We start from the raw sequence: 1,090,673 nt of genomic DNA, 5'->3' as shown, positions 1-1,090,673 counted from the left end.
TCTTGCACCATATCCTATGGCGCAGGGATGGGGAACCTGAAGCCTAGGGTTCATATCCAGCCCTCCAGGTCTCTCTGGCTGGACTCTTCTCACCAATGCCCTCAAGTGCTTTTGCTTTCCAGGATGCAGAGAAAAAATTGGGGAGTGACATAGGCGCCGACTCCATGGGGCCTGAGGGGGCCCGAGCCCCCTCAAAAATTCGTTTGGGGGGGCTCAGCCCCCCCAATAATTTAAGAAAATTATTACCGTATTTTTCCGGCATTCTGCCTCAGGGTCTTACTGCCCACCCTGCTCTGTTTCCTTGCTGTGTTTGCTCAAACGGAACAAAGAGCAGGGAAAGCCCCTCCCCTCCAGGCAGAGGGAAAGCAGAGTGTGTCTCTGTGCTCCGTGCAGGAGGGAGAGAGAGAGAGAGCGAGAGAGAGAGAGCGCGCAAGCTGGCTGACTTGGGTGGGTAGGTGAGGGGAAACTTTTGCTTTCCTTTCCTCCCTCCTCCTGTTATACCCCTCTCCTGCATTCTTAGCCAGCTGCTTCTCTGCACACCCCTCTCCTGCTCCTTGTCCCTTCTGTGTTTTTCCTTCCCTCCCCACTTAAAATGTGGTTAAAAAGCATGGATCCACATGGATCCTCAGGATCTTTGCATTGGGTCAGCCCAAATTCACCATCAGATCACATAGCATGTCCATGGCTACAGCCTGCCCCCCAAAAATCACGCACCCACTGTTGCCTGGGGCTGCAATGGTGCAAAAATGTGGTTAAAAAGCATGGATCCACATGGATCCTCAGGATCTTTGCATTGGGTCAGCCCAAATTCACCGTCAGAGCACATAGCATGTCCATGGCTACAGCCTGCCCCCCAAAAATCACGCACCCACTGTTGCCTGGGGCTGCAATGGTGCAAAAATGTGGTTACAAAACATGGATCCACATGGATCCTCAGGATCTTTGCATTGGGTCAGCCCAAATTCACCATCAGATCACATGTCTGTGGCCACAGCATGAAGCACAAAAATGATACATCCACTGTTTCATTCAGAATGTTTTTTTCCCTTGTTTTCCTCCTCTAAAAACGATGTGCGTGTTATGGTCAGGTGCGTGTTATAGAGCGAAAAATACGGTAGTTATATTATGCTTTGTAAAATCACAAAATTATGTTGGTATTTTTTATTTTCCTTGTTTGATGATAGTTACTGTCAGAGCCACCCGAGGTCCCAGCTCACAAGAGACCGAAATCCAGTCCAAGTTATATACAAAAGGTTTTATTGAAGAACATTGTTGTCGTTACATCCAAGCTCCGTGGCTCAGCATCTGTTACCCTTAGATGTTTGAAGTCCCCTCTGAGTCAGTCCCGCCCCTGCACCAGCTTAAGAGGCTTGTACTGCTCCACCTTTTCCTCTCCTTCCTTTTCCGCAGGGTCTTCCTGCCCCCCTGTGCTCCCTCCCTTCGGGACTCCCCCGAGGCTGAGTCTTCTGACGCCTGCTCCCCCCTCCTTCGTGCTTTGGGACCAGGCTCCTCCTCAGGGCTCTCCTCATTTCCGCGCGCCTCCACATTTGAACTTGGCGCGCGTACGTTGCCTCTGACCTTCCTTTCGACCGTTACGCTACTCTCGGTACTACACTCCTCCCCTTCCGGCAGGACGTTCTGCTCCGAACTCCTTCCCCTCTCTGCTCCCTGTTCTGCTCCTTCTGACACACTGGTAACTCCACCCCCTTCACTCCGTTCCGACGGAGAGGCCGGTCCCGATCTCCAACCCCCACTGGGGATTCCCTCTTCGTTCCCCTGCTTCTGACTGCTTCCCTCTCTACTGCCCCTTGGCCTGACCAGGGGGGCTCCCTTTTGGGAATCCTCGGATTCACTTGACGGACTCACTGACAACCTCGGGTCATCGTCGTCCTCTTCCTCGTCACCCTGGGACCCCTCCCCCTCGCTCTCTGTCCCTGAAACCCTGACAGTTACCTTTTAAAATACATTCAGTAATGAGTTAAAACAAATAATTATTACGGTAGTAAAAGAGGCGGCGCGAGTAGTTTTGCTCGGTGCGTGCGACTGGCCCAGCCCCTCTTTCCTTTTCCTCTCTTCTGCTCTCCCGACGGGCGCCTGAGGGAGAGTTACTTAGCGGTTCTGAGGAGCCGCTGTTGTTTCGGCAGAGGAAAAACCGCCGCCCGTGAACCGCCGAGCTCCCTCTCTCTTTCCAGCCTCTCTCTCTCTCTCTCTCTCGCGCGCGCTATGGCCAAGGAGGAGGAGAAGCCCTTCAGCCAGTCTATGGCCGAGTGGCGGAGGTTCATCTACAACCCCAACAGCGGCGAGTTCCTGGGGCGAACGGCCAAGAGCTGGGGTGAGGAGGGCGAGCGAGCGAGCGAGCGCGCGCGCGTGGGGAAGGGAGGGGAGGGGGCGGCCGGCACGAGGGGCGGTGGGAGGCGAGGCGCGGCGGGCACTTGCCTTGCCCACCACGCATCTCTCTCCTTCTCGGTCTCTCTCCCTTCCTCAGCTGGCGAGGGGGCCACGAGGCGGGCGGCAGCAGCAGCAACGGGCCGGGAGCGGATCTTATAAAACTTCCCGGGGCAGGACCCCAGTATGGGCCCCCCCAATATTTTTTATAAGTCGGCGCCCCTGGGGAGTGAGGAAACCTCTGGTTTTTGCATTACTGGAACGTACCCTCCTACACAAAGGTAAGAATCACATCTGTTGCCCCACATGTGGTCCCCAGAAAGTTGTCGATAAGAGAGTATGGCCCTCCAGCTGAAGATTTCCCATCCCTGCTGCAGCCCATCAGCCAGCACAGCTTCAGTCTAGGATTCTGCCCTAAAGCATAGGACGGAATAATCACATTTGCAGGTGAGATCAAACTCTGTGATTCTATATTCTCTGCATAATGAGGCGTTTGTGCCAGGGCAGGGAATTAGAAGGTCTGTTTTCACGAGCAGGCTGCAATCCTATGCCCACCTATTTGGGAGAAAGCTCTTTTGAACAAGATGGGGCTTACTTCTGAGTAAATATGCATTGGCTTGCTAGGTCAGATTCTCACTTTGCAATTCTTGTGGTTGTAAGCAGACCTGAATCTGGTGTGGGAACTTGCTTCCTGACACAGTGTTTTTTGCTGTTTTTCTTTAAGATAGAAATCAATTTTCCAGCTGTCACGGTTGCTGAAATAGTGCAGCACAGTATGTGCGAAAGGCTGGGGAAACCATACAGAGATGTTAGACATGGTGTACCTACATAATGGCAAGTGGCCTGCCTGACTTTTGTTCTAAACGCGGCGCTCTGTTTAGTTTTGCCTTATCTTAATATCTGTTCCCTCTACTTCAGCACGTATTCCTCTGGCCTTTATAAGCTCATATGAACCTCTCTTTCCTTGTTTACTATCTTGGCATTTGTGAAAACATTGTGCACCCTGCTGTCAGAATAAAATTCATATGCTTTACCAATTAAGTCTATTTCTGAGAAAATGATTCAGCGCCACAGGTTGAAGTGAAGATGAATACTGGATTGAAAATACATGCAAATTACTTCAGAGCCCTTATTTTATTATCACTGTTGCATATAGCAATTGAATCTAGATGTGATGTACAGTATATTGTTTTTACCCCCCTTGTTTCTCACAACATTCCTATGAGGTAGGTCCTTTTCAAAATCCCTATTTTGCAAATAAATAACTTGTTCTGAGCAAGTTGGTGCCTAGAGTAGAACTGAAATCCAGGTTTCTCCAAGGTTTTCATCTAGCTCATATCTGCCAGCTCTCCAGCTTTAATGAAGTCACAACACATGTAAGACACGCATGGGTTTCCTTCCCTAAGCAAATGTGCTGGATAGAGGGAGTACCCTTCCTTCAAAGAAGATTTTGACTGATATTGTGGGGCTGAATTCTTGGGACATTCTGCAGCTATTCCAGGGGACTTTTGCTATGATGTGCTTTAGTTTACAGTCCCTCTGAATTGTGTTCCAATGGATCTCTGAAGACCTGGCATAGCTCAGTCGGCAGAGCATGAGACTCTTATTCTCAAGGTTGTGGGTTCAAGATACCTTTCTTTCAAAGAGCTCAAGGCGGCGTACATGCAGCCTCACAAAAACCTTGTGAGGTAGATTAAGGTGTGCGAGAGAGAAAATAAACAACAGTTTAACTTTTAGAAGACACCTGAAGACAGCCCTGTTCAAGGAAGTTTTTAATGGTTGATGTTTTATTGTGGTTTTTAATATTTTGTTGGGAGCTGCCCAGAGTGGCTGGGACAAACAAACAAACAAATAAAAAAAATGACTGGGTCCACCGTGACTCATGGAGCTTTGTGGCTGTGTGTGGATCTGAACCTGGCTCTCCAAGACCTAGGGATTCTTAGCCACTGGATTGTCTCTTGCAAGGGTTAAGTGAACTGCAAGCCATGGCACTGCAGAGTGCTGCATACACTCCTGCTGCATACAGGCTCCTGCTCTTCTGCAGCTTTGCTGCTGGTGTTGGTTGTTCTCCCACTTGGGGGAGCTCCTGCAGCAGGAATCTCTTGCTAATAAACTCCAGGGACACTACCCTCTTGCCTGCTCTCTAAATCAACCTAATTTTGATTTCAGATATGTTATTTGTCTAATGCATACACATACACACAAAACATATAGAAGAACACATCAATGACCAACTCGTGCAGACACAGCACTGTCAGTGGCCAGAGCAAAGGAAGGGAGCAGATTTACATCAGTGGATCCTTCAAAAACAGAAACAAACAACAACAACAAAAGTCAACAGCAAAGTGATTAAAAAGAAGAAGAACCCTACAGCCAGCTGGGTTCATACTTTTCATAGCTTTTTAATCAAAGTGATTAAAAAGAAGAAGAACCCTATAGCCAGCAGGGTTCATACTTTTCATAGCATCATAGAATTGTAGAGTTGAAAGGGATCGTGCGGGTCATCTAGTCCAATCCTCTGCGATGCAGGAATGTCAGCTGTTGTTCTCTTGTGAAACTGATGTTGCATATGAAGTCAAAACTTACTATGCTTGTGTCCAGTGCTTTGGTCAAAAGTGTGGCAAGCTCCAAAGGGTGGGTTGTACAGATGGAGATTAACATCAGTTTCCATATGGCTTGGGTTTTCTACACGGTGCAAGGCATTTCAGCCATTACTATAGGTACATTGGTTTCTCTTCAAAACCCTTTCTGATTTCTTCAGCATCTGTCCAGTTCCCTTTTTGCCAGGCCACTTCAACAGTGTCTCTTTTACATTTCCTTTAAGTATCCTCATAAAACAGTGAAAATCTGGATGGTCATGGACATAGGTGTAGCCAGGATTTTTGTTAGGAGGGACAGAAACTTAGTTTGCTATGTATTTTTATTGATTTAGGGGGAGGGTAGCTGCCCCCCTACTCCTCCCACGGCTACGCCCATGATCATGGATGTTGCTGCCATGGCCTCCACCCCAGCATAAGATGATCAAAGTTACTACAGTGGCCTTGTGCAAAGCCTTTATCGCTTTTGCAGTAGATCTCTGTTTTAAGATAATAAATAAATAAATAAATAAATGCAACCCCCCCCTAAAAAAACCCACAACCCTCTGTTTTTCCTCATTTTAATGCAAGATAACTGTCGTGACTGCTGAAAGGAACAGAAAAACGCAGCCCAAATACAGTCTACCAAACTTCACCCACTGGTGTGTGATGGCCAGCGGCAAAATAACAATGAATATTATAAATGAAGAAGCTGGAATGTGACGAAGCTAACTTGTCAAATGGTCACACAGAAAAATCAGATCTGAATGACCCACCATTTGTGGAAGCCGCCTCTGTTCACTATGACTTGCCCTATCTAAGTGGTTCTTTCTGTAGCTTACAGGAAAAAATATTTGCCTAGCCTACAGATCAGTGCTTCCCCCGCCCCCAGCCAACAAGATCAATGCTTTAAAAGCTCATAGTAACAGTCTTTTGCTACCAGCTAATTTTAAATTATATGCATGTACTCTCTGTAAAACAGTGTATAAAATAAGAAAGTACAAAATGTGTTTTTCAGCTGATAAGACAAAGATATTAAAAGTAGGATCCTTGCAAATATATACAGAGTAGTTTTGTACCTTTGCCCAGTATCCTAATGCAGCCATATTAATCCTTTGCAGCCATACAAACTCTTTGTATCTCACTTATAGACAAAAAAGCCTTTTCCCCATATGAGGCTACATTTCGGGAAATTAGTAAATTTTGCCCCATTTCATATTCTCAGATTATGTGATGCCCATCTAATGTATCCTTTGTATGGTTATGTTGTATTTTCTATTTTTTTTAAGATTGCAAATATGACAGGAAAAGAAATATGTAACATCAGCTGACATTAGTGATAAGATTAACAAAAATTATATCTTAAAGGTATAGCTTAGTATGGGAACTCCATGTGTCCAAACAAGTATCTAAATGAGAAAGCAATGCATTTGAATGCATAAAAACCAGTGAGATCTTCAGACCACTTAGTAGGAGATGGTGGGTGTTTATCCTTCAAGTCTTGTAGTAGAAGCATCTTTGGAACCATAACGGCTTGCTGGATTCACTTTTGTTGTTCATCAGTCCCCACACCACAAAAATATAATTAGAGAGTGTGTGGATATCTGCAAACACCAAGGATTTTGCAAAAGCAAAGTTAATTTCTGACCAGAAAGAAGACACCATAGGGCATGGCCACATCATATGCCTCAAAGTGGTGTTTTCAGCATTACATTTTATAATTATTTTGAACTACAATCTGTTCCCAAATTTATACAGTGGTACCTCTGATTGCGAATGGGATCCATTCCGGAGGCCCGTTCGCAACATGAGCAGAACACAACCCACGTCTGTGCATGCACGGGTCGCAATTCACCGCTTCTTCACATGCATGTGACATCATTTTGTACGTCTGCACATGCACGAGCGGCGAAACCCTTTCCGGTACTTCCGGGTCGCTGCAGGACGCAACCTGAAAATGCTCAACCTCAAGCAAACGTAACATGAGGTTTGACTGTATTGAGATGAACTATTCTTCTTTTATACAATTCTGTGGCTTCATTGAATTCCTTTGCACTTGGTTACTGTTGTAGAATACGTGGATTATGGCCTGATATATGTATGCCCTAAAAGCAAAAGCTAGGAATATTTTCAACAAGAAAACTGCCTATTTGGGAGAAAATATGATATAAATTCAGCCATAGGAGTAAACAATCAACTTTCATCAACCTGAGCGGAAGGTGGCATTGAGTTTCCACTTGGAAATTAATGTCACTGCTAAAAATAAACTTTTGTCGTAATTGTCCTTGATAACTTTGTTATTAGGTGGCCTAAAAATGCAGCAAAATGAATAGTTATTTCATCACTTTTCTGATCCCACTTAAGGCTGTGTATACATAACACAGCTAGGTTGTTCTTTTTCTCAATTCAGATTGAACCAGTTTGGGGAAAATGCATCAAAATGTAGACAGGGTAGATATGACTTATGACTAATGGTGTGTTTATGTCCCACATTACTTCCCAATCCAGTGGTGGGAGCACATTAGGTGCAGGGTAAAATAGGCCTAAGAATCATGTGTTGGGTACATTAGACTACAAGGGGAGTAGTCACTTTACTAAGGCTACATACTTTTGTGGTGGTACGGCCTATCCAATATGGTAGAACTGCACTATGAGGACACCCAATTCAATTATATGTGTGACTAGCTCAGAAAGGCTAAAACGCAATTGCCCACTTTGATCCTCTGTCGACAGTGAAAACTGCAATTTGGGATGGGTGCCAATGACAAAATACTAGAGAATATGGAGAACCTTTGTCCATTGGCATTATCTGGGAGCAGCTTACATGGAGCCAGCAATGCTTTTCTGTACCCAGTAGTAAAGGAAGGTTTCATGTGACATTATTCAAGGGCTTATCATCTGGCTTTACCTCCCAGTTCCCTGCCTAGGTTGAAGGAGGCAGGCTGCAGCAGGAAAAGACCAGCAGGACCCTGGACCTAGGAGCAATGCAAGGGGCAGATGAACTAGTTTCAGTTCATCTGCCCCTCTCCATCTCCAAGCGCCAGTGACATGTTGTGTGCCACACAGAGGGGAGCGATGCTCAAAAGTGCTTGAACACCCCATCAAGAATTCAGACTATCAGACCCACCCTGAAATCCAAGCCCTTTCAAGCGGAGAACTGTGAATTCTCACATCAAATGCTGGAGACAGCACCCCCACCAGTACCTCTCAATCTCTGGGACACCCCCTGCTGCCACTCAAAACATCAGTTCAGCTGCCAGATCTCCATGACAACCATAGACAGTCAAGGCAAACATCAAACACCGACAGGAATAGGTCAAGTTACTGTCATTACCCAAGCAACAACTGATATCTCCTCCCTTTCTAAGAAGTAGGGGTGACAGTGGCAGAAGCCAGAGCTCTTGATAGTAAGGTGGTAAGCACTGAAGGGTAGAAAGACACACCTTATTTCTTCCTCCCCTCTTCTTTGAGCATTTTTGCAGGTGAAGCTAATAACTGTTTTTAAGTCTTATACTACTTGTAATGAAGACTCATTTTAAATCTGAGGGCCCAGTTGTAAGGTGAATTTACACACAAAGTATAAATGTTCTCAACCACATGCCAAGCACACAGTGAAGAATTCTGCTCAACTGTGAATGAATGGTACCTTGAAGAGATGTTTTAGCTTCCATACAGGAAGTGATGCACCTGGGGTTAAGAACTTAAGAAGAGCCCTGCTTGGCCAGACCAGTGGCCTACCTCACTGAGAACTTTGTTCCTATGGTGGCCAACCAGATGCCTAGAAGAAGCTCACAAGCAGAACATGTGGAGTCCACCAACTAGTATTCAGAGGCATAGTGACTCCAATATTGTATGTAATATACAGGGGTACCTCAGGTTAAGAACTTAATTAGTTCTGGAGGTCCTTTCTTAACCTGAAACTGTTCTTAACCTGAGGTACCACTTTAGCTAATGGGGCCTCCCACTGCTGCCGCACCACCATTGTGCGATTTCTGTTCTCACCCTGAAGCAAAGTTCTTAACCCGAGGTACTATTTCTGGGTTAGCAGAGTCTGTAACCTGAAGCGTCTGTAACCCAAGGTACCACTGTATAGCCATCATGACTAACAGCCATTGATTTGCACCCTTGATGGCATGGCCTCTTTTGAGTTATTAAAAAAGGTGAGAGGTAGCTGGGGGGTGGCCATGCCAGTTGAGGAAAATGGGAAACAGGCTCCTGGGTTCTCCCTCTGCTGACAAGAATTGGGTTGTCATGCTAACTACCCCTCCTCTGCGGAGATGATAATCAGATGGTTTTCTTGTGCAGCTGGAATATTATTATTTTTTAAAATCTTTAAAAATCCATTTTGCATGCATTTTTCCTAAACTGCTTTGGAAACCACAATGGGACAAATGGCAGATTTAAACAAAAAAAAGCAACTTTTAAAAATGTGTGTCTTTTCCCCATGCTTCAGTTCCAACCTTTGAGTGAGAGGTTAAATCCATTTGGGCTGTGTCAGTGGCAGCACCCATACTAGAAGCAGTTGTCATCTAAAATGTCCTTGAAACTGATTGCTCTGTGCGGGAGGGGATTGGAAGGGTGGGAGAGGCCTCCCGTGGACCTTCGAGAGAGAAAGGGGGACCGAGATCTCTCTAAAGGTCTATTCAATGAAAAGATGGACTGATTCCCCAAGTGTAACAATCCCGATGGGAAATTCTATTTCCGGGACCGTCTCCCATCGTTGTAGGGTGATTGGCAGCAGCTGCTGCAGCCCCTCCCTAGACACCTACACGAGAAGGCCAGGGTGGTCACGGCAGCAGCTATTCTGAGCGCAGGCAACGACAGAGGGGCTGCCAAAAACAGATCATCCCACCCTCACTATCTACGGCTGTTTCCCATCTGTCACTGGTCCAGAATCAGCTACAGGCACTGTCACCACCCCACGTTGCGATTGTCTGAAGAAACTAAGTTATCAAAAAAAAAGAAAAAAGGGAGTGTGTGCAGGGGGAGACACTTCAGAGCTTTAACATGCCAGAAATAAAATAAGCAGCCTCCATTCTAATCTATGGACTTGGTGAAATGAAGAGCACCCGCTACAGTCAATAGGAAGGCAATGTCCTGAAATAGGGGGTGAGCCTGAAAAATCAAGTGGCAACTCCGACTGCTTATGTGACAATCCCACATAATATATTAAGCAACCCGCTTCCCCACGCCATTGACTCACAACTTTCCCTTGCTCCCACCACCCTCCATAGGCAATATGCTTCCAGGAGTTCTATACACCGTTCCCCTAAAAGAAATATGTAATTGTTTCGTTTTGCTAATGCGTCACTGGCTGCTGGCTGTGGCTGCTTTACCGCCTGATGTCTGTCAACATGAGGAGAGAAAATGTGGTTGACACCCCGCCTTCCCAGACATAATGTGGAATGAATGACAGATATGAAATCTGGTTACAGATAGGTAGCCGTGTTGGTCTGCCATAGTCAAAACAAAAAAAATTCCTTCCAGTAGCACCTTAAAGACCAACTAAGTCAGTTCTTGGTATGAGCTTTCGTGTGCATGCACACTTCTTCAGATACAGTTACAGATAGGTAGCCGCGTTGGTCTGCCATAGTCAAAACAAAAAAAAAATTCCTTCCAGTAGCACCTTAAAGACCAACTAAGTCAGTTCTTGGTATGAGCTTTCGTGTGCATGCACACTTCTTCAGATACAGTTACAGATAGGTAGCCGCGTTGGTCTGCCATAGTCAAAACAAAAAAAAAATTCCTTCCAGTAGCACCTTAAAGACCAACTAAGTCAGTTCTTAGTATGAGCTTTCGTGTGCATGCACACTTCTTCAGATACCACTCATACCAAGAACTGACTTAGTTGGTCTTTAAGGTGCTACTGGAAGGAATTTTTTTTGTTTAGATATGAAATCTGTATAATTTCTCCCCTCTTGCCAACTACTCACCCTGCCCATAGCCTGTCTCTTGTACTAACTGGGGCAGTGGGGGAGCATTAAACTCACCTGCCATTGATTGCCTAGTACTCAATAGTACAGCTAGTTCATTTTAGACCTTCGGTATCATAATGGAATTACAAAAGGGGGGGGGGCTCCTTTAGAGGTCCATGTGTGTTACTTCAAATATGAAGCACACAATTAACATTTTCCCTCTCATCACCACCACTCCCTGCATCACTAATGCTTCCACATTCCCAGTGCGCTGGCACAAAAATGTTTTCCCAACCCTCTTCTATCTATCTATCTATCTATCTATCTATCTATCTATCTATCTATCTGTTCATAGCACCATAAACAGGAGCAAAAGGGGAATTGCTTCTGTTGTCTTGGTGGTAAACACATTTACTTGGGAATAAGCCCCATTTTGTTGTAGAAAAGGATATTCCCTCCCGTCCTTTCTGAACGAACAACATTTTTTAAAGTAAAAATAATGAAATTAATGCCTATAGTCATGTAGATGCCTGGGCAGCCAGTCCAGTTTATAAAATGTTATTAAGAAAAAAAAATGATTCTGCAGAGCATCATTCCTGGCAGGCCCCATCATGCCTGTGTTGGTGTAGATGCTGATAGGAAGCCTGCTTGCCACTGTGCCCATCCTTTGCCACTCTCTGCCTGGACTTTGGCCTCAAGGTCCAGCTCTAACTGCCCCACTACTGGCACTAAAAGCCTCCATCTGTCCTTGCAGCTTCTACATATCTGAGGGGCAACACATCCTTCCCTTCTCATCTCAAATAGCATTGCTGAGCCTTGCAGATGCTTCTCTGCCTGCCAAAACCTTGACTCCCACCACACCTTGCAAATCTTCCATGGAATGAATGGATTTTCTCTCAGACCAGACCCATCCGGGTTTCCCTGGAAGCAACATTCCTAAGACCTGTCAGAAATATTTAGGATTTATTGATATCTTGCAGGTCTTGGAGAAAGCAGATTAGAGCTTAAAGCACAGAGGAAGTGGGGTTTAATATATAAAGTAAAAGCAAATAGTTGCACTGAGGAAATACAAGCTGTAGATCACCACTGATCAGAGAATCTGGTCCAAATGGAGTAATTTCTGTTACTTCAATCAAGCCTGGCTGTGACAGCATAAGGCAGCAGGTAGAAAAGACAGTGTTGAGAGCATTTCTCCCGTAAAGGGCCACATTCCCTTAGGGGTAATCTTTTGAAGGCCACACCAGCAAGGAGCAGGGCCAGAACCACACCATAGTCCTCTCATCCATGTGCAAACACCCACTCACCATTCATTCTCTCACACACCCAGGCAACAACTATTATGGAATTATATTTTTAAACAGCGTCCATCTGGGACCAAAAACGAAACCCAACCATTCCTCATCATGGGAGGTGGCTGTGGCTGATGGGAGTTGTAGTCCAAAACTTCTGGTGGGCATCAGTTTGGGGGAAGGCTGTGTCAAACCATGGGGACGTCACTCGCACAAGTGCCTCACTGTGTGGAGTTCCATGTTGCCTACTTGCACTGAAGGCCCCGTTCCTATGGCTGCTTGCATGTAGAAAATGAACCTGTATGTCAGGTGGAAGACAGAATTAAAGATCTGTTTCTGCAGTGGAATTTCTGTGTGGATTCTCCCAAGGATCTTCACTGGGATTGGCGCTGTTTAGTTTGTTCATAAAAGATCTGGAGTCAAGAGGTGCTATTGGTGAGGTAACATCCAATTCTCCAGGGTGCTGAAATCCTAAGCAGAATTCAAAGAGATTTAAATGTACCCCTCCAAGCAGTGTGATAAGGCAGCTAAACATCCCATGAGAGTCAATAATAAAGTGAGAATCCTGTTCCTTCTTGGCTTCTGACCACTTGGTTAATATTATTGATATTATGATATATTTATTTATACCCCACTTTTTCCCCTGATGGGACTCTGTAGGCAGCCTACAGATAAGAACAAGAACTGGTAAAAACATAATATAAAAACAATTATTTTAAAACAATTAAACATGGATAGATTTATATACATGTATTAAAGTTATATGCTTTGTTACTCAAAAAGAGGCTGCTGGTGTTACCCAAGGGCCTAGGCATTAGCCTGAAGAGCCAGAAAGTTTCAATGTCCCATCCCTGGCCATATTCCCTGATGGGGCTTCCTCTTCCTCATTCAAGCTGTATGCATGAGGTCAGAGAGAAACACACGGGACATTACTTGCCTCCTTTTCAGCTTCGGACTCCCGCTCCTTTTACAGACATGAAACTCCAAAGAAAATTTCCCTAAGTTGGAAGTGTCTCTGCTGCCTTGCTCCCTTATACTCATTGTCTAAATATGAGATTGTTTGGGGCTAGGCTAGGCCAAGCAGGCAACGTAGAACATGGCCTGGCCATTCTTCCCTGCTGGGATAGTCATAAAGGATACCAACCCCACATAGAGCTAAGTGAATGAAAGCAGTTGGAGGAGCCAGTAAGCACAGTCGCTGAGGAGTGACGTGGGAAAGGCATGCTATAGTCCTGGTTTAGAAAAGGATGGCGGCACCGAATATTGTACAGATTCTAAAGGCAGTTGTGTTCCTCCCTACCCAATAGTTTCTGCGATTGCAACCTTTTATGTTGTGCATTGCTTTGAACTATTTGGGAAATGAGTGCATTTTATACAAATCAGATTTATATTACTGTACTTGGTTTGATGCCAGGCTGTCAGTATTTTGTTGGAGGGGAGCTAATGCATATTGGAGATTTAGCTTTTCACAACTGAAGTGAATTAAAGCACATCAAATACACTTAGGAAAGTGATAAGGTAATGCACTGAAAAGTATGGGGTGAACAGATGCGAACCAGGAAGACATATAACCACCACAGCACAAGCAAATCAGGACAAATGCTCATTTTCATATAACCTCCCTGCAAACGAATCAGAATGAATTCACAATGAAGATCAGACTTCTTTGTATAAGCAAATCAGGATGAATGCTCAATAAACAGTTTATCCGGGGGAGCCCATTGCCACTTCTATATTCTTTGCACATTAAACAGTTCATACAAGTGGCTTAAATCACAGAAGATGTTGCAATGTGAAATACTGCAGCAGCAGGGTCTGTAGAAGGGTGTAGCAGCTGCTGCCAGAGACTGCAGCGGGACCCCCAAGTTCCACTGCTTATGAGTGAGAGCTTGAGTAACCACTAGAGTGAACAGCTAGATGCACACACAAAATCAGAGAAATGTTTCATAAGAGACTCATTCTTATTCTCTGCCCTGCACAGATGAAACGGCACTTTAGATGGCTGCTGCCAGGGACTCCCTCTTCTTCTTGCTTGCATGTGAGTATTATCAGGAACTTGCCAAGGGGCAACTTGGTTGTCTAGGAAGTCCTTTTATATATTTCTCACATCACATTTGTATCCTCCAATGAGCTCCTGGCAGGATGGGTTGTCCTATTTTATCCACAGGGGGAATATTTAGGATTGCCATATGCCCGGACTTTCCCAGACATATCCGGAACACCGCAGTCAGAAGCAGTGTCAGGGAAAATCCGGATGTATGTTGGCAGTGTAGTTTTTGGTGATTTACCATAAAATTAGCTCAAATAAATATGGAGAAGTATTTATTTTGCCCATGTACACACACACACACACACACACACACACACACAGGGGTTCAGATGTTTTAAGCATACTTTCTCTTACATTCATATGCTGGCTATGACTCCCTCCAGATGGCTCCCTTCGTGGTGCACCCATCCATCCACATTGGGGGAGCGCAGAGATGGAATGATGGGAGTCAGGAGAAGTGACATGAGTGTAATTAAGGCCCAATTTGGGTCTGTCTTAGGGGAGAAGTCAGTTCTCTCGAGTACATAGAATAGGTTTCTGTCTGGCAGGAAGATAGAGAAATCTTGCAGCAGTTAACACCACAATAGCCCGCCTCCCAACTTCCAAAAGACATCAAACCATCTTCCTGATGGAGGTGACTGACTTGTGACTGGCTGGCCACAGTCACCTGTCAATCAAGGCACAGCTGGGTCAGATACTCTAAAAGATGGCTGTTGCCCAACAGTTCTATGTCCCTCAAATTCCCCCCACTCCAATTGAACATCTGCACATGAGGCAACCAGAAGCCTATTTGTAAGTAGCTGCATTAGACTTGAAACGAAACAATTTCTTTCTTTTTAAAGTACCATTCTGGTTTTACCTTTGTCTTTTTATTCTAAATAAACTTCATAACCATGGTGTTTGGGGGTCTTGGGTGCATTTCTGCCAGACTGATAGGCAATTTTTCCCTATATCAATTTGGTCCATGGTGTTTGTTTGTGTGTGTTTGTGTGTAAAATAGGTTTGACAGAAAAGAAAGCTACCTTGGTCTCTGGGGAGGGACAGGTAAGCAGGATGCTCTCTCTCCTTCCCATCCTAAGGATTTGCCACAGAAAGAACTCTTGAGGTGAGTGTGGAGGCAGCCTATTTGAGAACCTCTGGTGTGACTGGCCTACCCAGCTGGCAAGACCTATTCCTTACAAGAAGGCTGAAATGAAAACCATGTAGGCTCTTAGGAGATGCTAGTGCTCCACACCCAGGCAGTATTGGCCACCTCTCATTTCATTCCCTTCCCCCCACCTGGCCACCCCCAAGATGAACATATGTGGTTTAATCCTTCTCCATAAATCACCCCCCACCCACCCAAACTCCTGGCAGAAACCAGCTTGTCTGCCCCATGTCTCCTTGGCACTGGGATGTACTGCTTGGATGGGGTGTGGCTGACGCCAGCTCTAATTTCAATTCCCCCTTCCCTTCCCCCTGCTCATAACTTGCCCTTTGCAACATATTGAGGTCTCAGCTTTCCACAACCCAGCAGACAAGAGGGTGGCCCATGGCTCCCAAGCCCCAGACCTTTTTGGAACTTAGAAGCTGCCTTTATACTGAATTAGACCATTGGGCTAGATGATACTGAACTATCATCTAGCCCAGTATAGATGATCATACACTTTCAGATGGTAAAGTAGTAGCTTGCAAGTCTGCGGAAGTCCATACCGGACAATGAAATTAATTCCAAGAAACCAAGTCAAAGACTCCCTTCATGTTCTCAGTACAGTGGTACCTCGGGTTACATACGCTTCAGTTTACATACACTTCAGGTTACAGACTCCACTAACCCAGAAATAGTACCTCGGGTTAAGAACTTTGCTTCAGGATGAGAACAGAAATTGTGCTCCAGCAGTGCGGCAGCAGTGGGAGGCCCCATTAGCTAAAGTGGTGCTTCAGGTTAAGAACAATTTCAGGTTAAGAATGGACCTCCGGAACGAATTAAGTACTTAACCCGAGGTACCACTGTATGTTAAATTCTGTACTTGCAATTAAACTATGTTTTCTTTAGTCCGTAGGTCAGATTGGCCTCCATGGCCTGAACATTTGCAAAGGTTCTCATATAATTCAACAAATACAAGAGTGTGCCATCATCCAGAAGCTTATGCATGCAGAGCAACGGCGCTCAGTAACATCACAGACAGTTCTTATTCTGCCACTCAATCACCAGCCAACACTGTCATGCATAAATCATAGTGAGAGCTGCAGCAGACGCAAATTACCACCCATCAACAGTATCTCCCTTGCTTTAGTTACATCTCTTTTGCGTCTACGGGCTCCATTTATGAAAAACACAAGGGAACAAGATTGCTTGTAACTATATAAGGATGCATTTTATTCTAAAGCAAGCAATAAAAAACCCCATCCTTTCCTCCACGTCTTTAGCTAGAACCCGAGCTGGCAGGTCTTCTGAGGGATCCATTTTGTTGTCAAAAGCTGTATTAAAAACAGTGTCAGTACACTATCTGGTCATTCAGCCCTATAATTCCTTATTAGGGGGCCTTGTGTTTTGGAGGCTAGAAGTGGGAAGGAAAGGAGAGGAAGGGTTAGGAAGGGAGTACGAAGAGGTCAAGGCTGGAAGAAGGCTGTGGAGGAGGAGGCAGGCATCATGGATGAATGGGAAGGAGGAGGGGAGAGGGAGGGGGGAAAGGGTGGTTGCTTTGGAGCCTGTGCTTTGTTTTCTTCTCCATCCCCATTATTTCCACCTCCCGCACAGCATTGGGATGAGACAATCCCCATCTGGAAATACCTTCCCTTTTACAGTCAGGCAAGAAGGCGCAGGCTGCAGCAGTGGGATGAGCCCCAGACTTACCCTCTCCTTGGAGGTGCTCCATTTGTGAGGGAGTGGAGGAAGGGAGATCCAGGATGTGAGGAGGCACTGGCAGTTGCAGAGAGGGTCATTGCCTCCAGGGCCACAGCTCCAGGGATGGGGGAAGAATGTGAACCATGCTACCAAGGTCAGGCTGATGCACAGCAGCTTCACTCTAGACTGCTCTCCTCCTTGTGAAAACAGCAACTTGCAAGCAGAAATGATGGCTACTCCACTATTGACTGTTCCACTATTGCAGTCCGTTCTCTTTCCCTCTCACTTGATTGTTGGTTTTATTGGGCAGGGCAGCATGCTTATCCACTTCCTCTGGTCCCGCTGCTTTCCCCTAGGGAAATCTGCTCTTTGGTGCTCAATTGGAGCAAATGGCAATTGTATCAGCTTGTGATTATTCCATAGCCAATGTGACAGAGATAAACGAGGTGCTTCCCCATGATTCATGGAGAACCTAGTGCCACTCCACATTCTGTTATTTACCATGGGCATTCACTTCTGTGCTTACAACCGAGAATGAATACTCAGCATCTCTTAACATTAGAGGCATAAGAAAGCTGTGTTGAGCAATCTGGTGTATGTACTCTTTCTTAAGAGCATGGGGGCCTTGATGGAGCAAGCCAAAGTGAACCTCATCTAATTTTCTTTCCAAGAATCCCAACAACCAGAAATCGAGCAGTGGACCAAGCTCTACCTTTTGCTTAACTCTGGTCCACCATACCTCTTGCACATAGGATGTGGACTGTGGCTGGCCTTCCTAATCTGTTTCCATCCACTCCCTAAACACATGCAAAGGGCTTCTCCATCCCAGGCATCCCCTCTCCAATTGCAAGTATTTGGATTCTCAAGAGCTTCCTGCTGTGCCAAGTACTGGAATGCACTGTGATGTCATTGAGGGGAGGAGGAGTGTAACACAAAGGTAGAACTGAGTTTGGAAAGACAATGAAATATTACGCTGTCACTTGGGTAAAGGAGGGTGATCACCCAGAAAGGAAATCAGGGCCCCTACAGTGGTTCAGAATACTGCAGGGGTAGCACTGCACTGTGTGGAAACCTGAACCACACAGTTGGATCCTTGTCCATTGATGTCAGATGATTGTAGGTCTTGTGGGTATGTAAGGAACTGCTTTTCAAGTGTGTGTGTGAAACACACATACACACACATTTTAGTGTTACAGTGGTACCTCGGGGCTCCGGAATGAATCCCATTCACATCCCAAACAGAACGTAAGACGCGACAGCGCCGCTTCCGCACATGCGTGTGATGTCATTTTATATATTTCTCACGTGCGCCGTTACTTCTAGGTTGCTGCGGAGCGCAACCCGAAAGCGCTCAACCTGAAGTGTATCCCGAGGTATGACTGTATTCTGACTCCATGCTTCTCTCTCATATGAATTTATTTGCATGTTAAACTTTGGGCTCGTCCACATTGCCACTTGTCCTGCGCCTAGAAAGCATGGGTTCAAGCGATTATATGACATTGTGTCAAGCAAATGTTCTCCTCTATTTTTTCTAGTGCATTTCCCCATCACTTTCCTTATTGTAAAAAGTCCAGTCTTTTGGGAGGGTAAAACAGGTTTGTTGAGCAAAAGAACCAAATCAGCTTTAATGGCATCACCAGAACTGGCTGGCATGTGACTGTATCTCACCTGAAAATGGCAATACCATATATTCCAGTAATTCTCATAACCTTTTCACCCCTGACTGTGCATTTAGAGATATGAATAGATGCTAGGAGGGGATTTACCAAATTTTTCACCCAAAAATGAAGGAGAAATGTGTGTGCATCCCATGGGGCGAATGCAGGCCTTCGCTGAAGCCTGGAGAGCGAGGGGGGTCGGTGCGCACCAACCCCTCTCGCTCTCCAGGCTTCAGGAAGCTCTCCGCAAGCCTTGGGAGCTCCGTCGGGCTCCCAACGCTTGCGGATAGCAGCCTACATCTCGAAGCCTGGGGTGCACTGCACAGCACGCCACGGGCTTCGGTTCCCCAACCTGGTTTGGAGGCTGGCAGCAGGGAGAAGCGTGCTTCTCCCCGCCGCCAGCCCCACAAGCTCGGGGGACAGCAGGGAGGCGGAGTGCCGCCATCCCGCTGTTCCCCGACCTGGTTTGGGCTTCAGGCAGATATCCACAAGCCGTGGGAGCCCAGCGGGAAGTCGTGCCGGTGTCCCAAGGCTTGTGGAGAGCTGCCTGTTCTGGGGGCTGGGGTCAGGGGAAGCTCGGGCTTCCCCCGTCCCAGCCCCATGCCTGGGGGGGGGGAATAAACAGTTTTTTCTTTATTCCCCCCCAAAAAACTAGGTGTGCCCTATGGGCCGGTGCGCCCTAAGGGGCGAAAAATACGGTATTTATTAGATATCCTTCCTTCCTCACATTTGTGAGTTCAGCAGAGTGCCATCTCTTTTGCAGCTTAAAAGGGAAGCTTAGATAGGCTAGTTTTAGACATTTAGCTTAAGTAATTTAAGATGTTTTAAAGCAGACTGAATTCTCCTGGTATTTCCCCCTTTTCTCCCCCTTAAAGCAATAATCACAGAGTCTTGTAAAAGGTAAAATAGTATTTGCTCACTCAGAATACTTGCTGAAGAGTAACACATACAGCAGCTTTGTTCAGTTAGGCTTAAAATGGTAATTAAGTTACAATTAATACTTAAGTCTTGCTTAAGATGGAGTCTGAGTGTTGGAGCTCAGACTCAGCAGATGTCCTCACATTTCCAGCAGAGCGGAAAAAGATGGAAAGAGAGGAAGAGGGTGTGCCCAGGCAGGTAGGAAAATATACAGCTATGCCCTTCCCCTGTCAGGGCACAGTGGGAATGTCTCTCACAGAGTTCTCTCTAGCAAGTTTACAGGAAAGCCCTGTGAGCTTCAGCTCCTGCCTTGTGCCTATCTAGCAAAAACATGAATTGTTGGTTTGACTGCATTTTAAATATCCCACTTGAAAATTGCTGAGGGTCATTCAGTAGTCTAACTTTTTATTAATTCAGCAGTGGCGTTGAAATCATCATCTTCAGAACCATGGCATCACAGGCCTATAGGTCAGGGCCTTGTTAGCAAGGAAGGGGGGGGACATGATAGAGGTACAGTACATTAAATTATGCATAGTGTGAATAGGGAAAAGTTTCCCTATTCCTCATTTCACTTTAAATGGGGATTGGCCAAATTCATGGAGGATAAGGCTATCAATCACTGTTTCGCCATTCTGGCAATATTCTACCACCAAGATCAGAGGCATTGTGCCTCTAGATATGAGTCACATGGGAGAAGGCTATTGGGCTTATGTCCTGTTTGTGGATTTCCCATAAGCATCTGGTTAGCCATTGTAGGAAACAGAATGCTGGACTAGATTAGGGCTTTGGCCTGGCGCAGCAGGACTCTTCTAATACTCTTATGTCCGCAGGGGCAGAAAGGGTTAATTTCACTTTCACCAGCCCCTCCTCTTCCCCCCTGGCTCTGAATAGCACTCTGACAGGGAGGCAGCATAGCAGCAGGGCTATTTAGGTTTAGTGGCTGCCACCTGGGGAATGCAAAGGGGGAGGAGATTCAGGGAGCATAGGCTCTGACATCACTGGCTGGCTCCATTCTGGGCACATGGACAAACAGGGTGATTCACTGCAGGCTGGTATTATCTTGCAAGGAGGTTGCCAGTGACTCAGCCCCCAAAGTGGGAGGCGAAGGAGTACAGGCCAGGATACCCCAGTCTTGTTGGGCATATAGCTTGTTTTTGGTTTCATAATCTAAGCCCAGGAGATTGCAATGCCCTTTGGGTTTTTAGTTTTGGTTTCAAAATCTAAGCCTAGAAGACTGTAATTCCCTTTGGGTTTTGTATGAGGTGAGATGAAGGGCACTAGAAGCCTGTGGACATTACAGGCAGTGCTTTTTTTCTGGGGGTACTCATACCCCTAATAATTCTGTGAATCTTTGTACTTTTGTCCATTTACTATTTATTTTTCTTGATTTGAACTATAAAACGGTGATTTTTTTGAGTCAAAATGAGAGTATCGCTAAACATTTTTATGGAAAAAAGCAAACAGGCTTATTGACTCCCCTCACTCTCCCCAGCTTGGAACTTGCCTGAGGAAATATATAAATACTAATCCCTGGCATGATAACTGGCTGCACTAAAACCCATAAGTAGGAAATGGTATCCAGAACCCATCTAGTCCATTAGCTAGGAATAAATATCAGATTAAATATGCTTCAACTACTCTGGGAAAGATTCCTTTTTTCCTCTTTTTGCAAGTTATTTGGCTTCATTCCAAGAACTTGCTTCTCTGCCAAAACCTTTAGGGTTGTGTGTGTCTGTGTGTGGTTTTGTACTGAATGTTTGTTTTGTTATGTTTCTCATTGTGGTGGGATTTCAATGTCCTAATTTAGCGTTTGCTTCTTTCCCCCTCTTCCCAAACCATGGTCCTGGCATAGCTGTTTACATATCTGAAAGTTTACCCCCGTCATCAAGCCTGACCTATTCTTTCAGTGATCTCACATCCCCTTTCACTTTCCAAAGCTGGTACTTTCCACTTCACCCCCCTCCTTCACAGTATCCCTTGACCATCGTCCTCAGAGCCCACGGGCATGATCTGGGCCCACTCCCAGATGAGGCCTAGCCGTTGCCTAGCAGAACGGAACTGTTGCATCCCATGACTGGCTTGTTCCCGCCCCACAAGAGATTTCTCACTGACGAGAGGAATCCACAGCTGTTCCAAAATGGGAGCTGGAGGAGGGCAAGGGGGAAACGGGGAGGGAACAGTGGGATGATGTCAACACTCAGGGATACAAATAGCCAGAGCTCAGATCCCCGTCCCGACTCTGACTTGCTCACCCAGAGCAGCTGTTCTCTCTCTGCCTCCGTCCTGTCCAGCCGCCACCATGAGCCAATCCTACTCCTCCAGCCAGAGACTCTCCTCATACCGCCGCACCTTTGGTGGTGGCTCAGCCTCGCCTTCCTTCCCGCGCGCCTCCTTCGGTAGCAAGGGCTCTTCTTCCAGCTCCGTCTCCTCTCGGGTCTACCAAGTGTCCCGCAGCGCCGCGCCACCCAGCCTGTCCAGCTTCCGAGCCAGCTACTCGGCCCCACTGCGCTCAGCCTACCAGGGTGCTGGTGAGCTCCTCGACTTCTCCCTGGCCGATGCCATGAACCAGGAGTTCCTGCAGACGCGCACCAACGAGAAGGTGGAGCTGCAGGAGCTCAACGACCGCTTCGCCAACTACATTGAGAAGGTGCGTTACCTGGAGCAGCAGAATGCGCTCATGGTGGCCGAAGTCAACCGGCTCAAGGGAAAGGAACCCACGAGGGTGGCCGAGATCTACGAAGAGGAGCTGCGGGAGTTGCGGCGCCAGGTGGAGATGCTGACCAACCAGAGAGCACGTGTTGATGTGGAGAGGGACAATCTGCTGGATGACCTCCAGAAGCTGAAGCAGAGGTGAGATTAAGGTGCCAGCAGCCCTTGCTGCCATGGGCTGGTTGCTAAGCTCATCCCCTCCCCTCCCCATGCTTGCTTGAGTAGCTGGGGCTCTTTCCTTGTCCTGAGCAAGAGGCCTTCCTTGAGCAGAAGCAGAGTGAACAGGGCAAGGCAGGGCATATTCACTTTGCGGCTGTCATCATCTCCCATCCCTGGCCTTTCAAAAAGAAATACAGAGGCTCGGCTACCTTTTGCCACCCTTGACCAGGGCCTTGGCTAGTGAGTGTCTTGCCTATGCACTGGGCATCCTTCACCCTGATGCTGTCCTTTTCTCCAAACTACCCTACTCTGGCCCAAACTGGCACCAGCACTCACTCCAGTCCTTGCCCAAGACTCCAATCCCTTTCATGGAAGGTGTTCTCCTTCTTTGTAGAAAGTTGATCTTAAAGGCCTTGACACCCAAGGGCTTCTAGATAACTGATGCCCTAGAACTGTGCTCTATCTCAGACAAGTGGGTCATTTTCCTAAGGCACAGCAAAAACAAGCATCTCTTCCCCATATAGGCTCCAAGACCCCATGCCAAGTTGCTTATTCTTAGAACAGGGTTTAGGGTGTGTCTAGTGATGGTCCAGACTTCTCTGCCGCACCAGCCCTGCCTCTCACTTTTAAGCTTCTTTTAAATCTTTATAAACACAAGAAGCCCAGATGGTTTGGTAAAACGTAGACATTTGTTGTAAAGAGGCACAATCAGGTTTAAGTGCAACTATTTCTGTCTAAGATGAAAGGGTCTTCAGAAATTTTTACACTCGTTTAGAGAGTTATATATTTTAAAGACACAGTGTGCTGATGAGACTGTGCCATCTGTTCCCAAGCCAAGAAACCCCACCACTGCTTTTATTGAGCTAAGGGGACTAAATTGTGTTCGTTAAACACTTGTTTTGATTTGGAAGATGTGGATAACTGAACACATGTATGCCTGTACCAGATGCACACACATGCAGGTAGTGTTTAATGCTTCAGTATTAGATACTGAGGTTTGTTCTCCCATGAGAATAAATCTTGCCTGAATTCCCAACCAAAAGTGACTGTTATGCCCTCACTATTTGAGACGAAAACCATTTGACACTTGGCCTGCAAATGGCTGCTTACACTTCTTATCAGATCACCTCTTGTCCTCTCTTTTGATAAGCTGAAGAGACTGAGCACCTTACTTCTAAGCTTATCTCTCATTCCTAAGGTCACTCTTAAGCCTTTTCTCTGTCTGTTACAAACTGTTCATTTACATCCCAGCTCCAGACAGGATCTACCAATCACAGGCCTATAAAATGGCCATAATAGTAGCCTACCTCAAACAATTGGTGTAAGGTCTAATTGAGATAAGAAAACATTGCAAGCTTTACCCTGGTCCCTAGGAATAGGGTAGGCTTTAAAAATAACCAACTCCAAGCTGCATGCTCCAAACATGTGCACAGATATTCGTGGAATGGTTATAAGATCTTGTTTCCAGATTTTGCTCTCGTCCTTCAATTATTATGCTGAAGAGCTGCAGCAGGTACAGTGGTGAGGATGCTAACTTACTCAGCACATCATTAATTGTCTAAGCCAGGGATGGAAAACCTGTAGCCCCCCAGATGAGTTTTTTCTTTCATAGAATGGTAGAGTTGGAAGGTACCACAAGGCTCATCTAGTCCAACCCCCTGCAAGACAGGGATCTTTTGCCCCACATGGGGCTTGAACCCACAACCCTGAGGTTAAGAGTCTCATGTTGTACACCCTGAGCTATATGGGCTGTTGGATTCCAGTTTCTCAGTCAGTATGGCCCATGATAAGGAGTGATGGGAGAATTTCAACAACATCCAGAGGACCACAGGTCTTCATCTGGTGCCAATCCTGATTTATTTCCTTCTCAGCAATCTCTTTTCTAGCTCTTCAGCGGCAAAGCATTACTTGTTATTGGGAAGGGCACCATTCCCTGCAGCTCATCCTATTTGTTCGGCCTAGTTCCCATCTGTACCAGCCCCCAATACCAAGGGTTGGCTATGCAAGTACAGGAGCAGCTGCCCCTGGTGGGACTTCCACCTTTTTCTCCTGAGGGAAGCTCCATGCCAGCATTCACCAACACCTTTCAGATGTTTGGACTACAATTCCCATCTGCCCCAGGGAGGGCAGTCATGCTGGCTGTGCCTGATAGGAGTTGTAGTTCAAAAATTCTAGTGAAGGTTGCACGGTTTAATTCAAAAACTCCGGTGAAGGTTGCACTATATCTTTAGCAGCTACATAGGACACAAGAAATGCAGCTGTTTCCGTGCAGAGATGCAATCACTGAGAAAGCCAAACTTGCTGAATTTCTCCCTGCCACTGTTGCAACCACAAACCATAAATTCCAGGTCAGGGCAAGAAGAACCATGTAGATCACTGGGTACAGGACTTCTGAGCTTGAGTCAAAATTAAGAAGAATAAAGTCAACTTCAGGCCTGCAAGTGAGTCACAAGCAGCACCAAACAGTGAAACAAGGACTCCTTCAACACTGCCCCCCCTCCATTAAACCAGCCTTCTATGTAGCAATGGATTCTGGGTAATACTGGGTAATAATTCAGGGCCTGGGGTGAGAAAGTTTAAACAGCGTCTTAGAAATGTAGGCCCTTGAGGGGGAAGCATCTTAGTATCTTCCTTTCATGAAGGATGAGGCCTAGTCCCCCAAAACCATGGCCAGCTTGAGGGAATCGGACACTCTAGATTTTCTCCTCCTGATTTAGCTCCCTTATGACAGACAGGGCACAACTGGGCACAGCCGGAAACAGGGAATGCTGAGCCATCAAGACTGGGCACGTTGACAGGAAATCCTGGCATTTCAGAAGGATAAAGAAAGGAGAAATCATGATAGAGGGTCCCGGGGAGCAAAGACCTCTCCTAGGCCACACTGGGGGAAGTCTGCATGACAAAGCTACGCCCGCTGAACTGCCCTCTTCTGCGCAACTTTGAAAGTTGCAAGAGCCCTGCTCCTTTTGGTGCTCCAGTTGTGGTCACATCCACACATATTTAGAGCACACTTATACCACTTTTAACAGTCATGGCTTCCCCCAAGGAATCCTGGGAACTGTAGTCTGTGAAGGGTGCTGGGAACTGCACCTCTGTGAGGAGGTCTCTTAACAACTCTCAGCACCCTTAACAAACTACAGTTGGGGGAAGTCAGACCTGCTAAAGTAGTATGAGAGTGCTTTAAATGTATGTTGCAGGCGTGGCCTGCGATTGAACACTTTTGCAGTGAACTGTGAACTCCATGGCCCTTTGTAACCACAGGGAAGAAGCTGGTCCCTCTGCTTGGGGGTTAAATGCTCTAACAGAGCACCCACTCTCGTTGGAAGTATAGTAAATCAGCCACATTAGGATAGTCTACCAAGAGTACTACACAAACACTGAGGCTGTAGTAGTCGTAGGTAGCTTTTTCAAGTCTGGTCCTGGATGTCAGAAGCTTAGAACAGTCTGGGGCCAGGGCCTTGCAGCCGCCACTGTAGAGTATGTGGGGGCTTGATGTGTGGAGTTCAATAGTAAAGGGGTCAGTATTTGCCAGAAACTGGATCCCAGTGCTGTCTGTGATCAGAGTTTCAGATGCCCACAGCCTGCCCTTAGTGTCCAAATCTCCCCCTAGGTGATGTCACACATCTTCCATGTAAAAATGCCTGGAAGACCATCCCTAGCATTCTGGCTCCTCAATGGCATTCCACCTGTCCCCATATCTTTATAGCTCGTGCCATGCCTTTGCCATTTCCCAGTACCCCAGGCTGGGGGTCCACATTATTCCCTGGAATCCCAGTCTGGAGACCCCTCCCCTCTCAGCACTTGTTCCATGATTCTTCTTTGTAGTCTCTGCCCTGTCCCATGCTCCAGGCCCGCCTCTGTGCAGCCAAGCACTGTTACCCTAAAAGGGAAGGGGGAGTGAGCATTATCCACAAGTGAGCTCATGCCTTTTGTGCCTGGGCCTTTGACTATAACAGGCAATGAGAGGACATGTTCCAGCTCCCATCCCTGCCTGGCTCCCAGCCAGATCCCACTCCACCCCCTGGAATGCAAGAGAATCGCTCATTCCAGACGCACACATTACTCCTGCTGCTTGGATGGAGTCACAGGTCACGGGCTCTGGGGGAGCCACACACAGGCTTTAGCCCCCTGGGATGTGTGTGTGCAATGCAGTGTTATATATCCAGGCCTTGGAGGGCCTGGTTCATCTGTCAGTCTGACACCCCTCCTTTCTGCCTCACTCTCCCAGGCTGCAGGAGGAGATTCATCTCAAGGAAGAAGCGGAGAACAACTTGGCTGCTTTCCGAGCTGTAAGTCCAGACCTTACCTGGGTTGCCTCTGGTGTGATCAGTTGGGAGGTGGGTAAGTGGGTGTGAATGAGAAAAATGCTCATGAAATAACAGGGCGAGTCTTGCTCCGTGGAAAGTCAATGGTCCCACTGTCTGAGGCTGTTTGGGCACCATATTCCAAAGAGCAAAGTTTTCCTTGTAGGAGCATTCACAAGGTCTGGGAAGAATGTATTGTTTCTCTCGCCCCTTCTGTTCAGCTTCTTCCTAAAGTTTAGTGCCACCGTTAAATTAATGTAGCGCCCTCTACTGTTTTACATTCTCTCTCTCTCTCTCACTGTATAGTGCAACATCAGTTAACAATCCAACATGTATAACCTTTGGGTGTGAAGTTTTGTTCTGGACTGAAGTTTTCAGTCATTCTGGGGTACCTATAGCAAAATGGGTGTTGAGGGGCTCCGTCATGGGTACAGATCTTCAGATTAAGGGAGGTATACAAATAATAATAATAATAATAATAATAATAATAATAATAATAATAATATTACATGTATCAGCTCCCTTTAAGTGGTGTTCAGCAGGGTCAGGCATGAGTGCCAGAAAATGAGTGTCCTGCTCCTAGTTCAGGGATCGCGGATTGGCCCTGAGGGACAGCTCGTCCCACGCATTTCCTAAACTTACGATTGGCTAAATTCCCAGATGTTGTTAGTTAGCGATAGGAGGGGCAGCTTCATGGTCTTTTCATAAGCAAATAGTTAAACATAAGCATCTTTTCTCCTTAACATATTTGTGCCACAGTAATAGTGAAAAATGACCACGAAACTGGGAAAGTATCACTGAGAGGAAGGAACTGTAAGTGCTTGAATAAAGATTTATTTCAGGCCCAACACATTTTGGAATAATCCTTTTGGAGATTTGCACTCCTGATCAAGTACATAAACCACTTTAATAACTTGTATTGGAAAAAAGCATCCAAAATGACATCTACACAAACTACTAGAACCAGTAGCCTTTGCAGTTGGGTGTTGCTTCTATGCAGGCACCTGACTGCACAGGCAACTGGTTCTAGTTTATAAAAAGATGCTTTTTGGAAGAGTTACTATGGTGGTTTGATGCACGTCATCAGATTTGCTATTCAGAATGTGCCTCCAAATAAGCATTATTCCAAAACATGTCAGGCCTGAAATAAATGTTTCTTCAAGGACCTGGAGTTCCTTCCTCTCCACCTCACCCCCTAAAATAGTGGCCAGCCTCTACTGCATTTATTACCCTTGAAACCAAGTCTCCTTTTTTCTGCCATCACAGGATGTTGATGCAGCCACTCTGGCCCGCATTGACTTGGAGAGACGTATTGAGTCACTGCAGGAAGAAATTGCATTCCTCAAAAAGGTGCACGAAGAGGTAAGTGTGTATCTTTGTAAGTGCCCTTGCAGCTCCTTCCTTAAAATGACGGCTGCCATAAGGGGAGTGGCAGATGGAAAGAGGGGGAGTCATTGAAGGGGATGGTGACTAAGTAGGAGTGGAGATGGAGGTTTAGCTATAGGGATGCGGGTGGAACATGGGGTTGTATGGGAACATGTTACTATGCTATAAGACTTATCAGTCTAGCCCTACTTGCACTGGTCCTGATCTTCTGCTGCCATTGGTTCCTCCAGGAAATCAGAGAGCTGCAATCACAGCTACAAGAGCAGCAAGTCCAGGTGGAGATGGATGTGTCCAAGCCAGACCTGACAGCAGCACTGCGTGATATCCGTGCCCAGTATGAGACCATTGCTGCAAAGAATATCTCTGAAGCTGAGGAATGGTACAAGTCCAAGGTATGGGACACCCACTCTCCTAGGAAACAAGTTGCATTGGCAGTGGGGTCAGGGGGGCTTTGTGCTGGCTGTTGCTTATGGTATGGTAAAGGTTTGTTTCTTATATTAATCTGCACACACACCTTATCTTATCCCTTCTCTCTGCATATAGGTGTCTGACCTGACCCAGGCAGCAAATAAGAACAATGATGCCCTGCGCCAAGCCAAGCAGGAGATGATGGAATATCGGCACCAGATACAGTCATACACCTGTGAGATTGACGCGCTCAAGGGCACGGTGAGGTGCCATGCCAAGTTGGTGGCAGAGTCAGATCACGTATTCAAGTATTTCCCATTGAGCAACATTTGCCCCCACGTCAATTGATGTTAATCACTTTTTACTAATGTCACTAATTAGTGATAGTGAGGCGTAAGAGACCTGTGCAAGACACAAAAAGGACTCTTGATTTTACCAGGCTGTATGTCTGTGTTGTTGGGTTTTTTAAAAAAAAGATTTTTATTAAGATTTCAACAAATTTATAATAACAAACAAGACAAAATAACACAACAACAAACAATAAACAATAAAAAACACAAAAACCAAACAAAAATATATAAGTTCAACTCTTAATTTCATATAACTTACTTTCCTGACTTCCTCACATCTCCCTTATCTGTATTCAAATTTCCAATTTAGTTTCAGCAAATTCTTCCTCTATTTTAACTAATTTTAATATTTCTTAATTTCTTTTAAATTAACTATTCCCACTGCTGTCCACTTATCTTCTAGTCCCCCATCTTTTGATTAATTTAACTATGTTTCTTTACTTGTTACTCATAAAACATCTTTGCACATTCCTTTCAGCTTTGTCACTAATGCCATATTGTCTCACTATCCTGCATCACTTTAACATTCAAATAATTTACAATGTTTTTGCAGATAATCTTTAAATTTCTTCCATTCTTCTTCTGTTTGTTCTTCTCCCATGTCTCGGATTCTGCCAGTCATTTCTGCCAATTCCATATAGTCCAGGCTACATTTCTGTGTTGATGGCTGATGTGATTGCCATTCGCAGCCCTTTTGAGAGGGCCTGTAGCTCAATGATCAAACGCATATTATGCACAACTGAGGTCCCAGCTTCAGTCTCAGGCAGCTACAGCTAAAGGATCTCATGTGGAAGGACTAGTAAACACCTCTGGATGAGATACTAAAGTCCCTGCCAGTCAAAACAGAGATCGGGGTAGCCAATATGGAGCCCTCCAGATGTTGGAATCTACCTCCCATGTCCAATGGGATATGTCATCCCACAAAATCTGGAGGGTCTGTTTTGCACTTCCTTGAAATTTCAGCATACTGGAGGTGGAACAGAGTTGTTCTTTTCTGGGCTTTTGTGGAAGCTCTGGCTTCTTGAGTCCTGCCTCCTTTCTTGGTTGCCAGTCCTGTCCTCCCACTCTGCAATTTCCCCTCATTCATCAAGTTTAGTTCTTGCTCATCTAAAATGCTGTAACCCATCCTCATCCTGCTGCCATGATTTTCATCAGATAACTGTAGCTAGAGAACAAAGAATCTGAGACGTGACTATTGTTCTCCTACGCAGACACATACAGAGGTTCTGAAGTGCTTATTTCCCCATTTTATGCTTCCAGAACGATTCCTTGATGAGACAGATGAGGGAGATGGAGGAACGTTTTGCTGGCGAGGCCGGCACTTATCAGGACACCATCCAGAGGCTTGAAGAGGAGATCCGACACTTGAAGGATGAGATGGCAAGGCACCTGCGCGAGTACCAGGACCTGCTCAATGTCAAGATGGCCCTTGATGTTGAGATTGCCACTTACCGCAAGCTGCTGGAGGGTGAAGAAAGCAGGTGAGTGCTCCCCCCCCCCACCTGCAATTTTTCAGGCCTGGGACATGCATTTGGGCACTGTCTGACAGTTTAATCCCAGATATATTTGCTCTGAGGAACTGCAAGCAGCAGATTTTGAGCAGCTAACCCTGTGGTCCTAGTGTGGTGGTGAGGCAAAGGCCCATTATATTCCTTGTGTTTCCTAACAGCAAAGAGGTACTGTAGTTGGGAAGAAAATTTGCTCTTCTATGGTGACATATGATTTAATGCTCATCCAGACTTCTACTTGTCCCACCACGTCCCCTGGGAAAACTTGATATTTACTGTTGAATCAAAGCAAACGTCAGTTGGGTTTTCTTCTGATTCAATGCCAAAGACAGGTATTCCTGGAGAAAGCTGTGGGGCAAACAGAAAACCATTCGGACCCGTGTTTTCTAGGCATAGGGCAAGTGGACATGTGGACAAGCCATAAGCTACCCTTCAGCTGTGAAAGAAAGAGGCTACCTAGTATCTCAAAGGTCAAATTGCACCTTGTTTTCCCCCCTTTTGCTAAATATGTTGGTGTACTGATGACCATGTTTTAGAATGAAGCTGGATGATGTGAGAAGGAGCAGGTTTAGAAACCATGACAAGAGAACTGGAAACAATCTTCTAGTAAATGAGCAAAAGGCACACAATCTGGAAGGTGGAAGGTGGAGCATAGTGATTGTTGGTTCAGGGCTGTTAGACCAAAGGGAGTCTGAGTAGGAAGAAGTCCGTGGCTGAACTGACTCTCCTCTCCTTTTCTGTGTAGAATTTCACTGCCCATTCAGACTTTTTCTGCAATCAACTTCCGAGGTAAGTTACATAATCCCTGTGTGCATTATGCATTTGGCAAAAGAAAGAGGGGGATGGGGAATGTTAATATGTTCACTTAAAAAGAAAAAAGAGAGGAGGAGCAGTTGAAGAATCAGTCCCAATTTAGGGAGCATCAAATGGTGGTGAGTTACATGCTAAATATCCCTGCTAGCACCAGCATATACAAGGGAATGGAGTCATTTGGAGGGCAAAGTGGGGAGGGAGGGGTGTTTTTCTGTTAAAAGCTGTGCCTCTCCCAACATACCCCCCCCCCAAGTTCCAGACATGCATTTGCAAGGGTAAATGTGGCTGTACCCAGCAGATGGACTGAAAGTAGTACCTTGGTTAAGGCTAGGCGTTAAGTTTCAGCGGAAGAGAAGGAGGTGGAGGAAGGATGAAGCATTTCCTTCCACCCTCCACTTCTGGATTTCAAATACACCTCCAAAACGGATTTGCCCTACAGCTGAAAATCCTACAACTAACACTTGGTGTTATGTTGTTACATGCATTTGTACACAACAAGTAGTTCCACCTGGAGATGTTCTGACTGCCTCCTGAGCTGAACAGACCCCATCTTTCCCTCTGAGCGTGTCCTTCTGACGCATTTGTTCTGCACTGATGCCAGCTGAGATGACCACTGCTTTTCAAATAATATATCAAAGCAACAACAACTCCCCATGTATAAAACTAAATTATACAGGCTGAAATTCAATGCAATACAATATTTACTCAATACCATGACACATTTTAGCTATGTAACAAACTGTTGCAAGTCCATCACATATCAGCATCCAGTTCTGTTGGATTCTGTTGGAAGACTTCTGCTTTTCACCCAAATGCATGTTCCCTTAGAAGCTGATTCAATCAATAATAGGTTATTCAAACAGTTCATTTGGCAAAAGTTCAAAGCCAAATCAGTATCATTGTTGTTGTTTCCAATTCTGACTCCGACCTTGGCTTGGAGCTGCTGCTGCAGCTGAGCCAGCAAGCTGGGTTTGGAGATGGCTTGCTCTGCCACAAGTGGGTAGTGTTATATTTGGTTGGGAAGGGAAAGAAGAGGTGCACAATGTGGGGGTGACGTACGTTCATGCCAGATTTTTGGACAGTCACGACTTACCCCTGCAGTCCCAGACTTCTGGAGAGGACATCCTTGGGGAAGACTGTGCTAGAGCAATGCCAAAGGTGGTCTGTGGTTAAATGAATAAATGCACTGTGTGCCAAGGTGGCAAAAGAGTGTTTGTATCAGTGCATGTGCATCCATAAGATGAAGCTGGGAGAGAACAGGGAAGGAAAGGGACTCCTTTTTGTTCTGCAGTTTCCATAATGTGACCATCTTCTAAGTTAATATACAGTGGTACCTTTGTTCTCGAACTTAATCTGTTCTGGGAGTCTGTTCGACTCCTGAGACCGTTCAAAACCCAAGGTGCAGATTCCAGTTGGATGCAAGAGCTTCATGCACTCAAGCCGTGTCGGACATTTGGCTTCGAAAAAACGTTTGCAAACCAGAACACTTACTTCCGGGTTTGTAGCATTCGGGAGTTGATTTGTTCAGCAACCAAGCTGTTCAGGAACCAAGGTTTGACTGTACAGGATGAGTGAAAACAAAGGCAGGGTTAAATGGGGGAACATGCACATATGCACAGTGGTTGTGGGGTGCTCACAGCTGAATGTGCCTATGACTACAGAGGCATGCACCCATGTGGACCGGAGGAAGGTGTGCCTCTCTTAGTGACTTTTGAAACCACAGCGGGAGATGGAACTTGTAGAAAGATGAGCTGGTCTAGGGATGGAAGCTGATACTACTGCCAGGAAAAGGAGGCTTCTGCAAGGACTGGCATGTTATGAAAGAGAGAAAGGTGTTCTAGGAGGAAGAGGCTCTCAGTCACAGCCTGACGCTTTTTATTGACCTTGCTCTATCTTGATACACCAACCCGAGCACAACCACCACCAGCTGATATCTCTTTTCTCTCCTATGTACAGAGACCAGCCCAGAGCAGCGAGGCTCTGAGGTCCACACCAAAAAAACAGTGACCATCAAAACCATAGAGACACGCGATGGGGAGGTGAGTGGGCAGACCTGGAGAAGCCAGGGAGGTAGAATGGGGGAGACATGCAAACCGATGGTCAAAATGGGCTTGCGTTCTGGTTCTCTCTTCCTCCTCCCTCTGGAATTGGGACAGCTGAAGTGAAATCTGCTGAGGGTGCAATATAGCGTAGGGATGGAGAACATATGGCCCTCCATAGGATGTTGGACTCCCAATACCCATTAGTGCCCTCAGCCAGCATGGCCTGTTCTTAGGAATGCTGCTGCAGTTCAGCAACATGTAGCCATTCCCAACATAGGGAGATATGGGTGTTAGCAGGGACATACCTCTAGCTAGCTTTCTCTTTCCCCAGGAGTTAGGGATGCCTAGGCTTGCAGGGAGAGGGAGGTCTGTATGCCAAGGACTTGTGGGGGGTGGGGGGAGCGGGCTCAGGACCTAACTGATAAGAGACATGTGAGGTAGCCAGGCTTTTCCTTTGGGCAGATCCACACCATACATTTAAGGCACACCCAGTGCACATTTAAAGTGCACGACTTCCCCTAAAGAATCCTGAGAACTGTAGTTTAAGGATGCAGGGAACTGCAACCCTGTTAGGGGAATACTATAGTTCTCAGGATTCCTTGGGGGAAGTCGCGTTGAATGTGCTTTAAAGATATGGTGTTCATCAGGACTGAATCCCTCTCTCTTTCTTACTCTTCCTTTGTCTAGGTGGTGAGCGAAGCCCTCCAGCAGCAACACGAAATGCTGTAGATTTTTTCGTCCCCAGAGAGGCAACTGGCGCATCTCAAAACCCTCTCCCCTACCGCGTGCAAAGGCCCGGGGTTGCTAGCTCCCACGCAGTCTTCCATTCACCCATTCTGTGACGGCACTACTTGGAAAACCTCACACACCCAGCCGCACACATACACGTGTGTGTGTGTGTGCGTGCGCGCATGGCTCTCCCCGCACCCCGTTTCCCAACGCCTCTCTCTTTCTGCTCCCCTTCTGTTTTTCCTGTGGCTAGGAAGACTGAAAGAGAGGGGCAGCTGTGTGTGTATGTGTGTGTGTGCATCAATGCGTATGTTCCTGTGCCCTTCCTGTGTTGGGGGTGGGGAGGCTTCCTGCTACATAGGGTCTGAAACTCCGGCCGCCGACTGCAGTGTCAATCTCTCACCCATGCACCATGCAGGCACTGACTCCCCACCAACATGCCCAGATGACAGCCATGTGTGAAGCTTCACCCCCAGCCTGAGTGCCGCCACAGGCCCCCTGTCCCCTCAAGGCCCGTCTGCTGCAGCAGAAATGTGCCTGGTCTGCAGGCTATGAGGGGACAGGGGAAGGAGGCAGGGGAAGCTGGCACAGCCCAGAGGACGGAGATGAGCCAACTGCCCAGCCTTGCCTCTGAGACCAAAGCCACAGCGCGCCTCTCCTCACCCCACCTCCTGCAATGGAGCAGGACTCCTTGCCTGGAGGGTTGTGGGGAGGGGCTTGTTATCTCTAGCTTCAGTGAATGTCAGTCCCTCCAAGAAAGCAGCTCTCCTGATATTCTTAGCTTGCAGTTTTGGCTTCAGACAAGCGCTTACCCTCCCACCCATGCTGGGATTTCCTGCCAGGGCAGCGGGCAGAAGGTTGGGAGGGTTGGGCCCCCTTAAAGGAGGAAGTGAGTGGGACTGCTTAGGGTAAATGAACCCACACCTGCTGCAAAGCAAAGCTCCTAGACTTGGGGTGTGAGCTATGGGAAACACCAAGGAGGGAAGAACAGCACCGATGGGTGCCAGCTAGAGGCATCCCTGTCTTGAGTGTTATCCCCATCCTAGATCCCAATCTCTCTTGTAGGGGCTGCTGCATACAAGGGGCCATTTACAGGAGCTGGAGAAGATAAGAGAAGGAACTGGCAGGTGATGGATTTGGGGGGAGAGAGAGCGAGAGTGTGGAAAAAAATGGTGGGTGTGTGAGTGAAAGAGGAGGGAGGAGATGGAGAGATGCTGTGTGCCCCTGACCCTCCCACCCCAGCACGCCCCTGGCTCTGCCAAGTGATTAATAAACTATGGAGCACAAAATTGGTGGTCTGTGTCTTTTCCCATCCCGTTGCATGCCTTTGCCTGGGCGAGTCTTATCCCATGTGATCACACACAATTCTTTATCAATAATGATGATAAAAGCCTTGTCTGGTCAATGGTCGTTCAAAACTGGGCGTCTGTGCCTTCCTAGAACTGTGTGACACACAATGGCTTGATCGAACCGTCTCCTCAGCACCCAGCTAGACGTCTCTCTGCCATGCAGCTGTTACAAGCACATGGATGTGCCTCAAAGTCAGACAGGAGCAACCGTACATGAACCTACACTCTGTACTGCAGCCCAAGGTCTCCTGGATATCCCCATGCCCAGGAAGAAAGGGGTCCATCCTCCCATGAGCCCCACAATACTGGTTTACTTTACAGCAGGGATGGGGTGCCTGTGGTCCTCCAGGTGTTGTTGGACTCCAGCTCCCATCAGCCCCAGCCAGCAGGGCCAATGGTTAGGGGAGATGGGAGTTGTAGTCCAGGAACCTAGAGAGGGCCACAGTCTCCCCGTCCTTGCTTTATAAGGCTGTTGGAAGGATTGCTGCTAAGATAATGCATGGGAAGCACTTCCATTCTTCAAAGTGCTATGCAAATCTTAAGGACTGTTATTTATAACTTCAGGTTTGAGGATGCTTCATGGCATTCCTGAAATGGGCTCTCCTGTGTGACAAAAGGAATACTTGGAATACTTCTGTGCATAAAAGATGAATCTAGATGTAACCCTTCCCCTCCTGAGTAATCTATTTGCTGATTTTAAAATACAAATGCAGCCCAAGCAGTGGGAGATTTGACTTATATCTGCAAACAAAAGAAAAGTGGGCTTCACCAAAAGCAGCAAAAATGCAACAGGCAAAGCCGATGGATGCAGTTACAATGTAATGAATAATAATTCCCAGGCTGCTTTGAACATCTTTGTAAGACATATGTATTGACAACCATATAATTAAAAAACAACCTTCCGGCATTAATCATCAACAATAAAAGCACCAAATACTTATCATACTGTAGTATCGCTACTTTCCTGTAACAAACATGTTCGTTTCTGAAATTGGTCTTGCAATCAACAAGTTACCCTTTCACGACTAACACATAAATATACATCTGTGACAGAAGGCTGTCTCTGCACAGAAATTGCCTTCCTAAGTATTTAGGCAGTACAAAAATTCATTTTGACAGTTGAAATATTATCAGTTGCCACACTGAGAATATTAATAACATGCAATGTTTGTTGATGCATAATATAGTTGCAAAAACTAATGTGACTTTACTTTTAGTAACACTATTCTGGAAATTCAAGAGCAAATTACAAACTTGTCCACTGGCCTATTGCAGGCCAGTGATTCACGGAAGGCCGTCACTGACCATGAGCTGAAAATATTCAACAAGTATATGTGCATGTATGTGTTTATGCATATATACGGTATATGGAAACATGTGTATGCATATGCTCTCTGTCACCCACACACACACCCACACACACACACACACACACACCCCAGCATGGGGCCAGAAGAGCCACAGTTTTAAAATCAATAGATCACCTGGATTTTGAATCAATAAGAGTCCTTGTATCCATAACTCTCATGTCTTGGATCAACATTAATTTGATCATATGAAATACTACAGATGTTGGGATGCTGCATGGTTGAGCAGGTAATGTTTAATAATCTCTCATATTCTTTATTAAAATGGGTGTATCTTTTGATGAAGCTTTCTTCCGTCCACTTAATAAGTACATTATATATCCGCTATGTCCATGAACTAATATATGTACTGACAGCTGTGTTGTCTTCTGGATTGCTAAGCACAAAACGTCCACTTTGTACCCAGGATTTCTACATCTTCCCTCCCAGTCCAATGTTGTGCACAAAGATGTACCACTGGCAACTGTTGGGTGAATTACAGAACTGCACTGGTACCCAAAGAAGAATTCTGAGTTCACACACTTGATATTTGCCTTCCCTGCTCTCTTTTGTTCTCTAAGTATGCCAGCTTTCCATGAATGAACTGCCCCACGCTCTGAGGATTTTCACTAGCATCGGTTAAGATGGCAATGGCTCTCTAGGGGTTCAGGCAAGGAGTTTTTCCCAGCCCTACTTGAGATGGGTAGAGATTGAGCCAGGGATGCAAAGCAGAAGATCCACCGTTGAGCGATGACCCTTCTCCATACACCAATGGGCTTTGTCTGCAATGAGAGAAGTGTTGGGGAAATGCAACAGAAGTATAAAATGATACTGCTTTGGTGCAAAGTCAGTTAACCTCCCCACAAACAAATCAGAGTGAATGCTAATTAAATAGCTAACATTTTCTAATATACCTGCAAGCAAATCAGAATGAATGCTCAATAAACAGCTTGTCGGGAAGGGCTGATGTTCTGTGGATTCCCTGTAAACAAAAGGAATGAACCACAGAGAAAGGCTATAAAAGGTCCATCTGGCGACACCCTTAGGCACATTGATCTTTTATGCTGCTGCTTTTCTGTAAGAGATTTGTCATTCTTCCCAGAATTGTTGGTTTATAAGATTAAACACACACACACCCATTTATACTTCTATACTTCCGCACACTGCCTGCATGGGAGAATACTGGGTAATGACACAAACTCTTGTGTGCCTCACACTATGCATAGGTGTCTTTATTACAAGCATGTGTGGAAGTGTGGCTTCCTTTCAGAGTAATTGTATCACATGAACCAGCACGTGGTTCATTGCTCAGGGCTAAAAAAGAATATTTGGCAGTTTTTCGTCCATGATAGAATTGCACAGAAATAGAGAATTGTAGAGTTGGCAGGGTCCCTGAGAGTCATCAAGTCCACCCCCTGCAATCATTGGATCGCTTTATTAGCTAAGCTTCCTTCGCTGGTGCAATAACAGCCCCACCAAACACAAACTCTCATTAGCCCCGCATGTAAGCCCGTGATTTCTATCATCTTTATCTAATTTGCCAGAAGGCTCTTTTTCCTCATGTGGAATATCAGCTGCTCTCTGTTAAGAAAAAATAGGAGGGGCAGCTTTGCTCTTAGCATTTCTTGTGGGGGTGTTTGGCATTTTCTGAAGCACTGTTCAGTTTCACCACAGTTCCCTGGGCCCCACATAGAACTAGAGATGGAGAAATGCATTCATCATTATATTTTTCCTTGCTCTCTCTCTCTCTCTTTTCATTTGCTACACCATCTTCAAAGGCTTAAAGCCCGAGATGTGCTCATTTCCTTGACAAGGCTCACTAACAACTTTATAATATAGCACGTTTTGAGTGTTCAAAGCCCTTCACATACATTAGCTCAGAAATCCTTACAAGTCTACAAGGTCCTATTGTTGGCATCCGTCTGTCTCAAGAGACAATGGAAGAGTGAGCCATCAAGGGTAAAGTCAAGCTGCTGGAGAGTTACAGCGCCTGCTGTGGAGACCAATATAGGAGAGACATGTTTTATTGCAGGTAGGGCAGATGAAGGCTTCTGGTTTCACTGCTACAGATGTACCAGGACATTTCTTCATTCTGTACTCCTCCCAGCAGTCCTTTCTCCTCTGGCCACTGCTGTGGACGCACAATCTGACTGTCTCAAGGCGCTGTGGTTGTCTGGAAGGCATGATGTCAGCCTTCATGCCATGTTTGCAGACATCTTTGTAATGCAGAGTTGACCTGCCAACTCAACTCCCTGTAAAGCATCTCCTTGGGGATCCTGCCATCTTCCACTCTGTGGACATGACCAAGGCAGCATAAATGTCATTGAGACAGAAGTGCGAAAATGCTGGAAATGTGGGCTTGGGAGAACACATCTTTGAGACTCTTGTCCTGCCTTAAAATTCCATTTTTACCATAGTTCTGTTACATTACAAGTGTTGTTACGATCCTGCCAAAAATTTTAATTGTTTTCAGTGTTCTGCAAGGTAACTTATAATTTTTTCCCATTACAGTGGTACCTCAGGTTAAGTACTTAATTTGTTCCGGAGGTCCATTCTTAACCTGAAACTGTTCTTAACCTGAAGCACCACTTTAGCTAATGGGGCCTCCTGCTGCTGCCACGCCACCAGAGCACGATTTCTGTTCTCATCCTGAAGCAAAGTTCTTAATCTGAAGCACTATTTCTAGGTTAGCAGAGTCTATAACCTGAAGCGTATGTAACCTGAAGCGTATGTAACCTGAGTTACCACTTGCAAAAGTTTTTGTTAGCCTACTGTACAAAAGTAAAATTCACCCTTTGCTTGTGGCCCTGCCCGCCACAGGCATGTGGCCCCCAGAAGGTTGCCCAGGTCAGAATGTGACCCTTGGGCTGAGAAATATTCCTCGCTCCTGCCCTAAATAGATTGCAGGCAGGGCTTTCACCGGGACGCAGGTGGCGCTGTGGGTAAAAGCCTCAGCGCCTAGGACTTGCCGATTGAAAGGTCGGCGGTTGGAATCCCTGCGGCGGGGTGCGCTCCCGCTGCTCGGTCCCAGCGCCTGCCAACCTAGCAGTTCGAAAGCACCTCCGGGTGCAAGTAGATAAATAGGGACCGCTTACCAGCGGGAAGGTAAACGGCGTTTCCGTGTGCGGCTCTGGCTCGCCAGAGCAGCGATGTCACGCTGGCCACGTGACCCGGAAGTGTCTCCGGACAGCGCTGGCCCCTGGCCTCTTGAGTGAGATGGGCGCACAACCCCAGAGTCTGTCAAGACTGGCCCGCACGGGCAGGGGTACCTTTACCTTTACCTTTAGGGCTTTCACCAAGAACAGAGACGGGAAGTCATTCTGCCCCCCCCCCCCAGCAAGTCTTTTTGGCAGAGACAAGGTTCTTTTTGGGCCTAAGTGAATAACTTTTAATGCAAAAGGAGTGCAATGTATTCAAAGGATCTGCCTGATCCAATGCAGCACATCCTTTTTCCTTCTTTCATGAGATCAACTAAACTACCTGGCACAAAGGCAACCGATATCCAGCAGGTGGCAGCATAGTTCAACCCTTCCCCGGGCCTGGCACCAGGCTATGCAATAGTTCTCCACAATGGATTGAATCCCAGAGCAGGAGGAGCCTTAATTTTGATCCTTTGCTTTCATTGCGTTTTATGATTGTTGATTATTGTTATCCATCAATTTCTCTCGGGCTGGTTTTTTACAATTATCCTACATAAGGCTGTGGGCTGCTCCTGGCTCCTCCACCTGTCAGAGCCTTCTGTAGCAAATCATGTAGCTGGAACCTACACTGATTTTACCACTCTGCCAATGTTCCTCCAGTGCAGAGTTTATCCTTCCTGTTTTCTTGGCCCTGGGCTCCCCAGATTTAGCAGATGTCCCCAAATCCTTGAGCCAGCACTATCTGGCTCTGTGCCTCCCCTATTCTCTCTCTCTCCCTGCCTCCTTTTTCTTGCACTCTCAGGTCTCTGATCTGGCTTCATCGGCCTGTGCATCCATAACCTTCCTCTTCCTCCCTCCCTCCTTCCCTCCCTCCCCCCTCTCTTCCCATCCATCTTTACCAGCTCTTGCCAGCCTCCCTCTCTTAATTCATTACGTTTATGTCATGCCCTTCCTCCAAGGAGCTCATAGTGATGTGCATTGTTCTGCCCCCTCCAATTTAATCTGAACAAAAACCCTGGGAGGTAAGCTAGGCTGAAAGATGACAGCTGCCCCAGGTGAGCATTATGGCCGAGTGAGGACTTGCACATTCTCTCCATTCCTTCTCCAACACCCTAATTCTTTTTTTATCTTCCCTGGCTGTGATTCTTATTTCTCCTCTACCCCACCCACTCCACAAACACAAAACCAGTGTTATCTTCCTTTCTGCCTCCTGCTACAAACCAGATCATATTACCTCCCACTTTCGCTTCTGGCAGTGGTGTAGTAGTAAATGCTGACGTGCAAGAGTCCTGAGTCATTTGTAAACCACCTTGCGATTTCTGGATGAACGGTGGTATAGAAGTTTAATAAATAATAACAATATCAGTCATGATGATGAGGATGATGATAATGACAGACCCCTCCATAGCCGCCTACATCCTCAAGAACCCCAAAATGCAGAGAGATGTGTTGATCAGTTATTATAGGTGTATATAATCTCCCTCTCTCTCTCACACACACCACACAAAGAGCAGCAGCACACAGCATGATGCTCAGTTTATTAGGATCAGCATGGTTGCAATCAAATGCATAATTTCCTAGGAATAAGGAACCCAATGGTACTTATTTCTGATGGCAGAGGTTCAACTCTTAAAACATACTGAGCTTTGACAAAAAATTGTCAGCCACAGCCAACTAAAATGCAACTTTGCAAGGACAATAAGTGTTACTGTTTAAACTGCTAATGTGAAGTAGGAACCCTAAGAAAAGGAAGACCCTGTCTAGCATCTAATTTTATTCTGCATTCACTTTCTTCTTCTGTGCTAATTTGTTACAAAACTCTAACACCTTGTGTCCACCCATCATCCAGGCACTCTTACATCATTGTTCTTGGATTCTGAATAACTTTACAGACAGCTTTTCGAATATTTCAGTGATATTCCTTACAATACCAATTAAGAGTTTAAAGACAATGTGAATGATAAATCGTACTGTTTATGTAGTATGTTTTTAGTGAGATAGTTCATTGGTACTTCAACTTAATTCACTGGGAGGCTCATTATAGATTGATAAAAACCATATTACTGATGTTATGTTATATGTTATGTTTTATGTTATGTTATGTTATGTTATGTTATGTTATGTTATGTTATGTTATGTTGTTATGTTATGTTATGTTATGTTATGTTATTATGTTATGTTATGTTATGTTATGTTATGTTATGTTATGTTATGTTGTTATGTTATGTTATGTTATGTTATGTTATGTTGTTATGTTATGTTATGTTATGTTATGTTATGTTATGTTATGTTATGTTATGTTATGTTATGTTATGTTATGTTATGTAACATTGTGCAATAAAAAAATCAATATACGGGGAAGTGCAATCTATGGAATTAATGGGCAGAATCCAACATTGCACTGTGATGGACATTCTCTCTGTGCAAGCATTGCAGCTGGCAAGCTGGAACGATCATCTCGCTCTTCTCCCTGTGCTTTGTTTGTGGGGTCCCCCTACCTTTTTTTTTCTTGTCTGTTGTTTGAAAATAGGGGAATTCGTGGAAGGGAAATGGGGTCGACCTTAGGGAAGTATATAAAATATAAGGAGAAATGGTTAAATAAGATAAATTAATTTGGAATAAATGGGTTATTTAAAATTATAATAAGGCTTTAAAATTCGGGGTAAGAATTTGTGGAATCAACTTAAGGGAAATGGAATACAAGAGGGGGAGGGGGGGAAGTCCGGGAAAGATGTTACTGAAACTAAGTGTAAACTATATTTTTCTTTTCTTTCTATCTTTCTTTTTTATTCTGGAAAATTTAATAAATATTATTTAAAACAAAAACAATATTCTTGTGGCCACTGGGCTACATGGGGAAAACACACTTCCAAATTGTCACTATTTTGAGGGTGAGATCCCACCATATAATCAGGTTGCACCATTAGAGTGAATAGGGAGCTCTTGCACCACAAACCCATTTCCCCAAGATTGGACTTTTTTTACAGCAGGGAAAGTGGCTGGGGGAAATGCACTGGAACACGTGTGGGACCAAATGCCAGTGATAGCCATCAACCTAGATGGCTTTAAAAGAAGAATAGACAAATTGAGGGAGGAAAGCGCTGAGGGCTGCCAGCCATGTCGGCTATGTTGTGCCTCCACAGCTGGAGGCAGCAGTGCTTCCAAATGCTAGTTGCTGGAGACCACAGCGGAGGAGAAAGCGCTCCTGCGCTTAGATCCTGCTTGCACTTTCACCACAAGCATCTGGTTGGCCACTGTGAGAACAGGAAGCTGGACCAGGCAGGTCACTGGCCTGATCCAGCCAGGCTCTGCTTCTGTTCTTAAATCAGGACAAACGCTCACAGAGCAGGCTGGGCCTAGAAGCTCCCATTGTCTCCCCAGCCAGTCTTCCAGGTGTCCCCAGCACAGTTTGCGTAGGGACAGGTAAGTGAGGGCTGGGCCTGAAAAGCCCCCAAGGCCTTAATATGGAAAGCCCCATCCTCCCATGTCTATCTTTGCAAGGAAAGCTAAGCCGCCCCAGTCATGCGCTCTGCTCTTCTCAGCTTGGGTCAAGGAATGTGACACATCAGATGGCAGCTGCTATTTGGGAGGAGGAGGAGCAGGGGGAGACGGGGGGGGGGGGCATGTTGGAAACTGCATAGGGGCTGGGGACTCATTGGTCCTGGGCTCCACAGAAAAGAAAAAAATAGGGGGATCCTTTGGGATAGGGGAGGCACCAAGTCTGCTAAGAGGTAGGGAAAGTTTTAGGAGTTGTGGGTTGGGGAGAAGTGAGTGCTGGTGAGCAAACTCAGGAGGGCCGTCTCAGCCTGCACCAACCAGCCCGGCTCTCTTGAAGTGCTGGGATGGGCTGGCTGCAACCTGAGAGCATCCTAAAAATAACCCCCTGCCCGGCAGAGGAATGACCTTCTGGGACTTTGTCCGGCTGGGTGGGCAGGCACCTGGGGCTGCGGTGTCCATGCCCCCTGGCAGGTACCCAGCAGCCGGGGGTGGGAGGTCACACGCGCGCAGAGGGTGAACATCAAGCAAGGGGGACGGCTGCTTGGGGAGCGCTGCCAGGGCCCAGGTGGCCGGTGGGATTCCCAGCCTGCTAGAAGAGGGGCTTTTGTTATGGACTAGATCTGCAAGCCCAGGCAGTACTCGACGTGACAGGTGTGCAGGCCCCACCGAGCCATGCAGAGATCTCAGGGGCAGAGCAACCTCCATCCGGCTGGGGGGACGGGACGGGGCTCAGGGAGAGCCCCCCCAAGCCCTGCCATCCCTCCCAAAAGAGCCAAAGTTGCGATGACTGAGCAGGGAAGCCCTGCTGCTGCTGCGCCGGTCTTCCTGCAGGAGCTGACAGACACAACGGTCAGCATCGGCCATAGCATCCTGCTGAAGGTTGTGGTGGCAGGCAGCCCCCAGCCGCACCTGAGCTGGTACAAGGAGAAAGTGCCCATCGCATCCACCAAGGAGCAGGACGGCCAAGAGGAGGAGTATGGCAGCCTCCGGATCTGCAGCTGCAAAGCAGCCGACGCTGGACTCTACAAATGCATGGCCAAGAATGAACATGGCGAAGTGGTCAGCAGCGCCACTGTGACTGTCACAGATATGGAAGGTACGGGCAAAGTGAGAGGTGGTGGTGGCGGTGGGCAAAGGTGCTCTGCCTGGTCTCTGTACCGGCAGCAAGGTTTGTGAAAGGATCCATGATTACTGCTCTTCTCAGATATGGGTGGCTCCGGGTCTTCAGACCTGTTGAGGGTTAAACCACAGCTAGGGCTTCTCCCTCTTTCCAGCGCAGCCCTAGAAGTGGTGAAATTATGCCTCAGACCATTCACAGAGTGAGTCAACACAGCAGTTTCCAAGGAATGCCTCTGGGATTAGTGGTGCAAGGGGTCCACTCTGGTTGTTGGCTCTTGGGCAGGCTTGAGCCCCTGCACCTCTTTAGAAGTGTATCAGAGGCATGGAACAGCCCTCTGCCGCAGGTAGAGGCATTGCAGGAAGAATGGGGGCTTCCTGCAGGCCGTGTTGAACACTTGTCGCCCCGTAAACACCTGGGCCTTTTTCACTGAATAGAACTGGGCAAAGAAGTGCTGTAGCAGCAGCAGCTAGTAGATAGATAGACAGACAGACAGACAGACAGACAGACAGACAGATAGACAGGCAGGCAGATATTAGGACTAAATTTGAAGCAGGAGCCCCAGAATCTGTGCACTCCTCATTCTTTTTGTCATCGCTGGGGTGCAAATTAAACATAAGGAAGTAAGTGTCTCTGAGCACATACAGAGCGGCAATCCCTATTTACAGAAGGGCCATAGTTCAGAGGAACTGCACTTGCTTTGCATGCATAAGGTATCTCTATGTAGGAAAGCCCAGCATGAAATCCCGAAGAGCTGCTGCCAATCAGTGTAGACAATACTGAGCAAGATAGACCACTGGCCTGACTTGTTATAAGGCAGCTCCATGTCGTTCCTAATAACCACAGCTTTCTCTTACATGTATGCGATAAGGCTTCCCAGCAGCTCTGAATCTGGCTGCTGGTGGAATTTTGATGTTGAAATTAGGTAGCAGACCCCTGGAGGACCTATTAGGGTGCTTTGAAACCTTGCAGGAGAATTCAGCTTGTGGCACAGATAGTATCAAAGGCTGTGTTTTTAACTGCAAAGCAAACCTGGCAAAGATAAGGGGCTCTAGACATACACATCCTTCCTACCCACTACGTGAGCACAGCAATCCGTAGCATCTGAAAGCTGAGTCCTTTCAGGAAATTAAAAATGCCTCACACTCTGCCGGCACCCTGCCACGTAGGTTGCTTCTGGCACCATCTTCTGAATCATCCTTCCCTCCCAGCATCCTCCATAAACTTAATATGATCTGTGGTTCTGCAGTGGTGCTGGGTGTGCAATAGAAGCTGAAGATTACCAACCGAAAGATTCCTTCATCGCGGCTTGCGTCAGAGATAGGTGGTGGTTTGGGTTAAAGTGGGCCCACTGGGAAGGTGGTGGCAGTACATAGGCCAGGACTGGCGTGTGCAGAGGCAATACATCCTGTTTTTGCATCACAGTTCTCTGATCTCTGCTCAGATTTCGGGTTAAAGTTGGGCTTACTGGGTTAGAAAACACAGAGAAAACACCCTTTTCCCTTTAACGGTATTAAGAGAGGCGTAGAAGGGAAAACACTGCTAGGTGTGGTTCATTTTTCTGAATCGGCGTCAAGGACAGGAGAGGCAGAGAACAACTCTTTCAGGCTTGGCAACTCTGCTGTTGTTGTGTTAGGGAGGCTCCTGCCATCTTTGCAGCCTTGGGGTCCCCACATTCCTGAAAAATCCCATATTTGTGTTACAAACGCATTTGGCGCCATCTCTGGGTTGTGTTCTCTGAGCATCGTCCAAACCACCAGAGAATCACATGGCAGCTGTTCCTCTTGGGGAATTGTTGGCACTGGCACCCATTTTGTCAGGGAGGTGAAGGGCATAACCTGGATGGATACAGATACATCTGGGCCAGGGGAAAAACAACCCTGGCCCTAATATGGCCCAAAAGCTTCACGGGGAATGTGTGGACGGCAGCTTTGTAAATTTACCCCTCCCCTCCCCCGTCCCTTGCCCTGTTCCACGTTCAGTGTCTGCAGAGGAAACAAATATGTTCAAATCCTCAAGCTTTGTATACTTTTAACAGCCTGGGGAGGCCTACCTTCTTCCTAGGCCTCCTTTGTTAGACACAGGGCCAGAATGAGCATCTGGAACACTTGGGTAAATGCCAAGCTAAAAAGGCCATGGTAGGATCTGCCCATGCTGAGGCAGATGCCCCTTCAGTCCACTTGCTTGCCTATTTGTGAGCTTCCCTGAGTCTGGGAAGCCACCGGCCATGTTAAACTGCCCAAAATGCACCAGTCCACTCCAAGGCATTGTGGGAAATTCAATATGGCAAGAGATTCCTCAGAGCCAGGTAAGCTGCAGCTTAAGGAGACGACTGACCAGGGGTGGGGATGATGGCACCCAACTTCGCAGCTGGCCTGGATAGGTGAGTAGCAAATGTTTTGTAACAAGGCCTAACGGTTTCGGTTCCAGAGATACTGGTAACAGAGAAGAAACATAGAGGAGTTCAGTCCTACCTGGTTGAGGCAGCCATTTTTCTTATGCTGTAGGGTTCCCCGCTCACCACCATATAATATGATGTGAGGCTAACCGAGCATAATGTTGCTTTCCTCCATGTAAGAGGGAAGGATCGCATGGGTTAGGCCTCGGGGTGGAAGGCCCATCTCTAATGTTACCTTATGTGCTTGGTGATGGAGGGTATGAAACCACTGTTTCTCTTAACACAATGTAGGTTTGCAATGCAGATTTAGGGCTGCTCTGCTGCCACTGGAGGAAGGAATTTACTTTGCTTACAGGACAGTTGGGCACACTGCAGACCCCAGGGCTGGTGAGATTCTGCCCACCCACCATCCACATCTCTACATACAATTTGGCATATAGGTGTTGGTTGTTGTTTGCAAATGTGTGTCATGGGCCTGTGCCCTGAGTCTTTTAAATACCGCCTAGCAATGCCCCTGCTTTCAATGGTGCTTAGCAATTATCCCATTCAGGTGTTCTCTATGTGTAGAGAACCTACACACAGAGGAAGAGAGCAACAGGACTGCACTGCTGGCCTCAGCCCCAACATATTGCGTGGCTCTGGCCATGCCCTCTGGATACTCGTGCAAGGGCTGTCTGCATGGGGAAAGTTCCACATCGGAAGAAACCCTGCGCAACCAGGGTCTCTGATCACGTGGGAGCCTATGTGTGAACAGCTGTTCGCACATAGGCTTTCCGTAGGCAGGTGTCTGGACTTCCAAGACACATAGAAGGTGCCACATGGATGCTGGGCATGTGGCCAGCAATGTCATCATGCTCTGACCTCCACATATACGTCCCTGCATGCAGGCTTCCTATAGGCATCTGGTTGGCCACTGTGAGCCTTTGGCCTTTGGCCTGATCCGGCAGGGCTCTTCTTAAGTGCACACAATGTCTGAGTGGGGACAAGAAAAAGGAAAGTGTTGTTGTTGCTGTTAGTATGAGGGTCAATTCAATTACCACCTCATGCACAATCTTCCCAGGACTGGCCCTGGACATCTTGCCAGTTGCAAGTTGCATGAGGTGGAGGCAGTGCTGCCACTCAGCAGGACCAAGGTGGGGTGGGGTGAGGTGGATTGATGGTGGTGGCAGGCATAAGTGTGCACACACCTGGACCCACAGCTGTCAACTTGGGACATGCCTACCCCTGCTGCTGCCCTGCCACATCCTGGTCCCAGCAAGCAGCATAGAATCATAGAATTGGAAGGGTCATCTTGTTCAATCCTCTGCAATGCAGGAAGATTTTGCCCAACACAGGGTTCAAACCCACAACCCTGAGCTTCTCATGTTCTACCAGTTGAGCTATTCCAGTGGCCCATTCCATTTCATTACCACAAGCCAACAAGACTGGCAGCTTGATCTTACTTCAGTACTCACAGCACCCTCCCCTGCACCGCAGGGCATTAGGCAGGCAGTGGTGGCTGCTGTCTATTGGGACTGGCAAGGTGTAATGCAGGAGGCCTGCAGTAGGTGGAGCTAGAGCCAATGACAGGCAGAGCCAGTTAATTCCGTTTTGGACTCCACCTGCTGATTTCTACAAGGGGCAACCATAAGACCAATGAAGAGGATGGCAATAGCCAGACCCCTGGACTGGTTGCAAGTAAACACAGGCGAGTGCGAGCTTGTTAAGGGCACGCTGAAGTTGGTGGGGGCAGTTGCCCAGTTGACCTAATCATGGGCCGACTTCCACTGGCACCAGGCTAGCTTTTGGGTGCAGGGCAGGATGCAAGGTACACACAGCTCCAATACTTAACCTCTGCTCCATGCCCTCAGCATCCACTGCTTGGGTAAACCACCCCACTCTGCCCACATCTGATTCGCAAAGTTAGAAGTTGCCCTTTTCTGCCTATTTTCCTTAAGAATTATCATTGTTCAGTGTAGAAGTAGTAATGTAGACCTAGGTGGTGTGGCGCAATAGGTCTGTGCATCTGGCTATTAACCAGAAGGCTGGCAGTTCAAGCCCACCCAGGGATGGCTGTGGGCTGGATTCCAGCATTGCAACGGGTTGGACCAAATAATGACCCTGAGAATCCCTTCCAACTCTATGATTCTATGATACTAATCCAGGGCTTCTACTAAGAGTATCCCACGGTATTAGGTAGGGGTCTGGTTGGTACTGATGAAACAAGAGTCTTCTGGTGGGTGGGGGGAATCCTACTGCTGATGTCAATCAGACCACCTTTATCCAAAATGTATGAGTTACCTTTCTGGATCAGAACCTTTTTCGTTCCTAACCATGACCAGCCAGATGCTATGGATTGTAATAGTCTGAGGAAGAAGAGGATGGACATCTCATTTTGTTTATGCCACCAACCTCACCCCATTTTCAACCCAAAGGCAGGACCCAAGCATGAGGAGGAAAGAAGCACTTTATTGGGGATCAGAGATCCAGGGGATCCCAGCCCGGGAAGCTGAAGCTAAATTGTAGATAAGGCTTGGCAATGTTTGTGCAAGCTGATTTCCCTGTAGCTGTGCACCTACTGTCCAGATCTTTTGGGTTTTTTTCTAGAGCCAATCAAAAGCAGTGCTAGAGCAAAACAAGTAATATTCTGAACAGCGAGTCATGGCCCCATCCCTTCTTTAGAACTGAGTATGTGCTTGTGCAGTTAAACTAGGAATTCTCATTTGAGAGACAAAGAGATCTGTGCCCTGTGTGAAATGCACTCCCAGGGACTCCCAGTCCCAGAATTTCTTGTTTATCGGCAGAAGGAAGGGGCAGCAGAAAGGAAAGACCAACAGCTATCATGATCAGGGACTACATTGGTCACATTCACACCGTACAGTTAAAGTACATTTAGGGACACTAATAATTCCACATTTGAAGTGATATAATTAAGCTTCTTCATCATTTGATTTGGGCTGGGTGGGAGATGAGTTTTCATCTAATCTGCCTGCTTGAAAACCTCCCACAAAATACTGAGAGTCTGGAGGCAGCCCCTGTTTTCCCAAAACACAAAGCCTCCCCCCAATGCAATTGTTCTGCAGTACAGTAGGGTAGAAGAAAAAAATTGTCTGATGGCCACCATGTGCTCCTTACCCAGAATGCCACAGAATGACAAAACACTTGGGGCATCGCGATTTGGGAAAATTGCTATGGTGGCTGCCATTGTAGGTGCAGAAACAATGGTACTCTTGGGCTTCGGCTGGCATTTGCTGTGATGTGGTATCTCCAGGTGGAGAGAGATGATGGCTTAGGGAGACATAGGAAGCTGCCTTCGACCAGGGCAGGCTATTTGTCCACCCAGCCTGTCTATGTCTGATAATGACTCAGGGTCTCAGATGGGGGCCCTTCCACCACTACCTACCCCCTGATCCTTTCTGATGGTGATGTCAGGGCCTGGACCTAGGACCTTTTGCATGCAAACCAGGTGTCCTGCCATGGAGCTGTGAGGCCTCCTCTTGATTCAAGCCACATAAACAAGATCACTGCCTGCGTTGAAATTCAAGCCATGGCCTGCTTGGCTCCAGCTGACACTCCTCACCACACTGCTACGCCACCTCTATTCAACGTGGCCAAAGTCCCTCTCTGGAGCCTGGTTTTAATTTTTATTTTAAGCCAGCCCATTGTGTCCTTGCTATGTGCACCCTTCTTCTTCGGCCCCTTCCCTTTGGCAGTCATCAACAGTGCTCTCATTCCATTGCCCTTCGCTCTCCTCCTCCTGCAGCCTTTCCGCACTAACTCCTCATTTGCCAAGGACTCACCTGGTCCTTTTCATCTCTCTCTCTCTCTTTCTGACTTGGTGCCCAGCCTTTTTGTATCCATGCTGCAGTGCCATCCTTGGGGACAAACCTTGCAAGAACACCTAGTCCTGTGCTCTGCTCTGCTCTGCTCTGCCTTGCCAACCTTCACAGGTGCTGACTTCAAGGCTGATTAGCTTAACAAGGGCGGCAGGGAGGGGTTGGCATGCTGGCACGACTGTCCCCTTCATAATTATGGGATCGAGGGCCCACTTCCAGTGCCCCCATATGTGGGACAAGACTGCATCATGGCTCTGCAGGAGCAGAGAAGAAAACGTAGTAGCGAACAACATTGCTGGTGAAGCTCAGAGTTTCTGTGCCAGGTGATGATTGATCTCCTGGTACCTTTGCCATTGTCCTAAGCAGTTATACTGGGTGGGTGGAGATCCCGCATCTGAGATAGTTACTCTTTTAAGGAGGGTGACATGGGGACCTGATTTTTTCAGGTGTCAGCACTGGGACAGCATTTTTTGGGAGCACAGCATCATAGGCAAGTCATTTGCCTGCCTCAAGAGGCTCTACGGAAAGAAGAGGTTTGAAACTGGACAGCTGCCAGGCTGTGGACCACAGCCAGCACAATAAACTGTGCAGGTATTTGCCTGGAAGCAAAGGATTAAAACCACAATGCTTTAACAAACCCGTATGCACGTTTGCAAATGCATACATATCTATGCACTTGTATTTTCTGGCTAGCCATCTTTATTTGTTCAAATGTACATGTGAAAACAGGGACAGAAGGGCAGAAAAGGGGCCTTAGGTTGCATTAGAACAGGTGCCAAGTTCTCATTTGGAAAAAAGTGCCTCTGCCTTTCAGTGTTCTGAGGCACCAAAACAGGATGCAGCTGCAGGGCCTTCTGCCCTTTTCCCTCCGCGACCCCCATTGCCTATGCCCTGCTCTTCCCTTTCTTGATGTGAGGTAGAATTAGGGTTGAAGCAAATGTGGAAGATCTGTGTGACTAGGTATCTCATGCTTTCCCTTTAAAGCAAATGTGTATGTACAGGGGTATGTACACATGCACTAAAACTGGAGCAGTTTTAATGCTCCCCCTCCCACTGTTTCCCCAGCCTAATGACTCCTCAAAACCCGTAATTGACTCTACAGGGTGGGGGAGGCACCCATTCGACCAGGGATTGCTGTAGCAGCAGATTTTCAGCATTGGCCGGGGTTGGACCTTTGATGTCCCTGCCAACACCTTGATTCCATCATACAGGTACTTGCCTTGTTTCCTTCTGTAGCAAGGGGGGGGTGAGGTACATATGGGAAATAAGACAAGGGAAGAGCTTAAAGATCCCCACCACTGCGCTGATTGAAAACAGTCGCCCACCTAGCTGTTTTAAAGAGGGTGTGCGTGGAGTGGGAGATCCAATTTCAGATCCTTCTCGCCACAGGTGAGAAGATGATCAGTAGGGGAATCCTGTGAGAGGTACCATGGTTGGCACCTGTCTGAAGCATCTTAAGGCAAGTTTTCTGGTCAAATGGAAGCTGGTTTGAGGAAAAAGTGCTTTGAGCTAGAGGATTCATAGGGCTTGTGGCTAAGGTCTTGTAAGTGCGGCTTCACAAACTAGCAGTCGGAGTACAATGGAGGCAGAGTAATATGAACATGCTCTCAGAAAGGAGGAGAAGGAGCTGGATTTTCAGAGAGTTGGGCCAAGACATTTGCTGAAAAGATGAGACATGGGGCTCACTCACACATTTGCTTGACCTGTATTTTGACTGTATTGTGTATTGATCACTTCTCCCAGCTCGGAGTGCGTTTCTCATTGTTCTGAAGCTATGCTTTGCGAAAATCCAATCTTGCCCGCTGAAGTGGATCTTATCAGATGCATAGAAAATCTGAAGATTTTGCTTAACTGAGCTTCAGTTCAGCAGCTAAGGTAGGATTTTAACAAATAACAGCTGTGGAAGAATGAGAAAAGCTTTTATACCTGGGAGAATTGATTAGTACACAAGATGGTCTATATATGAGTCAAGTGATAGTGTGAATAAGTCAGATCATAACGGGAGGGGGGGAAGAGATAAGAGTACCATATAGTGAATGTGAGGCTAGTATGGCTAAGGAGCGAAGTCTATAAGGTGCAAGAAGTCTGCACTCTGCTAAAGAATGGAAAGATTATTTAAAGACCAAAAGGGGAGTGACCAATGTCTAATCCACAATGGGTGGAGCAAGACTAAGTGCCAGTAAAACTACCTGGGCAGCCTATTTATGTTGTCCCCCTCCAGGAATGTGGTGAGTCCTCAGATCCACACCTGCTTGTTCTGAGGCTTTGACATGAATCACTCACCCACTCTCTCTGCAACAAGAGAGCTGCTAATTGTGAGGAGAAAGTTGAGATTTGCAGGTTTCAGAAAAGGTAGGTCTATTCCATGGTAGGCATGGTGTGCTTTTCTAAGCAGAGACCCCCTCAATTGCTTGGGGACAATTAACACCAGAATAATGAAAACAATGGAATAATCCAGTCTAATTAGTGTTTCGGTCAAAAGTTAGGTGCTGATACAGATCATGATAAAAGTGTTGTAGGCGCCAGCACAAAATGACTGCCAGAAGCAGGGGGGCAGGGGAGTGGCAGCCTTCACAGAAAAGCATTGAATTTAATCCAGTGTAGGTCATGCCTTCTCTAGGGCAAACTAAGACAGTGGGCCTCTCTCTTCGGAAGGTAATGTAGAATGACCATGTGAAAAAGAGAACAGGACAGTGGCACTCTTTAACATTTAACTTGTCAATCCAGCTACACCTGTTGAAATTCCCTATGCCTATTTAAGGTGTAGGAGCCCCATCCTCTTGTGCATCTGGCCACTCTGGCATCATGTGCTGTTGGAAAATCCAGTGCTTGCTTTTAAATCCCAGTCTCCTGCTTCCTGATTTGCCCTTATGGATAAACCAACAAGAGTGGTTGACAGGGCAATTCTATATATGCGTGTTTTCAGAAGTAAGTCCCTTTGAGTTCAGTGGTGTTTACTCTTGGTTGGGGAGGCATAGGGTTGCAAAATATCTGTAATCAACCGATTTGAGCTCTGCTTTGTGGGTAATAGCACCAGCCACACCATCCATTAAGTTACATTCAGTGGACATTTAAAGCACATGACTATTATTATTAATTTATTGTTTAGGCACCTTCTAAACAACTGTCCCAAGGTGAAATACACTGAAGATAATTCACAACACAAATAAAGGAAATACATTTAAAGCAAAACTAAAACTTCCTCCAAAGAATCCTGGGAACTGTAGTTTTGCCCTCAAGGAGCTACCATTCTTCACACCCTTAACAAACTACAGTTCCCAGGATTCTTTGGGGGAAAGCTATGTTCTTTAAACGTGTATTGAATGTGCTTTAAGTGTATGGTGTGGCTCTGCCTGAGTTTACCCTGTTCCCTTGCTGACAAATAACCCCCACCAAACTGTCACTAGAGAATTAAAAGGAAAAATTGGAGGGGTATGAGGTGACAAACTTTCCTTTTTCACCAGAAGGGCCTATCTAACAGAACAGTAAAGGTAATGGGACCCCTGACCATTAGGTCCAGTCGTGACTGACTCTGGGGTTGCTGCGCTCATCTCGCTTTACAGGCCAAGGGAGCCGGCGTATAGCTTCCAGGTCATGTGGCCAGCATGACTAAGCCACTTCTGGCAAACCAGAGCAGCGCACAGAAACACTGTTTACCTTCCCACCGGAGCGGTACCTATTTATCTACTTGCACTTTGGCATGCTTTTGAACTGCTAGGTTGGCAGAACAGTAGAACTCAGTAAATGTGTACCCCAATGGGTGTGTGTTTGTGCATGACCAGGATGTAGGGATCGGGTGGGGGAAGAACATGTGTTTATGTTGTAGCCTTATTTGAGTTCACCGATTGGGTCTGCGTTGCTCCAGGACAGGAGGAAGGAAGTCAAATGACACCGAAGTTGATTCAAAGAAAGAGTTTATTCTGCTCTCCAGATAGCAGAAGGCATTCCTTCAATGTGTGGATAATCTGGCATATGTGCACTGTAATTTTGTGCAAGAGTGAGCAAGTTGTGTGTGCATGTGTTGAAGAAAGGATTAGGTATAATGAAAAAGAGGTGGTGGGTTTGTTGCCGTTTCTGTTACCAAATTTGTGTGTGTGAAGATTCCCAAGTGTAACATCCTCTGCCCTTAGATGCCATGTTTCCTAATCCTAAATGTGTATGGGCTTGTTATAATTATTTAATATATGAAAGATGCCATATATGCTATTTCACATCCCATTGCAGACTGTATTCCAGTGTTGACCCATGCTGGCAGTCTCTACATTCTTCTCGGTTAAACAATTTTTTTTTTTAATTTTAGTACCTAGGACTAGCTGCCTAGACAGGAGATTAGGGTTAGCTCTTCTTTGATCTGCTTTTCCATGCTACAAACACAGATAGGCTTCCCACACGCCTTAGATTATCATTGATCCTCTCTGCACCTGCTGTGCTTAATCACTTTTCTTTGTTTCATATGGTTCGTACTGTTAAATGCCAACTCAACCTCTGAGCAGTAAGAGACTCCAGTGTTCAGTTTCCATGGAATGAAGGTCAACTGTGGTGTTTTTAGGCTATATGGTTTTATTTGCATGTAAGTGCAACCTGAGCATAAGATGGAGGAGCTCACAGCATTCACACTTCCTTCTCAATTAGTTACAGCTCTGAATCCAACACAGAGCAAAAACATGTCTCTCTCTGCCTCCAGCTCCCAGCTCAGCTCTCACACATTTCTCTGGCTTTTTTTCTTCTTTGTTTATGGCACTTACCTTGACAAAGGAACTGCTTTGGCAAGCTTGCTCTTATACATTCCACTGAATCCCCACACCCAGATCCCAAGATTTGGAAGGAGCCCAGACCCGATCCCCCAAACTCCTCATAATATGATTCATTATGTGTTCCCAGCATTGTCCCTACTGATATAATCAGCTCAATTTTGCTTTTGTTGACTAACCAGCATCAGGATGTTTTTCTAGACTGGATGCTCACAAGTGTCAAAACTCCCCTTGTGGAGACCTCTACTAATAACATGCTGACTTTGATCGAAGGTGGGCAGGAGTATGTATGGGCAAACTACACTTACGCCCCTGCTGCAGATGTAGCCTCACTTCTAATGTCCCACAGGTGTTGCATGTCATGTTGTGTTGAAACAGTTCGCTTTCCTTCTTCTTCTCCGAGAGAAAGGAAGCTCCAACCACAATTGGATGGTATTTAACCTGAGGATAACTCCAAGGTTTCCTTTCTCTTTCTTTTAAAAAAAGAAATCAACTTATTACCAAGATGCACAAGGAAATGACATAACAAGAGGGATGCTAGATAGATGCTAGATAGATAGATAGATGCTAGATAGATAGATAGATAGATAGATAGATAGATAGATGATAGATAGATATAGACACACACACACACATGTGCGCACACCCCTTCCCTCTGAGTGTTGTAGACTATAATAAAATCTGCTATTTCCCCCCCCCCCCTTAGATATCCGCAAATTAAAAACAGCAATTTAAATCCTAAACACTTTGGGGAAAGAGTCTTGATTACAAGAGACTGAGCCCCAGCATTTTGCATTGTGCTCTGGATCGTCTGCCTCTTCCTCCTCTTTTAAAAAGCCAGCGATTCATGTTTCACTTTGCTTACAGGGAAGCTGGGTGTACTGTAAAGCACAATGTTGGGGATGCCTGAGCAGACATATAAATTAGCACATGCAAGTGTTAATGCAAATTTGTGTCCTGGGCCTGTGTCCTAAATCCTGCTTAGGACTGCTGAAATACAAATGCAAAGATGTGGCTAATAAATACTTCCAAAGTGATGCAAAGGTTTCGGATCCATCAAGATTCATAGTTCAAAAGGCACAACCTCTTTCCAAACAAGTCACTGACAGAACTTCTATTCTACAGATGTGCATGACTACCAGGGAGCTGGGGAACAGAGTTCGGATAGCCTGCTTATTGCACTCTATTGGACACTGAACCCATTTGAGTTCCCACCATATCAGTTAGGGATCTAATAGCACGGTTGCACCTCAAGACCAAGACAGTCAAAAAGCATGTGTTTTACATTATTGCTTTTTCTCTGCTTTTAAAACATCTTCATGCCATAGTGCAACCCCCATTTCTCCTCCTCATCAGAAGCACAAGCGGATAAGTGGACTAAAATCTGGCATAAGTGGTAGTCAAAATGGTTGCCTTGCCCCCCAGATGTGTCAAGCTGAGTGACTTTGGCTCTGTCCAACTGGAAGCATCCCTGGGCCAAGAACAACCCTTCCACATGCTGCGGGGGGGGGGGGGCACGTCCCAAATGCATTGCTAGTCCCAGTTTCTGTGTGACAGCTCTGTCTGTTGCAGCTGTCCAGTCAGTCAGCCTCTCGCTTGGGGTTTGGTGGCTATTTTTGCGACGGAATGTGCCAGCCCCTCAGATTCTAGCGGGGCAGCCAGAGCTTGTGTTACACACCAGGCAGAGGGCAAGTGCCAGGCCCACAAGGGGAGTAAATATAGTGCTTACACTAGAACATTGCACTGAACCTCCTCAGGCATCTAGGCTTTTCTCTGAGTGTTGCTTTCTCATGCCTGAGAACATGGCCGGCTTCTTCTCTCTCCCCACTCCCACTGGCTCTTGACATGTTTCACCACCTTCAGGGCAAGGAAGAGGGGAAAGACGAGGAAGGGTGTCTCCACCAAGCACACCCAAGGAAGCTGGCAATACTCACTCAGAGCCAGATATTATTATTATTATCATTAGTCAACTTTCACATGAGTCTCAAGGCGACTTACAAACATACAATAAAAACAATTCAATGCACTTTGAATGGGATTTCAATCACATGTTGGCAAATCCAGGTTGCACAATTCTAGTTGATTGAGAGGCCTTGACCCAGAAATCCGCATCAGGAAAGTTGTGGGGGAAAGCCCTGGAAAGTGTTGTGTATCCCTTGTTTTGATGCAGAGTTGCCTAACCTCCCTGTAAACAAATTTTAATGAATGTTTATTAAATGGCCAACATTGCCTAATATGCCTGCAAACAAATCAGGATGTATGATCAATAAACAGGTTGTCTGAAAGTGCCTGTAAAATGGTTTTTAAAACTATGCAAAAAGCATAGATAAGTTTAAAAACAATGCAAAATGAACACCTTAGACCGAGAACTTTTCACGAAAACGCTATGCAGTCAATTGACAGGGTAAAATAAAGTTACATCTCTTGAGTTTCTGAATAGGGGAATCTGGAGAGATTTTGAATAGTAGGCAGGGAAAGTGAGAGCTGAATGAGATTCTTGTTATAACTAATTATGCTCAGAGCATTTCAGAAGTGCAGCACAGCACTCTGGGGATAATCTTTCCCATTCTGCTCTCCAGCTCCAAGGTTTAAAAGGTTTTGGTGCTTTGCTTCCTGGGAGTGGAAAAAAAGGCTTCCTCTCTGACTCAGAAAAGAAAAATATTGGGGCTTGTAATTCTGGTTCACAAAGCATATAGAAGCAGAGCAACCAGATGTGGAAGAGGAAGGTGCTCTTGCACCTTTAGTAGTTGTGTAGAAGAGCAAAATTCAGCAGCACCAATCAAGGTGCAGGAGCCCTGTACTATTTTTCCATCCAGGTCCAGTCCAAGACATTGTGCTGCCTGAGGCAAAGGACAAGATGGTTCCAACTGCCCACTCACAGCTGACTCATAGCAGCCTGGCATTGAATTCTACCTCAGCACTGGTGATGAGAGACTGTCCTTCACTGCTCCTGAGAGCAACAGGCTAGTTTCTGGGCCATGGGGTACACCACATGGCATACATACAGCTTAGCTCTCCAGCATCTTACCATCATTCTCCCCACTCTCTCAGCATCCACTGTCTGAAATGGCTGCTTTTCTCAGCCTAATGGCAGGGCAGGCGCTGCTTCCCACTGGCCACTCTGCTCAGAGGTGGAACTTTCAAATAAGCCCCAGGACTTGAAAGGGAGGTAGGGATTGTCCAGAGTCCCTCTGAGTACCTCCAGGGAAGAGAACAACTGCTAGGAAAGGAAGCTGCAAATGGTCCCTTCATCTGAAATTACACTTCAGAAGGTGCAGGAACACTGTTTTTCTTGAACAGAGTTTTAGAGATCACGGAAAAATGGTATGAGGGCAAGGCTCCTTAAAGAGATGGCTTTGAAGTAACAACCAGTAATATATAAGAAATGAAGGGGTGTGACTAGCAGTAGAAAACAAGTTGAAAAGATAACTCAAATGCAGTGGTCTTGCAGTACATCAAGGGTGGGGAACTTTTTCAGTTTGAGGGCCGCATTCCTTTCTGAATGACCTTTCAAGGGGCCACATGTCACTGGTGGGCAGGGCCCGAGGCAAACGTGGGTGGACCAATATATATATATATATTACCTTTGAATAGTAGGCTACTTTCAACACACACTTGCCTGCCCTGCTCTGCCTAAGCAAGTAAGAGTATCTTCAGTCTTCAAAGATGCATGAGAGCCAGGCAAAAACACACACCAAGGATGTGCAGCAAGGCTGCTGAGGGGTGTGTCTTGTGGAAAGGGGGTGTGGCTGGAGAAGGGGCGTGGCCTGGGGAGAGTCTCTGTGGCTAGATTGCAAGGCCTAGAGGAGTGAGTGCAATTAGACCTGAGCCTCCATCCCTGTGCTATTTGTTTAAGCATTGGCAGGGCTTTTTTTTCCAGCCGGAATTCTTCAGAAGCCAGTTCCGGCACTCTCAGGTGGGCGCCATTGCCCTTATAAGAGAACAAGGGAGGCGCTCATGGTAAGTTCTGGCATCTCGCGATGGTATTCTGCCTTATAGGGCTAGCTCTGCCAAGGCCACTCACAGCATTTGAAGACAGTGTTCATTGCAGCTAAAAAGTCCACTGCACCACTTGCTGGGGGGCTGCTGTACTGTACCATGATATGCAGCACCAACTCAAGGTAGCTTTGATCCTGAACGTATGGAACAGCCAGTACTGTGCTCTCAGGATGGGGGTGGATGGATGGCATGACCACCTTTTTGGGCTGGGCAGGTCCCACTTGACAGGAAAGGAGAGATGCTGCCTAGCTGCTCAGCTGTTCTTTTTGGAAGCCTCCGGCATTTTGTGTATTGTGTTTCACTGATGTTGTCTTGGTGGTTAGTAATGGTTTGATGATGGTGTTTTTTGTTTTATTGCTGATACTAACACAATATGCGAAATGGAGGGCATTTCTGTGGTGGTTAAACTGCATCGAGCACAGTCAGTGTAGAAAATGGCCTGGATAGTTAAATGCTCCCTAACAAAGAAAAGGAAAAAAATGGCTCTGCACACAGAAAATATGTTTGTTTGTTTGGGAAGCAGGCTATAGACTGAAGACTTCTCTCCAGTATTTTCCTTCGCAATGTGGAAAAAACTGAAGTATTTTAACAGGAGGTAGTGAGTTATTAAACATGTGATTTCTCCACTTGCACCCTGTATGTTCCTGGAAAAAGAGAGAGAGAAAAGATTTACCATTTGATTATGCCGAAATCAAATGTATAAATTGGCCCCAACACAAACCCCATGGCAGTAGTTTGTGGCAGAGGCTGGCTGAGTATGCTCAGGCAGCAATCGGCGCTCCTGCTGGTTTGATTGAGTGAGAGCACTTAGCTTCACATTCAAAATTAATGAATTTTTTAAAAGCCTTTAAAAGCCATTCAGAACTTTGTGTGTGTGGCCTCTGGTAGCTTGAACTGTTTTGTAAGTTGCAGGCTTGCAGCTGATGAAATTGGTCTTGGTTATGGAATAATAGATATAGGCCATAATAGATGTAGGCTGGGCACACGGCAAAGAGGACAAGCTGCCTGCACATTTGTGCATAAAAATCTCACTGAAATTCACTCTTCTGCACAGTAATTAATGCTGGGGAAATCTTGCCCATTCTTTCACCTGGCCACCCTGTGAGATGTATTGGTCTTTAGTGTGTTGAAAGACAACTTGTTTAGAATGTGTAGTCTTATGTGCACTGTGGCTAATCTTCTGGTTCTAGTGTTTTGTGACTGGTTTGCATATTATATTAAACCATAGTCTAAAACAAACTATGGTTCTATGGGAATAAGGAGCATGATGGTGCATACTGTTCAGAAGCTCCCACAGAGCTCCTTCCCTGCTGTTACTGCTGCAAAGCCATGAATGAAACAGGCCAGAGTCTGCTTTTTTGTGTTATCTGAACCCAGGCTCATGGTTTGTTTCTCTCCAAACAAACTATAGGTGGTAACCAAGGTTTGTTCTTCACTTACTGACAGTTGTTTGTTTGGGAGAAACAAACCATGAGCCCAGGTTTGGATGATGTGATGAGCCATATTGTGACTTGTTTCATTCATGGTGTGGCAGCAGCTGGAGTGGGAGAATAGTGCCATGGGAACTTCCGAGCATCATGTACCAGCATGCTGTTCATTCACATTAAAATTATGGTTCATTTTAAGGTTGCCTCTTGTGCAGGTGTTTGTGGCTGGGGATCATTAGTAAATGATACATGCTGGTATCAGGGCTGTCCAATTTCCCCACCCCTTGTGATTTTTTAACTGCTGCATGACAGCCAGTAAACCAGCACGTAAAAGTTTTTACCTGAATGGGCTGAGCTTTTACTAGCTGAATTTTCACCTACCTGCAGCTGCTAAAGCAGGGATGGGGAGTCCCAACAACAGCTGGAGGGCTTCAAGTTCCCACCCCTGTGTTAAAAGCTCAGGAGCTCTGCCAGAAAAAACACACACAGAGGTGAGCATTAGTTGGCACACTCCATCACCCTGGTTCTTGTAAAAGCAGCAGGACAGCAGGCTGTTTCTTATAGGCTTGTCTGTTGAACGAAATCTGGTGCCTCCCGGTATTTTTTGTACTTCTACTGTGCTAATGGCTTTCACCTTTTGTTCAGCTTGCGCATATACATGTGTTATGCATGGAGCTTATGCCTTTCTGGGACTCTGGCTCACTCCTACGCTTCAGTGTTTGACAGATGCAGATATGTACACTTTCTTTTACATTACGCAAACCATGAATGAAGCAGCAAGCAAGTGGCATGAGCAAGTACCTAGGTGGTTCTGGGGATGCTGCATGCGCTGCATGCTGAGGAATTTTGGGTACCTTTTCATAATAACATAACCATTTTTGCATTTTCAAAGCGGCATTCAGACCTTAACACCATAGGCTGTGATTGGAGCAGGAGGTACATTTCAAGGCACACTGTTCATTGTAGGTACACATTTGGTAAATGTACACTAGGCATTATTTATATATAGTCTTTAAGTGCAGATAGAAAGTATGCAGACACTTTGCCACACGTGAGGCTTGGGACTCAAAGAGATTCTCCCTTAATGATTGTTGTTGTTATGTCATTTATTGATTTATATACTGCTTATATTCCAAAATGGCTTCTAAGTGGTTTACAGCTATAAACTCAATACATAATTAAAATGCACAATAGCAAAGCCATTGGGGGTATTAAAGCTTCCTCAGTTAAAATATAGAATAAAACAAACAACTGAAAAGCAAACAATTTAAAAAGAGTTAAAACAATAAAGTCAGGAGCTTGCCGCAGCTCCCCTTCCATGTTATTGTTAAACTGCGGCTGGGAAAATGCCAGGCCAGGCCCGTGTCCCTTGAAGGTCATGGCACTGCAGGGAGGAGAAGAGGCTGTGCTGTGAATGACACAGCCTATCTTAAGCAACTTAGCCTTGTGGACAGACACCCAGAGAGCTAAACAAGGGGGGTCAGGTTGCAGTTTGGTTGCTCCCTTCTCCCCTCAAGGCTTCCTAGGCATAAATAAAGCTGGTGATGTCATAGTCAGCACCCTGGCCGGATCTTTTTCCGCAAGGTGCAGGCCTTTGTACAAGGTGGGAGAGGCCACAGCCAGTCTAGGGTCCTTGCCATGATGATGATATCAAAGGAAATCCTGGTGAAGGGAGTGTTCTCCCTGACACTAGTACTCTCTGCATTAGGCCCTTTTAAAATTCCTGTCAGCTTAGAAAATGTCAGCTGCTTCCTTTTTTAGATGAAAAAACCATGTTCCCCAAAATGTGGAAGGGTGGAGGAAATGAATATCTGCATCCTGTGCATGAATGTGTGAAATATACAGCAAATGTTCCAACTGTTCTTATTTATCAAGAGCAATCTCTGTTTTCAAGTCCCTGGTAAATCGTTGTCACTATTTTGACTGTTTCAGGAGACTGAGGGATGTCCCCCCCCCCCTTAAGAATTGAATAAAGGGGTTTGTGACTAACAGGTTTATTATGGCACCAGCCTTCATGGATCGGAGCCCACGTTTGACAGCTGTATAAAATATCTACGGGTATAGACGGGGGGTGGGGGAGGTGTCTTGTGAACAGCACAATCAGCGGGGTAATAAAATACAAAAAGTACAATCTATGTAAAGCTTGTTATGCAAAGTGACCACATTCACAACAGCCGTGACTGGTGATAATTCCATCATCATAGCCAAAGAATAAAAATGTAGTCCATGTACGTTGGCCTACTTTCCATTCTGTAGGGTTCAGCTCTCCTCAGGTCACTGAAGGTTAAGCTCTGGCTACATACACACTCTACATTTAAAGCACATGACTTTCTCCAAAGAATCCTGCCCATGTACTTGGGGCTGCCCTTGAAGACAACTCAGAAACTTGAGTTGGTCCACAGTGCAGCAGCCAGATGCTGGCTGGGATTCCTTCCAGATGCTGTGTTTTAAAACAGCTGCATTGGTTGCCGGTTCATTTCCAGGCCCGCTTCAAGGTGCTAATGTTGGTGTTGAAAGCCCTAAATGACTCAGGCTCCAAATAATCTGATATTAACTGTTACAGCTTTTGCACCCATAGATCCTGGGGTTCGATTAAAAAATCCAAAGTGGTTCCAGAAAGTCTGGCATCTGCCCACTCCTACTCTAGGGGGAAGGAGTGCCATTGATGGGGCGCCACCACAGATAAGGCCCTTCCCCACATCACTACCTCATGCACTATGCTTGGTAATGGAATCATGAAGAGGGCTTCCTCTGCAGGCTACAGCTAATAGTTTTTAAGTGTTTGGGACCAAAGTCATTCAGGGATTTGTAAGTGAGTGACAAAAACCTTGAACTGGTCCCAGTAGCATATTGGCAAACCAGTGCAGTTTGAACAGGACCACTCACAAAAGTGGCAGCCACCTTCCACGCTAGCTGCAGGTAGCCATGCATGGAATGTGTTGCAACCATCTAAATATGAGGTTACCAGAGCACAGGTAACTGTTGCTGAGCTATTCTAATCCAGGAATGCTGGAATGGTGCTGGAATGCTGACTGAGCATTGAGGGAGGAACAAAACTGGGGAGATGAGAAATGGAATGGCTGGAATGCCAAACAGGAAAATCTCCAGGCTGCACCATTTTGTTGTACTCGTTAACCCACAAAATGCCAGTGCGCTTATTTCTTTGCTCACGAGCCTCCGCAACTGGGTAGCAAATGTGTCTGGATGTGCTGCTGCTATTCTATAAATTCAACCAGACTTATTCTTAAACTTAATATTTCATTCCAACCTCTTTCAGTTTTCAAAACTATTTCTGGTTACGTACTACAGCATATAAAATCTTCTGGCTGGTTTAGTTTCTGATTTTCTGTGTCTTCTCTTTACTGGATAAACTGGAATCTTTCTTTTTTTCTTTGGTGTGCTATATAACGTTGCTCCCTTTGGTGCTGCATCGTGGTTATTATTGTGGGAGGGGTTCTTTGGTCGAATTTGTGATGTTGCATAACCTGCAAGAAGAAAAGCGATCAAATGAAAATAAAATGAGAAACTATTTATAGCCAGTAAACTCTTACAATTGGGAAACTGTTGTGTTCAGTTTCTGAAGCTCATGCTCTGCTTCAAAAACCAGTACCAGGAAGGTGTTTTCAGGGTAAATGAGTCCAGCAAGTCAATGTGTAATGGGGGGAGCACGGGGAGTGGGCTATTAGAAGAGAGGTGTTAGTAGGTGCTCCTGCCTTCCTCTGTGAAAGACTGGGTAGTACAAAACAGGGCAAATGAGGGTTGCTTGGATCTGACACTGCGCCCATATTGACGTCTGTGTGGAATTGAAGTGAGCAAGGAGGAGCACAGAGAGGAACTAATGGGGTCTAGACAAACATTGATCATTTGGCTTTATCCCCTGTCCAATTAGTCTGAAAGTGTTGCGTCTTCAGCCCCACTGAGCATTCTCTTGACAGTAGTTTCATCCAGCCCACATTTCTCTTGTGAACATATAAAAATGTCTTATGCAAATGGTCCCCTAAAAGCTTTTCAGCCTGCACCGTTGCTTTCGCCTTCTCCAGTATACTAACCGCCCACAGTTGGGAAAAAACAATGAGTGGGAAAAGGATTAGTTTTGCGGATGTTTTCTTTTTAACAAGTCCGTAGGGATTCCACTGTATGTTATGCTATCTCCTTCCACCCCCATTGCTCCTTAAGAATGCTTCTAGCATCAAGACACTGGCCCAATAGCAACCCAACATGGAGATTTCTGAGACATTTACTGTTATCTTTAAAAGGCAGCAGCAGCAGCTGCAAATTTAGCTTCCCGGAAAAGAAAAATCACCTACAACCTAGCCTAACTAGAAGATCGGTGAGCATTACTGCCCCGGCATTTCCTAGTTTCCTTTAGTTTGGAATGAACTTGAGTTGGGTATCAATCCACTTGCTAGATTTGTGTGAGTGTGTGCCCCCCGTTTTTTGCAGTTCTTTTTATTTTTAATAAACCAAAATTGGCTCGGGCATCTGCTGTCATTGTGTAGATGACAGCTTCATTGAATAATAATTTGGGTGCCTGGTAGTAGTGGGGGCAGATGGAGAAATAAACCAGGTCATGATGTGTACAGCAATTTAAAAATGCTACTTCGAACGCAAAGGATGGGAAGGGGGAACCAACTGCTGTGTTTTAAGCTGCTAATCTGTATATGCCTTGAGCCTAATGAGAAGGAAGCTGGCAGGCAGTGCCCCCACCCCCTGGTCTGGCTGTAGGTAAGGAGGCAAGCAGGTGGGGGCTGGCTGAGAGCAGACTGAGGTTGGTGGGGCAGTGCCCCATCTGCCCTAATAGAGCAGACACCTCTGGGAATGCACTTGGATTTAGAGGCTTCGTCAGCTCATAAATGACCTCTTTTAAAAAGGGTCACTTTCAGACCTCGGAGTGGATCCATTGTTAATGGACCAGTTATGAATTGAACCCTGGGGAGCCTATTCCTCCATTGGTTTCCCCACCTCTGCTTATTCCCATTTCTAGCTTCAGAAATACACGTTTTATACAAATTGCCTCCTGCGTTCTTCCATGAAATATTTTTAAAGAAATGCATATCCATTTAAATTATAGTATTTTTTCCTAGCTTTGCATCTCTCTCTATAAATTAGCATATGCAAAATGTATGCAAATCTGCCCCTCCTTTCTCTATTTTTTGTGATGCAGTTCCACTCGTTTGGTGTTTGCAGAGCTGAAATTCCCTCTTCAGTGCAACTATTAAAGGTGCTGGAGTTCTGTCCTCTCTTTTTCTGGTGCTAGAAAGGCTCAGAAAGTATGTTTTTAGCTAGATCTTGGCCTATCTTATTATATCTTGCCAACATGACACCTTCAGATAGGGATCCCATGTGTCCAGGCTCTGGACTGATGTGAAATAACTATTCCTTCTTTTCTTTTGGAAAGTACAAATTCCTTTTCATTCCCTGTGAGGACTGCACAATCAGCTTATCAAAAGCTTGAAACTGTCGCTGTCTGTCTGCACAAAAGTATCTGAAACGAGGAAGATATGTTTACCCCCCTGTGTGAAATGACGCAGTCAGCCCTCAGATTCTCATATCCCACAGAGTGAGGCCTTGTTTATATTTTCAAGTAGAATTTCCACCTTAAGTGTGCACCGTTTGATCCATTTCAAACTAATGTTCCTTTTCTTTATCTACTAGTACCCAATTCACACTATTTTATATTTTTTTTACTGATGATAGGAACCATGTTGTGTGACTATGTGCAGCAGGCATATTGTTTCATGCAGACTGCCACTCGCTCCATGCAATTTCAACCCCCCACATCTAATTATGGCCTGCTTTGGTCCTGCAAATCTACAAGAATATTTATTTATATGAAGCTCCCAGAATGTCTTAGTAAGGCCACCTCCTGCCCTCAGGCTTATGAGACCCAGTGTGGTATAGTGGTTAGAGTGCTGGACAAGGACTAGGGAGACCAGGGTTCAAATTCCTACTCAGCCATGAAGTCTAACTCACAGGGTTGTTGTGAAGATAAAATGGGGAGGAGGAAGAATATGACATCACCACCGCCTCTCTTTAAAGCAAATACATCTAAGCGGATCCATTTTTGGAAGCAGCCTTTCACACACTTGCAACATGCTAAATATGTAACTGAGGGTACACATTAGATGTGTGTAAAGAATACATTTGAGGGTGGAAGCAGTCTATCCACATTACCTTGCCTTCAATAGTGCAAACAACAAAGATTCTTGAGGCATCTTAAAGACTATGGTAACTTTTGTAGGCTTCTTGTAGACCATTGTCCACTTTATCAGATGCAGGAATCTTTGCTGTTTTTGAAATGTTGAGAGAAAGAGAGAGTCATTTGAGGGAAAAGTAAGTTGGTTGGTAGGCTAGAGGGACAACCGAGGGAGAATGAGATGAAGGTGACACTTGAGTATACTTATAAGAGAGTTGATAGTTGTTAGATAAGCTAGAGTGGACACACTGGCCACATTTACACCATTCATTTAAAAGCACTAATATACCACTGCAAACATCCATGGTTCCCTCACAAAGAATCCTATGAAATATAATCTTTTAAGAGTGCTGAGTGATAAGGAACACACCCCCCCCCACACACACTCCCACAATCTCCAGATTTCCATGGGAAGAAGGATTGATTGTTTAACCACTTTGGGATGACCCATAGCTCAGTGATCCATGCCTTGCACAGACAGATCACAGGTTCAGCATCTCCAGGTGGAGCTAGGAAAGAAACCTTGGAGAGCGACTGTTAGCCCATGCAAGCAATTCCAAGCTAGATTGATGAATGGTCTGATTCAGCACAAGGCATGACAACCAGAGATTCAATCTCCTCATTCAGGGGAGCTCACAGGTTGGGTATTGCCATTCTGTACTGCTTGTAAGCTTATAAACTTCTCATCTGGAGTCTGTCATTGCACAAGGCAAAATGCTGACCAAGGTGAACCAGCATGAAGTAGTCTGAGTCAGCATGGTGATCCTTCTGTAACAATCCTGAAGTGCTCCCATTTCTCCCTAAGTTTATGCATCTTATGCTGGAGTTAGAGTGTCCTGATTTAACCTTCTTTGCACTGCTTAAGCTGAGTGGCTGTGTTGGTAAAGCCTATCGCTGGAAAGAGGGCCAGGAGTGTCGGCAGAGTTCTGTGTGGTTCTGCTGGGCCCCGAAGAGGTTGCACGCAGTACCCTCTATGGTGGGATCTTGGTCCGCTATGTTTGGTTCACCATTTCTGTTTGGAGGGATTGCTAGGAATGAATGGTTTAGTGGATATGAGGAGTACAATTGACTGAAAGTGGGGATTCAAGGTGTGGAAATTTAGAGCAGGAGGCAGTGAGAGGAGGCATTGTTTGTGAAGCTGGGAGCCTTATATTAGCTGCCATCTGATAGTTAGCCTCTAACCCACACGATGGCAAACTAAAGGCAAGGGGCTGTGTACAGCCCTCAGCCCCATTTTATGTGCTCCCCACCCCATGTCTTCTGAAACTGTTACTCTTCCACTCCATCACAGATGCAATCTTCCTATTCGTTTCCTTCTTATCTTTCCTGGATTGTTAAAGGGTCAGTATTTTATTTGATAAATGTACTTGCTTTCTCCCCTTGTTGCATACCTTGGAGCAAAGAAGGTTTCTCTTACCCCTTCCAGATGTTAAAGAACAAATTTGTAGTCTTCTGTTCTATGTATCAAACCTTGTGGGGTTTACTTCTGCATAAATCTGCACAGGACTGGGCATTTTAATTTGAGGTAGCCATTGTGAAAATTGAAAAGGGTGTTTTCTTGATTCTGGAGTAGATAATCCCAAACACCTTTGTCTCTGGCTCATGAGGGCTCCAACTGATGAGCCCTCCACCAAGGGAATGCAGCCCTTGCCCGCTACCTGCTTTAGCCCTTCTACCCATAAGTATTGTGTGTGTGCGTGCACGCACGCGCATTGCACACAAACACACCTTCCTGGTCTTTCCCACTTAACCTAAATTGAGCAGGAGTTTTGCTTGTTCTGTGTTGTTCTGTGCTGCACCTAGAGCAAAACTCTTACTACACCCACCCACAAAATGGGGAAGCGTAGTCCTGCTCAGAGTAGTGGGCAGTGTAGTGTGTTTGCATGTGAATGTCACGCTGTGTACTGGCAGATTTTATCCATGGATGGGGAAGGGAGAGAGGGGATGTTGAACCTCACAACTTAAGACAGGAGGAAACAAGGACTGCCTTGTAGAACAGAGGAAAACTGCATCTGGTCCAGCATCCTGCTTTTAACACTGGTTATCTGGATGTCTGTGGGAAGCTCTCAAGCAGGGCAGGATTAAGACAACAGCCTTTCCTTGTTACCTGTCCCTCGCCCCCCCCCCCCCGCCACTTCCTCACTGGGGGTATGCTGCCTTTGAACGTGGAGGTTCTCTTTAGGTACAGTGGGAAACTCCTGTCGAGAGACGCCTCCCTCTGCAAGGGGCTTTCCTCACGGCGCTCTTGGGATGTAGCCGGGAAGCACCGGGGCAGTGCCGATGCCCACTAGACGGGACCCACGTCCCGATGCTGAGCCTTGGCTTTGCACCGCGGCGCCCTTTCGCCCGTCCCTGCCTCGATCCTTCCCACGAGGCCACCTCGCCATCTTCCAAGATGGGCAGAAACCCTCGCCTACCTCCAAGCCCTCCATGGCAACCGTGGATTGATGGGCGCTGTCGAGGGTGGCTCTGGGAGGGGTAAGCTCCCCACCCCGCCAGGCTTAGAGGGGAGGCAGCCCTTCTGCGGGGTGGGGGGCCACCCCCTCTCATTTCTCTCCCCCCCAGCTCCTCCCTCCAACCCCTCCCTCCCTCCGGCCCCTCCTTCCTCCCAGCCCCCCCCCCACCTCCCCGCCTGCGCTGTCATTGTCTCGGGCGGGCGGGCGGCGGGCGAGGCTCCGGGCTGGCTGGCAGCTCTGCCAGCGCAGGCGAGGCAAGGAGCGGAGAGAGGCCGGCGTCCGCTTCCCGCGGAGGGATGCTCCTTCTGCCCCGGCCGCCCCTGCGCTCCAAGCCCGGCCCCGCCGCATCGCGCTGACCGCCGGGGGGTGGGGTGGAGGGCGCCCAGGGGGCGACGGAGGGGCGGACATGAAGAAGATCTGGGTGAAGAAGCGTCTCCAGGTAACGGGTCCGGGCGTGGGACGGGGGAGGGGAGGAACGGGGTGCCCAGGCGGTGTGTCCAGCAGGCATCATCAGGGCGTTGTGGGCGCCGGAGGGGAAAGTGAGAAGGCGCACCCCTCGCGGAGCCCCACCCGGCTTTCCCGGAGTAGGACTCCCCGCTGGTCTCGGGATGTGTGCCACCTTGTTGCCGGGGTGGGATTGGCCACGCCAGGGTGGTGGTTGTAGATCGGTGGTCCTCTGCGCTCACCTTCCAAGCCCCTGGGCTCGAGGTGATGATGAGCAAGGTGCTGTCTGGGGCTTTTAAGAAATGCCCGGGATGGGGGGCGATTAAATGAGCCGTGCCTCTTCTTCCCCTAAGATGCCCGAGGCGATGGATCCTGGGGGTCGTGGCTCTTTTTACTCTCCATCCCCAAGCCCGGTGGCCACGGAGGCTGAGCGCCTCTGCGTCATGATCCGGCACTGCGCGTCAGCACCTGGCAGGAGCGCAGCTCCTCGTGGCCTGGACGTCACTCGGGGGCCTCCAAGCAGGGATGATCGAAAGGGGGGGGGGAGGCTCCCCGGTTCAACTAATAGGGGGACGGGAATCATTCACAGCAGGCATAGCTAGGGCATGTCATCACCCCATCACTGCCTGCTCCAGTAATAACGTACCCCACCCCATCCCACCCTACCCCTCCAGCGCTGATCTTCCAGCCAGGATGCCCCACTAGCTTCCCTCTCTGCAGGGGCGAGACGGGGATGCAAGGGCACCAGATGAAATAAGGAAGGGGGTGGGGGCGGGGGTTGTCATTCTTCCTGCTTGGTAACATCTGTTTGGGCATCCTTGGAAACAGGATGTTTCATCTTTGATCAGATGGCTCAAGGCTTTCCTCCTCTGTTTCTACAGAGGCCTGCGGCCTTGGCAGCCTGAGGGGAGATGAGCTTTCTAGACCTGAGGACAGGGATGCCAGTCTCTCACCTCTGCAGAGCAGAGAGCTGTTGCATCCCAAACCAGGCAGGCAGGAAACAGACTGACACACATGGTGGAGTGGGGAGCATACAGCCATCCAAAACATCTCTCCCTCTCCTCCTATATGCAGTTAAGAAGGGAGAGCGGCAGAGAAAGAAGGACCCTGGCTGGTAAAGAAGGCTGGAGTCCAGTTAGGCCGTACACCCTAGTCAAGGCTGTTGTATCCCCATTCATTGCCAAGGCAACAAATCCCCATTGCTAAGAAGGGATTTGCCTCCTGGCAGCCTCCAGCTGCAACACCATTCTTGCTTGGTACTTACCTCTTTGTCCAAATGCCATTTCCCCTTTTTCCTACCATCCTAGTGCAACTCATATTGAGCAGGATGTCCGGCAAGGTGGCCACCTTAAATTTTGGGCTGCTTGTGCTATTGGCTATGGAGCAGGGATGCACTTTGCCTGCCCAGATGCCTCTTTGCCCAACGTGCCACAGTAGGAAGCTGCTGGGTATGTGATCCTGGAGCCAGGGCTTGCCCATTGCCATGTGCCCGACAGGGGGGATGCCAGCCAGGTATCCATTACTGCCGTTTTATTGCATTTCCGTTTTCTTAATGGGGGAATTATCCACCAACAGCATAGCTAATCTATTCATACATCTTTCTGGCCTGGCACATGGGCTGCCCGCCAGCGCCAGTCTTGTTTGGGCAAGCTGGCTTGGCTGGAATACAAATCCACCTGGATCAGTTGCTGTTGGGAGCATTTGTTTCTTCTGGCTGGAGTTTATGCCTCTGATACCTCCCACCTCAATGATGTCCAGTACAAAAGAGAAAAGGCCAAACTGGGTGGGGTGGGTGTGTACATCACCCTCTCTCTTGTGCCAGCACCCTGCATCACCACATCTCTTACTTATCACAGAATGGTCCTGTCACCTCCATTTATTGCTGCACAAGGTGTTTCACCTCACTATTAGCATCGTGGAAATCTAGCTGGTAGAGCAAATTTTCTGGGATATGGGACAGCAGGAAATCTGGGAGTGAGGGGTGGGCGACTTTGTGCATCAGATGCTCTGTGTGTGCGCGCGCACGTATCAACTTACACACATACACAAGTGCATCTGTTTCACTGGTCCTGAATTCAGAGAGCCGTCCTTCCCTGATGGATAGTATGATTGGCCTGTTCTTGGGCAACCTGTCACCTAGGAATCCAGTTGTAGCTGGATGCATGTGCCAGGAATGATTTCCCACATGGATCCCATAAGTCTTGATAGCTGCTCAGAACCACATAGAAGAGCATGACGGAGACGAGAGAGTGAGCAGAGGGGAAAGCCATTGCCAGTGGCAGCACTTCAGCCTGTTACTGTTAGATTGCTGCGCCGGCGTGTGCCAGCGCATTTGGGGCAACTGGGCTGGATCTTCATCTGTGATGAAATGCGCAAGATGTGTCTCTTCTGAGGGGACTCACCAAATGTTGCAGATTCCCAGCTGCCCAGAGCTCACCAGAGGGCGGCAAGATGAGAATTTAAACAGTGGAACGCTTATCTTTGGGTGGGGGCAATTTCTCTGAGGATTTCCTCCCAGGAAAGAGGCAGAAAGTCAGCCTCTTCTTCTTATCTGCCTGGATCACCACAAGCACTCAGGCTCCTGTCCTTCTGACTTTTCCCGACTTTCGGTGGAGCCAGCAGCACATGACCTTGGGTCGCACCCACACCATATGTTTAATGTACATTGCTTCCTCCAGAGACTCCTGAAATCTGCAGTCTACCTCTCAGAGTGCTACAGTTCCCAGTACCCTGGAGCCATGCACACTAATTGTATGGTGTGGGTGTGACCATTGTGCTTGGCTCTGGTGGATCCCATGCCTTGCAAGGCTTTGTGTAGATGGTGCAGTAGGGGGCTGATACACTTTTTGCCCTGGTGGCAAGTTCAGAAGTAGGTGGAAGGCCTTTCCCCTGAAGCCTTTCCCCTGGCCTCCTGCTGGGGTTCTGGTCTCTGTGGTGACTGATGACGATATCCCGTGAGCACTGCCCCGTCACCATATTTCCACTATCTCCCCCTCTCCATCTCAGTCGGAGGTAATGCTTTTTCCTTTTCTTTTTCCTTTGCAGAAAGGTGGCCACTCGCGGCGTTTTGGGCGCTTCACGCATGGTGCGTTGTATTACTTCTGCCCTTTCCTGCCAGAGGCTTTCCTGATATGTTGGGGGCTGGTGGGGGGGGGAGAGAACAGTCAAATAGAAAAAGACTCTAGCTGGGGTAGAGGGGGGTATGACTAGCCTATTCCAGGTGTGGGGAACCTTTGGCCCTACAGATGTGCTGAAGTACAGCTCCCGTTATCAATGGCCTAGGGCTGATGGGAGTTGTAATTCAGCTGCATCTGGTGGGCCAAAGATTCCCTACACCTGTCCATAGCAACCTCCTCCTGCACCCACTTTGGGAGGTAGATTGCGGGGGTGCGATGAGCTTAGCTGATAGAAGTTAGAGCTCAGTTTGTAGACCTTGGGAGCTGTACATATTCTACAAAGGCAAAGGTTTCTGTTCCGTTAACAAGTGACATTTTACATGTAGAGTTTCTCCTACAAGGTTGCAATGATGGGAGAAACTACACCTTCGCAAAGTTGACCTGTCTCAGATCTCTACAAGGGATAGAAGCCCTGCCCTTTTCAGAATAAGGAGGCAACATTGCCAAAAGGGGGGATCCAAAGGGAAGCTGTGCACTGTGATACGGTGGCATGTTGTGTGTGTTTTATATAAAGAAGGACCAAAAGACAGATATTTCAGACAGGTTGAATTGCTTTGTGCAGAATCACATTTATGACATTTATGACATTTGGATTACCCTGTCTCAGCTGAATCCTATCTCTTGCTCACACACACAGCCTCTTGGCCCCTCCCTTTATGTTTGAGCAAACAAGCTCGCTACTTAAAGCATTGTTTCCTATTTTGTCCAAACCAGGAAACAATGGTTACCAGTTTTGGAACAAGTCAGGATATTAAACCATAGTTTGAAGTTGGTTTAATCGCCTGCATTGTTCTGAAGCTGGAAACTTGATGCCACCCATTGGTAATATATTTAGGACAGGCAAGATGATGTCCATATAGAATTCCCTAGGATGGTACATAGTGCTGGTCCGTAGCTTAGGTGGCTTTAAGATGCATTCCATAAATTCAGAGAGGGTAGGCCTATCTGTTGCCATTAACTATAATAACTAAATATAAAATGTGCTTGTTCAGAGGCAGTGTATCTTTTATTACCAGATGCTAGGGACAAAATACAGAGGTTGGCCCTCAAGTTAATGTCCTGATTGTGAGTTTGCTGGGGGTGGGTGGTGGAAGGGGGGGGATTTGTGGTTAGTTACCATTTGGGAACCATAAATGCTGGAGTAGGTGGATCTTGATCTGATCCTGCAAGTTAAGCTCTACATAGTCACATAATAGGGGGCTTTTGTTGCCACCCAGCAAGGTTTCCTTTCATCATCTGGCACTTCAGGTGCTGTGACATAGGTGGAGGCTGCAGCTTGGGGGAAAGGGAATGAGAGGGTTGTGGCTTGGGGGAGTGGAGAAGATATTACTGGTGCTGGGCGTTTTGAACCCGGGTCTTGAAACACGTGGGGATTATTAGAGAAATGGCTGTTGCAACCCCACCCACCCCAGCCCAAGTTTTTAATTTAGTTTCCTGCTAGATTTCACTCCCCAGGCAGGTCCTTATGAGTTTCAATGGCAGAGCGGCACCTTCTACCATTTAGGTTATGTCCGTATGCCTTGCCTTCTTGTCCACTTGCATTCTCCCAAACTTCAATGGGTTTCATGGGCCAGAGGCTATAAATCCCCCCTTCCATCACATGCTGGAATATTTGAGGGCCTGGGCTGATTTGGGCGGTAACGCTTTGTTGACGTGTGTCTCTCTTTCTTGCTGCCCCTATGGAAGCGAAGTTTTCCGCTCCTGCAGAAAGCAAAGTTACGGTAGGAAATTGTGCTGCCTCATGCTTTTCTCTTCCCAAGCTGCGTCTCATCCCACACACCCCTCCCAGCCTACCCTCCTGGCTCTCTCCATACCTCGTCTTCATCCTGCTGCTGCTGCTGCTCTCTTCCTTTGCGGGGCTTATCCTATTCTAGCAGAATTTGGTGGGCATCCTTTTGCTTCTCTGTATGACTGGCCTGAGCATCTTCCCTTCCCACGCTGCTGCCAGCCCTTCCCTGCGCTACTAGTACATGGCAGAAGGTTTTCTCTGTCTCTCCACGCGAATCTTGCTATTATGGGCTGACTCGATTTCCCATGGAGATGGACATGCAACGCTGTACATGGATCCCCTCCTGCCCCCAACATTCTCTCTTTTTAACGAAAGCAGACTTTGAGGAGGTACGGTTGTGGGAGCAGCTTGACACATTCCCTTCCAGCTATTATTCTGCTAAAATAAAAATAAAATAAATCTCACACACGCACCAGCACTTCAAGTCCTCTCCCCAAAAGGAGCAGGGCTCTCAAAGGCCCATTTTTTTTGTTTGACTTCCGTTCACCTGGCATGGCTGTGTTGTTGGCCTTTCTTCAACCTGCCAGTCGATTTGCTGCCACACTGATCTGTCAAGCGTCACTCACGACTCTCCCTGTGGTTTTCTTAGCTGTGGGGTAAAGGCTCCTATGGAGAGCTGCAGCTGCCAGAAAAATGAGCTTCTCTCTCTCTCTCTCTCTCTCTCTCTCTCTCCCTCTCCCTCTCCCTTTCCTTTCCTTTCCTTTTTTTATGGAGGAGCCACCATGCCCAAGAGGGGCAGACTCCTGGGCTCTCAGTATTTGACTCCAAAGACTTACTAATTTATGTATATTTTTATCCAGTCCTTCTTTGGGGATGTGCAATCCAGGCTGTACTTGGGAGCAATCTGTCATGCTTCCATGGAATCTCTCTGAGGTTGCTGTTGAACCAAGGGGGGCAGAATGATAACCTACATGTTAATATGTAGTGGCATGTAACTTTTTCAGATATATATATATATTTAAAAAGCAATTTCAGGAGGCTGTAATTGGGCGTAAAGGAATGGTGGCTTGGGAAGGCTTAAGGTATTCCCACCAGCGTGTTTTCCCACTCAGATTAGCTCCCGTTAAACTACTCTTTCCACCTGCAGGGAAGAAGATACAGCCCCCCTCCCATATCTTTCTCCCTGTGGAGAGGAAAGCAGCAGGGGGAAGGGAAAGGCAATTATAAGCAGAAAAATGGTTGCCGGGGGAAAGCGTCTCCTTCCCACCCACAGGTCTTCTGATCCAGATTGCAGCCTAACTTTCATTTTTTTAAAAGAGAAAATATGTCTATAATATGAAGTTTTGCCATGAAAGCCCATTTTCCCTTGCAAAGTGTGGCTTCTGAGGCAGTAATTTGCATCTAGGGAAATGCAAGAAGAAAGGGAGAGGTCACCCCTCCCCCATTCCACTTGCCTCTTCCAATGTTCAGGGCCCTTGTTTACCTAGCAGACAAATTTCTGGAATTCCACAGAGGTAGAATCACAGAGATACAAATCACCTCCTACCTTGGGCTCTTTTCAAGGGAGAAGGAATGGGCCTTCCAGGCTTCCTTACTTGCAGCTTTGGTATTTGTTTTCCTCTAGGCACTATGGCTGCCCTGAGTATCTAGATCCTGAGAGGGTGGCAAATTATTGTGAGTTGAAACCTGCACTGCAAGGATGCCACTGGTTGTGCAGGGCCCTGGATAATCTGCATATGTTCCTGCACATGGCTGAGTCAACACAGTTTGCCATTTCATGCCTTTCTCTGAATATGGTAGACTCCAGGTCATTGCTGTTGGGCATATTGCAAATTAGGGAAGCCCTGAAAGAAAATGGAAACTCCACAAAGAGAATGCTTCTTAGAATCAGATTCATTTCATTGTATTTAGTGATCAGCCATCATGTCTTTCATTACATTCAGAGCATTCAAAATGATCCGTGATAAGCCTTAGCTCAAAATAAAACCATACTAATGTATAAAATGACCTAGAATGCCACAAATACAACCCTAAAACAAATATTGTTCAATGCTTTTCCAATGCTACAACAATAAAACTGTGAGCATAACAGAGCCCTGCTCCAGGATTCTCTAAAGCTGAGCATTGACGGTGGTTTAAGAGCATCTCTGCTGGAGCAGCACATCTGACACCATTTTGTATGTTTTTCCTCTGTGCCCCCCATACTTTAGTACACACTTATGAAAAAAGAATCACCAAAAATATAGACAATTATTTCCAATAATGAGTAATTATTTTATGCAATTCAATTTTTATATTGTACCTTCTCTTCATAACACCAATAAAGGAGTCAATCCGGCCACCCCTTTACTGAGAGCTGAATTTTCAAGATCTTACTTGAGACTTCTGAGTCGCGCAGGATCTGTTTGTGACTCTGCCATACAGTTTTGATGGATGGGTACAAGCACCCAAGGCGAAGGTGTGGACTGACCTGTTGATCAAGGTCCTCCCCTCACCTTGTCCTTTCTCTTGCTTCAGACTCGGAGACGGGAGAAGATGATGCCAGCAGCACACAGGTGACCCAACGCAGCCAGCTCCAGGATGAGACCACCTATAGCTCCCCGACAGGTGAGGAGAAGAAGGCAGGTGAATGGAGAGGTTTGGCAAGCATTCTGAGCAGAATGGGCATGGAACTATATTTCAAACCAAAGATGTTGCTGCTGGTGCCCCAGCAATTCTGCCCCCAAATCCCCTCACAACCCTGAGACTGTAGCCTCCCTGCTGCCTGGCCCTTTCTGAGGCAAGAGTGGTATGTCACATATACCATGCCAACACAAATACCGCCCCCCCAGTGATTTGTTCACCATGAATCCTATGAGCAGGGGCGTCTTCTGCCCCTGAGTGTCCAGCTTTTTTGGATCATTGGCCAAAGAGTTTAACTCTCCTTCAGGGTTCCTTTTTGCAGGCAGCTACCATTGGAGCATGAGAATTACTGCTCCCCGGAGACATAGCCAACCTGACATCACCTTTTCCTGGAAGAAGGGCACATATTAACCGACGCAGAACATTAATTTACTAAAGAGGGCAACTTTATATCAGAAGAGGACTCAGCAAAGCATAAAGGTCATTAGATTCCACAGAAATAAAACTGAAAAATTGCAGGCTTTAGCTATAGCCTCCTCATACTAGGTTCCTTCAGTATCTGGTCACTTCAGACGGTGCTCATGCACCTTCCACAGAATGACTAGGCAAATGGGGCAGGGGGAGATAGAGCCCTTGGTTGATCATGCATCCCAGTTAGCAAACTGTGCGTAATGGGGGCTGTATTCTGAATTGAGCAATACTTGGAATCTTTAATGAGCAGGGTTTAAGTGTTGATGGGCATATATATATATATATATATATATATATATATATATATCGTTCTGCATAACATTATACTGTATAAAAAAGCCAGTCACACTCCCGGGTGACAAAGAAACAGAACTCAGGATGGAGCTGTGCACATGTTTATTCAGATAGGAGCAAGCTGGATTCTCAGAAGTCAGCAGTGTGGGGAGTCAGGTTTATTTCCCTGAGAGCACCCACCTAAGCAGGTGAATAGTTTCCATTCATTCTTTTGAGTAAATGTATGAGATTATTCCCCATGCACTTTTCACTGTTAGCAACCTTCTTTGGCTTTCCAACCTCAGTTTTTCATTGGGCAACTTTTAGCCACCTGTTTGCCTTTCCACAATCTCCTTTAGTTTAAATCGTTCTTTCCTCTCGAAGAGTCTCTTTTTAAAAAATGCAGGCCTATTCTCTCACATTCTTTTTACTGAACAAAAAAACAGGTCCCAGTTTTCCATCACAAAAGAGGTTTCCCATTGTTTTGATCATCCCGGTACCTCTTTTCAGGTTGTCTTCAGTGCCTGGCACAGAGCACTGCGGTTCTGGCCTTCCATCTCTGCTCTTCCTTCAGTAGGTAGTCTTGGGTAAGCTAGTCTCTAAAAAGTTGGGGGAACAATGATCTACCTTGCAAAGCAGGATAAACAAGTCAATGATTGCAATGCACTGTGCATGTTAAAAGAGCTACATGAATATTCATTTATATCATTGCAATAAGAAATTGTTCGTCTCTCCTTCCTTCACTGCAAATGCCTGACCTTGTGTGTTGCATAATTGTGTTTCCCTTCACTCTGGCCGCATCATCTTGGTGGCTGAGTTGAGTTATTAAGTGACCAACCTGGCCTTGTCTTCTTTTCCTTCTTCGCCCCTCTTCTTTGTCCTTTCCAGCTGAGAGAAAAATGCTTATTCTTAGCCCTCAAGAACACGGCCTGACGCTAACCCATGATATATGCAGTGGCACTGCACGCTCCAAGAAACTGATACTTTACAGCCTCCTAAATTAAACAATATCGATAGAATCTCGGGTTACCAGGCCCCGATCTGATGCAAGGGAGATGGGGGGCTTCCCAGCCCCCTCGATCAGTCCATGCTTGTCTTTCCTTGCAGGGGAGTCGGACACGCTGGTGGATGCCTCCATGAAGACCACGCCAACCTCAGTGCCAGGCCTGTCCCAGACAGATGAGCACTCCAACTGGTCAGGGAGCCAAACCACGGTGTTGGAGAAGGACCCAGAGGCTGGCCCCACGGTGAGGGGACCCTACCTGCACCCCAGCATTCCAAGGCAAGCACCTGCCGAGGCCCGGCACCTGGGGGTGGAGCCGCTGGTGCGGGCATCACGGGCGGAGCTGATTGGCGTGGCCCCGGGGTCCGAGGACAGCCTGTCTCTGGGGAGCGACCCCTACGGCAGTGCCTTCAGCCTGTACCGGGGCCGTGCCCTCTCCTTGCACGTGTAAGTAGCCATGGGGCCGTGGAGTGGGGTGCAAGGGCCATTATGCTGGGACCATCTCTTTCCCCCTACTCTCCAGTCATAATCCCTCGCTGAACCCTCAACCTCTTAAGTCATTGATTCCGAGGCACCACCGAAACTTTCCCCAGCCCCATCATCACAGTCCCGATCCCTGATGTCGTGGCACCCTCCATCCACAGCCCCCACTGCACTCTCTATACCCTCTGAAGCCACCCACACTATACTGCCATTGTCTCTCCTACTGCTTCCTCTGCTGCAGTATCTTCCCCTTCCCCATCACCTCCTGCCTTCGCTCTCCTAAAATGTTGCTATGAGGACAATGGGCTGCATAGGTAGGTATCCGTTGCTGTCCCAGGCTTCCCACTCTCCAATCAGCATAGAGAGCAGAGTCTCCATAGCTCCTCCCCTCCCCAGAGTTTGCTGTTTTCCTTTGGCCTGGAGCTGACCCTGTTTCGCATAAAGCCAATGGCATCAGTACTGGGCCCTCCAACACCAAACTCTGAGAGATGCCCATTTAATTGGGGCATCAATTGTGGCACTTAAAAAAACAACAATCCAAGGACAGTGGGCTGCACTCACTCTTCTGACACATGGCAATATTATTTAAATTGTTATTAAAATAATGCCTATATCACCTTTCATTTCAAAAGGAATACCAGTCCTGGTATGGGCTAGCGAAGAAATTGCCATGGCCAAGCGAGTCATTTAAGCCCTCCGAATCCTGGATAACCCAAATCCAAATTTATAACTTATGGGTGCAACTGAGCTAATATTAAGCACTTCTGAGTTCCATTTACTTCAAGGGAAGATTAAGCACCTGCTTAAAATGAATCCTTTTGAGATTAGTGGGACATAAAAGTGCTCTACTGAGGCTTGATTGCACTTTATGTAAATTAGCCAAACCGAGACAGGACCATTGGATGGGAAATTGCCGTTTCATCTGAATGTTTGATTTCACCCACACACAGAGGAGACCTACTTAGTAAAGGTGGAGTAAAGGTGGAGACAGTCACAGGAGGTTGTGACTGTCATATAGACAGGGGCCTATATTGTTCCCACCAAGGCCTAGATTAATGGGGAGAAATAGCAGGGTTTCGATGCCACCATCCACGTTTGGGGATTTTAGTTTAGAAAAGTAAAGTAAATATATGTAAATATATATATGTTCTTATATTCACCTATTCCTGAGGTCAGTGCATCTGACTGTTAACCAGAAGATGGAGGGCTCAAGACCTCCCAGGGATGGCTGTGGGCAGGATTCCTGCATTCCAGGGGGTTGTACTAGACGACCCTTGGGATCCTTTCCAACTCTATGATTCTATGATTATTAAACAACTTCAGGCAGGCAAATCTGGAGAAACAATAGAATACAGAAGCACAATCAGAGGTAGGTAGTCATCCTCATCCATAAGGATGATGTGAAAGAGAGACTGGTTGCTGGTGATTAAGGGAATGGTAATTAAGAACCCAACAAATGATGTAATGATATTGATGTTATTATCTCTTTGATAGTGGTGCTTTTGGCTACACTAATGCGACTTTTGATAAATTCAACACACACACATTTTAAAAACCCCCGTTAAGAACCCCTTTTTATTCTAGAAATGCAGCGATGCAGGGAGGCAAACAGGGAGAGATGATAAGCCATGTCGAGTGCCAAATCTCTTCCTCATACCATATATAGATCCTTTCAGTTTCTGAGCCATTAGCAGGCACTGCCCACACATTTTTATTATTTCCCCCCTGTAATAATGGGAAACTGGATACCAGTGGTTTTTCTTAAAAGCGAAAGCTGAAACCCGTCTTGCTGTGAAAATGGCAGCACACTCCAGCACACTGCAGAGGCAGTGAGTGTAGTAAGGATCTTTGAGAGGGTGGGTGCAGAGCTACATTAGGTCACTTGAGACTCCCTCATCTTCCTCTTCTTTCCTCCTGAGTTTGCTTTCCCAACTTTATCCTCACGCTTATCATCCTCCAGCTATGGTACCTGACTAAGTATACACTTGCATAATTCTCACTGTGTGTGTGCGTGTATGCATGCAGCTGGACACGCCTGCCCATTTGTTGAAAGGAACTGAGTTGGCCTTAGAATGAATGTATGTGTGCCAAGTATGTATCTGTTTGTATGTACACCTGAGTTAGTATTTGTACCTGTGGGAAACAGCATGTGTGTGTACAGGCTGCAGCTCTCTATTCTCCTACCCTCTGCCTTCTGTTGCATTTCTGGCTGCACCAGGGCCTCCCCTTGTCTTCCCCTGCTTCCTCAAACCAGGCCAGCCTATAGTCATCTACCACTGATGCACAGCCTGATGAACTCCCCCCAATCTCTTCCGTTGCCCTAGTGCAGCATCTGGCATGGCTCATTCAGCAGATAAGACCAAGAGTTGGATCTTGCCAGGAAGAGTGGGTATTTTCTCTGGACTTTTGGCGGAGAATCCCAGTTCACCCATCTGGCCAGTCTTGGAATCAAATATGATTATGATAAATAATATATATGCCACCCATCTGACTGGGTTGCCCTCAGCCACACTGGGCAGCTTCCAACAAATTAAAACACAAGTAAGACATCAAACATTAAAAAAATTCCCACGTTTTTATGAGGCAAGACCAATCGCAATGCAATCCAGACCACAGTATGCCACAGCACAGAGTAGGGGCACTGTAGAAAGGTCTAGGTGGGGCAAAAAGCTCGAGGAGATTCAGATAGTAAGCCAAGCCACACACTGCTGGAGAAGGCAAAAACAAACACATACAACCTCCTCTGTACACATGCACACACATCTTCATCTAAGGACAGAAGTACACGACTGTTCCTCCTTCTCATTGCCTCACCTCTTTCTTCCATGGGTAATTTAAACCCCAGGTCTGCCATTAGGAGGGGTTGGCCATGTGCTTTTTAATCCAGGTGGTACTCAGGGGTACGCAGTACCGGCACCCCTTTGTTGTGAGGCACTTACTGTAACAACTTCATGGTGAGTACCGGCACCTATTTTTCTAGAAAAATAGCACTGGTTCTCCATATTTATTTATTTTTGAATGTATAATCCACACTTTCATAAAAACGTAGCAAGACGGAGTAGGAGGATAAAATCAACAAAAGGATAAAATCAGCAAATATAAGGATAAAATCAACAAAAGTTCCGTAAAGCAGCATTCAAAACATGAATAAGACATCAGCATAGGCACCTGCTCCCTTGCCGCTCACCTTCTTTTGAGTTTTTCAGGCTGTCCTGCCTTAGCAAACTATGCCATGTCTTGCCTTCCAACTGCAGCAACCTCCCCCATGGTGGGTACCGGAGGGATGATGCCAACAGCAGCAGCAAAACCAGCACAGATACCCTCCACCCACCAGCACAGAAGCCTCCTCTCCAGCGCCCAGTGTCCCCCAGAGCAGGGCAGTGCCCCGTCCAGCCGCCTGGGGCTGGCCGTGGCCCCACCCCACCTGTGGCTCCCCGCAGGAAGCTGCTGATGCCCCCCGAGTTCCAAGATACGGCATCCGAGGAACTGGACGAGAAGCTGAAGCGCCCCAAGTCATCTGGCTACTCTCAGGCTTGCACAGGAGAGTCCCGGCCCCAGACGCCCCTGAGCGAGGCCTCCAGCCGCGTCTCCGTCCTCCGCCCATCCCCCAAGCTGCCGCGGACGGGCTCCAAGATCTTTGACAAGCTGAAGTTCTTTGAGGAGCGGCGCAAAAGCCTGGAACAGAATGAGAACCCTTTTGCAGGGCACACGTGGCTGCCGCTACGCAAGACGCGCTCTTTTGACCAGCCCGGCTTTGACGATGCCAGCCCCTTCCTCTCGGCCGTCTCCCACGAGGACCTGCAAGAGGACACCCGCTCTGAGCTGGGTGGTGTGGCGTTCCGGCGCCGTGCCTTCCACCAGAAGGCGGCCTCCTTGGATGAGCGCGGCCGCTTCTCCAGCCGCGTGCACGACATGGAGCACAAGTTCACGGAGGAGCTGGGCCGCATCAAGCGCACCGTGTCTCAGCAGCAGCTGCGGCGGTCGCAAGAGCTCTTCAGGTCACCATCGCCACGTTCCTCCGCCGAGCCATCTGCTCCCAGGGTCCCGCCACCACGGAAACTCAAGCCCCTCAAGGCTTTGCCCCTGGCAGAGAATGCCCACGGCGTGCAGCAGCTGGTATTGTCCAGCGTGGTCCTGGTGGGGCCCAGAGATGAGACCAAGGGGACGCAAAAGCCTCTGGCGAGGAGCGTGGCCACAGCTGAGCAGGTGGCAGAGCCCAGCAGGGGTCAGAAGGAAAGCGAGCTGAATGGGCAAGATCTGCGGAGGAAGGTGGAGCAGTGCCCGCTGACTCTGGCGGCCCCCTTGGGAAGGAGAGACCTCCTGCAGGCTGGGCATTCAGAGAGCAATGACTGCATGGATGGAGGGTCTGTGAACGCGGCGAAAGGGAGCCATGAGCCCAAGGGTCCAAGTGCAACCTCGCATGCCCGGAAACGGGAATCTGGCCAGAACGGACATTCCCTGCCCTGGGCCAAGACGGAGCCAGGAGCAGATAGAAGCAGGGCAGGGACCCACGGTGCAAACAGAGAGTTGGAAAGGAAGACTGGGAAAGTGGCAGAGAAAAAGGACAACGCATTGCAGCCTCAGGAAGGGAAGAGTACTCGGAGCAGAGGCAAAGGGCGCCGGACGCGGCGAACGTCGCCTGAATCAGGTATGGAATCAGGGCAAGTGTTGCTGTCTCCTTGGGGAGAAGGCTGGCAAGCTAGGCTGTGCTGTATGCCGTGGGGAGAACTCCACCCAACTTCCCACAGAAATGGAGAGGCCTGTAATGTCCTTTCCTCCACTGTAGGCAAGACCCTTAGGATTCAGGCCAGAGCATCATGCATGCCTGGGATTGTATGAGCTCCTCGAGAGGGTTGGTAAGTGCTCAGTCTTGGCTTGCCCTTATCTGTTCTGACTGCTTCTCACATTTCTGCCCATGTCATCAGCATCTGGGATGTAATCTCAGCCAGGCCTTGCCTAGAAGAGTCATTGGTGCATAAGCTTAGCATAGGGCAGGTGTGGGGATCCTTTGGACTCCAGATGTTGCTGAATTACAACTCCCATCAGCCCCAGCAAGCATGGGGAAGATGGGAATTGTACAGAAACATCTGGAGGACCAAAGGGTCTCCACACCTGGCATAGGGTGTGGGGAAGAGCAGGCTTTTGCAGGGAAAGCTCTGGAGCAAATACAAACAAATGGTTGGACATGGAGCTTTTAAGCTCAGATCTGTGCCTGGAAAAAGTGGGGCAAAAGCTAAGTGTGGATAAGCCCCTCCTCACTATCCTTGTCCCTCTGTCCTTTTTGTGCCTTTCCATAAAACAAAGGAACAGCCTCTGATCAATGGAAGTTGGAAAGAGGAGTATGAACTTGAGATCCAGTTTCTGAGTGTGGCAACTTCATCAGGGCCTCCAAGTAGCTGGCAGATACAAGACATGGTGCTACATGTACAACAGTTAATTGGTTCACAGTTCACTGTGGTTATGTGTACGTTACAGAGAACTGTAGTCTCCTAATGGCTAACACAGGTTTTGTGACAGGATTTTCAGTACTTCGGAGTCAAGAATGGAAATACCTGCTCTTTGGACTAGTTCTGGTTTTGTTCATTTGCTTAGCATTTAGGTACATTCCTCATGCATTCTTGCTACTGCCTTGTAAGGTAAGTAGGCTGGCCTTAGTATCCCCATTTTACAGACTGGAAGTGAGGCTGAGAAATGCACACATCTTGAATGCACAGAAGTAGTGTGTGTACCAAGAGGCTGCTGTACTGGGTCTACCAAATTACTGACAGAAAAATAAGTCCTCCAACTTCCTTCCCAGGTTCTGACTCAATAAGTGATCATAAATTTAGACACATTTATGACTAGTGTCAGCTTTGAATGCATTGAGCTGTAACAGTAGTTTTATGAGGGTTCTAAATTTCCCCCCTTTCTAAACAAGTGAAATGAAGCTCATCCTCTTTAGTTATTCTTAGAGACCTGTGAAGGTGGCTATCTGCGTCAAGGCAGAGTGAACTGTGCCACTCAGGAGGCTCCTCTAATCCTTTGGACTCAGCTAGGTAGCAATAGATCAAGAATCCACACTGTGCTAGAGAGAGACTTGGGGAGATTAAGGATTTTGAGCAAACTGTAATCATCAGCACATAAAAGGGCTCTCACTCTCTCGGGGCATAACAGAACAAGTGCATGTGAAAAGGAGAGCTAAGATTTAAACACATTCCTTCCCAGAAGGCAGTGCAGAGTTTTATATCCATGCAAGTTGTGGACCTTCCCCCCTGCTCCACACCACCTCTTTTGCAGCTGCTCTTTCTCCCTCTCTCTGCACAGAATCTTCTGATGATTCCTACATCTCGGCGGGTGAGGACCCACTGGAACGCCCCATCTTTGAGATCCCTATCCAGGATGTAACAGTCGTAGCTGGAACAGAAGTGCTGTTCAAATGCATCATCACAGGCAACCCTTCCCCAGAAGGCAAGTGCATGGAGTACCAGGAAGAGTGTGGGATGAGTGAGGATGAGCATGCATAGGCAAACCTGTGGGGTGCCCAGTGCAAGTCAGAGTGAGAGGGGCCAGGAGATGGATGGGGGCCATCTACTCTACCTTTGCTTTTGTCTCTTGGATCACACAGGTGTCTTCATTTCCACAGATCTCTAGGGATAATTGGTTTTATTTGGTTTTGTGTAAGTTGCCTAGCTCACATCGGTAAGGATTCTGCTTTGAATATGGTCCAGAGCCATGTTGTCCTTGTGGCAACACTAGGAGGAAAAACACAAGGCTGGGGGAGAGAAATGGTTGCAATTCCAGCTGCCCAATAGTACCAAGTAATGTGACTGGCAAGTAATGTTGCAATTGACTAGAAGGGGGGGAGGGTGGACTAACCAGGTTTTTTGCTTTTGTTGCAAGAAAAACAAAGGGCAATGCTATTTTATTTTTAGCTGCAATCCTTTGATAGGCAGGCAACAATCCTGCTAGACTTTCCCTTCCTTTACCTAGCTCTGCTTTCATGCAAATAATTCAACCCTTATCCCTGCAGCAGAATGTTCTATTTCAAAAGTTGATAACTTTTACTATGATGCAGTTTTCCAGCAGTAACACCTGTGGTGCTGTCAAACTGTAGTCCTGTATTATGGCTGGGAAATAACCCAGGCGAAATAACCACTATCCTTAGCAGCCCTGCTGCATACCTTCTTCAAGTGTTTTTGCCTGGCTGAAATGTGTCCTTGAATTCTGATCATGCTTCTTATCTGGATGGAGGCCAGAGAGGGGAGTATGAATGTGTGTAGAAACTAGCCTACTGTACAAAGTGGGGGAGATGCATTTGTTTGGCTGTGGCCCTGCCCACTACTGCCATGTGGCCTCTGGAAGGTTGCTTAGAAGGGAATGTGGCTCTCAGGTTGCAAAAGGTTCCTCACCCCTCCTCTCTGAAAAGGACACAGTTCCAGCAGTCAGTGGATAAAGTGGGAAGTGCCCTGTATGGGGGGAGGTGCTGTATGTACAGAAGTGTCCCCATGTGCTCTGATCTCCTACCCACTTGCCCCTTCCCCACAGTGTCATGGCGAAAGGATGGCGTCCCCTTTCGGAGCAGCACCACACGCCCTATCAAAGCAGAGGGGGAACGCCACACCCTGCTGGTCAGGAGTGCCCGTGCGACTGATGCCGGCCTCTACACAGTTTGTGCCACCAATGAAGTGGGCGAGGCCTGCTGCAGTGCCATCTTGACTGTGCGGCCAGGTAAGTGGCTGGGGAAAGCCAGCCAGGTGGGCGGGGTACAAATAATAAATTGTTATTATATTATTATAAGTGTGTGATGAACGCAGTGCAGGCAGCCCAGAGAGGACCAGCCGAATCCCTGAAGGCCAAGGGAGGGTTGTAGGGTCATATTCCTTCCCAGGCCAAGTTTGGGGAGAAGTAGTTTCATGCCTTGGGGCTTAGTTAGCATCCTAGGCTAGGTCTTTTTCTGTCAACCTTGTGGTGCCTCAGGCTGCTGCCGCTGCTACTGCTGAAAGAGAGATGAGGCTGCCTTTACCCTACAAGGCTTGGTTTAGGCCAGCCTGGCTGACAAACAGCCAGCAGCAGTCTTGAATGCGGGGAAGAAGGGAGAGACGGCCTGGACTGCTGGGCTCTCAGCACCAACCCCACGAGGTGGCGGCGGGGGAGGTCGAGCTGGCTGGCGGACCGACTCCGATTCCTGCTCCGTGTTCCGGACCACAAACTCCGCAGGGAAACCCGTGTCAGCGGCGCCTGCAGTTTGCAAGCGTTCCTGGGCACGTGCAAATGAATTATCCGAAAGGATGCAAATGAGGTCGCCCGTCTGTTGATCTGAAATGTGAGCCCTGGAGGGGCTGGGGTCGGCGTCTGTCTGGAGCCCCGATGCCTTTCTCGGCCTCGGCTGTGGCTCGAAGGGAAGGTGGTTCCGAAGAGGCTCCTGAATTCTGCCCGGCGTCTGGCGTCTCCGTTGAGGATCCGTTTGCTCACTTGTCTCCTCCGTTTCGGACGCTGCGTTTGAAAAGAATCGGGGAGAGAGAGAGAGAGAGAGAGAGAGAGAGAGAGAGAGAGAGAGAGAGAGATCATCTTCGGGAAATGGCTGTAGGATCATCTTTGCCGCGCCGATTGCAGGCTCGGGAGGGGCGCGCCGTTTGTTCCCTGCGTTCTTGCGCTGCAATCCTATGCATGTTTACTCGGAAGTAAGTCCCGCTGCGTTCAATGGAACTTAAACCCAGGTAAGTGTGCATAGGATTGCAGCTTTAGTGGGTTTGGAATTGGGAACTGGCAGGGAGAGGGAACGCAACTTTTCAACTCCTAGGGGCGTTTTGAGGGGAACAGAGATGGGTGAAGCGGAGAAGGGAGCGTGTCGCTTGCTCCCATTAACCCTTCGTTTGTACAACTGAATGGTGTGAAGGGATGAGGACCCTCCAACTTCACCACATCTGCCCTATAGGTAGGAAGAAATGGGATTCTGCTTTGGGTGCCCCTCTGGGGACTGAGAATTTATTGGTCTATAACCTCCCAAAGCAATGGGGCTGCAGAAAGGGAATCCAGCCTCAAATTCTCCCTAGGCCTCTTACCTTGTTGTCCAGAAACTTGGAGGTGAGAGAGACTCTTATACTAAGGTGTTTTACCTTGTCTTTGGGGATAGGGGGAAGCAAGGAACTACAAGGCAGGCCATTCCCATCCACACAGGATAATCTTTCCCTGCCTGCAGCAGAGCATGATGGAGGCCTTTGAAAGACTCACCCTTTTGTCTGGATCAAACACACCTCTGCTTCTTCCTCCTATTTTCTGCAAAGGGCTAAGAAACCTATTCTGTCTCTTTAGATTTTCTTGTAAACACCCCACCCATTCCTACTCAGCTTGAAGGGCAGCATTGCCACAGAAATTGCCACAAGACTATTTCCACTAACTGGCCCCACAACAAGGCCTGCTCTTCTCACAATGCATACACTGCAAGTTGTAGTCGTCCCAGCTACTAATGTCACCTTGGCCCCTTTCAGGGAGAGCAAGCCAGGAATGATACTGCCAACAAAAAAAAGAGTAGTGGCGCCCATGATTGGAGTTGCCTGATTCATGACTGTTTAAAGTCTTTCTTTTTACCAGATGGAGATGGCATAGATATATATCAGCAGTGGGCTTCCCATGGGACCTGGCAGGGTTACAGGCAGTGTTGGATTTGATATCTTCTAAAGCAGTACTGGGAAATTGACTTGTTGTTTCTGTTTCTTCACTCTGCCTCTTTCTGGGTAAGAGGATTGGATATAGACTAACTGCAAGAAGTGTTTCACAACCCAGATGATCAAATTATTTACATTTATTTATTATAAACAATGCACTATGCAAATTACACACTAACAGAAATGTTGTTTGTGCAGTTTCATATATGCATATTTGAGGTGCCAAACTTTTCACCTCATGACTTTGCCACAACAGATTTCCACAAAGAGCTGTTTCTCTGAAACGGCCCCATTATACACACTTGCATGAAAACTAGTCAACAAATTGTAGGTCATTACTATGCTTATTTATTTGTTAATACACTTTAATCTCACCCCTCCTCCAAGGATTTCAGGAAAGTATAATGGTCTCCCCCCCCCCTTTTTTAAAAATTTGTCCTCACAATGACCCTTTGGGGTAGCTAAGACTTGAGAGATAATGACTTGCCCAAAGTGAGCTTCATGGCTGCTGAACATCTGAAAACTAACATGCTTTCTTGAACTGATAGTTGTCATATGGGGGTGAGTTTGGATACAAGCCTCTCCATAGAAAACTGAATCGATAAAATCCTTGCAGAAGGATTTTACCATCTCAGTTATGAAGACAAACATAATTCAGAAATGTCACATGGTACAGTCCTGCCTCTTCAGAATGCAGGAGGAGGGAAGTTCACATGTTTGTCATTTAAAAAAACACAAAGCAACCCCCATGTCTTCGGATAGTATGTCAGGAAGAAGGAGGGTTCTGACTTAGTCTCTCTTACTTTTCTACTTATAAAGATAGTTAATTTAATTAAACGGGTAGCATTCAAACATGTGATCCTTCAACTGCGTTTTGAATGATACGGGCCTAGGAGGGCTGTATACCATGTGATGTTTCTGATTGTGTGGTTCTGTTCTAAATCAGCCTCTAGGCTCCATTCCACAGAAACAGCAAAGGTCTATTTGAGATAACAATGTTCATGCTAGGCTAAGTGCAGTGTCCTAATTGCAAAATAGGGCATAGTAGAACAGTCAAGAGGAAGGATGGAAAGAACTAATGGGGTGTTAGTTGGCTTAGGTAGGGGCAGGAAACTGGAAACTTGCATACATAAGAAGGAACAGGGGAAAGCAAAGAATGAAAACACTCTAACCATTGCACACCCTTAGGGCCGGTGTTTTTGTTTCAGGGCCAGGGCCACTGTACATTATATGCTTGCCACTTCCCCAAGTTTCCAACTGGGGCTGCTCTAGTAACGTTTGAATGATGAAAATCACGTAGGAAGAGTTGACAATGTGTTACATCCCACACCAGCAGAGTGGGATCAAGCCTGCTAGGAAGCTGGTAGCCATAATGCCCCAGTAAGGGTCTCTAAAGATAGCATAAGCAACCAAACATTTCCTGCTGCAATGCATTTCTATTACTATTTTGAAGGAACCAATGTATTCCAATGGTCAATTTGTGTTATTACTTTCTGTATGTGGCCCCTCTTCATGTGCTATGTTTTTAAAAGCAAAAACAAATGGAAACCTCATCCCTTAGAATACACTGCAGGTACACTGGGCTATCATGCAGAAAGCTAGATGATATCATTTACTCTGTGCTTGTGGCTAAACCGTGAACTAAAACCCCTGTGTATGAACCCTGGCTGCTAGGTGGGCAGCTATGTCCTGGTGCTGCTTTCCCCCTTGAGCTGGAGAGCTTTGCTGCTTCAATATGCTGTTCACAAGCCATGCCCTAACCCTCTTCTGCCTGTCTAGCTCCCGCAGAGTCCCACAGCCGATTGGTACCCCATCACGAGCTCAGCAGCCCTGTCACATCAGATGAAGAGTACCTGAGCCCCTTGGAAGAGTTCCCTGAATCTGGCACCCCGCGGCACCACCCTGTCATGAAAGTGCAACCCCGATCTGAGATTGGCCCACCCCCGGTGCATGTGGGCATCAACTTCAAGGCTGCCCCATCCTTTGAGGTGAGCAGGTGGTGAGACTAGCGCAGGAGGGCATGACAGTGGAAAGTAACCTATGGCTTTTGCATACTTGAATGAGGATTCAGGTTATAAGCCCTTGGATTGGGCTTGGGAGCCCTGGGCTTTTGACATGCTCAGACCTTTGAGGCAAAAGTAAATTCCAGCCGTTACTCTGTTGAAGGTATTGCACATAGCAGAGCTTGCCCTGCACTCTGCTTACCCCTGCCCCCTGCCTTAAAGAGAACTTGCTTCCCATCTCCCTTTGCAGTTGGCATGATCCTGATGCCCTCTCTTGCAGGTGACACTGAGTGACCAGGAAGTACTGGAGGGGCAGGATGTGGTCCTGCGCATTCGGGTACAGGGAGAGCCAAAGCCCATTGTGCACTGGTGAGTGGGTTGTATGATACAGCATAACTTCACAAGTAGCCATGTTGTCCTGGGATGAGATGGGTGGTGAAGCTTTCCCAGTTTTGCAATATAAGAATCTCTCTCAGGCAACCAGTTAGGGAACTTGTGTACATCAAGAAGAGTGTTGGGTTTATTTTATTTTTCCTGTCTGGCCTTCAGTATTCCCCAACTGACTAACAACAGTGTGATATGTAGACTGGCAAAATATTAAACAGACAAGGCTGGTCTTTGATTTCCAAAGGGCACAAGACCTATCCAACCTGAGAATGGTTTGTTTTGTATGTACCGTAAGCAGTGGGATGGCAAAAAGAAAGCAGGTCTTCGACCTTCCAGAATGTATCAAGAATCAGACCTGAGACTGATAGGCCTGGATGTAATGGCAAAAATAATGGGATCTCTGATCTTATGGCTTAAACTGCCTTGACTATATTGTACCAAAAGCTATGTTTGTAGTAGCAACAAGGTTGGGGGAAGGCCAATGCAGAATTGACCATCCAGATAAGTATGTAGCCTCTTCCTGAGGCATGCTGCTTTGGAGGAAATGGTGAGATGAGATGACAGAAGAAGCATTTTGTGAAGTTGGATGGAGTTGCAAGTACTGCAGGCTCTCAGACCCTCTCCTCTGTCCTCTAGGTTGAAGAACAGGCATCCAATAAAGTATGGGCGGCGCATTTCTGCTGTGGAGGAGGACGATGGATCTTTCTGCCTACATATCCGCATGGTGGAGTGCACTGATGCTGGCTATTATGCCTGCAAGGCCATCAATGAGTATGGCACCAAGCAGTGTGAGGCCAAGCTTGATGTACAAGGTACCTTTGGAAGCCACAGAGCATGAAGATTAATGCTTGCCTGCCATGGGCTGTCCCCAGAATATCCTGCTTGCATGCCGATTTCCTTGGTTTACTCACTCATGTAAGCATGCTTCTGACTCCCCACTCCCACCCCCAACATCCTGTGACCTATATCAATCCTCTGCCCACGAGTAGCCTGTGGCTCCATGGCTGCTTGTTTCTGGTTGTATTGTAATTCTGTCTCCTGCCCCTAGAATTCATGACAGCCCTTGACTGAATTTTGCCCTTTTTTCATCAAAAGGCACAAGCAATCAGGTTTCTGTGGACTACTATGGTAAATGGGGCAAGGAGAGGAGAGAGGTTCAGCTGAAAGCAAGAAGGTATCATGAGTTCCTGAACATAAATACTACTTAGGATATCTTTAACACTTTTTGAATGTTGAAAGCATTTCCGAAATCCTTACAACAGACTTGCATGGCAGTTATATTATACCCATGTTGCCAAGGTGGGCTTGAGGTTAAGAAGATAGTGGCTTGCTGAGGGCCTCCAGATTAGTGTAGCAAAAGGCAGATTGGAACTGGGGACCTGGCTATTTATTTATTTATTTAGCAAAACTTACATACAGCTTTATAGTAATAAAACCACAAAGCTGTTTGACAAAAAAAAAAACATTAAAAGTATAAATAAAAGACAGTTAAACAGGTACTTAGAAAACATTCAGAACTAATTAAAATCAACAGTAAGCTAAACCATTAGTCTATGCTACAAGCTTATATTGGTTTTTCTTTCATTTTAAGTGGCATGGACAATGTGAGGTGTGCCACCTCTGGTAGCAGCTATTAAGTAATGCTAAAAAGCAACAAATTAATTAATCAATAGATTTGGATTTCCTGCCTCAGGCACCAAAATGTTTTGGACTGTCACTATTCATGACTTTCATTAGAGAATCCTGGGAATTTTACTTGCCTCCTTAGAACCGGGGACCCCTGGAAGGAGGGAATGGGGCCAAGCTAGATAAGATACTTCGTTTTGGGATACTGTAGTGGATGCTTATGATGCTGGGATTGAGATCAGCCTTTGATGCTGGGATTAGGAGTGCTCCCAGTCTATTTTGGGGTGGGATTCAGTCACATACTGGGAAATTTAGGTTGCACAATTATAGTTGGTTGGGAGGTCTCTACACCCCCCCAAAGACAGGACTCTTTCCAATAAGGAAAGTGATGGGAAAACACACTGGATAGTATAGGGTAACACTTGCTTAAATGATGCAACATCATTTAACCTCCCACAAACAAATCAGGATGAATGTTCATTAAATAGCCAACATCCTCTAATCTTCCTGTAAATAAATGAGGGTGAATGCTAATTAGCACCAGTCATCTGACAGCACCCTAGTAAGAGCAGCAATGGGAAGGGAATGCTTCTTCATTCTTCTCCATTCCATTTATTTGTACACTCAAAATTTCACCCACCCATTGGTGGGGAAGCTGGGTGGGGACAGTGTGTGTGAATAAACAAAGAAGAAAGGACTAAGTGGGCCACCCACTTCACTACTCTTCAGCTCTCAAATGCAACCATTAGAAAGTTCAAGCTCACGGCTGTAGTGTGGGCATGCTCTGAGCCACTAGCCACTAGGGCAGTCCAACACAAGGCCGTTTTTTTGGCAATCCTCAGCAACATTTGACACCCTCTCACCCTTCCAGCCCTTGACTGCCTTCCCAAAGGCTCTGGGCTTTGGGAAGGAGGTGCGAGGGCTCTGACAGGGTCAGAAAGTTAGCTCTTTCTCAGCTCTGAGAAGAAGCTGGAAGGGCCTTAGGAGACTGCCCAAATCATTGCACCTCCTTCCCAAAGCCCAGGCATGAGGTTGTCAAATTTTGTTCTCTCGCTCTCCCCCACCCTGGCGCAACAAGGCAGCGTGTGGCCCACGGGTTCCGTATTGAAGTAGGTAGGGAAAGTTAGACCGTCCCTGCACTAGGCTAGGCTCATTCTCCTCAGGAGCCCTCCATAGGTACCTGCCTTCTCCTGAGCATGGCAAGCGCAACTGCCTTGAGACCCTATGGAGGCCTGTTCCAGATGGGAAGAAGAGCATTCAGCTGTTGCTTAGCAACCAAGCACCAACTGCCTGTGTTCTCCCAATCCTCCCCCATCCCACCTTGAGCTGAAACAGTGGCAGCTGCTGTGGAATTTTGGAGAAAGGAACCGTGAGCCTCAGAAAGGAAAGAGATGAGAGCAATAGCCCACTGAGGGGGCCTGATGGCTGTGTATACCAATGTACTGCTCCCACATTTCCATAAAGACAGCCTATGTCTCTGCCAGTGGCATCCACACTAACCATTGGGGCAATGAGCAGCAGCAAGTTTTACCACCAGCTCTCAGTACACTCCTCCCTGATCCCTCAATCCTACTATGCCTTTTTCTTCTTGGCTTGGTTCTGCCTTCCCCCCACCCTGTGGTACCCAAAACTGGGTCCCAGCAGTGGTCTGCCACCTTCTTTCCAGTTCATTTCCAGCAGAAACTAGGGTCCATCTGCATTATACATTCAAAACACTTTAAACAGCCATGGCTTCCCTCAGAGTATCCTGGGAACTGTAGTTTGTCAAGGTTGCTATGAGGTATTTGGAAACTCTTACTCCCCTCAAGAGAGCTATGATTCCCAGAGTTGGCCTGGAAGAGGCTCAATCGTTAAGCCACTCTGGGAACTGTTGCTTTGTGAGGGGAATAGAGGTAACAACTCTTAGCACCCTTAATAAATAACACTTCCCGGGAAGTGTTATGATACTGCTTTAAATGTATAGTGCAGATGGGGCATGCGCCAGGCATCATCACTACCACCAGGTGAGGGAGCAACCCCAGGCATTTTGCTGCCTGAGACAAAAGGCAGGATGTGCCTCCCCATTCCATGTACAGAATCTGACCACTTACAGTAAAATTACTTCTTCAGTACTGATGCTGGGGCATCATCCTCCCCTGTACCTGAGGGCTGCAGGTTGCTTTACAGGGCGCAGAGCAGGCTAGTTGATAGGACTCAGGCAGAATGGTTGTGGCGGGGCTGTTGCCACCCCAGCATTTCCTGCCTGATGTAGATGCCTCGCTTTGCTTAATGGTAGGACTGGCACTGGAGCAACCAGCTCCTGTCTACATGGACATCTCTTTACAGGGCCTGTGAGCCTAAATGGGAGGCTATCCCCATGCTGGTTACATCTAGTAAAAGGAGAGGCTCACTTCTCAGCCTCTGTTACCTGACCCCGTAATGCCTAATATGGGCCTGAGTGGGATTTGTGTAGGGAGGAACTGGAGCAGGCTGGAAGGAACCAGCACTGTATTTTTCCCTGTCATTGATAGCTGAGGGTATATCCAATATTGGCTCACCTCAGTCTGGCGGGGCTTTTGGTTCTTTTCCCTACACCCATTTAAAAGGTGCCCTTTGCACTTTGATCAGCCTCTCTTGCTGCCTCCTTGTGCTGAATGCAAATCCCTCTGATTGGCCCATTGCATCACCTTTTAGGGAAATAGAGGCAGGGCTGTTTTCAGGTCCTGAGTGAACAGGACTTGCAGGGTCTGTTCCTAGGATCACTGGATCTGCAGAATGTTCCCAGGTGGCATGTTTTACCTAGATAGGAAGAAGAGTCTGACACTTCCTATAATGGGTTCTGGCTGGCTTCAGTGTTGGACTGGTTGGCTTGGGAAGAAGGGGACACTGTCAGGCAAATGGGAGTGTGTGTCTGTGTGTAAGTGCACTGTGCTTGCTCTTTTGCTTTGCCAGACAGTGTCTACATCTGTGTATCTGCCAGGCAAACCCTTTGCTTTGACCAGGCATGTGTGAATTTGTCTGTGCTTTGCCTCTGTGTCCACCATGCTACACTAACCCTTTGCTTGCTGACTGTGTTTTTGTCTGTACAGGGGGAGTGAGCTAAGGTACTGCTTGGCCCCTGGGCCGCTCTAGCCAGACAACTTGGGCAGTTGCCTCTGCTCCCAGCGTTGACTGAACAAACCAGACTGGCAAGGCTTGGCTCCTGCCCCCACCCACTGGATGGCCAGCGCCGAGACTCACCTGGACCCACAGGGCCTGGCTGCAGCTGGAGGAGTGAGCCACTGTGGGTGGGAGAGTAGTTCTGGGCTGCCCTTAGCTGCGTGAGCTGAACCAATCTGTGGCATCTCCTTAGTGCGTGGGCAGGAAGCCTCTCTGTACAATCGAGTCTCCATGTGATCCACTCTAGGGCATATAATCTCAGTGGTGGGCCCTGTGCCTGTACCCAGGCGTTACACCTCTAGGTGCTGATGGTGTTTAATCCCCATGCCGGCATCCATTTCTGTCTGGCCTGAACTGTGGCCAATGTGTGGTGCTCTCTGTTTCTTCCATGTGTCCATGTCTTCTTGCCCCTGTTTGCACACTCCTGTTTCCAGGGGCCTGGGGCAGAGCACTAACTTGTCTGCTCCCTGGCCAGCTTCTCTAGAGGCTTGTGCTGCTCACCCACGGACCACACCCACTAAAATGAGGCAGCTTTGGAAGGAGGAGGCCCAATCTAGGCCTTACTTTCCCTCAAATCCAAGAAGGTGTCTTTGGCAGAAGACTACATGCTCAGCTTTACGCAAGGCAGCGTCCTTATCTGCACGAAGTCTGGACAGCACAAGCTCACTGGGAAGGGACCTTTGCCCCTGAGTTGTGTGGGATGGAGGAGGGCTCAGGGAAATAATGGCACCCCACTAGACTTGAGCCTGCTGGGCTATGGAGCATCTTTAATGAAGGAGGCCAGGGATGCAGTCTCTTACTACCATTGTGCCCACCCCGCTCTGGGAAGGTCTCACAGGGGCTGGGCTACAGTGAACCCCTTTTTTGTAGAAGAAATAAAGTCTGTTTCGTTTGGTAAAAGTGCTGTGTGGTTTGTTCCTAGCGCAGACCCCTGTTTCCCTCTTCCCCACGTCCCCTTCTTACCCCAATATCCTGCTCTTGTGTTCTCCACACCCCATCATTCTTTCATTCACATTTAATTTGCTTCTGAATATGGCTGCCTTCCTCTCTCCTGATACTCATTCCTGGTTGCAGTGGTTAACGGGTTGCCAGCCTCAAGTAGTATTTTGTTGAAGTATTAAACACAGTACACACAGAAGTATTTGCTCGGATTTGTCTTAACTTGGTAGTTTGAAGTGTGCAAAATTTACAGGCCATTGGTTCCCTGATGTGTGGAGGAAAGAAGACCCTGGGCCATGGGGGAAGCAACTTATTCCTTCTCCTTAGTTCTTAGTCTTGCATCCTGGTTTAGCACGAGAACTAGAGTTACTGCATCAGGTTTTTCCATTCAGCATTTATCGTGGCTTTGGGTGTTTGAGATGTAGGGGAGGAACAGGCAGTGCAAGATACATATGCTTCCTCCTCCTTTGCGTCTTGAGCAGCTTAAAGTTATTTGTCAAGGTGATGGTATTAGTTACCCCCAGTGAGTTGTGCAGCTCTTGTAGAAAGTTAGCCATGCCTCAGAGCTACTCTGGGAGACTGCAGAAGCCCTAGGGTTTTTTTTGTTCATTATACTTATACAATTGAAGAAACTAATAGACACTGAACATAGCCAGAAATGGAATGAGTGAAGTTTCAGCATACTGAAGTCAGTCATTGCTAGTTTAATCTAGCTTAGCATTATTATCCTTATGAGAATATTGAACCAAAGGAATCGGAGTACTGCATGACACTTAACAGTAGGGATGGGGAAGGGATCGCACCCTTTACTCTTGCTGGCAATCAACAAGATGTTGGCCAGCTTGGCAATCTCACTTAGTCATGAATACTCACTACATGCTTCCCCCACCTTGTGCCCTGCATCTTTTCCTGTTTTTGTTCCATTGCTCAGAGACGCATCTTTCTTTCTCTCTCTTTTTTCCCGTTTCCTCCTCCCTTCCCCCTCCCCTCCTTTCCCCCAGTGCACCCTGAGACCCAGTCCTTGGCAGTGCTGGCCCCCCTGCAGGACGTGGTGGTGGGGGCTGGGGATGCAGCTCTCTTCGAGTGCCTGGTGTCTGGCCCACCTGATGTGGATGTGGACTGGCTATGGCGGGGGCGCCTGCTCCAGCCTGCTCTGCTCCAGTGCAAGATGCATTTCGATGGGCGCAAGTGCAAGCTACTGCTTACCTCTGTGCATGAGGATGATAGTGGTATCTACACGTGCAAGCTTAGCACAGCTAAAGGTAAGGAAGGAGGAAATGCTGCACTGGGAGAAGTCAAGGTGGTCCAGGAGCAAGAAGGGGATGCTTGTAACTGGCTGCTCACCTTCAACCAACCATTGTAACAGTGCCTTTAATAGCAGTGTGATGAACATATATAAATAGGTGATGTTTATCTCCATCCTTTGAAACCCTTAACCTACTTGTTCCTACATATTCAGGTGCTCTTACAGGCACGAGAGCAGGTTGGGCTCAGTTTTTTTCTGGTCAGCTGGCAACCCTATTTGCAACAGGGTCATCACTGCACTGATATAATTGGGTGGGGGGATGGTGTCTCTGTGATGCTGAAGTTTTAAGATTCCATTTTTATTTGACCATTCAAAATAGGCACACATGTTTAAAGTGTTACAATTCATTCTTTATACTAAAGCAGGAAGCATGAATAGCCTGCTGCCATAGGCCCTGGGGGCTGGCATGCCTCATTAAACCAATGTAAGAACCGTCACTTCACCCTATCTGCTTCCCTGCCACCTAGAAAACGCATTGAGACTGCAATCCTAGGCGCACATCACTTGGGAGCACTTTCTATTGAACTTGATGGACTTTCTTCTGAGTAGATTTGTTCAGCTGGATAGCTCAGTTGGTTAGAGTGTGGTGCTGATAATACCAAGGTTGTAGTTTTGATTCCTGTAAGAGACAACTGCATATTCCTGCATTGCAGGGGGTTGGACTAAATGACCCTCTGGGTCCCTTCCAACTCTATGAGTCTATGTACCCATTTGAGAGAAGGTCCTACACATTAAACTCTGTGGGACTTGTTTCTGAATAGATGTGTATAGATGTGTATAGTGGTGTATCCATGACAGATTTAGTAAATCAAATATATATATCAAGGCTGGGGAAGGGCAACTGGATTGGATAGGGGAAACTGCAGAACAAATTTAGTTTAGTTTACTTATGGACATCCTGAAGTGACTTAAAATACAATAACAAATTCCATAAAAAGAGTACAAATATAAGAATACTAAAAGTGTTCATGCAAAGTGGGTGGTGGGAGTGGAGAAATCGCCTAACAACATGAAATATGTCCCCACTGCCATACGGAGTGAACAACAGCAGCTACCAGAGCCCAGCCTGCTGTCCAAATGGCCAAGGGTTATACAGCACAAGTTAGAGCCAATCCACACTTTTCTTTGTCCCATGATTTCTAGTCACAGGTCTGAGAGGTTTCTTTTTTGTCTTGCTACTTTCCCTTGGAAAACCCGCTGTTTCCTGCTGAATCAGAACAAACGGCAATCGATAGAAAACCAAATAACCAGCACAAAAAATATAATGGCATGTTTTTGGAATTCCCTTGCCAGTTATTTCTATGCTACTAGTTCATTACAATTCTCCTGCAAGGACCAAAGAGACACCTGGTTGTTTTTAGGGTGTGGGGTAGAGAAGAGCTTCCCCATTTTCTTTCTTATGCAGAGCTATCTAGGGTTGAGTAGCTACCATACATTTAAAACACATGTATTTCCCCCATATAATTCTAGGAACTGTAGGTTACCCCCCATAGAACTATAACTCCCAGCACCTTTAACAAACTACAGTTCCCTGGATTCTTGGTGGGAGAGTGAAGTCATTTGCTTTAAATGTGCTTTCACTGTAGAGTGTGTGCTCAAACACAGTGCACTTGAGTTGGCGTTAGATAAAAAGACATTCCAGACTGGTGAGCTGAGATAAATTCCTGGGCAATTTATGGGTTGGGGGGCAGGGAGTCAAAGGGGCAAGAGGTATAGTAAAGGATGCAAATGTGTGGCCGTGCCAGTCCTCTCTGGGTTACAATCCTGGATTTGAGTCCCTAGCTGAGAGTTGCTTCTGGACCTGTATTAAGGGACAAGAAGCTTCAGCAGAGAAGGAAAGAAATATATTAATATAGTAGGCCTTATACCTTAGGTATGTACCAAGCTTCTGAACTGGCAGGACAAATAATACAGCCAAGAATAACCTCCACAGACCTGCTTGCTTGCTTTTATGTGGCCAGGCTGAAAAGGTCATTTCGTGCGTGGAGAGGTTACATGCGGAGCGGCTAGCTTGCAAAAGTGGGCAAAGGGAAAGCTCCCACCCTAAGCTCATATGAGCACACAGTTCACATTCAGAAAAGAAGGATGTGTACAAACCATACTTAAAGCACATTTCCTTCACCCAAAGAATCCCGATAACTGTAGTTTGCTAAGGGTACTGGGAATGGTAGCTCTGTGAGGGTTCCCTGAATCCTTGGGATGTGCTTTGAATATGCTTTAAAGACACAGTGTGTATGTAGCAGAAGACATCCAAGCACCATTTTTTTTCCAGGGAAGGGGATAGCCATACCTCTTAACAGTTTGCACCAAGCCTTGAACCTGTTTGTCACTCAGATGCTATGTCATTGTGCCCTCTAGCACCCAAGGCCATGCACAGCTACTCCACTATCAAACAGTTGCAATAAGGAACTCCACTGGTGCTTTTAGCTAGGCACCAGAGTTCTAGCCCCAGACCAGGAGTTCCATGAGAGAAAGGAGCTGAGCAGTCCTATTTCACTTGCCTCAGACACACCCCAGACCCCTTTGGAATCTGTTCAGTGGCTTGGAAGAATTCCCCAAGTGGTGTGGGATTGGTTAGGGCCTGCAATGGCATTGCTTGTTACCCATTTCTTGCCACAATCACCTCTCTTTCTTGCTTTGTGGCAGAAGCGGTGGGGCTGGCTTTAAAAACGGCACCTTGTTTGCGTGTAAGCAGCTTAGCAAGGCGAGACAAGTTATATTGGCACCTGAGGGAGAAAATCCCCATAAGCAGTGGAGGCTGGTCCAATAGGGTGAATGGAGCACTGGGCTGCCAGCCTCAGTCTGTTCTCAGCCAATCCCCCCTGCTCACTGTCTTGCTTGTCCAGGGGGCAAAATGGTCTGTCGGCTTCCTCCTCCTTAGTCTCCTCCTCCTTAGTCTTAACAGGGTTTCCGTTGCAGAACGAAGCAGGGAGGATGATGGGGGATTTGCTGACTCTGCCTGTTATTGGCTCTGGCTCCACTGGTTGCTGGGCCTCCTTCCCATAGGCCCCACCAATTCCAATGGGAACCAGCCAACACTGCCCAGAAGTGCTTATCACTGTCAACAAAAAATACAATTTTACCTTTCCGGGTTGTACTTATCGCCAACAACCTGTTTGCAAATTAAACCCACTGGTAGTGCCCAGTGTCCTAGTAATGATGACACTACAGTGGCTGTCACTATTAGAGAGGCCTGCACAGTAGTAGTGGCAACCTGATTAGGGAGGCAAATGACTTTTATTTACATTCTCCTTCTCTCTCCTAGTCTCAGACATGCTCAAGTACATCCTCTGACGGCCCTGTCAGATGACAGATTCAAAGCCAATGAACAGATGTTGAAGGGAGTTGCAGAGGAGGGGAGGGAAACTGGCAAACCTGACACCTACCCATACAAAGGGGCTTAGATTCTGTTACCTTAGTGATTTGAACAGAGGCTGGCAGCTTTTGCAGGAATGTTCTAAGGAGGGTTGTTGCCACTTTCTCCTCTTACCCACACCCTGGCCTGGATCCTGTGCCTATAACAGCAACCTGACATACAGAAATTTAGCAGCTGAGGAATTTTGTGGTTTGGAGAGAAAGCAGTGTGTGTGTGTGTGTGTGTGTGTGTGTGAGAGAGAGAGAGAGAGAGAGAGAGAGAGAGAGAGAGAGAGAGCGCAAGCACGCACCTTTCCCTGTTTCATTTCTGTGCACCAGAAAGAGTGGCATTCAGTGCAGAAGAGCAGAACCATTTAAAAAGTTGGATAATTCATTCATTTGCCTGCTTATTTGTATGCTGCTTTCCCATAAGAAGGGGACGCAGGTGGCACTGTGGGTTAAAGCCTCAGCGCCTAGGACTTGCCGATCGAAAGGTCGGCGGTTCGAATCCCTGCGGCGGGGTGCGCTCCCGCTGCTCGGTCCCAGCGCCTGCCAACCTAGCAGTTCGAAAGCACCCCCAGGTGCAAGTAGATAAATAGGGACCGCTTACCAGCGGGAAGGTAAACGGCGTTTCCGTGTGCGGCTCTGGCTCGCCAGAGCAGCGATGTCACGCTGGCCACGTGACCCGGAAGTGTCTCCGGACAGCGCTGGCCCCTGGCCTCTTAAGTGAGATGGGCGCACAACCCCAGAGTCTGTCAAGACTGGCCCGTACGGGCAGGGGTACCTTTACCTTTACCTTCCCATAAGAAATTAGCCAAACTGGCTCAAGGTGTTATCAAAAGATTAGCAAGAATTTTCACAAGGAAGAATAGCAAATAATTATATTGCATTAATAAGTAAATGAATCATAAAAATAACCTACCTCCAAGCATTAGGATCTAATGGTCACAAGGAGAATTGGAAGCCAGGGTCAGCTTTAAGACAGTGCCCAGAAAGAAGCAGGAGCAATTAGCTTATGAACTCTCCTCTTCCTTAATAACTCCAACCCTATGCTCAAAGAACTTCCTTCCTGCTCTTTTGCCCCCAACGTTTCCCTTGCTCACAACTTCTCACAAGCGCCCCATGCCCACGGGTATAGCAGTCCAGTCACACAATCTGCTGCCAGGGCCCTCCACTGTAGCTGACCCTTCGCTGTGCCTTGCAGATGAGCTGACATGCAGCGCCAAGCTGACGGTCTTGCCCTCGCAGCAGCCACTCTTCACCCGCAAGCTGGAGGCCGTGGCTGTGGTGGAGGGGCGGATGGCACGGTTCGACTGCAAGATCAGCGGCAAACCCACACCAGTTGTCACCTGGACACGCTTCGGTAATAGCCTCCATCTCCCAGTACAGGAGGCTCTGGGTAACTGGGAATTCAAAAATCAGCTTTTGGGGGGTTGGGAGGACAATAGAGTGTGGGATTGGTGCCCATCTATTCATGGTGGCCTTGATGTTGCAGAGAGATCAGGCCGCAGGGTCAAGCTGCTCCCCACTCCACGTTCCTTTTTGGAAACCATGACAACTGGGAGGAGGGGGCAGGGGCAGACCATCAATCAGCTTCTTGAATTGAAACCAGCACATCTGATTATGGTCAAATGTGTCCACCTAAGGACTGGGCACAGAGTCCCTACCTCTCAGTATCGATGGAGTTTGGCTGGGCTTGCACCCATGTACATGCCTCTGTAGTGTTCTCTTCACTGTCTTGTTGGAGTGTCCACAGTTCTCAAGTGCACAGCAGGCCTTTCTGCATACTCTGTTTCCAGCTACGAACTCAGCCGCTGCTCTGGATGACAAAGTTGATCTACAAGTTTTTATTCAGGATCCTGAGCTGTGCTGGATGCCACCCTCTTCTTCAGACTGGGAGCCGGTTGCTGGCAAAAGAGCTCTCCCACATTTGTAGCAAGACTAGCATGTGTAGGGCAGTGTGGCCTACCTACCCCATGTCATAAATTTCAATATAGCTACTCTTCTGGGGTGGGGCTGGGCAAGGCCTCTCCCTCTTTATTTCCATTCCCTATCGTGGCCCAAGGGATAGAGGGATGCCACCTCCCCGTTCCAGGCCCTAAACCAGTGGAAGGCTTGGTTTCGTTAAGGATAAAGCCTGCCTTGCTTCCTCCTGCTTTCGGACCAGGGCTCTCTGACTGAGATGTGTCTGATGCAGGCCAGCCTGTGCAAGAGGGGGAAACCATGCGCCTGCAGCAGGACGGTGGGCTGTACTCGCTGCTGCTCCTGCACGTGAGCTCCGAGGACGAGGGCCAGTACGGAGTGAGCGCCAGCAACAAACATGGCCGAGCCGAGTGCACCGCTGAGCTGTATGTGGAGGAGCCGAGACCAGCAACCAGCTCTCAGATGTGAGTATGAGGAGAAAGGAAGGGCTGAGGATGGGGCCTAGGATATCCCATTAAATCAGGGGCAGGGAACCTTTTTTCCAGCTCAAGGACCACATTAGCACATGGATAACCTTTCAAGGGGTGAAAGGTTCCATGGGTGGTAAGTAACCTTTCTACAGTAGGCTTTGTTTCAGCCACAGAAAAGTCAGAGAGTGTTCTCTCTCTTTCTCTCTGCATCCCCAAACACACACCTTTCTCCATCCTCTCTCCAGGCAAGCAAGGGACATTTCTACAGTTCAGGAACATATTCCAGTCAGAGGGGAAAAGCACTTGGGGCCTGAGGAGTGGGGTGGTAGTAGTCTGGGGAGAGACCCAAGGGCCAGGTAGAGAACCTGGAGGGCCACATTTGGACCCTGGGCCTGAAGTTCCCTACCACTTGCCTTAGGTGTTGGGTCACAGTCAGTTGTGGGCATTTTAATATTTCTTACAGCCAATGTTCTGACACCAGCTATCTTCCTGTGCTAATTTGCTTATGCGAATGTACCCATGGCCTCCTAATTTGGCTTGCACTGTATCCCGGCACTGCATCTTTTTTTGTGGGGAGGGCACATTTAAGGCCTGGGCCATTTTTAAACAGTCCTGACCAATGGAATAAATGCTGTTTGTTTTGTTTGGCTTTTGACTACACAGTGTGGCTTCTCCCCACCCCCAAGTTCCATATTAATGTCAGGCAATAAACAGCTAGAAGTTGTTTGTCTGTGATAATAACTTCTGTGTTTCAAATGCATTGCCTTACTGACATTTGTATATGAGTGGTGATAGCTGCTCCCCACCCTGGCCCAGCAATCCTAATATGAGGGGAAAACTGCTCAACCTGGGAGTAATTCTGTATTCATGAGAACCAGACCCGGCCTCTGTTCTCACTGACCCAAGCTCACAGGAAGCTCCCTGGAATGCAGGCCCCGTCACAGCCTGGCTCGTTGCCCAAACCAGAGTGGCCCTCAAACACAGTCGCTCTCAGAGGGCTCTTGCCGTCTTCTTGTGAGAATCAGCTTTGCCTGTGGCCTTACCAGTCTTTCCCAACATACTCCGCTCTTGTATTCCTGTTCCAGGTCTTATAAGTGCACATGCTCTTTCAGAGCACAAATCCTTCAATGCATCAGCAACTATAATTAGCATGCTTAAAACGATGGACATTAGCCAGACAAAATAGAGGCATTTTATATTAAGGCCAATTGAACCGATTACATGTAATATAAAAAAGGACCGGGAGAGTCAATCTGTTGTAGCAGAATAGCAGATATCCCTGGCACTGCATGCAAACAGGCAGTTATCTGGTTATTCCAGGGCAATGAAAAGCATTATCCCTCCCCAGAGCCAAGCTGTTGAGTTGATTGCAAGACATCTCAACTTTAGTTAAAGGCAAATGTTTTTCCATTCCTCTTTAAGCATGGACAAAACCCTGAAGCGATTGAACTGGGTTGGGTTCGGTACTGTATATTATTACCCAGTTTATTACCCAATATATTACCTATTTCATACAACCAGCAGATTTTCCTATGGCTATCAAAAACTGCTCCAAGAAAGTATGGCGTTTCCTGCCTTATACACCTACAGTTTTCTGTTTGTGAAGCAGGAGGAAATATATTCACCAGCTGCTTTTGCCTGGTTGATTTCTCTTGGCATGGTTCCTTATCTCTGTATAGTCACTATCAAACTCCAGTAGTTAGGGATCCTCTTTTCCTAGCCACACACTGAATGATATTGATCTGTTATTCCCCCCTGCAATCACTCCATAATCCACATTTGTTTCATACTTCCGCAGCTCCTTTGGGATCACTTGATCTCCCTTCTGTAACAATGGGAGCACTTCCCAACCCTCATTTGTCTGCTGCTTGTTTTCCCTGGGGAATGTTTGCAAGAAAATCCCCTATGGCTTTTCTCCACCATGTCTGCATCTGTGAAACCTGATCATGGCTTGCCTGCAGAGATGGCTTTTCCTGTTCCAATAGGATACCTCCAACTTATCCTTTGTGGGATGTGGCTGTGGAGTCCCATGAGCAGGGCAGCCCTGTGGCTGGGCTGGCTGCATTGATTGAGACCTCTCTTTCCTCTCCCTTTTTGGCCTTGCAGCTCCAAGCTGGAGAAGATGCCCTCTATCCCCGAGGAGCCAGAACAAGGGGAGAGCGAAGTGGAGCGCTTCACCATGCCTGACTTTCTGCGGCCGCTGCATGACCTGGACGTGGTGGAATCCAAGGAGGCTGTGCTTGAGTGCCAAGTGGCTGGGCTGCCCTACCCAGCCATTACCTGGTTCCACAAGGGCCGGCGCATTGAGAGCACTGATGATCGCAGGATGATGCAGTGTAGGCTTCTCCCCTTGCATTTCACCCATGCGCATAAGGGAGCTGCCTCATGAAACAGGGCCAGATCCAGAGCAGGGAGGCCTTGGACCAGGCAGCCTCTGTGCACTGCCATCACTTGTTTATTCCTCCTCCTCATTGTTATGGTGATTGTAATTTATCTCATCTGTGAGCTGCTTTGCATAAGAAACAAGGCCCCTCCAGACTTTTTTTTGGGAGGGGGGATGTACTTCCCCAATAAAGAGCTGGAGGATAGGTGGCTATGTGAGCAGCTTCTTGTTTTCTTTCTTGCCACCATTGTCCCCTTGCTCAGCTCACCCCCCTCTGGGCCAGAGGAAGGTGGCTGTGGCAAGGAGGCGAAGGGGAAGGGGCCTGAGTCTCTTGGCAGTGGGACCTCTGCAGAGCCATAGATCGCAGCGGATGCCCGACTGTGTCAACCTCTGACACTGGCCTTGATATAGAAGCACCAGCTGGAGCTGGGGGGCAATTTGCTGAGCCCTTCCCAGTGAAAATAAGGCAGGGTTGAGCCAAAACATATTGGTGCTTGAAGTGGAAAATTGGATGATCCCCCCTCTCTTAACAAATTAACATGAGGACCATCTGCCGGGAAGTTCCCCATCTCAGACCTCACAGGAGCTGTGCTGTGACTTGCACAGTTTCCCGTGATTTCCAAAGGAGCATATGCAGAACTGTGTCCAGGTTAACTCAGATCTCTTTGTTTCCCATTCTCCTCCTCTTAATGGCGAAAGGTGGCTGGGATGACAATAGGTGGCTGTCATTGCCCCTGCGTCACACTAGCTCTGGCCCATCCTGCCTGTGCCCATCACACCTGTAAGGCAGCACGTCCTTACCCCAGCAGCACCTGCAGGATTCTACCCCCCCCACACACACATTGCTACACCTTCCCTCCCCATGTCCCTAATATCATTTCCCTAGCAAAAATGTCAGTACCTGTATGCTTTGGCTCTCACTGGTTGTTCCTTTGTACAAAGATTGTAACGTGTTCTCTGTTCCCTCCCTTCCACCATCCATTGCAGACAAGGATGTGCATCGCTTGGTCTTCATCTCTGTCAGTCACGCCCACGCCGGGGTTTATAAAAGTGTCATTGCCAACAAACTGGGCAAGGCCACCTGCTATGCTCACCTCTATGTCACAGGTAAGGATGGGGAAACAGTGGGAGGAGCTGCTGTTCAGCATCAGCACCCCATGAGGTGTTTTGCCTGGGCCCAGGGATGGCAAACCTTGGGCCTGAGGGCTGACTATGACCCTTTAGACCTCTCCGTACAACCCTTGGGGCACTTCCCAGGCCACAACCCTCACTTGCCCTGCTCCACACCCTCAAGTGCCTTTGCATGGCTGGAATGTATCTTTGAACTAGAATATAGTCCTTGACCTATAACAATGCCTGTCACTTGCTTGGAGTTGTGAGGGTGGGCTGGTGTAGAAAGTTCCGACTTTTGCATGGCTGGAACGCAGCCTATTTGACAAAGGTAAGAGCCACATCTGTTGATCTGTCACTTTTGACTCTAGTCCTGTTCTCCTTCTCCAGAGTGAGCGCCACACATCTTCTCAGTGCTGGTGTTGAATGCCCCTCTGTAATATTTTGGATCATTCTCTCCCAGGATGGCAAATGTGAAGTCTAAGGGCCTGATTCCTGATTCCAGTCTTAATTGGTCATGGAGCTATCTTCTGGTGGAGCAAGAAAGTCATCTATAGAGGGCTTCAGATGTCTTCCAGCTCTCTGCTGTTTGAACCTTTAACACATTGGAGACCACATAATATCATTGAGTCCTGGAACTCTAGAAAGAGTGACAAGCCCCCACTAATTAAAAACATAGACTAGTACCCAAGCCTCAGAATCCCCTAGGGAGGGGGCAAAGGTGATCCTGATCAGAAAGCAGAACATACTGTCTGTGCACATGCAATATATTTAAAGCACATTTGAAAGACATTTCCCTGCTCCTTAAAGAATTATGGGTATACAGTTTACCCCTCACTTTGTTACAATTCTCAGCAACCATTCACAAACTACAGTACAGGGCTCAGAACTCTTGGAGGGGAACAACATGCTTCAAATGTGCTTTACAGGAATAATGTGTACATATACTCCTGTCTCCTCATCTTTCTTGATGGGTCCTCACCCACCTCCATGCTTGTCTTTTACAGATGTGGTGCCCACACCCCCTGATGGCCCGCCGGCCATAGCTGCTGTCACTGGCCGAGCAGTCACACTGAAATGGAACAAGCCCAAGTGGCTGGATTCAGCTATTGGTAAGCAGGGCCAGGAAGGCAAGTGGCAGTGTAGTGGCAGCCGGGTGGAGAAGGAGCTGGGCTGTGAAGAAATAGCTGCTTGAGGTGCCAATTGGGAGAATTTGGTGTCAGATGCAGGAGCTGGTGCCCCAGTCTCTCCTGCTGTAGGGCAAATGCATCTTAGAGGGCAGGCCATTCCACATAACTGGATTCCTCTGCTGGGCAGCCTGGCAGTTGTCACTGGGCAGGTGGGCGCACAATCTGGTGCTGCGATTGCAAGTGAGGCCCCCGCTCTCACTGACAGCTGCCATTGATGTGTTGTACAGCCCACTCTCTCTGCGTGCTACTGGCAGGCAAAGGGGGCATTACACATTTGCATACACTGACTGGAAAATGTGTTTGCATTAGCACTGGTGGGTTGTTGTTAGGGGTGTATCTGCTTCTCTCTCTCTCTCTCTCTCTCTCTCTCTCTCTCTCTCTCACACACACACACACACACACACACATCCCACACATACAAAGCTGCGCCTCAGAAAAGCTGCATTTTGCTGTTATTTTGTATGCAGTGGTACCTCTGGTTACGTACTTAATTCGTTCCGGAGGTCCGTTCTTAACCTGAAGCACCACTTTAGCTAATGGGGCCTCCTGCTGCTGCCGCAAGATTTCTGTTCTCATCCTGAAACAAAGTTCTTAACCCGAGGTACTGTTTCGGGGATAGCGGAGTCTGTAACCTGAAGCGTATGTAACCTGAAGCGTATGTAACCCGGGGTACCACTGTACTTTATGGTATACAAAATATGTGCAGGCCGGTAAAATAGTTTACCACAAATCTTATTCAGCTACCTGAAAATTTCAGATGGTGTTACTCACACACTTCCAAGTATATCCTTCTTAGCCCACAAGGACTAGAAACTTACTTTGTTGTTTTACTTCTGTTGTTGCTGACCAAAAGCTGTTGTTCATGTGAACCTAAAGGGCATCAATTAGCTTTAAGGGAGAGAAATCATCCAGAGGGTGAGTATTACCTAGTTTTCCCAACAGCCTGCCATATCCTTGTGACTCACAGACAGGTCCTTGCCTCCCCACTACTGTAGTATTGAGTGGGGGTGGCATACAAGCATAGCATAAAGTCCTAACTCTGGACAAATGATGCATAGCCTCACTAGCTCTCTGCTGGAAATTCTCTTCTTCTGTTCTCAGACCCTGCAGCTGTGACTTACACCATCCAGCAGCAGGTCCTGGGTAGCAGCCACTGGACTGTGATTGCCACGGGGGTACATGACACCAGCTACACCGTCCTGGCTCTGAAGAAGGGCATCCGCTACATGTTCCGTGTACTCACAGCTACAGCCAAGGCTAATAGCAAGCCCTCTCCACCCACTGAGTCTGTGCAGCTCCTTGATCGTGGTAAGGCAGCGTCAAAGCAGGGAAAGGGGAAGAGGACAGGTGGTGGGGGGTGGGGAAGTAGGAGGAGGGAAATGGAAAAGAAGCTGACACTATGGTAGTCTCCTCACACACACACGCTGGAGTGATGATGCCTGAGGGCAAATGAGATTTTCCCAGTCTCAGTCTGATGCTCTGGTGGTTAAACAAGAAACATATTTAGATAGACTCAGACAGAAACAAATAGACTCAGACAGAAGGCCCATAACAAAACAGAAGGAAAGGTTGCATTTCTAGCTTTCTGCTCCTTTCTGGTCTCATAATTAGGCCGCAGGGTTTACTCAGGTTCTAATCCTAAATATAAAGATTCTGATATAATTAACGTCATGGTTTCTCCAGAGCCCATGGCAGAAAGCCATAAATGCTTTCTCCCTTGGCGGAACTGCTTGCCACCTCCAGCATCTTTGAAGTAGCTTGTCTGTTGAAGTAGAGTTGCTGAATCCTTTGCTTGGCATGTTCTCTATACACATTGAAAATCCCACGAAAGAACTGCTAAAAGTGGGTTTCCCCCTTGCGGCCAAGAGCCCATATTAGAGCACTTTTGGCATAATGCTTATTCTGGGCTAGAGGAGATTCAGCTCCGGGCTCAGTGTCTGGGTACAATAAATCAGGAATTATTCAGGAATGGCCTCTGGAATGTGAACCCCCAAAGTAAGGGTTCCTGTTTGATGTGTCAAAACAGGAATCTAACCTAGCTAGCTGAGAACTTGGATATCTGTCCACTCCCCTACATACTGATGGTCCAGGGTGGGGAACCTGTGTCCCCTCCAGAAGTTGGCCTCCAAGTCCCAATAGTCCCAGCCAGCATTGCCAATGGTAAGAGATTATGGGAGTTGTGATCCAGCAACCTCTGGAGGACCACAGGTTCCATATTCCCGATCTAGAACAGCAAACTGACCTCCTTGTGTTGCCTGCTATGGTGACTGTGCTTGCAGGGCCTTACCTAGCGGAGGCCCCCATGATCCTGGACAAGCCGGATGTGGTGTATGCGGTGGAGGGGCAGCCGGCCAGCATCACCGTAACCCTCAACCACGTAGAGGTTGCTGTCACCTGGAGAAGGTAGGGAAGCTCCTAAGTCACACTTCTATAGAATCCAGCTCACAGACTTCTTGGGAGGCTGTTGAGTCAACTGCATGTGCCATGACAATGTTAAGATCTGGGATGAGAACAGCTGCCTTGTATCTTTGGGAAAGGGAGGAGGAGGGTCAAAGGGAGAGAAAAAATAAACAACGGAGGGACTTTTTCTAAGGGTGGCCTGCAAGGAAGGTACCGTATTTTTCGCCCTATAGGACGCACCGTCCCATAAGGCGCACCTAGTTTTTTGGGGGGGGGAAATAAAGGGGGGGAATTATTTCCCCCCCAGGCGCGGTGCCCATTCCCCCCGACCCCAGCCCCCAGAACAGGCACCTCCTGCGGCTTGCGGAAATCTGCGCGAAGCCTGGAGAGCGAGAGGGGTCGGTGCGCACCGACGCCTCTTGCTCTCCAGGCTTCAGCGAAAGCCTGCATTCGCCCCATAGGACGCACACACATTTCCCCTTCATTTTTGGAGGGGAAAAAGTGCGTCCTATGGGGTGAAAAATACAGTATTTGGTTTTTGCTGTGTTTAATTTCATTGCTTGTTTATAGCCTGCCCTAGTCTCCAGGCTCAAGGTGAGGTAGAATAATTTCACCAGAAAATCTGATGTCACTGAAGGACTCACAATTTAAAGGCCATTTTGTCCTTAGCTTGGAGCGCAAGCCTGGGTTTGCCATCAAATGTTGAACTCAGCAATGGCAAACCCTTTGGTAAGTCCACCTGTCTGATACAGGTCTTTGCAGTGGAGGCTGGTCCATTAGGAGAATGGGATGCTGCCCCACAATCCCAGATCGTCCTCAACCCCAGCCCCTACTTGTCTGCCTTTGTAGTTACAAACAGTCCAGGAGATGGTACTGGCTCTCAGCTTCTTCTTCCTTAGTCTTTTTAACAGGAAGGATGGGTACCAAACTGGGATTAGTTAGCGCTTTCTGTCATTGCCTCTGGCTCCACCCACAGTTTGGCCTCCCTGCTTTCTCCCCTAACAGTACCCTAGTGGGTCTCTGCAAACACCTGTGCATCTCATGTTCCCACTTTCAGATATACGGCTGAAATATCTTAGGTGGACGCCAAGGATGAAATTGTCACAATTTAAGCAACCTACGGCACTGAGTGGGTTATACAGTGTTTGGCTGAACATTCATTCTCACCATCTTTTAATTTATTGGAATATGCATGAAAAGGAATTATAACACATTTTTTATATTGTATAACTTTAGTTTCAGGTGTGACTCAACAGCTCCTCATGCTGCTAATGTTTATGTTTCAAATTAATCAAAAGAGCTGTGTTATGAGTCACCCCATGAAATATGTCGTGCTTCTCATCAGGAGCTCAGTGTTAAGATTCTGAACAGAAGCAAGAGCTGTGCTCTTAATTGCTGAGGAACCTGGATTTGGTATGAGGCCACAGAGGCAGTTGGCGAGGCAAGGTGACAAGGAACTGCTAGTGGCAAGAGGGGTGCAACACAGGAGGCTCCCTTATGCTGAGTCAGACCGGCAATCCATCTGGTTCAGTGCCTGGTTGTGGATCTCTGACAGGGAACATTCCCAGCCCTACCTGGAGACACCAGGGAATGAACCTGGGACCTTCTGCATGCCAAGCAGATGCTCTACCACGGAACTATGTCTCTTCTCCAAAGTAGTGGGGTTTAAAGGTGGTCTTCTACTAACTCCCATTGTGCAAGTGAAAATCCTTGAGCTCTTAGTAGAATACCACCTTATGGGTCCCACCACTTTGGGGAAGAGACATAGTTCGGTGGTAGAACACCTGCTTGGCATGCCAGCCTGGGAGAACCCCTAGAACAGATAAAGGGTGAGTGTGCAGGGGGAAAGTCCTTTTGTACTAGCAGTAATCCTTGTGCTGCTGGCAGGTGCCTGACTTAGCGCTATGTTGAATACAACCCTGAGCCTCCCATCCCATGCTCTTCTGCCTTGTCCCTGCCAGGTCCGGTGTGGTGCTGAAGGACAGCGATGCCAGCTGGGAGATGAGCATGCCCGATGATGACCAGCACGCCTTGCGATTCTTCCGGGTGGGCAGGGGGGATGTGGGGGAAATGACCTGCGAGGTGAGCAACCAGCATGGATATGACCACTGCTTCATCAGCTTGGAGTTGGCAGGTATGGGATGCCCAGAACCCCTGACATGCTCCAACTTCATCCCCAGTTTTGACTCTCGGCCATGTCTCCGCTGACAACCATGCCCCACATCCTTATATATGGAGTCACAGCCTTGCCCATTGGGATAGAACTTGCCTTTAAGCTCTTCCCAGAATCTGGAAGCAGACTTAGGGCCCACCCAAGCCACAGCCAGGTATCACAAGGGGCAGCAGTCTGCTCTCAGTCCTAGGCTTTCACATAAGCGGATATCACAAGGCCAGAGGAGAAGGTCTTCCCCAGAGGGAGGGAGCAAGATAGGCAGCTTCTTTAGTGAACTAAGCTGGGAAATTTATTTATTTTGGGGTCACTTAGGGAGGGGAGGGGATCTTCCCTTGCTTCAACAGATTGTGTGTTTCTGTCCCCAGAGGCACCCCGCTTTGAATCGATCATGGAAGACATTGACGTTGGGGTGGGCGAGACGCCACAGTTTTCTGTGGTGGTGGAGGGCAAACCCCTCCCGGACATCATGTGGTACAAGGTGAGTGTGGGTCTTGGTCTTGGGGAGGCTGCCTGTGACTGAAGGATGTTCCTAAGCTTCAGTCTATGCATCTACTGTGTCCACCCTGTCAGTGGCTCTCAGTTTGGACTCCTAGGGCCCATGATATCTCAGCCATGGCCTTCTCCTCAGCAGAGCAGATTCCCCTCAATCCTAACCAACTCAAGGGCTTCTTGGCCCGACATGAGATAGTCAGGAGTCTCTGAGTGGCTAGGTGCTTGGAAGCAGGGCATGTGCCTTCTGTCCTTTCATGTGAATAGCCAAGGCCCAATGGTATGGAATTAAGGCCTGCCTGATATTCTCTTCCCCTGCATCTTGAATAGTACAACTAAGTAGAGACACTTGGGTTTGTTCAGAAAGAGAATCAGTTGAGGAAAGGGCCTTGGACAATGAGTCTCAAAGAGAAGCTCGATCCTCTTACAGTTCCTGAAGAAAACTGGGCCTGTAACAGCACAGTAAGAGAAAACCATAAAGGAGATTTCCTCAACCTGTGCTTAGGGATGATGGGAGTTGTAGTCCAAAAACATCCGGAGGGCAACAGGTTGGGGAAGCCTGCCACATGAAATGGTTCCGCCTACCTGATGTTTGCAAGTGGCTTGTCTTGATGAAATATCCCCAATAGGATGAGGTGCTCCTGACGGAAAGCAACCACCTGAGCTTTGTGTACGAGGAGAGCGAATGCTCGCTAGTTGTGCTGAACACTACGGAGCAGGACAGTGGGGTCTACACGTGCATCGCTCGCAACCTGGCTGGAGAAGTGTCTTGCAAGGCCGAGCTAGTTGTCCATGCAGGTATGTAATATTGTGCTAGTCATAAGAGCTGCTGGGCTTTAGTTGGGTGCCAGGACTGCAAAAGCAGTGTTGGCTGTGGGTTAGAATTGCAGCTGGCAATGTTCAAATCTAGAGATGGTGTGTGTGTGCTATCCAACTCAGCATCTTTGAGGTCAGTTGGTGGAGCTGGAGGCTTTAGTACAAGAGGCAGAAGATTCAATTGACTTGACTAGGCAAGGGCAGAAGGCTACGCTTCTCTCATACTGAGAGTAGTCCTGACCAAACCAGAGACTGCCTGCCCATCACAGGAGCTATATTGACCATCACTGCTCTGTTCCAGCCTAAGAACCCTACATGGAACATTGGCAACTGGTTTATACAATCAAACCAGTTTATAAAATCCAGCACAGTATTGTCTACAGAGTTCTAAGCAGGTGTCTTCTCCTGATCTATCTGGGAATGCCAGAAACTGAACCTTGGACCTTTTGCATGTGGAGCACGTACTCTACTGCTGAGCTACAGTGCCCAGTTGGCCACTGTGAGAACAGAGTCCTACCCCAGATGGTCCTTTAGCCTGATCAAGCAGGAGCCTTGTCATGTTCTTACATTCTCAAATGTGCATTTGGAAGCACACCCAGAGTGTGAATGAGGATGCTCATCCCCTCCCCAATGATGTTTAAGCCAGGGATTCACTCATTCAGCTGATCTGCGGTGTGTCCGTGGATTTGAGGTTGAAGATGGGGAATGGTGCACCCATTGCATTAAATAGTGATACTGATTTTTAATTGTATTTGTACTGCTTCTTTTATTTCTCATCTTGTATTTTATTGTATTGAAGTTTGAATTCTATGGAATAACAATATATAAGAAAGACATCATAATTGCTACACGAGGCAGAAAAATGATTAAGTGGCCCAACAAGACGCTCTGAAATTTTCAAGTGGTCCATGGTGAAAAGACCACTAATTTAAACCCAAGTCCATAAGGGAGTCCCTCATAATGGACTTCCTACTAAAGATTTGCACAACCCATAAAGATTTGCACAACCCTTCTTCCTCTCATAATATTGTACCAGTGTGGGCCAATGGGATAAGAGTCAGCTCTACATGAGGATGATGAAGCTTCCCAGGTGAATGGCAAAGGGGGCCAGGAGGAGTCATGGTCTTGTGCTGCTTATGCTTCCCCCCCAATACCCCTGATCTATCACTGCTGCTCCCACTGTTGTTCTCTCTAGCTGTGCCAGATGCTGACGCCGCACGGGCAGAAGAAGCCGCACACACAGCTCGTCGCCTGGCTGAATATTATGATGTCCACGAGGAGATTGGCAGGTGAGGGAGTCCTCAGTTAGAGAAGAGGAGGAAGATAAGGCAGGTTGTACTGGGCCTTCCTCTTGGTGTGAGGTGGCTGAGGCTTGAAGGCTCCTTAAAAAGGAATGGGAAACCTGTGACCATGGAGATGTTGTTGGGCTCCATCAGTCCCAGCCAGCATGGTCAGTGATAGAAACTGGAGTCAAACAACGTCTGCAGGGCCACAGGTCAGTCACCCTGACATGTAAAGGAACAGATGCACTACTTGGCCACAGGAGTTTTGTTGGACTTACAAACACAGGTCCACCCATGGGTTGACCAGGTCTTTCCCCATGGTGCACAGTTTGCTGATCCCTGGGGCTCAGTGCAGTTGTCAGAAGCTCACAAAGTAAGGCAGTGGCAGCATCTTGCTGCTTTTCCACCTTTACTCACATATGGGGATTTAATCTGAATTGATTCTTCCGGGGGAGTGGGGGCAATTACCTCTCACTCCGAGGCACGTAGAAGGATGCAGCAGACACCTGCCTGTACTACCACCTTGTCCCTGAACTGTGGCGAAGCCTCCCGCTTCCAGAAGACTCTGCTGGTGATAGTGGCACAGCCTCAACCCTGGGAGTTTGCTCTGGGATTAGAGCCTTTCACCGAGGCTTCTTGTGTTGCTTTGGTAAAAACCTGTGCTTTACCAGCATTTAATTGATATATTAATTGGAGGCCTCTCCCTTCAGGTTAAGAACAAGTTTTCTAGAGAGGACTAGAAAACAGCAGGGGATGGGCCTGTTCTCTCAAGAACGCCCTCTGCTTCTCCATCACTCCTCCATCCTTACAGGAGAAGTCACTCTGCTATGCCCTCTGACCTCTTTCCTTGACCAGCTGGGCCAAGGTCAAAACAGGATGACCATAACTCAGCAAAACAAGGGGAAGAGCAAGGAATGGATCTGGGTTGTGCCTCATGATGACCTGTGTGGTGTAGTGGTTAAGAGCAGTAGACTCATAATCTGGTGAACCGGGTTCGTGTCTCCGCTCCTCCACATGCAGCTGCTGTGTGACCTTGGGCTAGTCACACTTCTCTGAAGTCTCTCAGCCCCACTCACCTCACAGAGTGTTTGTTGTGGGGGAAGAAGGGAAAGGAGAATGTTAGCCGCTTTGAGACTCCTTAGCATAGTGATAAAGCAGGATATCAAATCCAAATTCCTCCTCCTCTTCCTCTTCTTCTTCTTCTTCTTCTTCTTCTCAGGGGAGCCTTCTCGTACGTGCGGCGAGTGACCCAGAAGAGTTCCGGTTTGGCCTTTGCCGCCAAGTTTATCCCGTGCCGTGCCAAAGCTAAGAAATCAGCACGCCGTGAGCTTGGTATCATAGCTCAGCTGGACCACGAACGCATTGTCTACTTCCATGATGCCTTTGAGAAGAGGAATGCCATCATCATTGTCATGGAGTTGTATCCTCTATTTGGGAGATCTGGTGGTGGTTGGGAGACCCAGTATCCAGGGCAGTAGGCCATTTAAAAAACATATATTTTATTTTTTGGTAATGGTTATGAGGGACTCCTAGGTGGACACTGCTTTTGAGAAGCTGTCAGGGTGGGGCCTCTACTTACATGACATTTCCCTTGACGGACTATACAGCTGCACAGGAGAAGAACTGCTAGAGCGGATTGCGAGGAAGACTTCTGTGAGCGAATCTGAAGTAAGAGCAGGCTGCTGTCATGGGAACAGGCCCCCAAGGCCATCTTATCTTCATTGTCCTGGAAGGGCTTCATTTCTTAGAAAATGTATTAACGCCCCTTTTTCAGCCTGTATGGCTTTCCTATTAGTTTTCATGCAATAATAAAAAAAACACAGCAAAAGAAAACAACTGTATAGCCAGTGAAGCAGCAGGTAAAGTAAAATCATCGAGTTTGAAAATGATTGAAAAGCAATAGATCTTAAAAATAAAAATAAAATCTAGCTAAACAAGTACCAGGGACAAGGACGAGCAAATTTCCATAGCAATGACAAGTTGGTGGTTTGGGCTCGAATCCCGCCTTCTGTGTGTGTCTAATTGGATGTCTCTTTGTTTGACTGTACCTTATGACTGTTGCTGGGTTACTCCCCTGCAGATACGTTGCTACATGCGGCAGGTCCTGGAGGGTGTCAGCTACCTCCACCATCATGGCATCTTGCACCTTGACATTAAGGTGAGTGCACCCTGGGGTGTCCTGCTGTGGTCGGCCTTGGCCCTCATCTATATTCCCTGAGCATTTGGCTCAGCCTGGTTGGGATTCAACTCTTCCTTTGTACGGACTGAAATCATAGGCCCCGTCATACATTTAAAGTACTATGATACCACTTTAAACAGTCATGGCTTCCTTCCCGCATAGAATCCTGGGGAATGTAGTTTGCTAAGGCTGCTCCCCTCACAGAACTACAATTCCTAGAGTAGTTTAACAACCAGTCCTTCCCAAGGAACCTAGTGTGGTGCAGCAAAATTATTATTCCTTATTATTCTTTATTAAATTTATATACTGTACCACCCTTGATCCGCAGGTCTCAGGGGAGTTCACAAGATAAAATTACAAGATAAAAAACACAAAATACATAATCAAAATATCAACAGAAACAGCCGAATAACACACCCCAACATATAAAAACAGTTTAAAATGTTTAATTTAAAAAAAAAAAAATTAAAAAAACAATTAAAAAGCAGTTTTAAAGAACGTAAACAGTACTCTCTGTTGGGCAGCAACAGTGCTTTTTTCAGGCCCCGCCCTAGGCCTGGTGGAGAGAGGCAGGAGCAGGACCCTCAGACTCTCGGCAGGTGTTCCTTCCTTCCTGGGCAGCAGTCCTTTTGTTGTCTGCCAGACCCTGCCCTGACAAGGAATGGCTAAACTAATATGATCTTTGATGCTGTGGAATTAGACTTTGCTCTAGAAATGTGTTGGTGAGAGCTGCTATCCTGCATTGCAGAAACAATTGGAAGCCCTCAGGCTTGTCTCCCTTGCTTTTCAATTCCCTAACTTCCTTGGCTTTCCACCAGATCTCCACTGGGCTAATGAATGGGCTGCAAGGAGGTTCTGGGGAGCTTATGGAGTAAGAACCAGCTTGGGTAGCCAAAGGTGTCACACTGCCTTGTGAGAACAAAAATTCCAAACAACCTGAGGTTGATGGCAGAATCCCCGTTATAATATATGCTTGTTAAATAGAGAGTGATGTTCTCAAGGTACCTGTAATCTATAGTATGTTGTTGTTGTTTTATACCCTGCCTTTTCCCCTGATGGGACTCAAGGCACCTTACAGATTAAAAATTAAAAAATAGGAAAAAATCCTTTAAAAAACAACTAAACATTGATAGATTTTATATATGTGTATAGTTTTAATTCTATTAAAACTACAGTAAGGGTGAGCAGAAGGGGGACTTTGATCTACTAGTAGATTTCTGTGTGACTTGATGTAGATTGGCAAGGATTTCTGACTCCCCAATTGTTCAACAATGACAGCAACAAAATTATTATTGCCATCATTGATTTATCAGTTGCCTTCTGAACAGCTGTCTCAAGACTAAAGATAATTAGAAACAGTTAAAAACACAAAAAAGCAAACACATTTAAAACAAAACTAAAACTGTATAATGTAGACACTTGTGGTAAAGACCCATTTATCCAGCTGGGAAAGCCTGTCTGAACAAAAATGTCTTCAGTTGTTTCCGGAAAGTGCAGATAATGGGTGCCTGTCGCATCCCTCCCTTAATTATACTGCTGAAATGAAGAAAAAAAACAACATTTTCAGAGTGGGAGGATAACCAGGAGTGAATTTTTGTGTGAAAGGATTGTGAGCTCTGTTTTGTTCTCTTACTCAAAACAAATTATTGGGTCTGGTTCTTTTATTCTGAGAAACACATTTGAGATTTTTCAAGAACCATACACTAAAACCACCTAACATGTAAACCAGCACACATAGTTCTTAAATGTACAGAATAGTATACAGAGAACCCCAAACAAGGGAGAAAAGGAAAGAACGAACCCCTCCATCCCCTGTCCAGAATGGGAATAACACCAGGAAGATGACACACCTTGTACACAATCTCACCATTAGGACACATATATCACAAAACAATGAAAGAAAATGGGGGCAGGAGGTATGCACATTCTATGGGACACGATAAGAAATGATGCTGCCCCACCTACGATATCACACTTCACCAAAAGAATTGATGGCAGAGAGGTGACCTGGGCTCTCCGACACTGGAATTATTATGAGGAAAAAAGGAACCTGCCACTTTTTATTTCACCTCTGGCTGGGTGCGTTTTTCAGATAAAGCTTCCTGCCATACCTGGTTGGGCCATCTCTGGAGGGTAGGTTGTGGCTGACTTTTCCGATCTCCATCCATGCAACCTGGAGGAGATGGATGGCGTTGAAAATTTTAATGTGACATGTTGGTACAGTTCTCTGGATTTGTGCAAATCTAAGGGATCAATAAACACACACGCTCCTCCTTTCAGGAGATTGCTGGAAATAGTTACAAGTATGCATGGCATTGAGGAAGTAGTGGACATGAAAAGGGGCTAGAAGACCACAGCATAGCTCACTGGTGTGAATAATGCAATATTGGCTGTAGGGAATCCCCTAGAGAAGGGAATGATTTCTGTAATCTGTGCCTATTGTGGGTGAGAATCTGTCACGTTTCACAGTTGTGAATTATTTTGCTTACCTAGCAGCTTTTTCTCGGGGCACCTCCTTAATACCTCTCCACTTTCCTTTCCCACAGCCTGAAAACTTGCTGCTGGCTGAACCCGGCAGCGATCAGGTGCGGATCTGTGACTTTGGCAATGCCCAAGAGCTGATTCCGGATGAGCTGCAGTACTGCAAGTATGGCACCCCCGAATTTGTGGGCCCCGAGATTGTCAGCCAGAGTCCAGTCTCCGGTGTCACTGATGTTTGGTAAACAGATGCACCTGCACAATATGATGTATGTCTGTGCACACACATCCCTGAAATGAGCACCAGAAAGGAGAAATTAAAAGCTAAAAGGGAATTCCTGAGCTTGAGTATTGGGCAATTTCAGAGAGGAGGAATTACTGGGATAGGCCCTTGCTTAGCCTGTAGTCCAGAAGATTTTTCTGGGACTGTGGGATGCCTATTGGAAGAACAAACTCAATTGGATCTGGGCTTGCAATTGCTGGTTTGCATGGGGCAGAGCCAGCACAAGAGAGGCATCAAGGTTGCTCCCTGTCATGGACTGTGCAGCTTGTTTTGCCTTGACTCTTGCAGATCAGCCCATGCTGTTTCCCCTTAAGGACAGTGCAAAACACTTTTTTGTAGAAGTCTTACTTGGGGAGTGTGAGCATGATGCACTGGCTCATTATTGCCCATTCTACTGTAGTGCATTTGTTTTAACCTTAAGTTGGATCCCGACCTCTTGAAGACCCTTTACAAATCCAAACACAGCAGACCCTAGAATGGCCTGGTGCTCTGGACTCCCTGATCATGGAGCCATACCATTTGCTAGCCAGGGGCTAATCTAATCTATCTATTGTTACATGCACCCCAAGGCTCGAAGCAGTAAGAACTTGGCAGGGGGTTGGACTCGATGGCCCTTGTGGTCTCTTCCAACTCTATGATTCTATGATTCTATGAACTCCAGGGGTGTGTCATAAACTTGATTTCTGAAGGCTTGCTTTTTTTTGTTTTGTAACATATGGTTTATTTTCACATGCATACAGTACATGTTGAACATAGGTGGAGTTTCACAGCATTAAACATACTCCAGCAGATGCTTCTCCCTCATCAGATTAGGGGGGCCACCAGCAACATAGTATTCTTGCAGAGAGCAAAAACAGAGGCATATGAGTTAGCACATTCCACAACTGGGAGAGGGAAGGTAAGCCCCCTTCCCCAAAGGCTCTCTTCTGGCAGAGGGGTCTCTAGCCTTTAGCTCTTGTAGAAACAGATCACTTCTACTTGACCATCTATTTTGCAGAACAAAGCCACCACACCTTATCTGACAACTGCAACAGCCCTTCTATTGTCCAGACCCTAACCTTACAATCACAGAATCATTGAGTTGGAAAGAACCTCAAAGAGCTCAACCCCTGATACCATCATCCCATTTAATCTATCTGTCCTTAAGATCACTAAGTATAGGTACCACCTGGATCATATAACTTAACTCCTCCTAGAGATGTCCTGTCCAAGAACTGAAATTTTGTCTGTTCTTTTTTTACAGGCCTGTGGGAGTAATCACATATCTATGGTAAGTCTCAGGTTGGAGGACTATGCTAGGACTGTTCAGGTTCCTCTCATCTCCCTTGCAGCTCTACCCTATTATGGTAAAGAGAAGGCACAATGAGAAATACCAGGGCTCTTCCTTGTCCTGGAAGCAGATAATTCCACCACTATGCTTTGACATAGCGTTCCCATTCAGCTCTCCAGAGAGCCATGCTCTACTGTCTCCAGGGTGTGAATTATGGCTTGGGGAACCTTGAAAAGCTACCCTGGTAAATTTCCTCACCCCATCACTTCATCCTTGCATGCAAGGGCATGGGAAACCCAGAAAGCTTGTCTCAAGCCTGCAAGCCAATGATTTTCTGACTATTCCCTTTCTCAGTCTCACAGGGATCTCCCCGTTTGTGGGTGAGAACGACAAGACCACACTCATGAACATCCGCAACTACAACGTGGCTTTTGAGGAGAGTATGTTCACAGGACTGACGAGAGAGGCTAAAGGCTTTGTTATCAAAGTACTGGTCAATGATCGCCTGTAAGTAATAGGGTATATTAAGGGTCTCCCTGAGGATTAGATAGAGGCATTTACCTGTGTGGGGTGCAAAGAGGACTCCCCACACACAAACTCCCCACCCCCATGGCAGAGAGAGGGAAAAAACAACTATAATTATTCCTTCTCTGAGAAAGGGAAAGCTATGTGTCCAGAGGCACAGAAAGAAAAGCCACCTTAGAGTTGGGGCCAAAGAGAGTTCCAGGCCTCCCCTACCTGGGTAAGTCACCAGCAGGCTGCCAGGGCTTTGCAGCGAGAAAATATGCTCTAGGGCCCCTCCAGACATCCTTTTTATTGTGTATTGATGATGATTTGTGCTCAGGATGCTCTCAGGATGGCCACACATGATCCTGTGGCTTCCTGCTGAAATCCTGCGACTTTTTATACCACAAGGATTCTGGTATACTTTTGTTCAGCTTTTGTAGCCGTATAGCCTCTAAAGGTGGCAATAATGTGATAGCATTGAGGAAGCATTACAGAAGTCAAAGGAAACCAAAATAAATCTCTAGCAGAGTGCTATTGTGCCAAGAACATATTGCAGAACACACACACAATAAAACAACTGCCCAAAGGGGCCAACACACACTACATCCACTTTAACACACGTTTTGCACTTAGGAAAATTACAGAGAAATGCACTGGAAAGTGTGGGATGAATGAATGGTTAAGGAGATATAAGAACCCCAAACTAGCAAATGACGGTGAACGATCATTGTTGTATAACCTCCCCACAAATTGGAACGAATGCTCAATGAAGACCAGACATGGCATAACCTCTGTCTGTGTAAGCTTTGTGTAAGCAAATCAGGATGACAACTCAGTAAACAGGTTGTCTGAAGGAGCCCAAAGACACACAATGCTTGGGGACACAATGTTTGATTACCCATGTGATCCTCTCACCCTGACTTCCATGTCTACTATAGTAGCAAGCAAGAATAGTGTATTATTTATTGATGTAATGTATTTTAACCCTACCTCTTGGGAAAAAAAGCAAGGTGATTGTGCAAGAGTGATCTCACTCTTTTTAAGCTGTGAGGTTTGTTAGCCGTTCTAGAAAGCAAGGAAATGCTCTCACAGTCCTTTGATTCAAGCCTGGAAAGAAGGAGCATTGGAAGGCAAGTAATAGGAGGAAGCCATTCTGCTTTTGGTGGGAGAGAGGAGAGTGATTGGAGGTGGACTGGAGGAAGCAGAAGGAAAGGAAAAGGACATGCTGAGGAGCAGTGTGTGGAAGTGTGGGCTTTAGCTGCAGCTTTCCTCTACGCTAGCGAATGCTGTATCTACATATTGACTCCTTCTTGTTTTCCTTCCCAGGAGACCCAATGCAGATCAGACCCTGGAACACCCCTGGTTCAAGGTAAGTCCATTTGCTGATGCCTCTTTAGAAAGAGAAGTGGGGCCCATGTTGGGTGGTGATGCCTTTCTCTAGGCAGGAGAAAATCTTGGTAGCTCAAAGTGGGAGAGGTTCCTTCAAGCAAAGGCTTCTGCCACACATGCAGGGAGCAAAAGCAACTCTTTCTAGTTGCCTGAGCCAGAGGCATCTGTTTGGCCACTGTGGGAAACAAGCTGGATTGGATAGGCCTTTGTTTTGACCCAGCTACAGAGCTCTGCTTGTTCTTCTGACCCTGCCTGCTTCCACCCTTCCTTTCAGACATTAGCCAAGGGCAAGAGCATCAGTACAGATCATCTCAAGCTCTTCATATCTCGCCGGAAATGGCAGGTAAACTTAGTATCGGAGACAGGAAACACCTTGGCAGCTGTCAGCGTGCTGGCAATTTATTGATTGGTTGATTTGCGGTTGTGAATTCCCTCCAGCAGCAAAATTAAGGAGGGGGTGGATGGGAAGGTGGACACCATTGTGCAGAAAATGCTGCCGTGAGGCACAAGTGGTGTTTGTGTAATTGTTAGTGTCTGTGTGCGACTGTGTGGGCATATGACCCTGCCAGTTGCTAGATGTGGCCCCTGACAGTTTTCCATGGTGCTCTTCAGATGTTGTTGGTCAACCAACATGTCCAATGGTCAGGGATGATGGGAGCTACAGTCTGACCTCATCAAGAGGGTGGGCAGCCAAGCCTGTGAAATGAGGTGTGGGTGAAACAGAGGCACTCTGGGTCTTTGTTTGAGCTCCATCCCATTCTTCCCTCAGCATGTGCTTTGTTTCCCCAGCGCTCCCAGATCAGCTACAAGTGCAACATGGTGCCACGGCCGATTCCTGAACTCCTAGAGGACACATCCAGCCACTTGTCTATTGCTGTGCCTCGACTCCTCAAGGAGACCTCGGTGTTGTCCTCCTCTTCGGATTCTGATGACCCAGAGGAGTTGCCCTACATTCCCATGCCCCATCAGCCCGAATTTTCCGGCTCCCGCATGTCCCTCACTGAGATCCCAACAGATGATGAGCCTCCCGGCCCTGAGGGGGCTCCAGCAGATGAAGAGGGCACATTGATGGAGTGGCAGGATGATGAGGGGCAGGGAGCTGTGGTGGATCCCAAGAGAAAGGAAGAAGCAGAGCTCTCTTTCAGGAGGCAGAAGGGCACGTTGCCACGGAAGCGTTCCACAGAGGCTGAGGAGCCTGGCTCTTCCGACGAGGAGACTCACGAGGCCCAGAAAAGGCCAGAGTACCCCAGGAAGGCCCTGAAGAAAGGCTCCAGCCTGGATTCCCCAGAAGCATCTGACAAAGCTTCGCGTAAGGGGGAGCTGCGCCGCGGCAGCTCTGCCGACAGCGCCTTGTTGCTTAGTCTTCCCTCGGATGAAGCGGAGCCCCATTCCCGCAAACGCCTGACCAAAGCAGCCTCCATGGAGCTGCCCCGTCGGAGCCCCAGCCCTGGCACGTTGTACCGCAGGAAGGGCGGGCTGCCAGAGGAAGAATACACCCAGCGTCTAGAGGTCATGCGGCAGCGCCTGATGCACGGCAGCCCCGTGGACGGCAAGCTGAGCGGCTTGCGGGGGCCACTGCTGGAGACCCTTGGCCTTGAGAAAAAGGGCTTGAGGCCTCCCAGGCTGGAGAAGCAGCTGTCCCCCGGGCACAAGATGGTGCGCGCAGCCTCCATTGAGACGGCTCCGCAGCACATGCCCCCTGAGGGGCGCCTCCTCCAAAAGAGCAGCTCCTTCAGCCAAGGCGACGGGGAACCTGTCACCCTGCACCGCCGCTCCGGAGCACCGCTGGAAATCCCCTTAGCCCAGGCCGAAGTCCAGAGGCTGAAAGAGACACCGTCCCTCTCCGCTCTGAATGAATCCAGGCCCCACACGCCACACGAGGTTCCCTCCAAGCCGCCTACCCCTGAGGCAGAGGCGGGAACAAAGCCCATCGGCAGGGCTAGCTTGAGGAGACCAACCACCAGGGGACCTGAGGAAAAGGCGTTGGCGAGATTGTCCAAACCTGACGCTCCAGAAGCTGTGAAAGCCATAGGCTCTCCAAGGGAGTCGACAACTTGCACACCCATCTCACCCACCCCAGGCAGCTCGGCCCCCAAGCGTTCGGCCTACGCTGATGTCATGCAGACCCTGGCTGGCGAGTCATCCCAGGTCCCTCACAGGGAGGCCGCAGAACCTTCTGCGGCTGCCTCAGAAGGTATACCTCAAACCTTTCCAGCTGCAACACAGTCCCACCCCACTGCTGCCTTTGCCAAGAAGGCTGCGCAGACCCCCAGCAAGGAACCCTCCCCCCAAGTTCGCTCCTCCAGTGCTGAGCACATCCTGGACATTGACTCGGAAGAGGTCTTTGAGGCCAAATTCAAGCGAGGCAGGGAAGGCTCCCTCAGCAGGGGCCGCAAGCTGCTCTCCAGGTCTGAGGAGCGGCAGCTGGCCAGGCCGCGGGAAGAGGGCATCTACCGGCCAGGGCCTGTGGGTGCCCCACTGGAGCTGTCCAAGTCTGGGGTCTCTCGACACCTGGGCGAGCGCTCTCGTTCTGTGCAGGACCTGCATGAAGTGGAGAAGGAGGGCGGCTTCATCCGCAGGATGTCGATGCGACTCCGACGCACGCCTCCCGTCGAGAGGAGGAAGGCCAAGGAGGAGGAAGGAGGGGGGGCGAGGCTGTCTGGGGGCCTGGCTTCCAAGGACAAAAAGGACTCGGACAGCCAGCAGTCGGAGCCTGGCTCCAGTGAGTCACCCGTCATGGCTGTGCGCAGGAAGATCGGGACCACCATGGGGCGCCTCTCCACGCATCTGCGCAGCCACTCACAACGTGGCGAAGAAGACCAGGCAGCTGCTGCTGGTGGCGACCGTATCAGGCAGCCTGAGAAGAAAGCTCCTTTCCTCTCTCACCTGCGCCGTGCAACTTCAGAGGGGGAAAACCTGCGTCAAGTGGGTATCCCGCAGAACCAGCTGGCAGCCCAGTCTGCAAGTGTCCCTTCCACAGAGTCCTTCCAGTCTGACACATCCACAGGCAGCGGTGAGCAATGGTCTACAACCATTTCCCACCTGGGAAAGCGGGTGTGTGTGTTATGGTTGATGTTTCTCCATTGAGGGAGCATGGCTCCTCTGTGCATGTTTAAAGGCATCCTTTATAAGTGCTGTATGACTTTTAATGTGGGGGAGGGAGTGAGGCTTACAAATTGTAGTTCCACCAACTTGTTGGCCACTTTTTTGGTTGTGGTACAAGTTCCAGGAAAATGCTGGAGGAACTAGGGATCAAGGAAGAGAGAGAAAAGAGAGAACAATAAGTTGGATATTTTAGAGGATGCTAACACAGCTGAGGTGGAAGAGTATGTGTGATCTGAGAGTGACTAATCCTGCTCTGAGCACACCACACATCCAGTAGAAGCTTCTTCTTCTTTGACGATCCCTCATAGCCGAGTAAGATTGTCTTCCATAAACAGTTTTAACAATGAGTCTGTAAGTGACTGTGGAGGCCAATTCTGGACCCACACATCCTTCCACAGTGAGGACATTGGTTTCCGGGTGGGAGTTGATCACGGTGTGGATTTGCCAAGCGTGCCTTCCTCCTAGCATGTTTCTCCCTTACGTCCTGAGTTTGAGTGTCTACAAAGCCCGTGACACCTTTGGTAAAGGCTGTTCTCCAACTGGAGCGCTTGCAAGCCAGTGTTTCCCAGTTGTCAGTGTTTATACTACATTTTTAAAGATTTGCCTTGAGACAGTCTTTAAAGCAAGCACTGCGTCAATCAGGCCCCCCAACCATTTCCCAGGATTCTCTTGGCTTGCGCAAGAAAGAGCCCACCCATATCTGTCATTTTCACAGGTCCTGGTGAAAGCCAGCGGCGCGGTTCTCGCTGGGAACGCTGGAGCTTGTCCAGATCCAAGAAAGACAAGGTTGCTTCACAGCCCAACATTCCTGCCAGCCTGAGAGGGGACGGTGTTGTCATTATGAGCCAACCCTATGTGCTCAGCGAGTCAGGTATGCCCATAAAGAAGTGTGGGGCTGCCATTGAGATAAATTCAGCCTGGTGTGGCTGGCCAGTGGAAGCCAGAGTTGCTCTCACCTATTCAGCTGTGCTAGAAAGTTCCAGCCGCTGGGGCAATTAGAGCAGGCCGTTCTAGGGAAACGTGATGGCAAAGGACTGAACTTGTATCTTCTCCACTCCACTCCACTATAGGGCAGGGGTGGGAAACCTTTTTCAGTCGGAGGGCCACATTCCCACGTGGGCCGCTTGTCAGTGGTGGGCACAGCCAGGCGCAAAACGGAGTGGAAGAGGTGGGACTCCTTAGAGCAGGCCAAATTCCAGTCATGCAAAAGTCAGAGGTTACTCCTCACACCTCTAAATGACCAGGCAAGCAAGAGGCATTATTACCATTCAGGGACACATTCCAGCTAGGCAAAAACACTCAAGGAAACCATGGAGCAGGACCAGTGAGGGGTGGAGCGTGGGAAAAGGGGGTGGGGCCTATGGAGAGAGGCATTGTAGAATTCTGAGGGCCAGGCAGAGAGTCCTGTGGAGCTGCAATTGGCCCCCAGACCTGGGGTTTCCCCAACCCTGTTACAGGGGATCATTTCTATGCTGGGGGTGGAATTCTTGCCAAGCCTTTTAGCACCATCTATGCGGTACTTGTAAGCAGCCTCGGATTTACCCCTTTTATTCTTTGTCCAACGCAGACTTCCCTCCAGTTTTCCACATAAAATTGAAGGACCAGGTACTGCTGGAGGGAGAGGCAGTGCAGCTCTGCTGCCTTCCTGCAGCCAGCCCTGCCCCTCGCATACTTTGGATGAAAGGTAAGCATTGTGTCACAAGGAGCGTGTGTGTCTGCATGTTGGGGCTGGAAGAAGCAATATAGCTTCTTGACTCTCAAGATCAGAAAGGTGGAGCCTGATACCTGCCGAGTTGTTTCCCAGTGTGTGATTCCTAACAGTTATCTTACCAGACAGCCATGATGCAATGCCACCCAAGGCAGATTCAGCCACAGAGCTAGGAGAGGTCAAGCCCAGAACTGAGCTGCCATTTGGGCGTTCGTGCAGACAGACCTAGCTGTATACCCCTGCATCACCATGATGCAAATTGCGTATCCTTGCACTGGTTGCCATCCAAATGGTTACATTCTCTTGGAACTCAGAAGTGCCGAACTCTGTTGGGATAGGGACCCCTCGGGTTCAGCCAGGAAAAGAGGTGCTCCGACTTTTGATGAAGCTCACATGACTGAGTATGAACTCTGTGGCAAAGATGCATTACAGCACAAGCTACAGGAGGAGGATGTAAGGCAGTGTGCGATATTGATATACCTAGAGTGGTTGTATGGATCGGTTTTCTTGTCCTCTGCAGATAAGAACACCCTGGTATCAGAGGGTGTTCTCAACATTGTGGCATGTAAAGATGGCCGCCAGCTGCTCACCATCTCCAAAGTCTCCAAGAAGGATGCAGGCTTGTATGAATGCAATGCTACCAATGCGCTGGGCACTGCCACCAGTTCCTGCACCCTGGCTGTAGCAAGTAAGGATAGAAGAAGAGTGTCCTGAGGTTCCCCAACCAAACATCTATGAGCCTGTTGTGGCAATATATCTCATGTAGCAATGGAAGAGAAATATGATTCAGTGTGCATTGACAACCAAATCTATCAAATTCACCTATTCTGAAACAGCTCTCCCTTTACATTCCCACACTCATCTGAATTCTGAAATGCAGTTCTCCAAGCAAATAATGTTTACAAAAATGCATGTATTATAGGAATATATGCATAAAAATGAAGATATTTGTGTAAATATGTGTACCTTAGTTAAAATAAATGCATGCAGAAATTTATCAGGAGAGATTTGTACTAAAATGATGGTACATGAGGTTTTTTTAAAAAAATACACAAATTCCTGCAAAATGTGGAGAATTGAATTTAAGACTGGGGAAAAAATAGAAACTGTGAGAAATGAAATCGACAGATCCTTCCATTCCATATCTCATAGGTTACTATCTCATGCTTTTCCATTCATTTCTCTTTTCTCAAACCTGTTCCTAACAGAGATTCCTGGGAGACCAGGCACCCCAGAAATCCCCCAGAAGTACAGGAACACAGTCCTGGTGCTATGGAGGCCAGCAGATACTCAGGCACCCTGCACGTACACGCTGGAACGAAAGATGGATGGTATGAACTGGTGGGATGTGGAAAATATTGCCAGCTGCTTTCTGCCCTTTCCTTTGCAGAGACTCTAGTTGTCACATGCATTCCCCTGGTTCTTTGTGGACCTTCTGGGGCTCCATATCCACCACCTCCATGTTCGCATGTGCAGAATTTTTTATTCTTCTAATAAGGCTACAGTGCAACTCGCAGTCATCTTCTCATTACTACTCCTTTAGTTGCCTGCCCAGTCCCAAACAGCTGGTGGTACATCAATACCAAAAAGTCTCCCTTCCCCATCCTCTTGCATTATATGCAGTTCAGTTACAGATTCAGCCCAAATATGAGGACAAGATGCGGAGTTCATCACCTTTCTGTAGAGATGGGTGTTTTCAAGACTAGATTCAATCTTCATGCAAGGCACAACCTCTTCCAGTGAGCCCCCCCCTCCCCGAGGCAATATCCAGCCACTGTCACACGTTTTGGTAACATGATCCAGATTAGCAGATATGGTGCACACCCTACATGAAGCTGATTCCAGAAAAGGTTCAGAAATTTCAGCTGGTGCAGAATTCAGTAGCTAGGATGGTGCTTATCAGAGCATATGACTCCAATATTGTACATTGGCTAACTGTTCCCAATTCAAAATCCTGGTCATGACTACAAAGCCCCAAAACAGTTTGGGACCAAGCTATTTACAGTCCTGTCTCATTTGCATTCTTCCCCATGCTTTGTGGAGCTCCCTTCCCTTTAAGATCTAATCAACCCTCTCTTTACCTGCATTTCAGTCTGATGCCAAATCTTTTTTTCTTGCACTGCGTTTTCATTTTGATTTTTTCCCCGCATTCTGTGGTTTTATTTTTTAGTTTCTGGTTTTTAGCATTGGTTTTGTTTGGTCTTTAATGTGTTATATTTACTGCATATAGCTTTAATTCATGTATTTCTTCCCCCGCCCCAGGAGAGCATGAGTGGAAGTTGGTCAGTTCAGGCATCGCTGACTGCTACTTCAACGTGACAGATCTCCCCGTTGCGAGCATGGTCAAGTTTCGTGTTGCCTGTGCCAACAAGGCCGGACAAGGCCCCTACAGCAACCCCTCAGGGAAGGTCTTCATTGAGGGTGCAGGTGAGGACAAGGGAGGTGCTCTTAGTCCTGACAGTCTGAACCAACCAATAGGTTGCCGTGGCTGTGTACACACTATACATTGAAAATACATTCCCACCACTACCAGGAAACCTAGGAGCTGTTGTTTACCCCTCCAGGTCCTTTAACAAATTACAGTTCCCAAGATTATTGAGGGGGGGGGGATTTGTTTCAGATATATGGTGTGCTTCAAAAACTGAATGGTGTGTATGCAGCCATTGTGCTTGCAAGTACTCCACAAGCCATGTCCTAAATTCTGGCTGCAAGCCCACCTCATGGTGTCAAGGTGCAGCTGCCCTCAGTAGGGAGGATATTTCTTTTATTGAGCTGGCTCTGCTATAGTTGGCATTCCCACTGTTTGATAGCTGAGAGGGGTTCCCTCTATAGATTTGGTGGTGGCTGAGAGGGGTTCCCTATATGGATTTTCCCTTGCCTTCTGAAAAGAGGCAGGCCCTCCACTTTTGAGCCTAAATCAGCCTCTTCTCCTCTCCCAGAACCCAAGACTGCCTTCTCAGCTCTCACTGCCAAAAAGAGTACAACTGCCGCGGAGAAAGCCGCTTTCACCAGATCCACCCAGACCCTCACTGACCAGTCTCCCCAACCTGTGCGCAAAAATACAGGTCCCCTGCCGTCCTCCCCTCCCAGGAAGCACAAGGGGGCAGTGCCGGCACAAGGGGGAAAGGCTCCTGCTGCCCCCAAAGTGACTCAACCTGAGGAAAAGCCTCTGGCCACGGTGAAGGCCAAGCTCCCAATTGCGGCCCTGGTTCCATCCTCCAAGGAGGCCTCGTCTTCCGAACCTCCAGCTGTTGCGCCATCCACCTCTCCAGAGCCAGACTCGAAGCCTTCCAGAACAGCATCTTCTCTCAGCACCCACAGTGCCTCAGTGCCCACCAGGGTCTCGCCTGCTGCGGCATCCTCCCCTGGCTCTTCCGTCTCCAAGTTTTCGCCCATCTCTCCTGCCTTACCAACTCCCGCGGCAGACTCGCCAGTGACCGTCTCCCCGAAAGCTGTTCCCTATATGGCCACCTCTTTTATCTCCATCCCACCAAGGGAGCCCAGCACAACGGAAGGTGCACGCAGCCAGCCAGTTACCCCCAGCCCAGAAGAGGGGCCTTCTCACACTCGCTTTCTGAGCCGCAGCACTACCCCTGGGAGTGGGGCTCAAAGCAGGCTCACTTCAACTTCCAAGGATGAGTCGTCATTGCGGCAAGGGGTCCCTCAAAAACCCTACACCTTTTTGGATGAGAAAGCAAGGTAAGAGATCTTTCATAGGGACATAGGAAGCTGACAGCCCGGTGCAGGAAGTGGTCATTCTGGTCCACTATTTTCTAGCTGTTGGTGCTCCAGGTTCAAAGGAGAAAACCTTGTTCCCTGCCCTGCACCTGGATATGTCAGGGTCTGAACCTGAGACCTTCTCCTAGATAGCGTGCAAAGCAGCACAGAATGATGCCTCCCTCTAGTCCATTTCTGGACCAGGAATTTCTCAGCATTGGATGCAGCAACTGACCTTCTCTGATCCTGGATGTAACCAAGGCCTCTCATGTTGTGGCCATAGCATTAGCAGCCTCCCTTGCCCCCGTCTGCTGCCCTCCTTCTCCTCTGTGCCCAAGCAATGCTAAACCCCCTTCCATTCCATTATGGTACATTTCAGTCATGTACTTGACTCTCCGACTCTCATCTCCACAGGCCCAATCACACAACCATGTTTATTGCATGAAAGTGGCAAGAATCATATGGCAGCGGTTTCATTTCAACTAAGCCGATGGAGATTAAACTTGTCACACAAATTCAAGAGCTCTTTCTACGCATTATGCAGTTTAAAGTAGTAGACCAAAGTGGTGGAATTCTGGATTGCACTACTTCATACTGCTGTGCCTGGGAAACACATATCTTTGAATGTTCCCTCCAGTGCTTTTAAAAAACCTTATATGTACTAAACTATCTTATCAGAAACATTTAGTTATAAACTCTCTTCTTAATGTTCTTGCTTACTACATGCAATGAACTTGTTACAAGATGGAGCATTCAAAAATGTGACCCCTTCGCAGCTGTGATCTGGAGTGGTACTGTCCAAAACTGTACTATCACAGTCTTATAGTCTCACTCTGTAAAGCAGATGGGGAACCTCCAGCCCACAAGTGCATCTTGGCCCACTCTGTCTCAGCCAATCTTGGGTGATTTAACTATATGAAAACTGTTGTCATATCCATTGAACTCTGTGGTTGCATATGCAGTGCTGTGTAACAGAAGCTATGTACACTGTGCCTTAGCTTTTGTTAGGCAGGTCTAGCAAGCGTCCAGACATGCACTTAGCATGCTCCATGTATATATGTGCAGGGGCCGGTTTGGAGTGATTCGGGAATGTAAGGAGAATGCCACGGGCAAGCGATTCATGGCCAAGATTGTGCCCTATGAAACGGAAGGCAAGCAGAACGTCCTGCAGGAATACGAGATCCTAAAGGGCCTGCACCACGATCGCATCATGACTCTGCACGAGGCCTACATCACCCCCCGCTATCTGGTGCTGATAGCTGAACACTGCCCTGGGAAGGAGATCCTCTACCACTTTGTTGACAGGTTTGTTGCGGGATAGGTTGGGAGGCAGGAGGGGGTTAGGGGTGGGACTCCAGGATGTTAAGAAGAGAAGCTCTGTGTCCGAGAGGGCCAAGCATTGGGCCACAGAGGGGTTTGGCTAACTAGCAAGGTAACAGAGAGTTGCAAACATAAAAACCAGGATGAGACAGTAGTGTTGGTCTAGTCACACACAATGGGGGCATGAATCAGTTTGTGGGCCTGAATCAGTTTTAGTTGACCAGAAAATCCATGGCAGAGGTGATAACTGGACCTATTCACAACAGGGCAATTGAAGAAGGCAAACTGTGCCACTGAGTCAGAATAGTAGAGCTGAAGGGAAATAAAAGTAACACAGTGCAGATACCTCCACTCGACCCAAACATTTGAACCTATTCCTTGTCATCTTCTGCTTTATAATCTGGAACAGCAAGAGGCAAGTAAATTATGCTATGCTTTAAGACACTGCAGGACACCTTTAGTAAAATACACCTGGATGGTTCAAGGAAGGGCCTGGCTTGAATGAAGAGTACTCAGTGACTGAGGACCATATTAAACACATTATACCGGTAGTTAGTGACTGAGGACCACATTATACAGAGGAATTTTTTTCTGCAATCTTACTTCTGTGAATATGTAAAAGATAAATGGATATAAACCTTTCCTGCACTTTGATGTTCATGAGATTGACATGAGCGGATTCCTGTGAATGTGCAACTTGATGGGCTTACAGTCATTAGTTGTTAACCCTTGCCTCTCCTATTCCTCTTGTGGCTGAAATGCATAGTATATGTTCCTTGAGGCAAAGACCTTTTTTGTTGTTGCTTTGCATAAGAAAAGGGGTGAGGGATTCATGGTCCTCCAGATGCTGTTGAATTCTGCCTCTCATCAGCACAGCCAATGGCTGAGTTGGTGAGAGTTGGGAGTCCCAAAAACATCTAGAGGGCCACTGATTCCCCACCCCTGCTACAAAGCACCATGTCAATTGATGGCACTGCCAACATGATCATATACTGGCAGCAACTTCAGATCTCTGAGTACCAGTCCTCATGTAGCCAAAACAGTGCCACCCATGTACAAAAGGCTCAGGGAAGCCCCAAGGTTGGCAAAAGTACAAAACATTTGTGGGGGTGGGGAGACCTAATAGCCCAATAAGAACTGAACGTGCTCAGTGGGCATAGAATGCAGACTGATGGGTAGAAATGGAATGCAGTATTCTGACAGGAGATAATGTATTTTGTCACGTCCCACATGTATAAATAATAGTATACTAATTAGTAGTATAACATGATGATAATAATGATAATAACAAATTATTATTATTATTATGTCATTGGATCATAAGTGGCTTTCTGTTGTGCAACTGATACTCCTTGCAACACTTTTAATAGGAATTTCTTTTTTCAGATGAGTCTGTATAGAGCACAGGTTTCCAGAGCCTCTTATTTTAATTTTAATGCATTTGGCAGCCAAAATGTCTCTGTCTCTGTCCTGGATCTAGCACTGTTCAATATTATGATTAATGACTTCAGTAAAACATTAGATTTTGCTGATGATACAGAACCAGAGTGGGTGGGGGAAGGAATTGCAAAATGTTTAGGCTATGATTCAAATCAGAAAGATCACAATCAGTTGGAGCACTGGGTGGGCTGGGGGTAAAACAACCAAACCCAACAAATGGATAAAAGACAGGACAGAAAACCCCAAGTGGACACAAGACAACTAGAGGTAACTGCTGCCTATTTCCCTAAAGGGTTGAGGGGCTGCATTGCTATGTTTCAGACTCCATGTGATTCTTCAAACCCTCCTGTGGTTCCAGCAACCCGATAGCCCTCTCCTTCTCCATGAATTCGTCTCATCCTCTTTTCAAGCCATCCAGCTTGGTGGCCTTCACTGCCTCCTGTGAGAGCAAGCACCATAGCTTGGCTGGTGCTGTGTGAAGAAGTACTTGGTTTTGTCTGTCCTGAATGTTCCAACATTCAGCTTCAGCAGATGTTGACGGTCTCTGGCATTATAAGAAAAGGAATATGGTGGTGGTATTTAGTTACGAAAAGTGGAATCTACAGGAACATGTTGCAGTGTGGAGTGCTTCTGTTCAGTCAGCCCCTCGTGCCTTTGTTTCATTTTCCATTCCACCCATTTCTCTGATGTTCCTCCAGCCGTCAAAATTCCATGGCTGCTAAGTCTGCTTAATCCTCACTGGGATGTCCTTTGGGGCACCCTGTCCTGTTCCTGTCCTCCTTCCTGTGTGGGAGCAATGCTATTTTGATTGCACGTGCACAGCTTAAGCAGCAGGAACTAAGGAAATTGCAAAGTAATGTAGAACAGAAACAGGGTGGTGGTGAAGTGACTGAAAGTAAAAATGAAAGTAAGAAAATAACATATTGATCAGCCCTTGATCATTTAATGTCCCCCGTTGTCACACAGCAACACACAAGGATGAGGTTGGGGTGGGGTTAAAATTTTAACTTCTGACCACTGTCAGCAAAAAACATCATAGGTGGGCCTTGAATGGGGTTGTACAGACAGGGGAAAGTTTTAAAAGAAAAGATCAGTTCAACAAATGCATGAAACCAAAACAAAAATAGATGTATAACCTGTTTAAAAAAATAGAAAATATACTGGTAATCATGGGTTTTCACTGTGTATAACATAAAGTCACCAGTGTGCTTATTTAGGAATAATGGTACCATATTGTTGTTTAATTGCACCAGTATCAGTACAAGTGCAAGGGAAGGGTTCTTGTGTCCTTCGCTCTATCCTCTTGGTGACATGCTTTACTCTACAGGTTTCGTTACTCAGAGGATGATGTGGTGGGGTACATAACACAAATCCTCCAAGGACTAGAATATCTGCATGGACGGCGCATCATTCATCTCGACCTGAAGCCTGATAACATCATTGTCAGCCCCACAAACACATTAAAAATTATTGACTTTGGCAGTGCCCAGACCTACAACCCACTGGTGTTGCGCCAGCTGGGGCGTCGTGTTGGCACACTGGAGTACATGGGTGAGTATCTTTATGGAATTGGCATACCAGAAGATTGGGTAGGGGAGGATGTGTGTGAGATTTTGTGGGCAAGGCAAACTGCTTGTGGAGTAAGTATGCCATGGAATGAATATACGTGGTACCTATAGGCTGAGCTACACATGTGGCTAATGGGTTGGAGTTGCATACTATTTAATTGACAAAGGGACTAGCACCAAAGAGTGGAGATGGCAGAAATGGGGGAATTCCTCCCTCCCCAGAATGTTAAGTTCTTGGTTTCGTAGGCTACTCTTTTGCAGGACTCACACTAGGAGATGAGGACAGAACTTTAAATCATAGAGTTGGAAGGGACCCTAAGTATCATCTGGTCCAACCCCCTGCAGTGCAGGAATATGTAGCTCTCCCATGCAGGAATCGAACCTGCAACCTTGGTATTATCAGCACCATGCTCTAGGCAACTGAGCTTTCCCCAGACACTTTACTGCTAGGGTTGTTTTTGTGTGTGTGAGATGAGAGAGACAGACAGACAGACAGACAGACAGACAGACAGACAGAGAGAGAGAGATTTGCTGCTCCAGGCTTAGAGCTGTTTACTTTACACAGTTTTGTTCACCTCCCAAGCTAGACCACAGATGATTCACTTGCATCTTAACCATAGAGTGGCAGAGGATCAATCAGCTTAATCCAGTGGGTCTCACTAGCACAACAAACAGAAGCCCCTCTGGGCTCATTATGGCAATTTATTTATTTATTTTTGTATAAGATTTATTGCCCACCATTCACCACAAGGACCCAGGAAAGCTTATAAAAATATAATCATACAATTATAAAAGTAAGTAAGGCAGTTTATTAAAAAAAACACAAGTAAAACCAGCAGTGAGGTGGCATGGAGGGGCAGAGACACCTACCTGACTTTCTGGCATGTGATCCACTGCCGTTTACCAGGAAAGAAAAGGGGGATGGGAGGGACACTGGCGTGGTGCAAACACACCAACTCCCAAATTTGCAGCCAGCTCACCTCTCCAAATAAGCAGTAGTGACTGACCTATCAGGAGGTCAGGTAAACACTTCCCCCCACCCCACTGTCCACCCCTGAGTAAAAGAGTTCCAAATAAAAGCAGCACAGTATAGGTTAAACAAAAAAACCTTTAACTGTCAAAGGCCAGGGTAAAGTGGTGCACCTCTGTGCAGGGAAAGAGATGATCCTTCACTGTTTCCTTTGCAGCTCCAGAAATGGTGAAGGGGGATCCCATTGGTTCGGCAGCTGACATCTGGGGCTTGGGAGTCCTCATATACATCATGTAAGTATGGCTGAAGAGGGCGAACGTGGGAATCTGACAAGCAGGGGAGAAGAGGTGGAATTAGAAATGGATGTCCAGAGCCTTCTTTTCTGACTCACCTGACCAGATTCACTTAAAGGACAGGATTATCCTAGACTCCTGCCTGCACCATAAAAACTTCTCCATAAGAACTTCAGATTGGTACCTCTGTTCCCCGTGGAGGTGCTGTTCCTCCCTTGAAGCTGGGAGTGCTGGTTTGACGGACGAGTGATATTGTGCATGTGTGTGCCCTGAACTTTTATCTTCTATTTTGCTTGTCAGGCTCAGCGGACGCTCCCCATTCTTTGAGACGGATCCCTTGGAAGTAGAGAGCAGGATCCTGGCAGGGCGTTATGATGCCTTCAAGTTGTACCCCAACGTCTCCCAGAGTGCTGCACTCTTCATCCGCAAGGTTCTTTCTGCCCATCCATGGTGAGTGAAAGAAGGGTGAAAGGCCTTGGAGGCAACGCCATGGGATGGGTGGCGAGGAAAAGTTGCCTTCGTAAAGAGCAGTGGAACAGACAGACCTAGAATCTGGGGGAGCGTCAAGGCAAGACTCAGATTACGGAGGTTTCTCTCTCTGGTGGCATTTGAGCCATGGGAATGGTGCTACAGTCATAGCCCCTGTGTCAAAAAAGCAGGTACTGCTTAGTATTGGATTAGTCGGGAGTTCAGAAATAAAGTCCTGAGAGCTCAATGAGCTGCTGAGGTTGAGAAATTCCAGAGTAGATCTTTTCAGAAGTAGCAGAATGCAGTCTGAGTCCAGCATCCCTGAGATCACCATCACCCTTGATGTTTAAAGCGTTTGTACCAGGGATGGGGGACATCTGGCCCTATAAATGTCCTTTGACTTCAGCTCCCATCAGCCCTAGCCTAAATGGCCAGTGGTCAGGGATGGTGGGAGTTGCAGTCCCTCTGGACTAACAATACTAGGACCTGTAATTCCAAACCAGAGGAAGCTAGGTAGGACTGTGCTCAGTCTCTAAAGCAAACTGACCATGCAACCCTAGGCATGTGTGCCTGGAAGTAAATTCCACTGTGCTCAACATGGCATACTCCCAGGTATGCAGGACTCCTGGTGAGAATGGGCTGTTCTAGGAGTCTTGAGCTATGTCCTCAGTCCCCAACTTTTCTGCTACAAAGTCTGGGTGTGGCCATGTTTGGGGAAGGACTGTTGCCCAGTGATGGAGCTCGTGCTTATGTTCTGCATGCAAAAACCATTGGCTTAAGGAAATATAGGTACAAAAGGGAGAATTCCTGGTTGTCAAGATCCAGGTTTGAGGCAAGTAAGAGAACCCCAGCAGAGATTTAAAATCACAAAACACGCAGCAAATTAAGGCGTGCCAAGATAGGCTGTTAGACCTTTAAAATGTGCATCCTTTAAAGAGAGTTCCAAAGTTTCCCTCTTCCCCTAACATAGAAAAAGACCACATTTGGTATGTTAAAAATGGTTTACATATAAACTCTTCAATGGTCAGATTCATGTGCTTCAGAAAACTGCACAGGCAGTAAAACTTAGCTTCATTATAGTGGTGATGGTTCCTAAATTATTAGTATAGGTAGAAGTCAAGAGTGGCTTGTGCGAGCGATTCAGCTAAGCTGGAGCAACCAGGTTAGCCTCTTCTCAGGTGGACTGAAGGAGAACAAAGGCTTGAATGCCCAGTTCCTCCCAAGGTGAGCTAAACCTGGCAGAACAGCTTACTCTATGATCTTAATCCCGTAAGACATTAATTAGACTTAAGCACATTGCCTATATGAGGCTGGTTAGCCCACAAAAACTCCCAAGTTCAGTCACCTGAGTGTCCAGGTAGGGCTGGGAAGGGCTGCTGCTCCTGAGCTAGATAAAGCAATGGCCCAGCTCAGGATAAGGCAGCTTCCTATATGTTGTCCACAGCTCATTCCTCCAGTCATGTTCCTACTTCCTCCTTGTTCTTCTGGGTCTGGGGAGGGCTGGGGAGGGAAAAGGCAGCCTCATCCTAATATCCCTTGGCCTTGCAGGAGCCGCCCAGCTCTCAAGGACTGCTTTGCCAACCCTTGGCTCCAGGACGCCTACCTGATGAAGCTGCGTCGGCAGACCCTCACCTTCACCACCAGCCGCCTGAAAGAGTTCTTGGTGGAGCACCAGCGGCAGCGCAACGAGGTGGCCACCAAGCACAAGGTCTTACTGCGCTCCTACCATGGCGCCAGCAGCCACATGCCCTAGCCGCCTGCCCTGCCGGAGGAGCCACAGAACATTCCAGCAGGGGGCGTGATAGGCCAAGCACCCACCCAGCCAGCCAGGGTGGGACTTGTTGATATACCTCATGGATCAAGAAGAGTCGTCAGCACTGGCCGCTGTTCTTTGCTCTACCTACCAGTCCTGGAGGTAGCCTGGCCCAGAGAGAGGGAGTCTGGGGGCCGAAAATGGCAGATTGACAAGATTCACTGCCATGGGGTTGGATTCAGGGAGGTATGAAGCGCAGTGGGCCATGAAGCCATGCTGTTCCCAGGCCAAGGTCAAGGGGGGAGGAGAAAGCCTTGACGTTTCCTTGTCTAAATAAACTCCTCCCCATGGGGATGCAAAGGGCCCTTCCTGTATTGTGCCTCAAGGGCTGCGTGTGTACCCTGCGTAGGTCAGGTGCAACCAAGCGCTCCCATTGACTTAACAGCAGATGCAAAACATGCCGGCTTCAGCCACTGTGCAATGGGGCATCTCTTCCTTACATGCCAAGTTGAGCTGGGAAGAAGAAAAGAAGGATCAACCCCGAAGTATTGCAGAGAAGGCATTTCAGCAATGGAAAACTCCAATCCCCCACCTGTATAGCCAACATATGCCGCATAGGGAGTATAATGGATGTTTCTGGTCCCCAAGGCAGGGGCTGGGAGTGGAGGTGCTGATGGTACTTTCCCTGGGGTTCCTCTCCACTCACCTCTGCTTGGGTATCCAGAAGAATCCAGTCATGTGAGGCACCCACCAGTTTTTCCCTGTTTACATACCCCTACCATCCCATAATGCCTCTTCTTTGCTGCTGCCTTCCTTGTGTTTTTCTGACACGGATACATGCAGCCCAGCCCTACCTTAAGCTTCAGAACCAGTGCAGAAGATAGATGCCTTCTCTCCCTGCATGCCTTTCTGAATCAAGGACATGCTTCAGATACACCACCCCTTCATACATTTGCCTACATGAACCCTCCTCTCTTTCAGTGCTCTTTTGCCATAGCCCCTTCTGGCACCTACAGATCACTCACGATGGCACAGAGACAAGCAGAGGTCCTCCAAACATAGGCACCTTCTCCTTTTGCAGTCAGGCACATGTGACCTTACATAGCCTCTGGTGGTGGGTGGGTTGAAGAGGACAACAGGGTGGGTTCTAAGTCTTGGGGTGGGGGTAGTGGCCGTTTGTTTCTCTGCTCTTGACCTGTGTAGTGTCCATAGCAAACCAGACCTGACATACCCCACTGAGAAGGGTGGAGGCCATTTTGAAACTGAGAGTCTACAAGTTTTCACAGCTGCTCCTTAGGGCAACCCAGGAAGGACAAACCTGGATTTCGTATGGGTAGGGAATGAAGAGAATATACCACTGGCGCAGAGTTGAAAGCAGACCTACCAAATGAAGCAGACCTACCTAACCACCCCCACCTTGGCTGTATGAATCCATGACCATGGTTCCCCATCTCAGTCTTTTCATCCCATGCCCCAGTGTGTTTTGATTGTGAAGATGCTCGTTTCCCTGTGGCATGGAGCAAGCAAAGCAAACCAGGACTGCTTCCAGATGGGTGGCTTCCTAGCGCTAATAAATCATTGCTCTTCCACTGTAAGGTACAAGAGGAATTGCAGTTGAACTTTGCACACTATCAGGGATATTGCACTTTTCTGTATGTTCATCCTGCTATGTTCCATCCACACTAGTGGGTGTGACAGAGCTGCTGGGTGGGGGAGGGGGAGGAAAGATCTAATTCACCTAAGTGGCCATTTGAAGAAGAAACCTGAGTGATTCTTAAAAAAATAAAATAAAAATCAGTTATTTATTTAGCGCTAAGCACTTCTTCATTAAAGTGTGATCGCCCATGATTGCTATGAAAGTGTTTCATGTTTGTTTTGGACCAGAAGTGAAGATTGGAAGTGTATAATTAGGGGGGAAAGCACATTGCTAAAATGGAGGTGACTAGAAATATTTTCCCCCTTTTATTTTTAAAATTAGTGTTATAGCACTGTAGCACTCTTTAAGAAGCATGCCAATATTCACATCCCTATCCTAATACCCCAACAAATCAATAATGTTGTTAACAATACTGACAACATTGTTTAAAAACCTATGCCCAACACAAGCGCCACAAAGGCACTTGACACCGTCTCACTGACCCACTCCTATTGCAAGCGAAAGGGAAGACGGCCTGTTTTCAAAGAAGGAGCTCCATGCCAGCTGAGACGCTGGACCAACTGGCTGGGAGCCAAATGGTCCAAGCAACCCCAAACACCTATATAACTGCATGTATGCTGCTTTCTATAACCTACCCCCCAATCTTCAGCCCACCCCTAACTCTAACCCCACCCACCACACTATATGTCATCACAACACCCTAGGTTCGATAGACAATATAAGGTGAGAGACACAGGACAACCCAAATGGGTTGGTAGGGAATCATCCTAAAAAGTAAACATACCAAATGGCTAGCTTAAAAGCAATTACACTAAATGTGTAATTTAGTGTGTAACTAAACGTATGTAAACACCATGAAGCCACACAATACCTTCCTACAGGAAATACAGAACCCCCCACCAAAGGAAGCAAACTCCTGAGCAAATCCCACTTCAGTCATGGGTGGCACCTCGCTCAGGAAAGGCCCGCAGAATAGCCATAATACTTAGTAGAGACCTAAATTTCCAAGACACAACAGTGCTAAAAGACAAAAATGGCAGATTCATTTTTGCTAAAGGGGTACTAGATGGCAAAACTAAATTGACAATTGGCTCCATATATGCCCCAAACACAAAACAACTGGAGTTCAAACAGAAAGCACTAAACAAATTCCTCTCTTCCTCCGAAGGGGAAGCAATCCGAGGAGGTGACCTCAACCTAAATATGAGAGGCACCTTCCTAAAAGACATCCATCCTACAATCCCCTGGGCAATCTTGTCTCACTGCCAGTCGCATCTTTCACTCAAAGTGAGAGGCAACCTTACTGCCACTAAGGTTGTGGGAGTGTGTACACATCCTAAGACATGCCTTATTCCACGGTACAATTTATATTTTAATGTCTGGTGCTGAGCAGACAAGCTTCCAGTCTGCCACACAAAACACACACTTTGCATCTGATCTAGTACTTACCAGAAGCCATATTTTAAAATAAACAAGGAGTGAAGGGATATCAATCATCCGAGATGAAGCATCAGCAAAGCGCTGCTTAACCTTAACGCCCTCCTCCCCAGCATGGGCAGGAAAAGAAGCATTAACAATTCTCTCCTGAAGCACTTCAGCAGTGCTCAACTTTGCAAGGGGCTTTTCCAAAGCCTTCCTTCTTAGCTGTTCACAAGGGAGTGGGAGTAGATAAAGAGCCCCTTCTCCTTTTCTTTGGAGAAAGGAGTGTGTGTGTGTAAATATATAAAAAACCTCAACCCTCATCCAGTTAATTATCTCCACTCCTTTCTCTAAAGAAAAGGAGAAGGCTCTCTCTCTCTCTCTCTCTCTCTCTCTCTCTCTCTCCCTCCCTCCCAGATATTGCTGGACTACAACTCCCACCACTCCTGACCAATTGGCCTCCAGCTCCCACATCCAACAACAACAATATGAGGGGCGCCATTTTCCCCACCTATCCCTGACACATCTGTCTGCAGCTTCTACTCTTCCTGAATAGGCACTGCCCTAAAAGATCGATAAAGTCCCCTCCCTGGCAAAGGGGGGGGGGGATCGACGCCTTCAGTTTTCACTGACTCACTCACCAGTGCTAGAGTCAGGGATGGCTGTACTAGTAGGCCGAGCGAAACTTCCTCTCAGGCAGCTGATTCAGAGTTTGCTGAAAGGGCAGCACATTTGTAAGTTCTTTAATTCATTATTGCATTTATTTATTTTTTACTGCCAGGGAAGCAGGGAGGTGTAGGGCTGGAAAAGACTCCTGCCTGAAACCCTGGAGAGCCATAACCGCTGCTGGTCAGCACAGAGAATCCTGAGTTACATAGGCTGACCAGTGGTCTGACTCTGTATAAGGCAACTTCCTGGGTTCTGTTGTAATGTATGTTGCAGTACTGAGGTCAGAACTGCTTGCTCGTTTCCTCGCAACAACCTGTGTGTGTGAGAGAGAGAGACAGACACACACTCAGAGAGAGAGAGAGAGAGAGAGAGAGAGAGAGAGAGAGAGACCCCAAACTACTGGGATAAGAAATTGGAGGTACTTCTCCCAAGCCCAGGTTGCTGCTGTTAGAACATTCTCTCACATTCCGGGATGGAGGCCATTCTGGAAACTGTAGTGCACTTGACACCTCACTAACTCCTCAGGGACGCTTGAGCTACTACTGTACGTCCTTCAGGTTTCTCTTTTAAACCAGACATCATACTAGTGAGTACCAAAGAAGCTATGCAGAAGCTGTGAGACTAGAATACAAGTCCTAAAGCATAATCCAAATTCTTTTATCAGGTTAAACATGAAGGAAAATGCATAATCAATCAGATATTGTAGCCAATCGGCAGTCCAAAGACGTGGCCATGCGAGTCTGTTGCAGTCTTGTGGCACCTTAAAGACTATCACTTTCTTGATGGCATTGGCCAGCTGTCTGGGGGTTGAATGCAATCCTTCAGGTCTCCCTATCTGCCCCTCCTCAGGCCACTCCCCTTAGGCCACTCACCTCATCTTTCTTGTCTGGCTGGAATGTGTCCTTGAACTCTGACCATGCCTCTTGACAATGGATGGTCTTTCCCCGGTTACTCATCCTCCATGTTATCATTTTACTGATAAGAAATACATTGGAAAACAAAAAGAAACAACTCCTAGCAGTGCTTGAGTTATGCACAGATCATAGTTGGGGCCCTGACCTGGACTCTGTACCCCACTTATTGATGGCGCTAAGTAAATAAGAAATGTGGCATCATCATCAACAATAATAATAATAGTAATAATAACTGAGCAGAATATTTGGGTTTATACAACTGTGCTCCTGCTCTGGATAATCCACATTCAATTCAACCTACTTTCCCTATCAGGACAGCTGGGCTGTACGGACAACTGGGCTGTGGTTCAAAGCACATCCACCTTTGGCAGCCAATTGTACAATTGAAATAAACAGAAGTAGCTGCACAGAAATGGTATGGAAGAAACTCTCCCAGGCTTGAAACCAGGCACAGAGGAGATCTGCAGCTCTATAGCAGAAGTTAAATAAATCCTAAACTCCAAAGCAAGGCAGCAATGTTCAGAAAAAGGCAATGTGGAAAACATGCTATGATGATGGAACCCTTTATAAGAACCTTGAAATAAACAGGGTTTTGCGTGTGTGTGTTTTTTTAAAAAAACATTTAATTAAAGATCAGATCTAATCAGGACATAATATAACCCATGTTAACAAGGAAATTAAACATTTTAAAAAGAAGCTACAGGGAGGATCAATATCTACAACAAGGGAAACAGATTTCCTGTCTTGCACGTCAAACTTGTATTTTAATAAACTAAAATTTTAATAAACTAACATTTTAATAGCATTGAGACTTTCCGTGGTGTAGTGATAAATTCTGAACTACAGGAGCTCTTCATGATAACCACCATAGCCACAACTCTTCAAGATTATACAACAAAAATGAATAATTGGCCAAAGCAGACATAGAATCATAGAGTTGGAAGGGAGCATGAGGGTCATCTAGTTCAACCCCCTGCAATGCAGGAATCTTTTGCCCAACGTGGGGCTTAAACACGCGACCCTGAGATTAAGAGTCTCATGCTCTACCAACTGATTATGGTTGCAATACCAAGTCTGCCTTTTCTCCTCCTATCCCCCCCCCCCAAAAAAAAACAACTTTTGCTCAGAGTCTAGCTTGAAGATGAGTACTTCTGGTGGACTCATAAGCTAGCTCACTATTTTGTGTCCTTTTGATAGCATAATAAAGGGAATCTATCCCCCCCAAAAAAATTGAAATGGCCTTTTAACCCTCAGTCATGTATGCTAATCAGTGTGACCCACCTCTTTCTCCGCTCAGCTCATTTGGTGGGTTTCTCTCGGAATGGGAAAAGCTTATTTATTTGGCACACACAGGATTGGCAAATAGAAAATGGGTATGGATTAGAGCCCCATGAGATGACATCATTGTCCCTGCTGCAAAACAAGTGGGCAGCAATTTCTTGGGACGTTATTATTTTATTGGTTGAAAAAATAATAACCAGTGCCACCTTTTAATTTAAATTAATAGCATATCCTACCTTTCCATTTAGAAATGAAACGAAGATGGATAACAAGGCTAATCAGCATTCTCTCTACTCCTGAGCATGTCAGTGCAGTTAAACTGCTCCAGGACCTCATGGTCAAATGGGTCTATTTGGAATGTGGATTGAATAAATCCATAAAGATTTCTGTACAGTAGAGTCAGCCAGCATTCTGGGGCCTGTGGACACATTTGCAAGCTGGAGAAGGTGAATGATATGTTTAAATTGAAATGTATTATGTAAAACTTAATAAAAAAATATTTAGATAAAAGAAGAAAAGCAAGTGTCTTGGGCACCACACACACACACACCACAACCAAGACAATGGAAAGCTTCTTCCTAACCTAATTTCAGTGGGGAGGAGGATCCTGCAGTGCCACGGAAGGCCTCTGTGGGCACCTGTGCATTGGCAAGCACCACACTGGCATCTCCTGCTGTACTGTACAGTCACATAACTGCTTCAGCACAACCAGGGCTTCCAAGTTGTCCTTGGCCTTGATCCTATGCCAGTAACTACCACCGGAAATGCAGAAATCAAACAGGTGACTTCCCCCCGTTATTCTCTTTTCACAGGCCCCCTTTTCTTCCGTTTAAAAAAGTGCTAAATATCTTCCATACTATGTAGGACAACTGTGTGTCAGAGGTATACATAAATAGGTACATCCGTCTCAGCAAAAAGCAACCGAATCCAGGGGCATTTTCAGGATTAAGAGCTTTATTTTGGCATAAGTATTCATGGACTATAGTCCATTTCATCAAAAAGTGATAGTCATGCCTGAGGTAAAACGTTTTGCTGGAGAATTCCACAGGAGATATTGGGGAGTGTGTTCACCAACAACGGACATAACTGCTTTTGGTGGACACTCCTACTTTTCTGTGTGAATCCATATGTAGTCTGCTTAATTTCACTCCTTATTATATGATTTGGAGATGTGTGCAGCATTAGGTGAACTACTGGCTGGTGTCATAGGCATAGGGGAGAATTTTGCTTCTGTTTGCATTTTAAGACAAACCTATTTAATTTGCATTTCCTGTTACAATGTACAAAACGAAACACAGCCATCTTTCCCTGAACTTTGTGGTGAGGTTCTCCACCCAAAAGTGGTGTACAAAAATGCCACCAATTAGGAGAAAGTATAAATATGCATATACTCAGGGATAGTGTAAAGAAAAATGCACATATTAGTGAAAAATGACATATAAAACACAATAGCGAAAAATTGTATGTTAGCCAAAATTGGAAATGAATCAGGCGTTAAAATGCCGTTGGATTTTTTGCGAGGGCAAATTCACGAACTGATACAGAAAACGTGGCAAACTGAATTTAAGATGGTGGAAATGAGGAACTGAGGAAACTAAAACGGATAGATTTGTTCCTCCATGGATGAGGGTATTTTGAGGGGTTCATTGTGACGACTGTGGATGATCCACTTGAGCAGCTTGTAGTGACAATACAATATCCGCTCATACGAGCAAAACTCCAGCTCTTCCCAACTCTTGGGATATCCTCTGATCCTGTTGCTTGCTACTCCAAACTGTTCTCATCCCTTCCAGTCCTCCTAAGGCAGCGTGTGCATTGGGAACAGCCCAGACAGCGGAGCCTCGCCCTGCCACTCTGTCTCTCAGCCAGAGGGCAGGAATGGTTGCAGCTGCTCCATCTGGGTCCCTCTGGGCTGGTCAATGTGATTACACAGCACCGGGCTGCAATCAGTGCAGCCCCAATTCTCACAGGTAGCTGGCAACAGGCTATATAAGGGAGCGCCCAGGATTCCCGTCTGGGCAGGGGGGACGCCCCCCCCCCCAGCCAAAGAAGGAGACGTCAGGGCAGGAATGCAGCTGTGGGCATGGGCAGACCTGGCTTCTCCCCTGCAGAGATATAAATTTGGGTGGGATGAGGGGCCTGTGGCCTTTTCCAACACAGCGGAGCTGCATTGGTGCTGTCTACGGTAAGAGAGCTCAAGCTCATCAGCAGAGAAGGGGGCCCCTGAGAACTCATGCCCTGTCCCAGCCCTACCACATGCTCCAACAACACCCTACCTCGGGACATGCCTTGGGGATTGGGAGAGCTGCCTCTTAACTCTCCTTATCTGAGGTGCCTTAGCCTTCCATGAAAGACATGGATCAAAACAGAACGGCTCAGCTGCTCACCAACTGGACCTCTTCCATGGCTCAGTTGGTAGAGCATGAGACTCTTAATCTCAGAGTCATGAGTTTGAGCCCCACATTGGGCAAAAGATCTCTTCATTGCAGGGGTTGGACTAGATGACTGTCATGATCTCTTCCAACTCTATGCTATGACCCTTACCAGGGTGTGTCTAAAACTGGAGATATAATAATGAGGGTGTGGGCGAAAGCACAACTTTACTCTCATCCCACTTAAGTGGGTCTGGACTGATTTGCCCCAGAAGAGTGAAGATGACACTCACTGAGGTGTCTTTGCAGTTGTATACATGGAGCAAGACAGCAATGGGTCCTCTTGAGATGGTTGATGTGAGCCTCATGTTAGAGCGGTACTGGCGTTGGGTGGAAGCAGGAAGGAAGAGGGTTGGACTCTGTGCTATGTAGGAGCCTGTTTCTCTCCCTCTCACCCCCACCCCCATTATTGAACCTGCTACCCCTCCATCTCCCCACAGATGTCAAAAGCTGCACCCAAGAAACCAGCAGCAGGTGGTGCAGCCCCTCCCCCTGCAGGATTTTCCCTGGACATAAATGACCCTCAGGTGCAGAATGCTGCCATCCGCATCCAGGCTTCCTATCGTGGGCACAGGTGAGGGGGATAGCAGGTGGGAGGATGGGAGCGTTATCAGGGCTGGGCTGAAAATGCACCTCTTTTGTCCCTGCTTTTGACACCCAAGAATGGGTCCACCCTGCTCTTCTGGTGGTAAATCGTTTTAACCGGTTTTCATCTTGCATGTTCATATTGTTGCAACCCACCCTATGGTAAAGGATGGGTTAAAAATCCAAGTATTATTATTATTAGTAGTAGTAGTAGTAGTAGTAGTAGTAGTAGTAGTGTCCAGTAGTGTTGAGAGCAGGAGAGCTTGTAGAACTGAACATCAAGACTGATTATGTCTCCAGTAGTATGTGGTATGGCTGTGCAGAGGGCTCAGACCCATAACATCTCCACCCCATCTCCACACACTATTCACACTTCCTCTTGTTCTTCTGCTCACCCCCCCCCCACTGCTGCTGGGTTTCCCCCCGATTGCCATTTGTTCCAATATATCACTTAAGAGCAGCTTTTCCATCAAAAAGGAGCAAGGCAAGCGGAAAACTTGGCACAGCACAAGTGGAAGGGTTAATGAGCCCTGATCATCAGAGGGAGCTCCCTTGGTTGTTCCACTGGTCCTCAGAAGTTCAAGGGGTGGTGGCCTGGAAGAGGACATTTTCTATGTGGGGCATCCTTAAATTTTAGAGTTCCCACTCCACAGAGGTGTGCCCAGCACCTTCATCGCATTCTGAAAATACACCTCTTTACCTTGACCTTTGAATATTTATCTGTCTCTCTGTGCTTCTGACAACCCACCCTATTCTTGTGACTCTAATTTGTTTTAAACTGCTTTCAATATTGTGTTTTTAATTTGCTGTGTGGCTCATCCCTGGGCGCTGGGTAATAAAGCAAATAAATACTGTAAGGGTTAGAGTGTGCTCATGAAGACAAAGGACAACCTGAGCAGTATTTTGAGAAGCTGTGGTGGTTCCAGAATATAGTTGTGCAGTGGAAGAGGGTGCAAGAGACGGGAGTCATGAAATGGATGAGCGAGAAGGGCAAAAACCAAGGAGGAGGTGAGAGAAGCGGCCAGAGACTTTGGGGAGGCAGCAGCTGATCTGGAAGACAAGGCAACAGAGGACTGGCTTTAGGCATGTAGCAATGATGGGGAAAACAAAACTCCGGCACATGTGAGAACTGCAGGTTTGGACTCTGCCATTCTTATTACAGCCCAAAACGTTGTTTGGAATTGGGAAGTTTGGCTGCATAAAGATTCCAAAACTTTCATGGGGAAGGGGAACTTTGGAGATGGAAAGAAGGTGGACGGATGCCTTGCTTCATTTGCTTCTCCCTTGCTCTCCCATTTAACTGAAATACTTATAATGTAGCACTCCTGGCGGCACATTTAGGGCTCATCTACACTTACCTTTTGCCCTCTGCTTTCTAGGCACATGTCCACATTTTAAAACCCCATATGTGAGAGTGGTTGTGGGGGGTTTGCCCCCCTCCCCCACTTTCCCCAAGAAAACCTGCTCTTTAATGCTGAATTAGAACAAACAGCAATTCAGAGTTTCTATGGATTGCTGTTTGCTCCAATTTAGTGCTAAAGAGCAGGTTTTCACAGGGGAACAACCACAGTAAAAAGGGGGGGCTCAGATATGGAGGTTTAAAGCACATACATGTGACTAGAAACATAGCACAAAAGGAAGTCTGGATGAGCCCTGACTCAGGTGGCCTCAAGACAGTCAGCATCTTGCAGGAAGGACTGAGGCACATACAGAAGCTTGCACCATGACAGTGCTATGTTGCTGTAGCACAACATATCCACTTTTTTAAATAACGGTCTTTTTTGGTTAGGAAGTACACTGCAAAGTGTGGGCTTAGTGTATTGTTAACAGAAAGACGCACACACCCCTCCAAAGTAAATCAGGATGAATGCCCATTGCCATATAGCTACCGCCACAAACAAATCACCTCAATAAAGATCAGGCATAAGCATTAGCACCTTCAAATGCAGTGAAGTCATTTCCCCTTGCTGCGTTTCAAGCCACTCCTGCACACTGCTGTACACACCAGAGAGTGTGCATGGATGCCTTCACCTGATGTCCATCACCTCTTTGGTTTTCCTGCGTCTGCAACACACCCACCCTCCAGCACCAAACTCTGATTCAACGAAGCAGTCATCTGTGCATGCCAATGGGTGTCTCGCATGTTAGTACCTCATCTTAACCTTGGCTTATGCTTGCAAATTGGATGGAAAATGGTTTGAGGGAAAATGCATCCAACAGCAGAATTTCTCCAGAAACTACAGGATAGGCATGAATTGTGGCTAACATCGTGTGCTGAGGGCTTCAAACACCAGCAGTGGGGGCGCACTGGAGCCAGAGTAAATGGTAATGAGTACACAGCCATAGTCTAACCACCAGGTGATCTTTGTGCAAGAAAATCAGGTTCACACCTCAGCTCCTCCATTCAATCTAGTTTCTGAACTACTAGCAACCTCTTCATTGAGGATTCATTCGGATTTGGTTGCACAAAGATTGTGAGCAGCTTATATGGCATTTGCTGTTTATTTAGCATTCGTTTTTATTTGTTTGCAGGGAGGTTACATGATGCCATATCAAGGAATTGTTATCCCATGCTTTCTAGTATGTTTTCTTGTCACTTCCCTAACAATAATAATAATAACCTGGTTTTATTTTATTGGAAGTGGGTTTGTTGCACCAGAGAGCTAAACCCACATCAATTGCACAATCTGAATTTTCTGGCACGCAGTTGACTCTTGTGTGCAAAATAGCGACAGCCTTGGAAGCACCCAAAACTCCCACCACTCTTGCTCACCACTCTCATTTGCCTTGGAACTATTGGCACAAAAAGGGTGCAGCAGCTATTCAGTTTAAGGAGGTAACTCCAACATCAAAATATAAGCCAATGACTATGTTTTCCTCACTGATTTACTTGTTTTTATCAATTCTGTGGAGTTGAGGAGAAGAGGGATTGAGTAAGAAGAATTCTGCTAGAATGTCCCATTTCCCCAGTCAATCAGATTCTATCCATTTAGCCACAGAGCATTTACTATCATAATATTGTTGATTAGCTGCAGCTTGATAACATGTGGTTCTGAGTGGTTGGCAGGCAGGTGGTTGGTTGCTCCTTCCAGGCTGCCCAGTTGTGTCACAGCTGGCAGCTGCTGATCTCTGTCTGGTTTGGCCCTGGGTACCATTAGAGGCAGAGCACTTTGCCACCTCATTCATGGGGGAGAGGAGCTCCAAGAGGAGCCTTAAAGGCCTGCTGCTTAACCCCTTCCTCTCCACTACCAGGTCCCGCAAGGAAATGAAGGAGAAGGGCCCCCCACGGGTGCTGAAGAACCTCACAGACGTGATGCTGATCGAGGGGAGCGCAGCCAAGCTGGAGTGTCGCATCAGTGCCTTCCCCGACCCCTTCATCCGCTGGTCCAAAGATGGTGCGGAACTCAAGGACGGGCCCAAGTACCGCTATGTCTTTGAGGACCCAGACATCGTCGCCTTGGTGGTCCGTGATGCTGGCCTTCCTGACCTGGGCAAGTACACCATCTCCGTGAAGAACCCCTTTGGAGAGTGCTTCGACTCAGCACGTCTCCTCGTGGAAGGTAATACGGCCTGCCTCCCTTCCTTACATAGCCACACACCCCTTCTAAACTTAGCCACACACATCCCCTGGGAAACCAAGCCATTCTTGCAAAGTTCCTCATTGCGGGGAGATCTCAATTTGGCACATCTCAGGAGGGGAAGGTAATAGCACTCTCTGCTCTGCTTCTTCAAGTCATCGCCCCCCCCCCCATTCCCTGCCCATTTCTATTCATAGCCTTGTGTCTTGCGTAGAAAAAGCCAAGCCCCTTCTAACTTTAGCCATGCCTCTGCCAAGACGTAGCCTTCTTCCTCCCTTCTAGATCTCATCGTGGCCCTACCTAGCTATGATGCCAGACCTGAAGGAAGAGAAGAAAGGCAGGGGGAACCCTCTGATGGCAACTCAGGATAGTTTAGTCAGTCATCAGGAAAGGAGGCTGATCCCCGAGACTGGGACCCAAGAGGGCAGCCTCCTTTCACAACACCTACTGCCTCTAGGAATGGGTTGGAAGGAGATGCGTTAGTCAGAAATAGGGGTTGCTTTTTGTGTGTGATTATTCAATGAATCTAATCCCTGCAAACGAACGTGTACTGCTCCCCCCCCAATCCCTAAACCCCTACACAGCAGCTGGGGAAACTACAAAGTCTATATCCCTGCACAGTATGCAAAAACCTGCATAACAAGAAATTGTTCTGACTCTCAACTTCTGTTCTACAGTGAAGCTGGTACCTGGAGAGCTCCTTTGTAGGAATTTATTTACCTCGTTTGCCCAAGTATACCTATGGTGCAACAGGGTTTGCCAAGTAAATAACTGGAAGATATTCTGTGGCCATCAGACAAAAATTCTAGAACACCTGGAACAAGACACAGCACCATAACAAAACTCGCAGCCCCAGCATTAGGTCCTCATGCCCTAGCAGAGGATTCTGCTGCCCGTCCCCTTGGCAAAAGATGGCTAAGCAAGGGCCCTTGCTCTGATCTCACCTGCTCTCTCCCTCTGCAGTGCCTGCCAAGATTCAGAAGGGCCCAGACAGCACAAAAGCCAAGAAAGGTAGCACAGTCAACCTGACAGCCCACATCAGTGGGGAGCCCGCACCAGATGTTGGCTGGGCCAAGGATGGCGAGGATATTGAAGAGGACGATCGGTGAGTGAAATTCACCACTGGTGTAATAAACCTCATAGCACCAACACTGCTTGGGCAGGTGGGCAGCAAGGGGAGCCCGAGAACCAGGTCCCCCACCCCTTTCTTTCCTGATTCCATAAGCACTACTAGTTCATGTTCAAATCAACAGAGCTGATGCAATAGCTTGAATTCTTGCATGGGGAAAGCGATAACATAAGCTTTCCTTTTTGAAAGAAAGAAAGAAAGAAGGAAGCACATAGTTCTTCTGGTTATTACAGAGGACCTTAATGTGTAAGAATCAAAGGACACGTGTGTTGAGTCAGGATAAGTGTGATTTCTTCTTTTAACACAAGTCCTGTTGATTCCTGTGCACTCATTTGTATTGGACCAGGATGGAACTGACCTGGCAGAGCTAAAAGCATCAAGATCAGGGGCTTCCTTGCCTAGTAGTTAATGGGGAGGAAGTGAGAGAAAGATCAGCATCTGTAATTGCAGTCATTCTGAAATTCTTCAGTTTTGCAGCCCCTCAGCAATTCCCCCCCCCCCCTGCAGCATTGGTACCATTCTCAAAGCCAGCACTGCATTTTAAAAACAGACTTTAGGTCAGGCCATCAAGAAAGGTGCTTTTAATTAGTATTTTGTTATGGGGATGGAATTAGTAGACTGTTGCAGTGCCATAATACAGTATAAAAATCATGGGCCCTGGGCCAGAGTCTTCTTTTTGATAATTCCAGCCCAAGTTAAAACAGCCTTGACCTCCATTGTCAAAAATAAAATAAAATAAATCAAGTGCAAGGCCGTATGTTTGCTGGTTCTGCAGCTCAGTTAGTCAGCCTCACCCAAATGGAACTGATGGACTGCCAGCGGTCCATGGGTCAGTTTAGCAGCTTCTGCTTTGTATCTCTAAGGGCCCTGACTTGAGATTTCCACCTTTCCCTTCCCTGCAGCATATACTATAACATCGGCAGTGACTCAACAACTCTCACCATCAAAAAGGTGTCGCCGGCGGATGCTGGGAAGTACGAGGTCTTTGTGGAGAACAGCCTGGGCATGGACCAGTCTTTTGCACGCCTTGATGTGATCTGAGCTCCTGCCTCCCCCCTGCCTCCTGTACAGTTCCCCCCCCCCCAAAAAAAATAAACTCTCTGTCATTTCAAAGTATGGTCCAGGGCCATTGTCCTGGAGAGAAGGCTGGGGAAAGCAAATTAAGCCCTGCAATGGCGCTGTAGGGATATCCTGTCCTGTCCCCCCTAAGATGCAATAGGGAGTCCTTCTCTCATTGCCCCTTTGGCTCTCACCAATGCCATTCTGCCATACCTTTCCTGGCAAGAGTTCCCCACTGTGCCCCAGGGCTGAATCCATTTCTTGGGCAGGTGGGTGCCATCTCCTTGCAGGCTAATCACTTTGTGCAGCCATCGCTGAAATGCCTCCACTCCAAGGACGCAGAAGGGGCTGTGCAGTCCTCCCACCGGCAGGACCCACTTTCCCCCAGCACTTCAGAGATTGTGAACCATCCCAGAAGCCTCCAGATTCTTCCTGACCTGTTTTATTGCTATTTGAACTAAATAAAACCAGCTGGTTGTACAGAGGACTTGTGTGTGCTACATGCAATTTATCAGCAGGAAATTAAAATCCTGGAAATCTCATTTGTGTGCTGCAAAGGTGGAGTGTGGGAAGAGTTTCTAGCTTTTTTTCTTTCTCAGATAAAACCTAAAGTCAACGAGAAGGTTCTGTTGGTTCAGAGAATAGGGGCTCATCCAAACTTTTGTCTGTCCCACGTTATCTAGGCACTGGTTTGTAATTTCTAGGTCTGGGTCTGAATGGGGTTTTAGTTTGTCCCACCACTTTCCCCAGGAAAACCATGTTTACTGCTAAATCCGAACAAACAGCAATCCATGCAGTTTGCTCCAGTTCAGTGGTAAACAGAGGGGCCAGACAAAAAACCCCTGCTCCGACACAGGCCTGGAAATCACAGGCCTATGCTTTAGCACAAATGGAAGTGCAGATGATTCCTAGGATTGCTGCAGACTAGAAGGCCCCGTGAGTCTATCTGGTCCCCTAATGGGTCCTGCTAAAAAAAGAAATAATAATCTTATCCCACAAAGTCCTTCCTCTCTCCCAGGACCATGTAATCACCCAGCTTCAGGTACAAAAGACTACTTGTGTTCCTGTTCCATATTTGTATCGTTGCTTGGATGACATCCAGTAATCTTTTCAACCTTTCCCTGCAGAGAACATTAGCTCGGGGGTCTTCATTCTGGGTACCTGGCTGAACTGAACAGTTTGGTCTCTTCTCCTCTCACATTGTGTTTCCTGAAATGTAGTTCTTCTGAGTAAGTTCTGGAACCAGGATTTTGCCCTTATTCCCTTGGCAACGCTGCCTCCTGCATGCACTAAAAGGCACTGCAGGACCCCTTTCCCCTGCCCCCCAAGCAAGCTGTTCTGGAGATATAAATAGTCCTTCCTGACCATATCAGGGATTGTTTGGGCTGCACAGCTGCTCATCTTATTCACATTACAACAGCACACAACGCTGTATGTCTGTCTCTCACAAATGATGCCATGCCTGGCAGGACTCAACACTAAAGCATGTACTAGGGAATAGTAATGAAGAGTGCTTCTGGGTATGTGCAGAGTGCTTTCTACAAATGAGCATCTTGTAGTGGATCACAGTCCAGCAAGTGTATGGTAAATTTTGAAGTACATCAGCTCATCACAACAGCCCCGATAGCAAGACATCCCAGAAAAAGTCAAAAAATGGCAGACAAATGTGTTGGTCTTCATGGATTATCGTAACACAAACAAACACCAATATAGAACATAATGCAAAAAGTTATTAGGATTAGGATGCAATTTGATGCAGTTTCCTGGGACTAAGCGTCATTGGATTCAGTAGTGCTTGCTTGTAACTAACTGCACAGGTTCAGCTTGTAAAACCACAGAAAGCTTTAAGAAAAGATCCTCAATCAGCAGCCCTTCTTTTAATTAGAAGTGCAAATCATCCTGCAAGTAAGTAAGAAGCCACACTCACCTGCCCCACACCCACTGTGTATTCCAGACCTGGCTTAAAATGTGCTTGTACTTTGCAAGCAAGGCAGGAATTAACACAAGCTCCAATAGGGTTGGCTGCCATTAGAGCTCCCAAGTGGAGCCGCTCTTTTCCGAAAAGGGGTTTTTGCAGGCTCTGCCGATTGGTGGCTAATTAATGGTGAGAGCTGACTGCGCTTACTCAAATGGAGAGAGGAAGCCGTCTGCACATGCTCAGTAATCTGCATTCTCTCTAGAATCACTTCGCATAGTGATTCTAGAACTGATTCTTGGTTCCGCCCTCGAAGTGCCATCCCTTTTAGCCTGGGCAGGCAGAGCAGCAATTCCTGCCCTGCTTTGCAAAAACAGGCTTGGGGCAGGCTGCCGCATAGCTGTCAACCTTCCCTTTTTGCGGGAATTTCCCTTATTTCAGCGCCGTTTCCCGCTGCTTCCCACTGCTATCCCGGATTATTAGATAACCCGTAGACTGTCCCCGGGACACGTGAGGCTGCTGATCCCTTATTTTCGAGGCTGCCGATCCCTTATTTTCAAATCTGAAAGTTGACAGCTATGGGGTGGCGCAAAGTGAAGCAGCGTACGAGTCCTGTTGGAGCAGGCCAGTGGCCCATCTGCTCTCAACCTGTGGGAAGAAGCCCGAAAGCAGGACTACCCTTAGGGCAGCGAGGAAGGGACCAAAACCGCCCCACGGCTTGCAACTTCCTCCCCACCCCGAAACGCCCTAGCCTTCCCGGCCAGCGAAAACAACCAATCCGGGAGGATCCGCGTCAGCGCGGCCGGCCGGCTTCTCCCGCGGCTACGCGCCGACTGGATCGCTCAAGGCCCGCCCTGCGCGGACCCGGCCAGCGGTGACGTGGCATTCTCACGTGCTCGGAAGCAGAACTCGGCGAGGAGGGGGCGCAGGATCGGTGCTGCGCACGGCTGCCTCTCTCGTCGCGATCCTTCGCGGGACGCCCTGCCTTCCTGTCCGCGCGCCCCCCAGACGAAGAGGGCGATGCTGAAAGCCGTGGTCCTCATCGGCGGCCCCCAAAAAGGTGAGGGCCGCCAGCAACCCTAAAGCGGCCGGCCGAGCTTTGCTTCCCTCCCGCCCGGTGCACCTGCCCGTCAGAGCAGACCCGTCGCCCCTCGCTTGCCCCACTTGCGGCGCCCATGGGGCTTGCGGGGTCAGGCGGAGGGACGTGGCCTGAGCCTCTGTCTCGAGGGGCGGAGGAGCTGAGTCTAAGGTCCTAAGGTCAGGGAGAGGAGAAGGGGGGGCAGGCTTTCCTCCTGGAAGCCGGTTCCCCACATGCTGTGGGTGTGCGAGAGGGACTTGACTATGTCGTCAGGCCTGGGAGACCTGTTTTCGAATTTCCATGCAGCTCACTGGGTGACCTTGGTCCAGTCACTTGCTAACCTATCCCACAGGGTTGTTGTGAGAACAAAATGGAGAGGGAGGGAACCATGTATGCCGCCTTGATTTCCCTGGAGGAAAGGTGGGATAGTAACTTGGTGAGGGACTGACACCCTGTGTGTGTTCAGAAGCCTGCTTGTTCCTTATCCCTTTCTGTATGTGAAGGGTGAATTCTGCCCTGCTCTCACATGAATATGCCTTCTCTGCCCCTCCTCTGGCCCACCTGGTGTCGCTCCCATTCCTCAGCCTTGGCTTCAGTCGTCTGCTGCTCTTCAGGAGCCTCAGAGTGACATTGGCTTCCCTTGTTCCTCTTCTGGTGGCAGCCATTCCTCTCAAGGCAGCCCATGATTTGTGTGTCTCCTGTCTCGTTTGTGAATTTGGTGAGCGACAGCCTACAATTCTGTGGTAACCTTTTCTCTTGCAGGGACCCGCTTCCGGCCGTTGTCCTTTGAGGTGCCCAAGCCCTTGTTCCCTGTGGCAGGAGTGCCTATGATACAGCACCACATTGAGGCGTGCACTAAGGTATGGAAGGGGAATTAAGCTGACACCATGAGGGGAGTTCATAAAAACACCAGAGGAGCCCGCTGGATCAGGCCAGTGGCCCATCTGGGCCTCTGTCCTCTTCTCCCAGTGGCTGACCAGATGCCTGTGACAAGCCTGCAAGGTGGACATGAACACAACAGCACTCTGCCCACCTGTGGTTCCCAGAAACTGGTATTCAGAGACATAATGTCTCTTGACAGGAGAGGCAGAACACAGCAGCCATTGTGTCTGGGAGTCCTTGATGTCTTTTCCATGAATTTGACTAATCCTGCCTTAAAGTTGGTGGCTATTACTGCTTCCTGTGGGAGCGAGCACCGTTGTTTTAACTTTGTGATGCATGAAGGACTTTTGTCTGTCTTGAATCTTCCAGTCTACAAGTTTTAGTGTTAAGATATGTTACAAAATGTTTCTCTGTCCACTTTCTCCATGCTGTGCAAAATTTTCTAAACTTATTTCAATTCACCTCTTATTCGCCTTTCCTCTAAAAGAAAAAAAAGGCCCTTAACGCTGCAACCGCTCTTCATAGGGGAGTTGTTCCACCCCCTTGGTAATTTGGGTCGTCCTTTTCTGAACCTTTTCTCACTTTAAAATATTGCTTTTGAGGTGAGCTGACCAGAACTGTACACAGCATTCCAACTGTGCTTGCACCAATAGATTTGTATAGTGGCATTGTGAAACTGACAGGGTTATTTTCAGTCCAGCATGTTGCCTTGTGCTCTAACATGCAATAAATTGAGCAAGTAAGAGCTCTCCTGCTCTTGGCTTCATATGCCAATCAGTGGTTGCTCCATCTTCCTTTCCCTTCTCTGCAGGTGCCCAACATGAAGGAGATTCTCCTGATTGGGTTCTATCAGCCCAATGAGGCCCTCAGCCGATTCCTGGTGTCAGCCCAGCAAGAGTTCAAAATACCCATCAGGTGGGTGGTCACAGTGCTGGCTCAACCGCTGGACATAATGAGGCGGCCACTTCAGGCAGCTGATGTTGGGTTGCATGAAAGGGCAACAGATTGTTTGGGTATTTAAATGCATTGATTACTTTTTTCATAATAAATGCAATGATGGAGAGGCTTTTGTTGAGGAGGGGTGGTGCTTGTGGGGGTTTTCTGCCTCAGGTACCAAAATAATTTGCTCATCCTTGGCTGCTGTGCAACAGGAACGAGGAAGAGGAAGTGAGATAGAGCCATTCGGTCCTCCGTCTTAGACAGCAAGATGCCTTGGGCTGGTCCTGGGTAGTCAGTCAGCACTGCTAAAGAGAGAGGAAAGGGCTCCATCTTTACAATCTGCCATTCAGGTCCTGATTCTGCAGAGACTTTGGAAAAGGGGGGTGTAACTCTGGTAGAGCATCTGCTTTGCATGTGGAAGATCCCAGGTTCAGTCTCTAGTACCTCTAGATAGGGCTGGGAGAAACTCTTGTCTGAAACCCTGGGCACTTGCTGCCAGCCAGTGTAGGCAGTATTACGATCGATGGACTAATGGCCTGACTCTGCCTAAGCCAACTTCCTGGGTCCCTATGCACCTGTTGAAACAGCCAAGCGCATTTGGCCTAGTAGACCTTGGCACAAGCAATTCTTCCCCCTGCAGTGAAGGGCCTTAGCAGCCTCCCGTTTTGTGTAGGTATCTGCAGGAATATGCTGCGCTTGGCACAGGCGGCGGCATCTACCACTTCCGGGACCAGATCCTCTCGGGTAACCCTGAAGCCTTCTTTGTGCTGAACGCTGACGTCTGCTCCGAATTCCCTCTGGGCGAGATGCTCAGCTTCTACCGGCAACTTGGCAATCCAGACAGCTTCCTCATGCTGGGCACCACGGTAATGGTGTGGGAATGTTCAGGGATGCAGGAGAGGATATATTGTCTGATTATATCCTTATCCAACTTGTGTTAACAGGTTCCACAATTTCAGCAGAGTAACATTCCCTTCTTTTAAATTTGCAGCGGCTGCGTTTGCTCAGGCTCGCTAAAGCCTCTATAACTGTTCTGGTATTTCCCCCTTATTCCCTCATAAAATAGAAGAGACGACACAGTCTTTTACAAAAGTATAAAAAGAGTTTACTCACATTCTGTTCACAATCAGATCCCAGAAGCCAGACTTAGCTTAATGAAGTAGCATACACTTTGAATCTATCTCTTAAGAAGACAGTCCCTTTGTCCTCTCTTGGCTGGAAGCCAAGAGGGCATATTTCGCTCAGTAGAAGTTGTGTCTTCAATGCATGTGGTAAAAGAGAGAGAGATGGCTGCCCTGCCCTGTGCTTTTGTCATTACCTTCACAGGTGAGGCCACACCCACCTCTAGTCACATGCAGAGGAAGTCTGTCCCAGCCCAGAAGGAAACAGGAAGTTTACCTGCTGGCTGGACAAACATTCTTCCCCATGTGTAAACATGTTCACTCTAGGAATGTTGTACTTGACTGCTCTTGTGTTTCACATCCTACAAATGGCACAGCCCTGGCCTCTCATGCTGACAGCGCTGTGGGCTTGGAAGGAGGGCGCTGCTTGGCACAGGATTGTGGGACCTTTGGCTCTCTTGATACTTGCTGGGCTACCATTCGTATCATCCCTGACCACACTGATTTTGCTGGTGGGAGCTGGAGTTTGGTCGCTGATGGAGAGGTCCCCCTTCCCCGGCTTTGGGAACGCAGTTTGAGGGCTAGCTGCAGGTTCCTAGCCTTTGTGATGCAAAATGGTTGCCTTGCTAGGATCCCAGTCCCAGTGCTCCTGGCAACCCTGTCCTGCAAATTCTTCTCTAATCCCTCTCACCCCCTGGTAATGTTCCTGTGACCACTTTTCTTTTTTGTCCCTAGGCCAACAGAAAGCAGTCTCTGAACTATGGCTGCATTGTGGCGAACACTGAGACGCATGAGGTATGTGGAAGACTGGAGGGAAGACTGGGCAGCAGGCATGCCCCAGTAGAGAGCTGCTCCACCTGGGTTGAGGAACCTGTGCCTTCCAGAGGCTGTCCGACTACAACTCCCATCAGCCTTGAGTGTTGGCCATGCTGGCTGAGGCTGATGGGAGTTGAAGAGCCAAGACTGTCCACAGTCTCCCCTATTCCTGTACCCCGTCCAGCACAACCTTCCTGCCTGCTGTTCTCTGGAGCCTGGCTTAAGCAGAGCAATCCCCAGCACTGGATGGTGCAATTCCCAAGACTCTTCCTTCTCTGCCCCACCTACATGTCCCCTTCCTTCTCCAGGTCCTGCACTACGTGGAGAAGCCCAGCACTTTCGTCAGCGAGCTCATCAACTGTGGCATCTACTTGTTCACGCCAGCCATCTTCCATCACATTGGCGCTGTCTTCCAACGGAACCAGCAGGAGCTGCTTCTGTGAGTCTCTTTCTTAGCTGTTCCTTCCTGCTTCCTGGGAGCAACATCTGGTCACTTATCATCTCTCTCTCTTTCTGTTTCTCTTCCCTCTCTCTGTGTCTCTTCCATCTCCTCCTCGTGCCACCCCTTGCCCACATTTAGGGGTGCATGCCTTGGGTAAGTGTCCATCTCCTCCTTCCTCCTGCATTCCTCGTCTCCCGAGTGCTTTTGTGCTTCTCTGCTCCATGGGACTTGGGCACTTAGGCTTAGAACTGGCTTTTTGGCTTCCCAGGGATGGGCAAACCTCTGTGGCCCTCAGGATGTTGTTGGATGGACTCCATTTCCCAACAGGTCCAATCAGCATGGCCAAGGGCCAGAGATGATGGGAGTTGTAGTCCAGCCACCTCCAGAGTGCTTCAGGTTCCTCATCCTCAGTAACAGAAGGATCTGCTGTTGCTGTACTTGAGTGGTTATTTTCCCTGACCTAGAGAAATGCCTTTTCTTTCTGGCCACACATCATCTTTCCAGTGAGTCATGTGGCCCCTAACCCTTTGTATGCCTTGTTCGCACAGGGAGGAGAACACCAATGGCTGGCAACGAGCTGAAGCCATCAGGCTGGAGCAGGATGTCTTCACAGCCCTTGCCGGGCAGGGACGCCTCTTTGCCTACAAGACGGAGGGGTTCTGGAGCCAGATCAAATCCGCTGGGTAAGGGGAAGTAGAGGGAGGTACAAGCCTGGGAAGTGGTTGTAAGCCTGCCTATGAGATAACCAAACACCGAATCAAATTTTTCTCTGTGGATCTGAGCTTATCTTACCTTAAGCAGATACCTGCATGCTTTTTTTGGAGGCGGGGGACCATAAGAATATGGTGACAATGCAAAAGCCAAAGAGAAACTCCTGAGAGTTATTTCTTATATTGGGAAATGGATGGGTTGGGGGGGGCTGACCATGGACCCTGATCACAGCCTCTTTCTTCCTCCATGACTATTGTTCTGTAGCCACGAGCCCAGGCATGAGGAATTTGTGGCCTTCCAGAGGTTGCTGGATTCCAGCTCCCATCATCCCTGAGCATTGGCCATGCTGGCTGAGGCTGATGGGCGTTTGAATCAAACAACATTGGGTCGGGAGCACAAGTCCTCCACCCTTGCTCTCGTATGTGTGGATCCAGACTCTATATTCCTCCCTCTTTCTCTTTTCTCAAGTGTTGTCCCAAAATTGGCAGGGGGCAGGGATCCAAACTAATAAATATGTAGATCCCTGAAGCAGAACAAGTGCAATTCTATTTTTTTTTCGAAATGATTTTTATTTAGTTTTCCATCCATAACAAAAGAGACAAGACAATAAAGAAAACATACAACACGTATAATTTCAGGCTCTTAATTTCATGGTCCTTACTCTCCCGACTTCCTCATACCTCCCCTTTCTGCATTCTCATGTCGAAATAGTTAATTAGCAAATCCCTCCCTTTTTTTCAAATTGATTATACAAATTGTTCAGATTCTTCCACTTAACCATTATCGCTGTTAACCCCTATTTTTCTCATTCAACATCAATCTAGCATTCACTGATTTTAGAATATTTCTTTAAATAGTCTTTAAATTTTTTCCAATCTTCTTCCGCCGTTGCTCTTCCCTGGTCTCGAATTCTGCTCGTCATCTCTGCCAAGCCCATGTAGTCCATCACTTTCATCTGCCACTCTTCCACGGTGGGTAAATCTTGTGTCTTCCAATACTTTGCTATAAGAATTCTTGCTGCAGTTGTAGCATACATAAAAAAGGTTCTATCCTTCTTTACAACCAATTGGCCGACTATGCCCAGGAGAAAGGCCTCTGGTTTCTTAGGGAAAGTGTACCTAAGTACTTTTTTCAGTTCATTATAGATCAGTTCCCAGAAAGCCTTAATCCTTGGGCACGTCCACCAAAGGTGGAAGAATGTTCCCTCCCTTTCTTTACACTTCCAACATTTGTTCTCGGGCGAATGATAAATTTTTGCAAGCTTGACTGGGGTTATGTACCACCTATAAATCATTTTCATAATATTTTCTCTCAAGGCACTACATGCCGTAAATTTCATCCCGGTGGTCCATAACTTTTCCCAGTCAGCAAACATTATGTCATGGCCAATATCCTGCGCCCATTTAATCATTGCAGATTTAACCATTTCATCTTGTGTATTCCATTTCAACAGCAAGTTATACATTTTTGACAAGTTCTTAGTACTAGGTTCTAGCAATTCAGTTTCTAGTTTTGATTTTTCCACCTGGAAGCCGACTTTCCTGTCTAGTTTAAAAGCTTCCATTATCTGATAATAATGCAGCCAATCTCTCACTTTCCCTTTTAACTTCTCAAAACTTTGCAATTTCAGTCTGTCTCCTTCTTGTTCCAAAATTTCCCAATATCTCGGCCAGTTAACCTCCATGTTTAGTTTTTTAATGGCTTTTGCCTCCATTGGCGACAACCACCTTGGAGTTTTACTTTCCAACAAATCTTTATATCTAATCCAGACATTATATAATGCTTTTCTGACAATATGATTTTTAAAACCTTTATGAACTTTTGCCTTGTCGTACCACAGGTATGCATGCCATCCAAAAAGATTGTCATAACCTTCTAAATCCAAAACATCAGAATTTTCTAGAAGTAGCCATTCTTTCAACCAGCAAAAAGCTGCTGATTCATAATACAATTTAAAGTCTGGCAGGGCAAATCCGCCCCTTTCTTTCGAATCAGTTAATATCTTAAATTTTATTCTAGGCTTCTTGCCCTGCCAGACAAACTTAGAAATATCTTTCTGCCATTTCTTAAAACAATCCATCTTATCCACTATTTGCAATGTTTGGAACAAAAACAACATTCTAGGCAATACATTCATTTTTATAACTGAAATTCGACCCAACAAGGAAAGCTTCATATTTGACCAAATTTCTAAATCTTTTTTTACCTCCGCCCAAGTTTTCTCATAATTATCTTTAAATAAATTCAGATTTTTAGATGTCATATTTATCCCCAAATATTTCACTTTCTTAACCACAGTTAGCCCTGTCTCACTCTGAAACTTTACTTTCTCCAATGTTGTTAAATTTTTCTCCAAAACCTTCGTTTTAAACTTATTTAATTTAAATCCTGCTACTTGACCAAACTCTTGAATTAGTTCTAATACTCTTTTGGTACTAGATTCCGGCTCTTGCAATGTAAGTACTAAATCATCTGCAAAGGCTCTCAATTTATATTGTTTGGCTCCGACCTGTATTCCTTTAACCAGCTGGTCCTTTCTGATCATGTTCAACAGGACCTCCAGGACCGATATAAAAAGTAATGGAGAGATTGGGCATCCCTGACGTGTCCCTTTTTCAATAGGAATTTCTTCTGTAACCACATTATTCACAATTAGTTTTGCTTTTTGTTCAGAGTATATCGCACTTATACCATTTTCAAACTCTTGGCCTACCCCCATCCCCCGAAGGTTTTTTATCATAAAACTCCATGAAATATTATCAAAGGCTTTCTCAGCGTCCACGAATATCAAAACAGCTTTAGTGTTAGTATTCACTTCCAATTTTTCCAATATGTCAACTATATTTCTTACATTATCTGACAAATGTCTTCTCGGAAGAAAGCCTGCTTGGTCCCTATGTATCTCCTCCATCAAAACTACTTTCAGTCTTTTCGCTAAAATATCAGCAAAAATTTTGTAATCCACATTTAATAAGGAGATTGGGCGGTAGTTTTTGAGTTGAGTCTTTTCTGTCTCAGTCTTTGGTATAAGAGTGATAAAAGCCTCTTTCCACGTATCTGGTGCCTTCTTTCCCTCCAAAATTTCGTTACAAATTTCTTTCAAAGGTTGTATTAGCCATTCTTTCAAGATCTTATAATATTTAGAAGTCAATCCGTCCGGTCCTGGAGATTTGCCCAGTGCCATATTTTGGATGGCACCTTCTATTTCTTGCTCTGTTATTTTCTGGTTCAAAATCCTTTTACTTTCCTGAGAGATCTTTTTCAATCCATTTTTCTCCAAAAACTGTTCTATATCCGTATCACTTTGAGGACCTTGTTTATACAGTTGTCTAAAATGTTTCTGGAAGCAATCCCTGATTTCTGTTGGTTTATAAATAATCTTTCCCTCCACTTCTAACTTTGTAACAATATTTAATTTTTGTCTCTTCTTTATCTGCCAAGCCAGCAGTTTACCACATTTATCAGCTGATTCAAACGTCTTCTGTCTCATTTGCTTAATTTTCCATTCTATTTCTTGGTTCATCAGCTCCATATATTGTGTCTGATATAATTTAATTTCTTTCAGAATGTCCTGTGATTTTGGCTTTGATCTCAATTTCCTTTCCCCTTCTTTTATTTTTTCCAAAATTTTCTCTCTTTTTTCGTTCTGGCTTTTCTTTTTAATTGCATTCTGTTGTATCAAGAATCCTCTCATCACTGCTTTGCTTGCGTCCCAGATAATTCTCTTTTCTATATTGGTCCTCATGTTAATTTCAAAATAATCCTTTAAAGTCTTCTGAGCCTTTTTGCAAACTCGTTCATCTCTAAATAAGGTGTCATTCATCCTCCATCTAAAGGTACCAGTTGTTGTTAGCTTCATCACCATCTTTACTGCGTTGTGGTCGGAGCAAGTCTTTGGGCAGATTTCAACTTTTTTTATCCTAGGTGCCATTCCTCTAGTAATCCATATTTGGTCAATTCTAGTCCATGTCATTTTAGCTTCAGAGTAGAAAGTTCCCTCTCTTTCAAGTGGGTGTGTTGTTCTCCAAATGTCCACTAAATCCATACTGTCAGTCATTTCAAAAAAGATTTTTGGCAGTCTTCCATCTTTTGTGATTACCTGTCTTTGAGATTTGTCCATGTTAGTCGATACTACACCGTTCATATCTCCCATCAATATTAAGTTTGTGTCCATATAGTCCATCAGTGTCTCATGCAACTTCTTAAAAAATTCAACTTTCCCCTCGTTTGGTGCATAAATTCCTACGATCAAAAATTTCTCTCCTTGAACTTGAATTTCAATTGCCAAATATCTTCCTTGGTCATCTTTAAATTTTAATTTCGGTTGTAGTTTTTCCTTTGCATATATTACCACTCCTCTTTTTTTAACTTTATCTGATGAGATAAATTCTTGTCCCAATCTTTTATTGATAAGTAGTTTCCTGTGTAACCTCGTCACGTGAGTTTCTTGTAGGCAAATCAAGTCCAATTGTTCTTTTTTTAATATGTGAAAAACGTTTTTTCTCTTTCGGGGGATGTTTAGACCGTTACAATTCCAGCTTAGAAGTTGCAGAGCCATGGTCAGTCTATTTATCTTCTCCTCCTGTCGCTCCTAGTAGTTCTTCTTCTTCTGTCGGTGGTTTCAGTCTATGTAGTAGGTTGTCTTTGTCCAAAGTTCCTCCTCCAGGATAGTCTTGTCCCGATTCCGCCCCCTTACGGAGATCTTCTTCGTGTTGGTGTAAGAACTTGTCTTTGTCTTCCACTGTCTTTATTTTCCTTTTCTTTCCTTTATATTTAAAAGATAAGCCTTGAGGAAATTCCCACCTGAATGGTATACTGTTCCTTTTCAGCAAGACCACCAGACTCCGGAACTGACTTCTAGCATCCAAAATTTGCTTCGGAATATCCTTGAAAATTTCCACAAAGGAATCCTCAATTTGTAGAGTTCTCTGATAGTGCAAATCCAAAATTTTGTCCCTCTCTTCTTTTGATCTTAACGTTATCAAACAATCTCTTGGTTTGTTCCTTCTTTGCCGTATTCCAAGTCTAAATGCACTCTCAATCTTAAATTCTTCCTTCTCTAAATCCTTTTGCCAAAACTCCGAAAACTCTTTTGTCAGATAATCCACCAGGTTGTCTCCTTCACTCTCGGGTATTGCTCTGATCCTTAAATTCCTCTCCTTCCTCTGCATCTCAATCATCGAGAGCGCCAGATCATGGTCCCCCAACTTCTTAATGACCGGTGGCAGTCTTTCGTCAGTTGCGGTTGCAATCTCTTTAGCTTCCTCTGCTATCTTCCGAATGGTGGATGTTTCCTCAAGTAACTTTCCAATATATTCTGTGTTGGAATTCACTTTATTTCCAAGTTCAATTATACTTTTAGTGTTAATGTCTATTTTTCCTGAGATCTCTGCTACTGTTTTATTTGTTTCAGCAACTTGTTTACTTGTTTCAGCTCCTTGTTTTTTTAATTCTGCGCCTTGCTTTTTTAGCTGGTCTAAAGAGTCATTTATTTTTCCCAGTAGTTTCGAAAGTGCCTCCTCAGACATAACTTTTGTCTTTTCTTGCGGAGTGGCAGCTGCCCCAGGGGCTCCAGATGTAGAAGGTCTCCTTTTCATAAAAGACTCAATTCCGTATTGTTTACCAGACCTTAAAGCTTTTTCCTGAGGCTCTCCTTTGTCTTGATCACTTGCCATAACCGTATCTTACAGTCAAGGTCACTCTCACAGTCATATCTCCCTTTTCCCAGCAGCAGGCTAAATTCCACTCTATAGCTGTAGTTAAGCCGAACTCCTCCAGAGGGCGAATGTAGCAAATCTTCCCTTTAGAATTTTAAATGGAGACACTTTTCATGTAAATATATTCCCAAAGCATTCAAGACAGTTCTCAAAGTCTTCAAAATCTCACAGAAACTCTCAAAAGGCCACAATATTGGTCTTTGCCAGATTGAAACAAAGTCCCATCAGTTCTAGCAAGAGTGTATCTTTTAAAATACAGTTTAATACAACTTTGTAACTTTAGCGCTGTAACAGTTCACAGCCAGCTTCCCTCTCCGGCAGTCCGCTCCAGGGTCTGAGCACAGCGGTAAAAACTTTCCCCTTCTATACCGGCAGGAAATTTGAAGCAATTCAAAGTACAGTCTCTTCCCCCCACTCCTGCCTTCGGGGGGGAAGGGTCCCAGTCTTAGATCGATGGTTTATTTTTCAAAGAACACTTTAAAGTTAAAGCTTAGTAGCTCTTTGCTTTGATCTTGCTGCAGAGCGGAAAGGTAGACTTCCCTTTAGACCTTTTCCGTTTCGGCATCCAAATTCAAATATTTTAAAGTCCCAATTGGTCCTTAGATATTATCCTACTCACGGATAGTAGATTCTTTTGTTCCAATTCAGAAGAAGAAGTCAGCGCTCTCCGTCAATGGCGACGCGGCTTCACTCCGCCGGCTGGGTACAAGCGACTCTCAGCTCCGCGCCACACACCCGCTGCCGTTCCAAAGCCTTTAAAAAGGCTTTTTCGCAACTTCGGGGGGGGGCGCAAACGGAGCCCACCGAGTCTCCGGTTCACAGGCTTCGTGCCTGTGACTTTTTAGGGTCCCTGCTTCGCCGTAGCTACGGGACCCGAACCCGCGGAGCCGATTCCCCTCAGGAGCTCCGAGGGAAACCCGCCATTAGACGATGGCGCTAACCGGAAGTGAGAACAAGTGCAATTCTAATTTCCCACAATTTAGCTTTTGAGCTTAGAATTTGTGTTTCTGTCTCATGGTGGCCAGAGTCCAATTTTTCAAAAGAAAGGCAAGAAAAATTGAACTCCCTGGGAAGTTGCAGAATTGGGTTTACAGAAGATACTGCCAGCTGAATGAGGCAGGATAAAAATGTCCTGTGCTCCATCCCAGGAAGAAAGGATTCTTCTTCCTTTGATCATAGGCTTTATTTTTTTGGTGAGGCACTCAGTCATTTTCCTTTGAGCTCAAGAGGACAAAGGCATTCACGGGCTTGATGCTACATTTGGAGGCAGGTGCCAGGTGTAATTTCTGGCTTGTTCTCTTTGCCAGGTCTGCAATCTATGCCAGTCGCCTGTATCTGAGTTGCTACAGCCAGTGCCACCCAGAAAGACTTGCCCAGAACCAACCTGGTGGACCCACCATCCGAGGTACTGGCTCCCTCTTTCCACATATAGGAGACAGAAACCACAAATGCATGATGTTGGTAGGATGAGATAATTCTGCTTTTGTTCCACAACATAAAGGGGCCGTAGCATCTGAAAACAGGTTTGCTGGGTGGAGGCCATATCGGTGGTACAGTTTCCAAGGGGCTTGGGTCATGCCTGCACATTGCTGGACTCCAGCTACCATCAGCCACAGCCAGCATGGCTAATGGTCAGAAATGATGGAAATTGTAATCCAACAGCTTCTAGATGGCACCAGGTTCAGGAAGGCTGCTCCAAAGTGTGTGATGTGCCTCCTTTCAGTGTTTATCCTTTTTGCATTGCTTTTGAAAAGGTTTACTAAATTGGGAAACGTTTGCCTGTTTTCTGTGTACTTCATGCAACCTAGTCTTCTGGTGCCTGACTTAGACCTGGTTTCAGAGCCTGCCAGAATTATACTTGATAAAACAATGTCACATCATTCACATCGAAGGCTGTGACAAATACAAAGAACAGCAAATCAGTGCAGTAATACAAAGCTAAAATTCCAAATCCTGCATCAATACATAGAAAGATAGATAGATAGATAGATAGATAGATAGATAGAGAGAGAGAGAGAGACAGACAGACAGACAGACAGACAGACATATAAGTACTCCTCCAATGACTCACCCCCCCACTGGGTTATATAGACCCATCTAAAAAAACTTGCTATGTAGAACCACATCTCAAATTTTATGTTGTTGTTTTTGTACTAAATGTGCTATGTGTATAGTTATTTTATTGTTCATATAGTTATATGTTATGACAAATCAGTAAAAATTAGTAAGAAAAGAGGAGATTGCAAAGGAAGAGTACAAAGGAAGGGGCTTGAATACAAATTAAACATCTGTATCTCCACAGCAATTTTATCTATCTCGCTCCTTTGTGCTTTACACTGGAATTATTAGAAAACCATCAGTTTTAACAAGAGCATTCCTTCTCTCCCCATAATTGTGCTTGGTTTGAGTCTTCTTTAGTTTTCAAGCTGCGCAGCTTGCAGACTTAACATATAGAATAAGAGAACAAGAAGAACATACATTTAGAGAAAATTGGAAAACGTTCATTGAATATATGGGGAAATTGTGTACACTTGAAAACGTTGGCAGCATTAAGATAAATTCAACTGTGTAAATAAGTTTTGATGGATGTAATAATGGAATACTGAATGGTTTAGTTTTTGTAAAATATGCAGGGATTTATTATATGCAAAATGAACCTTGGAAAGAGAAGAAGGGAAGTCATTGATATATTAAGGATGTTAAAATGAGTATTCTGAATTGTAAAACAGAAAATTATATACATTATATGGTCTCTCTTTAGTTTGTCCCAAGCTCCTATGGCAAGGCAGCTATCTGTCTTTGAAAGGAGTCTCTACCAATCTAGGCTGCAGTGTGTGTTAGTGTTATTTGCTTTACCGAGTCTGCTGTGCACAGAGGTATTCCGCATTGCTGCTGGAAACCCGCATTGTTGTAGACAAGCAGAATCTCTGCAGTGATGCTTTCAGAGGGGTGGCAATGAATCTTCTCCATTGTGGAGTAAGGAGAAGAACTAACTCTGTTGCTGCTTCTTTTCTATGCAGGGAATGTTTATATCCATCCTGCAGCCTCGGTGGATGCCAGCGCTGTGGTAAGTGTAATGGGCAAGGTGTATTCTGTGCCTGGCTCCAGCATGTGTGGGGATAGATTTTAAGGAGCTGTGCATTTTGGCTTAATCTCTGGGCCCCTGAACATACCCTGGACTTAAGAGAGCATACAGATGAAGGGGGCTATTGGCCTGCGCTGGGCCACTGACCACCCTGTGCCTTTTCCCTGTAGCTAGGTCCCAACGTGTCCATCGGGAAGGGGGTGACGATTGGCGCTGGCGTGCGTGTTCGTGAGTCCATTATTCTGCATGGGGCTTCTCTCCAGGTAGGTATTGCTCCGAAGTTCCAATGGGTCAAGTTCTAATGTCTTGCATCACCTTAGGGGACTACTCAGACTATTGTTCTTAGTATAACAAATGTGTGGTTTTATTGCTCATTTGTTGCTTGGGATCGAGACACCTTTTCCACAAAGCAGAATTCAAACAGTGGTGTTTCATCACAGGGGGAAAAAATCACTTCCTTTCTGCTCCAGCTGGTGCTACCTGTTGCAGCCATGACTGTGGTTGTATGGGTGTTGCAGCCCACCCATTGGATGTTGTCTGTGACATCACTTTGATAGGGCTTCCTCCCCATTGTCCAGTTGTGCCATTTTGATTTGATTCCTCCCTCCCCGATTTTAGAGACCCACCATCCCTCCACTAAATGTAGGAGTGCGCCTGAAACCGTTTAAAATGCTTGTTTAAAAGTGACAGCCAGCAACGAGGTCCCTGCAGAGATGCCTAGGAATTTTAGGAACGTTTTTATTATTTTCTCCCCACCCCACTGCAAACTGCACTTTTTACTTAATTATTTTGGCACTGCGTGTAGGCTCAGCCCACCATCACCCACGTTTTACACAATGGTAGGATCATTGTACTACTGCTGCTGGATGGGGTTAACACTTTGTTACTCTAATCCAGGGGTGGGGATCTGTGGCCATCCAGATGTTTTCAGGAACCCCATCAGCCACAGCCAGCATGGTCAGTGGTCAAGGATGGTGGGAGTTGTCATTGGAGAATATCTGGAGGACCTCAGAAGTTACATCTCTGATCAGAGGCAGGAGGCTGTTTTTGGCTTAGGACAGCTCTTGCTTTGCTTCTCGTTGTTTTGCTAATGCCCTGCAGGTGGCAGTAGTGCACTGCAAAGTCTGGTATTCCCCTGCCAGGTCTGGCCCCCACTTACAGAGGTAATTTCATTTATGTATTATCAATGAAAACATACAAATGCAGCTGAAGCTGTGGATTCATGAGAAATGTAAAAGACTTGTAAATCTGTAGTGCTGCATCATTTCTTAAAAAAAATTAGCGGGGCTATTAGGAATTTAGGAGAGGGAATTATTGGTGCCCTATATCCTCCCCCTTTATTTTCTTGGTATGTCCCAGCTCTAAAAGTACCCAGAATCTTGGAGGCTACAGATGTCCTGACTGAAATTCTGAAGAGGGGTTGCTAGTCAGACAATAGCTGGATCAGTGGCCTGATGTGGTACAAAGCAGCTTCTTCCATGCATTTTCCATTAAATGTGCAGTACAATCGTAAGCATGAAATATGTCCTGCTGAATTGAATCAGATTTACTCCTTCATTAAGGGCCAGAGTAGATGAGAAGTTAAGTGTGTGTTTGCATTTATCATGTGCTTAAAAAAAAGAAAATGAAAATATCCATGGTAAGGGGGTGTAATAATGGTTATTGGCATTGTGGCAGGCAGGGAAGTGGAGCTCTTTCCCCCCCTGCTGTGGCCATGATGAAAAAACCCACTCTTCCACAGCTGCTCTTTGCACTGGGAGGGAAAGCGGGGCAGTTTGGGAGGTGCCATTTCCATCACGACCACAGCAGGGGATGGAGAAGGTCAAACTCTCCCTCTGTCTCGATAAACTCTGTTTTTTAAAAGTGCACATTAAATGCAGAGATGCATTTAACACCGCTTCTAATTTGGCCCTGTGTTTTGGAGGGCAGTTTTGATATTTTTATGGTGCGGCTTTTAAACGCTGAAAGTGCTCCTCCACACATGCCTCCAGTAATCCTTGTTTAACAGCTCTACAAAGTTCCTGAATAAATAGAGGAGTTGTTTGTTCTTGTAGAAAATCAATTGAGCCAGTAGCTGGGGTTGTTAAAAGTGGAAAAGAAAGTTTGATGAGTGTCTGGGAAAAGCTACACTTCAGATTTCCCCACAGTGATCTCCACTTCCCTTTTAAGTGTTTTATAAGCACCATTTACGTCCTGGCCTGTCTGAAGGATTAACACCAGTCTTAGTAGCATCCATGGCAAGATTGCTGAATCCCAGGGTGATGCCACCTGCAACCTACCAGGAATGCAGGAACTCTATTAGAGCCGTTGGCTTCTCCTTTAAGTAGGAAATGGTGGGGGAGAGGAAGAAAAAGCCAGACTTGTACAGGCTCCTTTGTCCTCTCACTTAAAGGAGAAGGTCCTGCCCTCCTTCATCTGACATCACAGGTGGGTGTGGTTTGGAGGACAATGGCCTTGTGGGCCAAATGGGAACCCTTGGCAGGCCAGGATTGGCCCAAGGGCTGGTGGTTCCCCACCCCAATGTTAGTGCCTGTTCTTTCTTTCCTGTCCTCTTTTCCCAGGACCATACATGTGTGCTCAACAGCATTGTGGGCTGGGATAGCACCATTGGACGCTGGGCTCGCGTAGAGGGTACTCCCAGCGACCCCAACCCTAACGATCCTTACGCAAAGATTGACAGCGAGACTCTCTTTCGGGATGGCCGCCTCACCCCATCCATCACCATTCTGGGTAAGCGTCTGCCCACTTTAAACTCTCTTTCCCCTGTACCTCCCAGCAAAAGAAGAAGAATACTCTCCTTCGCTTCTCTCTTTTGTGTTGGCTGCATTTTCCCTCTCACCCACCCACTTGCTGATGCCTCTTGCTGCTCCCTCCTCGACAGGCTGCAACGTGACCATCCCTGCCGAAGTTGTCATCCTCAACTCCATCGTTCTGCCCCACAAGGAACTGAGCCGCAGCTTCAAGAATCAAATCATTCTCTGAAGGTGGCAGGCAGGAGGGGAACCTCCAGTTGCCCCCAGGTGGCGGAACAGAAGGAAGCCCCGGATGCTGCCCCCACCCTCAAGCCATGGCCTCTTTGGACCTAGCATGGGTCACCACAGACTTCCCTCCAGGTCTGTTCATGGAAGCAGCAGGATGGGGGATGTGAGCTTCCCTCTTGGGCTGCTGCTATGTCAGGTGGCTTGCCTACTCCTTCTTCAGCTGCTGCAGAACCTTTCCTGGAAGCAGGAGGCCACCTCATCCCGAGGCCGCAGTGCTGCCTTGCTACCAGCCAAAGGCACGTGGCAAGGAAAGGATGTGTGGATATGCTGGGGAGCCTTTATTAAACCCGAGGGCTGCATTCTCTCATGTGCAGTCTTACGGGGGCCGTATGCCAATGGGTGGGGTGCTGGAGCCCAAAGTGGGTGGGGCAACAGAGTCTTGCCTTTTGTATTCCAGCCACGCAGTAAGAGGTTTTCATATACAGTACACACGCCTGCCTTTATCAAGGCAAGGAAGAGGCAGCATCGCAGTCAAAGGACCTATTCCAGCTGGCGAAATGTGCTGGTGGAGAGAGCAGAGCAAGGCTGGTGTGCTGTGGGAAGAGTCCCAAGGGATAGAGATACCTGGAGGGTTCCCTACCCCTGACCTAGGCCACTGAAGGACCCAGGGGTACACCTGCATGCCATTTGGGCCTCGGATGCATTCGTTCAGCACCCCACACTTCCACTAGCTGCAGTGCATTTTTCCTGATTCCCCTTAGTACAGTGGTACCTCAGGTTACATACACTTCAGGTTACATACGCTTGAGGTTACAGACTCTGCTAACCCAGAAATAGTGCTTCAGGTTAAGAACTTTGCTTCAGGATGAGAACAGAAATTGTGCTCCGGCGGCAGCAGGAGGCCCCATTAGCTAAAGTGGTGCTTCAGGTTAAGAACAGTTTCAGGTTAAGTACGGACCTCCGGAATGAATTAAGTACTTAACCTGAGGTACCACTGTATGGCAGTGTGTATCATTTTCCTGCTTGTGCACAAAGGCACCAAACTGGGATTGTGGGGATCTGCCACGGAGACATGCTCTAATCTATTTGCCAAGCAGCTGCCCCATAGTATGTGCACGCAGCCTCATGTTTCTTCCAGAAACTGGGTGGTGGAGCCTAGAAGCAATTTGAGTGGGCAGCAGCGTGGTGGGGGCGGGGGGGGGGGGGCGGGAGGACAAACTTACTGCATAGCTTAACCTCTGCTGCAAACTGGAGCTTTGATTTTAAAGCTCCAAGACGAATGAGTAGATATTGGTTGAGGGATCAACTGCAGCTTGTTAGAGTGAGTGCATGTTGAGGAAAGTGCTTGAGTCTGTTAGTTTTTAAGCTAATGGGAACAGCTTTCCACAAGGGCTGGAACAGGAGCCTGCATTGAGCAAGGAGCTCCGGAGATGAGATGCAACAGGGACTCTGGCACATGCAAACTCCCTCACTGCTGTTGCGGTTCATTTGCCCTCAGGCTTTACCTTTCCATGTACAAGGGCTGAGGTTGCAAGGAGAGGGGTTGTCTCTTGCAGAGGTGAAGAACTGGCAGCCCTCTGGGTGATGCTGGACTTGATCTCTCATCACCTCTGACCCTGGGTCTTGCTTGCTAGGAGTAATGGGAGCTGGAATCCAACAACAGTTGGAGGGTCAAATGTTCCTCTATTGATACAAAGTGCCCTGATCTGATTAGGTTCCGCTAACCTGTTTTCCTTGCCTTAATGGCAGGATTCCAACTCGGGGCCTGGGTGTTGGGGGATGCACTAAGCTGCACCTAAGGGAGGTGAAATCCCTGCTCCTGATATAATTCAGCACCAGAGAGGAGGGTTATTTGTTTACATTCTTGCTGTTTGTGAAGCACTTTGAGAACATGTTGGAACATGGGCGTAAACATCAATGTAAACAGCTATAGAGGATGTTCAGTTTCCAAAGCAACTCACAGCAAGTTTCCTTTCCAAGGTCTAAAGACTGGCTAAGGTCTGCTGCCACTCTCCCTTGCCAAGTTCAGGAATTAGGACCCTACAGTGAACTGGTAAAAGCATCAGAGGAAACAGCTGACCCAACTCCAGCAGGTAGTGGTGTAGGGGTGAGGGTTATTTGAAACAGGATCTATTGCCTCTCTGTGCATCTTAACATTGCAAAGGACATATTCTGTGGCTGCAGATCCCTTTCTAATTTGTATTTCTCCTGCCCCCATTAGATTGTGACCTGGGTAAAATTCATACTAATAAAGGCATTAGCAATTCAGCATTTTGTTGCTGTCTGGGAGGAGGGCTGGCTGCATTGGTGTGTCTATTTTATCTGCTTGTTTTTTACTTGCAGCTTCTTCCATTAAAAAATGAAATAAAGAGATCATATTTAAATATATATTATTCTTGAGCTGCAGCTTTCTGTAAAGTAGGATGGGTGGGTTGTGAGGATGAAGAAGAGGATGAGGATTGTAAAATGTGTTGCATACTGCTAGGATTCAAAGTGCAGGTGTTGTTCAAAACACCATCCTTGGCTGGGCTGAGGGACGGATCCAGGCCCCCCTTTCTCTGAGATGTGTCCTGCATGTCAGGCAGCTTGTTCTGTCCAGCGGAACCACCCTGGCTTCTGTTTCTTGGTAATGCTAGAGAGAAATGGAAAGTTGGTTGCTTTTATATATACATGCAGCAGATACTATTTCAGGAACAGAATCAGACATGCAAGAGAAATGCTAGCCTACCTCCCAACTCCGCAAAAAAATCGAGAGAGAGAGAGAATGTCAGTAAGTAAACGGAGTAAAGATTTATGTAATTAGACCTTTTTATAACACAGGTTGTAAAGTCCCCAATCAAAGGCTCCTGCAAAAGGTTAAGTAGTCGTGGCATAAGCAGAGACATCCTTTTGTAGATTAGCAAGTGGCTGAGTGATAGGAAATAGCAGGTAGGCATAAATGGTCAATTTGCACAGTGGAAAGAGAGAAACCGCAGGGAGCCTCAAGGATCTATAATGGGGCCGTGCTTTTTAACATATTCATTAATGAGCTGGAAAAGGGATTGAACGGGAAAGCAGCAAAATTTGCAGATGATAAATTATTCAAGGTAGTTAAATCTAAAGCAGATTGTAAGGAGTTCCACGGGGATCTTATAGCAGTGGGAGAGTTGGGTAATGAAATGCAGTGTTGATAAGTGCAACAAAGTACATTTGGGAGAAAATAGCCTCAGCTTTACATACTTGACTCGCTAAGAGTACAGAATTCCATTTAAAGACAACAGTCAAGCAGACTGGCCCTAGGCATGCCAACTGGCAAGTCTGTGGCTGGCTCCAGAAGGCAGCAAGGGAGGATTTTTGCCAGGGCCCCAAGACCAGCAGGAGGCCACTGAGGAAGCTGGACAGACCCTTCAAACAAAAGCACTGCTCAGTTTTTGCTCTCCATAAGGAGAGGGCAAGCAGGTGACGGAGTGGACAACAGCAGCTGCTGATCTCTTGGCTGGCGTTTCTGCCACCTCTGGTCATGATGAAGAGGTTCCACCCCAAGCTGGGCTGGGGAAAGGGACACAGGCCCTCCAGAATCCTGGCCAGCTCACTATTTTAACATTACAACGGCACAGAAAAAGCAACCGTGTGGGTCCTGTGTGAATTATGGAAGTCAAAATACATACCAGGGATAGCTAACCCATGACCCACCCACCCCCATCTCCCATCTTTCCTGACTATTAGCCATAGTGGTTGGGGCTGAGGAAAGTTGTAGTCCAACAATGTCTGAGAGGGTCACAGCTTCCACAGCACAGATAATATGTGGCACAGAGGCCTGCTGTCTGTCCACCTCCCCTGCCATCCTGCCCCAATGCTGTGTTGACTAGAGTAGGCCTGTTCTGCTCGTGACCAACCAAGGCAAACTTAGCCCATCTGGCATTGTACTGTGGCACACTCAGAATTTTAAGGAGAGGCAGGATGGCCATCTTTCAGGGCTGCTATAGTTCCAAGATTCCTGATCTGCTCAGAGGGTTGATCTAATCCCCCTTCCAACTCAAATGCTTTGATTCTGAAATCAGGTGCTCAACAACCAGCTTTGCTTTTGCAGACTCAGGCAGGCAACCAAAACAGGAAATGCCCTGAGCCTCTGGTAGACATTCAGCTTGGTGGATCGCAAGTTGCACAGGACTGGACTAGCATCAAAACTACGCCAAAGATGTGGCTTTGATTTCTGGCACGATTTCCAAAAATGCCTGCCTGCCACCGCTTTCCAGTAATGACTGTGCTTTGAGATGGGACCTGCCCGTGCCTGGGTGAGAGCTTCTTCTTGTAAACTGCTCTGAACTTTATAATGAGAGGAACCAGGTGCAATTTTTAAAAAGTCAGTAGTTAATCATGGTTGTGGGTAAGGTGGACTGGACTGTGGCTTTGAACTGCAGTCTTCAAATACATTTTTAAGGTCCTGCCGCATTCACAGGCCCCCTTTTTGTGGGCTGCCAAGTTATTTGTGTGTGCGTATCTGACCTTGTCAAGCCAGTTTTGTCAGTGTTTCTATGCCTATTCAGAGGCTGTTGTTGTTGTTTAGTCGTGTCTGACTCTTCGTGACCCCATGGACCAGAGCACGCCAGGCACTCCTGTCTTCCACTGCTTCTCGCAGTTTGGTCAGACTCATGCTGGTAGCTTCGAGAACACTATCCAACCATCTCATCCTCTGTCATCCCCTTCTCCTTGTGCCCTCCAACTTTCCCAACATCAGGGTCTTTCCCAGGGAGTCTTCTCTTCTCATGAGGTGGCCAAAGTATTGGAGCCTCAGTTTCAGGATCTGTCCTTCCAGTGAGCACTCAGGGCTGATTTCCTTCAGAATGGATAGGTTTGATCTTCTTGCAGTCCATGGGACTCTCAAGAGTCTCCTCCAGCACCATAATTCAAAAGCATCAATTCTTCGGCGATCAGCCTTCTTTATGGTCCAGCTCTCAGAGGCTAGAGTTGCTCCAATAGTGTCTCGTGACTTGTTGTCATGTTTAAGTAAATCTAAATTAAAAACTGGAGGTGGGATTCCCATAGCAAAGGGGATGTTTTTTCCATGTCAAATTCAAAGCAACTTTTAAGAATTCTGCCTCTTGGGAAGATAATATGGTGAAAATTGCAAGATTTGGAAAGAGGATGGCTGTGTTGGGGAAGGATTAGGACTAAAGGGCAATACCAGAGTCTTCCAGTAGGGGGCACTATATGGATGAGTACAGAGGCATTGCTTGGGGAAGGTAGACCGGGCTCTTGATTTGGGTCTGCATGGAATAGGAGCTGCAGTGCCCAGCAGGCTGAGCCATTTATTTCCTCCTTTGCTGAACTTAAGATACAGTATTGGTTTTCCGCTTGTGCAAAGGGTGGAGCTGAGGGTGGGAGCAGTGGAGGAGAAATGCAGCCCGGAAATCACATTAGATGTGCAAGAATCCATTAGTCCAGCTCTGAGTCTATGCCTGGCTGCTGGTACCATCGTCATGCTGGGAGCCGAATGCCGTAACATGATTTGCTGGTGCGTGACTGAATTGCCTTGCTGTGGCCTGAGCAGCTGCTGGAGATGGTTTGCAGGCAGAAATTCAATAGGTGAAGCTTTCCTCGTTGCTACTTCTCTGTGCCAGCAAAGATTGCGCTCTTGAATTCCTGTCTCTTGTGCAACTGTTAAAAGCACTGAGCGCTCTCGGTAAAGAGGCTGCAGGGGTCATGCTCAGAAAACTGCAATGACCTTTCATGTGAACTGGGTTTTGTTTGTGAATTTCTCCCTGCCACAAAATGGGAGAGTTGAATGGTGGACCTCACCAGTACCTCACCAGTGGAGTCAGTCTCGCTTAGAGGAGAGCATAGACATGGTTTAAATACTTCTAGCAGAAAAGAGCAAGGTGGAAGAGGCATGATTGCATGGGTTTCTCACGACTTCAGTTTCGCTTTATCCCATCAGAACTGGGGAGCTGGACTGTGAGATGGTGCTTCTTCATTTCATTCACTTTCCTCCAGCTTCAAGAGAAAGCAAGGAAGGGTATCATGTCACACTTGCCAAACACACCAAGTTTCAAGAGCCACCCTAATTTTTCTAATTGTAAGTTTAAAAAACTCTTTAAGTATTGTCTCCTAAATTGCCATAACCCATCCTGGGACTTTAGGGTGAAAGGTGGCCTTAAAAAAAATTAATTAAGAATAAATAAATAAAATTATTTGTTAATGAAAAACAGATTTCCTCCCAACTTAGGCTTTAACAGATCCTTATGGGGTCTTATTCAATCAGTTAAAGCCTTCGCTGGCTGCTAGGCACCACTGCCATCACCATGTGCTATTGGCACAGGAGTGGGGAACCTCAGGCGCAGGAGCCCAGTGCCGCCCTCCAGCCCTCTCAGTCTGGTGCTTGAAACTCTCTTCGGGCCACACTGTTCCCTGGACCTGTTTTGCATCCTGTGGGGGTTTTTTTTCTGGCCCGAGACAGAATGCCTGGATGGAGGACAGAAAAGAGCATGTGAAGAGGAAACTAGCTTAGAGTGCAAAGGTAATGTCTGAATGTGTTGCTTCACCTGCTTTTTGCCTCTGCCCACCTGTGGCAAGTTGCCCTTGAACGATTTTCCAGGAAGGAATGCGGATCTCAGGCTGGAAAAGGTCCTCCAAACAGCAAGGGGTGTATGGGAACAAGAAGAAAGAAGGCCCTTCGGCCTAAGATGCTCCCCAACCTGTGAATCCTGATAAAATTATTGCTGCCCCTTCAGCCAGCACCTTAATTTAAGCCTGATCTTGTTCCCAAATCACGTGCCCTTGCTCAGGGGGGTTGTTTTCATGACCTCTGGCAAAGAGCTCCAGGCAAATTTAGGTCTTAAGCAACACAAGCCCCAACAGGCTTTGCCTTTATGGCTAGGTTACCAGATTTTTTTCAATGAATCTGGGGACACTTTTGAACTTCAATTGATTTTGTATGGGGACTGATTTGTAAATCTGGGGACTGTCCCCGGGAACATCTGGTAACCTTACTTTATGGTTAGCTTGTTCCTAGCTATCTGCTCCTTTCCCCCTTAGGCTCAGTGCTAGCTGTGGGCTGGATTTGGGCTTCCAGGACTGCTCTGCACACCAGCAGAGGGCGCTGCCACCATAGCAAGCTTTTTCACTGCCAATTTGCTAAACATTGGATTTCCTGTTGAGTATTGAATTTTACTTACACTCGCCTGGCACAACCGCCCTGCTTCTCTCTCTCTCTCTCTCTCTCTCTCTCTCTCTCTCTCTCTCTTGCTCACGCATAGAACACACCTGCAGACAACCTTGCTGCTTCTTGACCCTCCCCTGGTCATCCTCTGTGTGACAATTTTCTGGCCAGGGCCGCCACTGGAACATGCTGTCCAGAATGAGAGACAAGGGCGCACATCCTTCCTCAGGGACATAGCCCCAAATCTCAATACAGATTAGTCACCCCTTTACACACTTTAACCAGCCCGTCATACCCACAATCGAAGTGAGTAAAAGAGTGCTAAAGGATTTTCCCATCCTTTGAGCATATGCTTTTCAGTAAAATTGGAGATTTCAAACTCATGTGAGTGATTGAGAGTATAAAACCAGGGGATGGGAGTTATTCTGGATTAATTATCATGGAGGAAAAAACCTGCCACTTTACGTGTATTGTGCTAGGATTTGGGGACAATGTACAGGGAGCTGTCCAGAGCAATTTGTTGCTTTGCTTCTTTGCAAACTCTTTCCACGCTGTGATTGTTTGCAGGGGAAAGCATCAAGGTTCAGCGTAGCCTGGGAATGCCCAGCAGAGGCTGCAGGGGCAGTGAGGGGCACAAGTTGAGCCGGGAGGGGAGAAGCATGACGCCAACCCCAGAATCTCCCAGCAGAGGGCATAGCAGTGTGTAGGGCTGTTTCTTCCCCCACCTGGGTGCAATATAAAGAGACAAATGCCCTTGCCTAGTGTCTGGAGGAGATGATGTCCTTGGAGCTGAGTGCTGCCTTGGCTGCTGCACAAAGACAGTGCGTGATGTCCCGTGTGAGGCTGGTGTCTCTGGGACAGGCACCCCTCTGCATGCTAAGTGGGCAGGTTGCATGAAAGGATGGCAGGACAAGTATAATAGCTGTAGCACTGATGATTGGGGGGAGCTCAGCAAGGACCCTTCCATCAGATCCCAACTTCATTCCGCACATTGCAGGTTCCCCTTTCACTTCTCTGCCAAAACCTCGTCCCGCTGAGGCCTGATAAGTACTTGCACCAGAATTTAGGAGGGGGTGTTGTCAAGCAAATAGAAGGCCACATGCATAGGCTTGCAGGCTTTGTGGGAAATTTAGAAGTGCAGGAGGTCATCACAATAGCTACAGTCCAAAAGTTAAGGCAGCTGTGTGGGTCCAGAGAGAGAGAGAGAGAGTTTACAAAAGAGGAAAGAGGAGTTGTACACAGCATCATACACAATTTACTAGGATCAAGGTGACTGCAATTTTATGCACAGTTTCCAGGGTGCAAGCTCCATTGAACATGGTGGTGCTTATTTCTGTCTGCCTAGGTTCAATTTATAAAACACCGAGCTTTAACAAAAGGCATCAGCAAGCAGAAATGCAACCTTCAGCTTTTAACTCGAAATGCAAAACAATACTGCAAGGAAATTTACCATTTAAAACTGATAGCCTGAAATAGGAGCCCCAACAAAGAAAAGAAATATCCCAGCCTCTGCTTATTTTCCTTATGCTCCCTTTATGCTAATGCGTCATAAAATTGAAAGCCTTGTTATCGCCTCATTCATTTGCCAGAGCAAGGAAAGACCGTTGGTTATCCTGACACGCCAGCATATGACATCACTGATCATGCTCTCAAAATGCCCTGTACTGCCCAGCATTCCCCCCCCCCCACTACACCACTTGGGGATATAAGTTGTGCAGGCCTATACTGTCTCCTGGATGACAATCTTTGACCCCAACTAGCCACGGAAATTATATACTATTAGCAGGCATTCCTGGGGGCAGTAATCGTGATTCCCACTCCTCTGAGATATAAGTGATTCTGCCCTCCTTTCAGATCTTGCATGCCAGTTCTCTGTCTCTGCAATAGCAGACAGCAGGCTTCAATTCCCCCACCCGACTCCAGCTTCAAATGCACCTTCCTGTTTCTTTCCTTCCCCTTCTTTAGTTTCTCTTCAAGGGATGAACCCAGCCAACCCCCTCTGTTCAAGCCCCTTCTCAGTGATGGGCTCATCGGCTGCCTCTTGGCCTCAGTTCCCCAATTTGTAAAGTGAGGCTATTAATAGCCCACCTCCTAGGGATGCCATCAGTATGAACGAGATGAATGATCTCAAAGATCACAAAGCACACACCACACAGTGACAAAAAACGATAGCCCAAGCTATAAATAACATGTCACCGGGTGGAGACTTCTGGAGCGAGCCCGAGGCAACAATCTGGAGACTGATGCTCCAGTTGGGGTTGTCTGAACTTGAGGAGGGCTCTGATGCCTCACCCATTGCCAAGAGGAGTCCTGGCTCCCTTATGGGATGTGGTCAGAGTGGGGCTGAAGGCCTAAAGGCAAGGGAACGGACTGTAGCAATATGACACAGGCTGGGGGCAGAGGTATCTCTGCTCAGGATAAAAGCTCTTGTCGGTTGGGGGGGGGTCTTCAGAATGTGAGAACTTGCTCAAAAGTGGGATTTCAGAAGGTGGGACTTGAAAACCACTATATCCCTTTCCTGATCTCCCTCCTTTCCATCAGCTCACTTCGGCTCCAGGAGTACTCTAATAATATCCTCCTTAATATTGGGAGAGAGAGGAATTCATTATGACTCTGTCCCCCCTGGCAAAATATCTTTCCTGGGCTGGCGTTCCTTGTTGCTGCCTCTCAGAGCTATTTCACATGCTACACAACCCCTACAGATGTAGAACATCCTTTTCATAGGCGCTGCTGAGGAATGACGTAAGAGAACATCGGGTTACGGTGACCAGGCACCGTGACATGCTGTTTCTCACCACTTTGCAGCTGGTAGGCGCATCCTGGCACACATGTTGCAGTTAAGTAGGTGATGCGATAATGTTGACCTTGAGCCAGGAGGCATGATTTCAAAACTGGCCATGACAAATCAGTCTCGCCTACCTTACAGGGCTGTCGTGAACATAAAACTGGGAATGATTCTAGGTTTGCAACCTTGAGTTCTGCAGAGGGTGCAAATGCCATACACAGACCTGAAGCAGATTTGCTAAGCACAACACATTGTAACATGTCGTAGGTGCCATTTCTCTAGCCTAAATACCACCACCAAAATTCCCTCTCTCATAACACTAGAACTTGTGGACATCGAATGCAGCTGAATGTTGGAAGATTCGGGCCAGACAAAAGAAAGTACCGGTACTTCACACAGTGCATTGTTAAACTATGGAACTCACTCCCACAGGAGGCAATGTCAGCCACCAGCTTGCATGGCTTTAAAAGAGGATCAGACAAATTTGTAGAGAAAGCTATTGATGGCTACCAGCCATAATGGCTATGCTCTGCCTCCACAGTCTGAATACCAGTTGCTAGGAAGCACAGGAGTGGAGAGTGCTCTTGTGCTCGGATCCTGCCGCATAGACATCTGGGTGGTCACTATGAAAACAGGATGCTGGATTAGATGGGCCCTTGGCCTGATACAGCAGGCTTTCCTTTTGTTCTTTACAGGCAGTGAAACAGAAGTGTGCAACTGCCATGCATCTGGATTGCATGCTATTTCCTACACAGAATCTATGGGAGTACATAGGCAGAGAAAACCTCAGCCCAGGAGTACAGGGAGATGAAACACTTCTTCCAGCCCACAGGATTCAAGTAGCAACAGAGATCATACCCAGCAGCCTGCCCACCTGTGCCATACTAGGGTTTCCCCCAACAGCAGGAAAAGGATCCCAAACCTCCAGCCTTCTGGCTCAAATCACAACAAACGGTGTGTGTCCTGAGTCCTAGAAACTGACATCAAATCCCCAAGAGATGTGAAAGACTCACATGGTCAGGAACTCGCCTGTTGCAGCTCCAGAGAAGCCCAGGCCCTGGCACATGGCCTCCCTGCCTGCAGGCCCAGGGTGTTTCTCACACACACCAAACTCTGCAAGGTTGAATTTGAGTAGGAGTTTGGAGCGACTTTAATTACTGCCCGATCAATAGGCTCTGCTCAGCAAAGCAGAATCCAATAGGCAGCCCCAGAGGGTTGCCGAGGCTGCCGCTAACTGGAGTTGAAGGCTCTGGGGAGCCAAGGGGGGCCGTCCCTCCCCACGGCACAGGCCCTGCAGTGGCCGCTCATGCCAAGCGACAGGCGCTTGCAAGGGCTTCCAGGAGGGACAGAATCGCGCCCACAGACAAATGTGCTCATGGTCAGGACTAAAATGTAACAGCACGGCCCACTGTTCTGAGTGATTCCCCAATGCCTCAAATACTTCTTCCTTCACCTGCTGCAGTGGCGAGAAGGCAGTGTGGTACAGTGGTTAGTGTTAGACATGGGCTGGGGTGAGCCAGGTCCAAACCCCACACTTGGCCATGAACCTCAAATGGGTGAGAATGGGTCAGTCACCATCTCTCAGCCTACCCTATCTCACAGGTTTGCTGTAGTGGGGGTAATGGAAAGTGAAGGCAGAAAATAAATTGCTAGAAGCCTTGGCCTTCCATTCTGTTACTGACAAAGGTCTGAGCCTCCTGGGCTTGCCGATCAGAAGATCGGCAGTTTGAATCCCCACAACAGGGTGAGCTCCCGTTGCTCGGTCCCACCTCCTGCCAACCTAGCACGCCAAAAATGCAAGTAGATAAATAGGTACTGCTCCAGCAGGAAGGTAAATGGTGTTTTCATGCGCTGCTCTGGTTTCGCCAGAAGCGGCTTAGTCATGCTGACCACATGACCTGGAAAAACTCCCTCGGCCTGTAAAGCGAGATGAGCGCCGCAACCCCAGAGTCGTCTGCGACTGGAGTTAACTGTCAGGGGTCCTTTACCTTTTCAAACTTCTGAGTAGACCAGGTTATTATTGTAGCCTAAATTCATCAGCGATAGTAGGAACCTGATGGATAGTGGTCCCATGTCCAAAGCAGAGTCCAGAGTGCCTCCCACCAATGGGTATATCTGCAGGCCGGTAACAATAGCAAACCAAACTTCCGCCTACTGGCGTGGGGAGGAGAGCGCGCTCCTCGCTTTGTTCCGATTCCCCTCCATAATCTGGGCCAGGAGAAATGGCAACCGCGAGAAGGGGAGTGGCTGCGGCCTGTTAAACAAGGAGGCAGTAGGCACGAGGTAAGTACTTGCAGAGGGGGCCGTTGTTAAACTGCACTTGTTTTACCATCACTACAGACGGGATCGAGTCCGGATCAACATACGGCGCGCGCGCCTCCAGGCACTCGTGCACCTCTTTTGCTGACCCGCCCTTGCGCGTGTACATATGCGTGCCCGCCCTGCTCGTGTGAACCGCCGGGCAGTGGGCGCGCGCGCGTGTGTCCAGCTCAATCCGTGCGGGCATGTTGCTTGCGCGCGTGTGTTTACATAGCACCGAGTGTAGCGAATGCTGCGTTTCCCAGCTGCTTTCTTTTATCAATACGCCGCACCAGCGAGCTCCGTCTAAGGCTGCCTGGGCTGGGGAATGTTAATGAGGCACCAGCCACTGCGTTTATCTCCCCAGGAATAATTGGGGCGCTCGCGCTCCCTCACAAATAGAGTTCCCAAGCCCAATTCAGCACTGCCGCCACCGCAGGCCGATAAAAGTGCAATTCCCGGCTGGCGCGCGGCACAGAATGCAAATAAGTTTAACCCTTTGGGGCCGGGCAGGGAGCAACCGGAATCCCTGCCCTGAGAGCTCCCTTGATGCACCGACAGGGTGGGTGCGTGGGGAGCCCTGAGGGGTCGGGGGCGTTGCAGAGGCCCCATAGCTCTGGAGTTACCAGACCTCTGCGTGGAGAAGAAACTCGCGTGGGCTTTCCTCCCTTCGGCTCCCCCACCATCAGCACGAGAGATTTGCAGATGTCTCTCGGTGCTGATGAAACAACGGACCCTGCGGTGGAAGATCACCCAAAACTGGTTTACGGGAGGAGATGCTCGCCATGGCGCCCCCTGATCGATGGTCCTGCGTTGACCCCATTTGCTGGCAGAGGCCCGTTGCCATGACAGCAGGCCGGGGGCATCCGTCTCTGCCTGGACGAGCTGTGCTCACCAGGTGATTTAGCGCGAGTTGCAGCCGCCAATTTAGGTGCCAGGTCAAGGAGCCCAATTAATGAGAGACCGGAAGTGACAAGCACCCTCCCCCACCCCGCAAAAAACCCTTGACAAAGGCGGGGGTAGGTTGATGTGAAACGAGAATCCATCCAGGGAATTGACACGTGTTTCTGGAGTTGCGCTGAGGCCATGACCTCGAGGAGACCTGGGAAGGGGAGCGATCTAGTAAGGAAGCCGAACGACTGGAGGTGCAGGCACAAAGAGCGAAGGCGCCACGGCTCGGGGTAGGAAGGAGGAGAGGCGCTTAGCAGAGACTCGAAAGGCGGCGCCCGCAGAGAGCCTGATCCACCCGGGAGGTTCCCGGAGCGCTTAATCAGTGGATCAGCGCAGGCTCTCCAAAAAGTTCTCGCCGCCCAGCTGCGCGCCAGCCCGCCTCTTGCCGCGCCAATGCGCCCGCGTGGCCCGTGCTCGCCGCTCGGCCGAAGTCGTTAAGTGAAGAGCTCTCGTTTAATGCTCGCCCGCCTGGTGCCTGCCTTCCTCCGCGCCGAGACTAGGCAACGGCCGTTGCCAGGGCTGGGCCGCGCAGCTGGAAGGCAAATGAAGGGGACGGTGATGAAGGGGCAGGATTAAAAGCGGGGGGGGGGGGGGAGAGAGAGAGACGCGAAGCCTCGCTGGAAGGGAGGGACGGCTCCCCCCTCGGCGCGCGCCTCTTATTCGAGGCCGGCGCTGCTGCTGCTGCTGCGATTGCTGAGGACTTTCAACAGGCAGAGACTGAAATCAGTCGCTCCTGAGGGAGAGCGAGCTAAGGAGCTGGGGCGTTGCTAGGCCCTTAAAAAGACTAAGGGCACAGCGTGAAATTTGCACGTGCCTATTTACAATATGTATACAGTAGATGCAAAAAGCCACCCTGCAAGCAAAGCAAAGGAAAATTGTTCTATTTTAAGGGGTAAGAGAAAAGGTACAGGAGACCCATAGTCTGGTGTAAGAGCTGGAAGATACATAATATTAAAAGCACCATCCTCCCTCAAAAATCCTGGGAATTGTAGTCTACCCGTCACAAACTACATTACCAAGGGCTCTTAGGGTGGTTGTAGAAACAAAAGAACAATCCTCACAAGCTCTTCGCTACCTGCAGCCAACAAAAAACGCTGTCCCCCACAGCATTTCATTATCCCAATTTGTTTCCAGCTACTTGGACCATGCAGGATTAAAGGTGGGGAAAGGAGTAGCATACTGTACAGGTTAGTTAAGCCATCCTTGCCTGCAGCTCCTCATAAAGGTCACACCAGGAATTAAGGAAGGGTAAGCTTGAAATATATCCCATTCTGCCCCCCTTTTCTATGCAAGGCCCTTTAGCAGCTTAGAAAGCCTAAATATACAATTCCATTAGCACACACAACTGCTAATACCGTACCTGCAGTGATTTAAGACCAGCATCAAATTAAAATGCAACATCCTCCATTTACGTAAATGTAATTAAAGTCTCCTGAGATAAAAATGTTTTTTAAATCTTTTTGCTGAAGATTTGCAACACTTTGCACAGACAGGCTTTCTAAGGGAATGGAGTTCCCATAGCAGGCACCACAATCTAGAAGGCCCTGCTCTGTATTCTCTCAAGTTTCCCTTCCAGGCTAGGTGGAATGTAGACCAAGTCCTCACCAGAAATTATTTGTGGGTAAAGGAATTCATAAGAGAGATTTTGTTCCCTTGTGCAAAGCCTTCTGAGCCATATTTAAGGTTTGTGCCTATATGCTGCTTGTTTCTTCTGCTCCTGGGAATTGGCTGTGAAGCAGGGATGGAAGATTTATGGCTCCCCAGTTATTGTTGGGCTCCAACTCTTGTCATTCCCCATCACTGGCCATACTGGCTGGGGCTGATGGGACTTGGAACCCAGCAACACCTGAAGGGCACCATGTTGGCTATTCTTAGGACAGAGGGTTGCAAATTTGTAGCAAAAGAGGGATTACGAGTGGGATTGGTTAAAGCGGGGGGGGGGATTTTTCAGCTCAAGGGCCACATTCCCTTCCGGGGGCCACATGCCGGCGGTGGACAGGGTCAGGGGCAAAAGAAGGCAGAGCAATAAATTGGCATTTTATCATTGTACAGTAGACTATTTTCTTCACACACATTCATACCTCACTCTCAATCCTCTTTCCAGACAAGCAATAAGCATTAGCAAAGTTCGAAGACCTATCCCAGTCAGAGAAACACACCCAAGAAAGGTGCAAAGAATCCAGAGGGCCAGATGGTGAGATACGGAGGGCCACATTTGGTCCCAAGCCTGAGGCACCATCTTCCCCGCTGCATGAAAGCATGAGAGGCAGGTACTGAGAGGGAAATTAAATGCCTTTTAAAATGGATATACTTTGTGAACTGAGTCATAAACTATCCAGAGGCAAAGAGAGGAGCTCAGTTATGCACTTTCCTTGCCTGCCAACCAGAAGAGGCGCTAGTCCCCATCCCTAATGCCTTGTTGAGATATAAGAGCCCAAAACTAGGTGTGGATTGTGGTATTATTGGTGAAGAGCTGGGCATGGCAGGGCTAGGCGGGTGGGGGATCAAGAAGGAGAAGCATCCACAAAGCCAGAGCCTGAGGAGCCACTGGTGGCAACAGTGAGGGAGAGGGAAGTGGATTAAGACAACAGTATGTCTGCTGAAGGATTTTAGCTCCTGCCGTTTCTTCTCATTGCTTAACAGACAGGTTTCTTGGGGTTTTCTGGTCTGCCTTTTTGATGTGGCACCTGAGACTGTGATGAAACCATTTGAAAGGCAAACGTTTCCAAAAGGAAAACCTTTCCAGTGCCACAGCTGGAGCTGCTCATTGTGGTGTGGCCTAGGCCTCCCAAGGAGCATAGGAGAGCCGTTTCGTGCCCTTTTGGGACAGAGTTGTCTATTGAATGTCCCTTCAGCTATATAACAGACCACCTTAGCAGAGATAACATGCTTTCAGGGAGCGTGGGATGGGGAGAATGATGTAACTTCAGGCATACGAGTGATTTGCTGACAGCTGAGTGTGTTCATAGTGACTTAGGCAGATCCCCAGTCCTTTGGACACATCGGCTGGATAAAGCAGAGAGGGCCGAGGACCAGGACTCCACACCAAGCTTTCCTGAAGTCTCATTGTCTGCAGAGCACTTTCAGCCAGAACCTGTGGCTGGGAGACCTATCCACCTTCATAGAAGGGTGGAACGGCAAGTGTTCCCTGCGTGAATACGACACCCATCCCTGAGGTTGGTTCCTTTGGGGCTCCCCCCCCCCCCGGCCCCTGTGGCTCTGTCTCTGCATCAGGAACCGCGCTGGGAAATGTCAGCACTTGACCTTTGCAGCTTCTGGATTAGCCTTTCTAAACAGCGGGAATGCGTTTTAGCAGGGAACAATTACCGCTGCTATCGACTGATCCCAGCGGAGTTAATGGAGTGGCAGCCAGAGGCGGGGAGGGGAGGGGAGGAAGGGAATGAGACCTGGGAGCTCCCTGCTTGTTGCCACACATCACATGCTCCCTCGCGCTTGCATGACTAGAGCCCCTTTCACACGTAATAGCCGTGTCGAGGAAACCGCTTCCCCAGGGTCAAAAACAGAACTGCATAGGAGAGGCCAGTCACTCCACTTTACCCAGCTGCCTCTTAGGAACATATGATGCTGCCATATTTGGAGTAAGACCATTGGTTCCTCTAGCTCAGTATGGCCTACACTGACTGGCAGCTGCTCTCCAGGGTTTCAAAAGGGGTCTTTCCCTCCCTGCCTGGAAGTGCTGGGGATTGAACCTGGAATGCAAGGCAAATGCTCTGTCACTGAGCTATGGTCCTTCCTTATTCCTTATGCTCATGGATAGGAGAATATTTTACCTCAGGACCTGCCTCAGACCTCCTTGCGCACTCTGATGGATGTTAGAGCCACAAAGCATCTATGTGCGACAAAGCATTGAAACATTTTCAAATAAACTTGGTGCTGTTTCCCCCTGGGGGTGATCAGTATTAGAAACTGAGATATGAAAACTAGGAGCTAAATGGCACCTTAAGCCTGGGTTATGGGCTCAACAACAGAATGTCTAGGCGTACTTTTTTTATAACAAGAAGACAAAGCTGGAAATGAATGAACTCAGCTAAAATATTACATTCATTTTTCACATAGTCTAGTCCTTCCTCTGTCCACCCCCCAAATATTCTTAAGGGGGTCTCTTCTCCAGTCTTCAGAGAGTAGCTGGAAGTGGGGAGGCAGAAAAGGGTCCTCCTTTCCTTCCATTCCGCAGGTTTAAACTGAAATTTTAGGCGCAGTACTGCGCCCCGAGCTCAGAAACTGCTCGCACTAATGAAATTCCCTGTCACAAAATGCACTTAGAACAACTGGAGTTTCGAACGCTGGGGGTGATCTGTTATTGTGGGAATGTGTGTGTGACTAAAGCAACCAAGTTTTTTGGTGGGGCAGTAAATTTCAATCTGTCCCTCCCTCACTGTCATTGGCTTGACATGCACTCACTTTGATGTGGAAACCGCTTCCATATAGTCCGGTACCCTTCCACCAGTGAATATTGAACCTGGGACACCCATTGCACATTGCGTTATCAGAACACTTACGGCTGCATCTGGTGGCTGGTCTGCAGTGGTCGAGGGATGCATACAGACAAGTTCTGCTCAAGTGGTTGCTCCCAACATGCCCATTTCTGCAATGTGTGGCCTCCCAAGCCGTGAGCAGAAGCCTGCACACGCTCTCAGACTAGTGTGGGAGGAGCAGCTATGGAGGCAGTGACAGCCGCACAGATAAAAGGAACACCAGGAAAAAGAAAGGTCCTTTCTGCTGACTTTCCCTCTTTCCTACATCAGAGGTAAGCTCACAGAAGCAGCCACGCACAAGGGGATTTTGCTGTGGGCAGAATGCAAAACCATTTGATCTAGCAGCTCTGGACAACATGGGTATTCTGTTTGATCCAAGGCACATAGGGGACAAGGGGCCGTGCAGGCATACAATCATATTGACTTTGAGTCCTGAAAGACCTGCTCCCTGCCTTGCAGGCCTTTCCCACCTGGCCTGGGAGAAGGGCAGGTCTCTGAATGACTCTTGGGCTAGGGTATTTTTAGGGTTTTTTATAGCGGGAGTGGGATAGTTGCTGTTCTTGATATTATTTTGTGATCTTGTGATTTATGCTGGAAATGTTCCATCTGGTTGTGTTCTTTTTGATGTTTTGTTTATTGTTTATGTCTGTTTTGTTACATTTGCAATTATGTGGTTTTTATATCTTGTAAGACGCCTTGAGGATGGTTTTAACTTTGGAAAGGTGGCATACAAATAAAATGATTGATGGGTTGGTTGATTGATACAAAGCTGCCTTAAGATGGAGACAGCACTAATGACAGCACCATTCCTCTCAGAATGGGTGCGGATGAAGGAATATGGGAATGATTTCTCGTTCCTGGATCTGGGCTGCCACTTCATGGCAGAACAAGGGCATCTGAAGCTCCAGAATCATGGAGCTACCTGTCACTCCTGGAAGAAAGAAACATTCCATGCAACAAGCAACTGAGAGCACAGAGGAGACATGCATGGCAAAATATGGAAGCTGGCCATGCCTATGAGATCACTGCAATAGTTTGTTATGCTCTTATTGTGTTGAACAGGTTCTCTGGACTCTTGGAGAGGAGGAGACCCATGTCTCACCTTTTAAAAGAGGGTTAAGAAAGAATGTATAGCAATGTAGCTTCCCATTCCAGCATAGTAAGGACAAACCCTGTAGGGGGTTCTTCTGCCCTTGCCCTCTGAGACACTGTACCCAGCAGGAAAAGGCCACAAAGTGGTATAAAGGCAGAGGTGCGTGTTGGGCAGGAGGGAATGTCTCATCCATCTTTTCTAGTGTGATTTCTCTTTGGGGCCTAGAGTGTATCAATGTAGATGAGGCAACAGGGCTGATCCCTTTGGGCTTATTGCCTCTAGGAAACATGTTCTCCCTGCTCCACAGGGGCTGGCAGCTGGCCTAGGAAAGTGGCTATATATCATGCCAGACAGGGGTGGGGTGGGGGATGTGTACAGGGAACTACAGCAGCAGGTTTGTTAAACAACTTGGCTACTGGTGCTTGGAGAATGAGAGCTCAAGCCTGGAAACGTTGAGGTGCCAAGGAGGCTACTGATGGGGAATAATGGGTTTGGGAAAAGATAACCCTCTTAAAGGATAAGAGTTGAGTTTAGATTGGATGATGAAAACAGTGGTGGCTGGTGTCCATTGAGACTGGCAGGCCAGAAAGCAGGGAGACCAATAGGAGGTGGCGCCCGAGCCAAGGAGAGGCAGAGCCAGCTCATTCTAGTTTTGTTCCCATGCTTCTCCCTGCTGAGTTCTACAGCAGCAACACTTAAGACTACGGGGAAGAAGCGGACAGGGAGCATCACTTCCTAAAATGCTTGTAAGTAAGAAAGCAGGCAGGTAGAGGCTGGCTGAGGGCAGACTGAAGTTGGTAGGACAGTGCCCCATTTGCCCAAACGGATCAGCTTCTACTGATGAAAAGGTGCTAGTGTGTGTGGCTGGCAGATCAGAAATGATTATTGTGACACACGTCCTGAGCATAGACAAGATTGGGTGCCAGCCAGTATCTGGGAATCTCCCAACTCTTTGTTGTAGGGTAGATCTCCATTCTTCTGTATACTGTTTGCAACCTGCTGGGTTGACCTGTGGAACATGTTACAATTGTGCTATGTTCTGTAGATCCTTGGCCTCCCATTGGAAGGAAAGCCCATGGGCACATGACTTCCCCATAGAATCATGGAAACTGTAGTATGTTAAGGGTGCAGGAAATTGTAGCTCTGTGTGGGGTAAATTACAGTTCCCCAAACTCTCTGAAGGAAGTCATGTGCTTTATGGCATGTATGCAGCCTTAGCTAGTTTGTCTCTGTTGTACTGGTTCTGTCCTTGCAGTATTCTAGTTTATCACCTACATAGACCATTTCAATTCTCCCTCCCTGCTTCATGGCCAGTCAGAAGAGTAGAGTCATGCAAAGTTTCCAGTTCCCCTAATTTATTAGATTTTTCTCCTCTACCCAACTTTTGTCCTTAAGTTTCATTTTCTCCTTCGCTACCAAATCAAGCCTTGGGCCCTACCGCCTCTAAAAACCACACAACCATTTTATAACAAAGAACAAAGCATAAAATGGTAAAACAGTTCCATTTCTTCACATCTGGACAATCAGAGAGAGAAAGAGAGGTGGGGGGGGGGGAGAGACAGCGGAAAAACACTGCAAGTTTTTTTTTTAAATTATAAAAACATTTTGACAAGTTTCATGAGAGCAAATAGAAAGAACACAGGAAATTTCATCCAGCTAAACTGAGAGTAGCCTCTTTCCCTGTTTCCTGTCAACACTTAACAGTTTCCAGCCATCTCAAGAGTTCTTCTGATTCCATTTGCACCCTTCTCTTCTTTTTCTACAGGGGCTCCGTCTGTGCTCTCCAGATGCTTTTAAAATAAGGATTGTGCTTTTTTAAGAGACAAAAAAACTCATTTTCACAAACATTTGTTACCTTATTGTTACCCTGCAAAAACCTTCAGTAAAAGTTAATCTCTAATTGCCTTACCACGCTTCCTGGTATATGGATGGTTGGGCGGGCCAGTTTAGAAGTTGCAGAGGTGGTGGCCGTCTGGGAATTAGAAGATTGGTTTGGTGGCAACGGTGAAGGTGAGGAGGGACTGGGTTTGCTACCCTTTCTTTCCTTCTCACCCTGTATGCTGCAGCAGCACACATCATCACGGTGTATAGGGACTTGGGGGGGGGGCAGCTTTAAAGAACGAATACTCAGATCTTTATGCTAGGTTAGAATAGCAAAGCTGATAACATGGCAGTCTTGGGCAACCTGTGCTGGCTGAGGCTGATGGAAGTTGTAGTCCAGAACATCAGGAGGTCACTAGGTTGGTATAGGCTGGGATATGGTGATGTTTTTATGGGAACCATTTTCTGGGGTGCAAAGAATTTTAAAAGTGAGGTGTGCCAGGCTGCCAGCTCACCTGGAGGCTTTTAAGATATCAAGGGCAGGCAGAGGGATGGGAATGGGGGAAACCTAATGCTTCTATTCTTGAAAACTAATAAATTTTTAATTTTTTTTAAAAAAAAGGTATCGGGGCAATCTCTTAGGGCGGCATAGGGTCCTAGTGCTAAAATGTTCCATTTGCCTGCCATTCTATTCCACCACTTCAGCTAGAACACCAGTTATGTCTGCAACTGGGAGAAATGTAAGGAAACTGGGAGAAATGTAAGGAAATATAAGGGACAGAGGTGGACAATCGAAGCACTAAAGAAGGTGGCGGTTTGCGCTGCATTGCCTTCTGAGTGACTGGTTTAATGTTTTATATATTTTATTTTGTACAATTTATATAGTAAAAAAACCCACCTCAAGGGGCTTATAAAAATAAAATAAAAATGATAAATGCAGCTATTTAAAACATTCAAATAATGAAATCAGCAATAAGCTAAGAAAAAGATTAAGACACATGTAATCATTCTACATATCTGGGTAAGCTTGTCTAAACAAAAATGTTTTTAGCAGGTGCTGAAAAGAGTATAGTGAAGCCGCCCACCTGATGTCAATAGGCAGGGAGTTCTATTTATTTCATACAATGCAAACCCTACACAACTTTATATATTCATCTCTGTCTAAATAATACGGACTGAAACCATCTGACAATTTAAGTTCCAACTTAAAAAACAAGGCAGGGAATGGATGGAGATGGATTGCTGTTATACACGCACACGGACTCTTGGTGAACACGGTGCTTACAGAGCGGCATAGACAGAAAAAGGGGGAGTGGGAAAGCCGCGTCTCGTTCAAAGGAAAAGCAACAGGGGAAAAGGGAGAGCAGGAGGAGGAGCCCGGACAGTTGCAACTGTATGTACTGTGAGGTACTTTAAACGGTGAGAATGGGAAAAAGAGCAATAAGCCTGGGACGAAGGGAGGAAGAAATCGAATACAGGGCAGGAGTTTCAGAACTGTGGGGGAAAGGGGTGATACAGGACTCTGAAATGCGTGGCGCTGGCTTTTGTCTTGCAATTGTCCTGCTTGTTTCGGGTTGAAGAATTCATCCGGTTCTCTCTCCCACCAGCGTTTTAGCAGGCTCATTCGTTCACGTCACGGGCACATCGTTGCCCTGGGCCCACCCCCACCCAACGTTTGCCTCGGGCCTTCCTCAGCCGCCTATTTCGCCTCATTGGCAAATCCTACCCCGCTGCTAGGCTGGGGGGAGCGGGCATAGGGCCCCCATCTCTCTTTCCAGGAAACTGAGTGCCAGATGAGCCCGAGAAATGTTTGCAATAAGGAAAGCACTCGATAAAACCGGAGGCAGGTGAATTCGCATAGGAAACAGATGGAGTAATTAGCGGCCGAGCGAGCCCTTCTGCAGTTGAACCAGCCAGCCATACAGCCAGGCGGGCGGGTGGCTGAGGTGAAAGCGGGCCCGGCTTCGCCAAGGGGAGCTGAGGGGTGCGGCGGGAGAGAGAAAAAGGCAACTGCGCTTCCCAAAGCAAAGCGGCGGCAAGACGCCCGGGAGCCCCGAGCACCTCCTGAGCAATGTGCAGCCAGCCGTCAGCACGAGAGAGCCGGGGAAGCCCCGGCGGGGAGAACATTTGTCTACAATAAACACGAACACGAGCAAAGCCCCCCGAGAAACCTCCCCCGGGAACTCCGCCGCTTCCATGGAGGCTCTGGCGCTGACAGGATCCTTGAAGCCCCACTGGAAGACGTCCGTAAGAAACCGCCCGGGGCCTCGGCCTCGGTCCCCAAGGACTGAACTTTTATTCTGTGTTTTATTATTATTTCAAGCGTTTACGGCCTGCCCTGTAGCCGAAGGTCTCAGAGTGGGGGTATGCACAATATATTATAACGAAGCAGGGAAGATAATACAGTACCTACAACAAAACCAGTAATAACTTAAATCATCTGGGGCGGGGAGCGTCAGGCCTAAGGGCAAAATGCGGCCCTCAAGCCTCTGTTTCTGAGCCTCAAGACTCTTCCCAGGCCCGGCCCCTGGGCAGGCCTGATCCGTATTCTCCTCCTCATGCCTCTCCTTTGCCTGAATGGAGGATAGACAGATGCCTGGGACTGCATGTTGAAACCTCTGGTTTTTGCCGTGCAAAGGTAAGAGCAGAGGCAGATTTAGAGAGATATGTCTGGTGCACCCGCACTGGGCACTGAGCCAAGAGGGCGCTGCAACAATGAGGAACAGCGAAAGGCGAGAATTGGGGGCACACTGGATTTTGGCTTGTTGCAGGATGCCGCTGGAATTTTACAGCGCAAAGTCTGCCACTGGTAAGAGTCATGCCAGTTCCTCCACCCACTTTTGCACCTGCCCATCCCTATCACTGGCATGTGGTCTCCTCTTGGGCTGAAGAAAGCCCCCGCACCCCACCCCACCCCTTCAGTTGTTATTGATGCTGCAGTCCAAATAGCAGGAACTGAGTTTAAACACACAAAGCCCAACATCTGGAACTGCAAGAGCACAAACATCAGAGATGTTTGGTTTTTGAAAAATCAATAACTTAAGAAAACTCTATGCTCTTTCTAGGCACCTGCCTAACCCCGGTTTTACCTGGCAATCACAGCACGTGTTCAGCTTAAAGGCCTGCACATGTTAAGCTTGCAGGTGGGCAAGTGTGTTTTCACACAAGTCAAAGGCACTTTGAAGGAGGGCTCCCTGCTGCTGGGGGTGACGTGCTGAATGTACAGCCATAATTTTAAGTTAAAAGGTTTCAGTGTTGTTTTTAAAAGTGGCTTGCCCTGTTTAACTAGAAGTGACAGTAGTACAAAAGAAATGCGATGCCCATTTCAAAACCACTTGCAACTCTCTGAGGTGTACATGGTCACACCATTACATGCTTTTAAGTGGGCTGTATTTATTTCAGACTGCCTTCTCTTAAAGGAGGCCCCCTAGTACTGCTGGTCTAAAATGGAGCTGTTCTTAAAATGCTTTTAGTATCATTACTTTTTTGGGGGGGGAATACATTGCTGTTTTGGTAATGTTTTAATTAACTAAATTACCAGTAAATATATCTTTCATTATTACGTGAGCTAACTTGTAAGTGCTATGCCCCCAAAGGTGGTCTCTCTCTCTCTCTCTCTCTCTCTCTCTCTCTCTCTCTAACTGTTGTTGTCTTTCCATCCTTTTGTAGAGTATCTCTATTGAATTCAATAAGATAAACTCCCAAATAAATATGAAATGAATCTGGGAGCTGTTAATGTGGAAGGAAGTTTGCATTCCATATCTTGTTCAGTTTTATAATGCAACTTTGAACTAGGCACAGTTCCTGTTTTATAAATGGGAAACGGGGGCTGAGAGCCAAGGCTCCCAGAGTGAGCTGGAATAAAAAGTCAGAGCACTTACTGGTTGAATGACTCTGCTCATCCAGTGTCACATCAGATGTATTGCAGGCCAGGTACAGGCCCAGGCCTTTGGGACTGAGGTTCCTCTATCTTCCTTTCTCATACTGAATTATAACTGATTGGGGCCTCGTGCCTCCGCATGCAGCCTAGGAATCTTTGTTTTGTATTTCAGCAATGCCGTCCCTGGGTCCTACTCTCAATACTTAATTGATTGCTCACTGGGGAAAGATGCATTCATCTTGACAGGTGGAAGAAAAGTGGTGTAATGGGTCAGAGGTTTATGGGATGAGTGGGTGGAAACCAATCCTGGGACTTTTCTGTCATTGCAGCAAAGAACAGAGAAATCAAAATAGAGAACAACTGCCAAGGAGTTAGCTCAATGTTTCTTGAACTTTGTAAAATTGCATCTCCCTTATAACTTTTCACAGAGTGATCTAGTACAAACATAAGAAGAGCCTGCTGGATTAGGTTAGTGGGCCACCTAGCCCACCATTCTGTTCTCATAGTAGCTTCTTGTGGGGAGCCTGAAAGCAGGACCCAAGTGCAACAGTACTCTTCCTTCTTGTGAGTCCCAGGACCTGGTATTCAGATGTGAATTGCTTCCAACAGTGGAGGTAAAGGTAAAGGTACCCCTGCCCGTACAGGCCAGTCGTGTCCGACTCTGGGGTTGCGCGCCCATCTCGCTTAAGAGGCCGGGGTCTAGCGCTGTCCGAAGACACTTCCAAGTCACGTGGCCAGCGTGACAAGCTGCATCTGGCGAGCCAGCGCAGCACACGGAAATGCTGTTTACCTTCCCTCTAGTAAGCGGTCCCTATTTATCTACTTGCCCCCGGGGGTGCTTTCGAACTTCTAGGTTGGCAGGAGCAACGGGAGCGCACCCCGCCACGGGGATTCGAACCGCCGACCTGACGATCAGCAAGTCCTAGGCGCTGAGGTTTTACCCACAGTGCCACCCGCGTCCCAACCGTGGAGGTAGAGCACATTTACTCAGATGTTAGCCCCACTGACTGCAGTTGACTTACTCTCAGGTGTTTATATGATTGCAGCTTTATTTGCTTTTACCTGCCCTGGGACTTTATGGTGAAGGGTAGATAAGGAATCAACTGAATCATTGTCACCATTGTCATCATCTTTGCAACAATACTGCAACCTGGAAGCTGCATGGAGGATATTCACTCCAGCTATTTCATAACATTTTCTACTTTGCCCAGTTCGTACACTTGAACATTTCCACCTCTCCCACCTGTAAATCTTGCTCCTTCCTTTCAGCAATCATCCATGCATTATGACCCACCATTTGGAACCCCCAAGGACTTTCAATACCTTTTGCCAATGAGACACCCAAAATGGTAAGTACTGTTTTGTTCCCACAACATGCCTAGCTGCTCTGGTTGTCCCTTGTCTTCCTGGGCTAGGGAGATTCCTTGCTTTGGGAAACAATACAGTAGTCTGCACAAATCTCTGGGGAAAATGCACATTGAAGAATATGCAAGAACACATGTTTTTCTACAGAAAGACACTCCTTGATATGCTGATGAGAACCTGAGATTTTGCAATTTTTATGGGTAAGAACAGAAAGAAACCCCAGCTTTCCCATGGTGTCTAAACCAGATGCCTCTAGGAAGCCCAGGAACTGCACGTGTTCCCCAGTGACTGATATTCATTCAGATACATGATGTTTCTGAAGGTGGAATATAGCTATCATGACTAGTAGCTGTTGATAGCTTTATCCCCCATGAATGATCTAATCCCCTTTTAAAGCTATCTAAGAGACAAGCTAGGCTTGATCATTAAAATGTGTATTTGCATTTAATGTGCAGGTCCAAATAACCTCAGCTGGTAGGGGGTGATAATTGCTGAGATAACAGCAGACACTAGAGGGGAACCTGTGATCCTCAGAAAAACTCCTTTTCCAAAGCTAGTGGTTGTACTGGGAGGAAATCCCCCTCCCCCAAATTTGTGACAATGAGGAATTTCCTCCAAAAGTAAAATGAGTGTTTCTGCCCCCCTCAGGACAGCAAGGGTGGAAAGGGTTAATGTCTTCCTCCATGCCTGCTGTGATGCTCCTAAATATCAGCCAACCCCAGTTGATGCTATTTGCATTTTAAAACAAACTCATACCTTAAATTTGGTGCCCTTCCCCAGGACTTGCTGGGACAACAAATTCCATAGTTTGTAGCTATGCACTGTATAAAGAAGTACTTTCTTTTGGTCTGTCTTGAAATCTCCCCCCACTCAGGTTCATTGGAAGACTCTTCAGGTTTTAGTATTATAAGGGAGAAATTCTTTACAGAGGAGTTGTTCCATTTTTTTGACCATTTTGGCTGCCCTTTTTCTGCACTTTTCCCAATTCTATAATACTATTTTTTGAGTTGAAGCAACCAGAACTCTATGCAGTACTCCAAGTGTGGTCGCACCATCGATTTGCATAATGGCATTTACAATATTGGCAGTTTTATTTTTCGATCCCTTTCCTAATGATCCCTAGTGTTAAATCCACCGCTTTCACAGCTGCTGTACACTGGGTTGACATTTTCATTGAGAAATCTTCCATGGCCCCCAATATCTTTTTCCTTATCAGCCACCACCAGCCCAGATCTTCGCCTCTCCCAAATCTACAGGAGGGTCAGAAGAGTCCCCAGTACAGCATGTGGGAGGTAGAAAGGAGATATTGTTCTCTCTGGTGAGCAGAAGTGTGTTTGTTGATGGAATGATCTCCGTAGCATGACATTGGATTCTGCCCAGGTTTAGGAGTATCCATATTCCTAAACCCAGGGTGACCTTATGTGCTCTGTTTGAGGTGGCACAGGACTATTAGGCAGAGTATGGTAGCTGCCTGAGGCCATGGATGCTTGGGAAGGAGAAGTGGCAGCAAAATAGCATCAGAGAATTGTAGAATCATAGAACTGCAGAGTTAGAAGGGACCCTGAGGGTCATTTAGTCCATCCCATTGCAATGCATGAATCTCAGCTAAAGCATCCATGACTGCCATTGAGGACTGTGTGTGTGCATGTGCCACGTGGCCTGCTCTGCATTCTTTAAGTTGGCCTGCTGTCCTGTCACCAGTGTTGAAGGAAGATTCAGCTGTCTGGTCAGCTTCTGTGCATGGAATGAGGGAGGTTACTATCTTGCCCCTAAAACAGCCAGATATCTTACCAGTTCTTAGATGGGGAAACAGGAGAACAAGTTCTAATCAATAAGGAATTCTTGGTGGTGTTCCTGGATGAAATTCAGCTGGTGGCTACAGTGCCCTCTCTGATTACAAATGTCCTCTGAGCTGTTGCCCAACTGGTCACCTAAATCAGCTCTCTGTGGTCTTTCTTTGCTTGTTGCCAGACTGTGCAAGCAATGCAACTGTGATCTTGGCTGCCAAATAACATCAGAATAGATGCAAATATGTTTGATGCAAAACCTGGGTTTTCTTTGCATGCAGTGCACACAGCCGTGATCAGAGGGCTCACCTTAATATCTGAAATCTCCTTCTGCAATATGTAGTAATAGCTTGGATGGTTTTACAAGAGGACAGGATGTTGGATGAGATGAAGGTTTATCCTGCAGAGCTCTTTTATGTTCTCATTACAGCAGTGACTCCTCCTACCTTACAAGTCCTTTTCCAAAGTACTTTATCCTGACCAGGCACACCAAGTATTGTTCTAAGGGCACTTTCACCTCTGCTTTCCCAAACTCCCAGGGAGAATTCCAGATTTTCCTGTTATGGTGCCCCTTGAAGAATGCACACTGCATCTCACAGGCCCCTGTGCATGGATATATGAGACCTGGTGTAGAGAAATAACAGTCCCCTAACAGGACGTGAGACATGGGCTCTCTGGAATAGTTTTTGCACAGGCTCAGAGGTGAACTGGGGCCTGAAGCAACAAGAAGATGATGGGGTGGGGCAGCTGCCTCAGCTCTTGTGGGCCCCCTGGGACAGGGCCTTATGTGTGCCTGGGCATTCCTCACCCCAGCAGGTGCTGGATTAGCTTTGACAGAGACATGCTGCCTCTCTTGTTCACTTTGGCAGCTCCAAGACAGGCAGCCTCACGGGGGAAAGAGTCCAGTTGTTTGTGTCTGCCTGATATGTCTCTTTGCGAAGGGCACCCGGCCTTGATTTGGAGCCTGTGAATCACAGCAAATCCTCCCCTCCTCCCACAATTGAAACAGCCTCCCTCTCTGTTCAACAGCCAGCAAAGTATGTGAATGTGTGTGCGTGCGTGGCATGTGGCGTCTGTGTGTGTGTGTGTGTGTTGAAATAGATTGTTTTTTAATGGAAATATCTTCAGCTTTTGGAATTCCCTTCCAACCGCTGCACTTCCTTTTCTCCCTCCACCCAGAGCTACTAAGAGTTGGTGGTTGTAGATGCTGGTTAATCTGGGGCTTTTAATGGATATATAAAAGCAGGATCAATGTTCCCCTTCCAACCTAATCAGTTGAAGCATCCTTCAAAGCCTGACTTTGTTGGCAATTCTGGCCTCTGCCAGCCACGAGGTATCCTACGAACTCCCCCAGCTCAGAATTGTCAGGACGTGCTTCAAGGCTCTGAGTCTTTTGATTCAAGCAGAAGGGGCCCGACCCTTTATCCTTGGTGGCTCCATCTCTAGATCCCTGCCAGGTTGCCTCTGGGCTAAAGAGGAAGCAGGACCCTTTGATCTGCAAAGTCCCAGGGAGGATTTGCTCAGTGCTGTGGCTCCATTGCTGCCCAGGGAAATAGCATTTCTCAGTGCACAAATTTGCATCCCATAGTAGCAGTTTTACTTTTGCAGATTAGGATGCTGTATCTTTAACGTTTCAGGGTGTGTGTGTGCACAAACAAATGCAATAGAAGGAAGGTTTTGGATTCATGGGTCGCAAAAAAGAAAAAGCATAGTGTTAATAGTTAAACCAAGGAGTAGTGCTAAGGAGAGCTGGAGTAATAGGAATGATCTACCCCAGTTCTACACAGTTTGACAACTCTATAGGTGCTTAAAATAGATGCTCTTGCAATTCCATCCCATGGTCTCAGAGATCCAACTCAATGCGCTATCTTTGCAGCAAAGCTTCCAACTCTAGGACAACAGCAGGATTTGGGCTGTAATACTGCACATACTTACCTGGGAGTAATTCCCACTCAGCTCACTTCTAAGTAGACTTGTACAGGATTGCACTGTAAATGGGTTTGGGTGTATATGGGTGTACCTCCACAGACATACCTAACAATGTAGAAACATGCTTGCCCCATTTTGTTTAGATTAATGTAGTGTCTGTCTCCCCCGGAGGCAGTTCAGGGGAAGAGAATTTATTGAAATATATTTATTGAAATATTTTAAAATATGTATATGCTGCTTTTCTGGGCAAAGTCTATCCCAATAAAAACTGCAAGTACAAAAATCAGTATTTCTAAAAACAGAAATAAAATAGATTCACAAAGATAGAATAGATTCAGAACTATAACAACATAATAATATCACAGCTTCTATCCAGTGAGCAGCATGGAAAATATTGCACAGGGAAGGCCAGGTGAAACAGTGAGTCTTTAAGGCCCTCCAAAAAGCCTGAAGTATAGTTGCCCAGTGCTGTTCTGCTAGGAGGGAGTTCTAAAGGTATGGAGCAGCCACAGAAAAGGCCTTCTGTCTTGTGGTCACCCATCCTACAGACCTAGAAGGTAGGCACACCAAGAGGGCCTCCAGTTATTTTAATTGATTGATTGATTGATTGATTGATTGATTAAGTGTACCGTGCTATACCGTCAGATCTCAGGGCAGTTCACAGGATAAAATCACAACATAAAAGTACAAAATACGCAATCAAAATAAAAACAAAAAGAACTCAATAACACCCCCCAACGCATTTTAAACAGGCATTGGATGTCAATTAGCCAATTGCCTGGTTAAAGAGGAACGAGTTGAGATCTCAGTGTGTGGGCAGGATGGTACAGGAACTGGTAGGTAATTTGAAGACAAACTGTTTAGGTTCCCAATTGGTTGTCTGCAGACCCCAGAGGGTCCATGTAACCCACACAGTGGGTCTGTGGGACCATTCTTTTGAAAAGTAGGGGGTTCTGCAGGCACTGGTTCAGGCTCTGAGAAGCCTCCCAGATTCCAGAAGGTGGGAAAGAAAGATAGAACTGCATGTTATCAGCACACTGGCGATGCTGCATCCCTGACCTTTGGATGACTCCCCCCCCCCAGCAGCGTCATGCAGATGACTAAAAGGCATGGGGGAGAATATAGAAACAACTCCTCCAGCCTCCATAAACCAAAGGCTATGCGGTAGAGCAAGAACCGCCCCCCAGCACCACCATCTGAGGATGCTCATATCAGAAGCACTGCCAAAAAATATGTCCCCGAAGATCCAGATAGTTGGTATCAAAAGTTGCTGGGAGGTCCAGAATAGCCCTACCCCTGTTCATTTTTTTGGAATAAGGTCTCCATCGGTGCAATGGAGGCCATTTTTTTCAATGAATCCGGGGACACTTTTCAACTTTAATGGATTTTGTATGGGGACTGATTTGTAAATCCGGAGACTGTCCCTGGGAAATGGGGACATCTGGTAACTTTACCATAGCTGGGCTTGGATGAATTGAGATTAATCAGATAACCAAAATTCTCCATTGTGAGGCCACAACCCACTCTAAGCCCTTGCCACCAAACGGCAGATTTTGCATGTTCATAGGAGAAGCTGGCTGCACACCATATTGATTTGCTTGGAGCTGGTGATGCCACTGACCAACATCTCCAGTCCCCCTTGAAGCTGTATTTTTATGCTAGTGGATAATGGTTCCCCTGGCTTTGCCAGTGTTATGATCCTAAGTCATGGAACACTGCCCATGCACACTATTTACAAAATCATGTGTATGATTTTTGCATTTATTTATTCAAAACATTTTTATTCTGAAATTTGCGTAAAAGACCCTGATTAGTGACCTATAAAATATCAGTAGTAAGGTAGTCCTTGCTTACCAGTCAACAGACATGACACATAAGGAAGAAGGGAAGAGGAGGGAGGAGTGGGGGAAAACCAAGCTCATGCACCAGTTCTTGAAGTTGCAGTTTATTGCAGCAACCAACTGGAATGCAGTGGCTGCAGCTACATCACAGTTGAGACAGGGCCAAAGTAAGTCTCTCCACAGAGGCGATGAAATAGCCCTGCTTCTCCTCTGTACCCAGATGGAAACAATATGAAATGGCAGTGTATAAATTCTTTATGTTCAATTTTAAAATGTGGCATTCATAAGGATTGCACTGGTAACACTGATAAAAGGTTTTCCCTCCTCATATGTGTATAACCAGCTGTCCATCAATACTCCCCATCATTCCTTTTGTTTACAGTGTAGCCTTTATTTGCTAGTGACTCTGATGGTACTGTGGAGGAGCAGAATTGTTCAAGCCATCTGCTCCTTTGGAAGACCTTGCGAGGGCTGGCATGGAGGGGTCTTCCTTGCTGACTGAACATGGAAACCCTGGCATTGTGGTATTTTCTAATAGCAGTGAAGCCACTGCACCAGCTTCTGAAGCTGCCTCTCCTCTTCTGCTGCACCTAAGGGATTGGAGTGAATGGCTCTCTCTCTCTCTCTCACTAATAATAATAATAATAATAATAATAATAATAATAAGTAAAGCTCTATGAGATTTGCATTGCTAGTCCTACTGTTCAGATAAGCTAATATACTCTTTGATCCTATGGAAATATGGCTAATTTCCATATGTTGCAAAGGCTTTAGGGAGGGAGAGAGCAAGCACAAAGCTGGCTTTAATACTTCAGTCAAATCATTCTTAGCAGGCTTGAATTTGCAGAAGCATAGATTAGGACAACATGTTTCTCTTTCTGCAACTTTTGTTCTCACTCTAATTACAGACAACGCACTTAATGATGTTGCTGCAGCTACAGCAGGCTGGCTTGCTTGAGTTCAGTGGAAGCTTGTTGCTTCTATACTACCTGGCCTGCCTCAGCTAAGGGAGGGGTGAATTTTTTTAGATCTCCGAAATACTTCAAAGAAAAGAAGAAAGGGCGGGAGAGTTGATGGCTCTGGTCCTGATCTATGCTTTCTCTTACAAACGAATCCTGTGGAAAATCAAGGCAGCTGAAATGAGCTCTTTTTATATTTTTAACATCTGTGGTGCAAACTAAAGTCAAAGGAAGACAGCAATCCTAGCAATGCTTACTGGGAAGTAAGCCCAATTGAACCCAGCGGGGCTTTCGAATAAGTATGTTTAGAGTAGGACTGTAAATGCTGCTCACAACCAACACATCACACAGCCTGTCTCTTCTACAAAGTCCTCAAGTCCTTCCCTGTGAACTCAGGCAGACTACACTTGCCCATCTACCTCACATTTTTTAACTGCACACAGCTACTCTCAAGTTGCCCAGGTGCTGCACCCTTTGCTTAGTTTTTGGCTAATTACCTGCTTCTTATTTCATGAAATTGTTCCCTAAAAAACAGCAACAAGGAACAATCCATTTTAATTCTAAAAAGGGAACCATTCCTTGAAAGAAGGTAGAAACAGGTAGAAAGCCCAAGAGACTCTCCCACTCTTTAAAACAGTGTTTCCCAACCTTGTGCCTCCAGATGTTTTTGGCCTACAACTCCCATCATCCCTGACCACTGGTCTTGCTAGCTAGGGATGATGGGAGTTGTAGGCCAAAAACATCTGGAGGCACAAGGTTGGGAAACACTGCTTTAAAAGTCCTTCTGGATCAGGCCAAAGGCCCATCTAGTCCAACATTCTGTTCTCACAGTGGCTGACCCAGATGCCTGTGGGACGTAGGCAAGCAGAACTTGCCTTTGCGTTTCAAGCAACTTGCTCAAGTTGCAAGCCAAAGAGAAGGTGGATGTCTGCACAGAGGAGGGATGATTCAACTGCTAGTGAAGTCGCTTCTGTAACATTGGAAGGTGGTGGCATTGCCTTGTCCATCAAGCAGCAAAATGTCTTGACGGCCAACCCTGCTCAGAAGGCTGGAGTGCTCTATTTGCAGCTTCTGCTGTTTACAGTTTCTTCAAGCTCTGTGAATGGCATCGACCCAGTAGAACCTCCTTTATGTTCATTTTTATGTTTCCTCCAAGTGTCCCTATTTTCCAGGGATGTCCCTGATTTAGAGAAGCCATTCCAGTTTTTGCATTTGATCCCGAGATGTCCCACTTTTCTTTAGGATGTTCCTATTTTCATTAGAGAAATGTTGCAGGGTTTGGAGTTATCTGATCCGAGTCATTTGAAGGCAATCCTATATAGGGGTAGTTTAATGTTTTATTACGTTATTATATATGTTGAAAGCTGTCCAGAGTGGCTGGGGCAACCCACTAAGATGTGTGGGGTATAAATAGTAAAATTATCATTATGGAGGGTATGGGAACACAAGGCCCTATAGATGCTGTAGTACAACACTCATCATCCCCAACCACTGGTCATGCTGGCTGAGCCTGAGGGGAGCTAGAGTTAACAACATATTGTGGATCACCCCTCCTTTGTGCAGATGTCCACCTTTGCTTCTCTTTGAAATACTGGCAACAAGAGCGGGTGCTCCACCACACCTGAGTGAAGTTGGTTAGTTATGGGGCGAAGACCAAGCCACAAAGCACACAGCTGTGTCCTTCAACAGAAAGATACAGTGTGGCAGAGGGAGGGATTCAGGAGAAATCAACCAGGAGCTGCCCCTGCTGCCCCCCTCCCTGCCATCTGAGGAGGTTGCCATTGACTTACTCTGACTTCTGGTAGGGCTGGCCCTGCTTCTGGCAGGCTGTTGTTGTTTAGGGAACTGTTAAGAAGCTACTGAGGGCTAGGTCAATGAGAGAGGGGTCCAGGAGCTCCATTTGGTTTGGGTCTCAAGCTCAAAGAAGACCTGAAATGTAGACAGGTTAATTTGCTGGCATTTGATAAGTTTTGCAACTTACGCACATCAGAACAAAATGTGACACACACACTCAGCTTTGAGCTGCAAATTTGAGCAAACAAGATGTGCTTGGGTAAAAGGCTTCTTTTGTTGTGGCTGTTCTGTTAACTGAGACTGTGTATGCATTGCTGTTTACTCTGGCTCCAGGGCGCTTTCACTGCTGGTGTTTGAAGCTGAGTATGCATGATGTTAGCCACAATCCATATGTATGCTTCTTGAGAAATGCTCCTGTTTGACGTGTTTTTCCTCAAATCACCTTCCATCCAATTTAAAAACATAAGCCACGGTTAAGCTGAAGTGTGTACATTTGGGACAGCTGTTGAACCTGTGCAGATGACAGCTTCACAAACAGAAGTTCTATGGGAGGGTGCTTGCAAGTGTGGAGAAACAAATCAGGTGCTGTGTATCAGGTGATGACATCTTCGTCCAGACTGTGGTGTGTGTAGCAAAGTGCAAGTGTGACTTGAAATGCAACAAGCAAGGAGGCATTTTAAGCTGCAGGTGTATACCCAGCCTGATACAGGGTTGTATCCAATGAAGTCTTTCTGCAAGTACTTCCACCCTCAGGAGAGGGAGAGAAAGTCCTGTTGAGCAGGCAGAAGTCCTTGCGCTAACGGGACGGCTTCGTTAGATACAAGTCAACCCATTGATTTTGTCATATTAAAGAGTTTAAAATGTTCATAAATATTAATAAGAAATATTGATTCTGATGGCACAAGATTAGACCATGATTAACATGTTCTCTCAGATCAGCTGATTATATAAACAAATCACTCACGTTTTTTTCTTTTTCGGTGCCTTGTTTTTGGGTGTTGTCATTAAAATATACATATTATTATGGCTAATGCCCTCAAAAGCTGGAAGTGGCCTGGGCTTCTCTGAACCTCTGAGAGGGCTTCCCTGAACAGCTTTAAAAATCCTTGTGTCCTCTACATTTTTGTGGTACTCTGGGGTTGTAGCCCATCCTGCACTGCTTTCTAACCACATGCAGGATTACAGCCTTTATGAACTCATTTATATTGCTGGCCTTCATCACTTTCAGGCTCTTTTCAGGCTTTCAGTTTTCAGCATGAAGAAATGCTAAACGTTTCCCATTTGTTGCAGAAAGTCCAGACATCTTCCCTCGAGGCCGCACTCCTGTTGCTGGGATATCACATTTCCCAAGCACTCAAGCCTTAATGTTTTTCAGTGGGAGCTTGTGGCTTTGTCCGCAGAGAGAGGACATCATCTGCAGCTACTGTATGGTGTGTTTCAGAGCAGAGGGTGGGGAAACCTGTGCCCCTCCTGCATATGCTACACTCTAACCCCCACCACCCGTAACCAGCATGGCCAATAGGCAGGGATTACGGAAACTGAAGCCCTGTAACTTCTGGAAGGCACGAGGCTCCCTACTCCTGTTTTAGCACATGAGAACTCCCTGTACAGGGCAGTAGCAGTCACCAAAAGGCCACACCCTGGCCTGGCCACTGCTGCAATGCCACACCATCTCATTTGCTTTTATTTTATTTGAAGGTTGTGCATTCCTCTCTCCAGCATGGTGCACATTTGCCCTGATATATGTATATGCATATGCATATTTCAAGCAATGTGAGTGGCAATGAACTCTCCCCATCCATTACAACCAAACTGGATATTGCTCTATTGCCCTTGAAGGGGAAATAGCAGGACTACAGTGAAAGGACTAGTCCAGTTGAAACACACACTGATTAATGCAAGAAGAGGGCCCACCTAATTCATCATCCTGCTTCTACGCAGTGGCCAGCCAATGCCTCTGAAAAGCCGGTAAGTATGGCATGAAGGTAGCATACTTGTCATTTGGTATTCAGGGTTACACTACCTCTGGACCTGGAGGTTCCACTTAGCTAATAACTGTCATAGACCTGTGCTCCATTATTTTGAATAACCCTTTTAAAAGCCACCCGTTACCACTGTTTTTTGCTGTCACCATCTACAGTGATCATGGAGCCCAAGAAAGTAAAATCTCTCACTGCCTCCATTTCTTCCCCTTCTATTTGCCAGGAGGTGATGGGACCAGTGGCCATGATCTTAGTTTTTTTGATGTTGAGCTTCAGACCATATTTTGTGCTCTCCTCTTTCACCCTGATTAAAAGGTTCTTTAATTCCTCCTCACTTTCTGCCATCAAGGTTGTGTCATCTGCATATTTGAGGTTGTTGATATTTCTTCCGGCAATCTTAATTCCGGTTTGGGATTCATCCAGTCCAGCCTTTCGCATGAAGAATTCTGCATATAAGGTTTTTTTACAGCGGCCTAATGGTACAAATGCAGCAGCTGGTCCATGTGCTCTTACAAGGGAAAGAAATAACAACAAAAAATGTAGTACAAGAGCAAGGGCACAAAGGTCAGGAGTTCATGAGCAGCAGCAAAAAGATTGCATGGGCTCTACAAAGTTGTCCCAACAAGTTTCCCTGCCTACTTGTCAAGGTTTTGAGCAGAGGCAGAGAAAGCTCAGTTATGTGCAAGAACTCCTATGGGAATTCCTGGTCTGCATTTCTCCTGGGATGATGAGGGGACAATCTCTAATCTCTTGATGCCCTGCCTCTCGCTGGGATCCTTGGGCACTCCTCCTGCCTTTCCCCAGCTGGCTGGACCCCTAAACCTCCCACAGAATCCATAGGATGGAAAGGCATAGCTTCTGAGTCTCAACCAACAGCCTTGGAGGAAACAACATATAATGGCTGAAAATTGCACTCCAGAGTTAAAACAGGTAGTTTTGATCATAGAATCATAGAGTTGGAAGGAAACACGATGGTTACCTAGTCCAACTCACTTCATTTCAGGAATCTTTTGCCCAATGTGGGGCTCAAACCCACCACCCTGAGATTAAGAATCTCATGCTGTACCGACTGAACTATCCCTTGAGACTATGATGGCGGCTCCCTGTTTTTCAACCCTTTTCCAAATAATTCCTAATGTTGTGTTTGCTTCCACCCCCAACATACACACATTAAAGCAACTAAAACCAGTAGGAGATGCACAATATTTGACAATCCTGCCCGCAGGCTTACAATCTAATTGAAGGTGGCACACATTAAGCGAAAGAACACAAAAGGTAAAGAACGGTCAGCCCCAAGAAAAGCCAGGCTGAAGAAGAGATTTGTCTTTGAGAGGTGCTGGGAAATTATATTAGAGGAAGGTAGTCGGATATAGGAAAGCTTTCTAATGGAAGGGTGCTGAGAGACAGGGGGGCATTGATGGGGCACAGAGGCAATAATGAGGCTTAAGTAAAAGTTTGACATTTGGCTTGTCAGTAGAGCACAGAACCCGGGCAGGAGCACAGAGCAGTGTTTGAATCATGGAGGAGAAGGTAGGGAGGCCTGTGCAAAAATCCTCAAGACTCACCTTCCACCCAACCCCACATCGTGTCCTCCTGTAGCCTTCTGAAAATAGGAGCTTACAGGGTTGACTGGGGCCTCCTCTGCTCCTCACTTAATTAAAGCACTGGCAGGCAGAGAAAGAACCAGGGTGGGGTGGGATGGGGTTTGAAAAGTAGAGGGTCGAGATCTCATTTGATCACATGGACAAAGACTTAGAAGCGGAAAGTTTCACAAACAAACTCTGTAAAAAATGTTGCATTTTGTTGGTTTCAGTCAATCTTGTGGCATGCATACTAATTTCACTAGGTACCCTCCTGTGCCAGCATTAAGTGGAAGGGTAAGCAACGATTCCCTCTTCATTATATAATTATGCATACTTCAATCATATCCCTTCCTTTTGGTCTGTTTACCAAGTTGCCATGCTAAATGTTTTACTTTGTTCTTGTGTAGATGGAAAATTGATTCATATACCACACTTGTCCATATGTCTGTGTTTGTGTCCTTGTGTACTCACCTTCCCCACCAGATTTTTGAAATGGGGTGACACAAGCTACACAGAACATTCAGTATGGATGCCTATAGATTTATATACGGGTACATCCCCTTCCCCAACTGTTTTGAATGGTTTTTTTTACCTTTCCCACTATTTCTTACTAGTTCTGTTTCCACTTTCAATGGCAGAAGCATATTATGCTGACGTCTTGCAGGAGCTATCCATTAATAATAAGAACTCTCCCTACCCCATGGGCCCAAAAGCATCCTCCACCATATGCCATTTTCTATTAAGGGTGCACTGATTTGTTTCCTAAGGATACAATTTTTGTTTTTGGCAGGTGGAGGGCATCCAGAAAACAATAGTAGTTTGAAGGGAGGGTGAACTATGCAAAAGTCAGTTAGGAAAGCACTGCTTCCATTAGCCATTTCCTCCAGAATCGTTTGCTTACTCAGATTTTACAAATAATCAAGATGAGATCATTGCCAAACTGTTGCACAATGCTTGCTTTCTGTGTTGACCAACCTTTTTTCAGACTCAGTGGGTTTTTAGAAAAATCTAAAATGCAATCACTGTGCCAGCCTGTCTGGGGACTGACACAGCACTAGTGAGGCTTCTCCCAGCTACTGGCCCTTTAACTGAGGAGAATTTTCTGTCTGGCCCTTGAGGTGTTCCCCAGGCAGCATCCATCACCCAGGAGGCCACAATCCTTCTCAGGCCACACGCTGTGCTCCTCCTGCTTTGCACCTTCTTTGACTGTGTTTGCCTAGCTGGAATGTGCCCTTGAGCCCTAATCATGCTTCTGTTTGCCTAGACCCTAGAAAAAGGAAAGAAGGTGTGTGTATAAAATAGCAAATTGCACAAATGTAGAATTCACATTTGTTGCATCACCCATTTGTCGTCTCTGGTTCTACCCTCCACTGACATGTGGCCCCCATAAGGTTATTGGGAAGCGACTGACAAAGTTCCGCACTCCTGCTGTCATTAATCAGGTCCTCATACCTTCCAGCCACAAGCTGCTCTTCAGTTTCTTACATGTAGCCAGAGCAATCCCACTTGTTGGATGATGATGATGATGATGATGAAATAAATTATTTATAAACAATACAAAATTATATATTATATATTCGTATTAGTAGTTTAGTTTTATTTTATTTTACAAGCAATCAAAAATTGGGGTGGTGGTGATTATGCTTACTTCCAGCCATTGGCCAGAGGAGGAGGATCTGTGGGAAGCCCTTGAGAGGCTGCAGCCCCTCCCACCTGCACAAAACATAATGGGCAAGGGAAAGACCAGCCTGACCTCAGCCATTGGCTAGAGAAGCAGCAGCTGCAGGGGAAAGAATACTTGCTGGCAACAGCCACTTACCCCTGGGACTTCAGGAATTTGAGGAAGCCTAATCTGCTTCCAGCCAGGGGGTGAAGGGTCCTGGGTCAGGCACAACTGCCTTGCTCTGTCGTTGTCAAATCAGCCTCCTTCCCACGTCTTTCCTCTCCACCCTACTCTTTTGTATGCCTTCTTAAGTTTGTAATCTTGAGGGCACGACCTCTTTTTGTAGGAGGGAGAGAATTGCTGTGAACTGCTTGGGGAGATGATATCTGTCTGAAAGGTAGAGTATAATATAGTAAATAAGTAGATATTAAGGGCTGTGTAGAGCCACCATTATAATTCTGCTTCCAGCTGATTGCAGAAAAGCAACACCCTCAACCTCTCTGGAGAGCCTTAAGACTGTGTTCACCTTCCTGGATTACGATGCAACGAGAGCATTCTTTTTTTCAATTTGGATTGAAGCTGGTTTGGGGGGAAAGCACATCCACGTACAGTATTTCCTTTAAAAAGTGCAGGCTAGATATGGATTGTGGCTAACATCACATGTACACTGCCTCCCGTACCAGTGCTGGGTGTGCACTGGTTGCAGAGTGCACTGAACGGGAGTGTAGAAGCACTGGAAGATGATAATGGCAATTCAGGAGGAAGTCTTGAGGCTGTAAGAATAGAATGACACAATGATTTATTTGTTTTATGTAAAACATTTCTACATTGCCCTTCAGCAGTGTTTCCAGGGCAGTTCACGAAAATGAGATGAAATACAAATAAAACATGCGTCCCTCCTTAAAGCTGCAATCCTGAACGCATGTATTAGGGAGTCAGTCTCATTAACTTCAGTGGGACTTGCTTCTGAGAAAATATGCATAGGAGTGTGCTGCAGATCTACTTTCAAGATCAGCAAATGAGCACTGATCATTCTTTCTTGCACACTTTAGAGAAGCAGATACATTACGTGTTTAGTAGTTCCAACTATGTTGTACTTTTGGTGAAATGATCACACAATACTTTTCTTTTAGCTGTTTTCAGAACTAACCATTAATTTGGATTCTGGAATTTGCAGTGGGTTTAGAAGAGCCTTAGAATTATAGGTCAGTTATGCCTATATTATTTTGATTATCTTTCTACTTCTGTGCAAGCCAGCTGCCAATGGTTTGGGCAGTGTATCTATCAACCTCTGCTCTGCATGCACACATACACGCACATTCACCCTACTCGCTCATGCGCGCGCGCGCGCACACACACACACACACACACATATTCCATAAGCATGTGCTTGCTTATCTTCTCACTAGTAAATAAACAAAAATAAGCAACCTATACCTCTTGACCTCTTGTCAAGGTTATTTATTGTATTTTGTAACCCCCTGTGTCCTTCTGAGGAAGCAAGAAAGACCTGGGACCTGCTGGAGAAGGGTGGGTAATAATATTAATAATAATCAGTGCTTTTTTCTGGGGGGATCCAGGGGTATGCTTACTCCTAAACATATTTTGAATCTTTGTACTTCTGTAGTACTTTTTTAAAGAAAAAAGTACTACAACTACTACTACTACTAATAATAATAATAGATGAGTCCTGCATGAAGTGACTAGGAGACAGAGTAGGCTAGACGGCACTGACATGGTGAAAATCTGTAGCTAACTGCCTGCACTGATTGTTTCTTGTGGCTGGTGCTGCAACATGCATTCTTTCGATCCCCCAGTTGTCTAAGTCCCAACCAGTGGCTAAACGAGAAGGATGGAGCTAAGTTTGGGTTTGATTTGTATGTGTGTTCTGAAAGAGAGGAAACCTTTAGAAGAATCCTCATAACAAACAAGTTGTGCAGGTGCATCTCCCACCAGAGCTCTGCTGACCAAAGAACAAGAAAAGCTGCAGCAGTGTGAGGACTGGGTTCCACTTTGCAGCACACAGTGCTATGAAGGATCCCTGAATGGCCCGTGCTAAAAGGACAGTGCAGAGGGCAAGAAGATTGCCTGAGTGTACTGATGGGAGCCTCTCACACTTTCTCCCATGTATTGGTCTCCTGTGATTGCTCTATATCACCACCTCTAGGGTCAGAGGCAGTGGGCTGGGAATCACAAGTGGGGAGAGCGGTGTTGCACTCAGGTTCTTCCTGTGGGTTTCCCATATGCATTTGGTCGGCCACTGTGGAAATGGGCTTCTGGAATAGATAGGCCAGTGACCTGACCTGGTCCAGCAGGGCTCTTCTCATGTTTCTTAAGATAGTTAAGAGGGAGCCGTGCGGTGTGCCCAGGCAAAAGCCGTTCTTTCTTATCAGTCAAGTGCCAGGCCAAGGTGAGTGTCGGCTGCACAGTCTCTTCTGGTGGAGTCTCCTGGCTCGTCTGCCGGTGCCGACACTCTCACTGCTCCAGCGACACAACACAGTACCTGGCTCGTCTCCAAGTGCAATGATACCGGATTATGAGCTAGCTGTTACAAACGAGCCAGTAATTATCATAATCTGGTAATTGAGAAAAATCTAATTATGCAAAGCTAATGGATTTAAAGCCTTGCTTGAAAGTGTGTGCCTCTATGTGTGTGTGTGGAGAGAGAGATGGGGAGGTGGATCACGCTGAATCTGAGCATTGCTATCTGGGAGCCTGTGTCTAACGGAGGAAGCTCATTTCCCCATACCCAAGAAGTTACCATCTGCTCAGGGGTAACAATGGGTCTTCTTCATCAGCTTTCTCAAGCAGTCCTGGGGGGGGGGTGTCGAAGGATGGGAGGACAGAATTCCTTTCAAAGGTGTATATGGGAAGCAATTCATAAGACAGCATGGTCAGTCCTAATCCTCTTGCAACCCCCCATAAGTTGTTAGTAATTGAATCTTCCATTCACATCCTCATCCCCAGAACGTGAGTGCGAATGAGCAGCAGGTTAAACTGTGACCAAAGGGAGTATGGGAAGGTGAGACGCAGTTATTGAAAACAGCGTCTGTGAACAGTGGTACTGTATTAGGGCAGAAGTCCAGGCTACCACTCAGCCCACTCAGCAGGAGGGCTCCCAAACACAGCTGAACATTTGAACATTTGAAAGTGTGAAGTAGTAGACGTTGCCATCTAAAAAAAGGGAAGCCCCTCTGCCCTCCAATACAACCATTGCATCCATTATCTAAAGCTGGACTCCAACTCCCATCAGCCCCAGCCAGTAAGACCAATGACCAAGGATAATGGGAACTGAAGTCCCTCAACACCTGGAAGATCACAGGTTTCCCATCCCTGGTCTAAAATTCCCTCACTGAAGCGCTGTCAGTGAAGTGGGTGTATGGTTGGCAGAACAGGCAAATGGTGTGGGGACAGTGACTGGCATCCTTGAGTGGGGGGGGGGGTGACTCCTGAAATTTCAGCCCTTGTCCAGCCCTGCCTCTCTCCCAGGAGACTGCATTAAAGGATCCAGGTAAATCTGGCTTTCTCCCTGATCTGCCTCAGCATGCCTGCACTGTATAATTCTATCTCTGTTTAAATACTTTTCCTCTCAAAAGCTTTTAGCCGTTCTTTCCCATCTCTCTCCTAGGAGACGTTCCTTTACCCCCCACCAGCTCCTAGTTCAAATCAATTACCCTTCACCCATCAAGTGAAAGCTTGTTTGTTCATTCAATTACGGTATATGTCTAGTCCACTGTGAACTAAATCAAATATTCATGCCTTCTACTTTCCTTTATAATCTCCATACTCTGAGTAAGATTCCCAGGTTCATACCCTCATTTCTGGATCCCTCTAATCTGATGCAGTGAGACATGTGTTTGGGGCTGTTGGGAACCCACCCTTTCACTTTTTAACCTTCATCATATGCATAGTAGACTGTCCAGAGCAGACTTTGTCCTCTAGGTGTTTTGGTGTGCAACTTCCATCAACCTGGGATGGTGCAGAGGTCAAATCTAGAGGGCACAGGGTTGGCAAACGCTGATCCAATGAATCTGGATTTCTCTCCCAAGCATTTTAAACTCTGCTGTGATTACTCCCAAACCCCTTCCCTCCTGTTTTTTTGTAAAGAGAGAGCCCTATCCAGGCATTCCCTAGTCACCACAACTGTGGCTGTCAATTTGATTGAGCATATGTTAATCTGCAACAGTTTGAAGGGATTTCTTCATGTCTAAAATTGAGGCACTGAATCTATTTCACCCCCAAGCTTGAAAACATCTGTCCACAGCAGCCTGTACTTACCCATATATGTTTTCATGCCTTTCTTAAACCTTAACACAGGCCACATATTGACCTCGGCCCCATCTGCACTATACATTAAAGAAATATCCTGCCACTTTAAACAGCCATGGCTTACCCCAAAAGAATCCTGGGAACTGTTGTTATGCAAGGGTGCTGAGAGTCTTAGGAGACCCTTAACCCTCTCACAGAGGTACAGATTCCAGAATTCCCTGGAAAGAGGGATTGACTATTAAACCACTCTTGAGAATTGTAACTTTTGTAGGGGGGAATAGGTGCCTTCTAACAACTCAGCTAACCACAGTTCCCAGGATTCCGTGTGTGTGTGTGTGTGTGTGTGTGTGTGTGTGAAACAATGATTTTTAAAGGCAGGATTCAGCTTTAAATGTATAATGCAGCTGGGGCCCTAGAAAGGCTGCTGGGAACCCACACTCCTGACACCTTTCCACATGGAGGCTGCTATGAACAGGGCTATAAGCTGCCTAAGTTCTGAAGAGGTCAGTGGGTGGGTATGGATGCGCTTAAGGGGACAACTTCAGAACTTCAGGGTGTAATTTGTGCCATTCACCTAAGTCCTGGCCTGCTCATTGGAATCCCTCAGGCTGATGTTCATAGCCCTAAGGGTAGGTAGGGCTCACACAGAAGTTTTATTTTTAGGTATTTATAACATTTCATTTACAAATTCCTTCCCAGGAAACATCCCAAAGTGATTTAGCAAAAACATGTATAAGAACAATTTGAAATAAAAAAATTTCCTTCCAGTAGCACCTTAAAGTCCAACTAAGTCAGTTCTTGGTATGAGCTTTCGTGTGCATGCACACTTCTTCAGTGTGGTATCTGAAGAAGTGTGCATGCACACGAAAGCTCATACCAAGAACTGACTTAGTTGGTCTTTAAGGTGCTACTGGAAGGAATTTTTTTTGTTTTGACTATGGCAGACCAACACGGCTACCTATCTGTAACTGGAACAATTTGAAAAGTTAGTTCAAAAGCAGACTGGAATAATAATAATAAAAACTCTACTTAAAATGCTTGTTGAAAAGACTAAGGTCTTCAGTGAGGCTAAGAGACAACAGAGGTGGTGCCTGTCTGGCATGTAACAGGAAGGAGTTTCGAAGGGCAAGTGTAGCCACACTAAAGGTCTAATTCTGACATCCTAGGGAGGGGACCTTCTGGTGAGATGGCATCAGCAGGAGGCCTTCTTTTGCAGAGCACAGTGATCATTTGGGTATCTAAGGGGTGAGACAATGTTTTGGGTATCCTCACCTCAAGCTGTATAAGGCTTTGTATATCAATACCAGAATCCTGAACTTTGCGTTGTAGCTGATTGACAGCCAGTGCAATCATTTCAGTTGCAGCACAACATGGTGGCGACATTCTGCCCCATGAGCTGCTGCATTTTGCCTGCAGGCCCACCTTGGTTGGTTGGTCCCAACTCCTTCCTGATTATGGGCATATGGCCCAGGAGGCCATTACCTTTCCCCCTTCCAACTCAAGTATTTATTTTCCATTATACACAACCACACTGAAAGAAGCAGAACGACCTAGCCCTCCATTCTCCCTGCTGGACTGTTCTTCAAGGGCTGGATATGTTTGCTTACCTGCCCTGTTCACTAAGTGCTGGAGTGAATCAATGATGCCTCAGGCTAATTAGCAGCCCCAGTCCCAGGAGACAGAGATGGACTCAGCCTGCGGTTTGCGAGGGACGCATTTGCTCCCCCTCATCTGGCACAGGCTCTTCCGGGATCCGGCAGTGCTAATTGCCCTGGATGAACATGTTTACTGTCTTTCAGCTCCCAGGAGGGGCCCTAGGCAAGGCATGAGGCCAAGCTCCTCCCCACCCCGTGGCTGTTAATACTACGCTGCTGTAAGTGAGCCCTGTCGTTAGACAGAGAGGGCCGCTGCAACACTCAACAGCCCATCCAAACTCCAGAGCTTTCTGATTGTTAACTGCATGCCTTTGAGGGGCTTGTACCTATCCTTTATTTTCAAGAGGGCACTGCAAGTATGCCAGGGCCTACATGGACAGAGGAGATACCCTCCTGGCACAGTTGCTCCCCTCTGCCCAAAGCAGTCCGGCATACTGAGGAGGTTTCCCATGTGGTACACCCACCCACTTCTGCCCCCAGCCTGGAAGAGTTTGCCAGGAGTTCAACGCTCCATGGCATCAGCCACATCTTCCGCCATGGGTGCAACACAGGCCGCAAATTTCTGTGGATCGTGGCCTTCCTGGGTTCCCTTGGCTTCCTCATCCACGTCTATGCAGACCGAGTGGATTTCTACTTTCAGTATCCTCACGACACCACGCTAGAAGAAGAGACCCTCCCCAGTCTGACTTTCCCAGCGATCACCATCTGCAATCTCAACCCTCTTCGCTTTTCCCAACTCTCTGGCCATGACCTCTACTGGGCTGGAGAGTACCTGGGCTTCCTGGATGGCGATGACAAGATTGCTGTGTCCAAGGGCGAGGACGGGGACATTCGGGAGGTGCTAAGTAAGAAGCTAATGCAGAGCAAGGGGGAAAGGAACCTCCCGTTCAACTTCACGGAGCTCCATGACCGTGCTGGGCACCAGATGGACCAGATGCTGGTTCTGTGCAGCTTCGGCAATGAGTCGTGCAATGCCAGTGACTTCGAAACAGTGAGTCTACTGCCACATCGCTGGTCTGTTGAGGATAGTGGGAACACCTCATGGTGATCATGGAATGGGTAGCATGGGTTCTTAGCTAAGCTAGGGACAAGCAAATAACAGGTAATTCTGTTCCTTCTCTTAAATCAGGGCTGAGGAACCTGTGGCCTGCCCAGTGTTGCCGTACAACAACTCCTATCATCCCTGACCATTGGTCGTGCAAGCTGGGGCAGGTGAGAGTTGGAAGGGCCACAGCTTCCTCATCACTGTATTGAGGGGAGAATTTGATCCACACCAAACCTTTCAAATGACTGAAATGCCATATTCAGGCCAAGCTCTTTTTAAAAAGCTCACTAGTCTCTCCTAGGCCAGTGCTCCTCTCACAAACCGGAACTAAGTTCTCTTGTTAACCCTTGTTTGTGTTCTCTGTAGCCTGTGGCCATTGCGGGGATCAGGCACATTTCCCTATAACTGCTAGCTAATGAAACATGCTGGACTCTAGTCACTCTGAGGTTGTATCTTTAAAGTGTTCTTCCAGTGCCAGGGGGTAATCATGCAGATCACTTCTGCCTCCATCTCCTTTTGGCTACATAGATATTGCTGTTTAGGATTTCACTCAGAAAAGGCTTCAAAACCTCAGATTTCTACATCTCATCGGTGTCCCTGACCCTGGGCTTAGAGAGAACCTGCATTACTTTTCTCATCTCACTGGGAAACAATATTTGATGCTGCAAGTCATTCTTTGGGTAGGGGGTTGTGAAGAGTTGTTCTAGTATGACAATGAATCTGAACATTCTTGGATCCTGGTTCTGTTCACAGCGATAGGCAATAACAGCAGAGCAGCAGGGAGTGGGGTTTGTGTTTGGTTTTCAGTAATGGGCTTTGCAGTAGTGGGAAGAACAGACTACTTTGGCTGGGATGAGCCCAGGGTCCTGTGTGTTGATGTGGGAAGAAACTTCATGGCACGCTTAGATACTCCAGGCTATACACTGTGAGCAAAGTCTTTTTTCAGAGTTTGGGCCCACAGATTGTAGGGAACCACTTCCTTTCATCCTAGCGAAACAATTAGTGTTTTTAATATTCTGTTGAGAGCCACCCAGAGTCACTGGGAAAACCCAGCCAGATGGGTGGGGTATAAATAATAAATTCTTATTATTACATTATTATTATTAACTAAATCTGGAAAGGGTTCAAACTCATTTGGGATCCTAAAACTGAGAATCTTCAGCTCCATGACTTCGCAAGAGATCTAGGGAAGGGGATACTGTGCTTCATGCCCTAGCATCAGCCTTCCAGCTACTAAGACAAGGGGTGGGAAACCTTTTTTCAGCTTAATGGCCACATTTAGGGGTATGATTTGCTGGTGATGCAAAGGGCCAGAGTAAAAAAACGGGCAGAACAATACATATGACTTACTTTTGGACAGTAGACTACGGCTGTGCACACCCTATGCCTTAAAAACACATGCAAACGACGTTTCACCCCTCAAAGAATTCTGGGCACTGTAGTTTATGGCTCACCATCCAAAGTGGCAGGTAAAAGGCAATATTATTCAAGCAATATTATTATTGCTGAGCCACCCGCTCCAGAAAGAAGGGCAAGAAGCCCAAGGAAGTAGTCCTGGGTGTGATCAATCTCCTTGCCTTGTCCGCCTCTTCTACCTGGGTTGGCCCTGGGAGCTCCTCATTGCCACCTGTGTTCTATCCCTTAGTGTTGACATTGGAGCGAGGATGTGTCTGTGTTCCTTTGGATAAATGGTAGGTGTCTGCCTCCTGCTATCTTCCTTCCCATTTGGATGAGACTCTCCCCCCCCATAAAATTGAATTAAGTTCTCTCTCTCTCTCTCTCTCTCTCTCTCTCTCTCTCTGTGTGTGTGTGTGTGTGGAGAAGGACTTGATCTGGCCCTGCAGGCAGCCACAGCCTGCTGCAAAACAGCCGTTTCATTATCTCTGCTTGCAAAATCAAGAATGCTTTGGAAGGTGCAAATCTCTGCCAGCATCCGCCAGCCCCCTTCCCAGCTTCCTGCCAATCAGCACTCCAGGTCAGTTAGGCACCACTGGTATGGATTGTGGCATAGCCTCCTTGGCCATTTCTATTGCACACCCCTTCATTTTGGGTTTGGTGTATATAGATACACCTTTAAAATGGGTTCACACTTTTTTCTTCCGTTACAACATAGTTAGTAGATGTGCTTAACTAATCAAATGAAAGTCTCTGACGTCCGTCTTGTGCTAACCCCCAGTCTTCAGGTGAATGTTCTACTTTTTTTCTTTAAAGCACAGCATGAACATTTAGTCAGGGAAACAATTTTTTGCTGTTTGTTTGTTTGTTTGTTTGTTTGTTTATTTGTTTGCTTGCTTCTAAGGAAAAATCAATTATAAAAAGAGTTTCAAAGCTGTTTCAGGGAGGAGGGGCAGTGGGTTTGTGACATCACAAGGCCAACCAATCCACTCTGTTCACGGCCAGATTCTTCTGGAAAGTGGCTGAGATCAATCTGAGTCAAGGAAATGTACTTTTATATTATACAATATGATATGCAAACTTCGACAGCAACTTGACCACTCAAATATGCAGTTTTTGAGTTGGATGTGGCCACTGGCTGGGTCAGATTGAGATAGCAGCAGATCACCCTGGGTCAGCCCACCCAGGTCAATCCAAGGCTGTCAGAAGGTGGAACAGCTGGGCAGGGGGAGAGAGGAAGTAGAGGAAGGCAGGCTCTACAGTTTTAAAGAACAACATGGGACTGTTTGCAAAAGGGCTTTTAAAAAGCTCCACACTGTGCTTTGGCTGTGCATGGCTGTTCTCAGCAAGGGAACACACACACAACCCTAAAGTTCGATTATCCGCTTGTATTCTTCTTGCAAAGTACTGACAGTCTGGAGGCACCCTGAAGGGTAGGAGACATTCTTAAGGGCAGGTAGAGGATGTGGTTCTCAGATCCTATCTGCATATAGAATGGAACATCGTCTATCCTGACACTGGGGGCCAGTTGGGCTAGGGTGTGGTTGTGACTTTTGTGTGAACGTGTCTTTAAATGGTACATGCCAGTTGCCTCTTTTCTAGACATCAGGGTGCAATTGTTGTTCTTCAGGGTAACCATTGTGAGCTACAAATCAGGGGCTTGAGCACTTGGCAAATGGCAGGGAGCTGGCAGAGCCTAGGAGGGCCTGGTGACATGGGTGCATATGAATGTGGCCAACTAAGTGTTGGAAATGTTGGGATACAACTCAGCTTGTTGAGGGATTTGCATGGGATTGAAGCAGGAAGAAAAGGGATTCTCTGAGATTCCTAAATTGCCTCACTGTCCTTTTATCTCTATGCTGACCTTTCCTTGATGCTAGACTGATATTTTCAGGTTGCAGCACTTGCTTCCTGCCTCTCTTACTCTTCTCTCTCTGACTTTCTTTGAGAGAGGTCATCTTGCGATGTATCTCTGCTAAGTGCAAGGACCAAGCAGGACTCCATTGCATCTCAAACTTAGCTGTAACTAATAACTCTTTTCTGTTCTAGTATGCATATCCTGTAATAAACTTAAGCTTTCTTATTTTCCATACCAACTGTCTCTGTGTGTGATTGCAACTAAAGTAAGCCTTCTCTGCCAGCAAGGATTCAATACACAGACAGCTTTCAAGCTGTGTGCTAACTCTGCAAAGTAATTCAGCAGTGAGGGCAGGCAGAAATCTTCTCTTCTCTTCCCTCCCTCTCCCCCCCCCCCCCACAGCCTATCTCTTAAAGGGCTAATTTGGGGCTGGTACAGCACTTTCAACTGCATGGGGATTTTTTTTACCCCTAAACAGAACAGGCATGTTATCTCCCCTCCCCTGCAGTCCATTCTACACATTGCCTGAGTTTAGGGCTGTTTTTTCTGTAGACTGACTCATTCGTATAAAAATTTGGATCTCATTCAGGTATGGGTTTAAGCTGGGTTTGAAGGGTTAAGCTGGAATGGAAGCTTTGGTCACTTTTCTCTGTGAAGGGAGCTCTTGCTCCTCAGGCTTGGCGGCAAAGCTGTGATGACTGTGAGCTTTCCTTGGGGCCGTGATCTAGGGTCATCAAGTCCAGGACCTTGCACCTTTAAGAATGCCCCCAGCTCTGGCTTTCCTTCATCACACAGATCATGGGGTGGGGTGTGGGTGTGCGCAGTGTGTATGCATGAGAGCCCTGTTTCCCAGGTTCTGGGAAAGACATATGGCAAGACTCGTTGCTGGGCAGTGGAGACAGTGGCTGCTGCAAGTCGAAACTCAGAGCCCTTGTGGCTGGTGGCTGCTGTGTGCTCAGTGGCTTGGAGCTATGCACAGGAAGAGCCTTAATTCAGTGTGACGGCTCCACTCATTGCGATAATGAGAACAAAGTGAGGCTGCCGTGTGGTACAGTGCACAGGTGTCAGCCGGCTGGCGCTCATCGCATCCCAGCGCTTCAGAGGCAAAGCAAAGGCTGTGGTGTGTGTAAGGGGCGATCAGCAGTTATTTTGGGCGATCAGCATCTAAGGCAGGAATCATCCTCTGAAAAACAATTGGTCTTTAAGCCAGGAGGACCCCGGGATAACACCACCAGCCATAATGTTTTCCTAAAGGCTCAACTACAAGGAATCTGGTGTGCTCAGGCTGACAGGCATGATTCAGCTGGCACTGACTCTGCGTCCTGGCACAAAAGGGAACAGTGCCATCAGACCCCTGACGCACAGCATACCCCATGTTGCCACTTCAGCACTGACCCAGATGGAACCCCTCAGCACGTCGCAAACCTGTTGATGCCACATCCATATTCACGCATGCGGGTGCTGCCTTTCTCACAGCATTAGTCCAGGAACATTTCCGGGATGGAGCCACAGAGAACTTGCCAGCTTGATGGTGCTACTGCCAAATATGAAAGAAAAGGGCACTGCCAGTCTGTTGCTGACAAGTCTGACTTTGTGGGACACACATCAGAAGGTGGAAATTGGGGGGGGGGGTGTGAACATTAAAGTGTCCTTATGAACTTCCAGTGCCTGTGGAAAGAAACACTTGCTTATACATCTTGCTGCCAGGAATGGTGTATTTTCATGTCAGCCCCTCTCCTGCCCCCTTTGCCCCACAACTAGGCACCTGCCAGGCTGCTAGGAAAGTGACCCTCTTCCCTTCACCACTGGCTTCCCAGAGAAGCTGCCAGGGCAGGAGGAAAAAGGAGGAAGGGCCCCTGCTCAAAGTGCGTAATAACCGAGAAAGGAGTCCCACATCCTGCCCCCTCCTCTGCCTGCCTTTCCAGAGTCAATGGGGCGAGGATTATGAGCCATAAAGCTAGTGATCAATGGATGCTGATGGGAATGTTTCCGGTGAATAAAGCTGGCACCTGGGAGAAAGGAATGGCTCTGTTTCTCTCTCTCTCTCTCTCTCTCTCTCTCTCTCTCTCTCTCTCACACACACACACACACACACACACACAGCACCATTTCACTAAGGGAAGGTGGAATATGGCATGGCTGGTGGGTATTGCAGGGTTAGACCAGAGGAGGGTAGAAGCATGGAAGGCCTTTGCAATGGAGACCTATGGAGGAAATGGAGGAAAGAATGTAAGTAATATGATTTATCCCGCTGAGGTGCTCTGGTACCACGGGTTAAAATAAAGGTGATTGCCACACAGCATAGGAAACCTGCCACACTGAATGCAATTTGCTAAAATAGATCCCTCTGGGACATTGTGCTTGAAGTGTCTTTGGAGCAACTTCCTAGAGAATGCCTGTGTGGGACATTCCTCATACCCCAGGCCTGTATACTTCTGACTAGCAGACAAAGAAGGTCTGATGTGGCAAGGGGATTCTCCATGTCTGCTATGCAGAGAAGTGTGGAGGACATGATGGGTTGTGTGTGTGGCTAATGGCTGGGTAGTTGAAGTAAACTGGTCAGCTTTGTGGAGCCTTGGCCATGTAGAAACAGGGGTCCATATATCTTGGCCCACATGATCCTGAAAAACATTCCCTCCTGTTGACAGTTCAGAGGCATGATTCCACATAATCCAGTCTACAGTCTGTGACATTGCTCTGTGTAAAACTTAAGCTGAAAAAAGTGAAGGCTTATGCCACAATAAATCTGCTATCTTTTAAGAGGGCACAAAACTCTTTGTCGGTTTGGTTCAGCTGGTGTTGAATGGGAAGCAAATCCCCAGCCACTTGGGCCTCACAGTCGTAAACACAGTCCCCAGTTAGGGTGGTGGAGGTGATAGCAAGGCAAGCGGGAGGGCTGATTGAAGGGGGCTCTTTGAGGAAGGGTTTTATCTCAGGTTGGTGACAGTTAGATACCTTGGAGAGTGGTGACATGCTTTATGTCCTTCATAAAAGCAACAAGGGCACCTGTGTTTTTGTGTTTGTGATACCTTAAAAGCTAACAAATTTATTGTGTCAGAGACTTTGGTAGGCCGGAGCCCATTTCAGCAGCTTCGTGAAGCACTACCTGCAGTGGACAGTTTTCACCTCTCTCTCTCTCCACACATATACATGGATCCAGACAGATGTATTGGGACAGTGACATTACAGACTGAAGCTGGAAGGCCCAGCAGTGTTTGAGGGGGGTTGTCAATTCAGAGCAAACCCAAAATGGGATCCACAAACAGAGTGAAAAGAATTAGAAGAAGTAGGTGTGCCCCACTCCCAACTGGCATAGTGAGGTGAATGGTGTACTGCAAGTGTGGAGAGCTTTTCTATCTGTTGAAGGCTGCTTTCCCTCAGGATCAGCCTGTTAGGGCTTTGCATTTGAGTGGTGGGCAGAGGCAGGGCCAAAGGTGGATAGAGCCAGAGACAAAAGTGGACAGGAGAGAGCATAAACACCTTAAAGAGTACAATCAGTTTGCATACACACCATACATTTAAAGCAACCCCCACCCCTGCCTGATAATCATGGGAACTGTGCTTTACCCTTCACAGAGCTACAATTCCCAGCACCCTTAACAAACTACATTTCCCAGGATTCAGGGTGAGCGGGTGAGCTTTAAATGTATGGTGTATATGCAGCCTTGCTTCCTGTAATGGGTTGGTCAACCCCATCTTTACTGAGCTAAGGTCTGATAGTATCAAATCAACTAACAAATGCCGACTGCTTTACTGCTAGAATCCTTTCTGTTGAATTAGTGACTTTCAAGGCTCTTGCAGAATGACCAGGAAGACTGAAGTGTTCCACAACAAATTTCCTTCATGTTTATTCAAGTCCACTCTGCCTAACAAGCTTGGTGGGCAAATGAGGCCTCTAAGCCATTGCTGACCCAGAGATTGCTCCTCTCCTCCCTCCAGTACGCAGCAAATGAACAGAAAGGAGCTGGGTGGCACTCACAAATCCCCTGAAATCCGAACACAATCTTATTAAGAACCACTTAAGAGGTATCGCAGTGAGCTGTGATTCAAGCAATCGCAGGCTCATCACCTTGACAGAGCCTGCCTTCCACACAGCCCTAATGGTGCCAGCATGGTCCAAATAGCAGCTCATTCCCAAGGCCAACTCATGCCATCAGCATTGTCTCCAGCTCCATGCAGTTGATTACAACAATCATAAAGCTCTGGGGAGAGGAAGGTGGGAGAGAGGAATGACTCAGTGATGTCCCCCCCCCCGCCCCAGCAGTTTTCATAGAAAAATAATTTAAGGGAGGGGAAGTTAACAGGTTGCTCACCCATTTCTGTTGTGTGAAGGGTGTGTGCTATACACTACTGGAGGAAGTTCCAATTTTTTCACTGCAAGGGCTGCATCTGTCCAAAGGCCTGTGTGGGAAAGCACATCAGTACTTCAGCTGCTAGGCACAGAGCTATGAATTCCTGTGTGAGCATAAGTGTCACAACATTTACACATCTTTACTCAGGCACTGCTCAGGCATTGCTCAGTGGTGGCAGTTAGGAAATGCAGCATGCCCATTATCTGTGCCACAACTGGCCCCTTCCGCCTTGCATAGGAGCATAGGTAGCTTAGTCAGGTCAGTGGTGCTGCTGTCCAAATCACCTGGTGAGCATCAAGTTGGGGGTGGTTGCTTATACATTGGCATAGAACAGCCTTCTCTAACTTGATGATCCTCAGCTGTTTTGGACCAACCAACCAACTCTGATACCAACTCAGACTCAGCTAGGAGTCTGGGTGGTGTGAAGAAATCTTGGCAATGAGCTGGCTGGTTTCAGAACACACAGGCACCATTCCCCTTCTTCCATACATTCTGAAGCCCCAAAATGGTGAGGAGTGGGAGGGACTTGCTTGAGAGCAGTTTGTGGCCCCATCCCATTCCTCAGAGTGCAGGCATTTGGCACTGACATGCTCCCAACATGCCACGGTGCTTTCTCCAGAGCATGTCCAGGCTCTGACAGGTAAATACCAGGCTATTTTTAGCCGCTCCCCCTGCTGCGTGCTGCAGCTGTTCCTTTCATTCAGATGAACAGATTTACCTCAATTTCACGTCCCACTGAGGCACAAGCCTAATCTCCCTGAAATTAACCTTTCCTGCTTCCCAGAATACCTGTCCCCTGGGCCAGGCCACTTGGGATCAGGGACTAATCTCCTAGTAATGAGCCAGAACCAAAGCTGACTGTCCCCATATTCGCTGGGGCATGCCTGACAGCTCTGCCAGGGGAGTCACTTCCTTGACCATTGCTGATCCCTGGGAGAAAGAGTCACTTTTTCTAGGAGGGTAGAGAGCCTCCCCAGATCATGGGTGGCTGGGGGTTTGGAGGATAACAGCAGTGGGTGGGTGGGTGGGTGTATGTGTGGATGGGTGAGGGGGAAAGTGTTGGGTAGTTGCTGTGAGATTTGATCAAGCCTCAGTTCCACCCACCTTAACCCCCTGCTTTGTGCAATGCTGCAAAAATGTGAACTGAACCTGAAAACTTGTTGTTGTTGTTTAGTCGTTTAGTCGTGTCCGACTCTTTGTGACCCCATGGACCAGAGCACGCCAGTCACTCCTGTCTTCCACTGCCTCCCGCAGTTTGGTCAAACTCATGCTGGTAGTTTTGACAACACTGTCCAACCATTGCATCCTCTGTCATCCCCTTCTCCTTGTCCCCTCAATCTTTCCCAAAATCAGGGTCTTTTCCAGGGAGTCTTCTCTTCTCATGAGGTGGCCAAAGTATTGGAGCCTCAGCTTCACGATCTGTCCTTCCACATCTGTTCTGAAAACTGTAGGAAAACAAGGGCTTTTTTGTTAATTTCTGTCCGTGAAAATGTAGTCTCCTGTCAGAAGCAGAATGGTTTTGAACCTATCAAGACTTTGCTCACCATGCCTAGGCATTAAAGTGCCAAATATTAGGGACAGTGTTGGTCTTCTGGCCACCACCCACAGTGAACACAGAAACTGCTCCTCTGATAGCAGGGCGCAATGGTAATGACACCTCCAGGATGTGGCTGTGTATCCTTGTAACTATTTTAGGATGCTCATGAGCAATGCATTGTAATACATTCTGTAATTCAGTCTTGGAGACAGTATTATTCCACCCACTCTGCCACTGTAAGAATAGTTTTGGATGACTACTTTGTGACATTTTTAGTTGGTCCTAATAAATGTAATTTTTGGATAAACCCCTTATTGGGTCAACCTATTTCTTTTGTTATGTCCAACTTTTTTTTATTCCTTAAGCATATAGCTTAAGACTTAACCATATAGCTTTATCATTCTGTAGCATATGGCTAATGTCGCTGGAGGGCACTGTGTTGATTTGGAGATATATACTGTATATATACTCCTTTTTCTGTTTTGACCCCAATGAAGCCAAGTTCTTTGTTATTTTATTTTATTTTAAATGAAATCAAAAGGTTAGCAATGGGCACCCATACTCATTTGGTCACTGGAGGACTATATAAGTGGCATTCCCGTCACCAATCCATCATAGCATCAGTGATTTATTGGGACTGCATACAGAATATGACACACTCAAGTGCTGAGAAAGGTAGGACAAGGCCTGCATGCAGCATGAAGCAAGGCTTCCATGTGAGATGTATCTGTTCTCCAGAATACGCCCCTTGCATCAGTCTTAGATTGGAGAGAGCATAATGGAGATTTGGAGCTGCATAATGGTGATTTCTGGGGCCTCCAAACCTAAAGTGAAGACAGGGGTGCTGTCCTTGGTGCTGGCCTTGTTTTGGTCTTCTGGTACTGTCCAAGGTTCTGAATCTCATCTCCTTTGGTGGTGCTAGCTAATCTATTTGTTAGCTATATGCATTGGATATAGGTGTAAGCCCGACTTTAATGCCCAAAAGAAAACTCATGGTGGATGATGAGAAGAAGAAGAAGAAGAAGAAGAAGAAGAAGAAGAAGAAGAAGAAGAAGAAGAAGAAGAAGAATGGACAGGATTAAATACCAATATTCCATTAAAACAACCAATAAACACATCTCAGTGATCTGCAGCATACTGTAAATAAACACATCCTGCCTGCGTGAAAGCTTGCTGAAATAGGGATTTTCTAAAGCGAAAGAACACCAGAGCCCAAGGGCCTCCCCTGGAAGGAACCTCACATTTACAGTGCTGCTACATATATATCAATCTCTGACTTTTGTCTTCTGGGTTTCTGGGGATTTTCCTGTTGTTATTCTGTCTCTCACAGCTACAATAAACCTACCATTAAAATTATGGACTGGTCATTTCTTCATCAGAGGGCAAACGGGCAAATTTAGCAGAGGATCAAATACTTTGCCCCCTCACTGTAGCAGTGGAGATACGATAGTCCCCTGTGACACCCCATAACGTAGCCACCAGGGGGCCAAAAGGCACTCTCCCAATACTACTCTCTGGATTTGGTCCTGAAAGCAGAATTGCAACCACAGTAACGCAGTGTCCCCAGTTCCCATTCCCCAGAGCCAGTCCAGGGGGATATCATAGTCAATGGTATCAAATGCCAATGAGAGATCAAGAAGGAGGAGCAGGTTGCATATAAGGAATTGCTTCTTGACTGACACTGAGTATGGAGGCATTTTAAGATTAAGACTAGCATCTTGACTCTTACCTGGAAACTGCTAGCGAGTGCAATCTCATCGGCACTCATCTCCCTGGTAGCTAGCCAGGCAGCAGTTTTTTTGTACTAGCTGCAATTTCCAAACCATCTTAAAAGAGAGTCCCACAGAGAGGGCATTCAGTAATAGATCTGAGATGTTCTGAAGGCATGGATGACTTGGGCCATATACCCATCCTTGTGGAGAGGGGAGAGTTTGTGGTTGTCATCTCAGCTTAAACAGGTAAAAGAGATTTGGCCTCTTTGCTTTTTAGGATAGTCTAAGATGCTGTGCCATCTCTTGGGTGCTGTATGAAGTGCTGGAGCTTGACTTTTGAATGCTGTCATGCTTCCCTACCTACTGTGCCAGCTGTGGCACTTGCTGGCTCTCTACCTTGCTGTAAGTTGGTGAGGTAGCGATGGATTTTTACAACAGTGTCATCACAGGGTAGGATAGATCAGGCTTCTGTATCACAGAAGAGCAGCAATAATTCATTACTAGCACCTGCTCCTCAAGTCTTCAGAACTGTTTCGCTTATAGAAACTTCCTCTCTCTGTATGTGATATTGGACTATGTGTGTAGGTACAATAGATGTTCCCTGCCAGTTTATATAGTGGCTGAGAAACTAATGTTATGAGTCAGGATCCTCTGGTTGAAATCTTGTATCTGCCATAAACCCACCACATAATTACTTGCTGAAAAGTGCTGTCCCAGTTTGCATTCTCCACATGTAATAGGAAAATGCATCTAGGTTATCTAGATCCACTCCAGTCTGGTTTCAGGCTCAGTTTTGGCACTGAAACAGCTTTGGCCATTCTGATTGATGAACTCTATCAGGAGAGAGACAGGCAAGTGTGACCCTAGTAGTTCTCCTTGATCCCTCCTTGGCTTTTTACACCATTGACCATGGTGCTCTCCTGAAGCAACCTAGGGAAGTGGGAGTTGTAGGTACTGTATTAGGATGATTTTTATCCTATCCACAGGATCACCACCAAAAAGTAGTACTTGGAGATTATTGTTTGGTTTCATGGCTTTGGAGCTGTGAGGTCCCACAATGGTCCATTCTGTCTCCTATGCCATTTAGCTTGGACGTTAAAAACAGCTGGGAACTGTTGTCCAGGAATCTGGAGCATAGTGGCATCAATATGCTGATGACATATTCCTTCTTAATCGAGAGAGGTGTGGACCAGAGTCTGGAGGCAGTGATGAACTGGATGGGGGCTAATACAGTGAGGCTGCATCCTGATATGATTGAAGTACTGTGGGTGGTTGGTTCCTGTGTTTGGGAATTAGGTGTGCGATCTGTCCTGGCAGGGGTTGCACTCCCTTTGAAAGAACAGATTCATAGCTTGGGAGTACTCCTGGATTCCAGGTTGTCACTAGAATCCCACATGATTCCTGTGGCTAGGTGCTCTTATGCCCAACTTAGGCTGATTTGCCAGCTATAGTCATTTGTGGGTCAGCATAGCCTGGCCTCACTTCTCCGTGCCCTTGAAAATAATCAGGAGGCTGCAGCTGGCACAGAATGCAACTGCTGGTATGGTAAGTGGGGCAGTGTAGTTGGGGCCTGTCTTGAAAGTGCTGCACTGGCTGCTTGTGAACTACTGGGCTAAATTCAAGGCATCAATACTAGCATAAAGGTAAAGGTAAAGGGACCTCTGACAGTTAAGTCCAGTCGCGAATGACTCTGGGGTTGCGGCACTCATCTCGCTTTACAGGCCAAGGGAGCCAGCGTTTGTCCACTCCGCAGACAGTTTTTCCTGGTCATGTGGCCAGCATGACTAAGCCACTTCTGGCGCAATGGAACACTGACACCAGAGCAGCACACAGAAACACCATTTACCTTCCCGCTGGAGCGGAACCTATTAATCTACTTGCACTTTTTGGCGTGCTTTCGAACTGCTAGGTTGGCAGGAGCTGGGACCGAGCAACAGGAGCTCACCCTGTTGCGGGGATTTGAACTGCCGACCTTTTGATCGGCAAGCCCAAGGCTCAGTGGTTTAGACCACAGTGCCACCCGCCTCCCTAGTGCTAGCAAATAAAGCCCTAAATGGCTTGGAACTCAATCACCTAAAAGAGCACCTTCCCCGATATCAACCATCTCAGACTCTATGATTGTGAGGCAAGTGAGGCCTCATTGGTGGTGCCCCCACTGGGGGCTGCCTTTTCAGTGGTGGCTCCCCATTTGTGGAATACTCTCCCTGGTGAAGTGCACTTGTTTCTCTCATTGTTGACTTTCAGAATAAATTTTAAAACATTCCTTGTTTACTCAACACTGAAAGACACTGTATGTGGGTTTTGTTTTGATTTTTTGCAACCTTGAGATCACTGGTTGAGCTACTGTTGTTGAACTGTTTAAAGTGTTTTAAAACTGTTTAGATTAATTAATTTCTTTTTTAAAAAAAAGTTTTATCACAGCTCTGTCTTCCATCCTTGGCTCCTTTGCGTTTAAGGGCATGGTATAATGTATGAATGAATACAATAAATAAATAAAACTAACCCACTTTGCAAAGCTCTTATAAGGGTCATCCAGATAATGCAGACGTGGCATTTTGAACACTAATGAATATGGTGTAGTGGTTAGAGTGTTGAAACTAGAGCATGGGAGACCAGAGTTCAAATCCCCATTTGGACATGAAGCTAACTTGATTACATTGGGCCTGCCTCACAGGATTGTTGTGAGGAGAAAATGGGGAGAGGGAGAACCATGTATGCTACCTTGAGCTCCTTGGAGGAAAGGTGGGCTATCAGTGTAATGATAGTAATAACAATAGTAATAATAATAGATTATTATCACTATTATTTATCATGTTCACCATGCAAGTACTATCATCTACAATATCATTGGCGTGCATTCAGCAGGGAAAGCGGCTCATAGCCTCCCAAGAACCATAGCTCTACAAGATGTTCTCCTCTGTGTTGCTTCTCTTCCCCACCCCCCCAGGCAACACCCCTCAGCTCCCCACCAGCTGGCAGCTCAGTAGAATTACCCCCATCCTTCATGCCACCCCAGGAACACAGCTGCTGCAGAGTATTCTGGCACCCATCCACTCCTGCACCATTAATGTTCTCTTTCCTGAGTTTTCCCAGAAGCTTTCTTCCCCCCCCCCCCCTGCCATTGTCAGGCTCCTGGCAACCAGAGCTGCACGTGGGGAGGGGAGGGGAAGAGGAGCAGGGCTTTCCCCCTTCAGCTTTAGCCACAGCAGGAAGAAGCTGCTATGCAGAGCTCCTGCCGGACACTGTTCCCAAATATAGCTGTCCTGACAGACGCTAGAGGCTAGAGCACAAAGGCCCACTTTGATCCGCTGTCAGCTGAGGCTCTTGTGGGGCTCTGTGGGTCACCTTCCTGTCACTCACATTCTGCGCAAAGAGGCAGGTGAGGCAGAGTTTAGATAGTTTGGGTTCTTCCCTCAAGGGGGGGAAAAGACGAGTAAGGGGTGCTTGATAGAGATGTACAAAATTATGCATGGCGTGGGGAAAGTGGATAGGGAGACGTTTTTCTCCCTCTATCATAATGCTGGAACTTGGGGCCATCTTGATGTTGGGAGAGTCTGGACAAATGGAAGGACTTCTTCACACAGCACAAAGTTAAGTTGTAGAATTTGCTCCCACAGTCTCACCTGGGCAATTCTAACTGAACAAAGGAAACAATTGTCCTGTCCACCTTCCTCCAGCAGAGCAAGACACATCAGCAGCAAGGGCACCAATACTTTTAGATAGAGGCCAAGACACCAACCCCAGTGTTGTCCTGCAGCCAGACTCTTTGTTGGGCCCTGTGCCTGGAGCAGAGCTGGCTCCTTCTTCTGACATGTTAACCAACGACAAGGAGCCACTGGCCCATTTGCTGTGACTGTTGCCAACAAGTGAGTGGACAGTCCCAGAGGCCGCCTCGTACAGGGCTGGAAATATAAAAGGCCGTGGCTAAGAGACGTATATGTCTGGCATTCTCTCCTAATCGCATTTACTTGGGAATTAGCTCTGTTTCCTGAGGGCTGCAGTGGGGGCACTGTAGGGGGAGGCCATTGCTTGTGGCTTGTACGCTGACAAGGGGGTTGGCATGGCAGGCAGAGAATGCACTGAGCGATCACATTTATAATTGCAGGGATTGCTGCGAGGGGAGTGTGGCCTGTCATTACAGCAGCACTGCCAGACCATCAATAACCCACTCCCCGGGCTCATAACACAGCCAACTTATTATTTACGCTAACATGTTCCATGCCAGCGACTGCTTGACTACCAGCACCGCTGCCCAAAAATGGTGTTAGCACAAACAGCTGGCTTGGAACGTACCCTTCTCCATTCGGCACTGACTATGCCTCTGGGGGTTGCTGTCCTTTTAGGTGAGGGATGCTGCTGTTTCCCATGGTGCAAATGCCTTTCTCTTCTCTTTCTTCTGCTCTTTTCTTAGCACTTTTCAAACTGTGCTCCATGCAAGTTTATCAGGACGTCTTCAATGAACAAAATAGTAATGGCAGACAAGTGGCCCCACAGAACAGGTGGCCCACCACCACCACCTTCCCCCTGCCATGCGCAGCTGCAGGGACATGTTGGGTGTTTTCTAGAACACACTTTCAGTCAGCTGAGGTGACAGCGAGTCCCAGTAAGTCTGGCCAGGCCCAGTACTCTGGGCAAATTAAGTGTATGTACCAGACTAGAATATCTCCCAGGATCCTTTGCAGTATACAGTGCTTCTCAATGATACTTCAGCAGGCAGGCCCTGTGCAAAGGGTTCTTTCTGTGTTGAAAGTCTGAAAGCAACTGTCTCACCCAGAAGGCCCTTTCTAGCAGCATGGAATTCCTAACTCTGCCTACAATGGAACCCTCACAAGCTCCAGCCTCCAGGATGTTGCCTCCTGTACTGGCTAACATGGAAATGGATGGAGCCATAAGGTTTTGTCCGCTGTGCTGTCACCACTCAGGCACAGCTCTCAGGCCCAAACCACAGAGCCTAGACAGAGCATACTCACATCTCGATTAGGGACAACAGATAACCCAACAACCCAAGACAACGGAAGCTCTTTGGTCTGTGGATGACCTACAAAGTGCCTGGCCATTCACTGAACCCACTCTCATTATATAGGGTTGAATCTTTCCCTTGATACCTACAGAGCAACCCCCAGTTCTTCCCCTCATCACACACCACTGATCATGTTCCAAGGTGACCTTGGCTGTGACTTCCCCATCTCTCCGGTGAACATGTTTTTTTTCTTCCCCCTGTTCTATTAATAGTTTTTACCCCCTTAAATTATTGATCTGTATTTACAGCCAGAGCAAGCACCAGGCGAATGGTGCTTTGTCTGGGAATAAATCTATTTTGACACAGGAAATACTTGAGGCTGAAGTGGTGGGGGCGGAAGGGTGCATTTCAGGGACAAGGAGCATCATCAGCCAAGCTGGGAGAGGAGGGGAAAGCCCCGGGCTGGGAGCAAGGAAGTTGTGTGTTTGGGCTGGGCAGCATCAGGAGACCTGAGAAGGAACTTCCAGTTCAATAGCCCTGAGTATTTGGGAGGGGTTTGAGTCTATAAAAACCCTCATTTTTTCCTCCTGATCCAGAACGTGTCCTGAGCGCGCACATCCACCCCTCTCACTTTCCTAGCTCCTATGTTTACATCTCCTATCAGGAGCTAGTAGTTATTGGAACCTCCAGTGATTCCATTTCAGGGCCTATGGAGATACTGACCATCAGTGCAAGGTGCCAGAAGGAAGCAGGTTGGTCCTGGGCAGGCATGAGTCAAGTCCCAGTAATGGCAGTCAAAGGGCCCAGAAAGGCAGGTAACGTAGTCCAAGAAGGGCAAGAGGTCAGGTTCCAAAGGCAGCCGTGGAAGGTCTGGAGGCTGGCAGCACAAAATATGACAAGGGTCATATTTCAGAGGGCAGTGCCACAGGTCGAAATGGCCAGAGGCAGCTGATTTAGTCAGCGCAGAGACTAGGATCCAAAACAACATAAGGGAAGAGAGCAGAAACTTAGTCAGGTGAGCATTTATCTTGTGAAAAAAGATATTCAGACTCGAGGAGCAACTTCTGAGAATCGGCCTTTGTGGGGCCTGGTGGACAGGGATTGGCCTGACAGAACACTTTTAGGTGATGGAACCAGTACTGGTGCCTATGTGGCACCCTTAGAGCACAGTGCTTACTCTGCAAGGCACAGGGCACTTGTGGTGTGGGAACCTGACTGCTGGGAGCACTATTTTGAGACGTTTTCTTTTGCTTCTCCACCAGCCAAGGCTTGTGCTTCTTCCTCCGACTCCCTTGGTCCTTGTATACCAAGGGTCACTTCAAAAACAGCACCATCTCTCCACTACTCTCTTTCCCACTCAAGACAAATGTCTCTCTTTACCTTTTGATTGATTAGTCATTGCAGGACTCATGGTTGGCAACGTAGGGTAAGGAAAAGCTTGTGTTTGATGTTGGGAGCATTCAAGAGAGTTGAGGGTAGTCCGTATGGGTGCAGCTCTAAGTCTGGACCCATGGGCTGGGTCTACATGCGTACATCTCGCCTAGATCTGAAGGCTACCTCTCCTTAGCCTCCTTTCCCAGGACATACAGAACCTCCCACTGCTTCCCACCAGAACACGTTTCTGTATCTCACTCTCTTTCCTTCTTCCTTTCCTTTACTCACTGCCAACTCCCAGCCTTCCATCTTACTGTCAGCAACATTGAGCCCCATTATTCCAGAGCAAATGTTCCATTCATTCATTCATCCATCCAGTCAACAGGTTTGCCCTGAATGTATAGCTGGCTCATTAGTTTGAGAGGGAACAGGGGAGTTTGGATGGGGTGTGTGTGTTGTATTAGCACTAAGGGCTGTTGGAAGAGCTAAGGGAGCAGCGCTGAAACAGCCAAGGAAGGATTCTAGGACTTCTGCTTTGGCACCCCACCCTGGATTTGCAACCAATGATTTTGTGCAGCTCCAAACTCCACTTTTCTTCCCTGCTGAGATCTGTCGTCCCACAACCCCCCGCCCAACACACACACACTGGAACAGCCCCAGCTTCGTCAGCCGGCCCCAGGGAAGCTGCTATCTCAGCAGCTCAGACACAGCCTGGTCTCCACATCCAGCTGCCTCCGGGAACATCTGTGTCGGGTTCACGTTGGTGAATTATTTAAAGCTTTCTCTGGTGCGGCGTAAAGATAATAAAGCCGGAAATGAAAGAATCGATAGCAAGAACTGAGGCAGAGCTGGGGACTGCTTCCCTAGTGGCTCCAGGGGGCGGTGGATTTTTTGGCAGGAGGGGAGTGACTGGACTGGCACAGCCTTCTGTTTGGAGAAAACAGGAAACTCCCTCCTGTACCACACAGTGACCTCTCTCATACACTGAGATCTATCGCAGAGAGAGCTTCTCCTTCTACTACTCCTCATCTAAACTGCCACTAGGACAGGGGAGGACAGACACGGCTTTATAAAGAGCAGTAGGGGCAGTCTGAAAGTGGTGGCACTGCCATCAGAGAAAAATATACCTTTCTTCTGTCATGGGGTGAACTCTGGGGAAAGAGGGGGGACAGTTCTGCAGTGTTTCAGTATGAAAAGCAGGACTCCTATTGGCTAGTACCTATGTCAGCACCAACTTATCTTAGCAAATCTTATCTTGGATCCAGAGAAGGATCTGTGTGTATATAAAATCTAGGGATGAATACATAAAAATGTTTATAAGTGGACAGGCAAGACTGATAGCTGAGTCAGGATTTCTCTTTCTGGTGTGCAGATGTGTAAGGCAAGGTGTGGTGCTGGAATTATACCACAGCTAGGATTCACCTTGAACCTCAGGATCACATCACATTACGTCCATCTTCACCCTAAGAGAAGCCAGCATCATGTATCCTCATATCTTCCTACCAGAAAGCCTTGGGTGGCAATGCTCATCCATTCCTACCATTGGAGGATTAAGGCTATCGGTGGCTATTAGCCATGATGAATATGCTCTATCTCCATCGCTGGAGGCAATATGTCTCTGAATACCACTTTCTGGCAATTGCGTGGGCAGAGGGCTATTGCACTCAGGTCCTGTCTGCAGACTTCCCGTGGTCATCTGATTTGCTTCTGTAAGAATTGGATGCTGGACTTGATGGGCCTTTGCCCTGATCCACCAGGGCTCTTGTGTTCTTATTACTACCTCACAGGCTGTGTCTGGTGCTTTTTCCAGAGCATAACCTCATTGATTTGGGCCAATGTCATGACCCGATCAACAGCCTGCAGTGCCACAGAAGGAAGTTATGAAGGCTCTCACAGCACTAATCAGTGCTTTTGATTCCCAGCAGGCTGCTTTCCTTTGAGCCATCTAGACTTCCTTTTGCACAGCTCCAGGGCATCTTTGCAGCCAACACTCACAGTGCCTTTGAGCTTCCGGTGCACTATTTGTGTGCATGTGTGTCAATGCTGGGTACAAGCAGCAATTTTTGACAAGACAACATATTTTTGCCAGAGTGAGTATTATATTTGTGCTACATTGGCAGGAAATGAGAAAAGTACTTTGGTGTCATACTTGGGAACAACCACAGAAAGAGGAGCTCTGGTTCAGAAGTACACAGGAACATAGGAACCTGCCTTATAGCAAGTCAGACCAATGATCCATACAGCTCAGCACTGTTTCCGGATAGTGGCTGGTAGCAGTTTCAGCCCTTCCTGGAAATACTGGGGATTGAACCTGAGACCTTCAGTATGAAAAGCAGATGCTCTAGCACTGAGCTACAGCCCTCCCCTGTAAAGTAAAACCAAGGCATGGATAAGAAGGTTCTGCAGCCTTTTCTTCTTGGGATGTATTATTCTCCCACTTGAATAGCAAGGGCCTAGGGTTTGGAACAGAGCCCAGAATCAGGGCCCAGAATGTGCACCTCTAGGTTCTCCTCCTAACCAGATGCCAGAAAAGAAGATTGGAAAGGCCCTTTCTCATCGCACCATGGGAGTGGAGAGCCTGACAGGAGATGTAGTGCTCTTTCATATACACATCAAGGTAAACTGTGGATGATGAAGTAGCTCCAATTCTCATGGGTTCACGGGGCAGTGGTTCCTGGATTTCTAATGACTTTGTGTCTGGAGTTAGTGTGCAGGCAAGGTGTCCAAAAGGAAGAAAACAAATAGTATACCAGAATCAGAAAATAGTGTCAGCTACTCAGCTGAGAAGGCGTCAAGTCACATGCTCCCTTTCTGGGGATATGAGGGGGTAGTGGAGACAGATGTCAGAGCCACAAACCCACCTTTACAATAACCACCTACAGTACACTTTTCATAACAAAGAATTCCAAGCAGAAGCAACCTTCCCGTGTCAGACGCAGCACGTAGCCGACACTCCAGATGTCACTGTTGACACTCCAGATGCCACAATGGTAACTAGGCAGGTAAATCCAAATCATCATCTCTCTGAAGTCACTCAAATGAGGTCATACAGGAAAAGCATTATGTGTCTGAACAGCTTGTCACCCAGGAGTGAACTTTTCTCCTAATGTTGCTATTCTGCCTTAATGATGGGCACCGGGACTACATAGTTCTGCCCTGGAAAAGAGACAATGGACCCAGGCTTTTCATCTTGGATAACCACCAAACCTTCCGCCACCACCTTTCCATAATACATTTTGTACTCTGATAGCTCAAGGTCCACTTTCAGGTTTAGTATAATTGGTTTGTTTTGAGGGGAGGTGGGGGTCTGGTGACCAATTTGGTTTCCCACTGACTCAACTTCCTTACTGCATTTGTTCCTCCCCCCTCAAAAAAACAAAACAAAACTGCACAGAGTGAGCTGCTGGGTGACCTGTGTTCCTTGCTGCAGCCTGCCTTCTGCCTGCTCCTGGGTTTTCTCCTTCCTATGAATGGGGTATGGCAGGCAGTGAACAGGTGGGGTGAGGGGCTGGAGGGAGAGGAGCTCCACCTCTTGCTGTTGGTCGCAGTTCCATCTGGCAGGAGATGTAAAATCCTCATAAATATTATAATTTAATTATCGCTATGCAGGCAGCCTGGGATCCAACAACTGGGAGGAGGGGAGGCTGCAGGACTTCACTACTCCCAAAAATGATAAGGGGAAAGGAGGCAGGGCATAAGCAGGGCGCTTCAGTATTTTGTGTTATCAAAAATAGTGTGTGACACCCTTCAGTTCTTCCCTCTGTTCCTCCCTCTCCCATCCAATAAACCTCCACCCTCAAAGTCCAGGTTGCAAGAGCACTCAAAAAGGCATTGCTGGTTCTGCTGTTCTTTAATCTGCCAATGATCAACGCTTCTATTGAACATCCGGGAGTTGTGGTAAAACTAAAAATCTAAGTATATCGATGAAATGTTTTGGATTCAAAGTAGAAACAAGTGAGCTAAAAGGAGACAGAGATGGTTACACAGACAACTGCAATGTAACAATGCCGTCTTTGGCCGACACTTCTGCTTTCCTATGGAGCTTCCAGATGACCTGGTTATTGAGCATTAGTCTTGATTTGTTTGCAGGGAGATTCAGCGATGTTGACTATTTAATGAGCATTCATTTTTATTTGTTTGCAGGGAGGCTAGATGGCTTTGTGTCAAAACAAGTATTATCCTGCACTTTCCAGCACATTTCTCCATCACCTTCCTTATCATGAAAACATGTGCTTTTGTACACTTTTGTTGAGACACAAGCACATTTAAAACTATCTTGAAGTTTCCCATCCACACAATTGGGTGGTGCTTAATGGAATGCATTCCTGTTGTGTGTTGTTGCCCCTTCCCTTCAGTTACTACTTCCCAGCCTTCCAGAAGGTCCAGAAACCTGAGATCCATTGTGGGCATGCAAATAGGTATACTTGTTTATCTCTGCACACAGACTTTATTTTTTAAAAATGTTTTGTCCCTAGATTAGTGCAATACTGAGCTTTCACCAAAGTTCCACACATGTTTCACAATAGACAAATCTGCTGGATCTACACAAAACCTATTTTTGCATCATGCTTGGTACTGCTAAGTGGAGAGCCAGCACCTCATTGAGGACCATCTCAACAGTGTAAAGAACGGCTGGACAGTTGGAAGGCATGGGCACCTCCAATCTTCAGATTCCCCCCAGCAGCACAGAAATCCACAGTTCAGCTTGGAGAAGAACATAAACAGTATGTTTCACACATAAGCACACATGGCAAGGCAGGACGGGGAGAGTGATTTGGGGGAGAGGAATTTGGAGATGTGTTTTTCTTTTTCCTTGCCTTAACCTCCTTATGTACCTGCAAGGGCCAATTTTAGTTTTGGATTTAATACAGCTGTTTAGTGCAAGAGCAATTCCACACAAAACAGTTGTTTTAAAAAATTAAAAAAGATTGCTGTGAACATGCCTTAAGCAACAGCTGGTGGAAATAGGAAAACTGCATCATTTCCTGGATGGGTTGAGCTCAGATGACAAGTAAATGGAGTAGGGGATACAGTGGTTGATGGCACCCAGCAAAACATTGACATGCAAAAAAACCCCCCACAACCCTGCCCAGACAATGTGCTTCAGTGTGTCCATACTTGGATAGCACACAGCTGTATGTTGGAGTTATGTTGTTGCATTATCCAGGGATTGGGAAAATAAGAATTCAATGGGGGGAAGTGCAGGCTGCCAGTTGGGTGCAGACAACATTGTGTGGACAACACAAAAACCAGTTGCATGCAGTTGCATGTAGTCTGTCCCCATGCTTTTTTTTAATCCCCTCTTCTCTCCAAAGCCATTAATAGTCCAGGAGTTCATTCCAACTCACCATTGGCTGGATTAATGCAGGATATTTTCTATCTCTGATAAACTTCTTTGACAATACAGTTAAGCAAGATAACTGGCAAAGCGGATGGAGGGGGAGCAATTGTGTGTGAGAGAGAGAGAGAGAGAAAGAGAGAGAGAGAGAGAGAGCGAGCGCATCAGTCTTTGCCTGCTGTTTACAAATAGATCCTGCTTTCTTGCATGGCTTTTGCAAATCCGGAGCCAGAGTGGATCAGTTTGAGGAGGTGGGGCTGGCATGGGAATTTCTCCCAGATGGAGGGATTCTGAGGTTTAAGGATAAATGAAAGAACATTGAACTTTCCCATGGTCCACTCAACAAGAATATCAGCATTTTGGCAAGGAACAGAGTATTCTGAAAGAGAAAGACGCCGCCAGGTACAAGTAAGCAGCTATTGCATTATTAGATTCTTGAATTAAAGATAGCTTGAAGTTACGCACAGGCTTCCTTTGCAGCTGGTCCATATTCTCATTACTCTATCCAGCAGTTCTTAAACATTTATGTGCAGTTCTACAACAGGGTGCAAAGTGAGATGCAGATACCAGGTAGAGAACTGATATGTGTAAGCTGTTCAGGTATGAATTACTTCATCAATATATAAACAATATAGAATATGTAAACAAGGCATAGTGGACATAGGGCTTGCCCACACCGGAGCAAAGTGTGTATTTGTGCTGGCCTGTCTCCCCATTAATGTAAAGGCATCCTCATCCCAATGGTGAACTGGCCATTCCCCTTTTAAATGTGGGTTTTTCGATCCTTGGAAAGTCCACATTGGGAAAACCTGTATTTAAAGTGGGAAAGGTCTGAGACAACAATGGAATGGGCATCCAAATTTTGGTCCAGTGTGGAGAAGCCCTAACTCAGCACCGAAACAACCACCCATTGCAGGGATCAACAAATTACCCTGATAAATTACCCCTTTTAATGGTGGGTGGATGATGTCTCTATAAGAACCATGTGCCCTGGAATAGGAAGCTTGGAGAGACGAGGAATCCTATTCCCTAGTAGCCTTCCAAGTAGCATGTGTATATATACCGGTATATCTGTCCTGTGAAACACTGGAGCCTGCCTCTCTAATCTGAACATAATTGCACCTTTTTTTCACCACCAGTTGCTCCAACTTCCAGTCATTCAGGATCATGCATGCATGACAGTTGCTTGCTATGTCCTGGCTCAGAAAGGTACTTTCCATCAGGGTGGCACCCAGTATGCGATCACTACCTAGTGCAGGCAAATTGTGGAGTCAAGCCAGGCAAGAATGGGAGGGAACAGCTGGAATACAAGCACATTGTGCCTTGGAAGAGGCCATCACAATTGGCCTGCTTTCCCATTAATACTGTTACAGATGGTGAGGATCAGCCACATGTGTGTATGGATGAGGGAGAGAGGGAGAGAGAGAGAATGTTCCTGTTAAGCACACATATTTACACATCTATTCTTCAACCAGAAACAGAAGACACTTCCTCCTTCCATGGGCAGAAAACTCCCTTTAGCTGTCAACCTCTCTGTCAGTCCCAGTGGATAATTAATGTATGCCCACAGTGCAATCAAAGAGAAGGGGGGCATAAAGTTTGTGAGTACTAAGAAGGAGGAAATCTGGTTGAAGAAATAACTCGGAGGCTGGAATGTTGCTTGGAGGAGGAAAAGTCCAAGGTGTCAAGAGGAAAACCAAAGACCGCCAAGCCTGTGATCCCTCCACCTCCAGACTTGTACTCAGGCTTGCAGGAAGAAGGGCCTTAGCTCAATGGAAGGACATTCCCTGCAAGAGCTCCCAGGTTCAATCCCTGGCTGGGAAAAACTCCTACCTGAAACCATTAAGAGCCACAGCCAGTCAGTGTCAACAGTACTGAGCAAGATGGCTAAATGGCCTGAGTAATAAGACAGCCCCTAGTGTTCTCATGATACTTTATGATGCTTTCTGACATTAATGTATTTGGGCATATCAGTGCTCCTTGCTCTTCTGCATACCAGGGTGAGGCCACGTAAGTACTTTGAGAACCCTCTTTGGGACTAATGCATCCCACATATTTGTGTCAGATTGTTTGGGGCTCAAGATGTAGCAAGGGGGAAATGCACAAGAGGAGCATCAGGCTTGCTGCTCAGAACATCTGGGATGAGCAGTTCTTGCCCAGGTGAATGACTGCGGATTTATTCTGAGCCTTTTATGGTGCTTCGATCTTCATTCATGCTGGTCAGGTGTTAAAGAAGGGGCCACCTGGGTCCAGGGAACCCCAAGGCAATGTTATCAAGTAAAGGTGCAAGAGAAGTTATGACCTGGTGCATGAAAGTCACCTGTTGAGAGAGAAAGTGAACTTGTGCTGATATTGTTACTAATATTTGTATTTCTCTGTGACTGAATGTGCAGCCATGTTAGGACATAACCTCCATTTTAAGTCAGGAGGAAAAACACAGCTTGCCTGCTAGAGTCAATGAGCTATCAGTCTCCTGATATGTTTTTCTTCCTTGGATATCAGGCAAAATCAACATCCTTTTGTTTTCTATTAGGGGGAAAACACCCTTCCAGACAGAGCAAATGTTTTGATTAATGAGTCCTTGAATTCCTCTCCTTCTATCCTGTAACTCCTGGGAAATCAATTAAAATGGTAATTTCCTTTGTCATAATGGGGAGTGTGTCCAGCCCAACCACCTGCCTGTGACATCACTGTGGCACTTAGGACTGCTATTGGTCTGTAGACCCTGGAGGCGAGGTCCTTCTTTTCTTGTCCCTAGCCACATGATTTCTTCCCCCCAATAAAGCAGCTCTCTGGGCAGAATAATGGGTGTTGTTGTTTTTCTGCTTCCGGTTACTCTCTGGCTCTTTCTTTCTTCTTTTTAGAACAGAGAATTAGGAAGTGGGGGTGCTGCTGGCCAAGCTCGCCTGGCATTGGTCTTGCACAATGGCCTTCGAAATTTCTAGGCACTGATAATTAATCTTTTGCAGCAAAGCTTTCATTTTCAAACTGTCCTTTATCTTAGCCTGATTTCTTTTGACTAAATGTAAGCTTTTGATTAGGAAAGATACTCATTCTGCCTGGATGATTTATAACATTCTCAGGCTCAAACCCCATGGAGCCAGCCCATTTAGCCTTTGGTGATATTAAAATATGGAGGGGGAGGCAACCGCTCCAGAAGGGTACCATGGCCAATGGTACTGGAAACTGCTGAGAGGTCGAGGAGCAGTTTTTGGGTCAAGACCGGCCCTAAACCCTGATGGTAATGGATCTAGAAAATTAGTTTCCTCCAAGAGTGCCAGGATCTGGTCCATGGGTGTAGCCAGGGTTTTGTGGGGGAAGCAGGCCTTTTGTAGGAGATGCAGAACCTCAGTTAGCTATGTGTTTTTATTGAGGCAGCTGTCCCTCCTTGCCTCTCCTTGGCTATGCCCATGATCTGGTCCATGACCACCCACTCAGGAACCTTGCCCAAGAAGGAGAGATTGGCAACTGGCTGGTAGGTACTTAGATTTTCCAAATCCAGGAAAGTGTTCTTGAGTAGTAGTTTTACCACTGCCTCCTTCAAGCAAGCAGGGACCACCTCCTCTTGCAGCGCGGCATTGATCACCTCCTAGGCTCAGCCAGCCAGTTTTTATCAGCCAAGAGAGGCAAGGATCCAGAGTGCAAGTGGTTGCCCTGACCAGTCTAAGCACCCTACCTGTTCACTCACTTATTCATCCTATTTGACACGCATAACAGTCAATTGGATCTTAAGTCCAACAGCATTTGCTATTCTGGGATCTAAGGAAAATGATGAGTATATGCAGGACAAAAGCACTGGGATATGCTATGCAGAGAAGGAAATATGTGTGGGCTTAAATTCAACCAAAACGGGACAGGGCTGAGATGGCAATAGAACGTGGGAGCTTATGCATGGGGATATTTCCAAGGTGTGCACTCAATTGCCCCTTCCCTAAATGGTTTTTAAGACTGCAGAGCAAATGCACGTGGACTGCATGAGCAAAACACTTGGATTACCTTCTAGGTAGCATAAAGACTCTACTTAGTTGTAAATCAACATTTTTAAAACGTTTATATCAGCCAATTAGTATGCATGTTTGTTTAGGAAATAGCCGGAGTATAAATGGGAAACTTGATTTAAATCGATGATTTAAGCCCATCTCTTCTCTTGGTGATTTAAATTACTGATTTAAATCGCCTTGATTTAAATCAGTGCGGCAAAGCAATAATGCTGGGACAGGAGAGCAGGGTGGATTAGAGCTTTGGGAGCAGAGCTGACTGGGAAGGTGAGAGGAACAGAAGAGGAGATACTGGGATCTTGAGACCAGACAGAGGCCAACTCTACCAAGGAACATGTCATAAAGACAAGTGAAGTGGTTCCAGAATCTCTGCTATGTGGGAAGAACATGCTGAGCCCTCTAGTAGGGCGCCACTACAATTGATATGAGACAAAACAGAAAACAATGAATGTAAACACCTGTGTTCATTCAGGTGTCCCTACTGTGAGTTTGGACAGCTCCCTTTACCCAAACACACTCAATCTTATCCCACTTCTAAATAACTCAGAGAGAATGTTAGTTTCAGCTTTCTGAAGAATGCAGCATAGGTAGTATGAACCTGGAGATCTGCTAAGACTGGTGCCCCATGTTCCCTATGCCAAGTGCTGGCAATGCCATGGTGTGTTTCCCATCTCCTCATCTAGCTTGGGAAGAAGAAGAGCTCATCCTTCCATGTGAGGTGTCCTTTTTTCATAGTTATGGACAGGTAGCCCAAGGTCTACCTGGGAGCCAGGGGTGGTAAATGGAGCACTGGGACCAAGGACAGTTCGTCTACTAATGTCTTCCTCTAGCCACACTCAGCTGGTAGATTGAACCATTCACAGGGATTCTTTGGGGAACAGGCATTCATTTAGCCTTGTCCATCTACCTGTGGACCTTGGGATACTACCATAGAAAATTGCTTCGACTATGTTGCAGTGGTGTGTAAAGGGCATTCAAGATCCCTGTACTGTACAGATTCTTGGCTGATAGACGGAGACATTGATAGGAACTAAAAGGAGTTGGATCACAAGTCCCTAGCACAACTTTGCATATCCTAGTTTATATTATAGGGATGATGATGATGAGTGGCTGGGGTCTCATCAGATGCCCACAAAAATCCTAGGGCTCAGGCCCTCTTTGAAAAATAAGAAATATAAAAAGAGTTGGAAAATGTTAATACAACTAAACCTCATAGTAACCTAAAAAAGTCATCACAAAAGCAATATACCCTACCAACATAAATTCAGCATGTTATCAACAACCTGCTCTTAACACCATATCTGAAGCCCAACTGGTTGTCCTGGGTACAGGTACTCCTTCAGGCAGGTAACCCCACCCCAAACCATTCAGGGCATTAAACATATTTACAAGCAGTTTAAACTGAGCTTTGAAATGCACCATTAAGTAATGCAACTGGTACCATATTGGCATAATATGTTCTGACTATCTGACACTGGCCAGAAACTGTGCAACCACTTCTTGTACCAGCTGCAGTTTCTGGCTGGTGGCTTCTTCCGAGCAAGCCTGGATCAGCCCAGGCAATTTCATCTGTGGAATTCTCCAGTGTCTTGTCAATCATCTCCGGTTTCCAGCAGGCTAATATTTAGTGAGCTCTGGAAAGCTGCCTGCCTGAAAAACTGAGCGCTAGCGCCCAGGGCCACAAGTGGAATGGGTTGTGTCACCCTCATGTGCACAAGCTCCTGAATTTCCCCTCCTGTCCGAGCCTCACTGCATGAAGCTATGGGTATGGCTTGCTTAAGGGAGTCCTCCCTGCAGTCTCCCCCCTTCTGCTCTCAAAGCCCCTTCCCCCCAGCCCCCACCCCGCCCAGTGCCCCCCTTGGCCTCCTCTCACTCACTCCCCACCCCCCAACTCTGCCCGTGTTTCTTTAGAATAACATTCCTGCTAAAGACTTTAATCAGATTAGTAGCAGTGTCTGCAGTGCTGTTAAATCAATGTTCCCCAACACGGCTCGGCGGCTGGAAATCAATTACTGTTTAAGCCGTGCCTTGGTCCCTGGCCTGCGATCAATACGCCAGATGTATTACTCTCTCCGAGTCTTTCCGACTAAAAACCTTTCATTTGTGTAACAGGAGCTTAAGAAGGAAGACCGCCCCACTGCTCCTACCAGGGTCGGCCCCCACTATCTCACACTCAGGCAAAGGGAGAGCTGGGGCTAGGGCGTCCCTGGGCCAAACCACTTGGGAATGTCAGGCAGGAAGAGCAGTGAAGCCAAGACAGCCTCAGGTTCTGCCTCCTCCAAGATTCACTCCTTGACAAGTCTAAACCCTGCCCCTCTTTAGAAAATGGCATATTCCTTCAGGCACATATGTAGGCACAGAGAGAGTTCCAAATCTGCCTGCTCCCAATGGCTGCATACACACCATACATTAAAAACACATTTTTTCCCCACCGCAAAGAATACTGGGAGCTGTACTATGTTTATTTAACACAATTTATATACTGCTTGATTGTAATAAGGCCTCTTCTTCGGGTGTGGGGAACCTTTGGTCGTCCAGGTGGTGCTGAACTGCAAGACCCATCATCCCTGGCCATTGGCGATGCTTGCTGGGGTGAGGGGAGTTGTAGTGCAGCAACATCTGGTTGGGTTAAAGATTCCCCACACTGCTCTAAGTGGTTTACAAGGGTGACCTGTGCCTCCCAGCATCCTTTACAAACTACAGTTTACAGGATTATATTTTGGGGGGGGGGGGAGAGTGAGATTGAAATGTATTATGTGTATGCATCCACCTATCCCTAGTTCCCCTCTTTCCTTCAGGTTCAGTGGGCTGACTACACCTCATTTCACCTCTTGGCTCTCTTCCACTCACTCGCTACCAGAATCACCAAGGTCCCCTCCACTGCCATGCCCTGGCCAGGGCCAGCCCTATCATTAGGCAGGGTGAGGTGGCTGCCTCAAGCAGTAGATGCTGGGAAGTAGTCAGGTACTGAAGGCATGAGCCTGTATGTGCCAGCCTTGTGCTTCCCAAGTTAGCCTTCCACCCTCAAATGTAGTGGACGATGCTGTCCCATTGTGGGTGTTGGAAGTAAGATTCCACCTACCAGTCTGGTTGACTTTTGTACATCAAATGGAAGTCTTTGCAGGGTGCCTTCTTGTCTTTCATTTCAGGCAGTAAAATGCCTTTCTTGGACCAACCCAAAGCTTAGATCTGCCCACTGCATCCTTGCCCCAGACTCTCAGGCTGTGATCTCCATTCTCTCTTACTGTCCTCAGTTCCCAAGGGCCTGTGGTCTCTGATCCAAGTATGTAGAATAAGCTGAATTAGTCACGATAAGAATCTTTAATTAGCCGTGAATATTAATGGCTTGCTCTGTAATTAATCAGGCTCTGTGGGTCAGGGCTGGGAGGCTTCTGTGCATACAGAGGGACAAGTTCACAAGCTCCTTCACCAGAGGCTGATACCAGCTCTGACATCTGGCCGTGTCAGCGGGGGTGGGGGTTGGAAACTTGCAAAGGGAGGAAGTGAGGGAGAATCTACCAGTGGGTGCAAAGCCACTGTTGTACACGTTACAAGATGTGAATTCCTCTCTAGAACTAGACAAAGCTGTGAGGTGGTAGGGTTGCCAGGATGCAACTGTGCCCCCTTGCTCTGACTTCCCTTCTGTGGGTCCTTGCCTGGCAACCCAGGGGTGGTGCTCATAGCCTTTTCTATCCCTGCACCACTTGTCCAAATGTTACCCTCTGTATTGAGTCTGTTGTACAATACATTGACTAGCAAGAAGTTCTCTCTCAAAAAATCCAAGATCATTAACTCAAGGTGATTACAGCTGCCTGTAACCCTGGCTGATCAATGCATCATAATACGTATGAAGTATACAAAGGTCATTCTTTACCTGAAATGATGGAAATTAATACCAACACTTTCCGTGATCCCAGAAGTATGCTTAGTTTTTAAAAACCACATCATATCTGATTCTGCATCGACTTGTGTAAATGGAAGACAACCCTCTTCTTTATTATAAAGTGCATGATGAATGCACAACAGAGCTGCAACAGGTTCAGATGGAAAGAAGCCTGTGAGGATAGCCAGGAACTGATTAGGTGCATGCAAATAGACTACAGATGCTGTTGGACTACAACACCCATCATCTTTGGCCATTCTGGCTGGGGCTGATGAGAGTTCAACAACATCTAGAGGGACCCATATTGACTACCCCTGGACTATAATACATAGAATAGCTGTATTCCTTTTGCTGTAGTCCAAGGTTCCAGCATAACCTACCTTGGCATAATTATTCCCTCTCTCAAAGAGCACTGAAGCAGGCCTCTAATGGGCTGTTTTGTTAAGTGGGGTGGGGTTCCCTGGAAGAGACAGGACACTGGTGAACCAATGTTACATGTCTTATTAGTAACTGATTTATGATCAAGACTATTGATTTTCCCAAGTGTAGACCCCATGAGGCTTGCCGAATGGAGTGGGGTCATAAGTTACTTGTAGCAACAGGCCTGGTTATGAGAGCATCCTGAGTGGACTAGATTATAGGAGTCCAAGGGACAAGTGGCACAGGATCATGGTGGTGGTGAAGCTGAGCAAGAGGAGGTGAAGGTACTGGGGTAAGTAAAGGGCTGTGGGAACTTTCTCAGCTCAGGGGCTGAATTACCTTTTGGGGAGTCATGTGCCATTGGTGGGCAGGGCCAGAGGCAAAACTGGGCAGAGCAACAGAGATGAATTTTACCTTCGTACAGTTGACGAGTTTCTACTCACACTTCCATACCTTCCCTATCCAAGCAAGTGAGAAGCATCACCAGAGTTCAAGGGCACTTTCAGGCCAGGTGAAAACACTCAAGGAAGGTCTGAAGCAGGACTGGTGAGGGGATGTGACCTGAGAAAGGGGGTGTGGCTCAGAAAGGGGAGTGGTCTGGAGAGAGCCCCCAAGGGCCAGATAAAGAGGTCTAGAGAGCTACATTTCACCCCAAACTTGGGGTTCCCTAACCCTGTGTTAGTATATCCATAATGGTTTCTAGAGTGGGGTAGTGTGATATAGTGAAGTTAAAAAAGGAGCAGGATTTCATAAATTAGAGAAGTGCTTTTAGGAATTTTAATTGATTAAAGCACCCAATTTCCTTTTCAAGTCCTCACACCTCTGTCTCCAAGGACACACCTGCCTGTCTCCATTATGCCTCGAGCAGTGTGTGTGTGTGTGTGTGTGTGTGTGTGTGTGTTTGTTCTGCTTCCTTCTTTCTAGTCTTGTAAAGCTCTCGATTACAATCCATCCAACTAGCCTGCTGACCTTGACGTACATGTATCATGGTCCCCAGATCACAAAGATATTCACACGCATTGATTTCCCTCATGTCTCCTGCATGCTGTTGACAATTGTTAATCCACACTGTCAATCCTGGGCCCGTGGTGTGATTAGCAGTCTGGTGGTACCTCTCATGTGTCACAATGACTTTACACCATGAATCAGCATTTTATGGTCTGACAGAGTGCTAAGACATTCACTGTTACAACTGTCTATATAGAGGAGGCCTTTCTAGTCCCAACATCTATCACAGTGGACTGTTCCAGCTATATAAACTAAGGCAGAGCTGAGCAGACCTCAGAATTGCAAGTTCTGCTTGGTGTTATCCACACATGCACACACACTCCTGAACCACAAGAACGACCCGCTGGAACTGGGTGCGAAAGGCATCCACTTAGAATGAAATAAATCTGAGTCCAGGAATTTGTTTTGAATACCAGAATTGAGCAGAACTCGTGGTGTAGTTGCCAAACAGAAATCTGCTCCTGGTCAACACAATCACATTCCCTTGCTGGCTGGGCAGAAGAGAAAATTATTCCTGGTATGATTTTATGTAATGAGAAAAGCTATACCAGGTACAATTTTCCCTTCTGTGCATGCTTTAGGGCCAAACTACATGGTACATACGACATGTTTTCGTTTTTAATAAAACTCACTCAGAGGGTGAGTGGACTTCAGATCCCATCATGCCTAGGTATTGGCCATGATGGCTGAGAATGGTGTGAGTTATAATCCAAAATATTTGGAGGGCACTAGGTTGGAGAAGGCTATGCTAAAGATAACAGACAGTGACTGTGGAGATGTAGCATCTGTTCTGTGCTGACCCTAGGGAAGGGTACAGTCTGTGGGGCAAAGATTAATCAAACAAGAAGACGAATTGGATAGTCTTTCTGCTGAAGCAGTCTACCAACATTGTAATTTTGCAGCAATCTGACTTGTAACTGCGTAACTGGTTTTACTTGTTTCCTCTCCCCTCCCCCCCCCCCCCGCGCCATGATTTGTATACTTCTACATTGACAAATGTTAGTTCAATAAACAATATCACCTTGCCCATTTGGTCTCTCTGTGCTCTGGGACTACGACTTATTGTCTACACACCAAGCTATTTTAGTGGTTAGATTAGCAAATTGAGCATTACCTTGGATTTGATTGCTTGAATTAACTGCTCAGGGGGTCGTTTAGCCAAGGAGTTGAGAATATGTAGGATGGTATTGTATTTTGATTTACTGTTCCAATCTCCAGTGCTTTGTGGTGCAGGAAACCTTGGATTTTCTTAAGGTAGCACCACAAGTAGCGTGTATTTTCTCTGTGTTGAATAACAGCAAGAACAAGTCCAGTTATGGCCTGTTTATGTTTTCATAAAAATAAAAAAGCAGCCTGCCTGCCTGCAAGAGAGTGGATGTCAAGGTTCTTCATAGATTTTTCCTCACCTGGTGCAATCACTTGGGATGGTTGGTCCACAAGATTTGTTCCACTAATATAGAGCATGGTGGGTAATATATTGGTTGTTCAGCCTGATCCTAAGCCTGTATACTTGCTATGTTTGTCTCCCCTTCCCGCCTCTTGGTTTAATATCTTCCCACTATCAACATTTAGACTCTAAGATCCCAGGAGGCAAAGAGAAGCAGCCACCTCAGGCAGTGAATCCTGAGGAAGAGGGAGAGAAGAGAGCTTTTTGTGCCTCGTGGCCTGCCCTGCACTCCCTAAGTTAGCCTGTGGCTTTTAGTGCCATGAAGGCCGCTGTCCCACTGCCGGTGCTGAAGCAAGAATCGACTGTCAGTCTTACCTTACAAAGCTCTGTGTACATCAATGGTCCAGTATAAATAATACTTATGGACATAGGATTGCTGCCTTAATGGAGCAAGGGTGGAGGTGACTTCTGTATTCTGGACCCCTCTGGATTTTGTGCAGCACCCTGGGATAAGGGGAGGCAGATCTCACCAATTCCATATTACAAAATGCTGTCAGAACATCCTGTTTCACACCCAGTGAGCTAGAGCTTGTAATATAAGTGGGATAAATGCATTCTGATAAAGAGCTCTAAAGTATCTGCCAGAGCATAAGAGAACAGCATCTAAACCAGGAAGTGTTCAGATCCCATTGATGCCTCTGAATCACTTTAGACAGCACATCTAGCCAAATATTCCAAAAGAAATGGAGGAGAACACTCGTAGAATACTTTAGGGCACGTCGATCCCTCATTTTGGCCAAACAAGGGCAAGGGCATGAGCAAGAAAAATGCCTAATTTAACAAAATTAGATTTTCTAGTAAAAGCAGCCACAAACCATTATGCTATCATCTAACCTCCTCCTTCAGCCTAACTACATTTATCTGTGTTCCTGAGATGCAAGAGGAATAATGTCTGTTCTCCTGGACAGACTCATCCTTCTGTTTTACAGATTCCTTGAGAATCTGTGTGTCCTTAACAGCCTGATCCTAAATATGTTTGCTTCAAAACAAGTGGTGATGCTCGAGTATTTTGCTTGGCCTGTGTTTTGAAACAAACCTACTTCCGATTTGCCCTTCCATGCTTCTCCAAATCTTGCAATATGGTTCTTTCTTCAAAAATGTGCTGACATTTGTATTTCATGATAACATAATACTAACATGCATATTTTCAGATAAAGTGCATGCAAAAATGTGTATTTTGTGAAAGATGTATGCAAACACAAAGCAAAATTTCATGTTGTCTAAAAACATACATGTGCCTGGAAACAGAGGGGCAAAAGGTAAGTGTGGATAAGCCTACCTTAGCCTATTATTCTCTCCTCCGACTGGCTCTCTGGAGCCTTCTGCATGCAAATAATATGCGGTGCCCATTAATCTAGGCTCCCTGCCATTCTTCACTCTGTAGAAAATTCAGGCTTCTGTGACTTGCCATCCTATGTGTAGATGTGTTTGTGTTACAGCTCAATTGCACAGCTGACACCTTGGTCACAACCAATGCCTACACAAACTTGCCTCCCTCTTCTCTCCTGACCACTTGGCATTTCCCAACATGGCATATGTGCTGCAGTGAGTTGTTGTTGTTGTTGTTTCTTCATTTATATCCCACCTGACCTCCAAGAAGTCCAAGGAGGCATACATGGTTCTCCACTCCATTTTACGCTCCCACAACCTTATGAAGTAGGTTAGACTTAGAAACAGTGGCTTGTCCCAGATCACTCAGTGAACATTGTGGTTGAGTGGGGATTGAACCCCGGTCTCTCAGCTCCTAGACCAAGACTCTACCCATCACACCATACTGGCTTCACTGCACCATAGCTGTGGAGGTATGATATAAGAGGAGCCTGTTGGATGGGGCCAGTGGCCTATCTACAGTCCAGCATCCTATTCTTGCAGATGCCTGTGGAAAATCCACAAGTAGGAGCTGAGAATTCTCTCCTCCTGCAGTTCCCAGCAACTGGCCATCATTTCAAAAAGAGAATTCTAGAAAAGGAAAAATAAGGGTCTGTATGGAGAGCAGCTACTGTCCCATGAGAGTTTGAAATGGTGTTATGAAAAAAATCACGTAATGTAAGCTGTTGTTTTTATGTTGCTCAGTGCCTGGCTAGTAGTCATCAGCAATGTCATTCGATTCACATCTAATAAAGACATTTGTGTGGCAATTTGTGCAGTATATCTTGGTTTTCATACACAGGTATGCTGTGCCTGGCCTCCGGTTAAGTTTTGCCTTGGGCCTTCAGAACCTCTGGGCAGACATGCAGAGGAGAGGTTCTGACACTTCCTATGAATTGTGGATTGCTGCTTGCCAGGTTGGATATGTATTGTGTGGACTGACCTACTGTGTTTCTGCAATCACCGAGGGGAGAAATACTTTGTTAGATGGCAGGGCCTTTTTCTTTTGTGCATCTCAGTAAATTCCACTGCTGGGAAAATCTGCCCTGCCCCAAAACTATTAGGGTGTTCAGTTGCTGGCCTGAAAGTTAGGGCGGGGGGGGGGGGCAGAAGGAGTAACCCTGCTTGAAATGTTATTGTGGCCAAACAGCCAATTCAGCTATTTCCTCAGTATTACTTCCTTGCCTATAAAGTGCCTAAAATTGGTAACCACTGTGCAAAATTGGAAAGCAATGCAAGCTCTGTCCCCAGGCTTACAGTTGAGAAAAATGCCATCCAGTAAGCAAAAGGCACATACTTAAAATCATTTAACAAGGATTAGTTAACCCTGAACACTATTTAACTACCCTGTGGTTAATTAAATTACAACTACAATTAGATTTGTAACAGAATGTGGGTTATGGATGTGGTGGGGACTTTGCGTCAGCAATTATGGTTAAGGAAACTGGGAAAGGAAGCAACTCCCACATTGTTCACATAAGACTTCTTCCAGCTGTGGTGCTCAAAAGGGGATTACAGCACATAGATGTCTTTTCAGAAGTGAGGCCCACAGAGTTCAATGGGGCTTGCTGCTAGGTAAGTAGGTAGACGAGTGCTCTGTTAGTTACTCTCCAGTCCTGGCCATGATTCTTTTTCTCAGACCAGGCCCAAAAATATATCTCAGTGCCGCGCTATATCCTCCCTGGGTGTGCTCATTGCACAGGACTACCTGCATAATCTCATCCAACACCATTCAGGCTGTGTGTACACTATGCTTTTAAAGCATATTTGAAGCCCATTCTTTCCCTCAAAGGATTCTGGGCACTGTAGTTTACCTTCACAGAGTTACAATTCCTAGCAACTAGGTTGCCCAGAATTCTTTGAGGGAAGAAAATGTGCTTTGAACATGCTTTAAAGGTGCAATGGGTACGCAGCCTCTAAGAGTTACCCCGATTTTGATTCTGAATGCAGAATCTGTGGTGAAAGTGAGTGAGAGAGTTGTGATGGTGTTGTCTCGCAGATATTGTTGGACTTGCAACTCCCACTGAGCCTGTCCTTGGGCTATGCTGGTTGGGACTAATGGGAGTTGGAGTCCAACAACACCTGGAAGGTGCCATGCCTTGGAATACAAAATGCAATTAGAGAATCACATCTTCTGCATAGCTCATAACATGATTTGTTTATTGCCATTTGATTTCTCTGTCTTCCTCTGCCCCACTCCCATACACCCATGTAAGAATATGGGGTAAGAGACGTTCTTTGAATGCTTGTATTAAAGTGGTTGTTGTATATCCAGCAGATCCATAATGTAATACACGGCCCACTATTGAAATCTGTGAGGCTGTACAGTTGTGCAAAGCCAAGGTAAGGAGAGTGGGTGGGGAAGATACAAATCACAGATTAAAACAACTCCCCCTTGTGGGTTTTTCTTTTAAACTGGGGAATTGATCAGAAAAGAGAGGGAAGATCAAGGGCCAAAGGAAGTAATCCCAAGGGTCTCAACACAAAATAATTACAATTCCAGTTAATGGAATTGTTGACTGCATACACACCATCTGCTTAAAGCACATGACTTCCCCCAAATAATTCTGGGACGTATAGTTTGTTAAGAGTGCAGGGAATTGTGTGTTTTTTAGAGTAAACTACAGTTCCCAAGATTCCATGGAAGAAGTTATGCGGTTTAAACATTTGGTGTGCATGTAGTCACTTGTCTCATCATGTTTGTTGCACAGTTACATCTAAATTAGGAAATTTGCCCATCCAAACTGCTACAGTTTTCAAAATCTTGCTGTGCAACAGCTAAGCACAGATGTATTCCATACAGGTCAGGTGCACATTACAAATGCCACAGCTTGGCATGGGCTTAGAGTGGCAGACGTGTGGGGATGCCAAGCTTTAACAAAACCATAACAGTGCCATGGGTGTGAATCAGGTGAATGGGGTCTTTGCCTCACTGAAGAAGCTGGAACTCCATAACCCTTGGCCAGTGCCTGCCTCCCTAGCTGAGAAATGGGTCTGGCTGAAGAAAGCTGTGCCTATGTTGGCATCACAGGCTCCTGCAAGGAGAGTTTGCTTAAACTGCGCGACTTTAACAGCTCCCATTACCCTAACTGATGAGCCCCATAAAGTTTATGGCTCTGAGTGTGCGGGAGCCATGCTAACGGTCCTTGCCATCTGGAAAAGATGGCTCCGTAGGGGCCATATGCCCCCACCCCCCATTGCCCTGCTACAGCAGGGAGGAGAATGCTGAGCCAGCACCTTAGAGAGAAAAGCATCAGGCATTCAAACCCCCCTCTCCACATGCAGGGTGGTGGTGTCAGCATCCCCTCTCCTGGGGGTGGGGGAGAAAGAAAAGCAAAAGGGAGGAATTTGGCAAAGCTCAGGGTCTGAAGGCTGGATGTTTTTCTCCCTGCCTAAATTGAGTGGGCCTGTTCACTGTAGGAGGTAGGGCCACCCCCCCCCCCGGCTGCTTCTGTGTTTAGAACCAGACACAAGGACCTTGCATGAGGATTGCCACTGGGCAGATTTTAAAGTACCGTAATAGATCAGCCTTTAGGCGGTGGGGACTTCTAACATGTATAAATTGAGACAAACAAATGCACAACACATGATCCCCCCCCCCCAGGACCTTTCATTAGGAGGACTGCCAATGGAGGGGTGGGGGCAGATAACAAAGCTGGCCTGCTCCTGTGCCTTTAACAGCAGCTTGATCTGCTACAAATGAGCAGGTAAGGCTTTTGAAGGCATAGAGCTCAAGCAGATCAAACTTGATAAGGCTGTGTAGACACAAACCTTTTGCAGCACGAAAACACCATTTTTCTCCATCCAGAATCATCCATGCTTGTCCTTGGCTGCGTGCACACAACATTTTATTCTTGAAGCAATGGAGACTGAGTACTTGTTGTTGTTGTTGGTTTGTTTTTGTTTTTGTTTTTTTGCGTAGTCCACACACAATCGAGATCTACTGCATGTTTCTGCCCTTGCAATAGGCCTCTTGAGGAATGGGTTTCATTCCAAAAATAAAAGCTCATTTCAGATGGGTTCTGCATTGTTCCTCAATGTGTCCATTTGAAAACAGGTAAGAATAGATGTAGGTGGCCCCAGTAATGGAGGGTGTGTCCACACCTGCTGATTAACATTGTGGGTAGGTGCATACCAAGAGCTACTTGTTCATTCAGCTTAGGGCATGTGCAGAAAGGAAAAGACATAAATAATCTAATTTAGAGTTTCTGGAACTTGGGACTCCAGCTGTTTTGGACTACAATTCCTATCATCCCTGACCACCAGTCCTGCTAGCAAGGGATGATGGGACTAGTCCAACAACAGCTGGAGATCCAAGTTTGGGAAACCCTGATCTAATCAAAGGGAGGGGTTTCAAAGACCTATCAAGTATAGTAATCACACTCACCTTTGTGAGTGTGCCCGGTTTCGAATCTTCCATTCCTGGGTAAGGTGATTGAGAGAGCGGTTGCTGAACAGCTTTGGTAGGTTTCTGGATGAAACATCGGCTCTCGATCCATTCCAGTCCGGCTTCCGCGCTGGTCATGGGACCGAGACGGCTCTGGTCGCCCTAACAGATGATCTCCGCAGGCAGCTGGATCGAGGCGGGTCGGGGCTGCTGATTCTTCTAGACCTGTCAGCAGCCTTCGGCATGGTCGATCACGAACTCCTGGACCACCGCCTTGCCGACGTGGGGATCCAGGGCACAGTCCTTCAATGGCTGCGCTCGTTTCTCTCTGGTCGCGGACAGAGGGTGGCGCTGGGGGGGGGGGGAATTGTCATTGTGCCACTCCTTGGTGTGTGGAGTGCCTCAGGGTGCGATTCTCTCCCCGATGCTTTTTAACATCTTTATGCGCCCCCTCGCCCAGCTTGTCCGGAGTTTTGGGCTGGGTTGCCATCAGTATGCCGATGACACCCAACTCTATCTGTTGATGGACGGCCATCCTGACTCGGCCCCAGATACACTGACCAGATGTCTGGAAGCTGTGGCTGGATGGTTATGTGGGAGCCGGTTGAAGTTAAATCCTTCGAAGACAGAGGTCCTCTGGCTGGGATGGAGCGATATGGGATTGAGGGGACAACTCCCATCTCTTGCGGGGGTGCAATTAGTGCCAGCATCGTCCGTTAAGAGTTTGGGTGTAATCTTCGATACCTCCCTCTCTATGGAGGCGCAGATTACAGCTATAACAAAGGCGGCATTTTTTCATCTCCGCCAAGCTAAGCAGTTGGCTCCTTATCTCTCTCGCCCTGACCTAGCCACTGTGATCCATGCGACGGTCACCTCCAGACTGGATTATTGTAACTCGCTCTACGTGGGGCTGCCCTTGAGACTGACCCAGAAACTCCAGCGGGTGCAGAATGCCGCGGCGAGACTCCTTATGGGGTCTTCGCTGCGAGATCATATTCATCCGGTACTATACCAGCTGCACTGGCTCCCGGTGGAGTACAGGATCAGGTTTAAGGTGCTGGTTTTAACCTTTAAAGCCCTATACGGCCTAGGACCCTCGTACCTACGGGACCGCCTCTCCTGGTATGACCCACAGAGGAACTTACGGTCTGCAAATAAAAACATCCTAAAGATCCCAGGCCACAGAGAAGTTAGGCTGGCCTCAACTAGAGCCAGGGCTTTCTCGGCCGCTGCTCCAATCTGGTGGAACGCTCTGTCACAAGAGACTAGGGCCCTGCAGGACCTGACATCTTTCCGCAGGGCCTGCAAGACAGAGCTGTTCCACCAAGCCTTTGGTTAGGGCGCAGCCTGACCCCCTCCTCTGGCAATCTGCACAGAATTTTGCCTGATGGTTGCCATTAATTTGATCTTAAGTTGATTTTAATTGATTTTGTAATGAATGTTTTTAAAATGTTGGACTGTTTTTATTGTTGTTAGCCGCCCTGAGCCCAGCTTCAGCTGGGGAGGGCGGGATATAAATAAAATTTATTATTATTATTTATTATTGTGGGTGGCAGGAACTAGAATAAATCTAGATTGAAAGAAGCGTGGTGAGGATGATCATGAACGATTCCAGATTGAGAAAAACTATGTTTTTGTGCTACAAGCACAAAACAACGTATCTATTCCTAACATTTACTAAATTTAAGATTTTAGGGGGATCTGCCCCCCCCAAACTCGTAACACTTTTAGCCCCCCCCCCCCAGCCACTGCCAAAACTCATCACAGTATGGTGCATACCCAGCAACAACTGGAGTGGGTCTGCTGCTGGTTGTTAGAGGGTGGAGGTTTTAGGCATATATATATACAGAGGTATGTGTGTGTTTCCCCTCTGTACTATATCTTCTGGATGGCTGCTTTTTATAATTTTTGAAATGTTTGCAAATAAATATACTGTTGTCCTTTTTTTAAAAAAAAAAACCCACACTGATCTATACACTGTGAGCCATCTGACCTGCTATTATTCAGGGGCTATTCTGTGAAAAAGCAGAACGAATGCGCGCGTTTTTGCTTTAGACACAAATGTGCTTGAGTCTAGTGCAGGAGGACATCACTTTGGTCTTTTGCTTCAGGTGCCTTAAGTGCCAGCATTTTTAACTCCCCTTGCAAAGAAAGGCCTCTGCTTGCTGCCGTTTTTGAGTACATGCCCTCCAACAGTTCCAAGATGAAAACAGGGAGACTTGTAATCCCTCTTCTCAGTATCATTACGTGTTATACGTTGCTGAAGGCTCTTCCTTGCTTGCTGCCCATTGTATTCATTTTACTCTGCCACAGCCTGTCCTGCATCAGCTTCCGAAGCAAGGTCTGTGAGCAAACTGACCAGAACAGATTTCTTAGAATGGTGAATCTCACTGTGGATCTGGCTGCAACTGCAACTCAGACTCAGCAGCATTTATTACCTGGACAGGAACCAGGGGTAGGGAAATCGAAGACAAGCAAAGCTCGTTCTGCATGTATCTGCATGTATGTGCGCTGGAATAAAGTTGGATCATCACTCACTCAAGATATTTAGCTTCTAGAGACAATTTAGAACACAAATGGAGAAGCTGTCAGCCTCTGGCTGTTGCTGAACTCCAGGCTCCCATCACCCCAGTCAGGATGGTTAATGGTCAGGGATGACTGGAGTTATAGCCCATCAGTATATTGAGTGTGGGCACAGGTTAGTCACTCCTTTTCTAGAGAGCCAACTTTAAACCTGCAAGAACTCTGGTGTTCCTTGGTGTCAATGGAAACTTCCTTCACAGAACTAACAGCAGGCTTTTGGGGGCTGAGTGATGGTCATCAGGATCATGGTACGGAAGGGAATGGTTAAACCTGTGCAAACCACGGCTATGATGCTAATCACCCATCCCTCTGCCTGCCTGCTGTTTATACTTTTTAAAAAAAGGTTGTTTGCATCCATGTTGTTTGCAGAGATGCTTTAGTGCGATATGATGTTTGGCTTCAACATTTCTTAAAATTCATTCCTGGCAGGCAAAATAAGGACATCATTTTACAAGGGACATATACCAGATAAAAGGTGATCCCTGGAAAATAGGAACAGTGAATGGCCAAAACAGACCTGATGTTAAATGCATCTTCACATTTAATATGCACATTTTTTAAAAATGCAAATAGCTGCCATTTACAGGAGCTGACAGTTGTCAGGATTCCAGCTGGTAGGGAGGGAGAGTTTAACCCTTCCCTCCCATACTGTGGTCCTGCAGAAAATAACTCCTTTGAAGTTGCTATTTGCACTAGGAAGAAATCCCTCCATCAGTACCCTTGGGTGCTTTTTTCCAATACAAATAGCAGCCTTTAAAGGAGTGGCTTTTTTTGTCAGGACTGCAGCAGGAGAGAAGAAAGGGTCAGAACTCCCACCCTCTATCTATTGTGATCTTGAGAATGACTATCCCCTCTCCCCGGCCACTACTATTTGCATTTTTAGCCAGCATACACATTAAATGCAAAGAGGCATTTTGCATCTCTTAGTTTGGTCCAGAGTATAAGTGCCCATTTCCTGGAGCAAGGACCAGATTCTAAAGTGGTTCAAATACACTTTCCTTGTGAAGATGGAACCTGAAGTAGCCTGACCTTTAGGAATCGGTCAAGGGTATGGGCTTGGCACCTTGAAAGAGGAGTCAAAGCCTCTGCTTGAAACCAGATTGCCTTGGTCCATTGTTCATCCCAGGGTTCCTCCCCTCGCTGCTCGGTGGCACTTGCCCAGGGCAGGATTTTTGGGCTGGCTTCATGCTCAGTGTGGGCATGAGCAGCACTCAAGCAGCCATCCAGAATTCATGCAGCTCTCCACGCTTCAATGCCCCTGAATAGCCTCCGCTCACGCTTCTCTATTGTGCCCAGGGAGGGGGCGGTGTGGGAGCTTGGCATAGCTATTAATCCCAACAATGGGCCTTTAATTGGACTCTCCATTGCTCGTACAGAAACGCTGGCACGTGCCAGTTAAGGAATGTCTGAGGCAGCGGCGAGTTCTGTGTATGCAAGGAGGAGTGGCTCCCCAGGGCTTTGGATGGCCTCTCCCTTGGGACGCAGCTGTACACCGATTCACGTCCCATTCATACATGCAGGCCGAGCACATGTGTACATGCAGCAGGCGTGCACTGGAGTACATCCCTTTCACATGGGATGCATGTAGGCTTCTCTCCCTTTCAAGCATACATGCACATATGTGCAAACATGACATGGCCAGACAGGCACCTTGTAGGCCTATGCAAGATGTATCTGACTATTCCACTTAACATGCAAATTGAAATTGCCACAGGAACCCCCTTACACATACATTCAGCCTTGCAAGCAATGTCCCCACATATTCAACTGGATTGGGGGAGAAGTAGCAGTCATGAGTAAGGTATGTCTCTTTGGAGATGGCTCCATAGTTTGGGGAAAACAGCAGATAAGGGCTTGGCAGGGTCTATTGTGTGTTCACTGGGCATAAAGTGCCACATTCTTCCAATGTGGGTGGATGCTTGTGGAAGGGCAATGACTCAAGGAGCCGAGAGGCCTCGGCTTAGTCCGCTTCTACTGGACTCCGCAGGGTTGTGAGTCAACATTCTCAGGCCCTTTGTTTAAAGGTATTTATACCAGTTCCCTTTCGGAAGAGGAATGAAAAATCCAGATAATGTGGAGGAAAGTGTTTGCGCACAGGCCCGTGGGCTGTTCTTGTTTATGTTCTCAAGGATTGTTTGGTTTCACCCACACGGTCGCAACAACGGGGATATTGTGCTAGGCACTTCATATGTGTTATGCTTGGCAAAAGTAGGTCCCTTGTAATTGAAGTTTGCTGTCTGAGATGTGGGTAATTTGCTTCAGTGGATATGGGAGTGTAGTCTTTTGCACTGGCTTTTCTGATAAGATCTTGTTCCGCTTTAAGCTGTTGCGTCCTGCTCTGCAGGGCATCTACTTTCGATAATTGGTTCAAGTAAGTTAGGAGGTCATTTTTTCTCTCTCTTCTCCCCCACCCCCACCCCAGTGTGTGCGTGAGAGGGGGGGGATTTATTTTAGGAACTGGCCTGACTACATGGAGTTGGTTTGTGTGCATCTGTTCCATGCTTACAGGATACACTGAACACAGTAACAAGCTGTCTCTGCAAACGTTTAAGTGTTTGTGTGAAAGAGTGTACACTTGTTGATTTGTACAGTTGTATACACAGTTTCACACACTTCACACTCATCAAACATTCCATGTGAGTAACTGTATGAGTGTACAGATCATCTATTGTGTGCACAGATTGCACACTCGTTAAACATAATGATGGGTAACAGCTAGGAATCTGTGGCTAGAGGAAATAATACCCATTTGAAACAAATTCTGCTATGGTATTTTTATGGCTTGTTTCATATGGTCATGATCCATGGTGGCTGCCGCCCATTGGGACTGGTAGGGTGGAAAGCAGGGAGCCCACAGTTTGTGGGTAAGAGCCAATGATAGGCAGAGCCAACTTAACTCTTGACTTGTCCCCATCCTCCTCCTTCTGATATCTACAAGCACTACTTGTAGAACTCGGCACTGCTGGGACTAAGGAGGAGGAAGCTGGCAGCCAAGGCCACACCAAGGACTGGTTGTAAGAGGAGGCAGACAGGTGGGACTGGCTGAGGACAGACCCAAGTGAGTGGGGCAGTGCCTCCTTCACTCTAATGGACTAGCTTTCACTAGTCATAATGCTCTGTGTTGCAGTATGCTTATTTAGTGTTTTGCTTTGTTTTTTGTTTTGTTTTGTTTTGTTGCCCAGGGCAATAAACACATCATAGCTAAAAATAAATTAAAAATGTATTTGAAACATTTAAAACATTTAAAAATAATTAAAAGCCTCTTAAAACAATAAATACAGTAAAACATTAATCAAGATGAAAAACAGATTTAAAAAGAGATATAGCCAAGGCAGGGAGTTCCAGAGCACTGTCACCCTAAAGCAATGACTCCTTGCAACCAAATGTGGAATGTACATGGTGCAGCATTTGTAGAAGTTCAAGTTCCACAGACTGAGTAGATTGAGTATGTATGTGGTAAGGTGATCCCTTCAGAAAACTAGCCACAAGCCATTAAGAGATTTACGTACTAATAGTAACACCTTGAAGTTGAACTTGGCTTGGTAGCCAACTGGAATTCCGTGCAAATTCTTGAGCACAGATGTAGTATTCTGACAGACTCTTACACCTGTCAGCAATTGTGCTGCAGTATTTTGCAGTTTATGCATCAAGCACAAGGGAAACCCTGCTTAGAGTGTGTTGCAGCAACCCAGTGCCTGAACCACTGTGGTTAGACTGTGAGGATTCCACCAAAAATGTCTGCAGTTGGTCTGCCACTACTGTCTTCACAACCTTCCCTCAAAAGCAGGTATTGGTGACTGGTCGGTAGTTAGACCAGACTGTCAGTTCCAGAGTTGGCTTCTTTAGGAGGGCCCTTACCACTCCTTTTTTCAAGGCAGCAGGGATCACTCACTCACACAACTAAGAGTTAACCATGCTCTAAACCCAACCAATCAAACCCTGCTCTGTTAGATGTAATAAGCTGAATCTAATGTGTGGCATGATTGGGGGTGGCAGTGATATCAGAAGCTCATTTGTTAGCTACAGGGTGTGTGTTTTAGGAAGGTGCTGCATCTGTGTATTGGGCAATGTGTGTCTTGTTTCTGAGCACTGGCCTGCCTCTCTTCCCTTGTGAGCCTGCCACAAACCCTGTGATGCAGATGGATACTCTAAAGACAAGGCCAATTCCAGTTCATTGGCCAGCACAGTGTCCCCTTTTGATGGGCTCTTCAGGGATAAAGTTGGTGCCTAGGAGCTCCGAGAGCCTGGAAGAACTCTGCCCGTCTCTCCCAGAGGGTTTGTCACCTTTCCCTTCTGATCAGAATGCTTGTCAGGCTGGCAGCATGATGGAGATGTCAGGCCCGACCTGGTGCTCCCCACCGTGGGAGAAGTCATCACCAAATGCTAATGCAAGCAGACGTTTGTTCCTAGCGGGACACAAAAGGACCTACCGGAGCCCGCCTGCAAGATTGATTTAATGGAGACCAACCTCAGTCGGGTGGAACAACTGAGACGGACCTGGCAGGGCTGTCAGGCACAGGAACTCCACATGTAAGCTTGGGGCATTCCCTGTCAAGACCATGTGAGGGATGCACATTCATGTGCATGTTTGCACGCTGCAGCGCACTCTGAGTGGCTAGCTGACATCATCAACTGGGTCTTTCTGCTACCATGTTCTCTGTGATTGTCTGTTCTGGGGCACTTTTAGTTGCTGACTGATGGGCCTGTCAGCTTCTAGGGTGAGAACCAGCGCTTTAAGGCTGGAGCAGGTTATCTCCATTTGTGCTTACTTGGGCATCTCTGAAGAGCCAGTGCAGCATGTCAAACTGAGATCGGAGAGACCTGAGTTCAAGTCCCTGTTCAAGCCCTTGGGTGTCTCTCTCTCTCTCTTTTTTCCCTCTCTTTCTCTTCACCTAAGGTATTGGGTTATTGTGAGGGCAAAATGGGGTAGCCCCTTGAGCTCCTCAGAGGAAGGGCAAGATACATCCATGGTAAATAAGTCAGCCTGCCACAACTCATATGAATGGCAAGCACTTCCTCTTGGACTACTGACCCGGCCTAGTCCTGTCAGCCTGGACTAGCATATGAGCCCTTCCACTCCTCCAGCCTTTCAAGTAGAGATGCCTAATGCTTTTCACTGAAGATTATCACTGTGACATGCAGAGGATTGGTAAATAGTGCCTTATAAAATATTATCGTCCCTCCTGTGGTGGTGCTTCAACCTGCCTGTCTCTGCTCCACTACACCACTGGTTTCTACTGGCAAACTGAGGGTATGGTCACATTGCCACTTACGCTGCATCCAGTGTGCTCCCACTGCTAATTTTAGAAGCATTAATGAGACATTTGCCACACTCCATTTTGATCCTGTAGTTTCTTGACAAATGCTGCTGTTTGATGCACGCCCCCCCCCTCTTCTCAAACTGGCTTCCATCCAGCTAGAAAACCGGATGTGGAATAAGTGGTAATCTGAATGTCTGAGGTACATGAGTGTGCATGTACAGATTACAGCTTCATGGAGTTCCAGTAGTAGTAGTAGTAGTAGTAGTAGTAATTATTATTATTATTATTATTATTATTATTAATAATAATAATAATAATAATAATACCCCACCCATCTGGCTGGGTTTCCCTAGCCACTCTGGGTGGCTTCCAACAAAATATTTAAATACAGTGGTCTGTTAAACATTAAAAACTTTCCTAAACAGGGCTGCCTTCAGATGTCTTCTAAAAGTCTGGCAGTTGTTCTTCTCTTTGACATCTGGTGGTAGGGTGTTCCACCGGGCGGGTGCCACTACTGAGAAGGCCCTCTGCCTGATTCCCTGTAACTTGGCTTCTCACAGCAAGGGAACCGCCAGAAGGCCCTCAGTGTCTGGGCAGAACAATGGGGGTGGAGACGCTCCTTCAGGTATACTGGACCGAGGCTGTTTAGGGCTTTAAAGGTCAGCACCAACACTTTGAATTGTGCTCAGAAACGTACTGGGAGTCAATGTAGATATTTCAAGACCAGTGTTATGTGGTCTCAGCGGCTGCTCCCAGTCACCAGTCTAGCTGCCGTATTCTGGATTTGTTGTAGTTTCTGGGTCACCTTCTAAGGTAGCCCCACATAGAGTGCATTGCAGCAGTCCAAGTGAGAGATAACTAGAGCATGCACCACTCTGGCAAGACAGTCCGTGGGCAGATAGGGTCTCAGCCTGCATACCAGATGCAGCTGGTAAACAGCTGCCCTGGACACAGAATTGACCTGCGCCTCCATGGACAACTGAGTCCAAAATGACTTCCAGGCTGCGCACCAGGTCCTTCGGGGCACAGTTACCCCATTCAGGACCAGGGAGTTCTCCACACCTGCCCGCCTCCTGTCCCCAAAAAACTACTTCTGTCTTGTCAGGATTCAACCTCAATCGGTTAGCTGCCATCCATCCTCCAAGTGTGTGCTTGCAGGGGTGAGGAAGCCCAAAGGGTCCTGCACTTTGGGTGAAGACAGCCCCACCCCTTAATGTGAACAACCCTGTGCAAATGCGGCTTGAAACACAGTGGGAGGAACTGACCTTGCTGTAGTATTTTAAGCTGCTAATGTGAACATACCCTGAGTTTTGCAGTAGCACTGCCCTACAGCCTGGAACTAGGGGATTCCAATGCTGGGATAAGATTATGCCTGCATGACCGGTTTGACCCCAGTGGCTCAGCCTTGGGAGGTCTGTTTAGTCATAAGCATTTATATAGTGGAGGCTTGTGCTGAGAATTTTGGCCTAAGCACATTGCAATGAAGTTGGCGGGGGATGGATGGACACTGTGCTGTGCCAGCTGCTATTTGCCTTGCAGAATGGCCACCTGCAGTGTGATCAAGGGAAGCCCAGCCAGGGTCATTTTGCAGCCACTAATTTTTCATTAATTTGATTCCATGGCAGCATCGGTTCATTAAACCCTTTGGGAGAAAATTGCTCATCATGCAGATTCACAAAAACAGCTGTTCACATCTGTGAAACGAAGCACGGATCTGGCAAGGAACAGGCTGAGGCAAAGATGCTCAGTTGGTGCACTCTGCAACTAGCCTCCTCTCCCCATACACTTTTGGCTCTACCAGACCTTTAGTTAGCCTCTTCTCCTCTGATCAGATGGGAAACACTTCTAAAATGGTACTGAGCAGTATTGCATTACACACAAGTTTCCTAGAGCACCCATCCTGAAGCCAATAACCTCTGTGCCTTAGACAATTTGCTTTAAACTTATTGTATAGTCACAAGCAGAATTTGCATCTTGTAAGTAAGGGTGAGAAGTCACAACAGAAACAGTAAAGGGCAAGGCAAGTTGAGGGGAGCTGGCATTTTGGATGCATTTTAAATCTCACTGTCTTTCCCAGGATTGATTGCCCCAGATTGTTGCCATCATCTTGCTCTGTCCTCAAGAGTTTGCTAATGGATTAGAATCCCCAACTCCATGCTGTAGGGTGCATTCTCAAAAATCATTTAAATGTGGTTGCAAGGAGCAATACATAACAGTTTTATTAATTTATACATTATTAATTTGTATATTAATGGCTTTCTGTTGCAGCTGCCTACGTTGAGGTTGACTATCAGAAAAATATGTCCCTGCTGAAAAATGTCATTGGGAACAAGAGGCCTGGGCCGTTGTGGAACCACTTGCTTGAAGTATTATGCGAGATGCTACTGCACAATTTCTGGTGAAGTGGGAAGGGAGGTACACAGACACACCATAATTTTGTGATTTCCTACCTGATTGGGTTGTACTAAATGTGTGCCCAATAAACTTCCTTGATCTGTGTCTTTGTAACACTACAATTAGTAATTAGGTCTAACCTCTGAAATTCCCTTTTTGTCTGAACAAACAAGATGATTGGTGTGAGATTTCTCCATGCTTAGAAAGTGTGAAGCTTATAGTTAATCTACAACCTTTCATTACATCCAGGACACAACTCCAAACCCTTAAGCGGCACAAGCTGCAGCAGAAACCCTGAGTCCATTCTAGCCTGCAAACTCAGTTGCTACATGGAAATATGGTGCCAATTAATTTGGTTGCAGGGTGGGGCCCTGTCTTCTGGGAGCTTCAGTGCCTTTTCCTCATTTCAAGCACCAGAAGGGTTAATAATAGGTGGCTTGTGCAGCTCTGCTTGTAATTATACACATACACACACACACACTGCAGAGCTGGCCCATGGAGTGTGAGACCCAGGAATTAGTTGTGACTGGGAAATTCGCGCTCCATGAGCATCCGACACCTGGTGATAAATGTGGCAGTAACATGTAGGTGGGAGGAAGAAAGAAAGAAAGAAGGGCTTCCCCATGCTTGGGGGGGGGGGTGGATTCTAGGAACAGGAAGGCAGTCAGTGGCAGCAGCCACTGCCAGTGACAGCTTTGAGTATGACAGCACCCAGAGAGCAAGAAAGAGTCCTCTTCTTCCCTATTCTCACATCTTTGGTGATAACTCAGTTTTAAACATCATAAATGTCCTTTATATGTCTGCATGCATCCAAAGGCCTGCCGGTGGCATTAATTGCGCTGTCAAATCTGACCCAGGAGCCAGATTTGTACACGCTCTTCAAGGGGTGCTTTCCATTCATTGTGACTTTTTAATTTGTGCTTCTGTGTTTGTTTCTCTCTCTCTCTCTCTCTCTCTCTCTCTCTGTGTGTGTGTGTGTGTAAAGAGGGAGAGAGAGAGAGGGAGACAGAACCCATAGCGAATATGAAGGCGATGAAAGGGTCACCTGGGCACTTCCCCAAGACCCAAATGCTATTTTTTTGTGCATGGCAACATGCAAATTTAGCACCAGAATCTGTAACAACGTTCTTAAAAGGACGGCCGCCTCAACCTTTCGTTTGGTCTGACAAGGACATTGGGTTGAAAAATAAGCTTTCAACGTGATCATGGGATTCTGCATCTGTCTTGTCCACAATGATACAAAACAATTTCATTTATTAATTTAGTTCAGCTCAAGTCCTTGCTTCTTCATGTGGTCCCTGTTTCCTTAATCTGGAACTGGTATGCCCTCTTGATTGTTTTCTAAGGTGCTGTCTTTATTTTTTCTGGCAGGGCTCCTGTGCTATTAACAGCAACACAACAGACAAAAATTCAACAAGTAAAGATTATCAGAGAAAAGAGAAAAACTGCCTGACCCTCTGAATATCATTCAGCTGTTTAAAATAGATGAATCTTGCCCTGGGGTGTAGACTTGGAGAAAATGACAACTCTATTCTGGCTAATAGCAAGTGAGGTCTAAAGAAACATTAGCTTAGTTCCCTTCCTTATCAGACTGTGTACACACTCCCATTTACTCTGCATTCAGCGCTCCACTCTGAAGCCATGTACACACAATATTAGCCACAATTTATATCTAATTTCTTGAGAAATAGAGTTTTGATTCAAACCCCCCCCCCAAAAAACCCCGTTTTGATCCCATTTGAAAAGGTAAGCCATACAAAGACATCCTATACCCCTCCCTTCCCACTAGTGTGGACAGGCAGTGGGTGACATGGAAACACATTGAGCTGTACTGCTGCCTACAATGTGCAAATGTGATTTGAAACACAGTGGGCAGGTGGAATTACCTTGCTGTGCCTGAAGCCTAGGATACATGCGCAGGCTCAAGGGCCAAAATCTGGCCCTCAGCACTCTCCGCAGGTGGCATTCCTCACTGGCCCTGCTTTACACCCTGGAATATGTCATTGAACGCTGCAAATGCCTATTGAATGGAGGCTGGAGAGGGGTGTACAAGGCGAGAGTGTGTATATGCACTGCTTGTGAAAAGAAGGTACTGTGGCCCGGGAGTTGAAAAGAAAAAAAGTTCCCTGCCTGTGCTCCAAGGCTTCAGGAGTGGAACTTGGGAGTCCTACCCCTTCCCAACCCTCTCCTCTTTTTCCACATGAGCCACCCCATACTTTGAAAAATGTCCCACTGTTTGCACACTGACTGCAGCCAGTGCTATCTTCACCCCCGCATAGGGTTGCAGCCTCACAGGGCAATCTTGTACACGTCAACTCAGAGGTCTACCCCACTGAGGTCAGCAGGGCTTACTTTCAGGGTTAAAACCTAAGATCCTTGTACTGCAAAGGTTCCCGCTTGCCCGTCGGGTTTCCCCCTCGGCTGCTGCTCCTTCCTCCTCTCCCCGGGGGAATCAGCTTGCCTGAGGCCCAGCGCCAGCCGGGCATCGTGCCATATGCAATCAAAGCCCCCAGCCCGGAACAGTCATCAATCTTCCTTGGACGTGGGCCACACGCGGCCCTAAATAGATTTGATGGGGCAAAATATTCAAATTAATTTGGGATTGAGTGGTGGCCTCCCGAGCTGCCCCCCCCCCCCCGCCTGCACTCCCGCTCCATGCATCACCCGGCCGCGGCCCCAATCTGAGCCTCAGAGCAGCTGGGATAAATCACCCGCCGCCTCCGTTTAGCACGGCGCTGATTGCCGGTGCTGGCTCACCGGGGAAATCAGGTGAGTGCCCCGCGCGCTCCCGCGGTCTCGCCGGCGTTTAGGCGAGATTTATTTATTTGATTTTCCTGGCGCGGGGTTGCTTCCCCCTCAAAACGCCTCCGGGGAATGGCAGGCCTCGCAATATTAATGTCGGCTAGGACGCCGCCTCATTAAAGTGTCAGGCGGCAGTAACTCCTGCGGTGCTTATCACTCCCCCGGGAGGCCGAGCTGGCCGCGGGGCCGCCGGAGGGAGCCGCCCTGTGGGCTCTCGCGGCACGTGGACTGACGGGCCTGCGGGAGCAGTTGGGGGAAACGCGGGAAACGCCGCGCAGCTCGAGAAAAACGCGCCGCGCCCTGGCACCCACCCACGCGGGCGCCCCGTGAACTGTGGTAGGTCCGTCTCTAAAAGGAAGAGTGCTGGGGTTTGTCCCTGACCCTGTGCCCCTAACTCTCATATCGGGTGAATAGGAGCGAGTTGTGACTGAAAGGAAAGGAATGCACTCTGCACATGTTCGGAGGGCGTTCTTTATTATGACTTCGCATTAACTGGAAAGGAAAAGAAACGCCCCAGAACTGCCGTCCGGCACCATTGGTGTGAGAGGACAGGAATAAGTTGAGAGAATAAGCCGCAAAGGAGAGATGAGCCTCTTCGCCTATAGGCTACTCCCATCAGTCACCCTTTGTGCAACTGCCTTTTTTATTGGAATAAGTAGCATTTCAAAGAGAGGGAGCAATAATTCTCCTCAAAAGGATCTTTGAATTTATAACGAGGCAAAAATAGATGTTGCGCAGTTAGGATAAGGTTTACCTCAAGGAGGAAGCTGCTGCACTTTAGCAAAAAAGAAAAAGAAAAAAGGGAGATGTTATGGACAATCTGCACCTAAGACCCTAAACTTGCCTGTAAGCCGTTCTTTCACTGTTTGTGTGCAAATGGGAATGATTTTAACCGCTGGGTAGAAAATGGAAGAAAGTCATTTTAAAATCAAATGTAGGTTCTGGTGAATGTATGTATTGCATCGGAATGACAAGGGAAATTCAAAAACCAAGATGCAAAAAACATCACCTATGACAATGGCCTATTTATTATGTGTTTGCAGGCTCAAAGATTAAAGACAAGAAATGCTGCAGCCTAAAATGGAGAAATGAGGTATGAACAGTGCTCCCTAACCTTTTTGAGCTCATGGGCACAGTTGGGATTTTGAAGCGTGTGTGCTGGCACAAAACGGCTGCCATGGGAAGGGAGGGGTATGACCATTCACCAAAGGGTGGCTGTGATGGGCATGGTCAATTGGAAAACACTTTCCACAGAAAGCGATCTAGTGACGGTAAAAGACAAGTAACTTGCCAAGAAATCACTATGAAGCAAAGATAGGGTCAGGACAGCCCCCAGGCACAAAAGCACTCCCTTGACTGCCCATTAATAGGAAGATTATCCACAAATCAATTTTCCCCCTACACACTCTCTAGACTGCGAACACACACAACCCCCCCCCCACTCGCCACACCTGAAAGTCCCATTCTCTTTGCTTTCTTTCCCCACCCACCTCATTGGATTGTTTCCTCCCCCCTTCCTGTCCCCCAACTCCCTGGCCACTCCACCATTACCCCCACTCCCACACCCATATTTGCCAGGCAGCAGTAATGAAGGAGTCTTTGAAAACAAAATGCTTTGCCAGGCAGTTTGGGTGCTTGGGACCCAGAAACATTCTGTGGAAATTCAGGGGGCAGGTGGCTGGAGGCTGGCACTATGCTTTGTAGCATGCTTTGGCCACCAGATTAAAAAACCTATTAATACGAGAGGGAGGGAGGACCTCATGGGCACTGAGTGAGATGTCTGCAGATGCTGCCTGAGGGGACCCCTGAGTCTGAACTTTATCATGAGATGCAAGAACGCTGTCACTTTTTCTGGACTGCAAACCTTTTAAAGGCATATTGAATTCACCTTCCAATAGAACCTGTGCATAGACAGCAGTCTTGCACAACTATGCAACTGTTGCATTGTGTCCTTGTACTCTACTTGGCTTCGTTTGCATTTCAGATTCCCACCTCACCCCCGCCTTTCTGGCTTATCTGTTGTGGGATTGTTCTGTTTTGGAATGGCATATGTGCACAATATTGCAAGGATTAATTGTTAGAGGGGTGTTTGTTTCTTTTTTAAACCAAATTCCTAATTGCTGTCACCGCCGCCAGCTCTTTAGGAGTTTGCACAGGGATAAATAAGCATTTCACATTCTTGGGTGCCACCAGTTTTCCAGGTGCTTCAAGTAATCAGTGTTTGGTGTTCTTTCAGCCCTTTGTAGGAAGGCCATTGGGCCCGTTATTAGGTGTTAACCAACCAGGGTTGTAAGTCTGACTCCAACAGAACTGTCTTGAGCAGGGCTGAGTTGAGAGGCTTGTCCTCTCCCTTCTGCCCCCCACTCTCTCTGGGAGATTCACTGTATATAACCCACAGACAATACACCTTGCAGCTTGCATGAAACATGCTGTAATCATTTTTTCCCAAGGCTTTCTCCACCTCCCGTGAAGGCTTGAGATGTGTATGCGTATGATATATGTGAAAGCTGTGATTCTCAGGACTTTAGCACAAGCCCGGGAGCCACTAAAAAGTATTGGACAATAGATAGATGTCGAGAGAAATGGTTTAGAGACCCGCAGAGTGTGAGGTTGCATCCTCTGGGCTGCATGGCTAATACTAGTTCTATCTAACCAAATTTTTATGACAAAAGCCCCTACCCCACCTGCTGGCAGCAAGGGCCTTGTGGGGATATATAACTTTATTTTGTTTGTTTGCTTCTTTTTTTGAGCAGCTGCAGGTGGAAATTTCATCAGATGCCCTCCTCCCCCTTTTGCATTTTGATTAGGTTGAGGCACACAATGTGTATGTGTTTGTGTGTTTCTACTTAACCGAATATTGTGATTCAGTTAGGGAGGGTGTGTGTCTGTGCGCACACACACAAACACACACACAGCTGTGCTTGTGGGCCAGGGGTGAGAATGAAATGTCTTTCCTAAGGACATGGGTGTCCCCTTGTGATTTGGACATAAATTTAAATCCTGGATCCAGTGCATGCTAACACACAGCTGTGTGATCCCATCTCCCGCTCTGAGCCGGAGGGCTCTCTCCTACCCTGTTCCTCTCTCCCTGCGCTCTGCTTCACATTCCCTCCATCCCCCCCACCGACCAACGTTCACTCCCTTGAAAAGGGCCTATTTGCATTTTGATACATTCCTGACCTGCCTTTCATTTCCTGGGCAGGCGGCTCTGATTAATCATGTTCACCGGGGCGCACAAAGCCACGTGGCGCGTCAGACCCACTTGTAGTTGGGACCTGTGATTTGGGCACAGCCTGGCAGGTCTGGCAAAACTGTACTCTTAAGAGCAACCGGAGTCAGGGTTTTCTCAAGAGGTTGACAGAGGATAGCAGAAACAAGGAAGCTGGTGCTGCTATGATGCAAAGAGGATCTCCTCCCTCTTTTTCTCTTAAGCAGCCTAAAATGGGAAGAGCCAGTTCCGTGCTCTATGGAGCAAGGAGAATCTGGATTTTCCTAACTGGGACATGAGCAGAGGTAAAGAGGGGAAATGGCTTGGAAATGGACAGGACAGTGCCTGTCTTAGAATCTCCTTGTTGCAGTTAAGGGAGTGTGTTATCCTTGGCTTTAACATCTGATGTGAGTTCAGACGTTGTCTACGTATGTCCGGGATGGGGAACTTGGGGACCTCCAGATGATGCAGGACTGCAGTTCCCACCATCCCTGACCATTGGCCATACTGGCTGGGAATGAGTTGTGAGTCCAACGATATCTGGTCATATGTTCACCATCCCTGGTGCATGTGCTCATGCATTGCCCATGGTTCGCCAGCTGTCAAAAGTAGCATTGTACGGAACAGAGAAAAAAGCGACCGGGAGGGTGTGTGGCTCAGGAGAGTGTGTGGATTGGAGAGAGCCCTGAGGGCCAGATAGAAAAGCCTGAAGGGTCACATTCGGGCCCCAAGCCTTATGTTCCCCATCCCTGCAGTAAGGGCACTAAGTTAGTCTTGCCAGTGCTTATTGATTAACAGCTTGTGGAGATGGTGGTCCGGGTAGAGTTCCCTGCTGAAGTACAAGAGGCCTCGTCTGTACTGGCACTCTGTCATCTTTTGAAGACACGCCTGTTTACAATGACATTCGCTTGATCTCTTGACCTGCGTCTCCTTTTTAAATTTCTCTAACAATTTCCCATATTTTCCCTCCTCCTCCTAATTATTGTTTTGTTTTAATGAGATAGTTTTATTGCATGTTTTAATTATGGATGTTTATATTTTAACTCTTATGTAATTGGTTTTTATACTTGTAAGCCAATTTTGCATAAAAGTGGTATATAAATTAATAAACAATACTAAGTTCAGTACAGTGGTACCTCGGATTACAGACACTTCAGGTTACAGGCTCCACTAACCCAGAAATAGTACCTCGGGTTAAGAACTTTGCTTCAGGATGAGAACAGAAATCGTGCTCCAGCAGCAGCAGCAGCAGGAGGCCCCATTAGCTAAAGTGGTGCTTCAGGTTAAAAACAGTTTCAGGTAAAGAATGGACCTCCGGAATGAATTACGGTAAGTTCTTAACCCAAGGTACCACTGTACAGCCTTACCATGAAGTAAGGACCACTGAACTTAATGGGCCTTAAACTAGGATTGCACTTTAAGGAATGTTGTAAATGTACATTGTCCAGTGCAGCAGGAGAATCGAAGGGTGCAGTTATAATCTCTTTTTGGGTAGCAAGCAAAGAGGAAAGGAAGGGAATGTCAAGGGTAATGAAAAGTAGGAGGAAGAAGAGGCTTTGTTTTAGTTGGGGATTTGGATCGAGGGGTTGAGTTGTCAAGAAGAACTAAGGGCAAAATTCCAAAGAAGTGGGAAAGCTTCAGATTTCTACTAACCTCACTATCAGCACATTCCCTTTTATTCCAATAACAGTTTGTTCGTAAGGAGGAATCCTCAAAAGTTCCACGGGGAACCTCATGCGTGTTGATATCTTGCTTCAGTTCTTAGATGTTGGTGCCCACTGTAAATCCAAGAGACTTTGACCAAAGCATGTGTGCATGCATTGCTTGGGGTTTTTTTTAATTTTCTTTTGCTTGCTTTCTGAAATTATGTGTTAAACAAATTCCCCAGGTATTTTTAGTTTTATTCTAGACCAGTTGCATGCAAGGTAGTCTTTTGTGGGGAGGGGGTTAACCATTGGTCTGGTTCCAATTTCCCCAGTTTGCATTTTAAATCCAGCTTTAGTCTTTGCCAGTGGTCTATTTAAATTTGCATAGATTTCCATGGGAAACCAGATGCAGATTTATGCAAATCGGCACTGAACATTCACATGAAATCTGTAGCTGTGGATCCATGTGGGGTGGGTGAGGAAAGGAGCAGCAGAACATTGTGTGGGAGGGGGTGGGAATTCCACCAATGAATGTGGATCATCCACGATTCCAGGCGTAGTACGGGACCAGTTATCGTTAGTGCCAACATTATTACCATACGAATTGCATCGAATACTTTTCTGCTGCGCTGAGGAGTTAACGCTTGTGGTTGCCACATTGTTCCCTGTGCTGCGTGCTCCAATAACCCATCTGTGCGCTTTACTGCACACTTAGCTGGAAAATTATCCAGCTGCTGCATATCCTTTCCCTGCAAACCCCCTGGGAGAGGGGTTGTCATCACTGTGCAGCTGGGGGAGGTCATAGCAACAGCAGTTAAAGAGATGGCAACAATCTGAACAGGGGTGGAAAGGAAAACAGGGCAGCTCTGAAGAAGTAGAAGAAGAAAGGCCAAGGAAGCAAAAAGAGACTCAAACCAGTGACTCATGGAGTGCCTATTAAATGGAAATGCCCAATATGTTTTGACAAATATAGTTACTTCCACACTAGCCATTTTCTCTGGAAATGCCATTCCTTTCTTGCTCACCTTCTATTGAGCATCCCATCAGTGATGTCTTCTCATCCCATAGCATTCCAGTGTTTTTCTGTAATTCTCAGCTGTGTTTTTTAGACCTGATTTTCTGTGTTTGGTGTGGAGGAAGGGTAACAAAATCCAATTCGAATGTGGACTGGCAAAGCATTATTAAGTTTCTTCTGGTCCCCTTTGCCTTTAATTAGACACTTCTGGTTTGCATGTTAAACCCCTTTTGTTGCTTCCTGATGAACATGTGTGGAAGTGTGTGGGTGGGATTAGTGATAGGCCTTCGCTGTTGGGGAAAGGAATTGCTAGATTATAATGCTTATCTGGAACACCTGTTTTTGGTTCCACTTTCAGCAAATATTGTTTATTTAATTGTATGAATGGCATTTGTAAATTGCCCCATAACAAAGTTCTTTGGGCAGCTTACTGCAAACAAATAAGAAAACAAGACACAGAACTATAAAGCATAAGCAAAATAAATACAAGAAAACACAACACATTGAAACCCCAAGGTTAAAACACAGACTTTTTAAAAAGTAAAATAAAAAAATTCCTTCCAGTATCCTTCAGATACACTGAAACAGAAGTCACCAAACCCTTCTATATAAGAAGAAGTGTGCATGCACACGAAAGCTCATACCTAGAACTAACCTAGTTGGTCTTTAAGGTGCTACTGGAAGGATTTTTTTATTTTGTTTTGACTATGGCAGACCAACACGGTTACCTATCTGTAACTGGAATTTTTTAAAAGTGAGAGGCTATGTCAGTAAAAGACATAATCAGAAAAGGAATTTCCTCTGTAGGGTTAAAGGACTCAAGTGTGGAAGAGGATTCTAGTGTGAAAGCAACCTATTCTGTCTTGAAATATAACAGTTTTACATGTTCTCCTATTTCAACAGGGTGCTGTCTGAGTTGTAGTTTCCGAAAGGATTCTCTTTTATTGAGGATTCATAGACAACAGTTGCCCCAGGATGAAAGTGGGCATTTTGAATTAATTTTATCACTTGACAGCAGTCTGAGGTTCACCTTGTGCAGAGGCTCACATTTTCAATTGGTCTTGGAAGTGGGATTTGATTCCCAGACAGTTGCATCCTTCTGAGGGGTCTGTCTGCCCCTGATCTCTAAACTGCAGTCAAGTATGGCTCCATTTTACAGTCTACTTTCCCCTCCTGTTACAAGGTCCCATCATAAACCTTCCTCCAGCATCCCTCCAGCCATCTAATCCCATTATCCATTTCCTTCCTGAGTATTTGCAATGGCTCCGTCAAGCTTTGTTCCTCTCTACACTCTCTACTCTTCTGGTCAGTTCCTCATGGTATCAGGACCATGGGTGCCTTCATGTGGTATTCAATGAAAAAAGGTGCCTGTGCTAAATTTGGTGAACTGTATATCATCATCATTATCATGCACCTCCCCTGAGCTAGATAGAAAAAATGAACACACATAATCCTACCTAGCATCATCATGAGAACAAGCAAGATGGAGTTGGGCCTTGCACAATAAGTCTGATGAAGCTGTGTGAAGATTCCAATAGAGGCAAAAGTTCAGCACAGCCTGCATGGTTGTTCTCTCCTCCAATATTCTAGATGTGCTAATTATTTTTTTTTAAAAAATGGTGGAACCTCTTATATTTCCCACCAAACCACTTCTCAATTTTGCTATTCTTCGTGTAGGGTCACTGGAGCACACTTGAGTCTCCAAGCATCTTAGTCTCCTGCTGTGGCCTCTCCTCCTCCATCTCTCTGTCTCATAAGCTCACAGCCTGATGCTAACTGTAAAACATAGAATGCATAATAAGACAGGAATACCAGATGTAAAAAGAGGGGCGAGTACAGCACACTGGGGAGAGGCTGGAAAAATTCAAGGCTAAGGGCACATTTCAGTGCTAGGGCAAGAAGGCAATGGGAGCTGAAGCAGCATATTATCTGCTCAAGGCAGAAAGGGGACTTGGTTGCTCGCATGTAGCAAAGTCAGTCGCAAGCACCAGAGCCCTGTGTCTCATAGAGGCAGAATATGGACCCCTTTGGCCGAAAATACATCCACCTAACCTTTGAATGGTTCAGGGAGGGTGAGGGAGGTGCCCAGTTGGAGAGATCCAAGTCTTGTCTTCAACTTGAAGCAGTGACTGCCTCCCTACATGGGATGTGCAGATGTGATGGAGATTTAAGGCAGACCTCTATACATGGATATACAGTGGTACCTCGGGTTAAGTACTTAATTCGTTCTGGAGGTCCATTCTTAACCTGAAACTGTTCTTAACCTGAAGCACCACTTTAGCTAATGGGGCCTCCTGCTGCCGCCATGCCGCCGCCGCACGATTTCTGTTCTTATCCTGAAGCAAAGTTCTTAACCTGAAGCATTATTTCTGGGTTAGCGGAGTCTGTAACCTGAAGCTTATGTAACCCGAGGTACCACTGTAGTCAGTTGCCCAAGGAAATTGCCCAAATTTCTCTCTCATCTACTTTCAGAATGTGTTTTGACTGGGCTCAGAACCTTTTGATTTAAATGTCAGTGTAGGGCTCAGTAGAGCTATCTGTCATCTGGGGTTTTTTAAAAGGCTTCTTGCCCTGTCAGCTTTAAACCATCTGTGGATCCATGTTGTCATGCACACAAGCCAAGGTGATAAGCATTTCTTAGTACTACTGGCTGCTATTAGTTTAGAGAGTGTGAAGACATGTGTGTGCCTATGCTTCCAGGCATTGCGACACTCTCTGACTGCCACACCCTTATTTACAGTCAGTCCTCAGCTGCCAGGACAATGTCATCTCTGCACCAAGGTGAATTAACACTGTGGAACATGATACTGAACATAAATCGCACCATCTCCCAGTCCTTTGGAACGTCCAAGTGTGCTGACGTGATCCATGCTTATCCATAAACCTGTCCCTATGGGTCATTGCCACAGCCAGTAGAACAACTGGGGATTTGACACTTGGTCCTCCAGCAGTTATTACCTGGAACAGTTTAAGGATGTCTCCTATGGCCTGGAGGCCCTCTAAACCTCTGAGAGCAAGAAGTGGCAAATTGTGCAACTCTAACTGAGATTCTCCTGCCTTCTGAAGTGTCAGGCATTGCCCACTCGCTGCCTATCTCCACCCCTCCCCATTTCAAGTACAATGATTACTAAAAGGTAGGTTGCTTTTGGGTTTTCCTCAGAGGACAAAATTGCCAATAATCAGGGGTGATGGGAGTTGTAGTCCAGCAACATCTGGAAAGCCACACTGCATTGCCCATTCCTGTGTTAAAAGTAACTGTCAGTCATGTTCTTGAGCAATAGTGGGCAAGGCCTTAGCCGGTTCCTTTTGTTCCTCTCCCCTTGCCCACAACTGGCCACACACATGCAAAAACTGAGATCCTTGTGAGTAACTTCCTTCCACACTCCCAGACCAGGAGTGCTCTGATTCTCTGAGACCCCACTGTGTTCTCTGAGAACACGCAAACGGCACACACAGATTTTTATTCCACATTAACATAGCTCCTTAAATGTTCCAAGTGCAGTAAAAAGCACAGCTAATTTTCCCAGAGCTATTTTTTAAAGCTCCTCATTACTCTTAATTGTCCAAACTTCTTTTCTTTTCTCTCTGATTAAAAGCAGATTTTAAAAGAGCGATTCAGCACCACAGCAGTTTCAGAGTCAAATGAAGCCAGCCCCCTCCTCAGTTATTAATAACCCTAGTGCTGCTTTTCCCTCATGTGTTGCTGGTAAAAGCTCTCAAAGAGTAGGAGGTGACAGCAGCTATCTATCCATCTATAGCGGTGCCAAAGCGTTGTCAAAAAATCCGAGGTAAAAATATGTAAAGGACACCTTACACAAAGGAGGTCTGTTTTCAGGGGGAAATCAAAGGAGAAGTTGGAGGGAACAAACTACTTACTGCCACAAGATGCAGCCTGATCTTACTGTAGAGCCCTCGATCTTACTGTTTAGCCTCAGGTCTACCCATAATGGGTAAATGCAGCTGAGGGGGGCTAAGAAGCCTGAGTGAATTGGATCTTAATCCTTTAGGGTAGCCTGCCGCTTCTTGTCATCTCTTTTTATCCAGAGTTTGATGAGATTGTTCGTATTTGCTGTATTTATGCCACGCCATTCACCGGGTTACCTACAAGAATGCGAGGCGTCTGTGTGCGCCAGGGGTGTGGAACCCTTTGCAGCCTAATGGACAGCCACCTGGGGTTGGCCTGCCAGCGTTGCATGGGGCCGGAGACAAAAGCAGGCAAAGCAACCGATGCGACTTCTAAATTTGTACAGTAATCTACATTCTAAACTCACCTCCACCTCCATTCTGGCAAACAAGAAACATGATCTTCATTCAAGGACATGTTCCAATCGGGCAGAAGCACCTGAGGAGGACAGGCAGTAGAGCTGGTGAGTCACATTGCTTGGAAAGTCTCAAGGGCTAAATATAGAGACCATGGGGCAGCTTTTGGCCCACAGGCCAGAGGTTGCCCACCCCTCTGACTTGGGCTACAGCAGGATCTTTGGGTTTTCTCCCTTTTAGAAATATGCAATAAACACTTGCATTTTAGAGCACTGGTGAGGGACCTGTTACCTTCCAGATAATGTTGGACAACAGCCCTTCCCATATCTGGCCATGTTGGCAGGGGCGGAAGGGAGTTGGGAGTCCCATCACTGTCTGGAAAGCCACTGGTTCCCCCATCCTTCAGAATATACACTCTGCATCACTGTAATGTGTCATGGTTTTTGGCACCAGGGCTTAATATTTGAATTTCTAAGGCAAATGCAAAACTGTATAGGAAACAATTGCTACACACCTATACTACTTTTAGTGACAATTAATATACACAAATATTCCCTAAGCTAGAATCGTGTAACAAGCAACATCCCAGACAGATGTGGTGTGTCTGTTAAAAGAATCAGATTTGTCCATAACCCAGGCCTGGCCCTTAGCAAAACTTCCTATTTTTAAAACGCCTCCCTCTGCCGCACCCCATATGGGTTGAGGGCCAGTGATAATGGAGCTTAAGAGTTTTCAACCAGTTTTTCTTGACAAAAGTGAGGTGTTTTTTGAACTTTATCACAGGCAGTTAAGTATAACAATGATAACAGACTTCGGAATATGTATTCCCCTTCCCAGCCTAGCTTTGGCAGGGCTCAGATTGTGCAGAAGGCTTTGTACAACTTCCTCAGAAGGAACAGACTCATTAATTAGGTAATCAGCGTTCTTTCTTTGGCCATCAAGAAACGCTTATCAGGCTGGCCTTTTTGTCGTTCAAGGACTTTGATGCTCTCGTACCAGGAAGTGGGCAATTTTCAGGAGACAAAACGCCTGGGTTGTAACAGGGTTCTCTGTGGGATGGAAGGCTACCTTTCAGATGCAGATTGTTATGCATGGAGTTTTAATGCTCTCTTGGCTTACCGCTCTGAAAATTGCACACCTGGCCACTGAACGAAGGAAGTGCCACAGATGCTCTTCAGTTTTATAATAGTAGTTGTATATAAGAGCTCCAGAGAGGACTCTTTTATGAAGCAGGAGGAGGCAGTAGAGGAGGAAGCAGGGGCTGAGAGTGAAGCTTAGGCCACAGTTCCCCAACCTGGTGCCCTCTAGGTGATTTCGGTTACAATTCCTAGCCAGCGTAGGAGCTGTAGTTCAAAGCATCTGGAGGGTACCAGGATGGGAAAGGCTGGCCCTAGACCTTCACCAGTTACAATCCATGTCTCCATTTTCCAAAGGAAGGGGTTTACAGCCTAATATGCATGTTTACTCCAAAGTACTCCCCATTGTGTCTAAGTCATTCTGCAGAGGATTGCAGCCTTTATCACCAGCATACCTTGCTTTTGGAGAAATGGGCAGATCCAGATTGGGGCATGTTTGGAAAGGGGGCACTTTTCTGAGCAGAACCTGTGCAGTGGCTCGATGCAGTTAATGAGGACTTCTAACATAGATAGGCAGAGCAAAGGGGTTGAATGGATGGCTTCTCTGAATTCTTTCTGCCCTTGAAGAACTTGACTGTTTGACATGCTGGTGTCTTCCGGCTCAGGCTGAAAGAGGAGGAGGAGGGAGGCACTGGGCTCCTTTACAAAGCATGTGCGCATTGGGCGGCGAGAGCTGGGGAAAACAAGAGCTAGATTCCCTCCTGGTCAGCTTGAAGGCTCCTGGTTTCCTGCAGGCCTCTGTTGGGACCAGCAGCATGGTGGGGCTGATTCTTTAGCAAGGCTTCTTCCATGATCCCTAGCCAGCTCTGGCTGTTATCAGCCTTGCCCAGCTGCCAGCAGCACCATAGGCTGTGCTTTGGGGGATTCACTGACGCCCTGACCTTGGGATAATCTTCAGAAGGATTAAGAGCTTATACATATCGGTGTAATTGGCGGACTCTTTCCTTTTGCCTCAGCAAAGTGGCTGGCCAGACTGCAAGCTCCCTTAGGGCAAGCCTTTTCATGCCTGCTGGGGGTGGAGGCTGCTCCCAGAAATGCACCCTTCCCCTGTGGGCACCTCACAGCTTATGCTATTCATGGGGGGGGGGGGGGACTGAACAAAAGAATGGCTAGCAGCAGCTGCCCAAGCACAAGACCCGAGCTTTTGAGGAGTTGGGATTGCTAGCTCCTGCAAACAGCATCCCTGTACTCCAGCACACCCCAATCCCTCAACCACAATGGCAGCATATTTTGATCCTTTGACTATGCAGGTTCACCAGCCATTGCCCACTTGCATATATCCATTTAAATAGATGAGGTGTATTTGTGCATATTTCAGAGGATGGAAGGGGAAGCTCCCACTCAATGCATTTTGATTCTGGCTGGTCCTCACCTCCCCTTCTTCACTACCTTTGACAAAGGAACACAGGAAACTTCCTTATACTAGGTGAGGGCTTTCATCCATCTAGGATGGTATTGTCATCACTAGTGGAAAACAAACTGCCCTGGTTTTCAGGTAGGAGTCTCTCGCATGCCTCCTGGGAAGGCCTCTCCTCCTCCCAGAGGGGAGGGATTGTGAGTGGGAGCAGCCTCCCGCAGGGCATATTCAGCTCCCTGCTCCTGATTGCTTCTGCTGCGGTTAGGCATTGGAATATGTGTGCTGTGCTGCAGGATTGGGTATGTGCCATCATCTACCCCTCCTCTTTTGGGTATTCCGTTAAAGGAATCCGGTGGTCGTGGATCCTGTCCGGTGCCCTGCTAGTGGCTAGGGCCATGGCACGACCCCTGGTGATGTCATGGGGCAGCTTCCAGTTGTATTTGCATCAACAAGCTCCTCCCATTGGTTGTTAACCCTGATATGACTCCTGGCTGTGTGGGGTGGAGTCTTGTATTGCTGTTTCATCCAATGCCTAAGCCAATACTACTCACATGCTGTAACCAATAAAAGTTGTGGCCTAATTTTGCCCATTAACCTAAAATAATGTTTCTGTGTGTCTTATTATAATCCTATGCGGGGGGAGGGTCCTCGACTCACAAATGCTGGGCATTGAACTTGCGACCTTCTACATGCAAAAGAGGTGCTCTGTCACCCACCAAGACCCTTCCCCAAGTGACTTGGGCTTCTAATGTGGATTGGAAATATTCTGAGCAGGGATGCTGTTGCTGCTTGTTATTCTCTGTAGGCAAAATTAGATGAGAGAGATTCCCCCCCACCAATCCCTTTTCCTGATGAAAATCTCCTCCCCCATCTGTTGTTTACCCGAGTGGGGGGGGGGACCCCTTTCTGTGCCTGCATACTTTATCTTTCTCTCTTATTGTGTGCGTGTGCATGTGTGCGCTGCTCCTGTTGTACTACTTGGAGCTAAACAAATGTAAAAAAACTAGGAGGCTCGACACATTTAGAACTTATGTACATGGAGGACTTTGCTTAATTTTGGCCTGAGTAGCTGATGCATTAAGTTATCAAAGAACCAAGGAACATTGTATGTATAAAATTTTTGTTTATACATGAATTGGCCATAGGAAGCATTGCAATAAATTTGAGTTGGAGTAATTTTGTTTATTGCAACAATCAGATGCGGGGAAACCCTATACCTACTGAAAAGGAAAGCATTTCACTATAGTCAGCAATGGGTCTTCCTTAGATGCAGAATAAATCATGCAGGGACCAAACTGATGCCCAATCTCTGCATGGAACTTCTGTATGGAATGAGTTTTGCCAGGTTCTGGTACACCACCTGTTTTAGGGGACAAAAATTACGATAGCTTTGCTAATCTGGATATATTGGCTTATTTAAATGTATGCAAATATAACCTTTTGTCCGTTGTATAACATTACGGTTCTCCTTTGTAGCTGATGCTCCAGGAGATCTCTTCCTGCCTCCCACCCTCATGTCTATGCTCCCTGGAGATTGTAGGCTGTACTGGAATTACATGAATGCATTGGTGGCAGATACTATAGAATCTTTCACCCCCTGAATGTAATTGTGCTAATTTGGGTGGGATATATCCCAAATAGCAGCCAACTAGTGACTGTTTGCATGCTGAACTGCTATCTGCTGGAGGTGAGGGGGAAAGCCACGTGTCCCCAGAGCAAAATTGTGCTGAAATACATCAAAACAGCTCAATCTGTTATCAACCTTTGACTTATGGTTGCATGTTAAGTTAAAGTTATTGTGGGGGAAAATGGCTCTGTTTTTAAAAATACTTTCTTGACAGGGAATTCTTGATGGCATGGGTTCTGAGTAATTATCTGGGAATCAGTGTGTTTTAACATCTAATCTAATACCCAGTTGTCAGATCAGATAACCCTGAAGTGAACAAGCAGTGGGGAAGCCTAATCTTAACTAATAGCCTGACCACGTTCCTGCTGACTTGGAAGGAAGCCCTACTGATTTCTAAGGGATCTAACTCCCAAGTAACTGTGCACAGAACTGGAGACTTAATATGAAAGGTGACTTTGGAATTGCCATGGTTGTGTGCTTCAACTCGAGAAGGTAGCCCAAAGGTGGGGGGAGAATGGTAGAAGCCAGGAAGGTCCTCTCCTTTAAGCCAAAGTTGATTGCTGCTGGTCTTGTTGACCATCTGGCTGAAGGCAGAGGCTGCTGCTACTAGGGAGTTGTGTTTTATAAACCAAGGTAGTGGCATGTTACCAGTGTTTAGACATTGTCCTTATCTCAAAACAGACCTGTCTGGCAAGGGGAGTTTCAGATGCCATTGGTTTGTCCTGGGGTAATTCCCATGTAGGCCTCAAATCAAGCCTCTTCTCTTTACCTGAGTATATGAGAGTTTGCTGTCCTTTTCTATCTCTTTTCCCACCTACCCACATACACACAAGCACACCTTGTCTAGCTAATGGTCCCTGACATGCCAATGAGATTTAGTGCTGAACTTGAGCACTGAATATTCATGAGGCGCCGGCCCCTGACAGACAGCTTCGTGCTGCGCCGCATTGGCCTGCTCCTACGATTCATAATTTGTTTTTCCATTTAATGTAAACCTTACCTGCACTCACTTCATGGGGGGGCTTAATTCACAGCCAGGGCCTCTGCATCCCATCTTCCTAGAAAGAGAAGAGGGAGAGCCCTGGAGCCCTGGCCTGGTTTGATACTCTAACCCACAAGGCCCCACTTCCTTCCCTGCCCCTACCCCAAGCTGGAAATTAAATCCCCCCAGGGTTTCTGATCTGTGGATAGAACTCTGGCATAAGAAGAGCCTTGCCAGATCAGGCCCAGTTAGCCTAGCATCCTGTCCTCACAGTAGCCAAACAGATGCCCCATGGGAAGGCCACAAGCAGGAGCTAAGCACAACCACCACCTCCCCACATGTGATGTGTGCCCTGACTCTCAATGCCAAGTAAAGAACTCAAACCCCCAGCTCTATTGCTGTCAAGGGCTTTAATGCATGAATTAAATTGGTTCATAGGTACAAGGTGCAGCTAGTCCATAAGAGGCACATGGCTAAGCGTAAGCTAAGACATAGATCCAACCTTCCTCTTAAAGTGCCGGGTGGGTACAGCTCTTAGAGTGGCAAGTGGCCAGAGTCCTGAGACAGGGAAGGCAAACATACCCTCTTTTGAGTGGGGTGGATCCTCCATGTCCTTGGAGATGAAGGTGGTGTTGGTGACACTCAGCATCCAGTTTATTCTCAGTCGCCTCTGCTCAAGGAGGAGATTCCTCACTAACTGGAGGAGGTGCCACAGGCAGCTCTACAGCAGGAAGTATCTGACATGGGATGTTTGATTTCACAGGGGTGGAACTTTCCTCTGTCAACCTGCTTGGTCCCTTCCCTGGATCCAGCACTCCACTGCTGGACCACTGGCCTCCTCCTTGGGCTTGGACAATTCTTGGGGTCCCAATTTCACCTCCCCCATCCCACTAGCTCCAAGACCCTGAGCTCTCCCCATTCCTCCTCAGGATCTGACCATCCCCTTCATATCATCTCCATGGGGCTAAAGACAATACCTGAGTAACAGGTATACACACACAGACAGTTGTAGTGTGTACGGAATTGTGAACAGTAAGGTCAGAGGGAAATGAAATGCAGAAAGTATAGAGACAGTGATAATTGTGTAATTACGGTGATCATTGTAAATGACCACTGTTAATTATATGATTGTCACTGCCTCTGTTTTCTGGATTTCATTTCCCTCTGACCTCATTATTTACAGTCTCCCGCCACCATGTGACTCAGGATAACACTTTGTGCATCTGATGAAACAGGCTGTAGTCCACAAAAGCTTATATCAGAACACATTCGTTCATCTTTTAAAGTGCCACAAGGCTCTTGTGTTAGCTTGCTGCAGCAAAAGTAACAGACAACTTCTCTGGACAATGTTTTGTGTAGACTTAAAAAAAAAAGATGTTTCTACCCACACTCTTCTCCTTCCTGTAAGGGACTGAAATTTGTGTTTTTTAGGATGTGAAAGCTATGGTGGTGGTTCTGTCTCATTGTGTGCCATAATTGTTAATCTGGCCTTGGATATTCCGTTGAGTAAGCATTTGTTCGTTAACACATCACTTGTATTATTATGGCCTGGTAAATTTCTTTTCAAAAAGAATCTTGGATCACATCTGCAGGTGTTTGACAAGGATGTTTGACAGGGAAGCCTCACCAAAGAATGAAATCACAGTCACCACCTTGTTAAACACCAGTTGCAGGTTGAGTTTTGTTTATTCCTAGGATTTGTGCACCTTTTGGGGCTGGGTGGGGGGTTATTGCTCCACTTTTCCTGGTTGGGCAAGATGGCAAAACTCTGAGTGGGTATGTTAATGTTTTTGCAAACTACGCAGTATTTCTAAAGCTGGGCTGGCTGTTAGCTGAGTTAGTGCCTGCAGGGCTGCCATGAACTGGCTGGTTTTCTTCTAGTGGGTTACAAACTGGTTATAGTCCTGTAGAGAAGCATTTAAGGGATGAATGTGTACTGTTTCTTCAAGAACCTTCTCCTTCAAGAACCTTCTCCCCTTCCACTCCCAAACAAAGTTGTTTATAACTCCCTTCCAGCGGTTCTCAACCTGTGGGTCCCCAGATGTTGTTGGACTACAACTCCCATCATCCCTGAGCTCTGGCCTTGCTAGCTAGGGTTGATGGGAGTTGTAGTTCAACAACATCTGGGGACCCATAGATTGAGAAAGGCTGCTTTGTAATAGGGCATATAGAGAACTTTTTGCCAGCCTTCAATGGACATTCAAGTCTATCCATGCCATTCCCCATGCACATTAGTTTCAACCTCTTTTTCACAACCAAACCTAATACTGTATAAGAATTTTAGGACTTTTAACAATAACACACTAGGCAGAAAATTAACAATTCCTCCCCCTATCTATACAGCATACTGAGAAGAGCAGCACCTCTGTGATTTCTGACTTAATAGGCAAAGGAGCCCTTCCAAAGAAGTGGCCACAGTTCACTGTTTTCTCATGACTGAAGCACTGTAGGGCTCTGTAGGGCCAACTTCACTGTCCAGGCAGGTAGCCATGTGATATAATCCTCCATCAGTAAGCTGTGCATGGACTTTTGGCGGAGTTGGGGTTTATCTTTGGTGTATGTGTGTGTGTTTTGAGCAGGAATTCAGCTGCTGGCTTTATGACATGGAGAAGCTTGTAAGTGGGAATGTTTTTGTATGTGTGTGCGTGCGTGCGACACACACACACCCTGCCCATGCCATGTGTGAGGGAGATGAGATGCACCTCCTGTGTGCAAGTGCCACAGGGAGCCTTGGATGGGGGTGGGGCTGTGCTGACATTTCCCATTGCGCTCGCGGTGGTGTTGCAGCTCTGGTGGTTCTGCACAAATTGCATAAATATTCATTGGGAAATGTAAAGAAATTTGACTGTCCCAAATGATTACACGCGCCTGCCCTGAAGGGCGCGATTACTCTGAGCCTCGTGACTTGGAGGGGCTGGGGCCCACCGCTGAGAGAGCTAACGTTAGGCAGGTTAATAAAAGATGCCGTCCAGGTGTGGGGAGCAAGATCTCAGCAGGGGCCCAACCTAGGCATGAACATCCCAATGAGATTGTCTTCTCTCCCCCCCCCCCCGCCCCCCATAATCCTTATATAGGGAGGAAGGACAGTTTGGCAGCAGAGGAAGGTGAACCGCTGCATAAAACACTTGCATACGGATAGTGAAGGGGGTCAGGGACTCAAGTGTGTTTAAAATAACGTGGTTTTGTGTCTTGCCTTCCTTACAGTACCTTTCTGTACTTGAGAATATGTTAACTAAAGATGGTATGTAATAGAGCCCTGACTTCTTTCTTTCTTGAAGGAAGGAATTTAGAAGAGAGGAGCCACAGATGGGGAGGGGTACTTAACTCTTTTTGTCATTCTCTATTGCAATTTGCCAAGTTCCCACCTGCCTGGAGGAAGGAGCTATTTGGAGCAGAGAGCTGACAGGTGGGGAAAGCGTTAAGCTACCTTTGCTCTCAAAGATCCTTTTATTGAGCAGCATCATGCTTCTGTTAAATGTATGTGTAGTTAGTCTGTTCACTTTGCATATGCTTTTATGTTCCTGCTTTACACTACTGAGTTTTTTTTTTTTTTTAGATAACAGAAGGAAATGACTAAGAGCCAGTGCTATGCTTGCAGCGTGCCATGTATGAGAGGAAAGGGTCTTCTCTGTGGCTGTCCCTAAGTACTCGTACACACTTTTTCTCCCTCAAAGAATTCTGGGCACAGCCGTTTACCCCTTACAGAGTTACAGTTCCCAGCGACTCTTAACAAACTGCAGTGCCCAGAATTCTTTGAGAGGGGAAATGTGCTTTGAATGTGCTTTAAATGTATAGTGTATGTGCAGCCTACTAGAATGTGGAATTCTTTGCCCTGGGTTGTTTGACCAGCTCCCTCTCTCATGGAACTGTTCAGGGGTTCAATTTAATGGATAAATAAGTGTTTATCCAGTGCCTCTGTTTTATCTGCTGCACCTTTCTCTGTTTTTATCATGGCTGTCTGTCATGGATGCTTCAGCTGAGATTCCTTCATCGCAGGGGGTTGAGCTAGATGACCCTTGGGGTCCCTTCCAACTCAATGATTCCTATTTTTTAATTTAATTTAATTTTACAGTTGGTTTTAATTATTGCTAGCTGCCCTGAGAGCAAGATATACACTGTGTGTGTGTGTGTGTGTGTGTGTGTGTGTGTGTGTGTGTAAAAGAGAGAGAGAGAGAGAGAGAGAGAGAGAGAGAAGTATACATATGTGTAGAGATTTTCTACATTTCCCTTCAGAGCATTCGCAGGAGTTGACAAGGAAAGTCGCCCCATACTTTAAAGGGGAAAGGGTGACTTCTTTAGGCATCCACACTTTGTTTCTGAGGCGCTCACCAGGTGAGTATTTTGTACACTTGCACAGGATTTTTAAAAGGCATCCTTGAGACTTCCTTGCGCTTTTTATTCTGTGTGTGAATTCTGCTCCTGCATGATAGATAGACCAGTAGAGAAACTGACCTCCTTGGAAGAAAGGCAAGCTAAAATGTAACAAGTCAAGATAGGGACCCCTACACCGGCTAGGTACTTGACTGTGGCCTTTTTCTTTTCTTTTTTTGAAGGGGAGAAACTGGTTTAGACGTACCTCTATCTATCTATCATCTATCATCTACTTACTTACTTACTCATTTTTATATTTCATCCTTCCTCTTCCTGGAGCACAGTGGCCATCAGGTAGTCACTGCAGATTTGTAAGAACTGGCATTACAGGACTGTTTTTTGCTGCCCCGCACAACAGCGCGTGAGCGGCATTCTGCACTAGATGTAGCCTCTGGACTGTCTTGAAGGGAAGTCCCATGTTGCATAGATTGCAGCAGTCAAAATGAGAGTTTATTAGAGCACGGGTCCTCCTCGCTCCCCAAGTGTGGTTGATGCTCTTGGGTGGTGCTTTGCTTGTTTGTAATTTTTCTCTGGTCTGTGTTCTATCACTTATTCTTCCAGTTAAAAGGAAAATGCATTAAACAACAACATAAACACAGAGCCATTCTGGGTAGAACTGGGCTAAACAGTCCAATCATGTGGATTATGTGATGGTCTCTTGCTTCTGCAAACTGTGCACTGCCTTTTTTTAAAAAAAGCATCTGGCATTAGCTGTGGACAGTACAAGCACTGAGATGGGAGAGAGGAAGAGAAGGGCTGGACTCTGTGGATTAATCCTAGCAAAGTTGATCAAGGTGGTGGAGGAAGGATGGAAGGGGGAGGCAGGCAGTTTCATTTATTCTTCCCTTTCTGCCTCTCATTGGCACTCGAGGTTCCCCACTGTGTCCTCAACGACCTCATGCATAATAGCAAGCCCAATCTTATTAACGCCGCCCCACCATGCACTCCCTGCTTACCGCTGCTGCTCGCCAATGCAATTTCCCCATGATATATGGGGGAAATAATTGAAGTATATTTGAAAATGTATTGAGAATTACCACATGCACAAGGCAGGATTTATTGAGGATATATATTTTGCAAACAGGCAGTGTTGAACGCCTCTGGGGATGCCAGCAATGGTGGGACTACCCTGTGTGTGTGTGTGTTCCAAGGGATTCACCCAGCTGTGGGCACTGTGCTTGGAGGCTAACTTTTCTGGGTGGAAGTCACTGCCCTTAGCCAGCAGCACAGTTACTCCTAGGTCATGGAATACCCTGCAGCTAGACAAAGGGGGGGGGGGACGACGACAACTAGGTTCTGCATTAGATTTCTGTTCCCTTGCACAAGGCTGGGTGTCATGCTCCAATCTGTGGTCCGTATTTCTTAAAGCACATGATCTAAGTGGATAAGTGAGGCAGGTCTCAGGCACAAGAAGGGAGCCTTCTTGGCAGTGTTCAGCCTGAGCAACACACTACAGCCAAATTTCTCTTTCAGATGAGGGGAGATTCCTTGGCAGGGCCAGGAGGATCCCTGGAGTTTGGCCACCTTGCTGCACATTGACAGCACCATATACACGAGAGCTTAGATACAACTTCGCAGCATGAACTGACAAGACAAAATCAGAATTAATTCACTTTTTATATATAACCACAGCTGCTTCTTTTTTTTAAAGACACCCTATTTCTTGTCTGCCTTTAGGCTCTAAAAAGAGCTTCCAAGGCTGTTTAGTTCCTAGAGGGAAATCAGCATGTATTCTCATTGTTATCATTGCTAAAGTTTAGCTTTACTCATGTGCCCAGTTCCACCAGTCTGGTGTTTGCAGAATCAGAGTGGAAGGCACCTTTGAAGGGCATCTAGTCCAGCCCCCTGCTTGATGCAGGAAATCCAGAACTAGAGCATCCCCAGCAGATCCCTGTTTGGTCTCCGATTGAAGCCCCACTCCAACCACTTCTCTTATCAATAAGGCCAGGGGTGGGCAAGATGCAGACATTCAGGTCTCTCTGTCTGGCCCTTGGAACCCTCCCCAGGCCATGTGTTTTTGCCTGGCTGGAACGTACCTTTGAACTTTGATCATGCCTCTTGCTTTTCTGGGTGAAGGATAGGGATGAGTGTGTAGAAACTAGCCTTTTGCACAAAGGTAAAATTCACATTCATTGCTCCACCCGTGTTTGCATCTGCCCTGCCCACCACTGGCACATTGCCCCCAGAGGTTGCCCAGAAGGGAATGCAGCTCTTGGGTGGAAAAGGGTCCCCTACCCCTGATTTAATATTTTCTTACTAATGTCCAGTCAAAACCTATCCTCCTGTGACTTAAGCTCGTTAGATTTAGTATTTATCTTCTCCTATATGACAGCCCTGCAAGTATGCTACTATTTCTCTCCTCAGTCCTCTCTTTTCCAGGCTAAACATACCCAGTTTATTAATGTATTTATTTAAAAGCATTTATCTACTGCTCAATATTTCAAAAATCCCTAAGGTGCCTTCTACCATTTATTTATTTTTAAGACCAGTTTCCCATGCTAACCATCTATGTTGCCTTCCTCTAAACCTGTGCCGATTTGTCCATGTCATGGACACAGAAACTACAAGAAAGTAAGGCTGGTGCAAATTAAAGTGGAACTATTGCTTTCATGACTTCAAAAATATGGTTCTATTAATGCAGTCAAAAATTGCATTAGACTTTTTTTGCAGCTCATGTTTTTTTGTGATCAGCTACAGTCCCCAAAAGCCAGGTATTTCCTATCCTGTACCTGTGCATTTGATTCCCACCCATCCACATTTGTAGAGCTTTGCATTTGTCTCCATTGAATTTCATTGTGTTTTTGCCCAATTTTCTGTTCTGTCCAGGTCATTTTACATTTTATTCCTGCCTTCTGAGGGGTTAAGTATCTCTCCCAGTTTTGTGACATTTGTAAATTTGGTAGATATTTTTTCTGCTTCATCTTAATTAGTGTTACATTTTTTTGAAGCGTACATGTCCCAGGACAGAGCCCTGTGAAACCTTCTTAATCCTGGTGAGAAACTATTGCTGAGCAATCTCTGCGTAAAGAGTGTCCAGCTTAGAATCTACCCGACACCTGAATCTAGTCTACATTTAACCAGCTTGCTAATCAAAATACTTGAAATCACAGAATCCCCACAGTCTATCAAACGAGTAAAATTTAAAAAGATAAAAATCTGGCAAGATTTATTATTGAGAAATGCATAATGTTTGCTACTAATTGCTGCATTGTTATTAAGATGCATATAATTTAAATCCTTCGTAGTCTGTTCTTTGGTATTGATCATAGTTTGAAATTAAACCATACAGGGGCTGTTGCACTTTGAAGTTTCAACAATTATCTGATAGCCACACACAGCTCTTTGCAAGCACCTGTGATCTCCCCATTTAGTTTTCCCTAGATGTTTTCTGCACTTGAAAATATTTGTGCCGGGATACATGTTTTTGACATATAATGCTTTTCTTCCTTTCTGTTTTGTATCTTTTATTTTTTTAATAACTGATATCGTTCGGTTGCTACATTCCAGTTATACTCCTACCTAATTTTGCTCCCAAATGCCATGAGACCTAAGGTAAGGGTGGGAGACCTCCAGATGGCAGCCCTAATTAGGCCCACCATGCCATTTTGGCCAAACCATGTACACCTGACAACATATATGGTGTGGGGCAGGTAAAGGTTGGGCTTGGACAAAAGGAGCATTGTAGGCCCTTTCAGTTGATCAATGGTTGTTGCAAAGCTCCTTGCACTGTGCTTCCAAAGTGCTGATTACAGTGGTGCCCCGCAAGACGAACGCCTCGCAAGACGGAAAACCCGCTAGACGAAAGGGTTTTCCGTTTTGGAGGCGCTTCGCAAAATGAATTTCCCTATGGGGTTGCTTCGCAAGACGAAAAAATCTTGCGTCCCCCCGTGGGTTTTTTCTGCTTTTTTCGCCCTTTTCCTAAGCTGCTAAGCCGCTTATCAGCCGTTCCGCTGATAAGCTGCTTAAACCTGATCGCTAGAAGCCGCTAGACAGCTGTAGCGCTAATCCGCTAAGCTGTCAATGGGCTTGCTTCGCAAGACGAAAAAACCGCTAGACGAACAGAATCGCGGAACGGATTCTTTTCGTCTAGCGAGGCACCACTGTATTAGGTGGTGGTTGGTACTTGGAAAGTGCTGGGCACACTTCTTTGCACATGCTTTTTGATTTCAAACTGTGCAGGTAAAAATGGAATACCTGACATCATTGTGCCACCAGGTTACTGACAGGTTTGAGTAGCCTCCAAACAGTTGACCCACCAGACTTTGCCCATGGACATGTGTGAAGAAGTTGATCTTCTGATATGACTGACAAGCAATTGATCTGCCCTGTTTGCTGTGGTTCTCATAGTTGCACAAAATCAGCTGTATGAATGGGGTATAAATGTTGAAAATTTGCCACAGCAACAGCTCTGTGGTCTTCACAAAATTCTGATAATCATCTGCCCATTCATGCCAAACTTTTTTTTAAAGGTTTTTAAAGATAGCAAAGATAGCTACGCTTCTTATGGATCCATCTTTTGTTAGTATAAGGTTTGATTTCAGCACATACTCATATTACACAGAGATCCTCCATTGCACTGGTAGCTCACCAAACAGAGCAAAATAGCTTACTAATGCAAGTATAACAAATAGACATGCTTCCTGATTTCCCTCTGGAATCAGCAATTCTGATTTACCTTATCCTGGCCATGGAGTGGCATCAATACATTTGCTTTCTGTCATTCTTCCGAATTGGATTTTGGAAACTTGTACAGACCAGTGTGTGTGCAGCTTTCGTTTCATACTGCCCTCCCCTCCAGCTACTCATGTGCATTAAAGCTTCACTCATTTGTGTGTGTCTGTGTGTTTTGAACGTGTGATTGTGTGCACTATTACATCAACGTTGCTTTCCTGCATTTCATTTCATTTGACCTGATCTTCCTATTGATCAACAGCTAGTCCCCATTGTCTGCTGTCTCTGGCTTGCCAGTCTCATTGTAGGTTCCCACTGCCATATCTCTCTGTCCACCTCTATCCACACACAGTTATTGGAACATATAGAATCCCCATGCTCACTCTTCGCTTTTTGAAATTACACTTATGTGCATATCCTTCCTTTTTGTAAAAAGAAAATTTTAATGCTTCCATTTGAGGGAAAAGTTGCTTTAATTGTGCATGGTTCCCCACTGAAAGCTTTGAGCAGCTTGCTAATAGTTGGTAATGGTGATGGGGACCTATGATGAGCACTTGCAAGCCCACAAAAGCCTTGAATGGGGAACTACGTGAGCATTGGCAAAATGACCAGCTGAAAGTTTGGATAAAACAGGAACTGCCAAGGAATGTTGATGTGGCTATGTGCAAGTTCACATCCTCAAACACAAACTAAATTATGCAGTGCATGATGTGCACAATCTTTCATGTGCATGGCTTAGCTGATGATGGGGTCACTTTGGAAATCGTGAGAAATGGAAGTAACTAAGCAGTGCAGGAGGAGCACACACTGTGTGCGCACCAATTCCAAAATTCATTATGGAAATTCTGTACAAGCAATTGAAAGACAGGTGGAGTGGAACATGGGGCACTGCCAGTCTGTAGAAGACTTGTACAATGGGAGTAAAATCCACCCTTCATTTCATATCCCTGTAATCAAATAGATAATCCCAGAACCTTGAGCAGCATGTGACAGACTGTTGAAATGGCTTAAAAATCCCGATAGCTTTTCAGACCAGAGACTTATGCTCAAAAACTGGACTGTTGAGGGTGTTTCAACAGATGCAGTTAGATAGGTAAAGTTACGGCAGCTTGGAGTACAGGAACTGAGCAGATGACACTTTTCCTTGAGTGCTGATTCTATGAAGGCAAGTCACATTTTGGTTGTTTAATTTCTGTATTTCTGCCTGTTGTTTTAAAGGCACAGGAGCAGGCCTGCCTAGTATGTTTGCAGTTCTAATGTTTTATAGGGAATGTTTATAGGAGCTTGTTTGTTGAATTGGTGATCTCCCTCTCATGCCTGCTGGCCTTAAGATCTGTGACTCTCCCACATTTTCCCTTGCGTGCTCCATATGCAGCACATTTTAAGGCAAGTATAATTTGAGAACACCTGATGTTCCAGGGGTACATCAATATGCTGCTTATTTCAGGAGTTGCATGCAGTTGTGCATAACATCCAATCCCTGCAGTCAGCTCATGCCAGGTCTTCAGCCCACTCTTTTACTCCACAGCTGGTAGGGATGATCAGAGGATTAGTGTGGGCTGTGCACTTCATACAGCAAGCTTCCTACTACCAGCACGGGCTCTATGTGCACGTGTTTGGGGGAAGTATGTACCTGCCTCTTCCAGGGCTGCTTTCCGTTCTTTGCATTGTGCAGAATTTTGAAGTCCTTGCTTGAGGCTTTGCTATGTTTTAATGTAAGGCAAATGTAGCCATGAAAGCCTGTGGCTGACATTAATTAATGAATTAATTAAATGTATACTCCCCCCCCCCCCGCTTTCTCCCAAAGGAGCTGATGGTGGCAAACACACACAAACATGTACAATTAAAAATAAAACAACAAAAAAGTATTTAAAGCATTCAAAAGCTGTTAAAACCACCCATACAATTAAACACATTAGAACATTCAAAACAAATTGAAAAACAGATGTAAACAAACCATGTGCCTGGATCAGCCTGCTGAAACGGAAAAGTTTTCAGCAAGTTTTCAAAAAGAGGACAGTTCTTGCCCAATATCAATAGGCAGGGCATTCCAAAGCACAGATGCTGCCACACTTAGCTTCAGTTCCCTGCCACAACTTGTGCTTTTAACTGGTACCTTACACCAGCTTTCATTGGAATGACACAGGTGCCCTTTGATCAATGTATGGAGAGCTGAGGGAGCTTCATGCACATTAACAGTAAATCTGTCAATCCACCTTCAGCGATATGTTGCTCATCCTCTATTATGCCCCTGCCTATTTATTTTCTCTTGAGATCCTCCTGTTGGTCAAGATTCACTCAACTGCTTTAGTTTACAGGCACACTCATGCATATATCGCCCAGTAATGCAGTCAGGGCAAACTGGGCACTGAGGCTCTGGAATGAGAACTGCAGTAGTGACAGCCTGCTGGATCCCGAGGTGCTCCTTACACCATCCTCTCTCTCTTCTCTCTGTTCCACTGCCCCACTCCCACATGCAGGACCTCTCACCAGCTGCAGGAAGCTAATTGATCCAAACTGGATCACTCCCTTCCCTTACCAGGTTTACAAATACTGGGAATAGATATTGGGGTCTTGTAGATGGTCCCCACTTCCTCCTTCACACATTTGTATCAAAGATGCCAGCATTAAGGCAATGTGGGTTGGACTGGGGGATCATCAGCTTGTGCCTGAGCTGGGGGCACAGGATATTGAAAGCAGATGTAGCAGAGGTATAGGGAAAGTGAGGAGAGTGCTGTTGCACTCAGGTCCTGTTTGTGGACATCTGGCAGGCCACTGTGAGAATAGGATGCTGGCTATGATGGACATTGCTAACTTGGATGCTTGACAGAGCCACAGGCTCTTATTCACATTCAGCCTCTTCTTCACATGTGCTTCTTTTGATTACTTTTCACATCCGCACTTGCTTAATACTGTCCCAGGTTGAGGGTTGGAGCCCTCTGGACTTTATTCTTCTCCCATTTGCCATGCTGAGCACGTTCCACCAATGAGCGAGGTAGAGGGAGGCAGCAGGTGAGGTCACTGCTTGTAGGTGCTGTTGGAAGCATGAATCTTTCATTTCCTGTCAATATCTCTGGCTGCTATTAGATGGCGAAGAGTGGCGATGGCACTGAGGTGCAGCTGATGCCAGCTGCGATTACAGGGGTAGTGGATGGACTCAATTGATGTCTCCTGCTAGGATCATGTCTCTCCCACGTCTGTGGTGAGGAGCAACATGCCTCAAGTCTTATACTCCTGAACCCAATGTACAGGGCTGGGGTCAGAATTGAGGGGCAGCTGTGAAATGGTTCTTGCAGGAGGGCTGGGATCTGGTTGCAGTGGGGCATTCTGGGATGATACCATTCTCCTGCACTTGAGTGTCTTTCTTAGGGATGGTGTGGGCCTGATTCCAATTATTGGAATGTATTGTTCTCCCATATTGACACCTGCCCACTCCATCTCATCCAGTTGGGCTTATAACTTTTGGCAAAGCATCATGGGAAATCCAAAGTTAGGCTGGCAGATCTCCAAGAGCTGCTCTCCTAGGAGTGACTGTTATGCTAAGCATAGCTTTAGCCCAGCCTTTCATGCCTTGCTTCATGGTCGCCAGGTTGGCAGCGCTCCAGCTCAAATAATCTTTTTCATCTCTCTTTCCTTATTCATGTCTTAATTCAGTTAGCTGTGCCTTATGGACGTTGGGTATCCTGGGGCTAGCGAGGGACCTGAAGTCCTAAAAGGAGGCTTAGGGAATGAGGAGTGTTTAAAAACTCAAGTCTTGATCAAATGTTTTAAAATGCAAGTTTGGAGTGTTGTATTGGTACATTTCAGATAACAAACATTGTGAATAGTAATAATAGTTAAAACAAGCACATCTGGATTTCATTGTCCTTTTGTTGTTGATGTAAGGAAACTCGAATGCTCCTGTTTGATACTGCACAGGAATATGGTTTGGAGCCCTGGAGCTATGACTGGCCTACTTGATCTCAAGAGTGATTGCATCCTGGCCTGTCACCCAGCACTAGTAGCCGTTCATATCAGACAGCCAAAGTCTCCTTCATTCTACTGCATGGTCCTGTTTCCCAACTTAGTTACTATTTAAAAAAAAAAAACTTTGTCTGAACTGGAATTTTATCTTTAGCATGCAGACATGCCTTCCTAGTTTGCATCCTAAAGTGTTTGGTATAAATAGTAATTTCTGTGTTTTTTATTTTAGCGAGTGATAATAATACTAATAAATAAACGATTAGGTGGGTAATGATGTAAAGATACAATTCAGAATGAGAGATGTCATCTTCAAAGTGGCTGAATGCAGAAGGGTCTGAATATAACAATATGTGGGCTTTTGAGTTAAATGCAGACATTGCATTTCTGCTAGAAGACTTCTCCGTAACATGCATCTTTGCATATTGTCCTGTCATTAATAGGTCATTTAACAGAGGGCAGACACTTGTTCACCAGGCCCACTGAAGATAAGACAAGAAGAAATGGATTTAAAATTAAAGGGTGGCAGATTTATGTTCAGCATTGGAAAACAAGTGCCCAGCATTTTAAGAACAATGTTCAATAGCAGGGAAACAAGTTACCTCTAGAGAGTTGTGGGATCTTTGTCCTTGGAGGCCTTAAAAGAGTATGGCCAGTTGTGAGGCGTGATGGGAGTGGTAATCCAACAACATCTGGTCGTCCATCCCTGGGTGTCTGGTCTTAGAACTGAGGTTGCATTGCTGTAATACTGATTTTAGTAACAAACTGGGAAGGCTACTTCCCTGGCTAGAGTTCTTCTTGGTTTCGGATTGATGAACTTGGTATGATACAGATGCCACCTCCTATGTTTTATGTTCTGTAATCTCTGGTAAACAGTGTTTTTTGGGTTTTCAGAGGCCTGTAAAGCCTGTTTGAAAGTAGAGAACAGTGGGGAGAAAGAAGTGTGAATGTATTATCATGGTTGAGGAGGCCTCTACCTTGTACCCCTTCAGATCTTCTTAACTCAGAGGATGCCAAGGACTACTCCACCTGTGCGAGGGTGGCCCAACCACTGCCCTCTGCTTCCAAGGGTCTCCTTCCTTAAATTTCTGCCCATTTCCTCTTCCGCTCTGCTCCCCTCCCCTTATGCCACCCCTCGCAGTTCTTTGCCATTCGCAACACGTCCCAGTTCTCCCTTTAATTGTCTCCACACAGCTGTTATCTTTAGTGGCAGGAATCAGATCGGAAATCAGGCCGTGGCTCTGCTTCCCTTCCTCCACCCTCCGTTTTTCTGGCATTTTTTGAAAGCAGCTATAAATACCAGCTCTCACCTCTGGTGCTTGGAGCTGGGCGGGAGCAGCCAGAGACCTGGCATTGATCTTGGCACTGGGCATGCCACGCATGCGGCCCTTTGTTTGTGCTAGCGACAAAGGGATGATCACAGAGCTGAGGCTTGAAAGGGCCAAGAGGGAAAAGAGGGAGTTTGCTCCAGAGCCAGGTATGCTTCTGGGCCTTGTAAGAAGGAAGGAGTTTCCAACACATGGCTCAGCTTGGCAGGTGCTCTTCTTCCCTTCTCTCACAATGCAACAGCCTTCACTTGCAGTTCTTCCTACATGGTGCCCCAGATAGGTCAGGCTATCCAGAACTGGGAAGACAAAGGGTGTTTTACCAAGGAGTGGTGTGATTATGGAGGAAGAGGGGTGGCAGAAGCATGTAACCTGGTTGAAAGGGCACATCTCAAGCTATGGGCAATGATTACATACACTGAGAACCACTTCCATCTATTGCTGCATGGGACAGACTCCCCCAATTTGGTGCCCTCCAAATGTTTTGGACTAAGGACATAAGAGAACTGCTCATCTAGTCCAACATCCTGTTCCCACAGTGGCTAGCCAGATGCCTTTGGGAAGCCCATGAGCAGGACACAAACACTCTCCCACTTAATCTCTCCAGAAACTGGTATTCAGAAGCATATCTACACAGCTGCCATGACTAGTAGCCGTCAATAGTCTTATCCTCTATGACAGGCAGAGGCAAACTTGGCCCTCCAGATGTTTTGGGACTACAACTCCAATCATCCCTAGCTAACAGGACCAGTGGTCAGGGATGATGGGAGTTGTAGTCCCAAAACATCTGGAGGGCCAAGTTTGCCTATGCCTGCTCTATGACTACAACTCCCAGCATTCTCAGAAAAGCATAGGCAATGGTCAGGGATGATGGGAGCTGGACCAACAACATATGGAGGAGGCCAGGTAGGGAATACAGCTGTGCAGGCTCCACACAGTTGCTGTAACATATGGGATGGGATGCTACCCGATGAAATTTTTCCTTGGTACTGATCCAGCAGGGAAAGGATGGATCTGGAATGAAGGTGGTCCACAAACTGAAACTGATTCACATGGTATGTCCAGAATATTGAGGCAGCCACATGGAACTGCCACTGTAAGACAACTGAGGCACCACTTGTAGAAGGAGATACTGTATAGGGCAGGATTTGACTAAGTAGTTGCATACATGGAACGAGGTCTCCTTGCTCAACCCTAAATCTGCTCTGGAGGAGAAGAGGAAGGAAAGTCCCATTGCATGAGTGGACCTTGTTCTGTGTGTGTATATCCCATTTAGTGCTACGTCACATTCCACCCATAGTGAGGGGGGATTTAATGCACTTCTCTCTTGAGTCTAATGAGTCATTTTTTTCATAAAATAAGCAGGTGTGGTATGTGCGTACATGTTCATAAAATAAGCAGGTGTATGTGCATACATATGGTGCAAGTCAGCTTGCCATCTGTAAAATGGGAACATATTTGACTTAAATCTTAGAATGTTTGTGAAGAGGAATGTGATGATACCAAGCTTTCTTTGCCCCAGCAGTACTCCAAAAATTATTGAAAAGAGTTGTTTCTCCAATATCTCTGGAACAGGTCTAGTGGATTATTGTAGGTAATAGTTATAAATAATAATATGGTTGCATTGCACTTTCAAGAGTTCAAAGCTCTTCATGTGCCTTGTTTAGTTGTAAGTCTACAACAACCTTTTGAGGTAAGTCAGCAGTATTATTATCTCTCTTGTTTCCAGGGCAGTAGAATGAGCCTGAGAGAGGATGGCTTGGCTAAGGCTATCTAGGACAATGATGGCCAAACTTGGCTCTCCAGCTGTTTTGGAACTACAATTCCCATCATCCCCGACCACTGGTCCTCTTAGCTAGGGATGATGGGAGTTGTAGTCCCAAAACAGCTGGAGGGCCAAGTTCATAGCTAAGGCGATATTTGAACAAGGAACATCCTGGTTTATAGCTTAGTCCCTTCACCACTAGGGTACACCAGCTCTTTTATATACCAAGAGCTTTTGTCTACTTTTCATCTGTACCCCATATTTTAGAGGGCCTTTAAGAATGACCATTCTATTTAACTTTGAAGTGCAACCCTCCAGGCATGGTAACTGGATTGGAACACAGCTAGTTTCATGGTGTGTGTGTGTGTGTGTGAGAGAGAGAGAGAGAGAGAGAACGAGAGAGAGACGGAACAGAGACCCAACAGAGGATTTGGGTGCAGAGCAGCATTTTCAGGCTGTGGATGTGGCAAGGGTGGGGCCAGTGATTCCTTAAGCAACCCCAGCCCTGGCCTCCTGTTAGAGATGTTCTTGCCAACCCCAGGGTGCTAACAAGCTGCCTCTGGGTCATACAATCCTGCAGAGGACTATCTTGCATCCTTCCATATTAAAGGGGCTTGGGGCAGGCAACAGTTCTGTTGGGGGGTGGGAGTTCCCAGCATGCCCAGAGGCAGTTGGGCTATAAATAGCTGCGCTGGTTTGTGGGGGAAAGAAGGTGTTTGGGAAATGGCTTTGTGATTAGGACAAAGAGGCGGCGGCAGCTTTGCGCTCTCTCTTCATTAGGGAGGACTGGGCCGGATGCGCTCTTGCAGCTGCTGGTGTCACAGGCGCTAACAAAGCGGCTGGAAATAGCCCAGAGTCCCCTTTGAAATCTCAGCAGGGAAAGGGTGGGCAGGAAAGTGGGAGTGGTAGGGCGTCCACAAAGGATTGCAGCAGAAGAGAGCAGCTCTCCTCCCCAGGATGGCTGGGAGGAGAAAAGCACAGCACACTTTTCTCTGGCAAAACTGGCCCCTCTTGGCATGTGGTGGACCTGAGGAACTTGCAGCGCTTGTCCACACTGCCCAGCCAAACCAAGGCATCTCCTTTCAGGCCCCTCTGTCACACTTAGCTGACCTGCTTCAGGCTCATGTAACTTTTTAAGACTTCTGGGCAGATGGAACCAGTTAAGTTTTTCTTTCCCTTGCTGCGTCTTCCAGGGGCATCATCTCCCCTACTTCCTTCACATATCTGGTGTTGCATTGAGTCAGTCTCATGGGAAGGAGACTGGGGGGGGGGGGGAGGAAACATACATTGATGCCCTTTAGAGTGGGAATCTTTGAGATGGCTGCACTCTAGCTGGGACCCAAAATTGGCAGTGGCCTTATTTTTTTGACTCACTGGCTGTGGTGCCATTGCTAAGCCATCGCTGCTCAGGACATCTGAAGGTCTCTCCTATTATTTATAGTGCAGAGTCAGATTTTGAAACTCCCTCCTGCCTGATTCATGACACACTCTCTACCTTCCCTGGTTTCCTGAGTGTGTTTTTTAGGTTGGGGTGAAATCCACTGTATGATAAATCTTCGTAAGACCTACCCTTGCACTAGGACAGCCTGAGAGCTGTTTTAATCAATCAGTCAATGGATCAATTAATTAATTTCTTTTATGAACACTTCCTATGAAACATGCTGAAACTAAAGCATATTAAAACAATTTCAAATCCAATACAGATCAAGCCGGGGACAAAAATTTCCACCTTTTAGGTGTGTTGAAAAAGGGAGGTCTTCAGCAGGTGCTGTGGTCCCCTGGTATTGAACATGTGTGTAGGGAAACACGCCTGTCTAACCACTTAGTGGACATGCACCGAGGAACAACAGCCAGTAGCCAAGTGTGGGGTTCTGAGAGCTGAGTGACCCAAGTCTCTCTGTGGTTTACGTGTTCTGTCATGTCAAACTCCAGCGTTCACCAACATCTAAATGTGAAGAAGCCTTGGTGATGCAGTTTACTAATTTCATACTCTGGACTAAATGTACTGCTGGGGATGGGGATGTTTTTTTAGAAGGTAATATATGTTCCTTCGCTCGCTTCAAAATGTGGTAAGCTAGCCCTTGGGGGGACTTTCTGCACATTCTGCTAGTGAAGCCCTGGATTTTGGCCCCAAAGTCCTGGAAGCAGCCCTCAGTTGAGCCCGAGCCACTCCTTAAAGACATCTTTGACTGCCCCCTCTCCTCCCCTCCCCTGAGGTCTCCTCTGCTCAGTAGTTCATACCAATAATTTTTCCTAATAATTTGCTGAAATTGCCCGTTCTGCTACATAATTTCTCCTTCCCTTTTGTGTTCCTCTTGGGAAGCTGGAGAGAAAAAGATCCTAATTTTAACAAATATACTTGAACAAATGCTGCCTTTTCCCACTTGCTAGGCACCGCCCCCACCACCCCCTTACCATCCTTCAAGTCTAGCTCTCCTCGCAGCTCTTTCTATTTAAAGCCCAGGCTGCTCGCCATCTCTTGAATCCAGGCCTTCTGACCTTCATTGTCCTCCCTGTCATATGAAGGTCTGTCATGTAGGGCATAGAGATGGCCCAATGCTGTACTTTGTAGCCAGGTTCAAAACAGGATTTGACAAGTTCATGAAGGAGGGGAATGCTGGCAGCTATGAGCTCAGGTGGCCAGAATAATGCTACCTCCTGGCAGGTTGTTTCCTAAGCCTTAAATTGCTGGAGGCTTGAAGTGATCAAGAGGGATACAAATGCTCCAGTAACGCTTTGGGCTTTTCCTGTGTAACTTGATGCATCCATGTGTGTTGCTGCTGCCTGAGGAAAAGCAAAGACAAAAGAGGGTTGGGGCACCTCAGGCTATATCCAGTCCTCGCAATTTTTCTGTAATCCATATTTGGAGCTACAAGTAATGCCTTGCACAGTCCACACTCCATTGTGTGACCACACCTCTCCCAGTTAAGAGTGTGTATGTTTGAAAGTACAGTGGTACCTCGGGTTACATACCCTTCAGGTTACATACGCTTCAGGTTACAGACTCTACTAACCCAGAAATAGTACCTCGGGTTAAGAACTTTGCTTCAGGATGAGAACAGAAATCGTGCTCCGGTGGTGTGGCGGCAGCAGGAAGCCCCATTAGCTAAAGTGGTGCTTCAGGTTAAGAACAGTTTCAGGTTAAGAACGGACCTCCGGAAGGAATTAAGTACTTAACGCGAGGTACCACTGTGCTACTCTTCTCTGCATTCGTTTTGCTTATATGGAGAGGATGTCTCTCAGTGTTGGGCCCACCCCTCCTCCTACATCAGGGGTGGCCATATTAAAGGTCAAAGTCCATCACAGGAGGGAGCAGCCTGTCATTTCCTGCTGGGGCAGAGACCCTTACACCAAAGTCTGTGAGCTCTCTGTTTTGGTACAGCTGCTTGTGGGCTTGAGCCCTCTGAGAGTCGGATATTAATTGCTGCTCTGCCCTCTGAAGCATCGGAGCAAAACCACTGTGGAAATTTCTCCTGTCCGGGTCCGTGCCACATGACTCCCTATGCATTCTTTCTACCACCACACACATACCCATAAACACTTGGCATTGTATGCCTCCCCATGCTAAAGCGGGCCCCTTTTGCCGCAGCCCCTGGAGGGTTGGCTGCAACTTGGCACCGAGCTGCTCCATGCCCCGTGAAAGCTGCATCGGCTCAGCATTGGGCGCCTGCGGGGTGGGTAATGCAGCGAGGCAGTTGGATAGGGAAATGGCTATGTCAGCTGAATGCTTGTGCATAGGGTGCACAGAGAGGCTCATTGCTGACGAGAGCAGGAGGGTGTGGGGAGCCCTTGCGAAGGAACAGAGAGCAGCTTCAAGGCCTGTCCTTGGGTCTTCAGTCCAGCCTGCTGCTGGTATTACAAAGCACTTTGCCATGCTCACTCTCAAATTTAGCATGTGTGACACACACACACATGTGCATACATAGGCTCTTTCTATTCACCCTCTGGCACACCCTTTCCCCCTGTCCTCCCTGTCCTTTTGACTTCAATTTACCCTTACGAATCCAAGGCCCTCTCTTCCCTCTTATTCAGAATTGGTAACTTGAGACAGAAAGGAAGGATGTAAGATTGGGAGAACAAATCTTTATTTTGTTTGCTTTCTTTTCATTATGAATGCAAAGCACAAAACCATGCCAGCCACACCTAAAATTAGGGGAGGGGAAACAGTGCTCATCCTTGCCTTCCATCAGAGATGCAAGTGGGTAGGGAAGCTAGTCGAAAAACGAAATGAAATGAAATGTGTGGGGCAGGAGCAAGAGGACTCCTTGAGGAGTTTCAGGGAATTAAAAAATAAGAATTGCAATCAGTGCAAGAAATACCAGACAAACAAGCTGCCCATTTTCTGAACTGGTCCAACCAGGGTGCTTACTAGGATGGGTCAGGGCAGGTATTGTGTGTCCTCAGTAAGGAAGCCTCTTTTTTTGTTCCTACTGAAGTAGATCATTTATTGGCTGTGAGGGGATTCAGGAATTCCAGAAGAACACTCAGGTGTGGAATTGGCCAAGGGGTGGGGGAACACTAAGGGCAGGAGTGGTGCCAAGGTGTTAATGGAACAGGATCTCTGTGTCAGTGGGCTCCCATGCTAAAAAATACCAGGAGAGAATTTCTCCCATGCTTTTATGAAAGGTACTTGCTTTTGTAGTCACCCAATGCTGTTCTCAGGTGTCTGTGTGAAAGATCCAAATCTGCTTCAGGTTGTCTCCTGGTTTGTACTCTCATCTGTATTTCTGAGTTGGTGCTTGGTGAGATGTAAATGGTGTTGGGATAATTTTCAGGGCAGAGATTTGGTCTTGTTTGTCCCTAGCTTTGATTTGCTGTCCTGGCAACTGGAATATCATCGTGATAGATGTCACTCTAATCTTTTGCCTCCCCAAGGTTTCTGCGTCAGTTGTTATCAGCTGGGGCACATAGAAGGCTTATGCTAGACATGGGTGGGGGTAGAGCGAAAGAAGCCTGTTTTGTAAAGCCCTTCCAAGTGGAATCCAGCAGGACTGGCGGAGGCCCAGCTTTGAGGCTCTGGGAGGCTGTGTAAGAGGGACTGTTTTTGAGGTTGCATCCACATTCTTCTAATTTTCTTCCTGCTCACCAGAAAAGGTGTACTAACTCTGTAATGGTCATAGTTAGGAAGCAGAGCAAAGGGGATATAAGCAGGGCTGTTTCTTTTCTGCACTAAAAATAAAATAAAATTCAACGCCCAGAAGAACTGAATTCTGTAGCATGCATAAATTTGGCGAATTAAAACTCGTTCTGCATAATTTTTTTTCCAAAAGGCCTTGGGGGCTATGTAATGCAAGATACTACAGCCCTGCTCCCAACCACTGGAAATCTTAAATCAGCATTTGTCTAGCTCCTGAGATTTCTACAGGTTTTGCCTATATGTTTGAACATACATTTTTGCACCCATGAGCACTAGAACATGCTTTTTAAAGAAGAGATTCTTGGAAGCTTAATTCTGTACCCCATTTACCATCTTCAATACCTCACTTCTGTCACGGAATATAACTCTCCCATCATGTTCAAGTGAGGAGGTGTATGCTCCCAAATCTAGGGCTAGATGACTTACCTGCTTGGTGTCTATGTAATTGTCTCAGGATAAAAATCATAAGAAATAGGGAAGTATAGGTGGTAATGGGGGTGGGGAGCGTCTAGCCTGTGAATTCAGAGATGGGTGTTATTGTGGTTGGTGCTTGCTTGAGTCACCCTCCCTCCTCAGTACCTTTCTGTGGGGCTTGTGTTCCTTGTGCTTATGGCTCTCTGGGGTCTGGATAGAGTAGGTGGCACTTGAGCAAGGCCAGCAAGACACTTTGCTGGCTATTTGGGGTGGATGGTGCGCATTAGCCAAGCTCTTAAAACAACACAGCACCCGAGACAGAGAGAGGACAGCTTTGGCCCGCGGCAGGCGCGATGTGACTCGATTAAATGTTCCTCTTTTTTTGTGCACATTTCAAGAGCATCAGGGAAAATGTCATATTTACATAAAAATGATACAGCCTCATTGGGAGAACGCAGGCAATTACTAGCCCATTGCGTCTCTGGTGCTCACAGGCGGTGGGCAAACGTGCCTAACCAGTTTCAGCTACTAAATCTGTGCCGATGCATTTATTTGGTAGTCATAGGTGCAAATAGCCTGAGATGGGCTTTGCTGTTTTGTGACACCCACCAATGTCCATCCCTAACATGGGGTTCAGATTCATAAGGGAACTGGGGCATTATGATTGGTTTAAATTTGCTGACTGACACAAGTTTCTGGTATCCACATACTGCACAAATGGCAAGGGCATGTTGATGCCTGGGTCGTTTCTAATTTTTATATATTTTGGTGTTATAATAGCAAGCTGCTGTAAAGGCCTGATATAGATTATTAACAGGGACATGTGACCCAGGCAGAGTTTGCCAGCATGGCACCTACAGACTGAAGTCACTGGTACCTCTTATGGCTCCTGTGAAAGGTCTCAGTAAATGTCCCCTTAAAAATCCACTCTGCATCCGAGACTGTCTGCTGTTCCTGCTCAGTTTTTATCTGCACTGACTCAGCCTTTCCTACTTAAAGCAAACCTACATTTAATTGGTTGCCAGGACTGGATCCCCACTCTCCCTTCCATTCTGAACACAGCAGAGGTGCAAAGAACTCCTCACTGGGTGTGGCAGTGGTTGATGTAGATGCCTCCCCACCCCGCCCCCGGAGGGCTGGATGACGGTTGTGGGGAGGTGCTCGCCCTATTTTGTGGGCCTGTCTTTTTTCTGCTCTTCAGGTGCAGCGGTCATTTTTGTTAGGTCACATCCCCACAACAGCCATTTTGTGGCTGAGGCCCTTGGCACTTTCTCAAAAGATGCCCACTGCCATATCAGCTGAAGTTCCCTGGCACACATGAACAGTGAATTCTGAAAATAAATGCCAGCCATTTGCAATCCACATGTTCACCACAGCAAAAATAGTACTAGCGAAGCACCAGTACAACCACAGCAAACACAACCGCCATCTTTATGAAGTGGGAAATACGGAACTCTTCTCCCATCTCTGAGGACATGCCAGCCCTTGTCTCAAGCAGATGTTTTCCTGATAGTACTGTTCCACCACCTATTACATCTACCTGTTTCACCCCATCAGCCCTCTCCTACTTTGGAAATACACACAGCGCTGTCCCAGGGATGGTATGCTCAGTATCCTGCTCACATTATCCCCTTTCAGATCCCAGTGCAGTTCAAAATCATGGCAGCTAAGAGAAGCATCCTAAGGTTCAGTAGGAAGAGGCCTTCTACTATGCAAATTTTGGAACTGAAAGAGCAAGGGGAATTTTGAAGAGTGATGAAGTCAGTAAGCTGTAATGCTTCCGTGCCCCTGCTCTCCCAGCACAAGTCCCATGTGTGGCTCCAGGATTTAGAGGATGGATTACACCAGCTTGCCCGCTTGCAATCTAATGACCCTTGCACATTCAGCGGCACTTGAGCCCGAGGGTGGGGGGTGCTTATCCTAACTCCACTCCCTTCAGAAGCAGCAAGGGGTAAAATCTGAGTTTTCTCTGTTCAGAGGACCCCTGAAGCCAAGCAAGCAGCCAGAGCAGATGAGGTGACAGTGCATAGTTGCTGCTGGGAGAGGAACCGCAAACAACCATGTGCAATGGCTGTGTGACAGGCAGCCAAGCTATTCGGCCATCATGCTGGGGGGAATCTGCCTACATGTGGGAAAGAGCTGCTTGACATAATGGGCTTAGCAACTGATGGGGACTCCCCCAAAACACAAGCTGGACAGTCATCTCACCTCCTCACAAACAAATCAGGTTGAATGCTCATTAAATAGTGTTGTCTAACTTCCCTGCAAACAGTTCAAAATGAATGCTGAAAGTGTCCCTGGACATACCAGCTCTGTATGTCCCCTAGGGACTAATGAGCTAAAGAGAAGCACACCAGTGTCTGCCGCTGGCCAGGAGATCTAGGGCCACTGGGAAGCTGAATCACCACCCACCCAAAAACATGGTGGCAGGAAGGGGAAGACGCAGCCTGATCTTCATTCACCAGCTAGAGAATTAAGGTGTGTCTGTATGAGAGAGAGCTTTGAAGGGGGGTGTATTAAAACAGCCTGTTGCTTGTAAGCCTCTTGTATAGAATCATTTGACAGTAAAGTGGGAATATATATATTAAAATGGAGGGTACCCAAACCCATGGGGAGGTACGGTCCAGGAAAAGCTTTGCCACTTGATGCCACTGAATGTGTAAATGGGTGCTGTTAGTCATCAGTGGGTGCTTTGATTAAGTAGCGGGGACTCGAAACAGAAATCAGAAGCTGGGAGCTCAAACTAAGCATATTCCCTGTGAGAAATCTCCCTCAGAAACGAGGCCTGGGAGCCAATTCGGGGGTGGGGTGGGGGGATGTGGTGCCATCCTCCTGGGATCGACTGTTCGAACATTCCTCCAAACTCCTTGCCTGTGGAAGATAACCAGGTTGTGGAGGAGAGGGGATTGAAAGAGATTTAATTAAACAGTGGGACAAGCTACCTAGGTAAGAATTTAAATATCCCTTGCATTCCCCAGAGATCAAGTCAGGCCTCCCACTTCCAAGTCCAAACAGCTTGATGGGAGTCATAACTGGAGCTCATTCTCGGGCTAAACTGAAACTAAACGAGGGTCAGGCCAGATGGCACATCTGCAATAACTTAATCAAAAGCAAGCCAGCACTTTGGCTGCTTGGACAGCAGGAAGGTTTCATGCAAACAAAGTCCCGACGCAGCATCAGTGTGGCCATCCGTGTGGCGCATTTTCCTGGAAGGGACCACTCTCTCCCTTCCCTCGCCCCCAAGATGTTGCTGGGTCACTGGTGTGGAGAAGAGCAGGTTGCAGAGGGAGTTCCTCATCTCGCTCCTCTCCTGGCTGCCCAGGATTTATTTCCTGCCCTGCAGCTCCTTCCCTGCAGCGTTTATGGTTACATTTCTATCCGTGCATCACCCGCGATTGATGTCCCCCTGTACGCAGGCAGCAGCCGTAACTCACACCCGTGACTCGGGCTCCCGGCTCGTTACTCACAGGTTGGTGTCAGCCCTGTGAGTTACAGCCTCGCTTTGCTGAGAAAAGTGCGTGGAGCAGGCCGGCAGCCGGCCGAGGGAGAGAGATGAACCAGGCCTGGACAGAGGAGAGGGGAATCCTTCTTGTCTACCCTCTTCTTGCCTTTTAGCTTTTAGCCTGGATAGCTAGAGGGCTTGGAGGAATGTATGTGCCCGCAGGTCCTTCCGTCTTTGCCAGTGGGTCTATGATTGCCAGTTATCCCATCATTTGAGGGGGAAGTCTTTTTATTACAGGTGAAGGGTGCTTGATATAACTTAATGCCCTTATTACAGGGTGATGTGTGTGTTGTAGCATTCCCTGCAATAAGCACTGTAAGTCCACAGCATCTCTTGGAAACAATTCAGTTTGGCAAACTTAGTGAGATTTTATAGCCAAATACTTTTCTCATGTAGTTGTTGACCCTGGTTATCAAGCTACTCTAGAACAGCTAGTAATTAGGGGAAAGGTTGTAGCTCCGTGGTAGAACACCTGCCTTGCCAGCATAATGTCCCAGGTTCAGTTCCTAACATCTCTAGGTAGGGCTGGAGGAGGCCCCTTCCTGACACCCTGCGGATCCACTTCTAGTCAGTGTAGACAATACTGAGCTAGATAGAGCAATGGTCTGACTCAGTAGAAGGCAGCTTCAAAGTCCCAGGCTACCCATTTTCCTGTGAACTTCTTCTCACAGCTGACATAACCAGAACTGGCCCTACCATCAGGCCAAATGAAGCACCCACCTCAAGCATCAATTGCTGGGGGTGGGTAGTCATGATCAGGTGTTGGAGAATAGAGCTTTGTGTGCCACTTAACATCCCATAAGTGAACCTGCTGGCCGCAGGTTCAGGGCCCCAGTACTAGTGTTGAAGTAAGATTCAATTAGCAGTCCAGTTATCTTCACTACTTGGAATGGTGAGGGAATTTTGTCCTTTGCCTCAGGCAGCAAAATATCTTGAGCTGGCCCTGTTCATAACTGAGCATGTGAGTTCCAACCAGAGCAGTGAAATCAGTGCATCAAGCTACTGGTTTTCGGCATGGAGCAGGAGCCAGAGGAACAGAAGTGCAAAGCCAGAGAGGAGTTAGACAAAGCTTGATGGGCTGCTCCTTCTTTGGCGATCACTCGTAGCCGAGTACGATTGTCTTCCATAAACACGGTTTTAACAATGAGTCCGTAAGTGACTGTGGAGGCCATTTCTGGACCCACACATCCTTCCACAGTGGGGACATTGGTTCCCTGGCAGGAGTTGATCACAGTGTGGATTTGCCAAGTGTGCCTTCCTCCTAGCATGTTTCTCCCTTGCATTCTGAGTTTGGGTGTCTTCAAAGTCCATGACAACTTTGGTAAAGGCTGTTCTCCAGCGCTCGCAGGTCGGTGTTTCCCAGTTGTCAGTGTTTATACTACATTTTTTTAGATTTGCCTTGAGACAGTCTTTAAACCTCTTTTGTTCACCACCAGCATTATGCTTTCCATTTTTAAGTTCGGAATAGAGTAGTTGCTTTGGAAGATGATAATCAGGCATCCGCACAACATGACCAGTCCAATGAAGTTGATGTTGAAGAATCTAAACTGACAGATTTGGTTCCCCCTTGCCTCTCTTCTAGTAGTCCTGCCCCACTATTATTATACCAGTGCCTGGCAATGCTGAAAATGAAACCAAAAGTGGGGGGAAAGTGGTGTGAAGAAAACAGACTGTTGGTGTTTTCATAATTCTATTAATTCAAAAAGCTAAATAATACTATTAAAACACACCATATGGGGCTATTTTAAGACTGAAGAGTGGGCTAAGTGTTGGTGCTTTGTTTTTGTTCTGCTCAGTTTGTAACTTCTAATATTAAACAGTTTACAGCTGGCCACCTGCAAATCTTATCTTCCTTAAGTCTGCGGAGAAGCACAGAGCTCTTGCACAGAGCTCTGTTTTGATCTTGCAGCCCAGGTCCTGCAAACCAGATCTTCCTCACACTAACCACAAATGATGAAATAAATGGTTAGGTAGTATGTGGATGAAATGGATGACAGCTGAAACCAACTTCAGGCTGTTAGATAAAATCCAAAAGTGGGTTGGGGAGGGTAGATGGCCCTTATCAGAGGAGTCTAACCTGCATCCTAATGGAAACAGCATGTATGCAGATGGGTGGAGAAAAATAATGTGCAGGAGGCTTGGCGGAAAGAGCTGAGTGCTAGATGGCATCAAAGGAAGATAAAGTCAGTGCAAGATCTCAGAAAGTCCACATGAAATGGCTGGTCATGGGGAAAGATGGGGTGAGCTCAGAGCTCATTAATTTTCAGGCTAGCTCTGCTCCTAACTTACCTGGCAGCCATCAGTTGTGAACCAAGCCATTAGAGCAAGTGGCCATGTAACTCAGATTTCCCAGCACTTTACCTGGAGGGTTTTGCTACTTGTAGCACAGAGGAAGTGAGGGGTATGTGTGGAAATGCTGGCAGGCTGTTAATTACAGGTGCTGCTTGGCTGGCGCAGCGATGTCCCGTTGCTCTCCTGGCAGAGCTGCGTGGCGGGTGACAGACTCCATGATAAATTGATATCCCGTTTAGCATCAATTTTCCCTTCTCTGGTGGCAGACAGATGCACTAATGGGAAGGGACAAGCGCGAATGAAATAACGGGCTGATGGAGCAGGTGCCCCTTTTGCGAGACAGACACAGGGGTGCCAAGAGCTCTGAGCAGCTAGCAGGAGCTGGGGGGGGGGGCAATGGGATTTGCTTTCAGTAGCCCCTCAGTTCCCATGTCATGGGTTTGCAGGAAGCACTCTCTTCCCTGAGATTTTTGAAGCTGACCTGAATTTAGCATCTTCAGGACAGACTATACCCCGAAGATACCACCTCTAGCTTATCCCTTTCCTCACATCTACACACACAGTGGTTTCCATTTTTAAAAAATAAAACAGATACAGAATGTAAGAATTGCTCGACTATATAGTTGAACATGGATCTTGTGCAATTCGTGGATGGTCAGGAACTTCTACAATAGAACATTAGTGTTTACTGACGACTGGAAATCTCCCTCGCTTGTCTTTGGAAGGCAAAATGCTTCAGCTAATGGGAGAGGCAGGGAAAAGTGTTGCAGTTTTGAACTGGGGGTTGGTGAGGGCAACAGCCATGAGTTGGCCGAAAGTTAATCACATTGGGATGCAATGACAATCTGGGAATTCAATGCAGGATCAGTGGTTTTGCAGTCTGTTTAAATTGTTTACGGTGGCTTCCAGACAACCTGTTTATTGAGCATTCACCCTGATTTGTTTGCAGGGAGATTAGAAGACACTGGTTATTTATTGAGCGTTCATCCTGATTTATCTGCAGGGAGGTTTTATGACATTGCCTGATTCAGTTGTCACCAACACTCTCCAGTTCATTTCCCCATCACTTGGCTTATCGCAAACAGATCCAGTTTTAGGGGAAAGTGGGTTTGTTGCACAAGTGCTCCAAATCAACTTTAATTGTGAAACCTGATCTTGATAGTTTGTGAAAGTTTATCCCACCCCAAATAGCAAAAGTCTGGAAGTACCCTAATGTGGCTAATATTCCTTGTTTGAATGTTTATAAACAACTATCACACACAAATGGCAGAAATCTGCAGTGTTCACTCTTCTGGAAGAGATTAAACCCCCTGCTGCTGATCTGGGACTTTTCACCACTGGGGAAGTGGTGACCACTGAACAATACTAATTTGTCTATTTGCAATCTGGCTGAACTAACATATGCTATATATACTAACATATCTTTTGCATGGGTTGGTGGTTGAAACCCTCTTTTGTTATTTGTAAGTAGAGGAAAGGAGGTTAGTAATTATTACAGAACATGCCCAAATAAGGCTGCTGGCACACATGATGGGAAAAGGTACCTTTGAGACTGTCTCTTGAACTGTCGATGACCATGTGTGACTGTTGTTAATGTGGGAGAGAAAGCAGAAAAAGAGCCCTATTAAACTGAAGTGTTTATCCACACTTACCTTTTGCCCAGCTCTTTCCAGGCACAGGTCTGTGCTTTAAAGATCCATGTCTGAGTGCTCTTACCCCATCCCACCCCACCCTGAGTTTCCCCCGCTCTTTAAAGCTGAAGCTCAACAAATGGCAGTTCAAATGGCAGGTTTCTGCAGACTGCCGTTTCCTCTGATTCAGAGGTAAAGAATGGGTGCGGAGGAAATATAAGAGTGTACATTCCAGTTAGTACAGTTCATGTATTTGCAGTACAGATGCGTGAAATGAAAAACCACCGTTGTTGTCATTTGTGAAAAGGCCGTAAAAGGATGTAACGATTTTGTATCTGCATCTTGTGCGTTCTCTCTTGCTCCAGAGGGCATATTGATGCTCTGCTAAGATTCCCTGTCACATGACTGGAATTGGCAGAAACTAGTTAGCAGGGCATGTGTGAGGGGTTACTTTGCACAGCGCCTCCTTGCCTAGCTTCACAGCCAGGCGGGGGCAGAGAGGTGTGGGTGTGACGTGGCTCCTCCCGGAGGCTTAGTTAGCCCAAGCGCTTGAGATTACTGTGACGGGCACCGAGCCTCTGTGGCTGCCGGCATCAAATTGAGGCTTTAATCACAGACGCGTCAGGCAACTCAAAGAGATGGTTCCCGCGGCGATGCTAACTCTGCCCCGTGTGTGCCACGATGCCTGGGTGCCTTGATTGGGCTCCGTGTGCCACTGAGCTATGGCTGTTCTGGGGACCATATCTTTGAATTTCCCAGCTTGCGTACATTCAGAATCCTGGCCGTAAACGCAGCATTAATGGAGCTTTATTGTTTTGTTTTGTTTTGTTTTGTTTTGGGGGACAGGAAGGAATGAGTGGTGGGGAATTTGTGTCTATATGTACGTGTTAGGCATAGAGCAGCAAATGTAAAACTGGCAGGAGGCATTGTTTTCACAGGAAGCTTGTGCGCATGGTTACATGCACACGCGGCGTGCTGGCTGTGTTCCCCTGCACGCCTTTCTTCTGCCAGAAAAGGCAAGCGGGGTCCTTCTGATCAACTCGATCCGCTCGCACTTTCTCCGACGTAGCCACCACCCCAGCAAAGTCCCCATCTGGAGTGTGGCGCACAGTCTGGCCCCTTGAGCTCCAGCATAAGAGCATCTGAGCAATTCTCCCACTGCACGCACTGCCTTGTGCGCTCACGCTCTGCTGGCTCTGCTCCATCCAGCTCCTTCCCTCCTCTCCAGCCCTTCTGGGAAGGGAACCCAGGAAGCAGCCGTAGACCAAGTCAGGCCACCTAGCTCAGTACTGTCTACACTGAACAGCTGCGTCTCTCTGGGATTTCAAGCGGGGGACATTCCCAGCCCTACCTGGTGGTGCCTGGGATTGAACCTAGGCACCTTTGGCAAGTAAAGCAGGTAACATTCCACTGAGCTACAGCCCTTCCCCAGGAACTGGAAACAATAGTTCCTATTTAGGCCTGGAGGTGGCTACAACAGACCGAAAGGGAGATTTGCAGCACCTTAAAGCAGGACTTGCCTTCACCTGTCATTGTGTTAAATTCAGGCAGTCACGCAGTACAGGTGTTCAGTAGCAGGGTAGTGTAAGAGAACCAGGGAGACGTTGTTGATAAAGCAAACAGGTTTATACTGAACCCCCTGAGCTAGCTTTTCTGTTGAGTCAACATAGCAAACATCAGTGAAAAGCTATGCGAACAGCTTATGACACCTGCTGAACAAAGGCTCAGTGTTGGCGCATCTCAGGTTCTTTGTCCAGGGACCCATTTCTGGTATTTAAAATGTATAGATGCCAAACTTGGAGCACTCTCCTGTCCTCAGTGATTTCGTTCCTTTCTGGCTGTGTGAAAGTAGCACGGATTTGTGGCGGGGATTGTCACAGGTAAATCAAAGGGCTGGCAAGGAAATGACTTTCTGGGGCTTCCCTGCCCCTCTTAGTTCTACTCTGTTCCATTCCCTCCCTTGGCATTTATTCCGAGAGGGGAGGAGGGAGTGAACCCTCTTTCCCTCCATGCTGCCATCTCCCTGATGGAGTGCCCTGCTCTCCTGCCAGCCCTCCCCTCCCCTGCTGGTGACTCAGCAGGTGCATAATAAAAGATTCATGTTTCCCGTTGGTCGATTCCGTTTCTCCTCCGGGGTCTCCCTGGTCAGACCCAACATTGCTCGGTTTATGAGTTCTGACAGGAGAGAACAGCCCGAGGTGGGTGGCTGCAGGCAGATGACCTTTCGAGGCACAGGTTTTGCAGCTGAGGGGGGGACTGTTTTTGCTTGAGCCTCAACTCTCCCCACCCGCACCAGCTTGTTTTCACTCCTCTCCTCCTTTGCACTCTGGGCCTGTACACCCCAAAACAGACAGAGATCCGGGGCTGGCAGACTAAGCAGTGGGGGGGGGGACCATTGCTTCATTGCAGCTCCCCAATCATGTATGCATTCTGGCCTGCTCCATGCTGCTGCAGTATCATTACAGAAGTTTATGGTGCTATTAGCTTTAAAGTTTTATAAAGCACTGCGCAGGTGACAAGTTGAAAAGTAGGCAACACAGAGGGAGGGGCGTGTGCCACCCGGCATCCTGGAAAATGAGTGCTCTGGTATGAGCAGAGTTAATTGTGCACAATTACCTGGCTGACGAGATGCAGAAGGATATGGACAACAACAACAATAGGAGATGCTTTGCGCTGAGGCTCACTTTGCACCATTAACTTTTTCTTTTAATGTACACAGAAATACCTGGGTTTGGATGTAAATCATGTTGCTTGTGCACCCATGCTGAACATATGCTTGCAAATGTATGCTTTGGGGTACATGCTGATGTGTCATGTTAGGAGCTGTTGTGGTGTGAATGCACATTCACCATGTGCAATATCTTAATCTGTAATGGTGTGCCCTTCCAGCAGTGGATAGTAGTGGTGGGGAGGAGGAGGAGACATTTACTGTACCTGACCTCCTGGAACACGAGCCACTGTTGCTTACCAGGAGGGGAAAGGCAGCAAGCAGGGTGGCATGGTGCAAACACACTTGCAGGAGCATCAGATGGGCTCCATAGGCGCATGCTGACCTTGCTGCTGCTGTGTCCCACCCAGTAAGTAGCAGCAATACATCCAAATGGAGCTCAGTGGTGCCACCCCACCATACTTTCTGCTGCTGCTGACTAAGATGTAACTAAGTATTTAAGAAAGGGTATAAGGTAAAGGTAAAGGTACCCCTGCCCGTACGGGCCAGTCTTGCCAGACTCTGGGGTTGTGCGCCCATCTCACTCAAGAGGCCAGGGGCCAGCGCTGTCCGGAGACACTTCCGGGTCACGTGGCCAGCGTGACATCGCTGCTCTGGCGAGCCAGAGCCGCACACGGAAACGCCGTTTACCTTCCCGCTGGTAAGCGGTCCCTATTTATCTACTTGCACCCGGAGGTGCTTTCGAACTGCTAGGTTGGCAGGCGCTGGGACCGAGCAGCGGGAGCGCACCCCGCCGCAGGGATTCGAACCGCCGACCTTTCGATCGGCAAGTCCTAGGTGCTGAGGCTTTAACCCACAGCGCCACCTGCGTCCCAAGTAAGAAAGGGTATAGCTGAGGTCTATTTTTTTCTGTGCAAAATACTTTTTTTATTTGTGTTTTATTTTGTTGGTTTGGGGGGTTCTGTATATTATTATTTGGGTTTGTTTGTTTGTTTGTTGTTGGCTGGTTTGTGATGTAGTGGCTGGTGTGTTGGACGAGTTGCTGATGGTCCAGGGTTCGAATCACCACTCACCATGTAACTCATTGGGCACTCACTGCCTCTCAGCCCAAGTTACCACACAGGGTTGTTGAGAGGATTAAATGAGGTGGAGGAGAACTATGTATGCATGCCACCTTGAGCTCCAGGATGCAAATAAATAAATAAATAAATGGTTAAACTGTGCATGTTGTTAATGTTTTAAGCTGCTCTAGATTTTCCCCCTTCTTGGGGTTTGTGTGGAAAGGTGGAATATATGTTTGCACGTACATACATACCCGAAAGTGAATACTTCTCTGCTAGTATTGCCTTTCGTTTTATTTTATTTTTAAGTCTGCTGTGGCATATGTAGTATGACATGTAAGAATGATGAGATCCTGAGTATTAGGCTGAAGAGCAATTTCAAAGGGAGCTGAACCAAACGTATAGAGAAACATCAATGCTTTCCAGAAAGCCGATGACCGGATGGCCCAGTGAGGTTACAGGCGCGCACACAGCACCAGAGTGCCATACCAAGAGCAAAACCCTGAAATGAAATATCCAGCGTGTCAAGGAACATAATGCGAAATCCAGTAATGGCCCCAAATGACACCCAATTGACAATCAACTTGATTGCTCTTTTTGGAGCAGACATGAACCAACGCCACTGCTGACGTTTGAGAGCTCCGAAGTGGAGCCAGCAGTAAAAGCTCAAGCCATAGGTCTAGCCTTGCCATTAGGCAGCAGGAGGTAGGTGCCTCAGGCTGCAGGTGCAGCAAGGCAAGGAGCAGTGCACCATAAACTAGCCTGCTTCCCTTCGTTGTGGTGGAGGACACTGCAGGTGTTCCTGTAAAATTCAAGTGTACATGGAATGGGGAGGGCACTATCTTGTCCTTTGCCTCATACAGTGTGTTTGGGGTCAGTCCTGTCAAACCTCCCTCCCTAGTACAGTTCAAGGCTTCTAGGGACTCTTTGGTCGTGACATTGTGGCTTGACTTATGGAATTCTATCTCGTTTTTGGAACAGAGCCCATTGATTTCTATATGTTTAGGTACCGTTGACCCTTTTATCATGATGCTAGATAAGGTGGAAAACACCAAATTATTTGTTAGGTTAAAAAAATCCCTCACCCAGCCCACATTGTGGGAGACATTCCACTGGTTTTGTTTTGTTTTGTTTTTTGCAAATATTAGCATTAGCACAGGGAGATTTCCCCCTTCTCCTTTCCCCACACATTCCTCGTGCCCTCCCTGAATCTGCCCTGGAGGATTAGGTGGGGCACAGGGGGGGAAAGGGAAAGATTGTTCTGTTTTGTATGGAAAAATATGCTTAGTACTTCAACCCTACATATATCAAACTATATTTGTGTATTTCCATTAATCCCACTTTCCTTTGCTTAATGAGCTTTACTGCTTTGTCTTGTTCCACCTACTCCTCAGCTCTGTGCCTCTAATAAAAGTACTTTGCAGTCACCAGCTAGTGGTATAAACCACTAGTTTGAGTCCCTACCTCAAATGATAAATGGCACAGGGTCAATGGCAGTGCACGGTGCTCGTGCCTTATGTTACTTCCCAGACAGTCTCTTTTGCTTCCCAACTTGTGCCTTGGAAGCACAAACTACAAGAGCAACTCAGCGCAGGGTACATGGTTCCTCTTTCTTATCCAGAAGCAACCAGATGTTCAGCAAGAAGAAGGGGCTGGTGATTAAGCCCCTCTTTCCCACCTACCCACTTGCTCCTCCTTCCCTGCATTGCAGCTGATTGATGGCATTTCAGCTTTCAATAGAAGGAATTCATGTATTTCCTTGCCTCCTCTTCAGCTGGGAAAACCCTGTTGCTGGGGGGGGGGGGGACACGGACAAAAAACCATACACCCACCCACAACTGTTTCTCTTTCTTTCTGTGGCATCCAGTCCTTTGTTTACAAACCACCCACACTTGTGCTTGCTCCAGCCCCATGGAAAATGCCTGGAAAGTGCTGCAAATTTGAACTTGGCAAAATGCTACAAGGTTGAACTTGGCTTTGTTATGAATGCCTGGTGTGAAGTGTGTGTCTTAAGCCAAAAAGGCAGCCCATCCAGAAGTTCCTTTTCCTTGCTTTTTTTCCCTGTGGCCACATCTCTGGGTTCATTTACTCCTGTGGAGGAATATTCACCTGGAATATTTCTGTGGCCATGGATAAACACAGAAAAGGCCAGAAGAGCAAATTCTGAATGGGCGATCCTGAAACCTGAAGACTCCGTGGATGTTTTCTTTGGAGTAGATACAGGCATAACTCAGATATACTGCGGGTTCAGTTCCAGGCCACAGCAATAAAGTGAATATCGCAATACCTCAGGTTACATACGCTTCAGGTTACAGACTCCGCTAACCCATAAATAGTACCTCGGGTTAAGAACTTTGCTTCAGGATGAGAACAGAAATCGTGTGGCGGCAGCGGGAGACCCCATTAGCTAAAGTGGTGCTTCAGGTTAAGAACAGTTTCAGGTTAAGAACGGACCTCTGGAACGAATTAAGTACGTAACCAGAGGTACCACTGTATAGCAAGTGACAGGTTTGTTTGTTTTTTGTTTCCTAGTGCATGTAAAAGTTACGGCTGAAGGGGCAGGATGGGCAGTGATGGCAGGAGGCTTCTTTCCCCTGGAAGCCTTCAGCTACACCCACATCCTCTGAAGGAACAGTATCTGCAAAGCGCAATAAAGCAAAGCACAAGAAAAAGAGTTATGTCTGTACACGTGGGGACTCCCCAGTGCCCTCTGAGCTGGCACCATTGTTGACTGTAGAGTGGCTGACTGCCCTACTGACCAAGGGAGGATGCACTTTTGGAGTTGGCAAAGGCAACCAATTGCAGAGTTGAAGCATGGTGGAAGACGAGAAAGAATCCCTGGCTATGGCAGCTCAACAGCTTGAGCTGAAAAGTGAGGCTATAGGCCTGAAGAGGCTGGCAACCTGCTAAAGTCTCTTGATTTGTCATTGTCAATTAGAGAAAGACCAAGGGGCCAATCTAGTTGCTAGTGAGGCCAATGCTTTTTCTCTGTTCTCTTTTGGCAGCAGAATTCATTCACGGTCATGCTAGCAAGTGGAATGAACTGTGGAACCCAAAATTCAGTTTCTGTTGCTGCATATCTACAGCACAGGAGCAAGAGGGTGCAAAGAAATCTGGCCAATGCTAAAAAGAGTCCACCCCCTTTCCCCCTAATTTTAACCAAAAAGAGGAAACTACAAATATGTATTAATAGCCCACAGAGGTCACTTCTGTCCCAGGAAAAGACCAGAAAATTACAGCCCCCAAATGAGACTGTGATTATGCATTGCTGTATATGAACAAACATTCTTGCTTGTGTTGCTGTATCTGGTGGCAGGCAAGAATTGATTGTTTAGTTTTATATATGTGTTTCTTTTTCTGTTCGTTTTGTATTGGGGGGTTTTACATTCATAATATGTTTTAGTTTGCAACATTGTGCAATCATCTTTTTCACAAATCTTAATAAAAAAACTGGGGGGGGGGAATTGAAGCATAACAGGAGAAAATATATAAATGGTTTATCATAACTGCAGTTTAGAATGAACACTTTTTTGTAATAAATGGTTTATGCAAAATAGAAATCCGACTAGGGTCCAGTAATAAACAGCACATAAACTCACATAATCAGGGGTCACAGTGGGCATGTTATAGCCTAAGTTTAGCACTTTAAAGCCCCATTGATTATAATGGGAGAAATGTCTGTGTACTCATTAAGTTTCCTTGATTGTAATGGGAGGAGTTAACAGTGCTAGCTGTAGTCTTGATTGTGCTCAATATTCTGTACTATTTGGGGGGGGGGTCTGGCAAAGAAAAAACCCTGTTGTATGTCAGTTAGCTCCACTCACTTTTTTGAAAATAGAATTTAAAAGTGCAAATATTATTCTATTATTATCATTATTTATAAAATTTCTATACTGCCCTTCATATGAAAATCACAGGGTGGTTTACAGTGTTAAAATACAAAAATACCACTGTCTCTTTCAAGCAGGCAGGGACCACCACCTCTTCAAAGGAGACATTAATCACCTCCCTGGCCCAGCCAGCTACCCCATCCCTACTAGTTTTTATCAGACAAGATGGGCAAGGGTCCAGAGCACAACTGGTTGTCCTGATTGATCCAAACACATTGTCCACATCCTTGAGCATTACTAACTAATTCAATGTATTTTTAATCTTCGTTGGAAGCCGCCCAGAGTGGCTGAGGAAACCTAGCCAGATGGGCGGGGTACAAATAATAAATTATTATTATTATAGCTGAAACTCATCCAACATAACAGAACTAGACAATGCTCTGGACCCCTGTTGAGATTCATCTACTGTAACAGTGGAGTCAAAGTCCTGGTGGATTCAAGTGAATCTATCCTCAAAATGCTTTGCAAACAAATCAAAACACTTTGCAAATGATCTACCATTGGTTCTGTCACCTTCTTCGGGTCAAACTGTAAAAGGCCCCGCACTACCTAGAAAAGCTTTGCTGGACAGCACAATGAGGATGCAATAGAGGCAGCAAAGTATGCCTTCTATGCTGTCTTCACTACCACTAGGTAGGCTCGATGTTTGGTTGCACTTTTCCTCCACTCACATTCAAGTCATTTCTCAGCTTGCTTCCTCCTCCCTAGCTCTGCAGTATATCAGGGAGCTAAACAAATTCCATGAAGTAAGAGAGGGTGCTCAGGAGCAATTGTGTCAATGGCCTGAGCCATTCAGGTGTTCCAGAGGTTGGCCAGGGCTTCAACAGGAGCACCAGTCATATCAGCCAGAAGATCCCCCAGAGCCATGTGGAAACCCATTTGATCAATCAGCCTTGAGAGCCGACCGTCATAATAGGTCCCCTGCCTCTGCACAGGGGAAGAGGTGCTGAAAGTCTAAATCTCAACAGGAAGTGATTTGATCATTAAAAGGGATTGGTGTCAATACCCCCCCCTTCCAGATCACCCTTTTCCTGCACAGTTGAGAAAACAAGGTCCAGAGTGTGGCCTGCCACATGCATTAGGGTGGTGACATGTTGGGGCAGCCCCATTATTGCCATGGCAGCCATTAAGTCTTGAGCCACCCCAGAGCCAGTCATCTCAGCATGAATGCTGAAGTCTTCAACACCACCTCCAAGACTAGTTCTGTCTGCTCAGGCAGGGAGGTTGCTGGGCAGTGAGGCGTGCAGTAAACCAGCAGAATCCCTAATCTGTTCTGGTTGTCAGATGACAGGAACACACATTCTAGATCCCCCCCCCCCCGCCCGCCCATGAACAGAGAGCCTGGAGAGTGAGAAAGATCATTTCTGTAGACCACACTAACTCCTCCTCCCTGATCCTCAAATCTGCCATGATGCTGCAGCCAAGTATCCAGGTGGGCACAGCTGGGTGAGTCGAGCACCCTGCTCACCCACCCAGGTCTCAGTGATAAAAAGTCATTGTTAGTGAGTTTGCTTTACTCTCTGTAAAGAACTTTTATAAAAGTTCTTTAAATATGTAATAGGTATTATTGTTCCCCTCTCCCAAATAAGTGAAACCAAACCATTCATTCCTCTAAATCTTTTGAAAACTGAACTCCCAATATCAGTAGGCTGATTTGAGTCTCAGTGACCACAAGACAGTGGCTGAAGTGCCCCAGTCCCCACCCCCACCATTCCAGAAAGTTCCTTATACCCCATTGGTGTGTGTGTGTGTGTGTGTGTGTGTGTGTGTGTGTGTGTGTAGAGTGGATAGAAGATAGGAGAATGTTATCAATAGCAAATTGCAGGTTCTAAAATGTGCTCTGTACTTTCCCAAGGGACTTGTTTTAAAAATTCCCTTCTGTTCAGTGGTTGTTAATAGTACTCTCAATTTCTCAGAGCACATGCTTCCTTCCCTTCCCAGTTGGAGAGCAAATTCAACCCCCCCCCCCCAAAAAAAAAATCACGTCTAGGATTATGGAGTAATGAAGCCTTCTGTCAGGATAACACTGAGCATTCTGGTGGACAGTTCCCTTTTACTGTTGCCTGTGCTGGTTTGGCTTCAAGGTGTGCTGGGAGGACATACCTGGGAGCGCCTCCTCACCAACATTTGGGGACTTACTATGATCCTTGGGCAACAAGAAATATGGGGCTTGGTGAGGGTGCTTGTAGGGGCATGGTAGATGCTATTTTGGTTTAAAACAGCTGGGGAAATTTTTTTCAGTTGCTCATCACTCCCCAAGCAAACTCCCTTCCAGTTCCTCCTTTATAGACTGGGGTTCATTGCCACCCAATTCTGGAGACTCAGGAGAAGACTGGATACCTGCAAAGTAAGAACGGCCCGGCATTATTGATTAACTTTTTAAAAAGATGTTGCTGGGAAGTAGAAATAGTTCACCTGGTTTAAATATTAATTCTTCCATGTGAGACTTACCTACATGTCTGTCACTAGGTTTCCCCATGGCTCTTCATATTTGACAAATGTTGTAGCTAAACCTGGGGTGCACACTTGCCATGGCAGAATTGCACACTTACCCACCACTAATATAATTGAAAACATGAACCATGTTTTCTGTAGGTTGGCAGCATTTCAACCGCAAGCCACAGGGCTTTCAGTACCTTTCATGTTAATGTTGCAGTTGCCCTAAACATACCCACCTCTGCCCATTGCAACAAAGCTGACTGGTGCATTACCCGAACATCATGTGACTTGGGAGTCATCCCAAGAATTACCCCTATGAAATGACCAGTCTGTGATCACATGTAACTTCCATAGCAGTGGAAAATAGTACTCTAATGCATTGTAGGGAAATGGTGTTGGCAAATCCAGTGATTATTGGTAGTAAAAAAGATATAATAATTAAACTTGGCCAAGTAAACAAAATGCATGTGTTGTATTCAGTAATTTATGTGATCTGTTAGAAATTAACGTTAATTTGTTAAACATACTTAAATTGAGAATACAGAGGATATTGCAGAGAGATATAGAGGGGAAAGGGTGGGGGGAAAGGGGTGGCAAGAAGAGAACATGGGTGGCTCCACCCACCTTGCCGCCCAGAACAGGCCCTCAACAGAAAAAAAGTTTGACCATCTCTGACCTCAGCTGTTCTAGCTGCAGAATGCCAGAATGCTCAGAAGGGCAGTTTCTCAATTCTTGTTGCTAATTGGGAAGGTTTAGAACACAGCTTTCAAAACTTTTCATGTTGATGACACACTTTTTAGACATGCATCGTTTTTGCAACACAGTAATTCAGTTTTACTAGCAAACCGGAGGTTAAACTAACCCCTTTCCAGCCCTGGGAGGAGCGCGGGAAGCATTCACGCAACACCCTTACACAATGCAGTCGTCACACTAATGTGTCACGACACACAGTTTGGAAAGTTCTTGTTTAGAATCTGTGATCCAGTGGAAACTGATGTAGCAGAGTCAACAGTCTCTGCTTAAAGTCACAGCTCTGCACGGAAGCATCTTTGGTCTTGGAGGAGAAATATTAGCATTTGCTGTCTATAGTGCTGAAGGAAATGGTGCAGCAGCAGGTACAAAGGATATAGCCATGAATGTTCATAAATGGAAGAACACCATATTGTGGGATGAGCACGTGAGCCATAGCAAGAGTAGAATAAGATCCATTGTTACAATCCAGAAGCGTAGCACAGTTGCTAACCATAATGAACAATGGAGGGAAAGATGGGTAAACATACAAATGATGGATGAATATGTGGATACATTTACATTCCATGAGAATTCAAATGAAATCTCACTGGCTTATTATTAATTAAAATATTTCTTAACCATCCTTCATCAAAAGGTTCTAAGAACAGTGTACAAAAAGCGTAAATAAAACAAAACCACACAGCAAGAGTTCATTTTAAACCAACAAATAAGTATAACAAAATAGAACACAAAACACCAAAAGCTAACAAACAAATGAACCACAATTCCAAAAAGTATATATGATTAAAATACCTGGACAAAAAGAAGGGTTTTCACCTGGTGTCAACCCCCCCCCCCCTTTAGGGAGGGTATTCTAAAGACAAGGTGCTACCACAGAAAAAGCCCTCTCCTTAGTAGAAGCATAGTATACCTCTGCTAAAGGGGGAAGGGTCTTTCTGGAAGATCTGGGTCCCAAGCTGTTCAACTGAACAGTAGAGCAAGTATAGAACCAACATTGCATTGATAATCTCTGTAGATGCAAAACATGCCTCTCTGGAACTGGACAAGCATGTTGTCCCTGTGTTCAGCCCACTGATGTGAGCGGATGAATAGCAGTGATTGCAACTTTGCAATAGGGTAGTGGCTGTCCTACTTCTCGGGCTATGAGGCTGGGTTTGCACTGGGGTCAGAAAAACTGCACTGTCTTCTCAAAAGACAGGCAGCACACCAGGCTGCTGGGGTTGCTCATTGTTTCCTACTACCTACATGCGTGAAGCCGACCAGTGATCTGACTCCGATCATCTGGACCAAGATTGTCCCTTCTGATTGGTAGCAGTTCTCTAAAGCCTCAAATTTCCCATTCCTGTTACCCAAGATGCATAAAGGAAAACACCAGGGATTTAAATTGGGGCCTTCCGCTTGCAAAGCATATTCTCTGCCATGCAGCTGTATCTCCCCTGCCCCTGGAATGAAAGAGCAAAGGTGCTGAATTTCCCTACATGATACTGACGCCAGAATTCAGGGTGTTTCTGTACATCTATATTCTGTACATCAATACACCTTTGTTGTGTGCTTTCACACAATACCTGACTCTAGTTTGCCCTTGGCTGGACTTTGAAAGGTGGAAGGAAAGTGGAGGAAACATTGAAGTAACTGGATGTTTTCAGAGAAGGAAATAGAAATATTTGAAGAAGACTGTGCTTTGAAATACCTTCCCGGAGAGAATATGGCAGGCACGAACTGTGTACTCCTTTTGGCTAATATGTTTTTATCTGCCCCGGCTTTTATGCAGAGGTAGTCCGACACAGTATCCTCCAGAAGTTTTTGGACTCATCTTCCCAATCACCTTCAGCTACCCCAATCTACTGCATCATGTTAGTTGGTTAAATAGTTTCAGGCTTTTTACTTTTAAACAGTTAATTATATGGTTATGATATTTATTGCTTGTTTCAATATTGTACGGTTATTTGTCTTTTTATGTACATTGCCCTGTAATTCATGTGTGTGGATGAAGGTGCAGTTTAGCAATTTTAAACATAAAAACACTGAGCAATATGTCTTCAGCTAATAAAAGGTTTGCAAATGTTCGAGTCTACCCATAAAGCCTATTGATTGGAAACTGCAGGGAGACTTAGGGCTTATCCAAACTTACTTTTGCCCCGTTCTTTCCAAACACAAATCCATGCTTAAAAGCTCCTTGTCTGAATGTTTTTGTTGTTGTTCTTTTTGCCCCAGAGCTTTCCCCACAAAACCCTGCTCTTTAGCACTCAGAGTAAATAAATGTCAATTCGGGTTTTCCACAGATTTTTGTTTGCTCCGACTGAGCTTTAAAGAGCGGGTTTCCACAGGGAAAACTCTGGGACAAAAGATGTCACATTTGGACACTGAGCTTTTCTGTGCGGACCTTTCCTTGAAAGAGTGAAGGAAAGGTGTGGATAAGCGCTTACATTTAGCACACACTAGAATAAACTTTGCACCTGTTGAAAGACCTGGGAACAAGTTTTCCAGGGAAGATCTGGAGACACATCCTCAGGATGTGTGGATGATAAAATTCAAATGAACATCTAGCCAGTGTTGTTTTAGAGTTTTGCTGAGTTCTGGGTCCATGCAGGAGATGTAATTATCTTTAAAGAATTGGTGGACTTATTTATGTACTTACCTTATTTCATGCCATGCACTTTTGATCCCAAATGACCTCCTCCCCATGCAGCTTGTAGATGCAAGCAAGAAATAATAGAGCAATACAACAGTATCTAGTAAAACAGTTTCGAACAACATCACCACCACCACCATAACTTAAAAAACATAGTGTCAGCATCCAAAAGCATCCTTAATGAGCCAAATTAGTGATGACTGGGCCAGGTGGGCCCACCGCAGAACAAAATTAGAAGAGCCATAGCACAATAACTGAAGAGGCCCTGCCTCATGCCACACAGAGAAGATCCTCTGACACTGAAGGCACAAAGAGACACATGTGGGATTGTGAAGTCCTTCAAATATCTGAGTTTCAAACAGGTGTCAAGGACTACTCTCTGGTAATGATCCTATAACCTAAGCTGTGGTATGGTAGTTCCTTAGTAAAGATAAAGGTAAAGGTAAAGGGACCCCCGACCATTAGGTCCAGTCGTGGCCAACTCTGGGGTTGCGGCACTCATCTCACTTTATTGGCCGACTCTGGGGTTGCGGCACTCATCTCACTTTATTGGCCGAGGGAGCCGGTGTACAGCTTCCGGGTCATGTGGCCAGCATGACTAAGCCGCTTCTGGTGAACCAGAGCAGCGCACGGAAATGCTGTCTCGCCAGAGTGGTACCTATTTATCTACTTGCACTTTGACATGCTTTCAAAGCATGCTAGGTTGGCAGGAGCAGGGACCGAGCAACGGGAACTCACCCCATCGCGGGGATTCGAACTGGCGACCTTCTGATCGGCATGTCCTAGGCTCTGTGGTTTAACCCACAGTGCCACCCGCGTCCCTAGTTCCTTAGTAAGCAGCCACTATTTTTCTTTAAGGGTGTAGGGAGTAAGTAAGCTGTTGTTGCTCAGTGATGACAGAAATGCAGCCTGTGTATGCCCAGAAGCAATTTTATTGTAGACTCAGCTCTAGTATTGGATGCAGATTCTGGCATAGGTGAAGCCCTGGGCCAGTTCTGTTTTCCTCTGTACGGACTGGATTTTTGTTGGTGGGTTAACTTGGATGGAGGTAAATAGGCAAGGCTGAAGAAAGGATGGAGTACAAGAGGACACCCACAGTATGTGAGATATCTATCTATCTACCTACTTACTTACTTACCTACCTACTTACCTATCTACACACTCACACTCCACTGTTTTAAAAGTCCTTCGTGCCCTATGGATGTGTATGTTAGATGGAAATGTCCAGGCTGGTATTGACCCTAGTTCCCCCACTCCATTAAATATGTTTGGCCAAGACTTCTTTACCAGGACTCTTGTAAGAATTACTGAAATTCATATATGTGAGCTGTTTTGAAGATTTAAAAATTATTATATACATGCTAAGTGCTCTGATCATTATTTGTGAAGCATCCATCATCCTGAATTGGAATTTGCAAATTGTGAAACCAAATCCACAACTTCCCAGGCAGCTTAACCAATGCATATTCCCTCCCCATTTTTATTTTGCACTGAATCATGCTGGGCATGACACTTTGATTGTATCCACATTCTTTGGAAGAGTAGTTGTGCTGTTTGTCTAGTAATGTTTGTGTGGTGTATGTGAGTTTTTGATGTTTTTAAAAAAGAGAAACCCCATTGCCTGACTAACGTTGCATGGGGCCTGGACGTATTGGGTGCTCCCCCCATTTGCCCTCTCTGCTGCCCACCCGGCTATGCACCCGCCTGCCTGCCTGCCATCCCATGCCCCTTCCTCTTAGGCTTCTCTGTGCAAAGAGTTGAACAGCCTGCAGAGGAACCAGCCATGATGGCTGCACCAGCCCCTCTGGCGGCACATGTATAATTAGACCGGACATCTTGTCATCCCGGATCTCCCCAAAGCAGTGCTGCCTGCCGCCCTCATTGAGAGCCTGACCTGCCTGTGATAACAAGCACTGCAGGAGGGGCACCAACCAACCCTTCTCTCTCTCTCTGTCTCTCTCTCTCTGCCGCAGGTTCAGGAGGCTCTGCTTGGCATGAAGCAGAGAGACTCATGCTTCGACCAGCTGGGCTCTGCAGCCACAATGCCTTCAATTAGATCAAAATTAATGATAACTCCCAGATTTGAGCCCCTTTAGGCATGGGGCTGAGCATGCAGCTGGCATGGTCTGAACCAGGGCAGAAGAGGGACCTGGGAAAGGGACGCTGTGCCAGCTTCAGCCAGGATGGGGCCAGGATCCAGGGACCAGCAAGCTCCCAGGGTGGCTTCTAATTCATTGCTGCTGCCACCTGCCCACAGTCATGGTGGGGCAAGGATGTCACCCAGGGGAGCGGCTCTGCCTGAGTCAGCACAAGGGGAGCAAAGTTACTACCTTGTCAGGCTTAAAGCTGGGTTACTTAATATTTCCTTAAGATTAAAATAAAATGAAAATCTTTATCTGCCACCTGCATGCCTTTTCACCTGCTACTGGCTTGCCTACTTCATAACTCTCAAACTCTGGGAAATGGTAAGGCACGGCTGTTATTAAAGTGGGGCATGTTTATGCTTCACAATGCCTGTTTGAGGATACTGCCTCCTCTTGCTATGGGATGCTCAGTCAGCAGGGAACAATAAGCCCTTTTGCTGGCAAGATCCAGGGGGTGTTATCAGGTTATTGCTTTTATTTTGACTTTATATATTGTGATCTTTTCTATGAATGGCCCTGAGACCTTCAGGTATAGGGTGGTATATAAATTCAAAAAATAAAATAATAATAATAATTATTCAGCACTAAAGAGCAGGCTTTCTAGGGGAAAGTGGTGGGGCAAAGGCATAGGATCCAGTTGGACAAATGGATGTGCGGATGAACCTTAAGTGGCAGCCTGCACTTCTCCCTGCTAAATTTGGATTTTCCCAGTCCCTGAATAATCTGAAGGGAGGAGGAGCCACTGAAGCACATAGTGTGGGTGGACATTTTTTGGGTTTTTTTTACATGTGTGGTGACATTTTGCCATCTATTGTCTCACCCCCTACTTCCATTTTGCTTCCATCAGCCCAAAGGAAAAGATGTAGCCTGCCTTTTCCCACCAGTTGTTGCTGAAAGCACATTCCCTGTATTTTTAAATAGCTTTTTTGTACAGAACTGTGTTTGAACAAAATAAGTGTATTAACAGCAAAATTAAAATTTGCGCTTGTGAGTACAGAAGAGTCTGGACTCTCAGTCTAGACCAGCAGCCTTAAAGAGACACAAACTGTATTTAGTTTTTGTTGTTGTTGTTAGTTTATGTTGTTATTGTTTTGTGGTTGTGCTGCTTACCCTATTTTTTTAGCTGTTTGGTAAATAGAAGGTGATTGTTCTACTGATTTGTAATTGTTTTACTGATGATTTGTTAATTGTTTTATATGACTTACGTTATAATTGTGATGTTTATTATGTTATTATTTCTTGTTTGTTAGCTGCTTTGTGACCCACCTGAGTGAAAAGCAGCATAGAAATATAATGAATAAATGAATGTGGGCTCCAAAAAAGGAAGGAAGAATTTGGGGCGGGGGTGGGCAGAGAGCAGCATGTAAAGGAGTCGGCGTCACCCGTTCCTCCCGTCTACCCCTCCACTGACTTCCAGGCAGAATCCTGGCAGTGGATGTAACCCTCACCCGAATCTTTCCGTCTTTCTTCTGTCTCTGCATTGATTAATCGCCTCTATCACCTCCTGACACCGTACTTGGCACTCACTGACTAGAATTTTCGCAAACGTTGAACGGATGGGAAAAAATGCATTGTTTAACACGGTTGTGATAAGGCAGAGTGATTAAAGAGCGGTAAGGGTTAACTCATCGGCATTAAGGGATTCGGAGCCGGGGAGGCCAGAGAAGGGACCCTCAGCCCGCTCCCCGCCTCTGAACCAGACTCTTTTTGCATGTCTGAATGTGGCCTCCAAGAAATAAACTTGAGCAGTCCGGGCAGAGGGGACGGTGCTTCCTGAAGAAGGTAGACGGGGTCGTCCCTCCGCCCCACCCCATTGATTTAGGACCCCCGCCCTCTCCCGTTATTAACATGGTGGTTCCCTCCCTCCCTCCCCCCATTTATGCCCCCTTTCCCCTGCCTCGGTGGTTTCCCTCCCCGTCCCCCGTCGCCCTCTCCTCCTCCTCCTCCTCCCGCTGGCCTGGAGCCACCTTGGCCTTCCGCCCTGGGCATCGATCAGCGCCCGCTGCTCAGCCAGGAGAGACCTGTCCTTCCGTATTGACCCGCGGGAGGGACGTGTGTATTCCGTGCCAGTCGATTGCAGGGATCGAAGACGTGTGAGCGTGGCGCTCCTCGGTCCGGATTAGCCCGCTGGCATCGGCCGGGCGGAGTGAAGGTCGCTGTGACCGGCTGAGCCTCGGGGCGGGGGTGGCAGGGCCGCGGGGCTTCCCAGGGCGAGAGTCCGCGCGGTTCCTGTCTCCTCGCAAGGCGCGCTTTCCGCCGCTGCTCGCCCCCAACAACAACATCCCATTCTCAGGGAAGTCGGACACGGGTCTTGCCCCAGCCAAGCTGGGGGTGGTGGTGGTGGGGATCACCCTCCCCACAGCTGAGAGAACACGCGCTTGGCCGGATCTCCCTAGCTGAGCAGCTGCCAGGAGCCGCCGAGAGCCACCGGCGGAGCGACGTGGGCCGCTGGCCTGGCTCCGCAAGAGGGCGGCTTCGCAGCGAGCGCAGCGCGTGGGGTTCGGCTTGCCGGCAAGAACTTTGCTGGCTTGAGGCTCTCCGGAGTCCTGGGCTGCCGGCGCTTCCTCAACTGGGCAGAGTTGCCGCCGCCCCACCCGCTAGGCCGCACTGCTCCCCGCCCTCCCCTCGCAGTCTCGGCCCCCTCTCCCTACTGGGCACCCCCAGGCCGCCTCCTCCTCTTCCTCCTCTGCTCGGCCTCCCTGGTCCCGCGCCACCTGCAGTTGCCGGTGGGGGTTTTCCCTGGCCCTGATTCCACTTGGCCAGGCAGGGGCGGGGAAGAGGCGGCGGCAAACAGACCCTTTTGCAAAAGCAATTAGAACTGCCTCCTAAGCAAACGGGACTGAAGGGAATCAATGGTGCAGGGAAAGCGGCTGCGCTGCAGGCTGGGTCTGGGCAGTGCCGCGGTCCCGGCTGCGCAGCCTTCCTTTTCCTCCAGAAAGCATACACCACACACACACACCCGGACCCGCTCCTCCCCACCCCGTACCCCCGCGCCCCGCACGCCTGCTCCTGCCCTAATCCCCAGCAGCTGCGCTCCCTCCCTCCCTCCGATCAATAAGCCTTTCACTTTTTGCCTCTTGTTTGTTCCGTGGGGAGCGGGATCGATGGGAGGAGGGGGCGTCTCCTCGTTTCCGCTCCCCCTCGTTGGCCGCTCCTTCTCCAATTAGTCAGCCCTGGAGCCTGCGGGCGGGGGGGGTGTATTGCGTGTGAGAGCGTGCGCGTGTAGGGGGTTGTTGTGCCGTCGCTGCCCGTTGGACCCGAGCACCAGCCGACGACGCGGGAGGAACGCAGTCCTCTTGTCGTCTTCTTCCCTCTCTCAACTTTTTCCTCCCCTCTCTCGTTTTCCTTTGCTTTCCTTTTGCATCTTTAGCGAGCAGTTTTTCAGATCAGCGGAGATGGAGGAAGGTAGGAATTAGGCGGGGAGCTGTCAATGGGCAGCTGCCTTGGGCACTAGCAAGGGGTACTCACTTGGAGGAAGTGGGTGGCAGAGAGAGAGAGAGAGAGAGAGAGAGAGAGAGAGAGAGAGCCTGCCCTGCCTGAAGAGCTTGAGCAGCCCTGAGCAGCAGCAGCAACCCCAGCAGACACTGCCTTGTGCTGCCTCCTTTCCTTGGCACAGACTTTGCCAGCTTGAGAGCGATTCAAACAAGTGGCTCCAGCATCACTTTGGAGTGGTGGCTCCAGAGAGCGAAGAGGCTCCCGCTGCCCGGCTCTTCCTTCCTTCCTTCCTTCCTCCTCGCCGTTTGCCTTTCGCGAGCTTTCCCCGCTTCTTCCTCCCTCCTTCTCCCTCTTTTTTTTTATTTGAGGATGAAATAATGTTGACATGCCTTGAATTATTAAGTATCCCCTGGATTTTATTAGCACACGATGCCTAAATGCTGCCTGTATCTGGTGGGGTCTTAACCGGGTGTGCAGAGGAGCGGCAGCGGCACACACAGCGGCACAGGGAGCGGCGGCAGCGGCGGGCAGCTCTGACAGCTGGGCTTGTGCAGATAAGCGGACGGAAGCACCAGGAGATCACTAGTGAGACAAGGCATCGAGGCAGAGCCCTCCGTCCGGGAGCTCCCAAGAAGCTGGGCCAGGCTCCCCGGTCCTGCTTCACCTCCTCAGCTGGGCTTACTAATTTAGGGGCGTCCTGCAGCAGCCAGGGGAGAGCGGCCGGTGCCGGGCACCCCAGGCTCCCGCTGCCTCCCCTCGCTGGGGGGGTAGCGTGCTGCCTGGTGCCTCAGCACAGATGCCGATTGAGATTGTCTGCAAAATCAAATTTGCAGAGGAGGATGAGAAGCAGGCGGCGAAAGAGGAAGGGGACAAGGAGAGCTTGCTAGAGGAGCCCAGCCAGCCACACCACCGTGACCTGGCCGCCTTTGCCGGGGCCAGCACCCTGCACGGCCTGGGCCACATTTGCCGCCCAGGGCAGCTGGGGGTCCGCCAGGCCCTCTGGGCGCTCGCATTTGTGGCCTCTCTGGCCTTCTTCCTGTACCAGGCGGCCCGGTCGGCGCTCTTCTACCTGGAGCACCCACATGTCACCACCCTGGACGAGGAGGCGACCCAGAAGATGATATTCCCGGCTGTGACCATCTGCAACATCAACCGCTTCCGCCACTCGGCCCTTACTGACGCCGACATCTTCCACCTGGCCAACATGACTGGGCTGCCGCCCAAGGACCGTGATGGACACAAGGCCTCTGACCTGCTCTACCCCGACCCTGACATGGCCGATATTGTCAACCGCACTGGGCACCAGCTTGAGGACATGCTCAAGAACTGCAGCTTCAGCGGTGAGAACTGCTCTGCGGGGAACTTCACGGTGGTGAGTACTCCTTGTGCCTTTCCTGTGCTCTCTAGGCCCTTCCATCAAACACTGGTTGGAATGAATGCATTGCTGGTACCCATGTTTATGCTAAGGTTGAGTTTGCGCCTCAAGTTTCACTGTGGGAGAAAGTACAGTAATATAGGAAACTGCCTTATATCGAGTTGAGACACTTGTTCTGCCTAGCTTAGTATTGTCTACCCTGACTGGCAGCAGCTCTCTGGGGTTTCAGAGAGGAAGTCTTTCCCAGCCCTACCTGGAGATGCCCAAGATTGGATGTGGGACCTTTTGTGTGCAAAGCAGATGCTCTGCCAGTGAGCTGTGGCCCTTCCCCAAAGAGCAGATTTTGTGGCCCATGAACAGCTCTAGAGCATGGGTGATGGGACACCAAGTGCGCCAGGTAAGATGCAGGCAGGGAATACTGCTGTATGCAAGATATATGAGGGAAAAGAGGGGCATGGAGATAAGCAGATCGGGCACTGAAGGAAATGCCCACTTCTGGTCTGGGCAATTCTTTTTCTCTTGCTAGAGTAGCTTGAGACAAGGAAGAGGGGATAACCCTGTAAGTTACGTGAGGAAAGCTGTAAGTCTGGGATGGGGAACCTGTGGCCCTCCAGGTGTTGTTGGACTCCCATCATCCCTGACCATTGGCTCAGCTTTCTGGGGTGGAGGGGAGCTGGAGCCCAACAGTCTCTGGGGGTTTGCAGGTTCCTGCAAGCTTGCTACAAGCTCTCCAGGTGCTTGGAGAAGATGGGAGCTCCCTGGGCAGTGCTGGCTACACTTGGTGGTTCCAAGATTTTGTCTTTTGTATCCTCAGAGATGCCGTTCTTTCCCCATTTCCAAGCAGACTGTGCCCCCAGCTTGGTGCCCATGGTGGCACTGTCACGGTCCCGGCCAGGGTGGCACAGCAACCACTCCACCTTCCTCTTCATGGCACTTTTTCTGGCATGGCTGTGCCTGTACTATCAAGGAGGCTTCCCGCCGGGTGGAATGAGCTGGCCCCGCGCTTGCTCTAATATTGAGTCTGAAAATCACAAATCCCCGCTGTGGTTTGGGGAAATAAATGTGCTGAGCGGGCGGAATACCTGATGGGACCCTTTTCAGACCATAATGACTCTGGAAATGAGCTGCTTCTCTCCTGCGGACATTGGAGGCTGCTTCGCCTTCTGATCACTGTGTGCGGAGGGGCGGGTGGGGGGGAGGGTGGTGCAGGGCAGGGAGAAGCTTAGAAGGTGAGGCTGAGAAGAGAGAAGATAGGGCCATGCATGAGCACACACGCCAAGTGGATCTAAAGACCATCTTCCTCTCCGGGGCCTGCCACAAATGTACTCTCTTGTCCCAAACACTGCTATGGGGGTGCATGTCTGGTATTGCAGACCCAGAGAAAATACATGGCTCAGGACCCAGGAGCACACCACACCTCCCCTGGGCCCTATGCAAAACCTGCCCCACAGTTGACAGGGGTTGTCTGCTGTCCTTGGTCGCACGAACCCCTTGCAGGCTGTGTCAGAATGGCAAGAGAAGTTTTGTGGGTCTGTGCTGCACTCACAGTTCAGTTTTTTTGCTCAAAATAAACACTGAGAATATTCTGCAGTCTGTAAGTAAATATTGGACAAATGAAGCTGTAACCCCTGGAAATCCTGCTCTAAGTAATACTGCACACCTCTTGACTTTGTAACCTTTTTGCTGCTGCTGTTACTGGAATGTAGCTACAGAGGGCTTTTCTTCGGAGCAGCAGGATGGGGGTGTCTAATATTCCCCTCCCCTGTGTTGTTTTCTTGATCCACGCATGCCCCCCCTCCAGCTGCTGTTTGCTCCATTAAGGGAAAACGCAGGACAAACAGCAGTTCAGGAAGAAAGGATTTTTCAGCAAAAAAATGATGCAGCAAGGAAGGGTTAAGCACCTCCCTTCCCTTCCCACCGCTGAAGGAACTGGCAGTCCCCTGTGACTGCATTTTAGTAAAAATCAAGGAAGCAAGCAAACAAATGCAAATAAATAAATGTTGGAAAATCCAGTCACAATAAGTTGTCATGGACCCCAGGATTTCACCAGAAATTGCCTACATTTTCAAACAAGATTTTTGTCTCATGGAGGACTAGAAACTTGATTTTTTATTGTTAAATGGAAGTCCCCCCCCCCCCAGCATGCTAAATTCTGGCACAGGACTAAATTCTGTGCTGATGATGGATGGGGGGTGCCCCTCCAGTGGGCACCCAGTGCCAGAGACATTGCTTTGATGCGCGTGGTTTCAGGAGGGATATCCCGCGATGGCCCCTTGGGGGCAGCACACTTGAAGGGCAGCGGGGTGGGGGAACAGGACCTAAATCTTCACTTTGGGGCCGGTTTTGTTAGTAGCGTGGGATATTCCTGATCTCTGATTTTAACCAGTTTCAGCAGCTGCAGCTCTGGATTCTGAGGAATCCACAAAAACGAAGGGAAATGGGGCGTTGGTGGGGTGTGGTAGGGTGGGTGGGTGTGTAGAAATTAGGGACTAGGTGACCGTGTGGTTCAGAAGGGCCCCTGAGGAGGCAAACATAGTCACCGTTCTCCTTTGGAAGGAGCTGCCGCCAGCGCCTGCCCTCGCTGTGGCTGCTCTCCCTTGCCTCGGCTGCTGAGCTGCCTGCCGCTCGCGTCGTTGCATCGCATGATGAATCCCCTTTAAAGATCCTGTAAGTAAGAGCCGCGCTCGGTAAATGATCTCCCTCTATTTAGCGTCACAAATCCACATTCTTTATGGGACGGCAAATTAAGGGGCCGCCGGGAAGATTCCCCAGCGTAAGCATCTTGTGTGCAGTAAAGCCCGGCCAGCGTAGTAAATCTTGGTGGGCCGTTTGCTGAGCCGCAGCAGCGAGCCTCCCTCTGCCCGCAGCGGCCCCAACTCCTGGGCACCCTCTGCTCTGTTGGAGCTGGGGTGGGAGGACTTGCCTTGGTGAGTGGGCTATGCACACAGGAAACGTCTCGCTCCTCCACCACCTTCCCTGCAGTGATGGCCGCTGAATGTGTGTGTGTGTGTGTGTGTGTGAACCCTGTAACTTCGGCTCAAGAACAGTCCCCCCCCCTCCATCACTTGAATTGTGCAGGGAAAATCAATTGGCTCTTTGTCCTCTGCTGGACAGGAGATTCCCCAGCAGCTTTGTCCTTCCCTTGCACTAGCTGAGCAGGGTGGGTGGGAGAGGGATTGGCAGGTTCTGCTTCAGCCCCTTTCCTTCCCCAGTATCTGCGCAGGGGGAGGGGGCATGGAGGGGTCACGGCACTTGCCTCTGGGCAAAAATGGGATGGGCACTTAACTCCTTCGGCACTCATCAGGCTCAGTAGCAACCCCTAACCAGCCACGGGCTGGACCTGATGCTTTGTGGCTCAGTTTGTCCTACCTTGGCTGTTGTGAGTGGATCTGGACCCCATTGTCCATAAGCAGAGGGGGTCCTATCCTAGGGCTGCCAGGGACAGCCCCCTATTTACAGGGCGGTCTGCAGCTTCTCATCAATGCCGGCCCTAAAATTTTGGGCCCTTTCTCGCATATGTTTATGTAAAGGAGTGCAAGGTGCAAAGAGCTTTTCAAGGATAAGAGGTGCGGTTGATGGAGAGGTTATGAAGGGAGGACAGAAGGAAGTTATTGGGAGGGGCTTTGCTCTGAGGAGGGGGGGCAATGGAAGATTGTGCAGATTCACAGGAGGGGGATATGCTCAGGCACACCAGTGTGCACACTCAGAAGAACAATTACCCAGCTGGCACCTGCTCTGCAGGGGTTCCTCTTCCAGCACTTGTAGGGGAGGCTAATGCATTTCTAAAAAATTGGAATCGATGTCAAAGGTGGTGTGTTTTTTGGTTCTTCTTCTTCTTCTTCTCCTCCTCCTTCTCCTTCTCCTTCTCCTTCTCTATTTCTTATTATTTTAAATCCCTTGCTGCCAATATCATCATCCTGGTGTGTGTGCTTTTGGGGGGGAGAGCATTATGGGGAAGGTTCCTAAGTATTGGTTGTTGTTTCTATTTCCCATCTGATCAAGTCTCTTTTCTTCAGTCCTGGGGAATTTGTGGGGCATTTGGAAGGCAACTCTCCATGGGAATAACAGGGTCTCCGAGCTGTAGCCACCCGTAGGGAGATTGGAGTCATGCGTGTGTTTGTGTGTGTTTGTGGAGGGAAAGGTGACGTGGGTGTGCAGACAATCAAAATGCTGCAGTTGTGTCTTGCAAATCATCCAAAGAATTAGAGGACGATGTGTGGATGAGATAGCGTGGGGAGAGCAGGAAGGTCTGCAATCCTGATTAAAAAGTGCTGCCTAAGAGAGGACTTTCCTGCAGGTCCACATTTTCAGAGGGCTTTGTGGATGTGAGGGTGCTTCCTGCACTAAACTGCTTTGCTTCAGCTTCTCCAAAGTGGTTCCTTGCCTGGAACTCAGGGCGTTTAGATGTGAGAATGAGCCAGGTTCAGAGAGCGTAGGCAGATGTTGATCCTAAGGCATCCCTGGCTCTACACAGCAGGGATCCCTGCCTGGTGGACTGTGGGCTCGAAACACAAAAGAACACATGTGTTCTCTCTCTCTCTCTCTCTCTCTCTCTCTCTCTCTCTCACACACACACACACACACACACACACACACACACCACCCCCTCCCCCAAATTGCTGTTGCTCAGCCTGGCTTTGCCGCCTCATTCCCCAGCTGTATAATCAGTGGCACCCCGTCTCGGTACTGGGGCTGGTGATGACCTTTCCTCCACAATCGTACTTAATAAATGTCACATTTTCCAGCCTATTTTTACTCTGGGTAAATGAGTTCCCTGCGCCGCCTCCCCCTCCACCTGCCACCTCCTGCCTGCCCATTGGTGCAGCTCCCCGGCCACCACTGTTCAGAGGCAGCCGAGCAATCCATTTCCCTAACCCCAGCCCGCACAATGGAGAGAAGTGAGAAAAGGAGGCTGCAGGCAGTCCCAGGCAGTCCCGCTAGAGCTAGTGTCGGTGGCTTGTAGTTGGGAGGTAGGTGGCAGAGGGGGAGAGAGGGAGGATAGCCTGCTTCCTGTCAGCAGAAGGAACATGGGTCCGCCTGAGGAGAGAACAAATCCCAGAAGGATGTAAGAGTGGGCAGAGGCAATTTCTGCTTTGTTAAACAAGCGGCTGGATTTATGTGGCCCGTGGCAAGCGTTTGGACTTGTTGGCAACCCATGCATTTTGGCATCTCGCAGAGGGAAAAGGTGGGGTTGGGGGCTGCCTTTGCATACAAGGGTCATCCTCCCTTTCTTGAGCCCTCTTGCCTCTTCACCATCTTTTACTCTTCACCCCCAGTGCAAATTGCATCCTTAGCAAATGTACTGCCCTCTGATGACTTAAGGAGCTATCATTGCCACACTGCTTTGTCATGCTGGCTGCACCGCCTCTTCTCTAGAGTTCCCTTGCTAGCCCCAAAGCCAGCACAGAGTGGTGTCTGCATCTGTTGCAGATGACATCTCCATATCCCATCCAATTTGATGTTTGTGTAGCAGCATAGGAAACTGTCTTGTACCAAGTCAGAGACTTGGTTCTTCTAACTCAGTATTGCCTACACTGATTGGCAGCAGCTCTCCAGGGTTTCAAGCAAGGTGACTCTCCCAACCCCATATGGAGTTGCTGGGGATTGAACCTGAGACCTTCTGAATGCAAAGCAGATATTCTGTTACTGGGTTGTGGATTTGCTTCTTTATTATCTATTCCTCCTTCCTTCCAAGGAGCTCATGGCAACATAAGTGGTTCTCTCAGTCTTCCCAACCCATTTTATCCTCACGGCAACCCTGTGATGTAGGTTAGGTTACAAGAGAGCGACTGGTTCAAGGTCACCATCTTGTCTTGTGCTAATGCTGGCATATTCCTGAAGGCTCGCTGTGTTTGGGGTGTTGTAGCAAAAATGATAAATGCCAGTTTACAGACTTAAAACAAATTGTTGCAGCACAATATCTGCTTCATCAGTTGTGTGGCATGGAGCAATGCACACATCTGATAAGGCAGACCACAAACACTTCTTATGCTACAATATGTCTTCAGCATGCCACAGGACTCTTCATTGCTTGTGCTCATACTGGGGCCCATAGACTGCCTGGAAATCCATGTGGATTTTAGAACCAATGATTTGTGAGTCACCCTGTTGCTCTATGGTGAGAAGATGGGAACGCACCTCCCCTTTTCCATAAACAATTTTATTTTGAACACCCATAAGGTCATTTGTACATCTCCGAGCTTGTTCACACATGTAAATGTACATCATTGGTTATTCAGTCCTTGGTGATACTCAGAACATGTAAAGTCTCTTGCCTGGAAACAATTCATTCAGCCTTGTGTGATATGCAAGGTCTGTCTTCTACGATGACTTCATTCACACAAGCAAGTCATATTGACTGTACAGTCAGCGAGTGGTGGTCACATTTGTGTGCTGTTCTTTCGCAAGATAATGACTTAGAGGTGTGTATACAAGTAGACTCCCAACAATTCCTACCCCACTCTAGTTTTACCTCCTAAGCCAAATCCCTCTACCTATTGTGGGGTTTTCCCAAGGACAGACCAATCTGTTAACCCACATGCTCTGCTACTTTGCAACATGGAAGAGAAGGAGAGGCCACCCATCCCTGTTCCTGGGATCTGGAGGCTGTGTAACTTTTCTGTTCCAAAGCCGCTAGCTGCTCTGACATGGGGGAAAGGGTAGCGGAAGGGATCAGAGTGGAGCTGTAGCCGCAGAAGGGTTGTTGGCCTTGGCTCTGCAGTGAGAGGAGGCCGATGCTGTGCTCCATCCATCAGAGCTGCCCGCAGGCTGGAAAATGCTAATAAGCAACCAGCAATGAGAGGGAATCTGTGTCCAAAGCATCTGAATAAGTAACCAGTCCCAGGAGCCGATGCAGCCTCCAGGCCTCTGCACCCCTTTCTCCATTCAACCAATCAATTCTGGTTCTGTGCAAAGCTACTTTCTTGGCAGAGTATGCTTGCTGCTCTGAGTCTGCCCTGGATGATTTGGCCCTTTTTGTGACTCCACAAATTGCAGAAAGCATACCTTCTGTAGATACAATGTCCCCCAATTTTGGCGTCTTTTTGGCTTCAGTGATGCTTTCTCCGTCCTGCCAACCCAGAAGTTCTTTCGCATGTCCCTAGCACAAGCAGACTCTTTGTGAAGGTACTCCAGCCAGAGATGATGAACCTGTCATACTCCTGATATTGGTAGACTCCAGTTCCTATAATCCCTGATCAATGGCCATACTGGCCAGGACTGATGGGAGTTGGAGGCCAACAACTTCTAGAGGGCTGCAGGTTCCTCCATCCCTGACATCAGCTCTTGGTTCAGGCTCTGCCCAGGAGTACCTGGCAATCCAAACCTCTTTTTGACTTGCAGTAAGACCAGCTAACAGAGCATCTTCAAACCTTACCTATACCTCTTGGGCAAACAAGCCCTAAAATACTAACATTGTGTATGACTCTCAGTGTTGGTCACTTGGACAGGAATAGACAGGTCCATTTTGTCAGGATCCAGTATATCTGGAGTAGTCTTTGGTTGGATGCAAAGCCCGCATCTGTGCTACCTAAGCGTAATTAATGGGGCTGCCCTTGTTATGTGGAATAGCATTCCTGTAGAGATACAACAGGTGCCCAGTCTCTTCACTTTCTGGAAACAATGGAGGACATTTTTGTTCCAACAGCTTTTCCCAGCTGGATAAAGGGGTGTTTCCCATGAGTCTTTATTTCCGTATGGTGTCAGTTTTGTTTTAAATGTATTTCCTGAGGGATTTTCTTTCTTTCTTTTTTGGCATGCTTTTAACTGTTTTAAATGGTTTTTATTGTGCATCGCCTTAAGATGGTTGTATAGAAAACAATTAATAAATTAATGATCACCACCATCATTATCATCATTTTGGGCTTCCTTTGATTAGATGGATTTGGAAGCCGGGAAGCCAGAGGGTGACTCAGGCTGATCTCCCACTCTTTGGTTGTTTCCATAGTCTGCACTTCTACATATCACAAGGCAAAGGGCAACCTAACCGTAGTTGTGTTTGCTGCTACAATTGGCTGAGAGCCTATGCCTCTTTCTGGACCTGCAAGAGAACCGGTTGCCATGGGCAATAGGCAGAGGCTGAGTGTCACAACATCCTCAAGGCTCTGCTGGGCCCACTTAAGAGATACAATATCCTTGACCAAGCCTTGTTGGTACCCCTCCTGCCCCCAGTTTAGCATCAGCAAAAGCATCCTATCTGCAGGGTAGAGAGCTGTCTCTAGACTCTGACCTTCAAGGTGTATGGGACTGGCTGGGCTCCCCTGTTCTGTCCCCCCAATCGCTGCTGAGCGAAAACTTGGCAGAGTGGCTGGCATGGACCCCACATCTCCTGACAGATATTAATTGTTTCCCAGGAGCAGTTAATTAACTGGGGCAGGAGCGCAAGCAGCCTTGGGAGAGCGGAAAGCCTCATTAACTCCTGTGGGGGTGGGGAGGAGGGCAGTGAGAGGGAAGGAAGCAGTTAGATGGAAATGCGGGGGCATTCTTCATCCAGGGTGTGTGTATGATGAGTCAAAGTAGGCCCTGTTGGGCAGGAATCCAAGTCTTTATCCCTACCCACCCACCAAGAGAGATAAGATAGCATTGCTCATTGTCTCTCCCCCATCTGCTTCAGATTTCATCCCAGAATGAATAAGAAGTCAGCCACACTTGGAGAAAGTCAAGCCTGGGATAGCAACAATGGAGTGTCAGATAGACTTGAGTCAGAAAGGGAGCAAGCAGCCCATGAATATTAAGGGAGGCCGACGGCAACCCCGGATCAGATAGGAGGGCCTGGCCTGGTCATTAAATGTTACTGACACCCCACTCTGCTAACACCAGGGCTTGGGGAGGGTGTCAGTGTAGAGCGATCTCGCTTGCCTGCGAATGGTGGCACAGCCCAAGAGCAGTCGCAGTTAGGAGCAGAGATGCCGTGGGGGGCAGCAGGCTCGGCACCGTCGCCGTGATTGAGATCAGATTGCTGCCACGCATAAAAAAGCTATCTTCATAATTATATTTAATGAATTGACTTTAAAAGCTCTTACGCTCTTATCTGGGTTAATTTAATATTACACACTTAATAAGCCTGTCTGTAATACTGTCAGGGTATGCATGAGCGCTGGGCCCAAGGAGCATCCTTCAAGCCACTCTTCCCGCTCGGCGCATGAGGGCAGCAGGTGTATGTATGTGCCTGGGTCTGCCTATCCACTGGTGCCAAGAAACAACGCAAGCCTCTGGTTTGGAGCCTTGTACCACTGACTCTGCTTTCCTCACTATGGCTTTGAGACTGGAGCCTAGTTTCCATTTCTGTGGGGAAGCAACTCCTTCAGTTACAGGGGACAAAAGATAAGAAGGGAGGACACAGCAGCCCAAAGGAGCCTGTGACCAGAAAGCAGCTGAGCCTGGGACAGCTCTGAGAAGATCCCTTGCTTGATCCCTGCTAATCTGCAGCAAGATCCCTCTCTGATGGAAAATATACTTTGGGACTTGCCCCCTGCAAGTGGGATAAACTGCTCAGAATCCTTTAGAGGCTTTTCTTTGTTGAAGTCTTAACTGTTCCCGCTCTGGGATTTTTTCCGTTGCCTATAGAGATAGTGTTGGGCTTCCTACAGGAATATCATCAGGCTCCATCCTCTGGGTTCATAGTGGACCAAGGAATTGGCTTAGGGCTACTGGACTGAGGAATCTCTTTCCTGCAATTCATGCCGGATGGTCTTCCATTTACTTCCATTTACCAATCCTTTCCTTTGCCCTCGACATAGGAGATAGAGAGAAGGGCCACAAGTGTGCTCCCAGTCTGCTTTGAAAAACCCCTCCCTCTCTCAAGCCCTGCTATTCCCATAAAACAACAATCCTAGCAAGTCTGGAAAATGCCTCTAGGAGCCATCATCTTTATACATTGAGAGAAGTGTTCCTGCTGGGCTCTTTCAGCCCAAATAAATGCTTTGTGGAACCAAGAGTGGCCTTGGAGCAACATAAATACCCCCCAGATCTCTCTCTGGATCACTTACAAGCCTGATCTTTCTTTAACAGAGCAGCATGCTTGCTCACAGACACTGGTTTCTCACACAGACGGAGTCTCTTTCAAGCTGCCAGAGGAGTGCATAGCTGCTCTGTTTTTCCTGGCAGCTGGGTGCTTTTCGAGGTCAGGGCTCCAGGACACAGAGATACTGTCCTTGCATCTCCTCCTTTGTCAGCTAGCACACGGCAAATGCCATAAAAGGATGGACAGTTGTTGCAGTCTTGCTCTCTGAGAATAATGATAAATATTAAGGCAAAATCTGCTTTTAAAAAAGAGAAAAAATGCCAACCTTTGTTGGTGTAGCAGTAGGCAAGCTTTCAAGTTACACTGAATTCATCATCAGGTGAATTAGAAAGCTTATTCCAAATAAATCAGAATAGCCTGCTATATAGCAAAGTGATAGCCTACTAAACAAAGCCTTAGGATTTGTTTTTTAAAAAGGAGGGAGGTCATAGTCCCTGTGAGATAGAGGCCAAGCCAAACAGTGTGACTCTGGAAAGTCTACAGCTCCATTGCCTGCTTCCCTTCCCCGTTTTCCTTCCTGCTCTGAAAGATGCAGTGGCAAGTGCCCCGAGCATGCCCGAGGGGCCTGGCTCTGCCATATGGGGATTAGTAGCTCCGGAGCTGCCAGCTTGATTGAAGAAAGAATTGTGTGCATCCTCATCAGCCTGACCAGACCTGGAAGAGCTTAGATGGGGCAGAATCCTACAACACCTCCAGCCATAAATTCCCACCCACCCTTCACTTTCATAAACTGTAAGCCGAAAGGGTTGATTCACACATCCTTACAACTAAATGTGTGAACTGCCTCTGTTGAAGGATATAGTGTCTTGAGGCAATGTCAAGTCAGCGATATGAAAGCTTTGTCTGTGGTCGTGGTTGTTTCGTGCAAGTGAGCCATCACTAGATGTTGTAGTTTCTGAATTATAAGCGAGCCCATGTGAACTCTCTCTAAGGTGAGATGGAGCATCCACGTGGAACTGTGTTTCCTTGCATGGAACAAAGTGTGTTTCCATGGTTGGTTTTCTTGATTGTTCTGGTAGTGTAAAACTAAACCATGACTTTGAAGTATTCTGGAGTTTGCACATTCCCTTCTCTCTCTTCCCCTTCAGGGTTCCTTCCCTTTTTGGTTTGTGCCATGTCACAGTTGTCCTTTCATCCAAATGCCATTAACACTTGTCCTGCAGTCCAGGATTGGAAACCAAGGTTTGATCTCTGATGGACAGAAAGGAAGGGAGGACTATGGTTTGAACTATGCCATAGAGTTAGACTTCACTGGCTGTGGTAGACTAAGATGAAGTTGTATCTCTGTAGTTTGGAATATTACTCAGATTCCCTTTTGGTTTTACAGCAGTGGTGAGCAACTCACTTGTGACCTTCAAACTCCCATCTGTCCCAGCCAGACAGCATGGCCAGTAGTCAGAGATGCTGGGAAGTTGTAGTCCAACAACAACTGGAGGGCTAGGGGTTTCCTATCCCTGGTTTAAAGTAAGAATGGCAATCAACATTTAAGGGATTGGCATCAGTCACACAAATTGACTGCCCAGAATGAGAGAAACTTACATAATTTGACCCCAGACATGTGATGTAAGGCTTTCAAACTTTATCATAGCACTGTTGGGTAAAGCCATACACCTGCTAGAATATATAAAAGGCCCCTTTGCCAGGGATCAGTGTTGTGCTGGTATATGCATGCCCATATTGGTGGGTGTAAGCCATCACACCTTACGGGTGATGTTGGCTTGCATATATGTCAGGAGAAGTATTTGTGAAGAGCTGTTGTTCCCTGTTCTTGTCTTGTGGGAGGGGAGTGGTACGTGATTTTGTATGACCTCATTGATCTGCCTCTAAATCCAAAACTGACTGATGGGACTTATTCAATAGCTAGGATAATAATGATACCATATGTGCCCCAAATAAAAGAGATGCTCGTTGTATCGGGAGGCGGTGGGCACACCTTAATATAATTAACACCAGGTTTAAGTTAAAATTTAGGCGCAGAATACAGAATCTTTTAAAATATGTTAGAAAGCCTGGGTGGAGAAAAAGGTGTTTACTGCTGAAAAGATGTCATTGTAAGCCCCAGACAGGCCTCTCTCTAGGGTAGTGTCACCACTGAAAAGGTACTTTTAGGCAAGGATGGGGAACCTGTGGCCCCTCAGAAGTTACTGGACTCCAGCTCCCATCATCCTTGACCAGTGACCGGTGGTGTCTATGGCCAGCTACCTTTGGAAAGCCACGAGTTCCCCATTTGCTCTAAGGGTTGATAGGTTCTGCAGGAGGAGTAGCAATCTGCAGCTTATAATCCACACTTTGTGACTATTATACCTCAAAAGCAGCCATAGGAAATGGCCCGGTAGGAATTGTGTGAGCAGCCATAGGAAATGGCCCGGTAGGAGTTGTGTGAGCAGCCATCCCTCTTCCACTGTTTCACAGAACCACTGTTTTTTTAGCAGACTGCGTGAGGGCAATAAATGGACGAAGCTGTCGCAGGCTCTCATAGATGCCGAGACAGTGAAGAAGAAATAGGAAAATGGAGGGGGATTTACAGAGTTATGACCTGATGGAGAGAGGAGTGAGTAGCCTGCGTGTCACTTTTTGGGGGAGGGGAAGAATGGGCATTGAGAGATGTTCTCTGAGAGTGTATCTGTATTGGATTGAATGTGTGCCAGATGTTCCCAGCTGCAACTGTGGGCTGAATCTTTGGGCTCGGGGGTTTCCTGGCAGTACAGTCAGGGTATATTCTGGTGCCAGGTGCCACCAGTCGACGATGTGTGGGAGGCGACCATATTTACGCGCCGGGGGTTCCCGAGCTCCCTGGAACAGGGTTTGTGTGACAGTGCCTCTGCCATTAGGCACTCCACACGGTTTAGTGTGGAGAACAGAAGGTTTACAGAGCTGCGCTAAATGACGCAAATGGTTTGAGGGCCGTAAAGAGGGACGGTTTTATGTCAGACGACTCTATAAAGCACGGCTGCTCTGCCATTGATGAGATATTGGGCTTTATTTATAGAAGACCCTGATTGCGCTAGAGGCCGGCGTACTCTGAACGCCAGCCAGGGCCTGGGGATAAGAGGGCGACTCATTTCCATGCAGCTGCCGTCTCCGCTTTCACACATTAAAGGGGGGAAATTAACAAGTTTGCAGCCAGTCAGGTGGAAAAAACAATAATTGTTTAAAACTGTGTTTCCCCCTTTCTAAACCGCAGACCGCCTGAGACTCCCAACACGCGTGCAGCACTGAGATAACAAAGGGCCAAAAGGTCAAGTCAGGCCTAGCGAATGAGAGAGGGAGGGGGCCTGGATTGTCCCCTTGCCGTTCTGCATTGAGCTTGTGTTGGGCTCCAAGAGCCTCTGCCTCTTTGGCAGCCCATATTTAGTGCCTCTTCAGTAGAGGGCAGTAGAGGAAGAAGCACATGCACACAACACGTTCCTACATGCTTCCAGGGCCCTAATGGCAATCATGTCTTGTGAAAGGACAACAGCTTGGGTGTACCTGGGAAACAAAAGGTCCACCAGCAATTTGTGCATATGTTTAACAGCCTTCCCCTCCAGGGAAGTTGTGGGACTACAATTCTCATCATTCCAAGCCACTGACCATGCTGGCTGGGGCTGAGGGTCGTGGGTTCAAGCCACACGTTGGGCAGAAGATTACTGTATTTCACGGCGTTGGACTAGATAACCCTTATGGTTCCTTCCAACTCTACAGTCCTGTAATTCTATGATTCTATGAATACCTGGAGCCTGGCCACAGACTGCTGGGGAGGCTTTTTTAATACATTGCCCCTCGAACACCGATTAGAGAAGCAATACAGACAGCTCCAAGAATCAGAGTAATGGTTTTGTGTCTTCATGACCTGATTGTGACATTTACAGTCAGCTGAAGGAAGCTTCATATGCCGCAAATACTGAACAAAGAGGGCATGAGATAGAGAGGTATTATTATCGTTATTTATTTATACGGAAATTTCTGTCCTGCCCTTTTGGTGCCTATGCACCACTCAGCAGCTAACAACAAATAAAAATCAGACATTAAAAATACTCTCTGTGTGTGTGTGTGTGTGTGTGTGTGTGTGAGAGAGAGAGAGAGAGAGAGAGAGAGAGAGAAGTTCAACAGATAGGTATTCAGCCAAAGGCTCTCTTTTATCTGTTCAATCACTGCTTAGAGATTTGGTAAACTATTTCGTGGTTTATAAATGGATTTAAATAAATAATCGAAGCAAATGTGTGACCAAACCAGAAAGCTGAGTCTCCCAGGGCAAAGAGTTCCACAAATTAGGTTTAGTTACAAGGGAAGGCCTTTTTTCTAGTCCCTGTCAGCTGAGCCTCCACCATAGTCTTGACACAAGGGTCTCTTTGTCAGATTTTAGGACATGGACAGGCTGGTATGGGAGCAGGTGGCCCATGAAGGCCAAATTAGACAATATATTAGCTTTGTATTTGTGTTTCCAAGTACAGGTTGTTGTTTTTTAAAGAAAAAAGAAAAGCGAATTGCTAGTGTGGTTGGCTTGATTCTGACTTAAACTTTGGTGCAGGGATAGTTAATGTGATGCCCTCCATATGGTATTGGACTCCCAACTCAAATTAGCCCCAGCCAACATGGCCAATGGAGAGGATAGGTAAGAGTTGTAGTCAAACTGTGTCTAGGGCATTTTAACCTTTTGCAAGGAGGTCTGTGGTTCTGCTCTGCATTGGGGGCCCCATGTCAACAATTTGCCTAGGCCTGCTGCGCTTCAGCAAGGTGGCTGCATTATGTGTCTGCCTTCAGGCAATGCTCCGTTGTACATATGCATTTATTTATTACATTTTTATATCACCTATCCTACAAAGAACTCAGAATAATACATGGTCTCTCTCACCCCCAGTTTATCTTCCCAAGAACACTACTATGCTGAGAGAGAGAGAGAGAGAGAGAGAGAGAGAGAAAGGAGGGAGACTGTGAATGACTGCCCTAAGGTCACCTAGTAAGGTTCATGGCTAAGTTGGGATTTGAATCTAGACCTCCCCATTGTAATCCAAAATTCTAGCCATAACACCACACAATTTTTCTCATGATCTCTCTCTCTCTCTCTCTCTCTCTCTCTCTCTCCCTCCCCCCCCCACACTTCTTGTGATCCTACCTGCTCAAAGGAGGGGACGAGGCAATGTGATTATGCAAATCAGGTTTACTTTTGTACATGTTACGCAGTTTACTCCAGTGAGCATTTGTTTGCAGGGCAGGGATGGGGAACAGGGCTGTGGAAACTGTGGGAAGCTCTATGTTAAATGTAAGCCTTTCCTGGAAGGAATTGAGAAGGCGAGGTGAAGGGAAACAACAAGATGGAGCAAACTCACCAGTGAAGGGGCAGGGAAGCTGCTCCAGTTCCACTCAGGTTCTCCCACCTATGCAGAATGAGTGTGGGATTTGACCTCGTTGCATTAAGAAGCCTGGTCTGATAGGAAAGGAGATTGTTGCCCCAGCTCCCCAGCTTTGACCTGTAATCCCACCTCATCTGATCTCCTAATGAACTGAACAGCAGCTCAGTGACCCGTCCAGCATGTGAATGGCTTGGCTTTCATGGCTGAAGAGCTGCACAGCGCTGATAGGAATGGAAGTTGCAAGGGATATGAGCCCATTACTGCCAAAAAAAGGGGGGGGTAGAAACAGAATCACTTTTAGATCCATGTCTGTTCAAGCAGGTGTCCCATCTGCAACAGTGCCCATCCTTGATATTCCCATGTTGCTCATCAAAGCTTTCTGAGCAAATCCCTGCCCTCTCTCTGTCCCTTCCCTCCCTAAAAACAATATCTGTCATTTCTCAGTAATGTTAGTTGTCCTGTGAATGTGTTGTATCAATTGGAACTCATTCGCTGGGTTTTTAAATTGTTATTCCCTTCACAAGTGAGCTTCACAGTTTGTTTGTTTTTGGTTATAGGGTTGGATGGTTTCTTTATTTTTAAAGTTAAATGTGTGTGAAAATTCCTGCCTTTTGTTTCCTTTAAGACTGCCGCCTCTTTACATCATCTCATAGTTTGCTGCCTTTTGTATTGTACAAAGTATTTCACAGCAATGGAAAACATAGAGGGGGAATCTCATTGCTTGGTTAGACCATCTGGGAGGTGTGTAAGCTCTTGGGATTAATGGAGTTCTTGCTCAAATAGAATAAAAATTAAATGAAAACTGATTACCATCATCTCAGGAATTATGAAAATTATAAAAATATTGTGGCACCTAGAAGATTTGCACATTTATTATGACATAAGCTGGGGGGCAATCTTTCTGGGCTTGGGGCACATTTGGAGATCTAAGAAACAGATGTGGGCACCACAAAATACTAATTTCATAGTAGAGAAACTGACAGTGCTCAAAGACCCTCACAAAACAACCAGGCAGAACAGCTACACACACCCCAGAATGAATAAAATACAAATGAAAAAACAGGGACACACACCCAACAACAACAACTCAAATAAATAAATAAGTCTCAATTTAAAATAGAAAGGGTGGAATTATGCCGCTCAGGGATGAATGTTCTATCTATGCAAGCATTGCAGCTTATCACATGCAGGGTTCCCACTGATAGAGTTCCTTAGTTGAATACTGCCTAAAGTTTGGGAGAGGCAAGGAGCTTTGGTGGGCGCTGATGGGGTGTGTGTATCAGGATGCCATACTCCCCACAAGCGTCACATTGAGGACCCCAGACAAAAGCTTTTGTGGACTACAGTCCACTTCATCAGATGCACAAAGCAATCCCAAATTGGAAGATACATGTGATTGCCCACTCAGGATTACACTTCCTACATCTGATCTTGTTTATTGTACTGTATGTCCTTACTATATATATTTTTATCTTACGTCTTGTACCCCATTCTGGGATTCCCTGTGGTGATGATGAGCAGGCTAAGAAATGTTTTATATAATTAATAAATATGTAGTGAGAGTCGTATGACATCTTAAAGACTAGCACTGCCAGAGGTGCTAACGATTGACGGGGCTGGCGTCACGCGCATGATGTCACATGTGTGACGCACGACATGTTGTGTTTTGGGAATACTCTGGCGAGCGGCTGCTCTCTCACCCTCAGCCTCTGCCATGGGCCAGGAGGAGGAGGACGCAGCTCTCGCTCTCCACTTCCCACTGGTGGCAGGACACATGCTGAGGTCTCCCTCAGGGCTGGCAGATGCGGAAAGCCCACGGTTTAGGGCCGAGGAGAGGAAGGGAGGTGGAGGCAGGTGTTATACAGCAGCAATAGCCATCACGGCTCCCTTCTGAAGCCACCTTCTTGTGGCCCTGCAAGGTGTCAACAGAGAGCAACCGCTTCCTTTTCCCAACTGGCTGGCCAGCCAATGGCTATTTTGCACGTGCTTGTGTGAGAGGCCCCACCTCAAAATGTATACATCATATACATGATATATATACACAGTTTAAAACTTTGGAAGTGCAAACAGCATTTCAAACAGAGCTCATTAAAACAACATACTAAAAAAACCCCCGAACAATTAAACCCCGTGTTTACAAGAGCTATGACTGAGAGCCGGCGCCTCCAGCCCCCTTGGCTCATGCCCGGTCTTCCCTAAGCCCCAACAGAGCTCCAGTGGGTGGGGGGGGGGGGAGAAAAGCTGAATAGGGTGAGCAAGTGCTGGGCGGCAGCTGTATTCCCAGTGCTTTCTGGCAGGAACAATGCCTATCAACTGGGGGAGAACACCTCAAATATTGTATGTTTGAGGGCGAATATTGTATGTTTGGGACCCTCAGCCCCTATGAGCTGGCACCTATGAACACTGCTGCTCTTCTGGAAATATACAGCTTCTATTGAATTTTTTTTAAATGCATGTCTTGACGCTAAAATTCAGAAACCTGGTGGATCTTGAAAATGCCAAAGTGCATGGAAGCCTTGCTTCCCTGGGTCACTGGGACACGTTGTGACACCTCCATCCCTCTCTTGACTTATCTTCTATTATTCCCGATTGATGTGTGTTAAAGGGTACTTAGCTGCTCCTTCCTCATTGTGTCTGAAAGATCAAAGGCTTGCCAAACTTGTTCCACTTCAAGGTACTCCTTTCCCTACTTTGTCTCCTCTGTTAATTATCTTGTAGCAGTTTCATCCTCTGTCTTTGTCTCCTTTATAAATTGATGTCCTAATATTATTATTGCATCTTCTGCGGTATGGAAATGTTGCCTCCCCTGACTGTTTTGATTCAGCCTGTCTGTGTGCTGAATCTTTTCCAGTTTTGCTGTGTCTTTTCTTCCTACCTTTCTTTCCTCCTTTTTTCGTAGGTAAGGGGTTACCAAAGCTGTGCATGGGCACCCCTTGTATGCGCATGCCATTGGCTTATAGAAAAGTGCTGAAGCTATTTTCTGTATTATTCTTTTTTTATCCCTTTCATAATTGCTCCTAACATCTCGGCTGCCTTTTGACAACTGCAGCCCATTGATCTGGTGTTTTCCGGGAGCTAGCCACAAGGACTCCCTTAAATCTCTTTCCTCAGTGGGAGCAACCTTACACATCATAACTCTTAGCCCAAAAATAAGGGTTGCTTTTCCCAGGATGCCTCACTTTGCACTTGCTGGCATTAAATTTAATCTCCCATTTCATTGTATCTTTCCCCAATTTTATGGGATCCTTTGGGAAATCCTCTCAGTAGCCCGCTTTAGACTTAAATGGTCTTGAGTATCAACTGCAGGCGTCCCCTAACCCTGCCTAACCCTCTGCTTAAATGCCCGTCTTTTTTCTCAGTTCCTATTGAACACTCCATTGTTTACTTCTCTCCAGGATGAAAATGGACCACAGATGCTTGCCCTTTGTGTCTTATCTTGTAATCAGTTGCTCATCTATGAAAAGCAGCCTGATCTTATCTCACCCAGCTACTTAATTTTCTTAAAAGCCTCCAGTTTCAGTACTTGTCAAGAGAACTTCTGAGAAAATTGCTTCCCTTGTACCCATCTTCTTATCTGTTTTCTCTCTCCCCCCCTCCCAACTTCACTTGGGATCTTCCACATCCCCTTTTTGCCTTCTTTTCTCTGTTGGTGGTTCTGCACATCCTACGAGTAACTATTGCTGGTGCCACAATGGAGGAAAATTCCTTTCCACCTAAGCGCTAGTTGCCTTACATAGTCTTACATAGCATTGGGGGTGGCACTATATGACTGGAGTAACACTCTTCTTGTGTGCTTTGGTGCAGTCCTAGCTCAGTCATTGCAACTGATACTACTGATTTCTGTGCTGTACTGCTTTGCAGATGGGAGAGCTCTGGAATTCACAGAAGGATTCCAGTTTTTGCAACTATGATGAAGGCCACATTCCCTAAACTGGAATAAATTCCCTAAACTAAAAAATAAACTATCTTTGAAACCAAAACAACATTAAAAAAACTATTTACTAAGACGTAGATGGGCGGGACACCCCAGCCAAACACCATAGCACACTATTAGGAGTCCTTTCCTTAAAAGCAGTCAGTTCTCCAAGCCTGCTGGAATAAAAAAAAGTCTTCACTTGCCAGCAGGTCAACAAGGAGGGAGCCAGTCTAGTTTCTCTATGAAGGGAGTTCCAAAACCTGGGAGTAGCCACCAAGAAGGCCCTCTCCCACGTCCCTACCAAGGATGCCTGTGAAGGCACTTTTAGTGGCTTTTTGTCTTGCACAATTAGGGAAGTTTAGCTCAGCTTTTTATTTTCAGGGATTGACAAAGGAAGGGGATAGATAGTGGAATTAGGGTTGCCATATGTCCTTTCCCCCCCAGGACACGCCCTCTTTTTCATGGGTAGTCATAGCAATCTGTAGTTAAAAGTAGAAGTCGGCCAACAGGTCCTCTTTTTTGCTTGTCAAAATATGGCAACCCTAACTCCAGCTTTTCTGTTTCCCATATCCAGGACATGCAAGTGTGGACAAGTGGTGGGGGTCAGTGCCAGATAGGTGGGAATGCAGATAGGTGTTCTGACATGGAAAGAGGAGCTCCATCTATCAGCTGTTAGGATACTTCGGCTAATCCTGCTTGTCTTCACAAAGAAGTGACTAGGTGTGTGATGTGGAAGCCTTGATTTACAATCCTAACTAGCTTCTAGGGCTAAGCTTATGTCTGGGAGACGGGCGGAGTGAGCTCAGCACTTCTTTCCCAGTCCCATTGCATTGGAATGGGGTGGCATGTGATGCAGAGGGACTGCAGAGAGGTGTATGGGAAGAACGTCCACCGGCTTCAAGCTAAGTATTGGCTTGTGACCCCTGTGACTGAAGGTAGGCCCATCTCAAGAGCTGCCAGTGCCCTTGGGAGAGGGGTGGCAGCAAAGTGATGTGAATGGGGCCCTGATTGATGCAACTGCTCATTATCCCCTCTCCATCCTAGGCTCTCCAGGCCATGGATGCTGTCAAAGTAGCCTCAACAAAGGAAGCATCCCTGCTGTGACAGCAGCTTTGCAGTGGTTGTGCCCCACCATGGCCCCTGACTTCCTGCTCTCTCCCCTCCACCCTTCCTCCCCATTTGCCTGTCTGTCCACAGCCTGGGAGCTACTAATAGCCAGCTCTGTTGTGCAGGGAGCGCAAGGGTGATAAATAATCTCCAAACAGAACAATTAAGGCTGCATGTGGCGGCCTCTTGCTCCCCCCATCTCCCCCCCCCCCACACTCTTGTGCACTGCGTCTGGGACTCCTAAGGCGGCGAGAATCCCTCTTCATTAATCAAAGATCAGCTACAATTACACTCACTAATTATTTGCAAAGACTCTTTTGTATTTTCTGTCTCTCCAGCAAAATGCTGATTGGACTCTGCAGAGGCTCCACTGCCCTTGGAGACTGAGGACGGGGGAATGAGGATGTGGGTGGAGGAACACTCCAAAAGAGCCCAATCTTTGGCCTTAACTATCTATCCAGCATCGCCACTAAGCAGACAGGTCTGTCCGCAGTGCCATGGGGAGATCATGTCCATGCAGTACCCAGAACCCACAGGGGCTGCAAGCTAGGGTGAGATTGGGATCACAACCGGGCAGGGGTTTGGGGCATTATACAAATTAAGACAAATCGTAGCTGTTTCTTTGGAATAATTCTTTTTCTGCTGGTTGTGCAGGAGGGCAAGTAATATGGCAGATGATCCCTTTGTCAAATGAAGATCTTAAAAAGGTAAAGGTAAAGGACCCCTGACAGTTAAGTCCAGCCGTGAACGACTCTGGGGTTGTGGCGCACATCTCGCTTTACTGGCCGAGGGAGCTGATGTTTGTCCGCAGACAGTTTTTCCAGGTCATGTGGCCAGCATGACTAAGCCGCTTCTAGCGAAACCGGAACAGCACATGGAAACGCTGTTTACCTTCCTGTCAGAGCGGTACCTATTTATCTACTTGCACTTTGACGTGCTTTTGAACTGCTAGGTTCACAGGAGCTGGGACTGAACAACAGGAGCTCACCTCGTCGCAGGGATTCGAACCGCCGACCTTCCAATCGGCAAGCCCAAGGCTCAGTGGTCTACACCACAGCGCCACCCGCGTCCCAAATAATGAAGGTCTTGCTCCGTCCCTTTTGGCTCCTGAAATGTCACTAGGCAATACACACACACTTTCAAACTTATCTCCACTGTCATATGGGGTAGAAACTTCCTTGCTTACTGAAATAAAATCTGAGGTTCTTGTGGGCTGTTTGTGCACAGTGTTGCTACATGTCTGCATACATATATGCACTGCTTATCTGTGTGTGCAGGAACGCATGTTATGTTTTTGCAACCTTTATAAACTAATTATAATAGAGTAGAAAGGGGCATCCAAAATGATCAAGAGCACCTCTGTGGAAAGGCTAACTCAGAGGCCATGTAGTGGGCCCAGACCAGTGGAGCTCACTCCTATCTGAGAGTAGACAGGCACCCTCCTTGCTGAACTTCAGGAGCATGGCTAAAACTTTCTTGTTCCAGCAGACATTTTAAGGTAGTGCACAGTTTCATGATAAATTTTATTGTTTGATTGTCCCATTTTCTGTGCATTGTTTTCATGTGCACTAGTAATGCATATAGTTGTTATATAGGACATTCTCTCTTGGGAATATTGAGTTTGAGATGATAATCATCCAGGGAGAAATATCAGAGAGGCAGTTGGAGGTTAAGGCCTGGACCGAAGCGGCTGTTCACATGCAGAGAGATAAAGTTGGGGGTCATCTGCTTAAAGCCTTGCGAGGACAGTTTGTGGGTAGGGCCATCTCTCCAGATAGGACCAAAGCTATGTGCTAACCCCTTACCAGTGCTAGGCATGGAGAGACGTAAGGGGAAACTGGAGAAAGTTCAGTGTATCTCTTCTCCCCTTGCCCAAGTTGGAGGACCACAGATTCACATGGCAAAAGGCCCACTTTCTCCTGAGCAGTGCTTAAAATAGGAGCAGAACCAAAGATAAGGGGCTGTTTCCCACGAGATGTAGGTGCGCCTGGGGCAGAAACAAAGGTCCTGGCTTCCTAACCCTCCCTCCTCCCCATTTCCCACTGGATAGTTTTATGCTTGTCTGTGACCCCTCAGTGATGTACATAGTGCTCCGTGCTGGCCCTGACAGCAGCAAGGCCGTGCACTTGCTCTGTTGTCTGGGAGACTCTCCATCACTCTGGTGCTGCTGGTGCCGATCGTATCTCTCAGCCTGAGCGTTGCAAGGATGTTTCCCTAGGAGAGTTCAGCTCGGCACCATTGCCTCCTCCCTCAGCCCAGAGCCCCCCTCCCCCCCCCGCTTGCCTAGTTCCTGCTCCGACATCCTGTTCTCTTATCGCCTGACATGGCCTTAATTAACTCTGGCCTGATAACGGGCCCAGCTGCTTCTGCACAAACCCCATCCTAACACAGACACAGAGACACTGACACACACTACTCAAGTCAATCATGTGATTGTGCTCAGAAAGGTGAGTGTGTATGTGTACTATCATGGTTGAGTGGAAGGGGTTAGTGTGTTTAGAAGTGGTGCAAATGACCCCTTCACCTAGGCACAAATATAGCAAGTACACATTTGCCAGAATTGTGTGTGTGTGTGTGTGTGTGTGTGTGTGTGTGAGAGAGAGAGAGAGAGAGAGAGAGAGAGAGAAAGAGAAAGAATCCACATATCCACAATTTGCAAATAATGTGCAAAATAGAAGACGTGTGACTAAAAGCCCTCATAACTGGAATTCATGGTGCAAACACACATTTTTAATTGGTTGTACTAAAGCCAGCTAGTACATTTTGAGCAGGCCTCAATCTCCAAGGAAGACAGTATGAACCTTTGTCAGTGGGTGTAACTTGGAAAGCAGCAAGTCTGAAGTATATTACATCCCTTCTGCCTGCATCAGCCTGCCAATGGCATTCCAGAACCTAGGGATCTTAGGGCAGCTGTCTGTATGAGGGGGCAAACATGATTGCTGTGCGCACATTGACCTTTCCACCGCAACATGGATTATGTATGTGTCTGGGAACACCAGCCAGTGCTTAAGCATTATTTGCCTACATATGTGTCATCCACACAGCTATGGTAATCACCATTGCAACTTCAGTCCAAACAACATTTTATTATGCAGGAAAGGAGAGGGAAAAGGGGCCCTCCAGCTGCTGATGGACTCCAATGCTGAGCATGGCCAGTGTTCAGAGGTGGTGGGTGTTGTAGCACAGTAACATCTGGAGGACCATATGTTCCTCACATTTGTTCTAGACAACATTAGTGAGATGAGTGGGGCCCTTTAAAGTGATTTTGTTGTGGATGCCTTTCAGAATGCTCCTAAACACATCTAAGAGCTGGTCCTACAATCACATATAGGTGGCTGCCTAGGGCAGTGCTTATAGCAGTGAAACACATTCAGCAAATGATGAAAGGATCTTCCCTCTCCATTTGCTGTCTAGGAATCAATGTGCTTCAGTGGCTCAGTGACAACAGGCAGTGAAGGAAGGACAAAGCCTGAAGCTAGAATCAGGCAACAGGGTAAGGGAAGTGGATGTGCAAGCAACCAAAGCAGCCTAGAGCTTAAGTCAGGAATGAGAAGCCTGGGGGCCTCCAGATGTTCTTGGACTACAGTTTCCCTAATCCTTGACCTTTCTGGCAGGGACTGATGGGAACTGGAGTCTAGCAACATCTGGAGGGCCACAGGTTTCCCCTTCCTTGGTCTAAGGAGACAAATTGTAACATGCAGCATGTTAGGACCTAAGGACAATAGTTCATTCTGGGGTGCCAAAGAAATTGTGTGAGGCAGGGCTCACCATAGTAATAGAAACATAAGTTTGTAGAGTTGGAAGGTACCCCAAGGGTCATCTATACCCCTGCAATGCAGAAATAGAAATCACAGCTAAAGAATCCCTGGCAGATGGCTATCCAACCTTTGCTTAAAAACCTCCAGTGAAAGAGAGTCTACCACCTTCCAAGATGGCCCATTCCACTGTCAAACAACTCTCACTGTCAGAAAGTTCTGGTGTTTGCTTGGAATCTCCTTTCTTGTAATTTAAATCTGTTGGCTTGAGTCATATCCTCTGTAGCAGGAGAAAACAAGCTTGCTCCATCTTCCATGTGACAGCCCTTCAGCAAAGTGGCCATCATATCACCTCTTCTCCAGGCTAAACATACCCAACACTCTCAACTGTTTCTCATAAGGCTTGGTTTACAGACCATTTATCATCTTGGTCACTTTCCTCTGTGCACACTCCAGCCTGCCAATATCCTTCTTAAATGGTGGTGCCCAGACTGGACAAAGTACTCCAAGTGTGAGCTGACCAAGGCAGAATAGAGTGATACTTTTACTTCTTTTGATTTGAACACTATGCTTCTGTTGATGCAGCCTAGAATAGCATTATGGTTTTTTGCTGCTGCATCACACTGTTGACTCTTATTAAGCTTGTGGTCTGCTAAGACCCCCTAGATCCTTTTCACATGCGCTACTGGCAATCCAGGTGTCCCCCATCTTATATTTATTTGTGTATCTGGTTATTTCTACCTTACTGTTAGAATCTTACGTTTGTCTCTATTGAAATTCTTTTTGTTTCTGATTCTTAACTCTTCATTGGTGACAGTAGATATGCCCAATATCCTTGTTCCCTTAACCAATTTCTAGGCTAGGGAAAGGGGTGGTTTGGATGAATGCCCACTTTGGGCACCTGCCCTTTAGTGGAGACCAGGGTTTATTCTGCCCCTCAGCTCTCCAGCCTTCCTTTTCCCTGTCCTCAACGCAGTCAATTATTATATCACTGAGGTGGCAATTCAAATACATTCCTGGCAGTTCATCCACAGCTCTTGGCAAATATTAGCCAAAGGGAGATTATTCCAGAGCAAAGTTTGCTGATGGGTATCTCTGAATGTTTGATCTCTTCAGACTCATCCAAGTCACTCTGCCTACCCTCCTCACTCCCTCTGCTCAATGCCAGCAGCTCCAGCACAATATGTGGGTGCCCCCCCTACATTATAGGGCACACGTAGACCTATTACCATCTACCACTTCTATTTTCCTGGTTTGAAAACAGCAGTCATTTTTCATGAATTTCCAAAGGCATTATAGACCAGATGCAACATTCAAATGACCAGTAAGGGTCTCTGTTGTTGCTATCCCTTCTCCAAGAGTGAAAATGTAGGTGGCATCTTGGTTATGGTGGAGAGGTGCTGTAGGGTAATTGGCTTTTAAAATGGGGAGGTTGGGTAAATTGTGACACAGCAAAGGGGGAGATTGGTGCCCTGTACCAACCGCAATGGGAGGGGACTCCTCTGGGTCTGATGGATCTTTCTTCAAAGACAATGGAAGTGGTGGGTGTTCACATTCTGTTTTGTTTATTATTGGATGGTATATACACTGTTGATGTGGGTTGGGGACTTGATCAGTGCCAGGAGGGGAAACAGCTTCATGCACACCACTCTTGCACTTTCTGAAGAGTGGAATATAAATAAAATGATAGGATAAATAAATGTTTATATCCTTACTTCAGCGCTGGAAATAGGGCAGGAGAGTGTGGGACAGGGAGCACAAAATAGGGCCAATGCAATGCAAGGTGTATGTGTATGTGCATGTGCATGGGGGGAGGTATTTTTCAGGTAGTATTTGCTCTGCCTCACCCCTATTGTTCTACCTGTGGCTGATCTATCTTTAGGGATGGTCAAAACCATTTTTAAATGGTTATTGTTGTTGTTGTTGGTATTTTAATGTTTAAAAATACAGTTTGCATTAATACAAATGAAGAGCACAAAACAAATCTAAAACGATTCATAATATTTAATAGTTTCAGTATTCTTCAAACTTTGCAGAACTACCAGAAAAAGGAAACTTTGCAAGTGTGAATCAGCTAGCAAAAACACACACACACACCTTGCAAAATGAATTGTATCCTGGCCTTAGCCAAAGATGAGCAGCACTCAGGGGGATGCAAGTTCCTTGATGGAAACAAGCTAAGCCTCATTGCAGTGATATTCATGGACAATCCTGGCCGAAAAGTTGTCACCCGTTCTTAACAGGCTAGTTTGGATAGGAGATCTCACTGCTATTAAGGAGGTTGACCTAGAGGATCACTTCCATATTCAGTTTTTTGCTGTAGTACCACCCTCAATTAAAGGCACACATGGTTGAATTGCAAAACTATTTTAGTGTGGTGAACAGTTGGAATGGCAAGGTCAGTGGTGAATGCTCCAGAAAACTGCATTTTAATTGCTTCACTCAATAGATAGCTCATGACTAAACACGGTTTTAGAGCTTCCCAAAGCAGGTTGAACAATAAAGTAGCAAACAACAGTCTTGAGTGTGTGACAATGGCTGCTTTATACAGATTTGACTGCTCAGTCACCCAGTCACCCCGTCACCCCGTCACCTGCACCACAATATTTAAAGTAGAGCCTGAATCCACATTCACATTCTGGGCTGGCCCAAGGCATTTTGCTGCCTGAGGCGGAGCCCTCCCCACACCCGCAAGATCAGGTGCATAATATCCAATATTGACCAAGTCATTTTTGAACCTGAAGCAAATAATCCCACAAGTGCCTTTCCCCCTCCCTGGCAGGAAAAATCCAACAACAATAATAGCTTGCCATTTGTCGTCATTTCAGAGCACCCAGAATCAGCTGCTTCAGGTGCCATCTCTCTTTGCCTTATGGTAGGGCTGGCCCTGCTCACATTCTCCTGGATATGAGGCAGATGCTGCACAGGTTGCCAGCTGCCCTAGAGCTTGCCCAAGCTAGGCTTGCAGGCGCTTCTGTGGGAGTCACTGTTGCCTTGGAATGCCGGGTCCTATCATGTCTGTTTCATTGATTTAAGCACCGCCGAAAGGGTTTTAATCAGCCGTTAGCTGCCTGCTTAGGCATCAAGAACAAACCCATCAGCCAAGAGAGAACCACAAAGGGCCAGGCCCAGGGCTGGAGCGGTCCCAACTCTTTAAAGATGCAAATTGGCAATCAAAGATCAAAGCCGTGAAGTTGGCATAATCTCCCTTAAAAGGGTTCCATTATTAACGAGCTGGGCTTGTAGCTCACCCTACTTCACTTGCAGCTTCTGATGAGGCTGCCAGGCTGTGCCCTCCCTCCCTCCCACTGCCTCGGCTGCAGGGGGAAGGATGAGAGGCAAAGGAGTGGGAAGGTCTCGCCCTGTTTGTTTTTCTCTCCTCTCTAATGTGTTGGTGTCAAATTCTCCTTGGCAGAAACTACAAACCCCCGGAATCGAACCACAGGGACAGGGGGAGAGAGGAAGAGAGATGTCGTGTCTGAGAGAGAGAGATACAGAGAGAGGAAAGAGTGGGGAAAGATTCTTGTATGGTGGGCTAGGTTCTCCTAGAGAGGATTTCAGCACGGCAAGCAAAACCTGCCAAAATTCCCTGTTCTATACACAAGTATTAAAGATGCAGCAGAGCCTTGTTTTCTTTCACATCTCTCTACCCCACACCCCACCCCCAATGTTAATGTGCTCATCAGTCCCACCATTGCCGACACCCTGGCTATCCCTTCTCTGGGCATCCTTCTCACACAGAGACATGCATATCATCTCTCAGTTTTTTTCTGATGCTCTAAGGTCCAGCCTGCCAAGACATTTTGCTTCCTGAAGCAGAGCAGCAAATGGTGCCTCCCCTCACCCCATGCCATCAAAGGCTGGGCAAGGTACCATATTTTTCCGTGTATAAGACGCCCCCATGTATAAGACAACCCCTACTTTTGGGGACCCCCAAATTAGGAAATAGGCATATGCACTATCTGTGTATAAGGTCCCCGCCCCAGATTTTTAACCTTATTTTAAAGTAAAAAAACCCTAGTCTTATACACAGAAAAGTACGGTAGTTTGATTCCTGAGACAGAAAATTGCAAAAGGGAATTTCCCTCTCCCTGGCAGAAAAGGTATCAGCAGCATCATTACCACATTGCTGCCTTTTCATAACACTGCAAAATCTGCTGCCTCTTATGGCAGCTGCCTCACTCTGGTAGGGCCAACCCTGTATCTTCTTGGCTTGCCTCTCCTCACTCCCTTCCTTGCTTTCCTTATGAAATGAAGGGGAACATGCCTTTCAGCCGCTGGGCTCTGGAATAAGGAACAGAAGCCATAAAAGGACATTCACTCAAAAACACTTGGTAAGAGTTGCTTGCCCTACCATTTAACTCGTCCACCCCTGTGATCACTAGCCATGGAGGGACCCCCCCCTTTCTGTATTGTGTGTCTGGGCAAACGGGGGGGTTTAATCCACAGTAATGATTTGCATGGAATCAGGAGGTGTGGATAGTTAATTTCATGTTAATTATTTTGGAATGCAACAGGGTGATTTTGTTTGTGCTGCACAAATGAGCTGTGATTGGAGACAAAACACCTGAAACGAGGGATACAATGAAAGGCAGGCACCCAACTATCTATAAACAAAAAATAAAAAAATAATAGAGACAAATTTAATTTATGGAGAGCTGTGGATGGGAGAGTGGTATGAGGGTGTGAGTGAACTGGGTGGGTAGAGATGCTCGAGGGATTTGTTCTCTCTGAATTCTGGTGTGAGCTGACCTGATCTGCCTTCTCCTAGGCTATCATGAAGATCTGAACACATAGTTATCCTGCAGAGTTCACTCTTTGAATTTTATGGTGTAGTTCTCAGCCCAAAAAGCCTAATTGTTTTTAATTGTTGTAAATATGTTTATTTTATTTTTAATTGCATTGTTTAATCCCTGAAGTGTTTGCCACCCACTGGGAGAGCGAAGGGTGGGATAACCATTTAATAAATATAAATAAATAAATAGTAAAGATTTTAGGGTGAAATACATTTGAAAATGCATACTTTGAGAGAAAACAGATTTATAATTCTGTATCTTATGAGAAAAAGCATTCAAATAAAGTTTTAAAATGTATATTTAATTATGGGGGGGGTTGGTGTGGATTTTGTATTTAAGAAAGTTTGCAGATTAATGCAGAAATGGGGCAGAACAGGCTTATGAATGATCCTGTGCAAAAGTGGCATAAAACTGGAAATGAAGTGATGTAACCATTCCTACTGATGTGAGCTGTAAGATTGGGAGGAGTAGCTGGTGATATGCAAGTGAGGAGCTGGTCCTGAGCCCATTCTGCCATCCATAGTAGATTACCGTGGCCATCATTTTTGTCTGGTGTTCCTGATGCTTCTTCCTGAATCACTTCCTTAGCAGATCTGAGGGGGTCCCTTCAGTAGTACTGATAATTGTGGCACACAGCAAAGTAGCAGTCCTTAAGACCAGCGTGGGGCGGCACCGTGCCCTGTGCCCCGCTTTGCGAGCCAGGGCAGGACACTCCGCAGGGCCTCTGAAGAGTCTGCCTGCCTCCTCCCACTCAGCCACCCTACAACTGAGGGGGAGGCGGCAGGTGGACCATTTGGGGCAGCGTGGAGCCTGCGGGCGCCCAAGCCACCACGTCACCCCCAGGAGAGACGCGTGGCTCGGACACACTGCAGGCCCCGCAGTGAGTGCCACCCGCCATTGTCAACCCCCCCCCCCAGTGGTGACACCCAGGGCCTCCTGCTCCCCCCCTGCTTAAGACACGATGGTTGCAAGCAAATGAAAAACAGAAGAGCACTGCAGATGAGAAATAGGGGCATCAAAAGGATAATTAAAGACTCAGGCCAGGGCTGTACCTGGCCATGGGGTGAATGCAGACATTTACCACATGGTAAATGTGGGAAAGCCTCAGTGCTTGATAAAGTTCCCACTGTTTACCATGGCATTACAATGTGTGGCATGAGGAAACAACAACAACAAAAAAACACCACCAACAGCAGTTTCCTTAATTCAGAAGACCAAAGTAAACCATAGTATAAAACCTCATACCACTTGGTGAGTGGGTTACCAATATCGAAACAGTGTGGAACAGTGAAAAGGAATGGAGATTATGAACTGTGCAAGGGAGGGCCCCACTCAGAGTGTCCTGCTGATCCTTCACCCCATTGCCCCAAATGCACTTGGCAGTCTTAACTCCCAACACAGTAATTTGCTTCACCCTGTGCTCTCGCCAATTCATTCACCCCATTGCATGTGTGCCATTTCTGCAGCTACAATTCAGGCAGGCACATCCCTTGATAGGTGAAGAAGGGGACCAACTTGGCCAGACAGGGAGCACTCACAGGGCTGCCTTGCCTGTCCTAACCCTGCTGGTACTTCCCTAGTTGTGTTCCCTAGTTGGCTGCATGTCCATTTCTACTGAGCTCCCTGTATGCACACTTTATGGCAGGTGTGGGGAAACAATCAACCCTCCAGATGATTTTTTGGACTACAATCCCCACCATTCCTGGCCACTGAGTATGCTGGCTGGGGCTGATGGAAGTTGGAGTCTAACAATATCTGGAGTGCCATGGAGGTTCCCTATCCTTGCTTTATACCCTTGACCATAGTGAGGTGACAACACCTTGGAGGGTAAGGATTCTGGATTTTAGACACAAAAGCAGGATTTATAAACTCATGATCACTTGCTAGGGATTTTGATTGCCCCATAATTGTCCCATAATTTCAGGCTAGTTGCAGTGTGAAGCTCACTCCCTTCTGATTCTGGTGGTAGAAAGTGATGGTGAACCATTCCCACCCACCCACCCCCCGCTGCCCTTGTACTTGCAGAGGAAGATAGATGGGGCAAGAACAGGGATGCCCTCTGAACTACATGGGAAATTTCCAGTTCTCTTGAACTGGAGGAAGGAATAGTGGATGTAAGTGGATTTTCGTCATGAACACCATATGATTTACTGCTGAACTATGACACCCATACCCAAAACCCATACCCTTCCTTTCTAAGATAATTGATATTTTTCAAAAGTCATGTATGCACACCAGGGGGACCCTGGCCAGTGGCCAGTCCCCTGGTACATGTACAGATTATTTAAAAAACCAAACTAATTCATCTTCTGCACTACCACTACACATGCTTGTTGAAACCGTAGTATGTGAAGCAGCCCTGCCAGGTCGACCTCTTGCCGTGCAGGATTTTCTTCCACTTCCCAAACCATTCTCAAGATTCTTCTGTATGGCTGCCCAGCTGGCTTTAATTGCCAAGCCACCGGGGCCCATGACGTGCCCCTGGGTCCCCTGCGAAAAGCCGCTTTTTCCGATGTTTCCTGCCGAGCCGACTCTGAGAGCTGCCTGTGCTGTTAACCAGGCATGGAAATTCTGGCACCATCATCTGGGAGCTGGTGTGACAATAAATCTTATCAGCAGAAGCACATCCTCTCCCGGAGAGATAGGCCCTGCTCCGCACACCCTGGAACACAAGTCTTGCATCTGCACAATGTCACCGTGAAGGATTTTGCAGATAACACCACGGCTGGGTAGGAGATGGATTCTCTACCAGCGCCCAGAAGTGCGATAGGAGATGAGGCCTTTTGTCTAGGTCTTCCCTCTTCCTTAAATCTGTGATGCAGCCAAGCTATTAGCAGGGGGATGGGACAGTGGAAAAATTAGTTTAGGAAAGCTACAAAGACACAAAAAAGACAAAGGCAAGTCCCCGCTCCACAGCAAGCCCCCCCGGAGAGCCCTGGTTCCAAATGCATAAGAAGTAAGGCTGTTGCAGGTTACTGACTTGTATCTTGCAATGTCTGAATCTCTTAACAAAGGGTAAAGCGATGGACTAGCTTTCTTTTTTGTGTGATGGCAGAGAGAGGCTGGGCAAACTCGGGGGGGGGGGTCCTACAAACTACTACATGGGGAGGGGGGGCAGCTGAGAGGGAAGAAGTCCCAAATTCCCAGTGTATGCAGATGATCATGTTTGGTGTAACATGAGGCAGAGAGTACAGAAGTCAAGTCGTTTATGTCACAAAACCTAGCTCATGCATTTGTTGGGACAGGCACAAAGACAGCCTCAGAGTACAGTGGTACCTCGGGTTAAATACTTAATTCGTTCTGGAGGTCCGTTCTTAACCTGAAACTGTTCTTAACCTGAAGCACCACTTTAGCTAATGGGGCCTCCTGCTGCTGCTGCACCACCAGAGCATGATTTCTGTTCTCTTCCTGAAGCAAAGTTCTTAACCCGATGTACTATTTCTGGGTTAGCAGTGTCTGTAACCTGAAGCGTATGTAACCAGAGGTACCACTGTATATATATCATACCTTGACTGCGTGATGAGGTTGGGCTGTGTATATTCCCTAATGCTGTAACCACTGCTTAGAAAAGCAGAACTGGGGCTCAGGGTTTTAGTTTTTATTTTAGGCAAGGTACTAGTCCTTACAGTTGTGAAAATATGCTTGTAAATGTTTCTTGCGAGAGAAGTCAGCCCAGCCCCATTCACACAACCCACACCGCCCTCTTGAGTTGGATGGATAGGAGTACCCGAGTGTTTTCTGCACCACCAGTAAGCATAAGGGGTACTTGTGCTTTTCCCTTCCACAGCAAACAGGAGAACTCGGGCGTCTCTGGCTTAGATGTAGGCATAAAGTGTGTGTGTGTGTGTGTGTTTCTTTGCTAAATAGAGGCATGCAATATTTGTGCGTGTGTGTATGTCCCTCCCCAGCACGAAGCGCCTGTGCCAGCGATAAGCGTGCCGAGGGCGCTGCTTTGGCCTGGCAGGCGTCCGCTGCCCCAGGCAGGTCTTAGCCGAGTTTAGTTTTATACACTTGCTCGCGCGCGCGGCCGGCGCGGTCCTGGGAGCGGTAATGAGATGGAGGCAGCAGAAGGACGGTGCGATAAGGCAGCCAGCTCTGCCCCAGCAGATTAAATGCTGGGATTAAGCAGGCGGTGCCAGCGCGGCTGGCGTTTTATCTCCGCAGCGCTCTCCCCTCTCATTCTCCCGCTTGATAGCGAACATTTTCAGAGCTGTCAAGAGAAGAAATTGCTTGTTAACCCTTTGAGGGCCGATCTTAGCCCCGGAGCGGGGATGTGCAAGGGGTGGGTGGGGAGAGACTCCTGTTCTTAGCTGTCCAGGGAAGTGACTAGACCCCTGCAGGCTGGTCTTTTCCGCGCCGCGCCGACCCCCCAGCCCCTGTCCCGTTATATGCCTTAGCTGGAGGGAATCGGTCCTTTTTTCCCCTCTTCCCCCCATGCAACCATCCAATTCAGGGCTGCTGCAGCAGCAGCACCAATATAATTGTGACCTTTTGAACAGAGCAGCCTAGGAGAAGCTGGTGTGCATCTCTGGAGATTCCAAACAGTAGCATCTTGTGCAACGCTCCCCCCCTCCAAGGGGGAAAAGAAGCTTTTCCCCCCCTTTACTCATGTGTCATACCAGCCCACCCCCTCCAGTCCTCCTAGATCAGAAAGAATTGTAGTTATGGCCAAAGCTTTCATGGAAAAGGAAGACCCACTTCACACATGGTTTGTATTGTAAAGACATACCTTTTTGCCCAGGCTTCCCCTGACCCATGGGATGGGACCCTCTTTTATTTGTTTGAATTCTCAGGCTTCCCATTTCTATTTGTTTGTATACACAATGACTACTGCTTTACTGGATTTTTTTGTATCTTTGTTTTAACGATATTGTCTGTTGGCTTTATGTTGTACACTACTGCAAGATTTTAAAAAAATAGTAAGCAGCTTATAAGTGTATTATAGAAAAGAAATAAAGTGTTAGTAGATACATTTCTACATGGCAATGGGGCCCAGAGGCCATAAAACACATGAGTTATAGTATGCAATATTTGTATGCAAAGCTGAAAGGCAGGCTAGCGCCACGCACACCCCCAGCAAGCCATTAATGCTGTTAGTTCATTGCTGTCCCTCTAGTCTAGATGTGATACCATTCATGCAATTAGCACTTTTGTGAATAGCTCTTTTAGAGTAAATAGCAGGATTTGGATTGGGACTGCAGAGCAGAGCAAATGGTTATCTCTCTCCCCCCACCCCCCTACCCCATATTCTGATTTGGATCAGGGGGACACACCTGCTATTTACTCCTTTAAAAAACAATTCACAAGGTTGCTAATTGCTTGAAGGGTGTCCCACCCACTGGATCATGAGCACCTTGTCTTGATGTCAGTTCTGTTCAGGGAAACGGAGCATCTTCTTTTCTCTTGAGTAGATGGTCCACACCCCATTCTCCATGGTTCAGAGATGACCATGATCAAAACCCTTATCTGGTGCTCTTTAAGGCACTTCCTGTCAAGCTCTTTTCCCGCCCCTGTGAGCTATCCTGCTCACTGCTGCTTGTTCCTTGCACTTTTAATTGGTTTCCCAGTTTGATTCTTCATCTACTGCTGCTCCTTGCCAGGCAGGACCAGGTTACCCTACCCTGTTACCTGAGAGCCAGCAACCAATCCTCTCTGGAGCCACACTTTTTTGAGCATACAACTAGCTATTCCATCTGAATCTTCTCCTGTGACTTTTCCCATCTCTCTTATGGATCATTTTACCTCACAAATACACAGCCCCCCCTTTCTGCTGCTCTTCCGTCTCTGCTCCCCCCTCCCACTGCTGCCTTTTTAGATACTGGAGCAAACCTGGCCTAGAGTGGGCTCTGCTGGCATCCTTCTGCCAGGCTGAAAATGGACCATTTATCCCTGTGTTTATCCCTCCTCACTTTTCTGCCTCAATGCCAGTTTGTGATCCATGACAAGCCTCTGCTTCTCATCTCTAGATGGCTCCATTCTCTTCACAGACTCTGCCGAGGAGAGACATTTGTCAAAGGCTTTGTTGAGAGTCCCAATAAATTCCTGTTCCCCTCTGTGCAGAAATCATTCTCCTCAGCTAAGGAGGGCATTGTTCTTTTCTTACTGGGAGCAGAAGCTCCTGCAATGTGCCAGGCTCAGTTGCTGTTCCTGATCTTGGTGAGGAAAGTGTTGGTGGCTGCCTTTGTGCTTCTGCACACTTTCTTTCTCCAAGATGCTTCTCTGTCTGAATTTGCCCCTACTGTCCCTGTGGAGTGGGGTAGGGGGAAAGAAGTAGGGGAATTGTATGAATATTAGGGTAAAGCTCTATAGCAAATGACTATGGTCCCACATATCAAAATTGTGTTAGGAAGATATTGCCTGGCTCTCTTTGCTTTCTAAAATGGGCCGGATGTCTTAAGACCATATCCCTATTGTAAACAAATGGGCTGAAAACAGCAACACTACCCAAGATTATCTCCCTCCTTTATCACTGCACATTTCCCCATAAGGCTTGGGGCCCAGTTACCAGTAGTCAGGTGGAAGCAACATAAAGAAAGCCCTGCTGGACCAGCCAGTTGCTCATCTAGTCCAGCTTCCTGTTCTCTCAGGGCCCAACCAGATGCCAATGAGCAGCACCATCTCTTCAAAGAGGAAAGGGAGGCTTTGCTAAATTTATGAAATCCTGACCTTAGATATGAAGGTGCAGGGCTGGTGCCAAGTGTCGGCCATCCAACCTCTGCTTAAAAACCTCCAAGGAAGGAGAGTCCACCACCTCTTGTGGGAGTCTGTTCCACTGCTGAACAGCTCTCACTGTCAGAAAGTTTTTCCGAATGTCTCCTCTTTTTCAGGCTAAACATACCCAGCTCCTTCAAGCACTCCTCATAAGGCTTAGTTTCCAGACCCTTTATCATATTGGTTGCCCTCCTTTGCACATATTCCAGCTTGTCAACATCCTTCTTAAATTGTGGTGCCCAGAATTGGACAGTTTTCCAAGTGTGGTCTGATAAAGGCAGAATAGATCTGTTGATGCAGCCTAGAATAGCATTAGCTTTTTTTGCTGCTGAATCACACTGTTGTCTCATGTTAAGCTTGTGGTCCATGAAGACCCCTAAATCCTTTCCACGTGTACTGCTAGTAAGCCAGGTGTCCCCCCATCCTATATTCTTCCTGCCTAAGTGCAGTACATTACATTTGTCCCTGTTGAAATTCATTTTATTAGCTTGCATCCAGTTCTCCAATGTGTTAAGGTCATTTCGAATTCTGATTCTGTCTTCTGTGGCATTAGCTACACCTCCCAGTTTGGTGTCATCTGCAAATTTGATTAGCATCCCCTCAATTCCTTCATTTAAGTCAGTTATAAAGACGTTAAACAACAACGGGCCCAGGACACAACCTTGTGGCACCCCACTTGTCACTTTTTTCCAGGATGGTGAGGAATCATTAATGAGTACTCTTTGGGTTTGGTCAGTCAACCAGCTACAAATCCACCTAACAGTTACCTTGTTCAACCCACATTTTACCAGCTTCCTCATAGGAATATCACGGGGGACTTTGTCAAAAGCCTTTCTGAAATCAAGATACACTATGTCCACAGCATTTCCATGATCCACCAAGTTTGTAATTTCATCAAAAAAAAAAGAAAAGAAAAGAAAAGAAAAGAAATCAGATTGGTCTGGCATGACTTATTTTTGAGAAACCCATGCTGGGTCTTAGTAAACGCAGCATCCTTTTCTAAATGCTCATAGACCACCTGTCGAATTATCTGTTCTAGGACCTTCCCTGGTATTGATGTCAAGCTCTCTGGTCGGTAGTTATCTGGGTCTTCCTTTTTCCCCTTTTTGAAGATGGGGACAACATTTGCCCGCCGCCAGTCTGTAGGGACCTCACCTGTTCTCAGATTTGCTGCCTCTGTGTCAAGCTCATCCGCATTTTAGCCATTAACAACATGCTTTGTGGGCCTGTAGCTTCTCTTTAGCACACTGCCATCAAATGTGCTATGATTTCTCCTGGAAAACAAAGAGGGCTAACTGATAAGCCAAGAGATGTAGAAGGGAGCTGCTGCATGTGAATTCCTCAAGCAAAGAATGACAAAGAAAACTGGTCTCAAGAGAAGAAAGAGAGCTGGCACCGTGCTGTGTAAACAGTGATGAAGGGTGGACCAAAGAGATTCAGACCCCAGCTGCAGAATCTTGATTTCTTCCTTATCTCCCCACCTTGGCAAGCACATAAGAAACAAGGTTTAGTTCTTTGAAGAAGAGATGCTGGTGCTCCAAGGAGCCAGGAAGCCATGCTTTCTGACCAGGGAAGCCTTGCCTCCCATTGCCAGGTGCACCGCAGCTGACTCAGCTCTACTTTCTTAGTCATGAGGGGAAGAGTTCCATAGTGTAATGGTAATTGTTTCAAGTGCAGGAGCTCATCACAACATCTCCCAAAGAGAGATGTGGGCAGGTAAATTGATCAGTTCACACAGATGCATACACCAGAGAACAGCAGTACATAGCATAATATCCAATTCCTTAGGATGAGCATGACAGCTATGCATAGTTTCCAAGGAGTAAGATGTATTTTGCTTTTTATTTGCATAGGTTCAACCTGTTAAATACATTAAGCTGTATCAAAAGACCATCATCGAGCTGAAAGGCAATCTTGAACTTTTAAATGGAAATGCAAACGATCTTGGAAAGAACTGTTGCCATTTAAACTGCTAGCTTGAAGTAAGAACTCCATCAAAGGACAGGAAAGAAGTCTCCAACTCTGCTTCATTCTCCAAGGGTTCATCCACACTTCTGCTTGTCCCACCACTTTCTCCCAAGGAAACCTGCTCTTTACCGCTAAGTCAAAGCAAACGTCAATCAGGTTTTCTGGGGATTGACATTTGCTCCGATTCAGTGGTAAAGAAGTGGAGCAAACAGAAAACTGCTCAGACCCCTGCCTTGAAAGCATGGAACAAGTGGCAAACCTCTCGGACTCATGATTTTTAGGCACAGGAAAAGCAAAGTGTGGATGAGTCCTTTATGCTGATTTGTCACAAACTTGAAATAGTTGTTATCACCTCACTCATTTGATGACATCACCACACTTGTTCTGAAAAAGGTTCCAGAAATGTACTATGGAAGGCATCCTGCCCATTCTTAGGGGCACTTTTTTGTTGTTGCTCAGGACTAGCATCCAAAACAAGTTGAATCTTTACTCAGCTTCAGCCATGCTTCCTAAGTGCTCTGCTTCCTAAATGCATGTATACTTGCTTTTGCCAAGAATGTATCTTTGAATCAAATTAAATTAATTGTGTGCAACTCAGCAGGGTGGCTAGGGAGGATTAATTAGTGTTATATCATTGGGGTACAAATTTCTTGGGATTAAGAGACAATTGCCCCAGGCTTTCATCCAAGGCTAGGCAGTGGTCCTGTTGCTCAGGCACAAAAGCCAGTAAAAGTGTTAACAAGCCCTAAAATAAATTGCATGCAAAATTTATGTAAAAAGAGTGTGACTTGGGCTCCATAGTAACATAGTTCAGAAAATTAGGCAGGGTCTGCCATCCTATCCAGCCACAGCCTCTCTGCCCAGCAGAAGTTGAACCAAAACGCCATGGAACAAGAGTCCTTTATGTCATCACACTGCAGGGTTTTTAATGGGAGGAAGGGGTGAGTGAATGGCTACAGAGAGAGGAAAGAAGGCCAGCTGATACAGATACCTGAATAGTCTCTTTGATAATCTGGTGTGCATGAGGATGGAAAAAATCCCCCCCTCAAACAGGTGAGGAGGCTCTGAAAGGGAGCAGGGAGAAACTTTGATCAACACCACAGGTCCTCATTTAACCATTTATTTTGTACACCATCAGTTCTAAAAAAAACACCCTTGACTTTTGGCCATCCAAATGGTCTGAACACCAGTCCCTTCACTTCCTAATACCCCATTTTCCAGCTGTCCTCTCAGAGTTGCTGTTCTCTATAACACAATGCCACCAGCATTGGAACGTCAGGCATAGGAGATCTCTTTTTTTTCTTTTAACTATAACTCCAAGATCTATTAACCAGAACCAGGTTCAAAAGATATACTCAAAGAATTAGAAGAGTTCTAAGCCCAGGAATTTGCAGTGAAGAACTGAACTGAGTTCACAGTCTTTCCGTATAGAAAGCCATTCCTGGAACACCTTCACCAGCATACAAAATTTTCTAACCGGGGGGCGGGTGGGGCGGGTGTCGTTTTGCAGCTGCCGATTTTAAACAGTTGGGATTCAGATACCCTTGCCAATCTCTCAGAGACCTTCCATTAGATCCTGATCTACCTTCTGCCCACACCTAGCATGCAGCTAAACAAGCCAGGCAGATCGTAAACATGCTTACTCTCAGGTAGGTGGAAGACTTCTAACCCCTTACTATTTGCTAGGGGGGTGAGATTGCCCAATAATGTGTTATTTCTTGTGGATGAGCTCATATGTATAATAGGAAGGTTAAACCCCATGTACCACGGTGCCTATACTGATTGTGTTCTCCCACAGTTGTTTTTTAATAACTCTTCCAAAAACAGATAACACTCATCTAATTCAACTCTTTTCTCTCCCCATATTGCAAATGGTGGCAAGTTAGGGTTGAAACTTGAGTGATTTCCCCAAGTTCTCCCACTGTGAAATCTGAACCAGGAACCCTCCAACTCACATATTTATCCTCTCAGCCACTACAATATTATGCTCTCAGTCATTGCTTCTGCAGAATTAGTCCCATTCCACCCTCTCATTACTCCCAACCTTTCCATGCTGTCTCAATCACTTTTCTTCCACACTTCATGCACAAAGAGTTTCCCGCACTGCAGGGATTTCTGGTTCATGAATCTCAATGGGATGTCTTCTGTCCTGGTGGCAGGATGATAGGCATGGTAAAGGCTCCTAGTTCAGATCTTTGCCAATGCAGGGGTTTGGGGTGGGGTGGGGGAGAGGAGAATATTTAATAGTAGGGCATGGGTGCCATCTGGTTGGGTTCTCTGGTGCCAGCAATGGACACAGTGTTATGGGTAAATCAGGGATCAGGAGGCATACTGGAGGGATGGGGTCTTTTTTGGAAACAGCTCTGGGAGCCACAATCTTAAATTGTGACTATGCTCATACAAGCTTGTTTTAGGAAAGGCTTGCTTTAGACCCCAAATGACAAGGCTGTTCCCTCTGCCTCTTAATCACATCCAATGCTTCTAACAGAAAACCTAGCCTGGCTTCCAAACCTTGCACATGCCTGGCCTTTCAGAACCAAGCAGTATGAACCAGTGACCAGTGCAAGAGTGACACCCTTCCTATTGGTGTTGAGCCACTCTTGCCTTGTTTGGGGACCTGCCTGCCAGGGGCTCACCAGTGCAGAGCAGTCAGCTCCAGATCAAGCAATAGGAAGCACTCTCTGTAGCAGCAGCCATGTTACAAATGGCTCAGTGGAGCAAATTCGTCTGCAGTGGAGCTGCAACCACTGGCACAAGTTAACTGAAACCAGGAACAAGCAGCAGAGGAACATGTCCTGTATGCTGTAGTCAGACATGGCTACGGTGGCATCCCTAAGAAATGGCAAAGGCCAGAGAGTAGACTGAGAGAAATGGTGAAGTGGGTGACCCTACAAGGCAGCTGCTGGTGGTAGAAGAGAACAGGAGGCCTGGAGATCCAAGGCAAAGGCAGGAGCTGAGCCACTTCCAGCTGAGGGTCTGAAGTAGGCTGTTTGGTCTGGCAGCTGATTAAAAGCAGCAGGGGCCCATGGATGAGAGGCTGTTGTGCCACAAGTGTAAGAGGCATGCAGTATGCAGGGGCAAGATGAAATTCAAGTTGTCTGGGAAGGGACGAGGAGGGAAAGGGAGGGGGAAGGCAAGTGAGAGGGAGGGAAGGAGGTATCAGAAGTGAAATCCTATCCCACTGGGTCAGAAAATTGCTGCAAAATCAGGCTTGAAATGAATTGAAATTGCTGAATCCAAACGGATCTAATACCCCAAGCCAACAGCAATAGGATGCTGGTATCTGCACTGTGTTTCCCTCATGGAGCAAACAGGTGGAGGATGTCGGTATGCATGCTGGTGTACATTCTGGAGGAGGGGAGGGGAGTTGCAGCTGGGAAGGAGGAGAGAGGGGGGACTTCAGGAGGAGGGGGAGAGGAAGACTGAAACTGTGGAGATCCATGGACTGCATCAAAGGGCATTTGATGAATATGATTGTGTGTGTGTGTGTGTGTGTGTGTGTGTGTGTGAGAGAGAGAGAGAGAGAGAGAGAGAGAGAGAGAGAGAGGGAGGGAGATGCATATGGGACAGCTGGAAAAAGCTCTGACAGCTAGGAGCTCCATCTCTGCTGGACACTGACTTTGCTGAGGGAGCTGATGTCCAGGCCGTGCCCCTGCTCTGACATTGCCACTTACAGAAGTTGAAACTTCTGCTAGTGTCCCCGTCTCCCTGGGCCGTCTCCCTTGGCAACGGGCACTTGTGTGACTCCAGCTCAGCACTCTCACTTAGCAGGCACGGCTTCTGATTTCCATGGCTGCTTTCATGGATGTTGCGTGCGCTTCCTCTTCAGCCCCCAATCTCTGTGCTGCACCCGTAGACAGGAAACCACACGTTCCTGGTGCCTAGAGAACCTTTGGGGCCCTGAGATAAGCGGGTCAGAGGTGGTTTTAGGGTAGCATGACCAGTTCGGCTTCACTGGGCACCAGCACTGCAGGTGGTGCCGCAACAATGATGTAGAACAGAGTGCGAGTGGCAAAGGCTGCCACTGTAAATCAAGAGCCCAAAGTCCACCACTGACCCACAAATTCTCCCTGTGTTAACCTGCCTTTGGGAATAGGATGCAACAGTGTGTAGGGAGGCCTATTTGGCTGCTTTAGGCTCTTTCTCCTGTGTGAAGCGTTGTAGGCCATGCCGTTCGGTTGATGAGTTTGGTAGCCAGGTGGTAGTGAAGATGGTTGGAAGATGACTTGGAGAGAGAGGAGATCATGCAGTGAGAACTGGCAGCGAGGCCGCAGAAATACTGGCATGCAAGTGTGGTAGGAAAGACTTTTCCTGAGCATCCAGGGACTGGACAAGTGGTACAGCAGCTGTAACAAAATCCTGGAAGAAACATGAACAGGTTCCAGCTTTCAGGGCTGCCAATTGAGCTAATTTGCCATGAGCTCATTTCCATGTAGGCTGGCCAGTATCTGTGCCAGGGCTGCAGGTGATCCAAGTTATGAAGAGCCACAGACCTCTGGGTACCTCACAACAGCTATCTCATATGAAGCCAGGTATGGAAAAAGGGGTCGTGGTTGACCCAAAATGACCTCGCAGGCCAACCTCTGAGGCCTGACAGGGCTAACTAGGCCCATGGGCAGGAGGTTCCCTACCAGGCCTCTAATGTAAAGTGGTGAGCACAACAAAACAACTTCCCCCTCTCAGTGTGGCTCCCAAAACAGAGGAAAGCTATGCAGGAGTGGAGTTTTGCGTGAAAAAAACTCATTAAAAACAAATTCCTAGGCTCAAAATGTGATAACAGGCGTCCTTTTCTTTAAATCTGTACGTCTTTTGTGCTTGGCTCTGATTGGTAGCACTTGAGGTTCCAGTTCTCTGCTACACTGTACACGCATATGTGTCAGTAAAACCCTTAAGTGCTTTGGAGCGAAACTGTCACTGAATCCACATGTACTAGTCTTTCAGGCAGCCTTTGGAAAGACAGCCTAATCACGGAGATAGCACATAAATGCTCACAGATTAATTACACCATTCAGTAGTGTGCCCCTTGGGGTGACCTCAAGGGGATTATTTCCATACATTTGAGTGAGCTCTGTATCCTCTGCCACTGCCTGTTCTCCAACTGCTCCCCTCCCCGCCCCATAGCCTTCTCATTTGTGACATGTACAAAAAGGATATGGTGAGTCCCATAAACCTATTTACTAGGGTGTCACATTTGTATCCATCCACCATGAAAGAGACATTGCTTGAGAGAGGGGGCATAGTTCAGTAGTATAGCACATGCCTTTTGAGTAGATAACAGTGGTGAGGGGACACCCCCCATGCTACCTCAATGTTGTTGAACTCTAGCTCCCATCAGCCCCAGGCAGCACAGTCAGGGTTGGGGATGGTGGGAGCTGCAGTCCAACAACATCTGGAGGATTACAGGTTCCCCAGCCTTGGCGTAGAAGGTCACAGGTCAATCCTTGCCACTAGCTGTTTAAAAAACATCTCAACCAGCCTGAGCCTGGAGAAACCCCTGTTTCCCAGAGTTGCCAACCTTTTTACAGTGCTGGCAGCTTTGCAGGACTGGAGGAGGTGGGCAGCGGCTGGAGGGCGGCTCCTCCGGCAGGGAAGAGGTGGAGGATCCGGGCAGCGCTGCTTCAGCGAGGCGGGCAAGGGTGGCGAGCTGATGCCGGGAGGCACCGTGCTGCACCCAGCCTCTGCCTCTTCTCTGGCGCCCGTGCCATGGTGGCCACGGCAGGCGGAGCCTCTGGGTGCATGGCAGAGGTGGGCGAGGGCAGCAAGCTGATGCCGGGAGGCGCTGCATCCAGCCTCTGCCTCTTCCTTGGCGCCCTCCAGAACGTGGCACCCTGGTGCCCCGCGCCACTTGCCTCTGTGGGCAAGATGCCCCTGTATGTAAGCTTCATATGTTAATATGTCATTCTCTGTCAGCAGTATATAATTAAGGATACTTAATTTAGAACAAGAATAGTCAATAAGGCGCTCTCCAAATATTTTGGACATGAACTCCCATCAGTCCCCCAAAGCATGGCCAAAGTTCAGGGATGGTGGGAATTGTAGTCCAAAACAACTGGAAGGCACCATGTTGATTACCCCTGATCTAGGAGCTGCCATTTCTTTTCTTTTAAATTAAAGGATTTTACTTGGGTAATAGTAGTACATTGGTACCTCAGGTTAAGAACTTAATTCGTTCTGGAGGTCCGTTCTTAACCTGAAACTGTTCTTAACCTGAGGTACCACTTTAGCCAATGGAGCCTCCCACTGCTGCTGTGCCACCGATGCGTGATTTCTGTTCTCATCCTGAAGCAAAGTTCTTAACCCAAGGTACTATTTCTGGGTTAGCGGAGTCTGTAACCTGAAGCGTCTGTAACCTGAAGTGTCTGTAACCCAAGGTACCACTGTACATACAGAGCCTCTGTTTTCAAGTCGTAGAATCTTACATACAGATCTGTAGCATTTGTGGTGAAATGTTATTGTTACAAGCAATATGGGTTTGTGAGGTAAGAGAAGTGGGAAGAGAGAGGGGAGGAAATGGGGGAATAGTAAAATTTTATTATTTCACATAGTATATGAGCAAAGCTTTTATGCCAGTGTCATGTGAGTGGTTACTTTATTTTTGCTAGCGATGCAAGAGACCAGAGGTCTTGGTTGATTTCATTTGGTTAATTGCAGTGTGTTTTGTTGGTGTGTAGTGGGGGGTGTTGTTGGATCAGGTTAACCATATCATTTCATATGCTGTTGTTGGGGATTGGTCATTTCTTGTTGGGTTACATATTTCACTTGGTGTATGTGTAGAGCTGAGATGAAGTGGGAAAGAGGGAACTCTACTACTGAGGACAAAGCAGTCCACTCATTCTGCATCCTCATGGAGTAACCCGAGATCACAGAAAAGGGCCTTGGAAGTGCCAGCCTGGGTCTAGTGCTTCTCAGTAGTGCTCTTCCTCGGGCTAAGCTTCCTTTCCTCTATTCACCCAGTGAATTCACCCATTCAGGCTCGAGGCTTCCCTTGGGCAAGCTGGGTGCTAGCCGTGGCAGAGAACAGTGGGAAAAGACTGCCCTGCTCGTCACATCTCAGAATGACTCAGAAGGCAGGTTCCCATATCTCCCATTCCTTTTCATCTTCAGTGGACGCCGTCACCAGCAGAGTGGGGTTAGCAGCTCTGGAGAAAAGAAGAGAAAACCCCCGCCGGGGCTGAGAGAATGTTTGATGATGGCATGATATAAAAGCTGAGCTATTTCTGTCAAGGTCAGAGTGTAGCCGAGGTGGCACTGGCAGCAGCGGCTTCGTAGAGCAGGGAAATGAGGGATCTCGTCAGGAAATTACCCTGCTAATGGGGTCTCCCTGGCACACAGCAGGCGGGAATCCCAGACATTCTAGAGCTCTGATGGAAACAGAGGCAAGAGACCAGCACAGGGGTCACTGAGAGATGAGGGATTGGACTGCGAGCTGGAAAAAGAGCACAGATAAACTGAAGGGGCAGAAATGAAGGTCCCCAGGGAGAAATATTAGGGCCAGCTGTTGGGTGGTGTGTGGGTACAGCAGTCTATTCTGCTTCCATAGAGAAGGGCCTATCTTAGCCTTACAGTTTCAAAAATTTAGAATGATCAGGGTTACTATACATGCTTTTGCCAATTTACTTTGGCCCATCTTCACTACACAGTTAAAGCATTATCATATCACTTTAAACAGTCTTGACTTCCCCAAAATAATCCTGGGAGCTGTAGTTTGCTAAGGCTGAGAAAGTTGTTAGGAGACCCATTCCCCTCATAGAGCTACAATTTGCAGGGTGCTTTAACAATCAGTGCCTCTTCTCAGGAAACTCTGGCCACAGAGATGCCAGCTAACTCTGAACATGGTGGTGCTCCATTTGTGTTTCCCTCTGCATTTTGGACATACTTTCACCACCATCATCATCATCATCCTTTAAAATCAAATGAGGAACCTCTGCCCTGGGGTCTGAATATGACCCTCCAAACCTCTTATCTATCCCTCTGGACTCCCCTGTCTACGCCCCTTACTAATCTATTCTATCCTGGCAAAAGCACTCAAGGAGGGTGTAGAGCAGGGCTAGTGAGGGGTGTGGCCTGGGGAGAGGGGGTGTGGCCTGCAGTAAGTCCCAAGGGCCAAATAGACATGCCTAGAGGGCCATATTTGGCCCATGGGCCTGGGTTTCCCCACCCCTGACCTAGATCTTATTTCCCCCTCACACTCAGAACCTCCAGGCCAGTCTTTCCACATATATCAGGCTTTCATTGACCTACTTTTCTGTCATATTCAGCTTCCCAGGCCCCTGTCCTCGTACACTCAGGTGCTCTCATTTCTATTGTTGTCCCTCACATTTGTCTTTGCTCCCCTGGGACATTCCCTAGTCCCAGGTGCCCACAGTTAGGCAGTTTTTAGCCCATTCCCTCCATAGCCTGCTTTTCCTTCATGTGTCTTAACAAAGGTTTCTCCCTGGCTATATAGGCCCCTCACCTCCACCACCTACCACACTCTCCAACTGTTAACCCTGAGGTTTGTTTTTCCACATCCCTTGTCTCCCCTCTTCTGCCTGAGCCCCCTCCCTCTCACCTGCCAAGCTCCCTGGATCTATGGGCTACCCTTGTCGGACATAAATTTCCCCTGGCCATTCCCTGCCCATAAATCTTCCTGCTGCAGCTCCCCAAGCGCCGCGCTTCCTGACACCTGCCCTGCCCTGGACCATCCACACCCCTTGATTTAATGCCAGGCAGATTTCATTACTGCTGCTTGCTCTCCTCCCTGGGTCGTTAATGAAGATGTTAAAGGAGAAAAGCCCTGCCCCCGACCCTGTGCCCCCACTCATGTCCTGCACTCAAGTGCATCCGCTGCAACTCATCAATCTCTGCCAGCATCCGAACTGTTCACAATGGGTGTCACCGCAAAATGTAGTGTTGTAAACCCTCCCTCTCCTCCGCCATGCTCAGGTTTCATAAGCTCATCTCTCACCCATGGGCCAGCAGGCAATCCTGTCCTAATCCCCCTGCCAGGGGATGGAAAATTTGGGGGAGGTGCCACCCCTGATTATTCTAGTGTTTTTCACAATTGGGGGGGGGGTGGAAAATTGGGGAGGGGCTGGCTCCTCCCCACACACATTTTTTTCTGGGTGTTTTCCAGGCCTTCACATCTCTAGCAGGCTCTGTCTCTAGCAGGTACCATGCTCTTCTTTTTCTGGGTGTGTTACTGCCTCCTCATCAGAATTCAGTTCATATATTCATATGATGTGTTTGTCTTCAACTAAGCTAGGTGCTCCCCCACTCCTCCAAAAGCAGCTTGCAGAATGAACCCTATACAAATGTGGTACCCCTAGGTGAGCTTGCAAGCTGAGCACAACCAACACATAGGCAAGGTATAGTTGCACACTAATCCTTTAATAAACCTCCTTTTGCGGCCTGCTTATACCCCGTATTCGCATAAAGGGGGTATCATACGAGTACACGGCCTCTGGCATCAGATATGCCACCTGGCCCCATTTTTAGATGTTCGTATATTCACATAGGGACGTGGGTGGCACTGTGGGTTAAACCACAGAGCCTAGGACTTGCCGATCAGAAGGTCAGCGGTTCGAATCCCTGTGACGGGGTGAGCTCCCGTTGCTCGGTCCCTGCTCCTGCCAACCTAGCAGTTCGAAAGCACGTCAAACTGCAAGTAGATAGATACCGCTCCGGCGGGAAGGTAAACGACATTTCCGTGCGCTGTTCTGGTTCGCCAGAAGCGGCTTAGTCATGCTGGCCACATGACCTGGAAGTTGTATGCCGGCTCCCTCGGCCAATAAAGCGAGATGAGCGCCGCAACCCCAGAGTCGGTCACGACTGGACCTAATGGTTAGGGGTCCCTTTACCTTTACTTTATATTCACATGTCATGAAGGGGGCTCTTGAGACTGCTAAAGGCAGGACAGGGCTGTGAAGCTCTTGGCAGACATCTCAGTTTGGTAGTCCACAAGTTTGGAAGAACAAATTGCTGCTACATGTTTGTATGCTTTACACAACTTCTTTGCTGTCCCCACATGGTGCATGGCCTGCCTGTCCTTCCGTCATGCACTTTCCAGCATATTCTGAGACCCACAGGAGAAGCTCAGCTTTGTGCTCTGCTTAGTTGAAAAACAGATTAGACATGAGTTGGGCTTTTTCTGTCACGGCACATACTGTATTCTGTGGATCTCTCTTCCTAGAGTGGCCCATCTGAACCCTTCATTAAAGGTCAAAGTGGAATTTAGACTAGAAAACAGTTTTACAGAGGATCTGGAGATCAAAAACAGAACATCTGCTTCATCCACAGCTCTGCTGGTTCACTCTGGCCAGGGAGAATCATAGAATTGTAGAGTTGGAAGGTTTGGAGGTGGGTTTTCTAGGATTCTCCCCACCCTCCCTCTCCTGGTTTTTAACTTTTTTTTCTTCCCATGGTCATTGAGGGGGGTGGTCCCCCCCTTTCCTAGAGGGTATCAGGGATGCTAAGTTTTGGACCCTGCAAATCTAAGATCACAGGCAACACATCCCATTGTAAAGTGTTCCACTCACACAGGACCACAGACAGAGCAGTGGTGGTGGTGGAGCTTCCCACTGTCCATGGCAACAAGGAGATCTCCACCTGTGGATCTTACTTTCCACCTGCAGAGAGGGAAATCCACAGCATCCAATGGCCCCTTTACTGCCCTCCTCAAGAGTTTAGGATCACTCCCTTAATATTATTCTGACTTTATTATGTTGTTTTAAAATTATGTTTTATGGTAGGCCACCTTTGTTAAAATTTTGGGAGGTAGAAGCGTGTAGTGTTTGTTTGTTGGTTGGTTGGTTTGTTACTGTGTGTTTTTTTTTAAAAAAACCATTAGTCCCCTTGATTGCCCTGATAGAACAGTGAGAATACAAATGCTTTAAAGAAAATTGTAAAAGAAAATAAATACAGTTTAAAATAAAGACATGCAAGAGCACTGATAAAAGGGAATATGGAACATGCCACAAAGCAAAGGAAATTGCATTTCACAGCTCCATGCCCCATGGCAATGAGTGCCACCACAGAGTTGCCAGGTTGAAGCCCACCTTTCCATTTGCCGCTGCCTCTGGGGATGGGGCAGTGATGGTTTATCCTGCCTGCTTCTGCCTTCCTCCACCTGCTGTGCAGCACACCTGAAATCTTGTTCATTACAGCAGGCGAGGGGAGGCAGGGGACATGCACAACAGGGCGGTGGGAGGAACGGATAAGAGAAAATGCAGCTGCCTTGCTTCCTGCTGCTTCAGGAAATTTAAGACTGCAATTCTATGCACACTTACCTGAGTCTAAGTGCCGTTGAGCTCAGTGGGTCTTCCTTCCTGATAAACAGGCTGCACTGCGTCAGAGCAGATCTCCAGATTGTGTCCTGACAACCCTAGTTCCACAGGCCCAGGCGGACACTGGTACCCAAGCATCACTTCTCTGGACCTGTATAAACTTGTCCCATGGGCCCCCCTTCTCTCCCTCACAAAAGGCTTTGTCTGTTTTGAAAAACGGGAAGATCATTTGGTGTTCTTTCAGGTTTGTAGGTTCCTTTTCCCCAAGGGTGAGAAGTTCCCTTTAGCCACTGCTTAATGTCTGGGGGATCTAGTGTTAGTTTGTCCATATGCTTTCTGGAGATGAGAAGCCTTACTCCCATGTGTTCTGAGGCCTGTCAATCCACTCCACAGTACTGGCTGCCAGTGTCCATGGAATCTCCATGCCCCTGATTAATATGATGTTTGTCCTTCCTGCCTTCTTATCAGTCAGCTGCCACACCATCTTGGCTCATCCTGCTTGTGAAAAGGAAATACAATTCCCACCCTCCACGGTTCAGGATGTTGCTTGTTCTGTTCTAACTCTTCTACTGATTGGTTCTAAATAATAATAATAATAATAATCAGACCCCATCCATCTAGCTGGGTTTCCCCAGCCACTTTGGGTGGCTTCCAGCAAAATATTTTAAAAAATAATAAAACATCAAACATTAAAAACATCTCAATACAGGGCAGCCTTCAGATGTCTTCTAAAATGTGTGTAGTTCTTTATCTCCTTGACATTTGAAGGGAGGGCCTTCCACAGGGAGGGCACTACTGCCGAGAAGGCCCTCTGCCTGGTTCCCTGTAACTTCCACTTCTCACAGTGAGGGAACTGCCAGAAGACTCTCAGAGGTGGACTTCATGAGATCATAGGAGAAGTGGCTCCCTTTATAGATATAGGCGAATAGTTTGCATAAACCACCTCCAAGTGTGATCCTCAGTTAAGCTAATCTCTCCCCCCCCCCACTCCACCCCTCAGACTAGGCCTCCCTGGACCTTTGGGCCCAGTAAAGTATTTTTTTCACTCACCATGCAAATAATTGGGCTTTCAGTAACACTGGAAAATGAAAGTGAGCTCAAACTGGAGGCGCCATCAAAAGGAGTATTTAAGGGGGTACCATTTTATCCACATACTTTCCTCAAACTAAGCAATGGCAAATGGATCATAGTTGGACTGCCCAGTGGCGATCTCTGAAGCATCTAGCCTGGGCCCAGTCCTATGCTTTGCAGAATGTCGGTTGCTGAGCTCAGTTTGTTTCCATCCCAACACCTATTGATGCAGTTTCCTCTCTCTCTCTCTCTCTCTCTCTCTCTCTCTCTCTCTCTTTTCCTGGGTAATTAAGGAAGGACCTCCCCACCATCCTGGGAAAGAAAATATGCCTCTTTCTCAATATTTCCATAGGACTTCACAGGGACTTTCAATACCAGCACGAGAGAGCAAGGATGGATAATAATAATAATAATAATAATTATTATTATTATTATTATTATTATTATTATTATTATTATTATTTATATCCCGCCCTCCCCAGCCGAAGCCGGGCTCAGGGCGGCTAACAACACTAAAACAGTGCAACATTATAAAAACATTATAAAAAGTAATTAAAATCAAAATTGATGGCAACCATAAACTAAAGTTTTGTAAAGATTGCCAAAGGAGGGAGTCAGGCTGCGCCCTGACCAAAGGCCTGGCGGAACAGCTCTGTCTTGCAGGCCCTGCGGAAAGATGTCAAGTCCTGCAGGGCCCTTGTCTCTTGTGACAGAGCGTTCCACCAGGTTGGAGCCGCAGCCGAAAAAGCCCTGGCTCTAGTTGAGGCCAGCCTAACCTCTCTGTGGCCTGGGACCTTCAAGGTGTTTTTATTTGAAGACCGTAAGTTCCTCTGTGGGTCATACCAGGAGAGGCGGTCCCGTAGGTACGAGGGTCCTAGGCCGTATAGGGCTTTGAAGGTCAAAACCAGCACCTTAAACCTGATCCTGTACTCCACCGGGAGCCAGTGCAGCTGGTATAGCACCGGATGAATGTGATCTCTAAGCGAAGACCCCGTAAGGAGTCCCGCTGCGGCATTCTGCACCCGCTGGAGTTTCTGGGTCAGTCTCAAGGGCAGCCCCACGTAGAGCGAGTTACAATAATCCAGTCTGGAGGTGACCGTCGCGTGGATCACAGTGGCTAGGTCAGGGCGAGAGAGGTAAGGAGCCAACTGCTTAGCTTGGCGGAGATGAAAAAATGCCGCCTTTGTTATAGCTGCAATCTGCGCCTCCATGGAGAGGGAGGTATCGAAGATTACACCCAAACTCTTAGCGGACGGTGCTGGCACTAATTGCACCCCCGCAAGAGATGGCAGTTGCCCCCTCGGTCCCATGTCGTCCCGTCCCAGCCAGAGGACCTCTGTCTTCGAAGGATTTAACTTCAACCGGCTCCCACGTAACCATCCAGCCACAGCCTCCAAGCATCTGATCAGTATGCCTGGGGCCGAGTCAGGGTGGCCATCCATCAACAGATAGAGTTGGGTGTCATCAGCATACTGATGGCAGCCCAGCCCAAAACTCCGGACAAGCTGGGCGAGGGGGCGCATAAAGATGTTAAAAAGCATCGGGGAGAGTATTGCACCCTGGGGCACTCCACACACCAAGGAGTGGCGGGATGACAATTCCCCCCCCAAGCGCCACCCTCTGTCCCCGACCAGAGAGAAATGAGCGCAGCCATTGAAGGACTGTGCCCTGGATCCCCACGTCGGCAAGGCGGTGGTCCAAGAGTTCGTGGTCGACCATGTCGAAGGCTGCTGACAGGTCTAGAAGAATCAGCAGCCCTGACCCGCCTCGATCCAGCTGCCTGCGGAGATCATCTGTTAGGGCGACCAGAGCCGTCTCGGTCCCATGACCAGCGCGGAAGCCGGACTGGAATGGATCCAGAGCCGATGTTTCATCCAGAAACCTACCAAGCTGTTCAGCAACCGCTCTCTCAATCACCTTACCCAGGAATGGAAGATTCGAAACCGGGCGGTAATTGGATAGATCTAAGGGATCTAATGATGTTTTCTTTAAAAGCGGACGCACCACTGCCTCCTTCAGTTCCCCTGGGAATGTCCCGGTGCCAAGGGACAGATTGATGATATCCCCCAGGGGGGCCCGCACCTCGTCTGGACACGCTCTAATCAGTCAGGACGGGCACGGGTCGAGAGGACAAGTGGTGGGCTTTCCAGCTCGGAGGAGTCTGTCCACATCGGCTGGGGATATCCGGTCAAAGTGGTCCAATACTGAACCCGAGGACAGTCGAGGGGCCTCCAGTTCCTTTATTGTATCCAAATTGGCAGGGAGGTCATGGCGGAGCAACAGGACCTTCTCCGCAAAAAAGCTCGCAAATGCCTCACAGCTGTGTGTCAAATTATTATTTAAACTTGGCTGTCCTTCGAGGGACGTTAAAGACCGAATTATACTAAATAATTGCGCCGGGCGAGAGCTAGCGGATGCAATGGAGGCTGAGAAGTAGGACTTCTTAGCGGCCTTCACTGCCGTCTCGTAGGTTTTCATAAAAACCCTATAAGATGTTCTTGAAGCTCCATCACGGGCACCCCGCCATACTCGCTCTAGCCGTCTGAGGTCCCGCTTCATTTTCCGGAGCTCCTCGGTAAACCAGGGAGCCCAGTTTCTGCGGGGTCGCAGAGGGCGCTTAGGTGCGATCTCATTGATGGCTACCAGGAGCTGGGTATTCCAGGCCTCGACAAGCTCAGTCAATGAGTCGCCAGGGGGAGAAAGGTCCCGCAAGCCTTGACGGAATCTATCAGGGTCCATCAGCCTCTGCGGGCGAGCCCAAATCGGCTCGCCACCTAAGCAGGGTGGGGGTGGAACGTCAATCCTGGCTTTCAGGGCATAGTGATCAGACCATGGCACCTTCATCGAAGGAAACATGATCACATCTATACCGACGCCAAAGATCAGATCCAGCGTGTGGCCTGCTTGATGTGTGGGGCCCGAAACAAACTGGGAGAGCCCTAGTGTCGCCATGCAAGACACCAGGTCCAGAGCCTGTGAGGAGGGAGTGGCATCAGCATGGATGTTGAAGTCCCCCAATACCAATAGGTTAGGGAACTCCAAGGCCCAGCCGGCCACCGCCTCCAGCAGGCCTGACAGAGTGGCTGCTGGTGCGCTAGGTAGCCGGTACACCAGCCAGACAGCCAAGCTCACCTCGGAGCCCCACATTAGGCCAACACATTCAATGCCGGGGATCGATGGTGATGGTAGAGCCCTGAATGAACAATCTTCCCGGATTAATAACGCCACCCCTCCCCCCCGGCCCACAGTCCGCGACTGGTGGAGGACGGAGAAACCCGGGGGCGCCATCTCTCGTAAGGTAACAGTATCCCCTTCGCGCACCCAGGTCTCAGTCACACATGCCAGGTCAACCCCCTGCGAGGTGAAGAAATCTCGCAGGGTGGCGGTTTTGTTGCCTATAGACCTGGCATTGCACAACACCAGTGACGGAGGTGAGTAATCCTTGCTCACCCTACCCTCGTCTCTCGGGATGGGGCGCAGATTGGAAGGGGTACGAGCATATCCGTATCTCGATCCCCTTTGCCTATGACATCTGCCCCCACCGCCATACCTCCTTCGCCCCTCCACAGTAGGAATCCCAAGCCTCATACTCGCCTCCATTTACAGAATATAAAAGCAAACAAACAAAAAACAATTACACCAAAACAAAACCAATCCCCACCCCACTCAACAACCACCCCACCCCAACCCAAAATAAACCAAAACAAAATAAAAATACATGGATAAAAACCACCATTTATGGTGGTACAACAAAGTAAAAATAAAAACACTTTAAAATATATAAAAACATTTTAAACAGTTGCTGCAGCAGCACCAGTGTCCTTAAAGTTGTGGCAGTGGTGAGTATGGGCCCCGCCCCCTGGCCTGGTGGACAATGGGCTAACAGGGGGAAGAGCCCTCCCCACAAACGCACGGCAAAGCGGCAGCAGCAATGTTCCGAGGCCTCCTTGGAGCCTTATATGCTGAGGTAGGAGTCTGGGGCCCGCCCCCAGGCCCAAGGTGGAGAATGGGCTTGCAGGGGGAGCGGTCCTCCCCAAGACTCACCGGCAAAGCGGCAGCAGCAATGTCCCGGGCCTCCTTGGAGTCTTTTATGCTGAGGTGGAGTCTGGGGCCCGTCCCCAGGCCCAAGATGGAGAATGGACTAACAGGGGGAAGAGCCCTCCCCACAAACGCACGGCAAGAAAGAAAGAAAATCCCCTAGTATTTGAACATCACAGAAAGGATATCAACATCAAGACAACTGCTATATAGCTGAGGGGAGGGGTAATGGGTTTTTTTGTGGGGGGAGGAATCAAGGATTCTTAGAGCTTTCAAGGCTTATCTAAGCACTGTACAGGCATAGAGTTGAAAGGGGGAAAATTAATTTCGAGGTTAGTCACAAGCTATGTCAACTGTCCCATCTCACACACAGTGCAGCTGACCCCTCCCCACTTGCCCCCATTATAACTGGCCCACTTTCCACCCAGCCATGAGGCCATGTTTGGGTAGGCACGGCTGCCACAGACATTGCACATTGGCAGGGTTAAATCAACCTATTAGGCAGAAGCTCCCAGCAAAATGACATTTCCTCTCGCCCGGCAGAGCCAGGAACTACCGTCCTCAGCTGTGAGAAAAACTAATATAAAGCTGCCCTTGTGTGAAGGGCCCGATGGTATCAGGGTAGGCGCAATAAATCTCAGCAAGGAACACATTCACTGAGACGGGCACAGCCACACACATACGGCTACTACACACTCTCAGAGACTCATACACAGATATCTCCTTAGGAGACCCCTGGGTCTTTCTCTGTCGCACACGACACATCACCCTACACAACAAGCACATCCAGCTGCCATGGGCAGGAGCGTTGTTGGCCCCAGAATAGGCGCATGTAGCTGTTCCTCACACACACTGCTACCCTGCTGCCTGCTGTACTGATAACCCTCACCTACAAAACTAATATATCCTTCACCATGTGTTTGCCAGCCTTTTTTGAGGACAGAATCCCTGCGTCTATGACAATCACAATTCAACAAGTACAGCACAAACATGCAGTGATAAGGAAAGGCTCACCTGTTGATTTCTTGACAGCCATGCAGGTGCTTGTGACATGCAACTTGTCGATACAAAAGATGGCAACCCACACTTAACCCTCATGCCTGCCCCTTAGAGCAGACAGGCCCCAAGTATTCATCAGAGAAGGACACAATTTTAGTCTCACATTTCAATCCAGAAACAAAATGCATTCATATACAGGTGTCTCACCAGCATGGGCACAATACAACACTGGCCATTACCCCCCCCCCAAGACACATATATACAGAAACAGAGCTATTTCTCTCAACACATATGTACATGCACTTGGGCATCACTACCACAGACAATAATAAGCTGTACCCTATAGATATAAACATATCAGTGCTCCCTCTTACATATCCCTTGCAGACTGACTCTTCTTGCATACTACTTTGTCCCATCTTAGACACTTCCCCCTGTGTAAGGTTATATACATAATTTAAAGTGCACATGAATGTAGAATTCCTCAGTAAGGAGAAGTGAACCCTAGAACCAAAGAGTACTGAAATAGGAAGCAGACTCTAAAAGACCTCATATTTTGTCAGTGCATCCGCTTATTCCAAAGAAGTTGAGACTGTTGCAAACGCTGAGGTTATTGGTGAAATATTTCCCCCTCCTTGGGCTCCCGGGAATTTGGCTACAACGGTAGTGTGTACAGTGGCCCTGTCTAATTCAAGATCCTGGACTTAGTCTTCTTAGCGCCCCCTCCTCTTTAGATGGTCATGCCTTACTTCAGTTGTGAAGCACACAATATTTTTCCTCCTTGGCACCATTCTGTGCTTTGAAACAGCTTCTACATTTCTGATATGTTAGAGCAAAAAAAAAAGCCAAATGAAAAGACCAGTTTGCCAACCCTGTTATAAGGAATTCTTGCAGCATGTGCCGTTGCACATTTTTAAAAACAACAACACTAAAATCACAGCACTACAGAATAACATGGTGCTTTTCTTCTGCTGCCTTGATGCTAAACACATTTGCTTGGGAATAAGTGCACCATTTCATTGCAAAAAGGGGTAACATAAATTTTAAGTAAATAAATAATTAGATGATCATCTGTAATCATTACTGCCCCCTGACAGTACAATGTTTTTAAAAAGAAAAAGAGAATGTTGTGACCAGCGTCAGCCCGGTGGGCCCCTGTATGTCTATCTCAGCCTAGGTGCTGATGCTGGGCTTCTTTACTTCTGCCTCCATCAGCTGCTCTTTGGGTGGTTGTGTTGTGTGGCTCTGGACTTCAGTCGCAACGTCCAGCCCTAGCTGAACAACCAGGTGTGCAGTGGCAACGGCTCAGTGATTGGTAGACACACTCCAGATAGAACTACCCATTGGGCCAGTGACTGCGGCTGAGGGCCATTTGTTATAATTTAAGAATATGCAAGGTGGATACATGTGGTGGACACAATCATGTTTTAAGTGACCATTCGTGACAGGGAGCCACATGAATGCAGCTCCACGCAAGTGAAATAAGTGTGTGCAGCCATTTTAAAACCAGCAATTTTAAACATGACACTCCTTATACACACAATGTACAATCATAATCCATGAGGGTTTGGAAGTTGGGGGGGGGGGGGTGGAAGGAATCTGTCCAAATCTTAGTCACTCTATAATATGTAAATAGACAGTTGCCATCTCCTTGCAAGTGCTGCCACCTGCTGACTAATTGGAAACTTGGTGCTATGAGCACAGGCTGGTTTTGCTGAACTTTGAAATAAGTCCAGCCTTGGCTGAAAATTTTGCTAATAAGGGTATTCAGACCAGCAGTTTAAGGCTTCTTTGTTTTTCATGATCGTGCAAGGAAGTGCCACAGCCTACTCTGAATTCTCTCTTCCACCATTATTCGCACTCCACTTCCTCTCTTTTTCACATGAACATTTGTGCTTTTATGTCAGAAATCCTTTTGTTGTTTCGGGGGCATCATCTCTCTCCTCACTTGGCCAAACTAAGGATGATTACCACCTCCAATATTTATATGTATATATTCTTCAGAAGGCAGCTATTGGTGAGAGATTTTGGAACATAGCCATGGGCATGAGAGGAAAGAAGTCCAACTATTTTTCCTGTGCTTGCAGCCACGGTCCAACACCAACACAGCTGGAGTTTGTAATAGCTGTGGAAAGGGAAACAGACAGGCTCAAACGTTTAAGAGATTCATGGCACATTTAAAGTACTTATCTATGCTAGGGTAACAGCTTTAAGCATAGATGCAGATTTAGAAATCATTACTGGAATTTAAAGAAATACAATGCATCTTGCCATGGTGGGGAAGGCCATGTGTGTCTGCTCAGTCTGCCACTCACATGCTCACTGTTGATGGACAATTTCAGCGCCCCTGCTCGCTTCCTAGGGTTATTCAGCTTTAAACTGGGGACGGAGTGGACAACCCTTCCAACAGAGAATGCCTTCAGAGAGAAGACTTTAAAGTAGGACAAATGGCCACCGTCATGATCCATACAGGAATCCCAACAACCTGAAGTCACTGCATCTTCCTCACATGGTACTTCTCTGCTGGTACACTGATGTACAAATGCATGTGTAGGAACCAATATTCAAGGTTAACAACTCCACCCCCACCATGGCCAAAAAAAAAAAAATGACCTGGGAACTCACAGGACCCTACCCAAGTAAATGCCTTATGTGTGCTTAATCTTATAGCTACATGTGATAGATTGTTTTAAAGAATGCTGGACTCAGTGAATCGATGTTATTCTGCCCATTTGGGCTTCAGCAGAATTACTGTCAACTTCAGATTGGAACAGAGAGCAGGCCCAACCAGAGCCAGAGTGCAGTAATTACTCTGGATTGAGGTCGGAATCTGGTATTTGACCCTGAGATAATCTTATCTCTTCAAACTGTTCTTGGTAGCATAGAACATCTTGCTATATCGAAGTATGATTTATCAGCTGTATTTTAAGGCCTGGGAGATGTATGGTATATCAAAAGAAATGAGCAAATGTATGTTTAAGTAAACTTTCTAGTTTAATATAGAAAGCAGAAATAAAAAGTCATAGGATTAAAGAAGTGTGAAAATTAAAAATAACTACTTGCAAGCTGGCTGCCGCCGCCTCCTCCTCAGTTTAGTAGTTTACTCATGTGCCACTTTTCCATGGTGAACCATGTTCAAAGCAGCTTGCAGTAGCATCAGAAAAGTTTGCATAATAAAATACAGCCAACATTTCAGGATCATTCACTAACCTCAAAGCATTATAGTTAATAGTCATGTAAATATTAAAAGGCCAAACATCTCCCATTAATATGCACTAAGATTAAACAACCCACTAATAATTCATACTGTGGCCTAACAATAGAAAGACAAAAATACAATCCAAACAGCAAAAAGAGTACATTTAATCCTAAACTAAATGTTGCCCCCAGCAACAACCCCCTAACAATACATTCCAGTGGATGTTTGCTTAGAAATATATTCCATTGTGTTGTGTAGTACTTTCCTAAACCAAATAAATGTGCATCGGGTTGCAACCTACGTCAGTCAATGCAGGCCCGGCTCTCCCAGGCCAGATGGAAATAAGCCAGAATGAGAAGCAAGATCCTAATGAACATTGGCAAGCGGTGACAAGGCTTGACAAGGCAGTAAGCTTCCATTGCATTGGTACAAGAGGTTACATTTTCAAAGGCCAGAAATCCAAGTCCAAAGCAGCTGCTTCCCACTTGTAGTTCCAAGTCACATCATGGATGCAAATTGACAAGAGTCTCTTCCAGCAAAGATCCATCATAGACACAGCCAAGGTCCATCTTTTTTCCTTTCTTTAATACAAGAACCTCCTATGTTTTTTTCTAAAGATCTCAAAATCTAGTATGAGGGATTGCATTAAAAAGTTGTAACCAATCACAGCCTTCATTCACTGTAAATCAGCTATTCAGATTACCAGGATGTAAAACAAAAGCCGGTTTCTGAAATATCACATTCAACAATGTTAGAATCCAAGTAAGAAATCTTGCACTATCACATCAAAAAGAGTTCCCTATATCCTATAGCTGGGATAATGTTGGGATAAAGTTTATAGTTTTGCCATTAAGGTAAATGAGCAGATCTTGTATATAGCCAGTCTGCAGTCATTCACATATGGCACAAGGAAAAGGAAATTCCACACCAAAAAGGGCTATATCCATATTAATTAAATTTAAAGCCACATTGAGTGTTGATGAGCTTTCTTTTCTCAGCTATTGAACTGGGTTTCTTAAACTGGTCTGTTCTGTTGTGCTTAGCATAAAAACATAAAGTTCAAGCATCATTAAAGAGGTACAAACCTCCCTAAGATTGGTTTGAGTAGACATCTTGTACTGCCCTACTTCCTCATCACTTTCCCATCCCTCCTCTGTCCTTGTTATTTTTTTACAATGGATTTCTGTCATTGTACCTGTTTACATTCAATAACCTAGATATGACTTGATAATTTTAAAAAATATTATTTAACAAAAGGTAAGCCTAGCAGGTGGCGCTGTGGGTTAAAGCCTCAGCGCCTAGGACTTGCCGATCGAAAGGTCGGCGGTTCGAATCCCTGCGGCGGGGTGCGCTCCCGCTGCTCGGTCCCAGCGCCTGCCAACCTAGCAGTTCGAAAGCACCTCCGGGTGCAAGTAGATAAATAGGGACCGCTTACCAGCGGGAAGGTAAACGGCGTTTCCGTGTGCAGCTCTGGCTCGCCAGAGCAGCGATGTCACGCTGGCCACGTGACCCGGAAGTGTCTCCGGACAGCGCTGGCCCCTGGCCTCTTGAGTGAGATGGGCACACAACCCCAGAGTCTGGCAAGACTGGCCCGTACGGGCAGGGGTACCTTTACCTTTACCTTTTAAGCCTAGCTACTTCCTGATTCTGGAGCCCAGCTAGTGTCACATTGTTGTCTCAAGGCCTCCACCCCTTTCCTGCACAACCATATCAAATTTATAGGTGTGGTTATGAATGTTCTGGTACAAATGCACAAACTCCATGGTTTATAATTAAAAAAATGAAAAGACCAAGCTTGCAGTTCCAGGACAAGAAAGTAAGTAAAAACTGTAAACACATAAAGATTAGTACTTGGAAAGCTAAGGGTAATAAAAAGAAAATGGAACTAAATGAGGCAGGATGCACCATGACAATTGTGCCAGTTGGCAGAATGGGCAATAATCATGAATTGGCTAACATTAGCGTAAGCTCACAGAGATAGATGATGATAGATGATAGATAGATATAGATAGATAGATAGATAGATAGATAGATAGATAGAAGGATGGGAGGGAGGGAGACCACTGCTGAGCCTTGATAGGGTCTGACTCAAGGAAAATATTAATTAGGTGGCCCAAATCTTGGGTCCAGTTCACACATTATGGAGAGGCAAACCCAAGTGCATGCTCAACAGGAAGCTGTATCCAATTGTGGGCCCTTGGCAAATATCCTTGCATGCTACATGTAACCTTCACGCTGTACATTATTTTGTGCACACTAAGAACAGGTGTGCCTCTAAGAATGTAGTGTGTGGATGGGTCTCCTTCTTTTAAAGGTGCTCAGAATACACCTGTGCTCCCCATTTGATAAGGTTTCTATTCCCTATTTAGAATTCTGTGAACCCAAGTTGGGATTGTGACCTTTTGCTCCTGATATGACTACATGGCTTTAGCAGCTACATGACAAGCTCGACAGATAAAACTGTTAAAGGCACAAGAGCTCTTCCCGAAATAAAAGTTGTCAACCCTAGCTGAAGGGCCTGAATACTGTAGTTGGCAGCTTATTAAGCATAGAGCAGTTTTCCAAAGCAGCCCTGGGCCTATTTTACTGCAAACACCATACACTCCTTGTTAGGGGATGAACAAATCCCAAAGCTTCTTTTGCACCCTGGCACCCTCCAGCCTTCAGGGTGTGGGGTTTTTAAATGCTGCCTCCCACAGCCTTGAAGGAGAAAGGAAGGTCAGAAACAGAAAAAAGCTTGTACCTCCGCAATGCTTAATTACTGAGGGAGATCAGCTCCAATTGTTGGCTGTAATCAATATTTATTAATTACCACAATTAATTGTGATGCAGAATTAGGGCGGTAATGAGTGGAGTGTGTAATCAGGAAGGGCTCGTTAGGCAACCTGCAAGCTAGACAGGGGGCAAGCTGGCAGGCAGCCACTCGAGAGCCTCTGGGAGTGACAGGAACAACTGAAACAGATAGGAAGGGCTTTGAGGGGGAGGAATAGGGCAGCACCAGCAGGCAGGTGCATAAAGAGACTGTGACAAGTGATGTTGTGGGGGCCGGTGTTCTGTGCCCTGTGGCAGGCCCAACATGCCTTCTTCATTAGTTTTGTCACCTCCTTAGCAAATGTGGATCAGGGCAGTGTCCCACCTAGCCCAGTATTCTGTTCTCACAGAGGCCAACCAGATCCCTATGGGGAGAATATGAGCAGCACTTAAGTGCAATGGCACTCGCTCTCCACTTTTGCTCACCCGCAACTGGTACCCAGAGGCATATTGAGTGGAATTCAACTAACTAGTCCCACTAGAGCAGGGGTCAGCAACCTTTTTCAGCCGTGGGCCGGTCCACCATCCCTCAGACCTTGTGGAGGGCCGGACTATTTTTTTGGGGGGGGATGAACGAATTCCTATGCCCCACAAATAACCCGGAGATGCATTTTAAATAAAAGGACATATTCTACTCATGTAAAAACATGCTGATGCAAGGACCATCTGCGGGCCAGATTGAGAAGGCGATTGGGCCGCATCTGGCCCCTGGGCCTTAGGTTGCCTACCCCTGCACTAGAGGAAGCCAGGGCAAGGACTTCCATTAGCATAGTGGGGCTTCCCCTCCCCCTGCACATACAAACACACACACAATTGGTATGGGGGGAGATCAGGAGAACCCCCAAAACTGCACATCAGAGATGGGGGGGGGTGTTGTTCCATCTGACAAGCTGAAAAGCTTGCACTGAAAGAACAATTGCCATAGTGCTATGCTGAATTCCTCCCGCTGTTTCCAACAGTGGAGGTAGAACACAACCATTGTGGCTAGGAGCTTTATCCTCCTAAAATGGGTAACCAATACCACTTCTTGTGTGAGTGAATTCCTAAATGGTAACTGTAAGTGCTGTGTGAATAAGTATTTTTTTAAAAAATGTTTGTCCTGAATCTTCCATCATTTAGCTTCATCTGAGGGCCTCAAGTTCTTGGAGATGACCTTGCAAGGCGAGCCATTGACATTCCACTGGAACAGATTAATATTCATATGGGAACCATTTAATAATCCCCAGGAAAGTCTTTGCCATTGTCAGATTGCTGGGAGACATTGTCTCCCTCCTCATTTGTGTGGCAAGTGGGTCTTCTGAGCCACAGGCCCTTCCTTACCCAGTGGAGTAGGAATTGCCTCAGTGGTGGAGGAGGGGATGCTATATTTGTGGATGGAGTCAGTATGGCCAAGTTTGAGAGAAACTAACAGTGTATTTTACCCCACACCAGAATCTGGCAGTGAACTGAGCTGATGTGAACCCTCTTCACAATTAATTATGAGAAGGTGATGCACCCTACCCCCCACCCTGGCCCCACCCTTGATGCCTAAAGGTTCAGCATAGATGCCTGAAAAGGAAAAGTATATGTATCTTATTGGGAGCAGTACAGCTTTGCAGAAGTAAAGCTTAGCCCACAGAGGCAAGGGGCTGGGGTGGGAGGAGAGGAAGAGAAGGAAAGGGAGGATGGGAAAACTTCACAGAATGGCATCAGAATGGGTTCAAACTGTGCTGGGTTAATGTGGTAGGGCGGCAGAGAAGGAAAGAGGCACGGAGCCATGACAAGAGAGCCTCAGGCCTGTACGTTGCCATTGCCTGTCAGGCGTGGCCATAGAGAACTTTGATACAGCATAAAGTTTGGTTCCTGTTTTTCTCAGCTGGATTTGAAAAGAGGGATTGGGGATTTGTCGTCTGAATTATTCTGTTCATGATACCCTTACTGCTGTTCTGTGAGGCCAAGTGAAATGTTCTAAGTCTGAGCAAAAATGGCCTCCCAAAATTCTCCTCTCTATTTGCTGGTAGCAAAGTTGGAGGGAAGGCATTTTGCTGAATATTCTCCCAGAGCAGAGCGGATTGGGAAGGCAGAATTCCCCAGCAGCTGAGGAAGCACTCCCCCCCCCCCAAAAAAAAGCAGTGGATAAACCTGGGAAGCCAGTATTCAAGTCCTCTCTTAGCCAGAAAACTCACTGAGTGACCTTGAGCCAGCCATAGTCTCTCAACCTAACTTACCTCACAGGGTTGTTCTGAGGATAAAGTGGGGAGAGGGGAAACTTCTGTATGCTATTTTGAACTCCTTGGGTGAAATAATGGAGAGATGGACTAGAAAAAGCAAGAGCCAAGCCCACAGCTTCTTATAGTGGTATGAAAACATGGTGCCATCATCTTCAATTCTCCACTTGTTCATGGGCGAATTAAGGTAGGGATGAGGGACATTTCATTGAATATTCCCTCAGGGGAGTATTCTCCAACAATCAATCAATCTCCTTTATTGGCATAAAAAAGTGCATCATATACATGGATCAGAAGACAAACACAATTAATGAAACGTAATGCGTGGGGGGGGGACAACCTGTGGACCTCCAGGTGTTGTTGGACTACAGCTCCCTCATTCCTGACCAATGGCTATGCTGGTTGGGACTAATGGGAGTGGGATAATATCTGGAAGGCACCACCTTGGCTACCAATCACTTTAAGAGTGGGGGTGGTACAAGCCGCTGTGTTCCTGAGAGCCACACCACACACTCCTGGGCTACTCAGCTGAATGGACGGTAGTAGTTTCAGGCTCTTGACATTCATAAGGGGCCTCTGAAAATTCAATACTCTGCTGTGCTTGATGCTGGGGAGGACACCCTGTAAAACTCGTGTCACTGCATCACACTTGCAAACGAGGCTTCTGTGCTGCCAAAGTATCCGCAGTGAAATGACAGTGGTTCCCTTTGAACGCTGTAGACAAGCTCCCCCTCCCACATAGTGGAGGCCGTATTGATTAAATGGTCCTGTCGGCAAGTGGTGCAGGTGCATAAGACTGAGGTGGAGGAAGCATAGAATCCAGAATGTTGTGGGTTCTAAATCAAATTGCAGGGAGGGGAAGATGTTAGTGGCAGACCTTGGGTTAAGTACTTAATTCGTTCTGGAGGTCCGTTCTTAACCTGAAACTGTTCTTAACCTGAGGTACCACTTTAGCTAATGGGGTCTCCTGCTGCTGCCGTACCGCCAGAGCACGATTTCTGTTCTCATCCTGAAGCAAAGTTCTTAACCCGAGGTACTATTTCTGGGTTAGCGGAGTCTGTAACCTGAAGCGTATGTAGCCCGAGGTACCACTGTATCATAGTTGCGGCGCCTCCCAAGGCTTTGCACTCAGTGTGACTGAACTGGTTGCAGTCCCCTAACTGCCTCTACAAATGTATTGGGGTTGGCTAAGGGGTCGATCACACTGGGTATAGGCCCAAGAGATTTGATTTTGAGAGGCAGACACAGAATCCTTTGGAACTGGCAAGCAGGGGAATCTGGCACACAAACCTAGCAATTTAGACACAACCCAGAGGGTAGCTCAGGCTAATAATGCCTAGGGGCAAAAGTGCTCTGTCTGGAGGAGGGGTCCTGCCTAGCAGGTAATTGCTGAGTGCACTGGCCAAACACAAGGTTACTGTAGGCAATTAAAAAAACAAATAATGTGGGGTGATGCACACACACACACACACACCCCGTCCCCAGGAGATGCGACAGCACCTTCAACCCTCTCTTACCTGAGATAGAAACGGGTGTTTGAAGTATTAAGGGCAAAGGGAGGGGTGTTGATGCTGGGATCCACCCCTTCCTTCGCTCATCACAGAGCAGCCAGTGGCATCTGACACAATTGGCTCACTGTGGTGGAGGGGACGGGGGGCTCCCTGCAGAAAGCAAAACATTGCAGAGGAGAATATTGACTTCCCTCGGGTGGAGCCCCTGGGAAGATCTAGGACACTCAGCCTCAGGGCTCCGCTCTGCCCAACGTCATCCGTTGAGCCGGGGGTTTCTCAGCTGTGGTGAAGATGCCCTTGTCCTGCTGCCCAGATGGGTCCCCTCCTGTGCCCAACTTGGACGGCTCCCTGGCTCAGCTCACCTCGCGCTTCCTGCGTGCGACCAAGCTGCACGGGCTGCACTACATGGGCTCACGCCAGCAGTCCTGGGCACAGCGTCTCTTCTGGAGCGGGGCTTTCTTGACATCGCTGGGGTTGCTGTGCACATGGTCAGCCAACCGGATACAGTACCTGCATGCTAAACCGGTGCACACCAGAGCCCGCATGAGCTGGTCCCCCTGGATGCAGTTCCCAGCGGTCACCTTCTGCAACCACAACCCAGCACGCTTCCTCCAGCTCACCAGGCCGGATTTGTACTCAGTAGGACACTGGCTGGGGTTGACCTACAAGAACCACTCCCTGCTTCCCAGCGTCTTGGAGGAGTTGCCAGAAGAGCAGCGCCCCTGGCTTAGCCGCCTGGCCAACTACACCCGGTTCCTGCCATCACGCCTCTCTCCACATACAATGGAGAGTTTCTTCCATCGCATGGGACATCAGATTGAGGACATGCTGCTGGATTGCCACTTCCAGGGCAAACCTTGCGGAGCCCAAGACTTCACCCCTGTGAGTGGCTTCCGTTCTGCACCAAGACCTGGGGAGGAGGGGTAAAGAGGCTGCAAGGATGAATAGTCAGGAAAACAGATTACATCCTTCTTAAAACACTTGGAATCAATTTTTGTGTGTATATGCAATAGGGAACAGGGAAGAGTTGGAGGATATGTTTGCTTTTTCAGTGCATGTTTGAATAGCAGTGCAGCAGCTCTCATCTGCATTAGCAGCTTGAATTGGTTGGTGGTAGTCATTTGATTTTAACAAATCAATCCAGAATTAAAAGGTTTCAACTTGTGTGTCCTAAGGGTGCAGATGCAAGGGAGCAAACTGCACCCTAGATGAAGATATAGCAGAGCCTCCGTCAGGGAAACTCGTGGTCCATTCGCTTTGACTCTGCAAAAGTCCCTGGGTTCAGTTCCTTCCTATGTTGTGGGGAGACAACATTCATCCGCTTGCCAGAGACACTGTCTCAATCTAGACTGTTGCTGCCTCTCTTTGATCATCAGGCAATTGGCTTCAAGATTTGTGTTGCTGAGCTGCAGAACAAACATGGCACTTGCAACAGCCAGGAACTGTTGCCATGAGGGTATTTGCTCCCCTTATCCTCTTAGTCCCATTTGACTTGGCAGCTGGTCCAAAGGGACTGTGACAGTCGGGGGCACGCGCACACACACACACACATAGGCTTCTTTTGGGATTGCCTGTACCTTGTAACATGCTCCAGCATCTTCTGCAATGTGTAGGAGTTCCATGGCAGATGAATCACTCTGGAAAATATCTCCTGCAGGGTGAAAGTCTGAAAAATACTCATTGAAGCCATACTTTGTGAATGGGTGCTAATCATAGATAGGGAAAGTGGATAAGCTAGAGTCACCTGCATGTGTCAGTTGTGTGAATAGAACATTGTGCAATTATTGGAGAGCAGCACAATGTTGCTGGTCCTGCCTCTGCCATCAGGCATTCTGATGATCCTGCTCCAGGATGGCTGTTCATAGATATAAGCATTGAAGAAGCCTACACACGAGCAGTTGCTAGTGTGGAGGCTTCCAGGTGATTGGCACTTCCAACCAGAAAGGTGTCCCAATTATGAAGAAGAAGATGATGATTATACCCCATCCAAGGCGGCCTTCTGCATCAATAGCAGAAGCTGTCACGTGGAGGTTTCTTCAGTACAGATGTCCATGCCAACAGAAAGACTTTCAGGGGCAAGCTCAGCAGTGTACCCAATGCCAAGCAAGGGCCAGCAACACAGCCCTGCTCCCTGGTTATTGTGTGGTGCCCTAAGGCGGCTTAGGCTGATGGAATTTCATAAGAGAGAGAGCAGGGAGACCTCATGGGGCAACCCAGAAGGAGGAAGAGAGAATTACAAGGCTTGAGGCAGACAAGGTAAATGTTTGGTGGCAGTGGGTGGTTGTTTTTCTGCTACAAGTGATGAGTCCCACTGCAATGGACTGAGGTACTATGAAATCTAAAGTTAGATCTAAGTATACTGGGTTTGTGGGGGGGGGGATGTTTGAGAAGGAAATATCGGCTATGTTAGTTTTGTTTTCCGCCGATCAATATTGCTTCTCCCTAGTGTTTTTAACAGCATTCCTCTTGTACCTATTATCATCTCACTTTAAAAAACTACTTGCTTGCTTTGGCACAAACTGTTAATTTCTGTGTGGCTTAAGGTGTTGACCTAAGACGGTCAAATTATTGTGTGTATCTGGACACTGTAGAAATAAACCAATCCTAAAATATTGCTGATGGATCCCAAAGGATTCAGTACCACCAGAATAGTGGCGGCCAAAGAAAGAGTTAGTTGCTGTAGAGTGATTGGGATCAGTATCCTGACCCAACCTGGTAAACACAAAGCAGGAAGTGCTTGTCTCAGAATGATTTGAGGGAGCAGCTGGGCTTTTTGAGGGTCCTTGATGTGGGAGGGGGCACCATCACAGCTTGGGACCAACATGGGTGACGTATCAGACGCTGACCTTGAGGTTTATTCCCCTTGATTATTTTCAGTCCCAGCCTTGTCCTGGGATGAAGTGGCCCTGCTGGTATATTCTTTGCCTCTGTAGCTGTATCTCCCCACTACTATCCTGCCCCCGCTTAGTCTCCAGGGGTCAAGTACCATTTATCCACTTACTTCCTGAAATACAATGTATGCCATGAACTCACAAGAGCTCTGCTGGATCAGATCAAATGCCTCTCTAGTCCATCCTGCTGTTTCTCACAGTGGACAGCCAGGTGCCTTTGGGAAACCTGCAAGCAGGACATGTACTCTGACTCTCTGAAGAATCTGACCTTCTTTTTCAGTTGTGTGTGCCTCCCTCCTTCCAGCTATATGGTGTATTGGGTTCAGGCAGGATTTTTATACCCACCTCTCTCCTATGCCAGAGAAACTTCTCCCCCAGTACCTTGTAGGGCTTACAACTTAGGCAGGCAGATCTCATAGATCTTGTCAGGGGAAGAAGCCATGGTAAAATGGAGGTAGAGTAAAGGATAAGCCAGATGCTGGAATAGCAGAGGGGTTGTTCCAATTATGGGTCAAAGGCCTTGGCAGAGTTGAATGGGGAAGCTTCCTGCTCCTTCTGGCTACGTTGGCATGCACAGTGTTTGTTGGGCTTCTAGGCATGATGGGCCCTTTCTCTAATCTGCCCCTTTCTCCCCAGGTCTACACACGCTATGGGAAGTGCTACACATTCAATGGTGACCGGAACAAACCACGAGTGACTCGCCAGAGTGGGATGGGCAACGGGTTGGAGATTATGTTGGACATCCAGCAGGAAGAGTACCTGCCCATCTGGAGAGAGACCAGTAAGAGCTGGGAGAGAGGAAAGGACGTAGAAACATAGGACACTGCTCTACAACAAATTAGACAATTGCGCCTTCTAGCGCAAGGGGGGGGGGTTGCTCAGGCCTGGGGGCCAAGTGCAGCCCTCCAGGCCTTTGACTGTCCCTAGGGATTCTTCCCAGGCCACATCCCTCACAGCCATGGTCCACAACCACCTTCATTTCTTTTGCCCGACTGTAATGTGTCCTTGAACTGCAATAATGCCTTTTGCTTGCCTGGATGGAGCGATGAAGGCGTAGAAGCCTCTGATTTGTGTGGGACTGGACTTCCATTACCCTGGCCTGCGACACCTGGAAAAGGTTTACCACGAGGCAACAACAATCAGGCTGAAAAAGGCTTCCCACGCCTGATACAGTTTATTATTGCCCATTCTGAATTTCAGAAGCTCTCCAGGGTTTCAAAGGAGGGGTATTCCCAGCCTTGACTGGAGATGTCAGGGATTGAACCTAGTGCCTTCAGGATGCAGAACATGTGTTCTGCTACTGAGCTAAGATGATGGAGTCACTGTGCCAGCAGCTCTAATCTCCTTGCTCCCCAGCTCCCCTTCTCTCTGCCTACCTCAGTCCCCACTCTCCTGATAACAGATTCCCTCTTATATGGCTCATTGATGTCACTATCTGCCCCCAGAAGCCAGTGGGAGTGAGCAGGAGGGGTTAGCTGCAGTTTCGTGAAAGTAACTAGAGGTTCACCAACATTTTTTCATGGGAAAGAACACCTAAAAAAAACCAAGTTCTACACCCTAATCAAAGAGTTAGGAAGCACAATAAGAAAATTATTCATTGCAAATATACAAACATAAAAAGCATTCATAAAACAACCAGATGCCCTAATTACTATACTGTATATTACAATTTTAAAAAATGTCACCAGGATCACCAGTTTGCACATACTATCATTTAAGACACTGATGTGCTGGATAATTCAAATGGATGCTCCTGGCAGCACATTTGAGATATTTTAAAAAATTATAATACATAGCAGTAACCAGAGCTGTTTGTTTTACTAATGCTTTTAATAAAATCAAGAGTCCCCACTTGATTAGGCGTCAGTCAGCTACTCTGCTCACAACAGTTGGAAAGGACAGGGATGTATGAATGCAAAGGATAGACACGAAGATCTCATTAAATTACATGGCTAAATTTATTCAGCTAAGGTCTAGCAAAACCTTCCTTAACTATGGCCTCATTCCTTCCCCTTGCAGATGAGACATCATTTGAAGCCGGAATTCGAGTACAGATCCACAGCCAAGATGAGCCACCCTACATCCACCAACTGGGGTTTGGAGTCTCTCCAGGTTTCCAGACCTTTGTGTCCTGCCAGGAGCAGAGGGTAAAGACCATGAGACAAGGGAAGATGAGTGCAGGGCTGGGAGGAGAAAAGGGCTCCAGCTTTTCGAGGAAAGTGAGACTGGAGATTGTGTGGGGTCTGATAACAGTAAGGGGGCATAGAGAGATATGCCTCTGGCAGGGACAGGTAGATGCAAAGTGTCATAGCCACAGTGAGCAAAGAGGTAAGGATTAGCATTGCTCCCAGTCAGTGAATGTTTATCCCTATAACCTCCCTATGAGCTGTTAGAGAGGAGGACTAAGCAGTGGCTTTAATGACATGCTAGTCAAACATCCCAAAAGGATCTGGACTTGAATGTCACTGTAACAGGCATTTGATAGCCTAGGACCCAGGACTCTTACCTGGTTTGGTTCATTCAGGCTAGTTGGAATGAGGAGAACTGGACAACCTCAACATCTCTCCCACCAGACCCTAGCCTGTAGATAGCAACCAGATGTGATGCTGTTACAGTGACCTCCACTTAGCAGGCCGGACCATGGGTCAACCAGGATTTTTAAAAAATCAGATCATTGCTTGCAGAGAAGTTAAATGATAGGTCTGCTTGCTGACATCTGGGAAAAAACCCAGCAGCACAGCACATCTTAATGCTATTCAGCAAACTCCACAACTTCTCAGCTAACTCTAATGCAGTTTGAATGAAGACACTGAAGTGTTTACAGATCTTTTGCAGGGATTGTTTTGTGCTTTCTAATCAGGAGAAGCAAATCTATACACTTAAACTGATTTAATGGTTATTCCATCTTTCCAGGGAACCGTGACATTTGTAATTCAATAGAATAATAAGGATCTTAGGAGAGAAAAATCTCAGCACCTAACCAAACTACAATTCCTAGGTTTCTTTGGGGGAGCCATGAAAGTTAATATGACATAAAAGCAATATAAATCTGCAGTGTAAATACAAGGTGCTGATTTTCTCAGTGCTCCGGGAAGAAATGCCTAAATCAGGAGCGGGCAGCCTTTTTGGCTCATCAGGTCAGATCTTTATCTACCCCCTTCCCAACCGGCAATCTTTGTCAGGTGGGCAGGACCACCCACACATCAATCATATGATGTCATAATGATGTCATATGATTGATGTGTGGATTGTCCTGCCCACCTGTCAAGGTTGGCCTGCAGGGTTGGGGGAAGATAGCGACCAGGCAGGATTGAACTCCCCGTGCCTCAGTCAAAGTGTGATGAATTTAGTCCTGCTTTCTGCAGGATTTGGGTGCACCATTGAGTTTCCCACCTTAAATGATTGTTTCTTTACAGGCATTGGAATCAGAGGGAAAATCTGAAATGGCAAAACACAGTTCCCATAATCAGAATGAATTGCAGAAGCTTATTTCAGACCCAAAAAAATGCAAGACAGCTGCCGTCCTTTTAGAAGCATTCCTTTATCAGACGTTACATTAATTGCATTGAACTGTGTCAATTTAGTGCCTCATTTCCTTCCTCCACCATGTTCAAATTAAACTCTACCTAGCTTTGTTTTAATTTTAGCTCAGCTTCAGCACAAGGCAGTGAGCAGTTTAAAATTTTTCATACATATCAATGAATTGGCATATGCAGATGAGCAATCCTCGTTCCATCTAGCCGGGTGGCAACTCTGATTATTCATCAAAGAATTCCACAGCATTACAATGAATGAAAGAAAAAAATCACCGTAAAAAAGTGTTAAATCAACATTTGTCATTTGAAGGCTCATTTCTTTGCATTCTGCCAGCATCTGCCAGAAAGAAGTTGATCACATCACATCATGTAGGCTTTCTCATTAGATATTGATCTTGAAATACCACCCCCCTCACACACCAATCACCTGCCTTTGTAGGGCTTATGCTTAGTATTTATATAGCACATTTCAAGTATTCAAGGTACACGTTATTGATAATGTAGTACAAGGTACTGAGTACTTGTATCTCTCTAGCCCTTACACAACATTCCTGTAAGTTGGGCTGGTGTCTTAATAGAGCACATTGGAAGGCGAAAGAGTGCAGAGGCTGTGAGGACAATGACTTCCTTATGGGAGCTTGTTCTTGATTTGAGATTTGAACTGCAGACTTCCTTAGCCACTGCACTTGATCTGTATGAAGAACTGCCCTTTTCCAAGGCTCAAATGAAAACTGTTAGATTTATTCTGCAGATCTGTAGTGAGAGTACAAAGCGTGCACACTCCGAAATGTCAAGAAAAATCTGATGCAACTGTATTCCCATTAATACAGAGCTCACTGGTGGTGCCTCATACATGGGTTTGAACTTCCATGCTGATTGGGGGGGGGGGACCAAGCACCACTAGGGTTATTTACAGCAGAGCTTGTGGGACATTGGGAGCAGATAGGGACTGGAGAGCTGAGCTGGGAAATGGGCTTCAGTGAGAGCAAAACTCCCTGCCCCAGAGCCGCATTGAGAGAGGCATTCTTGGTCCCCCAGCTGGCCAGGGCGCCACTTTCTCTTGGCTCTTAGCCTGCCCGCCTTCTCCTGCAGCTGACGTACCTGCCCCAGCCCTGGGGCAGCTGCCGGGCCAGCGTGAAGGGGGAACAGGTTCTGCCCGGCTACGAGAGCTACAGTATTGCTGCTTGCAGGCTGCAGTGCGAGAAGGAGGCTGTGGTGCGGAACTGCCAGTGCCGCATGGTGCACATGCCAGGTAAGGTGACCCACCACCACCCCTCCCCTTAAGCCCCACGGACTCCAGGACTCTCTCCTTTTGCTGCCTCGTTGATGTGCTGGAATATGAATTCATTTCTGCCATGTGCTATTTTGACACTGTTGTCATTTTCCTGGACTGCTCTTGTTCCTTTAATGAAGCAGCCTTTAATGGAGCAGCCAGACATTTGGCAGCCAAGCAAGTGAAGCTTTCCCCATAATCCATCTGTGTGCCAGGAAAAATTTTGTGTGTGTCATACAGTTATTAAAGAGACAGGAGCTGGGGGAGACATAGAGGTAGCACTCCCACATGGGCCCACCCTGCTCTCAGCCTCCTTGCACTGCCATATTCTATGCCTTCTTGGGTATTAGGATCCCTGACACACTCAAGTTACTTGTGGGAGAAGAGACTCTCTTGCATAAGCCCCTGGTAATTGTGACTCAACTTGCCCATAGCGCAGATCTTTGCCCTGAGACCTCCCTACTGGAGCAGAAGTGTGACCCTCCATAGTGACTCCATGCAGGCATGTGAGCACCTTAGGAAAAGATCATTCAAATTATGTCTCCTCTGACCCAGCCCCTGGATTGTGTTGGGCTGGCTGTAGCTTTTCCTTGCCTTCCACACCAGCAGCTGTTCTGCCTCCTTCAGTCTCCACCTCCCCCCCCCCCAGCCATCTGCCACCTTCCAGGGCATCTCATCACATGAAGTGGACTGAAGTCCACAAACCCCCATCTAGAGAGCGATCAATCTGACAATGAAGTCCTGGGAGGACTTGGGTATGTATGTTTAACGTGGAGAAGAGATGGTTAAGAGGTGGTACAATGGCCATCTTCAGTTATTTGAAGGGCTGTCTCATAGATGATGGAGCAAATTTGTTCCCTGTTGCTCCAGAGGGCAGGACCCCAATCAGATTACAAGAAAGGGGATTTCAACTAAATGTTAGGAAAAACTTCCTGGCAGTACACACTGTTTGAGAGTGAAACAGACTGCCTTGGAAGCTGTGAGGAGAAGGGCTTTCCTTCATTAGAGGCTTTTAAACTGAGGTTGGAAGGTCACCTACCAGGAATGTCGTAGCAGTGGATTTCCTGTATCCAATGAAGAGTTGGACTAGGTGGCCACTGCGGTCCCATCCAACTCTAGAACGTCTTATCAATACAGGAAATTTACTACTACAGTGTCCCCGTTAAATTTCAGTCCATCGTCAGCTCAGGACTCATCCAGACTTCCTTTTGTGCTGCATTTCTAGGCTTTAAAGCTCTGTGTCCGAGTGGTTTTGTTTTGTTTCTTGTCTCTGCACTTTTCCTGGGAAAACTCTTGTTTTTACTGCTGAATCAGAGCAAATAGCAATCTGCAAGGGGGAAGCCCTTCCGTCAGCAATCCTAGGCAATTGCCTATAATTGCCTAATGAAGTGACCAACCTTCTCTCTTAACACCACCAAGTAACAGCATGAACTTGAATTGGGGTGAGGAGAGGACCCAACTCTGTATCTCACTAACCAGGTCTTTCTCCATCAGGTAACGAAACCATCTGCTCGCCCAACGTTTACATTGAATGTGCTGACCATACACTAGGTAAGTGCTTCAGCAGATACTGAGGAGCCTGTTGAGAGACCTGGGGGGGAGAGGATCCGGCCAGCCAGTAGAACAGAAGGGGAACCCCTATTAATTGTTGTAGACACAGCTGGGTGTTTGATGGCTTAAGCCATTAAGTGATGAGGCTGAACAGTTTTTGTTTGTTTTGTTGTTTGTTTTACCGTGTTTATAGTGTGCTCTTCATGGAATATTTTCAATCCCAGAGCAGGAAAGAAAGTAATAATCGGGGGGGGGGGCAACAATATACAACATTACAAAAACTGGTCCAATAAAAACAAATTAACAGTTCTATCATAAGTCAAGCAAGTTTAGTATGGTGGTTTGTGAGGAAGAGTCAGGGAGGCTAATACCACAATCCCTCAGCTGGGGTCTAGTGGGCTGGTACAGGGGAGAGGAGGGCAGCTGTCACCCTAGGGTGTGATGGAGAGGCATGTTGTTGGGCTGCATCGAGGGCTCCACTGACCCTCTCAGACACGTGTTCGTATCCCAACAGGAATCCCAAGAGGATTTCTAGACCATGAGACATTGCCTCAATAGGCTGCGGGTCTTTTGCCATGGCAGGGATGAGCAGGCAATGGCTCATTTGATTGATGTTCCAAAGTGTTCTTATCCTGCCTGACGTGCGGCTCTCTGCTCACAGATACAGCAGTTGAGGATTCCCAGGAGCGCTGTGTCTGCCCCACGCCCTGCAACTTGACCCGCTACGGCAAGGAGATCTCCATGGTGCGCATGCCCAACAAGGGCTCGGCCCGGTACCTTGCTCGCAAGTATAACCGCAATGAGACCTACATCCGGTGAGTGCCCTGTTGCTGATGCGCAGCCCACAGGCTGTGGGAGAAGCACCAGAACATTATAAACAAAAATGGGCTAGGAGGGAACTGGGTTGGAGGAATATATGAGCCGGCTCAGCCTCTGAATCCTTTCTCTCCCCTCCCCAACTCCCCTTAGGGAGAACTTCTTGGTGCTGGACATCTTCTTTGAGGCACTGAACTATGAGGCGATTGAGCAGAAGAGGGCATACAACCTGGCAGGGCTTCTGGGTGAGTGAATCTGCTCCTCTACCTGCCACCTTCCTTTGGGTAGGGCTAGTGCTCTTGAGGCAAAGCAAGCTTCGAGAAGGAAGCTACACAGGCAGGCAGGCAAATGGGCAAGAACTTGTTTGTGATTCACACCTTATGTTGCCGAGACAGAGACATGACGTGGGCTCACCAAAATCCCAAGTTTTTATGGCAACACAGGTGTCGCCTCATTGGCCTTTCCCTGTCATCTGACAGCATCTCCGGCTGTTTGCTGCAGTACTTACTCCTGGACTCCATCACTGGTGGTGCCAGCAATGCAGGCCCAACAGCAGTTCCCTCTTTTGACAAGCCGCCACACCAAGAAGGCGCCTGGCCTGGACTTTATAGAGCCCCACCCCCCTTCTCCCTGACACACCACACTTTGAGGCCTGTGCTGCCTCACTCCCTGCTGGGCACCTAACCAGTGTGCAGGGAGGTACTACTCCCATAGTAGCTGTGCTCACACACCTACTTCATCCTCTCCATGAGATCTTCCTCCAACCTCTTCCTCCAGTGCTAGAAGGACCCTGGTGCCCATTGCTTTCAAAAGGAGCAGGAAGCTAACCCTGAAGGAAAGCAAAGTCATACCAATGCTCCTGCTGCTCACTCTCTTGCCTTTCCCCAGGCCACCGCATTCAGTCACCATTTCTCCCTCTCCCATTCCCTGATACTCAATAAAAGCAGCAGGGATCCTGCCTGAGGCCCAGTCACCCTCCTCCCTGCAGAGGCCTTCCCAGTGCTCAGGGTCCAGCAGATGACTTGCTTTTCACCATCCTCTCCCTTGCCCTAACTGCCTCCTTTTCTGCCAGGGGACATTGGAGGCCAAATGGGCCTGTTCATCGGGGCCAGCGTCCTCACTGTCCTGGAAATCTTGGACTACATCTATGAGGTGAGGGCCCACCAAGGGGAGAGAGAAAGGGTCTTGTGTTGCATTAGTTGTGACTTTATACTGGGCTGAGCTTAGAGCTTGTATCGAGGGGGGACCTATAGCTCTGGCACCCCCCACTAAGATAGTGCTGTACTGTTAACTGCTGGCACCTTACGCAGAGCTGGCAAACTCTCTATGTTGTCCTAAATTCAATGAGTTTACCTGCCGTCAGCACAGGCTATGCTATCCCCCCAAGGTGGTAATAACCAGCACCTGGACCACTTCTAGAGCAAGGATGAGGAACAAGGGATACTTGGAGTTGGGAGTCAAACAACAGCTAGGGAGCCACAAATCTTCCCTGCCTCCAGTACTACAGAACGAGCTGGTAACATCTGCTGCATCTGGACAGCTTCAGCGAACTCCAGCCACAGTCTGCATGATAGGTGCTTGCTATGGTCCATGTAGGATGCCTGGCTGTTCATGACTACCTGCTTGCAGGACTTAGGGCCTCTAAAGTTGTTTTCCAGGAAGAAATCTAGCTCGATGACATCATAGGGCGAAGTGGGAATAGCGCAAAATGCATGTTGGCGGGAGTTGCCGTGTGTATATGACACACGTTCGCTACTGCAAAGTGATATAGGAGTTTAAACACACATGGAGCTGCCACTCTCTGCCTTTTGCTGTGCCCCAGGTGATCCGTGACAAGGTGGCCCATGGCCTACGACGCCCCAAGCCCCCTCTGAAGAAGCCTTCAGGCAGCATTGCCACGCTGGGACTGGAGGAGATCAAGGAGCAGGTACACTTGTTTCCCTTGCCACCCAGACTATTTCCTGCAGCTGCCATGAAACGGGGAGTGAGGGGATCGCTGGAAGGAAGGAAGGTGCAATTCTTTGCCTTTCCCAGCTTTGAACCTGGTCAGCTGGAGAGTGGGATGGGGAGGGTAAGAGAGAACAATATTCTATCTCTTTGCATATTTGTATTGGGTAGATCCGCACAATGCCCACCGATATGAAAAATGATATTGGAGAGTTTGTGTCATTTAAGCATGAGAGCCTCGTTTTGTTTGTGGACCACTGCATGCTTTGGGCCATGTGGGCTGCATGTGATGTGTGTCTGTATTTCTTAACAGCGTTGGCTGGAAGAGATGCACGTTAATGTGTCAGCTGCTGTGCGAATTCTGTGTATTTATTTATGAGATGATTTACAAACTGCTAACTGATAGAATACATCAAGGCGGTGTACAAAAAAAAGGATTAGAAAACTATAAAATTAGAAAACTGTAACATACAAAACTCAGGGATGGCTTAGTTGGTAGAGCATGAGACCCTTAATCTCAGGGTTGTGGGTTTGAGCACCATGTTGGGCAAAGGATTCCTGCATTGCAAGGGGTTAGACTAGATGACCCTTGTGGTCTCTTCCAACTCTGTGATTCTAAAACAAATGGCCAGCACTGAATCAAATTAATTTTCATAGAAATGCTTGGCAAAACAAAATGTTTCCAGAATTGTCGGTGCCTGTTTGATTTCAACAGGAACAGTGTTGCAAGTTACTGGTACCACCATGCTAAAAGCTTCGGTTTGTATAGAAATTAAACAAATATGAAATAACTATGAGACAGTAAATAGGGCTTCTCCAGATGGTCAGTTTTCTGGCCAGTTTATAAAGCACAAGGTGGTCCTTCAGGTAACTTCAGGTTAGGGCTTTATACACTGACAGTAATACCTTGAACTTTGTTTGGTAATGTGCTGGCTTTCCATACCAAAATGCTGATGCGGAGCTGCTCTGGCCAAAATCTGGACCGCAGCATTCTGCACTTGCTGCAATTTCTGAACCACCCTCAAGGGTAACCCAGTGTAGGTAACACTGCAGCAGTCCAGTCTAGAGGTCCCCCGGGCATGCAACAGTGTGGCCCATGTATCCCTGCCCAGGAGGCATACAAGCCCAAGCTGGAAAAGGCATTCTTAGTCACCAAGCACCCAGTGACAATGATGAATCCAAGAGTACTCCCATGATATGTTCCTGTACCTTCAGGGAGAGTGCAACTCCATCAAGAAAAGGCAATTTCTGAAACTGCCCATTTCTGAAACTTGGGAACTTTCACACCCACAAAGCTTCCGTCTTACCAAGCTTCAGTGTGTATCTGGACCTGCTAAACAATGCATCACCATTGTCATATATTAAAGTGCCTCAACGCTGGGTGTGACGTTATGTAGTGAGCAACAAACGTTGCTTGAAGTCTTACAGTTCTGTTTGTCTTTTTTGTGCTCTGGACCATGAGAAGAGCCCTGCAGAATCAGACCAAGGTCCATCTGGTCCAGCACCTTTTTCCCACCAACTGTGTCAAGCTAGATATCCCTGGAAGCTCATAGATTTGATGGCTATCTAGTGTTGAAGTTTCATCCTGCTGAAGTTTCATTTAGCTATCATGTTGACAGACCAACATGCTGAGTTCTCATGTGCAACACATGACTATGCTGCTGCAAACAGTGTGTGGACATGCTCCTATGAGTATATTTTTATATATTTGTGTGAGCCCATTGTGATCTGGGTAGACAGCGCCTATATACCAGTATATACATGTGTGCATGAATGTATACATATGCACATACATATGTTTCTGTTTGTTTGTGCATAAAGGAGGCAAGACTGCTTGTGCGATGCCTGCAGAGAAGCCTTTGGTTACATCTGTGAACCTGTCGTAGTTAAAATGGGGAATTTACTACAAAACCATCCTGGGCAATAAGTGTTTTACAGTATATAAACCCAGAGAGCAGTCAGTGAATGAAAGCACCTCCTAGCTCAGCTTGAGCATCTGTTCACTCTGCGTCTCTCAAGTGCAGCAGATTCAGTGTGGCCAGACAAGTGACAGCTCCTCTCTGCTTTCCTCTTGCTGCATTCCACCTGACATGGGAAACCTACAACAGGGACCAGAATATGGAAAGCTGGTTACTTACGAAGAATATGAGTTATTGCCTAGTGAAATTGACAAGTGTACTTTCCAAAGGTTCTGACAGCAGAAACCAATCTCCAATCAGGAATGATTTCCAGAAGTTCGTTTGTGGTGTTTATAGAAGGTGTCAGTAACTGGAAGCCGTGAGCCAAATCTGTCCCTCTAGGCAGTTGAGGAGTGTGAGATGGTTCCTCTACTTAGGGAGATGGAAACCAATGCCTTGACCCACCACTTCTTACAGCAGTGGAGGGGAATCGCCAGCCTTCCAGATATTGTTGGACTCTCAACTCTCCTCAGCCCCAGCCAGCATGGCCAACTGTCAAGGATTATGAGAGCTGCATTCCAGAGACAGAATGTCTTGCTGGCCCGGGAATTTACAAAGATAGCCTTTAGATAGCAAATCTTGCCTCCTTGCAAAAAAATAATAATCCTAAAGAGATTGTAGAGAGCACTTCCACAACCTTGATAAAGAGACAAAAGAAAATCAAAGATGCACAGTGCTTGTTTTTTTCAGGAATAGTTTCTGCAAAAGGATTCACCTACTTTGCTAACAGTTAATGAAGCAAATTGGTAGGGAGAGGAAAGATGGCAGGATATAAGAGAACAAAGAAATCTAATCTATAATAGTAACTATTTGAAAAACAAAAGATGTGACCTGGCACTGTACCACAATGACTCTATTTAGCTTTAAATCAGGGAGTTAAGTAGTGTAAACATTCAAAAACCAAGACTGCACCCGTGAAGAAAGAGAGGCCCTGATATCTGCCGGCTGTTTGCTCACCTATGGAAATGAATTGTTTAGAAAATGTGTATCTAACAAGATGCTGATAAATCTCAGACCTCGAGCAGGAAGAAGCTGATAAGGCCATTCAGCTGCAGAAAGAGTTGACTGGGAATACATAAGATGTAAATGCAAGCTAAAGTTGCATCAAAGAAGGATCCAGACTATGTATATTTTAAGAACTCCTCCAGATCAAGGAACCTGACCCAGTGACTTCCACCCACAGAAACAGGCTTTCACACCTAGATCAGCTGCAGTGCACACTCAACAGGCTGCCATTTGGAAGGAAAAATGGTGCCCAGAATGAGATGGCTGAAAATAGAACTGATTGAATTACCCCCTCCAGATCCCTGTGCTGAAGCAATTTCTGAGTAGCTGTGAGTGTAGCTCTGTGCAGATTTATGTAAAGATCCTGATGCCATAGATCAGAGTGAAGAGGTCTAGGAAATGGTCCTTGCATTTTTCCCTCTTCTAAAAGATTACACGTATGAATTTGAAGGAAAAATCATTGTTTGCCTCTGTTATTTTATTGCACAAATAACAATAAGGATGTCAATTAAATCAACCAAAGGCCTGGTTAAAAAGGAATGTTTTTGCCGGGTGCCTAAAGGGGTATAATGAAGGTGCCAGGTGAGCTTTCCTGGGAAGCCACTGCAGAAAAGTTGTGTTACCACCCCCCAGACCTCTTGAGGAGGCAGTACACAACGAAGGGCCTCAGAATACGATTTCAGCGTCTGGGTAGGTTCATATGGAAAAAGGCAGTGAGGTATTGCGGTCTTGAGTCATTTAAGGCTTTTTAGGTCAAAACCAGCACTTTGAATTGGGCCTGGAAACTAATTGGTAGCCAGTGCAGTCAGACCGGGATCGGTGTAATATGATCAAACCATCCTGCTACAGTAAGCAACCTGGCCACTGAATTCTGCACTAGCTGAAGTTGCCTATCTTCAGAGGCAGTACAACGCATTGCAGTAATCTAACCTTGAGATTACCAGAGCATAGACATAGTAGTTAGGCTATCCCTGTCCAGTTAGGGGCATAGCTGGGCCACGAACCAAAGCTGACGGAAGGCACTCCAGGCCATTGAAGCCACCTGGGTCTTGAGGAATAGCAAAGGATCCATGAGTAAACCCAAGCTACAAACCTCCTTCGGAAGAAGTGCAACCCCATCAAAAGCAGGCGACCTCCCACCCATCTGGTATAGGGAACCACCCACTAACAGTGCTTCAATCTTATTTGGATTGAGTTTCAGTTTGTTGGCTCTCATCCAGTCCATTACCAAGGCAAGACACTGGTCCAGCACTTCCACTGCCTCACCTGCACAGGTAAAGGAGAAATAGAGCTGAGTGTCATCAGCATACTGCTGACAACTTACTCTGAACCTCCAGATAACCCTGCCCAGCGGTTTTATGTAGATGTTAAACAACATAGACATCAACAGTGAATATAGAATCCTGTTTTTCTAGTAGTCAATGGTATAATAATGGTCTTGTGCCTTCCTGGGCCTGTTAACTATTATCATTAAAAAGAAACCAGTCTTAACATACCTGTCCCCAAGTGTGCAAAGAAAATGCTACCAAAAATGGAAGAGGGCTCAGGCCTAGCTAGCCTTGGTCAAGTGCAGCACTTTAGTTTTCACAGAGGTGTAAAGAAGACCAGTACCATTTTTCTAGACTATGCAGAGGCTCCTGCTCCTGTGAACCACAGCAGACACCTACTGAAAGGAGAGAGAAAATATCCAAGACCTACCAGATTGTTTGGTTAATGGCCTCATTACTACATATCGACATTTCTTCACCGAGATGAATGGGAAGAGAAATAGATGGCAGAGATGGAGAATGAGGAACCATTCGCGGATTTAGGCACCAAGGGTTTTTTTTTATAATTTCTTTTTCCTGCCTCCACAGAAGTATCTTTGTCCTGATAACCTCTGCACCGTTAGTCAAGAAAAGGAATGCTTCAGATCCGTTGAGTAGGAAAAGGTGTGCTGCAAATTCCAACTTGTGACTTTCTCCCCTGCAATATGATTATAGCTGCTGGAAATAAAACCCCTTAATACATTACTCCAGGGTAACTGGTCTACTTGGAAATCACGCTAGGCTGTTCTTCCTTGCTCAGGGCACAAATCCCAAAACCAGGGAGGAAAACCAACAGCATACGTAGTGTGGTTGGGCTTCAGAAGCTGGCAAATGTGAAATGGTACACAGATGCACAAATGTAGCAGCTCTGGCTCTGCTGACTGTTGATTCCCTGCCTGGTACTGCCCAGCCCATGCAAGGAAGATCAATGTGGAACTAAATTGTATCTGCTGTATCATTAGTGGGACCCTGAGACCAACACAGATGCGCAGTTCTTTGTACCAACTTGGAAGCACTGCCCCACCATCAATCCACTGCAAAGTAGCATGTCATCGAGGACGCTGGAAACAGATGGAGGATCCAGGTCACCCTTTGTTTAGACATGAATGGATGGCTCGGAGGCTGAGATTCAGGAACAGATTCAAGGACACAGAACCCGGAGAGGAGAAAATTTAGAGACACATGGAGGACTGGGAAGGTGGAGGCACAGGCTACACAAGAAGGCAGCAATAACATGAACAAAGCGTACTGAGAGCTGCTGGTGCCGGGCGTGGAGAAGCAAGGAATAAGTGGTGGTTACCAAAGAAAGGCAGCTGCCCGTAGGGTGAATCCATACAGTCTGCATGAGATCATGTGTCAGCATTGGAATACAAACAGGTGGCTTTCTAAATGATGGTCTGGTGCCCCTACCTAAGCACATAAGAAGAGTCTGCTGGATCAGGCCAAAGACCCATTTGGTCCAGCATCTTGTTCTCACAGTGGCCAGCTTGTGCACAGGACTTGAACACAACAGCCACTCAAAGATGCAGAGTGGAGGAAGACTGGGCCAGCACTTCTATTCTGGGTGCCATTTGCCATGTAGTCTGTTGGTTCCTTCTGACCCAGCCTGGATACAGAAAATTTCAGGTCAGGGCTGAGTCTTTTTTGCGGATAACAGCCCTCCCACTCTGTGTTTTCCAGCCTACGTTCCCTGTTTCCGCTGCTTGACCTTTGGAAAGCTGGAACAGCTTAAAGGCCACAGGTTCCCTCTATCTCCCCTTTAAGCATTATTCCCTCGTGGCTTTCCTGTGGTGCTAGAATGATACAAAATTTGGAGCCCTGCGAACGACCCCCCCCCCCACACACAAATGGGTGTTCCTGCTGAAATGGTCCGTTTCCCAGTTGCCTCCTACCTAACCAACCTCTAAAGGCAGGAATCACCCTGAGAAAGGTCACAGAGGATGATCTTAACATTCAGGCAGGTCTGCATGGTCATGCGTATACAGCAATATAGGTAATCAGAGCAAGCTTTAATCGTGCAGTTGGGCATTTCCTGGGCCCCAAGGCCAGCAAGCAACTAGCTGCCTCAACAGTAGTGCCATTCTCATGTTACTTGCAGGATTCAAGAAGATCAGAGGCAGCATAACGTGAATTCTAGGCTGGCATGTCCCATAACATCTAGGCTCGCATGCTCCCCAAATCCTGGAGCCGGCACTGAATTGTTTGTGTGCATGTGTGAGTGAGCATGAGAGATAGGGAGAGCTGCATTGCCTGCCTCTAATCTCATGTGAGCATGATGGTGAGCGAGTGACATATGCCGCATGCCTGTATTACGGCATGAGCGGGAGCTGTTCGGCTGGTGCATTCAATATCCCAGGAGCCCTGATGTTATATAAAGATAAAACACAGGAGGCAGAGCCAGGGAAAGCCCATCAAACATGCCGATTTTTGGCTGGCTCTGGAGCCTTTGGACAAGGAATAACTAATTAGCAGCTGAGTTTACTTTAATTTCCTGCTGCTGCCAACATTTAAGTCAATAGAAGCTAGGGCTCCTTGAAATTCAACCTGGCTGCAGCAAAGGGCTGTAAATAAAGGTGCAGACAGAGAACTACCCAGACTGGTCTTTGTTTTGTGGCAGTTCCAATGCCGCCTCTGATGAGTTGGCCAGTGGGGCACTGAAGGCAAAAGAGGCCCATGCGGCTGCAGCAGGACCTCTGGGCATCACCCCAGCAAAGCTGTGCTCACTCCTAGCACACCAGCCAAGAGGAAAGCAGCATTTTGTATTCCACTTGAGTGGTTGTGGATTTACAGGCTTAACTCTGGACCCAACCCGCTGAAGGAAGTCCTTTGTTCTCATCTTGGCTTTCAGGACATGAAAGCTGCAATCCTGAGCCATTAAAATCAATGAAGCTGTTGCTGTCGATGTCTCAGGATTGCAGTCAAACATCCCAGGGTTACTCCTGGCATGGGATATATGTCTTTACTGCAGTAGACTCAGTACTGTCCACTGCACACTGGCACACTCCATGTGGCTCAGGGTTGAATTTGGACATTGGCTCCTTAACAGCATCGTTTGTCGGCACAGAGATGAGCTATTCTGGGCCGACTGAGCTGTGATTTCTCGGTTCCTTCACTTTCTCCTTTTTATGTTTTTATTTTAACCTCACATGTTTTATTTTAACCTCACCATGCAGTTGCATATTACTTCGGTTTTTATCACAGAGATGCACAATAGCACAAATCAAGAGGATGTGCCCTAGGTACAATACAATAAGGACATACGGAGAGCCTACCAGGTCAGACCAAAGGCCCATCTATCCCAGCATCCTGTTCTCACATTGGTCAGCCAGGTGTTCAGGGAAAGCCCACAAGCAGCACCTGCGTTCAGCAGCACTCTCCCCTCAGTTGCAAGTCCAGCAACAGATATTCATATGGACCACCCTACGTTTAGTACTTTCTTACTTAAAATCTCAGGCAACTGTGCTGGGAGAGTCCTTTGCCCGACACCCTGGACAGCCACTTCCATTGAGAGCGGGCAGCCCTGAGCTAGTTGATGGTCCTGTGTTCCCACCTAGTGCAAGGCAGCTCCTTGTAACATAAACCAGCCACATAGTAAGAATTGCAGTCGCATCTGATATTTTTGTTGGGGGGGGAGCAGCTGTGAAGTTGGGAGAGACCGCAAAAAAGTTGCTCTTCCTGCCCATACCTGTTGTTTGGACTTAAACCCAGGTGGGCTGTGGGAGGGCAGCAGGTGGGATGGGTAGAAGGGGTCTTATAAACAGCAGAGAACACCAAGAAGGAGAGGAGTGCTTACAGGATAGAGGAAGATTACAGTGGTGGAAGAGTAGCAGGAAAAATACCAAAGAAGGAAGATTCCTCATGCCAGCTGGTTTGCAGGAGGGATAGGCGCTCACTCGTAGGATGAGCTGGGGCTCTTTGGTCCAAGAGCAGAAACCAGGAGAGCAGATATAAGCCCTGTCATCTGACATTAGAGGGGATTGAGAAGAATCTGAAAGGACTTGTGGAGAACACCACACGGTTTTTCCAACTTCTCATAGTGGAAACCTTATGAGAAAGTGTTGATTTCTATTGTAGGGGATGGATTAGAATCTCCCCCCACCTCTAAAAAAATATGGGAGGGGGGGTTTGATGCCAAACACATTTTCAGCCACAGAAGCAGTGGAGCAACATACACCTTTAGGACATGCCACTCTGCTCCAGCATAGGGTCTATCTAAACAGAAGCAAGAGAGATGGATGTTGTTCGTGGTCCCTCCAGGTTAGATGCACGCAACAGATGCCTCCAATCAATACTTATCTGTGGCAAACAGCTAGTGCAAAATAAGCTCCAGCGTAGGTGATCAGCTGTGTTGTCACAGCACCACCTTGTGGACAGAATCATTTTTTTCTGAGCAAGTACTATAGTGACAGTTCATCCTTTCCTGCTCAAGCACCTGGAGGCCTTATCTTCAGGAAGGATGGTGGCAAGTCCAGTAATATTATCATGTAGTCAAGGGAGGCTGCCTTTTCTCCAGGAACTTCTGGCTTTGCCAGGCATAACATGAACCCAGCAGTGGCACAGTTAGGTCACCCCTGTGCTGGTAAGCTAATGAGCACATGGAGGGTGGTATTCAGCTAAGTTTTACTCAGCGAAGACCCATGAAATTAACAAGCATGACTAAGATAGATCTATTCTGAGTAAAATTGAGTTGAACACGATTTAAACACACACACACACACACCTCATTCAAGCCATTCTCTATCCACATTCCATGAAGTGCATGTTTGCGTGTTTGCTTGCCTAATGTTTCTTGGAGATGCTAGACAGTATTTGAAGTGCAAGCTTTTGTGCGTTTTGGACATGCTTACTGTTTTTCCTGTTTGTGAAAGGCATTTCATGCTGTGCACAGGCTATGCTTTCTGAAGACCCATGGATGCAACTTCCACCTTAACCTATAATTAATCCTGATCCAGCAATGGCAGCTTTCTAGCGCAGCAAAAACATTATCCATGGGGTGTAGAACCTCGCTGGAGAGAGTGGGAACCTTTTTCTTGTTTCATAATTGCAGCCGTGTCTGCCCTGGTCCCTTACCAAGGGAATGTTGCAGTGAAATGGATTAGACCAGGGGAATGTATATGGAATGAAAACGAAATATGTAGTTTAGACAATGATATTCCCACATAGCAGCTCCATGCCACTGAAGAAATATCATCTGTGTGCAGCCTCAGCTCTCAGCATTAAAATTGCTAATGCACCTAGAGACCTCCAATGTTAAGGACCTGAAATAAGTTTCCTGCCCGGGAATCTCACATTTTATTAACATTGGAATTACTACTTAATCAACATGAATTGTTCCCCTTCACCTTATTTATACATGCAGCAGCTAAGAATCATCTCCTTGGTCCATTTAAGAATGAGATTGGACATTCTAATCTCTCTCATAATTTTCTCTTTGAATAATATCCACCCTAAAGCATGATTCCTGAGCTCACAGAGCCTCTCTGAATTTGATGGTGTGAAGTATACCATGGTACAGCTTTACCCTCGGGAGCTATCATTTCATCTCATTCGCTAAATCACACAGGGCACTGCATGTTTCTAACAGCTTTATACCCACAGCTGTAATTATATTTAGAGTCTTGATCTCATCTGACATGGTTGAGTGTGGCATCCCTCCAAGTGTAGATTCCTATTCCATGGGGTGAGATTCCCCCCCCCACACACACACACATCCCACCTTTAAGGGTGTGGGAGATTTAACAGGGCTACAGGCAGGGGGTCAAAAGTAGAGCAGGCTCAAGAACTTGCATTGGAAAGGAGTTATATTGCTGTCCAGCAGTGGAAATGGGGGACTAGACAAAAAAGGCAGGTGACTGTCAAGTAGGTAGGGACTGCCTAAATCTGGCTTGGTACATGGGATGCCTGGAGAGAGTGAGGTAGTCAGAAGGTGATGGAGCTGTTTAAGGAAGAGCTGAACAGACAAAGTCTGTGATAGAGCATTCCAAAGGCCCATCTCAGAGAGCAAAATTTAGGAGTGGAAAAATATTGCCATTCTGTGCCATAATCTTAACAGCTCCAGCCTTTTGCTACCACCACAGAGGAAAAGAGTTCCTGCTAGTCCATGTTTCTTCGTCCTGCCTCTTTCTCATTTCTGGGACAGAAATGACAGTGTAATGTCATCACCAGGGCCAGGCTATTGGCACCCTAGGCAAGGCTAATTACTCACACAACACCCCCCCCCCCCGCTCCAATAGCTAACTTAAAATTTCAAGAACAATGTCCTGCAGAAATAAAATTCTCCAAAATATTATCAGAAATTTTTAAGATATAACGAAAAATAATTGAATAAAGCTGCCCCTCAAAGGTCAGTCCTGCACTCCTCTGAGGCCTGTGCGCTGGACAGCTGCCTAGTTGGACTGATGGTAGCACTGCCCTGGTCCTCACACTGTGGAGCTGGAAGGGGCAGGGCAAGGCATAGATAGCATGCTGATGTTATATCACTTTGCAAGAAAGCGGAGGTGTCTCTCCATCACGTCTTGTCACATGCAGCCTTCCTGGAGGTCTCCCTCTAGGAAACTTCAGCAGAATGCTCATAGAGCTACGTACTACCCACCCATCAAGAGGTACCAGCTGCTGTGCTGACCGTGTTTCTTCTCTCTCTTTCTTTCTTTCTCAGAGCTCCTGTGAGAGCCTGGGCCGCCACAACGAGGGCAGCTACCCCACAGGACTTCTGCCCAACCACCACCACCGCCACCACTACTCGGGCCAAGGGGTCTTTGAAGACTTTGCTTGCTAAGCCAGCTCGTGCGCTGCTCCCCCCAAACAGCAGCAGTGCCTCTGGAGCAGCTTGGGGCACAGCAGGCTCCGGCCTGCGCCAAGAAGCCTTTTCCAAGTGGCCAGGCCTGGCCTTCCTCTCACCTCCAAAGGCTTCCAAAAAGCACCGTGGTGCTTTTATAGCCCCCTCCCTCCTGTAACTAACCCCCTTCCCCAGTCCAGCTGGCCCTGCCCCTGCCCTCCAGGGCTCAGCACCCCCTCCCCCAACAAACCTTCCCCATACTGAAGCACAGAGAAAGACCGAGGATCAGCTGCCAAGAACAGGGAGGTGGAATGGACTCTAAACTGCTCCACTGATAGGAAGCAAGGCTTGACTGAGGCAGGCAGCCTGCCTGGAATTTCACAAAGTGGGAGGAAGGGGGACATGGAGCACGCAAGGGAGCAAAGAGGGCATCACCAAAGGTAGAGGCAACTCTCTCTCCCCGGGCCCAGTCTATAACACGGTAGCACCACACAACCAGCTGCTCACACAGCCCCACGTGGCAGCCTCTGCCACAGACTCTGAGTAGCGGGAGCCATGTTCCCTCCAACACCTCTCACTTTGTCCTGTCTTATCATTACTGTTCCTACTTACACCTCTTCCCTCAGCCTCCTTACAAACATACATTTCCATGTGCCACTATTTTACATGCACACAGGGGTGTCTCAGGGCAGGAAAGAGGTCCTGTATCCCATTGGCTGCTGCTGCTCTTGGGCAGTGAGTGCCATGATGTACCCCACTGCTCACTTGCTGCTGCCCCCCCACACTGAGACTGTGCCCACAAGGAGGTTTAAAGACCTGTCATCCTGCCCACAATGTGCCCCTTTACCATATGGGTACAGGCCCCTCACCCTCATGGCTCGCCAGCCGTCACCCATCCCTTCTTCCCTCAGAACTGTATATTTGTACATAACTGTTTTGGGTCTGTGGTTTTTAGCCGGCTACACTGAGTCTTTCGTTGCTACAGCTGGCCCCTACAGGCATTGCTAAAAACTGCTGGTAAGGCTGGACACCACGACATCGACGTCCAATCTCAGGTTCCCTCCCAGCTCAAGTGCAGAGGCCGATGCTGCAGGTGGCTGCTGGCACCAACAAAGCCCGAGTGCCCTTGGGGCAGCCCCTTCCCAGATGTACAGACGCCCCCCTTCCCCACATCTTCCACCCTCCTCCAGCAGTATTCAGGGTCCAAGCCACACAAAAGCACCCCACCCTCAGGAGAAAGAGCCTTCTGGGTCCCACACAATGTCAAGGGGAGGATAAGGAGCCCAGGCAGCGCCCCAGGACTCAGATCCCTAGGCTGAAGCACTTAGTAGCAGACTCGCCCAATGCATCCGCGTGTGGGGAGTGTGGGCGTGTGCAATGACTCCTCAAGGGCAGCAGGGGGAAATGTCAACTTTCTCTTTGAGGCAGGGCCCTGAGTAAAGGTACAACAGGAAAAAGCCAACCAACCTACCTTGTGCTGTCTTGATGGGACAAGGGAATACCCCAGAACCCAGCTGTGGTCCTCAGCCCTCCATGTAGCAAACCAAAGGGGACTCCAGCATGCACCGTCGAGACACCTCATGGTGTCATGCCCCACACTTAGGGAAACGTGCCTGTACTCCTGGGGGTGCATTTTCAGGAAGAAAGGTGGCACAGGAATATGCTGCAAATGACCCCCCTCCTTCAGTGACAACACCAAACTCTTGCATACACCACCTTCAAGAGCTAAGAGCAGTCAAGGCATTTGACTGCTGCAGAGGGAGTGGGATATTGCAGATCAAATCCGCCTGCCTGCTGCATATGTGTGTGACTCCATGGGTGCAGGCTGCAGGAGACTCTCGACTGGGGCCCAGCCAGGGATCTTCCCAGGAGGGGGTCTGTTAATCCCATGACTTTACTGAGCGCGAGTCGCTGTTTTACAAATGTACAAGTTTCTCCCAATAAAGAGGCACAAGTAGAACTCCAGCCTTGTTTCTTGTGTCATCAGTGATTCTACCCCACTATTATCTAGCACTCCATCCTTCCTTGGTTTCTTTCCAGCTCTGCTCCTATCAGGAAAGGGATGGGGGAAAGGCAATGGGCCATGTGAGATAACACTTGCATTGAGGCAATGTCCCCCTGCCAAGATGTCGAAATGAATGCTCATTAAATAGCCAATACTGTCTAATCACAAACAACTCAGGCTGAATGCTCATCTGCAGGCAATCAAAATGACACCATCCCAGGCTGCTGGAGAAAGGCAATCCTTACACTCATATAGCCAGCAGACCAAACTACAAGAAATGGTGGGAAGGAGATCCCATAACTGGTTTTCTTACTGGTCGGTTGGTTGTAGCGCAGGGAGTTGGACAAAGCAGCCATGGAAGAAGCCCATTTGAGTTGGATGAACAGAGCTGGGGAAAGGTATGTTAAATTCTTTCTCCCATATATGCAAGCTTCCCAGTAATAAATCCATAATAGGCTAAATCTTGTACAAGTATATGTTAGCTGTGATTCTTGCATTGCAGGGGATTGGACTATATGGCCCTTTGGGTCTCTTCCAACTCTGCAATTCTCTAATTTTACGAACATAAAATGTGTTTGACACCAAGGTCTTCATCAACTGCCTAATATAAAACAAAAACAAATTAAGTATCATGAATCAACAAGCTTTACCTCACATACTCACAAGAGGCTTCAAGTCTGGAAAAAGATGATAAATTTGTATGGTGGCAGCTGGTTATATTAATTGGCCCAGGAAAGTTTGCTTTGATGAACAACAATTCATTTATCCAGAATGGCTATTTACACTGGAGATGTGAAGTAATTGTTTCGCCTTCCTCCTACAAAGTTTAACATCCAAGAGTCAAAGCTTATTGATTTGCTATGTTTATGGTTTCATTTAATTCATGTTATATTAAAGTACCGCTAAACAGTTGGGGGGGTGCAACCCCACTGAAGAGCTGGGACAGATAGGATTCAAAAGCATCTTACAGAGGATACTGTCTTGAATGTGTGTGGGTGCGTGATTTCAGATGGCGTAAAGCTTAATAGCATAAAGCTTACTGTGGGGGTAGACACTCTCATTCCTTATTATTTTCTACATATTTTGGCTATTATTGACAGCAGCCTGGTCCCAAGGGAAAGAAGATTCAACACCATATTGCAAAGAACACAATCCTGGACATTGGGCCCATCATTTGGGGTGGTCCAAAGCTAACTGTGGAGTGCACCCTCCCAGTTGCTCCTTTGTAATTGTCGTATGGGCTCACCACAGATGACTGGCCATTGTCCCAAAACTATGGCTTTGACTGGACGACAATTATTGCCCATCTTGAAGAAGACAGTCACCCAGTCATGATGTGTACATAGAATATGGAACAGACCAAAGCTTATTTTGGGGTTCAGGGGCATATAAATTTTAGGTCCCTTAATAATAGTTCTGACTGAGCTTTGTTTTGAACTCTCAGTGCAAACAGAGAACTAGTAACCAAGTTCAAGATCAACCCAGTCAGTCTCCTTGTACACTAGGCCAAACAAGGATCTGCAACCCCACACCCAAAAAGAAAGAAAGAAAAAAGAACAAGAAAAAGGGATGAATTGACACTACTCTTTGTACATATTAAAGGCAGCGTGATAGCAGATTTCAGATTTGCCTGTGGTGAACAATTTGGGTGAATATGTGCACAGTGCAAGTACTCTGAGAACTCACAAGTTCACACAATGAAGCCATATGCCATTCTGCACCACCCAAGCCCTCCTAAGTGGTCCTGGATACAGAACCATTGGTACAAGCTTGGCTGCATACAGAGCAGCCAGCAATAGCTGCCAGTTTAGCTCTTTAGGTTTCTTAACCAGCATTCTGGAGCATGTGACTCCCCTGTTGTACCATCAGTTTCTAGGCTCAGCATAAAGTGAGCTGTCAGGAAGGACAGAGAGATGGTCAGGAAGAAAAACTGGGGAAACGCTGCTCTTTCTTAATAGGCAATAATTCTTTCGAGCTACAGGCAAATAAAGACAACAAAATGTTAAACATGCAAGTTAAACAAAAGCCTCCCTTTTCTCGGCTGATAATTGAGCTGGGCCACTTCAGCCAAGGCATTTATCTTCCCAGCCTACGTTCTGATAACCCATTTTAAACAAATCCACCCTAACTCAGCATGTACTCCCACTGCTAGATAAAAAGTTGGGTGGAATATATGGTAAGTCTTATCAACAAAAATAAACAAAGTTGACAACAATATGCTAAAAAACTCTGCCTATATAAATGCTGCTGCAAGCACCTAGGACTATTTTTCAGCCAGAACTCAGTTCCGGCACCTCTCAGGTGAGTGCCATTGCTATTATAAGAGAACAAGGGAGGTATTCATGGTGAGTTTCAGCACCTTTTTTTCTAGAAAAATAGCACTGCTGGCACCCATTAGTAATCTGTACCCCTCATTCACCTCCAGGGATTGCCCACCTTTTTTACACCTGGAAGAAGCATAAACCAAGTAACAAGGCTTTTGAAAGCTAGAACACGTCACCAAGTTATAGTAGCAACAGGTGAGTACAAAATCTGTCTCAATGTGTTTATGCTCCCAGGTAGCAAAAAAATGATGGGTTGACTTGCTTCCTTTTGTCCTAGAATCTGATTTGCAAAAGAGAGTAGGGCTCCAGTTAATTAATCACATCAATCTTATTAGTTGCTCACTATAACAAATTATCCAAGTGATGTACAAAAACATTCAGAGCTGAAAAGGCATAAGGCATTTGCTAGCACTGTGATCACTGTTTCCAGCTGGGTCAACACTAACACAAAACAAGTGTAAGTGCACTCCCAAGTGCACTTAAGATTAAGTCCAGAGTTGTTGCTCCTCTGGTCAGTTCCATAATCAATTGTTCTGTGTCACAGTCAATTGGAGTATCTAGACCTCTTTGTCATGATCAGATCACACATGTACACAAGTCTACGTGAAGGTAACTGAAATTACACATCACTATGGAACTTCTTCCTTTGGAAGATTACTTGATTTCATTCTCCATATAAAGATCACCTGGGCATTTTGGTTAGGGAGACAACATTATGTTCCCAGTACTAAATTACTCTTGGGGTCCAGTATCTCCACCCACAGCAATTCTGTGGAAGAGTCTGCTTCTTTGAGGATTTCTGCTTTAATATACAGAGCAAAACCACCTCTGGTATATGGCTGCCGATCCTTCCTATGTAGCCTGTATCCAGAGATGAGTGTCCCGTTCCACTCTTCCGTTTCTCCATTCCACCAGGTTTTGATTATGCCCACTGTGCTCTCCTTTGAGATGAAGCCCTCCAGCTTGCCCAGCTTGACTCAGAGGCTTCAAGTCTGGGCATACTAAGATTATGTACTGGATTTCTTATGCACCCTTCACTACAAGTTCCGAGGGCAAGTTACAACCTTATACAAATAATAATAATAATAATATTAGAAACGGTTAAAACAAGTTACTACACTCAGATGAACTGGGTGGATCCTAAAGTCTATAAATCTCAGGTATCAAAAGGCCAGTGAAGAGACATGCCTTCAGCAGATGAAGAACCCTATAGAAGGGAGGAGCCAAACAAACCTTAGTGGGGAGAAAATTCCACAGGTTGGGGCTGCCACAGGTAAGGCCATCTCTTTGACCTCCCCCTCAAACCCACAGTTGCCCCACCTGCTGAAACACTGCCCCTGCTTCTGAGTGATGGCTGAATCAGGAGAAGTGCAGTACCTCGCAGATTTACTGAATTCCTGCCCAGACGACTCTGTGGGCAACCCTATTAGCAAGGACAACATTTTCTTGGTTAGAAGTCTTTGGGGTATCAGGCGAAAAGTCCCAGTTCACCCTTTGCAAATCAGTTTTGTGATACAGAGCCCAAATTATATAAACTGATTAATTTGCATTGAATGATTGTGATTTTATAATGTTCTAATTTAAACAAGTCAAGCAATTTAAATAAATCATAGTAAAGTTTTAATTTAAACAAAAGTGTAGGAGGACCCAGCTAAACATCAGGGTGGACTCTCTTTCCTTGGATGATTTTAAGAGGTTGGATGAACATCTGTCATTTATGATCTAGCTGAAATTGCTACATTGCAGGGGGTTGGTCTAGATGACCCTTGGGGTCCTTCAAACTCTACAATTCTGATTCTATGACCTAGCATCAGGCATATGAAAGGAAGATCATAGTTTTAATTTAGTTTTCATTCTTGCTTGCCTTGCCCTCACTCTAGCAAACTGATTTCTCTCTCTCTCTATCTTTAACCATTAAACTGTGCTTTATTGACTGCAAGTTCCTAATTCTCTAGCCTTTTTTAAATCTTCAGTTGTTTGTCAACATACATCAAAGTGTCCTTATATATTTCAGAAAGGATTAGGAGGAAGGACACGGGCTGGATTAGAAGGGGTGAGAAACGGATGTTCATTAGCAAGCAATCATCTTCTGGAAAGAAAAAAATAATGCTTATGATTAAATGAACAGAATTTGAAGAAGTCAATTTTAAATCTAGCTCAGAAGCGCAAACGGATCAAAGGAGGGGATGTAAATATACCCCTTAGGCCATGACTTGTTTTGGAAATTCAGAATAACCTATTTCATTTGAAATGCATGGACCTCCCTCAGTTGAAATCCTCTGGACCAAACCAGTATAAATATCAGACTGTGGACTCTCAGCTGCTCTTACAATAGCACATCATTGGCATTTCTATGGGAAAACTGCTAGCGACTGTGGTTGAGAATCTGACTTTGCAGGCCCCTTCAATCTCATCTTGTCAGTTATGTGTGTTATGCTCTGCATTGTTCTGTCTGGTTTTATACAAGCAGAGCAATAAATTAAGCAATTCCTGCCTCTCAAGTTCTTTGCTTTAATTTAAATGACAACATATTATACCTTTGCAGCACATTATTTCCCTCAAAGAATTCTGGGCACTGTAGTTTCTTAAGGGTTGCTGGGAATTGCAACTATGTGAGGGATAAACCACAGTACCCATAAGTCTTGGGGGGATGTGCTTTGAATGTACTTTGTAAATACAGGGTGGGGAATGGTTTTCACATTGAGTGCTGTATTTCCTCATGGAACCCTCTGGTGCCATAGTGGACAGGGCCACAAGCAAAAATGAGCTGGGCAGTGGATATGACTCTTACCTTTCTACAGCGGGCTACATTCCAGCCAAAGGTTTCCACAACACACACACCCCACCATCCAGGCAAGCAAGACCCATTTGCAAATATTCAAGGACACCAGTGTGAACAGGGCTGGGCAAAGAGTCTAAGGGGCTGTATAGCGAGAGGGCTAGATAGAGAGCATCATTTATGCCTTCAACCTGAGATTCCCCATACCTGATCTAAATACTGAAGGCATAAAAACCATACGTAGGGAGCCTCCGCAACACTAATCAATTATGTCATTTCTGGTGGAGTAGTGAATAGAGGAAATCATTAGGCACATTTTACAAACCAATCCAATATTGCTCCTTATGAATCTATGACGTGGCCCTGGAGCCCTTATTGTATCCTGCCCATGGCCTTCGCAAACCTGGTACTCATCGGTTGCCATCAACGCCAGCCAAGACGGCTGAATAAAGACTCCACAGTGTTGCTATTGGTTGCAGCCAGTCAGGAAACAGGCCTGCACTGCAGCACATCTATAGCGTGCTGCATAAAACTCATGACACAAACCACCATGGAGAATTGCTTTAGCTGGGAAGCCCACTCAACAAAGTAATCTTTCTGAGGGGCAAAGCAAGAGTGACAGGTTTCAGGAGACATGGCAACTGGGTTTCCCCCTCCCCGCTTTATAAACGAACGTGAAAATCATGTCTGTCGCACATACTGTGTGAATCTTTACAGAAAAACATTCTGAAGTCATCTTCTCCCTTCCTTGATAGCATTTTATTTCTTACCTTCAACCATGGTGCTCTTGATTTTTTCTCTTTCCTGCGTTGCATCCATCAGCCTTCAGAGTGTAACATACCATTTTGACATTTTCTGGTATCTTTCTTATGGCTCTGATTACTGATTTGTATCCTGTAAAAACACACACTGCATTTTTTTGTTCCCAATTTGTAATCACAATAATAAAAAGGCTGTTCTTATGTGTGTGGAACTAGTATGAATATACAGCGAACTGACTGGCCATGTGGTCCAAGAGCAAAAAGAATAGCATTGATTTATATTTCACTTGCCATTTTTCTCCTGGTGCAGCACAATCACATATTACATGCATTTAACTTATGTGATATCAACTATAGGCAGTTGAATTCCCACAAGTTATAACCGGAGTTGGTGAGTGGAGAGGGCCTTGCTTGAGAAGCAACAGTGAACTTAAAAAGCTCACTGCACTACATTTTTCTGGAGCAAAATTTAAACTCCCTACTTTTGTTTCCTGAGCAAAGCTCCCACAAGATCTCACAGGAACTTGGGCAGCCCCAAAAGACCTTGTGAGAGCATCCTGGGTCTGCTGGCGCTCGCACAGGGGTTCAGTTCTAAGGGTTTGGGTATTACACAATTTTGCATATACACAGAACCCTTGGAATTGAACTCTGCATAAGAAACAATCATACTGTATTATGTGCTGTCCCACCCACCCCAGACCACATTTTCTTTTGAGCTGTAAACATGTGGCCTGGCCTGCCCCTCAGCATCAAGAAAAATTTACATTTCTTTTAAACAAAACAGAACACAGACTGCTTAGGTGTTCACAAACATGGGCCATCACAGAAAACACTCACAAAATGAAAGTAAGGATCAGATGCTATTTCATCAGAAGTTCAGAAACTGTTTGCTCTCAGGGTGAAAAGGATCGCTCTGTTAAGGGGTTTCTGCATCATTTCTTTACACGACTTATATGCCAACACTCACCATTCATGGTTGGAGAAAACTGACCCGAATCTGATCCACTTTTTTATCTGGGCTGGCTTTTGAGCATGCACAGAAGTGAGAATTTTAATGTTATGATTATTTATGGTGTTAAAATGTTACGCCATTTTAAGTGGCTGGCTTTTTTGAACACCATCTCCTGTCCATTACATGTATGGGGACAATTTGATGGGTGCTGCTCCCACACCCTTCCTTCCATTTTTTTCTATCAACCAAAAGGAAAGGGTGCACTTTTCCCACCAGTTGGTGCTGAAGGCATGTTCACAGAGCAGAAGTACTCTTGCAAAAGAAAAAAGAAAAAAAAGGAAATTAAAAATAAAAGCAAAATTTGCCCTTGTAAGTACAGGAAGCAGGAAAGGAAAAGGGAAGGAATGCTTGGCTTCCAAAGAAGGAAGGAAGGAAGGCTGCTCTTTTGTGCAAATTGGCATATCAGAAAACCTGTATTTCAAAAATACCGTTTCTTAAAAAAGGTGTGCATGCACAACTAAACAATCTTTGCCTCCACACCTACAACAGATGTCGGAGTTGCTGGTGTATTATTTTTTGCAGCTCCTTTTTGCAAATCTCATAGCTAGTATTTTTTTTAAAAAAAAATACTTGTTTTAAGGTGAATGCACACAGGTAAACATACCAAGGCGCATGCCCACAAAAGATCTCTGGCTCCTGGAACTTATGGTGTGTAGGGTGCACTCATTGCGTGAATGGAAGAACACACAGTGCTACTGTATCCCTTCAAGTATCACCCACTAGCATGAATGGGAAACAGACAGGTTTTGGAGGCATACAATTGAAAGCACTCATGTGTGGAGGAAAACACACATGCACATTAGCACCCTAGTGTGGACACAGCTAACTAACTACTTGTATTACATTCCTTGAAATACACACCGCTGCTTTCTTTTCGTCTCCAAGGAATCATAGGTTCCTATACATAAATTAACTTCTATCGATTCCACAATCTCTCTCCATCATACAAACCAGGCATGCATACAGCCTAGAACAGAAAAATCATAACCAAACACTTTATGCTTCGCTCCAGTTTATTAAAATGCAAAACAACATTTTAGTCACCAACCCGCCCCAAATCCAAGTTAAATATAAACCCACTGGAGAGCCAAGCTCCAACTCCTTCTCACACGTGCACACACACAACTGCACCCTTTCTGAGCCTTGCCCTGGTCCCAGCGCCAGGCTGATTGACACAACCCGCTCTGCTGAACAGTTCTGGGTCAACCACTCATGGCAGCAAGATTGGCGAAATCTACGTACCTTCAGCCCAGCGGGTGGCAAAAGAGAGGGCAGGCAGCCCCAGAAATACTGTTCATCCCCACCGTGCCAGAGCCAGCCTGGCACCAGGGGGCTGCTTGACTCTCCCAGTGAAAGCACCCACCAGGTCTGTGCCACCCTCTTGCCCCTACCACTCCTAATCTGAGGCTAAAGCAGCCCGAGTCACCGTTTCCAAAAGGAGCAACACCGGACAAAGAAAAAAATAACCAACCAGAATCCCTCTGCCCCTCCCACCCACAGAAGATTATCCTGCACCTACACCTGGAGTGTCCATTAAGTTAAGACCCAAACTGCAGCAAGGGGACCAAGCAGTGCTCCTGAGGGGGAAGTTTCTTTCCTTCCTGCCTCTACTGCCAAAGAATCCAGAAACCCCAAGCCAGCCTCCTCGGCTTCAGCCCACCCCACCCTCACACAGAAGCCTCTTCTAAAAGCCCTGGTGCCACCAAGGCAGCAGCCAGATTTTTGAGGCAGAAGTCCCACAGCAGGCCCTGCCTGCCCTTGCTCAGTTGGCACTTGCAGCTGTTAATCCTGCTGCCCGGGGGGAGGACCTGGGCCTGCATGAAGGGAGCAGAGCAAGGCAGAAGTGGGACTGGATCCTGACCACCCGCCAATGCCTGCTTTTGGTCCACAGGGCAACCTGGACAGCCAAGCAGAACCGCTCCCTTGAGCCCCAGCCTGAGCCATCCTGGGCCGCCGTCCTCTGCCGCTACAGGGAAGATGCGCAGGGGGAGAGGGGAGGTGGCAGGCTGGCCCCGGCCCCGGGCTCATGTGCTGTTGCCCTGCTCCTGTTCAAAGAGCACCATGGCCAGCTGCGCCCGGGAGCCCAGGCCCTCCAGGCTGCTCTGCACACAGCGGTGGTACTGCTCCTCGCTCAGGCGCGGGTTGCAGCCGTGCGGCCGGTAGCGCTGCAGGAGGGCCGGCTCCACCGCCCGGAAGACATGCAGGTTGGAGTACTTGACAAACAGGTCGTAGATGTCCAGCGTCTCCAGGATGTCCTCGTTGTCCTGGGCATCGGCAGCCATGCGCGTGCGTGCCGCCATGTAGTCGGCGTTGTAGAAGCAGGCTTCGCTGAAGGCGTCACGGTCAAAGTGGCCGGCATCCCGCACCAGGTCCAGGCCAGACAGAGGCGGGGGCTGGTTGTGGAAGGCGATGGTGGGGTTGTAGCCCTGGAAGTGGATGGGGAAGAAGACCTGCCAGCTGTTGATGGTGTTCATGCGGCAGCGGTTGAGGAACTCGGCCGTGACCTCAGTGCCCACACCAGCCACGAAGAAGAGCGTGTCCACGGGGTGCTTCTTAGAAATGATGTCCATCACCTTGATCTGGGAGGGAGCATCTGTTTTGACACTGATCCAGGGGATCTTCACCTGCGCATAGCGCCGCTCGTACTCCGCAATGCGCGCCTTCACCGCCCGGAAGACGTCATTCTGGGCCACTTGCTGAGCCTCAAAGGGGTCGTAGATGAAGAGGAAGGTCAGCACAGCGTTCTCTGCATTCTCAAAGGCGGCCGCAGCATAGACCTCCAGGAAGCGTGCGGCATAGTCTCGCTCCGGGGCTGTCAGGGGCAGGATGACGTTGACCCGGCTGGCCTCTGTCACGTAGGGCATTGGGATGATCTCCACCTCGCTGAGAGGGCGCAGCAGGTGCACCCGCTTGGCCAGCGACCGGCTGTGCCCCTTCTGGGTCACCACTTCCAGCTGCAGGTCCAGGGTGTACTCCATGCCTCGGGTCGGGTCAAAGCGGCGGTAGCCGTTCAGCAGCTGCTGCTTCCGGATGTGCAGCACCGGCTGGTACCGGTGGTTTAGCTCTTCCACAGCTGCAGCCACCACGTCGGCCACGTCGGCTGTGTCTGCACCACGCAGCTCGCACTTGGGAGCTCCATCCATGCAAGAGAAAGCTGCCTCTTCCGTGAAGTAATCCCAGCGAAGCACCTCAAAGCGGGTTTTGGGCTGGAAAGGGGGAGCGATGCCAATGGGCCAGGTGGCACTCAGGTCGCCATCTGCAGACAGGCTGCTGGTGTTCTGGATCTCGAGCTGCAAGGAGAGGGTGCAGGCAGAGTCAATGAAGGCTCAGAATTTAGTTTTTCACAACTCCCAGCAGTTCCAAATGAATTAAGAGGCACACACAGAAACACATACACACACTTAAGGCAAACTTTCCCCATGGCTAAGAGCAGCTCCCATATTTACTTGGATATTAGTCCGTCCGTCCTTTCTTTCCTTCCTTCTTTCCTTCCTTCCTTCCTTCCTTCCTTCCTTCCTTCCTTCTTCTTTCTTTCTCTCTCTCTCTCCCTTTTTTACACACATCCCTCTACCTTCCAGGTAAATCTTCATTAAGAGGACCTGTGGTTCTCCAGATGTAACTGACTCCAGTTCCCATCATCCCTGAGCACTGGCCACAGTGGCTGTGGCTCATGGGAACTGGAGTTGAACCATAGCTTCCCCATCCCTACACTACAGTCAGGTCAGGCACGTCTCTTTAGGATGCCTGACTAGAAGACACGACTAGGTGTCCATGAAAAGCTAAGTACTTCCACCCCTCCAATGCTCCCCAAATAGACAAAGCATCCATTACATGCTTGATGACCATTAAGTTTGACCACCCCTCCAGCATAGCTACCCCGGAGCAGAAACCAACAGGGGCACTGCCAGCTAGACCACAAGAAGTGGCAAGCCTGTGACAAACTGCATTGGGGCACCAGACCTCTCCATATGAGCCCAGATGAACTTCTGCCCAACCCAAAGAGTAAGCGCATTAAACAAGAGCAGGATCAGCAAGCAGCAGGGTGTGCCAAGTTATACCATCCAGCCACCTGGTGGCAGTGTGGTCTCACGCTATGAGCCCAGCTCTGGGGCTAGCTTACCTGCACTGTTTTGCCCCATGAAATAAAAAATGAAACAGTATTGTGGTGAAAGATGGGCCACATGGTTCAAAGCAGCCTGTATTTAAGACAGTCTCCTCACATGCGCCTGTACCACACCCAAATACTGAATCCCATTCTTCAACATTAATTGCATTTAAATTAGGCCACATTAATTAAATTAACACACTTTCGGTTTATATATTGATCCCTTTAGAAAATTCTCCATAAATTATTTCCAATTTTATTTCTGGCTTTTAGTCAGGAAATAAAGTGTTGGGTCTGCCTTGCCTAATGTGCCTGCAGTATTGTGTTAACAGTAGAACCTCAGTTTTTGAACATAATCCATTCCGGAAGACCGTTCAACTTCTGAAACATTCGAAAACCAAGGATCAATGGGCAGTTGGCAAAATCCATTGGAAAAATGGAGAAATGCCATTCGACTTCTGAGGCGCATTCGAAAATGGAAGCAATTACTTCCGGGTTCTCGGCATTCAGGTTCCAAATTGTTTGGCTTCCAAGATACTCAAAAACCAAGTTTCCACTGTACTTTCTTATATTTTTGGGTTGAGCTGTTAGTCTTGGGCCATAAATTAACTCTGGGATTCAACAGTCCGGTTATCACATTGTTTGAATATACTGTTTCAGTGCTGCCATTTTTAGATGCTTTAATTATTGATTGCATTTTTTTTCATGTTGTGCACTACCCTGGGCTCTCTTCTGAAGAGGAGAAGTAGAAAAATGAAGTTCAATTAATTAATTAAAATCAGAATAGACATCATGAAGCCCCTAAAGTGGCTGGCAACCACATCACCCCCAAGTCTGCGAGAGCCTTCAACCCAGGTGGAAAAGGCAGCTCCCCTCAGTTTAGGTCCCAGTCCGTAACAATCAGGAGTTGGTTTGGCAAAGGAAACAAGTGAATTTTAAATATATGTCATTACAGCTTTTACCACCTTTTAAAATGTTTTCATTGGTTATGGAAAAGGTTTCATTGCCCTTTATTTATTTATTTTTGTGTCCAGATTAATATACTGCCATTATTCAAGAAAAGTTCCATTAATTCATAGCAGATTGCAATGGATTAAATATAGTTCGCCTGGTCAAATTATAATTACCCTAATTAATCTCTCTCCATTGTTTATCTCGACTCAGACACCACCTGCTGCTCAAAAAAATGACACCTTATGCTGGTGGGCAATTGAGCAAAACACTTTACATTTGCTTCCTCTCCAGGGAGAGATCTCTGCCCCTCAGGGGCTCCACACTCTCTTCCCCTCCAAGCAAGGCATGCTCTCTCTCTGTTACTCCCCCTTCCCCTTTCAAAAAAAGCCCCCAGATACATTTGCTGTGGTTGTCATCAAGTCCTCCAGGATCCATGGGGGAGGGGGTGGGAGAACTGACCGTCATGTCATTCCCCCCCCCACCAAAATATATGCTTTTTCTTTCTCCCCATTTCTCTCTTTTTTAAAAAAAAGTTATTTTAAAATGGATTTTCATTTTTTATTACACACATTACTGCATATTACTTTTATGTCATAGTCCCCAAGTGCCAACTGGCAGGGGCACTATATAAATAAATCACTTTAAAACTTATTATAACCTAAGGCAATAGACTCAAATATTAATTTACAGCAGCACAAAGAAAAGGAAAATCCAATGTGCAATAGCAATCAATGTAATTTAATGTAGCTCCTGAGCACCTGTATGCATTTTCGGTTCCATATTTTACAATTTTTCAAGTATGTTTTCACACATCTCGATATTCTGCCAATTTTATTACATGAACCAAAAGGCTAATAGCGGAACCTATGAAGGCATCAATAACGCCACCCAGTTCCCGGCTTATAACACGCAGAGTTGCAGCCTATGAGTCAAGGTCCATCGTGGTAGCCAGTGCTGTGCTCAGCAATGAGATTAAGAAGCAGACAGCTGTCTGGACTGGTCTGGCATTTTTCCAAAAGCAAACCTTCACTTTGGAATCTAGGAATTGCCTTTCTTGGCTGACCAAACATGCAAGCTTGCTGCCTAAACTTCCAAACTTACAACTTGGGTTAAGACCTTCATTGAAGGAAACCCACTGCAACAATGCACACTAAGATTCAGCTTAAGGTTATCTGGAATGCATATACAGTGGTACCTCAGTTTATGAACAGTCCTGTTTACGAACAATTCAGTTTATGAACTCCGCAAAACCGGAAGTAGTGTCCTGGTTTGCAAACTTTACCTCGGTCTAAGAACAGAAGCCGAATGGTGGAAGGGCACCGGTGGTGGGAGGCCTCATTAGGGAAAGCACATCGCGGTTTAAGAACAGTTTCGGTTTAAGAACGGACTTCTGGAACCGATTAAGTTCGTAAACCAGGGTACCACTATATATCTATTTTAAAAAACAAACCTATTAACCAAAAATGTTATATATTTTTCAGTTTCACTAGTGCACTCTTTATTTTCTCAGTAAAAAGTGGTAGTTAATAGTTCAGCGAATTGAGGGGTTGGAACTGCAGCTGGAGGAAATGGGTTTGGAATGAGAGAAGCAGTGGGTGGGGAAAAGGTTAAGTGTATATGGAAGCAAGCCAGCACACGCACACACACACCATCACCACTTCAAATTCAGCCCTGCCCCCTCCCCAGCCAATCTCCAGTGGTGAAGCTACAGCCAGGGGTCAGAGCTCAGCATGTGCTGCCAAAGATGGAGATTTCAGAAACTGCCAACATGAGGGTTGCCACAGTTAAGCCTAAATCCTTGGGGGGGGGGGGAGGAAGGGTATAGCTTCAGATTCAAACATCCCCATCAAATGGATTGTCCACAACAAAATCCAGAGCACCCCAGATTCTCCATCTCCACCCTAGAAGACATTAGAAGTGAAATAGGCTCAGTTACTTTCTACAGCTGAGCTACACTGGAGAAAGCTAGTGTGGTGCAGTGGTTAGAGTGTTGGATTAGGGCCTGGGAGACCAAGTTTCAAATCCTCACTCAGCAGGAAGCTCACTAAGTGATCTTTGGCCAGTCAAAGTCCCTCAACCTAAGCTAACTCACAGGGTTGTTGTGTGGATGGAACTGGTAGGGGAAGAGGAGTATATGGCAATCTTGAGCTCCTTGAAGGAAAAGGTGCAACATAAATGTAAAAATAAAGAAAACATGGCTGACTTTCCTATATCTGGTAAGCAAATGTAGTGCCACAATGGAAACTGTGGCGCATGAGGAGAATGAACAGAGTCCCCCACTCCGCTCAGCCAGTTATAGATCCAGATCCAACGTCCGGCCTGCCTTACCTGTAGCTGCTGGATTTCCTGGTATGTGTGCTCCAGTTCCACACGCGCAAAATGTCTGTGCAGCCGGTACATCTGGACAGGGTCCAGCACAGGGTGAACAGTGAAGGCCGTGTTGAATCGTGGGTCGCTCTCTCTCTCAGGGTCAGTGTTCTTTCCAAGTTCAAAATACTGGTAATGCAGGCCCTGGTGGGGAGAAGGAATAAGAGTAGCACATCTGACGGGGAAATCCAGGCCATCCATGTTAGTACATATAACCATGACATACAACCAGCCGGTATTCCCCTCCAGTTGTAAGGGAACAAAAGCATGGCGGAAGAGGAAGCTCAGCTTTCAACTGGGTTCAAGAATTCATCCTGTAATATTGAGTGTTTGGTTCCTCCCCCTAATCTTTGAAACACATGATCATGTTCATTCCACATTTGGAAGGATATCAGTCCCTTGGCTTAGCAGCACCTACACTGCAACTCCTTGCCCCTTCATATTACACAGGTGCCTCCGCCATATTGTTTTTTGTACCAATAACATTTCCGTATATTGCATGTAAACCGCTTAGAGGTTTTTTATGATTCAGTAGTATATACAAAATAAGTTAAATAAATGAACACAGGAGAGGGACACTACAGTGCAGCTGGCCCTCCTTACCTCACGCTCTGCCACACAATCTACACCAGTGTAGTCGATGATGCAGCGCCCCAGCCACTCATCGGGATGGGCGCTCAGGATGTCGTTCCGGCAGCTTTCCAGGTGAGGCTGCAACCGCAGGAGAAGGGCCCGGGAAAGCAGGTAGCCGAAGCCGCCATAGCAGTAGCGCCCTTGCGTGTCCCCACCAATGAACTCCTCTGGCCGGCCCATGTAGAGCAGAGTGTCAATGCTGAGGTGAGAGGCCAAGCGGTTCACACGGTGGGCCTCGGTGTAGGTGTCGTCCTGCACCAGGAAAACCCAGTCAAAGTCAGCCACGTAATGGTCCAGCACATACTTGACAGTCTGGTACATGTTCCAGATGGGCCTCTCGTCGCCGTGCGTCACCACCGTCATGCCGTGAGGGACCTTGCGCCCCCGGGTGCCCGTGAAGTAGACCAATCGCTCCAGCCGGTGTCCCAAGGTGCGGTTCACCGCCACTGCGAGGGAGTGCAATGTGTTCTTCGAGGTCAGCACGCCCACAAAGAGGCGCTGGCGCATGCCCAACTCCGTGCTGATGTATCGGGTCCTTTGGGGGAATGGAAAGGGCAGGCAGAAAGAGAGAAGGTGAGGAAGTGAAGGAGGGGAAGAGGAGCCTCCAATTTTCCACCACCAATATCCCCTACCGACTAAAGAAGTATCATCTCAGCCCTGTGTTTTTGAGCATATTTGCAAACACCTTCTGGAGCATTTGAAGAGTGGAATCTGCTGAGACAAGGCTTTGTGCTGCAAGTTGCAAGCAGCAAACAATCATTTCTCCTCAATTCCCCCTTTCCCCATAAAATGACCACAGCACTTGCCCCACTCACACATGCCAGCACTGGTGCAGGAGCTACTTCCATGTGGTGCAATCCCATGCAGCTGCTGGGTGTCTGCAGATGTGAGAATGCAAGTGTTGCATGACTGGGCCCTCATGGCATAAGCCTTCACTTAGCCGGGAATGAACTTTACAAAGGGGTCGGAATGGCCCATGAGGTTCCACACTAAAAAACCCTACAGCAACGTGGGACTACAACACAAAAAGTGGCTGGCATGTGTGCACATGCACACGGACAAGGGGGTGTGTGCCTTAATCTGTAATCAAAATGGCATCTTAAGTGATACATTTGCCCATACTGCTCTTTTGCTACCTTTACCTCTCCAATCCCTCTCTGCTTTCTCTCGCCACTGTCATAGTTTAGCTTGCAAGGTACACCCCCAGAGCGAAGGAATCAGTCCTCTCTTTTTTTGGCCTGTGCTACCCTGTAAAGCCTGTTGTCTTTGTCCATGGAGTTTTCTTGGCAGAGATACTGGAGTGGCTTGCCAGTTCCTGCTCCAGGTGGATCACGTTTGATCAAAACTCTCCACTATGACCTGTCCGTCTTGGAACAGACAAAATTAAAAGATTCCTGCTTCTTGGGAGAAAAGCAATGACAAACCTAGACAGCATCTTAAAAAGCCAACAAAGGTCCGTATAGTTAAAGCTATGGTTTTCCCAGTAGTGATGTATGGAAGTGAGAGCTGGACCATAAAGAAGGCTGATCGCCAAAGAATTGATGCTTTTGAATTATGGTGCTGGAGGAGACTCTTGAGAGTCCCATGGACTGCAAGAAGATCAAAACTATCTATTCTTAAGGAAATCTGCCCTGAGTGCTCACTGGAAGAACAGATCCTGAAGCTGAGGCTCCATTACTTTGGCCACCTCATGAGAAGAGAAGACTCCCTGGAAAAGACCTTGATGTTGGGAAAGATGGAGGGCACAAGGAGAATTAATGATGGGCTTAACAGCTGATAGAGGACGAGATGGTTGGACAGTGTTGTCGAAGCTACCAGCATGAGTTTGACCAAACTGCGGGAGGCAGTGGAAGACAGGAGTGCCTGGCATGCTCTGGTCCATGGGGTCATGAAGAGTCGGACACGACTAAACAACAATACCCTGTAAAGCACCATGTACGTTACTGTTATTACGTAAATAACAGCAGCCCTGTATGTTCTGTAAGTGTACTACAGATCCTCAGGTGTGTCCAGCATTTACAAATGCTCAAGTCCCATTTGTTTCAGTGAGCACCTCTATTAGAACCGTACAGGAAATAAACAGATTACCATTTCTGCTTCAGAATACTGTGCCAAGGGCTTATTAATAAAGCTGTGCTGTCCCTAATGCACCCAAAATGCTGAGACAAAGAGTAGAGGGAATGCACAAAAATTTAAAATTCCTAGTCCTTTCCAAGATACCCTGGGGTCTTAAGTGAGTTGCTAAATCAACAGGACACCACATTTGGGAAACCTGTGGATGTCCATTTCACACACACACCCCGGGTGGGGGGACACACATACCGGGACAGGGGTAGCACCAGGGATGGGGGTAGATCAGCTGTTAAGCCCATCATTAATCCAAGCATAGCTAGCAGTAACCTGACGATGGATTAGGACCCAGCATTCGGTCAAGGGCAAGATGAGCTAACTCATATCAATGAGGATGCCAGATCTTTCACAAACATCAACATCAGGGCAACCACAGCCAGAGCTGTCTTAAGCATATGCAAAGATCCACCCAGCGCCCCCCCCCCAGGTTGCCCAGAGTTGTTGACATTTTTTAGGGGGGAACCCCAAAGTTGTTAACATTTTTTTAGGGCTGGCCAGTGAGGTGCGCACAGCAGGGCTGGCCTGGCCGGCCATCTCAGCAACAACAGAGTAGCCCGAGGAGGTAGTGGCGGCAGCAGAGCACGGCCAGGACCAGGAGCCGGGGGGGGGGGCAAGCAGAGCCCAGTGCAACAACAGTTGAGCCCGAGGAGGCGGCACTCCGACGGCCTCTGCTCCGCTCGCCAGTGGCTGTCGGCTCTTCCCAATCCCCGGACTCCAAATCTCGGCCCCAGACTCTTGGCCCCTGAGAGCCCTAGCACCTATATGTAAGACGGCCCTGATCACAGCAATAACCAAGAATGTGTTCTGCAACTTCTGTAAGAAACTCAGACTCTCACACAAAGCAACAGAGGATCCCAGAGCGCAACCTCATTGCCTCTGAAATCATCTTTCTGCATTGTTCTTTCCACTAAAGGAGATCTGAACTTGTTCCCCAGCTCAGAAACCAAGTTTCCATGAAGGCTGAGGGGGTACCACCACCATATATCTGAGTGCAACCCCTACGATCGACAGATTCTTTGCATCTCTTAAAATATTGACTCTCACTAAGAGAGCAAGAAGAATGTATATTTAAAGAAGAGTAGAAAATATTTATTTAATATATGAAAAATAATTGTACACAGCTGAAAACGCTGTCAGCATTAAAATAAATTCAACAGAGTAAACAATATTTGATTGATGTAAAAAGTGGAAAATTGGATTTGAATGGTTATAATAAAATATGCAGGAACGTATGATATGTAAGATGAACCATGGAAGGAGAAGAAGTCATTGGATATTTTAACGTTTGTAAAATGTTTATTTTGAAATGTTTAAAAATGAAAACTCATACACACACACACACACACACTCACGTGCCATTTTAGACATGCTGCAACTGAAGCCAACCTGCAAGACACCCAGATGGACAAATTAGCAAAATGCTAGAGAGGGTAGCCATGGCTGAGCAGATCTCACTTGGCCGAGTCCTCAGCTTCCATGCTAGACGGCCCCCTAAGGAGCTAATCATAATCCCCAACTGAGTAGCAAGAGGAAGGAGCAATAGTGTAGGGCTCAAGAGTGTGAAGAGAAGGGGAGGGTGTCAAGACTAGAATCCAAACGCCTAGGGAATTTAGCTTCCCACCATAATTTGACTGCTGCAATTGTGAATCTGGAGGGGGCGGAAAGACTCTGACATCTCCCAGTTAGGTAGGGGCTGCGTTAAGAAAATGGGGAGGGGGGGTATCTTGCTCCCTGTGACATTACAGTTGGTGTTAGGATGCAGGTGGCCTGTCTCTTACAATAAGTTTCAGGTTTTAATTATTCAAATGCAGCAGGAAACCACTCCTTCCTTCCTACCCACCCACCCACCCCCATTCCACTCACACAGTGGGCTCATTCAGCCCCTCCGCTTCCTGCCCATCCCACCCACCCTCACTCACTCACTCCTGGGGACAACACAGCTCATTCAGTCCCTCGTCCCTGGGCCCCCAACCCCTAGCATTGATCTCACCCGTTTTTGAGTTGAGGGCACGCAGGAGAAAGGAAGAGATCGTAATCCTGGTGCCAGGGATCAGAGGGGGAGAAACAAAGCAGAGTTTCTCCCCGCCCCCCCCCACATCATGACTGGGAAGGGGGTGGGGAACAGGGATGAGGGGTTCTCATGGGGCTCACTTAGACAAGCAATACTCCCAAGGCTGGGAAGGTGAGAAATAAAGGGGCCAACACACTCTGCAGAGAGAGGCAGGCAAGGAAGGAGTGGTGGTGGGAGAGAAAGCAAACACAGAAGATCTGGCACAGAGATGCTGAGGATAAAGGCTTGACATAGTTAAACCTTGTAAGGAACAGGACAATTCCCTGAAAAGGAGGGAGGGAGAGACAGACAGAGAGAGAGAGAGAGAGAGAATGCAGAGAGATAATAAAGGCAAGGCAGTCTTTTGAACTGCCAGCAGGCAGTATTAACCACCAGTAACCCCAGCAAACACAGACAGACACATGCACACACTGAGAGTGGGAAGGAGCAGATGTCACTATAAATTGTCGGAATAAATGACACCCTTAACTAAAAAGAGCAATGAACTGGGCAACCAGCAAACAGAATGTGTGACTATAGGAGCAGCAAGTCTCCTGATTCCCTTTCCTGGAAACACACAAACGCATACACACACACACCTCATTCCCATCTCTGGGGAAACAGTGGCCAGGTATGAATGATCAAAGCCTACCTTAAGTAAGCCAAGTTAGATACAATGTTTGTGCAATTGCACACACCCTCTGAGTGCCCACACTGCTGCTCCCTTTCATGCAAGCAGCGAAACAAACTAGGAAGCTACAGTGAGTCCACCATGATTTAAAGTAGGGCTCTAAATCCTGACTTGTTTGGAAGCCCTTAAACACATTTCCCAAATTGCAAATCCTGGGAAGGCATGGTTAACTGCAGCTTTCTGGCTTGATTCTGCACTTGCACAAAGGGAGAAATGAAGAGGAAAATGGCTGCATTTGAGAGCACAAAGCCTGTGTATATCCTGGCTCATTAAGCTAGGATCTGATAGTCTAAAGCAGGCCAGAAACTTTAGAATGTGGTTCTTTGTCACTGTTAAAGCTCACTATGCCTGTGCCTTTGGGCTCTCTGTACTCCAGACCCAAAGGGAGAAAGTGTTCCCTGCCCACATGGAAATCTCTGCATAGCTCTGATTTCAAGAACTGAGCCTGTAACCTACTGGGTTACACAGAGTTAATGGGGCCACTACAAGACTACAAGACGCGGGTGGCGCTGTGGGTTAAACCACAGAGCCTAGGACTTGCCGATCAGAAGGTCGGTGGTTCGAATCCTTGCGACAGGGTGAGCTCCCGTTGCTCAGTCCCTGCTCCTGCCAACCTAGCAGTTCAAAAGCACGTCAAACTGCAAGTACTGCTCCGTCGGAAAGGTAAACGGAGTTTCCGTCCACTACTCTGGTTCGCCAGAAGTGGCTTAGTCATGCTGGCCACATGACCCGGAAGCTGTATGCCGGCTCCCTCGGCCAATAAAGCGAGATGAGTGCCGCAACCCCAGAGTCATCCACGACTGGACCTAATGGTCAGGGGTCCCTTTACCTTTACAAGACTATACAGGCTGCAGAGACTGCGATTTTTTGTGCCTGGAGCATCACAGGTGGGTGGGTGGAATGGACCTCTTTCCGAGGGATACTTTCTACACTCCATTTTGTGTGCTACAGAACTCAACTATGCTCATAGAAAGCTGCAAGAAGGATGTTCCCAGAATTGGACACTGCTGATCACAGACCATGCAGAATGACCTCAATCTTCCCAGAAGCAAATTCAGATAAGACAAGGAGTGAGGAAAAGAAGCTCCAGCAGCTGAACCAAGAGATAAGAGGCAAAAAGCCCATCATCTAAGGGGGGGACTGCCATGCTCCCTTAAAAACCTATTGACTAGTGAAGAGTGACTAGTGGGGTGCCACAGGGTTCTGTCTTATTCAACATCTTTATCAACGACTTGGATGATGGACTCAAGGGCATCCTGATCAAATTTGCAGATGACACCAAACTGGGAGGGGTGGCTAACACCCCAGAGGACAGGATCACACTTCAAAACGACCTTGACAGATTAGAGAACTGGGCCAAAACAAACAAGATGAATTTTAACAGGGAGAAATGTAAAGTATTGCACTTGGGCAAAAAAAATGAGAGGCACAAATACAAAATGGGTGACACCTGGCTTGAGAGCAGTACATGTGAAAAGGATCTAGGAGTCTTGGTTGACCACAAACTTGACATGAGCCAACAGTGTGACGCGGCAGCTAAAAAAGCCAATGCAATTCTGGGCTGCATCAATAGGAGTATAGCATCTAGATCAAAGGAAGTAATAGTGCCACTGTATTCTGCTCTGGTCAGACCTCACCTGGAGTACTGTGTCCAGTTCTGGGCACCACAGTTCAAGAAGGACACTGACAAACTGGAACATGTCCAGAGGAGGGCAACCAAAACGGTCAAAGGCCTGGAAACGATGCCTTATGAGGAACGGCTATGGGAGCTGGGCATGCTTAGCCTGGAGAAGAGGAGGTTAAGGGGTGATATGATAGCCATGTTCAAATATATAAAAGGATGTCACATAGAGGAGGGAGAAAGGTTGTTTTCTGCTGCTCCAGAGAAGCGGACACGGAGCAATGGATCCAAACTACAAGAAAGAAGATTCCACCTAAACATTAGGAAGAACTTCCTGACAGTAAGAGCTGTTTGACAGTGGAATTTGCTGCCAAGGAGTGTGGTGGAGTCTCCTTCCTTGGAGGTCTTTAAGCAGAGGCTTGACAACCATATGTCAGGAGTGCTCTGATGGTGTTTCCTGCTTGGCAGGGGGTTGGACTCGATGGCCCTTGTGGTCTCTTCCAACTCTATGATTCTATGATTCTATTCTCCTGACCCTGAACCCACATACTTAAACCATTAGCCTCCTCCTTCATTTCAGCTGTTATTAACTAATAATACTGCAAGATGGCGCTGTGCTTGTTTTGTTTTAAATTGTGTGGATTTGTTATAATCTTGCAAGTTGAGAAAGGCATCCAAGAAGTGTAATAAATAATTATTATTCATAGATCACTACGAAGCATTAAGGAGCTGCCCCTCTTGCTTTTCTTTTCTGTTCTCTGTTCACCAGCACATCCTCCTTGAACCAAATAGGCAAACCTTTTTGGAACTAAAATATCCGCCTAATGAAGTTAAACAACAGATCAACAAAGCCAGACTGATACTCAGAGAGAACTTGCTGCAAGACAGACCCAAAAGAGAAAATAACAGAACACCACTAGTAATCACATACAGCTCCCAAGTTAAAACAGTCCAACACATCATCAGAGATTTACAACCTCTCCTGGACAACGACCAGCCACCCAATCTTAAACAACTCCTCACCCACAATAATACAGCAAGCAGACTTAACGTGGACACTGGTACCAGAGCCTGTAATAAACCCAGATGCCAACTTTGCTGCCACATAAACCCAGACAGCACCATCACTGGACCCAACAACATCAAACATACCATCTCAGGACTATTTAATTGCTCATCTTCTAACATTGTGTTTGCTATCAAATACCAACAGTGCCCTTCAGCTCTCTATATTGGACAAACAGGCCAAACCCTATGCCAAAAGATAAATGGACATAAATCTGACATCAGGAATCACAAGACAGAGAAACCAGTAGAACACTTCAATCTCCCAGGACATTCTATACAAGATCTCAAAGTAGCTGTCATATTACAAAAGAATTTCAGAAATAGACTGGAAAGAGAAGTTGCTGAATTACATTTAGGGGTTAACATGACTGCCAAAAATGTGAATTTATTTAAGGATAATTATGAAAAATGTTGGATAGAAGTGAAAAAGGATTTAGAAATATGGACAAATTTGAAGTTATCATTGTTAGGCCGAATTGCTGTGATAAAAATGAATGTGTTGCCAAGGATGTTGGTTTTGTTTCAAACATTGCAAATTTTGGATAAGATGGATTGTTTCAAGAAGTGGCAGAAAGGTATTTCCAGATTTGTTTGGCAGGGCAAGAAGCCTCAAATAAAATTGAAGATATTAACTGATGCTAAAGAAAGAGGTGGATTTGCCCTGCCAGACCTTAAACTTTATTATGAATCAGCTGCTTTTTGGTGGCTGAGAGAATGGCTGCTTCTTGAAAACACTGACGTGTTGGATTTAGAAGGCTTCAATAATGCATTTGGCTGGCATGCATATTTGTGGTACGATAAGGTCAAAGCACATAAAGCGTTTAAAAATCATATTGTTAGAAAAGCATTGTTTAATGTTTGGGTAATGTGATGGGATAATGAGCTGCTTGTGCGTAAAAGCTTGATCCCGCTGGGGTTTGGCCGGTCATCCAAACCCAGGCACTAACGGAGCCCCCAAAAGCATGACTCCGTCAGTCGCTGGTAGAATCTGACAGTGGGCGTCTACGGAACTTACGCCAACATAAAAGCTGTTTGACGGACATGCGCTTTCGTGACTCTCTGCGTGACAGTTTCCGGCGAAGGGAGGGAATTCCTAAAGGGGGTCTAGTTACCTCTTCACTATTCTCACTAGAAGCGTCTGAGAGCCTCCCCTCCGCTGTAACTCCTGCACTCCCCCTGCTGGTTCCTGCTTCTGCTGCAGAGTCTCTCCTACTCTGCTGGAGCCTGTCCAGCACCTCTAACTCCGATGGCAGTTCCCTGACATCCACCTCCCCCCCAGGCCCCCCTTCACCCCCTCCCGCCTCCTCTCCCACTGGCGGTGAGGGCGGAAAGCCCCTGAAAGAGCAATCCTCGTCATCAGAGGATTCAAACACTTCTAGCCACGGCGTCCCGTCTCTCTCCCCGTCTTCTTCTTCTTCGTCGGAGGCAGCTTCCTCACCCACCCCTGACTCTGGGAACCCTTCAAACTCTCCCTCCTCATCGGTGGTCCCAAAGTGTTCCCTTCTAAATCGTGCCACGGGTTGCGGTTTTCTTGGGAAACGCTGATGAAATGTTTCTATTAAGATCTCGTCATTCACTACCTCTGCTGGCACCCAAGTGTTTTCCGACTCTACTCCCCCCTCCCATTCTACCAGATAGTCCACCTGATTCCCCTTCCACCTGGAATCAATGATTCCTGCCACGTTCATGTCGCGCTCTCTCTCTTCTATCACGAGCGTTTGGGTGGCCTCTCTCTCACGCTCCCCCCACTCACGTCCCTCTCGGTACGGCGACAGTAATGACCTGTGAAATACTGGGTGTAATTTCATGTGACTGGGCAGTCTGAGTTTGAATGCTACTGGGTTGACCTGCTGTATGACCTCAAAGGGTCCCAATTTCTTGGGTCTCAATTTCTTACTCCCACCCTTGAACGGTAGTCCTTGGGTGGACAACCACACTCGGTCTCCCACCCTTATGATTTCACCTTCCCTCCTATTTCTGTCTGCTTGCTTCTTATATTCTTCCTTGGCTCTCTCTAAGTTAAGTTGAAGCTGACGGTGGATCGCTTCCATCTCTTCAAAAAAATGTTCCGCTGCCGGCACGCTCCACCTCTCCCCCCCCTCTCCTGGGAATGCCCGGGGATGGCACCCATAGTTTGCCAGGAAAGGACTCATCCCTGTGGACACATTCTCCGCGTTGTTGTAGGCAAATTCGGCCAGCGGTAGCTTATCTACCCAATCATTTTCTCTGTCCTTTACATAACACCTCAGGTATTGTTGCAAAATGCCGTTTGCCCTTTCCGCTTGCCCATTAGTTTCTGGGTGTCGGGCAGTGGAGAAATTGAGTTCTACTTGCAGTAAGCTCATAAGTTTCCTCCAGAACCTGGAAGTAAATTGTTTGCCTCTGTCACTGACCACCCTCAAGGGGGCGCCATGCAACCTGAAAATATGCTCTACAAACAACTTGGCGGTCTCCTCCGCTGTAACCGCATGTGAACAGGCTATAAAATGACACATTTTGGTTAATAGATCTACCACCACCATGACAGCTGTTTTGCCTTTGGATTTTGGCAGGTCCGTCATAAAATCTATGGATACTGCCTCCCAAGGCCTTTCTGGCGTGGGTAAGGGTTGTAATAGCCCCGCTGGCGCCACCCTCTCTCCTTTTGCTCGCTGACACCTGTCGCAACCCCTAACATATTCCCGCACGTCCTCCCTCACCTTGGGCCACCAAAACTCCCTGGTAACCAACCACATGGTTTTGTGCTGTCCAAAATGTCCCGCTGTGGGGCTGTCATGCAACTGCTTGAGTACTCTGCCCCTCAGTTCCCCATCTGGTATGTACAGTGCCCCTTTGTAATACAACGCCCCGTTCTTTTCTTCAAATCCCCCTGTGTTCTCTTCTGTCCTCCTGAGTTCTCTGAGTTTCTCTTGGGCGTATTCATCGTTCTCCGTACCTTCCATCAGTTCCCTTTGCCCCACCAATGCCGCCCCACACACCCAGCGGTCTTCGGAGATTACATGCCTTGCCTCAGGCGCTCCCTCCCCCTCTAAGTACTCAGGTTTCCTGGAAAGGGCATCCGCTCTCACGTTCTCTGAACCTGGCACGTAACGAATCTCAAAGTGGAATTTGGAGAACTCCTGGGCCCATCGCACTTGTCTCTGGTTCAGGACACGGGCTGTTCTCCAATATTCCAGATTTTTGTGGTCAGTTCGGACTTGAACCTTGTGTTGCGCCCCAATCAGCAAGTGCCGCCATTTCCGGAATGCTTCATGAATGGCGAGCAGTTCTCTGTCGTACACTGTGTAGTTCCTCTCGGATTTGTTCAATTTCCGCGAAAAGAATGCACACGGTCTCCATTCCGACGTATCCTTTCCCGGCTGGAGAAGCACGGCCCCCACTGCTCGGTCTGACGCGTCAGTCTCCACTCTCATTGGTTGTTGTAGATCCACGTGCAGAAGCTGTTCTTCCGACGCAAACGCCTGCTTTAGGCGTTCGAACGCCCGCTGCGCTTCTTCCGTCCAAACAAATTTCTTTTTGCTACTAAGACAATCTGTGATGGGCGCGGTCAAATGGGCAAAGTTTTTGATGAACTTCCTATAGAAGTTTCCGAACCCCAGGAACCTTTGCACGTCCTTCTTGGTCTTTGGTGTTTTCCATTCCAGTACCGCTTGAACCTTGCTGGGATCCATGGCCAATCCCTTGTCAGACAACCGGTACCCCAGGAATTCCACCTCCCTAGTATGAAACTGACACTTCTCCAGTTTCACCCACAGCCGGTTTTCTCGCAGTTTGCTCAGTACCTCTCTTACATCTCGCACATGCTGCTCCTCATTCTCTGAGTACACCAGGACGTCATCTAAGAACGCTACGCAGTTCTTGTAGAGCAATGGCCCCAGGACGTGATTCATGAATGATTGAAAACAGGCGGAGCCTCCTTGTAATCCGAAAGGCATAACGAGGTACTCAAACGCCCCCAAGGGGGTGAACATAGTGGTCTTCCACTCATCCCCCTTCCTCACACGTATCAAGTTATATGCCCCCCTAAGGTCCAGCTTGGTAAAAATCTTCCCTTTTCTCACCTGTGTCAGAATGTCATCAATTCTAGGCATAGGGAAAGTCACTGGTTCTGACACTGCATTCAGGGACCTGAAATCACACACAAGTCTGGGCTTGCCCGTGTTTTTTTTGTCCACAAAGAACACTGGACTGCCCCCCACCGCTCGTGACTCTCTGATGAAACCTCTCTTGAGATTCTTGTCAATGAACTCCCTTAACTCCTGCATCTCACTGTCTGACATTGCATACAGCTTCCCCACTGGCAATTGTGCTCCTGGGAGTAAGGTAATTTGACAGTCAAAGGGTCTGTGCGGGGCAATTTATCCGCTTCCTTTTCGCTGAATACGTCAATCAAGTCAGCGTATTGTGGTGGCACCTTCCCCTTGTCCATCACTTCCACCCCTGCTAGAGTGGCCCTGCTGCCTGCCTGGGCCTCTCCCTCCTTGCAGTGTTCTAGGCAATGTGCTGATCCAAAGGAAACCACGCGCTGATGCCAGCCTACTAGCGGATCATGTAGTGCCAGCCAGCTCATTCCCAAGATAATAGGGGCTCCTCCCAGGGTGGCTACGTTAAACGCTATCAGTTCTGTGTGCCGTGCCACCCTCATTATCATTGGTACAGTCTGTTGGCTCACTTCTCCTCCCAACAGCTCCCTCCCATCAATCGTGGTAACCTGCAAAGGCTTACTTAATGGGATAGTCTGTATCTGGTGCTCAGCTGCAAACTCCTTACTCATGAAATTACATGAGCTACCTGAGTCCAATAGCGCTCTTATCTTTAGTGGGTGTCCGTTTGCCAGTTCCAGCAACACCTCTATCACAAGTGCTGGTCTTGGGGGTTCCGGCGTGGGCACGTTCACTACTCCCTGGCCTGGCTGCTGTGCCCCGATGTTGGCAACCAGGCGTTGGCTTTTACTTGCTCCTTCATTTCATCCTCCTCCTTCCCCCCAACAGTTCCTGCCATCCCTTGCCATTCCTTCCTTTGCGGACAGACTCTGGCAAAGTGACCTGGCTGTTGGCAGAGATAGCATCTCTTGCCGCTCTTTCCCTCCTTCTTCCGCCCTTCACTGGTGTTTGAAACTGTGCGCGCGCGCGCTGCTCCAAGTTCCATCGGCTCTGCTGGCGGGAAAGGCTGCTCCGGAATCTCTGGAATGCGGAAGTCCTTCCAACGTTCCCCCTTTCCTTCCCGCTTTTCCAAAGCTCTAGCCTCCTGGCGTGCTCCTATGGACAGCGCTGATTTAGTCAGCTGGTCCATAGACTCCGCCCTAGGCGCCCGGGAAAGTTCATCTTTCACTGCCGGAGAGAGACCTTCTTCAAATAGCATTTGAATAGGTTCACTAGCAAGGTTCCACCCCAGTCTATGAATCAGCATGGTGAACTCAGTCCAGTACTCACGTACAGATCGGCTCCCCTGTTTACAAGCCATCAACTCCCTGCGCACCATCCCCTGCTCAATCTCGCTGGAAAACATCAAGTCCATGGCGCGAAAAAACTTCATTGTGTCCTTTAAGATTTCATTATTGGCTGCCATCAGGGGGCGAACCCAGTCCCTCGCCCCTCCCTCTAGATGGCCAATCACGTACGCCACTCTAGAGTTCTCATCGGGGAAGTCATCAAACAGTAGATTGAGAGCATATTGCATCTCTGTTCTAAAGGCTTGATAGTTCCTGGGATTCCCCCCAAATTTCTGCACCAATCCAGGCACCCTTCTGGCAAGTGGGGTGGTTTTCCCCTTATCTGCATCTTGAGCCCTCCTCTCCTCCAGCCTCGCCGTTTGCAGTGCGAGCTGGACCTCCAACGCCCTGTACCTTTCTTCCAGGCTTGGATCTGCTCCAGCTCCAGCTGCCCCGGTTCCTGCTGGTTCACTCATGATGCCCTCTGCTTGCACAAACAGCTTTCGGAGACTGTCAGATTGCTGTGATGGGATAATGAGCTGCTTGTGCGTAAAAGCTTGATCCCGCTGGGGTTTGGCCGGTCATCCAAACCCAGGCACTAACGGAGCCCCCAAAAGCATGACTCCGTCAGTCGCTGGTAGAATCTGACAGTGGGCGTCTACGGAACTTACGCCAACATAAAAGCTGTTTGACGGACATGCGCTTTCGTGACTCTCTGCGTGACAGTTTCCGGCGAAGGGAGGGAATTCCTAAAGGGGGTCTAGTTACCTCTTCACTATTCTCACTAGAAGCGTCTGAGAGCCTCCCCTCCGCTGTAACTCCTGCACTCCCCCTGCTGGTTCCTGCTTCTGCTGCAGAGTCTCTCCTACTCTGCTGGAGCCTGTCCAGCACCTCTAACTCCGATGGCAGTTCCCTGACAGGTAAGATGTAAGGATTTGTTAGAAAAGAAAACCCCAAGATGGTTGTCACCAATGGAAGCGAAGGCACAGAAAAAACTCAATATGGAGGCCAAATGGCCGAAATATTGGGAAATTTTGGAACAAGATGGAGACAGAATAAAACTGCAAAGCTTTGAAAAATTGAAAAACAAAGTGCAAGATTGGCTCCATTATTACCAAATAATGGAGGCATACAATTTGGACAAAAAAGTTGGTTTCCAGGTGGAAAAATCAAAATTGGAAACAGAATTGTTAGATTCAAAAATCAAGAATTTGTCAAGAATGTATAACTTGCTCTTGAAATGGAACACTCAGGATGAAATGGTGAAATCAGCTATGATTAAATGGGCACAAGACGCTGGACATAACATAATGATGGCTGACTGGGAACAGTTATGGACCACAGGTATGAAATTCACGGCATGTAATGCCCTAAGAGAAAATTTAATGAAAATGATTTATAGGTGGTACATGACACCAGTCAAGCTTGCAAAAATTTACAATTTGCCCGATAATAAATGTTGGAAATGTAATGAGACTGAAGGTACATTCTTTCACCTTTGGTGGACATGCCCAAGGATTAAGACATTCTGGGAGATGATTTATAATGAAATGAAAAAGGTATTCAAATATACCTTCCTGAAGAAACCAGAGGCCTTTCTCCTGGGCATGGTCGGCCAATTGGTGCCAAAGAAGGATAGAATTTTTTTCTATGTATGCAACAACAGCAGCAAGAATACTCATCGCGAAGTATTGTAAGACACAAGATTTACCCACCCGGGAAGAATGGCAGATGTAGTTGATGGACTATATGGAACTGGCAGAAATGACTGGGAGAATCCGAGACCAGGGAGAAGAGTCGTGGAAGAAGACTGGAAAAAGTTTAAAGACTATTTACAGAAATACTGTAAAATTAATGAATGTTAGAAAATGTTGGAATGAAGTTATATGGCTTTAGTAGAAAGGTTATAAGGAATTAAGTATAAATAGATTAGAGTATTAAAGGAAAAAATAAGGTTAGAATATGTTAAGATAATTATAGGATAGAAAACAGAGGAAGATGGAAAGGAATTGCTGAAATAATTAACAGAAGTGGAATACAAAAAGGGAGGTGTGAGGAGGTCGTCAAAATAAGCGAATGAAAGATAAGATATTGAAATTGTTTGATGTGTTTTAAACTGTTTTTGTTTTGTTTTGTTAGTTTAATGTGTTAGTGTTATGTAGTGTTTTTGTATTGTATTGTGTTGTTCATTTTAAAAAAAAAAAACGTGGTGTTTAAATTGTTGGAAAAGTAATAAATATTATTTTCAAAAAAAAGAGAAGTTGCTGAATTACAAATTACCAAACTTAAAACCATGGAGAGACCTGGTCTGAACAGAGACAATGGATTCTTATCACATTATACATTATAAAGCTATTTTTGGCCATCTCATCCCTTGCTTTTTCCTGTAAGACCACACCTATCAACCAATCACCCATTCCCACCACCCTTCTGAGTAATACCCCTCCCCACGCTCTCACTATATATAAAGGTCGGGTGACTTCTGTTTCAGTGTATCTGAAGAAGAGTGCGTGCACATGAAAGCTCATACCAAGAACAAACTTAGTAGGTCTCTATGGTGCTACTGGACAATTTATATATATATATATATATATATATATATATATATATATATATATATATATTTCTTCTAAATCTTGTGTAGTTCTTTATCTCCTCGACATCTGATGCAAGGGTGTTCCACAGGGAGGGTGCCACTACCAAGAAGGCGCTCTGCCTGGTTCCCTGTAACTTTGCTTCTCACACTGAGGGAACCAGCAGAAGACCCTCGGTGGAGGGTGGAGACACTCCTTCAGGTATACTAGGCCAAGGCCGTTTAGGGCTTTAAAGGTCAGCACCAAAAATTTGAATTGTGCTTGGAAACACACTGGGAGCCAATGAAGACCCTTTAGGACTAGTATTATATAGTCCCAGCTGCCATTCCCGGTCACCAGTCTAGCTGGATTAGTTGTAGTTTCCGAGTCACCTTCAAAGGTAGTCCCATGTAGTGCATTGCAGTAGTCCAAGTGGGAGATAACCATAGCATGCACCACACTGGCGAGACAGTCCGTGGGCAGGTTGGGTCTCAGTCAGCATATCAGGTGGAGCTGGTAGACACCTGCCCTGGACACAGAATTGACCTGTGCCTCCATGGACAGCTGCGAGTCCAAAATAACTCCTAGGCTGCGCACCCTGTCCCCCCAAAATAGTACTTCTGTCTTATCAGGATTCAACCTCAATCTGTTAGCTGCCATCTATCCTCCAACTGCCTCCAGACACTCACAGAGGACCTTCAATGGTTCTGATTTAAAGGAGAGGTAGAACTGGGTATCATCCACATACTGGTGAACACCCAGCCCAAACCTCCTGATGATCTCTCCTAGATGTTGAAAAGCATTGAGGAGAATACAGAGCCCTGAAACACCCCACAAGTGAGAGCCCAGGGGTCTGAACACTCATCCCCCAACACCACTTTCTGGACACCACCAAGAAGGAAGGAGTGGAACCACTGCATCACAGTGCCCCCAGCTCCCAACTCCTCTAGACGGTCCAGAAGGATGTCATGGTCAATGGTGTCAAAGGCCGCTGAGAAATCCAGCAGAACTAGGAAACAGCTTTCACCTTTGTCCCTAGCCCACCAGAGATTATTGACCAGCGCAACCAAGGCTGTTTCAGTCCCATGATGAGGCTTGAATTCCAATTAGAAGGGATCCAAATGGTCCACATCCTCCAGGCATGCCTGGAGTTGTTCAGCAACCACCCACTCCATCACCTTGTCCAAGAATGGAAAATTTGAGACTGGGCGATAGTTGGCCATATTGGCTGGGTCCAAAGATGTTTTTTAAGAAGCGATTTAATAACCAGTTCTTTAAGCAGGTCTGGAAAGACTCCTTTACAGAGGAAGGTATTCACCAGCCCACGGAGCCCATCACCCAGCCCTTCCTGGTTCGCTTTTATGAGCAGGGCAGGCAAGGATCAAGGAGACAGGTGGTCGAATTCACTCGTCCAAGCAGCCTGTCCACATCCTCAGAGGTAACAGACTGGAACTGACCCCATGCAACTTGACTAGACAGGACTCTAGCACTCTCCTGCCCTGGTCCCACCACCATGGTGGAGTCTACCTCTTTCCGAATCTGAGTGACTAGATATGCAAAAAACTTTCCAAAATCACTGCAGGAGATCTTGGGGTCCTCACCAGGCCCTGATAGCAAAGGTGGTTCCATTAGATTGTGAACCACTTAAAAGAGTCTCCTGCTGCTGTTTTCTGCAGATACAATAGAGGCGGCGAAGAAGGTCCTCTTCACCATCGCTATCGCCACTTGGTAGGCTCAACGTTGAGCTCTAACCCATGTTTGGTTTGATTCAGAATGAATTTTCTGCCCCTGGCACTCTAGCCGTCTCAGCAATTGTTTCATTGTCCTCAGGAAAACCACAGGGCCGTCCGAGCTCCACGCAATCGGAGAAGGTGCTTCAGAGCCAGACAGTCAATGGCCCTGTTTAATTCCACATTCCAGCGGGCCACCAAGAAATCAGCTGAAATGCCATGGTTTCTCCCAAAGAATAAAGGGAACTGTAGTTTGTTAAAGGGTGCTAAAAGTTCTTAGAAGCCCACTATTCCATGGATTGGGGGCAGAGAGTTGATTTGATGTTATCTATTGCTAAAAAATGGAAAGTGATAAATACATTTTTTTTAAAAAAGTTAGTGGGTGCAGACAACTCGGTATCAAAAACTTGAGTAGCTTGGTATATGATATGACTTCTCCCTCCTAGCAGATACACAGCAGTGTCATGTCCTTTGCCATTCATATGTTCTGCTAGGGACAACCATTCCTAACACTTGGCGAGCAGCAAGTTACAAGGACAAAATTAACTAAGTATTAAAGTGCAACCAGGGTGTGTGCCCAGACTTCAGCTGCCAGCACTGCTGGCTGCATATTTTGGAATAAACTGGAAATGTGGAAAGAAGGATCCACAATAGTACAAAGCTATGCAATGATATCCTATATCATCTCCATTAAACACAGAAAGCTGGTACTTTCCTGGTCAGCAATTTGGACTAAGGGAACATTCCACACAGGGAGAAGGAAAAACTTATATGGTGTGAAGGACTCAAACAAACATGCCAAACAATGGCAAATCATTTATGGACATACCTAAAGGTCAACTGACATGATCACATTTTGGGGCTTTTATACCATTTGCACTATTTTTGTCATTCTGGATTAAATAGATTTGTACCGATACAAATGTCCAAGTGCCCCATCATCAATGTGGACCCTTATAGAAAATATTTGAATGCATCTTAACTATCAATATGTGTTGACTATTCACATGCATGAACAAAGGGAGCCACAGGACTTTAGTGAAGCATAGCAGCCAGCCCTTTCCTGGAAATTACTTGTTTTCAAAGTCTGGAAGAATCACCCACTCAAAAAGCCATAGACTATGGAGAACACAAAAGCAAAACCACCTTTTCTGCACAACTGCAAATTAAGTTTTTGTGGGCATGGTAAATCAGGATCTGAGCATACGGTAGAGCACTTAGAAGACTCCACCATGCTCTCAGCTTATTTGGGCTGCAAAACAATAATAACAATAACCTATCTAAAACAGTCAAAAGCATTTTTTGCCTTTGTGGGATATTCCTAGATGGAGCACTGTGCAGTCCATAAATAATGGACATTGCTGCAAGAAAGGAGGTCACTTTTTTAAAGGAAATAAGCACTTCTGTGCTAGAAAAGTGAGACCTGAAGAAGTATAAAAAGGTTTTTTGAGAAAATCTTCAAATTGCAAGGCACAGCTAAAAGCAGGCAGAGAGGAGCAGTCTTTCTATAACTTTGTTGCCCCAAAATATCCATGCTGTGGGAAATTGCAGTCAAACAAAACAAGAAAACATAGGGCTAATTACCGTATTTTTCCATGTATAAGACGCCCCCTATTTTGGGGGACTCCAAATTAAGAACACACCCCTCAGCACTACCCATGTGTAAGAAGAGGCCCAATTTTAAACCTAATTTTTTGGTTAAAACACCTAGTCTTATACACAGAAAAATATGGTAATGCATGAAGGGGTTAAGACCACAGTTCTATTGCTAGACTCAGTTAGGTCACACCCCCTCACCTTTGGAGAGGAAGTGAAGCTTCTTTCCTTTCCCTACACTATCTTTGTGCCATGTAATCGACCAGGAAGGACATGTCTGAACTTGCTAAGACTCGGTGTTTGAAGCTAATTATCTGTATTTTGTAGCCAAGAGCATTCTACCTGTGTTCTCCTTGCTGCAGCATGGAATAATGCATGAATTTGGCATTTAGGTTTTGTTAGTAAAGCTTTTAAACGAGTGTGGTTTGCTCATTGACAGAGCGGTAAAGAGAGGGGCAAGTGCTGTAAGCAGATTAAACAGGATATGAAATGGGGTCTAACAACCTATATTCCCATGCTATGCTGCAGCTTAACTCTATGACTGTTTTAAATTTTGCTGGAGGTTCTCCGAAGGAGTGTGTGCGAAGTCCTGTGTTTTGAATCCAGGCATCCAGCTGGTTCTTTTATTAATTAACCCACACAAGGGCCACATATCTTATTTTCCTTCCACACATGCAAGTACTCCTTTCTTTTACTATTACAGGAAGAGAGTGCAGAGTCTCCAATACATTTTACACATTGTTTTTTTAAAAACACACAGAGAAAATTCATTAGTCAGTGCAACATGTGGTAGATTGTGATGGGAAATGCACTTTCCCAGTGACAAAATACAGCCTTTTGGAGAACTAGAAAAGTCCAGATCCCACCTTTATTCCATGGAATTCAAGGAGGTAGACATATAAATGCAGCACCCCAAAAATAGGAGGACTTTCATAAAGGAAAGTGCCAAAATTACCCAATAAGCTGTACAGAGATCTGTAGTATAACAGCTAAGAGAATGAACAATGAATAAAAAGTCCTTGGTTTAAATCTCACCTCTACAATGAACTTAGGCCATTGTTTTTTGAAAATAGGCCTTGGGCCACTTTCAGGTGGGCCTCAGAACCACAGACTGCTTAGTGCCTCCTCATTTGCCTGTCCAGCCCCCGTAACCATGCCACAGCCTTTCAGTTGGACCAGTATCAGCACAAGCAACTCCTTTTGCAAGATGAGTAACGGTGACAAAGCAAGAGAGAAGTTCAGGAAGAGTTGGAGAAAAGGAAGTTCTTCCTCTGAAGGAAAAGGGACAGGGGAGGTGTTATTAAAGGGAAATGAGATAAAAGGTTAATATTTTTTATCAGTGGTAATAGAAAATAATAAACGAACAAATTGAACATAGAAAGGAAGTGGATAGAAAGGAAGTTTAAAGGAGGAAGAAGTGAATGTAAAAAGACAATAGAGGGAGGAAAGAAACTGGTTGGGGGGCAAGGGGGTAAGTTGAGTATGGAAGGAGAATGGATGATAAAATTACTGGAGATGGGGGTAAAAACCTCTGAAAGGCAGGTAGCGTGAGAAGGGGGGAAATATAAAAGAAAAAGCTTTCTCCACTTTGTCTCTGGATCAACCAAATCTGCCTTAAATGGGGAGGCTGCCAAAATACCTCCAGAGCAAATGTCTGTACTTCACTTGAGGAAAGCTGAAATACCAAACTCCAAATCACAAAGAAAAGGCTGCAAGGAATGCAGCATTTTCCAAATTTAAGTTAGATATGATGTCAGTAATTGCCAACTAATGCCAAATCCTGCCTATTTGCCACCATTTTGTGCCTGCCCCTGCCCCTACACTTGGAAAGCCAGTGTGGTGTAATGGTTAGGGTGCTGGTCTGGAACCTAGGAGACCAGAGTTCGAATTCCCACTCAGCCATGAAGCTCAGTGTGTGATATTGGGCCAATCACTGTCTCTCAGCCTAACCTACCTCAGAGTGAGAGTAAATTGGGGAGGAAAATAATAATGCAGCCCCCATTGAGCTCCTTGGAGGAAAAGGTAGTATATAAATGTAATAAAAATAATAATGCACCACTATTTTTTGACTGGTGGGCCTCAGCAATTTTCAGCCACTGCAAGTAGGTCCTAGGGGTAGAATATGTGAAATCACCTGCACTAGGTAGCCTTAAGTACTTCATTTATCTCATTCTCTGCCCGCCTGCTAAATCAGTAATAATACTAACTTAGCTTAAAAGGTTATATAGTAAGGATTACAAAAAGATAAAATAAATGAAATATTTTGAACATCCAAAGCACTATAAAAATTAAAAATATTATTACATTTATTAAGGGAGGAGAAACAACTGTGTTGAAAGGTTCTGCAGAAGCCCAAGATAAACACTGTTGTTTGATTAAGCCCTCATTCAGCTACCTCTGGAACAGTGATAGCCATCATTGCTTTTCTTTACTCAAGCCCAGTGCTTTTTTCCTAGAAAAATACGGTAGGTTCTGGTACTCACCATGAAGTTGTTACAGTAAGTGCCACACTTTTTAACACCAACAAAAAGAGTTGCAGTCACTGTGTACCCTTGCATACCCCCTGAGAAAAGCACTGCTCAAGCCCATTTCCTTTCAAAGGAAACTATTTGTACCAAAAGACTTCCTGAATAGGAAGAGCACGGCCCCAAGCTTTCCTGTGGGATGTCATAAAAAAGGAGGGCAGCAGTCTGAATGACAGAGGCAGAAAGAAGGGGGCTCAGAGAACCATAGCACTCCATGCCCATGATCAGGGATTGGCTCTATTGTACCATGGCCCTCCACAGCTTTTTCATCCAAGGCAGAGTCTTCTCAAAAAGCAAGTTTTAAGCCTTGCAGAATATCTTAGGGAGAAGAAAAGGCAAAGGAGTAAACCCTTAGGTTGCTTGGCATCTTGTATGCCTCCTTCCAGCAACTACTGCAGCCAGGTTGGTGTCAAACATATTGCTCTGCTTCCTTTGGACCACATCAGTGAGGCTGAGAGGGAGGTCTTCTTGTCTGGGCAGCCCAGGACCTCCCGTACATACTGCCCAGGCTTGTGCCCCTGGGAGGTCACTTCAGTGATGCCAACACAATGGTTCGACTTCACCCGTGGAGGCACACCTCTATGTCACTTGAGATAGGTGGATGCCAACAACAAAGCTCTCCCCCAGCCCACAGAGCCCTGAAGACCCTTAACCAATCTCTGACTGGAACCACCACAGGAAACAGCCCATGAATCTGCACGTTTGTTCTGAACATGGATGCGCTTACCACATCTGGATAGGCAGTTAGGTGTTGCACATGGGAGGCATGGATTAAAATCCCACCTATATCAGGGTATAACTGTGTGGCCTCGGGCCAGTCACAAGTCCCCAGTCACCTACCTCCATAGGGCTGCTGTGAGGGCGAACACTATACTGATCGAATGTTATACTGGTTTTATTCAGCATTATGAAAAGATTGCTTACATACAAATATTTATGTCCACAGGCCAGCAGCTACATGGAACCACTAACAGGTCACATAATGTGGCATATTCCCATCACACGACCCCCGCAGTATAACAAAGAGGCCGCAAATTACACCTACCTGTGAGCCTCTAAAGTCCATGGGAACCCAAACAGTGGCCAGATTACCTTGCAATTACATTTGAGCCAAAGCCCATTTTCCTGTTCCCTTTTCGATACACACCCTTTGCTCCCCCAAGCCACCCCATTTCCTCCCCCCCCCATACCTGATAGTTTTCTTGGCAGCCTTGCCCGGGTTGGGAGGCTTGTAGGGCAGGACGCGGGGCTCCCAGCTCTGCTCAGGCTCCGTGCCCATCCCCACAGGGACGGAGTTGGGCTTGCGGGCAGCGTTGCCCTGCCCGCCTTGGTGCTGCTGCTGCTCCATGCCCCCATCTCGCAGGCTGCCCTGGCTGGGGCCGCAGGGCTCCTCCACCCAGGTGACGCTGAGCAGGCTGAGGGTGAAGCCCAGGGACACCCCGACCACCACAGGCCCCACAGGGCGCAGGAGGGACAGCACCAGGGAGAAGCGCATGGCGCCAGTGCGCTGGGGAGAGGCTGGGGCACCTGGGCACAAGCAGGGCAGCGTGGCAAGGGGGGGGGGAGCTGTCTCGAGTTGAAGGGGACACCGGGAGAAGCGCCTCGGTGGCCAAACGGGGGAAGGGGCTCAAGGGCGTGCCTTTAAACCTCCTGAGGGGAAGGGGGGAAGCTGTGGGGAGTCCTGAGGCCAAGGAGCCCGGGGGCTCTTGCCCACGAAGGTCACCAGGGGGCCTCTCCGGCAGGCCCAGGGGTCATGGGGGTCGGTGGCTCCTGCCAGGAAGGGCCGCTCCGACGAGGCGCCGGAGCAAAGGGGGGGGAGCGAACCGGGTCCCGGCTTCGGGTCCTGGGAAGGGGGAGGGGCCGCCGCTGCCAAGCAACGGAGGGGGCGGGGCGGGCCGGCCCAATTCTGGAACACTTGCGGGATCCGGAGCCTTATTGGTCTAGAGCCGCCCCATCCCGACCCGCGAGGAAGCAGAAGGGCGGAAGGCGCGAGGGGCGGTGGGCAGGGGAGGCGCCGCTCCTGGGTTGTCTCGCAGGAGATCCGCCGCCGGCGCCGTCCGACGTGTCACCCCCGCGCAATCCCCGCCCCCTCCGCTCGACGTCACTGGGCCGGCCGCACCCCCAGCCAATGCCCGCCCGAAGATGCGCGCTCGTCAAAGCCCGCCTTAGGTTTTCTGGACCGTTGATTGAAAGAAGGTGCGGCGAGAGCGGGCGGGGGGTCCGCGGGCTCAGCTGTCCCGCGTGAGCCAGGCAAACTTCCGCTGCTGCTGCTTGTGATGATCCTGCAGGGAGGGAACTGGAGCGCAACCCGTTCTCATGCTGCTAGAGGTGGAGGCCTCGCGGGGCTCCCAGACCTCGGAGGGGTGCAGTTTTATGTAGTTTACTTTTTGTTATACCTTGGGAATTTCTAACAATGTTTTGCTTTTATTTTGTGCTTTGAACGCCATTTCTCAGAGCTCAAACTTACAAAAATTGCATACGCTCAAGAGTGTTTGCAAAAGAGACCTGTTGGCTTGGCAACCGTATCAACTGAGCATGCCCAAGCATCACTTGACCAGAAGGATTTGGTGGCAAAATTTGCAAAAGAGTGAGATTTTGGTGTGCCTAAGACTGAAACTTTTAAGAGACTCAAAATTTAACACCACTCTTCACAAGATTGTTCAAAATTATTTGTGTGCCAAAACATTTTCTTCTGGTATTTGAGAAAAAATGATGAAACGTTGTTGTATCATTATTGCAATTTAAAATAAATTTAACAGTTTCAAGTTTTGTGTTTTTCATTTTTTCCACAATACATTATCTATTTTTGAAGGTGCAAAATAGCACAGCATAGCACACAAAATCAGGCCCCATGCAAGCAGAAAACTACTGGAGTAGGGAGGCACCTTTTGTGTTAGTTACAGGGGTTGCAGCCTACTGTTGTTGTTGTTTAGTTGTGTCCAACTCTTCGTGACCCCATGGACCAGAGCACGCCAGGCACTCCTGTCTTCCACTGCCTCCCGCAGTTTGGTCAACTCATGTTTGTAGCTTCGAGAACACTGTCCAACCATCTCGTCCTCTGTCGTGCCCTTCTCCTTGTGCCCTCCATCTTTCCCAACATTAGGGTCTTTTCCAGGGAGTCTTCTCTTCTCATGAGGTGGCCAAAGTATTGGAGCCTCAGCTTCAGGATCTGTCCTTCCAGTGAGCACTCAGGGCTGATTTCCTTAAGAATGGATACGTTTGATCTTCTTGCAGTCCATGGGACTCTCAAGAGTCTCCTCCAGCACCATAATTCAAAAGCATCAATTCTTCAGCGATCGGCCTTCTTTATGGTCCAGCTCTCACTTCCATACATCACTACTGGGAAAACCATAGCTTTAACTATACGGACCTTTGTTGGTAAGGTGATGGCTCTGTTTTTTAAGATGCTGTCTAGGTTTGTTATTGCTTTTCTCCCAAGAAGCAGGCATCTTTTAATTTCATGACTGCTGTCACCTTCTGCGGTGATCATGGAACCCAAGAAAGTAAAATCTCTCACTGCCTCCATTTCTTCCCCTTCTATTTGCCAGGAGGTGATGGAGCTTCAGACCATATTTTGCGCTCTCATCTTTCACCCTCATTAAAAGGTTCTTTAATTCCTCCTCACTTTCTGCCATCAAGGTTGCGTCATCTGCATATCTGAGGTTGTTGATATTTCTTCCAGCAATCTGAATTCTGGCTTGGGATTCATCCAATCCAGCCTTTCACATGATGAATTCTGCATATAAGTTAAATAAGCAGGGAGACAATATACAGCCTTGTCGTACTCCTTTCCCAATTTTGAACCAATCAGTTGTTCCATATCCAGTTCTAACTGTAGCTTCTTGTCCCACATAGAGATTTATCAGGAGACAGATGAATTGATCAGGCCTACTAGCCTACTAGTTACATTCTACAGACGGGAGTTTATTTGTATATGGGGCAGGATTCAAATGCAATCTAATATATTTTCATTTCAGGGTCAGCCCAATAGGTGAAAGGCAAAATGGTGCCCACTGCCCACACAGAAGCATGCAAGCCTGGCAGCAGAATCTTACTTCAACAACTAGGGATGAGGTCCTCTGCTGTACCTAAGCCAGTTTAGAGAGGACAGGAGGGGTAGTACTGAAGCATCTGTCATCCAACAGAGGGAAATAGATGGGAGACCTGAGAGGAACAGCCAGGGAGCTGCCATTGTTGCCCCCTGCCCAGCCCCAGCTGTTCACCTTAGTTTGCCTAATCTTAGGGCTGGCTTTGCTTACATCATATCACAACAGGTCTTTACTACCATATTCTGCTGTATGTATAGATCAGACCTCATACGTGTTGGGGAAGCCATTTCACATACTGTGGGCTCCTCCAGACAACCTGTTTATTTAGCATTTATCCTGATTTGCTTGTAGAGTTTTTATACCCCTTCTTATTAACCATTACCCTCTTTTCAGTGCATTTCCATGTCACCTTCCAAACTGCAAAAAGTCTAATTCTTTTTTAAAGTGGATTTGTTGCACTAGGGCAATGGAGCCCATGGGTGGTGGCAGCTGCCCCCCTAAATCAAGTAAATAAATAAAAATACTTAACTGACCAATTGCATGGTAGATAACTCAGTTCTGCCCCCCCCCACCAACATAAAGCCTGTCCCCCTAAAATAAATCCTGGCTAAGCCCATGATGGAGGCCTTCAATGGACCAGCAAATCTAAAGTTCAAGCATACACTTGTATCCCACCCACAAAATAGTGACATTTGTGGCACGAAAAGTTACAGGATTTTAGCAGGAAACTACATGATGCCCAAAACATTTTGCAGGCACAAATTGTTATGAAAGGATGATGGTGTATAATCGCCACCGAAGATCACGAGCATAAATAATGATGAATGCTTAATAAAAATGATGCCTGAAGGGGCCCGTCATTTAAGAAACAACTTCCAAGGAAGGCGATCCCACAGCTTGTACTCGTCAGGAAACTAATTTCATTAGCCTAAATCTGATGCACTTAATTTGACTCACTTGCAGCTTGTTTTGAAAATGAACTCAGCTGCAGAAGAAAATAATATGGCCTGTGGGTAAAATGATTTTGTTGAGCCAAGGTAGATAGGATCAAGCTATCTACCATTCCCATTTTAGTGTTTTTCTTACCAGTGCACAGTGCCTTATTTTTGGCTTTGTAAAATTGTTATCATGGTCATTACAATGCTCAAAATTATTCATGCATTAATCCATTAATTACTTTTGATTAAAAACTAATTATTCACCTCATTTACAGTTGTTCCTGTTGTATCACCTGAAAGTTAGCTGCAAAATCTCTTTATTTATTTTATCTAGTCATTAATGAATATATTCAGTGTTGTGACATCTAGGGCACTCTTCTCAGCTCCAATTTTGAACTTGATTTATTGTTGCATTTATGTCTAAACCCTACTTAAAAGTAATTTGGCTTTTCATTACAGAGCCTCATAGATCAGCTAAAACCATGTAACATGCACACACACAATATATATCTACAGTATTACTTTTACATTTTTCATATAAAACCCTAGTATTAGAACCTGTGATCCAAGTACAGTGGTACCTCAGGTTAAGTACTTAATTCGTTCTGGAGGTCCGTTCTTAACCTGAAATTGTTCTTAACCTGAAGCACCACTTTAGCTAATGGGGCCTCCTGCTGCTGCTGCTGTGCCGCCGGAGCACAATTTCTGTTCTCATCCTGAAGCAAAGTTCTTAACCCAAGGTACTATTTCTGGGTTAGTGGAGTCTGTAACCTGAAGTGTATGTAACCCGAGGTACCACTGTACCTTCCACATCATTTTTCAGAAGGGTTGCAAAATTGCACAACTTTAGGCAGATCCACACCATCCACTTAGAGCAGAGCTTTCCAAGCATTTCATGTTGGTGACACACTTTTTAGACATGCATCATTTCGCGACACAGTAATTCAGTTTTACTAGCAAGCCCTTTCCTGCCCCGGGATGAGTGCGGGAAGCATTCGCACCACCACTGCAGCCAACACACTAACGTGCCATGACACACATTTCGGAAAGCTCTAATTTAGAGCATATCCAACTGACATTTAAATCGCATGGCACCCCCCAAAGAAGCCAGGGAGCTGTAGTTTCCCTCACAAAGTTACAATTCCCAGCATCCTTTACAAACTACAGTTCCCAGGATTCTTTGGGGGGAAATCATGCCCTTTAAATATGTGTTGGATATGCTTTAAATGTACAACAAAGAAACACAAAACTAGAACTGCCAGATGGAAAAGGGCACAGAGCTACTGCAACTTTAACAGCCACACAAAAGAAAATATGCTATCAAGTGTACATTGCATGACAAGCAACACCTCCTGAAATTCCCTTTTCCACATAAGGTACAGGAGCCCTGTTATTTCCAGCTGGCCAGACTGCATAAGAAACCTTATTTTTATTCCCCTTATTTTTATTTTTATTCCCCTCCAACATCATATTTACAGTGCCACCCCTAGATTTGGCATTAGCCTCAAGCTACTAGCATTTCATGTACCAGATCTTTAATGAATCAGACTGCAATCTTAAACACACTTACTAGGGAGTAAGTTCCATTAGATGTAGTGTGACTTCTGAGTAAACTTGCATAGGACTGCACTATCACACACTGACACACAAAGGCTATCTATACCAATAAACAGCCCCCCAAAAGCCCTCTCTTTTACACACACACACACACACACACACACCTTCAAGCACATTATATTAAAGTTTCATTAGAATCCAAAAACAATTATGAGTCTGATATTCATTCAGTCTTATTATTTTTCTCAGACTCACAAAACTGATTTAATGTGAAAAGCCTGGCGTTTTGCTTTAGAACTCACACTCAGCCTTACATTTGAGCTGTTGTGTGGTTGGCATAGGCAACAAGTAACTGAAAGCAGGCAAAGATTTGGGCTGGTGGAGAAGGAGTACCCCATCCCTTCTCTAATGCCAGCAGAGAAATCAAGTGGGCTGCTGCATGGGGATAGAAGCGCCCCCCCCCAATCTTTGTGAGCAGCATACAAATGCAGCAGGTTGCTGGAGAAGGGACCAAGCTCATTGTCCTTCATCAGCCAACCTTCACTATCAAGTAAGCAGACCACCCTTTGCAGCCTAGTAACTTTTATGGGCTTATTTTCAGGGTGGTTGTCACGATGTATACTTTGCAGCTATGGTGGGCAATGATGGCATTCTGCATTTATTCATTTGCTATTAATTGGCTTTCTCTCAGCCCATTTACCCTTGATCCCCCCCAAAAAAACAAATTCCTTTGATATATGTACACTTGGTGCTTACTGCACTTGGATTTGTGCCATATACTTCAAAGAGGTAGGCTGGTCTGAGCTGAAACTCAGTAGGCCTTGTGCTTTAAGGCAGCAGGAATATGGCTAAGAAAGGTTTGGTGCATCAGCTGCGTATCCCCATCCAGATAAGTGTTAAGCTGGTGACAGGCTCAGAAGACTGCTTTACCGGCCAGAGAGACTGGGATTAGGGTTCTGATGCCCAGACAATAAAAAAAAAATTAAAAATGGTCTGATGTGCTGACAATACATGGGTGACATCACCAAGTCTTATACAACCACATAACCTTTGGAGGTGGATATGCATACATATGCATTTCTGCTTGACTATATTACTAAGACCTTTAAATAAAGGTTTCTCTAGGCTACAGGCCAGAGCTAATCACCTAGCACAGCAGAGGAGGATCTAAACTGTCTTAGCTGCTAAAGGCTGAGAGTGGGAAGGGAGGCGATGGCAGTAGGAGCAGCAGTGCCTCATCATCATTCCCACACATCCCACATGACACAGGGAGCTCAGCAGATGGTAAGTGGGATTCAGCCTTGAGCAGTTTTGATGATGTGCCTAAGCCAGTGGAATGACTGACCTCTGGGGTTCAGGGATATCTGGCTTCCCTGCCAAGCTCATATCCTTCCTGTAATCCAAACACAACTGATTTGGCTACTGTCCTACATGTGAGGGGCAGCATATAAAAATCCAGCCCAATGTGGACACGGGGCAGCTGCAGTTCCTGGACCACATGGCAATGAGAGCTAGAGATTTCTGTGCATATGGTCAGGCCACATTAACAGTTCAAGCCACGGGTCCCCAGATGTTGTTGGACTACAACTCCCATCATTCCTAGTTACAAGACTAGTGGTCAGGATGATGGGAGTTGTAGTCCAATAGCATATATATATATATATATATATATATATATATATAGTAATAGATATTTGCAGCAGCAACCTATACTTTGGAACTCCCTGCCTATCAACATTAAGGAAGTGCCATCACTGTTCCTTTGGACACCTGCTGAAAACTTTTGTTTCAGCAGAGCTATCCAGACACATCAATTGGTTATAAAAGGTAAAGGTACCCCTGCCCATATGGGCCAGTCTTGCCAGACTCTGGGGTTGTGCGCCCATCTCACTCAAGAGGCCAGGGGCCAGCGCTGTCCGAAGACACTTCCGGGTCACGTGGCCAGTGTGACATCGCTGCTCTGGCGAGCCAGAGCTGCACACGGAAACGCCGTTTACCTTCCCGCTAGTTATATTGGTTATAGCTGTTCTTAAATTCGCTTCAAATGTTTCATTGCGTTTTATTGTTTTCTATGTGTTTTTAACCGTTTTAAAATGTATTCAGTTGTATTGTTATTACTGAAGTGTTTGCTGCCCTGGGCTCCTTTGGGACGAATTCCAGGATACAAATTTAACAAATAACAGACAGAACAGACAGAATGCCGGCCCACAGACAAAAGTGGATGGAGCAATGGAAGTGATTCTTACCTTTATTCAGCAGGGTACATTCCAAAAAAGCAAATGTGAGATGTTTCTACACACCCCGACCCCCATCTTTTCCTCTTCCAAACAACCAAGCGAGTGTAGAACCACACAAAAAGAGGCATTATTAGACAGAGTTCAACTACCCATTCAAACCAATAATGCTGGAGGGGGCCACAGAGCAGGGCTGATGGGGGGGCATGGCCTTAGGAGAACATCAGTCCTCAGGCAAGTCAAGGCAGAGACTCCAAGGTGGTGGGGCTGCATTCACCCGAGACTGGGGTGTCTCAGCACATAAAACATTGTTTACATGGTGTGTCTCTGCTAGTAGAAAGCTTTTCCTAGACAAAAAAAACTAAAACAAAACAATTCTTTTTTCTAAATGGAGTGTTTTTTTTGTTTTTACATTACAGCAGGGGGCTGGGAAATTCACTGCACTGGAGCGGGGAGCGATGCAAACAATAGTTGCAATCCAGCCAGAGGTAGACCGACGAAGCCGCTGGAGCAATGCAGTTGGGGGCGGGGCAGAAGTGGACAGTCTCACAAGGTGCCATATGGCGAAGGAGCCAGCGTAGGCTGTCCGGCAAGCGGGCTTGCACAGTGGTGGTGCACAACATAGTAAGGATCGCAGGTAGTGCGGAGCGCGGGGGCGGGGAGGAAACCAAAATCGGAGCGCGAGGCGGGGAGCGGGGGAGGGGTAGAGAGATCCACCAAGGCGGCGATTGATGCAGTGCCATGACAATAGGGAAGTGCCAAGGGCCCGCCGACGCAACGCACTGGAAGCGGGGGGGGCGGGCGGGATGAATGCCTAACAAGTGCTCCTTGAGCGGATAGGATCCCGCGGAGGAGGCTCTGCGGGTGTGCGTGCCTGTGTGACACACGCTCGCCTGTGCGGAGCCCCCGCTACCACCGCCGCGCGCTCCAGGCCCTAAGCGGCGCGGGGGATGAGGAGGGTTGGGGGCGGACGGCGAGGGAGGAGCTGGAAGGGGAACGGAAGGAAGAAGCAGCGGCGGCGGCGGCAGCAGCAGCCTATTTGTTGTGTCCGTGGCGCGCGCCTGGCTGCATCCGCTCCAGGCAGCCTTTCTCGGCCGCCGCGCGCGCGAGGAGCGGCGGAGGAGCGGGGGGGGGGCGGCCGAGGGAGAGGACCTGGGCGCTGACGTCACGCGGAGCTGTCCCTCAGCACCGGGCCGAGCCGGGCGGGCTCTGGCGGGCCGGGTTCGAGGCCGGGCCGAGCAGGTAGGGGGGAACCGCCGCGGAGAAGAGGAGAGGGAGAGGGTTGCTGGCTGGGTCTGCTGCTCCTTTGCAGCGCCCCTTGCTGGAGGAGGAAGGGAGACGGAAGGAAAGAGGGAGAGAAAGACGGTCGCCGCCGCTGGGCTGGGAAATGGGAAGGAGGGCTCGATCGCGGAGCATTAAATGAACGGGATTGTTGGAGAAGGAAAGAAAAAAAGGCGGCGCTGAATGACTGGGAAGCGCACAAAGAGCGAGCTGGGCGCCTCGGCAGCGCTGGGTAAATGCCAGCGAGAGGAAAGCCTTGGATGGCCGTGCCTCGCTGTCTCTCCTGCCCGGGGGCAGCAGGCAGTGGGAAGAAGTTGGAGAGGCAGCGGGGTTGAGTTCACGTGGACGCCCGTCACCCGCGCAGCCATGCTAAAGCAGCCCTGAAGGCCGCCGAGCCAGGGGAGAGATGCGCATGAAGCGGGTAGCGGACGGGTGCTATTCCAGACTGTCCCCCACACATACCCAACAGGCTTCCCCCGTCCAGGGCTGCGGTGAGCCACACATCACACTTTGCCAGGCTCAGGGATTATCAGCCTTCCCTCACCCCGCTGGAAGGGTAGTTCCAAAAAGTGTGTCTGCCTGAAGCCCCTACTTCTTCTGACTTGTGTTGCTTAGATGTGATTCCCCGCAGGGAGAACAATAAAAGCCCAGCCTTCTATTTCTAGTTATTAATTAGCATAAACCTATGTCAACAAAGGCTGAGTTTAAAAGAAACAAAAGCAAAATCCTCGACTGGCTGGATGAAAACAATCCTCCCGCTTCAAAAAGAGAACCATTGTATCCTAAGTCAAGATAGCTATCTGTAGGCATCTCTGGGTCCACCAGCCCAGGATCCCCTGGGGACCCCCTCTTTCCAAACAAAGGGAGTCTGGCGGGCTCCCCAGAAGTCTTTGCAGCTCTGTATCCTAGCAACTCTGCAGCTTTCCTTATGGGATCTGCCAGTCCCAAACAAGAATGAAACCTGGTCCAGCTTGCACTAGTGGCAGGAACAAGCTGATAAGTAGATGGAGCAGGCTGAGTTGTAAATGGATGAACAAAGCCAGGTGTGTGTCAGGCAGGCAGAGGGGGGAGATGGAATGCAGGCTGGTGGAGCTAATCTACACCAGCCACCATAATGCCAACACAGGAACTACTTCAGAAAAGTTGTGCTTCCTAGAGAGGGGTATGAGTGTGGCTAATTTAGAGCTATCACTGCAGCATCACATTTTCCAGTTCTGCTTTCCATTTGAATTGATAGCAGTCAACATAGGGAATGGGTTTTCATCATACTCAATACTTGCAAAACAAAATAAGGAACCCTTTCCAGAAACACCTGCAAGTCCAAGGTTGGATGGGCAAGCTTTGTATTTGGGAATAGAAAAGGTCAGCATGTCTTGCTATGGCATGGGATAGAGTCTGTCAACCAGATTGCAGTAGAGGGCTGGCACTGCATGGAGCCAGGCAATGTGAAATTGATTGAAATTGATTGATTTATTACGGCCATTGGCCCATATCTAAAAACAATACATCAAAATTTATCCATAAACAATACAATTTAAACAGTTCCAAGTTAAAACACCCCTATAAAACCAATTTTACTTCAATTAAGTAAACTATACACAATAAACTCATGGAGCCAGGCAATGTGAAGAGAGGCTATGGTATGGTCATGTGAGATTTGCACGGAACAGGAAAGCATCAGGTTCTTGCAACCTGGCTATGCCCCAGCAAAGTGCATTTCTCCTTTGAACCTGCCCCATGCTTGATATCCTTCAGACACCCTAGCTACAGGGACAAAACAGCTATCCTATGCTAGGGCCCTCCAGTCGGCCACTGAGAGGAGCATAGACAGGAAGATCATGAGCTAGTCCTTCTCTGGAGTCAAAAATTCTTAGGTGCAGCCCACAGGCTCTGGGTAGTGTGTGTTTATATGTGTGTAATGCTTGCAGCTGACTTTTGTACCAAGTGTGGTTGATTTGGGTGCTTTCCAATACAAGTGTTACAAAATATTTTTTTTTAAAAAAAAACATTCCTAGAACATAATATAAATACCTTCTTGCCACCTCTGTGAAAACTCTGCAGAGTGTTTCCTTAGAGCACAACTAGTGCAACTAGGAGTACCTGAAGGACAGGGCCCTGTCCTGCAGATTCTCCTCAAAGTACTGCCACTCCCCTGGGTTACTCCCAGGTTAATAGGATTCTCTCATTAGGAGCTTTTCAGCAAGCTGTCACAGTAATCCCAGTGGCAGGAAGAGGATAAGGTGCCAAGGATTCCCTTCCATATTGCACACAGATCCTATCAGAGTAGGTGTGCCTAACCCTAGCCCAGAAGAAAAGTTCCTGGCATAACATTGTGCCCTGGCACTTTCCCCTAAAATAGGAACAGCTTGGTTATTCATGTTTCTGCATCCTGCAGCAAAAGGTGAGGCAGTGTCTCCCTAGTCCTTCCACAACTATCCTTACCCCACTCCTACTAAGTAAGAATCCACAACATGCTCTCATGCCTTCCTCATAGTGTCTTCTGTTGGTCTAGACCTGTCTTTCTTTCCTAAAACTTCACATGCAGAATCTACATTGACGCAACCTTTTCTTATCATCTCCCTTGCTGAGAGAACCTAGGATTGCAGTATTGGTTTCCAGGACAGTCCCAGGCATACTCCAATCAGGTTTCCAGGAAGTGGTATAAAGAAAGTTCCTCTGCCTCCCTATTCCTCTTCCCTATGAAATAATCAAGATTACATTTGTATGAAAAGGTCAGTCTCCTTGCTCTAGTTGAGGGTGAAAGGGTTGTGTAGGCACATGTGAAGAGAGCCTGTGGGAAAGTGGGCACTCTTGCCCTCAATCACTGTGGAAGAGGATTCATCCAATTCCTGGACTGCAGTCAAGAAGAAGAAGAAGAAGAGTTTGGATTTGATATCCCGCCTTTCACTCCCTTTAAGGAGTCTCAAAGCGGCTAACATTCTCCTTTCCCTTCCTCCCCCACAACAAACACTCTGTGAGGTGAGTGGGGCTGAGAGACTTCAAGGAAGTGTGACTGGCCCAAGGTCACCCAGCAGCTGCATGTGGAGGAGCGGAGACGCGAACCCGGTTCCCCAGATTACGAGACTACCGCTTTTAACCACTACACCACACTGGCCACCACAGTTGGCCTGGAACCCATAGCAGGGTCATGATTCTCCTCTAGCTGCCTTGGGGGTGGGGAGCAACACTCAAATATATTAAACACTAAAAAGTATCAAGGTTTGAGTTTCCCTGCTCCACAGAGGAGAGGAAAGGTCACAGGCTGTGGTACCTGGTGTCAGCCTGGGCAGAACCTTGTTTGTTCAGATACACACTTCTTAACAGGGTTTACAGATTGAGAGCCCCTCCTTACAGAACAGGTATCTGTGTCTGTATCAGAGCTACTTCTGGGCCCATAGCAGGCATTAGCTAACTGTGAACTGCATTGGCCTTTCTTCCTCCCTAGGCAACAGGACCACGTGGAAAGAGGGAGATTAGAATAACTGGCAGGGATTTGGTGCGGAGTGGGGGGGGGGGCGAGAGAGCTGGAAAGACTGTGCCACAGAGAAAAACAAATTGGAGCTTGCCTAGAGATAAACTGTTAAGGGCTGGATTTTCCACACTTAGGTTTGGAATGATTTTGGCAGATAGTTGCTGGCATGATGCCAAATGTTGCTGTTTGGGAACAAGAGCATGACAGTTTGTTTGTGTCAGCTCCACGGATCTGTGTGATTTTCAGAGATATAAACTAGGTGAGTGATTTATTTTGATTGAATCTTGTTATGGTAGAAATGTGGAGGATTTTGAGGTTCACCAAGCTTCAATTATGCAAGCTTACATGTTATACAGATATGACTAGTTCAACATCTTGCATATTGCTATACCAACAAAAAGTTAGTTAGAATTGGACTAGATGATTCTCAGGAATCCCTTTCCAGCTCTATCATTCTATGATTCTACTTTGCATTTAGTAGCAATTTTTTGCTCTGAGACCCACATGGTGGCAAATACTTTATTGATTTTAAAGTTGCCATTCCATGTGCACTTACTTGAATTAAATGGGATTTCTAAGTAAACACTCATTAGAGTGGAACAGAATTCCAATCCAGGAGCAAAGTGTTCAACAAGAGATCCTGGCATAAACTATGTACACAGACCAAGCATTTTGCTCCCACTTTCCCCAAACCAGCTTACATGTTCAGTGGCAGCATACCTCTGAACACTCTTTAAAAGATTAGACAAATTCATGGAGGATAAGGCTATCAGTGGAGTATAGCCATAATGGCTATGATCTTCCTCCGCTGTTGGAGGCAGTATGCCTCTGAATATGTCACCAGGGAGCACAAATAGAGAGGGCACTTTTGTACTCAGGTACTGCTTGCAGGCTTCCCTGGGGCATCTGGATGCTGTACTTGATGGGCCTAAGGTCTGATCCAGCAGGGCCGCTCTTACATTCTTAAATGCTAGGAATAAACTATAGGAAAGGGCTGTTGCCCTCCGGTTCTGCTTTGGGGCTTCTAAGAGGCATTGGCTGGCCACAGGATGCTGGGATACTGTAGATGGAGCTTTGGTTTAATCCGCCATATGTCTTATGGTCTTACATTTTCAATTATATTTAGAAGCTGTTTTTAATGACATAGACTACAGAAGCTTGTAGGAGGAACTACATTGGCCACAGTTGTGGGTATTACTCCATCCAGGATGCCTGGATTACCTGGCTCAGTTACAAAGTTTATCATGGACCATTCCTGATTGTATGGCAGGTGGGTGTATATCAACCCCCCTCCAGATCAGTCAGTTTCCCACTGATGTTACTTGATGGAAAATCCTACATGGCACCTGGTATTCTGAAGATGTTGGGAATGAGCCCAGCACACCTCTAATTTAAATCCCAATGTGTGGCTATTAACTCTGCATTTGTTAAGAGCCTGCCTTAATTTTGCCCATTTTACTGCTGTCAGGCAGCCCTCTGTTTTCTGCAGAGACAAGTGGGAAAGCAACTTTCTGATAGTTTTGATTATCACTTCCCTGTGAATGATATACAGTACTTACTTTGCATCTCTTGATCCAGCTTGTCTGAATACTGTGTGACATGATTCACTGATATGCAGATCATGAGGCGATGATCAACCAGATAGTGATGATACAGGGGGAATACATATGGCTGTGTAACAATTTACCTTGCCAGTCATCTGTGATCTTCTACCAGGTGGTGAGGAGGGTCCATTATTCCCATTGCTTCCCTAGATTTCTGACAGGGAATGGATGTGGGGGGAATTGTCTTCACTGATAGCATAAGAACATAAGAAGAGTCCTGCTGGATCAGGTCAGTGGCCCATCTGGTCTAGCATCCTGTTCTCACAGTGGCTGATCAGATGCCCATGGAAAGTCCACAAACAGGAGCTGGTTGCAATAGTACCTTCCCCACTTGCGATTCCCAGTGACTGGGATTCAAAGGCATATTGTCTCCGACACTGGAGACACAACACGAAGCCAGAAGCCACTGATATCCTCCATGGATCTGTCTAATAAACTTTTAAAGCCTATGGCAGGACGTTATGGGTGACCAGTTTGTCAAATGGTTACATGCCTACCGCAGTAAAGCTTCCATTGGCAAATGACGAACTTGAGCAGCTTCGACTTGAGGTGACAACAGAAATTGGAGTTGCTTTGTCTTTGTGTGTTGAACTGTGGAGGGGAAAGTCCAAAGTTCTTAGTGTCAGCCATTCTTGGTGTAACCCACATACCTAGCAGATTTACTTGCTGACATCAAATATTCTATATGTTGTTGTTGTTGTTTGAATGAAGTAAACCTTAGATCCTCCTAAGAATAAGAACTGGATTAGCACAGTCCTCCTCAGGCAGTGCTTTTTTCTGGATCTGTAGCTCCCAAACTTGATGGCAGGCCTTTCCATGTCACAAGGGTCACCAGCTCCTGCCAAGCCAGGAGCCACTTGGGAGTGGGAAGCAAGTGGCACTAGAATGATCTGTTCTGTCCTTCTGTGACACAAGTTGTGTCTGTGGTTGCACTAATAGTGTGTGCATGATAGCCCCTTTTTATCTCTGCCAATTGTAATGTGGGGGTTTCAGGGGATGTTTGAGGGCTATCAAGTGTCTGGGGAGCCAGCAGGGCGGACACATATTTGGAATAAGGGCCATTGGCACACGGCTTTTTTTTGGGGGGGGGGGTTTGCAGGTGGGATAAAAACTGAAGAGAATCAAGGGGGGGGGGGGCGTGAGAGAGAAGTAAAGCCACATTCCAAGAGCAGGCGGGGCTTCGTGAGGAAAAAGCCGAGTTGCTGAAACAAAGCGAAAAAGATATAGCCGAGGAGAAGGCCGGCGTTTGGTAATTTCTCAGCATCCAATGGGGAAATGACTTGTTTTCCTTAGCAACAGAGAGTGCACCAATCCGTAGGCAGCATGCTTTCAGTACTAGCGGCCATTGGTGCTGGCGTCAGCGGGGAGGGGGGAATGGCAGACAGACAGACATGCAGACAGACAGAGGCGGCGGGGAGGGGGACGCGCGCACGTTGGGATGAGATTTCCCAGGCTCCTGACCTGCTTGTGGGCTACATGTCTCCAGCCACGCTTTCTTAAAGTCTCCTCACCCATCCCCATGCCACTGAGCCCCTACCCTGCAAACACAGCTCTTCTGTGCTAGGGTGTGAAAGGGGACATTAGTAGTAGTAGTAGTAGTAGTAATAATAATAATAATAATAATAATAATAATAATAATAATAATTTATACCCCACCCAATAATAATAATAATAATAATAATAATAATAATAATAATAATAATAATTTATACCCCACCCATCTGGCTGAGTTTCCCCAGCCACTCTGGGCGGCTCCCAATCGAGTGCTAAAAACAATACAGCATTAAATATTAAAAACTTCCCTAAACATTAGCTACAATATTTCCAAAAACCTCACCTGTCTGGAAGTGGGTTCAGAAACACCCCACCTCCAACCCCAGTTGCATCATTAGAGTGTCCTGTCCTTTCTTACTTGGGGGCTGCTGGAGTGGGGAGGGCTCGGCTCGTGCTGGATGGATGTGAGCATGTGTGAGCAAGGGAGAACTAACACAAAAGGCTTTTCTCTGTTGTGCCTTCCAGCCTGCAATCCACCAGAAATTAGGAAATGGGGAGGGGTTGGGGTGCAGACAGTGCTCTAGCCTACAACAGCACTCAGGGACTCAATATCCGCATTTGCAGCTGCTTTCCAAGGCTGAACATCAGAGGTAAAGAAGAAGGAAGATGCTTCAGCTGACTAACCAGTCCTCCTTTGTCTTCAGAGCTGCTCTCAGCCAGCCAACCAGCCAGCCCGCACACAGGGTTAATGAAACTCAAATTTCTGGCAGATGCTTTTCCCGAACTGCTACATCTCACTCTTTGGTGACTCATTCTCCTACCCCACAGGTTCTTTGAGGAAGAAGGTGGGGTGGGGTGGGGTGGGGGTGAGTGTTGGAAGTGGGGGAGCATGTGCGCTGCTAAAAGTATCATCTGTTCTTTGCTCGGTTGCCGTGGAGACCATACGGTGGCGATTCTCTTTATAGCCACATTCCCCCCGCTCCCCACCGCCCCGCTTTTCCATTTTGGAAAGTTGTTGTTGTCCCATCCCTTGCTCAGCGCCCTCCTCTTCCTCCCAGCATTGCTCTGATTCCATTCCGACATGGAATATGCTGCTAAGCTCCCTGGCAGGCTGAGGCTGGGGTGACTCAGTGAGATTGGTACTCCTGGGACAGAGGTGGAGAAAGATCAACGGGAATCCTAGAGGCCCAGCTAGGATGCTTGGCCTGCTCTGCCCCTTGCATAATATATTGCCAACACTCAAACCATCTTTTTGCCTGCCAGGAATGACTAGTTGGACTTGGCTTGGGGCCCAGGGAGTGAGTGGGTGTTCCCATCTCTAATCTCGTCACTTTTTTAAAAACCCTCATTGCAGCCTCCAGAAAAGTGGGAGTTGTTTCTTAATGAGTGGAACAGCCCTGCAGAGTGCGGAATACATTATGCCTTCAGGTCTCACCTTTTTTGTCCCATTCTCCCTCAATCTCTCCACAGATGGAAGCAATGCCATGAGACAGCATCCCCCGCAGGTGACGGGGAGGGAGTGGGGAGCCTGACATTGCCCCAGGAGACCCTGAAGAGCCATGACGTCAACGGTACAGACCCTGCGTTTCCCGCTGCTGCCGCACGTGCCAAACCAAGACCGGACATACAGCTGTGAGGAGGAGATTGAGCGGCGCTACCAAGTGGTACCCTCAGTGGTCTGTGCCATGTGCTGCCTCTTTGGGATCATCTACTGCTTCTTTGGTAAGAAAGGGTTTGGGTGGGTCTGTGTGCTGTCCTAGGTGCCCGGAGGACAGTTTGAGCTGAGGCATGGGGGCAAAGGAGATCAATGAACTCAGTGCCCTTATGAGGCCCAGGGAGCCCATTCCACTCAAAGCCAGCCCTCCCTGTGTCACAGTATGTCTGCAACAGGCATGAAGTGGGACTCACGCTTGAGCTTGCACTCAAAACTATGGGCGCATTTTTGAATATGCATGTTTAGGATGAGGCTGCTAGGGAGATGGAAAAGGCAGGTTCCCAGTTTTTGTAGCTTACTGCTAGCTTGCTCTATTAGCCCTCCCTGTTCAACACCTAATGCACTAAACAAGGGAGGGGGTTGATTTGTATTTTAATCATTATAATTTTGATATGCAATATGCTAACAGTTTGATATGGGAAAAAATAAATAAACCTAATGTAATTCCAAGCTGTTCCAACAGCAGAGAGCTGTGTTAATGCTTTTGATTCTACAGAAGACACCCAAGTGGGTGCTTTAGCCTGTATGGGTCCTTGCCAGTCCATGTGACTTACAGGAACTAGCATTAGTTTTCCAGACTGCATAACGGGGCTCCTTTGCTGACCGCATCAGCGTCCCAGGAGAAAAAGCTAGCACTGGCTTTCCCTGAGACACTGCTGTGCATCCACTTATGCATTACACAGATCAGTTGGGAGTGTGGTGAATGCTCATGGAAGGCAGCATGCTCTTTGAAGCCCTGGATATTAGGACTCCCCAGCCTTTGTGATGTAAGCACAGAATATCTTTCTCTGTGTGTAAGTGTAGGACATTGTGTAGGTATTCTGCATGAGCCTCCTAGGTCAGAGGCCAGGACTTTCAGTGCAGGTGACTCAAAGGAATGTGGATAGCCTGCCCTGCTCAACCAAACAGATGGGCGACCCGTCCTGTGTTCCTGACTGGAGCAACAGCCGCTAGCAACCATTTCTTCCTTTCCTCAGGGTACCGATGCTTCAAGGCGGTGATGTTCCTGACAGGACTGATGTTTGGCTCCGTGATCATCTTCATGTTGTGCTACAAAGAGCGGGTGCTGGACACCCAGCTGAGCGTCGAGGCCTCCGTGGGCATCGGGCTGGGCATCGGGGTACTCTGCGGGCTGGTGACCATGCTTGTGCGCAGCGTTGGGCTCTTCATGGTCGGGCTGCTGCTGGGGCTGCTGCTGGCGGTGGCTGCGCTGGTGGTGATGGAGCAGTTCTACCACCCACCTACCGTCTGGATCCCCATCGGTTTGCTGCTCGGCGTGGGCATGCTGTGTGCGGTGCTCACCTTGCAGTGGCAGCGCCTCTTCACCACGCTCTCCACTGCTGTCTTTGGCAGTGCCGTCATGACCGCCACTGCCGACTACTTTGTTGAGCTCTTCCTGCTGCTGCAGTACGTCTACGAGCGCGTCAAGGTAGCTCCCGCCCGGCCCATCTGCTGGTACAGCTGGGTCATCTTGGGCACTTGGCCAGTCTTGGCATTGTTGGGCGTCCTGGTGCAGTGGAAAGTCACGGCAGAGGGATATTCCCACACGGAAGGTGAGTGCGGTGCAGCAGGGTGGGTAGGAAGGGGGGTGGACATTGGCGTAAAATTTGAACTGTCATCTTCACTTGCCTGTGGTTCTTATTGCCAGAAGGAAAACATTAGTGATTTCAGCCAGGAAGACAGGCTGTGTCCCAGCTGTGGTTATAAACTGGGAGCCATCTTGATGTTCCCTTTTCCACAAATTTGGCTGAGGGAGAGGGGAGAAGACACACAAGTCTGCCCCCTAACAATTAAATTGAGGATTATTTTTTATCTGTTGTTAAGAATTTAGCAGAAATTAACCAATTAATGCTTTGAACCCTTATTCTGAGTTACAGAGGGTACATTCCAGAGGGTACACCTTTTCTCTGAGGGCTAAACTACTACATATTGCATCCAAACAGTTGTTGCAACAAGCCTGTTAGCAGGTAATGCTTGTATGAAAAGCATGAATCATGCTCAGCCACCTTGAGATTCCTGCTGTAGTGAAAGGAGGCTAGCTCCCTTAGGTAGCAAATGCTGCTATGTGCTGGTACCTCATTTATCTCAGTGGCAGCTTCCTGGAATAAAAATGGTTTGGAACTTTGCACCTTGAGGTCACAGGTGCATTCCCCAGTCACCACACCTAATACTTCATGTAGGCTCTGCCAATTATGAATTTACCTGGTTATGGGAGGTGGTATCCCAACTCTGCTTTTGGCTTTCACTTCATCCCACAGCAAAGCATTCCAGTAGTGGCATCTGCTTGGTATCTTGGGCCACCCCTTCTGACCACACCCCCTTCTCTTCTCTCTCCTGCCCCCCCCCAGTGATTATCAGTCGGCAGCAGCGCCGTGTTCAGCTGATGCGGATCAAGCAACGAGAAGAGCGCAAGGAGAAGAAGAAGAAGAGGCGGCCACACCCCCATCCCCACGTGCAACACAAGGCCCACCCACCGGAGCCTGCCTACCGTCGCAAGCCTAATCCTGTGCGCCGATTTGATGGGGATGTTCTCTCCCCAGTGAGTCAATGCCAGTGCCCTCCTGCACAGGGCTAGGGTGGTGGGACTGTATGTATTACACTGCAAAGAATCCAGCTCCCTAGGGGTAAAGACTGATGGGAGTCAACTTGCTCCCAGTTCTATTCCTGCTGTTTCCTTTGCTTTTGGATCATCAGTGACACACTTCCGCCTTAAGACCCAGCCCTGTCAGTCATGCTTCCCACATTCAGAAACCCATCTGTATAGGACAGAAGTGTCTCTGGCTTCTGCACCCTTTGCTTCCCACACTCCATTCATACGGACTATCTGTATGGAATTCCCATAGAGAGAGGAGCAGGGAAACAGTTCGGTGGGACTCCCAGCACTGTTGGCCACTCCCACCCCCCATTGATGCCTCTATATGCAGGAAGCCCAGTGCGAGACAAGAACACCATGGCATAACATATATAGAGGGAAGATGGGTAGAGAAACTTTGTCCAAGTTCTGCTTTTTGCTCTACATTTGGCAGTTTCAGTTAGGAACCAAAAGCAGAGCTCTGTGTCTCTTAACATTTTCTTCATGTGTCTCTGGAAGTTCTGGAGGATTCTCTGCCTTGTACAAATAGTGTTGTCTGGTGGTCCTTGGGGAGCTTTGCTAATTGATGTGGGGGAAAGGCAGTGATTTTCTCATGACATAGCAGAAGAACAGGGTGATCTTTAAATGAAAGTGAACATGCTTAACTATGCCAGCCAATGCATACATCCAGTAAGTCTCTCATCAATTCATTCCCAAAGTCTTCCCAAGTACAAATAGCCTGGGACAAGCTGTGCTCTGTTGTGGCACCCTCCCTGTACTAGGGTGTTGAGCTTCATAGAAAACGAAGGTATTGTGATCTGTTCAAAATTGCAAGGTAACAGGGCTCTGACAGTGCCCCAGTATGGCCAATATGGAACGTGTGAATGGCAGACACGCGTTCTTAAACTTTTATGGATAGACACCATAGAATATTGAATGGCTGTCTGTGGCTTCTGGACATATGCAGATTATCTGTCTAATAATGCACATCTGCAGTTCACACTTTTACTGTTCACACCTCACTGCAGCCCTTAGTTTTCCTGATCACAGCACAGAGAGGCAAACCTCAGCCTCCCTACCAGTCATTTCCAGCAGGACCAGAAGCTCCTCCTACCCCTACCCCAGGAAGCACTATGAGCCCTTTCCAGTAGATGTGGGAGAAAATAAATCCTATTACATCTCAAGGCATTGTGTGGAAGAACAGCTGATTCTTGGTTACTTGCAAGGAGAGGGTGATATGGCAGCCATTAGGAAGGGCCTTGTCCCAGGAATTGAGGTGGGAAGAGGCTGGACCTGCCCAAAGCACTCAGGAGCAAGTCACAGGCAAGTCCTTCCACACAGGGAAGTTTCAATCACAGATGGGGGATGGAGGCAGCACCCTCATCTTCTGCTTTCCTCCTCCTTGTAGAGCTACATACAGAGCTTCCGGGAGCGGCAGACGGGATCCTCTCTCAACAGCCTCCTGGCCAACGCTCATGCCACCATTGACATTGACTATGACTGTGGCTCCACCGTGCCCCTGACAACGGGCTCTGGCCCTGCAATGCGGGTATAGTGCAGCACCTCCCGCCAGGTCACAAGGACGCTGCCCTCGCACGGTCACGCAGGTCAGGCTGTGTGGGCTTAGCCTAGCACCTGTGTTCCTGTGAGGACTTGCAGATACTCTTTGCTGGCATTCGTAGACCTGGCCTGGACATGCAGTTGTAGCCCAGTTTCTCTCACACTGCAAGGATATGCGGAATTCTCCCCAGTGCAACTCTGGCTCCAGCTAAGCTGCCCTGCAACAAGGGGCAAGGAAAGCGTACATGAGCAGGTGCTTGGGGCAAAGGGCTGAAGAGAGACCTGGTTGCTAACCCACCCGAGCCAGGACTGCGGAATGCAGTGAAGGGTGAAAAGGAAAGAGCCAATCGCCTGCATGAAAATGACAAGGAACTGTCAACATTCCCCACCCACCACTGTTGGAGTGACTCATAGATGGAGGGGCCAACGGGGTGTTCCTGTGCTGTTGTCTTGCCACACGATGGACCCACTCCTTGTCCTGGAGCATTGTCTTTGCCTGAACTGACCCCCGCAAGGACTTTTTCAGGGCACAAGTGGTAGGATTTGACTCAGTTCACTCTAGTCTGGCTGGGGCAGCCAGCTCAGGGAAATGGGGTCCTCTGGGCCCCGGGCCCCTTGCCCATACCAGTGCCTGGCATACTGTTTGAATGGGCAACTCAAGGAGGGAAGGGAGGAGGGAGGGGTGGGCATCTGGGCCACCTGGGCTGGGCTGTCTAACTGTTGAAGTGTGCAAGTGTGAGTGTGTGAGCGTGTGTGAGGTGGAGCTGGAGCAAGTATGGGGCATTCGGCTGGTATCCAGGCAATGAGCCTTTTCGATACCCCCCTTCTACTTCCCCTTCCCCCTGTTCCTCATTTTGGAGTGAGGGTCAGGGTAGTCAGGGGACTGGGACTGGGGGGAACATCCATGTACATATTCTTGTTGCAGTTATTTGTATTAATTTATTATTGACAAAGAGTTGGGCCTGAAGAGCTCTGCTGGATCCGGGGTTGGGGGGACAGGGTCCTGCAGTTTTCGTATCTTTCCCTTCAGGCCCATGCCTGGGGATGGGTGTCACCCTTTTTTACCCTACGTAGCCTCAAAGAGCTGGGGTGGGAGTGTCCCCCTGCACAGGACCCTGTCAAAGTGTGGTGGCCCCCACATTTGGAGGTTGTCTCCTTGTTATCTATCATGTGGGAGGTGGGGGCTGTGAGTCTCTTAGTGTCTCCTCTTTAAGGGGACAGGAACAGGGAAGATTCACCACCTGTTTCAGGATGGGGGCAAGGGAGGGTCCAACACAGCTCAGAAAAGCCTCTCCTTCATGGAGAAACTGCATGTTTCTGTCACCAATCGCCACTGTTGTCACCACAGAAACCTTGCACTCTCGTTTTTCTTTGTTTTGTCCTCTCTTTCTCTTTGTATATGTGCCAAACGCTGCCGGGCTGCGGCTGCGCAAGTAAAAAAAAAAAGCCTTTCAGAGCAGCCTCTCCATGAATGAAATGGGCAAAAGCGTTGGACTACGGCACAAACACTACCACACATGCATGAGCTTGGATCTTGGACATGGGCATGAGGCAAGCCTGGACTGGGCACAGAAGGAGAATGAGGGTGAGGAAGGGGGTCCACAACTTGAGGCAGCATGTGCAGCAGACCTTTAACCAGAAGAGATCCTGAGCCACCACTTCTTTCTGCATGGCAGTAGCATGGCAAACAATGGGTCTGTGCACATGGTGGTGGTCGGGGGGCATGAGCAGAACCTTGTTTGGAGGAAAGAGACCAGAGGAACATAGAGACCCCACTTGCAGAAAATTGGTCCATCTAGCTCAGTACTGTCTGCATCTATTAGCAGCAGCTCTCCAGAGTTTCAGGCAGGAAGTTCTCCCAGTCCTACTTGTGGATGCTAAAGCTTGAACCTGATCCCATCTGCACATAGACCCTAGGCCTTTTCCCTGTGCTGTGTTGGCTGATGAGAGTTGTCATCCAAAACATGGACAGCATTCTGTTGGGGAAGGCTGCTCCAGAGCAGGGAGGCAAACGTTAAACCATAGTTTTAGTTACACCCCAGACAATCCCTTCTTTGCACCCCCATCTGTGGGCTCTCTTCACAGCCCATGGCCCTTCCTTCCTCTTCTCGGACTTCAGGTTTTCCCAGAGGGGTGGGGCTTAGAAATACATACGCACACACCTATCTATGCTGCCCAGTGTATGCGCCCTGGCATGGGGCTCTTCCCACCTCTTTTGCGAAGCCGGGTGTTGCCTCAGCCTGTCTTCTGCAATGGGGCATTGAGAGAAGGAGGAAACAGCAGTCGCCTGTCACAGCAACACACCCACCTACTCGCCTGTGTTTTCTAGATACTGCAGGGGAGCCGTCCCTGCAGTTTAAAAAGCCTTACACTGGAGCGTGCTGAAGGGTGTGCTCAGGCACAGGTGGCACTGCTCCAGTGCCTCACCATCCTTCTGCTTGTCTAGGCAACTGATGAGACATCCCGCCCAGAAGAGCCATCTCACCTACCAAAGAGCACCAGCATAACAACAATAATAAACAAACCAGGAATCATGAGCATTTAATAAAAGCAGATCTTGCTTCCCTTGTCATGCAGAAGAGGGAGATAGGAAGAGGAATTTTCTCTGTGTGTGTCTGTGTGTCCATTCTTCAGGCTGTCCATGCAATTGTCAAACATGCTGTCTCCACCTTCCCCTGGTAGCCCCAGGGCTTTCCATGCTCACACGTGGCTCTTTTGCTCACAGGGTCTCCCTGATGCTAGCGCTCTGTGGAGAGAACAAGGCATTAGAGAGAAATGCTATCAAGGCAGAGGTACCATTCAACCACCTCTCTTTTCTTCAGTGATACTGCTTAGACCAGGGATAGGGGACCTGTGGCCCTCCAGGTGCTCAGTCCCAGCCAATGGGGCCAGTGTACACAGTCTCTTGTTGAACCCAAGCACACAGCCCAGCTTTCCCTTCTTCATTTTGTCACCCAGCACCAATGTGTCATCTCACTGTCTTGTTGTGACCCAGCTAGGTCTACAGCAGCGCCCAAGACCATGCAGAAGGACTGGTCTTTCTCTCCCATGGTTCTTTCTACAGGACAAGGGTTCACCATTCCACCATTTTAGGATAGAAAACAGCTTGCATTTTTATGTCCTGGAACACACAAACACACATACCCTCTTCAATTTCTTCCCTGCTACCAACCCACTCTGCTGCCAGGCACACGTACCTCGGACTGTGAGGTGGGCTTTAGAACGGGCATTGCCAATAGTAACTTTCACCATCCCACTCATGCCAGGGGTTGTCTGGCAGAGCCTCAGCCTGTGGATATGCCCCATGCTCTCCATGCGCACTTGTGAGCCGGGTTGCAAGTCTTCTCCATTGAGACTCCACTGCGGGCTGCATGCCGGGGGAGCAGAGATTTCGCACTCAAACCGAGCCTCTGCAGGAGCCACCACATCTACGTTCCGCAATGCTCGCACCACCTGGATCCCTTCAGCTGCAGGGGCAGACAACAGCACCAGTTTCCCATGTGACACAGCAGCCTGCCTGTCCCCCTACAGTAGCTCTGCCTGCTCTTCATCATTATCCCCTCTACCCCTGGCTGGCAGACAACTTCATGCCAAATCCACAGCATTGTTTGCCAACTCCCCTCTGGGCCCACCCGTCTCCACCCCTCTGTAGTTCTTCATGGTACTTGCATGTTCCCCCTGACCTTCCACCAGCAGACGGGCCGTGGAGCGGTCGTCCAGTGCATCGCATGTATACAGGCCCTCATCTGCAGGCTCAACGCTGTGGATAACGAGGGTTCGGTAGCAGTCCAAGTTGCAGATTTCGTACTTGTTGCCAGCAAAGATCTCTGTGTCCCCACGGAACCAGCGCACTCGGCCACGAGACTGAGACACTGTGCATTCCAGCGTGGCTTTGTGCCGTGCGAGCACAGTCTTGTCCCTCAGCGGCTTCACGATGCGGATAGGCAGCGCTATGGAAGCAGCAGACATAAGCACAAGTTCCAGTCCTTCCAGAGATGGTTGGATCAAAGGCAACCTCCAAAGAGGCTCAAGCTGGCTAGGGATGGAGCCTCAAACCCCACACAGGCACCAACCTTTGTCCTTTGCTAGATATGCTACATGCCCAGCAACCTGCCTAACATGCAATCCTACCATTCATCAACACAAGTTGTGTGTTCCCTTAAGTTGATACCAACTCATACATGCATCCATTCATAGATCTTCCCAGTTACAGGCCTGCTTGCCCAGGCTCCCCACATCACACACACACTTTCCTGCCACACCTGCTAATTCCAGCCCATTCTTCCCACCTGCCTATGTTGCAGAGTATATAGGCTGAAAAATGTAGAAAATGTGGCAGAAAGTATCTTATGGTTGGTCAGGTTGAGATTATGCTCATAACCTTGTGTAATGGAAATCTCTCTATACAGCCAGTGACCCAGCGTAACAGAGACCTCCATTTATCAAAACACTGTGAATCCATAACATACATTGGGTGGCATCACACTTCTCCTGCAATGCTCAATCACATCAATCCACATTTGCCTATCATTGCAATCCATTCTCACATGATAGCTGAGGGCCAATGGTGAAGCAGCTCCCTTACCCTCCACTTCCAGGCGGGCTTCAGAAGCAGCTGCCTTTGCCACAAAGCGGACCTGGCCCGAATCCTCAGGACGGACACAGCACAGGAGCAGAAAGTGCCGGGTTCCTGTCAAAGACAAGAGGAAAGCCATCATTCTTAAGGGGGCAGGAGGGTTTCTGCTGCCAGCCCCAGGGAGGACAGGTGTGTGTTGCAATGGAACTGGAACTACAGATGCTGCACGTATCAGCTGTGCTGCTTATTGAGATAACTATGTGTGTAATCCTATACTCAAGACCTGCAGGCTGATGGGCTTTAGAAAGTGGTGGAAGCCCATCGGAATGACACATGGGCATGACACATATTCTGGCAAAATTCTTCCTCCAATATGCTGATGGAGTCAAGGGCTGAGAGGAGCATACTTGCGTCAATCCTATACAGTCAAACCTTTGGTTTTTGAACATCTCGGCTGCCGAATGTTTTGGAAGCTGAACGCTGAAAACCCGAAAGTGAATGCTTCCATTTTTGAACACGCCTCGGAAGTCAAATGGCTTCCAAGGTGCGTTTCTCAATTTCTCAATTTTCCCCATTGAACTTGCTGACAGCCCTTTGACCCTTGGTTTTTGAACGTTTTGGAAGTTGAACGGACTTCCGGAACAGATTATGTTCGAAAACCGAGGTTCCACTGAACTCCTACCACAGCCAGGCCAACACCCTTGGCTGCACAACTTCATGTTAGTCCCACTTTCCATGGACTTCAGTGTGACAAGGGAGGGGAATAGCTGCCCAGCCCCACACACCTCCTGCCCCACCCATGTTGGTGTGGCAGTACATAGGATACAATGTAAGCCTGCACCCCATCCCACCACCACCAGTATATAAATTTCATGCAGGCAGACAACAGCTCAAATGATAGGATATATAGCCTAGGTCTGTCTTTTTCTAGCCTCATGTCATGCACAATTAGAGCTTCCCAGAAGGAAGTCTGGGGATAGGAAACACTCTGATAGGGTCTTCAATTCTGCCCCACCCATGTCCTTTGTCACATATCATGTCTGAACTGTCCAGTTCTGACACCCTTCTCCTCCTAGAGGAGGGAGCAGTGTCTTCAACACAGGTAGAGGCACTCACTCCCACATTTAGTTAAGCATTTCTGTTGGCAAAGGCCAAGCAATCCACTCTAACCATTGCAAACACTCACTCCTGAGCACTTTTTCCTTGGTGGATCATGTTATGTAGCTCATTCCAGAAGGGAATCTGCATGCACAGGGAAGGTGATTGCCCGCAGAGAGCTATCGAGTGGAATGGAAGCAAACTTCAGTCAAGAAACTGGCTCATGGTATTAAGCAGACAGGAAGGTCTGTACGGATGGCAAAAATGCCTCTCGCTGCCTGGACTCTGCAACATGGGGAGCAAAAATGCTGACAAGGCCTTAGTCAAACTAAGACAGTATGCCAGTACAGAGAAGATACGAAGATTTGTTACTCCATTTGGCTAGCAGCACTAGACAATCTTCATGATTCTCCCTGCACCCTGATAAGGCTTGAGAATACATCTGTCCCATAAAACAATGGTAAACTGTTTCTGCAGATGTCTGCCCCATGACTTGCCAGTTACGAATACAGAAGAGATTTTATTTTTTGTGAGGAAAAAGTGAGGTGACAACAAACAATAAATCAAAAGGCAGAACATTTGGTGTGTCAATGGTGGATCAAAAAGAGATTGTGCTTAGTGCTACAGCTCACTTCTTTGCTTTATTTTATTTTGTTATACTTCATTTCATTTCAATTTATGTTTAGCTTAGCACCAGTTTGCTAATAAGCCGTTGCTTATTCTGGGGCCTTGGGAACCCAGTTTACCTTTTCGCCTTCTCTTTGAGAGAAGAAAGGATTACTTACTGTGAAATTGTCCCTTCTTCGGTTTTGAAGAAATATTATAATAATATTCCCGTACACTAGCCCTTTGGGTCTGGATCTCTGGCTCACAAGCAATCTTGAGCAGATTTAATTTTTAGCAGTTCTTATATATACAGTTTTCTTATTTAATTTTTGCTTGTTTCCTGGTGAGGGTTAAATGTCACAATTTTGTTTCTCAGTCTTTCCCCTCCACTTGGACTCTTCTGAATCCTACCAATTGGATCCATCTTCCAAATCTCCCCTGAGCCCACAATAACTTGTTCCTTTGAGGCCCTGCTTGGATAGGTAGATATACTTTCACTTCCCTTTTCTTACTATTTAGACCGTAAGTACTAGGTAACATAGCATTAGCTCGAACTGGTCTGGTGGGAGTTTTAGGTGAGAAATCAAAGTAGAGTTGGTTTAAGTTTTACATGCCACATTTTTTGTTTACCATAGTTGTTCCATCAGATTTTTTCGATATTTTTCTTCTGTCTAAGTAGAGCTAAACTTAAAAGGTAATTTTTTATTAATCCCAACACAACATAGAACAGTTATTTCACTTTGGGGCTTCAGATTGCATATTCATATCCTATTTTGGTTTTTTCCTGTAATCATTGTATTTTATTGTATTAGATACACTGTTCTTTATATTATCCTTTCCTTCTCAAGGTTCATTAATATATTATGTCCTTTTAATTTCTCTTTAATATTCTTTATGCTTACATCTTTTATAAACTGAAACGCATTCTGCTGGTGCACTTCAAATACATTTCCTGGACTCATTTCAGGCTCTGGTCTCTGGCCACAACCTTCTTGCCAACTGGGGCAAATTAAGGACTCTGCTTTCAGAAAGCAGCACAGATGCATGAAGCGGAACAAGCTGTCACTGTACACTGAGTTCCACTGCTGCCCCAAAGGGAAAGGGAGTGAGTCTGCTTATAGTCAGGACGCTCTCTTTCTCTCCTCCAGTGATGGGGAGGCTGAGGCATGATCACTGCCTGGGCACTCAAGTGGCACCACTCTCTTAACTCCTCACAAGCAAACACATGGAGACCCTGAGACAATATCCTCCAGTCATTGCTGTCTTCTTGGGCCACCCTTTACTCTCGGCGGGCTCTTTTCCTATTGCTAAAGGATCTTTCCCACACCCCATTCTATGCAGCCTAGAAGGAGAACAGTGGCTTTGGGCTTTTAATTTCAGCAGCGCCCTGTGTGACCCAAACATTCAGCACCCCTCCACATCTCACTTTCCATTGTTTGTCATTGTTGCGGCGCCCCCTGTAGTGCCCTCTCGGCTCAGCACCAGTTGCACTCCCCTACATCTGCCTCTGAAGGGGAGCAGCAAAAAGACCAGGACGGATGTGCCTGACGTTTCCTCTGTGGGGTTGAAATCCTACTTTTTCCAGGAGTTTCCCCTAACCTTGCATGTTCTACAACAAACAGGCAGCAGGTGAAGGAGTTTCTGGGGTGAAACTAAAGCCATAAGGATACTGCACCCACTGCCTTGCTGTCTGTCAGTCCAATGTGCCCTGCTGGGCCATCTCTGTGGCCTTCTAGACACTGTTAGATTCTTAACTCCCTTTTAGCCCCAGACCTCAAGGCCAGTGGTCAGGGATGGTGGGAACTGTAGTCGAAGTACATGTGGAGAGCCAAAAGTTCCCTTTCCATGCCTTTCAGGATCCACTACATCCTGCATGCTGGGCAATACATGCTTTGCCTTTGCCACATGAGTTGTGTCTTTGTTGCTAGGGTGTGGTGGGTTGAGACCCTTTTCCCATACCCTCATTTGCTCTGGCTGCAGCTGGTCTCAGAATGGGCATCTAAAGCAGAGGGGCTCACTCACATGCCCTTGACTGAGGCGGCAGATGCCTCTGGGGGCACAGGTGGGGTGGGTGTTGCTGCCAGGATGTGTGAGGCAGCCAGCTGGAGGAAGGGAGGAGGGGGGATTGATGAGGAGAAGTAGGGATGAGGAGGAAATGGAGTGGGGCAACAAGTCCTGTTGGGGTGCTACCAGGCAAGGCTGGCGTATCAGGCAACATGGGGGAGGATTGGTCATGTGGGATGCCAACAGAGATGGACCAAAATGGCTGGTTGTCCTTTGCAGGAGCCATTCTATTTGCCAATGCCATACACCTGTTGATTGGGCCCAGGTATGTCTGCATGTGGGAGTGTCCTCCCTGCTCCTGTTTAGTTTTGGGGGTCACCCCCTGAATTTGAACCAGGAACCTCCAACCTGTTAAACATGAGCTGTTCCACCTAGCTAGGGCTCCTCCTGCAGCTCTTGCACTCATGGTACCTAGGAATGGGTGTGAGGTCTGGGGGAATGCAAGTGCTGCATGATGTGTCCAATTGCTGCATCATGGTTAGGAAGCTGTTCTTTGAAGTCTGGGTTTGAGCGCCAGGAACTCCCTCTCTGATATATTTTGTTTTAAACCGATAAAAATATACATTCTATGGGTGGAACTCAATGTTGCGTTAATACAGTTGTTCCGTCAGTGCAAGCATTGCTGCTTGCCAGACAGAATAAGCTTCCCTCCCCGCCTCCTGCTCCGCCAATTTGGGGTGGGGGTCAGCAGGGGGTGGAGAAGAAACCTCATGGCACTAGTGGGACTCATTGGCTTGGCTCCTGCTGGCACAGCTGTTTAGTTGAATCTGGCAATAAGTGTCTCCCAGGAATAATCTATGCAACAAACAAGAGACCTAAGTAGTGTAATCCAAATGTAATCAGTATATTTCCTAATACAAATATACATCCATATGTACTTGTGGCGTGAATACTGACAGCTCATATGTCTTATAGAAGCAGAGTTGGTGACAAGATGACACAGTGAGCTTGAAGAAGTGCACCTGATATAACTCTCTTGCAAAACTAATGCTTAGTAGTAATTCAAGCTGGAATTTGACAAAGAACTATCTGCCAAGGAATTAGAAGCTGTCAATTATTCACAGGGGTTTCATTGAAACAGACTTTTTAGCCATGTTCTGTAGTGAGGAGTCATAGTATTAATTTAGTTAGACTCTTTTACGTGGTTGTATGCCTGCATTAGGTAAAATACAGATGCAATCTGGATATACTATTTAGTTGTTATATACAGTAGATTTGCTTTTAAAACAAGGCATGCTAAAGCTGAGTGGGGATATGTTGCTCCCTTCCCCTTGCTGGGGCTCAAAATCCCTTCTGGTTCCCAAACTTTTGCCCTTTCGAGTGAGCCCACAGAAAGATGCTCTGGGGTATGCCTGGATCACCATGAGTCCTTTGGCTCCCTTGTGTCCAGATGAACAGTGGATGTCATTGCTGGCACAGTCCCTGACTGGTATATTGTGCTAGCGTTTCCAGCAATGCTGGCGACATGCCTGTTGTTCTCCCACTGGTTTCTATTTCCTTTTTTAGTATTTCCCCCTACACTTCTCAGGCTGAGTGCATGTAGAATTCAGTGACTGGTCCAACAGCACAGCAACAGGCTCGGCATGAGGTAAGTTTATGTCAGGGACTGGCAGGGCTCTGGTGAGTGTGTGGTGGAGGCAGGAGGCCCAGGGATTAATCCAGGAGAGGAGACCAGAGATTTATGAGGTTTGGGCTGGCCACGAGGCAGGACCCAGGACGGGGGGGGGGGGGAGAGGAATAGAGATGGGCACTCAGGACATGTTGGAGGAAAAGTCTGTTCAAGCAAGGTGGGGGCCAGCTGAATCCCCACCATCCCCTGCTCTGCTGCTTCCTAGAACTAGGAGAGGCTTGAAGAGGGAACAGCAGTGGCAGCCTCTGTGTAGGAGAAGCCTCAGGCTGCTCTCACACATCCCATCAGATGAGGGTACATAAGCTGGGCTGGGGGCGGGTGTCCCACTGTTGCTGTAACTGCTCCACACGGCACAGACCTGGGGACAGATGCCTAGAGACGAGAAGCATGTGTGCATGTGCATCCAGGGCATAGTGGGAGTTGCTGTAAGTGCATGTGGCTTCCTTGTCTAGGGGTGCCTAGGACAGTACAGGATTGCTTAGCCCAGGCCTTTCGACATTTGTGTGTCTGATTGCATAAGAAAAAAACGGCTGTTGCCTGGGAGCTGAACACCTTTTGGAAAGCGGAGTGTCTGTTTCAATTTCCCAATTGTTAAACCACAAGTTTCAGAAGCTGCAGGAGAATTGGATCTGCCCAATGGGCCGGATCCTGAACTCCCTCACTCACCATGGGCCACTGTGACGGTGGGGACCTATCAATCAATCAATCAATCAATCAATCAATCAATCAATCACTAGGTAAAGGTAAAGGTAAAGGTACCCCTGCCCGTACGGGCCAGTCTTGACAGACTCTGGGGTTGTGCGCCCATCTCACTCAAGAGGCCAGGGGCCAGCGCTGTCCGGAGACACTTCCGGGTCACGTGGCCAGCGTGACATCGCTGCTCTGGCGAGCCAGAGCCGCACACGGAAACACCATTTACCTTCCCGCTGGTAAGCGGTCCCTATTTATCTACTTGCACCCGGAGGTGCTTTCGAACTGCTAGGTTGGCAGGCGCTGGGACCGAGCAGCGGGAGCGCACCCCGCCGCAGGGATTCGAACCGCCGACCTTTCGATCGGCAAGTCCTAGGCGCTGAGGCTTTAACCCACAGCGCCACCTGTAATACCAATATACTATCAATCACCTGCAATACTATCAATCAATCAATCAATCAATCAATCACTACATTGGGTGATAAAGCTTCAAATGAAATAAGGAAAGTATCTCCTCCTTTGCTGATGTGGTTTGATTTCAAGCCACATTCAAAGGAAGATTTTTGAAATCTAGCTGTGGATGCAAAGGAAGAACGTTCAGGGTAACAGAGAAAAAGGCACCAAATTCGAAAAGTGCTGACTTTTGGCTCCAAAGGACAAATGAAGAAAGTGCTTTGAGTGCTCTCCCAGTTCTTCCTTTTAGCCACAGCTTGAAGTTTCCCACTCCTGTCTTCATGACATCAGGTCAGGGAAAGGTAGGTCAGGGAAAGTTATGTTTCCCAAAATGGCCTTGTAGGCCAACCTCTAAATGTGGTAGGCATAATTAGGCCCATGGGCTAGAGGTTCCCCACCAGTGATCTGCTGCAATGACAAATATAGGTGATTGGATAATGCCCACGACAAGTGACTCGGGCTCCCCCACCCCAGGCATCCTGTGTTCTTTTGAAAGCAGGGCACCAGTTGCTCCAACAGCCTTTCTGTACAAACAGTGCAAATCCAGCTACATGCCCCATTTATTCCAAAGACAGTTATCCATGTGCTTAAATCTACCATTAAAATCAATGGAACAGAAATGCACTTTACGTTAGTGGCAAATGCACATCTACAAATTTATCAGAAGGAACACAGAAAGTTGCATTATTGCTGCATCTGGTTCAGTCTTGCTACACTGACTGGCAGCAGCTCTCCAAGGCTTCAGGCAGGGTTCTCTCCTGGTCCCACCTGGAGGTACCTGAAATTGAACCTGAGACTTTTTGCATGCAAACTGTCTGTTCTGCCACAGAGCTGCAGCTTTTCCACAGATTCCTCTCACATCTCCTTTCTCCTGTGCTGGAGCACACCTCTCTTCTGAAGAGGATATTCTTCTGTAGCAAAGCTATTTTATTATTAGCAAGGCTGCCACATCTTCAGGCATTACAATGGGATGGGATACTATGTCCCTGGTGCTGGATTTGGGCTAGCATGACTTCCACATGCATACCGAGGACCACATTTCGGTGGACAGGCACTGCAGGAGAGGGCTATACTTAGGATGAATACAGATGTCACTTTTCACAGCAGCAACCATGAGTGCTTTAACCATGGTGTGAATCTACCTTTGCAACTTGCATTACAGCTGTATACTTCTAGAAAGCTGAACATGGGATCAGCCATCAGGTTTGCTTCTATCCTCACCTTCCAGGGAGACTCAGATGCCATAATAAACCACAGGTATATTGTGATGGGAATGAGCCCACCCCACAGCTCTCCTCCTCCAGTGTGACAAATTATTATTAATTTTAACTATGGTTTGTTTTTGAAACAAGCCCATTTCAAACTATGGGTTCTGAAGCTAGTCTGTTTCAAGCAAACCATAGTTAAAATTAGCCAGTTTAGGGTCAGGATGCAATGCTAAACTAGTTAATTGAAATGGGAAGGAAAAACTTTCAATCTCTTCCTTGAGGCTGCGCTTGAGGAGGAGGGAATGGAGAGAGTGGCTTGTCCCCATCACAATAAACTAAGGTTTATCATGAAGTCCTAATGTAGCCATTGTCTCCCAATTTGACTTGTCATCAGTTGTCCCTGAGCAGCTGCAATTCTTGCTTGCCTCAACCCAAAGTTAGAGGGGATCACATCCCAGCACCATCACAAGACGGAAGGGGTTCACTTACCTTCCTGCCGTATTTTCACAATGCTGCTGACTTTGATTTTCTCCCCGTCCCGGAACCATTCGCCTTTCACCTCCTCGAGTGACACCTCACACATGAAGACAGCATTCTCGTTCTCTCGCACACGCACATCCTCCAGCTCCCGCACAATCTGAACCTGGCGTTCTACAGAGGGGGAGAAAGCCATGAAGTTGGGGCTGAGGAGCGCCTCCTACTGGGTAAGCCATATGGGCTTACAGGGTCCACAGAGAACACTGCATCTGACCTGTTTCCACCCCCGATCGTGGGACTCCTTCTGGTTATTACTGGCCCAGAAAGACTGGTCTCATCCAAGCAAACTTCCTTTTCCATGAATTGGTTAATTTGACAAGAATCAGTAAATACATTCTCTCAGACTATAAAAAAGAGCTGGATTAGACAAAGTGCCTCTCTAGTCCAGCATCTTGCTTCCTACAATGGCCAGTCAAATGCCTTCAACAGCAGCCTCTGATCGGGGATTTTCCATTTAGTGCTGCCCTCCTGAACATCTCCCCTTGGATATACCTGCTCGGACCCTTAGGTCATCACTGGAGGCCCTCCTCTTAGTGCCCCCTCCAGTCAAAGCACAGACAAAGGCTGCAGGAGAAAGGGTCTTTCCAGTGGTGCCTCCCTGACTATGGAATGCACTCCCCAGGGAGACCTGCCTGGCAACAACTGAGCCAATCCGATTTGGAAACTCCCAAGTTGCACAAATCCCATAAGGGCTTGCATGTCGGACCAAATTTTAAAACGTTCCATATGCAAGCCCCACTTGTAGAGGAAAAATTAGAAATGTGCTTTAAGGCTCCCAGTTGTTCTTTTGCAGCTGCATCTTTACCTGCCGTCACCTAATATCTAGTGTGGGGCAGCTAGCCGCGGCTGGGGGAAAACAGCCTCACAAGCCCAATTAGGACCCTGACAGGCCTAATTTGGCATGTGGGCCAGATGTTCCTCATGTTCTGACTTAAAGAATTCACCATTAGTATTCACTTCCTCTGTCTTCCTCTACTTGGATCAAAGAGCTTACAAGTGCCTAAGGAGCTTAAGATACTACTAGGGTTTCCTAGTCTCCTAAGGGATATTTACACACCAGACAAACTGGTTTTACATCAGTTTAATGTTCATAATGTTCATTATTTCCTCCAAAGAATCCTGGGAACTGTAGTTTTGTGAGGTGGATTGAAATTCACCTTTCCCATCATAGAACTACAGTACCTGGGGTTCTTTGAGAAAATGTTTTTTTAAAATCAATTTAAGTCTATGTAACCCCAGTCGTTAGTTTTTCTGGCAGGAGCAGCAGTACTTAACTGGTCAGTCAAGGGTCAGGTATGCCTGGAAATTATGCTGTCTGAATTAGCGGGGGGGGGGGGGGGTCCAACTTCCTCATTCCAGTTGTGCATGAGAAAGCTGGCTGTCCTTTCTCAGGGATGAAGGAGAGCACTCTGTGCTTGCCCAGAGACATCTCTATCATTATTATGGTGTCTTGAATGTCAAGAGATATCCTGGCATTAAATCAGCTTTCAAAGCTGAGCCCTGCTCAGATTAAAACTTGAGAAGCTAGAGTCCCATCCTCCCCACTAATCCCCTCCAGACTTTCCTGCACAGCTTGCTTTCTACCGCAGAGCTAGGAGACATCATCACCCAACGAGTCAATCCACTTCCAGCCCGGTTCCTAGATCTAAAAAGGGATATCTATGCTTTTAAAGCAACCTTGACATGAGGCTGTCAAATGTTTTCTTGAAGGCTTTTAAGGAAGTACGATTCCTCTCCTGGGCATGCTCTTCCATTGCTGAAATGCTATTATAAGTTAGAAAGATTTCCTTTCAAACCCAGCACTGAATGTTTATCCTTAAGCACAGCTTCCTGTACAAGCTGTACAAGCTTCAGGAACAAGACTCTGAGTCACCACGGTGTAGCCGATCCCAAGTCTACCTCCAAGGCACAAGAGAGGCAGTGCCAGGAAGATGCTGACAGCATATGGCAAAAGGGAACAGCAGACAACCCCCCACCCAGAGAATGTGGAGTTAAAGGGTGCTTTGTATAGCCCAACCCTCTTCCTCGACCTCTGATCCCATATGCAGCCCAGGCCATTCATACCAAAGACCCTCAGTTTGGCAGAGGCACGGCAGTCACCAGCATCGCATGTGTACTCGCCCGCATCTTCAAGGCCGCAGTGGCTGAGCTGTAGGAGGCGCCGGCGTCCCACTGAATACATGCGGCAGTTTTGCCCTGTCTGGATCTCTTCCCCATCCTAGGGCAGCCGGGGACACAGAAAAGAGAGGCTGGTTAAGGGCTGAGCAAGGCAGCAAAAAGGAGAATGCCAGAGAGCAGAGGATTGGGTGCTGCTCTCGGATTCGCTAAGGGCACAGTGGGGAGATGTGGAAGCGGGCATCGCAGAAGCACTGGCTCACCCTGCCACAATCCACGCTCTTTGGAAGGAAAACCACGGCTCTTGGGAGCTCCGGGGAGATCCAGGAGAGTTAAAGGAGGGGGCAATGCTAGAGATAGCACCCTCACCTTGTACCATTTCACCTCAGCCAGGGGCCGGGACAGCTCACACTCAAAGGTGGCTGAGCCTGTCTCAGGGATGCCCATATCCTGGGGAAAGCGCAGCATAGTAACTGGCGGCTCTGCAGGGACAGAGACAAAGGCGGGTGCAGGTGGCACAAAGATGCATCGACTTGGAAACGGAAAAGATCAATGAGACAGCATAACGCTCTGCTTAGTCAAGGCAGGGCACTCCCTGCAGCCCTTACCCAAGTTCAGTGTGGAAGGCACACACTCGCCCATCTTCCTTACCTCTTGCCTTCACCATTCCCAACCTGACCCCACGGTTAGGTGCTTCGCACTTGACACAGCCCTGCAGAAATAAGGAGCTTTGGACATTGCTCCATTGGAACATGTAAGAAGAGACTTGCTGGATCAGATGGCAAAGGCTTATCTTGCCAGCACCCCACCTCCCACACTGACCAACCAGATGCCTCTGGGAAGCCCACAAGCAGGACATGAGGCAACCATCCTCTCCTGCTGCCGTTCCCAGCAACTGATATTCAGAGGCAAGGTGCCTCTGATACTGGAGGCAGTACACCGCCATCATGACTAGAAGCCACTGATAGCCTCACCCCAGGTGAGCTTGCCATTTTAATGCTACCTAAGCTAGTAGTGATCACCACATATTGGGCTAGCAAATTCTGTATCAACTGAGAAGTTTAGTGTAACTGCAAGTGCTGTATTGAGTGTAAAGCAGCTCAAAGCAGTGACTGGTTGAGTGTCTTGTAGGACTAGTGCAGGGATAGGGAATCTCAGGCCCTTGAGGCTCTCTTCAGGCCACCCACCCACCCCACATCTCTCACAGGCCCTGCTTGGCACCTTCCTTGAATGTTCTTGCTTGGCTGGAATGTGCCCTTGAGAACTCTGATAATACCTTTTGCTTGCCTGGATGGAGGATAGAAAGGGGTGTGTGAGTATGTACAGAAACTGGCCCATTATGCAGAGGCACAATTAACATTAACTGCTCTGCCCATCTTTTCCCCTGGCTCTACCCACCACTGGCATGTGACCACTACCCCAAGAAGGCTACCCAACACAGAATGTGCATGGCTGAATGGAAATGATGCCCCATCCCTGAACTAGTGCTTGTTGTGGTCAATGCATGTGAAGGGGAGAAATGCGCATCTCCTAAAACACAGTGGACATGCCCCGGGAGCGGGGGGAGCTGCAGCCCAAAGAATGCATTTGCTGCTTGCAGAAGAGAGTATTAAACACAGCATTCTATGTGAGCTGGCACTTCTGTGTTGGTGCTGAGGATAGTGGCATTGGATGCGTTTTGTTTTTGCTTTGCTCAGCTACTGAAGAGCCCAGACTCAAGGGTCCAACTGGGCAGCAGGAAGTATCATTACTGCGGTTCCAACCCCAGACAGCTGCACATGGGAAGGAAGGAAGGGGCATGTACAGGACTTTCCTCACCTCAGGGCCATTCCAGGCACTATCCCCATTCGCATCTCCTTCCCATTGCTTCCCCTTGACTGCCCATCCCTGCTGAATGTATTAGGTGGGGCTCATCTAGCACAAGACAATTCTGCCCTTTGCGCATGGACTGCCTTGCCCCAGTACCTTGGACAGTAAGGCGGGCACTACTTCGCACAGTGTCAGCGGTGAAGGCCACGGTCCCTGAGTCGTCCAGCGTGAGCCCCAGCAGTGTCAGGCTGTGCACAAAGCCCATGGCGCTCACTCGGCAGGTGGAGCTTGGCTTCACACGGATGCCATCGCGTGTCCAGACCCCGGCCACGTTGGCATGGGACAGCTCCAGCTCAAACGTCACGGTCTCCTTTTCAAAAGTCTCCACATCCAACAGAGGCTTCCTCACCGTCACTCTTCGGGCTGAATTAGTGGGGAAAGAAGGTTAAGAGATTAGTGCAAGTTCCATTTTGGTTTTGTCAAGAAAGCAGCCTGCTCCCCAAGAATAATGGCAGCTGGCTAGGAATGTTATTGATGTATTCCATTAATTCAAATGCATTTCTAAACTGCTTAATTAAAAAAAAAATGGCGCACACTACATACAATATAAAAAAAAATCCATTAAAACAAAACTACAGCCTAAAATCAACAAAACGGTATTTTATTAAAAAACATATAAAACAGATTCAGGGGATTCATACATAAGGTGGGTTCCAATCTTATGAGTTTGCCTGGGCCAAAAGGTAAGTCCTTACAAGTCATCCTAAGCAACTGATGGTTGCTGCTTCACATTTGGCAAAGGTAAGGACATTTCACAGAACAGGGGCAAGAGCTGAAAATACCTGTTTTCAGGTATGTAGAGTTTTGTGTTTGTGACACAAACCAAACCTCCTCCAACAGAGGTACATGCAGAGGAGCCTCCTCTGAAGATCTTAAGGTATGGCAGGTTGGTAGGGGGAGGGATGCTTCTTCAGATATTTGGGTCCAAAGCCGTTTAGGACATTAAAGGTAAGCTCCTTGTATTGGGCTCAGAAACGAATAGGCAACCAATGTAACTCCTTCAGCAGCAGTGAATTATGATTCTATCTGGCTACACCAGTTAAAATTGTGGCAGCCACAGATAATCTACAGCCAAGATCAGAGAGACAAAAAAGGATGGGGAAGAAGTCAGAGGTTGGCACCTACGTTCTACACTCAGCCTGGCTTGGGTGCGGTCATGCAGGCTCTCACAGCGGTAGGTGCCCCGATCTGCAAGCTCAATGTTGTGGATGGTAAGGGTCCGCTGAGACCCACATGCCTCCATGGAGTATTTGGTGTTCTGCTGCAGAAGGATGCCTTGCTTCATCCATTGCACTTCTGCGCTCTCCAAGCTCAGCTCCACTTCCAAGCAGACGTCTTGCCCTTCCTCAGCCATCAAGTCACGCAGTGTCTGCACAAATATCACCTGAGCCTCTGCAGGAAGAAGTCAAAGATTTGTCAACTACAGTTTCATATCCTATCCTGGCATGTTACCAGGCCATGCCCCCTGCCTCTCTATCAGGAGAGAACCATGAATTTGTAAGCGCCAAATTATAACCATCAAGGTCCAGGTGCGTTTGGCATGCTGGTTGGAACAGAATTTGGTACTGGCTACAGAATCCAGCACCCTGAGAAGCTCAGCTTTCGCTGCTTGAAAGTGCAAGGACCTGTAGAGCTACAGGGGATTAAAAAAAAAAAATCAATTGTGCAGCAGCAGGCAAAATCTCATAAGACAAGGGGTGAGGGTGAGGTTTAGCAGAACTTCCAACAAAGCTTCTATTGCGAGCCCTGCAGGGCTAAAGAAGCAAACTATATCATGCCAAATAAGCAAAGACGGGCAATCATTCTTAATTTGTTTACTTTATTCAGATAGCAGAGTTTGCATTTCCTTAATGCACAGTTCAGAAGCAGGGTGGGGCACATGATAGATAGGGTAAATACAGGTGTCCCTACTCCTGCTTACTACCAATATGTGCCACCGCCCGGCTACTTAGATGCTCCTTTGATCCATCCCAAAACCACATGCTAGCATCGCCTTTCTTCTTACCTTGCACACTGAGCCTGGCTGAACTCACCAGACCTTCTGCGTGGACAGTGACTATGCCAGTGTCACTCAACCGGCACTGCTGTATGGTGAGGGTGTGGCACAGCCCAACCCTGGTGGTGGCGAACCGCTCACTGGGCACTATATCTTGGCCATGGTGCTGCCACTTGAGAGCCACGTCATCTGGAGACACCACAGCCTTGAAGGTGGCATCATCCCCCTCCAGCACAGTTAAGTTGTGGAGCTCGGAAATGATTTCCACTGATCTAGGGACTGGGGAAGAAAGTGCTTAGAGTCAGGGATGGCTAGGCCTGTGCTGGGAGGGGCCTGGCTATCCCAGAAGCCTATTGATACACAGTATCTTGTCAGTCCAGTGGGGGTATCCCAGCACCCAGCCCTCATAGCATCTCAGTGGCCCACAATAAAAATGTATGTAGGATTATGGACACAGGTTATTGGAACCAGAGCAAGTTGTTCCATGGGAAATAATATAGGTAGCTGCCTTATATTGAGTCAGACCATTGATACATCCCAGAACTGTCTACACCGACTGGCAGCAGCTCTCCAGAAATATGAAAGGCATCTTTCCCCATCACAGTCCTATCTGGAGGTGCTGGGGATGGAATGTGGGACATTTGGCATGCAAAACATTGAGTGCAAAACCACTGAGCTCAGGCCCTTTCCCCAAAGGACTCACTCTGCACTGTGAGGATGGCTAGGGTGCGGTCATCCTTGCTTTCACACGAGTATTCACCAGCATCCTCAGGCCCTACGTGTCTCAGGGTCAAGGAACGTTCCCGTCCCTCTGCTCGGATCTCATGGTGTTCATTGGCTTCCAGCTCCTGCCCATCCTTCAGCCAGAGGACATCACCTTTGGTTTTGCACAGCTCACACCAGAACAACACGGTCTCCCCCTGCAGTGCCAGCACATCTGATAGACCCCGAACAAACTTCACTGGCAGCTCTGAGGAGGGCAAGGAATAGTACCGCTGAGGTGAGAAGGCAAAAGGCAGAACACTTGATGTCTTACATACTGTGAGTAGTGGTGGTTGTCTGGAAACCTGCAGAAAATCCTGATCATGCAGCAACTCAAATCTTTTGCAGAAGTCCAAGACCCACAATTCTTTCTAAATTTCCAACCTTCATGAAAACAAATAAATATTTGAGGACATAATTTGCTGAAGAAACTCAAAAGATTGAGGAACGGCTTTCACTAAGTTCAGAAGGAAAGGCTTCTGAAGTAGCACTCTTCACTCACTCTTAACTCTTCCAAATTGCTGAATAAATAAGGAACTTATGTGAACACATGCAAACATGCATTATTTATGCCAGTCACAGAATTTGAGCACAGGGAACTGGACTCCCTGCTTTCCAATCTTGGCTACAAAAGGGCTGGGCTGTTCCAAGCTCTACACCAAGCCAAAAATGCCAGTTGCTGAACCAAGGAACAGAAAATCTTGTGTAAATATAATATGGCAGATAAGTGATTTTAGTATTTTGTAGAAAGTACAAGCTGCTTTCATAAAAGTGGTGGCAGGGGTTGGAGAAAAAAATAAAAATCCTGTATATATGAAGTTGCCTTATAGTATACAGTACCCACCCGCCATTGAACCCAAAGTGTTTTGACTATACACGATTTTAGCTTTAAGCGCCATCTCCAGAAAGTAACCCCTGTATAACTTGTGGGCTTACTGTACTGAGTCAGGCCAGCATTGTTTCCTCTGCTTAACAAACCAAAGTCTCCTGCACTAGCTTTCCTAGTCCTCCACCCTAGAATCCCTTTAACTGGAGATGCCAAGGACTGAGTCAAAGAATGCTGGACGTGCAAATCCCACGCTCCACCACTGGGCTCGGGCCCCTTCAAAGCAAAGTCAACTCCACAATCGCTAAAGTGCAAACCCAGATGAGGTGGATCAAAGTGGGGGTCCAAAGAAGAGACATAAGCATGCAGAAGAGGCCTGTGTGCTAGAGCTTTGGTTGCTACTTATTGTCATAAACCATGAACTGCCTTGTTGGATCAGAGCAGAAGCCCTTCTCACCCCATATTATGTTTTCTACAGCGGCCAGGCAGATGCCTCTGGAATTATACAAGAGCATCGCAATGGGGATCATCTCACTGCTTGCCCCAAGCACCTGGGAATTAGGTCGATATTGCCTCTATGAATAGAGACAATCTATTTAACTATCACTTCTAATAGCCACTGATTGTTCTCAGTGTGTGGAGGAAAAAATACAGGCTATTTCTGAAACTGGCCGGAGGTCTGTCTCTTCTATATCAAGAGCTACCAAACAGATAACACTAAGCAAAGCTTCAACTCCACTTGCAGTTCTCTCCTGCTGACTGCCCCTGCCACATCCCTTTGTAAAGAAAGCCGTCAGGTTTGGAATAAGACTAAATTAGCAATTGCTCCAGGCCAGCCTTCTCCAACTTGATATCATCCAGATGTTTCAGACTACATTTCCCATCAACCCCAGACAGCATGGAAATTGTGGTCCAAAACATCTGGAGAACATCAGGCTGGTGAAGGCTGGACTAGCCAGTAAAGGTGCAAGGCTCACTGGGAATAGATACAGGTTCACTGGGAAATACAGAGACTTTGGTGAAGCAGGCTCCTTTGACCATTGTGTAGAAGGGAGAATTTCAACCCACGTGGCTTATCCCAGTATGGTAGAAGCTGGCACACCTGCCATAATTCTCCCTTTAACAAAATCATTTGATGCAGGCTTCCCTGTGTAGTGGCGTCCAGCTGAGGCTGATGGGAGTTGTAGCCCAAAGTATCTGGAGGCCACTATGTGGGAGAAGCATGAAATTAATAAAACATCCTCACTCCATTTTGAGTCTCACAAGCCATCCTAATTGGACTTGCTTCCTTTTGTTCAGCCCATCCCACAGAGCCCCGAAGTGCTGCCAGTCTCATATGGGATTGCCTTCCATGTTCCCCAACACAGACCTCTCACCTTTGACACTCAGCTCAAAGCGCAGCTGGTCATGATGGGAGTGGCATATGTACTCTCCAGCATCTGCTTTGCCCACGTTGCTCAGCAGAAGGCTGTGGACCCGGCCCTCTCTGCGCAGCTGGCACTGGTCGCCCGCCACCAAGGCCCCTCGAGGTCCTTCCCACCTCACCATAGCTGGCTCCTTGGAGACGATGGCAGAGAGCACTGCACTGCCACCCTCCAGCACCAGCACCTTCTCTGGATGCTCTGGCTTGGGAACAAACAGCACGGGGGCCTCTGGCGGAAGAAGAAGAGGATTAGAGAGGGTAGAAGGTGGTCAAAATGGTCTCCAATATCTGCCCAGCTGAGCCAAGTGGTTCCTTCAAATCCCCACCCTACATCTTGTCGATTGATGCAGCTAACTCCACTTCTGGCTTTTCTCTTTAGTTGTTCTATGAGTGTCACGCCAACTCTCCCTTGTTACTGGGGAACACAGGAGACTTCCATCAGACCTTGATGTTTGGTCCATGAGTTTCCCCCTTGCCCCACACCACCACCAGGGAGGAAATACCTTTGCAAGGAGGATATTGTAGGTTGATAGTTCACAGGCTGCACGTGGGACCACCCTACAGCTCCTAGCACCAAACACATGCTCCTCCTGCCACAGCACCTTGAGATACCACACACTTTTCCAATCCTCCTCCCACTGCCAATGTCACAGAATGGAATTGCCACAATGGTTGCCACAGGCTTTCAGAAACATAAGGAAGATGGAGGAGGAGGGGGGACTTGGTTCTGGAAGCTTCTCTTTGCTACTGTCGCCCCATCAGGCCTAGAAAGGGAACTGGTGGGCCCATCTTACCTTGCACATACGTTGTGAAATGCAATTCATCATCCCCAGTGTCACAGGTATAGGTGCCGCTGTCACCTGGCTCAGCTTGCCTGATGGTGAGGCTGCGTATTGCCCCCTCGCTGCTCACCACAAGGCGTGGCCCAGGATAAAGGGGCCGCATGTTTTTCAGCCACCGGACAGAAGCTTTCTCTTGGGAGAGACGGGCAACCAGGGTCATGTTCTCTCCTTCCTGGACTTCCAAAGGCACATGGGCATCGTTCTTGTTCACAATGTGGACAGGGGGTGCTGGTAACAAGAGATAGAAGACCTCCATCTTAAGCAAGGCAGGGGACATTTTGCTGTCCTGTGAAAACGCAGCCAACCCCACTGCAAAGCAGGCAGGCTGGTGAAAGGAGGTGGTCTTGGACTTGTGCCAATAAAAGGCAAGAAATTGTCAAGGGTTGCTGTTTTTCTTTTTTTAAGCTGTAGCTCTACAGCTACAGGGGTTGTATTTTACATAAACCTCAACTAACATATTTTCTCCTGGATCATTTATTTTGTGATAGCACTTTAGTACATAATTAAGATTGCCTGGCACAAATTCAGCATTTCTAGACAACAACATATGTGGCTTCCTTCTATTAAGTATTAACATTTTGTTTGCAGAAAAGATCCTAGAGAAAAGAGGTCCAGCCTCTCAAATTATAATAATCAAATACAACAGCATCGCTGGAAAGTGCAATTTGGATTTTCTGCCCCAGGAGTCAAAATTCCTGACATCCACTGTGCATAATTTTCTGTTTTCAGGTGTAAAAATGGCATCGGGGGAATTTTGCCAAAGTGGCAAAATGTCAGGGAAAACCTGGATGTATGGCAATGTGATGGAAAAGGCAGTGGAAACAGCTTCAAAAGCTTAAGATCCCTATTTTGGGGGGATGTTTTCCCCAAAAGCTTAATAATTTGGGTTAATATTTAGCTAATAATAATTAGCTCGACATTTTTGAGGTCTCAACAACTTTGTGGGTGTCAGGAATTTTGCTTTTTGAAATATGGCAACCTTAACATATGCAACGTCAGGGAACACTTAATCCAGAGGGAAACTAAGTAGGACTCAATAGTCAGTAGCAAGACTCCATGGTTGCTCTTGTTGCTCCTACCCCTTCTTACTCATACCCATTTCAGGAAATAAAATAAATAATGTAGGGCAAGTGCATGTCAGAAAACTCGCTTCGTTTATATGTGGTAGCAAAATTTCACTGCTTTTGGTGAGCATTTGTATGTTCAAAGTCCTGAACTGCCCTGGCAGTGGGTGCCACAATGAATGGAGCTGAGCGTTTGCCTCAAGACAAAATCCACAGCCACTCTAGAAATGTGTCCTGCTGCCCCCAGCACTTGTTTTTGCTCTTTGGCTTCCTCTTCTCCCCAAAAGGCATGGTGCCCAGTCCCAGATGCCAGAAAGGCCACTGCTTCAGCCTGCTGGCACCCTACCTTCTTGGCAGAGACCACTGGGATTACTTCCCTGCCTCTCCTCAAAGCACCTGGCCTGGCCTGGTGGGGGCAGCCCTTGACAACTCCCTCCCCCTCACACTTAAGAAAAGAAAAACAGCCTCCAGTCAATAAGGCCTCCCTTGCTTTCAAGGAGGGCAGCATTTGTTGGCAGAAGGTGCAGAAGCAGTGGCGCCTGAGAATCGGCCAAAGTTAAATTTAACCCCCTCACTGGCAGAGTGCAGATAGAGAAGCAGCCTGAACCCTTCACTTGTCACCTGCCGCGTTCTATTACTAAGTTCCTCTGAGCCTGAAGGTGGGAGCACAACTCCGGCTCTCTGTACTAACCTCCCAAATGCTATCGATGAAGCAGGGGTCACCACTGTGGCACCCAAGGGCATGCACGCACCCCCAGAGACCTTCCCTGGTGCTCACAGGGTCCCCTTCTGTTGAATTTAGGCTTGAAAGAAGCATTCTTTGTAGCCAGTAGAATAGGTTATGGTGTGTGCTTGGCTGTGGGTGGGCGGGTGTGTATGGTGCCTACAACATGCCCATGGATCCAAAAAGGTTGGCAACCCCTGCCACAAAGCAAAGAAACCAGCCAAGGCTGGCCCAACCACTGGACAGAGTGAGGCAGCTGAGGCAGCAGATTTTGGGTCATGAAAGGGCAGCAATTTGTTAGCTTGCTTTTTGACTACCTCTGGTCCAAGCAATTGCACGACACCAGCTCCTGAGTTCTCCATCCAGTGAAGAAGGAATGGGATAAGCAACATTTCTCAGCTGCCCACCTCTCTGTAACCCTGATTTTCAACCCCAGTCATGGCTTGCCAGTTTTCTCACTTTTTCTGACGAGGCCTCACCTGCCACTTTAACTATGGACTCCATTCGGTCAGTGCCTGCATCGCACACATAGGAGCCTGAGTCTCCCGGCTTGGCTCCAAGGATGGTGAGTTGGCGTTGTCTCCCATGGGCTTCAATGCGCACACGCTTGCTGGGTACCAGCTCCTCCCCATTCCGTAGCCAGCGCACAGCAGCACTAGGCGACGACACCTTGCAAGCCAATACCAGAGCCTGTCCGGACACCAGCGAGTGGTGCTCTGGAACCCCTGTGTTTCCCACAATGGAGATGGGAGGTTCTTAGGAAACAGAGAAAGAGACAAGGTGTCACAGCGCAGGGCACAGAAAGGGCCTGCAGGTCTACAGAAAGAAAGGCACACACAACCACCTGCCATCCGGTAGTCATAAAGAGCCCACAGAAGGTGAACACAAGCACCAACACAGATAAGATGGAGCAGAGGGGGCACAAAGGAATACCACACAAAAAGGTGGGGAACATTGTGCTTTGCGGACCCAACAAAGGATGAGGCAGCAAATTTCAACCCTATCTCACTTCCTTTCCACCATGAAGCAGGTCCAGGTTTGGAGGAGGGGAAAACTAGAGATTCCTTTAAATGGGCAGAGCCTTAAAAGCTCAGTGTATTCACATGAGACTGATTTCAGAGGACACATGAAGGACTGGTAGGCAGTTTGCTATGAAACATCAAACACCAGCGCATTAGAGCTCATACACTGTGGAGTTCTCACTGCCCACAACTTGCAGCCCTCTCAGCGTCCAGTGAGGCCTGTCACGCTGTCCAAAGATGGAGTGATTTCCTTGGGACTCTTTCCTGGGTGGGCAACTGTAACAACACAAGAGGAGTCCCGCTGGGTCATACCAAAGACTTCTCTGGTGCAGCATTCTGCTCTCAAAATGGTCAGCCAGATGCCCAAGCAAAACACAGGTGCAATTGCCCTCTTCCCACTTGTGATCCCCAGAAACTGGCATCCAAAAGCAGACTGTATGAAATATACTGGAGGTAATATACAGTGATCAGGATTAGCAGCCACCAGTAGCTTTATGACCTGATCCAGGTCACTTCCAGACAACCTGCTTATAGAGCATGTTTGCACCAAGTCTGCGGGGAGGTTTTTTTATTAAGTATTCATTCTAATTCATTCTAATTCCTGAGGAGATTATACAATTCTGCATCAAGCAGTTGTTTTCTGACCTTTTCCAGTGAATTTCCCATCACTTTCCTTATCACAAAAGGTCCAGTTTTTGGGGAAAGAGGGTTTGTTGCAGGATCAACCAAATCAACTTACTTTGCGTAAAAAAACTGACAGTTTGGAAGTGCCCCCTGACCCCAGAAAAGAACTCAATCTGCCAGGGACTTGTCCTTTGTACTCTTCTGCCACTTAACAGGCACCTTCTGAGTTTCCACATTAAGTGGTTAAAACCCATCTCTTAAAAAAAAAAGATTTTACTATATGATTTTATATTGTAAAATATAATGATCTATTTCTATCATACAGCGGTATCTAAATATTTTTATATATAACAATATATAAATATGTTCTCAACAGCAGTTGGAGATGAGGTGCTAGTATTCTCCAAAACCACCAGCATTCTTGAAAATAAGCAAGTAGATATGCATTTGCTTGGTTTTCGTAAGTAATTCATGTAGAATACAGCTTTTTTGGTACTGTATGTTGATTGTTGTTGAGCTGCTGGGTTTTCTTAAAGCACCAAGTATCCACAACCCTCATTATTACTGCAAACATCAATAAGAACAAGTTTTAACTCATAAAATCACCATGGATGATGGGAGATTATTTGTTGCAGAGATCCCACTTAGCAGGTGCTTTGAATGATAAATGTTACAAGATGTTATATCAGTGGCATTTCATATAGAAGCTGGAGATGAAACTATGAAGGCAAGCTAATTACATGCATGTTGGTGTCAAGGAGAAGAAACTGAATGCTATTGGCATAAAGAAGCTGAGGCAATAAATTACAGGATATGAATTTCCCACTCTTTCTTTTCCTAACATTATGAGGATCCCTCCGAGATTCTATTCAAGAGACACTGAGAATTTGTGGGCAACATTACAATAGCAGCCAGAACTGTAGTTGATGGAAACACGAAACAAAAGGTAATGACTGTGAATAAGTTGACCTTTTGCAAATGTACGTGGGAGGACAAATTCCCATCGAAACCTTTTTCTCTCTTACTGAATTTAGATTACTGAAATCATATTGAAGCAATCTGTACGCTGGAACATGATGCTCTTTCTGCTGTGAGACTGCATTATTGCCTTGAAAAAAATGATTTTTTTTTTAAGGTTCTCAAAAGCGGCCCCTCTCCTTCCAGGCCCAGATCTTACCCTCTACCGTGACGTAGAAGATGAGGCTGTCATCACCACTGTCACACAGATACTCTCCTGCATCACAGCGCTCGGCTCCCAGAATCACCAGCGAATGGCACGCGCCATCCTGCTCCAGACGCACACGGTCTGTGTCCTGCAGCTTCTCTCCATCCTTGTACCACTTCACCTCTCCTTTAGGGCAAGACAGCGTCACAGACAGGGTCAGGTCCTCCGAGGTCAGGCAGCGGTGCTGAGTCTGCAGTTCATCACGCCCCACAATCCGCAATGGGGGGTCTGCCAGCATAAACAAAGGTTCTGTTAACTTTCCACTGCTTCTCAATCCAGTAAACATTTTCATAGCGCTCTTACTGTGCAAAGCATTCTGCAATCCATATTGTGTTCATCCTAACAACAGCCTCCCTACCCAAGAGACTATTTTTTTCCTGGTTGTACATAAAATGCATCCTAAGCACTGTGTCGTTTAAGAGAACTGGAATGAAATGAAGTGTATCACTTGGAGCACCTAAATTCCATGGGTTTAACCAATGTTATATCATTCTGAGGCTATGGGTCCATTTGACTTGGGGATGACTTGCTGTTTAGGGTCAGTCCCAGTGACTTCAGTTAAGCACCAAGAAGGCTTGCTCACAACAGTGTCAGGGAGCAAAGAGTCCTGGGCACAGCAAAGAATATAACAACGACTGCTTCCATTTTCTATACAAAAAATGTGTGAGTATACTGTTTTGGGTTTTTTGAGCCAATGGTCAGGTTTACAATGTTAAATGAGATTAAGATCAATTGAAATAAACTGGGCGTAGGAGTTTAAGTGTAAGTGATATGGAGGGCACTGCCATTTTCAGATGTCAAGTTTAAATTGACTTTGAGCTGCCTGTCTCAAACTAGCTATGCTATATCCAATCACTGCTCATGCAGAAGAAAAGTGGAGAAGAGGCACTGGTCAATGCAAATGACGTGAGCATCCGGGACACTGTAGGCTTTATATGCCTAACTGAAGCAACATGTGAAAACATATCCTATCCTCCTCTTACAGAAGCCTCCCAGGGGTCTCTCATCCAAGACCATGTCTACACATACACCTTCAGCAGCATCACGTACGTGTGTGTGTGTGTGTTGGGGGCACTTAAGATGCCCAATTGCCTTGGATTTTTGCTCCTTTTCTTTCCTTGCCTTCATAACAAATTCTTTTTGGCTTGTGAGACAAATTCCCATATCAAATGTGCATCAGGGCATAAGTTTTCCTTAGCTGTGTGTAACCAGCACACTTATCATGGGCCATGCAATCTTTCTCCATCTCAAGTTTATTAATTGACGGAGTTTTCCTTTGGGGCTGCTTGCTTGCTTCTTTACTTACTCTCTCCCCCCACCAAAAAAAAGTCGAAGAACATCCTGTCTCCTGGCCTCCGTCCCATCATTTGGATATGAGTTCTGAGAAATTGTCTGATAATCACTTACATGCTGATTCTACTGAAAACAAATCCACTGCCAAGACTGCACGCCACTGCCACAAATGCAGTGCCACCTAGAGGCCAAAACTACAAAGCACAGCAGACATTTCCCCCCACTCAGGACTCCTTTTGTTCTCATCAGCACACAGGGTTGTGTACACACTCCCATTGACTCTGCATCCAGGGCACACCCACCACTGGTTTGGGAAGCTGTGTACACATGACATTAGCCACAATCCACATCTATCCTGCAGCTTCTTGAGAAATACTGAGTTTAGATGTGTTTTCCCCCAAACGAGCTTTAATACAATTTGAAAACTTAAGTCATCTTAAGACTTCCATGCCCCCTCTCTGCCCACTGGCATGGACAGACAGCAGGCAACCTGGAAACACATCCAGCTGTAATGATGTGTATGACAACATGCAAATATGATTTGAAATGCAGCAGGGACAAGACCTTGCTGCATTTTAACCAGTAATGTGTACACAGTCCAGCTCACTTTTAATCAGTTCTCGTCAAAGTGTTAGGGGTGCCAATGCATACTTTATGGAATGGCCATGTGTCTTGCTTTGCAGACAGCATTCCTCTTTTTGAAGGCGTTCTTTGTCTGAAGGGTGTTCCAATCCAAGTAATGTTTTAAAAAACTGAACCCTGAGAAGGGAAAGCAGTAGGAGGGTCGGGCGGAGGTCTTGACATTGCCCATCAACAGTGAACACCTGAACAACAGACTGAGCAGGCTCATAGTCACCCTGTGGAACTCCCTCTCATCAGATGTCAAGGAGATAAATAACTATACAACTTTTAGAAGACATCTGAAGGCAGCCCTAGATAGGGAAGTTTTTTATGTTTGGTGTTTTATTATGCTTTTATTTCTTGGAAGCTGCTTAGAGTGACTGGGGCAACTCAGTCAGATGGGCAGGATACAAATAATAAAATCATCATCATCATCATCATCACATGCAAATCTGTGCCCTCATTTGTGGGGGCCCTCTGCTAATACCACTGTTAACTACTCCAGCCTCTATGGTGGCTGATAGCATTCCTGTGGCTAAGCATTTCCCTGGAATTCTGCTCAAAACATACTGGATGTCAAAAAATGTGTTGCAGCTATCCTCAATTCTTCGTTTTCCTATGTGGAATTTGCATTCCCCTGCCATCCCCAATACTGTAACTATCAAGTCCAGCTTGGAGAACTGGCTGTGACAAACCAATAATAAGGGAAAGGCACTTTCTTCATGATTGGCAGGAGAGAACAGAGAAACCCTTGTGCCAAAAAACGACAACTGTCCCTCTATACTCCTGTGACCAGAAGTACCATTTAATTAGATACTTCCTGTTGAGCTTCCTGTTTGCAAACTACTGTTGCTTATTGGTGTGATGTGGGGTGGAAAACATTTTTGGCACCAAGAAGCTAGGGGGTTCTATCTGAGGAGAAAATGATCTCTGAATCCATGCTATTCATTATTGCCTTGCATTAACCCACCTTAATCGTGCCAGATGCACTCATAAAAAGTTTTCACTTTCATCAAAAAGTTTTCATTTTCATCAAAGCTGGCAACAGTCCTATTAAGAATACCCTTCTCTAAGCAAAGCAGCAAGGGCATGGGATCCGGTTTTCAATCTCAAGGAAGTGCAGAACGAATACTGTTCATCTCCTTCACATTATGAACCTCTACTTCACTGGTAAATCATAAAGACACCCCACCCCCACCCCACAAAAACATCATACACTCCTACTAAGCAGCTGTTACCTATCTAATAAACTTTCAGAGTAATCGAGTCTTAGGGGTTGGACAAGACCAAAAGTCTTCTTCAGCTTCTTCTCTGTGGCTGAAATGAATCTACATAGCAACCTCTTCCCCTGCAGTTTTAACCACATAGCAACCTCTTCCCCTGCAGTTTTAACCTTTCACATAACTAAGAGAGTGCATCACAATCAGAGAACAAGTCTCACACCAAAAGATAACTGCATGTAAAGAGTAGCTCAATAAAGCAACCTAGACAGGATTGCTACCTTTGCAATGGCCTTCAACGGCCACACCATTTCTTATCACTGCAGCTACATAACAAGAAAAACTTCACCTGTTGGTTTCAGCCTGCCATTCCTCTGCATACAACCTCTGTTGGTAAAATACTGTGGCAATCCTTAAAACCAGACAGTTAAAGCAAAAGAAATGGTCCACTCAGGAACAGCAATAGATCTGAACTGGTATCAGGAAGAAGCAGGGCTTCAAATCCCCTCCCAACCCAACACAGCAGTTTTTTGGACTGGGTAGGAGAAACCTTGGTATGTGGGTCATATTAGAACCCTCCTATCTACAATGTTCCAGGGAACCAGAGAGCATTTTTATTCAGTTCAGCTACATTTTTATGGGTTGTCCATTTTAAAAATTGAGTTCTAGGGCATTTATTTTGGCAAGCGAGCATAACAAGGAAAAATAATCCCCTTCCATTCATCGAAGTGATCTCACCGCTGCTCTGCACATGCTTTCAATAAGCTGATGGTGATGATGGAGCAAGAGGGGATCTTGTGTGCATGAGGAAGAGTATTTTCAAATCAATATGTATGAGATGAAACACCTTGTTTCTGTGCACAGAACTCCATGAACCTGACATTTGTGGTTTTGGGTCGTCGGCCTTGAGTGTGAAGCCAACTTCAAACCCCAAGTCTCCCAAGCCTAAATCCTCACCTCACCACACACAACATGCATGTCTGTGGTTGTAGCCATCTCTAGAGCCTCAGAGAAAGAAAAGGGCAGCACAAGTCACTTTTGTGCCAGGTGTAGGAAATGCAAATGGTGCTCCCCATAGTAACGGAAGGGGGGGGACCCATATCCCAGAAGAAGAGGAGCCTTTTTGCTGGTGGTGCTCCAGCTTTGAAACTCCTACATTGTATTTTATATTTTGGCTCCAGGTTAAGATGTTCTTCTTATTTGCCCTGGCTTTTTAAATGTACTGTATTATTATTTACTGTATAGCTGGCTGCATGGGTTTTGGTTTGTTCGTTTTGATCTTGCATGTAACAAATAACTGGTGATTAGCAATAACCCAAAATCTGCTACTAATGATAGGGCTGCATTTGTAGTACGTGAAGTGCTTACGAACTCATGCTCAGAACAACATGCACAAGCTCTCTCTGGACAATGAATGATGTGCAAACATACTAGCGGGAATGACAGCATCAAGCGGTACAGGAATGCAGAAAACACAAAGAAAAGCCAGCGCACTTCTAGGCAAGCCAAGAAACCAGAAATCCAGGGCAGAAGATCACAAAAAGCCAATGTTTAGAGCAAACACTTCCCGTAGACCTTAATGGTCAGGGGTGTTTGTTATGAGTCTACTGGCAAAGAATGCTACCAAAGTCATACAAGATGAGATTGCAGGCTCAGTTCCTTAGGAAATAATACTGTTATGCCTCTGCTTTCATTACCAAATTAGAACCTGTCTGGATTTAGGAGATGCTGATGCCCAGAGCACCGGCTCTGGGGAATGTACAGCCAGTCCTCATTAATAAGCTCCAGGACAACTTTGCTCTGTACAGAAGGCAGTGCAAGGAACGTGGCCCACAATGAGAGTGTCTGGGGTCTGGAATGGGTCAGTACATGAAATCCATCCCAGCAACATTGGCTTGGAATTCCAACACCCCCCTGCCCAAACTACCTCCCACCCACACGCTTATCTCAGCTCCCTTCCCTGGTGCTACCAGGGTCCCTGAGCACTGCACTCACCAGACACCTGGACGGCGAAGGCCATGGTATCATCAACAGCGTTGCAGGTGTACTTCCCAGAATGCTCTGGGCCAGCTGCAGGGATGACCAGACACCGCCGGGCACCCTCTTCCTCCAGGATGAGGCCGCTGTTAGCCTCAAGCGTGACACCGTCCTTAACCCAGCGGACTGGCGCATTCCCATGAGAGAGCACACAGGTCAGGGTCACTGTCTCCCCCGTTGAGGCCTTCAGGACAGAGGGAGTCCTGCGGGGCTGCACGATCTTCACAGGGGGCTCTGGAAGGAGAGGGCAGGCAGCCCAGATATGAAGCGGCCACAGGCAACACTGCTGTTGCTGGGCCACACCCACAAATTTTTCACTGGAGGGGCATGTGGGAGAAACACTGAGGAAACCCTATGCGTAACTGAGTATCACATACAGTTTGGCCTGACTTCCCCAAACATAGGTCATTCCAACAGTTCTCCAACTTCCCTCTCCAGGAATTATTTTAAAGCCATACTTTTAAAAGGGCTGCTAGAACTCAAAGCAATGCTGGAGGGTGTCTGTACGGTTAAGAGTGGTTCCCACAAATACACCTGGGGGTGGTATTAGGCCTTTTTGCTGCAGCGCCATGCTAGCAGCTTATGCCCAAACATTTGTAGCTGGAGTCCTCTGTGCAGAATTCAACTCCTTCTACAGGTTTTGCCAAATTTATATACTGGTCAGAATAAATGTTTGAGAGCTGTTTGAAGTGTAGCCATAGAAGGATGCGCTCATGCAAATAGCATTGTTGGATCCCCAAACGACAAGGGAGATTCCCTATTTAGGTAGATGGCCTATTTATTTACTGCTTCCTTAGAAACACATTTAGCAAAGCTCTGGCATTTCCACAGTACACAAAGCCAAAGCTTTGGCCAGCAAAAGCTCATACAATGCATTGTAAATAAATGTTGGTCTAAATAAGAGTTATTATTTTACTGACCCTGTGAATTTTGGCCAGTGGGGATTCTCAAACCACCACTAGCACTATGGAGGCCAATCCCTAAGAGATGGGATCTCACGGCGAACACATAACATGCATGCACAGAATGACAATCCCTCCTTTGTATTGATTATTTGAGCTCTCTCAGGGTTTGCCTGCAAGAGCACAATAAGTTTATCTATAAAGTAAAAGGTACAGTGTCTACGGCTTTGTAGTTCGGAAAAATGGTGAGAAAGGGGGACATGACAGAAGTACATACAATTATGCATGGTGTGGAAAAAGCGGACAGAGAGAAGTTTTTCTCCTTCTCCTACTAGAACCTAGTGTGACCCAGGGAAGCTGAACATTGGAAGATTCAGGAGGACAGTCAAAACTAAATACCTCTTCACGTAATTAAACTATGCAATTCACTGCCAGAAAATGTAGTACTGTAATGGCCACCAACTTGGGCAGCTTTAAGAGGGGTTTAGGATAAGGCTATTTGTCACGATGGCTGTGTACTACCTCCAGTGAGAGACGCAGGATGTCTCTAAATCCCAGTCACTGGGAATCCCAAGCAGGGAGAGTTCTGTTGCACACATGCCTGATTTGTGGGGCTCCCCACAAGCATCCGGTTGGCCATTGCGAGGACAGGATGCCAGACTAAAAGGGCCTTTGGTCTGATCCAGCAGGCCTCTTATGTTCTCATTAGAGAATACTGTAATAATCTGCTGGTGTAGATTTAGTTGGCATAACGCTTGCTGAACATTTATGGGCGTCAATGTAAAGGTAAAGGGACCCCTGACCATTATGTCCAGTCGCAGACGACTCTGGGGTTGCGGTGCTCATCTCGCTTTATTGGCTGAGGGAGCCAGTGTACAGCTTCTGGGTCATGTGGCTAGCATGACTAAGCCGCTTCTGGTGAACCAGAGCAGCACACAGAAACACCGTTTACCTTCCCGCCGGAGCGGTACCTATTTATCTACTTGCACTTTGATGTGCTTTCGAACTGCTAGGTTGGCAGGAGTAGGGACCGAGCAACAGGAGCTCACCCTGTCGCGGGGATTCGAACGGCCAACCTTCCAATCGGCAAGCCCTAGGTTCTGTGGTTTAACCCACAGCGCCACCTGTATCAGTGTAGGTACTTCCAATAATAAGTTCCAATTGCACTGTACTGAAGAGGGACGAGCCCCTGCTAAAATTTAAAAGGGCATATATGTTTGTGAAGGCCAGACATTGTCTGATGGGGATGGAAGACCGACAGCACATTGAAACTTTCTTTGGATCACCTTATAAGAAAGGGTATAAAGAGACACAGCGTAATGGCACCTCTGTGTCTCTTGTACTATTCCATTTGTCCATGGCATTAATTCTGTTTCCAGAGATTTTATGGATATAATATACATTGTGAGTGCTTTAATATTAATTCTGTGCCCAAATCTATACACTAATATATAAACCCAGATTTATGGCTGGGACTAGACCAGGGCAAATAACAAATGACCTTTCATCTGCTGTTGCGACTCCACTAGCATGGCTAATGTCAGAGGCCACAGGTTCCCCATCCCTGGACAGGAAAGGCTTCATTTACAGATTAGCCAGTTGTAATTCAGTCTGGGCTGTGTTGGGACTGGTGTGCTTAGAATTTAAGTTTCTGCACTGGTTTAAAGTTGAAACTGGGTTAGGGCTTTGGATGGTTTTTCTCCTACTTCTTCTCAGAACTGCAGGTTCAAGATCAGAGTGCTCACCTGAAACTCTGACATCAAAGGAGACAGACTCATCCTTGGTCTCGCAGATGTATTCACCAGCATCTTCAGCACTTGCCTGCAGGACAACTAGGCGACGCTCAGCACCTTCCATTTGAAGCAACAAGTTGTTTGTCTCATCCACTTCCAGGCCGTCCTTGAACCAGCGCACAGGGGCATTGGGAATGGACACCTCGCAGCTCAGCTCCAAGCACTCAAATGCCTGTATATGCTTCTCTAGTGAACGCTCCACTGGGTGCAAAATCTGCACAGGTGGCTCTACAAGACAAATGCAGGAATATATGAGTCTTCATCCCCCGTGTGATATGACTTAGAGCCACTTTGTTCTAGGAAGCTCTGAGATAGAACAGAAAGGACAGGAACCAGAAATCTCAAATATGGCTTCCTCTAATTAGCGAAGAACGAACATCATGGTTAGTAGCAAGAGACAGAAATCCATACCCAAGTCAAAAAGGAAGGGTGAATTTGGGCACAAGATCACTGGGACTGAACCCTGGAGACTTGCTTACCTGTGACAGTGACATTGAAGAAGACAGTGTCACCCCCAGTGCCACATGCAAACTCCCCTGTGTCCTGAACCTGGGCCGCAATAATAACCAGACGGCGATGAGGCCCTTCGCTCTCCAACAGGAGGCCATCCTTTTCCTCCACCTCCTCTCCGTCCTTGTACCAGCACACAACAGCATCAGAGCAGGACAGCTCACAATCCAGCACTACACGCTCTGAGACCCGATAGGCATGGGCTGCATCTGCATTGGAGTGCAGAACTCGGACAGGTAGCTCTGCAGGGGATAAATTTATTTATTTATTATTGCATTCATATCCCATCTTTTCTCCAAGGTGGTCCCTCCCCTCCATCTTATCCTCATATCAACCTTGTGAGGTTGGTTAGGCTGAGGGACGGTGATTGGCCCAAGATCACCCAAGGAGAATCATGGTTGATTGGAAATTTGAACCTCGTTATACCAGGTCTTAGCCATTACACCACACTGGATCTCCATCATAATACCACCATAGCATAGAAATGTCATAAAAGCATAGAATAGAGAGTGAGGGCATCATTTCTTATGTGAGTTGTCGGGGGAGCAATGGAACAGGAGGCTCAGTGCTGTGCATTTCAGTGGAGCAGGAGATAGTGAAAGGGGCCACTTGGATGAGGTACAGGGGGAAAGCAGGGATCTTGGTGTTTGCAGCATGCCTGCTGTTTTAGAGGAGACTGGTGCTGCTGAGGTCATTAACAATCAGTTAGGTATGGGACCTATAAATTACACAAAAATGACAATGAAATAACGAGAGCATGAAGAAAGGCAGAGATATGGGTGGCCTCAAGTAGATAAACTTGGTTCAGGTCCTAAAAGGGCAATGAAGAGAGAGACTGGGCAGCTGTTCTGAGAAGTTGTCACTAGCTCCTGAGTTTTTTCAGCCAGGAACAGCACTTTAGGTCTAATAGCATTTTTGATCTTCAACTGGTGGGCTGGGACCCTAAAAGAGGTCATGACCTAACATAAGGTATGTTGCACCACCATACAACTAGATGGTAAAATGGGGGGGGGGATAAATGGGTCCATTTGAGTTTAAAATGCATATCAGGTTTGGGAAAGCTGGAGACTACTGGTTTAGGGCTTGCCTCATGCACTCCTTTGACATTTCTTTGACTCAACTCACCATCCACCATCACAGTGAAGTCCACAGTGTCATCAGCTGTGTCACATGTATACGTCCCTGAATCCAGGGGGCAGGCTGAATGAACCAACAGCCTCCGAATGCAGCCCTCTGATTGCAACGTGAAGATGTCATGGTCCACAGGATTTCCATCCTTGAACCACTGGACAGTAGCATCAGAGGCAGAGACTTCACACTCCAGGAGGAGAGGCATCCCAGTCAGGATTGTCTGGAGACACTGGGCCTCTGAGACTGGAGCGATGTGCACCTTGGGAGCTGAAGAGAGACATTGTGAATGGGAGTGTTCCTGTGGCCACAGGAAGGAGGACACATGATCTCAAATTGACCTACAGGGAATCTGTGCTATGGAACAAAATATCCTATCTCAGTTGCCCCTTTGATTTATAGAAAGGGCTCAGTTTCTGAAAGGAGAGGTGGGCTCAAGAATAACTAAATGTCATATCCTCTGACCTGCAATGCCAAATTAAAGGGCCTGGTAATTGCTCAGAGATGTGGGTGTGGGGAGACACTTGGCACATGCTCAGAGGCACATTGTTTTCCTGCTTCCTAGAGTTCAAAACAGAGCCCTGGTTATGAGCGCAGGTGAAACAGAAAGCCTTCCAAGGGGTCCAAGCCCCCTGGCACTTTAATTGGCACTTCCCATATTCAACTGAGTATAACCATTTGTATGGCAACCAATGGCAGACAAACAGGATATTACTCTGGACTCGTGTGGGCAAGCAACTTCCTCGATCATAGTTTTGCTTCTCAAATAGTGGCTTTCAAATAGGGAGCAGGAAGTGAACTCTATATGTTACTCTTGTCTTTTCCTCTTCCCCTGTTTCAACAGGCTCAACTTATACCAGAGGTGCAGTTGAGTGGGATGTGTCTCAAGTTACAGCAATTTGTAATGTTGAACCAAGACGTTTCTCTGAATTGTGCCTTGGAAAAGATCCAGAGCTGAACTCCAGTTCCCTGATGAGGAGCTTATTCGAGTGCCCGTGAATCTGACAGACAACCGAAGAAGTTTAAATTAACTTTACTGAGAAGTTAAAATGAAAGCACAATATGTAATTGAATCGGTATTGAATGAAGAATTGATATTCAGAGGGGTATGCAGAAGGTAATTCAATTTACAACCAGCGATAGTAACTTTTAGGTGAGCCATAATTCTCTTCTCTGACTTGATCGTCCATTGGGAAAGAATTTGCTTTGATCATTATTTTAGATTTTGCTTTTATTGTTTATTATAGCTATTGGTTGTTTACTGCATATATTCATTATATAAAATATATGTGGGTGTAAGTGCGTATATAATAATGTTGGAAACTGTGAAAAATTGCAGAGAGCATTAGGTGGGCGGGAGAGAGAAGGACATCATCAATCAGTGGGCCACTGTAGCCCTGTTAATGTTTCCAGTGCATGGCTAGCCTCATCCAACAGATTTGGAGGAGGATGGATTCCCACAGGGGTCCATAAAGTTGCTGGGTAAACACTACTGTCAGTGGAAGCATTTCCGCCTGCTGGGCGGAACTATCTCCCCTCTCTTCCCCTCTCATGCTGTTCTAGGGGATCTCCTGACCCTGCTGAGTGGATCTGGGGAGGGAGGGAACACATGAGGAAGGAGTGGGGGAGCACGGGGTGGGCGTTGATGGAGGATAATCCTATTGCAGTAATAGGAGCTCTTCCACTGGCTTCTGCTAACACAACAATTTAGTTGAATCTGGACCAGTATCTTGAATAAATACAGACGGGCAAAATTTTCAAGTGTGACAACCACTGCTCTAGTAGGCAGCTAGTGGGCAGGTTTGCTGGGCAGTAAACAGCAGAGGAAGAGGATAGGAGTGTGAGGGTCTGTGATGAGTCAGGAGGGATGGAGCAAAATCTTGGTTTGTTGGGTGGGGATGTGGGGAAACCCTGCCTCTATCCAAACCTGCAGAAATCACAAGGGTGTGAAGGCCATGTTGCTTTCATGATGCCAGCAAATGCTGATAAGGGAGAGCAGTGTAGAGCTACAAGCCCTCAGCCTCTGGAGCCAGGATGTAGGGTGAAAAGGGAAGATAAAGGCTGGTCTGCCATATGCTCCCTTCCCACCTCCCGCATTGTGCCAGATGACAGCACTTTTAGTTGCATGGCTCCCCACTGGATCCACAAAGCTGCAATGATAACTTCTTTCTCTCACACAAGACTGCAGGAGCATGGCAGGGGGGGGAGGGGGAATGGTCTTTGTAAGATAGTGAGAAAACTCCACCCACTGGGTCATGATGCAGTCAAAGCTGGAGAGTGGCTTGCTGCGGCCATCCTCTAAGCCAGGGGTGAGGTTCCCCACCTCAAGCCCAAAAGCCAAATGTCACTCTCTGGTCTCTCTATCTGCCTTCCAGGGTTCTCCCCAGCTACACAGCCTCTTCCCAGGCTACCACACCCTTCACTGGTGCTGCTCTGCATCCTTCTCAAGTGTTTTTGCCTGGGTGGGACTGCAGCCTTGAGAATTCTGATAATGCCTCTTGCTTCTCTGGATGGAGGACAAAGAGGGTCCTTTGAATGTGTGCAGAAATCAGCCTACTGCACAAAGGTGAATTTTGTATTTGCTGCTCTGCCCACTTTTCCTTCTGCCCACCACTGGCATGTGGCCCCCTGTAGGTTGCCTAGAAAGGAGTGTGGCCCTTAGGCTGGAAAAAGCTTGCCCTGCCCTGCCCTGCCCTAAGGCCAACACACACCTCCACAAAGATCCAGGGCTTAAGCATGAGAATCAAGCCCACAGACACATACCTTTGGCCCACAGAGCCATGACAGGATCTCCACAGCTACTGCAGTCCCTGGCTCTAGAGTTGGGAAGGGCTTAGCTTAAGCACAGAAGCTGCAGTAGGGCTCATAGGGCTCAGCACCATGGCTTGGCTTTGGGAAAAGCTAACTAAAGCCAGACACTCATATATGATGCAAATGTGCAGCATGGCACAGGATCCGTGTTGTGCAGCAAAACCAAGTGTTGGATTGGAATCTAGGAGAGACATTTCTGTTCATTTCTCTGGGTATCTTGTAACCCTCTCTGAGCCCACTCAGATATGGTAGGAAAGACAATATATACAAACTGTATTGCTTTTCGTTATTTTCAGTGTTTCTTAATTTCATTTTCTCATGAACATCTATTCCTCTTTCAATACATATTCAATTACATATTGTACTTTCATTTAAACTTCTTAGTAAATATCATTTAAATATCTCTGCTTACCTCTAAGGCTCAGGGGTGGCCCATGGGGGGACAAGAGTTGACTTCTGTCTCCTCCCCACCCTTTCCAATACATGAATCAATTAATAGAAATCTGAATCCAGGCCTATCAACTTCCACTTTCAAAAGCACCCACTGGGTGCAGCTCTAGCTGGCTTCATTCACCAGCTTCTGCTCTAACCACTGAACCCATATAGCTCTGTTGTGGAGCATATGCTTCACATGTTAGGTTCATTTGCCAGTGTGCCCAGGTAGGGCTTGAGAAAAAATGTGTCAAACCCTGGACAGCTGCTGCCAATCAGTGTAGGCAACACTGAGCGAGATGGACAGGTTGTCTGGCTTAATATAAGGCAACTTCCTTAGAGTTTTTTTCAGGACGTAGCACAGGAAAAGCTCAAACTGGTATTATCTCTGCCATATGGTTCCACAGTGAAGTGCAATACAGATTATAGAAGCTAAATGCAAATCTGATGCCTGGAATTTGAGCTCAGGTGCCCATGCCCTTGGAGCATAGGAAGCTATCTTATACCAGGTCACGCAACTTGTAGGTCTAGCTCAGCTTGGGGAACCTTCAGCCTGCCAGCCAAATTAGGCCTGGCAGCAGTCCTTATTTTTCCCCAGCCACACCCTCCCTCCCACAGCTGACATCCGCAGGTAAAGCTGAGGCTACTAAGGGACAATGGGGAGCCTTAAAGCCAGCTCCCAGTTGTTCCAGTGCAAGTGGTGCTTCCCTTCAGTGCCTTCTAAATTCTCAAGCAGTCAGTCTCTGCTGCAACTGGAGCTTACATTTGCTGGTGATGAATTTAAATTCAGTGCCAAATGCCAGCCTGCAGGGATTAGCTCCAACAGTGAATTCAAGCTGGTGTGCAAAGTGAACTATTTCACCTGATGGCATGCTGACATCAGGTGACTGACAGGCGGGAGGGGCTGACCACCTGCCAAAGTGGCCCATGGAGGGTGTGGGGACATCAGAATCTGGCCTGTCGTCTAAATCCAGTTTCCCACCCCTAATCCAGCTCAGTATTGTCTATTCTAACAGAAGCTTAGCAATGGGCTTCAAAGTGGGACTCTGAGGAAATATATGCCATGTATCAGAGTGGTAGGGAAGAGTCCTAAGGAAGGCGCCACTGTACATTTACTAACCTGCAACTGTAACCACAAAGAAGGCAGAGTCAGTCCCAGTGTCGCACACAAACTCGCCTGAATCTTGCACCTGGGCTGAGGCAAGGACAAGGCGTCGGAGGGGCCCTTCGTTCTCCAGCAGCAAGCGCTCTCCCTCTTCCACTTCCTCCCCATCCTTGTACCAGCGGACAGGGGCACTGGAGCAGGACAGCACACAGGACAGCACCACACGTTCAGAGGCCTGGTAAGAATGGGATGCATCTGCGTTGGAGTGCAGAATATGCACAGGTGGCTCTACAGGGTGCATGAGAGAGAGAGAGAGAGAGAGAGAGAGAGAGAGAGAGAGAGAAAGAGAAAACGAAGTTTCAGGAATTAGAAGCAGATTTGGAGACTGTTGGGGGCAGTAGTGTAGTAGCAAAATCAGAAGTGCAAGGTCCCTTCACAGTTATGTGTCACAGCCACATACATAGGCGCCGACTCCATGGGGCCTGAGGGGGCCCGAGCCCCCTCAAAAATTCGTTTGGGGGGGCTCTGCCCCCCCAATAATTTAAGAAAATTATTACCGTAAATTTCGCTTTATAACACGCAGATTTTTTCTCCTAAAAAGTAAGGGGAAATGTCTGTGCGTGTTATTGAGCGAATGTGTGGTCCCTGGAACTGACTCGCCGGAGCGCAGGGGCAAAAATAGGCAAAAATCAGGCAAAAATCAGATCGGGCGGTCGGGCGGAGGGAAGGCGGAAGCTGCTGCTTTCCTGCATTCTGCCTCAGGGTCTTACTGCCCACCCGCTTCTGTTGCTGCGTTTGCTCAAACTCAACAAAGAGCAGGGAATCCCCTGCCCTCCTGGCAAGCAGAGGGTTAAGGAAAGGATCGAGTCCTTCCTTCTAATTCTTTCCTAGTCACACTGCATGCAGGCTCCAGCCCACCACCTCCTCCTCTCCGTGCTCTAGGGATGCAGGTGGGAGAGAGAGAGAGAGGGCTGGCTTGGGGGGGGGACTTTTGCCTTCCTTTCCTCCCCCCCACCCCGTTAAACTCCTCCCCTGCATTCTTAGCCAGCTGCTTCTCCGCACACCCCTCTTGTGCTTCTTGTCCCTTCTGTGTTTTTCCTTCCCTCCCCATTTAAAACATGGTGACAAAGCACGGATCCACATGGATCCTCAGGATTTTTGCATTGGGTCACCCCAAATTCACCATCAGATCACATTACATGTCCATGGCTACAGTCTGTACCAAAAAAATCACGCACCCACTGTTGCCTGGGGCTGCAATGGTGCAAAAACGTGGTTACAAAGCATGGATCCACATGGATCCTCAGGATTTTTGCATTGGGCTACTCCAAACTCACTGTCAGATATTAAAAATCTTTATAAAATAGAGAATTAAATACATACAGAATGTTAATTTTTCAGTTTCGAAATATTAGTACTAGTTTAGTACTGTATTTCTATATTACTATAGTACTGTATTAGTTATTTTCAAATACTTAAATATTTTTAGGGTGTAAGACCCAATTAAAGCCCGTTATTTACATACAGTATTACAGTATTTACATACAGTATTAGGCATACTGTATTAACTTTATTAACTGTATTAAAGCATTAACTTTGAGATATTATTTTTATTTAATGAACCCTCAGCCTTATTCAAAGTAAGCTTAAATTAGCTATTTCACTTATTAATCAAAGTGCTATTACTGTGCGACAGCAATATTTTATGTTTTATTCTTTTAATGATAGTTTAGGATTTATTTAAATATCATTTCAGTCTTTTCAGAGCTATATATTCACTGCTCTGTAATAGTCTATAAGCATAATTGTTACTGTAAATTAAATTAGCTTTTTACGAAAATACCGTGCGTGTTTATGTTTTGTTTCTTTTTTCAAAGCCAAAAAGTGTTTCAGGCTTGTCGAGTTTCCCGGAGTGTGGAGTTATAGAGAGTCGAGTTTTTGGGGTCCTAATGTTGATCATATGACTCTAAAATACTTTTTAAAAACTTTAAAACTCACTAATTTTAATCTAAAATTTAGAAAACTTCCCGGGGCAGGACCCCGGTATGGGCCCCCCCCAATATTTTTTATAAGTCGGCGCCCCTGGCCACATACCCTCACAGCTATGCCCCTGCTAGGGGTATGCAACTTTCTAAGACTAGACAATAATCTTATAATTATACAATAATAATAATTAAAGATACATTGCAATGATCAATGCAGGTCTTCATTTTAGTTAGATTTACTATTTTCTGGATACATACATGGAAAATGATTTGGAGTGCTTCAGTATCTTCTTTCAGGGTAACAGCACGCCATTCTCCTGAAACTGAAGCACCTTGTGTTTTCAGTGTTCCTAAATGTTTCACGTTGGATCACAAAGTGGCTAAAAAGCCCCCACCCCCCACCCCTTCATGCTGATTGGGTGGCTCTAGAAGATTGGAGACCCTGCAGGAACCCTGCTGCAGAAATAGTAAAGGCAAAGGTAAATAGACCCCGACCATTAGGTCCAGTCGCGAACGACTCTGGGGTTGCAACACTCATCTCGCATTATTGGCCGAGGGAGCCAGCATACAGCTTCCGGGTCATGTGGCCAGCATGACTAAGCCGCTTCTGGCGAACCAGAGCAGCACACGGAAACACCGTTTACCTTCCCGCCAGAGCAGTACCTATTTATCTACTTGCACTTTGACATGCTTTCAAACTGCTAGGATGGCAGGAGCAGGGACCGAGCAACAGGAGCTCACACCGTCACGGGGATTTGAACCACCGACCTTCCGATCAGCAAGCCCTAGGCTCTGTGGTTTAGACCACAGCACCACATGCGTCCCTTGCAGAAATATAGTGTGGTCAACAACCTGGGAAGGTAGCATATCTAGGAGAAGGAAAACTCTGATCCTAAACCTCCACTGCCTCACAGCTATACTCATTCAGAAAGGTTTCAGGAGTAAATCCTGAGGAATAATCTGTACCGGCTGCCTTGCAGGACATGTCTGGGAGAAGAAAAGGCTAAGGAGTAAACCCTATACAGATCCGGACAGGAGTCCCTAAGGTGGTTGGATGGCGTCTTGTATGCCTCCTTCCGGCAACTCCTGCAGCCAAGCTGGTGCCAAATGTATTGCTTTGCTTTGGATCACACCAGTGAGTCTGAGAGTGGTGGTCTTGTCATCTGGGCAGCCCAGGACCTCCATACAGACTGCGTAGGCTTGCGCCCTGAGGAGGTCACTTTGGTGCAGCAAACGCAGCAAAAACAACATGGGAGGCAGCAATTACAAGTTATAAACTCAACCTGATTGGTATTAGGTATAAACACTATGGGTTGTCTTCACCAATGGGAGAAATCATTGTGTCTCACTGGTCAGCTACTGCCTGCTTCATAGCCAGATAGCCCCTGAACAGTAAAGTGCTGACCTGTGACCGGCTGCCTGCTTCAATGGGTGCTTGGAACTCAAAGTATCACATGACAAGCAGAGTGAACTTCTTCCAATCCATCCACCATCAGCACTCCACCCCCCCCCCCAACCTCAGACCACTACACCACTGGTTGGGGGAGGATGCTTGGCAGGTTGTCTTTTTTTCTAACCAAAGTGAAAAGCAGTGGATCAGGAACCAGCTAGCAAAGTGAAGGGGGCAGGAGAAACCAATGTGTCATGGGAAGCATAAGTGTGGGGGCAGAGTGCATGTGAAATAGAGAGGGAAAGCTTACTGAAAATGTCATCTCAGCATGCTGCCACATTTTTGTTTTTTGGAAGGCAGATGCCGTGCTAGGAATTTTTGAGAAAGTGCCTGAAAATAAAGTAGCAAATAACACAACTTCCTTATATTAACCTGTGATGAACCCACATTTATAACAACAGTTATGCATGCCTGGATTGAGAGGGTTCAGGGGTGCAGTGAATGAGGACTGGCTGAAGCGCTGTTTCCTTTCTAAGGAGGTCACTGGAAGCTTACTGGAATTTATAAATATTTGCAAATTTAAAGGTTGAACATAAGTGGAAATTCACAACAGAAACTGCTCCTCACTTAGGTTATTGAAAGGCAGCTCCTAGGATCTTCAGAGCTCCCCATAAAGCCTATAGGTCTGACCTTTTTCTCAAACTGACTCAGTCTGAATTCAAAGCTCCAAGCTTAGCGCCATTTGCCCTTGACATTTGGCATGATCTTAATACTGCCATACTTGAAGGAATGAATTACAAAGAGAGGCTCCAGACTGAAAATGCTGAATTACAATTCATCAAGGCCATCAATTCTATTCAATTGTTTCCCTTCCCACTTCAGATGTTAATTAACTCAGCACTGTCAACCTGATTATCACCTATCACTGCTTTGTAAAGGGTCACTGTGCTTATTTTGCATATATTTCAGCTCTAATTGTCATTATCTGTACTTTTTGCATTTCATCTGTCTCTGACCTCACTGCTTATAAATCCCCCTGTTACAATCTCTGTGTGTGCGTCTCTACATATCTACATACATACATCTACATCTGATGAGGTGGACTGTAGCTCACAAACACTTGTGCCATAACTTTTTAGTTTTTAAGGTGTCACAAGATTCTTTGTTGTTTTTGCTGCAGCAGACTAACACAGCTACTCCTCTGGAAGTAGCAGAGCAAATGATGGCAGAAAAATGCAACTAAAAGAATTCAGGAGATCAAGTATCTTTCTTGTAAATGAAGTAGTTTGATTTTATTTATTTTTTTAGCTTAAAAAGAAGAAAGACCAATGCCTTCTGAACAGAATTCACTAACGGCATGAAAAAGAGTGAATAGGAAAATATTATTCACTCCCACTCAAGATGTATACTGTAAACTAATCCACTGAAATGGATAAGAAGCGGGAGGTTTCAGACAAACAAAGGAAAGAACCTCTTTGCACAAGGTATAATCAGCTTATGATACTGACACAGGATGTTGTGATGACAACCAACATAAAGTTTTGTCAAAGGATTAGATAACAAATGAGGATAGAGTGGCTTACTACTCAGAACAGCCCAAAGTGCAACTCCTGTGTTTATTCGGAGTCAGTAGACCTCTAACCACCAGATACATCAACAGTGAACATGAACTTCCTTCAGGCACCTGTCTGATGACTGTTCATAAATACAGCACAAAACAAAATGGACCAGTACAACTTATGCAGCATGGCAGTTATGCTCCTCTCCCTGTTGGTTCTTACCAAAGTACACCAATAAGGCCTTTGAAGCACCATGGACTGCAGCACAGAGAAGAGCAAAGGACATGGGTTTGGGAGGGGACGTCTCTCTACGAAGATAAATTGATTAGTTCTCTTACCAGTAACAGTGATGTTGAAAAAAACAGAATCACTGCCTGCATCACACACAAACTCCCCGGCGTCCTTCATCTGCACTGAAGGAATGACCAGCCGTCGGTGGGGTCCTTCGCTCTCCAGCAGGAGGCAATCACTTTCTTCCACCTCTTCCCCATCCTTGTACCAGCACACGGGAGCATCAGGGCGGGACAGCTCACAGGCCAGCACCACATGCTCTGCAACCTTGTAGGTATGGGCCTCCTCAGCATTGGAGCGAAGAACCCTCACAGGAGGTTCTGTGGCAAGAAGAGACATTCTATAGATGGGGATCAGTAGAAAGAAATATGTCCCCTCCACCAACACCACACTGAAATATTGGGAAGTAGAACAGAACCATATAACATAGGGCTGGGGGACTCTGGGCCCTTCAGATATTGTTGGACACCAATGCTGTGTACACACCATCCATTTAACACACACGGCTTCCTCAAAAGAATAATGGGAACTGTAGTTTACCTCTCAGAGCTACAGTTCCCAGGATTCTTTGGGAGAACTCGTGTTCTCATCAAACCCTTTGCCAACTCTGTAATTTATACTGGACATATAATCTAGATTGCCTTTAAAACTGAGAAATTGTCAACAAAGTGTTTTGAAGGAGAAGCCATGTTTGTCTGCTGTATCAAAAGCCACCAAGTTTTTGGGCACTGAAGAGAACTGATAATTAACAAAGCAAAGTCTCCCTAGATGCTAAGATATATTCACTCAAGAGTTCTGAATCTGAAGTGGCTGAATTGCTTGCATTAAAGCTATTCAGCAAAGACCTTCAACAAAATTCAGTACAGGGCAGGAAAGTGTCATGGAACAGCCACAAAGAAGAGAGGTTCAGAAGAAATAACCAATGCTTACAAAGGAGAGAGATAAATAAGAAGTTCTCAACTACATGCTCAGACACAATCGCTAATGACAAATAAAGGGGGCAGACTGAATCCTCTTTTGGTATCATTTAACTCAACTTAGCCAACTCAAACATGGCTATGAAAAGTTACAAAAAGACTACATTGTCTTGAGTTTTAGAAGTGAAAGGCTTTCTAGCCTAAAGATTGAGGACCATTATTGGCCTTAAAATGCATGTCTGGGGAAAAACAACAAATCTCACACTGACCTGTAACAGTAATATTGAAGAAAACAGAGTCGCCACCTGCATCACACACAAACTCTCCTGTGTCCTGTACGCCAGCTGAGGCAATGACCAGCCGGTGGTGGGATCCTTCACTCTCTAGCCGAAGTCCCTCACTCTCTTCCACCTCTTCCCCATCTTTGTACCAGAGCACAGGGGCATCAGGACGGGACAACTCACAGGACAACGTCACACATTCCAAGATCTGATAGGTGTGATCTTCTTCCGCGTTGGAGCACACAACGTGCACAGGTGGCTCTGTGACAAAAAAGAAGTGTCACCTTCCTTGGAGGTTTATATGCAGTGGCTGGATGCTTTAGTTGATATTCCAGCATTGCTGGGGGATGGACTAGATGATCCCAGGGGTCCCTTCCAACTCTACAATTCTGTGATTCTATGATTCTAGGGAAGGGCCTTAGCTCTGTGGTAAAGCACATGCTTTGCATGCAGAAAGTGCCAAGCAGAGCTGGAGAAGAACCCAGCACTAAACTCTAAAGAGCAGCCACCAGCCAGATAGGCAAGCTCCTGTGAGAATCTCTAATAATAATAGCAACAGCGATAGCGATAGCGATAGTAATAATACCCCATCCATCTGGCTGGGTTTCCCCAGCCATTTTGGGTGGCTTCCAGCAAAATATACAAATGTAATAAAACATCAAATATTAAAACTTCCCAATACAGGGTTTCCTTCAGATGTCTTCTAAAAGTCAGATAGTTTTTTATTTCCTTGACAGCTGATGGGAGGGCGTTCCACAGGGTGGGTGCCACTACCGAGAAGGCCCTCTGCCTGGTTCCCTGTAACCTCACTGAACCTCAGTGTCCAGACTGAATGATGGGGGTAGAGATGTTCCTTCAGGTATACTGATGTCAGAGGTACAAAGGGGAAGCATGGGGAGGCTTGCAAGACCCTCTGCAATCCTCCTGCAACCCTCCTTTCCACCCACAATGTCAGAGGTACAAAGCATGGGGAGGATTGCGCAGGATGTTGCAAGTCTTTCTGAGGGGCTCCTTTTGCCCTCCTATGTCAGAGGTGGAAAGGAGCTGCACAGGGCACCTTGAAGGAGCAGTGCTGGGGGAGACTGGGTCTCCCTCAAATGGTAACCACTTCTCCCTCCCTGAGCAAGTACCCCTTGGCTGTCAAGAAGGCAATATATAAATAATGTACATATATAAAAAGTGGGGAAGGACAGGGGACAGCTCTCACCTGTGATTGTGATGTTGAAAAAGGCAGAGTCACCACCTACATCACATACAAACTCCCCTGTATCATGGATTTGTGCAGAGGCAATGACAAGGCGGCGGTGTGAGCCCTCACTCTCCAGGAGGAGGCGCTCACTTTCTTCCACCTCTTCCCCATCCTTGTACCAGCGCACGGGAGCATCAGGGCGGGACAGCTGGCAGGCCAGCACCACACATTCAGAGTTTCGGTAGGCATGGGTCTCCTCAGCGTTGGAGTGCAGGATCCTTACAGGAGGGTCTGGGGGAGGGGAGGGAGAACTGCACCATGAAAAGCCTATTACTGCCCCAGAGCCTGTTGCATCCCCACTCTAGAATTGGAAACGAACTCAAAAAACTGTGAGCTTTATGGAAACAAGAACCAGTGTTAGGGAGATGGTGCAGTTGTCAAAGTGTTACACTGGGACGTGGGAGAGCCATCACTGCCTCTCCGTTGCTGTGAGGATAAAGTGGGGAGAACTATGCATATCACCTTGGAGGAAAGGAAGGGTGCACAAGGAGGCCTGTTTTCAGTGATAGAACCTCGTGCCATCATATCTCCCTTTACTAAGAGGCCAGCTGGTTTAGAAGACAGAAAGATGAATTTGTATTTGGAATACTTGGATTTCAAACGTCACCTTTGCCACAGACTCTTTGTTTGGCCTTGAGCAAGCCACTGTTTGTCAACTTCAGTTCTCCCATCTACACACAACAGAGATAACAGTGACCAATCTTGCAGGGTTGCTATGGAATGGGAATTTGCTCACTTAGCTAACAGTTAAAGTAATTTAGAAATTATAAATGCCATTAATATGTAGGGCTTGGACACAGAATGGCCCACATACAGATTCTGACTTTGCCATGAAACTCAAACTGCCCAGCCATTGGGCAAGTCTCCCTCTCTCAACAAGGGAGGGTGGTTGAAAAAGTGTAAGAAGCTGCCGGCTCTGCAGGCAAACAGTGTAACATAAATGGGCTCCAGAAAGAATGTGGTTGGTAAAGGGAGTCATGGACTCAAAAAGGTTGAAATCCTCTGCTTTAGGTCATTCACAGCAGCTACTTCACTCAAGCTTCATTCCTAAGCTTTAGGGCCAACAATGCTGTTGAACAGGTTTCTTTTCTTTTTCTGGAATGGTGACACCAGCAACTTAGCTGAGAAACAACGAAAGGGGAGGGGTGTGTTTGAAATACCCTCTGAAAATCTAATTGTGTGTTTGGAACAATGAAGCACCAGTAGACAATTTCAGAAAAGGTCAGCATTTCAGGTTTATAGAACAGTGATGGAGTGGCTAATTCAAGAGTGTGAGTGCTCTTCATGATAACCCCACAGCTATGCCCCTTCTTAGACTATACATTTTAAAAATGTATTTCCCCCCTCATATAACATACGCCATCTGCTTTGCTTAACATTCAGCCTGATTAAGACTTCTTGTGGACTCAAAAGCTTGCTCACTATTTTGTAACATTTTGGTTAAAGGAACTTCAAGGTTTTTTTCAAAATAAAAGATCCACTTTCAGCCTTAGTCATGCACACTAATGTAGCCTACATCTTCCTTGGCTTAACTTATTTAGTGAGTTTCTCTTGGTGAGAGGCCTCATTTATTTGACATGAGAAGGACTGACGAATAGTGCCCCAAGAGATCACATTGTTATTAATATTAATATTTCTTACCCTCTTTTCACTATAAGGTTGTAGGGTAAATTAGAAAGCTATTTTAAAACACAGAATTAAAAATGGCTTTAAAAAAACAACAGTCACAATAATAGGGTGTGTCTCCTGAAAATATCTCTCTCTCAGGCCAGGACAATGAGGTGCATCTTCAGCATACAATGAAAACTACATGATGAAAGTGCCAGACACACCTCTGTGTGCTATTGTTCCTGGTCTGCTACATCACTGTTGTAAAATCTTCTGCAACTTAGGTGCCAGAGTCCAGATGGCTGAGAAGAATGCTCCTACTCCTCAGAAAAAGGAGCTATGTAGTCTGCTGTAGAAAAAAAATTAAAACCCTACCCCAAACTGAAACATGTGGCACCTTAAAGACAAGCTACTTAATTTTGTCATGAGATTTGATAGACAAGAGCCTATTTCATCAGAATCAGAATTAAAAATGGATATCCACCATTTTCATTGTCCATGCATTGGATGAAGCAGGCCTTTCCCTATGAATGCAGATATATATTCCTATATTGTTTTTAAGTGCCACAAGTCTACTTGTCATTTGTTCCCTTATCTGAGCCAGAAAAAAAGGTTGTTATCTATCTGATTCTTTGTACCAAGCTATCAAGGACTAAGCAGGAAGGGCATGTTCAGATTGTGGTGGCCCTTCATTTGGGGGAAATTACTGACCTGTAACAGTGACGTTGAAGAGCACAGAATCTCCACCTATGTCACACACAAATTCCCCTGCATCCTTCACCTGTGCTGCAGGAATCACCAGGTGGTGGTGTGGGCCCTCACTCTCCAGTAAGAAGCTGTCACTTTCTTTCACTGCCTCCCCATCCTTGTACCAGTGCACGGGAGCATCGGGATGGGACAGCTCACAGGTTAGCACCACACGCTCTGTGACCTGGTAGGTATGGGCCTCCTCAGCATTGGAGTGAACAACCCTCACAGGAGGTTCTGCAACAGCAAAGAGTTACTATAGTGGCAGAAAAGGTGGAGAATATTCAGGGGATGGAGTGCATTTTTTGAGTTGGGGTGGAAAAGACTGGGCTGCAGGACAAACTCCTGCTGGGCCTGGATGGCAGAAATCTCACAGGTGCCCCTTATTTTAAGGGACCCCTTTAATATAATAGGTTAGACCTTATTCTAAGACCTTATGCTAGCAAGGGTTGCATAACGTTTTTTTAGGCCCATAGGCACATTCGGGTTGTTGAGCAAATGTTGTGGTTGCCACCCATTCTGGTCTCTTCTCCCTCCTCTCCCCTGGACTATTCCTCCTCCTTGCCCTGAGACAGAAAGAGAGAAGGTGCGCGCGCGCACAGTTATGTTTTCAAAGGGACCTTGGTAAAAGTCTGACCCCGTACAATTAATCTGAGCCTTGATAAGAACATAGAGTTGAAAGAGGAAGTGGGAAAGAGTATCAGTCTTCCAATTTCCTCCTTCATCTCTATGTAACTTGCTTTTCAAGGAAGGAATAGTTAACTATCCTAACCCACCATGGCCAAGATGACAGTGTTTGGGTGGCCTCAGAGGATTCACAGGTGTCAGGGAAAGACCTCAATGACACCCTTTTGCCCACAGCAATGGCTCCATTGGTGACCCAAGTAGAACTTACACTAGCTGATTCTCAAAACTAGGCCAACTTCTTTTTCCTCCACTCACCATCCACGGTCACAGTGAAGCTGATAGCATCATCGCCTGCATCGCATGTATATGTCCCAGAGTCCAAAGAGCAGACAGAGGAAATCAACAACCTGTGGATACGGCCTTCGGTTTGGACACCAATGCGACTATCATCCAAAGCCACAGGATTCCCTTCTTTAAACCAATTGATGGGGGTGTCAGGCATAGAGGCTTCACACTCCAGGAGTAGAGGCATGCCAGCTGTGAGTGTTCGGAGTCGCCTGGCCTCAGGCACTGGGGTGATATGTACCTGTGCGGCTGGGGAGACACAAAATGAAACATTAACTTCACAGACAGAACAGGTGATGCCACTTGAAAACACCAGGTACACCTGTGAGAGAAAACCTCTGTCCAGTGTCACATGTGAAAAGCACAGTAGTGACTACCTTGTGGTAATAAGTTGTTATGATAACCACAAGAAATTGCTGGGATGGAAGAATCATCAGGATATCTGTATTTAAACACAACTCTGAGTGACAGATACGAGGCTTGTGTTGATTTGTTCCATCTTTCAACACAGTTGGTGCCAAGGCAATGGATCCATAGGCTTAATCCAACTGTTCATAATCTCCTTTACTCAGAAGAATATTGTGGCAGTTCCTGCTTTAGTAACAGTGATTCAGATTAAAAGCCTTCCTTAGGTAATCCTTGTAAATAACTGAAATGCAATGGAAAGATCCTTTAATCATGTCACGCCTCATACACATATTATACAACAGCAGGTATGTTTATATCTATTTATGCACAATGAATTGTAGCCTTCATAGTATAGAAAAAGCATTTTTAAATGGCAATAAAAATTAAAATGTACAGACAAGGCAAACAAGAAGACAAGCTTCCCATTTTTTTAAATTGCTTAAATTGTCACTACCCCTGTTTATCTGATTTTTTGTTTTGTTTTTTGGATTGCTGTTTTACTTGTTATGCAATTGCAACAGATGTATTTTATGTTCAGTTGTATTTATGCATGCATTTATGTATTTTAGCTGTGCTATATGTTTTTAATCATATAGGGGAGATGCCTTGGAGGGCACAGAGATCTTGGAAATTAAATAAATACATAAGACAACATAAGTTATGACTGAGATTTCAGATTGGCTGAAATGTATCATGTGCAGGAGGACATCTTATCTACTAGTTTCGGCAGAACTGGATTGTGCCAATTTGGCTTTAGTTTGTGCAAAGACTAGTGCAAATCACAGAAACTCAAAATAAACAAATGCAATTCAAAGTAAACTGTCAGAGGGGAGTTTCAAAGGGATCTGATGCAAATGCCTTGAAGCCAGTTGTTGTCATTTACAGCTATAAAGATTCCAGCTGCAAGGAATCCAAGCTGAATAACAGCTGGCAGCTTGGAGGGCTAGACCACATATGGCAGAGGAAATTCATGATCAGATCTCCTGCTATATTTTTTTGTTTTACTTGAAAATAATTGCAAATGGGGCTCTGGTTTTGACTAGAACAGCAACACCTACGGAAGAGGTTTTTATCTTTTTAAATATATATTTTATTAAAATTTTTAAACATAAATGCAAAAATAAAGAACAGTGTAACATATATCATAACATACTTTCTTAACTTCTTTGGACTCCCTCACATCTCCCGCTCCCACTTGCATCATTGTCAATTCTTTCCTGCAATTTATCATCTTGTTTAAAATCTTGTGTCCCATTCATTTAAATATAATCTATTAATTCTTCAATAGGTTTATAATTTTTCCTCAACTTACTTGTCATCTTAATTCCATCTAATTTAGTGGTGCACAATTATTTATAATCTAGCATCCTTTCTTAACATTCAACCAAATTACAATGTTTTTTTAAATAAGTCTTAAATCGGAAGAGGTTTTTAAACCTTAACCTCCATGCCGTTATTTCCATCTAAATTCCATCTAAACTATTATTCTCACAGCAGAACAATCCATAGGCCCAACCTCTGTTCTTCTGCCGTGGGTCCGTAGATGTTGTTGGACTATAATCCAAAGCAGGCCTCCCCAAGGGTCAGGGATAAAGTCCAACAACATCTGGGGATCCAAGGTTGAACACTGTTGTATGTTATGGGCAAAGCACTGCTCTTTTCATGGGATGGTTGCTTGCATGTAATCATTTTAGGTACAGTCAACTGATTCCTGGCCCGCTACCTAGATCCAACCAAAGCCTCACCTTGTACACATAATGCAGCGCATTCCTTCACACCATTAGCCTCAAATTGCACCTCAGACCCATTGGCTGCTAGCTGCACTCCTTTAATCCGCAAAGCATGGTCCAAGCCGCTGTGTGTGATTTGGTACTGCTGGCCTTCTTCCCCCTCCTCCTCTTCCAGCCTTTTCCCATTGAAGAACCAGCAACCGCTCTGAGAGGCTGAAAGCTGCACTGAAAAAGTAGCATCCTCTCCAGCATGAACCTTCACATCTTGCAGTCCTTTTTGTATACGAGCCCTGGGCACTACAAAGGCGGACAGAGATGAAGGAAGTCAGCTCAAAATGGGTGACGCATGCATGTATACACACACTCAACTGACACACACAAATGGGAAGGAAGGAGTTCAGATTGTGGAAGAAAATGATTGGGAGGCATTCAACTGTCTGAGGGTACTTCCAGATGGACAGTTATTGTGGAATTGGTGCTGCTCACATCTGAAGGTGGGGGTTTTTTTGGGAGGAAGCACCCATATGACGTCACCATCATCAAAATGATAGCTTGTATTTTTTATATATTTAATTTAGATTTCTGCACACTGTGAAAAATCCAATAAGTGAAAACAATCCATTATTGTGAAAGCTTGTTAGCGCATTTCTCACGGTGGATGGTTTGTCACATCTGTGGTGATGCTTCAGTAGGTGGCTTGTATTGCCAGATTCCACTACTGCAGTTTGCTCCTCGCCTGAGCACAACCTAGCCATTTTGTTTACAGAGGCACCAGTACCAGACAAAAGGCATCTACTGGAAGCAGGCCTGGTTTGAAGGAGATACTGTCACAAGATCGCCACACAGTATATTATGAATTGCCTAAGGTGGAGATAGTAATCACAGCACATACACTGAGCTTTAAAATAAAAAGGAATAGGGAGGTCTCAGACAAGACCAAAAAAAGAAAAAAGAAAAAAGGAAATGAGCATCCCCACCCCAAAAAAAGAAAGAAACAGAAAACCACAAGCTTCCAAAGCTGACTGCAGGAAGCTCATACCAATAACAAACTTAGTTGGTCTCTAAGGTGCTCCTGGAAGGAATTTTTCTATTTTTTTCGACTAAAGATACTGGCTAGTTAGTAAGAAATAGCCTAGCTAATTTAGGTGCCCTGCTGAGCAAATATAAGCAAAAGGTAGCTGGACAGAGTAGTGCTCCTTCCCTTTAAATGGTAAGGGTAGTCTAGCAGGCAGGTGGATCATCATGGCCCAGGAAAGCAAGGAAGTGACAACACTTATAGTGTTTCCACAGCTGCAGAGGCCAATGGCAAAGGACAGTGGAAGAGAGTGCCCAGTGGTTCAATAATAAAAGGTCATAGATCCTTGCAATGCCCATGCTTGAGTAAGGGACAGTGTCCAGTCACTATTAGGGGGCAGAGAGGCTTACCAAGGTGCACAGTGCCTGGGAATTCCACATGGCCACTACTTCCATACTGATTGGCAGAACACACACGGAAACGGTAGTCAGCCTCCTGAGGCACACCATCACCTGGAACTTCAACCATGCTGGCAACGTCAGTGGTGAGGCAAGGCACCCACTCAGCTTCTCCTACTGCCTGCCTCTCAAGAATGTAACTACTTGGTGGGCTGCGGTGAACATCAGGTGGTGGGCACCAAGTTAGGAGGGCAGCATTGTTGCGTGACATGCACATCCTTGCTGCCACAGGTGCACTTGGTGGGATCCTCTTGGCACCTAGAGAAAATAATTCAATTCTATCAATTTTCCATCTTATTAACCTGGGGCATAATCCAGAGAATAACTGATCAGCATCTGTCTGTCTGTCTGTCTGTCTGTCTGTCTGTCTGTCTGTCTATCTATCTATCTATCTATCTATCTATCTATCTAAGGCCACAGTTAGTGCACAAGCTTAAAATGATGCAAGGCACTCCTGTCAGATGACATTATACAACCAGCACATCCTGTTAGTGCAATAGGACCCCCTCTTCCTCCTGCACTCTCCCCGAATCTGCTCCAGGTTATTGGGGGAACCCCTAGAACAGAGTTAGGGAGGGCCTGGACGAAGAAGAGGGGAAGGGAGAGGAGAAGGGTACATGGTTCTCCAGTAACAAAGCTTGTGAGTTCGCCAAAACTACAAACTTGATCCTTAAGTTTAGAGGGGTCACAAGCCCATTCAGTACAAACTGAATACCATGAAGCCTCTTAGACAAATTATTTAACCTCCATCTTGTTAGGATTGAGTTTCAATTCTAGCCCCTATCTAGGCCATAACTGGTTCGTGGCAATGTGTGTGCATCAAATAGCAATAGTCTTCTACAGCTCTTCATCACACGTGCACATGGCAGAATAGACACTTCAATGTGATGTTGCCAACAGCATGTACGTTTACACAAATTCAGTTTACACTCTTAAAACCCAAAAAGTGGTGTCTTGGGAGGGAAGAAAATCCTCAATCTGCCTATCTGCTTGATAGACCTAGGGCCAAAATATACATTAAACAAAGCTGTGTGTCCTTTCCACAAAGTATGATTTTGTTAGTTTTTTTCTGTTTTAAACAGAAAAGCAGTTCTGAGGCTGCAATCAAGAGTGGAAGAGAGATAGGGTGGCTTATTTAACCCTTGTCCTCCCTCTCCCATTCCAGAGCATGGGAATGAAGCTTGAGGGAATGGGAGAAGAACAAACACCTAGATAAAATATTAAGCAGCCCTTGCCCATTCCAACTACTTTTGCATGATCAATTGCAACCTCTGAAACTGTTAGCAAAACAAACCATCAAGGCAAAAAAACACACAATTGGGGCATACGTCAGGGAGCAGGGAGCATCTTAGATTGTTGGACAGCAAGAAAAACAGAAAACAAAAACAGCTGCTGTCAGCAAAGCCTTCTATGTATGATTAATTTTGTTCCTGAGACGTTTCAAGTACAATAACTCTTTATCAAGGGTTATTCATAGATTTCAGCTGTAAAGTCTCACAAGTAGCTAGTTTGTAGCTTAGCTGCAATTTCTTTCTCTTGTGATTCTACAGCAATTTGATCCTCATTCTGGCATAGAGATGCTCAGGGCTCCTCTAGACAACTTATTTATTGAGCATTCATCCTGATTTGCTTGCACAAAGCTTACATGGAGGTTAGATCATATCTGGTCTTTATTTAACATTCATTCTAAAATGTTGGCAGGGTGGTTATACAACAATGATCATTGATCCTCCTATTCATCCTGATTTGCTTGCAGGGTGTTTACTACACAACTTTCCATTAATCATTCATTCATGCCACCTGCTTCAATGCAATTTACTGCCACTTTCCTAACACAAAAAGTACATTTTTTAAAAAAGCAGGTTTGTTGCACTCTGGTGACATAGCACTTTAACCTACTTTAATTGCACAAACCTAAATTTCACGATATGTGCTTGCATCCCTCCTGCAAAATATTGGCAGTCTGGTAACACCCTCTGAAAGGCAGAGTGTGACCTTTGAAGGGCTCTCATAGGAGAATGGATAAAAGGCAGCACAAAACCAGAACCTGAGGTCAAAAGAGGGGTTGAAATGTGTTAGTCATTATTAGAATATTGGTTTAAATTTCTGTGACAATTCAGTCATGACCCGACTCCACGTCATTCAGGGGAGTCTCAATCAGGCTGGATCCAGGCCTGGCCTACCAACTAGAAGACTACAGCATATTCCTGCATTGCAGGGGGTTGGACTAGATGATCCTCAGGGTCCCTTTCAGCTCTATAATTCTATGATTTTATTATTCGTTATGGGTGAATCTAGTTTGACTCTAGAGTGGGATATGTAAAACCTCTTTTCTGTGGGATATCAATTCCAATCCAGTCCAGGATGAAAGACAGGAAATAATAAACTTTTCCTTTAGTGAGGAAACTAACGATTGGAGTTTGTGTCAACGGCCAAATGTAATGGGTTTTGTGGCTAGCTGAATGCTCCTTCTCCTGCTGCAACTAGCCCCATCTCTCCTCTCCACTCACATTTGACACGGAGCTGAGCGGAGGTCTGCGACTCGCCCGCCGTGAAAGTGATGACACCAGCATCGTGCCGTGTTACGTGCACCAGGACCAGAAGATGGGTTTTGCCAAAGCTTCTGATGAGGGTATGGGGTGCCTCCACCAGTTCCTGACCATTACGGCCCCAACTCGGTGCCTCCACAGGTTCCCGCGTCTCCACATAGAAGGCGGCATTCTCCCCTTCCATCACATCCAGCTTCCGCGGCAACCGCTTCACAATCAGACCTGAAGAAAGAGTTTGGACAGTTAGCACAGGAAGAAGAGCCTCTATCATAGCCACACATGACTCCAAAACTCTCCTCACCTTGCACTGACAGCTCCCCAACGCTGCGGCCCTTGCCCTCCATCTCACACAGATAAATGCCATCGTCGTCAGCCCGGGCATCCCGCACTGTCAGCCGCCGCAACAGGCCCTGTTCCTCCATCAGGTACTTGGGGCTGGGCTGCAGGCGCTTGTCTTCAAGATACCACGCTGTAGGGATGGTCTCCAGAGGCACTTGGCACTCTAAGACTGCATCCTGGCGCTCCAGCACTTCCACATCCACCAACGGTGCCTGGAACCGCAGTCGGGGTTCTGTGAGAAAGAGATAAAGACGGACCTGAATGTATGTGGAAACCTGAACATAAGAAAAGGACCATCTCCACAGAGACAACTGAAATCTTCAGGGTCCCAGAGCTGAGGAAAAGAGTCAGGGTGCTGGGATCCAGAAAATAGCAAGCTTCTCCCTGACAAAGGTCCATTCCTTTGTTGTTGCCACAGCCCTCCTGCCTCAGCCCTCTGGCTTCCTTGTGTTTTGTTTCACAACCAACACAACTGATATTTTCTCCTCTCCATTTGGCTGGGCTCCTACTTCAACCATTAAGCACATTTGCAGCCCAGAAACCCCTATCTGGTTCTTCTTTCTAGAGCTTGGGAAGACCAAAGATCTGAGCACCACGTCACATTTTCTTGGTGTTGTGATACCCACTGACCCCCCCCCCATCCATCATGAGAAAGTGTCGGTAACTAGTTAATCTCTTTGGGGCTTTGCCACATGGAATAATCAGTAAGATGAACAGAGGCGTTAATGAATACTGAATCTCAACATTTACAAATGCACAAGGCAGTTTTAACAAACATGATAGTAATCTCCCCGGCCTATGTTCTTTCTAGAATATTTTGTCATCAAACCTTGAAAGGGAATATGAATGTGAGGGTTTAAACATAATTGTTTTAACAAGCACTAATGGTTATCTTCTGCCCACATTCTTTCTGGAATGTTTTGCCATCAAACTGAAAAAGGGACTAGATAAACATGAAAGGTTTAACTCAATTCTTTGTAAAGCTGCTGTGGGGCCCTGAGGAAAGGTACTGAGGAATATTCAGCTAGTACCTGCCCTTCCTTTGCCTGCAGAATTGGGAAGCAGAATTGGAATGTAGTATTGGGGGTTGGGCAGCCAGGTTCTCCTACCAAGGGTTATTCTGAGAAGTGGCAGAGTGCTAAGTGGGTGGCATGTGGTATCTATCACACTGAACCTCTTTGCTGTCAGCTATCCGGGTCCCAGTGCAAAGGGACACCTGCCACCCACACAGCAGCCCAAGGGAATGCAACACAGAGATGGAAATGTGGGAAACAGCAAGGGCAAATTGCTCTGGGAAGAACAGGCAGGGGTTGCTTTGATGGCACAGCTGAGCTCAGTGATTAATTTCAGGACAAAAAGACGCCAGCCTCAAGTCAGTCTGGAAATAATATCCTTTTGTCTGGAAGTCCTTCCCCTTAATCTCCAATGCATGGGGTTTCTATAAGGTTACTCAGTGATAAGATTAATATACTTTGCACCCAACTGGTAAGAAGTTTCATCTTTTCTCATAGCAGCACTGGATTTAGGGCGGTGTGGGTGGTTCTCTTGCACAGGGCGACAAGCTGAGGAGGCGCAAAATAATAATAATAATAATAATAATAATATATTGAGAATATCTATTTTAAAAGTAACTGTTGCAAAATGAATTATTGTGAAAAGATGAATTATTTGGGAGGGGGTGCCAAAATTTGTCCTTGCTCAGGGCACCATATTACCAAAGTCCACCCCTGCTCATAGCTCAGTGGAAAAGTATGTGCCTTGCATCCAGAAGGGCTCTGACTCAATCACCCGGAATCTCCATGGAGATACCCCTGTCCAGTGCTCTTTTTTTTAATAAAAAAGGTGCCAGAACTCACCATGAACGCCTCTCTTGTTCTCTTATAATGGCAAAGAAAGCTGGCATTTCAGCCACACCCAAAGAAAGCTGGCATTTCAGGGGAAATGCCAGGCTGTAACACTTTTCTATCGTGTCCCATTTTCTATGAGCAAAGAATGCTTTATATAGTCTTTATGGTTTTATTGTATGGTTTTATTGCTGTAAACTGCTTTCATTTTTTTAAATGATATAGCAGTATGCTATTTTAAATAATAATGATGATGATGATGATAAAATAAACATTTAATTCAATCTGAAGGGGTACAGTCAGGGAACAGTTGTACTGCCTCATCTACTATTTGCTTAATCTAGGCTTTAAACAATCTGTATTCTGTTTCCCTTCTGTTTACCAGAATGCCACAATAACTTATTCAATTTATTATTAATGGGCCACAGTTGGCCCACTCAGTTCCTCTGTACAACTAGCCATCTCTCTTTCTCTGCTTCTTCTGAGGGGATTTTTTCTTTCCATCCTTTATCCACTCAGGCTCCCGTCCTGACAGATGTTTCAACTATTTAAAAACAAAAAAACAACAACACGAATGCAGGCACTTCAAACTCTCTGGGTAACATGTTCCATTGAGTGGCTATTCTTATGGACAGGAAAATCTTCCTGGTATTCAATCTCTCACCCCTACTCCCACCCTCCGCCTTGTAAAGCCCATTTCTCATCTTGCCTGACCCTCAGTAGGTTCAGAGAACAGTTGGTTCATTTCTTATTAAGGGCAGCCTTTGACGTATAACTGAAGCCTGTTATCATGCATCCACCTCCCAGATTCTGCTCTCCAGGCTAAACAAAAGTGCACAACTCAGCAAAGCCTTTATCATCATCTCCCTTGATCTCCTTGGAACCCTCTTCAAAATTAAGGGCTTCAAGCCATCAAAGAATGGGCCCATCCATAAGTGCTGTCACACTTCGAAAAACTTTTTTTTTTAAGCACCCCCCCTTTCTCCCCCTTGTCACATTTTGCCCTCATTTTAGCCAATATGACATGCATTAGTATGAATTGTCCCATACCAGTCCACAAAGGTCCAGGGGTGGCCAGCAGCTTCTACAAGGAATTCTTACTTCTGCTGCGGCAGCACCATGAACTGTGGGCAGCCCAAGGCCAAACATAGCCCAATTTCCAGGTCTGACAAAGAGCGGGCTGTTATTGACCCTGGCATTGGCAGACCTTTCCCCTCAACATCCCTTCAGAGGCAGAGGTCTAGTTCAACAGCAGGGCAAAACAGTAAAAACCACTTCAAACCGCAGGTGGAAGATCACATGACTAAATGCTCACCGCACTGGATTAAACCCTGTGGAGGCCTCTAGGGCCTAGGCAGTTGAACGGGGGGGGGGGGCACAAATTGTGTCCTAATATGTTTTTGTAATTTCCTTTCAAAATCAAATCAATATTATTTTGATCTGTTTTCACAGGGCCCCTAAAAGGCATAGGGCCAATAGGCCAGTGCCTACTTGGTAATCCGGCACCGAATGCTCATCCATTTTTATTTTTTAAATGGATTTAGGAGCAAGCTGGACATTAATTTTTCAGCTTGACATCTTGGGTTGTATGTGCAATAGAGGAGGACTCAGTCCTGCAATCCCCACCCACAATCCAGGAGTATTTCCACCTCATCTGCCGTTGTGTAACTAGGCCTCACTATCCTGCTAGCCAGCAAACAAAATCTCCTTCAGTTCTCTGAGCCACCAAGAGCCTCCTTCACTCAAAAAATTGAGTAGAATCCATGGGTAAAAGAGGGGATTGTGCCCATTGCCTTCACACACACTCAACTTCTATGTGTTGATCAGTAATTCTGGAGAGAAATCCCACGGGCTTATAGCTTGTAGGCACATAACTCCGAAGATTTGTCAATGTGCAGTTGTTGCTAAAAAGGCTACAGTTCAAGTGAGCAGGCACAAAAGCTGCAGATATTATCCTACACCCCTGCCCCACCTACACACACCTCTTGATTACTTGAGTAATTTCTGCGCACATTCATTGTATATGTAAAAAAGGCCTATAGTTCTTCTTGCAAGATGGAAGAATATCCTGCCAAGTTATGTTCTAGGACCGCTATCTCACATGCCATGTCTCCTCCTTCCGGATGGGAAATATTTCATGTTCAGCCCTGCACTTGGCATTTGACCTGGTCTCTCTGGCTACTACCCAAACTACTCAGCACTTCATAGGCACTGTCAGTGGCGAGTGGCATACACTCCCCATTCCTGGCAAAGCTTCCAGGAATGTGCCAGAAGGGTCACCCAGACACCTCAGCATAAAAGCAGACAACAAGCAGGGAGCAGTACCCACCACGCTCACAGTGGCCTTTGAGTCTGCTACTGTCTCTCAGGCCCAAAAGAGAAGGCCATAGGAGTTCCACATGAGACCGCTTTGGCTCCAGGCTCCAGGCCTGTCCCCCCTCTGGCAAGTGAATTGCCAACTCTGGAGCTTGTACTCCTTTATTGCATCACGGTTCTTATTTTACATAATAAGCTGTCTGTACTCTCCCAGCCTGGAGCAATTGGCTGCTTGGTTCATCATTCTCGTTAGGGCAAGGGTGGAGCAGAGGTCATGCAGGCATAATGGGTTCCATAATCTAAGACCAGGCCCTCCAAGTGTCCCTGTTTTCCAGAGACATTCCCAGATTTACAGAAGCCGTCCCAGTTTCTAATTTGATCCCAGAATGTCCCACTTTTCTTTAGGATGCCCCTATTTTCATCAAAGAAATTTAGGAGGGTATGGAGATATGCAATCCCCATAGGCAGCCCTGTATAGGGAAGGGTTTTTTTTTAATGTTTTATGTTTTATTATGCTTTTATATATGTTGGAAGCTCCTCAGAGTGATAGGGGCAAACCAGTCAGATAGGCGGGGAATAATAATAATAATAATTAAAAAAAATAAATAGGACATCTCTATTTTCACCAGAGAAATGTTGAAGGGTGTGTAAGAGGAAGGGTTTACTTTTAACTCAAAACTCAGAATTTATGCTGTAACACCCACCACTCCACCCTGTCTCTGCTTTTCTACAACCTCATGGGGTTGTCCTACCTCTAATACTTTAATCCTGTTGAAAACAGGCTCCCCTGTTTTCAACTAGATCAACTCCTTCTTCTGTCGCTTAGAGGCGCCCATAATTGTTCAGGCTTTGCCCTCCCACATGCCAAGCGCCCTTCTCGTTCTGACTCCTGGATTCAGACACCCACCCCTCTGTCCCCCCTCCCCACAGTGTACGCACCTTTGACATGGAGGCTCACAGCGCTGAGTGTCTGGCCAGCAGTGTTGCAGGCTGTGCATACATAGAGGCCACAATCCCGAGCTGTGCAGTATAGCACCTTGAGGATAAAGTAGCCCTCCCTGTCCTCGTAGAGCAGGTGTCTCCTTCCAGGGGACAGGACCATCCCATCCTTCTGCCAGACGATCTCTGGCTTGGGCTTCCCGGTTACATAGCAGCGAAACTTGGCGTGCTTCCCTTCATTGACGGTAAAGGCCTTTGGCGTGGGTGGGCTAGGAAGCACTTCTCCGTTTTGCCTGGATTCTGACGACACCTTTTGCCCAGGATGATGCCCCCTCCACTTTTCATCTTGTGCCTCCAGCTGCTTCTTGAAATGGCTGTTCTGGGGTGTAAACGCGTCACTGTGGGGAACACATGCTACAGAATCCACCAGGAGCACAGCTGCAGCCATGGTTTCTCCAAAACTGTTCTGTGCCCGGCATACATAAACACCGGCATCTGGGAGACGGGTGTTATAGATGTGCAGAGAGTGCCAGTCACCAGTCTCTCTGCCCACTTTGTAATGGCTGCTCTCAAAGATGTCTGACAGTTTCCACCCATCCTTTTCCCACTCAAGCTCCCCCGAGACCCTGCAGGCAAAGGTCACATCCTCTCCCCTGGTCACACGTGCAGAGACCGGCCTATTCAGGAAGACCGGAGGTTGAATGTCAAGCTCTCCTTTGGGTTTCAGCTCTGCTGCCTCCACTTTGAGAGTAGCAGCTGCGTAGGTTTCACCCACACTGTTCTTAGCTTTGCACACATAGCGCCCACTGTCTGCTGGACCAGCCTGATACACCAGCAGGCTGTACGCGTCCCCATCAGCCTCCACCAACATCCGCCCAGATGGCAGGTCCAGCACAGAGCCATCCTTCTCCCAGGCGACGCTGGGACGTGGCTCACCAGCTACCTGCCATTTCAGGACCGCATTGGTGCCACTCGGCACTGTAAAAGTACGGGGGTAGGTGAGAAATCGGGGAGCTCCCCCAAAGGCATCCATGATTGGCACACTCGGGATACAGCTGAGGCCAGGGACCTACAGAGATCAAGAAAGAACCATTGCTGGAGAAGCTGGGGTGAAGGATGGGGAAGGAGACCTTCCCTGCGATTCAGCTCACTCAACCCAATGGTGATGTTTAAGTGGATCAGAACTCAGTTTGGCAAGCAGGCAAGTGGCCATGCGATCACTTATCCTACCCATATTTTTATCACACTGTTATCCAACCTTTCTTCAGCAACCAGTGAAGCTATCACATGGCAGATGGAGGCCAGAGGCATTCAACCCACCCATGCTGCTCTCACCACCACTGGCTTCCTTTGGTTGTGCCTCCAGGCCAATCCCACCAGATAATCCCATTTTGTACCAACCTGCTTCAGTGATGCTGGCACTTTTGTGCCCTGTGCTAGGCCTGTATGGTTTAGGTTAGCCTGTAGGGAATTAATGAGCAAAAGGTTTCTGCTGTAAGTAGGACAGGGTACTGGACTACCTTCTGGCCCCTATGATCCTGTGGGCAGGTCCTCTGGACAAAATAAGATATCAACAAATGCTCTTTGGGCAGGCAGAGTCCATCAAATTCTCCCCTTGCCCTAATCTCAGCAGCTGCTCCATGCTGGCAGCAGGCCAAGGTCAGGGGCAGACACATGGTCTCGGTGTGCAATTCTACGCCTCCTGAAGAGGTGACCCTTTTTCCTTTCTGCAGTTGCACCCACCATGAAGTGCTGTCCTATCAGACTTTTATTCTGCTCTCTCTTTGGACATCTCAAGATAGCTCACACATACCGTATAATGTATATGTGTCAATCAGAGGGGAATGAATGGAGAGACAGGGCTACATTGCGCCTTCATTTTGTGGGTATTCATAGAAATCTGGGAAGAAGCATCATGTATGCATGCAACTCTATTCTGCCCCCCCCCCTTCATGACCCCAAGACACACGTCATGGGAGGGAAGACCCAGGATTCCCCACTCTGGTCCAGGATGGCTATGAGACAGTTCCAATGCCACCAGTCCATGAAGATGGGGATGATCATGTTAAATGAGACTGATTATTCCTTCATCCAATGTATCTCTAGTGTTTTTGCCATCCACCAACTATAAAGTAGGTCAGTATTATCATCCACACAGTGTGCGAGGGGAGGGGGTGGAACTGAGGCTAAGAGGATAGTGGATTCTCAAGGACCACTCAGAAAGAGCATAGAGTCTGAGGCGAGATTTGAACTGGGCACCTCACAGCTTGCTTTCTGTGCCCAAATGCCACGCCAGCCCCCAGAGGGCCCGTAATATGCATTCCTGCCCTATCCTGTTCTGTGTAATGTTTCACTGATAACAGGCTGACACCCCATGGAGGGAGGGAGAACATTCCAGAGAGCCTTCTCTTTTCCTCCAGCTCTCACTCAAAAGGCTCTGGTTTTCTGTGAACATCCTCTTCGTACAGAAGGAGCTGGGGGATGAGAAGAGAATGTCTGTGTGCTGTGTACTAGAGTCAGTGGCAGGGACAGGATGGAGAGAAAGGGTTTGCTTCAAAGCAAGGCTTTGGGTTATTATCATCACCTTGAGCATGTACACATACCACCACCATCTCCAGGCTTCAGGTTAGCCAGGCTCTTGGTGCTGTGGTTTCTGCTGGTATCCCAAAGCCAGCCCCAATACTTTCTCATCTGATTCATCCCTCAGTAACTAGGATCTTGGAGGAGCCATCACCACTCACAGCAGCTCCAGAGTACCACTGCCACCACCATAACTTTGCCCCCCTCCAGCTCCTTCCCCTTTATCCCCACCATGACACTTACCTCGTAAGGGGCTGTGAGGGGACCGGCCTGCCTTCCTTCCAGCATCCACTAACCTCAAGCCACCTTGTGCATCCACTTTACGACTGCCCCACTCTGTCAATCGATCAGCTCCTCCTCCTCCAGTCAGACGATTTCCACTTGCCCATCCATCCATCTATCCTCATGCCAGCTGCTCTCCTTTGTTCTTCTCTCTCTTTCTGTACCACGGCGCCCCAGACTGGGCATCCCTGCTGCCGGTCTGCCAATCCTGCACCACTTCCCCACACACCTACCCTCTGCCCCTCACATACTGTGGGTCCCTGGCCTCCTCCTCCTCTGCCCCGCTCACCAGGCGTCTGAGAGCAGCGACTCGACGTTACAAATGCCTGCAGCTGCTGTCCCCAAAAATACCCTCTGATGACATGGCTGGGCTGATAAGCGGGGGCTGGGGCTTGGCTAAGTATAGAGCCCAGCAGGGAGGAGCACAAAGGCATCCCTCAGCCCTGGAGCTGCCTCAGGCAGAACCCACCTCAGGGGACGGGGAGAAAAGGGTCACCATGGCCTCAAAGCAGGGTAAACCACCCCTCAGGGTAACCCTTCCCCCACAGGCTGCCTGAAATTTTGGTTTTTGTCACACCGCAAGAGTGACTGGCTTAAAACGCTGGGCAGGAGGTCTGGCATCAGCACCTGGTACTCCAGGGCAGCTGCTGGGACCCCAGAGCCCTTATAGGACCCACCAACATCAACACCTGTCCTCCACATGAGGCAACCAGCCTCCATCTTAATTTCCCCAATGCACCAAGGTGACACTATGTTGGGCATTCCAGGGCATTGTGGGAAATGGAAATTTAGAGGGCTGTAAGCCTGAAGGAGCCTATCAGCAAAAAGCGGGTGGGGGCACAAGAGGACACTTTGACTGGGGACCCCTTTAACCTGGAGCCGTCTCTGCTGCTGGATACTACGTTGGAAGTAAAATCAGAAATCAGACTACAGCACTGGAAAGTATTTTATCACTGAAGACTGGAATGGGGAGGTGACAAAGGATATGGCAACATCAGCCAAAAGAGAAGCAGAAGGTCACAGAAAAACTCAATATTCTCTCGCTGCCACCATTTCAGCAAGTACTGAGCTGTTAAGTTGTTTTTCTCCCCATAAACTGCATTCTTCATTTGCTTTCCATGTTACAAATATTATCAACAAACAATACTGGTGCCATTTAAACACACGCATCATTTTCAGGATAATTTGCAACTTTCCCCATTTCCCAAGAGATTGGCTTCCTTCTTTCCCAGGAGGGAACAACTGGCAGCTTGCTCTCAGCTGAGAGGTTAAAAAAGAAAAGAATGGAATCCAGGGTGGGGGCCTGAGAAGGAAGGAGCCATAGATCCTGCAATGAGGAACACATAGCGGTGATGGAGAGGTCAGTTTACAACAGCCTCTGCCAACCTGGTGCCCTTCAGATGTGCTGGCTAGGGCTGATGGGAGTTGTAGTCCAGAACATCTGGAAGACGTCAGGTTCGTAAAAGCTGGCTTATGCATTTGACAGAATTAAAGGGGGAACTCCCCCCCCCCAACTGTGCTATAAAAGGCTCAAGTTCAGAGCTTACATGTCGTAATGCAATTCAAAAAATAAACAAATCCCCATACTTAAAAAACAAAACAAAACCTGTCAGCATACTGCTGAACTGTAACAGAGATGGGGATGAATTCATTAGCTTGTTCAGAATGCCTTGGGATGTGGCAGACCCTCCTTCCTTAGAGGTTTTAAAGCATAGACTGGGAAAACAGCTGTCAGGGATGAGGCAGTGGCTTTCCTGGATTGGCTGAGGGTTGGACTAGATTATCGCTGAGGTCCCAGCTACATGATTCTAATACCACTATTTATTCTGCTTCATGTAAACTGGTCCAACTGATGCTGTTTTGTTGAGCACCGGGAAATTAGGCCTGTACAGGGCAGCAAGGGTCTTCCTGGATTTCTGAAGAAGGTAGGAGGGTTTTGTGATACAAATCCAAGATGACCCCTGGGCTGTTTGAACATGAATACTGCCAAGGGATTGAGCTACTTATTCTATAACACAGCAGGACACCCACACACCCATTTCAGTTGCCAACCTCTTTCATAGAGCCAGATGGGCATACATCACTGGAAACAAAGTCAGATGAGATGGCATTGGCAGCAGTTTCACCCCACCCCAGAAAATGTCCAGGCCAGACTTGCTTCCTTATCCTTTGGGTCCAGGAATCATCCCCACCAAATCCCTACTGCCAGTGTGAACTGGATCGCACCACAGTTTGAGAGTGCACTGAAATTTAACCTCAGCCAACAGATGCCGGAGCAGCAAGATGTTCTGAATTCTTTGATACGTGCTTGAAAAATTACATTCTTTGTAGTCTCTCCCTCAATCCATGAGCTCTTTGTCTGCGTTTGGATTCCGGTCACCACTTCACACATCCTGTGCCCCCAACCCTGGGATGTAGGGAAGGGGTTGTGTTTAGCACTATGAGCAGAAATCTGTGGTGTTGGTTCCCGATTCAGTCAGCTGACCAGCTCTAGCTGGGACAGGGCCATAGCTCAGCAGTAGAGCACATGCTTGGCATGCTGAAGGTCCCATGTTCAATCTCTGGCATCTCCAGTGAAAGGGATGCCTCTTCACCAAGCTGAAAAGGAGTTTGAGAGCTCCTGCCAGGCAGAGCAGATGGCACCAAGCGAGATAGACCAAGAGTCCGATTCATTGCAAAGGCAGCTTTGTATGGTTCACTGGGCTAGGAATTTTTTTCCCGGTCAGAAGGGGCAGGGGCAGCCATGGATTTAGTTTCTTTAGGATTGAAAGCCTTGTAACCAGGCAGGCGGGACACGGGTGGCGCTGTGGGTTAAACCACAGAGCCTAGGACTTGCCGATCAGTGGGTCGGCGGTTCGAATCCCTGCGGTGAGCTCCCGTTGCTTGGTCCCTGCTCCTGCCAACCTAGCAGTTCGAAAGCACTTAAAAGTGCAAGTAAATAGGTACTGCTCCGGCGGGAAGGTAAATGGCATTTCCGTGCGCTGCTCTGGTTTGCCAGAAGCGGCTTAGTCATGCTGGTCACATGACCTGGAAGCTGTACGCTGGCTCCCTCGGCCAATAAAGTGAGATGAGCGCCGCAACCCCAGAGTCGGCCACGACTGGATCTAATGGTCAGGGGTCCCTTTACCTTATTTTTAACCAGGCAGGCTGGTTTCTGGCAAGCCCATCTCCGAAATGCGATCCAGGACCAAGGAGCAGGGAGCAGTGGATGGGGCATCCTTCCAGGTGGGGACATTGTTTAATCATCCCACAGTACTCACAACTAAACAAAACACAATTAGTTACCCCTTCTCACCACCCAATATGTCTGTAATAAAAGGGTGTGACTTTTTAAAAACCTTTTTAATGCATGTTTAAAGGTCGTTTTAATCCACTCCAATAATTCTAACACATCCTTTTGGAGACCTCGATCCACTTCAGCACCTGTGAATACCAAACCAATGGGTTGCAAGGTGCCATGCGGTTGTGCTCTTTTGTGTGCGATATCCATGCAAGCTGCCTAGTGAGGACTTTAGGAATGCAAGATCCTGGGTTGCACGGCAATATTACAGTGCAATCCAATACCTGGTCACCCAGAAGTAAGTCCCACTGAGCTCAAGGGAGCTAAATCCCAGGCTAGTGGGTATCGGATTGTAGCCTGAATCTCCCTAATGATTCCTGGGATTGGTCAGATTGACTAGCTCTGATTTTAGTAACTCAAGAACCAACACGGATCCCCAGGCTGTTATTGAGGGGAGGGGGAGAATAACTAGGACGCATTTGCCTTCTTGGTCTCTGCTGTGCCCCATTGCTGCCACCCCAGCCCTCAATTGCCTCCCTCTCTCCCTCAGAGTACCCTGCCCTAAAGCCCTGTCCCCAGGGCAGCACTGTCCTTGCATTCCAGACGTCTCCTGTGTTTTGCTGCCCAGCAGATAATATTCATGGCTGGCAGACACTTGCGTCAGTGTCAGATACAGTCTCAATGCCATTCTACTCCAGCAAAGGAGTCAGGAGGCAGAAGGAGCCCGGCAAGTTAGATGCACAGGAGGAAACGGAGGAGCAAGATCACATCAGGGAACGCATAGGACCTCTGTGCATGCACAAACACACACGCATCCCTTGGACCACGAACCAGCTCCTGGCCACAGAGACTCAGCTCGCACCCTTACATCCACCCAGCAGCAATTTTGCACACCCTGCACATCCTTCTATTTGCACATGCTGGATCAGAGCTCTCTGCGCACACAGACCCTCATCAGCTCCATGCTGGTCCTGCTGCTGGCTCCGGGTGCCGTGGCTGGCTGCAGCAGCGGGGAGGTTGACAGGCAGCTCATCCTGGAGAAGGTCAGGGCACATTTCCTGGAGTCCCTGGGTCCTGCTTTTCAAGGGGAAAGGGTCCAGGTGGGACGAAGAGGGATCCGCCGGCGCCATGCCTCGGACACACCAGCTGCTCAGAGGTGGGAGGAAGAGGACACATCCCAGGTGATCGCCTTCCCCTCCAGAGGTAAGCAAACCCATTACTTGAGGGCTTACTATGGGAGTTCAGCCACACACAAATTAGCAGTTGTGTGGCGTCTTAAAAACTGACTGATTTCTCATGGAAGGAATTTCAATCACCTAGCACCCACTGCCTCAGATGCAGCCCTCCCCATTCCAGTGGCCCCCCCCCCGATGCTTCAGGGTACCAATTTCCATCTGCCCCAGTTAGCAGACTTTACACCTGACATATTTGCTTCCCCCAGCTAAAGCGTTCCTCTCCAGCTCTAGAAATCCAAAACCTCCCCCCAAAAAACCAGAGTCCTTTTTGTTGGGGATAACCCAGACTGAAATTCCCAGGTGCCAGAAAAGGTTATTTATGTATGCAACAACAACTGCGGTCTGTGTTTTGTTAGTCCCCAAATGGAAAGTGAGCAAGGTCCCAACTTAAGAGGATTGGCAACTGAAGTTGACAGAATATGCACAACTTGCAGATTTAACATATAGAATAAAAGAACAAGAAGAACAAACGTTTAAAGAAGATTGGAAAATGTTTATTGAATATATGGGAAATAACTGTATACAGCTGAAAACGCTGGCAGCATTAAGATAAATTCAACAGAGTAAATAATTTTTGATGGATGTAAAAGTGGAAAACTGATTTGAATGGTTATAATAAAATATGCAGGGATGTATTATATGTAAAATGAACCATGGAAAGAGAAGGGAAGTCACTGGATATTTTAAAGTTTGTAAAATGTTGATTTGAAATTGTAAAATTGTAAAATTAATACAAAAATTATATATATATACAATCTGCAAATGCTGCTGAGCCTTAAGTTCCTCTGTTACTCCAGTCCAAACTGGGACTCCCACTGAAGTTCAGTATCATCTGAACATCCTTTCCTTCTTGTAGCTGTGCAGCCCAGTTCTGAGTTTGGATATCCAACTGAGTTTAAAGAGACTTTGCAGTGCAAAATATGCAATATTTCCTGGAAGTAAGTGAATTCAACAGGACATACTTCTGTACAGGCACACCTAAGGCTGCAACCTTGCAGCCCAGCCTAGCACATATTAACTTAGAAAAAAGCCCAATTTTTTCCAGGGTGCTTCACTGGCATTGTGCATAGGACTGCAGTGCTTACTGAGCATTCTTTGAGACAGATACGGACTTTCCCCATTCAGGATTAGTTGACTGGGGAGTTTCCAGTTGTGCATGAAACGGGATGTACATAAGAAAAATGGGAAATTGGTAATTTAAATTCTATGAAAAATGGTAATTATTTACAGGAGGTGGGGAGGGGACTTAAATTATGTTGTTTTTTATGGCTTGACTAGCTCTTCTGCAGCAACCTAGTCTTCGCATACAAATGCTGGCATGTTAAGAGAAACAAAAATAAGTCTGCAGTCTTTTATTGGACCCAACTTCCGCTGGCGCAAGGACATGCAGACTCTCATGTGACACTGCCCATGAGTGTTTGCTTACCCTTATCCCAACCAAAGTTAATTGGTCTAATAAAAGAGAACACCTGACTGAATTTTGTACCACTTTCCCAAGTATGTCTGTATAAATATATGCACCTATGACTTTTGCCAGGATGTAGCGAGGCATGTGGAGACAGGATTGCATGCATACCTAGGGCAGGGTGGAAGCAGCCAACTGGATTTCAAAAGGAAGGGTCAGGAGGTAGCACACTGGGATGGCATTCAGTGTGTCCCATAAAGGAAAATCCAACCCAGCCACTAGGGGGTGCTGCTCAAGAGCCACACATTTGATATGCAAATATCAGCACATTTTGCTATGGCATGTAAGTGTAATCTTGACCCAGGTATACTCCAAGTCTCTAGCAACAGATGTGATAACGGCGATGAGATCTATCTCCAAGCTACATCACAGGCACATTTATTTTAGAACAGGAAAGTGGGCAAATTGTAGGCAGATTCAGTACAACAGATACAAACATTAAGGCTGGAATTAGGAAATGCAAGCCCAACATAAGCATGCTAATTCCTGCTCTTTCAAGTTCTTCAAAGCCAGTGTTCCATTTTAAAATCCTAACCCACGGTTGCAGGGTAAAGATTAAAATGAGGACCCCACACTTTTGTTGCTGGGAGGAGGAAAAGCAAACATTGTCTGGGGACCAAGATCTCATGCTTTTAAAAATCTGTTTAGAGCATGAAACAAGCAGAAAGTGTGTGTGTGTGTGTGTGTGTGTGAGAGAGAGAGAGAGAGAGAGAGAGAAACAAGCCAGATGCTGGGAGCTATTATGAAGATTCAAAAAATAACAACCAGAAGGGAGATCTGGAAACCAGCATTTAACTTTTCTGCCTATAGGTTTGCCTATATTAGGGGTGGGGAACATCTACTCCTCCCCCCAATGTTATCAGACTCCCGACTCCCATCATGGCCAATGATCAGTTACAATGGGCACCACTGGGGAGGCCACAAGTTCTCCATGGCTGGTCTATACTGTTTTCTGTTGCCTTTCCAAGTTTGGGCCCGCATGGCAAGCAAAGCCCCTGCTGACCTCTCTTGTCCTTTGCAGACGTGCCATGTGGGCCACCTCAGCCCGATGAGCTTCCGGAGGATGCGGGAGTTTTCACCTACATCTTCCAGTCCTCCAGCCACACCCTGAGTCGTGTGGTGACTTCGGCCCAGCTGTGGTTCTACACAGGCCCCGTGACCGTTCAGAGCAGCAACCTCTCAGCAGGAGCATTGAATGGCTCTGAGACACAGGTAGAGATCCTCAAGCTCTCTGACCAAGGCCGGGTCCCTGTGGCTACCATGGCAGTGCCAGCCCCCGAGGGCTGGACTGTCTTCCACTTTGGGGACTCCTTCCTGCCCTACATTTCCCAGAAGATATTTGTGCTGTTTGTCCGTTGCCCTGGCTGCCCTTGCGTGGCGGATGCCGAGAAGATACCCTTCCTCGTCACAGCAACCAAGCCAAGAGGACGTGACCGGGCCAGGCGTTCATCCGTGGTGCCCGGGACACCAGCCGCTTTCAAGTTACTTAACGAACCTTCAGGTGGCAACTGCCATCAGGCCTCCGTCAACATTTCCTTTGAAGAGCTGGGCTGGGACAAGTGGATCGTGCACCCCAGCAGCTTCGTATTCCACTACTGCCATGGGACCTGCTCCGATGCCCAAATGTTCACCCATAAGCCCAACTTGCAAATGTGCTGTGCCGCTTTGCCAGGCACCATGCGCTCCCTGCGGGTCCGCACTACTTCAGATGGTGGCTACTCTTTCAAGTATGAGACATTACCCAACATCCTCACCCAGGACTGTGCCTGCCTGTAGCAAGGACCTGTCTTCAGAAGGGGAAGAAGAGTTTGGATTTGCTATCCCGCTTTATCACTATCCTAGGGAGTCTCAAAGCGACTAACATTCTCCTTTCCCTTCTTCCCCCACAACAAACACTCTGTGAGGTGAGTGGGGCTGAGAGACTTCAGAGAAGTGTGACTAGCCCAAGGTCACCCAGCAGCTGCATGTGGAGGAGCGGAGACGCGAACCTGGTTCACCAGATTACGAGTCTACCGCTCTTAACCACTACACCACACTGGCTCTCAAAATAACTCCTCCACCCCCTCCACATGCACCTTAAGCTGTTGAGCAAGTTTCCTTTCTGGTTAGACCTGTGACTGAGCCCATCTGTCCAAACCCAAGCCGATTCCCTTTTAAGTGTTTTAATGTTGTTTAAATGTGTTTTGTTTTAATGTGTTTAATGCTGTTTATAATGTGTTGCAATGCTGGGACTGTAGAGTGATGGGAGGGTAAAATAGTAATAGTAATGATCATTACCTACCCACTGCAAAGGTTCTCCAGCCAGCCATTGGGTTGGCGGGGGGGGGCGGGGCGGGGGGGGTTTCAACAGATCTCATGCAGCTGAAGTTTTAGTTCCATGTTAATTTATTTTACTGAAGAACATCTTTTGATGTTACAACCGAGAATGGGAAAAGCAGATGTTGGGCAGAGATGCTGCTTAATAGTTTCCTTTCCTGCTTCCCTCCTGTCAAAAAGGCATCCCATCTAATTTCCCTCGCAGGAGGAAAAGCAAAGTTTTAGGGAGGAATTTAGAGCAGATAGGCAACAAGAAGGGGGAAATGATTAAACAAACCCTCGCCCTGCTCCTTGCGTTCTTTTGATTGTAGCCGCCAAGGCTGCTTTTCAGCAACCATGTAAATTAGATTCCTGTGGGGAAACAGATAGTTCTGGATCCATTTCTCTTGCTAGAGCCAGAAACCGAGCCGTTTCCCAATGCCAGAGCACTATTTAGGGCAGGGATGGAGAACCTGATGCTGCTGACCATTCGGCCCAGCTGGGTTAGCATTGCAAGTACAGACCACGTCTGTCACAAGAGGCAACAGGCTGGGACAGCTCTTTGGATCTGCAATAGCGTTCCCGCCTGAAAATATAAGCAGAGGCTTGTTTAGCCTGCCAAGCCTGCTCTTCCCTCACACAGGTGATCAATCTGGCCCTTGTAGCCAACTTGCCCAGCACGTTTTCTGGCCTCGCCCCAACAAAAACAATGTCAGGAGATCTTTTTAGTCCAGTCTGAGCGATCCAAGGTCTACCCATTTTTGTTAAAAGTCCTCAATCCCAATACAGTGGTACCTTGGCTTTAAGTACTTAATTCGTTCCGGAGGTCCGTTCTTAACCCGAAACTGTTCTTAACCTGAAGCACCACTTTAGCTAATGGGGCCTCCTGCTGCCGCCACGCCACCAGAGACCGATTTCTGTTCTTATCCTGAAGCAAAGTTCTTAACCTTAAGCACTATTTCTGGCTTAGTGGAGTGTGTAACCTGAAGCGTATGTAACCTGAAGTGTATGTAACCCGAGGTATAACTGTATGTTGCCCTCCTGCTACCCCAGCTCTTTCTAATCCAGTATCCTTCAAAATCTAGCCACATTGCAGAATCATAGCAACATAGAATTATAGAGATGGGAGGGTCCCCCAAGGATGATCTAGTCCAACCCCCTGTAATGCTGGCCCAGGGTGATCGAACCTGCAACCTTGGCCTTAGTAGTACCACATTCTAACCGAGTTGCCTTCTCTGCAGGGATCAGGAGGCATGGGCAGCCCAGTCCTTAACCTAAGCAATCCAAGTTCAGGGCCTTCCCTTTTAAGTGCTGAGATGTATACCTGGAAGCAGCACAGGGCGGAGGGGAAGGTGAGGGGAAGTGAGAAGGGTATACTGCACTGTGGGATCAGCAGGGTTTTCTACCCAGCCTCTACATTCCTTATAGCTCCTACCAAGAGGAATGCTCAAGGGAGCAGGAAAGTAGGACTTAGGAAACAAAAAAACTTATCCAAAACACAGCCCCCAACAGCAATAAGCATAGACCTGCCTGCTCCAGGATTGGGGATGCCCCTTGGCCTGACATCGACAACCAGTGTTTAAGCTCCACTATTAGAACTGCTGCAATAAGGGGAAAGCGACTTAGCTCCTTCTCTTGCTGGCCAGAGCATCTGGGGGTGGGAGCAGAAGGCAACCCAGAAGTTTCCAAGTCCTGCTGCCTGCAGCTGTTGGATGCTTGTAATCAGAACACTGCGTGGCAGCCAAAGTGTGGGAGTCTCCTTGCTTTGTTGAACTTTGTATTTTAACATCAGCAGTTGAGCTGCAAAAAAGGCTACATAGGTGTTTCTGAAACTGTGCAAGATAAATAAACTTATTTAAAAAATTCTGCCTGAAACCTCAGTGCTATCTTACACCTTTAAGAGATGTTTATCTTGGGATATTCTGGACTCACCCACTTTACTGAGCAGACTGAATAAACAGTATAGTGGGGAAGGGGAATGATTCACTCTTGGCTTCACATGTGCTTGTAAATAACTTTTTGCACGTGGTGTAAAGTACACAGCAGCTAGGTAGAGGACCAGGTTGGTCTCCAAGATAGCACAGTCAGGGTGAGAGCTAGCAGCTGTGTGAAAGCAATCTCTCTCCACACCACACAAACCACATACTGTAGTAATTTCTGGCTGCAACACAAGGTTTTGATCAGCAGAGGGCAGCAAAATACTCAAGGTAGCCAGCTGGCAGCACAAAGAACATGGGTCAGGGCTTGCTTACTTTCAGGCTGAGATTGACTTTCCTATTTAAACCAACTCACCTCTCCTTGAAGGACTTCAAGAAGAGAGGCAAGGCTGACTGCTTGCATTGAATTGTTCAGAAATGTTGAGGGAGGAGAAAGGAAAATTCTCTCCTTCCTCTTGTGTTTCCACATACTAGTCATTACACAGATTTGAAGAGGCCTCTGTGCATTCCTTAAAAGGGTAGCTGGGAGGCAAGGAGTGTTTCTATTCCATTTATCAAGGTGCAGGGGTCAGTATGAAGAAGGGGTTGGTCAGAGAAGCCCCGTGGCACAGTAGGCAAAGGCATCCCACCTCCCCCAAAACCAACCAAGCTCTTAGCCATCCTCATCACTGTCCACTCCAACCACCAGAGACTTTCTGCTGCATATGGTCAGAATGAGCTGCTCCTTTACCATGAGCACGAAGCAGCATCCAGAAGCCATTTCCTTTCAGCACCCTGGTTCAGCTCTATCCATGCCCAATGTGGGTCATTGCAACACAATTTTTATTAATTCAGGAAGTCTACCCCACACTTCATAGAAGCTTTTCTCAGGGATGCTTTACAAGATGGGGACAGCTCAGGGGTTCAGCATCTGCTTTGCATAAGGATTTGATCCTGGGCACACCTTCAAGAAGGGCTGGGAGACTCCCCTGAAAACCTTGGAGAGCTGCTGCCAATCAGTGTTTAACAATGAAACAATGAACAGAGTGGTGATACAATGACTACTGCAACTGACCCAAGATAATATCCTCCTGATGGAAACATGCAGGTAGGGATAGGTAAGTTTCTATAGAGATTATTTGTATTAACTATGTATGTGCAAAAAAACTACTTTTATTCTTGTAGATGTATCCCTGCTTTAAGTCATTTACATGCTTCTCTTGTATATTATTTACTGCAAAGATGTCTTAATTATGCATTCTCAACATATTTTTAATTTTCCTTATTCTACTTGTTAATTCAATGCAATTCTGTTACAATTGATTTTGACAGCTTGATGACTAAGCTCTGTAGCAGAACCATGTCTGAGCACTGAACCACTGGTATATCACAAGTGAACTCTTTATTTACTGCGTTTCCAATTAAGATAAAACCTATTTCGGAAGGAAACTACTTTTGCTATTTTGGGGGGCATTTATTGTTTGTTTACAGATAGCGGCCTTGGTGATATTATCTTGTGTCGATTGCGCAGACAGTCATTGTAGGCAATAGAGCTATAGTGCTGTTCCTAGAGTGGACCAAGCCTGCATCCTCTCACTCTTGCCTTGCCTGCACAACCCAAGTCCACCAACCCAACCCATTTCTGAGGATGTGAGGATAGACTGTTCAAACAACCCTTCACAGGAGAAGTCAGTGCTTATAGAACACGGCATGAATCAGAACAGTGTTAATCTCTTAGGCCTTGGCTGAGCTTACAAACCACGCAAGTACAACAGGATGTGTTACTGAAGAGGCAGGGGAGACAAAGAGGCCACAGTAATGTTGCAGAGCAGTCAAGATAGGAGTGGACGCTCTTCCATGTATACAGATCCCCAGTTCAGCTGAGGAACCCTTGGCCTTCCAGATGTTGCTGGACTAAACCATCCATCATCTCTTCCCATTGGCCATCCCGGCTGGGGCAAATGTGTAGGACAGTCTTCCATAACCAGGTGCCCTGCAAATGTTTGGACTACAGCTCCCACCAGCCCCAGCTAGCCAGCATGGCCAATGGGCAGGAATTATGGGAGATGCCATTCAAAAACATCTAGAGGGAATCTGGTTGGGGAAAGCTGGTGTACTGAATGTGTATCCAACATCTGAACCCTCCACCTTAAGCCTGAGGTGGTACAAACCAGCAGCAAATACCCCATCTGCTCACAGTGGGGGGCAAGGCTGGAAAGAAACTCATGTGATAGACTGGAGGTGTTGCTGCCTGTGGGGATTTGGTGAAAGGACTTCCTAGGGACTGCAGGTTTCAGCCTGGGCTTCCTGCTCAGAGGTCAGCTTGAGGGATTAAACAGTATCATTTTTCTCTTCCCCTCCTACCCAGCCTCAGCTTTCAGGGAAATTCTCCCTGTCTGGCCACCTCTAGCCTTTAATGCTTGCCTTTCAACCAACACCCACTTCCTGCTTCCTTCTCAGTCCCCTTGTTTTCACTACTGTTAACTTGCAGGACTATGGAACACCTCTCCCGTGCCTGGCAACTGGACCCGATGCCCCTGTGAGAAATTTCCTGTGATTGGCAGAAACACAAGTGAACACACCCATGGCTGTCATGCCAACAGGGCGACTGGCTCCTGCCTTTCCTTAATGGCCTGGTCTTTCCCTCCCTTGGCTCCAAGACCAGTCATCCAGCGAGACACCCAGAGTGCTAAATTGATCCCTTCCCATCCAACTCGCTCAGTCTTGGTTTCATGTGGTCAGTGAGGTTTTTAAGACTGCAGTGAAAGATTCATATGGGCACATCACTGTCCAAACCTCCCTCCCCTCCATGGACGCAAAAAAAAGAGACACAGGAACTCAGGATTCCTATAAAACAAATCTCCTGATTTATACCAAATATATATATATATTCATATAAAAGAGCAAAAAAACACAATTTCATTAACTATTTCCGCAAATTATAAAAAGACAAAAAATACAAACACAATTCATGTTGATCACTGAGATGATCAAAACGTGACTGGGGTCCCGATGCAATTCAGCGGGGAACCCAACACGGCACCCCATAGAGGGCAGGAAGGCAGATGCCGTTTAGAAACTGGCATCTTGGAATGTAGTACAATTATCTTTGGCCCAACCACCAACTGCTTGCAAAATCTGGTGTCGGGGGAGAGGGAAAGAGAAAGAGATGACCAGGTTTTGTGCGGCTGTGTAGAGAAGACAAGAAAGTTGTGGACATCTCATTCCTCTTTCTGCTCTCCCCCCTATACAGTAAACCCCAACAAAAACAGTGAATGCTGCTATATAGCTGCCTATCTCTGTCCCACTAGTGCAGCCTTCGTCACCTGAAGTCTTCCAGATGTTTTGGACTATCAATTTCCATGGCCATGCTGGCTGGGGGCTGATGGGAGCTGGTAGTCCAAAATACATGGAAAACTTCAGGTTGATGAAGGCTAGACTAGAGAAAACATGGAAATCCCTCCTAAGAGGAGACAATCAGCAGAGGAAGAGAACAAATTAGTACCTTTACCACATGTATAAAAGTAAAAAAAATAGTGTCCCTTTTAGAACCTTTTTAAAAAAAGACACTCGCACACTCACATACATACATACATACATACATACATGGAGCTAGACTTCCAAATGTGCCCCTCAGGAGGCATGGATGAGGAGGCTTTCATCATTTCCCTTCCTTGCCCTCAACCCAACAAAAATCAGAGAACATCCTTGTCCCTCCACCCACTCTGTCCGGGCGTTTCCAAACTTCAGGCTCGGAGCAGACATTCACACACTGCCAATTCTCCACAGACACTTCCTGTTGTCATCTGTGCAGCTGCCCAGTGAGGCCCAGTACTTCAGAGGCCTGGAAAAAGGAAGGAAAAACATGTTAGTTTCTCAGTCCAAACCTGCACTTCACAAATGTGTTTGTATCCCAAGAAGGGTGGCTGAGGTCCATCAGTGAAGAAAGCTGTGGGCTGCAGAATGGACAGTGAGCTTAGTTCAGTTCTAGCACTCAGGACCATTTCCCAGGCTCAGAATTCTTTAATACTGTGTGGATGTGTTTTGTACCTGCCTCCGGGTAGTGGATCTTGGAAGTTCTAGCAAAAAAAAAAGGTGTGGGTACAGTTTGTCTGTTTTAGGGAATTCCCCAATTGTTCCCCAAGCGTCAAATTTCCTCACTGTTGATGCTTGCTACATCTGGATGCTAATCATCAACTTTCACTTTAATCCAGCCTATTTTCTGGTTGTCTGTCTCAAACACATTGCCACAGGGCAGCATCCGTAACCATATTGCACTTTGATGTAATCCTTCACAAGGCTCACCGCAGAACCTACAGGTGGCAGAGGGAAACCCCAGCCCTCCATTCTGCACTAGCAGCTCTTTCAAGCTTAACCAGTCAGCACCAGTTAGACGGCATCATGATTCTGGCTCTTCCAGGCTGCAACAGACAGCCTTTGCTGGCATCCTAGGAAAGCCTAACCCAGGCTTCACTTACCAGTCGGTCGCTCACAGGCTGCGCCTTCCTTCTCATGTGCTGAGTTGAGGCGGTTCTGTTCTGCAGCCAGCCCGTTGGACTCGGGGCTGCTGCTACGAGAGGGGCTGGCCGTGTCCTCCGGCTGCAGGTGGAAGGCCATTTCTAGGTGCTCTTGTGCCATTCGGAGGTGTTTGCGCAGTCGCTCCAACTCATGGCTCGGGACGGTCGGTGCGACAGCATAGCGGTCAGCGGCCAGCCCAGCCAAGCTCTCTCCAGCGTAGCCCAACTTGTCCTTGGCTACCTGTCTCTTGGAGGTCTCCTTCTTGAGAGAATGGTAGTTCGGGGGTGCACTGGGATGCTTCTGGACATACTGGGACCTGGGGGGGTCACCACCGTCCTTACTATCAAGGCCGCGTAGGGCATCCCGAATCCCGCCGAAGCCCAGGTGAAACAGCTCACAGACGTTGAGCAGGAGACAAAGGCAGCTCACAGCATACATGATGAGGAGGAAGATGGTTTTCTCCGTAGGGCGGGAGACAAAGCAATCCACTGTGTGAGGGCAGGGGCTGCGGGTGCAGACGTACGAGGGCATCACCTCGAAGCGGTACAGCACGTACTGCCCCAGCAGGAAGCCCACCTCAAACACCGAGCGGCACAGCAGCTGTAGCACGTATGCTGTCATCAGCCCGTCCTTCTTGATGCGCCGGCGACCATCGTGCTTCTGGCTGTCGGGCTCCTTCACCTCCCTCTCGGGCTCCACCTCCTCAAAGATCATGGGGTCCTCCTCGCCATTGTCCTCAGCCTCCTCGTAGTCGCGGCCTGCGCCACGGTGCACCACGGGGGCGCGGCTTTTCCGAGGCGGCTGGCGCGAGAGGCGGTGCAACGCAAAGCCCAGGTACATCACCGAGGGCGTGGCTATCATGATGATCTGGAAGATCCAGAAGCGGACGTGCGAAAGCGGGGCAAAGGCGTCGTAGCAGACGTTTTCACAGCCCGGCTGCTGCGTGTTACACACAAACTTGCTCTGCTCATCATAGTAGATGGACTCGCCACCCACCGCCGTCAGGACAATGCGGAAGACAATCAGCACAGTCAGCCACACCTTCCCCACAAAGGTCGAGTGCTGGTTGATCTCCTCAAGGAGGCGGGTGAGGAAACTCCAGCTCATCTTGGCTCAGCACACGCCTGCAGACAACAAGCACAGTAGGCAGAAGGTTAAACTGAAGTAATTTCACCCGATTTCCCCACAAGCTTCCAAGTGAAGTCCCCAAGATCCCACAAGCAGGAACGCACAGTCTCCAGTCCCACAAGTTTTTTTGTTGTTGTTTTTTAAAGTGAAGTCATGGGAGGGAACCACAATTTCTGGTGGTGATGAGAATTAGAATTTTTTTGGGGAAACTAACAGACATTATTATAATTTCGTGTGTTAAAGTGTCCTGTTATATTTGGGAAACGTATGCACATGAAAACCACATCATGTCAATTAAACAATAAATAATACATCCTTGAAAACATTGCCATCTCAAAACAGATTTTCTAGTAAGGATCAGTTTCAGACAAATCTAAAGCTTCCTATTCTCAACTTTCATTTTTATCCCCATGGACTTCAGAAAGTTTGCATGGATTGGTGGGGGGGGGGACCTCTACTGTTTCACTTGTTAGCTTGTTTCTTACGTTTTTTAGTTTTTTTAAAAAAGAAAACAGCCATAGCCCTTTGTAAACACTCCACTCTTCATTCTAAAAGAGAAAAAATATTTTAAGGGTTTTTTGCGGGGTTATTGTCAATTTTTCCACTTAGAAATTGATAAAATCCTCAGGCAGGGGAGAAATGGGGGTTCCTTCCCATTTTCCCATGTAATTATGTAAGAATGAGCTCCACAAAAACCCTGGAGCAGGAGTGAATCATAGCTTAATTCCACTCACTTTCCACTCACTACAAAATGACTTGGCTTTTGCCATCATACCCATGGTGACCTCCAACTGATAATCGCATAGCACCTACAAAAAGCAACAACTGAGGACCACTTAAGAAACTGCACTTTTAAAGATGTAGATGCCAACTATTTTATGTATATACATACTCAGCATGTGTGCAACAAATACATACTTGTAAACACATGGATTATACAGGTAAACAGGCAAGAGAACTCAAGTTTGGAGATGGGTTCTTGCCACGTTTAAATACATACACTTCCTGCTTACTGTTAGAAAGCCAACTAGTGACTCACAGCCCAATCTTTCCATACCCAAAAAGCACAAGTTTCTAAGACACTTGATACTCCCCCTCCCATCTCCGGAGTCAACTCAGAGCCAAACTAGACTCATGTCCGAGAAGCGTGAACACATCTCCCAAACAATTTGTGTGTGTGTGTGCTTGGCCAAAAGCAGCCACAGGGGAGACTATTTAGATTTGAAATCCAACATAGGCAGAGGGATGGAATAAGCCTTTCCCTACACTGTGGTCTTGATCCAAACCACTCACCGCCAGAACCATTAGCTGAAAAAGTAAAATGCAGTGTCTGTATGTTCCACCATGGGGTGGGTGGGTGTGTACTCACAAAACTGCCCCCCCATTACTTTTTTAGCCCTACCTCATATAAAGTGATGAATTTTACAGCTTGCTGACGTCACATTTCCTTTGACCCTCCTCCTGAGAGGAAACCCAATTCTGCTTGACTCATCTCATACACATATTATAACAATGACGCGCGCACACACACAGTGACAAAGCTGAATGGAGATGAGGGCTGGCATGGGATCCGAAGCCAAGTATCTGCCTATACTACTCATGGGGAGGGTTGATTCTCCCCTGCCTCCTAGGAACACTCCCTGCTGTCAACTTAGCCCTGAGATCAGTGCAGGAGATTTGGCAGAGCAGCTGCTTCTGGGAGTCAACTCAAGAGGCTTGCCTCAACCTTTGGATGGATGCCACGTCCTGGTGCGCCTGGGGCGGGTGTGACGCCCCAATGCTCACATACAATAAGCATCCTGGAGTAAAGGAGGCACCCCAGCCAGCCCCAGGGTAGAAGTTTGTGCTATGCTCAGCTTCTACAGGGCAAAAGTTTAAGGGTGCTCAATCACCTCTGCTTCCTGTTCCCATCACCATGCCAGGGCTTAGCTAGCGAGGTCCTCCTCCCTCTCTTAGCTGTTTGAACAGTACATGCACAACACACCCAAAAGTGCTGAAGCTAAAGTCATGCAAAGAGAAGCAAAGTGTTTTATTTCTCCAGCATTCACACGCATGCTGTAAGCAGGGGAATAGACTATTGTTTTCCCTCCCAAGCAGAAGATTGCATCAGTGATGCCGACAAGGGAATGAAGATTCCCACCCACCCACTTTGCTCTGCTTCCCACACCTGCTATCTCCATTCAGAGGTGGGTATCACTGGAAGGAAAAAAGCAGAAGCTACTCCAATAGCCTTCTTCTAACATATGTGGCAGGCGTTTGTTGTGATCTAGGAAATAGCCTGCAATCCCCAACTTTGAGCTGTAAGGGTAACGCTTCTTAACTAAACCACCAGTACTTTAAAAGTTGTTAGAACTGCAACCTGCAGAACAGCCTTGTGGGGGCAGACATCCTTCTCAGTTATCCCCAAAGGTGTTCTCTGAACATAGTCAAGAGTTCAAAAACCATGACTGCCACAAGTAGCAATATGGGGAAGAAAAGTTTCCTTGGTTTTCTTTTTCTGCAGGAAATTTCCCATTCCCCAAGTTCATTAGTAGCAATAACTCAATGTGAACTGGAAATAAATATTAGGAAACCGTGGCAATTTCAAGGTTTATAACAGGTGTATACAAGGGAAACAAAACATGCTACATCAGATCACTTCCTAGCATATCAGAAAATTTTCCAAGCCAAATTGAAAATTTCCTAGTGCAAATTCCCCTAATTTCCATAGGTTTTCCCAGAACTTTTTCCAGCTCACAATTTTCACTGACCACAAGCATTAGTTTGTTTTCTACTCACATAAAGGAGAAAATGGTTATTGGCACACAAGCATCTTGTACTCAGTTGACTAAACTGACATAAAAAAGACATGAGAAACAGCCACTAGTGTGCACTGTAAAGCAGTTTTAGAGCACCAGTCAGGACAGTGTTACTTCAGTTTAACAACCTTACTCAATCTCCAACCTGCCTGACACACACACTTCAGAGCCTGATAAACTTTAAAGGAGACCTGTGCTCAAGGGAACACTGCCATCAAGTCAATTCTTTGCAGCTGAAAGGACTGAATACTTTGCAGGATCTGAAGGTCCACACTCTAGGGAAGGTGGTATGCAGTTATCACACAGGTGAAAGCAGCCTAGACCAGTCTTTTTCAACTTGGAGCCCTCCAGATCTTGGAGACTACAAATCCCATAAGCCCCAACCAGCTAGACAGTTTATGCAAGATTTTCACCCTTTTCTCTAAAACTACCTCTTTATTCGCATTCCCAGCTAACAGCAGAATGCCACAAGGGAGGGCACAGTACATTCACAACTTACATTTAACTTGTGCACATTCAGTTTTATGCGCGAAGCAAAAAACAAGCAAACAAAAAACCATTTTTTAAAAAGGAGTGGAAAGGGGGTGGATGCCTTGGAAAAAGAACTTGGCCAATCCCACCCATCACTGCACCTAATGTATTTTGACTATGCACAATTTTGACTGTAGGCACTATCCCAGGAAAATCCCCACTCCTTGAGGGCTTACTGTAGTAATCTTAAAACTGAATGGAAGCAGCCTAATCGTGTTTGTGTGTGTGTGTGTGTTTTGGAGGAGTGATGTAACAGTTGTACTAGCAGACAACCTCACCATACCCATTCAAAGGTTTGCAAATAAATTCACAAAAATTACTAATCCATATGCTCTTCTAGCCTTTCCCTCCCATGTAAGGATATTTCTAGCACAACATACTGAAATGGGGGTGGGGGTGGGGTGGAGGACAATTTTCTTCCAACTTACAAAGGCTCCCTTATCTGGTTTCAGAATGCCATAGGTGACAGAAATTTACAAGTCTGTATTCAAAGGGAGTGATAAGAGAAGTTAGAAGGCATGCTAGGAGAATGGGGGATTTACTTCATTCTTCTGGGTTGGTTCATTTCAATTCCATTCTGTAATGCAATGTGAGTAGCAATGCAACTGAGCACCCAGGAAAAAAGTTTTGCTACCTAATACCATAGTAGTTAGTTATTTCTAATATGCCATTTTTTACTTGTGTTATAAGAATTCTAAGGACTCAAATAGAGAATGGTCATAAATGTACAAGGCAAACACATACATAAGTATATAAACCACATGTCTGAAATAGTACAGGAGAGCAATCCTGAAGCCATGTTGACTCTCCCAAATTGACCTCAAATATTTCTCTGCTGTAAGGGAGGAAATGGGAAAAGCTTTCCGATTATCTTTGGACTGTAGGAGCTTACACATTCCTGCAAATACAGTCTGGCAAGTATCTGTTAAACTGAGCAAACTATCAATATGTGTAAGAGATTTAGGAAATAAAGTATTTACTATCTCAAAGAAATGGCCAGGCTACCCAGAAAATGCAATGAAGTAAGGCATTATCAGGTATCCTGGCAGACAGGAGAGAAGCAACACTCTCAAATTTCTGCTGGAGAACGCCTCCTTCTGTGATGTATGAATGTTGTTGTTTTTTTGAGGGGGGTCTTGCGGTACAGGGTGGGCAATTTCAAAAGTCTTTATAGGGGCTTCGGCACCATTTTTCTGGGTCTCTCCAACGACCTTGCAAAGGAGGGGAGCCAACTCTGTTGCAACAGAAAAATAAAGACCTGCCTTGCTTTCTATGGATCTTGCCTCCATCCATTCATCTCTGACCAGTCATGGACTTAGGGGACCATGACTCAGTTGGGCAACTCAGTTGGGTAGCAAAAGCCAAACTCCCTATTTTTTCTATAACACTTGTCAGAGAGATAACCACAAAGCTCAATTACACGCTAGTTTTGGCACCTCTACAAACAGTGTAAAAGTTGTAGAACTCCTTTGAATTGGAAACAAGACTACCCCCCTCATTACCTGCATTTTGCTGCCAAATAAACAAGTTTTTCTTCTAACAAGCACTGAGAGGGTAGATTAGCTAAGAACTGCTTATTCATTGTGGTTGTATACATTGAAGTTAGAATTTTTATGGCTATACAGTATATTTATTATATATTTATTAGTTGTATTATTAGTTGTACACTGCTTTTTTTAAAACCCTCAAAGCGGTTTACAAAAAGATAAGACAATAAAACAAAGGAAAATAAAACTCTACTTTGAAACATGAAATTTAAGATACTACACACACACACACACACACACACACACACACACTACTATATTTTACAGGTGATTGTACCCCACTCTGGGATCCTTTTGGGATGAAGGAAGCTTTATTATATAATACATAAATAATGATGGACTAATGCTACCAGAACTCCAGGCAAACAGGATTGCCTTTTGCTTACAGTTACAATTTTCAACACTGGCCATGTGCTTGGAGACCACATGCAGCACGAATCAGGGAGCCAAGCTGACTTTGATGCTACTCAAAGGAGAATGGACAATGGAGGAATTCACAGGAATTCCCTACCATAGGAGAGTCAAGCTAGACAAATCCCTTGTTGGGAGTTGGTTGTTTGGGTCTATGTCCACCCCTCCATGTTACACTCCAATACCAAGCCTGTTCTTTTCAAAGGACTACTGACCACAAGACTACTTGGCACAAATGTGTGTTTACCAGCAAAGGAGCATTTCCTGGGTAAATGGAACAAATATCAGCTGCCCAACGAGCACACCTGAATAAAGCATATGCTTGAACACATAGGGCACTTTAAAATATCATGGCCAGCCCTAGCCCCCAGGGTGTGTTATCCCTCCTTGAGTTAAGTACTGTACTTCTGTCCTTTTATTATGCCTCAAAACCAACTTTTGCCTCAAAGGGGGCAACTGGAACAAAAAATGCGAGTCACAAGCCCGCACGGCCATATGTAGATGCCCCCTTGGTTCAAAACTCTTATACTTCGCTAATCTGGGGCATATGCCCCAAATCACTCAACACGGTCCTCGCTATACACACAACCAGGGCGACCTGAAAATGTATCCCCTCTCCATTTTTTGTCTTGTTGGGGTGGAGGGGTGGGTTTCTAACCATTATTATGGGTATACCATATAAATCACGGCGCGGTTAATTAATCCGCAATCAAGACAGCGGGGAGCGCAGCGATAAGCTATCGGTGCCCGGAACAATGGGCAGCTCCGGGAGTAAAAAAGATAGCATTACCTATCACAAAGAAACCAAATTCCTCGAAATGCATAACGTGAGAATCTACTTTTTAGCTCTTCCTCCCTCGCCGGGGCTTGCCTGTAAAACGCTCACATTCAGAAGCTTAGGAATGGGAGGGAAGGCCATGAAGCGAGGATGCCTGCCCTCCTGGCCCTGCGAAACCCTTCGTGTGGCCCCCTCAAATTCCACCTGCCCCCCACCCCAAGTCAGTCACCCAATCACCGAGCCATTTCTCCATGAGCTTCAGAGGGTTTCCGAAGGCTCCACACGACCTGGCGGAGCTCGCCGGGGAAGACGCGCGCTCAAGGGGACAAGGCAAAGAGCCCCCAGCCCCCAGCAGCCTCCCCGCCACCCCAGTCCCTCCTCACTTACTGTACTCTCGTCCGGCGGAGCTCACAAAAGACTCCCGCCCCGCTGCACTCGCTCTTCTCCCGCCCATCCGAACAAAGGGGCCCCAGACCGTCGCCGCCCCCCGCCCCCTTCGGCCACGCCTTGGGAGGGACCCCCGCCCCTTTCCCCTCCTCCTCCTTCTCCCGCCTCCCTGCCGGGGGGGAAAACCCAACGCTGACTACTGTAACGAGAGACTGGGGATGGCGGGCAAAGAGCCCGCGTGTCCGAACGTGTGCATTACACGTCGACACCCATTCTCCTCCCCGGCTGGGGGCAAGGCTGCACACAGTCCGCCTGCCTGCCTTTCTTCTGCCAGTGGCGCGGAGGAAAACAAACTTTCAGCGCTAGGAGTAGGTCTTCCGAGTTTGGCGGAGCCGAGAGAGAAAGACACGGATCCGCGGCCCGATCCCAGGCACGTGTTTTCTCGGGAGAAAACTCCGCTTACTTCATATATTCGTGAATCCTTGCAGTGGAACTTAAGTTCCAAAGGAGCACGGAAACATTCAGAGATGGGATATCCCTGGATGTGAATCATACCAGCCGCTCGCCGGTACGGACTAAATGATTAAACTTGGGCGGGCGTCACAAGACGAGGAGTCATTGCAACAATCAGTGAAAGTCCTCCCGAGACATTAATCAGAGGAAATTCGTCTATCATCGTCGTCAAAATGCTTGTATGGTTTGGGCGTCTGTCGGGGGTTCCCCCCACGGCCCGCAAAGCCTTAGGAATCTCTTTCCACTTTTAAAAAAGAAAAAAGCACAGTAAAGTAGTGCGGCTCGGGGCCTCTTGCTCCCCACCCTCCCCGATTCATTGGTTTGCTTGCCGCCCATTACATTTCCTTACTGCTTAGGCAGAGGCGATCCCTTTTGGATTGCGCGCTGCCCTATCGATAGACGCGTCGCATCTTAATGGGTGGAACGTGCGCCAAGCTATTGCTTGGAATTTAGTGATGTGGTCGGGCCTTGAACCTCTTCGCCCGCTTGCTTCCCTGGCGCAGCGGGAAGGGAAAATGAGAGCACCCAAAACCTGGTCTGGGTTACTTGCAAGGGTTAATTTGAGGCGGGGTTCAGTCCCCACCCTATTCCAAATGCAAAGTTTGGTTCTGAAATGTATAACAATAAAAATGCCTCTCTCTGGCCACGTACAAAGTGCATCCTACCAGCACTGCATACCTGCAGCTGCTCAGATCCATGCATCTAGGATCAGAGGGCAAGCATTTCAAACAGATTTGAACTCCCAGACCTAACCCCCCCTCCACTTTGTAAATTGACCACTGGTTACTTAAGTGTTACCCCTCAGATAGCCTGGAAATTAAAAGTAATTTATCAACATTCCCTCAAATAAATCCATCTAACACCTTCCTCAAAGGGGCCACAGATTTATAAAGAAACATGAGGGAGCCTGAGGGTGTGACTCTTACATCTTAGTAACCCGCAAAACCTGATGCCCAAGGTCACAAGCAACTTCTGGGGACTCGTGGTGATACAATTATGTGGGCCCAAAGAAACAAGCCTGCGTGGTCAGGGCCTCATGTTATCTCCATAAACTCCAAAGGATACCAAGGCACTCCACTCAACTCACATAGAGGCCCCTGGGTGCAGTCCCCTAGCTTTCATTTGGTATAAGGCCTTGCACTTCTGCAAGCAAGGCCATCACATAAGGACAGTGAAATTGAGAAGTTAGGTCTAGAGCAAGTTCAGTTCTGCAAGATACTCCCTTTGAACAGCAGCACACAAGCAAAAACCATCTGTCAGCTGAAAAGGCATGCCTGCCTTGCATCAATGGTTAAACCATGTGCATGTTGACTCAGATGCACGTTACCCAAGTCCACTATAGCTGACTCCGAAATAAGTTTGCATGAGCATGCAATAACTTTGACTTATTTTTCTCCTCTGCCCCTGCAAGACCCTGAGAAAGTGTACTTTGCAATCTAGAACACTAAGTTGTTCACTGAGATTCTACAGTTTTCTTTTTTTTTTAAAAAAAAAGATATTTATTGAAATTTCAAAAAAGGTTACAAAAGAAAAAGGTAGAAAAAAAGCAAACAAAAAAATACAAAAAACAGAAAAAATAAAAACAATTAAAAAATAAATCCATCTTTCCATAATTTATCCTTCATTTACTTGCTTCCCTGACCTCCTCACCTCCTTTTTTTGTATTCCAGTTCAGTTGGTTAATTCAGCAAATCCTTTCCCTCTTTTTTTTATCTTAATCCTTTATCTTAATATATTATAACTTTACTTTTTCGCCTATTAACAATCCATTTTCACATGCTCCTTTATAGCATTACTGCTAAAAACCACTTAATTTCATTCCAACAACATTCTAACATTCTTTAATCTTACAATATTTCTGTAAGTAGTCTTTAAATTTCTTCCAATCTTCTTCCACCGACTCTTCTCCCTGGTCTCGGATTCTGCCAGAGATTCTACAGTTTTCATTACCGTGCCCCTTGCATGCATGTTCAAAGACTGCCTTCTCCCCTCCCCCAGTGCAAGCTGACATATTTCAAATTCAAAGCGCTGCGGACCAGTTTGTAAACATTAGCAATTTCCACATAAGTGTGTAAAACTGTTAAAACTATTGCCTCACAGTGGCTTGGAAAAGTACAGAGCTAAAAAAGAGACAAGATAAAACTGTAAAATTATGCTCAACTGAACTGCTTGACAGTGGGATGGACTCCCTCAGGATATTGTTGGCTCTCTTTCATTGGAGCTTTTTAAGTAGAGGTTGGATGGCCATCTGACATGGATGCTTTAGGTGAGATTCTTGCATTACAGGCGGTTGGACTAGATGACCCTTAGAGGCCCTTCTGACTACGATTCTATGAATATGTGAAGGTCCCCTTCATTCACACTTGAACACAACACTGACCTAGAACATGGCTATGGCAGTAACCACTGCAGTAAAAGCACTTGATTATTTAATGGGCTTATAACACCAAGGTTGACCCCACTTTTTGATGAAATTAGCTGAGAAGCAGGGGCAGAAACGGCTCTTTACATGCAGCAATCCTAAACACAGTGTAATGAGATTTATTCTACAATAAGAGTAGAGTTGCATAAAATTATGTATGGGATGAAAAAAACAGACAGATGTTGTTGTTTTTCTTCTTTTTCATGCTAGAACCCAAAGCCACCCAGTGAAGCTGAATGCTGTGAGATTCAGGGCAACCAAAAGAGCATACTTCTAATCAGACTTTCGAATTTGCTACCATGAGGGGATTAGACAAGTTACTGGAGGATAAGTATCAATGGCTATTAGGAATGAAAGGTATGTAGTTACCCTCAGTATCAGAAGTAAACCCCTCCACACCAAGCTGCTGGGGTTCAAGAGTGGAAGAGAGCTATTGCACTCAGGCCTTGCTTGCAAGAAGCATTTAGTTGGCCACTGTGAGAATAAGATACTGGACTAGATAGCCTTTGATGTGAAAACTGGGTGGTGTGTTTTGTTTTGTTTTGTTTAATCTTACAGAATTAAGCTGCCAATATAGAGATCTTTAATTTTATTTCCATGCATTGATTTATGATGTATTTTATTTGTTTTGTACTTGTGAACTTTTAGCTATATTTTCAGATGATTTGATTTGGGGTAGGGAGGACATTCAACAGTACAGTACTCCTTCCACTGTAATGGCGTGCTCTGGTCCATGGGGTCATGAAGAGTCAGACACGACTAAACAACAACTCCTTCCACAGTTGTTGTTGTTTAGTCGTTTAGTTCTGTCCGACTCTTCGTGACCCCATGGACCAGAGCACGCCAGGCACTCCTGTCTTCTACTGCCTCCCGCAGTTTGGTCAAACTCATGTTGGTAGCTTCGAGAACACTGTCCAACCATCTTGTCCTCTGTTGTCCCCTTCTCCTTGTTCCCTGAATCTTTCCCAACATCAGGGTCTTTTCCAGGGAGTCTTCTCTTCTCTTCTCATGAGGTGGCCAAAGTATTGGAGCCTCAGCTTCAGGATCTGTCCTTCCAGTGAGCACTCAGGGCTGATTTCCTTCCACAGTATCCTGGAGCTATTTGAGACAATAGGCCTGATTTCTTATTTGACACCAGATTATTCTCCTCCCTTCTCCTTTTTCCATCCATTTGTGTTTTGTTATTTAAATTGTTAGTTAAATTTATATTGTTATTTAAATTAAAACCCAGGAGCGGGTTTTAATGTTATCATTGCAAGGCTTCCTGCTCTCCTAGTTGCTAAGGAAAGCAAACAACAATAAAACAGTCACAGCTCAAGATAGGTTTTTTTTTTTTGTTTTTTTTTTTTTAAGACCATGATTGGTTTTTACTAAGTCGAAAGCAAAGTTGGGGATGGGGACGGCGGAACCGTCACTGGCCACACGGCGACAACCCAGGCGGCAGTTCAGCTCAAGATAGTTAAATGCCTGCAGCTATGCTTGCCACACCAAGGGACAGGTTACTACAAAAAAACCTTCTTGATATAATAGGCAATTGTCATTGCCTTTCCTATGAGATATTCAGAGCTTAAGTATTTGTAAGCTGTGGAAACAAAACAAGACCACTGTTGAATCTTTCTACCCTTTACAATCATTCTGTTGCCCCTGGGAAGATTTATGCATTACCTGCACCTATAATGAAAATTATAAACCAGACATTGGCTAGAATGCACATTCAATTCTAAAAAGGCTTTTTTTCTGTTTTCTACACTACATTCACATGTACACACAAATAGTACAGGCAAATCTGAAAGGAATCTTTCCAGCAATGTGCCACTTTCTATTTTGTTTTTATGCTAGAGACAAATTGCCCCTAAATTCTAAAAGGGTAATCAGGTCCAAACTGCAGACATAAAACAAACCCAGCATGGCTTATTATAACATTGTTTTCCTTTATTTGTGGCATGGAGTTATGGGTAACAGCCCTTCTTCATTAAGTCTCTCCCCCCCCCCTTGCTTCAATTTCCATTCTATTCAAATAACAGAAAATGTTCTATTTCTGACCTCTTTATTTGAGCATTAAAATAGGTAATGTAAACACCTTGTTAAAGGGTTAAGGTTTTTTTTTGATGAAGCCTTGTGCAGAGGTGCCGTCTAGCGCCCAAGATTTGGGGTGGGTGGGTGCATGACATCATACGTGCGGCTTGAGGGTGTCACTATTTGAATCCAATACATTTTGTATGCAAAACATATGCTCCACCAGAAGACTGTAATAGTACAAATAAAAATAAATAATACATTGAGCACTCCACACAGCTTTGGTTATATCATTGTTTGCAGGTAGCGACCAGAAATAGAAAAATGGAAAAACCGGTTGCTATCAGAAACTGGACACTGGGCTAACAGATCTTTTATCTAATCCCATTAGGTGACAACCAAGTACAGTGCTACCTCGGGTTAGCTAAAGTGATACTTCAGGTTAAGAACAGTTTCAGGTTAAGAACGGACCTCCGGAACAAATTAAGTTCTTAACCCAAGGTACCACTGTAAATCATGTTCAGAGTAGGCCCATTTAAATCAATAGGCATTTATTTTATTTATTTAAGTCTATGACAAATGTTGGCTATCACCTATTAACAGTTTATTTTTATTTTTTAAGTTAAATATAAAGCTTTTCTATATTAAAAAAGACCTTTGAAGATAGCCTTTTAAGAGCTTACAATTGTATCCTGAATTCTTCAGAATGGTTGCAAGGAACAATAACACAACAAATGCAGGGGAGGGATGAGGGTAGGAGAGATTTGCCAAGGTGTGGGTCGGGTAGGGTTGCCTGCATTTATTTTTATTGTCATCATTGAGACTGCACAGGACCAAATAGGATGCAAATGCACCCTGCAAAACAGGATAAGCACATACAAGAATTCCCCAAATAAGACATTATAATCTTACTACTGATAACTTAGCACACCCTGTGCTTATATTAAGCTTCTTAAGTTAAAGTAAGTGTGTGTGTTTGACATGAACTGGTAGGACTTGTGCTGTTTGCCAACAGTGCAGGCATTCATACTATGACATTCCAAATGACTTAAAAGTGCTATTTATGAGTCAGCCACAGTCAAACGTGTTTCCACATGTAGAGAGTGAGGAAGCCATTTAGGTGCTCCGGCACCAGATGTATGAACTGAAGGGAATACATTTGGCTCTCCACAACTTAACAGTAATAGAGCATTTCTGAAGAGGCCCAAATAGCATTTGAAATTCTGAAAGCAACCTAGTTCCCATCCACACACCGATCACGCCAGCATTTTAGTCATGGGTCTGTTGCCCAGTCATTCTGGCGAGTGTCAGTAAATAAATAAATAGGAGCTGTAACCTTAGGAGAAAGTGTGTCCATTCCTCATTTCCGACGGCTGCACTGTGGCAAACCCCTCACTGTTGTTCACAACAAAACGTCTGCTTCTTTAAGCTGCTTGACAGCTGCTTCCAGCTGTTTGACACTGAAAGCTGAGCCCCAAAAGTGTAGGCGCCATTTTGTCTGTAACCAACTTTGCCTCTGCCCTTTTAAGATCAAGGCTTGGATCAAAGAGCTTCACCTCTAGCCCAAATCAGTTCAGAATTGAAGCCCTAGGCAACCTGGCAATAAAGATTAGCTCTTGAAGATTTAAAAAGGATTGTGAATCTGGTCAGGCAAAGGGCTCTTCTCCTTTTTAGCATTAGAAAGCACCAGAGAAGCCCACAAGGACTTCAACAGCAGAGTCAAGGAAAGGCCAAATGGAAGCCTGTTCTCAGCCTGGTGTTGTTCTGAGGAAGCATTTAAAGGGCAGAGATGTTGTTCTCCAGTTGCTGTACACAAGGAAGAGAGGACATTTCCTACAAAAACTCAAGACTGACAAGGCCACAGTTTGCTTCTTGGTAAAAACTTGGCAGCTGCTGTGGTCAGATACAATGGCAACGCAAGTCTGTGATGCTGTGTAGGCAAGGCCTGAGGAAGGAAATGCTTTTCCACAAAACCTCTCCTGTGGGGCTGGATGAAAGGGAAGCAGCTTTTGGGGGTGGGGGTGGGGAATGGAAATTTTAAAAACAGGCATAGAAAGAATGATAGCTCTGTTCTGACAGAAGACAGATATACAATAAAGGAAAGGGAGAAGGGCAGGAGGGGAAAAACACCCTATGCTGAAAGGGGAAGTGGCTTCCTCATTGCTTATCTCCCAGAATCCTGCTCCCACAGGCACATTATATACAGTACAGTACTCAAATTCTGCCTGAATGGGGTGGTAGCAGAGCTGTGTGTTATCACAGGAGTGAAGTGGAGTGGTTTTTTTTTTGTTTTTGTTATAAGCCTAATAGCAATAGGGAGGAAAGAGGTGCCAGACTCTATTTGCCTGCCATATTTGACCTCTGCACACAGCTCCTCACCCTCAGCTTTGTTCTTTTTGCCGGGTTAGGTGGGAAATATGCCCCATACAGAGAAATGGGATGGGGTTGAGGCTGTTTCAGGACAAAAGTGGTGGGGCAAGGAAAGGATTCTCCTGCTTAGGCCTCTTTTGTTTTAAAATCACCCTACCTCCATCTCCTACTTTATCGCTGTGTGTGGAGTAAGCCATGTTCTAAGACACAGGTCATGCTTCAATTCTTGACTAGCCAGGACTTCACTCAGGGCAGAACTATTGTGTAGTAGTTCTGCAATGGATTCTTCCCTCATTGCCCCAGGGTTTCCATTATGTAAAGCAGCTGCAGATGGCTTTAGAGATTAAGGAGGGAAAGGCAGATACTGTGTAACCCCTTCATTCCCAACAGCTGCTTTTGTCTTCAGAGGTAACAAGAATAGTAATACAGATCCCAATACCTCATGATTTGCCTGAGCAGACCTGATGCCATCTGAGCAAAACATCACACTTGGGACAAAATATTGTATTAGTGGTTCATATAGTTGACTACCTGCCCTAAAGGTATTAGGTAGCAAAGTGCTTACTCAAATGCTCTATCCTGTTGAAATCCTTGGCGCTCTGATGTGAACTGGATTAAACTTTTGGAAACTAGAATAATTTTCTTCAGATTATACTCTCTACCATCAGGAATATTAGTAGCTCTTGGCACAGAATCAAGGTGGCCAACAATTAAGCGAAAAGCAGACTGCTCTCAGTTAAAAAAAAAAATTAATGCTATTTGGCATTGTCATGTACCGGGGTCGGCAAAGTTTTTGTGGCTTGGGCCAGTTCATGGTCCTGCAGACGCCACAGTGGGCCGGAGTGCATGCGCACGCACACATGCACAAACGCTATTTCCGGTGCTCCTTCCGGCGCGGAGAAGGCATGCGCAGCTTCCCATTGGCTGCAGGAGCTTCCTGCAGCCAATGGGAAGCTAGCCAGTGTCGCGGAAGGCGGTCCTCGCTCTTCTCTGCGCCAGTTTAGCATGGTGCATGGGAGCCAACTGAGCGGGTGGCGGGGGTCCATAGGCCGGTTAAACGACCCCTATGGGCCACTTGTGGCCCATGGGCCTTAGGTTGCCAACCCCTGTATAATGTACTGTTCTATATAATAATAATAATAATAATAATAATAATAATAATAATAATAATAATTTTTTATTTATACCCCGCCCTCCCCAGCCAAGGCCGGGCTCAGAGCGGCTTACAAGCAATAATAAAAACAAGATGAATGGTTACAACTTAAAAACAAAAATAAAATACATTAAAATAATGGAACATTAAAATATTAAAATGTAGCCTCATCGCAGGAGGAGAAGGAAAAGAAAGGAAAAAAAAGAGAGAGAGAGGGAGGGAATCAAATTGGCTCCAAGCCAAAGGCCAGGCGGAACAACTCTGTCTTACAGGGATTGGGTGATAAGCAACTCTTATATGAGATTGGGTGATAAGCAACTCTGGAAAGCAACTTTTCAATATGTTTTCAGACTATTATTATTTTCCAGAACTGAGCTCTGCTTTGACTTTGAATAAGTGTCAACTAAGGGATTGGCTCTTCTGGATAGAATCCAGAAGGCACCTACAACTAATTAGAAACACAAAAATTTCCCCTTAGTATCCAGTCTTGAGACGAGAGCATTTTAGAGCTAGTTATTTATTGAGCTGCATTTCCAAGTGATGCCCATTGCAACAAGGTCGCATATGTAGACGGATTTTGCATTTGTGCTCAGCCTCAGGTAGAAGATATCTTCTTTATCTATTAGCCTTCCCCCTATATAGAGATTGCTTTCTGAAACCTCCTGCACTCATCTCTCTCTTGCGCAATTAGGGTCTTTCATTTGTCTCTGTTTAATTTTCATTTGTGGCAGCTCCTGTTTGATGACATTTCTCCTCTGAAGTAGAGGTGGGTTTACCCAAGGTGTTGCTAGGCACTCACAAAACAATAAAAAGTTGATGTGGGCCCATGACAAATTGCCTTTGGGAAAATTAAGGAAGTGGTTGGCAGATGTCTCACCACCACTGCTTTGCAGTGCATCCAGCTGTTTTCTAAAAAACAACATAGTTAAGGTGGGAGAGGGGAGGGGACCGATGATGCAGGGTCCACTGCAAAACAAATAATTTGGGACTCGGGCCCCAGCAAGCCACCAGATCATCCCTGGAGTTTACCAAATGAGTGGAGAGGTGGCTCCACTAGCATTAAAAATGGGAACAAATGTAGATTTCATTCCATTGTGTTGCGTAAGATAACAGTGCAGAGGCACCATCCTCAGACAGGAGCCACCCTTGTTGCCTCATGAGATGGAAGCTGTGTGTCATCAACATCCAAGACCCCACTGTGTTCTCTTGAGTTTGAGTAATTTCCGGTCACAATTCTGATTATGTTTCCAAGCACAATTCAAAGAGCTGAATTCTCTTTAATTCTTTTTTTTAAAAAATAATATTTATTACTTTTAAACTTTACAAAAAAGAAGGAAAAAAGGGGGGGGGACAAAAAAAGAAAATACAATACAATATATAAACAATATATATAGTTTCCACAAAGCAAATTCCTCCTGATCAGAGGAATTCTGCCATTGTCCAGAGGCGCCAACCCGGATGTCCTGATTTCTCTTTAATTCAAAGAGTTAAAGCCCCAAACAATTTCAGCCCTGTATACCTGAAGGAGTTTCTTCACCCGCCTTGTCCAACCCAGACACTGAGGTTCTGCTCCAAGGGCCTTCTGGCAGTTCCCTCACTGCAAGAAGTTACAGGGAACCAGAACCAGGGAGAGGGACTTCTCGGCAGTGACGCCCTCCCTGTGGAACGCCCTCCTATCACATGTTAAGGTGATAAAGAACTATACAACTTTTAGAAGACATCAGGAAGTTTTTAGTGTTTGATATTTTACTGTGTTTGATGTTTAAATTTGTTGGAAGTTGCCTAGAGGGGCTGGGGCAACCCAGTCGGATGGGCTGCATATAAATAAATCATCATCCTCATCATCATCACTACAGACATAAAGCTTGATGAGGGAGAATGAGTTCAGCTCATTTGTTGAGGGAGAATGAGTTCAATTCATTTGTTTTGAGAAGGTATCAGGCAGGAAGGACCAAACTGAGATTTCTCTTCATTATGTGCAGTCCCTTGAATTGGTAATATTAATGTTCATTAGCCCACCCTACCTGTCCCCACATATACCAATATAATGCATGTCACACTTGTGGTAGATGAAACTTTTTTACACCTTTACATTTACCTTGGTTAGGATTAATTTTTCTGTTATAAACTTAGTATGCTATTCTCTCATAGGCTGGGTAGAAATAATAACTGAACCCCAAATAACATAAAAAACCACACACAAAACATACTCTCATCTTGAGGCAGCTCCAGCCATTCCTTCATGTGACAAGGAAGTAATAGTTGGCTGCCGTTTACCAGAAAATCCTGTGGTTAACTTTAACAGAACAAGACTACATGAACATAAGCTTATGAAAGCAGAACTACTGGACCACACTAATTCCGCTTTAGCTATCTTTCCAATTAAGCAATTATCTGGAAAAAATGCTGTCAATAGTAATTTATGCATGCATACTATACCAGTGGTTCTCAAACTTTTCCTCCCCACACACCATTTGAAAATTGCTGGGGTGGGGGGTTCTTGGAAGACAACTGATAAACATTCCCTTGTTTTAAACACACACACACACACACCATTTATGTGTGCAGCATGGAAAACTCAAAAGTGGTGGTGGGGGAGAGACCTGAAGAGCCTCAACAAAACCCTTCTGAACTTCTGACTCATGAGGAGACCCTCCCCAAAACCCTAAAGAGACATCATCTTCACGCTCCAGGGAAGGTCTCCTCACAAGCCAGAAGCTCAGCAGGGCTTTGCTGAGGCTCTTCAGCCACTGGGCTCAGGAAAGTGGCTGCTACTGCTGCACTTTCCCTTGTGTCAGCTGTTAGTCAGAAAGCCCTGGTGCACCTCCGGCTCACGAGCAGACGCTCCCTGGAGCCTGAAGAGGTTATCCTTCTTGGGTTCTGGAAAGGGTCTCCTCATGAGTTGGAGGCTTGTTGAGGTTTACTCAGCTGATGCATGGAAAAGCTTTTCTGTGTCAGCTGCATGGCTGAATGAAGTGTGGTGAAACTTTCTCACGCATTAGCTGAGCAGCCTCAAAAAGCCTCTGGCTCGTGAGGAGATTCTCCCCAGAGCCCAAAGAGTATGTCCCCTTTGGTCTCCGGGGAAGTTCTTCTCACAAGCTGGAGGCACAGTTGGGTGCTCCCCATTTACGCATATTTCACTTATGTGCTCAGGTGGGCAGAACGTAACCCCCATGTAAATGGGGAATTAGCAGTATAAGTTTCAGTAGGTTGAGAATGTGAGATAGCCAGGCTCATATATAAGCAACATGCTTGAATCTAATTAATGCATGAAGGGATTAAGACTATAGAGTAAGCTGTCCTGCCAGGCTTAACTCACCTTGGGAGGGACTAGGTAATCAAGCATTTGTTCCCTTTCAGTTTGCCTGAGTTCAATGTGTGAGGAGGTCTAAGCTGGTTGCCCCAAGCTCAGATCACATGGCTTTCAAAAGCCACTCTTGAGTTCTTTTACCAGTAATTTAGAAACGTTTACCACTTTGCAGCTAAGCCCAAGTTTTATTGCCTGTGCAACTTCTGAATGCTGTATGGAAAAGTACATGAATCTGATATTTGGAGAGGTTGTAAGTAAACCATTTTTAACTTACCAAATGTGTGGTCTTTTTCTATGCTAGGGGAAGTGGGGAACTTTGGGAGGAGCTCACAAGGGCTTATTTTAAAGGTCTAACAGCCCATATTTCCACACTTCACTTTGCCACATATTTTGTGATTTTTAAATATTTGCTGGGGTTCTTTCACCAAAGAGTACTTGCCCCAAACCTGGACTTTGGCTTCCAGTGAATCATCCTTTATGTTGTGATAGGAATTTTGAGGTCTTAGATATATTGTGATGTTCATAAGTGTACCAACCAAGCACATACATAGATCAGCACAGGAAGACCAACCTGAAACCATTTTGATTCCCAAACTGACCAAATGTTTTCCCCGCAAGGAGGGAGGGAGGGTCAGGGAGCCTTCCCATTGTCTCAGGAATTGAGTAATCAGCATTTTAATGGGTGACAGACTATCAGGAAAGGCAATCAGATAATGGGTGACGGACTATCAGGAAAGACAATCAGGAAAAGCAATCAGATAACCTGGCAAACAGGAAAAACAACATTCAAATTTCTGTTTTAGACCGCCTTTTCTGTGATGTAGGTATGATGTATCTGGGGGGTGGTCTTAGGTTACACCCCTTCTGCGATGTATGTATGATGTTTCTGGGGGTGGTCTTGATCTACAGGGGGGCAATTTCAAAAGTCTATATAAGGCCTTGCGCGCCATTGTTCTGGGTTCCTCCTCCATCCTGCGTTGTGGTGAGGACCCTGTTGCAACAGATTAATAAAGATCAGGCTTACTAGCTGCTTTGCTTCTCAATATTCTCTGGTTGGCCTCTGTTATTTTCCCTTACCAATAGGGAACCTATGTAAGGGCTCTATATGGGCTCTTGGATACCCCATAAGGGAAAAGGGTGATTTTTGTTTACAACACTGTATATTATATTTTTTTTTCTCCTGCACCAACAGAGAGGACCTCCACCCACAGTAGTACCATAAAACAAATGTACAAATATGCATGCCTTTTGTTTTGTTAAGAAAACAGAGCAATAAACCTGTTTTGTAACAGATGCTTTCCAAAAGAAGAGTTTGCTTCCTGCCCAGGAAAGTCTGTGCCACAAGAAAAGACTTCTTTAATTCCCAGACAAATCTCAATTGTTTGCCTTGGGTTTTTTAAAAAGTTATATCCTGTATCTATAAATTAGAGGGAAACAATTGGGACTTCTTATAAGCTTCTGAAGAAGGGGTAAGAGCGAATGTTGCCCAGAGCCTGAACTCTGCAACTTAATAGTTTTGGACAGCAAACTAATATGTCAAGACATCATAACAGGGAACAAGAAGAGTTAGATTTATTAAGGAAGCATTCTTACATAAGCAACCAAGGGGAGTCAGCCCAAAGTGGAGTTCAAGATAACCAATCAGGTTCTCTGGACAGAGAGATAGATGGACTCCAGATGTTGCAAGTAAATTCCATTTCTACTGAATTCCTTATTTTATTCCCTTCTTGGAGTCACAGATAGTTTGGAAAGACATGAGCCTTCTTGACTTCTGAGCATTTTCCTAAGCAATAAACACTAGGAGAAACTATCTTTAAATCCAAGCACAGTTCCAAAGTTAAAATAGAACCTTCTCCTGCAGACACTCTATCAATCTTCAGACACCTAAAAAAAGGGACTTTTTTGGAAGGCAGTAAAATCTTGTCTGTGTGATGCAGCTTCCAAGCAATATATTTTGATTTAATAATTAATTGACAAAAAACTGCATTTTCCTATAAATGGGAAAGCCCAAATGCTTCTGGCTTAGGACAGCCAGGTTAAAAGGGAGGAATCGCAAACATTTTATATCAAATACAATCCAGAGCCATACTCCTGCTTTCTCTGTTTAACCACTTTCTATTGCATATTTGAGCCAGACATCCTGGAGAGTGAAGTCAAATGGGCCTTAGAAAGCACTGCAAATAACAAGGCCAGTGGAAGTGATGGTATTCCAGCTGAACTATTTAAAATCTTAAAAGATGATGCTGTTAAGGTGCTACATTCAATATGCCAGCAAGTTTGGAAAACTCAGCATTGGCCAGAGGATTGGAGAAGATCAGTCTACATCCCAATCCCAAAGAAAGGCAGTGCCAAAGAATGCTCCAACTACCACACAATTGCACTCATTTCACACGCTAGCAAGGTTATGCTTAAAATTCTACAAGGAAGGCTCAAGCAGTATGTGGACCGAGAACTCTCAGAAGTGCAAGCTGGATTTAGAAGAGGCAGAGGAACCAGAGACCAAATTGCAAACATGCGCTGGATTATGGAGAAAGCTAGAGAGTTCCAGAAAGACATCTACTTCTGCTTCATTGACTATGCAAAAGCCTTTGACTGTGTCGACCACAGCAAACTATGGAAAGTTCTTAAAGAAATGGGAGTGCCTGATCAGCTCATCTGTCTCCTGAGAAATCTCTATGTGGGACAAGAAGCTACAGTTAGAACTGGATATGGAACAACTGATTGGTTCAAAATTGGGAAAGGAGTACGACAAGGCTGTATATTGTCTCCCTGCTTATTTAACTTATATGCAGAATTCATCATGCGAAAGGCTGGGCTGGATGAATCCGAAGCCGGAATTAAGATTGCCGGAAGAAATATCAACAACCTCAGATATGCAGATGACACAACCTTGATGGCAGAAAGTGAGGAGGAATTCAAGAACCTTTTATTGAGGGTAAAAGAAGAGAGCGCAAAATATGGTCTGAAGCTCAACATCAAAAAAACGAAGATCATGGCCACTGGTCCCATCACCTCCTGGCAAATAGAAGGGGAAGAAATGGAGGCAGTGAGAGATTTTACTTTCTTGGGCTCCATGATCACTGCAGATGGTGACAGCAGTCACGAAATTAAAAGACGCCTGCTTCTTGGGAGAAAAGCAATAACAAACCTAGACTGCATCTTAAAAAGTAGAGACATCACCTTGCCAACAAAGATCCATATAGTAAAAGCTATGGTTTTCCCAGTAGTGATGTATGGAAGTGAGAGCTGGACCATAAAGAAGGCTGATCGACGAAGAATTGATGCTTTTGAATTATGGTGCTGGAGGAGACTCTTGAGAGTCCCATGGACTGCAAGAAGATCAAACGTATCCATTCTTAAGGAAATCAGCCCTGAGTGCTCACTGGAAGGACAGATCGTGAAGCTGAGGCTCCAATACTTTGGCCACCTCATGAGAAGAGAAGACTCCCTGGAAAAGACCCTAATGTTGGGAAAGATGGAGGGCACAAGGAGAAGGGGACGACAGAGGATGAGATGGTTGGATGGTGTTCTTGAAGCTACCAGCATGAGTTTGATCAAACTGCGGGAGGCAGTGGAGGACAGAAGTGCCTGGCGTGCTCTGGTCCATGGGGTCACGAAGAGTCAGACACGACTAAACGACTAAACGACGACAACAACATTGCATATGTAACAGAACTGCGATAGTAATGTTATGAGTTTGTGAGTTCCAGACCCCTCTAATTAATCCCTGGATCCAGCAAGTGTTAAAATCTAATCAAGCCAAGCTAGCTTCCCATGAGGTGATATCCTTGGTTATGAGCTGCTAAGGGGCATTAAGGGGCTCATTTGCAAAACAGCAAATGGGTGGGAGGGGGACCCTCCCTCAACAGATAAAGCCAGAGTTTAGTGGTGTGACCTAGAAGCAAATTAGCAAGCAGAGGATCAGAGAGCAATGTTTGATTTCTGGTTCAGTACAAGGCTGCAGCTATGGGAGACGCACAACTCTTTTGCTCAGGTTGTATATATGTGTAAATAAACCATGTATCATAAAGACACCACAGTGTCTGCTGTGCCTCATGTCCAAGAACCTTGGGTAAGCGCCTGGAACCCTTGGAATCTCTCTCCACTCAGAGATTGGGGTGGCTTGCAACAGTAAGGTATCTACTAAGAGTGGGGTCCGCAAGCTTTCTAGGCCCAGGGGAACATTTGGAAAACTAAGAAATTCACAAGTACCATAAAAATACCCATTTCACAGAAGAAAAACAGGCAATGCTCTCTCTCTCTCTCTCTCTCTCTCTCTCTCTCTCTCACACACACACACACACACACACACACACACACACACACACCATAAGTAGGCAAAACATCTACATATACCCCAAAACAGACAAAAAGAAGTAGGCAACATCCTCTAAAAAACTGGCACCCAACCAGCCCACCCCACAAACAAACAAACAAACAACAATTGCAAGGGGCACCAAGGGTGTGTGTCAGAGAGCACTATAGTGCTCATATGTACCACATTGTGGACGCCAGCACTGAAGAGATCAGGAATATACTAGAACAGGGATTCTCAAACTTTTCTATCCTGTGAACCCATGTGAGAGGACTGAAAATTACTGAGACCCACAAAACTGTAATGAATGGACAAGGCTAGTCACAAAATGGTGGCACATGAGGCAGAATTTGGCATAGTCAGTTGGTAATTACAGTTATTTTCCAGTCATACTCCTCACTGCAGAATACTAAATTCTTTGCCACAGCACTTCACTTATGACAAGGAGTTCCATTGTTCAGCTTTTCTCAAGCTAAGTACCAGGCATCCCAGTTTTAGGCATAAGTTGGGATTTGAAAGATTTGAATAGATCTATTTTCCCTCCCACCATATTTCATATTGCTACCCAGTTGCTGTCATTTCTCTTACCCTATTCCCACCCCAATCTGTCAGCTTATTTCATCCATGCTACTTTTTTACATTCAGTTCTTCCTCCTATAACAGCTTTCCTCTCCATGACGTTTTAAATTTATTACATAATTATTATCCTATTGATATTTTTTCTCATTTTTTCCTTCAACGCTTCCTTTGGCCCTCTGACACCTCCAAGGCTGGAGACCTCTCTTCCTGAAATCCTGCCTCTTGAGCACCTTTAGCATGTGAGGAATTGCTGGTGCTGACTGGCATTCATTCAACCAAAAGGCTAGGCATAGCCAAGGAGTGGGGTGGGCGAGTGGAAGTGGTGCTGGGTGCGCTGTGGCACTGTAGTGCGCTGAGGCCATCCTTTGAGAAGCACTGCCCAAGAGAGAGTTTGGGCTAACTGTGCCTCATGTCTTAGTGGGGTGTTCATCATAAGTGCACATAAAAGCCACACCTATGTATGTCATTCATGCCAATTATAAAGCAGAGGTCAATGGTGTTGAAGTCTGTTCCTTTGTTAGCATGCTGATTCAGGAGGTATATGATCTTTGATACCAAAACATGGCATGTTAAAGTCCACTGCAGCTACTTGGCTGATTATTTCCAGAGAAAGCCTAGCATGGTACAAGCAGAATCCCCCCCCCCCCAAGAACTTGAGTCAGGAGGAGGAGGATCAGGACATCACCCCCAATCCGTGAAGTACAATACCAGGAAACAACTCTGCTTATCAGAGCAGACCGTAAAACTCTCCCAAGACATTCCGTTACCTTTGTATACAAATGTACCGTATGTATTTTTCCACCTTCCTTAGAAACACCAGTACTTCCTCTCACAAACAACTTCTGCATTTTATTTTCACTTAATATGGTAAACACATTATGAATACAGTTCAGAAAACTTCTAGAGGCCAGTTATAGCCTTTGAAATAAATGCCTGGTTTCAACTTCTCTGGCCCCACCTACTGAAAACAAGATACAGTATAAGATGCTCATCAGACCTGAACACAAAACCAATTTTAAAGTTCAACCTATTTTTTAAAATGCCATCCTAGAGCCCTCCAGATGTTTTGAACTACAACTCCCATCAGGTGTGCTGGCTAGGACTGTGTGATGTCCTGGTTGGGCATTTGACTATGCCTGGAGAGTGTCAGCTTGGAATCCCCACTTAGTCCGGCATTTCATTGGGTTGTCTTAGGCCAGTGGCTACCTCACAGGGTTGCTTTGATAAAAGTGGGGGGAGGGGAAAAGACCTCCATATACCATCCTGAGCTTATTAAAAGAAAGATTTTCCGCCCTGGGCTCATTTGAGAGGAAGGGCAAGATAAGCATTTAACTAATAATAATATATTTATTTACTAGTTGGAACATAACTGTTACATCATGGAATAATGTGGTTCAGGATTTATCTACTCCATTTCATTGTCCCTGTCCCTCCCCATTTTTTGCTCCAACGTCCAAAGTCAGCATTCTGTGTCCAGGTTCCAACTTTAGGCTCGTTGTTTGTACTTTTGCAAACTTTGGGGTAGCCCTCAGCTTGCCAGTACCTCACCTTTTGCACTGTGGGTAGTGTCATTTTGGATATATAAGCAATGGTACCCAAAGCCTGAACAACAGAAATTCATAGCATCATCTGTACGAGCCATAATGATGGCACAAGGGGGGCGTAGTAGGAGAGCAGCAAAGGGATGGCCAGTTTATCAGGTCCTGATGTCAGGTCCCACCTTCCATGCCACCACAAATCTACTATAGCAAAACAGCTTCTATAAGTAAATACACACCATAGAGCCAAGGTAGTCAGTATGACACCTTTTTGGTGTTGTTGGATTTCATCTCCCATCAGCCCCAACCAGTAGGCCAATTTTCAGGGAAGATGAGACCTGAGGTCTATCAGCATCTGGAGGGCACCATAATGGCTACTCCAGCTATATTGGAAATAAAGAGCCCATGACTATGAGTTATCTATAAGCTGCCTTGAGTCCTGTCAGGGAAAAGGTGGGGTATAAAACAGCAACAGTAGTTCCTAGGAGTTTAGTCTTGGCCACACTGAAAGACAGGAGATAGTAGATGTGGGGAACATGTGACCCTCTAAATGTTGCTGAACTTCAACTCCCATCTGCCCCAGTAAGCATGACCAATGCTCAGGGATCATTGGAGTTGTAGTCCAGCAACAACTGGACAGCCAAAGATTCCCTGCAGCTGGGATACAGACTTATTCAATAGACAACCCTTACCCAGATTCAGGAGTATAATCCACAGCAAGGAAGCAGTTTACATGTGAAGACCATTGACATGAGCTATTATCACTCTACCCCCATGTCTTTGGAGCAAGAAGCATTTGTGAGAGTTTGTACTAATAATCAGATGCTGCATCACCAAATGCCTCATTTGACTAAAGAGCCAACAGCTGGTGGAGGGGGTGGGGAAGAAGGCCAGATGAAGAATTGTCTTCTTAGGCCCTCTTACAGATTAATATTTTTTCACTGGAGGAAGTTTGTTTACAGACCAATGTACAGGCAATGAAACAGCATTTCCGTGGAGCTTGCAATGTCACACATAGCAGTTCCCAGAGTACAAGGTTACATAAAATAATAAAATAAAAAATGACATTTTAGATAAGTGGTGAAGGGTGGGGGTAAGAAGCAAGTTGTTTTCTAGGCTTGTTACTGTTGTTACTAGGACCAAAGTTGATAATTTGAATTTGTGACTGGAAAGCAGGGGTATGTCCCAGAATATTTCTGTGGGTGGTGGCTGCATATTCTCTGGAGGTATCTGAGCTGTCTGGATTCTCAGCACTCTCAGGTCTCCAATAGACCTTGGCATCCACCTGTGGGGAAACTCACTGGGCTTGTTGGCAGCATGGTATTGCCTCTGGCCCCAATAGCTTTGGAGGAAGGCCATGAAGCTGGGGTTTCCCACTCATGGAGGAGGAGGAGGGACCTGTTTGTGGCTCACCTGCTGTGAGTATAGTGGGGTGAGCCTGTGGTGGCTCCCCTCTTCTGGGTTAGGGGGGCAGACTGTTTATTCAGAGTCTTCATGGTTTCTCCCCACAGTGATTGTGGGGGATAAACTGTTTGTGGTTCCTCCCATTCTAGGGTTAGAGGGGCGAGCCAGCAACTCAGACCGATGGTGGCCTGTAACGTATATGTCTCAAAACAACCAGTTGGCGACCGACACCATCAACAGCTTGGTATAGTGTTTGCGCACATCACAAGCTGACAAAACAGGCTCCTTGTCAGGGTCCCAGTCTACAGGGTGTGGGAATGTTGAGGGTGGCAGGAGAGGATATATTGATTATTAATATCCTTCCTAACCTTATTGTTTCTATATTTGGACATTTAATCTTAAAATCAGCAATCTCATTTGGACACCTATTTGGATATATGGACTATTTATATTTATTAGAATTGGATGGGCTATTTTTATTAATGTGGGCGGATGTTGTTTCTTTTTCTTTCCAATATATTTGCTATATATTAAACCCAAAACCGAGGTTCACAGCAAAGAAATAGAGAGGAGAGGGGAAAGCTCTACTGAGAGTTCTACTGCAGCTTCCTGTATTGGATGGGTGAGTTTTGTCTTAATTACTACTGCATTCCCTTCATCAATAGATGTGTCACCCAATGCAGACTTCATGGAGAGCTGTCTGAAGCATGCACAATGGAAAAGAGGCCTCTCTCAAGTACTCATCCACCAGCCCCCTAACCTTAATGAGCGTCATGTCACCAGACTTATCAAGGTGCACCTGCTACCCCTCACTCATTATAAATCTCATCTTCCAAGATGTGCAGAGGCAAAGGTTTGCCACAATACCATACAGACTACAAGTAGGCCCTCCAGCAGCAATGACCAACGGCAGTTAGTGCTAGAGGGAGAGGTTGCCACCTTTATTTTTTGTTTCAGCAGGCAAGAAATTAAAATAAAAGTTCACTATGCACTGTTGCTCATAAATACACTCTTTAAATCCTGTCCTGTTCCCATAAAACCAGACCAGGAGAGGGCAAATAGGTGGTTGCTCCGGGCTACAATCAGATGCTTGCCCATAAAATGGTTTAGAAGTTGAGTGTATGCCAATAGCACATTAGAGGCAAGAATATAAGAGCACACCTTTAAAGGCACCTACACTCCACTTCTACGAGGCACAGGCTTTCCAAAACACATGCTTAGATTTCTGCTGCATATCGAGTTCTCTATATATACTATATTTTTGTATGAAAAATTGTCGTCATGCTGCAGTTCACATGGCTGCCAACAGACGGCCATGCCAGCTGCAACGTGACAACAGAGCAGTGTGCAGCATGGATGGCAGGCAGCCCAGGCGAGCTGCTGAGGAAGGAGCAATGTTCAAAGGAGGGTAGAAGGGGCTCCAGGGAGCAGTTTGCTCTCTGAGCCCCCCACTTGCATTAAACATTACTGGAGAAACATTTAAGGGAGTGTGGGGGCACTTCAGAAAGTGGTTTGGCAAACTGCTCTCTGAAGTGCCCAACTCTCTATTAAACAGTTTAATGGGGGGGGGGGGGTTGGCCAAGCTAGGATGGGGCAGGTGTAACGGGAAGAGGTTGCCAGCAGTGGGTGCAAGGGGGTGGGAGCATGGGCGCAATCAGGGTTTTTCTTAACGGGGGCTAGGCCTTTTGTTGGGGGAGGCAGAACCTCAGTTTGCTATTGATTTTTATTGATTTGTGGGGGCAGCTGCTCCTCCTGTCTCACCTGGGCTACGCCCATGGGTGGAGGATGGCAAGGGGAGCAAGAAGAGACAGGAGCCCCAAGCTTGATAAAAATTATGTACTGGTTGATTGTAATACAATCTCTAATTGGTTTGCGAAAACATAAAACATTGAACATGATTTTTTAAAAACAAACAAACAGATATAGAATAACCAATCTTTGCTAGAGTATAAATATGGAAAGTTTGGAAATCTATCTATCATATTTTTTGCTCTATAAGACGCACCTGACCATAAGATGCACCTAGTTTTAGAGGAGAACAAGAAAAAATATTCTCTCCCTCTCTGCGCAGCACCCTTTAGCGAAGCGGCAGGAGAAACGGAGCCCCTTCTGTTTCTCCTCCTGCTTCGCTGAAAGGGTGCTGCGCAGAGAGGGAAAGCTGTGCAGCGCCTCTCCAGTGAAGGGAAGCCAGGAGAGCAAGAGGAATCGGTGCGCACCGATCCCTCTTGCTCTCCTGGCTTCAGCGAAAGCAACGCGAAGCCATGGAGCCTGCATTCGCTCCATAAGACGCACACACATTTCCCTTACTTTTTAGGAGGGGAAAAGTGCGTCTTATAGAGTGAAAAATACGGTACATTGATATCTCACTTAGATAATGTAACTATACTTTCTTCTTCCAACTCTCTATTCTCACTTCTGCCATGTTCATTTATAAAATTCTCTGGTTCTTATGAATCATTCACCTAACACAGGCAAGCTCCTTGTCTCCGCTTGCTTTATTGTCAGCTTGAACTCTGGAGAGTTTCTGCCTTTACAACAGGGGTGGGGAACCTGTGACCTTCTGGCTGTTGCGACACTACAACTCCCATCAGCCCTAGCCAGCCACTGTGGCCAATGGTTGGCAGCGATGGGAGCTTTAGTCCCCCAAGAACAGACTCCCCACCCATTCCCGCGTTGCATATTCGCACCAACCATTTCAACAACGCACGTACCATTGTCACTCCAAGAAAGCTACTCCGAAAAGATGAGATGAGCAACCACTAGCTTCTTTCCCAGATCACAGTACAGTGGTACCTTGGGTTACAGACGCTTCAGGTTACAGACTCCGCTAACCCAGAAATAGTACCTCAGGTTAAGAACTTTGCTTCAGGATGAGAACAGAAATTGCGCAGCCACAGCGCGGCAGCAGCAGGACGCCCTATTAGCTAAAGTGGTGGCTCAGCTTAAGAACAGTTTCAGGTTAAGAACAGACCTCTGGAACAAATTAGGTTCCTAACCCGAGGTACCACTATATAGTAATTTACTGTGCGCTCTGACAACAGAGCGAATGCCTTGCTCTCCAATACCTAAAGGCCGTCACATTCCTGTTTCTGAACAGGTACTTGCATGCCCTTCGCGCAAAGTATTTGGCTGGAGCGTCCCTTTTCCGATTGTCTTAAAGAAGCCCTCTCTCAGTTGATTTAGTCCCAGAAGTGCCGCTTAAGGGAACCTAATTTCTCCCTAATCCAAACTCTCCAGACTGAAGTGGCAGATGGGCCCACAAAGGTCACACATACGCATGTGTCTAAAAGCTGGGGAGGGGGGAGGTCTTAAGCTAGAGGTTTCTTCTCTGCCAACAATGAATCAGCCCATTAATAGGCCAGGGAGGCAGCTTAGTCCTCTATTTTTTCCTTAGAGTAAATACTTTTCATTGTTTCCCCCCACCCCAACATAGCACCAACTATTCCACATGGTATGCAAGAGTCAGCTTGGCCACTGCCAAGACCTTCAAAGCTAGGAATGTGCTTACACAGAAGCACAGCACACATCCCAAGAATAGGGGAGGATTAAAAGAAAGGGAGCAGAGAGGTGTTCTCTGCACCCCTGTTGCCCTGCTCAGCACAAGGCTCCAACATACCATTTAATATGCCATTTTTAGAATGAAGTGCCCTTGGCTGATCATTGTTCTTTGAGGTTGAAAACTTCACTTGCTTTAATTGTTGCGGACTGGCCAGGTTTCAATTATCCCCCCCCCCAAGTATTTACATAAGACAGCATGCTGCTGCAGCACAGAACCACAACCCACAGAAAAATCTAAAGACAGAGTATTTGCTGTGCAGCGTGTGTGGAGTGGGGAAGAGACTTCCGTTTTTAAACTGTAGGGAATACAGATCCCCTGAAATAAGTGCTGCCTCCCTCCTGAACCTTCCAAGGCAGGGGTAGCCCAAGCACCATCTGGCAATCAATCCATGACTCTTTACACAGATTGTATGTACCTGAGGTTCTCTCTGCGTTCATCTGTAAAATAGATCGTGAGGTTAGTGCCTGATTGGGAGCCCCAAGAGTTAGCATAAGCTTAGAAGGGCAGGGGGACAGAGTTGAAAATGCTTTTGAAACAAATGGGGTATGGGGAGGAGAGATCGGGGAGAGGGAACTGGTGGCCCTCCAAATATTGCTGCTGAACCACAAACACCCAGCATCCCTGAGCATTGGCCATGCTGGCTGTGGATGGAGTTGAGTTTCAGGCTGTCAAGTTAATTACCGGTAATTAATTCATATTGTTATTGTATGGATCTGTTTCCTGTATCTATTGACATTATTATTCTTTTCAATTGTTCTTAATTTGTTTTTTGGATTTTTTTTGTTTTGTTATCGTTCATGTTGTGAGCTACTCTGAGCACCATTGTGGGTAAGTGACAGGCAACCAATGATGATGAACACCTAGAGGGGCATAGGTTCCTCATCGTCAGTTCAGATAATCAGTTTCCAGTGCATATTGCCACAATTACTATGGAAATTTTAGAAAGAACATGGGCTAAGGAAGGCAGCGTTGCTTTTCTGTGGTCGACAGAGCACCCAGTGTGGCAGGAAGGTCATAAACATTCAAGTTGGGTATTTGGTAAGCCCCAGACTTCTTGTAAGCTCTGAAGTTTACTGGATAGCTTTGAGAAAGCCACTCTAAATCTAACTTGCTTTAGATTCCACAGCCGGTATGAGTTTTAAAAAAGCTTTGCGCTTTTTGGTGGGAGGGCGGGATGCCAATATAGCAAACAAAGCAGACTCATTCATCACTCAAGTAGGAAGGAGCTTGTTTTTGCAGTGCTCCATTTGCTTTCCTCAAGCAGCCTCCTAGCAGAAGGCTTAGAATGAAGTTAACCAGAGCCATTGTAGAACAGTGGTAAGTGGGTATTGGGTGAGGAGGAATTAGCTTTGCACCCAGGGCAGCATTTAAGCCACTTTACTCAAGAGTCAGGTGGAGAACTTGAGGAATAGTAAAGGTTGAGTAAAAGGTCCGATCTCTTGCCCTCTATGGCAACTGAATGAGCCAGGTCTGTACTCCAATCAAAGCCTTGAATCAAAAAGGACAGGCTAGATTTGCGGCAGGAAATTTGAGAAATCCCACTGGGAATTTACACCAACGGTAGCCATTTTCACCTGCCCCCAGGGGTCATCTGCCATCTCCCCAGCTCTCAGAAAGGTGTCATCCTGGTAACCTGGCAAGCATGACGTGTGCTCCAATTGGCTGGAGGGTGGGGAAAGCCCGCTGTAACTTAACCCAATGTAGGCAGAAAACCCCTTAAAACTGGGCTGTGGATATGCAGTTTTCATCCCACACCAACCATCAGAAAACCACCTATGCTGGGTTGCTCATGAGATTAGAAGCCCATTTGTAAATAGCAAGGTTAGGTTAGATATATTGAACCTGTTGGTTCAAATCTATTTTCCATATCCTGCTTTGTCCATTTGCCTTCCTTTTCATTCTTCATAAAAATTCACATAATATGGCTGTGGGGTCTAATGGGTGTCTACATGAGTTTTTTGTAATCTCCCACATGCCTTGTTGCTGAGTGTATACGGGGTTGAAAATGGGGATTTCACAGGGGAAAGAAGGGATTGCACTGAACACCAATGTGGGGAAGGCAACTAGATGCCAGCCCTGCTGTTTCTGATGAATTGAGAGATATCTGAGAAATGAGGGTGTGCCGACTCAGACTACCTTTGGCAGCAATTGCTTTGACCTCCTAGACTACACTCCACAGAGTTGTCAAGGTTTAACAGGAAGTGTAGTGGTAGCAATTACTGGATAGTTTTGGCATTGGCACTGGCTTACTTTGCAAGGCCATTGTGAAAGGATGTAAAAAGCAGGGTCCTAGCCCCCCGCTTCTGTTAAACATAGTAAGGTGGTGGTGGTGTTTTTGGTGAAGAGATAAAAAGAGGTTCTGGCTCTCAAGGCACTGGGTGTGTCCCCCAAACAGATGCACACCACAGAGGCCTCCTCCCTAGCTGCTGGCCTTTTTGCAGTGCCGTCACAGAATCCACAAAAACCTCAATTATTGCGATATAACTGCCTCTGCTTCAGTCCCTTGTTAGTGTAGGACTGCTGATCAAGGCACGCTTTGTTCTCTGGAACGCAGGTCAGCTAACTGGTCATGCAACATACCCCAGTCATTTCTGTGCTCCAAGGCACCCTGGAAGAAGAACAGATCACACTCTTGCCAGGAATGTCCCTGGACTGATTCTGGAAGAAACTAGGCTCTCAGCTAGCTTGGCATGCATGGAAAGGAACAGAACCACCATGAAAAAAGAGGAACAAGGGGTGATGAAACTGGGGGTGGAGATTGCATAATTTCCCTGGTCTGCTCAGCACAGTGTCCCCTACACGTTTCCTCAGATTTCAGCCACCTAGTAGAAGGGAAGCCCCCAAAGAAGGGGGCAGCAAGCCTTGACAGCTTAACAGGCCTCTGTAGAAGGAGGTTTCATCAATGACTATGAAAATAGTTACTTGAGGTCTCCTGGGGACACAAAGATCACCACCAGGCTTGCTGCAACACTCCGTATGTTGTCACTGGAGTACCAGGCAAAAGTGTAAACCCTACATTTTAATCTCCCTGCACTCCGCAGAAGTCTGCAACTGAAGCACTTTTATTAGACCAGTGTTTCTCAAACTCGGGTCTCCACTTGTTGTTGGACTACAACTCCCATCATCCCTAGCTAGCAGGACCAGTGGTCAGGGACAGAAACTGAGTTATGAAAGCTAGGAGCTAAATGGCACCTTAAGCCTAGGTTATGGGTACAACAACAGAATGTCTAGATGTGCTTTTTTAAAACAAGAATACAAAGCTGAAAATAAATGAATTGCAGCTAAAATATTATCTTCGTTTTCAACATGGTCTAGTCATTCCCTGGCCCTTCCCCCTAATATTCTTAAGAGGGAGGGTCTCTTCTCCAGTCTTCAGAGAATAGCTGGAAGTGGAGAAGCAGATTAAGGTCCTCCTTTCTTTACACTCTGCAGTTTTAATCTGAAATCTTAGGCACAGTACTGTACCCAGAGCTCAAACTGCTCACACTAATGAAATTCCCTGTTGCAAAATGTGCCTAAAAGGCTGGGAGTTTTGAACACTGGTCAGGGATGATGGGATTTTTATTCCAGCAAAAGTGGAGAGCCAAGTTTGAGAACTCCTGTTAGACTGTGAAGCCACAGCCCATCTTAAAACTCAGTATTTTCCTATGCAGGGCAACTCTCTGAAGAACAGCAGCATCAGTTACTTGCAGAATCGAAGCCAGTTAGGAATTTGCATCATCTCAGCAAGGGGGAACCAAAAGAAGTTAAAAATCATTTTATTATTAAACACCAAAAAATAAAAGTTTCACAGTTAAAATTGTCCCAGGGAAGACAGTAGCTTCCAGTGTGTCATACCCTGAGTGCCCAAATATCTCCACATCCACAAAGTGTAGGAGAGAGTTCGCATATCCTTGTGCCCATAGCTAAGGCAACCCTTAGGAATGTTCAACCAGCACAGGGACAGATTTGCAGCATATGCACCTGGCCAGTCTGGAAAGTGAGGCCTACACAGCTAAGCAAAGAAGGTCAGACAATTTCCCAAGATCCGCAGTGAGAGTGCCAGGCCGCTACCTGGATCAGAACTGTCCAGTTTTGTGTAGAATCCAGGAGAGTTAGGATCTCCAGTAGCTGCTACCCAAGAGAAAGTGACGAGTGCACATGGAACTGCTGTGGAAAGCTTAGTCCTGGCTTTGGGGCCACCCTGAAGCTTCTTCCAGTCTAACAGGAAGTAATATGTGGTCAGACTGCGGCTGGCTCACCTCTTGGCCCTGCAGGAAGTGACCTACACAGCCACCAAGAGGTCTTGCAAATGGCCAGGATTCTGTACTGTCAAAACAGAAGACAGATACAAGCTTTCCAGTTACAGTTCCCAGATGCCGCTGCGATTTGCAACAGCCGCGAAGTTCAAAATGGTGTCATGCACCACATTCTAGGAAGTGGCTCAAAAAGAACTTGTCCTTCCAATCCGACAGGGACAGAAACATATCAGTCAGAGCTTCTTTGGTTCAGTCCAACACCTCAAGAACGGTCTTCTGGAGAGCAATGGAGAACATCTCTTCCCAGGGCACACGCAGCCATTCTACCAGATCAGCCAGCAGGTCTGGACATTCTGTTCGCAAATGCCAAGTGCTCTCCACCTTCAGGACCTGCAGAGGAAGAAGGCGCAGTTCAGATGATCAGGGAATGGCCATACCGAGCAGTAAGCCCCTGGACTGAATTCAGCTTGCTAGGTCTGAGTTACACCTCCTGACCAAGCAGAACTGCCCTTCCTTACTCAGACCAGAGATGGTCACCTGCTTTTGCAAGGAACCAGTAGATTTAGCTACGAGCAAGAGAGCAGTCCTGCAATAATGCTCACCTTTCCCAAGGAAGCATTTACCCCCTTCCATACAAGCATTTTAGTATCCCGGAAAGAAGTTCTGATGCTGTGACTTGTACCTCATCGTAAAGTTGCAGCTTCATGTCACAAGGGGAGAAACGGTAAAGTATAACACCACAGATGCTGCTGATTGGTTCACTCCCTTTCAGCCGGGAGCACTTCTTTGCCTGCTTCTCAGCACCAGTGTCTGAGGCAGCAGAGGGTGGGATGTTTTGCCACTGGTGATCTTCTTCCACCAGGAAGATATTTTTATGGGTGCTGAGCACAGTCACAGGAAAGGCAGAAGCCCCTGGGGAAAAAGAGGTTGGACAGTCGGCTTATGCAACAGAGTTATATCAAGCCACACAAGGGTCTTGGTGAGGCTGAAAATGACTCCAGGAACAGCACATCTATACCTTGAATGAGGTATGCCAACAGGTAGAAGAAGGGTCTGGCCAAGCCACGTGCAGCTTCTTTTGCTAGGTCCTTTTCAATCAATGGCCTACAACACAGACACAACATGACTGAGGCAAGTCCTCCACCAAATTCACTTTCCGTTGTTGCTCCTATCCTAGCCAACCACTATTCCTCACCTGCATAACTTACAACTTCCCACTTTGTGTCCTTGTCACGACAGCACCACCTGTAGGCTAAAACCTCATTTACACTGTACAATGGCATCTTACCACAATGGATGCTGCGGATTCATTTCCTCCACAGTAACGTCTGGGATTTTCCTCCTGATTTTGGCCGGCAATTCATCTTTGAGATCTGGAGAGGATATTGAGGGAAGTTATGATGCAATTGTGATACTTGGGCGGTTTCAAGGTAAATTTCCAGGGGGAAGGTCTAAGCCAGCAAGGGCCAATTCTCAAGACAAAATTTTGCTGCGTCAGTGAAGAGAGCCCTCCTTCAAATAGGGCTTGGATGGGTGGGTGGGAAACCATAGCTCACACAGCAGCAAGCAGGGAGGAGTTGAGTAGCTAGAGTTGGCTCTCTAAGACCATCTGAGCAAAGGCTACAAGGCAGGTAAGCCAAACCAAAAATAAGAGGAATTCTATTGTACCACACTGCATTAGCCTCTAGTCAACAGGCTTAGCGGAACTGCACTGACCACAGCACTTGTTTGGGATTGTCACACAAGCCACCATTATTCTGGTTACTTTTCTTCCCTGTCAGCACAGAGACAAGATCAGGGAAGCGTGTACAAATGCACATACAGCCCCATACACCCTCTTACATGTCAGGCACTGGAGAAATCTTCTGCAGTGACTCTGGTTGCGAAGCAGCAGGTTATAGGAGGTGCAGGGATTCGCAAACTCCATATGCAAGCTTTGATGGCACAGCCCCACCTCCAGGCAAGACAGGTCAGACAGGCAGTGACTGTCCCCCTTCTTCAGCCAAGCAGACGGCTGTCCCCTGGTGCAGAAGAACCAAATATGTCAAGTCAATGCAAGGTAGGGCCCACCTTACCCAGCAAGCTCAAGAAGGGTTGCTTTTTGGCAGAGACTAACACCAAGAAGGGATAAGAGTTTTCTCAGTCAGGAGCACAGAGCTCAGGAGAGGAGCACGTGTTTTGTGTGAACGAATATCCCAGGTTAAATCCCAGGAATCTCTGGCTAAAGGTTTTCAGGAAGCAGGTCTGATGGGGGAAGTCCTCTGCCTGGGACCTCAAACACCCATTTACTAGTTAGGGTAGTAGACAATGCCGGGTAACATGGGTTGAAGGCATTATATGATTTTAATAGAGGTATTTCTTTATTCTGAAGGCGCTCTTTGCTCTAGCCATATCAAGTGGATGTCAAGACAGGAAACAGAACACAAATGAGAACTGCTCCAAGAATAGCCCTTCGCACCTAATCCGTCCTGTAATCTCCAGCACGTGGAAGTGGGTGTCTGAAGCCACCAGGAGGGCCAAGAATTCCCCAGGTCGGCCATTCTTCACAACAGCCACCTAGAACAAACATGGCAGAAGGCAGAGTCTTATGAGCCTCAGGAAAAAACACCAACCTACATGACTGTCAATGCCTAAGTTAAATCCAGATGTGTTCCCTCCCACCTTAAATGGGCAGTATTGTGGAGAGCTGCCTTTCTTACCTTCAGAAAGCACTTGAACTCCTCTGCCCTGTCAAAGACCTCCATGTCCAAATAAAGCTTGAGCCGATGATCCACAGAGGAGAAGTCCTGCATGTCCAGAGTACTGTGGGTGGCTGAGGGGGGAAACAGAGTTTTTAAAAAGAAAAAAAAGTGGGGTTGAGCAGTCAACTGCAGTATTTTAACTTTGCAACCTGGTAGTCATTGGTGCCTGTATCAAACTAGAGCTATTACTGCATCCAGACTGGGTTTATTTCAGTTACAAGGTCATACCTGAATTGGTCACAGAGTTTAGAATCCATCAAAATAGAGATTGTTAGGCCCATCTCTTTTGAAGGCAAGCCTCCCTCTGCTAGAGTATGCTTATCATCTGACTAGGTTCCAAGCTAGATAGATCAATGGAAATGTGGACCACATTCTGAAAGTTGCTAATGGGCTTCCCAATACCAGATCTATGCAGAATTCCCCTTCTGTGCCATGTAGCTTTCCCAGAATACATGTCCACTCACCCAGATAATATTATGGTCTATGAAACCCAGCTCTAATAGAAAGCCTCTCATGGCTCTTCTACAGCTGAAGTAGGGAAAAGGCACAGATTAGAACCAAGGTGGGAAACCTGTGCTGTTGGGAGCACAACCTCTGACCATTAGCCATACTGAGATATGATATCCAAATATCGAAAGGGCTGTCACATGGAAGATGGAGCAAGCTTGTTTTCTCCAGCACTGGAGGAGATGGATTCAAGTTACAAGAAAGGAGATTCTAACTAAACATCAGGAAGAACAGTGGAACAGACTGCTATGAGAGGTGGTCGACTCTCCTTCCTTGGAGGTTTATAAGCAGAGGTTGGATAGCCCTCTATCAAGGATGCTTTAGTTGAGATTCCTGCATTGCAGAGGGTTGGACTAGATGACCCTAGGGACCCTTTCCAACTCTATGATAGGTAACTACAGGATCACAGATGCTCCTACACAGAGATGGGAGTAAGCTGGCAACAATGGAGGTTGTTGGCAACCCCCCCCCCCAAAGAGCTCCATCCCCAGCCTGAATTAAAGCAATCTGCCTGCTGTCACCTTACTTTGGCACTACCAATCCAAATGCAGCCACCACCAAACCTTCAGCAGACATTTACACAGACATTAGCAAGTCACCTCCTCTTGGCTGCATTCAAAACGAAACAATTCAAATAAATAGCCACATAGTGCTCTTAACAATCAGCAGATGGAGCTCCTGCTTCATTTCTGCAGGAAAAAAACAACAATTCTATTTATAGGAATACCAGCCTGGGCAGTGGCAGTAGTTAAGGCAGTTTCAAAGATATTAACTAAGGTTAATACTGAGTCTTGGGGCAGAGGATGGCATTTCTTTTATTTCCCCTCTAACTGTGCAGAATTCAGTGCTCCCCTTGACTTTGCAGACCCACCCCTACCAGGTTGCCAGCACTCACGGGGACTCAGATTCCAGTGTTCCTCCTGCTCCATGCTCAGGGAGAGCTGGGGAGGGGTGGGCCCACGGGAAGGGCCATACTGATAGCTCCCCAACAGGCCCCCGCCATTGGTATCCGTTTGGCTGAGGAAGGAGTAGCGGCCCCTGGAGCTCAAGCCACTCTTGCTGCCACTGCCGTCCGCCCCTTCCGAACTGCGGGAGCTAGAGTGGGCAGCGCTGCCTTGGTCACTGCTCAGCTCTTGGATCCGGGGACTGGAGCCGGTTCCCGTTTCAGAGGTAGTCTCTTCGCCAGTGTAGAACTTTCCCGACTCGGCCTCCTGCTGGCTTTCCCCAGGAAGCAATGGAGTGCTGGAACGCCCCTCGCAGGGCAAGATGACCACATGGTCGCTGGAGCAGCTGGGGCAGATGGTGGGCTCACTGAGAGCAGTGGCACCTGAAGAGGAAGAAGAGGAACATAGCAGAACCTGGTCTGGCAGCCGCAGTCCTAGTTGCAAACTAATCAAGCACCGGGCTCTACTCTCAGGGACCCAAAGTCTAACATGTTAGTCCCTTGCCGCCCTGTCTTCTCCTTAAGGGAGTTTCCATGTGCATCCCTTGATGCTCTGGTCTCGCTGGCTAATTATGCAGCAAAGCACTGTATTCATCTCTCATAATCAACCTTGAAAAAATTAAGAAAAGGAAAAGTTGAATACTATGTCAATGCATTCCCCCACCCCAAAGGAATTCATCCAAATAGCCAAGACAATGACTTATGGTTAAATAACACAACACTCTCACAAAGACGGAAAGCTAACTAGAAAAAAACATATCAATATAATTCATAGCATTATAGAGAAATTTAACAGCTGGGCAGCAAAAGTCCTACCATAGAAACATGCAGATGTAGCAGAGGACTAAACACATCTAGGAAGACGGCAAAGTAGCTGCAGTAGCCAATTTACTCATTCAAAGGCTCCAAATCCCCTAGACACAGGTTCAGAAAGTCATGTGATGACCCAAAGTGATGTCCCAAAGAGAGCCCAGCCTACTAACCATTTTAGATCTCTCCTCTTCAAAGGAGAACAAATCAGATTATAAGTGGTCAACCACAGTGTTTTCACATTCCAATGAGTGCTTTGAACTTATAGGGCTTTAGCACAACCCAGTAGGTATGACCCCCATTTTGCAAAAATATACCCTGTTCATCCCATACCTTGTTCAGAGAAAGCTGAAGCATCTATAGTGAAGCCTGGATTCTGCTGTCCAAGTGACAAGAATCCAACAAATTCCTGTTTGCATTTTAGACACTGGAGCTTTGAACTTCCCTCGGCCTTCTTCTGGTTTTCCTCCAGGGTGGGTCCCAGCAGCCGGAGCAAGTCCTTTAAAAAAAGAAAAAAAGCAATAAGTGGGCAGAACAGCTGCAGAAGAATGCGAGGGCAGCTGAGATACCACTGCCTCCCTTTACACCAGAGTGAATATCACAACTAGCACCTTTCTTAGCCTTGGGCAGAGAGGGCGGGAGACTAGGAACACCGGAGGAAGCACTGCACTTCTCTCCAAGCTGACTAGCAGCTGATTTAGGACAGATAAGGTGAAATGCAAAATTTATAGAATTTGTTGCCACAAGATGCGGTGGCTCAGATGACTTAGACCTTTCGTCCCTGAATTTGTCCAACTCAAGTGCATATTCATCTTGGCAGCATTTTGAAACTCAAGGTTTGGAAGCCGTATGTCATGGAATGCCAGTACCTGGGGAGCAGGAAATGATCATCAACTTCCATGCCCTGCATTTGGGTTTTCCACACCAATCTGGTGGCAACTGAGGGAAACAGAATGGTAGACTAGATGGGACCATTGACCTGTTCAGACAGGGCTGCTCTTGTGTCCTCAGGAGTCAAGCTGGCCCCACCTCAGAGACAACATCCCCTCTCTAAATTTGGGAAGCTAAGGTTCTGCAGGGGCACCCTCCCTTTCCACTCCAATCTGAGCTGTGTACCAAGCACCTCCTCACCTACCTGCACACACTGCTCAGGGTGGTCATCCAACACTACGTATCGGCGCTTCCGGCGGTCCTTGCGGATGTAGCTGAAGTGCAGTGTGAGAACAGGAAACACCCGCTCCAGGTCCTGCCAGGAAGAGATAGGTTTCTGGTCAGAACAAGCTTCCCAAATGAAAAGAAACCTGCCCTGCTCACACTCTCTTCACAGGCACATTGCAATGGAGACCGCTTTGCCCAGCCCCTTTAACTTGGACCAACCGGCAACTGCAGCCACTTGCTGATCTTAGCACAGGTTGTGTGTCTCTGCATTAGGAGTTCCTTGAAAACCTCTCTGGCAAGGTAACCCAATAATGTGCATCCCCCCATTCTGTTAGCCATTGGGGTGGGGGGAAGAGCTACAGAGGACACTGAACTGCTCACCTGCTGCTACTAGCCATGACTATGATGTACCTCCACAGTTGGGAGGCAGAAATGCTTCTGAATACCAGTTGCTGGAAACCACCGGAGAGGAGAGAGATCTTATGCTCCTGTTCTGCTCACTAGTTTCCCACAGGCACCTGGTTGGTCACTGTGAGAACAGGACGTTGAACTACATGGGCCATGGGCCTGATCCAGCAGGCTGTTCTTATGTTCTGAGATTTCAGCAAACATCGCCCACATATTTCCAAGCTCATCTTCACACCTATAATGACTAGCAACTTGTTTGCTCCAGATGGGGAGGAGGAAGGTTTATCATGACACTGAATTCTGCAACCAATGTCAGACTATGCTTGCATGGCTGAAACCAATTATGGAATGTAAAACATCTGTAGTGAAGTGAATATAGGGAACCCACTACACCCCAGAGTGCCTCCTTTGAAGAAAATGATAGAGCAGACCCCAAATACACAGTGGGGCGGGAGTCATGGATAGAGCCCACCACAAGGCTCTCCTGGATATTTATATCCCAGTGCAATGCTGCTGTGAATAGGGTGGTTTTCTCCTCTCAGTGAGATTAGCTAAATATTGGGCAAAAGAGAACTTTCTCCTCCACGTACTGTTGAGGTGCCCTCTCTACATACACTACCAGGTACTGGTGCTCCGATTTCTGTATCATCTGAAGGCAACCAAGCAGGCTCAAGCTACCACAAAACCTTAGATGCTTAAAAACAAGGCTGACACTGTCGTTGTTGGGAAATAATAAGTTGTTGGGAAATAAGAAGAAAGCTGAACCCAAGGCCAGCAGCAAGTGAGATGAAGGACTGGTTTTGTCTGGGGCTTTCAAATTCCTGCAGCCATAAATGCAGAAACTGTGCAAAATGGTGCCAGCACCAGCTACCACTCACCCAGCTGGAATGTGATCATGTGCTTTATAGTAGCAGTAGTAGTGGAAAAAAGAAGTGGATTTGAAGCAGAAAGTATGGACTAGAGTAAGCAACTCTGTTTCAGGAAAAGAAAATAATGTACTGTACTAAGTTTCCTATTGACAAGAATTCTCACTTGCTTGGTAGATCTGCCCAGCCTGATCTACACGGTATGTGACACCCGAAATAATCTAACATACCTGTGCACTGCCTGAAGGAAAGCTCATTGGAAAGAGCCAGCCAATACTTGCACACAGTCATCAGACAATGCTATACTGGAGTTCATGGTGGTCAGTTTACTGGAAACCCTGTCCCCCACAAAAGCAACTGGAACTCACCATCCTTCTCCACTGCATCTCTGAGGTTTCTATTTTCCGAAGGCTTTTCAGCTCCAGCTTGCGCAAAACCTTGCCTTTTCTCAGCTCCACCTCCATTATGTGTCGGGAAGTGATCCGCAAAAAGATCCAGTCTGGTTCTGGGTCACAACCATCTTCTATCTGGCTTACCAGCACAGGCTGATAGAGCTCCACTGCCAAGATAAATGAGAACATTAGTCCCTACCTATTTCAGCATCCAGAGTCCCAGCAACAATGAAAGTCTGCAAATCCCCACATATTCAAAGACTGCCTATGGAAACTGCAGGGTTGCAAAGCCCACTGAAAGCAAGGGACAAGTTATGGCAATGCTTTAACTAAAGCAGATATGAAATTAAGGGCACTGCATGATACAAGCAAAGTAATTTTCTTGGAAGAATCTTGTCACATAATGTAGTCTGCCCTAGGGCTGGAACTGGGACATCATGTACCTAGCTTCAAATCCTGGCTCTATGGGCTTTCGCATGCCCATCATTCTCAGCCAATGATACCTCTCAGTCCAGGAGGACTTAATGTCACTCTGAACTCCTTTTGAAAAAGAAATGCTATGTGTCTTACTGTCAGGCACAGAGAGCGCTCGGATTCCCAATTTCTGTATGGTATGACGAGATTTGTCAACACTGAACAGGAAGTATTCCCCTTATGAAAGATCACAGATATGGCATCTGGTTGGTATTCAGTGATAGAAAGTAAACACAGAGTTGTGAATTGTTAACTATTAACAAGCAAATAGTTTTCAGCACCCCAATTCAAGGTGTTATTTCTTGGCAGCAGCGGGTGGGTGGGTAGGGAGATTCCGCCTCACAGAGAAAGAAAGGATTTGCTCCATAAAAGCTACCCAGAAGGTAAATAAAGGTCAAGCCCAAGCAATTTGGGATCTCCTTTTTCCATCAGTAACATGCCAAGGGCTTGCTAGCTTAGAATGGCATTACCTTTTTGCACTTTCTAGGAAGAAGAATCCTTTACTTAAATTGGGGGTGGGGAAACTTGTGGCCCTCCAGCTATTGTTGGCCTCCAGCACCCATCAGCCCCAGCCAGGATGGTCAACAGTCAGGGCTGATGGGAGTTGGAGGCCAACAGCATCTGCAAGGTCACACGTTCCCCACTGTTGATATGAACAAAGTGTACTTGTCAATGTGTATCCACACCACAAATACGGTTAAGGCAAGACGAACTTGCATGTTTTCTGGTCATTCAATTGGTTTTTAATTTTAGGTTTTTTGGCAACAATACAAATTCTACCACCACAGATTAGGGATGTAACAGAAGCTAGGACTGAGCACATTTAGTATTGATTAAGGGGCAGGGCCCACTTTGAGACAGACTTGATTTTTTATTGATTGATTGATTGATTGATTGATTGATTGATTGATTGATTGATGGGTGGATGGACTTTGCATGAAACATTATCAGACACTGTGATCTACTCACACCTATGCAGAGTCCAAGGCCATTCAGTAAGCTGCATATGAACAGGTTCTAGAATAGGGGCAGCCAACTTCCGTCCTATAGACCTAATTAGGCCCAGCAGGTCTCCCCATAGGGCAGTTTTATCAAAGCCACTGTCCTATATTATGTCAGATATGGGGCAGGTAAAAACACAAAAGAGGCTTGTAGGCAATGGACAGGTCTGATTCTCCTTCCCTGTACTGGAGGGTTCACTGAGTCCCCTGTTCCAACAGGAAAAGGACTACATGTGGGCATATTCGCAGCTTAAGGCCTTGCAGAACGAAATGCTTTCGCCAGGGATAGAATGCAGGCAAAGACACAGGCAAAGCGTATAAGACATGACAGAAGTCAGACAGGAGGGGGAAAAGAAAATATAAATACTATAGATGTCTTTCAACGTGGTGGCATCTTTTGAGATTTCAGCACTAACCGTATGCCAGCCGAAATGCCCACTGCCTCTCACCTTCCTATGGAAGTGGACAGTGAGCTAAGAGCAGAAGCATTTACCTTCTGGTTTTTCCTCCTGGTGTTTATCTTCTTTAACTGGCATCTTCTCAGTTTCCACTGCTGCCTGGGGGCCTTCTGCCAGGATTTCAGGCATAGGCAGCTCCGGTTCCTTTTCTTCTGTGGCCTCAGGAACTTTTTGCTCCTCCACGGTGTTCTTGCTTTGTTGGGAAGCCTCGCCTGAGCTGCCCAGATATTCTACTGTGGGGCTGCCAGAAGGGGTGATGGTTGCTGCCTGTCCATCCGCTTCTAGGTGTCGCCTATACTGGAGCCAGCGGGTACCAAAGCGATCCCGAAAACTGTCCATGCGCTCCATCTCTGCCTGGTGCTGCCGAACTATACCTGTGGGATGACAGACAGCCTCCCAGGTTTGCAACGGTGTCTTGCACACACCCAGCCCCTGGTCATAGCCCCGTTGCCATGTGTCTCACCTGCTGAGACGGGCAGGCTTCTGTACTCATGTTCAGTATCACTGGGCTCTGAAATGCTGGCCCTGCGCACTTTCACTTGCCCCTGAAGAAGAGATAAGCTGTTAAGTTTAGGCTGGAAATGGCTCTCTCACATTCCTTAATGGTAGCATTACAATACCTTAATATTATCATTAATTGCTTCACGCCTTTGGAAAGAAGGCTTTTTTAGAAGTGTCTAATTAAATGTGTTTTTGCTGAAAACCTTAAAGTGTTTTCTTGGCAATTATCCCCTGATTTCCACCACCTTTCAAACAACGCCAAAAAAGAGAGAGCTTGGGATGCTGCACAAAGTTACTAGATCAGTGTTTCTCAAACTTGAGTCTTCGGCTATTATTGGACTACAACTCCCATCATCTCTGACCACTGGTCCTGCTAGCTTGGGATGATGGGAGTTGTAGTTTAACAACAGATGGAAACCGAAGTTTGAGGAGCACTGTGGATGGATATTTGAGATCTTCTTCCATACTGGACTGGTTCAGACAATGCTGAAGGATGGGGAGCCTGCAGTTCTCCAAATGTTGGAATAGAGCTCCATCAGGCCCTGTCTGCATGGCCAATGGTTCGTGAGGATAGCTGTAGGAGTCCAACAGCATGTATAGGGCTACAGATTCCCTCATCCCTGTGCTAAAATATAGTTTATTGTTACAAGGATGAACCTAGCCTCCCCCTGCAAGCTGCTGCACTACCTCCTCCTCTGGCATGGTCATGAGTTCCATTTTGGATCAATAATGCTGCATCATCTAAACCTGGACAATCCATGTTTAATCTGAACTATAGCCAGTGGAAACAAGCCAACCACAAACCATGGTTAATGAAGCTGGCTTGTTTTCAATAGTCATAGTTAAGGTTATCCATAGTTTAGGGAATTAATGACACACTGAACTGCAGTTAATCTAAGAATGGAAGCAGAAGCTTATTACCTTTGTGTGGCTGCACTGGAAAAGGAGTGGGAGGGCATTCAAACCCTAGGGAGGCTAGCCTCATTCTCATAATGGTAAACCACATCCAAAGCATTGCTATTGTTTATGTTCCTGCAACTCCTCCTGAACAAGTTAATGTGAATGATCACATGGTACACAAACCACCAGTAGATGAACAGTCTCCTCTCTCCTCTCCTCCCACAATTCCTGAACACTCCAAGCAGCAAGAACACCTTATTTCTCTTCCGAGGAGGTAATAGGGGTGGTCTGCTCTCTGCAGGGGACTGGCTGTCACTTTGGTCTGCAGCACATGAACTTTCCAGGGCACTGCGGTCTGTCGGGGCCCTCTCTGAGACTGAGGTGCAGAGTGATTGGACAGCAGCCTGATCCAGCTTTGAGAGGTGCTGAAAGAGACAGAATGAACCCAAGAGAAGTAAGAAAGGCAGGTTTGAAGACTTCTCTGTTCTTTCACCCTCTACCCTCCTCTTTGAGAAGTGGCTAGCCTGTACTGTTTTAGTAGCCTTACATGACGATACATCCTTCAGGAGAGACTTCTGGATAAGCATTAGCATCTGAGCCAACAATACCATTATTGGCTTCCCATTATTCTGAAGGATCAATATATTCTAGATCACACAGAGGATGAGACAGTTTCCAGCAGCAAGAAGTTCTGCACCCCACTCCCTCTTTTTTCCACTACAATACCTAGAAAAGTAATACTTGTATACCCTACTCACCCTCAGGTCAAAAGCAGACAATGGCTCTTCATCAAGAAGGAACTGGTATTAGAACAAAACATGACAGTTAAGACACCAATAACCCCATTTCCTAGTCACTCACATAACCAAGAAATCAGAAAAGCCCCATGCCATAGCAAAGGAGCCACATAAAATACAGATATAGCTAGATGGTTGGCTATACAAAATACCTTCTAAGAATTACAATTAAACAAAGGAAAGAGTTAAAAACTGTCCTTGAACACAAATAAAACATATGAACGAATGGGCTTTCTTTACCAGGCATTAAACAGGTTAGTCAGATGGTAGATCTTATTCTAATTGCCCCAGCTAAAATTTTTGCCATGTTTGCTGCAGATGGACATGGAATTCTCAGGCTCATTCCAGGTATCTTTACCAATAGAGTGTGTGAAGTCAGGAACAGGAAACTGAGCTTCTGGGCTCAGCAAATGGCTAAATCAACATTACCCCTAGTTGGAGAGCATGAGATGGTTTCTCTTTGTACAACAGGCCCAAGTGATTGACACCTCTTATGCTGCCTCCCTGTGTTGGAAATGCAAGTCCTGCATCCTTTTATATGGGACTGAGTAGCCAGAGTAGCCAACAAGGAGTTCTGGAGCTACAGACCCCAACTTCAGTTCACAGATGGAGAAGAACATTTTGGCAAAAAGTGGGGAGCAATCTTTTTTGGTACACATTTTACACACTAGTGTGTAAACACACACAGGGTTTGCTTCCCATACAAAAGTATTTAAATAGGAGTAGACCACAGGAAAGTGTCTACAATGCTATGCCATCTTTGCATCTGAGTTGGGATGACCAAATATACTCACATTGCTGGAGATAGCTCTAGGAGACAAGTGACTTATGGTCGCAGGCCGATGGTGCTGATGGAACCCTAAAGGATTCCCCTCCAGGTGCAGCTGTGAGGGGTGGGGTGGGGAGAAAAAGAACAGTTATGTTTTATTTAACAAAACAACACTACTAATTGCCAGAACTTTGTCTACTTCACTATGGATGTAGCCAGGATTTATGGGGGCAGAACCTCAGTTAGTTAAGTATTTATTATTGATTTACTTGATGGGGGGCAGCTGCCCCCAGGATATGCCCATGTACCTCACTGCCTTTCCCCTGCACTCTTGCTAGGAAAATTTGAATTCTACTTTCCAGCTTCCTTCAAGGAGTTCCTTGACCTCTTTTATCTTATAAAACAACCCTATGGAGGTAGGTGAAGCCAAGAGGTGGGAAATGGCCTGAGATTGCTTAGCCCTGAAGAGTTCACTAGAATTTGTACTCAATTTTTTTTTAATCCTGTACCCTAACCATTATACCACACGGGTATTCAGAACAATTCCCTCCCTACAAGACAGGGAATCCATTGTAAGTTGGAGAGCTATATGTTAGGAGTGTCAAAGGCATCTACTGTCTACTATCCTTAAATAACAAGGCCTCCTTCCTCAAACATACAGTCCTATAATATGTTGACTTACTCAAATGCCCAAACCACTAAACAGACACTAATAAACTGACCAACAATCAGAACCAGTGAAGTGCAGTGGTTATAGCGTCGGGGGAGGCCTGAGACACCAGGGTCCAAATTTTCTCTCAGCCATGAAGCTCATTGAATGACCTTGGGCCAGTCACCCACAGTCAGCCTAGCCTACCTCAAAAGGCTGAGGATGGAATGGGGAAGGGGAGAAACACGTGCATTGCCTTGAGTTCCTTAGTGGAAAGTTAGGGTATAAATGCAATAAATAACCAATCAGGTTGGTTGCTCACTCTTCTCAGGTTGTGCAGTGATGACAGTGGTGCCAACGCAGTATGTTCCAGCAGCAGGTTATAGGCAATGTCCAAATGCTGAAGGCTGGGAAGCTTTTCCACACCTATGGAAAAAGAAGTAGAGTAATGTTGGAAGAGAACCCTTCTCCCCAATACTGTGCCACCCTGTGGGCCTCCTTTCTTCAGTCTGGTACAATGCGGCATGACCTAGTTTCCAGGCTACCCCTCATATCAGCAGCTCTACAATAGTCTTACCATTAATGCTATCAAGCTGGTTGTACCGCAGGATCAAGGTCACCAGTTTAGCCTGGCTGTGTAGCCCAAGTTCAGGCATCTTGGGCAAGAGGTTATAAGCCACATTTAAATATTCCAGCTCTGTCAGCACCTGCAAAGAAAATAAGGCAGTTCTCCACATTGCTCATCCATGTTCACCGCCTCCCTGCCACACTGAACAACCTTCAAAGTGAACCCCCAGCCCCGAGAACATATTGTTAACGTAAGGTACACATGGCAGATCAAAAGAGCAGAACCCAACACACTCAGGCTCATGACAGCAGAAAGATAAGAGAGTTCTTGGCAGAGGGCTTCTTTCGCTTAAAACTGTTCAGGAAATCTGCCATGGCTGCACATGATCTCTGCTCTAGCTCAGACAGCCACATGTGGCACTTGGGGGGGGGGGTAGGAGAGGCAGCAGCATCACAGGAGGAGGAGGAAGCCAGCACCCAAGGAGGACTGGCAGTTCTCCCAACACAGACACAGCTACCCATTTGAGAAGCACTTGCTGTTAATTGCTAATTTAGTTTGTATACCATTTGCATTTTTATGCTGAAGCCGCCTTCAGTTTCTAGTAGGAAGGCAGGATCCAGACTTCACGCAGAAACAAAATCAATCATGGAAAGAACACTTGGGAACTAGAAGGCATCTATTCCATCGCTGGCAGAGGGGAAGGCTCTGCCACATAAACAGCCCCTGAAAGACTAATAGTATGAAAAAAGAAAAAGAAAAAAGCCAGGGGGTGGTGGAATGAGTGCCCAGGGTCCAAGATTTCTACTGTAAGAAGAATTATGTAGTATAAATAAAGCAGCCTCACATTTAACTATACAATACACCGGAAAGATGAAGTCTCCTCTCAGGCTCACAAGAATGTTTGACTTCAAGGGGGGGGGATGCTACTCAAGTATGTGGTTTTGTTAAACACAAAGTAGGAAATCCCCCTTCCCCTTTCTACCACATCCACTGTTCTCCAATACATGTTACCAAGGCTTGAAAAGAGTCAACCCAGCAATAAAGGAAGAAGAAAGGATGTAGTTGCTAACTGCTCATAATGGATTTCAAAAGAGTGGTACTGAGCCCTCTGCCAGATACTTACTGTCAGGTAGCGCTCACAATCCTGGATGAGATTATGACTGAGATCCAGAGCTTTCAGGGCATTCAACAATTGCTTATCAGAAACAAGAAAGAAGGGATAAGAGGTTAGTGATGGCAACTGAGTCAACCCCATAGAGCAAGCAGCCTCAAGACTAGGTGGCCAGTTATGGCACAGCCATCCAGAAGCCCAAGTCCTATTTGACCTACTCAGAAGGACTAACACTAACAAGAGGACTGTCAGAATGAGAAACCCAAGCTGCCAGAAAACAATTGTACAATTGCCCTCTGTCTCAGTATTCCATTAAGGAAAATGCCATTCTCATCACCTACTACATCTCCCCCAATTCTCAGTTCTCCAGCATACCAGTGAATCATCCAAGGCTACAATGGAGTTATAGCTGAAGTTGACAGTCTGTAGTTCCAGCCATGGAAGGGCAGAACTGAGGTCCCCTCCACATGCAGAGATGATCTCCTGCAGGATAAAACACAAGTTGACAATGAAGAAGGAGCTCCTTTGCATCTAGCCTACCATCTTATGAACTAGCCCCTGGAGCAAGGTCTAGAATAGCATTTTGAGCTACAGCAACTAACAGATGTGTAAGCCCCCCTCAATGCTGTGAACAGCTTCACAAGCTAATTCCTGCACATCAAACAAAGGCTCAAGAGAAAGCCAGCTGGCAACTCTACCTGGCTAGCATACTCCACAGGAAATTTTGAGGTGCTAGTTTTAGTTAAATCACTCCTGACCTGAGATAGTTTTCAGGGTAAAGGGGACATAAAAATCTTTGGGAGCACATTCATGCAACTGAGCAGCATGCACAGTGTGAGTCTGTGACAGCCTCCCTTGAAAACAGCTCTAGCACCTTCCCTCCTAAGGTAGAAAGCAATCAAGTTAGGCATCTTCACTCACCTTCAGAGAGTTCACACATTTGGAACAGGTTAAAGCCTCCAACTGAGAATAGACACACCGCAGGCCCCGCAGATAGTGCAAAGGAACACACTTCAGCTAAGGTAAGCGAGAAAGCCGGGAGAAAGAAGAGGGCAAAACACATAAAAAGTCACATAGGCCTAAGGGCTCTTCTACAGAAAAGGGCACACATACTTTTAGGCCCTCATTATTTTCCCCTTGAGAAATTATTCCGTGCATTCCTTTCCTTAACCAAAGACTTCCCTCACCTCCATGTAACAGCATGGCTAAATTCAGTCTTGATTCCTATAAAGGCCATTTCTCCAAATCAAATATTTTGATTCTAGATTTAGAAAGTCTTACTTTAGTCCAAAGTGCGGGGGGGGGGGGGGAATTGCTCGGCTACTGTGAGAAACTATGGAACTCCCACTCTAGTCCCACCCACCATTCTGTGCATGCTATGGACAGCACAGATTCTCACCCCACAGCAGCCACCAGAAATAGGCCAAGCCACCATCTAGCCCCTATTCCAGAGGCTCCTCACCCCAGCATCTGGGACTCACCTCTAAACGTCGCAAAGACTTGAAGGGGAAAATCTTCACATCAATTGGCAGGGCATAATCAGGAACATGAACAAGCTAAAGCAGAAGGAGTAGGGAAGAGTGATAATGAAGAAAGGAACTATAGCAACAGGAGTCACCTCTACAAGTCCATTGCCCCACCCTTCAGTATGGTAAAAGGTAAAGGACCCCTGGACGGTAAGTCCAATCAAAGGCGACTATTGGGTGCGGCGCTCATCTCGCTTTTCAGGCCAAGGGAGCCAGCATTTGTCCACAGACAGCTTTCCGGGTCATGTGGCCAGCATGACTAAACCGCTTCTGGTGCAACGGAACACCGTGACAGAAACCAAAGCGCACAGAAACACTGTTTACCTTCCTGTTGCAGCAGTACCTGTTTATCTACTTGCACTGGTATGCTTTCAAACTGCTAGATTGGCAGAAGCTGGGATAGAGCAATGGGAGCTCACCCCGTCCTGCGGATTGGAACCGCCGACCTTCCAATCAACAAGCCCAAGAGGATCAGTGGCTTAGACCACAGCGCCACCTGTGTCCCTGCAGTATGGAGTGCCCATCCCACACCCCAAGATTCATGATTCCCAATCCACAAGTTCAGAATATAACATCTCCCCATGTTAATCCCCATGCTCTACAAAAGTTAATCCCCATGCTCTACAAAAGTGGCAAATGAAGCAGTGAACAGGCACCAGGGTAACATGTTCTATTATATATATATATCTTTGCACCCAACACAAAAAACTACCAAAGTTCAGATACTGAGTGGCCACAGCCTGACAGCATGCCACATGCCATTTAAGGGCATGAGAAAGCAAGTCTTGTAAGGAGATTGCTTTTCTCATAGAGATTAGGCTATCTCACAGAGAACAGTGCTTAGGTAAGCTATAGAACATAAACCAGACTCGTTCTATACTTTCGTGACACTCTAGATCGGTGATAGCTAAATGTGGTGCCCATCAGATGTTGTAGCATAACCAATCGTGATATCCTCCAGATATGATAAGAGTACAACTCCTGTCACCCTTGACAACCACAGACCATGCTGGCTGGAGCTAATGGGGACTGTTATCCACAGCATCTGCAGGACACTATATTGGCTGCTAGTGCTCTAGATTCACACCTATTCAGACCATAGACACAAACTCTCAAACAACAAGCCTTGGATATATGAAGCTCAGGAACAATGGTTTTAAGGAGCATTGTGTTTTATGTTTAGATTTATACCCTGTCTTTTATTATTTTTTTCTTTCCTTTATATACCAGGAAGACAAGAAAGAAATGGAAAGTTAGCATTCATCTACATTTCCTCCTGGATTCTCCAAACAGAAAAGTGCACCTAGCAGAAGATGTGCACTAACAACTATTCCCCAACACACACCAGCACAAAGCCCTCGCCATGCCCTCCCCACTCCTTGTTGCAGGGGCTTTGCTTGCTAGCACTTGCTGCTTCAGAAGGAGTTCCAGGAGTGTTGTCCCAGAAGCTTGATGGATGCACCTGTCTCTTCCCACCCCCACCCACAATTCAGTTAACCGAATTTAACAGGAGGATCAGAATCATCCTGGCAACAGTGCAATATAATAGATGAAGTGTCTGACTTGGAACAGGGAAGACTAGTTTTGAGTCCCTGCTGAGCTATGTGGCTCACTAAGGGCCAAACTGGATTATATGCCAGAGAGCTGCAATCAGATGGTACATCTCTTAAAACTTTTTGTTAAAAGCAACTGTAGAAGATTGGGATCTCAGTGCTGCAGGAATTAAATTAAATTAATTCCCAATTAAAATTGCCTCCAAAAGTCATTATTTGCCTATTAGAATCAAACAGAAGCAAGGTGGGTGGGTATCTCCCAGCAGCTGCTTTGTACAAAAAGAAAAAAAATCAAGACAACAGATTTGATCATGGATCTCTAATGTCTCTGCTTAACTATCCCCCAGAGTGGATGTAACAATAAAATGGGGGGTAAGGAACCATATGTTGCGCTCTGAGCAACCTGAAGGAAAATGATTGAAAAAATAAAACACACACTCTTATCAGCATGGTCAGAGTAAATGACAACTGATTCTCCCACATGGTCTCACCAATAGCAATCTCCCTGTTCCTCATCCCCCCACAAAGTAACTCGCTACTGTTCCCTTCACTGTAGAAGTACTATTATTAAACCAAATGCAACTGCATCTAATCCAATATAACAGTGAAATTCAAGAATTGGTATCAGCTAAGGATGTGGGCCTTTTGCCCAGATTGCTAACCAAAGCCACATTAAAAATAGAACAAAGCAGGCTATTGCACTAGTAGATCACATCATAGTAGCATGTGCGAAGATAGTGAGAATCTAACCAGTAACAACAGCCACAAGGCAGAAGCTAGAGAGGTTCAAAGTCACTCTGAAGTCAAACAAATGACAGTGCATGCTGTGCAAGGAACAAAGTGAAGCAGAAAACCACCTTTAAATACTAAGTTGATTTAAAGTTTCTCAACACAAAGGGCCCTATGGGTCACACATAAGGATGGACCTATACAATATAATAATCAAAATTTGTTATCTGGCAGTGTTGGGCAATTACAAACATCAGAGTTTACACTAGATTAGGGAGGAGGAAAAGGCATGCAGATCAGATACTGTAGTGATGATAGGCTGTCACGAGGGCTTCAGATACAAATAACAGATCTGTGGTTGTATCCAGTGCATAGGGCTATGTAAGCCTCCCATCACTGCAAGGATTTTCACTTGCACAAGAGGACCTCTCCTTTCCCAATATGCACCACATGCCTCTGTTCTGAGGCTTTCCCCTACCCTCTGGATCAGATGTGATGAGGGGGGAAGAGTCCTGTTGTGCGAGTGGAAATCCTGACACTGACAGGATGTGTTCATTGGATACTGCCCATGGCCCCCAATGGGAATTCTGTATCTGACAGATATCATTGACCCTTCTTGTTGGCTACCAACAAGCACAAATCTAAGACCCTGCTCAATATATACAGGCTTCATGTGTCCTCACAGAGCATCCGTTAGGAATGAGACTGCATCAGCAGCTTCCATGTAGATGCTTTAAAGAATTCTCATATCCCTTTTCATTTAAAAGGTTAATCTGGAACTCGGATTTTCCAAACTTCAAGACAAAATATCCATCCGGGTGAAGAGATTTAATTTATTGCACTAACTCATGCAAACACCAGAGGCCCACAGCATAGATAACGAAAGTGGCAAGCACATTTCAATCCGTATCTGTGTGTCATTGCTGCTCTGGCTAAAAACCTCATGACCAGCAGAGCAAACATACCCAATGGAAACAACCTGAACAATGACCCTAGAGATAAAACCCAATATACACAACTCACCTTGAAGGGTAAAAGTCACAAACTAATGAAGTTGGTTATTGAGTGATACAAATCTTATTTCACAGAAGGAAGATTCTACACAGCACCAAAGAGATTCTTATTAGCATCTATCATTGACACAAATCTGAATCTACCACATCCTTTGCCCTTCTTTCCTGCCGCAGATATCACTTGTTAACTATTACATTATGCATTTTTAAAATAATATTTATGACATTTCAATGATATATTGTAATTATGTTTCATTTTGATGTATATTTATATATTTTGATGTTTTGTACACAATTGATTTTTGTGATTCTTAGATGGTATACCTTATATATATTGTTTAGAGAGAGATTTAATTTGATGTTACTTACAATGTGAAATTGATGATTAGGAGGAAGAATATATGCAATTTGTTTGGTATTTCTTACATAGATTCCTTTCTGTAGGGATTTATAAACTGCTTAGAAAATTCTGTGGGCATTTGAAACAGTATGTAAATTAACTAAATAAAATAAATATATATAAACTGGGGTGCATACTGAGTGATTATATAGAAAAGTTAGTACTATCTCTCTCTCTCTCTCACACACACACACACACACACACACACACAGCGCTACACTGAAGGGATGTAGATGGTACCAAGTTTGGTTGAACTGTTTTCAGACTTCCTGCCTCCTTCCAAGTCTTTGCCCTTCAGAATGCCACATATTCTATCAGTGAACAAGGAGTATACAAAGATTTTGCCCCTTCCCTCCGCTCTGCCACTAACCCCTGTGAATAAGGAGAAAGGAGGGGAACAGGAATATCCTAGACTGCACCATCAGAATAAATCTGCAAGTCAGGAAATGGATACAAATATTCCTACTTAAATAACTGGTGCAAACAGACCTGAAATTTGTAAAGCAGATCAGCTGAAGACTTCCCGTCTCCACGCTTTAACTTCAGTTTATCAGCTAGATTACTTTTCATATTGCCTTACCTCTACCACTACGTATCTCCTCAGTTATTTTAAGACTAAATTACTGAGCATTCTTGAACAGCAACCACAGTTCATCCCAACTCCCTCAATCTGTTTTTTGTCTGCTTGAACAGACGGCATGAATATACGTTTACAGCCAAGAGGAAGCTAGTTCCTTTTCCAATCTTCCACCACCCCCTCAGCCTTATGCCAGTCAGTCCTGGCTCATTCTGCTGTTGCCTACACCCTAATCTCCAGACAAAGAGTAGAGAACACTCGGAGACATTATGTGATTTTTTAAAAATGGGAATATCAGCATCTTACATACTTTTTGTTCTGGTTGGTTAAACTCATCTGGAGGCAATATATAATATTTTTCTTATCAGATCTGTCCTGAATCATGTAAAACTTATTAAGCACACCATCAGACACAAAATGCTGGAGGGTACTGAAAGTATGTGCTGCTTCTGTACCAAATCACATGGCTGCTATTCGTAAAGAGGTAAGAATGCCAATTTAGTAAGGAACTAAGCCATAACTCAACTGGGTTTGGCATCAATTGAGAAAAACCAAGTTTCCCAATTAAGACAGACTCTGACCAAGGAATCATGTAAAACATTAACAGCATTGGGGGTTCAGCAGAGTAGTAGGGAGGGGCCATAGGTCAGCAGTCAAACTAATGTGTTGCATGTACGGTGGTACCTCGGGTTAAGAACTTAATTTGTTCCGGAGGTCCGTTCTTAACCTGAAACTGTTCTTAAGCTGAGGTACCACTTTAGCTAATGGGGCCTCCCGCTGCTGCCATGCCGCCACCGCATGATTTCTGTTCTCACCCTGAAGCAAAGTTCTTAACCCGAGGTACTAATTCTGGGTTAGCGGAGTCTGTAACCTGAAGTGTCTGTAACCTGAAGCATCTGTAACCTGAGGTACCACTGTACTAAGGTGCAGGTGTGATCCTGGGCATCTCCACTTAAAAGCATCTGAAACACCATGCTTTCTGGAGCTCTTGGGGAGCTAGTGCCAGTCAGTACTGGGCTACATGGACCAATGGGCCAACTCAGGCCAAGGACAGTGCATTTAAAAAACTAATGCCTTATAATCATATTTAATTAATTTATTTTTATTTCTAATACTTTTCTGCTACCTTTCAGAGTAAGTCCTCCCAATGTGACTGATGAAATAAAATACAACTAAAATAATTTTCAAAACTATCATCTGTATAAAAAAGTGAGAAATATAGCTACATCAACACCAGTATCCTCACTGCAAGATAAGGCAAGAAGCATAGACCCGCCGCTCACAGGCTCCTACTTTGGCACGTACCTTCAGAGAGAGTGTCTTTTGCAAGACATCAAAGAGAAACTGGGCTTGAAGGATGGCAGATGTTTCAGCAGGGTGTGATGAGAGTGCAATGAAGCCATGGTTCTGGTTTCGTGGTAATAGGTGCTGCTCAAAGATCTGAGTGAGAATCTGCAGTGTGGAGGTGAATAAGGTCAAGGTGCTAGTACCATCCAGAATCAAGTCTCCTGAAGAAAAAGAATAAGTAGCATTAATAAATCCATAATAAATCCACATGTACTCCCTCTACCATCACAAATCACAGAAAGAAAGGTTCATAAGAACATAAGAGCCCTGCTGAATGAGACCAAAGACCGATGTAATCCAGAGTCCTATTTTCTATACTGGTCAATGAGACACCTACAGGAAGACTACAAGGACTGGAATTTAGAGGTCTGCCTGTATGTGGCAGCAAATTCTGTAGTTTAACAATGTGAAGCAATACCTTGTTGATGCAGCCCTGAGTCTTCCACTGTTCAGTTTACCTGGATGACCCTGAGTTCCAGTATTATAAGAGAGGCAAAGAATAATTTTGTATATCTCTATTGTGTCCTCCCCAACTTGCCTTTTTTTCTAAACTAAAAAGCCCCAAATGTTATAACTTTTCCTCATAGGCAATTTGCTTCAGCCCCCTTATTGTACATCTGCCACCATAACTCCACAGTCTTGTCACACCTACTGAATGTGAATGAAGTACTACACGTTACAGTATAGTTATTTCTGATGCAGCAGTCTTAGTTCTGTGCTCATCGCATAATCTTTAAGTACTGGACATTCTTGACTTTCCTGAACCATCACTACCTCTCACACAGACAGAAAATTCCAGTTCAGTGGAACAATATGAAGGGCTTCCTACTCTCCTAGGCTACTCCACCCACACCCCAATGACTTGCAAATCTCTCAATACAGTTTACAATAAAAAGAAAGGACATCAATAAAGAGCTGGCTCCTAGATTGGAATTACAACCATCTTCCTTTACTTGGACAAGAGTCTTAGGACAGGCTGGAACCCTGCCCTACTAGAGTAATAACTTTATAACCAACCACAAGAATGGAAGCATGATTTCTCTGAAGAACTTCCCTCAGTGAATACAGGTTGAAGAACATCCAGCATTTATCCAAATAAAAGTGGCAACATCAATCACCATTTTGCATGTTACATTTTCACTGCATACACATGCTGTGTTTTATGCACACATGTTTAAGATATTAACATGGTGCTTTACTGTGTATGTTAAAGATATTAGCACATGCCAATGAATGCCTCCCATTTAACCTGATATATGCAACAGGAAGTTGGATTAGCTGCATTACCCACCATAAGCATGCACTGTGAGTAAATTGATGCAGACAAACAAGATGTGAAATGGCTCTAAGGCATTACTGAATAATGTCTGTTAATAAAACTGTGGCATATTGTTTTTTACTCCTTAAAAAAGATAACAATGTCTACTGCAGTTCATCCAAAGTAGTTCCTATATTCAGTCATTACCACCAACTCTGGCCCCAAAGCCAAAGTCACACCCACACCATACATTTAAACCATATGGCTTTCTCCAAAGAATCCTGGGAACCATAGCTGGAAATTCTAGCTCTGTGAGGTGTAAACTACAGTTCCAAGGATTCTTTGCAGGAAAGTCATGTGCTTTATGGTGTAGCTGTGACCCCAATGTATGGCCATTATATTACCACCTAAAACAAAGCAAAGAGCACACTTTAATGTGGAGGTGCTTCAAACCACCAGAACCTCACCAGACTCTTGCAGTAAATGGGCTAAGCTCTGGAGCATTATTTCCTTTGGTGTCCCAGGAGCCATCTGCAAACAAAAAGATGAGAATCATCACTTGGGAACCCAAGAGCCCATATCACAGTTACAAGTATCTCAAAACAAGGTGCTGTAAATAACTCACTAGTTCACCAGCCAACCAGAATTCCTGCTCAAGAAAGTGTCTGAGCCCACTGGGCATAGAGATTTTCACACTAACCTCTCAGGGCTGTGATTTTTTTAGAGCCACAAGTTCTCGGGCCAACCTAGTGCGGACACCAAAGTCAGCAGCTACGGTGCTCGCACACAGGCACGTGACAGTGACAAGAATTACCCTTATTTCAGAAAGAGGCTGCCCTTATTCCACACGACGCCGCCGACGCCGCCCCGCCTCAGACGGTCTCAGGGGCCTTCTCGGAAGCCCACTGGAGAGAGGAGAGGCGGGGGAGAGGGGAGGGATGACCTACCCCAAGCTGGTCTCCAAACCCCAGAGACTACCCTATGGGGCAGGAAAAAGCAAGTAGCGGGCACATGATACAGGGGAGCGGCTGCCTGGAAGGAAGGCAGTAACCATAGCAACGCCCACGCAGCCTCTCGTACCAGACAACCCCCACCCCACCCCCCGCGCACACACACCCTCCCTTACCTGGAATGCCGACGGCCGGTTTCTTACACAGCGTCCCGACCATAGACGCAAGACAAGCTCCCGAATCTTTTACTCACTTCCGCGTTACCATAGAGTATTTAAAGACATACGAGCTAGAGCGTCCTCGGCTGGCTTAATAAGCGAGCCGGCGCCGCTCCTTCAAAGCTCCGCCCTCTCTTTCTACGGCGTCGCGCTTCGCCATCTCCTTCACTGGGTTGCAGAAAGCCCTTCCTTTTAGGGAGTGCAGTGTGGCAGATCTCATGAACTGTTAGCAAGCAGGGCTCCCGAAAGCGGGGAGTTTTTGTCTACTATCCTACGCTTCGGAGTTGAGGAAACCTGTAGCTGCAGGTATCCTTGGACTCCAGCTCTCATCAGCCTCAGCCAGCATAGGCAATGGCCAGGAGTGGTGGGAATTATAATCAACAACATTTGGAGAGCCGCAAGTTCTCCTCCCCCTGCACTACGCTTTCTGGTCACGCCTGTCTTTCCATACAATTTCATATTGAATCAGACCTCCAGCTGCAGTGTCCACAGATTGAACTGGAGACCTGCTGTTGCACTTTTCCTACAGAGCCAACATAATGGTGGGAAATGATTATTTGCAGGAGTCGATGAGAAGCTGGAGAATATCGTACTTTACAATGTTTTGATGGTCAAGCTTGAGTCTTGAGGCTCTAGTGACTTGGGGTGGGGAAACTGGCTCTCCAGAAGTCGTTGGACAACAACTCCCATCATTTCTGACCATTGACTATGCTGGTTGATGGGAACATCCAGAGGGCCAGGATTCCCCATTCTTCTGTGGATCACTGTGCTTCAGGTCTTAATAATGAGTACTGTAAAGGTAAAGGTAGGGACTTGGGTGGCGCTGTGGGTTAAAGCCTCAGCGCCTAGGACTTGCCGATCAAAAGGTCGGCAGTTCGAATCCCTGCGGCGGGGTGCGCTCCCGTCGTTCGGTCCCAGCGCCTGCCAACCTAGCAGTTCGAAAGCACCCTCGGGTGCAAGTAGATAAATAGGGACCGCTTACCAGCGGGAAGGTAAACGGCGTTTCCGTGTGCGGCTCTGGCTCACCAGAGCAGCAATGTCACGCTGGCCACGTGACCCGGAAGTGTCTCCGAACAGCGCTGGCCCCATGCCTCTTGAGTGAGATGGGCGCACAACCCCAGAGTCTGGCAAGACTGGCCCGTACGGGCAGGGGTACCTTTACCTTTACCTTTAAAGGCCAGCGCTGTCCGAAGACACTTCCGGGTCACGTGGCCAGTGTGACATCGCTGCTCTGGCGAGCCAGAGCTGCACACGGAAACGCCGTTTACCTTCCCGCTAGAAAGCGGTCCCTATTTATCTACTTGCACCCGAGGGTGCTTTCAAACTGCTAGGTTGGCAGGCGCTGGGACCGAGCAACGGGAGCGCACCCCGCCGCGGGGATTCGAACCGCCGACCTTTCGATCGGCAAGCCCTAGGCGCTGAGGCTTTTACCCACAGCGCCACCCAAGTCCCAATGAGTACTGTACCGTGTAATAATTTATTTGAGGCAGGGCTTGTTGATACTCAGTACCTCCTTCGGTTTTCAGAAGGGCCTGAACCCTGGGGGTTTTGGATTAGGACAGAAATAAATGCACAGCCATGTTTCTTGGATCTTTTGCCAGTTTCCAGAGAAGTTTTACAGAAAACTTGTTCTGTCTTTTGTTTCTGACAATCTGTGCGGAGTAGCCAGGATAGCTCCATTTAGTGTGCCTTCGTAGAAGTCTGGTTCTCTGTCGAGCCCTGGCATTTCTCCCTCAGCATGCTGCACATGCACACATACACCTTAAAATAAAACAAGCCATGCTGCACACAGCATGGTCCTCCAATTGTATGGGAGTTCTTAGTATTAACCAAATGTTTGATGGGTGTTTACGGATTCCTTATTTGCAGAGCCATTAGTGAATGCAGGTCAAAGGGAAGACAGGAGTTCTCAGGTTTGTTATTGCTTTTCAAAGAACCCAGCCTTCCTATTTTTGTACAAGAAAGGCCCCTCATCAGATGTTCATGCCTAAAGCTTTGGTTAGAATTTATAGGAAGTCCAAGCCGTGTTCCTTCTGCTTTTCTGCTTCTATTTTTATTTTGTTTATATTCATAACGATTACAGCCAGTCATAATTCTAAAAAAAACCTATGCTTACATTAATCGGTTATTTGTGAGCCCAATTCTTTAATCCATTGCCATCACCTCTTGTCTACACATTATTTAAAGCAGGGGTGGGGAACCTGTGTGCCCCCACCCAGAAGTTGTTGGACTGACCACTGGCCATACTGGTTGGGGCTGATGGGAGTTGGAATCCAACAACATGGGGAAGGCCACAGGTTCTCCACACCTGCAAGGTATGGAATTCAAATCTGCATGTGCGCCAGCACAATAGATGTGGGAGATAATACAAAAACATCCCACCCAGAAACTTAGCTGTGACCAAGGGCTCGTCCACACTAACTGCTCAGACCCATGTTTTTTAGGCACAGCACAAGCAGAAGTGTGGATGAGCCCTTAGATATATTTCTTGATAAAATCCTTCCATTGCTCATTTGGGAATAACTCACTGCAAAGTACAAATGTTTGGTGGAACTAAGAGTTTTAGGTACTGTAGTCAATTGCAAGTCACTTAAAATCAGTTAACCCACTGAGGTCAGACTTAACTGCTCCTACTGCATTCTAAATACAGTAGTTTGTGAATTGTTCCAATAAGTGTGTATGCATGTATGTATGTATATATGTATGTATGTATAAATAAATGACTATCTTTGGGTGTGGGAACTCCTTCTTGGTCCATAGAACAATCAGAATATTTAACACACAAGCAAAAATTATTACTTGAACAGATCTGCTCTCTCCTCTCTGGGAAATAAATTCTCAGTTTTCATGTCAAAGCTTTCCCTTATGAAATAATTTTAATAGGGCACCAACAGTTGCTCCTGTCATTCATGTTAACACACTTTTGAGTAAATAGTTGAAGGTCAAATAATCAGGCCTAATTTGGGTGGGAGCAGAACTACTTTTTGTGTCCTATATTATAGCGCAGGAACAAGGAATACTTTTGATGTATGGTTTATTGAGTTGACAAGATTAGCAAGCAGCTGATTGTGCATAGATTTTAAACAAACAAATAAAAAATCCTAGCATGCACCTGTGAATATGTGATCTGTGGTAGTGTCTATAAAAAATACACTTTTAACATGGCTTCAGTTTCAGATGTAAGGCTGCTTTAAATTTACACACAGAGAGAGAAAGAGAGAATTTCCTGTTAATATTATATTTTTGTTTTGTTCACACAACATGTATGATATTTTATTTGTTTGCTTGGTTATTCACAGGGCACCTCTCAGCTAAAGCATGCAAGGTGACTTAAAACTGGCACAAAAATTTGCACAGGAATTATAATAGTTGAAATTTGTATAATATTTGCAAGTATTCAAAGCACTTTGCTTGCATTGTCAGAGTTGGCCCCATCATTAAGGAGAATGAGGCAGTCTGGGTATATTGGCAGGAAATATTTTTAAATTTGTTGTTAATGTGTTATTTAATTTTCAGAGAGTGGTGCTTGTGGAATTTTTTGTTTTAGACCCTATGCACCTTGACTTGGGAGGTGAGAGGCACTACGAAGTCTTGAGTCTGCTCTGCAGCACATTAACTAGCTGTAATCTCACAACAACCCTGTAAGGTACATCTGAGAAAGAGTGGCTTACCTAAGTGAGTTCATAACAGTGTTGAGATTCAAAGTGGGAGCTCTTTGATTATTTATTTATTATTATTGAACGGTATTACTATGCTGCCCCATAACTGAAATTCTCTGGGCAGCGTGCATTTTTTTAAAAAAGGTTAAAATTCATGATAAACAATTTTTAAAAATACAGCTGCAATATTAAACATGGATTAAGAATTCAGTCTTTAAAGTTTAAAAAGCCAAAACCTCAAAACTTATTAAGAATCCCCAGGAGGGCTGAGTCTCTTAGCCACTGGTATCATTCTCAATTTGGTATGTGCAACACTTTGGAATAACAATGCATCATGCAAGTTGGTATGTAGAGATGGCATAGGAGCCAACTCCTTGGGGCTGATGTCCCTTCGGTTTCCCCAATAAAATATTTGAGGGAGCTGGGGCCCCCAAAGTTGAAGGGCATTCCCGTTCAAATGGTGTGCGCGCTCTGCATCTTGTGATTATGTTGGGCAGGGCTTACCTCTCTCCACCCCAATATTTTATTTGTTGGCACCTCTGAGAGATGGAAGATGGTGTGCAGGCATCGAGTGGTGCCTGCACCACTGCGTTGCCTGACCATGCGGCTTTGCCCCAGTGCCATGCTCCTTGGGTGTGGAGATGCCAGTGAGGCTGTCTTAGCAAGGGAGGTGACTTGGCGTCCCTCCTTCCCTCCCACCATCCTCTGACTCTCCAGAATAGCCGCTCGGCTCAGCTGCTGCCTGCTTCGGTGAAAAGCAGCGAGTGACTCATAGCCTGAGCGGCTCGCCACACAGAATTTTAAATAAGGGAGCCAGAGCAGCCAATGTGCAGCTCGTCTCCAAGCAGAGCCAGTAACAGCGGATGGCTGCCTGCAGGAGGAGCAGGAAGCTGCTGCTGCTGCTGCTGCTGCTGCACTGAAAAGGAGGAGGCAGAGGTGGTGGAGGAGAAGAGGAGGTGTCTCAAACAGCCACCCTACCTGAGCCACTAGCGGGGAAATGGACACATGTTGAGTGATCTCCAGCAGCAGCAGCAGGAGGGAGGGCAAGAAGAGGCCAGTCACAGCAGCGTGAATTCGGTGGACCCCTGGCTGGAGGCAGGCAGCTCTCCTTCTCATCAGCAGCGAGGTACAGTATAGCCTCTTTCCCCACCCCCACTCCTGCCTTCATCCCATCCTGGTCCAGCATCCTCATGTCCCTGACATTGCCAGGTGCAGGGCAGAGAGAGAGAGAGAGAGAGAGAGAGAGAGAGAGAGAGAGAGAGAGAGCCGCAGGGAGCAAAGCTGTGGATCTCATAGCAGGACCCTTTTACATGGGCTTGCCTTCGCCTCTCTTGTGCTTGGCACACAGGTTTGGGGCTTTCTTTCTCCGGAGTGTCAAGTCCTTGCTGCAAAAAAATTAAATAAAAGGAAATAAAAGGGTGTGAGGGCCCCCTAAGCATCTGCCAGGGCAGCAGAGGAGACTGCAAGGTATGTGCATGCTTTGTGAGTTGTTCTGAGAGCAGAAGAAGGAAAAGGGGGAGGGGGGACATTTCAGAACAGGCCGTGTATGTGTCTGCATTCTCACCGCCCAGCATGCCCACATTTGGGCATGCCCACAAAAGATGTCAGTGATGTGTCCTGCTTGGGAAATCTGGAGCCTCCTGAACATGATAAGTGACAATGCAAACCCCCTCCCCCAGTGCAAAATCAAGTGCAATAAATCAGCAATCCTTTGATGAGAGAGAGAGAGTAGTAATATGAGCTGAGACTCAGCTTTAGGGAACAGGTCTCAGTTTGGGAAAATTTGAAGCAATGCAGATGAGAATGCCTCTGAGCATGTGTAGAGTACTTTTCCTCACCAAACTCTGTGCTTGTGGGATCAGTGGCCAGGGCTCCCAGGTCAGAGGGTGTGGCTGTCAGGTGCAAGCTCCAGCACTGCTCACACACGGAAATTAACCACCACTGCGATCTCCCCAAAATATGCATATGCGACAGTACTCCTGGCAGAGACACCCTCATTTGTGTGTGTGTGCTTTTGTACATGTCATGCCTTCAGTTCAGTCCCATCTACTGCACATTATTATCTCAGTGTGTGCTCCATGTCTCCAGTTTCTCATCATATTCAAGGGTCCCTTCCTCCTCAGGCAGGGGTTTGAACTTTGGGCATGTGCTAAGTGAGATTTTGAGCCCTTATCTCCTGCTCTGTTGCACAGGACACTGCATCTTGTCCCTCTCTTGGTCTTCCTTTGGCGCCAACAGCCTATCATTTGGGAGTGACGTGCGTATCTCTAATCAAATCTGTCCTTTTCTTCCTCCTCTTGCTTCTCTTGTTTATTGCCATGGATCTAACAAGCTTCAGGTATGAGCCGTGCCCTGACCACGCTCAGCAGTGTATAAATACATGGTCTCAAAGCCCCCATAGTTTGAATGTAAAAGTGGGGACAGCTAGGCAGATAGACAAGGGAGTCCAAGTAAAATGATACTGGCTTGTATGAGAGAAAGATACATTATTGGCAAGGCTATAAAAGGTCGTAAGAATTAAGAGCTGCTTTAATCGTCAGCACCAGTGGCCCATCTGGCCTTATTAACAGCAGCCTTTAAAGGAAGTGTCCACAGCACATGGCTTTAATAGATTAATGTCCTTGTCAATCACTCTCAGTAAGACTTGCTGACTCTTTAACAGCTGTTTGAGCAGCAGAAATGCAGTAGGAGCAGGACTAGCGTGCAGGTACAGTGGTGGGAGGAGCTCCACTTTCTTCCAGCTTCTGGTAAAGAGCAGACAAAAGTTTCCTTGCCAACAGAGAGCATCATGCAAAAATCTGTGACATCGACATCGTAGCCTCTGTCACTGCTTTCCTTCCTCCCCCACTTCTCTCCTTCTTCCAGCTGTTCCTAGCCATGCAGCTGCCCCTACCCTGCCTCCTCCGCTCTGGGCCGCAGTCCCACGGAATGTCTGTTTTGGGCTTTCCACAGAGCCATGTGCTGCTACTGTTACTGACATCTACTTTTCTCAAGTTCCCTCCTCCGCCTTACCCTCTCGAGCACTCCCAGTCCTAGTATGTAACCAACAGAATGGAGTGGGCGAGGGCAAATGTCAAATGCAAATGATCCCATTCTTGCATTGCTGCAGTCTTGAACTGCCACCCTTTTGTCTGAGTATGGTCTCGGCGGGGGGAAACCCTTGTGAAGAGGATGTATAACACACTGACCATAATGGAAAGGGAGTGCATGCTCAGGCTCAATCCCTGGCATTTCCAGTTAGAAGAATCAGGTAGCAGATAATGAGAAAGTCCTCTGCTGCAAACCCGTGGAGAACTACTTGCCAGTCAGCATAAAAAATACTGGGCTGAATGGGACCGATGATCTGTCAAGTATAAGGCAACTTCTGTGATAACAGAAATGTATACCGCACCTAATTACATGGTGTGTGTCCCCTTTTATCCTCACAACAACCATTTGAAGCAGGTTGGGCTGAGAGAGAGGGAAAGTGATTCAGTCACCCAATGAGCTTCATGGCTGGATGGAAAGTCAAACTCAGATGTCACAGGTCATTGTTGAAAACTCAACCCCACAAACTATGTTTCTACAGTGGTACCTCAGGTGAAGTACTTAATTCGTTCTGGAGGTCTGTTCTTAACCTGAAACTGTTCTTAACCTGAAGCACCACTTTAGCTAATGGGGCCTCCTGCTGCTGTGGTGTTGGCAGAGCCCAATTTCTGTTCTCATCCTGAAGCAAAGTTCTTAACCCGAGGTACTATTTCTGGGTTAGCGGAGTCTGTAACCTGAAGCGTATGTAACCTGAAGCATATGTAACCTGAGGTACCACTGTATTTTGGAGTCGGCCCACTTTCTCAGTCCCTTCTCATGGTGTTCTATACATTTTGAAAGGGGGAATTCTTTCATTTTTACATTCTAAATAAATGAGTATTGAGACTGCATGGAAAGTAATACTCTCCAACCCAGAGGTCCCCCAAGCATCCCTTATTCATGGCATCATAGACACATACATTAATGAATGGACCAACCCAAGCTCAGTGTTAGATAAGAGAAGGAAGATGTTTCATATGCAGAAAGCCCCCAGTTCAATTTCTGGCAACTCTGGTTAAAAGCAAAGCAAAACAAAAATAAGATGGTATGCGGGTGTTATAGACAGATATACTTGGCACTGCATGTGTATGTAACTGTAACTAGAATCATCTACAATACATGCATAGGAGACCCTAATTCATTTTTAGACAATACCAGCAGCAGTCTTAACAAGCTGCTTGTTCTGGAGGCACTACATTTAAGTTTACAAAACTTCTTTTGGGAATATTCAGGAGGAAATGGTTTGTCAAGATCAGCCCAAGCCAACACAAAAACAATGAGTTGAAAGTTACAGAGGCAAATTAAAACAAGAAATAAAGTGCATGTTTATAATTGAAATTAGCAAAAGCGGTAGATGCACTATTACAGGGCAGGGTGTTGGTCATCTAAGCTATACAATAGCTATTATCGCTCAAGGAGCAGTATTTTGACATTCAGGGATAATTAGATGTTGAAGCAACAGCAGGCAGCTTAGTGATTGCAGGGGCATTCCTTGTCTCAGAAATCTATTGCTGTCTTAATTATGGTTGGGTTTAGTCAAATTCTTAGCCCAACATTTCCTAGAATTTCTGCAAGCCTGCACCAGTATGTTTCTGACACCCTTCTGTGCTGAAATGTTGTTTTCAAGAAAGCTGTTTGCAATGTTTTTCCAGGAGCTCTAACAATGTATGAGTGAGGTTTATTTATTTCATGTCATTATTTCCTCAATTTGTACACTAAGAGCAATCCTATGCACGTCTGCTCAGAAGTAAGTCCTATTAAGCTCAATGGGACTTACTCCCAGGTAAATGTGTATAGGATTGCAGCCTAGATCCACAAAAGCAGTTTAATGTTACCTACAACCCTTTTGCTTAGAGACTTTTGCAATTCCTGTCCCAGAGGAGGGTTTACTTCCTCTCCCAGACAAAACAACCATTTGTATGCTTTAATGTATGGAGACATACACATATTGAAAGCTGACCAGCACCTAAAACTCAAATGAAGCTCTTTTTAAAAAACCTAGCCAGGTGGGAGGGGGGACCCTCTCATGAGTCCTATTTAAATCCAGCAAGGAAGCAATGCTATCCACAGTCTACTTTGTCCAACTATTTTGAAGAGAAGACAGAAAATCCCCAGAGGGCTATTAAGAGACCAAGTCTCTGCTCAGTGAAACCCAGTAGCTACGTAGGGCTTACGCAAACAGAGGGATTACTCAGCTATGCTTCCTTGATTAGCTATAAATTACTGCCTTTTAACCCTTGCAATCATCTCAAGCTGTTTGCCTGTGCTCTCAAAGTCCTCTTCCTATCCCCATAAAGAGGCTTTCCCTCCACATAACCCTGTACACAGCACCCCCCACCCACCCCATTTCTTTATTAGATTGGTGACTGGAATGGCACATGACTCTCCAGAGGAGGACATCATTAGACTATCATTATTATTATGCCACACACCATTCCTTTTACATCCTGACACTTAGCGGCATGCAATCTGAGCCAAGCAAGTTGTTGAGCTGTCCATAGCAATATCCAGGTCACTTTTCTAAGTGCTTATAATTAATTTAGAACTCAGTGTCTTGTGTAAGGTTGTCGCATGATTCTGAGCTGTGGCTCTTAACTTTCCATTAGTTCTTATTCATCACAAATATAGCTACACACCCTTGCCATTTCTCTGGTCCAGATGTCCATGTGTTCTATCCTTTCTCCACAGGTTATGCCACGCCTCAGACTTACTGGTTGCCTGCTAATGAAAGAGAAGGGTTGATATTTGCCCAAACGTTGCATGACGGTCCATAGATCTTAAACCAAGATGGCAGATGGAAAAAATGCTCCTTTGGGAGGCATCTTCACTACAGTGCAGCAGGTGATTTAAATATATATATAATAGCTTTGCTTATCAAGCACTGGTAAAACGTTTTTGCTGTGGAAAATGAGATTTGTGTACAAATTACTTCAGTTCTTTTGACTGAAGTTCTTTGACTATGAGCCCTGCTCAGAGTCTTCTCAGTTCACACGTTATGTGGGAAAATCTATACCCTAACTAGTTCACTGCTCTCAAGAGGAAAAAAGCATAACAGATTTGCACAACCAGTAAAAACAAGTCTTACAGCACTTAAGACTAACCAAATTTATTTATTTGATTCCATTTATGAATTGCTACCCATATATATCTCCAAGCAACTTTACCGCAAAAACAAAGACAATAAAAACAACTTTAAACAATTCCGTCTCTAAAAACAAAAACAATTCCGCATAAAAAAACATCTCAGATCCTATACAGATTGGGATAAATTGTGACATAAGCTAGAGCTCTTTAAATATTTAAGGTGTCACAAGACTTTTTCTGCAGCAGGCTAACATGACTACTCTTCTGAAGACACTGCAGCAGTGTTTATTCTTTGAAGTTTGGTATTCAAGAAGTGACAGCTCAAAGCATTTCCCCTCTTTAATACCCAGAAATGAGTTTTAAAAGACATTGGCTTTGATCCTAGGATAAGTTAACTCAAGGAAGGTCATGGAATAAAAGTGCCCAGTTCCCTTACTTCTTCCTGAACTCAACTTCACGTCACAAAAGCCTCTTCAGAGGGTGAAGGCCCATATGAATAATGTGCAATGGGGCACACGGGGTTTCTGGGAAAGGGAAGAACTGACCAAAAGTCGGCAGGCCTCCACCTAATTTTGGGCAATTCCCCAATATGTTTCTCAGTGGGTGGCGGGAGTTGCAGGGGCAGCAACAGGAAACTTTAATTCCATAGCTTTTAAAAACTTAACTTCTCTTGGGATCCAAGCTCTCCTGTTTTTAATATCTATTTGTGGACTGGGCTTTGCTAGTTATGTTCAAGAGAACAGAAAACCTCTGTTTACAGATGGTTGCATAGGATCAACTTTTTCTATATGGATCAGTGATACTAATCAGCCAGTCATTTTCCAATATTATATATCAATATAGCACTAGTTATGCATGTTACAAAAGAATATTTACAAAGAATGAGAGGGCAATGTGACATAGATTTGTTGCTGATATGACATAATAACCTATAGCCTTTATCAGGCTAGTGAAAGCTGGAGTTATCTGATAGGAATCTAGAAATACTGAATGTAAGATTTTGGAGGTGGAGTCACTCATTCTGCAACTATTGTTTGAAGGTTGCCCCAGGTGATCAAGTACTCTCTATACCAATGGTATTCACTCTATCACCTGTGGATCAAAAGATAGTTGCTATAAATTTTTGGCACATGAAGCAAATAATTGTGGATTTGAGCAACTGACTTGTGTGATTTTGTGATATTATGAAATATTCATGTCTGTAAGAAATAACCAATCTTTACTTTGTTTTCATTCTCTATGTGAAGTCCTCTGAATAAAGCCATTTTAAAATTATTATTTTTTTTACATTTGGAGTGTCTATATCACAATATGTCTGCAACTTTGATTCCCTATATGGAGGGAATCTAGTAATATATTCTCTGCCCTTAGACCAGGCTCCTTCAACATCCACCAGAAATGATGCTTCAAAGTAATCCTTGATGTCTAAAATGATAGGTGCAGGGCTTCAGGCCTTAAAAATCCTTTATCTGCTGTGTAAGTTCAGCTGTGATCATTCCATGTTGAGTGAAATGTGCTTCCTTCACAACTTTGCAGGTACTCTTTAAATGCATCAGGAAGTAGTCCTGTAGCTGAAAGCAAATTCCAGGGCTGAGCCCTGTCTCAAATTAAGCCCTTGTGCAGGGGGACCCTGCCTTTCCAGGAGCAATGGCAACACTGTACCTACACACCTGTATGTGTATGTACAGATGCACAGTAGCACAGATATTGTAGCTTTTCTTGACTGTTTATCTAGGGGTGGGTTTTGGGAGCTGTTCAGCGGTTTTACTTCCTATTCTGGTTCAGCAAGGACCTGTCACTGCTGGGCCTACTGTGTTGCCATGGTAACCGAGGAGTCCACAACAGCTTGGCACCAGCATTTCAGGCTAAATTGACAGGAATTCTTCTTCTTTTAACCAGTGTCTGCAGCTGAGGATTGGTAAGGGGTAAAACTGACAGAGCTCATAGCTGCAGGATTGAACTGTGGTGCTTGGAAAAGGCACAGGGAGGACTGAAATGGATCCAGAAAGAAAGGGCTGTATCCAGAGCTGTACAGTAAAGTGGCCATTAGCAGATATTCCAAAGTGGAAGATTGTAATGGAGAGCATGGGATGGGGTCAGGGCCTGTGGTAAAGACTCAGGATAGAAGAAGGCAAGATGGAAGAAAAAGACTAGAGGATCAAATGCGGGGGGGGGGGGGGAGAGACTGGGATTACACAGGTGTGCTCTGCAGGCAACCAATAGGAAACATCAGACAACTGTGACATGGGCTAGCCAACATTGGATCTCGCGATCCAAGCCTATGTCCTATATTTCCTGTTCTACCTGTCTCCTGAGGTGAATCGCCATTTATCCAATCTCTTTTTGGCTTTGCTCCTCCCGCCCCTCAAATAAGCTGGAGACCAAGGGATCTTCTCCTTTCTGGAATGCAGGAAGGGATGAGAAAGAACTTGACAGTTAAAATATCAGATTGTGAGAGACACTGATCATAGAGGAGTGGAGAGAGAACAAGAGGAGAGAGGGTAAAGGAGGGTCTTGAACGGATGGATTTGGACACAGTCTGTTGTTCACCTTCTGGATATCTAAAATTGTACAGTGCACACGACAGTAAACTTCACAGTCCCAATCTGGGGAAGAAGGCAGACAAGATTAGGAAGGCAAGTTCGATTTAAATGAATATCGGGGTGGACAACCCTGCCAAGCATTTTACTCTCTATTGTTTTGAGGGCTCTTGTGACCCCATCATTGTGAAATGTGAATGTGGGTACTATTGGGGAAGGAGACTGGGAACAGGGAAAAGGGGTTAGCGTTTTTCTATGCCTCTCTGTATTAAGGGACTGTTTTCAGGCACTGTGTGATTTATCAGTTCTGCGGATTGGTGTGCAGGATGGTGAGGATGCTGAGACGGCCTTTCCTGGCACGGAGGATGAGGAGGATTTGGACAAGACCTTGGCTATCGAACGGTTCGGAGACTTGATCAGCAAGTCTGTGCTAAGAGACCAGGAGAAGCTAGGTCGCAGCTACAGCGAGAGCGACTTTGAATGTACGTATGTCTTATAAACAAACAACCCAGCTTATAATCAGAGCACAGACCAAGCACAGCCTTCAGGTAGGAACCATATTTAATTGGTATGGAAGGCCTGCTTACAATAGCCTATTTTTGGGTTGCCGTATTTCAAAAAGTGAAAATCTGGACACAAGTTGTTGATATTTTTAGTGGGAAAAAATCTGGGTTTTCCCAGGAATTTTAACCGATTTCTGAAAATTCCGCCTGGATGCTATTTTCAGCAGATGAAACCTGGGTATATTCGGGAAATTCTGGACGTATGCCAGCCCTATTTATATATCTCCTGCAGAACAAATTAAACCCTAGCTTAGCCCAGTGTGTGTAAAAAAATTATGGTCTTTCCACACCATCAAGCTGGAAAGTACTAGAGTTTACCCAATCCAACTAGATCTGAAACAAATGAAAATGATATTTTAAGAAGCGAACTTTAGATTCTGCGTTTCAAAAACTTATACGTACTCAAGTTTTGCAACACTGTTTGGAGAATTTGGTGAAACGGGTTTGTATATGTCAGTAGCAACATTTCAGTGACATAACTCAACATTTTCAAACTGAAATTTGATATCTAGGGGGAAAAGGATTCACAAATACAAGTTTCAATTATTTGACTTCAAATATTGTCATTAATTCCAAATATAGACAATATGTAATATTGATCAGTTACTGTACAAATTATCCATTTGTCTCTCTGACTGGTGGCAATTGATTTTGAGTAGCTAATATCTGATTTCATTCTCCCCTTAAAGTTTATTGTAAAGCTGTTCCACTATGAAACCTTATTGGAAGTTGCTTGATGGAAGCCAAACTGGCTATAGACAGGCAGGTTTTTCTGTTGCTGCCTAGGATTTATTAAAGAAATTAGTTTCACATATTCGTCCAGCTGGAGTCCCAGATATCAGGCTTCAACCAAATTATTAACTTTGTTTATTTCTGTACTGTTAGGAAAAATAGAGGGAGGGCAGTGGGAGGTGCCAAGAGTTTCTTTGTGCTTGCAGGTGAGGCATATTTTCCTTGTTCATCTATCCTGAGAGAGAAAGAAAGCAGCGGCAGCTGTTTCTTCTTGTGTAGAGTGTACAGTGAATACACATATAATATTTTTAGAGCAAGCAGGCTGACTTGGAAGCACTCTCACTGGTTTCATTCTGAATGTAACTTTCCATTCCATGGCTGACTTTTTTAAAAAAAAATTTGCAAGCTTGAGGTGGAAGTTTGTCAGTGCTGATTTGCTACTAGATACATGCAATATCATCAAGAACCCCCACCCCCAAAGTAGTTTTGTACTTAAAAATATAAGTACCGGTAATAAGGCAGACAGTGAATTGATAAATGCTCATGTGGTACTTTTGAAAAATTAACAAAAAGGTGGACAGTTTTCATGAACTATAGGGGAGGAACAAGTGACAGGACAGCTAACTTTTTTTCTATCTAGATTTCCCCCCAATCTGGCTGCTGGTTGAGGTTGATGAGAAATGTAGTTCAAAACTACTGGAGGGCACCAAGTTGGGGAAAACTGTCATTTCTGTTGTGAAGCTTAGAGAAATCCCTGAAAAATAGACAGTGAGTTCTGTTTTTATATTATTTCTGTTTTCACCCTGATTGTAATATTTAAATAATTAAGTATGAAATGAATCACTGTTAGTGAACATGCTTGGATTCTAGCAAGCCACTGATTTAAAATACAAGGCCCGTTTTCAACTGCTGCATGATAGCCACCAGTAACAAGCAAAGACAGCATGTGTGGCTGGTGGTGCATGCAGGACTCTGGGGTCTAGGCACACAGCCCAAATGTCTTGCTGGCAGTGACAAGCTAAAATTTGGTGCGTGAATAATCCACTATTGTGTTAAGCAACTGCTCCCCTACCAAGAATTGATTGTGAACATGGGCACTTGGATCCACTTCCATCTAGATTTAGGCCTGCTTTGGGGACTAAACCAGCTTTGATTGCCTTGATGGATGACCTTATCAGGAGAGGGACAGAGGGATTGTGACCTTGTTACTCTTACTTGTTCTCTCAGTGGCCTTTGATACCATTGACCATGGTATCCTCCTGGATTGACTGAGTGGGGTGGACACTGGAGGCACTGTACTACAGTTGTGCTGTTCCTACCTGTGTGGTTGAGTCCAAAGAGTAACACTGGGGGGTGCACTTCAAGCTCCTGACACTTGTGCTGCGGTGTTCCACAGGACACTATTTTGTCTCCAATGTTATTTAACATCTACATGAAGCCGCTAGGAAGCTTAGGGCAAAAAATTCAACTGCAAAGGGGACTTGGAGATTTGTACATTTTGTATGAGAACTACCTTTTATTTATATAACAAAGAATTTTAGTTGATTTGACTATGGTTTTACTGTATATATCAGGGTAGGCAAACTAAGGCCCATGGGCCACAAGCGGCCCACAGGGGTCATTTAACCGGCCCACAAGCCGTCCCCAAACCAAGCCGCTCACTTGGTGAGTCCCTGCACGCTGCGCTAAACTGGTGCAGCACAATGCAGGGACTCACTTCCATGGCACTGGAAATCGCGTCTGCGCAGATGCAGATGCCACAAATCGCATCTGTAGAGAGGCAGACATCAGAAATTGCAGGTGCACACGCTCACATGCACGCACAATCCAGCCCATGGAGGGCTCTCCACTGGAGTGAACCGGCCCAGGCGAGGTAAACCTTGCCGATCCCTGGTATATATAGTGACTGTTGATGTTTTTGGATAATGCCATGGCCTTTGGCTAGTGCAATAAAAGTTTGTGAAATTTATATGAAGCTGTTGGGAGCAGTCATTAGGAGTTTTGGAGCATGCTGCCATCAGTACCCTGATGACACAGCTCTTTCTCCATCGTATCTGAAACAGGAGAGGGCGTGCAAGCCGTGGTAGACTGGGATGATGGTCAGTGAAATGCGTTTGAATCCTGGGAAGTTAGAGGCTATGTGGGTGGGTGGTTCCTCCTGTGTGTGGAAGATAAGCCAGTGATTTTTACAGTACATATCATTCCTTCCTCATTTCCCACCAATTAAACATTTCTGACCAACATTTATTCTGCTTGCCCCCAAGCGCTGGCTGTTGCAGTTCATGGTTTTCTGTTTCCAGAGACATGCTCTGGTTTGTTTACAAGCAAATGACAGCCCTTGCACATGCTAACATGTTTAACTGCATGTGCAGTTTTGGTGCTGATGGGGACTAATTCTATGTTTCGTTGCTAAGCTGCACAGAGCATTCTTCAGCTTCATTGCTAAATTCCAAATTAAAATGATGTCAAACTCCATCAGATCTTTGACCTCAGACATGCAGGGATGCCTGGTAACATCCCCCAAACCAGAGTGCTCTGAGCTGTGAACTCAAAGCACTTCATTTCTATTTTAACACCAGTGTCCCTACCCTCCACAAACGACTATAATATGCTATATTAAGTAGAGAGGAATGTGGTGTAGACAAACCTATTTTAGAATAAACCCTGAGCAAAGCTTTGATTGGCCTCACCCAAAAGGAATATTTATTTCAGAAGAACACAATGGTCAAATACTTGTTGTTGTTGTTGTTTAAATTGCCTTATGTCATAATAATTGCCACACTTCTAGATCCATTTCCAGGATGACTTACTCTCTTGGCCTAGACAGTAAAACACCAGTCTGAGCCTATGTTTAGTAGGCAGTATCTAGTTGTAGTAACAATGGTGCAGGTTAATGCTAAAGCTAAAAGAATATAGCTTAGGACACGCCTTTTGTATAAGCCATGGTATAATTTGGTATGATGGTCATAATCAAATCCATGTCATTCTAGGCCAATTGTATTGCAGTTCCCATGGAGACAGTGCTTGAGCTAATTTCCTTCAACATCAAAGCTATAATAAACTAGCAAATAAGTAAAACATTGAAAGCAAAAACACAAAACACAATGAAAAAACCACAGGAATATTGATGGAATCTGATCCGTCAAGTTATGATCCATCAACTTATTTGGGGGCTTTGCTTGGCAACATGTAGAAACTTGTAAATGTTATGGCACTTCTTTTCCATGTATGATGATGGTAGTTTAAGATGTTTTATACATGCTGGATCCTTCATGTTGTCTTGTCACTTTTTGATGGAGGATATTAGTCAGGAGTATAGATATGACACATAATATAATTTTTATATGATATCTGCATGTAGATTATATTGATGAAAATTACAAGTATGCATTTTCACATAGCCTTTGAGAAGTTGTTGTTGTTGTTGTTTGGCTGTAAGAAGTTCAAGCTTCCTACTTGTGGACACACCGTTGTTTAGACCAGATAGCCTGAGTAATAACCACTACTGATTCAGATCCAGAGACTATGGCTTACTGACAAAAGGGAGGCAAAGTGAATGCTAAAAAGGACCGGTAAAATTCAGGGTTGTTTCTTACTTACAGGATTAGACTGATGGAAGCAAGATGGCAGCTTTGGATGGTGAACAGAGTGGTATGGTGCACTGCTGTTTTGAGGGAAACATCAATATTGTTTCTTGGATTGTTTCACTGACATCTGATGATTTCTTTGTATTTGGGGCTACTCAGCAGTGCTCATTCATGTGGATGCTTCCACTATTACAGTCATGAACTCTACTGGAATATCTTACAAGGCAGGTCTGACTTTGGACAACTAACTACATCAGGGAGACTAGTACTCCAGAGAGTAATGCACAGGCAAAGCCACAGCTGAGCCCAGGAACAAGAACAATCAAGATTCTTCTTTCACAAAGCATCTCTTCTTTATAAGCATAGCTTCACTCTGAAGCAGCCCCCTCATCCTCATCAGACCACGTCTAAGGGGAAAACAACATATTACACACAAATATGGGCAATGACACAATGGAGTCATTTTTAAAAAAATGAAAAACAAGTTTTTTAAAAATGAAAAAGAAGCTGTAGATTTGATAGAACTGGTGAGGAGGAAAGGGTATTTTTTTAACTTTTCCCCTCCTGCTGTTTTTCCCTGATTCATTTATCTTTTTTCCCCATGGGGGGGGGAGCAGCTTGATTGGAAAATGGCTAGTGGGAAAGATTAAGCACCTCTTTCTCATCACTCCTCCAGTCAAATTTGTGGCTTCCTGGGAATGGTTTTACATTAATAATAAAATGATTATGACTTTGTGATTTGTATTTGTGTGTAAAGTGTAATTTGCCTGGTAGAAGGTTGAGCATCCTAGACAAAATATTAAAGCTATCGCCTATTGGTTCCTTAAAAGATATTCTGGAACTCTTCTGAGCCTTGCAGCCATTTCTCATGCATTTTGCTTTGGTTTGATAGGACTACTGTGGCCACAAGCCCTACTTTACAGAGAAGAGTTCTCTATTTGAAGGGCTATCCAGTCAAACTCCAGTTTAAGGATAAAGTACTATAGGAATGGAGAGCAGGGGCCTTGAAGTTGCCCATCACCAGTTAACACCTGCTCAGTAGACTGCAAGCATGCAGTTCACCTTGCCCACGTCTTCCCACTATGGTGAAATCCATTGTACTTCTGTTTAAATGACAGTCGTTCTATGCCTCCCCACAAATAATTTGTCTCTACGTATAAATCTCTGCCCTCTTCTCTTTTTGGTGATATGTTTCCTCTTTTTTGACAATGTGTAAGTGGCCCCTAGATGAAGCAGTGAAATCCTCACATCCAGGACTAGTTGGAGTCCCTGCCTCTTCACTGTGCTAGTAAGCTGTAGTTTCTAGATTCCATTGGGCTGCTGCTGTTACTTACTCAGTGAAGTGAAATTCGTTATTTTTGCCCCTTTATATAGCATTCATCTGTTGCTTTAACAAAAGTCTTGCCCTAGGCTGCCACCTACAGCCATGTTGTGGTAAAGCTGATCCTGACTCAGTTTTGTTCTTTTTCTTAAAATAGATCCTGGTAATGCTTAATGGTTGAGATAGAGTTACAGAGTTTTGCAAAGTTAGATTGAGGGGAAATACTGAATCCAAGCAGGATGGAGTGGCTTTCTGATAATTGCAGTTTACTGATTTATGGCTGATTTCATTTTCAAATCACTTTCCATGTTAAAAACTGAGAATGGCTAATCTGTGAGGTCCACTGCTTAGAGAGGATATTATATTTGCTGGGAAGACACACACACACACACAGAGAGAGAGAGAGAACTGTGGAAATGCTGTATCATGGAGGCAACAGGAACTGAGTATTGGCCTCAGGACAGATAAAATATGCAATTCTGAGATATTTTTGGTGCCTTAGGGGTTGTTAGACTTCTCTTAGAAAGGGACACGGGAACGCTGTGGTCTAAACCACTGAGCCTCTTGGGCTTGCCAATTGGAAGGTCAGCGGTTTGAATCTGTGTGACGGTGGTGAGTTCCCATTGCTCTGTCCCAGCTTCTGCCAACCTTGCAGTTCGAAAGCACACTAGTGTAAGCAGATAAATAGGTACTGCTGTGGTGGTAAACAGCGGTTTCTGTGTGCTCTGGCACTCATCACGGTGTCCTGTGCACTAGCAGCGGTTTAGTCATGCTGGCCACATGACCCGGAAAGCTTTCTGTGGACAAATGCCAAGGGGGGCAGCTGTCTCCCCTAGATCAAGTAAAACAATCAAAATATTTAGCTAACTGACCAATCACATTGGTTCTGCCCCCACTAACAAAATCCTGCACCCCTAACAGAGTCCTGTCCTCCCTAACAAAAATCCTCTCTACGCCCATCATTGCCAGTTCTCTTCAGCCTGAAAAGCGAGATTAGTGCCGCACCCCATAGTCACCTTTGACTGGACTTAACCATCCAGGGGTCCTTTACCTCTTAGAAAGTTTAAAGCCATATGAAGCAGATGCTGTAGTTTCTTTCTTACAGTGACTGAGAAAGAAATGGCTGTGCTGCTGGAGGGGGGCATTGCTCAGTGGTAAAGCACGTGCTTTGCATACACTAGGTCCCATATTCAATCCTCAGCATCTCCAGCTAGATCTGCAGAGTCACTGCCAGTCAATATAGACAGTACTGAGCTAGATGGACCAGTGGTCTGACTCAGCTTCCTGAGTTCTTTGGGTGTGTTGCAGTGGGAATCCTAGCAGGGACAAGAAAAGCTTGCTAAAATAGAGTGTAGGTGTTTTCTGCCTTTTCTTCCCCAATCCCTGTTTGCCATTCCCTGCAGGATGCTTTCCTGCCCTCTCTCCATGATGCAATCCCTCCCTCTGTTTCTTTTCCACAGTCCATCGCCAGACATCCCACCACATCCATCACCCCCTCTCCACCCACCTGCCTCTCCCCTACAAGAAGAGACTTCCCCACTCTGACAGAAAGAAGAAGAAAAAGAAAAAACCAAGAAAGACCTCTGTACCTCCCTCTGATGTCACCCCCACCATCCAGGAGGTGGAGGAAGAGGAAGAAGAGGAGGAGGAAGAAGAGGAAGCAGAATCTGAAGGGGAGGAGGTTCTAGAGAAGGATGCCTCGGCAGAGTCTGACCTTGAAGCCTCTCCCAAAGGAGAGTCTCATGGCAAACCAAAAGCAGGGCTGGCAGAAGGAAGCATTGAGGTGAGAGATTTCCTGCTCACACAGCAACAAGGGCCATGGGCTTGGAGATGCATATACAAGAATTAGGTACGGTGGAAACAAGGTTGAAAGATTTCCAGTACCCCCTGTGTTACGATGAGGCAGTGCAGATATTTTGTAGTGCTGGCTGACCCGACCATTAGTCAGAGTGTGGGTGTTACCTCAGGCAGATTTTTAGCATCATGAAAAGATAGCAAAGTGTTAGTTATTTTATGTATTGTTGTGTATTTATTTCTAGAGTGAGGTGCTTTTGACCTTTTCTGTTTCAGACGCCAAAAGAACTTGGCCAGCCTCGACTTGGGTATGTGTGTGTGCCATTTGTTGTTCTGCCATAGGCAGCAAAATCTTTTGGGCCAGACCTGATTATATGTGATTGTGTGCATGTGCATTATCTGTTGAAGACTGGTGGAATAATCACATACAGTGGTACCTTGGTTTAAGAACAGCTTAGTTTATGAACAACTTGGATCAAGAACGCTGCAAACCTGGAAGTAGTTGTTTTGGTTTGTGAACTTTGCCTCGGAATAAGAACATGTTTTGCTTCCCATTGAGTGTGTTCTATTTGTAAATTGAGTCCCCTGCTGCTATGGGAAAGCACGCCTTGGTTTAAGAACGCTTTGGTTTAAGAACAGACTTCCGGAACGGATTAAGTTCATATACCAAGGTACCACTGTAGTATGAAACAGCTGGATAGTATGAAGCATATGGGGGGGGGGAATGGGTGGATGGCAGTTTTCCAAATGATAAAGACTCACAGCCTTCCTTCTTTTTGTCAGTCTTAGCCAGGGCAATAGGAGTGGCATTTCCCAGGCTTCCTGACTGCTGTGCCAGATATGCTCTTTCCTTTGCTTCATTACAGTTTATCATTGGGAGTGATGAGGAGGAAGAGGAGGAGGAGGTGGAGGAGAAAGCCTGTGGCAGCCCATGCCCTTTGCCATTTCATGTGGCAGAGGAATGCAGTCACCTCTCTCCACTCCCTTATCTCTCCGATCTGCTGCCAGAGAAGGGACCTATTTCTTCCAAAAGGTAAGAGGGCTCAGCTCTTTACATGGTTTGGGCTTCAGATGGGATGCAGATGTTGTGGGTAGTGAAAGAAAGGTGCTTTTATGTACCCAATTCATGACCAAAATATTATTCTGAAGACCCAAACGCAGGTGGGACTGGGCTTAATTTGAGTCACATGTAATCCAAGTTTAGTTCTAGAACCTATTTCCAATTTCCAAGTTCAGTCCTGGAATTTGTAAATAGCTAGGGAGTGTGGATCTTTCTTTTCATAACTGAGAAACATGTGTGATGCCATCAGTGTGCTATATGCTTCTGGGCTTGAATTAGGGAGATATAAGCTCAAATCTCTGCTTTGCCTTGAAGCCCTCTGGGTGACCTTGGCCCAGTCACTATCTCAGATTGTCCTATCACTGAGGGTATGTTGTGAGGATATTATGGAATAACCCCCATGTACAGTGCCCTGAGCTCTTTGAAGAACATGATACAAATGTGATTGTTAACAATAATCACAACAGGCCCTCATGCACCTGAGATTAGGGGTCAGTTTTCCCAGACAGAAGACCTGCTTTGCAAGCAAGCTTTGAGCAGCTTTGGTTTTTAGAAGTGCAATTCTAAAAAAGGAATATCAGAGCTACCAGCTCTGATGTAACAAGATACTCCATCAATTGGATGGAGACGGTTCGTTTGCAGGGTTCATCCTTCCCACTAGGAAATAGCTTGTTTCTGCTGAGGCAACATTTTCCCTTGCTTCCAAGATTGTTTAGGAGAGATCAAAAGTACGTAGCCAGTCTCGTTCCCTGGCTTGTCTCCTTTTATAGGAACAACTTTTCCTATTGCACTGCCTGTGCCAACATCACACCCTCTGTTGCTGGTCTCCACAGTTTCCCTGGATATAAAGATAACAGAGTTTGGGACAAGCGCAAACTTTGGAGTCAGGTGCCAAGTGGGCAACGGGCAAGCTACGACCTGAAGGAGAGGGTGTGTATCGGCAGCATGACCGCCATGGAGAGTGCCACCTACCAGCGAATTCCCACAGATGAAGCTGAGGCTCAGATGCTGGCTTCTGCTGACCTTGATGATATGAAAAGTGAGGTTCCAATTGGGTCCCTGGTGATGGGGGTGGGGGTGATAGTGATGGTATCTATCTGCCAAGATTCTCTCCTAGTGCAGCACTGAATGAATATGGGAGGCTTATAAATGCATAAATATTGCTATGCTGCATAGAACAATAGCCCTTTGTACTAAGAGTGGGCAAGTAGATTGCGCAGTGAAGACACAATGAAGGTATATGAACCTTTTGTTTATCCCTCATATATTAAGTACTTAGATGGATACCGCCTCTAAAAGAGGTTGTGTTTTTGGCTATTACTGCATGCTCATTTATATTAATAGCTATTATAATATCTTCTAGCAACGGCTTCCATAGGTTAATTATGCATTGTGTGAAGAACTGGTTCTTTGTTTGTCTTTAAGCCTACTGTTTCTCTGTATTGATCAGTAACCACAAGCTTTTGTATTTGCGAAGATTTATGATCCAATCCTCCACATATTTACTCAGAAATAAGCCTCTGAGTTCAATGGGACTTAAGCAACACTTAAGTAAATAAACTACTCTAGTGTCAAATTGTTTACCCAAGCCACACAAAAATAATTCCTCTTGAGCTGTCGTCAGAACTGCCTCCATCTTCCAGGCAGAAATAGGCACACTTTAAGCCAGGCATAGGTAACCTTGGCCCTCCAGATGTTTTGGGACTACAATTCCCACCATCCCTCACCACTGGTCCTGTTAGCTAGGGATCATGGGAGTTGTAGTCCCAAAACATCTGGAGGGCTAAGGTTGCCTATGCCTGCTTTAAGCCCAGGTCCTACGAACAAAATAGCAGCCCTGTTGGATCAGATCAAAGGCCTATGTTGTCTAGCATCCTGTTTTTCACAGGGATGAATGTCTATGGAAAACCCACAAAAGCCCTTTCCCACTGTTCTCCAGTAACTGATATTCAGAGGCATGCTGCCTTTGCTTCAGAAGGTAGTATGTGTAGCCATCATGACTAGCAGCCTCTGATAGCCTTGCCCTCCATGAATTTGTCTAAATAATTTTTAAAGCTTGTCCAAATTGGTGGCCATTCCCACATCTTGTGGTAGCAAATTCCATATGTGATGTGTGAATAAGTAATTCATTTTGTCTGTCTGGAATCCCCCACTATTCAGTTTCCTTGGACGATCTCTAGGCAATAGTAGTCAGTGTGGTTGGGCAGTGATGCTCACCTGACCTCCAAACAGCTGAGTTGCTGCTGCTAAATGGGAAAGGAGGGGAGTGGGGGAGCAGTAGGAAATTCAGCACAGTGCAAACATACTGGCAGGAGTGGCAGATTAGCTCCATCAGTAGATTTGTGCTTTGCTGGACTTCCCACTGCTTCTCCCCCTCTCCTTCCTGGTAAGCAGTAGGGACTCAGCTATTGGGAAGTCAGGCAAGTGCTGCCACCCTGCCATGCCTTCCACTACTGCCCTCAAGTTCAAGTATTATAGGAAAGGAAGAAAAAGTCTCTCTATTCAGGCCCTCCTGAATATGTCAAAAATATCCTAAATGTTGCTGTAAGTCATTAGATAGTCTCAGTGCATAAACACTGCCTTAAAGGTTTATTTAAAATGTGCAATGACTTTACTGAAAGGAATATAAGGTGTGCAAGTCTGGAACAGAGGTAAGAAAAAGAACTGCGCTGAAATAAAATAATGGGAACTTAGCTTATATTTTGAAATTAACTCGTAGGATACCCTTACTTGTGAGGCTTAAATAAATTTGTGCTGAAAATGTATGGTATGAATGTAAAACCTAGTTTTTCTTCAGTGATGTATCTCATGTTAACAACATTCATATGTAACACAAATGCCACAAGGAATGAGTAAATGGCAGGGAAGCAGGAGAACAAGATCTGGTAAAGACTCTTGTCAAATTATTCAGGCACGGAGGGGTCAAACTAGAACTTGCAAGGGAAACACAGAATTCTCAAAATAACACTAATGTGGGGAGTGGGGGGCGTTTGTGGGGGGAGGATCAGCAGGCAGGATGGGAGTGTGTAGCCTTCCACCTGCTGAATCTCCCCTGGAAGTGTCCTTCCCTTGGACTGATTAATTCCCTTCCCTGGAGCTAGAAACTGGAAACTGGAAACTAGTCTAATTGGGGGGTGGGGGTAGCTACCTAGGGGCATTTTCAGAGGATAATCAGCAGGCAAGGGATGGTTTGAACACTGCTTTCTTCCACCCACAGATCCTTCTCTGTGAGTGCCAAGCACTGCCATTACCTCTCCAAAGGTGAAGTTGGGTGCTTGCTTTTGACAAGTGTGGCCCAAAGCCAGGAAGGAAGCAGACTGAAATAGGTTGTGTGGGGAGATTGATGGATATGAATCATCTGAATTAAGCCAACTAGGCATCTATCTGTGACTGCTCGTAAATGATGCAAATAGCATTTTTAGAAAAGGACTTTTTCTCAGGACCACAGCAGGGAAGAAAATGGTTAAATTTCCTCCCAGGGCTGGATGAGATAATCATTACATGTTAAATGCAAAGACACATTTAGCATTATGTGTAGTTTGGCCCTTACACAGATAGTGCAGTGTGTCAGGCTCCCACCTTTATCCCCCCAAAATCAAGTGTTTAGAACCCCTTCCACATTTCCTCTCCACTCTGGGAATATTTTCCCCTCCCTTCCCCCTCCTCTCCTGTCCCCATATTAAACATGGTTTTGCATTATTGTGTGCTGACACAAATCATAGTTAAATCAAACAAGGTTCCCTTATAACTCTAGTTTACAAATCCACTTCCTTTTCAGGGTTTGATTCCTGCATAATATCCTGTTCATACCAGGGTGAGGTGGGTCAATGGTCAATGGCAATAGTTCTGTAATATCTGCTGTATCCTCTTGCCAGCCCAAAACTACCAGGGCAAATAATTTCTGAGTTGTTTCTTCCAGCAATACTTTAAGGAAACACCACTCAGTGGCGTAGCATGGGGGGTGCAGGGGGGGCCGGCCGCACCGGGCGCAACATCTGGGGGTTAGGGTTAGGGGCGCAAATCCACGGGTTAGGGGGCGCAAATCCACATGTTAGGGGGCGCAAATTACTTGCCTTGCCCCGGGTGCTGACAACCCACGCTACGCCACTGACACCACTGTAATCGCTAGGGCCAGAAAAATGCATGTTCAGTGTCTACATGGAATTTTGCCATTCATTCTTCAGCTTAGTTCACACCTACACTCCCAACACTGTATTCAGAATCCACTGGTGAGGATTCTCTAGGTCTTAGTGCTTAGAGAAAAAAAACTTGAAATACTTAACTGCCTTTCTAGCTCTGGCCAGTGACCCACAGTCTAGATGTGGTCTTCTGTTGCCAAGGGCTCAGTTTTGATTTATAAGTTTATGTCTTAAGATGCTGTCCATCCATAATTGACTGGATGGAATTCTGAGATGGTCAGGCAGGCCCTGTATCTTCCCAGGAGTTTTATTTTCCCTACTGACTTTCTTGGCTCAGAGTTATCAGCAACCTTTTGTCTTCTGAGAGATCTATGTATTTTATCTCCTGAAGGGAGTGGCCACATTAGATCCAGTTTCCTGCTCAGAGGGTCTAGTGTTGTTGCAATTGCTGATAAGTTTCAAAGGCATTAGGATTCAGTTTATGTACATGTGCATGTATGGGCTGTGCTCTATGCCATGTCCCTCCCCATATGCTGGTTCACAGAAGAGACGTCATGGAAATGCCAGCTCTGAGCCCCAGGACACAGAAAAGCCAATAGGCTGCTTTCCAGGCTTCAGTGGGAGGAGACACCCAAAGAGTGTGGGGGGACACAACAGGCAGTGCCACAAGCCAAGAAACCTCTTCCAGCAGCACATGTATTGGATCTCCTACAGCAAACGTCCTACTGAGCTGTGGCAGCGAGCAAGGATACATATATGCTCCCTTGGACTCCAAGCAAGCAGGGGAAGTCTTTACACTTTTCACTTGCCTAGATGACGTATGCTGGCATTTCCTCTCAAATCCTGTCAGAAGAAATCCTGAATACTGAACCTAGCAGCTTCCCGGATTGTGTGCTGCCTGAAGAGCTTCAGTCAGAAAAAGGGTCCACCTGCTAAATCCTGCTCCTTGCCAATGTTGTGATTGTTACATGCCCCTCGACTCCCACCTGCTTAAGGACATAGCAATGGCTGTTCCAGACAGAGAGGATGCAGTGAAGGAGACAGGAGTAGGAGACAGCTCAGAAGTAGGGATAGCCATCTGTGTCGGTAACTCTTTTGGCTATGAGGACTTTGAGGAGTTTGCGCTCAACTTTGAAGACTATGACCTATGGGAGGCCATCCAGAACCACTTGGGCTATCCTAACTTGGACCCCACCCGTAAGTACCTGCTGAGACTTATACGCGCACATATGCACATTCCTTCACACAACCTGATCTCAACTATGCTTAGAGTCTAGTCTTGATTGGGTGACCAGGTTCAAAAGAGGTCAGGACCTTTAATAGTTGTGCAGACAACCTCATCCCTGTGTGACAATTAGCAAAAAAAAAGAATTCCTTCTACAGAATTATTAAAGGTACAGGACTGTTGTCCTTCTTTGCATCTGGTCATCCTGTCTACCCCTGGGTAGATACAGAACACAGGGAAGTTATACCTTGCCCTATCCCATAAACATACTTTCAGGCATTTGTGTTATTTTGGCATGGAGTCTATCTGTACAAATCTACAAAGGGTGGGAGGCTGAAGACACTCAATGGCAGTGTATACTTCCTCATTCATACACAAATAGTTGCGCTCATGATTTTGCAGTTTGGTTCTAGGTTGTAATTTGTATTTTCTAGAAATACGGCTTTTGGTTACAGTTACACGAGCGTCGTGTTGTTCTCTTTTTTTTGAAACTATTTTTGTTGATTTTTATCCATATAACCCAAGTAACAAAATAAACTGTCACGAGACAAGCACATAAAAACTAAACCAAACCAAATCAGGGTTGGCATGGGATGTTACATTCACAAGAAGAAATCATAAAGCTGTTTATCCTGATATATGAGCATAATGTTATAACATGTGTTATAAAGTGCAACGTATGCTGGTTCTACTGAAGACACACTCACAGTGAAACACACATCTTGTAATCCTACTCATATGCACTAAAACCATATTGCGGCACAGAAAACTCTGGGTCTTAATTTATCACCTAGGAGTTCCTATTATCAGTGCTGGACAGAACCACATAGTGTACTTGCTAGAACTGAGTCAACCCAGGCTGAGAAGCAGAGTTGGGGCTTGCAGTGTTTATTTATCCAAAGACTTTCCTTTGGGGCCCACAGCCTCCCAGGTCAATTTCCATCATGAATACATAGTGAGAGAAATAAGTGAGCAGCTCTGATCTTGGGACGTATAGAAGGAATGTTTTCTATGCTGCTCATTGGAGTTCTGGCTGATTTAGAGCATATCTAAATCCTACAATTTAAAGCTGCTATCGGCCCTTTTGAGGGGGTGGAATATGGGCACCATACAGATACATGTACTTTCCCTGTGTGGTGCTAAGGGCAGAAGGGTTTTACATCAATAAAACAGCACTGGGGGAAGAGAGTTAAATCTCCTTTCCCAAAAAACTGCTGCAATCAGAATTACAGCTACCAGATGCCATTTAATATTTTTTTTAAGAAGGCAGGAGATCTTATTATGGACCTCCCACATCAGATCTGTTTGTTCTTGAAGCACCAAACTCGACTTCTGTCTGCACTGCTCAATCCCTCTCCAAGGGGATGTCAGGCATGGGAGGGGGACACAGATGTATGTGACTGACATGTGAGTAGGCTAATATTATTCTCTATGTTTATAATAGTCAAACAATTCCACCTGACATGCTTTATACATTTTACACAAGTACACGAGTTATACACCTGTATCACACATATATTTGCCCTCAGATGTTATTTCTGTCTCCAGATGAACTGTACAACTTGCCTATAGAAATTATGAGCACTACATATAATATGACCCCAGAATAGCAGCTCCAAGCAGCAAGAGTGCATTAGTATTGATGAGCACTTATTGGTTTTTGTCACTCTTATGTAGCTGTAAATGGGATGGTGTGGTATCCAGCTGTCAACAGGCCTCAAATCAGGCGCACAGCCAGTGGGAGGAAAATCCCTCCGGCAATGTATAGATTTTGTTTATATTTAATTTACAGTGCAATTTGTATATGTCTACTCAGAAGCAAGCTTCATTGAGTTCAATGGAACTTACACTGAGGTAAGCATGCATAGAATTGCAGTGTTAGTGACCCAGATTCCCAAGGTGTCAGGCTGTAAAATGGTCCTTCCCATGAGAATGTGGAACAGGGGAGTGAATCCTAGCATTGCAGAGGAGACATGGTGACCATCTTCAAAAATCTAAAGGACTGTCACGTGGAACAAGCTTGCTTTCTCCTGCTCCAGAGGCTGGGACCTGAACCAATCAATTCAAATTACAAGAAAGGAGACACAACATCAGGAAGAGCTTTCTGATAGTAAGCTGTCTGACAGTGGAACAGACTCTCATGAGAGGTGGAGGACTCTTCTTCATTGGAAGTTTTTATACAGAGGTTGGATGACCATCTGTCATGGATGCTTTAGCTGAGATTCTTGTATTGCAAGCTGTTGGGACTACATGACCCTTGGGGTCCCTTCCAACTCTATGATTCTATGATTCTACTGCATTTCATACTCCCAAGATTTATTAAAAGTAGATGAAGAATAGAAAGAGGGCATGGATAGCTGAACTATCTTGAGAACACTTGGGCAATTCTGTCCAGAAGTGCTGTATTGCTCATAATTTATGCTACCTTTCAGTAATTCCACTGCTGTTGGGGAAAAATGAGAACCCCTGAACAGTTGCCCTTGGCATGAACCATTAACTTAATCAACCCCTCTCAACTGTTTACTGAGATAGACCACACCACAGCTCCCATTTTAGGTCAGAGAAGCCCTCAACTATAGCATTTGAACTGATGGCATGAGAATGTCTGCTCTAGCGTTAGCTCCCAAGGCCTTTGGCAGACACTACCTTAAACACTGCCTGCTTTTTGATGTGGGAGAACAGAAAGGCAGAAAAAAGTTGCTTTTAAACTTGTTCATGAATGATCTGGTATGAAGAGTGTGGTGACATCAAATTGTCCAGGGTGGTAAAAGCAAAAAGGAGTTGTGAGGAGCTCCAAAAGCTCCACACTGGACATGATTAAAATAGCAAATGAGGCTTAATTTCAGCAAGCATCAAGTGATGCACATTAGGCTATTTCCTCCACCCTAACTTCTAGGGTCTGAACTGACAGTGACTAACCAGAAAAGAGATCCTGAGGTCACGGTGCAGAGCTTAATTAAAATGGCAACCCAATGTGCAGCAGCTGGAAAAAAGGCAATTCCATGTTTGAGATCATTAGGAAAGAGATTGAAAACGAAACTACCAGTTTGATAATGCTGTTACAATACTCTGGTGCAACTGCACCTGGAGTACTGTATACTCTAGTCACCTCACCTCAAAAAAGGTTGTTATAGAGCTGCAAAAAGAGCAGAAAAAGATAACCAAATGATCAAGGAGGGGGGAGTGGTGATGAAGAACTCCCTTTGGAGGAGAGGTTACATTTGAGGCTTTTTAGCTGGGGAAAAGGTAAGTAATAGGGAATATGATAGAGGTATAGTCATGGTGAGGAGAAGGTGGATGCAGAATTTTTTTTCTCTCCATCTCAAAGTACTGCAAATGAGGCTAAATATGGGGAGGTTCTTCACATAGCTATCCTGCGGAATTTGCTGCCATCCAATATAAAGTCAGCCACCAACTTGGACAGGGGTTTAGGCAAATTAATGATGAGGTTATCAGTGGCTACTAGTTATGATCACTGTGTGCTGTCTTCAGTATCGGCGTGCCTTTTAGTACCATTTGCTGGGGGACATGTATGGTGAGAGAGCCCATGTTGTACTTGTGGGTTTCCCATAGGCATCTGGCAGGCCCCTGAGAGCAGGATGCTGGATTTCATCTCATCCTGCAGGGCTTTTGCATTCTTAACCTTTGATAGATTACACCCTAGGTATTTTATTTATTTATGTGAGGGAACCACAAAGCAAAACAGAATAAAGTTTGCTCTGTAACATCTCATCTTGTGAAACCAAGTTCAGCCTTGTGTATTCTAAACTATGCAGTTATATGAATGATCTTGTCACTATGTGATAATATGCAAACAGCACACATATGTATATGAATATTTAGTTCTTCTAAAATGTGGACTGTTTTCCAAAAACATGCTGATCAGAAGGGGCAAAAGCATGACAATCAGATGTCAAGATGTTTGCTGTGGGGAGAGTCAGCCTGATACAGTGTTGGGCTAGGACTAGGACGATCCAGGTTCAAATGCCAACTCAGCTACAAAGCTCACAAGGTGACCATGGGGCAGTCACTCACTGCCTAATCTGCCTCACAAGGTTGTGGTGAGGATAAAATGGGAGCAGGAGAATACTGTGTACTGCCAGAGCTTCTTGGAGAAGATGTTGATAAAAGATGCAATAGATAAAATAATAAAGGGTGTGCCTGTATACCTGTGATACAATAAAATTCCCTTCCTATACTGTCACTTACAAAGCCCTGAAAACCCTTCTCCCCACTCCCTGGCAGCCACAGATAAGCACATTATGTGCCCCCACTGCCTTGGCATTGTTCCTGCAGCTTCCAGAAAACAAACAGCAACAGCAAATTGTGGTTGAGCAGAGGTTTTGCCATGCTTCATGGAGTATATCACAGTAGTCATCTGTGCCTCTCTTGAGATAGAGATCTATTGCATAAGCACCTGCACCTGCTCAAGAAGAGTGTTCAGGGACAAATGTGTGGGAATAAAGCCTCTGTTTCCTGGCTGTGTTGCAAACTTCTTCACAGTCAGAATGTAGAGTAAGACAAGGACAGAGAGGGGCCATTGCTCAGTGGTAGAGCATTTGTTTTGCATGCAGAAAACCCCAGGCTCAGCATCCAGCATCTCCTGTTAGAAGCATCTTAGGTAGAAGGGCTGGAGAGCTGCTGTCTTTTGGAGTAAACAGTACTGATCAAGATAGATCAGTGGCCTGGCTCCTTGTTGGACATTTTCATAGCTACTTTGAGACGACAGAATCCTGAAAAGAGGGGCTGTGTATGCTCTACTTTAAAAAGGAAACATAACACCCCTAGTCCATGCCCATGTTATCCAAGCTGTGTACTGAGAAAAGCTTAATTCTGTGTTTTGTGTTAAGCAAATTAAAATGAATAGGCTCATTTTTCATTCTGTTTCTTATAGACATGCTGAGGAAGGAAGGAGCTATGCAGAATGCTGCCTCCATGCCCCAGCTTGAGCTAGCAGAAATTTTGCTCATCCCTCTTCTGACTGCTAAGTTTTCACCTAGTATTGCTTACCCATCTCTTAGGGCTAGAAACATGGGGCTGAAAGCTGAGCTGCTCAGATTTCTGACTATGCTCCCATGGCTGTAGTCATGGCATACAGACAACCTTGGCTACAGAAGGACAAGTTGCTTTTCCCTTCATTCTTCTGCTTGCCCTTGTTCCTGCCCTGCCTTTTTTCTAGGCCACCGTTTTGAAGATAATCCAGGAGTAAGAAGACATCTGGTTAAGAAACCCTCCCGGAGCCAGACTACCAGAAGCAGCAAAAAGTCTTTGACTTCACAGTCTGTCAAGAAAAAGAAGAAGAAGAAGAAGCTTGACAGGAAACCCCACGAGGTAATGGCGCTGCCTTGTGGAGACCTCACAATCTACAGGCAAAATTGGTAGTTTCAGTCAGGTGCTGGCCATGTTGCCTGTTGGTGAATTGCTTCCCACAGAGGCAGTAATTATAGTCATTATAAGACTGTGTGACCCAAACGTGAGGCTGAAGCAGTGTCTACAGAGTTCATGGCAAGTAGGTAAGTATAGGTAAGTAGTCTTATCCTAATCTGTGTTCTTTGGGTCTCCCTTGATACAAGATGCCCTATTTCAAGAGGAGAAATGGCTGGCCTGGAAGGGGAAACTAAGGGTTCATTCACATTTTCTGCTTGTGCCATGCCTAGAAAGCACAGGTCCAAGTAATTTTCCCTGAGGGAAAGCAGAAGTGTGGATGAGCCCTAAATCTTTAGAGACAGTTGAGATAATATGAATCTAGACCTCCTCCAGTTATATTCTTTGTGTACTCTTGGCCCATAGGCTGTATCAGATCCACAGGATGAAGGCAGGCACATATTTCCTCTGAAGTTATCTCTATTCTCTCATAGCAGGTCTTAAGCATTCTGTCATCAGCAGGGATTTCTGGTGCTAAGAGGACAGAGCTAAAGAGCACCACCCCATGACAGCAATAGGTGCTAGGTAGGCTATTCTCATGAAAGAACTTGGATAGAGGAAGCAGCTGCAGTTCAGTTCCCTTTCTTTCCTCTGACAGGTATTTGTGGAGTTGAATGAATTAGTGGTGGAGAAGAACCAGGACATGCACTGGAAGGAGACAGCGCGCTGGATCAAATTTGAGGAGGATGTGGAGGAGGACACAGCACGATGGGGGAAGCCTCATGTGGCTTCACTGTCCTTTCGCAGCCTTCTGGAGCTCAGGAAGACTATTGCCCATGGTGAGTAACCAAGGTGGGGCTGGGCTTTTGTCCTGAGATGTATGTTGACAAGACCTTGATAAAAGCCATATCCCAACCTGCAAACAAAAGACACAAATCAACAAGATCTCTCATGATTCAGACTCTCTCAAGGGAAAGAGAGAGAATGGTAGACAATTGTGGGTTGTCTTCTGATTGCCAGGATATCTTTTCCATCATTCATGGCAGCCTGGTCCTGCAGCTGAATGTGCAACACTGAAGTCTTGGGCTAAGAAGGAGGCCACCAAAAAGGTTTGCTTTTTCTCACAAGAGGTTCAGATCCAATTGAAGATTTAGGGCAGGATTCAACTAAGTTATTGCGTGCAAAGAATGAGGTCCACCCGCACAATGGGACTTCCCTCCTCCTCCTCCTCCTGTGCACTCCCTATGCCCCCTAAATCTGCTCTGGATGGTTGAGGGAGCCCCTAGAACAGGTTTAGGATGTGGGGTGGGAAGGTGAGGGGGAAAGTCCTGTTGAGGGAGAAATACTCCATGGGAGATTCTGGGGAGATTAAGTGATGTGTGAAATCCCATGCAGTGGGGTACAGATACATTTTTGTGAGTGAGCAACATAATGCCCTAAGTCATTGAGATAAAGTACTGTTATTGCTGTCAGAAGCAAAGTGGTATGAGCTAAAATTTCCTTTGCACAGGAAAAATGATAGGAGACAACAGTCTGAGATACTTTGTGCCTGAGAAATCTCTTCAATGATCTTACATGACCTAAACCTATTGGTCTTCCTGATCCCAGGAGCTGTTCTGTTGGACCTGGAGCAAACAACATTACCTGGCATTGCTCACCTGGTGGTAGAAACCATGATAATATCAGACCAGATCAAGGCCGAAGACAGAGCCAATGTGCTCAGGGCCCTGCTGCTCAAGCACAGGTAAGTAATGTGCTGGCATTAGAAAGACAGCAGGTTGGGCTTTGAGTGGCAGGGTCACATGTGGAAGAGCTGCTGAATGTTAAGGAAGAGTGAACAGTGGTATAAATACATAAAAGACTGCACAAAAAGACCAGGAATGGCAAGAGGGAGGTGGGTGAGAACAAGATAATTTTTTGGTGTGGAGCTGATGAGGTTCCTGAAGTCCTCTTAGGAACTAGAGATACATAAAGATGTTGGCTGTCTTAGGGTAGTGAAATGGATATCTCTAAGTGAAGTTGTGGTGATGAAAGAAGCTCATAGCTTAAGATATATATGGGCAGGGAGACCAGGACTTTGGGGTATATAAAGGTCAGGAAAATGTTGCTGTGGAGACAACAGGAATAAATGATGTGAAAGGCATATTTTCATTTTGGTCAAGCTCTGAGCTGCAATAAACTTTAGTGAAAGAAAGCTGGCCACTGTCCTGTAGTTCCTTTAACATCCACATTATTTCTTCAGCCACCCTAATGATGAAAAGGAGGTATTCTTTCCCCGGAACCAATCCAACTCCAGCATGAACTCTATGGTAGGAAACCACCATCACCACCACAACCATGCAGTTGACACATGCATGCCATTGATGGGGGAAGAGCGCATTGAGATGACAGAGCCCAGAATCCATGACCCTGATTATAGAGAGGTGAGTGAGGAACAGGCATGGAGAGCTGAATTGTTCTGAAGAGTACCGTATTTTTCCGTGTATAACACCCCCCCCCCATGTATAAGACACTCCCTATTTTGGGGGACTTAAAATTAAGAAAATGGGGGAGAGATTGCCCCCGTGTATAAGACTACCCCCCTTGTAAACATTTTTTTAGTAAAAAAAAAACCCTAGTCTTATACACAGAAAAGTATGATAAGTAGAGTGAAATCTCTGTGTGAGCTAAAGAAAACACTGAGACCGTCATTACTAACTGGGCCTTGCTAATAATGAATTCAAAGCAAGGTGCAGAGATTTCAATGTTTTCCACAGCTTACTTTATTTCTGCTGGTCACAGGGAAGGAACAAGGAAAAGTAAGAGAAGTGGCATTGGTCAAGAGGTGGGGGGAAATACTTGTGGGAGTCATTGGCCTAAAGGCTTAGGAACTCTCTGAATTTTCTTCATTTTTATTACGATGTATATATATCACTTGATTGTAAAAAACAACAACTTCAAAGCAAGCAAGCAAGCAAGCGAGTGAATGAATGTTATAGCATACGTATGCCAAAACAATCAATTTCTAAATTTGCCTTAAATGAGCATTTAGAATCACAGAGAGCAGCAGGAAAACTATTGGACTTCAGTAACCAGAATGCAGCCTGTCTTTTTATGGCCCTTTCATTTAGAGAGCCAAGTGGCACTCCAACAGTGTGGGGTGGGGGGGAAATGTTTTCATAGGCAGCCCTGGCTAATGAGAACCTTTGTTGTTGAGACAGAAAAACATGCACCTTCACAGCTCTGAGGGACATCGTCACAAATATCTCAAGCTGATGGAGAAGATTCCCGATGATGCAGAGGCTACTGTAGTGCTTGTTGGTAAGGAGCCCTGAGCCAAAATCTAGTACTGAGGCCTTGAGCAGGCTTTCATCAGGAGACCTGTGGTTTTAACAACAGTAACATTCTTCCTTTTGCTGGCATTATCTCATGGGGAGTTCAGGGGTTCGGTGCTGCTGCTACACTGGCGGAGCAGCCATCTTAACCTATACTCTCTCAGCCCAGGTGGGGAGGGGTTCAAACCCCACCATGGGGTAGGAGAAATACCAGTAATATGGCTCCACTCACCTTTCATATGCCTGGCTGAAAACTGTCTTGGCAAAGGCAAAAAAATGTATTGGCCAGCATATTTGAAGTTATCTGCTGCTGTGCTTGTCGTGACAGCAGCATCTTTTGCATTTTGCCAGTGTAATCGAGCTTCTGTCAGCTACTATAGCCCCTCAGTTACAGCTACTCAAGTATAGGATTGCTTGTAAACGTGCTCAGAATTTCTAGGTCAGTCAGAGAGAGCCAGTGTGGTGTAGTGGTTAAAAGCGGTAGTCTCGTAATCCTGGGTAACCGGGTTCGTGTCTCCGCTCCTCCACATGCAGCTGCTGGGTGACCTTGGGCCAGTCACACTTCCTTGAAGTCTCTCAGCCCCACTCACCTCACAGAGTGTTTGTTGTGGGGGAGGAAGGGAAAGGAGAATGTTAGCCGCTTTGAGACTCCTTAAAGGGAGTGAAAGGCGGGATATCAAATCCAAACTCTTCTTCTTCTTCTTCAGAGGTTCTTGATAGTGAAAAGACAATTCTCTAGTAGGTTCTGCTTAGCTGTGGTATGGATGGAGGGAACTCCAGAGAAGCTTCTGAATTTGGCCCACGGCTTTGTTGAGGTGGCTTCAGAATTAGATCAAGATCACCTCATTAATGGAGATGTCATTTTTCAGCTGCAGTCTTCCCCACTTCTGCAAAAATAGGGAATGGGGCAGTAACCTCAAACTCTGCATACTCAGATGTTGCATCCTGTGTTACTCACACTCCCACTGTTAGCAGGTGTTGTAGAGAGGGCACTGCCAGGTGGTACTTGCAGCTAAGGGCTCACCCACATCTCTGTTTGCCCCACCACTTTCTCCTGGGAAAACCCACAGCTTACCTCCGAATTGGACCAAAAGGAAATCGGGTTTTTTGCAGACTGCTGTTTGTTCCAGTTCAGCCGTAAAAAGCATATTTTCCAGGGGAAAGCTGTGGGGCAAATGCAAAACCACTTGCAACCATGCCTAGAAAGCACGGGGCAAGGGGAAGTGTCGACATGCCCTAAGTGTGTTCATATGTGTCATTTTGCCAAATCTCCCTAAACCTGGAGCATGCTTCCTGATCTCAGAAGCTTGTTGCTTCCACACTGATCATCATGGTCTTATGCTTCCCTTCCTGATAGGTTGTGTTCAGTTCCTTGAGCAACCAACAATGGCTTTTGTCCGTTTGAATGAGGCTGTGTTCTTGGAGTCAGTCCTGGAAGTCCCAATCCCTGTTCGCTTCATCTTTGTCTTGCTGGGGCCAAGCCAGTCCAACATGGACTACCATGAGATCGGACGTTCCATCTCCACTCTCATGTCAGACAAGGTGAGGAGGAGCTGAGTGTTGGTTCAGGCTGGAGAAGACACGAGAAGGGTAGCAGCAAAGGTGCTGAAAGATGCATTAGAAAGGGAACAGCATGAAGACGCAGCACAATGCCAAGGGAGCACAAGTCAGGAAGGGTTTGTAGACTTGTTCCATGCCTATTAAGCACAGGTCTGAGTGGTTTTCTGCTTGATACGCTCCTTTCCCAGGGAAAGCCCACTCTTTAGTGCTAAACTGGAGCAAATGTCAATCAGGAAAACACCCAAATTGCTATTTGCTCTGATTGAGTAGTTTTCTGGAGGACAGGGAGGGCGGGGAAGCAGCAGGACAAAAGGAAGCATGGATAAGCATGGTGGGGGCAGGCTGGGAGGCAGGGGATGTTTGCTCCCCTCTGGCATCACCTTTGTCAGCCAATTGATCCAGTATTTCTGCACCACAGACTGCTCTGTGTATGAACCCTCTTCCCTTTGCCTCCAGCCATTTTCCTCCTTTGGTTGAATACTCTACTAATGATTTATGCATGCCCACACGCCCCCTGACTTGCCAGCATGGGGGATGTGGGGAACTGTAAATATGCATGGGCTGTGCAGTCTGCACAGAGGAAGAAATGCTCCCTTGGAAGGACTTCTAATGCACATTAAAGCATAGAACCCAGGGAAGAGGAATGTGTTGGGTGGACATGCCCTTTCAGATGCCCCAAATAGCTCAACTGGTGCATTCTTTTACCATCCTGTCCAAACACACTCCTCTAAATATCAAACATTTTTCTGAAGACTCTTCCCCACTTGCTAGAAGTTGTTTTTATTTGCTTTGAAATACTCTGTCCTGAACTGGCTTCTGAAGAAGGTATGCTAGCAAACTGACCATAGCAACTTCCTTAAAAAAACACGTTATTGCAATTTTTAATCTTACAGTGCATCCCACTGTTCATAGGATAGAATAGGTGCAAGTCAAACACATTCAACAATATTTCACACTTGGATAAATTGTTAGTGAGAGAATAGAAGGGAAATTATATACTTTTGTGCATAGACAACCAAGAAAAAAATACATGGATATCCACTGAATAAAAATTTCATTAGATTTAGTGAGCTCATGCTCACAGTAACAATGCCATATATATACATATACATATACATATACATATACATATACATATACATATACATATACATATACATATACATATACATATACATATATATGGGATGCGGGTGGCTCTGTGGGTTAAACCACAGAGCCTAGGGCTTGCCGATCAGAAGGTTGGCAGTTCGAATCCCCGTGACGGGGTGAGCTCCCATTGCTCAGTCCCTGCTCCTGCCAACCTAGCAGCTTAAAAGCATGAAGTACAAGTAGATAAATAGGTACAGCTCTGGCGGGAAGGTAAACGGCATTTCCGTGCACCGCTCTGGTTCGCCAGAAGCAGCTTGGTCATGCTGGCCACATGACCCGGAAGCTGTATGCCAGCTTCCTTGGCCAGTAAAATGAGATGAGCGCTGCAACCCCAGAGTCACCCACGACTGGACCCAACGGTCAGGGGTCCCTTTACCATATATATATATATATATATATATATATATATATATATATATCACCCCAACAATCTCCCCCAAAAGGCAAAATAGTGATGGTGATATGCCAGGACAGGAATCAATTGAACAGGGATAGGTGGATTATATGCTGTTGCCATGACACTGAATTAATACAGCTGTCATTCTGAACTGAGAAGAGAGTTACAGGGTCCTTTGATGACACTGAGATAATATTGGCTTTGAAAGTAGATTGATGAGCTCGTCTTGGGTCAGAGACAGCATCACCAGGCAATGTTATACTGGAGGACAGAGGATAAGTGATGGGCTGCTCTCTGCCTAACTGACCATCTTCCCTTGTTGGCTGACAGCATTTCCATGAAGCTGCTTACATGGCAGATGACCGCCAGGACCTGCTCAATGCCATCAATGAGTTCCTTGACTGTAGCATTGTCATCCCTCCATCAGAAGTGGAGGGGAAGGATTTGCTCAAGTCAATTGCCACCTTCCAGAAAGAGCTGCTGAGGAAGAGGAAAGAGCGGGACCAGAAGAAGTCCATCAAAGAAGGGAATGTTCAGGAAGCCAAAGGTCTCTTCTCTCCTTGCCTTTTGTACCTTGCCATTCTGCTTCATGGCCAGGGTAGGGTGGGTGAGGAAGGATTAGCACAGTCCATGTCTTGCCTCTGCATCAGCTCTAAAGAGACACAGCACAATTTCGTTGATGCTGAGGGAGGGGGCACTTTCTGAAAGTTGGAGTAGGCAGGGATGAGGAACCTGCATCCGCCCTGTCTAGGGATGCTGGCGGCTGGCACTGGGTGTGAAGGTATCTTGCGTCTACTTCCCTCTCCCTTCCCCTCACCCCCCACCATGCTGTTCATGTCTTTCCAGAGATCTGTGAGGTAAAAGCTGAGGAGGAGGAAGAAGGCGAGGAGGAGGATGACCCTCTGAAGCGCACTGGAATTGTCTTTGGTGGTTTGGTGCGGGACATAAAGCGCAGGTACCCCAAGTATCTGAGTGACCTCAAAGATGCCCTGCACAGCCAGTGCCTCGCAGCTGTGCTATTCATCTACTTCGCTGCTCTCTCCCCCGCCATCACCTTTGGGGGACTGCTAGGTAATGAGTCCACCCTCCTCTTCCTTCCTCACCTCCCCTGCCCCACCCTAGTTCCTTGCTCAAGCTGGTTCCTGTTCAGCTAGGCTGCCCAAGAGATTGAGCACATTAGTTTAATTTTTGCCTGTGCTTATACTGGCTAAGTGGCTGGGATTGGTTCATCTGTGCCTGTGCCCTTGCTGGGCAAGTGGGTGGGCTCAGTTGGCTCTTCCTATGTTCAGATGGGTTTGGCTCTGTCCCATTGCACTCTTGCCTGGCTCTGGGGCTTTCCAGTCTATGCATGTTCCTTTCCTGTTCTCTATGGTAACAATAAAAGCATTTTACTACTCTTAATAGTCACTCCCCAATATTGCTAATTTGCACACAACCCAGAGTCCTAAATTGGATGGGCAGAGGCCAGTGTAGGACAGGAGAGGGTCTCAACAAATCTCTGCAGAGAAACATCAATAAGGATCAAAATGGCCTCATGTAACCCAGCAAAATGCTGGGGGCCAAGGCTTGCATGTGGACATTGTGCTCATATCCCTGAAAGCAAAAAACAGTGCCCTTAACCATCTGGGATTAGGAGAAAGAATTTGTTTAATGGTGAGAAGAATTGTCCCTTTGTTATTGAACAAATTGGGGGTATTTTAAGCCCAATTACCCACAATCCATTCTTCTATACGTGTTCATGGGCACCAATGTATTTATTACTTCTTAAGCACTTGATGCAACAATATTGCTAAAGCAAAGTAGGTCTGATTTTGATCAGTTCCTGGATGGGGGACTCTGCTTGCGAATCCTATGTATCTTGCCTTAAGTTCCATTATGGAAGAAAGGTGGGATATAAATGTAAAGAAATAAATGATTTTTTAAAGATGTCATATAATATAAAAATAATAATAACTGTAACAGCATCATATATCCATTGACTTACATTCTGCACTTTTCTCTCATATTAGAGGTAGATCCAGACATCAGTTTACCCTGCTCCAACAGGGTGGGTACCATTCTCCCTAGGACACTTACTCTTCAGAAAACTCAGTTCCTTTCCCCCCATGTTTATGGGTAGGGACCAGTACAAACACTTCCAAGAAGGTAACTGAAATAAGCAGAGGATTCAAAATCTCTGCAGCTAGAATATATCTCTTATCACTTGCTGGACTCTCTAACAAGGGTGTATTTCTGCACAGGAATGCATTCTGTGATGGAAATTATCTGTTAGAATTTAATATGAGGGAATTTGCTCATGCTGAGGTTCCTTGGCCTAACTGTTCCACAAAATTATCCAACAGTAGCGTATCTGTGCATGGAGGGACTCGTTGGCAGTGGCAATTGAGAGAAAAGGCTATGAGTTTTCTCCTGTGGTGAGCCCCACCCACCAGGGGGATCTGGGCACATGTTTCTGTCTGCCACTCTGCAGTTTGTCCCAGAGACATTGCTCTTTCTCTACAGGTGAGAAGACAGACGGTCTCATGGGCGTTTCGGAGTTGATCATCTCCACCTCAGTGCTGGGCATGCTCTTTTCTCTGCTGAGTGCCCAGCCTCTCCTTGTCATTGGCTTCTCAGGGCCTCTGCTGGTCTTTGAAGAAGCTTTTTACAAGGTATCTGTAAACTGGTGTCTTCCTTGGTTCTACATTGCCACTTTTACATGCAGATGTCCCACATACTGCAAGCTGCTGTGCACTGCTTATGAAGTGCCCATATAGGACACTATAAGGCTTAAATCTGGCCTAATTCACACATTACTTGAGTGGTGAGGGTGTCACCAAAATTCCAAATGACACGGGGGCAGAACTGTGTGGGAAACTGTTTTTGTTAACTTATTTTCACCTATATGGATGGGGTTTTAACTACCGCAGTGGAATCACCTAAAAATGAGAGGTTTGTGTTCCCACGTACATGGGAGTCGCTGTACACAAATGGATTTATTTCCTGCTTACATGCTGATCCCACACTGCTTAGGTAATAACATAATTTAGTGACTTCAAGGCTGGAATTGACTCCATGCTGAGAGGTGACTCCTCTCAAATAATCCCCATCATCTTCTGCACCCTCTCAAATCATCACAATAATTTTCTGCAGCCTGTGAATAGGGCTATTTGGTTTATTAAACAATGTGCCTACATTATCCTTGTTGAGGGAATGCTATGCCCGTACCAGAGAGCGCCACTGCACAGGGTAGGAGCATGTGCTCTCAGTTTAATGATACAGGATGCATGCATTGCTTTAACCAAGGAGGCCCAACTGCCTCAATCTTTTCATGGTGGGCTGAAAGAGTAGTTATTGGCCAACACTGCTGCTATTTCTGTTGCTTTGGGCATTTCTGATCTTTGCTTGCATGGGAATTTGCCCACAGAGTGTCCCTAAGTTACCTCAAGAGGGTTTGGCAATTATGGTGGGGCAAGACTCGAGCACAAATTTCAAAAGTGTTTGGTGATGGGTATGCAGTACAGTGTTTATGGTGGATAATACTCAAATGTGCCTCAAAATAGCCTGCTAACGATTTGGTAGCGCAAGACACTGGATGCTGATGACCATGTAACTGAACAGAGGATGAAGCCTGATGATTTCCTTTTCTTGCTGGGTTGTTTGGCACCTCCCCTCCATCAAACCAGGAGGGGTTTATAATGCCTCAACTGCAGGCTTGCATACTTCCCAGAGAGGTTGCGCTAAAACTCTATTTGTGTTGCCCTCCTGGGGCTGCAAACACAGTGAGCTTGTCCAATACATAACAGTCTGCAAAGTTTAGCAGACCACATGTTGTGCAGACTTGCTCTTCAAAATGAGCCAAGGTGCAAAGAATGGAAGGGAAACATGCTCAAGCCAGTTCCCTTATTTCTGTCACCTCTGTTTCCTTTTTTGGCAGTTCTGCCAGAGCCAGGGCATCGAGTATCTGACAGGCCGGGTATGGATTGGCCTCTGGCTTATTGTCTTCATTTTCATCATTGTGGCCGCTGAGGGCAGCTTCCTGGTGCGATACATCTCCCCCTTTACCCAGGAGATCTTTGCCTTCCTTATCTCCCTCATCTTTATTTATGAAACATTCTACAAACTTTACAAGGTGAGCTTTGGATCTGGATCTGCCTGGCTGGCCTGCTGGTATCAACTCTGTGCCAGCATTATGAGACAAACTGTGGGTTATTGATGACTTCTCGCACACCACCCTTAAGTAGGAAGATTAACAACTCTTCCGTCTTTCATGGCTGTCTGCAAGTGTCCTCTTTTCTGACACTATATTCCCAGGTATTTACAGAGCACCCACTACTGAGGTTCTACCCGCCAAATCTTCCAAGAGATCTAAATGACAGCACATTGCCTCCTGATTCCATGGCTCTTGACGCTCAGATGCAGCCCAACACTGCCCTGCTGTCCCTCATCCTCATGTTGGGAACCTTCTTCATTGCCTTCTTCATGCGCAAGTTTAAGAACAGCCGTTTCCTAGGAGGAAAGGTGAGGCTAAGGCCTAAATAGCAAGAAGTGTGGTGGCATTTCCCCATACAAACATCTAGCCTTTCCATTCTACATGTTCACTGAAGCAGGGTTTCCCCCCCTGTACTAAGAGCAATAATAGGTGGAGATATTGTTCTGATCCCCTTCCATGCATAGCTTTTTATGAAGAGAGCCTGGCTCTAGTCAATACCACGGAGGCCAAAGGTACATCACTTCCCCCAGGATGCTGAAGTTCAACCACAGAAATGCAGAGGCTCAGCCGGGTACTCCACAGGGTACCTTTCCTCAACAAAGTGCTCTTCAGATGTTTTGGACTCCAACTCTTACCAGCCTTGGGCTCCATGGCAAATAGTAAATGATGTTGGTAGTTCTAGCCCAAAACATATGGAGGGCACCAAGTTGGGGAAGGCTGCTCTGGGGCATGCCCAAATGTTATCAAGATACCATTTTGAATCAGGCTGGCATCCCCATATGATTGACGTATAAGGTGGCCAGGGACTGGCAGCGTAGTGGTGAAGGGTCAGACATCTTAGCATCACCTTTAGGAACTTTATTCTACTATACCAAACCTCATCACAAAGCATTTGCAGGCAGAGTCATATGGTGAGAAATTCTTCAGTGGATGAAAGACCAGATAGGGTTTTTGGGCTCAGCGCCCAACAGCATCTCCAGCATGCCCTGTGCTTACTTTCATCTCCTGTGCTTGGTCTGTAGGCCCGACGAATCATTGGAGATTTTGGAATCCCTATCTCTATCCTTGTCATGGTTCTGGTGGACTATACTATCACTGATACATATACCCAGGTAGGTACTGCCTGTTCCAACTTTTCACCACCCAGTGGGTATGAGGACATGTGTTTTTCAAGGAGTTTGGACTTTAATCTGAGACTTGCATTGTCTATGTGGGTGCCAGCATCTGTGTCTTCTCGATCAGTGTAAATTTCACATGAAAGCAAGACTTCTAAACAGGAAACAAATCCAGTTCAGGCCATTCCGTGAGTTACATTGTTGAATGTGTCCCTGTTACCTCTAGCTGGATTGTCTGTGGAATGTATAGTCACCTAAGGACAGAATGCATGTCTGGCTGGGCTTCCAAATAGTGTCAGATGCTATATTGGCCTAGGGTGTTCAAGTTGGCTGTGGTGGCTGTGCTGAGAGAGGCATAGATGCCTTTAGTGTGCATACAGGCTGTAGTTTGGAATTGCTATCTACAACTGGTAGTTTTATCATGTTAGGCTGGGATTCCTTCTAATCTGCAGTAACTTCAAAATGGGGCTGTGTTTAGGACCATCATTCTTTGTTGAGGACCACCAAGAAAAGATGCAAAATCTGTCATGTGAAAACTTCTGTGATCCCTGATCAGTATTCTAAACTAGAAGTGGAGCAAGGGAAGTGGGATACAGTGGTACCTCGGGTTACAGATGCTTCAGGTTACAGACTCTGCTAACCCAGAAATAGTACCTCGGGTTAAGAACTTTGCTTCAGGATGAGAACAGAAATCATGCGGTGGCGGCACGGCGGCAGTGGGAGGCCCCATTAGCTAAAGTGGTGCCTCAGGTTAAGAACAGATTCGGGTTAAGAACGGACCTCCAGAACGAATGTAAGTTCTTAACCCGAGGTACCACTGTATTACAAAGCAATGTGGATGTTCTGCATCCCAGCCACATTTCCCCTGTGTGACTGCACAACCCATCATTATATACATATAGAGAAGCAGAGCCCACTGCAGACAGTGCACAGGTGTACTACAGCAGCTATGGGAATTGAGCAAGCTCAGTGAATGCATCTGAGACCCATTAAGACATACACCCATACGCCAGTACAGGCATGTCCAATTAACATGACTTTGACATAGATGCCAAAATAGAACAGCACATTCCAAGCTTTCTGTGGCATTCCTAATGGAACTGGGACCTACTGGTGAAGGGTGGGTAATAAAGTTCTTGTTGATTATGATATCTATTCCATGCAGAAAACAAGACTGATGTCTTTTCCTCCATGTTGTCACCACAGAAGCTGAATGTTCCCTCAGTACTGTCAGTCACAACCCCCAACAAGCGAGGCTGGTTCATCCATCCCTTAGGAAGCAACCAGGTGTTTCCCATGTGGATGATGTTTGCTTCTGCCATCCCTGCACTTCTGGTCTTCATCCTTATCTTTATGGAAACCCAGATCACCACGTAAGTGCCAGGCCTCCACACTGGGGCCAGCTCATTCTGTACCTATCACCCTGTAGAAATGCTAAGTAAAATTAAATAATTGCAGCAGCTATAATTGGAATTGGTGTTGGGTGGGAAGAGAAGTCAGAATCAAGGGGATAGACAGAGTGACCCCTTCTGAGGGGATGTGACAGCAGGCTCCTAACTTCATTTGTCCTTGCTGTCTACATTGAACAATAAGGGACTGCTGTTTCCATAGCTCCCAGGAGGTCTTTTCTATAGTAGGATGCATATTATTTGTCTTGTATGCTCCCTTTGCTGACCACATGCCTTGATTCTTCCAAGTCTCCCAATTAGAAAGAGCTGCTGCAAAAAATAATAACATTAAATTCAAAATACTGTGTGCCACTGCTCCCCTTGCTACAGCTAAAATCTGTTATGTTGGTCACTGAAACTCATGTTTATTCTGCTCCCCTCCCTTCCTATCTCCTTTGCAGCCTGATTGTCAGCAAGAAGGAGCGGAAGTTGATAAAGGGATCGGGCTTCCACCTTGATTTGCTGCTCATTGGTACAATGGGAGGGCTCTGTGCCCTTTTTGGGCTGCCTTGGCTCACGGCTGCCACAGTCCGCTCAGTCACCCACGTCAACGCCCTCACAGTCATGAGCAAGGCCATTGCACCTGGTGAGAAGCCAAAGATTGAGGAAGTGAAGGAGCAGCGTGTGACAGGAGTGCTCATCGCTGGCCTTGTTGGTGAGGTCCACACAGAGGAGCTTGTTCTCTGAGGTGGTTGTGTGCATCTTAGCTCATTTCAGCAACCTGAATTTGTTCGGCATTCATTCCCCTGTGGTGTAGTGACACTCTTTACTTGTGGCACACTGTGGTGGTGGTGGGGTGGAGCTTATGGGAACATGGCTCCATGAAACTAGTGGACACATACAGTAAAACAGTGAGCCTGCAAATCTCCTTGTTCTTTCTAACCATAGTTCTGTGTCTCTATATTAAAGCATCGGGCCTATTCAGTATATATCCAGGGGTGTACATGTGTGTCAATGTCAGGCATTGTCCCATGTTCTGATCGTGAAGTATGGGTGTACCTGTGTGTAGAAAGAGAATTCAACACTGTATCCTGCTCTTCAGGCCTGTCCATCGTGATGGGGAATGTACTACGCCAGATCCCATTGGCTGTGCTGTTTGGGATTTTCCTATATATGGGTGTGACGTCACTGACTGGCATTCAGCTCTATGAGCGGCTCCTCCTTATCTTCATGCCATCTAAGCACCACCCTGATCACGTCTATGTTGTCAAGGTAGGTGCACTGGGGGAGTGGGGAGTGATGAATGGGGTGGCAAGTTCAGTGGGTGGCAAGTTGAGATGGGCCTGAAAATAAAGATGGGGAAGGACAGGGGAAAGGTATGCAGTGGCGGGCTTGACTGGCATGGGGAGGAAACCACTCACTGAGTGGTACCAGCACAGCTTTATGAGAGATAACCCTTCCATAGAAGGGAATGGAGTATTACACTGAAGGTCTGGTACTTTGTCAAGTGCTAAAAAATAGAGCTGCCCAAAGAAGGGTGCATCATCTGGCTGGCTTACCTTTAGGTGAAGACCTGGAGAATGAACCTGTTCACATGCATCCAGCTAGCCTGCATTGTGCTGCTGTGGGTGGTGAAATCCACTGTGGCATCGCTGGCTTTCCCATTTGTCCTGATCATGACAGTCCCCCTGCGACGATTCCTGCTGCCACGATTCTTCCATGAGAGAGAACTCAAAGCGGTAAGCAAACACCATTGCCTGATGTCTTAAACTGTTATGGGAGTCCCAGTCCTTATTCAGCCATTGGTCTAAAGTGGTATGCATCAGATTTGGTTAAATGGTCAATATCATAACTAAAAAACTTGGCATCGTGATATAATGTTTGAAGCTGGAGAGCAAGAGACTCTGTTGTCACCTTCTTTACTGTCCTGCAGTACTGTATTGGAGAACCAGTTTGGGGGGCGCACATTGTGAATTTTCCCAGAGACCACCCAAACCTGCCTGTAGACTCATTGTGCTCTGAGGTCTCTGCTCTGAAAAAGAGATGGCCTTGTACCACCTTGTATTTGAGTGGCTGCTTAACTCTTTTCTTCTGTCCTTTCCTCCCGCTTGCAGCTGGATTCCGAGGATGCAGAACCAAACTTTGATGAAGATGGGCAGGATGAGTACAATGAGCTTCACATGCCTGTGTGAGAAGTTGGCATGTGTCTACTGGCCCTGGTACTCCCTAGGCTTCATGGGATAAGCCTTCTTTCCTTGTGCTTTCCTTGAACAACCACCAACCTGAAGTGGCTTTGAAATTATTGTGGGCCTGGACCAACTGGCAGCTGTGTCATAGCCCTTCAAGCAAGCTCCAGGCCACAATGGAAGCTTGGGCCAAGCAGCGCAAGAGATGCTGCCTTCTGGACAGACAGAGAGTATGGGGCCAGCACCACACCCCCCATTTTCCCCAAGCAGAGCTTGCTGGTGTTGGTGCTGTGCCATGCGTAGGCCAGAGTAGGTACCTTAGCCAGCTCTCATTAGCCTCCTCCCCTAAGAAGATAAGTAGACTGCACTGTTTTGCTAAGGGGAGAAAAGCAGCAGGCCAGCAAAGGAAAAGAGCAGCTGGGTCCTGCCAGAAATGCCAAGCCTGATAGCATTCAGGCAGAGCCAACAGATTCCTGGGGTGGGAGATTTCACATGCACCAACTGGTCTCTTCATGCTGAACCATTGCCATTCAGTCCCATGACTGTGCCCATGAACATTCAACAGTCTGTGGTCCACCTGCCATTCTGAATGATGTCCTTAGCTAAGATTTCCTGCCCACAGAAGACTCTGAACCTCTTCCATTTGAGGAATGGCAGTGATGATTGCTAAAGCCAGTAAACTGCTGGGTGAGTTAGCACCAATTTGCTCTCAAGTATAATGCAGGTACTTGTGCAATATCCATGTGCACATGCGTCTGCTTGTGCACAGTGCTGTGCCTGTTCTCACCATCTCTCAGGACAGCTGTAAAGGTTGTCCAAAGAGTAGACAGTGATTTGTGAAGTAGATCTCCACCCCCCAGACAGGAAAAGGAAGTGCAGGTAAAACTTGCCAACAAAACCTGGAGACCAGGAAACAGCTAACCTAATGACTGAATGAAGACTATGATCATCTCACGGTCAGGAAATCATCACACAGATTTGACACCACTCTTGTGGCTCACTGCCCTCTTCAGGCCCAGTGGAAAACAGGAACTCCCAACATCAGTGTAGTAGGCAAGCTGCAAAAAGCCACACCAGGTACAAACACTGGCACCTTGGCCTTTGGTATTTGCCTGATCACATAACAGAACCTCTTACCTATTGTACTAGACTTTGTGCTTCAGACTACAACTCCTCCTTCAGTATTTCCAGCTTCATCTTGTTTCTTGCTGTAGCCTCTTCCTCACAGCTCCTGCTCTATTCTCCATCCTCTGTGCGGCTATGGCATTTCTCACCTTGTTCTTGCCTTGTAGTGGCCCCAGCTTGAGCAAGATTCACTACCAGATCCAAGTCTCCAGGAGGCTACCCCCAAGCCTGGCCTTGGTGACTGGAAAGGGGATGGCTCTGAGGAGGGCTGAAGTTCTCTGCCACTGTGGCATTGAGCCATTGCACTGGATGAGCCCTCTGTAGCACTTGGGGCTTCTCTTCATTCATCCCTTGACATTTCCAAGTTGATGGCCTCCCATTCCTGGCTCCTCCTCAGTCCTTCACAACCACTCCCCCAACACCACCATCAGCTGCCTTCTTGTACTCTTAAACCCTGCTATTTTCATATTTCCCTTCAACTGCCATATAAAGAAAATTCAGATTTTTGTGATAGGACTAAATTTCACAGAAATATACATTTGTTTCAGTCACCGAATCTGATTTTTAGAAACAGAATACTGTGCTCCCTCGTACTTCATTGGTGAATGTCATGTATCTAGTCCTGGGCACTGCACAGGTGGTGTGTTCCATGCGGTTGAGCACATGCACAAACACCATCAGTGCAAGGTTTCGAAGAGCTGCTCTCCCACTGGGCCATCACATGGGGACTCTACACTGTGATGTCCTGTTGCTAAATCTGTTCTGTTAGATTACGTATATAGAATAATGGGGTGTGCAAATGTGCCAGCTGTGACTCCTGCCGTAGCCAGGCATAAAACCATGTGGCTTAAGAGTTTGGCTCATGGAACTACTCCGGGTCATTGCTTGTTCCCTGTCTATAAAATGGAGGCTGTCCCTCCCCACCTACCTCAGGGGCTGCCTGCTGATGGCTGGGTAGTTATGAGGCCAAATGTTTTCCTCTACTCATTCCCAGCTGGCTGCCAGCCTGCCCCACCCATAGACAGTGACCTCCATTGTGCCCTGCATAGCCAGGATTAGGAAACTTGAACTGTTGGGGGCAAAGTCCCTGGTACTCTGCCTGTGCATTACGACTCCTCTGAATGTAATAGAAATGGATATGCACCAATAAACCCTTCACTGGAGCATTGCGCCTGGGTTCTTGTTCTGCGCACCAGAAACAGACAACTCAGGAAGGAATAGCCACTCAAGTAGGATCATAGGAACAAACTGGAGTATGGTAGGCCCTTCCTAGCATGACATGGATACATGTATTCTTAATGTAAGGCAACATGAGAGATTCCAGCAATAAGGCCGTGTGGAGGCATAGCTTGCTAACTAGGTCTGTTTCTAGAAAATGCACATCCCTGAGCACACATCCCTGTTGCTGGAATCTCTCATGTTTCTGAAGCCTCAGTTCAGCATATTAACAAATTGATGTCTGGCTGACAGTGTCTCTTCAGGGTCTCACTATCAAGGCAAAAAGGTCTCACTATTGAGGCAAAAACTAACATCAAATCATCCCTCCACTTAAATTGCACATTTAAAGCTGGATTTCCCCCCTTTACATTGCATAGAGATGCATGTAACAAAGCAAAACAGGCTGCTTGTAAGGAAAGAGAGGGGAAGCACACATCTGGAACCCTGCAAGTGTGTTTGTGGAGTAACATGAAGGCAGGAGGTCCAGCAGAAAAGAAGTGGGCAAGGGAAAGGTAAAGAGCCCCTCCTCTCCACTCCAAATCATCCTTTCTCAAAGCTGCTTTTCCCTAACAGAAGTAGCCACCCTAGCTTTGTTAAATATGGTTGTCAAGTGCAGTTCCACTCTAAACAAGTAGCTTTTCGCAGCCTTCATGAATGCCTGCAGGAATAACATTCTGTAGGCAATTTCCCTCCAAACACCTGGGCTGTGCTAGGAATGGCCCTTCTCTGATCCCTTCTCAGAAGGAATGAATTCTGGTGAAAATCAGGGCTTTCTCAGATGCCCTTGGTGGCAGAGACTGGTCAAACAGCTCTCAGGCTATCATCAAGGGCAAATTTAATAACATACAGTTTTACCTCGGCTCCCGAACGCCTTGGGAGTCGAACGTTCCGGCTCCCAAACAATCGAAAACTGGAAGTGAGTGTCCCAGTTTTCGAGCATTCTTTGGGAAGCTGAACGTCTGACGGGGCTTCCGATTGGCTGCAGGAGCTTCCTGCAGCCAATCAGAAGGTATGCTTTGGAAGTCAAACGTTTCAGAAGTCAAATGGACTTCTGCAATGGATTCTGTTCGACTTCTGAGGTACGACTGTATTTGTTTCGAAGTTATAACACCACTTTGCATGTATATAGTGCTTTTCAAGTGATCAAAGCCTTTCCCATACATTACATTGTTATGCCTTTTAACAGCCTTGTAAGATGTCAATAGGGTGGCGCTGTGGTCTAAACCACAGAGCCTAGGGCTTGCTGATTCCCTGCGAGGGGATGAGCTCCCGTTGTTCGGTCCCAGCTCCTGCCCACCTAGCAGTTCGAAAGCACATCAAATGCAAGTAGATAAATAGGTACCACTCCAGCGGGAAGGTAAACAGCGTTTCCATGCGCTGCTCTGGTTTGCCAGAAGCGGCTTAGTCATGCTGGCCACATGATGTAGAAGCTGTCTGCATACAAACGCCGGCTCCCTCGGCCTATAGAGCAAGATGAGCGCACAACTCCAGAGTCATCCGTGACTGGACCTAATGGTCAAGGGTACTTTTGCCTTTACTTTAAGATGTCAATAATACCACCTCCATAGTATAGACTGGAAGCTATAGGGAAGCTGTGGCTCTCCAGAGCACTAATGAGGAACCTGTGGCCTTCTACAACTACAACTTCCACTATACTTAACCACTGGCCACGCTGGCTGGGGTTAATGAGATTTGGAGTCCAACAACATCTGGAGAGCCAGCCACTTGTTCCCCATCCCTGGACTTGCCTGAAGCTACATACTGTTACTTGGATGGAATTTGAACCAGGGTTTTCTCTGGTCAAATTCTCAGCTACTACGCATCAAAACTTTCATTGATTGAACAGTAATGGCAAGGTCTAATTGCAACAGAAAGGGTGGTAGCCTTCTCAGGGTAGTAAAAAGTACTTCTGGCCTCTACCACACTCTTAGAGTTCAAGATGCAGCAGTAGCTGCAGGAGCACCCCAGGTCATAAACTTGAGTAGCCAGCGGTGGCTGAACTCATCAGCAACATGTGTCCCTGTTTCCCCCCATCATGCAGTCCACTGATTATCATGACTTCAAGTCATGATTGATTTCATCACCACCACAAACTGGTTCTCATTTGGAATTTGGTCAGCTTCCCCATCCAGATTCTGGTTCCTGTTTTGCTTCCCTTTACTTTATTGGAAAACTTCTTGGTGGCTGATACTCTGTCCCTGGGGAAATACTGACTTGTCACCAAGTTCCAGTTCTGCTTTAAAAACAGCTGCATGCGCCGAGCGTATGGAAACCGGAACAAGTGAACAAGGAATACTCCATGTCTAGCTACTAACAGTGTGTGCACGTGTGTGTGTGTGTGTGTGTGTGTGTGTTAAAAGCAGCATCTCAGCAAAAAAAAAAGGTTGGTGACCACAACTGAATGAACCACAGCTCCCCTACTACACTATAGTGGAACAAGGTCCTGTGCTGTGCAAGCAAGAGCTATCCAAACCCCTACAGAAGCTAGCAATTTTCACTTGCATCCTAACTTGCACAACTGTAGCTACTACTAGAACTGGAATTAAAGCCGCTGCTACTAGATGCTAGACTAGAGGATGGGTTTGGGAAGGGTGTTCTTTGCAGGCTATGGACATTCCAGGGACAACAACGGATCTACCTGAACAGTTTTCACCAACAAGAGAGACATCATGCCAAATTGTTTTATTTAGCAATCAATATATATAACCTACCCCATCCCAAACTAGAACACCAACTGAAGTGTAAAAAAAAATGTTAAAAATCCAAACTCTCTACCACATGTTGTTGGATTCCCAACTCTGACTCCCATACCCAATGGTTAGTAATGATGGGTGTTGGAGTCTTCTGGAGGGCTGCAGATTTCCCATCCTTGCTTTACCAGCTTAAATCATGCCTCCCCAAGCTACCTCATTCAAAAAGGCTTTACAATGCTTCCAAACAACTGTTCAAACTTTGGTTTCACTGACTTTACAGTAAGACAGAGTTCCATAAATGTTGTGCAACCTTTAGGTATGTTAGCCCCAAGTCATTTAGAACTTTACAGGTTAAAACTAACACCCCAGATTGTGCCCAGAGGATCACAGGAAGCCATTGTCAATGCTGGAGCAGTGGTTTAAAATGCTCCCTGTGACAGGAGATGGATCACTGTGTCTCACACTGAATGGAGCTTCTGGATAGTCATGAATGGCAGCCCAAAGTAAAATACATTGCAGCGATCAACCTAATGGAAGCTACGCTTGAGGTGGTATATATTAAGTGATGCACCCAGAAGCAAGTCGACCTTCATTTGAGAGGCAGGCAACCAAGCAGAAGGGAGAGTCTATGTTTCACTGGCGAGCTGAAGATCCAGGGGAACCTCTTCCCTACCCTGCAATAGCTGTGCAAGCCCCTGGTAACGTTCCTGCAGCTGGAAGAAAGATAAAAAGACACACATTTCATCTTTCAAAGGGGACTGAATTTTTCCATCCTTTGTCTCAAGATTGCTATTCTCCCTTTTGAATCCCTGTGTTCATCACTTTTTGGTTCCACCCAAGACCCAGTTCCATGCAGCCATAGGCCCACCACCTTCCAGCTGCAAGGGATCTAGCCCGCTCTGTTTCTGGGCTGGCAGCATACTGCCCACCTTGGGTCCCACAGTCGGTTAACTTCCTAGCTTCTTACTGTATTTATTGGTCGCATAAGGACTGGCCTGACCTCCAACTCTAGCAGCCAGTCACCTTGCAGGATGTTTTTGCGGTATTCTTCCAGCCTCAGCTGCCTCCCCAAGGCATCCAGCTCACAGAGAACAGCCTGGCGCTGTGGGCAGGGCACACTCAAATGGTCTTTCTCCAGTTGCTGCTCAAGGGCTTCCAGTTCCCTTTCCTTAGCCACCCGGTGATGCCGCAGGTTGGAAATGCTCTGGTTTACCTCCTGAATCTCTGCTTCCAAGCTCAGAGAACGTTCCTCCCGCCACAGCAGGGACATGAGTTCCCCATGGATCTCGTGCAGCTCGTTCCTTCCTTGGCTGGCACTTCTCATGCAGGTGCCCCTCTCATTGCTGCACCTGCTGCTGGTGGCTTGCGGCGGCGGCCAAACCTCCAAGCAATCATGTTGGGCTTGCGGTAGTCCAGGCTGGCAAAGGGAACTGTTGTATCCATGGTGTTCCAAGCTGCCCGCAGCCAGTCCTTTGCCTCTCTTGGTTGAGCCTAGATCTGAGGGCACTGGGTGGGTGCCATGGTTGCTGGCATGGCGCTCCACCCACAGCCTGGCAAGCTGGGCAGTAGCCAAGCCCTTGTGAAAGAGGTCAGGAACCAACCTCAAGACCTTCCCAAAGGGACAGGCACTGCCAAAGCCCTGCACATCAAGCCAGCTTTGGGGGCTGAAAAACTGTGCATCAATTGTGTCCCCTTTCAGGAGCAAAGCCCATTTCCTCCTGACAGAGAACAACTGCTTGGCTGTGCGTGCAACGGATGCTGGGGCACAAAGGCCATGTCCTCTTCTGTGTCCAAAGGTCAATGCATCAAGCGAGTCATCATTAACGTACAGGTTTTCACACAATGGAAACACAACCTTGGTGTCAAATGACCCTTTCAAGGAGCCCAGGTACCGCACATAGGTGACAAACCAGGAGATGTAGCTGGCAATGTCACAGCCAGCTGTGATCCTCACTCTATCCTGTCCATCCTGTTCTCTGGACTCAACAAGCTTTTCCAGCTGCTGGAGGCTCTGGATATCTGCAGCAGGGGACAGCAGCAGCAACACATTGTAAAGGGTGTCAATGTCAAAAGCTTGCTGGCAGCTTCTTATGTGTCCCTCAAAGGACTGGATCTGATCTTGCAGAGCAGTATACAAGGCTTCCATCGATGCCATCAGCAGCCTGAGAAAGTAGAATGGGGAAAGGTTAGGTAAGTTGTGAAAAGCAACTCAGCAGGCAAAGCTTTCCCTGTCACTGCAGTTGTTAAATACACAGGATTGTAAGCAGAACAAGGCAACCCTCAAAATAAAGAGGTGTGTACACAGTGGAGTCAAACGGCAATGAAATGCAAAAAATAGCAGCCTGTGACAATTCACTATTTACAAAAGCTCTTTATACCTTTGTGTAGACCCACTTAATACCAACTGAGGATAACACCTCAAGCATCAAAATTCAGTACTTCTGTTGCTCTTGTTCTCCACTGGAAGCTATAACCCTCATGTCAGTGATAATGCAACCAGAGTAAGTATAGAGACACAAAGGTGTCTGTGGTCCAAAGAGGTGCCATTTCCCCACCCCTCCCCCTCTGTATGAAAAGTACATCCAGTTCCTCCTTATCTCAAACTTCCTCCATGGCCCCCAACACTCTCTGCAGTTGGGAACTTACCACCTCCGGGAACAGCAGTCACCTGAAGAGAAGAACCAGGTTATGTCTCACTGCACAGAGGGACAAATAAACACCCTTTGCCATGGACACAGCATGTTGGGACACGCTTTCAGCACTGAAACAGGGGAACTCAGTCCTTACAACTTTAGCTGTAATCAGTGGGGCAAAGCTTGCAGTTGGCATAAGCCAGCCACGCTAGCAAGGGAGTACTCGTAAAAAGGGAGATTCCTGTGCCAGAACTAACAGGGTCAAAGGACCGGATGCCAAGGAAGACAATGCTCCTTTAGTATTAAAAGTGAGCTTTTCCTCATCCCTGTGGAACAAGCCGAACTTGCAAAAATGTACTCCTAAGGCAGCAGTGGCACACAGAAACTTCTTTTCTTTACCTTGTGACCTTGTTGCCAAGGTCTGCTTTGCCTGGTCAGAATGGATGTAAAAATAAAAAAGGCAAAGAAGCCCTGGACAGTTCCCCCCCCTTCCTCCCCCACAACAAACACTCTGTGAGGTGAGTGGGGCTGAGAGACTTCAAAGAAGTGTGACTGGCCCAAGGTCACCCAGCAGCTGCATGTGGAGGAGCGGAGACGCGAACCCAGTTCCCCAGATTATGAGACTACCGCTCTTAACCACTACACCACACTGGCTCTCAGAAGCCCTGGACAGTTAAGTGCAGTCAAAGGCGACTATGGGGTGTAGCGCTCATCTCGCTTCAGGCTGAGGGAGCTGGCCTTTGTCCACAGACAGCTTTCCGGGTCATGTGGCCAGCATGACTAAACCGCTTCTGGTACAATGAGACATCGTGACAAGTACCAGAGCACATGGAGCTGCAGCGGTACTTATTTAATTACTTGCACTGGTGTGCTTTCAAACTGCTAGGTTGGCAGGAGCTGGGACAGAGCAACAGGAGCTCACCCATTGAACCTCCGGCCTTCCGACTGGCAAGCCCAAGAGGCTCAGAGGTTTAGATCACAGCGCCACCCACTGGGAGGGAGAATGGATGATAATATACTGTAATTGTATGGAGCTTCTCAGTCTGTAGCCCCCAAAATTGAGAAATCTGCGGGGATCGCCTATCTTCTTGGCTGAAGAGGATATCTTCAAAATCTTACGGAAATTTCCTAAACTGGAATCTTTTCTCCACAACACGCACCTGGTCCTTTTCTCATTTCCCTTCCACTGACCCCCCACCTCCCTGCTGCCTTGGACCACACATCAACTTCCTTTTGCCTAGTGCTTAACAAAGAGTCACCTGGGGAGGGGTAAATGTTCAGGTTTAGAAAACAGACATGCAAATGAATAAATGTTCCCCTGGCGGTTGGTAACAGGGAAGTGATCAGATGCCTGGAGTTCTGAAAAAAGAGGAACTTCTCTCTGTGTTTGAGAATCAACATCCTAGCACAGCAAAGGCATTGTGGAATGAGGATTTGTTACCTTCTTGGAGAAACAAGGGGGAAGGCAGGGGACTTAGCCAGGAAGAACCACCAGAGCAGGCTCTCTGGCAAAATATGCACAGAGTGCGTTCTTTGGGAGAGACACTGTCCAGGGACAGTGAAGGGTCTTGTGGTGATTAGTGCTTATAGCAGGGGTGGGGAAACCTTTCCAACCCAAGGGACACATTACTTCACACGCAACCATCTGGTGTGTGTGTGTGTGTGTGTGTGTGTGTGTGTGTGTGTGTGCATGTGCATGTGCCAGCAGTAGGCTTGGACAAGAAGCAAACATGGGCAAAGTAAGGGATGTGGCTCATCTTTCTACAGTAGGCTTTATTCCAGCTGCACAAATGTTAGAGGGCTCAACACACACACACACACACACACACACACACCCCAGGCACAGCTCACCATCCTGCATCCATGCAAGCAAGAGGTTCTGCCACATGCCAGCCTGGCAAAAGCATATGGGGGGGGTGGCATGGTATAGGGGAGGGGTGAGCAGGGTGGCCTGGGAAAAGTTCCAAGAGCTTGAAGGTATGCGTTAGACTCCTGGGCCTGAGTTTCTTCACCCTTACTCTTTTTAGGTGGGCCTCATAAAAGTTGTGGTAAGAATTCCTGTTTCTCTAGCATAAACACTGGATCCCTGCTTGAGAACCAGGGTCCTTTTTCAGCCCTTCATTTTTATTTTTTAAAAACCATTTTGCTTCTTTGCCCCATTCTTGGGTAACCTTAAGTATGGTTTCCAGAGGGGTCACTGTCTGTTGCAGCATAAACAGCAAAGAGCTTTGTGCTTACCTCACTTAAGGTAAGCACATCTTAAAGGCTGGCAAATTTATTATGGCACATGCTTTTGTGAACCAGAGTGCACTTCGTCTGATACAGCTACAAGGCTTGCTGACTACGCATGTATTCTTCTCATATCAGGAGAAGAAGGCAGAAAACTGATAGCAGCAAAGGTGCTCTGATATCCAGGTGTCTGCTCTTACATCTGCGGGATGCAGCATGAATAGGGAGCAGCTCTCTCCAACAGCTGGCTTTAAAGGCAGAACAGGCCATGAAGATTTGCTTTATACTATGGCCCGTAACAACTTCTTGCCTTACTCTGCTACGAAACTCTATGTCAGTTACAGAACTGTATTCAGTCTGCGACCCCAATCTTAGAACTGAATCTACAGAGCTGACCTCATGGCTATAGGCTACAACATCCAGCCTAATTTTGGCACCTTTATCTTTTCTCCCCCACCCCAATTTGTGTAACATCTTTCCTGATTAAGAGTTCTAGAGACCTCAAAACTTGCCATGATTTTCTGGCCTTTGGGTTGGTCCCCCAAAAAGGAACTGTCCAGCTGTGGATTTTGGATTGTGCTTATGGACCAAAACAGCTACGTTTATTTTTATGTACTTCTTGTGAATTTCCCTAGGAGGCAGCAGAGTGCCAGAGCTGGCTCTAGTAGCACAGTCTTGGGAAAAGATGCAGGCCAGGGCAAGGGGCAGGGGGAGTGTTTAGGTAACATGCAATTAGAAGAAGAAGAAGAGTTTGGATTTGATATCCCGCCTTTCACTCCCTTTAAGGAGTCTCAAAGCGGCTAACATTCTCCTTCCCCTTCCTCCCCCACAACAAACACTCTGTGAGGTGAGTGGGGCTGAGAGACTTCAGAGAAGTGTGACTGGCCCAAGGTCACCCAGCAGTTGCATGTGGAGGAGCGGAGACTCGAACCCGGTTCCCCAGATTACGAGACTACCAGTCTTAACCCCTACACATGCACTGATGATGCTTATTTCACTTTGGTGGTTCTTAAGTGTCACAAGGAACCACATTATCTCTTACCTTTAGTGACTGGAAAATCCTCTTTTTAGCACAGTGCTGCCAATTTATAAAGCATGGTGCAGGGCCAGGCAATAACTAGTTAATTCCACACCATGATTTCAAGAAGGCGAATGGGCACTTTACTATCTAGTATAAATAATGGGCAATCTCCACGCAGGCAGTATGAGGCTTCAAAAGCAGATTTGCCCATTGGAAGGGAGGCCTATTGATCCTTGCGCCCTAGGGCTTACTGTGCTTCAGAGCTGCTGTTAGTGGGGGGAGTGGTAAACAGCAACTACAATGCAGGGAAGCCAATGAAGGAGGTGGTTGTGAGTGAGCCAGTCCCAGGTATCAAAAGGTTTGCAACATTTTCTTCCCTCACACTTTTTTTTGGGGGGGAGGGGGTGTACTTTTACCAACTGCATTACAGTGAGAAGGGCAGTAGACTCGACCTGGTGCCTTCCATGTTTTGAAATACAACCCGCATCAGACCCAATCTGTGTGGTCAATGGCCAGGATGCTATCAATTGTTGATCAAACAATCTGGAAGGCAAAGGCTACAGTAGAGGAAGGCTCTTCCATCATTGCCTCCTCCATGATCAGAAAGGCTTGATCTGATGAATCTGTTGAACGTGCACAGAAGCATCAAAAAACCTGAACTGGTCAGTGGGCAGGGAAAGTCAATGTGATGACTTCCAGAAGTTGCTGTAAAACAACTCCCATCAGTCCCACCCAGCTTGGCCAGTGGTCAAAGGTGATGACATCTTGTTGGCTTTGACTCAGGGGCACCAACTTCTCTGTGCAGATGGACACTTCCTGCTAGACAAGACTCCAGTTGCTAGAAAAAGCTGAGCAGGCTGCTGGAAGGGGAACAGCAGGCAAGCCATGAAATGAAGATGTTGCAGAAGCACAAAAGATGTCTAGCCCTGGCCAGGAAAGGCACTACAAATGACTGAAAGGGTGGCGGTGATTTCAACTGGGTGTCCTGCCTAACCTTCTGCAGTGAAAGTGTGTTCTGACAGCCCAGGAATGGAAAACATGTGGCCCTCCAGATGTTGTTGAACTCTCAACTCACTTCAGATCTGCTGTAGTCCAGGGGTGGGGAACCTGAGGCCTGCGAGATACCGCTGGACTACAACTCCCATCATTCCTGGCCATTGACCATTGTTCAACAACATTTGTAGGGCCACAGGTTCCTCATCCCTGTGCCAGCACAAAGCCACCGCTAATTGCAGAAATGTTTCCTAGATCAACCCAAACTACTCTATTTATTCTGCAACTGCAATTGCAACAAAAATATGGTATCTACTCCATGCACAAACACACACACACTATGCATGACCCAAACCAGCCATTACATCATCAGCTCATTTCTGCTTGCCGTTCTGAGTATGAACTTATGCAGCCAAACAATAATGCCAAGCCAGGAAGAGGTAATATCAAAGCTTCTAACTGTACCAGAGACAGACACATTTCATCCGAGCTGGACTGAAGAGGTAGAAAATATGCCAGACTTTGGGAGATACATTGCTTCATAAAGAATACAATTTCAGCAGTGCCTTTTTATTATTACGGTGGTATCTCGGGTAAGTACTTAATTCGTTCCAGAGGTCCGTTCTTAACCTGAAACTGTTCTTAACCTGAAGCACCACTTTAGCTAATGGGGCCTCCTGCTGCCACTGTGCCGCAGGAGCATGATTTCTGTTCTTATCCTGAAGCAAAGTTCTTAACCTGAGGTACTATTTCTGGGTTAGCGGAGTCTGTAACCTGAAGTGTATGTAACCTGAAGCGTATGTAACCCGAGGTACCACTGTATTTTATTTTTTTGCCACTTGTTAACCTGGTTCCTCTCTATGCACCCTTAGTCACATATTAGTGTATGGTGAAGCTGAAGAATCTTTTCCAATAGACCTTCTGCACACTGAGTTTACAGGGACACAAACAGATGTTCAGCTCCACTAGGTAAAAGCAAGGATATTAGCTCATTAGTGAGATACAGTCATACCTTGGCTCTCAAATGCCTTGACTTCCGAACGATCAAAACACGGAAGTGAGTGTTCTGGTTTTTGAACGATTTTCAGAAGCCAAACGTCCAGCGCGGCTTCCAATCGGCTGCAGGATGTTGGTTTCTGAACATTTTGGAAGTAGAACGGACTTTGGGAACAGATTCCGTTCAGCTTCCAAGGTACGACTGTATATTTAAAATAATATTAGGAATGAGCTGAAGTATATCACCTCATAATGAAGGGTTCTCCCCAAAGCTCATCAGCCATCACCAAAGCTCATCAGCCATCACAAATGGAAACTGGAAGACACAAAATCCCATCACCCGGTCCTACACCCAAACCAAAAGAGCAAAGGCTTAGCATTCAACACAACCGAGGAGACCACACTTTCTTCCACACCCCTTCTCCAATAAGGGGAAGTGTGTGCAAGATATTTCCTCAAACAGTCTTATGGTTAGTAAAACTTCTCATAAAAATGGGGTGTGGAGAAGTAATTAATAATCCTGGGCGAATGAAGCACGTTTGCAGCTCGTACATTGCTGAGTGAAATGCTTGTGAACCGAAGATGGTCTGGAATAGGGGATCAAATCCCCATTTTGTTTGGACCATTTTGGATGGGACAAGCTTATAACTATGGAGACAGGTGATGGCATTATGCAGTTTATCTTCCCAATAAAGTTAACATTTAATAATAAACAAGCAAACCATGGTCTAACGTCATCATTAACATTGCTGCTGCTGCTACTGCTGTTTTTATTGTTGTGGTTGAAGTTAGAGCTCCTTAAGAGTTAGGAGGATCCCAGAGATACCAGGGTCTAAATGATATCCACTTAGAGCAGACCACATCTACTACAAAGTCAGCAGCCACTGCCCAAGCTATTGGGAGAGGCAGCTATTGCATTGCATTGTCCTTGCCTGTTCTCGGCTTGCAGTCAGAAACATTTTACATTAGGAATGCCAGCTAGTGGGCAGCTTTGACTGGGATAGCAATGCCCTTTAGGCAATCCCCTTCTCTTCTGGTGGGAGCAGGTGTCACAGGTCCCCAGTGTGATCCTGTGAAAGCCTCTCACACCCCCTTAATCTCATTCCACCGGAGCAAGGGCACAGCTGGTGTGAACACGATCCTATCTCAAGGGAGCCAGGCCTAATTCCTACAAAAGCAACACGGAGAGAGGGTGGAAACAAGTCCAGAAAAGGTCACTGATTGAAAATGCAGAAGACCAGAGCCGAGCAATGCCCAAGCCCCTCTCTCTTCCAGCACTGTCAGAGCAACGCAGCACACGTTTGTAGCCAGACGATGCGTCCAGTAATGTTGACATGTGTTTTAATCTGGTTTTTAGCAGACTTTTAAGTTTATTATTTTTGAATGTTTTTAAAGTAGTTGTATCTAACTGGGTTTTTTAAAAAAAACAAACCAAAAACAACCACACACAACCTGATTATTTTATTATTTTATTTTTATTTTTGGAAATCTCTTTGAGGTTATATTGCAATGAAGCGGTATAGAAATCCTGTGAAATAAAAATATAATAGTTGCAAACTGATTTTTGCTTTTGTTTAAATAAGAACCCAACACATTTTTATTGCTTTTATTCATATGAAGAGCACTACAAAAGTAAACCAGCAAATCACAGAAGCCTCTAGCATAAAGTAACAGTTGTTACAGGAACATCAGTAGAGGACTGAAACTGTTCAAGTTGTGAAATTATTTCTTTCCTGCACAGGCATTCTTTCAAATTCATTTCCACCACAAACACATGCTCCTGGGGCAGATAAGAAAGATTTTCAGGATCTGTTTATCCTGAGGTCCAAATCTGAAGATTGGCTGGAGCCTATCTCATGACACACATTCAGGTAGACGTCCTTTGAGCAAGCAGAGTGCACATTCACAACCCACCATGAAGAGAGTGGATACCGTACATTGCAACAAGTAGCAACAGCTAAATAAAACCTCTCTTGCACAACAAATCCACTCCCTCCTGCCTGCCCTGGCAAAGAAAAAAGGCAAACTGTTGAGGGGTAAGAAAAGCGACAGAAAACTACAGTGGAAAAGCAAAAGATAGCAGCACCTTGACGGCAACATCGTATAACCTTCACACAACTCTTACGGAAACAAATCAGGCAGATTGCCCAATGTACGCTTGGTCTGGAAGAAACCAGAACCCATCCTCACATTGGAGATTCATGAACTGACACATTTTAATAGCCATGTAAGCTGATCAACGTGAATACAGTAAGCCTGCAACCTGCATGCATTTACCAGTAACTTGTGTGCATTCAGCTTTACATGCATGGAGGGAAAGTTAAATAAATAAGATAGGGGAACAGAAAAGGTAGGCGTTCTGGAAAAAATGTATTTGGCAATCCCATCCATCATTGAACCATATGGGTTTTGACTATACATGATTCTGGCTTTAGGCCTGATCCCCAGAATGTAACACTTGTGTAAGTTGTGGGCCTATCGTAAGATTGTTGTTGTTTAGTCGTTTCCGACTCTTCGTGACTCCATGGACCAGAGAACGCCAGGCACCTCTGTCCTCCACTGCCTCCCGCAGTTTGGTCAAACTCATGCTGGTAACCTCGAAAACACTATCCAACCAATCGTAAGATATTAACCTCCAAAAACTTCCTTTCCCTGCATTAGTTTCCACACACGGATCTTGAGGGAAACAACTGAGAGGGCTGGGTTCATATCAACCCATTTCTCATCACAAGAAATATGTTGGGCGATGAACTGAGATTATGGCAGGGGTGGGGAACTAGATGTTGGTGGATTTCAACTCTCATGTCCTCAGCTAGCATTGCTGAACGCCAGAAATGATGAGAAATGTGGCCTAGCAGCATCTGCAGTGTTGTAAGTTCCTTGTCTCTGGATTGTGAGATGACTCAGATAAGTTGGATTCCTTTGCCTACAGCTCTGCACAAATAAGGTAGATATTTGCGTGCAGAGCTCTAGAGCAACAGCTGCAAAGCAAAACTATACGCCGCAGATGTTAACCATCCAGAGGACAATTCTCAGTTTTGAGGAGCAACTCAACTAATGCAACCACAATTCCATGCATTGCTAAGCGCTAAAAGATCAAAACCTAAACCCAAAGGAAATGCAATCCACTCATGCATCATTACCATGAAAGCTAGACAACCTCCTGATTTGCTGAGACAGGCGAGAAACCGTCACACACACAAAAATGAGTTCCCCACCACAGCTAACTAAGGCAGATTCATCAAAGCATACATTCCAGAGGGGTATCCCTGTTAAGTCTTATGGCAGCAAAAACAGCAAAGAGTTTTGTGTCACCTTAACGCCTTCTCGTGGCATAAGATTTCATGGGTTAGAGAGTTCACATCTGATGTTGTGGGCTTTAGTCCAAAAAAAGCTTATGCCGTGATAAATCTACAATCTTCTAGATGCCACAAGTCTCTTGGTTGTTCTTTCATAACAGTACAGATTTGGACTGTTGGAGTTACTATTGGAAATCATTAGAAAAACTGGAAGAATTGTGGTCGGAAACGGATTTGTAAATATGGCTATGGGCGTGGAAAGAGTTGGTATTTTTCATTTATCTCAGACTTCATATACATTTTGCAAAGTCTGAGTGAAACAGTACTGTACTTAGTAACATAAAAATATTATCACTATGCTCAGGATGTCAGACTGCAGAGGTCTTGGGTTCAAATCCCCACTCAACCATGAAGCTTACTGGATGGCCTTATGCCAAACCTACCTGTTAGGGTTCTTGTGAGGATAAAATGGAAACAGGGGGAACTATGTAAGCCACTTGGAATTCCTTGGAAGAAATCTGGGAAATATATGCAAGAAATCAACAAAACAAACCATAGGAGAAAGTTCCAGTTACAGATAGGTAGCCGTGTTGGTCTGCCATAGTCAAAACAAAAAAAATTCCTTCCAGTAGCACCTTAAAGACCAACTAAGTTAGTTCTTGGTATGAGCTTTCGTGTGCATGCACACTTCTTCAGATACACTGAAACAGAAGTTACCAGACCCTTCTATATAGTGAGAAGGTGGGGAGGGGTATTACTCAGAAGGGTGGTGGGAATGGGTGATTGGCAGATATCCCACCACCCTTCTGAGTAATACCCCTCCCCACCTTCTCACTATATAGAAGGGTCTGGAAACTTCTGTTTCAGTGTATCTGAAGAAGTGTGCATGCACACGAAAGCTCATACCAAGAACTAACTTAGTTGGTCTTTAAGGTGCTACTGGAAGGAATTTTTTTTGTTTTGACATAGGAGAAAGTGTATGGCTTGGTTAGTGTGCCAAAAAGAAAGAAATAGGCAGAGGGATCAATCTTTTGTTCTAAGATCTCCAAAATTAGGAATTTCAAGATTGGACAACATCTCCCAAGGACCAGAAAAGGAGGTCTGCAGTTCAAAGGGCACAGCACCTCCCATGGATGCAAAAGGTCCCAGGTTCAGTCACCAGCACCTCCAGATAGGACTGGGGACAGCTCGGCTGAAATCCCGGAAAGCTGCTGCTTGTTGGTGCAGACAACATTGAAGTAGATGGAATAATGGCACGACTCGCTACAAAATCATTCCCTATGCTCTGATCAAAAGGAGATAAGGGAGAGCTATCAAAAATAGGAGAGAGCGCTTCATGCAAAATGATCCCAGACTGGGAAAAGGATGAGCAATCAACCTAGAGGCAATCATAGAATCGTAGAATTGTGCATCTGGGGAGATCCCACCCCAAATATGGCGCATGAAGCCATCATGAGTAAGGTAGGTGTTGCCCTCAGGCAGAAGCTCCTGTCTATTTATATTTTGATAAAGCAGGTCTGACTCATATGGAGCTAGTGACATCATTGAATCGAAGTTGTTCATTCAGGGCATGTCTCATCTACTGGCAAGCTTACACACCTTGAGATATGGGTGGGTTATGCACAGACATAGCACACATTTCCTGCTGCGCTTCCTGCAGCCCCCAGCAGAATGAGAAATTCCCTCTCGGCTGCTTCCTGCTAAGGGGGGGGGGGGAGCATAGGTGCTGTCCTATGGTGGGGGATTGCGGGGGGGGGGGGGATGCATTTGGACTGAGATGCAAGAAGTCCATGAGTGCCTCTCCAGTTCAGGCGAATCCCTCTTCTCTCCTCTCCTCTCCCTTGCCTCCCCCTCCCCTTCTTGAATGACCTCATCCAAGGAGCTGCAGGAGGAAGGCAGGAAATGGGTGCTCACCAGACCCTCCTTTGATGTGCTGATCGGTCTGTGTCAGTGACCAGGCACATCTCCAGGCAGACAGGATGGCTCCCTCCCTGCAACAGGAGAGCATCCTAGATAGGGATCACCTACTTGTCGTTCAAAATGCTTGATAAGGAGGGGGGCTCCCAGAAGGAAGAAAAAGCTAACCTAGGCAGGAATTGGGAAATAATGACACAGGATCCAACAGAGTCCTGGATGATACTGCTCTTGCCCAAAGCTCTCCCTGCTTTGTCAGTTCTTCAGTCTCCTCTGCATCCAATTTCTACTCTCTGAGGCTTAGGTTTCCCATCCCTGGCTCTTGATGGTGCATCTAGCCACTCCCCTCCCCTCCCTGCCATGCCATCCCTGAGCTCTTTCCCCCATCTTCATCCCTCCCTCCAATTTAAGCACTTCAAATGTCTCCTCAAAACCCACCTATTTATTAGAACTCTGGCAGAACCATGCGGGGACGCAGGTGGCGCTGTGGGTTAAAGCCTCAGCGCCTAGGACTTGCCGATCGAAAGGTCGGCGGTTCGAATCCCTGCGGCGGGGTGCGCTCCCGCTGCTCGGTCCCAGCGCCTGCCAACCTAGCAGTTCGAAAGCACCTCCGGGTGCAAGTAGATAAATAGGGACCGCTTACCAGCGGGAAGGTAAACGGCGTTTCCGTGTGCGGCTCTGGCTCGCCAGATGCAGCTTTGTCACGCTGGCCACGTGACCCGGAAGTGTCTCCGGACAGCGCTGGCCCCTGGCCTCTTGAGTGAGATGGGCGCACAACCCCAGAGTCTGTCAAGACTGGCCCGTACGGGCAGGGGTACCTTTACCTTTACCTTACCTGGCAGAACCATGGGCAGTACTGGGGGGGGGGGAGCACCCCCCCAAAAGGAGCTCCCCCCCCCCCAATTGTAGACTGTTATTTTTCTTTCAGAGTTCTTAATATGTGGAACACAACTCATAGACATAGAAATATATTTTACCCCTTCTATACCCACCCACCCTTTTTTTCTGGTGCCACCACAAGGCGCAACTCCTTCGCTGGCATACCCTATCTCTATAACTCTGTAATTTAAGCCTAAACACATCTAACTGAAACAGTCACTTATTGCTTTCCTAATCACTGTGCCCCTTTCCCAGCTTTCCCTTCCTTGGTCATTTCCTTGCTTCCTAGCAGATCCACAGCACACATTCAAAGCACATTCAATACACATGAGGTCCTGCAAAGAATCTTAGGAGCTGTAGTTTCCTCTGCACAATTCCCAGTACCCTTAATTTTTAGACTGCAAGTCCCTGAAAGCAGGGACCTTCCCTCTTATGCTCAGTAAGGCATCACACACCCTGGTGTGCTGCGTGTCTGATTTCCACAATGATTCAGTGATAAAAGTCCCAGCCACAGGAAAAGAGTCAAGAGAAACAGAATGAGTTTCAGTGTTTCAGGTTACAGTGGAAATGGCCTTGGATGGGAGCCACTATTTTGCCACCAGGCACTTAGACTGAGGTCCTCTTGGCTACCTCCAGTTGTGGCTTTGTGGAGGAAATGGGAATGGCCTGATCAATGACTGTAACATTCCAGTTCTTTCACTATGGTGTGCCCTACCCTCTCATTCATGGGCATTTGGCGGGGGGGGGGGGCATTTTTCTCTTTACAGACCAGAAGAGAGATAAAGAGAGGGGGGGGGGAATCATGTTTCCCTTTTTGGGTTTTGTAGCTTGTCGTTATCCATCTAAAGCCGCAATCTGACATACTACTAGCCTCTGCACCTAGCAGATTCCAGATAGAAGTCTCAGCTCTGGGGAATGTGGGACAAAGGGAACAGAATGTTTCTGTTCTTTTCCAGAGCTGGCAAAGCAAGTGACAGGAATCCCAGCAGCAGTGTTTTCTGTTCACTCCTTTGGCACACAGACATCTCCATACCTGCTGAAAGACATCTGTGCCAGAGCCTCATTCCTGGCATTCTGAGGAACTGCACCACAGTCTGGAGGGTTTTTCTGGAAGCAAAACTCCTGAGATATAACTAGAATCATGTGCCAAATTTTGCAGCCAGATCCTAAACTAGCTATGCTCTCAATCTATGGGACCCAATATAAATTTACACCTCTCAAAGACCTTAATGATTTCTTATCACTGTAGACATAGAGAGATATTTGAAGAATTGGTGTTCAAAAGGGTGTGGCACTTATGTAGCTCTTTCTGAAGAACTGACCCACTAGGCTCAGAGTGCTCAGGGGTGCTGCCAGACAAGACTAATTCTATGAGACTTCCTAGCATTCATCACGCATCACCATGAGTGTTAACTGGTGGAATCTCCAGTAATCTCATGCACCTTTTTGGAAAGACACTCTCATCTGATTGCACAAAGCTACTCTGTTCTCATCTACACACACACACACACACACACACACACACACATATATATATATATAGCCTGGAGTCTGTATTGCTCTAATATACCATTTGTTCTCCTATTTTGTTGTATTCTAGGGATGGGAAACATGTGGCTCTCCGGATGTTGTTGGACAGCAACTTTCATCACCTCTGCCACTGCCTGTGCAATTGGTATTCAGAAGCATAGTACTTCTGACCATGGAGGTGGAATGAGGAATCAGACTTAGTAGCCATTGACAGCTTTATCATCTTAAGAATTCATCTAACCCTCATTTATACCCATCCAAGGCTGTGGTGATCACTGACTCTTATTGGAGCAAATTCCATCATTTAGCTATACGCTGTTTGGAGAAGTACTTTATTTTGGATGTCCGGAATCTTCCAACATTCAGCTTCACTGGAAGCCCCCAAACACCAGTTGGTGAGTGCATGGTGCTGATAATGCCAAGGCTGCGGGTTTGACCCCTGTATGGGACAGTGCATATTCATTCCTGCAATGCAAGGGGTTGGGCTAGATGATCCTTAGGGTCGCTTCCAACTCGACAATTCTATGATTATATTGTTATGAGAGATGGAGAAAAACTATCTCCACACTAGGCATAATTCTATACACTTCTCTCATGCTGCTTTTCATGTGGCGTGTGGGTGTCATGTAGAGTGTTGAGTTGTACTTGTTGCTCACAAACATTACCTTGAGGAAGCATCCATCCATCTTCATCTCATATACAGTGGTACCTCAGGTTAAGTACTTAATTCATTCCAGAGGTCTGTACTTAACCTGAAACTGTTCTTAACCTGAAGCACCACTATAGCTAATGAGGCCTCCTGCTGCTGTCGCGCCGCCGGAGCCCGATTTCTGTTCTCATCCTGAAGCAAAGTTCTTAACCTGAAGCACTATTTCTGGGTTAGCGGAGTCTGTAACCTGAAGTGTATGTAACCTGAAGCATATGTAACCCAAGGTACCACTGTCCAAAGAACAAATGAGACATATAAGGGATGAAATAAGTAAGACAGAGGTTGCAGAAAGGGAAACATTACCATTTCCAACTGGGTATTGTGAATGTCTCCTTTTAGGTCACTAGCCTTGAACTGCAGGACTCCTGCCGCAATTTTCCCGCAGAGACCCTAAAACCCCATTAATGGGTTTGCCACATGACTAGTGGCTACGGACAATCACTTCTGGCTCTGATACAGACACCGAGCAGCAAGCTTTGCACCTCATTTCATCCTTTCTTTCACCAGAACAAAAAGGAGTTCTTGTGGCAGACGCATTTTGGCAGGCGCTTTTCATGGACTTGCAACCCACTCATCAGGTACACGAAGCACCCATCTTGTTCAGCATAACCACACAAACATGAGTTGCAACACTGAGTCGATTAATTGGTTTAAAATATTTCAATCAATGAATTGGGCAGAAGATTTGTAAATGTTTCCAAACAGCCAGTATTTTAAAAAGGATTGTGGTGTACATGCCTGCTGAGAATAGATGTCCCCTCCTACGAGTAGGGAGGCTGTATTTTTGAAGAGGATGTCCCACATAGGTAGCAACTACAAACAATGGGTGCCTTGCAAAAATCAGAATGTTCTTCTTCTTATAGGCAAACCTATTCAGTTTAAATTGATGAATGTATTGCTTAACTAAACAAAACTCAAAATGATTAATCAAATGAGTCTCCTTTAACATGCAACAGCTACAATATAGATGCAAACTTCTCTCTGAGTTATGGCATATTGTTGGTGTTTCAACGTCTACAGAAAACTCTTTTATTCTCCCAAACCTTTGTTGGCAATTATTATACATCTGTTTTTAATCTTTTTGCATTGGATTAACTATTGTTGTTGTTATTACAATATAGGTTGTCGTTTTGTGGTAGTTTTTATATTCTGCTGTACACTGCTTTATGATTTTTAAATAAAAAGTGGTATAAAAACATTTTTTAATAAATACATACTAATGCACACACACTAGTGTGAGCTAACTGCCTTATAATAAATAATAACAACAATAACAACAACAATTTATTACTTATACCCCACCCATCTGGCCGGGCCCCCCTGTCACTCTGGGCCTTTCCCATTTTTAATTGTTCCACTTCTTCCCTTGCTGACTTCCAGATAATTTTGGACTACAACTCCCAGCATCCCTGATCACTGGCCACACTGGCAGGAACTAATTGGAGTTTTAGTACAAAAATAAAAAATAAATCAGGCAGGTGGGGAAAAGTGTCCCAAGGCCTCTATTCCATTTCTGAGTGGGTGGGTGACTGTTTCTTGTTTTCTAAGAGCACATGCATGCACTTGAACACTATGGCGCCATGCGGTGCACAGCCTGTCATTTCACACACTACATCTGCTGGTGGATATTTTAAATGCTGAAAACATACTGAAGGGCTATTAACACACATACCCCACATATATTTAACCAAAATATTAGAATCCTCTTGTATTGAAATCAGTGGAGAGACAAGCTGTTGCAGAATAAAGAAATACAACAGGCACATACCCTCCAACATTTCTCCAGTGAAAATAGGGACACCCTAAGGAAAAGTGGTGGGACGCAGGTGGCGCTGTGGGTAAAAGCCTCAGTGCCTAGGGCTTGCCGATCGAAAGGTCGGCGGTTCGAATCCCCGCGGCGGAGTGCGCTCCCGTTGCTCGGTCCCAGCGCCTGCCAACCTAGCAGTTCGAAAGCACCTCCGGGTGCAAGTAGATAAATAGGGAGCGCTTTCTAGCGGGAAGGTAAACGGCGTTTCCGTGTGCAGCTCTGGCTCGCCAGAGCAGCGATGTCACACTGGCCACGTGACCCGGAAGTGTCTTCGGACAGCGCTGGCCCCTGGCCTCTTGAGTGAAATGGGCGCACAACCCCAGAGTCTGGCAAGACTGGCCCGTACGGGCAGGGGTACCTTTACCTTTACCTTTAAGGAAAAGTGGTACATTGCAAGAACAAATCAAGAACCGGGACAGCTTCTCTAAATCAGGGATGTTCCTTGAAAATAGGGGCACTTGGAGGGTCTGCAGATCCCACGACAGTGTGTAACAGGTACAGAGAACCTGTGGCCTTCCAGGTATTTTTGGATACCACAACTCCCATAATCCCTGATCTTTGGCTAGGCTGACAAATGTGAAAATAAAGAAAATTACCAGCCTGCGCGTCGCTATGTCCAACTTAGCACTTCAGAATCTCCAGGTCTCAAGCCGTGGAACATATACTCGGCGCTAAGCACGAACAAGAGAGCTTCTGAGCAAGTGCAGAGTGCTTTCCCGCTACGCACAAACGGGATCACAGGGGGCAGGACTTCCAGACCAGCGTTCCTGGGAGTGACCTTCCTGATCCCTCCGCGCCTCGAGGCGGGCGGAGGCGAAGGTGGGGCAACAGGCCGGCGCTGGCGCGAAGCAGGCGCCACCCAAGGCGCTCTCGGGCTCCAATCAGGCGTCGGGGCGGAGCCGAGGCTGGAGCCGGCCACTGGGCTCGCTCTGCCTGCGGGATGCTCGTGCTGCGGCTCTTGCTACCGAGCGCGCCGGGGAGGCGCTGAAGATTTGGAGCGAGGGTGCCGCCGCCGCCGCCTCACCAGGCCAGGTGGACGCCTATGAAGGAGAAGCCTTCGGAGCAGATGGACCCCCAGCTGCAGGAGGTGAGAGCGCGGCGTGGACGAGCCCGAGGGCACAGTCCCGCCCCCTCCAAGCTGCTAGTCCCTCGACACTAGGACTCCTCTTCTTCCCTTGCCTTCAAGCGCGGCGGAGGGCGCGCGGAATCCCTTTCCACCCGGCCAGGAGCCGGCAGGCCAAAGAGGAGGGGTCGCCCCCAGGCGCCCCTGCTAGGCTCGGCTGGGCGAGACTGCCCGGGCGGGGGGTGGGCGTGTCGGGGGTCGGGTCTCGTTTTGATCCAAGGGTCTCTGGCGGAGGGTCGAGGCTGAGGCCAAGGGCTTCTCCCCCTTTAGATCCAAGGAGCAAAGTGGGGCTTCTCTGCCCATGAAAGGTGAAGGAGGGGCACCATCCTCACACTTAACCCTGGCATTGGGAAGAAGAGGGAGGGGGAAAGCTGCAGGGTCTCCAGCGGAAAACAGAACCGGGTCCGGTGGGGACCTTTTGGGAGCAAGGGGTGATGATCTGTTTGCTAGACCGGGGCTATGCTTGTCAAGCTTCGCTGGAGCAGGAGTTTCCTTCTGGGAGGGGAAGGCGGGCGTGAGACAGTCTGGTTGCTGTGGGTGACCCTTAAAACTGGCCCCGAGAATCTCCCACCCTTCAGCCGGTCTGTACAGTCTATTGGTGTGATGACAAGGGAGGCTTTGAACCTTGACTTGTTGGGATGCAGGGGGCAGATTTGGCACATCTGATTTCCTCCTTGGCTTCTGCGAGGATGGGTGCATCCTCCTGTGTGAATGAGTAATATACCCCAACAGACGCGTTAAACCCAGAACTCGTTTTGAAATGGATGAGCCATTTGGGGATTTTATGTCTGTCTGTGTTACTAATTCACACGCTGGATTTTTGCTACGCTCATGTAGCATCTACTCCTCTGTTTCTCTGGGGAGAGGAGATGACAGGGTGCTCCCTTGATTGAAAGTGGCACTCAGCTGCTGCTGTGTGTGGTTTTTTTGGTTTTTTTAAAAGTGAAAACAGTCACCTTACCCTCCTCCAAATGAGCAAATTCGGGCTCTGTGCCCAAGGAATTCCCGTCAATACAGTTGAAGAGGGCTGGTGTGTGTGCGCATGCGCATGCGCACATGCATATTTCCACATATCCTTATTCAGGATGCTGGACACAGGCAGCAAAAGAAAAGAATACTGGGGAGAGGAGGGGGAAGGGGAGGGCAAAGCAGAAAAAAAAGTCATGAATAGTCTTGCCTGTTGATTCCTGAAAGAGAAATAACTGTACATTTCACATTAACCGTCTCCAATATTTCCTCCGAAGTCAGTCTTGTTGACTTTGATGGAGTAAACTTTCAAGTTGTAGGAATCCATACTTATTTCATGTGCCAGTTTGTTATTCAATTATAATTTATACAGTACTGCAGGTGAAAGGACCTTTTCTTTAAGTAACCACCAGGGGTCCAGCAACAGTTTGTGTGTTATAGATGAGGGGGGTGAAGCAATTTGCCTGGAAAACACTTGCTGCCTCACTTGGCCTCTACTATTGCCTATGTGTGTTTGGGCTTGGTCTTTGTAACCCAGAACACTTACTCCAAGCGCCATGGGTGGCTGCTGCTAAGTCCCCTTCATACCAGGGGCAACTTGGCCTGTTGCAGCCTGCCTTCAGGAGATGGAGCCCAAAGCCCTAGTTTCCCTCTGACCATTGTAACCTGTATACCCCTCTCTTCCCAAGAGCTACAGCTGTACAGACATCTGGCAGGTGTCTTATTAATGTAGCAATGGGCTACTGCTGTGCAAGCAAGAATGCCTCCTTACTCTGGCTTAGAAGTGCCAAAGAAAACTAAGGGCTGACAGTGGCCTTGATGTGAGCAGTGATGCTGCGTGCTGCACGGTCTGCTTGTCGCTGCCCTTTTCTGAAGCAGCACCAGATGACTGAGCAGTAAATGGCTAGCCATGGCAGTCCTAATTCTGTTTTCCGGGACCATAGTGCAGAAGAGTTGTGTGGGAGCACAGCTAAGCTGTGACTTGGACTGGGGGGTTGATGGTCTTTGGGCCACTTTGGCCTTTGGCTTTCCCCTTGACTGATGCTTGAGGTTTTCCCACCCTCTGTTAGTTTCTGGGCCATTAAGCTCAGTGTCTGAGCTGTCCAGGCACTAAGGGAGCAGGAGCAGATAATGGGTTTAAGGGGCTCCATCATGCCCCCACCCTCTCTTTGTGTTCTTTATCTGAACAGATGTTTTTATGGATTCCACCCTCCTCTCCCCTCTTCACACAGCAGGCCGTGTCTGCTGTTCCCTCCCCCAATTCTCCTTGCACAGAATGTGGCCGGGAGCTGCTGTTGCACCCTTTAACTGATTAACCTAATGCTGCGCAGAGCGTCTGGTGCCTGGCTGTAATTGTAGGGAGCCCCATTAGCTCGCAAAGGAGCATCTTGCCCCTTCAACCCTTTGCTCCCCAGCCAGTATGGAAAGGACTTGAAATGCAGGCAGAACAAAGTATCACCCCTCCTTTTACATCCATGACAGTTCTTTGCAGCCCTTCACACACACACACACACACACACACACACACACACTGCTCTATAGGGCAGACACTGCAGGGACCAGGGCTTTTCTCAGTAGTCTTCAAGCATAGTTGCAGGTACCTCCAGTGGATAGTCAAGTAGCCAAAAAGGATCTGCAAAGGAAGATAGAAATCTGTCTTATTCTGAGTCAGACCATTGGTCCATCTAGCTCAGCAATGTCTCCAATGACTAGCAATTGGTCTCCAGGATTTCAGGTGGGAGGACATTGCCAGTCCTCCCTGGTGAACTGGGATCTTCTACATGCAAAGCAGCATGTAGCTGCCCTTGGCTGGAATGCCTAAGGTTGTGATTCTTTAAAAAAAAAATACTGAAGGGCACTCTAGACCTGGTTAGAGGCACTTTCCATATTATTTATTTATGCATCTATTTTTACATTATCCAAGAGCTACGCTTGTTACTGGAACAGATTCTGGCAGCCCAGCACAAATGCAAAACACTACAACCAACAGGCTAGGTTTGCTCCTTTGCTTTTAAATACTTTTCTGTTGAACAACTTTCCCTGCATGTCTGTGGGCAGGAAGTGGGTGACAACACAGAGGATGTGATTCTCTGTCATGTCTGCCTTTGGGGACTGTGGCTCTTTGGGATGAGCAGGGAGGTCTGGGTCAAGCTCTGAGAAGCTGCTTCTCTTTCCACATCCATTTCTGGTTTGAGCGGCTCATCTAAAGCTGTGAGTAAAATCAAACCTAAATACAGCCATCTGAAATTTTAAAAATATAACTAAACAGAAGGGGGGGGGGGAGAAGAGCAGAAACAGAAATGAGGCATAGCAGACCAAACAACAACAACTAACCCTCTTCTGAAGTCTTCTAAAACATAAGAGTTTTCTCCTCCCACAGTGATGGAAGGTCAGGAAGGAGGTGGGCATCTCCCCCTCCCCACCTCCACTGGGGAAGAGGGCCCCCAAGGCCTGTTGCGTGTGCAGTGGCTGAAAAGGTGTCATGTTATCTACCTAACCTTCAAAGGTGCCCCTCAGCAGTGAGAGCAGATAGTCTTATATGGAGGAAGATTAGAGAGCGATACAAATCCCAAAGCAAATGCTTTATTTGCTGGGGGAGTGGGAGGAGGAGAACATGTACAAAGTCAAGACTGAGAAAAGCATATGGGTGGATGGATGGATGGAGGCTGAGATGAGGAAGCCGACTGTGGCAGGAGGGACAGAGTGTGAGCACGGGACTGCTTATATTTGCTTGCCCTCTTGCCCAGCTGGCTGCCACTTCTGTGCTTGGCATGATTTGCTGGCTGGATAACCTGGCTTCAAGCAGTAGCTCCGTGCTGTGTCTTGAGTATAGGAAACAAAACCAAACCACACAGCAACACTCAGAATGGGCTCCATGGCTTGAAGGGCATCCCCTGTGGTGTTGTGGAAGTCCTGGGTGGCACAGAGCCCATTGTGCCTTTTAGTGCCTCTGCATGTACGGTGGGCAGGCTGCCTTGCTCTCAGGCGCGGGCACTTCCCTTTGCAGGCTGAAAACCAGAGCAAACGGTTGAATGGTTGCCTTGCTCTCCCTTCCCCCTCCGATCTCAGAGAAGCCAAATCTTCCACAGTGGCCTAGTCATCCTGGCCTGCTTCTTCCCTGGACATATAACCAGAAGCAGCTCAGCAAGGGAGAGGGAGAGGTGGAATGGGGGGAGGAAGATGACTGCAGCTCTGTGCCAGGAGGAAAGTGGCTTGCAATCGCAATGAAAACTCCTGCACAGCTGGATGTGTGTGTGAGAGAGAGAGAACCGGGTGGTCGGGGAGAGAAAATGGTGGCAAGGGGTGTCCAAAGGGAGTTGTGACTATGACAGTGTTTTCCCTGTATATCTGTGGGCAGGAAGTGGACGACCACAGAGGATGTGGTCCTTGTGTTTGGCTGCCTCTTGCTCTCTGCCTTTTTTGTGCCAGGGCTTTTTTGGGATGAATGGCGGGGAGGCCTGGGTCAAGCTCTGAGAAGTTGCTCCTCTGATCTCGTCATCCTTTTCTGGTCTGGATGGTTTGTCTGCATGTTCCAAAACTTTGTGCTTCGCTTAGCTCTCTGAGGAGTTAGGTGGCTGCGTTTTTCCTTACGCCACCATCTTCCCAAGTGACTTTTCTTTGGTTGAGAAGATGGTGGAGCCACAGAGCATGGAACAACCTGTGTCTAAAACCCCTTTGTTGACTCTTTTGGCTCCCGAACAAGTAGCTTGTCACCATAGAAGGCAATAAAGTATGTTCAGCATAAGTGAAGGTTGGAGTATTGTACATGGGGCATGTTTGGCCAGGGAGATGGTTGCCTCACTGCTCTCTTCCTGAGAGACAGGGGTGATTGATGGGGTGTGTTAGGGGTAGGAGATGTAGTGCCCTCCAGATGTTTTGGTCTATGACTCTCATCAGCCTCAGCCAGCATGGTCAAGGATGATGGGAATTGTAGTCTAGCAACATTTTGAGGGCACCACACGACCCCGCTGAACTCAGGAGGCGAGTGTGGCACTGATTGTCTTTATCTGAATGCCCATTTTTTGATGTAAGAGTGCTGAACCAGATGTTGGTTTGATCTCACAAGACTACTTATTATTTGTTCGCTTATTACAACCCAGTCCTTTCCTCCAGAGAGTATAGGGTTTTCCATTTTATACTAAAAACAACCCTGGAAGGTGAACTAGACTAAAAGTCACAGATAGGTAGCCGTGTCAACAGAGCCAGACTGATACCCAGAGAGAACTTGCTGCAAGACAGACCCAAAAAAGAAAATAACAGAACACCTCTAGTCATCACATACAGCTCCCAAGTTAAAACAGTACAACGCATCATCAGAGATCTACAACCTCTCCTGGACAATGACCGTTCTCTTTCTCAAGCTCTGGGAGGAAGACCTTTCATTGCCTACAGACAGCCACCCAGTCTTAAACAACTCCTAACCCACAATAATACTACAATCAGACCTAACACGGACACTGGCACCAGAGCCTGCAATAAACCCAGATGCCAACTTTGCTGCCACATACACCCGGACAACACCATTACTGGCCCCAACAACATCACACATACCATCTCGGGACTATTTAATTGCTCATCGTCTAACATTGTGTATGCCATCAAATGCCAACAGTGTCCTTCAGCTCTCTATATTGGACAAACTGGCCAGACCTTACGCCAAAGAATAAACGGACATAAATCGGACATCAGGAATCACAAGACAGAGAAACCAGTAGGAGAACACTTCAATCTCCCAGGACATTCTATACAAGATCTCAAAGTAGCTGTTTTACTACAAAGGAATTTCAGAAATAGACTGGAAAGAGAAGCTGCTGAATTGCAACTTATCACCAAACTTAAAACCATGGAGAGACCTGGTCTGAACAAAGACATTGGATTCTTATCTCATTATACATGACAAAGCCATTTTTCACCTTCTCACCCCTTGCTTTTTCCTGTAAGACTATTGCAGTCGTTAAGAGTCGTCAACAGGCTCATCACAGCTGTCTGCCAATCACCCATTCCCACCACCTTTCTGAGTAATACCCCTCCCCACCTTCTCACTATATAGAAGGGTCTGGAAACTTCTGTTTCAGTGTATCTGAAGAAGTGTGCATGCACACGAAAGCTCATACCAAGAACTAACTTAGTTGGTCTTTAAGGTGCTACTGGAAGGAATTTTTTTTGTTTAGACTAAAAGAGAGAGAGAGAGAAATAGGTCCAAGGTCACCCAGTGCAATTCATGGCTGAGAACCTCCTTGGTCTTAGCCAGGACTAACCAGTATATCTCACTAGAATGGAATTGTTATGTTCAGACACACACCTTTTTAGATATATGGCAGGGAAGATAACATGGGCCAGAAACAAAGCCTCAGGAGTGGTGATCAAAGATGTTCCTTATGGGCACTTGAAGGATACTAAATGTGATATGGAGGCATACAGTGTGATTGGCTGAGCAGTTGCACTTGCATTCAGAAGTTGGTGATCTAAGGGACAATCTAAGGCTGAGTGCTATTTCTCTCAGGTCCTGCTTTCAGGCTTCCCATGGGCATCTAGCTGGCCGCTATATATGCAGGATATATGGAGTAGATAGGCCAGTGGCCTAATCCTGCAAGGATCTTCTTATGTTCTCATTTCACATGTGTGTGTTTTCACTTGTGTGCAACATCAAGATTTTCCTGTGTAAAACGCCCATTGTGGTTCATATTGCCAGACACCAGCTCAATACACAAATTTGGTGGCAAGTTAATGAGTGTTGAGTATTTGGCTGAGGAGAGGACAGAGAAGTGAATCAGCTCCTAAGAATTTCTAACTCCTTCCCCACCCCCTTTTAAAAATACCAATGCGTCATTCATTGTAAGGCTACTTAACCATTCTGAAAAATTAAGTTTCCAATTATATAAGAAATATCACTTCAAGAACACAGGGTAGGTGTTTGGGAATGCTTTATTATTATTATTGAAGTAAGGTGTTGTTGCATTGCATTTCTTTCTGTGCCACCTCTGTCTATTAACACTTGGGTTAATTGCAAGGTGGGGTAGTACGGTTAGTTATTACACTGTGAATTCAGCAGCGTCACATTAGCAATAAACAATTAGCAAATATAGTGGACCATAGTTTTTGTTAGGAAGAAACAACTGGCAGCATCCCCCATGGCCTCCGATCCCTGGGATGTGCTCCCATTATGATGCACCTTCTGAGCTCCTCTTTCTGAGGCAAACCAACTGGAGTCTTGTCCAAAACTTGCATTTTCTCACCTTCAGAGGCTCTTCCAGAGCTCGTGCAAACACAACTGAGATGCTGAGTTGCACGAGAATTTGAGTAGAGTCTCTGTGGCTGTTCATGACAAAGAGGGATATAAATAATGAGCCCTTTGCTAGTGACTTGGACCAAGATGCTAAAATTCATCAGTAGGAGAAACGATAAGATCATAAGTAAAGCTTGCTTGCTGGATCAGGCCAATGGCCCATCTCACAGTGGCTAACCAGGCTGCCTGAGAGCTTTACCAGAGCCTGCTCTCCCTGGCAAGGAGAGGGTTAATAAACCTTTGTCTGTGTTTTGACATGTAAGTGGACCCCTGTTTAAAAAAGCAATAGCTGATCATGAATCTAGGTCCCTTGGTTTGTTCCTATCCCCTACCTAATTACCCACACACCCATGTACATCTGGATTTTTTAAAACCTTGGAGGCTGGAATGGGTAGGTTTGTGTCCAACATCTACTGCTTTCATTTCCTTTGGATTTCTCTTTCCCCATTATAGAGAGCTCCAGTGCTTGAATTTTGCCAAGGTCATTCTTGAATTTCATTTGTGTCCTCTTCCAGCGTTTGCGATTCCCTGGGGGACAAGAGGGGGAATGAACCTTGCATCTATTCTTAGGCAAGGGAGAAAGGAGAATCCAACAAATCATGAACCTGTTAGCTTGACTTTGGTCCCAGCCTTTTTGCTAGAACGAATCGTAAAACCATCCGTCTTGAGGACGGAGCTGATGTCACCCTGGAGGGGTAGCGTTGTGGTGTTTAAAACAACAGCAGCCAGCACAGCTCTGACGAGGATGCTTCGTGCCAACCGGCCAACGGGCGTGCGCTCCCTCCTCTTTCGAAAATGTGTCTGGCCTGATCTATGCGAGGAGATGGGGGAGGGATGCAGTTTGCAAATGCACCTTGTCTTTCAGTAAAGCACTTTGGCACAGCTCCATACAATGTGCTCATGCAGAAGCTCAGAAGTGTGTGGCTGCCTCGCAGCAGCTCCACCAAGCCCACGTTTACCTATAAACGAGCTCCCTGCTAATGCTTATCATTCTAATAGCTTCTTATGAAAATAACAGCTGGAACATTCACCCAGATCTTATTTTGTTGTGCCCAGAGCATCCAAGCTTGTGATGGTGCTCAGCTCAGATGCTGAATGCAGATGTGTCTCTGCTCAGATCTTCCTAGTATGGCACAAGAGAGAGAGAGAGAGAGAACTCTTGGAATGATGAACGTCCCATAAGATCAAAGTCAAAATGCTACTCTTTGATTGTAACAGAAATGGAGGAAAGTGTGTAGTGCATGACTGGTTCATAGTCACAAAGAAAGAGAGTGGAACGGAGCCCTGGGTGGGATTTAAAGAACACTTGCCATTTTTAACCAGACATGTGGGTTCATCGAAAGCTCCTTTGACATGCCAGTGTTGTAAAGTAGGTGTTCAGCCTCTTCATCAGAAGGCGAAGACTCTAGAAACACAAACAATATAACATTAATTAATAAAAGTCCAGAGAGCTGTATTTTGAGAGTTTGATAGTTTTCCATAGAAACACATGTCATTTTTGGATCCAGATATCTGGTTGCACTTCAACCAGTGCAATGCCAGTGACACACACTGTTCTGCTTTTTCTTATTTTGCCCCACTCTTCTATTCTACTAGCTGTTTGTATGGCTGAGAAAGGTTCAGATACAATTCTTTTTGGCAAGCGTGGAAAAAAGAAGCAGCAGCAGCTTAAGCTGAACGAAATTGGAATAAAAGACCTATAAGTCTGAAGTGGACAAAAATAATTCTGTCACATCTGCAATGGGATCTGAGTATGACCCAAATCTGAGAAACATTCATTTAAAAAGGGGGGGAAAGGAGGGGGGCACTGAACAGACTATTGATTAAACTGCTGGCCTCCTTTCACTTGTGTGTTAACAAAGGAAATCAGTAGTGAATAGATGTTTTAAGAAATATAAAGCTAGGAAGCCATGTAGTTCAAATACTCTATTGGCTTTGAAGCAAAAAAGCAGCTGTTAAACATTTCCAGCGTTTAGAATTTTAAAATATTTTTTATTTTAACCCTCATCCTTCAGACATGGCCAGGTGAGCTGGTTAGCGCAAAACTCTGATGTTGGCAATGTGTTCAATGGATTGCCCAAAGACATGAATGCACCTGCCGCAGATCAGCAGATGCAGCAGCCTTCCCCACTCAGGCAGTGCCTTATGGTGACTTGCTATGCATAGTTCTAGGAAAAGGCTGTGGCAGATGGTGCCATTGACTCCAGCACCAAACCTGTCGGGTAGTCTGGAAGCAACAGAGTGTCACGTCCCATTTCTCTCTCTGTTGGCCACCACCCACATATGCACCATTTATTTTATTTATTACATTTATATACCACTTTTATCTTCCAAGGAGCTGAAGGTGGTGTACATAGTTCTCCTCCTCCCCCATTTCACCCTCGTAACCACCCTGTGAGGGGGGTTAGGCTAAGAGATGGTGACTGGCCCAAAGTCACCATGGCTGAGTAGGGATTCGAACTCTGGACCCCAGTGAGTTCTGACTGACAAGATGCCTTTGTCCAGCCAACAGGAGGAGTGGGGCACAGCCAGGAAAATGGCCAGGGGTCTAGAGGATGAAGCAAGCGAGGTGGCTACAGGAAGGCTGTCAAGGTGGGAGTGACCCAAACCTTTCCACCAGGAGGATGCTGGGCAGTATGTCTTTGCCTTCATCCTGGATTGTCTCTTCCAGGCAATGTTGTTCTACTGAACAGGACATCCATCAAATATCCAGTTTCAGACGACTCCCTATATTGAATGACATTTCTGCAAGAGCTTGCAGGATGAGGTGTATGAACAAAATGGAAGGAGTTTGGGTCACAAAATACAAATTTAACGGGTGTCTATATAATGACCCAAGTTCACACATGCATGCCATTCTAGTCACTTGATTATTTAATGCTTGTAGTACCGTTCATTTGACCAGCCTGTGAAGTTTGAGTTTGTGTGTTAGGGAATTTGTAACTGCAAACCCCTCCCATTCAGTTGGTTGCAGGACTACATTATTTGTACACATGTAGGGTTTATGTGCATGATGAGGGATCCCATAAAAAAGCAACCAATCAAATGCATTCAGGTGAGGGAGGGATTCCCCCCCCATCCTATTCTCTCTCCCCATTCTCCCCAATTTATTCTATCCTGATTGGTCACGTGGATAGTCCTATTGGTTTAAACTGGTTTGTGATTCAAGTGGTATATACATTCTGCCTGTACTATTTGATGCCTGTAACAACTTACTGAATTTTTCGTCCCATAGGACGCACCTAGTTTTTTGGGGGGGAAATAAAGAAAAAAAAATTCCCTTTATTTCCCCCCCAAAAAAAACCAGGTCGGGGAAACCGAACCAGGTCGAGGAACAGCGGGATGGCAGCGCTGCGCCTCCCTGCTGTCCCCCGAGTTTGTGGGGCTGGCCGATGTTTGCCTGGCGCGCGGGGCGCTCTGCTTCAGCGTGCCCTGCCCGCCGGGCGGCAGGCTGCTATCCGCAGCGAGGGGAGCTCTGCGGGGAACTCCTGCAGGGCTCCCCACGCTGCGAACGTCTGCCCAGCGCGAGGGGCACTCTGCCTCAGGGTACTCCTCGCGCCAGGCGGCAGGCTGCTATCCGCAGCGTGGGGAGCCCTGCGGGGAACTCCTGCAGGGCTCCCCACGCTGCGGATGTCTGCCCGGCGCGAGGAGTGCTCTGCTTCAGGGCGTTCCTTGCGCCGGGCGGCAGGCTGCTATCCGCAGCCTAGACAGCCCTGCGGGAACTCCCACAGGGCTGCCTACGCTGTGGACGTGTTCCCGAAGTGCCGGGCGCTCTGCTTTCAGCGCCCCCGGCGCTCTGGGAAGCAGGCTGCGGATGTCTTCCTGAAGCCTGGAGAGCGAGAGAGGTTGTTGCGCACCGACCCCTCTCGCTCTCCAAGCTTCAGCGAAAGCCTGCATTCGCCCTATAGGACGCACCCAGATTTCCCCTTCATTTTTGGAGGGGGAAAAGTGCGTCCTATAGGGCGAAAAATACGGTATTCATGCATGCAGACACAACAAATATTCATGTGTCAACTATCCTTAAAACAGACATGGTTCTATATTGACACACTTCAGTATCCAAAGGCACCATCAACAGTTGGGAGAGCGTCTGGTGGGCCAGGAGAGAGCTGTCATTTGTGTCCATGTAGATGGAAGCAAATATCTGTCCATTCTCCTCATTTTCAGTGATGGAACAACTGCTTGGTGTAGCTCAGTGTACGAATTAGAATAAATTATATATATTAGAATTCTACCAAAGGGCCTTTGAAAGTAGCATCAAGCACCAGGCATCTTAATACCATGCTATTGAGTAGTCTCCACTGTCATGGTCATCAAGGAAGTCTGGATTGTGGAAGGAATTTTAACTTGCTTTACCAGACCTTTGAGTACAGTACAGTAAGCTGAATTCTCACCTCTTCTAGATTGTGGAGAGGTAATGTGGAAGAAAAGTTCAGGGGGAGTCATCAGTGTGGAGACGAGAGCTCCACTCATCAGAATTTGTGTGTATGTAAGAAGATGGCAATAGTTTTACTTTGATTTTGTTGATGCTGACCCCATGCGACATGCTGTCGCTGTAGATAACAGTGAGGAGTGCATTTGCACGTTAATTGCCGTGAGGTGACTGAATAGATGTTCCTCTGTGTTTTCTTTTTTTGAGAGACAGAGAGCAAAGCAATTGCAGAGTTTGTGTGGAAGCAGAGTGGAATTGAATGTCAAAGGGAACCCTGAATGCCCACTCTTCAGCAAAAAACTCCCCAGTTTCGTTGCTCCAGCAAACCTTGTTGCCTTGATACACAATGAACATTCAGTGTTGCTCAGGAAGGTGCAAACACCTGGTGGATCTGGGCAGAAGGGTGACACGGGAGCTCACCCGCAGCGCTTTAAGATCCCAGTAAGGGGGATACTAAGCAATTCCCCATATTGCCGTTTGTGGGAAGAGTAGACGCAGCTGCTACTACAGCTGAGGACACTTTTGAACCAGTAGATCAGGGAGCTGGAAATTAGATTAGTCTAAAGGCATTGCTTGATTTCTGTTCCCTGGGGCGGTGAGTCTCCAGCCAGATCTCGCTGCCTGTGACCTTGCCTGGATTTGCAAGCTAAGCACAGCTGAGGAGGGTGGGTGGGTCTCTGCTGCAGGGAAGACCTCCAAGAAAGGAAGGGCGGTGTCAGCTGGTTCGCCCTGACCTGCAGCCACTGATGGCGCAGCCTGAGTTTCTCATCTCCCTTGTTATTTCCTTGCTGCTTGCTGACAGGGCAGCCTCCCTTTTTTCATATCAATTGCTCTTTTAGGCAGGTATGTTGTCTCATTCTTGAAAGAAGGTATATCATCTCATGATTTGTTGGTCTTCCAAACTGGGAATTGCTGCAGTCCCCTGCAACCCACCTTTCTCTACCATGAAAAAAATGACACTGACACAGAGAGGAGCAGGATAATTTGTACTTGGTTTCCCTGCTGTCCCATAAACCTAGTTTATGCATGGCAGTATCACATATATAATTACAATTGGGTGTATATAATGTGAGCAGAACTAGTAGGTTCCACTTAAAAGATGTAAAGGGATAAAGTCTAGCTGGAAAATGCTGGAAAAAGAATATCTGAGCATGTCAAGCTAACAGATGGTGCTAACTTTTTTAAAAATACAGAAAATAAAAATGAATGTGAAACTGAAGATAATCATGAATAAGCATGGAGGTATTGACTATTGCTCTGCCATCATCATGAATTCAGTCTCTCTTATGAATGCCAACTTAGTACCTGTTTCAGCACAAATCTTATTCCTAGGCTAAAAACAAGTAGATGTCACCCACACACAAAAAATAGTGCTGTCATTGACCATGAGTCAGTTCTAACTATTATACACTCTTGTATCCCCCTCTCTCAAAGCAACTCTAGAGAGCCATAGCAGAAGATTTTTCCACGCAATAAAACATTGCAGTGGTTATGAAATGCAGTATTCACGCAATAGAAAAGAAGTGCCAAACAAATGGATAAAACCTGTATACTGTATTCATTACTGCTTTTCCTTCTGCAGGGTTCTAAACATGTTTGCAAGGGCATCCCATTATTGCAAAACTGACCACCTAAGAAGTCTCCTAAGTGTTATTGCCTTGAAGCTTATATGAAATTTCTAGTTAGCCCTTACTTTTGGAGCGCTTCATCTCCTGCTGATTTGCCTCCTTCCCATTTTGCAAAAGCTCATCATCCTGGCCCATTCACCAAGCTACTTCCTCTGGTCAACTCCTGATTGGTAGTTCATGCTCTCTTGTCACACTATTAACTGTTTTGAATGGTGCGGCTGAGCCAGTTCCGAGGCGGGACAGTAGGGAGCATGTAAAGGCTGAAGACAGGCTCTGTTTGGTGTGGAGAGAGTCAACAGGTATCCAGCCTAAGAGGGAAGGCATGCTTGTTGAGGTTTAGGGGAAGACCAGAAGGCAAGATGATGATGGTGATGATGATGATGATGGGTGTGAGATCAGGCTGTGGAAGCGCAATGCTGTTCGAGATGTATAAATGAAAGTCCCCATCTACGACCCATGTGGTGTGGCCTCCCTTTCTGAAAGCCATTATTGATTCCCTCCTCTCCAAACCTTCCTTGGGGACTGATCAGATAACCCTTTTTTCTCTTGTGGGTATAGTGGATGCTCTTCCCACTGGCAGTGCTCTTACTCCTGCTTCCATTAGCTAATTTCTGTTTATATGTATCCATCACTTATTCATGATCCATTGGATCAATCAGAAGATGCATTTGTTGAAACCTGATTCAAGCCTTATGTGGAGACTGTAGGCCTCCCCCAATGCTGAGGCCAGGAGGATAGGTTAGCAATTTTGATAAAAGTCTTGTAACGTGGCCATCAAACCACAGGGCAGGAACTTGGTTCTCGGCTCTTTGTTGGCACATGCCAACTGTAGTGGTTCAAAAAATTCTTTCTCCCCAAGAGATGCACCATAATGCCCAGGGTGTTGGACTTCTGCTACCAAATACAGCAGGACAGGGATCTATCTCCTGCTTTAGATAGTGTACCCCCAGGTGAGTCTTTCACTGTACATCTTCTACATGGGTAGACTCTGTACATAGGTGAACCAGAGTCGAGAGAAGAACCATCATTCACTTGTAAAGCACACAGAAGGTCCCACATTTAATTCTTGGTGTTTCTGGTTAAAAGAATTAAGCAGTGGATAATGGGTTCTGCCTGAGCTCTGGAGAGCCTCTGCTAGCCATGTTAGCCAAGAATGAGTGACTTCACACTGTATCCTGATTTGTATTGTTGTGACTTAACACATCTCAACAAATAAAAAAGTACAGTGCTTACCATTGAAATGTGATACAGAAAAGCACGCAGAGAGTAGCCTTTCCCATCACCTCTCAAGTCACAGGCCAGACACCAATTTAAATGAAAAATCCCAACATTCCCCACCCTTTTCATCTTCTGGTGTTTGAGCTTTTCAAGTACACTGTGCATCACGGGCATAAGCTGACACATTTTTAGCTCTTGAGTCAGGATCCCATGAAACTCCGGAATTTTGCAAGACCCTGAGGTGTCTTCAGGAGAAAGCTTCCTCTGGTACATCTAGTCATGCAGCTCATCTGCAACCAAGAGCAAACATGAGCTAAATCACCATGGAGAGGCATAAAGGAAGCAGGCTCCCTGCATTCATTGCCATCGCTTGCATTGTAGCATCCTGGCTCTCGACCAGCCCCCCACCTAGGCTGCCCTTCTGATGATAACAGCAGTGGCTTTGCAATCAATCCTTCCTCTGTAGGTTTCCCATAAACTAGGCTGGCTCTTCTTGCCTCATGTTGAAATCTCTTTTGAGGTGGTGCAGAGCTAGACATGATTTGAATGTTGATATTCATCAAGCTGGATATTAAATCTCTTTTGCTAGACTTTTTTTAAAAGAGAAAAATGCTGTAAAGATATTCATATGTAGGTCATACTCTCTCCCTATAACATTTCTGTGAAGCCACACAATTTGGTAGTGATGTGGAGTGGAAAAATGGAGGGGTTGCCTAACCTCTTCACTGATTTGCTGCATCTGTGCTCCAAGCTGCCCTCGTGAGTTGCATTTTCTCCCGCAGGGTTGCAGAACATATTGCTCAGTACTTTTTTTCTTTTAAAAAAAATGTTTATGGGTACTCTCATTTTCCTACTCATATTGAAATACTGTCCCTCAGTGAGACCAAACTTAGATTCACAAAATGTTTAGGGGTATGCGTACCCTTGCGTCCGTCCCCCCCGCCCGAAAAAACACTGATATTGCTGCATTGTATTATTGCAAAGCTGTTAAAACTCATTAAATACCGTTTAGAAGTAAGAATTTGCTTTTTCTGGTTTTGCACACTGGGTTTAAATCAATATTTCCTGCTACTGTAACTCTAGTCATGTCTGACCTCTGAGGGAAGAGCAAAAGTCCCATCTCCGATGCGTGACCTGTTTGCAGAGAGGGACATTTGCTGCTTTTATTAGCAGCAAATTAGGAAACACGTTTCTGAGTGTGTATATTGAATGGTATCTTTTGGAGGTCAGGGGAAGCCCCCAATTTGGTTTCATCCCCCCCCCCGCCCCGGTTTGGCCTTGTTTCCCATTTCTGCTCAATTTCCTCATTTTGAGAAGATAGTAAAATATATGCCATTTAAACGGAGAATCTGGAACAAGTATTTAGAAGAGACCATCTGTGTGAGGACCTTTTCACAGAGCTCTTCCCTCCTAAACCTGGTCAATCCTCACCTGTCCTTGGCCAAGCAGGGTCCTGTGTTTCCTGTGGGAAGGTGTATTGAACTGGTGGTGCTCAGCTGCAAACAGCAGCCATTTCTACAATTGTCACAGCACCTTCTCCAGTCACTGTGTGACCGTAAGAATCGTTGCTGACTACCTACACACTGCCAGTTTATGTTATCTGTTTCTCCACACAAATGTCTGCCTGAGGATCATCAAAGCTGCATGTAGGAAGATGGTGGTGAGAGAAGTGTTTTTTAAATATTGCAGTTGCATCCCACCTCCTGCCAAGGACGTAGTTCAGTGGTACCTCGGGTTAAGTACTTAATTCATTCCAGAGGTCCGTACTTAACCTGAAACTGTTCTTAACCTGAAGCACCACTTTAGCTAATGGGGCCTTCTGTCGCCGGAGCATGATTTCTGTTCTCATCCTGAAGCAAAGTTCTTAACCTGAGGTACTATTTCTGAGTTAGCGGAGTCTGTAACCTGAAGCGTATGTAACGTGAGGCGTATGTAACCCGAGGTACCACTGTAGTGGCATTTTTAGCCTCACATGAGACCCTGTGAGGTACATTGGGAGGGAAACAATGTAGGGGCAGTTGTGTAAGAGATGTGATTGGGAGAGAGGAAGGGCTGCATCGGGGGATGCGAGAGGTCTCATGTAGGTCTCATTTAAAGCCAAATCTGTCAAATCTGCACTTTATGGAATGATACGCAAACTGAAGCACAGCTAGCCTTTGAAATTCACACTTATCCAAATGTTGCTATGCAGTTTCCCAACTGAGCAATGTTTACAAAAATGCAGGTATGAAGGGAATGTGTATGTGGGTAGGTTCTCCTATCATTTCATTGGCGGTGTGGGAGGTTGGTGGCCCCTGGGAAGACCTGGTATATGTAGACTGCAGCAATGGGAGGAACTTAAGCCCTGTTTACTGACTAGATCTCAGCATTCATGGCATGTGTGGGCCTGTCTGCAGTGTGCCTGCAGGTGTATGATTGAAGGTGCATTGAAGGCATGTGTAATGGGTGGGGTACAGGGCCTGGCCCCCAAATCCCGCCCCCATTGTGCACACTTCTTGCATTAATTGAACACGGGAGCTACACTTCTGGCCATTACAGTCAGCCAGTAAAATCTCACACTCCACATTTTCACAGCTTGCTACAAAAATGTAAACAAAACAAAACAAAAACCCACCACAAGACACCATGTTCCCTGTGATGGTGCAGTTGGAGCCTGTGTAGGCATGCATGTTTCCTGATTTCTCACCATTTCAGGACTTGGTACCATCTGATGACAGAATATGTGAACAGACGCTGTTGAACAGCTTTGTTCTAAAGGTGACACCTGGGCTATGGACAGTCCCACTCTGGTGGCTCCTCCACACCAGTCATGGCTAACTGCTGCAGTCATTCAGAGATGCCCATGTGTGAACCAGGCCACAGGCTTCATTTATGGAAGTGAGGTTGCTTCCGCTGATGGTTGAGGGCAATTGCAGGAAGCATCATTAGGGGTAGATAAGTGCACAGGGGTAGAGTGCACAGATAAGTGTGGTCAGGTGTGGAGCGTATGGTTTGAATCCTGCTATGATTGGTTGCAGGGAACACGTGTGTGGCTGCAGGAGCAGGACCGGCTGCAGCCCTGCACGGTTGGCTCTTGTGTTGATGGATCCGTGCTCTTCACTTCAGACTATGGTGAGGTAAGTGAAATGGAAACACAGCATTTTCATGAGCCGCCAAAGGACACCCTTCCAGGTCATTCCCTTGCACATCTGGACTAAATAAAAGCTGATAGCTCAGGAGACTCTTTCCCCCCTTTCCTGTGGCCATAATATGCAGCATCTTTAAGGTTGCCAAGTTACAAAGAAAAAACCTTCTTTGCATTCTTCCCTAGGTGGCTTTGGCAGGTTTTCTTAAGGCTTTGTCCTCCTTTTCTTAAGGCTTGCAAATTGGTTTTTCCTTGAATTACTGCTGCGTGTTGACATTGCCACAAAGCACTTAGATGCTCAGGAGAGGCGTCTGAAAAGCCAGACAGACTGAAGGCTTTGGAAGCAGCTGTATGCAAGCAATTCACACCTCTTAGCATTTCTAAAAGTGGCTGCCTCTGAAATTGGTGATAATCCCTGTAGGGATGCGGGAGTCAGTCCACTTCCACCTCCCTTTCTCCTATAATTTCTTTGCTTTATGTAAGGAACGGAGATTGGCATCTTTCTCAGACCCTCCCATAGCATATAAGACAAAATGACTTCATGAAGATCAGTTATTTTTATAGTGTTACTTCCAACTATTGGGGCCTGTTAACAGAGTGGCAGAAGGGTAGGGTTTCTTCCAAGCCATTAGCTATCAAACTTTCCAGGCGCAGAAAATTTGTATTCTGATTCCCCTTCTGATATAGGTAACTATCGATATAGATAATTGGTATACACCTAAAAGTGCAAAGTGTGGAGGTAAGCTCATCTGTACAAACATGTTTCTGCTTGTAAAACACAATGAGTCACTTCAGTTCACTATTGGGTGAACTCACCCAGTGGTGAGTCCAGATGTGTTCACTGAGAGGACTCCTTCATCGAAGCCTGCTCAATGTGTATAAGTCATGTGAGATGTCATTCAGCTTAAGTTTTACTCAAGAGTAGACTTGTTGAAATGAAAGGGCCAAACTTAGTCATGCCTAGTAATTTCAGTGGCACTACTCTTGAGTAAAACTTGGTTGAATACCACCCATGGTTTTAATTTATTTCTTACTGTAGAAAAAAAATAGATGCGAAAGGACAAGGTAAATACAGAAGGTGGGTTGACCCCTCCCGTTTCCTGTTACTTACATCTCTACACCCTTGCACTCCTTTTACTGTTGAGCCCACCCACTTCATAAATAAACAGGGCAAGAAACCTGCCGACCATGATTGTATTTTGTTAGAAGAGAGTCAACTGATCAACTGCCAGGAGTTACAGCCCCCCGCAGAATCCTGCATCTCTACATGTACCATCTTTTTCCTTCCCTCTAGGTGTTCTGCTACCCGTGGGCCTCTGTGTCCAGAGAGAAAGTCTTGCCGATGCATCGGTCGAGTATGGAGGGGGTGGAGGACATGTCCATGCTGGGGGACCTGCACGAGGCGGCCATTTTGCTCAATCTGCACCAGCGCTACCAGCAGGACCACATCTATGTGAGTGACCAAAGCAGACAGATTCTTTGCTAGCCCACCAACAGGTTGCCAGAGCAGAAGTGGCCTGAAAAGAAAGCTTAGCTGCACGGCTGTCCTTTACCCCATCTCACCCGATTTGGAGACCTCTTAATCATGGCTTGGACAGGAGTCTGTGTCTCCTCCTGGTTGTGCTTTGGCTGAATCAAGTTAGTATTCCTGGGTCACTCTGCACACATTTGGAACACAGCATCACTAGCGGATTTTATGCTGAGTATAAGGCACAGCTAAGGCCCTGTCTACATTCAGATTGTGTGTGTGTGTGTGTGTGTGTGTGTGTGTAAGTGTAAGTGTAAGTGTAAGTGTAAGTGTAAGTGTAATAGACATACCATTTTAGATTGCAGGTGGGGAGTGATACACACACACACACACACACACACGTATATAAATATGGAAGTGCTGTTTTTAATGCTTCCCTATAGTAAAAGGAAAAACCTGTAAGTTGGGGAAAAGACCCACCCAAAATTAGCACACCAGAGAAAGAGTTTTTGCCCTAGCCTGTTCTGTAGGCACTAGTTTTCTACTTGCAAGGGGCATTTTTACAAAAGGGAGAATTAAAAAATGCTATCCCATCATCTGCATTCCATAGCGATATACTCTATTTTGCCATTTTGGAAACTACCTCGTTCTCCTGAATGCCTAGTCTAGGCTTGAGTGTCCAGGAGTAGCTACTGGGTTGCTGCAGATGAGAAATGCAGTAATGTTTGCCATGCCATCAGTGGTTGGTTCTCTTTGCAAGAGGATTCTCAGCAGCTGGCATTGAAGATGCTCCAGGTGTTTCTTCCTGGAGCAGGTTTCCTAGGTTGAATTACAGACATGTGCACCAGAGGCAGTAAACATCCTCTTTCATCCCACTTCAGGAGCTGTGTACGGGAGGCAGAGAGATGCAGGGGGTTCGGTGCCATTTATGGTGTATGCAAGATTACCTGGGACTGCGAGAAGGGCCATGAGGCATGCTCCTCCTTCTTTCTTACCTGTGTGCAAGCCCGTTCAAATTCTGATATTGAAATGTGGATCTTAGGCTGTGTTGCATAGCAACAGTTACTAAGGCAACAGGACTGTATGCATCTTGTATTCCAGTAAATGATCAATTAAGTGACCCGATTTCTGGGAAGCATCTTCTCCATTTTGGGCAGGCAAGGAAGTTGCAAAGTCTGTATTGCATGGTAATGAATCTTTGCTGTCTTGTGATGGACATGCCTTCTCTTTTTGCTCTCTTGACCCAGGTCTGTCTCCATCCTGCAACCTCTCAAGTGTTCCCTGTGCAAGCAGCTCTTTACTGCCCAGACCTTTACAATCGGATCTTACCCTCTTGAACATCCCTTTGACAACTGCCTACCCTAATTTCCTCAGTTTGCTACTTCTTCCCTCCCCCATCTCTCTTTTTGCTGTAGGGAAATAGAATAATAATTAGCATTTGCATACCAGTATATGTTTAAATGATCAGAGAGTATTTTGCAGACACTGTATTGAGGCCATCCTAGAACTTATATGAGACGCGGCACCATGGCTGCTCCTGTTCTCTGTTTCTTGTAATATCTAATACAGATAGTATGTGACACGATGTCATTGCACTGTACATTCCCCCATCCCTGCCAAGCAGCGATGCAAGGTACAGGCAGCACACACACACATACACACACACACAGAGTGCAATGATACCCCCACCATATGTGGTTTACGTTGGATTTTTCCAAGGAGGGGAGAGTGTGAAGACACTCAGAAGCAGTAGCTCAGAGTCTCTTGTAAAATCTGGTTTCAGTAATCCAGTGACATCCCTGTACATTCAGTGTTATTATCCCCATTTTGTAGATGCTGGGCTGAGAGAAGATTTAGGCAGGAGGATGTATGCCTGTGGATATTTTTTAAAAATCCCAGGAGGCGCTTAAAGATTTATTGTGAGAGACAGTAAGTCCTGACACATTTCAGACCCATAGCTCTACCTTGGGGCAAAAGAGATTATAGAAAATTTAACTGATCTTTTCTTTAAAAAAACCCAAAAACAACAATGAAAAAAAACTTCATTCTGCTATAATTCATTTTCCCTCAGAGATGGGTCTACTACACTCTGAAATGTGAAAGACTTACTGGTTGCCAGAGTAAACCAGAGCTTTCAGTATGTTCACTCCCCCTCCCTAGCATAGCCAGGAGGAGGGAATTAGTTTAGCTTTAGCTTCTGTTTTCAGTTAGCCACAGTTTTAGTGTGTCATCTAAATCCCATGGTTAACTATGGTTTGTTGAAACAAGCCAGCTTAGTAAACTATGGTTTGAAATTGGGTTTCAAACAAAGCATATTTAAAATTAAGCACACTTTGCTAAGTTCAGATGTCATAGCAAGATGCAGTTTAATCAAGAATTGAAAGCTTCTCTTGATGGCCTCTTGTGACTGTGCCAGAGGAGGAAGAGAGGGGTGCACAAGAAGGAAACTAGCCTTGTTTCCACAATGCTAAAGTATATTTTTTGACATCAGAACCAGGCCTGCTCCTGCCATGCTACCGAAAAACAAGACACCATATGCCTTTAGTGTTATGTCATGGTTTGCCTCCTTCAAGCAAACCACGAGCCAAGAACAAACCTTGGTTACAGTTCATGGTTTATTTGGAGTGAGGCAAATCACAAGCGTGGATTTGGATGTAACATTGGCTTAGCTCTGAGCAGCATTGCAGCAGGAGGAGATGAAGTAGATTTTCTCATTGTGCTCCAGCGTGGTTGCTTGTTCAGTGAACCAGGCCGAGTGACTTAAAGACTACTGAGCAGTCCCCACCACCACCATGAAACATAACCACCAGCTCCCCAGCTTGCTTGCTTTTTTCAAGAAGAGTACATCTCTAGCATCTTGGAGAACCTGACACATGAGGCAACATGTACAGGCACCGTTCTTTTTGTCTGAGAAACTATCCTGCTTCCCCCTTTCAGTGTTTTTCTTTGTCCACCCCACTCCCAGAAACATCCCGGCCTACTCCCATTCAGCCAAGCCTACACAGTGGTGTCCTGCTTCTTCTAAGCATGGCCAAGGAGTAATACAGGGAAAGAAAGGAACGGGAGAGAGGCCAGGCAAGGATGATTTCCTGCCCAATCCTTACAGAGATGCGGCTTCCCCTCAGCCCAAGGCCATGACTTGTCAAGAAACCCTAAGTATCCCATAGAGGCTTCCTTGCCACTTGAGCACGATAGTACTGTCCATCTAATGTCCCATCTCCAGTTGTGGTCATCTCTACCTCTGAAGAAGGATTTGGAGGGGGGGCAATAAATAGGAGGGAACATTCTTGCTCCACCCTGGGTAGGCTCCAGTGAAACTTCAGGTACATCATTTAGTATCCCTGAAATGTACTTGGCTCCATTAAAGAAAACCTAATAAAAAAAAATCTTCATCGCTGAAGGTCCCCTAGGGAGATTCTTCCCAAATATGAATTCTTCTGACCATTAGAATGCATCCTGCATTTTGTTGAATGGGCAGCTTATATAATAGTTTCTTCTTGTTCTCAGTAATGTCCTGTACCCTAAATTAGCATGTCTCCCTCTACATTAATAGCTACCTCCCTCCAATTATTTTTAGAGAGCTGTAATGTACCCTCTTAGCTTCCCTTTTTTATTTTCTTTTTTCGGCTGGGCTGAAGAAGTTCAGTCCTTTTAAACCTTCTTTCAAGACCTGGCCTCCACTTAAAATCATTGATTTCTGTCCTGAGAATGATGGATCCCTTCCACCCTCAGGTATATAATAGCCTTTGATGTTCCTTATCCTCTCCAGAAGGATATCAGTGAGCCCAAAGTAGGTCTGAGGGCCAAACTGTGCGATAGGTGGGAGATTTGTGATTGTTGATCTTACAAGATCTGTGCTTGCGTCTCTTTTTGGAAGGCCTGCGGCTGGCCTGAACACAAACAAAACCATCTGTAATAATATGGCGATTCATGTTGATATTTGCAAGAAGGTGACTGAAACAAATCACCCTGTATGGAGCTTATTAGCATTTGAGCACTGTCAGATTTTATAGGTTCAAAGTGCCCGGAGGGAGGTAGAATATTGCCCTCTTGTGGCAAGCGGTGAGTGGCATGTGTACAAATGTATGGAGTTGGTCCCCAGCAGCTCACTAAAACCACTTGTTTATTTTGCTGTTCTTTCCACTTTCTCCTCCAGACAAACATTGGCTCCATCTTGGTCTCTGTGAATCCCTACAAGCCCATTGCTGGATTGTATGATGCTGATGCCATTGACCTGTACCGCCAGCACTGTCTGGGTGAGCTGCCACCCCACATCTTTGCCACAGCCAGCGAGTGCTACAGCTGCCTGTGGAGGCGCCATGACAGCCAATGCGTCCTCATCAGGTGAGGGAGGCCCTTTGGATCAGGAGGGCAGATGAACCGAAGCAAACCCCCCCCCCCATAGCATATAGTTAAACAATGGAGGATGTAGCGATGGCTGCCATCTTTAAAAGGGATTGGGCAAATTCACAGAGGATAAGGGTCTCAGTGTCATACCTCCATTCTTGAAGGCCGTAATTGTTGAACCAGGGTAGACAGCTGGTCTGCTGCACCAGGGCTCCCCTTATCTTTTTATGCTCATTGCAGCAAACATCTCCCCAACCATTAGTCGGGATTTTTGGGGGAGTGCTGCACGTACATTCTGGAGCCATTCTTTCTGACTTGCCATTGAGGCTGGCATTCCCTTTGGTTGGTGCTGTCCTGAGCAGGTTGTTTTGGCTGTCCATTTAACAGTGGCGAAAGTGGAGCCGGAAAGACAGAGAGCACCAAGTTGCTGCTGAAGTTTCTATCAGCCATGAGCCAGACCTCACTGGGCGGCCCTGCGTCAGAGAAGAGCACACATGTGGAGGAGGCCATCATGGAGAGCAGGTACAGCCCACGCAGCACAGGGTTGGTGTGAGTGTGTGGTGTGTGGTTTGGAGGTGTCTCCTCTCAGGGGAGCCACGTCATGGACAAGGGGTAGGACTGGCACTGGAGCTTCCCAACTATCTGCCTTCTAGTTATGGCCCGCAAACTTCCTTTTTCAGCTAGAGGGCTGTAAATGCATAGAGAGTGTCCAGCAAAAGTCCTTATTCCTTGGAATATTTCTGCACTTGATATGGAGAATCCATCTGCCTGATTTTTTCCAGGTACCCTTCAGAGGTCAGCGGTCTGTGCTGTTTTGAACCAGGGGAGCAAAGCCTGCCATGCTCATTCCTGGTGGCTGTTTCCACGTCCATTTCCTCAGGTGTCCGACATGTTTAAGTGGGACTGCTTGGTGCACTAAGAAAAGCGGGGCTGTGCAGCATGTATAAGCTACATTAATTGAAAATGTTCACATATATTTGGTTGATTCTGCTTCTGCTGGTCAAGGGGCAGGAGGAAGTTGCGGTAAACACAGACTTTGGAGATATCAAGTCTGTCATTGCAGACATGAGGGCTAGAAACTTGGAAGGTTGTGTTTTTTGGAGGGAGTTGTTGTTTTTGTTAAGAGAGAGCTCAGTTCCTCAAAATTTGAAAGGTCTCCACAGTAAACATGCCTAGAGTTAAAGAAAGTGCAATCTACCCTTATTATATACCCCAAACATCACTACTAATCTCCTTCCTTCCTTCCTTCCTTCCTTCCTTCCTTCCTTTTAGCCCAGTACTGGAGGCTTTTGGAAATGCCAAGACAGTCTACAACAACAATTCTAGTCGCTTTGGCAAGTTCATCCAGCTGCACTTTTCCCAGCATGGGCATATCCAGGGTGGGAGAGTCACTGACTGTATCCTTCTTTTTGGTGGTTTTATCCCTGATTACCTTAGCTCACACCCAAGGCCAAGCAGAGCTGGTGAGCTGGTTGTGTCTCCACTGCTGACTTAGCAGGGTATAATCATGTCAGGCAAGGGGACCTTCCTCCCCATTTTCCAGCTCATTTCCGATTCTGTGTTGTTGAGTTTTCCTTTGCAAAAGAGGGTAGCTCTCTAACCGTTTAGAATCCAGGAGTGAAACAATCCTGGCTTATATAAGTTGGGGACAGAGTTCTTTGCAGCCAGATTCCTATGTCGTTGAAAGATTCTTTGGCAGACACTGGGACGTCTTTCTAGGAGCCATCGTACCATTACTTCCTCCTTAACTCATTGCTCAGATTTATTGGAGAAGGTGAGTAAAGTTTATTTTGATCGTGCCCCTCTTCTTTGCCCCTTCACAATGTCCAGATGATATGGAGATGCTATGATGGCTACTCCTGGGTAGGGTACTGTCTCGACACCCCTAAAAGTTCTGCACAGTAGAAACTCTGGTGTGTCCACACTACATTAAGCTATATTCCCTTTTTTGTTGTTGTTTCATTTCACTATAAACCTTCACCATCTCAGAAAGAACCATGAGTTTCCCATAATGCATATGCTTCCTCATCCTTGAACATCTATGTTATTAATAAATGTCCTGTTTTGCGCAATTGCATCTGTGCAGTTGCACTAATGGAGCCACACACAAGACAGTACTGAAAAGGGAGGAGTGAGGCTGATTTGCTTTGCTAGGGAAAAGGGAGTAGTCAGATTCTGAAACTGTGAAGTAGGCAAGTGAGCAACGTATCCCGGTGGGAAAGTGCATGGATGAAATGGTGCTAAATTAATCAATGGGAGAGAGGCTCCAGTAGTGGTGAAGGAGCAGCAACAAGAAAATGGCAGTGAAGGAAGACAGCACTAGACCTCACTCCTCCCACTCAAGGAGGGATATAATTTGGCACATGGAAACGGAGATTAAACGGTGACTGGTTATGGGTTTTGGTGTGGACTTCCCTCATTCTTGCATAGACCCCAGGACATATTGCATGTAAAACCGTATGCGGTGATGCGCACCTACCTGGATTCATTTCATGCTGTTGATGTAGCAGAAACAGGGCTAAGCACAGTGGCTGTCCCTCCTATGTCGAGCACACATTTCATTGCCAGGAGCTCTGCTAGTTTGTGTGTGCCTTTGGGGTCACACACACCCTTCATTCTTCTTGTTTCAGAACAGAGTTGTTCACCAGAACCCGGAGGAACGTAATTATCATATCTTCTATGCCTTGTTAGCGGGCGTCAGCGAGGAACACAAAGGTAATGAGGATTCACAAAGTTGCATTCTCTCATTCAATGAGAAGAGCAATCTCCTGCAGTCAGGCTGGCATGGGGAACCTTTTTGGGCCAGATCCTTATTAGGGTTCCTGACGAGCCAAACTTGACAGGTGGGCGGGGCCATTCACCAGTCAAAATCCTTTCGGCACTGAACTTCCACCAAGGGAGGGAGGCTTGCAAAGGATTGGAACTCTGTGCACTTCTCCTGGGGGCAGTGGCAGCAGCCAAGCAAAGGACACCTCCCCACCTCCCCCTTGTTGCCACCCTCCTGCTCATGGGAGAAGCAGCTCCCATAGTCTCATTTCAGCTGAAGCTGAACCAGGGGTTTCTCTTAATGCACTTCTCAGAAGTGCTGCTTCTCCTGTTAGCTGGTGCTTGGTGGCAGAGGGGAGGGCGGGGTAGATTCTTCTCCCCCTCCTCTCGCTTCTGCTGCTAACTGGAGAAGCACAGGAGCTGCAATTTTGAGAAGGCTTTAATTTCCGCCCATCAGCTGATAAGTGGAGATTAAATCTTGCTGCCTTTTGCTGTGTGATAGTGTTCCCTGCTGGAAAGGGGACATGTGGGCAGGCAGTGCAGGATTAAACCTTGTCCTCCCCCTCATCTGCTCATGTCACCACTGATGTCAGCTGATGGATGAGTGGGTGTGGTTTGGCCTTGCAGACCAAACTGAAGCCCCTGGAGGGCCAAGATAAAATCTACACCAGGGTGGGAAACTTTTGTCAGCCCGAGGGCCACATTCCTTTCCAGTCAATGCTCTGAGGGCCACATGCCAGTGGTGGGTGGAGCCAGAGGCGAAAGCAAGTCGAACAGCAGGTGTAAATTATACCTTTATACAGCAGGCCAGTTTTCACACAAATACCCTTCTGTCTTCCATCCAGGCAAGTGAGAGGCGCTGTCAGGACTCATTCTAGACAGAAACACTTGAGGGACCAGTGAGGGGCAGCGTATGGTCTGGGGAGAGTGCGAAAGAGTAGACAGAGAGGCCTAGAGGGCTGGATTTGGCCCCTGACGCACCCTTGCTCTGTACAAATTAATGGTGGAGTCCTGAACTCAGAATTCTAGTTTGTGAATGGCACTTCTACAACTTCAAGAAGGGATATCTATCTCAAGTCCACTCTGAGACTATGTATTTAAATGATGGCTTGTATTTCCTGTTTAGGGCCTACTCGTCCCTCTTGCAGAAGGGAGCAGGGAGACACCTGCATTGCCCACAGAATCAATAGCCCAATTTCTGTACTTAACCATGTCCTCGGACAGTTAACAGAGGCATGTTTTCCACGAGGGCTGGTCAGAGCATTGCTCTCTTCATTCCACCAGCCCTTTCTAAATCTCCCAGCCCACCATGCTTTTTGCTGCTCCCTGTGCCTTGCCGCTGATCAGATTCAACTTCCCCTCCCTCCTGCCACAGGAAGACTTGCATATTTTCCCCAGAACCCTCTTCTTCCTTTGAGGTATTGTCCGTGACCTAAATCAGTTGAATTAGCAATGGCTAGTTTTCCATGTTACATACCACCACGTTAACTGTGGCCACAAATTCAAAGCTGGGGGTGGGGAATCTTACACTACAAGCAAGAAAACTTTGGTTGAATTGTTTGAGGAAAATGCCTCAGGGGTTTATGTCCCAGAAATCCCACGATGAATGTGGGGCACTACAAAAAGCAAGGCTGAAATTGGAATTAGCCATGAAAAATTTGCATTGGAGACGCATCTCAGACTTCCTCGGGCCATTCTCTGCTTGGGTTGTTTTGGAGGGAGTAGCCTTTATTTCTGATGCAGCCGGCCTAGTTTAAGAGGGAAAGGGTGTAGCTTCTGATACTGAGACAAAGCTTTGCTACCCACTTAAATAATACTTTTATCAGGATCCTAGTGAGCCTGGGAATGGAGCTGGAAACCCCTGACCTCAGATTCCAGTGAGTGGAATTTGTGGTATTTCCTCTGTGGTGTGTCTGCAACTGGGCCAAACTCTGCTTCCTAAAAAAAGTTCAACAACTTCCGGGGTGTCCTGGTTTTTACTTTTGAAATATGGCAACCCTAGATCTCAGATTGGAATTTGCAGTGGCATCCAGGAATGTCCCTAGCAGAGTAATATGGTATCTTCACACACTTTAGCAGTCCCTGGGCTGGAGAAGGGGGAATTTCTGCCGGCAACCACAGGAAGGTATATCTGTTTGGCAGAATTGCTGCTGTACTTACTGATGCAGCAATAAGTGGGTTTAGAAGTCTTCTGCAATTAGATGCCTGCGAATTGGTTGTTTAGTTCTCAGTATTTTGAGCATTGAGGCAAACTAGACATTACAAGTTACTTCCTAGCAAGTTTATTTGAAAAGAAAAGAAGAGTAAAACAGCATTGGGTGTCTCTAATTTTGAGCAGAGGAGCAGCAAAAGGAGGGTATACTTAATCCACTTGCTCTTTTCCAACTCTAAACCACCCATCCAGGCTGCTTTCACCACAGGTTGGCCACTGTGGGAAGCAGAATGCTGGACTAGATAGGCCTTTAATCTGATCCAGCAGGATCCTTCTTATGTTTTTACCTCATGAATTAAGTACCCCTCTCACTTGCCATTCAAAACTGCAAGTTGCCAAGGCTGCTTACAATTTTATAATGCTGTATTTCCGCTGTGGACAAGGCAGTTACAGGCTAGTGTTGGCTCCCCACAACTTATTCCACAATATATTATCCTTGAGTTGTTGTTGTTTTGGGGGGAGACTCTGCCATGCTGTGGTTTGGTCCTATGATGTTGAACTGGGACTGCTGTATAGACAACCCCAGAGAAAGGAGCAAGTGGAAGAAGAGTTGGTTGCTTTCTGGATGTCCCTGGCTCATCTCTCCCTGTTTGTTTGCCTCTTCTCTCCCCCACTCTCCTACCCCAACCTCCAATATGTTTGCTTCTCCTTTGGGGAGCTGCCTCCCTACAGAAGCCCTGGTCCTGCTGGAGCCCAAGAGCTACCGTTACTTAAACCAGTCTGGCTGTGTAACCAATGAGAACTTGGATGACAAAGAGATGTTCAGCAAGGTCATGGTGAGTCTTCCTTTTGACTCCAGGCAAGACTTTAGGCTAGGTGTGGGTAAGCTGTGGCCTTCCAGATGTTGCGGAACTACAACTCCCATCAGCCCTAGCAAGCATGGCCAATGGCCAGGGATGATGCATGTTGTAGTTCAGCAACAACTGGGGGATACAAAGGTTTCACACACCTGCATTAGGTAATGCTGCGAGGGCAGGGGGTTCTCTCTCTCTCTCTCTGCATGTGTGTTTAAAGGGAAAGATGTGCCTGTTCCTTCAATGAAGACTAAATTGCAAAATAACTGAATGCAAGAGGATCATTTTTTACTCTTGATGGCCTGTCTGTACGTGGTGCCTGCTAATTGGGTGCTTTGTTTGATAGCAATTTAGAGACGCTGCTTAGACTAAAGTAATGGTAGCTTGATGACACTTCTCATTGTCTGGCCACTAGCGTATTTCCCCCCATTGTTTCTTGCAGTTCTGCACTACTACATTTGTTCCCATCACTTAACAAAAAAGGAGCTGGGGGAGGATTTAGCCTGCAAAAATATAGGCACTGATTTGTAATGTAGAAGGAGGGAAAAGATGTGAGGGTGCTATAGGAATCATATTTATTATTTATAAAGCACTTTTGATGCAGAGTGCTGTATAGGAGATAAAATTGAAAGGTAGACTGTAAAATAAGGGTAAGGAAAGGGCATGCTAGGAAGAGAGAGCAGAAGAGGATTCACTTAAGAAAAAGCCTGGAAGTACAAGAGGGTCTTCTTGTAGCTCAGGGATAGAGATCCTGTGGCCCTCCAGATTTTTCTGGACAGTGTCAGCCAATGCGGACACTGCTGAGGGATCATGGGAGCTGTAGTCCAGCAACAGCTGGAAGGTCACAGGATCCCTGCCCCTGTTGTGGATCCTCTTGCATATAAGGTGCAAGGCTAATTGAAACCAGGCTCAACATTCTTGGCTCTGTGTTCATTGTGGCAAAAATCACAGCTGGAATCAAGGAAACAGGTAAGTCTATGAAACAGTCTCTCTAAAGGACTGAACTAGGATGATCCCAGCAGGTTTACTCAGAAGTAAGTTCCATGAACCTCAGTACAGCTGCTTCATAGTGAGTGTGTTCAGGGTGCTAGCCTTAGAAAGCAAAATCTCACAGAGGTATGTGTTAACTGGTTTGTGTGTGTAAGGATTGCTTTATAGCAAGTCTAAGATTGGCCCGATGTGTTTTGAGCAGACTGCCCTCGAAGTGATGGGATTCGGTTCTGAAGAGATCAGAGACATTTTCAAACTCCTGTCTGGCATCCTGCAACTTGGAAACATTGAATTTATGACGGCCGGAGGAGCTCAGATTACAACCAAAACTGGTAAGCGACACCCTTCTGTGAAGGGCATCCCCACCTGGAATCTGCTTCTCCTCCCTCATCGTTTTGGTGATCATGCTGATCCTCTGGGCAGGCCTTGCTGCCTTTCTGCTACTGTTCACAGGACAAAATGGACGCCCAGGAACTGTAGGAGTTGGGGGACAATTCCAAGTCTAGTTCTTCCCAATATGAGACACTGTTAAATTCACAGTACATTTTTAACCCCCCAATTCAAGTTAGGTTTTGAGTGTGCGAATGGGCTCGAACTTCACCATGTTGTGAAACTATGGCTTACAAATCCTCTACCCTAGTTGTCATGCTGGCTTGCCAGAGATAGCTTTGTCCCTTTTTGGAATGTCACGGTTACTGTGTTTCTGTTATTTTCCCGTCTCCCCCCTGGGCCTATCAGTGGAGTCTTGGGGTATCAAGAGTTGCCAGCAAGGTCTCTCCAAACGTCTATCCCGCCTCTTGATTGTATTGGCTTCCTGTCGCTTTTTGAGGAGAGGCCCCCTCCCTCATCAATCACTTCCACATAATAAGAACACATTATCGCAAGCATTACTGCCATCTCTCTTTTATCATCCTCTCTTCTAGTACTGAATAATGTCAGCGAGCTGCTTGGCTTGGATGCCTTCCAGTTGTCTGAGGTGCTCACCCAGAGATCCATGTTCCTACGGGGAGAGGAGATCAGCTCTCCCCTCACTGTGGAGCAGGTGAGTGAGTAGCCAATGGGCTTTGCACTAAGCATGGTGGTGACGCCTGGCTATGATGGGCACCTGCCTCTAGGTGGCAGCACTCACATAGTTGTCAAGGGGAAATGGCAGTTGAGGGATGCCTCGGATTTGAACATGACATACTCCCCCCGCCCTCCAACCCTTGAGGAGGGCTTCCCAGAATGTGCACTGTGGCTCAGGAATTTGAGTAAGCTGGGATGTAGGGAAGCCATTGGCAAGGCAGGAAGAGAGGGTAAATCAGCCTTGTTAATAACTTTACCACTGTAGAGCTGGGTTGGGGAATCTTTTTCATCTGCCTTCTGAGGGCTGCACACTGGTGCCAAGTGGGACCAAAAGTAAATGGGGGCAGAGTGATGAATGTGACTCTTGTACAGTAGCGTAGCTTCTGCATGGAGCCTCAAACTTTTCTGTATCTTCCACCCAGATGAGCAAGAGGCATTCTCAGAGTTCAGGGACACATTCCAGCCAGGCAAAACTCTCAAGGAGGGTGCAGACTGGGGGCCAGTAAGGTGTGTGGTCTAGGTAGAAACCTGTGGGTAAGGTAGAGTGGGTTAGAGGGCTGCATTTGGCCCCCAGGCCTTAGTCCTCCCCTCCCCCCCCCGATATCTCTGTTGCAGATGTTGCATAATGTGAGCTGGGTGTCTCTGGAGAAGCAACAAGCAAATAAATGGATTCTCCTGTAGATAAGTGCAGCAAGCACTCAGCAGAGGATACAGCCCTGTTGCATCAGGCCAAAGGCCCACTCAGTCCAGCACTCTCTTCCCACAGTGGCAAATCAGATGCCTATTGGAAACCCGCAAGCAGAACATGAGGCACACTCCTCAATAGCCCTTCCTCACTAGTTAGACTTCCTGCTGCCCAATGCCCACTTTCCCCATCCCAGCCTTCCAGGAATGCCAGCCAACTATTGCCAGATGCATGAGAGAATGTGATGCCAGTCAGTTTGCAGTGTACGCAGAGCTAATTAGAATGCCAAGCATTGGCATTTTCCAGTGTGTTAGACAGAAGGAGCTGAGGCCAGTCAATGGGGCCTTTGACAGAACGCACGTGTCTGTGTGCCGCCCACTCCTGCTTTTGTCCTAGTCCCGGGTGTGTTGAGTCAAGCACCCATTCCTAGAAGATGTTGCAGAGATGTTGAATTACCAGGCAGTCTGGCCGCTTGAGTTCTGCTCCTCCCTGTCTGTGCTTCGCTAAGTGCAGTTGGCTCCGGCCCAAACTATACAATACAGGGAATGTGTAGCTGTTGCCCACCTGCATCTTTCCACCATGTCTTTTTGGCCCTGTTTAGTTAAAGACCATTTGAGAGGGCATCATTGTGCCCAGAGTTTCCTTTCCCCCTGCAAGCAGCAGCCAGTGATGCAGAGCAGGGGCAGGGAAAGTCTTAATGTGCTGGCATCTTGACTAAACATTACTGAGGAGATGCAACGAGGCAGCCACCAAGTATTCCTTGTAACATGTGGTTTAGGCCTCAGGCTTCCTAAAGGACAGTGGTGGTCACCGAGCCAAAGGAGAGACCTTATGGCTCTCCTGCCTTCTGATCTATGATTTTCTGTGAGCAGCACTGTCTTAGCATATGCGCCGCCGGGGTGCAAAGATCCGCCCAGCTCCCCCAAATTTAGTTTAACCCACAAATTAACTTTTATTATGCTTATGTCAGACACCACGCTTATGCCTTATCTCTTGTTTACGAAAGAAGGGAGGAAAAAGAAACAAACTTTTTTATTTGCTCATTTATTTAAAATACATTTAAGTATACAACGCCACCACACTTAAACTTGTGAGTATTGTTTAGGCACCTACTTAGGAGAAACATCAGTCGTGTCAAAGTTGCCGCTGACCCCACTGCTGCATAGTAGCTCAATACAATAAGTAACATTATATTTTGATGTAAGAGTTAATTTCGCGTGCATGGCACCGTTGTGAATTACAAGCGCTGTCATTGAGTCTGACAAGCGCCGCTGGTGCGGTGTGTCTTTGGTAAATGAGCACACAAAGTCGAAAGTCCTTTAGTGAAACAGTAGGTATACATTTCGGTAATACCTAGGTATATACAGTGGTACCTCGGATTAAGTACTTAATTCGTTCCGGAGGTCTGTACTTAACCTGAAACTGTTCTTAACCTGAAGCACCACTTTAGCTAATGGGGCCTCCTGCTGCTGCCGTGCCGCCGGAGCATGATTTATATTCTCATCCTGAAGCACTATTTCTGGGTTAGTGGAGTCTGTAACCTGAAGCGTATGTAACCTGAAGCATATGTAACCCGAGGTACCACTGTATGTATTTTGTTTTTCTAGCTTGATCAGAATTCTTTATTATTTCATAACAGGTAGATAGTTAAGAGCTTCAGCAGTGGGTGCTGGGCACCCCCCCCCCCCAAATTCAGCACCCAGGTGCCCCGCACCCCTTGCATCCCCGGGTAAATCCCCCACTTGCAGTCCAGACCCAGGTTTATACCTCATTTTCTCATGGTGAGAACAAGGCCTAGTTTGGCACAGATGGAGTTGGGAGGCATGTTTGATAGCAGTCACCCCATCCTTGGCAATTCAGGCATCTGAGTTTCAGCTGCAGTTTCTCTGCTGTTCTATACTTAAAATTAGTTTCCCAGGGATAATGTTCATTTGCCAGGCCTTTGCTGCCTCGAACTCCCCATAGTTTGCTGTGTTGCTCTCTGGCATATAGAGTGATGTTTGGTATCTCCCCCCCCCCCCCCCCGCCACTTCATTGCTTACTGACAAGCATTGTCTTCCTCCCTGTTTGCCCCTAGGCTGCTGACTCTAGAGACTCTCTCGCCATGGCTCTTTATTCACAGTGCTTCTCATGGATCATTGGCAAGATTAACTCAAAGATAAAAGGGAAGGAAAACTTTAAGTCTGTTGGAATCCTGGATATCTTCGGGTTTGAGAATTTTCAGGTTAGAAATTAAACTATTGGGGATTGTTGCGTGGACCAAAGAAAGTTCCAGTGCATGCAGAAAACAGGCTGAGCTGATTACCTGGAGGCAAGGCAGAGGCCTTCCAGGGTAATTTCAGTACATTGGAACATAAATTGCTCAATACCAAGCCAGTTAGGCAGGGGATGGTATGGTCATTGCCCCTTGAACCTCATTCTTCAAATTGGAAACAAAGGCAGCTGCCATACACCAAGTCAAAGTCACACACACAAAAATTGCTTGTATATCACTACACCCTGTATATTGTTTGTTGAAATACACCAAGTCAGGCATCTACTTCAGTATTGTCTACACAGACTGCCAGTGACTTTCCAGGGCTCCAGACAGTGGGCATTCCCAGTCATACCTGGAGAACCCAGGGATTGAACCTGGGACCTTCTGCATGCAAAGCATATGCGCTACCACTGAGCTACAACCCTTCCCCAAACTCTGACAATGTCCTGTGAAAATTACTTTGGTAAGGCATTTAGTCAAACTCTCTTGGCACGTATGTTACATGGGCATGCACTCCCTTGTGTTTCCCCCACTTTCATTATTACATTTATATCCCACCTTTTCTCCAAAGAGCTTAAGGTGGCACTGCATATTATTATTATTATTATTATTATTATTATTATTATTATTATACCCAGCTTCCTTCCCTGAAGGGTCTCAACCACACAAAAACTTATCCATGCCACAACCCTGTGAGGTAGATTAGGATGAGAGACTGCGACTGACCCAAGGTCACCCAGTGAGCTTCATTCACTAATCTTTTTCTTGATGTGCCCTGTTTTCACCCTGAATGGGCAGTCTTGTCATTTGCAGTCTCTGTGGTTTCTGTGCCACTGCATGCCCAGACTGGCAGCAGCCGGCAGGAGAGGCAATAACAAGCTGACCACCGGCACTTCCGCTGATCCTCCCCTGCTTCCCACATGCACTTCCTCTTCCTTGCAGCCCTCAAGGGAAAAAAGATTCCCCCCCCAGACCAAGAACATGGGTGCTAATATTGGTTTCTCTTGTCACACGCACAGGTGAATCGTTTTGAGCAGTTTAACATTAACTATGCAAATGAGAAGCTCCAGGAGTACTTCAACAAGCACATATTCTCCCTGGAGCAGCTTGAGTACAACAGGTAGTTAAAAGTGGCCTTTTCAGGAGACAGTGGCTATTGCTTATTGGTAGTGGCCTCTGGCAACCAAGAGAGCCCACTGCTCTCAGGTGGAGGAGGAAAAACTGCTAGCAGAAAAGCCGCTTTGGATTTCATCACTGACAATCCATGTGGGGGTCAAGGAAATCCTTGGAAAGCTTGATAAAAGCAAGAGTCGCCCACTATTCTCCTTTTCATGTACTTCTGTCCTGTCCAAACCATCTTGCTGTTTCTTAACTTGTGCTCTCTGCAAATATGAGTGCCTGACTTGTGTATCCCCTCTCTTTTTGGCAGAGAGGGGATAAGCTGGGAAGCCATTGATTGGATGGACAATGCAGAATGCCTGGATCTTATTGAGAAGGTAGGCCTCTCTCCTGTGTGATGGGTTAGCATGCAGTCAAGAGTATGCTTTCTCTGTAGACTGGGCTTTTCTCTCCGACCTTGATCCCAAGTAGCAAGCCTTGTTTCTGTGCCTTAATTTATAGCTGGCATTTTGCCTCTCCCCACCTTGGCCTCTGTTACTTTTACGGAAATGGGCAGGCTTCATTCAGAAGTTAGAAGAGTTCATTGTGAAGAAAAAGGGGGGGAAAGAGTGTAAGGAAAAAGAAGGGGGGGAGGTGTGAGTGGAAATCGTGGCTAGCTCAAGGTGTGTGGGTGGGGGTGGATGTATGTGTTTGCTGTCCTTACAATTTTTACACCCCCTCCAACCTTACTTTAGGCTGAGCAAGATAACATTACCTTAAATGATCACTGCAAGTCTTTTTCTTCTTTGGCTACAGAAACTTGGTTTGCTGGCCTTGGTTAATGAAGAGAGTAGATTCCCCAAAGGCACAGACAGTACCCTTTTGGAAAAGCTGCACAACCAGCATGGGGTAAGTGAAGATGCATATATACACAACACTTGCATGGATTTATCTATGCATTTCTAAAATGTATATCATAGGCTAATAATAATAATATAGAAACCAATGTAAAATATTACAATCCCAATACAGTAAGCCTGCTTTTAACTTGTGTGTATTCAGTTTTTTAAATAATAATAATAATAATTAATAGGGGGCCAAAAGCAGACAGGCACCTGGGAAAAAAGACTTTGGCAATCCCTCCCACCACTGAACCCAATGTATTTTGACTATGTGCAATCTCCAGTAAGTAACACCTGCATAAATTGCAGGATTGCTGTATTAACAAACCAGAAATTGGAAGACAAACTAAATAAAGCCAACATCAGTTGCCTCCCAGCAACCAAAACACCTTTGAGGAAAAATGATTTTTAAGCATCCTTCTAAGAATCAGGAGCGAGTAGGCAGACCTTCTTAGACAAGGAGTTTGAAAGATAAGGTATCATTGCAGACACAGTCCCAAATCTCATAGCTCCCAACAAGGGGGTAGGGAGTGGGAACAAAACAGAACCTTACCTGATGACCACAAAGCAGAAAAGGGGAACATTTAGGGAGGAGGCATTCCTTCAAGGAACTGAAACACAAACCACTTAAGGATTTAAAAGTCAAAACCAGGACTTTGAACTGGACCTGGAAACAAATGAATTAGCATCTATTCTAAATAATTACAGTGGTATTTGATCTGCTTGGTTGGCACTTGTTGGCAGCCTACCCTCTGCATTCTGGACCAGCTGCAGCTTCCACACAGTATTGAGGGGCAGCCCTGTGTAGAATGTGTATATTGCAGTGGGTGGTGATATATAGTTTTGATTCATATATCTGACACACCAAAGGGATAGGAGGAAAGAAAAAGAGAAAAGAAACCTGTATGGAACCATAGTTTGATGCCCCTCAGGAATTTGTTCCATGCTCTTTTCTCCCCGCCCCACCACCCCACATTAACACACAGGATATGTTCCCACAAACTACACTTTACATAATCTTGGTATTTTAAATTTCCTCTCATCTATGAACAAAGTAGGTGGTGCTCTGTTTGTTGTATGAAATGGGAACTACTTCCACTGTGGATTTTTAAAAGAAGGCCACAAAGTGAGCAAGAGGAACACAGTCCACAAAGAACCAGTTATCGGCACTTCATCTATTGGAACTTCTTTGGCTGAGCCTCTGCTTCAGCCTTGGAAGGCTCCCTTGGTGTCTTCTGATAGAAAAGGCAATCAAACTGTGAGGCCAAATTAACCCTCTTCAAAGCAAAGCAAACAGAATTGCATAATGTGTCTCTTAAGCAGATGACCCTAAGTCTCTTACCAAATGAATAGCTGCTAAGATTCAGCGGGTGGAGGTTTAAAATTAGGTTAACAATTCAGGGTAGAATAGCTTTCCTTGTTCAGTTTACTGGATAATGGCTAAAAGCTAACAGACACAATCAGTACTCTGTGAAGAACATTGTATTTTAGCAGTTCTGGGAATTCCAGTAGGCAGACTGATCCTAGTGGCTTGTGACATAGCTGGGATGCTTCAGTCCGAGGCAGGGAATCTTCCAGAAGGATAATTACTGGCTCATCATAATGTCTGAGTTGTAGCACTGACCTAGAAGTTTGCCAGGATAGTTCCCTGTTTTTGGCTCCACCAAAATACTCTTAACTGACTGTTGTGGTTACTGTGCGGCCATTTTGGGACCGACAGTTTATGAAGTACAATAGTATTGCACCAGAGTGCGGTCCTGGGCCTCACTGTTTGGCTTGGTTATGTGCAAAAAATTACTACCACTCATGATATTTAAAAACAGCTGCTGATGTGTTGCTTCAGGTGCTAGTGTAGTAAAAACAGTGCTTCGCTCACTTCTGTTTCAGAACAACCAGTACTATATGAAGCCTCGAGTAACAGATTTTCAGTTTGGAATCCAGCACTATGCCGGAGAGGTAAGTGCATTTTAGCCTGACAGCTGAGCAGCTGGCTGAGTTTGGGGCCTACAAGCCAGTGAACAGTTAGGTCACAGCTGGAGGCTGACAAAAAAGACCTAAAGTGCAGAATTTTATTTCTGGAATGGGCATGGGATTGAGCAACAGCCTCTACCAAGTTTTAAAACTCTTTTAAGCTGCCAATTTGAGGTTTAGGCCTATCTCATATTATTTTGTTGAACCCTCACAGATGATAGACTTGTTTGGGACCAGAACACACATTACAATTGCTGTGGTTTAGAACAGCCTATCAGTCTTGGCCCACCAGAGTTTCAGATCTGGTCTGCAAGGCCATTTCCCCTCAAATCACGCCCCCCACCATCAGATGATAACACTGCTGAAACCAGCTGATGGGCAGGAGGGCAGGGTTTAATCCTGCATTAACTGCATGCCCTGTTCCCAGGAGGGAACAGGATGGCTTAGCCAAGGCAGCAGGATTTAATTCCTGCTCTGGCTACTGGGTTGCTGTTGAAGGGAGGTTGAATTAAACTCTCTTGTTGAGAGGCAGTGGGCTGCAGAATTTATTTATCTTTGACACTTTTATCTACCCTTCTTCCAAGGAGCTCATGGTGGCATGTCTGATCCCACTTGCTTTGCATTATCATAACAACCCCTTGAGGTAGTCTAGGCTGAAAGGTATTGATTGGTTGAAGATCACCTGGTGAGATTAATGGCCAAGAGGGGATGTTTGGACTTGTCTTCCTAGTTGTTGTCCAAGACTCTGGTGGCTACTACAGTACATTGTTCCTGTAACATAGCAGAACAGGGCTCTACATATCGCCTCTGGGCTAGTTCCCCCTGCCCTTAATCAATAAAGGGCTTGAGAGATGCACAAGGTATTTGGCAGTTTGGGGTGTGTGAGTTCAAGAGCTTTTCCTCCTTGTTCAATGCATCTGTGTTGTGCATTATCATGATGGCACATTTTAATGCTTGTGTTGCAACCTGTCGCCTGCAGGTCTTCTATGATGTGAGGGGCTTTCTGGAGAAAAACAGAGACACCTTTAGAGATGATATTTTAAACATGCTGAAAGACAGCAGGTAAGCAACTGTATTTGAATGAAGCCCAAACTAGTTGGGAGCTACAGGTGGGCATGGAACAGAGTTGCAGAGCGTACATAACATCTGAACACTTTGATTTGGGGCAGGGAAGCTGTTTCTTGGACATTCAGTACTGTAGACAGAAGGATGGGGAACTTGTATGGAGTCCTAGCACATGCTTTGGACCATTTTGCAAGCCCCCAGAGGCAATTCATGGCTGTTGGAGCTTTAGCTGTCAATCAGCTCTTTGCCACGGGACTTCAGGTACCCAACCTTTCCATAAGATCTAGCATAATGCAGCACTTTCCAAGATTGCTCTGGACTACTGTAGTTCATCAAAAGGAAGAATGAATGCAGCATGCAGTTTCAGAAAGAGATAGGCAGCACCAGCCTGTGCGTTTCTGCCTTTGTAATTTGGCAGTACAGCATGATTGCATCTTGCGTGCAGTTAACTTGCGTGATTTCAGCTTTACATGGTTGAAAGCCAGCCAGTTGAAATCTTACAAGCTAATTGCACATAAGGCAGAGAGCTCAAAAGCTCCTTTTGTGATGGGTTTTTCTGGCGTGGAAAGAGCTTTTAAGTTCTTAGAATTGCTTACCGGACTCTGGAATGCTCTTGCACTTGGGCAGCCCTGCAAGATCTTGCGAGAGCACCCCAGTCTGAAAACTTAAAAGCTCTCTGCCTTGCTTGGAAGGTAAAGATGGTCATGTGGGCCCACTTCCAAGGTGGTGATCTGGCTATATGTGATTTTGCGTATATGCAGCACCCCCAGAACTTAACCCCCACGCAAGATGTGATCAAATAAATGTTTTCTCTGCTGTATGCTCCTCTTTGTCTGCAGGCTGGATTTCATCTATGATCTCTTTGAAAGAGTTGCTGGCTGCAGCAGTGAAGACACACTGAAGATGGGAACTCAGAGGCGCAGGCCGACTGTCAGCTCACAGTTCAGGGTAGGAGCAGCAGGCCCAATGAAAGGGCAGGCAGACATTCAGACATAACAGCAGAAGCCCCAATAGGGTTTTTCTTGCCTGGGATGAGCTCAGCTTCCACACTGAATTGTGCTGCGAAGTGTTGTTTAGACCTTAGGCTTGCTACTCTCTATGCTTCACACAGACTCTCTGCCTTTTCTTTAGTTTTTAAAGTGCCCTGTGTACATTTATTCATCAAAACATTCATTTTCCCCAATCTCTTTTTCTTTTTCAAAAAGCCATTAGTGGGTTTTTTTTTAAGGTTATAAAACAACTCCAGGGATTGCAGGGAGCATTAACCAGTCAATGCTGTGCATTGCCACCAGCCACTGTAAACTAGCAAAACTGCGTTCCACTAAGCCCAACCTGGTCAGAAAGTTGTGTGTGTGATGAGAATGTGGTGATTGTTTGCCTTCACCACAGGTTCTGTGCGCATGTACACAACCTTTAAGAAATGTTGGGCCACACGAAATCCACTGTTCAGAGGTTCCTGTTTCCCTATCCTATTCACAAAGTTTTTGTATGACTGGCTGGTGGCGGGGTGGGGCAAGAGAGAGGTCAGAATCTTAATTTTCCAAAAAAGTGACTCCTTTTCAGTGTTCTTTTCTTCTTCTTTTTAGGACTCCCTACACTCTTTGATGGCCACGCTCAGCACTTGCAACCCTCTATTCATTCGCTGCATTAAGCCCAACCAGGAAAAGGTGACTTTCTAGAGCTGCAACAGACAGTTGGACAAGGCGGGTGGAGAGCCACTAGACCTTAAATGATATTTAGGCTAGACTGGAAAGTGGTGTTGGTGTTTGGGCACTTTCTACCCTTTTCTTCAAAAGATGATGAGCTTATAACCCACCAAAGCTGCAGGCAGAAAAAAACAGGGCCTATTGTGGTAATAGGGGAATGTTTTGTGACTCTGGTCTGGCCACTTACAGGGTCCTCTCCTCTTTTGACCAGAGCTAGCACAGAAAGGAGTGGGACAAAGCATGCTGATGTCTGAGCGAGGATTGGATCTCTTCCAGTGGATTCTTAATGCAAGGGGTGGTGCTGTCTGTGCCATATAAGTCCACAGAGTGCCTTTCCTCTTAACACAGGGTTAGGGAGCTTGTGGTACTCCCTATGTTCTTTGCCTACGTCTCCCATCCACCCCAGGCAACATGATTAATGCTCAGGAGTGATGTGCGTTGTAGTCCAGCAACATTAGGAAGGCCACAGGTTCCCTACCCCTTCCCTAACACATCTGAAGATGCATCCTACATAGCAACAATTCTCTCAGTCCTATAGAATTTTTTTTCTGTATGTGTGTGTATTCACAAGTGTCTGCACACTCATGTAAGTGGGGCTCGTTATACGAGATTCTGAGGTTGCCCTTCACAATGCTCAGGCCAATATAATACTTTTTATACAAGGAAATCATTTCTTTCTTGTCTCCTATCCTTGGCTTGCCTGCACTCCTTGCTTTGCATAGTCTCCAAATCTCTTCAATCCAGAAGTGGTGCTGAAACAACTGCGATACTCAGGCATGCTGGAGACAGTGAAGGTCCGAAGAGCTGGCTTTCCTGTACGGTGGATCTTTCAAGATTTCCTCCTCAGGTAAAAGTGGCAGTGCAAGCAAGAGGGTGGAATTTTGCTGTCAAATGTGGCCTTCAATGAATTGGGACTTTGTGGAGGGGTGTGTGTGTGAAATAAATGACTCAATGTGGATGTTTTGCTTGTGGATAAGAGGAAAGCTAGGAGACCTGCTTTTGAGCAAAAAGCGCAAGGTGAGTCTGGGCAGGTTGTCTCTTTGTCTCCTATAAAATTTAACAATCATTGCAGGCTACTGCTTTCATTTTTGTTGTCTGAACAAAAAGACTTGCACGTCCATAACCATTTGAGATGGCTGGTTGGAAGGGAAAGGACAAAAAATAAACATTTCCCAAGCGAAGTATATTTCACTTGTTAAGCTGCAGTTCAGGACCTGGGTTAAACTACATTTTCTAAGTTTTAATGTTTGGGGCATTTGATTACTCTTTAGAGTTATTGCACTTCTGTAGTTGGATGCCAGTTGCTTGTGCTTTCAGACTGGCTGGAAAAGACAGTGAAGGGCAGCCAGTTACCAGCTGTTAAGAGCTTATAACCTGTCAGCACTCAGAAGCAAAAGGAGAGAGCGGAATAGCCCCTCACAGGGGCAGGAAGCTTTGCTGAGGGAAAGAAATTGCTTTGTACCTTAACTCCTGGTCAAGAGCATTCATTTGGTTCTCTCAGGTACAAGATGCTCTTGAAGAACTGGGGCAATCCTGACGGTGCAAAAGCCACTTGTGCCTCCTTTCTGCAGACATATGACAGCACCCAGAGAGAATGGAAGCTGGGGAAAACCAAGGTATGCCCTTTGTGTGCAAAAGAGCATGTGGAGCAATGCTCTGTGCTAAGGAATCTTTCTAGAGGTAGCCTGGGTACAAGATTGATGTGGCTTCTAGAAGTTTCTGTGCCCACTATGACTAGGCATACTGAAACACACCCACCCCACCCTACTCCCAGCAACTCCATTCAGAAGTATAGTACACCCCTCATTGCTAAGCCAAAGGCCGTGTCTTCTCAGGAGGTTCCTGTGTCACTGCTTAGGCATTTTGACACTGAAAAGAGAACCCAAGAAAACGTCTCAGAAGATGCTGTGAAAATGTTACCTGGTTTTTGGGGGGAGGAGGGAATCTGTGTTGATACGCCGCTCCTTTATTCTTGCATACTGTATCTTCCTCTCCTCCCACCCCATCCTGCAGTGCAAATGAGGAAGGGACTCACGGGTTAGATGTAGACACAGTTGAACTGAGTGGGGTCAAGTGTGCATCAAACGCTCCACCCCCCAAAGGTCCATGCTGATTTGTTCTCCCAAGATTGGAAGAAGAGTTTGGGGTGCATGCTGTGTGCCATTGGGAATGATGGAGTCCCCAGTGAGGGCTGCACTATAAAATCTCGGTGGAAGCTTGCATGCTTTGCATTTAAAAGGTCCCAGCTCCGCAGAATTGGAAGGGATCTGAATGTCCAGTTTAATATATGGCACCTGCAGTTAAAAGAATCTACAGATAAAGAAATTGGGGAAAGACCCTTCCTTGAGACCTTGAGGAGCTGGTGCCACAGCACAGAGCTGGAGTGGATGTTTCTAGGATCTGGTTCGCTACAAAGCGGCTCCTTGTGTGTGCTGGTCTCATGCCAGCGTTTCTTAAGCAACAAGGCAGATATTAGTGTTGCAGTCTTCTGGGGTACAGATGGGCGCAGGGTAGCTTCAGATGCATAACTAGCTTGCAAATATGTGCTTATGCAAACCCAGCTGAATGAAACAGAAGCAGCTTGGGGGTTTGTTTTTGTTTTGTTCTTAAAAGAAAAAGGACCCACGATTCCTCCACCCCGGCCCCTTTCCAAATGTCCAAATCAACAGACTGTAATTACAGGCCTGATGTAATTTCATTGCTAGGCACGCAGCCAACAAGGAACTTTGACAATGAGCATGCCTGTATGTATCTATAGCAATGTGTAGAAGATAATGGATATTAACATCACTATAGTGCATATCAAATGGGTAAAATCTGTTTCACTGATAAGAAATTTGGGTGCTACATTTGGGGTGATTGTAATTCTGCAAACTGAGCAAACGTGAAATTTGGCATTGGATGTGTCATGTTTAGAATCTAGTCCAAAAATTCAAATCTGTTACTTATTTATATCAAAGCAAGTTTTAACTCTTAAGGCTGGACAGATAGGCTTTAAAGCAAATGAGTGGTGCTTGGTGAATTCCCATGTTTGTTGCCATCTGCCACAGTAAATTGGGACTAAATGTAAACAAATACATGCTCTTTGCAAATTCACAGTAGTGGTGCTTCTCTGTATGCTTTTCTGCTTCTATAATGCAGGAGAACAAGAACAGTGTCTATGTAGATTTGGAGAAGGGACCTATTATATTTATTTTATTTAGAAAATATATAGACCTTTTAATCAAGAAAACCAAAAACTACTCAAGTGATGTACAAATAAAATTGAAGGTTAAATGCAGCAGAAATCCACAAAAACAAAAATATGTAAAAACAAATACATATACATATAAAAAAGTATGTAAAACCATAATAATTAGAAATAAAGATAAAACCAATAATGTTTTTAAAACAGATATACAGGTGACTAGGTTACATATCTGGGTAGGCTTCCTGAAATAAAAAAAGTTTCCAGCAAGCATCTAAAGCAATACAGTGAGAGGGCACCCTGCCATTAAGGTGTAGCCACCAGCATTGCTGTCTCTTCTTCACCCAAGGGGTCTGCACCAGATTTGCTTTGTGTCTTTGTTAGGAATAAATTAGATGTTCTGAGTTAATAAGGCCGCTAGGGAGCACAGTTGCTTGGGACAGCAATTCAAGAAGTAGTCTGGCAGGTCACAAATGTGCCTTCCTTAAAAGGCATGTGGGGGGGATAGGGGGAGCCATAGACTCTTACTGATTAGGCAAGGGCAACCAGTCGCAATTGCCAGCTGCATTTAGAGCCCCTGCATTTAGAGCATGCCAAATTCAGGGTGAAGTAACTGGGCCCAGCCAGGACGTTTTAGGCTGCTGTGTGATTCTTTTCTGCAGCTTATCTTTCATTTCCCAGTGACACGATGTACAGTCTATGCATTATATTAATGTTCTGCAGCTTGTGCTGCCTTAAACGGAACTGGGGAGGGAGGAAAGCTCAGGCATCAGTCCTCGAGCAAGGGAGACCAAAGGCGGCTTGCCACTAGCAAGAGAGGAGAAAGGAAACTGCTGTCTCTCTGCATACCAAGCACTTGGAGTTAATAAATCAACCTTGGAGCCATTAAAGAGAACAGGCTCCAAGTGACTGGTGCGGCAGACAACTGACCTTTGACCCCACCAAGAACAATAGAACTTTCCCTCTCTGGCTCACTCTCAGAGTTCCTGGTCCATCTGAGAAGGGACCGGCTGCCTGGCTGCCCTTTGCAGGGAAGCAGGGCCACTTGGGGCAGGGCTCGAGCTCTTTGAAGTCTTCGCTTCTCAGGATGAGCAAGGAAGAGGGGCAATAGGGTGGGTTGAAGAGGCTCTGACACCTATCCAGATGGGATTGATTTCAGTGGCAGGAGATAAGGGAGGATGGCCAACTTTATGAAAGACATTGAGGAGCAAGGAAAGAGAGTTACATCCCTGATAAGTGGCAAAGCAGATGAAAATTGTTGGGGCCCACAGACCACTTTTAAAAATTACTGTGAGCCACAAGGTGGAACACTCCAGTATCCCTGCCAAGAAAACTCCATGGACAAAGACAACAGGCATATAAAAGATATGACGCTGGAAGATGAGCCCCTCAGGTCGGAAGGCGTCCAACATGCTACTGGGGAAGAGCGGAGGGCAAGTACAAGTAGATCCAGAGCTGATGAAGCGGCTGGGCCAAAGCCGAAAGGACGCTCAGTTGCGGATATGCCTGGAAGTGAAAGGAAAGTCCAATGCTGTAAAGAAAAATATTGCATAGGAACCTGGAATGTAAGAACCATGAACCTGGGTAAGTTGGAGGTGGTCAAAAATGAGATGGCAAGAATAAATATTGACATCCTGGGCATCAGTGAACTAAAATGGACGGGAATGGGTGAATTCAGTTCGGATGACCATCATATCTACTACTGTGGGCAAGGAACCCGTAAAAGAAATGGAGTGGCCCTCATAGTCAACAAAAGAGTGGCGAAAGCTGTACTGGGATGCAATCTCAAAAATGATAGAATGATCTCGATACGAATCCAAGGCAGACCTTTTAACATCACAGTAATCCAAGTTTATGCACCAACTACTTGTGCTGAAGAAACTGAAATTGACCAATTCTATGAAGACTTACAAGACCTTATAGAAGTGACACCAAAGAAGGATGTTCTTCTCATTATAGGGGATTGGAATGCTAAAGTAGGGAGTCAAGAGATAAAAGGAACAACTGGCAAGTTTGGCCTTGGAGATCAAAACGAAGCAGGGCAAAGGCTAATAGAGTTCTGTCAAGAGAACAAGCTGGTCATCACAAACACGCTTTTCCAACAACACAAGAGACGACTCTACACATGGACATCACCAGATGGGCAGCATCGAAATCAGATTGATTATATTCTCTGCAGCCAAAGATGGAGAAGCTCTATACAGTCAGCAAAAACAAGACCTGGAGCTGACTGTGGCTCAGATCATCAGCTTCTTACAGCAAAATTCAAGCTTAAACTGAAGAAAGTAGGAAAAACCACTGGGCCGGTAAGATACAATCTAACTCAAATCCCTTATGAATACACAGTGGAAGTGAGGAACAGGTTTAAGGATTTAGATTTGGTGGACAGAATGCCTGAAGAACTATGGATGGAGGCTCGTAGCATTATACAGGAGGCAGCAACGAAAACCATCCCAATGAAAAGGAAATGCAAGAAAGCAAAGTGGCTGTCCAATGAGGCCTTACAAATAGCGGGGGAGAGAAGGCAAGCAAAATGCGAGGGAGATGGTGAAAGATACAGGAAATTGAATGCAGATTTCCAAAGAATAGCAAGGAGAGACAAGAAGACCTTCTTAAACGAGCAATGCAAAGAAATAGAGGAAAGCAATAGAGTGGGAAGAACCAGAGATCTGTTCAAGAAAATTGGAGATATGAAAGGAACATTTCGTACAAAGATTTCCATAATAAAGGACAAAAGTGGAAAGGACCTAACAGAAGCAGAAGACATCAAGAAGAGGTGGCAAGAATACACAGAGGAATTATACCAGAAAGAAATGGATGTCTCGTATACCCCAGGTAGTGTGGTTGCTGACCTTGAGCCAGACATCCTGGAAAGTGAAGTCAAATGGGCCTTAGAAAGCACTGCAAATAACAAGGCCAGTGGAAGTGATGGTATTCCAGCTGAACTATTTAAAATTTTAAAAGATGATGCTGTTAAGGTGCTACACTCAATATGCCAGCAAGTTTGGAAAACTCAGCAGTGGCCAGAAGATTGGAGAAGATCAGTCTACATCCCAATCCCAAAGAAGGGCAGTGCTAAATAATGCTCCAACTACCGCACAATTGCACTCATTTCACACGCTAGCAAGGTTATGCTTAAAATTCTACAAGGAAGGCTCAAGGAGTATGTGGACCGAGAACTCCCAGAAGTGCAAGCTGGATTTAGAAGAGGCAGAGGAACCAGAGACCAAATTGCAAACATGCGCTGGATTATGGAGAAAGCTAGAGAGTTCCAGAAAGACATCTACTTCTGCTTCATTGACTATGCAAAAGCCTTTGACTGTGTCGACCACGGCAAACTATGGCAAGTTCTTAAAGAAATGGGAGTGCCAGATCACCTCATCTGTCTCCTGAGAAATCTCTATGTGGGACAAGAAGCTACAGTTAGAACTGGATATGGAACAACTGATTGGTTCAAAATTGGGAAAGGAGTACGACAAGGCTGTATTTTGTCTCCCTGCTTATTTAACTTATATGCAGAATTCATCATGCGAAAGGCTGGGCTGGATGAATCCGAAGCCGGAATTAAGATTGCCGGAAGAAATATCAACAACCTCAGATATGCAGATGACACAACCTTGATGGCAGAAAGTGAGGAGGAATTAAAGAACCTTTTATTGAGGGTAAAAGAAGAGAGCGCAAAATATGGTCTGAAGCTCAACATCAAAAAAACGAAGATCATGGCCACTGGTCCCATCACCTCCTGGCAAATAGAAGGGGAAGAAATGGAGGTAGTGAGAGATTTTACTTTCTTGGGCTCAATGATCACTGCAGATGGTGACAGCAGCCACGAAATTAAAAGACGCCTGCTTCTTGGGAGAAGGGCAATGACAGGCCTAGACAGCATCTTGAGAAGTAGAGACATCACCTTGCCAACAAAGGTTCGTATAGTTAAAGCTATGGTTTTCCCAGTAGTGATGTATGGAAGTGAGAGCTGGACCATAAAGAAGGCTGATCGCCGAAGAATTGATGCTTTTGAATTATGGTGCTGGAGGAGACTCTTGAGAGTCCCATGGACTGCAAGAAGATCAAACCTCTCCATACTGAAGGAAATCAACCCTGAGTGCTCACTGGAAGGACAGATTGTGAAGCTGAGGCTCCAGTACTTTGGCCACCTCATGAGAAGAGAAGACTCCCTGGAGAAGACCCTGATGTTGGGAAAGATGGAGGGCACAAGGAGAAGGGGACGGCAGAGGACGAGATGGTTGGATAGTGTTTTCGAGGTTACCAGCATGAGTTTGACCAAACTGCGGAAGGCAGTGGAGGACAGAGGTGCCTGGCGTGCTCTGGTCCATGGGGTCACGAAGAGTCGGACACGACTAAACGACTAAACAACAACAAGGTGGAAATGACAAGGAAGGAGAGAAACCGTTGGAAGTAGGAGGTGGGTCAAATTTAAGCTACAAAATTGGTTTTCTGGCATCCAAATAAAATGGTGGGTTTTTTACCTTGGTTATTAATGTGGTAGTTTGGGGCCATTTGGGTAGCAATAGGGGGATGCCTGGCATTTACAGAGATCGGTATGTTCAGTGTCAGCGGTGCTCTGTCAAATGTTCAAAAGCCCTCTAGAAACTGGCCAAAGCTTAATACATTGTTAGCCAGCATCACGGTGTGACGGATGGTGCATTGTTAAAATGCTGCTATAATGGCCAAGGAAACCCTAGCGTCTGCTCCAATGTGGAGACCCAGCCTAGATTAAAGCTGATGCAGAGGATGGAGCCCTGTTTATATGTAAGGATTACAATAACGACTGTCTGCTAATGTCCAATGCATTACAGATGGAGAAGTCAGTTGCCGGGTTTGAGCAGTGGGCGCATTCTGTGGAAGGGCAGGAGCAACATTTGCACAGGGTTCTCTATTGGGGGTTTCATTGCATATAAGCTTGCAGAAGCTAAAGTTCGGGGTTTAGTGAAGAGGTACAGTTCATGGAGGAGAGGGCTACTAGCCATAATGGCAAGTTCCCAGTCAAGGCAAGGCAATGCAAGATTCGGAGTCATACAAAAAAGTTCTTAGAACCATTCCACACATTGCACGGCAGTGAGCTAAGATTTGTCACCAAGTGTAAAGACAACATGTTGCTGCGGACTATCCTGGCTCCCTAAGAAGTGTGCATGTATACATGTGTCCAAACATGTGTTTCCATCATTCTTTCATTTTTAGGTACATACCCTTAAAAAAATAAATGTTGAAGTGGTAGGAGGAATCTATACTTTTGTAGGAGCACCACAAAGGTGTTAAAGAATGATAAATTTTCTAGCCTTCACCTAGAATGCCGTAATATGATATTCTTGCACCAAGGATAGAGCTGCCTTATTTCAGTGGCCTTGCCTCTATTCTTTTAACAGTGGCCTCACCCACAAATTAAGCTGGTGGTAATAATAATAATAATAATAATAATAATAATAATAATAATAATAATATACCCTGCCCATCTGGCTGAGTTTCCCCAGCCACTCTTGGTGGCTTCCAATGGAATATTAAAAACACGATAAAACATCAAACATTATAAACTTCCCTAAACAGGGCTGCCTTCAGATGTCTTCTGAAAGTCAGCTTTTCCTGGCTAAGTAGTGTCTCAGTCTGCTGTTACATGCACAGGAGCAGAGTGAGCAAAAAGGTTGTTAATCCTAGCCCTTGGCAGAGCAGACTTTCCAGTTCTGATCACTTAAAACTCTTGCTCTATAGTGGTGCAGCATCTGTAGCTATTGCTGGCAATTAGGAGCGTGGGAAGTTGTGTTTCTATTGAGTCAAGCACCTTGGTCCACCTAGCTTTGTACTGTTCACACTGACCTACAGTGACTCCTCCAGTGTTTTCCAGCCCTGTCTGGAGATGCCAGGGACTGGATCTGGAACCTTCTTGCATGCAAAGCATGCGCCCCACCGCACAGCCACAGCTCTCCTTTTCCTTTGCTGCCTAGAAAACAAATAGGTCTTAAAAGAGTCATGAGTTTGCCTTGTGAGCCCAGTCCCTTTGTGCCTGTCAGAGGCCCTGCCTCTGCGTTGAAGCATAGGGCCCCTCTTTGTCTCTGGAGGTGAGGCCGAGGTTGAGGGTTAGCGACATGTCCCTGCCCAGTGAGCCTCTTTGGCCTGTTCTGCTCCTCCAGGGTGCTGCTGAGGGCTTTATGAGCAACCTGGGCAGGCGAGGCTGGGCAGGAGTCCCTGCGTGGGCTTGCACATGTGCTGGGCAGGATGGGGGAAGGAGTGGGAAGTGCTTCCTGTGCAGTATATTTCAAGGGGGGATTTCTATACTGAGCAATTGTTTGGTGGAGGAAGGAAAAGGGCTAGTATAAGGAATTGTAGAGCACAGGAAAGGAAGGGGAAAGCAGGATGGTCTTTGTGTTTCTCATTAGGGACAGAGGGGAGCAGCTGCTGATTGTCCACTGTGGCAGCCTGGACTTTGTTTGGATTCTAGTAGCACAAGTTTGGGCAGGGAACAACTAGGCAGAGAGGCACTGTGCTATACTTTTCCCTTGCCAGCTTTGCCCTTCACACCAGTTTCCGCAAGGCTCCAGCTTCCTGCCTCAAGCTAGGGAGTTCTGAAAGGCATCTGTGATTTCTATTTGATTTCTGCAAATGCTGCTCTACCAATTTTGAGCAAGGCCATGTGTCCAACACTTGGGGCTTTAGAAGTGTGCATGTCTGCACAGGTTGCGTCCAAATGGTCTCCCCTGCCCCCCCTTGAGGGCTGCTCATTCACATCCCCTAAGCCACACAGCACCCACATGCTGATGATCCCCTTGCCCTCCTTATAGCTTTCTCTGCAAATATTCATGTGATCAAGAGCTTTTTGTACTCCTGCTTTAGAACTTCAGTGCAAAAAGGAGACTTTAATGCATTGGCAGCCTAAGCCTTTGGTTGCATTGCCTTCACCTCAGGCAAATGTGGGAGGCTAGCCATGAATGCAGGTGATGAAAACAGATTTTCTTGGGGATGTTAATGCAATCTTCAACCACTCAAGTCTTCCAGAAGAATGCTGCATTCAAAATACCAAAGGCATTTGCTATCCCAAATATCTGTGCCACATAATCCAGGGATTGTGCCCCAGAGTCTTTGCAGCATTACAATGCATCCTCGGAGTCACCTTTTGGATTGTGTGTCACTTTATTGGAGTACCAATGATTTTGGTCCACCGACAGCCACACAGGTGGACCAGGCCTGACCTTCCATCTTTCTGGAACCTCGCAGACAGGAATGAGTAACAGACCAGGCCCATGGATGTTTTCCAGACCCCACTGTTGGAATTCCAAGACCTCATCATGGGGCCGCTGAAATATCTAATGGGATTGATGCAGTTTCCCTGGCCCACCAGAGCCACAAGTGTAGCCTGTTCTGAAAGCAGGCTTCATGCCTCCTGGTTTCAGGAATAGCACCCAGGTGTGTCTTTTAATAAAAAAGCAAAAGAAGAATGACCACTTGTTCTTGTGTGCATTCAGGGTGAGCCACACCTCTTGGGAAGGTTTGATTGCAGAGAAGGCAATGAAAGTGAGAAGGAATCTTCCAGCCAGCAAGACAGCTTGGAGACAGGCTGGCACTGAGGCAGTGATGCAAAGAAGCAGCCAGAGGGAAAATATGTGTGGATTATCTGCAGTGCAGGAAATGATATTTGGAAAGATTCTTCCTCTCCCTCCCCCCCCCCCCGCCGTTCCTCCCCCCCCCCCCGCTTCTTTTCTTGGAATGGGTATCTTGTCATAGTTTGGCCAGTTTTTCTTCTGCATTTTGCATGCTGTGCCTGGAATGTTGACACACATACCCAGAGCCTCATTAGGAGGACTCCAGCAGCAGGCCCAGAGAGCCTTAAAAGATGTCACTGAGCCAAAGAAAGGGTTAATAGTTAAAAGCAGTGCAGCCTCCTCCCCCCTTTTTCTCTCCCCCTTAATCCTTGAGCCTGCAGTGTGGAAGAGAGAGAGAGAGTGCGGGGGCTGGGCTGAGTTTGGCTCCTCTCCCTGCACAACTTTCTCCCTTGTCCATCAGCGACAGCACCCAAAGGGGAAGGGCTGGCAGAGCAGGGACTGGCTCTGGCGCAGGAGCATAAAAGGAGCCCTGTGTGCCTTGTTAGGCAGGCAGGCAGGCAGGCAGGCAGGCAGGCAGGCATGGGACCTGCTGGTGCTGCCTGGGACTTGCTGTTTCCTCTCTTTGTGTTTGATGAAACTCCTCCCCGGGGTACCAGGTTTTCCTGAAGGAGGCTCTGGAGCAAAAACTGGAGAAGGCCCGGGAAGAGGAGCTGAGGAAGGCGGCAACCATCATCCGAGCCCACGTCCTGGGCTACATGGCAAGGTCAGTGCTTGAATCGCCTTCTTTGCCCAGCTGCTGGAATGCTCCTTGCTGCCAGGTCTCTCTCCTTTCCAGCTTGCTGCTTCTGGCTGGGCTTCCACTGCTTTCCCCCTTCTCTGCTCCCTCTTGAAATCCCCATGCATTCCCAATGCAGGCCACTGACTGCGAAGTTGCTTACTTGCCTGGGTCTCTGTCCCCTGCCTCTTTCCTGTTGCATCTGTAATCCTCCTATGAAGCTGCCCTGCAGAGAAACTCCCCAGCTCTCCCTCTCTTGCTCTGCACTGAAGACCCTCAGCCCAATCTCTGTCTTTATTTGCCAGACCCAGGCCAGTCTTCCTCACTTATAGCCCCTCTCTCCAGATTCTGCTTCCCTGGTGGGCTCTTCTGGGTGCAGGGAAGAGGGTGGGGGTAGCTGTAAGCTGGCCGGCTCTGCATCCCCACCATCTATCTGTCTCTGCCTTTCATCTTGCTGTTAATTGTTGTTGTCTTGTTCTGGCAAATTGCTATGTGTGCCCATTCGGACGGTCACCTGTGCTCTGCAAGGACACTGGTGTTGCTTTGAGGAATTATTGCATGGGCTGCCTGTATTCCAGGATCATGCCATTAGCAGTGCAGGGGTTGCTACTAGACAAGGAACTCAGCACCCTGGCAATTCAGCTTCATTTTTTAAAAAAAATTCTAGCCTTTAAGGTTGCAAAGAGGCCTGAAAATGTGGGAGCAGCCCCTGGTGACATCTCAAACGCCATTGGCTAGGGAAAGTGGAGGATGGGAGCTGAGCTGAACTGCTAGGAGGTGGGGGGAGGGGCTCCATGTGCTTTTTTTCTCTTTCCTGTAACTATCTGAATAAGACTAAATATTGCATAGGAAATACTGTCTATGCAAACTCACATAGTAAAATATGCAAATAAAACTGGCATCTACCTTTCCTTAAAATAAAAAAAAATGTAAAGTAGTTTAGAAAAAAATGCTGTAGTTTAAATTTGGGCCTACCAAACTAGAATGTTGATTGGTGAACAGAATAACAGCAATCTGTCTAGTCCCCCCCCCATAATATCCAAGGGGGAGGCAGGCTCCTGTTGTTCAGGCAAGGAAGTCAAAGCTGCATCTGCTGTCTACAGCAAGACTTGGCTGGGCTCCAGCTGCAAACATGGATTTCCCAGGCTGTGAAAACCATCTGCATTTGGAGGGTATAATCATGAGCCAGGCTCATGGGATATTGTTGCTAATGGCATTGTTGCCACTGCCAGTGCTGCTATCACCAGAATTCTGCACCAAAATAACCTTCTGGAATTCTGCAAACTAAGAACCTTGGCAGACAGATTGTTTTATTTTGCACAACCTATTCTGCTTCTGTTAGTTGTATAAAAGAGCAAGAGCCATGCAGGACACTGGAACAGGACTAGCCCTACAATCAGGCAAGGTGCGTCATTGGCATGCAGCAAATTGGCAGTTGTTTTGTTTATTATAATTTAGCTTGCCATTGAGGAGTGGGTGCTATTTTGATCTCCTGTCTTAGGCCATAGGAATATTACTGGATTCCTAACGCCACCTAACCACTGGAAACCTTGTTGCGTCACTATGCCGGCTTCTGAAGCCTAAGAGGATATGATGGCAGCACAAACTGTGTGCTAGACGATTGGTTCTACAGAACCGGCAGAACAGTTTTGAAGCAAACATGCAGTGCGCTGGAAGGGGTGATGAACATGCTTTCCCTGCTGAAAATGCCTCTCGACCACTTTTCTCCTGGCAGGGCTTCTGTATCAGAGCTCAGGTGGGAGAAAAGGACAGGGGTGGGTGGGTGGAATACTGGGGAACAGCATGAGCAGGGAGGCTCCTTCCACTTTACATTCCTTTGCATGCAATTGTCCCCTTCCATTCCCCACAGATTCTGGATGAGTCTCCTGGTGTGTTCTTGTTAGACCTTGAGGTTTCACCAGGGTTTGCACACAGATTATGGGTCTTATCAGCTTTAAGCATGTGAGAAACTTGTTTGTTTGGGTATTTTAAAAAATAAGTTTTAACTTAAGCTTTGATTCTCAGGGTGCTGAACTCAGTGTCAATATCCATTTCAATTCTTGTGCAATGTAGCCACAGGCTTGCAGAGCACACACATTCCCTGTTCTTTAGCAGGAGACACCTCATAGTGCCACATGGAGTGTCAAACATAGCAACTGCCTGACTCTTGTAAGTATATTTCCTAGATAATGCTTCTATTCCACAGAAATAATCTACTAGTTCTTCATATTGGTCCTCAAAAAGAAAAAAAAAGCATATAATACATATTGGATTCAAGTGGACTGGCCTTAATTGCACTAATAAAAGAACCAGACCCTCAATTCAGGCCAGGAATGTTAGGACTTAGAATTTGAGTTTTTTCTACGCCTGCAGATTAACTACAGAGAAGGAAGATTCTGAACATGTACAGAGTGCATAGTCTCATTACTAAATAAAAGGCATTCCCCAACTCTCTCTCTCTCTCTCTCTCTCTCTCTCTCTCTCTCTCTCTCTCCCCTCTCTCTCTTTTCTCTCTCTCTCTTTGTTACGGGGACCTTAGCTTCTATATGTGGGTGGGTGGGTGTAAAAACTACCCATTCCTCTGTTTTAGGAGAGCAGTGTATGGCTGTCTATGTGGGAGCATCTGGAAAAAAGACTGATATGCTGGGAGGAGGTCATGACAGGAACCATCCCTTTATTGTTTGGAGGGATGGGGGAATCTGCCATTTTGCCTTGGGTTGGGAGGTTCCGTGCCATTACACCACTCAAAGTGCTTAGCAAAGACAGAGCTGGTGTAGAAACAGGAAATGAGTGGCCCCAAGAGGGAGATGCCTAAAGCATTCTCCAGAAACCAGGTGGATGACAGATGGAGGAGAAAGGAAAGCATGGAAGGAGTGGCTTCCTGGGGAAATGCTTTTTGGAGAAAGCGGCTGTGGTTGTGCTGATTCATTGAATCTGGCATCTTGGTACCCCTGGGTCAGATGGTTTCTGAGGCAGATGCTGAGGAGAACCTAGTGAGCAATGGCCGTTGATTGACAGTAACCCCCACCTTGCTTTTGTTGACACAGGAAGAGGTATCGAAGGGTGCTAGCCAGTGTCGTGACTATCCAAAAGAACTACCGTGCTCACTTCTGGAAGAAGTCCCTCCTGCGCCTGAAGGCCTCTGCCATTGTCCTGCAGAAGCACTGGCGTGGGCAGCTGGCTCGCAGCCTCTACCGGCACCTGCTAGAGGAGGAACAGCAGCGGAAACGGGAAGCTGAGGAGCAGAGGCGTCAAGAGGAAGAGCGGATTAGAAAGGAGGAAGAGGAAAGACAATGGCAAGAAGAGAGGGAGCGTAGGAGGAAGCAGGAGGAGGAAGAGGAGAAGAAAAGGTACAAGGCAGTCTTGGTTCTGTCTCCCTGGCCCCGCTTTCACAAAACTGCAACTGAAGAGGCAGACCTGTGCCAGGACTGTACCACTTCAGACTGCGGGAGTGAGAGGGATGTACATGATTTAATGTTCCTCCATGTAAACGATTCCCTGCGTATAGAAAATTAGGTGTCAGGGATAAGGATTTTGGCTTAACTACCTCTGGTGTTTTAGTTTTCTGTGTGGAGGACTGTGGGGTGTTTTTTATCCCTCTTGCCATTTGATCAGCCCCCTGTAGCCTGAAGTGGAACAATCCAAACAGGACACTGCCTTTGATGTGTTGCTCGTGGTAGGCAGAGTTTTGTATATTCACCACTTTAAAAGAGCAGCAACACAGTACCAAACTTCTGTATCCAGGCGAGCCAAATTGTGCTCAGACGGACTTGACCTTTTAAAAAATGAATTATGGGAAGTAAGTCTGCATATATATGTTTCTAGTAGGGGAGGAGCCATGCATGGCCCTGAAGCCCTGCCTCCTGACCATTGGAAACATTACCCAACACCCTCTCTGCCTTTGCAGATTTCACCAGTTACTTCCTGCATTCTTTTTTGAGCCCAACCTCACTCCTTTATAGCTGCAAGCTGATACTAAGCATGGAATTTATGGATGATACCACTAAGCTGGGACTTTTTCCTTTTGGGCATTCTTATACTCAGCACAAGAGACTAGCTATGGAGGTTGCACAACTTCCTCTGGTCAAGTGCTGGTCCCTGTGACCCAGGTAGGCCAAGGTGGTCTGAAGCTTCCTGAATATCTGGACTCTGCAGAATTTAGAAGCCCCAAAGCAGCGCACCTGGGCATGTCTTTTAGTCTCTGGGCTGAAAGGACGACTAAGCGCTAGGCTGTGAGGTTGTCGCAGGACATCATTGCAGGTGGCTGGTTCAGGACTACAAGGGTGAGCTCCACAGGTTGCAATGCAGTGGTAGTAACTGCTCCCTTCTAACACTATGGTCCTACTTTCTATAAACATAAATTTTATGAAATAAACAAATAAGGGTGTATGGTTTCTAAACTACTTTTTATTTGAAGACAAAACCTCCAAGTAGCACAACAATAAAATAACACAGCAGCAGTAGCATGTCAATATAACCTTCTGGGAAAAATCACCTCATTAAAACATCAGTACCATGTTTTTAATATTTTCTTGTTTGTAGGTCACCCAGGGAATATTGATTGATCAATTGCTACAGAAATTTAATTTATTATTAATAATAATGTGTACAGTTTCTCTGTCCTTGACACACACCCATTTGCAGTGAGCTTTTTAAAAAAAATATATTATATAGGTAATGGTTTTTTTTAATTGTGTATGCGCCTAACACTGTTCCATATATGTTACCACAGTCAACAGCTCTAATAATAATGAAGTGATGATTACCAACCAAGTTATTACTTTTACCCTTGGAAAATGATATGTGACTTTAGGAAGTTGTGTATTTTTAGAAGGCTTCTTCATGAGGGAAACTACTGCATAATACTTTTCTTTAAAAACACAGTTTTGGAGCCCACATTATTTATTTATTCTAGAAGTCCAGCCTCCAATTCCCTTTTCTTGGCTTTGTGGTCAATCAGGAGTCTTCAGTGTGACCTTGCCTCTATTCCACTCTGTCCAGTTTCTTAGCTTGTTCCTCAGTCACAAGAGGGGAGAGCCGGGGAAGTATTGACACAGCTGCACACCTCAAATTAAGCCAAGCCTGAGATAATCTGGCTGTCCTATGGGAAGAGGGTGCCTTCAGCTACCTTAAAGGTAAAGGGATCCCTGACTGTTAGGTCCAGTCACGGACAACTCTGGGGTTGCAACTCTCATCTTGCTTTACTGGCTGAGAGAGCTGGCATACAGCTTCCGGGTCATGTAGCCAGCATGACTAAGCTGCTTCTGGCAAACCAGAGCAGCGCACGGAAACACCGTTTACCTTCCCGCCGAAGCGGTACCTATTTATTTACTTGCACTTTGATGTGCTTTTGAACTGCTAGGTTGGCAGGAGCAGGGACCGAGCAATGGGAGCTCACCCCATCACAGGGATTCAAACCGCCGACGTTCTGACTAAAGAGTATGTTCATATGACATTTTTTACCCACTGTGAGGCAGCCTCCATTTCCCTCCACATGCATACTGCAGTTTGAATTGTTGTTCCATGTGTGTTCAATAGCAGTCAGCATCTGTTCTGAAGCCTTACCAAAAAAACAAACAAACCCCAACCAGCCTTCTGAAAACCCAAGCCTTTCATTAATATAATAATTTCCCTTGGTTTAACTTTAAAGGCTTTGTTACAGCTCACAAAATTTTTGATCTGAATGCAAATGACTGAGGCAGCAGTGTTATTTAAAACGTCATTGATTTCAGCAAATTTTCATGACAAGCTGGACTGTAGATTTTATTGATGAGTTTGTTCTTTGTTTTTGAACAGAGAAAAAGAGCAGCTTGAAGCAGCACTGCAGATGGCTCAGGTGTGTTCCATTATGACTCCCATCATATGCCTCTCATTTCAGAATACTAAGCAGAATATGAAGACATGCTGGTGATCTTTGTTGCTTGACCTTTCTCTCTTTACAAGCTAATCCAAGGTACTGTTTGCAGAATGCAGTGCTATGCTGTTAGGGTGACTCCGTCCTCAGTCTAGATGACGATTCAACCCCTATAAAGTAATAAATAAACACCTAGGATTGCATGCCAATAGGCATCAACTTGCACAACAGAACTTCCCTCTCCTCTCCTCTTTCTTGAAGCTCACCGCACATCCTCAAAATCTTCTCCAAAAGGTTGGCGGACCCTCTGGAGCAGATTTAGGGGTGTGCAAGGAGCAGATGGGGAAGTCCAATTGCACAAGCGAAGGTTTGTTGCATGAGCAGAAGAAAAATGTTGGATATGTCCCTAGATGTTGAGTGTTACATGTAGCTTGATCCTAGGCATGGCGGTACAGTGTCATCTAGCTTGAGGACAGTTTCAAAGTACTGTAATAAACAGAACTGCATTCTGCAAACACCGGATACAACCCATAGTTGTACAAATATAGTGGAATGTGTAAATGTCAGCTGCTGTGGAATCCTGATGAGGGTTAGCAATGTGGCATGTGGGACGGTGGGTTACCTCTTTCTTTTGTGCCACAGTCCTATTGAAAAATACTTGGGGGGGCAGCTGCTATTCAGCTCTGAATGAAAGCTTGCATTGGTGCCAGTGGAAATTTCTCCCTTGAACCAGATAGAGGCTCAAGGGGCACATTTTTTAAAAATGGTGAGGGGATTGCAGCTGAGAGGTGGAATCTGCAAAAAAAAATTCCCTACTGACCCCTGTTCATTAATGAGATCTTCTGGTGGATCAAAGACACTTCCATCCAAGGCACATTTGAATCCAGCCAATTGTCACTTGGCTTGGCGATAGACCATAGCCTTTTAAGAGAGTTGGAAGTGCCTGTGAGAACCTTTGCTTCCCATGGTGTACAGTACAGATGTATGCCTCTGAATACCAGTTGCTAGGATCACAAGGAGTGAGAGAGTGCTGTTGCACTCAGGTCCTGCTTGGAGGCTTGACATGGGCATTTGGTTGGTCACTTTTGAGAGAACAAGATGTTGGATTAGATGGGCCATTGGCCTGATGCAGCCCTGATACAGGGCTCTTCTTAGGTTCTCATGCCTTAGAACAATTAGAAGAAATGTTGCACATGCAGGGAGCAGAGGGAAGTGTCACTTGGCCGCCATGCAAACTCCTGCTTTCTCAGATCTGTTACTGTGACTTCATTAAGACTGATCTTTCTTTCAGATGGAGGCGCTAAGGACCCAAGAGGAAGACCAGCCTTTACAGGAAGAGGAGCAGCGTCAGATGGAAGAGATCCTGCGACTGGAGAGGGAAATTGAGAAGCTGCAGTGGCAGCAGAAGACTGACCACATCACCTGTGAGAACACCAAAAACGAGATAAAGCGGCAGAGGGAAGAGGAGATCCAGAGGCTAGAGAAGGAGGCGTCCAGGGTCGCGCAGGAGTTCCTGGAGCTACTGGATTTTGGGAATTTGGATGAGAGCGTGCAAGGCTTCGAGCACTCTCTGTCCAACGAAGGGACCCTCAACATTGAATGCAGCCTTGTAGCTCCCCTGGCTGAGGAAGAAGAAGACGAGGGCTTTCCTGCAGATGAAGAGGGACCACCAGTTCCCAGCCCAAATCTCCTGAACCAGGACAGCAGCACCAGAACCAGTGACAACTATTACTCCGAGGAAGATGCTTCTCCAAATATGCCAGTGCCTAGGAAGGGAGAGAACGAGGAGAGCAACTCTCTGTGTCTTTCCACAGAGAGATCTGCAAGCCCCCAGAAGGAGCAGCCTATGGAAAGCATCTACCAATCAGCCTCGGAAATCCTGCAGAGCGACAATGGGGACTCGGAAGAGCCAATTTACAGCTTGCCTCCAGATGTGGAGTCTGACTATGACCACGAGGAGTTTGATGGCAGCGGAGAGGCTGGCAGCACGTCCGCTGAGCCCCTGAATGGGGAGGAGGCCTCGCGCAATTCCCACAGCAACGGCATGGACTCCAACCGCGGCAGCTTAGACTCGGTAAGGGCTGCTTGCCTTGAAGCAAAAAATAGATCCTGCTCTGAAGCAGGAAGTGTGTTTTTCTTTTTATCTTTCCTGTGCACGTTTGGCACCTCAGTGCTCTCTTGTGTTACTTAATTATGTGCTCCTTGGGGTTAAAAGGCACTTTGTTTTCTTCAGTCTACATTCACAGCCATTGCATTTCATCATGATGCTTGTGAACACATTTCTACTCCCTCCCATCCATTGGATTGCCTAGTTTCATCTTGCATAACTGTCCAGGCCTTGTGGTCTCTCACAGGCATCTCCCAGCTTGGTTTCATTGGAAAATTCAATCCACACTCTTCCTGTTTGCAATCAAAGTTGCAAACAAAAAAGAAAGGGGGAAATGTAGTGAATAAAATAAGTCCCAAGACTAGATCCTAGAGAACTCCACTTCTTCTTGCAAGCTGACCTTGGAACTTTTTCAGTCTTCCCCTGTCTCAGGATGTGGTCTTGAAGGTACAGGATGCAATAGCTTGGATGAAGCCAAGAAGTTCTGGGCTTGGGCAATGCCTGGATGGGAGACTTCCAGGGAACTGTGTGTGTTGCCTTGAGTTCCATCATAGAAGAAAGGCAGGATATAAATATAATAGAAGAAAGGCAGGATATAAATAATAAAATATAGGCACAGGATTTTGTTTTGTTCTTAAGTGTTAAAATCCATTGTGTTGTGTTTCCTTTAACCCAGGGGTAGCCTTTGGCCTCCAGCTCCCATTAGCCTCAGCCAGCGTGGCTCAATGGTCAGGGATGCTGGAAGTTGTAGTACAACATTCGGAGGAAATCACATTGACTGCCTTAACCTATTGGTTACTTTACCCAATTTCTGCCATGTTTGTATTTTTCTGTGTGATACTAAAAGCTTACTTGCACAACTGGTGTGTCTGTGCGCACATGTTTGCATATGCATCCCATATATGCACATTTCCCATTTGTTCTTCACATCTTCATGCACATTTTTATGTTTTTTATATATGTTGGAATATGGATTTTGTGCCTGGTATTGGTGCATTACTTGCAGCTACAATTACTGTATGGGTATTTGTGTCTGCCAGATTTACAAGGGCACTTACTGGATTTTGTTTGACCCGATTAATCATGCACACAACAGCCACTGTCCCCGAGAACACACTCATTGTATGAACCTTTTGGGGGTGATCTTAAAAAGGGAGCTCATATGCTTTAGAAGCTATCCCATGTAGAATGACAGTTCACCCGCTTAATCTATTTAACGCCTTTGTGTTGCCCATACGGACATATATATTGTGTGTGTGTGCGTGTGTTAGGTTGTGTGTAAAGTTGTAGCTTTTCACATGATCTGCTGCAGAAGGGGGTTAGACTCTCCCACCCCCAGAAGGGGGATAATGAGAGATGGCCAGAATGCATTTGGCTGAACATCAGAGAACTATTGCAATAGAAAATTGGAGGTTCTTAAAGCAGATAGTTCCAAAATGGAAATAGAGACCAAAGTCCACATGTTGGCAACTGAGTATGGCAGGTTTTGGCCTTTGCCTTGAAATCACTCACCCACTTTAGATCATTCCTGCTTCTGTATGGTTACCATACTGCCTGGCCAGCTCAGCACTCAGATCTGCAGTGGAAGTGCGATAGGACTTGGCAGGTTGTGCTGCTTTGTTTCTGGAGCGTAACTATTCTTTTTGCCTCCAGTTTCTAGACAGTGAGGATGAAGGGGATGCTTATATGGACACGGATGAAGAATTCTGCAGCAGCCGGGTCACTGTGCTCAATGGATCGGGGCCAGCCTATTTTCACAGCTATCTCTACATGAAAGGTAAGCAGCTTGGTCAGTCCCCTAAGCTGAGCCGTTTTCCCCTGCTCCCTAATCCCCTCTCATCTCCCCTCAGTATTTGCTCCCTGTTTTGCTGTTTTGTTCTTCTTCATTTCCAAGATAAAGTCAGTAAGGCTTTTTGTCAAGGAGGGATTAGAAGGGACCTTGGTTGCTTTGCATTGGCATCCACATAAAGGCTGTGATATGCAGTCCCAAGTGTTGGGTCTTAATGGGCATGTACAGATGATAACAGTTTTTAGAGATGGCAGAGGCCCTGTTGTGGAACATGCTTGAAGTGATCTGGCAGCACTGTGAAGCAGTATTTGGGGTGGTAGTAAGGGCGTGGATAAATGAAATTAACGCTTCATGCTACAAAATTTGCATTTATAAAAAAATGGTCTTAGTGGGGAGGGAGGAGGCACCATTTGGGCCTCACTTCAGGTAACAAAATATCTCATGCCAGTTTTGTGTGGGCTTGTGCAAGTACACACATTTACCTCCCCACTCCCAATTTTACTTTGGTAACTGGCAGACCAGGGTGTTGTTTTTTTAGGGTTGTAGGGGGAGATAGTAATACAAAAAGTCAACCGCTGCCTCGCTGTACGTTGCAGCTAATGCCACTGTGATAAACTTGTGCATGCTTTTGCATGTTAGCATTCTGTCTCTACAGGAGGCCCCACATTTTTCAGGGAACTGTTATGGCCAAGGGCAGGAAGATACACATGCCACTGTCTTTGTCAGGTGCTTGTGGAGTGCAGGATGGGGACATTCTGGTGGTGCAGTAACTTTGACTGTGTCTCTTTTCTCTTCCTTGCAAGGGGGCCTGATGAACCCCTGGCGACGGCGCTGGTGTGTCCTCAAGAACGAGGCCTTTATGTGGTTTCGAGCCAAGCAAGAGGCCTTGAAGTCAGGCTGGCTTTACAAGAAGGGAGGAGGCATGTCCACGCTGTCTCGCCGGAATTGGAAACGGCGCTGGTTTGTGCTGAGAGAGGCCAAGCTGATGTACTTTGAGAACGACAGTGAAGAGAAGCTGAAAGGGACGATTGACATCAGGAAAGCCAAGTATGGGACACTATTATGTCTGTAAGCCCTAGGGATAAATCAGTATCAATATTGATTGGTAACAGGAGATGTTTGGGGAATCCTTAACAACCTGGGCCTGAGGGGAAATTGTTTGACTCCTTAAGTCCTGTGGGACATGTTTAGGCCTGAGGCTGTTAGAGAGGGTGGGGCCTTAGAGCCCCTTACCTGAGTGTAAGGGCTATTTTTAAAGCTTCAGTGTCAGTCCTGCATGCATAATGACGTTCTAGGACCAGGCCCATGCAGAGCTTGTTTGAGGCCTGGGGCGGGAGTCTTGTTCTTGGCATGATAGCTTAAGTCTGGCAGGCCCCTAGTGGTATCCACCAGCCTGTTTATCCCTCTGAGGCCTGTGAAAAGTTCAACTGACTGCCCCCCCCCCCCACATGCATGGGCCTATTTAGGCCTGATTTGAGAATTTTCTTGTAGCAAATTTTGCCCCACATTCTTGTGCACTCCCCCTGGCCTCTCTTGTCAGTACCCTTCAACCTGAATTGGTTTAGCTGTCTCTTTGCCCACATTAAAAGTCTTTTCAGTGATGTTGTCCTTGCAGTGGTTCCTTATCAACACAGCCCCCAAAGGTGGTCTCTAGGTGCAGTAGGCAGTACCCTCATTCCCACACCAGCCTGTCACCTTACTTCATCTTTGGTTGCTGTTGCTTCCTTGTTCTCAAGTATTTTCAAGAGATCGGGGAAGCGTTGAGCCTCCTTGAGACCAGGCAGTCCAATGGAGATGGATGCCAAACACAGACAAACTGCTTTTTCATCCTGGCTCTTCACACTTGTTGTTTTTCAGGGAGATTGTGGATATTCACGAGAAAGAGAATGCCCTTGATATTGTGACAAGTGATCGAGTTTACCACATAGTGGCAGAATCACCAGAGGATGCCAGGTAGGGGATGCAGGGATAGGTGTGTGTTTTTCTTTAAAAGTTTCTGCTTTTCCCCAAGGCGAGGGGTGGGAGAGCTGGAAGCAACACCCCTCCCATGATGTTGTGCTCTAAATAGAAAAGCAGTTATAAAAATAGGGAAAGGCAGGAGAGTGGAAGATGAATCATGATATGCGTGTTATCAAATCATTGTTTCAGTCTTTGTATGATGTTATCGGTATTAGTCAATATATTTAATTACTTCTATGATGCTTTGTATACAACTGCATATTAATTATAGTATTCTAGACTATTAAAAATTAACCATTTCAGTAATAAATATATACGGGTTGTTTTTTTTAAAGTGTCTTCTGCTTCTGTCTTTCTTACAGTGACTGGTTTAATGTCCTGAGCCGTGTGCACAGTGCTACAGAGCAACAGCTGAGAGAGATGCAGGATGAACAAGCCAACCCAAAGAATGCTGTGGTGAGTGGGGGGTCAAGTGGACCCCTGAAACTGTCACTCTTCTGGCTGATGAAGGATGTTCCTAGGCATTTGGTTGTCCACTGAGAACGAGATGCAGGACTAGATGGGCCGTTGGCCTGATCCAGCAGCTGGGCTCTTCTTATGTTCATCAGTAAACGGCAGGAGAGTTCTTCATGGGCACCCTTTAACAGGACTGAGTTTGAAATAAAAGGGAGGCTGTCTGAAGGATTTAACACCCTCAGCTAGTTTGATGGCAGGTATGGTGGGCAAAGGACGTATCTGAAGCAGGATTTGGGCAAAGGGATCATGATCAATGCCAGGAAGATCTTGGTGGGGAGCAGTGTGTACACCAAGTGTCATTTGGAGAGGTGACCAACCCTCCAGGACTGTCATCCTCAAAGAATTGTTCAGGGGGAAGGGATATGGAAGCCCTATTTTGTTAATAAAGCGAGAGCAAATATGTCCTCATTTAGGGCCTGACACCAAACCAAGAATACCGTCAAAGGTGGACTGTGCCCAGGAACTGTAGCTTGCAAATGGAATTGAAATTCCACTCTTGATAGCAGAATACTTGAAGTTGTTAGGGTGCATTTCAGGGTGCTTCCAGACAGAAGGTGTTACGTTACAGATAACTGAATCATAGAATCATAGAGTTGGAAGAGACCACAAGGACCATCGAGTCCAACCCCCTGCCAAGCAGGAAACACCATCAGAGCACTCCTGACATATGGTTGTCAAGCCTCTGCTTAAAGACCTCCAAAGAAGGAAACTCAACCACACTCCTTGGCAGCAAATTCCACTGTCGAACAGCTCTTACTGTCAGGAAGTTCTTCCTAATGTTTAGGTGGAATCTTCTTTCTTGTAGTTTGGATCCATTGCTCCGTGGATCAGCATATCTGACCTTGCATGCCGTGTTGGGGCTGTACTGATCACTTCTAATCAGAACAGCAGATTGGGATCTAGCAAGACATGTGTGGGAGACGCAGTCTAAATCTGCAACGGGAAACTAACCCCATGCTAGCTGGTACTTTTCCCCTTGGAGGTATCTTCCCCAATGCTTCTTCGATTTTACAGTGTGTGTGTATGTCTAGATAAGATAAATGTATGCACACATATATACATACATACATACATACATACATAGCTCATTCACACACATAAGGACTTATGGGGAGGGGTAGTGCCATGTCTCACCCCTGGCACACATTGGAACCTGGTCATCCATAGAGGTCAGAGGTTTTTGATCCACGCAGTCATTCATTCCTACAGGAGCTCCAGATGTTGGGATTACAGTCCCATCATCTCTCATCATTGACCATGCTGTTTCAGGCTAGCGGGAGTTGTAGTCCAAAGCATCTGGAGGGCAACAGGTTGAGGAAAGTTGCCCTCTAGGAGAAAGTAAAGGGGTGCACTTAGGGACTCAACATGTTCACTGCCTCCTGGTGACACCAACAATTACAAATGCGGCCTACTTCTAATTACGGAGCCACATTGTGTATTGTTGTTGCTGCTGTCTTCCACAAACGTCCCAGTGTGATGTACAAAAGATAATAAAAACAGCTAAAAATCAGTTTAAAACAGCAGGGGGGAAAGCAAGATGAATTTAAAAGCAATAAAAGGTGGGTGCCTATGTGTGGATCACACTGGAATGGAACAGAATGGTAGGAACTGGATCTTGCATATATCTAGAAGTTTGTTCTATTTTTTGTTGTTTTAAAGGGAACCCTGGACGTGGGGCTCATAGACTCAGTCTGTGCTTCTGACAATCCTGACAGGTAAGCTACAGCTGAGTTCCTATTTGTGTGTGCTTTTTTGTTTTGTGATTTTCAAATATTTTTGGTGCAGCAACAATTGTGTAACGGGAAAATATTTAAATCCATCTACTGCATATTTGAGTAAATATAAATGCAACAGATAAGGAGCTACTTAAAATGCCTCCAGCCAGTATAAATATCTCCCAAATGGCTGTGTTTATTTTTAGTGACTGGCCATTGGCTCCAGAAGCTCCTTGAAGCATTTGCTTTCCTCTTAATAAAGTCTAGTTGCTGTGGGTTTGGGTTCTTGAGCTCTGGGTGTTTCATACTTCAGGAAAGTGTGTGCAACTACACACCACCTGCCCTATGAGCTAAAGTTGTGTATGCTCCGCAGAGAGATGGCTGCTTTTATGGCACAGTACCATCCAGTGGGGTGCTTTCCCTTTTATATTACCATCGTTTTTGTTGTTATTATTATTTATTTATACCCTGCTTTTCTCCCTGCTGGGACTCAAGGCAGCTTTCAGATAGAAACAAGAACCACTAAAAACATTTTTTTAAAAAATCAATAATGAAAACTATATACGTATATAAAATCTGTTTAAGGCATACCAATAATTAGACTCAAAAACAGCATGGCACCAGCCCTTTAATTTAATTAAAAGCAGTCAGTTCCCAAAAGCCTGTTGGGACAAGAAAGCCTTTACCTGCCTGTGCAAAGGCAACAAGGAGCCAGTCTAGCTTCTCTAGGGAGGGAGTTCCAGAGACTGGGAGCAGCCACCAAGAAGGCCCTCTCCCATGTCCCCAGCAAGCATGCCTGTGAGTGTGGTGGGACCAGGAGAAGGACCTCACCTCAAGACCCAGGCAGGTTTGTATTGGTCAATAAGGTCCTTCAGACAGCCTGGGCATATAAGCCATGTGGTGCTATATAGGTAATAACCCACACTTTGAATTGCACCCGGAAACAGACCTGTAGCCAGTGGAGCTGTTCTAGCAAGGGAGTCATCTGCTACATATAACCAGCCCCTGTCAACTATCTGGCTGCAGCTTTTAGAGCCAGTTGAAGTTTCGGAGTACTGTTCAAAGGCAGCCACACGTAGAGTGTGTTAGAGTAATCCAAACTGGATGTAACTAATATATCTGTCACTGTGGGCAAATCAGACATCTCATATACTTCCCCCTCTTCCCCACGACACATGCCCATTTCTTCCAGAATAGTAGTTTTTCTGGACGTGGCAAACATTAAGTGCTTCCACAGTTTAAAAGTTGCATCTGAAGCAGTAATCTGACTTGCATCCTTGAAAAGGAGAGCAAAATTAATGTTTCTGTGTGTGGCCTAATCTTCTTGAGTTTTCTTGCTCAGCTTGAGTCTGGGCAAAAAACAAACAGATTTGTGTTGTGGCTTTGGAAAAATATTAATATTGATGTTGACGACGAGATACTAATTTTGATGATGGTGCTTTTTCAGGCCAAACTCCTTTGTGATCATCACAGCAAATAGAGTCATTCACTGCAACAGTGACATCCCTGAAGAGATGCACCACTGGATCTCCCTGTTGCAGAAGCCCAAAGGCGAATCCCGGGTCGATGGGCAGGAATTTCTTGTGAGAGGTATGAAGGCAAGATGAAAGAGCTGGCTAAATATATTGTGCCTGAGGCAGAACACCTAAACAGTACCCTCCTTGCCCCAGTGGTGTTAATAATACAAATAAGCCATTTGCTGGCCTTTGAGGCAGCCTATCTCACCATAGCACTAGTTGCTACAGTCATGGCACAGATCACTCTTCCAAAGTGATAATGGGATTTTCCACTTTATAAATGGGATACGAAGCTGATGATGACCATGAGAACTGATGCAACAGAGTGGCTCATAACATGCAGTGGTGAGAAAGCCTCCAGTTCAAATCTCCCCTCATCCAGGAATTCTCTAGGTGGCCATGGGCAAGTTTGCTGCTTTCTTTGCCTCGACCCCACCTGTTCATATTGGCATTGCAGGATGCTTGTAAGGATTTACTAAGATGAAGCCACTATAGTCTTCATGTTTTAACAGCAGTGTATAAGTGTTAAGAACTGAGGTATGTATTCACACCCTTTAAGTGTGGGTTTCACTGACAAGATACCCAGGGTTAGCAGCAGAGTATTTACTGTATTTTTCGCCCTATAGGACGCACTTTTTCCCCTCCAAAAATGAAGGGGAAATGTGTGTGCATCCTATGGGGAAAATGCAGGCTTTCGCTGAAGCCTGGAGAGCGAGGGGGGTCAGTGCGCACCAACCCCTCTCGCTCTCCAGGCTTCAGGAAGCTATCTGCTAGCAGTGGGAGATGCAGCTCTCCCACGGCTAGCGGAGAGCTTGCCTGCACCCAGAAGCTTGGGGCGCGCTGAGCTCAGCACACCCCAAGCTTCAGGCTTCGCGCAGTGCTCCGCTAGCCATGGGAGAGCCATGCGAAGTCGCGCGCGTCTCCCACAGCTAGCTGAGAGCTTGCCGGCACCCAGAAGCTTGGGGCGCGCTGAGTTCAGCATGCCCCAAGCTTTGGGCTTCGCGGAGCGCTCCACTAGCCGTGGGAGAGCCGCACAAAGTCGTGCGGCTCTCCCACGGATAGCGGATAGCAGCCTGTTCTGGGGGCTGGGGTCGGGGGCAAGCTCGGGCTTCCCCCGCCCCAGCCCTGCATAATTTTTTATTTCCCCCCAAAAAAACCAGGTGCGTCCTATGGGGCAAAAAATACGGTAATCTGAGGAACGATGTAAACAGAGTGAAGTTTGAGGTGACTGTGATTCATCCCAGTAATTAAATGCTGATCCCATCATCGCTCTCTCAACTGTCAAAATTCCCACCCACCACCCCGACCGTCATTCAGCACACGCTTCAGCTGCCATCTCCCACTTGCCTTAACATTCTGTACCCCAAGCAGTCTCCTCCCGCCCCCTCACTTCCCTCCAAACACCAAACATGGTTCATTAAAAGCTCTTTGGGTGGTTGAAGTGTTACCTAAACTCACTCTTTCTTTCTTTCTTTCTTTCTTTCTTTCTTTCTTTCTTTCTTTCTTTCTTTCTTTCTTTGCAATGCATGCTCTGATAGTGAAGTCAGGAAGTCAGCTTGGGGAGATGAAGGTTTAGACTGAATTGTGCCTCCTCCTTCCTCTGTTCTTTAAAAGAAAGGAACAGGAATTTGAAAGTCTCCAGCAGCATCCCGTTAGCAGGGGAGCAAACTCGATTTCTTGAATTTCAGTTCCATTGGGCCCTGTTGTCCCTCTGTCCCATCAGGCTGGCTTCATAAGGAGGTCCAGAGCAGTAGCAAGACCTCTTCCCTGAAGGTGAAGAAACGCTGGTTTGTGCTGACCAACACTGCCCTTGATTACTACAAATCGTCCGAGCGCACAGCCACCAAGCTCGGGACACTGGTGCTGAACAGCCTCTGCTCAGTGGTCCAGCCTGATGAAAGGGTCTTCAAAGAAACAGGTAAGGAAGGGGGAAAGGTGTTCTTTGTGTGCCACTGTGTCCTTCTCTGAGTGTTCGTTGCCATTCTTTACCATTTTGTGCATGGCTATAAATGTGTGGAATATCATTTTGGTCATTTGTAATAGGACACAGTCCTGGCAGACTATAGGGGGTCCTATAGAGGGTCCCAGCTTCAATCCTCATTTCAAAGGATCCAGCATCAGCGCTTGGGAGAATCTGCCTGAGAGACCAGCTGCTAGTATTGGGATAGATGGGACCATGGTTGGACTTTGTATGATGCAGATCACTTCTTCATATGCCTGTGTCTGTTCTGCATTCATTATTGGAAAGGCCCGAAGAGAATTTCTGGACTGACTCTGTTCATCTTATAAACCATAACATTTAATTTGCTGGTTTCTTTGGAGTGAAATAGCATTTGTGTCATGGGAATGATGGCACAGAGTGAGTCCTGTGGGCTTAAGTTGGTCTCCATGGGCCAAGGCAATCAAGTGCACAAAGGAATATCAGGGGCTTTCTGTAGATCCCTTTGGGTGCCATTGGCCAGTTTAGATCACACGGCAACTGCATCATGTCATGAGCAGCTGATAGAGCGCAGTCAACATTGCCACCAGGATCTGGCCTCTGCCAGCTCACACTTTTCTCTCTCGCTGTATCATTTGCCATCTCAATTACTCCAAGATTGGGCAGTTGTTGCCTGTTTCTGTTTGTGCCTTCAGGCTACTGGAATATCACTGTGCATGGCAGAAAGCACTCGTACCGGCTCTACACAAAGCTGTTGAATGAAGCCATGCGCTGGGTCTCTGCCATCCAAGGAGTCATTGACAGCAAGGTTCCCATTGAAACACCCACACAGCAGCTGATTCGGGACATTAGAGTAAGTGCCTCTAATTCTTAATTGCACATGAGTATGAGGGCTATGGTCTAAACCACTGAGCCTCTGGGGCTTGCCTATCGGAAGGTTGGCGGTTCAAATCCCCATGACGGGGCCAGCTTCTGTTGCTCAGTCCCTGCTCCTGCCCACCTAGCAGTTTGAAAGCACATCAAAGTGCAAGTAGATAAATAGGTACCACTCCGGTGGGAAGGTAAACAGCGTTTCCGTGCACAGCTCTGGTTTCGCCAGAAGCAGCTTAGTCATGCTGGCCACATGACTCGGAAGCTGTACGCCGGCTCCCTTGGCCAATAAAGGGAGATGAGCGCCGCAACACCAGAGTAAAGGGGTCCTTTACCTTTTTATAAGTTTTATATCCAGATTACTAGGATCTCTTTATACTCACAGGTTTAAGATATTAAGGCAAATGAGTTTTCCTTGCTCTCTTCATATACAACCTTTTAGGATTTGCTCATGTCTGTGTAAATACCCAGGTATTTGAGCTTCCCTCCCATTATTTGCATCATTCTGCTCAGTTCAAAAGTGGAGATGCCCCTTAGCACTTTCCCTTTCTTCCTGCCCCTCTTCTAGGTATACAATTTCTCTCTGCACACACGTTGGAATAATCAAAAGCAAGAATGGAACATACACAAAGGACAGGGTCTATTAATTCTTAAGTAGTAGGTCTGGATTCTGCAAAGGATTCTGGTAGAATCCCTCTTTCAGCGGGAATAGTGTGTTAAGGCACATTCATATGTGCAGGACAATCCAAAGGCTGCACATTTTTATGGGAGAGTCATAGCTCAGTGGCGGATCACATTGTTTGCATACAGAAGGTCCCTGGTACAATACCCGACATCTCCCATGAAAGAAGGATATCCAGTATCAGGGTTGAGGAAAACCTCTCAGACCTTGGAGGGCAGCTGCCGGTCAGAATAAAGAACACTGGCTGAACCAGTAGTTTGACTGTACAGAATGCAGCTTCATGTGTTTGTATCGTAGGAATCCCTCCACTGAGCTACAAGGAAGCACCTCTTGTAATTTTCTCTCTGAAGTTTGCCGTTTGGCCCCCCCTTTTCAGGTAGACAGATGGAAATACATATTGTCAGGACTGCCGCTAGGTCCCAGCTCACAGAGGACCAACGCCCAGTGGATATTATATACAAAAGTCTTTATTGAAGTTTAGTTTCCATTTCCAAGCTCTGGGCGCGCAGGCCCACGTCTTAACGCTAGACCGGCTAAGTCCCCTCTGACTCACTGCTCCACCCACACCAGTTTAAGATTCTAGCCCGGCTCCACCTCTTGCGCTGCTCTTTCCTGCGTTGGGTCCTTCTGCCCTCTGGGGTTCCCTCCTTCCTGGACTCCTCTGACGCGGAGCCTCCTGAGTCTTGCCCCTCCCTCCGGCGGGCTTTAGGACCTGGCTCCCTTCCCGGGCTCCCCGCTGTGCCGCGCTCCTGTACATTTGAACTTGGCGCGCGCGCCCAGCCGGTGACTTTCCTTCTGACCGTTTCCCCGCTTCCTGATGTGGGTGTTGCCAAACCTGACTCCTCTCCTCCCTCTGGTGGTGAGGACACTGGTCCCGACTCCTGGGACTCCCCCTCCTCACTGCGCTCTGGTGGAGACGCTGGCCCTGATCTCCAGCTGCTGTTCAGGGACTCCCCGCTGGCCCCTCCCTCTTGAGGTTTCTCCCTTGGAATCTCCCTTGCTCTGGCCACCGGCGCTCCCTTCTGTGAGTCCTCCGATTCGCTAGAGAGGCTTGTGGAATAACTCTGGCCACTGTCACTGCCTGCGCCCCCCTCGTACTCCTCCTCCTCACTCTCCATTTGCTCCCCCTCCTGTGTCTCTCCTTCTGAACCCCTGACACATATACACTTGGTTAGTTCCCTTACACACACACACACACACACACACACGATTAAAATCGGCAGAAGGGTGTAGATGCACATTTTATTCAACAACAACTAAAAGCAATATTATGATCTGTCAGAACATGGCGTGTTTCTAAATATTTAGAATTCCTTTTGATGAGAGGGCTGTTGTTGGCCTGACATACTCTGGATATTTTGTGATATAAAGTGATCTCCAAATCCTTCTATGGACTTGGTTTGGCAGTTTCCCCTGTTTCTGACCACTTTGCCATTTTTGCAGTACAAGGCCTTTAACTGTTGTTTTATCTCTTCTGTAATGGACTGGGAGCACTTCCATTTAATAGTGCAATTAGATAGTTGGAGGGAAAGAGAGAAGCCCTGTAAAGGTAACCTCTATTTGCCCACCCCTTCCTTTCAGGAGAACAGCATGAACCCTGAAGTGGTAGAACAGACCTACCGGAGGAATCCTATCCTGAGATACACCCAGCACCCCTTGCACTCGCCGCTTCTACCACTGCCATATGGGGACGTTGGGGTCAACTGTGAGTGACTTGGTGGCTTTTGAGGATGCTATGTCAAGGGTTCAAAAGGAATATTTTTTAGAGGATGGGATGGGACTGAGGCAGAATCTTGCCAGGATGAAGGTTATCCAGCTTTACAGTGCAACCCAGTATACACATTTCCTCAAAAGTAGGTTCAACTTCAGTGCAACTTACTTCTTAGCTGAGTGTGCACAAGAATTCTGTGTACACTGGCTCAGAAGTAAGTCTCAGTGGGTCCTACACCCTAATAAACATGCATAGAATTGCACTGTAAATCAGAGTTATTGTGTTGACTCCTGCTGAACTCTGATGTTTAAAAAAACACTGTAGAAGTGGGAAGATGCAGTGAACTTACCAGTGAAATGGAATTAACTAGCTGATATACGAAGAAAGGAGCAGAATCATAGCCCTATCATGTAACCATTTCTAATGCGGGGAACTGGATTGTCTCTCAAGTGACCATTGGGTAGTGATAATTGTCAGAGGAGTTTCCTTTCTCCTCTGGGTTGTGGGCATGAGCAAATGTGTTTCCTGGAATGATGAACTACCAGCTGGCCAGTCCGTAGTTGGAGGACATACTGACTGCCTTCTCCCTGCCTTGTTGTTTGTGCCGCCTCCTCCCACTGCAGTGCAGCAAGAGAAAGGCTACAGCAGCCTCCAGGACGAAGCAATGAAGATCTTTAACTCCCTTCAGGAGATTGAGACAGTCTCGGACCCCATCCCCATTATCCAGGGCATTCTGCAGACCTGCCATGATCTCAGGCCCCTCCGGGACGAGGTGTACTGTCAGCTGATCAAGCAGACAAACCACGTGCCACAGCCCAACAGACCGGGGAACCTTCACCACTGGCAGCTGATGACCTGCATGAGCTGCACCTTCCTGCCCAGCAGAGGAATCCTCCGTTACCTCAAGTTCCACCTCAGAAGGTAAGAACCATCCTGGAGGAATTTCTCTGCAATTGTAGCTAGCTCCCTGACTCCAGAGCACTGAGGAATGCATTACATAGCACCGGTCGCTGCAGACATACAGAAACATAGGAAGGCTGCTTCATATTGAGTCAGCCCATCAGTCCGACCATCTCAGTATTATCTCCACTGAAGGGCAACAGCTCTCCAAGATTCAGTCCTAGCCAGAGATAGAACCAGGAACCTTCTGCATGCAAAACAGGAGGCCCTTTGCCTAATATTTGCATCCTTAGAGATCATTGCAGAGACCACCCACCCCCAATTTACCTCCACCTTGCTTTGTGAAAACTCCAGTGCTTCCTGTACTACTTTCCCTCATATCTGCTTTCTACTCAGCAGCAGTGCCAAGCTGGTCCTGATATTTTTAGATAGACAAAGGTGTAAATATTGGTCTCAGAGGCAGAAAACAGTAAATAACCTCTGTCCAAATGAATGAAATTTGCTTATATTAAGTGATATAACATCTTCATAGGCTGTAGGTAGCCCACAGCCTTTTGAGTTGGCTTGGCCTCGCTATACAAATGACACGGTTCTAGGTCAAAGTTTGTTTCATGACAGAATGGCAATATGTTATTTATCTCTTCTCTCTCCTCACCCTCCCTCAACCAGAGTAAAAGATCTCTTCCCAGGCACTGAAATAGATCGATATTCTCAGTTCATCACTGATTCACTGAAAAGAACCAAGAGCAGGGAGTTTGTCCCCTCCCAGGAGGAAATACAGGCCCTCATCACCCGGGAGGAAATGACCACCACCGTCTACTGCCACGGAGGAGGTTCCTGTCAAATTACCATCAATTCTCATACCAGTGCCGGAGAGGTAAGAACGAAGGCAGAATTTTCAAGGCAAAGATGTCCAGGGAAGAAGGGGCATTCAGCTTGCTTCAGATGGCCTCTACTAGCGGAAGTGGAGGGAATATATGTCTCTCTCTCTTAGTCCAGCCTGTTTGCATCTGTCTGAGAGGTTCCTTGTGCAACCAAATCCTTTGTGGAGTAATGTGGTCTCCCTCCTCCCTTTGTAGGTGGTAGAGAAGCTGATCCGGGGGTTGGCCATGGAAGATAGTCGGAACATGTTTGCCCTCTTTGAACGCAACAAGCATGTGGACAAGGCCATTGAGAGTCGGGTGATTGTAGCCGATGTTCTGGCCAAGTTTGAGAGGTAGGTGTTTCACAGGAATAATCCTCCTGTTTAGCATTGGGGGATCTGATACTTTCTAAACAAGAAGGCCTTCTGCCATGTTGTTAGTACTCTGAGACCTTATGGCAGGGTGCTATGGAGATGCTGTTTTCAGAGACAGATGCTACGTGTAGACCAGCTCTTCTTTACCAATGAACCTGATGGTAACCAGCTTCTTCCTCATCTTTCAGACTTGCTGGGTCCGTGGAAGAGGAGGATGAGGATGGGCACTGGCAGCTCTACTTTAAACTGTATTGTTTCTTGGATGTTGAAAACGTTCCCAAGGAAGGGGTGGAATTTGCTTTCATGTTTGAGCAGGTAAGTCTTCGCATGGGAGAGAATAAGCAGGTGGGTGGCTGGGTCAAGCCAGGGTAGTGGAGAATTTGCCTGCAACAGCCCATTGCTATTAGGACACTGAGTTGTTCATCTTGACTTATAAGGCAATATACATAACTTAATTATAATTCCAAAGGGGTAAGCATAGGCATTGGGATGGTCTCTTGAAGCAAACAGCCTTTGGGGGAAAACATATTTTAGTTAGCTAGTTATTTGCCTGCTTTTTAGTGTATCTACCTCCCAAGCTTGGTTACACCATACCAATGTACAGTATTACAATTCCAAAGTTTCAAAGAACAATAAAATAGCAAGTAACAACATTTATAGACCCACGAATAAAATTGCTCCTTCTGCTATTCACAGGCTCATGAAAGTCTCATTGATGGCCATTTCCCTGGTCCAGAGGAGACACTGCAGCACTTGGCTGCTCTGAGGCTGCAGTACCTCTATGGGGATATTTCCAAAATCTCCTGGTCCCTGGACAACATCTATCCAGTGAAGAGGCTGAAGTCCAAAATCCTGCAGTCCATGAAGAGTAGCGGTCCCAGCAGCCATGCCCTGGAGAAAAGGCGGACCAGCTTCCTGGAGGGCACTCTGAAGCGTAGCTTTAAGGCGGGCTCAGTGAAGAAGCAAAAGGTGGAAGAGGAGCAGATGATGGAGATGTGGGTGAAAGAGGAGCTGTCGGCAGCTCGGGCCAGCATAACAGAAAAGTGGTGCAAACTGCAGGGGCTGCTCCAGCAGCAAGCCATGGTGGCCTACATGAACATCATGAAGGAATGGTCGGGCTACGGCTCCACTGTCTTTGATGTGGAGGTGAGAGACACACAAGAAGCCTCAGTATTAATCCTTCTTCTTTTGAAAGATGCTACAGGAGGATTATGTTTATTATCTCAGTTACACTTCATAAGAATCTTCAAAGATGGTTCCATTTTATTACCCCCACTATTAGAGATTGAGGGTTGTGGGGGAGGGAATTGAGGTGCAAGCTAATCGACGAATTGCTGAAGAGCCAATGTGGGTGTTGCTAAGAGCATTTGGCTAGGAGGGAGGACACCCAGGTTCAAATCCTGGCTCAGTCACAGCTAAATTACCTCACAGCATTGTTTGGAGAATAAAACAGGAAAGCAGGAGAACAGAGTAGTCAGACCTGAACTGTCTGGAAAGGCAGGATGTAAACACAATAAATAAATATTAGCTACCAAGCCTGTTCACGGCTGAGCTAAGATTTGGCAGATCCCATTAAAGAATGAAGTCGAAATCAAAATAAATAAATTAAATATTTTGGGTCTTACTTTGACACCATTTTTTATTATTTGCTTTTGAGGTGGGAACCTTTACTAATTACTCGGGGGGTTCATTGGATGGGGCGGGGGGGCAGGGAGAGGATTGGTTTTTGACCAGGGGCTTTCAGTCTTCGGTTCAGTCATCCACTGCATGCTTTTCCCCCCAAGCAACACCTTCCCTTTGCTAACTCTTCTTGTTTCTTTCCTGCAGTGTAAGGAAGGTGGCTTTCCCAACGACCTCTGGTTAAGTGTCAGTACAGAGAATGTGTCAGTGTACAAACGGGGAGACCCCAAACCCCTAGAAACGTTCCAGTATGAGCACATTGTCTTCTTTGGGGCTCCCCAGCCCAATACCTTCAAGCTGACAGTGGATGAGAGAGAGATGTACTTTGAAACCCCCCAGGTATGCTTCATGGAACACTAAGTTAGCCTGTTTTGTGAGTGACCACAAGCACTTTTGTGCTGAGGCAGGACTGGGTGGGCAAAAAGCATAAGCCGAAAGGCTTCCTTTTTAAAGTATGTTGCAGGGGTGGGGAACAATTTTAGCTCCCCAGATTGGCCACATGGGTCAGATTTGAGAGGTGGGTGGGGCTTAGGAATCACCAGTCACAAAGCTGGCAAAGCATTTCTCCCTCCCGTTCCCTGAGCAAAGGAGGGTGGGGGGAGCAAGGAAGAAGCCTGCATTTGACAGATTTTTTGGGCTGCCTGTGCCTGTTCCTTGAGCGGAATTTAAACCCCCCACGTACAAGCGGGGGTTGAATTCTGCTCAGGGAACAGGTATGCACAGCCAAAGAAATGCAGGCTTCTTTCTTGCGTTTCCCAAAGTGATAGTAGCAGTAGGGGTTGGGAGAAAGCAAGGGGATACAGAAGACCCTTCGCAAGTCCCCATTCCAGTTATATTCCATTGGCTTCTGGCCACCATCAGAATTTGCTGCTATATAACTGCTCAGTGCGTTAAGTGATCCTGACCGTCCCCTCTTATCTTATTAGGTGGGAGAGATCATTAAAATCATGAAAGCCTACATCAACATGATTGTGAAGAAATGTTGTAGCATCAAATCGGCCACCAGCCTGGACAGTCGTGCGAGTATCTGGACGAGGTGATGAGGCCCGTGGCACTGCACTGAGCCCTTGAGGAAAGATACACACTGTGTTCCAGCCAGATTTGTAGCAAAAATCCTTTTTTGTAAGAAGGAGAAAACATCTCCCTTTTTTCCTTTGCTTTGAGAGAAGGAAAAAGGGACTGATGCTGAGCACCCACAGCTGCAGGGCTTGCTCTTTAACCAAAACCACAACCCCGACTACTCTGGCTAGCTACTCAAGGCAGCTGGAGGCCAGGCTCCCTCTGGCCTCACTCTTGGAGCAAAGACCTTACTGCAGATGCAAAGTGAGACCACCAGAAGCAAATGTGGCTACCTTTCTTGAAGAGATTGAGGCGCGGAAATATTTTGTGCAATAAAAGCAGCAGGTGGGTGGGTGGGGAGTCTCAATGTTGTGGTGTGATGCAAGATTCCCGCATGCGCAAGAGATAGAGGCTCCAGTTAATTTGGCAGCCAAGCTCTCCAATGGTAAAGACTAAACTAACCCTTTGGGGGGCTGATGTTCGCTCAGGGATGAGCTGCTACTACTGAATATAGTATTGGAAGCCTCTCTGCTGCGTGGACGGGCGGGTTGTGTTGTGTTATCAGTATTACCATCCCCAGAGGTTTAAGGTTTAATTACTTCCAAATCACAGAGTTTTCAAAGCTACAATTTATTAAAAGGCCACCACTCTGTTTGATGTTAGCGGAGATCCTCACAGAGGCTTGTGACTCTCGAAGCAGGATCCTTATGGAAACCACCAGCTGTGTGTAAAACGACACATATTTCTTTTGGTGCTGTTCTTCCAAGCCCTTTGGAGAGGAGCTATTTCTCATGGTGCATGTTTGGAGAGTTTGCCACTTGGTAGTATAAAAAACCCATTTCTCTGATGAGTCCAGGGGGTGAGATTTGTGGATAGATCTACGTGTATCCAGTTGCAAGGAGAACAGTCCCTTTTCCCTAATCACTTTGATGCTGCTTTCCCTTCCTTCCTGGAGTTTGGGCTGCTTTTATTCCTTATCCTTTTCCATAGGCTAGTTTTTATGCCACACAAAGCCTTGGGAGGCTACAGATAGTAAAACAGACTAAATGAATGGATTTTGAGAAGGTAAGAGGAGGGAGCTGGCTGCGAAGGCGGCAGAGAGAAAAACCAGCTAGAGTCAAGGTAACTGAGAACACAGAAGGCTGAAGGAATCATCTGTGCTTGATGAGGTAGGGAAGGAACGGGGCACAGGGAGGAGTCAGATGAGGTGGCTGTACATCTCTGAATCCCCACCTGTCGGAGGACTTGCTCCATTCTCTCCTGAAACCCTCCAGCATGCCAGCCTGGGAAGAATGGGTTTATCCTGTAAGCTGCTGAAGCCCTAGGGCAGGGATGGGGAATCTGTGGCCCTCCAGATATTCGTGGGCTACACTTTCCTTCATCCCTGTCCATGGGCTGTTCTAGCGGGAGCTTATGGAAGGGTTATGGAGACCAACAAGTTCCACTAGGCTAAGTGCCACATTGGTCCATTGTGGTTGCTTAGAAAGGCCATGTACATAAGCCCTCCAAAGTTAATAGCTTGCCGTGGGTTGGCAGATGACAGATGAAAGGCAGTTAATGCAAAATATCTCTCTTTATCCTGCTTCTGCTAGCAGTAGGAAAGGGGTAAAGAGGTGGATAAAGTATTGCAATCCAGTCCCCAAAGGGTTCAAATCTTACTCTGCCCACCTCCTGCCTTCTGAGACATCTTTGGCCATTACCCAGGTATTTGTAAGCATCTTTTCATAGCCTATGGGGCTAGGGACTTAATTTTTTTAAAAGAAAAATACAGCCAAGATTCTCAGGATCCGGAATTCTTTGTCTACTATCAATTTGTGTAATATGAGGGGAATTATATTCAACTATGCCTTCCTCTCTAAGCACAAAGGCAGCATTTTTCCCTATTCCAGGCTATTTTGGGGGTTTCCACTTTCTTTTTCAGCTAGGTAAATCAAGCTGCCAATCTGCTCTGGTTGAAATTCAACCAAGGTTGAATTTCAAATCTCTTGTCCAGTCCACTCAGTAAAACCCAAAGAATCTGGAACTTTTCCTCTACAAAGGATTGTCCAATCAGGGATCTCGTTTCCACACTCCCATCCCTTTGTCCCGGGGAATGCAAATAAAGTAAGTCACACCTGCCTGAAGAAGCCATCCAGTGACGTAATTATAATTGCTTTCTTTTTTATTGAAGCGAAAACACAAAAGCCACAGTTCAGGGTTTAGCAGCCACCTCTTTTCTCCTGTAAGGTGCCCACCCAAATATCCTGTGCATGTTATGTAGTTACATCAGCAAGGCTGGACAGACTGTCTCACCATTCTGTAGTTTTGAAAGAGAAACAATTGCCTTAAGACACCAGACTGAGTCACATTAAGAGTTCTTACCTCTTTGTTTTGGCCCTCACCAGGTTGCAGAGTGGAACAAAGACGACTAGTGAACTTGATATTCCCTGTTTGGTCTGATACATACTAGAACCTTCTTAGTACACCTTCCTGCTCCCCAGTCCTTAGCCCTGAACTACTGCTCTGTCCTGGCTCATGGGTTGCTGCAGGCAGCTTAAACCCAATTAGAAGTATAACTTCCATTAATTCTATTGCATATTTCCTTCTGCTCTTTTTGTTGGTTTAATTTGTAACTGGCTTTACAAGATGGAAGTTTAATAAATTATTGGATTGGAATTGTTTTTCTTTGTTTCAGTACCTCACTCACAGGCTCACAAGACATTTTTTTGTAGAATTCTTTCCCATTTTTTATTTTTTTTAAATTCCTTTTTTTCAAATTGTTTGTAACAGTCCATGCACGGGTGGAATGAACTTGCATAGCGGAACTCCATCTTCATCTCCTTCCCCCTGCAGTCTTCCCACAGTTTTAGAAACCATAGGGGCTGCAGAGGTGAGGAAAATAAGGTGGAAGTCCTGTTGTGCAAGCAGATGTAAACTTTCACAACAGTGAGTTCTGTCAATTATTAGTAACAGACGACCAAAAAATAATAATAATTGAGCAGAAAAACCTGCTTATGGGTATCCAGCCCATGGGCTAAAGCTTTTCATATTTCAGAAGTGCTCTATTCTTTCCTGGGCTGCTTTATAAAATTGCTATCCCATCACTGAGGGGAGGGATTAGGCTACAGAAAGTCAACTGAACAGGGTACAATAATTTTACTTACAAGGCTGTGCCTGGGTTGATTTCCTGCGCCAACTCCTTGTTCAAGCCACTGAACAGGAGAGTAGGTATACAGATGTTTCAACTTTCCTTTATACCAAATTACTTGTTTTCATTCTTGGAAGAAAAAGTTGCAATTTTCCTTACTGACGGCAATTCAGAGGTAAACGGGGGTCTAGACTAAGCACACCAGTTTTCAATCCTCTGGCTTCTTTTCTAGTTTCCACCAGGACCCAAAGATGCCAGAACTGTCACCAAATTGCTTTTGAATATGTTTTTTATATAAACAAATACCATACACTTGAACCTGCAATATAGAAACACAATGATTTTTAAAAATTATTTCCCAAAGATTCTGTGTTAGCCAGGCTTGTCTTCTGCGACTGATTTGCACTAGCAGTACAGAGATTTTGATAGGTGTAGCATGAGACTCAAAGCTGACCAACGAAGCCCTACCTCCTCCAAATATAGATATGGTCTAGAAAAAAGCAGTACAACCTTTGTAGCTCAAAGACAGGCAACATACATAATCTAACCATTAAAAAACATAAGCAAAAACATTTTCTTGCAGTACTTTGTGGTAGAGAGGAAACTTTATTGTACAACTCTGAATTCTACTGGTGGTTATTTAGATGACCATTACTGAGCACAACCTACTGCCAAGTTCCCCAGTGTAAGAGCCGCTGAACTGAATGGGAGCTGCACAGAAATAATAGATTGTGCCAACTGTGGCGTTCGATCCCACATTCTCTGTTCACCCACTTTATCCCTAGGGCATGTGCTAGGCTAAATATACACTGGGTAGCAAATTTTAAAACCACAGAAGGATGAACAAAGTGTTCCTTTCTGCTTGGTTCATGACATTTCAATTTTGATTTGGTATGGTGTTTGGATGATATCCCATTTTCTCTGAAAGTGCATGTAATATCAGAACAATGGGCTGCCCTCTGGAGTAGAAGTTGGAGTGTACAGGCACACAGTACTTTGAAAAAGCAAGGTGCCTTTTCCCTATGGGACACCTTGACAGCTACAGGTTTTAATCCAGCTATACAGACCGTGCTATGCACACTGGTGCTGAAAACAGTCTGGAGGGGGGTCTGCACTGTGTACGGATGTATACTGAAGAGAGACAGCACAGACCAACAAAACAGAATAAACTGATTTGAAAGGAAAGGTAACTGGGAAGATGTAAAAAAATTTAAATCATACATTCTTATTGGCTCTGTAGATGTATTTGGTAGGAACACAAGTAATCCAATTTGAACTGGGTAGGTGAATGGTATCTCCCACTTTTAGGGCCAGTTTCACAGTCCAGGCAAAGACTGCAATCACACTCACCATACAACAGGGATTCAAGGCATTATAAGAGCCCATTGTCCTGACATTGCTCAGGTATGAACTCCACCGATTCTGTATCCAAGATTGGCAATCCAAGCACAAAACCCATTCTAACAAGCAAATAACCTTGGTGGGTTGGGGCAAAGATCCTTCCTCACGGAAGAACGCCCTGGGTGCTCTTTGCATCCCAAGTCTTTCAGTGAATCTGACTGTCTTTGATTCAGTTTCTGAAATAATTAAAGGGAAATAGCTGCTTATGACGGCATGTCCACCCATCATCTTTTCCTACACAGAAGGAAGGGAAAAACACTCTCTGAGCCTTTGACATGATCCCCCTACTGTTGGCTGCTGTACTCACAGGGAAAGTTGGTGCTTATGAGGCACTGCCCTCCTGGTGTGCCCTTGGCCTTAGGTAAGTCACTGGTGCCAACAATTACCTGTACTACTTGATGTGGCTTAGACGTTTCAGAAGGTGGCAACAGTCACCCTTAATCAAAGTCACCCTTGGAGTTTCAGAATATGCTGCACAGTATATTGCTCGAATCTATACATTCTAGCAGGGGCTGGTTGGCTGGCCTCACCTTTTGCTATTTGCTCCCAAGCCCTACCTCTCAGAGAAGGGAGGAAGGACTGAGGCCTGTTGCTTTGCTGCATCAGTTTGGAATATTTGCTATTGGAGGCATCAAGAAACAACATGCACAAGACTCCTCTCTCTCAGTCATGTACTAAAGGCCCAAAGAAATGAAGAGTTCTTCATTTTAGCAGATTTTTTTTTTAAAGTGCCTCTTCCTCCAACCAGCTACAAAGCACCAGGAACAAGAAGGAATGTTGACAGCAGCCATTACATCAAGTAACAGGGAAGCTGGCATTCGGCAGAGCCTCCTAGATTGCAAAGCAGCACAGGGCACCACATGTCTATGGTTGACCTATCACACCACAACACACTTTAACTAAAGAAGCCAAGGGTTTCCAGCACAACAACCACAATGCAGTAGGTGCAGTGTCTCTTTTTCCTTTAAAAAGACCTGCTGGATGGAGTATCCAACAGTTTGGTTCCTTCTTACTCAGCAGTACACCACTTAAGGTTCCCTCGCAAAGGGAGATGTATTTGGATCCTGGGGCATCATCCCACACAGCCAGAAAAGGGCAACCTCACCTGCACACTAGCAAGGATGGACTGAGTACAAGCGCAAACACATGCACTACTGCACACAGAGGGCATGGCAAGGAGGAATGGCACTCAAAGGGAGAACTGATCACCTTCATGCAACTCTCATCATAAATGGCCCATTCAGCCTTGGCTCACAACCCAAAGCATACCTCACAGTATCTCCTGGCAGCTCTCACACAAGCTAAGTTTCTCTCTTCATGAGCAACACAGGAAAAGGCACTGTGTGCAATGGAACAGGGTAAAGGGTCACTTGGAGGGATAACATAAGAGGCTCACACCTAATCTGGCAGACACATTCCTCTTTGGCCTGGGAAATCAGAAAGCCTTCCCTTCTCTCTCCCTCTTCCCTTTGGCAAATACTGCTATTTGCACAGAGGCAACATACTTTGCTGACAAGAAAGGGCGACTTCCCCAATATGTGTGCAAAGGGGAGGGCCGCACTAGCCCTGAGCCAAGGAGTCTCATGGTCCATTGGCGCTGCCTGGCCCTAGAGCGCCGACAGCAAAGCCTCAGCTGTCCCAAGTGGGACAGCAGCAGGCGACATGGTGGCTACTGGGAGAATATGCCTTTGAAACGGATCTTGTCCTCGTCTTCTTTCTGACGTAAGCGGGTCTCCAGGCTACGCAGCTCCCGGGCAACCACAGGGCCCAACGACGGATCCAGCTGCAAGACCTTGGCAAAGTCAGCCTGCGCTTCGGTTGCATTCCAAACAGCAGCATGGGCCTTGGCTCGCTTGAAGTAGGCTTTGACGTTATCTGCGGGGAGAGCCAGCACCTGAGTAATGCAGGCAGGCTCCGTACACTCTGACCAGGCCCACCCAGTGGTCTATTCCACTTTCAACCAGGGCACAATACGAAGCTCCCTCCTCAACCCCAGTTACATGCAAGGACTCTCTTATTTATTTAAAATGACACATATCACACCTATTCCCCTAGGTGGTGCACCAGGGTTCTCCCCTTCTCATTTTATCTTCACAACCCTGTGAGGTTGGATAGGCTAGGACAGGGGTCTGCAACCTTTAAGACAAAAAGAGCCACTTGGACCTGTTTCCAAAGGGAAAAAAACTGGGAGCCGCAAAACTCGTCATTATAAAAATAACTTTTTTGTCACTTTTTTATTATTTCTTTGTTTGACCCCTCAGAATTATTCCTCTTCATAGAAATAAACGTTAAATTAACAAGTTACCATTTTGTGTGTGTGTGTTCTTCACTCCCCTTCAAAACAGTGACCAGCGTACATGCCCCTTACAATGTAGCGGGCAGGCGGGCGGGAAAGTGACGTCGGGACGGTGCATGACTAACGCACGCACCGCCCCCATGCGACGTCACAGCCAGTACAGCGCCCGCCACAGTGGGGAATGTCAGGGCGCACAATGCACCTCCTCCCCTCGCTAGTATCCGCCCTGGAACCACGGCAAAGGTGTAAAAGAGCCACATGCGGCTCCGGAGCCGCGGGTTGCAGACCCCTGGGCTAGGAGACAGTGACTAGCATAGCACAAGGTCACCCAGTGAGCTTCATGTCTGGGAGATTTGCACCCTGGTCTCCCAGGTCCTAGTCCAATACGTTAACCACTATACCACGCTAGCTCTCTAAAACCACAGTAGGTCGCCTCTGCCCCACATGCAGTCTCTCGCAACACAAAGTTAGATTGATCAAATCCCACAACTCCCTATTTTCAGAGCTGCTTCCCAGACCCCACTAGGGCATGATGTGGCCAGCAAAATGCCTTACCTTCATACTTGTTGAGAATAGAGGAGCAGTGATCCAGCACCTCGTAATACTCCTCGTTCAACAGCTTACACTGGCAGTAATTCAGCAGCAAAGGGGTGATTTGTTGGTCCAGCTGGATCCAGTCTGGGGATCCGGGCTGCTCCTGGGGTACAGGACAAGGAAAGGAGTGTGAGGCACAGCTGGAGGATTTCAAAGGTTCCCCTACATATAAGAACAGAGGTGCTATGATGGCTGGGCAGCACAACCAAGGGCCCTGTTGACTGAAAAGGAGTGGCCTCCTGGAAGCTCTGCCATCAGAGCAGACCTTATGGAGTGAAAGACAGGGGAGGAACTGCGCAGGAAGCAGGGCTGCCCTTTATGCGGTGCCAACCCTGCTTATCAATCCACAACTCACATCTGCCTCTGCAGCATGATGCAAGGGAGGTGGGATCCCTGCTACATCCGGAGCTGACACACCCACCCTCTTAACACAAATGTGGAGACAAAAGTGAAGCTGCACTAGGGTGTGAGGAAGACGCGCCTTCAGTCACCTTCATCTGCAGGTTCTTGAGGCAAGCGATGGCATCATAGTACTTGGCAGCTGCCTCCTGCACTTTGCCTTCCTTGTAGAGCTCATTGCCTTCCTGGTGGATCAGGGGCACGGCCTTCACTTTCTCGTCATCTGACATGGCCCAAGGATCTTGCCGGTATGTGCCAGGAACTTCCACCTAAGCAAGGCACAAAGGCAGCAGGCTGGGTTAGATAGCGGGGGCAATCTGAGCACTGTAAGAGCCCATCTGACTGTGTGCCTTCTGCATCCCAGGGCACAGGTAAGAAAAAAACACGTCTTTGATGAGATTTATGAATGGGGGGAAGTGAAATAATAGGAGGGTTCTCAGTAGGCAGCTGCTGCTTCATCCCTGTGTGGTACCTTTAAAAAGCTAGCAAAATCATCTCATGTACTTAGCCAAGAAAATAAAAGCAGACACCAAGACAGATCTGTTGGGAATCAGCTTTCTCCTCCCTTCTTGCACATCCATACACCCACATACAGGAGAAACTCCCAAATACACAAGAGAGCCATCACTCTCCTGATTCTGACTCTCCCAGAGGACCTCACCTTTCCTTCCCCTCACCTTGAGCATCTCAATGGCAAAGATGAGGGGCTGGGGGTTCTGCTGCAGCTCATCGAGGTCTGGGTAACCCAGGGAGTGATGCTCATGCATCTGAGCAATGCCACAGCAATGCCGTTGTCCCTCCAGTGGATCCTTCCCAGCCGCAATGTTCCTCAAGCTCTTTGACACCATTGGGTACAAGACCACATGCTGGAGAGAAAGAAAAGATCAGGCATAGTCCTTCTTGCTAGGAGAGAAGAACCTCTCTCAGGGAATACCATCAGCCCCAAAGATATGAGATAAAATTTTGTGCACGTGCTGAAATGGTGTATTGTCTCTCCAAAAAGAACAAATCTGGCATTCCATCACCTGTGCCAGATCCAAATACTTAGTTGTGAGTTGTGGAAGGAGAATCCTGAAAGCTGCAGCCAAGGAAACTCCAATTCTGCACCAAGAAAGCATAAGGATGTGTTAGGGAAACTACAGATGCCAGGGCTAGGGAAGAGACCTCTCCTTGCCTGGTATGCCTAAGCCACTTCCCACACTAGACCAAGCTAGCTTGCTGCAGAAGTGGGGGTTCTGGGTTCAATTTAAAAACAGGTATATAGAAAGAGGAGTACCTGGATACCAAGATCCAAGTCTGAGGCAAGTACTGTTTAGTGAGAGAACCCCAGCAGATTTAAAATAGCAAAATATACAGCAAAATAAAGTGTGGAAATATAAGTTGTTAGACCTTCATAATACACCCTTCCAAGCTCCTTCCAAAGTTTTCCTCCTCCCCTAACACAGAAAAAGACCACACATTGGGTAAGTTAAAAATGGTTTACTGACTTCGAATGGCTTCATAAAGTTGCACAGGCACTAAAAGTTGGCTAAGTTACAAAGTGGTTAAAGTTTCTAAATGATTGGTCTAGGAACTCAAAAGAGTGTTTGTGAGAGCCATGCTGAGCTTCTCAGGTAGATGTGCGTGGAGGTTAGTACAATAGGATTGATGACCTAAGGGGAAGTGACCTAACTAAGCCTGGCAGGACAGCTTATTCTGTGGCATTAACCCCTTCATGCATTAATTAAGACTTAAGAATGTTGGTTCTATGATAGCTCAGTTGGTAGAGCAGGAGACTCTTAATCTCAAGGTCATGGGTTTGAGCCCCACTTCCTGCATTGCAGGGGATTGGACTAGATGACCCTCGTGGTCCCTTCCAACTCAACAATTCTATGAGGCTGATCATCCCACAAGGATTACCTTTGTGTCACACAAGAACTCAGCCATCTCTCCCTCTCTCATGGTGTGCAGGATAGTCTCCCAAACGGGCAGCTTGAATTTCTTGCCAATGATGAGCTCCATGGGCTTCCCTCGGGTACGGCTGTCATCCAAGACTCGCTGGTCCGGACTGCAAAGCAGTGTGCGGTAGTGGAAGGTCACCTGAAGAGAAGGGGAAGCAGAGTGGTTGGATCAAGGGACTGGCGTGGTATTACACCAACTTCTAATATGATGAATAAAGCTAATAGCCCAGTACATTGCCCTCACTGTATACAAGTGAAAGAGTTAGAGCAATCAAGCTCAGAACAGAGTCTGTAGAAATTTCAGCTTATTAGCTGACCCATTCCATGCACTGTAGGAACTGGACCTTTAACATGGTGGTACCTACCCTATGAAGCTCCATTTCATGGCATCAAGCAGGCACCAACTCTTTCATCTTTTCGGTGCCTATCAAATAACCTTCATTTTCTACAATAAGCTTTTCAAGTGGTGTTCCACCACACCCCCCACACCCCGGTCTGTATCTGTCCTTGACATGTGCACACACACACACATATGGATGTTGCTAAATCACTTTGGGATTTTATATGGGAAGCATTAAATAAATACAAATTTGATTCTCAACATCCATTTAAATAACTGGTCAAATCAACCAGCAAATAGATATAGAAAGTCCTAGCCCAGGGTTTTAAATAAGCCCAGAAAAGTTACCTAGCCTACAAAAATGTTTAGCAGCCAGCTGGGAGCTGGCAAAGAAAGACTGGAGAGTTGTAGTACCAAGCTGGATGCAGAGGATCAAAGCACTCCATTCCCTCCTCTGCTAGCCCATTCACTCACCTACATGCAAGTCCTGGCCACCCATGGCTACGACTTAAACGCAAGCCTGTACCAGCCCACTAACCATACCATACTGCTATGCGGGTGGATTGAGCAGCAGGTCTCACAAGCTACTGGGCCAGAAGAAACTGTTATTCATGAAGCTGTAGGAAATTATACGGCAAATAAAAATAACTTTATAAATGTCTCTGTCCCCCAATTTCTCAGGCAGAGAATAAAGGGGGGGGGGTTACTGCATTAGGAAGTGTAAATGCAGGAAGGGGCTTCAGCATCTTATAAACACAGACCTGCTACTAGCTGAAGGTGGCTTAGGTGACTTTTATCCCAGGAAGCTACTTTATAGCAGATCAGACTATTTGCCCCCTAGTTGAGGGTTGCGTGCTCTGACTAGCAGCAGCTGCTCAACAGGGTCTCGGGAAGAGGAGGCCCTTTCCTCTCCCTTCCTATCTGTTCCTTTTAATTGGAGATGCCTGGTGCAGAACCTGCATACAAAGCACCTGATCTGCTACTCACCTATGGCCCTTCTTAAACGAATAAAGGTTTCTCTCACACATACTACGACTGGGAGAAGCAACACATGTCAAGTGTCTTCACTATCCAATTATGCAGATTAATCTGTAAACTGTTTACTGATAGCACAGATGTGGCTTTATCCTATTTTAATGCACATATTCAGTTTACAAGCACCAAGTCTGTTCTCACTGCAAATATGATCCTGTTTTGAAGGTTGAGGCAGGGTCTCTTGTATCAATTGATGCTTTGGGGAACCGCCGACCTTCTGATCGGCAAGCCCTAGGCTCTGCGGTTTAGACCACAGCGCCACCCGCGTCCCCCAAGCAGTGTATACATTTTATTAAATAAATAAGAGGGCCCCCCCCCACATACTTCCTTCCCCCCCTCGGGATTAACCCGTCACATATTCGAAGTGGACTTGGAAGCACAGCTTGCAAAATGCACATTTATGGGCGGGGTGGGGGAAGAATCCCTCCATCTCGAAAGCAGGCACGAATCAGCCTCGAGTTAGCAAAATTCTGGATGTATAAAGCGTGGGTAACAAACTCAACTCGCAAACCCCGCACCCCACTATCTTCACCGCGCACGCGTATTTTAGCCTCCTCGTGCGTCATCGCCGCTCGCTTGCGCATGCGTGTTCCTCGGCCTCGTTCCGTTATTTGCCTCAGCCCTGAGAAACCGTCCTCTCTCACCTTGGTACCATCTTGGTAATCTGGTTGGGGCCCTCGGCCTTCCTGCACCAACCGCTTCTGGATGCCATCCGCCCGGAGCTGCTCGACCTGGTCCGCCATGATGGCTCCTCGCCCGAGTTTTGCTTCGAGGCAACCTTCGTGCGTCTCCGTAGCCTACGGATGAGCCGCCGAAGCCCCCTTCGGCGGATGCCGGATGTCGTCGGTTATTTCCGTATCCGGCTTCGGACGCGGCTGGCGGCAGCCGAAATCTTTCGGAAGGACTCGGGCTCAGCCTCGGTCGGCTACACTTATTGTAAACAAAGGGGCGGGCGGCGCTGCTGCCTTGCGCGGATCTGGGCTCTCAACTCCTGTCCCAAGTAGCGTCCTGAGCCCAGTCTGCGCCTGCGCGTTTTTCTTTGCGCGCCTGTTGCGTCTCCCTAGTCTGCGGGGGAGCTCCTTGCCTTAGTACAGGAGCTACTGAGTCTGCATATAACGTAGTAGTTACTGCATACTGCTAATCATGTCACCAACATGAAAAGTTTGGAAAGCTCTGCCCTAGTAATTGCACTTCGTATTGCATCTTTACAATGCAATCCTATATGCTCCATTGAGTTCAATGGAAATGACTCCCAGGTACGTGTGCCTAGGCTTTGTCAATTTCCTCATGATAGCTAGATTGCAAATAAAAGGGTGGTGATTAAATTATGAGTGTCTGAGTGATTACAAAAACATGGGAAGTGAGTGAACTAAAGACAAAATGTAATTATGTAAGAATTTTGCATATTTACATTTTACATACTATAGTAGGATTGTGTATAAAATTTATCTTTTTAGTTTTATATATCCACACACGGCTGATATTTTCACTAGATAAATAGATATAGTTCAAATATATTGTTGTGCACTTTTTAAAGTAAATAAGGGTCCTTCTGAGGCCTTGCTAAACATGTGTGACCTGTGGAGAACACCCCCCCCCACCTACATTGCATCATTTGCAGGCTTTGTTCTCATTTTGATTTTGTCCTAGTCCTCGTTTGTGCTAGCTGGCTGCTGGCCACAAATTTCCCATTTCTCCAGCTTCAGTTTTTTTCTGCTTTGTCATTTACATTCTTCTTCACCTTCTTAACTAGGATGTTAGGGATGTGTGTTTTTTAATAATTAACCAATAAATAAATAAAAATACATGTTTGACAGGGACAGGATAACTGTTTCCAAGCTAGGTTGAACCATTTTCCCTGTGGGCTCAGAAAATGTGGGAATGAATCATTTGTCTGCTGCATGAGAACAATCTGGCAGAGGACTCTCCGCCTTCTCGCTTCGCCCCTAACCGCCTCTGATGAATGTGTAATAGACTGACAAGAGGACTCTAGCCCTTTCCATTGTACCTGGCAGGTAAGAGGCCCTGCTGAAGAGAATATTTCCTTTCCCTTTTGCAAGGTCCCGAGAACGGGATCCAGAAACATCCTCATATCATTTTGCAGACAGTAAGTGCCCAATTAAGGAGGAGATGGGAGCACTACAGAGCTCCACACACCACAGTTAGGTATTTTGGTGTTTTTAGTTCAGATCTAAGCTGCCTTTCTAGCACTGACAGCTGCTGCTTCTCCTGCTAGGTTTTAATATGATAAGTTATACTTTTGCTTTTGGATATATTCAACAAGGTTGATTTCTGCATATCTGGGTCTTGCTTCGCCATTAACAAAGAAATCAGATTGTGCCAAGGGTCCACACTGGAGCTAGAATCTTTTATTGACTGGTGTAGGGTTGTCAGACACACAGGACAAGCACCTTGTACCTTTAACAGCTGAGTAAGAGAGAATTGGGACAGATGCCGTTCGTTATGGAGAGATAAGCAGAAGACGCATTGGCTGATGCACACATGCCCCAACCATGTGCAAATAGTAAAGGCCCAGGACCCTAGCTCTAAGGGCATTCCAAGTCCTGTGCTTGGCATTTGGGAAACACTGAACACTGCTGTCAATGCTAGCGCATCTGCAAAAAGGTTATTCCTGCATGAATGTTGTGTGACAGATGCCAGTGTAAATTAACATGAAAGGCAATCGATGAAAGACTTGAATTCTGAAATTTCTCCAGAGTGATCTGGTGATTCCTTCCTCCACTTAATACATTGTGCTCCTTTCTTCTGTTTGAGAGCACTTGGGAGAGTTTAGAAAAATAAGATGCCATTTGATTTACTCTCTATTCCAAAATCCAGGAAAGTTGGATGCAGGGTGCTACCAGCAGAGTGTGTTGCAGAAAGGTGGGTTAATATAGAAGCAGGGGCATAGGAAGGGGGTGCAATCCGCCCCGTGTGTCATCCCTGAGGGGGTGACAAAATGGCACACCGTGGGGGGCATCACTTACTGCGGGGCCTAGCCTGCAGTGCGCCTGAGCCACACGTCTCTCCTGGGAGTGACGCGGTGGCTTGGGAGCCCGCACTGCCTGAAACAGCAGCATGGGGTTTGTGTCTGCCAGGCGGACTCCATGGGCAGCTTGCCAGCCACCCCCCTGGGTAGATTGCTGTGGCGCCCCCGTCCCTCCAGGTGTCAGAGCACCTAGCTGCGCCCCTGCGTTGAAGTAGCCCCAGGTGATTCTCTTAAACAAATGAAGGGGAAGGCCTCAGGAACAAGCTAGCTTGCTAGATGATGTCCCAAGATGACTTAGTCAAAAGTTATTTTGCCTTGGACTTTGAATTCATCAGAAACTCCTGACTCTGTTGAGACAGAACCCTGTTACTGATCAAGCTGTTACTAACCTTGAATGCACTTACTCCAATTTCCAAGTGCCCAGGTGTGAAAGGAGGCACAGCAGTGCCATTTTGTACAGCTCATTGTCTGTGTTCTGTGGCATTTACCCAGTCATATGACCCTAGTAAATCTGAGACTGGCAAACTTCTACATCCCAGCATCATTAAAATGTGTGTTGCTTTTTCTGCCATGGCAGATTTTTGCTGAAAGGGAAGTTTAGATCCTTTCACCCCAAGCACCATTGGTCTTTGTCTTCATTTCTGGAGCATCTGCAGGCCCAGCCTACTCTGAAGATGCTGGTGTTAGTCAACAAGGATGAGCTTCGAGTGCTGAAGAAAGAGCTGAGGAGCTGCTTCCCCGAATCTCTAAAGGTGAGATGGCATCCTCCTCTGCTCTTTGCCAGGCAGATGCAGAACCTCTGCTTGGGCGATGATTCCAACCCAAAGCTTAATGTGAACACCACCAGGAGCCCAGTCTTTGACAGATACCTCTTCAAGAATCTGAGGGAAGGGAGTAGTGGTTTCTTTCTTATCCTTTAGAGCTGGAAATGTCAGGGGATCAAGGAGCTGTACTCTGGGCACAAGGGCTTTCCAGAAAATGGCAGATAAGGTTGGGCTGGCAATGTCATGACTCACTGTTGGCTTCATGCATCAAGTGACCACTGACAAGGTTAATGGCAAGGCTGGCCACAAAACTGACAGGCGACATTTGAAAGAAACCAGGAACACATCTGAATTCTTTTAATGCTCCTGTTTCTGTTACATCAAGATAGCTGAAATGGCCCTGCCGGGCCTCCTCCCTCTTGTCCCATCAGGTCCATGGGGCTGTGCTGAACGTGTGCCAGGGAAACGCTTTCCATCAGGAGATACTGGTAGATTCCTGGCCCAGCTTCCAAGTGGTCATTGCACGGCTCCAGAGAGAGGTATTGCTGAGATGGGACACCTAAGAGAGGGATGTTTGTCTTGGTTCTGTGAGTAGCATCAGCAAAGGGCTTGAATTGTGAGGACGAAGAAAGCACTATCAGTGGGAACAATCATTTTGCATGTTAGCCTTAACCTCAATTTAGTGCCGATAGCTTGGTAACTTGTACTTATGCTCTCATAGTGTAGGGGTGTGGTGCATTGTTGCTGGGGCAGCAACATGTCTGCCCCATTATTTTTAAAGGGGGATGATGCACACTTTTACCCAAGAGAGAGTACAGCCACATACAAAGAGTCATAGTGGGGAAGATAGGATTGGGAGGTGGAGCATTCCTGGTGCAGGAAATTATCTCTTGCCAGGGTGCCAACAACACCACAACAGGTGCCTAACTCCTTTGCACAAGTACTTTCCACAGCACACTCATAAATGAGGTACAAGCTGGGGCATATTTTCCTGGCAATGAAATATTGTCAGCTGAATGCTAGGGAAATGCTGTTCTCTACATCAGATATGCTAGTGGGGGGAGTCATTTGAGCCCCCTAAAACAGAAAAACTGCACATATTTTGCATAGTAACACTTAATTAGTTTAAAACAAGGGTGGCAAACCCCCAACCCAGAGGCCTGATCAGATCAAAGACCTCCCCGATATTGGGAGCAGGAGCAAAAAGAGGGGAGAAATTTTAAAAATGATGAGATTGATCATCTGAGGCTGGATGCAAATTGCACCTCCATCATCTGAAGAGGGGCATTTGTCACTGATCAGATGAGCAATCTGATGTGTGCTTTCTGTGGTTGCCTATGTCTTGCAGAGGGTTTGCTATGATAAAAATCTTATCCACCTGTTTTAAAGCTTTTTATGCCTGCTCCTTAGATGAAGACTCCTAGGTGGGCTAGTGTGTGCAAAGGAATGACCTCATCCCATCTTTCCTGCTTGTATTTGCCTAGAAAGTGCCTTCAGAAAGGAACTATTTTACCCAATCTTGTGCAGTTTTCTATAAGGACCTAGATGCCTATGAGAAATTGGTGAAAGATTCTGATGCCATTGATTGGAAACAAGAATTCTTACTTCAGGGTAAGACACCTCAACACCCAAAGTTCTGTGCATGTGCCAGTGTTACTAATTTAGAATTCTTAAAAAAGGAATATTGTATGCACAAGTTTTAAGAGTGTGTGTGTACTAAACTGTTTCAACATTGGCATATGCATTTAGAGAAGTGTTATTGTCACTTGTTCTGCATCTGTGGAAGAAAATCTTAGTTTTGGTGCTGCTGAAATCCTCTTCACTAGTCAGAGCAAGGCTTCCTTAAGGTGATCACCATTTTACTTTTCCCATAATAGAGTTGTAGTCTATGCTTCTGTGACTTCTGCCCCTCTCCTCTGAGCACCTCAATAATCCCCTCACCATTTTCTACACCCAGGTCTGCAGGATGGTGTGTATCAGACATCTCAAAACCTAGCAGCTGCCAAGCATTTCTCCGCAAAGCTGGTGACTCGGACCCAGGTTTTTGTTCTGCAGAAACCCTTGAATTTGTCTTCTTCCACACCCACGTATGTCACACTCTATGACTCAGGGGTTGCAGGTAGCAAGCAATACAAGGAAGGCAGGAGACATTTGCCAGTGCACTAGTAATTTAGAGCATGGTGCCCACTCACTGGAGGCCTGTAACAGGGGGAAATATGTGCAAGAGGAAATAAACTCAAAGCCAAGAGGTGACTCTTATGCTAGGCAGAGTTATCTTTTCAGAAAGAAAGGACAAGGACCTTGGCAGTTGTAACTGCAGAAAGACTCCTCAATGTTTCTGATTTTTTCCCATAATTCAAATGAGAGATGATCCGTTTCTTACCCAGGTACTCTGCACATGCCCAAGAACACAAGCAAGGTGATTAGGAGGAAGCACAAACAATGGCTGGCTAGTAAGCCAATGTTTGTGTATCTCTGTAAATCATATTTGTAGGCTTTACAAAAGGCAGATACTTAGTAATGTTCATCAGGGCCACCGGATAAGTTCTCTGTAAAATGGGAAGGGGAGGGGAGGACATTCAACTGGGCAGGCAGTACTGTTGATAAATATTACAATAAAGGATTGTGCTTTCATAGGATTAATATTCCTGAAACATTTCATCTGTAGAGTGGGATCAACTTACCAAAAGCATAGCTGTAGTTTATACTACTATGAGTCCACTGGGCTAATAGCATCTACACAAGGTAATGAGCTCCTCTGTACTAAATCTTTGCTGGTACTAAATCAGGCTTCCTCAAACTCGGCCCTCCAGATGCTTTTTGCCTACAACTCCCATGATCCCTAGCTAGCAGGACCAGTGGTCAGGGATGATGGGAATTGTAGTCTCAAACCATCTGGAGGGCCAAGTTTGAGGAAGCCTGTATTAAATATTCAAGATTTAACTCTGTTGCAGCAAGTACAGGAACAAACAACATTAGTGGCATTTAATAAGTCTCATAACAATGCCACTCATCATTCCCTCTTGATTAATTCTGGAAAAATGTAGCCCAAGTAAGGAAGTCAGCATAAAAACTGGGTCCCTCACTAATAACGGTAGGGAATAAATTTAATAAATAATAAACTAGCTAGGGCCTCCCCTTCTCCATGACTAGAGATCAAACAAGCACCACCATGTGCTCGTAGATCTAGGAAACCCACAGAGGGCTCAGTTACACCCTTTGTCATGTTAACCTTCAGGTGGTTGCAGGGCACCCCAGCTCCATCTGCAGACTTCAAGCTTGACACTTGGGTGCTGTAGCTGGCTGGTTCATCGTGCCTTAATTGTTACTTCTGAAGGTAGGCCTTAACCTTTCTTTCATTCTTCAGGTCAGGATCAGAGCTGAAACTCTCATCTCTCAACACCACTCATGCTGCCCTGCTGAATGAGACCTGGAGTGTAGGTGGCAATGAGCAGAGTCTCTGCTATCTGACTCGGCTAATCGACTGCTTCCCTAGTAGTTGCCTTCTGGATGCTGGAGGATGTCCTATCTCTTGGGTCCTGCTGGATCAATTTGGGTGCCTGACCCATGCTTACACCATGCCAGCGCACCGTGGCAAAGGCCACATTCAGCTGGTGATAGCAGCACTAGGCAGGAAGCTACAAAGCCTCAATTACCCAGTCTATGGTGATGTCCTGGAAAACAACACATCAATGCAGAGAGCCCTACAATGCCTTGAAGCCAACTTTACTAGTTGCTTTTTGTCCTATGACCTGCATACACCCATTTCTCTGCTGTGACAGGCTATTCAAAAGCTCTGACAGTAAAAAATAAACCAGTGGTAGCAAAAACAGATGGTTTAAATGAGAAAATTCATATATATATATGTATATGTATATGTATATGTATATATATATATATATATATATATGCTTTCGTAGATTTTCACGGGTACAGGAATGCAGGTTTTGGTGTCCTCGGGTGTCTTCCCGTGTAAAAGTTGGGGTGTCTAGGCGACGTTTCGACGAGGTCTCACTCGTCATCTTCAGGCTGGTGCTTTCGGCTTCTTGTTACTGGAACAGAGCGGGATCTCAATGTTTGAGTTCCTATAAATACTGTAGAGGGGGTGTGGTGTCTAGCCTCCAATGTTCTGGGCAGAGAGGAAGTTCCCAGGCTAGTGTGCCTTTTCTTCTTTTGTTCCTTAATTACTTGAGAGATACCTTGAGTGATTTCTTGAGTGATATCCTGAGTACCACTTAGGTGGGTCATTAGGTGTGGATTAGTTGCTAAAGTCTTTGTGTCTTGACCTCTTGAACTTTGTGAAGAGTTTTCCTGAGAAGATGGCTGTATTGCACTTAGTTGTGCTTTGGCTTGGCTTCGTGTATAGGGGCGAGCTGTGGTTTTGTGGCTTGTGTCAGCCAGATCTGTGTAGGGATTGCAGGGGGGTGCAGCATCCGGAGGTGCCACCATGGATTGGCTACTGGATGGTGTCAGTAATTCATCTGTCTCCACAGATGAATTACTGACACCATCCAGTAGCCAATCCATGGTGGCACCTCCGGATGCTGCACCCCCCTGCAATCCCTACACAGATCTGGCTGACACAAGCCACAAAACCACAGCTCGCCCCTATACACGAAGCCAAGCCAAAGCACAACTAAGTGCAATACAGCCATCTTCTCAGGAAAACTCTTCACAAAGTTCAAGAGGTCAAGACACAAAGACTTTAGCAACTAATCCACACCTAATGACCCACCTAAGTGGTACTCAGGATATCACTCAAGAAATCACTCAAGGTATCTCTCAAGTAATTAAGGAACAAAAGAAGAAAAGGCACACTAGCCTGGGAACTTCCTCTCTGCCCAGAACATTGGAGGCTAGACACCACACCCCCTCTACAGTATTTATAGGAACTCAAACATTGAGATCCCGCTCTGTTCCAGTAACAAGAAGCCGAAAGCACCAGCCTGAAGATGACGAGTGAGACCTCGTCGAAACGTCGCCTAGACACCCCAACTTTTACACGGGAAGACACCCGAGGACACCAAAACCTGCATATATATATATATATATATAAAGTTGTATGAAGTTTCAAGAACTAGGTTCACACTTAATAATCTGGACACAAGCACATTGGCCCTACAGTTGACATCTAAGCTGAATCAATACCTTTCCAGCTAAAACCGATTTGATCCAGACCTCAAACAAATAGCCAGCAGATGAAGGATAGATTTGATTTTCACCGATTCCATCTGTGCTCCTGGAAGAGTTTTATCTGACGGTTGCTGGGCCACCCAGAAGGATACAAACTCCCAGGCTTCAGAACTGTATCATGATGAATCAAAATGACTGAAGGAAGTCTACTGAGAATTTTTGACAGGTTTGAAGCCTCCAGTTGGCTAACCTAATAGTGCTGCTCCCTGTTTATGCCCTGACAAAACATTACTGTAGACCTCTTGTAGAAGCTCAGTAATCGAAATGATAATGTCTGTAAACAGAACCTTAAATGAAGTATTGGGAGAAGCTATGTGCAATCGCTGCAGATAACTGTTAAGGCATGTGCTATATAATATTTTACTTTAACACCAGAAAATTCCAATTAAAGTATATCACATTTGTAAAATGCACACTGTTTGGCCTGAGGACCAGTAGATGATACATAGGGCCAGAGTCAACGAACTGGTCCCCCATCAGAAGCCCACACAGGAGTTCTGCTAACACAATAGGGCTTTCTCCTTGTGCCATGTGTCCCCTGAAATTGGCTCACAGGGTGGGAGGTGTTGAGAGAACCCCAAGAACAGAATGTGGTGGGAGGAGAGGAGAGATTGGTCTGTCTGGCAAGCAGAAAGAGTGACAGAAGAGTGTGAAGCTTAATTCTTCCCATAGTTTCTAGTATTCAACGCAAGAGGGCACTTCCAGCAGTATACCACAAGGGCTACTGTTGGGAGCCCATTTCTCATGCCTGTTCATCATTGCTGAACGACAGCTTCAAATAACAACTCAAACTTTACTGATACCAAGGAATAAAATAGCTACATTTGAGCAAGTACAAAGTACTTTAAAAAACCCCCCACAAACCCACCCAACAACCCTGTAATAATGAATTTAGCTGTTCTAGGAGCCAAGAACAAGAGGTCCTACCTAAGCTTGGGGGAACACACACATTGTCTGGTACAATGTTAATAGTTTACTGGAAAATTGCACAGGTGTGTGTGCGTACCCTTAGTACTTGTGGGCAATTCTCTGCATCATCTTCACTCCCATCCTCTTTATCCATTTAGACAAGATGTTTCTTATTCTAGCTACAAAAACATCTGAAGGGCATAACTCCCATCCATCCCAGCTAGAATGACTAATAATCAGTGATGATGTGAGTTGTAGTCCAAAATATCTGGTGGGTACCATACTGATGAAGGCCAGTTTAGGCTCTTAGAAATGTAAGTATCTTACCTGTACTACTGGCCCCACCAGCATAGTAGATATGCAGCTGCTTTTGCATTTCATGACATTACGTTCACCTATGTTCATCACCCTAATTCATATTCATTATTATCTATTTGGTCACATACTAGTGCAGTTTGATCCATTCATCCTCCAAGAAATGGCGGCCTTGCTCCAATCCACAAACCAACCAGCCCCTAAATGCCATCTAGAGTGAGTGTAAGATGAGAGCCAAGAAGAAAAATATGACTGGAAATGTAACTGCCTTTTATAATTTGCAAAGGAGTGTACAAAATTCCCCCATCTAAAAGCTTATCTTTAGGCAGTAGACAAATATGGCAAACCGCCACCTCCGTCCCTCACAAACCTAGCATTTCTTTTTGGAGATGGTAATGTGACGTGAGTAGCAGCAACCGTGCTTTTTTTGTGAAATCATAGAAGGTCCAAGAGCGAGTAGCACAGATCGTACAGGAATGAGGACGGGGGGCTAACCTCACCTTAGCTGGCTGGTTTGTACGAGAACAAAAGCCTACAGGAATTATGCCTTCTGGTTACACTGTCTACAACTTTATTAACAAAGAATGCTAATAGAGACTTTCCTAGTAGCATACTGAGTTAACACGTCACATTCCGCACTGCCAGTGGTTTCACGGTCATGCTTTCAAAGAGCAATTTTGCTAGGCACAGACACATAAGAATTCACCTCTTCTAGAAACTCTTATGGCCAATAGACTGCATTTGACACATTTCAATCCTCTTGGAAAAACACTTTCAGAAGACAGTAGCTTTCTATTCCCACCCCCACCCCCAGTTTGTTCAGAACCCCTGAAACAGTAGCAGATGAGATGCAGGGACTTGTTCCTCAGAGTGCCCCAACACTTCGGCTGTGGAGGCCCAATTCACAAATTACTGTGACCAGAGAGAGGCCAATTTGGATCACAATATGGCAGCTGTCACTGTGTGGGAGCCTTGTGCACACCACCTCTTAATGGCCGGACCGGGTCATTTCCACCACAAATCTGACTGCTTGCAGTGGCTTGATTGGGTAAGGGGAGGAAGCCTGCACACAGTGAGCATCTGCCCTGAAACACGCCCCCCCCCCAATGCAATGGCAGTGTGGAACCATTTCAAGCAACATTCTCCATGGTGGCTATCACAAGAGTGTTGCCAAGGAAATTTAGAGGCACACTCCAGATCTGCTTGGTGACAGCATACATGCTTGATTTGCCCACCACAGCTTCCATAATGCTTAACTCCCTGCACAGCCAAGCAGGGCTAGCAATTTGCCAGCAATCTTTTCATGCCTGAATATAACAAAATGTTTGAAGGGGAGAAGGCTAAGAGCTGTACTGTCTGGGGACAGGAGGGAAAAAATATTGGTCCACTTTCCCCCAGCAACCCACAGTAGTCCTGGGATGGTACCATCAGAAGGTAGGAGCTGGGGAGAAAGATAGCATTCCCATCAACACAAGACATCAGTGCTCTCGGGAAAAGGAAAAGAACTTTCCACATTCCCAACAGTGTAAGCCGTCTTTTTTTTCTTCTTCCTCTGACAGGGGTAGCTTTCCTGTCATCCTTGCCCCTGCTGCCTTCCACCGATCTGAGAGACAGAAATGAAACTTCCCCCATCACACTTGTCATTAAGTCATGCTCACAGCCAGGTCCATTGCCCAAGATTAATTTGATTATTTTTCTTTTTTAAAAAACTGTATAGAAATCAACACACTGCCATCATTCTGTGCATCTGGAGCGGCTGCAAGAGGCCCCGGGCTCAGTGAAATCTCTTCTCTTCCCACACATACCGCTTCCCTGCAGGCACCTTCCGGAAAAACAGGCTGTTCCCTCTGCTCATGTTACCCTGAAAACACGAGGAAAAAGGAGGCATGAGAGAGAATGTGAATAGAGACTGAGACTTTGGGGACAGAGGTCCAGCATCTTTCCAGCAACAAATACAGAGGGGTTTTTCCCCCCTATTGAGGGTCAAATTCTGTCAGGGGTAATCTGTTTTAACTGGAGTGGGGGCAGAGTCTCTCTCTCTCTCTTCTTTCCTGAAGAAAGAAAGAGCTTGGAGAGGGCTCCCTATTTCAAGGCTCTCCCAACCATAAAACTAAGCCCCATGATGATGAAGCTTGCCCACCGTGGAACATCAACACGGTGTGGCAGCTGGAATGCACCCAGAAGAGGTGAGGGCACCCCAAGCCACACAGTGACATCTTGGTCTGGCATCCTTGCCTGGGAGGCTGGTATACCCAACGGCCAAAACCCCTGGAAGAATTGGAGAGGGGGACTCTGTATTGCCAATTATTCCTCTCCCACCCACATCAAGGGCAATATGCTATGGTCCTCTAATGAAAGGGCAGACAAGACAGACATACCTCCCCCTGTAGCTGGCTCCAGCAGTGTAACCAGGACGAGTAGGCTGGGGCATAAGGAGGGAGGCCACCAGCGAGCCTGAAAAACAGTAAGAGACCAGGGTAATTTACCAAAATGGCTCACCAACAATATCCCATGTGCAGAACATCCATTTCTAGTTTCATAGTCACTTGGGAAACAGTAGCCCAGATGCAACTTCTAGACTAGAGCAATTACTTCGAAGAACATTCAGGCTGAGCTTTTATATTAAAAAAAGGAGAGTGACACAGGTCTGAATCAATGAGCAAAGTAAAAGGTCTGTTCCTTCTAGATAGAAATGCATTTGTACACCAGCAGTTCAGGCTTGCAGCCAGCTTTTTGCTGTGCTGTACAAGGCAAGGCACCCAGATAACCAAAGCCCATCTTTACTACCATGATGAGTCAGCTCTGGTGTAAAGCAAAGCAAAATTATTTGTCCAGAGAGTGTAAAACAAAAACAAAAACACGAGTTCGGAGGAGAATGCAAGAGGTTTATAAAATCTTGAATAATGTAGAGATAAGTGAAGAAAAATACAAACATTTCCCCCCTTCTCATAGAATCAACACCCATAAACCATGTACTGTAGTAAGATAAAAATGAATAATAAAAAAGCTTGACAACGGGCAGAAACAGGACAGATCCCTTATTTTCTCTTGAGATTGGAAATCTATTGAATAGACCTGTAGTGTCCACATGAATTTAAAAATATTTACTGGATTTGCAGATGACCACAAGATTGAAAGCCAGGTTCAAATTTTTAGAAGTCCTTAGCTGCATCTCCAGCCACAACTATTTTGAACATAGGCAGGGCGCAGTGAAGGAGATGGCTCTGTGACCACTGAACTTTTAAATTAAACCCTTAAGAGCTATTCTAGGAGACTTTCCATGTCAGATGCTTTATTTTCAAGCTCTGTGGGTTGTGGTACCTAAACACTGAAAAGCAGCTGCTGAAAATATGAAGAGAACAGATGCGAGATGCAGCACATTGCTAAAACTCTCATTGCTTCATGAAGGAAAGGGACCTGACAAACCAAGAATAAATGAGACTGAACTGCTTGTATTATACATTTGAAAACACACAATCAAAAGCCAAGTTAGAGAAATCAGACTCTGCACTCACCCACAACTATTAATGGCCATCAGGTTTGAGACGAGTACAAAGGGGTAAGTCAGCATACTGGCAAAGAACTGTAGATACAATACAGCAAAATACACCAGTGAAAACAGCCCTCAGTTTTCCTTCACAAGCCCCACCCAGCTGATGGCCTGTTAATGGCAGAACCTTCTTAGAGCTACAGCAAATCGAACAGTCACCCTGTAGTTGCAGGGAGTATGTCTTAGGCTAGAGAGAAGGAGCTCCACAGGGCAGTGAAGCGTTATTGCAGTCGCAATTCTGTTTCAGGACAGGAGTTCACAGCAATCACGAAGCAGATAAAATGAAATGGCTGGTAATTGTTCAGCTTAAGCCGAACAGTAGTTTGAGCCAAGCAACAGCACCTACTTAAGAGCTCAGCACTAGAGATCAGACGGATCTCAAAGGTATTGAACAGAGATCCTGAGGTGTACAGCTTGCAAGGCTTCTTGCACAGGACATCACCAGCATCACCCCCAGCTTCAGGATGAAGTGCTCAAGCCTACGCTCACATCCTCAGGACACAACCCACCCCCTCTTCCCACAGGAAAGAGAAATGAACTGTGCACTCACTCCAGTGACAGCCTGAGAATAGCTTTTCATCTCAGTCATGGTGGAGACCTAGAAAGAAGAGAAATAAAGTAACTGACCCCTGTTCCTCAATTAAGAGTAGTCACTCCCAAGTCCATCATAATCCCTGCATTGGAGCAAAATCTGAAGGAGCTGCCTGAAATTACTAGATGTAATGGAGGTAGCAACATACAACCACATTCAGAGGTTGAGGACAAAAAGGATATACAGTGGTACCTCTGGTTGTGAACGGGATCCGTTCAGGAGGTCCAGCCATATCCCAAAGTTTTCGCAACCGGAGAGACCACTTCTGCACATGTGCGCGCAGCGAAACACTTCCAGGTTTGCCGCTTTTGCAACCCGAAGTTTACATTACCTGAGGATAACATAACCTGAGGTTCCACTGTATTGCTCAGGAGGATGTGCAGCAGGACCATGATAGGGACCTTTCAAGCTGACCAAGGCTAGGGGAGGAAACCTTTCATTGTCCTCCTGCCTCCATTGTCCACACCCCATACATCACACTACTTACCCCATTCTCCAGTGCATAGGTATTGATGAGGTAGGCCAGCATGTTACAGAGCCACAAGGACAGGATGTCCCCAAGCAGGCGGGGAATAAGGCCCCTGGAAAAGGAAAAAAACTGATAAGTGAGGCCACATACTGCCTGGAAAAAACATCTTACATACATATGCACGCTACCCTCCAGTGTGTGAGGCAGAAAGCCTGGCTGTATTTCCATGATGGGAGGCTGATCAACTTTAGTGCAAAGAACAATGTTACACATTATCCCAAGAAAGATAACAATCTGCTTAAGAAAATCTCGGCTGAATTAGACCAAAGTTTCAACTAGTCAAACATTCTGCCTCCCACAAGCTCTGGCCATAATTGGACTCGCCCTCTGTCCCTCCCTGTTCCCCATGTCCCCCATGAACCAACAACCATGGCAGGTACAAAAGGAAGTTCACCCCCCCCCACACACACAAGGAAGTACTCACGCAAAAAATCCCAAGATGCCCTCTTCCCGGTAAATGGTGACAAAGGAGCTCAATACCCCACTGAAAATTAAGAAAGAAATTCATTTACTCTCAGAAATCAAGAAACAAGTGGCTCTCCCTGACCCCCTCCCCGTTTTCAACTTCAACAATGACAGGAAACCTCTGTGCTCACACACTAATTGCTCCCTGGCCTCTTTTAAACTTCTCCTACAAAAAAGGCATTGGCCTTGTGGGCTAAAGTCCAAAGGAAGCCGCCTGGTCACAAATATGCACATACCTGTACTTGGTCTCTCTGCCAATGAACTGCACCATACACCTCAACGTGATCACTGAAGGACAAGGACGGAGGGAAAAGGGAAATTACATCAGCAAGGATCCTCCCCACTCTCTTTCGCCTACTCAGGCCAACACAGGAACACACTACTTCGCCACTCTCCTAATTGAAGCTTAACTCAGGACAGATATGCCCCTGGTTCAGGAACAGGGGTTCAACCACAGTTAAATGGGATAGAATGCCCCTTGAAAATTCAGGCTCATGGAAAGGAGCTATGACCTTGGATGCCCAAGTGACAGCTGTGGCCAGAATGCCTTTGCCTAGCTGACACCAGTGTGCCCACTATGCCCATTCTTGGTCACGACAACACTTGCCTCATAGACATCACATTTGGATTACTGCAATGCTCTCTGCATTGGGCTGCTTTTGAAAGCTACAATTGGCAGAATGCTGCAGCCAGCCTGCTAACAGGGGCTGCGTACAGGGACCATGTGACCCCCTTACTGAAACAGCTGCAGTGGCTTCCAGTGTGTTTTGACTCATTTTGTTAGGCACCTTCAGCTGATTAGGAAAAACGGAGTATAAATGTCATCAGGAAATAATTACATATCAGACAATTGATCAAAGCCAGCACTGTGCAAGATGGATACCCGAAGCACAAAAAACAATGACCATGAAGGGACCTGAATGTAACAAGGAAAGGCTGGTGAATGACTTTCCTCTTTCTTGTTGCCAGGGAGGTAAATGTGTGCTGGCAGTGACCAAAGGGCTACTGGCCCCTACTTACCATGAAAAGGGTGGGTGACTAGCGTAGCAGCAGAACGTGCAATCATCTCTTGAGAAGTCTATGACCAAAAGGAATGGCAAAAACATCAGCAAAAAGCTAGCCAAGGAAATGGCAAGATTTCAGGTGACAGAACGCTCCCCATCTGACAAGGTTCCACTAAAGCACCTAATGGCTGTCACTTAGTGTGAGTTACAACTCGAAGCATTTGTGTTAAGGAGCTGCACTTTGAGGTTAAAACTGAGTTTATAATTCCTCTACCAATCAAAGCCAATTTCAGCCGAGCCACAGGTTTCAGCTCATTTAGAGACAGGGCTTTGCTCTATTATCACGCTAGGCACAGACTTTCCAAGTGCATCCTATTGCCCACTATAGCACACTGGAAGGGCTCTTTCTAGGTGCCTCATCTCTCTAGTTTTAGGACTTCTGTGCCTGGATGTACACTCCCCTTTAAACAGCTTGTAGACATCCTGTCATACTGGGTGGGATTCACCTAACAAACTCACCAGCAGAAGCCCTGCCCAAGGTACAATGTGCTTTCCCCCCCAGTCCCCCCCATAGAAGCCAATGCAAGGATTTCCACTCAAGTAACAGGACTTGCCCTCCCTCTCCTCCTGTCACATCCTCCTAAAATCTGCTCTGGAGGATTGAGAGAACCCCCAGGACAGTGCACAATGGGAGGAGAGAATAAATTGCTCCTTCGGGCAAGGAGAACCCTGGGCTAATTACAACCTAATATTGCATGCTTAAAGTCAGTTCTCCTGGCCTCTGTTCACTGATATGGAACAAAACTGGCAGGCTGCAATGTGGGACACTTCTGCACCATTGCCAGGCACCAACCAAGGGCCCCATAGGCTCTAAAGCAGCCTTTCTCAACCTGTGGGTCCCCAGATGTTGTTGAACTACAACACCCATCACCCCTAGCTAGCAAGGCCAGAGCTCAGGGATGATGGGAGTTGTAGTTCAACATCTGGGGACCCACAGCTTGAGAACCGCTGCTCTAAAGGGTTCCCCACTGCCTGACTTGTCTTTGCCACCCAGTCATTCACCTCACACACCCTGCTGCTCCCCCAGCATCTTTTAGAAGTGGGTAGGTGGCAGTGCCTCTTTTGAAGGTGAGCCAAACTTGGCTCCTATTCCTGGAGGCTGCCCATGTTAATTTAACCAAAATGCAATGCTTGATCAGTTCTGTCAGTGAACAGATTGTCACCATTCAACCCTGGCACCTGTGCATGTGAAATCCTAATACATCCCAGCTTAGCCCATGACAAATGAATCCATCTCTTACCTCCTTAACAACTTGCTCTAAGGAGGACGAGGATTCCTTGGGGCTGATCCCTGGGTCCTGGAGAGAAAAATGAGCATCAGAAGTCACGGGGTGACGGCATTTCCAGTGCTGTCTGTAGAAGGCATCTTGTTGTGCTGTCTAATTCTGGATGGAAGATATTCTGGAGAACCCCCGAACTCCCAGAGAATGCACTGCTCTACATACCATCTGATACAGGCAGCAGCCACCTCCCAATACCCATGAGCTCAGGGAAGGGAAATAGAGGAGCAATCACTTGGGTGGGAAAGGGAGAAGCAACTCATGCAAACAAATAAAAGCTAAGAACCTACTTACCTCAACTTGATCAGCTTCCTGGCAGCGCTAGAAGTAGGAAAACAGAGAAAAATGAGCCCATGGCTTATCTTCTCATTCTCAGCATTTTAAGCATACCTAATTGTCTTTGCATTCACTTTCCCATTCCCACAATTGGATTGCAAGAAAAGGTATCTAATAAATTTAATTAATAAGAATAAGAATATTCCATGCTTCTAGATTCAGGTATGTAGCCGTGTTGGTCTGACGCTGTCAAAATATAAAAAAAATAATAATAAATGTCCAGCAGCACCTTAGAGACCAACTACCGTATTTTTCGCCCTATAGGATGCACTTTTTCCCCTCCAAAAATGAAGGGGAAATGTTTGTGCGTCCTATGGGGCGAATGCAGGCTTTCGCTGAAGCCTGGAGAGCGAGACGGGTCAGTGCGCACTCCCGCTGCTTGCGGAGATTTGCCTGCATGCCGAAGCCTGCGCGCGTTGAGATCAGCGCGTCCAGGCTTCGCGGACCTCTCCGCTAGCAGCGGGAGCGCTCCCGCTGCTTGCAAAGGGTTGCCTGAAGCCTGTGCATGCTGAGATCAGCGCGTCCAGGCTTCGCGGACCTCTCAGCAAGCAGCGGGAGCCAGCGCTGGGCTCCCACGGCTTGCAGAGAGCTGCCTGTTTTGGGGCTGGGGTCGGGGGAAGCTAGGGCCTCCCCCGCCCCAGCCCCACGCCTGGGGGGGAAATAATTTTTTTCCTTTATTTCCCCCCAAAAAAACTAGGTGTGCCTTATGGGACGGTGCGTCCTATAGGGCGAAAAATACGGTAGGTTTGTTCCTGGTATAAGCATTTGTGTGCATGCACACTTCTTCAGATACAGTGTATCTCAAGAAGTGTGCATGCACATGAAAGCTTATACTAAGAACAAACTTAGTTGGTCTCTAAGGTGCTACTGGACAATTTTTTAATTTTTTAAATATATTTCAATTTTCCATGCCCTCTGTCTCAAAAATGTCCTCAAGATTGTTACTTGAATTATTCCCAATGAAAAGAAAGTACATGTTACTTCTTGTACTCTTATTGCAAGCCAGCTGAGTTTTTGGGGAAAAGTAATACATACTATATTTTTCCATGTATAAGACTATATTTTCCCCCAAATTTTTAAAGTTTAAAATTGGGGGTCGTCTTATACACAGAAAGTTTAAAATATTTATTTCTTAATTTTGGGCTGAAAAAATAGGGGTCCTCTTATACATGGGGGCATCTTATAGATGGAAAAATACGGTACTTCTGAAGGATTTTCATATACCTATAAAAACCTGCATGTTACTCTGCAACTATTATTCCACAATATGTTCAGTGATTTCTCCAAGATGTATTCTAAGTCAACAACACTACTTATATATCTATGAGTTATATAGGATTCTTCACAGATTAATTATTGAAAGCAATGTGCATTTAAGTCATCTGCCAATCTAGTTCTTCTGTGTAACTAAAAGCAGAGAAACAGCCTTAGAAACTGAAACTGCTACTTACAGGTTGACACAACCAAGTGGCCACAGTAGCAATCCAGGCAGTCCACAGAAAACAAGGCTAAACTAAATTTAGATCAAAATGGTGCATCCTATAAATAAACAGTTTTGATGCTCAGAGACCTGATTGTATGGTCAAAACCATGGGTCGTATCCAAAACAGTAGTTCTGTTAGTGCAACAGAACTTCATCTCCCTCTCCTCACCCGTGCACCCTCCCAAAATCTGCTTCAGAGGATTGGGGTAACCCCTGGAACACATTTAGAGGATGCATGGGGAGAGGAGATGGAAGGGAAGTTCTGCTGCACAGCCAGAAGCCCTTGCACTAATAAAATACTTTGCTGGAAACCACCCCATGAAACTGTCAAGTATCTTCCCATTCACTCTCAGCATCAATCACAATAACTATTGGCAGCAACCAAAAAGTATAACTTGCAAATACCTTTATTTGGAACTGTTGTTGGCTTGGGCCATAAAATGCCAAGCTATGCTTTGGTGCTCTAAGGACAAATTTTGTCTGCCAAGGCTTTAAGCTAGTTTACAACCCCTGTGTGAATGCTGAGTACATACCATACCCGGATTATTTGAAGACAACTGGAAATTTGGCCTTACACTGAAGAGGATGCAATTTAATGAATGGGAGCACACAAGAGAAGGAGGGGAGCAGATAAAACTCATTCAAGTGATAAATTCCATGTGGAAACAGCCCACTGTGTTTACTAAGGATTAATCCTAGACAACTACAAACACCCTCCTCATATTAGCCATAGCAAGCATTCCTTCCAATCTCTGACAAGCCACAGAACGCAACATGAGTCTAGGGAAGGTGGGAATAATACCTGAAGTTGCACACTGTTCTATAGGTGTTCCAAATAACGACTTTCACTGCCTTAAAAAGGCAACTAACACCTTATTGGCAGGGCTTAGCTGACTTTATCAGATTGTGAAATGTTTAGCATACTAATGTTGCTATAGAATAAAATTATATAGTACCTGTAAAACCTTACTGTGCACTATAGTGCCGATAGCTCCTGAGCAGAGTCTAGGAGTCAAACCTTTGAAGAGTCCAGCCCTTCCATCAATCTTCATAATGTGTTTAGCTAAAAACAGAAGTCAATACAGATTAAAAGATAATACTCAACATTGACTGCTCACCCCATTCACCCACCTGCCTAGAGGAGATTCCAGCACTCAAAAATGTGTTTAAAAAAAAGAAGTTAGGGATGCAAAACTATTTAAAACTCGGCCTATCCTATGCTAGAGAAGACTGGGCCTGATGCCAAGTTAGAAACTTCAGTACAAAGGTCACGATACACAGCTGCAGGCATAATCTCCTGCACAGCAAAGCATGCTCATGTCCTATTTATTTCAGCATGCTTAACTGAACATTGGACTACACTTAAAATAATGTCAGCATGCACCAGAACCCAGCTTGCCCTTCCCAAACTCTGCCATCCTCTACAACAAGGAGGGAAAGTCACAGGTTTCCCAGATGTTGCCAACTGGTTAGGAAGTTGAACAACATCTAGAGGGTCACAGCTCCCCCATCTCTGGGTTGCAGTAACAAGTTACTTGTTAATGATCCTAAGTTTGAGTAACAGTGTGCAAGAAAGCAAGCAAGCTCAGAGCCAATAATATACAAGTCGGGGCATGAAGTGTGGCATTGCTGGGACATGCACATGCATGCACAGGCTAAATCATATGAAGGATACTTGAAGGGCAATAGGCTACAGGAAGAGAGAGGCTCAGATGCCCAAACATTGTACTTTCCTGTTATTCTAACTCTGTCTCACTGCATGAAGTCAAAAGCCAATGATCATGGCTGTAGCACTGAAGCTTCTTGAGAGTTGAGACTCACCACTTTACCTTTATAAACTACCACTATTCCAACAGTTGCAGGATCTCTAGCTAATTCTTGTACACATGAGAAGCTCTGCTTCAAAGGCGTAGGGCACCGCCAAGTGCAGTGCAGCAATTACAGCAATCCAATCCTGCTTTAAGTCTTTCTGGCTCATTCACAAATCTTATACATTATGCACTCACCATAAGCAAAGAGACCAGGCAGCTGATAGACCTGTCGCCCAAAGATATTTCTTCCCAGAGTTGGAGGGAGGGGTTCATATCCCACCTTCAAAATAAAGAAACAGCCTGCAGCAAGCTCTACAGTGTGAACAGCACCCCAAGGAATAACCCCAACATTCCCTAGCAGTGAACAACTATGGCTGTTCCACTCACTGGACATTTGAAAACTGAACCATAAGAGAAAATATGATCAATTTTTTGTTCTTAGAATTCTATGGCTGTGCTACTAACTGCAAGTTTAAAGTTCTAAAACCACTATATTCAGAAAATGGTAATAGTTCGTAGCTCACATTAAATGTCTGGGTGGTCTGCAGCTCAGCAGAAAGTCTGGCAGAGTATTACTTGTTAATGATCCTAAGTTTGAGTAACAGTGTGCAAGAAAGCAAGCAAGCTCAGAGCCAATAATATACCAGGTGCCATCTCTTAGTGCTATACATATATATGTCTTACTAGTGATTGTCGTAGGATGTTCTGGGAATCTTTTTGGCTAAAGAACAGGAAATAAATACTTTAAATAAAATTTGTAGCTACAGACCAAACATATATCTCCACAGACACCACACTATATTCCCCCACTTCTTTGCTCCAAAGTGATTCCCCCTTGCATTTTTTCCAACCAGGTAAAGTTATTTTAAAATGTTTGTCCTTGATGTGATCTAGGTGACTCTGAAGATACGTTTGCTGTGATTAAATGTTAAACAACTAGTTGAGAACATGGAGCTATTTTGCTTTTTATGCTGTGAATAGCCACTTGATTTGTCACAATATATCATACTAGGCAACATGTTTTCCATAGTTTATAACTCACATTATCAAGGTCTGCAATTTAGCAAAAAGTTTTACGGACAAATTGGATACTGTGTTTGACAAGTCCAATTTACCAAAGAAGACAATGTGCTTTCTTGGCAGAGGTAGGCGGTATTTATTTTTGAGATAGATATCCCACTACATAGCTCCACATATCCTCTGTGTAGTGAATCATATGAGAACCACTGTGAGGTTAATAACAGGAAGCCTCACAATTGTCTTTTGTCCTTAAATTCTGAACCTTATATTATAGGAATTTGTGTATCCAAACTCAGAAATGCTAATGTGCTTCCCGTTCCTGCATTTTTTATTAGAAGGTGGATATGCAGGCTGTTAAATATTTTAACAGACAGGGCTGTTGTACCTGGGGCAGCTATGCTTTTCAGCCAATGATGATACAAGTACAAAGCCACAGCTGGCCAAAAGCAGCATGCAGCCAAATATACTAAATAAAGAAGTTCTTGAGGCTGGAACTACTGGGAGTGTCCGAAATGCTACCAATAAAAATGAGAAGAGGACAAATTTGAATACGAGGCACACATAAAACCAGTGCAGAAAACTGATCCAGATTCAGAAATCAGCCAGGCTCACAAAAACATTTGAGTGAGGTATGCCAGTCTGAAACTGGCTAAAATTAAACATTGGCTTCTGCAATGAGGATTGTTCTGTGGCTAGCACTGGCAATTTTGTTCTCTCAGGAATGCGGACACAGCAAAGGCAGCAAGCGAGAGAAACGCAGTGTCTTGGATCTGATTTTGACCCTCTGGTGTTACCGGCACCGGTTGCAAATCCCCCTGCTAGGACTCAATCTATATGGCTGCTACTGTGGAACTGGTGGTTCTGGAAGCCCTGTGGATGCAGTGGATCAGTGCTGTTTCATTCATGACTGCTGTTACCGCCACGCCAGGGTCTCCTTAAAGTGTCACCGCAGGGTAAAGTGGCAGCGTTACAAACTCTCGTGCAACGGATCAGAGACGGAATGCCAGTCCACGAGTATCTGCGGCAGGATGGCATGCGAGTGTGACAAGCAGCTGGCGGAGTGCTTGACAGCAGCAAAACCCCGCAGGAAGCATTCTTTCTACAACAGGGAGGCTCTCTGCAAAGGACCCAGGGACCCTTGCCCAGCCGTTCACCGCAACTGGACTGAAATTCTACCCTGGGGAAGTCTTTCCCCTCGACCAGTCTCGAGGGGGGCCTCGTAAGTAACCAAGCAACTCTGGAAGAGAACAGGCGGAGGCTGCTGATTCCTAAGGGCTCCCCTCGCCGGACCCACCTCAACACCTGCGGTTCTAGGCAGCGCAATAAAGAAAGACTCAAAAGCGAAGTTGCACTGCAAATGACGGCGCCTGCTGCCTGGATGATGCGAAAGTGAGGAAGCGCTTCCCGCGGCCCTACGAGCGGCTTTCTTTTTCCTCCGCCGGGGCGGCGGCGCTGCTGCTGCTGCTACGCCTCGGGGCAGGGAGGCGAGCAGCCGCCGCCCTGTGAAAAGGAAGTCTGAAGCAAAGCAAGGCCCGGATACGACCAAAGGCGAAGGGCGACTCGGCTACTTTGAGGGGCTGCTGGCTACGCGGGGAGGGGGGGGCGCTGCTATGGAAACGCGTTTGGGAGCGAGGAGGCAACTTCTTCCCCAGTGAGCGAGGGCGGGAGGCGACCTGGGGCTTCTTTGACCTCCTCCCACCCACTCAGTGCCGCCCCCTTCGTCGCCCTCACGAGCAAGGAAAACCTGCCAGGACTGAAGGCCTCACCTGCACGAGCACCTTCACGTACATGAGCGGCTGCGAGAGCACCGTGAGGCCGGAGCCCAGCAGCATCTGAGAGGCCGTGTCCGCCATGCTGCAGCCGCGCCGGGCTCCGCCGAGGGGGTGGGGGGGAGGTGGAAGCAGAGGCTACCGCGCCACCTCCACGTGACCTGCGGTAGAGGAAGATACGGCTCGAGCCGCTGCCTCCACGTCCTTTCCCTCCCCTCCCACTCCAACTACTTCCGGTTCCAGCTAGTCCCTGTTTCCGCCACTTCTAGAGCGCGATAGGCCTAGCCTATGGGAGGGGAGCAATATTGACAGTGACCTGCAGCCTGAACTTCCGGTAAAAACCAACCAACCCGAAAGCTATGATTCTCTATGGTCGCCGCTCTATAGATTGCAGCTCGGTGGTAAAAAGGGTCTAGAACTGAAGTGTCAGCGAGGACTACGGTTGTACACAACTCTACACCCTCCCCGCCCCATTGAATTTCTCTTGGCATTTCTCGTCGTGCTTCTTAGATCTGTTTCTGATAGCCAATAAGAGTAAAAAATAGGCTTTTCTGTCACACGGTAGGTGGGCTAAGAATCTTCTGACCTAGAGGTAGGAAATTGTAGATTTTGAATCGGAGTAGCCACTACAGAGAGAGAGGCAGGGAAGAAGCTGTCGCGAGAAGAGTACACTATCTGCGCCCACTTTTAGCTACATAAGTAAGTCATTGGAAGGCGCCAGATGTGTAGTAGAGGGCATTGAAGTCGGGACAGTCAACAAGTGTTTAATATAGTTAGTTTATTCGCCAATACGTCAGGTTTTCAGCAATCGTTAGGTTTTCTTCGCTCTATGTACCATTAGAGGCTTACTAGTTAAAATGTTCATGGATAATGAAAACTCAGGGTTGTTGTTTTTCTTCTACTTCCATGCCTTCCTGGCAGAACTGTAGTACAGTTGATATTGACTACAAAGGACTTCTTCAGTAAGAATTCGCAGGATCACTTTCCTAGCAGAAAGTCAAACTAACTAACAAAGCAAGCGCTGCCGCTGCCGCCGCTCTATTTAGTTTGCAATTCAAGTCTCATCTTACTTTGGACATCCTTGCTCTCAGGGAAGCTGCCTAGACCAAAATCAAGCATTCATTTTAAAGTGCTTTAATTATTACCCAGGAATTTTCCACATTCGGTTAATATGCAATACTACCAAAGCAAGTAATGCTTCTAGCATTTCAAAACTTCCAGCTTGTGTTAAGAGAAGAGCGTATGCATTGTTGCTCAGCACCTAGACTCTTGTGTGGTCTCAAAATGTAATATCCTTTAAGTCCATCCCACTGTAATTTTCCCTTCATCATCTCTCCCTTTCCCACTTTCCAGAGAAAACCAAGCATTGACTGTTTAATTTTTAAAATGTTGCTGGTGCACATGCCTGCCCTTTTACAGAAAAAAACTAGTTCCCTCTCATTCTCAGAACAGCAGCAGCAATAGCAACAAGGAAAATGGAGTGGACAGGTGAAGTATTCCCAATGTTTTGAAACCAACACATCTCTCCCATTATTTGGACACTGAAGGAAATTTCCAAGGCACTTACACATAGGGAAGAAAGGCAGGAGGTGACAGTGAACAAGGTAAAATTATAGCTGCATATAAGGTGCATTTTAGTTCAAATACGCTTTCCTGCCAGAATAACTGATTAAAAAATATATGAAATTGTACTTTTCCTAGATTTTTTTGTGTATTTTGGGACAAAAATAGGTAGTGAAAGAGTTACTTGACAGAAACAAATTGTAGTAGATGCTAGTTTAATACTAAAGAGAGGAAGAGGAAAATGCATGTAGATTTGCCAGTCTGTTTCTCATTTGCAGTTCAGACACATATTTAATGTGAGATTTCTTCGTTCCTTCCTGGATTATAATCCAAAATCTTCATAGTGAGAATAAATTATATCTTAATGGTAACACAACTGACTTGTTTATAACAGGTCATCAAAGTTTACACCCGAGTGGATGGATTCTTCACAGAAATAGTTTTTAGCTACATTATGCAAAATGAAATATCATTCAATAGATTTCTACATAAATATGTTCTGTTTGGATGTGTTTTAGAACACTAACAATTATTTTATGACAACTGAAAACTTAAAAAAATAGAATTGCACCTTCAGTACCTTTACTATGCCGTTTAATGTTCAACAATACATACTTTTCACTCACAAAGAGTAACAGTACCACTTTAGAGGTAAAAACACAACAAAACTTGTACCTGAGTATTGCATTTTTTCCTTGTGTGGTTCCAACATTACAGCAACAGAATTGTTTCTGTTATTATTGTGCCCACTCCTACACAATCATCTATTATTAATTCAACGTAATAGTTTTCAGATATTCACCCTTCATCATTAAAATAATAATTCATGTACACATTTGATAGGAAACTTTGGGGGGGGGGTTACAAAAAGAAAAAAATGGTGGAATGACATGCAACCTCAGTAAATGTGAATTTGGGAAGTAATGGTGGAGGGTTGGGGAATGTGTGTCTGATGGTGGAAGTGGAATTTATAGAGAATTAGCATGAGGGAAAGGCTGTTTAACCCCTCACACTCACTGAGTCATCCTATGCCCACTGGATCTTTCCCCTCTTCTGATTTTCAACCCTGACTTGGTGGGGAATAATTAAAAATAGCCATGTGAGGCATCTGCAGAAGCTGCGGGCAAGGAGGTTCAGCACCTCCTACCTGCCAATACTTCCTTGCAAGTACTTCCTACATATTCACCTTATGAATAAAATATAGAGGTGGAAATTATGTGTTCTTCCTGAAATGCATTGTACTAACCAAAGGTCTTAACAGGGGGGAAAGCTTTGCCCTTTCATATTAGTTAATCTCAGCTACAAACCTATAAAAATAAGACAACTGAAATCTCCCATCCTCTTTATCAACACTCCAAATTCTCTCTCATCATCAAAATGCAGTAGACTTTGTGCTAAACATTTGTAATAGGCCTGCAACAGGAGAGTGCCAGCTTTCCTTCTAACAAGTTAACTCTTTGTGAGTTATTAAACGTCTATGGCTTCATAGGAGGGCACAAGATGTTCCTTGTGCACAAACTTTGCCTTTGGATTAGCCTCTCTGTTCTTCAGTAATGCATATTTTTGTCCAATCGTGTTTGGAGTTCCCCTGACTTTGGCATGATGTTCATTTTCAGACTTCAGAACCATGTAGTCAATTTTGAGTGGTTTCCATTTGTATTCTCGGTAGGGAATAATCTGTGACCTGCTTTGGTTCAGATTCCACAGGTTTTTGTTGTCAATAATGCTATGAGATTTCAAAGAAAGACTTCGACGCAGCATTAAAGTCACAGAAGGCACTTCAGGATTCCACCACATGGACCTAAAAAAAGGGTTGGGGGAGAAAAATAGTTCTTTTAAATAATTAAATTTCAAATACTGTATTGTAGATAAAAAGTGGTATACAAGCACTTGTAATTAATTAATAAATTGAGAGTGAAAGAAATTCATTTCACAAAGACATAGTAGGGACCAAGACTTAACCACAACCTAAAGGTATTAGCATTTCATGCAGTTCAAAGCAGGAAAATGTCAGTTATCAGGGTTAGACTCTTAACTTGAGCAATTGTATTTAACATGTCTGGGCGGCATTGTTTGTTAAATAACAGTTGCAAGGACCCCTGAATAGAAACAGGACCACAGTATACAGGGAGGGGAGGGGAGGGGAGGAGCTTCTCCCTAACAACAGAAGCAGTTTCCAGGAGCAAATTTCATTTAGACTGCAACACAGTAGAAAATGGGCCCTACCATGGTCCTAATCCCAAAAAGTTTCCAGCGGCCATTTAACAAAAATCCTGAAACATATGCAATAAAGCATAATAAAGCATGTAGTTTGGCCTTGATTTCTGATTTTCATTCATGTTCTAAAAGGTGAGAGAATACAATACAGTGGTGGTTGTTTTACCAAGCAGGATTAGCAATCGCTGGAATGCTGACAAAGATTACCGGTACTTTTGTGTGTCTCAACCGAGTAGCCTTTTATTTGTTGAATTATCATATAGCTCAAAGATAAATGAAGAGCAACTAGCCAAGGCTACTTTCCAAGTTTCACCTTGCATGAAATAGAAACTACATCACACCACACATTAGCCACCCAGCCTCAATTCACCTAGTTCAACCTGATTATAATACACACACACCAGGCAACAGTCAGTGAGTACAGAACATGCCCTTTACACAGCCTCAGCATGTAAAGAGCATTCACATCACACTACACACATAACTGTAAACCTAACACCATAAGCGTCTTGTGGCCTCTTAAACACTAAACAATTCCTTATGGGAACAATGCATACACATGGTTTTCTTGGGGTGGGAGGGGGGTTGTATACATGATGAGGGTGGCTGTAAATGAGGTCCAAAAACACAGATGAAATACTTATTTGCAGTATACTGTATTCCACAAAAGCTTATGCCACAATAAATGTATTTGCCTTTAAGGTGCCACAAGACACTTGTTGTTTTTGATGCAAAAGACTAATCCACCTTGCTTCCTGGAAGTACATGTAATGTTTTCCTGCACATGTATCATCATGTAAGTAAATTGTAAGTGAAAAGGCCTAAAGTTAAGACAATTAAATCAATGCCATTTCAGGAGGCTGTCATGGTGCCCAGGAGGAGTTCTGACCCGGTAGTACCTGTGTCGTTTGACTCCAAGACCACGAGGACATTCGGATGAAACACAAGTGCCTGTAAAGAAGTAAAAGGAAACACAAATGCCAAATCAAAACGAAACAGGAGTAGTGCATTTCTGGCTGGACTAAAGTCAGCAATGATGTGAATTTTTCTCAATGTCTTGTTTCACTTAATACAATGGTTTAGATTTGGTGTCCGACAGACATTCCAATTAAAGAGAACAAGTACCCATCTTGTCCAGATTCACACCTAAATTTGTCTTCTTCATCTGGCAGAATTTTCTTATTAGGATCATTCACTCCTAAATGCTCATTCTGTCCCTTAACCTCACAGGTAAATTTGTCTGCTTAACTACCCCAGTCCTGTACCTGCATTCTGTTTCTCATGAAGTTCTTCATCAGGCTGTAAATGGAAGGAAAATGGGTGCTGTTTGATGGGTGACTTTGTGAGGCTCCGTCGCTGTTCTATTGATGGAATCATAGCTACGAGGAGCGGCTGGGGACCCTTGATCTTGATCTCAGGTTCAATTATTGGGATGTTCTGCTTACCCAAAGTGAGTTCTACACAGTGGAAAGACAGAGGTAAGATGAAGGAACGTAAAATGTCTTCAAAATATCCTCTGCAACCAGAAAGCCTATATTCTGCTATGAATTCAGTACATTGCAAGATAAATGTCTGTGACAAATACTCTGATATAGCTCAATATTGCCCCCTAGAGTGTCTGCAAAGAAAGATATGGGCAAAATCCAATTGTGGCATCCTGCTTCCACAACTGCCCAGTGGAGCTGAATAGCCCTGCTTTTTCAGTCACAATTTTAATTGCGATTCCATACCAACGGGTAGAGCTTGGTAGAATGCATCTGGGCTGCCTGAGTTTTATGCCCCTCCCTATGCTCACTCCTCCCATACATTCCACTACCTTTTTCTTTTCTGGGCATGGGGTGGTGGTGGTCTGCTTACTTTAAAAAAAGAAAAAACCCAGAAAGTGTGCAAAAGCACAACAGCGGATATTGCCAGCCTTATTTATCAAGTGGATGCCAAATCCCATTTTCTTTTTTGAATTTTTAAAATACAACTATCTTGCAAAATTGGTAAATGGGTCCTGAAAGTGCTGTACTGGTTATAAGTGAATGATGGCACCTTGAGACCCATGTACCTAAAAGAGCACCTCTCCTACTATCAACCATCTTAGTCCCTACAACCAGTAGTAAAAACTCTGTTGGTGGTTACACCTCTGGCTAGTGCCCAGTTGGTGTTGACCCATGTTAGAGCCTTGGTGGCAGTTCAGTATTTGTGAAATGCCCTTCTGAGTGGGGTGCATCTGTCTCCCTCCCAGTACTGTACATTTCCAAGCACAATTCAAAGTGATGTTACTGACATTTAAAGCCCTAAACAGCCTCAGCCCAGTATACCTGAAGGAGCGTCTCCACCCCCATCATTCAGCCCGGACCAAGGCCCTTCTGGCGGTTCCTTCACTGCGAGAAGTTACAGGGAACCAGGCAGTGGCGCCCTTCCTGTGGAACGCCCTCCCATCAGATGTCAAGGAGATAAAAAACTACACAACTTTTAGAAGACATCTGAAGGCAGCCCTGTTTAGGGAAGTTTTTAATGTTTGATTGTGTTTTTAATATTCAGTTGGGAGCCACACAGAGTTGCTGGGGAAAATCAGTCAGACAGGTGGGGTATTATTAATTAATTAATTATTAACTTTCAGATGGAACTTTTAAAAGTTTCTGTATATCCAGGTATTTGATGGCTGAAAGACACTTTTTGCTAACCTTGAAATTATTAACTGAAAAGCAGCAACATGGTCACATCCACACTATACGTTTCAAGGCACATTCAACACACATTTAAGGCACATAACATCCTCCAAAGAATTCTGGAAACTGTAGTTGACCCCTCAAAGAGCTACAAATCCCAGTACCCTTAACAAACTACAGATGCCACTCTCCTGTCAGAAATATATGCCATCCTCTGCCTTGTACTTAGAAGTATACAAAAACTGTTTTAAAATTCCTGTTTATATATACAGTACAGTACAGGCAATCCTCATTTTGCACAGAGGTTATTCAGGATACCATGCATGTTAGTGGGGCCTTCATAAAGTTTTTCACCCCACCCCTATTCCACTATGTTAGTGATATTTTAGTGGCATTTTGGGGTCACTTTTGGGTTTGGAACTGTGTGCGCGTGTGCAATCACACGTCAGTTGGCCGTTGCCTGTACAGTGGTATCTCGGGTTACATACGCTTTAGGTTACATATGCTTCAGGTTACAGACTCCGCTAACCCAGAAATAGTACCTCGGGTTAAGAACTTTGCTTCAGGATGAGAACAGAAATCGTGCAGCGGCAGCATGGCAGTAGCGGGAGGCCCCATTAGCTAAAGTGGTGCTTCAGGTTAAGAACAGTTTCAGGTTAAGAACGGACCTCTGGAACGAATTAAGTACATAACTAGAGGTACCACTGTACATGAAAAAGCAGATGCATATCCATATATTTGCTCATGTACACCACTGTAAAAAAGGGCAGTGGACACTTAGTTTCCCTTAGATGAGAATTGGACTAGACTTTGATTATAATGTAATCCAGAGAAATTTATCACTTGATTTACATGGGCCTAGCTACAAGTGCAATTTGGAAATTAGGGAAAAGGAGTAAACTTTTGCCTTCTGTCCCCATCATGTCTGTGTATTTATAAAGCAATGATAGTTAATCATGGTGGCATGGTAGTGGCTCCTGTCTGCCACAACTTTCTTTTCACCATAACACAGACATGTATACACCCCCCCCCCCAAAAAGCCATTTTCTGCAATGTGTGTAAGGATAGATTCCTCACCTTGATACTTCTTATCTACATTTTCTTCTTGCACAAATGTAGAGTGTGAATTTTCTAGATTTCGGTTCTGTATAAAAGAAATGTAGAGAATAAATCAGTATCTGACTTTCTTATTTTTATATATGCCTCATAATGAATATTAAAGTGCACCCTATGTCTTTTTTTTTCACCATGTAGGCACATTCATTGCCCATGTGTGTCCAGGTGTTGCTCACCAAAACATTTCCATACCCTATTTTACCTTTCCTGTAGATAAACAGACTTTCTTCTCTTCAATCAACCAGGAAGATTGCCTTTGTCCTTTTGCAAGGGTCTGTTTTCTGCTTTTGATCACGTATTTGTTTTATTCAATTCAAAAACTAAGCTAAGCAATGCTGAAAAGGCTACCTTTCAGTATGGACTGATACTTACCTCAAAGCCTCCAACACCACTTTATTTTAGATGTACCTCATAGGCAGCATTTTTCTTACATTGGTTTGCATAAGTATAGGAAAGAGTATAGTACACTTGTGGACATCAATCATGTGAAGAGCACACATATGCCTGTTTTGCTGCATGTTGGGAAGCGGTGATCCCTTCTTTATCCTTTTCTCAGTGTTTTCATATTAGAAGTATGCACTCAAACCCAAGGGACTTCCTTTGTAAGTGTTCCTACCCCATTATTTCCCTCCACACATATTTTCCAGTAAATGCCCACTAACTATATTAGGTGCTAAGGTTTCTAGTACCATTGACAGTAAAGTTTGGTTATTTTTATATCTTCTCATCTCTCTTTGGTGTGTCCAAAGTGTACTGTAGGATTTCTCCAAAGCATTTTATCAGCCCTCTATTCTTGTTAAATTTCCTTGGCAATTTTAAAAGAGCTCTTGGTTCAAGCATCTCTCTTTGTAGTTTCTTATATGCTGTGATGTCAGTCATCTTTGTGATACCCTATATCAGTTGTTTTCAACCTGAGTCCACGGCTCCCTTGACCAACCATGTTCTTTTTGCTGCTCCTCCGTGGAAGTCACTTACACTGGGGTTCCATTAAAGGACATGCATAAGTGGGGGTTTCCCCGTTCCGCCCCCACTCCATTCCGCCATGCCCCTTTTCGGTGCCCTTTTTGGGGCACGTGTAAGTGGGAACGCATGTGTCGACGGGAACCCAAGTAATGCCACTGCTCTGCAGGACCGAGCTGATGCATCCCGCAAGGCATCCCCAGCATGCCTTTTCCTAAATTACTGGTAATGTGCAAATGGGGAGAGGGAGGGCAAAACAAGATTAACATCAGAAGGAGAAATATTTTGTTATTATTCCGGGAATCCTTGTCACTTTTTAAGTTCTTTCGTCTGACACCGGCATACAACTGTATTTTGCAAAGGCACATGTTAAGATCTTTCGTATCCTTTGTCTGATACCTGCATACAGCAGCTGCATACAACAACCATACTTTGCAAAGGCAGATGTGGAACATTACAAAGAAAAGTTCATTTTTTGCAAGCCTGCTCCTTAAAGTTGTTGCATTTGACACTTGTATTCGCTAAGACATACGTGGAACACAAAAAGCTTTTATTTGGACATTATGCTTAAAAAAATTGATTCATTTGTACATACGTGGAACACAAAAGCTTCTATTTGGACATTACACATATAAGAACTGATCTATTTTTATTTCCTGTTCTAAATGTTGGTCCTTAATTTCTTCTACTCTATTAGATAATGTGAAAAGAGTTATGTTTATATGATGTATAAGGAATTTATATAGTTAAACACAGCTAGTTACGTTGTGGGTATATTTGTTAGTTGAATTTACGTAACTATCAGTTTGACAGTGTTGTGTAAGTTGACACTGTCCTTTTCTGCAACATTCTCCCTGTCCTGATAAAGTTTGGTGACTGTTAAGGAAGAGGGGAGTGCCTGTGGCGAGATGTAGAGAAGAGGAGGGAGGGAGGGATGTTGGAGGTAGGAGAGGGAAACACAGACACTTTCAAGGTTATTTTAAATCCCTTCTTATAGAGCACACACACATCTTGGCACACACACCATAAAGCTACTTTGCTATTTTCTTGCATTTCTCAAGCCCTCTGTGTAAAACTAAGGAACTGTTACTTAGTGAAGCTGAGAGGAGGATTTTTGTTGGGGGGAAGATTTTAAGAAGATAAACAGTTTTGCTGTTGTTTTATTTTGGGAAGATAATGGGCTGCAAGTTAAAGCTGCCAGCTCCCCTGAATGATCCTAAGAAGGAAAGAGAGAGATAATGAAGGAAGATATGAGCTATAAGTTAATGAAAGGACAGCTCCCCTGTCTCTCCTGAACGTTTCTCAAGTCACTCCAGAGTGCCACGGCACACTGGTTGAAAACCAAAGCCCTATATTAAATTCTTGTTATAGCTCTCTAAATGTATGGTCGCCAAATAACCACTGAAATGGTCCACCGCTCACATGTTATTTTAGTAATTAAGATAAAACGTTATGCGTAGTGTGGCAATATGTTTTGTGCAGCCACCTACAACATATGCACTCAAAAGGGAACAAGTTTATGCTTCAACACTATATCCAATCTAACATTTCCTTAAAGTATTTTTCAAATATTTATTTCAAGCACATTCCTTTATTATTCATATCATGGGTCAGTCTCCAAGATGAATTGTGTAATGCAGTTCTTTAGTGTACTAATACACTTATAAATTTCATCTGAAAGGCACTGAGCATACGGTGAATTGTAACAGAAAATTAGATTCCACAAACCAACCTGACACACACAGAGTACTTGATTCATTTGCTTGTTCTTCTGTTCTGAACTGTTGTCTCTCCATGATCTCTTGGAAAGGCTATGATTTTTTTCAACACTTGGAGAAATTGTGCTTTCCTAAAGGAATTTAATAGAGAGATGGTATCTTGGCTCACTCTGAAATCACAGTGAAAGGATTCAATGGGATGCTGTCCAAGGTCTCTTAACAGAGACTCCTTATTCCACTCAAACAGGAAAAGCAGAGGAGAGTCGAGAAATTCAGAGGAGGAAACGGTCACACAGAGAGAGTCCCATTCAGCACAAGATACTTCACACATGGTTGAAGGTTGAATAGTCTCTGCAGTTACAGAAGTGAACATTTATCAATTTAATATTGTACATATAGGCAAATATGTATGCCTGCCATCTGATCAATATAATAAACATGAGTTCTGGAACATCATGCATTCCAAATCAATTCAAATAGGTGGATATGGGTGGTCTATTGATATGATGTGCCTTGACAATTAGAGTTCTGCAAACACAATCCTTGCTAATGGTCTTAAAATGCAAAATAATGAAAATGTCCTTTCACCAATATCTTTTTTATAAAGTCATTTCATTGATTACTCATCCATTAATCAGATCAGGATGACCAACCAGCAGTTGGTAAAGAACATCGGCATGGTTTTGTCTGGGCCTCAGAACCTGCTACTAATGCTAACAGATTTGGAGTACAGGACAGGGTGACACAATGGTAAAAGTTCATTGGCTTCCTCTTTCACAAGCAGAGATACAATAAAATAAGTCAGTTATCTAATGCCATTGATGCTATTGCAGCAAGAAGCTAGTACCCTCCACTTTTTGCCCCCTCAGTGGAACTTATTTGAATCCAGAAACTACTTGTAGGTCACATCCACTCAAAACAACTCTTTCACACCTGCAGCGAAGGTTTGCCCCTTCCCACCATCTGACAAGAAAGCCAAAGAAATTGATTTACACCTGTGGTCCCATCTCCCTGTGCCATTGGCAAATGCTAATGATCAAATTGTCTCTGTATATGTGATGAATCTTAGCCATGCCAAGCTGAGCTGGCTACAGAACAGGCAGATTGCCTTCCTATCTAATTACACCCTCCCACAATCTTCAGGAAATAAGAAAGTAGATGCCTCTTTTTGATGACCTACAATGTGCCATTTAGTTGCCTTTTTCAGTAGCCTATTTAGGGAGGGGTACAGGGGGCAGGCCACCCCAGGCAGTGCTTGGCTGGTGGGGTGGATGTGTGCTCCTTCCGTCATCCTCCCTCGCTGCGCCTCCTCTCACCTGGCAACTAACTCTAGCCGCACTTTGCTGGCAGGATGGTGCCTGGTGCCCCGTAGCGATTCTGCTTCCCCTTTCCTTTGCAGATCCTCCTTCCCCTTTCCCCGTGAAGCAGAAGATGGGCTGCTGCCCAGTCTGGTTTTGCAACTGTGTGAGAGAGAAAACCTGGAGAGAGGAAGGGTTGGGGGAAGGCTTCCCTCCAAGCAAAGCTGGAGTAAGCAATAATGTGCACACAGCCCAGCCGACCCCCTTATTATTTTCCTCCCCTCAACGTCTCAGAGATCAATTAAAAGTGGTGAAAAGATCAGACTACCATCTCCTGTCCTTTTTGGAAACAGGATCTTTTATCAGGATTAAAGCATTTAAATGGCAAGTTTAGAAGATAAGCACTTTGGAGTATTGCTTGCTTATAATATGTGTGTGTGTGTGTGTGTGTGTGTGTGTGTGTGTGTGTGTGTGTTTGGATCCAGAGGGCAACTTGCATGTTTATGCCATGTGTATACAACCAACTACAAAAGCAGAGTCTCATTTACACTGAAAATAAATTACCATTGACCATTGGATAAGCTGAGAAATAGTGACTGGCCCAAGGTCAGATGGTCAATTTGTGGCTGATTGAATATCTGAAATTACATCTCTCCAGTCCTACAGAACAATGCTAACTGTGCCCTGAAGGGTGATGAGAGTGAGAGATCCACTGTCAGTTTGAATTCCTTCTGGTTCCTGCAGTGAAGGGTGGATGGTGGGAAGGGCTATTTTCTTGAGGTTTTGCTGCACCAAACTGGAACAGTAGAGAAACACAAATTAGATCTCTAATCTTAGTGTGCTTGTGTAGGATCCAATGGATCCTTTGGTTGCCCAGTTCAGCCTCCACTGGGCCCCATTCTGGGACTCTTAATGTGGTCTGCTGATGGTCTTAAGTGGAAGTCGGGCTTCAGCCGCACTGAAGCTGATGGTGGAGAGGAGTCAGCACTTCATCTTAACCCTCTACCCCTGCATCATAAGGGACTGCCCCACAGGCTGCCAGGCTCTGTAGCTGATGGAGGTGGGGCTCACAGATGATGAACAGTGAGAGAGGCAGCAAACTCAGTGACTGCCCTGGGCAGCAAAAGCCCTAGCTACACCACTGCCTTGTTTTGCGTTCTTTCTGTATTGTCTTTTAAGAAAATGTATGTCATTGAGTTTATCATTTGTGTATGATATATTCTTAATTTAAAATAATTACTGCCTGCCCTTCTGATTCTTATAAAAGGACAGGCTGCAACAGAAAATAAACTATAATAACCATATCAATAAAACAATGAACAAACTCATAAAAAATGCACATAGGTAGCCAAACAAACAAACAAAGCAGAGAAAGAAATTAAAACAAAACAAAAAATTAAAATGCCTGAGCAAACAAATATATCTTGGCTTGGTGCCAAAATGATAGTAGTATCAGTGCCTGTCATACTTATGAACAGTGTGAAAGCGTGTGAATGAAGGCACACACAACAGAAACATGGGAACAGTGCCCCATATATATATTGACACCCTAGTGTAGACACAACTATAAATGGAACACTTTGTGAAAGAATACTCCTGTTTTTTGTTTGACTTATGTCTTTATTTTATTTGGTGTATCTAGTTGAACATATGAACCTTCTTAAACTGAGTCAGGCCTGTTTACTCTGATTGGCAGCAACTTTTCCTGGTCTCAGGCAGATCTTTTTTTCAGCCTTGCTATGAGATTATTTTTCTGAAAATAATCAGGGATTAAATATGGAACTCTTCACATCCAAAGTAGATCGTAGTGAATTTCAGTCTACAAAATGCAATTACCCCCCATGCTTTTCTGTAAAGAGGGGGGATTATGACAGAATCTTAGGGTCATATCCAACTGTGTCACTCCTGCTGAGGGAAAGCTCTTTGATTCAGTGGCTACTTCTGTCAATGGAATGAGGATAGAACCAATTTGTGCTGATTCCACCTTCTTCCTGCAGACCCCTACATGCCTCCAAAATCTGTTCCAGTGGATTGGATGACCCTTTCAAACACTATGTGCAGGTGGCATGGGTACTGTAGTGAAGGAATTGACAAAAATCCCCCCCTAACTTGGCTAAAGCAAGCCTCCAATGGATTAAATAATCTTCTGTTATTATAAAATATACCATTGAATGCAACCCTTAGGTATGCATTGGATGGCATTGCTATATGTGCAACTAAACTATCTCCTGTCTAGGAAAAGAGTAGGCAGCCACTTATTGACAGTTGAAGAAAAACAGCATACCCACTAACCATTTTGAAATATGGCAACCCTTGCTACTATTATCATTACTACCACTACTAATGAATCACAATCTAGTTAATTAGACCACAGCATATAAGAAATGTTAAAAACTGTGTGCTGGACAGATGAATGTTAAGGAACTATAATTAACCTGCAAGAGTATAGTGGATAGTGCCCATAATGATGACAAGGAACAACTACCTTCATCCCCACTCTGCTTTGTAATCTTTAAAAATGTCACATTTATAATCATGGAGTTTTTTTTTTTTAAAAAAAAATAGGTTTAAGGTCTCCTACTGTACCCTTTAGGTACAGATCATTCATATGACCCCTTAAAAATAAAAAAAAAAATTATGTGTTTGACACTAACAAGGCTACCTGCTTCCTCATAGCAATCCTGTGCCATTAATAAACTTTTCTATTTCATACAGTTGAACTTTAAACAGTATTTGCTGTTGAAAAATGGGGGAGGCACAGATGCTCTCTGGGGTCACCTTGCCCGAGGTGCTTTACAATAAGGAAGGACATTCCAGAATAACTCAGCACTGCAGTGGAAAAGCAGTGGTGTTCCTAAAATGCTAGGTAGTGGGTGCCACTGGCTGCTGCACAGTAGACAGCAGGAGGGTAGCTGGAAGCTGGGCAGGCTGGTGGCAACAGGCAAAATGGTGGTGGGTGGGTGGCCAGGCCAGAGGGAGCATGTAGATTCTCTACTCCCAATCCACCACCTGAGATAAAGGGCTCAGTGTGGCTAATAGGTGGGCTGCCTTAGAAGTCACGAACAAATTATAACAAAACAGTGATTGTTTCTGCAGAATACTGATGCCGTGCCCAATACATTTTGCTACCTGAGGCAGAGCAGTAAATGGTGCCTCTGCCACATTCAGGATGCTCTCACACACCTCTCATTCATAAACAGAGAGAGATTAGCCATCACTCCTACACACTGCTTAATTTCCAACATAATCTAGTGTCCTGCCCCCATATTCTCCCGCAAACACTAGAAGGTTAACAAAAAAAAAGATAAAGGAACCCTGGACGGTTAAGTCCAGTCAAAGGCAACTATGGGGTTGCGGCGCTCATCTCGCTTTCCAGTCGAGGGAGCTGGCATTTGTCCACAGACAGCTTTCCAGGTCATGTGGCCAGCATGACTAAACTGCTTCTAGCACAATGGAACACCATGATGGAAACCAGAGTGCACAGAAACACCGTTTTCCTTTCTGCCACAGTGGTACTTATTTATCTACTTGCACTGGCATGCTTTCAAACTGCTAGGTTGGCAGGAGCTGGAACTGAGCAACAGGAGCTCACCCTGTGATGAGGATTCAAACAGCTGACCTCCTAATCAGCAAGCCCAAGAGGCTCAGTGGTACCCCTCTACAGCTGGGTTATGCATGCCCCATTGTTGACAGATACAATGTGAAAGACATAGAGCATGGCATATTCATTGTCATACCCACACTCACTGACTTATGTTTACCACTGCCAAAGTTCTTCATGGTATTGTTTGACAACAGCAGCTCTCTCACTCTTGCTCTCTATTATTCCTCATACACTAAATTTTCCAGAGGGGGAGTCTTGTGGCACCTTCAAGACTGCATCTGATGAAGTTGACTATGATCTATGAAAGCTCTACTCTGGTGCACAACAAGATTGAAGCTGGTCTGTAGGAACTGGCTGAGTGTGTGATTATATATAGTCTGCTATTGGGATAGCACAGCTATGAAACATCATTGTCTGGATTCTGGCACACACTCGTCCTCTCTTTTTCCCTTCTTCCCTTTCACATGTCAGAAGTTTTCTTATTTGGACAATGTTGCAAGGTCAATGGCTTCAAGAAGAGAAGGAGTACAGGTAGGAAAGAAGAAAAGGTGTAAGGAATAAGAAAGAAGCGTTCTCTCTCAGTCTCCTTCTGCCACTAGGTCAGACTGGGGTAGGTAGGTATATAGGCATGGGAACACACACTTCCCTCCACTGCTGCTATGGACTTGCACAAAACACAGCAATAAACCTGCTCATTCACTCTCCCTTCTGCTGCTCAGTTGAACTAGCACTCTCTACCTGGAGGAGTGAATTGCAGGAAAACCAAAGGCACAGAAAGAGGCAGGATGCTGCCAGCACCTCCACTTTTTTCTCACTGGCACTCCCTCCCAGCCAGCAGAAAGTGGGAAAGGAGTGTGGAGACTTAATGTTCAAAGCAGGAAGCAAGCTGGCTGCAGAGCCAAAAAGTGACAGAGTGAGGTAGCTGGCTGAACAGCCAGATTTGGGGACATGTAGGACCTCAAAAATCTTCCACTCTAAAAAGTGCACCTCCTAAACCACTACATGTCTTGCCCAGGCTAGTTAGTGCAGTCATGTCAATGATGAAGGACTGAGGAAGATGAGAAGCTTCTGCTTGTCTTTCTAACAATGAAGCTCTACTACATTATGTCAGTAGACAGTATCAGACAGCCAACCCAACAAGCACTGGCAACCCCTGTTGCCACCTGACAGCCCAAGAAAGCCAGACCTTTCCATGAGACAATGAGTGACCCACCTAGATTTCTCAAGAAATAGCAGCACTGATCAGGCTTGCTGCAGGACAGTAGTGTGGTAAGTGACCAGTCAGTCAGTAGAGGCCTGGCTATGGCCAGTAACAGAGGAGTAGGAGGAGTTGCACCAAACTTAAAAGACATATGGAGGCAGCGCACCATCAATTTACTGTGTAGGACAATAAACAAAAAATGAGGATGATGTGAGCAAAACTGGGGAGGTAAGAGTAATCACTTGTGGGGATGGGGTGGGACTGTGAGGGGGGAGAAAAGGGACTGATCTGTCACCCATGGCCTGAGGCTTCAGGCAAGTGTCTCATTCAGCCCCATAAAAGTGTCAGTCATGAGAATAACCTAGACCACTTCAACAATACAGGAATTAAAAAAAAAAAAAGCAACACTCACTAGACAGAAAACTAGTGAAATATCCAAACAGTTGAACTGCATTCCATTGGGAAACATTTCTAGCTGGCTGTCCTCCTCCAGCAAAGGCACTTATCTGGTCTGTTTTAATTTGCCTCTTACCAGGATATCTTTCTTATGTTTTGGTGTTTGACTCAGAGTAAGTTTCTGATGCAACTCATTCCTTTCCTTCCTTGTTCTGAGTTGTTTCTTTTTCTTCTTTTTCTTCTTCTCATTAAAATCCTTCAGAGAATAAAAACATAACAACACAATTGTGAAAGTGTTCCCAGTTACCACCTAAATGCAGTCAAACACTGGTTTTGTTTGCATGCTAAACTAAACTAAACAAGCATAAAGATTCCGAGAGGAGATTTCAGCAACCTTGCTTCACCCTAGTCATTCTGTGATCTGCAATCCTGAGCTAAGCCGTGGCTTGGCATAACATTTTGCCAAATCCAGGCTTGTGGTTTAGTTTTCTCCAGTGAAAATAAGGGCATCCCATTCCATAATGATAATTTTACTATTTATACCTCACACATCTTACTGGGTTGCCCCAGCCTCTCTGGGCTGCTTCCAACATATATAAAAACATAGTAAACATTAAACATTAAACAACCTTCCCTATACAGGATTGCCTTCAGATGGCTGGGGGATCAGATAACTCCATACCCTCCAACATTTCTCCACTGAAAATAGGGACATCCTAAGGAAAAGTGGGACATTCCGGGATCAAATCAGAACCCAGGATGGTTTCTCTAAATCAGGGACGTCCCTGGAAAATAGGGACACTTGGAGAGTCTGCTAATCACAAGCTGCAACTGATTGTCTTATGGCTTGTCTGAGAGAGCTAAGGCATGAGCCTGGGTTCAGACAGCATGCTAAACCAAACCGTAGCTTAGCACAGCAGCAGAATGACCAGGGAGCAGCAAAGTAGCCATGGTTTCCCCTCAAACAGCTTGTACACCTGCATGTTCATGCTAAACTATGGTATGGTTTAGTGTGACATGCAAACCAGGCCTTAAAGTCCATTTCTATTTCCTTCAGCAACCAAAGTATTCCTAGATTCCAAATAAATAATAATTTAGAAATTATTGAGATTGCTCTGTGGCATTTAGGCTGTAATCTTGTGCACACTTACATTTGAGTAAGTTCTGTTGAACACAGTTGTATTTACTTCTGAGTCAACAAGCATAGGAAATACAGCTTATCTCCCAGTGTTTGTAGTACTTTTCTGCTCAGTTCTTAAGTCCCACCCACAGTATAATTCTTGTTCTTTTCCACAGCACAGTCCTAATAAGTTACCTATCCAGGCTCCAATAGCAACCAGTAGCATAGTTTTCTTAGGACTTGTACAAATTGTCATCTTCCGAAAGACAGAAGTGCCTGCTTTACTTATTTGTTGCAGGCAGTCCAGTTATCTTCATTCAAAATATAAATTTTGTGGCTGCATTTTCCCAGCACTAAAACCACACTACATTATTGGCAGGAAAATGCAATTCTCCTTCCAGTTCATGCATGTTTTACTCTAGCAACTGCTATGTGGAAACAGGTCTCAAAGGCATCTCACAGAAAACAACTGACAAAATCAACTCAACTATGGGGTGTGTGTAGATTTTTCAAATATTTAGAGACTGAGCACTCCTTGCTATTTCACTGAAGAACTAGGATATTAATTGTGTCCTTTAAACAGAAAAAGGCAAATGGAAAGCTCCTCCTTCTCTTGCAGAAATGCCTAGCCTTTTAAGGCATGTTTAAAAGAACTTGCTGAAATGAGTTTTCCAAAAACAGCCAGTGTGAGTATACAATGTAGAATTTCAATTGCTAGTATCAAAACAAGCTTAGTATTGAAAAAAAACATCTTTGCATAGATTACAATACCACTAGCATACTTTTCATTGACAATAAATTAGTACAAAAAGCATGAAGAAAATAAACTATAGAAAACAGATACAGCAACAAAATAAAAAAGCCTCATCAATTAATTTTTTCCACTTTTCATTAAATCCTTTGAAATATGTGCATTTTTCCCCCCGTAACAGAATGCACATCTCCTGTAATTGTCTCTTTCTGAGCCACTAACATCAATAGCAACCCAATCTGCAGTAAGGTTAGTGTCCCCATTCCATTACAAGGGACCAGGATATTGAAGTTTTTATATTTTTCCAGGTAGATTTGTTCACCAAAAAATGAATAACTCTCACCTTCTCATCCATGTTGAGCAAATGTGCAGGGGGGCCATCTGACTGGGAACTGTCTGAGCCACTTGTGCTAATTAAAGGAAAAGGAAACCATTGGTGTGATGCAGGGCAACATAAGAACATAAGGACCCCCAGGATTAGGCCAATGGCTCATCTAGTCCAATATCTTGTTTTCACAGTGGCTGAACAGTGGCTGGAAAACATGCAAGCAGGATTCAAGCACAAGAGCACTTTTTACTCCTGTGGTTTCCAGCAACTGCTATTCTGCCTCCTGTGCAATATATGTGAAACAGAGATGATCCAGTTGACATTGTGTACAGTGGTGCCTCGCAAGACGAAATTAATCCGTTCCGCAAGTCTCTTTGTCTTGCGGTTTTTTCGTCTTGCAAAGCACGGCTATTAGCGGCTTAGCAGCTATTAACGGCTTAGCGGCTTTAAGAAAAAGGAAACAAACTCGCAAGAACTCGCAAGACGTTTCATCTTGCGAATCAAGCCCATGGGAAAATCGTCTAGCGAAGCGACGCAAAAACCGAAAAACCCTTTCGTCTTGCGCGTTTTGCGAGGCATTCGTCTTGCGGGGCACCACTGTACTTAGAATTTGAAAAAGCTTTTCATAAAATTCTAGACCAATGTTTCCTGGGTAAACTTAGCAGGCATGGAATAAGAGGAGAGATCCTCTTATGAGTCAGTAATTAGTTAAGAAACAGGAAGCAGAGAGTAGGAATCAATTATCAGTACTGGAACAGATGGTAAGCTAACTGGTCTGTAATATCCCAAATCATCTCTGATCCTTTAAAAAAAAACTGGTATTACATCTGATCCCTGGGTATGGGGACTGATCTTAGGGACAAATTACATATTTTTTAAGAAGATTAGCAATTTCACATTTAAGTTCTTTAAGAACTTTTTAGTAGATGCCATTTGGACTGGGTGATATGTCAGGTTTTAATTTGTCAATAAAGCCTGGAACGTCACCTGTTGTCAGCACTATTTTCTTGTCATTTCTCTAAGGTTCGAGTCAGTAAAAGCTTGCAGACTTGAGTTACCTGGATTCAACATCTGATAGAGAGATGTCACTCCAAGTACCATCTATGTTTTGTACATGGCCCAGCTCTGAGAGCTTTCTCTGGATTTTTTGCTTCAGTAGTTCCTTAAGTTCAGATAGGCATTGCTGAAACTAAGAGAAAGGGTAGAAAGCATGGACGAACTGCCGATTAAAAACTTACATAATGCAGTTTTTTGGTTAGCAAATATCTCATCTGAGCAGAATTGAAGCACTCAGGGTAGAATAGATTTGCTAACCATTTCAAGGTTTTTTTAAACCACTTTCGGGGGGTTTTCTTACAATCAAGCAGTATATAAATTTATGAAATAAATAATAACTACTTGAAGATTTTTGCACATCTCAGATATATGAGCAGCCGAGAGGAAACTAGGAGCTTTGCTAAATGCATGTCTCAGATTTGTATCCGACCATGCTTCCATTACAAATCCAAATATCTCTGGCTTTCAATAGACACCTTTTCAAAATGTGAAAAGTAAAAAAGGCAGTATCAGAGGCTGGTCTCAGAAAAACAGGAAATAGTTAAAGACACTGGCTGGTCCATCATTGTCCTTTGACCCTGCTTAGCAGTAACAGGAAACTCTTACCTTAGAACGGTCAGGGTCACAAAAGTCCAATAAGGTGTCACAGACATGGTAGCCCAGAGATTTGAGATCCTCATAGGTAAAATGAGAGTTATTATTATTGCCTGAGAAAGACAAACAGACAAGTAGTTCTTCAGTCTTTAGCAAATTACACTCCAGTACACAACATCCAGCATGGAAAAATTATATGCTGAATGTCTTTTAAAACTATTAAATACATTGATGATTGAAACAGAGGTTATAACTTAACCTCTTTCTTTTCTTTCTTCCTACCTTTCTATCCAGTGTTATGACAAGCCAGAAATTACAGAGCATGATAATGGAAAAATAGATGTGATGGAGGTGATAATGGATCAGCTGAGGGGAAAGGCTCTGCGTGCCTCTGTGTGTATTCTGCATGCATGTGCATGTATGTGTCCTGTGGTTGCAATAATGTGGGGCAGCTACACTCACAGCTGCTATGTGATCCCTGGAAGGCTGGCCAAAAGTGAATGTCGCCCCCCCCCCCAAGTCAGTCAGTCCTTTGCTACATCCCACTACTGTACTGCGGTATACCACCAGCTTTTCATTGACAGATAATGTCTGCTTTGGTCTTGGACAAAAATGTACACTTACCCAGAGTTGTCCCACTGAATGTAGATTCCATAGTATAGCTATTCACTATCCCCATTCGCCACATCACAACCCGTCCTGTTCCTTCTTTGCACTTTTGGACTTGAAACTTACAGCTGTTGAAAGAAAACTAAACATCCAGATTGGTAAAATTAGATTGTATTTTAAAAACTAATTTATTATCTCTCTTTAGAACAGAAGACAAGCCCTGGTGGATCAACCAAGGGTCCATCTAACCCGCAGTGGCCAAGCAGACACCTCTTGAAATACTAGAACATCTTCTCTATTTACATTACTATATAGAACCATTCTTAGTATTTTAAAAATTCCTGTATATTCAACATATATTATTTCTCAGTCAATTCCTAAATTATCATCACCCAAGACCATTTTATGTATACATTAACTAATCTGGACATCTAATGTTAGTCATTGAACAGACAAACTAACATCAATGGACTTTAGCCCATTGATTTTAGTGAGTCTATTCCGAGTATGACTTAGCTGGACATCACCCAATGTTTTACTAATCTCATATTGGAACCAAATGAAGAGTTTGTTTGAAATTATATTTTAGCTCAGAGCAGGAAAAAACAACCTAGATTCAATATGCATCATCTGCTGTCATATCACTTCAAGTGTGGAATGACTGAATCTAAAAAATATAAGCCAGAATGTTTACTTCAGCTAAGTGATGAAAAATCTGGGCATTATAATGTAAATTGTTAGGAAGATAAAAGTATCTTCCTATCATGATAAGAGTAGTAGGCCAGATATAATAGCCAGCTTTAAGGTAATTTATAGACACTCTCATTAAAAAACCCAGGAGATAAGGAAATGTGGAGACATGCTTTACTCAGAACTGAGTGAAGAAACTGAAACAGGAAAACACATTGCAACAAAAGGTAATTTCCAACACATAATTGATAATGAACTAAGATCTTCCTATAAACTATACCTCACCTTGTCAGGAATATTCTTGCTTAACATAAGAGGAAAGATTCGTTCATGGAATAATCGCTCTTGTGCATATTTGTTATTACAGCCATACATGAATATATTATTCTTCCGGCTGTGTCCATGGAAGTCACAGTACAACAGAACTTCACGATCCTCAAGGACCCTTGCAAATAAATCAAACCCAATTAAACATATAAATGGCTAGCTGGCTGCACACTAATAACCATACTGTTCTATTTCTTTCCCACCGATGTGGAAGAATTAAGTAGTTGGAACAAGTTCTAGAAGCATTCCTGAATGAATGAAATCCCTTAAGCTAGGCCTCTATTCGATGCTTCATTATTTAAGGTAAAAAGGCAACCTGATCCTATGTTCCCAGTTAATGCTGTATTAATGTAGTTGCAATACCATGGAGTTGCAACAACTAAGCAGAAAGCACAGTAACAGCTGTAGGAACAAAAGAAACCACAGCAACACTGGCAGACATTCCCACAGCTTTCTGGGTAACTCTATCACCATTCATCAGTCACAATGTTGCCCACCAGTGCCATTCACACATTAGCCATGCATGAAAAGCACCAAACAGCATGTGGTACTGGCACAAATGGCAAAATAACATCATTTCCCTTCATTTCCCCACCCATCTTTCCATATGTGAATATTACATCCTCTTGTGCATACTGTATGTGCTATGACATTCTTTCCTCCTCCAACAGCAGAAAGCTGTGTCCTACACACAGGAGGTACTCAGCCCCATACACAGGTAAACTCTCTTTTGGCAAAGGCCAGGCACTGCATTGCAGCCATTGCCACTGTTGGCCAAACACTCATGAGGATCACAGATACACAAGGAAGATCAGCCACTGCATCCACAGAGCTCCCATGGGACCCCCCAAGAGAAAAGGGGTAAATATAATCACAGTTACTGCAGTCTCCACCTCTCTCCCATGTTCAGGGAGAAGGGACTGAAGCATGAACACTACTGTGCAGGTTTAGAGACCATGTGCTTCAATCTGATTATTGCTCTCCTTAGTTATAATGGAAGTATAGGAATGCTCTGTTGCGACTATAGTTGCATACACTACACAAAACTGCCATGGAAATTGTCTATGGACAGATCTCTGTTCATGCACAGCATTCCCCCTCATGTTCACAGTAACTATCTTTTTATGTTTCCCAGGAAAGACAAGTATTCAATTTTTAAAGTTGTCTCAAGAACTATTTCTTTTCCTTCCTGATCTGCATTTGCAAACATTCCCAAATCAAGAGCAACAAACCATGATAAAACAATAAAAACAGATTAAAACACAATTCCAGTGCAGACTCTTAAACCAATGTACATAATATTTTCAATTTGAAAAATATATATAGATTACTAAAAATGCACAGTCACAAAGGCTCTATAATGGTTTCCTTTGTGTGGTTCTGAATTTCACCCACTCTGCTCCCAGGTATTCAGATCCAGTTCATAAAATGGTTTGTCACGCACCTTTTGATCATGGCTCGAGTGTGCCAAATGCAAGGAAAGGATTCCTTCAGTACTGTTCTGTAGTTCCTGTTCAAGTCCCTTCCTGCCAGTGAGCAGCGGTAATTTCCAACAATTACTCCATCTGGGTTTAGCATGGGCACAACCTTGAATATGAAGAGATCTCGAAGGAGTCGAGCATCAGGGGAATCACTTAAGATGAAATCAAGGAAGCCTCTCATCACCCACGAACTGTTTGTTTCCCCAGGATGAACTCTGGCACTTAGTACAATAGCTTTCTTTGCAGCAGCAGCAATGGCACTTTTGGATGGATTGGTAATAGTGAGGAGGTAGACTGTGTTCCCAGCTAGACTGCGGCATAGAGGGCGAAGTTTGCAATACTGAGAACAGAGTGGATTATTTACTAAAGTCATGAGGTAGTGCTGCAGATCTGTATAGGTGTAAGGATAGAAGTGAGCAAAATAACATGTATCATGGCTATGTGGAAAATGAAATGTCCAGGTGAGGCAATATAGGGTCTGACCATCTTCTGTGTTGTATTTATAATATTTAATGTTACTGCCCTCTCTCCTCCAGCCAATACCATGAGACTCGGCATCCTTTTCAGAGTACAGGAGAGGCTTCATCCCTACACTGTAGAGACTCTTAGCTTTCATCAGATTAACAATAGTGAAGCGATAGGTGACATCCTTTCTAGTATTTTGTACTCTGAAATAGTACCATTGCGTGTACTTGCTGGTATAAAGATCTGTCCGCAATGTGAGTTCATATTCATACTTGCCTCTGAAATGCAGTAATCAAGAAAAAATGCATAAGAAGCCATCAGAAACTTTCCAGTCCATGGAGGGAAATGTTACATATCATCAAAATTCTACAGACTAAGGGTGATTCCAGACTATCACTATTTTCAGGTGGGATTCAATAACATACAAAAAAAATTCAGGTTGCACAATTACAATTGATTGGGTGGTCTTGAGCAACAAACCCACTTCCTCATGACTGGACTTTTTGTAATAAGGAAAGTGACAGGAAAATACACTGGAAAACATGAGATAACACTTCCTTGATGCAATATTATATAACCTCAATCAAAAATTGTATAACAATCAAATCAGGATGAATGCTCACTAAATAGCCAACAGCATCTAGCCTCCCTGCAAACAGATTGGGATGACTGCTCAATAAATAGAGCATCTGAAAGTCCCCTTACTTCACTTAATTTAATTGAATCAAATCAACTGGGTTGGTGTGGTTATAGCTATTGGCCAACAATTCCTTAGGGAAATGAAGTGATGATTGCTTGCTAATAACCCTGAATAGTTGGTTGATAGGAGATACAGAAAGCAAAGAAGCCCTGTTGATCTATGAGAAGAATTCCAAAATGCACATTAGCTTCCTTAGAACCAACAAAATAATGAGGAACTTTTGAGTTCTACAGAAGCTTCATCAGGCTTAATGGAAGTTAAGCAAAATGGAAGTAGAGAGAGAGAGAGAAGAAAAACACTTGGCTTGATGTTGAAGCCCCAATTCAGATCTAAATTAGACATGAATTTTGGCATATAGTTTTTCAAAAAAAATTAAATAGCTACTAGTGTTCAAGGGTCAGGTAGGGACTAAGGCATGGATTTAAGCCCAAGCCATTGTGTGTACACATATTAATAATTGCCTTAACTTCATGAGCTGATTGCTTTGACAATGAATTGGGCATTAGCTAATAACCATTAATGGACAAGATTGGAATAGAACCCCACACTTTGAGCTTAAATCGGTTTAGAGTTGGTGTGAAAACTGCTGAACTGAAAGCTCAACAGAAAAATTGCATGCAGTTGGGAAAGTGGCTGCTCTACCAAAACTACAAAGAACTGATAAGCTAAGTGCAGTATATATTTTAAATATTATTTCAATGCACTCACACAAGCTCACTGGTGAGGAAATGCTTACCTAATAATTTGGTGCTGTTTAGCAAATTCTGTTAATATTAAATATCCTCAGAACACAGCATGCGCAATATGTTTCTTATTCAGCTTCAACATTTATTTTATTGATTATTTGGAACATAAGATGCTGCCTTATACTGAGTCACACCATTGGTCCATCTTGTTCAGCAATGTCTTTATTTGCTTGAAGTGGCTCTCTAGGGCAGAGCTTCCCAAGCTTTCCATGTTGGTGCCACACTTTTTAGACATGCATCATTTCGTGACACAGTTTTACTAGCAAACCAGAGGTTAAACTAACCCCTTCCCAGCCCTGGGAGGAGTGCAAGACATCTACACACAGCAGCCGACACACTAATGTGTCAGGACACACAGTTTGAAAATCTCTGTTCTAGGGTTTCATGTAGACATTTTCATACACACACATTTTCAAAGCACTGGAAACCTCAGCAAACTAGTATTCATACTTTAGTGATGTTGAGCATAAGATAAAATGCCAAATTCACAAAGGCCATTTCAGAGGAGACTTTGCTGTAACAGAATTATACAAGAATTTATTGTGGCAACTTAAAGACTACCAGAAATTATATGCCACAAAAAATCTGTTAGTCTTTAAGGTACCATAAGACTTTTTAGGGAGTATTGAGGGAGCTGGTCAGGTTGCCCACATATGTCCACAGAATTGCAATAATTAAAGGTATTTGGAATAATTTAACATAATAAATGCAAGCTACCCATAATATCTGCCAACCTAGCAGTTCAAAAGCACGTACAAGTAGATAAATAGGTACCGCTCCGGCGGGAAGGTAAACGGCATTTCCGTGCGCTGCTCTGATTCGCCAGAAGTGGCTTAGTCATGCTGGCCACATGACCCAGAAGCTGTACGCCAGCTCCCTCGGCCAATAAAGTTAGATGAGCGCCACAACCCCAGAGTCGGTCACAACTGGACCTAATGGTCAGGGGTCCCTTTATTTTTACCTATAATATATTCAATAAATTTCTGGTCATAAGATACTCAATATCAAAAACTGTTTGACCTGTTTAGGATTGCATCAGATGGATAAGCAGCACTTGAAGATCTAGGCATGTATGATGGGCATGCTAGTACTTAAAGAAAGTCTCAAAAAGTGATGACCCAGACCCAGGGTGGGGAATCTTTTCAGCCTAAGAGTAGGCAAGTCTAGAGGCAAAAATAGGCAAAACAAAAAATGTGACTCTTACCTTTGTACAATACAGTGATACCTTGGTTCTCAAACTTAATCCATTCCGGAAGTCCGTTCAACTCCTGAAACAGTTCAAAAACTAAGGCACGGCTTCTGATTGGCTGCAGGAGCTTCCTGCACTCAAGTGGAAGCTGCATAGGATGTTCAGCTTCCACAAAACGTTCGCAAACCAGAACACTTACTTCTGGGTTTGCGGGGTTTGGGAGCCGATTTGTTTGGCAACTAAACCATTCAAGAACCAAGGTATCTCTGTATGCTACATTCCACCTGTGGAAACGTTTCTACACCCCCTCCCCATCTCTCTCCAGCCAAGCAAGCAAGACAAATAATCAAAGTCCAAGGACACAGTTCAAACAAAAGCACTTGAGGAGGAAGCAGTGCAGGACCAGTGAGGGGTGGGCCGAGGAAGAGTGCCAGGGCCAGTTAGAGGTATGGAGGGCTGTATGTGGCTCCAGGTTTGAGGTTCCACACCCATTATAACCATAATATTAAAAAGTTTTTCCCTCTTTTAGTTCCAGATAGTTCCTCTTACTCACACCCTGACGGCTTTCTGGAGATTCCCACTCTCAAAGCGTGATTCAAACAACAGCGTGGTGTCTTCTGGATCTTTTAAGCTGACTGCAGCTGATTTGATGGGCTCTTTCGACCCTCCAACTCGGGAACCAGTGAAACAGGTACCCTTGGTTGCTACAGAAGAGGAAGCATGGCTATCACTGACTTAGCATTGCAGTTTTGTCTTAATTAGCAGCTATGTGTGCCAATTCTGCAAAACCAATTACTCAGTCCTGAGCAACCATGAACAAATAGCACTGAAAACTGGCTGCAAATAAAAATATGACTTCAATTTGGCTTCTATTACTATATTCTAAGAACAGGGCAAAGAACTAAAGATGCTGTAGTTTCACAGGTGCTTTCCCCCATAATGGCTACCAATGGAGCTGTTAGAAACTTTACAAATTTGAGGCAGCTACTATTTTTAGGATTAAATTGTTCAATATTTATAATAATTTCAGGCTGTTTAAAAAAATCAGACTTCCGAGTTTACATTTTTCATGCCTACAATCTTGTTTACTGGAATGGTCACTATATGTACTATATCTTTTATTACAGTTTATTGTCAGTGTATGTACGCAAATACCTGGATCTATGACATAGACAACAGTTCCATGATCCTCTCCCATTACTTCTGGAGCCATTTCATTTTCTGTTGGCTGATAGAAAGGTTCAGGTTCAGGAGGAACCCACTCTAACAAAATACATAAAGACATTTATTTCTATTGTGGCCTTATTTGTACTTTTAGAAGGAAAAAAATTAGACATTAAATAAGAATTGAAGTATTTCCCCTCAATCTCTAGTTGTATGACAAGGAAAACAAATAAGTAGGAAGAATGGAATACAAATAAAATTACTTAAACTGAAAACTATATGTGCTGTAACATGAATTAGAGTAGTGATAGGAAAACTTTGGCCTACAAGCCAAATTAGGTCCAGCAGTGGTCCTAATTTGGTCTGTGTGGTCTGTCACCTGATGCCATGGTAAGTCATGGGGTTAACAGATGGGTGGCCCTGCCCACCTATTAAAGTAGCCATGGGAGATGTCAGGATTTGGCCCACCAGCTGGATCAAGTTCTCCAGCCCTGGAACTCCGGAGAAAGGAAAGCACACAAAATAAAAGCCAAATCAATGAAGGTTCTAAGAGATCGGACTCTTGGGGCTTATTTTAGAAACATTTTCATTAGAGACCATAGTAATGATAAATTTCCTGATAATGCCAAGTTATGAGTCACAGCTAACACATAGATTTCCCCCCACAATATTAATTTTATGACCTCATTAACTGATCTTATTAAATAAAAAGTGAGTGACAGTCAATATTAAACTTACACTTGTCCATCTGGTGACAAACACTGAAATGGCAATGCATTTGGCTTCTCAAATACACTGATACCACTATTCACACATTATATTTTACATATTTTCCTAACCAAAGTATTGATTTCTTTGCTATAACAAGGGAATGTGAGAAATGGTCTTAATTAAATCCTGCCACCATAATGGTTATTTAATCCACAATACATTTATAACAAAATTGGGAATCTCATCTCCATAGAGCCAACTGAAATAATGGTTTGTTTCTTTTAGTATGGAAGCACTATGAAAAGTGATTGGGTATTATATATTCACATATTTTAAAACGGCCCAAGAGAATCTTAAACTTACATTGTTCATTTTTGAGTTGTTTATCTGGATTTGTGCAAATGAAAAAGTATTCAGTCACAGTCCTTGTATAGCCATAAAGCTTTAAAGCAAAACATTATCAACCATGTAAAACATTGATTTCAATCCAAGAAATTACCAATGTGGTGGATATAATCCTTGATCACTTCACATTCTACTGGCCAGAGTGGAGCCAACAGTGAATCATTGGGAACAGAAAAAAGATTCCGAGGTTCTCTCAAGCGTGGAATACCAGGCCCCTCTGGATGGTCAAACGTAAGTTGGTTGCTTTTAAGAAGTGCAGTCTCCATCATAAGTGAACCTGAAAAGGGAAAAGAAATAATACAAAAGAAATTTATTTACAGATACCCAGGAGCCTTGCAGATATGAGACCACAATCATACAGTTCATTCACAGCAACTCAATCAATATATTTCTCATATCAGGCTTACATCTTACTTACAGAATGTGTTCTTGCTTGAATTATTTTCTGCTCTACTTTTCTTGTGGAAGTTACCCGGCTTCGACACAGGACAAGAACTCTTCCAACTTTCAAGAGGCAAACTGGGGCTCTGAGGAACATTTTCATCTGGGGGGGGGGGGGGAAATGCTACTATTAATGTGAAAAACTAGCCCAAACTAATATAGGCAAAATCAATTTATTTCTGAGCTTATCGTTATTGTAGTGAGCTACTATACTGGCATGAAAAACCCACTGATTAAAAATTTAAAACTAACATTATAGTACTAGGGCTACTTTTTATATGCCAGTAGCATAGCTTGTATGCATAGCTATCAGTGTCATCCAAATAATAAGGAGGGACTATGTCAATCTACAGTGCAATCCTATATATGTCTACTCAGAAATAGGTCTCACTGAATTCACTGAAGCCTTACAGAGATCTAACATAACAGATATTAGGTAGACAAATAAAGTAAGATATTGCATACACATATTCTGAAGTAAATTCCACTAAAGTCAACAAGTATTGCTAGTTATAACTTGGGTATAAGGGGGAAATTACAATGAGGGGTCTTTTGGCACCTTAAGGACTATTCATTTATTACATTTCTATGCTACACTTCCTCTCAAAGGAGTCCAGGGCAGCAAACAGCAAAACAATTAAAAACATTTAGAAATGTCTGAAAATGTTTTATAGCAATCAGTTACAGAGCCTGATAATGGTAGATAAAATAAAACAAACCGATCTGTATGGGACCCAATCCCAGATTGGGATCAGATTCTTACCTTTGAAATAGCCATAGTATTGAAGATGCTGATGTATGAACCTTTCATATGGCTCTCTAAACTGCTAAGGAAGGGAAAATGAGGAATGAGCACAATGAGCCTCATTTACCAAAACCACGGCATCCATTGCTATTTATTTACTACATTTACATCCCACCTTTCCTCCAAGGAGCTCGAGGCAGCACACATGGTTCTCACCTCTCCCATTTTATCCTCACAACCTTTGAGGTTTAGGCTGAGAAAGTGCCTGGCCCAAGCTCACTCAGCAAGTTGCATGGCTGAGTTGGGATTCGAACCCTGATCTCACAGGTCCTAGTCCGACACTCTCTAACCACTAAGCTACCCTGTAAGTTACAATGCTGAGATAAAGAATAAATTCTCTGAGTGCGCAGTATCTCAAAACGAACCAAACACAATCAAAGCGTATCATTCTAATCTCCGCTGAAGAGATCTGAAAGATTTTCTAGCATCCCACCAGTACTTAAAACCAGTTGAGAACCAGGAGGTGACTGACCCCATCTAGCCCCGTACATTTTTGGACTGACTTTTGTACTGACCTCAGATGCTGGATCTGCCGGACACATGTCATTCAGCACAACTATCTGATGATGCCTCCTGCAGAGAAGCGGAGAAAAGGCGTTAATAAGAAAAGAAAGCCTATATGAAGTAGCCTCGTCTTCCACTTGGCAAGAACAGCAAAGGCTGATTATTCTGCCAGTCTCCACCCATGAGATTCCCCGCGAAGTCGGTGTGGCGTTGTGTGTGTGTGAGAGAGAAGGTTAATTGTGACAAAGGGACGGGGATATTATGGATAAATGAAAGATACGGAAGAAGAGGCTTCAAAGCAGGCTTTTAAAAAGGTGACCTGCGCTTCCTCTGACTCAGGCCAAAAGAAAGTTATTCTACCTCAAGCGCCTGGCAACCCTTTCCGCCGACCCATACGAAGCTGAAAGGCTTCTATGGCGACACTGCTTTGGTCACTCACAACAAAACGCCCGCAGACGCACACGGGACCGGCGCGCGCGCCTGCTTTTCATAACCGTCGACTGGAGGCCGCTCGCTCGCACGCGGGCTGAGCCAATAACATTCGCCCAATCTCGGGACGGGGGGCAGGGAGTGGCAGGACCAGATATGTGACTCTCGTGCCCGCCCCCTGCCCGCCCCTCAGTGCTCTCAGGAGCGCTCCCCCCGCCCCGGCCGCCTTCTTCCCCTCTTAGCTACCACTACTCAGAGGAGTGGGGGGCAGAGTATCCTAGTTACCAGCCACGCCAGAACTAGACAGGATGGGGGTGGGACTAGCCGTTCATTGGTCCGTCAGTGCGAGTGGCAGCGGTACAAGCCATTGCTTGAACTAGGATAGCTTCTCGCCTGGTGGGGTTTGGGGCTTTTTTCGTGCAGGTGGGGAGGGACCTCTTGCTTCTGTCCGAACATTGTCGTTTCACAGTCTTATGTCTCAGTCCGGGGTAGGCTGGGGCCATTTTGGAGGGTGGGGGGCATCTGTTTGTCTCGAGACACAATGGAGCAGGTGTGTCAACTTGAATACCTGAGACCTCCGGATATAGAGCAGTATATTAATTTAATTTAATTTATTTAATTATAATAATATATGGGGGGATAGTTAAGCCCCGCTCCACATAATCAATCACAATAGCACACACACACCATTTGAATGGCAATGCCCATCAACTTTTTTGTGGGGGGAGCTGGCCCCCTCAAATATTTTATTGCGGGGCCTGAAGGGACCCTCAGCCCCTAGGAGCTGGCTCCAATGCAATGGTGTGCATTGCTGGGGATGAAGTCATACCGTTAGAGAATCAAAGCCTTAGCAGCACCGAAGTGACTTTCCCCCCGGGGGAAGGAAGCCTGGGCAGTGTGTATGGAGGTCCTGGTCTGCCCAGACGACAAGACTTCGCTGCTGTAGTCCAGTGGAAAGTAGATCAATATGTTTGGTTGCAAGGTGTACAAGGCACCATACTACTGCCTTGAAGACTCCACTCCGGATAGAAACACTAGAACTGCAGATTTGGAATGGACCTAGACGGTCATCTAGTTCAACCCCCTGCAATGCAGGAATCTCAACAAAAACACCCACGGGAGAGAAGCTGGTTTTTTTACTGATTGTGGGGGGGGGGGGAGGGACTGCTTCCCTGTCCACACTTGGATACACCCATGCACTGAGCAAAATAAAGGCAATTACTAAGCTACATAAAAAGGAAATTTGCAGAGAATCATTTAAAAATAGATGCAGGAAATATTTAAACACTGTAATTTTATTCTGAGTGCTGTTTATTTACATTTCACTTGTAATTACCCTGCAATTATGGAAACTTCCAGCAGAGTGTAGATTAAAGTGAGGAGCAGTAATTATGGTTAGATTGTATTTCTAATTGTAAAAAGACTACCTTCCCATGAGACAGAATCATCCAGGTTTGAACTGCTGTATTACAGAAAAGAGCATTCGGACAGCATGAACGAAAAAGTTAGGACTTTTTGACAAAACCTTGGTAGTTCTTTCTTCCTATGGGTTAGCATCTAGGGAAAAGTTTATTTCCTTCCTTTAAAAAATGAACTTGTAAGAAATTAGTTGTTAGATGACAATAGTAGTAGAAATTTTAAATCAATTTCTTTGTATACTTGTACACTATGCTTTTCGTTAAAAGAGGAAAATACTTTAAGTGATTAAAATCACAACAGTTAAGCACCATGCTATCATAACTACAGTTTTAAGTGGAAAAATAGGAAGAGATGGGATCCAGGGAATGGGGAGTCAGTTACTTGGTATGCCACTGTCCTCCAGTTCCTACTTTCCTGCCAACAAAAGCTAGTGGAAGCTCTAGAAATGATGGACCTTAGACAAGCCACTCTCTTTCAGCCTCAGCTCTCAATCTGAAAAATGGGGTTAACATTAATCTACCTTACAGGACTGTCTGTAAGTTTAGACTATACTAAGTTTAGGCATATGTAAAAACTAAGTATTGTTTAGCTAGATTTTCAGGAAGCATGTTTTTCTAGGAAACCAATAAGATCAGATTTCTTTTTCTTCAGTCAGTGATGAGAGGCACTATTTAAGGATAAAAGTAACCAAAACAAGCCTCCAAAAAGTCTTCCATCAGATAACTTTAAATCCCTCTGTATAGCTTCTGTTTACTACTGCCCTCCCTTTCAAAAATATTATTGGAAGCAGGGAATATAATTTCTATAATTCTATGGTTTTACTGAGCAGAGCAGTAGCATGTTTTTGGTATCAACTACTCCCCAACTACCTCTGTGGTATAAAACATCACATTCCCAAGCATAAGTCATTGAACTTTACAATTAATACTGCCAATAGAGTCAAAGAAAAATAAGGAAGGTTCTGAAGTATAAAAAGTGATTTTATTAATGTATATGTACAAATTTACAAAGCCAGAAACTGGAGAAATACAAACAGCGTTCAACCATAAACTGCCTTTTCTTTCATTTACAGAAAATCAATACCACTTGATTCCATTTTTTAAAAAGTAAACAAGGGAAAAGACGCAATACATTGACAGGTTGGATAAATATTCAGCCTGGCTTTAAATGTAGACAAAGACCCTAATTTTGCTGGAACCTGACAAGTGGGGCTCAGAACTGAGTAACAGAGAAATGCTAATTTTCCCTCTCCTCACTGCTAATGGCTTCTAGTACACACCCACCAAGCAGCAGCTACTGAGATGGGGAACAGTGCTGGATAGTGAGCAAGGGAGAACATATCCACCCCATGCTTTCACCAGTGAGCATTCAGAGACAGGAGCAGCTGATACAGCAATGTGCAGGCACACAGCTGCTAACTGGCTCGTGCTGACTTAAGTGCTGAGCCAGCTACCCCTACCTCTCTTTGCCCACCAATGAAGGCATTAGGAACAACCCACCAGTCAGTGCTCAAGTGCTCAGTGGAGGAGGCTGAAAATTGCTTTCTGTCCCACCTCACTATAGCCACACCAATGAAACTATTAGCATGTTACAGCACCAAAAGTATATTCTAGGGTAACATTACAGGAAAAATAGCTAGTCTGATACAGGTTCTAGGACAGAAACAAGAACTGATTCTATGAAATCTAGCAAGAAGAGCAATGCTACCAAAACCAAGGTGCTGGCAAACATTAGGAATGGAACAAGGGGTTCAAATCATGCAGAACTGTGTCTGTTGTGAAAAGAATGTGCATCTTTAATTTGCATGTTCTGTAACACCCAATTGCAAATGGTCATCATCTTGTAGAAATATTTCCAGGAAGTGGAAGAACACTTTTGGGCTTAGCAAGGAAGAGTCAAAACGGCAGGTTCCATTTCCAACTCCACAAAGTGCATTAATAAATTCTGGTACCAGCTCTACCCAGGAACTGGACATAATGGTATTCCACCTTTGTGTGAACTGGGATTAGGAGGAGTTTAAGACAGGAGTGGTCAAGCCTATTCATTATTTCATAAGCCTATTTGCCAAATACACCTCTAAAAGGATTCACAAGTCCACGCAATTTCTCTGTCAGGTCGTTCAACTGAAAAATATGTATCCTCAAAAAGTTACATTTATCCAACAGTAAAAGTTTCTGAACTGTACATGTGTGGTTAAAAAACAAAATAACAACAAAGTTGACTCATGTGCTTGAAGTAGCTTTCCGCCTCTTGAGTCGAGATCGCCAGTCATCAGGCAAAGCCTCAAAATTTGCATTTCTCTCTGCCATACCACTGTGAAGAACAAAACATTAGGATTGTCAGTCAGCAATGGGAGAACTAAAGAAATCAAGATTTCTGATATTTTCCAGACTGTGCCCATTTGTGAAGGCAACCGATCCCCCAAAGAACCTGCTTTCATGTTTACACAATACCTACTTACAAAGCATGTATCCAACTAGCGTGTCCTGCCAGTGCAAAGATTTATGCTTGTACAATGGAAATGTTTCCTACTCTCCTCCCCTGTTCCTGTCCTCCCCAAATCTTTCTGGAGGGTGAAGTGAACCATAGAACAGATTTAGCACGCACAGGGGGGGAGGAAGAGGGGAGTTCTGTTGTGCAAACATAAATCCTTGCAATGATGGGATGTGTTACGTACCACCCACATTCACTATTATATCAATACATAGTATGATATAGCACATTAAATCCATTCTGTATATAAGGAATGTCACAGAATTAATAAATCACTTCATATGCAAGAGGAAACTAACTCTTTAAACGAATGCTGCAAGTACATAACATTTCTTTCTCTTCTGCCTCACATACAAGGTTTCCCCCAAGGTTGTGCTGTGACTTCTGGAAATTAGGCCTACAAGCTTGTCTACTGAAACTCCCATATCCACTTCTGTTCTGCATGTATTACATTCCCCATCTTCAATTTTTTCCAATGCCCCTGAAAACATGACAAGACTCTCCAATCTTCCTTTAAAAAAAGAACAGCTACAATTAGACCAACCTAAATCCTGCAGTGGCACAAGTCACTTAAACCAGCAACCATGGGCTGACAGTTCACACTGCACTAATTTACCTAAAGCAAATCACACTGGGCGATGCAAGGAGAGGGGTGCTATCAGACCGTATCTTGCTGTCTCTCTCATACCTGATTAACTGCTGCTGTTTCCATTCCTCAATTCTCTTCTGTGAGATCACGTCCCGATCCTCATCACTTGAGCTGGAGTTTTCTTCCTCATCCAGTTCCCGCTGAATGCTCTGCCACTTCTTTACAAGAGAGGGCATCTTCGTCTTGGTTTTTTTTCTCTGCGGGGAAATATTTAGCATGTTACCCTGATGAGTAGAATTAGGCCTCCGTGAACTCTTCATTCTCACTCTCATTAGGGATAAGGTAGGCAAGACAGGAAGGAAAACAATGATTTTACCCATTCTTTTTGCTTAATCTCACATTAGAGTAGATCATAAAAAGTGTTCTGGCTAGCAGAGCACACATCCCAGCACAAAAGCCACAATGGCCCCCAAACAAGAAAACAAACAGAACCAGCTTGGTATCTCTAAGGTGATTAGGCCTCAGGGGAGTTGGTGGACTCAAAGACCTAAAAAGAGCACCTCCTTCTGTAATGTGTTTCTAAAATCCCAACAGCTTCCAGTTTTGAAGCTGCCAAGTTGCTCATTCCGGACCTACTGTCATACAAGATGTATCAGTTCTAAAGTCTAGCAGAGTAAAATAATACACATTTCAACCTATATGAAGCTTGTCCAATTTCTGGCATGTACAACGACAGGAAGTACAAATTTAAGTACTCACCTTGCCAGCTCTCCTAAGCTTCTTTGACTTCTCTGGAGGTAGTGTTTTGGGTGGCGGTGGGGACAGTGGAGGAGGTGGTGGAGGCGGCGACAGCTGTTCTGTAGTGCTAGTGGCAGGAGCGGCTCCTTGTGTAGGAACTGGCTGTGTGGTGCTGGCAGAAAGACCAACAGGCACACTACACTCAGAATAGTTCATGAGTGCCGGCTGCGTTACTCCAAGGAAACTCTGTTGCAAACTCACCCCTGGGGTCTGAGGGCCTGTATACACAAAGTGGGGGAAATGAGAATTATTTCCAAACTTTTCCAGGGATATCAAGCAGCTAAGCAGAAGGATGTGGATGTTACTCACCAACACCTATGACTGACTGCCCGTAAAGCACTGGACAGCTTCCAATGGTTGCTGCTCGTTGCACCAGTCCAGCACTGATTTCAGAAGCTTTTCTCTTAAGAGATTTAGTGGAGAGAGGTGCAGATACGTTGGCCTCAGAGTTGGCCTGGAAGCAGACAGATGTCAATTAGTTTGGTTCTTTTAAATGGTCTCTGTACATTTTTGGAACATGCATGTCTTATAAAATTCCATGTTGTTTCAGGGAAATTGTCTTGGATGTGTAGGAGTTTTTACACTAAAAAATCAAATCACTGCAGATTATCTGATGGGCAATTTTAGTTCTTGTGAAAAAGCAACATTCATTTACTCTATCTGAAATCATTCTGTTGGCTTCTCACTTTGCAACATCACTATCACAGCATGTATTTCCATATTGTATATGGGTCACACAAATCCGTTTTCTGACACACGTTTTACAAGGCACAAAACTTGAATGGCAGAAACAAACTACTTTTCATTTACTGACTGCTATAGAAGATTGTAGTAGAAAGTTTATGCTACAGGCGGCAAAGAGGGCAAGACGGTTTTACAATATAAAATGCAAGAATGCAGAAGATTCACAGGTCAAAGCTGTGGCCACATTCACAGGTCAATCCACGCCTGATACTAGCTTTTATAGAACGGCTAGAGGGTCCATATGCACTAACTTACTTGGCTGTTGGCAACTGCTGGTCGGAGAAGAGGTTTCAGTACAGCATCTTCCTCTGTTCCTGGTGCTGGTGGTTCCTCATCTCCATCATCCTCCATCTCTACTTCCTGTATTTCCCCATCTTCCCCTGGTGGGGGTGGGGGCGGCGGTGGGGGTGGGGGAGGGGGTGACTCTGGAGGGGGTGGTGGCGGTGGTGGCATTTCCAAAGGTAAAGGGGGCTGAAGTACAGGGACAGAGGGCTGGAGCACAGTCCAAAATGGACTGAGAGGCACAAGAGAGGTAGCTGCATTTTGACTAGAAAGAGGCTCTTTAAGAAGAGACCCTAAAAATGAAAAAAAATGAAAGAACATCATGTAGGTTTTTTAAATTACCCCATACCTGCAAGAACTATCCACCCATCTTACAACTTTCCTTCCACTGTTATGCTGCTTCTTTTCAGAGAAGAAAAACTTCATTGGGAAAGTATTATAATGATCCCACTAACCAGCCCCCAATTTTAAAAACCAAATTGGAAAAACAATACAAGCAGAAAGAAATTATACTTCCCATGTCAATATGGCATAGCGGGTATGCTATATGAACCACATGCATAACAATTGGCAGTGATATCTCTAAAGGTGGGTAAAGATGAGAGTGAGGAAATTGTGGCACTATGGATATTGCTAAACACAGGACCACAGGCCCTAACACAGGACCACAGGGCTTGTTAGCTGTGGCTGATGGGCACTCAACACCTGGAGGCCAGCAGGTTCCCCATCCTAGTACAGAAAACTGTTTTGCAAGTAATGCACTAATTTCAATTCATCTCCACCTGGCTGAATACTGCAATACAAAAAAGGATTTCTGAGCAACTGCCTTTGGTCATTGAATATACTTACAAGAAGTAATAACAAGGAGCCTACCTTCTTAAAAACATTATTCCAAACTGGGTTAACTTTCTTTTAGCAAACCCTCAAGGTCCAGTACCTGTAGTATTATCAGACGATTCTGCACCAGACTCCATTTTCTCCTTTAGTCCTTGTTTAGGAAGAGCTTCCATTTTATTCTCTACGATTTGCCCCTCCTCTTCCTCCTCCCCATCTGGGAACTCCCATTGGGATTCGCCTGATTGTTCGTTAACATAGAAATAGCGTCTATGATCCCTAAATCACAAGAAAGAAAACAAGGTTTTATGCTCTCGCCCCTGCACTGACACAATGATATAGTCCTCTCCCGCGACAGCGGAGTGCTCTCACAGGAAGAACCTCTTACAGTAGGACTGCTGTTCACAAAGGCAACAAACAGCTTTGAGGAAGGATTTGCAAGATGGGCTTACTCCAAACTGTTTGCGCTGCTGGCTCTGTGATCACAGCCCTGACCCTCCACTCTAAAAGTAGAGGGTTATAGAAGCAGCTTGTGGCTGGTGTGCAATTAAAGGTTCAAGGATGCATTAGGAAATAGACTTTTTAGGTAGTCTCAGGATTCATTTCCTTCCAGAATAGCAAAAAGAGAAACAGCCCAATTTATGAAAGATGGCTGCTCCCCCATGGACTGCTGCAGTCACATTTATGATACTCTTGGTGTCAGACATAGTGAATTGCTACTGAGAGGGAGAGGATCTGGGAGCTGAAAAACAAAAGAGCAAAGATTTCAAATAAACAAAAAGAATCAAGAAAGGCAAATATAAGAAGAAATAGTTTGGTCTGACCTGCTGGCAGGAGACAGTTATCTTGTTCTTCGTTGAGATCCTCAGTGAGGGAGCTTTCCATAAGGACACAGGCGTTACTTGGGAGCGGAGTTCCTGAGATCCTGCAATGTGCACAGAGCTCTCGCATGCGCGACCCCCCAAGCCCGCCCTCCTTAGCGCATTTACACTCAAGAGTAAACACCAGCTCTGTCCAATCGCGGAATCAAATCCATTTCAACACACTTAACACAGACTTTATATTTCTCCAATTTTTGTGGCTGGCTGAAACTCTGTATGTGCCAGAGGCTCTCTGCCCGCTCAGCACCGCTAAGTGCAGCTGCTCTCAGTCTCCAGACAGATGACGGCACGTCGGCAGGTGGTGATGGTCACAAATCATGTCTGAGATGTCAAAGGTGAAAGGTGAAAAGGGGAGAAGAGTGCGTACCTGTCCCAGTGGCAGGACCAGCCTTTAGGGGCGGCGTTTATTTCATACTGTTTTAGCTGTTCAGCTGCATCTTGCAATTTGCGTTTGAGGTAGTTTCCTTGGAGAGCTCCTTCCCGCCAGTCTGCAATACGGGTCTATACCAAGCAGGCAAGGAAAAATAATGAAAAACCTGTAGAGACAATTGGTCTCATGTACATCATTTTCCACTTAACTTTGCAGTTCTACACAGTGGGTGGAATTCAACGTCAGTTGTTGTGTTTGCACACACATGACAGCTTGCCAGACAGAACCATCTCTTCCTCTCCTATCCCAATGTATGCTGTTCTGTGGGTTCTACTGACCCCCCTGTGCCAATTTTGGAGGGCACAGGGGGCATGCAAGGGAGAGGGCTGGGAAGCCCAGTTGCACAAGGAAAAATCAGACTGGTTAGATGAATCTCACCCAATGTTAGTAGCACTAATACAAGAGTCAGCACTAATGACAGAGAACATGATGAGAACTACATATAGATCAAGAAAACCTCAGATACGTTACTGGACTAAAGCATTCTGCTTGAGGGCCAAGTGGGAGGGAGCGAGAAGGAACGAGGGAGAGGAAGCCTGTTATCCATGCCATAATACTTAAAACTTCCTAGATTCCTATCACACTGCAATGCTGCCAGTTGTTTGGCTCCCTATGGTTAATTTTCAATAAAAGGTAAACTTTCGTTACCTCAGTCTGCAACAGTAGCATGTGGAAGTTAGAGATGGATTGTCTACTGATGCCCAAGAACTCCAGCTTGCTTATCAACATGTTGGCCAGCTCTCCAATCTGAAACTGCCAGAAGTAAAGCAAGCAAGGGGTCAATAATTTTGTGCTAGTCACAATGCACAAGGCAATTGCAATGCTGAAGTGTACAAGACACCATCTGTTTTAACAAAAAGAGGTGTGATCTGACCAGTAACTTACAATTGGCAAAAAATTGTGCCAAATTCTGAAAGTATGCTCTGCCCACAGCATTAGCAGCCATTTCGCAGGAATACGTTGAGGCTATCTAATATTTTCTCTACTTTTAACTCGAGTGTTACACATGGATAATCCATATGGCTAATGCAACTATTTTCAATTTATTCTCACACAAGAAGAGACTGTCCCATTTCCCAGTGCCAACATCTTCTAAACAGCAACACTTAATACAGGGATAATAGGTATAGGGAACACACAAAGAACATAATGGCTGAATGTTATTTCCAATTAAGTATTTCTGACAGACATTAACAACTGCATTTAAGTGCCACACCTTCCTAATTCCCATCAAGAAATACATTATTTGCTACTAATACCTGACACACGTCACTAAAAAGCAGTATCAGAAGCACCCCTACAGAATAATAACCTAGAAGAATTTCAAAACTACTCTGCACAATAAAGCTACACAGCTTTGAAGTCTCCTAGCCAAGGTTAAGTACTGATAGGGATCTAAAGGCCAATATAACCCACAAGAAGGGTGGCAGTTTCAAACTGAGTTGAACTACAAACTTCATGTGTACACATTCATTGTGTGCTCAGATTCCAGACAGTCAATAATCAATTGCATACTTTAGGTATCTCCAATCAGTATAGCAGCACCTAATCATGCCATGAAAAGGACTGATACCTGTGTGGCAATTTCAACTGACTGAAGAAAAGAAAGTAGAAAGGAGAAAAAAGCCAACTCAATTTGAAGACATTTGGAAATGTGTGAACTGCCTCAAGTAATATTGCTTAGGTTTCGCAGCAGAACCATAAACCCGCATACCTTTAAGTCCTGCTCCTCATCTTCTGCTTTGAAAGTCCCTTGTGTTTTCACTTTGTCTTGCAATTCCTCTGTGTCTGGCTCATTGTCCGAGTTCTGCTCAGCCACTTCTGGTTCTTCTTTCACCGCTGAACAGAAAACAAGAGGGGGTGGGGAGTGTTTGTAAGTCATTCCCCATTTAGTGCCCAGTATATCTTCCCTTTTACAATGGACTGGCATAGGTAAGAAGAATGATAGGCAACTTACTAGGGGAAGGGTGGGGAGGAGAATCCTGCCTTTTCAACCTACTATGTTGTATTATGTTTTTCTTTAACACAAGAGACCATTTCAGACACTGGATTGGAATTATTGGCGTGACCAGTATCTTCCTACCTCAATCTTGGGGAGACACACCTAATACCCACTTTAAAAACTTAAGGGTGAGATTCACCTAAGGAGCCCATCAGCAGAAGTTTCCCCCCGTCCCCTGTCCTTTCAAATTGGCTCAGGGGTGGAGGTCTGGAGAACGTGCCAAACAGCACACAGGGGGAGGAGAGGAGGGATTGTTCCATCTGATATGCTGAAATGGTTGCACAGACAGAATGTTCATAATAGTGCAATGCTAAATTCCACCAATAGTTTCCCTCCTTAGTAGCACTAGATATAACTGAAGAACCAAAAAGGATCCTAAGCAGGAGACTCTTACCTGCTTGTCCAGGTTCAGGACTCTCTTGACCTGTCTTGCTAGACCCTCGGCTGGTGGATTCTGGGCTGGCAACCCCAAAGAGCTTCCATTTTCCTTGCTTGGGTAGCAACCGTCGTGCTAACTCTGACTGACTTCCATCAGAAAGTGGACTGGAACCCGAAATACTCCCATCACCTTCTTCTAAAGCACGTAGCTCTGCCTATAAGGCAAAACATTACTTCAGTGCTGGGGAACAACTTATTTGTTTCTCTTCCTATTCCTCTACATTTGTCTACATGTCCATTCTCCCCTAGTACAGCTTCTCTGGACAGAGATTACTTCAGAGGCAGTAGGCTTCAACACTGCAGAAAAATAAGACATTTATCTTTTCCATGAAGTTATCCTGTTAAATGCGAAGGTTCCGCCTGCACCTGATTAGAGACAAACTCAGGCTGCTTGTATAGTTTTAAGAGGTTTCAGATGCAGGATTGCTACTTGTGCACCCTTCTTAAACCGTCATATATTGAAAAGGAAGAATCAAGTTGAGGAGGCAGGCAAGCAAAGATAGGATCAGGGCCTACTCAAGTTGAGCTGTGCACTCTCCACAACAGGACCAACTTTACATTTTATATAATTCATTTGTTTAAGTATTTTAAAGCTATAAACCTCTTTGAATACTTTGGCAGAAAGGTGGTATATAACTGAAATTGATCAATCAAAATTAAAGACCAATGGCAGGCCAGCCACAACCTTGGAAAGGGGGGAAGGGACACAATATTTAAAAAAGTCTTCTCAAAGAGTTACACTACTCAAACCACAGTACAGTACTTTGTGACTAGAAAAAGCAACACCCCCTTGAGACAGCTAATGACTGTTGTTTGCAACATAACGAGGAATGAAGGAAACAACTTGACTTGCCCTCTGCTGTTCTCAAAATTTCTGCATCAATTCAGTGATTTGTTTAAAAAAATCATGCATAACCCTCAGTGAAGTTTCAGTGGTGGACCATTTATCAAATAGACAGCAGAGAGAGACAAATGGCTCATAGAAAAGTTCCCACAACTTCACTGCAAATGACTTACCTTCTTCCTCTCCAATACCATCTCTAGCTCAAGAGTATCCTGCTCCTCTTCCTCCTCTGCACTCTCCCCTGATTGCACCACACTACACAGGTCCTCCTGAGAAGGGTCTTCCCCAATATCTCGGCTGCCTTCCAGCTGCTGATCAGCAACAGTTGCTACTTGCTCTGGTGCCACATCATCTTCCACCAATGGATCCACCTCCTCCTTACAGATAACCTTCCGCCTCCAGCGCTCCTCTTCCTCCTTCACCACCTCAGGAAGTAGTGGAGCCAGCAGTGATGCAGCCACTCCCTTTTTCTCTTCTTCATTACTTGAAAGGGCCTGAATACCTTCATTCACTTCCTGTGAAGGCAATATGATTTTGCACCAAATCATTAGCTTCCTGCAATCAGTCACAGAGAACATGAATAACCTACTTAAAGAAAAACAAGTTTCTAGTTCTCATTCTGCAAAGTTTGCTAGTGTGTGCGCCCAGCATTTAACAAAGGCCCTGGAATCAGGGCTTCCAACAAAATGATGAAAATTGCTCAGAGCATAAAAGTCCTATTTTCCAGACTTAGTAATTGAAATCCTTTTAAACAGAAATGCCAGAAACTAATCGAGGAACTTATACATGTAAACGCTGTGCTCTTCCACTGAGCTATCCAATCCCTCCCATCCTTTTATGACTCTCTTGAATTATCCATATGCAACAAGACAGATATGTCTATAATTTATTTATAAAACCCTGATAATATGACTTATGCGGTGAACATGCTCTGCACGGGAGTTCTTGCTCTAAAGTGCATGCAGTTCATTCTTGCCATCTGGAAAAATAAATCAGATGCCTACACAGTGCAAAACAAATATAATAGAGAAAAGTGGGGTTGCTGTTTTTTCTTCTCTTAAATTTCCATTAAAAAACAACTATTTTAAGCCAGTCAGGCAAATACTAACCTTCTTCAATTCTCGCTTCACAAGAGTTGCCCTACGTCCAGCACTGCTGGCAGCTGTAGCACCACCACCTTTTCCCTGGGAGCTTAGGTCTGCAACCACTTGGCAGTTTTCTTCAGCATCTGTCACAGAACTAAGAGAAAAGCAAATTCAGCAAGGGAAACTAAAAAAGTACCAATTCACTCTCCTCTTCTGTGCCATTCTTACCTGGGCTGGTAATGCTGGATGCCCTGAACTTGTGTTGCAAGGTATTGGGGCAGCTCCCAGGTAACCTCATTAGTCTGAGTATTCCAGTAATAATAGCAGCCTGTGTTTTCATCCCAAACTTCTTGCCAGTCCCCCATCTCCACTCCAACTATAGGAAGAAAGCAAGACTTCAGTGAGCATCCTCTCCAATCTGAGTATCCTCAGATTTGCTCTATATACCTAGAGAAGATTGCAATTATATCCTCTCTCATCATTCTCAATTGTTATTCCACCCAACATTCATCAGCTGCCTTTAATAATCCTTTGAAGTCACAGACCTCGGCAGATTAGCCAAAAAAGGCTCCCAACTTTCATCTTCACACCACAACCAAATTGCTTTCAGTTAGAAAAGACATGGTAATTCATGGGTTATCAACCCTTGCAATGCCTCTAGTATACAAGCTTGTGTAGTAGCACAAGCTATTACATGGAGCTCACCTCCTGACAGGGAGCACTGAGTGTCATATTGCCACTCAGCCACCTGGTCTGTTCCATTTGCAGTTGCCAAAACTAGACTGGAAGCAGACTCCTTGGGTTCTGGGCGTGGAGGAGTTGGAGGTGGAGCAGTGGAGGGAACAGTGTTCTCAGCAGGCTGTGAAGGTGCTGTAATTGCATCTATTTCCTTTAAAAATACAAGTAAGATAAAACAGGACATCATTTGACTCAAAAGATTAAGAGCATTTAAATATTTGGTAATAACGAAGAAAGAGAAATTGCTCAACCCATACATCAAAGATTTAAAACATCTATCCATCAGTCTAAGGTTGTACACCTTTTCATAGAAACTGTTATGTATTGCTGTGAATATCTGTATGTTCTACCCAAGTTGAAGCAACAGGATTAATTATTTAATGAACCAAAACACAATTCCTACTAACCGCTAGGAAGTTGGCAAGGGTACTGTCAATGTCTGTTGAATTATTGCCATTTGCATCTGTAGACTGCACTGGTTTCTCAGACATCTCACTGTCTTCTTCATCACTGTCTTCATAAGCGCCAAGTAAACATAAGCCACCTAGAACAGAAAGTCAATGTTGACCATAACTGAGATAAGCTACACTTGATCTTAGCCAAAAGGCCAAGAAGCCCTGAAAATTTGCTCCAGAGAGTCCTCCAGTTTTTGAGGATGTCCAGGGGGGTGCAGGGGATAGGAGGAGAAAGTTTCATTGTGCAAGTGGAAGTCAGCTGTGCTACTGAAACAGCAACGTTGGATACAACCAGTCTTCCAGACACTGGCACTAATGTTGCTTTCCCAAGCCTCACCTCACTGCACAGAATAAATTATGTCAGCGACATCAGAGTGCCTTGCACTAATGTCAAAATTCTTTTTTTATCCACAAAAGACAGTCCTGTTGTCTTTGCTTTATCACTAGTATGTGAAATAAACACTGGAAAGATGCTTTCCAGGTTTTTCCTGTAAGAATAAACAGCTCATCTGCCCTAATTTTCAAGGAATGGTTGCATGGAAAAATCTGAAAAAGTAGGCAGTAGTCCCATAGTCCTGAAATGACGAGTTCAGTCAAACATAAATAGACTGAGGTGTTTTTTTTTCATATTAAAGATGACATTAAGACCAAAATTCTTAATGTTTACAACCTTCTATAATCTCTAAATCCAATCAGCCCCCTCTAAAAATGAGCAACAAGCCACAGTAAAGTACCCCTGATATTTCTACGGTAAAACACAAGACAAAACGTCTGTTAATAAACAACACTAAAGGCATCTGTCAGGAGCTGGAGTCAGGCAGAGGTCAACAATAAAACAATACAGCAAATGATGTGAGTGAATATAGCAAATGATGTCAGTGAAGTCAACTCTATTCAAAGAAACAAAACAATTCAGTCCTGGTGGCCACAGCTATCCTTCCCAGTAGGTCTTGCCCCAATGAAGCAGTTCCAAGGATTGAGGATCTGTCTTCCCACCGCTCTCTAAGGTTTCCCCCACCCTTCCTTCCCCAGCAGCCTAAAGCTTCATCATCTTGTCTCTCGTTGCTCTGCTCTCTTAATTTCTCTGCATGTTCTGGGAGACCAAGGGGCAAGGGAGCTACTTACAGCAGGTGGGGGAAACTGCCTGCATTCTTCAGCAGCCTGCCTCATCTCTATCTCCTGGTCCCCCTCCTCTTCTATCTGAGTCTGAACTGCGCTCTGCCACAGCCTCTTCTTGCTCACTAAACCCTGCTGCCTCTTCATCTTCTGACACCTCCTCCTCTCAGTCTGCTCCCTCTTCTCACTCGGACCACTCATCATCGTCCCACCACCAAGAAGGCTCTGGGCCTTCTTCCCTTGGGGGTTCCCCAGCTGGTGCCTCTGACTACTCCTCTGCATCCAGCCAGTCCATGACAGCATCCTTCTCTCACAAGGATTTGTTTGTTGCTTTCACATTGTTCTTAAGATTGGTACATATCCACTGTATACCAATAACTTGACGTTTGCAACTGCAGATTAAGTTAGTACTAAAAGGGAAATTGAGAAAGGTGGTACCTGTTGGTTTGACAGCTACAGGCCCAAGAGGCATGCTAGCTTGAGGCGGGTTTGGGGCTGTCCTTGGAGCCTCTTCAGTCACTTCAAATTCGTCTGGAAAAATCAAATGCAAAGAAACAGATGAAACTGGAAACTATAGTTGATGCCCTCTTGGTTTGCTCATACCATGAAGAGAGGAGAAAAAGGGTCACATGAGTAGGCAAAAGCTCTCTTCATATCTCAGCTCACTAAATTAAGATATGATCACCTGAATACAACCATTCTTAGAAAGGCCATCCTTAACACTTTATTTTTAATTTTCTATTACTATAACATTTGTGAATTAAAAAAGCTCCAAAAATGAACACCTACTTTTAACTCACAGGTCCAGCAATTAAAGTTCCCCCCAACAAAGCTTTAAACCAGCAATTTGTTTATTGAACTGAATAAAGCATTACACTAGTTGCTGTGGGTCTCCACTTGTATTTTTCAATTCAAAACAAACCCCTAAAAGTGGCTAACAGCATTAAATTGATAAAATAAGCATCAAATACAAAATTACATAAACTAAAACAAAGGTAACACAAGTTCAGAAATTCAGTTCTACAGCAGAAACATATGACATAAATACATCATTAGAATTTGCCATAATTTGAGGAAATAGCAAAACTTCTACCATAACAAGAACAAAAGCAACATTTAAAGAGAGTAAAACGTTATATAATTTAATTAGCATACATATTTAACTAGCAATCCCAGGGGATAGGGGAAAAAATACTTAAGACACACTGGAATGAGATATAGATATAGGGAAACTCTTTATTTAGGACACAAGCCCCTATGCTAATTAGCTTTTTATTGTTTTTAATCAGTTTTAGAGACAGCAGCGTGCTGCTAGAAAAAGCAAAACTAACTATATCTTCAGTTTTGGCCAATTACAATCATAACATCATTTTTGGTAAAGGCCTCTTTACACCATTCTAATAATTTCTTAGCATCTTGCCAGAAGATTCATTTTACTGTGCAATATATAAACAGCTGCATGACATCTAGTCACCTTCTCTGATTTTCATAGCACTTGCGTCATAACACTTTGTTGTGGGAAAGCACAATCTTTGCCCTCAGTTAGAGTAATCATTGTTACTGAACGCTATGTAGAATGTGGTTGCCTGAGTGTTAAGACCTTCCACCTGGGTAATTCCTGTGCTGTTGCAAGTGAGAAGAGACAAATTCCACACAGTGTTTTAATTATTGTGCCTGACCTTAAATGTGCTACTACAGCACAAAATCACTCATCTGATTCTATTCATCTCTAATCCATCTCTTTACCATCACCCTACAAAACAGCACGTCCTTCCTCTTGGACCCCATTAGCTGGGAATAGCCTGTAACACAATCAACTTGACATTTTTCTTATGAGTTACTAGTTTATAAATACCCTTAAAAAAAGGTAAAGTAAAGGGACCCCTGACCATTAGGTCCAGTCGTGACCGACTCTGGGGTTGCGGTGCTCATCTCGCTTTATTGGCTGAGGGAGCCGGCGTACAGCTTCCGGGTCATGTGCTAGTATGACCAAGCCACTTCTGGCGAACCAGGGCAGCACACGGAAACACCGTTTACCTTCCCGCCGGAGCAGTACCTATTTATCTACTTGCACTTTGACATGCTTTCGAACTGCTAGGCTGGCAATACCCTTACAGATTGATAAATAAATCAGTATCAGAGAAAGGCTACCGCAAATAAATCAGCAAGAATTTACAAGGCCTTTTCAGCTCAACACAATCATTTGGAATTCCCACCTCAGGAAAACCAATGAGAGGCAGTGACCTAGGCTTTGACAGTAAAGGTATATTGTTTTGCGGCACTCTCCTCTTATGGTGAATCTAAACTGTTTTGGTTGGGTTTCCTGTTCTATGTTTTATAACCATAAACATTTTACTTGGTATTAATAACTATATGATTATATTGTTGTAACCACCCATGGGTGTTTCTAGTGACGGGTTGGTAAGAAAACTTATAAATGTGTACATGCACGCACAAATCAGTGTACATTGTGCTTTACAAAACAACACCCCCAACAGAAACAAATAGAGCTTGCAGTCTAAATAACAATGGGGTGCATAACAATGGAAATTTTAACAAATAAATAAATAAGCTAAAAGATGCAGATTTAATTATACACTGATGTTTCTATACATGCCTACAACATCCATATTCTGAAGCTACAGGGAACATACTAAAGCACATCTGGGTCTGGTTAGTGCTTGGCTGGAATGCCACCTGGGAAGCTGGCAAGATATAAATACAATATATATTACATAAATAAAAATGAGAACACCCAAGAATAAGGGGATGTACATAATATGAACTATACTATACTACACAGTACTGGTACTAGGATTGCTGGAGAGCACAAATAGAAAATGCATCCAGTCACCTGTCCAGATCATTCTCTCTCCTACCCACCCCACAGGCCAAGTTTGACAGGTGGGTGGGGCTGTCTACCTATCAATCACCAGGCATCACAATTACATCAGATGACCCATTTTTGCCTACATGGTTTAGTGATGATTAGCTGATCACTGAGTCTTGTGGAGCACTATGCGTGACAGCTGATTGTATACAACCTGTGCACAGAATTTCCCAAGCTCTGACAATCCATTGATAGCCAGTGCTTGGGCAGCCCTCTGCAAGGAATATCATAGAAAAAGCTCCTTTAATCCAAGCTCTTGTCTGTAATAGACAGCAGATGTAGGGCAGGTGGGTGGCTTGGCTGAAAGGATCTGGTGGGCCTAACTGAGCCTGTGGAACAAAGATTCCCCACTAATGTCGTAGAGTAACATGGAGTCAGCATCCTCCTCCATCATACACCAATACTCCTCACAATATACCTGCTATACGAATATGCACAAGAGCACTACACTAATCCCTATTGAAATGGCAGCATCAGCCCAAGCTAAAGTTGCACAGGAACCAAGTAGTCTAGGTAGAACAAGAGACTGAACAGGAACTCAGAAACATTGTGTCTCCTGTTCGGTAGGCTAATCCCACAGGCACAGGTTGGATCAAGAGAAAAAAAGGAAGCATCTATACGTCTATTTTGTGTACAGAATAGAGCAATCACCACCTTGGAGAATGAGAGGGTCATGACTAGAAAGGCAGCACAATCCTATTGGAATTTACCTGGAAATTTAATTCCATTGTGCTCAATGATGCTAACTCCCAAGTAAGCCCGCACAGGATTTCAGCTTTATTTCTTTACACTGCTTTTGCTAACTAGATTAAAGGGACAATAGAATTAAGCTAAACATATCGAAGAACAAGAGTCCGGGAAAGGGGGGCGGGCTGTGAGGAAGCACAGCGAGTACCAACAAACCCAGGCAAACTGACTAGGAGGCCTGGAAGAAGTTAGGATCTCCCAGCCTCAGGCTTCCCGTCTGCAAAATGGGCAAAAGCAACGGCCCAGGTCATCCAGTAGTGGGAAGGGCGACCGAGATTATGAATTTGAAAGAGCCCTTGGGAACCTCGTAAGATAACAACGAGGACTAGGATAATGGTGTTGACATAGTGGAAACGATGCGCCAGTGCAAGGAACGGGGCCAGAAGCCGGACACACCCGGGTGACACGATCAACCACAGGGACCAAACTACTGCGGCGAAGGCGCCGGAGGTGGGAGGGGGGCTGAGAGGCGGCCTTATAAACAAACCCTTAAACGCCCCCCACAAAAAACCCCTGTGCTCTCGCGGTGGGGAAGCGCCCCATTGAGCGTCACAAGACCAGGTATCTCTTTCAGCGGAAGCCCCGAAGGGACACGAAGCCCCCCGCCAAGCGCCTAGGCCGCGCGGCCTGCCTGCCTGCGCCCTCACCCGCTTCCGACGCCGAGTCCCCCTCGCCCGGTGCCGCTTCTTCCCGGCCTCCGCGAGGCCCAGGCGGCGACAGCTGGAGGATAGGCCTGCGCCCCGCTGGCGCCGCCCGCGACTTCTTCCCCATGGGAGCTGCTCCGAGCCTCACTCCGCCCGCGCGAAGGAGACGCCGCCGGAGAAGGCAGAGGGAAGAGGCCGGACGAGGCGGAGACAAGCGAGCGGCGCCTGGGCCTGCCTGTCCGCCGAGGGTGGGGCGGGGCGCAAAGGGTGTCGGGATGCCGGGGCGGGGCCTGCGCCGGTTTCCCTGACAAGGGCCCGGAGCGAGGGCAGGCGCGCGAACGCGCGGACGGCGCTCGCCGCTGAGACATTTCTTAGCGCATCCTTCTTCCAAAGCAACTACTCTAATCATAGCTGTCAACGTTCAGATTTGAAAATAAGGGATCAACAGCCTCGAAAATAAGGGATCGGCAGCCTCACCTGTCCCGGGGACAGTCTGCGGGATATCTAACAATCCGGGATAGCAGCGGGAAACGGCTCTGAAATAAGGGAATTTCCCGCAAAAAAAAGGAAAGGTTGACAGCTATGACTCTAATCCGAACTTAAAAATGGAAAGCGTAATGCTGGTGGTCAACAAAAGAGGTTTAAAGGCTGTCATAAGAGAAATATTTTACAATGTAGTATAAACACCAACAATTGGGAAACACTTGCCTGCGGGCGCTCCAATTGAAGAACAGCCTTTACCAAAGGTGTCAGGAGCTTTGAAGATACTCGAACTCAGGACACAAGGGAGAAACGTGCTAAGAGGAAGGCACGCTTGGCAAATCCACACCGTGATCAACTCCCGCCCGGAAACCAATGTCCCCACTGTGGAAGGATGTGTGGGTCCAGAATTGGCCTCCACAGTCACTTACGGACTCATTGTTAAAACTGTGTTTATGGAAGACAACCTTACTTGGCTACGAGTGATCGCCCAAGCAGCAACTTGCAAGGCAGCCCCGGATGCACCCTCTCCTCATGGGACTCATAATGTGACTTAGCGACAAAAGGTACCAACTGTTCTAAGAATGTAGAAGGAATATAAAGAATAACTCAATAATGATAGATATATTCATTATAGAATATGGCTATGATAGGAGGTCCAACTACACCTTTTTCTTTTTTTCTGATTTTTTTCTTTCTTTAATTCATGTTAATAAATAGATATGACAACAAAAGATAGTAAAAATACAAATCAATTTAATTTATGTAAGTAAACAAAATACTTGTATATGGTTTTTGCTTACACGGATTATATATATGTTTACTCAAGAAGATGTACAATATATATGTATATGTATATGTTATAAAAGATATGCTATATGAAATGTGTCATATAAGAGATTGTTAATGAAGCAAAAAACAACAACAAAACATAATGTGACTTAGCGAAGGGCCACAATTACAGCCCCGGACATTGCTTAACAGTCAAAAAGTGTTAGAACTTCATTTTCAGGGTTCATCACATGCAAGCTTGAGCGAAATTGAGTGCACAAGAAGACGGTATGGGCAATGGCGATTCAAAACAGGACAAGAATCACCCCTTTAAAATATATATACGTGTCAGTGATGGGACCTGGAGATGTTGGGCTATTATTACTGGGGCTGTCACTTACACAGGGTGAGACTGATGGGAGGAGGAACCCAACGTTTGGATGCCTACAGGTTCCTTCCCGCTCTGATTTATATACTTCCTTTTCTCCAAGTAGCATAGGAAGGAATAGAGGATGCCACCACTCTCATTTTGTCCTCTCATTGAAGTAGTGACTGCCCCAGGTCACCCAATGAGCCTCATGGTTTTTTTGAGAGAGGTGAGGGTTGAACCTAGGCAACACAGCCCAACTCTCTTAAGCCTCTACAGCGCTCAGCAACATTGCCATTGTCTGTTTGCATTTGTAAAAATTAGCTACTTTTCAGGTTAAAATACAATTGCATTTAGATGTTTGAGACTATGCATTGACATATGCATTATTTTGCTGGGATTGCTATACAATTAACAGAACAGATAAAGGAAGGGAAAACTTTATTTAAGTAGCAAACTTTTTAAAAAAGCGTTTGGAGAAAATGGAAGGTGATACTTCCGAGTGACTGACCTAAATACACATATTTTATTTCCATGGAAAAAAGCTCTGTGATAAGGATGTATTATTGTGTCAAGCCTCGCCCACTACTGCAGCATGGCATTCTATAGCAGGGTGGTTAACATTGTGCCCTCCAGATGTTGCGGAAGTGGTATACTGGCTAGGGCTGATGGGAGGTGTAGCTGAGCACAGGTAATCCACCCCTGCTCTACAGCTTTGCCCCAGGGTAATGTAGCCCTTGGTCTGAAAACAGTTCTTCATCTTATACACTTTGTATTCCAGTCTAGTTTTTACTGGTAAGAAACCAGCTAGAAAACTAGGCCCACATCTATGCTCAAACACTATCTCAGTTGCGCAGGAGTCTAACTGCTTTCTGAGCTGGACAAGCATATTGACAAGGGAGTTCCAGCAATGGTTCGCCTCTCCCAAAAGTATGTGTATATGTAATTCTTAACATATTAGTGCTTTGCAAACAAGTCATGACAACTGCTTGGTGTCCATTCAGTCTGTAAAAGCAGCAGGGCTCTGCTGGCTGTGATGCAAGATCACTTTTCTTTAATAAAGCACTGGAAGTGGCCATTTTCACATTTTTTACATCCTCCTTTGGTATCTCTTCATCAAGCCACTCGCACAGGCACTCCTTTGGGCCTGCAGATCAGGACACTGGCCTCAATGTCACTTGAGAGAATGTGGTCATAACCCATACCAACCATCAACAAAATGACATCTTAACATTTGAGACTCAGATAATGCTAGCACCTAGTTTTTGTGTTGTTGATGATATCATTTACACTCAAAGTTGCAAAAGAAATATTGCACAAGTATGAAGCATTGACATTACTTCAGTAAATTTTCCACTGGAACAAAATTGTCAGTACAGTCTGGAATAGAAACTACCAATGAGAACTAGTAAATAACTGATCATTATCTGTTCCCATTTCCTCCTTCAATGGAAAGATCAGATCACACTTTTTATTTGTCTCCTTCAAAATACATCTTTCCCTTTGGAAAGATGCACTGCAATAAGCTTTTGTGAAAAACGACTCTGGATTTTTAAACAAAGTTTTCATTTTATTAAAGATAATTCAAAAACTGTCACAATAAATAAGACCAACATTAGCTCCCATATATAGTACAGTATAAGGAATAATTCAGTAGAAAGATGGTAGGAACATGCAATGTACAACAAGGGTTTTTCATTGCTGGAAATGATTTAGCACCCAGTTCGGCACAGGCTTAAAAGCTTAAATTTAATTCAGCGTCCCCAACATACTTATTTTAAAAAGTCTATCATTCCCTGGTAGGGAATGTTTGGTTCATTGTGAAAAAATAGAATTTGTAATAATAGCACCACCAGCAGCGCACAGGGTTCCCTATGACTCCAGCCAATCCATGCAAAGCAAATGCTTCACACATACTTCATGCCAGTTATGCACATTAGCACAGTCTTTCTTTGTAGCTTTGTCTGAAGGGCCACCAGGCACAAGGTGATTAAGTAAAGTCACACAATCCAGGTCCATCTGCTAGTTCCGACGATACAGAAGATCCCGAGTTGCCTTATCAACCTGGTTTTGGTAGACCTCTAATTTGTCATGCACCTTCTGATATAGCTGGAAAGGAACAGAAGTACAATCATTTTCTGTTAATAGGTATAGTTGAGGGATTGAGGATACAAGAGATACAACTGCCCTTTATTGCCTTATACCAAATTTTGCAGCCTGTACTGACTCCCAAAGAGTTGATAACAATTTAATTTCAACAGAAAATGCGAAAGATTCCTGCAGTATTTCCTGAGTTGATTACAGAGTTCAGGTTTCAACCTCTTCCCTTCAGAAAGCATTAGGGCAGCAGATGGAACTGAGGTCCAGCTCATGATATACACATAAGCTTTATAAACTCCCTTAGTCATGAAACTGGGGGGGGGGGGGGAGGACCTGCGGCAGGTAAGTTTTATTATAGTATTTTGCATTTTCCCAAGTGAAACTTAATTTGCTGGAGGATAGACATTTCTCTATGCTGGTTCTTATACCTTTTTCAGGAGACTGAGTGTACAAACTGTTGTAATAATCAATAATCAAAACGGCATGGAGACAGATATAATTGATTTATATATGAAAACATTTTACCACATTCTGGTTCAACAATAATCTTCATATGCCTCTTGACCAAAGCACAATATTTGTAATCATATCCTATATATTAATATCAAACACATTCAGTATCAAGAAAGCTTGTAGTTGCCCCACTTTAACCTTATCCACCACGTTTTCTAAGAAGAGTGCATTTGCAGCTGCTTGGTAGCTAGTCAAAGCAATGGGTCCAGGCCTGGTTTCTTGAGAAGTATCCACACCACAGCATTTTCATGATGGCAGGGACCATCCATTACACCATGAAGTCACACCCTGGACCTAATCTGTCAGCCCAACCCCCCTAGGTTATATTTAATAAGCCAAGGATCAAAAGGCATATGGTCAAGCACAGAGCTGAAAGCACCTTGTGCACATCACCAGGTTACATACATTCAAAGTGATACAGTAAGATATGACAATCCACAGCACTGGACACATTGATTTCTATTTTCCTTCAGACATACTTACCACTGTGTTATGGTGATTGGTTGCATTTTCTCCTAGCACTTGAAGAAGCTGGTCAATTGCAGAATATGGAAGCCAAACCATTGGAGTTGTAGCTGATAATGGGAACTAAAAAGAAAATAAAACCTTTAATATAGCTGAATGAGACATTAGCTGAATGAGAAACATCCCAAGTGCAAAGAATGTAAACCATTGTACATGGGAGAGGTGGGGAAGCTGGATACAGCATACAGTGGTACTCCAGTCTGGAGTAACTAGGGCATGAGTCACTTTGGCCAGGTCTCTAGGCTGCAACATGGTCATCCAGGAGTACTCCTTGTCTGTGAACCTGTTTTTTTTCTTAGTTTTTCCATAATTCTTCAAGCTAGGTGCATTCCATCACTTTTTCTCATTTGTAAAAACTATATATGGTGGAATGAACTGAGTACCCAATTGTACCTCAATGCCAAAGTAATGAGGTCCTTTCCCAAGTAAGGCATCCACATATTCCAGCACCAAATCCACAGCTTCTTCCAAGAGGTCATAATTCAAATAGAGGCGGAGAAGTTCAGCAGCATCTACCATCTGTAGAGAAACAAATGAAACTGAGCAGACACTTACTGGAAAGTCTTTTTATATTTAAGAAGCTTAGTGGATAGCCCTCATTACTGGTGAGATTTATAAGAACCCAACACAAGACACACAAAGCATCCTGAAAAATAACCCATTGCAGAGACTCTTGTAAAATTCTGGACTGATTTGTTCTGGTGAAGCCCAACTCTTTTATTTCTTGCACTCAAGGCCATGGCTAGCTTGCTTCCCTGTCTTTCAGATCCCTGTGTTGCTTCCAATTTCTACCCCCTTAAACATTTGCAAATTATTTCCTTTATTTAACAAAGGCTTAAAATGAAAAATCCAAATTGTTTACTGGGGTTGAAATGACTTTGGGTACCATGGTGGATGACCTACACCAGACAGGGTGTGTTGCTGTTGATTCTGCCAGATCTCTCAGAGGCTTTTGTTATCATCTGAAATGTTTGGTTGATATTTATGTTATTATACAAATTCATAAACTACTTCACAGCCTGTGGGCATCAAAGCAGTGTACAATGCTATAAAATAAAAATAAGGTAAAATGCAAAAGTCACAAGTTGTAACATCAAAGTTCCCATTTCATTTACAACATTAAAAAAGTAAAGATAAAGGACCCCTGACAGTTAAGTCCAGTCGCAGACGACTCTAGGGTTGCAGCGCTCATCTCGCTTTACAGGCCAAGGGAGCCAGCATTTGTCTGCAGAGTTTTTCCAGGTCATGTGGCCAGCATGACTAAGCCACTTCTGGCGCAACGGAACACCAAAACCAGAGCCAGAGCACGGAAATGCTGTTTATCTTCCCGCTGGAGCGGTACCTATTTATCTACTTGCACTTTTTGGTGTGCTTTTGAACTGCTAGGTTGGCAGGAGCTGGGGCTTAGCAACAGGAGCTCACCCTGTCGCGGGGTTTGAACCGCCAACGTTCTGATCGGCAAGCCCAGGCTCAGTGGTTTAGACCACAGCTCCACCCGCGTCCATTTACAACATTAAGAACATGCAATTTACTCACCACAGTGCAGATTTTAGCTCCTGAATTACTATTATTTGACAATTACTCAAGCTACAAACAAGTGTCACTGAAACTCATTTATCACACTTTTAAAGCAGTCAACAGGGAAGTAATGAGCCAGCATTGTACATTTATCCTCCACTGAACACCAGCTTAATTGTGCACAGATCAGGTATTTACTTTGTAACTGTTGATAAGCCAGTTAGGCAAGGGCACTCCATGAGACAGCAACTTGTTGATTACACAGCGATGGTATGAACAGTTCTGAGACTTATATCTGTCCAGGTAGGAGGACAAAAGACGCCATGCTTCATCTGTTGCACTGCAACACAATTGGAATACCATTAACAGATGGATGGATACATGCATGTTTCTGGCTACCAGTGAAAATCTCCATTCCTGAATCTTTTGATGGTTCACAGGGGAGTCTACACATCCCCTTTCCACAATCTCTTGCTCAACTTTTTATATGTGAACTTGTTTTCTTCTGTTCTTAATTCAGTTAAGCCAAAGTTTGTGGACCCCTAGAAAGTGTTGCCATGTGGTTTTATCTGAAGTACAAGAGCCACTACAGGATGTCCTTAACATTTGCACTTAAACCATCCTTCAAAATATACAAAGCAAAAAAGAAAGCATGAATGAACACTTTACGACTGCTGCCTCAAGATGGTTTGTTGAGGACTAAATGAAGCAGGACAACCACAATCCTGAAGTGCAATTTCTGGTATTTTATTAGCAAGAAATATTTATTTCCATGCAGATTTCTTGGACCACAAAGTACTTGCTTTCTTTTCCTGCAAAATATATCACAGTACCTGGTCTCCTTGGTTGTGATGACTGATGACAACTGATTTGCAGCTAGCCAATCCCATGCTTCTGTTAATGCTGTTTCCCCTCCAAACTGGAGTTTAATACATCTGGAATACAAATAACCAGGTACACTCAGATACTGTATGTACAATAGTAATTCTAACCCTTTTTATTTATTTTTTTAAAAAACTGGTTGAATTCTTCCCACCCACCCCATATGGAGTTATCCCTGCTTTGTTCTAACAACTTTATTAGATTCTCTGGCTGAGAAACAATCAAGTTCACCTGAGCAGGAAATTGAACTTTTCCAAACATTCCATCATACAATTGCTCTTTGCTTCAGTTACAGATGCTGAAGTAATGGCTGTGCTCTAGAACCCTACATATGCACCTGGCTGTGCTTGATAAGGAGATCAGTGAGCTTACTGAATGCTTCTACTATTCATGGAACATCTTTGCTTATTCAGGACTGTATCAGTGACTGTCACCCATCTTTAAAACATCCTGCCACAATTTTAGCCGCCAGCACAAGTGTCACTGGTTTAGTTGCTACCAAGGTAGTTGAAATCAGACTGGTACCTATGAAAATGGTAACATCAACAGAACAGGAAATGATTGAGAGGTTGTACAAACCAACCACAGAAGTTTAAGTGAAAGTGAAAACGTGTATTGGTGATAGTTTCAGGGCTTGATTACCCAGCAATTTGTTCCAAGGATATTTGAGACTCTCAAATGAGAGTTGGCCAAGGCAAAATGTAAGCTTATGAGCAAGAATACATCAAATGCTCTAGACTCAATGCTGCCATAATCACTCCCACTTCATATCACATTCTCATATTACTCGGGCTTAGACATAGTTTTAAAGCAAGAGTACACTTAAAAAGTACGTACTTTCAAATCCGAATATACTTTTTCCAAAACATCAACAGATATTTCACTACTCACATTATGTACTTAAGTCCAATAATATGTTACATACTTGAAAGTAAGTCCCTCAAACACAGGTGTTAAGGGAAAGTTGTAGGTCTGGCAGAGAGAAATGGCAGTGTCAAAACGACCAGCCTGCACCAACAGGGTTACCAGCTCCTTGGGGGATGAGTTTCCTGGGTAGATAACATAACAGAATTACATCATCTCAACCGCACACATATGTATATAAGTTGGCGATATTCAAATAACTTTTTGTACTAGCACAAGGATTAGCACAAGTACAAGGGGATTTCCCCTTCTCCTCCCCCACGTGTGTGCTGCCACCCCCAAATCCGCTCTGGGGTGCTGAGTGAACCCACAGAACAGATTAAGGGGCACTTATGGAACTTTAACATTAGCGCTCTATTTAATACAACTCTCTCTATCTGCCACGATTGTATACAGAGTAATTGCAGCATTCAGTTCTTATAGATGCAAAGCCACACACCCTCTCTCTCATAATTGAGTAGACCATGCCTACTGTGGATATGAGATCACAGAACACTATTTAGCAGAATCTCCTCTTGCTGCAAATGTAGCAGCAGCATAGTAACGGTAGTGAGTGTTTCACAAATTAAGATTGGATTCCACATCTCACAAACAGCAACAGGAGGATGTGGAAATACATTTCTTGTGGGTTACTGATCTCCCACACAGAGATTAAATTGCTCACCCTCTGTACAGTTATTAAGCCAAGTAGTATGAACGTAATTCCTGAGCTTACCTGTAATAGCAGTTGTTGTTGAATCATGTTGTGCTAAAGTTAGCCGTATGCGAGCCAGCACACATTCCTTTTCCAAATCCTGCAGCTCCAAGATTTCAATCCGGCTTCCCGCTGTACCAAAATAATCATTTATTTACAATGTGGCAACTTCAAGAGTCTACTATTGAGAATTCAAAGTTAAACCAGGCAATAAAAAGGCAAAATTCTGCTCTTGAGTGATGAACAGCTACTATACTAGCTTTCTTTTAGTCAACCCCAACTTTTTACACATAAAAGGTTTCCCACTAATCATTAACTTTATAAGGGGGCAGCTGATTAGCTGGATGTATTGAAGTCATCTGCAAATTAATATTTATATTTATCCTGATTTCCTATTTGAACAAGGACAACAGAATTTTCTTTGGTATTATCATAAATAGGAATGTTGGGCCCTTACCATGAATGTTCTAACTAGGGCAAGACATCAAATATGCTGGATTATATCCACCAATAACCCTAGTAGGCAATGAAACATATGATAGTCCTTTGGGCCAGCCATGTGACCCAAGGCTCTTCCTTTAATTATGTTAGATGAAAGTATAAGACAGATGCTGAAGGCATTCCAAAACTAACACCAATGGCAGCTGTGAAATTGAAGAATAATGCACACAGATCCAAAGTTAAGAGTTACAGTGGTGCCCCGCAAGACGGAAAACTCGCTAGACGAAAGAGTTTTCCGTTTTGGAGGTGCTTCGCAAAACGAATTTCCTATGGGCTTGCTTCGCAAGACGAAAATGTCTTGCGAGTTCCTGCGGGGTTCCCCCCTCCCCTTTTTCTAAGCCGCTAAGCTGCTTATCCGCTAAGCCGCTAAAACGCTAATCCGCTAAGCTGTCAATGGGCTTGCTTCGCAAGACGAAAAAACCGCTAGACGAAGAGAATCGCGGAAAGGATTCTTTTCGTCTTGCGAGGCACCACTGTACATCCGGAGGAGGCTGAAGGGAGCTGGAAGAAAAAGGTTAAGTCCAGGGTGAAAACAGGGAACGAACTGAAGGAGGAATCTAGGGTCACATGGCTGACCCAAAAGACTATCATATGTTTCCCTGCCTTCCTGTGTTAAGAAATGCCATTAAGATCATAGGCTGTAAAGTTCCCATATCCTTTCTTCCTGTAGTGCTGCAGTGATGAGAAAAATGTTCCCCTCAGCACTAATGAAAATACAGAAGTCTTCTTAACTTGCCAATCCTGTGCCCTTTTGGCCCTCCAGAATAGTGGTTGTATTTTCATAGCTCATACCTATTCTGCCCCCAACAACAGCTCAGACAACACTGTCTACTGCACAGTTACTGCGATCAATTCAAAATACTGAGCTATGTGGGTAAGAAACCAGTGCACCTGACTCTCACATCTCAAGGAGACATCCCAGATAACTAGCATAACACAGATAAAAATATGTAGACAAGATATGGGAGGGTATGGGAGATATGGGAGGACAGGAAGGACAAGACTAAAGGCAAATGCCCTGCAAACATGAATCAAAACTACCCAAACATAAGCTGGAAAGCGAGTAAGTCAGAAAAATTAAGCTGGTTGATCGGAATTTAAGGGTAGACATTTGGAATTATCTGCATTTGAGAAAGTGGAACAGCAGAAGACTCACTTGGGGCAGCAGCACACTCTCCATCATGACTTCTCTTGGGGGATGCTCCTGGACGTTCATACTAGTGTGAGATAGGATAAGCACTCTAAACAACTGGATATACAAATCTTCAGTCTCTACAACAACATCTTCACTAGTGTTTAAGCACCACCAGGATTCTGTCTATGTTTCCCAAGATTTCAGTGCAGAAACATGCAAAGTGACATCCTCAGTTTGACTTGCAAGAAAATGGCAAATTCTGTAGCCGGAATCAATTAAGCAAAGGAAGCAAACTTGCATATCTACTTATTCTGCATATTTTTATTCAGTGAACATTACTATGGGCAGAATAGTTGTGCTAGTGCAAAGGTTAGTGCTAGTGCAATGTGATTCCCCTCTCTTCATGACCCCATATCTGCTCTAGAAGGTTTGGGGAAACCTCAGAACAGATCTAGGGGGCATGTGGAGGAGGGCGATGGGGGGATTAAGTTCAGTTGCACAAGGAGAAATCCTTGAGCTGATGGAACATTTTGTTGCATGCTACATAGAATATAACCCTATGAATATTTATAATAGCTGTTATTGGGACTCCAGCACAAGAACAAGTGGTTACACAGCTATTATAAATATTCATAGGGTTATATTCTATGTATGCAGCTTATTCACATTAAACAGTTATTAAACTTAAATTGGTTTAACATAATGTGCAAACACAGCCAGTATGTCTACTGCTAATTCTTGTTCCGGAAGTCTGTTCAACTTCCAGAATGTTCAACTTCCAAGGCGTGGCTTCTGATTGGGTGCAGGAGTGTCCTGCAGCCAATCAGAAGCTGCAGAAGCCGTGCCGGACGTTCAATTTCCAAAATCATTCAAAAACCAGAACAATCACTTCTGGTTTTCGATTGTTCGGGAGCCAAACATTCGAGTTTACAGGCGTTCGGCTTCCAAGGTTCCACTGTACAAGACAAGCTACTTTATTTCTAATTATTTGTTATTGGGACGCCAGCACAAGAATTAGCAGTAGACATACTGGCTGTGTTTGCACATTATGTTAAACCAATTTATGTTTAATAACTGTTTAATGTGAATAAGCTGCATTGTAGTGAACACCGCTTTAAAATCGCCACCGCTCCTCCCCCACCAGACTGGGTGGGAGCAAAAAAGCAAAGAAAATATTTTATATATATATATATATATATATATATATATATGCGCGCTACTGCTTGTGGTTTGTTTAGAGCCGCCTTTCTCAATTGTGGGTCCACAACTCACATCCCTAGCTAGCTCGTCAGAGATGATAGGAGTTGTAGTTCAACATCATCTGGGAATCAAAGGCTGAGAAAGGCTGGTTTTGGGAGAATCAGATCATGGGCCTGGGTTTGGATGACATGACAAGTCAAAGTTTTCACTTTGTTGCTCCCAGGGCACAATGACTAGGAGTGTGGGAGAAGCAAAGCAGGAATTTCTGAGTACTTCTGTATGAGGACATTGCAAATCTGTGTCAAACTAGAGTTAAACATGATTTAATGTGATCTGTGAACCAGGCAGTGTGACAGAGGTTGCTGCCATCTTAAACATACTTGCAAACAGCAGCCAAGGTCTTCATGAAAAAGAGACTGCTAATAATCAAAGTGAGATCAAATCTTGAAAAAGGGGATGTTTCATACCACTGCACCAGAAGCTGGCTGAACTATCCATGCATATTCAGGGCGAATGAGCCGCAAACAATTAAGAGCTGCAAGGTAACAGTTTGCTTGCTTCTGCAGTCCAGAGCGGGTACGGACTTCTCTGCCAAGGCGCATTCCATATTCAAACATGACTGTTCCGGCTGAGGAAAGAAATAAGACAATACAACAGTCACCTCTTCCCCAACTGAAATATAACAGCTTCAGGTTAGAACAGGCTGTAGTAGGAACTTAAAGTAGAAACAACTTGAAAATCACCTATGATCTAGTGGAGAGGAGGAAAAACTAACCAAAAGAGAAATTAAAATTTGTAAAACTTCAGAGCTGGACACTAAAACAGGAGATATTCCTAATTTTAAAGGTTGTCAGTATTGAGGAAATAAATGGATGAAGTCAGGGTACAGCAGCTTTATATTAGTTTAACTGCCCTGCCTTCCCTCAAAGTAATCTGGGTTTTGCTGTTTAGCGTGGATGCGTATATAGCCTACACCGTGGTGTTCAGCTTTCAAAAACACCCGACACTTTTCTATTATATACTTTTTCCATTCAACTAAGAACATATTCAGTAAATATATAGTTCCAATCATACACCTGGAGCATATATGCAGTAGAGAATTAGTGGGCAGCAAAAGTGTTGAGCATCCTCTCACATACCATTCTCCCCTGCAAATACTCCCCCCTTCATGGCCCTCTCATTAGTGTTTATCACAGAAACATGGGGTTTAGGACTTGGCTTTTCTAATCCTCTAGCACAGGGGTTTGCAAGGTTTACCTCGCCTGGGCCAGTTCACTCCAGTGGAGATCTCACTGTGGGCCGGATTGTGTGTGCGTGCCCACAATTTCTGGTATCTGCGCATGTGCAGACACAATTTCCAGCGTCGCAGAAGTGAGTCCCCGCGCCACACTGGTTTAGCGCAGTGCACGGGGTCTTGCCGAGCAGGCAGCTCGGTTCGGGGGCGGCTTGTGGGCCAGTTAAACAACCCCCGTGGGCCGCTTGTGGCCCATGGGCCTCAGGTTGCCAACCCCTGCTCTAGCACAGATTAGCTATCATGGCTGCACTCTTTCACCACATGCACAGACTGCTCATTAATGGGAAACAAATCATCATCTGATTCAATGCCACAAGAATTGACATTTTAACAGGTGGGGCAATTTTCTCTTTTATATAATCTGTCATACCTTTCCGGTAATTATGGCGATAAACGTGGAAAGCATATAGCAGCTCATAGTAATTATGTGTCATCAGATCTACTGCCCGAGCACGGTATTCAATTATTCCCACAACCTATAATACAAACAACAGTTAGACATAGCTGAAGATTTCCTTATACCACTACCTTACTGCTAACAAAAGCAGACCATTTACCTCATTGTGGAGATTCACATAGGGGAACTCCACAAGATCCTGGAGCTGGGAGCGTTCACAGAGAACTACCACCAACTGCCGTAAACAATCCAGCTGCCTAGAAGGGAGAAAGAAAGAGGTAACTCTTTGCTATCATGGACTGTGAATTCTGTGGACTGGTTTTTCACATTTTAAAGCAGTGTACACATTTGAACAGTATATAAATGTCTTAAATTAGAAAAACACAGCTCTTTAGAACCTATGCAATATTTTCAGGGTTTTTTAAAGAGCCAAAAACAAAACAAAAACAACCCCAACCACCTGTAGTTGGCACTTGATTCATAAAAATAAGGTATATCAATGCCTAAAATATATGAAGTATTACCTGCTAGAATCTGGGTTATGGGTCATGGCTTCATATGCTTGACTGTTATGTCCTAAATCCAAATGGTGTTTGAAAATGCATGTCCTCAGGGTAGCCTACAATACAAATACGGCAGTTAAGCCATCTATAACCAGCTGGAAAATTTGTGTGGTGGCACAAACAAATGCTGGATGAGAAGGGCACGCATCCCATAACAGCAAAACTTAATTCCTTACTTGGCTTCTCCAATCATCAGCTGCTTCTGTGATTGCTAAGGTAGCCAACTGAATGATCAGTTCAGGTAGACCCATGGTATCCAGAAGACGCAGAACCTAGGGAGGGGAATATTCAGCCAAGAATTTTTTACCTGAACTATTTGTGAAAATGTTAAGTACATGTTATGCCACACCTTCTACAAGAAAGGTTAAAAGATTGGAAACAAAAATACCTTGTCATAGTACTGTAGCCGTGGGGTTGAAGCCATTTCAACATCCTCCGATCTAATTAGTCTATCCAAAAACTCCTCTTTTCCAACTTCTGAGGCTGCTTCACAGAAACAGTCCAGAGCCTGAAAGAAAAAAAGAACTTAAACCAAGGCTTGGGACAAAGTTAGTCCGAAGCACAGAATAAACTGGGATCACTTCCATATTGTTTTGCTACAGTTATCAATTCCATACTGTATGTCAGAGGTTGCCAAACTTTTTAGGGCAGTGGTTACATCTGGAATTCTGAGGAACTGTCAATAGCATCAGTCACAAAATGGCATGCAGGTGCATGCTATGGTTATCAAATCACTACACATTATAACTCAACATGGATACCACTAAAAACTATTACTAGGAACAGTCCATGCACACACACACCCACCCCCACCCGAAGCTGCCACTTAAGGCCGGAAATGAACAGCAAAACATCTGACTCTAGGAAAGCAGTAGACAGATTCATCTGAATAAAGCCTAGATTGGTAACACAATTGACACTTATTTTATATTTTGCTCCTTTTTAGAACAAAGCTGTCAAATCTACAGCACTCTGCAGACATCAAAATCCTCAAAAGTAGCTGAGAATCTCTCACTCCTAGCTATGACTACTGCTAACCAACTTCTCTCCTTTTGTTTCTCAACTCAAACAATAAAATGTTTATCTGTTTTAGAGAAATAAGAATTTACCTTGTGCCCTTCTCCCATAACAAGGTAGCAGCGTCCCATCATAAAACAGCATGACCCCATATTCACATGGCACCAAGGTCCCAGAAAACGAATATATTCCTAATATACAAACATCCACTAATCAGACAAATCAATGTTATGTCTTACTTCCCACTGTACTCAGACAGACATTGTTTAACGCACACCAATTAAAAAACATGAACAGGCAAGCAGCTAGGCTGGATTCCGATCTAGACATTTAGGCTTGGAGCCTCTGTTCCTGTGAGATTAACTCTGTTCACAGGATACTCCCAGTGGTATAGTGGGGAGAGAAGAGAGGCATTTTCAAACACCCCTGCCCCCCAAAACACCTCTGCTCCATACCTTTGGGGGACCCTACAGAAAAGCATGGGAGTTTGTGCTGTAACTGTAGGTGAGGGGGGGTCGGTAAAAATGGCCTCCCCAATTCAGCCAGTGGGAGCCTCTACTGGATTGAGAATCCCTTCCATAATATCCAGTTTTGATCCATTTGCCTGATTTACCTGGGCTACCTTTGAGTGAATATTATTATTATTATTATTGGGCAGCATGCACATAGCATCGTTCCCCGCATTTAATCCATTGCTTTGAACCAGTGCTAGCTTTCTTTTTGCCAATTATTTTTATAGATTTTCAAATTTATTATAAATCTTGCCAAATTAGTTCAATTTAATACAATTTCCCAAAACCAGCTTCCCACTCTCCTTATAAGACATGCCCAAGATGAACCCCAGTTGCTGCTCCTATTTTCAGTTAATCTCTAGATAACATCCCACCATATGTACCAATGATCCATCAGCTGCCCCTATACTTTCCTGCATACAAAACCAGGGCTGGCTTTCAACCAGGCTCCTACCTGATCTACTTAAGTATTTTCCTTCTATCCTTTAAATATTAATGTAAAGGATTTCACAAATAAAGATCTCACCTGCAGTTGAGCATACTGACAAGCCCCCATCAAACATTCTGGAAAGAGGAAGTTAGGATTGCTTGGCCACCTGAAGACTGCATAAGGAATATAGGTTCTTGAATGGATGGGATGACAAGACCATGGCTTAATTTTATGAACTTCTATCATATCACGTTTTCCTCGCCTTTTCTCTTCTAACCAAAAAGTCCCAAACACCGCAATCTTTCTTCCTAGGGGAGTCACTCCACCCCCTTGATCATTTTGGTTGTCCCTTGACTGTGTTGTAGTCTTTTGAATGAATCAATACAGCAGCTCCTCACATGTACAATCATAGGGATGCATGGGAGCAGGAACTGGTTGGAGAGCGAGGCAGTAGCATGCAAAGTTGGAGAGCAGGAACAGAAAGGAAGAAGAGGAAATAGAGAAGAGATGGGCAGTGCAGCAGGCTTAGTGTGAGGGAAGGAAGAGGAAGAACAGGAAGACAGAGGGAGAAGTGCTTGGGGCTTCTTTTGTGCCTTCTGGTCCCTCCATTTCTCTCACACACAGTCTCATACCTCAGTCCTCTTTCCTTGCTGCCAACCCTCTGAAAGGAAAGGGAGGGAAGGGGGATTAGCAAGTAAGATGAACCATTTTTTAAAAAACAACAACACACCCAATAAACTGGGAAGAAAGGAATGGGGAAAAAGAGGGAAACTCACAGAGGAGTGAAAAGTGAATGTAAAAAGAGCAAGGAGGAGCCTCTAGATCAGGGGTTGTCAACCTGGTCCCTACCACCCACTAGTGGGCGTTTCAGGATTCTAGGTGGGCGGTAGGGGGTTGTACGGCACAAGCTGAATCCTCCTTCCATCGAGCACTGGTGGGCGGTAAGAAAATTTTACCATCAAGAAAGATGCATTAGTGGGCGGTAGGTATAAAAAGGTTGACTACCCCTGCTCTAGATGATAAAAGTGTGCCTAAAGTGAAGAAGCCAAGTCATGCCTCTGCAGCTATGGGCAGGATTTGGCTAACCAGCCCCATGAGTGGAAGCCCTGCACAAAGACTTCACGCCTTGCCAACGGGCTCCCCCCACAGGCACCCTCACAATTGGTTTGGGGGGTCCTAGAGAACCCCCAGAAGAGCATGAAGGGAGGAAGGATATATTTGGCAAGCTGGAATGCTTGCACAGGAAGAACTGAATGAGCACAATGATGAATTTCACCCAATGTCTGTATTTTGCTTGAATAAAACTGAACTGTAACTCCCTGCTATAGAGGAATCACTGGAGCAAAGAATTTCAGAAATTCGCAAAATGTCAATAATTGTCAGCTGGTTATGCCAAACTGTGCCTCTGTCTGCTGATTCCGCCCCTGCACATTGCGTTTGGAGGGCCCCAGTTAATTTTTATCCCATGGGTAGAAAGTTTAAGAATCCCCGCACTAGAGGGACAGAAGAAAGCATAGCTCCTGTCCAACGTTTCAAGCAGAAGCTGCAACTGAAGGATACAAGAACTGCAGGAGATAACTTGAAATTGCAGAAAACATTTGAGGCCAACTCAAACTTGATTCATCCAAGGCTGTGTTAGGTGGGAACAGTTGAGATATTATGTGTTTTCGGGCTACCTCCTGAAAGAACAGCTCCACGATAGTTTGAGGGCTGGACACTAGAACAGATTAAAAGATGTTGTCTGCATCAGTATCTCTAAACAATGAGAAAATGCCATAAACATGTTTCGTACATGACTCTTCAATTTAATGGTTTCCCTAATACTAACTTCTGTATTCCACTTCTAATAAATCCAGGTGGGATGCAGGGAAGAAAGGCTGTAAACTTAAATGCCAATTTTTAGATTTTGCTTACTTAAGATGTACTTTGCATTTTTAGACACAACACCAACTGTTTTGAAAGGTAAAGACCAGATTTTCTAGCTATCTATATAACTTTCAAGTTTGAAAAATCTAGGCATAGGAAATATGGCACGTAGGATACTTAAAATTTGGAAAATCCCAACAATTTTAAAATAAAAATCTAGCCTAATGACTGCAGGTAAAGGTGGCTGGGTTAATGTTAAAAACAGCCCCTGAGCTATAGTAGTTTTGGTTCTCTGAGCAACGATTTCAGCACTATCTTGCTTTAAAGTATTTTAATCTGAGCACTGGAGAACTGATGTCTATAAACATGATTAATCTTTTAGCAAAGCCTTGTATTGTCACTTTTAAAAAACAGTAACTGAACACACTTACAACCAAAAAGAGACAAAAAGCTTTTAATTTCTTACCTAGCTTGAGTGGTGTTATAGTTGTAGAATCTGTCAGTTTTAATACAGAAAGATGCTGTAGGTTACATTCCCTAAAGAAACCAAGAAAAAATGCTTATCAGACAGAAAAGTCCTGAGCAGAACCTGCCTAAATTAGCTGCTTGCTATTATCAAACAAAATGCCTATTTTTCGCTAAAGGAAAAGAGAATGGCCACGCCTACTTCATCCATCATATTAATTACAAACTATAGGTAAAGAACTTACAGTTCATCAACTGGAACATCTGATGCCAAGCGTTGACTTGCCCACCTGATCAGGTAATATGATAATATCAAATGAGATGTGCGATGCAGCAAGTTCTGTTGAGTGTGGTATAGCTGGCCTCCGCCCAATACCTAAAAACACAACCTAAGTATTAGTTGTTGTTCAATAGCTGTCAATGGCCAAGTATTTTCACATTATTCAGAAAAGATGCAAAAATCCTTGTGGTATTATCCTCCCCTTCTCCATATAGACATTTATACCCCATTTTGACTTTTCTATAGCAATATCTTCAGGGCTGTCCCTAAGCAGTTGCTAGAAAGGAGAAGAATGAAGCCAACAAATATTGAAAGCAAGATAGCCAAAGACAGAAGTGCTATTTTAAGTGGGTTGAATGGGACTGAAGGAAAATCAACCCAGAGGCTATCTAACTGAAGTAAGCAGCTGGTGTTGGAAACATGACATTACTATCTGATCTGAATCAACTTAAGCTCCTTCTTGTTAATAAGGATAATGGCTTGGATTCAGATGTGCTGCTCTGTGACAAGATATGTTTTGGCCCCCAAGTTCTTTCCTGGCTGCCAAGAAAGTAGCTCCAGCAACACAGTGCACCCTGACAGCTAAGCGGTAATGTCCATTCAGCAACCATTGTAACCATTCCATTATTATTCAACACCACTGAATAATAATAACCATTCCATTATTATTCAATGTATGCTGTTCAGTTAATGATGTAAGGATTGTACTCCTTGAGGTCATACAGTCAACTTTGTTCCAATATACTCACAGTATCTCCAAGCCGTAGCAAGAGCTGCTGTAAAATCAACAAGTCCCGACAAAGCAAAAAGCGAGTCATGGACATCTTATACACACACCGACACACCATGTTTACTGTTGTGCTACTACCATAGAGCTGTGCGAGATGCATGCGCACATTTAGGGGTTGAACTGTAGAAAGAAAGGTGAGAAAAGGCAAAAATATATGCATCTACCGACATAAGCAGCTTTCACTTAATCAAAATGTTAGGGGGAGGGAGAGGAGAGCCACTGTTCTCTCACCAATATTGAGTCCTCTTTCCATTTCTGCATCTGTCTCATAGTCCATTTCCCGGATAAGCACCCCAATAGCATCAATTGGGTTTTTGATCTCTTGCAATTTACTGTGAATATCCTCTATTAGATTCTCTCTTCAAGGAAACCAGCAAAATGTGTTAGGCTTCATAAAAATATACTGAAAATTTATTCAGTTATGAGGGAGTAAACATGATACAGAAGACACACTATCCACCCTATTAAGAATTATATGTGGCACCCTACAACACACTGTCTCATGGGCTATGACACCCTCGGGTTGAGAAACATGAAATTGTAAGATACAAGTAATCTGGAACAAACTATTGCAATCAGCTGACTGTAATTTGTACACTACCTTGAGACAGATTGTAATAGGCAGTACATAAAAACTCTTCATAGAAAAATGAAGTAACAAAAACACTGTACAACTTTTGAATTTATATGGATGCTTTTTAGCACAGGGACCCTAGGGATTTTGCTTGTAGTGTGACCTTGGTTCAAACTGTCTTGGGCCTCAGCTGGAGATATAGTGTGTTTAAGGACATTTTTAACCAAAAAAGAAATTGAAGGCCGAATCTCTCAGCTCTGACAGAAAAATAACTTAGGGGGTTGGTGTGTAAGACTGCTCTCTTGAAGAAGGCAGGGCCTATAATCTGGAAGGACATTTCTTCACAGGGAGGGTTATCAACTGTGCTGCCTATGCCCTCTGAGGAGAAGGAATAGTGAGCCCAATTTTCTGAGAACTATGGCTACTAGAACTTTGTGGCTAGAAAATAAAACACTCTCTCTCTCTCTCTCTCTCTTATCCAATCAGCTAAATGCTATAGAGGGAGTGAGAAAATCATTTTTTATAAATGGCCTACTTTGCTCATAGCGCATGCTTACGTGTCATTAGCAATCAAGTCATGAAGGATCTGTCCTGCAGCTCTCTCTGGCGGCTGGGAACGGCAGCAAGCCATTTCCATTGTTAGTGCCATCTCCACAGAAATTGATTCACCAATTAACCGAAGGCACTGAACGAGACTCACAAGATCATGAGAAAATTCAGATTCTACAATAAAAAGGTGGTATTTAGAACTTATTTCAGAGTGTGTGTGTGTGTGCGTGTGTGTGTATATAAATAATATATATATATTATATAATATATATAATATCCCACAATAAAAAAGCTAACTATGCTGGAAAAGCAGGGAGAAACCCAGTTAAGAATATACTTTATAATTGTTTGCACATTCTATCCAGGGGCAAAACACAAAAAAAAATCACTTCATTAGTGCTTACTAAAGTCAACAGGACACCTAAGAAGCACCAAGAATGAACTTCCCTAGTTATGTTGCTCTTTAGTTATGTTACTCTCCCACAGAGCATGATTTTGAAACATCAATAGATTTAAAACTCTCAGTGCAGCCTTTCAATTTATCCATTTCCCCGCTGACATGTGGCAAGTGCTTCCAGGAAAGTGATCATGAACTGATTCCTTAAAAGTTCTTGGAGAGAGACGCACCAAGGTTATTGTTACCTGCTAGGATATAACTAACTGAAAATAACCAACATGGGCAGGAATCCAAAGAGGTGAGAAATTAGATCTATGAGCCCAGAGACCCTTTATGCTTACACTTCTTGAGCAAAAGCTCCACATGCTAACATGGTAAATTGCTTTTAAAACAGAGGAGGGTTACCAAAGCAGTTTATTTTCCATGTAACTAAAGTTTTGTTTTGAGAACTTGGAAGTTCCACTGCAGTAGTGCAAACCTGATGTGAGTGGCTTTCTGGACCCTGGCTATTTATCAGAAAAATAAAACACTTTTTTAAAAAATGTAAAGACTATGTTCTAAATTCTACTCTGCGACAAAATCTTATAGTGGGTTCGTGCACTCACTCTCTCTTACCATCTAAGCCAGTGCTCTCAACTTCATTCACCAGTTGTTCATCAAGTGAAAGGTAAAGGTGATCCATTAGGGAGCAGGGCACAAGAAAAGACAGGTATCCCTGTGTGGGCAGAAGATACACTCATCATTTAGTTTTCAAACACCACAAAAAGATGATTTACTTACAATGGAAAGCTCAAAGCAACATTCTGAAGGGGGAAAATGCCCATAGTCAGAGTAGTCTACATTCTCAGCATCATAAATATTCAAAGATACAATGGCAAAATAGTGTACTGTAATTTAGGAAAAGCTCAAACTAGCTATCTTTTAGCAGCTTCTGTGATTTTCAGATCCTTATTGAAACTACGGACCATCTGAATTTCTAAGCAACATTTGCTCAGGAAAAAGTCCCATGTAAAACAAGTAAAACATAAATTTATATCTGCCACATTTATTGCATAAAATTATAATTACACACTACTGAGAGCTCTTGAAACTTAAGACCATAATAATTAGGGTCATTGCCTGCCAGAGTTGGACAGGCCCATTTTGCTCTATGAAAGAAATATCTGAAATTTGCCTCTTTCTAACCTGATTCTCACCTTTTTAAGCAGGCACACCATGCTAGTGCATTGATTCAAGAGAAGTGCAAGTGGGCGTGAGAGTTCTTCTTGGTACTGAACACAGTAAGCATAGAATTTTGACCAAAATTCTATTTGCAGCTGTCTAAATACTTCTTGTGAGAATTCATACTCAGTCACATTTCCTTGGAACTGGAAAACAAGAACAAAAACACAGACCGAAGGTTAGCTATCCAAATGAACAGTTCTGCTAAATCAAGGATATTGGCTGCTAAAGGTAATTTCCTCCCTTTCCTCTCCCCATGTGCCCCCATAATTTGTTCTAGGGAGACACACATGGAAAACCTAACCCTAGCAGAAGTACTTCATTGCATTGGATACCACCCTAAAAACTAGCATTACAACAGTAGAGCATTTTTTGACCTATCTTAAAACGAACACATAAATATAAGCACAATTATTACAAAGAACCAATGAAATAAGAATCCAAGAATGAAGGTAAAGAGGGCAAATCCAAGAGGGGCAAAGACTAAACAGAACTCTTACCTCATTTTCCAAAGCTATAGTAATTTCTTTTTTCAGCTCATCCCAGGACAGGTCTGTGAGGTGCTCAGCTCTTTGAGAAAATATCTAAGGGAAAATTAAAAGATGTTTCTCACCATTAAACCTAAAAGCACATAGTGCCAGGGCTTACCAGATCTCACACTTGAATTCTAACAGCATGCCAAGCAGTGTCAAAAAGAATGTTCTAAGTAGATGACTGCTGACAGTAGACCACTGTAGCTGTGAACTGGCAGAGCAGAGCAGAGAAGTGCTCTGCCCTTCTGCCTCAAATGCCAATCTTGCCATTTTGTGCAATTGACTTGTTAGTTTAAGTTGTAATGGTTTTCCAGAAACTCCCCAACAAATGATGATGTTCTTCCTCACCTGTAAAGCTTTAAGCAAAGCCGCATTTGTGAACTGTCCAGGCATGAAGATGGCCTCTGTAAATGTTTCCTGTAAGAGTCAGCATGATTAATTATTTCCCAAGCAGATCATGTGATTCATTTTATTCCCTTCCACTAACAGCTACGTCCAAATATTGTCCCATGACTATGTTCTGGCAACTGCTCAACTTCAGTTTAAATGACAATTTCCAATGTGCACTATATATTAACTGTGTGAAATTGTTAATGCATTACAGGTCCACACATGCTGCCTAAACCTTGAAAAAAATAAATCAACCTTGAAACTAAGAGTAAAACGAAGTGTAGAAATTGATGCACTGTTCATTTCTGAAACACAAAGTTTTGAACAACAACAAAAATGAACTTAACAAAACAAGGCATGCTTCTGGTGGCCAAAGGAATCTTGCTTTCAGACACTTTGGGACACAAGAAGACCAAGAGTAATATCACACACACACACACACACACACAGAGAGAGAGAGAGAGAGAGAGAGAGAGAGAGAGAACAAAATTTACACATCAATTAGTCAAAGCCAAAAGTCTTGCACTTCAGACCAAACAAAATGCATGTTTGACACTACTAATCTAACAATTTTTTTAAAAAAATAATTCCTTCTTTCAAAGATCCATCATTTTCTTCCTTCTTAGCAACTGAGCACACAGATTTGTTTTTTCCATATATATGCAATGTTCATACTTTTAGGGATTCATACAAGTGCTACTCATCTGTGTTTTGCCATTCAAATTCATAATTAATTAATTTGAAGAACTCACCCTTGGGTCCTGGTCATCTCTAATATCCACTTCTTCAGGTGGCAGGGGCTGCACAGAGACTTGGTTCCACTGACCTGCAACATTGCTAAAACAAGTATAGACCATTTTAGCCAACTTTACATTTATAGTTCAAAAAAGATTACTTCCAAGTAGAATAAATAAATATATATAACTATGAACAATTAAACATAACCAACATCTTCCATATTTTTGACCCATGACACCACAAACCTACAATTATAAACTAAAAACAGATGAATGAAAGTTTGTTGACGCGGGTTTCCCCTACATGGACAAGTGTGTATGCACACACAGAGACTATCATCGTCCCCTCCCCTCAATGCCAAGTGGGATATCTAAGGAACTATATTTCAGCAGCTCTGCAGCTTTCCAAAACCAGTCATTTTCCTCCCACCTACAAAATGGAGGGAAGTCTTCCTGTTTCTGTGATGCTGGCCCTGCCAGTCCAGTGTATGACCCTTCAAAACCACAACATCCCCAGACAATGTAGCTTCTGCCCATTTCTCCAAGATGGCTGACACATATAATTGCTGGCTGTTTCAACAAATAGTCTAAGAACTCCTATGACATGCCAAGTCTACCAGGAGACAAAGAAATCTCCTTTCCAATTTTCACCTTGTGTCGCCACCTCTTAGCTTAAACAGGTGTGAAGCATGAAACTAACTGCTTGAGCAAGTCTGCATGCTGCTCACAGCCCATCCTAAGTATTATAAACATGGCTCCCCTGATCTTTTGTCAACCTCCTTAGCCATCCAGAAACGCCTTACGCAGAACTATATGGTAACTCCATGATTCATCAATAGGTATCAAATCCTTGTTAGAAGTGCCAGCATAGGTTATAGTTAATTTCTTTGAAGTATCTTTCTGCTATCTCTTAATGTTGAGAGAATCTCCTTTTTAATTTGGATTCAGGGCTTAAAGTAACCTTTTCCTCACCCAATTTACTGCTCATGGTTACACCAGGGGTGGACAAAACTTACTGCTCAAAATTGATGTATTTCACAGTGGTTCTATTTTCATCATCATGCCAGAGTGCCCAGATCTCAGCAGTAGTTAAGGAAAAGTCAACAAGGGTCTCCTAAGTTAAAAACATACACAACAAATGGCTTAGAACAATGAATATGATTTTCAGACCTAAATATACTCAAGAGAATGAAACTAAATAACAACAGTACAAGGGAGAGAACTTATATTTTGTTGAATCTATAAAAACTAATATTTTTTAAATTTATTACTAGCAGACAAATACTGGAGTTACACACAGAACATCCCATGGATCAGAAGTAACTGATATACAGGAGGCAGGTACACACATCCCTTTCTCTCCAACATCGCATCATGTTGCTTGATCTCATATAGAATGGAAGATGGAATGGAAGACAGTACTCTACTGACCCCTATCAGTGCAGAGTGGATGTTTCTTGACAGACACATTCATTTTAATGTAAATCTTATTCATTCCCACCTGAGAAGTAAACAATGATGATATGTGATCAAGACTATAGCGCTGACTCTCTGTGCTGACCAACTGGAAGACACAGAACTGCAAAAAAAAAATATGATTCCGTCATTAGTGAAAATAAAACTGTAAACTATTTTAGACAATCCTTATATTCCAGTTCTCTAATTATAATACCCAGTAACCATTCAGGATGTAGTAATGGCACTAGACTGTGAAAATCAAGTTGAACAGATGCTATTTAAGTTGGTTGTTTTAGCACTTGTAGAGAAGAGGACATCCTTAGCAATTAATTCACTTTTCAGACTTTCTCTTTCTGAGGAGGAGCAATAGGTTCCCTATGGAGATACCACAGGTGCATTTGAAATGGAATGCCTCCATGCCCAAGGCATAGGAGACATAGTACTACTCCTTTATGTAAAGTGTAATTTTGTCCTCTGCAGACACCTACATAGTGCTTTCCATTTCCTTTTTTCTCTAGCCTTCTTCGCCTTACTTTCTTGTTTGCAAAGCTTGGAGATCTAAAAAAAGTGATACAGAAAATTGGGTTTGGGACTCAAGACAGGAAATGCACCAATCCTGTATGCTGCATCTCCAGAAAATAGTCTCCACGTTTCCCCCCAAAAAAACTACACCAATGAATTTATCTGCCACAGAAGGAAATGAGAAATTGTTCTTCCCAGGAATAATACATTTGATAAGTCCTTCTGAAAGCACTTCATCAAAATACATCTTATCAAGTATCAAGGAGCTATTATTTCCCAGTTTTTAAAGCAAAATACATTTGAAATTGTCAGCAAGCTCTTTTAATCCAGGATCAAAAGCTATGCCATTTTGTAAACTTCCAGGACTGGACAAAACGTGTTTAAAATTATTGAAGAAAACTTTTCTTATCCACATAAACTCTGAAACTGATGGGTCATACTAGTAGTTCCCTGACTCTCAACTTAACAGCAAATTAAAATTCTACGAATATAAGACAATTCAAGTACCTGTCCTTGTTTGGGTGCATGCAAGTATACAGCAATGTAAAGCCCCAGGGTCTCAGAATAAGACAGCTGTAATCTGTGTCCAGTCCCAGCAGCAAGTCTTAGGTCCTTACTTACAGGCACAAATTCCAACATATCAGCCACCATCAGGCACATTTGATCCTGCCAAGATAAGAAGCCAGATAAGTAACACAATCTGCAAATGGGACAAATGCTTTAAACACACCTGCCAAAACAGCAGCTTGATATACTAGACAGATACTTCCCCATGTGTTCCTTTACAGTAAAGGATACAGATCTGAAGGTTGTGCATGTTCACAGCAGACCACAGAAAAGGTAATTAATATAGCTTGCATATTCAAAGGGACATGTTGCCAAAAACCAACATTTGGAAAGTATCATTAGTCATATGAATAATCAACCATCAGCAATGACAACAGTATTCTATCAGAAATTAGCATTTCACACTCACTTTGTAAGACCACATTCGAAGTTTATGATCCTGGTAGAGTGCAAAGAGGAGGGCATCATGCTCACGACAGTGGACAGACAAGCTAACAGGAAGCTCTGAAGGACCTTGGTCTCCTCTGGAAAAGATTTAAACTAAATTTTATATATAATAAACAAACAAAAAAGGACAATTTACAAGAATTTAAAAGTTAGAAGTGCCAAATCTTCACCTGATGTCATGGTGACATCATATGATTGAGAGGTGGATACCACCACCCACCTTGTCAAACATGTGCCATGAGGTATAGGGGAGATAAGAATCTGGCCTACCAGTCAGATTAGGTTCCCCATTCCTGGTTTATACTGTAGTGAAGCACTACCTTTTCATATAAAACCATACCCCTTTCAAGATAAAAGTTACAACATTTGCTCTTCTAAATATTCCAAGCAACCATCAGTCACAATGCAGCCATTTAGCCTCCAAAGTTTGAGGGCATGAATTTGTCAGATTTCCGTTCCACACTTCCTCAATGTATCAGAATTATTTCTTCACAACTCTTCTCTATGATAGGTTAGGCAAAGAGATAATGATGACCACCTGCTGAGTCACCTGGCTGAGTAGAGAATTTCCTACTTCCAAACCTAACACTAGCCACCCAGGCTCTCTGAACAATAGCCATCATGTCTGGAAATAAAAAGGATGCAACCTTCTTACTAAAAAGTAGGGAACCGTGAAAAACAGTCAAATGTACACACTTTCTAACTACTGGACTATGGGCAGATTTGGAACACCTCTGCTACATGCAATTGTAGCTGAAGTACTGAATCCAACAGCATCCCTGGCCTTCATACGGAAAAGAAAAAGCTGACTGTCTTCTGCAGGTTCTTATTCCCTCAAAACATGTTCATTCCTTTTGCTTTGTCCAGATCTGAGACGACAGGAACAATTTCAAGATTAACTTAAGATGCTTGTTTAGAAAAGAGAGCCACCTAAGAAAAAGCACATTACACTTCCAAGAATTAATTACACTTCTAGACCTGGCTGAAAATCTAAGTACAATAGATTTTAGTTAGCTCATTTGGTTGCTGAAAAGAAATATCCTCCAATGAATAACAGGCAGAGTGCTCATTCAAGCCTGTTCCAACTATGCCACTGGCTATTGTAGAGACTTCAAGAGCTCTGTTTGCCATCAAAATACTAGCCTGATAGCTGTTGGCATCCAACCTGTAAGCAAGCGCTGCATGACTGAACTCTGTTTCAACTCCACGACTAGAGTTGAAACCATTCCTAAAAACAAAACAAAAATGATTTATTAATAATGCATGCATATATGGTGCACAACAGTAACTAAATCAGATGAATAATCTTTCAGAAGTCCCATGTGGAAACATTCAAGACAAAATGACTACTGATCTGAGACATTAATTGACGGTGTCCAAAATTGCAAAAGGAGGTTCTGCTGCTGTCTTTGTTCCCTTAGTTTAATCAATTAGTACAGCACACACTTCTCAATTAGAACAGTTTTGCGGATATGGGGAGTCAATTGCCTTATGCACATTAGAAAATATTTTAAACCTCCTTTAAATTCTTATTCGATGTGCAATTTCTGAGATTTATAACTGAAATGCAAAGCAACTTTAAATAAATTATCTAGATCAGCTTCTGTACTTACCATGAGTATTGTGAGGTGGCAGATTAAGGACAAAAATCCCACCAGATGCAGATGGCAAAGCAAAAAGTGCTCCTCCATCACTGGTAAGCCAAGCTGCTGAAGCAGTGGAATGAGTTGACAGACCAGGGATTGCAGGAATCACGCAATAGTTAAAAGGATCTCTTAAATGAACTTTTCCAACATCTGTGAAAACTGACTGTACATGACTTTCTGTGATCAGCTCCTATTAAGAAAATCCCCAATAAGCCGAGTTATCAATAAGAAATATAAATTTGAAGTATGAACATGGAAAAGTCAAATAGGAAATGCCTTTTCTATTCAAATTCGTCTTGTAACATATGACCTAGAAGTGTCTGAAAAAGGAAACATTAGACAAAAGCAGTTTCTTCAGAGCAATCAAAGGAACATAGGAAGCTGCCTTATACCATGTCAGACTGTTCAGCTAATCCAGTATTGGGTATTTTGGTGGCTCTCTAAGATCTCAGGAACAGGACTTTTACATGATCTGCTCCTGTAATTCTTTTAATGGGAGACACCAGGGATTTAAGCTAAGACCTGGTGCATGCCAACAAGGGCTCTGCCAATGACCTATCACCCTTCTCAGTGCATTTTATCTTAGACAATATTACTTTGCACTATCTATATGTTTTGCTCCATACCAAAATTTTACCTAGCAAATTGTTCAACATAAATTTGCAACAATAAAAACATTTGAAAATTAGATTTTCTTTAATTTTCTATATAAAAAATGCAACCAAACATGTGGCCAAAAAAAATACATTACAAAAAAATAAATTACAGAATATTTCACAGCCCATTCCCAGAAAGGGTCAGTTCAGAATCTATAAAACCATATGTACAAATCAGCAACCTGCAGTTAGTGATCGCCCTTCAAACCAGAATCAACCCTTACACCATGAATGAGTTGGGTTCAAGGGTTAGCCATAGTTTTCCAGTTCAGACATCACAATCATCTATGATTAACACTAAATAAGAAAGAATCTAAAAACAAGGTGAGAGACATGCCTGGGGCTTGTTTCTGACACTCCAAATCATAGTTTGGTGTATTACCTGAACTGAATATGTTACACAGTATATGCAACCATAAGGGACGCAGGTGGCGCTGTGGGTTAAAGCCTCAGCGCCTAGGACTTGCCGATCGAAAGGTCAGCGGTTCGAATCCCTGCGGTGGGGTGCGCTCCCGCTGCTCGGTCCCAGCGCCTGCCAACCTAGCAGTTCGAAAGCACCTCCGGGTGCAAGCAGATAAATAGGGACCGCTTACCAGCGGGAAGGTAAACGGCGTTTCCATGTGCGGCTCTGGCTCGCCAGAGCAGCGATGTCACGCTGGCCACGTGACCCGGGAGTGTCTCCGGACAGCGCTGGCCCCTGGCCTCTTGAGTGAGATGGGCACACAACCCCAGAGTCTGTCAAGACTGGCCCGTACGGGCAGGGGTACCTTTACCTTTACCTTATATGCAATCACAATCCAAAATGATAGTGTTGTCTGTGTATTGTAAATTTGCTTGTGTGTTAATTCACACTCTTAGAATTTTTGAAAAAAATGTTACTTACACTCCTATACATCCGAGTGGGGTGTGGTAAAATCAATCTATGTACTGTCTGATTGGTTGAAATCAAGATAACAACATTATTCTGGGTCTCAAATATATGTACTCCTCCAGGTAAGAGGCTACAATTCTGAAATTTGAGCTGAACAGCATTGTTCAAAAGGTTTATATCAAGGGATTCCTCTACCAGTTCCAAGGTTGCACCTGACGTAGCCCTGCAAAAGAAAACAAGTAAATACATATATAGGAATTATAGGTTTACAGAGTACAATTCAACCCAGTATTTGCATGGTGGAAAGACAATGGCACCAAGAAGCAAATCTCAAGAGTCAGATATATGTGCTACCTGTATTTCTATATGCCTTGGATTTTGAAAGCATACAAAGAGCATGCAGTGCACACCAGTGTGCAGTGGTACACAAGGAGGAAAAGCTGTAGGTTGCCCTTCCTCTTCTGAAAGTCCAGGAAGGTATACAGCACAATCGAACTAAAACATCTCAATCAAGCTATTTTAATACTGCAGCAGACAAACACAAAATACAACTATGAGATTCAACATCCCCCTTCACAAAGCCAGAACGGGGAATATTAGAATAACTATACAAGACTGGAAATGAACCTAGTGCCAAAAGGCACAAACAGCTGGAGGAGTTGCCAGGAGGCAGAGATAGACACATTGGGAACATAATTGTGTGAGGCTACTGAGCTCCATGGTTAGATGCATAACTTCCTGTTGACCTAGCCCTGTATTTTACCAAGACAGCAGTAAAACACAATAGTTCTATAGTGTGGTTCAAGGAATTTTGTGGGCCTTTGCTCCTCAATACAGCTTCATTTGCTAATTCGTCCTTCTCACTTCCTACATAATCATGCAGCTGTTTCTTCAAACTGCATCCCCATGCCCTAACTGTAATTCACACAACCTTCCACGCCCTACTGAGGTACCCATTCACAGAACTCTCCAATTTCAAATTCAATGCCCATTTTGCTGTCACATACAGTTATTATCGAAGATTACTGTCAATTACTGCTCAAGTCACCTGTCATTCATTTTAATGCCTTAACATTTTTGGCTGTGGACCTTTCCTCTGCATGCTTTCCTTAGGATACACCCCAACTTTAGAATTCTCTTCCCACAGAGCTACAACTGGTGCTGTCCTACCATTCTGTTCATAACTGCACTAGGTTAAAAAAGGCTTTTTAAACTGTTAGCTTGCTTTAGTTCTGCTCTGGAAGAGCCAACGGCTCAAAACACTTCACTAGTGAATAACAGATCAAAACCAAAAGAAAAAGATCATCTGGTTTATTTGGGTATATCACCCTAGTCACATGCTAAACGGGATCAGGCGTCAGAAGAAGATGCCTGAAGGGGAAGCGGAGGGCAGCTCCTCTTCACTCTTCCCAACCTCTCCCATTGGAGTGAGAGGGCAGGATCCGATCCGTGGCACTGACTGGCGGGTGGGCTGCAGAAGCAAGGCCACGTCCTCGGACCACTCACCAGTGGATGAAGCGGTTCCTGGTCACAGACCCCAGCTGCGCGTTTTCTTGGTACCAGAATCCTCCGGCGCTGTCGGCGTAGCGAACGGGCGTGAGGGACGAGCCGCCGCCTGCAAGGGACAAGGCAAAGGAGGCACGTCAGCCAGGCAGGCAGCAGCAGCAGCATGACTTTTACCATGCGTGCAACAGCAATGACACCCGCCCAGCAACCCACGTCCGCCGCCCGCTGCCTGGCCGGGCGCCTCTACCTGGGAGGCTGAACACGAGCTCGCGAACCCGGCGCCGCGCTCCCCGCTCAGCGCCCACCAGCTCCAAATATCCCCGCTCCGGGAGCCCGACAGCCGCCGCCATCTTCCCTTCCCGCGCGCGGAGCCGCAGTGGATCACGGGATAGTGGGAAGGGGGCGCGGCCGAACCAAGCCTGCTTTCGCGGTGAATCATGGGAAGCAGAGGTGGCCTGAGGGGTCTCTGTCCTGCGAAGGGCTAGATGGAGCGACCGCTGGGCAAGGAGCGCAGCCTGACGCCCGTCCAGTTAGACCCGGCCCGCGCTTCAGTTAGACCAGGCGCAATAGGGAAGGGGCATTTTATGGAGCAGGTTTGCCCAACCTGGCTCCCCTCCAGATGTTTTGAACTGCATTTCCTGTGGAAACATCTGCTGGCTGGGCCTGATGGGAGTTGTAGTCCAAGACCTCTGGGAAGAACCAGGTTGGCAAAGAGTGGCAGCCAGGCAGACTTGGATGAAAAATGAATTCAGTGGTGTAAGCTAGCGAAGGGGGAAATGCAAGCAGATGGCTTCACGGAGACGCGGGTCCCGTTCCTTCCCTATGTTAATTTGCAAGGTGTGGCGAGACACCTGATTATGGCCTTTTTTGTATTCCACCTTAATGTGACCAATGCAAGTCTGCTTAGAAGCATTGTTGTTAGAAGTATCACAGTTTCTCACTGTAATAAGCATTTCAATGTTGTTTTATTGTTATACTGTAATTAAAAAAAAAAAAAACTACACGGGAAAAGGAGCAACTCAGGTCGGACATTTGCAAAAAAGAGGCCCTTGAGTTACCTATGACGGCAGAGAAGAGGAACATTCATTTCCTCTCTAAAGTTTGCTATAGTTTATTTAGGTCACAAAATGGTAGGGCACAATCCAGCCAAAGTTAAGCAGTTATTTTTTTATTAAAAATATTCAAATATATTTTAGAATTCAAAGAGAGAGTTTTGATGGAGGAAGGGTATTTTTGCAGGGTGGGTAAGAAGCAGTAGGGCTGGACCCACAGTGGTGCTGCCTGCCATGGCCGTCTGTGCCAGGCATGGGGCAACAAAGCTGAGGGCCTGAAAAAGTTGCCCCTATCCACCCCCACAACCATCCAAACTTCTCCCCATGTTTGCTGTGACTGAGTATTAAGGACAATGCCTGTTGCTAAATATGTTCAGGAGGATATATTTGCTTTCTAATACATCTTAGGTGTGACCTCTGTATCCTTGGTAATCCTATGTTTTTAGGAACATTTCTGAGAAATCTACATGACAGCGGTGTAAATCAGGAAGTGCTGTAAATCAGCCAGTTGGTGATAGAAAGGCAGAAATTTAGATTCCCATTCATTCTACTATTAGTGTTCTAGAGCACTTCTTCCAATATTGTTTTCTGCCAGTGTTTCTGTCAACCTGCTGTTTGCTCTGTTCACAGGAACAGCAGCCAGCCTGGGATATGTTCACCTGCAACATAGCTCCCATTGGCATGGTTATTGCCAAAAGTTATCCTCCCTAACAGCATGTAATGGGCATGACAGATGACATTAAGAAGGTGTGGAAGAATGATTTTAGAGAGTTTGAAGATAGTGAATCAGATAGTGTATAAACTGGGAGGGGGAGTTAGTCCACACACTATCTTTGTGAGAATCCAGGAAGCCACCTTTTAGGATTCCTCTAAAACTGCCCTACATGGCAAATAAATGTTTCCATCATGCAGTTGGGGATGTGCTGAGAGAGGATCACTATTCTACATGTGGTGGAGCTGTCCTTTTGCAAACAAGTTTTCAGAGGAAGCGTTCTTAGAGCTGGTTAAGATTACTAGCAAAAAACTTCAGTTAGACCAGTGTTGGCACTCTAGTCAATCAAAAGTGAGCTTAATGAGGAAATTAAGCATAACAAATTACTAACAGTGTTATTGGCAGTGGCTCAAGTAGAATTAACAGGCTGTTGGAAAGGGAATACACCTCCTACAAAACACGGTTTGTATGTTAAAATATGGGATCATGTAGCACTGCTTGAGTGCTTCGCACAGGATAGAGGGGTTATTCAGGTAAGGCAAGGTAAAGCAAAAAAGGGAACATTTTGATACTATTTTATATGGTTTCCATTTATTAGCTGTATTAATAAATGGACATCTTCCTTGCCCTCTGGTGACTAATCCAACTTTGTGACAAGGTTATCTCCATTTTTCAACATGATACATGTGGAAATATCTTGTGCTGATAAAACCCCCTGTAATTAGCAAACAAGTGTTGTTTGTTTTTGGTTGCCTTGTTTGTTATTAAATAACTATAAAATTCAATTAAAAGCAGTTTCCCCACCTTACCCAATGCTTATCTTCTGCTATTCTGGGAGTTGTTTCTCAGAACAAGGTTTTGGTTCTGGGTGGTCCCTAAACTGCGTGACACACATTCCATACAGCACTACCATGAGCCAGTGCAATCCCTCAGTCCTGACAAGAATAATCTCTCGCTGGAACTGGGAACAGAACCAGCAGCTGGCACTTAGATTATTTCATCCTCCTTCCTTCTGCTGTGTGTTCCATGGCTGAAGGTGCAGCTTTCAGTGGCAAGGTCCAGCCTGCCCTGCCTCCCTAAGTCCTTGTTGTTCTAGGGCCTCACAGCACCAAGAGAGGGCAGGGCCACCAGCAGCTGCTGTGGGATGGAGATGTGGAGGACTCTGAATGGCGCTGTTCTGTCTGCTGGGAACAGCTCTGCCTCCCTGGTGTTGGGAAGAGGTTGAAGGGCTGGGTCATCTCAAACAATACTTCCTTTCAGGCAGAAGAGCTGCATGAACAGCTCTTAGGCGGCTGTGGCTGTACAATGCACCCTGTCTTCCTATGCAGAATGGCAGCATTATTGTGCCAGTCAGGTGGCTGACGAAGGCCTGCTTCTGAGAACGTAGGCACTAGCTAGAACAGGCCCTGGGCTGGAACAGAGACACAATGGTGGACCAGGACATCTTCTAAGCGGACCCACCTGTATTTCGCATATCCTCAGGGAGAGGCAAAGGCAACCTTCCCACTGCCTATCTCTGTACCTGACCAACCCTTTCTAGTTCCATGCTTCTCAAGGCCTGACTATCCATTGGACTAATGGGAAATTTAGGAAATCAGGTCTACAAGGGAAGCTGAGGTGCCAATGGCACACATAGTTTGCCCTACAGCATTTCAGCCTTTTCTCTCTGACAACCGTTCTGCTGGTCCTGATGAATGGGCACAAGCAGATAGCGTTAGAAACTGAGATATGGAAGCTAGGAGCTAAATGGCACCTTAAACCTAGGTTACGGGGGCAACAATGGAATGTCTAGGCTCACTTTTTTATAACAAGAATACAAATCTGGAAATGAATGAACTGCAGCTAAAATATATGTTCATTTTTCATATGGCCTAGTCCTTCCCCTGTCCACCCCCTTAATGTTCTTAAGAGGGTCTCTTCTCCAGTCTTCAGAGTAGCTGGAAGTCCTTGTAGCTGGAAGGTCCTTGTTTCCTTCCACTCTGCAGTTTTAATCTGAAATCTTAGATGCAGTACTAAGAAATTCCCTGTTGCAAAATGCACCTAGAACAATGGGAATTTTGAACACTGCATGCATGCATAAAGTTATCTGATGGCTGCAGGAGATACCTTTCAACTGAAAGTCACCTTCAGAGATGCAGAATCTGAAACAGCGGGGTTTGCATTGCCTCTTTAACCAGTGGCGTAGCGTGGGGGGTGCAGGGGGGCCGGCCGTACCGGGTGCAACATCTGGGGGTTAGGGTTAGGGGGCGCAAATCCACGGGTTAGGGGGCGCAAATTACTTGCCTTGCCCTGGGTGCTGACAACCCATGCTACGCCACTGTCTTTAACTTCAAGTCCTCTCCCCCCCCCCCGCCACTGTTTCTTCCTGGGTGGTATTGGGTGGATGGGGGAAGAGATTATGGTGTGTCTGGGGCTGTCTCCTGCTGCCCTGCCCCCTACCTAGTGAGAAGGGATGCTCACTTATGAATCAGGGTTCCAACTCTTGAAACTTCCCTGTCACTGCCCAATCCTATGCATGTGTATTCAAGGAGGCTTATACTCAGGTAATGGGGGCCTCTCACCTACTAACTTTTTGCTTGTTATATACCTATTTATGTGAGCTTTTAGCTTTCCTCTAAGGAGCTCAGGGTTCTTCCACTCCCCAATTTATCCTCACAACAACTCTGTGAGGAGGCTAGGCTGAGCAACAGTGACTGGCCCAGGGATCTTCATGGCTGAGGAGGATTTTAATCTTTGTCTCTCAGGTCCTACCTAATATCCTTCCATCTTGGTTCACAACTCCACATTCTTGAAAAGAAGCTGTAGAAGTGAACAAGCTAGTGGGGTGGGTGGGGCAGATATACTATTTCCCCCAAGGGGCATGCCTGTTAATGCATTGTTAAACACCACCCGCAAACTTCACAGCCGTGTGAGATTCCAGGGAGTTCCAGGCATGTTTTACCCTGTGTTTGTGTTTCCCTTTTGGACAATGAGGCACAGAAGAGACTGTGGTGTCTTTATGATATATGGTTTATTTACACACATATACAACCTGAGCCTATGATGGAAGGGTGCACAACGTTACACCCCCAGAGGTTATTGTTTCTATCCTAGGTGCAGCCCTGGATTCTAAAGGATGCCAGCCATCGGGTTCTCTGTCTCTAATCTGTTGCTTTACTCCTACATTGTATCACTCCTAACCCTGTACTAGGCAGCCATCTATATAGTGAGGTGGGAGAGCCCCCCTCCATATCATAGAATGGTAGAGCTAGAAGGGACCCCAAGGATCATCTAGGCTACCTCCTGCAACGCTTACCATAAAAATATATTGACATTATTCTCAGCTCTCCCACTCCACTAATATTGCTTCTCTGTTGCATTGCTGCTTACAGATTGGAACGATTTCCCTCCAACTCACATCAAGCAAAAACTGCTAACCTGAACTATGCTACTAGCCTTTGTTCTTCTAGTTAACCCAGAGCTTTGCTTATGGCTTTCTTGATGGGTCATCACCCTGTCTTTCTTTGTTTAATGACTCAGCCATTATCAGGCTGGCCTGAACAAGGGAAGATGAATCCAGCTATTAAGAGTGTATCTACCAGTTTAACTCTCCAAACACTGATTGCATTCTAACACTTACTAAATCCAGAAATTATGGGTGTCTGACACCTACAATGCTGCAACTTGCGTCTGGTTGGTTGTATTTTGGGTCATGTTTTGGGTATCTGGAAGATATATTTGCCTTCCTGGCATATTTGCCATTACATTTAGGTAGTTTGCAGCTCTGTAGATTACAGCTTGTTACATGCGCATGAAAACTCAGTCAAGCTTTAAAAAAGGCATCAAGCATCCTATTTTGGCTCAAATAATTCCACATGCAATCATATAGTGTCATGGTGCATACCCTGGCCTCTTGTTATTTTCTAAAATATTGCACGTATATATTGTACTGCATGAATTATTTTCACATTTTTATTCTCATACTTTTGTCTACACATCCTAGCATGCCTGATCAGATCACTGCACATCTAAATAAGCATTATTCGTCCAACAGCAGCCAGCCAAATGCCTCTGGAAGTCTACCAGCATAAAATTGATGGCCATCCCCATGCAGTATGAAAAGATATACTGTCTCTGTGCATGGAGGTTCTATTTAGCTATAATGACTAATAGCTGTGCATCCAGGGTAAAACACTAGACAGGGCCAGCATCAGCCTCCCTTAGGTTCAATGCAGGGTTGCACATGAGTCTCTGGGAATAATTTATTTCAATGTATGTTACCACAGAAGCACTTCATAGGAGAGGTCTTTTTAATTTATTTGTTAATAATAAGTTTTATTAATTTTCAGTGTATAACCATAATCACAAAGGAGAGGTCTTATTGTGCATAAAGATTTCTTAGATAGATGCATTGGATGAAATTGCTTTGCTACTCACAATAAGCCTTACTTGATAGATTCAGACAAATCCCGTGCCAATCACAGATGTCCTCAGGAATGAACCCCCCTCTAGCTCCTCCCTTTCTGTTGTGTAAACAGTGACTGATGTTCATTAAAAAAAAAAATCTGCAACCCATATTTGATCTCTGAGGGCTGCTGAAATGTTTGAGTAACACCAACCTAGAATCAGGCCTGCCTACCTATACATGTTATGTGCTTTATTTAAGATGACTGTAAATTGCTACTACTGACAGGGAAAGCTAAGTATTCAGTCATAAAATGTTTACCTGTTTATCCCATGGCATTTCTTTCTTTCTTTCTTTATTTTAATTTGCAGATTTTACAAGGAAAAAGAAATGGAAAAAGAGGAAATAAAATTAAAGAGGAAAGAGAACACAAAACACCAACATGATAACAAATTATTGTTATTATTATTGTTATTAATAGTAGTAACAGTAACAGAAACCACCATCAGTTCACATTATGGATACAGTGACCATCAATAAATAAATCTTAAATTAAACGTATACATCAATATAAGCCCTCCAGATGTCCAAAACTGAAACTGATGCCTATATGAAATATGTTCATGTAGCTGGGCAGTGAGGTCCTCAGACCATTGTGTATTTGGCAGTAGGTGTTTATCCTTCCAGGCTTGAAATATAAGTCTCTTAACCACCATAAAGGCTTGCAAAACCTACTTTTGTCCATCCATTAAACCTCATATTATAGGGACATAACTAAAAAGTATATACTGTAAATGTCTGCAAATATAAAGGATTTTGCCAATACAAAATTGAGGCGAGTAACAACTTTCCAATTGAAAGGTTGGCAGTTCGAATCCCCGTGATGGGGTGAGCTCCCATCACTCAGTCCCAGCTCTTGCCAACCTAGCAGTTCGAAAGCACGTCAAAGTGCAAGTAGGTAAATAGGTACCGCTCCGGCGGGAAGGTAAATGGCGTTTCCGTGCACTGCTCTGGAGAAGCGGCTTAGTCATGCTGGCCACATGACCCGGAAAAACTGTCTGCAGACAAACGTCGGCTCCCTCGGCCAGTAAAGCGTGATGTGTGTCGCAACCCCAGAGTCATTTGCGACTGGACTTAACTGTCAGGGGTCCTTTACTTTTACCTTTTAACAACTTCAGACCACTGGATAAGATCACATCATATGCCTTAAAGAGGCATTTTCAGCATTACAACAACGTTATATGGAGTAGACAGTACAATCTTATACAGAAGTTGTGGAGTCCAATATACTCAAAATATTAATTTTTCCTGAATCAATCTCAGATCCAAGGAAATACTCTGTATAGACTCTAAATCAATATTCTATTGTTTAGGCTGTGTAATATCTTCTAATTCACTGTTCCACACTTCTCTAAGTTCCTGAATTTCTGCCTTACCAAAATCCATTAAGCATTTATAAGCATTGGTTATAGGTTTAGTTTTCCGTTTCTTCCATAGCTGTGGAATCCGTTGTTTGACAGGCATGGCATCTCTGAGTTTTGTGCCAAACACAACAAAAGATGGATGTGAATGAGTGAAGTGGCAACTGGCAGCTGTAATTAAAATAAATACTACAAGATCAATAGTCTGGTCTTCTATTGAAGTGGTTAACTCAGCACTCTTAGCTGAAATTGTATAAATGGTCAAATAAAAAGTGACAGGTTTTCTAAAGCAGTTTGCTTTGTCTATGTGACATTACTGTAGTTTGGAAATGCTTGTTGAAACATAACATTATCCAGCCCAATCCTAAGAATGCTTGGCTGGAAAAAGTCCCACGGATTCTAATGGGATTTACTTTAAAATCCTGTTTCCTTTTTATTTTTAAATGAAGAATTATTTAAAAACATACTTTATTCAAGTGAATGTACAGAGTCTATATCCAGCCACAGACCTAGAACCATAACATACAGATCAGACATAAGATCAAGCACATTATTATCCTCACTCAAAGCCCTGCCCATCTACAGTGTTGCCATTATTGACAGCACAGGTGAAGTCTGACAAATTTCTTCTAGAACCAGCTTTTATGGACAATTGTTCATCGCACGAAGTCTCTTGCAGCAAAAACAAGGATTTTTTCTAGCCACCTAAAAGACTAAGAAATTTATTACAGCATATGTTTTCAAAGACTCCCCATCCATTGAACCAGATGCATGAAATGTTACATATGTACAACATGGTTTGAAGGGGGGTAATTATACACCCTGAGTTTAGAGTGAAAGCAAATGCAAATGCAGAAGAGTGCAATCATGCAATTAGCTGTGGTAACTCACAAAACAGTTGTTGACAACACAGGCGTCCTGTAATTGGTAAGCCAATTAACCCATATAATGGTTAAAAATTCGTAGTCTGGATTCAATCCACAAATTATAACGTTTGATATATGGTTCGTTACGGCTAGTTTACTACACCCCGGCAGTTTCTGTACTACTGTTATACTAACGGAAGCTTGGCCCAATATAAAAACATCACCTTTGTCCCCCTTTTTTGGTGTGGCGTTCCATATGGAGGCGATCGTTAGCAGGTGCCTCCGAGTCCGATACCGACAGGGTCAGGCCAAGGGAGCGTCTCCCCCCTCCACCACCTTGTCCTAAATCTGGCACGGGGAGGGCAAAGGCAAGGCAGGCGGGAGTTTCGGGGCGGTGCCATTGCCCCGAGCTATAGCTCAGCAACTCCGACTCGCTCCGCCCGGCCTAGTGGCGCGCCCTCCCCGGGAGAGGAGAAACTGCGCGTGGCGGCGGCGGCCCAGGTAGCTCTGGGTTAATAATTACTAGGAAGAGGGAAGAGCCGCTTCGCTTCCTCCGACCGCGGCCCCTCCTTGCGGCTCCGGAGTCTCCACCTACCCGGAGCGTTGGTGACCCGCCCGCTCTTTCTTTCCCCCTTCTTTCCCTAAAAGCCTCCTTCGGCGGGGAGCTTCCTGCCTAGCCAGCTCTAATCTCAGCGGAGTCTTTCGTCGCGTGGATCTCGAACTGCTGAGCGCCGGAGCGGCTTGCACGGCTTTACGGAACCCGGGTTAGTTTTTTGTGTTTTTTTTATAAAAATATCGGGTGACTAAACTCTTGGTGGATTTTTTTTTTCTTGGGGGCGGGGGGGTGCCGGGAATCGCTGCCTGCATTAAGTGGCTCTGGATCCAAACCCCTATGGGACGGGGGTTCTCGAGTCTCTCTTTTGCACCGGAGACAGGATTAAGGATCGTGTGCATTCTCCGGACTGGAATTTGATGACTCTCCTTCAGTCCCTTGTCTCTCGCTCGCCGTTCCCCTAGACACGGCCCCGTCCCCGGACGGGTGTGCTCATCCGGGCGCAGGTGCCTCCCTGCCGTCGGGGTTCCCACCTCCCCAGGGATTATTCGGAATGGCTTATCCTCTAAAAAGCTTTGCCCGCCCACGCGGAAATTGGTTTGTGCTGCTACATATAATCGCGCGCTTCCCGAGTTGTTAAGGGAGGCGTGGACCTACTTTTGCTGCTCTCGCACGGCCGTCTGTAAATAAGAGTTATTTCTCTCTCACCCACACCCGGGAGTTCTGTAGACGGCTCTTGGGATCCTGCTGAGTTCGGGAAACGCGCGCGCGGGCGCAATTGCGCCTTTCTTGATGCGCCTTTTGAATTAGGCAAGTCCGTATGCATCCTCCTCCCTAAAGTACCACACAAGGAAATCGCGGATGTTTGCTTTTCCCCTTTCCTTAAGGTCCCTTGAGGCACTATAGTTTTCCATCCCATACGTGCCTGGCTCAGAAGTAAGACCCGTTGAGCTCCGACGGTTTACTTTCAGGAAAGTAGATAGGGAAAGGTTGCCGTTTAAATCGCTTTTAGTTACTCTTCGGTTGCACAACTGAGGTGAATTTTCCGACCCCTCCAAGCGAATTCTCGTGGGTGGAATAATGGACTGGAAAGGCGGGACTGGAGAATCTGAGGAATTTTGGAGCAATTCGCCAGAAATAATGTGGCCTAATGGTGTGTATGTGCCCTCAGCCACCGGGAGTGGTGAGTTTTTAACCGCAAATGGGAAATAATTGGGTTTGAGGCTTAAACTGTTCGTGCCCCCACTCCAGGAGAAACCTGATGGCCGTGTGTGAACCTGAAGATAATGTGAATGGCTTTGGAATAGGAGGGAATTCGAGGCTGGCCAGTGACCCCAGGGGGCTATTAGAGCGAAAACTGTAGCTCTCCATCTCCTGCTGTTCAGGAATGTTGTTATGTCAGGAGATCAGTGCAGACATGTGCATATAATCGTTTCCCTAAAACACACTGGCCTGTAGTCTCACCCCTCACCTGACTCCTGCCTTGCTTCCCTCCTGCCCCTCCTCCCTCTGTGGGGGGGGGGTGTCTGCCTGCTTAGCTTGGGCAACTCCCATTGTAAATTATTTAAATCTGGCTTTTCAGAAATTTTAAAACATGATTGTGTAGTAGCAGGTGGGGAACCTGTAGCCCAGCAGCATATATAGGGCCACAACTCCCACTAGTTGTCACCAGCATGAGGGATGATCGGAGCTGGAGTCCAACAGGATATGGAGGGCTACAGGTTCCCAACCCCTGTTGCATAGTAAAAGTGGGGGGACGACCTCTCAGTATTGGGAGATTTTTGAGGACCTATACATAGGGAAAGCAATATCTATCACTGAACCAATAGAGGTCTGTGTGGTTTTTGAGTTCTTTCTTACACATATCATTAGTCTAATAAGAGAAGTCCTTTTTTGCCTTTATTCTCTGAGACTAACATCTCAAATACTGTGGTTGTTTTTTTTACAGCGTTTCATTGAAATAATTTGGGACATCCCTCAATATGGTGCCTGATTGTGTCCTTGTGGGTAGTAGTATGCAGATTTTTCCTTTAGGTTCTGTTCCTGTGGGCTTCTCTTCCTGCTTTGCCCTTGTTATCATTATCGTTATTGCTCCTTTTATACCCTGCCCTTCCTCCTGCAGCAACCATGTTTGGTTGAGGCAGCAATGATAAAAAATTCTAAAAATAGTTTAAAATATTATCTCAATCGGTTATCTCAGGGTTGCAACAAAACTTTATTTCAAAATGTGAGAAAGTAGCCAGAAAACCCGCCATGGTTTTTTTTAACCACTTGTGGTCTACGGGACTGAGAGGCCCTGCTTTTAGGTGCAGTTGTTTTGAAATGTGTTGATTGTCAACCAACCCACTAACATCATGTACGACCTCAATGTGTGAATTTCAACCTTGGAGGGTTTTGAGCTGCATAAATGCACTGAGAATGCTAAAACTTGGAGGGAAGTAATGCAATGAATGTAAACACATGCATGTGGAATTAAGTCCTACTTCAAAGGCTCAAAGGAAAACTATGCATTCTGAAATATCACATGGTAACATCATTATTTGGGCCATGTCATTTCAGGCTGCAAATAAGGGGATAATTTGTTTAAATGCTCTTCCATTTAAAGCACCTTCCTGTGTGCCTAAAGCTAACATAATGTGAATTCTCAACTGGCAGGGCATTCTTTGACATTTATAGCTTGGCTCTTAACTTCAAGCTTCCATCCAGCATGTTTAGTCATAGGAATTGGTTATTATTATCCAAAGAGAAAGAGGCAACCCAGAATTCTTGTTTCACCGGTACTGTATTATTGCAACCTGTGGCCCAGGCCTACTTTACACTTGCCTTTTCACAGATATGCTGTTGTAACAGATAAGGAGCCAGTGAATTCATGTTTAGTGGATGTGTCTCCAGCAGGGAAGGCCTTTCCCAGCTTGTGGTGTTGACATGCACTGTGCAAACTGTCACACAGCCACAGAGGCATTCTGCCACACGGTACAGCTTCAATCAGGTTTATGTCAAGCACTGAAAATTAAAAGTATCCCGGGCTCCTTTTGTACATTCCTGGAGAGATGTGGTTGCCTTGGTTGTTCACAATAATGTTAAAAAACTTCTGCCCACATCATTGGGTTTTCTTGTTGAAACAGGGCAGAACTTGTCCCTGATAACCCAGCCTGAGAAGGGTAATGACAGAGAATGTCATTATGTGCTTGGCCATGTTGACAGATAAACCATAATTTGCCTTTGTTTCGCAATGGCTACATTTGCAATGGTGGTAAATGGCAGTAGGCTATTTTGATGTAACATGGTGCAGCAGCAAGGGTATTGGGTTCGGATGTGAATAGAAAACATAATATTCAGATACCGAGTGAACTAACCAAGTCACATACCCATAAGAGAGCAATCCAATACACAAGAAGCTGCTAAAAAGCATGCTGGTGTAAGTGAAGACAGAGTACAGCTACATCAGATTGAAACGGTTCAGCAGTGGGGCTACTGCTGAATGAGGTGGCCTAAGGCTGGCAGAGGCGAAACGAGCCTTTAAAATAGTGCTTGAATTACAGCACCCTTTTTAGCTTTACCAGGTACATCACATTACCAGGTCATGTGACCGATCTGAACAGGCTTAGGATCCAGCCTAACTTTCCCCTTTATGGTTCTGCCCATGCCCTGCCCCCAGAGCACCCCTTTTTCAGAGCATATGCCAGATTAAACTCCACTGGGCCCTGGCTGAGATGAGATGGGGGAAATATAGCTGAGGATGAAGAAGTTAAGCTGGTGTAGCCTGGCTGTGTTCGGAACTTCCTTGCTTCCTTGCACAGCCAGATATCCACTGGATCCTCACCACCTCATCTTGCTATGGGATTCCTTCCCAAATGACTAGAATATAATCTATTTATATTCAATCTTTTCAGACCCAGGACCCACTTTTAACCCAAATTTTCATTTGGGGACCTATTTCTTGATCTTTTACCATATATTTGCATAGTGGTTGTGTTTCTGTTGCAACCCACCTAGGTTCAGGTAGCAACGCACTAGTGGGCCCCAACCCACCAGTTGAAGAGCAAGTGATATGCCATTAATACATATAGCAGCCAATAAACAATAATAGATGTAGCGGATTCCAAATAGCTGAGGATGGTTAAAGTAAAAAGTTACTGTGAAGAGCTCCAAAGGGATGTCTCCTAAATTAGGGGTTGTCCACACTTTTCCGCTTGTCCCGCTGTTTTCCCCTGGGAAAACCTGCTGTTTACCACTGAATCGGAGCAAATGCCCATTGATTGATGTCGGGAGATTGATGTTTGTGATAGTAGTGGGTTTTTCTGGGGAAAGCAATGGGAGAAATGAAAGGCTGTTTGGACCCATGCCTAGAAAGCATGGGGCAAGCGGAAGTGTGGATGAACCCTTGGTGGAATGGGCAGTAAAATGGCCAGTGGAATTCACTGTAAACAAGCGCGGAAGGATGCACAAGGGGGTAATAATAACAACAACAATAATAATAATAATAATAATAATAATAATAATAATAATAATAATTTTACATATATGCTCATGGGGTCTGAACTGGAGTTGACTGATCAGGAATGAGAGCTTAGGCAGGTAGTGGACTGCTCAGTGAAGATGTCGATCCCATGTGTGGCAGTTGTGGAAAGTATAAATCCCATGGTGGGGATCATTAGGAAAGCAACTGAAAATAAAACTTCCAACATCCTAATGCCATTATACAAATCTATGGTGCGTCTGTCTTTGGAATGCTGTGTATTTGCCTCACCTCAGAAAGGATATTGTAGAGCTGGAAAAGCATTCCAAAAGGGGCAACCAAAATGATAAAGGAAACAGAGTAACTCCCCCATGAGGAAAGGCTACAACATAAGGAGCTTTTCAGTTTTGAGAAAAGGCAAGTAAAATTACGCATCTTGGGGAGAGCGTGGCCAGAGGAAGCTCTTCTTGCTCTCTCATAATACCGCGACTCTTGGACATCCAGTGAAGCCGTATGTTGGAAGATTCGGGACAGACCCCCAAAAGTACTTCTTCCCACACTCATAGATAACTATGGAATTCGTTCTCACAGGAAGCAATGATGGCTACCAACTTGGATGGCTTTAGGAGAGAGAGAAATTCATGAAGGATAAGGCTACCAGTGGCTACTAGCCACATTGTCCACTGTTGGAGGCAGCATGCCCCTGAATTCCAGTTGCTTGAATTCATGAGGATGCGGTTGTGCTCAGGTTGTGCTTTCAGGCTTCCCCTAGGCATCTGGTTGGCCACTGTGATGCTGAACCAGATTCGTCTTTGCCCTGATCTAGCAGGCCCTTGTGCTCTTACATTAATAGCTGTGTTGCATTTCCTTGCAAGGTCCTTCTTGCGTACAAAGGAGAACGCCTAGGTTAACAAAGGTGTGTTTGACAACATAGAATCTCCTAGTTAAATGTCTTTTTTCTCTCTCAGTGAGCAGCCCATGAAAGTCCCTGGACTTCTCAAGAGACACAGATCTTCTTTCTCCTTCCCAGGATGTAGATTCAGCTCTCAGTGCAATGTAATTGGCTTTTGTGTACAAATGCAGTACGGAACCCCTTCCATTATATGGTTTATAAACCCTTTTCCTCTTCCACAGTGTGATTTGCATAGGCAAACACAGTACGAGCACCAAATCTCCAAGTAGGAACTGGATTCAGAAATGTTAACTTGGCAAAAACAATAACTCCCGATGCAGCTAGCTAGTAGGAGTGTGTATGTGTGTGTGCTTGTACATATGTAAGTGTGTGTGTAGGGGAGCTGGCACTGGAATTCCAGACAGGCTGGTGGCGGCGGCTGCTACAGCTGCAGGAATGACATTTTGGCCTCTGCTGCCCTTTAATTTCAAACTCTCTGCTCCATCATACTTTTCTATTCAGCTCCTTATCCCCTCCTCACCCCATTCCTTTCCCTCCCTCACTCATGGGTACCGAGGACTCAGAATGGAATAATGAGCTCTATGAAACCACCCTAGGCAGTGCTGTGTTTCAGAACTTCTTATGCGATAATGTGATTTGATACTTGGGGGGGGGGCCTCTTCTCCCATAACTCTCATTTGGTACAGCACGGCCTGAGCTATGCGCTGTTGCTTATGCCGTGGTCAACTGAGAAATAGTGGGCCATCCTATTATTGACCATTATTTTATTTTAGATTTTTATTAATTATCTGTTACAGAATCGGTGAAAAACCTTCACAAAGCAATTATTATAATTTCTGCATACAAACATAAATAATAAAACATGGCAAGACTAACAAGAACAGGTCACGGGTGGGGGGGGAATGCAAAACACGAGCCTTCATTTTATTTTAATTCCTTGGTTCTTTGCAAAGACACAAAGACGTAACAGGCAAGAAGTGAAAGGTGTCTGCTGAAGAGTGATTGTGGCAGTGCTGGAAGTTACAGTAAAGGGCACTGAGCTATCTGGACTTTCATCCATGCCCTGTACAGTGGAAAATCAGTTGCCGTCGTAAGCTCTAGAAATGAACATACATCTGAAAAGAGAGATCCTGAAACCTGTGATATTCTCTCTCTCTCTCTCTCTCTCTCTCTCTCTCTCTCTCTCTCTGTGTTGCAACACACAAGCATATAGTATATGTTTAGCTCAGAGATGAGCCAGAACAGTGCAAGGAGGAAGAGATGATTAATGGGCAATAACAGTATGATGGATAATAAAGACAATCTCTGAGGTTGGAGGTAATCCCTGGTGTGACTGTTGTAATCCTGCCCTCAAGTGTAGGATGTGGAAGGTGGGGCAGATCCTTAGTCTCTTAGTATTGTATTGATCATACAATTTGCCTTTCTTGCCCAGCTGCGCAGTTATGAATTGGATGCTTCCCTTCCTTTATTCCTAGTGTTCGTCCTCTGCAGATGGGAATGGGCCTCCACTGTGAGACTGCTCTGGGGATCCGTTCTTCACACAGAGTCTTTGGGTGACTCCTGATGAGCTCATTTGGCTTTTGCAAGCAGCTGCCTCACAAAAATACCAGCTGTGCCATTAAAAGAGCCTAGCAGACAAGCCTCATTGAATCAACAGTCACACCCAGTGTATTACCAGTCTGCAAGCGTGAGCATGCTCCCATTACTACGCTGCTTTGCACAGAAACATCCACAATCCCCAACATACACACACAGATGTAGGTTGTTCACAACGCACTGTGGAGACCTGACAATTGCACAGCTTGTCTCCAACAGTAATAGGTAAAGCGGAAGGTGTGTTGTGTTTGCTTTTAATTAGGGAGGCATTTGCTGTGCATGAGAACTTAAGAGCCAAATTATTTCATGATAAAATGGGTGATCTTGATAGTGAGATCTAATGTTATTATCTTTCCCTGGCAGGTATGGGGTGATACATGTGTTAAACGGACTGACAACCAGATCGCAAACAAGTTAAGCTGGTGGACTTGGATTTAGCACTGCTTAATCCTAATTCAGTATTTTGAATATACTTGTTTATTGATAGAATTGTTCAGGGCCATTGCACTCCCCAACCCAAACTGGGGATCCTAGGCCCAGAAGTGCCCCCGCTATGTAAAAAATGAGGATGTGCAGACTTGCACTGGGCACAGATTGTATAAAACTGCTGACTGCAAGTATAGTGTTGAACAATATACAAATAGTTTAGAACATTCTAACAAAGCCTTTTAGAAGTTGTTGCAATGAAGTTCAGTGATTATTAAAAATAAGCTAGACTTGTCCAAGGGCCCAAAGGGGTAGCTCTGTTGACCTGCTTCTTGAGAACACCTTTGTGCCATTCATAATTTTCTCCATTGTTATGTAACTGAAGAGGTAGATTGGAGATGATGCATTCAAAAAGCGCCATCCTTGATTTTGTACATGTGTCACATATACATGGAACTTGCTTCTTGTAGGTCATGGTAGATCACAATGCACACAGCAGTAAAAGCTGCAATTTGCTAACAGAGCTAAATGGGCAAAGTACCAAAGTGAGATTTTGTGAATATGCTAACCAAAGTGAGTTGGTTTTTAAAAAGAGAGATCCCTTTGAATATACTGGATCTAGGGAAGTCCCCTGGAAAATGTCACATTCCATGTCTGTTGTGCCTTTGAACTCATGTTGTTATGGGGTAATGTTCATAGACTGGTCTGACAGATGCAACTTTCACCTCAACTAAGAATTTTTCTGCTTTCTAATTTAAGGGTAGTTGCAGCTCTCAGCCTCTGCAAAATAATTATTATGGATCACTTGTTTGAGACAGGATCTTATGGTTAACAGGTACCAGAGCATCTTGCAGTTCACCTTCCTGCCTTAAGGCAGGAATGCTCACCCACCACTTCTTGCATAATCCAGACCATAGTGTGCCACAAGCTTAGTGCCAGGGTGACTGAGGCGTCTTATGTAGACGGTGTAAAATTATCCAGATGCTTCAACTTAGTGAGCCAAAGCACATATTGCAAGGCCTTTTAGTTAAATGTGATGTGGACTAAAATTCCTTCCAAATAAAAGGATAAGATGTTCTTTAGTGTTTCAGTAGGTTGTACATTTCTGTAAGTTTCCTCAGTATTTTGGTTGCTAAAGAGAAAAATGTAATCCGGGGCTTCTCCATTCTGCTGATATCGTTTAGCGATGCATAGCAAAAGCTGAAATTGTCCCATGTGAAGCTCATACCACAGGGAAATGGAGAAATCTAGCTCCAAAGCCAGACTATTTGGCATCCCCCTGAGAAGTAGGGAGTATAAAATTGAAGGCAATGACCATTCAAATCTTCCAGTGAAATCAGCAACAGAAGCAACAACCCCATCAGACTTCTTTCTTTTTTTAAAAAAGGTTCTTAAGGGATCTTTGGAAATGCAGTTATCATTTCTGCACAAAGGTCTCTTCAGTGGTGCCAGTAGCATTTGACAAAAAGAAAAAAGATTTTCATTGTGGTGTTGGTTTGACTTGGTGTACCATAGTAAAGGAGAACAGTGATGCCATCTGTCATCCTTGGCTGAGGTGGGAATAGTAAGGGGTGGGGCTGGACTGGAGTTTCCGCTGCTCCTTGCCAATAACTCTGATCAAGCTGGTTGTGTCCTGGAAAGCTTGCACACTGCTCTTAAGGGTAAAGTTAGATCTAATCTGGCTGGCTGCTTCCGAAGTAGCAGAGAGATTGAAATCTGCAGATTTTGACAGCCTGCTGGGAAAGGAGCAATGGCATTCTCTTCTCACGGGATGGATTTAGATGCAAGGGATCAGAGCTAACTAAAAGGAAGGAATGTGCATGAGGCATCGTATACAGATGGATAAGTATACAGATGGATAAGCAGAACCGGTATGCTGCGTAACTTTCCAGCAATCAAGCGGTCTCTGCGGGGGTGTAATCCTGGGTGGGTTGCTAATCTGCTCAGTGTATCTCAAAAGGTCAGGAAGAGCTCAGTGGATGTAGTGTCATGGGTGGCGCTTAAAGGTGACATGAAAAGGATTCTAAAAATTCCACAAAGGCATTTATTCTTGGTTGGGCAGCAGTGTCTTAGGAACATAATCAAGGTTTAAGCCCCCATGGTCACAGATCACAACCCACTGATAAAAGCATCTGCTTCAAAAAACCTTGTACCAGCAAAGGGTCCCCCTGCGCTTACAATAAGTCCATGAACCCACACCATTTATCAGCCTTTCTCCTCTCCTCTCCCCTCCTGCTCCCTCACACTGGCCCAGTGAAGGATCAGTGGAAATATTTGGTTTGAATTCCAGTGCTAATATTTGTTTGAGACTCTAAACAAGCCTCTGGAAAGGTCTGTCTGCTGCTACTGTGCAAGCATGGAAAAGTAAAACTGGCCATAATCATCAAAGAAAAAGGAATTTCTTTAAATGCTTAAGATGAAAGGGCCCTGCAGTCGAACATGGCAACCATTTTACAAAGCGGCAACATGCCAATATCTGCCTGGCTGCCACATGGGGACGTGGATGAGAAAGTTACTGCACATTCTCTCTCGTGTCAGAGAGCTGGGGAAGCCAGGCAGTGATGCAATTCTCAGCTTCCTTTGGCAGTGTGGTATACAACCATCTTCCTTCCTGGTTACATGCACACTGTAGTAATTTACATCGTAACACAAGTTAATAAAGTATGAATTCAGGATGGATTTAGAGTGCAGAAGGTGGATGTCTGGCTGATGGAGGGGGTGATTGTAGCAGGGCCCTGGCCCTTGCCTGCTAAAGGGGAGGTTTAGCTAAATGACTATAGTGAGGTTCTCATTCCCAGTCATTCCAAACATGTCTTCAAAAGCAGTGTTGGCTGGTGCCTCTTGGGACTGGCAGTGAGGAGGCAGAGGGGCCAACAAAAGGTGAAGGCAGAGTCAGTGGGCAGGCAGAAACAGCTAGTTCTGATCCCCCCCCCCCTCTTTCCAGTTGAGTTCCTCAAAGGTAATGCTGAGATTAAGCAGGAGGGAGCTGGCAAGCATTGTGCCCACCCCCTGGGCTGGTTGTAAGTATGAAGGCAGGCAGGGCAGGCTGGTGGGATCTGGCCGAGAGCAGTTTCTTTATTTCACAAAATTTATGTTCCCCATGAATGTAGGAGAACCTCAAAGCAAATTACAAAAGTATAAAACAAAACATGAAAATTATTGATAAACAGGTAAAAATAGGTATTTAAGATACTCAAAAGATGATTGACATCACCAGTAGCTAATACTAAATAAAGCACATGTTGCTTCGGCATGTCTGGAAGTTGGAAGGCTGGTGGGGCAGTGCCCCGTTTGTCCTAGTAGGCCAGCCAAAAGAGTTGGGAACGTTTCCTACCAGCCAGAATGGAGTCTGGAATTGGGAGCTGCAGGCAGAAAAGACAGTTGGCTTTTTTGTTGTTGTTCAGTGAGGGGCTTGGGGGCCCTTGGTTCTTCCTGTCTGGAGACTACACCATTTCCATTAAGAGGACTGTGGTGGCTGGTTTATAAACTGAGTTCAGATTGTGCCCCATAGAAAATGTAAAGTAAGAGATGTGTGAGCCCTGCTGTGCCTCTAAGAAGCAGCAGCAAAGGCCGGACTGAAGGTCCACAGCAAACCAGCTTCTCATGCCCTTCATCTGTGGCGTTGGTTCCATCCAGTTCTGGCAGGGATTTGATAAACATTAGCTTGATGTTTGTGGTGAATTTCAGAACTGGTGAAAGCTGCTAGACTGGCTTTGGAAACACTTAGTTTTTAGCAAAAAACAACAAGTAAAGTCCTTGATGGCTTTTCAATTTGTCTGCCTCAATGCAATAAAGGTCAAGCTGGGAACTGAAAGCCTGTAGCCCAAAGAGGCTAGTGTAATCTAGGTTGGAAAAGCAAATACGTATACGTTGTTTATTTGTCCTCTCTGAAGGCTTCTGAAACGGTGTGAGTTTTAAGGGTAAGGAGGGGGGGGAGGTATTAGTTGTGGCCACGATTGCGTAGACTTTTGAAGCTACATTTGAACAGGAAGGTATTAAGAGTATATAATTGGAAGGATCAGTAGATGAATTGTTTCTTAATATGTCTTAACTGCCTTATGGTATTCACAATTCAGGCAGGGACTTGCAGAGTGGTTATTATAAAATTAGCATAGGGTAACTTCATAGGGTGGAAGGCAGGAAAGTAGCAAGGCAAGTGTTCCTTCCCTGCAACCAAATGGTGATATGGAGCAGTGGGGATGTAGTTACACTTAATACCTCCCATGGCTGTTTATAACATTTTAAAAAAAGAATTAGGAAAAAACCCACCTTGGAGATCTAATCATGGATCTCTTAGAATATGCATCTAGGAATGTAAACTGTGAATGTAACAAGTGTTTCAAAGAGGTATATGAAAAGAGAACCTGAGATAAAATGGAATAGACCACATGCTAATATAATGAAATTAATACAAGAATAAATTAAAAAAATGTTAGGTTAATGTTACACGATGGTACTATTTTATTCATGTAACATTAACCTAACTTTTTTTATTATTATGGAGCTGCAACCCCATGGTCGTCCGCGACTGGACCTAACGGTCAGGGGTACCTTTGCCTTTTTATGTATAGTAATTCATTCTTTTTTAAAAAAATTGTCTACAATGCAAAGCTTATAAACAACTTATAAATATATTTTAAGAAAGAGGTGCACGTGCTGGGGATGGGCTGCAGTTACCTGTTGGGTGTCAGCCTGGATTTGCCCCTTGTTACATGCATGAAACAGTCCTCAGGTGGCTGGCAGGCAGTGACTGAACACTTCTGGTCCCATTACAGACAGGGCTCTCTTTGAATGAGAGTCCCAAAGTTTTTCTTTTCGAAAATCTTTGCCTCTATTTGCAAATATTCTGGGGAACGTTGAAGCCAAAGGATTCCACTCTTCATCACAATACATATCCCACGGAAGCAAATAACTAAGCAACATAGAATCCTTTGGCTCACTGGCAAATTTTGGTCTTTGATCCTGATCCCATCTTCTTAGCGCTGGAGAAATGTGGAGAATCTGACATGCTGGCAGAACCGGTTTCAAAAGTTTCTTATGAAACACTCCCCCCCCCCCCCCAGTGTCTGCTGCCCTTTATCTTCCAAGTCTATGGCCACTTTCATGCTAACGAAAATTATGGCTTCACTGCTGACTGGAATTCAGGGGAAGAGTTCCATGTCCACATGTAAAATAAGGTGCGGCAGGTGCAGTTCTCAGAAGAGAGGCCTCCAGGTACATTCCATGTTGTTTCAGTCATTATTAGCTGTTCTTCCTGTGAGTCAATACTGAACCCTGGACAACTGAGCTCTGTACACACCCTGCCCCCCATCCACAATATTGTGGTTAGTCCCTTTCTTTCATACTGTTTTCCTGAAACCTACCTTTCCATTTCCTGCTTAAGTTAAAATGCACAGTTAGCCATTGCAGTGCTTTACAATAGGTACTTGATATTATTTGGATTTTACATTACTGTTATCCTTGCGATGATCCTAAACCTTACATTTATCCTGTTGTATTGGCTAGCTTATTAGGAATCTTTGGGCACAGAAGTTGTAGCTTCAGTATATGAAATAAGGGTAGATTAGAAATCCCATCTGACTCCATAAATTCAGATTCATGCCTGATTGACAAAATGAAAGTCATGCACAGTGATGTGGGTTTTTTAAAAAAGTAGACAGTTTTCTGGATAATTTTCAGATGCGCTAAATTGATTGATTTAGAATGCGTATTTGACTTCTTTTTAAAGTTTGGTTTACTAAATGTGTGCTATGTTTATTTACATGCCTACAAACATCTCAGCAGATTTTACCAGTAGCTAAAAGTATTTGAACTGTAATGTTTTGATTAGGAAAAATATAACTGAAGGACACTTAGCAGTGGAATCTTGTGTGTGTTTGCTCAGAAATAGGTCCCCTAGTAGTCAAGGGGGCACACTGCCAGGCTAAGTGTGCATAGGATTGCTGCCAGAAATGAGGTTCAGATGAATTAACACTAATGCAAGGATGTACTTGGAAATTATTTTTATTAGAATATTTATTTATTTTTTTACTAAAGACATATGTTTAAGATACAGCAACTCAATAGTGTATATACTTACATTGTTTAAGCTTTAAGGAAAAAAGTTTAAGCACTGAGAGCTGCTAACATACTAATCTTAGCACATTCAAAGAGCTATGCATCTTTATTTGCTGGGTTGCCCTTCTGGGATCCTACAGAGGCTCTTGTGGGGTGGCAGGGTGGGGGAAGGGTTTCCCCCCCCCAATTCACTCCCTTCCCTGCACAACCCCCAGTGTCATCTCCCAAACTGGTCTGGAGGGTCCTGGCTTGGGGAAGGGGGAATTAGCAAAATTCTCTCCCCACCCTTCAGCAGAAACATCTTGTGAGCTGAACTCTGCTGGCAGGAAGTCTGGAAACAAAACACACACACATTTTTCCTAGGGGTCGTCACTTGGAAAAGAAAGTTAATTACCCCTTTGAATGTGCCTCATTTGACTGGTACTATATCCATTAACTATATTAATAATGTTATGAAACAATGCAGTTTTAGAAATGGAAAATGTTTCACTGAAAAAAATAGAGGAGTGGGACATTTGCCACAATGGAAACTTTTCTTCCCAACATCCGTGGATAGGTGTAGTATTACAGTGGAGTCTTGCACATTCTTGCAGAAGTCCTAGATCCGACTTAATTTAAGTTTCACGTTCTGATAATGTAGGTGACATCAGTAGCAATGAAAACTAGATAACACAGTTTTACAATCCTATGCAACTTCCTGGATTAAGTATTTATCTAGATACTGAAGAAAAAGAGATTCCTGGTTGTTTCTGAAAATCCCTCTTTACTCCAAATGAGGATTGTTGGAAGTGTAAGAAAGGGAAGTTTCACACCCTGTGTACCCAATCTGAGGTGTGACCTGGCTTGCTATCTGCTATAATGCTGGCTGTTATAATGAGGTAGACCTTTGAACTGAGAGGCATAAAAAGTGCTGTTAGATTTGTTATTGATATATTGGACTTTGATACCACAGTGAGTAAAGGAGCATATCCTGCTTCTTCTAAATAGATGACAATGCTGCAGCCTTCACTGTGGCCACAACTGAAATGAGAACATGTACTCACTGTGAGATTGTCTGCACACTCTGCTCCTAGCAATACTGTATCGGACGTCATGATCTTTGGGCTCAACAGGTTGGTTGTATGATCAGTGACTACAAAAAATAATATAGTGAATCAACAGGAAGAATTGCTTCCTGCATAATTCTTAGCCACTTGAAAACAAAATAGTGGGTTGGACTTCTTGATTCACTAATCGGAAGTTTTGAGTGTGGCTTGGTGGGGGTGACTGCTAATCTCACATAGTGTCCTATCCACCAGGTGGCGCTGTGGCTTTTGTCTGGCTCTGAACCTCCTAAGCAAAAGGCAACAGAATTAGATGAAAACGAGACTGGTAAATTTAAGGTCATGGGCACGTTCTTGCTTAAAATGCATGTGGATAAAGGATAGATGATTTAGACTAGTGCATCTCCAGTTCGTGAGAACTTGTAAGTTAGATTTGAATGGTGTTCAAATCTATCGTGAGGAGTGAACTATGTACTTAGACTTTCAACAAGTTTTGATAAATTCCCTCACCAAGGATTCCTGAGCATGATTGGCTGTCATGGGATAAAAGGATAAGGTCCTCTTATGGATCAGTAATTGGCTAAGGAAACGGAAGCAGAGAGTAATAATAATAATAATAATAATAATTTTTTATTTATACCCCGCCCTCCCCAGCCAAGGCCGGGCTCAGAGCGGCTTACAAGCAATAATAAAAACAAGATGAATGATTACAAACTTAAAAACAAAAATAAAACACAACAATTAAAATAATGGAACATTAAAATATTAAAATGTAGCCTCATCGCAGGAGGAGAAGGAAAAGAAGGGGAAAAAAGAGAGGGGGGAGGGAGGGAATCAAACTGGCTCCAAGCCAAAGGCCAGGCGGAACAACTCTGTCTTACAGGCCCTGCGGAAAGAAATCAGATCCTGCAGGGCCCTGGTCTCATGAGGCAGAGCGTTCCACCAGGCCGGAGCCAGAGTTGAAAAGGCCCTGGCTCTGGTTGAAGCCAATCTAACTTCCTTAGGGCCTGGGACCACTAGGGTGTTGCTATTTATGGACCTTGAGGCTCTCCGTGGGGCATACCAGGAGAGGCGGTCCCGGAGGTACGAGGGTCCTAGGCCGTGAAGGGCTTTAAAGGTCAAAAGCAGCACCTTAAATCTGACCCTGTACTCCACCGGGAGCCAGTGCAGCTTGAAAAGCACTGGGTGAATATGCTCCCATGGCAGAGACCCCATGAGGAGCCTCGCTGCAGCATTCTGTACCCGCTGGAGTTTCTGGGACAGCTTCAAGGGCAGCCCCGCGTAGAGCGAATTACAGTAGTCAAGCCTGGAGATGACCGTCGCATGGATCACTGTGGCCAAGTCAGGGCGGGAAAGGTAAGGGACCAACTGCTTGATGTGGCGAAGGTGGAAAAATGTCGCCTTGGCTGTTGCTGTAACCTCCGCCTCCATGGAAAGGGAGGCATCAAGGATTACACCCAAACTCTTAACGGAAAGCAATGGCACTAATTGGGCCCCCGCAAGAGAAGGGAGTAGGAGAGTAGGAAAAAAAGAAGTTCTCACAATGGTTTTAAACACTTCAACTTATGCGCCTACTAGCAACACCTAATAGTAATCTTACTAAATTTGAAACCTTGGGGTGAAAACTGAGGGTGTTTTAGGGAAAGGGCTTGTATCTGCAATATACAGGAAATTGTTAGATCTGTCTACTAGATCCCTTATAGGACTAAGACACTATGGGACACGGATATGGGGATGGTTATATCAGAAACTAAGTGGAAGAAATTATGGACCTATGAACTATATTGGCTTATATGCAGGAATGTTTGTTGAACATCTAAAGATGTTGTCGCATGTTGCTTCATCTTTCATATATAACTTCACAAATTACATCATGTTGTTGGTGTGGCTGTGGAGGCACAAGGGTTGTTGTTTTTCTGTTTACAGTGGGAGTGTCCTCTTGTACAGAACATTTGGTCTGAGGTGTATCTTGGAATTTCTTCTGTTTGTAGGACTCCTGTTCAAATAACTTGACAACTTTCACTTTTCAACATATGGGATAATCAGACACAACAAGAACAAAACCGTGGTTGTTGGCAGCAGCCAGGATATCTATTTGCACAAAAGTAGAAGACATTGCAAGGATTACATATTTCCCTGTGGCATAAAAATGTATGGAACATTGAGATAGTGGGAGAAATAGTCCATAATTGGAATGTTTCCAAGGGATCGAAAATGTCGGAACATTTCCATCCTGGGTGAGGAGAGTTCATTTCTTACACTGCTACAAATAGCTACAAATAGCCTTCAGGACATTGTATCTATACCAACATCTAAAATATGGCATACTGTATGTAAGAATATGTGAATGTTTTATATATTATTGTCTCTCTCTATTGTGATTTTGTATCAACTGAGAAAATGTGTTTATAGTCCCTGTCATCCCTGGTTAGGTTGTACTGTATGGTGTGTGTGTATATATATATACATATCAATAACATTGATAAAAGAATGGGATTGATATTGGCTCCTGTGCTTTGCAACTTGCTCATAAGTGGCTTGGAGTTTGGAGTGAGCAGTGTGGTGGCCAAATTTGCTGAGGAAACCAAATTGTTCAGTGTGATATAACAAGGGATTGTGAGATCCAAAAGGGTATATCCAAACTAGCTGAATGGGCATTAAAATTGCAACTGCAATTCAGTCTAAGTAAGTGTAAAGTGATTTGAATTGGGGCAAAAAATCCTGACTTCGCATATGGGCTATGAGCTGGTGGTTCCTGACCAGAAAAGAGATTTTGGAGTCGTGGAGCACAGCTCAGCAAAAATGCTCTCAGTATGTGGCAGGAGTGAAAAAGGTAGATTCACTGCTGAGGACTGTGAGGAAAGGGTTTCAAGATAAAACTGCTACTATCATACAATTTTAGCTAGGAGTATAAATCAGTTGGATGTATTATATGTTCTAAGATTGTTCTTTGAACAATCAGATACACTTTAACTTTAAAGATGAGAATTTTGCTCTGCTTAGGTGTAGTTAAGTAAGACTAACCTGAGATTTCTTTAGACGTATTTCAAATGAGGAATGAGGTATGATTTTACTTTTCCAGTCAGCAGTGTCCAATCTATTCAGTAAATGTTATTGAGTTACTCTGCAAAGTATCTAGAGAATTCCTGGAAACAAGACCTTTGGTCAAAGCAATGTTTACAAACTTCTTTCCTTACCTGGACTTTCTTTTTAAAAAAATCTGTAAGCTTTATCTCAGCAAAATTGAAAATAAAGATGCAAATGTTTTTGCTAGATAAAGTCAAGGTCTTGCAAGTTCAGCTTTCTGTTTCTATCAGCTCTCTTCATCAAATGCCTCTGAAAATTAATAAGGGGGAAGTTTGTCTGCAGCATCTGGCTTTGGGAGAGTTACTGCCTGTGACCATGGAGGTTTCATTTAGCTGCCTTAGCTAATGGCTTCTGGTTTATTCTTTCTGAATTTCTCCAGTCCTTCAAAAAAGTCACCTGAGGTAAAAGTTCGTACCTCAGGGTTCCATAAGTTACTTCTTCAGACAATACATACAGTCAGTCTTGAACCTACTGTCAATCATCTTCAGGGGTGTTCCAAGTTCTGGCATTACAAGAGTGTGAGAAACATTTGTCTTTGTGTTGCGTTCCCACTCATATTTTATGGAACCCTTATTATCCCACCCTTTCCCACTCCCCCTTGAGTTTGTTAGTTTTGAAAACCATACATTCCTTATAGGAAGGTTTTTGATGCCTTTGATTTTAGCCCACAATCCAGTGCACACTTCATTGGAAGTAAATAAATACCCTAGCAGAAATTGGGACTAACTGAGCAATCCTATTGTTGAGTAATGCTGGCTATGGGGCTTTAGCATATGGCAGAAGCCCCACTATGCTAGTGGAACTCAATATATACTGGCAGACTATTTTACTGGCCTATCTGAAGTATTCTGCCCATGAACATGCTCTCAGAATGGCCAAAATTGGGTGAAGCCATGGGCAGGACAGAGGAGCAGCGAAGGAGCACAATTATGCCATATTATGCAGTCCTCCAGGCCACACCCACACTCCCATTAATGGTGTAACTTTACACTGGCTCCAGACCTGGCTCAAGAAATTCCCTTCTCATTGAGTTCAGTGGGAGGAGGGGAAATGGCTTTCCCCACATCGACTCCTCCCACCACAAAACACCATGTTCTACGCTTATTCGTGGTATCTCAGCTCTCAGTCTCAGCACACCACCACAGATGTATAAATTCCACACAGGGAGACCATGATTCTGGTGATAGACCATGCAAGGTGGGGCTATATTTGCCTGGTTGTGTACACTTAGAGCTCATAAAGGGGAACCTTAGGGAGCGGAATTATGGGGAAAGCGCACATTGTGCAAACAGCCATGTGCTCCAGTCCCCATATGTGTCCTGGAGAAAGGCTAACACTCCTCTTGAGGCTCGCACTTTTGGATTGCCCTGCTCCGAAAAGTAATAGACACTATAGGCATTGGTCCTTCAGAACGTGGGCTTTCCTATAAAGTTGTGCACATTTTCTGTTTAGTCAGTCATATGAGCTCCTCCAGCTAGTTTGCAAACTGCTGGCAGGTTAAGTGGTTCTTAAATAAACAGCACTTTAGCAGGGAGACTCAGGCCAAGCAGGTTCCCAGACACTTGGCCAGAAACACTTCCTTTTCTTTGTTTTTCCCTGGTCTGCCTTTCACGGCAGCATCCATCCCTTTTGCATCCAGTCTCAGGGCTTCTGCCTACCCTTCTGGGATAGAATCTCTGCAGCTGTTAACCACAGGGCCCAGCCTTACCCTATGATATGAGCAAAGGCTCATGTATTCCAAGTCATAAAAGGAGAGGCCTTGGATTTTTTTGTTGAGGAAAGCTTATTGCTTCTAGTGCAGAATCAAATGAGCATGTTGGTCTTATGTCACCACATTCCAGTGGGTTCCTCTACACAAGGAACCCTTAATTGAAGGTAGAAGGTGTGTTGCCTGTCAGTGATGAGCTTGGGAGATGATAGGTAATATGTTGGTGCATACAATGGGTGCCCAGTGTCAGAGGCAAATAGGTCCATCGTGAAATCATGGGAACTCAAGGGTGTGTTAAGAGTTCAGGAATTGTTGAAACTGTTCATGGCATTGTTGTCGTGGTGTCTAATAGCAGTGTGGACATCCAGCTCTCATGGTTTTTGCAATTAACCCACTTTTTTGTAGTTGGACCCCCAGTATGTTTTTTAAAACTGCTTTTAATTTTGGTTTTATTTTTTAAAAATCCAAAAGAGAAGCCTTTTCAAAAGAATTAGAAACTGAGATTTAAAAGATCACCCCATTCTTGTGCGTGTGTGACATTTAGTGGCAAACATAACAAGCATACTATGTGTGCCATATATTTGAGTAAATAAGTTTGAGTAGTACACAATACAGAAGTATGCAGTTACCTTTTAGAGGCAATTTTTATTGTTGTCAGTCTTCAGAAAGTCCCTATGAGGTTCCTGATTTCAGAGTCACTCAGTGTCAAATTTGGTGAAATCCCTTGGGATGAATGGCTTTATAACGCCATAATAACCCATGCTCCTAGGACACTTTGAGGGATGGGGAAATCCATGATTTTAGCGGCTATTTTAGCGGCTTGCCAGCACACGAAAGTGTTTCCGGACACTTCTAAGCCAGAGCAGCTGTGTCCTCTTTACTCCCTCTCTTGTTTGTGTGGGAGGAAGTGTGTGTGTCTCAGCTGAAGTCCTCAGTGGGAAATGAGGAGCCATATTTTGTTCTGGGCGTGGTGCTCACATGTAGGAGTGTTTGAGGGGGGGAGGAGGAGAAAGACGTCAGCAGCCTCCACACCTTCAGGGGTTCAGAGGCCGTTCCCGGCTTCACTTGGCAGATTTGCCACCTGCAGCAGCAGTGCAGACAGCCTGGCAGACAAACGAGTGAGGGATGTTGATCTGGGAGGAGAAGAGCACCCTGGAATGGCTTCCGTCGCAGATTGTTAAGCTGTTTGGTGAGGAGTTGGGTTTTTCTTGATGAAAAAGTGATCCCCGCCCCCTCGTTCAGGTACTAGGACTTTGTGAAATGGGTCTAGGAGCAGGGAACGTTTCCTCCTGGCAGCCAGAAGGAATCTGGATAGAGATGGAAGTTACAGTAGCTGACAGAACATGGGCTTGTTGCCACTCGCTTGTCTACCTGCTTGGAGCTAGTGGAGAAAGCCAGGTAGAGTTATGCTACACCCTTGAAGGACACTCAAAGTGCATTCCTGCCCCCCTCCAATGAATTCTGGGCAATGTAGTTTGTTCAGAGTTGCTGGGAATGATAACTCTGTGAAGGGTAAATGAGAGTGCCCAGAATTCTTTGAGGGAATGAATATGTTTCACATAAGCTTTAAAGGTATAATGTGTAGGAAGAGGCTGTGGCAGAGATCAGGTCAGAGTCAGAAGTGGAGGCTGGAAAGGAGGGAGGCCCAGAGGCAGAGTGGAGGCAGGCTGCTGAAGATGTCAGGAGGTCTCCCCTTCCTGCTGTGATCAGCTCTCCTCCCTCCTGGTCTTCCAGAACATGCAGAGGAATCAAGAGGGCAGATCAAAGAGAGACAAGACAAAGGACCCTCAGGATAGGAGGAGCCTTAGAGAGCGGTGGAGAAGCAGAGACCCTTCAGTCCTTGCAGCTGCCTCATTGGGGCAAGACGTGCTGGGAACAGTTGCTGTGACCACTAGGCCTGAGATGTTTTGTTTCTTTGAATAAAGAGTTAACCTCACAGGCGCTTTGTGAGTTATTGCTGACCTGCTCTCGGCTTCTGCCTTGAGAACACCTCACTTGTGGAGTGTTCTGGGCACTTAGTCTTCAGGAACTTGTTCATCATCCTTTCATATGTATGGTGAAAACCTAGTAGAAATCCTTAATTTCACGATTGCTTCCATAAATGTACATAAAATTTATAGAGCATAAGATGCGTGAACTATATGTCTCCTTGGAACATACTCCTAGTTAGTACAAAACCTCTGCTGAGTTGCAAACGAATATGTTTTTGCACTAGTTAATAGATATGCTTTATTTAGGAAATAGCTGAATTAGAAAGCTGGAAAATGTTTAAATCAATTATGTACAGCAGCCCTTTCATCTTGGTGGTTTTCACTTTGATTAAAATTGCTGTTCCCAGCAACTCCCTCTAATTTATGTGTCAGGTATAATTTGTGCAAGATGAACCTTAACATTTCAGGATTCCCTGACAAAACTTTCTCTCCGTGCAGACTTCCCTCGGTTCCTGCTTACCCCATCTCCTGGCAGAGATGATGTGGTTCCAACCTCTGCTGCCTCAGGCATGAGCTCTTCAGAGCACCCTCTGAACCACCCGCCTGCAGCCCTGACCAATGCTAGCCACATTATGGAGGACTGGAGTGATGTGGCCCAAACACCTTCTGATGCTACCTCACTGAGGGCTGGACTGCTGCACAATGCCAACAACAATGCCTCCTCGGGGCCCTGGCGAGGCCTGAAGAGCCCTTCCCTTTCTTCTGCTGTCTCCCATTCCAAACTAAGCTACCTGGAGCGTGTGGTCTTGGAGATTGTGGAGTCGGAACGCATGTACGTGCGGGATTTGCGAAGTATCATAGAGGTAAGCACGCCCATAATGCTTGCCTGCCTGTGAGGATGGAGTTCTTCAGTTCACTGCCGCAGTGTGTTCTATCATATAAGGGCCTCCCATCTTCTGATCTGGGCATTAAAGATGCCTTCTATCTAGCTGTAGGAAAACCTGGCTTGGACAGAAGGTTAGGAGCAGGTGGCTGCAGGCCTTCCATCAGCCTTCAGGCCAAGAAAACCCCTCAGTATTTTAATGTGCCAGAGTCCTTGTGCTTTGCCCTCAGCGGCAAACCTCACACACTGATTCCCAAACAGGGATGTACTGATCATTTTCAGAGGCATAAAACACTTCCTGCTTGCCATGTTGCAGTGTGCGAATGCAGTGCATTGTGTGCACTGCTATGGACCTTGTTTATTTGCATGCTATGGCTGAAGGGCCAGGTAGTTCTGGTGCTAATTATTTCCTGGTTTAGAGTATAGAAAGGGGCTTTTAGCCCTGTTGGGACACTGTTTAGGCTGAGTGTAGGAAACAGAGAGTGTATGGTGGGAGCTGTGGGCTTGAAAGACCTACACTGGCTCCCAGAACGTTCCCGAGCACAATTCAGTGTTGGTGCTGACCTTTAAAGCCCTAAATGGCCTTGGTCCAGTATACCTGAAGGAGCGTCTCCACCCACATCATTCTGCCCGGACACTGAGGTCCAGTGCCGAGGGCCTTCTGGCGGTTCCCTCGCTGCGAGAAGCCAAGTTACAGGGAACCAGGCAGAGGGCCTTCTCGGTAGTGGCACCCACCCTGTGGAACACCCTCCCACCAGATGTCAAAGAGAAAAACAACTACCAGACTTTTAGAAGACATCTGAAGGTAGCCCTGTTTAGGGAAGCTTTTAATGTTTAATAGATTGTTGTATTTTAATATTTTGTTAGAAGCTGCCCAGAGTGGCTGGGGAAGCCCAGCCAGATGGGCGGGGTATTATTATTATTATTATTTAATAATGATAATAATAATAATGGATTATATTGGGGGTGGGGGGCAGGTCTGAGGCCCTCCTGATGTTGGTGGCCTCCAGTTAGCCCCAACCAACAGAGTCAGCTGTCAAGAATGATGGGAGTTGCAGTCCAACAAGCTCTGGAGGGCCTCAGGTTCCCCACCCCTGGATAATGTGAAAATTCCTTAGAGCATTCATTAGGTTGCCATCTCCATCACCACCACATTTTAAGGTGGCTGGAGTTTGGGGCAGTCTGTCATATTTGCTTGCTTATTTTGCTACATGGCAATACTTATGACACAATGTGACTTGGCAGAATTACTTGGCGAAGATCATAGACACACAAGAGCTGCTTCTACGGCCAGAACAAGTTAGTGCACTGTTTGGGAACATCGAGGATATCTATGAACTGAACAGGTGAGAGTGATGTTTGATCCCCATGGCTTCACTGGCAACTGCCCCTGCCCCACCCCTTATTTGCCAGAGAGGACTGAAAATCTCTAAGCACAGCAGAAGGTACCCTCTCCCTAAATGGTCACAGTCCTATCATGACAGTGGGACAGGTTGGTTGGTGGATGGCAGGAGACTCACTTGCTTTGCCTTCCTCCCTGTCTGCATAAGCTCCGCTGACACGTCTTAGGCTGCAGTCATAGAATTGTAGAAGAGTTGGAAGGGACCTTGAGGGTCATATAGTCCAATCTCAACATTCCTCCATCGAATTTGAAACTATACTGGATCCCTTATCCCATTATCCCACTTACCTGGGATAATCAGTAGAACGTCTAAGTAGAAGCCATTTAAGATTGCATTGTTATTAATGAGAAGCCAGCCCTGTGTTTTGCACATTACTGAAGTCCGCCTTGGGACAGGCATTTTCCTGTCACCTCTTTGCCATAAACTTGAAACACTCTACGCATCTTATGGAAGCTGATAGATGCAGATTAATGCCTACTGATTGTGTTATCAAGCTGAAGCTGACTGGAGGGTTGGATTGTGTGGGTGGCAAGCTTCTGATAAGTTCTGTTCCTCCCTTGGACCAGCTCCCCTATTGCTGGAAAGCGGGAGCCAACATTCTTTCACATTTAGCCAGAAGGTTTGTCTCATTCTGAAAGTCTGCAAAATAACAACATGGATGTTTGACCCTTGGGGTTTATTTGAACAGTCCTGGGCAGACATGGCTGCGGAAAGGAAAGTGGAGAGACGGTGTTGGTCTCATAGCAGGGAAGCAACATCCTTCCCTGTATGATGAAGCACTGAGGAGAGGAGAGGTCAGAGGGGCAGACTGAGTTCAAATTGCTCCCGGCTTACTGGGCGTTCTTGGTTTTGTCGCTTGCCTGTTCTGTGAACTAGCTTCCCCTCCCAAAATTAAAAAGTTCCTTGGGGCAGACATGAGCTCATAGTTTGTCACTGCAAGACACTTTGGGCAGTGGGGAAATGCTGTTTGTAACAAATAGGCTACACGAATAGTTGCTGGAGCAGCTAGTTGGCCATTTTAACCAATGAGTGCCCCTCTTTCTGTATTATGGCTGACTTGTGTTTTTGGCTCCCTGGCAACAGTGGAAGGGCTTCCCCTGTGCAGGTGGGTGCTGTGAGTACTGTTCCCAAATCTTTGCATGCCTTGAGGTTTGCTTCTGTGTTTGGGACTTGGAGGGGAGGGAAATGCTGTTTGCATTTTGCCTCCCGCATGTACCCATCCTGTCCCTTGAGTGCCTATGCTACTGAGATGCTGTGCTTAGAATATGTGACACAAGAAGCTTCACCATGTGTGTGTGTCTGTCTGACTCACTGATTCTTCCTTTTCTCAATTTCTGCTCAGTGAGCTTCTGCAGGATCTGGACAGCTGCCACAACGATCCTGTTGCCGTGGCAAGATGTTTTGTGGACAGGGTAAGGAGATGAGCAGATACTGTGTTATGGTAATCTCTGACTGTATAATGGAGTGTCACAGAATTCTGCTGCACAAGCCCTTTCAACACCCTTATTGGGTGATTCCATTAGGTATGAGGGCTTAAACAAACAGTACGTAGGGTGAGGTTGGCATTCCTTTTATACAGCTGTACTGGGCATGTTTTGAGAGGCAAGCTGAGATTATTGCTAAGTGAATATCCAGCCATCTTTTACTGATTGCGCTCTCTCTCTCCCTCTCCCTCTCCCTCTCCCTCTCCCTCTCCCTCTCCCTCTCCCTCTCCCTCTCCCTGCAACAGAGCCAGGATTTTGATATCTACACTCAATACTGTAACAACTACCCTAAGTGAGTATCCTTTGCAGTGAAGGGAGAACTGGTTTCATGGGGCCTTGGGTGACCCTTTCCCCTCTAATAACTTAATCTTTTTACACAGAAGAAACCTTTGGTCAGCCTCTGTCTCTGCGGGACACAGAATAGTTTGTAGGTGCTTTTTTTTTAAGTCAGCGTTCAGTGACAAGATAACCCAAATCTTGCAGTAAAACCAGCTGAATTCTTCAGACTGTACATCTTATATTGGGAATAGCCACTGTGGTACCCTCCACATGTTGTGGGATTACAAGTCCCTTCAGCCTCACCCAGCCTAGCCTATGGTCCGGGCTGATGGGAGCTGTAGTCCAGCAACATTTGAAGGGCAACATGTTGTTGTTTGTATTAATAAAATTTGTATACTCCCTTCATCCTAAGATCTCAGGGCATTTCACAGCATAAAAATACAGAATAAAACCACAAAGCACCTAATGTTGGCTGCCCTTGATTTATATAGTCTAGCAGAAACAGAACATGTTTATGAAAGCTAAGCAGATTTGTATGATTTATATAAATCTGTTTATCTTTCATGAAAGTTTCTGCAAATCATAGCAAGAGGCAAAGAACAAGGCAAGGTAATGAAGCCCCACAGCTGTTCTCAAAAGTCCTGCTCCAGGGGTCTTCTTCTTCTTTCCCTCTAACAGGCTGACTTTCCAGGTTTCCCCCACACTCATCAAAGGAAATTCCCTGTAGGAGGTACAGGATGTGCTATATTGCCAAAGTCTGATTGCTTCTCTCTGTTAGCTAGTCTGGCTGTCACTGGCTTCCGGATCATGTTTTTAAACCCTTGCATTGCAGTCCCTTGTTGGGGTGTTTGAGCATGCCTGTCCGTCAACTCATCTTCAAGGGAAGGTGGGAGGTTCTCTGCTTTGATCTTCAGTGCTATTCATTAAACCGTGATGGGTTTGACCCTCTAGCTCTGTGGCAGCTCTGACCGAATGCATGAGGAACAAACAGCTGGCCAAGTTCTTTCGCGAGCGGCAAGAGCAAATCCGTCACTCATTGCCCCTTGGCTCCTACCTTCTCAAGCCTGTCCAGCGCATTCTCAAATATCACCTGCTCCTTCAGGTAATATAGCAGTAGCCTAGTTGTGTTGTCTAACTTTGCAGCTTTGTGACCTGTGTGTTTCACCCTCTACCCATTTTGTCTAAAATTCAACCATAAAATGTGCAGATCTGTGTTCAAGCAAATGTCACCTCTCTCTTAGAAAATGTATTGGCCACCAGTCACGTGGGAACAGTTGAGAAGTAATATAGAGTTTGAGTATTTGCAATTATACAAATAGTCTCTGTAGGTCACACATGAGGAATTAGATATACAAGGAAATGGTTTCTCAGACATCTCTGTATGTATTTCAAAACCAGCCCTATTTCTGTGAAGGGATCAGATTTGTATGTTACCAGTGTTTATCCATTTATGCAGAGATAGGATACTTTCCCCAATTGCTCTACATTATGTTTTTCATAATTCAAATAAATAACAAAAAAAGTAATGTAAGAAGAGCCCTGGTGGATGAGGCCAAAGGCCCATCTGTCCCAGCACCCTGTAATTGGTGATTAGCCTGTTGGAAGCCTGCAGGCAATTCATCATACCACTAAAGCTTACATCTTCCTACGCTGATTTTCATAAAACGTTCTTGATACTGTCATATTTTAAGTTTAACAACAATAGACATTTGAGTAACATAATGGGTGTGCTTTTTTAATATAACCACTGAAATGATTCCACCCCTGATCTTTTCTCCAATTAATATGACCATAATGGCCAAATTCCACACAATATTTTGTGTAAATTAAACTTCTTGCAGTAAGTTACGATTTCTTGCTCGTATTTATCCAATGGACTGATCCTTCAATATGGTTCAAAGGAAAAAGACAAGGTCTAATTGAATTTGCTAGCATAGACTCTACCAAGCAATCCCACCATAGATGATAATAGTCACCTTTTTGTACTTCCATAGGTGAGTGACTTTTGTTGTTGCCGCTGCTGCAATCAACATGCCACCATGTTGAAAAAGTTTTTTTGCATTGTTATTTTTAAAGAAATCATGGGACTTTGGTTTCAAAGATTCTCCCCAAAAACCTATGGAAATTTCACTGATCCAGCAGACGTTTCCATGAAAGGGTGAAGTGAGCCACTTCTACCTACAGCTCCCGTGCCATCTTCCTAACCTGCTCCAGAGGGTTTCCCAACCCTCTGGAGCAGATTTTTGAGGAATCACGGTGTTACATAGGGAAGAAGAATCAACGGACATTGTCTCATACATCCCAACTGTTCAAAGAAGCTTCCCCTGGGATCAGGAAGCCTTTTTCATGAATGGAAAGGGCTCCAATGGAGACGACCAGTATTTATGTCATGATTTATGCTTCTTAAGGCTTTGGGGAAGGGCCATAGTTCAGTGATAAGAGTATCAACTTCAAAAGCAAAAGGTCTCAGGTCCAATCCCTGGCATTTCCAGGTAGGGTGGGAATGTCCTACCTAACTCGAAAGACCTGCTGTCAATCACTATGGACAGTTCTGAACTAGGTTGACCAATGATCTGACTCACTCAGCATAATGGGGTTTTTAAAATGGCTTTAAGTTATTACTTGGCTTGACCCTTGTATACTCTCCTGGGCCCCAGAGCTTAGTAAACTGGGCAAGTGGTCAAGAGACAACAAACTGGTGAAATTAATTTGTGTTAGAGAGCCTTACAACTCTTGGCTGTGTGGTTTTGTCCTAGGAGATAGCAAAGCACTTCGACATAGAAGAGGATGGCTATGAAGTGGTGGAAGAGGCGATTGACACCATGACCTGTGTGGCTTGGTATATCAATGACATGAAACGGAAGCACGAGCATGCTGTGCGCCTGCAGGTAATTTGAAAGGGGAAAGTTGTCCCAGGTGTGGCATTATCCTTGGAGAGCTGTGGCAATTCACAAGTAAGTGTTGTATATTCACACTGGCTGATGCATCAGGCAATGCTACCTTTCATAACCCATAAAGGGAAATTCCCTTAAGTACGTATATGCAAAATGAAACTGACTCGCAAAACACGATGGCAACCATGTGTGTTATTACTATCTTTAGTGGTTTGCTCTCTTTCCTGCTGCTTCCTAGCACTGCAACATTCCTTACCATGAAGTGTTGCTAGCTAAAGGGATTTTTAAAGATAAAGCGATAGATAAAAGGCATTTTTGGTCCAGTATTCCCTTTTCCTCATTCCAGTTTGCAATGTCTAATTTCCCCTTTTTTTCAGACCTCAGTACGTACATACATACACTGTCAAGTTCAGGGACTGACCCCTAGTACTGAATATCAATTTTTGGTTTGAGCCTTAACACAATTAGAGTCCTGCAAATAGCCTCACAATATCACCCCAGCAGATTTTAAGTGCATTCCCAGTTTGCTTGCACTTCCTTAGCCTCTCATCATTCCAGATTTCATTTACATTATTCAATCTTTAAAACGCCCTTGTGAGGACTCCACCCGTATCAGCATTAGTGTCATGGAAATTTAATGACATGTTTCCAAACATTGAATTTAAATTTTTCTCTTCTTGAGGTTTTAGAAGTGCACGTAGGTTGCTGTAGGTCAGGCATGGCCAAACTTTGCCCTCCAGCTGTTTTGGGACTACAACTCCCATCATCCCTAGCTAACAGGACCAGTGGTCAGGGATGATGGGAGCTGTAGTCCCAAAACAGTTGGAGGGCCAAGTTTGGCCATGCCTGCTGTAGGTGGTGTTAGGCCTTACCTTTGCTTTCATCTGTGTTTTCAGCCAATTAATTTATTTCTCCAGGGAATTTGAGCAAGGTGATGACGGCACCCTATGGAAACAGTAGGCAAGCTTTAAGATAACTACAAAAGTAATTTGAACTGGGGCAATCAATTCTTTAGTCATCTGCAATATACCGTGGTACCTGGGTTTAAGAACAGTCCTGTTTATGAACAATTCAGTTTACGAACTCCGCAAAACCGGAAGTAGTGTTCCAGTTTGCAAACTTTACCTTGGTCTACAAACGGAAACCGAATGGTGGAAGGGCACCGGCAGCAGGAGGCCTCATTAGGGAAAGCGTGCCTCTGTTTACGAACAGATTCGGTTTAAGAACGGACTTCAGGAACGGATTAAGTTTGTAAACCGAGGTACCACTGTAATGGCATGAAAACACCCACAAATTGGAAACTACATAAGGATTAGAAAGAGCAAGTTACTTAAAATGAAGGGTAGCGATCTGTCCAGAGCAAAGGAAGATGGTAGGAGCAAAATTCTTTCTAAATGACTCTTTTTATGGGTTGGTGGTTTATATTACACAAGCTGTGGATCATATTCTGATCTGTGGGGGCTGTGTAGCAAATGCTTCTTTACTGGGCTTCAGGCAAGAAGCAGGAATTGCTGATGGAATGTGCTGTAATAATACCAGAGTTCCGGCTGAATGATTTGTCACGATGCCCCTTCTGGCTTCAACCTGTAACACTAGAACCCTCTGACTCAGGAATGGGGAACCTGTGCCCATGCTTAGATGTTTCTGGACTGTAACTCCCATCATCCCTGAACATTGGCCGTGCTGACTTGGGGCTGAAGGGAATTGGAGTCTGGTTTGGAGGTGTACGTGTTCTCATAGCAGAGGGAACATTGAGGCAGAGAGAGAAGCAGCCTTGAATAGTTCATTAGAAGACTGGCTATATATGACAGAAATATATAAAAATCGGGGCTTGTGTTCCCCCAGCTGCTTTGGTTCAGCCTCACAGAGTGACTTTACACTGGAGTAATATACCTTTCCAGTGTCTCATTTGGAAGATCCTTAGAACCTTTCAAACTAAGTAGAAGAAAGGGACAAATATTTAGAATACTTAAGATTCCCTTCTTTAACTTTTGCTGATGAAAGAGACCCTCTGGGTACGAAACCATTCAGATCGTTTTGTTGTTGGTAATGCTAGGCATTTATTTTCAAGACTGCTGACAGATTTCGAAAATACTTTGAATGTTTGTGAAGGTTAAACAATGGAAGTGTTGGGGGGAAGCTTATATTCTGAGTTGTGTTGAAATGAATGTATTCTGCAGGCTAAATGTATAGCATTGTATCCAATGCTGTCGTTCCTCTTGTACAATGGGACTTCCCCCCTCGCTGCTCTTATCTCCCCTCAAGCCCCTTTCACATACTCAAAATCTGCTCCAGAGGGTAGGGAGACCTCCTGGAGCAACTTTCGGGGACATGTGGGGAGAGGAAGCCCTGTTGCACTAGTGGAACACTGCTTGTGTGGCATTGGGTACTACCCACATACCATAAAACATTCCCCCCCCCAAAAAAATTCTCAAATGGCTGTAATTCTGTCACAGCACAGACTACAACCAATGCTGGCATCTTCGTGACTCTGGGGTTGCCTTGAAATGGCTCCTAATAGGGATGGGAATATTTCATCTTTTTTCTAACACCCCCCCCCCCCGCCTTTTGCTGTTTTACAGGAGATTCAGTCATTGCTTATAAACTGGAAGGGTCCTGACCTGACCACTTATGGAGAACTTGTGCTGGAGGGTACTTTCCGTGTCCATCGGGTCAGGAATGAGAGAACTTTCTTCTTGTTTGACAAGATCTTGCTGATAACAAAGAAACGGGGCGATCATTATATATACAAAAGCCACATTCCAGTAAGTAGTCCCAACCTTGCAATTCTGTTCATTCATGGGGATGAGTGAATCTTTTCAGTTTTGGTTTCTGTCAATTTTCCAATCTTGAAGTCCAGTCATCCACATTTCCACATCAGTTGGTTTGTTTTTTTACAGTCCATGAAAATTCACCAGCATTTTAGTGTTAATTTCTCCTGATATACATTTATGCAAAACAATTTCCCCTAACCTAACCTATTTTTTATGCTATTTACCCTGATCCATGTACTTTTATGCACACTTTGCCGTAATATTTGCATTTTTGTACACATTACTTGGCTGGAGGGCTGCACTGCAAAATTCAGAGAAATGTGAATTCCAAAGGCTGACGGAGTTTCGTTTCATGTATTGTTTTAGCAAGTGCAAAATAAGTAGATTCACTATTAAACATGAACTGAAAAGAAGTTCATCTCCCCCTCCTCCCTATGAGTAGGCAGTGTGATTAATTCTTCCGCCTGTTTTTGAGCGGTCAGGAGGGCATCTTGGGTATCAGGGTAGGAGGGGTGTGAGCATGAATCATTCTTTGTCACTTTGGAACTCATACCTGACAGCTGAAACAGATGTGAATTTATGATCCAGTATAGAAGGCCCCAAGGCAAACTTTTCTCTACCTGACCTGAGTCTCCCACTGCTGCTGCCTTCCGTCTCCCAGCACAATGCTAGGCATAACTCAGGAGGGAAGAGGGATGGCGAGGGCATTTCTCACACATACATGAGAGCAACAGTGTGAATTTGTTACCCTTCAAATGCCCAGTTGCAAGAAAATGGGGAGGTTTGCTCCACAGACACATTTGCATTAGTGACTTCGAATGCAAAATCAAAGGAGTGGTGGCTTTTCCACACTAATTAAAAGGAAAAGGGTATCAATGGGTGTGCTGCTATTTCCACACAGCCAAAAGGGAGTGTGGGGGGGGGAATCCATTTTTCTTGCTACTGGCTTGTATATAAATTGCAGTGGCACCTGCTGACCCTACAATGTGATGGTGTGAAGTGACTGCCCCAAATTTCACCCCATCTCCTTTCTCTTTGTTTTGCTGTTGCCAAGAAAGGCTACCCTTAATCTTTCTGTACATCAAACATTTATATATTTATATGTGCCACTCTTGCCCATCTCAAAGGCACAGGAACTGACAACAACAACATGTGCATATGCAAGGTGATAATAGATCTGTTCCAACCCAATACAAATCTGTTTGGCTGTTTTAAGCCTGAGAGGTGTAGGCACTGGATACTTTTTCTTTACTTGAATCTGTGTCCCTACCATAACCAAGTATGAATATGCTTTGGATGTGCTGATGGCATCAAATTCTCTGTGGAAGGGGTGGGGAGAGAGGGTCAGTGGATGATGGGGTGGGAGGGGGACTGGTGTTCTTTAGTTCTGAATACAGCATGTTTTTCTTCTTTATATTATTTATGTCTGTTCTAAAATTTAGTACTCTACATTGTTTTTAAAAAGGAACTGACAACAACACAGGAATTGACAAACACACACTTATAAATATTATAACAAACCTTATGGTCGTCGTCCCCAAACCTTGGCCACCCAAAGTTGGTCAAGTTAAAAGGTCTTTGTCGTCCTTCTGAGGATGCCTCTCTGTTTATCCTGGCAGCCCTCGGATGATTCAGAGAGGTGGCAGATTTGGCGAACTTTTGTTGTTGACGTTGTAATGGGTACCTTGGTTTGACATCTCTCCCTCTGCTCCTTCAGTGCTCCTCCCTGATGCTGATTGAGAGTACACGAGACTCACTGTGCTTCACCGTCACCCATTACAAACACAGCAAACAGCAGTACAACATCCAGGTGAGATAAGCCACTGTCCTTTATAAGGGGGTTTGAAAGTGATTTGGGGGCAAGGTGCGGAGATAGTTGGAAACGTGTGTTGATGGGGTGCCTGATGCAGAACTGGCAGCCTGAATAAGGGCAGGTGCCGAGTGAAAATAAGAGGGGCAGTAACAGGACCTGAGAAAATGGGTCGATTGGTTTTGGGGCAGAGAATGCAAGGTGTGTGTTTTGGAAGGAAGAGGATGTGAATGAGGGGTTAGGGCAGTTTGTTGGTGCGTTGCAATGCCAATGTTTGTCAGCGGTGCGGAGATACTGGTGATAAGAATGCTAATTGGGGAATATCGTAAGAGTGTGAGTTGTTAGGTGTCCACAGCAGGTGGGCCTGGTGTGTGCGTTTGCATGATAACAGCGGAAAGAGTGGCAACACTGCAAAAGGGCTGAGGTGTAGCTGAGTCAGGTGAGTAATCCTGGCTTCCCAGATGCATAAGGTGTACTTTTGTTCCCAGGCCAAATCGGGGGAGGAGAAGCGGGTTTGGACTCACCACATCAAGCGCCTGATTCTGGAAAACCACCACGCCATCATCCCCCAGAAAGTAAGTGGAGGCTCTCCTTCCTTCTCCTTCGCATGCCTGTAGAATGGATGCTGGAGACCCCATGGGGTTCTCTGCCTTTCTTTAAAGCTTAGTCTGAGCCATGTCTCAAGAAATGCTCTTTTTCTTCTTTGAATCAGAGGGGTGCTATTGGAGGTGTTCTTCTATACATCTTTGCCTTTTCTTTACTCTTGAGTATGTTTGATTGGTTCTCTTTACTGAATCATACAAAGCCCAGCCATATCAAGCTAGGCCTAGGCCTAGGCGCTTCCATAATGTGGGTATGAGAGGTTTGGTGTTTGGAATTTTGTCTGCTCCTTTCTCCAACTGAGAAAGGGGCAACAGTTGTGGTGGAATTTGTTCCTAGTGTCCAGGGATGACGGGGCTGAGGGGAACCTCCTTTCTCCTTTCCTATCTCTCTGCTATTCTTTGGGGGAGGGAAGAGAGGTGGGAACTCCCCATTGCCTCAGGTTTCAGGATCCTGGATTTCCATTTCCTTTTCAGTTTAGTGCTAAGCCAATACCTTCTTTTCTTCAGGCCAAGGAAGCTATCTTGGAAATGGACTCATACTGTAAGTTTCCATTATTATTTTTTAAAAAATAGAAAATGTCCCAGTAGTTTGTTTTTAGAAACCCTCCTCCTGCTTACTGTGTCCTCAGCAGGGCAAGGCAGCAGACATGTCAGAATTTCCCAACACAAGTCTAAGAATGTACTCTGCCTCATGGGGTTAGGTTCTTTCACCTGGTTGCAGGAAGATTACACAACACAGAAATCAACAATAAGTGGAATGTGATTCTGAGATGTGATGCTGTATTGATGATCCAATTCTCTGTCTCTTGTAATTAATATAATTGTCACCTCCTTGGATTGCGAACCGAGCCTGAGTTTGTTTGCTGGAGCCTATGCTGCTAAATGTAATATTCAGGGGATTAGAATGGTAAGGTGGTGTTAGCTTGGTTCATGCATGAGGGGGTTGGTCATACCAAGTGGGGGCAGTTAACAGGTTCTCAAACACTCCTGCCGCTTCCTTTAGATCCTTCTCGCTACAAATACAGTCCAGAGAGGCTGAAGAAGTCCCTGTCATACCAACCTACAGAAGACATTCCTCAGTATGGCCGGCAGGGGCGCCGGCAATCAGGTAAACAGGGCAGGGATGTACCTATCCAAGCAGCGGGGTGTGTGTGTGTGTGTGTGTGTGTGTGTGTGTGTGTAGCTGTTGTTACTGTATCCTGATGGCATACCTTGTGTGTACTGCTGCTGTTGCTGTTGACTATAGGGCAGAAGTTTTTGTTTTCTGTAGTGGCTTGCCAGTAGTCTGTTGATAGAAATTAATATTGGAGCTTAGTGCAGCTGACAGGTGCTGGAGCATTTACTCTGCCAAGGCCTAATGACCTCTGGCACACCACAAACACACACAGCCAATGTTCAGAGAACATACCTTTGTTTGTTCTGGACAGTTCTATGGGAATTTTTCTCCCAGTGTCACTGTGAACTTGTCACCTTCACTTCAGCAATACAGGAAGCACCATGAAGAATCAAAACAGAAAGGAGAACGGGTCCAGTGCTTACTGGTAGAATACTTTTTCATTTTCGTTCCCTGCATTTTGGAATGAAATACTCCCCCTTCAGGAGCTGTAGACCAGGTATAGGGAAGCTTTGGCCCTCCAGATGTCGCTGCATTACAACTTCCATCAGCCTCAGAAAGCGTGGCAAGGGATGTTGAGACTTATAGTTCAGCAACATCTGTTGGACTGAAGATTCCCCATACCTGCTATAAATGGAGTTAATGGACATTGAAATACTGATTCTTAAGCATAGGATAGGATAATACTCATTTATACCATATACATTTTTACATACATAAATGCAAAATCAAAACTTGAACTTCTGTTTTAAAAAACACATTATTCAACAACACACATAGAGCTAAAAAGAGGTCTTGTTTCAAGTAAGTACTAGAGCCTGTTCTCCTTCCTGTTTTGAACCTCTGCTTCATAAACAGATAATTCAGAGTTGGAACATGCCAGTAAACAACTTTGTCCTCTCCCCTCACCTAGTCCCTCTTGCATCTGCCATCAGTAGCCTAAACTGTGGAAAAACTGTGGCAATGGCAACCTGACTATTTCTTGGCAGCAAGGTGATGAATTGGTTCAGCCTTTTGGTCTGATCCATCAGTGCTGCTGTTAGGGCAGTCTTCGCTGGGAATTGTAGTCAAAAACATCTGGAGGCAAATGTTTGGCAAATGCTATCCTATGCAATTTCCACACTCAAGAAGTATTTACCATTCTTTCACAACATTCAGGCCAATCTGCTTCCAAATTCAGAAGGCTAGGATAGGTGGACTTGAAGACTCATAGCTTACAGACTTCAACCGGGCTAGTCCTCCATCCGCAGCCTTGATCTGAGTCAGTATCCCAGGGTGTCAGGTAGAGAGGCCTTTCCCATTCCTTCTACCTGAAATCCAGGCTGGGAGCTGAACTGGGAAGTCTACCACTGAACTAGTGACCCCTCTCCCACTGCTCCCTCTGACTGCTCTTCAGATTGTTGTGTAGAACAACCACCTTTCACCAATGTGTCAGGCAAGCTTGTGCAAGTCAGGGCTGGCTGGTTCCATTTCATTGACTTTCATACCAAAACATGGAAGCCGTTCCAAATTCCTTTTATTCCTACTTGACTTCTTATCCTAACAAAGGGTGCTCTTACTGTCAACAACTCCTTACACAGCATAGGTTTTTTTGGGATGGGGGCGGGACCACACACATCATGGCCTTCTTTTGCGACTCGCAACTCTAGTAGATGCCTATGGGTCTCTGTGTGCTGGGCTGAGTTTGTGGCGTGTAAAAGTGTGCTGAGGTCCTGTGTGCATTGTTTGATTGCTGTGTCAAGAGAGAACTGCTGAGCTCAACTCTTGTGTGCTGCAAGCCTAGACAGCTTCTAAAAAGAGAGCTCACTAGAGGATTTTCTGAAAGGCACCTGCTTGTTAAAAGCAGATCGTTAAAAGGTTTATCCAGGAGTGTTGAGAAAATGGGCCTCTTAAATAGCTATTGGGTGGTATTATGGACCTAATGTAGTCGTGTTCATTAATTTCAACAGGTCTGCTCTGAGTAAAACACAACGTAATATTTATGCCTACAACAAGAGTGTCAAAACAACATGCTCTTTGTGCCCTGAAAATAATCTAGAATGACCCAGAGAGTTGGAAGGAGACCCTACAAATAATCTAGTTCACACTACAACTGGCAGCAGTATAGGACCATACAGCATAGGTTCCTCTTATGCTCCCCCCCACCCCCCAGCAGCAGGCAGTTCTTCTCTCCTAGCATCACCACTACCTCCTCCTCCCATTCCAGTGGACATGAGGTGGGCAAGTACGCTTACCAAAGGAGGAAGGCAAGGGCAGTGGTAGCAGCACCTCTCTGGGTACCAAGCCATTGCCATTGTACTTGCCCCCAGTACATTGTTCTGGGGCATTGTGGGCAATTCAGCATTGTGTTCATCAAAGTGGCAAACAAGGGAATCTGGGGCAGCAGAGGTGGCAGCGATGGATCCTCAGCAGGTGCCCAAGGATGCCGATGGCTGACGCTGGTCCAGGTGCACCGCTGCACTGAGTCACAGCATTCCTAGTGTGGTGCAGGCCCCAGCAAGGCAGGGCTTTAGTAACGACCCCAGCAGAATGGTATTGACTCTAACAGGTATCTTATATCCTATCCTTAGAGCCTTTCCGTGGCAAAAACACTGCTGAGAGGCTCCTAGATGGACTCGAGCGTAAAGGCCGCAGGAAATCTGGTGCGGGCTCCACTCATTTAGCATGTGGCACGAAGGGGCTCTGCCATCTGGTGTTGTGGGGCTGGGAGCAAGCAAGTGGAGCTCTTTGGGTCAAACCTTACTGCGGAGTAGCTTATGGGCTTTGCCTCCTGGGCACGATGCTGGCTGAACATGCCTCTCAGTCTCCAGCGAACGTCATAGATGATGCTCTGGCTTTTAAGCTCTATAGGCAGGGCTGTGTTTATTCCATGAGTTCACAAATTGGTATCTGACACAGAATGGTGAGAATCCCATTTTTTGCTCCTCTCTTTTTCTTTTATCAACTATACTACTAATTATAGAACCTACATAGTTAATTTCATTTAGCAAAGTCAGCATAGAAAATAAATCATGTTCTACAAGGAGAACAATAATTCGATTAATTTGCACATGTGTCAAAAGAATACTAATTACAGTATACAGTCAACTCAATATTCAAAAATCTGATCACACCCATATGTTACCCAACATCATTCCCTCTTCGTAGTTGCTTATTTAGATCAATTCTACATTAGTGCATGTTAAATCAGGGGTGGGAAACCCTTTTAGCTCAGGGGCTGCATTCACTTTTGGACAATCTTCCAGGGGCCGCATGTCATTGGTGGGCAGGGCCAGAGGCAAAAGTGGGTGGAGCAATGGCTGAAGGTTACATTTGTAGAGTAGGCCAGTTTTGACACACACTCCAGGCGAGTAAGGGGCATTAGCATGGTTCAAGGACACATTCCAGCCAGGCAAAAACACTCAAGGGAGGGTCAAAGCAAGACTGTTGAAAGATGAGGCCTGGAGAGAGACTGGAGGTTCAGATAGACCTAGAGGGCTGCATTTGGGCCCCTGACCCTGAAGTTCCCCATTTGAAATGCAATAGCACCAGACACAGTAAATGTGAAGTTCTTGTGGCTTGAAAAGATGTGGGAAATGTCTCTTGAAATCATAGAAGCCTAAGAAGGGCGAACAGGGCTTCAGGCACCTGGAAAATGGGACACCCTGTTTCCTGCCTGGGCTTTTGGCCTCCTTTCATCTTATTTGCAGTCCAACTTGGATTGTCAAAGTGGAATAAATCCTGCATAATAAGAAACTGCTGAGTTTGCAGGGGGGAGGTGTCTGATTCTGGGCAGCAGAATCTGGATTTTTATTTTTATTTGCTGCTGGAGTATACACAGCCCCTTCTGTAGAAGAGTGGGTGAGAGACAGGGCTCACTTTTTAAAAATCTGCTGGTTTATTTGGCCTCCTAGTTCATTTAGTCTTGGTGGCTTGCAAGCCAGATTTATTTATTTAAATTTAAACAATTTATATACCGCTTAACTACAATAGTCTTTAAGCAGTGTGCAAGGAACAGGATACAGAAAAGGTAAAACCTGGTTAAAACTAGAAAATCAAACTACCAAAAGCTCCTGTTGGAATAATAATTTAAAAAGTCATCTGTAGGCACTGGAAGTCCAACAGAGAGGGGTCCAGTCTGACATCAACTGGAAGGGCATTCTATAAAATTGGGTCCACAATACTGAACACACTGCTCTTTGTGGATAAGAGCCATATGTCTGAGCCATGGAGAACCGGGACTCCCCTGAAGGCCTGTGATTGGACAGGGATGGAGGGATTAGGTGTGGTCCTTGACAGGTGAAAGACTGGTGATGCTGTTCTCTGAGAGGCTTGTTCTGCACTGCACAGAGGAGGCTAGTGCTGTTCTGCACTTCACTCAGATGCTTCAAGGTGTTTCCTTCTGGAGGGGGCAGAGGTGGCGGGCTGAGGCTGGTGCCGGGGTTCTCCCCACCTCTTTCTGGTATTTCTGGGCTCTGAACCAGCATTTCAAGAACTCATCTCGCAAACTTTCCTTTCATTGCAGAACCAACAAAACAGATTCTCAAGCAACTGAGCAACAGAGGTGAGTGGATGTCCCCCTTTCCCACATCCCCCCAGCCTAGGAGGAAGAAGCTCTGTACTGAGTAGATTTCTCAGTCCCAGGTTTACTTGACCAGTGTGGGTGGGATTTGACAGGTGCCCGTCCTTATGCCAATGGTCACTCCTATCTCAGATTTATTACAGCTAGCAGTTTTGAGCACAGGGCAATTCTATATTGCTAAACAAGGCACCTTAGATGCTGAAAGGCAGGGATGGGGGAACCTGGAGCCCTCCAGATGTTGTTGGACTGGACTCCCACCAGCCCCAGAGAGCAAGGCTGGCAAAGGGTTGACGATTCCCCACCCCTGCTCAAAGTGTGTGAGCCTGAATTGTTCCTTTACTCAGTTCACTCCTTCAGCAGTGACTTCTTCCTGTTGCCTTGTGGTTGACCCACTGCCTTCTCAGGGGACCCACAGCCGCCGGAAGGGACTGTAATAAGATATAAGTGATGTAAAAGTGGCTCTCTGCCAGCATGTTTGCTGTGTCTGCTGCTTATATAGAGTAAGAGTGTGCCTGAAATGGAGATTGGGAAATAGGGAGGAAGACTACCTGGGCAGGGAAACAAGATCTCACCTTTCCCCTAATGGCTTCTTTTTCCCCCCTCCTTCTTCCTGTGCTGCAAATCTGGCAATAGGACTAAAGGTAAGAGACAGAAATTCTAGAAGACAAAATAAATGAGGGAAAAGAAGAAGGGTCTTACCTTTCTAAGGAAATTAAAGTCTTGGGTGACATGCGATGGGCTTTGGGTCCCTTACCAAAACGCCACCTTAAAGGTAAACTGCTCTGGGGTAAATGTTGGTGCAGGGGCCATTATTCATTTTAATAACAAAATGACATTTCCCTCTGACCACTGCCATCTCCCACAGGGTGGCCAGTAAGCTTCTCACAGCTCTAAGCTGTGTGCTTCTGCTCACATGTTGAGCAGGCAGCGATCGAGCACAGGTTGAGGAAAGGGCACCCTAAGCGGTGTCTCTGTTGGTGCCCCAGCTCTGGGGCCTTTCTAAAAGCCCCTGCTTGCCCTCACTTCACGTAGCATGCAGGCAGTGATGGAGCCCTTTTGGAGTTTGGGGAGCCCTCGCTCCCCACCAACAGCTTGCCGCAGCAGCAGCAGGATCGGCAGGCCCTTCCCCAGGAATCTCTGGAAGAGTTGGCTGAAAGCGATGGCAGCGAGAAGGATATGGGGCCAGAGGAAGAAGACGAAGAGGAGGAGGAAGAGGAAGAGGAGGAGAGGCTGGTAGGAACGGAGCAGGTGGCAGACTTTGCAAGCTCCTTGATGGCCGTCCTCCACTGCTGGCACTATCGGGCCAACGCTTTGCTTTTCTCCTGGGGCAGCACGGTGAGGTGCCTGTTCAACCCCTGCTGCGTCTCCCTCCTGCATGCTGGCTTGGTGCATGGCTCGCGGCTGCCCTCCGTTCCTTCTGTGCCATCTTCCCATTAATCAGATGTGGGACAGCCCCAGAGGTTCCCGTGTGGTTTCTTTTGCAGCTGTTTTAACCCTTCGGTGATACTACTGACTGACTTGGTGCTTTTGTGCAGTCCTTCACGGGGGCTAACAAGATTTGTGGCTTGATAACAAAAGAGGCTCTTTAGGTCTTACCATCTCTGTATCTGTGGGTGGTCCTTTCCCTGCCGTTCCCTGTCCTCTTGCCAGGAAGGTTCTTCCACGTTAGCAGCTTGATGAGACAAAGCTAACGTTAAGCAGGATCCTCTTCCAAGTCCTGTTGCCTGTGCTATTGGACCGTCCCTGGATCCAGCACTAACTGTGCACCTTCCAGATAGTTTATCAGCCTGCAGTTTTTAACTAGTGCACTCCACCAGCCACACGAAAGTGCTGCAAGACGTGTAGAGAGTCTGCTCGGGAAAGCTGTGTTCCTGGATGAAATTGGGACTGGCTTAAGCAACTGCAAGGCTTCTCTGTGCCAGGGCAGCAAGTGAACCAGAGCCACCAGCACTTGCGTTCACCTGCTGCTTGCAAGGCTGATGGATGCGACATCAGGTGGTTTTTGTTGCTGTGTCCAATGGCTAGAATATTGGACTTGGACCTGCGTGGGCACTCGTGATGCATTTTAGCTATCTGGGACACTGTATGGTGTTTCAGAATGACAAATAACAATGGCTAGGGATGTTTGGCTGCTCGTCAAATGGCTTCTTCCCAGTAGCATGTACTCAACTCTCTAATATTTTTGTTTTGGTTCAGGCCAAGAGCCACAAGGCACAGGAAGGGCCCAAGCAATACCAGTCGCCAGGCAGCAGTGGTGAGAAAAACAGGGTCGGGGATAATGTCTCATCTGTCCCAAAGGTGAGTGGTTGGTGGTTGGCAGAGTTGCTGTTTGGGGAAGTGCTATTGCTCAGTAGGTAGAGCTCCCAGGTTCAGTCTCTGGCATCTCCAGAGAGGGCTGGGAATGTCCCTTCTGAAACCCTGGAGAACCTCAACCAGGGAGATCACAGGTCCATCCAGGTTAGGACTGTCTGCTCTGTCAGGCAGCTTCTTACATTCCTTGGGGAGAATGGAATTTCTGCTCATGCCAATTTTGAGACAGGGAAACTCTTGGCCCTTAACACTAAAAATAGGATTAAAAGCCAAAGGCTCCTGGACATTCCACTTCCCAGACTCAGTGCCCATACTATGCCATCTATGCCATTGTCCTTTCCAATGGATGCTCCACATTGTCCCCAGAAGATATGACATAAAAATGAGCAATATTTCTGTCTGCTGTTGAGTCAACTTAGTGGTTGGTGGGTTCCCTGCCTTAGAAGCCAACATATTTGCTGGGTTCAAGAGTTGGTTGCATTTGAGTAGTGACTATTAACTTATCCCTTAAACTGTTTATCTGCAAGACCACCATTTTTGGGGTTGTGCGTTAAGTGTGCAAAACTTTCCTTCTCTTCCTAGGCGCGGTCAGCCATCGAACTCAGCATGGTCTTAGAAGCTTCTCCCCTTAAGGAAGAGTACCTGGAAGAGGGTCCTTCAGACCCCGAGTCGGTGGGCAACCCGGAGCCAGTCCTGGCAGGCCAGTGGGGGACCCTGAATCAACAGCGTTCAGATAGCCTGGAGCCCACTGAACATACTGAACTGAAGCCGCTTAGTAGCGAGGAGGAGGAAGAAGAAGAGGAGGAAGAGGAGGAGGACAGACGTGCACCCCAGACCAGAAGCATCCTCCCTTTCTCTGTGCTGGATCAGGCCAGCGTCATTGCAGAGCGCTTTGCCAGCAGCCTCTCTCGCCGCAGCAGCCTGGCACTCGAGGAGGGCAAGGGCCACCTGACTCCAAAGCAGGCTAGCCGCAGTGGCAGCGTCTTGAGCCTGGACGGCAGCGAGAAGGCCGGATGTCGCACGAACAGCACCACAGACTCCCTGCCGCAAGAGCCCCCGGGTGAGCCCAGCAGTGCCTGCAGCGGGGCTGCCTCGCCTGGGCTGCTCGAGACGGACAATGCCTCCTGCAAGCGGAAGGAGTCCATGCTCTCCCATCAGGACCGGCTGCTGCTAGACAAGATCAAGAACTACTACGATTACGCGGAGCACCAGGATGCCGGCTTCAGTGTCAGGCGGCGGGAGAGCCTGTCCTACATTCCCAAAGGGATGGTGAGGAATTCCGTCTTCAGGATCAACAGCCTTCCCCAGCCAGAGCCAGAGCAGGAGGGGCTGAAGCACAAGAGGCCAGGGGGCCCTGCCAGTGGTGGGGCTGGCCCCACAGCAGCCTGGGTGTTGTCAAATAGACCCGGGGCTGGGCTACAGGCCCCCCGCTCCGAGGCAGCCTCTGCTGGAAGCCCCTTGCCCATCACGGAAGCGGAGTTCAGGCCGCCGGCTGAAATGATTAAAATCTGGGAGGAGATGGAGAAGCCGAGCGGAGAGGGCTGGAGTAGGAGGCCTGAAGGTGTCACTCGGCCAGGCACGGCAAATGGGCAGGTGGCCGGGGGCTCCTCTCTGCGGCACGCGGAGAGGCTCCGTGGCCAGGAGAACGGCTTTGACCTCCACGAGCCACTTCTCATCCTGGAGGACGAGGATCTTGGGGCCATCACAGAGGAGTCGGCGGTGCCCTCGCCTGAGAGCAAGTCTCCTGTGGAGCGGGCTGCGCCTTCTAGGAAGCCCTGGAAGCTGGCCCATGAGCTAGGGGGCTCTGAGCAAGATCGGTATCTCCCCCGCTTGCACCCCCGAATAATGCAGCTGGCCCACCTGACGGAGGCAGAGCTGGCAGAGAAGGTGAAGAACAAGGTCTACCAGCTGGCCCGCCAGTACAGCCTCCGAATCAAGGGCCAGAAGCCTGCAGCGCATAGGAGGCTTGCTGAGCTGGAGGAGGAGATGAAAGGCAATACCTTGACTGTCCAGCCGGAGGCAGATAAGAAAAGCAAGGGTATGTATTGGCCAGAGGGCACTGTGCTATCACAGGCAGGACCTCATTGTTCATATTATATGAATTTCAGCAGTGCCTAGAAGCCACAGCTGTGAGCATAAATATAGGAGATTCATTGTGACTTATATTTTAAAGTTTTAGATTAATGACTTGTCCTTTCCTCTTAGGCTCGTGGGAGGTAGCAGCCTTCATTAAAAACACCCCACCAGCAACATCCACCAAAAATAAAGATTCACAAAGTGTCAGATAGATATAAAACAGTTGTAAAATATATTGAATGTTTTAAGAGCCACATTTTTAAAAAAAAATACTGAAGTGTGCTTATTACAATAGTAGTAGTGGATTCTGTTTCCAGAGGAGTTTATATTCTAGAGCAGAACTCTTTGACAGCCAGAGCCAAGAACCACTTGCTGGGCCAGAGGAATATCACCTGGGCAGGGAAGGACACAAGAGGCTGTGCACACGCCACATTTTTGTGGCTGCTCAAAACCATGAACCTGTGCTACTTTAACGGCAAAAGCCCAAGTGGGTGGCCTGTTTTTCAGACCTCCCAGCATCCTCAAGACAGCTTTTCCATGCTCCTGTTTCCTTCCCTGGGGCAGTTGTGTTTGGTGAGCACTGTCCAACCCCCAAACCGGGAAAAAGCACAGTTTGTAAACATCATGCAAAGAGAACAGATTTGCAGATCTGTAGATTCTAGAGATAGAAAGAGACGTTCTGGGGAGAAAACTCTCTTTCCTGGTATGTAGGAGAAAATTTAAATGGTCTGAACTGAAGTAAGGGGGCACAGTCTCTCCAGCCAGTTCCTGCATTAGGCTGCACTCACTGCTGAACTCTGATTTTTCTCAGTGCTGGGGGAACTCTTGCCCCAGTGTATCCAGTCCCCTCAGAGCTCTCTGTCCTAGCCACACACACCTTCCTCCTTCCCCTGGCCGCAGCCCTTATCCAGGCCTGATCCACACCTTCCTCAGGTGCTCTTTCCTGACCGGAATGTGCCCTTGAAGTGTGATGCCTGGCCAGAGAGGGCAGGGGGCATTATAACAACCTCTGAAATGTAGTTTACAGTGCAAAGGTAGGAGTTGTTTCTGGCCCTTGAGCCGATTTAGCTTAATTCAATTAATTCCATTGCTTCTCCCTCTGTTGGAGAAGCCCCGGGTGCCCCATCCAGCTACTGCATATCTCTGAGATGGAATTGATGGAGGCCCCAGAGGGGATTGCAGAGGTGAACGGGGAGGGATCTTTCTGGCTTGGATGTATCTGAATATGAAAGATTTCCACCAGGACAAACCTCCACCTCTAGGATATTTTAACAAGGGTCCTCACCAAAGTGCCCAAGAACTTGGCAATTCTCGACTCATCAAGCGGAACAGCCTCTGGGAGCCCCCTTCCCTCCTTGCTGTTTTAAAGGGAAACAGCATAGCTGCTGTTCAGCCGACAAAAATGGAGCTACTGAGATTGGGGAGTGAGGGAGACCACCGTTGCAGCCCACCCACCCAGCAAACCCCTTGCCTTATTGCTGCCTCACTCATTCCTTGTTGGTTTTTCTTCTAGGCAAACGGAAACCAGCCTTGACCCTCCCCAATACTTACGAGCAAGTATTGCTGCAGGAGGCCAGCCCACTGACTCTCCCCGCATCGTCAACCTCGTCGCTGGAGAAGTCCCCCAAGCGCTTCTCTTTCAGCCCCTCCTCCAGCAGCCCGCGGCTTGCCTCCCCCACCAGCAGCACCCTGTCTTGCAGCCCCCTCAGCCCCGTCGTAGCTGAGAAGTTCAACTGGCCAGACGTGCGGGAGCTCAGGTCCAAATATTCCTGTCCATCAGGGAATCAGAAGTGCAGGCCGCAACCCGTCAACAGGAGCCGCTCAGCTCCTGAAAAAATGGTGGATACAGCTGGTAGAGCTCTGGAGGAGCACCAGTGCTCCAAGAGGATTGTGAAGGCAGCGGACAAACCCCAGCAAGGGGGCATTCCAGGCTGCAAAAGGGAAGCTCCACTGGACTCCATCCTCCAGGGCCACGCCTGCGACGCGCACAAGGAATTGAGCGTTACGGCTGAGACCTCTCTGGAGAACCGTCAGCGAGTGGTTGTCATGGAAAAGCTGCTGGATGTGACTGTCGACCCGGACGAGAGTTATGTGCAGATTCGCTCCCCTACTTCCCGGGAGAAGATCTCTCTCAAGGCCGTGGTGGAGAGGTGCAAGGCCTACCAGGACTCAGAAGAATACCGCAGGCGTGAGGAGGACCTCCAGGAAGCAGCTCCCCACAAAGCACTTCAGCAGGTTTGCCGGGAGAAAACAGACAGCAGCCAGCAGAGCCTGGTAAAGAACCTGAGGGAGAAATTCCAGACCCTCAATTCCAACAGTTGAGCTCCTATGTCTGTTGCTCCCATGCTGCTAAGCCCTCTTTTATGAACTAGGATGGTTCTGGAGTTGACGTCATTTTCTCCCCCAGCTCCTTGAGAGGAGAAAGGACGGATGACAGTCTCTTCCTCCTCCTCCAACCTGGATTGCCACTGGCTCATTGTGCTCCAACTTTCGTGTCCAGCTGCCTCTACCCTCTGGGAAGTTGCTGAGCTCATGGCTGTGCATTCTGAGCCAGGTGGTTGCTGTCCTTCATTGGCCACGCTGTTGGGAAGTACTCTTCACATGTTTCCGGGAAGCACTGAGAAGCTTCCCATCAGGACAGGCATACCACAAATCAGAGACTCCTTTGCAGCTACCCATATGGTCCACTAAGAAAAGGTGTTTCCTTTCCCTTCAGGACCAAATGCTTGCTTTGCCAAGCCACAGCAGAAATGAATGAGCCTTCTGTTGCTCAGTCTCATAGGATAACCATAAGTTATTGTTCCAAATTATCTTTTGTCTTTACTTTTTTATTTTTAAGAGCGTGATTTTACTGTGGCTGGCAGAGGGTTGATCTAAGACTCCCAGTTTGATAGTATATAATCTTAATAATATTGGTTGTGTACACATTTCAGTCTGTACGCACTGTGCAATAACCACTTTTGACCAGAAAATGTGGCTGTGGTTTCTTCACTTGGAGGGTGGGTGGGTGGGAATGGGGGGGGGGGGAATTGCAGCCTATGATTTTTCACTGCAGAAGTAAGATTGAGAAGAGTCTTGAGCATCACAGAGCTCTCTTAAGTTCACTAGTGGCATGGGCTAACGCCAGTGTGGTTCTGATCCACTATAGTGCCAGGAGGTCTTAAAAGACCTGCACATCCCTTGGTAGAAGATTTATTCTATTCACTGGTCAGGCTGTCCCCAGCCCCACTACTGGATGTCTGTAAGATGGGACACTTTGCCAAAGGAAGCAATGCAGCTCCACTAGAGGAGAGCTCTGTATGGAGAAATAGGAACAAGTCAGGAAAGTGCTGCAGCTGCCCAGTCTAATTATCGAATGTTGGGTTGAAGGGTAGGCAGTGATGGTTGAGAGAAGGGGGGCACAAACACATTCTGGATTTCGGGGGTAGGATTCAAGGTGCAATGGTGGGTTTTCATCAGCTGGGGTGGGAAGTATTTGAGGTTATTTCTCCACCAAACAGCAGAGAAGCAATGCCCACCTTCTTAGGGTGAGTTTCAAACAACAGAAAATGTCAAGGGCCTGCTCCATTCCTCCCTCTGCCTGCCAAAGACTATCCTAGAGGTCCTTAGGCATCATCTCTGGACATGTTAAAGGATACTTTGCATTAAAAGCTATTCAAGATAACTTTTGGGGGTGCTCCCTTTTCTTTTGTAAGCTTGAAACGGTGTGGGTGTTCCAGGCAGCAAAATGACTGCATAGTGTTTTGTTTTTCCTTAAATTTGACAAAATTTATCTATCGCTTGATTGTAAGGGGTTTACTGAGGGGTTTACAAAAGTATAAACATTTAAATTCTCAGTATGGGCATTTTAAAACATACAGAGCATTATTAAATATAACAGTAGCTGAAGAGAGAGAACACACATGTAACCGCTCCATGTCTGGGTAGGCTTGCCTAAACAGAAATGTTTTTAAGCAAGCGCCAAAAATAATATAGCCTGATGTCAATAGGAAGGGAGTTTCAAAGTGCAAGTGCTGCAATATGAAAAGGTGGATTTCTTAAAAGTGCAGAAAAGGTCTTATGTTGCACCTGTAACAGCGGCAGTTCTGCAGACCCAAGCCATCAAGAGGGCACATGTGGGGTAAGGTGATCCTGCAAGTAAACTGGTCCCAATCCGGTAAAGGCTTTACGTACCAATAGTAACACTTTGAACTTGGCCTGTTAGAAAATGGACATCTAGAGTTTTGAGCAGAGGTGTTACACACAGGCCCCTAGGCTCTCACAAGTGTCTTTAACCACACTGCAGGTAACTGTGGGTGAGCCCTTAACAAACAGAAATTGCACACAAAATCCAGGAGCCAAGAAGGGTTTATTTGTTCATTTATTAGAAAAATGTTATTAAATTGCTTCTGAAGCACATTCTGAAGCTTTAGCTCTTTTCTCTGGACAGTGGAAGCACATTGGAGCAGGTGGAACTTGGTGCCTAGCTGTTTTTAAAAGAGTAAGAACCCCCAAACCCTATAAACCTGTAGGAGAGGTCCTGGGCTACTTTAGCTGTTCTCCGTATCTCCAAGAAACAGCCTTTGCTCTTCTGAAGCAAACATGTTCTGGGCCTGGTGCATGTGGAGCTCCCTTCTGACAGGTCCTGACCTCTGCATTAGTAGTGGGGTCTTGGAGAGCTAAGCCTGATGGAGGAGCCGCTTGACGGAGGTGAAGTCGCTTTAGATCTAAGAAGGAAGAGCTAGGCGCAGCCAGGCACAGGAAGGCTGCAAGTTGCCAGACAGCAAATGGTTCCTGCTAGGGAAATGATAACACTCCCTGGGTCTGTAATGGGCAGGAGCACAATGCAGCGAGACATAATGGCACACCGACAATGACTGCACTCGAAACGCGCCAAGCTGAAACCAAACAGAGGTCTGGGAGCACAGCTTATGGTGCTGTGCACAAGCAAAAGGTTAAAGAAACGGGGGAGCAGAACAAGTACACATAAGGTCTGAAGCAACTTCCTTATTTAGCATATAGCCTAGTATAGGGCAGTGGTCATACAGCAGGAATAGTCTCAAATAACATTTCAGCCTAGCTTTGTGTGTTTTCAGCTTCCTGAAAAGGAGCATTTTACCATACCTGAAACTCAGGAGTTGACAGGTGAAAATATATTCCAGGAAGGGAAGGGATGGCTGAGCTTGCTAAAGCCAGAATGCTTATGAGGTCCCAAAGGTATATTTGTTGTACAATTGCAGTTGGGTAGCATGTTTAGTAAATATTTCTCTTCCTGGTGGAATTTGCTGGAGAATCGGCTCCTCCTAATTCTCATGTGCTTTGTTGTCTAAAAGAAAACGGTCACCCTAAACTTGCAGGATCCCTACTATTCCTTGCCTGGTGCCTCTCCTAGACAGAGCTGCCTCACATAAGATTTTATTTTTTTAAAATCCCACAATGAAGTCCAAACATCCTGCCTCCCCCCCCCCCTTTTCTTAGTTGAGCCATTCTGTGCTCACTTCAGCAGGCTCATAAAGTATATCTTTCCCCTATAAGCATGGACTGGAAGAGTGGAGAAAACCACTTTGGGGGCATTCAGATTGTAAGTATGGCAGGCAGTGCTTTCTTTTCTAGAAAAAAAGGTGCCAGTACTGCTCAGCTGCAAGCAGGGAGGCAGGGGGGACGGGACCTCTCTGCATGTGCTCAAAGACGCACTGGTCTTCCCCAATGCTGGCATCGTCGTCTGGGCACCAATGAACAGGCTGACGATAAGCAGCCCGCAGGTTTTCAGCACGGCTTTGTAAGGTCACCAGAAGAATGCCGATTCCAGGCAGGCTGGGGGCTCTTGTTCCTAAGCATGCCCACTGATTTTGCTAGAGAAAAGTTCCCTCTCCCTTTTGCACCTTTGGGCCCTCCCTAGCAATAACCATCAGTACCCTGGTGGAGAGACTCCTTCCATGTTTTAGCCTTGAAATGGAGCATAAAGGCATTCTGCTTAAATAGGCCTTGTTTCACATGTGCCTAAGCTAACTGCTTTCAGTGAGCATAGGCGCCCCTTTATCTGCACAGGCTAGGGCTGCATGCCTTGAATATCAGCGCTGTGGCAAATTATCCACAATATTCAAGCCTTTGTTGTAATAGCATGCTATTATCACTGACTAGTGTCCCAACTGTGCAGCAACAGAGAAGTATTAGTGGGTTGACTGCTCTGACTGAGGGTCTTTACGGGCGCTGCTTGCTCTTCCTCTGGAAGCAAGAAAGGCTTATGGAAGCAGTGGAAGTTTCGCCATTAGAATTAATGGGGCTCTCATGGCTACCTGCCTTCCCACTTAGAACCAGTCAAGAGTGTGGCTCTGCTCCTCAGTCTTGGTGTTGCACTTGTAGAACACAGTGGCAAAACCAGATTTAGTTGGCTCTAGCTAAGCCTACTGCAGGTCTCCTTGCCTTTTGCCCTATCAGCCCCCAAGTGGCACCAGTTACCAGCATCATTGAGGGATGCTTAATTAGTAAGGCTGCCTGCTCTGCTTTTCAACTTTCTTCTCCACCTCCCCTTGCAATCATCCCTGCACCTACTGATTAATTTCATATTTAAAAACCCAATTTTGCAAGATGTGGGTTGTGGTACAACCTGCTGTTCAGCAGTCACCTAGGGGTGCATCCTGAACATAAAAGGGGGAAGATCATCCTTTATGGCAGTGATGTTTTATAATGGCAGAAAGGAGAAGGCTGGCAGCTAAGCCGTCGTATAACTGTACTGGTAATGTTCAGTGGGGTTAATGCTACCAGACTCCACAACCCGGAACACTATAATCCAAAACCATTTAGATGTATTGGCTTTTCGAATGTAGCATTGTGGAAGAATCTGCTCTGCTCATCACAATAGTAAGGCAGCCGATTGTCAGCTACCCATTACAGCCCAGGAGATCTGGAAAAATTTAACACTTTTGAGACTTGACAAAAGGTAACATGTGGAAAAACCTCAAGCCTCACCTGTTGGTGCCTGGATCCATGACAGTAAGTGTCAAGCCAAGCCCTGCATTTTCCCACAGCTGTGGGTGTGAGGCAAAGACAGCCCCCCCCCTCCAGATCCCCATCTCTTTTGCTTAAAGAGACAGTTTCATAGCTTCCTTTTCAAGCGAGGAGAATCCAAACCAATCTGTTCATGGTGTTTACAGAGCCTGCGTACTCCTGGAGTGATGATAATGAGATGCCCCTAGGTTAAGGCACTTTTTGTATGGTATATGGCACCCACAAAGAAAACATGGTTTAGAAATCGCAATGAGCCCTAGGGGTGGGGTGCTCAAAAGACAACTGAAGAATGGGAGCCTGCTGTTTTCAGAATCCTTAGTATTACTATGGCTGCAAAGAGGCCATTGCAGGAAAGGCAATCTCCAGGCTCCACTCAATGTCAAAAGCAATTAGCTCTCCAGCAATATGTTCCAAAAGAGCAAATAAGCTGAGCAGCCATCTGTCTTTGGGAGGGGGGATGATGAATTCCTTCCTTGGATAAGGGGCGTGTGAACTTTATCATAAGGTCGGAGCTAGATGTGCCTGTATATATTTTAAACAGCCATTCAGACACCCACACATCACAGGCAGAGGTCTCTGCAGAAGGGAGCAGTTGGGATTAAGACTGCATTTACAGTAACTGAGAAAGCCACACTCCATTCTACAGAAGTGTAAGCAGTGCAATGGATTACCAAAGGCCATGCTCGGGCACAACGCATCCTCGGAGGGACAAGAGAGGAGCCATTTGCTTCTGGAGAGCTGAGCCAACACAGAACAGATGTTTACAGAAAGCTCAGGGGAGGGGAGGGCACCTGGATTCAGCCTAGTCACAAAGTTAACCCCGGCATAAATATAGTGGGGCTGATAAAAACCTCATTAAGTAATGTGGGGCACAATTCAGCAAAAGTTAATGGTGGCTAAAGTCCACTGAAACCCAACAGGCTGCTTCTCAGTGGGGGCGTAGCTGCAACTAACTTCAGCTTCGTTGTATTCCTAGTGCTTGCAGCGGGTGAGCAAACTTCCTCTCTTTTTCACAAACACACACACACATTTCTAACACGTCTCCATTCTAACCAATTTAGTGCAGAAGTCTGAACATGGGTCATGCTCTCCTCTTTGGTTACAACCCTGATTCATTTATAATCGAGCAAGGATTCCGCCACCAACACAGTGGACTCTGGGTGGAACCTTTTGGTGAGAAAGTTCTGTGCTTTGTGACACGGTATTGTGCATGCGTGTGTGCGTACGTCACAGATGCCCCTGCAAAGAGCATCAGACCTGCTGAAAAGAGAAAACTGACTTCCAGCATGAGGGTTGGATCTTGATGCATGGTGTGCCTGTGCTATAGATGACGGTGAAATTCCACATGACGGTTCTATTCCAATGGACGATTTGGGAAAGCAGCTTCTGGGAACCAGGGCTTTTGGCAATGAGTTGAGGACGCATTTCCCCCAAACTCTGAGATAAGCAGAATTGCTCCAGAGCCATCATGGTTTTCATTCAGTTCTCTTTTGGGGTGGGCTAGGTTCCTGCTTCACTCCTTTCTTCCATAAAAAGCCCCTGAAATCGACACACTGTCTTCTCCCCTGAAGCAGTTCTTTGTTCACAGAGAGGTGTGCAAAGCATGATCACGCACAAGGTCAGCCTTGCTGAACTCTGCATTCCCAATGAACCAACCAAGGACACACACCTCGCAGCTCTGAAACACTGGCTTGATGCCCTGGGTTGTGTGGGGGAGAGAGATGGGGATGTGGTGGGAAATGAGAAGCAAGGCTGTGTTGTGGAGATGAGAACAGTGTTTTGAGTGGTGCCAGGAGTGCCCAGGGACACTCAGACATGCAGGTTTCCCCCCCGTTATGCACATTAGAACATAGGCATCTGGCGGGACCAAGCCACCTGTCTAGCTATTTCTTTTTGGGAAAGAAGCTGAATCTCTTCTCTTTGTCTTTCTTGGTCAGACTCACGTCCATGGTAGTGATGGAAGGCAGAGGCAGGCTTTGGGCCTTGGTTTTAATGCTTTGGGATTCGATTATTGCTGTGCTGAAGCCCTGAAGCCAGGTGTGCATCTCATCCTGCCAACAACAAAATCCGGTTTACACACACTTCAGTTGCCAATTGCTACCCAAAGCAATGTTGCCAAAAGAAAAGACAAAAAGACATTTCAGCAGTTTTGACTATGTACTTTCTACATTTTTAAATGTTTCTTCAAAAACATCCAAAATATTGGTTGATTGTGGCTAGCTGCCCCAGAGAAAAGCAGAGAGGCAGGAACACATTGAACTAAGGAAGGAAAAAATGTTAAAGCAGAACAATTCAAAATAGATTAAGAAGCCAATCAATTCAATTACCAAGAGAATGATCAGTTCACACATAAAGATTTATACGTCTGAGTAGACATGTTTACTCAGCTGCAGTGCTTTTTTTTCTAAAAAAATGTTTAGGGGTACTCTCATTTTCCTACTCATATTGAAATACTGCCCCTCAATGAGGCCAAACTTAGATTCACAAAATGTTTAGGGGTATGTGTACCCCTGTGTAGCCCCAGAAAAAAGCACTGCCTATATGTGTCTACTTAGAAGTGAGCCCTGTTAAGTTCACTGGTGCTTACTCCCAAGTAAGTGGGCATAGGATTGCAGCCTCAATCTTCTTATTAAAAAAAGGTTGCACATTAATTCTACTCATGGAACCCTACCTAGAGACCCATTTTATTTTGCTTCCTTTTCTGTTAGAAATCAATGTTAGTTGCTTTCCACATGGCATTTCAATCTAATGCCAGTATTTCTACATATGGCTGCAGCCATTCAGTTGGCTCTGAATAGAATGCTGAGCTTTCCTGACTTCCCCAAAGTTCCAGGAACAGTCATTTAAAGGCAATATCCCTTATGAGAATACAGGACACTTGAGGAGTTTTCCCTCTAATATCTGGTAATTCAAATATATACGTAGAGCAGTTGAGATGCAAGTAGACACACAGGTGCTACTAGTCTTAATACACTCAGTCCTCAAAAAGCAACAGCAAGCCCCAAGGTGGCATTTTGCTAGCCAGCTCTAGTAACTTAAAATAGTTATTTGATGAAACACAAACGCCTTTTCTCCTACCCTATGAAAACCTAAATATATTCCAGCTCCTTCCCACTCCGTCAAGTGGGTGTGACCCTAGCTGTACTTGACTGCTGATTCAATGAGCAGTCATGGTTAGTGGCCCAGCCGTGCCAAAGCTTTGATTAGCAAAACAGTATGATGCAAAGTGGTACCATTTACTTCAGTACATGGAAACAGTGACACACGGTTCATTTCTTAAGCCCAGAATTCATGACAACACCTACCTCATCTTTGCCATGGAAGAGCCATTCACTCCCGTTGCTGAGTCTGCAAAGTACAAAAATCATTATATAATACACTTAAAAAAAAAAAAAAGTTACCTGGCTCTAAGGGTGACTTCTTGTCAGGAGGTCCACACAGAGAGTTGGAAGGGACTCCAAAAAGTAATCTAGTGTAACCTGACATTGCAGAAAATCCACTGCTATAGCATCCTTGACAGGTAGCTATCTAGCTTCTGCTTAAAAACATTTAATGAAGGAGAGTCCACACCTTCCAAGCTAGTCCATGCCATTGTTTCAACTTGTACTGTCTGGAAGTTTCTTCCTCAGGTTTAGTAAAAATTCCTTTAATGAATCATTGGTTCAGATCCTATTCCACGGGAGTTAACAGGGGAGGGGGGATCTACTCTATCCTTTATGTGATAGCCCCCTCAAACATCTGAAGATGGCTATCATTTCACTTCTCAATCATTTTTTCTCCGGGCTAAACTCCTTTAACCTTTCTACAAAGATGGCCCCTCAACATCTTTGTCATCCTTCTCTGAATACAGTGAGAAGTGCAAATATGTGCTACTGCATGCTTTAAGAACCAAATCATTACAGAGTTGGAAGATACCAAAACATCACCTTGTTTAACTGCCTTGCCCTGCCTCACAATCCTGTACAGTATGTGCAACTTGTGAAGAGTAAGCATACAAAACTGCTCAATGAATTAATTCTGCCCTGGGCTCGTTTGGGAGGAAGGGCAGGTTATAAAGGTCATCATAAGCAAACAAACAGTTTGAGGTGACTCTGGCAAATAAGTGTTTTAATGAATGTACCAAAGTGCGCTAAAAAGATCTGAGGCAACAAGTGAAGCACACAATTAATAAAAAGGAAAAATCCTGGTGTCTGGGAGGCTTTCTTGTGTAACAGGCTGAGATGGATTAACTAAAGAGCATCTCAGTAACTCAAGTTGGGAAAGCTGCAGGAAAGGGGATTCAAAATTATCAGGGGGCTGGAGGGACTCCCCTAGAAGGAAAGGTTACAACATTTGGGGTCTTGGACGTAGCCAGGGTGGGGTAGCTGCCCCACCCTAGATCAAGTAAAACAATAGAAATACTTAACTAACTGACCAATCACGTCAGTTCTGCCCCGCCAACAAAAATCCTAGCTACACCTGTGTTTGGGGTAGTGTATAAAAGACAAAGAGAAGTGTGTTGTCCCCCCCCCCCTCATTATACTCGAAACCCAGGATCATTCAGTGAAACTGGATGGTGGTAGATATAGGACAGACAAAAGGAAGCACTTCTTCACACAATGCATAGTTAAACTATGGAACTGACAGCTACAAGAGTTGTTGGTGGCTATCAACTTAATTTTTGATGTGAATTAGACAAATGCACAGGGGATAAGGCACACTGGCTGTATGCTGCCTCCAGGCATCTTGGTTGCATTATGGGAAACAGGATGTTGGGCTGGATGGGCCTGTGGTTTGATGCAATGAAGAGTTCTCTTGTGTGTTCATCACTTTGGACTGAATAAACATTTTCTAAAAATCATGAACTTAAAATATGCGTTCCACTCTGAGTCACCCCTTGAAAGGCACCATTTCCCCAGATAACCTCTTGGTTGTTCAGACGGAAGATTGCCTATACCCAGAAAGCTTATCTTGCTAAAGGATCTGCAGCAATCGTATGGCCAGAGACTGTCTGCCTTAGAGTTTGACCCAAACTGGCTCACACTGGAACAAAGTTTTGGAAAGCTGTTGGGGGCCTTACCTCAACTTGAAGACGTGTTTTTTCTTCTTGTAACCAGCAGCTACTTCACAGAAGGCATTCTTCAGCCGGAAAGGCTCCTCTCCATGGTAAGGCACACCCAAAGCCAAACTTTTGGCATCCTTAAAGAAAGTCAGCTCACTGTTTCTGAGCACACAGTATAACGTATTCCAGGACCTGCCAAGAAGAAACACGGCTTACAATAGGGGACACAAACTCTTCTGAGGCTGCATGCCACACTCCGAAACACAGCCCATTGAACACAACAGGACTCACTTCCAAGTAAACGTTTATAGGATTGTGTTGTGTGACTCCCCCGCCCCACCGCCCATCAGACTCCAAAGATTTGTTTTGTTCATTCCTAGCTCACTTTCTAGAATCAGAAAAACAGGGCTTGATTTTGATCTCTTAAATAGAATTTGCTATTAGTGTCTTTAGTAACACTAGTGTTTTTTTAAATCTCAGATTTAACTTTTGGTGTCAGAAGAACATTATTATTATTGTATTCCCCAGGAGGGGCAAAAGCTATACCTGAATATATATTTTTTTTAAATGATTTTTTTTGCAGTAGGCAAAACAAAAGATCTTTCAGAGAAAGAAAAGCAAAAGAGACTTATTCCTAAAAGGATCTTTGTTCAGGAGTGTCTATTAAGAGAACAAAATGAAATGAAACAGAACATGCCAAGACCAGCTGGACGTTTCTGTGTCTAATAAAAATATCCTAGAGAGAAGATTGTGAGTTTGGCCATCTTTTTTGATCACTGTAAGTGGTCAGAGAATTTAACAAAATAAACTCTATGGTGCTTAAAATGAATGACTAGGAGTTTTTCTTGAAAGCCTAAAATCCAATGTTTGGTATGCAATGGTTTCAGCGTTTGAGGAAGGTGATAACCTCCAGAGCATATCCCAACTATCCTCCACAGCATATCCCAACTATGAGACAGCGGCACAACCAGCCAATAAGTATCAGATTCCACCTGTTTGGGCTAAAATAGTTCAAGATGCTTGTAAGGACTTACAGCAGGGGTCAGCAGCCTGTGGCCCATGGGTCCCAAGAGGCCCACGGGGTCGTTTAAATGGCTCATGAGCCGTCCCCAAACCGAGCCGCCTGCTCGGCGAGTCCCCGCGCTCTACGCTAAACCAGCGCAGTGCAGAGACTCACTTCCATGGCACCAGAAATTGTATCTGTGCATGCTCAGATGCCAAAAATTGCGTCTGCGCAGATGTGATCCAGCCCACAGAGTGATCTCCGCGGGAGCGAACCGGCCCAGATGAGGTAAACCTTGCCGACTCCTGACTTACAGGCACTGTGGACCACACCTTGTTCTTGAATTTAAGGATATTGCCTTTTTGAGCTGACCTCACTGGGCTACTGCAGTGCTGTGCTCCTGCATTTGTATGCCACAAATGCTACAGTCATGCTAAGAAAAGTCTCACAACAACCACACTCGCTTCGGCCCCAATCTCCTCTCGAGCACAAAGACTTTGCCAGCATGGGCCTTACACTGCAGGAAAGCTTTTCACCTCTCCTTTCCATAAAGCCCAACGTGCCAAGAACCTTTCACACAAGCAGGGGCGACAATGCTGGTCCAGCCACCTATATAATCTTCATCGTTTGCCTCGATCTGTTGTGAACTCATAGGATTTGACTTCATTTCATTTGTCCTGCAGTGGAGACCTACCTGCCTGTGGCCCCCAGCAATAGCAACTCTGTAAAGCAACCTTTGTCAATGTGGTACCCTTCAGAAATTTTGTACTACAATTCCCATCAGCCTAGCCAATGGTCATGGATCATGGGAGTTGTAGTTCCAAACAACCAGAAGGCACCAGGTAGGCAATGGCTGCTGTGTATATTAATTAGGGAAGCTGTTGCCAATTCTTCATACAAGAGACCAGCCCAGAAGCCATGCAAACATTCAACTGTACCTGTTGGAAGCTCTCTTGTTAGGTGCCTCTATATCGTGCTTCCGTCCTAGGTAGCCCTCAAGTTGTACGCTGTGAGATCTATCCAGCTGTGCAGGAAGGGTGGCTGTCTCATCGATCTCGCTCACAGGGGTCTGGACCACTTTGAAAAGGGATTCCTTTGTGGAAGTTTCCTCACCAACCACTCTGATCTCCATCTCAGGCAGTTTTTCCTCGGGCAGCTCTTCTGAAACCAATTCGTGATGTGGTTTCTCATTTTCTTGCATCTGCACGAGAGGGACAACTTGTTTAACCAAAAACAGAACCATTCAAGATGGCGTGTGTGTGTGTGTTTCTGACTTTTGCTCCATTCCATGGAAGGAAGTGAGAGCCTTTCTTCATATTATGTAGACTGAGGCAGTTGACTGTAGTGAACAAATGCTGTACCATACCACTTCAGAGGGCTGGAGGGAAGCATATATTGAAATGCCCATCACTCCACAGGTTGCCCTGGCACAGCAGTGGGGATTGCTTTGTATAGCCCTCTCCCTTACTACATGCAGGGAGCTTTTTCAGAGGGGTAGGAATCAAAATATAACCCCTCACTTGCAAAATTCTACCACGCTTATCATCTCAAGGCTTTTACTCAAATTATGTTTGTAAAAAAGAGATGCCACTGCAACCAAGTTCCTTCCTGTACTATTTGGGTATATGGAGAAGCCTGTGTGTGTGTGTGTGTGTGTGTGTGTGTGTGTGTGTGTAGGGGGGTGGCAGCCAACACTGCCAATACTATATTATTGCTTTATTTTTAAAACCAACACCTAAAATCTGATTGTAGATGCAGTGATCTCAGTGGATAACCTGAACACTGAGCTTTAAATAGCAACACTAAAGTCACAGAGATTCAGTGGTTTTAAACTCACCCATCCCATCCCATCCCATCTCTCCTGCCCCCCCCCCCACTTTTCCAGTCCATGTCTGAGTGCTTCACCCAGGAAAATCCACTCTTTGACAACAAATAGGTGCAAATGGCAATTTGGGTTTTCAGTGGATTGCTGTTTGCTCCAATTCAATGGGAAAGAGAGGGTTTTGCAGGGAAAGCGTGGGGCAAAAAACAGAGTTCAGATCTGGATCTGGAAAGCTTGAACCTGTGCCTACAAATGCAAAGCAAAGGTAAGTATGGATGAACCCTAAAATCCTGCTGACGCATCCTAAAGCAGCCTTTCCCAACCTCGTGCCCTCCAGATGTTTTGGAACGCAAATCCTATCAGCCTGAGCCAGCTGGACTGTGCTGCCTGGGGCTAATGGGAGCTCTAGTCCAAAACATCTGGAAAGTATGAGGTTGGGGAAAGCCGTCTTAGAGGATCTACAACTACTCCTGGGAAATGACCATGATTTCAAAGAAGGTTAAGTTTGTAATAGTCTACAGACAGCAATATATTCCATGCATTGATTTATGTAGCCCCATTAGTGTGCATGGTACTTTAGAGAATATGAAAGGGAAAGCTGCAGAAGTTAGCATAGAAGGAATATATGGTTGTTTCAAATACACACGGTTAGGCTTAATTAGCCAACAGACTACATCAGCGTTTCCCAACCTTGGGCCTCCAGATGTTTTTGGCCTACAACTCCCATCATCCCTAGCTAGCAAGACCAGTGGTCAGGGATGATGGGAATTGTAGTTCAAAAACAGCTGGAGGCCCAAGGTTGGGAAACACTGGACTACATTATGACTTATAATCATAGAATTGTAGAGTTGGAAGGGAGTGCAAAGGCCATCTAAGTCCACCCCCCTGCAATGCTGGAATCTCAACACACGGTCACCCATCCAACTTGAAAGCATACTAGACCCCGCTGAGCTTAGCAAATGTGGTAGCAGTTTTATTGCTGCACCACTAGGTGGAATACATGGGAAATAATATGTTTGTGCTAAAGACTGTGGGCAGAAAATATTACTTCTGGTGAGGGATTTCAAATAAGAGAGGTGTCACCATGCACATGTTATGGGAGTCAGTTCTGAGCATACAGGGCAGGAGACAACCTTTGGATGATAGATTGCTGGGAAGCTGGACAGCTACTCATGCAATCCCTACTCATGACCAGCAGTCAACCACAAACCAAAGGACTGAGCCTAAGACAAATCCTAGTGCCCTCTCTTTTCCATCAACAATAACATCAGCCAGGCACATTATCAATTCACAGACAAGTCCTCCAACCATCATGCACAAGCAGTACATTTCAGTAATTTACCTGAGCTAAGTGGGAATCCCTAATGAAAAGGATGAATGGGCACAACTCAAACATTAATCCTGCAGAAACCGGTGGGCTCAGCTCTCCAATAATAATAATAATAATAATGTTTATTATTTATACCCTGTCCATTTGGCTGAGTTTCCCTAGCCACTCTGGGCGGCTCCCACATATCCTATTGTCCAGTTTTTCAGTACCAAACTGCTGGTACATGCCTGGGGAAACAATATAGTGCAGCCTCCCTGGTATCATACGTCAGGGCACCGGTGGAGTTTGCATGTTTTAAGTATTTCCCTGACATACAAAATCTCTGGGGCATGTCTAGCTAACCAGCATGCCAGACAGGTTTAGATCCTGTCTTCCTAACACAATAGCACTCTTTGTGTAAGCAGTGTTTCTGCCACAAGGGAACACTCCATTGTGGAATTTCCACACCAGTATTATAGTGCCTTACAGACTGTGTCATGTGATTTTTCTGAATGTGTAGATTGGCATTTACTTGAAAGGCCCCTCATTCCAGATGCACAAGGATGCTTTGGTTTGCAGTGGTCCACACAACTGATGATCCTAGCTTGGAACCATCATAGGCTGTACAGTGGCTGGAGCTGGCTTCACTTTGTTCGGCGTTTTAGATGTTCCACAAGATATAGTGGTGGCCAACTTGGATAACCTTAAGAGGATTGGATAAATTCCTAGAGGATCAGGCTATCGATGGCCATGTTCTACCTTCTCTGTCAGAGGCAGTGTGTCTCTTGAATACCAATTGCTGGACATCACAAGTCGGGAGGTCCTGCTTTTGGGCTTCCCAAAGGCGTCTGGGTGGCCACTGTGAGAGCATCCAGATGGGCGTTTGACCTGATTCAACAGGCTCCACTTACGTTCTTACGATTCCAAGCTGCCTAAATGGATCAGCTGCTACAGGGCAAGAGGGACAGAGAAGTGCTTTGTGTCGGTAGGAGCATATAAAGCCAGCAGCATTAGGTACTTCTTGAGGCTATATTTGCATCTCATGCTGCCTCCAATTCAGTGGGTCAAGGAAGCAAAAGGAACTGAGGTCAATAGTCCACAGCACAGCTAAGAAGAGAGAGCATATTGTAATGTCTCTGTTAGGCATGTGTGACCCCAGAGAAGAGCAATAGCTGGCAGGGAATGCAGAGATAAGCACCCTGCCCAAAGTCACTTTAGAAACAAGTTGACGGCAAATCTGCTCAGCCTGGTACTGCCTAGAAGTGATAATTCCATGCAGGGCATTGTAGACCTACATCACAATGTTAGGGTCCAACTAAATATTACAGGGGACAGGTAGATGTTGCTGACCCATCTCATTCTTGCCTCACCTTCCTGGTAATATTTGGTAAAGAACATATGAGATGATGCCAATGTGTTCTTCTGCGTATACCTGCTCTCTACAAGTGAAAGTCTAAGGGCAGAGAAATACTGACATCACTTTTCTTTTAACAAACAATACTGGGAGTTGTATGTTGGCAGGGAGGTGTCCTTGACATCCAGGTATTCTCTGCAATATATAGTTGGACACCTAAAGTGGCTTCAGTTGTCATCCCACCTCTCCACTGAACTGAGGTTTTGTTTGGGGGGGCAGTGGCTAGGGATCTCTTAATAGCTAATTCTCAGCAGCAACCACAATTCCCAGGATTCTTTGGGGGGAAGCCATGACCGTTAAACTGATATAATACTGCTACAAATGTGTAGCACAAATATGCAGGGTGAGTCTCAGTGTCGTTACTGCCCAACACACTTCCAGCACCACACAAGTCACCAACATAGCTGCAATGTTGAAAGCCTGAATAGAGGATGTTGGAAAGGGTCCTTGGTCACATCCAAGGACCAGTTTACGCAGTTGTTTCATTCCTGTGGAAACTGCACTTTTGTGAAACTATTTATCACAAATCTATGGTGGACGTAATCTGAGCTCATGAAGGCAACCTGTAAACTGGTTTGTAATATTTGACTGCAATATTGCTCCCAGTTTTACATAAAAATTAAACCAGGTGAGACAGAGTTCATATGGTCAGCTGGAAAGCTAACCTGAGAGTGATTATTCAGTTTGCTAGTGCTTGGAGGGGCATGGTTTGGCCGTGGCCAGGAGCTTCACTTAGTGTGCCAGGTGCAGTCCCTTCCAGAAAAGGGGGAATCTGGCCACTACCACACATACTTTGGACCACTCTAGTGTGAGGCTGCCTTTGAAAACTGTTCAGTAACTATAGCTGGCTCAGAATACCAGGCAATTACTAGAGATCTTTATTTGGAGAATTTGACTGTATTGCTTTTTGCACTGGCTTGCAGCATGTGTCCAAACCCAATTCATCCCTGGCTATAACCTCTAAAGCCACATATAGTTTAGGTCTGGGAAATCTGAAGGCTATCTGCTCCCCACTCATGATTCTGTCCTCCTTTTAAGATCCTCTGGGATGCTCTGCTGTTCACCCTTCTATCATTTGAGGTTGCTTAATGAATAACTTCGTGGTTGTGCTGCCCAGGCTCACAGACTCCCTTCCCAGCCTTCAGAAAGATAATTAAAACTCTTTTGGTTAAGATTTGCTTTTGTTAACACAGAATATGTTTATGATGCTCCTGTTGTTTGCAAGTATATAAGCCCCATTGAGGCCTAGTGGACTTACCTTTGAATAACTGGTAGAAGAATTTCCATATCAACTGCATTCACTTTGTGTTTGCAACATTGAGAACTGCAAGTACCGTACACTGTGTGATTGTGGGTCTAAGTGCAGAATGTAATCATAGAACCACAAAGCTGGAACAAACCCCAGGGTAAGCAATGGCTCTAAAAACGAGACTCAAGAGCCAACAGCACGCTTAGGTGCCAGGAAAATATCAACAGCTCTATCTTATGCATGTCTAAGTTCCATTAACTTCAATAGAACATTGCCAGGTGTGGCCAGGAGTGCAGCCTAAGACATCTGTACTTGGACCACACAGTGTAACTACTCCCAGCATGCATCCAACATTCAACCAGCTGTGCAGAGTAGTGCAGGCCAGCCTTTGCCAACTTGGTGCCCACTGGCTGGGGTTGATGGGAGTTGTAGTCCAAAACATCTGGCGGGTACCAGGTTGGCCAAAGGCTCTTTAGGTTATACTGGCTAATTCTGCATTGGCATCACACATTGAATGTAAAGCACACCAGTAGATCTGTGCTTGCGCCAGGTCAGAGAAATTACTGGGCCTGATGCCAAAGGTAGGATTCTATTCTTCTTGTCTTCCTACCAATGCTGACTTCTAATGGAGCAGTGCTAAGGCCAGAACTTATTTTGTTGAGATCTTCAATAACTCCATGGTATACTTTTCAAAATGTCAAAAGCTTGCCGGCTGGGGGGGGGGAGTATTTTCCTCACCATTTGTTGTGTGAATAAATTTTGTGATAAAAGAGCACAGGTGCCTATTTCACCACGTAAGCATGCTGTAGGAAACCCCTGCTAATCAAGGCTTCCTGCCATGAGCACAACAACAGCGAAAGCAGCTTTGTCATAACATGGCAAGTTATAGGAATGATACATGCATTTCATCAGTTGTGACCTGGCCTTTATGGCTTTATGGCTGTGGTGGAGACCCTGGGTCCTTCAGATGTTGTAGCCCAGCAACATTTGGATGGCCACAGAACTCCTAGCCCAGCTTTAGGGGAAGGCTGAAAAGTGCTCCAGGGACAAATAAATAGGCTACCCGAGGCAACTCCATGTATGACTTCTGAGGAATCTTTTTAGCAAAGCGCTTCTTGCTTCTACAGTTTTGAATGTAATCCCAAAAAAACCTTGCGCAACTCTTATTGATTTGAGGCACATGGCAAAATACACTTAGACGCCACAGCTCAACAACTGAGTCTCTGGAAGAGGGGGAGGGTGTTAAAAATCTAAATTAGTGGAATAAATAATTTGGCCAAAGGTAGCCCCTAGCAAAGTGTTCCTCAGTCTTAATCGTCCCTGCCCCAATCTTAGGTCCAATGCCTTGTCCTTTCGTGCTGGCATCTGCTGGCTGGTTGGGATTCCCGAGTGCAGTTATTTTTCAGTGCTGTGCAAGAAACACCTGAAAAATCTAAACCGTTTTGACTATAAAAACTACAGCTGTGCTTCCTTTTTCTGGTGCCCTCTGCCCTCCTTATCTCATTGCAACAGGCCTTCTTGGTGCATCACAGTGAACAAGACAAAGTATGGAACGAGCTGTCCCAATGCCTGCAGGAATCCATAGAAACTCAACTTTGTGAACAGCTCCACAAAGACTTGTTTTCTCAGAAGGACTCTTTTGCAGGGCACCTTATCCAGACACTTGGCCTTTGCTACTGTGACAGTGATCAGCTATTCCACAGAGAGCAGCAAAGCTCCAAGACCTTAAATACCTGCAGAGAGTAGATGGTCACAATAAACCAGTCCCAGAAGAAAACTGATATTACCGAACAGTCAGTCCCCAGGGGACTTAAGAAAAATGGCTTTTGAATTGCCTGCGAAACAAAATGCTTACAAGTGAGGGTTTGTTGCAAGCGTGTGTACTGAGAAAACAGCGGCTTCAAGTTGCTGCCTTCTTTTGTGATTAGCCACAACTTACTTTGCAGTGTGTAGCATGCATACCCAATTGCCACAAATGTCAAGGCCAGTAATTGTTACCAAGTTAGTAGAAAAGGCTGGATGGAAGCAGATATGAGAGAAAAGCAGCAACAGCAGCAGAGATTCCCTTCTCTTTTTTTGGCAGGATGGCCTCCTTCAAAACACTACTCCAGGCCTCCAGGATTTATCCTTAACAGCGAACCTGCGAGGGATTGCTCCAAGGTCCCATTCTATTGCCAGGCTTACATGTGACCAATCATTCATCTGGTCATGCAAAATGGCTTGACCACTGGAGAGGCTGTTTCAGACAGGCACATACTGCAGAGGTGGAGCCTTGGCATCAACTGATCTGAACAAAGGTTCAGAGAAGACATTGGTGCTGCTTGGCACCCCACTCCCAAGTATGGCCCAAAGCCAGCGGGGCAAGAATGGAAGGAGGCTCATGTATTCTGGGAAGAAAGAGGCAAGGATGCATGGGAAGAAGCACAAGAGGGGACGACAGGCACAGATTGAGCCAGGGAGTAGTCATAATATAATAAAATAATAATAATAATAATAATAATAATAATAATAATAATAATAATAATAACAACAACAACAACAACTCCCAGGGAGTACTTTGGATGACTTGTCCATTAAAGGCATATTGAAAGTCTGTCTTCAGATATTAAGCTGGCGGCAACAGGACACAAAGAAAATTCTCAAGATATTGTAAGCAAGCTGCTTAAGGGGGGGGGGGAGAGCTGTAAGACTAAGAAGAAGGGGGAAAGTGAAAGAAGGCTGAGAGAAACAATGGCACAGAGAAGCGCAAAGGCTTACAGAAAGCAACAAAAGTGTTGGCAGAGTTGTGGATATTTTGCTGGACAGTACGGGGATGAGTAAGAGCAGTGGAAAAAAGCTGGCAGCAAGAAGGGCCTGCCTGCAGATTATCTGATGAGCTGCATGTCTTGCACTGTTAATGAGGAAGCACCTATGAATCATCATGTAGGAGGAAAGACCTGATTAGTGTATGTGGCGAAGACCGATCCTCTTGGAATGATGGCTTGTGCTTCCCAGTGTAAATACTTGTGGAGTTTTTAGATGTTCAGATACACAACTGCCTTGGATAAATACAAAATGAAAATGGATGTGGATGCACACTTGTGGGTGAGTGTGCAGGACTGAGATTACTGTGCCTTAATGCTGTGTCTTCACACTCCAACAAATGAGCCTTTTTAGAACAAAATAGAACATTTATTGGCTGCATTGTGCTTCTGTTGCTTAGGGAAACTTTAACTGCATGTTTTGGGCTTATTTTGTGAAGCCACGGTGCCTCCAAATCACGTCGAGAGGTACATGTGGAAGGAGAGCTACTACCACATCTATCTGCAGTAACAAACCTCCATTTACAAAAGGGATGGGGAACCTGTGGACCTCTAGATGTCGCTGGCCAATGGGTCAGTTTGATAGGAGATGTGGTTTAGCAACATCTGAGGGCCATAGGTTCTTTAGACCTGGTTTACAGCAAAAGTGAAAAGCAACCACAGAACTGCTTTTTGTTGGCATGTTATACTGAGGTGCATCACCACAGCTCTTCCTTTGTACCTGTGTGTGAGGGAGCACCCTGCGTCATAAAGGAAGCCCAACTTTTTTAAAAAAAGAATTAAGAGTTTCCATGAGTTTGGGTGCCTCTGGTATAGCAGGGATTGTCCTAACAATTCATTTTGATGTTTCTGGAAGCACCTGTAAGATTAATAGTATCACAGCTACATTGGAAGAAATCTTTTAGGTATGGTTCTTTCTCAGTTGCTTTTAAGAAAGGTCATGATCACAGCACCTTCATCATCGTCCATTCGTTGCCCATGATCTTCCGTTTTACAAGCACAAAAAGCAACCCACTTTTCCAGGAAGGGCAAGGTCACTCTATAAATTGCTAACAAAGACAGCAATGCAGACATGAATTCCATCTTGTGATTTCTCTTCACTAACTATAGGGTGTATTTTATGCATTTCTGTAGGCTCAATCACTCCACTCTTCTTCTCACCAGGCCACTGCATTGCACCACGTGAAAATGTATTGACATGCATCAATACACCTGACACATTCTTCCTTTGCAAGAGAATGAAACTTGGATCCTAAGACGATAGAGCAACCTGGGATGTGGGCCTGAGTAGCCCATGCCGGAATTTTGCTCATCACTTTCTTTTCACCATGAGTACAACAAGGCCTATCTTCATTCCTTAAAAGGGCAGAGTGGAATAAAGAAGAAAGCAAATGCTTATTAAAAACAATGTACAAAAAAATATGTTGTTAGAGTGGCCAAGTTGGATACAAAGTTCCCAGACAGATCAGATCTTTTCTTCAAAAGGGTTTCCCAAATGCCTGAAAAATAAAATATATATAGAACAACCCTCTCTTCTGGGTACAGTTGGGTTTCGAATAAACATTTGACTCCTTGATCCAGACAGCATTCGAAGCTGTGGGTAGGGAACAGGAAAGACTCCACAGGAACAGCAGGGAGATCAGGTGGTGAGTATCTTTGAAACATTCATTCATTGGACGTGGCTGGACTAATTAAAATCACTTGGAAGCCAGGAGCTTCTTTGGCTTTATAAAGAGATCAGGATCAGGCCTGTAAAGAGGAAAGTGCCTCAGGAATCACTCCAGAGAAGGTGGGTCACCGATTAAGCTAAGAGTGTTTGTACTCTTCTCTCCACCTGGCTTCACACTTTTTCTACAAGAACTATCAGATACTGTACCTCCACCTAGAGCTCTAAACCCAACATTATTCTGCACAAATGCCTTACTCTAGACCACTATTAAATGACCAGAAGTCTTGTCTTCTTTTCCATCTAGTCACACTACTTACGATACCCTGGGTTTAAGGTTTCTGACACAGAAACTATTCCAAAAAGCACACTGCTAGGCTTGTGTGCTGTTGCCAGGATCCTAACTGAGAAATGTGTGTAGCTAACAGACTAATCATGTACGGTCAAAACTGTGCACCTTGCTATATGCATTAGACACCGTCAGATACAGTAGCTCCTTCAATGAGAATACAGCAGCTCTCCAGTTCAAAACATATACACAATTGAGTCTATGAAGGATCTGTTACAGCAAAAATATAATTTAGGGGGAACCGCAGAGCAGCCTTTCCCAACCTTGGTTCCCAGATGCTGGACTCCAACTAACTATCAACTCCACCCAGCATGGCCAATGACCAGGGAGGATGGGAGCTGCAGTCCAGAAACATCTCAAGAGCACCAGGTTGAGAAAGTACATATTAAAATAGTAACATTAATCTATATTTAACAGATCCATTTTGCAGATATACATAGTGGCTCCCAATTTCCTGGTGTTTACTATATTTATCAAAGTAGAAGACTGTGAAGAGTACTGCAAGTTAAAGTTCTAAATAACTGAACATAAGAATTCTTTTTTTTTCTTTTGCCAGAAAAATACATTTTGTGTATTTTTACAAAGATGCAACAAAACTGGATAACTGAATTAAGCTGTGGAGGTTTCCAGGCAGGAGGAACTAAAACTGATAACTGACCAGTGATGAGTCTTCTGCATCAGGAGAAATGGCATCTTCTAAACTTAACTCCTCTTTCTTCTCCCTCTCTTCTTCAGGCCTACAGTAAACACAGAAGAACATAGTCCAGTATATAAAATGGAAACAACATGGAGCAGAATAAGTCATCCTCCCTGTGCTATTGCTTGAGCAGAGATGTCCACTAATAGCTGACGAGGGACCTTCCAGAACAGATTGGGGAGGGAGGAGCTGCCAGAAATTAGCAAAAATTGCCTACCCTCTTCCATTAGTGAATGCCTCCTGCTGGATCAAAAGCCCCTTTGCCTGTGCAACATCACCAATTAGATACAGCCTACTGCTGAAGTTTGTTTGTGTGTGTTTTTAAAGAAGAAAAAGCTACACACACACACACACACACACACACACACACACAAAAATATATATAGTCTATACAAAGAAAACCATATAATTGCAGCGGTGCAGAGTGTGGAGCTGACGTTTCCAATTGTGTAAATAATGTGCATGCAAAACCCAGAACTCAATCCCATACAACCAAACTCAGTATGGAACAACAGCAACAAAGAAAGACACTAGGAATTTCAGCCCTAGGTTAAGTAGGATAGTTTTCACAATCACAAGAGGGCAGCATCTCAGTCCTTTTTTTTCCTTTCCAACTCAATACAGTGGTAACTCGGGTTAAGTACTTAATTCGTTCTGGAGGTCTGTTCTTAACCTGAAACTGTTCTTAACCTGAAGCACCACTTTAGCTAATGGGGCCTCCTGCTGCTGCAGCAGCAGCAGTAATGGACTGAATGAGAGCCAACAAACTGAAACTGAATCCTAACAAAATGGAGATACTGTTGGTGGGTGGTTCTTGTGTCTGGGAATTGAGGATTTGGCCTGTTCTTGATGGAGTTCTGCTGACACTCGGGGAAGTAACAGCCCAAAGGGCAACTTACATACATGTAACCTACCCCATCTCAGTTTCTGGCTCTGTCTCAAAGTCAAACTCCAGGTCTGTGGTCCTAGCCACTTTGTGCTGCGAAAGGTCTTCTGGAATCGTTCTATTCCTTAGTAATTCAAGCTGGAAAAGAATATTTTTGGGGGCATATTAAAGAACACACAGGGTGGGTTTTTTTTGTATAGGCAGATGTGAAAGAGGCCACTCCCCATTCCCTGTTGCACCTGTGACCTCATTTTCATCTACCCCATCCCTTCAGGGGTCAGTTTTGCCGTTCCTACACCTACACATTTCCCCCATATATTACACTTCTCTGTGCTATTTGCCTTTTATGTTGCCGTATCACTGCTCTAGGGTCTAGCACTGGTTTTACTGAGAAAGGTATTAGCATGCATTAGGGTGCTATAACAGGCATTGAAAGCAATGCTTCGGCCAGCATTTTTTTCCTGACAAATATACATATATTCATCTTCAAATTATTATTTTTTTCAGCCCAATACTCTCTGCAGGAATATTCAAGAAAGAGTTTTTGAAAGGTTCACATTAAAATAAAATGAAACACAAATTAGGCTTTCTAATGTCGTACCTCAATTTTTGAGCATCTCGGAAGCCAAACATTTTGGAACCCAAACACCGAAAACTAATTGCTTCCATTTCCGAATGCACCTCAGAAGTCAAACGGCTTCTGCTGCATTTTTTTTCTTTTTTCTCCATTGACTTTGCCAACCGCCCTTTGCGCCTTGGTTGTTGAACGTTGCGGAAGTCAAACAGTCTTCCGGAACAGATTACGTTCGACAACCGAGGTACCACTGTAGTAATAAGAAGCAACAGTTGGATCCCCATATTCCCAACCAGCTTGCTTAGTAGGTTTCCATTATTGTTAACCATACAAAGTGCTGGCAGGCTCTTCCTTCTGTGGTCTACTTACTGTGGTCAGACGCTCCAAGGCAGCAAAACGTTCTTCCCACGTGGCTGTGGATTTCTCAAAGGCTTCGTGTCTTTTCAGTAGCTTCTCCACAGCATCCACAGTTTGCCCATAATCACCGCTGGAGAGATAGGGCTCCTGGGCAATGAGCCACGCCTCGGCCACTGAGGCATCCCTGGAAAACTGGCACACCTCGAGCACTGGTGTGTGAAGAGGAGAAGGGAAACCAGAGAGAGGGTCATGACTCAGCATGTAGGATGCACACACATTGATGGCTGGGCCTTGTCCTACATGGAAAAGTGCCCACTTGGAAAAGACTCCTACATGGCCTACATGGAAAAGCCTCATTCCAGTCAGCCCACCTAGGAAACACCTCGCGGGATACTTACACAAGCGAAGCCAGTCCCAACGCCTGTCCCACTTCTCCACCATCTCCCTCCTCTTCTCTGCCAGCTGCATCAGTTTTTCTTTTATCTAAAAGGAGAGGGAGGAAAGTTTTCTCTCTCCCTCCCTGCCACAGGTTTCATGGCAGTTAGGTTAAGTGCACAGAGTTTCCTGCTCTAACTATGTATAATGCTTACACGAATCCCGCTTTTCTTTCTTACCAGAAAAAACCCTAAGACAGCGCACGCACACAACAATGATGACATGGGCAGATGCTCAAAGCTAAGCACACCTAAGTGCCTTACATTTCCCTCTGTGCTGGGTTGTGGACAGAAGGCATGGAATACCTATTAGATATTCACATAATATAGATGAAGTGTGGGGATTTTTCATTCTGTAGTTTCTTGGGACAATTAAAACTATTGTGCATGAGCAAAAAACACAGGCAAAATAGGGAGCAGCTCAGGCCCATGTTTTATGCCATGGCAGCAGACCCCATCTTTAAATGAGAGTTTGCTCCATGTTTGTGGTAGGCACTGAACTGTCCTACCTATTCATACTTTTTGCAACCTCCACAGATCCTCTTCCCCCTCTTGGAGCAATGCACATACCCCACCCCCACCGTGAGGTTGCAGACATGCACTGTGAAATGGAGAACCCCCTTCCACTCTCCCCATCAGCTGACGGGCAGGAGAAAGAGGTGCTTTGCCAGCCTATGCTCATCCCTTTCCGAAGTGCCAAGCATAGGGCTGGCAATGCCCCGTGTGCTATGGTTCCTATCTGGCTCTCAGGCGCTTGGGAAACTCACATAAGGGATTTTAACAGGTAGATGAGACAAACTACCGGTCACTCATATGATGACATAATGATTGTCAGGCAGGCCGTCCCGCTCATCTGTCACAGGTGTTCATGAGAATTCCCCAGAGTGAAAAAGCCTCTCCTTCCCCTAAATAGAATTCTGAATGGGTTGCTGAAGACGTCAGAGGGGGAGAGGGGCTGCTCTGTCATAAATGCCACCTGGACTCATGGCTGAAGGAGGAAGCACCTTCGTTCCAGAAAGCCAGTGCCTCCATCTACACCCGCAGGAACCTAAGGTGGGGATGCTTAATATATATTAGTCATCTGTCACAACAAAGCTTGTGCTGGGAAGCCCTCACCTCATCTGCAGCATGGTGCCTGCGCTGCAGCAGGGCTTTGCCAAGATCAAAGCAAGTGGTGAAGCTTTTCTGCCTGGTGTCTATCTCGGACTTTATGCCCTGGTGGTGTTTCATCAGAAGCTCCACAGACGAAACATCCCTTTAAACGGGGAAAATAATGGAAGAATAAACAAGCAGCAGAACGTTACTAACACCCAAGCGGTCCTCAGCCCAAGGACTTTTTCTCAAGTTGTCGGAGATCTCCTGAAAACCAGTCTCAAAGGCATGCAAAGCCTGAATCAGCAAATGTGATGTGCAACTGGCTTCCAGCCAGGCTGCTTTCCAGAATGTTACAGCTCACAGGGCTGATTAAAAAAAAAGGGGGGGGGGAGATTATGAACTTGGTAAGCAGCTCTTGAGAGTTGCATCAGCATGCCAGGAACTACAAATGGTTTCTCTAGCATCTGGGTGGGAAAAGAAAAAGGGGTGGGTGGGAGTCCATTCCTATTCCATCTTGTTACCTGGGCTTCTCCTGTGTTTCAATCTGCCGGATCACACTCTCCATCCAAGATATGAGGTCCCGGACCATGCTGAAGAAGCGGAACTTCTCCGCCGTGTCAACCAGCTGAGCCCGCCGCCCCTCACAGGCAGTAAGCAGGGCCTTCCAGGCCTTCACCACCTCCTGCTCTTGCTTCTGAATAGCGACGGCCCTTTCCCCAGCATAGGCTGCCTGCAGACGTACCGCCACCTCCTGGAAATGCTGAACCTGCCAGAGAAGAGGGAACTTTATACTGCAACCCAAGAACGTACACTTCACACCTAAGACCAGAGTCACTTCCAGGAAACCTGTTTAATGGGCATTCAGCCTGTCTGTGGGGAGATTAGACAATGTTGCATCATTATCCAACACTTTCCCTACTGCAAAAAGTCTCGGTTTTGGGGAAAATTTGTTTTGGATGTCCACATCAAGCGTCTGTTTTGCAGCCTGAATGCGTTAGACGCGACAGAAGCCTGCTCAAAAATACGGGTAGTATGGAAGCATGTTGGCTATGCAAGTCTCTCCCAGACATGGTTTCCTAATTTTAAAATGGAAGCATGAAGGACCAGTTTCATAGGGAAACGAAAACATTGAGAATCTGGTTTGGGCTCCGTAGCGCAATAAATCAAGAATGCCAGTTAAGCCAGAAGAGACTGTTTTCCTTATGTTCCAAAGTCTTCCAAGGGAGGATGCTAACTTCAATCAGGTCTGGAAAACGCCACATAGACCTGTTCAACTTCCCTTTAGCCAAGGCACTCAGATGACAGAAAAATGTGGAAGGTCAAGGCCGAGCATCCCTGGAGTGCTCAAACACATATATTTCTGATCTATACCAGGGATTATACCAATACAGTTCCCCATGTTGTCCAGTAGTGAGCTATAGACTTGTAAGGTATGTGGTTACCTGCTGTCCCAACAAGTGGATGTCTCGCTCAAACGCTGTGTGCATCCTGTGGAAAGACTCTGCTGTGTTGACGTCCCGGCCCAACTCCTCCGGCAGCTCCTTGTGCTTCTCCTCAATGAGAACCAGGATCTCACCACCATCATAGAAGAACTTGTGCAGTTCATAGGAGGCAGCCAGCAGCTGTATCCTGGTATCAATCAACTCTAACAAGTCAGCCCAGCTCTCATTCAGACTGTCCTTCAACTCCGCAATCGTGGCAGCTTCCGGGTGGCCAGCATCAATCAGCTGCTCAATTATGAGATTGACACCGTCCACCCGCTCCTGCCCGATGTTTCCTGTTTCCCGGGTGAAGTCACGAAACTTATCTCGCAGTAGCTAGCCAAGAAACAAACCAGAGAGAACATGAGCATTCTAAGAGGTCTAATCTCATTCAACAATGGATGCAATGTCACTTTCTGTAGATCCAGAACCCATGTTCAGTCCCAAATTACAACATGATGCAAAGGAGCGTAGGGCTCTTTTATTTTGCATTGTGATGTAAGAGTGTTGTTCTTTTCAGTTGCAGGCTGTCACTCAAAATTGAAAAAGCCTACCAACATATGAAAACTTATGCCATAAGACATTTGTTAGCCTTTAAGGTACCACAATGTTCTTTCTTGTTTTTTCTGCAGCACACTAATGTGGCTGATTTTCTGAAAACAGCTTACAACAGCCACTCTTGTCATAACACAAGCTCTCTTCAGACATTAGCCAAGTGCAGGTATGTTGGAGTGACAGCACCATGCGCTCCAGCCTGTCCCTGACTAGACATAGCAACATGGTCTGAAGGGGGCTCCTAAGCAAGTTTGCTTGAGTGTGCTTACAAGTCCCTCCTGTGGCTGGGAAGCCTGAATGATCCCAAGGACAGGGAGGCTGGTAAACATGTTCAAGGGAACACATTTGCGAGCCCAATTGTGACCTTGCTGCTGAATGTGGTTAAGTCAGGAGTAGAGGTGGCAAGGTTGTCGGACACAGCGCCATGTCTCCAACACACTTTTACTTTCCTAATATTTGAAGAAAACTATAGTGATTTCTGCACTCCAGGCTGCATGTCTTTTGTTATATAAAAAAGATAGTGCCTAAACATGTAAACACAAAAAGATATATTAAACACAGGATAATTTTAACAGGTAAAAGAGAAAAAAGAAAAAAATGTGAATATGTAAATATATATGTAATCAAGAGGACAAAATAAGAAAATTAAATTATCCTTTAAATTACTAAATAGTTTGCAACAGCATATGCGGTTACTTATTTTCTTGTGCCTTATTGCACCAGTACATGGCAAGATTATTCCACTTAAAAAACAATTACTTGTTTGTTTGTGCCTTTACGCCAACTTATAACATTAGTTAACTTTGCCATGTGGGCTGATTCCCATACCCTAACAAGCCACTCTTCCAGCATAAGAATAAATGATAACTTCCCATTGTAAACGTGCAGTGGTTAAACCCTCCATACATCAGGGGTTCCCTGTATGTTAAATGCAATTGAATTTTAACACACCCTGTACCACCTAGCAGCAATGTTTCATCTGGCCACCACATGACCGTCTGCAGTCAAATAACACCACTCACCACCCATCATCCTCATTCACATGGTACTTATACCCCTAAAGTGGAACTGGCATCTCAAGAGAGATGGGGGACTAAGACACCTGGCCACAATGGGCTGCCTAATGCACATTCTGACAGTGCTTGCTCACAGTGACATGGTCGAGGTCTTGGCCCATCTCTGGGGATGATGCCACTACATCTCTCTCTGCGATCCACTGCTCCAGGTCATCAACTTCTCGCTTCAGCTTGAAGAAGTGGCACATGTGCTCCAGCTTACGCCTGCGCTCCTCAGACTGGTCTTTCAAGCCTGCATACTGCTTGTCTACTTGCCCCTGCAGCCGGATTATCTCCTCCCTGAAAAACACCAAAGGAGGACGTGCCTGAGCTATATCGCCCGCCAAAGGAAGAAAGACACAACCCAGCAGATATGCAGTGGGCTGCGTTTCCGGAGGACCAAATGACAAGATATGGGATCTATGGTGGGTCAGTTGATACCACGCTCCACAGAACTTTTAAAAAAAATCTCCTTGCTGTTCTCTTCCAAAGCTTTGAGAGACTGGGAAACAGCAGCCAAACATACTTACCCTTCCGGGTGTCCAGCAGAGAGCAGCTTCTGAGCCCAGCTAGCCAGCTGCTTGATGTTTTTGCCGTACTCTTCTATGGACCGCTGCTGGCGAAGGAGTCTCTTCAGCATCACAATGCCACTCTCTTCGTCCTAGGAAAAGAAAACCCCTCCAGTTACTGATGGCATCTTATCCTGCCCCGGAGTGGAGCCAACCCAGGAGTGGCGCATCCCATTTCACTGTGCTGCCCCATCACTCCCCCCCCCCCCGACCTGGGGATGTGGCAGCAGCTTCCGGCAATATTAGCACCTTTACCTTTGGCTTCTCATCAGTCCCCATATAGAGCTCCTGCTCACTTATCCAGGACTCTGCTTCACCAGCATCCAAGTAATATCGCTGAGCCTCCCTTGCTTCTTCCAGGCGCTGCAACCTCTTTGACGTTTCCTCTTGCAAAGTGCTCCAGGAATCCTTCAGCTGATTCAGGCGCTCTTCGGTATCCCGGAAGTCTCCATCCCCCTCCGCTCCAGCCAGCATGGCCTCCCCTCTGAAAAGGACATCCTCAATGCGTGGGGCATGGCCAGCAATTTCTTTCTGCAGCGTCTAGCAAGGGACAGAGGCACTTTTAAGGAGGTTTGGTTAAGATCAGAAACCTCTTTGAAGGGAGCTCTTCCCATTTACTGAGTAGTCATTAATAGGGGCTACTGACAACAATGTCTAACATGATGGCAATATTCAGGTCTTGCAGGCTGCTGCAAAGGGAAGCACTTTGGCATCTACCTGCATCCTCACCCACCCCGAGGGAACTCCTTTGACTCAGGGCTTGTACACACCAGAGTTTAGCATGGGCTAGGGTCTGCCTGTGTCCCCATTTATGCAGCATCGTCCATACAACATCACTCTCAAATCAAGCTGTAAAGGGAGGAGGCTTGGCAAGGGGATGAGGCATCTGGCAGAGAGTGGTGAGTAGGCAAAGCTGGAGAGCTCCTGGTACATGCATATTTGAGAAATCCTCCCACTCCATTTGCTAACAGCTATTATACAGACACCACTGAACGTTTGGATGTTTGCAGTCACAGCCAAAATCCACCCAGCCAGCCTATGTGTTCATTCCAAAATGCAATTAAATTAAATTGGCAGGGAGGGACGGGACGACAAAACTCAGAGGTGGTGGACAGACTCACCTGCATTTTCTTCGTAAGCATCTGTACTGACAGGAGGTTTGTGCCATGGTCAGTGGACTGAGCAAGAGGCAATCGCTCTTGTACCCAAAGCTGGAATACAGAAGAATTACTAAAGTGCAGGTACAGAAAAGTCAGGCTATATATGTGTACACAAGTGGGGTGGGTGGGGGATGAAGTAACACTTGTATATTGGATCCTGAACATCCTGGAACTCAGACATTTTGGCTCCTGAATACCGCAACCCGGAAGTGATGGTTCTGGTTTGTGAGCTTTCTTCTGGAACCTGAATGTCCGATGGGGCTTTCACATCTTCTGATTGGCTGCAGGAGCTTCCTGCAGCCAATCAGAAGCCTCAGTTTGGTTTTTGAACGTTTTGGAAGTTGAATGGACTTCCAGAACGGATTCCATTCGACTTCCAAGGTACAACTGCATTACTCTGTTTATCTAACACAGACTGCCTATGTGTCTCATGGGGACCAGTTGTACTGTAACAGCACCCCCTGCCCTCTAAATTAAAGTAATAAGGTTGACTAGAAGTCCTTCCTAATGGCACATTCAGATGATAGCTCACCAGTTCATCTTCCAGATCCCGGTCCAACTGGTATCGAGCCTTGGTTGTCTCCAGCTCCTTCCTCCTCTTATCCAATGGCTGCAGAAGATCCTGGAACCTTCTCTCAATGATCTCATGCTTGCCATCTGCTTCATGCAGGTCTCCTCTGGTTGAAGGGGCGTGAGACAGCAAGTCTTCCATCTCTTTCTTCCTCACACTTACTTGCTCATCTAGTCGCTGAAATTAGAAAGCCTCTATTAACTCAGCCATCTTGTCAAAATTTATATTTTTGGGGGCATAGGCTTTGGGCTTGGTGACATATTTACAAATTTCCAGCCTGACTTTCCCATTTCATTTCCTAGAAAAACAAGGACACCCTTTTTATTCACACCTGAGACTGGAGAGACTTGAAGAGAACCATCATGGAAACAGTAATTGAGGAGGGTTGGGCCTTTCTTTGTGAGGGGTAAGAAAATGGTGGTCTCAGCAAAAAATGGAGAGCCCCTGTTCTGATGGCAAAGGTGAAAGAATACACTGGAATCAGGGTGAAAAGGGATTATTGCAGTATCTAAGGTCTTTCCAGGCACACGACCTAAGCTCTGTGTCTGAGTGCTGGTTGGTTTGGTGTGTTTTTTTGCCCTGGCGCTTACCCCACAAAAACCCACTCTGTAGCACTCAATTGGAACAAATGTCAAGTCAGGCTTTCGTGGACTGCTGTTTGCTCCGAATGAACTTTAAAGAGGTTTTTAACAAGGAAAGTTCTGGAGCAAAAAAAGGGGGGCAGTTCAAGAGCTGGACACAGCCCTGCCACACCCCTTAGTGCGGGCAGGGGGATTGTTAACAGATAAGCACCCCCTCCCCTGCCGCCTGGCAGCAGGGCTTTGAACTGACTTTCCAGATCCCCCCCCCCAGCAATGGGTATCTGCATCGACTCCTCCCTTCACCCTGGAAGTGGTATTTGACTAAGTTTTTATCAGACTAGACCCACTGAAAATAATGTACCTAATTTAGTCATGTTCGTTAATCGGCGAATGCCACCCCCTGTGACTTACTTTCAGGTTCTTCAGTAGGATGTTGACACTGGTGAGATCTTTCCCTTGGGCATCAGATTTCAGCTGCTCCTCCATCTCACTAATCCATGCATCAAGGTCAGCACAACTCTGTGCATAAAGGTCAGAGCGGTTGGCATCAAACAGGTGCTGAGCCTTCTCATCTGTGGTTGCTTGCAGCTTGTCCCAAAGCTGGTGCAGCTCCTCTAGCCTCTGGCAAACAATGTGTTCATACTGGGGCTTCTGCTTTGCTAGCTTCTGCCCTTCCTGGAGAAAAGAGAGAGGGGATGGGGGGAAGACATGGAAGCACTTGTCAGAGCAAAGGTCTGGCTAAGAGGAAGGCCATCTATTTCTCATCAAGAAAATACAGAGTAAGAAATACAGGGTTGGCAGGAGATGGGTCTTTGTAGTCAACTACATGCAGTGCTCCAAGTGGTTGCAGGCAACACAACATTAGCTGGTGGCTGGATGAGGGCAGGATAATGCTCCGAAATATCAGGAGTCACTAAGGTATAGAGACAAGGGAGAAAAGAGCTGGGAGAGATGTCACACTACTCCAGGTCTTGCAAGAACTTACCTCATCTACATTCTCTAGCCATCCTTGGTTAGAAACAAGTTCTGCCATGAAAGACTGGTGCTTCAACCATTTGCTGTGCAGGTTCCGGGCTTCATCGTAGGATATGTCTTGCGCTGTGAGCATCTTCTCTTCAATCCAGATAGTAAGCTGCAAACAAAGGAAGTTAATTACTGCAAAGGAAGGTTATAGACTTTTGCCAAACTCCCTTAACATTTTGCTAGTACTTGAAGCTAAGTGATAAATGTGGGTAAAATAATTAGCTAAACAAACTCAAGACTGTTTTGTTCATATTCTTACTTAATTCTCTCCCCACCCACCCACCCACTTTATTTCAGCCACTTTTTAATGACTGATTGTGCTTCTCTGAAGTACTTGGAATCATAGGGCTGAGATGCGGAATTTATTTTTCCTGCTCCAGAGGCTAGGACGTTAACCAATGGATTCAAGTTACAAGAAAAGAGTTTCCAACTAAACATCAGGAATAACTTTTTGACAGTAAGAGCTGTTTGACAAAGGAATGGACTCCCATGAGAGGTGGTGGACTCTCCTTCACTGGAGGTTTTCAAGCAGAGGTTGGATGGCCATCTGTCATGTATGATTTAGTTGAGATTCCTGCATTGTGGGAGGCTGGACTAGATGTCCCTCAGGGTCCCTTCCAACGCTACAATTCTATGATTCTAGGAACTGAAAGGTGCAGTGAGAAGTATTTACTGCTGGCATAATCCAAAGTTATAACCACCATTTGGAGAAGAAGGATAAATGCAGATGCACCTTAGATTGGTGGTAGCAGGAGTAGTAGGCCTGGCATCCTTACCTCCTGGCAATTCTGTAGGAAGTTCCGCAGCTCATGATTGTCCTTCAGCAGCACCAAGGCCTCTTGAGATTTTGCAATGTTTCTATTGTACCTAGAAACAACAATAGCGCCATTCTTAAATGGCTATTATTTATTCAATTTATATCCTGCCCTTCCTCCCAATTGTCCAATAGCTTAGCTCAGAGGTTTTCAACCTTTTTGAGTGCATGGCTCTCTTAAACAACTACATTTTTTCTGCTGCAACCTTGTGGGGCTCAGGAGCCCAGTTATGTCACCCCTTCTCTGCAGAGCTGGCAGCCTCTCTCCCTCTTTCGAACTCCCTCCCTTGTGGAGTGTTCCCTCAACCTCCTCTCCTCTCCACCTCCTTGGTAGTCCTCTGGGCAGCTGCTGCTGCCTTCCCTGCTCTCTGAGTCCCCACCCCAAATGGAGGTGCCTCCCAGAGGCGCCATTCGCCTGCGGAGCTTATACCCAGGGCTGTTGCAACCATTGGTAGGCAGAGACGCGAGAGGGCATCAGAGGACGGAGGGAAGGAAAGAGGGGCAGAGGCCAATGTTGCCCGTGGCATCCCTGACCATCATTCAAGGCACCTCAGGGTGCCACAGTGAAAACCACTGGCTTAGCTAGTATCATAACACACTGGTCCCAGCAACCCAGAGAACCCTGCTACACTTGTCTGTATGTGTGTAAAGCAGCTGTGCACTGTAGACTTCCAATGACAGCCCTTTAGGGAAGGGCTGTAGCTCAGTGGTAGAACCAGCTGCTTTGCATGCAAAAGGTCTCAGGTGTAACCCATGACATCTCCCCAGGTAGGGCTGGGAGAGACTCCCTGCCTGCAGCCCTGGAGAGCCACTGCCAGTCAGCATAGTCAAAACTGAGCTAGATGAGCTGCTTCCTAAACTCCTGAATCATTCCATATCTCAAGCACAGAGGCAGAAAATAAGAATCACACATCAATGGGGCTCAAGCCTTGTATGTGGTCAAAAACAGAATGCTGCTATGTAGGCTAGAAATGGGACAGCTCAGTCGACAGAGCATGAGACACTTAATCTCAGGGTCGTGGGTTTGAGCCCCACATTGAGCAAAAGATTCCTGCATTCCCAGGGGTTGGACTAGATGACCCTTGGGGGCCCTTTCCAACTCTTCAATTCTATGATTCTATACAGTAATCACTGCAAGTTAAACAGGGCACAACACAATAGTGAAAGCAAGTAAACTGACTTCTCCATCCCTGCCTTAACTACATTTTTGCTCCTCCTCAAATGGCAGCTTTCAGCTTGGAGCTGCAAGCTCAGACTGTTGTCATGCTTGTCTTTTATTATCCTGGTTAAAGATGTATGAATTTTCCTTTTTAATAGGACTTGTGGGGAGGGATGGGTTTGCAGCTCAGAAAAGGCCTCCCCAGATCTCCTCATATGCATCTCTTGTTTTGGGCTATTATTGCCTCAGAACAAAAATCTGGGTGATGGTTTTCCTCTGTTTGAAGAGATAACCAAATCTCTCCCTTTCTCTCTCCCCACCCCCCTTCCACACACCTCCAGAGTGCTGTTCACTGTGATATCAGAGTACAGTGCAGTATCTTGTAGTTTAGGTAGGTGTTGGTCTGACACAGTTGATTATATATATATATATATATATATATATATATATATATATATATCCAGTAGCACCTTAGGGACCAACTAAGTTTGTTCTTGGTATAAGCTTTTGTGTGCAAGTCACCGGACCCTTATATATGGTGGGAGGGTGGGGTTTTTCTCAGGAGGGTAGATGGGTGATTGACTCAATGGGTATGGTAAACCTGTTGATGACTGTTAATGACTGCAATTAGTCCTACAGGAAAAAGCAAGGGATAGTATGCAGATGATTAGCATATGTAATGAGACAGGAATCCAATATCTCTATTAAGACCAGTTTTCTCCATAACTCAGTTTAGTGATAAGTTGTAATTCAGCAACTTTTCAGTGTATCTAAAGAAGTGTGCATGCACACAAAAGCTTATACCAAGAACATCCTTAGTTGGTCTCTAAGGTGCTACTGGACAATTTTTTATATTTTTTTGTATCTTGTAATGTGAGCAATAGTCCTGAGCTGTCCCGTTGAAACTATTCTACGGAAATTACCTCTCTTGAATCAGCTGCACTTTCTCCTTGATTTTATCAGAGTAAATATTTCCTTCAGCCACCAGCTTGTTCCCACTGGCCACCAGCCCTGTAATTTTTTCCTCGTTTGCTTCCATAGTAGCAAGGAAATCTTCAAATTTTCGGATAGCAGCCACTGATGCTTCCAAGGTGTCCGGGGGCTCGATGTGAGCCAGAGTGTATTCCTAAAGCAGTTATTGTGGAAGAAAACAAGTCAATTACTCAGAAAAACAGCACAGGAAGTTAAAAAACAACAACTCTCTTCTGCAAAGCCTAAAGCCAATTCTAGTCCACAACAGTCTGCATGTTAGTTTGGCACACTGCAGCCATCATATGCATGTCAGCTAAAGAGAAAGCACTTGAAATGCCTGCATAAAATAGAGCCCAGCTTTTGCAAACTGCTTCTATCAACTTGCCGCTAAGCACAGGATTCGGCTTGCAGCATGCATCAGGAAGACTTGTTTCTCCAATATTTCTCAATATGTGCTGAAATGCAGCTCCTGTACAGGAGAGGGTGCACAGCATGAGCAGGATTTTTCTGTGGCTGCCACATGCCAGCTGACAAGCTTCGTAAGACATGCAAGTGCTCAGATGGCAAATTCCACTACTGCTTCTCTGTAGAGCGCAACACTTACGACACTCAAGCACCAGGATGCAATCTTGAGACACTGATGTAACATACATAAAAGTTATAAGATGCATGTTCCCTGCTGCCATACCTGATTAGTAAGAATGATTTCCACTTGCTTTGCATCTTTAAGAAATTCCTGGAAGCCAAGACACTTGTGGAGGAATTTCTCCCTGCTATCCCACATTTTACATAAGGCATTCCAGCCTGTATCCATGCCCTGAAGCCGCTGCTCTAGCTGCTGATACTCAACATCTGTCTGTCCTTGGGTCACTCTGTCTCCTATCTCCTTGACACTGTGGTAATCATCCTTGTGTTGATCAATTTCTTCCTTAATGGCAGCATGCTGCTGCAGGAGGTGCTCAGCTTCTACCAGTGAGTTGGGCACCTCTTCTGAAGCAACAGCTTTTTGGGCCTTGAAGAGCCATGCCTGGAAGTCATCTAAGTCCTGCAAGAATTTGTGCAGCTTGCTGGCTTCTCCGAGAGAGGCCTCCTGGCTCTGCAACGTATTCTGCAGGTCCAGCCAGACTCCAGTGACAGCTGTCAGTCGACTGTAGATGTCGTCAGCTAGGTCAGGGTGCTCTTCGGCTAACCGGTGTGCTTCCTGCTGCAGGGATGCAAGCCGGCCTTGGATAGCTGCTAGGTCACGCTCAATGCCATATAACTTCCTCTGCATGGCAATCATGCCTGCCAGGTTTTTGCCAAGGTCCTGCGTAGATTCGATGACACTGGTTTTTTCCAGGATCCATTTCCTTGTCTCCTCGCAATCCACACAGTAATTGTGGAGGCTAAGGGCAAAGTCCACAGCTTTCCGCCTCTGAGCTACCATCTCCTGGAAGACTTTCCATCTAAAAGAAGCAGAGCAAAATGAATGAATGAAAGAATCGTTGCATTGAATGCAGCAGAGATCTTTTCTTTAGGTCCTTCTTTTTCATGCATCTGTTTTGGTCCTTTTAAGGGGAACTTACCTGGCATTCAGACGCTGCTGACACTGCCTCACACTCACACTGCGTGGATGCCCACTTTCTATTAGTCCAAAGGCAGCTTGATTGACCCCTTCAATCTGAGAAGCCAGGTTGTTCATTTCTTGCTCCAGAATATCAAACCTGAAATCAAGATCAGTTAATTAATTGAAAACTCAAGATGCACAGTGGATAACTTCTAAAGTCCCACTTTGAATGTGTTGTCTTTGTCCTATTCCTCCAAAACCCAATTTGAATTATAAGGTCTCATGCTACATTCAAAAAACACCTAAACTCAGGTATTGGTAGGTCACCAGGGGAAAGGAAATCCAGAGTAAAAAGCCTTTCCCCATGCCCTTGTGGCCCTGAGTCTTGCATACATGGTAATTTTGCTTCCAGTCTATCTTCATATAGTACAGCATTGCAATACAGGAAGACAATGGAGGAGGTTCAGGCTGCTAAGGACTAGGCCTGACACACTGAACCTTGAATTAAGCCCTTCATCTGCACTTTAGTGCTATATTTTTGAGGCCATTTCATGCATAAGAAATCATGTTTGCCAGGGTAATGTGTAGTTCTTTACAAAGCAGACTGTAACCCACAAAAACGTGTTCCACAATTACTGTAGATCCTGCAGTTGCTCCTTAATTGTCCCAGTTAATGTATGAAGCACTCCCTCCACAACCTTAACTTGTTTAGTTTCAGACAAATGTTCCAAACATCGAACATACACTGCCCAGGGAACAATCTCAGACATTTACCTGTGTTGCACAACATCCAGGTCCTCCAAGGTATCAGGAATCTCCATTTGTTCCAACCACTTCTCCTTCTCACTCATCCAAAGCTCACATGCATCTGTCTCACTGAAAACTTTGTAGAGATCCAAGGCATCCTGCAGCTTCTGCCTACGCAGATCTGCTAGGGACGCAACTTCATTGTACATTGCCTGGATGGCCTTCAGTCTGTTCTCAAATCCTGGGTCATCCCGGAACTCCGTGGGGAAGTTCTGTGCTTGCCTGTTCAGGTTGTACATGACTCTCTTGTTGTCTGCTACATCGTCTAAAAGGTCCCTGTGCTTTTTAACAAGGGCTAGAGTGGAATATTCATCGTGCCCCACATCCTCACTCGACACCAGACGATGGGCATCTTGCAGCCAGGCCATCAAGTCATCCGCATCAACCTGGAACTGGAAGAAGCTCTCAGCATCCTGCAAGTTTTTCTTGTGGAAAGCTGCCAGTTCCTGCAGCTGGGCCCAGAGGGCTTTCACTTCCTCAATCCTTCTGCGGATTTTAAGTGCACCAAAATGATTTTGAGCAATCATAGCTTCTCCCTCTTTGATGGTGTGCTGCAGGTGGGTTTCCTGAACGCGCAGCTCATCCTCGAAAGCCTTGTGTTTCCTCTGCAAGATGAGAACGCTGGTCAGGTCTTTCCCATAATCCAGGGAGGAATAGATCTGATCTTTCTCTTTGATCCAGCTTTCAGCTTCATCCAGTTCCCAAAAGAATTTCCAAAGGCGCTTGGACTGCTCCAGGCGAGCTTTCCTTTCCGCAGCCAAAGCCATGAGCTCTCGATGACACAGCTGCAGGTGGTTCACCCGATCCTGTATCACCTTTGGGTCACAAGGCCGATAACCTGCACAAGCATGTGTGGACAGAAAGCTACTATCAGCAGACATGCACGATGCATTTTCCTTTAAGTCAGAAAGGGAAAAGGCACAACATCGATAGGGCACTTTCAGGTGGTTTTTTTAAAATGCTAGGGACCAACCCACCTAACAGGTGGTTAAGTAGCTGTGACATGAAGACAGACCGCTATGGGGGAATAACTATAGTTGTGCTTTCCATTTGTTCATTGATTCTGACAAAAAAGCAAAAGCAGAGATATGTGCTTTGCAGAGCTTCAGAAGGACAATGGACACCATCCCAAAAATAAAAAGGAAACAGAAAAAGGAATTGTTGCTTGAAATGGTGGAGTACAGGTCTGAATGGAGAAAGTGGCTCTGATGGAACTTGCTACTGAAATTTATTTTAAAAGGTTACATGAGTGCTTGCAAGCTTTAGATGCACAGTGGACAGACTCTAAATAGTTTAAAGTGGACTTTTAAAAAATGGCACATAGACCTAGAGTGTAGGAACTATGTCATTCTTCCTTAGTGGCACTCAACAAACAGAGACAGGTGAATTTATCAGTTTTGGTTTCTCTCAGTTTTTCATTTTTTCCCCTTCTAAGTTCAGTTCTACAAATTTCCAAACACTTTGCGAAAAACTCATCAGCATTTTAGTGTGAATCACTCCTAGCAGATAACATATTTGCTTATTGTGCACATATTTACAAAGCCATGTTCCCTAATAAAATGCATTTTTGTATGTTATTTTCACCAATACATGCATTTTCGTGCACGTTTTGCCCTAGTGCATGCATTTTTTAAAAAAACCTTTTTTTTACTAAGTACTTGGCTGAAGAACTGCCTTGCAAAATTGGGAAAAGTTAGAATTCTAAAGGATGGCTACACTTCAGCTTGCCTATAGTATGAATTCTGTAGGTTCACCTTTACACATGAACTGAATCAGTTTTCTTCCCCATCCCCAGTCACAAATACTATTTGTATTTGTATCAAATACTGCTGGGGTACTGGCACACACCCACATTTCAGTCAGCACTCCCACCCACACTAGTCAACCAGTAGAGGTGAGAATTGCATTTCTGCCACACACAATACATTGACATTCACATCCTGAGTAAATGTAATATTCCCTAAAGAGAAGCACATCTTTTGAGGGAAGACAATGGGAAGCAGTACAACAAATAAGCAACAACTGTGCAATTCTTGCACTGAAAATCATTATCTGGAAAAGCCTCCAATATCATCCAGACTCCACCTCCCAATCCTTCTTTCTACTATCGCACCAGCTAGGCCCAAGAGGTAGCCGCCTGAAACCCCAGGACCCAGCAGTTTTAAAGGCAACAAGTGCTATAGATTCTAGCTGAACTTAAAGGCCCTACTTACGAATTAATTTGTGCACCTTGGACCCGTTTTACTATAAATTCAGTCAATTTAAGGTGGAACAGGAGATGACTTGGATAGCTCCATTGGCAGAACATGGGACTCATAATCTCAGGGTCACAGGTTTGAGCCCCATGGTGGGCAAAAGACTCCTGCATTGCAGGGGGTTGGACAAGACAACCTTCAGGGTCCCTTCCAACTCTCTGATTCTAAGTGGGCAGAGGCATTTTCCTTAAACCATTTTTAAAAGGAAGAGGCAAGGATACAGATGGTCTCCCCTCACTCCTTCCCCTTTTATACCTAGGGCTTCTCAACTCAGAAATTATCATTCATCATTCACTCACTCACTCACGGAAGTCATAAAATTCTTCTTGGAAAACAAACACCTACCATCTCCATTGGCAAATCTAAGGGCAGCGGCACTGACATCACGAACCTTCTCAGCCTGGATGACCATGTCCGCCTCCATCAGTTTATGCTTCTGAAGAAGGTATTCCACTTCCAACAGGTGCTTCCCAAATTCAGGAGACAGGAGCTTAGCCTATAGAAGCACAAAGGAAGAATGTACCCTTTTCTCTGCCTCTGCTAGGGGCAGGCTACACATTATGTACAACCACATGTAGTGCAACCTGATGGCGATTGTTATTTTAAGAAAAGCAGCTTCAGAATGAATTGATTTTGAGCAGAAAAGGAGCAGAAATAAAGCTTAATCCTTTTCCTGCCTGCCAGTTCTTCATTCCAAATTACCACACAAAGCTTGCCTCCCTAGGGTTTATAATGCTGTATTTTGAACCGGGGCAGGGGGGGGGCGTGCAGGGGGAAGTCACTTGGAAAGATGATCTGTCTTGGGAAAATGGCAGGCAATGGGAGCACAGGATGAGCCTCCACCTCAATTTGATGGCTTCTTTCTATCAACCTGCAGTATTCCACCCAAGCCCTTCCTTACTTTCATCTCATCTATCCAGTCAATACTGTGCAGCATGTCTTGGAACAGCTGCTGCAGCTTAAGGTTCATCTCCAGCCGCCGCCGCCGGGCCTGCAGCAACTCCAGCAGGTACTCCCAGAGCCGCAGGATGTTGTCCTTGCGAGCATTAATGCGCTTGATGTCGTGGTAATTCTCCATCTCCAGTTCCTTGGCCACCTCCTCTATGGCCTGGACCCGTTCCTTATAGGCTGCTGTATCGGTTTCAATGGCTTCATGCTTCTTCTTTGCTGCCTCCACAGCTGGCAAGTCATTTCCAAAGTTATCCTGCCCAAATTAAATTCGCCTTTGGTTAGCAACTGTGTGGTGGCACGTTGCCTTTTCTTGTGCATGCTATAGAACAGAGGGTGACGGAGGGTGGGTGTGCCAAATTCCTCAGAAGGGATCTGGGTACCATTTTTAGCTGGTGACAACAGAGTGCTTGTGTCCCCCCAACATCCCCTGCTGTTTCTGATGCCACCAGGCAGATCAGAGACTGGAGCCAGCACAATCCCTGAAGCCACACATTACCTGTGCAACAAGGCGCTGGTTTTCATTAAGCCACGTCTCCCGCATTGCTGCCTTGCGATCAAAGCGCCGGGCGAGCTGCTCCAGCTTCTCCTGCCTAATAAGCTCGTTTCTCAGTGCCAGCTCCCGTTCATGCTCCGCCTTCTCCAGCTTCTCCCAGGCCTGTGCAAATGTGTGCACACAGGAGAACGAGAATTCAGTATGCAGGTACAGAATATACAATCAAGAGGCCGCAGCAATTCCTATGTAATGCCGCGTGGCACATTCTACAAAGCATTCTATTCTTATACGGGCTGCGCTAACCAACCTCACTTCAGCAAAATGTTGCTTGGCCAAATAAAGAGCTATTGTTCCTCCTTGTATTTTTCTCGAAGGGATTGTTCTCACAACACTTTTCTTGTATATGCAAGTAGCCCTGTTTTTTTCCAGGCACCTGCTCATGTGAACACACACACACAGTGTGGCAAACTGAACAATAACGCATCCTAGTTGGTAACAACTCGTATGGTCCCAGCAAAACTCCCCCCCCCAAAAAAAACTACACTCATGGAAAGTGCTGCAGACTATATATGTGAAAATTGTCCATGTGATTGTCCATGTGAGCATTTATATTCAGTGTTGCTAGAATGAATAGGAAAAGTATTGTACAAAGCAGATCTAAGGTACTTGAAGGGAAACATATTCAGCTTGTGGTGTGCAATCACATCCAGCTGTCCCTGTGGCTTCCTCCTTGGTTTCCACATTAGCTGCTGATCACCTCTCCAATCTTGCTGTATCATTTTTTTGCCATGCAGTAGTAGGGATTGAACCATGGATGTTATGAGTCCAAATTATGTGCCCTGTTACTAACCTAAGGCCCTTTTTCCCAACCAGCTAAATTAATTAAACAAGAATTTTAAAAAGTTCTAGAAGAAAAGTCCTAACACTGAAATTCTCAATCTATCACATTTCTGTTAACCATTTAAAGGGACTGCATTAGGTACCCTGTTGATGTCAGACACTAATTTTCCTTCGTGAGGCGTATACACTTTCTGATTATTGGCTCGCATTCTTGACTGGATGGTAAACAGCAGGACTTCCAGGTTCCCCTTCTCCTGAAACCTGCCAAAGAACACAGCAAAAATGAGAAAACATACTTTTAGGTGAAGAAGACACAATGAGCAACACAAGCAATGTCTACTAGAGTCACTGAAATACAGTGTGTTCTGAGCTCAGGCCATAGAAGCTTAATGGTAAAAAGCAGTGAAATAAACTAATCATCTATCCAGAAGTCTAACTTATCAGCGTTTAGGGCAGTTATTGCAATTTGCATGCAGATAAATAATAAATAAAAATAAATTAAAAAGAATGATGGTGACAAAAGTTCTTTTAAAAAACTGGAACACAAACACCTTATAGCTATTTGGGGTTGATTCAAACCTACACATATGCAATAGCTTCTTTGGGATTGTAGCCTCTAAAACATAACACCAGCACTACGTGGTATCTTTTTCAAGCTACCATCAAGTTGTCATCTTTATGTTTAGAAACCCTTGGTTAACAGTTATAGAGAGGAAGGCATTTTTCCTTTTCCTCTCTTTGAAACTCAAGGTCAGGGGATCGCTAGGCATTCACAAAGCAACATTTGCCAAATTCCTCCTGTTTGAAAGAAGAAGGAAGGCAGCAGAACTGCACCAAAAGAACCCACTGAAACTGCATTTTATTTTGGCATTGTAACAAAATGCAATTCAGGGTACATCAACTGCCTTGTTCCCCTTCAGCTTGGCTCCTCACTGTTATTTGTTACAGTATCATTATCATCATCACGATGTCCCCATCTGCACAGAAAGCCTCGGATCACAACCGAATGAGTCACAATGCAGATGGGCACAGTTTAAGCTACTGGGGGGAGGGAATGGTAAACATCAGCAAAAAGCGGGGGGGGGCATCCTCCTTCTAGTTGACAGGTGCTTACTTGGGCGGTTTTTCCACTGTGCGGTATGTACTGAAGGACTGGAGCTGCTGCTGCACACCTGCCAGAGAATTAGCAAACTTGCGGCTGTTGAGAATGGTAATGGTCTGCTCTATCCACGTCAGCAGGTCTGAAGCCAGTCCACTGTACTTATCGATCATTTTCTCAGTCTCCATCGCATGGTCCATTACCTGAGGAAAGGAATAAACAAAGTGTTGCTCCCCTGGCACCTCGAGGAAATATGTCAAGCCCGTTGTCAACCTACAGATCCTGCATATGGGAATCTTCTGCACTGTCAACAAGTCTGACGTTAGAAATTCTGGGCTGCGTGGCAGGCTGGAAGTCTCAGGCCTGTCAGGGAAGATTAGCAAGAACCACCTGTCCAGCTGTAAAAGGAAGTGTGAGAATAGCAAGATGCCACCAAATGTTATGGCAGAGGAACTAAAACTGAGTTATCTTATACTACTCCCTTATGAAGACTCCTAGGGTTTGAGGGCGGGGCAAGGCACATGGGAAAAGCCACTCCCTGGTAGTTAACAGAGAGTCTCTCACCCCTCACAGTTATTTTTCTGTCAGAAGTTTCCACAACCTCTGGCAGTTAGGGCCTAACCAGGATACTAACAGAACCAAGCTGGGTCTATATATGATGATAGGGGCTGCCTCAGTTCTCAGTGGCTTGAGTAAATCAGCTGCAGTCTGGGAATCAAAGAGTAAAGCGGAATGGGGTATTCTCTATACATTTGTTTTTAAATTACTGTAATGCTTTTATGTATTTAATGGATTTTTAAGTAGTTTAGAGGCATTTTTTGTGGAAAGGGGTGGCTATGTCAAATAAACAATAATACAATATTGTTCGTATTCAGTAATAACAAGTTCAAACTAGAATAGCTACAAAGAAGAGCTATTAAATGGACTAGCCTATATGTGAAGAAAGCCAGCATAGCAGAAGAGGAGGTTGAGAGGCGGCAGGGCTGCCATTGCAGCAAATTACTGGCCATATCAGTCATTATGGCTTAGTAAGGAATTAGTAAAGAAACTGTTTTCTGTGGGCGGAAAGGGGACTTGCCTGCTTTACGGTGGTATTATGTGACCATGCCCTTACCTTTCCAACTCTCTTCCCCTCCACAGCAAGCACCTTCATCTTGGAGAAGTAGTGGTAGAAAGCAACTACGTAGGTGATGATGGATTTCTCATCCGGGTTCTCCGTGAAGACATCTGAATAGAAAACAGAATGCCAAGAGAGCTCTGCACTGTGCCCAAGAGCATTGTTTTCCAATTTGTAGCAGAACATCATAATGTAGCAGAATGAGCCACCTCACCGCCCAGCCAGCCTCAGATAAGAAAACAATGGAATGCATGGGAGCAAAGATTAGAGGCATAAGAACTTATTTTCCTAAATGGAATAATGCATGTAGCAGCCCTGACTCTCTAATAAACAAACAAAAGCAAAATAATTACAACCTCAACTGTACTGAATTCCATGGGGAGGATATGCGATGTGATATGTCAAAAGGAAAAAGGTATGTGCCTTCTAACAGTACAGCAACTTACTGAGGAGCAGGAACACTTCCCACAATTTCTAGGGGTAGGTGTGTCATCTAAACTGGATCATGGGGTTCAGCACCACTGCATTCTGACTTCAAGAAAGCCCTGCTTGGTAATTAATTAGCTGAGTTACTGCTGGGCACAAACTCCCTCTCACCTAACCAGGCATGGTGAACTATAGGCCCTGCAAGCAATTTTTATGACCCACAAGAAGTTGCTGGTGTAAAAAAAAGGGGGGGGGGAGGAAAAGATTTCATGCACCACCAGCATTGGGAGAACTCTAGAAAGAAGTGAGAGCAACCCGATCCAGTGCCTCCTGTGCATTCAGGTGATGACCAATACCTGAGAATCACTGTAGCATCTGCCATGTCATTACAGCCCAGGACACAGCAAGTGGACGGAGCAGAGCTGAGCTGGTGTGCACTGCCACCCCCCACCCCTTGAAAGCAACACAGCACACTCAGATACACACACCTCGCTCTTCACAGCAAGAGAACTCCACAGCCTACTCAGATTGCAACTGAGCTGACACTCAGCTTCATTGCTCCCACTCCACTTCTGTCACTTGATAGACCGCCCGGACCAGTCCCAGGAAGATCTTCCCCTTCCCACCCACCCACCCATCTCCTGGCTACACAGGGGGGACATTTCCCCCAATTCTTTATTACAAAGTAATTCTTTTTTTAAAACACACACAACAACAACAACAACGACACTGCCCATCCTTGTAGGAGAAACTTATTGTGGAAGAATTTTGCATTGTGTGCCTGGCGCAGAGTCCACCCATCCGACACACCTAACTGCTAAGGAGGGGAAATGAATGGACACAACAATGGTCTGGGATTTAATATGGATGGAACTTTGTTGAATTCAGACATAGGAAGCCTTGGCATAGGCATTGGGCGTGTATCCCTCCCAGCTCCCACGCTGGGGAACTGAGGCATGACAGAGTCTATTCGGGGGATGGATCCATTGCAAAATGCAGGTTTACGTGGATGGTCCTCCAACGCCAAGGGAAGCTTTATAGCCCACTGGCCCTATGCAACTGGCTCTTTGGACAGAGACTTCCTTCCAGACCCCTCTAACGGGGTACCCTGTTATAGCCGCTGCAGAGAACTACTTCACCACCACCCAACTGGATGAAGACTATAGGATTCCGCCCAAGGCCTAAACCGCCAAAGTTGTGACTAGTGCTAAGGGGATGGGTTTTTTTAATGCACTCCACAGCTGTCAAACCAGGAGGAATCTGTGGTCCTCTCTGCTGTTGTGACTACAACTCCCATCACTCCTAACCATTAGCTATGCTGGCTTTACAGAAAAACATTCATGGAGCACAACTGGAAGAATGACTTCCACAAAGAACTTTTTTTCATACTGCATGCAGCATGGCTGATTTGTGTCTATGTGCAGGGCTTAAATTTTGGACTTTATAGCTTTCCTTTCTATTATAAAAAAAATCAGACTGAATGTGGCTCATAAATAAAAATATAGGAAAGAAGGAAAACAATCTGAACAACAAAACACACATAACACATCATAATAAAACCCATGATCAGGAACAGCAGACTAAAAATACAGCATCAAAGGCTCTGATTAAAAAATGCATGCACAAGAATACAGAAAGATTTAGAATCAAGGAATCATGGAGTTGGGAGGGACCATGAGGGTTATTTAGTTCACTCCTCTGCAAGGCAGGAATCTTTGGCCCAACATGGGACATGAACCCACGACACTGAGGTGAGGAGTCCCATGCTCTGCTGACTGAGCTCTCCCTGTAACTCCCTTTCATTTCAGAGCAATGCAGCAACAGAAGAGCTTTCTGGTGGATTGTGCTGTGAGAGAGCTTACAGCTGCAAAAAAACCTCAGAGCTTTGCATCCACCTTTGTGTATACATAACTTCATGATATTCTATAGTCAGACATTCTGCAGCCAATTCAGAGGCTTCCTCAGGTGAACCACCATTTCCTCAGCACTTACGGACACTTCTTCTGTATAATTCTCATCTGCCTCGTCAGCTCAATTCTCAATTTAAAAAGGGCAGGCACAGAGCCAAACAAACTCACCTTCTGGGTCAAGAAGCTGGGTGATGCCAAGTTGCCGTTCCGCCACAATGAAAGCATGCTCCAAGTTGTGCCTGGCGTTCGAGTGCTTCAGCTTTTCAAAGTCAATCAAGTCAGGCCTAAAAATTAAGAGGACAGTGGGAAAGTTAAAGCACGCAGTATGGTAGGCCAACTTGACCATGCAAAAGGAAGTGAAAGCCAAGTTTACCAGTGAGGCTTGCAACAAAATGCTGCAGTGTGGTCTGCTCCTCTTCGGGGTCTCTGTCAGTGAGATACTCCATTCTGTTCCTCCTCACACACAATATCTCCCCTCTCCCCAACATTCAGAGTTATATTCAACTAACTTTTATTCAGAATAGACCCATGGGAATTCAAGGCCATGAATAACCTAGGACTTTTCATTTCAATGGATCTACTCTGAGAAAAAAGTTGGTTGAATGCAAGTCTATTTCATCATTCCACGACTGCTGGGCATGCTCAGTCCTCATTGGCCTCGTTCTTTTGTGTTCATGGATCATGACGTTTTGGACACATAAGAAATGGCACTCACCTCCAAATAGCAAGAATGATAACTGAGACTTATAGCAGACTAGTGGAGGGAATGAGGCAGAGTTCATGGAGGAAAGATGAGGCCAAATGTGTGCACATACACTCATCATTACTAGGCTAGCTCAGGAACACCAGCAAAACATTCAGGTGTCCATCAACCCACTGCACTTAAGTTCTCTGAAGGGCTTGTCCCCAGACCTTACCTGTGCTTGTGAATAAGGGCATTGAATGCCAAGCCATCCTTCCAGCTGGATGTAAAATTGGTGACGTTAACATGGGGATAGCTGCGTTACAAAGGGAAATAACAGGGAAGACAAAAGGATTTATAATTCAGTCCAAGAGATTACAAAACGGTAATCCAATTACAGACCTTATTTTATATGAGGAAAAGCTTTTCTCTAAAAGAGAAAGCAACCGATGCACAATTCGATTGGCACAAGTTACATTTTCGAGCCACATCTTGTACTTTGGAAAACACCAGAATTAACTTTTAATTAAAAGGCAGATGTGGGAAATGCTAGCAGGCACAGTTTGCATTTCAAAGTGCAGGTGCTGCTCCATAAAAAGAAGGATGTTTGGTCTGGATGGACAATTCTGATCATCCAGGTTTGGAGTAGCCAACATGGTTACCTTCGGGTGTTGTTGGACTCCAATTCCCATCAGCACCAGTTAGCATGGCCAATGGTCAGGTATAATGGGAGTTGTAGTCCAACAACTTCTGGAAGGCACCATGTTGGTAGCTCCTGAATTCTGCTTTAAGACCAGCAAAGACCAATTAGCATTCCATGGGATGGACAAGCTCAGCCTTCCTTAACCTGGTGCCTTCTACTTGCTTTGGACTGTAACTCCCATTAGCCCCAACCAGCATAGCTAGGGATAACGGGAGTTGTAGCTCAGAATATCTGAAGGGCACCGGGTTGGGGGAATGCTGACTGTGGCCCACAGGCTGTTTCCATCCTTTCTAGCTACTTCCTTCTATGCACTCCAAAAATACACAAAGATATATGCTCCATTAATCATACTGGAAGCAGATTTCCCATTTTAAAACAATATAATAATGATGAGGATCAGAGGGGCTACTCCTGCAATTGATTCTCCTCACTGTGAAAACGGAAATGTTCTGGCTCCTAGTTTCATCTGCGCTGAGATAGTCATGTCAAGGTTAACATATCATGGGATGCTTGGGCTTTTTGCACCCTCCTGAAGTAGATTTTCAAGCATATAAAGTGATAAATGAAAAAGCCCTCTAGAGAGTTCTCCATGCATTATCAGTCTACCCACAAATGACTCTGTTCATGGCACTTGAAACAAGACGTCAGCATGTGCAGTGGCTACATTACAGATAGAGCTGGAAGAACAGGCCCCCAGAGATGCCCTGCCTGGGATTCTTGCTCCCCTCCACTGCGAGCATTTGTATACCCACCAAAGTGCAATGTTGGAAGACACTTTAAATATTTTCACCTTGTCCCAAACATAGGACAATCCAAAAGAGAGTCCTTCAAAAATACAGGGAATCAATTACAAGGCCTAAGCCTTCATGAAAAGCGAAAGATACCAAGGTAATGGTGGTGGAGGGGAGAGAAGCTGTGCTTGGATTCTTTACAGAGAACGGGGCCGTTGTGGCACAAAGGAGAATATTATGAGGACAATTATAAAAACAGTCATATGTCCCATTTTAAAACAACCTTATGACACAGCCCTGAAAGATCTCTCTCCTTTGTGGTATACTTTGATGGAGAGTTTTAGTTATATCACTGGTAAGAACTGAGTAGGAACATGGCCCAACTTCATGGTCCCATCCAGGTTTCCCTTGCTGGTTCTGCAGGCTTAAGCCAACCGGTTTACCGTGCATTCACTGAGTTGGAAATATTAGCAGTCATCATACCCAGCAGTTTTCATTTGACACCAGAGTAACAATGCATCCTTCGCGGAACGGGTTTCCCGGCCTTCTTGAGTCTGAACAATGATGTCCTGGATCTAAATTGAAATAAGAAATATTCCACTCTGAAGGCCTATCACTACAGATGCTTTGTGTATTAGTATGTGCATCTCAGGTTCTCAGCACACACAACTTAGCAAAGGTAACAGTCGTTTCACATCATTACAACATGGGGAAGGGGGAATCTGCTGAATTTGCACTGTAAATGGATTATGATGCCTCTTCTATTGAACAATATTGCCATTCCAAAGTGTACTTTGCACAGCGCCATTTCCACTCCACCTTGAACACTATTATTTGTTCCAGGGACTCCCTCTTATTACCTTTTCTTAATCACCCTGCTTTCCACTTTCAAGATACATATGCTCCATATCAGGGGTGGAAGGAAAAAGGGTTGTACAAAATTAGAGATTTAATGACTAGAGGGAGACCTATACAAGGAATGTCTTACATGACAAGTTTCAAGGTGTTAAACACTCCTGGCTTAAGTCGTTACAGGTTAGGACGTTCCTTAAAAGGTTATTCAAGGAAGTGACTAGTCTGTGCTTCAACAGGGTTTTTGAACATTCTGCTTCGTACTCAAAGGGTTCTGTTTCTTTTATTTATAAACTGCTGATTGACTGCAAGATGGGAAATGCAGATGGATTGCACTAGGCATGAGAATACGACCCAGGCTCAACACTATATGAAGACCCCTGGAGTAAAATATGGGCAAAGCCTCCTATAAAGACCATTTTGGCCAAAGTCCAGGAGGCAATGCTGAAGGTAGTGCCCTGCTGGCAATGGACTCTGGTCAAGCTCTCTCGCATCACCTTTGCGACTTCATCCCAATGTTGGTGGGGCCGCAACAAGAGAGGGAGCTTTATACATTTAGGGTGGGAGTGTGACAAGCTTCTTGGCAAAATATTTCTGATGTCATTTCCAAAATTATTAGTCAACCTCTGAATCCAAGCCCAGCTTTGGCCCTTCTGTCATTAAGACACTGACCTAGACCCTACCCTTATTCATAAGGATCTAACCACCATGCTGTCTACCGCTGGCCATTTAGAGATCACCTCCCACTAAAAAGACTCCAAGGGACCATGCCTGACAGGATGGCAAGGGGAAGTTCAGGATCTGGCTGTTTCTGCACATCTGACGCATCACATAAGAGTGGTTAGATTATCCACCACCGCACACTAAAGTTAAATTCTCAAAATTATTTATAACGTAAAGTTGAAAATCCAATATAAATGTTATAATACAATGTAAAACTGTAAGACAGGCACACTTCAGGGCGCCTATTTCTGGTAAGAAGAAAAACCCCACCCTACCCTCAGTCACTGGTCTCCCAGTGATTCAGGCTGCAATCCTATGTAGCCCCAATAAACACAGTGAGACTTACTTCTGAGTAAACATGCATAGGTTTGCACTGAATGAGTTGCAAACATACCAAACATTTCATTCTTCTCCTGACATCTTATTTGCAGCGTTAAAAAAAAAAGATGGATTCTCAGCTAGGGTATTATTAACATTGCTAAGTATAAACTGCCGCATGTCGGCTTTTGTGCTGGACAGTGCAGAGAGGCAGAGTCTTGCTCCAAAAAGGCTTACACTTGAACTGCTTTGAAAACCACCAGCATCCTTTCATATCACAATGGGTCAGATTAGTACAACCAAAAAGGGATTAGCTGCTGCCCACAGAAGCAGTTGTATGTGTAACTTGTTTGCACAAGCCCCAGAACAAATAGACATGATCCAGCCTAAAATGACACCTGAGAGCAATTCTAGCACACATACTCAGATTATGGGACAGCCTTATCTCTGGCACAATGGTCGATGCAGCAGAAGTTACAATACTATGGAAGCAACATTTCATCCTTGAAGAAATTGTCATTGAGAGTTGCACTGAAACCTTCCAGTGGAGCTGGGGGAAACCATAAACAGGGCTTTTGACAGTGATGGGGATGCTGCTTTTATAAGAAAGAGAGAGAGGAATTTCATGCCTTAGGAGCTCAAGAGTTCAGGAGTATGCTTGCTCTTTCTTCCTCCAAGCCTCATAGCAGACTTTCCCATCCCTGGGTGGCAAGATCTCCCTGCTTCTTTCTCTGCTTTCTTTGTGTCCTTTAGTGGCGTGAAAAGTCAAGTGCTAATGGCTACAATTCAATGGAGCAACATTTATTAACATACAATAAAAGACATGGCTTCATCCATTCTATAAAAACTCTACGCTGGCAACTTGCTCCAGCCTGGAAGAATTACTTCTCAGCATATGACAAGCATAGGGTTGGCATATGTCTGGAATTTCCTGGACATTCCTAGAATACAGTCCGGGAAAATCCGAACGTATGGCAACCAATGTCAGCAGTGTTGTTTTTGCCGATTTCCCTTAAAAATTGCTCAGAAACATCATTTGTTTCATTTTTTTACTGATTTTGCAAAAAAAAGTTCATCAACTTTGGGCAAAACTAAAAAAACTTTTCTGTCCAGATTTTCACTTTCTGAAATATTGCAACCCTAGACAAGCAAGAGTGTGGATATGAAAACCCCAAATAGTAATCTGCCAACATGTATAAACCCTAGTTTATAGCTGCTGTCAGAACATGATATCCTACTGCTAACCTCCTCTTTGTCTTTTTGTGGGAATCTGGCCTAGAACTCACCTGGAAGCGCAGGATGATTGTCCAGATAAGGCCCAGCACCAGACGGTGATTGCCATCAACAATGTCGTGAGAGCCCATGTTCTCCAGGTGTACCCGTTGCTCCTTGAGAAACTGCAGGGCCTTGTCCACATTCTCCAGGCAGTGGATCCGCATGCGCCCCTTGGTGGGTTTGGGCTATGAAGTGAGGAAAAGGTGGTATTTAGACTTCTAAGAGTTTTTGGCCATCACCTAATTCCCTGAAGGGAGAACACCCACATTGCATCTACTCTCTTTTAAGAAACAAATTCTAATTCTTGCAATAGCAAAAGGGGATCTGCTCAATAGCGCAGACTCTAAACCTTTGCTAAAATTATGACAAATGGTAGGTTTCCAAATACGCAGAACATACATACATTTCAGCTACATATTACAAAGTTGCCTACTAATTCTTCTCACCTACTTAAACGTGCAGCCTACTTTTTGTTCCCAAAAGCAAAAAATGCAAAACATAGTATGTGTATATAAAATCTGATATCATACAACCATGGAACCAGAACAAAGCTCACTTTTGTGAGACCCAGTCCACAACACCAAAGCACAATCTTTCATTTATCTTGTTCTCCAATGGTCATCTTATCTCATCTAGATTACAATGTGCCATGTGTTGAAAGGAGAAGATGAAGGACAGCACGCAAGGGGTGGCTGTTGAAAAACAGCCTGCATTAGAGTAACTTTACAGGTTAAACTAATTCCAAAATCGGAAACACAAAATGGCTTCCCGGTACCAATATATGCTGTGAAAAATCTGTATCCACAATCATTACTCCTGATGCTCTACACACAATTTGCACCTTGTTTTCTATGCAGAAGAAGAATTTTGTAATCCAAGAAGTATACTTAGGAAGAGCATTATTATTTTCCTTAGGGCAAGAATTCATGTATCTTATGCACTGTTAGTTCCATAGAAGAGCGAAAGTAAGAGGGAATTCTACCAGCAGCTCTCCAGAAAGAACCTCCAGCAGTTTGATTAACATCCTTCCATCTCTGAGGTCCATGTAGAGATCAGAAATGCGACAGGTCACACGTGCCAGGTGGGAATTCACCCATTTGGTGAAGGTTTTCTTCTGCACGGCTTCCCGCTCATCTGAAAACAAGAGAAGACTATCTTAGTCACTGAACTCAAACACTCATAATAAAAATGCACACCCACATGAAATTCTGTAAAGCTGCTGCACAGGTGCAAACTCTGGTATGCAGTGGGAAATTTTGTATTCTGAAAATCTCAATGATTTGTTTTTGTTTTAAAACTAGTCAGCTTCTAGGCCTTATAGCATCCAAGGAAAGTTTAAATGTTTGGACAGTATTTGGTAAGATCCCCAAAGCCAGACAGGAGCTTTGTAAAGGTCAGAATTTAGTGCCCTGCACAGTTCCTTGTACCTCCCCTATAACTATTATTCTCTAGCACTCAAGTTCCAAAGCCCAGCTGCCACTACTCTCCAGAATACCATTCTGGAGTTATAACATTTCAGCAGGCAGCTACTGGGCATGCACTTATTGGAAACAAAGCAGTATGGCTGCCCTGGGGGTTTGCCCACACTGGAGTCTACTCTGTGACAGCAGCTGTTTACATTTCCATTTAATTTGTGTGGTGCATGTGACCCTCAAGGGCCCACTCTGTCACAGGGACATAAAGCCTTGAACTGGGGATCACATTGGCTGAGGCTGAGCCAATCAAGACTGCATCTGCTGACAAATCAGAACCACCTTAAGGCTCTGAAACAAGGCTCTGCAAAACTGGCAAATGTGACTTTCAGGCAGTATGAAGCTCTGGATTGGCCAGGCCTGATTTGAATATTAGGGTTTCAGTATTAGGATACTGAACTTTGGTCCTTGCTTGATCAATAGTACAGTATTTTTGCCTCCTGCCCTTCACACTAATGATCTTTGAAGCTTAAAAAGACATTGCAGTAAGAACAAGAGCTGTTTAAGATATGTTCCTGAACTTGGCTTCTTCACTATTATACTTTTATAGACTTCTTGAAGCTCAGTTACACAGATCAATTAAAGAGAGAGTCTGAATTTGTTCTGAGAACTTTTTATTAGGTGCAGCATGTGCACAATTTGACACTTACTCTGATGCTAATTACATTTCCCAGGACCAGAAAACTAAATGAACAATACACAGCTCATCTAATTGCATCATCACTGTAATTTAATTTAAACTACCCTAAGCCTTTCCTCTCACTCTGCCCCCCCCTCCTTTGTGTAAAGTGAGGAATGGAAGGCAAGAACCAACCATGAAAGAGAAAGAAACTAAGGTGCACTCCCATTTTAAAAGCAGGCAGCTTTTAGAAAGCTAGCTACTGGGTACAGGGCTTGCGATGTGTCAGGAATCCAAGACCGGAATTTCCAAAACCTAATTCTCAAGTCATGTGTCAGAGTGACTAAAATAGCTATGGCAGTTACCAGAATCACTGATAATAGCAGGGTACTGTTTGAACCCATCTGAAGAAGGGACAAACTGTGCTTTGGGGCACAGTAATATGCAGGGCTTATCCACACTTACCGGTACCTTTTGGCTTGCTCTTTCCTGCTCTTTGCCCTGCTCTTTTTGAACTTTAAAGAGCAGCTTTTTGCCGAGAAAATGCCAGAGCAAAAAAGAAAAGAAAAAGAAAAAGGGGGTGCTTGGACACAATGTTTTAAATCATGGACCATGCCTAGAAACAGTGGAGGAAAGGTGAGTGTGGATAAGCTCTCAGGCACTTCATTGGCCTTCAAGCATTCTGACAAACACAAGGCACACCTGCCTGCTACTCAAAGAAAAATCCATCCCTTTCACCACTCTTTTGTCCTCACAGTCATGGTACATCATGGTGACTTCCAGGCTGTCACTATCTTCTGGTTGGATCCAATCACATACTGGCAAATTCAGATTGTGAAATTGCAGTTGATTGGGAGGTCTTGTGCAACAAACTCACTTCCCTAAAAGATGGGGAGCAGGGTGGGGAGGTTGTGCTAAGGAAAGTGATGGGGAAATATATTGGAAAGTGCAGGATAATGGTTTGACACATCATCTAACCTCCCTGCAAACAAACTGGAATGGCTGTTCATTAGATAGCCAACATTATCTAATCTCCATAAGAAGAAATCAGGATAAATGTTCAATAAAACAGGCCATCCGGAAGCACCCAATGTAGGTTCAGAAATAATTAACCCACATCATTTGAACTTGCTGTGAAGCCACACAGAAGGCATGCTTAAAGAAAACTTGTTTCTTAGGACCCAGGCAACTGGGTTTACCACATGGTGTATTGTCAACAGGAAGCTTGCAGGCAATTCCAAATTCTTGAGGAGCGTACCTGCAGTAAACTATTATTGCTTCATTCTCCCATTTCCCCCAGAATCCTCTAACACAGAATTCACTTCCCCTATTCCCCAATATATTGTGCTAAGAAACATTACTGCCTGTTTATTGCACGTTTCCCCTGCAGGGAGAAAGTGCATTTGACTAGGGACCCCTCTAATTGCATTAGATTCTTCCTCCCACCCACCCGACTTAATTGGATGAGCTCCAGGCTCCCAAGGGCTTAAAATTCTATTTAGCCAAACTGATGGGTTCAAATACAAAAGTGAACTGGGGAGTGAGTAATATTTAGACAATATGATCTCAGTTTATTGTTCAGCTAATTCAGATTTTGTTAAGAGTCGTGACTTGAGGCACATGTCGGATTCAAGCCTTCATTAGAGGACCAAGGCTGCACATAAAGCATTAAAATGCTGGCTGGGAACTATCATCCTGCACCCCAGTTATTAACTGAACAATTCACATGAAGATACAGCAGGTGGTTCATCATATGGAATTCTTGTACTATGTTTCTACATTGCAAATGTGAGCTGTTTTGAGGATCATTTGTTAAAGCTTCATTGCCACTTCCAAGATCTACAAACCTTAAACATCTTAGGCTGGAAGCTGCAATAATTAAACAAGTCTGAAGCTTGTTTAGATTTGTATTGGTTTGAAATTAGCATTTTGTATCAAGGCTGAAATGTGTTTTTTTCTGCTAAAAATTAGAGATTTCAGGCCAGATATAGGAATAACATGGGGAGAGTTTCTTGCTTTCATCCAGCAGGCTACCAAGTTAGGTGGCCACTCTTCTGCCCTTGCAATCTGGCCTGTAATATACAGCAATATCCCTTTAAATAGAGAACCCCTGTAGATTCACAAATAGAATCTCCCACTATTTCTGCCTCCTCTCTCAGTGAACTGGAGGCTTTCCTTGGCCTAAACATAAATTCCTACCACTTTCATCTGTCTATACTCAGCTTTTCATTCATTCCACACGGCTGTGTTGTGCCCAAAGTTATGCGGTTCAGTAGGTAATGTATGTTCCATCTCTCTTTCTCCCAAGCGCAAAGAAGCCTGTTAAAAACACTTAACAGTCTTGTTCTGCAAGCACTGGCTTTCTAGTTGGAAGACAAAGCTTTTAGTGGGTGCCTGACTTGACAAATCCCCTTGTCTGTCCACCTTTCCCACTGCCACCTGCCTACTCAGACCTCTCTGCACCTGATTTTTGGCCACAAAGGAAACACAATACAGCAATATGTTTGCTGCATACACCTTGTCTTTTGTTTTCCTTCCAAGTGCATGTGAGTATGTGCTTGCAGGGTCTTGTAGCCATACAGCATTTCCCCAGGTGTGGGGAAACCGCAGCCTGCTATGTAGCTACTTAAGTGTGTGAGCTCTCTCCCCTTCTCTTTGAGAAACTGTCCTTGATATGATGGTAGTAAGAGGGAGTGATGGATGAGAGAGGGGCAGATGGCCACAGCAGGTGATATATGGCCTCAGTATTTATCTGCAAAGCTACATTAAAGCCTCCAAGATGCTCTGACACTAGCCTATGGTGAAGAATCATATAAGCACCACCTAACATAATATTAGGCTCTAAGGCAATCCCAGACAACCTGACCAACCCAAGCCAAATGCAACCTACCAGCTACATACATTAGGCTGCCAGAGTCTTAAGAAAGCTCTTGTTTTTTCCTGCCTGCCTGGGACTACAAAAACAGAGAAGCCATCAAGAACTTGGCAGACTGGTGCTTGGTAATTGAGCTGGCGGCCTGCAGGTTGTGCAGAGCTCTTAAGAGGGCTCTTTGAAAAATGAAGAGATAGCAGCAAAAACAGATCCTACCAACGTGTGCTACTACTCAGTGAGGAGAGAAAAGTTAGGGATCAGCATATAAAGAAATGTCTCCATGAGGCAATGCCGTGTGTACCTGCCAGAGCTTTGATCCGAGATCTCTCGAACAGCCTAGCAGAACTGTTGTCATTGTCCAGCTCATCGTCTGATGCGTCCCAGCGAGCGTTGATCCGACTGTACTGCTGCTGAATCTCCAAGTGATCAAAATCAGTGGCCGATGTCATAGTTCTGGGCGTTTGGCTGCTGTTCTTGTTTTAGTTAGCATGAAAAGGCCCCTGAAGGGAAGCAAAGCAAAGTGTTACCTCTCCCAGGAAAACATGTTCTTAGTCTCCCACTGCCACCAAAACACACACATACACACACACACATATCTAAAAGCAAAACAAGACACCTCAAGATAATTCAAGGAAGCTGCAAGCCACAACTGCCGTTTACATATTTTTCTAACTCCTGGCTTCTGCACGTTATGAAATATTGCAGCAGCCACCAGCAGGGTATTTGAATGCATCAGAGTTAACTGTGCCCAGTAGGTGGGGATATAACTTACAGGAAGATTGCATTTCGCATAGCACAGCCTGCCTTTGTGTGGAGCTTTCAGAAAAACATTCTGCTAGTCTCAGGATTTACTTTGAAGTGGAATCGATGCATCCCATGTGTGTATATTTTTCAGGTTGTCCACATGAAACTGTCCTCATTCAAGTGGCAGCCTGTGCTGGCATTGTTCTCCATCCTCCCAACTTTAACTGAGATTTTCGGGGGGGGGGGGGGCGAACATGTTTTTCATGTTACCCAACTGTGGACATACTGAAGCACATAGTGTGGGTTCTTTCAATGTGGGTGGGGGCTATTCTCTCTACTTCCATTGGTGGACTGTTTGTGCATCTAGGCACAACACACACACTTTCTTATTTTTTAACCTACTGTTTTGTGCAAGTCTGTTAGACTAGAAAACATAGTTCATTGTTGTTGTTTTCTTTAAAAAATGGCAATGGACAGGTAAACAAATGCCTGTGCGCATGCCTAAAATGGAAGTCCTGTTTCTGGAACAGGGTGGGTGGGCTACTGGTGGGCTTGGCATGACACAGAAATGGAGTTGTAGACACTATATTCTCCAAAAGGGGAAAATTAATTCACACTGGGAAGAACACAGGAAGGGGCTAGAAGGACTGGTCCTCTCTCTTTCTCACAATCCACATTTTCTGTCCTTTTTTGGGAGGAAAGACGTAACATGAATCCTGATTGCCTTCTTCAACCTTCTAAAAGAGCAGAAAGAAAAGCTCAGATAATGCACACAAGTGCAAGCTCTTTTGCAATCCTAGGCAAAATTTAAAACTTGATTTTCACCCTATACAATCTGCCATATCTTATTGTATGCAAGGGTAGGGATTGATTTCCCGCAAAAGGGATTTTCCTGCTTCAGCCCCCTTTCCCTGCTCCTTACAAGTGAATGGAGAAAGCTTTGTTCCATTCACCATGAAGCAACAGCAAAAAAGCTACAACCAGCAAATCCAGGAAGGAAGGGGTAAGGATACAAGGAAGGATAACCACGTCCCAAACAGATTTGACTATAGTCACGCAGAGGAACAGAGCCTCTGTCTTATCTGCACTGAGTCAACAGCACCTCTGTCTTATCTGCACTGAATTTGTTCACCCACATTAATTCCTCAGGTTTGTTGCTTATATTGAGAGGTAGAGCTGCATTTCATCAGTGTATGGTGACACTTCAGCCTAAACTTCTGGATGACCATTCTCAGTAATTGCATACAGATATTAAAAAGCAATGGGGACAAGATGAAAACTTGTGGCACCCTGAATGCCAAAGGCTAGAAAGTCTATAATCTCCCAGCACCACCTTCTAGGATCAATCCTCCACAATGATCAGAACCACTGCAAGACTGTGTTCCCTAATCCTACCACCACAAAGTACCCAGAAAGATACCATAGTAAATTGCACTGCAAGTTATGTGAGAGGCCTAGGACAATCAACAAGGTCACACTCATTATGTCCATTTACTGATATGGGTTACCCACTAACACAGGAGGAGCCATCCTGATGTTCTCAAGTTGTTGTTGGGCTGCAACACCCATCAGCCCCAGCCAACATGGTCAGAGATAATGGGAGTTGTAGTATAACAACACTTTGAAGGCATTGCCTTGGCTACTTATGCACTAATGCAACCAAAAGTTTTTATTCCAAAACCAGGCATAAAACCAGTCCAGAAAGGATCTTAAAAATCAGTTTAATCCAGAAATACATACGCTAAAATATGTTGCATAAAAAAGGCATGTTCAATAACAGGAAACAGTTACGCTCACTCAATTCCAAATTGGATTCCTACCACTTTTTCTCCAGGAATCAGATCAGCATTTCCTTTCAGGGTGTTGGCACTACATTCCCCCTCCAAAAGAATAAAAACAAAACCACCTCCAACTTTCTGAAAAAATGAAACCAAAACACCTGCTCTGGTAGCTCTAATCCGTCAAGGTGGACTAGATGCTTCTGATTATGCATTGCCAAATCAAATTGAAAATTTTGGAGAGGGGATGCAATTTTTTGAGCCTTTAAATCCCTAATTTATAGCTGCATTATAGTGAAAGCAGGGCAGCTCAAGAAATCCCTGCATCCCCAACTGTCTACAGTGTTACAGATAAACTGTCCTTATAGCATTACAATCTATACAAGGCCTTCTACAAGAGAATGGACATACTCAAAACTTCCTCTTTCCTGAAACATTTGTAAAGACTGCAGTCCTGGACCAAATATGCTCTTTTAGGATTTCAAAACAAAACAAAACCAAAACATGCAATTAACGCTAAAACAGAAGCACAGCTACCTGTTATTGAAGATTTGCTTCTCTCCCTTGGCACTACTGTTTCTTGTAACACCTGTGATAAACTGAGGGAAGATAGGGCACAGAAACTGCATTATCTACTGTTACACTGCATAGTTTATCAGAATTCATTTTTTCCCCTTTTTCTGCTCAGTTTCTTTGGGATTTCCTTTGGTCATGGTAAGTGATGGAAAAATTTAAGAAAACTAAACTAATGTGGCTAATTAATTTCTATCCAAGTTCAACTCATAGTTCTTTACAATCCCAACTAATACAATCCACTGAAATCAGCATGATCTAAACACAGTGTTATTTTATTTTGTTATTTCAGTGAGACTTAAAGTGTGTTTCACTTTCTCTTAACTGTATCCTTTTTTCTGCATGATGCTTCAAGCCAGGGGCTTTGCAGAACACAAGCAACACACATTTAATTGATCAGATCTTCTTAAGTGGAGAAATTGGCCCAGCAAACCTAAATGTGAAATTATGGCTAAAAGGCTATGTTTAAGCTGCTAATAAGGATTTAATGTCTCACACAATTTAGTAAGTGCTCATGTGATCCATGATTGCTGAGAGTATGGCCAAAAGACTCAAAAATTCTGCTGGTGTGTTAGTGTTCTTCAATATTTACCAGACAAGACCCACATTCCCAATGTATCAGACTGAAGGAAAAGTTATCTTTCAGCTAGCCTATGAGAGGATGTTCTCCCCCATTTTATCTGTTTACTAGCCAGATTCCCAGCAAACAGTGGGAACATGTAAGGGTGGGAGACTCCACGAATAATGCTTATCTTTATTTTCATATTTACCTCTTCCTCTGGGACAATATTTCTCAAAGTCTGCTCACAGCTGCACTGTGGATAACCACCTTGTTCTCTCACATCTACTGCTCTCTTCTCCCACTCTGGTTCGAGCACCCCATGGTTGCTCTCCACAGCTTCTATTTATCTAGTCTATATATGCACATATTCATCTGTACATGCACATGCACAGACATACTCCATGGCCCATATTCCAGGGATTGAGGACATATGGCTCTCAACATCTCTGTGCTGGCTCAACAACAGCTTGAAGGCAATAGTTTCCTCACCCCTGACACACACACTTAGGTTGAAATCACACTGGCATAATCTAGCACAGGCATATCACAGTGCACTTGGGAATCCTCCTTTGTTTCAGTGAGTGTGCATTATCACCACTTAGAAATCATGGGTCTCCTACTTTAAATGTCTAGCTGCTCAAGCAAAAGATGTTCACCTTACTTGCCTCTCTCAGATGCTGGTCCATACTTCCCTATGACCAGACTCCAATATAATCCTATCGCTTATTGTAGTTGCCAGAGCCCGAACACTGGGTACTGACCTTTCTTCATTGCCTGCCCCGTTCTCCTCCCCGTCTTGCCACCATTTCTTTCACTATTACCTGTTCCACAATGCAGTTTCCTTCACCTTTTCTCTGCCCCTCCGGTGTAACTAACAAGACTGAGAGGAAAACAACCGATTTCATCCATGGGAATTCCTACAACTCTCACCACTCTCTGGTCATCCCTGAAATGAACACAGTCTGGAAAAGCCTTCTGGGCATTTGCAAATCATCTTGGAGGAAACAAATGCTAGCACAACTGGCAGAGCTTGACCCCAGATTGTCAAGTTTCACCCAGACCAGACGGAGGGGAGAAATACCAAAGGAGATGGTATGAAGCAGACAGCCCTGGGGAAGGAGAGGGAACTGGGCAAGAGAGCTATGCCTGTTAACTATGACATAAGGAGGCCTTCCCCAAGGTTAAAATGTGTGGGGGGGGGGGGGAATCCCAAATACATATAGTGAGATGAGGAAAATGATGGGTGGGGTACTAAAAAGCAGAAAGAATGTGTCTTTTCACAGGTGACATAAAAACACACAGAAGTTATAAATCCACCTTCCTTCATTAGTCATCAATCAATTAACACCCCCCCCCATACAATCAATTTAAAACAGCATTTTTGTATTTCACACATTCACACCAACAGATGGAAAGAAGCTCAAAAGCACTTTAAGTGGCAGGTATAAAATTTGTCTGACAGTCACTCTGTGTATTTCCCTCAGCCAGACCTCACAGGCAGCATAATAAAGCATACAGGTAAGCTGCTCTAACCCTATACAGTGGCACATATAATTTGCTTCAACCTGTCCTGTGATTATGTTTCGGTGAAAGGAATGAGAGACTGGACCTGTGATAGCAACCTATTACACTTATAATTATAACTGCTCCTCGGCTTTAGTTACGCATGACAGGCATTTCCTTTTGACCAGAACTCCTTTAAACACAGTCTGAGGTGAGAGCCACAACAGTGTGAAATATCTCAGCAGTTCCATGTCACTTGATGGCAGCAGAATTGTAAACTAATAATAATAATAATAATAATAATAATAATAATAATAATAATAATAATAATTTTTATTTATATCCCGCCCTCCCCAGCCGAAGCCGGGCTCAGGGCAGCTAACAACAATCAAATAATCAAACAATCAAATAATCCAACATTCTAAAAACATTTCATTATAAAAATTAATTAAAACAGGTGTGCAAAGGAGGAGGAGATGGCTGAGGTTGTCACGAAGACATTCATGCCAGCTTATAAACTATTGTCTCAAGTTGATGACTAAGCCGCTTTTTACATTCTCCATCACTTCCCACGTCGGCAAAGTGAGTCCAGGAGGAAAAGGTGGACACACAGACAGATGTATAAATATGGAAAATTGTGCAGATAGGTAAGTTATTTTTGCAAGATTCTCTCTGTCTGGTCAGCAGTTATGTGTAGGCAGCTGTTCCCTGCTGTTGAGCTGTGTCTTCCTGTTCAATTGTACCAGTAAAAACTTTTCTAGGCCATGTCCCCTGAAGTGGAGATTTTTCTGTCTTATGAAATGGACCAAAAATTCCCACCAGATAGAGATTATTTTTATAGCCACCTTTTCTGCCATCTTAAGTACTTTCTCTCCACTCTCTCTTATCTGTTTGCAGATCTTGAAGCATTTTAATGCCTTTGGCCTGGGCACAAAGCTCTCTAGTAAACACGCTCCCTGCTCTGACTTCCTTGCCAAACACTATTCTAATAATACCATCCCAGCTCCAACATTCCTGTCATCAGAGGATACCCGAGTGTTCAGATATTTCTGTGTACTGGAACTGCTTCTATGATCACTGAAACAGGACCCTAGAACAGCCCTCAACAGGAAGTGAGCTAGGATGGAATGTAGGACAAAACAGCCACCTGTGCAGTAAGGAAGAGGAAAAGTTTGCTGTCTCCACAGCAATTTATCAGAGCCCTACGAGGAGTGATTTTAAGGGCCTCAACTTCAGGAAGGAAGGAAAGAAAGAAGCCAGGCGAGGGAATTCAATATGCTGCAAGCTGCTAGGCACTTAGTACTATCCAGGGATGTTGAGCCGAATAACAATCCTCAGGCCAGCATTATACCGTAATTCCATATTAAGATGGAAGGCTGGGCTACAATATCTACTTATAAAAGTAAAGTAGGGGTGGGGAGCTGGATCTGGCCAGCAAGCCAGATAGTTATCTCCCCCATCCCTTGTGGGCCAAGTCTGACAGGTGGGGAGGGTCACCCACCCATCTTTGACCTGATAACTAATGATCTAGCTTAGCCAGAAGGGACCTCTTTGGTTTTTTGCCCACAGAGGTATGGTGGAGTACATCGCAAAGAATTTCATTAGACCCTTGCAATGCTCTGTGCAATACCCAACCATCAGTTGACAGTTGGGGCTTGTGGAGCACTGTTAACGGGGCTTTGTGGGCACTGCCATTCAGCTGAAGTGCCTACAAAGTCCCTTTTGGCTAAGCTAGATCATTAATAGTCCCACATCTGCTGTCACATATGACATCAGGTGTAGGGCAGATGGGCTTGGCTTGGTTTAGCAGAAATGACCTTGTGAGTCAAATGGGCATCCTCTACCTGAAGTAGAGCAAAGGTGCCTCCACATGGTCACTATTTGGGGGGAATGCATTTAAAGTGGATTAAAGGGCTCTGTCATCCTGGTGCAACTAATTCACTTTTTAAAAAAGAACCTGACTTTTTGCAGTTTGGAAAGTGATGAGAAATGCGTTGAAAAGTGTGGGATGAACAAATGGCTAAAGGAAGACATGTGAACATGCCCGCCGCCCCCAAGCAAAAATGAATTATATAATTTCGCCTAAGAAATTATATGCAGTAAATGCACCTGATGTAGAATTCGGCAGCTAGATTGTTGACCAACGCAAGAAGGTCTGAACATATAACACCAATTCTGGCACAACTGCACTGGCTTCCAATTATCTCTGGACTTAATTAAAGGTGCTGGCTTAACCTATAAAGCCTTATGTGGCTCAGGGTCCCAGAACCTTGGAAACTTCATCTCTTCTCATGAACCAGCCCAGACCCTGTATTCATCATCCCAGGGAGGCCCTTTTTTGTCTGCCCCTTCCAAGTGGTTGCTCCCCGCTTATGTGAATATCATGGGAAACTATTGGACAGTGGAAAAATCACTTTCCCATGTAGAGAAAGTTTTGAATTAGTTTTAAAAGATTTTAATTTTTTGCAGGAAGTATAGAACATGTGTATGGATGAATACATGAACATTCCAATTCCCAAGCAGGAGCCAGGCACACATACCTTGAACATTTCTCCGATGAAAATAGGGACGTCCCATTCCATAATAATTTTACTATTTATACCCCACACATCTTATTGGTTTGCCCCAGCACTCTGGACAGCTTCCAACATATATAAAAACATAATAAAACATTAAACATTTTTTTAAAAATCTTTCCTATACAGGATTGCCTTCAGATGGCTCGGGGGTTGGATATCTCCATACCCTCAAACATTTCTCCAATGAAAATAGGGATATCCTAAGAAAAATCAGGACATTCCAGGATCAAATCAGAAACCGGGACAGGGATGTCCCTGGAAAATAGGGACACTTGGAGGGTCTGAGGCAGTAGTTTTAGAGAAAACTGGATGCCTTGAGAGAGGCATTATTTACTTTGTCCCATTGTTACCTATGGTCAATCAGGTTTTTGAAAGAATATAAAACGCTGCAAAACCTGTTTACCAGAAGTAAAAATGGGTTGAACATTAGTCCCTCTCTTACTTTCGCTTCTTTGAGAAACCTATGCAGTAGAAAGGAAAGTTTCTCAAGAATCCAAAAAGTCAGTTGAAGAACTGAGCCACACCCACTTAAGGCATAACCCCCTGCAACTTAACCCAGCAGTGTTATCTGGGTTTTTATGCCTGGTCTAGCCTCTCCTCTAACCCCACCCATGTACATCCATGTGCAGGCATTGATAGTAGCACTTTGTGACTTGCTGTTGTCACAGGCAATGTACAGAAGTATAAGTAATGTGTATTGGGAATGCTTCCTGCACCATTAAATTAAACTAATTAACTAGTGCTAATTAAATGGGGTATTTTTTAAAAAAAATGTTCCACTAAGTACACAGATCTCCATTCAGGATCCAGTGTCTCTTGGCTCCTTTTGCTGGGTGAGCAAATGGAGCCAAGAGGCACTAAATCCAAAGTGAATAACTTTGTATTCAAAACTGCTCCCTTTTCCTCCTTGCATCAATGGTGTCTCCAACATCCATATACTTCACTTTATTTTATTTTAGGGGTGGCAGTGGAATCTTTACTGTTTATCATCGTGGAAGGTAGAGGGGTATAAAGGCAGGGGAGCTAGGCACCACAGGGCCAGTGCTGGGAAGAATCCAAGAGTACCCAGGACTAGCAAGGAAGGAACTCTTCCTGATCCAGATTTACTAGAATTGAGACTTGAGAACACAAAATCAAAATACAATCTTCAGAAGAGTATTGCATTCTGTCCTGGAACCCAGCAAAGTTCTTTATTCCCTGTCAGGTCAGACCAGGGTTTCATAGCCCTTTAAGTTTAAAGAAACAGCATGCAAATGATTTTCCCATCTAAATTTATGAATTTCCAATATGTAATTCAGTCTACTGGGTTCTCACAATCCATTGTTCCCCTTAAGAAAATTCAAATCAAATGATCTTTTGGAGAAAAGCAGCCTCCACCTATTCTCTTTTGGACATCTTTCTCAGTACTTTTGGGTGGTGCACATGTTCTTGGCAGGCCCCAACCCATACTTTCTGTGGAATGCATCTATGCTACATCACCGACATGCAGGATCCGTGAAAGGCAGCTGTTTCACTCCCATTACACACTGGGCACACAGTGAGGCAGACCAGCATCAGTACTCCCACCCTACGGATTCCAACTATACAATGCTCTACTTTTTACTACCAGTCTCCTTTGAAGGCAGCCTGTCTGCAACTTCTCTTTATTCAGAACCATATTTTCATTACCAAACCAGAGGTGAATCATGCCAGCCATTTGCCTTCAAAGGCAGCTTTGTTGTCAAAAATGAACAATGATATCCAGACTTTCCAATGCATTTAAAGAGGAAAACTCTAGCCAAGATCGCCTAGTCTATCATGCTCCTGTTCCTTTCAAGCGTGTCAGGATTTTAAGTGTTGGACACCACGCTGAACGCATCAAATACCGCTGCCTAAAGCGAAGTACGGTAATTCCAAGGTACATGCAAGGCCGATAACATTTACTGAAGAAGATAAGTGTTACATCACTCCAATCAGCAGCTGTTGGTGGACTACAGTCGCACAAGCACACAAAATGAACTACACAGAAAGGCTGCTTACCTCAAGCTCTCTTTCAGTGCAGAATTAGTTAAAGAAGTTTGTGGTATGCCTCTTGAAAACAATTCTCAGCTCCGTATACTTGGGTAAAAGCAGCAACAATGAATGACAACTGTCAAGTCTCTCTCCCTCTCTTTCTCTGTCTCTCCAGGCTGGCAAGATAGAGAGGGTGGGGGAAGTATGTGCATGCCAGTGCAGGTCATTTGAAAGATATAGATAGCAAGTGTGTGCACATATATCTAAAATTGTCTGCAAGCAGCTGTTAGTTCAGAACTGCTCTAAGAGGATCAGGTTTTCTCCTGCAGCCCCAGCATGTATCTGTGGAGTATGAGCAGCAACAAAGACACTGTTAGTTTATACAGCATCTTTCAGCATGTGAAGTCTTGTACAACTGCTATGTCTATCCTGAAAATAATCCATTGAGGTGGGTTAGACTGCAACACAGCAACTTGCCCAAGGCAAGCTTAGTGACTCAGTGGTAATTTGCACTTTGATCTCCTTACACTCAAATTCCAACTCTCCACCCACTTCACCAAATTTGAGTTAAGAAGCGTAGCAACAACAGGAAGAATAGGTTGCCAGAAACATCATAATAAGGATGATCTGCCATTTTGGAGATACTGTAAAGCTTGAGATAAATAAAACTGAATAGAAACACATTAAAGAATGGGTATTGCTAACATAATGCTTCCATCATCCATAACTATGCTAATATGAGGCTGATGGAAGTTGGAGTCCAACACATCTGGAGGGCTACAGGTTCCTCACCCCTGGGTTCAACTTTTGGAAAGAAAGAACCAGAAATATAGAAGCCAAAGTTGGGAAGAAGGGCAGTGGAGTCTCAGGAGTGTTAGTCCAACATTTTAATTTCTTCTATTCAGCAAAGAAGTTGCCTATTCCCTCCCTTCAGACTACTGTATCTATTAAATAGATTCTAATTCACGGGAGAGGGAAATTCTGCAGTTCCTCTTCTGCGTTGTGTTTGTAGCTCCTGCCAAGGGTTCTTGCAGCCAGTGGTTACTGTTACCCTAGTATTCACTTTACTACTGCTGTATGAGAAAAGTTCAAGGCTATGTTTGTAGCAAATTTTGTTAAAGAAAGCCAGCTTTTCACCACCACTCTCAGCTGCCGGGGGGGGGCAGATGCCAATGTAACACCTTTTTTGTTATCTGTGCCATAATTACAGCACGCAAAATGTCTGCACAATACCAGACTGTAAACTGGGAAAATGCACACCATGCCAACACAATTAGATGGGCACAGGGGACTCCAAAATTTGGACAGAAGTGACTCACTTTGCCCATCCTGAATAGCATGCCCCCAGTCTGAATAGGGGCCCTACATGTGCAAATCTCCCTAGCTGAGATTCCTAGAGTTAAGTGAGGTGGAGGAAAGCATGCCTATTTCACAAAATGTGGAAGAAACATATTTCCAGGAAATTAATTGCCTTTTCTGTAGAAGAGACCTCATTTCCTGCCAGGTGATGTAAATCACTCCAACGGATTATACCAGTTATGGCTGCTTGGGGACAGAGCCTAAACCAAATAACTTCCATATGGCTGCTGAATGGGTAGAAAGCACGAAGCACCACATTGCAGAACTCTGGCAAATATAATCCCTCTTATGTACATGCAAATAGCAGCAACCTTCACACATTGTTCCATTCATGGCAACATGTTCATGGGTTAATTCCATGTCAAGTACCGCAGGCATCATTTTCTGAACTGCACTGAACAAATTTTCATACAAAATTTAAGTGGTAGCTATGTCAGCTATTTCAGAGCAGTTAATGAGAACAAAAGCCAAGGTTTGCATTCACTCTGCTTGAAGAAGTGGCAATGCACATCATTTTCCATCGCAGGCTGACTGGGAGGCGCTACATACTATGCATAAGAATGTGGAAGGCTGTTTTCTCTTCTCGGCCACAATCCTGCACACAGTTACCAACAAGCTAACCCTACTGATTTCCAATGAAACTTGTGCATTTGTATCAGTTGAGCAGCATTATTACTTTGCTTTTATATAATCACATTAATGCCAGGAAAACACCAGGCAAGTACAAACATTTTTGTGTCCTATTTCTGTTTTGACAGATATTCAATAAAACTTGTGAACTGCTTTGGGCTCAACATCCCTGGAGCATAAGAGCTCACAGTTGATATTTTAAACAGTTGTCAGCCACTCTTGGACATTAAACTCCCTCCGCACCTCCTGACAACCCTCAGCACAATCCCATTAGCATGAAGGCTTTTCCATGTTGGCACGTGAAGCCTCTCTCCTAGCTCAATGCTTTTCTGAATGCAGATAGATACCATTAAGCACTCTACAATTTGTGCTGGCTCATCTAAAATCCGTGTTCAAATTTATTCCGCTTTCAATAACAATAAAAAAACATTATTCTGCTAAGCTGCACATTGCAGTTTTACAATTGTCAGCCCTTAATGAAGATTGAGCAAAACAAAACAAACAGCCAAAAATGCTTAAGTCCCTAGAAAGACTGGTATGTATTAATTTTGAATCTTAAAAAAAGGCAGCAGAGTATACTACGTGCACAGTACGATCAGCCTCCCTTGATTTAAATATATCTGTTGTTTTCTCTTCCTCCCTTCAAAAATGAATATATTTAATGAACCAGTGCTAGAACATCATGTGGGGCCAAGGCAACAGTACACAGCTTCCAGTGGGAGAGACCTAGAACCAGCACTTCCTTCCCAGATCCTGTGCAGCACAGGTGTAGCATTCAAAAGCTAAATTGCAACAGTGGAAAAGGCAACAATAATGTCCTTTTACATGGCACCCTGTGAACTTTTTTGATCCACGAAAGCCATTTCTCAAGTTAATGGAATAATTCAGCCACAAGACCAGCAGTAACAGCAGCATAAATCACCAAGGCTGCTATGCAGCTACATCTTAAGCCAATCCCATAACATCATCAAGGACAGTAACTGTTTACGAGGTTAATGAAATGTAACAAAGGCTGGAGATAGAGAATAGTTTTATCAGAGAGCTGAAGGCATTCTGAAAGAAGGGTCATTGCTTCTGGTGAAGATGCTAATTCTACTTTTTGCTTCTAGTAAATAGGTTTTGCACTGTTTTCGTAAGCATTCCAGAAGTTACAGGGAACAAAATAAATGCATTTCGAGCCCCACATTGGATGAACATTGTAGGGGGATTGGACTAGATGACCCTTGTGGCTTCTTCCAACTCTACAGTTCTGCGAATCTATGTACCAAGGAAAGTGATGTCTCTCTCAACCACTTCCAGCGGTTTAAAAACATTGTATTTTTAAAGTTGGAGATAGCTATAGCTTGTAAGCCACATATTGCTTTGAAACAATTCCAATAAATTTCAATAAGCCATAAATTAGGGGTCAGCAACCTTTTTGGACTAGGGACTAGTGGGCACATTTCAAATTTTGAGAGAGTGCTAGGGCGCTATTCACAAGATGGCTGCCATGCGGGGTGTATGTGTGTGTAGCATAACACAAAATGGCTGCCAAGGGGAGCGTGACAGAACACAAAATTAGAGAGACAACCATATGCTTACCATGGGAAGTGTTGTGACGTGGGGTTTGTGATTTCAGCTCTCTTGACATAATATGCTGGAGACAGTTCTCTAGTAACACTTCTTTATTAAAGCAAACAAGACTGAGACTTGAGGAGGGGAGAGCTACATTTATAGGGACAGGGAACAAGCTAGAAAGGATACATTTTGGAGGGAACAATATCAGGCAATCACAGTCCTGCCTTTTGGAGGAAACCAATAAGACAGAGGATCCAAATACAGCAGCTTAAATGAACCAATAGTAGCTGTACCCTCTGGAACCAAAAGGCAGTTGCTTTACCCTAATGCAATACAGACAATAATAATACAGATATAAAATCCTTTGACTCAATACACAACAGGAAGACAGCTATGTCCCACTGGTCTTTTGGAGACACTCTCTCTCTCTCTCTCTCTCTCTCTCTCTTTCTCTCTCTCTCACACACCCACACCCACACCCACACACACACAGAGAGAGAGATTGTTGCTGTCAAATGATGACAGGGAGCATTCCCAATTCCAGAAAATACATACAAAGTAGCACACCATTCTCATTTTACAGAAATTGTTTAGAAATTATAGCATCATTCAGAAGGTACCTGCACATTTTGAGGAAGCTCTATTTTGCCCTTCAGTTCTGCCAGGTTGGAACATGCGAGCAGCAAAACCCTTCCCTTACAGAATTGTTGAAAGTCAGCACAAGAAAAAGCCTATAAAGCACTTTTTGCATAGTTACATATTAATTAATAAGAATGTGAATGTGAAAATACTATGAGTAGTTTTAGAAGACTGCATTTTTCTTTTGTATAATTCCAGAAATTAAGAACCACTGGCTGGTAGCAGGTTAGACAAATTTATTTTCAACATAAAATATTAATTATCAGTAATACAGGTTAATTCAAACAAGGAGATGCTCGCCATAGTCATTCTACAGAGGTCAGCCCACCATTTCAAGGGTTGAGCAGTCCAAGTGGGGTTTAAAGATAAGAAGGGGCAGCAGGAATAACCCATCAAAAGTGAGCACCTGAATCAGCATATGCACATTTTATGCAAATCTGTCTTCTTTAGTTGTCATTTTCATGAAGTGTAAATGGCTATACCATATAGGATTGCGTGGCAAATCATGAACTGATACCTTCCTTTAAAAAGTTATACACAGCAAAATTCCACAGCCTTGGCATGCTGCAAACTGAGATTAAATGCTTATGACCAGATGAAGTCTTTTCATTTCTGTCACAATCTTGAGTTTGTGGTTATCATTGGTTGTGCTTTATTTTTTTGTTTTACTGGGCTGCTGCCAAGCAAATTCTAACAGGATCCAAGTACTGTTGGCACTTTGGCTAAGACTTGGCATGGTATGCACTAGCTTTGGTTGGATCCCCAAATTAACAGGGCCAATACAAGAACACTGTGGCACCTCAAGATGGACTGAACTCTTCCTTCCTCAAATATTTTTGAAGGGGTTTAGTCAATGGCACAGATTAGTAGTAGTGACAAACTATTGTTAATTCCAGACTGCCTGTTCATTTAGCATCAGTCCTGATTTGTGCATTTGTGGGGCTCTTCTATGACAGTTATTTTTTTCCAGCATTCATTCTGATTTGTTTGCAGGGAGGTTATATGACATCGCACCTAGCATGTGTTATTCCATATTTTCCAGTGCAGTTTCCCATCACTTTCCTTATTGCAAAGAGGTGTGTGTGTGTGTGTGTGTGTGTGTGTGTGTGTGTATACAGGTTTATTGTGCAAGGATGCCAAATCAACTTTAATTATGCAACCCAAATATGTTGGTATGTAATTGAATTCCACCCAAAATAGTGACAGCCTGGATACACAGAGGGAGGCAAGATTGCAAGTAAATGTGTCAGTATTGTAATAGAGCAGGCATAAGCAAACTCAGCCCTCCAGATGTTTTGGGACTACAACTCCCATCATCCCTGACCACTGGTCCTGTTAGCTAGGGATGATGAGAGTTGTAGTCCCAAAACATCTGGAAGGCTGAGTTTGCTTATGCCTGTAATAGAGCAACACACAAATGATAAAGAGTATGGAGAGTAACCTTCCTGAGGATGAATCAATACCTGTTGTAGGACTGCTGATGTAGGGCTGGCGATTGCAAAAGCCTGAACTGTCTAAAATAATTTTATCAAATACTTAAATTTTATACAAAAAGGTAAAGGGACCCCTGACCATTAGGTCCAGTCGTGACCGACTCTGGGGTTGCAGCGCTCACCTCACTTTATTGGCCAAGGGAGCCGGCGTACAGCTTCCAGGTCATGTGGGCAGCATGACTAAGCCGCTTCTGGCGAACCAGAGAAGTGCACGGAAACACCATTTTCCTTCCTGCCGGAGCGGTACCTATTTATCTACTTGCACTTTGACGTGCTTTCGAACAGTTAAATTGGCAGGAGCAGGGACCGAGCAACAGGAGCTCACCCCGTTGGGGGATTCGAACCGCAAACCTTCTGATCAGCAAGTCCTAGGCTCTGTGGTTTAACCCACAGCGCCACCCGCATCCCTATATTTTATATAAGCAGAGGCAAAATCTGCAAAGTTAATGTCTAAATTTTGTTAGTCTTACTTTCGGTTCAATGTGGGTAGGACTCATCCTATTCTCCTTGCCCAAGGAAAAAAGGCAAGAGCAGCTTCTCCTCAGTTGTTTTTCAATGGGGAGGGGATTGCGCCTTTATTTGAGTAATAAGATTGCATAAGCGATGCCAAGGGGATAGGTTGCAGCTGTGCTATATATGCATACCATCTCCTTGAATAGAATCCAATTTCAGAGCCTACCTCTTTCTTCCTTGGGTTAGAGAAAGCCTTTTACAGACCTGTGTTTTATAGTCTTACTAGGGACTTGTACTGTAACTCTTTTTAATAAACCTGCATGAAGCTTTTTCTGAAACACACCAAGGTGGTTCGTACGTCAAGATAAACCATGGTTTATTGCAATTGGAATGAGCTGCAGCAAGACTCAGGTTTGTACTTTCCCCCTTCCATCTCCTCTGTGGCTTTCAGTTTTGGTTAACCGCAATGCAGCATTGCATCCAAACTGTAATCTGCAGTTAATCTTAATCAGGCATAGGCAAACTCGGCCCTCCAGATGTTTTTGGCCTACGACTCCCATGATCCCTAGCTAACAGGACCAGTGGTCAGGGATGATGAGAATTGTGGTGCCAAAACATCTGGAGGGCTGAGTTTGCCTATGCCTGATCTTAATTATGGCTTGTTGCAACAAACCAGCTCCATTATTCATAGTTTGAAGTTGAAGGCTTGCTACAAACAAATGATAGTTAAGATTAAACACAATTTCGTTTTGGATGAAATGACAAGCTATGGTGAATCTAAAGCAAGCAAAAGCTTCCTGAATCCTCCTTGCATCTGTGCTAGAGAAGGAAAACTACAGTAGAGTGCAAGACCAAGGCTTGCTGTGGGTTATTCCCATCACGATACAAAATGGTTTGTGGTGATCCCAAACTGGCCCACAAAGGGTTTGTGTTTTTTTAAAAAACTGCACATTCAATTTTGATGGAAATCATTAGATAGCTCATACTATCTGGTGAGAGAATTGGAACCAAACTACGTAGAGAAGAGAAGACATCATTTATGCAATTAGTAATAATGTGAATGGTGTTTTAAAGTGAATAGCTGATGTGAGGGCACAATATGGATTGAGCACCTAGCACGGGGAAAAGTGGGTCTCGCTTTGCTACACTCCATCCCCAGCTGAGATCCTGATCTAGTGCTGGCTCCCTGTATCTGCTATTTTCATTGGTGGGATCTTCCATTTGCATAATAGCTGTTATTCTGATGCACCCAATGCACACCCCCTGTGATAACAACTACAACATAGGGACTATGAAGAGTAAACAGCTAAAGCTACCCATATGCCAGGGGTTTCCTGTCACTTGTTGTTTATTTTTAAGTCCTTCACTCAGTTGCTAATTGCATGAATGGTGTCTCATTTAGTTTGGCCCTTAAGTAGCTCTCTGCTGGAAAACTATGCAAGTCAAATAGGCCTGTTCCTCTCTCCACTTTGCTTTTCAAACCAATTCTGTTCAATTAAGGATTCTCTTTGAAAATGTTTTTCCTATTATTAGTATACTTCTCATAGAGCTTGACAGGGACTGAGAGGAGTGAGTTTCTTTGTACCTGACAGTTCTCTGAGAATCTTCAATGCAGCATTTCCATTTAATATAGCTTGGGTTTCCCACAGAGCAAAAAAGGAAAACATTCTTTAGCACAAGAAAAACGGGATGGTCAAACAATAAAATAGACAAAAAGTATTGGGACATGGAGTAAAATTCTTCTCATGCAACTCCTTCAACTCATTAGATTTAATTTATGATCAAAATAAAATTAAAACAGGGATTTTAAATGCAACATTATTATGACAACACACATATTGTAATTTACTAGTTGCTTTCATTATGTATGAAGATTCAAATGCCCAGTTTTTAATTTATGGAACAGTACAACACTGTAAGATAAACTGCAATTTATCTTACTTGGTTTTTTAAAATTTGAACATGATTTTTAATAAGAATGCTTTAAAAAAAATTTGCTACTGCATACCCTGTGTTGAGAATGTGAAACACACACTGTAAATTAAAGGGTAGTTTATGGTAGTTAATGGAAAGTTGAATAAGCTGCTAGTTGAAATATAGATAAGGTCAGGGACTAATTTGAACCATTTTAATCCACTTGGTTCTTCGTATGCATAAATGAATAGCTTTCAGAAGGATCTCACACATTTCTCTAAACTTAAATACAATATGAAACTTTCTCACGGTAGTAATGGACCTAAGCATGCAGAAAGAGCTCAGTCTTAAAGCCAGATAAATTATTCTCACCTGTGAAATATTATAGTAATGCATACAAAGAGAACAATAACCATACTCTGGTATTACGCACAACATATAGCCTAGGAATCTCATATGGCAAACTCACACAGCAATTCCCGTACCAAAGCCTGTCATCTCTCATTGTTTACAGAAGAAAGTGTAGATTTAGAACCCTGGCATCATGCAGTAACCTGACAATATGCTTTAATCTCCACTGCATCCTTTCATCCCAGAGCACTTTACTTGCTAATGCATGTTGCACAAAGGGACGCTTCATCCAACTATAAGTATGTCCTCATCTTTAAGAAGACAGCATTCATATGGATATGTTCTTACAAAATGTATTAATTGCAGTAAAATCATATTAGCAAAGCACTGAAAACCTGCTGCCTTATCTCCTGTTTCAGGGCAGCAAAGAAATTTATTTGATATAACAGAAGTACAAAATATTTTATGGCTCTTGTACATTTGCAACTAATTGTTCCACAGATAAGAAGCAAGACTCCCATTCATAAAATACTGGAATGTGAATTCAAATTAACATTCATATTTCTTTTTAAATGGGGGAGGGGAACTGAGGGAGAATAGTGTTCTTATACCCATGTCCTGGAAAATAGGTAGCTGTGCAAATAATTCCTCAAACTGTGACCCTTTTATGACATGCATAAAATCATAGAGTGACAAGCAAGCTCCAGATCAGGAGCAGCCAAAATGGTGCCCTCCACATGTTGCTGAACTACAACTCCCATCATCCCTGGCTGTAGCTGATGGGAGTTGGAGTCCAAAAACTTCCGGAGGGCATCGTGCTGCCTCTCTCTGCTCTAGTTCAATGCAACTGGGAATATTCCAAATAACCTCACCTGGATTCAGGAGTTAGTAGACTTTGGAATCGGCCACAATATATACTGTATTGGTTTTAAGTACTGAGAAGCAGCTCCCTTTTGCCCACAAATGCAAACACTTTCATCTGGCTCCCTTTCCCTCATTCTCTGATGCAGAGTTCCTAAGTGTTTCTCATGCAGAATCTTCAGACAGCATGCAATTCCATAAATAGCAACCAGCTCTGACCCAGGCCTCCACAGCATGCAAGGGAGAGACTAAGTGGTTTGATAATACCAGCGCAAATATAAAACACCAATCTTGGCAAAGCACCAGAAAGTTAAAGCCCATAAAAGTGCCGATTTTTTGGACATTCTCAGAGTTACAGCCTGAGAGACAGACTCTACAAAATAACAGGCAGTTTTCAAATGTATGTTTAAATTGGCATGTGCAAATGAGCAACCATAGAGGCTTTGCTCCTTTTGGAAGAGGTAGCAGTTCTGACATGCAACATTCCCTTTGATCTCTTCCCCACTTATGACACATGCCTGAATACTGTGTCTGCACCATCTCAAGGTTTCTACCACAGCTCCACTTTCTCTTTTGCCACTCTACCATCATGCTACACGGCTATCATTTGATTGCATCAATAAAGCTTGATGCAAGGCCAGTCCTATTATAAAGGGTGTATGTATACAACCTCAGAGGTTTGTTTTTAGGCAGGAGCAAGGAGCAGAGAACTGCTGTAATATCCCCTTGTGGCCTTTTGAATCAACATCTAGAAATATGTCCCTATCTAGTTTCTGAAATACTTCAGATCATTATTCAGGTTAACTTTTGTCAGCAATTCTCTGAGGACCAACAGCAGGTTTGGCCTTGGGAACAATAAATGCATTTTGGCTCAGTGACAGCTGGTTCTCTTTATTTTTGGAGGAGGGGACAAGGTTGGGCTGGCAGCTTCAGCTTGTGTCCTAGACTCTGAGAAAGCCTTAGCCAGCAAATTACCTCTGACAAAGAAGTTAATATTGCCACTTCAGCAAGATGTCCCCACCCCTTCACCTCCCTCAGAAATCTCTACATTCCATAATTCTAGAGGCAAAAAGCCTCAACAATAGATATGTGGCAGCACACAGGAAGGCAGCAAGAAATCAAGATGAGCGGATGTGAAAGCTGCCTGGAATAAAGTGTTTGCTACGCTCCCTCTGTCTCATCATCATCTCTCTCACAAACACAGTAGAAAATGGAAAGCAAACTACTGCAGGGTGGCAACTTCCACCTGCCATTATTCCACCCTCCTGCCCATTGGAGCTAGGGTTCTGCAGAGAGAAGGAGTTTCTAGCCTTTGGGGTCTTGGTATAAATGGGAAATTGCTAGGTACTAACTTTGGAGATAATACGGAATATTATTTACTGACCTATTGGTGTGCTTTAGGCTCAATTAATTTTATTTACTTGTGTTTAAAATGAATTGTTAACTGTTCAATTGTTAGTGTTATGCTGTAGCAATATTATAGTTTTTATTTTGCATTATTGTCCTTGTCCTAATGCACCCTCTCCCTTCCACTCTGGCTAATACAGCTGCGGCAGAAGACCCACTGTGCTGTGCCACCCCCCTCAGCCGCTCCTGGGATTCCTCTACCCAGCTATGACTATTTGGATTGGAGCAGCAGTTATATTTGGGTTAGCATTTTCAGATATGCTGTGATTTGTTTTGTGGCACATGTACCTCAAAAAATACCTTAAAAATACTTTGAATAATGATTCTGTGATTAAATACAATGTGGTCATAGTAAACCCTCAGCAATTTGCCTTGCTTTTGACTCCTGGCCAGGAATATGAATGATACCCATTCTTTTTCTTCATGACTAAGAAGTGGGTCACAACTCAGTATTTTTCTGTGGGTGCAGTGAGTGTTGTTATTGTTTCCTGAATTGCATTAACATACTTATTGTATAATTTCTCCAAATATTTAAACTGCGCTAACTTCAGCTTAATAATACAATGTATGTTTCCTCCCAGTTCAGTCAAAGCTAGTAGTACTGAGGCACCATAAACCTTCTCCCTGAACATACCACCGTTTGCCATATCTTATTCCACCCATGGAAAATTAGTCTCAATAGCCAAGTATGCTAAGATGCATATCCCAGTGCTTCCCTGTATGTTAAGAAATACCGTTTTAAAGCGAATCTAATGTGCCCTTGAATCTAATGCACACCTCATGAAACCAATAAAGTATTTGCTGGCAAATGTAAATGCGGCATCAGATCTAACGTGCATCCTAATTTTCACAATGTCATTTAGCAAAAAAAGTGTGCATTACATTTGAGTAAATATGGTATATATTCTTATATATCACAGATGCCAACTTGAAGGTATCCTTACAATTAATTAATAAATATGTCCAATAACCAAGATACAGTAGTACCTCTGGTTACATACGCTTCAGGTTACATACGCTTCAGGTTACAGACTCCGCTAACCCAGAAATAGTACCTTGGGTTAAGAACTTTGCTTCAGGATGAGAACAATAATTGTGCTCCAGCGGCACAGCAGCAGTGGGAGGCCCCATTAGCTAAAGTGGTGCTTCAGGTTAAGAACAGTTTCAGGTTAAGAACGGACCTCCGGAACAAATTAAGTTCTTAACCCGAGGTACCACTGTACTAGTTTACCTTTTGATAATGCCTCCCTACTTAATAATTGCTTAAGATTCTTTTAGTATATTTGGGTTAGCAGTAAACAGCATGGTAACTGGCACAACCCTTGCAGGTGTCAGGCATGCCAATTTGATGTGTGCAAAGCTCACAAATCCTTTCATTGTTTAGAGTGCAGACCATAGACTAGAATCCATGCAAAAAAACAGACACACAGAGAAGTGTTGGCTTTACCATTTGGCATGACAACAATTCTAGTCCACACATTCTTGTCCTTGAGAAATGCCTTGTGTATAGAAACTAACTTTCTGATACAAGACAGCTATTTCTTTGAATAGCCAGCAACATATGAAGCGTCTATTGCTCTCTATGAAGGGCATTCTCTTCCCCACATTTTTACATTATCATATTATGTTTACAGGAGCTAGAGATAAGTAGACAGAGTATCTGTACATTCCCAGGCTTTTTATTTATTTAATAGATTTAAATGAGGGTAGATACCGTAGCAGGTGGAGTCAAAATCTATTAAATAAAAATAAAAAAACCAGATACAAGTTATTATGCCAATATTGAGGTTCTTTAGAAATCATAACCTAAGAAAGTGGGTTAAAGTCTTTTAGGTAAAAATAATAATAATGAAGTCGACTTAAGTGATTATGCAAATCACAAAACTATTTCAAAATCATTTCCGAACAATAACCTGAATAGAATGTCAAAATCTGAGGAAAGAGTAAAATAGAACAAAATCTGCAAGACGCAAGCTTTGTGTCTTTTCTTATATCACAACAGGCACCTGATTTTCTTAATGCAGTGTCAGGGTTCAACTCTGACCAGAGCTCATATGAAGGTCTCTTCAGCTGGGGAGCAGATCTCTACAATGCTGATGATTCTGAGGAGCCACTGAAGCTGGACATCCCTGACTGGATGTCCTCCTCACAACACTGCATGGATTACTACACAGCTCTCAGACTCACCCGCCATCTCCCCCAAGGTCCACAGGAACAGAGAAGATGGTGAGCTAGGCAGGAACTTCAGAAATACTGCTGCCAAAGTGCCCATATAATTGCCTGAGACATTACATGGAAGCACCTGCATGGATCATGGCCTAAGAGCCTGGAAAGGGTGAGCCTCCAGCTCCTACATAAATTTCAAGGCTGAGCTACTTCATTGGTGCAAAAGCAGATCCAGTCTTCCAGATCTGGAGCAACAACACTTGGCTGAATCTCATTATTCAAACATATGTTTGTTGTTAACACTGAAATACAAAATTATTAATTTCATTATGAAAGCATAAATCATTTGAGCTGTGCATGTTAAATTGCCCTAGGATGGCTAGTGATGGTGCATTGCATTCATTCTTTTGTTTTCTTTACCACTTAGTGCAAATACTCATTTGTTTTGCTTTAAAATGAATGAATGCTTGTATATTTTAAAATGTATTTTACTGAGAGTTGGGATTCAATAGATTTCTGCCACCTTCTTAAGAATTGTCTTATAAATTGGTTCATGCTTTAGAAGAAGAGAAGAGTTTGGATTTGATATCCCGTTTTATCACTACCCGAAGGAGTCTCAAAACGGCTAACATTCTCCTTTCCATTCCTCCCCCACAACAAACACTCTGTGAGGTGAGTGAGGCTGAGAGACTTCAAAGAAGTGTGACTAGCCCAAGGTCACCCAGCAGCTGCATGTGGAGGAGCGGAGACACGAACCCAGTTCACCAGATTACGAGTCTACCGCTCTTAACCACTACACCACACTGATATTTGGGCTTATCTGAGCAGCTGATGGAAGCAGCAGGAAGGTAAACGGCGTTTCCGTGTGCGGCTCTGGCTTGCCAGAGCAGCGATGTCATGCTGGCCACGTGACCCGGAAGTGTCTCCGGACAGCGCTGGCCCCTGGCCTCTTAAGTGAGATGGGCACACAACCCCAGAGTCTGTCAAGACTGGCCCGTACGGGCAGGGGTACCTTTACCTTTACCTTTACTGAGCAGCTGATGAGTCCAAGGAGGCTTAAGCCAGAAAGGATTTTAGGTTCTTCATAGGCCCTGGCTTCCAGATGGAGGCCTTATTTTTGTTTTTGCAATTTTTGTTTGTGTGCATTTTAAGATTTGAAACCTTTCCAACCCAGTGGGTCATTAGAAGAACTTGTAACTAAGAACTTTCACCAGTGTTTGATTATATCCTCTTCCCACACAATCCATTTTCACTTTGTGCCATTTTAGGCTCTACACATAAGGGTATAAACAGCCTTGTTTATAGTGATCTGGAAGCTGCCCTGGTAATCAGTTTTGGCTGGAGAGTGGGTTTTTTTTTAACTTTTTTATTTTTAAAGACAAATCTTTTAATAACTGATTGGGCTCAAGAGCTACAAAATGGCTAAACAGGATCTCAACCACACTAACTGATTGTCATTGTGTGCTGGTACAGCCTGTTTGTACCACTAGAAAGAGTAGCTCTCACAATGAAAGAAAAATGGGGTTTGGAAGATTGGTTCATACATGTGTCACACTTTTTCTATTGCATGAAAGCAGTTTATGGACCTGCTTCTCCAAAGAGACATTAAAGTTTTGGTCTTTCTGAGAGGGAAACCCTGGCTAAATTTAAGTGGTGCCACTTTTAATACATTTGAGCTCAAAGGTCTGAAAAACGTTCCTTTTCTACAAAAGAATTTTTTTAAAAAAGCAGCTTCAGACAGGCTCAGATAGAAAATGCAACCTATATACAATGACTTTATTTTATGGGGTTTAGTATATGGACTCATTAAAAAGAAAAAAAACTGAATTCCAAGCACCTTTTGTGCTCACTGTGATAAGATGATTCAGTTCAGCTGTAAAGTGCAACCCTTTTCCCGATCTTTGCTACTGTCTTATAATTGTCCAATGATGTTATGTAGCTCTTGCTTCTGCACTTTCCTTACACAAATGGAAGAGAATTACTAGCTAACTCCAGTCATACCAGTCTTGGAAGCAGCCTTTGAATTGTATAACAAGGACACTCCATTTTTAGGTGAGAATACTGAAAAATACTTAAAGATGAACAAAGCAAGGAAGTGTGCCTGAAATCCTACACACACTTATCTGGAAGAAAGTCCCCCAGAGTTTCTGAATAGTATAGGATTTGCACTGTATACCTATTTACCTGCTTCACTGAATGGAGCTTATTTCTGACTGTATAGGATTTCTGCAGAGGATTGCACTGTGCGTTATTGTCATTCACAGCGATTTATAGCTTCTGGGATCGTGCTGGGGAGAAAGCTCATTGTAGCAGAGTTTCTGTGTGCATGTGCAACAGAATTCCATAGCACCACAGGCTATACTACAGGCACTTACACCCCAAGGGGCACATTTGACTCCCATCTGGAATTAAAAGTTTTATTGAACAAAATTAAGCTGGGAATTAATTAAGACTATGTCGTCCTGCAGAGCTTGTGTCTTTAAATTTGGCAGGCACTGGTCTAGAAGTGTTGTCATGCTGTTTGGTGCTGCCATCTCTCCCTCTTTGCATTTGTGTAGTTTCATATCAAAGCCACATGCTACATTTACTACATCAATATAAATGCACTATTAGACCATCATCTCCTCTGGACTACAGGGCTCCCTCTCCTTTCAGCCAAAAGGAAGTGCAGAAAAGTGAATAGAGTATTATTCTCATCTCTGCTCAGCTATCAAGCTCCCTAGGTGGCCTTGGGCAAGTCTCTTTCAACCAAAATCAGCAGGCAGTTCAAAGTTTTAAAAATGCCACTCAGAGCTCCTTGGAGGAAGGAAAGGTTACAAATGAAACAAACAAATTAATTAACAGACACACAGCTTGGTCAGACAGGGCAAGCAGGAACATAGATAAAGCAATTAATCCATGGTGAGGGGTTGGATGAAACAAAGGTAGTCTCAAAACTCCTCTGAACTACTAAGCTCTCCCCTGTCCTATTAAAAATCAGTTAATTTTTCCTGACTATATTAACTCATCCATCATGGCAGTGACACTGCCCTACTGCAAAGTAAAGCCAAGGGGAGCAGTAATTTAGCAAATAATCCCTCTTGGGCTGCAGGAGTAGTGAGCAAAGGAAGCATTGGGCTAAGACCTGTTAATACACAAAACAGTTTCTCAGGAGCAAACAAACTGCAAAGCGGATATTGTAATTCTAACCTACATACAGTACATTCCAAAAAGGCACACCGACTGGAGTGTCCTGTGTCAATTAATCTGCAACAGCGTGGAACAAACACAAATGCTCCGCATATATCTTACACTAAAAATAGATGTGTTACATAAAACAAAACAGCATCTCTCACACACATACACAAAATGCCTTGGAAATTTCCCCTTACACACACAACCGTCTCACAAATTTCAGTGCTGCCATCTCTCATAATTTATATTACATGTCCAAATCTCTTTCGGAGAGGCTAGTAGAATTCCATTCCTGGAGTCAAGTGTGCCTGTCTTCTTTTAATTTAGGGTCCACATGCATCAAGGTCAACAGATTCCATAGCACAGAATGATACGAACAACTGGTGAGACCTAGGCCGGTGTCAGTATGCTCAAAAACTCCACCCCGATGTCTCACTATGATTTTTAAACTCAGTCAAACACACCTCCTAGGTTTACCACCTGTATACTAAGCTAGAATTGCAAGAGCACATCAAGAGGCATTTTGGGTGGCTGCTCTTCAACTTCTTCTGAAAAAGAAAATCCAAGTCTGGTTCTTTCAAGAATAGTGTTTTTCTGAGATAGTCAAGGGTTAGACTAGTCAGCGAAGGTAGCTACTTGATTTAATTGGATGGTTTTATAAACCTATTTTTACGTTTATATATTGCTACCTGCCGTGAACCTTTGGCATGAGGTGAGCTACAATTTAATAGAAGGATTTCCCTAACTTCACCGCATGTGGTATCACACTTGCTTTGATGCAATGTAATTTAACCTCCCATAAATGATTCAGGATGAATACTCAACATAGATAATAACATATCTCAATTCTGTAAAGGAATTAAACTTCTATGTTAAAAATAAATTATGCAAACTAATATGACTTATAAAACTTTTAACTTGCAACTCTGATGCAGAATTTAATTTGAAACTGAAGATTTCAAAAATTGCTCCTGAATTTGTCTTTGAAAGAAACATATACTTTGAGTCCAAAGAACCATGAGCAGAAGGAGAAAATATTGATAGTGGTGTTCTGAAAGCTCTTTAACAAGTGCTAGCAGACTCCTCACGGTGTAGGGCCGCAATGTATTGAGGGTTCTGTTACAGTATGAACAACATGGTGAAGAATACAGGATGTAAACTCTACAGTGAGCCGTAACAATGTCTGAAGAAAGAGCTTGTGCAAAGTCACACAGACTTCTGATCTCATGCCATGTTCTTCATTAAGGCTAGAAAGTGTGCTTCTGCTTTCAGAAGAGACCTTCAAATTCACATTCATGTGTGGTATGAGAACAGCTAGGTAACGCTGATAGAAACGTAGCTTTAAAAAATCACTCTATGAGAGGAACCCATGAAGAGAACAGAAGCTCCATATTGTGAACCCTTTGGGGATATTGCTAAGTAATGCCCAAAACAATCCTTAACCAGAGGAGCTGCATTTAAAAAGAATAAATTTTGATTCCCATGAATTCAAAACCTGTTTCAAGATCGAAAATGCTACACCAAATTCGCCCTATGAGGCATGACTGAAGATTAAGAACTCAAGATTTACCTTTCCATTTGTCTCTTTATTAGGCTAGACATAACAGTTAAGAGAATCATGTGTGCACACATACGCACAAACAAAAACCTGCAAAACGACATAGTTATGTTGCAGCAAATCATCAATAAGATCCACAAAGATGATTAATTAAGGAAGGGTAGCATCTGGGAATTTACAACACCAGAGGTAATTCTTCAAATGATTTTACAGTGGACAAGCAATTTAATGCAAGTTTCCAATGCTGTGGTATAGCCAAAGAGACTAATGTGGTCTCTGGTTGTATTAACATCGAGTAATGAGAACATAAAACAATTTACCCCTGTTAATTGTTTACAGCAGTGGCAAGATTCCTTCTATAATATTGCACAGAGTTCTGTGTTCCACATTTAAAAGAAACTGGAAAACTGGAGATTACAGAAGAGGCGCTACAATAGTTAAGTCTGACAACAGCAAATGAAAAAACAACAACTTTATTTTGCCTGTCCAGTGCAAAACCACTTTTCTCTCTTATATATATATAGTAAATTGGATTAATCTATGACCCATCAAACCACACACTGACACAGTTCAATATCTATGTATGCCATCCTACCGGAAGCAGTAAACCACCTGTTTTTGCAGCCTGTCTGGGGATGTGGAAGAGGAGTGTTGCCAATCATTTGTCAGGACACAATTCAAGGCTGGTGGGTGTGTTTGACCTTATGGAACACAAGTTGTGCTGGGCTCCATTAGGAAGCTCAGCCCATTGATGAGGTTAATGTGTGTTTTCTGTACTCAAGTTCTACCAAGGGAAGCGACATCTAGTGCTTACAGTTTAGAAATCTTACACGAGGCTCATGAAAGCTAGCAGTTAAAATGGTATGTATATTATGATACATGAGGGTTCTGTGGCTGGAGTTTCCCTCAACCCCCCCTCCCAATTTCTGAAAAAGTAGTCACAGGGTGTGGGGCAATTTGGATTTGGGATGTGGTAGGGGGGAAGGGATCTAACTATTTGAACATGTATTTATCCTAATCTCTTCCCAAGAATGCTGTTGACTATAAAGAGGGAAACATATGAACACTGTGTACTTGTTAAGGCTTCCTCTTTGCACCCAACAGCACTTTCAGAGGGAAATTTGGATTGGGGTTGCAGCACACACACAAACTGAAGTCCTAATCTTGCCACTGGTCATTCTCCCCTCCATTTTCCTCAAGTAAGGCCAGCACATATACTGCTAGCTCCTCAATCCACCAACCTCTTGAAAAGCATGGTCTGGCAAGAAATTTGGAAAAGCTCAGGACAGATTTCCACCAAGAGATAGCCATCTATGCCTGCCCCAATGTCTACCAACAACCCCCCCACACACACATACAAAGGTGTCACACTAGGTACCTTCCAAATATCACATGGGTCTGATTAATCAAAAGGAGCAGGTGCCACTGAATACAATGCATGAGGCATCCCTTCCAGATCAGGGGTACATTTGATCCCCCAGTGACCCCTGGAAAACGTGCAACTGACTTTCCTTACAGCTTTACTCTTGAGAAGATGAAAACACCTTGTTGTGAGTAATTCACATAGAAGCAGACAGGCTTGAGTCACCCAGCTCCATTTGTTTTCATTCTGTTTTGTCCAATTGCCTTTTTACCTTCTCTTGTTTATTCTTAATAAAAAGTCTAATATAATTTGGCTGCTGGGGTTTGAAGTGTGGTTTTGCCAAACACAGTGATTCTGGTAATTTCCCACATGTGCTACTAGGGAAGAAGAGTGGGTTTCATGGAGAGGCAGTTGGATGTGGATGCTAACAGAGGGAACTGGCTCGGAAATACAGGGTGTTTGTCTCAGGACAGCAGGCACCAATACTTCTTTGAGCACCCCAGGTTTCCCTCCCATGTGGAGCTGTAAGTCTGAAATAGAGTGGTGGGGGCAGCAACTATTGGGAAATTAAGAGACAATTGGCCAACCCTATAGGGCTGTTATGCAGCAGTTGCGCAAGGAAGGTTGCCAGCAGTTCTTCCTAGCTTTCTCCCCTTTTGTTACAACCACAAAAACTACTTTTCTTTTCAAGAAAAAAAGGAGAGAGTTCCAACCACAAGACTCCCATCCATGTTGATGACTCAGGGAAAGGCTCCAGCTCAGAGGGAACACTTTGCACACAGATGGTCCCATGTTAAATCTCCAGTTAAGGTTTGGAGTGTCTGAAACCTTGGGCAACCGCTGCCAATCAGTGTAGACAGTAATGAGCTATATGGAGTGATAGTCTGACTTGGCATAAGGAAGCTTCCTATGTTCAGATCGGATACCCCAAGTTTGTTGTAGAATATGTTTATTGCTCTGATAATAATCTAACTGTATTTTTATTATTATTATTAAAGGAGAGAACTCATTACATAGAGTTTGGCCCATGCTGGAAAGGGCTCCCCTGCTTTTAAGATTATTATTATTTCACATACCACTGTATGCCAAAACAGCTCTACAATGGACAGAGTGCATCAGGTGTGGATTCTCCAGTAAGAAAAAGCACACAGCACTTAAAGGAATGGATGTGTTGGCTAGCATCAGATTGGGCAACTTTAAAAACCAAATACTGTACAACAGTGAGCCAATAATGAAGGGCTTCTTGCTTTATCACACTAAATATGCTGGACTGGGTTCAGACCACTAAGAATTCAAAATTTCACACAATATAGCCTCACAATCCTTTTGTACAATTCTTCTTTGAAAGCAGAAGAAAAGGTAAGATATTATTTGCCCAGCCATTTCACAGTTTCATTTAAAGTTCACACTGTAGCATCTGTGAAGGAGTTCCAGCTTAGACAGTAGGCTCCAGCACATGGATCAGTATGGAAACATAAGGTTTTAGGGCCAGACTCCTGAACCCTAAGATCAGAAGACAACCTGAGCAGACCAAGCCATATCCAGATGCGACTCTTCAACTGGAGTTGGCACATTCTCCAGCTCTAATTTCAGTATAAAACATATTGGCTAGGACCTGTATTTGGTCTGAAAACGCATTTCCTCCAGATTCCCCCCCCCCCGTGTTAACAACATTTCACAAGTTGATGCATTCCATATGAAAAGAACACCCACTTGCAAGAACGTCCAGCTGGGGAAACAGTGACATAGTCTGTCAAATTCAGGTTCAGTTCCTTCATTGCTTTTCAGGGCTAGCCTGGGAATCAAACTGCATAGTAACTTCTAATTATTTAATCTAGATTGTTCACTAGCTTATGAAAAACAGTATTCAGAATATTTCAGTAAAATAATGTATTTATTGAGTACTATTATAGCAACAAATGTGATTTCCCCACCGCTACCACCATCAATTACATACAAACTTAAGTCATAACAAAATCAAAGGAAATCCATAAGTATATCCTTTCATGTCCCAGTTCAGGAAATATTTGCCAAGATGACATAAAACAGAACAGACACAAATCACATCTACTTGTATGAAACATACTATTATATTAGCATGCCAGTCATCTCCAACTTAGGGGAAATAGTTCCTTGATAGATGGTTGCAATGCACCTCAAGGCTAAAATATGAGACTAGACTAGACAGGCCTTACAAGAGTTTCAACATGTTCAGTACAAAATAAAAAATAAAAAAGCAAGCTGACTCCTCCCCTCAAAAAGCTGATATGAGTTGGTATCTAACCAATATGGGTTTAGACTGATATGGTAGTAAACTATATGCACTGCACTGAGCTTCCTAAAGGAAGGGGAGGAACCACAACTCAATGGGAAGGACACATGCTTTGCCTGCAGATGATCTCCAGACAATCCCTGAAATCTTCTGTTAAGAAACCTCAGGTGGCAGAGTCTGCCTGAAGCCCTGGAGAGCCACTGCAGCCTCTGCTGAACCAGATGGACAAATAGTCTGCCCTAATATAAAACAGCTCCCTATCTTATTTGAGAATGTGATGCTGCTGACCAACCCTAACCTACATACCTGAGTACTTTCTTATTTAAGGATACTTTATATGGAACATTTTCTCCTGAGTAGAGGATAAGTCACATACGAAATAGACCTTAGTCCCATCTCAATCTTCTAATACCAATAACTCCCTCCAATCACAACAGCCACCAGTCAGGGAAAGAATGCCACAGAATTTGTCAAAATTGCTCCACATCCCAGTTACAGCAGCACCACTGGAAGAAGCAAGGCAGTGTGGTTGCTCAACTCCTGATGTGCCTGCCATTTGCAAAGGGCCATGGACAGCGTCAGCACAACACCATGTCTGGCACAGGGCAGTTGTGTGTCAGTCCTTTAGATTATACACAAACAATGGTGGCACAAATAGAAAAGCAGAATATATGGATGAAAAAATCCCAGGCTAATTTTGAGGTAGCCTATTTAGGCAGTGCCACAAGACAGATGGGATCACAGGCAGATTTGATGCTTACTCTGGAGGGAGCGCAAGATGGGCTGGCGAAGTAGGTTGATCTGGGCACTGCGAATGGTTTGTAGAGAGACTGCAGATACAACACAATGAAGAACAAAGCATAAGAACTAAGAATAGGATGTTTTTAGGCACGTTATACACAATTGGTTGGTACAAGAGAGAAAGAGAGAGAGAGAGAAAGCTAATAATAGCACAGCCCGCAACGGTTAACAGATATTTAGGCTAAGAAAAGCAAGGGTATTTTTTTGTAAGTCCCATATCTTTTGTCTCTATATTTCTACCCCTTCTCTATATTTCTGACACATCGGAGAAGATGCACAATTTGCAGAGATAGCAAGGAGTCAAATTGGGGGTTTTTAACGTATTACCAAACAATAACAGTTGTCTTTTCTACAGATGGATAGTGTAGATTATACATAAATCAGGCACGGAATATCACACAAACCTTTTTCTTTATCAATACAGATAGGGGGAAAATAGCAACAGCCTTGCTACTGGAACTTTCCTCCCTCAATAGAAGAAACATGTTTTTTGAGACTGGGAGAGAAACACTTACATTACCCTTTTCAGTATCGATATTTGACTACCGGTAAGTCCCAAACAAGATATTTATTTTATAACTTTTGTGATAACAATAATTTATGACTCTGACCACAGATAATGAATAGGTATGAAAAGTGTGTGTGTGTGTGTGTTGGAAAAGGATACCTATATAATGCAGCCATAAAATTGAGAGTTAATGCTAATAGGCAGGCAGGCAGCCAGAAAGAAAGACTTTGTTCATCCCTGCTTTTACAGATTATTTTGTATGTGGTTATGAATTGTACACACACACCACAGAAATAACAAGCAGAAGCTCAATTAACACAATGCATTAAATGGTGTATGCCCAAACTCTTCTCCCCAATCACATTTAGATGGGAACAAGTCCTCCTCAATGTCACTGATGATTTCCCCTATGACATCACAGTCCAAGGCTGCAATCCTAAACTTGTTCCCTGCAATTACTTCAAAGTAAACATGCAGAGTAAAATCCCTGAGACATCCACAAAGTGTATCACACAATTCTCTCATATTCAAAGTTTTGCAGACATTATAAATAATGGTATACCTGTGGTTATAAATATCAATAGTTATTATTATTATTTTCTAATTACCTTTACTTAAAAGAAAGAAGGAAGGCAATCCTAGGGTGAAAGATGACTATATTAAGAAATAGGAATTGCAATACCATACCATTTGCAGACTGAGAACTGCTTGGCATATAAACCGATACAGTCTTATAGTCTACACTAACTGTATTTGTCACACCAATAAATATGAGCAGAAAAAGTTGCAGCCCAAGGTTCCCCTGCAGGCCAAGCAAGTAAAATACTCTTCGTCCATTATCTGTCAGTTTCAAGCCTCTGCTGTTCTGAACACCGAAGGTGCCAAACTGAAGCCTAAAGCTGTTCAGAACAAACAAGCCCACATCTACATAGATAGGTAGGTACAGCAACCACATTAACCCACATAAACAATGCAGATCACAAGATGACGTTTAAGGCTTCAGCCTCTTGCATCATTATGCATCTCTTTATTTATTTCTCTCATAATATTTATATACCACTTGATGGAGGTTTTTCTACAAAGCAGTGACATAAACAAAGTGAATTTTAAAAAAATCTAGAAAAATGGCAAAAACTTTAAAATCAGATTTGGTTCGTGACATCTTTGCTATGCCCTTCTGACAGAATGTATGAGCTATAGAATGATTTCTGTAGAATGCGGAGGGAGATAACTTGCAACTTCAGTTTGCTTATACATGCTTATTGCGAGGACAAACAAATTATGGGGCTAAAAAAATCCAGCACATGAAATGCTAGCTCGCTATTTAGGTAAGAAGTTAAATGGAGAGTCCTGCCCTGTGCAAAAAAAAATAATACAGGTTAATCGTTACTGGTTTTATGTAACATGAGCTCAGAAGGCTCTGTCCTTACTTGTCTTTACTCCTGTAAACACAAACACACTTTTTCTAAAATTGAATGACTGAAAAAAGCCATATTTACAACATAAAACAATGTCTTGCCGGCACCCAACGAATGATACAAAGCTACTACAACTTGCTTACATCAGCCCATGCGACCCACACATCTCCTCTATCATAGGATCTCCCCAAAACAAGATGCTCCAATGCTGAATCCCATTAACTGAGTATTACAAATGTGTGGGACAATATAATATTGCATCACCTAGTGCTCTTTTCCAGGTTTGGGACATACATTTATACAAAAGGAAGCACGAGCAAGCTATAAATCATACGTCCAAACAGGTTCCAGGGGCCAAGTGTGCAAGAGGCAAATCCGGGAGGGGTGAACCTCTTATTCTACTGTACACAGCAAAAGCAACAAAGTCTTGTAGCACAAGACATTTATTGTCTTGAAGGCGCTACAAGACACCTTGCAGGGGGGAACGGTAGGAGCACAGTTGAATTCAAGCAGGCATGCTGTCTCCCAAGTCCTGACATAGACACCCCTAACATAACAGTGTGTGGGAGAAGGAGACATGGTTAGGTGTCTGGGAAAGGTTACCCACCACAAAGGCTCCCTTTCGAGATTCCACTTCCAGGTGCGCTGCTGGGAATGGGACAGTTCCAAAATCTTGTAAGAGGCAGATTCACACGCACACGCAAACTCCTAACTTTGCCTTCTCCTCAGCCCCATCGCTCCCGCGCCTTTCCCGTCAGCAACCTTGGCTCGGATCTAGGGGGCAGCCGAGAATCTTAACTTCTCTTCTCAGTGGGCCAACGCCAACCCCCCTGGCTGTCAGCCTCGGAGAAGGTGGGGGGCGGCGGCAATAAGGAACTGCAAGCCTTCCCCTCTCTTAATTCCCCCCTCGGTATTCCTCACCGCCACAACATCCGTTCGCTCTTATAAGAACCCCGCCTGTTTGGGGTGACAGATGCCTGCGACATCGCCACCTCCCCCTCCCCACCTCCTCCTTCTCCAGCAGCCCGAGCCTGGTACCACCTGCCCGACTCCATCCCTCGCCGTGCGCTCCAGGTGCCAAGCGGCGTCTCTCCCTGGTCAGACTCACCTGCCTGGGGCACCAGCAGCACAGAGCGCGGGGCAGCGGCGAGACAGAGACCCGCGGGGGCCCGGGTGGTCCTGGGAGCGCTGAGCGGAGCCGCCCTGCCAGCCGGCGATATAAATAACATTATCTGGTTGAGCAGGGACATTCCTGCCCAGGGACAGCTCTGCTGCCCGGCCCAGATAGCCCTGCTCCCTCCGGGGAGGGAACAGAGGGGGGGGGGAGGCGGGCGGGCGGGGGAGGAGGCGCCTGCCCTGCAATGCAGCACAGCGGCCCCCCCAGGCCAGCGCCAGCAGCGGCACCTGGCGATGCCCAGCACAGCAGCCGCCGCCGCCGCTGGTACCTGCCTCTTGCTGCTGTTGCCCAGAGGCTGAGAGGGAGTCCTTCTCCGTTCCTCCCCAAAACAACCCGCCACCCTCACCCGCTCCCCTAAGGCGGGCGGCGCCCGGTGCAAGGCGAGAGTGTGTGAGGTCGCTTTCTCCTCAGGCACAGCAGCCCTTGCACGAGGCGCTCCAGAGAGAAGGAGGAGCAGGGAAAGCGCCGCGCGCGCTCCAGACCGCAGGAGCCACAAGCAAAGGCAGAAAGGGGCGGGGGGGGCACAAGTGGGAAAAGGCGCCAGAATCTCCTCTCTCTCTCTCTCTCTTTCTCGAGGCGCGAGCATGAACGCCAAGCTGCAAGGGAGATCTGCCACAGGCAGGCTGGCAGCGTGCTGCTCCGGCGAGGCGGGAGTCGCCTGGGATACCCCGGGCAAATGACTGGAAGGGAGGGAGGGAAGCCGGCCTTGGCTCCTCCCGCCTCTTGCAAAAACGCGCGCCGCTCCGTTAGGCGACTGACGGGAAAACGTCGCGGTGTATTGGCTCCCCCTTTTGCCTGCCCCACCACGCGCGGCTAAAAGGCCAGCTAGGGCGCTGGCCGGCTGCTGGGTGGCCGTATGCCAGAAAAACAGCCTCACTGGTTAAAAATAATTGGCAGTTTTCCTCACGCACACGCGCCCCGCCCGCGCGGCTGTATCTCTGCTTCCCGCTTTTTTTCCTCAGCGAGTGGAAAATGGGAAGTTTGCAGGTTCCAAGCCCCTCGCGCGCGCCCCCGTGGGCTTTTGTGTGCGTTTTCGTGCTGCCCACCAAGCAAGTTTTCTCGAGAGGAGCTTCTTCCTTCCTTCACTTGCAGCAGAAATCCCAAGTCACGGCGATCGATCAAGCTGCGCTTCAGATTGCTAGCTCTGCTGCCCTCAACAATCTGTTCCGCATCAGAACCAAAGCGCGGCAGGCAATAGAGGGAGTAAGAGCTGGATCCCCAACGGCCCCTGCTGCTGTTCCACGGCCGCAGCAGCATTTTTCTGCGCGGCGAAACTACCGGGGAAAGGCACGCCGAGGACTGAAACGCTCCTTACAGACGCAACACGCGAGACAAGAATTTATGCAAGCGGAGGGAGGCGATTGACTCACACCTCGTAAGAGCTGCAGAGACGCTCGCGGGCATCGGACGAAGGCTGAATCCGCTTTTCAGGTCTCGGCTGCAGCAGGATTGTTGCAATGCAAACTCCTGCTTCTCCCAAGTCAACAAATCCCGTTCGCCAAAAGAAAGTTGCTTGTGTGGCAGACGGTCACCATTGACACAAACATGGTTTGCTCCCATTAATGTCCTGTCGCTAAGACATGCTTAGAGGGGGTTTTGCATGCAGGAATTAACGTTCTTGATAGCTTTAGACGTTTTTAAAAAGTAATAAACAAAAATTAAGGAATTTATGTGCATAACAGAAATACTGGAATATTTTAAATGGAAACCACTGGGGCATCTTGACGCCTATTCAGGACCAACAAGCAGAGGAAAAGTCTAGAAGGAGTGGGCTGAAGATAGACGGGGATCTACCAGAACTCTGAGTGATTTGTAGAGGATCAGCAAGGATTCTGACTCCCAGTTGTTTAAGAATAAATAACACAAGCAAAAAAATATCTCCCTTGCTCTCATCTAAATTAGGCTACTAATATGAAGAAAGCTTGGAGATGGGGTACAAGAACTAGGTTCTTACAGGGGTTTTAGGATTTAATAAGCTGTGTCCTGTTCTTCAATCCTAAGGGTATGTTGTCCCACACTCAAAACTATTTTGCACTTGGCTCCAGTGCAAAGATATTGTCAAGGCTGAAGTCTGCCTGCTGGTGGTCTAGAACACATCTTCTTAAGAACATAAGAAAAGCCTTCCTGGATCAGGCTAAAGTCCCATTTTTTCCCACAGTTGCTTTTCTGGTGCTTATGGGAAGCCTGGAAACAGGCCATGAGCACAACAGCAACCCCCCCCCCCCACACACATTTGCAATTACCAGCAATTGGTAATCAGAAGAATACAACCTCAGATTCTGGAAGCAAATTATTATTATTATTATTATTATTATTATTATTATTATTATTATACCCTACCTTTTCCCCAGGCAGAACTCAATATGTCTTACAGAGGAAAAACCAAGAGTTGCTAAAAACAAAAAAATTATAAACAATTAAACATTAACAGAATTAAAACTATATACATATATAAAATATGTTCAAAACATACAAATAATTATGATAAAAACAGCACAACACCAGCCCTTTCATTAAAAACAGTCCTAAATCTCATTGGAGCAAGGAGGTCTTCACCTGCCAGTGGAAGGACAACAAGGAGGGAAACAGTCAAATTTTTTAAGAGAAGGGGTTCCACAATCTGGGAGCAGCCACCAAGAAGGCCCTTCCTTGTGTCCCTACAAAAATGCCTAGTAATCATTTATGGCCGTGTCCACCATTAATTTGTCTAAACTCCTTTTAAAGGGAAGGGGTTGGTGATGTCTCCTCCTGATGCCTTCTCTGGACAAAAATTCATAGGAGTCACTGCACTGCCTCTTTGTCACTCCCAATGTAAGGTTATTATACTCCTGGGTCTTGAGCAGCATGGGAATCCAACAGAAGCACTGTTTTAGACCTCAAAACATTCTCTGCATTCCCTCTGCATTTTGTAGGTGAATTAAACCAATTTTAGGGTATAATAATAATAATAGCCATTTAAAAATTATTACAAAAAATTAATGCCCCAGCCTGATCACATTTAGTGAAACATTCTATTTCTGACTGAAATAGTTGCCCAGGAGCAAGAAAAATCTGAATCAGTTTCTATTGTGGATAAGCTGCTATGGGGGCTTTGGAATTAGGTCACTGGCACCTACAGGCATTTACAAATATACAATATAGTCTGAGCATAGGTCAAGATTGACATCTTAAGAACACAACATGCGCTTCAAAAACTTATGCAGCTCCAATCTAGCTCTTTAGCCCTCTGTCTCTCCAAATCTATTGTCCACCCTGCCCCTTGCTTACACCAATCACACCCCATCCCCATGGGTGAAGTGGAAAAGAGGCTTCCTTCTTTCCAGACTCAGAACAGGCTAGGGCTATTGACCAGCCATCTTTATAACAAAAGAGTTACTTGCCTGGGTCATTAACACAATCTCCAGCAGTCTGCCTGGTTTAATCAGTTTAAAAGTCTTACAATGACAGAACCTTGGAGTTGAAAGGGAAACCCCAGGAGATCATTTAGCTCAAGCTTCAATCCATTAACACTATTTGTAATCACTCCATAATTTCCTCATTAAATCCTATGCAGCATTTTCTTTGCTTCAGTCATTTAGGTCATAAAAAAGAAAAAAGTGTACAGTGCTCATATTGCCGCAATTCAGATTCAAACTTGTCTAATTTCTACTAATGTCTCATTTTTGTTTGTTATACTGTCCATTTGTTAGATCTTAATGCAGGATTATCTCGTATCATAGAGAATCATCCATTCACAGATGACTGTCCGTCCTTCCATTCTTAGTTTTATAGGACCTTAAATAGACTTCCCAAGACTAGAGTCAGCCACCACTGGTCAAGATCATATAGGCAGCATCTTAGTATCCTGCAGCCAAAGTAGTCCCATCTGTGTTCCTATCTACACCAGTTTCCAGGGCATGAGCTTGTGGACTGTGTGAGTACCTTGCCCCACAAGATCAATCAAGAGGAGGCACATCTTTATCTAGCAACCAGCAATCTCATAACACCAAAATATTTTCTTTCAGATTAGTACAACAGTGTGATTGAGGCAAAAAAATCATACGCTATATATTTGCAATACGTAGACAATAGATCTTGATAAGGAACTATGAATAGATTCAGGTAGGTAGCCATGTTGGTCTGACACTATCAAAATAAATTAAAAAATTGTCCAGTAGCACCTTATACCCAGAACAAACTTAGTTGGTCTCTAAGGTGCTACTGGACAATTTATTTGTTTGTTTGAACTATGATTAGATACTCCTCTTCAGAATATTTGTAGTTGTGGTCTATAGGCACTGATTCTAAACCCAGTGCTACCTTTATTACCATTATAGAATTGAAAACATACAAAATCATGGACAAATAAGCTTGTGGATAGGATAAATCAGGGCGGTTCAATGCATGCACCCCCCAAGACCTTTTTTGGCAGTACTCTGTCAACACTTGATGCCCTTGGCCTGCCTTTGGAAAGCTGGTTAAGTGAGGCTCTGGGCTTTGGGAAGGAGGTGTGAGGCCTCTGACAGGGTCCCAAGAGTCCTCTCTCCTCCTTCCCAAAGCCTAATTGGCTCTTTTCCTGTTTTAGGAAGAAGGTACCGGTATGTGGGCTCTAACCACAGAGCCTAGGACTTGCTGATCAGAAGGTTGGCGGTTCGAATCCCCGTGACGGGGTGAGCTCCCATTGCTTGGTCCCTGCTCCTGCCAATCTAGCAGTTCGAAAGCACGTCAAAATGCAAGTAGATAAATAGTTACCGCTCCGGCGGGAAGGTAAACGGCGTTTCCATGCGCTGCTCTGCTTCGCCCAAAGTGGCTTAGTCATGCTGGCCACATGACCCGGAAGCTGTACGACGCGTCCCTCGGCCAACAAAGCGAGATGAGCGCCGCAACCCCAGAGTCGGCCCTTTACCTTTATGAGGGCTCTAGGACCCTGCCAGAGCCTTGTGCCTCCTTCCCCAAGCCTGGTGCCTGGCTGGCTTAGCTGACTTTGGGAAGGCAGTGCTATGGCTGATGTGGGGGTGTCCATTTTTAGCCTCACCATGTGACAAGGCAGTGTGTGGCCCGTGGGTGGGTTCCGCGTCAAAGTACTCTTGCAGCCCACTTAGTATGCCCTGGGATAAATAGTGGCAAGAGCTTTCATTAGCTAGCTAGCTATTTCAGACCTGTAGTACTGTGTGAGCTATTTGGTGAATGACACCCACTCCAGTATAGTGTTATAATAATTTTAAGGTCTTAGGTATACTGTATAATAAATGTTCATAAATGTACCAAGCAAACACGTACATAAATATATAAACCACATGTCTGAAGCAGCACAGGAAGACAATCCTGAAACCATTTTAACTCCCAAACTGACCAAATGTTTAAGTAATTACCATCTCAAAGGAATGGCCAGACTACCAGAAAAGGCAATCAGATAAGGCATTATCAGATAACCTGGCAGACAGGAAAAACAACAACATTCAAATTTCTCTTGTAGACCGTCTTTTCTGTGATGTAGGTATAATGTACCTGTGGGGTGGTTTTGGGCTACACCCCTTCTGTGACGTATGTAAGATGTTTCTGGGGTGGTCCTGGACTCCAGGGCGGGCAATTTAAAATGTCTATATAAGGACTTGCGCGCATGGCTCAGGATCCTCCTACTCTCTCCTGCATGTTGGGGGGCACCCTGTTGCAACAGTTAATAAAGATTGGCTTACTAGCTGTTTTGCTTCTCAATATTCTCTGGTTGGTCTCGATGTTACTTTCTCCTACCGATAGAGAAACTACAAAAGGACTCTATATAGGCTTTTGGGAAAGGGAAAAGGAGCAGTGTTTTTTCTCATAACAATAGCAAGGACCTTCATAATGGGACAGCCATTTACACCTGGTGTTTAATTGGGGGGGGGGGTGTTCGTGTTTATTAGGAGAAGCAAAATCTATGGTTGTTTTATTTGTTATTATAGGCATATCCTCCACCCCTTCAAGCAAATTCCCAGGGCAGTTGATCCGCTTGTTGGAAGACGGTTTGAGCCTTTGGGTGCAATCCTGTACTCCATTAACTGGAAGTTAACCCCACTAAACTTAATAGAGGGCTTAATTCTGAGTAGGCACGATAGGCTTGCACTACTAGACTCACACTTTTTTTCCTTTAGAGTAAAAAAAACCAAACCGTTGCACAGCTGCACTTGCTCTCAGGTAGAACTTATTTTTGTTAATAGCCAGAGCAGATGGTTGAAGGTAACAAAATATGGTAAGGCTGGAGATAGTTTGTAACACTTACTTAAGTTAGTTATAATATTTGTACTTTGGCCTTACTTTGTCAAAGGAGCTGATTATATTGTACTTCTGGCTGCTCTGTAAAGTGAAGGAGCTATGGGAGCTGTAGTGAGCTGAGAGGCTGCTCCAGATATTTTTAATCAATTTAAACATATAACTTGTATGACTTATGATTTGCTCCTGCACAGTAACAAGGGGTGGAAACAGGCTATTTACTAATATTGATGTCTCTGTCCTCTTCTATATAGCCTGGAGTCAAAAGCACAAAATGTCAGAAATGCTTCAAATATGACATTTAGTATAGCTTTTTTTCTTGAAGATATATTTCAGAACAGCACCACAGAATGACTCAAAAACAATTTGCCGAGCCCTAAGGAAGCACAAACATTTTCAATTAAATAATGGACAGAATGAGAAGGGTATACTTTGTCAAAACTTCTTTCACTTTTATAATGAAAAGAGGGCTACAGTTCTGTGCACTCTTACTTTGAGATAAGTCTCATTAAACAATAATTGCAATCTGAATCATGTCTCTTCAGAAGAAGTAAGTAGGACTTAATTCAATTGGGTTTACTTCCAGGTAAATGAGATTAAGATTGCAACCTTAAAGATAAAGGGACCCCTGACCGTTAGGTCCAGTCGCGGACGAGACTGGGGTGGTGGTGCTCATCTTGGTTTATTGGCCGAGGGAGCCAGCATACAGCTTCCAGGTCATGGGGCCAGCTTGACGAAGCAGCGGTACCTATTTATCTACTTGCACTTCATGCTTTCAAACTGCTAAGTTGGCAGGAGCAGGGACCAAGCAATGGGAGCTCACCCCGTTGCGGGGATTCGAACCACCAACCTTCTGATTGGGAAGCCCTAGGCTCTGTGGTTTAACCCACAACGCGACCCACGTCCCTCAATGCACAGTGAAGTTAAATGAAACAATGTTGATTTAAACAGATTTATATGGCAATATTAAAGTCAGTCAAGAGGCTATCCTCAAACGTTTTCTCCAGCAAGTCCCACTGACTTAAATTGGTTTATTTTAGGGCTACATATGCACCATACCTTTAAAGCACTTTCTCTTCCCCCACCTCCAAATAATCTTGGAGGGAAGTGTAGCTCTGTGAAGTGTAAACTACAATTCCCAGGATTCTGAGTGTGGGTATGTGCTTGGGAAATAGTTATTTTTATTTCCTGTAATTAATTTTTTTGTACTTCTAGCTGTGATCCTACTCTTTAATTTCTGATGCTTTTCTTTATTGTAATATTAATAAATAGCTTACCATGAACCTTTGAGTTTGAAGAAACAGGCCTGCTGTCATGGCATGTCATTCTAACCATATCTGTGTTAATTTAAATCGAACAAGATCACATTAAATCCATATATTTTTATTTAACTTGAATGAGAACATGAATCCATGCATTCAAGATCTAACTGCAGGAATCTAGAGTGTCTTGCCATCTCTCCCTGCCCCCCCCCCCCATTCTCACAGTTTTGGGACCAGTTCACAACTTGAAATGGATTAGCATTAGTGCATCCTTCCATTTTAAGAGGTGTGGATATGGAAGATAAAAGCCTCAAAATTTAGGTGACATGCAGAGAGCCTATATCCACCAGATTAGTCCACAATATGTTGCACATCTGACAACTGGGCCCCAGTGCTGATGGGAATGTTAGACTGCCTTGTTTTGTTCTATCATGTCACTTTCTGCATTATTCACTCATAGATAGCAAATCCTTCAGGAAAACAAATGAGCTACTACATAATTATCAAAATAATTTAATGTGAGCTACAGGATAGAATTGCCCCTAAGAAATAACTACTGTGACCAACCAACCTCAAACCCAAGCATTTGGAAGCCTAAAATCTCAGCATTTTTATTTGCTTGACTTGTTTTTGCTTAATTAACATCTGGCAGTGAATGTCTATTAGCCAAACTCTGTGAAACTCATCAGCAGACAACAGCTCTGGCTGAAGCACTGCAATTGCTCCAGGAAACTCCACTTAAACTAACACTCAAACAATGTGTGGGAGAAAGGTAATTAAAAGCAGGGGTGGGGAAAACTGGGAATAAGATAGTAGGTTTTCAGAAGAAGAGCACAAAGTTAACCACCTTCATTTTTTCAGTATTGGTATTTATGAAACAGACATTTTGTAATACAAACCTGAAAAGCTAACCGAGGCAGGTGTTAAATTTTATTATGCCTGGATTATGTTTCCCTGGAAGTAAGACCTGTGCAGTAGGTCTACCACAGGGGTGGGAACCTCCAGCCCAGGGCTAAACTTGGCCCACCAGAAGTCCCAATTTGGCTCATGAGGTAATTTTCTGTGGGATAACATTTGCTTGATGTAACCTCATATTAAGTTCCCATAAATAAATTGGAATGATTTCTCAATTAATCCAATCTACCCCTAAATAAGTCCAGATGAATGCTCAATAAATATATAATTTGGAAGTGACTTTAGTTTCAAAATCAAATTTTATTAAACGGTCACATACCAGATTAACTCGTACAGCTAGTCAGCAAAAGATAACACCAGAAGAACAAAGGACAATTTCAATACAGATTAGGCCATAACAACAATTTAAAATTAGACAGCATAAATAAAATTAAGTATTTGCCTTCGCCTGCATATTGACATTGGAAAGCTCTTGTTTCCTGCGCCTAATAGCGGCTACACAGAATTTGGCAACATTGATCGTAATTTCAGGGACCTTATCTTCTACCAAGGCTCTCATACATTGGAGTTCTGGTTCATTTTTAAGCTTTTGTAGAACTGGGGCAATAAAGGTCAGGCGTAGATCCTCGTAATAACTACAGTGCAGCAATACATGCAGACTTGTTTCCACTTCCGATGAGCCACATGGGCAAACACATGACTCATATGCTTTGCCCTCATATCTGCCTAACAACAGGGCAGAGGGCAGAACGTTGAATCTGGCCAGGGTAAAGGAGTGTCTGTACTTAGGTATTTGTAAATCAGCCAGATAATTTGCGGGTGAGAACCCTCTCCCAAAGTCTCTAATTGTGGCATGTTTATCCATTTTGCCCATATGACATTGCAGCTCTATGTCCCTAATGCATTGGAGCACTTGACTTCTGGCACTCTCATATCCTGCCGCTATTAAGATCTGCGGGGAGAATCCCAAGCTTATCTTTTCAAACAGGGAAGCTTTCCAGGTAGAATGAAAGGTGTCTAAGAGTGTTAAGGGAGCCAAACCGACCGGGGAAAAAATAAGTTTTAACCAGTAGTGTATCTTTAGAATCCACAGCCGTGCGTTAACGGGTGGTTGTCCAACTTCTAAGCGGACAGCTATATTAGATACACAAGGGGGGATCCCCAATAAACACCGATAGAATTTTGTTTGAAATGCCTCCATAGGCGCAAAATTTTTAAAACTGCAGACCTGGGATCCATAAGTGAGTTGTGGGAGTATTTTTGCAGCAAAAACCTGGGAGGCCGCCGGAACGTATTTTCCTCCTTTCCCATGAAAGAATCTTGTAAGGGCTTTATTGGCCCTTCCTGCATTGGCAATGGCGTTTTTCATCTGTTGGTGCCACGAGACCCTTTCCTGAAAAGTTATTCCCAGGTATTTGAAAGTTGCTACCTGGTCAATAGGTTGACCATTAATTCTCCATTTGTGTTTCCTTCTTTTTTTTGAGAACACCATAATTTTAGATTTGCTGTAATTTATTGATAGTTGTTCCGCTTGACAATAGTCAGCAAGTGATCTCAAAAGCTTCCTCCAGCCAACGCAGGAAAAGGAGAGTAGGACTGCGTCGTCCGCATACAGAAGCACCGGGAGGGGCATACCTGCCAGTTTGGGAGGGTGGGCATTTTCTTTCGCCATATTTACTGCTAGAGAGTTGATATAAAAATTAAATAGCGTTGGCGCGAGGACACATCCTTGTTTAACCCCATAGTGCGTTTGAATTTCTTTAGTTAGATGGCCTGACCGATCGCATCTTACCCTCACCCTGGTGTTTTCGTATAGACCACAGATAAGGCGTAATAAGCGTTTATCTATGTTTGTAGCGCCAAGCTTTTCCCAGAGTCTGTCCCTTGGTATTAGATCAAAAGCCGATTTAAAATCGACAAAAGCTGCATATAAAGACCCCCCTTTTCTAGAGTATTTGTCTGCCAGGTGTTGAAGGACAAGGGCCTGGTCTATAGTTGAATGCTTTGCTCTAAAACCAGCTTGAGCTTCTGATAGAATATGCTCTCTTTCCATCCACTCCACCAATTTATCACATAAATGAGCAGCGTACAGTTTGCTAATAATGCTTAATAGACTGATTGGTCTATAGTTAGCTGGCTCAGTTCTGTTTCCTTTCTTGAATATTGGAATGATGAGGGCTAAACCCCAGTCCTCGGGGATAATAGCCGCTTGATTTATACGAGTGAACAAGGCGATTATGACTTTAGTTTGTAAGCCTGATGACAGGGACATTCTCTGGCTCTCTCTTTTAAATTAATAAAACCAATTTGAGAGACAATAATTGTCTAAAAGTTGAGGTAAAAATATGATAAATAGAAAGTATGTAAAAGATAAGCAGGCTACCAGACCATGGATTCTCCTGAATCTCATCTGAGCCTGGTAATGTTGCTTGGGTATTGGGAGTGTGCATGGAGACAAATGCCTCATAACGTGTCTGATTACAGTGGTTGGAGAGTTAGGGAGCTAGCCTTTGATGCTTGCAGTATGATGAGTTGGAGTGCTGGGAACGCCCCTTCTTTTGCCTTGGCATCACATTGTTTAAGAGGCTGTGGAAGAGGGTAATGGGAGCGTGTTACCCATATTCTTCTGGTCAGAATCAAACTTTTATATCCTACTTCCCAGATCTGTGCTTTATCCTTTTCTGAGCCAGGGCCACATTGACCCAGTTATAAATGTATGGTGTACATAGTTGGGGTGGTTTTTTTTTTGGGGGGGGGACAGATACAGCTTGTGGACCATAGGTTAGCCACTCCTGGCCTATCCTATGGAGCAAACCCCACAGCTGCGGCTGCCATCCTGTATCCTGGATTCTCCCATTGGCTGCTTGTCAAAGAGTGCTTTGCTTCCTGTGTGGGACTTGAATACTTGTCCCAGGGAGGTCTGTTTGCAGGCATCCCATCCAGGAATCTCTGTGGATGCTGTTTTGTGCACCTTCTTCTATATCCTCTTTGAGGTTTGCTTGCAAAACAGTGGCCATGTGAGGAGTGTTAAGGGGATTTGAAGCCGTGTGTAGGAATGCCTGGGGACTGGCAGTTGTAGGGTCATTGAAGGCTGTGCACCAGGGTTGATAAAGTGGGGTACTGTGGTATCACACCATCTTGTGTGTTGTGATACTGGGGTGTGCGCTGGGGGCATGTCTCCACCACCCTTGTGAATGAATAGGCTATGTGTAGTGTCACTGGCACAGTCTCAAAGTATTATTATCCATTTGATGTGCTTGCTCTTTGAAGTACAGTGGTACCTCAGGTTACAGACACTTCAGGTTACAGATGCTTCAGGTTACAGACTTCGCTAACCCAGAAATAGTACCTCGGGTTAAGAACTTTGCTTCAGGATGAGAACAGAAATCGTGAGGCAGCAGCAGGAGGCCCCATTAGCTAAAGTGGTACCTCAGGTTAAGAACAGTTTCAGGTTAAGAACAGACCTCCAGAACGAATTAAGTTCTTAACCCGAGGTATCACTGTATATTTACATGTTTTGTGGGTCTTATTGCTGGTTGTGTATATTATATAGGGACCACACTGCATATAGTACTGCAGTGTTAGTCAACATGGTACACACCAGATTATGTTGGACTCCCATTCCCACTAGCCCTGACCATCACAGCCAGTGGTCAGGGATGATGGAAACTGTAGTCTCAACAACATCTGAAGAGCACTATGTTGGCTACCCCTGTTGTACTGCATCCTTTGGCGTGGGGGGATCGCAAAACTATCATCTTCTATTCATCACAGAGTTCAGTGGGACTTTTTCTGAGGTAAATGCATAGGATTGCTGTCTCAGAGTCCGTGTTAAGTCTGAACTGGATAGAATGAATGAACTGATACATTCTGGTTCAGCAGTTTAGTGCTGGACTGGAGCCAACATTCTGAAGCCTTTTTTTTTTTTTTAAAAGACATGGTGACTTAAACGTATCAGCAACAGACCCGCCGTGGGATGTTAGTTATCTAGATGTTGCCATTTGTTGATGTCAGTTTTGTGACTGAAAGCCTCCTCCAGATCCCTTTTCACAGAAGAAGGAAAACACTGAGGCGTGCGCCATGGTTACCTATGAGAAATATGTAACCCTTGGGCGAGTGAGTTATTTTATCTGCAGCAGTACATACAGATCCCATTTAAGCTCCATTATACAGTGGTACCTCGGGTTACATACGCTTCAGGTTACAGACTCTGCTAACCCAGAAATAGTGCTTCAGGTTAAGAACTTTGCTTCAGGATGAGAACAGAAATCGTGCTCCAGTGGCGCGGCAGCAGCAGGAGGCCCCATTAGCTAAAGTGGTGCTTCAGGTTAAGAACAGTTTCAGGTTAAGTACGGACCTCCAGAACGAATGAAGTACTTATATATATACACAGTGGAACCTGAAGTACCACTGTATATATTTTTCTCAAGTTAGGAGCGCTTAGTAAAGAAAACATAGTTCGCAAAAAGGCTGAGCGGCGCTATCTATCTATCTATCTATCTATCTATCTATCTATCTATCTGGGTCTGCTGTTAAGACGCCACCTTCGCACCGCCGCTAGGCACCGCAGAACGTTCAGCGCCCGAAAGATGACCTCATCTCCTCCTCAGCTCCGCGTACCTGCAAACCCCGCCTCCCCGCCCACAGCCCAGACTCCCCCTTTCCAAGGCGCCCTGTACAGAGAGGAACGCTCGGAGTTGGGTCGAGGAAGTCTCGTTTGTTTCCTTCTTGTCTCTCGCGTGGAGTGTGACGTCAGGGGACGCGCAGAACCAGGAAGCAGCTGCTGAGGCGACATGTGCGGGGGCTGCGTGAAGACCGAGTACCCGTCGCGGGTAAGGGGCGGGCGGAGGCAGGGGCGGGCAGCAAGCGCCCTCTCCTTAATGGCGCCTCTCTCCGCAAGTTCACGAGAATGACCCGCCCCCAGCTTGCTCCAGATCAGCTTGGCACCCGCCACTCTATAGGCTGCCATGAAGCCACCGGGTGTCCCGTTTCTTCCTATATTGGCTTAATATAAGGCGGGCCTCGCCTCTGGGCCCGTCGGAAGTGCTGCTCCATTAGATCTGGGCAGCTACAGTCTGCTGTCGCACACGGGGGGTTAGCGGGGGCTTCCAGGTCAAAAGGTGTGACTTGCAGCCGACAGTCCTAACCTCTACTTCTTACAAAGTAAGGCCTGTTCCGAGCCCCCCTCCTCGGTGCTGCACTGTTCCCACCCAGTGTCTTCACCTTGGTAATGATTTGTTCACTTTTAATTGGGACATCCGATGCCCCAGGCAGCTGCGGAAAGTCAGATTCAGAGTAGGTGGGTGGAATTGCGTTGAGAACGACTAACCATATTCGTGCAGAATACTGAATAATGGTATTTTGGGTGGTGTCTGCACCCCAGTTTCCTGCAGGAAGGGTACAACCCTAGGTTAGCCTTTCCAGCCGTGTGCCATCACCCCAGCCACAGGGCCAGTGGTCATGGATGATGGAAATTGTAGTCCAAAATGTCTGGAGAGTGCCAGTTTGAGAGAGCCTGGTTTAGAACATTTGAAATCCCAGAAAAGCCTCACCGCCGAACTCTGTAAGTGTCTAGAGTTGCGGTTTACAGGTGACAGAGTGGTTTTAGGTTAAGGTTACCAGATTTTTTAAATGAATCCAGGGACACTTTTCAACTTCCTACTAAATAGATGGATTTTGTCAGGGGAGTGATTTGTAAATCCGGAGACTGTCCTCGGGAAACGGGGACGTCTGGTAACTTTATTTAGGTTATACTCTATGAATATATTTGCATATATTATGTTAGGATAACTGAGAATATGTGTGTAAAGTAATCCAGTATTACCAGCCCCATATGGTCTATGTGGATGCTGAAGGGAAACAGACAGGCATTGGCACTGAAAGACGGTGGCTTGCCTGAGACCTGAGACCACTAAATGTTTGTGGTTAGCCTAAAACTAGAACTGGAGAGGCCCAGTCATGCTATTAACAACTTTTACATCCTCTGTTAGAGCAAAACTAGATTTTACACCTAGTATATAAATTGTGTCTGTTACGTTTCCACCTTCATTGCTAATAGCTCTGTATGGAAATCTGTGTAGCCCTGAATAAAAAAAAAACCCATTGCTGAATTTTTAAAAGAAAAAAGCATTTTGTTCTAGTTGCAGAACTCCCATGTATTGCATAATTTGAAAATTAAATTTTATAAGATGAGAGCATTGGTTTCACAATAATAATTTTGTTCTTCTGAATGCCTTAGGGTAACACCTGCTTGGAGAACGGGTCCTATTTGATGAACTACGTGGGTTGCATTGAATGTAAAAAAAAGGATTTCGTGTTGATAACAAACAAAGTAGCAGAAGATGATGATGGAGAGGAAATTATCACTTATGATCGTAAGGAGGCTGAACTTTTACCAACTGTACAGACGTGCTCAGGGCTTAAGAGGCTCATTCCCAGAAGCCTGTGTGTTGAAAGCTGAATATGTTCAGAAGAAGCACTTTTTAGGATGGTTACATTTTCAAATAGGTGGTAGTGATCCACTGTGACATGGTGCTCTCCAGGATACTTTTTGCAGCTGATGGAGGTAGTCATTTTCAGTTGTAAGCGTAACTACATGACCAGATTCTCTCGGAATTGTGGCTGCTGCTGAAAGAAAACCGATGTTCCCATTTCTTTCTATCTGGCTCTTGGGGAAATCTGTCTCTTGCAGTGCCATTCTGGCTACCAGCCCTCCTCTTATTTATTTCCTATAGCTTCCAAGAATGGTTTCTATCCCCATCTCTTTCATCATGCTTGAAAGCTCCTTATTTATTTTATTTCTTTATTGAATTTATATACTGCCCTATACTCACATGTCTTAGGACGATTCACAGAATAAAAATCAAAATATAAAACCACAAAATACATAATAAAAATAAAATCAACCCAATAACTCCCCCCCCCCTCCCTTCAGTGAAATTGCTTGGAAATGTAATGCATGCAACTTTTGGTGATGATTGACTGAATGAACCAGTATTTCTCTTGTGTTGCCTGGCTAGTGCCACTCTTTAGAAACCAAATCAGCCATCTTCAAGTCATGTAGAGATGTAAAATTTTCTAAATAAATTTGTCATAAAATTGTGATGGCAGTGAAAGATTTAAGTTGCGATTAGATTAATTACCTAAATGCGAAGGCTGTAAAAAGCAACCGTGTTCAGCAGCTGTGGCAGTGAAAAGAAACTTGTTCTTTTGGAACATCATTCTAAGATTGGATGTATCTTCCTGGATTTTGCCACTTGGCTATTCAAACAATTTTAAATGAGCAACCAAGTGTCGAACTGCGCTGCTTCCCCCTCCAACTTCTCTGTACACCTCTGCTGTTCCTACTCCCCTTTTTCGTAGCTTCTGCTGCTACAATGGCTGTTTCTAGCTGGATGGGCGTTGTTATAGTAGCTACATATGTGCAGCTTCTCTCCTGTCAGTTTGGACAGTGGCAGTGATAGAAAAAGCAAAGTGAACACAGTATGAGAAAGCATAAATAATGGATGTGCACCCCCACATGCTTATGTGTGTGGTGGGCCTAACAAATGTCTTCCTTTGGATTCCTGTCTAACTGGGTGAATATCTTTTTGAAACAAGGGATTGATTCAGAGCATGAGCATGATTGGGGCCTAAGTGGTCCTGCTATCCAGGCTAATGATCTTTTCTAAATCTATTGGTTTTCCTTTCAGATGTATGTAAGAACTGTCACCATGTGATAGCCAGGCACGAATATACTTTCAGTGTAGTGGACGATTACCAGGTAAAACGCTTGTGACATTCATTAGTCTCCTGTAACTTGTTTGCTTGTTTTTGTGTTAAGCTTCTGTGTCACTAAGATGCAAGAAGTATTGGGATCCAAGGTTGCAGTCCTGTGCGTACATATCTGGGAGTGTGCCTCATTGAACATGCCAGGATGTATTTTGAATACGTAAGCACAGAATTGTGTTGTGTATAGTTGTAATATAAAATTTCCATCTCTTTTTTTGGGGGGGTGTCTAAAGACCATGTGTGATTTGCCTGATATGCTTCTGGGTTGTACTAGCTGCAGAATATGTTGCAGCTGCTACACTGCTTACAGTTATTCATTCTCTCTGTGTGGGTTTTAACAGCCTTTCATTTGGGAAATATGTCAAGGCACTATGAGGTCCATATCAAATGGCAGACTATCCAACAGATATTACCAAACTTCTTTGTCAGTTATGTTTTGCATGGGGGGTGGATGTTGCTTTGCTGATAGCCTCTGATATAAAGATAGCTCTTAATGTTTTACATCATGTTCAGTGGTGATAAGTGCTATTGCTGTCGCTGTCCACGTCCCCTCTTATAGCTGTATTTTTCCCTTTTTGTCTTTTGTTTGCTTATGTAAACAATGTGTTTTCAAAATGTGTGCCGATGGCAGATGGCATAATTGCTTACATTCTGCATGATGTGCATAGCAGTATTTAGCATCTAATACAGACTGTTGCTTTTTAGAATCTCTGCTTTCATTATATATATGCAGACATGCAAATTTCTAGTCCTCAACCAGTTGAAAGAAAAGCAAGGGGGTAAAGTAGAAGCTTTTTTTCCTGTGCTGGCCCAGGCCCACTCTGCACCCAATCAGCCACACTGAAAGCCAGGCTTTAGAAGAGTTGGTCAGCTTCTAAGCTGTAGGTTCCTGAGTGCAATTTCCCAGACTGAACACAATTTTGTATCTCTGTCTCCCTCTGCTGGGCGGATATTGGATCTTTGTTAACATTCTCTCAGATAATTCATTAGTCCTTATGACTCATGCACAACTGGTAGTGCTTATTAAATTTTCAACTGGATGGTTACACAACCCAGTACTACTCCTGGGTCGCTACCCGTACATGCTGCTCCCAGTGACAGCCACCACAGTTTCCATTATAATAAAATCCTCTCACATAGGCATATTTCTCTCTTTTTCTTAAATGCAGTCACCAAAAGTAGATGATAAAAAGATATGATCAGAAGTGGTAAGGGTGGGCATAGCGGGGAAGATGCAGATTAAAGAGCACTGATTGTAAAGAGTCTTGGAAGATCTGGTGGGACCCATAAGGAGCTTCCATTGTGGCTCCTTGCTTTAAGTGAAAAGTCTTGTGTTCAGTTTCTGCAGTTATTCTGCATTGCCATGTCTATGTGCTCTCCATGGTTAAAAAACAAATAATAGAACTATGGGTCAAGAACTGTTGAATTTTGCACTCTAGTTCTTGCAACAGTTAAGCAAATATGCATATACCGTATTTTTCGCTCTATAAGACGCACCAGACCATAAGGCGCACCTAGATTTTGGAGGAGGAAAACAAGAAAAAAAAAAGCTGTTCTGGCTTCTGGGATAGCCGCGCCAAGCCTCTCCTGGGCAGCAGGATGAAGGCTCCACCTGCCCGAAGAGGCTGCGTGCGGCTAAGGCAGAAGCCAGGAGAGGCGCTTCGCTGAAGGGGCACTGCGTAGCTCTCCCTCTCTGTGCAGCGCCCCTTCAGCGAAGCAGGAGGAGGAGCAGAAGGAACCCCTTCTGTTCCTCTTCCCGCTTTGCAGGTCAGGCGCATCGCTGAAGGGGCGCTTCACAGTTCTCCCTCTCTGCGCAGCGCCCTTCGCTCCATAAGACACACTCACATTTCCCCTTTTTAGGAGGAAAAAGGGGCGTCTTATAGAGCAAAAAATACGGTACTTGCTTTTTTGTATACTTGGGTCTCTGGTATAATTCTGAGAAGGGACAGGGAAATATAGAAGCCTGTTTTTTTGTCTACTCTCCCCCCATTCTGGCATTGCCTGCAAATTTTAAAGATTGTATTTGTGACCATAAGGAGAAGAAAACAGGTTTTAAAAAAATGAGATCTGAAGTTTTTCTGATGCTAAAGTCTACCCCCAGTACTTCATTTCATTTTAATAGTGTTGCACCGGTTCTAAGCAGCTGGAATTGTACATGCATGTCCTCACAATAAAAAAGAAAAAGAAGTATTGGCTCATGTAGAAGCAAGTTCTAACAAACATGGCTTCAATATGATGTGACATGGGCAAACTGCACATTAAAGGTCTTGGTTTGTAAAACAGCAGCAATTTTGATGACCTGGAGACTTTCCATTGTAGTTTTCAACTAGGTAGATGCTATATTAGCCTGATGTGGCCTGGCCCACGTTATGGGCAGCAAGTATTTTCTCTCACTCTCCCAACGTAAGTATGTTTTGTCTCTTGTTCTAGGAATACACCATGCTGTGCATGCTCTGTGGCAGGGCAGAAGATTCTATCAGTGTCTTGCCAGACGATCCTCATCTGATGACTCCATTGTTCTGAGCCTCTTGTTTTTAGCCGATTTGTATCATGTTAATTTTGTAACAGCAAGTTATGAAACATGGATTGGGGGAGGGGATCCTGTTCAGTCCATGCAGAGTCAAGTGATATAACCCTCCTCCATGTTTTTAAGTTACAAGCTGCTTACCTCCTCTCCACTATAGGTACATACTTCTTCCTAAACTTGTAGGTGATAAAGAAGCCCATTTCCTCTGTGCTGGCTTTAGGGCCTAATTTTTAGGACCCATTGTCAGCTGGCTTTGGTAGGAGAAACAAAAATAATAATTCTGAGAGGGGTTGTTCTGCAGTTGGCTTCATGCAGAAATGATAACATCATCTGAGAGATAATAGAAATTAATCCTCAGCAGGAAGGAAAGTTGCTGGGCAAGGACTGCCCAGATTATTTCCTTTTCAGTGTCAGGAAAAGTCTTTATCAGTGTTACATATTTAGTGAATTGGCTCAAGTATGGGAGGTGTTGGGTTCCTTTGGCCTTTCTGATGTTGCTGTACTACAACTCCCATTATCTCTGGCCATTGGCCATGCTAGATGGGGCTGATGGGAGTTGTAGCTCAGCAACATCTGGCGGGCCAAAGGTTCCCCACACTTAACACTTGAAGGGTGTTAGTGTTTTAGTTTAACAATTACAGTTCTGTCCTAAGTCAGTACCAGCCTGTGGTTCTTGTCTAGTTCTACCTGGCTTTGGTTGGGTTGTGAAATTAGGCGGGGAGTGGGGAGGATCTGGTGTGAGGCTGAGTGAAATGTGAAGTTACCCTTCAGGAACAAAGCCAAGTGCTGTAACTTTTCAGCCACTGCTTCTGATAATTCTTGAGTATCAGCCTCTGGATCGCCCATTTTGGAAGTGTAATGTACTGGACAGTTGTTTTGTTCGCTATGCGTTTTGACATCGAAGATACCAAAACCAAATTTTGCATGGTGGTTTCTGAGATCAAGGAGCAGGTTTTTGTCTATGTTTGAAAACTGTTGGATGCCACTTTGAATTACGATAGTGGACTGAGCCTTTCAAAACTCTGCTGATTTTAACCACTGATTTCAAAGCAAGCAACTCTGGGGACAAAGGCTGCTAGTGCTTGATGAGATGGGTCTTTGGTGTGATCCAGCAAGACAGTTCTTGCATTTGGAATTAAAGCTTTCTTTAAACCCATGGTGTTGGAACTATTTCTTTCTTAAATGGCTAACCGGACCCACTAGAAAATCGCAAGGGTACACTGACAAGCTTCATGGCGAAAATAAAGCATATTTTAGCCATCTTGTTGGACAGCATAGTAGGTGCAATACAGCTTATGCTTCTGTCCTATTGAAATAAATGAGGCAAATGAGCCTGGGCTGCACCCATTGCATGGGATTGAACCTTGTGCTATTAGGATTATCCCATCAGCACAAGCAGTTTTTGCTTGCCAGATCAAACAATCCCCTCTCTTCTTTCCCTGTGTACTGTTCTGGTGGTTCTCCCAACCTCACGGTGCTGATTTTGGGGAAGGGAGGTGTAGAAGCCTTGTTGTGCTAGCAGGACTTCTTGTGCTGGCTCCTGCAAGCGCAACTTTAAAAAAAATCTGTCCCATTTTTTTAATAAAGTGTTACACTAGCCAGCACTTCCTTTAGCAGAATTGCACATTGCTCTCCTTGCTCTGAAGGAAACCCTCTGTTCTTCCCACTTAGTGTTTGTTTCTTGGACCTGTATTGATTTTAATTCCTGGAAGGCCTGACTAAATGGAGTCTGTAATGAGCTTCATAGATTTATTTATATTTTAGACTAAAAGGGGGGAGGGGTCTAACAGGACCTGACTCATTAGATGTCTGCGTTTCTTTCCTCTTGCACTTTAAGCACTTCAGGGGAAAGTCTTTGTACTGCAGCCAGTCAAAAATGTGGTAGCGGCTGGTCCCAGTCTCCTGTGCTGTATGGTGCTATAATACGGTGCTGTAAATACAGTAAACAGGCCTTGATATTCTGAAGTGCATAAAGAAAACTACAGCAGCCACCTCATTCAATTAACAGTGCAAGGGATGCATTGGAAATAACGACCCTGCAAATAACAGGGGCTGTGTTGATGTGCACAACGCCCATCCTTTCTTTGTGGTCCACAGCATGCTTTTATTATTGCTTTTTATGGTTCTACAATACCTGAAGAGCGTAGACTCTCCCAGGGTCATACAGGTGGACAGCGGCAGGACATGGCGAGCGTTGAATCTCCCTCTTCATCCATCTGGCAATGTGACTCCCGTTAAGAGCAGACCTTGCTTTGAATGGAAGTCACGTCGCATTGTACAGCTGACCCAGTTTGCAAAAGCTGGCCTTGTTCCATACAGCATATTAAGATACCTGCAGAAAGCTGTATCGTGATGGGGGGGGGGGCATCTCTACTTTGTTCTATCGTTCCTTCTGCTCTCTCTAGTCAAAACTTTGCTAATGTGTCTCTTCGTGAGGGTGAAAGGACAGCCGCTGGAGCTGCATTAGGCTCCCCATGATCTTTAAGAGAAGTTTACTGAATAAGCGGGGCATGCATATAGAGACTGGGAATGCAATTTGTGATGTGGCAAGCCCAGGTGCAGGGAAGGAGGGCTTATCATTTAAAATGATCATAATGAATCTCAGCAATTAAATCTCCTGTGCATCTCTGGCATACATCAGACTAGCCTCCCTTAAGCAAAAGGCATTTTGTCAAGACATACTCAGGTTTACCATTTCCTAACTCAGACGTCTCCTTTTGCACCTGCTTCGTGCCCTCTCATTCACCTTGACAGTTTTTGGAGTCATTTGGCACCCCACAATTCTGCTTTACCTTTGTGGCCAGCTCTCCCTGGCTGGTTGGACAGAGTGCCAGCGACGGGGAGTGCTGCAGTCTGCCACTGTCAGATGAAAGCGGGTGGTGGTGGTGGAGGAGGAATGATAAACAGAACTGCAGACATTTCATCCGCCTGCAGAATTCATGAGACCAGGTCAGCTTTTCTGCAGTGGGTGCCAGGTGCATGCCCCTCAAACCTAAATCCCAGATTGGGGCATTTTGCATTTTATTTGCCCTAGGTTAAACAAAGAGTAAACTATGATATAAATTCTTTTATGAGATGGAAGAGGCTTCTGGATGTTTCCTGAGATGTGCATAAGAGTATGGTAAAGAGTAGAGCAGGTTCCAATGAGTTGGATGTGAGCAGGAAAAGCATATAAAGGAAAATAGCAACATAAATGGCTCACCTGAGTTCAGCTGGCAAGACAAAAGCAGAAGCAGGAGCTTTGGTACCGCTGAAAGCGATATAATCAGAAGTGGTAGATTCCATAAAATTAGAATCTTAATTGCCTGATTTTTCTCTGGATTAGAAAGAGCTTCTTCCACTTGCATTGAGTATCAGAACATAAGAAGAGCTTTCTGGATCGAGTCTAGCCTTCTGATCTCACAGTGCCAACCAGATGCTTATGGAAAGCCCATAAGCAGGAGCTGAGCACCAGAGTACTCTCCTCTCCTGCGGTTTCCAGCAACTGGTATTATGATTTACTTTGCTTAGTAGCAAAGCCCAATTTATTTGCGCTGCACTAGCAATATGTGTTAACAAAGCTGGGCATTTTAATACTTCCTGCATGGAGCTGGGGCAGCATGTAAAATTTCTAACTAAGTATAGTCCCAATATCTTAAGACAAAGGGGCCTGATAGAATACTGCAAGTCATATTTGTTAAGTCTATACTTTCACGGGGGGAATGAATTGTAGCAGGGAATGCTTTTACCTAGCAGAGTTTAGGGTCATTTTTCAAGCCTCGTTGAATGGTTGGCGCCTTTGGGGGATGTGGAAGGACAGAAATATTAAGCTAATAAATGGCCCCCGGTGATTCGGCCTGGTCTTGTACACATACTGCTTTGTTTAATGCCACGATTTATGGGAAATGGGAATAAAAAGGACATCGAAGGCCAGAAATGGGAAACAGACGAGGTTTTTGGCTTTTTCAGCCTAGGAAGAAAAAGCAACCATTTTAAAGGTGTGTGATAAGAAAACAAGGGGGGGATTCGTCAACTCATTTATTGGACTCATGAAACAAGGAGTGCCCAGCAAGCCAGGGCCAGGGGATCAGCACCATTACACCTTTCGGGCCCCCTCCGTTGAGCTTTAGGAGGGCACCGTCACTCAGTAAAAGTCTGATGTTGGCTCTGTCAGGAGCTAGGAGGAAGCACCTGATACACTCAGAAAGAAGGTGAGGGAGTAGGGGCGTGGGTTTTTTTCTACAGGTGGGCAGGGAGGAGACACCCATGATCACAGCGCAGTGAACGTCAAGCCATTCTTATGACCCGCCTTGCTCCATCAAGACACTTAGAATAATCCAGTGGTGGCTGGTGCCCATTGGGGACAGTAAGTGGGGCCAGGTCCAATGACAGACAGAGCCCACTAACTCTAGTTTAGCCTCCTTCCTTCTGAGTTCTACAAGAGCAAAACGGAGAAGAGGAGGAAGCTGACAGGCTGTGCCACGTCCCAGGGCATTCGTAAGAAAGAAGGTGAGGGCAGGCAGAGGTTGCCCTAATGGACCAGTCTCCACTGGAATAATCTTGGGGATGTTTGTTCTCCTCTTATTTGGCAAGCTTCAGGAGGCGCTGGATGTCGGGCTCGATGTTGGTGGTGAGGAATCGGGGGCTGTAGCGTTTGAAAGGCTCGCCTTCGGGCCCCACCAGGAACTTCTCAAAGTTCCAGGAGATGTCATGGCGGTGCACCGGGCTCCAAATGATGAACTTGGGTTCCATCATGAAACAGGAAGGGTTGTCATCTGGGTAAGGAAGTTTGTCCTTCAAGTAGGCAAAGACGGAGTGGGTGTTCTTGCCGTTCACCTCGCATTTCTGGCAAAGGGTAAAGTTGGGTTCGAATCCGGACCCAGGCCGCACATACTTCAGGCTGTTGAGGATCTCTTCATTCGTGCAGTTCTCCTGATGGAGAGAAGCGGGAAGCACAATGAGCATTGGGACACCCTGCACAGGTCAAGCTCAGTCTATCCAGCAGAGCACTTTGGATGCAATCTTGCTTTGGTTCCTGCTATGCTCAAATGCATGGCTGGTTTGACTTATGTGAAAGTGTCTTCCTTGTAGGGGCTGACGCTCATACAAGAGGATATTGCACAACATTCTGGGGCTGGCTCCCTAGAACAGATGTGAGAAACAAGGATTCTCATTGCTTTCAAGGCAAGAGTTTCATATATGTGTTTATAAGCAATAATTGGTTTCGAATCATCTTCATTTTGACCAGTGGGATGATTTTCCTGTTCCTTTAGCATATTGCAGTATCCCCCTCCCACAGACGCTGCTAGACTCTATAAGTCTTTCTGGAACTGTAGAATACTGACTCTAAAATTGGCTGGATTTTGTCAAGTGCTACGTGCAGTGAACCTTTGTTTTTTTATTTTTAAAAGTCTTATGAACACATCTTTTGTTTTCAGACCTTCTTATATGGATCCTATCTGGGGTGGTGAGGAGTGTGGGTTGCATGTGGGAGAGAGGAGTGGGTTGCCCGTCTGCAGCATGAGGCCACCAGATGATTGGCCAAGAGTGACTGTGGCTCTCGGGGAAAAAATAACTTGTTATCTCTATTCTAGGGTGTTAGGTTTCCACAACTGGAAATAAGTGTGGTGCATTTGTGGTTCAGTGCCAGGAATATTTTCTCCTTGGGTAGGCTGGCCAATGGCATTTGTTTTATATTCAGGTCCTTTGTGTTCAGTGTTTGGCACTGAGGAAGGAGCTGCCTGCTGGAGACAGCACAGAGACCGTTTGAGAGTGTGGATTGGCAATGACCGTAGGTCTTTCTGAGTTCTGTCATTCTAATCAGGGCTACCTATTTTAGGTGTGTCTGCTGCTTTGCAATTTATAGAGCAATCCTGTGCCTGTTTACTCAGCAAGAACTCCTTGTTCAGGGGGATTTACACTCAAGTAGCAGCAGCCTTGGCCAGACAAACAGTCCTGTTGCAAATTGCTCCCATGTCTGCAAACATCCTTACAAAATCCTCATAGCTGGCTCCTAGACTGATGAGAGCTACTTCTACCATCTCCTCTGCTGCCTGCAGTGAAAGGGACAAAGTCATGTGTTTAGTGTGCTAGCACAAAGCCCATGCATTATTGCTAGCAAAGCAAAGTTTATCCCAGAACAAACAAGTGGCGATGAGTAATTTCCTTCCTGGGCACCTGGCATGATGGGCAACAGAAATCTTCATATGGATTAAGGGCAAGCTCAGGAACTGATGCAAGTAGTGTCAGGATCACAAATGGTGACTGAATTAAACTCCTGACTGATCCCTAGTGAAAAAATAGATGCTAAAATGAAGCAGCTCAAAAAAACCTGAAAAGCTAAAGTAAAAATAAAAATCAGTGTATCTAAGTTGATAGCAGAAGAAAGTATAAGTCAATATTTGGATGGTATACACCTTCTTGAATCAAGCATCTCCCCCCCTTTTTTTAAGAAATTGGCCTCTAATATTTATAATGCAGAAAGATTGGAAATCTAAATATAACATAAGCAATTGTATGAGCTTTTGTTACTTTTTATTAGTTTTTATGATTGCATTTTTTGTAATAGTAAGTTTAAACTGTTTTTAACACCACCCTGAGACTGTAGGGTGGGTGGAGGGTCATAAATGAAATAATAATAGGAATAGTAAAAACAATGTAACTGGCATAGATAATAATGGCTTTCTCTGGAATCAAGGAGTGACCCAAAGTTTCCTCTGGCAGAACTACACTTCCCCAAACCCTTAACAAACTACCGTTCCCAGGATTTTTTTGGAGAAGTCATGTGCTTTAAATGTATGATGTACACAGACATTCTCTTATAAATTTCTACATTTTTGCTCCAAATAGAGCCTTTGTGATGCCTTTAAAAGTGGCAATATTATAGGGTCGTAAATATGCTAAATTACATCTTAACAGAAGAGCCAGAATAAGTGTCAATTTATAGCAATTGAATTGTTTCTGAACAATGTATTTGAATTTTATTCACCTGGCACTTTGCTTCTCTCTTCTCCTGATAATCCTGCAGGATTGAACAGTTATTCAGAAGTCACAGTCCAGGAGTCTTTCAGATAAGTAATATTATCCCTCCTACACGATACACATGCAGCTTGACCCTCCTGCATGGGAGCAAAGCCCCATTAAGTTAAAAGGGGCTGCAATCCCTCACTTCTCAAACAAGTGTACATAGGATCCACAAAGGAATGATGATAGGATATTGAAGAGAATGGGCTCACTTTACGGGGGAGCTGTAGCTCGGCGGAAGAGCTTCTGTTTTGCATGCAAAAGGTCCCAGGTTCAATCCCCGGCAGCTCCAGGTAGGGCTGGGAAACACCTATCTAAAGATTTGGACTGCTGCCGTGCCACCAGTCAGTGTCAACAATACTGAGCCAGATGGTCTGACTTTGTTAAGAGATGGAGCCATCTTTTGCCAATAAAGGCTGGCCAAAGAGAGAATGAACCAGGTCACTTACCTGGTAGCCAAACTGGTTGCAAGGGAAACCCAGCACAACCAACCGTCGAGGGTATTTGCTCTGCAGCTGGTTCATCTGGGTGTAATCCCTCACCGTTGTGCCTCAGAGGGAGGCCACATTTTCTATCAAGACCACCCTCCCTCTGAAGTTGTTGAAATCCACCTTCTCCCCTTGGAGGTCGGTGGCGTTGAGATCGTAGAAAGATTTGGCTATGGGAGTCATGGCTGCAAGGACCACGGGCAGCAGCAACAGGACAGCAGTGAGCCCCTTGCAGATACAGTGACTTGCTTAAAATGCTCCTCTGTGGGTTCATGCGATTGGCTGCACCCGGGTCCTGCTGGGATGGGCGGAAAGTGGAGCCATTGCCTGTTATCAATCCAGCTCTTTACTGATTTGGAACAAAAGGCGCAGGTCAGGCCACAGTGTGTTCCATTGCAAGCATGTAGCTGAGGAAGGATATCCAAGCCACGGTGATACTTAGGCCAGCTCTCAATAATTCATGTTGCTTAAGACAAAGGAGCTTGACTCGGAGAATGCCAGTCTGATCCTCAGGAGTAAGTCCCACTGTGCTCAGTAGAACTTACTCCCTCGGAAATGTGCTTAGCATTGCAGCCTGGGCTGGGAGGGCAAGAATTGAAAATGCAGTGGTTTGTTGCTTTTGTAGTAGCACTTCGGGATCATTAACAGAGGTCAGGAAATAGTTAGGCTGGGCAAAACTATATAGGTTTGGTACTGCATAAGTTCATCCTGCAAATTTCTCTGTGGAGCCCAGTGAAGGCACATTTGCAGTACGATATCAGAGCCGGAATTGGTGTGAAAAATTGGTGTGTTGTAAGAAATTGCTGCTGTTTTGAACCATTTATAGCAGGGCCCGAGAATTGTTTCCTGTTGAATCTGCAACAAAGTGTTGCTGCGTGGAGTGCTTCTCTTCTGGGTTCCAGACGCTCCATCTCTCCCACAGTTTTCCATCCCCGCTCCCAACAGCCTATGAGCATTTCATGTCCACTGAGGTGTAGTGTGTGTGTTTTGAGTAGTGTCTGCATTAAGAGCAGTGGTTCCCAATTAGCTAATTACTGAGGACCTCCTATTTTTCAAAAGCCAAGCCATGGACCCTTTTGGAAATTTTGATAACTAGCATAGCTAGGGGGCAGGGAATCCCGGGTGGCACTTATATTGGGGGTGGCATGCCAGATCCTAAGGTGAAGCGCAGGTCCAGGCACCCCAGAGCCCGGTGCACTGCTCCCAAAAGCAGCACAGCCTGGGGCTGGCCTCTTAGTGCGCTGAGCTGCTGTGTCTCCCCCCACCCACCCCTCAGCCTCTGAATGGCGGCTGAGAAGGATGCAACTGGCACGCACTGGCACCAGGAGCGGGGCTGGGCCTGCAGTGTGCCCAAGCCATGGCGTCTCTCCTGGGAGTGAAAAGGCAGCATGGGGCTGGCATCCGCCTGCCACCTCCCCCTCAGCTGCCCTCCAGCAGGAGGGCGGCTGTGACTGCAGGGCATCAGAGCTGCCTGTTTTCACAGGCAGTGGTGGGCTGGCGCATGCACACTGAATCCTACTCAGCAGCCCTCCAAGTGGAGGGCACTGGGAGGGACACAGTTCTGGCAGCTTGCCCCACCCCCCTGGGCAGCCTAACTGCAGGGCACGCCCGCCCACCCCAGGGGCTTGCTATGCTGCTGACTCTATGGTAGTTACCTCTGCAAAGCATTTTTTTGAACAAAATGTGGGGTGGTAGCCCCTAGTATGCAGGAGATTTTGTTGTTGTTGTTTTGTCATGTCCGACGCTTCGTGACCCCATGGACCAGAGCACGCCAGGCACTTCTGTCAAGTCTCCCTTCAGTAGAAGTACGGACTTGGCAAAGAACTCTTAACTTCTGGCTCCGCCTAAACTCAAATCCCGCCCCCGTTTACTATCCCTAGTACTTCAAGACTCCCATAAAAGTGCCTGGCTTAAAACTGTCTATCAAAAACTTCACTCTTGTGGCCTATCCGCACAACACCTACTCACTATGAGCCCTACTAAAGCAAACAGTCTAATTGTCAATGTCTAAAATATATTGAGCATCAGAACAACCTGGCCACTATAAGGAAATTCTGCCCTTGGTATGTTCATTTTCCACCTCTCCATTTTGATTCTCTGGCTCCATATCTGCACAAACTTATTATCCCAAAATACAGACGTGCTTTTACACTTGCAAGACTGGATGTTTTGCCATCTGCAGTACTTGAGGGTCGAATCCAAAAGATCCCGCCTGAGAAATGTCTTTGCACCTGTGGAGATGGTAGCACCGAAACAGCGGCACACGTCCTCCTGTCTTGTACTCTCTACAAAGACCTGAGGAACGAGATCATCACCCCACTCGTACTAACCATCCCAGGGCGCTCAACCACTGCCACAATGTCCTTTCTTCTATCAGATCAAAATGAGCAGATAACAGCAAAGGTTGCTAGGTTCATGGCAGGGGCAATCAGAATAAGGGCCACTAACGGCTGAGTCAGGACTTTAAATTGTGCTCTTATATCAAACTTCCTTTTCTGCTTATACTGTAATGTTTTACTGTTGCTATGACCATTGGCTAATGCGAATAAAGTTTTATCTTATCTTCCAGGCACTCCTGTCTTCTACTGCCTCCTGTAGAGGATTTTAGGTATACTAGAAAACAAACTGGGATGTGGGTGGCGCTGTGGGTTAAAAACCACAGAGCCTAGGACTTGCCGATCAGAAGGTTGGTGGTTCAAATCCCTGCGACGGGGTGAGCTCCTGTTGCTCGGTCCCTGCTCCTGCCAACCTAGCAGTTCGAAAGCACATCAAAGTGCAAGTAGATAAATAGTTACTGCTCCGGCGGGAAGGTAAACAGCATTTCCGTGCGCTGCTCTGCTTCGCTAGAAGCGGCTTAGTCATGCTGGCCACATGACCCGGAAGCTGTACGCTGGCTCCCTCGGCCAGTAAAGCAAGATGAGCACCGCAACCCCAGATTCAGTCACAACTGGACCTAATGGTCAGGGATCCCTTCACCTTAGAAAACAAACTAGGGCTGAGCAATATCTCGTTTTCAACATTCTGATATATCAGCAGCTAAACACAGTGATATTCTGAAATATCCCAAGGTCTGAAATTGGAGATTAGACATGGGGATGAGGGAAAGAGCATTCGTGGAGATCCAGAGGGTAGGGTGGATGCAGATCAGGCATGGGGATGAGGGGAAGAACAGCTGCAGAGATCGGGTGGGGGGAGGGGAGGAAGCAGAGTCATCTCATCCACTGCATGGGTTGAGTGGGAGGGGATGGGGGCATCAAGCTGCCAATGTGGCTGCTGCTGCTGCTGCTGCTTTCCTGCTGACTGTTCCGCCTCAGTGCCAGGGGAAGGTAGTGCCATGGTGCCTTGAAGCAAGGGCAATCAGCTACCCTGTTTTCCCTCAGCATGAGGGAAGACAGTTCAAATCAGCAGCAATATCATGCTAGAAGCAATATGTTGCTGTGAATTGCCAGGTCAAAATCGTTATCCTTGTGTGATTTCAAAACCAATGTAACTGATTTGTAAGAAAGACTGTACAACCTGAAAAAAGAGACAAGGCGTGTACTTTTGTAAACCAAGAAAATCTTTAATAAAAATATTTTTTTAATTAAAAAAATCAATGTTGGCCAATATGTTGAAAAATCTCTCAGTGCTAAAACAGACCATAAAATTTGTGCTATTACCATGCAAAAATGACCCCCCCAAAAAAAAATTGGGGGGGGGGAGGCAAGGCATGGGGCCATGGACCCCCTGGGTGCATTCTGCAGACCCCCAGAGGTCCCTGGACCTCTATTTGGGAACTACTTGTTTAAAGAAAGAAAAATTAACCAATCTTTTGGGAATAATAAGCTGCGTCCAAACATAAGTACTGTATTATAAGACTTTGGGAGCACCATGCAGAGTGTCTGAAGCAGGAATTGGCATCCCTCTTGGAAGCCATGTGCCATGTCTTCTTTTTCTTTCTGAACCACCTCTCTGAGGTGTACTGTTGAGATAGTCCATTTGATACAGTCTGCTGAAGATGTCTATGAAAGGGCCCCAGATAACAGTCACATTTGTCAGCCTTCTTGCAGCTGATGATACAGTTAATCACCACTCTCTCCCTTTTCAAACGCTAATGATGATGAAGAACCTGCGTTTTACAGATAGAACAAATACTAGGGGAGGAAGCAGCAGATTCTTTCTGAGCCTTTATGGCAAAAAGGAGCCATTGAGGTTGACAGCAAATTGGTCTCCCGCAAGGCAACAGACCGGCAACTGGGTTAGTGAATTGACCCAACTCGGTAAGGACTACTGTACTAGCCTTTTCCTTGATGCTTATAATTACCACTCAGGATAACCATCTATCAAAAGTAAGAACTCTGCATTTGAAAGGGTGTGCAAACTGCCCCTTTGGACATACTGAGAGCACACACAGGTGTATGTAGCAGTGTATGGTATATCATTCGGCTAAGCATAAAGGATAAAAAAAAAGTCAAGTAACTAGCTTTGCTAAATTGTTTTGCGAACAAAGAACATTTCCTCACATATATTCCTTATGTAATTGGTATTGCTACAGGATTGAATAGATGAGCTGGGCTGGGGGAGGTTTCCAATTCTTTGATTGTAAAGAGAGGCTAATTGGGTGCTTCAGACCTGGCAGAGAAGATACCGCTTAGCAGATCCCCATAGTTAGTGAATTGCAGGCCAATGACTCTTAATGGCTGTCTGCATTAATGGTTGGCAGAGATCAAAATGGGTTGCTCTTTTCCTTTCCTTTTCCAGCTTTCTCTGTGTAAAAGGACCCCTGACCCTTAAGTGTCAGGGGTGTCACTGTTGCTTACCTGGATGGGGAGGGAACAAGACGTTTGGGGCCACGCAGTTGCACCGCTGGGAACATCAGGTTGGCTGGTGGTCAACCCATAGCTCTGACCTCACCATTGTCCCACCCAGCCAGCCCCAGCCAGGTAAGCAGCAGCAACATCGGTGTCAGAAGGGGCAGTTTCACCCACCACAAACACAGCTGAGGTACAGTGAACTTCGGTATTTGTTGGAGTGGTTTAACACTGTATCTTCACCTATGCTCAACATGTATATTTTCAATTAAGAACAAGTATTATGACAAAACAATGGCATGCCTCCAGTGCCCTCATCCCAAAATGAGACCCGGCCCAGTTAACTCCCCTGAAATGTCTCATGGTTCAATGAAGTAGGGGTGGCATTACAGTATCTATCATGTCTTGTGTCAACCTAGAATAGATGCAAACCTTTCTCATAATAGTTTTTTTATTGACTGCTGAGGTCTGTTCTGAGAATTATAGCAGTGTTTTGAAAGGAAAAAAGAAAAATTACTTCCACTGCTGCAATGCACGTCCCCTTTCCAAAAACAGCTTGATAATGAAAACCTCTAATGAGAATCCTGCTTCTCCTGCCACGAGGAGGAGCAGGCTGAATTATTAACAGCTGGATCAGATTCCCTGTAAGCTCAAGTAGAGGAAGCTGGGGCATGTAACCAAAGTACAGAGATCAGATCATTTTCTGTAGCAGAGGAGGGAAGGGATACAGGGCCACTCCACCAGCACAGTTCAGACACCAGCAACTCTTGGCTCCTTCCAGTAAAGTGTATCTATCCTAGCTGGCCCTTAGAAGAACGGGTACTTGAGCTTGCTTATTTCCTTTTCCCTCCTGATCAGTTTTCATTTTGTGTTGTGTCTTTTAGAGTGTAAGCCCGAGGACAGGGATTGTCTTGTTTTTATGGATCTGCAAGATGCGCTCTGGGAGCTTATTACTATTTTGCTGATGAGCAGAACAACAATAAAAAAGAATATAGGATGGAGGACTTATCTTAATGCAAGCTACCTCAGTGCCTCAGCAAAGCAGTCTAAGAACATGAAAAACACAAAGAGCTCCAAACAGCTACATCAACCATGTGAAATCTGTCTATACTAGACTACGAAACCAGATTCACACCCCTGCTGCCTGAATTGAGTGCATCAAATAAGGCAGACAGCAATACAGGCTTAGGGCCAGCTCAACGTTCTTGTGTACACCTAGCTAAAACATAGCCTAAAAGCCTTGCTGGGTGAGGCCAAAGGCCCATCCTGTTCTCACACTATAGGAAGCCCATACACAGGTCCTGAGTGTGATGGGACTCTTCCCACTTGTGATTCCCTGCAGCTGGCATTCAGAGGCACACTGCCTCCACCAGAGGAGGTAGAACATGTTCTGAACATCCATTGTCCAACAGCAGGTGTAGCTACTGTAGGAAAACCTACAACATGATTTCACTCTATTGAGAGACTATGGAGTGTGGAGGAAACTCTGGATGACGACTTGTTTGCTCTTCCTCTAAATTTGTACTGTTGCAGGATTTAAAGATAGAGGGAGATAGGGTTTAACAACATGCCACTATCCTGCAGCATCTGTTTGAAAACATCTAAGCTGTGGTCCTCCTGTTGACCCACAACTTCTATCACCCCTGGAGACTGACTATGCAGACTAGGGCCCAAAAGGTGTTCAGAAACATCTGGCAGACTACAGATTCCCCACCCAAGTAAATTGATGCAGAGAGTAGCAGGCAGCTTGAGATCTTGCAGTCTCCTTTTGAAGGAGGGATTTTATATTCCTCGCTAAAAATAGCTGCAAATACATATAATGTTCACTCCAGGACTCTGCCAATTCCAGGTGGTCCCATGTGGGCAGAACTAATCCTTGCTTGTCGCAATTTTTCTGGACAAACGCTGGTTGCACTGATGCACGTGCCAAGCTACATCCGTTCCACCCCTGGTTTGCTTCTTCGGCTCCTTTCTTGTGCAACTGAGCCCATTTGCAGCATGAATTAAACATAGCTCTATTCTGATTGTGTTCTCTACATAGGGAAGCATTTGCTGTTTGACCTCCTGGATTTCACTTCAAGTGAGATTCTTAGCAGCAAGACAGCTTCTTCGTTGCAGAGGACCGGGTTAGCCACCCAGCAAGGAACTAGAGCAGCCACCAAGCACTTTGAGAATCTTTATTTTTGTAAAGATCTTTCTTGTTTAAAATCATGAGTTACAATGACAGGCCATACAAGGAAACCCAGTCAGAGTGCAAAGTCCACAAATTACAGACACAGCAGAGGATTCAGAAAGTTCTAAGTTTGGCTGGATCCCATGACAAGTTTATATGCAACGGTGTCCGCTACAGACAGAATGATCCGTGACTCAACAGGACGGAGGCAGCCTCAGAATACTGGAGAGTGCTAGATTCCCAGACTCATTCTCCCTTCCCCAAGCACTGGCCTGAAACCAAGAAGCACTTTGTGGCCTCCTGAGAGCACCACTCCAATCTGCACAGAGAAAAATCAGCATTGATTAGGGAGCTTTTCTTGCACTGAAAGAGTTGTCTTAATGACCCAGAATGCACACCGTTAGTGTGGCTCGTTTTGCTCAGTGTTGGGAGCCAGAGGCTTCGTCAACCACTTGTTTGCGAGTTCAACCCAGTTAAGAGGCCATTGCTGACTCTACACAATAAGACTCCAGCTCACGCCATAAGCAAGGCAAAGAGCTCCTCACCTGTTCCCCTTTCTGGTCTTGTGTGTTGTGAAGATTACATTGGAGTCTAGTAGTTTGTGCGTTATAGTTAACAGCATCAGCAGCCCAGCTTCTATTATATTGGTGGGATATGGTCTTAGATCTTAGGTGGAGCAAGCGGCGCCGATGTGATGCTGAATTGCAGCAGGCAAGGAAGAGCTACAGTGGGGACATCTTTGGGCCCTCCTAGCTTGCAGAGCCAGAGATACTGGGAAGCCTCCTCTGCTCATTTCAGGGACAGAATGACATCCCTCTCTTCGATCCTTTCAGACAGACCACCTTGAGGGCAGCTCTAGCAACAGAGCTTTAAAGAACTGGGTGCAAGAGACAGCCAGGAACCAGCTGAGACAACCACTCTCTGCAGGCAGCTAGCTAGCCACTGTTGTTTTTTGTTTCCCAGTTGCACTGAGAACATGCCAAGTGAGTTATTCCACATTTCTCATCACACTTATGCCGTAGCATGGCAGTTCTGCATGCTGCCACAGGCCTTCCACGCTGTAGGTTTAAGTGGTCGTGCAAACCTGCTTTCTGCACTCACAGCATGCCCATTCACCTTGGGTGCAGTGCAATCCAGTCAGAAAACAGGAGCGGGGGCTGGGTGTGGGGAGAGAAGACAACACAGGCCACATAGACACTCTGTGCAAGGATTGGCCTTCAGTCTTCATTCCAACCTCCTAACAAGCTAGGCAGACCAAAGCCAGCAAGGCCTCAACCAATCAGCCCAACAGAGTTTGGGCTTACAAAAGAGACAAAAAAAGCTCTTCCTTTGCTGTGGCCCATCCATTTCCCTCAGTCTCTACATGGCTCCTCTCTCAGCACAAAGATGCCTAGTTCCCCACCTGCACAAGTCCTCGTTTCTTTGCATTTTCACCTGTTCTGACAGAATTTGGGTCCTACTACATCATGGCTGGGAGGAAGCTTTGGTGCTCCAGGTGTTGTTGGATTCCAGCTCCCCTCATACTGTCACAGCCAGCACGGCCCTATGGTCAGACATGGTGGGAGTTGTAGTTCAAAAACTAAACAGGCTACCAGCTACGTGTGTCTCTAATTGGTGTCTACAATATCTCCAGCTTCACACTAGGTCTTGCAGGAAGCGGTCCCTTGTGGTCAAGCCGTTTCGTGCCTCTTTCTTCCCAGACCCTGGGACTGGGGTCTTCCTAGGGGACTGTGGCTACAGGAGAGCTGCTCCTGCCAACAGCAGGCACTGTGTGTAGAACTCCACTGTTTCCCCCTTACATTTCCAGTGGCTTGATACCTGTTCAAACCCACCCAGCACAAAGAAAGAGGTAAAACTGGTGGTTTTGAGAATGGAGCCTTTTTTGGAAATGCAAGGCACCCTTGCTTTCAGGACAGCCAACTTTATTCCCGCTACTATCCTTCCTCTCCTTCACTGGGTAAAAATATTTTTCATCTGCTCTGAGACAGAAAGTCAACAACCAACTGGAGGAGGAAGAGGAAAAACGAGCAGGGAAATGTAGATCAGTCTGCTCTCTGGTATGACCCGGCTAGGGAAGCGCAGATCATCACATGGATATAAGAACCATTTTCTATCGCTCAAATGGATCGTGCCTAAGTCCCACCCCCTCCATCAAAGGCAGCCTCTGTAGGCAGCAGGAGGACTTATGCACCGCCATCCCACCCAGAAAGCCTCTGGTTGACACCCATCCTTTCTAGATCCGCAAATGTAGCCCATTGCTGGCATGTACGTAGGAAGGGAAAGGAGTCTTCGCCTCCCCAAGGTGTTGGCACGCAGGGAGCAGCTACTCTGGAGCAGGCAGGCGTATATAGATTAGAATTACCATGGCATACTGCCAGGTGTCTTTAGGCCTCCCCCGCCAAGCATGTCAAGGCGAGAGGGGGATGCTGGTACAACATGCAGGCAGGCAGGCTGGTTTCAGTTTGCTCGGATCAAGCCATGTTAAGCAGCACATGGCAAAAGAACCAAATAAATTGGATACCCTGGAATCTATCAGGCTGAGCTTCCAAGGAAATTCCTTCTGTGGAGGAACTTCTAAAAAGAGCCCACGAAAGGGCCTTGAGCAACTTCTTACAGGTTGGACCTCAAGAGTGAGAAGAAACAAATGAGGGAAGGCTCTATGCACAGATTACAGTGTGTTTCCATAACAGCGCTTTGGTGAATAGTTGGGAAAGTCATTCCAAGGGGGCTCTCAAAGCCAGTTCTGCACAGGTGACACAGATAGGGTGGGCTCTCTGCCTCCATTGGTGCAAGGATATAGGCTAAGCGGGTGCCTGATGTACCTGCACCACCAAAGATACCCAAGGGGAGCCAAGCGAAGATGCCCTACAAAATTTTCGAGTAAATAATAGTAGGCAAGGATTTTGCTTGGTGTGCAAGACAAGGCTACAAGGAGTTACAAAATAGGAGCCTAGTTTTGCCTGGGAAGAAGCAAACATTCTTTGCAGCTGGTAAGGCGAGTCTGAATTTAAAGCCCCAAATTTCCATCATCCTACCCCTTTCCCAGCAGGGCTAGAGATGCCACTGTGCACTTTGGAACAAGCCCCAATTTGGCGAGGTGCCGTGGTGAGAGGTCTTTTTTAACAACAACCTCCAGGCAGCCAGGTATGTACAAGACACTGTATCCAATACAGCCGCAAAGCCCCAACCCTGCACAAAGCTGTGCAGGCATTAGGGCAGATGCTGAAATGGCAAGGCAATGTATGGGGGGGCAGGGGGCGGATACAAACGGTCAAGCCTTCCGCAGGCTTGCTATTGAGGGTGTGCAAGCAAACGGTCTGTCTGGAGGAGAGTGAATGAAGCAGGACATTCCTCCCTCCTTGAGCGCCCTGTTCTCAGAGGACAGGCCTAGTTGCACCCAGGCACAGAACCCAACAGGCTCAGCTGCCCTCTGGAAAAGGGCAAGGCTGCAGAGCACCTGGAGGTTGAGAGGCTGCTGAATAGGCCTCGGCTGCTGCAATCGCCAACCACAGCTCTTCCGCAAAGGTGGCGGGGTGATGTTCTGCATATTGTGAGCCCCCCCGAAGAGAGATTTGGATCCAGGGAGTTTGGGGGAACAACAGAAATCACCAATCAAGGAGAAACACCAGGAAATCCAAAGAGGATCCAGCAGGGCAGAGAGTGGGCAGGCAGGCAGGCAACCAGAGACCAAAGAGATGGAGCCCTCTCTAGGTGGCAGCCTCTCTGCCTGCACTGGGGGACAGAAGAAAAGGAAGAGCACTGGGAGGCTTTCAGCACCAGCAGGTCTTGGGGGAGTGCTCTGTGCCCTCTGGCTTGCTTGCCTCTTCCTCCAGCTCAACCAGGTTCAGTTCATCAGCCGCATACGTACGGAGTCCGTCCAGCTCCTTCTTGTGGGCCTGCAGGACCAGCTCTGTCAGACGAGTGAAAGACTGAAAGAGATGAGGGTTGTTGGTTGTTGTTTTTTTAAAAAGTGAGGTTTAGTACATAGCTTTAGATCAGCAAACAAGTCTACACAAGTTACTAGCTCACAATGTATTTACTAGTGTGCTTGGGTGCACATGTCTAAATGTTTTAGACATTTGAGGTAGATTAAAAAAAACACAAAAAACTACTTCTCAAACTTTCAGTTTGGTTTCCCACTTGGTGGCAATTTTTATTTGCTACATGCAAGAGTCAACTTACAATCCAGTTTTAAGCAGGAGAGTTATGTGCATTTTAAATATGTCCCACTGAGATCAACAATGGCTCCTGCTCCATCTATGTATGAGTTTTGACACTAACTGCTAACATTATCACACATAGGGGAGTATCCAATGGACCCCATTTTTGCCAATTCTGCTGCCCACTGTAGCCCACTCCTGAGGGTTTAGAGACCATCCAGAACAGGTATGGGATATGGCACGAAAGGCTACAGTAGATGGGGGGTGGGGTGAACCCAGATACACCACCGTACATAAGTGTAAGTACTTCTGAGACTAAATAAAATATATATGTTACATTTGCAACAATATATGGTGCAACTTTGCTTTCTCTCCCAAAGGTGAGGTGCCGACTGGCTGCTATGGTCAAAAACTACAGGTGAGCTCAAGGATTTTCCACCATGAACTCTCTTTTGTTCTGTATCTCCACTTGCTCTGCAAAGGTGATACACTGGCTGCAAAGCACCAGACACCTGGAAGTTCCATATGCAGAGTTCTTACCTCTTTGATGTTTACGTTGGTGCAGGCACTTGTTTCATAGAAATCCATGCCATACTCCTTGGCCAGCTGGAAGACAGAAGTTCCGACAGCTTTACATACAGGTAGAATAGTGACTGTCAATAGATTGTACAGATAGATCTGAAGAAACTAGAACATTCTTACATCACCACCTCCAAGACTGAGAAGATAACTTGTATTATTATTTTTTTAAAAACAGGCTAGGTAACATCTGAAGTTTCTGAATGGGGGAAAAGAGCACTGTTACAGGCATAGCGTGTCTCTCTGATTAACCAGGGCTGGAAAAACTAGTAGAATGAAGTCCAGCTCCAGACCCCAGTGCCATCTCTAATATAAACAGTGACCCGGGAACGCTGTAAAACAGAGCTTGTCTATGCCAGAAGGAAACTAGCTTCCAGAACCCATTTCCACAAGTTCCTGGACATTGACAAAATTTAACTGCTCCTACCATCTAGTTTTCTAGATCAGACTCTGCCCTAGTTTCCACCCACAGCAGATGAGGCAATCAACCTGTTCCTGACTATACCAGATTATGTGGGGGTCCCCCACAACTGCATGTGCTTCTGAACAACAACAACAGAAATTATCCTATAGCAAGAAGGGTTCCTGACAATGCCATTGTCTTATAGAGAGGAATTTGGTTGGAGAGGTGTATGGGGCAAGATCCAAACATATGAGGCCCCCTTTGCCGTTTGAAGTGGTACCGTGTGGAACAAGTTGGCTTCAATCAAACATAGGTTCCTGAATAATGCCCTCCCCAGAGCCCAATAAGTTTCCCACAAGACACTAAAAATGGAGGATATGGGGGCTGCCACTACAGCCATATAAAAATGCCTGTGGTTAGTACAGCTGCCATGGAGACTGCCATTGACCAGGCCCTCGGTTAGCATTGCAGCCTGCCTGGCAAGTGGACACTTGTACGCCATACCATAACAAGGTTCTCTGGGCATCTCACAATTATTAATTACGAAAACCATTTAAAACATAAAACCATTTAAATAAAAAGCACAAACATAAATACAACGAAAGCAGAACTCACTGCACCGCCAAAGTTAAAACAGATTTAAAAAACAGAGAGGCCCAGACCACATCATTATTTACAAGGCCTGAGTGAAAAGAAACAGCTCAGTAGCAGAGCATCTGCTTTGCATATAGAAGGTCTGAGGTTCAATCCCTGTCATCTTCAGGTAGGGCTATGAGGGAGCCCTGTCTGAGACCATAGGCAGTGTAGATGGTCTGACCCACCTGGCACTGTCAGTTTTACTATATCATCTGCTATGAGTGAGGCTTAGGTCTCAAAGGAGAACAACTAGCAGCTACCCAAGAAGTTTACCTGGAGGCCTTGCTCTTTGCCTACTTGCCTCTTCTCCTCCTCGTCTGCTTTATTCCCAATGAGGATCTTCTGGACGCCATCTGGGGCATACTGGAGAGAAGGGAGAGACTTTAGCCCATCCCAATCAGCACAGATTAGAAGCAGCATAGTTAAAAGCTGAGCTGTACGGCACTGTTCAGACTTGGGATTGTCAAATGCACCATTCCTGTTGCCTTTTAACTGTTGCACAGGGCAGAGAATTTTCATAGCAAATGGCTTCTTCCACCGCTGCAACACAAACATCTGGAAAATGGCAGCGCCCAACGCATTTCTGATCTTAACAAAGCAATTAAAAGAATCGCAGTATGGTCTTACAGAAAACAGGGCTTCCATAGACCAAAGTCAATCAAAGAAACAGGGCAGCTAGAAAATTCCCCCCAAACCCAGGGGCCAACAGAGTTGATCGCACATGTCCAACAGCATCTCCTTCAGTCCAGACCTGTTCATCTCCCCGTTAAGTTCACTGCAAAAGCAGCAGATTATTCCAGTGCCAGTTGTGGCAGAGTGTTAAGAGTCACCATGTCAAAATGGGCACCACCTTCACCAGCCCAGTGCCTCCAGGTGTTCTGGACCGCAACTCTCATCAGCCCCAGGACTGGCTGGGGCTGATGGGAGTTGTAGTCTCAACACATTTCGAGGGCACCAACCTGGCAAAGGCTCATCTATAAAAATTCCCTAACAGTGTAAAGGCAGAATGTATGTGCACAAGGACACAAAGTTAGCACCCTGGCAGTATCCAAGATGCCTCCATCAGTTATTCAATAGCAGTGTATTTTATTTATTATTACATTTATATACGTAGCCACCTATCAATAAATATTCACTGGATGGTTTACATGCAAAACAACATAATAGTTATTATTAAAAAATAAAGAACAGTCTTTTGTTGCAGCAGAGATGGCATAATACAGCTCAGATTTAAAACTCGGTTAAGGTTTATTAGATGTTCTTCTAGTCCCTGCATAATCTTCTAGTTAGCACTTGCTAAATACTGAGGAGCTTACACAAGGTATAAGTCCTTTTACAGGAAATAAGGACACCCCAAAAGTGTTATGCCTTTTTCAAGGACATCCGGACTGTCTGTTGAATTCCCAAGGCTATTTTAATCCTACAATCTCTAGATAAACCAAGCACCTAAGCCAAACGTGCTATTTCTCTGTTTGAACAAGGTTTCTCAAGACAAGAGAGTGCATGTATATACACACACAGGCCTTGAGCAGGAGCAGTTCATCCGATTTTGCCATGGCAACTTCTCCCACACTGGGGCCAACAGTCCCCAACAATAGGGGGAAGAAGCAGGGAGACCTCCTTGCTTACCTCATCTACATCACTGGCCCATTTCATGATGTGCTGGTATGAGCGCTCACTGCTGATGTCATACACCAAGAATATCCCCTGGGGAGAGAACCAGGTCAAGAAAACAGAATGGAGTAAAACGTGCAACATAAACCCAAAAGTGAAATGACTTCTACTTACAGGGAAGGTGTGTGTGTAATTGTTAATTTAATAGGACATTCCCTATGCACCCTCTGCCCAGGAATTATGCTGGAGGGTTGAAGAAGAGGAACTAGACATTTGGGGATTATTCTTTCTTCTGTCCTGTTAGATTCTGCATGCATCTGCATGTAGGCCAAGCTCATTGTGAAACCTTCATGGCAGATGTGGCCTTTAACTACTACCGATAAACCAAAAGCATTTGTGTTTTGACAGTTGTTCCTACAAGATTGTTACAGAGCAGGCTGCCACCATACTAGATAACAGACAACTGTTTAATGAATATGTCAGTCTTTCCCCCTGGGGACCTGGCTAATCAGTCTGCATTCCCTGCAGAAATACAGCAGGCTTCTTTGGCTGCACTTTTACTAAACGCTCCTTATACACTAGGCTTCATGTCTCAGAGATCTAGCACCACTATGGCTCAGGGCATCAAACGGCAGGCAACAGGTGACCTACAGGCAGCAGTCAAGGGGCACAACATTTACCGTATTTTTCCATCTATAAGACGAGCTTTTTTACCCAATTTTTTAGGTCTTAAAACATGGGTTGTCTTATCCATGGAATATAGCAAATAAATATATAAATAAATACGGAACTTGCTCTAGCAGTTTCAGCTCCTAGTAGTGGCAAGCCGTGGGGCCTCTGTAGTCTGCTTGCCTCCTCCCACTCTGCCCGCCCTACAGCGGGGAGGGGGGCTGTAGGCAATCCGTTTTTGCCGTGCAGTGTCTTCATGCAGCTCCATTTGTGTGCGGGTGACGCAACATTACACAGGAGGAGCGCGGCGATTGAAGTAATATCCCCCCACCCACCGTGCCTTTAACATCAGTGAAATATTGCACCTTGCACTCCTTCTGTGTAACGTTGCGCCACCCGCACACAAATGGAGCTGCGCAAAGACAAAACAGGTCACACACACAGCCTCCCCCACGCAGCCTCTGCCCCACGGGAAAGGCGCGGAGGGGAGAGATATCTTGATCACTGCAGCCAGCGCCTTTCCCTGGAGCATTATCAGTCTGCTTGCCTCCTCCCACTCTGCCCACCCTACAGGCAGAGGCTGCGTGGGGAAGGCTGCATGCAATCTGTGGATTTTTGGACTCCTTTCTCATGGGCCAACATCACTGCATTTTATGCACCAAGCTAGCATCAGTAACACTAAATTCCTAAAGTATGCAGCTTGTCTTCAGCCCTTGAGGCCATCTGACATCCCCAACCCGGGACTGCTGGCTTGCTGCCTTTCAATTTAGCTGAGGTTTAATGCTGGGACCCTTTCTGTGTTCCAGTGCTAACCTTTGTAGAGCATTAGCCCCAAAGTTGTGTGTCTCTCTCTGTGTCTGTCTCCAAGTAGGAACTTATGGTCTGGATTCAACTAAGTTGTTGCACTTGCAGAAGCTACTGCAACAAGATCCACTGGTGCAACAATACTACCCCCTCCTCTCCATGTGCCCCCCCAATTCTGCTTCGGAGGGTAGGGAAAACCCCTAGAATAGTGCATGGGTGAAAGGGAGGCGAGATTCAATTCAGCAGGATGATCTCCTTAGCACAATGTCTAATTCAACTCAATATCAAAAAATGGAGAGAATGTCCACCTCTGTCAGGTCACCTCCATGAATTTTGGTTACACTATGCTTGTATCTCTGGCAACAGATGAAGATGTCAGAGAAATAGCACTGAGTCCAATGCTGGGACAATTCCTGCAAAAGTCAGCTAGTCCTTCCCAGGTCTCTCCATGCTTTTTGTGCTACTTCTAGTCTAGGAGAAAACAGTTTTACCTGGGCTCGCCTGTAGTACTGCTTCGTGATGGTCTGGTATCGCTCCTGACCTGCAGTGTCCCTGGAACAAAAGCAGATGTCATTAGAGTTACTACAAGTTACACACAGACTGAGGGCCATGCACTGCAATTTTTATCCACATGATCCATCTGGACTGCAGCAGAGTTGGCGCTCACATGGACAAGGGAATTATTATCATCAGCTATTGGGTTGTATCCAGCACTGCCCATTAGTGAGTGGAACAGACTTCTGCTTATGAAACAGGACTTCACCATCCTCTCCTCCCTGCTGCAAAATCAGCACTGGAGGGTTGGGATAAGCTCCAGAGCAGATTTTGGCATGGGGCAGGGGGGAAGGGGCTGCAAGGAGAGGAGAGGAAGGTGAAATCCTGTTGTGCAAGCTGAGGTCTCCTTGTGCACTGCTGGGATTCTGCTAATCGTTTCCAAAGTGATTAAAGAACAAAAGAGCCACTACCCACAGGCTTACAAACTAAGATCCATGATGCAAGAGGACAAAGGAAGAGGAAAATAAGAAAAGTTGGGCATCAGTTCTTTAAGCATTACATAGTAGTTCTTAAGAGTGACCAGCTGGAACAGAAATAGTTCAGGGAGAAGAGGAGCCAAATGGTAACTGCCTCAGCTGATGTAATGGACTGGGCCCCGTTATCCCAAATCACCCTCTGTATTATGCAAAGTGAGCGATGGGATAGCCAGGAGCAGTTCTCAACATTGCACAAATTCCTCCTCCTCACCCCTGCTAAAGTAGCTGCCAAACACACTTCCTAACATGCAGCCTTGACTTTCTGCCACGTCAGAAGACAAGCCCAAACAGCAGATTTGTGCTAAACTGCAGTCAAGTCGTCATAAGGCATGACTAATTGTTGCTCTGCAGTATCATCTTATGACCGACTTGCTCTTTGATCCACAAATGGTCATCATCACTAATATTGTCACAAGGCAATTTCCTTGCAGTACAGGCACCCAAGAACACACAGGATCACTTCAGCTATGGAGGTTTATGCAATTTGGCTGCTCCCTGCTGGGCAGTTTTAAATCTGCTCCTGTCAAGACAATCACATCTAGGGTCTTCCCAGAAAGATGTATCATTATTTTCATGCTGACATACAACGAAGCAACCGTGTCCCATTTTAAAAAGACTTATTTTTAATTAGTTATTTGAATGCTATCTAAGACCCCCACCCCAGTATTTCACACACACACCCATTAGAAAACAACACCATAAAGTGGAAAACTTCTTGGGTCAAAGCCACTCCCCTTCTATTGCATGAAAACAGGATAAAGCACCAGTGGTGCTGGGGTAACACTAACACTACCTAAAAGAAGTAGGTTTTTCGAAATAACAACAATAATAGTTTGAAATGGCCTCTGTTGCAGTTTAGGCATGGAGCTTTAATCCACACCCCAAAAAACAGACCCAGTACCCATTCAGGCAACCACAGGAAGGCCACACTATACACATGGTATATAACAGCCTGTTACATTACTGCCCAGGAACCCAAATGGCCTCTCCCTCTCAGTCCTACTGGACCTCTCTTTGCAGATGGTGTTCAATAACCACTTATTGATTCCCTGCTATTTTTGATAATTTACCAAGTACTTCATCTGCAGAGTGCTTTACAATCTCTCTGCATGTTCACTTTACAGCAATCTTGCTGGCTGAGTTACTTGCCATTCCCATTTTACAGATAAAAGAACTGAGGCTGAGAATGGGCAACTCGCCAAAGTTCTCACAATGTATTCACAGCAAGGAACTCTTATCTAGTTTCCCAGATCCAGAGTTCAGCTGTCTGTCCGAAGATCTACATTGCAATAGCTAAAATCACTTACCAGATCTGTATTCGGACCTTAATGCCATCTACTTCTATAGTCTTCATTTTAAAATCGACTCCTGTGAATAACAAAAGCAAAAGATAAGTTACAAGGGCAACGCCATCCCTACCCAGTAGATTCTGCCGAGTGTAATTAGGTTATGTGATGTTTAGAACATATATATGGAGACCCACAAATATCCGTGTACGTGTTTCTCACGTGCAGCATCTTCTTTGGGCTTGATTCAACGGAGTCCCGCTAGCAGAAGATTGTGCAAGTCCTTCTATTAGCGCAACACTGCTCCCCCCCCCGTCCAAAAATTGGCTCTTAGGGAGCTCAATAGATTCCCCCAGAACAATGCTTGGGGGAAGGGAGAAGGGGGGGGGGAAATCATTCCATTTGATGAGCTGAAATGCTTGCACTGACGGAAATGCTTGCAATGCCATGGTGCTACATTGAACTTCTTCCCCTATATCTATCTTCTCTTCAGTCTACTGCACAACCTCCCCACAATGTGAATATGCAAACAACATTCACATACACAATCTAAGAGTAGATCACCATTGTTAAGGAGCTGGATCCTCTCTTCTCTGCTGAACTCCTCCTCACTATCAGCCCAACCTGTCTCTGGCCTTGCCATACAGCGCTGACAGTTCTTTTAAACTTCTGAGCAGTTGACGTATTCATACAAACTCCATAACACTACAGCAGCTGAGTCAGTAGCTAGGCAGAACTCATTTTAATCAACTCAAACTAGTGCTCTCACTCTGATGGTCACCAATCTCACAGAACTACGGGGTGAACACACCAAGCAGGCCTCAGGTTGAGGTCTCAGTGTGTGGGCAAGATGTCACAGGTACTGCCAGACAGCTCACAGCTTAAACCTTTTAGGGCTTCAAAGTTTAAAACCAGCCCTTTAAAATGGGTCTACAAAGCCAGTATACTTGCTATAATATAGATGTTGTTGACGCTGACAACAGTATACCCATCAGAACTATGGCAACTGCTTTTTGGACCAGTTGAAGTTTCTAGACACTATTTAAAGGCAGCCCCGTGCAGAGTGCCTTATCTGCGTCTAGTCTGGAAATAGATCACTGTGGCTAATTTTGTCCTCTGCAGAAAGGACCACCATTGGCATACCAGCTGAAATGCTTAAGGTTACCAGATTTTTTTCAATGAATCCATGGACACTTTTCAACTTCCTACTAAATAGATGGATTTTGTAAGGGGACTGATTTGTAAATCTGGGGACTGTCCCCGGGAAACAGGGATGTCTGGAACCTTACCCTAGCTACCGACACTACTTGGGCTTCACTATTCAGCACCCAAGCCAGCAGCGTTTGCAATGTGGACCTAGGTCTTTTAGGGGAAGTGGAACCTCATATGGGGAATATCCCAGCCCACAGCACCTCCGTCTTGCCTGGATTTAACCTCTGCTTGTTCACCCTCATCCATCTCAGAATTGCCTCCAGGCACCAGTTTAGAGTTTCTAAAACCTGATATCAGAAGGTGGAAGAGAAAGACAGAGTTCCATGTCATCAACCTTTGGATGACTTCCCCCAGTAGCTTCATGCAGCTCTTAAAACGCACAGAAGACAAAACAGAGCCCTGGGGCACCCTGAAAGCCATAGGGCACAGGGCAAGATTTGCCCAACATTATCACCTGAGAACTTCCATCATGGAACAACAAGAACAAAAGTAATAAAGTGTCCACAAAGTCCAATACCCAATAGTTGACCCAGAAGGATACTATGGTTGATAGCTTTCCTGGACTTCTCAGTGGCTTTTGATACTAACAGGGTAGCATTCCTTCCTTCCATCCTCCCTCCCTCCAGAGCACATCATCCACCAGGGTGACCAAGGCTATTTCCATCCCAGAGCTGGGCCTGGCCATTGGTGGGGTTGATGACAGTTGGAGTCCAAAAACATATGGAGGGGCGCTGGCTGTCCACCTCTGGTCTAGGCCAATGTGGGGCATAAAGGAATAGTTTACTATACAATATAACATATGTTGCCTTTGCATGCTCAGCCATGGGGTGTGTGTGTGTGTGTGTGTGTGTGTGTGTAAAGTAGTATAAAAACAGGACAAGAAAATCTTACTGGAGTAGGGAACATACCCGTGAAAGGAACCATGGGAAAGTACTAGTGATTTCACCTTCATTTTGTCAGAGGCTGGAGATCTAACCTTGGTAGGCTGTGCAGCTTCAACTTACCTGTGATCCGGTCTAGATTCTTTTGAAGCCTTTTCTCCTCGTATAAGAACAACAGCCCAACTCCCCAGTTTTCTGCAGAAGAGCCAGCAAAAGCAGAAAGCACCAAAGACTCTGTGTGTTTCTTTGAAGTTTCTACTGCAGCCGCTTGCCCACACTGCTGAAGAAGCAGGTACCTTTCAGCAGCACAGGGGACTGCAAGATAAATGCCACCAAAGCGGCACACAGCTTCCTACGCAACCCGTCTTTCCAAGGTGGTGTGCCACAGCGCGATAAAGCTTGGCTGACAAAACACCTCAGCAGTAATGCATATGCCCAAACCAAGCAGCGCCTACCTGCTGCCTTGCAATATTTCTCTTCTGAGTTTGCCCTTCTTCTGTTGCAGGGCAGGGTAGAGCTAATTGAGAGTACCAGCTTTATAAGCCTTGCATGAGGCCTTCCTCATGTCAGCCATAGCTTAAATAACTGCGGCAATTGAACCCAGAAGTGAATCCATAAGACAACAATTTTTAGATCTATGACCGGGCAGGTTAGAGGCAACAAAACAGGCAGTGGCCCAATGGGAGAGCAGGTACTTTGCATGGAAAAGGCCCCAGGTCCAATCGCTGGCATCTTCAGACATGGCTGAGGGAAGTGCCCCATCTGAAAGCCTGGAAAGGTGCTGCCTATCAGGGTAGAGAAGGGAAGACCAAGGTAGGTGGACCAGTGTGAGGCAGGTTCCTACATCTACCAGTGGTTGTTAACTATGAGAAATAAATGTTAAGAGGCAGTATAGTTCCAATTATCAGAAACTGATTGCAAACCAAAAGGTGACCCTCATGCCTTGCTTATGAATTTCCTCCAGGAACCCAGCTAGCTTCTGTTGGGAGACAGGTTGCTGAACTAGATGGACACTTGGTCTGATCCTGCAAAACAAAGCCTTGCATTCTGCACAAAAAAAAGCTCCCTGATCCAAGATTAAATTTATTTTCTCCTAAGAAAATTGTGTAGCTTTCTGAGGGTGACTCACATATCGTGCACGATTCACCAAGCAGGAACAAGTTGAAAGTGATCCTTTGTACTCCGCAAGGCATTTTCTACTCGCTCTGTGGTCACAATGAGAACTTCATTAACTTAACGCAGATGAGGACTGTGTGCTTGCGTCACCGTGTGGGAGAACAGGACCGTTTTGGAAATGGTCCACTGCTGGAGAAAATATACCGTAAACTCAAGGAGGAACATATCCCATTACATAGCTATTCATACATACAAGCTACCTGGCTAAAACCGGCCATGGTCAACCTGAGTGGGTTTAAGCTCAAGCAGATCTAAGCAGGAGGTCACATGAAGAACAAGCTTTTCAAGAGAGGTGGCACTTCTGTTAACTCCACTCTTCCGCAACCCTCCTAATGTTCCATCTCAGGAGAATAGGGAAGTGGGGGCTAAAAACCCAACCTAGTGATAGTCTTCACTGCCTACTCACCTGAATGAAGACCATTTAATACCTGATTTCCCCCCTATAAAGCAGAGTGGGGGACCTGTGGCCCTCCAGATGTTGATGGACTACAACTCCTATTATTCCTTACCATTGCCATGTTGGCTGGGACTGATGAGAGTTGGAATTCTACAAGTATCTGGTGGATCCACCCCTGCTAAAAGGAGGTAATCTCCCTGTGTGAACACCATCGTGAGTAGTGTATTTTGCTACAAGCCTACAGATGGGGTAGTTAGGGCACACCCTGGAAGTGGAAGTGGCTCGGCCATTCTTTGTTTACTACCATTGTTCCCATGGTACATTTGACGGAAGCATTAGGCAGAAGGTAGGCCACGATCCACTTGGTAGATCTCTGGGTGTTTTGCAGTAGATCAGGAAGTGTTTCTCAATTGTTTGATGATAAAGGTAAAGGGACCCCTGACAACTAAAAGGCTTCCCTCACTAAATTAAAGGGACAGATAGGTAGCTGTGTTGGTCTGCCATAGTCAAAAAAAAAAAAAAAAAAAAATCCTTCCAGTAGCACCTTAAAGACCAACTAAGTCAGTTCTTGGTATGAGCTTTCGTGTGCATGCACACTTCTTCAGATACACTGAAACAGAAGTTTCCAGACCCTTCTATATAGTGAGAAGGTGGGGAGGACATAAATCGGACATCAGGAATCACAAGACAGAGAAACCAGTAGGAGAACACTTCAATCTCCCAGGACATTCTATACAAGATCTCAAAGTAGCTGTTTTACTACAAAGGAATTTCAGAAATAGACTGGAAAGAGAAGCTGCTGAATTGCAACTTATCACCAAACTTAAAACCATGGAGAAACCTGGTCTGAACAAAGACCTTGGATTCTTATCTCATTATACATGACAAAGCCATTTTTCACCTTTTCACCCCTTGCTTTTTCCTGTAAGACCTATTACAGTCGTTAAGAGTCGTCAACAGGCTCATCACAGCTATCTGCCAATCACCCATTCCCACCACCCTTCTGAGTAATACCCCTCCCCAACTTCTCACTATATAGAAGGGTCTGGAAACTTCTGTTTCAGTGTATCTGAAGAAGTGTGCATGCACACGAAAGCTCATACCAAGAACTGACTTGGTTGGTCTTTAAGGTGCTACTGGAAGGAATTTTTTTTTGTTTAAATTAAAGGGCTTGAACAAAGAAACCTTGTGGGGAAACCAGGAATGGATTTTTGCCCTGGACTGAATATGTGCTTGATTCTTAATGTGTGTCTGCCTTCCTGAAGCACTATTTTACACTTGGCTTCAGTTGGTGACCCTCAGGATTCTACAAATTGTAATAAAGCTTAAAGCCTGCACACTGGCTAGATAAGTTACTGGAAGAATCAGTGACCTATTGGAGGATATTAAGCAACTGGAGAAGCAGA

General features: G+C 45.8%; 26 protein-coding genes and 9 long non-coding RNA genes across 118 annotated transcripts in view; 18 read left to right on the top strand and 17 right to left on the bottom strand.

Annotated features, from left to right (window-relative positions):
• Positions 1–21,719: 21,719 nt before the first annotated feature.
• DES (desmin) lies at positions 21,720–35,315 on the top strand. The gene is made up of 9 exons (XM_083727431.1): positions 21,720–22,468; positions 26,715–26,775; positions 28,057–28,152; positions 28,407–28,568; positions 28,720–28,845; positions 30,195–30,415; positions 31,188–31,231; positions 33,212–33,294; positions 33,985–35,315. Exons 1-9 carry the CDS (start codon positions 21,918–21,920, stop codon positions 34,024–34,026), a joined length of 1,386 nt encoding a protein of 461 aa, XP_083583557.1. The 5' UTR covers positions 21,720–21,917; the 3' UTR covers positions 34,027–35,315.
• A 912-nt stretch (positions 35,316–36,227) lies between these two features.
• LOC310839282 lies at positions 36,228–46,623 on the bottom strand. Its single transcript, XR_014561392.1, has 2 exons — positions 46,530–46,623; positions 36,228–39,012 (listed from the first exon to the last, which is right to left on the bottom strand). It is a non-coding gene; the product is annotated as an uncharacterized lncRNA (long non-coding RNA).
• On the top strand, positions 43,080–142,610 carry SPEG (striated muscle enriched protein kinase). 6 transcript variants are annotated; one of them, XM_083726507.1, is made up of 43 exons: positions 69,881–69,957; positions 73,008–73,047; positions 74,830–74,859; positions 77,385–77,474; positions 79,341–79,515; positions 82,974–84,367; positions 86,023–86,166; positions 87,244–87,426; positions 91,143–91,351; positions 91,647–91,735; positions 92,390–92,565; positions 98,458–98,718; positions 103,321–103,479; positions 104,314–104,503; positions 106,616–106,845; positions 107,880–107,999; positions 109,010–109,114; positions 110,294–110,500; positions 111,472–111,595; positions 113,554–113,726; positions 114,131–114,243; positions 114,884–115,052; positions 116,266–116,359; positions 117,573–117,773; positions 117,961–118,021; positions 118,434–118,511; positions 121,079–121,251; positions 122,537–122,563; positions 122,918–123,070; positions 124,397–124,439; positions 124,734–124,802; positions 125,249–127,472; positions 128,280–128,435; positions 129,132–129,248; positions 129,793–129,960; positions 130,481–130,603; positions 131,535–131,699; positions 132,212–132,971; positions 134,055–134,294; positions 137,077–137,300; positions 138,505–138,580; positions 138,881–139,030; positions 140,597–142,610. In XM_083726507.1, the coding sequence occupies exons 1-43, from the start codon at positions 69,925–69,927 to the stop codon at positions 140,799–140,801; spliced, it is 9,921 nt and encodes a 3,306-aa protein (XP_083582633.1). In that variant the 5' UTR covers positions 69,881–69,924; the 3' UTR covers positions 140,802–142,610. The 6 variants fall into 6 exon arrangements, with proteins under 6 accessions (XP_083582630.1, XP_083582631.1, XP_083582635.1 ...); XM_083726508.1 differs by lacking the exon at positions 74,830–74,859 and having other exon boundaries at positions 69,884–69,957; XM_083726504.1 differs by lacking the exons at positions 69,881–69,957; positions 73,008–73,047; positions 74,830–74,859 and adding an exon at positions 43,080–44,455 and having other exon boundaries at positions 79,341–79,683.
• LOC310839289 lies at positions 64,108–70,666 on the bottom strand. The gene is made up of 3 exons (XR_014561395.1): positions 70,205–70,666; positions 67,041–67,153; positions 64,108–64,351 (listed from the first exon to the last, which is right to left on the bottom strand). It is a non-coding gene; the product is annotated as an uncharacterized lncRNA (long non-coding RNA).
• On the bottom strand, positions 99,527–103,286 carry LOC310839331. The gene is made up of 2 exons (XR_014561442.1): positions 103,039–103,286; positions 99,527–99,966 (listed from the first exon to the last, which is right to left on the bottom strand). It is a non-coding gene; the product is annotated as an uncharacterized lncRNA (long non-coding RNA).
• A 1,857-nt stretch (positions 142,611–144,467) lies between the features above and the next one.
• Positions 144,468–156,009, top strand: SPEGNB (SPEG neighbor). 2 transcript variants are annotated; one of them, XM_083727716.1, is made up of 5 exons: positions 144,468–144,611; positions 149,614–149,747; positions 153,011–153,318; positions 154,300–154,441; positions 155,368–156,009. In XM_083727716.1, the coding sequence occupies exons 2-5, from the start codon at positions 149,614–149,616 to the stop codon at positions 155,504–155,506; spliced, it is 723 nt and encodes a 240-aa protein (XP_083583842.1). In that variant the 5' UTR covers positions 144,468–144,611; the 3' UTR covers positions 155,507–156,009. The 2 variants fall into 2 exon arrangements, with proteins under 2 accessions (XP_083583842.1, XP_083583841.1); XM_083727715.1 differs by lacking the exon at positions 144,468–144,611 and adding an exon at positions 148,816–148,926.
• A 2,028-nt stretch (positions 156,010–158,037) lies between these two features.
• GMPPA (GDP-mannose pyrophosphorylase A) lies at positions 158,038–177,596 on the top strand. Of its 2 annotated transcripts, XM_083727509.1 has the most exons (12): positions 158,039–158,499; positions 159,280–159,377; positions 160,211–160,314; positions 161,012–161,204; positions 162,195–162,254; positions 162,584–162,714; positions 163,266–163,400; positions 170,453–170,550; positions 172,166–172,212; positions 172,401–172,493; positions 174,792–174,960; positions 175,112–177,596. In XM_083727509.1, the coding sequence occupies exons 1-12, from the start codon at positions 158,460–158,462 to the stop codon at positions 175,210–175,212; spliced, it is 1,269 nt and encodes a 422-aa protein (XP_083583635.1). In that variant the 5' UTR covers positions 158,039–158,459; the 3' UTR covers positions 175,213–177,596. The 2 variants fall into 2 exon arrangements, with proteins under 2 accessions (XP_083583636.1, XP_083583635.1); XM_083727510.1 differs by lacking the exon at positions 172,401–172,493 and having other exon boundaries at positions 158,038–158,499.
• Positions 177,597–220,843: 43,247 nt separating this feature from the next.
• Positions 220,844–434,153, top strand: ASIC4 (acid sensing ion channel subunit family member 4). Of its 8 annotated transcripts, none has more exons than XM_083727330.1 (11): positions 220,844–221,491; positions 406,553–406,697; positions 407,936–408,063; positions 410,545–410,704; positions 412,220–412,276; positions 412,938–413,091; positions 413,246–413,337; positions 414,165–414,244; positions 414,915–415,019; positions 430,515–430,608; positions 432,428–434,153. In XM_083727330.1, exons 1-11 carry the CDS (start codon positions 220,859–220,861, stop codon positions 432,535–432,537), a joined length of 1,758 nt encoding a protein of 585 aa, XP_083583456.1. In that variant the 5' UTR covers positions 220,844–220,858; the 3' UTR covers positions 432,538–434,153. The 8 variants fall into 8 exon arrangements, with proteins under 8 accessions (XP_083583456.1, XP_083583459.1, XP_083583461.1 ...); XM_083727332.1 differs by lacking the exon at positions 220,844–221,491 and adding an exon at positions 336,562–338,315; XM_083727331.1 differs by lacking the exon at positions 220,844–221,491 and adding an exon at positions 403,254–403,907.
• On the top strand, positions 359,043–366,074 carry LOC310839352. The gene is made up of 2 exons (XR_014561465.1): positions 359,043–359,176; positions 365,866–366,074. It is a non-coding gene; the product is annotated as an uncharacterized lncRNA (long non-coding RNA).
• A 1,803-nt stretch (positions 434,154–435,956) lies between the features above and the next one.
• Positions 435,957–467,095, bottom strand: CHPF (chondroitin polymerizing factor). Its single transcript, XM_083727189.1, has 4 exons — positions 465,630–467,095; positions 442,995–443,559; positions 442,353–442,535; positions 435,957–438,255 (listed from the first exon to the last, which is right to left on the bottom strand). The coding sequence occupies exons 1-4, from the start codon at positions 465,932–465,934 to the stop codon at positions 436,990–436,992; spliced, it is 2,319 nt and encodes a 772-aa protein (XP_083583315.1). The 5' UTR covers positions 465,935–467,095; the 3' UTR covers positions 435,957–436,989.
• A 6,617-nt stretch (positions 467,096–473,712) lies between these two features.
• On the top strand, positions 473,713–488,368 carry TMEM198 (transmembrane protein 198). Of its 6 annotated transcripts, none has more exons than XM_083727560.1 (5): positions 473,713–473,841; positions 482,539–482,790; positions 483,760–484,335; positions 485,131–485,321; positions 486,763–488,368. In XM_083727560.1, exons 2-5 carry the CDS (start codon positions 482,628–482,630, stop codon positions 486,907–486,909), a joined length of 1,077 nt encoding a protein of 358 aa, XP_083583686.1. In that variant the 5' UTR covers positions 473,713–473,841; positions 482,539–482,627; the 3' UTR covers positions 486,910–488,368. The 6 variants fall into 6 exon arrangements, with proteins under 6 accessions (XP_083583686.1, XP_083583685.1, XP_083583684.1 ...); XM_083727559.1 differs by having other exon boundaries at positions 473,733–473,854; XM_083727558.1 differs by lacking the exon at positions 473,713–473,841 and adding an exon at positions 473,945–474,459.
• Positions 488,369–489,442: 1,074 nt separating this feature from the next.
• On the bottom strand, positions 489,443–553,908 carry OBSL1 (obscurin like cytoskeletal adaptor 1). Of its 11 annotated transcripts, none has more exons than XM_083726565.1 (31): positions 553,541–553,908; positions 550,718–551,786; positions 545,581–545,850; positions 545,241–545,501; positions 542,683–542,988; positions 541,273–541,554; positions 539,090–539,368; positions 538,112–538,384; positions 535,751–536,023; positions 534,532–534,804; positions 533,393–533,665; positions 528,136–528,408; positions 523,770–524,042; positions 522,614–522,886; positions 522,087–522,362; positions 519,398–519,673; positions 514,221–514,496; positions 511,877–512,152; positions 509,562–509,837; positions 508,721–508,996; positions 506,460–506,726; positions 505,766–506,035; positions 504,886–505,152; positions 503,857–504,123; positions 502,261–502,373; positions 501,841–501,994; positions 499,729–499,890; positions 491,500–491,604; positions 490,598–490,864; positions 490,112–490,381; positions 489,443–489,660 (listed from the first exon to the last, which is right to left on the bottom strand). In XM_083726565.1, exons 1-31 carry the CDS (start codon positions 553,583–553,585, stop codon positions 489,653–489,655), a joined length of 8,229 nt encoding a protein of 2,742 aa, XP_083582691.1. In that variant the 5' UTR covers positions 553,586–553,908; the 3' UTR covers positions 489,443–489,652. The 11 variants fall into 11 exon arrangements, with proteins under 11 accessions (XP_083582691.1, XP_083582694.1, XP_083582696.1 ...); XM_083726568.1 differs by having other exon boundaries at positions 553,594–553,901; XM_083726570.1 differs by lacking the exon at positions 519,398–519,673.
• Positions 553,909–556,725: 2,817 nt separating this feature from the next.
• On the top strand, positions 556,726–687,998 carry INHA (inhibin subunit alpha). 2 transcript variants are annotated; one of them, XR_014561349.1, is made up of 3 exons: positions 557,041–558,062; positions 560,581–562,660; positions 687,858–687,998. XR_014561349.1 is itself a non-coding variant. In XM_083727614.1 (2 exons), exons 1-2 carry the CDS (start codon positions 557,777–557,779, stop codon positions 561,333–561,335), a joined length of 1,041 nt encoding a protein of 346 aa, XP_083583740.1. In that variant the 5' UTR covers positions 556,726–557,776; the 3' UTR covers positions 561,336–564,911. The 2 variants fall into 2 exon arrangements, 1 of the variants encoding a protein (XP_083583740.1); XM_083727614.1 differs by lacking the exon at positions 687,858–687,998 and having other exon boundaries at positions 556,726–558,062; positions 560,581–564,911.
• Positions 566,615–576,893, bottom strand: LOC310839134 (gap junction gamma-1 protein-like). 2 transcript variants are annotated; one of them, XM_083727539.1, is made up of 3 exons: positions 576,731–576,893; positions 568,249–569,412; positions 566,615–567,614 (listed from the first exon to the last, which is right to left on the bottom strand). In XM_083727539.1, the coding sequence occupies exons 2-3, from the start codon at positions 569,393–569,395 to the stop codon at positions 567,607–567,609; spliced, it is 1,155 nt and encodes a 384-aa protein (XP_083583665.1). In that variant the 5' UTR covers positions 569,396–569,412; positions 576,731–576,893; the 3' UTR covers positions 566,615–567,606. The 2 variants fall into 2 exon arrangements, with proteins under 2 accessions (XP_083583665.1, XP_083583664.1); XM_083727538.1 differs by lacking the exon at positions 576,731–576,893 and adding an exon at positions 575,869–575,965.
• Positions 602,790–628,016, bottom strand: STK11IP (serine/threonine kinase 11 interacting protein). Of its 4 annotated transcripts, none has more exons than XM_083728036.1 (25): positions 627,868–628,016; positions 627,209–627,272; positions 625,442–625,644; positions 619,820–619,894; positions 619,260–619,355; positions 618,714–618,821; positions 618,351–618,422; positions 617,237–617,366; positions 616,982–617,085; positions 616,036–616,125; positions 615,203–615,244; positions 614,699–614,869; positions 613,507–613,588; positions 613,079–613,417; positions 611,087–611,277; positions 609,422–609,532; positions 608,620–608,785; positions 607,429–607,860; positions 605,985–606,097; positions 605,744–605,841; positions 605,128–605,306; positions 604,574–604,658; positions 604,304–604,389; positions 603,968–604,197; positions 602,790–603,675 (listed from the first exon to the last, which is right to left on the bottom strand). In XM_083728036.1, the coding sequence occupies exons 2-25, from the start codon at positions 627,270–627,272 to the stop codon at positions 603,535–603,537; spliced, it is 3,408 nt and encodes a 1,135-aa protein (XP_083584162.1). In that variant the 5' UTR covers positions 627,868–628,016; the 3' UTR covers positions 602,790–603,534. The 4 variants fall into 4 exon arrangements, with proteins under 4 accessions (XP_083584162.1, XP_083584163.1, XP_083584164.1 ...); XM_083728037.1 differs by lacking the exon at positions 627,868–628,016 and adding an exon at positions 627,689–627,857; XM_083728038.1 differs by lacking the exon at positions 627,868–628,016 and adding an exon at positions 627,556–627,580.
• On the top strand, positions 632,344–677,635 carry SLC4A3 (solute carrier family 4 member 3). 4 transcript variants are annotated; one of them, XM_083726982.1, is made up of 23 exons: positions 632,344–632,694; positions 637,323–637,475; positions 640,584–640,740; positions 647,922–648,244; positions 649,122–649,288; positions 650,149–650,354; positions 659,859–660,010; positions 660,702–660,882; positions 661,652–661,787; positions 662,286–662,466; positions 663,244–663,343; positions 664,715–664,899; positions 666,797–667,013; positions 667,313–667,537; positions 668,969–669,117; positions 670,383–670,577; positions 670,760–670,966; positions 671,681–671,770; positions 672,980–673,146; positions 673,623–673,876; positions 674,264–674,433; positions 674,727–674,900; positions 675,276–677,635. In XM_083726982.1, the coding sequence occupies exons 2-23, from the start codon at positions 637,422–637,424 to the stop codon at positions 675,351–675,353; spliced, it is 3,768 nt and encodes a 1,255-aa protein (XP_083583108.1). In that variant the 5' UTR covers positions 632,344–632,694; positions 637,323–637,421; the 3' UTR covers positions 675,354–677,635. The 4 variants fall into 4 exon arrangements, with proteins under 4 accessions (XP_083583108.1, XP_083583109.1, XP_083583107.1 ...); XM_083726983.1 differs by lacking the exons at positions 632,344–632,694; positions 637,323–637,475 and adding an exon at positions 640,224–640,354 and having other exon boundaries at positions 673,623–673,807; XM_083726981.1 differs by lacking the exons at positions 632,344–632,694; positions 637,323–637,475 and adding an exon at positions 640,224–640,354.
• On the bottom strand, positions 680,358–699,183 carry LOC310839113 (uncharacterized protein). 4 transcript variants are annotated; one of them, XM_083727459.1, is made up of 3 exons: positions 698,990–699,183; positions 681,351–682,545; positions 680,358–681,096 (listed from the first exon to the last, which is right to left on the bottom strand). In XM_083727459.1, the coding sequence occupies exons 2-3, from the start codon at positions 682,536–682,538 to the stop codon at positions 681,010–681,012; spliced, it is 1,275 nt and encodes a 424-aa protein (XP_083583585.1). In that variant the 5' UTR covers positions 682,539–682,545; positions 698,990–699,183; the 3' UTR covers positions 680,358–681,009. The 4 variants fall into 4 exon arrangements, with proteins under 4 accessions (XP_083583585.1, XP_083583587.1, XP_083583588.1 ...); XM_083727461.1 differs by having other exon boundaries at positions 681,384–682,545; XM_083727462.1 differs by having other exon boundaries at positions 681,407–682,545.
• An 89-nt stretch (positions 699,184–699,272) lies between these two features.
• LOC310838949 (unconventional myosin-X-like) lies at positions 699,273–780,198 on the top strand. 3 transcript variants are annotated; one of them, XM_083726931.1, is made up of 41 exons: positions 699,453–699,480; positions 717,064–717,162; positions 718,465–718,623; positions 722,795–722,982; positions 723,373–723,507; positions 724,258–724,382; positions 724,746–724,759; positions 725,616–725,700; positions 728,636–728,739; positions 729,950–730,079; positions 730,671–730,789; positions 733,575–733,721; positions 734,774–734,874; positions 735,184–735,250; positions 735,669–735,761; positions 737,642–737,710; positions 738,705–738,787; positions 739,630–739,738; positions 740,377–740,457; positions 741,219–741,343; positions 741,998–742,112; positions 751,890–751,996; positions 755,056–755,358; positions 757,805–757,844; positions 759,154–759,936; positions 761,623–761,746; positions 762,562–762,805; positions 763,616–763,711; positions 764,080–764,173; positions 765,893–765,948; positions 767,396–767,538; positions 769,189–769,383; positions 770,100–770,257; positions 772,538–772,661; positions 773,291–773,588; positions 774,237–774,444; positions 774,647–774,783; positions 774,993–775,119; positions 775,501–775,950; positions 776,632–776,823; positions 777,411–780,198. In XM_083726931.1, exons 1-41 carry the CDS (start codon positions 699,460–699,462, stop codon positions 777,522–777,524), a joined length of 6,162 nt encoding a protein of 2,053 aa, XP_083583057.1. In that variant the 5' UTR covers positions 699,453–699,459; the 3' UTR covers positions 777,525–780,198. The 3 variants fall into 3 exon arrangements, with proteins under 3 accessions (XP_083583058.1, XP_083583057.1, XP_083583059.1); XM_083726932.1 differs by lacking the exon at positions 724,746–724,759 and having other exon boundaries at positions 699,273–699,480; positions 724,258–724,397; XM_083726933.1 differs by lacking the exons at positions 699,453–699,480; positions 717,064–717,162; positions 718,465–718,623; ... (3 more) ...; positions 724,746–724,759; positions 725,616–725,700 and adding an exon at positions 726,470–726,596.
• A 743-nt stretch (positions 780,199–780,941) lies between these two features.
• On the bottom strand, positions 780,942–789,687 carry AIP (AHR interacting HSP90 co-chaperone). 2 transcript variants are annotated; one of them, XR_014561375.1, is made up of 6 exons: positions 789,320–789,687; positions 787,260–787,439; positions 786,038–786,226; positions 785,453–785,629; positions 784,663–785,064; positions 780,942–784,187 (listed from the first exon to the last, which is right to left on the bottom strand). XR_014561375.1 is itself a non-coding variant. In XM_083727636.1 (6 exons), the coding sequence occupies exons 1-6, from the start codon at positions 789,416–789,418 to the stop codon at positions 783,741–783,743; spliced, it is 993 nt and encodes a 330-aa protein (XP_083583762.1). In that variant the 5' UTR covers positions 789,419–789,687; the 3' UTR covers positions 780,942–783,740. The 2 variants fall into 2 exon arrangements, 1 of the variants encoding a protein (XP_083583762.1); XM_083727636.1 differs by having other exon boundaries at positions 780,942–783,946; positions 784,923–785,064.
• A 2,405-nt stretch (positions 789,688–792,092) lies between these two features.
• Positions 792,093–799,086, top strand: LOC310839175 (glycine N-acyltransferase-like protein 3). The gene is given in 7 exon segments (XM_083727630.1): positions 792,093–792,261; positions 792,263–792,416; positions 792,860–792,967; positions 793,913–794,039; positions 794,386–794,515; positions 795,796–796,300; positions 797,487–799,086. Coding segments are annotated over 6 exon segments (1,032 nt in total). The 5' UTR covers positions 792,093–792,160; the 3' UTR covers positions 796,208–796,300; positions 797,487–799,086.
• Positions 799,087–799,393: 307 nt separating this feature from the next.
• Positions 799,394–812,977, bottom strand: MTCH2 (mitochondrial carrier 2). Its single transcript, XM_083727702.1, has 13 exons — positions 812,742–812,977; positions 810,151–810,235; positions 809,101–809,207; positions 806,620–806,646; positions 806,287–806,343; positions 805,002–805,059; positions 804,218–804,269; positions 803,941–804,000; positions 803,475–803,568; positions 802,946–802,993; positions 802,361–802,428; positions 801,224–801,299; positions 799,394–800,706 (listed from the first exon to the last, which is right to left on the bottom strand). The coding sequence occupies exons 1-13, from the start codon at positions 812,826–812,828 to the stop codon at positions 800,620–800,622; spliced, it is 906 nt and encodes a 301-aa protein (XP_083583828.1). The 5' UTR covers positions 812,829–812,977; the 3' UTR covers positions 799,394–800,619.
• Positions 811,635–812,735, top strand: LOC310839253 (phospholipase A2 crotoxin basic subunit CBb-like; the record flags this gene model as incomplete). Its single annotated transcript, XM_083727844.1, has 1 exon — positions 811,635–812,735. A coding segment is annotated over one exon (564 nt), but the record flags the coding sequence as incomplete, so codon positions are not given.
• Positions 812,978–813,086: 109 nt separating the features above from the next.
• On the top strand, positions 813,087–817,506 carry LOC310839274. 2 transcript variants are annotated; one of them, XR_014561385.1, is made up of 3 exons: positions 813,087–813,305; positions 814,197–814,348; positions 817,381–817,506. It is a non-coding gene; the product is annotated as an uncharacterized lncRNA (long non-coding RNA). The 2 variants fall into 2 exon arrangements; XR_014561386.1 differs by having other exon boundaries at positions 814,192–814,348.
• AGBL2 (AGBL carboxypeptidase 2) lies at positions 814,885–844,297 on the bottom strand. 9 transcript variants are annotated; one of them, XM_083727048.1, is made up of 20 exons: positions 843,924–844,297; positions 843,575–843,632; positions 843,018–843,081; positions 842,232–842,357; positions 841,908–842,090; positions 840,689–840,796; positions 840,087–840,237; positions 836,397–837,176; positions 834,911–835,070; positions 833,951–834,077; positions 833,339–833,439; positions 832,735–832,865; positions 831,692–831,758; positions 829,614–829,733; positions 824,295–824,483; positions 822,993–823,109; positions 820,262–820,328; positions 817,790–817,981; positions 817,424–817,475; positions 814,885–816,108 (listed from the first exon to the last, which is right to left on the bottom strand). In XM_083727048.1, the coding sequence occupies exons 2-20, from the start codon at positions 843,599–843,601 to the stop codon at positions 815,775–815,777; spliced, it is 3,096 nt and encodes a 1,031-aa protein (XP_083583174.1). In that variant the 5' UTR covers positions 843,602–843,632; positions 843,924–844,297; the 3' UTR covers positions 814,885–815,774. The 9 variants fall into 9 exon arrangements, with proteins under 9 accessions (XP_083583174.1, XP_083583177.1, XP_083583178.1 ...); XM_083727051.1 differs by having other exon boundaries at positions 824,295–824,456; XM_083727052.1 differs by having other exon boundaries at positions 824,295–824,438.
• Positions 817,891–821,136, top strand: LOC310839300. The gene is made up of 2 exons (XR_014561407.1): positions 817,891–818,002; positions 820,439–821,136. It is a non-coding gene; the product is annotated as an uncharacterized lncRNA (long non-coding RNA).
• Positions 844,298–844,979: 682 nt separating the features above from the next.
• Positions 844,980–847,197, top strand: LOC310839341. Its single transcript, XR_014561454.1, has 2 exons — positions 844,980–845,692; positions 846,109–847,197. It is a non-coding gene; the product is annotated as an uncharacterized lncRNA (long non-coding RNA).
• On the bottom strand, positions 846,374–863,712 carry FNBP4 (formin binding protein 4). Of its 2 annotated transcripts, XM_083727163.1 has the most exons (17): positions 863,425–863,712; positions 859,579–859,671; positions 857,977–858,113; positions 857,537–857,720; positions 857,060–857,207; positions 856,856–856,985; positions 855,920–856,261; positions 854,859–855,057; positions 854,177–854,301; positions 853,111–853,215; positions 852,400–852,533; positions 851,255–851,430; positions 850,291–850,610; positions 849,601–849,745; positions 849,253–849,509; positions 848,593–848,750; positions 846,374–847,724 (listed from the first exon to the last, which is right to left on the bottom strand). In XM_083727163.1, exons 1-17 carry the CDS (start codon positions 863,546–863,548, stop codon positions 847,634–847,636), a joined length of 2,868 nt encoding a protein of 955 aa, XP_083583289.1. In that variant the 5' UTR covers positions 863,549–863,712; the 3' UTR covers positions 846,374–847,633. The 2 variants fall into 2 exon arrangements, with proteins under 2 accessions (XP_083583289.1, XP_083583290.1); XM_083727164.1 differs by lacking the exon at positions 853,111–853,215 and having other exon boundaries at positions 863,425–863,693.
• A 66-nt stretch (positions 863,713–863,778) lies between these two features.
• LOC310839320 lies at positions 863,779–871,320 on the top strand. The gene is made up of 2 exons (XR_014561431.1): positions 863,779–864,467; positions 870,867–871,320. It is a non-coding gene; the product is annotated as an uncharacterized lncRNA (long non-coding RNA).
• NUP160 (nucleoporin 160) lies at positions 866,589–895,098 on the bottom strand. The gene is made up of 36 exons (XM_083726980.1): positions 894,967–895,098; positions 894,720–894,828; positions 893,226–893,436; positions 891,654–891,876; positions 891,184–891,268; positions 890,003–890,117; positions 889,534–889,692; positions 888,548–888,625; positions 888,063–888,160; positions 887,062–887,146; positions 886,268–886,336; positions 885,887–885,970; positions 885,362–885,532; positions 884,781–884,880; positions 883,777–883,942; positions 882,877–883,004; positions 882,605–882,765; positions 881,821–881,951; positions 881,577–881,647; positions 880,805–880,961; positions 879,341–879,410; positions 878,395–878,493; positions 877,674–877,793; positions 877,462–877,557; positions 877,247–877,341; positions 876,883–876,979; positions 876,696–876,801; positions 875,499–875,659; positions 873,853–873,913; positions 872,217–872,327; positions 871,503–871,626; positions 870,529–870,630; positions 869,894–870,035; positions 868,571–868,696; positions 868,136–868,240; positions 866,589–867,148 (listed from the first exon to the last, which is right to left on the bottom strand). The coding sequence occupies exons 1-36, from the start codon at positions 895,067–895,069 to the stop codon at positions 867,062–867,064; spliced, it is 4,206 nt and encodes a 1,401-aa protein (XP_083583106.1). The 5' UTR covers positions 895,070–895,098; the 3' UTR covers positions 866,589–867,061.
• A 5,348-nt stretch (positions 895,099–900,446) lies between these two features.
• On the bottom strand, positions 900,447–903,917 carry LOC310839310. The gene is made up of 2 exons (XR_014561419.1): positions 903,379–903,917; positions 900,447–902,459 (listed from the first exon to the last, which is right to left on the bottom strand). It is a non-coding gene; the product is annotated as an uncharacterized lncRNA (long non-coding RNA).
• A 787-nt stretch (positions 903,918–904,704) lies between these two features.
• On the top strand, positions 904,705–950,781 carry PLEKHG3 (pleckstrin homology and RhoGEF domain containing G3). The gene is made up of 19 exons (XM_083755960.1): positions 904,705–904,890; positions 925,426–925,790; positions 927,056–927,156; positions 928,556–928,625; positions 928,943–928,989; positions 929,928–930,078; positions 931,733–931,864; positions 934,453–934,635; positions 936,362–936,454; positions 936,943–937,029; positions 937,564–937,597; positions 938,060–938,164; positions 940,741–940,812; positions 942,675–942,713; positions 943,365–943,399; positions 943,764–944,066; positions 944,928–945,029; positions 945,624–947,079; positions 948,631–950,781. Exons 1-19 carry the CDS (start codon positions 904,788–904,790, stop codon positions 949,437–949,439), a joined length of 4,287 nt encoding a protein of 1,428 aa, XP_083612086.1. The 5' UTR covers positions 904,705–904,787; the 3' UTR covers positions 949,440–950,781.
• Positions 950,782–951,464: 683 nt separating this feature from the next.
• SPTB (spectrin beta, erythrocytic) lies at positions 951,465–1,041,450 on the bottom strand. 31 transcript variants are annotated; one of them, XM_083726695.1, is made up of 38 exons: positions 1,041,196–1,041,406; positions 1,038,122–1,038,190; positions 1,009,492–1,009,553; positions 1,006,734–1,006,932; positions 1,002,452–1,002,603; positions 1,001,481–1,001,654; positions 998,785–998,876; positions 997,103–997,183; positions 996,354–996,469; positions 993,847–993,959; positions 992,748–992,935; positions 991,777–991,894; positions 990,797–990,955; positions 990,251–990,553; positions 989,695–989,845; positions 987,062–987,932; positions 986,307–986,444; positions 985,430–986,186; positions 984,693–984,895; positions 982,573–982,663; positions 981,759–981,905; positions 981,185–981,448; positions 980,154–980,369; positions 979,583–979,672; positions 978,717–979,001; positions 978,423–978,553; positions 977,988–978,192; positions 976,244–976,618; positions 975,323–975,567; positions 974,823–974,961; positions 973,671–973,755; positions 973,285–973,481; positions 972,370–972,479; positions 971,417–971,495; positions 961,087–961,349; positions 959,164–959,337; positions 957,410–957,452; positions 951,465–956,155 (listed from the first exon to the last, which is right to left on the bottom strand). In XM_083726695.1, the coding sequence occupies exons 4-38, from the start codon at positions 1,006,879–1,006,881 to the stop codon at positions 955,988–955,990; spliced, it is 7,071 nt and encodes a 2,356-aa protein (XP_083582821.1). In that variant the 5' UTR covers positions 1,006,882–1,006,932; positions 1,009,492–1,009,553; positions 1,038,122–1,038,190; positions 1,041,196–1,041,406; the 3' UTR covers positions 951,465–955,987. The 31 variants fall into 31 exon arrangements, 30 of the variants coding, with proteins under 30 accessions (XP_083582821.1, XP_083582822.1, XP_083582797.1 ...); XM_083726696.1 differs by lacking the exon at positions 1,009,492–1,009,553 and adding an exon at positions 1,040,695–1,040,735 and having other exon boundaries at positions 1,041,196–1,041,212; XM_083726671.1 differs by lacking the exon at positions 1,041,196–1,041,406 and adding an exon at positions 1,041,129–1,041,194.
• A 12,874-nt stretch (positions 1,041,451–1,054,324) lies between these two features.
• On the top strand, positions 1,054,325–1,061,122 carry CHURC1 (churchill domain containing 1). Its single transcript, XM_083727831.1, has 4 exons — positions 1,054,325–1,054,501; positions 1,055,908–1,056,043; positions 1,057,361–1,057,431; positions 1,059,870–1,061,122. Exons 1-4 carry the CDS (start codon positions 1,054,463–1,054,465, stop codon positions 1,059,960–1,059,962), a joined length of 339 nt encoding a protein of 112 aa, XP_083583957.1. The 5' UTR covers positions 1,054,325–1,054,462; the 3' UTR covers positions 1,059,963–1,061,122.
• A 771-nt stretch (positions 1,061,123–1,061,893) lies between these two features.
• On the bottom strand, positions 1,061,894–1,067,692 carry GPX2 (glutathione peroxidase 2). Its single transcript, XM_083727856.1, has 2 exons — positions 1,067,418–1,067,692; positions 1,061,894–1,064,877 (listed from the first exon to the last, which is right to left on the bottom strand). The coding sequence occupies exons 1-2, from the start codon at positions 1,067,637–1,067,639 to the stop codon at positions 1,064,527–1,064,529; spliced, it is 573 nt and encodes a 190-aa protein (XP_083583982.1). The 5' UTR covers positions 1,067,640–1,067,692; the 3' UTR covers positions 1,061,894–1,064,526.
• A 6,717-nt stretch (positions 1,067,693–1,074,409) lies between these two features.
• The window catches only part of RAB15 (RAB15, member RAS oncogene family), a 19,665-nt gene continuing 3,401 nt past the window's right edge, over positions 1,074,410–1,090,673 (bottom strand). Inside the window, exons 2-7 of the mRNA XM_083727785.1 lie at positions 1,085,623–1,085,683; positions 1,083,776–1,083,836; positions 1,081,827–1,081,904; positions 1,080,471–1,080,560; positions 1,079,120–1,079,185; positions 1,074,410–1,078,348 (exon numbers count right to left, since the gene is read on the bottom strand). Coding sequence (XP_083583911.1) covers positions 1,078,190–1,078,348; positions 1,079,120–1,079,185; positions 1,080,471–1,080,560; positions 1,081,827–1,081,904; positions 1,083,776–1,083,836; positions 1,085,623–1,085,683 — 515 coding nt within the window. The 3' untranslated portion in view covers positions 1,074,410–1,078,189. The remainder of the gene's footprint in view (positions 1,078,349–1,079,119; positions 1,079,186–1,080,470; positions 1,080,561–1,081,826; positions 1,081,905–1,083,775; positions 1,083,837–1,085,622; positions 1,085,684–1,090,673) is intronic.

This window comes from Podarcis gaigeae (genome assembly GCF_964106915.1).
Source record: "Podarcis gaigeae genome assembly, chromosome: 1".
Taxonomy (NCBI): Eukaryota; Metazoa; Chordata; class Lepidosauria; order Squamata; family Lacertidae; genus Podarcis; species Podarcis gaigeae.
The sequence above is the reverse complement of the archived record's forward strand: the minus strand, read 5'-3'. Positions and strand labels throughout refer to the sequence as shown.

Bases quoted from the DNA above. Each gene is read 5' to 3' on its own strand.
- DES (XM_083727431.1), top strand. From the start codon at position 21,918: ATGAGCCAATCCTACTCCTCCAGCCAGAGACTCTCCTCATACCGCCGC. The intron at 26,776-28,056 runs GTAAGTCCAGAC...CTGCCATCACAG, and splicing joins ACTTGGCTGCTTTCCGAGCT to GATGTTGATGCAGCCACTCT. The intron at 31,232-33,211 runs GTAAGTTACATA...TCCTATGTACAG, and splicing joins TTCTGCAATCAACTTCCGAG to AGACCAGCCCAGAGCAGCGA.
- SPEG (XM_083726504.1), top strand. From the start codon at position 44,032: ATGCAGAGATCTCAGGGGCAGAGCAACCTCCATCCGGCTGGGGGGACG. The intron at 110,501-111,471 runs GTAAGGCAGCGT...CTGTGCTTGCAG, and splicing joins TGTGCAGCTCCTTGATCGTG to GGCCTTACCTAGCGGAGGCC. The intron at 114,244-114,883 runs GTGAGTGTGGGT...TATCCCCAATAG, and splicing joins CGGACATCATGTGGTACAAG to GATGAGGTGCTCCTGACGGA.
- SPEGNB (XM_083727716.1), top strand. From the start codon at position 149,614: ATGTCAAAAGCTGCACCCAAGAAACCAGCAGCAGGTGGTGCAGCCCCT. The intron at 149,748-153,010 runs GTGAGGGGGATA...CTCCACTACCAG, and splicing joins GCTTCCTATCGTGGGCACAG to GTCCCGCAAGGAAATGAAGG. The intron at 154,442-155,367 runs GTGAGTGAAATT...CCTTCCCTGCAG, and splicing joins GATATTGAAGAGGACGATCG to CATATACTATAACATCGGCA.
- GMPPA (XM_083727509.1), top strand. From the start codon at position 158,460: ATGCTGAAAGCCGTGGTCCTCATCGGCGGCCCCCAAAAAG. The intron at 158,500-159,279 runs GTGAGGGCCGCC...TTTCTCTTGCAG, and splicing joins CATCGGCGGCCCCCAAAAAG to GGACCCGCTTCCGGCCGTTG. The intron at 163,401-170,452 runs GTAAGGGGAAGT...TCTCTTTGCCAG, and splicing joins AGCCAGATCAAATCCGCTGG to GTCTGCAATCTATGCCAGTC.
- ASIC4 (XM_083727330.1), top strand. From the start codon at position 220,859: ATGCCAGGGCCTACATGGACAGAGGAGATACCCTCCTGGCACAGTTGC. The intron at 406,698-407,935 runs GTAAGAGCTGGG...TTCCCCTTGCAG, and splicing joins GCCCATCTGGAGAGAGACCA to ATGAGACATCATTTGAAGCC. The intron at 413,338-414,164 runs GTGAGTGAATCT...CTTTTCTGCCAG, and splicing joins CAACCTGGCAGGGCTTCTGG to GGGACATTGGAGGCCAAATG.
- CHPF (XM_083727189.1), bottom strand. From the start codon at position 465,934: ATGCGCTTCTCCCTGGTGCTGTCCCTCCTGCGCCCTGTGGGGCCTGTG. The intron at 443,560-465,629 runs GTATGGGGGGGG...ATTCCCCCAAAG, and splicing joins GCTGCCAAGAAAACTATCAG to GACCCGATACATCAGCACGG. The intron at 442,536-442,994 runs GTAAGGAGGGCC...TCTCCCCACCAG, and splicing joins ATTGTGTGGCAGAGCGTGAG to GGCCTGCATTACCAGTATTT.
- TMEM198 (XM_083727560.1), top strand. From the start codon at position 482,628: ATGACGTCAACGGTACAGACCCTGCGTTTCCCGCTGCTGCCGCACGTG. The intron at 484,336-485,130 runs GTGAGTGCGGTG...GCCCCCCCCCAG, and splicing joins GGGATATTCCCACACGGAAG to TGATTATCAGTCGGCAGCAG. The intron at 485,322-486,762 runs GTGAGTCAATGC...TCCTCCTTGTAG, and splicing joins ATGGGGATGTTCTCTCCCCA to AGCTACATACAGAGCTTCCG.
- OBSL1 (XM_083726565.1), bottom strand. From the start codon at position 553,585: ATGCTGGAAGGAAGGCAGGCCGGTCCCCTCACAGCCCCTTACGAG. The intron at 506,036-506,459 runs GTGAGTCCTTTG...TTTCTTCCCCAG, and splicing joins AGCCATCCTCACAGTGCAGA to TCCCTAGATCAGTGGAAATC. The intron at 490,382-490,597 runs GTCAGGGGGAAC...CTGCCCCTGCAG, and splicing joins GGCCCGTCTGCTGGTGGAAG to CTGAAGGGATCCAGGTGGTG.
- INHA (XM_083727614.1), top strand. From the start codon at position 557,777: ATGCTGGATCAGAGCTCTCTGCGCACACAGACCCTCATCAGCTCCATG. The intron at 558,063-560,580 runs GTAAGCAAACCC...TGTCCTTTGCAG, and splicing joins GATCGCCTTCCCCTCCAGAG to ACGTGCCATGTGGGCCACCT.
- LOC310839134 (XM_083727539.1), bottom strand. From the start codon at position 569,395: ATGAGCTGGAGTTTCCTCACCCGCCTCCTTGAGGAGATCAACCAGCAC.
- STK11IP (XM_083728036.1), bottom strand. From the start codon at position 627,272: ATGGCTCCTGGGACACCAAAGGAAATAATGCTCCAGAGCTTAGCCCAT. The intron at 611,278-613,078 runs GTAAATGCTTCT...TTATCTTGGCAG, and splicing joins CCAGGAGGAAAAACCAGAAG to TGGAGCTCTATCAGCCTGTG. The intron at 604,390-604,573 runs GTAAGATGCCAT...TCTGTGTTGTAG, and splicing joins AATCCGCAGCATCCATTGTG to GCCATTGATTGAAAAGGACC.
- SLC4A3 (XM_083726981.1), top strand. From the start codon at position 640,241: ATGGATTTGGACACAGTCTGTTGTTCACCTTCTGGATATCTAAAATTG. The intron at 669,118-670,382 runs GTATCTGTAAAC...CTTTTTTGGCAG, and splicing joins TTGAAGAAGCTTTTTACAAG to TTCTGCCAGAGCCAGGGCAT. The intron at 673,147-673,622 runs GTAAGTGCCAGG...TCTCCTTTGCAG, and splicing joins ATGGAAACCCAGATCACCAC to CCTGATTGTCAGCAAGAAGG.
- LOC310839113 (XM_083727459.1), bottom strand. From the start codon at position 682,538: ATGGCATCGATGGAAGCCTTGTATACTGCTCTGCAAGATCAGATCCAG. The intron at 681,097-681,350 runs GTAAGAAGCTAG...TCTTTCTTCCAG, and splicing joins TTATGCGACCAATAAATACA to CTGCAGGAACGTTACCAGGG.
- LOC310838949 (XM_083726931.1), top strand. From the start codon at position 699,460: ATGGACCCCCAGCTGCAGGAG. The intron at 733,722-734,773 runs GTTAGAAATTAA...TCACACGCACAG, and splicing joins TCGGGTTTGAGAATTTTCAG to GTGAATCGTTTTGAGCAGTT. The intron at 741,344-741,997 runs GTAAAAGTGGCA...TGGTTCTCTCAG, and splicing joins TTTCAAGATTTCCTCCTCAG to GTACAAGATGCTCTTGAAGA.
- AIP (XM_083727636.1), bottom strand. From the start codon at position 789,418: ATGGCGGACCAGGTCGAGCAGCTCCGGGCGGATGGCATCCAGAAGCGG. The intron at 786,227-787,259 runs GTAATCCTTGTG...CTTTCTCTCCAG, and splicing joins AGTTCTTGTGTGACACAAAG to CATGTGGTCTTGTACCCAAT. The intron at 785,065-785,452 runs GTGACTGAAGGC...CCTGTACCCCAG, and splicing joins TCAAGAACCTGCAGATGAAG to GAGCAGCCCGGATCCCCAGA.
- MTCH2 (XM_083727702.1), bottom strand. From the start codon at position 812,828: ATGGCGGACACGGCCTCTCAGATGCTGCTGGGCTCCGGCCTCACGGTG. The intron at 809,208-810,150 runs GTGAGTGCATAA...TTCTGTTTTTAG, and splicing joins GCCTGGTCTCTTTGCTTATG to CTAAACACATTATGAAGATT. The intron at 804,001-804,217 runs GTATGTGCATAT...CTTAATTTTCAG, and splicing joins GGCAGAGAGACCAAGTACAG to TGGGGTATTGAGCTCCTTTG.
- AGBL2 (XM_083727048.1), bottom strand. From the start codon at position 843,601: ATGTGTCCGGCAGATCCAGCATCTGAG. The intron at 829,734-831,691 runs GTGAGAGTTATT...TATTCTCTGAAG, and splicing joins TGCTCAACATGGATGAGAAG to GATTTTAATGAGAAGAAGAA. The intron at 816,109-817,423 runs GTACTACCGGGT...CCCTTTTTTTAG, and splicing joins CTTGGAGTCAAACGACACAG to GTCCATGTGGTGGAATCCTG.
- FNBP4 (XM_083727163.1), bottom strand. From the start codon at position 863,548: ATGGGGAAGAAGTCGCGGGCGGCGCCAGCGGGGCGCAGGCCTATCCTC. The intron at 859,672-863,424 runs GTGAGGGCGCAG...TGATTTTTCCAG, and splicing joins GGACTCGGCGTCGGAAGCGG to ACGAATTTGAAGTGACTGAA. The intron at 852,534-853,110 runs GTAACGAAAGTT...TGCTTGGTATAG, and splicing joins TGCTACTGTTGCAGACTGAG to ACCCGTATTGCAGACTGGCG.
- NUP160 (XM_083726980.1), bottom strand. From the start codon at position 895,069: ATGGCGGCGGCTGTCGGGCTCCCGGAGCGGGGATATTTGGAGCTGGTG. The intron at 870,631-871,502 runs GTATGTAACATA...TTTGTATTCCAG, and splicing joins TTTGAGGGACTTACTTTCAA to ATGTATTAAACTCCAGTTTG. The intron at 868,241-868,570 runs GTACAATTGGGT...TTTTCTTTTTAG, and splicing joins CTCATTACTTTGGCATTGAG to TTCCCATTATCAGCTACAAC.
- PLEKHG3 (XM_083755960.1), top strand. From the start codon at position 904,788: ATGGACTGGAAAGGCGGGACTGGAGAATCTGAGGAATTTTGGAGCAAT. The intron at 904,891-925,425 runs GTGAGTTTTTAA...CTCTCCGTGCAG, and splicing joins GCCCTCAGCCACCGGGAGTG to ACTTCCCTCGGTTCCTGCTT. The intron at 934,636-936,361 runs GTAAGTAGTCCC...CTGCTCCTTCAG, and splicing joins TATACAAAAGCCACATTCCA to TGCTCCTCCCTGATGCTGAT.
- SPTB (XM_083726692.1), bottom strand. From the start codon at position 1,006,881: ATGACATCGGCCACTGATTTTGATCACTTGGAGATTCAGCAGCAGTAC. The intron at 976,619-977,987 runs GTGAGCAAGCAC...TTTCTTGGCTAG, and splicing joins AAGACCTCGACCATGTCACT to CTACTGCGAGATAAGTTTCG. The intron at 956,156-957,409 runs GTAGGTGTTGTC...TGTTGTTGGCAG, and splicing joins TCTTCCATGGCAAAGATGAG to GATGAGATGCACACCTGGCT.
- CHURC1 (XM_083727831.1), top strand. From the start codon at position 1,054,463: ATGTGCGGGGGCTGCGTGAAGACCGAGTACCCGTCGCGG. The intron at 1,056,044-1,057,360 runs GTAAGGAGGCTG...TTTTCCTTTCAG, and splicing joins GGAAATTATCACTTATGATC to ATGTATGTAAGAACTGTCAC. The intron at 1,057,432-1,059,869 runs GTAAAACGCTTG...CTCTTGTTCTAG, and splicing joins GTGTAGTGGACGATTACCAG to GAATACACCATGCTGTGCAT.